The following is a 1,153,433-nucleotide window of genomic DNA, read 5'->3' as shown; positions in this document are numbered from 1 at the left end:
AAGTTAACAAATGTAGTTTTAAACAAAGCTGAGGCCAGCTATTTTCCAATGACCTTTTAGGCTCTTTTGAAAAGCTTTGCCAACTCATTCAATTACAAAGCGAGAAGGCAGAGTGGTTTCAAAACAATTATAAAAGCTGCCAATAAATTTCATTCAACTCTTCTTACTTAAGAACAAGGTCAGCAATGAGAGAAAAAGAGTGCCTTTGAAACTCAGTATGCCAGTTTTTAATTTAACGGGTGTAGCTCTAAATCATAAAAACAAGTGTGGGATTAATGTGGGCACCTTGAGACCTCTGCAAAAGGCTTGGTGTTTGAAGCAATTGTGCTTTTTACTGAAATGCAGGTCTTCTAAAGGAGTCTAAAATTGGGCACCCAAAGTTTATTGGCATTTCAATACCATATTTTTTATTATTGTTATTATTACTGTGGGATTGTCCTGTTCTTTTTAACTAACTACTAAACTCTTCATATTAGGAAGCCAGAAAAGTAGAATGTAAGGAATCACAGGGTGAATACTAAGAAACTTCATGGCAATTTTACGCTCTCCTTAGAGCATCTAAGCTTAAAAGAATGTGTTGAAAAAAAGCCTCTGGCTTATCAAATTAACTTAATATGGGGTGGGAAAAGCCTTCCAAGTTAAGGATGTAATTTCCCGTATACTAGCTTTGATATAAAAATTAATATTTCTGCAGTCATTCATATTGCAAACACAGACAGTACCTACCTGCTGCAGTACTGTCCAGATTTTAACAGAAAATTCCATTTGTTGTACTATGTTTAAATTAGGTTGAACTTTCTCAGAAAGTACACATTTTATGACCAGAGTCCCTTTTAGACTGCCATCTTGCTACCTCTACATTGTGATTGCCCGAATCTCGCTAATCAAGATGTAGTGCAGCAATGTCCATTGCATTCACCAAACTTATTAAATGTATGAGTTTATCTCTAGTACAGTATCTGTTGCCCAGTACGCCGGTATATTTATGCTGCTCAGTGCAGAGCAAAGTACTAGCTACACTGACTCCTTGTATTTCTTTATGCCCTTGTTCTTATCTCTGGCCAAGAGATGTAGTTACAGCTTCTCTGCTGAACCCACTTCCTTCCCTCATGTCTTTAGCCAGGGGACAGATTGATTTGGAGCACTAATGCTGACCTCAGCTGTTGTTATACAGCTCTTCTATCATTTCAGTGGAATTGTATTGGTTTGGGCAAATTTTTCAAAGATTTAAGTCAATGAGTTCAGACATGCTAACACACGCTAATACTTTAAGACAACTCTGTTTCCATGAAAACAGTGGATTCTGTGTCCATTCCAAGCAGAGAACGGAAATACTTCTCAAAAGCGGGTGTACAGAGATTTTGTCTTCCATTTCATTCTCCTTCTGAATTACCTAGATGCTTTCAAAATGTTACTTTCACCTGATGATAAATTCTCCAGGACTCCTCCATTGGAAATGTCAGTGTGCCAAACCGGTCTACCTCCCTTAATGCACAACAGCTTCCCTGGGTATCGTAGCGTCATTCTGAATACAGACTTTAGTTCAATGTCTGCCAAGTGTCACGTGAAAACTAATCTCATACAATATTCATACAGGTATTTTGAGCTTTAAAATACTAAGAGGCCAAATAACTGTTCCTAAACTGTTTGGAGTTGGGCTTTGGTATTCTTTCAAGGGAAGCAAGAGGAAGGATTCGGTATTTTTCTTTAATTTCTCAAATTTTTAATATCTGAATGTAGGTTTAGCTTTGTCTCATCTCCACTGAAGTAATTAATTTTAAAAAGAATAGGTTTAAACTGCTTGAACACTTTAGGAGGAGTTCTTTCTACTAACTTGAACTAATTATATGGTTGTTTGTTTTTTTTATAATATAGTGATCTGAAGTGTCCCTCAAAAGAAAATGACAGTCTTTTAAGTTTGATTTTCTAAAAAATGTTATAAGCATTCTAGATGATACTATGACGCTTAAGAAACCTACATTCAGTCTTTCTCATAAAGCAGTTATCTTAGATGTAAGATTTTACCACTATACTAAAATCCTTCCTTATTACCCTATACTAATGCTGCACAAATAACACTTTGAAATCTGGTGATCAAAAAACATAGACAGATCTTTCACTGGAAGTGATGGGTGGTATAAACTTAAGTTCTGACCCTTACAAAAAATTCCATTTACACATTTCTGTTAACCAACTCAGTAGATAAACTCAGTCCAGGAAAAAAAAAAAAGTATACTTTTTACATTCACATCATCAAATCTTACGATTTACTTGTTTCCTATATTCCTGAGAAATATTTGCATATTATATAGGTAGAAAAATGTTTCTAATGAAATCACTAAGCTGGCAAAACTTTCTCTAGTGATGATTTATTATTCTGATATTCACCTGCAAGAGAAAAACAATGTATATAAAACATAAAATATGCAGTCCCTTTAAAATGATTTCACTTAAAAATGGCGCAAGTAAAAAATAATTTTGTTTGAGAACATACAAGCATTGATTTCATCCTTCAGGCAATACACCTCGCTATGTATTTTTCACAATTCAATTTACATCCACCACTAACACAGTATCAGTACAGCATCCTGAGTCAGCTGGTGCTACATACTAACTAACTAATGGGAGAAACCCCATTCTGACTTATACCACCCACCACCGCAGGGCATTGCTTGGCATGAAGATTTGGTTCCTAGCAAGAGGATAAGCACGCAGGTGGACTGATGCTGATAGCAAGGGGGCACTAAAATTGTCCCTCACCCCACTACCAATCAGAGCTGGAGAAAGAGATTTGTTCCAGCTTTCCTTATGAAATTAAAATTCTAATGTTCTTGGAATAAGTACATCTGCTTTCTTTGTTGAGTAATATTCTTGTCTTACCTACACCAACAATAAACCCCAAGAAATAAAGAGTCAAAGAAGCAGATGAGAAGGATCTCAATCTGTTTCAGAAGAATCACATTGTGCAGAGCATTCTATCTCATGTCATGCACATTCACAATCTACAAAATCCATTGTACACCACTCTAAGCACTTTTTGTCAGAAAGTTGCTGTTTCCATAATCCAAAGTGTCTTCACTTTGGCAAATCAAATCATAATGCTATTTTAAAGGCTCTCCAGTCTTTAATTTCCTTTGTGTTTTAATGGTCACATAACTTCATAAGGGCATGAATACTGCTGTTATCTCATAAGATGCAGAAGCAGCCATGGTGCTATTACAATACTGTATTATTTTGTTTTTCCCACAAAGAAAAAATCCATTGAAACCAACAGTGCAGGCATCCTAGAAATTCTAAACAGACTTTGCATCATAAAAATAATATGTTAATACATAATGAACTCTTTCCCAAGCAGTTCACAGAGCACTGCTCTAATCACATAAAGCACAAGAGTAGCCATTTCTTTCCAACGCTACAGAGGGTTTAGACATGCTCTCTCATGTAAAGCAGTTCTATCTCATTGTATTCTGATTGAGTTTACCATGTAGTACCAGCCATTTGTGGTCTGCTGTAGGTTTTGCTGGAAGATGGGAACACAGAAAAAGATTCTCTGTTCTTCTCCCTTGCATAAATACTGTGATCAGGAAGAGATGGCTGAGCAGAAAAGAGGTAAAGAAGAACCCAGTCACCCTGCCCGTGTTTGACCATGTTGACCATGCAGCAGCCCAGCTCCAAGAAGTTCACCCATTACTTCAAGGACATTTGTACAAGCGAAAGCAAGCGCAAAGGAACCATGAAGAATGAAAACAAAATATGGAGTTAATTTGCAAAAACCCGTCAAATGAATATTCATAGTTATGGTTTTCAATCTATTTCTAGAAGCATAAACCAGCACACCTCTGGATGAGAACTGCAATGCAATTTTTTGAAAATATAAAGTTGGACAGATTCCCTAAAAGAACTTTTCCCTTTAAAATTGCTACAGGTCAGGAATAATAGAAAATGATCAGCAACATCAGATAATTTCAAAAGCATGAATTTCAATATTTCTGAACTTTGAAAAAAAACTCAGGGGCTTCTATAATTTCCTATTGGGTAAAGCTGTGTTGAACCCCTGGAGCTGCTTACCTACTCCAAACTTTTCACATTAGCTATGTAACTATTCCAAGAATAAATGGATTTTTTTTTCTTTCATCCCTACTTCCATTCTGCCTCCAGATAGCTGCAGTCCCGGTTTCTTCACTCACAGAGTTGATTTTTATTTAATTTGTAGTGTTTCAGTGAGATGACACATTGTCACATCTGCCTTGGAATTTATATTCTTCAATTTATCAGCTAGCAGAAGCTTTAAGTCTCCCCACATCATTGTGTCAGTGTGCCCCAATCCAAGGGAAAGGAAATGTTCCTGAGGGGTGAATGGGATGGGAATGAGGGATAGAGGGGAAAAAAAGAACAAGAAAGAGAGGAAGAGAGATATGTTCAAGGTGAGTGACCGCCATATATGGTGCTTCCTAGCTAGATACCTGTCATGTAAGACTTCTAACCGATTTTGCAGCAGCCATCAAATAAATAAGTAAAACTCTCAGCCTATGCCCACCTAGCAAATTATTCCAGCATTTTACAGAGAATAGGGCCTAACCCTAGCAGTTTGCTCTGGAAGCTGGGGTCATTTTTTATACTTAGTTTGCATTCAAACAGACTGCTACAAAAAAGGAATACAGAATGGAAATCAGGCCCATTGCATACATTTTAAAGACTAAATCTGACTTTAAGGCAATCAAGGTTATGGTTTTCTTCATATGTAAAAATCTTACTGCATTGAAAAGGTTCCTAGGTTTCAGCAACAACAAAATTACCACTAATTTATGAAAACTGTGTTAGTGCCTCCAAACCTTTGTCGTAAATTATGCATGTGAGCATGGAAATGCTAATGAAAAGAGGATTTCATTTACGAATGATTAGTACAAATTCAGCAGTCACTATAGTTATGCCAGTCTAATTTATTTTCTCGTAGAACATGCTGTTTGCCAGGTTATGGCCATTTATTTCCATACCGTTGAACCTCAACTTCTTCGACTTAACGTCACATTATCTTTTTATCCAAAGAAATGCTCATTTTCTTTTTAGAAAGTCTTAGTTAAACGAAGTCCTTGGGCTCAAAGTTAACTCTCTTGATTAAAACATTTGTAGGAGGGCTGTAATAAAAATTATGCCCTTTTATACAGAAGGAATTGCTGAAATTACTGTGATTTCTACTAACGTGGTGAAGAATATAATCACCTTCACCAGAGCTTACCACAGATTTTTTTGACTCAGTACACAATTGTCTAAAATTTCTTTTTTTCCTCACTACACAAGGCTTTTGCCAGGGATTAGACCTCCCTGGAAAAAACTTAGTAAGTCAGCATTCCAAAAGCATTCTACAGACCTCTAAAAAAAAGCTGAGAAGAATCCATAGTGTAAGGCTCTATCATGATGGTTTTTTGCCCAAAGATCTATGCTGTCTGGAAAATCAATAATGCCTTATATGAAATAGATCCAAATAGAAATGAAAACATGGGGTTCTAGGGAGTTATAAAAAGATATTGTAGAAATCACTTCAAGGTTTCTTATTAAATAGAGAATGCGGATTTCTATGTATTTGTTAGTGGCATTGATGTTTTGTGGATTTTATTGGAAGCAGTTGAAGCAGAAAGAAAATTTTCTTCTATACATGAATTTGCTACTTTCTGCTAAATCCTTTAAAATATTCCAGGATGGGAAGTTTCAGCACAGAGATTCCCCATTTAGATGCAAAAGGAGTCTTTTGTCCTTTTGTCTGTGTTTTTTTAGACGTTCAGTATAAGGTTTACATCTGAAGTTTGGCCTAGTCGATAAAAATATTTGTGAGTCTAGAAAGCCTGAAGAATTAGATCTTTGGTTATATAATTCTGGCCTGAGAAACACAAGACTCCAGATGCCTACAAAATCAGACTGTGAACAGACTAGTAAAAAACAGTAAAGCTCTAAATTGTGCACAACAGACTTCCTTTAAGCCTAGATCAGACAATGATTCTAATTGCACAATCTACTCAAATCAAATACATACATAATGTGCAATGCACATTTGCCTTTGACAGCTTTATTTGGTCATTAAACATTTATGTTAGATGGCTTTTAGCATCCTAGTCCATGATATTCATCTAAACTTGGCTAGAAAATTAACAGCTTAAGTAGTGCCATATTTTATCATATTAACCTCTCTTTGGATTTTTACAGAGTAGTGTGATAAAAAACAACCTAAGTTGTGCATTTCAAAATTCAATTTTAGGAGTGCTTTTGCTACCATTAATTGTTTGGGGTTTTTCATATTATTATGTGGTATGGCTCCTTTCTCTGATAACTCAGTAACAGCAAATTGATTATAATCACTCAGCCTAAAATGGGATTTCTTTTATAAGCAAATCAAGTACATGAATATTGGGAAGGGTTTAGCTATCAAATTAACATTGTAACTTGCTTGGAAACTATTTCCTACCAAACAGTATATGGAAAGATTTCCAGGAAACTCATGCTATATATAGTACTTTAAATAGCATTTTAAAACAATTATTCATACACTTAGAATTTCTTGTTCTATTAGCTAAATGCATCTACTGCAAATCTAGCTAAATGAAAGAGCAGAGATGAAGGCAGGGAGTGAAATACTTCCTATCATTTGATGATTAGAATAATCAGAAGTTACCCTAGAATAGGCCATAAGCCTTAAAAAGTATACCAATTAAAACCTGTATGGTTTTAAATTATTTGCTATATGAAATAGTATCAAGGAGTTATTCAAACAGACATTCTGATGATGTACATGCAACATGCATATACATCAAAAGAAAAATCCAAACTGTATGTTGTGCAAAAAAGATAAAGAACTGTAGAATCTGTGAGATCTTCTATCACCCTTATCCCAAAGGGATCTCTTTGTTAAGAAACTCCTCCTGTTTTTCAATGACATTGTGAAGACTTGCCGAAATGTTTAAATTAAAGTGCTATTTCATTATCACTAAATATCTTTAAGCTTACTTTAGTGATAGAAAAGTTGAAAAGTTGGTTGTGATGTTAATAATTTCGTAAAAATTGACGGTAACTTGATAAGGTACAGCCATTCCTGGATGCTCTTCTACCATGAACAGAAACTGGCTTTGCAACTGGTCCACAGTACACAATGTCCTCCAAGTTACCCACTCATACCCTTTTACCTGTTCAGCTGGCTCATCAGTCACACGTATCTTATTGTCTTCTTTTGGCAACTAGTTTAAACATTTTGATGCACAATTGTCTGATCATGGAGATATGAATATTATCTAAGGGCAAAATTTATTCCCGATGCGCACATTCTGTAAAGCAGCTATGATGGGGACAGTTGCTAGGACAAGCTGGGAGAGAGAGGACCAGTACAGGAATAACTGATCTGACATGTCAGATACCGGATGTGCTGCTGGCCAGCCAGATCATCTTCAACCCAATCTTAAGGTCATTAATTTTAATGTACTTTATAGAAAGCATAAATGGAGATTTGGGAGAACTGCAGCAATGGAAATTATGGATGTGCAATCCAAACATTCCCTTGATCAGGTTTTCTACAGTTTCTTTGTAATCTGTCAGATCTTCAGCTATAAAGAAACTGTTTAAATCAAAGCTAGCAGAAAGAAAGAATTCACCCCTAGTTATATCCCATGTATCACCAAATTTGGGATAAATCTACTTTCTCTAGTGTGTTCACAAGTGCATCTAACGCAGAACATAATCGCCTTGTACTGGTGAAGTATTTATTAAATGCTCTTCTGAAGGGAAAGATCCAGAAGAGAAGACGACACTAAAAGCCTTCAGGAAACGCATCCTAGTGGATTGGTTTCTGGCTTGCCTGAGTTTCCAGCTAAGATTAGTGAGCGTGACCTGACTGAACTGTGCAAGCCTGAACAAGCTATCATACTTGCAGGTACAAGATTGACATAAAAGACGTTTTCCTCCTTTTCATCTCCCCCAGCAATCAAACATCTTTGCTGGAAAGTGGCCTCTATGACAGAACACAGATGGATGATTAGCTGTGCACAGTGCAAATACCAGGCTGGCATTTCAAAAAATTGAGGGGATTCTGAGAAAGCCTGTAAATCCTCACAAAAATACTGATAAGTTTGTTCTTTACCTTAATCATATAAAAAAAGGCATTTAGAATGACAGAATAGGCTGATGAATGAAATAAGAGACACGCTAGTCAGGTATTTTGGCCCAACATTTGCTAAACTTCTCATACTTCGGCTGTCACATGTTTAATATTGCACTTCTCTGGTGGAGCTTAACTTTTTCAGCAGCAAGGTAGACAGAACAATGCTTATGACAGTATCTGATTTATTATCATAGAACTTGTTATTTGACATATGCAGTTAATTAGTTTGAATTTCTGATGCTGATGTGTGAGCGCCTGAGAAAGCAGCCTTCTATAGCTTTGCATGAGTATGAGTTCCTGAGGTGCTGCTGCCTTCATTCTTATCATAGAAAACTTATCTGGAAGTATACGTTCAATAAGTTATCTGGGGCAACACTGCAGCTGCTCCTCCTCAATACTTCATCTGTATATGTATTTCATCAACACTAACAGCTGCAAATTGCACATAGAATTTAGGGAAAAAAGAACCTTTTAGAAAAAGCCGATTTCATTTTTATCATTTTGCTAAGTAGGGTTATGATAAAATCACCACTGCCTATTGCAAGAATCAGAAGAAGCTCGTTTTACTTATATAATGCAACACGCCTTTATTAGTATTACATTGGGCTTATAAAAAAAGATTTGGATGACAGTTGCAATGTAATGTCTGATAAAAATTTCAATATCCATACCCATCTTTCAATAAATGCGCAGGGCAAAACTACACAGCACTGTGTATACTAATATGATTATCACAAAACCCTCTATAATTTTTCCATCTGTTTTTTCTAGTGCCAGATTTTCCACTAGGAAGGTCTTTAAATGTAATACCTCTTGGAAGGAAAAAACTCAACAAAACAACCAGAAGAGAGGTACTGTCGGCTTTCTTTGCTTACTATCCAGGGTGGGGGTGACAATGGCTGGCATCAGGGCTACAGTAGTATGTTTGAATTAAGGAACACTTAAAAAAAAATGCCAGCTACCTGAAATTGAGAACTTTACAAAGGGATCCAGCAAGATACATATCGATTCCCTTCTGTGGATAGTTCCAGCGGAATATATCTCTCTGCATATATCTCTCTCTCAAAACGGTAAATTGTGACATTATTAGGAAGGAAAAATAAAAATTAAGAATATTTTGAGATTTTCCTCCCCAGAGAATTTTTTTTCTTCTTAACACCTGAGTTTAGTGGAATAGAGATAAGAAACTGATTACTAAAAGAAGTTTCACAGCTTCTCTGATCTATAAGAAAACGTAATGAACTTGAATTTTAATCTCACTTTTTTTGTAAAAAAATGTTATTTAATGTTTAATTTTTGCTTTTTCATACTAAATGGCTGAAAGAGCCTAGAAAAAAAATCCCTAACCTAAATTGGGAGCAATCACCATGTTTTATTAACTGTGAGGATTATCTTCTGGAGAGCAATCACAAAACTATTGAATATTTTACTTTTCTCATCTGTGATCTTTTCTTCTGTCTCATTAGAAAACAACCCAGTGAATAAATCATTCAGTGACCAATTCTGTCTATTCAGCTCCTATTAAACACATTGTAAGAGCACTCAGCATCTCAAAAGGACAGACTTCTCATCAGCCTCATCTTTACTGCAGTCTTCAGCATCAAGTTTATTCCAGTCTACCTATTAAATTTCTAAATCTCTTTTTAGTTTGATGCGTACGTGTTCTTTCACTGTGCTGCTACACATCACACAACGATGTGTTAATGATACATACAATTAAACTAAGTTAGCTGATTATCTGATATACAGGTTGATAGATATTTTCTAGAACTCCAAATTAAACACCAAGAGTAAATGACCAGGAATAACATTTCCTCAGGAAAAGAAGGGCAGTTGAAATTTTCCTCTGAAATGCTCTGGCTTGTTTCTTTAATGGGAATACTGCAAGTACTGTTAGTAGGAAAAATTCACAGAGAAAGCTATTGCACCCTCTGCCTGTTTTATTAGGGGAAGAATTTAGCTGTTATTCTACTAATGCTTATCACTAAAACAGCAGCACGAATCTTTTTGCTATTTTCTTTTTCCTTTCTTCCTAGTTTTCCCATGAGTTTGATGGCTGATTAGCCTCTGGGCTCTTTTATAATTTGTGGTAGTGCAAGAAAGCATAGCTACAGGAGATGTGTAATCTCATTGTCTGTACCACAGGAGTTAGGATTATGTGTAATCCCATTTTCTCTGACCACAGCACGTGCCAGTAGAGGTACACGCTTTAAACAGAACAATGTGGCTTTAGAAGGCATGCTCTGATAATACCCGATGAAGGTCTGAGTGGAATGGGAAGTGCTCTGTTTGATGTCAGGGCACTGCTCTTCACAGTGCCCTCTGGTTTGGAGCAGCACACTTCTGAGATTCAAAGGTCAGTTCCAAAAACCACAAGTGTTTTTGATCAAGCTACAAATATCTTTACAGAATTTTACTCATATTTTAAATTATTTACTATGAGTCCATCACAGTTTGCTACCAATGACTCCTTTTGTCCTACACCATGCCCCTCACAAATGGCAAAGAATACCGTATCATTCATTTCTGATCATATATCAGAAATTTCCAGCCAGCAGAGACACGAGGCAGGGCTACCTGGCCTGAAAGCACACTGCTGGTTATGACATTTCCACGTGCTATGGAGGAAACAGAAGACATTCCCCTCAGAGCTGCCTGTGTTCCTCAGATTAGGTACAAATATGGTTTTACTTGTCAAGCTGGAAACATTGGCTAGAAAAACATTAAAAATATCATCCTAGACGAGGCGATTTGTTGCGTGGCACGTCTGCTCATTTAACTTTTGAAATTGCCTATGAAGCAGTTCCAACGATACACTAAAATATAAAAACTATAAAATAGAAAAATATATTTCAGGTTAAAAAAAATAACGAAGAAACATTAAATTCTGAGGATTCTATTACTCAGGATTAGTTCAGGAGTTTGTTTAATTTTGTCTTTAGTTTCATCATGGGGACAAGTTCCATGGGAACACAGGAGAAATCACTGTTCTGACATCTAGTGATCATTGACTCTCTTTTTGGTATGAGTGAGTTGCCTGTAGTTTATCTAAATAGAAGAAAATGTCAGAAACATAATGAACATTTGAAATACACTTCTGTCATTTTAGTATGTTACTTGGCTTTTAACAGAGATTTTAAAAAGAAAGTAGATATCATGTATTTTAGTTGAATTTGAAGTAGATTTAGAGGTGTAATTTGCAGATTGCCAGAGTCCATTAACCTGATGTCTAGTTAACACAGGGAACTGTACCTTTGAGGTAGGATGAGCCGTAAAAGAGGCTAGAAGCATTAAGGCAAAAGACCTGATTAACTGCTCATTGTGTACAAATAAACCATCCAAAAAAACCGTAACCTGAGCTGAACTATTAAGAAAGTTACAGATTGTAATAACAACAACAAAAAAAAATAATCTGAAAGAAGTGAAATATTACAGTTTCATTTGAAAATAAATCTTTGTTTAATACACTACTGCAGTGTTGGAAGCCTGATTACTCAGTCTTACTCTCTTAGCTTTCAGGAGGGAGAGCAGCTGTGCAGAACCACACTGAGTAATGTACCTTCTAGTAAAGAATGTACCAGCCTTATACTGCACCACAACGCAACTAAAGTAACTTTGTTGTATTATTACTACCTTTACCACCTATTTCTAATGATTTATGGCATCTTTCTTTAAAGATATCCTTAGCTCTGCCTTTTTTTTCAGCCTTTAAAAAAAAAATCCTTTTATTTATACTTTAGTGCTGAGATGATATCTAGCTCTGTTGTAAACAATCAATTTAGAACAGATTAAAGCTGTTGGAAAAAATTAATATACAGCTGTCTAGATACATAATTAAGGGTTCTTGACACTTGTTGACGAAAACATTTTCCTGAATTTCACTGTATCCCATGAGTTTTAGGATGAACAGATAGTAGAACTCAACTCCCATCTGCTCGATAGCTTTACCAGTCTAAAGCTGAACAGCTCCCACACCCTCAAATCGCATTTGCATCAGCCCTGTCCTTTTCCTGCCTCCCTCCCTTTTGCAGGCTCCTATTTTTAGGCTGAGATAACATAGCCTCATTTACCTCTTGTCACTTTACCTGTTTCATTTGCAGATGATTCTGCTTAGTCTAATTAGGCCTTCTCTCTTTCTAACCATAAAGGGGAGAATGGGAGTAACAGCAGAGTAACTCAAGTTGACAAAAACCCATCAGCCTTTACAGCTATATACAGCTGACAAAAGACAGATACTTAAAGGTAGACTCATAGGTATCAGAATGACTTGTAAAAATACACTATAGTGTATGCATCTACATTTTTACAAAACATATTTTTAGTAAGGAATATGGATGCACCATACATTCTTACTAAAAGAATTTCGCCAAAACAATTTTCATTATAAGTTTTCATTAATAAAACATCATTGAGTCTTGAAGAAAAGCTGTAGAGACAGACATTAGAACAGCTGGAACTGAAAAATAAGAAAGATATTCTGCCCCCACCCAAATAATTTTAAAGTCTTGGTCTATGAAAATGAAATGGGATCCAGTATCCTTTGAAGAGGAGATAATTTAAAGCTCAATGGTGATGCCAAAGAACTTTTGCAGTGATTGCAGACTGATAGCCTACATTTGTTTCCCAAGATCTCCTATACAGAAAATCATAGCAAGCAAATGTGACCAACCACCTGTAAGATGATAGCTCACAAGATGATAGGTTAGTTCTAAATATAGTTTCCTGCCAATAATCTAGATTTGACAAATCTTCTTATATTGATCTACACAGTTTGATCATTGCTTTCAAAGTAAAATTGATCCAGTAGCAAGTGTCCCTTAAAAATAATGACAAGTGTTAATAGATATAAAAAATTTAAAATTAAAATTTAGAGGACACAGATTAATCCATATAGTTTTTCCATTGCATTGCCTTTTGTTAATCTTTGGGTTTACTGAACTGACACTTACTGTAATGCATGTAAGATCCCTTGAAATCCAATGTCTTGGCAACAGACATTTTCAACAGTATGTTGAAATCTGGCATACGTGACAATATGTATATTCAGTAACATACGGCACAAGAATGGAAACCTGCATTTTTTTCCTTTACATTTAGACAGGAAGCCCAGCAGCATTTCCATCCTTAGAATGGAATTTGCCATACTGATACAAAGCAGAGCACCTCCAAAAATTTCTACTCTTTCATGTTACTTTATAGAAATAATAAGAAAAACAGTAGAAAACAAATCGTGTAACAGTGAAAACAATATTATTTAGATCATCTTACAGCCTGATGGCCTCTGATGCACGCATTCATGAACTGAACAGTATTTTCTACCATTATTACAGTTTTTATCAATAAACTTCATAGCATCTTACAAAAGAGGCACCTACTACTCTTTCCAGCTTGTGACCAGGAAACAGATATTTTTAAAGGTGTCATGGCTTAACCCCTGTAGGCAGCTAAGCACCACAGAGCTGCTCACTCACTCCACCTCAGTGGGATAGGGTAGAGAACCGGAAAGGTAAAAGTAAGAAAATTCATGGTGTGAGATAAAGACAGTTTAATAGGTAAAGCAAAACCAGCATGTGTAAGCAAAGCAAAGTTAAGAAATTCATACACCTCTTCCCATCAGCAGGCAGGTGTTCAGGCACCTCCAGGAAAGCAGGGCTCCATCACGTGTAACTGTTACTTGGGAACACAAACGCCATAACTCCAAGCAACCGTCCCCCCTGCTTCCTCCTCCTTTCCACCAGCTTTTATTGGTGACCGTGACATTGTGCGGTATGGGATATCCCTTTGTTCTGTTGGGGTTAGCTGTCCCAGCTGCGTCCACACCTAACTTCTTGTGCACCCCCAGCCTGCTTGCTGTCTCAGGAGCAGAAAAGACCTTGTCACCGTGTAAGCACTGCTCAGCAACAACTGAAACATCAGTGTGTTATCAACACTGCTTTAATCAAAAATCCAAAACATAGCCCTATCTAAGCTACTATGAAGAAATTTAGCTCTATCCCAGCCAAAACCAGTACAAAAAGCAAAGCAACTTATCTAACTTCTCCAGTAATTTCAATGGGAGATGTTGTATGAAAATGAAAACAGTGGAAATGGCTGCTTCCACGGCTATTTCAAGTTACCGGAGCCAAACTACCAAAACAAAGGAGCCTAATTGTTCTTCAGCATGAACATGACTTAGAAGGCATACTTCATCTTTTTCTTCTCCAAATTCCATGATCTATTTTTTTCCTCACCTTATGAGGTTCTGAGATTGACTTTGACAGGTGTGAATTACAGCAACATCTCAGTTCTCAAATTACCACAATTTACAGCTCTAGAGTTATAACTGGTGAAAACACATGCAGAACAGCACATCCATGTGAAAACAAAAAAAAAAAAAGGTATTAACTGTGCATTCAATTAAGTAACTACCTACAGTAACTAATTTAATATTAAAAAGTGGCAAGAATATACACGTAGAAATAGAGTGCACAGAGTAGACAGGCAACACGGCAATATGTCCAATAGCCAGTAATGTGCACAGTACCAAACTCTGATTACCACTACAGAAATCTGTCTGGTATGGGAGGGGTGCTGGAGGGGAGGAGGTGGCGAAGATACCAGTTTGGAATCTGTTACTTGGTCCTCCGTCTCATGGTGAAGATATGTGTCTAATGAAGACATCCGATCTGCCACCTAGACCATGCCCTCTCCTTAGGAAAGCACACTATGAGAACAACCTGGACTGAATTTACTATTTATTATTCATTAATAGGCGGCAAAAATTATTGCAGGTTTAAGAGAGTACAGAGATATGAGATAAAATAGAAAGTGAAGCAAAAGTAGCACAAATTTGTCAAAAGTGGCAGAGTATAGACTATTATAATGTAAATATGCACCCTACAGTCACTTTTCATTGTTATAAATTGTTATACCTAACCAGAGACACTATGCAACTGCAAATAGGAAGCAGCAAATCTTTATGATCCTGCATGTCAGAGCTATGGATATCGCCCAATTAAGAATGGAAGGAAATCTCTCCATCAGGCAGTCTAGCTATTAAGATGCAGTGCACACTATGGATGTGTCTGAGAAGTTTGCAGTCTGTGAAAGTGAAGGTGAAGGTCAAGGAGTAAGCCACAGAAACCTTGGCTACCTGCAGAGTCTGCAATCAAGACATGTGGAGTTGATACGTTCTCATATTATTCCCAGAAAGGGTGTCTTTTCTTCTCATAAATGTGGTCACTGCATTGCTGATCACCACAGCTTTGTAGTACAGTGTTGTGAGGTGATTTATAAAACTCATGTTTTCAAGACAGTTCATCAGGGAATTGAAGCAGCTAAGATGTTGATAATCATTAGACCTGAAGCAGATCTGGCAGGCAAAATACCAGCCTTCCTCACAAAACTTTTTGCTCAGAGGTATCTGCTATAAACAGCTTTGGCTCATCTGCAGTCAAGAGCAGTACTGGTATATCTTGTCTAGATTTCACATTCCCTTGCTGAGGCACCTTCCCATCATGCCCTTTCATCCTTCAGACAGTCTTACGCTAGAAAAGATTCTTGCCAGCCCAATAAATTATCAACAATACTTTCCATTTAAAAGTTAGTCATTCACAACATGATTTGTTTGAACATTAAGCAGCAAATTCTTTTTCTACTAGGAGTACTTCTTTATATAGCACATTGTTTTTGCACACAGACATCTTCGCCCCCCCATTAAAATATCAAGTGTCTCAAATAATCATCTGAACACAACTTTTTTATTTGAGCAGAGCTTTGATCTTGAAGAACCGAGTGACTCAGATGACTCATAAGAGACTTCCGCATTCCAGATAGCCTGCTAATTTCAGCCACACGATAACAACAAAACTTTTGACAGTGAGGGCAAAAATCACACACAGTTTTAAGAGGTCAGCTCCACCTCCGTCGGTGGTCACACATACACAACTTGGATCATTACCAGAAGTGGTGCAAACAAAACTATCTCCTAGAAAATACCAAACATTAGACAAAACTAAATAAATGCAAGAATGAATGAATAAATAAAAGAAACTGTCTTCGTGCCTGGAATCAGAACTGAGACTGGCAGGAGCTGCCTGAAGAAGTGTGGCACCTGCCATCCTGTATGGTTGGACTCAATGATCTCAAAGGTCCTTTCCAACCATGAAGATTCTACAATTCTATGATCCATGTGGCAGCACGAATTCAGTGCTCCGTAGGTGAACACAAGCTTGCAGCCCACAACCAACCACATTCAATCGAACCTGGAGGCACCTGTCCTCTCTCCAACTACCTTAATTTTAAAAAGGAGTCAGCTTTACATGCACTGAAACTGCCAAGTAGTATTCCCATCCAAACTGCAGGACTAGGTCCCCCAGTTTCTACTCAGAACCTCTTTTTGCTAAATAATTCCCTTGATTGCAGCAAGCCCATGACAAAATAAGAATAAACAAACCTGAAAAATCACTATGTAGAGAGTCCATTTCTATAGACCAAGCGAGCACTTCAGGCATAGCAATAACATTTGTGTCCAGCACATTCTCATCTGCAGCTGAATATGGCAACGTGATATCCCATAAACATGGCAAAGAACGTCAGTGGTTTGAAAAGTTTCTAGTCAGAATATGCAGAAATACGACTGAGTAAACATGACTCCACGCTGGCCAAAGTGATTGAATATGTGAAAAAAATACTGATGTGCCTGAACATAAACAGGCAAAAAAGTCAGCCTGATTTTTGCAGAGAGAAATCATGCTTTTAAAACCAAAGAGCATTCTTCAAAGCCAGTTACACTTTAAATAAAGTTCATGCACATGATAACATCTGGATTTGCAAAAAAACTCCTCTCTACTAGAGAATAAAGACAGGTTTAGCGTGAGGTAAAAGGGACGTTACCTTCGTATGCCAATAAACCGGTAAAAGACAGGGCAAACAAGCTAGGAATAGATGGGGATGAAAAATTGAGGGATAAACTCGGTAACATTCCATAGGAGCTCATGCTGGAGCCCTGGTATTTAAGCTACTTGAAAAGAATGAAGAATAAGTTGACAAAATTTGCTTAAAGCAGAAAACAGCTGAGGCTTTTTCACCATGGAAAAGAACACAGTTGAGGGAGCACAGGATGACCAAATTTAGGAGGATAATTCACCACACCTTGTAGCACAAGACCCATAAGGTGTGCAATGAAAGCACGTGGCAGCAGTTTTAAAATAAAGTGCACAGATGTAAATCAAACTATCCCCTCACAATTCATAACTAAAATGATGAAATACATTCCAAAAGGACAGGTTGGATGTTAATATGTAAAAAGATTAAAAACCTCTTAGACAAATGGAAGAGAACTCCCTCCACAGCTATTAAGTAAAATGGTTTGAATATAATATTCTGGTTAAGAAGTTCTGATACTGCAGATGAAAATAGGAAAGGCCATACTGACAGAAATATCAATATGCTTGCTCTGCTTTTACACTTTTTCTTCAAGCATTTGCTATTGCCTGTTGTCTTTGTTGATTTCTCCAGGGTCAGCTGGACTCTTGGTCTGATCTATTGCAGATACCCTTTTGCTCTTGGAGCTCTCTGCCCTTTGTATGCAGTTAAGACAGTTTCACCTAGGAATACACACACACATTGAACGCTGCAGTTTTCCATTTTCCCCTCACAACCACTCTACTCCAAAATTGAGCCTAAAGCTACTCATCTTCCGTTGCGCACGGAATGAAAATAAGACAAGAGAGAAAGTAGGAAGAGACTAATGATAGTCAAGGGATACTCTCTAAGTCAGCCTTTCCAAAAAGTATATAAGAAGCAACAAGCATCACATAAAAACAAAAATAAAGACACAAAACCCTCAACCCCACCACCCCCACCCAAAAAAAGAGACAACCACCAAACCCAAAGAACCAACACTTACCTATTATGTATAACGAAAACTATTGCTAGATGAAGAATTTTAAAAGAAGCTTAAATACAATGTAAATTTTCTGGGCTACATTCACATCATTACTTGATGAAGAGCAGCACTCAGAGATAATAAATGGGTGTGTGTTATACATAGCCTTGTAAATAAAGTATAAGGGAAATAAAGTAACTTTTACAACTTTCCCAGGAAAGCTAGGAAATCAATGGAAACCACCTTAGCCCTAAGATAGTTTCCCCCAAACAGCAGAGTAAATTAACTTACATAAAAGATCCACATTGCTATTGTTAGCCTACTTCCAGAACTTAAGCTTCCTCATTTAAAGTTAGCTTGCACATATAAACCACAGTGCAAGTTCTATACAGAGCATCTTTCCTCACTATCCAACACCATTAAGTCCCTCCAGGATGTGTTTTACCAGCCTACTAATCCAAACCTCACACAGCATACCACCAGCAGCCTCATATATCACACCACACCTTGAGGCATATGTTAATTGACCAATAAAACACACCTGTAGCATATTAATGTTATAATAAAACACTCTACATATTCAGTAAATTTTGTATTATCAGTTCTCCATCAATTATTTATTAAGAACTAACATAATAAATAATCTGCTGAGCAAGGCGCAATAATGTGAGGACAAAATACATTTTATCACCTTCTCGCTACAGTTCCAGTCTTTGTAGCATAGTGCATATTTATAAGTGCTTGAAGTAAGGTAAGATTGAACTCTTCAGCTCTAAATCTTCATACTCTATTCACCAAGAGATTGCTTTGTTGAAATTAACAAAAGAACAGGCTTTCTTATATGTATTTGCTTGCATCAGGTTCTCCTAATCCTAATATTAGTAATTCCCTTCTGTATAGAATCAGTAGTTTCATCCCTTGTGAGTACTTGTTCGCTGACTCAGTCTTAGCGTTAGCTAACAGAAATATTTCCACTAAAAAGACACTGTAAGCCTCTCCAGGACTAAAATGGATTTTTTTATTTCAGTAGAGAATATTTACAGTATCTCCAAATAAAATTGGCACATCACTAAAACGAGGAAGTTCCATCACCACAAAAAGCAAAAATGAAAGCCCATGTGGATTTCATTGATCCTGTAAGGCTGGACCTACAAGGGGCTCACTCCTCCCATGTGCTTAGATAGGAACAGTCTTGGAACTTCTAAAACACGTACTGAATGAATGACTGCCACAGCAGTAAAATACTGAAATGCTTAAACATTAAATATAAACCTATAATTAAGTGAGGACTTTGGACACAATGATCTCAATTGGCTTAAGCTGCTATGTCACCCCAAAAATCAACATTTACAATAATTTACACTTCAACTTCCAAAAAGCCAATAGTAAAAAATCCATAAAAAAACCCAAGGCGATATTTATAACATTCAACATCCACTCTGTTTGCAAGAACAGAAAGATGCCAGATTCTCCTTTTGAGTTTGTCACAGTGCAGATGCTGGAAGGGAAGACTGGTAAAGTAAGGCCATACAAAGTAAGGCCATAAGAAGACACGTTCATAAAGCAGAAGAGCTTCTCCTTTGAACTACGGGAGCACTGACTAGGTAGTGTGGATTCCTGCCATACACGTAAGTAAGGGTAAAACAGGAACAACTCCTGACTGTTCCGGATAAGCTCCCAGTCATTTACCACACAAAAGAAACAATGCAATAATCCTAGCCTGCACGAAAATGAGTATTATTAAAATCATTACACTAAAGCACCTCAACTAAATGATCGTAAGAGAAGAAGATGTGGGAAGGTGTATTTTTTTATTGTACTTCGTAGCAGTTACTGTTCAATAAATAACAGGGCAATCATGGTATATTTTTGCTACGAATTAAGACTGTCAATGCATGCATGACTTGTTTATTTTCACTCTCGTTTATTTTTTAATCAATACATTGCTGAAGAACAGTTGTATTTGGAAAATAACGTTGGATCCATTTAGGTTTGAACAAACTCACGTATAGTAACAGAATTTAAATTTTTCATAGCAGAAGTAAATTAGATAGAGCAAGGATCTGTAAAACAAAACAAAAAAACCAATGAAACCAAAGGAAATTAAGTCTTAGAAGGGACAGAAAACTGAAGGGCTATAAAGCTACCTTCACTAATAATTCTTTTGCTCTGTCTCAGACCTTTATCACAAAACACCTAAACAGACCAAATGTCCTGTCTATACTGTATGTAACTCCTATGTTTGAAAGTTAAGAGTATGTTAAAATATTGATTAGCAATAAGTGCATTCACAACATTTAGTTTTGGGGTTTTTTTTCTATGACAGATAAACAGATGATAATCTAAAGAAATCCAAATGTATCTACCAAACATAGAATAATCTCCTATCTAATAAGACTTCTTTTTCAGTATCTTCATGATGATATATAATTTTTTAAAATAATTACTCCCTTTTTAATGGTATTTTTTTCTCTTATGGAACACAAAAAGGAGTTATATTGCTATTCAAACTCTTTCAGTGTTTTTCTGTTTCTATGCCTTCATTACAGCATCCACTAGCACCTCTCAGTAGCAGCCTCAATTCTGTCTTCATCATGTAAATTGTGCAATTGTACTGTTGCACACCAGCATGGGGGAGATGACTTTTATTTACATACATTGATTTTTTTTTTTTTCTGATCAAATTCCACCAATTTACCTTTCTAATCATACCTGAATTTGGTTCAACTTACAAAAATAGCTTTCAAAACTACCACTTTACAGAGATGATTCTGGGCCCAGGACCCCTGCTAGGCGTGAAAGAATGCTTTTTGAAATATGTATTTATGCAAGTGCAAGATACGGAACATCATTTTATTGGTTTCTCTCAGATAGTAAATTTAGTCATATATTTCCATGCAGGTGAGGAGGTATTCCAAGAAAGCAGTGCTGTCAGTATGTTTGAAGCCAGTTGCTGCCAGTTTTCAAGTTCTGGCCTATTTAGGTTGAAAATACTTTGCTTAAATAAGCAAATTTCTAATTTATTTATGTATTTCTAATAAATATTATAGTTAAACCAGATACAGCAACAGTCACATAGAAAACAGATAAAGGCTGTGAATAATCAATAAAACACAACTCCTAAACAATTCCTGATTCTTTTCTCAAAGGAGAAATTAAAATTAATATTTCTACAGATTGCAGACTTAGATAATTAAAACACTTGTTTTACAAGAAGCTGTAACATACCCCATTTTTTTTCAGTGTTCTTATCCATTGCTGCCTTTAGTAGATAAACATTTCAAGAAGTTGAAAAGAATTACAATCAAAACCTACTTAAGTTACTAAAATGAAAGGGGAAGAAGGGTCAGCAAATGCAGGAGTGTCAGTTTGAAGATTATTCAGTTGCTTCTTATTATAGGAACAGTTCTTACGTCTACAGCAAACGGAGGATCCATGGAAAAGGAAAGAGCTAGAGGCAAGCAGAAGTTAAAGGGGAGAAGAGCACAAAATTATCACCATTGTCAGTCTGACCTCGGTAGCAGGGAAGGTCATGGAGCAGATCACCTTGAGTGCCATTACAAGTCATATAAGGGACAAGCAGGGGATCAGGCCTAGTCAGCACGGGTTTAGGAAAGGCAGGTCCTGCCTGACGAACCTGATCTCCTTCTATGACAAGATGACCCGATTATTGGATGAGGGAAAGGCTGTGGACATTGTCTACCTAGACTTTCGAAAAGCATTTGACACTGTCCTCCATAGAATTCTCATGGAAAAACTGGCAGCTCATGGCCTGGATGAGCATACGATCTGCTGGATCAAGCACTGGCTGGATGGGTGGTCCCAAAGAGAGGTGGTCAATGGAGTTAAATCCAGCTGGCGGCTGGTCACAAGTGGTGTCCCTCAGGGCTCAGTGTTGGGACCATTTCTGTTTAACATCTTTATTGATGACCTTGATAAGGACATAGAGTGTATCATCAGCAAGTTTGCAGATGACACGAAGCTAAGCGGGAGTGTTGATCTACACGAGGATAGGGAGGCTCTCCAAAGAGACTTGGATAGATTGGACCGATGGGCCAATGCTAATGGAATGTGCTTCAACAAGGCCAAGCGCTGGGTCCTGCACTTGGGCCACAACAACCCCATGCATCGCTACAGGCTTGGGGAAGTGTGGCTGGAGAGCTGCCCGGCAGAAAAGGACCTGGGGGTTCTAACTGACAAGCAGCTGAACATGAGCCAGCAGTGTGCCCAGGTGGCCAAGAAAGCCAATGGCATCCTGGCTTGTGTTAGAAATAGTGTGACCAGCAGGAGTAGGGAGGTGATTGTCCCCCTGTACTCAGCACTGGTGAGGCCACACCTTGAGTATTGTGTCCAGTTCTGGGCACCTCAACATGAGAGAGATATCGAGGTGCTGGAGCGAGTGCAGAGGAGGGCAACGAAGCTGGTGAAGGGCCTGGAGAATAAATCTCATGAGGAGCGATTGAAGGAGCTGGGACTGTTTAGTTTGAGGAAGAGTAGGCTGAGGGGAGACCTCATCGCTCTCTACAACTACTTGAAAGGACACTGTAGAGAGGTTGGTGCTGGTCTCTTCTCACAGGAAATGAGCGACAGAACAAGAGGGAATGGCTTCAAGCTGCAGCAGGTTAGGTTTAGGCTGGACATTAGGAAAAAATTCTTCACAGAAAGAGTGGTCAGACACTGGAATAGGCTGCCCAGGGAGGTGGTGGAGTCACCATCCCTGAATGTGTTTAAGACTCGTTTAGATGTGGTGTTAAGAGATATGGTGTAAGGGAGAACTTTGTAGAGTGGAGTTGATGGTTGGATTCGATGATCCCAAGGGTCTTTTCCAACCTAAATGATTCTATGATTCTATGATCATCATTATTATTAGCAACTCAGTATGGACGTACAACTGAAAGCTTTCAGTCACTATATGAGTAGGTGAAAATCATGGTGTTACTTGTAATGCTGCATGGAAAAAAGAACATACACCTTCCATCACCTTCCATCCACCACGCATTGTCCATACCATTAAAGCGTGCCTCAAAATAAAATATAGGAATGACTATGTTACAAACATCAGAGAAAGAAAAGCTTTCGTTTCCTGATGGTTATTCTAAATGCATCTTTAGGTTCAAATTTTTAGCTATGATTTACTCATGCTTCAGTTTTGTGTGATGGATATCACTGTTGTTGAAATTTTGCATCTGCAAACATTTGCCTCAATCATGTAGATCACCTACACCCAAGAAACCTCAAGTGAAGAGATAAAGTTACACTCACAGCATCACATGCACAAAAGTCAACCTTGATCTCTTTAGATGCAACAGAGGTAATTTTATCTGACAGTAGAAATTGTATTATAGCAAGAAGTACTAAACAAACTGTTTCATCTTGAAAAAAGAGGTTATAAACCATATTTTCTGTCTAAATATGAACCAGGTTGAAGTTGTATATGTAAATTATCCACCCAGATGTTTTCAGGAAGTAGAGATGTTCTAGAAGGCAATGCTTCCTCATGTAGAAGTAAGAAGGAATAAGATGATCTGTAAAAACTCATAGATATTTTAATTTGGTGTTGGTGCAAATGTTCAAATAAGCATGCAAAACCTTTCACAATGAGAATCTTCAGAATGTTTTTTGAAATGTCAGAAAAAAACACTAAATAGATGAACAATATTTCAATGTAACGATGCAAAATTGGCAGAGCATTCAAAGAATGCCTCGAGAACAAGGAAACAAAATGTTCTACTTCCATGAAAACAAGGCAATAACTCATTTCAAAAGTGTAATTTCAAGGAGACACAACAAATGCTCAAAACCCATTATTATGTGTTTTTTGTACAATATATATTTGCTGCAAAATCTTAACATTATAATTTCCTCAGTAAAGGATCAAATTAACATTCTTATTCAGAGTAATAACAAAGAATTTCAATATTACATGTCAAAACAAACTAACTTTGCACATTCGACCTTTTTTTATTTCTTGTTTGTTTGGGGTTTTTTTCCCTAATACTGAAAACACACCTATGAAACTTGTCAGTTTTGTATATTGGATACCAAAGTAAAGCCATCAAAACAAATACTGTCCCACTGCCTGCGAGTTATGGCATGATATACTGGGTCTGGCTGGTAACTAGTTAATCTGCTTCATATCCATCCCTATGGTGCAGTAGTTTGGATTTCTGATAAAACAATGTTAATAACATGCCAGCATTTTGGCTGTTGCTGAGCAGCACCTGCACAGCTGGAAACCTTCTGTGTTGCCCACTCTCCAGCGAATAGGCCAGGTTGGGCAAGAGGTGGGAGGGGGCACAGCCAGGAGAGCTGGCCCAGGCTGACCACAGGGATATTCCATGCCACGGAAGGCCATGCTCAGCAGTGCAGCTGGGGGGTAGTCTTTCCAGAACAGCCATTGCTCAGAGATTGGCTGGGCATCGCTCTGCTTGGGGGAGGTGGTGATTACCTTTGCATCACTTGTTTTGGTTTTCATAGAATCACAGAATCGCCTAGGTTGGAAGGGACCTTTCAGATCATCTAGTCCAACCATCAATCTAACTCTTACAAAAGCCACCACTAAACCATATCTCTAAGAACTATGTCTACCCGTCTTTTAAATACCTCCAGGGATGGTGCCTCAACCATGTCCCAGGGCAGCCTGTTCCAATGCCTAATAACTCTTTCAGTGTAAAAATTTTTCCTAATATCCAGTCTAAACCTCCCATGGTGCAAAGGGAATATTTTGTTTATATTTCCTCTTTCCTTCCACTTATTAAACTGTCTTATCTTAACCCATGAGTTTTTCTCGATTTTGCGCTTCTGATTCGCGCCCCTATCCAGCTGGGGAGGGGAGTGAGCGAGCAGCTGATGGGTGCTTAGTTGCCAGTAGGGATCAACCCACCATATACTGGTACAAGATTTCTCTTACACATGTATTTGTGTCAAAGGGTGAAATAATGTACCAAGGGAAAGAACTGTTCTAGTACATACTAGCACCTTTAAGTACCTGAAGAGATGGCATGGGGGCATTCAGGTTAGTATTTCAACAAAACTTAATGTAACACTAAAATAATTAGTAATAGTCAACACTAGTCATAATATTAATTATATCATTTAATAATATTTAAATAATATTATCCAGCAGGTTATGTTAGACAGTTTTTTGTAAGAAATAATCCTGCAGAACAGATTATGGCTACTAATTTAATTATGAAAGTCACTTGAAAGGGAAAAATATTTCTGTAACTTTAATTCAAACTTGAAAAAAATAGTTTTACATTAATTTTGCAGCTTCTGAGTGATGAAGGGTTATATGGAAATGGGATCTGTGCAAACTTGAACTGCCTGTTTTGTGACACCTCAGTATTTTCTAAAAATATAAAATCCTTTTAAGCGTGAAATAATTGTAGAAAACTTACCCATTTAAGCATTTATTCTGAATGTAATGGATTTGGCTTCATACTGTCATTATGCCAAGAATAGCCATTTTACCTGAAAATTAAGTCATAGGATTTGGGTTTCCAGACCCACAATTCTAGTAGCCCTATCAAACAGGCGGCAATCACTCTGCAACTTAATTTTTAGATAAATTACATATGCTGCCTTTCATTTTTCATAAAGGTCCTACTTCAAAGCATTTTATGTTTTCCTTCAGTTTAAGCAGTTATTTCTGGATAACAGTTAAATAATGAACAGTTAACAATTTTATTTAGTAAATAGCTATTCAAATACCATCTAAACTAGGATCAAAGTAAGGAAAATGAGGAAAGAGTTCTTTTAAGTCAGCAACTGCAAAATAATAATTTGTTTGTTTTCCTGTTATGAGAAAGATGAAGTATAGAAGTGTAAGATCTGTGCTGTATCTGTCCTTGCAATTTCCCAGTCAGTTTTCTGATATACAAAGTCCTGCAAGTGTTACTTATTTACAGACACTTTTTCTCTCTCTCAAATGTAGATTTTACTTTTTTTCTTTCTTTTATTATTATATCTCTGTCATTCTTTTGTAAGTTGCTCATGTTGTTTGGATCAGATATTTCTTTTACTGGCAGTGCTCTCCCCCTTCCGCCCCCCCTTTTTTTTTTCATTAGAATGAAGGATTTTGGTACATTAGCAATAAAAAGCCCAGGACAGATTAGCATGGAACAAGATAGTGATTTGCTCTGACTTGGCATAAAGTGAAGCATGTCAAATTAAATCCTGCATTAACATGAGAGTAATACATGCCCTTATAGATTTAAACAGAGTGGGTCTAGTATTTGTTTTGTTGCCAAATCCTATAAAAAATATATTTTAGGAGAGCAAATTTTAATAGGATAACATGATATAAAGGCAACAATATCTAATATAAGAAAAATTAAACTGTAGGAAAAAACTGTACATGACACAAGGCTATTTGATTGATGAATAATATTTATCTATTATTTTGGTGGGATGTATAAAGAACCAAGTTATGAATTAATAACTGAACGATTACTTCCACACAAAACAGGTATAGGAAGCTGAAATAGCACTAAACCTTTTTTACATTCTGCCTGACTCAATATTCCCTTTCTTCAAACATTTCAAAAGCATTTCAAGGGTAATGAACATATGTGCACATACAGGACTGAACACAAAAAATAGCCATGAGCAACGCTAAAACTCCAAGGAAAAACTGAACAGCAATATCAGTTCAAATTCATCAGCAAATCTATTCCTATTGAAAACCTCTGAAATATTGATTATTTCTTTTTGTTTGCTTTTTCGTATACCAAAAATGGAGCTCTTCTCCCTTGACAACTGACCAAACTTATATGCTGAGTTGCCATTCTTTGAAGCTAAAGGGCAGTGCCTCTAGCAAGAATCCTTCAAACAGTAGCAGACTGTTTGAACATTACCTGAATAACTTGAGTACCCTGGTGGGCAAGATGACATGGAGTCCACATTTTACAAAGCTGTGTATACATACATACATATATAAGTATAAAATGCATATATAAATATAAACTAATATTGGGAACAGTGGCTATGAAACCTGTCATCTAACTGTAGCTACCTAGAAGTTAAGTATCTGTTCTCATGTTAGTCATGATATTGGTACCCATGGAGAGAGAAAAGCATCTTCTGAAAATAAATGTCTAAGGTAAAATGGATGCCCTATAGGAGGTAGGTATATCTCACATCGTATCATGAGGAAGTCCAGATAACTAACTGAGGTAGACACCTAACCTTGAGATGGGTTAAGAGCATTCAGCTGAAATGAAAGCCAAAGCTGCTACCCCAAATAGCATTCCAAGATTAACATGTATTTTTGGATTAAACTTCAGTTTAGTACTGAGCGAAAATCGGTTATTTCAGTGTTTGCTGCCAAGTCTACTTCACAACAAGTAACAAATTTTAGAACGTGTGTTATTAGTATCGGTAAAACTACTGCAATCCTGCTAGTTGTAACATTAGTGGAATACTTCTATGCAAGGCATGGTCACAGGAGGAGCCGAGAATGACAAATTAAATACCATGCTTTATGGAGCCAAAGGTTCTATTCATATTTGTAGCAAGCATGAAACAGATTAAAACACAGTGCAGTTACAATGAGAAACACACTGACAACCACTATTCATTTTTCTAAAGACAAAAAACAAATACGAAGAAAACAGCTCAACTATCAAAACAACCAAACATAGCTGTGTGAAAAAACAGAATAAAAAATTGAGTGCAGGTGAAGTGATTATGGTACAGTCATAATTCTGACTTCCTCACCACCTGAAACCTGACGATGTGAGCTATACGAGAGTTCAACAGCCAGAGCTGTCGAAGATCTGGTCCGCAGTGAAGTAAGGAGGCAGAGCAGAGGACAGGCAGCACTTTGACTTACAAAACAAGCACAGCTTGCAGAATGCAGCAAACTATTCATCCATGTCAATGGGACAAACAAAAATGACGAGCTTCAAAGGCACCTCTGGCCTGAGTCAAATCACAAGTGCAACAAACCACACAAAATTACAGAGAAAATAATCAGGTTTTTGGATGACTCCATAAAAGCTCAAATTGCCAGAAGACTGCTATGTTGCAGGTTTTTTGGTGGCTCCATTAAGTTGTATTTACATTTACACAGTCTATCGCTTGATATTTTTTCCTAGCTTGAAAATGTTATGTCAAGTAAGTATTGCTATGAATTCTATTCTGTTCCAGTCTCAAAGTTTCAAAAAGTCTTATTAAATTATATTCCCATTCAGTTCCCTTGACTGGACACTATACCAGTCTACGAAAACCATATATGGTCCTGTGTAAGAAGACAGGACTTCTGCCCATGATTGGACTGTCTGTTCTTGCCATCAAGATTTGGCATCAAATGTCAACTTTCCTCTATTAAGGTCTAAGGAAGAAACTAAATAGAAGTAAGTTTTAGTATTGACAATACTAAACCAGTATGACAGAGTACCTAAGGTATGTTTCCCTGTGCTGATGCAGTGACTCTCTACTTCAGAAAAGAAATGCAATACCCAGTCTGTGGAACAATCACCTTACTGCCTCATCAGAAAGAACCAAGAATCTTAAGACTCAGCCCCACTCTAACCTTGTTTATATTTCCTTCCTGTGAGCACATGGAAAGACTGGGATTTTCTCACTGCATTCACGTATTGGCGAAATACGTAATTAAGACAGATTTTGAGGACTTCAACTTCTCCAGAGTTCTGTCAACAAACCAGCTCCCACCTAGCAGCAAGAACCCACGTTTCCAGCCCAGTGAGCTGCCAGTAAGAAATGCAGGTTATTAGACGCCTCTGTTATTACAGATTACGCAAGTGGCACAGATAATGACACCTAATTCACATTGCTCCTCAACTCCGATATGCCCCACCACACAGTTCTTGTGAGCACATTCAGATAAAAATTCAGTTGGCTTGGACGACAAAAACAAGGATTATGCGTAACCAGTATTAATAAAACCTAAGCAAATGGTGACACAAGAAACCCATTTTACAAGACTTCAATATGTTTCTTTAATATGATATCTCATTTTATAAATAACATTTATAGTATTCTGAATCAGATTATTGCAGTGTATTTAAATTTAAGCCTTCCAAAAGCAAAAAACTAGAAAAGTCATTTTTCCTGTTTGCCCTGCTTTTTGGGATGTAGAAGCTGAGTGGAAAAAAAAGATATTTTCTTCTTTGTATTCCCTTGTAGTGAGACATCCAGAATGTCCTAGAGTCCTTAGCACGGTACACAGATGGGAACAATCCAGAGCCGATTGGAATAGGTAGGAAGATGCCTATGGATATATGTAAACCATTCTTCCACCACTTTTTTCCCCAAAAAAACCATATTGTTGAATCTTTACGACTTTATGTAATACTACTACTATAAAATCCTGCTATGTTACTTGCTGTTGTTTTGATGGCAAAATAAAATTCATACTTCATTTTTCAGAAATAATGACAGGCACTGATGATGAAACTTGACATCATAGAGTAGGAGAGAGAGACAAGCTAAATTCAAGTGTGGGGGAGGAGAGAGGAAGGGAAACTTTCTCTTCAGACATACTACCTCATACGTAACTTCAGCATTTCCTTCATCTTAACCTAAAACAGGTGAGTCTGATTATGATAGAGTAAACTGCACTGAATATACTACAGAATTAATAATTTCTGTTTCCTAAAAAGGAGGGGGCTTACAGGATTATGATTCCTGGATGTAAATATTTAGCAAAAAAAGAAGCAGATGCTGCTCTCAGAGAGGAATCATTTGCCAGTTTTACATGACATCAACCAGACCAACTTTTAATACATGCTAAAAGTAACAATGCTCATACATTAAAAACTGATACCACAGTAATATATTGTGAATGTGTAAAAGATGGTAAAGTATGAGGGAAAGGTTCAACCCTGGCCTTTCCTACATACTATCATAAAAGAATAACAAAGCAGAAGTAATGGATATACTCCTTCATATGAGTACAGTGGTGTCTGGTGCGCACCCAGGTAGGAAGTAGAAAGACTAAACTTTTTTCTCAACTTCTGCCGAGAGTGGGAGAGTGGGATGTAGAGTAGAGGAAGAGAGGAATAACGGCTGGTAGATCAAGTCATGTTCCTTTGTCTCTCTACCCCAGCCAGTGGGTTGGCCCGCTTGACAGTTCAACACAACTGTCAATGCTTTGGCATTAGAAGGAGGAAATAGAGATAAAGCATCATATAGGAAAAAGAAAAATCTAACATAAAAGATAATAAAATAAGCAACTAAATATGCTCAGAGCAAATTATTGAATTAACATACTACACGAAGAAGTCAAATCATGAAGAACAGTGCTTGTGGTTATTATTGGAACCTTTCATCTTATTATAACTATCGTTATGCCTTATTAAGTTTGAAAACACGCTTACAAGAAAAAGATGTGAAAACTGTAGTTATTACCCATAATAAATTATTTTAGATGCCCGAAAACCTGTAGCACTGTTACAAAATTATGGTATCAGAAATTTTTGAGCAATGATTTGCTAAGAGAAGGTGAAGATTTAATATGGTAATAATCAGAAAACACTGAAATGGGCACAATGTATCCAACAAAAATGAATGAGAAATCTATATTTGTGGGAAGAAACACAAAACGAGAAAACTGAAAGGAATATTGGAGAAATATTGTGGAAAGAGAATAAACTGAAAGAGAATTTTATCTTTTCCAAGTTGAATATAATTTTCTCTGAAAGAACAATATTAGAACAATGCCATTACTAGTAGAGACCACCACCTTCATGCAGCTAGGCTTTACCTAATATAAACATGAAGAGTACGCTCATTATAATCAAAATCCAGCAAAACTCTAAAATCTGTTCTTCAGCCTCAGTGACCACAGTGACTTTGTAGACAAAGACACTTTGTTAAAGCTTATATATAAGCATTCAGAGTAGACACACAATTAACTTGTATGTTTGGTCACCTAGAAAAAGGGTTAAATCTTTTTTACTTAATCTACCTATATGAAAAGAGGACTACAACAGTAAACTCCAATAAAAATCATTTGAAATGAAGCAGGAACTTATTAATTAAATTATTGCAATTATTATTAATTATTTGTTATTAGTAACAGACGCAATGAACTGGCAACAGATGGTGTGATATGGTGAAAAAGAGATTAATTTCATACATTCACTTTTGGCAGTCCTTTTGCCCAACCAGACCATCTGTGACACATTAGAAACGTTAGAAGCTGTACCATACATATTGCAAAGATGATACAAATTATTTGACTGTTTGCTTTTCCAGTCCAAAATCCATTCATTCTTCCTGATCGCAGAATTTTAAACAAAGTCGTTTTTATGATGTACATTCTGACCCATGCTCCACCGCTGTTTCCGTAGCATATTGCAGAGATTCTGCAGGATTTTGTCTAAACAATTTTGCAAACAGAAGAGCTGCATGTTCCAGTATGTGATCGAGCTGAAGTTCTTACAGCACATTCTCCACTGATAACAACAGAAGTTTAAATTTGCACTTTGGGAATCATCCTTACTTTACTTCACAATGAATTTCCAAGTGAAGATTTCTACGCTGTTTACAGAAAACTGATAGGGAGATTAATGCCATCCTCCCCAATGGCTCTCACAATTTTGTTTCATGACAGCGTTTAATATTTGGACATTTGTTTTTGTTTTCCTTCTGCTTTGGAATTTTTCTATCATATTTGTATAATGGATTTTGTAAAAACAGCTGTTTTACCCAACCAATACATCTCCATAACACACTTCAACTTTGCTACAAATATGTATACGTACACACATAGATGAAATTTTGCTCACCTTTACTTAATGTATTTTTAATGTTAGAAATTTAAGTTTAATGGACACACACCTGTATAATAAGATTTGATACACAGAAATATGATCAGAAATCTAAGAGATTTCCACAGATCGGATTTATTGATATACTGTGATCATTTTAGGGGAAACTTCGATTGACTGGGAAAAAGGCTAATGACATCTGTTTCCAGTTAAATAGTCTGCTTTTTTTAGTGCAAGTCTGTATTTTAAATTGTCCTAGATATTTTGTCCTAGATAACATATACAAATCCATCTGCTAAGGGTATCAGAAGACTTAAAATTACAACTTGTAAAAGTAAGGAACGAGGAGCTGGATTTCAGTGACCTGAAATGTGTGAGTCACAAATACATACTACATAAGAATGTTCTTCTGCCCCTCATTACTGTTCTTCGTGTTTAGGAGGAAAAGAATGAATGGGCTAACAGAGCAAGTCATACAATCATTTTATGACTATGGAATTTACCACTGCATTTATCACGTGATTTTTAGAGATATTTTCACAGTAAAGAGATATCACACAAACAACATTGCTAACTACACTGCCTTAGTCTCTTCTAAACAACAGATTAAGTAAGTGTTATGCTACTTTTTATACCTTGTTCCTCATGTCTCTTCTCTTTACACCATGTTTTTCTTCTATAGTTTTCTATTCCTCCCTCTTCTCAGTCTAATTTGAATGGCTTAGCAAGCCAGCTCTCACAAGACCTCTGTGAATTCCTTACCAGAAAGGCAACATAGATTATTACTTTAAACAAGTTTGTTCTGCAACAAATTTTCCAGATCTCTGTAAGCCTGAAAAGACCTATATACTAACCATCCAGCAGAGGCAGATTCAATATCTGAAACAGAAACTACTTTCACCTGCTTTGTTCTTTTCCCTCTTGCTTTGTGTACGTTTAGCTTGGCAGTAAAAGGCTTCAAATTAAACAAAGAAACTCAGTCTTTCTCTTATTTTTCCTTTGGAAGAGCAAATTCTACCACCATCACTACTGTCAAAATGGGACAAAGAAAGAGAATAAGGAGTGTTTTGTAATTATTCCATACAAAAGATCGCCTTTGCTGAAGAAAGAGAGATGCTATTAAACTGCCAATTTTAATAAAATAGTCCTAATGTTTTAGCAGTTTTGTTTATATGTATTGTATTGGGTTTGCGTGGCAAGGTTTTGGTAGCAGAGGGCTACAGGGGTGGCTTCTGTGAGAAGGGGCTAGAAGCTTCCCCCATGTCCAATAGAGCCAATGCCAGCCGGCTCCAAGATGGACCTGCCGCTGGCCAATGGCTCCTGCTGGAGCCAATCAGCGATGGTGAATCCCAGCGCCTCTGCGGTAACATATTTAAGGTGAAAAAAGTTACTGAGAAAAGAGCAGTGGAACGACGAGTGAGAATATGTGAGAGAAAGAACTCTGCCAGAACACTGACCAAGACCAGTGAAGAAGGAAGGGGAGGAGGTACTCCAGGCACCAGAGCAGAGATTCCCCTGCAGCCTGTGGTGAAGACCACGGTGAGGCAGGCTGTCCCCCTGCAGCCCATCGAGGTCCATGGTGGAGCAGATGTCCACCTGCAGCCCATGGAGGACCCAATGCCTGAGCAGGTGGATGTGCACAAAGAAGGCTGTGACCCCGTGGAGAACCCATGCTGGAGCAGGCTCCTGGCAGGACCTGTGGCCCCATTGAGAGCCCTCACTGGAGCAGGTTTGCTGGCAGGACTTGCAGGAGACCCATGCTAAAGCAATCTGCACCCCGTGGAAGGGACCCATGCCGGAGCAGTTTGTGAAGAACTGCAGCCCGTGGGAAGGACTCACATTGGAGAAGTTCATGGAGGACTGTCTCCCGTGGGAGGGACCCCACGCTGGAGCAGGGGAAAAGTGTGAGGAGTCCTTCCCCTGAGAAGGAAGGAGCAGCAGAGACAATGTGTGATGAACTGACTGCAACCCCCATTCCCTGTCCCCCTGCGCCACTGGGAGGGAGGAGGTAGAGACATCAGGAGTAAAGCTGAGCCTGGGAAGAAGGGTGTGGTAGGGGGAAGGTGTTTTAAGATTTAGTTTTTATTTCTCACTACCCTACTCTAATTGGATTGATAATAAATTAAATTCATTTTTCCCGAGTTAAGTCTGGTTTGCCCATGACAGTAATTGCTGAGTGATCTCCCTGTCCTTATCTTGACCCATGAGCCTTTTGTTATATATTCTCTCCCCTGTCCAGCTGAGGAGGGCAGCGACAGACCTGCTTTGGTGGGCACCTGGTGTCCAGACTGGGTCAAACCCCACCATGTATCTTCAAAAAAATATTAAAATATTTAGTTATTTGTTGCCATGAAACTATTACTAGTTAAAATACTTGTTTAATCGCTTAATATATTATCAGAATATCTAGTTTTGTCTATTCTATTAGAATTGACAGATTTATCACAAATTTTTTTATTTGTTCTGACTTCGTGAGTGTACACGCTCGGTTTATAAGACAGCACATATAACTCCAATGGTACATTTATCTGTTTGCTTATTATTTTTACTGTTAAGGAGAACCTGAAGCTGTAAGAGATCCCAAAAAACAGGTCAAAGAAACAAAGATTTTCATTTTCTCCTTACTACTTCTTGCTGCTAATTAAGAAGCCAACATAAAAGGGAAAGAATTTACCAAGGCATTAATTCAAAACATATTGGACAGCGACCTCCACATTTAAAACAGCTAAATGCCAAAGTTAATGCTCTTTTCAATTGACATATGAGTTCTCCAGTAAACTCTGCCTGTTCCTTCCAGAAGTCCCCAAAAGCACCGATTATGAGAAGATGACTGCTTTTGCAGCTGATCACATCTGACTAGGTGAAACAGACCCCTCACCACCAGAAGATATAATCAAAATAGCTTTAAGAACTGCAGCGAATGATATGTACCCTGCTCTAAGCTCTGTGTCAGGCGTTCAGATCCTGGGGAGAAACTCACTATAAATACTTAATAAAATTCTTATGAAATCAAGTAATTTTTTTGAGTCTGTGGTTTCCTCACAATTATGTATATTTTCACCAATTCAATGACAATGATGCATCATACATGACTTGAACAACTATGTGACCTTATGGACAATAAACTGCAAATCAAAATAGAAAATGCTGTCTTTATTCCCAACACGTGTACAATTGACATCTCAAGCTAGAATAATTGAGAAAACAGAAACCAGGAAGAATTTGCAGTGATGTATGAACAGCCTGCACTCCTTTAAAGAAGATTCATTTTTTATGAAGTTTAAAAGTTCAGTACAAAGACAGGATTAAAGTATTTCATAGCACTTCCTAACTCTCAGAAATATGACCTATCTTCTTTTTTTTCACAATTTAAAGTATGTTATTGTAGTGCAGAAGATTGAGAACAATACTAGGTAACTATTACTGTACTCAGAACATTACATATGAGCATTTAGCATTCTTTGTACAATTCAGCTCTGTGATCCTCCTTTTCTTTTCAGAGTATTTCCTAGGAAAAGGCATTTTTCCTGAATTTTCTACTTTGACAGCCACGGGTATATATGGTGGATATAAGCAACTACATGCTGAAGTTCAATATGAGAGCTGTGTTCAAGAAAAACAATTTGGGTGTGAAAGTTAAGTCTTTTCCCCCCACTTTACTTAAGAGAAACAAAATAAAATCTCATACAATGGAATTTTGGGGATAACCCAAATTTTTCTTTTGATCTAAACCAAAAAAATACAGTATATGCTTTTGTTCTTTTTTGTTAACTTTAAAATAAAAATAATATTTTGCGGGTTAAAAAGTTGATTGCAAAGCATTTTGAAATAAAGCAGTTTAGCAGTACCAAACCATACCCACCATTATTTCACAGTATGTTTTCAGTTTCCTTCTTCATTTTTGACTGAAACCACGTTTTGAATTCAGTGTGAACTCACAGATTCTTTTGATTCCCTTGAAACTTCCTTTTGTTTGTACATGACTATTCAAGCAAAATATATGATGTAACTATAAAGGGTATACCCTTACAGGCTGCATTTCCTGCAAAACAATTAACTATTTGTTCAGGAAAGCATAATGGCTTTCAGTTATTTCTGTATAGCCACCTTCATTTTAACTACTCATCTCAAGAGCCCACTAATTCCTAAAAGACAAAATTATATCATCTACCAGCTATTTCTACCTCCTTCTCCTTCCACTCTTCCTCCCTGTATTCTTTTCATCCTTCAAAACAACTCTGATTCACACAGTAATGTCTCCTTGACCTTGACTTGATACATTATCTTGTCATCTCTTGTCTTGTTTTCTCAATATCCTTTCTTGGGTCATCTCATCTCTACTTTCTATGGCATGCAATGCCAGGATATACAAATGCTAATAGGATTTGAACCTATGAATCAAACAAGAGAGTGCCTTACTATCCTTTTTGTGAAACAAGAATATTTGTGAGCCCTCATTATGCTCAAGGTTTGATTGGTCTGGCACCAGAATTATGTAAGATGGTTAGATGGTTATACTTTACTGACTAAAAAAAGATGGAATTTGTGACAAGTGTGTCAGGGATGGGCTCAAAGCATTCATGACTCCAGAGTTCCTGGAAACAGCCAAAGTAAGGCCAAACAGCGTAACTTATTTCCCATGTACACGTTTCACAAATAGCCATGAAGACAACTTGCCCTCCCACAGTCAAGAAGAGATAAGTCACATTAGTTATAGCTTCTTGGTTGCTAGTTCCAGCCTAAATACTTCAGCTGGTGTGAACCGGCAATATTTCAGTAACATAAAAATAGTTCAGAAACAGCTAGAGATTTGCTCATTTTTCCAATAAGCTTCATTTCTGAAGTCCTAATTTCTAACCATCTGAAAGGCTGCCATGCAATCAACAAGCACGTAAATTAATTCTTAGAATCAAGGAAATGAAGTAATAAATATGCAGCAACAAAAAACTTCTACTCAGTCAAAATCTGGTAAGATATCACCAGGTAAAACGGTGATCACATGGCAAGATGTGAAGTTTGGGAGCCCTTCTTTTTACTTTCCCAACCTAGCTGCTTCTCTCCACAGCATAACCTGGCCAGACCATATCTACATCCCTGTCTTACCTCACCATTGCTATTTATTGTTCCTGGTACACTGGAAATAAGTGGATGATTTTTCACGGGACTTTCTTATTTCTTCCGATAACATCACTGTTTCTTTGTTTATAACCCCAATGGTCTATTATCTAAGTAATTCTAGAGTTGCAGGAAAATTCTACCTGTCTCTACAGTATTTTTCTAATTTCCAAATATGTTGAGTTACTAAAAAAGGCATCAAGTTGGCCACTAAGCTACTAATAGCCACAGTATCAACTAGCCACAAAATAATCTTTTGGCAATCTATCAGTTTGCTCCCTATATCAAAACTTATTTTCATTACCATATAAATTTTCTGTTCCCTAATGATCCTACAACCATCAAGGAAACTGAGTCTAACCTCAATGAGTAATTGAATTTGACACTGCTGTCCTAATCCATTATATTGACATTACTAGTTCAGGCAAGAGAAACTTGTTGGGATAGTATGTGACCTGACCAGGCTTCTCTTCTCCACAAAGATAAGCTAAATTTTGCCCATATAGATGATGTGAACCTGTGTAGGGTTTTTTCATGTTCCATCAAAAGGCACCTACCTATTTTGGTTCCTATACCGTAACTACTATTCTTTCACAGAGTAATAAGGAATTCACAATTCAGAAACAAGTGACAGCAAAAATAACCATCAATCAGTATCCTTTTTATAACAGGGGAAATCAGTTCAATATTAGAGATACTAGTTGGTGCTTTAAGATGTTATTCTTATGGCAAGGCTGATAATTTTGGAGCACCATTCTACTTTGAAAACTATCTTTAACGTCTCATTTTAATGAAGATAAAAAGGTCAGGGAGAGCTTACCATCTCCCATGGACCTTTCCTAATCTGCCCTCCTTTTTCCTCCATGCAGCTTAGTACTGGACTCATTGCTTAAGGTGACACAAAATGAGATGTAAGCCAGAGAGAGAACAGCGACTAGGGTCTCAGTCAAAGCTTTCTTGAAACCATTGTCCTTGGGGACAGGGAATTTGCAGGGCATTTGCAGGCGCTGTGCAGGCTATCTAGCTGATTAAGGATTTGTTTTTTGAGACGTTAGGTAGGTTTTTCATGGATAAAATTTATTCAGTAAACTCTAACATCCCCCTTGCAGAACTTGTCATGTTTCCCTCTTATTCTCACCAGAAAGTTCGTTGACATACATTCTGCATACAATTCTTCCCATATGCTAGTATAGACTTTTCATCTCACTTCAGATTCCACACTTTCTTTCAATTATTTATCCCTCTAATTTCTACGTCAATTTTCAGAGCACAGACCTGGTTAGGCACATGGATATTCACTTATCCTAAATCTAAAGAAATAAAAGATCCAAAGACACATATGGATTTCATTCCTATGGTTCTTCCATCTTTGATATAGCTTCTAAAAAAACCTTAGAGAAATGATTAGAGAAATTGTTACGAAACAGGATTGCTAATTCAAGGAAATCAAAATAATTTCAAAAGAAAGAGGTACCCCAAGTGATTTATTGTATTTTGAGTGCAGAGCTCATTATTGGCCCTGTTGTACTGGGTTCAGTTCTACAGTGATTTGAGCATACTGTGGGATAGAAAATCAGGAATTTTGTTTCTTTCTCTAGCATCGACTGTCCGCATGGTGCTATACAAGCAGCATAACCTCTTTGAAACATGAAAGCAAAACTGTATATTATCTACACCTGAAAAGAAACATTGGCTTAGTAGGATCTTTGCTGTTTATCTAAGCATTTAGGAGACAGAGAGGCAACACTCAGATTTTATTCCTTTCCTCATATATGCTGTTCTCCCTCATCAAACACTTCACAAAATTGGAACTCTCTGTCTTCTACTACAAATGTCTCCTACTGGGAAGCTACTTTTTCTAAATGTGTTCAAAATAGATCATTAGCAAGTTTGCCAAAGGAAAACCTGCATTAAGCTTTAAGATTTTATTCACCAAGAAAACACATTTTAGTTTCTCATTCTTAACCAGCATAAGGGATGACGTGTTCTTTTTTTTTAAAGGCTAGCACAGGCAAGATCACAGAACAAACTTGTTCATATCCTGAACTCAGACTACAGACATCCTCCACTGAGTTTAGCATAAAGAAACAATAACTTAAATATATTTTTTTAAAGGTTGGCAGAATAGAGAATCCCTCTTATGTAGAAGACCTGAGCCATGGACCGAACAAGATTTTAACATTCATCTTACTTGATGCCGTATACCTACCAGAGTCATGATTTTTGTAATAATCCTCAACCCCAACCACATTTAATAAGGGTTTTCACATAAAGGTCATAATTCTCTCTCTCCCTTTGTTTATTTACAGACATGTTTAGTGATGACAAGAGAGCTATTAACCCAGTTGTTTGAATTAATTCAATTAAATTATTAACTGAAAAAATACATAGTAGATAGGATATCATAATTTTATTTTGGTTTGGGTTTTGTTTTTTTTTTCCTTCTCTTCATACACCTTTAAACTATAAATCTAAAGTACTTAGAACTATCAGAAATAGTTAAGGAAATTCAAATTATCGGGAATATTTACGGAATTGTAATGGTGTGTGTTGTGGCGTTTTTCCTTTTTAGACTGAAACTGGTTTTCCAGGACGAGAAAGAGATTGCCAAGTATAATTATTTGAGGATTCTCCTGTTTTCAAACCACAGGAAAATCAACAAGCCAGAACATATGCATCCAAGAAGTTTTTCTTGTGGTACGTCTATCTTGTATCCCTACTCTGACTGAGCCCTTTTTGCTTTTTTCATTTGGTTTTAATCTACAGTGCGAGACCTATGGGGCAAGGACTAGGTAGTTTTTGGCTCCTTGCAGACCTTTAAAATAGAAATATTAAATATGAATAATAATTAGATTTTAAAATGGCGATTCATAGAGCTTAAAAGTCATTCCTCGTGAGGTTTTCATTCTAAGGAACAGGACAGAAAACATGAAAAAGTATACTGTCTACTGTCTGTTCGTTATACCTTCTTGTTCTTGTACTCACAAGTCTTAGCTTAAATGCATTTTACGTAAGGTTTTCTATTGCCATCTCTATAGAAATGTCTTTCTGTGCTAATTGGATGTGTGCTATTATATGTGTAATGACACTTCATAAATTCTATGTGTTTTGAAATATGTCCTACTTCTTCTATCAGGCCACCTTAAGAACTGAAAATATCTCCACACAGAAGAAATGTAGCACTTCCCTCATCTGTTTCAGGAAAATGACCATAATTCAGAGCTAGAATGTGTCATTCCTTCCAGTGGGATAGCAGTTTCATGGAGTTAAGTCTTAAACAGGCTACACCACAACATACCTGAACTGGGTCATAATAACTGCAGGGGTTTGAACATTGTAAATTAGCTGGTTTACACCACCAGCAAAATGGCAAAAGATGAATATTGACAAATAAATATGAACAGGAGAGCACGCTCCATTAACATTTCTTAGTTGTTTGATAGAAATGACCAGAGGCACATATTGTAGAATAATAAACCTTCACATCTGTACGCACCTTTCCCCCTTTTTCCTATTTAGCACAAATTGACTTATCCCCTTGCCACCTAATAGGACTATTGTTTGTGGAACAAAAACCCTGCTTCCATATTTCATGCTGCTGTGGGTTTTTTTTTTAAAAAAGGGAGTGTCTCAGCTCAAATAATTCATAAATCAATCCATGAAGTGCAAAAAATGTCCCCATTTTCTTTCATTTTAGTGATACGAAGTTTAAAGGCTAGGGCTATTTTGGTGAAGTTAGGGTGAAAGTTATCCTAATCTTTAAAGCACAAAAGAAATGAATTTGCTATCAGTTTTTAAGTCGTATATAGACATTTATTTGATTCACACATCTTAGGTAGTCTTTCCTTGTGATGGATGGATTCAAGCTCTAAACTTTCTATTATTCCGAGATGGCCCTTGGTATTGTGCAGCAGGCTGCACTTACAGCATCTATTAGCAGATCATGCCTTAAACAAAATACATCTGTCAAGAAACAACTGACAGATCTACTCCAAAGGATTCCCAGGTTGAATGTACAAGAGAGTCACCAGTATTCTAACAATATTTGTTAGGTTCCTTGAAAGATTTCTCCCTTCTTAAATATCTGTTCTTCATAAAGCAGGCCAACTTCGTATTTCAAAGTGTATGTGTATATCACTTTCTACCCACGGAATCACACAGAATCACAGAATGGTAGGGTTGGAAGTGACCTCTGGAGATCATCTAGTCCAACCCCCCTGCCAGAGCAGGTTGCACAGGAATGCATACAGGCAGGTCTGGAATGTCTCCAGAGACGGAGACTCCACCACCTCTCTGGGCAGCCTGTGCCAGTGCTCTGCCACCCTCACAGGAAAGAAGTTCCTCCTCATGTTTAGGTGGAACTTCCTATGCTCAAGTTTGTACCCGTTACCCCTTGTCCTGTCCCCGGGCACCACTGAAAAGAGCCTGGCCCCATCCTCCTGACACCCACCCTTTAAGTATTTATAAGCATTGATAAGATCCCCCCTCAGTCGTCTTTTTTCCAGACTGAAGAGACCCAAATCCCTCAGCCTTTCTTCATAAGAGAGGTGTTCCACTCTCCTAATCATCTTGGTAGCCCTTTGCTGCACCGTCTCCAGCAGTTCGCTCTCCCTCTTGAACCAGGGAGCCCAGAACTGGACACAGTACTCCAGGCATGGCCTCTGTATGTCTTCAGATCTTACAATTATCTGCAAGTGGCAGTTAATTTATATGATAACTTTATAAATATTCTAATTTTCTAACCCTTTCTTACAATGAAGCAACACGACAGCAATACAGAGGCTAAAGACTATGGACTAAGTTTTCTGTTGTACCTTTGCCAACTGTGGTCTGCAAAGACATTGACTGGTGAAGTATTTACCTCCTCAATTAATCCTGTTTCTGTTGGGCATTTCTGTAGGAGTTGCATGATCTGGCAGTTATATAATCTGGCAGCTACACTTATACAAGTAAATAAGATGCTAAACCCAGTGTGGAATAAGAAAAAGGCTTTCACTACCAAGTATAAAGATCATCAGCACTGACTTAGAGGAGGAATGCGCAGTGGTTTGAAACCCCCAAAGTAAATCAAGAGAGGACTCAAAAGTAAACTATCCTTAATGGTTTATTTTATTTCACAATGACTCATCTGCTTCTCTCTGTTTCTGATAATTTTGATTTCTTGCTTATTTTTATACCTATAACAACATTCTTCATTGTGCATCTATTTTTGTCTGTCAAATGTCAAACCCCAAATTAGTGTCTTTCTTCAGTCATCTCCACCACAGTAGCTCACCTCCTAGACATGCAGCAGAGGAGAGAAAACAACATATTGCATGACAACCTGGCATCTAGCACTGCTCTCTTCAAAAGAGGCTTTTTGAGCTTGCTGTCTTTCCAGGTGACTGCTCAAAAATGATATAAAAATGCAAAGTGAAGTATTATATGAATATTAAAGGAACATAACCTTTACCTGGCTAATACCATTATTTATTAAACTGGTGACTTTGGCAGACAAATTGATGTCAGAGTTCATGGATTGCTTGGACCGATTTGAATGCTCCTCAGAGGCTAACAGAATCAAATGAGGTTCAAGTTGCACTGAGAAAAGTAATGTCCAAGCATTCAGATGCACTGTTTGTGCCTGCAAGGACATCATGAAAAACTTTACATAAGGTTTATCAACACAGTAGCTCCCAAAAGCATTTTTCCTTTGTCTACATAAGTCATCTTCACAGACAGAGGAAATGGGATATATTCGACAAGCCAGAAAAAGTGCCAGTAACTGGGATTTTGGTTAAGATCTGACTCTACCATAGAAAAGTATGTGAAAGTCTATGTTATACCTAAGCGAGAAGGAAAAATAAGTTTCTGGCTTTTCAGATCACAGTCCTCAAAGTTACAGTCAAGTCTTCCCCATGTTTTTGCCCATCTGTCTAATCGGCTATAAGCCTAGACAGCATTGGAATGGAGTCAGTGTCATTATCCCCTTGCTGTAATTGGCATGGCAGGATGGAGCAGCACGTACAGCCCTCTCCTGGTGTGAGAGAAAGAGTGAAGAGAAACCAAAGCAAGTGAGCCAGATGTCACAGAGACCCTAAGAAGTGTGCTGGGATCCAGAGGATGAGTGAACAAGCTGTCTGCTTTTACTACAGAGAAGCTCTGTTTCTTCCCATCCTCCATTTTCTTCGGTGGTGGTGGTTTTTACCTCTGACCAAAGGTGCTGTATTTCAGTAACTATGAGTATGAAACATTCCACTTCTGATAAGCCTTCCCCTTTTCATGTACTGGACGTTGATACTACCAGGAGACTGTGAGGTAACAAGATTGTTTAAATAGCAATAAAGAAAGAAAGAAAGAAAAGAAAGAAAAGAAAGAAAAGAAAGAAAGAAAGAAAGAAAGAAAGAAAGAAAGAAAGAAAGAAAGAAAGAAAGAAAGAAAGAAAGAAAGAAAGAAAAGAAAGAAAAGAAAGAAAGAAAGAAAGAAAGAAAGAAAGAAAGAAAGAAAGAAAGAAAGAAAGAAAGAAAGAAAGAAAGAAAGAAAAGAAAGAAAGAAAGAAAAGAAAGAAAAGAAAGAAAGAAAGAAAGAAGGAAAGAAAGAAGGAAAGAAAGAAAGAAAGAAAGAAAGAAAGAAAGAAAGAAAGAAAGAAAGAAAGAAAGAAAGAAAGAAAGAAAGAAGAAAAAAGAAAGAAAGAGAAAGAAAGAAAGAAAGAAAAAGAAAGAAAGAAAGAAAGAAAGAAAGAAAGAAAGAAAGAAAGAAAGAAAGAAAGAAAAGAAAGAAAGAAAGAAAGAAAGAAAGAAAGAAAGAAAGAAAGAAAGAAAGAAAGAAAGAAAGAAAAGGACTTAATAAAAACTGAACAACCATTTTATTTTGACAGTTTCTTAATCTCTTCGGAAAACTTTCTTTGCTTTATCTCTCTCTCTAAGAAGGCCAGATCCTGCTACAGCTGTGACTGGAAAATATTCATACTTGGACTTTAGACCAAACAAAATTGGTGCAAGAAGCAAGAAGGAGGAGAATCATTTAATTTTGGGGGGTGTGGTACAATACAATACTGGATCTATGTTAGAACTTTAAATGTTGAATGCCCATAGTTGAATCAAACCATTGAACAAGTTGGATAAATCTCAGGGCTGTAGTATGCCTTGATCTGTAACAACCTTCTACATCAATCCAGAATGCTATGAGACCTATTGTGGCTGTTTTTACCTTCCTCCTGCTCCTTCATGCATTTCAGGTTTTGTCTGGCAGCCTAGCCAGCACTGAGAGGTAAAACACCACTACGGTAGTACTGAACTGACATTAAAAAAACCAACAAAAATCTAAACAAAACAAAAAGAGAAATTGTAGTGTAATTTCCTTGTTAGTTTTATATCAAACAGTGCTTTTGGTTTCACCCTTTTTCAGGTTTCAGTTCTAGTGTGTGACATCCAGAGTTTGTTTCAGACCTCAGCAGAAGTGTTACATCCATAAGCGTTTAAATAATTCCAGAGTCCTCAGTTCAGAATGTACAGCGTTACCACACGTGTTTCTCCAGAATCAAAGGTGAAAGAGAATTAAATAGGTTCCAGATGGAATGGACTTTAGCTAAAGAGGAAAAGTCAGAAGCTTAACCATATGATAGACCTAGAGGCAACTCCAAAGCTGCCAGGAGCTGCCTTTGGAGTCTGCCAAGGAGACAGATGCTCATGCCAACAGTGCATAGATTGGCATCATTTATATCACATCAGGCCTCATGCTGTCACAGTGCCACAGTGCAAAGTACTAAGACAGCTAATATTTAGAAAAGAGCAATCACACTGCATATATTTAGATCATATATCCAGTAACAGTTTTTATATTATATTTACCCTTTTGGATCTTGACTTCTAAAACATGAAAGCATGTCTTATCTTACCGTATTCATTTAACTCTTAATGAAACGTTTGCAAGTGCACTGAAGCACAAATAAACTAAAGCATTCATTTTTATACCAATGCAAAACCTTGCCATAAGCAGTGATCAAATCCTTGATATTAATGTGCAAACTAGATCTTCCACTTACAAAGGAATTCCCCACAAGATTCAGGGAACGTTTTGCAGTTTTTTCCTCCTTATTTTCACCTTACAAAACATGAATATAAAGTGCAAAGCTGCAAATACATAAATACACAATACATACCTAAAAAGTGTTTTTCTTTTAGTGGATTCATGCATTGTTCCTAACTTCATGCTCTATCACTTGGAACATCTTTCTGTCTGAAAATGAATTATGCTCTGTATGGAGCATCAAGCCTAACCTTAGGCATCTAGCAGCATAGAACTGTACAGATGTATTACAGCAAATATCCATATTACACGCTGTGTCATGGCATTTGAACAAGTGCAAACTCTTGCATGCAATTTTGGATGCAAACTGGTTCAAACATGCCTTGTTTAGAGATCACTGTGCTGAGACTTCAGGTTTGATTGCACCGTCTGTTAAAAGCACACAGTTTCATGGAGTTCTCTGAATATACCTAATCATCATCTAAATCCAACATTAGTATAAAAGTTCTGAACAAAGTAGGGTGCAAATGGATAGAAACCACTGTCACAGCACAAAGTACATCAGTGACATCAGAAAAGAGCACTACTGCTCTGAAATACATCCATAGCAGGAAGGATTAACTTTGTTCTCTATGGAAATCCCACCATAAAGTGTGTTAAAATCTACCTCTCCCTGATTAAGAGCCTGAATAAACATTGACAATTATTTAACAGCTGTTTGGGGGGGGGCTGTGCCATCCAAATATTGTGATTTCATTAAGGAGCTTTGTCCTAAAGAAGCTGAGGGACTGAGACTTCTGAGAACCCTAGAGCAACACGATAATTTTCCTACTGCAATACCTGAGCTTTACAAGGGGTTGATCTGGAAGCAACCTTGCAGATGGTTTACTACTACAGAAGTCCTCAGCAGCATGGCAAAACAGTATGGTCCTGGGGAAAAAAATAAAAACAAAATGCATCACCACTCTGTCAGACACTGCATAAACAACAACATTTTGTTTATTTCAGGGCTTTCTAATGCATTTCCTTGGCTTTCTATTCGCAACCACCAAACACTCATTAAAAATCCTACGTTCTCTGGCCATCAGAATAAGCATCTTCATACCAATGTGTTCTTGGCTAAATGCCAGTATCCTCCTCACGTGCCACAGAAAAGTACAGGTTCGCATCAGCTAGTAAGTTCTCCATCTCTCCCAAAAGAAATAACTGAATCCAACCTGATGGCTTCCTAAAAGGCTATGGCTAAGCATCTCTATCCCACTTATTTCATGGCCAAACATTCTCCCTGTGCACTCTTGAGAGTCTTTTTTGATACCAGTCAAAATATGTGTTTCATTTGTTTAGGCATATCAGCAAAAGTTCTCAGAGTAAACTGTGACTAGAGAGTCACATAATTGTGGCAGCTGGAGCGCAGATAAGACTCTTGCTGGATTTATTGACATTTGGAAGAGGCAAAGCAGTAGTTTCAAGAACTGATGAGGTCAGATTATCTTAAGCGTGTAAGGTATGTTTGGAATTAATATTTCTGGGATGAATAGCTCTCGTTGTCTGTAAACTGAAATCACACTTAGGACCCAATATACTGCTCACTTTACATTAAAATATAATTGATCCAGTCTAAGCAGCCAGATTTTTTTCCCCACAAGATATTCTTTATAACATGTGTGCCATTGTGAATACAAAAAATATTTAAACCAAATTTATCTTTTGCAAACACTATAGAGATAAAAAATCTGCTCTTAAATTATATATAGAATATTTACATAACAGATATTTGAAAAGAATGCAACATTATTTTGCTTAATCCAATCAATTTACATTCAGTTTAATGCCGCAGAAGTTATAAATCAGTGGATTTAATCTCTTCAGAGTTCAAATTGTCATTCTTTACAAATAGTACAGTCCTTAAAAAACACGTTATTATTTCCAATACCAAATATGAAAGTTATAGTTCCTTTGCAGAAATTAACATCTGCTTTCTTCAGAAAAGCAAACTAAAAAGCTTATTTTTGTTTCAGGAATTATGTCTTTCTGCTCTCAGTCCCGACAGTCAAAGGAGATGTCTGGCTGTTGTTTCATGAAAAGCACCTTTCTTATGTCTCACATTTAACTCTCTGTAAATTACACAGCATTTAAAAATTACAAGTAATACCCCAAAACCCACCCAAAACCCATGGAAAGAAGAAAGGATGCTATACACTGGAGAATACATATGGCACGGAACAGATCGCAGTGTCATAGGAAAAACAAAAGATATCAAAAAAGGAATTCAGGTACTTCTGTTTCTTTTATCTGATTGCAAGAAGACAGTAAATACAACTGATTTAAATATCAAACAAAATAATTTTTTTCATTCCATCTTACAACAGTTTACCTGGGGAACTAATTGCCATATGAGCCTGCGTAAGACCAGTTACAAAGAAGCTAAATGTGTATTCAAATTGGGTAGAAAACAATCACAATGGAAGGAATTACAAATGTGTATATTAATATAGACTCCCGCTGAAAGATGTAAGCCATCCATTCACTGACTACGAAAGATTTCTGTAAGTGCTATTTTCATGCTATACGGTATATTTATTCTGAAACACATAGTAGTGGCCACTGCCAGACAAGGCACTGAAACAGATGCACTGCTAGTACATAATTAACATAACTTAGACTACTCATGTTTTTGGGGATGGGAGGGGAAGGAGAGACACTGAAAGCCAAAACACCCTTGTTTTTCAGCCGCTAAATTATTTTCCTTTGGTCCGTTAAGTGAAACAAAGTTTTTTTAGTCTTAAAAAGATAACATTTCAGTCTGATATATTTTTGACATTTACAATCAAAAGAAGGAGTTTAAGAGAGGGGTTTTCCCAGTTTCATTAACTAACCCCCTATCAGCGCAGACTACTTACTCCAAAGTCAGCAGTCCACACACAAAACTTTCCCATTGCAATAGCGACTATGTACATTGCTGGGGGCAAAAAACCATCTTCTGTGCTGTGACATAGCCTCTCCTCAGCAACACAGAAGGACCCTGGGCAAGGCTGGCTTGACTCCAGAAGCAGGGACCTCCTTGCTCTTATGGCAGTCTGTCTGAGCAGGCAGTGAGCACTCTAAGGAAACAGACACTTTTGGAGAATTCTTCCTTAATTAATGCCCACAGATAAGCCCCTGAAGTCACTTAAAAATCCAAGAGCCAAACAAGTCCAAACAACTGAATTCACTTAAATGTTATAACCATTCCTATCTTCCTTCTACTTCCTGTTATCACACAGAAAAGGACAGGATTACTGAGTCAGAGCAAAGGTTCACTGAGCTCATTCTCCTTTCTTCATAAACAGCCGCAAAGGAATGTCTTGGGATAAGCGTAAGGCCAGGCCAAGCATACGCAGTCCTTTCTCTTCATGCACGCTCAGCCTCCAACCATTTTCAGCTCAGCAACCTGCTCAGCTCCACATCATCCCTTAATAACCTTCTCAGGACTTCCTTGCAATGAACTTGTCTGGTCTCTCCTGAGCCACTATGAACACAGCCAGAAAACAGAAATGATAGGTTCCGTAGCTTCGGAGATTACAGAGATATAAAGCATTTAAGTAGGACTAAATCATTCCTAAAATCTATTCACTCCATAAGTGACTAGAGTTAATAACATAGTTCCTGCTGGTTGGATAAGTGCTAAGTCCACTGCTAGATTTATTCACATACTCATTACTCTTTGCATTGCACCTAAATAACTGCGTCCTCATGTAGACCAAGACTCCTCTATTCTGGTATGTATAAATCAGAATAACCAGATTTCCCACATCTGCTTTTGTGCAATTGCAATGCAGGACCTCTAAATTACAAACAATTTTATTTAGTCTTAGATTGCTGCTGACCAAGAGGAGGTTTAAACAGTACAACGGTGCCCATGTAATATAAAAAAACCAAGTTAACATATCTTTAGAACCACAACCTTTAGAGAAGATAATATTTCAAATATATATATTTGAGTATAATATTTACTACAATGACAAATACCTTGTAGCTTGCCATTACTGATGTGGAAGATTATTCAAATTAGTGGGTAGTTCTACTGTTTTACTGAGTAAAGTAAATTCTATGCAAGTAACCATAAAGCTGTAGTTGCTGAACTATTTGTACAAAAAGATCACTTTTTTAGAAATTCCTAGGAGGTAAAAAAAGAAAGAAACTAAGACTATCTAATCAAAATATGAAACTCCCAGTAGGAGAAGAAAGCTTCAACCTTCCAGATATAAAACATATTACATAGCATTCACACTTGAGCAATTGATAGAATGGTTTAGAGAGACAGCCATGCAGTCAGCAGAATAGATAACCTTGGGGGAAAAAAGTATATGAAATTTCTATCCCTCCAGGTATTATTCATTTGCTGAAACTGGAGGAGCAAAGATCCAGAGCTTTACACCATTAAGACTACAAAGAAAATGCAATTAGCTCATATGCAGAAAATTTAAGTTTAGTCTGTATTTCGTTATGAAACTTCAAAGGGAAAAATCTCATTTTTTAATAATAGAAAATACCAAGTTATCTTATTTCAATCAGGTGTTACTGCAGTCAGTTAGAAATCGTGACTGATCTTTTCATTTGAAAAGTACAACACGGTTTTTCAATAGATATCGGCAATTCTTTAGGGCCCAATCCTAAGACAAAAGCTTTCCCGTTGCCTTCATAGATTTTGTATTAGGCCTTTAGTAAACTGAAATGAAACAAAATCCCAGAACACTTAGGCATGTTGCCATTTATCAAACAGCCAACTAAAACTGCAACAGCATTCAGAGTCACAGGCTTTCTATCATTTCCAGTGAAATATGGTCCAAGCGGAATGCAGGATCAAATTCAAACACTTACTGTACAATAGAGGAAAGAAATATGCCATAGCACTAGGCAAACTACAAGCAATAGGAATATTAACAATGGTTATATAGGGAAAATATGTAGCCCTTATCCTATATACAACCCTCAAATGAACCAAAATACTTTCTGATGTCAGATGATGGCAACTATATGACTGAACTATTATTTTTTTAATCTGAAGATTAGCCAATATCTTTTAAAGAAATTTAGACAAAATTCCCTTTTGCCAAAAAAGTTAAATCTCCTCATGCTAGTAGTTAGAGATACTCTTCTTCCATGCTGAGTACACAGATAATTTCCACTTTACTTCTATAGGCTACTTGTCACCCACCTTCAATGGCAGAAATTTAAGTAATATAAGAACATATCCAAACCACACTCAGATCCCAGTGCAAAAGCCTGGACTCCTGAAGAAAGAAATATGCAAAGACATGCAAATTTTCTCCATTTTAACAAGAATTTAGGAATCAGAATGAAGAATACATGCCACTCAAGACAGGATTTCTATACTTGCATTAGGAGCTGCTAGTCATATGCCTGCTAGTTCAAAAAATCGTGCCTGGGCTTGCACCACCATTCCACCACCATTCTGTCAATGGCTTAAGTGTGAATGCTATGTAAAATGTTTTAAATATGGAAGGTTGAAGCTTTTTCTACTGGCCTTTCATATTTTGATAAGACAGCCTGCTACTAGAGTTCTTTACTTGTCTTTACCTAAGGTATTCACAATTTAGAAATAATTTAGCCTTCTTGAATATTTCTGGAGCTTCAGGTAGTTAAAAGGTTGAAAAGCATCCCACTTCAGTTTTTAATTGGGAATGGTTCTACTGCTCACCTGTATTTAAGTCATTAGATAAAATACTTCATACAGCACAAAGATGGAAATTAAAAGGGAGATTATTAACATTACAGCCTGCTAACTGGCACATAAAAAGCACTACAAATACCCACATCAGTCTGTATACAAGTCACATCACTAAGTTCAACTTAATATTATTAGGAAGTATGTAACAATAGCAAATACCTCCCTTAAGACAAAGATTTTCTTTTTCTTTTTTTATTCTTTTAACCCTTTTAAAATTAATACATTTACTTAAAAGCTTCAGAGTATTTGGATTCTCACAACAGCAAAAATCCTTTTAATCTAGAACAGTTTTAAAAGTTAACAGAAACTTTTAAATAGTTTTGATCTTCTCATATCTTCATTTTTACTCCAATAAAATATTTATTAAAAGAATGTCAATAATTCCACATACTATACACCCTTGAGTAAAGGCTGGAAACAAATATTACTGCATTCCTGTTGTACAGTATTTGCAAGATTAATTAGGACTAAAATTTAGCATGAAATCATACTGGATAATTTTTTTGTCCTCACATGCTATGATTTCTACATTATGATTGAAGTCTTTTGCCATTCTTTAAATCTAAAGTCTGGGAGAAGCTATTCACTAACTCTGAGTTTATGAATCCAAAATAATGAAATCATGTCTTTTCTTGTTTTAAAGCCTACTTGATCACTAAGGATTGAAAAGAAAAATCAGTGGGCCTTTACTATAAGGCTTTCCAAAGAAGATATAGAAACTGATAGATCAGATGCTTGATAAGTGGCAGATTGCCAGAGAGTTATCCATATGGCTCTCCAGATAATGTCTGAATATGATGAAAGTTTTCTTTGATTGAAAAGCCTCCAGTTTCAGACACTTTTCCTCACACCCTGAAACTTGCATTAGTAAGACTCAATTCGGAACAAGTTTTCTGTGCAAAACGAATTCTTATTTGGCCAGAAGATGGTAAATCATTATCATAACATTCATCGGTGTTTTCCAGGCTCTTCAGAAGTCAAGAAATTAGCCTTGCTGTAAGAATCAGCTCTCCCTGGAAAAGTCACGGCACGGGATCAAGAGAGGTTCAACTCTGCTAAATATGATGGAAACAAGTTCCATCAGATTTAAGCACCAGATCTATACGAAGGGGTTTCTGTTTCCTACAGTTTTTTTGCAAAATGGGCAAATATCCATTTGCTTTAAAAGTCCCCCAAGATTCCTAAATGACCTATCAAATGGATTGCTTGATTCTGTAAGTGAAACCAGGCATAATCTGACCCTAACTCAACACTTTAGTGACACAATAGCACGGAAGCAGCCAGTAAAAGTTGCAAGCACACAGAATCACTGGCAACGAGGCTGTATGTAGAAACTCAGGGTGAAAGGAGGATGATATCTGATGAATCCGAGCGGATCTTTGACATTGCTGTTTATATTGGTGGTAAAATCAAATTTGTTGATCAAAATGTTCACGCTGTTAACCGCTTAAGTACTTTTTTGTAACACTGGGCATTGCTAAGATTGTTTTGCAGATGCTTAGGAGGGCAAACAGCTGCTTTCCTATATCTTAAGAACTCCTAATTTCCAGAATGAACATAATACATTATCTACCAGCTAATACTTTCATGCTTATATTTTTAAACTGAATATAGTGTCTTTTACTCCACAGACCTCTAACCAGTGCACACAGATGTCCCAGAAGTAGAAAAAGTAGTAAAGACTACTTGTATTTCAGGCATTTTATGAGGTTAAAGGGGGAAGAATGCAATGCTCTAATTCAAACAAAGAGTTTAAGTGTGATTAAGTGGCAAGTTAATGAATGTGGCACAGTCCAGGTTACATATTGACTTATGACTCAGTCATTTTAGAGTTCATATTTGAAAAACTAAGTCTCTGCTACCACTAGTTGACCAAGTTTATACTTTTGCTTTGGTTTATGCTTCAGATTCGGATAAGGTGTAGCAAATATGATTCGTCTTTTTTAAAAGTCCAATCCTTTTTGTTAGAAACAAATCCAGTTTGTTTATTAATCTCTCAAATATGCCAAATGGATTTTTAATTGAGAAGTAATTGCATTTTGCCTTATACAGTCTTTGTTGATTTCATAAGCTTAACATCAATCCTTTGGTGATTTCTCACCTGATAAAGAAATAACTTATCTAATTAATCATGTTGTGTAATAACAAAACTCCTATTTAGAGGTACAATAATTAGATTGGGAAAATGCTAGGAAAACAAGAAAATTATTCCCCAAGGTAGGGGGATTGTGGGTTGTACTTGAAAGGAAGATATGCAGTTTGCAAAGTTGATTAATTAGTTTTATGGGGATCTCAAAAAGCTTGGTACTTTGAAGTATGCAATCAGTTTGGAAAAAAATATATCTGTGCTAGAAAGATACCTTGTACCAACTTTCAAAATATTATCTGTGGCAAAACACAGCATTTGCTTTGCTATATGAAAAACCTGTTTTCACTTTTGGAGACACAGTATGATAAATTTTGGCAAGCTGACTGATTTCCTATCTATGATTCATTTGGCAAGGCAGAAATGCTAAATAAGAAGCTTGCCTTGAATTTACATACCCCATCCATACAGTATCAGCTGCAGCAGCTGAGAGTAAAGAAGATGCTAGTTCAAGTGAGAAGTCTTTTTGGACAAGAGTCTGTAATGAATCATACTTAAAATATGTGGTCATTCTCTGCCATGTGCATATTTTTATCACTCTTACTAGACATCCAAAAAATGTAAAGATCTCTCTCTACATCTCATTTTGAGACCTGTGGCAGAGATGAATAGACAGTTTAAATGAATGATTCAAAGCTGACAACCTCAGCAAACTGTGGTTCAGAGCAACTGTGCGCAACACAGCTGTGGAATCACGCTGAAAATATCACCCTATCTGAACATATGTACAAACCTGAAGAACGAATGAATTGTGCCCTGGAGGGGAAAAGACAGGAAAAGAACACTAAATTCAGTTAGGCACGTGAAAGGGTATCTGAAAAGTCTCTTCAGTACAGAAGATCAAGAATTCTCCTCTAAAAAAGCAAAAATATAAATGAAGACAGTCAAACACAGGGAGCTGCTGGTTTCACAAAGCTGTTCTGAACTTCCATTTCCCTTTCTCAGGGCACAATTCGAATAAAGACAACAATTCTGCCTGAATAAATCAAAGAATAAAATACTGAAAGTACATAAGAAAGAGTCTTATGGTTTCAAATGAGTATCTGGAAGTGCAATAGGACACTGAAGTTCAATAGCTTGACTACTGTATAAGCTCTTTGAAAAAAGGACTTTTTTTTTTGGCCAGCAGTTGGCTTGTGATTTGAGCTATTCAGCAGTAACAAAATAAAAAGAAAATGAGATAGCAGTTTATGCTTACTCGTTTCACAACTTTTCTTAAATATGTCACGTAGTTAAGTGATAAATAATAAAAGCAGCAGCCCAAATTCCTCAGTTTTACTAATTTCATTATTCTCTCCTGCCCTTTAGAAATATGACTATTCCCACTTCCGAAACTCAAAAGAACATTATTTTCTCTCTCAGCTCTTTAAATGTGAGGCCCATCAGCCCATCCTGACAAGATTAACCTGCTTCATAATGCAGGATCTGCCTCTTGTGGGATACAGCAAGGCTATATCACGTATAGGCTATACATATATGATTTTGTGGCCTACATCACTTTTCCTTGCCTATTTTTGTGATTAAATCCTACTTAATAGGAATTCTACAGGACTTCCTGACATATCACCATCAAAAGGTCCAACATTCAAAATAAATTATTTTCATAATCTTCCAAATGACTGTCAATAGAAATTGGACATAATAGAGAATTCTGCAAAAGTTATACAAGTTCTAAAGTCAACACAGCCCTAGACTCCCACATTACCATTAGGTACTTCATTTCTACACTATTCAAGTTCTAGAACTATAATTTAATCTAAGCAGCATAATGTTTTTTGCATAATCCATTTTAGACTGTTTAATCCTAAATGTATTTTTCTCTCAATCTCTTCCATTTCAAGAGCAGGCTCCTTAGAAAGATCAAACTCATCATTCATACTCAGCTTCAATGTTAATTAATTTTAATTAATTGACTCTGTGACTTTGTAGCTCACCACTGAATGGAGGCCAAGCCTGTTAGTTGCAAAACTCTGTATGATCTCTCTTCTGTGGCTGAAAATTATTCTCCTAAACCAGAGGATATGTTACCAACAATACTACCAGGCAGATGCCTATTGATTTGAGAGGCTCCATAACTACAGTGTCTCATGGACCTTCTTCTTTGTCTTCTAAAATTTACTTTTTTTTTAAAACTAAAGATGGACTTGTCATTATAAAACATTTTTTCTTTTCCCTTCCCCTCCCCCTCTTCCAAGTAATTTCTTAGTCTAGAAGAAACTATTCAAAATCTGTTAAATTCAAAATCTGACAGTTAGGTTCAGTCTTTTGAAGGCAAATCTAAAGTGTCACGAACAAAAAGACTTTCTGGTATCTGCAATCCTAGCTGATTATTTCAGCTGATTGTGAAAATAGGAAAAATAATCTTTATAGAAATTACTTGAAAGAAGAAATTTGCTTTGTATGTGCTAGAACCTATCTGGAATTAAAGTCCTAAGATATCCATTCTCTAAAGAAAACTGGCCTGAACTAGTTATCTCCTCCCTAGCACCTTTTTAAAATACAGAACATTATGCTACTTGTCACAGAGAGTTTATTTGTGAAATATTTATTCCATTTCCTCCGGATTATTTCACAATCTCTAAAAAAAGTAGTCATGCAACATTATTTCAGCTAATACAAATCTGCAAATTCCTGCTGTATTTCATTTTATCAAGTAAACATTCCTTGACTTTCTCTCTCCTGTCACACACTCCAGCAGCTGTGTCCTTGATGAATCTGGATAGAAATTAGTTTAGATCTGATAGCATTCATCTTGTTTGCTAATTTTAAACTTTTTCTTCTCAATTCAAACTTCTCCTCATTCAGCTATTCCTGATACCCATTTATTGGCAAATACAGTAGTCCTCGAGTCCCCGACAGCTGGCAATATGAATTATACCTATTTATCCTAGAAATGGGTCAGCACTGCAGAATTTAAGACTGGTTGAAAAACAGACAGAGATGCCAGAGGTGACTGTGAGAAGAAGTGCGGTAAGCACTAAGCACTTGAATTTCCAGACAATTAATCAATTAATGTTACTGTTAGTCAGTAGTATCTTAATAAACATATTTTTCTAAGCTTAGTAAAATAAAATTCAGTTCAGAAATTCTCTACATGCACAGATAATTCTAATGCTCCTACTTTTTAACAGCTAGGTCTATACTTCATATACTCAATAACCTTCTACCCTCTCGCTTATAATCCTATGCCATGCAGTATAGTCACCCATCAGCTGAAACTAACGAACATTAGTTTTTAAGTTCATGGTTGAAAACAGGATGGCATTGTCTTTATCACAGATTATCAGTCTGTTAAAATTTCTCTTGTGTGCTGACACTTATTTCAATAATAGATATGGAACATTTCTTGTTTCCTAAATGTTTAATATGGACTGACTACTCAAAGGTGCTATCTTGTGAAATCATTTGGTTTTACATATTTCAATGTTTAAAAAAATCCCTATTTTAATTTTTGAGTAAGGTTATAATGAAAATTCCTCCACTCGGCCACAGATGCACCTGCAAAATTCCACTGAAGTATTAAAGATTCCAAATTAATTTCTTTCACTAGCATGATAGACAGTTATGATGGAAAAAGGGTATGAAGCTTTCCTTATACCGATGGAGAGAGCTTTCCTCATATTAGGTGAAAGGATGGAGAGAAGTTCTGGGGTTATACACTATTATTCTCCATACCAGTGGCAAATAGACTAAGAACAACAGCTCAAGGCTTTGTGGCTCCCTTTTGTTTCAGAAAAGCCTATTTCACTGGAAGGAATTGCCCATATGGTTTTATTAAGCTATGCTGGCATGGGGCTAAGCACAGTCAGAAAAGTCACCGTATGGAGATGCTAAACAATCTGATGAAGGACACTGATTTGTGGTTACAGCCTAGATCAGGTATTTCTTTTTCTTTTCAGATTTTTCTTTTTTTTTTTTAGAAAATTCCTTAATTCTACCTCTTATGGTAAGAAATGAAATGAAGGGCAATTATCTTTTGAATTTTTTTTAAATAGAAAACAAAATATGTCCAAAGTGTAGCAATACCATATGCTTCTCCACATCTTACTCTTCTGTTCTTACAAGAATGTACATACGAAAAAGTGTACTATTTATTATGGAAATTAAATTTATCTATGCGGAAAAAAAAAAACAACAAAAAAATAGTGTCCCAGAAATATTGAAACTTTATAATGAATAATCCACTACTAAAGTTGAAGTATACTGAGGAAATGCAAAAGTTTTTTATATTTTTTCCTCTTTTACTACAAGAAATAAAACATATCATATACTAGAACCTGCAACCACACTGGAGCTGCCACAGACACAGATATATAAAAAATTCCAAAGAAAAAGTTGCTACTGTAAAACTGTACATTTTGTTATTATAATCTATACAACAAAAAAAATCCCAGTTAATTTATGAATGTTGGCTTCTTCTTGATCAGTACTAAATCTGAATATAATAAACAGGCATCATAACTGCCATAATTTTGTTAAAATAAATTCAACTCAGGGCCAAGTCTCCTGGCATATGTTTATGCTATGTATTGCAGGCAGATGTAAGCACACTCTGCCTACCCTCTGAGCCTGAAAAAAAGAAGCTATATAACTGCAGTACCATGATGTGGTGACTACATTAATAAACCCTGCTGAGAGGCAGCTTTATTTGTGAAGACTTGCTGCTGTGCTAACACAGTTGCACAGTTTTCTTTTAGCTCAGAGCTCACACAGAATAATCCCAGATGTACAGTATAAACATACCAATGGTTTAAATTCACCCCCCAAAAAATATCTCCGCATTTTTATAATCATGATATACTAGAACCTGTAATCAGCTTGGAGATGTTACATGTATAATTCCACCAACCAACTGCTATTCCTACTGAAATGATGTCATTTGTAGAAAACTCACTGACATGAGATACATAATCATATTAAAGCAGATCTGTCTCCAGGCTTTATCTTGCTGCAATTTATCAAGGTATTATTATATTCCTACTTATCAGGAAAAGTCATTGTCATTTTAATACAGTACTGAGAATGAGGCATATTTAATACACACATAAAGATTATGATAGGCTGCAAAAATATTTATTAATATCAAATATATTTTATAATTAGTGCTGACTACTTTTCCAGACGTTGCAGTAGACACATGTTGTTGTTGTTTCTAGGAAGTCATCTCATTGCCATTTAAAATTATCAGAAATTATTATACACATACAAAGAGAAGCACATACACATTTCTATAACTGATTTGAGATATACATACTTTATTTTAAGCAGAAGAACAACCCAACCCACCAAATCTTCAAAGTTTCAACTACGACATTTTTTAACATACTAAAAAGAGGGATAAAAGAGCTAAGAACTCCTTCCTCCAAAATGCCCAATAAAAAGGTTTGGAGGTTTGTTTCCTCCTTTTTTGTTTATTATTTTCTTTTCTGCCGGCAGGAATCTTCTAACACACTCTCTAAAACAGAGGCCTTATAATGTTCGATGTAAAAATTATAGATTTCGTGTCAGCCCTTTAAAACAAATGCTAACCTGTACAATGCAGTGATGTTGAGCCAATTTCACCTCCGAAACCCAGTTGCAAACCAGTGCACACTGAAGTGAGTTCTTTCTTATCTTACCCCTAACTATCTCTGGAATATTTCCTTTCTGCATGAACATTCTCACTAGATAAAGAAATGCTGTTTACCATAATATAGAATTTAACATGTATGGACTACATTATCATTCATCATGCACCAATTAAAACCATTTTTTTCTGGTTTATTATTGGTCTCTAATGCTATTAGATGAAGACAATGTATTTCTCAAAAAGTTGACAAGTGCATATTCTTTGGCAACAGTGAAAGCTGTCATACACTCGGTGGTTTCAATTTTCTTTCAAAATTATGCTGGAAGAAACACTTCTGCAATGCCTTGGGAAAAAATAAAATAGAAGTATGAACATCTGCTGATATTGATTCTGTGAATCTGAAACTTTATAAAACCATAGATGGGATGCATTTGACGAGCATTTTTTTGGAACACTTTCAGACTTAAGCAAACAACATCTGTTAATATTGATTTTTGGGTTACATTGAAACTTTCAGAAGAATTACAATCAGCGGGTGATTGAAAAGTGTTGCCATATATGTTAGAAGATCAAATACTAAACAAAGGTTTAAAGAGTCCGTTTCTCTTTAGCTTCATTAATAATCTAAAGTCATTCCCCTCTAGAAGAAAATAAAAAGAATAAAGATGAGAAAAACATTTGCTTTATTTAACACAGTAAAAGATCAGGGAACAAAATTAACATATATGAAAGTTGGTGAAAATGTCTGAAGCAAAATTTTTCAGTTTTACATCTGACATAAACATTTTGAAAGCTACATTATAATAAAAAAGAAATAAGTAAGTCCACAGAATCATCGTAATAGCTGAAGAATCCTGTTTTGAAAAGACTTCTCGCAATAAAATTCCCCAATACTCTTAGCTTTTGAATCATTAACAAAATAAAGCAGCACGTTCACAAATCATAACAAGAGGATTTTAAATTCCCTTTGTTGGCGAACATACCAGTCCTTGTTTACTGATGCCAAAGGTATCTTTATGTTTGAACTTTTCTATTTTTCTTTTAAGTGACATTTTCCTCTACTAGTGAACTTCTTGTGAAATGATCAATTCACTCAGTGGTCTTTGATTGAGTAAATAATTTAGTACAATTAAAGTACACACTGAAATGTAAGCATGATTTTTTTTTTTCATATTTCACTTTTATAGTGCTTAGTTAACTCCAGTTCTCTTGCAGCCACTGGGCATTCACATATTTGGTATTTTATGCAATGTTAGTAGTATACAAAACACTATGGAACAGCAGTTGTCATGGGAAATACATCAGTCTTGTACAATCTTGTACAAAAATCAGTTCTACAATATAACATAGTTTTTAAGAAACTGTTTTCAGATGAAACTGGACTTGCCAGTTATTAAACAGAATTAAATCTCCTTTCCATGACCAAGGTAAGAATCACATAGAAGAATGTATTCTTCTGCCAAGCTCCTACATCTCTTCCAGTCACAGATTAGGCCTGGATATGAACAGATAATGGTACTAATGAATCAACTTCAGCTAGAGGTCATACAACTTCACATACGCTATCAAGTTTTGCCAAAAGTCTTCTGAATGCTGCCACCTGTCTAAAAATTAAGTTGTTTATTCACAGAAAATAATTCAGAGCACAGAGTATTCAATTTTATAAATTTGTTTTCACTCAAGTTTATGCTGCTTCTCTGTCCTACAGAAATTCTATTTGCACTTGAGAGATTTCTTGAAGTCAAATCCCAACCATATGGAGGTAGCAGTCAGTTCTATTTATCTTTCACACCATATGAAGTACCACCAGCTAGTCCAGTATCTTGCTGGTAAATCTAAGCAAGACATGGGTAATGTTAGTAGTCAGAAAGAAACACTTGACAGCACTGCATGCTTCCTTCAGTGGCGAACATCTGTTTGCAAACCACCAAACTACTATGAAAAAATTAAGGATTTCTTGTTGATGCTGATAGTAGCCATGTAGCTTGGGCTACTACGTATATATATACACATATGAACACCTTGTATGCGGTGTGTTCAAATATGTTTTAACTATCTCTATCTCATTACACAATACATATTTTCCTAACTCCTGACAATTTTACTATACGTAATTTATAACTCCTTCCTTGTTTAGAATTTATTTATCTTTAGATTTCTTCAGTCCAAAACAACATGTTTCTAGACACCAGCCTTAAGAGAAGCTGCAGCTGGTATCGAGCATCTTATCTGTCCTGAACTGGGTAGAAGAGAGCTGCCTGCTTTCTCCCAGGAGAGCCAGGCCTTCCTTGACAGCTGGCCAGCAGCTGCAAACTGGTGTGCCACCACATCTTTGTGCTGAGAAAGCTCATCTCTTTCAGGACCTAACATAAAAAAAGATTCATCAACTCTTAGTATGCTACAAAAGAGTCTTATGCCAGGAGTTACAGACATTTATATGAGGAAAGATAATTGAAATAAACACATATTTTAAAGAAAAATTTTCATTCCATCACCAAAAGACATTTCAAAGTGCTAATTTTTGAATAAAAGTCAGAATGAAGGTCCTGCATTGAATGCTGGGAGACGCTCAGATAATAGAGGCACGGAGCATGATGTAAAATCTAAGAGATATAAAAGAGAAATGGCAGTTCTTAAGTATTTCTGGAAATGCTTTCATGGTTTATAGTTCAGAGTGGCTCTGGCCATAGTCCAGAGTGCTTCTGAGGATCAAAGAGTCAACCTGGCACCCACCATTCTTCTATTCTTCAAACATAACATCAATCAGTAACCAAACAACACTCCTATTTTATAGGCATACCTTTACAATACAACCATTGCACAGGGGGTACTCTCCAAATTAAATGCCTTCATGTTAAGTGAGTTATAATGAAAACTGTAGACAAGAAAGAAAAAAAAAGCACCTACACTCATGGCATTTTACAGTGAGAACATAATGAGGCCAGGAGTATTCAAAAGACAGTGAAAACAACCAGGCAGAAAAATCCTAGCCACTGAGCAAAGCCCAATGCACTGCGATGCCTTCAACAAAATATTATATATATTTATATGTACTCCCACCTGTATATATACACTTACATGTATACCTATATAAATAGAAACCTATATATATACACACCCCTCTCTATATAGAGAAAGCTGTATATACATTTTCAGACAAGAAGAACGTTCCATGCTGTAAAACATAAATAAAATGAGAGAATGAAGTAAACACTCCATGAGACAACACTTTGTGCCTTCCCTCTCACACTTGGTTCCAAGGAGATTGACCTATTGGTCTAGACACCATAAAAAATTGAAAGAAACAGCCACAGAAAACAAAAGCTTTCCCCTGTTTGATCTTCTGCTTCTAACTTACAGTATTCATACATTTCAAAATGGAGAATTTAACACTAATTACTATGTTAGAACTAGGATTGCATTTTTAAGCTAAAATTAATGTGATTCAAAGCTGACCTTCAGAATACAGCATTCTGCATTTAAACTGTGGATCTTATCTAAAGGGAAGTACATCTTTTCTCAGTTGAAATCTTGATCAAACTAAAGCCAAAAAGAATGTCTGTTTACTTAAACTACTTCAATATGTTTAATTACATTTGCTTAGTCTTTTATGGAAATTAGTAGAACAATGTAGTCTAAAAAAACAGGACATCAAACTGTTTTGTGCACTTCATATTAAAGGGCTTCCTATTTGGCTCAAGAGCAGTTGGAAGTCTTATTTTATCAGGCTTCTTGGAGATTAATTAAAACACTTTTTGTCACTACTTTTATCTTTCCAAACTACTCAAAGTGATTAAATAAAGACATTGAATAGCTAGTATAAACCTTTTTAATACCAGCATAGGGAATGTACAGCCATGTGTCTTTTCTAAAAGCCATGCACAAATTCCTTTTTTTCCAAGACCTGCTTAAAAAATGTTCAGAGGAATGGGGTTTTTTTTCTTAAATAACTATTATAAAAGTGGAATCAGTAAGTCATATAACCATTCCTTCTGAGCTATTCACACATACATGTATTTGAAAAGCTTTAGCAATCATTGATTAAAATGTATTTAATATATTAAAATTCATACATACTTTGCTTGGCCTGCTCTCAAACTTGTGCAAAATTGGCCAGTCCCTGAAAAAAAAGTTGTATGTTTTGACACTGAGTAGTGTTTAGCCAGATCAGGGTGTGTGTGTGCGCGTCACTGAATTTGTTCCATGTTCTTTTAAGTAGCATCAGATTGCCATTTATTTACTAATGTAGTACCCATGCACATAGAGCAAAAGATAACGGGCTAAAAGGTAAAGAGTGATCTTGCTTAGGTAGGGAAGTTAATTTTAGTTGCCTGTAATTTCTACTGTTCAATAAGGACTAATTTTGATTCCCATTTCCCTTAAAGAGACTTAGAAAACTTACAAAGATCTGAACCTTTGTGCCTCGATAATGCCTGGATATTCATGTGAATCACCTTTTTAGAAGGACTTAATAACCTCTAAGGTTGACATATTTAATGATATAGTTATCAATTTTAATTAGGGGAAAACTACCGGTAGCAGAAAAGGTCAAGAAATTCCTTTAGATTGTTTTGGAATTTAAAAATTACTGTTTTATTTTATTATAAGCTTCCTTTAGTTTACTTACTTAGAATATACAGTACAACCAAATAAAAGATTAAAACATTATCTAAATTACTACTGCTGTCATCTTATAGTCAAAGATTTCCACTTACTAACCTGAAACTTCTCTCCTCTTTTTTTTTTTTCAGTCGGAGACTTTCTGAATTAGTGAGTTTGTCCTACCTGGCATGAAGACATATGCTGATAACTTAATCCTTCCCCAGACAGAATTCTTGTCATTTGCACAGCTCTACTCAAAAGTTAAGCAGGAGAAATGCAACTGGCATTTAGATTCATACCGAGGGCATGTGTTAACTGTCACTGAGATTAATACAACCTGCAAAAGGCATTGTGGTAGCTGGCAGTTAGATTTATATAGTGCACTTAATGAAGATATACAGTGTGTTTAAATGCTCCTGGACATTGCTTCCCTTGCTCCTCTCTCAAGTTTCCCAAAAAGTAGAGCTTGCCTATTATTTGAAACTGATACATCTTTCATAAAAAAAATTGAACCACATGCCCTCTCCAAATATTTATTCTGTTTTCTGTGCCTGTTGGCATCTGCATACTGAATATATGCATCCATTGTATTGTTTCTAATTCCATTGAATCTTCCTCTCCATTCTCTTTAAGCAATACTCTAAAAATCCTCGCTGCTTAAGCTCAGTGAAACCCCGTATTCAATTGGAAGGCATCTGGCAGTTTGCAGTGAGAGGACTTTGTAACCTCGCAGCTAATAATTTCCCTGCAGAGTCTCGGTGTCTCTAGGCAGAGTTCTACTGAGATACGTAAAAACAGTTTAGAGATGTTACATCAAATAGTCTGAAATAACAGTACATTCACAGATTCCCATTGTAAAGTTCCTGGGTATTTCAGGGACTTGAGAAACATGAAATACCTTCTATATTGAGTTCAGCATACATGGAAAAGCTAAACGCATAAAGTGCTTGTATGTGTGCGATGCACTCTGCCTAAAAAAGCATCAAGATCTCAGAGTGCTAAATAATACAACACTACACATTAATATGTCTTGATAAACATGTGAAATAATTTCCATCAAATGGTAAAAATTCCCCTCAGAACCATTGCTTCAGGTTTTCTGCAATGTTAGGCAGGTGCCACCTTGCAGATTATATTTTCTTCATATTTCCATGATAGATAAGAACAAGAAACATATCCTTAAAAAAACATGAAGAACAACAGAGAAAATTTGTTAATACACTGATGTGGGTCTAACACAACTGTGGAAGTCACTGTCTTCATATATATACTTTGGGAAAGTACAGCAAGAATGAGTTTGTGTAATAAAAATTAAATTAAAGATTCTGTAATTTCTACTCACTAAGAGTTCTCAGAATGCTTTATGAACATTATTTGTGTCTTATAATATCCTTGATTATACCAATTTTTCTACTGCATAAGAAAAAAAGTTGAAGTCGAGCCTTAAACCTTGTTATCCAGAGGTCTACATTTAGACACTCCCTAAGTGACTTGAGTTTTAAAAATGTTGAAATGCAAAGGGAGTGTTGGTGCAGATCTAGGCAACCTAACTGAATTTTTTATTACTCTGACAGTTTTAAATTCATTGAACCTTATTTAAAAAGGTAATTTTTGTTTCTCAGTTCTTCTCAAGATCATGTTCTTCTGCTTTAAATACAACACTCCCTGAAACCTTCACCACTCACGATGCCTTTCTTAACATTTCATTGAACTGTGCTTTTGGAAAAACCAAGGAAAGAGACTTCATCAATTGTTTTTCTAACAAGGTCTGTTTTATGCTACTAGATACTTTCCTGCATTACTGCACATCAGCTATTATTGAAATTTCCGATTATATGTTACCCAGGTAAGGCTATTCTTCCTCAATCATTTTCTAATTCTAACACTCACAGGTAAGAGGTTTTGGGGTTGAAAATTCCTTTTGAGTAGGTACGCCATTTAATTCTACAGTGTGGTAATTTTAGCATCAGCATTTCAAGCTCTTGAAGGACCTATCACCAAGTGATGGTATTTTGAGAACTAAGTATCAGATCAACTTTCAATGGATTTATTTTTTTTTTTTCTTTTCTATCTTCCTGATTATTATTGGCTGATTTAAAAGGTTGCTGCTATTTTGGTAAATAAGCATTTGCATCTATCGAGGACAAATCACCCAGCAAATGTAAACAGATGAATATACAAGCAAAGCAGCAGGTTCATAAAGGAGCAATGCCAATACTAACAGAAAAAAATAAACAAATACCATCAACAAAATACAGACTAGCTCCAACAAAAGCTTTTGTTATAAATGGATTACATGTATATAGTGTGTGAAGTACAGTTTATCAACTATTTTAAATAACTTTTAGTACATGAAGCCTACTGCTTTATTGCAATTTTTTCCAGACTTAGTCTCCCCTTTCTCTTGCAGATGACAAATACATAATAAATACCCTTCAAAACATTTTGAAAAAACTACCGTTGCAGACAGCTAATGGGGTCCTCTCCTACCTAGAATCTTCTTAAAGCTTTACCGGTTGCTTTTGTGCTTTACATTTAAGGGAATTATGTCTCTTATGTATAAAGAAGGGAGAAGATTAATATGTTAATTAAACTACATTGCACTTTTATAAAATATTTATTTTAGTCACTATTATGAAAAAGACAAAAGTAAGTCAAGTATGGCATGTCTGAAAAACAACAGCCATTTTTTCATTTATTTTTGTCATAATTGATATGAAATTCTATTTACCTTTCACTTACCAATACTATCTTTAATGAAACTACTACTTTCAGTATCAGTAAAACTTTTATCAAAACACACAGAAATTGTGAAAAAAAGTCTGACATATTTCTGAGTATTATATTAATCAGCAACAATTTCTTACTGTTGCTGCTTCTTCTCTGAACTTCAGAATTAAATTTACCTGTGTATCACCTAGCCAATATTTTATTTCCTAATTATAATTTCAATGTTCTTTTCTAGTATAAGACATCTCTGACTGTTAATGTAGTTAGAAAAATGGGTGTGTTACTTTACATTAGGTATGCATCATGTATTTGACTGACTTGTCTGAGCTGTATTTGGTCGGGTTTTTGTGGTTTTTTGTTTTGTTTTAATAGAAAAATGTCATTCTGCAGACTAATAAATGTGATCAAATTTGAGGTGCTTAATCACATTTCAAAATTCTTCAGTGACAAATCAGCATCTTAGTAATTCATAAAATACTTTGTACATTTTAGAAGAGAAATTGCATTTTAATCAGTGGATGAATGAAACTAAGAGAGAAATGGAGGGAAAGTGATTCCCTTCTCCCAAACTGCATTTTTTACCTTCCAGTTTGAGCTTCCTATTTCTTTGCTTTCCACTCAAGATTTGTTTTTTATGCCGCACTACCGAAATTAGTTAAAACTGGCAGATTCTTAGTCACTAAAACTATTTTAATGACCAGAGGACGTACACTTATGAAAAGGAAACTAATTATTGGAAATTTTCTGAGATTAATTCCTTTAGAATCACACAGGAAATTACTCACATTTTAATATTTTCTCCATTCAAGAATACGAAAATTCCTTTGTCTAAAAAAGCCATAGTGTATGTGACATGTATGTCTGAGTGAATGTAAAATAATCTCTGTCTATGTATCTCTGCAATAAGATATCTGGACATAACCTATCCACCAGGTTAAGATGAACCAACCAGACATCCTCAGTACCACTCCCACTACAAAACAGAGCTAACTGGACTGCACAATATGATTCCAAGGAAGTCCACATATCACATACAACGAATTTTAAGAAAGAAAAAAAAAAAAAAAAAAAAAACAGAAAATGATACTGACTTCTTTATGATTCCAGGTCTAAAAGCACTAAAAAAAATTGTAATCAAGATTCCTCCTTCCTGATCAGAGTGGACGAGAAAAGTCCCCTGTGGGCAGGCTGTGGTACAGAGTCTTTTCTTGCCACACCCTTACATTAACTCATGCTATTGCCATAACTCCAGAATTGGTAGGGAGAGTCTATCAGCTAAATTATTCATTATCTATCAAACCCAGCAATATACAAAAGTAATTAGTTCCCTGCTGAATGCTTTAAGTAGGAGGAGAACATATTGAGTTGGTATCTCTTATTTCAAATATTGATCCACTCACCAAGCCTAACTGTAAGTAAATAGTCATGCAGAAACTAGAAGCGTTATCTCTGTATCAGCCATAATTCCTCAAGAAAATGTAACGTATTCCCTTGCAGAAAGGCAAAAACATAATCAGATGTAAAAATTGGACTCCTGTGTTACTGACGTAAAGCAATGACTTCAGACAAAACAAACCTGAAGAATTATCAAAACTCCTTTTTATATTTTCCTGAAGGGTATTTCATGTCAGCCATAAGTTCTTACTAAAATTCACTTTTTAGATTACGATATTTGAGTATTCACTTATAATTTATCATCTTTTTCATGGAGATGCATGATTAATGAAAGGAAACTGAAAGGTAATTGAAAAGTACTAATAAAATTTAATATATTATATCTGTTATTTTTAATTTTCCCAAGTCCCTTATCACTTAAATGAGGTCTCTTTAAATGACCACAAGATGAATATTATGGGCTTCAACCCCTATCAGTGATTTCAAAAGGAGCAGGGCCTTACATATGTAGAAGTCCTGTCAATTACCTTTTCTGCCACTGTTTTTTGCCCGAGTCCTTTATTATTTGATCTCAATCTTTCTCACAATGCAAGATTAAAAACCAAAAAGCCTATTTATGTGAAAAGCAATACTTGGCTCGTTTAACATAAGAAACCAAATGGATTTGGAAGTAGTTCTGCTTACATAAGCTGGGGCCAAATTAACTTATTACTTAGTGTGCATTTGTACCAGTTCATTTTATTTAGACAACTAAATCCTGTCTCTTATTCCTGTGGAATTATGCATACCAAAGTGTGTGTGCAAACCGTATACAAGTGGAAGGGATGCATGGAAACAGAAAAGATACTAAGCTGTGTGTTCTCCCCCTATATCAAAGATGGCTCAGCACGATGAACTGCTTTATTTCCAACCAGAGCACTATGAATGACTGTAACGCATCTTTGAAGATATTACAAAAATAACACTCTTGTGTTTTTAATTTTTCAAAGGTCATTCCCTTTAGAAATACGCGAACTTCTATAAATGACAAACAGTGCCTAACGATGAAGAACCAGAGAGGAACAGCCAGCCGGCTTATTGATATTCAAAGCTGACTCAAAAGACAGCTTTGTAACAAAGGGAAAGGAATACATAGCATAAGGATGACACATGGGTTCAACTGGTAAAACACACATCAAAGAATATCCTGGGTACAAAAAGGAACTGTTTAATTAGCAGCTTTAAGAAGACTGACCATTTGCATACTGAACAACAACTGAGTTATCTGTGTTCTGAACAAAGGCATTTGGATCTGAGTGGTCTGGGATAATACATGTATTATGTATCAGCAAATTATGCATTAATACACAAGTCTGAGTCAAAAAGGCTCGATGTTTGCTCACAGAAACGTGTTTCCTTAATCAGTGGAGTTCAGAGACCTTTTACTATAATTGACCTACCAATGAGTTTGGTGGACAGACACAATTCTGATGTAAGAGCAAATCTTCTCTAATTAAGGCTATGGGGCTAAAGGAGGTAGCAGCAAAATGTAGTTAGTGCTCTTTTTTTCTTCTTTTTTTTCTTGCTTTATACATACTTGCTATAATAATACAGATGCCGGGGAAGAATAGCTCAACAAGCATTGATAAATCCTTCCCTTTATTCCAGCTGAATTACTTCCATTTTATTTTAGTATCACCATGTGTGAAATCTCAATAGCTGAACAACTTGTTTCTGAAACCTTATTTGTCCCATGGTTCTTCTAAAATCTGAGGTTGATGTTGAGAATTAGCTTCATATTACAGGGTTTGAAATGTATATGTGCAACTGGTGCAATCCAGATGCAATTCCATACAAGCTACTGCAAACCCAATAATGAGCTTCTCAGTGATATGAAGATTCAACTGTCAGTTCAAAGCTTTCATTTCTGAGCTATTCCATTTGCTAGAAAAAAAGAACATTTGGAACAATGTTTGTAAGCTGAATGATGAAGTATCCTGAGGGATCTGAGCAAAAGCAGTTAAGAAAGAAACCATCTAAAGAAGAACTTGTGTCATTTGCAATGATGGCACAGCAATGCAGATCTCCAATATATTTTTACTTCCACAATTAACACCACACAGCTCTTCTACATCGCTTATTATCATTAAATTTCAAAGCACTTTACAACGTCCACTGTCACCAACCATCAAACCCACAAACCTAATTGTTCATTAGTAGTGACTATGATGTTTATGTAATGCTTTGGCAGGGAAATTTCTTCCACATAGTACTTGTGGCTACATCTATACTAGTTAATTATACCACTCCCAGGCAATAAAATATGGTCCTGTATATTGTTAAAATAATCCAGGGAATATTTCTGACCTAGGCCATTTTTCATTCTCCCAAATAATTCCCAAGCCTAAACTGGGAGCTGAAGCTTTCTGGTGATGACTCCCAAAAGGGCATTCACATGCAGCCACCCTGTCTTGGCAGGTAGGAGACTTTATTAGCACGGGCTTGATTTGTGCCAATTGGCCTCAGTGTCTGGGAATCTTCCCAAGCATGTTTCATTTGCTCGTGTCAATAGCCTGAGAGACCGAGAATTTATTAAACAATTTGGCCATTTTATGAAACCTTGTACTTCAGTGGCAAGACAAAAGCTGGGTGGGGGAACAAAGAAATAATATTTTGGACATCTCAAACTCTTGGAAAAAGTGAAATGAAAACTTAATAAAGTGTTACACATTAGCTTAATATTACCTATTTAAAAACTGAATATTTAACATTTGGTCCTCTTTCTCTGACGTTTTAGGTTTTGGTTAAAGGGTAATTTGATCACTATTGTCAATCAGGTCTAAAGTACTTTCCTTTTCCAAACGAAGTGATAGATGAAAGATGAGCTTTTAAGAGTATTAAACACCTGAAAAAATTGGTAAATGCTATTAAAACAGAAATGTGCAAATTATAGTTTCACCTCTTGTGATGCTTTAGATTTTTACACTGGAAAAATAAACAAATAAATACGTTTGACTCCCTACACACTCAAGATACCTATTAGAGCTTAAATTACAATGTCCTGAAGAAACTTTTGTAGAACACTGCTTTGTTTTGCTGTAGTTTTCCTAGGAGTATCAAGTTTGTCAGGATTTTTCATGATTTAGGAAGTTACAAACAGTTGAGTCTATGCTTACAGAATTTAACAAACTCTGCTAACTTTTCTTAGGTAGCTGGGTAGATGCCCATTGTCAGCTTGAGGGGACTCAACACCGTACCCTTTTCACATTCCAGGCACCAGCCTACGTGACGTAAGAGACTTGTGCGTTGTGAGAATCTCTCTTATTAAGAGGTTACAGAAAGGTTAAGTGGGTTACAGAAAGAATGTTCCCACATGAATACTCAAACCCCCATGGTTCTCATTGCCTCACTCTTAATTTTATACCAAGCAAAACAGATTCTCAGATGCCTATCACTGAATAACATAAACCTTACTGATTTAAAAACTCTCTGGGAAGGGGAAACACAAGTGGCCAATCTTATTATATTGTAGGAACCAAACCCAATTCTCTTATTTTCTAACTGAGTACCCTAACTACTGAACTATTTGATGAGAGGAATATCTCTTTCTGCCTGGCAGCTTTCTGAATGTATCCTTTTATCTCCTTCGATTTTCTTACAAGTGCTCAAAAATATAACAATCCATTACATGGCTAATGAAACATTTGTTAATGAAAAAAAGGTATTAAAAAATACAAGAAGCAAAAACATACTGAAAAAAATAATTTCAGTTTGACAAAATTTTTCTACCAATTTCTGGATTCAGGTATCAAAAAATATATATAAATAGTTAACTATTTATAGAGTTCTAGATAAGAAAAATGCTCTATGTGTCTCTTCTCAAAAAACACTTTCACCTCAAAAAAGAAAAAGAGCAAACCAGAACCACAGGACCAACACAGGAGGACACTGTGAAGTATATTAACAACTTCTTTTTTGAAACAGAAGAGGATCATTTAGTTTTTTGGGTTTCAATCTAGCTGAACACAATCAGCAAGTGCCCAACCTCTAAATCTCTGTTTCGTAGTGAATTGCTATTTGGTACAGATTCAACAGGAACAAGAGCAAAGTGTGCCTTGAAGACAGAGGGGGAAGTAGGGTGGATCTAAACCATGTTTTTTAATGTTTGCATGAAGCCAAAACCGAACTCCAAGTACTGCAAAGTAAAGACTTTTTTTCTCCTTCTTACCACTCAGTTTTAAATCCAGTGCACATTTTTAAAAGCATTTGAAGTGACAAAAGAATTAAACTTCCTCTCAAAAAAGTAATAAAGACAGAAGTTAAGTTTTAAAGGAAATGGGTTTTTAATAACTTTAACCTCCAGAAAAACACAACTAGAAATCCTCAATAAGATTAAAATCATGAAGCACACCTGTTTTTTTCTTTTCTTTTTTAATTTCAAGAATAATTTTTAGTTTGCAGCATTGATCCCCAAAATAACTGCTAACGTGTGGTTGTGAAATAAATGAACTTGTATCATCTGCTTTGATTTAAATATTGATTCTTTGTAATGTATGAGAACAGCTGCTTTTTTGAATTTGTTTCCATCTTCCTTATTACTAAAAAGATCACCAGTTTATCTATGGGATTTTGATGCTTAAATAGCATTTCAACTAGACAATCTAATGAACTCAGTCAGAAAAGATTTATTCACTGAAGTTTGAGGAAAATACAATCTAGATTTTCAAACACTGACTTAACAAAACATGACTTTGGGAAGTTACTTGATCTTATAGTAGAGAAAATTGCCTATACCTGTAACTCTGAAACCAGAGTGTATAATTACATTGATAAATGAATGGAATGGGTGAAAAAAAGCTCTTTACCTAACTAGAAAAAGTGTTTAAAATCAAAAACTGGAAAGCAAAATTATTTCACATTACAGTCCAACAAAGAACTGATGCTTTCAAAAGATTAAGAGACAGAATCTGCCTCCCTTGTATTAGGACTCCACAGAAAATAATGAATAATTATTTTAGATAGGGCTGTAACAAGACACTTCTCAGCTTCTCAGGTGAAAGGCAAGTGAAACATGGTGCTTAGAAGTGGGAAGAGATGCCTCTTCCCTTAAATCTTCTCCGCAACAACTATGACTAATTTCATAAGTAAATCTGATTATTTTTATGTATACTAAGGGCAGTTTTATCTCATCTGTAAATTAGGCATTTAAGCAAAGCTGGTTTCCAAGGTTTCCAGACTTCATATTCTCTCAAACATCCACCTTCATATGAAATGCATAGCTGGAAAAGTTCCTTCTCCTCTCTTTACAAGGAAGACTGGATGGCTTTTAAACAGTTCTGGTGAGATAAATCCCATCAGTTTGTATGGTGACACATTAAAAAATCAAAATTATTTCCAACATAATCTTTTTCTCTGAGTAAACCAGGTGTAGGTTGGAGATACGTTTTTGTCTCAGCTTTGTCTATCTTGAATTAAAATTCTAAATATTGCATCTCATGCATCATTTTCATATCAATCAGCAAGACTAGATAAAGGCAAGGTTCCTTGACACTCCATTGTCTTTCTTAGAGTTGTACCTCGTTAGCTAAATTCAGACAGCTCAATCAAACACAATTTTTTTTTCAAAGTGAACTAAAGGTTTAAGTCACTTGTCCTCATATGTCCTCTCTCCAGCTACATTGTAGGCTATACCTACAGAACTTTTGTCTACCTCAGTAAATTATGCCAAAGGCAGGATATGAATGTAAAATGCTGTTGGCATATCAATATACAACTCAGGCGAGATGTTATTCTCTGATGTGTATTCCTTCTTCTAACATGCATCAGTCTGGAAGCAGCTGAAGTAACATTGAAAATTCTAGTTATTTCAGAATAAAAATATCCAAATGGGCACTTTCCAGTGCAGTTACTATAGTAACTGTGAGAGTGGGAAATTAATTCTAGCTCTCTAACAAGAGTCAAGAATAACCACTTTCCATTACACATGCATAACGATAAAACTATGTTAGTTCACATAAAATAGTAATTATGAAAATTATTTTTTCATGAAGTGGATTTTTATTTTTAAAAGAGATTTTGAGCAAGCAAGCAGAACCAAACTGTAAAAATACTCTGCACAGTGAGCTAGTTATGTTACCAAAACTCTTGAAAAAGTATTATTTTTTTAAATCTCAGACTAAAAGCACGTTTTTGGCAGTACCTCTCTTTCTTGCTTTCTTCGGTGCCTACAGATTCTAGCAAACATGAAGTGTAAATGATCTATAAATTTCTACATGCTGCCACACGTATCTCAATGTACACACAAGTACAACTTCCAAAAGATCTGAGTAAGCAAGAAATGCATCATCTAACTCTCAGCTGGCAAATATTTTGTCAGGTAAGAGTTAAGAGCATTGAATTGCACCATGCAGATTTATAATGCTTCTGCTGGGTATAGTCCCAGTAGCTGTTCCACAGTCAGTGGGCTTTATATGGTGTGGTATGTTTAGAGCAAACCTTCTGCTTTTTATTTTCCTTTCATTTTTACTTTGCTGCCTGAGTGCTTTCTCTCTGAAACAAGGAAAAGGCATCCACATGAACTGTCTGCAAATCCTTGCAGCTTAATTGCCGTCATCTGGGGACTTGTTATTGTTAGATTTAATAGACATTGGGGTGTTCTCTACTGAGACCTTTAATGTGTTTGGGGCCTTAGAGATCTCTGAAGAAAAATGGAACTTATGGAGAGAAAGTCAATGGTCCACTGACTAAGGAAAATCATGCACCTGCTAAAGAACATCTTTCGTATAATATTATAGCACGGTTTCTGGGTCCTAAAGGACCAGGGATGACAGAACTAATTTAAACCTTTTAGTCTTGCTAATCTATAAGATGATGCACAGTGGTAATAAACTTATAATTGTTTGTAAAGTGACATAGAGGAATATTTTATTACACGTAGTTACGCATTCTTAACATACAGAGTTGCTGATTATAAGGGTGGGTTTTTTAATAGCAAAGAAGTAATTCATAGAGGATTCTAGATTAGTGGTTCAATACTTTAGGTGTCGATTTTTAAGGAAGTATACCATTAACTCTATTTGTATCACATTTTCCTCTCTAAAGATTCACAGATCACTGTAAAAAAGACAGTTATTACTTTCCCAGATTGAAAGTTGGTTTTGCAGGAATTTTTCCAGGTGCAGCACCGACCCTGTGATATGAACCTAGATATAAGTGAGGCTTGAGTCCTGTCTTCTAGCAGAGATGTTTCAAGCAATCCAGATTGGAGATAAAGATGTATCAAACTAAAGACTGCACTCTGTGCATGTGGAACCTGTACGAAAAGTGCCTTCTGACTTGGCAGGAACGTTCTTATTAGTTCATGGAGGCAAGCGGCTGAGAAATCTAGTTTAACTTAATGAAGCTTTTTTCTATTCATATGTCAGGTTTCGTTCTTTATAATCCGGAGTTTGACGTGTATTTTGGTTTTCTGATATCTTAATCTGCCCCAAATCAACCAAGAAACATTGAAAAACTACGGAGAAACTCTGTTCTTGTGAGGTTATCAGCCTGATTTCCAACCTAGTGATGTTCAGCTGAACAGCTAGTTTGGAAAGCTTACCCATAGCAGGCGTTTTGAGTTTTATACATTACTTCTATTTTGTAATAAACTATTCTGCCTGGAAGGAATTACAGAAAGCTACTACTGAATTAATCATTCTGTGCTCTGTAGTCAAAAAACAGCTATTAAAAATTTTGTCCTTTTAGCCAAATAGTTGGCTTGTTTACATAGTCAAATAAAATAGAATTTAAAAGGTTAAAACAAAAAGCAACCACAAATACAAGAAGGAAACACGGGTATGGAATGAAGAGATGTTTTTCAGATGAGAGAAAGAAGCAGATGGAAAGCTGATGAGGCAAAGAAATGCCAACCTGGGACTTTATCAAGCCATCCAGGTGGCAAAGCAAAGTGTTAGAGCTTAATTCCACAAGATACTGAGAAATTCTTGAGATTTTATGTTCCCCGATCCTCCCTACAGATGAAATATTACAGCAGGCAATTAATTTGTACACTGCTCTTTATCAATAGCTTGTTAGGAGAAATAAAATACAAGAACTTTTTGAGAAGCTGAATTTCTTTTAGAGTACCTTTGGAGATAGCTTTTGAAAACTCCATAGAAAGGAGGCTTGTTTTCGACACATTCAGGGAATTAATCTCAGCTGTATTCTAATAGCCCTGATGTGTAAATATACTAGTTCCATTCCAGAAGTGAAAATAACTTGTAAGACTATAGCTTTGATAAAGCTCCTAGAGCGTCTTAGGTGATAGACAGAAAATAAAGATGTTGGGGACCCTTTTATCTGAAAAGAGATGGTATAACTCTGAAATATTTTGGATATTGGACTGTCATCTTTAGAGAGAACAAGATTTGTTCAAAATGGTGCTGTTGCAAAAATCTTTCTCTGAACTTCCACGTACAAAGATTTGTCAATGCTTAACCACTTTCCTTGATCTGCCACAACTTCCCCCATTTGCATTTGGCCTCCCATGCCTTTATACCTGACAGACTATCACCTGCCTGCACGTACAGACCACAGGAATAGTTGTTTGGACTTTCTTTTCTCCATAATTTTACAATACACTTTTATCCTCACAGCTACTGGTAAGGTCACACAGGTTTAGAGACTCCTAAGTGTGCAATAAAATTGACTATGCAAAGAGCATCAATCTCAATGCATGCAAGATGATCTTGTTCATACAGCAACAAGGGAGAAATGAGTGACAGGTCTCATTTGAAAGGCTATAAAGAAAAGGGAATGGTTAGGAAAAAAACACGCAGAAGGAAAAGCATCTGAATGTTAAGTCGATTTAAAATATTTTAAATAGGATTAAAAGAAAAAAGTATTATAGAAACGAAAGAAGAAAGGATTTGAAAAAATTACTTGTCGTATTTTTATCATCAGATTCTTAACTTACCACCTATGGAAAAACTATGCAAAAGCCAAAAGTGTAATTCTTAGACATTTTGTGAACACTTCAAATTCTACTGAAGCCAATGAGTGGTGAAGGTACCAAGGCACTTCATAAAAATGAGAGTGTTAAAGGCAAAGAATGGAGCAAGACTGGAGTCAATTCTATCAACTCTTTGATGCCTGGTGACAGTCTTCCCAATGTTACACTATATGTAATTATTTCTGTTTAAGTTTATTTCTAAAGTAACAGGAAGCCAAAACCTTTTTTTTTTTTTTTGGGGGGGGGGGGGGCGGGAGGAGGAGGATTTGTCTTTTCACATTTTCCCTTTCTTCTTTTTAGCTCATGCTGAATTAGGAAAATGTCCCTGGGAAATACATCTCTTGGGGAATATGTATTCATTAGTAGTTTAACTGCAATGCCAGCACAGTAGAAACAGCTGCATCTCAGATCTCCCTTAAGAATTGTGTTGTCTTTTGTCCTAAGAGGCTAAGAAAATGCATAGAAAAAGAAGTAGGAAGTATTATAGAAAGGGGCTAGCAAAATTGCAAGCAAATGGAAGATTTCTAACAAAAACTATGACCACTGTGAAATACATACTTAAAATTTGACTCATTTTTTAAACAGAATAAAAATGGTTTTGCCAGTTGTCATGTGTTTTAGAACCATTTATACCATTTATTCTGAAGCAGCATGACATTTCTTTTCCTGACCTGCTGTGAGAAAGGGTTTGAGATGTTACTGCCACAGTTGAAATACGTTGCTGTATTCAGTGAAGATATTCAGCATTATGCCGCACATAATAAGCTTCACCACTCATCTTACAATTAGTCATGTTGACACATTTTTATACATTAGACCTAGCAATCATTTTCAGATGAGACATTTTCCCTGCAGAAGGAATCCTTCAGCTTTGCGGGAAGCATCAAAAGTCAGGCATTTACTACAACAGAAAGCAATTTCTGTTATGGAAAAGAGAAAGGTGCCTTTTGTACATGCCAAAAGGAAAATGAAATGTGAATCAAATTTATGGTGGCAACAACAAAAGCATTATTTTCTTCAAGTGAAGAGACATTTCACATAACAGAACACTTCTCCTAGGCTAATTGTCCACGTTCTATATATCATGGTATAACCAGAGGTAAAACAAAGCAAAACAAATTCCACCAATGAGTATGGCCCAGATTCTCAGAGGGCATAAAACAGCTTAGTTGCATTAAATGCAAGAGCCACAGCAGGTACTTCGGATATGCAGCTGGTATCACGGAGCCTGAGAAAGAACTAGAAAGGTACAGAATAATACTTCTCCTTCTGTACAAGTCTGTTTTGACTGATGGATTTCTGATGAATTTCCATTAAATATGAAATACTGTGCTAGTTACATATTTTTAACTGCCTGGCAGTTAATTTTACAATTCTGAGATGAAGACCTGGAGCTCTTCAGTGAAGTATGTAACTACAGCTAAGTAATCTGTCTGGTTAATTATTCCTCTTTTAAACACTGATAAATACAAGTTTACGAAAGCACTGCTGGCACCTCTTTAAGCAAATATTTTCCATATTTATATTCTTATATACCAAGTCTGAAAGAAATTGCCAATTACTACAGAACACCATATGATATTAGTTACAGCACCTCTGTAGAGAAAATATAATTCCTACAATCTGAAAACATTTAAAAATTAGACAGCCACACATCTGAAGACTTTGGATTTGTGAAGGTCAATACACGTTTTTCACTGTTTTGTTGATATGGTCTGCCACACAAAACCATTACATTTGTCAGTAATGCAGAGGTGTTTTATTCATATTCCACAGTGGATTCCAGCAGGGTCCCTTTTTGCCAAAGGCTGTTTCTTCAAGTCTCAACCACCACACAGAAATCTTCTAAAAAGACTCTAGCTTTACTCTAGCAACTGGTGATAATGACAGGTTCACTGTTAACTGCTTGCTTTGTTCTGTCCTGACCTTGTGGTTGGCTCCAAGAGCTCCACAGAAATCACTGCAGAAATCTTTTCATCAACATGAAGAATTTTATGTGCATTATGAAATGAATAGTGTAGCACTGATGGTACGAGACATCATCTAGTTTCAGTTTACAGTTAATTTGCAATGCAATTTGTTTAAGGACATTAAAGACATCTATGCATTCAGGTTTGACTGGAGTGTCACCTGGTTTTAAATTTTGTTGTAAAACTTGCAAATACCTGTTATTAACTTCCAATTTTTTGTTGTTCTATTACATCCAATCCCAGAATAATGAATTCTATCCACAGACAGCCCTGCTAGCCAGTTTTACAAGTCTATCAAGATGCCCAAGTATATTTAAACAGCCTGGAGCGTGACAAACTAAATAAAAGGATCAAAGAACTTCAAAGTGTCATAGAACCTCACAAGGCAGATCTGTGCAAAGGTATCAATTCTTACTTTGCAAATATTTGCAAGTAAAAAAGAGATTTCCATGAATTTGTCAAAAGGCAAAAAATGTCACTTCTCCCAGTAAATACAATTTTTCATTACGACAGCAGTAAAAACATAGAGTGGTATATGTGCTCTGAGCTTTGCATATCTTGTAAAAATGAATGAGATCATTATAGAGAAATCATAGGAAAATAATTATGGAAATAACAGGATTTTAGTGAGGCTTGTATTTTTTCTTATTTTTATCGCAAACATTTTTTGAACACACAAGTACTGTATTTAAGTAAACTACTGTAATTTCAAAATAACAATATTGAACATTAAAAGCCATGACAAGGGTTAAAGCCTCTCAATAAAAACAGTAAAATGCACAGATTTCTCCCTCCAGAGATTACAGTGCTAGTATATACCAGGATGGCTCTTCATTCTCAGGCTATATACCTACAATGCATTATTCTTAACAAAGAATAACCAAACACAAAGATGTCTGATACAGTGGGATATCAGCTTCAAAAATCGCAGGGGAGGGGGAGTTATATTCTGCTACCTCCAGGAACCCAAAGCTTATGGCTTACTCTTTTTTTATATATGCTTTTTTAATCCTAGAGAAAAAGGTTCAGGTTCCCAGACCTGGTTAAAAAAACCTCTATATTTTTAAGCTGATATCCATACATATATATATATATATTTCTCTCTCTTTCTCTCTCTCTCTCTATATATATAGATATATTTCTCTATATATCTATGCACTGCATATAAATTCCTTCTCTCTCTACTTTTCTCCTCTTTTCAGAAAGGCAAATCTGTCTGTTTCAGAGAAAAACAAAAATTCAGCACCCTTATTTTATTATTTAAATATACAGCTGTACACTCTGAACCTACTAAGAATAAGTCTATTCTGGAAGTATTTGGGGAGTACAGTGTTTTGGTTATGAATCACAATATGATTAGGTTTTCTTTCAAAAGAAAACTAATATGTAATGGGAATACAGTGCATGTATCAATTTGTACACAGATGTATGTACATTATGGAGATGTATTTTAACACAGATATGTGAATGCATACATGACCACAATCACAGAGTCATTTATACCTCTTTATGCCTATTTATTTGTTTTTTCTAATGTAACTTATACACAAAATATATTTGGCATGACTGTGGGCCATGATTAAACTGTTTTATTGGATTATTATTCAACACGTTTATTATCGTGGTGCTAAAATAGTAGTCACTGTGGTCATGTAGATAATTTGTACCTCAAATATTTGCAATTTAAAGAGAAAGGATTGACACTGTGTAGGGAAAGGGAACAGCAGCCACAACAGAGGGAATGGTGGGCTTGCACAAATGAAATGATTCATTTGAACTTGTGAGTTGAGTTAGCAGGAAATTACGCTACTGGAAAGAAAATTAAATTAGTCATATGGGGGTGAGAAGACATGGGGGGAATGGGAAATTAAGATAAAGAGAGATGTCAAATTACATTGAGCAGAAGGAAGGACTGTAACAACTAGCCAATGTGTTACTCAACTAAAAGAACAGCATTCTCTGAAAAGGTCCATTTGTATCCCCAGTCCCATACTGGGCCAAGACCCAGGCATGTTTTATTTCCCTCTATACCCACAGTCAAGTTTTCATGAAAATGAAATCTCACTGCACTGAATAGGAACCATAGCACTCTTTGGAAAGTACTATCTGCTGTTATTGTTGCTTTCATTCTTACTGCCTGTTTCTCTTCCCTGTGAAGTCTCTAACATGCTTCTTCCTGAAGTTTTCCTTAGGGACATATGATGAGCAAGAGGCTAGGAACAACAAAGGGACATGGCTGTGAGCCATGCCACAAGCTGGCACCTGGCTCACCCAGTGTAGTGCTAATGAAGATACCTGCCTGCCTTACAGCTGTGTGATAAAATCTGTGTAGCAAGCTTTTGTGGCTATCCTGTAAGCCAGCATCATAGACCCAGCTGGAGAAAATCTATATGGCACACCACTGTGCCATCTCTGTCTATATTCACCTTTACAAAGTATGTAAAATGGGGATATTTCTGCAGAAGTCAGCGTTTACAGGGTCTTGGGAAGATAATTTGCCACGGCTGGGTCCAGCAAGATGTGCCAGGGTAGGGAAATGAGCATCATTTTGTACTGTATGTGTGTGTGTATTTTTACTTGTACACTGTTTAATATAATTGGTGAATTTTACACAACATCTTTAAAAGAAAGTTCTTATATTGGAAGAACGCATGAAAAAAAAAAATCAGTTCAGTGATGGACTAAAAAAAATATGTAAACCCTAACGTCAAATCAGAGTACATGCAGTTCATGTTTAAGGTTTTGTGTTTAATTCAGCGACTGGGTGGGTGATCCTGTGCAGAGCACTAATCTACTCTCTTGCTACTATAGCTACCATAGTTGTCCCTATTTTTTTTATTTTTTTTTCCCAATTCCAGTTCATCATCCCAAAGTAAATTAAGCTAATTTCTACTGGAAAACAAACAAACAGAAATCATTATAATACAGAAATAAAGCATCATGTACATTCAACTTCAGAGTTGGTATATCTCCTTCAAATAAGCCTCATATCAAAACCCTTAAGTATTCATCACTACTGATACAATCTAGGAAAGAGTTCACTATAATACTATGTACATTTGTGATGTGTAACCTTTTAGCAACATATTTTCTATTTTGGGGAAGTTATTGTATTTGTAGTATTTGGTAACCTCCTATTCTTGATTGTTGTTGGTTTTGTACTGAATCCTCTCTTTTTTTGCCCCTTTTTTTTTTTAACTTGAACTTATTTTTACCTCTCCTAGTTCACTGTCTGTGAAGAAATTAAAGGAAATTATTTAAAAGCTTTATAAGGTACGAATTACGAATAGAAACTTGTAATGCTTAAGTAGAGATACGACTTTTATCAGGTATATAATGCAGAAAAACTAAAACTGTTACTCAGAAGGCCCAACACTCACTTTTTAAGCCCTTAGGCTTTTGAAAAATCAGTATCTATAGTATTTGATGTTCAAAGATTTTCTTACATTTGTTATCAATAATACCATTGAAAACTGCTCTGTATTCATTTCCTGTATCCCTGAAGCAAATATTTTTAGACTATTGTTGCGTACAGATATTTTTCTCTCAGAGTCCAGAAGTGGAATAACTGGGGGCTTCTTCACTAAGGGAATCTTACCTGCATACAAGAGCAATATTTTTTTCTTATATTTTCCATTAAAAAAAAAATAATCAAAGATGTATTAAAAAAGATGTCGAGTTTCTGATAGATTGGAAAGAACACAGAGACCAGTCCTGTCAGCCCCAGAGGTAAGCACAACAAATCCATGGGAGATTTCAATTTGGATGTCCATTGTGAGTCATTTCTACACTAAGAGAGATTTAATGCCAACATCAGTTGTTTCACTACTGACATCATCTCGGAATTTCACCTGTTATCGCTTGGGAAGAGTGACTCAGACTCTAAGTTTACTCCAGATTTTTGTTACATGAAAACAATCAAGTAATTGTCAATACATTTAAAATAAATAAATAAATAAAGCTATATGGTGGGGTTTAGTCTAATTCATTGAAGAGAAGCAAGCAGACGTTAATTAAAGATTCCTCTGACTAAACAGATCTCTACCAGGAATTCTCACACTAATAAAGAAATCACTTCTTAAGATTTTTTTTTTCCATCTTTCCAGCCTTTGTCACATTAAGCCTCACTAGTCATCATTCTCACCAGTCCTCCCTTATATCAATCTATCTGCAGCTTCTGATTTTCCACTCCATACTCCTCAAGTTTTACAAAAACACCTCCCCCAAATCACCTTCATTTAAGAAGCTCTTCAGCTCCAGGAGAAGAGGTGATGATGTGTTACGAGTATGAGAGTCCTATTTTTGCTTCTAAGCCCAGCAGTCCTAGGGAAATTGCCAGAATTATAGTGGCTTTCAAGTTGAGTTTACAAAATCAAGCTGGTTTCAAAGCAGCATTTACTGTTCCATAATTTCATCTAATCCCCACAGCTACTGACATAAACTAATTGCATGTACACATACGATCCCATTACGAATGGTGCAATCCAGATGGCGCCAATCTGGGACTGCAAACAGAGTTCCAGTGCTGTCAAATGCGTGCCAGGCTTACCTGCTGCATTTACATCTTTATTCCTACTTCTTTATCATAGACATTTCCTATTCAACTGGTTGGGTAACACAGCAAAGCCAAGTAGTAATAAGTCCACATGGAAAATATTCTCAAAAAAATGTCCCAAGAGGCCCTGACAATAGATCAATGCCTGAAAAGTCTTAGATTTTGCTTTAAATCATTCTATCTTTACTATTATTGTCATCATTATCGGCATCACTATTTATTATTAATTCAGCAGCACTTCAGAATTCCTGTGATGAGAAATAACCTAGCTGCCGTAGAACCTATAATCCCAGGTAGAAAAAGACCCGAAAGAACATATAGTACGTATGGTTATATTTAAGTCTAAATAGAATACACAAACTTAGCATCCACATGGCTTGTGTTTTTTTTCTATGTCTATCATCTCATAAACTAAATAACTAGTAATCTAAAACATATCTACACACCTTTACACAGATACTGCACAAGCAATTACTTTAGAATAAATTCACTGAAGCATGTCTGATATTAAAACTGATCTTTACTATTCAGTCTCTCAAGAAATCTCCAAAATAAAACCAATGAAACAAAAGGTAGATAAAACAATTCTTATACCGCCTTCACTCTTTCGTTGTCTGTAGAAAATATGTTTGGGAAATTAAACAGACCCTGACAATTTAAAAGTGCGAAAGTTTCAGTGAAAAAAGGAACACCTTTCTATGCTGTGGTCCTCTGCTACCAGGGATTGTGAATGCAGTAGCCCTTGGACCAGTTCGGCCCAAACCACGACAAGTTCTTTAACTGAAACTGTTCCTTGGGCTTCATCCCTAGGTTGCTGACCTAAGCATCCCAGATGATTTCACTGTATACAGCATCAAAAAGGAAAATCAGTAGTCCTTCATAATACAGAGGCTTAAGCATGTACTTTAATTATACCATTATGAAACTAGGAGATAGCTTACGTCTTAAGCCAGAACACATACAAAGGGCATAAAGCGTACGCATATAAGGATATGTTATATGAAATAAAACTATTAAAATTGCCTATAAAAAAAAACTTCCAAAATTTTAATATTACAAAACAGCATTCCTCAGAATGAAAACAACTTGAAGAAGCCATGTGAAGTAATTTTGGTTGTATGCTTACTGCTTAAAAAAAAAAAAAAAAAAAAAGAAGCTACAAGCTCCAATGAGTTTTGATGATTTGATCTTTGTTTAGAGGCAAATAGATACGGGAAGTGCCAAGCAATGTTTCTCCTTCAAAAAAAGAACAGTTAGTCCTAAACTTACTCTTCCACGATTTACTAAAATTCTGGTAAATACTAATGGTAATATCTGTATTTGGACAGTCGTACTGGGAAGGATGCATTTAGATCCTAGACACATAGCAAATATTAGTTAGTAATTTTGGGAAACAGCGTTCTTAGAGTGTCACAAAGCACATCATCTCATAAAGTGTGCTATGTCTTTGTGATATACTAAAAGCTATTTGGTTGATTCTCTTCTCAGTTTATTCCCTTGATTCTCGAGCTGCTACCCTGATCTACATCAGCTACACTTCGAGTAAAATCAAGTCGACTTTTGGCAAGTACTGAAGTCGGTTTAGCATTCACTTTCTATCCGCATTCATGCAAGTAAAACTTACTTTTCAGAGGAAATTGAAAGTCAAATGAGAGGCCACTAGCCTGGCTGATGTGAATTCAATTTAGAATTCAACTGAATATTCATCAGCTCATTTTTTTTATTATATTTATTCAGCTCTGTAAAACATCACACACAAAACAAGCAGCTGATATGAATAACCTGAATTTGCGGAGATCTAAAGAGCCAGATCATTCAGAGGTATAAATCAGCTTGGTGGCTCTGCTGGAGTCAGTGGTCACACACTGAGGGACAAAGGCACTCAGTCATTCTTACATCAATTCTGATTCTTTCCACGTTAATATATAAGCACAGATGATTTTATTATTGTTATTATTGCTCTTCATATTATTAAACAAACAGTTCAAAATTACTGTATTCAATTTGAATTGCTTCTCACAAAATCACTAGCAGAAATCCTTTCTGAACATGCAAGAGGCACTTCAGTATTTCATGAAGTGTTAAATTGGCAAAACAACAACGCGAGTTCATTACTGCAGATTCTTTCCAGATGGATCCATAAATGTACTGTACTTTACTGAACGCCCATGGTACAAAACAACTGAGTTGAATATTATGGACACTTTTTGAGGAATAATGTTTCACATAGTGATCATTTATTTTTGCAGGGAAGAAACTTATTTTAAAAAGAGCATAGAAAGGAAGATTCCAGAACCTCTCTGATTTCTTTTTATCTGTTTCTTTCTAGCCTCTGAAAATCAGGACAAGTTGTCACTGCAGCCTTTGTCTAGTTTTCAGCTCCAAAGCTGAACTTATACTCCACTACTCCGGCTCTGGGCACAATGAGAAAGGCTGGGCCAGAAGCTCTTCTCAACACACCTGAGCCAAAATACTGACAGGCAATGTAAGAAGACATTAAAACCAGTCCTTCTCTTAAAACCATGCTTTTCCGTACAGCAATTTCTTAATTGACTGAAATTTCCAAATAAACTGACAAAGCCAAAGGAATAGAATTCTTTGAAATTTAAACCAATGAATATATATGCAATGATAAAATAAAAGTAAGTTTCACAGTTGACTTGAAGAGAAACTACTAAAGGCTCATAACTTTCTTTTTTTCATTTACTATGCTAGGTTCTAATTATGTTTTTTAATGTGTCCATCTTTTTATTTACAGATCCGTTTTAGAATTTAAAAAGGTGTGTCGGTGCCTATTTTAAAACATCATTCTGGTCTAGTCTCATCCCAATATAAATCAAGAATAATTCCCATGGTGTAAAACAAACATGAACAACACATACATATAAATATTTAAAATTAATCAGTTCTATCTGTCCACTATTCTTTGCTTAAAGGAAAAGTCACCCCAAAATTTTCATACATTTAAAGATTAAGTTGATAAATTTTGTCCCAGCTTACTTTGAATAGGTTTTGCCCCAAAGCAGTATCCTTTCATTAATCCATACCATTTCATTCAGTGGAATTCCTTTAATCTTCCACTGTTGTGCTGGAGATTAAAATCAATCTTTTCATCCACTCCATCTGAGCTGTTGTTTAAACTAATAAATTAGATCTACTTCTACCCTCAAATATATCTGCATTTTGACCACATTTGTTTCTCGTTAGAAATGATTTATTTTTTTAATAAAGCTTTCAAATGCCTGAAAGAGGTAGCTACTTTTTTCTTGGAATTTTAAATGTAAAACTAAATATGGAAATAACAATAGAGCAAACAAACAGCAACACGTTCATTTCCTTCTGCTTTAGAAAGGCTGTGAGATCTTCAAGGGAGCATCCAATATGAAATCATGCTCCCCGGTCCCCAGCGTATTTGAACAAACAAGTTCCCTTGTAAAATGTTAATACCGCAGTTTTCTCAGTTCACTTACATGGCAGGAAGCACATCTTGCACTGTACTACCCATATTTCATAGACACATAAATCTCTCTTTTCTCAAACTCTGCTTGTGTATTTCACAGCTCAAAGTTGAAATTTCCTTAAACTCCAATGGAGAAACTCATTGCAGTAAAATGATATTTGTCCCAGTTAAAAAAATAAACACTACTACAATGTGAGAAGATTAACTTTTAAATGTATTTTTACTTTAGGTTTTATCTGGAAAATAAAAAATAAGAGAAGCTTTTATCCTTCTTTATTGTGAGTTAGAGGGTGACTTTCTTAGAAATCAAAATCAGTTCTGTGGTACCACCTTGTTTTACTGCAGTGTAACCGCTACTGTTTTTCTTTCCCACTAGCTACACTCACATTAATTTTGAAATGGCCATAATGGTACTATAAAAATTGGCTACATTGTTAAGACACTCCCATAAGTCTTTCATCCCAAAGAAATGATGAAAATTTTATTGCTCTTGACAAAGTTGATTGACATGGAGTAACATTCTACTTTTGCGACATCTTCAGGATAAATTTTGAAACCATAATCCTGTTGAGGATCCTGCATATTCCAACTCTCTCATATTAAATGGGGCAAAAAGAGCAGAAACAAACTCCACAGTAGTAATGAATTTCCACAAGCAAGCACAGGGTCACATCTCTATTCTTTGTGACCCCCCACCAAAATCCTTACCAAACTCAGTACAAATTAATCTGCCATCAGGGTAGCAGAAAAAGTTAATTCATATGAATGTATACCTTTCCATAAGGCACAGTCCAGAGATTACAGTTAAACTCTCCAAAACCAGAAGCACAAAGAGTCCTTGGACTGCCTTGAAAATGCTACTAGTAGCCAAGACCTATCTGGTCTTGGAGATATCTGGAGAGCACAGATTGTGATGTGAAAAAATATTCCTTGTATATACATACTATCATGTTAGGAAGGAAAAAAAATATCTTCCTTAAAGACTTACTCTTCAGCAGATTCACACATTTAATATTAATGCTTCAGAACATGAATGCATGAGGCTAAAAAAAAAGGAATACTCTATCTTTGCTTAATTTTATGTGGGTGGATGTTTGTACTCATCTCTCTGTTCATTAAGTATCCACAGATACAGCAATATACCTACGTACCAAGGTAGAATGGTCTAGCAGCCTGCACGTTAGGTTTAAAACTGTTGCCTTCAGTAGATCAACCACTTCATTTATGGATTCTAGAATCAGGTTTTATGCCATCTTCACTGAAGAAGTCCCTTAACTAATCTGCCTACATTTCTGTAATGACACTAATGTCAAACTATCTCTTTACTTCTGGAGTCTGATAAAGAGTAATGAGTTACCATTTTGAAAAGGCTCCAAGGAGAAAACTATTCCACGGTCATTAAACTGTGCTTTCAGAGATAATCAAACTCTAGAGGGAATGATGGCAAAATTACCCTCTTTTTTTTTTTTTTTTTTTTTTTTTTTTTTTTCCCCACAATATACTTGTGTTAAGTCAGGTTTCTGCTTTTTTCATATCATGTAAAATTATCTCTTTAGCAGAGCCTGGCACATCTGGGCAGACTACCAAATAAAGACACACCAAATATTCACCAGCAGAGAGAAAAATCACCTCCATGATGCTACATTTTTGCAAGAGGTGGAAAAGAATGACATATTCTTCTGACCTATATACCAAAGCAATACCCGCCATTGGGTAAGTTCATGCCTATACCTTGAGAGCACATATTCCACTGACACTGTTTCAGGAATTAATACTCTTCTGCAATATTACCTGTTGTATACTACATTATCTTATGAACAACATTACCATTCTGTCATCTTAAGCATAGATTTTCAACCTTTTACTTTGTAGACCAAGGACAAAATCATCCTCTTGCAACATGTGTGTTCCTATGCAAAGAAAGAGAATAAAACTAAGGGAAAAGTTTGGCAACTTGCCATACACAATAACAGCTTAGAGAAGTTGTTTCCAAAAGGCAAAAGTGCTTATATTTGGGAACACCTGGAAAGCCCCTCTGCACATGATGTTTGATGGAGTATTTACTATGTTGGAGCACCAGAATATTCCACATTACTCTTAAAATTGACAGGAGAGGCAGAAAGGGAGAAGTGTGCAGTGATTTCTGTAGTATTTCTTCCTTTACTCCCACTGGTAGAACACAGGTGTGCCCAAGCATCAAGGTGCCATCCAGAAAAATGACAGCCTTGCATTCTCTCATACCTATCGAATATGTCATACACCTAAAAATATGCTTTATAGGTGAAATTTTATATTATCAAGATTTATTATATCACCTTAGAGTTACCGACATGCAAACTGACTATTTTCAATAGTTCAATAATTTTATTTTAATAAATGGTGACATTTCTTACATATTCTTCCGTTTTATAACAGATTGTATTTAAAGTAGACCATAAAGACATCCAGTCTTTTAAATCAAGTACAACCTTTTGACAGGATTTTGCCTACTTGAAACCCATTCCCCAATCTCACCTACTCAGCAAGAATTCTCCTTATACCGATGAACTGCCTGCAGATACCCAGAGTGCATTAAGAGTCTTTTGTAAGTCATTTTGAAATGGTTACAGAGTTTCGGGTTATAGAATGACCTTATTTTGCATACCAGTAAAAGTTATTAAATTCCTATCTCAAGTTTCATAGTAGACATATCTTACCATTGTATAGCTCTTGAAATGTTTGAAATTCCGTTATGCCATTTCAGATTGCTCTTTAAATAAGTTGACAAGCAAGAATTCTATCTAAACCACTGTAAAGAGACTGACAACCAACACAATCTGAAGTCAGATAAAAGGGGATTATTGATGGGCCTGAAACTTGTAAGCAAGGCAAAGAATAAATCTGTTTCTTGAAAGTTACTTTCTTAAAATATCTGGAGTGTATTTCAGGACCTGTCAAAATAATAGCTTGGTGATGTGAATTCCAAACATAAAAGCGTTCTATTAGCAATCAACAAGAGACAAGAGATATACCAATCTTTTCCAGTAAAGTTTTCTTATCAGACATATTTGTTTTACTTCATGAGATTGTTCTAAATGCATAAAATTTACATACATATGTCTGCACTGTTAACTCCTACTATGAAACTATTCAGAAGAGTTTCCATTTTCTGCTTAGTAAAGGAACTTCACAGACAAGAAATGTAAGCTAAGGGCGGCAGGTAGTCCTCTGATTACATTGGTACACTTACACAAAATACTGTTTGAAAAGCAAGTGAATAGCTCAGTTCACAATAATGACAAATTAATGGAATTGCAGACATTACATACAGTAACTACAAATTAGGAAGAGTAAACAACTCTAAGTAAACATACTGATAGCATAATTAAACTATTACAGAAGTAACCTAATTCATTTTTTTTTAATTCCATATTCAGATATCTGATTATGGACTTTGTTTTCAAACACAAAGCTTTTTTTTCCCAAGTCTTTTCTCCTTTCTTACATATTAACAGACAAAATAGTGCTACAAAGAGTACTTGTTTGCAATTGTTTGTTTAAAAAATCAGGTTTCTACTGTTTATATGAATACAAGCAAAAATAAAACAGCTACTCAGATATGAGTTTCCTAAGAAAACATATCTTGTCATACCTTCAAGATATCTGGTTTGAAGGGACAAAATTACAATTAATAGTTATGTTTCTCTAAACTAAAGGTTCTGTGAAAGAGGTAGCAGAAAAATAGCATTCTCACTCAGCAAGACTTGTGAGAAAACATTCTTTTTTCCTTATCCAGGTGAAATTACATTGCTTTAAATTAAATTCAGGATCAGAAGAATACTAGAATTATCAAAATCATAAGCTTCCCTTTATTTGCACAATGAAATTAATCAGAGCTTATTTTCACAGTGACACTAATCAGATAAATAATTTTCATGCACTCAAGCAGAATTTGGCTTCTTATAAAAATGCCAAAATTATGTCTCCCTGTCTTATGCTCAAAAGCAGTAATTTTCATCAAGTAAATTTAAGTTTTAGACTTGTTCAAATATGGAATTGCATCTCAATTGGAAGTCCACTAAGAAAATTTTGAACTAGCCTACTTTATTTTCTTACGTCAATGAACGTGTGTTCCCAACGAAATGATAGTAAATTAGAAAGCAAACAGGTCACAAGTAGGAATAGATGTAATAATTTTAGGCACATCTCCTGGTTGGTATGGCAAACAAGAAAGGCATGGAGATATCTTGGGGAGATTAGTGCATAAACAATGCAGATCTATTACACTATCTCTCAGCTCCCTTGTCAGGAAGTAAACATTGATTCATAATGATCTTTACAAAAAAGAAATTAAAAAACTAATAGATTACGTTTTCATCTCCTTAAAGCACCTAAATTGAAAAAGCATACCTGCAAAAAATAAGAACAAATAATACAATGACTGTTGTTCAGACTTGAGTGTAAACTACAAAACATAGTTAATATGAAAAAAGAGAGGCCAAATACTTGAGTTCTGTGCAAAGCTGGATTCACAAAAGACAAGTAATATTTTTCTCCGAGTTTGTCCTAATGAAATCTGGATCTAAAATACTGTGCTAAATTTTGCTGACTATTGTTTGAGACTGGCATGTGACACCTAGTTTTATGGAAAATCTTAACAGAGAGGTTTATTTTATTCATCACTTACTAATCTGTTCTCAGGTTAGTAATATGTACATTGATTTTGGCTGAAACACAGTGCTACAAATCAGCCTGCTTTAAATCAGCTGATTTTGCGCACCTGTCTACACCACGAGGTTTTTATGAACTTTTACTGGAATCTTTCCTCATAAGCGATTAAGATTGCTACTTCTCACATGAAATAATGTAATAATTTCATTAAGCTGATAGCACAATGCTGCATTGCACTGCTGAACAGTGAGTAATTACTGATACTAACAAAGAATAGTTCAAACTGCTGCAGTAAATAAACCAAATTTTTACCTGTTACATCCCAAAGTCTTTTAAAGTATGTGGGATTGCACATGAATAACAAAGAATTTGATAAAACCACGTATCCAAGGTCACAATCCTGCAAAAAGGCACATAACACATGGAATCTGCCCCATTACCGCAGTCCCCAATGACATTTCCTGCTTTTAGACCCAAAGCTCAGTTCACGAAAGCATTTAAGAACATGACAAAATGTGGGAAAGTGCTATTACTATTCCATGAAAGCAAAAAAGACTTTTAACCACAGATTTAAATTAAATACATTCAAGAAATTTCATGAATACACAAATGCTTAAAGTAAACAGTCCTTTTCTGTAGGACCGCAGTTAGAAGTGACTGGTTTGGTAAATGCATTTTCAGGAAGGCCAGTTATAATTTGCCTTCTTATTTAACATGGGAATTGATTCAGCCAATTGCTTGTGCACCATTGGAAGCTGTGTTTGCTATTTTTGATCTACTAACCAAACTGCAAATATTTTATCACATTGTTGCCTTCTCATAGCTCCTTTTTTAGTGAGAATATTTCATTTTTAGAAGGAATTCAAGTTTTGTTTCACCTAGGAAAAAAGGTTGGCTGTACTTTAAGCAGGAGAGATGAAGCAGATGTCATCAAAGACAAATGGGTATGAAAAAACTGTAAACAGAAATTTATGGGTTGTTTTTGAAAATTTTAGTGAACTGAATATCAAACAAAAAACATAATTTCAAGTGACTTCTGTCAACTATAGGTACCACAAACAAAATATATTACAAGAGAAAGTATCAAGTTGTATCAGATAAACATTTAATAAGACACTGATAATTAAATTTACTGATTCACTAATACTGTCAAAACGCAAAACTCTCTTGAAAACAAAGATACTTGTAATTTTAACAGCACATCCTAACCACTTTATCAGATTCTGCAAAATTTTACTGAAATTCCTATTTCTGCATGTATTTATACAAGATACTTTCAGATGATTCATAGCAATTAATCCATTTTTGTAATGATAGAGGCAGTGCCAAATCCTGATACTTTTGACCTGAATGTTTATAGCCATACCTATTCTTCACTGTCCACAGTATTAAAACACTGTTTTAGTATAAACATACAGGGTATAAACATACAAGGCTGATTACAGGTCCAACAAATAAGGCCCTGTACTCTTTTGCAGGGATAACAAGATGACATCAAATTAATTTTACACCAGAGGATTATATTTAGAATCACAGAATGCTTTCGGTTGGAAGGGACCTTAAAGACCATCATCCCATGGGCAGGGACATCTTTCACTAGACCAGGTTTCTCAAAGCCCCATCCGACTTGACTTTGAACACTACCAGTGACGGGGCATCCTCAGCTTCTCTGGGCAACCTGTTCCAGAGTCTCACCACCCTCGTTGTAACAATTTCTTTCTTATATCTCATCTAATTTTACCTTCTTTCACTTTAAAACTGTTGCCCTTTGTCCTGTCACTACAGGCCTTGGCAAAAAGTCTTTCTCTGTCTTTCTTATAAGCCCCCTTTATACCTTGAATGATAAGACTATGACAAATCAGTTGAACATTTATTTTCTGAGACATAAAAATGAATGAATCAGGCAACAGGAAAAGGTATGTATGAAGGGAAACTTTTAAGATATTCTAATGGTTCTAATTTTAAAAGCTGCCATCAGATCTTGATGGATTACAAAAGTGTGTCTAGTTAGACAAATTATAGGCATGACACTTTGGAGATCAAAAAGGTACCTTAATTTATTAAATAGTGACTAAGTACAAGTAGTATGGCTCAACATTGAAGCATGCTCACTTCAGATAACTGCGTTTAGAGGGTGTGAAGATGTACTGAACAGTGGAAGTTCTATTTTGTAGGTTATTCGCAAAGATTTAGCATTTATTTTAAGGACATTATCTGTATGCCTCATTTCATGCACCCATGGTGGCAAAACATAAGGCAGAGATACAAAGAAATTTGCAACAAGGAGTTCTGTATTGGTATATATTTAAATATTCTACAGGGAAGATCTTGAATGATCCTGTAATGCATTTTGTATTGCATGCAGCATTTAACATTAATGTTCAACTCCTATTCTGCCAGTATTAAATGTTACATATTTTGTCAGAATAAAGAAAAATTAATTTTTTTCTGTCCTTAACTCTATTAATTCATTCTTAGTGCTGGAGTTTAAAAATCATTGGTTTGCTCTTCTGTGCAACTATAAATTGAGCATTTTATTTTTAAGTATATTACTTGGGTTTACATCTTACTATAAATCTCAAAATGACAGTGTGTTTCAGAAGGCAAAGAAGTTTCCCAGTCTGTGAATCTTTTCACCACAAACTGAATTTACCAAGCTGCTGGATTAGCTGCTGGATTCTGTTTTTCCTCTCTGCTGAGAACAGGGCTGATTTAAATGCACTGACCCTCACACCACCTTGAATAAAGCTGATAGACTCTGGCAAAACTTAGCAGTTTCTCCCCAAAGTGGGAGGGATAGATATGGTTGGTTGCATAGCTTTATGTAACAATAATATTTACCATAATGCCTTCATTGGCAATGTAAGAAAGCACCTCAGCAGGATGTGTACTAACATGGAACACAAATTGCCTTCCTTCGTTACAAGAAAGCAGAGAGTTTTCCAACTATTTCCCTGTGTGACACAGGCTAGTTTCTTTTCCGTGCTGTTACTTTTCCATTGAATAGTGAAATGAGTCATGAAGAAATCTGAAATAGAAGGTGCAGAATTGCCTGGCAGAGGATTTTCAGCAAAGGCACGTTCCAGACACACAGTGTAATACAACAGAAAAAACTTCTAATATAACTGAATTAATTATGACTACAGAACACATGAACTACACTGCAACCTAAAAACTGAGATTACATCTAATTGTGAAATGCAAGTCCCACTGTCTCAGGAAATTTAAATTTGGATTTGAGGAGGTACGTGAACAAGCTACATACCTACTAAATTAAGGTACGTTGGATTACTATGCCTTTCTGTACATCACTATTTACAGTCTACCTTACTTGAATACTTCTACTTTGGCTGTGAGAAATATACACTGTAGTCTACACATGCTGAATCAAGTAATTTCTTTTATTTCTATACAATTTAAAAGCTGAAAAAGGTGCTAGATTTAAGCTGCTTTATAATCTCTTTAATAATGATGTATTTAAGACACCCGTTGAAAGCCCGTAACAGGAATTTGACAAATAAAATATATTGTGTAAGAGTCCCACTGCAACATATTATTCAAACAAATTGTTTCATCATACTGCGGGCATTTTAGTGAGACAATTCCATTCTGGGAAATATAGTGCTGTATCTTTTCAAAAACAGACTGTTTACTGGCAGTCCTAAATTTGTTTGATTGTCAGCAATGATACTCACAACGCAGCTAACCCTGACAGGAAATGCATACGATGTGCTAATACATAAAAAGCCTTTGCAATCCATGATCTCGCTGCATCATCTTTGTAACAGCCCAAGGGAGCCACAGACAATTTCTCCACATACTCTACTGAAGGCTGAGAAGGTGGTGGTTTCTGTGCCCACTTTCATTCCACAAAACCAGAACTGGATAGTTCTGCTTCCTAGAAAAGCACTGGGATAACAGTGAGAGTCGTCCCCCTGCCTGCCTCAGAGCTCAAAAAGGAATTGTCTCTCAGCAGCTCAGTGCTCTCAGTGAGAAGCCTGGCACCAAGACAAAGCACTGGGATTATGCTGGCAGAATCGCTGAAGTAGTGTGAGATTTAGTTCTCAAAAAAAAATAGAAAATGTCAGATTGTGGGGAGCTGTTCTTGCTTGTAAGCACTTCCCAGATCATCCTATCTGAGTTATAGCTATACACCTCTACTAAAAGCTACAATAATATTTCTTTTTGCCTTTTGAGATTTTCACTGAAGAGGCTTAAAACTGCAATTACTCTCACCTATATAAAACCAAGTTAGAATGCAATCTGCCAATACAGATCCTTTTTTTTACCTTTCCAATTAACAGTAATTGTACCTAATTATATAGCAGTATACTTTTCATGTAAAAAGGAACTGTTCATAGGTAGCCAGTACAAGTGACAATATTGTAATACCGACCCACAAATTAATATTCTTCCACATACATTTAGTAAGTATTTTTTTTTCATTTAAGATTTCTCCCTCTATGCCCTGATCACAACCAATTCTTTGTGAATACCTGACGTGCACACCTAGAGTTTAATCATCTGAAATTCTGGACATGTTTTGTTACATCTTGTCTCACAGATCAGGTGGTGGTATTTCCAATTCTAGATTGGATCAGACTAACATTGTTGGACAAGAGGAAATTTTGCAGAAGCTTCTAAGGAAAGAATGTAACTTAAGAAAGGCAGAAGATAAGCATTTTCAGAAATATTTAGAAGGAGGGTTGTGTAAAATTTCTAACTCTCTCTTCTGAATGAAGCATACTTTGCCTGCCATAGCATTCCAAGGAAAATCAGGACTACAAAATTGGGGATTTCTTTCATTCTATCTGCCAAGAGTAATTGTGTGAAGAGAGCATCAGATATTTTCTGTTTAATTTAAGCTCCTTTTCTCTTAGAAATTTGGTGAAGACTGTGGTAACCTTATTTCAGCACTCTGTGCAGTCACACAAAGAAAACTGTCAACATATGAAACAAAACAACAAAGACAGCCAGGTCCACTCTTTGCAGGCTTAATAAACAAATCTCAGCAATACTTATTATTAGGCAATAATTCATACTTGGGAAATTACAAAGCCTGGATATAGAATAATTTGAAATTGATATATACTTGAATCTATGCAAATACATACTCCTGAAAAAAACACTACTTTCTGAATTTTCATGACCAGTGCCTTGACCACATTTGCATACACTTATTGCTTGCTTATTACTTATTACAGTATTTATGTTAAATATTTTTCCGATTTCTGAGAAGAAAAGTAGTAATGGGCTTCAAAGTCAACCCACAAAACCAGCTACTATCAAAATCTAACAGCGTACACAAATGCACTGTGCTGAAAAGGACCAATACAGATATATTCAATGTATCTACCAAACTTTGATAATGCTCAGAAATAAATTAACCCAAATCATTTTGGCATGGTAGGAGTTCAGCATTACATAGCTTATGTTGCTTTACCTGCTTTTCAGGTTAGCAAGGTCTGATCTATTCTTAATATTGAGTTTGAAATTCCCCTACGGAAATCTCTCTAGCCCATGGAAACTATGCTCTGAATCCAGCATTGATACTAGGGTCTGGAGATTCTTGTCCCGTGGCTTTTATTGACATATCTATTGTCCTTTTAACTCTTGCAACAAGAGCTGTTTTGAGGTTTTCTTCACAAAATAAATTTCCTAGCAAATCTAAAATTGCTGCTGTATTGCTGCCAGAAACACCCACTCTATATTGCGCCTGCTCTTGTCATTACAGTCAATGAAACTAGCAGTTCCAGAGATGTGTAAGAAAAAAGAGGAAAAACATAAGAAATAATCCCTCTTTGCATCTCTGTGTAGTGGTTATACATTTAATTTACAGTTACATTTAACTTGCTCCATCACCTAACACGGATTTCCCCCATCGCACTCGCTCTGCCATTCCAGGAAACAGAAAGCGAATGGTAAGAATCTGGATTCAGAGCAAATTATGGCAGGAACTCAACAATTAATACGCTAGAGAAAGAAATGAAATCTCCAGAAAGACTACGACTGAGATGTTCTAAAACATTTTTTAAAGTTGCATCATAAGTCCCGTTGATTTCAAAGAGAGTAAGGAACATACACAAAGCCAGGCACTGCCCTAAACACCGATCTGAATTAATCAGTCACACGCTGACTGGAGGAATGATTTTTTGCTTGTGATTGTCCTCAAATTTTATAAAAAGAACACATTTTATTTTAGGATGGCTCCAGTTCAAATTCAGTATTGTAGTAAAAACAAAAAGAGGATGTCCAATCCTATTTGCAGGACAGTACAAGCTAAGATAGAACACTAAGTCTCTTTCAAAAAAAAAATGCATGGCAAAGACTCTTCTATTTTTATTTCATGTGGCATTCAGGAAGGCCAAATTCTGACCTGGACTGTATAAGGCAGACAGTTCTCTGTCCTTTTGTGCATGAGATCAGAACAATTTCTATCCACTTTCTCCCTGAAAATAGGCAAGAGACAGAGAATTGCTGATATATTTGATATGCCTTAGTCAGTTAGGCTAGACCAACTCCCAGAGGTGACAACTGCATCCCTCAACAAAGTTTTAGCAGGATGAAAAGACAAGACAGAAACTTTGACAGCACACACTTGAATGAGAACTTCCAACAAACATTAGCTCAGACAAAAAGGAAGGATCCACTTGAATGCAGGTTGAGACAGAGCATCTGAACTGTCAGATCCTTTCCTGCAATTATCCAACACATTAAAAAATGAAACGTTGGTTTTGGTAGCAGTTTCACTTGTGCTTTGTCCGAAGTATCCCAGATTGTCCTGATATGAATGACAGTCAGAAAGATCTGGACATCTTTTCCTCTTTTTTAAGCAGTCAATACAAACCAGTGGATTCAGGATGGAAATGTGGAATGCATTTGCTCTCTTGCAGTTGACCTCAATGAAATACAGAGAAGAGACTCATCTTGCTTTTCGGTAAAGAATGAAAACATACACTCTCTTTGGACATGTACCTTATTGAGCATTAATTTTGGATTTCGGTCGTAGTTTTACTAATCTTAAAAGATACAGAAAGATTTCCTCTGAAGTTCTGAAAGTAGATAGTAGTTCTGAAAGTAGATAGTTCAGCCATTGAACAAATGTACAATTACATACGATTAGACAGCTACTAAAGCACATTCCCTAAATCCATCTACAGCATGTATCTTAAGGAAATAAAACTCCTTTTCACTACAAATTCATAAAGGCTTTCATTGTCACTGGTTTTCAAATGATGACGTCATTTTCTTATATGCTTTTCTTCTAATTGGTCAATTATCAATGTCAATTTGGTGACTTTTTTTAAAGACATTTCTTCATACTTAATGCATCTATTCCAAATGGTACTTCTACAAAGACAGGAAAGTAGATTATACAAACGCTGCCCATCTATCGACTGGAAATATTAAATAACAATGTTTTTTAATTTAACGTGTCTCTCATGTACTGTCTAAAGAAACTGAGACAATGAATCTGTATTAATTTAAATCCTTATAAATTTTTCATTGTAATATTTTGTAGAAGGATAGTCAAATAAAGACAGATTTAGACAAATGGTGTCAAAGTTACAATTTTTTAATTTAAAAACACACGTCTTTTAAGAATCAGTACAGAATATATGAATTAGAATTCAGATTTTTAATTATACACCATAGAAGTTTTAGGCTTTTACAGGATGAACATTCTCTTGATTGGTCAAAATGTTATACATTTCATATATTCTAAAACATATCAAGAGGCTAAGAGCTACAGATTTTCTAATCCCAAACAAGCAACGGAGCAAAATCACATGATCTTTGTTTCCATCAAAGAAACAGATCTGGGTCAACATCTATGACTTTCTAAAAATCCAGCTTAAATGCACAGGCAATTTAGATAGGAAAGGTAGGTATAAAACACCTTGCAGACAGGATGTAGAAAGAAATCTCTACTTCCATAAGACAGTTAAGTTCAACTGACAAAAAGAGGTAATAGAAGTAATGTTACAGCAGCACTAATGGTCTATACAGTGGGAGGATCACAGAGGGAAATGTTCCGTATACATAAACTCCCTACAAAGCTTGAATCTCTAAAAAGTGTATGTAGATAGTCCCTAGAAATGTGAAATATAAATATTTCCCTACTAAACAATGCATATGCGACATAAAATTCAATTTGTGCATTACCATTACACAACAAAGTATTTTTCAGGGCTATAACAGAAGCTGGAAAACTGTCACATATCAGGTTTGCTTGGAACAACGTCAACTCAATATTTCTCCAACACAGTTCTTTGTCTCTCACAAGGGATAGTAGAGCACTGTGTAACACTTTTATTCCTGACAGTTTTTCTTGCAGGTGCATATAGTCAATCTATTTGCCACTTCTGTTGTGCTCCCAAAAGAATACACCTTTATTGGATCTAAAAGCAAGTGACATATTTCCCCCTAACTGAGCAGTCTCAGACACTCTCTTTATAAATAAGTTATTTTAGAAATGTTTCTGTATGCGATAAACTGGAAAAGGCTATCTAATCTGTGGCAAGCTAAGAACTATAGTCTCCAGGAGTTTTCCTTGAGGAAGCATTTGGGACCTGTATATTTTCATACCAAATGAAAAGCTGTATGTTTGCTGTTACACAGGCAGGAGCAAGATGCATGAAGGCATACAAAAGTTACAGCAGAGGTGGGATATTTCCAGAAATAATCCAAAAGAGTAAACACCAATGAAAACGAAAATGCCTTCCTGCTCACTGTTAGAAAACATACAGATTTTTGTATATGATCTAAGTTTACGCAATTTAATACAATAGATAATGTATTCCCTAAGTACATTTCCTGGAATATACTGAATACAATAGGTACTGATTCCACATTGCAAGATAATACAAATACTATCTGCAAATAAAGATGTATTTCAAAACTGAACACAGGAAAAGCTATTCAGCTTTGCTGCTAGTGTATCATTCATTTTTTTCAGCTAATGACAAAATTACAGCACCAGCCCCTCAAGCTGGTATAAACTAAGGACTATACTGTAGAGTCATAACACTTCAAGCTACAATGAGCGATCAAAAAAAGACATCACCAGCTGGAATCAAAAGCAGTATTGTAACGGCTATAACTAACTGTAACTATTTGGGCAAAAAAAATAGTTTATCAGCCCATATTGTTGAAAACTCAAATTAACATTCTTTACTATTATTGCTCTTCCCCAGAATAGGCTACTAGTTGCCTTGTGAACGTATCAGCAAAACAAGATTTCCTACGCACACTTTGCTACAAATTCTTTACTCAAGAGAAAACCAAGTTCTGAAAACAAAGCTATCCACCCCAAAATATTTTTAGAGAATAAATATTGTGCTAAAAATTAACAATTAAACTTCTTGGTTCATTTGCCAAACATCTGTATATGTAAAACATACTCTAAAATACTGTTACTCTTGGTTAGATTAAATCAAATAAAAAGATAACCTAGCATTCTTTGATCTGAAAGATGCAGAACCATAAAATGTTTGGACATGATAAAAATTTGACATCACAGATAAGCTTCACATCTTTTATTCTTTTTCATAAAGAAGTGTCAAACAACTGTACAAAAATAATAGATCAAATAAACATAGACACTTTTGTACACAGAGCATAAAACCCTAAAAAACACTGAATAATTCAAGGGAGCCCTAGCAATACTTGTAATTTACAACACTTGCAATTTTTCATGAAGCACTACTTTTTAAAATTTTCATCTTCTTTCTATGGTGCCTCAGGAAAAAGAAAGGCAAAAATTGAAACTATAACTAAAAATATTCAAGTGCTTACTTTTATTCTCAGTGTAGTAAATATGCCATTACTCTTAGATGGTAATGTAATATGCAAACAAATAATTGTCCCAGAACACCACAGTAAACAAAATTTTCAGAGACCATAGTATTTTCCCCTCGTGCAATTTACAAAATTACTTTGCAAAACCTGACAATTTTTTAATACCTTCACAATAGACGATACTTTCCCTTTCTGAAACAAGAGAATCAAACACCAATTAACTATCTTTTTCTGTTCTAGGCTAAGCGCTCAAGATTTTCAGCAATGTAATTAGCCTAGGCGTATCAGGCTGTATCTGCACTAACTTGAGTGTCTCTGCATTGCACTGCATGGCATTTGTCATAAGGAAACCAAAGATCTTGTCTCAGTTTTACCTCTGATCTGCTCCTTACATCTGCTGTGTCACTTTAATACACACATTCTCTTCCATATCTTGCCCTCTAATTAATATTCCTGTGCCCCAACAGTTTAGGTGCGGAGGAAAGAACAGCTCCCCAGGAAAAACGCAAACTTTCAAACAGTCACTAAATATATAATTGGGAGTTATAACATATAACTTGACTTGAGAAGTAAACATCACCTCCACATTTCACTTTTATCTCCTATACCTATGCTTTGTGCGATCATACTTGGACTACTGCTTGCTTGTTCTTAAGGTTTTTTTCCAAACTTCTCAGTCTCAGAAATAGCATCCTAAAATGTTGCTTTCCTATCAGCCAATCTTGAAAACAATTTCCTTTTCTCTACCCCTGCTAGACATACTGACACCATAATACTACTACTTCCCTTTCTCTCCCAGACAGTTTCTCAAATCTGTATCGTTTTTGCATTGTCAGAATACCAGGAGTTTTGTTAACACACGTTGCAAGGACCAGAAACACTTAGGTATTCTGGAGGAAACGTATGTACTGTTGTTACTATATGACCATTATGGCTAGCTTATTCCATGGGAACTATTTGACTGTTTCAAAATCCAGCATTTGACCAGCCCTCTTGATTTTCATTTCTATAGACACTTCTAACTAATCGAAGTGAATTGTCTTGGGTTTACATATTTACAGTACTTTGTTATAGAGTTTGATACTCTAAATGGGTACTCAGTTTGCATCTTAGCCACAACATATGTAAAATAAGTGTTTTTCTTAGTTTTTCTCACTGAATTTTCCTTTCAGAAATTCTAATTATAAAGCACCTACTTACTGCTAAGTCTACTGTCTAAGTTTTAATGAAGTGAGGTGCTTTAGGAAGAGACGGTTGTATTTTCTTAAGAAATACTGGACATTACTATTGTTCTCTGATGTAAGAGTACTGACACAATTTAAAGCGCTTATTAGCTGCAGTGGTTTTGTCAGCCTCATACTTAAAATGCCATTAATTCCTTTAGTAACTGAACTCATAACATACCAAAAGAAGTAAATTCAATGAATATATATATATATATTTTATACAGTGGCATATGAGTCACCTTGATCTCCTTTGGGATGGAACTCTAATTAACACTGGAACATATTTTGTCTATAAAAATTTCTGTTGATTGCCCAAGAGGTAACAGGAACTCATTTTGCCAGATGATGTTAACTTTTATGGGCTAAGGTGGTGAGTTACCAGGAGCCGCAGCTGTGTGTTTTATGCTCAGAGCACTTTTTATGCAACTCAATATTTCAAGAATTATAACATTCACATCTAATGTAGGAAAAATTAACAAAAAGGAAGAGAAATGATGAATCATTATGTATTAAAAAATTAGAACTGAGAAAAGAACTGTGTTAATACTCTGACATATCACTTATGCATATATTATATATAATAAGTTCAGGTAATTAGAATTACAGCAAAGAAATTAAGTTATTGATATGATCTGACTGTAAAGGGTCAAGAAAGCTGTTGTTAAAGCAATGAAATGGCCTTTGCAACTCTGAGATTTGCTAAGAGTTCTTGGTAAGATTATTTGCAAATTGGAAGAATATTAAAGTCACTTCCATATGACACCTTGGAAACAATAGCATTTCTATTTTATATTTGTTTTTAGAAGTCTTTATATATAAGAACTACAAAAGATTTCTTCAAGCTAAAATTTAGCTTGGAACAGAGGAGTCTGCATAGAGCAATCTTGCGCATTTAAATAAAAAAAACCCATTATTTAAAATGTTTTAGTCCTTCTTTGAATAAGAAATTTAGAAAATATTTCCCACCTAAAAATGCAATTTCGAATTCAGTGCAAAAATATATACTGCTTTTCAATATGTTAAAATATGCCATGAGTTAACAAACGAATTTATCGTTTTATCATTCTAAAACAGCTTTGTTACTAAATCTGGAGTGCAGAATACACAGAAAACTTTATTTTTGGTAAACTAGCAAAAGAGAAAGTAAATAGAGGAACTGCAGATCTTCAAAACAAACCACACTGATGAGGTCAAAAACCTAAAATACATACTATAAAAGCTTCTCTTTCTCTTTCTTTCCAATTTACCTTCTTTATCAAAGGAAACACCAAAACCTTGTTTGACAGAATGTTAATACTTTTGAAGCCCTTTCAAGCTGTTTTCATTCCTTTCTACTATTTGCATGGACAAAAGTAAATGTCATAAGAACAAAAGATAGATTAATTTTTGCATCCTCATTCCTCTCAATATAGAAAGGTATAGTTACTGATACCAGTTTCTCCAAACTCTATTTTTTCTGAAAGGGATATGTTTTATGTAACACAAAACCTTAATTCCTATGAGGCACCATAACAATAAAATCTTCAGGTACTAAAAGCAGTCACTGGATGGGTTTAAATGCCCAAATCCAGAATCATTGTCAAAAAAAACCCCTTGCTAGGACCTGATCTATCAAAGTAAGTCATTGCTTGTGGAAAGGGTGCTAGATGAGAGTGCTAGTTCTTCTGTAACTATCAGCTGTCTTTGGTCTTCTGCCCTGGTAACAGACAGCAATACCTCAGAGAAATTAAAGCTGAGGGAACCTTCTCTAGTATTGATGGTTCACATACTATTAGCAGAGGTAACCAAACTTACTTCCCAAGACTACTTTTAATAGCTGTAGACACTTCCATTTGAACTGTAACTGTTCCTAGAACTGAGCAGTACGGTTCAGTAAAGCCTCTTCACGTGTCCTCCATGTTACGCCTGTGTTGGGTTTTTTCCATTGAATATTTACCATTGAATTTTGAATTTTTGTATCAGTTGATATACATTGAGCCACACAAAGTATGCAAAACAACAAAGACAGATATCTAAGAGCTCTGAGCCACATATTAAAAAGCCTGATAAATGAAAAACGCTCCCTATCCTCTCAGTGAAACCAATTTTACACATTATTTAATTTCACTGCAATCAGTTTGGATTTGCACTGGAACATCCCTCTCAGCATGCAATTACTATGTTTGCTGGATTTTCAGCTATTTTTTAAAAGTCTGCCAAAAAACTATTAGTGTTTCACATGTCAGTGACACCTGGCATCCACAGTGACTCTGCAAAATGTAATGGCAGCAAGGGAATTGTTATTGTCTATTGCTTCACTGGTCCATGAACTGAGGAGTTCCTGAGCAAGTCTTGGCACAGTGCGGCAAAGCAGCTGTTAGGGCCTATTGTTGTCAAGAATACACATTGTGACAACTACTAATCATGTATTTACTACGAACAGTGAATAATCTTATACATTTATTAGTCTCAGAATATATTTACCCAACAAGTTATGTCAGCTCCAAATGAGTTTCTTATGTCCTAGCAAGAAAACACAAACAGTAATTAATTAGTTTATTGTTAGTTAGCCAAAATTTATTTATTTATTTCCCCAAGCCATTCATCAGATGTAATGCTAAGTACATAGTGGCAGGTAGCTTTTGGTGGTATTTATGGTTATCAAGTTTTTGGCAAAATTCCTCACAAACTATTCTAGGGAACTTCAGTTGTCTTTAAGATACACATCTAGATTTGTCCTGAACTGGGAACAATTTAAAAGACAGAAAAATGGATGGTATAAGTAAAACAAAAACACTTCAACAGCTAAACGGGTTTGAGTTGGTAGTTGTATATTCTGTTAAAAAAACCCTAAATCAAACAGGGTTGACAAGACTATGGGAGGTGCTTTCAGCTGAGGCTCTTGCCCTTGGCCCCATCTGAGCTACAGCCTTGTATCAGGCCATGGACCCCATTAATCCATACCCCAACCCACAGGCTGATGTCTCAGCTTGACCTCAGCCCTGTCCCATCACTATGGACATGGCTGTCAGTGAAGGGGTTGTTTCACGCTGGTCATGGTCACGAGGCTCCTGATCTTCTTTCCTGAATTGACTTCAGCCCTGCCCCTTCCTCACAGGGATGCCTGATGGCTGGGGGCTGCCCCCAGCTTTTCCTGCCTAACTTGCCCTGTTTCCTTGGTGGGAGGCAGTGGGCAGCCCTGTCAGTCCCCATGGGGACCCCAGGCGGCTCCAGGCCCCCAGGCAGCAGCCACCCTCTCTGCACTATGCTGATGAGGGGCTATAGTTACTTGAAAAAAAAAAACAAAAAAAAAACCAAAAAAAACAAACAACAAACAACTAATGAGAGCAACACAAGATTTTTTAAAATTTCAGCTATATTTCTGCTTTGGAAAAACTTTGCATTTTGTTTGTTGTACAGATCCTTCTGTATTGCATTGCGAGCAAAAATGTAAACATTTAAAGTTTTCTTGAGGAAGGCTGATGCAATCTGAGGTTTGTTGTTTTCTGAAACAGAAAATCTTTATCCAACAGTGAGATTTTTCACTAGCTTGTGACTAGATCATTCCCAAATAACACTGCTGCAGGTGAAGCAGGATATATCATCAGATATTGATCTTGAACAAATTACCTATTGCCTGAATAACAATTATTGCTTCTTGCTACAGAAAACTTCTTTTATAGAAAATATAAGGTCCAGTGATGGTTTCTATGAGTGAGCACATATAATCACAAAGAAACGTAACTGAACTGGTGACAGTAGTACAGCATGGATACAGCACATGGGATACAATCCTAATGTTAATTTAAATCATAAATAGAGCATAAGGACATGCAGGCCACATTATCACTCGCAGAGAAAACCACTGGTAAGTTCTTGGCAGGAAAGCATATAAGTACTTAGTTGGGGCTACTGGTCTAACAGCAGGACTGCTGATAGTGAAAGCAGGATAAGATATTATAACAAGCTGTTAATATGAGTCATTCCTTATTACACCATGGCTGAATGTGAGGAGTAATGAGGTACAAAACTTAACTGCCTTAGGATAAGCCTGGAGAGATATGAGTTAAAGGGAAGAGGAAAAGAATCTTTGAGCAGCTAAGCATAGTTAAAATCAAACGACACATAAAAAATACTAGAATCCCCAACTGGCCTTGGAACACAAGCAATTCTCATATTTAAACACAGAATACAAGAACGCTGATGTTCATGAGTAACTTCAAAATCTACTATTTTAAAATGTTGTTACGTAGCATCAAAATAAATCAATTTGTTTGTTTATTTTTGGCCTCAAATCCTTTCTGTTTTCAGTCATTCTGACATCACCTTCTGTCTTTAGCTGGAACACTGCCCTTCCCATAATCTAAACAGGGATGCACTTAATCTTCTTGTGGTGCTAACAAAAACATTCAGGGTCTATTATTTTGAAAAGAGTATAATGATTTGTGTTGAAATACTTGATTTAACTCATCATCAAAACATTTGGATTTGCGACTCATACTGCATTTTATTTTCCACTTTAATGCCCACAATCTCAGAGGCAGACTCATATTGTGATGGTGAGCTATATGGATTCAGAATACTTCCTTTTTCTCTTAAAACTTTCTATGATGCTTATCGTTATTCTTTCTTCTTTGCCTGCTTCTCCAGCCTCCAATTAAAGGCTGGAACAATTAGGTTTTATTTAATTCTAAGTTCACTAATTAAATAGAGATATAGACAGTTGAAAGCACCAGGATTCTCTACAGGGTCTTGTTTATCAGTGTCTAAATCTTGGTTAACAGCTTGCTACCATTCTAAATATACAACTATTTATTTAAGTATTTATGTACAATGTTTGTTTACCATGGCAACTGCTATATCAACTTGACATACACAGAAGCAATTTTATACAGATACATTTACCTCTTTGTTAGAATTCATCCCCATTTTATGGTATTTAAAGAGAAATAACAACAAATTCTCAATATATGTTTCAAATTATTTTATGTGTAGGTACTTGTCAATTTTCTAGTATAAAGTATATGACTAAAGGTATTTACCAACCACAGAATTGGTCAAACAGCCCATTAAATCAGTTGGGGAAAAAAATAATGAAAACCTTTGAATATTATTTAACCCATGGTTCTCCATAAACAAAGGTTTTTATTTTATGTTTTGAGTTTATACCCTGACTACAATTTTGAAAAAATAAATATAAATAGGAAAACATACGTATCCCAGTAAAAATACAGTTTCTTTAATTATCTTTTTCCACCATCTTTTCTTACTCTTCAGGCTCCACAGTGGGCAGCTCCTGTATTCTAACTTCCATGAAAAATTAATCCTGCAGTGTTCCAGACCTCCAGAAGAACCTAGTCCACATCTGAATGCATCTTGGTAAGAGCAATCTACTACTGATTCCTGAGCTGCTCAGAGCTGAATACTCAAAACACCTTTTCTGATCTTTGTTCTAGGATCCAATGCCGTGAAAGAAAGAGGTTATAGAACTGATTGGATAAATAGTTATAAATTCACAATATGTTAACTGACTGGACTGTGTCCTTAGTTCACTGAAGAGACAGGGCCCACGTCCTTCCTCATCTGCATCTGTGGAAATGGCCAGAGTTTTTAAGTCACGTGCTATGTTTAGATATATAGATCATGGCCAAAGAGCAGAACTACACAAATACAGTTCACAGAAATACAAACCCACAGTTCAGAAACACAAAGGATAATTGGTGATCTGTCTCTGCTTGACCTGTTACACTGAATTTCATTGACATGAGATTTACGAGTGAAATCAGAAGACGAAGAATATACAGCCCTAGAACTGCCAAAATTAAGGCAGACCCCAAAGGGAATTTGCAGGGTTAAAGAGAATAATAACTACAGCAAGAATAATAACTACAGCATGACTGGAAAGGAAACTGGATATAATAGGATAGGTAATTACAGAAGGCAAGAAATAATTCAAGGCTGCAACATCATGAGAGTACAGTACCAGGAGAGACTAGAGGGAGAAAGAAATAAGACTGGTCATGAAGTATTGTGTACACTATTGAGTTTCCAATAGGGAATAGTTCACTTATGCAATTCAACTCTTTATCCCTCATCACAGCCAGAAACCGCCCTGAGTTAAACAGAGGACAAAATTAAGAGCTACTGTGAATTCTACAATATCTTCTGTACCAGCAGCCATGATCCAGTCCGTTCTGCAGTAAATGAGTAATACTTAATAATGATAATAGTCATAATTAATATTAGACTCTTAGTGAAGGTTTATTATCTTCAAGTCCCATTAAGTAATTAACCAATTCATTAAGATTGCTAGTGTAAAAGTAAGCAATGAAGTTACAAAGAGACACACCCTGCAGGTCCAACATTTACTTATCTATTTCAACAGTAAAAAAAATTAGCATTTATTTCTTAATACAATAATGATCTAGTCCTACAGTTATGCACAAGAAATCTGAAGAAAGTATTTTTTGGAAGTTCTCATCTTTTCCGAGGTTGCTGTTGGGTTGCACAATTTCAGATGGGAAAGACTGCACAGGGATATGCATGTGCTTGTTTGAGGTAAAAGCCTACCCTGCAAATCCTACCAAACAATGGTAAAACCGTAAATTTCATAAAACAAAGCAGAGATGAACACTGATCTATTTATTATACACAGTTGCAGTAATCCCGATCAACTTTCTGAACTCAGTGGACTAAACCCTGCAGTTACACAGTTAGAAAACCAGCGCAATTACATAGTTACTGAGGCCTCCAGCAAGAAGGAAACTAACAAAACCAGCTGCAAAGTATACACATGTCCCAACTGGAACAGAAACCAGTTTCCAATGCCTAGCATTTCATGTCACTATTCTCTTTTGTGTTCTTAAATTCCCTTTTGACCCAGGTGGGTCACCGTTCTCCCAGTAAAACAGGTGGATACATTATTGATATTATTTGCTTTCAGGCAGTTAGCCAGTGGAAAACAAAACCAAGTAGAACTTTTATCTTTTCTGGGGAGATTGAAATGTATATGAAGTTCAGCGTTCATGAGAACTTTCACTTCCACTGTTACATGCAAGTTTCAAATGCAACTTCTGCTTTCATTCTATATCTCGATTTATGATGACAGTAAAATACTAAGAGCTGTACTTGCTCTTATTTAATTTTAATTTTGTGTTTGCAAGGTCACAACTTTCTCTTCTTCATGCTAGTGAGATGCAAAACTGTCTTACCTGAGTTCAGTAGGGCTGAATAAAACTAGTACTGCTGAAAAAGAGGAAGAAGTAAACACGCCATCTTCTACCCACAGCAAAACAAAATTAATTATTTTCTGAAAGTTACACCTTATTTCCTCCTTTCATTTATTCAGTTTCCCAAACTTAAGATATGAACAAAGTCTCTCCTTATTTGCAACTTGCTTCTTTGCCTGAGAACCCCACCTCTTGAGAGACACAGTGCTTGTAGTACGCAGTATTTTAAGAACGTGCTTCTAATTAAGTGAACAGGTGGCTTCAGCCAGCAGGAACTACTGAGCAAACAAACCCAGTGAGAGCTGGGACTAGTTGTAGCAGATGGTGTGGTCTTTGTACCACTTTAATGAAGACTGTGCCTGAGCTCTCTGTTGGGTTTAATAGAATGCTTTCCTTATCATTTGTGCAGCTACATTTACACCAAAATAAAAAGAAATGATTTCTAGATTACAAAAGCAATACATTCTGTCCACCCTTCAAGCATGTTCAAGCAAACCCTTATCTGATAAGTATACATCATGCATAACAAAATGAAGTTAGAAGGTCAGTTCATACCTAACACTATTATCTATATCCATCCACCAGTGAAATATAGTGTTGTACTATTTGTATCATGATCGCAATCATCTTGTGAAACTTTGCACAGACATTAACGGGTTTTAAGCAGCAGGTAGACATTTATAGATTTTTAACATTCCTTCGCCAACCCCTGTTTCTAAATTAATCTATCAATGGTTGTAAGAGATGGACCGTAAATTCCCTGATGAGGGGGCAGAAGGCCCTCCAAGGCTTCAATGGAATGCCTCAAACACTCGCAAGGAAATAAATAATGCAGGCCTGGCCTTCAAAGAACTGATAAGGCTAACACTTCTGGCACCTGAAGTGTGGGAGAACTGTCTTGTGAAGACAAGATAGTTCTACCACTCGTGTGGTGACCTTGCTAGTTCTCAGTTCTTGTGGCCATTGTGTCTGAGTGACCTTTTCTTCATTATCCACAAAATGCATATGAAAGCGCACACCCTGCATATGCTAATGAAGATTATAGAGATCATGCTAAACATATACGACTATGGCACTTGTCTCTCCACCCAAATCATGCTACACGTCACCTGGGAGAAGGGAGAAACCTGAGACAAGGCTGTCCTTGGCAAGGGGGGTGGACCATGCTAATTCAGCAAACATAAAAGGGGAAAATAAGTGTCCCTTGGGGGGGAACAAAGAAGAAACAAAAGAAGATCATGCCTGGGAAGCTTCTTCCCAAGAAAGAAGACTGTACCTGGGAAGATTTTTCCAAGAAAGAAGAAGATAATGCCTGGGAAGATTCCCTGAAAAAGATGCTGGAACCACGACTGGTGATCTCTTTATCTCTCTTTTTCCCTATCTTTTCCTTTCTCTATCCCTCAGTTTCTCTTTTCTCTTAGAGTTAAGTAACGGTTAGAGTTGTTAAGTAACGACCTTAAGTACTGCTTGCCATAAGTTGTCCTATACCTGTTGTTAAGTACCACAGTGCATACCTCACCATTTGCCATAATTCGTTACATACCTAACCAGTTATCGTGGACTTGTTAAGACCTATACTAATAATTTTGGGAAGCTAATAAATGTTTATATATGGACCTTGAGATTTATCTCACCTTAGTCCGCACCGTTGGGAATTTACAAATCCGAAGTCACTTACCTCCCCTCTTTCCTGAGAGTGGGACATGACAATGGTTTAGAATACCTTTATTAAATTATAAGCTTCCCTTTATAGATTTATGTAAGCATGCTCCAAACCAGAGTTCACATCAGGAATGGGAAAATTTGTTCAAACTCTTTTAACGAGGAACAACATTCTATCTTGCATCCTCCCATTGACTTAGGTGAGGGTGATCAGAAAGAAAAGCAGTAGTATAAAAGCAATTTCAATATAAAAATGACGATTCCACCTTGAGCAAGGATTGAAAAGAAAAACAGGGAACCAAATGGGAGAAATTTCCAGTACAAATTCAGTAACTGAATTCAGAAATGCTAATAAATTCCAATTCTGTACAATCCAGTACTATCATACAGAGCTCATGAATTTATAAAGAATTCATACATACAGTCTTCTATTCAAACATTTCCTAAAATGCATCCATATGTAATATAGTTCAAATACCTGACAAGAGAGCACTGCAAACTGCTTTTCCAGAGTCAGAAACAGCTTACTTGTCTCTGAGGTTCACTTGAGTAGGTAAGCTTTCTCCTTGCTACATGGCTGTTTCAGGCAAACAGTGTCAATCTTCTAAAGCAAATATTTAGTGATATTGCCAGTAAGGTACACAGCACTGATGCAGCAAAGTAAGCCAGTGAGTGGGGAGAAAAAAAAAGTAGGGGAAAAAAAAAAAAAAGAAAGAACGTGGGGACCAGAAGGTAAAGGAAATGCAATGAGTGTTACGGTCGGAACCAGATAATTTCCTAATATGCATTTTGTTAATTTTTTTCTCTCATATGCATGGAAACATGTTGTGAGAACAAATTTGAATCTAGTCTATTAATCTGGCTTTAGGCTATTCACGTGTGTTTGTGTTCAAAGTACTTTTAAGAAAATTAATTGAACCATTTAGTACAACAAAATCATTCAGGAAAAAGAATATACCCGTTTAAAGTTGTCACACACTATATACATTTCTTTACAGGGCTTAAAAATATTACTGATGCGTAGAAGATGGACACCCAAAGGAACAGATAAGATGGATGGGTCTGAAAATGAAAGTAGGAAAAGCACCCTTTTAACTCTCGCAGTTTTACTATGAGCAGCACTACTGCATGATTGCTGTATCACTTGACAATTCACTGAGAACTATATTCTATTCTATCTTTGTGCAAAAATTGAGATGATAAGGAAAAATAAATATACAAAATGACCCCTTCTGTATATAAATACTCCAATATGTAATAATTTGGCTGTAATATTGCAAGAATCATAGCATACACAACTCATCATTCTTACTGTTCATATCACTGAACTTGTCTTGCGAGTTCTATTTGTTTTTCACTGGTATAATTCTTTTGGGAACTTCAAAGCAATTAGTTCAGGAGCGCACGTTAAAGGGTGAAGAGTTTCAATGTTGCAGCAATGTAAGATAACTATACATCACAAAATCTGTCATGGAATAATGCAATCAAGAACAAAGCAAATTGAAGCTTTGTTTTCAAAAGATAAGAATGCAATGGAATGCATCAGTAGCTCCTCTTATTTCTTGTGCTGTCTACCTAAATGAGACTCCCTGCTTGCATATTTCAAAGCCATTGGTTAATTATCCTGTAGCAAAACCACATTTTGGGTACTGTGATTTGAACATAATGATGTGACTATAATTTGAACAAATTAGAAATATGCAAAGTTGAATACTTGATTTCAGATATAATCCAGTAATTAAAAACATAACAAATCATTTAGCAGGAATGTTGCCATTGTTGCTGAGAAAAACTGCTAATTGCAGTGCCTGTATCTCCCCCACATGTGCAGTGCTTTACTCCAACCCCAAATCAAGATCCAATAACAAAAATTAATGAATTAAAAGGTATATTTACCAGACTTTTGAAACATACAGACAATACTGAATAAGAAAGTAACAAGATAGTCTAAACAGACACCACTTGCACTATAATCAAACAAAAAATAAATGCTGAGGAATATTCCTTTTAAAAATATGCTGTTGGTGTTACCCTGATAATTTTTTATAATCCTGATGAAAGTCTTTTTGCTATGAATTCCCCAAATTAAAACATATTTCTGGTATTTTTGATAATGTGTATGAATGATATTTTTCCTTAATAAAGCATCATGATTCTGAATGGATTTTTGACATCAGCATTTACAAACCCTTCGAGGAGGTCTCCCTGCAGCAGCTGCTCTCAGGCACTCAAGGTTAATATCACTGAATGTTCTTTCGCTGAGACCCCGCATCCCTGTGAAAAAGGCCTGCTCCAAACTCAGCAATCCAAAGAGAAATGCCAATGGCTATTCTACAGCACCCTGAAATTACAGGCAGCCTTATATTCCCTGCTTCAGTGTGATTTCGAATCCTACAGTGACGTTGGTTTTGCCATTCCCCAATGAAAAAATATAAGCATGCTTCAAGTGTATTTAAATGCACGTCCAGCAGTACTGTTCAGCCATAAAGACTGTTCAGCAATGACTGAAAAGAGAGGATGAATGATACAAATCTTTTAGAGGTCAACTCTGCGATTTGAGAACTCAAATGAAAACTACTTCTCCTAATTCCTTGTTCCCTTAGCAGTCTGTTTCATCACAGAGGTAAACCTAGGCTTTCACACATATAAGTCTGCCTCCAGAAGTTGTTCCAGTGTTGTCCATTTTTTTCACCCCTCCTGCATCAGGGAATGTGTAACATCCACATTCCTTTTAAATGCAACACCGTGCTGATACAGGAAAAATATTATTTCCTATTGACAATGCTCATCACTTCTGCAAGTGTTTTTGTCTCCTAGCAGTCAGTTCAAAATCAACAGCTCTGGTGAGTTTAGACTTAACGTCTAAATACAAGCACAGGTGTCTGCTCAGCTTTTAAGCAGAGACTGAAGTTACTTTAGAGGGATGAGTTGTTTTGTACAGATAATGATTCACAGACTTTGAGTGAATCACTGAAGGTCCACTGACATTGATTGACCCATGCCCATTTATCCTTCTTAAAAATCTGGCTCAGTGTTTATTTCCTCGATATATAGAACAAACCTCTCCTAAAATCCCCAGCAACTTGTGTTAAATGGTGAAAGACATGAAAACACTAAATAATATTGTATTCTGCTTGTCATATTGATAAATTCATCAGCCTCTATCTTATTTTGTCCCTGTGACACAATTTTGCAAAGAGGTGAAATGCCCATGATAATAACTTTTCTCAGATGCAGACTGGCAGTTATCTATTAACATCTATGTTTTGTTGTAACATTTTTCTTCCACAAATAATTCTTTAAAAAAATGGACCTTTGACTTTGTTAGAGAAGTAAACAGGAGAAAGGATTACGAACTTGAGAATGTTAGATTTGGATAGGGATTGGATTCCATAGTGCCCACCAGTTCTCCTTTCTTTTCTTAAAACAAAAAAGGCAATGTTGTGTGTGGAATAAATACAAAAGTACAGCATTGTTCACACATTAAGGAAAAGTATAAAATCAAGAGGCTTCTGAGGTAGAAAATAGCCGCAGCTGGCATGAAGAATACAACACCTGTGGTTCCCTGATAAGCTACATGAGGTATGGGATGGGATGCAATTATTCCACGGCTTTACCTTATGATGTATAGCAGATACGGGAATGGGATGATACCATGAAACAGAAAAGCTGCCAATTAGCTGCCCGCTCGATACTCGGAGCCAACATTTTGTCAAATTTTGATGAAATGCTGTCCTTTGTGCGAACTTTGCTCATTATAATGTCATTATAATACCAAAACACACCTCCATCCCGAAGGCTACGCGCCTCCAAGGTGCGACCACTCCTTCTTGAGTCTGCACCCTGAATTTCTCGTAAACTATACCTTTAATTGTGAAGCGAGAAAAATTTACACCAATCATGATAAAAGTATGTATGACTAAAGTCACTCAAACTCCACTTTGAAGATAAAAAATAGTATGAAAATAGCTCAAGAGAGAGGGGGGATACCCAGGGAAGACACCATCGCGAAGAATTCCATCGCTGATTTCTGGGGTCAGTCGAGGGGCTGAGCCTTTCTTCCCCCCGACAGGGACACCTTTGGGTAAGACTTAGATTATACCAAGTGCTTTCTCGGGGACTTAGAAATTTCTCTAGAGAATCTCTACCCTACATTTATAGCCAGGCTGTGTTGTTTATAATTTTGTCGAGCGTTTTGTATACTTAACAATATCTTTATTTGCACGTGCTTTGCAGACAGTGTATTTATCACCGGCAATCCTAAGAACTTGTATATCTGTTGTTTAAATAAACTGCACTTTTTTAAGTAGCTAGTCATTTTGGTTTCTCACTGAACGTGACCAAAGACTCGAGAGTGTCCATGCTAGTTCAGGAGCACGACTACACTGAAGGTGCAGCCCACTATTAGTGTATCCAAATCGTAATAGTTTAATACATGTTAAACGTGATTGGACTGATAGTGCTGAACTGGGCATCACTCAGAATTTAAACCTACCCGCACCTAGCCTCCCACCTCGGTGAGGAATGTTAGAACGCAAGGGGGTTTATTTTCTGCCAAAACCGCTTTGCCCCTTTTCACACAACAGTTGTGACACAATAATTCAGCACTTCAGCATTCCTCAAAAGGCAGTACTCGAAAATGACATAAATAATGCAAACAATTCCAGTGCAGAGAAAAAAAAAAAAAAGTCAGAAGAAACCCAGATATATCATCAACAAAATCAACAAAAGGTAGATTCTTAGTGACTTCATGTAATATGCTGTCAGTAAGTGCAGTAATAACTAATACCTATAGCCTGTATACCAGGATGCTAACCAGAAAATTCTGAAGTCATGTTCCACATTCATTCACTCTGAAATGATTGAAATCTGCAAATTTTCAGGGACTTGGAAGAACTCATGCCCAGACAAGGAGAAGGAAGCATAAATGAAGGGCTGACACAGCCCTTTTCTGTTGCAAAGACTGCAATCGTTGTAGTTCTGTTGGTTTAGTTAGTTCACATGATGTGGATCTTCATAATGATAGACTGAAGTGCTTGGAGAAAGTCTAAATGCATCAGGAAATGAAGAAAAAAATAGTTCTAATACATGACACTCTCAATTATTTAGCACTCACAGACATTAATCATTTCATTAATTCCAGATTAAATACTGCTCGTTTGACTTTCCTACTGTCCATATAAGAAAATGAATTTGCATATACTTGTGCAGAACTCTTAAAAGGTAAATATCATGCTAAGTTAAAAAAAAAAAAAAGGCATCAGAAACAAAGAAATGGAAAAACTACCCAAGTAAAATATCTGAAAAGAATTATATCAATAAAAATCAGTCACGAGAACACCAATCAAAAAGGAAATCTGGTATTACATTATTGTATGCCTATATAAAATAATTAGTTGTAAGAAAACTGGCTCAAAAATATGAATACTGACTGCTCAAAAGAATTTTTGGAATGTCTCAGCCTCTCTTATTTTCTTGAGAGAGAAAAAACCCCAAAACATGCCTAAGCATTTTAATATTTTGTTTGAGAGGATTCAATATAAATTATTCTTAAATCTGTAGTAATTTCTTCCTTTTTCTAACAAATGACTTAAACTATGGCAGCATACAGAAGTATCACGAGGACTGGCACAGAAGAATACAGACACTTGGGCAACAGCTACCTTAACCTTCTGGGATCAAGACAGACCAAAGTAAGGATTGACTCTCAGTGTCACTTCCAAAAACTTTTAACACCCATATAGCCATACTGCCTTATAATTAAGTTTGTTTTGATTTATGTGGAATTCAGTGCTATCACTCTGTCATTGTTCCTAAGATGCATCTGCTGTAAAGACTATCCTTTTACCTCACTTCAGTGTTTCTTTACACTTGAGCTGACCCAGAAGGTAAAACTGAAAGATCCTTGCACGCAGGAATTTAGTAGCCTCACACACTGACTGTGAAGACAGAGATGGCAATGTCCAAGTCCCGATAGCTCCCTCATGCTGTCCTACAGTACTTTCTTATATTTGGAGAGAAGGACACAAAAATTCTCCCACACTTGTCTGGAAAAGGATCAGTAGTATAGCCTATTGAGGAACAAATAACCTGAGAGCACACCCTCAGAAATTCTTACATCTTGTGTACATAAATGCAAATCTAAACATGGCTTCAGTAGCTCAAGCGTGGTTTTCCATGCAGCTGCAAATACACAACAGAGACTCTGTAATCAATATGCAGATTTAAGCCACTCACTCAAATTACTCCTTATTTTCTGTTTTCTTATTTAGGTAGCTACTCATAATGAACTACTAAACTCATATGCACTGAACTACTAAAAGCAGTAATAGTTTTGAGTCCTGCTATTCTTAACACACCATGACATGTGGTAGTTCATTTTTCTTTTCTTTTCTTTGCATTGCATTTGAACGTGATGCCACTTTCGAGGTTATTGAAATTATTGTTCATGGCCTGAATATCTGGTCAAACAGAAGTGTGTGATTCAAATTATTAACTAAAATGAAAGGAGAAAAGATGTCAACATAAAGGGTCTTATTTTTAATTCTCTTTGCAAATCTCAGCAGTTAAAAGCCAGATGAATAGAAATCAGTTAAGGTTCATTACAGTTACAATCCATTCAGAGAAAGAGAAAGATAGAAGCTCTGGTACATTAACTTTTACGCTTGTGACCCAGTAAATAATGTTCTAGTTAGAGCTATGACTTCTTGCAATCCAAAGCTCATATAATTTCTAAAATAATATATTAATGTTTTGCCTTGTTACGTGCTGCTAAATGCAAATCTGAAGGATGTCAAATTGAGAACAAAAATGAGAATATTTTTTTAAAAAATCACAGATGTATATTCAAATTTTTTTACCATGATACTGCTTAAAAAAATGAGAAAACAAGGCCGTCTGTCAAATCTACAGCAATCCACTTGAAAAATCAAATTTATGACGAGTCTAACGCAGATGACACGCTTCCATTTTCTCTTCACACATGGGAGAAACTAGATTTTCAGTTAGCTTGGATCATTTAACCAATGCATCTGTAATTCAGATGCAAGCACTGAGCGTGTTACCTGAACAGACAGCAGAGGCGGAGGTGCGGGTTGAGGGAGTTTGACATTGTATTTGTCCCCACAAAAGGACTTCGATCATATCATAATCCTGTTTCACTTGCAAGAAAGAATGAAGAAATTCATTCAAAGTACAGTAAATTACATCTAGAAAACAGATCCATTTTATACTATTGTATTTAATGAATTATATTCTTATGATTAAAAATTCATTCACTGTGGAAGTCGCATTAAAAGGATTCTCTTTTGAGGTATGTGCAGGTTCATTTAGGACAAGCCTAAACTGGTGAATATAGACAACTTGTTAAAAACACAGGGAACCTTTTACTTGTTTAACCAGTAGCATCTAAGCTGCACAGCTGGGGAGCCAGTAACTGGGATGTCAAATTAAAAGAGGCGATTAATGAATTACAGATCAGCATTGTAAGGCTGGATTCAGAGGTTAAAAGAACACTGTATATCTTCCCACCTGCTAAAGGTAAGTCTCTGATGTGGACAAAAATGAATGCCCATTGATAACAATGTCTGACAAACTTCTTAGTTGCAGGACTTAAGATATTTTCAGTACGTACAGTCAAGATCAGAATGTTTGAGTTTTGTCTCTTCACTTCAACATACAGCACTTCAGGTTCTGCAAGGCTCGGTGATAAATTCAGGTTATAATGTAACCTCACTTTCTCAATACTCTACAGATTTTTTCTAAAGAAGACTTTAAGCAATGGTTAACATCTACCGTATTAATTGATTTTCCAACTAATAAGAGAGATTGAAAGTTCACAATAAGCAGTACCTTGTTTAGTAAATTCTTTAGTAAATATCTTACCACCAATGCACTCTATTGTAATTTTTTTAATCTGCATAAGGGTAAGAAAAATACCATATTCATTTACCACACAAGAAGAAAATAGAGATGGGAAGGGAACAAAGTAAATCTAGAAATATCATCCCCTTTGTAACATTTTTATTTTCTGACTTCTTTTTCTTTCTTACACAACCACTAAGAGGACTCTTTCTCTCCTACCATTTACCCCATGTAAACATAAAACAATCAAGAGAAAGCAAGAAAAGGTTTTGCTTCTTCATCTCATTTTAATATTTTAACAATACGAGTTAAAATTAGGGAATCCTAGAAACACTAGTTGTAAGGAGCCTCTGAGTGAAGCAATACTAAATCAGATCATCCTTGTATGGCTAAGTCTTTAAAACCTCCAGGCTCTCCAAGGAACCCATTACAATACTCCTCTACTGTCCTAATGAAGAAGTTGTCTCAAATGCGCACTATGAATCTCTCCAGCCTGATCTTGTAGCTCCTGGTCCGTGCTTTACTCTCTGCCTCCATCTAAAAGAGGAACTGGCTTTGTAACTCTTCACGTAGTTGCAAACTGCCTGATCCCCTGTAAGTCTCATCTTTGCCAGACTAAACAAGCCCAGCTCTCTCAACTTCTGCTCACAGGTCACATGCTCTAGGCTCCATAATTATGGCCTCTCCAATTTGCCAATACCATTCTTGAACTAAGAAGACCAAACCTTAATGTTAATATTCCAGCTACCAGCAGCAACATATTGCCCAGATGTAAATAATTATCTGGCCCATCTGTTTTAATATAGGTTATCAGATAACTGATACTTCTACTTGATTGTAAAGTCCTTGCACACGTACTTTATTCAGACCCGAAGTATAACCCAAATAAGCAATCTGCTCATGGATGATATATTCTCACAGAAAAAGCGTGAACTTTTCTGAGTTCCTGAAGTGCTTTACGTGCCTCTCTCTGAAGTTTTGAGACCAAAGTCTGAGAAACCTATTTCCTGTTACAAAGGTCCAAAAAAGAAACATATCTGAACAAAGACAGGCTGCATCTAATCCTATTAATGCTGCGCAAAATCAATCTCCTGAAGCTTTCTAGTGCTTGCAAACATGCAGTTAAGATGCCTCTGGTGATGGACAGAAATTGCAGGTTTTCCTCCCAATTTTTTATCCATTTCTTATTTTCATTCTCTTTGCTTTTGCTGAAAACTGATTGACTGTAAAAGATCTACTGCAATGTCAGTCTCCTGTTAACAGCTGGGAAGTCACTTTGTCTTACTTGCACTCACAAAGAAACACAAGATAATCATATTGTGACAGCCATACCCAGCAGAGAGGAAGAGAAGCAAATCTCTTTTCATTATTCTACTCTGCCCATTTCAGCCCTTACTGAATTTCCCAACAGTGAAAGGAAGACCATTCCTTTTCATTCCATTAATGGCTGAATAGCCAATAGGAAAGCTTATTTTCAGCTCATAAAGCATATTTTCAGAGTAAAGGTAGACTTTTCCCTTCTGTGCTACTAAAAGTACATTCTACAGTTTTTATTAATTTCTCCCATTTTAGGGAGACTTCTTAACTTCCCAATATCGCTTCTCACACTGCATATCTCAAGGTACTGTTGAGCTAGACAAGAATATCCCAGACTGAGGAATTCAACAGGGAAGAACATACAAAAAGACAATCTTGTGACACAAAAGCCTGGAACCAAACAGCATTAATGTCATGTAATTTAGTTGCCAGTTTCTACAAGCACTTGAATGTAAATCACAATTTCTACTGAATCTGAATTTAGTAATTAAAAACACAGGGAAGGAAGCATAAAGAGACAGTCTCTTTCTCTTCATTGCCTCTGAACTGCTTCTTGTTTCCATAGGTGCTGCTTCTCATTTAACAGAGACATTAGCATAGAAATATTCTGCACCAAGTCTGTTTCAAAGCTCTGCTCAGTCCCAGGAGTTTTGGCTGCCTAACTGTATTACGATCAAAAGTAATTTGATCTATTACATTTTAGATTCAGATCAGCTAAAGAAAATACAACTTTATTTTTATTAACAGATAAACATTAACAAAAATATTATTCCCCTTATTATATTCACATAACATTAGAGAGCTTCCTTGTCATAGCAGTTCATTCAAAGAGCTAGAATAAGGTAGAAAAAAGATCACTAACACCAGCAGATTTCTAATAGAACAATCATGTCCAAGTCAGACCAACTACCTACAATTTCACATTCCACATGGCATGTTCCCTGTAAAGAAACAGCTAAATGTTTTTTTTCATGAAGAATGACAATAAATCACAGGTCATTACTCAAAACTCTCTTAAAAAAAAGAAGTATATTATAAAAAAAAGTTCTGCACTGGAAGCACTATGTTGTACTAGCCTAGCTCCCAAAGTCTTGGCATCTATCATAAAGTCATAGTTTTATCTGCTAAAAAAATTAAGCTTGGCCAAGATCATAACAAAATTGGCAATAAATCTGAGATTCTATATAAAGAAAGGGCAGGTTAAAGATACTTTGCCATTTATTTCTCTAGATTGGTAGTTATTTGTTGAAGCATTCAACGTTTATGAATTTCTGAAAACCTAAAAGTAATAACTCAGCCAGCCAGACATGGTGTCCCACAGCCATGAGCCAGTCAGTAGAAAAATAACCAGTAATGAGCGTGATGTATTTGTTAGAGCAGATACTCCTAGATTCTTTATTTAGCTGTGCCAGCAATTAGTATGTGACCTTGAACAAACCACTGAGCTAAAAAACAGCTCAAAGCACCATATTTATACTGGGCATAGATACAAATATCTTCTAAATCTCATAGATTTTCAAATGCAAATAGTTAATTCAGGTTCTCTTAAATTTGTATGTTATTTTAAAAGAAAGCTGCAAGAAAGTAAGAAATTTAAGTTCACACCTACTTCTACTGAATGTTGTGTCTAGCTCCTTTGAAAAAAATGTCAAACACAAACTTTTTATGCTACAATATCTATTTACATTGTGTATATTATCATGGTATTCTTACAGTGCTGTATAACAGTGAGGCTTTATTATGTAGTACTATTACAGTGCTGCATAACAATGAGGTACTGATATGGAGCCTGAGTGCCTCAAACTTATCTACATCTGCCTAATGCCCTCTGTCTGTAGACATTCATCATTAACGATGGAGAAATGAAGGCTCAGATTCATCCCACTTCACCTCAGGCATGTCAGAGAGCAGTGAGGGCCAGCTGCTCCACAAGGGTAGGTAAGCCTGGAGCAGAACACAATAATAATGCAGTGATCTTACCAACAAGTAGCCAGGATGCAGAGCTGCAAGTTCAGGTCAGGATCAGGGCCAGAAACAGTAGTCAGGATTGGACACAACATAGTGATTACCCAGAAAGTCCACAGTAACCGGGAGGGGTCAGGCTAAGCCAGGAAACCAAGCCAGGAAACCAAGCCAGCACGTCTGGGTCAGCATCAGAACAAGACCAGGCACAGACACACCTGCTACACAGCTGCTTTCTTTAACACAGCTCTTGTTAGCAAAGGAGCTGACTCTGGACTCCACCAGCTAAACTCTGACTTAGCCAATTAAAGCCCTAGAATGAGGATGCCCACCAGATCCTGACCAGTGCACTGAGGTACAGAAAAAATGGAACCTCAGTGCTCCTCCCACATCAAAAAAGAGAGACGTTCATATACAGGGCATTTCAGCGCACCTAATATCTGACATACCTTCTGGAGCTACTTCTTAATCTCAGGAGTTAATCAACTTCTAAACTGCCTCACGTTAAGTGCTGAAGTGGAATGCACCTGGGTCAATCAGTATTTCCTAAAGCTGCATATCTGTGAATGGTAGGAGACAAGTCAAACTACCAAAATCCCTAGGCTATCAGCAAAGGCATTTGAACCCGCTCCTCCCTTTCTGATTATATCTGATCTCCTTAGCTTTGGGTGTCAGTTATCTTTTATTCATCTTTGGGAGGTTTATAAATCCCAGTGATGCCAGGTAGCTTCCTTAACAAGCATTGCCCATGCCATTCAAAACATTGGATGAAGAACACCATATAGGCACAAAACAGCACGTGTGACCTAGTATTTTTAAGAAGTATTTTATATTTACACGGTTATCAGAGCTTTAGAAATGTCTGTGGCATCCAAAGAGAAGTCAGTAAGGTTACCATATGCAGATAAAATTAGCTAGCATCACTGGCATAATTAGTCCAGAGACAGCCCTCTCAGACGCGTAAAACAATCTTTCTTCCAGCTCCTATTCCTGATTTTCCCTTAAGCCCTTTATGACAACAGGTAAATCTATTATCCTTTCATGGCTTCATTTCCCCATGTACAAAACAGAGAAAAAAACCCACCAAACCCACAACAGCTTTCTCGGAAGAAAACCATCAGTGAAGTACTTTGGGATCATAAGATACAGAGCATCAATTACTGATACTGACTGCACAATACAGTCTACTACTGTAACAGCTCCCGGTCATTTAGCAAGATTTTTGCCTCAGAACAGAATGCACTGTTAGCTCACTGATTAGCTCATGTATTCCAAGTGTGTCTGCCACTGAATTCAGCTGAGTCATGAGTTGTAAAATAGTGAAAGCCTATTTGCATCACCATGAATAAACACCTTCTACGCAGAACTAGTTGGGGTGGAGTGTTATTGTGTCTATGTTTGCATAACACTTTTTCAGTGTCATGAGGATGTATTAAACTGACATCGATTAAAAATTACAGAATTCAGTTATATTTAGAACTTAATTTAAAATCTTAGAAACACCCTGAGGCCAGCTGTAGAAAGACAAAGCATAATTTTCTAATTAATTTTAATGAAAGCACTTTCAAATTTTATTTTACTGAAAAGCAACTGAATTTTGAATATTTTTGTAGCCTTTTAGAATGAAAAATCACTTTTGCAAATACAGTTAATCTGACTAAATTCTTCTCTACAGCACCACCAATTTTTATTTTTTACACTATCCTCTATCTCATAATACTGGTAATTACCTGTCAATCATTAGGTATAATACATTTTCCCCAAGATTTTAGTTTAAAAAAGCATTTCAAACCCCAAAGAAAAAAGATGTGAAATCAAGCATAAATAATTATCAGATTTGTTTACTTTAAAAAGATTACAGGAATTCCCAGATCCTTGTTATAGAAACCGAGAAAATAGAACTCAACTCAGACAATCTGCTTTATCAATGAAAGGGATGAGAATGATAAAAAAGAAAAAAATAGCTTTCATAGGTACTTACTAGGTGATGGTCATTGAAGACATAACTCATTTAAGTTAAAATATACTAGTATGTTTCAGATACTGCTTTTGTTTCAAACCATTTAAATCTATTTGTTCTGGTATTTTTATTAGTCCAATATTGTATAACGTACAATGAAGACCATCTTTTGAGATGTACCCAGTACCCAGTTTGTGTGTCAGTGGAAAGTGTACACAGTATTTCAAACAATAAGGCTAAACATTTGCTTATTACACACACTGTTTATTTACTTTTTTTTTTTTAACTTGGATATCTAAATACTTATCTATTATGAGAAATAAAAAAATTATGTCTCTCAGAATTTAGATCATGGTGAATTTTTATGTTTTGTTTCCTACTATCTTGGGTCAACACCTGCTATTACTTAGCAAAGATGAGAGAAAGAAAAAGATAGCTAGCCCCACATTCATGTTCCTCCAGCCTTGACACTTTTTAAACAACTACAGACACTGCCTTAAGTTTTAATCACATTAGAACCAATCCAAATTACACCTAGCAATTCATGGTCAAATCAGCAGTTTCAGCTCCTGAGTTAACTGAAGTGCAGAATAAAATAGCCATAAGTCTTCTGAAGTGTATCATCTTAACCGCATGAGCAAAAGGGAGGTAAATTTACAGGATAGTATGCGAGCTCTCTTTCAACTGAGGCTCTGTAAGAGAACTTTTACATTTAGGGCAACAATTTTTCCCTTGATATCAGCGAGTCTGCTTGTGTATGCACCTATGTGATAAGGGGTCGACTTGAAACAAATGTGCAAAAAATTTAAGTACACTATTGCAGAATCCCAATGAGTTTTCCTATAAGTAATTGATTTACCCTTTAAAGTTTGTTTTCCTCATTAATAGTCACACAATTGTACGAATTATTTGTACATTAAAAACTATTATATTCCCAGTATTTTGCAGCTTTGTCCACATTCATCCATCTGTGGATAGATACAATACTGTGTGGCTTTTTTAATCAATCATACAAAATTGAAAGTATTAGGTAAAATCAGTTTTGATATATTACTCATGCCTCTCCTCTAACGACAACCTTATTTTGAATCAAGGCAATCTTGAGTAAAATGTGATCTTTTCACTTGTAAGCTATTATGCAAGCTTTGCTTAGGGCTACACAAAACCCTTCCAGACACTTCGATACTGCTGCAGCATGGCCTCTGCTATCCAAACACTCAAGCTTTCAGGTTCAAAATAAAATATTTAGGTTTGGTAACACAATCTATGTGTGTAAGTGCCATACATAAGAATAATAAGGAAATCAGACACTACTATCTTACTGTCTTTTTACAGAAACATTATTTAAATACTAATTTCAAATAGTTTACCTCAAACAGTAGAGGATTGCAGGTTGAACTTCCAAGCACTTAAGAAGTTTTTAAACACTCATGTAGTAGCTCTAGTAACGCCAAAGCATATGCCTATAATTAGCGAGCTAGCTTCCACAATAATCATATACATGTACATTGCCATTAATAAAGCTTTGGGATGAGAGTTTTAAAAACACCTACATGTCTTAGGCAACTAATTTACTTTGATACACTCACTGTGCCAGCAGTATACAACCCCTTTTGCTTATTACAGTACTCAAACATTATTTTTCAGAATTTCAGTGCTACTTCCTTTATCACGGTCAATTAAAATGTTTAAGCTATCTAAACCCCACTAAAAAGCTTACAACTTTCATATCCTCATGGATAATGGATTTTTTCCAACAACCCAACTTTGAGAAGAAGGTATTTATAGTAATCTGACTGAAGCCTCATTTTCTTCAAACAATAAGGATGACATAGAACATTATTAGTGTTTCCTTAATTTCTAATATTATTTGCTCATGAAGTTAATAAAACTTTTTGCAATCTATTTTGGTAGGATCCCTTTTCAAGGCTCCAGTTTGACATTGCCTTTTGGATCAAAAAGGAACAATTCAATTGAGTTCAAATACATTTCAGAAATAGGATGTCAGCTATGTAAGTTAGAAGCATGACTGTAATGAACTGAAAGATAATCACAGCTGACTACCATTCACTAGGTCACATTGGAAACATTTATCATGAAACTTTCTCTTAAATGAAACTTCGCAATCCAACAGCAATATCTGTCAGCTAAAGGGAGAAATGAAAGAATTGTTCAATATAAGTCTTGTTCATTAGAACTTTGTTTTTTTTTTTTCTTTTAAAAGAAAGGATGTCTTATGATTAAAACATCATTATAAATGAGATGGTAGCCTGTCATGTGGAAAATTGAGATTCTCTGGTTCTGGTGAACTGCCTTCCAGCCTGAGGGTTTTTAACTAACTTAAATGACAGACCTTCTTGTCTCACTAGTTTACATATTTAATTTTGCATTACCTATTTTCATGTAGACCTTTTATTGTTTAATGTGCTTAAAGATATAAAATATGCTTATTGTCTACTTGCTTTTATTAATATGCAGTTGTATATATGTATGATCATATACAGAGTACCATATACAATCACTTCATTTGGATGAAGACATTAACATCTATAGACATTACCTCCATTGCAGTAAGAGTTTCTTTTTCTTGAATGACTAAGATGTAAAGGAGCTGCACAAGCATAAGATTTTTATTGTTGGAGGGCTGCTTGTTCTTGAATGTAAAAGTTTCACCAGCCACATGGAACAGTTTCACTAGTGCACCATTTTTTCCAGCTCTTTCATGATTTTTACACAGATTAGATTGACAGTAACCACATTTTTCTTTCAGGGGCAAAATATATGTTTTCCTATTAGATCTTGAAGGGATAACATCAATGGTTGACCTCAATTTTTGCAGACTATTCTACTAAATGCACTCCTATTATATTTGCCAATCAGTTAAAGGACTTTTGTGGGACCTAAGTCCTTTACCTCTATCAGCTACAATCAAAGGGGGCCAGGACCTTCAATTTTAGGGGATTTTTTTTTTTCTTCTTCTCCTCCCAGGAAGATATCAAAAGACTGTTTTAGCAACTGATAGTCACAGGACAAATTCACACTCCAGTATGCAACCCAAAGGAATATCTTAGTGTAAAGAACGGGACAGAGCAGCAGCAGCAGTCACTTCTAGGATACTCATGCATCATAAAAGATAAGGAAGTCTCCTGAGCGTTTGTACCTTTTTCTAATTTCCCATGTCATAATTGTTTAATGGAACGAGTCATGGTGTCTAAGCTGTGTCAGCAAGCAGATGCCAATCTCACTGAAGCCAAAGAGAAAGCTACCTATTGGTGTGAGGGTAAATCAGGTCCTTTATGCCTTTACTTACACAATCTTTACTGAGATTGCTGATTAAGTAAATGCATGAGGGTATCTAGCTTTGTTTCAGAGAAATATAGTTGCATGAAAATGGTATTTCTCCATTTATAAATCACACTGATGTATGGCGTGCAAAGATCTGCTCACCCAAAAATCTGCATTGAGTAGGCCATCTTAATGATCACTTCACCTATGAAGGCTAGGTAGCAAGCTTTTCCTACCTAGCTGAGTTAACTGTCCTGTGGCTCACACTGAACTCCGAAGGCTGGGAGCACCCTGCCTTACCCACCTTCACAAGACAGGAGCAGGAACAGTGCAGGGCGCTGCCTACCACATACACTTTGGGCACTGGTCATAGAAGGTTGGTATCTGTGGCATGGTGCAAAGTGGTGCAAGTTAAGCAAGGCACTTGAAGAACTACAAGTCAGTGTAATCAAACATAATCTGGTTAGCATGTATCTCTATGGCACTCCTCTCTCTCTCCTCCATCCTCCCAGAATCTGCACTTCCCATTCAGGGAGCTAGTTGGTGTATACCAATATGAAGCCTGAGAGCACCTTAATATTTAGGGAACAGAGAAAACTGGAAAATAAAAGGAGAGAGAAGAAATTAGATCCCTTATAGATTTGAATATAGCAAATATTAAGTTCTTTCTTGATGCAAGGACATAGTTCTTTGCTACTGGAAAGCTTCATTTCAGCCACATATTGAAGCATATCTCTGCCTATATTTAGCAAAATGTTTAACTTAATAAATAGGCAGGCATTAAAGACAATGAAGTAAACAAGGCTACCATACAACTCATCCAAAGAAACAAAAGTAATCATCACAAGTCAAAAGACTAAGGAATCAACATTTCAGAGAGATGCTTGCAACTGATCCACGATTTAAAACAGAAAAAGAAAATATTAAAATTGTTCTATCCTGTTTGTATATTACTTAAGAGGATAAATTAATGGGATAAATTATTCATTCTGAAATATTCACTGTGCTTTACTAATTATCACAGCAAACATAATGCAGGAATTTAGTAAATTCCACTGTCACATACAGGCACATACAAATGCAAAGACATGCTTGGAGATGCACTGCAGGCAAATGTGAACGGTAAGAGATATAATTAAAGATGCTTTAATAGGTTTTCAAAGTTGCTAAGATACCATCAGGTAGCGTAGCACATCTTGGACAGCCACAAATATCCAAGACTATGTTCTAAATATTCATTTCCTGTAGCTTTGCTTTGTTTTTGCCTTTCCTTTCTTTTTTCTTTTGTAACTTTCCTGGTAATTGTAAACCTCTTCAGATAAAACATCACCATCTGACAGGAAGAAATATTTGTGTTTGGGATTCACTATATTCACTCAGCAATGAAGGAGTTTTTACAGCTTTTCTGAATAATAAAAAGCAACACAAGTATAAAGACAAAGTTATCTGCAAAAACATGACTTGTAGCAAAGCAGGCAGCTGAGAAGGTATATGTTTACCACTTCCCATACACAACTGTGTAACTGAAAAAGAAAACTAAGGGCATTTGCATTAGACACAAATGTGATGACGCAAAAATGTGAAATAAGACAGCTTTACAGATTTGACATAAAAATAATAATTTAATCACTTAATTTCTGATTGCCTTGACACAACGCAGGATGGAAAAGTTCTCTTCAGCTTTGCTTCTGATATCCATTTTTTTGCCATACAGATGATTGTACACATGCATTCCAAACCCACACTTAGCAATGGCTGGTTCTTTGAAAACAGAATGGCAAATGCCTACTGAACTTTTCTTTTAAAACTTAACACCCAAGATCAAAGACTAATTCAATTAATTCTAATCTCTAAAGTTATTAGATCTGGGGGCTTTATTATTAACATTTTTTAGGCTTTTAATCCTTTATACAATGACTTATGCAGGCACATAATATCCCAAATGATAATAACCACATTGTGAATTCTAATAAATTTTTATCTAGCACGAATCATATATAAAGCTGTCAGTTTAGCTCCTTCTCTGTAGAAAAGAAACAGAAAATCCTGCACATGATGGAAACAAGGGTGATAAAGACTACAGATACAAAAGCACTATTTGCAACTAATCATTTATTTGGAGATCAGAAATGGTTTCCAAGCAGACACGGGGGCAGTTCTTGGCACTTAACATGATCCTCTTTCAAGCAACTCTGCATTTAAAAGGGATATAAAGCATCCCAAGGACTGTGAAATGCAAAAATAGCTTTCAGCTGCCTTTTCTCCCTGCATTGTCCATAGTCATGAGAGGCAAGCCCTGACCCCACTGAAGTCAACAGAATTTCTGTCATTGCCAGTAGCAGGACCAAGCTTTATCACTGTTTTTATTAATAATTAATTCTTCAGAATGGCATTACATATATTTTGGCAGTGCCCTTGCTTTTTCCAGTGAAGTAAAAAAATGGTGCAAAACCAAAAGAGATTCGGAGAACGTTGCTAGCTCTGATATTAGGATTAGACTAATTGAGAAAATGTTGCACCATATTTATGTTATTCATTACTGAGGTCCTACTCTTGCTAGCTACCCTAAGTTCCAGTTCCACTTGAACTTTTAATTAAAATACCGTTAGAAAAAGAGGACAACATAATGAAAACCTCTGTTTTTATGCAGAAAAGGAGGCATTTACAAAAATGGCAGACTGGCCCAGAAGGATATTAATTGAGGTTTATAATTAAAGCTTATGATACCATAACCCTTTTTTCCTGAGATAGTCTTAGATAGCACTCTGAGATTAGTCAGTTAAATAAAATGGAATCTCAAGACATTTACATGAAATACATTGCATATTATATATAAATGTGATACTAAGGTGATACTAATCATCTACCTATTGCTCAAGCTCTGCACAGCCATTTTGTACCTTTTTAGCCAACACAGATGTTCCATCATATCTGCTAATCTGTTGCTCAACTGAGGGTATTTGTGGCCTTCCTCAGCCAAGTCAAAGCAGATCATAACAATGTTGGGCACATCGTAGCTAATTTTAACCTAGCCTGCATGGATTACTTTTGTCAGCCATGATTTTCTACAATGAAATACAGTCTAACGTAGACTACATCAAATGGGTGTGTCACGCTAAGATCTCTGCACTCACACAATCAATATTGCTAGTCTCGGTAGTCATTATACTATTACAGATAACATGACATATGACAAATCATACCTTTGTTTATATTTATGTGTCATGACTCAGGCCTGAACTCTAGATAGCATGTCCTCCCTCTGTGACATTATATTGTTAGCTGCAAAACACAAGTATTATTCTGTTATCGAATGAAATGGACTGACCTGGATAAGAAAAAAACCTTCCTCTGTTGACAATGTCTCAACGCGATGAAAAATCTGTCAGGGGTCATTTCTTTTTAGTGAAACTGAAAACCAATCAATTTCTGATCTTTCTAAATACAAGATTAACTCATGCGACAAGTCCACTTAGTTCCTTCATTTGCAGAGAGAAGAGCCCAAGTCTAAAAGCTGTATCTTGAGCTGCATGAATACATAACCAATGAAAAATTTCACAAAAATCTTAATTATTTCTTTGCACCAGAATTATTTTTATAAAGTATTACAAAGCACTTCTAAATCTTAGAATTCAAAATTAGTACAAGATTGAGTCAAGATTAGTACAGGAATTATTAGAACATCAGACTACAGAATGATCACATTTTAGACATAATCATATATACTGATCATTTGTTAAAGAATATATGACCCAAGTGTATTATTTTGGATATTTTGTCAGTTATGTATCAGTCTGACAGATGGCTGCTGTTCAAGATATACTTGGAACATTGCACATACTGTTAATGGATATACGAACGAAGTTTTAGGAACTGTATGCTTTCATTTAAACTTCACAGTTAATGCCTTTGATAGATGCTGAAAAGGATTTCTCAAAAATGAAAAGAAGGTGATGACAATTTCTAGACATTAGCGGAGTATTTACATTGTTATATACTTGTGCCTCTTATTTCCTAATCCAAATTCTCTAACAAAATGCTACAGGATACATCAACTCTAGACTTGATGTGATGACACACTAATATTCTCATTCTCCTGGAAAGAATATATGCTCACTATTTGAAAAAGTCACTTGCTTCACCAACATGATACTATTGGAAAAAAAAATCCAGATGGAAATACTCCATTTCCTTAGAAATTGGTGGATAAGGATGTAGACAGTAGTTGCCTGCAGTTTAACATCTCTCAGCCATGCTAAATTACATATAAGTGTTAGCTGAAGTTTAACGACTATTTTCCTACCATATAGGAATTACTTATGAAGAATTTAAATAGCTCATAAAAGTTGAAAAGCATAAGTTGTTTTGAAAACAACAGAAATTACACCAAACTCCTCTTAAGTCTGCACAACAATTTAAGTCCGTACAAATGCAGTAAGATTGAACTGTATCTCACCGAAGTCTCAGAAATGTCTCTGCATGAACTATGGAGTATAGCTATGAATTGCTTCTGTATCCACTTCTGACATGCATCCACCTCCAAACCGGAGTGTGCTACACCATGCAACAAAAACCCAGCTGATTACTAAGATCTTTCAAAAAAGAATATTGAATCTATGTTAATAGCCATGGAGAATTTCAAGAAAGCAGAGTTAAATGTTACTAAGATTTAATAAAATTACAGCACAACTTAAATGATATTGAGATATTATTGCTACCTCAAAGGTCTTTGAAACCTGAATCTTAATGTCCACAGCTTAAGTGAGTTGCTAAACATCACAGTCTATAAAGTAATTTTGGACAGATTGTTAATTCCTTTTTAATTATAGAAGTAATATAGTGCAGATAAAATTAGGCAGGTTTTATTTGGAATGTTAAATACCGGTAATGCTAGTGAATAGAGCAAAGAATTATTGATTAACTGCCAAGTGTACTTCGTAAATGGTATACATGTTTAATCAATGAGTTAGTACCCTGAATAGAGTGATCCTTAAAGTACTTACCAAATTTAGAGATTGATAGCCTTCTGTTTTATTTTCAACTTACTAAGCATGTGCTGTGTGTACTGCAAAGTATCTTTGTCATTGGTCTAAAAATAAAACTTGTTTTCCTGGATATATTATGTACTTATAGCTGGCAACAACCATTTCACACTTGCAAATTAAACCAATTCCTGTCAAGTGACTGAGAGTCATGTTGCTTTCAGTAAATCCAGAGAGATCTGGTAAACTGTCAAGATGAGTTTGGTTAAATGTTAGCAGAGTTCAAAAGGAGAATAGAGAACATCAGTTCTAGTAAATTCCAAAAAGTAATTTGTGTCAAGTTTACTTGAAGGAAAAAAATGTAACAGAAAAGGTATTCAAACCCTAGAGAACCATGCTCAAACCTCCCAACAGTTTTTGGCCTTTGTGCACTCTGGCATTTAAATAGATATGTGGAAAGCTCCCTAAACAGCAATCACTGCCTACTTGCTTATTATATTTAATACAATTGGAAAATCATTCTACTCCACCAATTCATATGGAAATCATTTTGGAAGAGCACAAAAACAAAAAAGCCAATCTACTACTGGAAGGCAAACTAACAGAGACTGATATTTCATGTTTACTTATATGGAAATATATGATAGAGAATATAGACAGAAAGAATGTATAAAATGCATACGGAAAGAAAGCACAAAGCTATTTGCAAAACAGCTGTAATGAATACAAAAGCTGACATCCCAGGCTGTCCTTTGCTCCTAAAGAAATTACCTGGTGTTTCAAGCTTGCAGTACAGAATGGTACGCAACCAGCTGCTGACATAGCAACATTCAGAATACAGACAGGGAAAAAAGGCAATGTCTTCAAGAGCAGCTGCTATACCGAGCCAAGAGGAACAGTATTGTACATAGCTGACACTTTGGAGAGAGGCGTAAGAACACTTGGGCCATTTTTGACCAAAATTTCCATAGAAAAACAGTTTAAAGTTCATTTCACCTATATTGTATATTTCTCGAATACAACCAAGGACAGTGTGAACTACTCTAGTGGTCTACCATAAAAGGCCCCAAGATATACCCGGAAGTATCTCAGACTATCCAGACTCTGTACTATTCCACACGTTTCTGTCAGTTTGAAAGTTGAAAATGTATGGATGTAAAACATTATTTTTGCTGAAACCTTACATAAACATCCCTTCTGGATTTGTTCTTGAAGACTGTTCCACTCAAAGCATTTAAAGGCAAAAAAGTACACCACTTGTAAGAAGTGTTTCTTCTGTTCATTTTTCCTTTAATTTCAGCTCCCGCTATTGTTGTTATTTAATGAAAAGAAGAAAAAAAAAACACCGAACGTTTAATGAATCTGGCTTGTTTGACTCATGCTTAAGAAAAAATTGACCTCCGTTCCAGTGACACACTTTAAAATCCTACCATCTGAGCATCTTTATTTAAAACAATACAGATATGTTGCAAGCTACTGCAAGGGTTACGATAGGTTGCAGCAAGTAAAGATACTGTAAGAACATCCTTAAGAATGTATGGAACTCCCATTTTTAACCCTTTCACTTCATATTAATGCTTTTTCCCCCTCATCCATCATCACCACACAGGAGGCTTGGACAGAAAAGACTTTGTCAGATTGCTGCTTGGGAATTGAGTGGGCCTTATCAAGTACCAAATCATAGCCAAATTGTTTGAACCCATCTGTGTGTTGTTCCACTTCGTGCTTTCCCTTCATACTCACATCCATCTTGTCAGAGTCCCTGCATCAGAGAATATAAATGTTCTTGATTTTTCCAAGGTAAAAATACTTAAAAGGAAAGGAAAAGAGAATAATTTGAGCACAAACCCAGGACAAAACACAACCTGACCTTTTCCTGACCTCTAAGCAAATACACAAAATACAACTACCTTAGTTTTTTAAAACCCAAATTTTTTTCCAATTCCATACATAGGTGATATCACTGTAGCAAACATCCCACTAAGGTGTAATATATGATTTAAATTAACCTTTTGGCAATTAGTGGCTCTTTCAGAATTAAACATGGTATTTAATTAAAATTTCCCTATAAATTTGAATTAAAAAAAACAAACTTACTTACTTAAATGAAGTTAGTTACTGAAATGAGGTTTTAAATTTGCTAAAAACATCAAAAAAGCACATTTTCCTCATAATACAAGACTTACCATGCGTAGTATCGGGACATGTCAGAAATTACACTTTTCCTCTCCATATACAAATTTACAAGCTGAATAACTACAACTCATTGAATGCTGAAGATTATTTGCTACTAGTGAAATTCTCCATCTTACAGTTCCACATTTAGCGAAACCTGAGTTCTGCCGCACGGGATTTTCATTCAGGAAGTCCCACGACTTGCCTCCTCATCTGTCTCCCCATTTCATTAGTTAGTATTCGGAAAATAACTCCACTGAACAGACATACCAAAACTTCAGTACACTGTGCCAGAGAGTCAGCTCCTGCAGTAACAAGATTGTCATTTGTCACCTTGAGTTTCTCAGGATTTCACTGGATCTCATTACAAGTGAGTGTGATTGTACACAAGGTATTAAAAGACAAGGTAAATTTAAAGCTTGCCTGATATGAGTAACTCAGCGATGAGTGCATGAAGAAAATAGCGAAATATGTAAAAACCCACACAAGTCATATTACATCTGAAAGCAGAAATCCAAAGATTTTGTTTGGTTTTGGAATAACTATAGATTAACAAACAATAATCACAAAACTTGACTTCACTCACTTTTTCCATGCATTAACAGAATTTCCATGCATTAATCAGAACCTTTTCATTAAGCCCAGCACTGTATAGCATGACTTTGCCTAAATTTTCAAAGCATGCTATATAGATCACAAGTTTCTCTTCAGTTTTCAACACCAACTTTGTGTCTACTCCGTACACCTGTGAACTGAACCTCTGTACACAGCAGGAAATTTCTGACCACCGAAAACAACTTCACATCTATTTAATATGTGCAGCTAAGCACAAGTAACTAAGCACAAGTGATCACTAAAAAGCCAGAAAAAGGGCTCTGGATCTATTATGCACTCAGTTTCCACGTTGCTCCGTGCAAATCATTCTGAGGGCTTTTTACTAAATTTACATAATGTATACTTTTCCTTCCTTTTCCTTTTACATGAATTATTTTTATATTCTATTTGCACAGTGCTCCAGTGATATACAGATAACAGGGAGCCTGCAATGCCTCCAGAATGCATTTGTGTAGCTTAAAAGTACAGAAAATTCCTTGTTCCCCTGGTCACTCTCACTAGACTTGCATTCTAACATAAGGAGAAAGAATGACAACTTCCTCATTGCCCCCAGCGAACCCATCTATTAAGTGAAGATTTTGCAAATAGATATTGTTTAAAATTTAATTTGTCCTTTGAAAACAAGTAGGTAAGAAGAGAAGCGCTGTCAGTAAACAAGCAGTCTAAAAGAATTAAAAGTCTGTGGAAGAGAAGCTAAGAATCTGGAATGTTACATGGCTGACAAAAGCAACTGGGGAAAGATGATGTTGGTGAAATAATTTGTTTAAATACACTCTGTGAAGTGACTGGAACACAACAAACTCAGATCTTAATCTTAGAAGACTTGACCGCTTTCGAGATCCAGACAGAGCCAAGCAGAGTGTCAGACATCTGAACATATGTATTGACCTAGTATTTCCCAGCAGTCAGAATTCAGGATGTGAAGTTCCAGTTTTCAATGAGCAACGTTTACATACAAATGCAAAGCATGATAGAGCATGTTCTGAATTTCAAGAAAGGGCTGAGCTATTTCTGGGAGACAGCGTAATATGAAAGTTTGGTACATCTCAAGTAATCCTTGTAACAAACACATTCAATTACCTGCTAAAGTAAATGTCTGCTATGAGGCAGACTACAAACAATCTAAATGTAAAGATTTCAGGTCTGATCCAAACGTCATGAAGACACTCATTACAGCAATCCATGCAGAGGATTTTTCTCATGATATTTTTGCTCCATTTGCCATACCTGCAATTTTACTAGCAGATTACTTACCACTCCAGATCAGTAAAATGGTCATAAAGAACATATAGAACATTCAGGAACATTAAACATGTTTCTGACACACTGCATGATTCATTCTACATCACTTACTGTATCTCAGATCACATCAAATCATGTCAAACATCTAGAAATTGAATGACTAGTACATGACACTATACATTTATTACATAATGTGATGTGACTATTAAAATTTCACAAAAAATATTGTCCTGGTCCAATAACTACTATCAAATCAAGACTGTAGTTCATCAATCTACAGCGGATGAAAAATATTTTTTTCAAGCACAGTACTGAAAATAAACTTCTTTTTAATCATCAGCCGTCCTTAAAATAAAGCATTTGTAGATATGGCAAGTCTTTTAGCAAAAACAGTCTAATATTTTTTGGAAAATTTTACATAGTGCCACCTGTCCTTCTTGATGCTTCCAAACTGTTTCCTAGGTACACTTCATTATATCTTGTTCTGTTAGTATTAAATCTATTATGGTCAAACACAAACTCCAGTAAATATCTTAATCAGTGGTGCAAATTTCTAAGCAGCCAATTAATATTGAGCAACCTGATCTAGTGGGAGGTGTCCTTGCCCACGGCAGGGTGGTAGGAACTAGATGATCTTCAAGGTCCCTTCCAACTCCAACCATTCTATGATCCTATCAATATTACTGGCATGACACTTAACTGAACTCAGCTAATTATTAAACAGAGAGTTTTTTGTGAAAATGATGACAAAACTTGAAACCAAATAGCAGAGAGATCTATTTATGCCATCAGTGAAGCCCAGAAACCATGGATAAGCCCAAAAAAATCTAAGAGTGACAATTTTTAAGTAGCGAAAATTTTCCCTTCCAACTGTTTAAGCCTAGTTTTGTTCTCAAACAATACCCTTAGTTCTTTCAACTGTACTGCCTGAAAACATTTTGAAAAATTATGGCATACTTTCAGACCTAAATGTTTTCTGGGTTGAAATACCAAAGGTGTGGCAACTAAGTAATCAAGGTGAAAAACAAGTTGAATTCAGACAACTCAATGCAGGCACCTTTGACACAGTGACAGTGATGCAATGCACCTGTGTCAGAGAAGAGTGAAAGACAAGAACTGTGCTTTCACCGAACAAAAGACCCAGTGCATCACCCAAGCATACAAATGGAATAATCATGTTTTAAAGTAAAAGTTACTCCATCTGCCATGATGTCTCCTTGGAGTAACTAGTCCTTAATTAACAACAATTACACGCAATTTCTATCTGAAAATATAGTCAGAATGAACTACCTGTTCCACTAAAATTGTTGAAAGATTGTCATAAGCAAGTGATAATGGAAAGTAGTAGTGACATTTTGAAGGCTCAGTATGGTCTGCTATTTTAAAAGGGGCATTCTTTTTACATGCTGTACTGTCGTATGTTAAGGCAAGACTGCATGTTTCTTTGAGCTAGCATCAAAATAATAAAAAAAAAATCAACCATCTCATGACATTATTCTTTATAAATTAAGTAGGTCCAGCAAGGATCATAAAGTTTAATTTCTAATGCATCAGCCATTTATTCTAACGAACTCAAGAAGTTAAATGAGATAAGGTTATTCTCCTTAGCTTATCAAGGCATTTATGTACAAGCACAGGCACACAGACTGAACCTTGTGGTTCAACATCTCCGCCAAATCTATTTCAGCTGAGATTAAAACAAAGGGAAAAGCATACAAAGAAAATAAAGTGCAGTAATTTGTAGTCCACAGCTAGGAACTAGATAGCAAAAGAAACATCTGCTTCTGGAAGGAAAAGCCTTTCCACAACAGAGAACAGCTGCTGGAAATAAAACAAGATTAACCTCTCTTCTGTCTTCATCCTTGTCGTGGACAGAAGAGAGATACCACTTGATTGTTGTCCCAAAGCAATTGATTCAAAAGGAAAATTTTATCTGTTTCATGATTTGAATCAACTTGGATCATAGAACAGAAAGGTGGACCTGGAGAACTGAACTAATTTATCTTCATCAGGCAAAGCAGGACCAACTCTGCTTAAATTATCCCTGGAAAATGATTGTTTAGCCTGCTCTTAAGTTCTGCAGCAACAGAGACTCTGATATTTCCTAAAGCAATATATTCTAGGATGCAACTATTTTTACAACTGGAATTTTTTCCCTGATGTCTAGCCTAAATCTCCCTTGCTGCAGTTTAATTCCATTATTCTTTATCCTGTCCCCAGAAGCGATGGAAAACAAATTATTCCCTTTATCTGTGAAGCAATTTGGAGACACTTGGAGACTCATCATGCTCCCTCTCCTCCTCGCTCAAGCTGAACAACTAAAACTCTTTCAGCCGGGCAGGTTTCCTCAGCCTCCCGCCATCCTTGCGCACCCCTCTCGATTCTCTCCATCCATGTGAAATATGCTGCATAACATCCTAATTTCCAGTTGAAACCTAATCAAAACTAAGGAAAGTTTGTTTTGTGTGTCTTAGAACCAAGGCTCCTGTTCACACACAGCGGCAGCCTCTTCACAACGTAACAACGTCGATGATTAATACTCAAATTGTCACCTAAACCCAACCTCCGCATCCTCCACCGCACCTAGCCAGACATTCCCTGGCTGGTAATTACACAAATAAGATTGATTCCTACCTGCGCTGGGCACAAAAGGCGGGGTTTCGGTAGCCGGGGGCTGCAGCAGCGCCTGTCTGTGAGGAGATCACCAACTGCCCGGTACCGGTCGCGGCCCGTTCCAGGCTGCCGCAGCCTGACAGGAGCCGCCCGCTATGGGCCAAAACCGCCGCCTGTCGGAGGGCTGCACGGCGCCCCCCGCAGATCTATCCAGGAAGAGACGAGACTTGTGAGGAAAAACGTAAGGAGAGGCATGGAGAGATGCTCGAGGAGGGAAGAATGGCTGCAGAGACCTGCGACTGGAGGCGCTCCCTGCCATCGCTGAGGGACTGCGGCCCGGGGTGGCCCACAGCAGGTGGGAAGCCGCTGAGGGACTGCGGCCATGGGGGGCCCACGCCAGGTTGGAGACAGTCAGAAGCATGGGTTTAGGAAGGCAGAGGATAGGTGACTGGGTTAAATTCAGACTGAGAAAGGAGGAAGAAAGGTGCTTATTTAAATGTTTATGTGTTTTTTTCCCCTAATACATGGATTACTGACCAGAAGCTGGTATTGTCAAGAAGTTAAATTCACTAAAAATTCCCCAAGTAAAGGACGTTTTTACCCACGTCATTACCCACATGGAATTCTTTTTACCTCTCCCGTCTGAGCTACATCCTATTCTTTTCCAAATTACTTCTGCAAATTCTGAAGATCATTTTACACTTTTATCCTATCAGAGGCCTAAAAGCATAAAAACAGCCTTGGGAACAAACCCCAAAATTATCAGTTTATTTTCCAAATGAGATGAAAGAAATAAGTGCAATGGACACTAAGAACAAAAGAGAGTACTGTTTCAATTTACACTGGTACATTGTGGTGTCCAAAATACTTCAAGTACTTGTACACACACGAGTGCTATACAGGTTAGGTAAGGAGCATATTTATGCTCTACTTACCCAGCGCTGTAATAATTTAAGTGTTATTCTGAAATGTTCTGGAGAGTCATTATTGAAGGTTATTTTTTCCACTTGATTTATCACACTGTAGATGCTTCCACACGTAGGAACAAGACTGCCACACCTGCAGCAGCATCCATCTGACCACAACCCGGCCTGTTACACTTCATGAACACCATATTCACTCTGAACTGCCCAAGAAAATGAACTTAGAAAGGTCACTTGAGGTGAGAGTTAAAATACAATCTTAACAATTTACCTTCTTGTGTTTGTGAAATTGAATACACAGAAATGAAGAAGTCAGCAGGAAGTAAAGGTACGTTCATTAATATCAGCAACAACACACAAACTGGGTCGTTGCAGAGTAGGGTGGGACCAAGCTTTTGCTGCACTTAGGAGCGTACCACCTTGCGCACCACCAGCAGCTCAGGGGAGCACTGCACCATACAAAACAGTAGTGACACCTTGTGTGCAAATAAGACATAAAACTGCTTGGTTTGGGAACCTAGGTTGAGGAAAGTACTTCTTTCTGGTATGGGGAAACAAAACAAACAAACAAACAAAAAGTGTTCAATAAGAAGAAACCCATAAGATGTATTTACTAAAAAAGCCCATGCACCACAACAGGTAAAACCCAACGACCATATTGGGCTGATTTTCCTGTGGTGTCATTGCAGAAGGAAGTGCAGTATTTTTAAAGATACACTGCAGCAACGAAGACCATGATTTGTAGCTGATTTCTCACACTGGCTTTCTCTTTGACACTAGGCAAACTCTTCACCTTCAGCACTGCTGGTTTCTCACTGTAAACCTGAGAAGCATCTTCCCAGTCATCTGAGTAAATGTTCTGAGTAATACCCAGCAATTTTTCTTCAAACAATTATTTGTGGATACGCATTTCAGCAGTTTTAATAATATTTATGTACCTTATATGTGTGCTGCATGTATCAGTCAGTTAATGTTTTAGCGATACTTTCAAAACACAAAAGCCTAGTATGAGGACACAGTGAAAGTTAATAAATACTGCTATTGTTCCTTAGATTAATAACATCTTCATAAAGGATGCCCTCTGAAAAAGTGCAGACTGCTTTTGTGCTGTATTTCAAAAGGCAACAAAAAAAATTATAATTAGACATTTTCCTGGTTTTCAATCCTCCTTATAAACAGTTTTTAGTATCACCTAAATTAATTTTCGTTCTCATTTAAAAGACAGAAAGTAAGTGAGAATAGGAAGCGAATTGCTTGTCATATCATTTCTCAGTACTCTGTAGCTCTGCACTGAAAATGTACTTCAATGATGCAGGAGCTGTGAAAATTCAGGCTGTGATCATACAGGCTGGAAGGGGAGTTGGGGCTGACTTTAGGGGGGAAGTGTTGTGTTTGTTACATATTTTACTTTAACATAATGCACAGTTGCCGATATGAAAAAAATATGCATATATTTCTCATTCTGTGTTACAATATGCCAAATATCAGTATGCCTCGTTACATAAAGTAATAAATGATGCACCACTCACTTTTTTTTTGTTAACTTTTGTTTATGATTTAAACCAATAATCACACTAAACACTTGGAAATAAATTAAGCCTTTTCAGACTGATTAAATTGGCTGAATGCTTTAAACATGTGACTTTGGCAGATCTAATCATTCCAGGATAGTCGAGGAGTTAATCATGCAAATGTCTTCAGATATTTCAATTTGCAAAGCTGTGTTTTGTTGCATGCACTCTTCCACAGCAACTGCACGCTTCGGTATGAACTGCAACTGTTCAGTGACAGGGCAACAGAAAAACTTATTAACTAGCAAAACACTAAGCCAAATAAAGTAGTAAAATTAAAAAGTTTTAATCAAATGAATATAAAATTTGCCAGAGACTTTACACCATTGTAGGAGGTACGGACCCACTGGCTCCCGATAGGAGGGAGTAAGGTATACAGAATAGCTCTGCTGTGGTTTGGGCCACACCAAATATGTATCCCACAACTTCACTGCTCGTGCACAGACGTTCAAGCTTACTAGATGTACTTTGTGGAATTAGACTTTTCTGTGCCTACTGCACATGAGGAGAACAATGGTGTTCCTAAATACTCCTTTGCTTATTCTTTTTTGGAGACAAGCAGCTTCCACCAAATGTGAGACTGCATTTACTACTCACAGTAATCCTTTTTTTCTACCTTCCTTTCTGTGTGAAGCAAAATTTTAGGATGAATGGGGTGAATAGTGTATTCCACCTTTCAGTGAAAACTGTATTTTATTTTGAGCAGAATCTGACCCTTTCCTACCATATCCTCTTTCCTGTTTCTGGGATGGTTGGAAAAGATTGTATCTAGATCACATATTTTAAAGCTCTCATTTACTAGAGCAGTTGGAAAAGGATAGATTATGGCAGAAGAAACACCACAGCTTTATAAAGTTAACCTAACCACTTCTATTTTTATTTTTATAAATTATCTATTCTCTACTGAAGCAGATATTTTCACTTGCATTAAAATATGTTATGGCTATTAATGAGATTTCATATATATATATAATTTTATGTACTGTCTACTGGCCGAGTTCTATTCCTTGATTAACCCGCGTAGACACTATTCAAACAAGTAAGGGTAATGAAAACACAGTAGCTTAGTCCAGAACATAACCTTTAGCAATAGTCTCAAAAAATCTTCAAAAAAAGTTCCCTGAGTTTTGAATTCTACCCTGCAATTGACTGGAGAAAACAGTTTTAGTTCAGCTGTATAAAATGTTAAGCTTTATATGCAGCCAACCAATTAGACTTAAAGACAGGAAATTAGTGAAGAAGATTGAAATCCATTTTATGGATAAGGCAAGGAAGGATCAAAAGATAGCTGGAAGTTTGACAACTCCTGCATGCCACCAAAAGATGTCAGCGGTATCTTGTCATTTTATAAATGGATAAAACTGATCTTGCTTGTTGAAGTAAGAAGAGAAGGGGTTATGAAGAACATTCTACAAAATAGTGAAGCATAACTAGCTAATAAGACTTTTGAGGGATGAACACATAAATCCCAAAACCAAGAAGCAACAGAATTGACTGGAGTTATAATTGAGATGCTACATAGTATTTATTAGTTTGCTATAACTGGTAAGAAATGTAAGACAAATCTAGGTCTTAAAAATGAGAGTCCCAGAGCCTGTTTGTTTCTTCCTATGCTTTCTTCGTACACTCAGGAAGAGCCTTCTTCAATGACATTAAGGTTATGATGGAAAAATGATTCCAATAGAAGTCTATAGAGATTTTGTTAATATGCCTTTATGATGTGATATTATGACGGCAATTCAATTTCATTGCAGGCCTAATGAGACCGTGTTACAATGTCAAAATGAAAGGAAACTATATCAATCAAGTTATAGTACCCTGAGAGAAAGAAAAACCTAAAGAAATTAACCCCATTAAAACCTATTTTAAAACAACATTAAGATTTAGTGAATTCAGAATTGCTTTGCTTTTGTTGGTTTAGTGCTTCAGGTAGAAGCTAAATTTGGCACTGATTTACAACTCATTAAATATATTGACATCAGGGGAATCAGTGAAAGTTTTAAGGAAACAAACAGAACAAAATTCACAGCAAGTACTGTGGTTATGTAAAGCATTGGGCAGAGCCTGTTTAGTCGTACAGCTAAAATCTTTTTTATCTTCAGCAGAACCACAATTTCAATTTTTCTCACTTAAAAAAAGGGGCAATTTGACCAGTGTCTAAGAATTTAAGTTCTTAAATTCTCAACTCTCTTGATACCATATTTGAATTTGTACTAAACACTGTAGAATTATCTGTATTGAATTTGTACTAAACACTGTAGAATATCCCCAAAACTGAGTAAGTGAACAGAATTCAAGTGGAAAATGCTTACTGAATTTAATAGAAACAAATATGCCATTGGCAACAATAAAGTAAGAGCTAATACATACCTTGAAGACAAGAGGAGTCTTGATTAGGTCCTAAGTTGGCAAAATTCAGGCTAACAGAATGTGCCACAACTGGTAAATAGCCTTTGCTAGGTATACCTTTAGAATCACCTATAAGGGAGCTTAAGTCAAAGTTATGGAAACAGTCTTAAGCCTATTTTAAAATATTCAAATGCCTAAAAAGTAAAAAAATAACAAAAAATACAAAAATGGGACAGAATAATTTTTTTTTTAAGTTTTATTTTTTGGCAACAGAGGCCTTTCTATGTGCATTCTTTGAATTTTTAATCAACAATTTTTGTCCTTTCCATACTAATGTTTCCTATTACTGAAGCTGTAACATTAACGAGAATTCCATACAGGGTAGCATGTGTATTCCATTTAAATCATGCTGACGTCATTTTCAAAACCATGTGTTAGTGGCCATATGAAGTTCTGGTTTCTGTAAAAACTGCCACCCACCTCAACAGGTTATGGGTTTTCTAGTGCAGCAGGTAGGGCAACATTGTTTTTGTATAATAGGTAAATTCCAATTTTCAGCAAGATACTTATAAGGATGCAAATTTAAGATTCAGCAAGACATTAGCACCAAACGTTTTGGACACAGTAAAAGACCATAGTTTTCACTGTGCCATTCTTCTTCTTTCAGCTCACATACTGTTTGTAGCAAACACTGATTACTTACATGGCACTATGAAGAAAGATTTGCAAACCCACAAAAATTCCATTGATTTTTGCTTCTGTTACTGTTGAACAAGCAAAGATGGCACTTTGTCATCACAGTATTAGGGAAAATTGATGGAAGGAAAGTATAAGCCATTCCTAAACTCAAAATCCAGTTGTTTCTATTTTTGCTTGTCTTTGATTGATATACATAAACACATACACCACACACACACACACAGAGAACCTTTTCGAAGACGGCTGGCACATAATAGATTTTTTATTTTCAGATATTTACAGTAAAACTTGAATAAACTTCTTGCTTCTAACACTATTATTTATTATATGCAATACTGTATTGCCTAGAGGATATATCCCCGTTGTAGGAGGCACTGTACAAGTATGAACAAAAATAGTCCCTGCACAAAGATCAGACCCCAGAGGTTTGCTATATTTTTGTTATTTTTCTCACAGAGTCTGTGCCCAAGGCCTATAAAAGTTCGGGCTTGTATAAACATTTTCTTTTATCAGGCTGGGCTTTAAAAAGAAAAATCAAATGCACCAAAAGCAGCTCTTGCCATTTCAAGAATCATAAAATGTTCTTTCTGCAGACCTGATAGGTACTCATTTACAGACATATTCTTAGATAAGTCATTTACATCAGGTGTAAATTTACTGTACTTTTTGTCAATATAGTAAGTTGCTGTTGCTATTATTAGCCTTAATAGAGATAAGCTTAGTTACACTAGCATTATCCTAATTGCACATTAATTTTAAATCTTCACAAATCTATTTTTATTGGCGCCATCTGGTTGGTAGAAACTTGCAATGGCTTGAGAATGGATTCACTGAAACCTTTCTACGTTGCAAAACAATGTTCACTATAGTATTAAGTTCTGCTGCAAAAATATCACGACTACATCTGGCAACACTGTGATGATGGTAGTAAAAAGAAATGCAACACTGAAATTGCAAATAAGATTATAAAGTAAAAACCTGATATTCCATTGAGGCCATATAAAAGATAACCTTTAATCAGAAAGGTGATCTGTATATATACACGCAGTTCAGACTGAACATTCAATGAAGAATGTACAAACCAACACACCATCAAGAAAATCTACTGGGGGAAACATTCATCAGCATAGATGTGCAAATTATTCTTGCCAACCAGAAACCTAAATTCATTGTTCCCTAATCATTATGTAAAATTTTTCCAAGGGTATGCACGTTTATTTCATCCATGAATTCTTGTGTACTGAACTTCCCAAGAGTAAGAAAGAAGGCTCATTAGAGAGAATTTTGTTTCTGTGACCTTGCCATAATTACTTTAACTACATAATGACTGACTGGAACAGTTTCCCACAGAACATGCATTATATCAGTATGAAGATACTTACGTATCACATAGAGTTAACATATTGACAGGAACATGCTTTGTTTTATTGCAGTCTAACTATTCACCATAGGAATTGCATCAATTTAACTATTTAAATAGTAAAAATCATTACTCTAACCATAATACTACAAAAGTTGTTCATACACAAAGTCCGTGATAAACATTGCATGTCTTGCTGGCACCTTCCTTCAAATATTTGATGGCTTGTTTTGCAGTCAGCATGTTCAAATCTGGCTTTAGGATAATGTATATGATATTACTTACACGCTTTTTCTATGTTGCTGCAATCTGCTTTACAGCTATAAAACAAAGACATAAAGTTTTAAAACTAGGTATAGTCTCACAGGTCTAACCTACAGAAGTTAAAGACAGCTGCACCTAATGCAATCTAGTTTTTATATTACAAACAAGGTCTTGCTACTTAGTGTATTTAATACATTTATTCCTCTTTGGAAGTGTATGAAGGTTCCACTACCTTTTAATCTAGGGGGAAAAAGAGATATACAGCTTTGCAACTCATACAGAATTCCTTCATGTTTGTCAATTTTCTTGAAACATACTATTGTGTTTCTTTATAAATAATGATACCAAGATGTTGTCAAAAAACATACGAACAATAATAAGAAGCCAGCAACATAATAAGCCAACAATACAAATCTGATATAGTTATGAGCTGGCCAATAGATTTTTACTCTTGCACAGCAGACTCAGGTGACTTAACAGATTTGAAACAACTTGAAGTTGTTGGATAGTGTTTATGGACTCACTCATTGAATCTCCTCATAGAATCATGGCATCATAGAATGGTTAGAGTAGGAAGGGACCTTAAAGATCATCTAGTTCAAACGCCCCTGCCACGGGCAGGGATGCCTCCCACTAGACTAGGTTGCTCAAAGCCCCATCCAACCTGGCCTTGTTGGATTCATCATCAAATTCTTCAGGGTGACTTCAGGAAGCGATCAGCAAGAAATTAAGATTCTTAAGCAGTGCTTTTCCCATCTCATAAAGATGGCTGAAATATTCAAAGTTGTTCTATTTCAAAGCCAACTAAATGAAGAATATGACAAGTTTTTGAATTAATATATGTTCACCAAAAAAGAATTAGACCGATGAACATCAATGGACAAGATATAAACCTGTATTCTCATATTGGGCTTTAAGTGGTGTAATTTTTAATCCATTGTTTATCCATATGAAAACTTTCCTTTTGTCTCAAGACAGCTCCCACTCTTTAAAAGTCCTTGGTGGAATAACTTTGAAAAAATCTAAGTAGACAATGTGAGACAGGTATGTCCTGCAGTCTGCCTATTTTTTCACTCCTTCAACGATTTGCTAGGCATGACTTCCTTTTACTAAACCATGCTGATCTTCTCAATACAAACAATCATTTTTACTTTTCATAAATGTCCATACAATTACAAATAGCCAATTCATGTGTAATTCCACAACTCCTTTTAAAAGATTGGGGCACACTGGCTACTTTCTGTTTTACTCATGCCGAAGAACGTCTAAAAGAAAAGACTGCAGACTACAGATTTTTCAAAGATCAAATGCTTTATAACTCAAGTTAATGCTATCTGGTCCTGCCAATTAACTTTTCCTTTTAATAGTGGAATTCAAGGTATTACCCATAATGTTTTCCGTGCAAAGAAGGGTTCAAGCACCGAAACAACCTTGACCACTTCATTAGTAAAAACACATGCAAAAACGTGCAAGACCTTAGGTTCATGTCATTTTGTACCTTCATCACTTCTATGACTGACTATCTACAGTGGCTTTGCAGCTCTCTGCTAATTTTCCCCCTATTGATATTTTGAGAAAGTACCAATCATAATTATGCAAGCTCTTCGAAAGTTGTTTATCTCTTTTTTTCTCTGCAATGTCTTGGTTATATCCTTTTGTATTATTCTTGAGATTGAGATGATATGCCAATTCCTTGAGGGAAACCTTCTTACTTCTGTAGTCTTCCTTATCCCACAAAGTCATACTACTTTTTATATAGATAGATAGATATGTATATTTTTTTTTAAACTTCCTACAGTCTTTTTTGGTACATTGTTATGCAATTTATCAGTATAGTATTTAAAATATTCTACCCACCACTTGCAAACTTTCTGCCTATTGGCTGCCCCTCACCTCTCTTTATAGCAGGACTTCTCATTTGTACATAGTTCCCTGTTCTAAAACTATACATGTGTTGACTTAAAAAAAAAAAAAAAAGTTGTTTCTGTATGGAGATTAAATCTGAATATGCCACTATCAGTGTAAAAAGTGACTCATTTTGCAGCATTTCTTGCACAATGATCAACTAGGCCAAGATTCATATGTCCTAGGGGTTACCAAACTCTGCCGTATGAAGTGGTTATTTATGAAATCTGAAAATTTAATTTCTGCACTTCACCTCCCATGACATTTCTTGTCTTACCGAATTGAACCTTATTATTATTATTATTGAGATTCCTTCTCTCACAGGCTGAGTTCCCTTAACACGTTGAACTCACTATTGCTGCCCTGTTTCATAGCTGTAATACAGACAAATACTGTTTTCCCTGAAATGTCAAAAAGTCTATGTTACTCACTAACACACTTATGTATCTGATTTTTCTTGGTTTCCATTTGCATTCAGCTTCAGTCTTTCCATCAGCAGTCTACTCAGTGTTTCCCTTATGCTTTGTCTTTGTATTGCAATGTTTCATTATCTTCCTTCTAGCATGTGTGTTTCTAGCATGTATATTATGTTCAGAAATTCATTTAAATCTAGGTTTTCCAATAGCTTTTCTTAGAATTATTTGCTTAAATGTAGATATACATTTACTTCATTCAAAGGATGTAGCAACGTTAGTAATGTGCTTTTACATGTACAACGGCTTTTCCTCGCTCTTTTGTCTTTATTTAATTTTAATGCCAGCAATTAAATTTAATTTTGATTATTCCTCCTGTGCCTACTCCTTTATTTCAAAAAGTTCTCCATTTCCTAATGAAGCTGATTCATTTTCCACAGAGCATATTAATTTCCTCAGCTACATCTTCAAATGCTGCATCTCCATCTTTCTGTCTGGCCCTAAGAACATTTCAGATAATTAACTTCCTAACTGGATGTTTACATTTTAACTCCAGCACCTCTTCTACCTTTTCCTATGTCATTGGCACAACAAATACAAACGCAGGTTGTTTCCTTGTAAGTCTGTTCCAAGAAGAGCCTAGGAATGTCTACATAAGTTTCAGTAAGGCATTTCTTTGAAAACTAGCCTGCCACTTAACAGTGTGAATGCTGAAGTGTTTTTATGATTATTAGAGTTATTTTAATGATTATCATGCACTGTGTGTTTATATTTTTGTCAAATATTGGGAAATCAGTTAAAACAATATAATGCCACTGGGAAAAACATCATTTGTAAAATAATTATAAGCAATTGCCACCAGATGTTCTATTTCTTCAGAATTTGCATTTTCAGTTTTATAATATTTATACTTTTCTTCTGTCAAAATGCTTAAGTAATCATACCTCAAAAAGCTGGATTTTTTCTTTTTCTGGCTTTGGTTTTATGACAATGTAATTCAAAGACAAAGCTCAGGTCATATTACACTTAGTGGTTTCATCCCCTAACACAAAAATAGAGTATCTTTTATTTTAATCATACTTAGTCTTAGAAGCAGAGATAAACAGCATATTTTAACAATACTGTTCTGTTGAACCTGAAGCCAAATGGAATCAAGGAACTTATAAGAAGCTTTTCCTAGATATACGAAAACGTGAAAATTCCTGTCATGGCTGTTGGCTCTTTCTTGTTCATCTGGTTTCACCTAAAGAACTAAAGTTATTTCGTCTAAAGAACTACAGATTTTAATCTAAAATGAAAACTTTTTTTGATAGCGCTAGATCAAAATTCATCTAATCAAATATTTATTTTTACTTGTATGCAGACATGCATGAGAGAGCTTATTCTAAGTTTTAATAATTTTCTTTATAGAAGAAGAATAAATGCTTTCTGAGGTAACAAAATGTTTGGGGTCACTGGAATCCCACAGGATGAGATCTCAAATAGAGAGTTTAATAATTTTTAATTCTTTTTGTGAGAAAGATTAATAATTTAAAGAAAAAGGAAAGGCATTTTGTTTAGATTCAAGTGTTCAGATACATGTTCATTCAGAAAACCTTAGGAGACTATATATTCTGATTTCTTGTTTCTTTTTTATTCTAAGAGTACGTTCAGTCTAATTTTTTATTTATTTTAAGTTTAGAGTGAACAATAAATTTAGCTGTAGGCAAAGAAACGCAACACAGCATGAATTGGCAAGGCCTTGAGAAACACCACGTACCCAGTTCTGCCACCACAGTTAATAAGAACCAGTCAATAAGTATCCTACGCAGTGAAGTCCCAGAGCTGAGGTAGTCTCTTCTTATCTCCAGACTTTTAACTCACACTAGGAAATAAAATTTCTTCAGCATTTTACTTATTCTTTAGCAAGATTCCCTAAATGTTCTTGTTTTACTGTCTCATAAAATTCGATTATTCAGACTGAGGCTGTACAGCAGTTTCTGAGATCTGAGCTCATGCCTTGTACAAATTTTACTGACACCGTCAAGTCACTGGACTGATGGCATCCTTAGACATCAGTTGTTAACAACTACGTATTCCTTGACCACAAGTGAATAGGAAAATAAAGTTAAAATTGGATAATCAGAAGAAGAGATGGTAGAATACTTGAAACATACAGAGTTCTTTCTTACTGTGTCTACTAGTTTTGTAATGTTGGGTCATAAAAAAGCAGAAACATTTAAAACACATTTAAAGCTTTTATGCAGCGTCGAATCCATTCCTCTGTTTAGATAGCAAAAGGGTTTCATCAAGAAAATATTTTTTCTCAAGATTATCACTGATGCAATGCATCTTTAATTTTGAGAATGAAGACAGAAAAAGCAAGATTATTATATTCAAAATATTAGTTAATATTTTGTTTGATGTAAAGCAATACAGAAATGGTGGTACTACCTTTACCTTTTTCTAACATCAAGCATACAAGTCTACCAAAAGAGTTTTATAAAATCCCTAGCAAAGTTTTATTATATATCTTACTCTCACATCAGAACAGATGTGAGAACAATGAGCATTGTCAATTAAAGAAAACAAAGGATATGACAGAAAAAATACAAAACTAAAATGGATTAACTGATCACAATACTTTTTCAAGGTGGGTCTTCTCCTTTAGGATGTCAAATGAGATGATTTTTCAGTGGCCTTCTGGTTGCAATACATTTTTTACGCTCAGAAGAACTGAAAGAATTCTTACTTTCCATCAGTTCTGTGGACTGCCTTTGCATGTTCTCCACGCTGTCTGTGGTCCTGGCTGTGCTAAAAGCTCTCATGCTATATTTTCTTGCAGACACAATTCCTGTTCCACCTTTTTCTCCCACAAGTATTCTTTATTGAAAGTAACATTTATCTCTCCCACAGCTGGGTTCCTCTGATACAGTATGCTGCATCCAGAATAATTCAAACAAAACAACTTTCTCTTTGCTGCTGAGATTTACTGATTTATTTTTTTGAAGTCCGGGTGTCTATTAACACATCAGTACTTATCAACTACTAATATGCAACACTGTGACATTCAAAAGCTATTTGCCCTCAGAATATTATTTAATCCCTTTTCTACCAAAGCAAAAACGTCTCCAAGAGTGAGCCTTGGAAGAAGTCAGAAATCACACTGTCCTCTTGACAGTACGATTTAGCAGAGATTCCATTAGAGATTCTCTTGTGATGGTTTCTTCCATTTCTCAAGGAAAGAAGAAAGAGAAACCCATAAAGCCATCCTACAGTGAAGGGAAATAGACAGTCATATGGACACCATATTTTGAAATGATTTTTTTTTACTAAAGGAAGCATGCCAAGAACTAGAGTTAAATACTTTCCCAGATCACTCTTCAGTCACCTATCACCATATAAATCTATTACTGAGTCTACATGAGGTTAAAGAATTACATGCAACTTGGGCTCAGGTGTGAGTGCAGATGGATTTTAATTCATTTCACAAATCTAGCCATAGCTATATTGGTTTCATAACTTAAAATATGACCTGGGAGAGGCACTGTTGAAAGACTACATCTACTGATTATCTTCAGTTTCCTTAGTACAGTCCATATCATCTCTCTCAGATATCTACAGTTTACATCAAACTAATCAAGATGCAATAGAAAGAAAAAAAATCATTTGAGACCCACTTCTGAAATCTGCAGACCCAGCTGAGACACAGAAATGTCTACCCTCACTAAGAAAACTATTATTCATAACATCTGCCTATCTAGTGCAATGTGAGTTCCTGTCACTCATCATTGACATGTCTCTATACTAGGACTGATACCCAGTCCTAGTCTAACAGTACATTATTATCTTTCATGAGAATATGCTAATTCCTTTTGCATCACTATGTATGCTGATATACAGTATCCTTTGACATCAACATCATGTTCTAGTGAGATATATTAATTCAAGAGAAAACCGAAAAAAGAATATGCAAAGGCACTGGTAAAGGTACTATGTATCTGGCAAAAATTTATTAAACACATTAAACTGTTCTTCCAATAAAATTTTTCTCCCAATATGACAATAGAATTTTTTACCATTGATCCCAGTGGTGCCACGATTTCACCAGATGTCCAGATTTTGGGTTATTAATTAATAGCAAGGTACAATACTAGCTATGTCATACTGTGTCAAGTAAAATTTTTAAAGGCTTTCTATTTCCCTTTAATTTCTACAGAACACTTTTTAACTGATTAGCAAAATAACTTCTCTCTAATTCAGTTATTATGATTAAGTGTATATTATGAGATCACACTACACAGATATTTCTGCCAGGATTTTCAAGAAGCAAGTGACCGTAATCATATATACTTGACACGTATAATTATAACACGTTATTTTGCAGCTAAGAATGAGTCGGTGGGACTCTCACAGTGTATCTTCTCATTATATTTTCTACAATAGATTACTTCTTTTTTTTTTTAATATTTGACTTCTCTGCCCTTCACTGATGTCCTCAATGACTTCCTCCACCAAGCATTTTACTACTTCACCCTACCCTAATTAATTCTTAACTTTAAATTCTCCATCGACCCTGATTTAACTCTCTGTAGATACAAAACCTTTGAAAAAAAGTAAGAAACTGTTTACCAGATAGCTTTTCTTCAAGCTTTTGCAGCTTTAGATCTGATCACACAAAATACTGAACCAAATGCTGGATTGACTAGCACTATATATTGTTGTATTACAAAAGCAATGCCACTTTTCCAAGTACTACTGGGCTCCAATAAAATCACAAAATTAGATTCTAAGTGTGGAGATGCTAGGTACCTGCATCACCTTCAGCGATGAGACTTTGCAAGCAGCTAGTTATCTGATGCATACCTCCTGGGATCAGCCACTCAGAGACTACTGTAAATTCAGTTCTTTTTTCTTTCACTTGCCAAAAGAATCCTCCTCCTACAGCATATGTGTAAGCAGAGAGTACAGAAGGAAAAGTATTTGATTACAAAACTTCAGCGAACAGATTTCTAGTTTTATTTGGTTCTCTTTAAGAAAAAAAAGGGGGGGGGGAGGGGAAGACCTTCAGGTTATGGCCATACGCAAGGCACTTGAGAACAGCTGCAGATCGACACAGTACAGTTAAAATTATAGCAGAGACAAGAAAATTACATCATCCTGTTTCTTTCTCTGATTATGACTTATCTGAAAAAAGCTTTGATGACATCAATGATTATAAAGTATTTACTCTGCATTTAATATTTTTAACCACTGTATTCAATACAAACAGCTGACCTCCTGTAAAGAGCTTGAACAGAGAAAATCAATGCATTTATTTGCATTATTATTATTATATCTCAGAAGAGCTAGCTTCAAACCTGCTGGACTGCTAACAACCATGGTTTTCTATGTACTGAATTCCCATCAAAATAGATACATTTGAACAGCAAATGCAAGCTGTGTAAGTGAATAACAGTAAATTGACAGATCTTAAGTGATATAGGCCATTCTAGACTTATTTTGTGGTTAAATCAAAATCCCACTATTACTTAAGGACACTGATGGCATTCTTTGACTCCAGTTCTATGTACCTTCAATGAACCTTAGTTCAATGGACTCAATATTCACCACTAATAAACTTCCATATTATTGATATTTATTGATAAATGAGCAGTACTCGTTAATTCTAAACAAAATTTCAAGCCCTGGCCACAGTCTATTAGTCCAAGTCTTTTAGTTTTTAAGCTATGAAGTTGAAGAGTCTTTAAATATTGTGCTGATTATTGTAGTCTGGTTTTCAATTACAAGAATCAAAAAAGCATGATGCTAGACTGCAACTGGCCTATTAATCGGTTTAATCTGATCAGAAAGACCATCTTAAATGGTTTCATGGATTAAAGCAGACATTTAAAAATTAGTAAGTTTCTTTGATGTGGAATTAAGAATATTAAAGCAACAACAAGATAAAGGGACAATCCCAGGTAGTGATAGAGACACAGGTGTTTACTGGAGACTAAATAATTACAAAATGCCTCCTTCTGTGCTTTTACTGGCTCAAGTAAAACCCAACCAAAACAAACAATAACATAAAAAGGAATAGCTGTCATACTAAGGGAAGGAAAGAAGTAACATCCAGGTAGCAATGCCACAATGCCCTTTTAAAGAAATAAACAATAAAGCATCCAATAAAGCATATTTGGAACCGTATAGGTACTACTGTGGAGTTGCATGAGTATCAATGCTTTCCTTGGGGCGCTACAGATATATGCAAAATTAAAACAGCACAAAGAAAGTTTTGTTTACATCAAACAAGACTCTGTCTCTGAGCTGGGACTCATACAGTAATAGGCTATCTAGACTAGAGGAATCAATTCATTATTGAAGATATTTGTACTATAGGAAAGGATTCCATCTAGATTGCTTTCAAGCAAACATTGTTCTTTCACTGAATGTACAGCACTTGATATCCTCATTACAGCTGTAATATTATTACAATGATGTCTTTTTATTATGATTTAACCATCCTTTATAAATTTTAACACAAAAAAGTACTTAATTTAAAAAAAAAGGTAATTTTTACCACATGTCCACAGGAAGCCACTTTTTAGAACATCTTTCCTATCTTTTCTGCCACGCTATAGATTATACATATTTACTATAATCCTACTTAATGTAAAATCTCTGTCATTCCTGAATTTAACCTGTTGTACAAAAACAGGCAGTTGAAATTGGAGATAGCTTTTGAATGGCATTTTAAAGACCTTGGAATCAAACAAAAAAAAAAAAAAAAAAAAAAAAAAAAAAACAAAAGAAAACAAAACCAACCAACTATTAAGGCTACATAACTTTATGTAGAAAAATTCCTGTCTCCAGCAGATCACAATTTGCAGTTCTGTAAGGACTGGTAACTTAACCTATATCCAAAGTCAGAGTTCAACCCACACCTAAGGGAACGACAGAACTGTTTTGCTCCCAGTTTGTTCACTGGCCACTGTCATATCTTGTATAATATCTGATTCAGAAATGACATTTTCATGTCATAAAATCTAATTCATAGGCACTTTCAAGTGCTATTTTTAGAGATAACATCCAAGACTAATGAATGCAATACACGAAGAAGTTAATATGAAGTTAAATCAAGCTGTCTTGTCTCCCTGATCAAGTCATTCTTTTCTTGACAATAATATACAATACCAGCAATATTCCTCATACAAAAGTTTATAATCCTTATCTTTGTCTGAATTGTGCTTTCACTTAAACCAATATTTACCACTGACTTAAAAATAGAGTTCTCCTGTGAAGTGTATTGTGTATTTCTGTGTAGTTATCCTGAACCATCAGATCTGTGTGTGTATGTACCATTGTGCAGCTGATACAACCAACATCAGATCAGTCATATTTGCTGTGACTTTAGAATAAATCTTTTAATTCTTTTGGAGGAGAACATCAGGCTGAAAAAAGAAGCACACTATACCAGACTCATTTCAGTCTTTCACCTTTTATAGGTTTGTCCTCACATTTTCTGTGAGATTTCACCTTTTCTCACATTCTAACAGAAACTTTTGTTACACATTTTTTACTTTTTATCCTCAAAGGATTTCAAAAAACCGGAATACAAATATTCTTTTACTACAAGATCATTCTTTGCAATAAAAATAAAAAGTGAAGTAGCTCTACCTCATTTACCCCCACATGGCTCAGATGGGTTTGTGGGCTTCTTTCCTCATGACAACTAAGGTCTTTAATGCTTTCTTTACCATTTATCTTGCAAGTCTTGGTGACTGCATGTGTAAGGAGTCCTAGTGCTTTTGTACACCTCCCTGTAAAGATTCATTACACAGACTGCAAAACCTTTAACAAAAGCTGTTAAACTTTTGATGTGTCAGATTTTAAGGAAAAACATTTTACATATTCTGAAAAATTAAATGAATAGAAAACAATACCATTCCTATGGATAATCTTCTAATGCAGCTTGCACCAGTGTTTTCTACTCTACTATGGCTTGACAAGCCATCCACCTGAAATTGCCTTACAACTTGCATAAAAGAATTAAAGGTATAAGCAGATAAACTTTTCAATGAACTTAATTTGGCTAAACTTAAGCACATTGACTTTTTTAAGTAAAGAATCAGTCAACATAATTATATTATGGAGTCAGGAAACAAAGAATAAACTGATCCTTGTGGAATTGTTTTCCTCTAAATATTTCTAGGACATTTCAAGTGTATTAATATTCATAAGAGCATTGAAAGTGAACCCTACAATCTGACAGCACTGATCATTTCAGTAAGGTAAACAAAATGCAGACTTTTTTTTTTGTCCCACACTGGAAATTTTCTCATCCAGTATCATCACACAAAATAGACATCCTGATGACTTCCATTAACTGATTCAGTGGCAAAAGATATTTATTTGCTCAATACGCATGGCAATTTTCAGGGTGTAGTCACCTTTTTGGAAATAGATGCATGCAAGATCACCAACTTCACAGAGGGCTGTATCTCACACAGACCCACAAAACAAATAGCATCAGCAATGAGCCTGATATATACCAATAGTATTCCTCCACTTTCTTCATTGTCAAGTTTGTTCAAGCATGGTGTATCCACATGATCTCATCTCCATTTCAGCTATCCAAAACAAATGCTTAAAATGACAAACAGACTTTCACCTTACTTAAAAATGCATACAGAACTAGAAGGGGCATCCCAATGGCTCAGATGGAGTCCTGAAGAGCAATTTCCATATGGAAATACAAGGTAGTGATGTTAGCAAAGCTCAAAATCCAAGTCTGCATTCCTTAGTTATTTAATAATTTCTCAAAGACTTCATTAGAAACAGGATTGGGAAAAAAAGGACTATTGAAATGTGACACAAATAACCGTTCTTAGAAGTACTTATCACACATCCATAACAGGATACATGACAAGTGATTCGATAGGATGTCAGAAAAAAGAACATCACAGCTAACTTCCTATTGACCTAGAATATGTTATTTTCCAACAGAGTATAAGCAGTAATTTTAAGTCAAGTTGACAGATCTAAGTCCAAATCATCACAAACTTCAAAAACAAGTATTTAAGGGTTCTATTAAATAGCCTCAAGAGCTCTTAAGCACCTTCATCCCTCTTCCACTCAGCAAACACACTAAGGGAAAATTCTCATAAAAAAGCCTTAAATCTGCACATTCTACTGGTTAAAAAAAAAAAAAAAAGTCATAAGGATAGAAGTGTCAAAACTAGCCTGAGGTCTGGCAGTTGACAATAACAACCTGTAGCAAAGTCAGTTGGGAACCTCTCCAGAATCATTCTGGGAGAGTACACTCATTTTAAAATGGCAATTCACCCTAACACCGTCTAGCTAGTTATACCAGTAGCTGGAAATATTTATTGCACAACAAAAACCAAACAAGAATTCACTTAAATCAACATAAATCATTGAGAACAGTGAAGCTTCCATTCACACATGTGATCTCACTATCATATATATGATTTTTCTGATGATATGGGGCTTACCTTCCTAATGACTCGTCAGGTGCTCCATGGTTCTGGCTTATCAGAAATTCCACCCCTGGGACTGGTTGCCAAAGCGTCTAATAGATTCTAATGAAGTCAACCTTCTCTGTGTTACAGCTCTTCCTTTCTAAAGGTCAGCACCCTTGCAGCATGCTTGTTATGTTATTAATTTGTTAGCATTGCTTTTCATAAATAAACCAATCTCTTTCACACAGCTGTATAAACCACCACAAATAAAACAATAAACAGATAGTAGCACACAGTCTAAACATTTTGGTTCAGCTATTATACACGTAGCTATCTCCAATCTACATCCCCAGCTTCAGATGTCCCATAAAATTACACGGGGTTAATTCTAATTTTAAAAATATTGTGTCTGCAACTGCCTATAGTCTAGAAAGTTGAAGTGCAATGCCCATGTGCTCCCTGCACGACTGCTAGTTCATCACATGAGAAGAAAGTTCCCATGCCTTTGGTTGTTTACCCTCTTAAGAGGCAGGAAGGAGTAGTTTACACTGATAGTCTGCAAGATTTATCTTATTTTATCTCTTTCTAATACCATGTTACTATCCCTGTAAAAGAAAAGAAAGGCCCCCAAGCACCAGGAGAAAATACAGGAAATACAAGTACTGCTTTCTACCTGTCAGTAAAGCCAAAGCAAAGGAAACCAAACCCTTATATCTCTTCCTTCATCTCTTAAGATAACATGTATGGATGTTGCCTTCTCTTCCTTGCTAATTCCCATATCCATGCAAAATCAACAATCCAAGTATGAATTAGCAAAATCAACAGAGAAACTCTACTTTATCTCTTCTTACTTTCCGTGTAATGCAGACAGCTCTGTAGCAGAATAATTAACCATGTGTTAATCAGCTCGCATTACGCTCCAGAATGTGAAATATGATTATTCACTCTAGAAATATAGAATTGTGCAAAGCTGACACAGAACAGATACTTGATCTGGTAGCCTTTTTGTATGTAAGACATCTAGAGGGAACTTAGTGCCTTAGGAATAAGGTTCTGAAACAAGTGGGAGACAGCACCCTTAGAGTTTTCTAAGGAGCTCACCTTCTTTTCAATAGCAGACACACCCTTCTAAATGAATGGACATAAAACTCAAGATCCTCAGTCTTTAGAGCCTTGCTATCTTCTCGCTGTGTTTTTGTGTTTTTATTATTTTTATTATTGTATTTAGAAAGAAGTAAGGATATAAGTAGGGGTGAGGGAGCCATTGTAATAGAGCACATTAGTTTCAGATTACAAAGCTTTCCAATGATGATATAAGAGAAAACTCCATTTCAGTCAGATTTCTTTATGCTAACACAAAGCCCCCAAGACAAAGAGACTTAAATATACACAATTAGAGAAAGAATATGATGCTATTATCCTAATTTGAAAATGAAGCTGTCAATAAAAAGGAAAAACAAATGGGATAAAATCGGACTAAGATACAATAAATGAGCTCTGCATTTGTGTTTTCATCTGCTCTCCTATATGGTAAGGGTGACAATTTATTTTATTGCAGCTAGAAGACTTTGATAAAAGTATTACACTTTATCACATTCTCCTTTTCTAAGATATCCATTCTACTGTTGTAAATAACTCATTTTTCTCAGGTCTCCCCCTTCTACAAATTCCTTACCCTGCATGTTCCTAACAGCTACAGATATAAATGAACATACAGAACTTTCTACTTGGATATGGATGACCAGGTCTTCGTTGTGTTCTATGTCAGCCAACTACGGGCAGCTTTTTGTTATGCATTACTTTACATAAAGTGAACCTACATAAAAAAGAACATTGACAAGAGACATAAAACAAAAACACAGCAATAGAGAATGGGAATTACAGATATTTGTTCTCCTAGGTGCCACCTTATTGCCTGACTATTTTGTACTCAACAGCTTACCCATTAACCCCCTGAAAAAACTGTGTAATAAGGAATTAGCTTTGTGTTTGCCACCAATTACTGCAAGCTGGGAGCAGAAGCCAGTCAGCAAAATCTGTAGGTTTTTTGAAAGGACAAAGCAAAATTGCAGTGGTCTTCTGCCTTCCTGAGATTAGCTGAATCAATTCAGCTAAGACCTTTTACCAAGGTTACCTTAAAAAAACACAAACCAACAAAAAACAACACTGGCTCATACTGTATTTACAGCAGTTTGTCTGCAAAACCAAAGTTAAGTTTACATCAGGTTTTTGTGAGGGGGGTATTTAACATGCCTACTGCTTGCTTGCACCACGCGTATGCATCAATATTGGGCAAGCTTGCCACAAGCAGACAATTAAAAACAGAGCAAACTTGCAGGATCAGCTTACTGTCATCTTAACATTTTAGAGAGATCTGGGTTTGTGCCTGGTCAGCGCTTTGCTAATTAACTGTATTCTGACTATTCTGCAGAAATGATATTTTAGCTTGTAAAGTATCAGATTAATATTACGGTCAAATAAACTTACACTGCAAAATTGTGAAGTCACTGTCAGTCTGCTGCATATTACCCTTAAAATGCTCAGAAGAAGCCAAAAAGATGATTATATCAATATTATGCACATTCTCAACATGAAACATTTGTACATGTACTGGAGTTTATATGTATTTCAGTAATTGAACACCCAATGTAGTCTCAAACCAAGAATATTAAAATACAGGTGCCTATTAAGATATTTTTAGTGATTATCTAAGGACTAAGACGTGAACAATCCAACTTTCTCCAGGTTTCTCTAAAAAACTTCTAGTCTGTTTACTTAAAAAGATGCCTTCTGCTTATAACTCCGTGTAATTCACAAGTTAAAATGCAGTGTTCATTGGACTAGTGCTTGAAGTAGACACTTCAGGATGGTTCTTACTAAAGCCTCATGGTTTTTCCTGCTTCTTCTAGTTTATTGACTCAGAACATAGGTCAATAGATGAGGTATGGCTGTTTTTCTCCTTTATCTGATACCGTCTCTTGATATATTGTAGTCTAATTGTAGAATAATTCTCTGTCACATTGACAGTGCCTACTGGATTTGTCTATCAGGGTTTTGTGCTAAAAATTTAAAATATAAAAGGTGAAAAGAAAATTTCCCATGTTCTAGAGACAGCCAAAACGATCTTTGTGGCAAGCTTGTGCATTCACTGAAAGCAAAAACAAAACCCTGTGACAACACAGGGGATGGAAGCTGAAAGGTAAATTATGCTTGCTGTGTTTTTCTGAATTGAATCCTGCCTGTATGATCAGCAGCATTCAGACTCCCAGCAGGGAAGACTCCAAAAGAGAGGGAAAACTAGGCAGGTGGCTTTAAAGAAAGCACAGAGAAACATACTAAATAAAAATTCTGGTTGAGAAGTGAAATTGTTTAAATTGCCTACAGCATGTCTGTGGAGGAAAAGGATCTGCACAGATTCCCCTACTATGAGGGGTGGAGAGCATGAAAAGCACATGCATGTATGGAACTTGTTCATTATAGACAATTTCTTTATAGATATTCTGTTTTGGAAACAGACAGAATGAAGAACACTCTAAACAAAACACTGAAGGGGTGTTTTGAAGGAATCAGTTAGCAAAAGAATCAGCTGCTAGCAGTGAACACAAGAAGAATAAACTGCATGGGGACAGTAGATACAGCATCATCTTGTCCTGAAACCAAGGATTTAGAAATAGTCATAGGCCTTCACTGGGATGACAGAGCCCTAAGATGCCCCCATCAGAGAATTTACCCAAAAGACAGGAGTCATTCCTGCTTCATCATTACTAGTCAGCAGGAGCTTCAAAATATTCAAGATTAGATTACAAATTTTTAAAAGACAGTTCATAATTTGCAAGTAGGAGGAGTAAGCAGAGCTCAAAAATAGCTACAGAAGAAAAACGAACAGCTGCCCTTTACAATTACTCAAAAAAAAAAAAAAAAGGAAATGCATTCTGAAACACAGCTGTTTGTCTGTGAATTAAACTCAGCATTCACTCAGACACTTATCTCAGATTACTAGTCCAGGCTTTAACACATGTCCCCATCTGAGAGCATTTGTTCCTATCAAAATAAATGGAACCAAGGAGCCCAAATTGCTTAAGCAGCTTGGAAGGTCTCAGTCTATCTTTTGAACAGGAAAACTGTTCCTTCCTCAGTAGCATAATACAGCCTTCCTTTTTCCACATAACTGTGGTTTGTTTCCCTCAGATATCAAGACAATTTTTCAAATACCAGAATTTTAAAACTCTTATCTTCTGCATGCCATAAAAATGTCAATCTTGGGGTACAGCATAAACTGACCAATTTGTCTCTAGGCAATTCAACAGTACAGTACATGAGACAAAATATAGTTAAGGACAGACCACTGAACTTCTCAGATTTGCTTTTTCTTCTGCACAATTTCATTACAGATTATATAGTAAAGATAATGCTTAATCATGTATTGGAAACCATATTATAATTCAATCTATGACACTCACAAAGGGTTGATCTCTTCACAGTGGAGACTACTGTAGAGATAAGAAAAGCTTTAGGCTAGACCTGCAATTCAGGTGTAACCAGCTGTATCCAGTTTCATTTTAAAAATACACAGAACCCTAACTTGTAAAGTTCAGAGACATACCTTTCCTTATTAGCCTGGCTTCTTCTTTACTCTTTTCTTATGTTTGGCCTCTAATAGGTTACTTCATCATCACTAAATATTTTTTAAATGCCTCCCAAAAGATCACTGTGCAAAACCAAGCTTAGATGTTATAAAGAATATAAAATTCATATGCCTTAGCCATAGAGCTTTCACCTACCAAGACACAAAGACAAAAACCCAAAGATTCTATGCTTATATACAAATATTACTGTTTGCAACTGACAAGAGAAAGGTGGTCATAAAGCCTGTTAAATAACAAGTAACTATGGCTTTGGCTTTTCTGTTTCATTTCTCATGAGACTCCCAAGAAGTTATAGTTCTGTACCTAGCCAAAGATAAGGGTTGTCTTTGTGGAGTGAAAGAAAGGAAAAGATAGAGCCTAAAATGCCTAATTCTTTGTTCAGATCATCTAGATAGGTAAGAAAACCAATTACATACCACCAGTGAAATAATGGGATGCCCTCAAAGCTGAACAGACTGCAAGAATTAACTACAGTTGAGATAGTCATAACAAATAGTATTTGATAGGATGAAACTTGCCCGCAATATTATATTAATTACGTTGTTCTGAACACTAAAGAACTAACTAAAATTCTACTGTGTTTGTGGACAATTCTTAAAATGAAGGAAACAAAGTTATTTTTCCAGAATGTAAGTTATTGGACACTGTCTGATTAATGCCATTGAAAAATGAAATTGGCCTTTAAAGAATTACTTTTTCTTCCTTAGCGCATACTACAATACTGAGAATTACTTATAGCCTGTTTATTCACCTCTCCATTTTGATGAAGAAAGAAAAGCAAGAATAAAACCTTAAGAATGAATCACAACTAGGTTCGAATGCAAAGATGTCACCTTTTACAGAAAACACGCTTACTTTTAAAATCAGTTCCTTTGAGGCAAGATAATAGTTTCTAATGACCTAATTCATTTTACACTAAGTGTATTTTGCAAGTGTCCAAAGTTAGACAGCAAATTGCTGTCTCTGCTTTGGTAAGAAATGGTTGTCTCCAAACAGATCTCTAAAACCAATGTACAGTACTTCATGCTGACAGTTTATTCTAATTACAGCTGAATATAATGGTTCAGCTGAGATACCAAATTTCACTGCAAATAACACTTTGCTAGACAGTAAATAAAATAAAATGAAAACAAATTATAAATCCAAGTTATTTTAGCCAAAACCGTGGTTTTTCTAAGCACATAATGCTACTGAAAGGTATAATGTAGCAGATAACATTGTCCAGTGCTGATTCAGAAAATTAAATTTTTATTATTTTTTTTTTTAAGTAAAACCAACAGATATACGTTTATTTATGTTAACACAGACCACATATTATTAATACTCACTTTCTTTTCCTCCCAGCTGTACCAGGATTCTCTGAAACTGCAACAGGAAAATTTATCATCAACTGAGAAAAACTGAGGTATGCATTCTTCTCTCTTTGCATACCTAGATTCTGATCTGTCAAGACAGAGTTCAGGAAGTAGGTTAATTCCTGGTTCAATGAAAAGACAGAACCATGATAAGCTGACTTTATTCATAACTGTATATCATAAGGTCCTCTTACCTATGTTTTAGAAATTTACCAGTACATCCTAGCAACGCACAAATGTGAATGTAGCACAAGCAAGAAATGTAAATGCCTCAGACAAGGTTTTCTTGTAAGCTATAACCTAATGCAGGAGTTTACAAGCAGGTGATATGAAAAAATTACCTAAGTAATTATAGCTTTAGGGCAAACATCAGGGCTAAATGTTAAACAGATTTTATGATATTTTTTTAAATGCCTTGGCAGCCTTCTGCCCAATTAGAAATAAATTTTGGAAAACACATAACAGTAAGTATAAATGGTATATACAACAAAGATGTGACACACACTAAGACAGGGAAAAAGTAGAATTTAAATTTTAAAAGCTTTTCTGGAAATAAACATATTTCCATATGTTTATTAAAAATAAATTTCTTACATAAACACGTTCATACATAAGGAAAAGCAAATAGCTGAACTGTTTTCTTTGCACACTTTTAGGGGCAGTCAACAATCAACATCTGTATTTGAGATTTTAAGTTTCATGGGATTCAAAATACAAAGACTTTGAGATCAACATACAAATCTAGAGACAATCTTAAGTGTTTAACTTAGGAGATTTTCAAGGCAAGAAGTATTTGATTTTACCTAACACCATATACCTCTTACTCTTTTCAATCTGAATCTGGACAAATTTAAAGTATTAAATTGCACATCTACCAGCCACAAGCTCCAAACTTCAAGTCTAAACTGAACAAGAAAGCTCAGGAATGCAATTTGTCAGTATAGTCCAGTTGATAGCATTGGATATGAGACAGTTCTAAGAGGTCTGGCAAGCATAAGCCAACAGTTTTGTCCAAACACTACATGTGTGCATTAGAAAAATCACTGTTTCCTGGATACAATACAAGCAGCTAAGAAATACAAGCAGAATAATGGCATGTTCCTGCCTTCACCCACTACATTAGTTCTTGCCTTCACCTACCACATCAATGGAGCCCTGCTTGGAGATCCTGAGAGAGTCCTCTGGCAAGCGCAGCTATGTGGGACAGGAGAGACCCTTAAACAAAGGAACTAGGACCTTTAAAGATTAAATCTTTTAAGATCTTTTAAGTGATGTCAAGAGACAAACTAATAAGACCGTGCAAAAAAAAAAAAGGAGAATAAAAAAACACTAAAAGAAAAATAAATGTAAAAATATAATTAAAATAACCCAAACCCTAAACAATGCAGAAAATGCAGGTGTATCCAAAGCAACATGGGTTGTTTCTGCAGAAAGAAGTATAGAAACAGCACCAACATATATATTTTAAGTATTTTTAAAATAGAATCCACATTCATTTAACAGTGAACAAAAGCACAAATTCTCTACATTAGAAGAGCCCTCTCCTTTTTCATCCTGGCATCCTGCAAAAAGATTATTCGCCATAAGAAGGCAGAAAAATTCTGTAAGATAATATGAATGAGGCATGTAGTTAATCCACTAAGATTCTATTAAGAAGTGAGATGATGTTCAGCCAACTAATTACTCATTCATTAAAACAGAACCATAAATGACATTTCCAACATATTACAAAACCCCTCTGTAGTAATATTTTCCCATCTACATCTATTCTGACATTTATATTCTATGTCTCTTTCATAATTATTTCAAATAATTCCTCTGACATATTGAGGGGAAAATAGCTTAAAAAGAGATTACTTACCACCTACCAGTTGCTCACAAAGAAAGGAGCAGGACAGAATAATTATGTTGGTGTGTTAAGATAGAGCTGATGTGCTTGTAGTCCCTCATAATCACTACTGGGGATCAACTTTTCCATGGTGAAAAGTTTCCAGTGCTTGAAATTATTTGCACACACATATACTCAGGATTCATCCTCCCAAAAAGGAGCACACGTAAAACTAACTCATTTGATTCAAAGAAAGCAATACAGCACCCCAAAATTGGCAGAAAAAAAATAATAAATTCAAAGCTGGATTCTGCTATTGCTAATGCAACAGCTGCTGCCGGATAAAACAGAAAAGGAAAGTGTAGAGAGGGTTGCACAAACATCTCCTTAGACAAAAAATAAACGTGGTTTCAACCAAAAGAGAACTTGATACTTAGTACGAATTGTTATTTGTTGCATGTTCACTCAGGCATTCCCTGCACCTCTTTGACTGGTAATTAACAAAGTCACAAAAGCTGACAGTGTCCAGGAAATAATACAAACTCGGCTGTTTAGACCAATAAAGAGATCTGCAATTTGCTACAAATGGCATCTTTCAGCACATTTTCATATCAGGGTTTTTATATAAAGATTATTTCTTTGCTATAACACCACCACATATTATTAATTTCTGCTTAAAAAAAATAATATATTTCTTCTTCACACATTGGACCATGTTCTGGCTTCCAAACTGCACATTTTTTGAACAGTCTCTTCCATTCTTCCATTCTTCTTTTTACGGTTCCTGTCCCTATCCCTCTGCCATTATACATTATTCTGACCTAACAACTTCTAATGATATTGATATTTAAAATCCATCAAAGTTTTTGCTGATCCCAGATTTGGTTCCTATACTTCAAGAAAACCTAGTCAAAGGCAGCAATGCATTACAGTGTATATCTGATGAAATAATGACATCTGAAAGATAAAATAGATAAAGTAGACCCAGTGCAGATTTGCAACCCTGCAAATGTTCTCAGTACCAAAAAGATAAAAAAGGTGGGATGCTACTATTTTATCATGTGCTGTTTAGGGATAGATGAAGCTACGTCTCATACTGAAGCTACATCTCATACTACACCTACAAAAGCACTGACCTACATAATCAAGAGAATATCTATCCAGTGTTCAAAACTCATCTCTCCTAAAGATTTTTTTCCTTTTGGTTTATGCCATTACCAAAGTCACGTAAGTCAGAAAATAGATTGGTCAAGCAATTATAATAGCTGACACATCCCCAGATAGAAAAAGTAATCTTCCTGACACCACCTCACCTATGTTGGTCAATACCCAAATGATTTCCAGATGCTTTAGCAGAGCTGGGTGTGGTAACAAACCGTGATGTCACTGCCATATGCCAAATATAGTCTGCAGCCTTGAATAAAGTCAGCTTCCTATTTGAAGCACAATCAACAACATATGAACAGAAGACAGCTGCCATAATACAAAAGGCTCTGGCAAGCACATTAAAAAGAAAAAGCTAACAAGGTATTTAGACGCAAAGGCTGCTAAAGGTTTCACTTAGCAGAAGGAGCAGTGACATAAACTACCTGACTATCTGCACAGCTGTACAGTCCACAATACAGCCATTTTAAGAGAACACAACTGGAGGAGATGGCATCATATATACACTGTACTTTTACAAATATTTAACAGCCAAATATGAAATCTTGCAGAATAGACACAAACCTCAAGAGTGTATAAATTGGAATGAGTTCACTTACTGTCCATGTTTAAAATTAATTTTTAAGGAAACTTTTTTTTTTAAGACATACACATTTAAGAAATCCACACTTGGGATAGCAGCCTGGACACAAACAGATATGAAAAACACAAAGAACATTTTCCTGAATGAAAGGCATCAGGTTTGTCAAAAAGCAAACACCAGAATTTGCAGTTTCCACCAAAGAAGGGTGGCACAAAGACATTAATGTAGAAGAGGTTTGTTTTCCCCGTTTCCATACTGCATGAAATTAGGTGTTAGATTAGTTGTAGCCAAGGACAATATTTTAGTGGTAAGAGAGAACTTGTAATGCTCCTTGATTTCCAAACTCTCTGAAAAATAGGAAAAACAAGTAACCAGCCAAAGCCTATTCCATTTCCCTCATCCAGCCCAGCGGATGGAGATCCAGCACTGAAAAGAGCATTCTGGCTTAACCTGTACAGATCTGAGAAAGACTACACAGCTCAGCACAATCCCTGAAAATTCTTTCCCGTTCACAATCATCCGATAGATTCATGACTACAGACAGCTGCAGATAATTTAACACACAGAAAGAGAACAATACACAGTCAAGTTTCTCAAAAAACTTCATGAAGAAACCACAGAGATTTAAGCAATGCCTCACAAATATCTGGAATATAATTAATCTTACAAACATAGGTTTATTTTTTTTACCCCAAGTGTACTTTTATATTGGCTTTAAAATATTTATAGGCCACCACATACACAAATAATTTATTGGAAACTGTTAGGGGAGTTCTTCCTGTGAAAATGGGGTGATTAGATGTTTATTATATGGGTTGTGATCATCCACTGATGTACTTTCTTTTACTCAGTGGGAAGTTTTCAGAGTAAGGATTTCAGAAAGAAACCTGTCTGCAAGAAACACACTAATATGAAAAATGATCACAATGTCCTAATTAAAACCCACATCATTTAGCTTACATTTTAATTACATAAAATTCTATTATAGTAATTTAAAGGAAAAATATTTTTTTCATATTGTGAACAATTTTTTTTAATGAATCCCGCATTTTAACATAGTTTCACTATGAATTTAGGAAAGGTTCACATCAGAATAAATTGGTGCTAAACAAAATGTGTTTAGTATCTATGTATGAAAGTATATTGTAAAAAATAGAATGTGAGTAACTTGGAACAAATTTTAGAGCAGATGCACTGGCTAGTATTATTAAATAGCAATGCTTTTAAGACTCTTCAAAGCAACAGTCCGCAGGCAGTGGGAATGCAGCACGGAGATAAAATACCTATCAGTGGCACTACGTTTTGCAGCAAAAATAATTGATGAGGAGCTGGGTAGAGTGGATTATAAATCGCAGGGTGCATGCAGGAATTTCTGCTCTAGTCAATGTAGATATTAGATATATAGGATAAAGACTGTCACTGATACAATAAAGGGCAGAATAACACACTAACGAGGCAGATTATATTTTATTGATTGATAAGAGCTAAACCACCTATATTATCCAAAATTAATTTTTACTGCCTTTAAAAAAAAAAATCTCTTTCTGCAAACCCTGCATCAAATATTAATCAAGCAATAATTAAACAGGATAAAGAAAACTGTCTTGATGTCTCACTTGCAATCATTTTCTTGGTGTATAAAATAAGCCAAGCATGACTGAGTCAAACTGTAATACTCTAATACCAGATTTTTAAATTTTAATGTTCTTTTTTATTCTTAAACCCTTCTTGGAAATACTATTCTTAACTGAGTTTTGGTAGCCTATCTAAATATCGATACAATGCCACGAGATCGGAAAGCAGGACCAATACAGCAAGATAAGACTTTAGATTCTTCTTTTGTATTACTTGAACTATTTCACTTTAACTGCATGCTTTTTTTAATACGTTTGTATGACAGAGTACCAAGGTCAGAGAGACCTAGATATAACAGTCCACCTACCTCTCTACTCAGCAAGTGCTTACACACATGCTTAAGTACTTTTTAAAGGCAATAACATTTTAACCAGATGTTTAAATGATTCCTGGCCTATTGAGGGGTGCACAATTAAGCAGTCAAGATGCAATTATGAATTCAGGTTCTGTGGCTTCTGTGCTGGACTTTGCCAATGATTATTTCATTAACTATTGCTAAGTCGTTCCAGGTTCCAGTCGTTCCATGCTGTTAGACTAACTGTGGTTAATTAGAAGGTCCCAACAAAGAGGGATCTTTAAAATGCAATAGAGAAGATAATAAATACTAGAAAAGAATCTTTTAAGAGACACTCTCTTAAATATCTCACTTTCTTTGTTTACAGTACACTCTGCAACCCAGCTAGACTACTAATCATCTGTGATCATCTTTTTCCTTGCAGATTAGCCATCCTAGTGGTGCCTCATTTCACCAGCAGACTTTCAAATCACTTGTACGTGAAGTCCTTCTTATAGGTCCACAGTTGCACACACAAATGTTACACACCTATAGACTGACTTTTGCTGAATTTTTTATCAGAACAAAACCAAAGTATTCATGGTTTCAATTGCAATTTCTTTTTAAACACTTCAATACAGAGAAGCTATAGCTTATTTCAAGTAGGTTGACTGAGACTGAAGCATTCAGCCTGGTAAAGGAGTCATGGTTAGCTTTTCATTTGTACTAAGTACCTGATTTTAGAACTAATTGTATGAGCTACTACTACTACTACCTCTGCAGAATCAGACCCTTAATGTGACAAATACTTTTACAATAATTTTCAAAATTATTGGCACTGAAGAAAAACATGCCATAAATCCGCCTGTTCAATAATTAGTTCGCAATTTGTGTTGCTTTCAGATTACAATTGAAACAGCATAAATTATATCCTGGCAAAGTAGGTGTCATTTATTTTGAATCTTTACCTCTCACTCTGCTAAACTTCAACGTTTTGCCTGTAACCTGAGATGGGATCAGAAACTGAGATTAAGGTAGGTATTGAAAATAGAGCTTTGTGATACACAAAAGCTATAGCTCTGAGAAAATGCAGGAATGGGGAAGCAGTCTGCCTACGATAAGTGACATAGGAATCGATGTTCAAGGAATACAGGACTCTGCTGGCTCAGAAGCTATCGAGACCTACATGGTTCCCCCAAATTTATGAGCTTGGCTCATTAGCAGCCCAACTGGCAGCCTGCCAAAATACTGCATTTCCCAGCTCTGCCTGCAGTCCTCCAGTAACCAGTGTGGAGCTTTCTTGCCCAGAGAATTTCTGCAATTTGTGTTCCAACCAATCACTCTCACTGTGAAATATCAAAATCCTACTGTTACAGCTCTACATCTTGCCTTGCATTATGCTTCATTCCCATCTCTGAGATTAGACAACACTGTGTTTTGGAAAGATTCTTTATAAAATAGTATTATGGCTGCAAACAGATGATGTATATGAAGCTTAACAAAGCTGCACCTGCTAAAGAGATGCACGTGCACTACAGAGGGATTTGGTTTGGGAATCCAGTCAAACCAAGACAATTCCATTATTTCACCCTGTGGTCAGCTGTAGTCAAGCTGCCCAGACCAGAAAAGTTCTCTTAAAAAGATCAGGAAAAGACACACATGGCCTTGAATGAGGATATCATACTTCAAGAAAATGAAAATTATTAAAAATAGAAACCATAAAGTTAAATCTGAGGAAATAAAATACTTTAACTTTGCACAGATGTAATTTAAAGGCTCCATAAGAGACCTGAAATAAACTTGGAGCAGACAGAAAAATAGGGTCTAACCTAGTGACCGTAAGCATTCTCAATCTACTTTCAAAGCATTTTGTTCGTAGCACATAAAATATTGAGCTAAAAGAGAACTATTGATGTACATGTAATGGACGTGTAAGCAAACTTGCTTTTTGTTTACATCTTAAAAGGTAATTTAAAGCCTCATATGTTAGGAATTGCTGAGTCTAATTTTTCGCCTGGAGCAAATTTTTATAGCTAAATAACAAATTCTAATGATAAGGGTTTCTAATGGTCAGACTTAACTACTCTTCTGTGGCTAGGTATTCTAATGGCACACCCTACCTTTGCTAAACCTGGTTCCGCAAGTAGTCCATTCACCCGCTTTACATAAACTCTAAATTTCTAGAAATTGAAATTAGGCCTTATTTGGTTGTGTTTAAATCTAATCTGTTTTAATGGAGAGCATGTGTTCATTTTCTCTCAAATTACCTTTGAAAGGATCACGAGCAAGTAATTAAAACTATTAGTTGACATTTCAGTTCACAATAGCTCTAGCTAGCCTAAAATTGTTCTCTTTAGAAACGGTACACATATTCAAAACAAATAATTGCGAGTTATTAAGAAAATAGAAATTCTGAGTGCTCTGCATTTCATTCACATAAAACTAACTTCTCTTGACCTCTAGGTTTAAAACAACACTTTTTTGCAATTGCAAAATGAAGTACAAAAGTGCCTGTGCTTTTAACCAAATGAAGGCAGAAGTCCAAATACAATTTTGTGTGCTTAACAGACTCCAGTAATCTCATCTTCTGATGACCAACTTAGAAGGAAAATATTGCAATTCTATACTATCATTAATTCAAGGAAAGGAGTAATTCAGAAATCACTCTGTGAAAATATTATTAAAACCTTGTTGCTTATTCCACATGTAACTGTATTCTTCTAATCTTGGCCAGGTCAAAAGAATTGGTAATAAATCAGAGACAAGCCAGAAGCAGTGTTCTGTCACAGCGTAAGGATTAAAAAAAAAAAAAAAAAAAGAAACTGGGGCACACACATACACACATATTGCAGGATGCAGGGTTTCCACAGAGAGTGAGTCATGGCTCTTCCTCATCTATAACTTACCTAGTGTCTTAGATCAGGGGCAAAACAGGAAATAAATTCGAGATTTCATAATTTTCAATTGCGTCACACTCACAGAACCTTCAGAGTGTTGCCAGCCGATTAAGATATTCTTTGAAAGACTCCCTAAGACACCCATAAATTGATGAAAAACATTATACCAGTCCAAATAATCAACTGGCGTAAATTGGAATAAATGTCTTGGACTTGCATTTTTAATACCTTTTAATCTAATCCAATACATTGAGCACACAGAAAATATTCCTGCCTCAATTTTTCTGTTAACTGCTGTTGACTAATTGCCCTGTTATGGTTTATAATCAGCAGAATATACCAAGCTTTAACAACAGTATGACAGAGTAGAGCATTACATCTCCTTAACACTTGAAAAGGTATGAAAAACAAAACCTCATCTCCCTATAAATTGTAAGAGGACTGATAGAATTACATTTTTTTAAAATGGTTAAAATTACAAAGATAAGTGAAATCCAATATTAACTAAACAAATACAATTATTTCAGTGAAGTAAGTCTGATGATTGCAGAATTAATTGTATTTGCATAGTAATGTTTAAGTACTAGAAGCTGCAAAGGAAAAATTCTGAATATCTATTATGATAATTATGATTACAGACTATTGGGAGAAAGGAAAAGATCAGTCTTTTTTCCCTTTTTTTTCTTTAGTATGTGCTTTTCTGTGCACAGTGGTAAGATGAGTGCTCCAGTTGCTATAACAACTTAACTCTCTATTATAATCAACAATCATCTACATTTAATTGCCATTCTGCCCTTCTAAACCAATATATTCAACAGCAGTTGTATGAATTCCATAAATCTTGTTACTAAAACCTATTCAAAAATCTCGAAACAAGCTGAGGTATACTTGCACATCAGAGTTAGTCTGAAGAAAAATAAAACGCTTTATTTTGTCCATGAGAACATTTGTCTTGGGACAGCTATCTCTGATGAACTCCAAAACTAAATATAAAACATAATTGAAACTGCATGAATGAAACGAAATAAATTAAAATAACAATTTTAAATTTAAAATATATCGAACATTAAAATATTATTCTGATAGTATAAGCATCCCTACCTTGTACAAAAGAAATTCCACTTAGGTTAGCAACGAGAGTTAAGCTGGTCATAAAAAAGAAAATAAAGAGCAGAGAGAACAGAACACCCAATGCACTTCAAGATCTAGTGATACAGACACACTAACTACAAAGATTATTACAAACTATATCATGAACTATAAAAAATTCTATTGCTGGCCTCAATAATATTTTCTTTGAGTGATAAACAAACTCATGTTCAAATTAAGAAGATATTAGCATTCTTCAAAAATTCTCTAATTCAGGTCCTGTGGGCTGAGAATAAAATTAAGCCTTGTCATTTACCCATTAATTATGATGTCCATCTGTAATAACATGCCTTGTATGTCACACTGGAAACAGATAATCAGAGCAGAAGAAAAAAATGGAATCAGTATCAAATATGCCAGGGTTAAAAAGAAACTAAAAAAGGTCTGTTAAAAAAGTACAAAAGATAAACAAGTGATGCAGCATCAACTACTATATGTGATTCTTTCTGAACAGAAAGAATGTAAACCCAATATGTACTCAAGCTTATGTACTTCTACCTGTTCCTGCCTCATGCCCTACATCTTATTTATATCCCAGAAACTTGAAAATAATGCAACAAAAGGTCATACCAACACTCAGAGCAGAGAAAGACACCTAACTGTCACGTAAGGTGCACGACCTTACTTTCATTTACAGCATAATGCAGAGCTCCCTGAAAACTACTTAAATGCAATTCTGGAAGCTACACCTACAAACAAGCAAGCCAGAGTGTAAAACTGGACAGTACAAACAATTTAGCCACAGCTATAACTTTTGGCAAACTAATAAATTGTTAACTACACTTCTGTTAATATTTTACAGTAAAGATGCTCAGATGCATAAGATCACAAAGGTGGAATTAGCTTGAAAGTGTGGTTGCAGTTGCAACTGGGCCCTAATGCAGAACTGCCCAGGCTGCGGTCAATGGATCAGCCTCCCTCTCCCCGACTTGCCTTCTGCTCCTTTCCTCATGGCAGAGCAAGTGGGCAAAGGTGGTCTGGGGGGGAGACTGCAGCTTCTGCCATCCTTCCCTCTCTCCTGTAATGCTGTCCGTGAAGAACAGGACGTGCTCTTCAGTGCCTCAAGTGGGAAGGTACTGGAACCTTGGTTAAACGCCGGTCATTACTACCCCAGTGGAATAACAACCTTTGTTATCAGTTAACCATTAGGAAAAGTAACTACATCTTCAACAATGCTATGACAAAAAATTACACACTTTAAACCCAAAACAATCAAATATTAAATCCACTCAGTCATGTTGTTTCCTGTTTGAATATGCCTGGTTTTAGATTTAACCCAATACTTCATTATATGTTGTTTCTCTATCTGTTATTTACTGATTAATAAATACAGTACACCAAAACCCTAAATGAAATAAAAAAAATACCAGCTCAGTATAAGCATTAGGTCAGTGAAGAAAAAAAAATTATAATAAAACCCCCACCCTACAATCCTGTCAGACTGTAGAACAATTAAAAGTATACTGGCATTTAACGTCTATTTAGGCCTTTGTATCTATTATATTTTTCTATTTCATTTAACTATAATGAATACTTACATAAAATATATATACATAAAGCCATGAGAACTTAGTCAGGAAGTGAGACCACTCTAAAACCAAATTGTGCTGAATTTTTTGACAGCAACTGCTTAGTACTTTTATCAGAAATCAATAATTATAAAGCATAGTCATGAAATAAGAACAACTGATAGTCTTTGATAAGGTCCAGTTTTGCAGAATTGCAGTAGCAAAGAAACAGAATAAGCTTTGACTTGTTCCAAAAGGAGCATTTCATAACATAGCGAAATCGGCTTGCTTTTGATCTTGGTTTATTAGATCCAGATCAGAGAATAGAAAGAACTATTTATCTTTAAAAAGTAATTATCTTTTTGATTATATGTCATAGCAAAAATCTTATCTTTGTCTTGGAAGTTTGAGACTAATGACGACAACGTTAGGAGTCCTGTGAACCTTGACAGTAGTTCAGCCAATTATGTGATGAACGATGAAGATGGAGTCTTCTTTACTCCTCTGCGACATTTCTAGAAACCATAATTCTGAAAATCTAAATGGAGTCATTGCTTTTCACCCCTGTGGGCAGAGCCATAATTCTTCAGATATACATTCTAACTGGGTTTTCTAATAGCTCCATTCATTTCTCAATCGTTCTAATAAGATTGCCAGAGAGGACAGCTTGTCTCTGGCATATTTCTCTTCCAAAAGGACAAAATCATCTGAGCTATTATTCAAGCCTTTCAACATCACATTTTGGTCATCAGAACTTGTCAAATTAAACAAACTAATATTGCAATTTAAAAAGAAAAATGAAAAAGACAAAAGAAGACTCTGTGGTTCCTGTAGTTTCCACAGCACACTTTGTAAAGTCAAACACATTTTAAAAGTAACTCCTCATCTCTGAAATACAGAGGGATATATATTAAGCTGAGGCCAATAACTGGCACTCACTATGTGGTGTGAAAATTTTCACAACAATTTAGAACCTAAAATTGTAACCAAGTATTGAAGTACCACTGCACATAGCAGTACTGAAATGTAGAAAATATTCTATTGAATTAGCAAAGACAATTTTTGAGCAGCTCAGCAATTTCTTTATGCAAAACATAAGCCAAAATGCTTTCACAGATACCTTTTTTTACAGTCTTGGGGGGCGGGGAGGGGAGCTTTTAATATCCCCAAGAAGACTACAAGGAAACTAAAAGGACTTTTAAATCAAGTTAAGGGAAAACTCTTCTTGATTACATCAATGATATTACAAGACATAAAAATGTAGCTCAGAGTCGCAACGAGAAATTGCTACAAAATTTTATTTTAAAAAACACAGCAAGTGAGAAGTTTAAGTTTATTTGTATATATGTGAAATATGTACGTCACGTGAAATGTGTATAGCAGAGTTCTTAGGTGATGGAGGAAATTATAGGTTTACTCCTAGCATAATTTAGATTACGGAGTAACCAGTAAATTCCAAAAAGACTCCGGAGAAAAAGGAGAAGTCAGTTTAAGAAGTTTAAAGGAAGCCTGAAAATTTGAAAGGGAGGAGTGCCTTGAAATAAAAGAGCATAGTCAAAACCTGGTCTGGCACTTCCAGACCTTGCCTTGTCAGCAATTACAGGGACTTGTTAAACTTAGTGACCCCCATGCTAACAAGTGTTTTGCTGAAAAGCTGAGGCTTTGTGTTCAAATGGCTTCATTTATACCGAAAAATTAAAACTACAACGTCCCATGCCTCACAGAACTCTAAGTTCAACCCTGAGTGCTGGTGTAGGATTCATGTTTCACTTAATTACCCTGCATTGATAGACATGAACCATCAAAAGACGTTGGTATAACAACTACATCCCTTCATGGGAGTAAAAAAAAGCTATTAGAAATCTAAAGCTGTACAACTGCATTAATTCAGATGTTAACAAACAGACCTTAAGTAGGAAGGATCCATATGTAATTTTTCTGCTTCTCAGTCAATATATACATTATAAGATATTCCTAGCCATTTGATTTTGTCTTATTTCCACCAAATGTGAAAGTTATTAAAGCCAAAGTAACATAGTAACATATTTTTTGCTGTAGTGGTTTCTTCTTCAAGTTCTCATTTGTCAGTGTGTCCACAGTGCATCTGTTTCAACAAACTCTTGAGAACACCATTATACATGTAATCTGCTACCTGCTCCATGGAAAATTTAATTGTCTCATCATTCAAAGATTTAGAAGAAAAGAAATCTTCAGATTTATTGTTCATTTATAACGAGCAAATGGAAACAGACTTTATTTAAAAGACAGAAAATATGACAAAGTGGAAATATTGCAGTGAGTGAAAATAGGGTCAACATCACAAAGAATGTTTTTGTCTTGACAGAAAACGTTCCTTTGAAAACTTAGCAAACAAAATCAAAAGCTTAGGTTTCGTCTACAGATATGAGGCCAGGCTGGACGAGGCTTTGAGCAACCTGATCTAGTGGGACGTGTCCTTGCCCATGGCAGGGGAGTTGGAACTAGATGAGCTTTAAGGCCCTTTCCAACTCTAACCACTCTATGATTGGTACAATCCAAACCATCCCATTCTTTTAATACCGTAAACTCAAATCAGTTGGACTCAGATACAGTGGACTGCAGTTCATTTGCATGACATTTTCTGGCAAGATTTAAAATGAGAACAAATCCTATTTACCAACGCTCAACAATGTCCACAATCTGACTGAACAATAGCATCTAATCTGTAACAGAGTGTACGGCTGTAAAAGAGTTAAATGACAAAAAAAAGTTGTTTTCTACAGTCATGGACCATCACACAAAGCCAAGGAACCAGACAGCAATGGGAGCAGAGTAAACAAACAGGTTGCATTCCCTTTACTAATTTATTTCACATACTGTCTTCATTTCAATGGAATATTTTGCCTTAATGTGGACTTCTTATTTAGGGAAATACTGATTACAAAAATTCCAAAACACTGACCCATTACTTTGTGAGAAGAAATATATTTTCCCCAAAATGGTAAAAAAAAAAATTTTAAAAATTTAAAAAATGTTTAAAACAAACCAGAATCTTTCCTGGGACTTACAGAATAAATGTATTTGAATGTACTTTTTTCTTTCACGCAGTGTTTGCATACTTTTGAACATTACATGTGTATAATTTTTGGACAGTTGGACAAGAGGCAGGAGGGGGCACAGCCAGGAGAGCTGGCCCAGGCTGACCACAGGGATATTCCATGCCACGGAAGGCCATGCTCAGCAGTGCAGCTGGGGGGTAGTCTTTCCAGAACAGCCATTGCTCAGAGATTGGCTGGGCATCGCTCTGCTTGGGGGAGGTGGTGATTACCTTTGCATCGCTTGTTTTGGTTCTGTTTATACTTCCTCTTTCCTTCACTTACTAAACTGTCTTTAACTTGATACGTGAGTTTTCTTGCTTTTGCTCCTCTATTCTCTCCCCAGTCCAGCTGGGGATGGGGTGGAGGCAGTGAGCGGCTGTGTAGTCCTCAACTGCTGGCAGGGGTCAGCCAAACACAACCTCTTTCAGCTCAGAACTCCTGCTGAGTGGCACATGGCACAGTCTATGTTCTTTTGTTGGAAACCTCATAAAACTGGCCCACACAGGCCAATTGCCTTGGGCAAAGTTTTCATGATTTGAGATTCAATATTCATTTTACAAAATTTATCCTAGTGAAATTGAACCCAGGATTAAGTAGTGAAAGTCAGTATATGCAGAATCATAAGGAGACACAGATTAAAATTTCGTTATATGTTCAAATACATATTTGTAAAGAAAATGCACTGATTAAATCTGGAAATATGAAATAACGCTGCCTTTTAGTTTGCTTCACTATATGTATCTCAGTGCTCCTGTATAGCTACTTCACAACTTGACAGCTACCTTCATAATATTTTTAAATAAAATACATTAAATACTTCAAAGAAAAGCTAGCCACCCTTCAACTTTGCAGTTTCCTTTGTTCTGCTTAAGTAACACCAGAAACTGTACACCCCTGACACCACCTTTCCTCGGATGCAAATGAGTGGTTATTTGAAAGCCTCTACCATCTGCAGTGTTTTTCTCAAATGACTAAATCTAAGCTTTTGGTAACTCTTGCCTCCTCTATTGGCTTGTGTTGGCACCAGGAGGGAGCATGTTCAGAAAGAACTGCTGGGACAACAAATGCAACCACATCGGCACAGGCACTGCATATTGTAACTCTCCTTTTAGTTTTAGTCTTCAAAAATAAAGATTGATTCTCTCTTATATTGAATATAGCTCGTCAGCTATAAAGCAGATTCTCTTTTAAAATGAAGATACATTTGATAAATTTCTCTTAAAACTATCTTAATTTAAAAATCTTTATCACAATGTACCACAGTCACCACGAATTCAAGAGTTATATAGCGCAAATTCAGCAAACAGCAAATCAATTATAGACTCAAAGCCCAGACTGCCCAGATCTTTGGTCCCTGCCTGCCATTCAGCCAACAGTACCAAAAAAAGCCATTTAGAACAGAATATTCACCATGACCATTGGGATAATAATCCCCTAATACCCATTGCCCAGAGGTGGAGCAGCCAGTTAACATAAATCCTGGTGAACTGCTTTTATTTTTGCACTTTGTGTTTTGTGCCATGTTTGTCAAGAAAAGCAAAGACTGTATTTCACCTACTGCACCATTCTTTTATATGTGATGTATATTTTCACCAATAATAGTTTAATGAAGTATAGGAATCATTTACTGCTTTCCCATTCCCCCTGCAAAATCTCATGATTCTTAAATTACATTGTTTCTTCACAATGCATACTAAAACCAGGTTAAGTGAGATTACTACTGAAAACAGGTTAAAAATAGATTTATTCACCATGAGAGATGAATTTAAATGTTATATATTCTGAAGGAGGAGCAGGGGGAGAGGGGACTAAGGTCTCACAAGGGGGATTAAACTTTGCTACAATCAATCAAACAGGAATGTGTGGGAAGCACAGTTTTGCAGTACTGCTCTTTTAGGATTTGTTTTCTTTAAAATTTGCATTCCTTTCTGCATCCATTTAGGATATATGTACGTTGGCTTTTTCATGTTTAGAAATGGCTTTGATCTTGACTACTTGAAGGAACATAAAGATGTAAATAGTGTTAGTGGATATGATTAATCCTAGTAATGACAAACATAACAAAAAAAACAAGATAAGCTTTTCTGAATTTTTCAAACATACCTTAGGAAGTTCAGTCTTTAGCTCACGTCAGTCATACAAGAATGATCTACAGAAGAAGTCAGAAATGTACCAGTGTTCAAGGTCCCCAAATACCACTAGTGCCAGCTTATCAAAGATAAGAAACTAGGAAATAAGAAACATCAGCTTTCTGCTCGAGTAGCTGCCACTGTCCTTTGAGATGGAATAGAGAGGAAATGAACATCATTCCTGCTGCAATATGACTATCAAAATAAATAATATGTGATGTTCAGGTATAATAATAAAAATAGTCTATAATAAATAGATATAAGATATAAATAAATAATAAATAAATAAATAGAACTGTAAAAAATACAGTTCTAAGAAACTGTAACCAGTAGTTAACAGGTGCCTCATGGCCAGGATTTGATGGCTATTTATAAGGTGTGAAAATAGAACTCTAATTTATTAGAGGAATTAACTGGACACCTTAAAAAAGTGTCCCTAAATCTTCAGTAAGATGATGTAATTTTTTGCATCTGCGTGAAGACAGCAGTAAAGAAAGATGAGTGGGAGATGTTATGATTAAAAGAGGAAATTTATAAAGGAAAACAATCAAAAGTCCACGAGACATCACCCGTATTGTGTCTTTTCAATGCCAGAACCCAGAAACTCCAAAAGATACCTGTCACAAAACAGTAATTTTCCATGTCCTTAGTATCTTAGGACAGCATTGGTGAAACCTGAGCTCTCATCTCCTCATGGGCATAAAATATATCATTTAGGTATATGCAAGTAATCTGACCTAAATCCTTAACCTACTTCTTTTCAACAGCAACTTTAACGTATGCGGTTGATTATTTCTAGTGATACTACACAAAATTAAATGGAATATCAGAATAAAGGAAAAAGTATTGCCCAATTGTTTCAACAAATTAAGTAAAATTGTAGAGAATTCTGCAGCATTTTTCAGTATTCAGCTGACTGAAAAACAAATTCTCCTTCCTTCCATTACCAGCCACCCAATACTTTTTCACAATACTTTGCATTCGTTGCATTCAACTAAAAGAAAATCAACTTACACAATAAAAACAGCATTATGGCAACAGAGAATAATTAACTAATCAGTGAAAGACACATACCTTTTCTCAATAAAAATGGCAAAGTCACAGAAGCAAGACCATATAACATTATAGTGAACATTTTTTCAGAATTAGTTTAGTAGTTTCACAGCAAAACACGTGAACGAACACAAAGCAGTTTATTAGATACTTTAGTTTCCTCCCTTTCCACTTGTTTTTTGTGTATTCCCCCCATCAATGTCTTGAATTTTCAACAGAAATACCAAAACCAAAAAACCTACACCCACCCTTCATAAGCTAATGTGTAGACGGAAACAATTTCATTTCTTCGAAAAAACTGTTTGTTATTTTAACCGGCCCTATACAAGCTATTAATGAGAAAAGTACTTTCACTAATTGCATTTTGAAAGGAATATTGCACAAAACAGCTACACTAAGCCTTGTTACTAAGTGAAGCTTGTATTTCAGTAATAATCTTTCAATACTAATGATGTTTGTACTCAATGGAGGAGCGAAACCACTTCATTAATTTAACCGTGTAATTCTTAGATATTTCCAACAAATTATAAAGCTTTGATCTTCCAAAAAGCACAACTGATAAATGAATTAGATACTAATATTATACGATCGTTATTTTTAAACCATTTGAGAAAACCTTTACCTACACAGAGTGCATATATATTAGAAAAATGATGCTTAATAGAATTACATAGTTCAGCATCCCATTGTGATTGAGAAAATGCGAAAAGATTAGTACCAATGTTTCACTCCTAGATTACTCAAAAGTAAGGTTAAGTAGTACTCTAAAGTTTTGCTGTAAAAGCTGTTTATATTTGGGAAAATGGGAAGAAGGTTTATACTTAGCATGATTTATCACCAACTATCTCTCTGTTACAGAATCATTGAATCGTTCCAGTTGGAAAAGACATTTAAGATCATTGAGTCCAACCGTTAACTACACGCTGCCAAGTCCACCACTAAACCATGGCCCTCAGCACCACATCTGCCCGTCTTTTAAATACCTCCAGGGATGGTGACTCCACCACTTCCCTGGGCAGCCTCTTCCAATGCTTGATAACCCTTTTGGTAAAGAAAATTTTCCTGATATCCATCCTAAACCTCTCCTGGTGCAACTTGAGGCCGTTTCCTCTTGTCCTATCGCCTGTTACTTGGGAGAAGAGACCGACCCCCACCTGGCTACACCCTCCTTTCAGGTAGTTGTAGAGGGCAATGAGGTCTCCCCTCAGCCTCCTTTTCTGCAGCCTGAACAACCCCAGCTCCCTCAGCTGCTCCTCATAACACTTGCGCTCCAGACCCCTCACCAGTTATGTAAGTGTAATTATTTTTCCAGCTATCTCCCTGACTATGATATTTTGAACAGAAGAGACATTTGATAATAAATCTTAGAAGAACAAAAACCAAATCAATCTCCAAGCTCTAAACCAAACAAGTATGGAAAAATACAAAATTGAAGAGCCAGTAAATTAACACACAAGCAACCAGAATATTCTAATAGTTTCTTACTTTTATTTTAGCAGCTCTTTACTTGGGTCAACAACTGGATGTGCTGACTCCAGCCAGCAGGGTAAGACAGGCAGCAACTGGCCCAGCAATCTCAAACACTGGAAGAAACCTATCTGCCTTTCTGTCTGTTCACAGCATCAGTATTTCTAACTCTCATTGTTTTTCCCTGGCTTCCAGATAAGATTCCTTCTCTATCTGTCCCTACAAAACCCAAAGAAAGATTTGCAACATTATAAAGAGTAATTAAAAATGTTCCTCTAAACAGAGACACCTTCAGGGACCAGGATGAAGGAGAAACTTTCCTATATGACATGCTTGTAGGCAGATTCATCACAAGCACTAAGCTCTCCAAGCTTTAACCAGTACAGGCACTAACAGTGCCTAACAATAATAATAAACCCCCCTTCTTAATGAAGCATACACTGTTTATCAGAGGAATACATAAATTTGCTGACCCACAGATGGATCTGATTAATTCTGCAGACCTATCTATTTATGTGAGTAAACAGGGGTGTAGGTGAATGGTGTTTGAACATACTGTGCCAGTATGATTAAAACAAACAAACCAACCTGAACCCTGCATTTAAGTAAGATGATGACATATATATGCAATTTGTCTGCTGGAAAATTTGAGTAAACCTGAAAGAATTAATGAAATAAAGGTATTTATAAAGTAAGCCTAACAAAGGACAAAAAAGCCACCACCGCCCACCCTCAAAAAAACCCCCAAACCCCAACACATGATATAAACTCAGAATTTTTTCTCTGAAAAAATGTGTTATAACCCCGTTCAGGACATAGCAGAGTGATTTTAACTCGACGGCTGATAACACGTGCAGTGCTATCAGCCTCCATATTGGCAGACAAAAAAGCCCTGTGTGGTTCCTATGGTTTCTCGGTGGGCCTCAGGTTTATGAATTCCCCCACTTACATTCCTTTAATATGTGCATTTTATAGCTTCCAAGATACAAAAATACAGGCTATGAAAAGCAGAGATTAACTTGGTCACTTGTGAAAGGAGGGGTCACAGCATGGATGATACAAACAAGGCACATATTATGCACATGGTGGCTCTCTAACATTAAAAGAAAGCTTCAGAACTATACGCCTTCTTGTTTGTACTCATTGGGCTCAGGACTTCAACTATCTTTTGCAATTAAATCTATCAAACTTCAAGCTTCCAATTAAAAATTTTCAAATGCATCATGCTCCAGGGTGTCTGAAATTAAAAACCACTTTACATGTTTGTCAAGTCCTCTTTTGTAATTTTTACAGTGTTGCTCTTTCTACTGTGATAAGTGCTGCCAGCCCCTTTCCATTTATATGCCATGACAGAAGAAAAAATAAACAAAATTCCTTCAGACAGCTCATTCCTAACTACAGCATTTTGTTTCACCAGTGGTTGCTCTTACCTTTCTCAGACATCTATTCTCACGAGGCAGACAAGGGGGGGAAATTGGAGAATGTCTCTGACTCTTGAAGAAGGCTCCAGAGGAGGAGCCGGAACTAGCACAGCTGGTGCCTTGAAGGCCACCCTTTGTTGTGCTCAGCACAGGAGCTCTGCTGCCACCAGCCCCTATGTCTGAGCATTTGGTTCTGCAATGGCTATTTCCAGTATTGCCTCCAACAGACAACAGCTGATCATAAAACCTGAAAATACCTTTGTAAGTTCACTTCACCTTTTGGTAAAAGAGAAAAAGGGAATGGCTGTGTTTTAGTTCAACATGGGGATACAGTCAGTTCCTAATTTTTCCTATTCACCTGAGGAAAAAAACCAAACAAGAAACTAACGCTAATACTCTGAGAATTCAATAAACCTTTACATTTTGTTTCCCCAACAAACTCTTGTTCTAGACATGAATGCCTCCTATATGATGGTCCAAGTAAATATACCTATGGATAAAAGGGGTTTATTCCTGATATACTACTACTAAAATAAACTGTGAAGTTGTGGTGAGTGTCCTACCATGGAGACAGAAACAAGCTTTGGGTCTTGTGCTCCCCATCTCTCAGAACTGATTCACCAGAAGAGAGAACCTAAAACCAATGTGGTTTTTTAAAGAAGACTGCAGAAGGAGAGATAGACACAGTCAGATACACAGCTCTCAATTTATATGAGTATAAATTAAAAAAACAATGTGATGTATGACACCAACATTGTTTATCTATATGTAAACCAATGGACACTAAATGAAAAACTTCAAGCGGGAGATACCGAATGGGATTGGAACTGCAGGAGCTGTAATTCCTTTTGTCTGTCCAATGGCTTCATTTGCCTACAGAGAAAGTTGAAAGCTATGAAGCCATCTGGATTTCAAATCCAAAACCACTGAGGATGAGAGAAAGAAAATGTTCCAGCTCAAGCCTTCCTTTGCCATGTAATAACATTGAAAGTAACTGTTTTAATTAACTGCTACCATTTCTGTTGACTTGAATTCCTATTTTATCTTTAGAAGGAAAAGTTAGGGAGGACCCCAAATTGTCATTTCCCTGTAAACGTAAAATATATTTAAAATATATTCTATATTTAGGAGACAAATAACAGTTAATACAGAAGTATGAATGCAGTTCATAAGAAAATAATACAGTACAAGTAAAAGTCACATAGTGGGTATAAAAGGAATATGCAGAGTCTTAAATATGAATTACATCCCACGGGTATAATGCGAGGGGCAGATTAGAATTCTTTATTTTTCTCTTTCCATCAATTATATAAGGGATAATTTTTTTTCCAACTCAAGCTACATTTTGCAAGCAATGTTTACAATGTGTGCACTATTTTGTTTACTTAATTTTGCAAAACGTCCTGTTTTGATATTACATTCCTACCACCGGCCCTTGAAAATTAAAACATGTTCAGAGAGAAACGTAGATCTTTGACATTGGTCTGTTAACGCTCTAAGTGCTCCCTCTTTTTTCTCAACCCTGCTTGAACACTGACACTTATACTTCATAAATGTGTATATCTGATTGTTTTGTTCCCTTCTATACCTTGTAAAAGAAAATCAGCATTCTCTGATGAGACAAAGGTAAAGTTTGTGACTAAACTCTGAATTTCTTCTCCTTGAACAGCAAAGATGAAGACATCTGGAAGACAAATAGGAACCTACCCTAAACAAATACTAATATAAGCACCCAGGGAGATATTTCTTATGTTTCCTTTGAAGAAGGAAAAGCATCTCTGATCAGATAATTACGTGAAGGGAATAATCTGAATCACCATTGAGGAACATGTAATGAATTCTTCCTCTTCAAGAAGGAAGAATACTTCATTGTGCATTTCCCAGTATTTTATCTTGGAGTATGAATTACTACTTCACTTTCTGCCTGGAAATATGCCTTCCACAATTCTCTCTGCTTCTAAACAAAATTCTGGAAGGCACCTGAGCAACAGTCCCGTCCCCAGAATGAGGTGATCAAGGACTTGGTTTGGTTTTGGCAAACCTCTATCAATTTTTTGAATCACCTGCAAGATGCTATGGAGCTTTTACATGAAGTGCAAACAGTTTTGGTCATGAAGTAGAACAAGATTCATTACTATTTTTTTGTATTTAAGCAAGTTTCATATTTTCAGAATTACATTGAAAATAATCATATTTGGCTTGTGATGATGTTTTAAAACACACATTATTCTAGGGAAGTTTTGGTAAAAACTAAATGTGTGGGTAATACCACTCAAAATATGTATTTAAGAATATTTAGTTACAAAGTGAAAATAAAATTATTAATCTTTAAAAAAAACCCCAGACATTCCAAACACCACCACTTATTATCACTGTGCTGGACTACCACTCATTCCTGAGAATCCCACTGCATTTCAGTGCTGAGATACATTTTCAGACCTGGCAATAAGTTTTTCAAGTGAGGACGCAAGTAACCATAAGGGATGACAGGACAAAATGACCTGTCAGTTGCCAGAGAAGAACTTTAAACCAAGTCACGCACGTGCTACGTTTATTATGACAAGTGAGTTAATCCTTTGGGTTTGAGGGACCTTTTTTTTTCCTGACACCAAGCTAGACATCTTGTATTTTATTATTACTATAGTGCATAACATGGTGCCCTTTAACTAGTAAGGGATTTCACTTCCTGAATGCAAACTAGATTGCAGAAAAGGTTAATAAGCAGAATAGAGAATTATGTATGTTATATAGGCAATAAATTTAACAATGTGTATTTGTTTTTCTTTTTGGCTCTTATCCAGTTACTACTCTTTGTACATAAAGCCTTGGTCCCCAGCACACCAGTGAATTGTTGTAAAAAACACAGAATGTTCTGAAACCTCATAAAAAGAAAAGCAGCAGCAATTAAAACACACGTATTGAGCCACCTCCTGTATGACTGTTTCTCATAAAAGTCAGTTTTATTTCACTGCTAAAATGACTCAGCCGAGCATAAAATGACTGATCATTGCATTAAATGTTGTTCATAGCACATATTTAAGCCAACTAATCAAAGACAACCCATTCTACATTTTTATCAATATTCTATTTCATGATTAGCAAACAAGCTGTCAGCCTCACAATGTTTTCTCACAGAAGTTACGTTAAACTATGTAATTTTGATGAGACCAACAAAATTCTTAAGTGTAGTATGATAAAACAAAGTATGTAGTATGGTAAAACAAAGCTACATAAAGCAGCAGGGCAATTTTAACTTTGAACTGCCTGTTACAGGAGACAGTACACTTCAGAATGGAAAGCAATGAAGTGTATACATCAATCTGCACCGAGTGCGCTAAGTCTGCTTGGACTAGATGACCTGACAGGTCCCTTCCAACCTAGGCAATTCTAGATTCTGTGATCTTAAGTCCAATCACAACATGCGTCATGACCAAGTCTAACATGCTACAGAGCAGAGTCACGTGTGTACCTCAGTCAGCTCAACTAAGTTAAAGGATGTTGTCGGATTTTTGTATCTTTCCTTTTCTGCATGGCACATAATGAGATCTGACCTGGAACCCAGAAGGAGACGACATGCTCGCCCAGCACATCTCCACACAAAAGCTACAGAGAAAAACAGCAACAAGTTATCTAGTGATCTACACATGCTGTGCATCAAGAAACACAAAGGAACAAATACTTCCCTCTCCCTCTCTTTCTCTCCTTACAAGGATCCAAACAAATTCTTATTATTCCAAGCAGGCAGTTGAGGATTGTTAAAAACAAAACAACAGCTTTTTAAAACTCAAGACATGCTAGGGAACACTGGGGAACTGAAAAGCATCACATCTTGAAGAATGAAAATACAATATAAATCCAAAGCTTAGGAAGAAGAGGACATCGTCAAGATGAGGCTGTCTATTTTAATCTACGTACAAGTAGCTTCTCTCATTTCTATCACAGAAACATCAAAATTCAGTTTTTGAAATGCTTATTTATTTCAAACTGTATCCACAGTTTTTAAATCTCACCTCTTCAGCTGCAGATTTGGGATTTTAGCACTGCAGAGCAGCCAAGTTTAGGCGAGCAAGAGAACAAATGCTTTCAAGACTTCCTGTTCTGCTTGACTTACTCACTTGGAGAAAATTCAAACCAATAAAAGAGAACAAAAGGGTACTTTTTTTTCCCAGGCTACAGTTTCTCTGTTTGACTGATTCCTGACCATCCTATTAAGAAAACTTCCAAGCTTACCAGCAAATGCAATAAACATTAGACACACTACTACTTCAAGTTGTTCTACAAACTTTCTGCCTTAAAAGCTTATCAATAGTCTCCGTGTTGGGCAAAAACTTTTTATTTTCTTTATTTCATGTTCATTGGTGGGGAATTGCTAAAAAAAAGGTAATTGGCCTGTAATTATTGCTTGTTCTTGCTTCACCTGCTTGTATTTGTAGTTTCCTCAAATGTCAAGCTCACTCCTTAGCAGACTACTGTCAATCCGGGCTTTCAAACCACCCACTAAAGGCATTAACCCTTTCCTAGTGCAAAACCCATAATCGTACCCTATTTCAGCCAAGTCTTCAAAGATGTCCTTGCTTTAAGGAATAAAATACAGCTGTTCCAGCCAGGTGCACTAACTGATTTGATCACGTACAACATTATGCATGCAACATATTTTACAAAATCCTTCCCTAATAGTTCTAGTAAGATTTCACCGTAAGAGCACACTCTTCTGTTAGGCTACTAGAATTTAGGAACAATAACAGCAGTCTAGCGGCTAACCTGCAAGCAGGGGAAATTTCCATATACTACTTGATATGCACGGAGTTTTGTAGATACATTGTTAGGAATGAGGTGTTAATGGTCCTCCTCTATGGGAGTTGGAAGCAAATATGTTAACTGATCTCATTTAAATAAATGAATACTAAGCACTCAGATTAAAATCCTCTGTATAGTAAAATCACAAAAGAGGATGCCTGGTGCTACCACCTGAGACAAAGTGGTCAGAGAGACACGTGGAACTAACAGGTGTAATTTCTACATTATTTCAAAGGTGCACAGTGTAGACCAAACTATGGGACAGAACTGAGCAGGACAGCTCTGCACATCCTAAAGCAGACGGACTCTGCGTCCAGTGTACAGTCCTTCCAGAAAGGTGAGAGAAGGAATGCTGCTTGCTTATTTTGTTCCTGCCACTCTTCAAGGAAAAGAGAAAACACTAATTATTTTTTTTTTTACAGATAACTTAATCGCAGTAAGAAAATCCCCCAACTTGACAGCAACCAGCTTACACTTGAATTCAGCTGGTGGTGGGCGAAGCAGACAGGAATATCCCTATCTCATGACTGATTTGAGCCCTAAAACCCTCCTAAGACCCACTAACCTTGTGGTTGTGACTTCCAGCAGGTTCTTTATTGAAGGAAACAAATCTCCTTGTAGCAGCTACTCATCTTAAAGAGCATTCAGGAATTCTCGTTTTCAGGCTAAAAAGTGACATTTGACAAGTTACTCCTCAGTGAAGCATAACTGGCAGGGTTAGTCAGTCAGTAGTGAGCTTGTTCCCTAATTGCACAGGGGAGAAGGTTTACGCTTCTTGAATGACAACCTTGCCAGGCTGTCCAAGATGATCCCTTTCTTTAGGATACAGCCTTAAAGAAAGTACCAGTAAAATGCAGTACCTGATACATGGAAAACTACACTGGGTAGACTAAACTGGTCTAGAACTACATGGTTTTTGAAACCCTGAGTAATTCTTTACCACTATCAGTGAAACATGAAAGCTAAAATCTTTCCATGTAAAACTATTTAATTCATTTTTCTGATAAAAATAAATTATTTTAGCATGACAGAGTTTTTCTAAATAAGCTCTACGGAGAGGGATAATTTGATTTTTGCAGAGGTTTTTATTTTCTGGTACAGAAAAATATCTCAGGCTGTCCCCACCATACTTTGCAGTATTTTCTCTCATTTTGCAGTGGAAACCCACCACGGATACAGTCCTTCCCAGGGACACAGTATATACTGCTATTGCAGGGCAATGACACAGTAGCAGAATATTGCAACCGCAAATGGAAACGAGTAGGAAGAGGGACATAACTGAGGTAACAATAACCTGCTGTGTATTAAACCAGCAATTGAAACTAATAGGTAGGTAGCATTTATTTGCACTATTTTACCTGTTCCTGCTTCTCATTAGCCTGAAAACTAAGACTCTTGTCATTGCATTAAAAGCTCTCATTAAATATCAGCTTGCTATTTTTAAACTAACAATGCCATGTTAAATAAACAAGTTTTCCAAGTTTTAAGAACAAATGTAGCATTCAACTTTATAAGGACATAAAATACTCTCAATTCTTACTTTACATCCAGCTGTCTCCATGCTTAATATTAACTAGACTGCAGTAAAATGTCCATTTTAGATGCTAGGTCAACTGTGACTACCTTTGAAGTTCTTCATGAAGAGTAACAATTTCAGTCTTTGTCTGACTACCAGATAGACTTTTCACAACAGCTATGTCAAGAAACAGACCTCACAATATATCAGTGCTCTTGACTGCGACAAGCGTGTGTTCATAGAGCAGACTTAGAATAGATTCATTTCTTAGAATAATTCAGGAATATTGTTTCATGAGCTGCTCACAGATCTGCCAGAAGAACACTGGTGGATTTATCAGCAACAGCTCAAGACAGCCCCAACTGTCCACCACCCCCTCGACCCGGCTGGCAGGATGTGAGTCTGCACTCCAGCTAAGGAGCTAAGCCTCAACAGCTGATCAAGGTGGGTCTCAGTAGCTGAGAACACTGTGAGAAGGTGATCTTAAATTAGATTATTATTCCTCTCTCCACCTCACACATGCAATACTGGCTGAGCCAGGAAGTTGGAGACAAGCACGTATGATCCAAGCACTTGGCCTACTTCAGCTGATAACACAACTAGCTTTCCTGCAGCTCCTGCCTGCTCTTTACAAGCCTGATAAGTATTCTTAACCAAGTGACGAAGTGCCAAGATCCACAGGAAGAGAACTGGGGGAAAACAAAAAGAATCTATCTACAAAGCTGAAGCTACTGCCAGCAGAAAGCATTAAACATTAGTAAGTTTACAGGGTGATTTACAAGCTGTTCTGAGGAGAGAGGATATATGAAATCCTTCATGTTTTCCCTTCCTTACAACAAACAAATGCCTAAAGATGAACAAATAACAGAAAAGAAAATCTTGTGTGAATTTTTAATTACACTTAGGGTAAGAAATAGTCAATACAAAGTGACCTTTTCTTTGAAAGTTGTAACAGAAGATCTTCCTAGCAGCATATGCATTTGGATCACGATAAGTGATGCACTCAGCACTGAATAGCGCAGGTACTGGAAAAAACAGAAAACCTGTACTCAAGGAAAGAGCCCCCTCCCCCATAAATGTATTTTGCCCAAGTATCACTTCTAAAATATGCCTCCAGGGAGAAATTTCTCACCAATTTCAAAATGCAATTTTCTAGCAAACCTGTTCCCAAAAGAAAGAAAACATTTATATACCCAAGCTGTATTTATTCTCTTGTATGCTCTCCTGTTGAGCTAAAGGATATGCAGAACCGATCCTCTTCATTGCTGATACGAGGTTTGCTTGTGGTTAAAAATGAATTGGTGTGTACAAGGTTGACGAAGAGTTATTAGATGAAGTGTTATGTGACACTGCACAGACTTACAGTAGCAAGGACAAGAGCTATATTGCAAAAGTTTTTACAAAGGAGAAAAACTCTCCCATTTTTCTGGCTTTAATAAGCTTACGTTGCAGCTAAACTCTGCACAGATCAGGAGAGATCCTTGTGTTATCAAAAAAATGGCAATATAGAGGAAACAGGGACTCTGTTAAGAAGCTAAGGTGAGAAGGGAACAGCTACCACACACAGTCCTTAGCTAAACAAATGCACAGTAAGAGAAAACAGAGTCACCTGCTCCCTCCTATCCATATAATCACGCAAAAGCCATTTTGTATCCATCTTTATCCATTTGTGATAATACAGAGCTATCTCTCAGACTTGAACTGCACAGTCCTTGGCTAAAGCCTGTGATCTAGCAGTAGAAGATCATCTCATTTCATTAACATATTGTATCAAAATGCCATATCATTCTTAACTCACATGCAGGAAAGCAAGAGAAAATGCCGCCTGCTGTTTGTGCGTGTTGTGGTGACCTCACCTAGCACCCGTGTTTTGCATGAAGCGTTTACAACTGCATGAGAGTATATGCTAAAAAGCTAAATCCCAGAGCTGAAAAAACCCTCATTTTTATATTATGCAATGTTTGATTTTCCTAATTACATTCTTGGCTACTCTGGTCTTTCTGTATATAGAAGGTTACAAAGGTCCTTGAATCACGATCAGAGACAAAACTTTTAAAGAGAAAATATATCTGCATATTTCCATCCAGTATCAGAAAGGAAGGGACACAAAAGAAAAACTTCCCGCATGGTTTTTTAGAAAAGTTTATTCTAAATGTACCAAGGCCACCTGAATGTCACCTCTGTCCCAAACTGTTCAGGGTTTATAATACTCCTAAATTTCACAAGTAAGCTGGATTACAAGAGCAGTAACCCCTTTTTAACTTTGTACTTCATGTAATAAGACTATTATCTGCAATCTATTTTTGACTGAATTCAAAGTTTTCTGTTATAAGAGCCTTACGTAGCCGAGTCATGTATTATCAGCATTCTTCTGACCCTTATTGCCCTTTTATTCTCAAGAACATTCACTAGAAATTCACAAATAATTTTATGACAGTTAGCAAGTCATCTCAGCACCAAAGTTTTTTTAGGAGAGTGGTTGAAAGAAAATGATAATGGCAGGGTTATCATAAAAGAAAGAAAAGGAATTGCAATATCCAGAGTGTACAAACAATTCAGTCCTAACATCCTAAAATCTTGAGACATAAGATACCAGGTTTGATGCTAAAGGAAATCAGATGAAAATATTTGGATTAAATGGACGAAGAAATTCTAATAAATAAGGCATTTATGGGGAAATTGAGGGTGGAAGGAGGAAGACAAGATACTTTTTACGCTAAGAAACAAGCTACTTTTTGTGAGTGACTTTCCCAGTGTAGTTTGTGAAGTTACCCTCTTGCAAAACCAAAGCAGGCAGCCATCTGCAAAACCTCTTTCTCTGGCACTCAGCTCCCTTCGAGGTGGGCAGGTCTGGGTCTTCAGCCTGTGCTGACACCCCCCCTGCACCCCTAACACCACCTCCTCTCTTTCCAGACCTCCACCTCACCTGGCTGGACAGGAAAAAAAGACAGGAGGTCAGCAGATAACTCTTAGTTTATGAGTGTGATGCAATGTTGCAGCAGAGACAGATAGGGATTTGGACTCAAATACTGGATATCCTGGGTTATGGAGATATAAGTGGGCCACCTGATTCTCTGTTTCATTTGCATCCCTTTAAATAATGCTGTCCCATGCTCTCTGCTTCAACACAGGACTAAAAATCTACTCAAAATGGCTGAGATAAAGAGAATGGTCCCTGCCTTCTCTCTCATGTTGATCTTGTATTAGTTCCTTATTCATTTATTCCCCTTTCTCTCATTCAATCTGAACTAAATGCAATTCCGAGAAGAAAAGTGTTTGCTCAGAGTAAACCTTGTATCAGAAAGTTGGGCTGTTCAAGAGCTGAAAAGAAAGGATGGCTCATAGGAAGTGAAAACAATAATAATTCATTTAATGTGTTCTCCAGATCCTCTCCACAGTGCATTAATATGAGCCTTTTAAAATTCAAGCAATAATTTTGGATGTCTTTTCCTTTCTAGCCTGTGTGAATCATCACCCTCTCTTGGACTAAGAAAAGAAGGTAATATTATCCACACTTTATGGATGAAGTACAGAAGATTAAGTGTCATGCCACAAATCAAACAAAAGTCTTCAGAGGAGCTCCTGAACCAAAGTCTGGTACTTTAACCATATGATAATTTTCCTCTGCCAGGTATTTAAATTTTACCCCAGAAGTTCAGGAGTTCCCATTAGCACAGAATTCATTCCAGAACCTGTCACCAATGAAAATGAAAGTGATTAGAGTTCACAAAGAGGATCCCATCTGTCTCCTCATTATCATACTTTCCCCGTACTGAAGATGGGACATGGTTACCGAGCGCTGCCGAAGGAACTGAGAGTGCAAGTGGAAGGGAAAGAGCAAGCAACACATTGCAGAGGCCACAGCAATTTTCAGAAAACAACAGAGGAAGTCTTTGTAGTTTCGCTTGCCTCTGCCTGACGTAGACACCGGTATGGACCTTGGAGATAATAAATATGAAAGACTTGAGGGTGAAGACAACATAGGACGGGTTTCTGGAGAATTTTCGTTCCATCTTGGCATACATATATTAGGTTTTAAACCAAGGTGACAGAAAGAATTAATCTGTATTTCTAATATTTTTGTAAATAATAATTCATTACTATTCTCATGCATTGAGTTTTATACTTTATGATGATTTGCAACTACTGACTTTGCTTTCCATGTTTGCATTGACACTGCACATCTTTTAAGCTAACACACTTGCCCTCTCCTTAACGTGGGCTTAAGGGAACACGGGCAGATTTTACCCAGATAACAATTTCTCACATACCACAAAGTAGCAGCATAAAATGTAATATTTGAGAGGAATCCTGATAAAGCCATACAAGGGAACCACAGGTCCCAGAATACATTGTCTCATTTGCTCAGAGGCTTTTCTCTCAATAGGCACAATAATATGCCAGCAACGAGGATTATATAGTCCATTTGCAATGCCTCCTTGATACAACAGTAAGGGCTGTCAAGGTGTGAAATATGAATCGTAAGATATCCACTCTCTGTGCATACACCTTGGAATTAATTGAAAATGAACTTAATAGATTTTCTTCAAACCTTTGTCATTAGTATGGTATTGTTACATACTACTCAAATAACGCTTAGCATGTTTCATGTGGATGGAGGAGATGGTGCTTATGCATTTTCCAAAGCAGGAAGCAGTGCTGTGCACTGTACATGTGCGGGTGTACATAGATGTATTTATGCACCATTCTACACACAGTACAGAACTACTAGAACCACATAGTTGGTATTTCGCTTTCTTCCAAGTCCTTTTCCCAATTTTAACCTGTTCCCAATTTTAACCAGATCGATGGTATCTGCCCAGTAAATCCTACTGAAAACCAAAATAGTTTCTGGGGTCAGTACAGGTAAGATTGATACTATACAAATAGATAAGCTTGTGTTTCTGCCAGAAAGGAATGTTCATTCCATTAAGTCCAGTTTTTATCAACTTACATTGATTATTAATATGTTTCTAACGAGAACCTTGGAATGCCTGGGAATCCATGAAAAACAAAATCTTCACAACCTTAGTTTGGAAACATCTTTATCTGTCCTGGGTTTATGCTCCTTGAGTATGAAGTCCAAGTCTTGGCATTCTGAAGACCCCTGTATTCTGATCTTCTGCTGGCCAGTCCAGCAGGGAGATGCTCCTATGTGAAGGATGCAACAAACTAAATTTAATCTCCTAAACCAGAAGATGACCCAGTCCCAAATAAATGTTGAGGAGATCCTGATTACTAAAATGATCTTTTGTACAGCTAAAAACTGTATTTTCTGTCTCGTATGAGCCTGGATATTTCATCTTTATATTAGAGGAATAGGATAAGGACAGTGAATGCCAAGGGTTTCGGAAATGGAAAGCGTATATGAACAAGCAACTCCACCAAATTTCAAAACTCCTACTGACTTCACTGGGGCAAAAATTTCATCTTTCCTCTCGGAATATTCAACAAATGCATGTGATGATTCATCCTGGCTTATCCCAACATGGGCTTTCCTGAACAGGACCCAGTTGCGCCTCAAGCACGCTAGCAACAGCTTGGCTTTTTAGTGTAGGAGGCGTGTGATCTATTTCAGTCAATCAATGAGCTATAGATCAATATGATAGGAAGGTTCAGTGTAAAAAAGCTAAATAATGACTGCTTTCTGAAAAGTCTTTTTCAACTTTAAGTCTCAGTTGCCCATCTCTGCTGAATCTGCGATATAGAGCACAAAGTTAAGCAACAAGAAGGCAAAAATAAAGAATAAAACATTGGTAGCAAGACCAAAAGCAAACAGAAGATCCTACATCTTATACTCAGGAAAAAGTAGTAATGCAATAAGTAAAGTAGATGCAGGAAAAGTATGTTTCTATTTCACAATTTAGTTTTAGTATTTGAAAATGCATTTAATAATTCTCACCTGATTTAAACTTTATGATAGAAAATTAATGTCCTGATTATGTAGGTGGTCACCCCACTGATCACTTCTGTGATGAAGAATTAACATCAGTGTACATAAACATTCAGCCACAGGAGTTTTTGTATTCTAAGCAAAAGTTATTTTCAAGTGCGGATTTATAGACTTTATATAAAAAGGTGATCAAAATAATACGCAGAACTTCAAAATCGCAGTGGTATAAGCTACGCAGTTTAAGTCTAGGATTCGAAAAGTTTTATGTTGTCTTCATAATATATATGACTGTACTGCAATCCTTTGCATATTATGAATTATCAAAGTAAGCTTTTAAAACTTAACAGCAGTGTAGCAAGCGGCGGGCAAAGTAAATTTTATTCTTTTGTAATATTCAGGCTTGAAACTTCGAGGTATTTTGATTTATTGTTGTTATTTTTATTGCAAGATTTTAAGGTCAGAAAAGACTATTATCTCATCTGATCTAGCTGTCTGTCTATCACCAGTCATTAGCTCTCACATCTCAGCCAGATCTCTCTGTGAAGAGCTCTAAGAGGGAGCATTATAGTTCTCACGAAAATGTCAGTGACTGAGCTGCCAGATATGCCAGAAGCTCCTACAGTGGAGGGAGCCTGATCAAGTGACGTGCCTGCAGATGAACTCGCAAATGCCAAATATGCCTTGCCATTACAGGAAGGGACTAAAGTTTAAATTTGCTATTAATCTGGAAAAATGCTTCACCGGCCTTACCTTTCTTTATTTTATTTTTGTGTGTGTTCACAAAGATTCCAAATACAAGTAAGACTTATAGGCAGAACTACGTAAGTTGTCTGTTTAATGAGCACATTCGTGTTGTAACAGACACACACACACACACTCCCCCCATCCATTAAAATTTAACATCTTATCTCAGAAATCTAGCAGAGTAGTACAAACCCCTTATTTTGATTACACCATTCTGATAATAAAAGCAAGTGAAGTTCCTGTTGGCAACAGGGAGCCTATAAAGTCGAGTAGAAATCTCAAGTCTACTTCTAGTGAAGTCATGAGGTTACAGCGTGGCAGGAGACTGAAGGCTCCAGCTCCTGCTCGCTAAGCAAACAGCTGGGGCAATGTAAAGCTGCACTTCCCCCAGCTGTTCACTATCACCGGGACAGATGTTACCATCCCCATAGCGGAAAACAAAACACGTGACATCACCTTCTCTCCTTCAGCACTATCTGGTATTTCAGCACAAAGTTACTCTGTCAACTTGTATGAACTGTGAATGAAACACAGCCCCCCATTTCCCGTGCTAATTCACATTACCAGAACTAGATTTGCTGTAGCTCCACTGTCAGATCACTGAACAGTTGCATTTACAGTAGCAGAGTCTTTTCTGTCCAAAGTTCAGCCACTCACAGGTAACCAGGCAGCAATTTCCTACCTGTAAGACAGCTAACTGCTAACTGCATTAAAACCAGAACTCACAAATGTAATTTTGGTAGATTTCTCTGAAAATCCCGGTCTGTCTGGCTGCATTTAAACTGGTGCACATTACATGTCTTCCCTGCATAGGGACAGCTCTCACTGCTGAGTTAATCTGTTTCAATCCATTTTTATGTCTATGCTAGGGTTTAAGTGAGGTGAGCAGACAACTGTAGCCTTCCTGTAGCATAATACTGCTTCGCTACTTGTTATGACCTCTGAGGGTCTTCGGGCTCTGAATTACAACAGTAAAAATTCTCTCTGCTCCAACTAATGAAAGGGCCTACGTAAAGATAAGACAAGACTGGTGTTATGTGACTTTCACAGAAGTTAGTTGTTTTAATATCAGTCTCCATGGACAGCAGGCAGTAGATATTCCAAGATCAAAGAGTTCTTTTTAATCTAGCAATTAATCATCTTCTCAGCATATTCACAAATAACAAGCATAGTTAAAATCTTAATGCTAAGGTATTACAAAATAGGCTTGCATATATCCCTTACTGCTCTCCCAACACAATCCCAGTCTTCGCAACTGCTTGATCCAAAGACTTAGTGATACTGATAGTGTGATATATCCTCCAGCCTAATTAATACAGATTTCTGGTCCATGATATTCTACCTTTTCCTTGACTATTCAGTACTTAACAGCAGCAGCAAAATCAGAATCTTATCACGCTGCTAGCTGGAAGAAGACAAGTAGACAGATCTTAGTGGCTATTTATTACACTGTTCGTGGCAGTGTCTCCTCTTAAGGAGTTTGTTAAAACCTCAATAAAAGTTTAGATGACGTCTAAAAGGATTCAACAGAGAACTAAATGCCAAAGCCAAGCAGTAGGGTACAATATGTCAAGAACCATCCACAACTGAGAGCGAACTTTAGTCTTTTACTCCTGCCCATGCGCAACAACAGAGCATTGCCAATTTGGAAGTGTGTTACAGAACGAGCTGCAGGACAGATGAATATCGGGAGTTAATCCATGACCACACAGACGAATGCAGGCAGGAGGGGGCTTGGTGAAAGTAACACCATGAAGTGCAACAGGAGATTTAGGAACAAAGAATTTACATGTTTGCGTATACAAAGTAAGGACAACCAAACAAACGGTATTAAAAATGCAGCTTAGTAGATGGGACTGAGGCAGTCAGTAATGGCTTCTGTTCCAAGAGAGTACATTTCAGACTTACTCATACTTAGAAACGGTACCATGCCATAAGCGTTTGGGACTTAGCTTGCATTTACCAGCTTGCTTTACCAAACATTAATGAAGATTCTCCTCCCTCAGAAGGCATGAAGCCTTTCGTGGATAAGACGGTACAAGAGAAAAATAAACATTATGTATTACCTAAACAATCACAGCCGGAGCTGTTATGAATTCAGAGTAAAAATAATTGCTTTTAGTTATAAATAGCCAAGACCTCTTCATCTGCAGTGTTGGGTGAATACACATACATACCGACATCCAGAGCGTACTCATCAGTGAATGCACGTAAGACACGGATGGGATCGCTGAGAGTGGAGAAAAAAGAAAAGTACTATCTGTTCCAGGCATATTAGAAGATGAAACCAGAAGAGGACTGCAAGAAATATATTGCTATATACACCCACAGGCAATTGTTCCAGTATATCATTTTAACACAGAAAATGACAGCAACATCTGAAGTTTTCCAGATCACCACAGAAAATTGCTTAAAAGATATCCTGGTATACTGTAACGAGGAATGACAACATCTTCATTGCTGGCAGAAGTGGTGCTGAATATTTGTTATCCAGTTTTGAGCGGAAATATCAGCATCCCATTTTTCACCTGATCTTAATTTTTGCTGTTGTTAAAAATATTTTTAATACACAAATAAAGATGTAATAAGAAAAATTTCCAGTCAGCATTATTTCTTAATTCTTTTTGCTGTGTACAACCTTGCCCAATGCATTTCACTGTGAGAAGGACCTGAAGATTCTCAGGCAAGGGGTTCTCAAGTAAGACAAAGGACATAATTTTCTGAGAGAAGAACTAGGCTATACCATAGGTAAAGCTGAGATTCCTGCCACGGCAAACAAGCTTGCAGCAACAGAACATGCATTAGTTCCTCAACAATTCTCTAAATATGTCCATAATTCTATGAGGTTATAACTATAGGATTCACTAAGGTATTTTAAACTTTGTTAGAGTACCATCACCAACGAGATTTTCAGGACCTGTAAGAGTTATTTAACTTTCTGTAGCCTTTCAGTCATTTTTATCCCATCTGCTATCCATGCAACCGCTGTTGGACGCATGTATAAAAACCCTACGCTCCTGGGAATGGCTGTCACAGAAACGGTTCAACGCACATAGACCCAATGGATAGTATTAAATTTAACAGCACAAAGGAATAAACAATTACTGGGACTGAAATTCAATTGCCTTATACTATGAAATTGCTAAAATCGTTCTGGTAGAGTTACAAATAAATCCTATATCAGAATTTAGCTGAGACTATGGACTATTCCCTGTAGATATTCTGAGTTTTTTGAATCGGTTCTGGAAGCTCAGTGAACTTGATAGTACGAACACAGGCTGTTCCATGCCTCTGATTTGTTAGTAGAGCTACAGCCTATCAGTCTATAAATGAGGGTAGCAGGAGTGGGGTAATCAATCATAGTAAATGAACGTTCAGAATGCTTGACACGCATACATACATTTTACTCTACTATGCACAGACATGCTGAATGGGACATGGTATATTCAGAGCTAGCATGTACCAGCTGTCAATTGGCTCAGTATGAAGTGCTGTTGTACAGTTGTACAAACAAGCGGCAAAGTCCATTTAATGGAAATGAGAAGCCATCTGAGAGGAATGCTATTTTGCAACAGCAAGAGAGCTGGAAAAACTGTACGCAGCCTTGGAAGCATTGAGATGGTCAGCATGAATAGGCCTGGTTAATGCAAACTATTAATAAAATATAGTCATACGCCATCCTCCATTACTTTCAGCTTTTTAAGGGAAAAATTCTTCCTGCTCTGGAATAAAGTGGTAATTTCGTGACTAGAAGTTTTAAGAACACAAAGCTCACTCTTGCTGAGCCAAGCAGTCTCTTTACAAAAAGAATCACATGTTGACACTCTGCAGTACCTCTGCAGCATATTCTTCTAATCAACCTTTCATTGCACTACACTCATCTTGGCTCGACCCCACATACAGTGAAACAACTACTGGGTACATTTTGGCTCAGATTGCTTTTTCTTGCCACCTTCACCATTGTTTGACAGGGTCAGACATAATTGGGTAAGGAAGAAGCCCTTGCAAGCACTGATGGAATAAGAAGTCAATAAGAAGCGTTATGCCTATACATAGAGCATCTCTTATACTCCAGAAAAAAATATCAGGAAACAAGCTAACCATCATATTTTTAGTTCGAAATGTATGTGAGGTAGGCATATGCTTGGCAACCTTTTGAAAAACTTAATTAAAACCGTCATATAAAAATATACTTGATAACTAAATCAGCATTAAAATAGTTTCTAGGGGATAAATAATTTACAGATTTTCACAGTTAACAATCTGCTTTCTGGAAATAAACTTCACAGTTTACTATAAAATGATCAAAGAGGGATTAGGTAGCTATTCAATTTACTGGAAAAATGTTACACCATATCAATGAGATTGAGAAAATGAGTAAGGAGCAGAATATGTTAGAAAAGATGTAATGAATCTAAACAGTGATAGAAATCACTGTGTATGGAGTCATTAATGTTAATTTTATGAATATTAAAATCACCAAGGGGAACAAATTTGCTGGCACTAAAGCTGATAATGGCTAAACAGTCCAAAAGATTTTATTCCTAAAAAATTTTAACAGATACATTTTCAACTCTAAATTTGGAGATTCTTTGCAACATATGATATAGAAAGCATAAAATAGCCAAGGTTCTTTCACCTTCTACTGATTTGTCTACGGGCTAGAAATAACTTCAGTGGCCACCCAGTACCCTTTGACAGTTAACTAATACAACGGCAAGAGGAAAAAAATATATAGACTAATGTCTTTCGACTGGATGCGCTACTGAGACCCCGTAGCTTGGTGCCCACTGAAAGCAAAGGGCATTCCAAAATCTGCAGTGCAAAATTCACCTGCCAGTGGAAATGTCTGTCTGGCATTTTAGGATTTTTCTGTAATCCTGTGCCGGGTACCAGCATTACAGCTCTCCCTGTTCTTTGGGCAGAAGACGCGGTAGGATCATTTTATGAGACAGTGGTCTTCATCTTCACACAGAATGTCTAAAATGGTGTGTACGGCACACAAATCAAAAGAAAAAAAAGAACAACAGAAAGAAAAAAGCTTTGAATAAAAGAAAGCTTTTGCGGTGGAAGTGAGGTTACACAGAATAATAATGTTCAGTTTTACATGATTGTTTTTTACTATGAAAAATTCTGTGTGGTCTCTAACATGGCCTCAGGACATGATCTTATTATGAACCTTATTTGATCCCTCCTGGCTATTCCAGGAAGAAGCAAAACAGCCAAATGGAACATGTGAATACGCTAAACGTACAGGAACACAAAACAGGATTTGAGATAACACAGACAACTCTGGCCTGAAACAGCTGTGTGAAGCTCACTTTTGAAACAATTAAAATTTCTTTCGTTCTTATTCCAGAAAACTTAGTGTTATTCTCTGAAGCAACAAACAAATAGGAATCCCCTCTCTCTTCTGCCTGGTTTATTGTTCTCCATTCTCTGCATCTTGAAACATAGTAACAGCAGGAGATTTTGTGTGCACACGGTTCACAATAGGTCTTTCACATCTTAGGTTTCAATACTACTTTGGATGCTCTTTTTAATATGAGTCTTTTTTTTATTTTTGAATGTGGTTCTCAACAATAATTTATCAGAGTTACAATGTCTCACATTTGGAAAAGTATGTTTTATCTCCAATTGTTTCTAGTTTCTTTAGGAAGAATGTAATTTTTAGGTGATCATCAAAATCTTACTTGTCACGGTAAGGGAAATTTGCTTCTTGATTATGAAACTAGAAAGGAAGTTACATCAAATTTATTGATATATATTCAAGGTGTACTTGGCAACCCACCTTACACTGAGAAAATGATTTCTTTGGAATCTCAGAGGTCATAAAAAACAAATTTCCAACTCTAAGCTGCAAGCTGAAAATGAAATAAGCACAACCTAAAAATACGGAACCAGAAAATATCACATATCCACACCAATACGTATTTAAGAATGTGTGAATTGTGAATCTTTTCTGCCTAACTTTGGAATGATGACCAGGAAGCAATATGATAAGCCTCAGAAACAGCAACAGCAAATTTATACCTACTAATGAAAATGGACATTCCAAAAAATGCCACTCGCCTCTCCTGCTATTTCATGCTGGACACTACAGTGACATTTCCAGGCAATTTACTTATTTCATTTTCTGTTACAACAGCTGCCACTATCTGTGATCTGAAAATACTACAGGACTGAAGAATCTGACATCTCCTCACAAGTCAAAACTTTGTAATACAGTTTGCAAATGAATGGTTATGAACCAGTTCCCCAATATTTGCCTGACATTCCGATTTATGAACTTTATTCTTTGGAGAAATATATTTCCAGTTTCCATATCCATCTCTCCCCATCAGCTCTAATCACGCTTTTTCTCTCTTCCCAAAGAATTCTTTGGTATCCCCATTAGCAAGCAAGCAAGCAAGTTATTACTATTATTGCTTTCTGAATTGAGATATTTGGGAATTGTTTTTGAAGTTCTACTTCTTGCCTTTTTAAGTTATCATCACTTAGAAACAGCAAGAAATGTACTGAAATTGAAAAGAACACCCACTGAAGTGTACTGTAGCACTCAAAGTTTCGTGTTAAAACTTAAATATTCTAAATTTATGCCACTAAAGTGTCTGCCTGCTTTCATTTTCCCACATCTTCTACTTGAAGACAAATGTGAGAACAGAATAATTAGTTTCTATTGTAATGAACTGTAAAATTTATAGTAGATTATTAAATTGAGAAGCATAGAACAATATTATCATTAAGGATTTATAGGTTATAAAATCCAAATTATATATATTTCATAAATTCTCTCTGATCTTCATAGCTATTACAACTTTCACAAATATCCTTCCTGTTCCTTATTTCCATCTGGCATACTCTCACGGTTTAAGAGAATATTAAAAAAGTTTCAGAATTAATGAAATGGAAGAGTTTTTCACATAGTTCACCAGTAACAGGTATGCTCTTCTTGGTTACTCAGTGTGTTTTCCTGTGGTGTTCTGTGTGGTGGCATGTGAGAACTACAACTCAGAAATAAACATCTGTCCTGGCTACAGTCTGTGTTTAAAACACCCAACTTAGAATATGTCATTTACAGTAATCAAAAGAACAACAACCTTTTAGCACAGTACAGCATATTACTTTATCCCAGAGAGAAGTAAGCCCATCACTTAGAGCACCATTCGTGGAAGCTGTCTGTCCTGGATGAGTTTGCTGACAGCTACATGTTAGAAGTGGGATTTAGTTTTTAGTCCCCTTTACAACCCTAACCCTTCCCCACTTTTTCTCCTCTTGCTACATAAACAGCATAACGGTTCCTCCCCAAAAGCTTTGTAGCTGGCAATACTGACTCCTTGCTGGGAGCAGGCAGAAAGTATCGCTATGTAGTGATCTTCCAAATTGCCATTTTTCTTTTTCAGCTATCTTTACGATATATCTTCTTGATAGAAAAGTGCCATATGAAGTGCTTCTGAAGTAAAGAAATTCACTTCAGAGGGTTTTGGAGATTTTTCTCTATTTTTTTATTAAATTCATGGCTCTAAAAAACACCGACGGTTTTGATTGAAGAGGTTGCTGCCAGCAAGAAAACAGATGCAAAATTGAGGAAAACGTGTGAAATGTTGAGAAGAGTAAATCATCGCTTCAGTGTCAGAGTCACTATTTCATTATTCAGATGCAGTAGGCTGAGCAAAAAAGATGAAACATGTCAAAAGTAAGAATGAGGTTAGTATTGAAGTTCACTGAGAAACCTCAGCATCCAAGGCTTCTGCTTTGTAATATTTATAATTACTCTCCAAAATCCTTGTGCTTCTCTCACTCCTATCATTTTTGATCAACACACCTGAGCATGTTACTGCAGTATTTGTTTCACTTCACTGTAATTTCACCAAACTCAATTGAATTTCACCACTGTAAAGCTAAAGCTATATTGTAATGAACTAAGCCCAACACTTAAAAGTACGGAAACGATAATGCTGAGAGAATGTAACATGTTTAGGAAAGTTGGAGAAAATTAAATTCCTTTTAGAAAAACATCTAAAATATCTTGACTGCAGGAGGACTGGATTTACTGCCTGTAAATTAGACCCCACAGGGCTGAATGTGGATACAGATGTCTGATTATCAGTTTTGGAGGAGAAGACATGTATTCCTACTCTTATTCCTGTTTATCTTTTTAAATTAACAGCATTATCATTAGTTTTGCCTCTTGACAGAAATAATCTGCAGAAGACCAAAGAACGGCTAACCTGAGGACCAAACGGCTAACAACAATGTAGTTGTGTGTGTAGGTGAAGCCAACCCTTAACTCCAGGATACATTGCTGCTGCCTCAACTCAACCCCAGCCCAGCCACGCTGCATCACAGCTAGGGGTCATTTTAATCTAATTCATATTGATCTAATAGTCTTCACTTACTGTTTCCAACAATTAATTCCTCAGAGGAGAGTAAACTACAAACTACCTGATCAATTACATGGCCAGTTCACACCCTGAAACGTTACCTTAGTTATTTGTTGTCTTATTTTGTCCAACTCAGTCTTACAGATGGATAAACCCTCATCTCTGTAACCCCCTAAAAGAAGGAGCTTCATTTTGTTTCGTGAGGGTGGTAACAAAGTTACTTTAAAATACCTTGCAAGTTCACCTCCGTTTTTCTAAGTGTATACGCTGGAATGCAAACACCAATTCTCTTACCAAAAAATCCCAAAATATTTCATTTTAATCTTTTCTAATTACTTTATTACTACATCTTATGCAAGTCATCTTCTCGTGTCCAATTTTACCATCATTTTTTAAAAACCCTAATAATAAAAATATTTAAAAAGCAAAATTGATTTGGTAACAAAACGTCAAGATTTTTTTTTAACTGGCTAGAAAACAGCAAAAATAATAATTAGTTATTTACCTGTTCAGCAGCCTTAACCTTTCTTATACCTTGTAGACTACTTGCAGATACACCTCCATCAACTGAGTCCGTCCCATATTTTCCAGAGAAGCCTCAGATTCAGCAATTTGTGTTTACGGACCTGCTTGGGATTCTCAGAAATATTCGTCAGTATCCAACCCACGACAAGAAGCAGACACTCAAAAAGGCCATATTCTCTGTGCCTCGCTACTTCACTTTTGTGTGATCAAGAGGAACAACAGGATTATGAAGAGCTAGCCCGGAGATGATCTTGCTACTTACTAAACATAATAGCCGTTAATGACTGATTTCTACCCACACATTTTTCTTAAATAAGGCTTCTCATTAGTGTCAATTACGATCATTTGTACTTTTTGTAACATTTTTATGTTTTGCTTCTTATCCAAATCAACACATTGAAGGAGAAAGCCTGTAGCATCATTTTTGAATGATGTCTTCGCTAGGCCGTAGTGGCAAGTCTTCACTAATCAATACATTTAATCTATAAAGCCAAATGCATTTTCCAAGTATCTGTCATGTGAAGAGTTGAGACAGCAACTAGAATGTACATTCTGAAAGTTCTTTTAACTACTTTTCTTTCCCAAATAAGCCTTGGTTATCCTGCAAGATTTTCAGCCTGATAGTAATCTCAATCTCACAGGGGAACACGCTGCTTATTTCTTGCGAGTTATTATAGCTTATGTTGTGCATTACAATTTTCCAGTCCTCACGGTAGATGAAAGTAGTACACTTATCATTTCCAAGGACAATAGTTTTTATTCAGATTGTGCAGGGAAGAACCAGAGCCATCCTAAAATGAGCAAATGACTAGTGCACAGAGGAAAGGAAGATGAAGGCAGGCTTACAAGAAACATAAAAGTCATTTTTAAAACTTTTTTTCTTTCCCCTGATCAATTTCTGTTCTCAAGGTGCTTTTTACAATGAGGCAGGGCAGTGTACTTGGCCCTGTCAAACCAACATTCCCTCAACATCATTTGAAGAAATAGCAATTTTTTACAGGAGAAAATCCTGTAGAAAGGATTCGACAAATAGCCCAGCAGATCTATTTTTCAAATGGGACAGACAGTCCTGCAGTTTCATACCAATTTTTGGAAAGCGGTTTTATACCATGAAAACCAGAGATACTACAGTTCAGATTAAAATTCGACCTCTTGTCCTGGGCAGATGAAAGTAGCAAGGTTTTGGAAAGAAAAACAAAAAGCAACAACAACTAGTAATGAGCAAAATCCAGGCTGGGAGGCTTTAACAGAAACGATAACAACCAAGAAGATGTTAGAAAGCCTTCATACATGGAATATATCCTTTTCTATTCAAAGCCTTTCTGCTGCCTAGGAGTCCCAGATGATGCCCCTTATTTCACCTGCAGCCCTTGCGAGCACAGTGGAAGGAGGCAAGTGCTTTAACAGCAGTACCTGCCTCCCCAGAGCTCCCTCCCGGGGAAGCAAACACCTCCCTTCCTCCTAACCTGCTGTGCAGCTCTCCTCCTGGCATCTTTTCTTCCAAGGCATCATCACAAGAAGAGGCAGATTCCCACCCTGCACTCCCTCCTTGGCAGCTCTTGGAGGGCAGGGGTGAATTGACTCAGGATGTAATTCAAAGGCAGGCAGGTTATTTGTTAGCGCTACCAACAAAGGAAGTGGTTCAACAGCTTTAAACAATAACAGTGCCTTCTACTAAAATCAAAAGCACAAATGAATCAAATAGAATTTCTCACTCAAGCAAGGTAGATTGTCAAAGCTACATTCCATATTACCCCTTCTAAGCCCAGTGAAAGTGTTTCACACCTTGTATAGGTCTGGCAATGAGCACAGCTGCGTGTGAAACACACACCTTGTCCCCAAAGGTGAGGCGAATCTGCAGTGTTATGCACCAGCGATGGCCGGGCAAGTTTTTTACGCTGCCCATGGTGAGACCATTCCCTGCCTGCAGGCAAAGCTCAGCCCATCACTCAGGCCAAGGGAGATGGAGGAAAATGAGGGCAAATAAAAAGCACTGCTTTGCAGAAGTACAGAGCTCCACCTGCTCTCTTCTGTATGATTGTCCTCCTCACCCCAACTCATGACACCGTACTTCCCACCAAACAGAGCAGACTTCCATAAAATCAAACTGTAACTACACATTGCCATGAGTAAGGACTGGCTCTGGGGCTAATTCTGTGTAGCATGTGCACAAAACCACTTCTAGCAGATTCCTTTGCAGTAGATAGTAAACATCACCTCAAAGTTTTTATTTATGTCAAATTTAAGATATATCAAAATATGCAAAGCTTCAGGGGTTAGTAGCACTGGCATAAACCAATACCAGCACATGTACCTGCAAAAAACACAAAAGGGCTAAGGAACATTTTTTTCCCCTGCCAAGCAGTTCTGAAAGCTGTTCTAGAGATGGGGTATCCCTACGTTTGCATAAAGATGCTGACAAATCTGTCTTGTATTTTAGCTTATTCTTGGAGTGATTTTTCTTTAATATATGACCAGCATAAACACTGTGTGGAAAGCTGAGTGTGTTTTGATTGTCTAGAGATGCTGCAAATAATTTAACAAGCCCCCTTATGACGTTTCTTGCTGTAGGCAAAGCATTCGTTTTCTTCTGCTTAAAAGTAATGATTTTTTTATTTCCTTTTTACAACAATTTAGAAAAATACTAAAAATAATGCTTCTAGTATAATCTTCTATGAAACTGACAATGCCAGAAAATTCACTCCAGATCTCATTCTATTAAAATCGAGCTTTGCCAGATGCTTGGCCACCATGGATTGCAAGTTCTAATAAACGTTAAAAAAATCTATTGAGATTTTGACTATTACAAAAGTCTTCAATGCACAAAATTCCCTACATAGAAATATGTAAAAGATTCCAATTTACACTACGCTGTCTTAATACTTAATTAATATTTTTGCTCTAATTAACAGTTACTGAGTACCCTATTTATGATTCTTTTCTTTCATCTGATATCCCCTTTCCCTCCCTGTGTTTGCAGTATCGCACACAGATTTGGAATATTAGCTTTCTGAACACTTCAATAAAAAAATATTATATGCTACATTTTGCCCAACATAACCACCCCAGAGTCACAGTTTCCTAGGGAAATTACCCATCTATATTTTCAGTGTAGTAAAGAGCTTCTATGCTCTGAAGCTCTAAAGGATCAGCAACCCAAAGAAGGCTGTGACAGAGCAGCTGAGCTACGCAAGGTGGAACATACGGAGCCCTATTAAAGGAACAACCCACAGCATCCCCAAGAGTTGTTTGTGTTCTTGGACACAATAAAATTAAATTATTTTTGGAAACATTGCTTTACACACATTCCTGTCCTTATTAAAACAAATGTATGTATATTCACGGTATTGGGAATGCTGCAACTGAAAGTCATGGTCTGACTCTTCTGGAGGCGCAAATCAGTAAACACGCTGAAGTGATAGGAACTATTCAGTTCTAAAGTAAAAGCCTGATGGCAAATGTAGCAACGTAAGTCTGTGGTAATGACAGTGATTCATATGGCTTGTATTTGTTCTTGTTATTTTAACTTTAAAAATCTATTTTGTTTCCATTGACATCTGTTTATATCTGTTTTTATTGACGATCGATATGTAAAGTTTTGGAATCATCTGTAGGGTGAGGGGAAATACTGGTTATGCAGCAGAATGGAATTAAACAGTTTGAGTTCTGCTCCAGATCCAGCATTTCTCCACAGCCTCTGCCCTGATGCCCACGCACAGTGCTCCTGAGATCATATTCCTTCACTGGGGCCAGACCGTTTTCTAGGGCAGGGAATAATAGTTCGCAGTGACCCTCACCAGTACGGAATGCGCACACTAAAGGAAAGACAGTCCAAGTAAATAAATTCAGCTGAACTAGTGCCGTCTTTGTGGAAGGACGGCAAGACAGCATGAACTTTGGAGTCCAAGCAAATGGCCAACAATTTTGTTGTTAGTAGGAGAATAAAACACAAACAAGGAGTTTTACTGTAGTTCCCAAGTTATTTGTGGCTGAGATGCACCTGAAAAGTTGGCAATTAGTAAGAAAATGTGCTCTTTACAAGGCTCTTGAAAGTCCCATTAAGTCTGCATTTACTTAGCATTTTCTCTAACTCCCTTATTAGGAACCAAGCAGCAGCAGTTTCAGAAAAAGTAGTAAGAGAATAAATGCCTGTTTTCCATTCTAATGCAACAGAAGTGGCTGAATTCCAGAGCGCTCAAATTAGAACTGGACAAACCTGGTGACATGCATGCAACCACAGAACACAGCTCCAAAATAAATTCATTACCACATTCATTCCAAATAGAGACATTAATTGCAGACAATACAAACTAGGAACACTCGAATTGCTTCAAAATTTTGGGACTATGAAAGAACTGATAGATTTCAATGTCCAACTCTGTGTGGTTCACTATAGTGATGCAGAAGCAATATGCCTTCAAAAAAGCATGCACGGATTCAGCCATACAGCTCTCATTGATGTAAAACCATAAAGTCACCTAGAAGTATTCAAAAATGCAGGAATATAACTTCAGACCAAAGCAGAGTAATCCTGTTTTCAAAGTTCCCTGATAACAGCTGCAGTCTTTTGAATTTGCCTTGAGTTTCAGTTTGAAGATCTACAAAAAGATATCTATCTCTAAAGGACTCTGCTCAAGAAATGTCAAATTTAAACAGACTTTGAAGGAGTTAAACAACTGTTTCCAGAGCAGCAATGATCAATTTAAGCGTATTTGTTGTTTTAGTTTGATTTAACAACACGGAAAGGAGACCTCAACACAAAGAAATAACGCGCAGTGATGCGGTAGGTTGCAGTGTGATTAGATATTGCTGGGTACCAATATTAATTTTGGTGTAATGTATGTGCGTACACCACTTTGCAGCTAACTTCATTTTAATATGTATAGAGTGTATGTTCTGACAGCTGTGTGTCATAACAGGATCCCATCTTTGTCTGACATGATTGATGTGCAACCCGTGAGACTGCTATCTTTCACCACAAACAGGTATTATGCAGGTAGTTAGTGTGAAAGAGTTATCTTCTGTTGGAGGAAACCAAAGGGAAAAAACCAATAAACTGAAAAGAGTTGCTTTTATTTAAAAAGCAGCAGGACGGGGAAAAATAGTTCTTTAAAGAAGAACCTTTCATCTCACAGTGCAGCCTTAGAAGACAAAAATGCTTCCCAATTTTCATATATGAATATCTAAATTCAATCTACAGACAGAAATTGAAACAAAAGTGGCCTGGTTTCCAAATATACCAAACACTTTCAGTTCTTATGGTCTCTCTTGTTTTTGACATCACGCTGGCTTTTAAGGTATCTCTGTATTGCATATTGCAAGCTCACGCGAGCGTGTTGTACGCTATGGCCCAAGCAGCCAAAGGGAGCCCGCTGCAGGCAGGCTGCCGGCTGAACACTGCTGCTCCACCCCAAATATCAAACAGCACTCAGTGGTGTACTAACTGCACGGAGAACTGAACTGTCTCTTTTAGGTCAGCTAAGTCATTAAATTCCAAATGGTGCCCTGTATACCCTGTATGTTGCTCACGTGCCTCACCAATTAAAGATGAGATTGCAGCATTTTATTTAAATAATGGATTTAGACGAAAAAATTCAGGATCGTAGAACGGAAAATTGTTGTCCTTAAATACAACCTAATGTGAACTGATGGTTATTTAATAACCAAGTGAATGTTTTATGTGGAATTTTTATTTAAAAAAGACAACATACATTCTACCTCATACACACGTGTACGTGCATGTGCGCACACGCACATTCTCAGATTCAGGTGTCTGAAGGATAATTTGATGGAAATTTTGACCTCTAAACCCAAACAATATGAAAGCCACAAACCTTTGAACACAGTTAAATCATCTGGGAATTTTCTGAAATTGCTCATGTTCTTTTGATCACATTCACATCTGACATGATAAGAAGACTCCATGTACACTACAGGAAAATACATGGAAAGGTTCTACCACTTCTTTCTCTATCCCTCCCCTTGAAACTGTTTCTTTTACTGAAAGGAGGAGAGAGAGAAGGAGGGAGACCAGGTAGAGGATGATTATACAGATATTCATGTAGGAAGGCAGTTACGGGTCTCCGTGTTTAGCACAGCAAGACCAGGATAAAGAGTACCACCAAAGAGGGATGGACCAGAGACTACAACAAGCCCTACCAAGGAAGCGCTCTAATCACAACACTCTAAAAATACAGCTTCTGTACCTGATAACCCCTTTGGGCACACAGCTACCAGATATCCAAACCCCCTTACTACTACGAGATGGCCTACCTCTGCTTTTGTTCACTGCAAAGAATGTCTGTGGAAATGAGGAGATCCTGTAGCCTAAGTGGCATCACTACTATTCCCACTTCTCTCCGGTCCAGTGGCTAACTGTCCATACAAGAGGAAGGCATCAGGGTGAAACCCCCTGTCTGGTGGGTAGCAGGTACCCCACAGGGAAAGTAAATTTGAAACACCTTCATCTTTTGCCCAGTAGGATTCATATCCTGGTGAAACTTCTAAATTACAAAGGTGTTGCAACTAAAGCGCAAGGGTAAAGATAAACACCAGGAGACACATTTTATGTACACTTAACAAATCCAGTTCAGAGGAAATAATGAACATGTAATTCATGAATTAAGTGTGAGATATGCTAAGCAACTTAGCACTGTCAGAGCAGAGATACTGTTAAGACTGTCCTGAAGTCAAGCTTTTAACAGTAGGTTACACTAATTTAGAAAAACGCTTTATTAACACACAGATTCTAGCAATCCAGTGGGTTAGGCTGAATGCAAACTGACTCAGAATGAACGGTTGCTGGGAAATATAGACTTTTTTCTTATTTTCCTATTTGAAGCAGCCATATGCCATCCTAAAGGTTTCCCAAGTGTCCTGAAACCATTACATTCCGCTAACAGGTTGACACCCATGAGCACTGCCAGAATTGCTCTCCTCCATCCCTCATTATTCCCACTTATAACCTACCAACCATAAATACTTGTTCTCTAGGATAATTGCTTCACCATAATTCACTATCAACTGTGGCCACACTGGGATGAATGGATCTAATACTAACAGAAATTAGAAAATAAAACCCCCAGAGTGAGCACAGAGGGTCACTTGGAAATCTCTTATGCTTCAAACTCAAGTTAAGGCATCATGACTGAACTGCTACTGCTCACATCACTGCAGAAAATGAAGTTTAAAACCCCTCTGAACATCTATTTGACAACCTCTCTTTGGCACTCGCATCACGAGTAACCTAAGAAAAGGAAATATCCACCTCTAACTGTTAGCAACTTTTTCTCCCCCCAAAAATAGTATTTGCCCTGAAGCTGAGCCTCAGATAGTCAAGACAATTAGACAATCAAGTTTGGTATTGATTGACAAGTCAACAATATTTCTATATTGTTAAGTTATCTCAAAATCAAGAATTAAGAAAATCCACAGTGTGCACTGCTTAAAAAAAGCTTAAAATGCTCCACATGATGACTGCTATAAAAAGAAAATCACTGGGTAGTAAATCAGAAATACTGTTACAGAATGTGCATGTAAAAGCTTCCCTTCTCAAAGAAAAAAAAAAAAAAAATCTCATTTCCAAAACAAGATTTTTTGAGCATATGTTATTTCAAACAAGACAGACATCAATTCTCAATTCCTTGTCTTCCATTGAAGTATGTCAAAGGTCTATTCCTCTGGACTAATCCAATTCCTCCTCGCAAGCAGATCTTCAAGAAGAAATAAAAAACCACCAAACTTTTTTGGTTGTTATTGTTGTCCTGGGAAAAAAAAAGTACACTGACCTAAGGGTGAAGGTCAGTATTAAGCTGGGTATTTTGCCAGTGTGAAGAGAAGCCCAGTGCGCAGAAGAAAACCTCCTGGCTCCATTGCCTGGCTTCTTGTCTCTGAGATATTTCCTCAAAGCAGGCCCAGCAACACCCATCACCTGTTCCCGATCCAGAACAGGACACAGCCTGCAGCGAGCCCGGACCTCCTGCTCACACGGATCTCTGAACTCTAGATCAGCTCCTCTGTCATCACCCTTCCTTTCCACCCCAACACACTTTGTTAGTTACCACATATTACTCCCATTCTCAATTGAACTGTAATTATGGGTGTTATTAACACTAAAATCTCAAGTTCACTATATATTAACAAAGTCAGCCATGGTTATTATGGCATTACAGTATTCTTCACACTGAATGAAGAACACCAAGTACTATTCTTTCAAATTAAATCTTCCAAGCTCATATAAAAGACTACTGCCAATGCAAAAAGCAGATTTGTTTTTCAGCTGACAAATGACTGATTATTATTAGATATTTTGTACTAGACCTGTAACAGCAAACCTTCCCTTTGAGAAATTTTAGAGATCTTTCCCAATGATTCTCAGACACATTTACAGATAGTATATGACTTCTCAAAGAAATTGCACCTCAGAATTTTGTTTCTATGACAAGAAATAAGATTTCAACTCTCTATTTAGTTTCAATAGACATATTGAAGGTCAATATGGTCTGCATATTTAGACCTCCAGAGTAGGCAAAAAGTGAAAAGGCAAGTAAATCATCTTAAAAATACAAGAGCCTGGACATAAAAATCTATTGTTTATCTTTTGCAGTGATGGTATTTTACTTTCCAAATAAAAATCCCAGTTCTCCAATGAACAGAATTATTGAACTAACACTGCATTACACTGTTTTAATTTCAGGTATTTGAAACAGCGATACCATAAAATGATCTGAAGTATTGTTGTCGCATAAATCTCCAAGCACTTTCCGTGTCCTTAATGTTCAAGCCTAAAATTGTTTCATTCTTTAGCTGACAGTGCACATTGTAAAAGTTGCAGTTTATCACTTTTCTTTCATTCTTCTCCAGCAGTTACATTACCACATCCTTTTTTATTACTATTGCAGGATGTCACTATATAAGTGACATCATAAGGGGAGAACAAGGATTTGCCAGGAACAGTCAGAATTGCTCTGCAGTGCTACAGAGCTCGGCATTTCAGAGAAAAGGGGACAGTCGTGCATTTTAGCATGCTGAACATGCGCCCTATCAAATCTATTGCCTGTCACCATAGTCCCTTGGACTGGATAAATTATATCCCACAGTTGGGTAGTACAAAGGTAATTCTGTTGCCATATGTTGTGCCAAAGAGCTCATGCCGTGACAGGGTGCATTATAGATTATGCTTTCCCATGTGAGGCCCATTTTCTCCTTCACCTGAGAGGGATAAGCCGTGCCTCCTTTAAGATTTTAAACTATCACAAATAAAACAGTGCTTCCAAAAAGTTGGAGATGCAAATTCTGCTTAAAAAAAAAAAAAGAAAAAAAAGGCAGAAAAAGCCCACTGATTTTTCAGATTTTGGAAATTACTTGTATTGTCCCCGTACACACCCAGAATTCACTATGCATCAATCCCATGGGAATTCCAGCCCCAGCTCCAAGTTAATAAGTCAGAAAAAAATGGAATGAAGAACACTGAGATCAGCTTCACACATTTTCTTTATCAGACGCTCTGCAGTATTTTTGAGTTTCTTTGGTTGGTTGATTTCAAATGCCGGCATTGGCAGCAGCTCACACGTAAAGAAAAGAAGTATCATGAGAGTAGAAAGAAAATAGGTAGAGCCCCCCAGAGCGTGTTTAAGAGATTTTGCTTGTCTGTTCAATTTATTACTGGATTTCATTATTTAGCAGAAGTGAACTGAAGTGGTTGATAATATGCCACAAATGATTTCAACTATCAGCATCCAGCTCAGTTCAGGAATAATCAAAAAGCCATACACAACTAGAGTTGGGCACCGGAGAGAAAGGAGATCTCTTTGAAGTCTTGTTCCTGGTAAGGAAATGACCATATCATGTATGTCAACTCAGTGAACACAAGGGCTTCATCTCATAGGGCACAAATGAAGATAAATACATTTTAGGCATAACTGCAAAATGTAATACATAAGAGGAAAGAATGGATGGTAAGCATCTAACCTCTCACGTTAGAAAAGCTACCCCTTAAGGTAAAAGGCTGAGGCAGCAAATCAGTACGTACAATCAAACACTTCTCATATTCTTCAAAAATTAAACAAGATACAATCCCTAACACATACCATCATTTGTGCTCATAGCTCATTTGCTTCAGTAATTTATTTTTTTTAAATTCTTGAAAGAGAAAGAGACATTCAGAAAGGACTTTGCATAACACCGGCTTTTGGAATACAAAGGTTTCCTATACATTTGGGGTAAAAGGCTAAGAAAAATCTTTACTGGAAATTCGTTCAGGTATATAGAGTCACAGTCACATTAGTTCCTCTTCCACCCATACATCAAGAAAGGGACTGAGATGATTTCAAGGAGTCATGCAGGAGTATGAACCCCAGCCCACACTACAGTCATCAGAAATGCGGCTTGCAGAACCGGGAATCAAGGAACAGGCATCTTGTCCACCAAAAGCAAGCCCAGGCCTGATAGAACACCGACTCCCACAATGATTTTCTACTCTTACTTTTTGAAACAGTAAGTTTAGATATTTATTATGCCAGTAGGCAGTCTGTAATCTTCACCCCAATTTCAAGGTTACTAGAACATACTCCTTTTGATTTAAGGCCTTTTGCCTTCAGCTAAAACAGAGCTTATTCTAATTATCTTCATTATAACATCCATAATTCGGAGCTCCCATGGGCACTAAGGGTGTAACAAGGATGGCATAAATTTTTACATCCACTGACCTCTAAATTAGTGTAAGCTTATTTCACTGGAAGAGGGTACAAAGTAAAATAAATTCTTTGTTTTCCACTCGCTTTACAAATGTGCGGATGAAACTTTGTGGGTACGTATGTGAGTCTATGTCATCTGCATTCTTGTTTCTCAGTGCTACGCGTAGCTCGTGGCCCAGATGCTGCACGCATTCGAGGCTGGTTTATGTGCTATTTTCATGGCCAAGTTGCCATAAAGCCCAGAAAGGTTTATGGCCACATTAAAGAACATTCTCACATCAAGTCATCCAACTGCTTAGTCACTATATAATAGCTCCTGGACACCGCCCCCCTCTGTAAACTTTATAGGTGATACTCATATACAACCAGAAGGACCAAAAGCATCGAGTGGTCTTTTGCCGTAAGAAAACACTGTGAAACCTTCCTCAGCTTTGTAGGTCTCCATTTGCCCTAGAAAAAAGGCTTTCCAAGACAACAGATTAATGTGAGAATGGAAAGAGTATTCAAGGCAGAAGGAGTAGAGAAGAACTGCTGTTTCTCTTCAGCAGTGAGAAACTTAAATTAAAAGCATAAACGCTGTCTCTTGTTGTGCGGTCTCTTCTAATAATGATACCCCAAGCTGTACGGATTCAGTTACCACAGTGAATAGTGATGGTAATGGCAGAATGGAGAACATCTTGACGTGAAAAAGAACAACTTACATTATGTTCACTAAACATTAACTCTATGATAGATCAACATATACATATCAGCTAACCTCCTGTTCAGTTAGTTAATAGGAATATTTACTGTGTAGAACTTGGACAGAGGTTATTACATTTATTTCACATATTCCATCAAGACTTGTCAGACCACCTAGTGTTAAGAAAATGCTGTAAGTGAAATCTGATCAGGTTTGTTATTTCAGTATTTCTCTTTTTCGTTTTAGCATGCCCCACTAGTTGGCAATTATTTCCTACTGTACAATCTATTAAATATTCATGTCAGATATTATTTGCGTAGAGAAGCTTTTCTCTGATAAAAAAATATGTTATTCGTTCACTGCTTAGAAGATTGACCTAAGGTCCCTACTTTAAACACACAGTTATATTGATTGTGAAAATACACTATGAAAATCATGTAGTTTATATGCATGCATTATTTCTACTGAGTCATCCTGAAGCTTATAATTTAAGCCTCACTGTTTCAGGTAAAATGAAATTGCTTCACTAAGTAAGGCTGCTTTGATTTCAGCTTTGCTCCAAGCTTTGCCAGGCAAGCAGAAAATCTTCATAGTATGAAAGGTCTTGTTCATATAGAATGTATAGTCATGCATTGATAACATCATATGCATTCAAAACACACCATGCCTTTGTCCAAAGATTGTTTTACAAAACCCTTTTTTTATCTTATGTAAATAATCCCATATCCCATATTAATGGAAGATCATCATAAATGAACAATGAATTTAGACTTCCAAAGCACTGCTGCGGCTATTGCATTATACATAGCATAAAGAGGACAAAGAAAACTAAGGAGCTTCCTTCAGATAGGAACAAAATCCCCAAACTAAACCAAAAGAACCCCAAGCAACAACAGAAAGATAAGCTAACTGGATTTAAATGAAAAAGAAATTTATTTCTCATGAGTGTGTCCCCTTAAGGAAGGAGCTCTGAAACACCCCACTTTTTAAAACCTTATCTGCATTTTACTTTTCTGCCCCTCTCACTAGACAGGAACAGTTTAAAAGCATAAATGGGTGCGGGGGGGAAGAAAAGAAAAAGGGAGACAAAAAACCAGAATGGACACGTTCTTTGTCTTCCTTCCTCTTTTGTTGGCATTTTGCTATTTCCTTACAGCCAGCCACCTGCTAGTCTTTCCCAGGTCCCCTCCACCCTTTGTATCTCTTGCCTCCTTACCTCTCACTCAAGTCTGTTCTGTTTTCTCCCCGTTTCAGTTCTCCATTTCAATAGAACACCATCTCTAGTATTCACCATAAATTCACCGTCTAGTATTCATCAGAAAAAAATCAGAACAATGAGGAAAATTCTAGTTCAACACATAGAGGAATGACTTTATCCTGGCAGCGTTGCTTGCTATGACAAGAAATCCATGTCACAATGAAGCCTGTTCACCTTCTAAGTCCCACAACCCAAAGCAGATTTCAGGTTGTGTATGAGCCTTTTGCTGCTGCCTATGTGCAGATAAACTGCAATTACTCTGCAATGCCATTTCAATTCAAAACTTACAAGTGACACTATTGCAGAAGCAATTAAAAAAGCTGAGCTAAACAATGTGTTTGAAGAATGTACTCCCTTCTAAAACTTTGGAATAGGCCCAACAGGATTCATGCTTGTCCAGAATAAAAAGTCCAGGATATGGTATTCTCCTAAATCGTAAAGCCAAGAAACAAGTTCTCTGAAGATGGCTGAAGCTGGTATCCTACATATACATATCCTACATGTTAGCCTGATGAGTACCCCTCTGTATTTCGCCCGATGTCCTCATTTAGCTTGGTACAGAAAGCGAAAACTTTAACCTCAGTGGAAACACTGGCAAATTCCTGCTGAGTTCTTTTACCTGAGAAACTCACTCATGGTACTGCAGGGTTAGGGAGGCTGCCTGGCTTACTTTGCTTTCATTTATCAATTGCACAGTTTTTTTTGGCCAACAATAAAGTTCATATGCAGATATTACGTAGGTTTTTTTTCCTCTCCAAATCCAACTCTTTTCAGTTCTAATAGTGTGTTCCCATACATGCATATACCCTTGTTTTCCTTAACCCCTAGTGATTATTCCATTTCATTAAAAATCTGAATAATCTGGGGAATACACAGCCAAATTTCAATCTGTCTTTATAAATGCAAGCAATACAGTAAAGATTTGCCATCATACTGTGACATGGTAGAAAGCCAAGCACAATCAACTGGGCTGGAAAACAGATGCAGAGGCTCTTAAAAGACTGCATAACATAGTGGATGTAAGAATAACAGGTAATAACATCATTTATCTATTGACATATTACAGCATATCTGTTAAAAGCCTATAATATTGTCTTTTAAATTTTGTTTCAAGTCTTGCTTTCTTCTTAAAATGAGGAGAGAATTAAGCCAGCATTTACTTTCAGTTTGCAGTGAAATACAAATACACCATATACAGTGACACGGTGAACTTAACACATCAGGGCTGTAGGCAACTGTAAATCCAGCAAATGGAAGGATGGTGTGGACCACTTTGAAGACATAAGGTACATGCTCTGCACGCTACTATTTTTCTATAATTTCCTTATATTTCAACAGAAAGACAGATGCAGTGTCTCGAAGATGAAGGGTCTATCTAGTTTTACTACATCTGTAGCAATAGGCAAGACACAAGTTCCTTACGTGGTGCCTTACTTATCTGTAGATTTAGACTAACGTATTGTTTTCAGCATGTTTAACAGGACTAGTTTCTCGTATACTAACTTTGGTGTCCCAACAAAGCTAAGCATAAACTTTAGTGAATAGTCCTAAAGGAATAAGATTCTTCTCAGTGTGGAAAAAACATTCTAACCCGCCCCATAACACGGGTATTGCATTTTCAAGACATGAAGTATTCTATACAAACAAATCGATTTTTATTATACCTTTGTATTTTTTCCACAACACCCAGAAATAGTCAAGAGTGAAATTAATCTTTTGTTACTTTGTGTATAGATTTTTACTTGTGGTCAGTAAAGTCTCTTTATCAAATTGTTTATTAAAATGATTCAGTAGAAGTGTGTCCTGAACGTGGTCATTCAACAGAACACTACACTACACTAGAACTAAAATACTCTTTCTAAAATGCTTCTCCTAAATGGATCTGAGGCTTTTCCACACACATTTTTATGCAAGCACATTTTATAGTGAGAATGGATGTTTCCTACACTGTTTTAGCAATATACAAACATATCTCAAGAATATATTTCTAGAAATAAATCCGTAAGAACAATTCACATGTCACGTCAGTCAAAATCTGGAATAATTCCACTGATGTTTCTGAAATTATCCTAGTGTAAAGAAGAATTAAATAAAAGAAAATACTGAGCCTTTTGTCTCCAAGGTCTATTGCTATACAAATAATTAATTAGTGTAACTGGCGTGCTGCAGGCCTGCCTGTCTGACCACTGAGCAATTAAATAAAGTGATTCTAGGAGCTGTAAGTGGTTGCTTCTAGAAAACATACCATCCTTCAAAACAAGAGAAAAAGCATTCTTTACTAATTCAATTTTTGCATAATTATAACCCAATCAATCTTATATAGACTTTTTGGCATCACTGTTCTCTCATTGTTATAACAATTCATAATTTAGTCTAGCAGTAACAATGTTAACAACAAAATTTGGACACATTCCAGGCACAAGGGCAAGGGACAATTTCTACTAGAAACATTATACTTACATTTTACCATTACTCGATATTGCATGTAAGAGCTACGCATATAGAGAGAAACTTACATTTTCCTTGGAGAAAACCCATAGGCACTATAATCATTAGCTAAATGTCCACCAACTGCATTAGGGAATACATCACCTTTTTGATTTCCCCCCAAAAAAGGCTAAAAATCACAAAAATAGGAATGCAGGATTCTTATTTATGCTCTGCTAAGAGAATAAACTAGAAATGTAATACAGCAGTTAGCACACAAATAGAAAATATGACAACACAATATGTCATCAGCTATTTTTTATTACCCCAAAAAATCGTCGATGAGAAAACTCTAATCGTAGTAGCTGATGGGAGGTTACAGAAAACTGAATATAATTCAGACACCCGGAGGCCTCTCTAACCTTCTCTGTGGATTCAACAGGGCAGAGAGGACTCAAAGCTATCATTAGCACGTCCTATTGATGATTTTACCCTTGTCTCAAGCACACAAACACAATAATAGAGAGTAAGTCTCAAGTGGCGGGAAAAAAAAGACTGTTTTCACAAAGTGTATGGTAGTAATTAAAATAAAATAATGAAAACCTCAGCAGTTGCAGACATTATATATTTGCTTGAAACTGATATCCAGAAGATTTTTTTTCTACTTCAATTGAAAAATTATGTTTAAGATTAAATGTGCTTATTGCAAATCCTACAATACTATATAAATGGGGGAGTATTTTAAATTTTCCATAAGCAGTAGTATTACTGACCAATGCTGATAGTTCAGAAATAAAGTTAAGATTCCATTATGTATTGCACTTTAATTCAATTTGATCTTTGAGCCACAGTCCCCCGCAATCAGTTCCACAGTAGGAACATACGAGCGGATAAGAGGAGAGAGAATTTTTGCTAAGGAGTATCTTTAAAACCACTCCTTTTGTACAGTCTCCATCTGCAAATATGTGAGCAGGGGCCTCATGCGAGGACTGCTGTGCTCCCAGGGAGTCGACATGATGAGATTTCTTGCCTACATGCACCAAAAGTGCCCTTCCAATTGATAGCTGGAAACATTATACGGAAATACTGACTGGGGACAGGAACTCAGAGGCAGGCCTTGCAATGCTAGTGAAAAGTTGCATTTTTCATAAGGAGCTCTGGGGCTGGTCTGAAGTATAAACCCAAGGTGATTGTTAGTCATTGTGAAGAGTTTGTTTTGCAATCACTATTCAAGCAGGCGTTCATCAATTTTGTGCATATTAGGTTCAGAACCTACTCTCCTCGCTGGGGAGTATTTAGTGCAACTAGACAAACACAGATGTTTCCCAGAAATCCCTAAACACTCTTGTGTTCAAAGATTCACAGCATTTTTCAAATCTGCTATGCTGATCTTTGCCGCCCATCAGCTTACATCTTGTCTTCAGCATGATCAGTTATGTTTAAATGTAATTGAAAATTATGGTCATCGCCAATATTTTTCTCTGCCACTGAACTGGTCCAGTCACTCTTTCTAAATAAAAGGTTGGAAAATTTTAAAGAAGTGTGGATTGAAAAAAAAGAATCACGCAATTGTCACTGGTATAACTGAGTAAGCTGCAATTCACAGCAAGAGAGGAGCTTTACTAAGTAACAAGGTGGCGCTGTAATGGAAATACAATTAAATCATTAGGGGAAGGTCTGCAGGTTGATGTCCAGACCAATACTAACTGAACTACTCTTGGTCTGTTTAATGACAGAGACACGCTGAGAATTAATAGGAACCTGTGATGCACCACCCTGGATCTGGGTGGGAGTGGAGCCTGAGATAATACTCCTCCAAGTAGAACTGAACACTGGAAGAGGTGTACCAATTCTGAATTGTTGAATACCAGGTACTTTGAATCCCAAAAAGCATAGTGTACTGTGAAAGAATTGGAGTAGGTCTGAAAAGAAGGCTGCGGTTCTGGAAAAAACAGCAAAAGACTCATTTATTACTGGCTGCTCTGTAATCATGCCTTGTATAAACAAAGGAATGGCCCAGTATTACTTGTAAGGATCACAGAATCCACCGTGATATGTTTTGGCTTGAGGCATGTGTTTGTGGTTTCAAGCTAATCCCTTAATCACTGATGTGAAAATTGCTAGGGATATACACAGACAGGATAGCTAGGGTCCTCAACACAGCCTTCTCGTCTTTTATTTCAAAGAACAAGCACAGTTTGAAGAATAAACAATTAACATTTGATGTTATATACTTAATTTAATTTAGGATAACAGAGCGATATCTTTATAAGATACTTAATGAAAACATAAAAAAAAAGAGAAACACAATGGGATTTGTTCAACTTAGCACAGAAAATACAGTCACTATACAGAGGCTAAAAAGAGGATTTTTTAAAAGAAGCTGTAGAATGAATAGCAGAAGAGCCACTAACAGAACAACCGTAACAACTATAGAGCAATCTGCTCTCCCGTACTGCAGTGTAAATTAGGAGTACCTTCACGGAAGCTAATCATTTGGGCTGTGTCAGAATAACGTCAGAATGAATGAAATTAAAACTCAGGGTAAAATCAGAGAAAATAACATATGCAGTATAAGAGGCATAGGTGAAAGATGAAAATACCTTAACCTGGCAACAGAGAACAACTATATGACAAATTTTTGTCAACATGCCATGCTGAGAATGGCACCAACCCAAACATTCCCCAAATTCCACAAATACTGGAATCCAGATAATTTAAAATGCAACTTGATAAAGAGAATTTCCATATATCCCCTATCTAGCCAAATAAAACTGCTTTGATTACACAGAGATTTGTATTATAGAATATATGCAAATGTATGGTGCATTGATCTTCTGAATTTCTCTCTTCCTGGGTACCTGCAGGACATTTACACAAGTGTAGGGGGAAACATTTTCATGTATGAAATCCACCCTCTTCACAACGTAAAGAGAAAATTAAAAGAAGTATGTGTATCTTGATTCTCCAGGAAGGAAGTATGCCCGCTGCTGAAAACAGAGGCAGCTAGAGCAGATCACCCAGGGCCTCGTCTGAGTGAGTTTCGAGCATGTCGAAAGGATGAAGACTCCACAGACTCTCTGGACAACTTATTCTAGTGTCCAACCCACTCACGGTTTAAAATAATGTTTTTTTAAACATCAGACCACAGCTTCAGTACCCACAACACCACCTGGTTGATTAAACGCAGCTCACTTCTTAAGCTTAGTTTCTTCCTCTGAAACCTTCCTTGCCTCCAATACACTTAGTAAATGTGGAAACCATTTCAAAGCACCATATGCTGGTGTTTTCTAAATGATCATTTTCTGCAAATTGCCATTTCATAGAAGTTTAGGTGAAAACGCTTTTGTTCTTATTTGGATGAAAACTCATTTAGAAAGATGAAGAAATTCCCTTAACATGCAATTCCTCACTTTTAACTATCTCTAGTATGAAATAAAACTAGAAGTCGAGCTAACCACTCTCTACCAGTATATCACATGTACAGCATGTTTTGGAACATCTATGCTTAAAAATTTAACGTACCTTTGAGATTCATCATTAATGTTATACCATAAACAAGTTCATTTTTTGAAAATGGTTGTCTTTATAATATCTCTCCTAAGAAAAGAAATTGTAAAGCCAGATTCTCTGGAAAAAAATCTGTTTCACTGTGCTCCTGTCATAAGGCTTTTAGAGCAAGCAGTCCCAGATTAACTACACCAGTTCATGACTTCTGGTACTTTGATTTCTGCGTTGAATTAATTAATTGACTTAATCGAAGTCTGACAAGCTCTTTGAAAAGCAAGCTTAAATTTTACAGTAACGTATGACCAGTATTCAGAACCCGATTTTCATCTGGACCTTTCCACCCCATTTAAGTGTCCCATTCACTGCAGTAGATCTGCAAGCGCTCAGCACTGCAGAAAGCCAGGTCCATTCTGCGGGAGCAATAGCAGGGTTGTAAAGAAGCAGCAGGAAGGGAAAAAGAAAAGAAGGAAAACAGCAAAAGGTAAAAGAATCAAAAAGGCACACCACATGGAAGACGCAAATAAGCCATGACAGCACTTGGTTAGAGAGTCTGTAATACATTTAATATATCTTTGAACACCAGAAACTCTTTTTCCTCAAAGGCAACAAAGTTACGATTTACAAAGAAAGAGCATCTCCCAAGAGTTACTGTTTTTCTTAGTTTGTGCCAAAAATATATGTTGTTCTTTCCTTAATGTAGGATAATGTTCTGGGACACAATGTTGTTATGGTGAAACTTTTTTCCCCCCCAAGTGCAGATCAATCCTTTAGTTTTCCTTCACATATAAATCAGCAAAGAACAAAAGACCACGAGGCAAATCATGTTCAAAAACCAGACGAAACCTGGTGAGACCATGCTATCACAGTTAAAACAGTCTGGCAATTCTGTTTCAGGTTTACTATTACCCTATTGCTCAGCCTTTTCCTAGTTGCTGAACACCATGACAGTGTTTCCCTGCCTCACAGGGATGTTGTGCTCACAACTACACGAACCATTTTAAGGAGTTCAGAGCTACTGTGGGAGTAGGTGCAAGCACAGCAGACATTTAGATATGAAAGGCCAGGCAAACACAAAGGTTCGCAGGTGCATGAGGGCTATTAATATTTGTTTTAATGTTATTCATGCGTTCATAGGAAAGATCAAGACTTAAATTGTTATATGATAGATAGCAAAAGAAGCAAAAAGCTACGTAAAATACCGAAAATAATTACTGCACCCTTTATTCCTTCAAAGTTCTAACGAAAAATTAACCACTCAGGAGTCATATGGGGAGGAACCAAAACCAAAACACAACCCTGCCTTAAAAGTGCCTTAAATCTTATTGCATATTTTAGTTTCTTAAATTCACCTAGTAGGGGTTTTTTTTTTTCACCTTATCCTTAGGATTTCATTTATCTCTCTGGCCTTCTATAGTGATTTGTTTTCTCTTGTTGCATTTTCCTTAAATGCCGGGAGAATACTACAAATTCTCCATGAGAATGTTAAATGCTCAGTTTCTAAAGTGCCCTTTCAAACTCAAGCTTGCAAATATATATCTTTTTCTTTTGGTCTTTAATTGCTGGATTAATCCATGTGGACGTGCTTAAGCTTTTACCATGAAAATTAAAATATTCTCACTAGCAAACCCAAAGTTTTTCTCCTGTGGACAACTGACTGCAGACAGGATAACTCTTACTGTTCCCAGAAGGACTGAAGGTTGTGGACATAGGGAGGAGGAGTTCCTCGCCCAGCCATTTCCTTCTGTTTGTGCCTATTTTACTCATGACACTTTCCATAGTATTTTAGCATTGAAATACACATTCATTTGCAAGAGATTTATACCAAAGTGGAAGTTTTTTTATCTTTCATAAAAAAGCAATCCCCTTTGATCAGATTAACTTTGCTCTCTATACGTAATTGAAATCGCTTCACGAGTAATTTTTTGTCATTACATGCTTCAAATTTACCCCTTCTCATCCTTTCTGGGTTTCTGTTATTGTTAGCCCTGATTCTTCAAATTCTCTGGAATTAATTTAAAGCTTCAATGTCTCAAGTATATTCTAGCAGCATAATTCGTTTGTCAATTTGTTTCTTTTCACTCAATAACCCCCATTCTCTTACGTGGTTTTATTGACACTGTTAAAAAGATGGCAAGGTCTGAACAAAAAGAGAAAAATGAATCTTTAGAAGAGATGATCAAGACTTTTGTGTTAACATTCACAGGACAACTAAAGCACACCTTCAGAAGCGTTTTAAACCACCATTTTGCTAGTCTTTTCCACGAGTAAACAGGATAACGTTTTGCTCAAATCCTGTATTAACGTTTACACAATCTTTTTAGTACTACAAATAGGAGCAACCAGTTTTTCTTCAATACATCTGGATGCGAGCACCAATTAAGTGATCTCACTTTATCATAGCCTATAGCAGCGACAGGCAACATATACCAAGCAATAGTAGACAATTCCAAAATCACTAACTACATTACTGGAACTAGGACAGCTTACCATTTCTCACCATCACCTTACTTGTACCTACAAAAATAATAAAGAAGCTATCCAATCAGTGTTCAAGGTTTGGTTTTAGTTTTTATTTCTCATCTCATGTATTTTCTGAGTAATATTAAAACCTGAAAAAGCAATTGCTGCCCTGAACTTTGATTTGCAACTCAGCTAATTGTAGAGAGACATCAAGGAGATAAGAGACTTGAAGAGCAACTAACTCTACTTTGTCATCACTTACAGAAATTCTGTTTCAGAGTTTTACCCCTTAATAATAAACCTTAATACAAGGACTTGGACACAAGATCAAATACACACCTATTGGTAATGTATTCTTGTAGTGTTTCATATATTTCTTTTAGTATTTTATAAAGGTAGAAAATTATTAGAAATAAAACTAGGCAGTGTTTTACAATCTCTGTGATGTGTTACTTGTGTCAAATTGGCAATACATCAAATAAGCACACATCTCTTATGATTAATAAATCCTAATATGATAAACTGATAATTTAACGTCAGAACGAAAGTGGTCATATTTGCATACACTAACTCATAGCTTCTGAGCATTTGTCTTTCATTTGGTTGATGTCCAAGAGTTTAGATTTTTCTTAAACGAAAGCCGTTCATTCTGTCATGACAGAGGACTATATGATAAATGCTTTTATTTTTATTTTACTTCTGCAGTTTTGGAAATGCAACCTCTTTTAAATTAATCCAATACTTTCATTCTATATAATCCTCTTAATCTGCTGTATTCTTCTGTTACAGTCAGTAGCTACAAAAGGTTAACACAGTTTATCTATTTGTCTACACAGAAAAGATACTTGTGATTTCTGCCTTCCATTTGTTCATCTCTTTGAGGCATAGTGATACTAAAGAACTGTCTCCTAAATAATCTGAAGAACACTTCTAGAACATGTGTAAATTAGTGAATAACGAATCGACAGAACGTGATCAAAGCCACACTGTACTCGTGAGTAATAATTTCATTGATTTCAGTGCCCTTTGGATCAGGCCTCAAACCATAACAACTGATTTGTTGCAAATACAGCCTGGAAAATACTCAAATTGCAACTGAGTACAGATTTTTAGAGTAACTTAGTTGCGCTCCAGTTTATTATTTAACTTTTTATTATTGGCTACCTAACTTGATTGAAAATTGAATCTGAACATGAAAATTGCACTCCTTTATGATGGAGGAGAAATGAAGAAGAATTAAGCAGTTGTCCAAGATAAGACGATCGGTGAGTCTGTGTGGCTATCATAGCTGAGACAATGAACCTCAGATCCACAACAAAACAACAAGAATATCCTGTGATGCCTTTTGCCACATATTCTGATATTCCTTCTCCAAGTGATAGAGGAGCCAACGAGGAAAGGTGCCATGCTGAACCTTGTTCTCACCAAGAAGGAGGGGCTGGTGGGGAATGTGAAGCTCAAGGGCAGCCTTGGCTGCAGTGACCATGAAATGGTGGAGTTAAAGATCCTTAGTGAAGCAAGGAGGGCACACAGCAAGCTCACTAACTACCCTGGACTTCAGGAGAGCAGTCTTTGGCTTCCTCAGGGATGTGCTTGGCAGAGTCCCGTGGGATAAAGGCCTGGAGGGAAGAGGGGCCCAGGGAGGCAGATTAATATTCAAGGATCACCTCCTCCAAGCTCAGGAGTGATGCATCCCAACAAAGAGGGAGTCAGGCAAAAAAGCCAGGAGGCCTGCATGGATGAACAAGGAGCTCCTGGATGAACTCAAAGACAAAAAGGAAGCCTCCAGAGGGTGGAAGCAAGGACAGGTAGCCTGGGAGGAATACAGGGAAGTTGTCTAAGCAGCCAGGGATCAGGTTAGGAAAGTTAAATCCCTGACAGAGTTAAATCTGACCAGGGACGTCAAGGGCAACAAGAAAACCTCCTACAGGTATGTCGGTGATAAAAGGAAGACTAGGGAAAACGTGGGCTCTCTCCGGAAGGAAATGGGACACCTTGTCACACGGGATAAGGAGAAGGCTGAGGTACTCAACAACTTTTTTGCCTTGGTCTTCACCGGCAAGTGTTCTAGCCACACTGCCCAAGTCACAGAAAGCAAGGGCAGGGACTGGAGACTGAAGAATCGCCCACTGTAGGAGATCAGGTTCGAGACCATATGAGGAACCTGAAGGCTAACAGCAGCCTTCAAGTCCCTAAAGAGGGCCTACAGGAGAGATGGGGAGGGACTCTTCATCAGGGAGGGTAGTGATAGGACGAGGGGTAGCAGTTTTGAACTGAAAGAGGGTAGATTTAGATTAGGTATTAGGAAGAAATTCTTTACTGTGAGGGTGGGTGAGGCACTGGCACAGGTTTCCGAGGGAAGTTGTGGAGGCCCCATCCCTGGAGGGGTTCAAGGCCAGGCTGGATGGGGATTTGAGCAACCTGGTCTAGTGGGAGGTGTCCCTGCCCAGGGCAGGGGGGTTGGAACTAGATGATCTTTAAGGTCCCTTCCAACTCTAACCATTCTATGATTCTATGATTCCATAAATTTTGTATCAGGCTCCATAATGGATATATATATATGTTCCTGGCTCTCAGCCTCCAGCTCTAAAGCTTCTTCTTTGAAAGCTAGCCTGAAGTATTTTCAGTTTACAGATAATATGAAGAATCACTAGAATGACTGTCACTAACGGTTTTCAGGATTTTTCATGCAATGGCATTGTACAGAAAAACTTACTACAAAATTCAATACAATAGGAGATACATTTAATTCATAAAGACAGAACTATATGTTGAGACTACACTTGATAGTTGGAAACAACCCACTGATTTTCAGTTCTCTATTCTTAGCGCATATACTTAGAACTTGAGAATGGCTTCAACCGAGAGGAGCCTCTGAAGAGTAATTTAAATGTTTGGTGGGATGGTGATGTAATTTGATAGCAGAAGTTTTTGTTTGCTTTCTTAATCACTTTTTAATTGCACTGCATTCCTCTCTTTGATAGATAAATTTGCATTATGGAACACAGTAGAACAAGAACCCTGAATGTTATTAGTTTGCTATGAATTAACATACTTTACTTCTAATTCCACTCAACTGCTCAGTTTCTCAAAAATTTTAGTCAGTTGCTGCTTACCCTACACATAGAAGTAGACCCAGTGAGGTAAGATGAACAGGATTCAGACCTTGCACTACAATGAATGTTTATTAATTTTACTATTTAAATAGTTTGACATAATAGAAAGCATTTTTCATTGCTCTTAATTAATAAGAAAATTGCAGTACACACTTCTGTGTGTACTCTACCGGAGCATCAAGCAGATATTAATTTCAATATTTGCTGTCTTTGGATTAGTCCAGATTTTACCAAACCCATTAAATCAACAGTGATTTTAGGTGGTAATTATGGAATATTCAAAGTTTGAGATTTTCATCTGTCAGTTGCCTTAAAGCAAATATTTCTTTAATAAAAAAAAACCAAACAACTATATTCTTCAAACTGTGATTGTTCCAAATACCTTGCTGTTTTTCATATAACGGGATTTCTTTAGTCCAAAGGAAAAATACGTGTACAGGAAGTGCAACCCCATTGAGAGGTTGAGTCATTAAGGCTGCCAAGTACATTAGATACCCAAATCTCTGCAGACCCATCCACTGGAAGCATAACTTGCTTCATTCACTATAAAGAGATACATCTTGCTACTGTTGACAAGTTCCCTCTACCTGCTTAGAGGAGATAATCTCATCAGACAACAAGGTAAATCAGCCTTCGTGACTTTTTTCTCAGCAGCTACCACAGTTGTGTTAAGGGCCATGATGATGCTACTAGATTTCCACACTTTGGGCTATTTATATTCACCTAATGGAGGGATACCTAGGATATCAGATGCCGAGTGTCTGAAATCACTCAAGGGTAGTCTCCTACACAGTATTCTGCTTAGACTGGTCATATCCATGCGGCATAGCATTGGCCTACTATTCCTTGTGCACTGCATCACCCCTAAGTCTCTAAGATACATTATCATTTTTTGCAATGTGGATTTTTTTTCCTGTTCAAAGTGAGGACTGAGTCATAATCTGCCACAATGGCATTTTATTGTATGATGCTGAGAGGATAGCCTCATGACAGATGAGGGGGTCTGCAGGTGCAAAGCCTGCTGGACTAGCATTGAAGGATCCTGCAGGACAGAGACAGACAAATCAGGCTCAAGTAAACTATTCTCCAGAATTCATCTGAGATTTGCGCCTGAGGGAAGTAGTCATCTCATTCTAAGAGGAGCTCAGCAATATGCTAATAAACATGAGGTGTAGATAACCAGGAGAAGGGGGCCGGGAGCAAACCAGGCAGTTCAGGTAGACATGAACTCAATACTCACAGTTTTGTTTAGTTAGCACCTGAGAAGAGTTATCCAGGAAAATGGGACTCTCTTGCAAAATACCGTTAAACACATAAACACTTTGCTGCTATATTAACGGGGAAAACACTATTTCCATTGCAAATATGAACTCTGTTCCATTGACTGTGCTCTTATAGAATGCTTTTTGTATCTGAGAATGCCTCATATCTCCTGGTAGAAGACTACAAAATGCCATCTATTATGATTTCATGAATAATTAAAGCCTATATTATAAACTTTTGCTACAATATTTGCATTCGCACAATTCTTTTGTTCTGAGGTACTGTTTTTTGATATTGTAAAAAGCCTTATTTTAACTATCCTGAATGTCTTTCAGAGTACCGACGAAGGTCAGTACTGTTATAAGCTTTCATCCTCTGTAAGCTTGTAATAGTCTTATGACATTAAGGTATGTACTTAAAGACTTGATTGTTGGCTTTCATTTACTTAATATTTTGGCAAGTTTGCAGTACTGCCACAAAATCTGTTTAGTAGCAAAGCACACAACTGTTCTGCTTTTTAAGCTAGGCTTATTTATATAAATGTATTCCATAGCCTGCTCATCTTATTTTAATGGCCAGATGTTCTTTTCTCTTCACTTCTTAATACACAAATACCCTTAACTAACCAGACATTCTCACAGTTCTTCATCCTAATGGCTTTGATATTTCCACCATTTTTTTTTTCCTTTTTGGCTACTTTCTTCTATGAACGGTTAAGGGTACTAAAAGCATTTCCAACATAAAAATATTCATTTGAAAGAGAGGGACAGAAGTATATCAAACCCCTGCTCTCAGAAGTAGCTTACTTCAATATCTAACTGCAAGCTCACCACTTTTTCTAAAGTGAGCCTGACATCTGTTTTTGTTTACCATTTGGTAATGACATGAATTCATACTAAGAGGATGAAACAAAATTTAAATATAAGTACTCCTTTAGATGCACTGGATGGAGAATATAGCATTTTCAAGACTATTCATCTCCTTACAGTTTACATGGAGGCTAGATGATGGCTTAGTTATATTAGAAACAACATTTGCATTTGCTGCTTGGTTCACAAAAACAATTCTGTGAGAAACATTTCATACAAAAAACCCAAACCAAACCACAAAGCAAACACAAAGCAAAATGTTTGCACTTCTAATGCAGCGTTTTTGACCAGTTTTAGTTCAGAATGTAAGCATTCCTTTCAAGATCAGCAAATGGCTATGTTCTTTACCAATGTTAAGCTAAAATCCACTATGAAACAGCAAAAGAGATAATGTAAAAGTAAAAGATCATGAAAAGAGCACGGACTCATGGCAGCAATCTAACTTTGTGAACCTGTTAACACAAAAGTAGATTTCCCAAAATCCCAAATAAAATATATTAGAAATATTTCAACTCAGGACTGTGTTAGTTGCTATATTACATGTTTGTATAACCCAGGATGCATATAACCTCACTTCGTCTAAATTATTTGGTACTGACAGGATGCTGGAGCAGGTAGGGAACTGAGGCTTTTGCAAAGTCGATCATCCCAGCATTGTCATTCTGCATCTGAAAAGCCTACAGCCATTAATACTCATGATCAGAATTTTAAATATCTATATTCTAAGAGTAAGATGAAAGTCCCACAGTTCTGTCTAAATGGCACTATGAGAAATAGTCTGTACTTAGTAAAGTGTTTTGCCGAATTATGGAAATTTACTGCTGACAACCCATTTGTAAAGTTCATTAAGACAACTCCATTGTAATCTGTTTTATATAAAATTAAAATGGAAACTGAAGCAGCAATACAAAATCACTTTATTTGGCGTGATTTCTCCCGTCCTATTTTACTTGCTCATATACACTGGATATTTTTATAAATAGTCGACAACAACATCTAGACAGAGCTGCACTCATCTGTTCTGATCTTGTAGGACCACAACTCATTTCAAGCTTGTAAAGTGTGGTTTATACAAATTACTCATGCGCATGACTGGCCCAGAGGCAGCAGCAGCACCAAGTGCCAACTGAAAGTCCTAGATTTAACAGTTCAGGCAAAATCCCAGACACAATGGTAGCTGAGTCTGCTCAGCCTATTATACTGAATTGCTCAGTCTTTGAGGTGGGAGACTGCCAACTGTTCGGGCACTAACATTCCTAATGCTTGAGTCATTCATGTGGTAAAGCTGAGAGCCACAAGATGCCACTCACCATTCCTTTCATCCCTTCGGAAAGGTTTTGGCTGCAATAAGAAATAAAAGGGAGGGAAGCACAGAAATAATGAACCATATGCAAAAACAGCAAGTGCAATTTACTCCCATTCTAACACTTTTTACATCAAAAATAGAAGGCATTGTGCACTGTTCTCAAAGGTGCTGATCACAGAGCCCTGAGAATCAAAGTCACTGACATGCTTGAAAGGTATTAAGCACCCAGTTAAAACCGCTGCCAAGTATCTTTTCATGTCTGGGCATCAGATAATGCGGACTTAAGTATGGAGTGGTACCCCTGAAATTAATAACGTTCCCTAACCATAAAATCTCAGTATTGTTATATTCTGATTAATGATTTGGGAACTGACAATTCAGACAGCTGTTCAGCTGAAAAGCAGATTAGATTCAGTTTAACTCAAACTCAAGGAGTGAGGAGAGTTTGTATCACCTGCAATTAGCAAAGGGGTTATTGTGGTATCAACAAAGAGGACAGCAGAACATGCAGTTTTGGGGCTCTGTAGGAAGTTACTTCGTGTAGTCTCTTAAGGGTGTACGCAGCCCATTCATTTTGACAGGAGATATACTATTATTATTTAATCAGCATCTCATAATCTAATCCTGGGAGCCCACAATTACAGAAGCCTTCTGAAGTATGCTTTCATCAAAAATTGGTTCATCACAACATTAAAACTGAAGGCCAAGACAGGTAGAGCAATATGCTCCAAGTTAGCAATCATCCGGAAAGCATTAATCCACTTCCTGCCTCTTGCTCCAGGTTCTTCCAGTCAGGTTTCTAACTAGCAGACTCTCTATACAAAAATAGATATTTTAAAATATTAAGTAGTTCAAATATAACCTCATATTATTTTGCTTATTTGCAGCTTACTAATTCTCCCCTTTATAATCACTCTTGAAACTTTTCAAACAGAGGGAAGACAATTACCAAGGCCCCTAATTTGACAGGAATATCAAGAGGAAAATACCACAGAAGACAGAAAGAAGAATTAATCTATTAGATTTTATTCTCTCTTTTTGACAGCCATATTTAAGGAAAGAAAAGAGTAATTTGAATATTATGCAAAACGTAAGAGAAGGATAATGCAACTGTAGAGGACCTCAAGCACTGATTTAATCCTCAACATTTTAATTACAGATTTTATAAATTAATTTTGATTCTTCCTGAAAAGTTCTTCATGGACTGTGTTCTGAGGTAATAATATCTGATATAATTTATAGTGTTAGGGAAATTCTATTACAACTCTCATATGCTTGCCTTCAGTGATCGTAATTATTCTCTTCTTAAATTTTGATCTACAGGTCTCATTACAAACGATGGCTAAAAGGCTAAAGCCAGGGCTGAGATGGTTGTGTGGGACCTGGACACCAGGAAAGTGCTCCTTTAATCCTACTGAAGCAACCTGGAAATCTTGCAGGGAAGAAAGCCATTTCCAAGTAAGTTTTTAGAATTTCCTGTCTTTAATTCAGGAGAAACAACTTCTCACAATTTGATTGTTCTCCCAAGCCTTGAATTTCTAAAACCAGTAGTTAGATTGCGATTGTAAGAAGGGGAGGGCAAAAATGTTTCATGCTTGAGCCTTAAGAAAATACTTAGGAGTCCTTGGTAAGATGACCACATTATTAAGAACACTAATGACCTTTCTTCCCTTGACACTGGCAGACACCCTACTGCTTGTTTAAATTTTAGGCTCTTCCTGGATCTTTGCAGTACTCACCAGCCTGCCACATTTTGTCCGCTATTTCTGAAAAGTGAGAGTTCAGTAGTATAGACTATTTGGTCCTTTATCTTCAAACTGCTGATGCACAGAAAATACCAGAGCTAATTCTCTGCTTACACAAATTGTCTTTTTTCATTCCTCTGCATCTAACTGATATGAATGTAATGAACTCCATTAACTTTCACAGTCATATTCCACCACCACTCCCACTTTTTTTTAAATATTTTATTAATACAAATGAAAAAAGATTTGGACCTCTACTTTCTGAAGTCAGTGCTGCAGAGAAAGAGGCTAGGGAAGCCAGCTACTCCAGAAATGCAGCTTGCTATTTATGACATTATCCAAACCACAAGAGTTTGAGACGCTCTCACATCAGACAATATACAGTGCGTTTTAATTTAGATGAACACTTGTTTTTGGAAGGATTTAGACTATCTCAATGACTGCTGATTGACACAAAATTAAAAGGGAGAAAGAGCGGCTTTGAAAGTGGTTGTGCATATATTTAGCTTGGTGATGTACTGAGGGAATGAATGGACTGCCTCTCACGACCTGTGTGGAAAGGCAGTAGAATGAAAATGTGGTTCTGCACTTAGCCTTTCTTTTTTAATACCTGTTACGTCTCAGATTTGCCACCTTTAGATGAATTGCTGCTCTTCCCATGCATAGTGTGAATTGTTTGATGTATCTTTCAAGCAGCTGTTAAAACTGGGATACAGTAAAGTCGGGTAATCTATCCTGAGTCAGGGGTGGCATGCCTCTCTGCTGCACCCAGCAGCAGAACAGAAAGATGCAGGATTATCAGTTCTACTTACTATTAGGAAGAAGCAAGTTATTTCACCTCTTTAGTTAGAAAAAAAAAATAAATTCCTATCATATGCCCAACCATTTTTTGTGGCTAGCAAAAATAAAAGAAGGTGAGGTCCCAACACCTACCAACTTACTGGGTCTTAAGGGAAAGGGAAAATATGTAGAATCATAGAATTGCCTAGGTTGGAAGGGACCTTTCAGATCATCTAGTCCAACCATTAACCTAACTCTGACAAAAACCACCCATCTTCCCATATTTAGCTGGATTCAGTCTCCACACAGAGATATACAAGAATGTACTAGAATGCAGCTGTCCGTAAGAAATGTTTTTCTATAGGCAGCAAACTTAGTGCCTTTATAACAAATTCAATTTCTGCTATGGTGGGAAACCCAAAAAGACACCATAACATCCGAGACCATGCCATTCTCCTGTAGAAAGAAAAATGTATGTTCCATTTAAAATAGTCACTTTCATGGTAATTTTGTTTTAATCTACATTTCAGAAACTGTAGCTCTTGAAACAACAGTTCTTGTATAAACGTTTGAGAACAGAATCTAGAATATTATGCTGAGTTATCAATTTATTCTCTGACATCTTTTAATACCTGCATTTGATGTGGGAAAATCCTTCTGACACTAGGGGCAGATTGGATATTGCATATACCTAGTCTTATTTTTAGAGATGAAATATTATATTTCAGTATATTGTAAGTCAAAATGAAATAAGGCTAGAAATTCCGTAATAGTGCATAACAAATATGTAAACTTTATAAATAGATGAAGTTGACTGACACCTGCTCGAATTCTTTTTAACTGACTCATCTATTTTTGCTTTATAAGAAAACAGCCAAAGCAAAACATTGATACATATGACAGACAGGCGCCATATGAGACTTCCTTTGACCGTTATCAAATCCTGCAGAAAAAGCCAAAAAATTCAGCGAACAAATGCTATCTAGTCATTTCACAGGAACAGAAAGGGACTGCACCAGTTCATGTTTGAAGAAATGTTGTTCAGTCCTCTCCGAATTCTACCTCCTAATAGATGGGACATATTTATAGACAGAAAAGACAGTAACAGCCATCGACAGGAACCCCCACCCCATGGTCGCTACATGGCTGGCAGGATGACAGGAAGGTGCCCAGTACTGGCACAGCTGTACGGCTGCCAACGAGGTATGAAGTACATTGGAAGTGATTTGCACTGCACACATTTAAACCCTGACCAAGTGCTTAAACAATACTGTCACTTTCTCAGTATAACTTGCTAGATATGCCCTCTGACACGGTTAGTTTTTCTAAAAACCTCAAAGTAAAAAATGCAGGATGTAGCAATGCCTTCAATGTTAAAAGCTTTAGTTCTGAGCCTTTCATTAGTATACAGAAGGTGAGCCTCTAATTACTAATCTTTCACAGTCTGTAGCACCCTGGGGCTTCCAAACATCCTGGTGAAGGCAGGAAGGATATTTCAGACTTCATTTCAATTCCCTTAAACTTTTGTCAACAGCCTCATTTCAAATGGAAACTGCTCAGTGCTGCTCAGCTGCGCTGTCTCAGCTTCTAAGCTAGACCAGCCCTGAAAAAAACGCCCTCATTAAAAGAGACGGGCATGAAATAAGACTCCGCTTCAAAAATCTCTAAACTACTGCAACACTGAAAGATGAATATAAACTTTTTGGGCTTTTCTATATCACAAAGACATTTGACCATAAAAATATTTTATATACCCCGTGGATGGTAAACAGGAGGCAAGCATTGATCTGGTGGATATGTATGAGGGATGTACCGCTGCTTTCTTCTGGTCCTGTGCTGTGCTGCTATACACACGCCCCAGGCACACGCTTTGGGGCTCACCTTTCTGAAGGCTTCTCCTTGCAGATTTCTGTCACCAGAAGGAAATGCTTCTCAAAATTCAACAATGGCCTATTCTGCAGTCTGGCAGAAAGTATTTCCAAGCTCTTTACCTCTGTGATGTGGGCACTTTCACCTCCTTCCTCTAACATCCTTACAAGGTGGCTTTTGGACACCATTACAAATGCCCTGATATTTCTGTCTAGATTCAGACATACTTAAAGGTAATCCTCCACAAACCAGGGCAAATTTCACTGGCCAAGTGATATATGAACTACAGAAGTATAATTGATGGCTATTCCTACGAAAGACACATTAGATGATTAAATGATATTTCTACTTCATTCTTAATTCACAACTGATTATTACATGTGCAGTTACTCGGGTTGTACTTCCCAATTTGAAAAATGAAGGTAACGAGATTGCAAAACTCTTTAAGAATGCCAAGGAAGAGACATACAGATACTACAGTGAAACCAAGGAAAAGGCATCTGTTCTGATCTTCATGTTTTAAACTGAATGTTCAAAACATCTTTTGTCGTTCCTGTCACCTACCAATGTGAATTCTCAAAATCTAATAGTTTTGTAGCCATTCAGGAGAGACAAATCTCTGTCTTGAAAAAGTTATGATATAGTGTGGCTTGTTGAGCTTTACAAGAAATGCATCACACCTTGTATGGCTGGTGTACCACATTTTATGACATTTTACGAAGATATGTTAATTAACACTGCATAATATTGCAAAATCTGCAAGTAGAATTATTTCGAACTTTTCAATTTTTTTCCTTTGAAAGATAGATAAATATTCCACAGGTACCTCCCATGTAAGATGATATTTGTTTTTTTAAAAAAAGAGCAATTTTTTTTTTATTATTTAATAGAAAAAAACATTTTACGTTAGAATGGATAGTCTCTAAAGTCAATGATCTGGCTGTTAAAGCACCATTGACATTGATAGCACAAGTGAACCGTAGTGTACTATGCTTCATACTTAGTGTTCAGGGAAAACATGATCTGTAGCAGCTCTAAAGAGTAATTTTGATCTCTAGAGAGGAGTCTCAATGATCCCATTAACATTGATCACATTTGAAGAAGTCTCAGGCATAATACATTATTAATATCACCCCTTTCTGTTTTTTTTTAAATGGTTTGAAAAGAAACAAAAGAAATTAGATAGAAATGTCTCCATTAAAATAACATAAGTGGTCAGACTAAAACCCACCAAAGACAGGAAATCCAAAATTAAAAGTTGCTACTCCCACTGAGTGTCTCCAGACATTAGCTGATTTTGCGTGCTATACTTTGCAATATTGAATCTTGGCGTAAGTTCAAAACAAGGTGACTAAAGGATGAGTCACCTCCTTCCTGCAGGTCTATGTCCAAACCTTAATGCATTTTTTGTGTACCATACCAGTAACTGCCTTCTAGTTCTCACTCCTTTAACACATGTGATTGTTCACAGGAATTTCATCTTCCATGAAAGACAAAAGCAGGCTAAGAGTAAAAAAACCTAGAAATTCTCAAGGGATTTGATGGAAAGACTTTACTTAGAATGCTGATCTCCCAGGCTAGACATAACATAAAAAAAAAAAAAATATCAAAAATCTGAAAACCAGAATATATTACCTGACCAACCCTTATTTTTTTAAGTAGTGGAACAGAATTGTAAAGGAACATTCCTGCTATTACTATGTTTAAAACTAGCTTCAGGACCCAGAGGCAACGTTCATCTCAAATTATGCCAGTTCCAAATTTTCCAACAAAATATTTGTTAAGTATTTCAAAAGAAGATGGAATTACCCATCTCCATAAATAGACACCTTACACCATGCAGAAATACGAGCTTGAAGTGGAACCACGATGTAGAGGTCAGACCACCAGCTAGCACTGAGGTCTGCTGAACACTCAGAGGGAGTGTCCTGTTTCCCTGTGCCTGTGAAGCCTGTTTAACCTGGACCAGAGGGACAGGAGCCTTGACTGCTGTGACTGTAAAGTGTGTGAGTATAACAGAATAGAAACCTTAGAACAGAAAGAACAGAAATTTCTATCTACCTAAGTCAACACACCCCACTTAGCAAATAAATTTTAGATTTCATGCCACTGAGTGGCATGGTTCCCTTCTTGCTCATTCCACCCCACGTTCCCTCATGACACCACTTCCTTATCCACAGACTTATGTGAAAAAGTACCTTGTCACCCTGTAAACACAGTTATGAACTTTGGCCACTTCTCTAAGAACAATACATGTCATCTGGTATGTGTGCTTTTAAAAGAAAGTTGTATATTTCTATCACACAGAAACTTAACAAATCAGCAGAGAGCTCTTATGCCCACAAGAGCACATAATCAATCACACGTGACATAGTATCTGACAAATAATTATTCATAAATTCCTATTCTAGGTATACAATAACAGAATTTCATAGGATATTAAGTTATTTGCAAAGAACTTCACAGACCTTTTACACGTGCATGCATCGCAACAGCAGTGGACTCTTGTCAAGGGAGCTCTCAGAGCACTATATAGGAATTCAAGCGCCAGCACAGAAAAGGAACATTGGGAATCCTGCACCGAGGCTGAATGCAGCTGCGCAGAGCAAGATTGATTTTACAAACACCTATCTCCAAAACCCACTTTTGAAACGGATACATATTGTATTGGTTTCTTCAGAACAAAGACTCTTGATGTGCTAGTACTGAACTGACTAGTATTGTTCAAGAGGTAATGTTCTCATAGTAGGGTGTAAAAACTCCTTATGGAAAGGAAAAGGCTAAGGAAATCCTACATGGTCCTCCCCAAATGCTTTTTTCTCTCCAGAACTTAGAATATCCAGGGAGTTGCAGCCAATGGACAAACCTGTTTATTCTACCCATGTTGCCCTAGATATGATACTTTTATGACCTAAGAAGAACAGAGCCCATAATATTACAACAAAGATTTGTAGCCTGGGGTCACAAACTGGAACCGCAAAACAGACTGCAAATTTTTGCAAGCAGCCCACAGTAAAAGATCACTCTGGCATTGCTAATAAGTTTACTAAAAGAGTTTACTTAGCTGCCAAATCAATACAAAACAACAGCAAAAATACCTTTTTCTTTTTCTGCACCAACAGCAAACATTCCTAGTGGGAATGCCACTAGTCACAAAACTGTCTCTGTGCAGTTTTGTGCACAGTTCTGAGCACAACAAAGTCTTCAGTTCACTCTTAAAAACTGATACCATAGGGAAAAGAATTCCCACTTTGTTGTAACATATTTCCTTCTTTTTTAATGTAAACCTTCAAAAGATTACCACATAGCACTTCTGTACTAATGCATACAGGTTAATCGAGTTGTTTTACGGTTACTTGTTACATTAAGTACAGAAATATCATATTTAATTTCAAACCTAACATCAATAACTTTCCATTCATTTTTCATAGTACCCTTTGTCTAATGACAATAAGATTACATATGAAATTATTTATGTATACAATGACTTCATGTAAGTATACACAAGCACACACGTATGTCCATATATATATTTATTTTTATGTATATATATATATAAAAAAAAAATCAAAGAAATGCGTTTGCTAAAGTTTTCTTTCAGACAGCAATAGCAAAAACAGCAGGGGGCAAGCAGCAGCAAAGAAACAGGAAGAGCTTTAGAGTGAATAGCATGAAAAGATCCCAAACATATTAGAAACAGATTTGTGTAATAGTATTTCAGCATTAGGGAAATATCTAGTTATGTTGCCTTTTTAAAGTGCATCCCTAAGCAGTTAATATCAATTACCATAAGCAGGTAAAATTCCAGTTCTGTCTTTGTACTTTTTTGAACCAGATTTCATTCTTTAGGGAAGATGTTTTCTATTTGCACCGACAAAAAAAATGTTAGAAAGAGGAAGATGTAATTCAAACGCAAATGCTTTTGCTGATAAGTAGTTTTATATTTGTTCCATGTATATTAAACTAAATACTACAAAGAGTAGGTACTTCCTTTAAGGAAAACAAAACTTACTAGCCAGCTGAATCCCACAAGGCATTATGAAAGTGCAGAGAGCCTCTGAAATCCAGCTACCAGGGATGATTACAAAGTAATTTGTACTGGTGTTCACTTCAAACAACTTGATTTTTTCCAAAAACCCCATTTGTCTCAAAACAGGGCTAGTTGCCTCCTATTAAATCTTAAATGTTTTTGCGATGCTTTCCTCAAGCTGTTGCCAAGGCTGAGTAGTTTATAGTATAGTTGGTTACAGTATACGACAATCTGTTGCTACTCAGTCAGGTATAGAGGCAGAGCCACGGGCTCAGCTCTCTCTAAAACCTATTGGCAGCTGTGGACACAGCTCGAGAAAAGCATCTCTCACGATAAGAAAAAAGGATAACTAGGGGGATAGGTGGCACAGACTTCAGATGTCTAAGTGTCGTCTTCTGGCTCTGGAAAGATGGCTATTCTGCCCTAGGCAGCTAAGCTCTGAACGGTAGTTGATACATTAATATGGAAGGTTGTCACCCTTTTCCACTCTTCTTTCTCTGTTAGCCAACCACAGAATCTTGAATAACCATTTCTGTTCATATTAGAGTTGAGGGACAGTTCTGCTAATAAGTTGTAAACGCCTTTCTGTTTAAAGGTAGACTAATTTACGTACTTAAAGTCCACACATCTATTTGGATTTTCCTGACATTTGACATTTTCTCTGGAGTTCAGTAAGATTAACATTTCATGGTCAAAGTCATTCAAGTCCTCAGAAAGTAATGCTTGTAATAAAATCTATGCCTGCCTTTATGCTGGCAGATGTTAATCACCCCTCTTCTACAATCTCAGATATCAGAACTGTAGCCTTTTGTAAAACGGTTTTGATTATTCAACACTTATCCAATTAATTTTAAATATTGAAAGTAACACTTTGAAAGGAATTCAGTTCCCGAGATAGCTTCTATGATCTAGGTAAACACTGCTTCTCCATCATCCTACTGCCAAAATGGTTCTTGTTTATTTATGAGGAAGAAAATAACCTAAGTATTGAAGAAGCATCAAAAGCACTCCTTTTACTTGTTAGCAGACCGGGTGGGGGTATTTGTTTCACCTCTGCTGAATTTGCCTTGGGACACAACAGGAGGAAAAGCGGGAGAAACAGAAGATAGGAAAACATCTGCATCAAGATTTTTCAAAAAATCTGAATCATACATGCACACACTACAGTGGAGGGTTGAAAGGTGCTACTCTACAGAAGCGTAAAATAATCCAAGTCAAAGATGGTCTTTTTCCTTCACACTTATCCATGAAGTTCCACCCCTGTCCCAGTCCTGATACCTATATGTATATGAATGGGCCATTAACTGATTAAGACAGCTGAATAGCTAAATACCTCCCAAAAAAAAGTGATGGGAGGAGGCAGTTAGCTGTCTGAGCCAGTTCAAGGTTAACAGAGGAAAAGGAACAGGACCACAGCATCCCTAAAAAGCCCTGAGCTGAGCTGGGTTTCTGTCTTTTTTAGAGCCTCCCTCCAGTCCTAACAACAATTACAAGAATGCTGGAGCCTGGAACAGATTGTTGACCTTTGCCTAGACATTTGGTGGATACACAGTTTGTGCTGCTTTAATTAAATATAGGGCTGATAGCCTGGACCACTGGTCAGAAACTCATTAAAGTAATGAGAATGCCTTTGCAGCTACCTTCCAGGCTATCTTTGTAAACTCTTCAGGCAATATTAGAGATTGCAGGGTTGAGAACAGGTCCAAAAATCTACTAAAGGAATAAATGATGATGGAGGCTCATTATCACATGAGAGAAATTAATCCAGATGGCTGGGAACAGGGATAGGGCAAGTTCAACCTAGTTCTGTTTATTTAAACTAAAATTCTTCCACCCCCAGCATATCAGTGAATTGGGTAAATGTCTGCATAAAATTCCTATTTCTAGTATACTTCGGAACTGTCCAGGGAAAGCAGCTGATGCTCAGATATTGAGATTTAATTAAATTTAAAATTCAGTTAATAGGGTGGACAAGTTTGAAAGATTAGATATGAATCTACATCTGAGCTTTTCCCAAACCTCTTTTCCTAAAGCACCTATAACCAGAGGTTCCCCCAGGATTAACTTCTTGAGTATCCCTTCCCTCACATTCTCTGTCAAATCTCTGTTCAAAACCTCCAAAAGCAAAGCAAAACCGCAGAGCTACAGCTACGAGATTTCTGCCATCAAAATCTAAGAAGATGTCTCTACAGTATTGCTACATAACACACAGTACAAGCACTTGTTAAACTCACAACGGAACTGGTTTTATCAAAGTAAATTGTGAGCAATCTCACAAAAGCCTTTGCATTATCATTTAAAACTCTGCATTGGCAAAAAGGCTTCTGAGCTTGTAGTGCCTTAAATTTTCCGAACAAGGGCATACAGCTCATCAGTCCAAATGTAAAAAGTTTGCCTTGTTGATTTTATTTCCCTTGGCATTTTTCCCTTTTTCTTGATAGGAGACAGCTCCATTGCTATGCCGATAAAAGAGCAGGAAAGCTATATGATACTGCCACCTCCATCAAAAATCACTTCCTTGTCAAAAATCTATATATTCCTGTCGTAGCTGAAAGCAGCTTTGGTATAGATTCAAGGAAATGCTACTGGGACACACTATCTGTGTTTGCATTAGGGCTTTTCTCTGGTCTGGCTAGTAATTGTTTCAGTCAGAGAACCTTTTTTTCTCTGTGCTGTACTTGTCAACTGCTTAGTGGGCAGGCTGTTGGGAAAACCGAAGCTTTGAGAAGTCTGTTTTCAAGGTAATTAAAAGTAAAGATTTTTCCTCTTGTTTTCTTGCTGCCCCAGGATTTTTGCTCTTGAGCAGAAACTCCCTATTGAAGTGAACAGCGCTTTCAAGAGTGACATCTTTGGTCAGTCCAACTGCACTTGTGCAGCAGTGATTTTATTATGCAGTGCTGTGTTTAGCCATCTGAGAATGAGACGACAATTAAAATAAAGCTCTTATAGAGTACCTGCATTCAGGCAGACATATTACGCGCTTATAAGAGATAATATGCCTCAGAGAAGGAGATGGCAAAATTCAGCTAAGATGTAAGCTCTCTTGAAAAATACCTGGCACCGGTTAAATTATGCCTGTGTATACCAAAGCTGTTGTCATCTGAATAATTCCACAATGAGTCATGACAATAAAGCAGAATTCCTACGGCCAAAAAAAAAAAAAAGCAGAGAAGGGAGAGAATTTCATGTTTCTTTCTGTGGAAAAAAGCATTCTAAATAGGACTGTTTTCTATGATGCTACCATTCTTAGCTGAATCTACAAGTTATTACCAAGATATGCCTTGCTGAGATAGTGGGACCTGAATTTAAAATGTTAATAAAGGAGGAAAACAGAAGTTCTTATCTTCACCCCGCACAATTGTTCCCACGTTTTCCCTGGATCTATTCTCTTCTTTCCAATCCTTTCCACTTTATTTTATTGAGTGAAAAACTGGAAAAAGGTGTTAAAATTAAAAAAAAAGGAAAAAGATGACATTAGACAAATCAGTGTGTTTCTGTCCATATGCTTTCTCCAGAATTCATAAGATACAATGAAAATCACTGATACCAGACAAGTAAAATAAATAAAGGCTCTAGCAAAAACCGTAACAGGACGTAAGAGCTGCCCGCATAGTCCATCACTGTTCAGGCCTAACTTTACACTGGTAAAAAAAAAAAAAAAAACTCAACTGAAAAGAGCTGCACCTGTTTAAGAAGATAATTCAGCTGCATGAACTATGACTGCAAGTCTTCTCATAGCCTGGCCCTCTACCCTTCTGTCAAAACACACTGAGCTAAGAGTGACAATCCAGTGGGTAAAGCAACTAATAGTTGCTGCTTCTTTTGTAACTTTGGGATGTGAGGCCAAGGACAAATTTTTCAAATTCAGAAACTGATTTTCAAACATTGCTCTCAAAATTGTAGTCGGCTCCAACTATGACACTTAGAGGTCATTTAATAGGCTTAATGATCACGGATCGTATGCTGAAATGCTAGAATGAAAACCATCGTTAGCTCCATTTTGAGTTCTGAGTAGATTTGTATAAAATTTAGAATTTTTGGATTATGGGAAACGTTGACATACTCATATTTGCTTTGAAAACTGAGAAAAAGTATCTTTACTATTTTCAGCTCTACTTCAGCTACATAAAATGGTTGCAGAAAAGTTTTATTTTTGAATTTCATGCCTTAATTTCAGCTTCTTTTTTTTTTTTTTTAAAGTATCAAGTCATTACATACCAACACAAATAGGAACACTTTGAATTAAAGGTCAAGCTGTTTCATTACAGCCACCCATTCAGAGCAGCTAGAAGGGAATATCTTTCAAACATCTTTCAAGCCATTCTGTATTGCAGCTGCCCTTTGTTGAACTCGCTCAGGTTTTGCTAGGCTTACAGAAGTAGTAGGCAATTTTTGGAGTTTGCCTGACATAAACGAAGTTTGTTATTGGTATGTAGATGTACAGAAATGTATTACTTAGAAAAGGTGGAGGTACAATATTTATTGGTTAGAGGAAAATGACAAACTGATTTTATTTGTTAAATTGTGGCATTTGCCTGCTAATCTTTTTTGGTCAATAAGCCATCATTTATGCAACACAGAATTAGTAAAGCATGTAGACAGTGATAGAATATAAAGTTCCAATATAAATTTGGTGTATATGTATTACGTATATGAATTATATGCACTTAGAATTAGGCATATTAATGTTTTAAAGAAGTAAGAAACACAAATAGTAAATGCTTAGAAGATGAACATACAAAGTAAATGATGTACCACAGCACACTTCTGGAGGTGATTTCTGGAACTGCTTTCCTCGGGAATCACATTGACAGAGCCAGGCTAATGCAAACCAGCACATTGGTGTACCCATGCTTACATGTGAGTAAATATATATTTATATGAGTAAAAAATAAAATTTATGTTGTACTTCTTCCTGAAATAAAGCTGTTATTTCTAGGTTTTTCAGAGTGACTGAGTAGAAATAAACCTACCAAAATAAAAGCATTAACAGACTAGATTTAATTTGAAACTAATCTGATGAAGTGTCATAATGACTTCTAAGATAAAAGTTAAATATAAAATTAAATACTACAATATGTATACTATTGTGCTATGGCATATTACGTGTATATTTCATATGATACATATATACATAAGAACTCATGAAATAGCTCAGAAATTTTTAAAAATGAACCTGTAAAGCACATATAAATCAATATACTACAACTTATAAAAACATAGTAGGATAACGGTGACATTCAGAAAATGAAGTTTTGAAATATTAAAAAGTTCCAGATGATGCTCACAAGAATTCTCACTGAATTTCAAGCATTTTTAAGCATTTTTAATTTTGACAATTTTTCTTCATTCAAAAAAGGACATACCTTTGCAACCAATTCAAATGCTAAATCTGTCTAAAATGCCGGCTCTCATGTCTTAATCATTCCACTGTCACAAAGCTTCTAATTCACAGGAATATATAATATGTGCTTGGAAAACATTCAGAGACTGGAGTGATGATGTCAATGTAAGACGAGAATGACATCCAGTGTTTCAGCAGCACTGTAAAAGAAAATGTGTACTTTCAGCAAGACACTCATTTAACAGTTGAGCTGAACTTAGTTAATGCTTTAAGAAAAAAAGCGTATAAATTAATTACTGACAAAAATCGTAATAAGGGGTTCAATGCTCACAGCACCCTACAGTTTTTTTAGTATTACTAATTTTGATTGCATATTGTATTTGTAGCAATTTAGACCATATCCTCAGGCACTCCCAAATTCTTGCAGTTTCATGGAAATCTGCAAATGTCTTCACACCAACCTGTCCTTGTTGGTGAGCCTAAAATTTCAGCGTGTACACCTGTATTAAAACCCAGCAGGTTAACTTTCAAGGACACTGAATACTGAAGCAACTCATACTGCAGTAATAAAGATCAGTTATTTGCCTATATCAGATATACAAACTTTAATAGTCCATTGTAAGACATCATACGCTATCTCTAACTCCATGTTAAAGTTGACCTGAATCTGATGCTGACTGACATTGGAATATAATACTAAAGAGTTCACGCAGGCTCATTGAGGGACTTGCCCAGCACATCATTTCAGATGTTCTGCCCCTACTCTTTACCAAACATATTGTTAATCTTTGTCTTAGGACCAGACATTAAACTTGCAGTTAACTCTAATTAATGACATTTCCTCTAAGATGACTACCCCATGTTTCCACGTGGTGCCACCCTTACTTGATTTGGCTAAGAAACAGTAAGGAAATCTGTAGTTAAAGACTCTATTGGAGGTGGCAAAAACTTAGAATTCTCAAATTCAGATTTTTTACTTTAGTCCAAATTGGAATAAGAAATCTGAGCTATGCTAACATTTTTCACCAAACTAAATTCCAGTGTTATCTTTTCATAGAATCTAGGAAAAAATGTGTTTTCCATCGCAAGCTTCAATGTTTGACCTCCTTCTTCCCAGCTCCCAAATCCAATCCTCCACTGCAGATCTTTTAACCTTTACTCATCCCAATCTATGACACGCTCTGTGAGACACTTCTATTCCATTGCAATTCATTTCAATTCCACCTGCATTAGTCAAACAGGACAGTAACTGTCCAAAGCTGAGATATTTCTATATATATATTTTTAATTCCCATGCAATGAAGTATGAATTAAAAGGCATCTACAGAGCTCATGCAGTTCTAGAGTGTGGGTAGCTTGACTGATCCGTCTTTGAGAATGGTAGAACATGCCCAGGTATGGTACACATCCATAAATCCAAGTATGTTTTGAGGGTCTGGAGCTGGCTGGAGGACGTAATTCAAGAATTTAGTGGCCATATACTAAGAAGTCTGTACAGAACAGCTAATAAATGAACATTTTCAAAAGTCTAAAAAATGTCAAGAGTTTAAGGAAAAAAACAGAGAGACAAATGTCTGTCTCTGCCAAATACCAACTCCCTATTGCAAAACCTAGCAGTGCCAAGCCTTCTCAAACGTAAGCACCCAGTGGGTTCTTTCTGTTTTTGCCGCAGCAAAGAATACTTTATTTCCTTCCCTTGTTCTTGTACACGTGCAGAACATTTTAGATGATGCTCTGAAAGCAAAATAAAAAGGAAATATTTTCTTGGCCTTGATACTTGGTACAGGGAATTGCAATCTAAATTGTTAGGTTTTTGCAAAGTTAGGATACATGTAAGTTGACATTAATAATGAACCGGCAATTGCCAGCTTTCCTTATACTAACACAGTTAATATAGTTCAATGTAAACATTCCATACTCTAATAACTGGTAAGCAAGGTCATGTTTTGATATTTAAATCAATACTCATTTTAATTTTCAGTTCATCATTTTTAGTTTTGCAAGTGCCTAAATATAACTGGGATCCGCAGACAAAAGCATCAGGAGGCATGTGCTGCAGCCTAGGCAGAAATACATGTGGAGTTCTGAGCCTCATCTTAAACTCCCTATTCAAGCAATATTCCTAATGCCATCTGTTGTTGCATTTGAATGTTGTTAGTCTTCTAACATTAGCTGATTAGTCTTTCCTTGTGCATCTGAAATAATGAAAATGTCTGAAAATACATTTCCACAGTACAGACTACAAAATGGAGAAAAAAAATGACAGAGGATCAGTTCCTTCTAACAAATGGCAAAGGAAAGAAAATAGCTATTTTTGATTTCTTAATTATAAAAAATTTTATTAAATATTTGTACTAAATATTTGTATTAAATATTTGTACTTAAATGAGATGTAATACATCTCATTTAAGTCTTTACAGTGTAATTTTATAAGAACATATCCATCATATTTTAATGTATAGGTTTTACTAATATACATATACATACACACACACTTCTGGGGACCAATCAGGTATTTCTAAGTAGAGACAAATATAAAATGACTCAGTATCTAGAAATATACAAACAAAGAGAACGTGGTAGTTACTTGCTCCAAGGCAGCTACGTTTAGCTTTGCCTGATACCATACAGTCAAGCAGGACTCCCCCGGCAGGAAAGCATGTCCTTCTCCAGCCACAGAGCCTTGTGCCTGCATCGCTGTGGGTGTACTACATGCCACGATGCTCTAGCTGAGCTTGCTGTAATTACCCCTCCCGAGGAACAGGATATATTAGCCTGAGAAAAGTATACTATTAATGGGTTTTTGCTGCACTGCTATTATCCTCCTTTGACAAAGGGTAAAGAGCTTCAGAAGCTGAGAGTGGGCAAAACTTGTGTCCCCGTTCTGCTATGACAATCACATTGTCCGTCAGGGAAACTCACCAGATCGATCCCTTCCAGGAGCTGGGCTATGCCTGAAGCTCCCACACTGGAAGCGACAGAAGTACTGAGAAGCTAGTTATGTACCCAGGAGCTAGAAGTGAGCCCAGAGGAAAGAAAGCATATATATGTACGTACACCGTAAGAGAAACAGTAAGGAAAACACAGATGTAGTATTAGCCCAATTAATCCCTTAAAAATTAGTCCAATTAAAAATGAGCCCAATTAATCCCTTAAAAGGAGGACAGCAGCATTTGGGAAATGTGACGCTGATAACAAAGAGAATGGAAAGATCTGATTTAAAAAAAAAAAAAAAAAAAAAGTCCTGCAGGAAAACTAAGAAGCCACAGCCAGAAGTTACTAATTCTAGCAGAGCCAAAATCTCAGCAGTTTTTAACCAGATGTACTTTGATAAGCATTTGGATAACATGGTCTGGTGTTTTGATCCAGTTCTCTGTACCTTAAAGCCTTCTACACCAGTAGAAACAACCCAGCAAATAAAAAATTAATACCTTTCTGCTGGGTATAGCAAACAGAATTGGCTAAAAAATGGTTCAACAAGCAACAGAGCCAGCATGAAGGAAGGGGTGGGAGGAGATGGATTTCCCTTTTCAGCAGGCTCAGCTGTAATGTGCAGCTTTACTCACACAGTACCAATTTTTATTCTCTAAAAATTAGTTCAGAGACAAGTTTCTGATATCTAGTCACCAGAGTAGTATATTCAGCAGCACTAGGCAAAAGTTGATAATGAGAATACCTACTCACTGACTGAAATTGAAAGGAAAGAACAACCGCGTTGGGACCTTGACAAGAACAACAAGCTTAAAATACTGATTTTACAAAAGCACTGGGTAACATGGAATCAGCCCAAGTGTTGTTCTGTCTCATCTGAAACGTAGGAAGCAGAGACAGTGTCCTTTAATACTATGCCATCAGTAACAATGAAAGGAAAAGAGCTGCTGTGGTAGCATCCTCATCAAAGTCCTGATGCTATTCCAGTAGGGGCACTATGGGTGCTCAGAATTTTTCTAACAATGGTCACCCGCAACTTCCTACGCTCCCCGACTTCTGTTAGCCTCTGTAGACAAAAATATCTGCTCTTCCTCTGAAATTCCTGGTTCTTGTAAGTCTTTGGCATTGCTGATAACTACGTGTAAGTAGGAAGCTCTGGAATATTTTCCTTTCCTCACAATATTTTGAAAGTTTGAATTTGATGTTAGCATCTCTCTGCTGAAGAAATCTCAACTTTTGACTACCTCTGGTTATGAATGATTCATGTTATAACACCACCAAATGCCTTGGTAACAGTTGGTGCGCTACCAAGCTCAGCGTATGTCTCCAGTGTTGGCATCTCCACCTGTGGATCACTTCTAATAAAACATAAATATCCAACCTTATCACCTGAAGGTAAATTAGAGGGGAAGAGACAAACCTGGATGACCAAAGATTTCCTCTTTGTCAACTGTGCATAACCTACATGTAGTTCATGGGATAGTGTGAAATACATATAGGTTAAAATTTCTGTCCAAAATATAAAAAAGTATATTTAGACCTATTATTCATAAGCATTATGATTTTTTTTTAATAAAATGTTACATTATCAGCAAGATTATCATTATTTTCCAGCAACATAAGTCAGATGTGGCCCTTTAAATGTAACTGTCTTGTATTTGTCTTCCTGATTTAAAAGAACGTAAAATGTATTCACATGGTAAAGCTTATTCAGGGATAATGCAAAATAAACGCATTTTCCTAAAAGATCCATTTCAGTCTACTGCATACAGGTGTACTGAAGACAAACTATGCATACTAAATCTCCACGTAAAAGAAATCTGAAAAAAATATTGCTATTCAAGCACTTTCTCCTGTTTCTAAAACTAACTGAATCTGCAGATGCACAGGATACTTAACTAGAAGCAAGGATAATGTATGCATTATTTCTTTTACTCGCTACTTCCTCTCATAGCTCTCAGCATACAGGTCTCATACTATACATAAGAATGAGAGAAAGAAAGAACTTTACAAATTGTGCCAAATAACATTAATTCACTGAAAAGGACATATATTAATCCTCTCTTTTCCGGGATTGAAAGCTAGGTATCTGTGAGCAAGTTTTCTAGAAGCTCCTATTTCATTCCTGAATTGAGAAACCTTCATTAATTTGGGCCATTAATTGTGGAGATTCATTACTGGCATATTTTCGTCACTTTAGTTTCCTTTTAATGTATTCTTAATGAAATGCTTCTATTTTCACACAGGCCGCCTATATCAGAATTAACTTGGGCAGCTTTGCAAAAGCTGCACTATAAAAAAGGCAGATGAATGAGCCACGTGCTTATCATAAAATACCATGATTTACTAATAATGCTAAGTGCACTTCAGTATCAGGCACGACATAATAAAGGCTCTGTATGTTTATTGTTTTCTATACAGTGACAATTCTGCCCTTTAAAATACGTGCATCTGTGAAATCCTGTGTTAGAAGCAGGATTTGCCTATTTGGTGGTAAATATTAGTTTCAGGTGCTCTTTCCCTAGCTCCGTTTTCCTTCCAAACTCACACATAACTTCCAACGACATTAATGGGACACAAAATCTGTGCAATACAGAGAGGTGAAAGGACTCCTGCAGTGTTGTGGCAAGATACCTAGGAAAATCTGGATGAGCTACATCTTAATTATCTACCAGGTACAACCATTCATAAAATATGAAATAAATAATAGGAAAATAATGCTGGCAAACACATGCATTTGGATACAACACACACACACTCAAAAAGTGCACAGCTTCTTCAGGATTCTGAGACATAAACCTAATGTGGTTAATTGGACTGAAAACCCTGCAGCCAAACGATCAACAACTTCTTTCCTATTCTCTGGACCTTTCCTGGTATGCCAGGAAAAGCAAAAAGCCATTCAGATCCCATTGACGGACATTTCATGTAAAATTCATGACTGCAGGTATGTAATATTACTCACCTGTTGCATATTCGCCTTCAGTGATACCTATCTCTTGGCTTCACAATTTTAATAATAGAGCCAGTTTTCAATTAACAGAAAATACTTCTCTCTTTTTTTTTCATTTAGGTAACATCCATTGATTTATTTTCAATTTTAATCTCCAATTCTTAGTTTTATATTTAAATTAGGGAAATAAATATATAGATTCTCACTGAAAATACCTTTGACCGTGATACATTTGACAGATATTTGTTTTCTTTTGTAGGTACTGTAACATATTTGTAGGCATCAGTTTATTAATCGAATAAAATTAAATACGTTTTTCAAACCTAATTCTCTGCAGTTACTCTCAGTTCACACTGGTGCTAGTCCATTGAAAGCAGCTGCAGCTATGCAAATGCTCCAGTGGTTAGTATTTGGAGTTGCATTCAGCAGTCCATTTCTAATCAGTACGGTTTTTAAGCATATTGCTAAAAGTTCACTTGTCTCAATGCCTTAATCACAACCTTAACATTAATTATACCTTAAATAGTTAGTTGGGCAGCCTGCACTTCAGTTTTGATCTAATACTTTCCCAGACCGAAAGGACAGACAAAGGAGGGAGACTGCTTGTGTTCACCCGACTTTGAATTTCATTTCACAGCCAGAAATATGCAGTTTGCTCGTATTGTAACTTAGATTGTTTGCAACAAACAAGACTGTCAGAAAAATCACAATGTCAAATACAATCTTTTTCATTAAAGAAAAGCATTTTAGGAGTTTTGTTGTGTTTCACCTTTGTGACATAATGTTTCATAACGCTGTATTCCTTTTAGTACAAATGTCCTTAAATGTCACAGGCTCATTAGTGCAAGTATACTTACTTCTGCGTATAATTATAGGTTACTTATGATTAATGTGCATTTTTTAAATAGTACCTGTTCCACTGAGGATTATTAAAAACGGATAATTAGAAGCATCTCTTTGAGAAGAGGAGTTAAATATTCTAAAACTTAACCTACATAAGTATTTGCACATAATAATCACAGAGTTTAAATGAACAATTCCAAATTACACGTAATGCAACTTCAGATAAGTCTAGTTTTCCTAATCCTTCCTATCACCTTATGGCAATAAAATAAAAAAATAAATAAATAAATAAATAAATAAAAAGAGAGAGAGGCAAACCCAAGCAATATACAATGCAATAAGACACAATATAGGAACTGCTGTATTTTAATACTATCATGGTTCTGATCAAAGCCCAGGTCTCAGTCCTGGAAGACAAGCACTTTGATCTCACAAAGCCATGTACTGCTGTGGGACATCCCTCCGGTGTCTATTCAGTGAGATGTGTTCTATGTCCTTACATAGGCAAAGAAAACACGCCTTCACGGGATGAAAGGCTTGTATTTCAAGGGAAAAGAGAAGACCATAACTTTCCCAAGACAGAAGATGATGTGTGGGACTTGTTCCGCAACCACATTCACCTTGGGCTAACTTACAGAAAGTATGAAACCTAGGAATACTTATTGTGAAAAGGGCATTCCCAAAGATTTCACCTGAGACCTCGATGAGACCTATCAATAGTGATCTTAACTTCTTGGCTTCTGAAATTCTTATTTAATGTGTTTATTTGATACATACAACCAATCTGAACTGGTAGAATTCCCTACAGCTAATGAAACTACCATCAGCTTTCCCAACCATGGGCTACGTTTGCAATATTTTAATTCTGATAGCACATTCATTCCACCCACAATATGATTTCAGTGATCTATATTTTTCCCTATATTGACAGAGTTGTTTATCGCACTCCTCAGGTATAGGCCTTGGGTCCCATTCTACATTTACCTGCTCCCATTAAGTGGTGTCATTAAAGACATTTCGACAGCTCTCTCGGCACTCTATGAATGTTTGTGACATTAAAGCTTGAATGTCTTCAAATTTCCTACAGCTAAGTGTTGACAAGCTTGAATTCTTATTTATTGGTTCCCTGCAGTAACAAACAGCATGTTCATCCTTGACAGTTCCTTTCATGATGAGCTCTGTCCGCAAAAGGCTTATGTTTTGAAACTACATTTGAGCAAACCCACACTTTCTAAGGGCCAAATTTACTACAGGACTAAAAAAATAAAATAATAAAGATAAATATCAAAGGAAATAATGAGATGTTTAAATGTTATGCTGAATCAGATGTACTTACTTCAGTCAAGCAAGTTCCACCAGAAAAAAACTCTAGCTTTTGTTTCAATACGGGACGAAGAGAGAAGTATCCTCATTCCCAGCTTCGCTAAAGACAAGGCCCCCACAATCATAAATTAGCAGAAGCAGACCAGGATTTTATATCACTGCCCAAATTCTACATACAGCACAGAACTTTCAAATTAGATTAATTTGCTTGTTACTTTCTTTTAGATACATTCCACTAAACGTTAACTAAAGAAGTTTAGCCAAGAAGCTCAGCTCACGTAGGTGCTTTCCCCATTTTCTATTAAGCTGAACGTTTTAAACACTACATAAGGGAGCAGAGTAGTAATTTATTTTGTTCATCTTAAGGAGAGAAAATGGTTCATCTAAGGCATTAGGCTCAACTAATACTTATATTATTAAGAAAACCAAATGAACAAAGGCCAAGTTAGCTCAAATTCAGAATCTCAGTGTCAAGTGAAGCCAATATATAAAGTCAGCATATACAAAACCATAAATTTTCCCTAAGCAGATCTTCAAGAAACTTTTAATATAGACAGTGTATGGGGAATATTTGTTTACACAGAGTCTACAAATTCTGTATATAACAGAAGATAAAAATTTAATGATATTATAGTTTCTACTGTGTACTAGAGATGTCCAACACGGACTAAAGAGAAAGATAATCAAATGATAGTGTAAAAACTTTGTTCTATATTCATTGTTCATATATTCATTCACCCTTTGAACACGGTTGACATGAAGATCTTCATTTCCTGTGCCTACCCATCTCCTTATGCCTCGCACTGCTGTACTCAGTATTCAACCCTGGGTAACATTCTGCAGCAGAAATATAAATCATTAAATCTACAGATGGCAAGGGCAAGAAACAAGCCACCCAGAACCCAGAATAAATAATTCACAAAAGCCATAAGGCCAAGATAGGAATGTGTTCTCCTTATTTTCTGTGCTGAAATACTTTTCCAAAGGTTTAGAAATAGGTATTTACAAACAAGAGTCAAGTGACTTGACTCTAGAAGTCATTTTTTCCTGTGGTATCAGCAGGATAACATTGATTTATTTGGGGACAAGTTCAAGCCCAGCATTTGTTCTTTGTAGACTGCCTCTCTAAAGGTGAAACTCATAGTTCAAATCTTATACACCAAATAAATTCCACTTAAATCTACTTTGATGGCTTAATTGGGGTGTATGACTTGTGTTGGCCTCCTGCAGACTGTTGGATTTCACTCTATATTATTTGACCTTATTGTGAGAACAGCATTGCATCTTTTACCGTTTGTTTTATTCATGATCCTGAGGTGAATACAATAAATAAAAGCTTGAAAATGCATTCTTGAAGCAATTTCACTGTTAGAGGAAAACACTGTTTACCTTACTCCTGGGTAAGCAACGGGACCGCAAGCATCAGCGGTCCTCAGGTTAACTGTCTATTCTAGATACGTGGTTTGACTTCATTTATGATTTTACAAACCCCTCAAAATCCCAGGCTCAGTTGTTAAACTGGCATGAGGTGCATACAATACAGAATACGCAGAATACTCATAAAAGGGTTTTTCCTCTTTACTGAACTATTCCACCTGTGTTATGGGAAATGGTCACATCTAAATCAAGCACGGGGAAAATTTCCTTGCTGATGACCGAGTAGGATTTTGAGATACGTATACGAAGTATATAGTTGCACTATAGCGGTTCCATCAGTGTATCTACTACCTGTTGCTTGCTATGCTGATGCTCCCAATAACTTGCCAAGCGAACCAACATGCATCTAGAAACCACACTGCTTCATTAGAACACTACTGTGCTCAGATTAATGAAGACCAGTATTACTAACAGAGGCTTGTTTTCTGGAATCAGTGTCAAATTAATAGGTTTACATGTCTTTCAGACACGTCTAGCTCAGCTACATCTTGGAGTGTGTTTAACTTGTCCACCCTTAACATTATAAGCTAATAAATGTGCCCGGTCGGAGGAGGCAAGTAAACGGACACTGGAGCATGGTGATGGAAAAAGCACCCACCTCCTGTTGGCACAAACCCCACACCTGGATGGCTCCAGACCACTGAGTTCCTCTCTCTGCAATTCACCATTTTCCCTGGCAGTGCAGAATTCCAACTGCAATTCTGTGCAATTCTCTGGACAGAACCTGCGGCTCTTGCAATGCCTACTGCCTCCACAGCAGCCACGCCATGCAGGCAGAACCAGGCAGGCTTTAGAGAGCAGAGCAAGGATGGCTGGCAAAGAAGGCAGGGGCCCTTGGGTGCCCCTGGTCTAGAGCAGAGAAATGCCATAGCCTGGGGGTGCAGACACATGAGGTATTTAAACATAGGAAAGATTTATTACTGAAACACCACCATGGCTTTTGATTAGAAGGAAAACATTCAAAACCTCAAGAGAGAGCTTGAGTGGGCTTAGATCCAGTCATAAAAATTGCTGTATTAACCTATGAAGTTCATGCTTCCAACATGTCTTCCCCTGTGCAAAGAGAAGCAATTATGCAAATGTACCACGCAGATTTGAAACAAATCTCTCCTACTACCCCAACATTACCCTCAACTTCACTGATCATGGATTTAGGGACCTTCAACACCAAATCAAGCAAGACAAAGAAACAAGGATGCTTTTGGAAAACAAAGGTGACATACTCTTTATGTAAGTAATGCAGCAAATGGCTGTCAAAACTAAAAGTGAAACTACTTCCCTTGGTACTACCTATCACCTGCAGGCCCTTACAAACACTCGGTAGGGAAAGCATAACCTTGAAAGGCTCTAAGTCCCCTGATAAAAACTATCCTCATAAAACAAACACACTCCTGCCCTTTAAAGGAAATGACAGCCCATGACCTCATGTTCCAGGAGCTTTTTGAATCTGTTACATTTCATAAGATACAGATACTAAGTCCAGAGCAAAATGTCAGCCATACATAAACCTTAACAGTTTGAGAAGAACTAGTCTAAGAAGAAAAATCCCCTGACCTTGCAATTTTTCTCTATTTCTAGATATTGATTGTACCAAAGCTCATAATATCCCCTTTACCAAGTGGAGAGGGGCAATAGCAGCAATTATCTGCTCATAAAGAGAAATACAAAAGCTCTACAAGGAACAATGCCTGAAATTAATTTAGGAATAGATTTAGGTGAATTTTTAAGTCTGAAATTTTTAAGGGACTTACAAGTTAAATATCAGTTTCACTAACTATTCAATATTTCACAATATATAACAAGCTACATAGAAAAAACACTGCTAAAATCTCAAAAAATATATTTAATCTTAACAATGCTGACAAATTATCTTCAACTACTCTTTAATACCAATACTCAGAAGCCAAACAGTCTTCAAACAAGATTTCAAGCACTAAGGTAATTTTCAGAGATCCCCCCCCATTTCCTTTGTGATCTCCTTTTATTTTTTTTCCTTTTTTGGGGGGTTGCAAACAGAATTGGATCCAGAAAGCACAAAATATCTACCCAGTATAATATGGGTGGGGGAAGAAGTAGTTTTCTTATCAGTAATTGGAGTTCTTCATATGAATGTTTTTTTTATGACCTATCAGTCTGGTCTGGAAAACATCTCCTCTGCAAAAATCCTAGAGTATATGCCTGCCCTTGCTCCATCATGCTTGTCCCAAAGGTACCTAAGGAGGAAAATATCCAGGACTGTTGAAATTTTCCTTTGGCCAGAGATATTGAATTTCAAATCCTGAAAAATTCTGTAGAAAGGAGGAGGAAATAAATACACTTTCATATCACACATCTTGAAGAATTCCAGTTTAATTCAATTTTCCAGTCGTTGAGAATTAATCCTATTCACATTCACATTGCAGATAGCTCCGAAGAGCTTCCTCCCTTCTGGAAATTATGTGACAACATGTTTTGGTGCCATCTGATGTCCCAACAGCAAGTGAGGAGCTCTACCACATGCCAAACCATTACCCAAGGCCTCTGAGATGATATAGTGCACGGTGAAGTATGAATGTGACCCTTGTTGCTGCATAGCAGATGTCAGACGCAGAGATGTTTCTCAACTGAGCAGTAAAGCACATTTCATTTTAGGCCTAATAATTCATGAGTTTAAAGATTCTAATATATCATGGTTAACACCCAGCAGTCACCTACTCCTTGGAAAGTCTACTGCAAAGTGTCAGAGTAAGTCATATATAAACACATTCAATTCTAACAAGTAGATGCAGAACCACTGAAATCACTGTACCTCAAAATCACTTATTAGTCATACTAATTTAAGGTAACACTCTAAAAATAAACCTCTGCTTCATAAGGCTAAGCTATGAATCACCATAATATATGAATCATAACTTCAAATGCAGTAATGAAAAGACATGGGAAAATAATATGGTTTGTTCAGGAGAGTGCTGATTATTCCATTTCACAGAAGACTGAAAAAAAACAAGTTTCATTATTTTCATATAATCATTCTAAATTGCAAAGCCCTCCACACATGCAGTCTATTTAAATACCATTTTAACAATGTAATTCCTAGAGATATTTCTCTCCATCTTTTTATAAAAAAAAAGCTACACCAGTAACAACACCTTAATTTATTTTCCTATTCATTATTCTAAGGGGCTGACACCTGGCGGAAACTATTTTGTTTATATTCATTCATATCAGGGTACTCAGCTGGAGAAGGCCCAAGTGAATAATTAACTAATCAGTGGAAGAACGGTGCACTTCCTAGCACAGAGGAGATCCTGGAATTCACACTCTCTGACAAAGATAAATCCAGATACAAGCATGAAAGTATCAAAATTTGTCATCTTTCAAAGATGGAACAATAAAATACATGTTCAAACCTTTGGCTATGGTTGTCAATTTTTTATCAATTTAATAGCTGTGAATGAGCCAACAGACTATGCTCATCCGAACGTGTTCAGAAGCAGGGCACACTGGCACAGAGAATTTAATAACAAATCCTATCCCACTTTGGGTACCCCTTTGAAGCTTATACCAGTGCCAGCTCTTGAACATACATTATCCTCTTCACGAATGAGTTAGTGGAACTAACCTTGTGCAAGGGAGGCTACATACTTAACATGTAATATTATGCCTGTTTTTACCACGTTCCTTCAAAGTTCGAAAAGCTTTGCATACATTCTTGATTCAAACTCTGGTTCCTACACAGAGGAATAGAATATAAAATCTCCTGATTTCTAATCTCTCCTTTCAGGGATTAAGTGTCCAGTGACCGGAATTGAAAGTATTGAATTTAACTTGCTTAGACATAACTTAACCCTTCCCACATACTACACAGATATCTTAAGCCTTAATACATACAGGGTATTAGGCTTTCACTCTAGGGCCAAGCACTCAGAGGTTAGGCACTGAACTCAATTTTCAGGTTTCCACATCTTTAACTGATCCAGCCATCATTTTCATAAAGAAGCCTTATGTTTATACATAAGTATTTCAGTAATTGTAGGGTGAAGTACAGCACAAGGCTGTGCATTTGCAGCTGTTTGTGAGCGACAAACCCCTCCAACACAAAGAACTTCTTTGCACATGTTACATTTGTACCCCCATGACATTTTGATTAAAAATGTAACTAATCTTACAAGAAGTCTTGGTCACATGCAATCCATTATACTTTGTCCAAAATGAAGCTGTAGCACCTTTGTGGAAGAAAAATGAGAGGAGATTCTCTATTGATGAATGGACAGAGAACTGTGAACATACCAACTCCATTACCATTATAGACAAATTAAAACTAATGCACTTCTTTGTATTTCCTGAGTTATACTTTTTTACCCCAGAGACTGACTAAATTGGACTTTAAGTCTTCTGAATGATGCTGAAGATGGAGTAATGAGCCAGAAAATTCCCATCATGTGATTTCTCACCCTTTTATAATATGTTAAAAAAAAAAATGGAATAATTTGAATAACACATAAATACGGAACTTGGTCAACATTTACTAGGTGCTAATAACCAAGGCTTTTACCTTTTCATAGTATCATAATATATTATACGAAGTTGAAGCTGATGAAACTACTTCAAGCTAGACAAAAATAATTGATTCACAAATCAAAGTTGTAAAGCACAGTCAGGCTTTTTGCCTCTCAGAAATCATGTTGAACAGGTAGTAACAGGTTGCATCTGAAATTTGTGCTCATTTCTGCAAAAGATATATAGAACTCCACATCCCCCAAAGCTATACTCTGCAATAGCTAGAGCAAGAAATACTAGAAAAGAATAAAAAATAACACAGCAGTCTAGAGATAGTGGCCCAATTTTCTGGTCCAGTCTGGTGTAAATGTAATGTTATTTTTAAAGATACATCAATATATAAAGAGGCAGATCCAAAACACGAGTAGTCCTGTTCAGATTGTTGGCAGTCCCTGTTGCTTATAATAATTAAATTAATAGTCACCTTAAAGTGTATTAGTAGAAAATTACATACTTAGATATTCATGAACCCAGTGAGGCAAGAAAAAAGACTATTCTAGACTAACCAATGGAAACACACAGCGAGTTCAATGATCTGGAGACCCCTGATGTTCTAACAGCACTGCAAGAAGCACTAATTTGAAATCATAAAAAATGTGTGGAATATTCATATAATTTTAAATGACAGGAATTACACTCCTCTTTCTTAAATTAGCTTCTGGGACACAACACTGCGTTAAATAGATGCTCTACCTCTATTATTGTAATACTATGCTACTTAGACTGAAGGTTAATATATTTACTTTAACAGTGCATCTTTTAGGTTTGTCTGTCTGATTGGATGTTTAAGAACAGATTACTGGAAGATCTGACTATTTTGACTGGGTATTTTATTAGCTGGATTTGCTTATGCATAAAAGTTTCAAAATTAATTACCTTAGGATGAAAGCACCACAGACGAAGTATTACAAAAACATCACAAATCTAGCTCCCTAAATTAGAATACTATATTAGAATACTATACTACAAAGCTTCAAGAAGCCTGCTTATTTTTCACATACAGATATATATATATAAGCATCCAGCAGACATGCTTATTTAACATAGCTACTTTCCCCTTTACAGCCTATGTACCTAAGTACTTAGCTGTTCTGAAACATCTTGTTAGACATGGCCACTTGTTAGACAATGTTTCAGCTGTAGAAAAAGTGAAGCTTAAAAGCTGGTTTCATCTGTAATTGTTCATTTTTTTCCCTCATAAGGCAAGTAATGATTGATGGCGCAACTATGAGACACTCCAAACCAACTGCATCGCTGCTGCAACTGCAGTGACCCTGATCATTGAGGGCTTAGGTATTGGGACCCAGGTCCCACAAATGTATGCGATTATCTCTTAAAGTCTATTTGCAATTGCATTATTTTTGCTAAATTGTTTGTGTAGAGCTAAAAAGACATTAATTTCCTCTTTAAAACCTACAGGACTCATGGGAGGGACTGCTATAAAGATACCTAGTTCAATCTAAGGGCATTTACACTCAATATTAAAAGATTATTCTAACACAACTTTCTGAAATTCATGAGTAGCTTCTACACCACAGAATTGGGAAAGGGCAAGAAAGCACCACATACGAAGTGGACTTCTTATGAGCATGAAATCCCCAGAGATCATCTATGAACAGAAAATAAAATTATTTTCTGTTAATTTGCAGAAGGAGTTGCCTTTGAATCCTGAATAATTTTAAACCCTCTGAAATTGGAAGTTTCTTGGAGAATTAATATTATGTTACATGTGGGTCAGGCTTTGGTTTTAACTAGTGAAAGAGAAAATAACGGGTGCTACTTAGTAGACTGCAGTACATTTTCCATAATGTTTAAGGCTAAGTTAGGCTTTATTTTAAAAAATTTGTGAATCTTGAATTTATAAGGAACTTTCAGCTAGGGTAACTTTGCATTGCACATGTAATATACCAGTATTTTGGAACTACAATATATTCATCAAATATCTCTGGTGCCAACAGTCATCATCTGTCAGTTCTCAGTACACGATATTTCCAGGGATGTCCCGTTACTGGGGTACTGACTGAAATCCGTGAGAACACAGTTCCAGAAATAAGGATGCATCTTTCAGGAATGATGCTAAAGCATAACTTGTTGACAGTTTTATAGGTTTTTATAATACTCAAGGTGATGCACACATTGAGTGCATGAAGCATGACTCACATTATTGGCAAGATGTATCCTTTGCCTAGCACGTTTGATATTTTCCTTTTAGTTGAAAGCCAGTGTATTAATGCAAAATGAGAACTGGCCATTACATATTTAACCATAAATTTTACTACATTTGTGATACTAGTTACATTTGTGGTACTAGTTACAGCTTTTGAATCTTGCTTTTTTGGTGAGTATATATAAAACCGATATATTAAACATTAAATCACTTCTCCATTATGCTGAGAGTTCCTTATGCCCTTATAGAAATGCTGCTGTTCTTTAAGACCATCAAACAATCACTTTTTGTCTTTGCTAAATTTACCCAAGTGGAAAGTAGCAGAGAAATCATACGGGTCGGGGGTGGGGGGGAATGTTCTGAATACTTTTAAACTATAGCTAATATCAGAATGGCTTATGCAGTGTGTGGACGATATTCATTTTTTTCTCTATCTTATGATAATCATTGAAATTAGTTCCAACTAGTGATCTGAAAAGCTGGCATTAAGCTGGTTTTTCCTCTTGACTCTTGTATCCTATACTGAGCTCAACTGAACTAGAGAGAAGAGTTATGCATATTACATTTGGAAAAAAGCTGAGGATACAAAACGCAGATCTTTCAGAGAATGAATATAATCACTCTCTAAATGCAGAATATGAATTTGTCTCCATTTGGCATTCTTCTCCATATTGTGACTCTCCAAGTTTAAACTTTTTTTTTCTATTCATAGCAAGATAACCAAGTTAAGCATCACTTAAAAAATAATAAAAAATCCCACACGTGTAATTGGTTTGAGGAAAATTTAACTCATGTCCAAAAGGTTAATTTGGTAAATGATTTGTTTCTGGACACAATTTGATCACTTTGGTCAAATTTTGGATGTTTGTAAGGTCATCGGTGTTATGTTTGCTATCTCTACAACCGACATGCAGAATATAAATACTATAAAAACATCAACCCGAATTTTAAGATAAGTACAGGATCGGAGAAGGCTTCAAAGTTTCTGACTATTTTAAAGAAATGTACATGAGTTATCACAAATGCAGTACACAGCAGATAATACGCTCAAGTTTGGGCTTCAATAACTATAGAAACTTTGATAGATCACAACGGTGTCCATTCCTAAATGTTACAATTGCCTACATAATCTAATACTTGTGGCTCAAACTACAAAAGAAGTAGCTTCGTACTTGCAACAAGTTCAGAAAGTGGAATTTAAAAAAAACGAAATAAAAATGTTCCCTGGATCTTCTACGATTATATTTACATATGCATGTCTTATTAATGTATCATTAGAATATGCTAATGATCAAGAACTAACACTATACTTGGAATTATTCTTTATTATTTTAGGGTTTTTTTCAAATCAGTCTCATAAAAATGATCAGGAATACAATCAGGGAAATTCAAAGTAGGTATTTACATATCAAAAATGCTCCTTTGATGCTTATATTCTGCCTAGTAACAGTTAGCTAAGCTATGTGATACCATGTGTGTTTTGTTATTTATATAGCCAAGAGTGTTCTATGACAATAATTGGTTCATGGTGGAAGTTATAAAAGGTGATGAGCAAAAGACCCCAACTATAAAAGCACTTTACAGACACTTCCAGCCAAGGAGTGGCTGATACCGTTTGTCCATACCCTGCAGTTATACTGCTTTAAGGAATGCAATGAAATACAAAATATACAGAAACATTTTTGGACCCTACATCAACATTTGCTACAATTTATGAAGTTGCAGATCTAAAGGAATATTCTTTGGTACAAAAGCAAGGACATTTTGGTTTGTCTGGATAGAAATGACGAAGAGATCAAACTTTCTACAGCTAAAGTTTCTACTACACAAGGAAACAACTGCTCTGGAGAAGGCAGCTCTGACAATTTCTACGACATAAGGAAGAGGTATGCATAGTACTGAATAATGTATTTTATTTTGGAGACTATGTCTAAATTGTAGAATGTGGGACTCACTTCCAGATGAACATCCCTCTGCATGCTAATGCCAAACATAGACGGAAACTGTATTTACTTGTCATTTTACATGGAAGGTATTCTGTGCACATGAGTTGGAAGGGAACCATGGTTTGGCCTGGCCAAATGCTCAATCTCAGCAATCAGAACAAGAATCCAAGAGGACAGTAAGCAGTTCAACAACTTCGGTGCTTAGCTGTAGCCTCAGTCATATTCTATGCACTTATGCCTTTCTGTTTACTGCAAAGAGAGTAACCATCTTTGCCAGAAGCCCAAATGAGCGAAAACAAACAGTGCGAATAACATCAAAATAGTATGTTTACATGGGTATACATGCATGTGTACACATACAAAAATAATATCAAGGGATCTAAATGACATAAGCACGTTAAATTTTGAAAGGAATTTACGCACCTAATATATGGATACATGCTGTGATTTTATAACCTAAACAGGAATCCTAACTCTGACTAAAACCCATACATCAACTTTTTGTAAAAAGCTGTGATTCAGAAAATAGAGGATACATACCTTCTAATATATTTGTATCCAAGAAATATAATGTTCCATGTCTTATCTACCTCAGAGGAATCTCGTGAAACTTAAACAGTACATATAAGTTTTTCATAGTCTGCTGATAGAAAACAGGTTGTAAGAGGAAGTATAAAGAATTGCAAAACTAATATACAGTTGATATATACCTGATATATAGAACTGATAAATATCAGTTTGTCCTTTGTAGTGGTCTCTAGTTAATATTGAATAAAAACATAACAGATATAGTATAATTAAGAAGCTCTTCCTTGAAAAGTTCAACAGCTTTATGAAACTACCTATGACCGCCCACCCCCACCCAAAAGCTGCAAGTCTTCAGATTTATAAAGCTGCAGTTACATGAGTCAGTGAGCAAACTGTTCAATATCTATCTATTTGTCAAGCACACTGGGCTCTTTCATGCTGATGCCTGTTGTTAGCTCTCCTCCCAACAAATCTGGTGAGAAAGCATGTAGCAACATGTAAGAATAGAGGAAAATAGAAAAAGACCTACGTAAGGACCTGACACTTGGAGCAAAGCTCACTGGATGTCTCCCTCTTTTACTTCCATAAAAAGAGGGGTGGTAAAAGGAGAGAAAAAATAAGGAAAAAAAGTGCCAACTTAGGAAAGAAAAAACATTTTAACCAAAATTTTAACTCTAATTCTGTTCTTGAAAAGAAGAAAAGGGAAAAGAAATGGGTAAATGGGGAACTTCTTCAGAACTTTTCCAATTTTCTGTAACTTCTGTATTTTTTCCCTTTTAATTCTCATCAGCAACATCCCTTGTGAAGTTATTTACAGTTCCTTACTAGTTATGAATAACAAGTAAAAATAAAAGACTACGCTCTGAAATATCTTTCTATTTACATCAGTACCTCTGCAGACAACATTGTTATTCTTTACTCGAGCTATTTCCAATTCAGATTAAAGTGAAAGTATATCCAGTCCTCACTAGTAATTTAAAAATCCTCCACTCATGTGTGCCAGGTTTTATATATTTTGGAACATATGCCAAAAAGTGGCTGCTTAAGACAGAGTGTTTTAGGAGAGGGAATTGTGTGAGAAAGAAAATGAATAAAACAATCACAGAAATATTTTAGTCTTCTGATTGAATTTTTATCTCATCTCATTATCATGCATTTGCTTATTTTTTTTGCTATAGCCAGTGATACAGAATGCTGATAAGATTACGTTGGTGCAGCTCCAGCCCATCACATAATTTAAGAAACTTGCACACACACATTTTAAATAAATAAATCTGTCTTGAGAGTATTTCAGAACTGGGCAAAAGAACTAATCTGAATACTACAAAATACTGTAGAAAACAAAAGTGATTGGTGGCAGATGATAAATTATCTAAAAGATTCACTGTTGCTCTTGGGAAGCTCTGCCTTCATCTGCTGCCATACCTGGGTATTTGTGGGCCACGCTCCTATGGCAACGACCAGCAAAGTCAAAAACAGCACCTTAAGATTGGTCATTGAAAGTAAGTTTACTGTAACAGTGATATGAGAACTAGTGCAGGAAAAGGTTTTCTCATTCAATGACAAAACCTATAATGCACACAGTTATGGTTATTGACAGTGTTCTGTGCTTCTAGAAAGTGAAGTTCACTGCCACTCAAACATCTGTAAAACAAGGAGCAAAGAATTAGAGTGCTTCAGATTTATATGTCTGAAAAGTTATAAGATGTATTGTCAGGATAAAAATTGAAACAACCTTAACTCTGCCCCTTCAAGTGGCCACCTGAAAGAGTCACTGTATTCATTATTGCATCTCTGGGTCATGGAGGGATTTGCTGGAGCAGCTTCCCAGAGCTGCACTGAGAAATGAGATACAAGGACCAATGTGAGGACTGTAACTGCAATAGCGAGAATTCATCTAAAAACTCTGGTCACCATTTTACCTCACTACAGTTGTCTGTGACAAATGAAACACATAGATTAAATAAATGTAGTTGTTTTTTGACACGGATATGGTAAATTCACTGCTTTTATAAATATTATGAAAGTGTAAATAATAAATATTTTTGGACATATTACAGTTCTGGGAAACATGTTAATCTATATACAAACACAAAATGACATTACTACAACTGTATATAAATATCTACTAAGACATCATACGATCTTTCATACTGCTGATAGCAGAAATCAACAGTGACATTAAATGAATTGCATTGTTTCTGTTGGTGAACAGTAGTAGCTAACACAATAATCTGTTTTCAAAAATGTGCTTTAATGTAAATCACTGATTTAACCAGAAGTACAGCTACTAAAGTTAATACTATTGAGAATCTTCTATAAGTAAATATAAGGAGACGCACATTCAAATAAACATGTTTACAACCAGAGTTTTGCACACAAATGCTAAAAATGGCTGAATACACATGAAAGTCATGTATTCTTTTATTAAATAAGAACAGAAAAGGCTTTACTTCTTCAGCTAAAACATTTTCTTGCAATTAAAGCAAATCACTAAGTGATATGGAAAATACTTCATTTTCCACTCACTCCATATTTTCTGCATTTAATTTTCATGAGCCCTACAAGGCTCCTTTAAAATCATACAGTTTCCGTGTTTGAAAGGATTATAAATTTCATGGGTGAAGAATCCCTAACAAACATGCTGGGACGTGTTATTGTCATGTCACATCTTATATTGACAAGTCAGTGATGAAAGCCGGATGTACTTTCCCCAATTCTGATCTACTGCAGTTTCTAAATCAGAAACATGAGAGAGCTCGATACGAGACATAAGTCAAGGTGTGCCGAGACCTCTGAGAATTCGATAAACAAAAACTTCCTCTGATTCTTAGGTATTGGTATTTGTGAGACATTTCTGCTTTATGTTGAAATACACACTATATTATTCGATAGTTATATTACACAGAGCTAAATCCTGACGCTTTTCTGAATAAAATTTATGAGAACTTCGTATAGAATAATTCAAGGATATGATATGAGTTAGTTGAATTATGCTTGTCACAAAAATTGACAGTTGTTCAAAAGACTAGATTCACATCTATTGGAAGATGGGCCAATTTCTACCACAAATAAAAGTGGTCCAAAGTGGTTTCTCTATTTACAACTGTCTGCTCCTGGCTTGGGGCTATTCCATGAGACTGAGATCGCAGTCTGTTGAAATACAATCTTTGTTCACTGCTCACAAGTTCCTGAACTGAGAGGTGTAGGAAATCACAAGGGCTTTCACCTCAGGACCACTCGGATCGGCAAGGATTAGCAGAGAGCCATAACAAAGGTTAAAGAACTGGGAAACTAGCTTGAACGAAAGATTTAAAAGCTCAGACTGTTTATCTCAACAAGGAACATTTAAAAGAGACTCAATGAGAGACTAAGTATCTAAAATATATCTGAGACCAAAGAGGACAAATGCAGAGCTTTACATGCATGCAGGAATACCTAGTTGAAAAAATATAGCCTACAGGAGCAACCACAGTTATTCAGAGCCAAAATTAGATTTTATATTATGCACAACTGGTTCAAAAAGGCAAGAAGTCAGACTGAACATAAACAAGAATATGTCTATACATAATGTGGAGCAATCCTCCTCTTTTTCTAGTAGCTGATAAATCTCAGAGAGAACATCTCACATCAAGAAAAATGATGGGATTCCTGGAGACTAATGCGAGAATGAAGCGCGTGAACATGACTTTTCAGTAAGCATGACAGTGGAAAGCACTTTCAAGTCTAATCCATTAAGCTTGTAAGTAATTTAAAAGGATACTTAAAAGAAGCAAACAAGCAAGACACTCACTTGTAGGTATACTGTCACAAACAAACATGAGCTTTCAAAGAACTGAGGGACCTACGTCTGCAGTTGCATCGCTCAGTGACCAATCGTCTGCCACCCCTCCCCTTTCCCCTATCCTGTCTGACACCTGCAGCCTACGCGGTGATGGGATACCCTCAGGACTCCTAATGGGATGAGAGTCAACAGTGCTGGAAAATGATACTCACACAGTATTAATATATCTTTAACTGGAATTCTTCCCTTTAGAGCAACTCCAAAGAAATACCACCACATGATAGCTTCTGCAGCAGGAAGATCTGTATTTCTGGATGACTTTCATTACTGGGGTCTAACCACTTAGAATCATTACAGGTTTCATTTTTCATAAATTTCATTTTTAGTTTGGCAGGAGATAATAACACCCAGTGAGCTGACCCAACCTCAGATAATTACTATCAAAATTGGTCCTGCAGCTTCAATTGGAAAAAGTTTTCTTCTTCACTTCCTGCCTAAAACTACTGTGCTGCATGTGTGCATTTCAGCAGGGACTGAAATAGTTGCAAAAAAGCGTAAGTCAAAGACTGAAGGCTTAATTCACTGCAAACATCTAAATTTTTTGTATTGAAATATTCAGTGACTATGCTGTGCTTGTATTTTTACTTGCGTTCACTTTGACAACTTATCAGTTGCAATCCTAATATTCAGAGTGCAAATCACAGTATTTTGCCACAGACTTAAGTTGATACTGAAACAACCTAAATACAGTCAACATGAGGACTCTAAAATACTGTATTTTGGTAGAGCTTAGAAAGAGGTTCATATCTAAGCAGAATTAGGGTATTTAAAAGAGATTTAAAAATGTCTTTCCTGAGGCAGAATTTCCAGAAAAAAAAATGGTTAAAATTTTCTTGAGATTGCTGGGTTACTTTAGCATTCCCCCATGGTCCAAGCAAAAGAAGTGTCATTTCAGTACACAAATTCAAAAGTATTTCTAGTATTTGAGGACTACTAGTAATGAAATTTCTGAATTCTGCAGGATGTGTAGCGTTTCTATTTTCTGTTACCTGAGGGGATGAGACAGGTGGGGAACATTTATAAGCACAAATCAGATCAACTATTTTTTCCTCCCATAGTGTGGATGATTATTTCTCTAAAATAAAAAAATCTTTAAAGACACAGAATGATTTCAATATGCAAGAAGGAACATTATAATACCACACACTGTATCACAGCCAGAGTATTTGTGAGTGTAGGTCAAAGAAGAAAACCTATAGAAAAAAGCTTGCTGACAAGACATTTTCTTATTCAGGCACAAAATGTGAACACATTATTAAAAATGTGCTTGCCATGGCCCAAAGAATCTTTTGCATGTCATAGTTCCTTCTGAACAGAATTCTTTCAAAACGCTATAGAAGAAAAATTGCTGAGTATCACTGAAGTTCCTGATGAAACTGCAGAAATAATTATTCAACAGATTCTGAAGATTGCTAAAAAAAACTATGGTTGGAAACAAAAGTAATGAGTCAGTCTGAAATGTTAATACAAACTGGGTAACTCTTAAAAAGAAGGATTGAAAACATCGTAACTAACATAAAAAACGGATGTAGAATAAAATAGTTCTTGGTTGTAACATCCATACAATCCATAGCAGTACAGAGACAGATTTGGATGCTTTTTCAGAAAATGCTGGAAGGCTTGCCACAAAAGCATTCACATATATCCTTATTCAAGTAGATTCAAGGTTTTCTGTCATTTCATCTGAACAGATACTGCATTACTTAAATTTTCTCTGGAACTCACTAGTGTCTGCTTTGAAGTGAATATTAAAACCATCTGCAGATAGTTTGCAATTGCTGTTGAATTTCAATTGTTTTCCTATCCAGGCATCCAGAGTCCAACAGTACTAAGAAGGCTACTTGAAAATCCAGTACAGAAAAGCAGATTTGCATTGTTCATCCTCAGTGTTATCCCATAATGATTTTTCCATGATACTATAAAGCTTGTAGAGGGTGATCAAAACATCACATAATGTTTTTACTTGTGCCAGAGCTTTTGAATAAGAGAATAAGAGAAAAATCTCTTTTGGAAGAGATTAAAATTAGAGATACTCATTAAAGATGGCTAAAGAGCTGATGAAGAAATTGGAAGAGACCCATAATATTATTTCCATCTGTCTAACACTTATACAGCTGTGAATCATTTGACATCATAGCACCAGGACAGATATGACCTCCAGGATCCAAACTATTTGCTTCTTGGAAGGAGCCCAGCTATAGAGGAGCTACAGTATATTATCAACAATGTTAACAGAAATAGCTTTTTTTGGGAAGTCCTCCTACTTCGGTGTATTAACTATTTCAAGAGTGATAGGAAACTCATGGACAGAAGAGGGTGCAAAGTTTTAATTTTAAATCCAAAATTAAGATCATACAGGAACTTTCGGTCTGCTCAGATGACAACAACAATGTAGCCGGAAGATGTTTTCCACTGAGGAATTTGTCTCTATATAACAAAAAATTGAGACTGGAAAAACGTAAGCATGGCAAACTAGGCTCACACTGAAGATAAAAGTTTTTAACAAGATCTGAAAGTTTCAAAGAAAGACAGAGAACTGCCTTTTTCTTATACTCATAAATATCATGATTATATTCCTCACTTGAAAATGAATAGCATTTCACCGCGTTCCTCCCAGAACTGGAAAAAATACCAGGAAACCAGAGTGACTTTTAAAGCGTAGTCAGTCAGTGCAAGCTCCATGAACTGCCTCTCCGCTTTCTATCAAAGCTTGCAGGTTGTACAAAAGCCATTTTTGCTGTGCTGCTAATTTAACTTTCAGTGTGTGATGTCTTGGGTATATTGATGATCCAACTTTTCTTCTCTTTGTTGTTTTATAGAAATAAAGTATACAGTGCTTTCAAAATCCTTTTCCACAGCAGTCCCAGCAAAGGATCTTCATATTCCTCTAAGATGGTTATTCTCCTTTCAGATAGAAGGACAGAATTTATGAGGTGCATGAGCAGCTATCAACACCCCAAGAAAGCTGTTAACAATTTTTGGCAGTAGTATCCGTTAAATAGGTTCTATCTTGAAGGAAGTATGGGCCAAGAAAGCTGAATTGTACTGCTGATAAGTAAGTCTATCCCTCAATACAGACTCATTTTTTTGGCTCTCAAGAAGATAAAGAACTGTTCTCTGGGACTTTTTTGGCAACTTGTAGAGGAATGGTATTTTGGCAAGGATACAAGATATACTTGAACACTCATTTCACTCTGCATGTATCTGGAGATGAGTGGTATTCATCTCCCAAATAAGTCTTTATTGCTATCAAAACATATTTGGCAAAAGTTCTCAGTTTACTTTAAAGGTAAGGATGGCTCGAGCACATTTAAGACTAGGAATAAATTAGGTCAGACAGAGCATTTTCTCCTCAATTTTAAGAACTTCATTTATGAAGGCACACTTATGAACTGTAATTCTTTTCAAGTTTCTGGCTCTGTCATTGAGACATGCAGAATGAAGACAAGAGACAGGAATTGCTTGCTTGCCCCAGTCAGGACTCCAAAAGAAAAATGAATTTCATCCAGAAGATTACTATGCCACAACTCATGAGATGGATATTAAAAAAAATAATAATTAAAAAAAACCAAAAACCAAAAAACAATAACAGAGGCTTAACCTTCCAGTTATTCTAGAAATGAAAAAGAAAGTTCATTCCAAAGCCCTGAAGATTGATGAGAATATTAAGTGTGGCCATCTTTTGAGTAGATCTTGTGAAGAAACAATGTACATCATTTCAATTGAAACAGCCTGGTTGAATCTAAAGGACAACATTTTAGTTTTAGCTTGTGTTTTTAACAAATTTGAAACCATTTTGTTGCAGCTATATTTTTAGTCTATTTATCTAAGCCTAGGAATAACATATTTATAAACTTAGATCTAGTTACTGATTTATCCTTTATCCTCCTTGGGTTTTTGTGTCTTGAAATTTAGCTGACCCTGGCACTGCCCTGTGGAATACATTTCATACACATAAGGGATGGGTCCTACCTCCAAGAGCTAGTGCTGCTGGCTAGGCAGAGGGGGAAGCAAAGACAGAGGAAAGAACCAAATTAACACACTGGGAAAAGGAAGCAGAATCCACCTCCTGATTCTATCTTAGTGCTCTGTGCACTCCAATGCATTTATTTACAGTGCTCTTCGTTCTTGGAATCAGTCCACTTGTCTAGAAAAACTTGCTTCACTGACAATATATTTAATGTTAAATGCTTATAATTGGCAGTGTCCTTAATTTTAAAAAGTCTACAGCTTCTCTTCCATTTTAAAATGTGTCCCCAACAATGAGAGGTGTGAGAGTATTTCTCTCCTTATCGCTAGCAGAAAAATAAATAACTCCATTTGGAAGTGACACAAAGGAAGCAATAGAGACATTTCTGTATCAGGCCAGAGATACACCAATCCTCCCTCACTGGTGCTGCTTTGGGTTGGTCTGGCTCCTGGAGCAGCACACATTCCATGAATCAAAACAAAGGACTTCACTGGGCTTCACCACTTCTGTAACATTGTCCTTTTAAAGAAAGATTGGTCGAATCTGTCCATTTGTGGAACTAGAATCAGCACCACTGTTTCATATTCTCAATTTTTGTCAAGATATGCCATCTCCTTCCTTGAAAATACAGGTTTGTTTTTAAGGTGCTTTTGCAAAGAGCATCTTACAGAGTCTGTAAAGAATTTAAATCTCTTATCTGGTTTTAAAATACACCTTTGATGCTTCAGTTATAAGGTTTAAAGAGTATTTAATTAGAACTATTTCAGGAAAACCTGATCAAAATGAAATAGAAAAGATAAGAGCTTTTGCATTTTATGAAGAAAACATCCTGCTAAGATGAAGAAAAGCGCTTTCCTTTGTACATTTGATAATAAAATAACCTTTCCTTCTTTCATTAGTAAACCATGGCAGTGTACTTTTTCTTAACACTTTTTAACCTTAAATTTTTTATGAAAAGAATTTTATAAATGTCATGGATAGATAGGACCAGCTGACAGCGGGTATAATGAGAGACTGGTGCTACTATAGAAGCTCTTGCATGTAGCCTTGCTAGCGTATCTTTAGTATGACCTATGGCACCTCTGCTACACAGTTCTGGGTCTCCAAAATACAAGACAACAAAAGAAAGTGTTATTTTCAATTTTAAATCTCTCTTCACAGTACTGACCACTACAAATACAAAAAGGGTGGCTGGTGACCTATGGATGTGCTGCAAGGCTAATCTGTCACCAGCAGAGATGAACAAAGCAATCAGTGGGCCACAGCAAAAAATTATATCCTCTGCTTTGTACACTGCTGCAGACACAATAACAGCTGTCCTTAATAGAATAAGACTGCTGGGAGAGATCGCCATTTGTTTTGTGATGTTACTGTCTCCTTCAACAAAAATAAACAGTAATAACAGAGGCAGAAGCTTTGTTGCCGAAAAGTGCACAGGCTCTCCAAGGGGATTTGGGAATTAAGATGTCTTTAGGAGGTCTTCCTAAAACATGGTGGCTCTTGAAACGTCAACAGTTTTTCAATATATGAGATCTCAAAAGAGAGGGAGAGAAATTCTTTCTAGATATCCTGTAAAAGCCCCTTACACAAATAAGAACACTTATACTCAGTACTGAGAAGCAACCGTCCTTGTTTTTTTAAAAACATTAGTTTGCCTATTGTCATGATGTGGCAGCCGTGTCCAAGTGAAATAGTCAAATAGTCGGTAACCACTATTACAATCAAAGAAAAAAATAACGCAGATACAGAAGGAGTAAGAAGTAATATGTTTTAATTTGAAATTTTAGAAAGCTGTAGATTTACAATTTTTAGGAATATATCAAATCTGTACCATCTCTGGAAGACAACCTAAGAATTACTAATAAATGCAAAATAAGAACTATCAAGCAGGATAAGAAACGTTCAGACATATATTCAAGGACTCTGGTGTGAGCAGTGGAGGAGCTTACCAATAGCACTGGGTCTCCCTCTTGCAGCACAGAATAGCTCTATTGTTCAGAGATGGCAGTAAGAACACTTTCACAAGATTGCCAGTCTGGATGAGTGCTCTCCCTAAGGAAAAAATGTCATATAGATTCATGTACTGCACCTGATTCCCTTCTGATAAATTAGATTTTAGCCTGAAAAGCAAAGGAGGAAGCCAAATGCATAGACCTGTAGGTTGGCAAACAAGATGCCCAAAGAAAGCTTCATCTTCTGGAGAATGCCTCCCTGACGTCCAAAGGAGAGCAAAACAAGCTTTCAATGCAGAGTCAATCCAGTGAGGAAGTGAAAGTGGTGTGTTTTTTTCATTGACTTTTGATCAAGACAGCAATTTAAATTAAAACTATACTAAATTTATTACCTTTTCTATCATGTCTAATATACACAATGCGATCTCAGTATCGACAATTTCTCTGCAGTGTCAACAGAGTATTCTTCACAAAATGATTGGTAAACATGTTCAAAAAGGGTCCAGAGTGATGCAAATGTATTTGATGTGGGCATCTGTGTTATTTTGCCATCACTGGAAAACTAATAGTACTACAGCTCCCGACTGTTTGATCACTTTACCGGATACCATGAAGCGTAATTGATAAATGTCAGATCTGCTTTGTACATGAAGAGTTTTTACTGTGAAACATTGCTCTTTGAGCTCAGGACAAGAGTTAATTAAAAAGTTGGTACCAAAGATAACATCCTCAGCAGGCAACACCTATTGATCTCTTCAGCAGCATAAAAGAGTAAGAGTCTGATATGAGATTATAAAATGTTCACATAGAACAAGGCTGATTGCCACAACTTTTCCCCGTCTTACATGCTCGAGACTGAATACTACACAATATTAAAAGTATAAAGAGTAGCAAATCATCAAGAAACAATACCAAACCAACACTGCTGTTTCTCCATGTTCTACTATCCCTTTTCAAATTCTATATAAAAACCACAATTTCTTTAACACGTTTATCTTCCACTTTCCTCCTATGGCTATTAATCTCATTTAGAGATTGGAAATTTATTAAAGGCTTTCACTGCACTGTGAAGCCTTGTATTTCTTCCCACAGTTAATACTCCAAGTCCTGATACATCATTGCATACCTTAGCTTTTCTTTACCTCCTTATCCTACTCTACTGTTTAGTGTGGATCTGAAAAAGATAAGTAGACATAGCAGTAAATTCTTGTAGACTGTGCTGTTTTATTTTCAGGAGCAATTTCTTGGCATTCTTTTGCCCATGAATATTTTTTGTAAAATTCAAAGTGTACGGGTTGCTCACCCAACTTTTATGTTATTTAATTTGGGAACATCTTAGAGATATGAGAAAGCACTTGTATAAACTTTTTTTGCACTGTTTAAAAACAAACATTAGATGTTGATATCACGGTTTCTGTGATTAAAAGTTTGAAAGCTGCAGAACTACTCCAAGCAAGCTTTCAAAAGAATGGATCTTATGATTAAGCTTGACCTCTCAATTTTTTACTAGTTTTTAAAATCTTGCATGTTATTCTGAGGGAGAAAGCTACTCTTGTCTTGTGGTCTCTTGCTGAACTCACTGTTTTTTCATTACACTTAGGAATATCCAGGGCTACTGGCTAGTACCTTACGTGTATCCCCAGCATGTGCTGCCAGTTTTAGTTCTCCTCTCCCTCGGTTCAGACAAAGACTCTGTTCATTCCTGCTGAAACACAGGGGTCTGCTCCCACTGAACAACCCAAGGTTCAAAGACAATGCCATGTACAATTTTTGGAAATACCTTTAAAGACACACTGCCAGCTTATTCCATGCCCTCAGACACTTTATATTAAAGCTCAATTTGAGAGCAGTCTTAGAACTTAGCTTTCAGATATTTTCTGATTTCATTTTATTATCACCCAGTTATAAACCACACATGCTACAGGACGTAAGGAACATGGTTATTAGGTGTCTCAATTAAGACTGGTAAAGAAAGTCCTACAGAAGGTCGTTTGCTGTGTGCGTTTGAATTTCCAGAGAGTTATAACCAATGCTTTTACTTTCTGGGTCAAGCAAGTAACAGTTGATGTTACTTGAATGAGGTAGATCAGGGTTCAAAATAAATCCTTCTTCAGGGAAAGCAAATAGTGCTTTCTGTTAGGGTTCTATTATTCTCTTCTGTTTTAAAGACATGTTGTTGGTATCTTTTAAAAAATAAGATGAGACCTTCCTTTTGTGAGACCTTGTTTTCTGTACTGGCCCTATTTGGTGCTCTATTCCCTTCTGTAGTCAAAAAAAAAAAAAAAAAAAGCTGCTAAAAGCCTATCTTTTTATAGCATATTGTAATTATTTTACATGGCAGGATCTTGGAGCAGGACCATCACAGCTTAGTACTTATATTAATCTAAATTAAATTAGCTATTGAGCCTTCCAGCTGGAAATCCCTTATTATCTGTGACTTCCTGTTGGAATTATGGCGTAATCAGAAGAAAAACCATCCCAGAGCCAAGAGCATTAAGCTTGTTTGGTATATCAAGGCCACGTCAGAATGGGGAAGAAGTGATCAGCCATGAACCACATGGCTAGAGGATAAAACCCAGCCAACTTGATGTTTCTTATAAACTTAGTCATTGCATATTCATGGAATCAGGGGACAAGGGATCAGCACTTTTTAGGATCAAGACTGTTACACAAGCTGACTTAACTCTTTTCCATGGGTTATTTCAAATGGAATAAAACCCCAAAGATATAAACCATCTTATATACAAAGGAAAGGAAACAGCCTGATTGCTGCATCAAAAATAAGTAGACAAACCCATTTTTAGAACATTCAAAATACTGAGGGGTCTCATGGTTTTCAGACAGGGTAGGGTGAATCTTGCAAGGTATGTGAAGAGACAAGCTGGCAAAGCAGATAAAAGGGGTGCTTGGAGAGCAGCAGAGGATTACAGAAACTTTGCTGGGGACAGTGTTTTGTCTAGTTATGGCCTGAAAAAACTGAAAAATCTTTTTCTAGATAGGATGCGAGTATATTTTTCAAATAGGAAAACTCTATCAGAAAGTCTCATAGTCTTCTGTTATCTCATGCTATTACTAAAAATGATGGCTAAGGGATTTCAAAAGACTTTCACACTGATTGTGGGTTATACGTCAAGACAGTCAGCTTTGCTACATGTTTTCTCTGTCCTCTCAGGCAACAGATTTTCTTTTTTTTTTAGTGCTGAATCTCTTGGAAGAACTTCCACAAAATGCAGTCTTTATGGAGTGTGTTAGGATTTTTCTAGTCCTCCTGTCAATGCTCTCAATTAGTGACCATAAATAATTCCATTTTTATTATCTTCCTTGTGCATTTTTGAATTCCCTAAGGCTCTGTTTTGAGTTCTAAGCTTTTGTGTATTTACATGCATCCCAGGGGTGTTATTTTCCAACAACCTCGCTTCAATTTTCATTGTTATGCATATGATGCAAAAAAAAAAAAAATAATTTGGCATTTTCTCTGATCACTCAAAAAGCTATCTGTGCTCACACTTTTGCTTTAAAGCTCTGCCATCCAGCACATCTTTTTTTTCCCCCTTAAACACTGATAAGACTAAAACTTTTTTTAACAGCTCGTAAAGTCTGTTTCCTTCTCTCCTATTTATATTTCTTATGATTTAATATCAACTTAAAGAGCACCTCTGCTTGTGAATGCTGGATTTTCTAGTTCCAGTTCACCTTTTAAGTGATCAGAAAAACTATAATGTATTGCACCATCTCAGCAACATCTTTAAATAACTGTCTTACACATATTTGAAGATGCTGTTGCTTTCATGCATTTGCAAGATACAAAATTAAAGTGATTACTCCTACTTTCAGGTCTTGAAGTAGAACAGATCCATGGATTATAATAGATCAACTGTTTATATTAGGCATACTGAAATCCATTGATACGACTTCAGCATATGCTATCAAAACTTCCATTAGCCTATGCCTTTGTTTTGAGTAATATTTGGGTAGATACATGAAGAGGCCATGGAAATAGGTAATTTCTATCTGTCACAGAAATCCTAGTTAATATTTTACTGCCTCTTAAAGGTGTAATCCATCTTTGCCTACCAGAGATAATGTAAAACCATCAGAAACAGTAAACGTTATCCCTGGTAATATGCATAGTTTTGGTTTTCATCTATCCACAAAATCAAATCTATATTGATTCCATGTCAAAACCTGTCCCTGGCCAATACATGTGGTTCTTTTCATAAACAAAAGATGTACAAATACTTTTACATGGAAATTTCTAATAATAATGAAGGGCTAGATCCAGCATTATGAAAAAAAACCACAATCAAACAAAAAACCACGCATAGTATTACTGACTTCAAATTCTAACACGAACTGAGAAACCAAGTATTAATATTTACTTGCATGATATGGAGCTCTGTTATTAAGGAGAATACCAAGAAAACACAATACCAGGTACAAGCATGTTGAAGCTGAAGATGATTATTTAACCTTAGTGGCTAGCTGGGGCAGCGGATATGCTGGTTGCTAGTATCATGGTGATATTACCAATTAATTCAGAGTAGAAAATAGTAGCTCTGTTAACCCAAAGATAACCCAAAGACAAAGGGGAAGACGTTCTACAGAGCCTTTTACAGTTTCCTTTTTTTGTACTGCTACATTGGACACACCTTGAGTTTACTTCTGCACCATTGCTGTCATGAAATTGTCCTAGATGATGAGTTTTACTATGAAAATAGATATAATTGCATATATCACTGCCTTCTACACATGAAAGAAAAACATTTGTTAGTTTTGGTATGAACTGCTCACTTCATAAAGCACAAAACCGCTTGATGCTGAACTGCAGAATCAATCCGTTCTCAGTGATTGTGCTGTGATCAGTTTGATACTGGATGTACACATCCTACTCAAGGTGTTGCATAATAATCACTCTTTTTAATTCCAACACTGGAAAAATATTTGAATTCTGGAGATAACTCATTTTTGTTTAATTGCTTTTCATATTTCTTTATAAGGTAATTTTTTGCCAATGAAATCTGCCAGGTTAGGAAAACTAGAATAAGAATAGCACTTCTAAAAGTCACTATATAAAAGTGACATCCTCTTAAATATGCGTACCTCATTGTTTTTATTGCATTTGATTCCTGTTAGTTTTGCAAAACCAACATATCAATAGGAAAAATGGGCTGCATTCCGATAAAGACATTTACAGAACTGTTAATTACACTCTAAAAGCAAAATTTTTATTATTTATGAACTGTGAGCCAGAGACAACCTATCTGACTTTGGGTTTGCAAGACTGCCAATTAGAAACTGTTATTATTTTTCCTTTTCAGATGAGAGAATACAATCCGAAAATTACTGAATTACCAGATATTTGGAAAAAATGGCAGTTTTGCAGAGTGATTGCTTCATAGTATCATTTAAATTTATTTCTTTACCTAGGAAACAAGCTAGGCACTGTGTGTATAAACCAGTGCTTGGACAGTGAGCGTACTTCAGCCTGCATGACCTTAGTTGTGAAATTCTGACCCGAGACAGGAATGTCACTCCAGCACTTGCTGAGAAGATTAAAATGTAAAGTCAGCTATCCTAACCCTATACAGATATCAAAACAAGACATTTTAATTGACAAATCTAATTGTTTAGATAACCACCTTGCCAGCAAAATGACCACAAGCTTACACAAGCAGGCCAGACTCTCAAAGGTGTAAAACAGAGCAACTCCCACACATGCTGTGAAGTTATACGCTCATTTTTCACCTGCTGAAACCCCTATTCAGCTTGTAGAACCACCCACGTGGATGAAAAGATTTTTTTAAAAACATGTTTTGTTTTAAAACCTTGAAGTTATATTTTGGATGTAGACATATTTATTACTGCTAAGTCTTGGATATATTTTCCCTACTTTATAAAGGATTTGCAATAATTGCCATTCAGAAAACAACAAGGAAAATACAGCACGTTCCCCATTTCCTCTATCTGTTGCACAATATTTTCAGTGGTCTACCACTGACGATGTACTAATGATAAAAGAGGAAGATTACAACATCAAAAAAGTAGAGGTGCCTATTCTGAGCTGTGCATGGATTTGAAAAGAACACAAAAGAATGATATGTAAATGCATCCGTTATGGCAAATACATTTCATAGAATAAAATTATGTACCAGAAACTATTATGAGGGGTATTCAGAGATGTAATAACGTTTTAAACACCAGGATATACCATAAAGTATTTCAGAGAAATTTAATCCAGCCGTAATACATAACTGGATAAGAAAAGCTAACTGTGCATATATAATCAATAATGTGGTGTGTGCCAGTTTAACAGGATATAAGAGCTTTATATTCTCTTCCAAAGTCTCACTTTAAAAAAAAATCAGCTACTCTCTTGCTAAGCTTACTGAAGTGATCATTAAACACTCTAAACTTAGAAAGATGCCGTATTTTACATAACGTAAAATAATTACTGAATTACTCTATTTTTCAGAACTTCCCCCCCCGCATAATTTGATTAAGCATTATATAAAATGTATTTTGCAATTAAACGTACTGCAACAAAGAAATAATTTGTAAAGGCTGACAAAAATGTACAAGCGTTTTTCTTTTGCCCCTAAATTGCATTCATTACATAGTTCTAGTTATCGTCTGGGAAAACGTCAAAACTGTCCACCTCTCGCTAGGTATAAATTAATACATGGCAGGGCTAAGCATTTAAAATATTGTCTTATGGGACCTCTGCCTCAAAGAGGAACACCAACAGAATACAGGAGCAAAAGTAAAGAGGAAAGACTGCTAAGTTCCCCTGGAGCCTGGCAGTGCTACACCCCCAAGCTGTTACCTACTGAGATGAAAAACTCCATTAGCAAATTGCCAGGCTCCATCCCTACAGGTCCAAGATGCAGGTTAAGCACTTCGAAGTCCATGAGATTCACAACCCCATTCCTAAGAGGAATAGTGGCTAACAGCTTCCTTCTCTTGAGGACTCCATTCCTGCTTGATAACTTCCTGGGAGATATGATGCTTCTACAGGTACTTTGCTTAGAAAAGGAAGATCAAAGAAAATGTACCCCGCTTGATAAATAAGAAAATGTACCCCCATTGATAAATAAGATGGGAGACCTAGTGGGTCCCTTCCAACCCAAACCATTCTATTGTTCTATGATTCTCCAAAGGAAACCAAGTCAGAGATGTCACTGAACGGTTGTGATGCCTATCTGTCCTGCTGACCGCAACTGTCCCCTACTGCTCTGTGGATATGCAGTCTCCTACAGGGAGACTAACTGTAGTTTAAGAATGGCCCTGAGACAGAAAAAAGTATTCTCAGTGGTCTCGTAAGAGTGCTTAGGGGATTTAAGAATCAGGGCGACTTGCGTCAATTCTTTTTGATTTCTGCAGCTAACAGTCAATGCCATGTGCCTGCTGGACAAGAATGAAGTCTACCACACAGAAGGGCAAAAAATACCACTATGACACCACATTGCTAACCTAGTGACCATACTTTTAAGTAAGCTCAAGATGGTATGAGACGCAGTCCAATAATTAATCATATACAGATGCAACGCCCTGGATTATTCATAAAACGGCTGTAGTATGAGCAATAAAGACTGCGTTTTCTGACTACCTTTGACACCTGCATCATCGTCATCATCATCACTATGAAAAGAACGACCTATGAAAGTTTTAGTAGTGGTTAGCAGTTAGATTTCAAGATGCAATACCTTTTAGTATCAGTCTACTATTAAAAGCTTGAAAATAATGGCTTGCAAGTGGCAAAGAAAGGAGAGCTCAGCTTTAGCTTAAATTGGACACAAGAAGTTCACTTCTCTAAACTGAAGGAAAAAAAAAAGGACAGTTTTGGTTGTAAGGACAGTTAGGTATGGGAACACACAGGCTCTGGAATCCCTGGGATCTCCATCTCAGGTTTGAGAACTGACAGGCAATCATCCAAGCTGATAATTGTCAGCACACCACAACAGTTTTGTCAAGGCCAACTAGGATAAAACGTCTGGACATTGTTTACGGAATTGCAAAGGCTAAGAATCATTCACAGTTGGCAATACTGGTCAGGCAATCCTGTTTAGAGAAGAAGAGAGTTTAGCCATCTGGACATATGCCATGCAGTACAATTTCATCAAAGGGCCAGACAACAGAGCCTGTTCTATTTTACATGTTAATACAATTGCAGTTTCTAGAGTGCTTCATAGCCCGATCTTCCAACAGTTCTGTAATATGTTCACTAAGATGCAGTCATAAACCAACATTAAAAGGAAACCCATTACATGAATTTTGAAAAGAAATTATTCAGTTGCTCAAAGGAGCAGAAATTGTTCCAGACAATTAGGCAGAACAAGTAGTAAAGTAGCTTCTTTCGCCTTTAGGTCAACAATTTAAACTTGATTCAGCTCAGTGGTGACTGGAACTCACCACCTTCTGAAAGCCTCGCAAGACAAATCACACGTCTCTCTCAATAGCTCCTCATGGAGAAATGTCAGCATCACTAGACTTAGTATTCTTTGGTGTTATTAATATTACTGTAATCAGGACAGCGGTGAAAGATTTAGTTTTATACTCAGGACTAAACTTCTGGTTGCACCTGCAGTTAGAACCCCATCTTTTCATGGCAAAATAACTTGGGGTCATCTCTAATGAGGTGAGGTCAGCTCACCTTACTTACAGTAATAGTTTATGCATATGGAGATGAAATTCTCACACTTTATTTGGAGACTGAACTACTGTGCTTACTTAGTGTTAGTCCCTCCAGGTTCCAAGATATATAAGCATCTTGGACTATGACTATGAAAAGTTAACAGCATTGCTATTTTTCTGCTCCTATTTGTTTTCACCAAATTCTCTTCAAAATTAGCCTACCTTAAGGAGCCAATTTGAGCTGAAGATCAAATTAGGAATGTAGTATGGTAAACGTTAGGAAACAGCAGTGTTAGTGAAGACTTCAAGAACTGGAAGACCGCTTAAGAGTGGTGAAATGAAGGATAAGGTATCAGGAAAAATAGTGAGATTTCAATTCCTGAAATGGGAGAAGAGTCTGGCTATTTGAACATTCTTTAATCAGTTAGCACATTTTCAAGACTGTAAAAAAGAGAACAGCAATAACTTGAAATGGTAAGTGGTTCAGCCAAGAAGAAAGATCTGAACGGAGAAAGAAAACGCCCAAGGGAAATACAGTGCAAACTTGTTTGTGTTTGAAAGGAGTTAACATTACGAAGTAGAATTTATTTATAAAAATACCTTGATTTCTCCTGAATTTCTTCCTTCCTCCTCAACGAAAGTTGCTGTTGTTGCTGTTTGTTCAGAACTGAAGTACATTACACAATTTCCTTCTGTTTATGTTGAGGTTTTGTAGATATATGAGTAAATATACTGTTAAATGGAAAACAGTAACAGAAGATGAAATCTACATCTAGCACTAATTGTACCATATAAGTCTAATACTGCTTTAAATGAAATAATAGGAACAGCAGATCACAGAACCTGTAACATGGGGTGCTTAAAATCTGGATTTTTATTCTCTTCATGATCTGTAACTTTTTCTGTTAATCATGCCTGCAGTTATGGACAAATTATGTCGTCAAACCTAATAATGAAAAAACCTGTTACTAGCCTGAGAAATTTAGTTTAAAACAGAAGACAAAATAAAGAAAACTCAAGATTTATGCTTTGCTTTGAGGGGGGTCTCTGAGCTACATAATATCACGTTTCCTTCTAACATCCTAAATGACTGGCTGAAAGAAAGGCTTTGGAACTAAATCTTGCTTTTGTTCAGTTGGGCCAGGTTTTCATGTCATTGCAGAGTAACGCTGAGCGATCCATGAGCATATTTCCTGATGTCATGAATAGCAACATGGCTGCAATGAATTCTCAACTCAGTTTACTCTGAGTTGCACATTTTAAAGGCTTATAAAGGAATAAACTGTGTCTAGCTGAATGTCCTGGGACAGTTTGTCCTCCTGAGACTTCTATGCTGAGGTACAAAGTACATGAGGCTTCAGCAGAGCATGAGGATAAGAAAGCACCAAGAACAAGGGCATAAGTGATGCTGTAGAAAAAGCAGCCTCAGGCAAAAGTCCTGCAGTGAGAAAGACATAGCTGGCAGGAGTTCAAAGTATTATCCCTAAAATAGTATAGAAAAATGCAAAATTTCCCATTAAATCAGAGCTAGAAACATTGCTTTTGTTAATGGCTTCTCCCTGAAAGGGAGTTGCACAATTTGTACCCTTTTTTTGGGACAAGAATGAATCCTGTGTGAGTGTACTCAGTAGGACGCACATTATAGTTTAAGTTCCCGAGTATCCTGGCAAGTTAACTTTCAGTGATGGCACTGACTATGGGCCTGAACTTCTCAAGAGGACTGTGAGAGACTGGAATCCCACGCAGCTATCTCTTCACAGACAAACTGTTTAACAAGAACACATGATACCACCTTTGAATAAAGATTAGTGGTACATGTAATTTCCATCCAAGGGGGACCAAAGGTGGAAGGGGAACAGAAGTCGGATGACTGTATTGCAATGCAGTTTACACAGGAGCCACAGGCCAACAATAAAGGCTGTGATAAAAATGTATTTCTGTTTTCACAACACACAAAGTAAGGGGTGCTGGAGTAAAGTTTAAGTACAATACTTCAGGTATTACTGACAGGTAAGCTTCTCCTCTTCTTTCAACTACAGTACCGGCCAATGTGCCATATTCAAGCCAGAAACCTGCACTCTTACCTTTTCTTGGAATCAGACTCAATACAGACTTTTAGAAGCAAATGCCACATTCTTCTACAGGAGATTATTTTCTTTCATATATAATTTCTCTTAATTGATCATATATAATATCCTAATCTTGATTTCCAGTTATTTATAAAATTTAAAAAAAGAAGCAACAAATCAGTAGTATGTAGTAAAATAGTGCTGCAAACTGCCAAGGTCTCTAAATGCTCTTGATATTGCTTGTGCATTATAAAAAACAAGATACATGTATGGTTAACAAGAGGAAGACGTCTTACAAAGACTTTTTTTGATGTATTTCCATCTATTCAAACATTCTAAGTTCACAGAGTTAGAAGAAGCATGGCAAAATGCAGTAAAGAGGATATTTTATTTTTCCTTTCAAGATCACAAACAGGGACAATGCTCCATTATCAACATACTAAGTCTGCATTACTAAAAATGCATGAGGACATCAAATATTTCTTTTCTGCAGGATTATCTGTATTTTCTTTATAGACAAATCCCTCCTGTATCTCGTTTCGTGCTCTCCAGCAGGTTACAGTTCATCCTCCACACAAGCAGAGCAAGATATATTTAATCTTGTTCTCCTCAGAATCAAGAAAAAGTACAAACGTTTACACATTTCATTAAGTTGTGTCCAAAGAAAGACTAAAATTTTATTCCTGCTAATATAATAAATTGTTTTACTTTTATCCATTCCATTAAAGATTTTGGGTTTGTTATATCTATTTCAGATTCTAGCTGGAATAATGTGAACGGTCCTTCATAATGCAGAATGAAAACTAGTCTATTGTCAGATGGAAGTACCAAGGCGCAGGATATGATCTCCTGTAGATCTAACACAGAGAAAGCTGAAACAAAGAGCCAGTGTGGTCTGCTAACTTTGAAATATCGAGTTTTCTTCTCAAAAAAAGTCTCCCATAAGAGTCTTAAGCTCCACCAAAGACTTCAGATATGTGCAACCAATACAGTCTTTAGGGAGATCAGTCAAACTATAGAAAGTAAAAGGTCTGATGTATTATTTATGAACTACAGCAAACACAAAGAGCAGCACTAAATGCTTGTCACCTGCAAATGGACTAGATGACTGCCCTAGATAATCTGACGAACAGGGAAGGACACAGAGTAAGATTTATCATTTCTGTGGATGAATTTGATACTTATGAATTGAGACTGTAATGTTACTAGGCAGATCAAGGCAAAAATGGAGCCAGGCACAACATAAACTTCTTCACAGCTCCTTGCTCCTACACACACCCCTACTCAAGCTCCTGACCTACTCACACCTACTCTTCCAGAGCAGCATCCCTTTCGAGCAAACTGCTGCTTGAACAGAGCCATGTAAAACAATGTGGTAATTCTGCAAATTAAGCCAAACTACAATGGGACCAAATTAATTTTCAGTTGCGTCTCTGTTTTGAGCAAGCATTTGATAATAGGTTTTTAGAAATATTAAGCTAGAACACAACCCACCCATTTCTAGTCTGTGCTGAAAAAAAAAAAAAAACCCAACAGAATAAAATACAAAGTAAAAAAACAACCCAAACGCAGCATAATGAAGAGCCAGAAAAGCTATGTTATATCCTAATGTTCTGAAATCAGAGGTTGCCTTTACAGGAAATTTGATGGGCTATTCTTGATATTGCTCACCTCATTTGTGAGGCTTAATTACTACCTTACTATCCAGCAAAACTGTATCCACTATCCATTCAAGTAGAGAGCAGCAAGCTAATCTAAAAAGAAAAATTACGCTAAGAAAGCTCAATCTGCATCCTATCAACTACTTTTTTCCAGTACAGCCACAAAAGTAGGACAGGTAATTCCAAATATCCTTATAAGCAAACTACACTTACACAGAGACTTGCATACAATTAGACAAAAAGCCAAACAAGCTTAAAGATTAATAGCTAAAAATGGCTGTGTAATATATAACAGGATTATATATAACTTGTGGTGAACTGCTAACACACCTGTTTCTTTAATAAACAAGGAGGAAGTGTCTTCAAGGAGTCACCCACTGAAAAGCAACCATTTGGGCATGCCTGCATGCACACGGGTGCATTGGTGAGCCTGGTAATCAAGTATGATACCATCACCTATATGTTTCTGAGTTCGGTATCTGCAATTCAAAAGCACCTATTCTGCACACACAGATGCTCAACTTGTCCTAGCTTCCACAGACACTGGCTTACAGCTGAAAGACATGTTATTACCCTCAAACCACATCACTACAGGACTATGATGAAAGTACTTATTTTTGCGCACACAAAGCCCAGAAGTTTTTCTTGTTCTGTGCTCTCCTAGACTTTATATTTCTCATGTCCACTTTCTTTTGCTTCCCTCATGTCTTCCACCGTATTTTTCCTTTGTGATCTTTCCCATACATCAGCCAGGGTTTTCCAGGCAGAAGCATATACTTAGTAAGGTTGTTTTCTAAGTCTACACGCTTAAAATTTAAAAAAAAAAAAAGTTAAGGGTGAAATCCTGATTGCACAGAAGTCAATGTCAAAATCCCCATCCTTTGAACAGTTCTTCATCCAAGGTCTTTTTCATACTCTTTTTCATTAATTAACGCAAAGTCATGTTGCAGTGTTTCACCTCAAAAATGCCCTTTCATTCAAATGATAATGTGCAAAACTTGCAAATTATTACAGAAAAAAATGTTTCTTTTTGGCATATACTATATCTTTTATATTGCACTAAGGCAACAGTGATATCATGTTAGAGGTTATACCACAGTGACCATCAGTGTATGACTCTTTCTGCAATTGCAGAAAGATTTTTAGCATTTTTTTATTAATCTTAAAATATGATATATATATAGCTTGTGCCTTTTAACAGCTTATAAACTTTCAATGTGATACCATATCATAGTATATCAAAATCCAACTCTCACAATTTTTTTTTCTTCTTAAATTAATCTTTTGGATTAATCATAAACTGGAAAAAAGTCCTATGAAGGTTTAGCTTCCTAAATACCAGTTGAATGTTATTCTTCCCATGTTCAGGTAAAACTCTACGTTTGTACAGAAATAATGCAAATTTAAACAAAGCATTTTTTAAAACAACTTTCCTTTAAAATTCAAATGACTCTTAATTCTAAAGCGTAATCATCAGGTCTTCCATGGGGATTATGCACCTTTCCTTCCAACCTTATGAATTATGTTTACTATAACTACAATTCATATACAGTTTTTCATAGCACATAACTTTTTCCCCATCACAACAGAATTTAATAGTTTATATTAACTTGTTTATGATAGTGTTCATTAAAGATTTAAATGAGCACTCTTAAATTACAAGTCTAATATACAGAAAGCTTAGAAACAATTATAACCTTCACCAAAAAATTACTAGTAACTAAATAGGCTCTTTATATAAAGCGATTATTTCAAAACATAAACAACACATCAATAACATTCTGCCTATGTCACATCTTAAAGAAAGCTAACTTATATTGATACATTAAAAAAGTCACTTAGACACTTCTCTGATAATTTGAATTCTCTTTCAATTCAGCCATGCTCATGTGCACTTTTACTGAAGTTAAATATTCATTCATGTCCCTCACTGTGAAAATAGGATTCTCAGAGCCATAGAATGTTTTCTATAATAAGCTTCTCCTTTTCAGCAGGAAAGATACTTAAACCTAGTCCTAGTACACCTAGTCCAAATGTGGTATTTGCAACCCCCAAACCAGAAAGGGAATATGCGCCATATGGAACTTAAGGGTGGAACATCAGGGCACCCAAAACTGAAACCTTTTCCCCCTGAACACTATAGTGCACAGGCCCCTTTATAATTTTATCTCTTAGTCTCCTAATTTCCTAAAGATCTTTTTTTCATATTTTATGCTATAAGAAGTACTATTACACTGAAGTGTCTGAAATACATTTATTAAAGTATGCTTCTTGTGTCCTTCATATGGCTTAATGCTATTGGCTATGCTGCTGCATCCTACACAGACTTAAGTATAACTACAATAATGATGTTAATCAATGTGGTCCAATAAAAATGCATATATATATAAAAATGTTAATACAATATGTGACAGGATCACTGTATTAATTGTGGGAATATTCCACATTCCTAACAAGAGAAGCAGACTTTTGCTATGTCTAGAGACAAGATATAAAAATAATTACAAGTAGGATGCTGGGGGTGGTGGTGGGTGGGGGGAAGTATACATCATTCATTTAACTTATTTCATTAATGGGTCTGCTTCTTTATTTTCTTAGGGTTGTCTCCTGAACTTCATTTACAAAACCCACAGGCTACAGCCTGACATTGATTTATAAGTAGAACTCTTCAGGGAAAGCAAAGAGGAACTTTGTTTATAAATGTATGGTGCAGTATCTTTGAAAATGTAGGAAAAGCCCCTGAATTTTGTAAAAACAATGGACTTTCTTATCCAGACAGGATTTGCTCCTGTAGTAGAAAATGAACCCAGAAAATTAAAGGACACTGTAGAGTTCTTTAAATCTTTTTCTCACACATTTCTGATACCTCCAGTAAAACAGATTTTTTGAGTGCTTTGATTAAGTCTACTTCTTATCAATTTCACACAAAGCTGCACATGGATGAGCTACTCTTCTAGCCAAAGGGCTGAGGAAACTCACAGTCAAACCAGACATTCCCATTTCTTTTTGCTTCCAGTTCCAAACTCCTAACAGTAGGGCACAAGAAGCGTCAGACTTAGCAGAGAAAATATGCAGCTCTATGCTGTGCTGGATCTTACACACGTAAGTGAAAAAGAACAAGTAGGTTAATCAAAAACAAAACAAAGAGATGGAGCTACAATCAACTGAAGTGCAAAATCCTGCTGTAATCAAAATGCAGGTGAAATCATGTTGACTGCACTATAGTGTCATATAGGAAGAAATAACTAATACATTCATTCATGCAAAATCAAACACCTCATTCCAACACTGTTTAATAAATAAATTTTCCTGTCAGCCAACATTTACATTATGTATTAGCTGCTAATCCAATCATTCAATAAATACAAAATTTTTAAGCTTGACAAAATGCTTTTTAAAAAACATTTTAAAAAATTAAAGTTTTAACTGGAATTAAATCGGTTTTTGAATAGCAAGAAACCTTTGAGATTTTGTATTTCATATGGGTCCAGAAGAGAGGTTAATTTCTAGAAGTAAGGTAAACCGAAAAGAGAATCTCAGAAGCTAAGAGACTTGGCACCCACTGAATGCACACTGTACCATTTAAATACTTGCTGAATTCTGTGCATTATAGCATGTTGCTGTCCTTAATAGAGAAGAAAACTCACATCAAGCCTCATCTGGGATCATCACAACCAAGGATTTCACTACAAGTCCTGGGGAAGAAAGGGCAACCCGGCATTCATCACACTTGCTCCTTACCAGAAATTTATAGTTTGAAACTTCCTCCTGACAGTGAAAACAGTAATAAATCTAGGAAGAAGAGGAGGAGGCAGGAAAGGGAAGAAAAACAGCCTTCAATATTCTATACTGAGGAAAAAGCAACTATATAAATCAAAAGTCTGACTTATCAGTATAGAGATTTTTAATAGAAAAAATATCAAGGGGAGCATACCATATGGATCAAATCGCTTTCCACATATGTTAGTTTTTTTCATTTGAAAAGTAACATATGTGAGGAGATGCATAAGAAGTGATTTCTGAAGATCTAATCTGGCTTAGTTTTAATTGGAATAATATTAGATTTTCTATCTAACTGAATAACAAACGACTGCTGTTGCTTCACTAAGTATTACTGCCAGTTAAAGACAGATAGATTTGGATTCTATTTTCTTAGAACGTGAAAGCTGGACTCATGAGTAGCTAACATAACTATAAAAAAAAAAAAGAGGAGAATGAAGACTAGATAGTATGAAACACATATAAGCCATGGGAGGTTATATATTTGTATATCACAGCTATATGATTATAATTTTACTGGGCCTTTAGACTCAAAGGAGTTCACAACTTCAGCAAGGCCAGAAGATGCATCATCAAAGATACCCATTTAGAAAGTCACAACCGTACATCTCCAAACACAGCTGCCTGAAGTAATTTTTTGGTACCATTTTATTCCTCCATTCTACATTTCATTATAACGTGTCAGAACTTTGATCGGTTCTTGGAAAACTATGGCTTGATTTTATGATTTTAACTGAGTTACCTTATTCAGTGGAATAAATATCTCCAGGACTGAACTTCAGACACTATCAGTATTATTTTGACAGAACTCAGAAATACAGTCTCTCTGGAATGCATATGCTTTCTGTGTGGTGATTTCCACTACAAAAAGTGATTACATGACTAAAGATGTAGAAGATAAAACAACCAATTTATTGATAAATAAATAAGTGAGCAAACATATAATCAGATTGTGATTGCTTTAATCATATGTAGCCTCTACATATTTTATGTGACTACTCTGAAATGAATGAAATCTTATCATCAATGAATCTACCAGCAGAATCCTTCAGCCTCTAGACCTACAAGTAGGTGCCCCTTTGTCATGCATATAAGAAACTGGAAGTATTACCCGCCCAGCTTCTTCTATCTTTATTTCAATCATATCTGCAAAAAAGCTTATTCTCATTATAAACTAAGTACTTCTCATTTAGAAGTTCATAATCCAGTAATTTCTGCCAAGGGAAGGGTACTCTTTTCAAGTCAAATTAAAGATTTTACTGCTGATCATGATCAACTTGAAGAAGTCCTGTATGTATCAGTATGGTCTGTCCATCTCAAGACGCCATGGGCCTCTATAAAAAGACTTGGGTTCTCATGAGGAAGCCTCAGAGATGCAACTCAGGTAGCTCTAAAAATCTATCATTATCCACAAATTATTTTGCTTTCTGAAGAACAAGCAGGATTCATTTTTAAAGAAAACGATACATATAAGCATTATGGTATAAGGAACTTCTGAAAGATCCTAAGTCAGGTACTCAGCTGAAACCTTAACTAGGACTGACATGGTGCTAAGAATGCTGCCAAGCCACTGCATAACAAGTGGCTGGTTTCTATGAGCAAATGTCTGGGCCAGCTCAGTCCCATTAATGTTTTACTCCATTATCTGAGAGCTGACATCTTTTCAGTAATTACTGCAGATGATACCACCTCTAGTGTAATTAAAGAACGATTATTTAGAGTGAAGTGAGCCAAGATCATCCCCGTTCTCTGTTCAGGCCAAAGCCAAGGAAGGGCTTGTCAAATAAAATGGATGTTTTGCATTAGGGAGCAAAAAAAGGGTGATGTAAAGAGTCAAGTAATTTGATGGGCAACGCTGCAGTGGAATTAATTCAATATGTTCAATATGGTCAGTTCCATGTGTAGTAATATTGGACAGATGGGTATGATAGCTATGTACTTTCACTGCCTTTGCATTAGCGATTCAGTACTTACAAAGCAAACCTCAGACAGTTCCTGGCTTGCTGCCCAGTGACAGAAAGACTGGAAGCAAAACACATTAAATGCTCCTGCAAATCTACATACTCTGCAACCCTTCTAAAAATGAGCCTCTTTCAAAATGACCCTTTGGACACCAACCAAAAAAATAATCATCATCGTAACATGAGCCTATAAACTTTTTGGATTAACGGTTAAATAATAATGAACAGGAACTGAAAGGAGCAATTCACTTTGTATGAATACTAATGAGAGAGGATTTGATGCGTTCTTTGTTTTTGACAGTAACTAGGTATAAGGAGTAATTACATCTTACTTAAAACATAAATTGCCTGTTTTAAGAAATTACTTAACAGAAGAATGGAGTTAATGAATGCATTCTATCAGACCCAGAAAGGCAGAAGATCACAGCTGACCAAAACATACGTTTCCTAATGCATCAGAGTTCAGTGTTTACATAGCAAAGGTCATGTTTGGTCAATTGGAGATAACTAGTTTTCCCTTCAGGAGCTGATGGAAAGACAGAGATTCTCAGATATGTAGGGAATTATTTAGAAACAATCACAGTAAGTTTAGCTCCTTGGATAGTACAGTCATCTTTTCAGGCATTTGCACCACTCCTATAAATACCATCCATAAAAGATGGTTATTCTGAAAACACACCTGTCATTATTAACATTTAAAAAACAGATATAACAAGAAATATGATATTGTCTGGAATCCTGAATGCTGGTGGCCTTGCTAGAATAGTAAGATGTCCACTGAATGACCGGGCTCAAATAATTTATATTTACAGCCTGTTTAATTCAGCTATCCATAACTTCAAGAGGTAAACAACAGCTCAGAAACATTGTTACCATTTGAACATTTCATGTTGGAGTTTGTTAAATTCCAGACCCAATTCCATAATAGCTTACTATTTTTTATTGAATTAATTTTTGTCTTCTGGGCTCCTATGAGAAAAGACACTGTGACAGGGAGTGTGATATTAAGTTATCAAAGTTGTGTCTTTCTTGTAACAAAAGACTGAAAAAGTGGGGTTTGCTTTGCAATTAAGCTTCCTGAATTAAAGTGTGGGCTTCTGCTTTAGTTATGGGACAAAGTATTTTAGAAGTTGATGGAAAAACTTAAAATTATGAAAAACTGGCAGATATCAAAGATGGAAGAGGATATAGTCAAATGAAGAAATATTGACGCTGAATAATAGTTCTGAATATGGAGGAGTATCTAGCTGATTATTAGCAAGTTTGCTTTACTTCCTGAGAGACATCCTCCTTTCACCAACAGGACAAGCTGCAATTCCAAATCTGAGAAAGCCCTGAGATTTGAGGCTGACAAACCACAGAAACTTTTTTCCTGAATGAAAATTGAGCAACCACGTCTGTCCGTTTATCAGACTGAGGTAAAAGCATTAAGACATATTGAAATGTCCTCTGTGAACACAGAATACTGTAATTCTCAGTGCTGAAACCTGAACACATCCTCTCCCTGGTCTCCTCAAACCACAGCATGACCTTTCTCACCATTTTCTCCTGGTCCTATGACTCTGTGATATTTTCACACAGGTAGATGACTACAGCAGGACTGTCAGAAAGCAGCATATCCAGACAGCCCCTCCAGCTTTGTGGCTGGAGCAGGCTCAGAGGAGATGCTAGCTCCTCTCTCTCAGGCAGAGGAAAGAACTGAACAAGTGCAGCCTCTCACGCCATTTTAATCTCTCAGCTATTTCATAATGAGACTGAGAGGCGTCTTTTATGTGAACTTTATTCTGCTTCATTTGCTTCAGGAATGGGCATCAGATTAAGCAAAACCGGTAGAAGAGTATCTAGACTATAGATCCCCATGAGAGAGAGTCATAGCTTTTTAAATGTGTTGATACTCAAACTCTTGCATAAGCAAGTAAAGGACTTAATAGTGAAACTGAAGGTAACTATAGAGCGTATGCAACAGCTGAAGATTATACATTTCTAAATTTGGCCTGTAGAAGTAGGTGTTCTGTCTGGGTGACCTTGTAGACCTTGAATGTATCCTTCAAACTGCGTAACACAACGACTAAGCCATATAGTCTAACAAAAATCTGAGCTAAGCTAAGACAACCTATAGAGGGCCATCACTTGTGGACTAGTACAGTAGACGTTTTCTTAAATAAAATTTATCAAATGTTGCTGCTTGCAGTGAGTAAACAATAGAACATGGAAGGCAAATGAGAACCTCTGGATGACGAACAGGCAACAACAGAGCCGAAGTAAGCAGTTCAGCCTGTACATGCATCTTGTCTTACAGCCAAGGTAGACACAGGATATATTTTCTATAAGACTGTCTCAGAGCAACATTTGCAAACATTCAGCATTCTATGTATATGCTCTACTTAACGTAGATCAAAGTCTAGTGTCAAAGTTCTCTGCATAATACATATAAACAGAATGCCGCATCTTCAGAAGTAACACCCAATACATGTTTCTCTTGCACTTAATATGATTTTACTGCATGATTTACATTTGTTTATTTAAAGAAACATCATACATCTTATTTGTAACAGCACTCAGCAGCACTCAGTAGACAAGAAAAAAAATGTATGACCTCAGCCAAGAAATAAACAATCACAATATTTTTAGCAAATAATGCCTTAGGTGCATAAGAAAATTATACTATCCTGCACAGGAAATTGATTTGGAGATCACTATCAGTTAGTAGCACTAAAGTTTAGGATTACAGTATGAAAACTAAGAGGTGATGTTTCTGAGATGTATGTAGTTGTTCTTATAAAGATGTCACTGTGTTTCAAATACAGAACCAAAATGCAGACTTCAGGGAATCTAGAAGCCTGATCTTTTTTGCCAATTCCATTCCCCCAAATTACCACGATAAGTAAATTATAGCATATATTATAAATGTATGTTTGAAATGGAATGTCAAATCTGAATATTGTTAAAATTGAGAAAGTTAAAATGTTATACTGTAATTATACATAAATTTTGAATTACCATAATCAAATGAAACAAATTATGACAAAATTTAGTATGAAAGGTATTCCAACTCCTATACTGAATTAAGCAAAATCTCACATATATCCTTCAAAGCTCTGAAGATATGCAGTTCTCCAGCCTTTACATATGGCAACAGTACAAGAATCATACAGCTTCATTTGGAGGTATTCACTTTCATGATTTTTTTCTCTAGATGATAGAAAAAGATATCCCTAATATCCCCTGTGATTATCACAGAAATGACTGACATGAACAATTATTCACTGGGAATACTGCTGGAGTAGTGTTTATAACAGAATTATCATCATCCTCATTTTACACGTTGAGAACTGATGTGTACAAGGGATTAAGCAATATGAGTCACAGAGAAGACTCCGCAGTTGAAGACAGGTTGTTCATTGATACGTTTTCACAGTTAACACAAAGACCCTTCAAAAACTGCCTCCCACTTCTCATTTACACAATCTCTGGTAGGGTTTGGGTCCCAGGTGATGCCATGGCTTCCCATTGTAATACAAACACTTCTAGCATCCCTAGTAAGCTCTTATGCAATATTTTAAATCTTTGCTTTATGCCACTTTAAATTGATGAATTGTTGATTTCATGCTTACAGTATTTTAAAACCATATTGTAATTGCTTATTTTGAGAAGGGTTTTGTTCTGGTTTTAAATCAAGAAAATGTTATGTATATGCAGAGAAATATCTGCATTCCGACAGGAGGCTGCTTACTAGACCTCTATGATAAAATAATTTCTCTCTTTGAGGTCACTCCCAGACCAAATACCACCAATATCACAATCATGCATCCATCACTTGCAGGATATCTACGATGACAATAGATGACATAGTAGAAAACTTATTGCAGTGAAAGCGTAGAATAGCAAACAAACCACTGATTATTTTTCTTCCTAGTAGCATATAAAGTATTGTTCCCCTTTTTTTCCTTATTGAAAAAAAATATTTTGCCAATTTTTCATTCTTCTAACTCTCCTCAACACATTTTTGGGCCTTGTTTTTTTTTCAACCTTCCATTCTACCGTTATCTATGATGATTATTTACCTGTGACCATACTTTTGGTACTGCAAAGAAATCAGGTAATACAGAGAAAGCTATTCCAATTAAAAGCCCATCATGAAAGATCTGCACGGACATTTGGAACAGAACAATATGGACAATGCTTTTGGAAGCGGTGGACCTAACAGGGCAAGGCATTTGTACTACCTCTCTACCTATACTACCTACCTTTACCAGGTGACAAAGACCTCCACAGGGCATTCTAGCGCATATCTAGACATCTCTCAAGGGACCTCCTTTGATATTTTGTAGTCAGTTAACTGATTAGCATTACAAAATTTGATAAATATTTCTTATTATTAATATGAAGTTTTGATTTTCAGATGTACTAATTTAATCCAATCCGCAAGTTAAAAGTCATATTCAAACCAGGTTAAATCCTGACCTAGAGTTTTCTAGGGATGATGATTGGAAAGCTTATTTACAGCCCTCTTTTAAGGTTATGAAACCTTTAAAGCACTAGCATTTTAAATACAAGCCTTCAACAGCAATATCATCTTCCACAAGCAAATTTCTGCTTTATGTAATGTGAAAAGTGTATGTTTCCTTAGGGTATGTTTCTTATTTAACTTCATATAGGGTTACACCCTACAAGGAAGTTCCTCTTCTGAAATGTCAGAAAAGAATAGGCTAAGGGGATGACTTATTTTCTGCCTGATGCCATCTGATTCTGAATCTAAATAAGCAAAACCTCAGGAGACTGGTATTTTTCCTAGAAAAACATATGGTGCTTGCAATGGGAAAACATTTACAAGTGAAATGCAGTTGGAAAAGACTGATGTTAAATGCTTGTGTCATTGGAACTGCTTGGATTTGTTCAAACAGTTGTGCGAGTCTAAAATCATTATTCCTCCTTGTTGATCTTTTTTGCAATACTATATGAGGAAGTTTATACAGTAAGCGATTAAAATCAATGGTTTAATATACAGTAACAGAAGTATAACTCTGGCTTATGAAAATAATTTCAGTATTTTAAAACCTTTATCAGAATCAATGCAATCACTAGAAAAGAAACCACAACTGACTCACAGTCATTTCACACAATTTCAACAGTCTGGAATTGCCTTCTGCGGTCACCTGAAGCTAGACTGGAAGGCAGTTGCCTCTTGGGCCTGGATTTGTCACTGTAAATATTAAAAGATTGGGCACTAGGAAGTCTCTGACCGTCCAGGACATTCTCTAGAGCATGTCTCAGTCCAAAGTGCGTAAGTATAGGGGTGGTAGCACAGATGTCAGCAGATGAGTCTTTCTGTGACTGGTGATGACCGGGAAGGCTCTCTGGCTTGTAGGCAGATATGGGAGAGCTTGCCTGAATGCTCTGTCTCAACACAGAGATCTCGATGTAAATTAAGAGACACATCACATACCAGTTGTCACTAACTCTTTCTCGTATAATTCTGTATTGTATTCCATTTGGGTAAAGTCATGCAATAATTCATAGAAGACAGACTTAAGAAAAGAGATCATTCTCAGGCTTTAGAAAATAGTGAAAAGAAAACATTCTGATCAGTACATTCACAAAACCATTAGTTTCCCTCAAAAGAACATATTTGTACATAGCTATTATTGCTTGTGCAGTCTTAAAAATAAAGAAGAAATATTTCCACTATTTTGTGTGCAATGCAACATCACTTTCTAAATGCAAGGTATTTACAAGCAGCTGAATTGCAGTGGTAGTCAGATAATTTTCATGTGAAAAAGACAATTCTGCCCCCCCCGCCCCCCGCCGTGTTGCAGTTATGCTTATGTAAAGAACACAAGTGCAAAACTCTTCCATTTTGCAACCACTTGACATCACCAAGGAGCTTTCACAGAGGAGAGGAATTATGCACCATCTCATGTATTCACAGCATAATTAGTAGCTCAACCTTAATTCCAGTAAGATATTTTTGTGTAAGAGTGAAAAAGCTCGTAGCTTTTCCTGACCCAGAATGTGGTTATGATGCTGTCCCTCTTGGCTGGGAGAGGTTCCTCTCCTGGAGGCTGCAGCTTGCCTGTGGAACAAGAGGTGTTGAGGGAGACCAAAGCTGCTGCCTCCCATTGCTATGGCACATTTGCTCTAAAGCCTAACAGTGAGAATTTAATAAGTGCTTCCCTGGTTACCAACTTAACAGAAATACCAACTGTATTGGGGAACCATTTGTGATTGTGGAATATTACAGCACGTCATCCTCAGTCTGATAATCATCTTCATAGTTTGCATGTTTGTTAAATGCTAGCTGAAGAAAGCAATAGATTTCCATTTGAATGAAAAGTAAAATCTTTAACATTTAACTGCAAACCAGCTGCAGTGAGTGAGAAAGCTATACAAAGTTTTTTGTTTGCCATCGGAAACTGTTTACTATCCAGAACAGTGGTCTTAATCCCTAGTAGATTTAAAATTCTATTATAGCAACCAACCATAAATATACTTCGCAAGAAGCTTCAGAGCATTTTCAATCATTAAATACATATTTTATTTTTTTCCCAGTTGTGCAACTCTTCCAACTATTAAATATTAAAACATTACTTTGCCACTCAGGTCAGTTCAAGAAATCAAGTAAATTCCATAGAAAGTAAGCTAGTGGCTTTTCTGATACAGCAAAAGTCTAATATGACGAACTGAATAGGAGTCAAGGGGTCAGGACCATAAAGATTTTACTTGGATAGTGTTCATTTACTGACTACTAACACAATAAGTATATACATGGGCCTACAGCACTCTGGACGCACCTCAGTATAACTAACTCTACAGAGAATAATCACAGCAAATAGGTAGTAGAGGCACTACGATAACCAAAATTAGTTATACTAATGATAGACTGAATATCAACACCCAAAATTAGCCAGCAACTGTCCATAGGAATGATTATTGTTGGTTTACATCTCTCATCAGGGCACATAAGCTCAAGCACAGAGTCATATCAAGACAGTTACATAGTTTCTGGACTGGATTAACCCACAGCATAAGGTGAGCAGAATGTGCATCTATCTGCAGCTCTTTGTTCCAATATACCTTACCTGGGTACAGAAGGTCGATCTGAACTCTGTTATGAGGATCTACATTTGAAAGTTCAGAAATGTGCCAGTTTGCACTGCATAAATTTTTAAAGTCAATGTCATAGCACTTAACAATGAACTTTAAATACTTAATGTAAAATTCTACTTGTTTTATGTACAATAATTAAATACAGTCAAAAGTTACAGAACAGTGACCGGTTACCACTATTTTTCAACATTTTTAAAGTTCTTTCTAACTTATCTTATTTATTCTGATATATTTGTTGTAATCTCAGTTACATTATCATTAGTGAAATGAAAGCTACTAAACATTATAACTTGGGTGTCCATAAATTGCTTTTAAAAATATTTTTTAAGTTATGTACTTAATTTTTTTTTTTTAATGTAACATCCTACCTCTATGTACCTACCTCAATTTTCTTTCTGTCCCTCTGTTGATAGCATACTCCTCCTTCATACGTATAAGAAAAATATTCAATAGTATCAGTGATTCACAAAAATAGTAAAGTAGCAGTACTACTATGGGGCTCTGCTGTTATCAACAAAATACTTAGTTCCTCAGTGGTGCTTTCCAAGCCCTGGCTCAATTATAGCCCAACATTCAAATGTCTAGTCATTCCATAAATTATTTTTTTTTGTCATCTTCAAGGTTTTACTAATACTGTTTTAAACAAAATATCACAGCATTGGTGTCCTCTGTGAGCTCCAATGCAAATATAAGCAGTATGACTTTCTTCTGGAATACATTTGCAGTATATAATCCGGATTGATATCAGCTTCAAAAAATAAATCAATTGAAAAGCATCAAAGGGGCCCTGTGTCAGATATAATTAAAATTATGCTACTTCAGAGCTAGAACCACCATCTCTATTTCATTAATATATATTGTATTATTGTATTATTCCATGTATCGTACTGTACGAATAAGCTCATTGGGGAAGAACTTAATCAGTAAAACAGTCTCTCAATTTAATTATTTTTAAAACTGGAAGCTGTTTTCAAGTGAAATAGGATGATCAACATGTTATACTGAGGTATTTTCAATATTGCTATTTAAAAGAAAATTCAAAAATACATTGCTCTGAATAGATAAACGAAGGACCATTCTTAACTTCTGTAACACTACTTTGACTTTTTAAATCAAAATGAAAAGTTTAACCATTCCCAAATCAAAACACTTAATTAGAATTCAATTTAGCATTAACCTCTCTTGACAGGCAGCCACAGTGCCCTGTAAGAGCTATAATTTATTTGCCTTCTCCTCCTGTATGAAACGGGTTCTTTGGCCTTTGATAATGAACTGTGGCAATCCGTTGACTCTCTCAGGGTATCATTTGGTTTAAGAACAACCACAACAAAATCAGCAACACATCATGGGAATTCAGCTCTGAACAAAGTTCGGTACAGAGAAGAAATCAAAGGATGAGGATGTCTAAGAGTATGTCTAAATCCAAGAATTAAGGACCTATTAAAAAAAGCTATCAAGTCCCATAAGACTTAGGCAAAATAAATACGGCAGAACAGTGAAAGATACATACAGATTATTAAAACCCAAACTGCTGAGTGATACTGATCAAAGGAAACACTTTATTGATGTACAGAAAGCAAACTGCATATAGCCTAGTAGTTGTTCGGTCAAAATAGAAGTTTTCTGCATATATCCTAAGCAAGTCTGAAAAAGAGAAAAGCACTGAGCTCTTACTATTCTAATTTTACATTAAGTTGTACATGTGAAGAGATCTGGTAGAAGTAAGATAGCAGGGTACAATTCCAAAAAGTTAATAGATGATACCTGATTATAGCAAACCCAAAATAAGATCCTAAAAAGGCCTAATCAAATTGAATTAATGAAAAAGCACCCATTAAAAAGCAAGTTTAAGACATATTTATCATTCAGTCCACCAGGAATTGCATTATGCATTGTGGCTTACACAAAACAAACTAGTTCTTTCCTGAAAGGTGTTTCTCTATGACTGTGTCTCACCTGTGATGATTGTCTGCCAGTTCCAATTAACTTCAACACAGAAAAATGCTAAACTGAGGTTGTTATAATGCATAGCTACAGGTACATAAAATCCTACCCTTGGATAACAGTTTACATTCACTTACATTCTGTTAGATTGCAATAGATCTGTTGGTACAAGATAGATTTTATGGAGACATCGTGCCTGCCAGATCCACACCTAATGAGATCTAATCCCAAACAAAATTATGGAATAGCTGAGATGCAAGAGCCCAAAAGGATACATTCTTGGCCTTCCATTGTTTCACTTTCACTTGGTTAATTGGAAAAGACCCACCTAATCTGCTCGCTGGTAAATGACATGGATCAACAAGGATCAAAAAAGCACTGAACTATAAAGTGGATAGTCCCTGTAACCAAAGCAATCTGAATAGCTTGGTAAAATGCATATAATTATGTCACTTTTACTTTGATACAGCTAAATACAGTCACACCTTTATTATCAAAAGACTGATGATTATACCACAATGGATACTGTCCTGCAAAGTAACAGTTCTTGAAAAAGCTATTGAAATTCCAATGGATAATTGACTAGGATGTGAGATTTCAGCAGGATCCAAAAAGTCCAATGCTCACAAAAAAACCCAGAAAAAAACTCAAGTAAGCAAAGATATTCAGAATGCAGTATCAAAGTTTTGACCGAGCATTAAAAAAAACACAAGAGGGTTCAGATATAGTCCCATAAGAATGGTTAATGCTGGGACCATATGCATGGGAGAATGTAGCGTCTCACTACGCTTTATTTTTCAAAAAAACTTAAGGTCAAGCCTTTGAGATCAACTGTTGGTCCGTAGATGAAAAATTTGGCAATTGGCTAAGTCTACCAGACAGAAATATGAGATTAAATGGCTGGAAGACAAATTAGAAACAGTCAGATATAAGGTTCAATTTTGTAACAGTGCCAGCATAGGGGCAAATAGAAGATTTTTCAACACTAATCATCTTAAAAATTAGGTGGTTTCTTTTTTTCCTGTAAGATCTGCACCAATACAAACAAAAATTAATTCACGAAGTCAGACTAGATGACAACAATACTCCCTTTTGGCTGCATAATCTATTACCTAGATGCTCATGGCCATCAGTCTTGGCATCTTACATAAATATTTCATTTAATGGTATTTTTAAATCTGAGAGTTAGCTTTGGAAAAGTAACTTAGAATAATTGTTTTTCCTTTAATAAAAAAGAATTTTCATCTGTATTGTAACTTACTTGAAAATTTTCTTTTCTTTCAGCTTACAAAATTAGATGTACCTACTATTACAAATGTAATACTTTCTAAATTTATTTTTACTGCTAAAGTCATCTTTTCATGCTTACATTTTTCATCAAAATATCACCTATCATTTTTGACACAACTTATAAAATATCAGCAATACACTCATTCGCAAACACAATTTCTTATTGTGATCTGATTTTTATTTTATCTAAATGAAAAATAAATTATTAAAAATTAAATAAAAGTGATATAGTAAGAATATTTCAGGCAGCATTAGTCTGATCATAACATTCTTAGACTTAATTACATGCTGTTCTTCCATGTCACTTTCACATATTATACTGCCTTATCCTCTCCATTTTTATATGCTACTATTAATATTTAACTATCAAATGTCTTTTACTAGAAGATGTTTAAAGATTAGATGAGTAGGAAATAAGCATTCATGTAGCTACTACAGGCTAAATTGTATTCGAAATTGGAAAGCCCTTCTATCTAAATAGTAAATCTACATACATCTTTGCTATATATAATATTCATTAACAATTGGGTTTAGATATCTTCTGGAACAGCTCAATTCAGTACCTTGTAATAATATTTAAAACGTTAGATATAAGTAGTCCTATTAATTTCACAAGTGTAGCATTAAACATGTTTGAATACTGTGTTGAAACCTAAACCTACCGTGATCTCACATATCACGAGATACCGGCCAGTTATGAAAATCACATTTATAGATTTCAAAAAATAATACTATCTTTAAAAAAGACTAATTCAACACAGGATTAGCTTCTCTGTAAGTATAAGATGAACCGATGTACCTACAATATCTTAAGTGAGGAGGATCACAGCATCATTTTCAGCTGCGTAAATGTTATGTCCTAGCTATTCCATTTATTTAAAATGCTTTGGAGCTTCTGCATGACCAAAAACATACTTCAATTTTTCTGACTAAACAACATGTAGTAACATTCCTCCACTCTTGCAGAGGCTGTATTCCTTGTTTGTCAGGTGAGTGAGATACTGCTGTCGGCCTGATTTACTGTTTGGTGTCTTTCCAACTCATACTAAGCAAATAAATACTAATGAACCCACGACCCTCATCCCTTCTGCTTTAAATGATGAAAGCATTTTCATTTGTTTCATTCTCCTACTATAAAAGTTTGTAGCTCCACCGTGAAGCTATGGCTTCATATGCCAATCCTACACTGCCAATGTTGCAACGGTGACAGAAGTTAAATGGAAGCCAGAGATGGAGCTCATAATTCTGCTAAGTACATTGGAAGCTTCCAAAAGCGTTAAATCAATCAATAAAAACAACAGGACTATAATCTAATTTCAGCAAGATATCATTCGCTGGTTTGTTTCCTTCAGAAAGCCTGTATTTGAAATTACCATCTTCTCAAAAGTTGCTTTTAAAAATTTTAGTGACTTGTGAACACGTCGTTACTTGGCATTTAGACCTAACAGCCTTTCTAAACCATCCGTACAATCATCCATCTAAGCTCTTTTTGCTAATAATTCCAAGCATAATTTACATTTGCTACAATACTGGCAACCAAAAATAAAGCCAGTTTTCTCATGGTAGTATTTACAGCACAAGTAATGGCTAATCATATATGAAATCATATCTTTAACCAACTGTACAGTAGCAGGTGACACAACATTCCTTTGAAAAAAAAAGAAAACAAAGGATAGAACAGATACAAAATTCAAAGGGAATCCATCCTAATTGTGACACTAAAGCTTTGGATTCAAAGCACTAAATCTAAAGTTACCTAAAAAGACAAAGAAATAACCTTTCAGCAAAACTAACACTGAAGTAGTCACAGGATAAAAAAAAAAAAAACGTATTTGCTAAGTACTTTATAGTCATTTGGCTATTTTAAAAAAAATTTAGTCCTTCTTACAATACCAGGCATAAATACTTGCACTTAGCCTAAAACTGATGGAAAAGCATATTGTGTAAAGGTTTTGAGAACCATCTGCTCCCCAGAATTTAAAAACACTTGTGTTTCCTATCTATGCAGTACTGTAAGAGACGCATGCTGTAGAAATATAGTACTGAAAAGGTTTTCCTTTATTCTCCCAAATAAACATTTAAACCATTCAACGTGACAGAAGGTGCACATTAGACAATGTATCCACCACTGAGGAAATGCTATTGAACTAACAAGATCCAGATGTTAGACCAAAAAGAAGTTTATCATCCTCAGAAACCCCCGAATTGTGTCTGATGTTTCATACAAAGATTGCCTAATTTGCTAATGTGCATTTTCTTGCTATGTGATAGAAAAAAGCACACCTGTCAAGAAACCCGTTTTCCACACGCATTGGAATGACATCTGAAGCAGCTAAGCATCAGGGAAATCCAGATGCCATTAAATTATTTTGAACATGTCTTGCTTTATAAAACTTTCTACAGAAATCATCAAGGTGAACAGAATAAATATGCCTAATTTATTTACTTTTTTACAGCATCTATAGTTAGATTGAGCAGAGAAAATTGCTGAGGAAGCTTTTTGAATAATAAACTCATAGACTGTTTTACATACTTTAAATTTGCATCTATGGGAGTTTAGAATAATCTGAATTCCTAGGTGGAGCCACAGGGCTGGATGATCTGCTTCAATAATAAAGTTCAGTATCACTTGTGGCATCTACAACATATATGGAATGGCATCTTCAGAATTTTCCTGGTGCAATACTTTGCTATCATTGTACAAAATCCTGCAATAGAATCTGTTTCTCTATTAAATCTGACACTGTAATTCTGAGAATCTACTGATGAGTCCAATTTTCTCTATCAAAATCTGTCTTATTTCAGGTGAACTTTTCAAGCGGTGTTTTGCAAATTGCAATCTTCAGTTTTAAGGCTTGAGGAGGAGGAAAAGGGGAAGAGAAAACACCATGCTCAGTAATGATTAGTCAAAAGCATACCTCACAGACAACTGGACTACCACATACAGGAAGTACAGCAAAATTTGGCTCTAATAAATCTTTTTATGAATGTATTATGTTATGCTTTTAATCAATTATTTTTATCACTTCTTCTACACATTGCAATTAAAACCATGACCACTGCAGATAGTAACACACATGACTGCAGCTGCTAAGAGCTTATACTGCAAGGAAATGGACAACAGAAGAAAGAAAGAAAGAAAATGACCCAGACACAGTAGATGCAAAAGTGAAGGAAAAAAAATATGGTAAAAGCAGGGTCTTTCTCTTGCCAAGTGACACTTCAGTTGTAAGTGATGGAGCTCTGAAACTTTCAGAACTTCCTTCTCACAGTGGCTACATTTTAGGCTTATTTTTCACTGTAGTATAAGAGAGGCTATTTCCACCAAGATTGTATCTGATGATTGCCACCTGCTTTTGTGAAGATCTTCTCAGCAAGTTTCATAGGGTCTTTCTGTCACTGGTAGCTAAACAGACCTTAATTTTTACGACCCAATACAAAAGTCTGGAGAAGGAGGCTTCTGAAGAAGAAAGTTGATAAAATGCTGGAGTTAAGCACATCTTCTAATTATCATAGGGTATATGACTTGACATACTCATACTTTTCTTCTCATAAAAACTGCTGAGATGTTAAACTTTAAAATGCAATGCAGGTATTGCACAAGTAAATTATTTTACTTATTTTCCATATATTACAGCTGAATAGCAGTTGACTATAGTTATGGTTGAAAATTGCTTACTATTTAATACAGGGCTATTCTAAACTCTCCACCTGCTGACTCAAATGCTTTAGAATTATTATGCTTCAAAGTGGTGGCCAAAATATTGGGTAATTTGGAAAACAGGTTCTTAAGACACAGATCAGCTCCCCTTTCAAATGTATCACCTTTTATTTCACAAATTCAGAATTTAAATGATGGTAAATAGCATGCATTTTCCAATTTTCCATATATGGGAAGAAATACTATAAAATAGTTGAGGTGAACATTTAGAACCAAGGCATGAGCAAATGATGCATAAAGTGAAATGTACGTTTTAGTTAACATAGGAACTGTTCAACTGAGGTTTACAGCTCTTCAAAGTGGCAGAGTAGGTCCTGATGATGGATCCTGGGCGATATGATGTTGCAGTCTATGTATATCGGTTTTCTGAGATAACTGTGTACATACCTTGTTATTAGCCTGAATTCATAAATGTTTTGTCTGAAACTCAAATTTATTACTTTGGTGTAATATTTTAAACACATGATTTACCTCAGAACTATTGTAATGAACATTAATTAGTTATGGAGAAGATAAGGAAATGCAGCCATGTGTTTTGCATAATTGAACTGAGCCTGGCTAAGAGAAAGCAAACATCGAGTCTCTTGGTAAAGTTATCTATAAAACTCAAGCTCCCTTGCTCACGTGAGCTGCTTGGCTTTTGCTAGCTCTTTGATGGCTTGGTGGCAGAATGAGGAATAGAGTAAAAGAATCCAAGAATGATACATGATGAAGCAATAAGAGGCCTGAATTGTTATAGACCCCTTTGCAAAGAACACGTATAGGCTCTACAGCGTGATGGCTCAGGCAATTCCAGGTAACCATTTCTTGTTATTGTGAACATTCACTGTATTTTTGCAAATTCAATTCAACAACTGAAGAGTTTATAAAAAAACTGAATCAACCTGTTGCTTTTCTTCATCATTTCTTGATGAATCAAAGATCACCCATAAAAAGATATCTAGTCTAAAGGAATTCACAGGTGTGAACACATAGCCATTGTGTGCATAAGACAAGCACTGAGCTATCTATGACCTTCCTGCCTTTTATGGCAACAGCATCCACCTTCAGATTTCCTCCTCAGAGCTGACCTACCACTTTAATGATATTATTGAGATGAAAGGGACAATTAAGGTTTGCTGATTCCAGAACTCATATGCAATACATCATTACACAGCTGTGGCACATAATACAGAGCTGTCATGAGCAGCAGAGGGCTAGCACAGATAGAGCAATCAGAGATGAGGGTGAGGAGCTGAGGACAGGCATCCTTGGTACACTCCATGTTCCCTTCAAACACGATGTGGGAGGTGCTGCACTTCCTGCTTTAAGGTTTGATTATAGCTGAGGTTGTGGTAAAAAGTGTAAGACTTCTGCTCATTGATCATAATACTACTTTATCAAAGTTTTGAGGCACTTCATTTGCTTAGATCTTTTTTAACCTCTTTTCAAAGTCTACACAACCCAGATCAACAATCAACTAAAAAGCAAAATATTAACAGAAACAATTCTTACACATTTAGACTTAATTACAGCAATACAATAATAAAGACACCAGTTACACAAAACATGACAATTCACAGCTAACTATGAGGAGAGTCAAGACCCTACTGCAAGGGGTCAAGAAAAAGTGGCAACTTACTAATACGCCACTCTGAACTGCTGTAGCTTGTTAGAAGAATGCAATTCCTAGTAGATCATTTTCTTGCTCTACTAGTCTTAAATTAAACCTTTTAACACAATTTTAATGTAGTTTTGTGATGTGAGAAAAAGAAGTGTCTTATGTCTGAAGAGAAAAAAATGGTTCAACAAATTGTCTGAGCCAATACCTTATTTGATAAGGTTTTTCTTGTTTCTAGTATCTCATATAGAATGTAAAAAAAAAAATACAGAAGAGAAAATGCCTTTAACTTAAAGAATAACTTGGATAGCCAACTGCTTTTTATCTTTGTTAATGATGCTATAGTCAATTACAGTTGCTGAATTATTTGTTTTTGTAATACTACAAACCAATTCTGCTTTGTTGGCTTATGGGTCTGCACTCAGAAAATAACTCACAAATCTCAGAGGATACAGAACCTGTATTATTCCCAAAAAATCCATATACAAGTGACTGGACATATGATTTTTTTCTGTATAAGAAAAAAGAGTTCCCACTTCTGTTTTCAAGGTGCAACAGTATCACTGAAATAAAAAAAACACTGAAACAAGATAAAAACCATGAAAGAAAATGTTATACATGTTTCAGGGACCTTTTTATCCAAAATACAAGAGGGAAAAAGCAAAAAAATCATTATCAAAATAATAAAATGCAGATTTTACAGAATAAATACCTGAAAAAATCTAAATCTATTTTTAGTATGCAATGGCTTTTTCTGACAGCATATTTAAAACAGTATAACAAAAACCATACTAGAATGTTGTATTGCTCTTTTTAGAAACTCTTTCAAAATCATCCTGACATATAACAAACAGTAGGAGTTTGTAAATGGACACACCTACAGAAAACAGTAAAATATAATTAATTTGCTACAATATAGGACTATTTCAGTCTTGGATTTTTTCCTTCGTTCTTAAATCACTGAAAACATTTCAGCATACATCAGATAAGATGAGACAATAGGGGATGAAAACAGGTAGATTTGCTATTATAAACTAAAACTCCGTAACAATTCTACAATATTCCATACTATTTTTTTCAGTAAATCCATGTCTATACATTAAATCCCTAACCATGATGGAGCACTCTTTCAAAAAGTGTTATGTACAGGAATTTATAGTTATCTGTTCAGTTAGACCCTCCCAGTATTTACTGCATTGTTTGCTTCATCGGCCAATGCAGTTACATTCACAATTGTTCTCTGATAAAGGCCTTACTGGTATCCAAACAGGATAGTGAAACCTTAGGTTTATTAATTTCATTTCCTTAATCTTCCAGATTCTTCTATTGTACATGTTCAAGAACACAGAATATGAAAACATAAGAACTGCACTGAAGAATGTAACAACTTAGGAACGTAGCTGCCTGGGATCGAAGCAGAGGTCCTATCCAGCCCTGGGTCCTGTCCTTGGCAATGGCCAAAAAAGGCAGTGTTTGTGGAACAGTACTACTTAAATCCTCCCTCCGTCTTCACAAAGATCTACTGAATTATCTAAATTAAGCCTAAGTCATCATCTGGCTGCTGTGGAAACTGGCGAGAGTAGTTCAGTGCTAGGGACTCCACACGCGGTATTCTGCCCTTGCTGTGGATGCGGGCAGTCTCTCAGGAGAGTGCTCTGTTCTAGGCATCTAGGCATCAAAATGCCTTTGGTCTTTCCACAAAGTAAACCTCAAACATAACAAACTACCCTACCACATTATTTATCCTCGGTGTCCCTGGTGAAAACACTTCGACTTTATTTGCACTTCTTGATCCTTCTTTCTCTAACTAGGAGATTTCCAGAAGCATTTCAGCTATCAGCTTGGCGTGATCCTTTGGGGGAGAAATGAGCTCCAAGTTCTCAGCTAAACCTCATGGTGCTCTGGATGCCCCTTGCCTGGGCCCCATTGGTAGTTATTTAGCTAAGAGGTGTTTTGACAGCTAGAGATGGACATTCCAAGTTTGCAGTTTTACGACTAATGTTTTGAGATTTTTTAGATTTAAACACTCAGATTTTTTATTCCAAGATCTACATCTCTTTACCTTGTTAGTTACTGTAATTGTAGGTTCATATTTTAAAGCTACAGCACTGAGAGGAACTAACTGCTCAGCGTCACTCAAGAAAGATACGCAAAATTTGCCTGCTGCTTTTGTTGTCACTACATGAAAAAATATCACAATAATATCAGTATGATTAAAAATAATACGCAACATGTGAATTATTAAAGCAGTATCGTAGTTGTAGGACAGTAAAAACAGTACTGAGTACTTTTGCATTCCCAGTATTCTAATTTTAAATTTCTAGCCAGATTCTTAGCTACTAAGCACTAATACTGAGCTCCGTAAAGATTCATCGCTTTATATCATCTAAGAATTTGGAGAAAGAATCGTTCTTCAATAGAGCATAAGATCTCACAGGATTTTATTTCTTTTTAATTTCTATAGGAAAATCCATTATTGATGTGATCATCTGCTGTCTTCAGAGCAATTGTATGAGTAAATGACAATTATCTGTCCATGTCTGCATATTATTTAGATAATGACAACTGCAGTATTCCAGTCAAGAGGCACTAATCCAATTGTATTATATACTTTCTCAGTTAACTATTCTACCTGTTTTTGCAAAACAACTAGTAAGAGCATTAAATTGCATGCTGCAGAGCAAAAGGTTAAGTATTACAGAAAAAAAAGTATTAATTTCTCTACCTCAGCACTTATAAGCAATGAATGGAGGGGTAAAAAAGCATCTTTCATCCTGTTTTACTGAAACAAACACTTGATAGTGCTGTTCATTTCCAACAGTTGCTTAAAAAAATAAAGGAGCATGCCTGAATTAAATCTGAAGAATTTATTATGGAAAGAATCTATGTAAGACTCAATCTTGTATCTTTATTCATATTGTTTATCTTCATATACTGCAAAAAATGGTACAAAAATTGTACCGCAACTAAATCTCATAATGCATGTGGCAAATAAGCAGTAACAACATGGTATTTTTAGTGAATGCATTGTATTCCATAGAGTGTTCACTTAATGGAAAAAAAAAAAAACCAAACACAACCACCACCACAAACCTTAAATCATACCCTGATATTTAAAATTTCTGAACAGTTATTGTTAGCTGACCATCCTCTGAGCAGGACGTTGGACTACAGGACCTCTGGAGATCTCTTTCCATCTGGTGATCTTATGATTTAGTAGCTGTTAGGCAAAAAATATTTCTCCCAAGAAGCAATATAATATCAAATGAATTTATCAGACTGAGCAGAAAAACAGAATAAAATACTGATGGCTGGTTCCTGGAGAATGAAGTGACATGAAGAAATAGAATGAATATAACGTAATGTGTTAGGACTGCAGAAACTTTATAACCATTAAGCTGAGAAATGTTCATTTATAGGTTCCACAGCACTACAATGGAACTACAACTCTGTACTTTAGTGACCTTGTGAAAGAGGATGATGATTTCTAAAGGCGTTTAAAATAATGGGAAATTATAACATTTATAAATCATTAGGATGATTTATAATGATATTTTATAATCATTTATTATGATAGTCTATAATTATTTAGGTGTGTTCGTGTTTATCTGGAGTTCAAGTACTGAAAAGTTTCTCTGTAGACTCAATCAACTAAACAAGCTTAACAGCAACTATTTTAAATTATTAATTTGGCTTTAATCTTTCATTACTTTGGAGAATAAACCAGAAATAGAAGGCTTCAACTTAAGATGATCCTCTAAATGATACACAACATGAATTAGTGCCACTGGCAATAAAGCCTTTCTCTCTACCATGAGCACCTTGACAGGACAAAGAATCAGCAGCTCATTTCATCAGAGAAACATGAAGAAATTCAACTAAAAAGTGTTAAGTTAAAAGGAACATAGTAACTGAAAGTTCAGACCTGATATTATCAGCTTTCAGAATGGCATAATTAGAAAAGAGATGTCAAAGTACAAATGTATCAAAACCTTGTTTTGATTGATACTAGAAAACTCCAGATGAAGTTTATTTCACCAGAGAATGTAGTATCTTCAACACTTCCACCACAGAAATATATTGCATCTACTGGCTGATTGCAATGAAGTTTGCACTCATTACCCTGTTTTTGGTAAAATCTCACCCCAGGTCTCAAACTAACAAATAACAGAAGAGTGACATTAGCAAAAGAAGACTTTTTAAAATAAAACACCATCTGTCCCTGCCAGTAATACAGATATGTTTTGTTTAGTCCAGTATTTTTTGCTAAAAATGTATGCTTTCCCCTGTTGACTTCTGGTGCAGCAGTCATACTTGTGTGGACACACTCTGGGCTCTTCCACGGAGAGCGCTGGGCAGCTCTCACCACATAAACACTTCACATTTGCCACAGCGCAAGGGGCCAAGCGGCCATCCTCAAATACACCCACAACATGAATGGCAGAACATTCCACAGAAAAGCCAAAGAATTCAACAATGTATCATACCTGATGAGTTCTATAAAAACACATTCTTCAAACTTTGTAGGTGAGAACATCAGAGATATAGAAACTTTATGATGCTGTTCAGATACTTTGCTGAACACATTCAGGTGTGAAACTAGTACTGTGATGTGAGATGAAACTAATAAATAGAAACGCTGCCTGCCTGAAAGGAAAAGTAGGGACTGTTCTACTTTTGCTCAGTCTTTCAATATGATTTACATCTAAGAGTATCTATTAAAAACCCTGTTGCTTTTCTCTTTGATCTAAAGGTGTCAAAGAAGCATCCATTATAACACACTGCTTATTATTCCAAAAATCAGAATTTCCTTTGATAGGAAAATCAGATAGAATGACATCTTTTTTAATGTATGACAAAAATAGTGTATATTAGGAATTAAAGAGATCAAGACAATTGACAGTAAGACTACAAAGGACTGGTAAATCAACAGAATGAATGAAATGCATGAAAAGGAAAAAAAAATACTCACCATTTTGCTTAAACAAATGTGTCAGACAATACAGTAGGGAAGAACAGAATAAGCCAAAACACAATAAAGAAGTGACTGCACTGTTAAAGAATGAACAACTCTGTGGGTATCAATTAATAGACTAGGATCGTTATCTAAAACTAAATCACAGTATTTGTTTTACTTGTAGGAGTCTAGAGAACAAAAAGAAACCTGAGCAATCCAAAGATCAACAGAGTAAGTTCTTGTAGAACTAGATTATAGGACTGAGTGAAGGTTTATTGATGAAACTAATGAAGAATGGAACACAAGTACACAGACATCACTGTCACTCGCAAACATGCAGTACAGAGGATACATCCTTACAAGCAGTGACAGCTTATAAAGCTTAACTATGAAAACATAAAAACACTCATCAGACTAAATTTTAAACAAAAAACTTAAACTAGAGCTCACAAAATACCGTCAAAACCAGCTTAAAATTCTTCCCTGACATCCTTCCATGTCCAACAGGTTTTTCCAAAGTACCTTAAATGACCCAAAAGTTCAAATTCCATTAAAAGTCACTGGAGAAATGACACTGGAGAAAGGTCCCCATCTCAAAAGCCTATTTCTAACCCACTAAAATTAGTGCAAGTTTGTCACCAATGCAACCTAGAAACAAAATGCACTGAAAGTGACATTTATGTTCTTCGTGGTGCCTTGCGTTTATATCCTTACATAGGGTCCAGTACTGAGATGACGACAATTAGGATTTGAATATCGAGGTGTTCACACTGCTCCCATCACTCAACAGAGTAAATCCTGCATATTTTCAGCTCTACTTCAGTTGAAAAAAAAACAACCCCAAAACCCAGGAATTCACATTCCTCAATTGGAACTGATTTAATTTGGAGGGGGGGGAAGAGAAGCAGAAATAGCCCACTGTGAACACTTTTTATCATTCTCATATTTTTCTATTTGCGTGTGCAACTATTAAGATCAGTCTACGTGAAAATGTGTCTTCATTCCATCACCATGGCTGCCTGACGTAAAGGACAGATATGTCTGTTTTCCACTCATCCTTCCTCCACTCACTTGATACACATGCTCTCTGTCCTCCACTGCTGATCAGTCATTTGGAATGTGACCTAAAATTGAACAATGTTCTTTGAAAAAAGCCTCCCCTAAAGCACACTCACATAAGCAGAAGGAAGATACGTTTTTCTTTCATTACATCAAGACCTGGATAGTTCCCTACAAACTAATAACCATTCTTTCCCATAGCAAAATAAATAAACCTGGAGATACCAGGCAGAACATTCCCAGAATAACTGAAGATTTTTTTCCCTTTTGAACATTTGTCAACAAGCAGGATTATTGAACAAAATAAGTTTCCTTGACAGAATGATTTCAGCTTTTGAGAAAATGTATTCTGTCAACAAGACAGAGTAAGGACTTGACAAAATAATATGTCTGAACCACTGAAGTGTTTTTGAGTTTTCCTCTCAAGCATAACAATGAGAGGTTGCGTGTGCGTGCGCACAAAGTCAAAAGTAACTCTTTTGACATTGTATGCACGTTTTCTCCTCAGGTGTCAAAGTCAAAGATGAGGTCTGGCAACCTCTCTAATGTCTTCATATAATGAGCTACGGCCAGAAACCAAAGTCGTTTACAGAGACTGACCTCAGGACCCTTAGAGAAAGTCCCTTCTAAGCCAAATAATTAGCAAACAATTAAGCAGCAAAACCAAAGGACAGCAACAGCCACAGTATATAAAAAAATAATTGAAAACAAAGCAGGAATATTTGAACATCGCCCAGGCAGAGTCTTTAGGCTAAGAAACTTAAAGTTAAGCCCTTATCCTAAAAATTGTCTGGAGGTAATGGCACTCTTGTCTTATCCACAACTCCATGCTCTGTATCAGAAGCCCTGCTCCTGCAAATCAGCTGGTAAGCCTTCATATCAGTCACAAAATTTCTACTAAAGCTGAATTGCCTTTTATAAAAATATTTGCTGGAAAAGCTATGGGGGAAGAGGCAGAAAGGGGAAAACCTAAACATAGGGTTTCTATTCTTATTGTTTTTTACTGAAGTCAGCTCCTCAGTAAAGGAACTCTGGCAGTAAAAACATCCAGCACAAACTTTTAAATCAAAGCTGAGATTTAAATACTTCATTCTTGTCCTCACTATCAGATCAATAGTGGATGCTGATAATTTATAGATACCGATATAAAAGTGCACTGGTAGAGTCAGCGCTGGAGAGAAGCCAATAAAGAGGTGGGGGAAAAAAGGAAGAACTTTATTTGCAATATGCTTTGCCTGCACTGGAATGCAGTCACCATCAACATTTTTCACTGGGATTTGTGCTGCTGGATATGCTGTACCTCCTCATGAGTTCCAGTGAGGGGAGGAAAAGAATAAATAAATAAAATCAAAAAGCAGGCATTGCATCTGTCAGCTGTAAACAGGATATCCTCCGTTTTCCTACTATCTTTATAAACAAATTTCCAGGAAATTACCTTTCATGATTGAATTACCCAAAATAATTTTGATATTTAATGTGGAAGTTCTTAATGTTTATCTGTGGTGCTACAATGACAAAAAATGTATTTTAAGAGCCTCTCCCTAGACTATCAGTTACTTGTTAAAGGTTATTGATTTCTACACTTCCGCCTTTGTTCTGAAATTAACTATGCATTTTCTATTGGCCATATGTAAACCTGGCTTTAGATTTTATTTAAGGTCTGACCTTTTTTGGCAAGTTCTGTACTTACTAATGAAACACTCAAAAGCAAAATGAAGTATGTTGTTGCAGACACAATCCGGCTGTGGTGCAAGGTTCATTTACGGAGTTCTCACTGTATTTGTCATGTCTTTTATTCTGCTGAAATAACTGGATCAAATAATAAGATGATAACAGGAACATGTGGCATTAAAATCCAGGTACAGCATGTTTCACCAATGGGGGACAAAGTCTCGATATTAATTTTGCTTTCAGCAATCTTAACAAAGCCTACTGCTTGATAAAGTACTGGGACACAATTTTCAAAGTCAGGGACTGACATAAGTGTCTCAACTTTAACAGTTGACTACAATGAAATTAGAAATCTTTCTTTTTGGAGCAAACCATGATAGATTTAAGAATTCTCCAATATAGCTAGTGTTAAAAAAAAAAAAAGTTGATACCAGTAAAATAAGGCCTGACAATATCATAATACTGGGAAATCAATGTAAGCTATATTTTTACAATTGCATATATGATACACTGGAGTAAATTCAATATGTGCGACTTGAACGCTTGGCTATACGAAGCACAGCGACTGTGCAGTGACTTCCGTTGTGGAGTAACTAAACAATGAATGTATTCTATATAGTAAATCTATTTGGTTTTTCTTGTTTTCCCTCTTCATCTGCCTTTCTTACAGGGTGGCAAGTAAGTGGTGTATGTATGTATACGTATGACTTTCATGGTTTTCAGTGTTACTTGTAAGAATCTCTACATATAGGGTTCTTTGGTTGGTTGGTTTGTTTTGTGTTTTCCTTTGTTTTGCCAGGGTAATTGGACCAAAACCAATGCTAGAACAAGAATGTTGCATCAGTGCTCATAGAGGTAAACAGTCATCATTGTCATATCATATAAATAAAATCTAAATAGCTTCCTGGAATTACTTCTTCTATGCTGGACTTTCTTGTAACAAAAAGTTGCAGTTAGGCTTGCTTTGATGACAAAGTATTCAATAATAACTTGCATTTTCTATTGAAAGACTAATAAACCTTTATGTCTCATGCTTCTGTGTTCCCATATGGCATACTGAAAATTCTGCTCATACATCTGGAAGAACATAAGTCACACATCTCTAACACCCACATTTCAACACAAATAGAATGTGAACAGAGAAAAGTTACATTGTCAGCACTGAATGACTGAAACGGTCAAAATGCATAAAAACGCAGGCAAAATAATATAGCCAAAGAAATCAGTGAGGGAAAACTTCAGCATCTCACCAAGCTATTTTTTAGACACTTGAAAGCCTCACGGAACTAAGTGGAAGAAGAAGACTGGAGGGTGTGGGGGTTGTGTGAAGCCACCAGCAAATTAAAAACCAGAAAACAACTGGTCTTTACTGAAGACAACATTTTTGCTCTGATTTCTGCTCTATAGTTCGAAAAAGATCCTTGGGGCTCAACTCTTAAAAACAAACCCAATCCAGCTTTTCAATGTAAGACAAAATGTTACTCCCAGTTAAACAGAAATCTGAATTACTGAAGATGCGACAAGTTCTTAAAAACCAGAGTGTGCAAACGTATGTAAATAAATATATACACTCACCAACTTAAATACAAATAAGTTAGTGTATATATGGAATATGAATTTGACTGTCTATGTACATATATATACACACACACAGAGCCCCCTAAAGCAGAACATATATAGATAGGATAAATGTATATCCAGAAAGGTCCTTTTCATGACTTCGTAATTCTTCCTGAAGCTTAGCATTCTGCATCCAGTTACTTAAAGGAAAAAGACCTGATGAATTGCAAATTCAGTAAAAACACATTATATATTATTCTTGCATACAGGATGTGACATCTGAACAAAAATAAAAAGATTTTTAAGAATGTTTATAACTTTTTACGGAAATGTTTTGAAGCTTGTTAAAATATTAAAGAAATAAATGCCACAGCGGAGCACTAGACTCCTGTGCCATTTTTTGTGTTTGCAAATTTCCCTTGCAGTCCTGTAAGTGGCACTTCGGCAGCCTATGTTCTTAAGGCCCCCAGTATCCTAGAATTTAAGATCAAAACATCTTTTAAAGAACAGCAGGTGCTATAAGCTATTAATATATAAAATGTTAGAGACATTAAAAAAATCCCACCAAAAAACCTAGCTGCTCTTCACCCTATCCAGCTATATATCTCATGAATCCCATGAGCAGGTTAATCTTTGACACAGCCTCAAGCTACTTTTATTGTAAGAAGTTAAGCAAAGAACGGTGTACAACCTGCCACATACCAGTTTGGGATGTAGAGTCGTTTGAAGCTAGACGCAAGCTAGAGTGCGCATTAGGATTTCTATTAAAAATAAATAAGGGCTTCTCAACATTTTTCTCCTTAAGAGAGAACAACAAAGGATACAGACACAAAAGTGAATATTAATCTTCCGGTTTAGCTTTGTAGTGGGGTATGCCACAGAGCAAAGGGAAATAACAAGAGCTAGTGCAATCAAATAAGTTTATACTGGCACATGGGTGGCTTCTTATCATTCAGATCAAAGGATGCGCCTTACTGGATCAGACCATCGGTGTGCGTGTGATCCTCCCTAGGAGGCTGACATCGCCATATAATATACATCTAACCAATTGTGTGCTCTCACACAGAAGCCCTTTGAAAAGTCCATTCTGATTGACTGAACACTTCTAGCTATACATTCCACAGTCTGCATATACAGTGTGGCACTTCTGAGTCTCCTATTTGTTTTCAATTTATTTCCCTTTGTAGTCAAAGCACATTCCTTTGTTTTCAAATTACAGGAAAAAATTTACTCCTCCAGCACAGCACCCATTAAAAAAAAAAAAAAAAAAAAAAAAAAAAAAACAACCAAAAAAACCAACACGAAGAACAACAAAAAACCCCTCTGAATATTATCATTAAAAAAAAAAAGAAAAACAAAAAACAAAACCCAAAGAAACAAAAAACAGAGTAACTGGAAATCTGATGCCGCAAGCCCAAAACACCGTAACAGTTCTCTCTGAAAGTCTTAAAACACACACTCCAGATGGACTGAATTACTTTAAATAAAATATTCACTTCATACCATTGTCCTGCAGGGTAGGTGAAACCATATACTATTGCATAAGGTACAATTTCTCCAATATGTACAAGAATTCCTATGCTATGTACTTTTTACTTTAGTCCACCATTTTGTAGCACCTATTACATGTCCATGCTGCACAGAGAGATAACACCTAGTGAGGATAGGTAGATCCACAGGAGTATTTTTCATTACATGTAAGGAATAAAATAACTGACAGAACAGTAAATAACAAAAATGCTCTCCAATAAAAGACTGTTTTCTCTAAGGTGCTACCAACATGCAACTCAAAGCAGCGGAAAAGAGGACGTTCACTCAAAAAAGGGAAACAGTTACCTGTCCTGGATTATACAAAATCTCTATGTTTCCAAAAGCTCTACATATAGTAGACATAAATCCTATTCTTTTATTGCAAAGAGAGGAACGCTTGCTCCTCACTCTCAACATGACATCCAAAGATACCTATCACTATTTTGGTAATAGTTTTTCCTCTAGAATTTTTTTTTTCTCTAGAAGTTGGGAAAACACCCGAGATAAGAAAAAAACCAATAAAATCCTCTGAACTGTCCTTTAAAAAAATATTATTTTAGAAAGTCTACAGAATATGAAGAAAATGTATTTTATTTCAGTCTTTCTGTTTGACAGCTTTTCTGAGCTGGCCATCTGCATTAGTTCTGCATGCCTGCCAGCTGACGAGTTCTATTTGTTGAGCAGATAATGGTAGCTGTTTTATTTTCCCAGTAACACAATGTCACAAAACACAAGAGCGCTCAGCTTGCTTTAGATGTGTTCTTCAATATACAGAGGGCAGTGAATAATAGTGAAAACTGTTTTGCCTGACAAGCAAAGCATGAATTTGTCACATCAAACACACTTCGTCTTGCTCAGTGTTCCTTCAGAAAAGATAGCATTTAGCCTTCATATTTTACAAGACAGACTTGCAAAAATAGCCGTGAATAGGTTTTATTAAAGGTACAACTTCTTTAAAACTTTTCTTCAGGTTTTTAAAACTTTATTTCTTAAGTCTCTAGAATAAAATAGATAAACATTATAAACTGCAAAGCAATTTGACAATTCAAGGCATTATATTACATCACAAGCAGGCTGTTTTTTTCTGGTCATAAATATTACCCCTTTACAAATACAGCTGCATTTTAAATGAGTTATTTCAATTTTTATATCCCTGGGGATGGTTTTTAATTACATTCTGTTCAAGTTATATTGCTCTCTAGAAGATTTGATTGTTTTGTTATGTAACTTTCAAGGAGTGTAACTATGGCAAATTCACAGTCTGTATTTTACTCCAATAAAGAGCTGCTGGTGAGTTATTCAGCCACTACTTTTCAGAACTGAGGCTCAGAAGTCTTTTGAGTGCTGTTCCACGGTCACTAAGCTAACTTCAAGCCAGGCTTACTACTGACATTTCCCTTGCCCTTCCTTAGGCATTTCAGAGCCTTTGCTTGTGCCTTACTAGTATTTGTACAAGTCCAGATAAACCATTTTAGGAAGTTAAATTAGCCCCCAAATGGTATAATTTTCCACAGGTTAGTTTTCAGATAATCAACTTCCTGAGCCCTTTACCACGCAATGGCATAAAAGCCGGTGCAGCACAAGGCCGGAACACACGGTTGGCAGCCAATGAGAGGACTGGACCCTGCAAAACAGACTTAGATCACTTCACATTTTCAGTTGTAACAAAATCTGATAAAATTATTCCCCATCAGACTGTGAAGTAAAAACTCATTTTTCTAGATGTTTTGAAACTTATTGTTGAAGTACTTAAGTTGAAATACAAATACAGACAGAAAACTGTCTATATTTGCAGAGCACTGAAAAAAGTCAGTCTATTTGCTTCTACTATTGCCTGAGGACCATGATAGAAATATGCCAGTTTCAGGGCAGGAAGGGTGCAGATCCTATTATTTCAAGGTAGTTCCATTGTGCAATTTAAGATACAGGGAGAAAAAAAAAATAGAGAAAAAAAAATATTACCACCAGCACACACATAAACTGAACATCATGGTTTTGTTCATCAGAACAGGAATACAATCAATACAGCATGTGAAAAAGTTACACTTCACAGAACAGATTTAAAGATCATCCTCAATTTGGCATCTCATTATGATGGTCACATCTAACGCTGTATAGAGCAATTCTTCCTTCAGTGTTGGTTACGTGTGATATATAAGCAACATTGTCAGGGATGCCAAGGGGACACATTTTAGATATTCAAATATTAGAATTAAAAAAGAATCTTTAAAAGATGAAGCTGCAAATGCGCCGGGACATTAAAAATTATAATGGCTTGTCACATAAATGTAGAAATCAATAATTATTCAATAACAATTCCATACCCATGGGAATGCAAGTCGTGACCAAAATGCTGCATCTCACAATTTCTTAAAAAGAGGGAGAGAGAAAGAGGATCTGAGGTGTGGGCACTTAATGTGGAGAGAAAAGTAAGAGGAACTACAAGAATCAGAATAAACCGCTGTACATAAATGGTTTAGGGCAAGGAAACAAAACAATACCTTCTTTTGGCTAAACTACATCTCACTAATCTGAGTACTAAGTCTACCACAACACTAAAGATGCTGCCTAAAGCAGCACACAGCAGCAAAAGACTTGATTTACCAGGGTACTCATCTACTTTACACCAATTCTATCCCAGTACACCTTGAGGAATTAATGGGTATGACTGCCTGATTTCCTTTTTGCACTAGGGTAATTTTATTTGCTACAGTGATGCAACAGTACCATTAAAACACAAATAAGATTCATTATGTATAAGCATTTAGGTTTATGACTCCCCTTCTTTCTAAAATCAATTGCAAAAATCATCCACATTCTTCTGTCAAATACTGTTTCACTCAAACTCAGAATTCAATTTGAAATCCTTTTAAGTCTGTATTTTCTGATTTTTTTCTTTGTTAATCAATCATTTACACACCAGTGCTATGCCTTTATTATACGGTTATTTCATCTCCACTGAACAGAAAAGTTCCATTTTAGCTGCAAAGAATAATTGTTGGCATTTATTATCCAAAACTTTTAATAAATAGTTTAGATTTTATTTTTATCAAAATCAAACCTATCATGAGTTAGCACACCAAATACCACATATTATCAATTTAACACTTTAAGGTTAAATCTTGAAGTGCCTAAAATACACACACATGCACCAGTAGACAAGCATGTTTATCACCTGTATATTGGATAGGTCATGAGCCTTCTAAAGAAGTGCAAATAGAGTTGCATTCAGTAATATAAGTTTGGGGTTTTTTTTAAAAAATCCTGTTGAGTAAACAGTGCCATACTATGCATACACACATGCACAAGCACATTTGACAACAGAAACCTTTTTTTAATTACCTTTTTTTTACTTCTAAATTACTTAGAACTTTTCTTTTTGTCTTTAAAGGCAGAAATGAAATAATTACATTGGTTATTATGATATTTGGGCTGAGAAACCAAAAGGAATAAAAAGCCTCCCTTAAGTGCAACAAATACAGGGTTAAGCTTATGCTGATTCTCTTTCCCTTTCTGTGTCTCTCCTCCCATTCTTTGCAAAGTGCGTTACTCTGGTGCAGTTAAAACCTAATAAATTAAGTCAGTGAATTTTATAAAAGTGTCTCCTTCCCAGGAAAAAAAATAGATTTATCTGAATTCTAGAAAGTAAAAGGTGAAACAGCATTAATTGGGAGGAAAATGGACTGAGATTCTGGAATATCAATAAGATTTTTAAGAATCATAGATTTAAGAATTCTTTAGATTTAGCAGGGTAAATGGTGTTTTTAATGAGCTAACACCTTGAATAAGGACCACAATGAGGCAGAAATGGAACAGAAACGGAGATGATGAAAGCCTACAGGGAACTGACAGTTATCTAGAACTTCTATGGAACAAAAATCGCTTCCCTGAGGAAGGAAACATGCAAAACTACATAATTTTTAATCTTATTTTTAATGTTTAAAATCAGACTGTCTCAGCCACCTCTAACAAGAAGAGGCCTAATACAATGGAAGTACAATATTAGCTTAAGACAAAAAACTTTGCCAGTTAAATGCTTGGCTCATAACTAGTCTATATTTATTCTCTTTGCATACAAGAAGCCAAGTATATAGGAAAAAGATGACCTTTCCAAGTAACTAAGATAGTACACTTTAATTGCAGAGACGTATACAAAATTACAGCCATGGCTTTGAAAATTACTATGTGTAATTTAATTGATAAAGACTAGCATTTACTGCTTTAAAATACAAAAGATACACAAGCAATAAAATGTACTTCTATAAATAGAACAAGCATAATACTGCAGCAAAATGAATGTACAAACTAGCACACCACACAACTGGAGAGGGACTCTGCTCAACTTTGACAATGGTAGAGACAGAAAAGGACTTTTACCTCCCTTTTCCACAGCCGTGTAAAAGGTCAATGTTGTTACAAGCACTAGACTAGCCAAGGGGGATGAGCTAAAAAGGAACTGCAATCACACTTTTAGCTCTACCCATTTTCTGAGACAAGAGGAAAGTCTACGAAGCTATTTTCCGAACTATTTCTATGAATACTACCACATTAGATGCTCCTGGCCTTTTCACAGTGTACGAGAACAGAGATGTGTTCACAGAGATGTCAACAGAGATGAGCACCAGTTTGTGCAATATATTTCACCCATTTCAGCAAACACAAGAAACTCAGCTCCCATTCAAAGTACAAGACTGTACTAGAAGAACTGTAAAACTTTTAAAACCGATTTATTAAGAACATTCATACAGTCACAGAAGAAATAAATCTACCAGGGTACGTGCAAAAACGTGGCACAATTACATTATTAAGTACCAGTAATTATTATTCAGAGGCAGCTTTTCTAAAGTTAAAATTTCAATCAAAGTTCTCTTTGTTCTTTGCCTATCATCTTGGAAATATATTTAAAATCTCTTTCTATTTATCTGGTACTTGAAGGGCTGAAAATATAAATATTTGTTTTAAAGATGATGCATATTAATGGACATTTAGCTTAAACCAACAAACACTAGAATAACAGGCCAGCTTTGATTTAAAGCAATACGATAAATAATCATCAGGAGTGAGAATGAGGGCCATGTATTTTCCTAGTATTGGGACTAAAACTTGAAGGGAATAACACTGAGTTGCAATTTATGGGCACTTCTGACTATAGTCAGGCTTACTTTTAATTCACATGTTAAAATCCCAATGTACCCAGAAAAAGTCTCTTGGCAAACCAAACGTCAAACAAAAATAACAAGAAAAAGACCAGAATTTCCTTTTTTCACATATGAATTGTGAATGGACTCTGTGATTTAAGGATGTCTTGCTTGCATGATGTTTTCACAGGTTAATATGAAATCTATGGTGCTAATACTCATGCCTCCTATATACAAAAGCATCACAGTAATACTCTAGTTTTGCCTCATTTTTTTTATATTCTTTTATCACCCATACAGAGCGTAATTGCTGTTACATAGAAATTCCGACATATTTCTGTTTTGCCCACTCTCACAAGTTTTCGGGAATACAGTCAGAAGGTATCAAGAGGGTCAGTTTGTGTTCATGTATCTGTCACACATTTCAGTAAAAAGCTGACAAAAGTTTTCCTTCAGACCTTTCTTAGGCACTTGAACACATGGCTGGGTTTAGTATTTTAAGCTCCCCTCAAAGTTTGGCTTACTATGAGTTAATTCAGTATATTGGACTCATCAAATACATAAGTAAAGCATCACCTGTATGAAGAGGAAGTCAATAGCATATTCAATGAAAAACAGTATTTCTGAGAATCTAATTAATTCTAATTTACTTTGCAAATTATAAATCTAATTAATTCTAGTTTACTCTACAAATTATACCATTAGCCAATATACACTAGTTTTGTGCCTTCTGTCTTTAGTGACTAAATACGGACATTGCCATTCCTCACTTGCCCATAGATACTGCAAACAGGAAAAAAGTACTTCCAGTGACATGGTCGATATACAGAAACCAAAGCATTTCATATACACTGATTTTGTTGTCATTTAAATGTATTTCTATTTTAAATTCATATTCCTCTTCTATATTTTGAGATCACTTTCCCCACCATTTCCTAGAAAATTATGATAAAATGTTATAGATTGTAAAAATTTCAATTATTTTTGAAATACAACATTTTAACTACAGTGTACTGGAATTCTAACACATTCTTTTCCTGTAATAAATTCTTCTTTTTATTTTTTTATTATCATTGCCTTAAAAAAACAAAAAAAACCCCAAAAAACAACACCCTGGTTTCGCCTAGCTCTACTTTGGAAATCAAACATCTTGGTGCATTGCTGTCAGTGATAAATAGTTACTGGCTTACTCTAAACATATGGTAAATTTAGTACAACAGAAAAAGCAGAATTGTGAAAACAAGTGACGATTCTGACAACAGTGAAAAAGTGCTATTCTTTCGATTCTTTGTGATCCAAGCAAGACCTCTTAGTTTCTTCAGGTTTTAAGTAAAAACGTCCTAGTAATTCAAAAAATTCAAAATACAAAACAGGAAATAAAATCTTTTATTTCCTCTCTCCATTTATGCAATACAATTTATTATTCATCATCACAAATGAAAAAAAAACAAAAACACCATGGCACTGACCCAAATCTGTTTGTTTTTTTTTAAGGAAAAGAATAAGACAACTTGTGGGACTTGGTGGCATATCTAATGTTTGCAACTGAAATATTGCTAGGAACTATCACTTTTTTTTTTTTTTTTTTTTTTTAAGGTGAACTGTTGGAGATGATCTATGTCACATGCTGACAAGACTGAATAAAGGAATGATTCTTTTCTATTTTATTAAGGCATGTATACACCTTGAGCGCAGTCTTGTGTAATAACAAGCATCCTCAATATCTAGTATGAGGAATCCTACCATTGAAAGCAATAGCAGCAGAAAGCACTTCTTGACTGCCTGAAGTGCTTCACATTTCACAATAACCGAACCCCAAAACAATCTGCCTTGGTGAGATGTGAGTTTCAAGCAAACTGAATATCCAAACATGGCAACACAGTACTGCATAGCAAATTCTGTATTAAATTATTATTAAATTAATTATAAGTTAAGACCAAAGCAAACGAATATTGCTGCAACGCTATCAACCCAAACATTGTATACTGCACCACAGATGGAAATCACAACCTTTAGAAAACTGTATTTTCAAAAAACAGAATGGAAATAATTTTCACACAATAATTTTTGCTTTTTTTGGATATTCACAAATATTTTAAGCAGCTTTGTAAACTTTACACAATGTTTTCTCTCACCTTACTAATAAATCCTTGTAAAGCAGACAGTGAAAAAGTCAAACCCAATCATTACCAAAGTGCAAAAATGAAGCCTTATAGTTTTGAGTATTTCTAGTTTAGATTGCAGAGGACTTCTGTCAAAATGACTATTTTCTCTGCTGAAAGAAGATTATGATACACAGGTGTGTCTAATCTCTCAAGAGCCAAGAAAAATGCAGGTTCAAGCAACAACAGAAAAATGGCCCCAAAGGTCTCACTATCCTACCCACCCCCAAAAAATAACAAAAAAACCCTCTGAATACTCTATTGTATACAAATAACATGGGAGAATGCGGCTTTCCCACCCTTGGGTAATGTGCGTTTGTATTCACAGCCCGAAATGTGGAAAATGTCCATTCGTATTAATATAGTTTCTACAAAAGACTTTCTGTAAGTATAGCAAAATGGAGATAAGCTGTTGCAAAGAACATGGGATCTGTGCTTTGTTTTCTTTCTCTTAGGCTGCACTTTGTCACTGACTTCTGGAATCAAAGGAAAGATTAGCAACATGTAGAAGGGCATGTACAAAGTAAGCCAGTCTAAGAGCCAAGAACTGGGTCATCTGCTGTCAGCTGTGAAAAGCGCTACAGAAAGGAGGGTAAAAAAAACACTGGTAAGATATTTCCCTGGGTTTAGAGCAGCTGACATATTTGCTACACGGAGAAAACTCCTTAGTGGATTCTCATCAAAAGCAACATATAATCTGATTGAATTCTGTGCAGAAGATGCCAAATTAGGACTTGATTTAAAATTAAGATCAATATTTGTAAGAGATTTGTTTTCTATTTTGTTAACTCTCTTCAGCTGTTTCTTCTGTACGACTCTATCAGTAAGATTTGTGAGCTACAAGAATAGTTTTGAGGTAAGTTGCCCCAAATCACATACATTCAGGGCTGGCCTGAAAAAGATTTTCAGTCTTTCATTATTCTTCTCCATTTCAGATATTCCTTCCTACTAGGGACGCGCTTAAAATGTATTGAACCTTAAACTAAAACACAAGTAGTAGAAGTAAAGCAGAGATTAAAAACCTTAGGATGTTTCCAAACGCTTGGTCTCAAATCAGACAGAACATAAAGCTTGAAACAAGAGCGGGTCAGCACTATTCTGACAAAATGTTTTACTGAACAACACTGTCTCAATGAAACTGAAAACTGCCCTCACAACACCTTGATTCTTCAAATGACCACTATTATTAAAAGCAGGTTTTCCAAGGAAAGCCTGTCCTAATTCAAAGCAATCAGATTTTATCCCAGATTACAAATAGCCAGTAGAAGCACTGCAAAGGTATATTGGCCAAGGCTGAGGATGAGAGAAGTTTATAGTTCCCTGGAACAAGGGAATGTGAATTCCCCAAGTGACTGAAAGCATCACTGATTTTTCTTAATGTCTTTTTGATCTTCCTAAATATTTTTTTTTGCATTAAAAAAAAGCATTACTGTGCTCTATTAAAAAAAAAAAAAAAAGTGACACACTAGTATTCCAGTAAGCCAACAGTAAATAAATATCTTGCATTTTTATTCATGCACTGTCTTTCAGGGGGGAGGGGGAAGAAAGGCTAAACCAGAAATTTGTGCACTAACCCTTTGTGGTTTTTATATAAACTACATATAGGCAATAGGTAATATATAACCAAGGATACGTAGTTAGCAACACTTTCAACAATCCACAAGACAGAGTTAAGGAACAGACCTGGTATATGAATGACTCAAGCCTTTCTATTTGTTTTGTATCATAGAGTAGAAATAAAAAAAAAGCATTTAAAAAAATCATTTTATGTTTTTTTGGGGGTGTAATTCTGTGCTAGCAACGGAGAACATGTGCAATAGCTTTGATGTCCAACACATTCAGTTAATTTCAAACACTTCACTGTTGAAATGAAAACCGCAATTTTTGTTTGCGCTCTATCAGTTTAAAGCATCTGTTAAGCACTTTCAAATTATAATTACACTGTATATTGATTTTTTTAGGCATAATTATTAACCCTTGAGAAGTCTTCTAATAATCAGTTTATACTTACTTAAGCTCTCTCTGACATGTCCTCTAGTATTTCAGCAGACACACTTTTTAAAAGCTACCTCCAACATGTATGGATATCTCAACCTACCGTTGCTAGATATCCACACGCATTTTTTTCCTGATTTTATCACACACATTTATAGCTCCCCTTCACCAACTGATTGGGTCATGTGAGCAACCTGATTGACAGGTTCAAGGGACATTATATAAATTCTACTGCCTAGCAATGAGCTAGAAAAGAAGTAGTTATCAGATCCAGTACAACAGCCCTCGGATTAGACAGCGCTCTTGCACAGCCCCTAGCACAGGAACGGCTAATGCCAAGGTGGTTATTCTCACCACGAGTCAGAATATGTGACTTTGTGTGCACTCACTTTTATTTTAAAAACAAAATTTCTTTGGTTTTAATGACAAAATCCAGGGATTACAGTAAATACAAGTCTGCTATCCTTAATCTTTTAAGTCAACTATTATGTTATTCAGAAAACACTTTCAATGGAATTCAAACCAACCTTTAAATACAGTGAGCACTGGTTGTAAACAAATCTGTTAGCTTCTTTGTTTGAGTCTGCCTATTGTTAAGAATAAACAGAAAATGCAATTTTCTGCTATACAAGACAAGGCATGGACTCCCATGAGAAAATGTGGGAAAAGACAATGGCACCTTTTCTCAGTATGCTTGACGTAGTTTGGCTTTTTCACTTTTACATAAAGTAGTATTATTTTATCATTAAATATTGTCTATAGTTAAAACTGACTCTCAATTTTTCAAGAAACAAAATGGCTTTTAGTGCTGTTTATTATTACTGATTCTTAAAACTCTCACAGTACATTTCACTGCAACACAGACTGAGATTTCTCAAAGGCTGGGAGGGTGCTATTTCACTAAGCTTCATGGTCCAGACTGGGAGATGCTGATGCAACAGTCTGTGTAAAAGCAGTATCTTTTGCTAACTAAAGTTCATTACATGCTCTTTGTCCTGCGGCAGAATAATGAAGACCAGAATAAGGAATAAAACCACAATGTTGACACAAGACATAGTAGGCAAACTCTTCATAGGCTATATAACACTGCTCTCAATTCTTATGATTTGTTACTTTTCGTATTCCAGACAGATGTTTAACAGGAGGATCACGGTTCAAGGCTTTCCACCTTGTACTAGCTTAATCAAAGAGATTGTATTTCATCCAAGTACTACGTTGTATAATATATAGTGTATATAAATTATGTAAAAATATAATAGCTTATATTAGCGGAACTATCCATTGATAAATAACAAATTAGCTTGAAATTACATGCATGAGAAGAAGAGTGTTTCCTTATGATAAACACCAAGAAGAATCTGTTCAACTGAGGATGAAATGTGGCAGTGATGTGAGGGAGTCCAATTTTATCTGTGACCAGGTAATGTCACCTACCTCTCCATGCTGAACTAAAAAAAAATGTTCAAAGTGGCTACATTTTCTTCCATGATGACCTTGGCTCTACTGCATGCAACATATCAGAAGACTGCAGGGTGGCAGAGAGCATTGGATGCCACTAAAGTCTCTGTACCAGTAAGAGAAAAGGCTGCAGCAAAAGCAGAAGAGTGGGAACACTATTGACCGAACACTTTCAATGACCATGCGTCCTCATCACCCTGCACAGGAGCTGCCATTGATTACTAGAGCCTGAAGGCTGGAACAGCACTGCGACCTCACTACTAATTTCCTGAGCCTCATGCATCCCACTTGCATTCTGTAGGAGGGAAGCCAAGTTCTGCTTGCATGCATTTTCCCCCCAACATACTCCATATTTCAGAAATGCAAAGACTTCCGCAGGTAGACCAGGAAACATTGCAAGCTTCTGTCACTCACATATTAAGCTTCTATTATTCACACTTTAAGGTACAGATAATGCAAAGTATTTTGCGTTCAGAGAGTGTAGGATCTATACTGATATGGTTCTTTTGCTCTGTATAAGTGTGTACAGTATTTTCTACTTTTACATACTTTTAGCAGGGCCTGTTGCAATAGGACAAGGGGTAATGGTTTTAAACTAAAAGAGAGCAGATTCAGACTAGATAGAAAGAAGAAAATTTCTACAATGAGGGTGGTGAGACACTGGAACAGGTTGCCCAGAGAGGCTGTAGATGCCCCATCCACGGCAACATTCAAGGTCAGGTTGGATGGGGCTCTGAGCAACCTGAAGATGTCCCTGCTCACCGTAGGGGGGTTGGACTAGACGACCTTTAAAGGTCCCTTCAACCCAAACTATTCTATGATTCTATTCTATGAAATGAAGAGGACACCTCATCACTATCCTCTTTAAGAGTTACTTGATATTTTATCATCAGTAGTTTTGATATTTAAAAATGTAGACTACTTAAAAACCCTGGTATTTATGAAAAGATTACAAAAGTCTTGTCAAATGATGAGAGCTTTGATGAAATAATTGTCATAGTGTTTTGTAAGAACAACATCAGAAATGATCAGATCATGAGAATCACTAAACCAGATGTAACTAAATGCACTTGATAGTTATTACTACGCTTGTGCTTATTATCATTCAGTGTATGGAGTTCCGATTTTCAGCACTAGGAGTTAGTATAAGAGAAAAAAAAATGAAAGCACAGTTTATTAACAGCAGTGAATGAAATCAGCCACAGCCCTATCCCATTAGAAGCAGAGACGTGTAGGACACCACTTTAATGAGCAACAGCAATAGATACCCTTAGTGAAGGCCTCAGTGCTCTGAAGAAAAGCACACTGCACTGCAGTTGTATCAGCATGCTAGTTTCTCATTGTGTGTTACTGGGGAAACCAAAGAAACTGTTATTGAAGAAAAGCAGGAATTTCACCTACAAGCAGAGCTCAAGTTCCTTGACAAACCCTCTCACAAGTGTCTTCTTTCCTTTCTGAAAAATTTCCCAAGGGCTAAACAAGCCCTGTGTTGCCAAAAGTTGCCCCTCGCTGCCGACTGGCAACAAGGAACGTCAGGGCTGCACAGCCCCAAACCCAAGAGCTGCTAATGCCCACAGAAGCTTCCTGGCCCAGGCTGCTTGTTACACTCCCTTCACATGGCACATGGCACCCTAAATTGACCAGCAGCACAGCTGGGACGCTCCTGGTGACACTCCTATTGCCATTGACTTCAAATATCTCTTACCTTCTATTGCTGACATGACAACTCCATCCAAATGCAGTGTCATTGTACTTGGCATTGCAGTTAAACACACAAACAAAAAATAGGATTTTGCCAAATTCATGTGTTGTCTTTTTGCACATAATAGTAGCAAACAGAGCATCCCACGGAATCTCTACAGAGCCTGATCAACGATTTTAAAATTCTAATATTGATGTCAATATCCAACCCTAAGGATACCATTTTAAGAGCTGAAGTAGCCATAGTATCTAAGTCACTTGTATAAACCAGCAAATTACACCCTTCTATACCCATGTAACACTTCACATTTTCAAGAGTCAAACTCCAAATTCATTGTACAGTCCTATATGTTCAATTATTGGTCTAATTTTATTAAGAGGAATAAAATAACCAAAATAGATAGCATGCATTTAATTTCATTTGTCAGACTGGGATCAAAGTTCAAAAACTAAAATTATTTATAATGGCTTTCCAATTATATGTCTTACTTCATATTTTAACTCTCAAACCACACTGAAATTTTGTGGCAGGTATCTACTGATTAGTGTTGTCCTGACAAACTGTACGTGCTACAAACCTTTGGCAAAAGTGATATTCTCAAAAACTTACTCATGGTCTCTCTCTTCGTAGAGAACTTCTCCACACTAGTCTCCAGAAAGAGCTTGTTTGCAGGTTGAGATTTATCTCACAAATAGCAGCTTCCCCTGAACCTGTGAGGAAAAAAATCAGATATATGGATGTTCTTACCAAAATTTATCTTAGAATTATTTCCTTGGAAAACTTAGTTTTGACCATATAAAATTCTATACCAAGACCCACCCTCCCTGTACTGCAATATTTATTTTAAAAACAACAACAACAAAAACCCCACAACAAACTGGTAAAATGCAAGAGTAGCGCCTTTTATTTCGTTTTAATCTGAAACGTATTCTAATTGAAGATGCCTATAAAATTTAATTTGCAAACCATAACTTATATCTATGAATTTTAAAGCAGTCTAAAGAATTTTACAACAGATATAGAATTTTCTATTAAATTGCATGAGTTTTTAAAGTTTTATAGAGAAGACTATTACAAAAATCTTAAAGGGTTTTTACATAAAAAGTAAGATTGTAGAAATTAAATTTCAGTATATTTTTGATTCTTCAAAGACTTCCTCTTGCATATCATTTGAACACGTGCTAGTCCCTTCCAACATAAATTCTGATCCCACGGAAAAAAAGAAAAATCTAAGGCAAACACTATGTATCGCAGTTTTATTTATTTTATTATTTATTTTTTTAGCTACAATGATGATTGAGGTCAGATGGGGTAAATGCTGGCTATATGGTTATCAAGTAGCTGAATTGCTGTTACAATGGGAAAGAGTTTGTTACTACAAAAACATAGTCAATGGAACTAAGCTTATAACCGAGATGACTTATGCCGTTATAATAGCTGAAATGAAAGAAAATTATTGTAGCACATTTGCAACACAAAAGCACACTTTTAAGTGAACACAACATTGATGATGACATTTTTCAGACAGTAATTTAGTGGGCTCTTTCGCTGCAGCTATGTTACTGACAATCATTTTTTAAAATAAGGTAGTATTTGGGGAATAAACACACAGCTATACTTTCCACACAGAGCAGAAGGAACAAAAACAAACACAGTGCAACTTCCAGAAAATCTGCACCAGGGTCATGTAAGCACATGTCACTATTACTATAACTTTTTTTTCTTTTTGACTGGAGCAGCATTAATCCATGCTAAGGCACTGAAGATTATCACACAATTTTGCTGACCACTGCTATTGATTCTAATGTGCAAGTATCTACTTTGAAAATATTTAATCAGTGTAAGTTCTTTTTCTGCAACCTATTGAGAAAATAAGGTTGCACTATATCTGTTCTAATCCTAGTCATTTTAACACACATCTGTCCTGCATGATTTTTGTAGTGTAACAGCTGGCCATACAGTTACTTTTTCGAAAGTCCAACAGAAATGAAAGCATTTACTCTCCAAAAGGCACCTTCTGAGTACTGTAAAATCCTGTGAAGAACAAATATTCCTGAAGAAAATCATAGTACAAATTCCAGAAGGAGGACGATGAATGTACTTCTACTTAAAAAAACAAACAACACAGTAAACATCCCCACCCTCCCCAAACTCAGTGAGTTTAGTACAGCTGGAGAGAACATGCATGTTACATGTTTTTTCAGTTAAAAGAACAGTCCACTGAAAGACAGTCTATTGAAGTAAAAAAATAAATGCAGATTTCTATTTTATTTTAAGCTGACATGTTTGGCAGACATGAGACACATACATTGTGTGTATGCACCATGTATATACACCTACATATACAAACTGAGATATAACGCATTTAAAGATCTATGTGTATGTGTGCATGTTAATAAATGTAGGTAGACATATGTATTAGGGGAAGTTCTAAGGGTGACTCCAGAATGTTGTATCTGTAGGTGTTTAAACAAATATCATCAAGCCTGAGTACTAGAATTAACCCAATAAAACTATTTTCTGAATTGTAGGCAGTAGCTGCTGGATAACAATAGCACAGAATTTTAAAATGAAAGAACTTTCATCCTATATTTAAAATATCGCCAAAATTTTATTTTTCAGCTCACAACAAACCTTTGTTTCAGTGTTCTTCTCTGCTGCACTCATTGCCCCCATCTTCACCTAACTTAATCTTTTTTCTCTTTCCATCCAGGAAAGGCACTGCTCCTTTATTTCTTCTCAAGATATTGTAAATTTTCCATTATATTTATTGAGTAATTAGGCTAGCTGGTGCTGTACTAAACCAGTTGATTGGATGAACAGAACTAATACTTCTGAGAATAGAACAGATTTTTTTTTTTATAGAATTCAATTTCTGTTTGATTGCAGATTAAAATCAATTGTGGAGTTGTTGGGTCCCACAGGAAAGAGAAGTGATGAAAAACGACAACATCTTTTTGAGATTCACAGAAGGAAGCAAAGGTTTCCTCAGCATAACCACAGAGAAAAGAAAATCTAAAACTCTTTAAGACCATCTATCATCGTTTAGGCAGCCAAAAAATATGGCAAGTATCCTAGTATTTTTTAATTAAGGGTGAGTGGTAGTCGTACTTCAAGCTTTTTGAAGGTAGTAGAAAAATCTAGAAAATTAGCCTGTTTGAAAATCTAATCTTGCATCTGTTGACTGCAGGAACTTCAGCCATTAGAAGTACATAAAATGTGGCCAAATATGATGGACTGTGGGATGTGGCCATTCTGCAATGCAGTTCAGCCATGCCCTGACAAGATAACTTCCTCTCATCCCCAAAGATCTCTTCACCCTCAAAGATGGTATCAGGATTTTATAACCAAATACCAACCAAGCAAACAAAAAACTGGGGCTTAGGAAAGGGTATCTCTTGGTCACTCATCTAAAGTTATTTAGTAGGAATCAGCAAGATTCAGAGAGGATATGTCTTAGCATGTTGGGTCTTTCTAGAATAGAACAGGAACATCTATTAACTTCATTCAAGGGAATGAGAAATGAAGGATAAGGGAAAAGATACATCACATAGGATACTTTGTAGAACTTTCAGCAAGAGCAATATCCACAAATTCAAAAGTTAACTGTAACTAGCAAACCTGAAGTGCATTTTCTTTCACAACAAACGGGATGAAGAAGGCTTGAAAATGCCTGTTCTCACTTTTTTTTAGCACTAAACAAATTATTTGGAAAGAACAGCAACTTCTAAGCCTGTGAACGTGAATATGCTTGATGATACAGGTATTCTGCATACACGAATAATACAGAAGGAGATTTTATCTTGGATATTTGAAGATTAGCCACAGCTCAATTAATAAGTCCACTAATCTTCAACATACACTGTCCAACCAATACTAAAAAAACCACCCTCCAATAATGGTATGTGGGGGATATAGTTTTAATACTGTTCATCAAGTAATTTGTCAGTAGAGGTCCAAGTCCATTTTAACATTATTTTCTGTCTTTTATGCTTTTTTCCTCTTACCTACATTATACTCCCAGAATAGCTAAGACCCTCTCTTTGATTCAAACCTCAGTCATTCATTTACAGTTCATAAGCTACTTTCCCTATTTTACTAAGATGTTGCAAAACGTGAGGTGAAGTTTGCAAAAGCACTTGGATGGGAAATCTGGGTGCATAGCATTCCTTCAAGAAACAAAGACCAACAGTCAGCATATGCTACCTAAAATTACCATGAATTACAAATTTAATAATAAGTTACCATGTAGCAACACATTCATTTTTGTTTAGAATAAAATCTTTTCAGAAGGAACCAGAATTATACTGAGGTGCATCCAACCACATCACTGGAGAATAAGTATCTCCCCCTCACTACATACAAGAGCATTTGTCACATCATTACCATGTTATTCTCAGATAATTGTCACTGCAGAAACAGCATACAACCCAATAGGTGTCCATTTGGTTTTGCCCGTATTGTCAATAGTAGGAAAAATACATCACAAATTGTCTAAATGTTCTGACAGAGAGCAATGGCAGGACAGATGTTTAGAAGAGGTTTAAAATGACAGGAGCTCTTTCCGAAGAGAAATGACAAAAGCTCAGTTTTTAATTATTTTATGTAGCAAGCTGTTAAGATTGTTACAGGGGGAGTAGGGCGTAAATAAAACCTTCAATTTTCAAGCCAACATAATGTTGGCTATATATCTATAGAAAAAAAAATCTGGCATTTCATTTGAGACTAATGCTAATTGAAAAATGTGAAGAGAAGAAATAAACAAAATACTAAGAACAAAAATCTACCTACCTTTGGGCTAGGGTCTCATATATTGCAAAAAATTAAGAGTATCCAAAAATTCATGGCTGCCGTCATACAACTGCTCAGCTAAAAACATGAAATGAGTCAGCAATTTCAAGGTAACATGTACTTATCTGGTATCCCCATCACAACTGGCACTAATTAACCTTGCAAAGAAGTGGAAGATATTAACTCAAGTGCAGTGCCATGCTAAAAAAACTCTGCTACTTCTCCATTAGTATAGTTACACCCTTAATTGCCTCAGTAAGCCCTAATTGGGCCTGCAGACCAAATATTGAGGGAGAAACACCAACTTCCCTGTCCATTCGGAAGCACTACTCTTAGCAAGACTTTGAAATGATTAGTACACATATTTGGTCTACCCATGATGAATATGCTTTCTCAATATTGGAAAGCTTTTTTCCTCTATGAATATTATCTAACAACATTTAGAAGCACTAACTCCAGCTCGGAGGTTTCTCATGCCTCTCAAATGAATAACCGGCCATTGGCTTGTGGTATCTTTTTATAAGTAGTGTATTCCTGAAAGCTTTTAAAGCCAGGCTCTGAGCAACCAGATCTAGTGGGAGGTGTCCCTGCCCATGGCAGGGGGGTTGGAACTAGATGATCTTTAAGGTCCCTTCCAACCCTAACAATTCTATGATTCTATGATTCATTTGGGAGGGGATGGGGGTGAAGGGGATCGACTTTCTAATATAATTTTTGTCCTGGAAGGGAGTAGCTGAAAAGCAAAAATCCCACCATTCTCAGAACTGATTCCTCACTCTTTCCTTTTGAAGGCGCAAGTTTTGCTGCATCTGCAACATCTTCCACTCTGATAGATTTTCTCATCTTTCAAGAACTACCAGAGAGAACACGAGCATATCTCCAGACTCATCTCCGTCTCCACACTTTGAAGAGGTAACACGGTCCCTGTTTCTCCTCTACTGCTTACATTAAAGCCAAATGCAAAATTTAATTTTATGTTGTCCCCCAAAATGGTGTCTAATAAAAACAGCACCTGAGGTCACAGATTTGTGAGGTGACACCTCCAGCTCAGCCCCGTGCCCCAGTGAACCTGTATGCAGCCTTGTTGGAGCAGCACCTGTTGCTGCGAAGCTCTCTACTCCACACATCCTCTACTAGAACTGTCATCAACCGAAAATTTTAACACACATTTTTAAAATCTTGTACACCAAACTGTTTTTGAGAAGACCAATTAATATCTATCATTAAACACAACAGCGTAAATTGAGAAGCTTTTACCATTCTGGTTGTCCACGCCCAGGTTTTGGCAGCGGGGGGCTGCAGAGGCCTCTGTGAGGCGAGGGGGGCTGCCCCGGGCCAGACACAGCTGGCTCCAGCCGGGCCCCGCCTCAGGGCCCAGCAGCGAGCCTGGTGGTCTGGGGGAAAGGCAGGGTAGCTTTTGTCTTTTGTTTCTCACCATCCATTTTTAATTGGCAATAAATTACATCGAGTTTCTGCAAGTTGAGACTGCCTTGCCCATGACAGTCATTGGTAAGTGACCTCCCTGCCTTTACCTCAGCTCAGGAGCTGTTTCATCTTATCTTCTCCCCTGCCCTGCTGAGGAGGGGGAGCGAGAGCGCGGCTGAATGGGTGTCCACAAGCCAGCCACAGACAACCCTCCACAGAAATAGAGCAAAACTATTTAAATAAAAAGAATACTGTGCTGTTTCATGGCATCTTCTGGAACAACAAAAATTCACATCTCATCTGCTATTTTTCAGTCAAGCAGTTACACATGGCTTTTCTCAGCTACCCTCACTTCTCCGCCACAGCCTAATGAGGATGCTGCTGCCACAAAAGCCTTCAGACTAAACGATGGGAGAGAGATTTTTATCCTTCCTACTTTGCTGATTTTTCTCTTTCCTACCTTCTTTTTATTTTTCTTTCTAATTTTTGGAAAGACAATTTTACCACCTATCTTCTGATTGTTCCTTTTGTTCAATCCATTTCATTAATACCTTCTAATCCCAACTTTTACAGGAATAAAAAACCTAAAACCAAAATTCATCAACCTGAACTAACTTAGAAGTTAGCCTTGTTTGAGCAGGATATTAGACTAGCTAACCTCCAGAGGTCTCTTCTCAACCTGAATTATTCTCTGATTCTATGATATATAAAAATATATATATATATACACACACACTTATGCATATATAGAGCTTCTTTTTGACTAGAGCATGTATTCCACCTCACACTGCGAAATAAATGTAGGTTCATGGCATCCCAATTTTTGCTGGCCCAGAGAATGACCTTGAATTTTTAACATTAGGCTCTGTTGCCCACTCCCAAACAAGACACTTATTCAGGGGGATTATCAGAATCAGTAATGGCCTTTGCTCCTGCATGGATTTATAGTATTTGCAAGTATAACTTGTGCAGCATTGAGACAGACAGAGTAAACAAGGCTATAACAAAGGAGCAATACCAATGAGTTCAGGTTATCAATGTCAAGCTTCAAAAGAGAAATTTCAGCACTGAAAAGATGAAAATCTGAACAACTGGGACTGAACAGAGTTTCTCATTAGAATAGGAAAAAGTTCAAAGATGTGAAAACTTAGTTATAATGGATATGCTCTTTGCTATTTGTTTTCATGTAGCAAGTTTCTTATGACAGTGGAAAACTAATTGCTTACTAGCATAAATAAGCACTGTGTAGCATGTTTGAGTATTCACTAAGATTTACACAAAAGCTAGAAAGAAAAAATACTGTGCTTTCAGGACATGGTGTGATGGCTAGAGTCTGTCATAATTATAAAAGCTTCTGACCTTACTGTCACTTGATGTCTTGCTTGAAGTAGCTTTGGAGTCAAATTCAGTGGAAACCAGTAAGATTAATTCTAGTATGCACAGTTCATTACCTCTCACAGAAAACACCATCAACAGAGTTTAATAACTTGCTTCTAACTGTTTGTGATGTCTCCAATAATAATTATTGATTATGTCAAAAAAATTAAATTTTATATAAGATTACCGCAGAACACATACAGTAACTAAGTGCCAGCTGATACTTTGCCAATTTGATTTATTAAGAGTTATGTATACACAAGTTACAGCTAATGTGCTGGCTGCCTTCCTGCTATGCCTATTCTATCCTAGTCCCTCCCCTTCAATGCTAATCAGTGAGCAGAGCATAACAATGAGATAATTACACATTGCTGCTATTTGTGCCAGGAGACTTTGTGTAAATATTTTTAATACATTCAGTTACTTTTCTCTGGCTACAAGTAGCATTTTAAGGCAGAAGTTTGGAGAGATGCCCACTTATGCTTTGTTGTTCGATATTAACTTTTTCAGACCATGTTGAAAATGATACTAATAACGCACAATATACATTTTTATAATTTATTTTCTAGTTAGCTTAAATCATATAGGAAAATTTTCTTTGTAGGTAACAAAGCAGTGAAGATAAAATAGCTAAAGGAACCTTTAATACAGAAGTGTCTGAAAGTGAATTAAGATACTACATTTTCAGAGGCCAAAATTTACTCAAGTACTCTGTTACTTAAAATAAGGTATGTGTGAACTAGGAATTTTTATATTTTGTAAATATCCATATGAAAATGACTTGAGTTTTTTATTCTTCATTCAAAAAAAGCTCACAAGCTCTGAGAATAATGCCAATTTTTCTCAAAGTTTGTGCTATGAAAAACTGTCAGAAAATTAGCAGGTACCATTGAAAATATGGATAAATATGACAATGAGCTTAGCTGGCGTAATGTTCAATTGCAGAAGCAGCAATTAACCTCAAAAAAAAAAAAACCTAAACAAGACACTAAAGAGTCAGAGATTATTACTAGATTATTTTTTTCCCCTTTCTTCCTCATTTAAATGTTAAAAATAAGTTAGGAAGCAAATTAGATTCCAAAATATAGCTTTTAAAATTACGATAAACTGTAGACTCTGAAAAAAAATCTCAGAATAATTCATTCTAATTTGTGTCTACCATGAACAACAAAGTCCCTTGGAAACAGACCTTTATATAAAGTCATTAGACTGTTGCTATTTCGATGGGAAAGGTTTTTAATGAACCAATGGCAGCTCACTGATAACAATTAGATGAGATGAAATTAAGCCATGCACACTCTTTAAAAGACCAATGGTGCTCCTGATAACAGAGGCTTAATCGTTGTGTTACCTAATCGGCCGCCTGTCTGGAATTTACTTCACTGCAGGCTGAAATTTAGTATTAAATGTCCATCTAGAACAGTGTGCAAATAAAAATCATGTAAGTGAAGTGACTTAATGTCAAACTAATGAGATTGGAAAATCTGCTTAAAGATTAATATTTTAGCCTTTATCAAATAAAATGCTTAGGGGGAGGGGGCTTCCCTGCATTTACTGGAGCAAGAGATTTCAGTGGTTAATGAGAGGATCAAGGCTAAATGTCAAACTAAATAATATCATAAAATCTTTATTTCTGATGCTTGCCAATTCAGAGTCACCAGTTTCATATAGTCTGCTGTAACAGATTCATTGGCCAAATTTGAACTTCCAGCAATAGTAAAATCTCATCTGTCATTGTTCAGACATTCATCTGAAATCTCAGCATACCAAAAAAGCTTAGTGCAATACTCAATTGCCAAATAATTACACAATGGTCTGAGGAAAACCAAATTCCTAAATTCACAGTTACTAACAGGTTCTTATCGAAGCTATAAGGAATATTTTTTAAAGCTTCAGATATCAACACATACAAATATATTAATGACTGCAGAGATCTACCCGTGTTCTGTATGTGGTGTGACACAAATTAAATTAGAGAAATGATGACTATTATCAGTTATCCTGTCTGCCTGGTTATGACTATAACTTTTCCCCAAACTTTTCCCTTAATGGGGATCTGCACCTGGTCAATGTTTAGGCAAAATACGGAAGCTTACAACCAATTTAGGAATTACATATATTTAGCTTAAGTACTTAGTTTTCTTTCTTTGTTTGTAAAGCATTGCGGTTCCTTGATATTTTTTGCTGTTTGCTAGTTTCAGAAAAACAGTAATTTTTGGAGATTTGTTCATCCTTCCAAACACTCAGGACGGAATTTCTGTAATAGGAACTGTGTGAGCCGATGCAGGCAGGACGCAGGAACAACCACAAAACCATGGATGAAAGGCAAAGAACAAGATTAATCTCGATACGTCACAGACCAGGGAATCTCCGAAGCAACACCCGGGCAGAGGCACGCAAGCAGGGACCACAGGCACCTCAGGGTGAGAGAAAGTCCTTGTTAGCGAGAGAATCCTTGTTAGCAAGAGCGCGCACGGGCTCTCTGTTCTTGCTGGTATTTAAAGGGTTCAAACAGGCATAGTTCTCTCACTGTGCTTTGATCTTCTTCAAGTGGCTAGATAAGGTGTCCCTGAGCCCATCACAGACTTATGTTATCTGAATGCAAGTGTTTTTCTTGCAAGCCCCTGAGACTGAATAACAATTAGTGTGATATATGTGCCTTCCAAAACCCCAAGTGTGGGTCACTTGAACGTATTTACAATCCTCTTTGCCGATCTTCCGTTGCTTTCCCACAGGGACCTATGTGCCATCTTTTGATTTCCCATTAAAAAAAAAAGAAAAAAAAAAAAAAAGAGGCATACAATCAAAAATCAGAAAGAGTATGATGTGACCTAGCTAAACAAAGACACCACCCAAGCAGAAAAGATGTAACTAGCAAAATTAAAAATTTCAGTTGTTTTGTGTCCACTGTGCTATTGGACACTGCCATAATGGCAGTACATGCACTCCATATGTACATATATGTGTATATATATGTGTGTGTATGTTATCTTTAAACTAATTAACATGTTATGAAGACAGAAAGCTTTAATTTTATGGGCCTAAAGAGACCTACGACAGTGCATTTAATGCTGAAATCTATGCCATGATGTCTTCATTGTATGTATTACACAGACTATCTAGATAAAAGCCAGGTCAGGCGTGCTCGTGTGCTGATGTGCAGGTATATCCAGAAACCAAACAAGTGCCCTCAAAATGTTTTCACATCTTTGGATCGAATGAAAAGAAACTCTACAGTGAACCATTAGAAGTAAGGCTACAGTACTGAGAAATATTTTTTTGATGAGGTGAAAGGCTGACTCCCATCTAGAAGATCAGTACAAGGCCTCTCCATCAGTTAAATCTCAACGGGAATTCCAGGAGCTAAGTGGTGCTCAGCTCTCAGGCTATGGGCGACTTCAACAATAATGTGTGATTCCACATGTTTTACTGCTGGCTAATATCTCAAATGCAAAAATGGCCAAACACTTGAACATAAACAACCGTATCGTTTTACATTACTACTGCTACAACTCCATTTCTCAATAATTTTTCAGGCCTGCTCATTTACACTTCAGATTTCTTCTAACCAGAGGTACTACGTGGGACATTTTTAAGGATTAACCCTGGATAAGATGGCCTTTAGAAATAAACATTTTTCTAGATGATCAGTATAGGGGGAGGTGATGAAGAAGAAAGGAAGGAAAAAAGCAACTGTCAGATTAACTTTAAAAATGTGCAGGAAGTCCAAAAGTATAAAAAAGAGGTATTAAAAAATGCTGGGTTATTGCCCTCATGTTTCAGCAAGGGATTCTAAATATCATCATGGGAGAAATCAATTTGCAGCAGCTGTGGACAGCCTTAAGGGCTTGAACAGCTTAATTGGAGAAATGTTTTAAAAGTTAAAAGGCCAGAATCATGTCAAGTACATGAAGCAAAAACTCACAGATGCTTCTAAATGTATTCATTATACAATATTACAAAGGACGGCATCAATGTAAGAAAAAATGTTCAAAAAAGAACATTAAAAACTAGTTTTATTGATGAATTCTAATCAAATACCAAAAATATTAATATAAGTATGTATATTATAGTTTAATCTATTCTAAAAAGCTGTATTAGTAATTTTTAAGAATTATCCTTTAATACGTATTTAATGTATAGAAGCTAAATTTTCAAGTACTTAGAAACAGACGAGCCACTTAATTAAAGTCAGGATTGAAATTTAACAGTTCCCTTAAACTACTCATCTCCTAATTTAGTTTTCTTCTTTATGTTGAATTCAGCATTCATGCAGGGAGACAATCTGACTTTCATGAAAGCTGAAGCCCAAATGCATAGAATATGAACGGGCAGAAAACCTCTGGCTTTTAACTTTAGAGCAAGAATGACTATTTTATCCTTTAGCTTAATTGCACTTGGAAATAATCGTGCCTTTAAAAGCACCTGTTTGCTGAGTACCTCAGACCTTCAGGATGAAAATAGCACAGGAGGAAAATAATGTCCAGATAAGATGCAGCAATTTTACTGTTCATTATTACCTCCCTTCATTAAACATGTGCATTTTACTTTTCCCGTCATCATCCCTCAGTGGTGCTGCTTAGGAAGGAGACAACAATGTTCATTACAAGCCCATCACTCCCAAGAAGGAGAGGTTCTTCAGCTACTGCTCTCTCCAGTGAACTACGATCTGAAATGTGGATAAATTAATAATTCAAAGAAAATGCTACTGTCTGGAACTACTGTAAGCATACTAGAGGTAAAGGAGGTCACAAAAATCTTGATATCTGGCCCCATTCTCACACTGCAGCTCAAATCATTTCAATGTACTATCGCAGATTTGCAATGGAGCCAAGTGGCAGGAAAAAAAACAAACCTAAAGATCCTCGTTTACTTTTTAGCAGTGTAAATTTACTGCACCATAGAAAAAGCAACAGCTGAGCAACAATGACGTATATCTGCATCAACATTAGTAATATAATTTCTGAATAAATACGCTGTTATTTATCATACAAAAAGGTCTCACATAGATTGTTCTAATGATAATTAGATTTATACAGTATTTGTAGGTAGTTTGAAAACACTATCAAGGAACTCAGTTCAAAGTGGTATGGACTGTGATGCTCTCATTGGTCTAATTACAGTTTCTCAACCTAGTGCCAAGCACTCTGGTATTACACAGGATTATTTTTTCAGCAATGATTCTAATATTGATTTCTGTGCTATACTTCCATGTATTGAGTCATCCTTGAGGCACCCTTCTGCTGGAGTTAGTCTAGAAGCCTGCACCGCTGAGGCTCCTTCCCCAACTCCAAACTGTGACACAGGAAAGCCACCCAAACCCTGTTACCTTCTGGGCGTTCTCCACATCTCCAAGAATTATTGTCACGTGCTTTTGTATAAAAATCAGCATACGATGCTGACACAAACCTAAAGCAAAAGAACCAGTCCCAGTCACTGTAATACAGAGCCTGTATCTTTTTAACAAGTAAGGTCAATAATTGCTTTACCTAAGGAAATCTTCTATAGAGGAGCCCATTTCTACTCAGGAAATACACATTTAATCACTATTTAAGTATTTGCCTAAGTTCTCTTTCCCCATTGTAGCAAGCCAAATTTAAGGTCGATCTCTTTTATCATCTCCCAATCCATCTGCTTGCCAACTAGTCTCTATCAAAGGCTAGTAATCAAAAGCCTTTGTTGTTCTTTTATGTTGTACAATAAATAGCTCTGAAGCTATCTGTTATAAAAATTATGAACAGTTGTGAAGCTATGACATACAAGTCCTCTACAAGAAGAAACTAGAGTTAAAAGATGAGTTTGTGTTCTAATTGAACTAATTATTGGGAAAGGAGATTGCAGGAAGCCCATAACATTGAACTAATTCTCTGCGGAATGCCTTCTGGTAAAGAGGACATGAAAGGAGTCCTCACCTCATGTCAGCAATTATTTTGGAGAATACGGAGATGAATGTTCCGTAAATGTCCAAGAGTCTGCTTGTTTAAAGAAATATCTAATTAACAATAATAAAAAGTCCTGTTGTGTAGAGCTGAAGTCTCAGCCTTTTCCAGAGACACCATCAACTGCAACTGTGTGGCCCATTTTCTATTCCAGAATATATGGGCCAAACTCAGTCACTGCTACAACTTTACACCTACAGTTAGCACGAGGCTGAAAAGATGTAGGGTGGGAAGCAGGTAGTGCAGAGAAGCACCATTCCATTATTTTAGAACAGCTGCGGATATCACTTTAAACCATTATTGATAGATATATAGGCTACATATGATGTACCTGAGCCTCTGCTATTGCTACTTCAAGTTTCTGTCCTTGAAATTTCTTCTTCTAAGTAATTATTTTAACAGAATGACAAGACTAAAGTATCCCAATTATATCAATAAAACCAATGAGTATTTCCATGCTGTATGTGTACTGTACATAACTGTTACAGTCTCTCCATAGCTAGTTCCAGTACAAGTCCACAAGCATGTTCACAGTCAGAAATATCCCCGAAAGCTTTTTCCCCCCAAAGAACACTTTTTCTCTTTTCACATTTCATTCTAAGGAACCTTGAGCATCTCAAGCTTTAGGGGTTTTTCTGCATTTAGCATTCTCCTTGCTAAGAGATGCTACAAAATATAGCATATGCAACCTCAGAGGTACAAGATGCTTTTGCTTTTTTGTATTCTGTTCATAAAAATCAGAAAAAAACCCCCACTCCCTGCCTCTTGCTTGAGAGATATAACTGGAAACAAATGGTTATGTTTACAATATCCATCTTTCTGTATTCAGACTATTAATTGGAGTGCACAGTCCTGTCATTCTTATTTAGCCCTGACTAAGTTTGTACTCTTTATTGCTTCCCTAGGCAGCAAGTGCTTTGCATAACATGCTGGGGGCAGTCCTAAATTCACAGCTTCTGCTGTTGCAGTCACTGGCAGGTGCTGCCTGATTTCCACCAAAGAAGAGAGTAGCTGTGCTGCACGCAGCCTGGACAGTCTGCCTTCTTGCTCACAGCAAGGACAACTTTCTGCTGGGGCAGCAGCACCTAGCAGGAAACGTACGTGCAGCAGCACTTCCAGAACTGAGAACTGATCATTTTAATTTATTGGTTGCTGTTTTATTTACGTACCTTCAAATTTGTTTTATCGTTTTCATTTTCTACTCATAATACACACAGGAGGAAAATGAGTCAAAAAAGTCATATCAAAATAACCTTTCAGGTTTTTCGTAGGTAGATGGGATATTCTGATATGGGAGTCCATTATTTTTCCATTTAGGCATTACAATATCCTTTAACTTACTCCCATTTTCCCTGCCTAATTTGCCATCTCTTAGATGCCAAGAATGTATAGAAATCTCTGAGGGGCGTTTCTCTCATCAGCAGAAACGGAACATTGGAATAATGACTTTCAGGCACTGGTGGCAAGCATTGTATTCTCAGAAGCATAAAATCAGAAATGGAAAAACTCCTAATAGGTTACCTAATCTATCTTTCTGCACAAACTGAGTTCTGCATAGTTGAAATATCCTCAATTTCATTACAAAGTCGCCTGCTTGGGATTCCATACGCAGATTTCTTTCTAGTAATACAGTAATATGCTCTTCCCCATGTCCCCTTTCAATCTCAAGGAGGAGCTGAAATTCAGAATATATAAGGAATAAAGGATGAGAGAGTTGTTACATTAAAACCACCAATTTAGCTTGACATAACCCAGAGTTTTTGGCTTTTTATTAACAGGAAAAAAAATATTAGACTGGCATAACATTTCTACAGCAATAATTACTTTTAAATGTACTGGAATAAATTTAGTCTTGATGAAATTCCATCTGATGCCCATGCAGTGACTACTGCCTCTCTAATACACCTCTCTAATTTTCATATCAGGAGGATAAGATTTTGAAATTCCTGATTAATGAACTTCCTTACACAGTTAGATGACTATCAGTATCTGAAGATACTCTTTGCAGTTCCTCTCAGTAAAAATAATGATCTGTTTGCAAAAGCTAATAGGTCTATATTTGCTCTCTGCTTGGGTCTGCAACTTTCCAGTTACACCACACCTTATTTGTGCTACTGTAATAAGAACTTAAAACATTAAATGGCCTCTGAACTGGACATCTGTTTAATCAATTATACTATTCAACCAGTTTCACCAGCAGAAGTTGTGACAGAATATCTACCCACATCCATATGGTGTTAGCAAACATCTCTAGACCACAGATCACCAAAAGGTATTAATACTGTCAAGAGTTCTAGGCCCCAGCCTCATGCTACCAGTGGAACAGCGCTTATTTTTTAATGTGCCTTGAGGATGAAGGAATGAACTGAGCGTGAAGGAACTAAAAGGCTTATCTTTCATTCAATAGCTCTTCGGTGAATCTGGAGAGAACAGACACCTCACATGTTCAGCTGAGTAGCAAACAGTCACAGATGGATGGGAAGCTGACCTTCTACAGCATCATTCAGCAGAGCTGAATTAGCAGAAAGGTATAAATAACCAGCTATTAGTATTGCAGCAGAAGCAGCGATTCTGTCTTACTGCAAGGCAAGACAACCAGATTTTATTATTTGCACGTAATCACCGTTGCTATGGCATAGACAGAAGTGAAGAGAGACAAATAAATTATAACCTTTTTGCAAAAGTAAAATCAAAGTAGTTTTGTGGAAGCATTTAAATCAATAAGAGTTCTTCCCAAATGGGGCTTCTTGTATTCATTTTGACAGCAAGGGAATTTTTCTCCAGATCACATAAAAGCAAAAAAGAAAAAGTTTCTGTCATAGCTTAAGCCAATAGTTTTCTCCTAGAAATGTGTTTACAGTTTTAGTCTCAACAGGGAGGCATGTTTTGCATGTAAATAGCAGGTGGTTATGGAGAGTTACTTTGACAGCTAATGTCTTGAGCAGCCTTGACATCTGTGGTCTAATAGAGTGGCTCTGTAGTAAGTGAAGTTCCTGATGAAAGGCAACCAAATTAAGTGGAGTTTTTAATCTCAGTTTCTATCTGGCTATACCGTGGCCATTCAAGAGGGAATGAAGAAATGATTACAAAGAGATTGCACTCTGGCTCCAGTGGCAACTGACATAAATGAACTTGAAAAGACAAATAAGACGACACTAATTTTAAAGCCACAGTGGTTCTTCTCAGTCAGCATCACTGGAAATTGCATTGCTGAAAGCAGAGGTGGTCTGACTCTTGCCCAGAAAACAAGCAACATCATGCTGTGGCAGAGGGGGAATGTCAAATGCACCCCAAAGAGATAATTAAAGTCTTTGTCATATTTATTTTTCTGTGTAGAGAATTAATAGCTACGGTGTTCATAATGTCTCCCGACTCCTGTGCTTAGGCTTAATTCACATTTTCTTTCCATTTCCTAAATTATAATCTGAAAATTACATTGCGGATCTCAGGAAGGTACACGATTCTCAATAGTAATGTCGCTGTGCCAAAGAACTGAGTAGGCCATAATTTTTCCACACTGCAATCATGGACTTTTCCTTTCCCTATGATGGCCTTTTCCATGCATCTTCTAGAAAAAATTGTGACTTATGAGTCCTACAAAGATGCTTGGGCAGAAGTGTAGGGCAGAATATACTCATCAGTCAAATGTATTCAAGGAGTGTTAGAAGGCTCTCTAATCTACAAGGCTCTATGAAACTACATAGAATGTACAACTAACCCATCCATAAAGGTATTTGCTTACGTTTCTCTCGTACGCAAATTAAGACAAGAGGTTTGCAGGCATTTCAATGATTCCCTGTTCAGCTACCAATCCATTCAGGTCCTTCTGACTGGATCTTTGCATTTAACTGTGTGGCATTTTTGTAAAAACAAAACTTACTCTTCAAAAGCACTTAGGGTAGGTTTGCTGCTAGAGCTGCCCAAGACACATTTTAAGCATAAAATATTCCTGAAAAAAGCACAGCTTTTCGGCAAACATGGATGATTTTTTTTCTTCTCAAGGAAAGGTATTACCAAGATATTGCTGCTGTCTGATTTTACCGTAATGTTTCAAAACAGAAAACTAGATGTTTAAGCATTATTTTTTTTCCTCAGAATTTTAGGAATTCTGGATGTTACATCCTATACAACTATGAAATGAAAGGGAGTTCATGGAGCAGCTGCTGTGTTGCAGCACACTGCTCACATTCCTAGGGACCCCTCTCTCCAGAAAGCTTGTGAAGCCCAAGGTATGAATGTGACCATCTCCTCGTAGATTTGCATATTTCCATGCCACCAGACGCTGCAGTGGTGTGAAATATTCTTCGCAAGAAAAAGAAGAGTGTCACTGATAATCTGTTTTCTCTGAAAAACATCCCAGTTGAACAGGACCAAAGGTGAAAGCTGCATTTGAAACATGTAGGACACATCAGCCTGACAAGCTATAAACAGAATGACAATCCTAAACATTCCTTAATTATTCTGATTCTACTTTGCCTTCATATTGGTTGTTGGCAAGTACACTCTATTTTGCCCTACAGTTGTGCCTCAGAGAAAATCTGTGTTTGTCCTGCCTCCGCTGTCTGTCAGAAGGATGCCACCATAAACATGGTGGTCTCACAGGATGTGTCTTGACAGGTAATCTATTACATGATGCATTCTGAGCCTACATCTGCCTCTTGCCCCAAAACACAGGTAGAACGAGAAATCAGAACATCGTACCAGCTCCTTCTTTTTGTCCCTGTGTGTATCTGTTTGCATCAGCTGTGTTATGGCCAGGAGCATTAAGAAGCTATGTACATGTAAGGCTTAGGATCTGTGGGGAAAGGAAAAGAAACACTGATTAGATTAGACTCCACAGAAAATTAAAATACTGAAGCTCCACAACCAAATCTTGAAAATCAAATATTGACAAGAAGATAGTCCATAATAATCTCTTAAGTGTTTCTGCTCTGCCAATTATGCGCTAAAAATACTAAGAGCCCACATTTCACTTGAGGTAAAATTACCATGCAAGTGACATTTCCTCCTTTTGCATCTCATGACAAGACTTTGACGTAGAAGTCACAAACAATCATAAGACTTTGTAAAATCCTTGACATTTCCGTTTTACTCTGCAGCCCTGACATAACATCATTAGAATGGTACCACTATAAATCCATTGCTCAGCAAAACTAGGTAACCATGTACCTTCCAAAGAGCAAGAATTCACAATGGAATATTTGAATGCAGGGAAATAAACATGCTTGAAAACACACTAACAAGTTTCTGTTCTGCTGAGAAATATAGAGGAGGCAGGAAAGTTGCATTTAGGAATTCATACAAAGATGATACAGCCCATGCGGTTACACAGAAACCATTTCTGGGGCCTGATTTCAGTATTGCAATGTGCTTCCTCCCAAGACAGCTCCTGCATTGATTCAGATCCTGCTAAGCACTAACACTACCGCCTTCCACACACCCTATTGCCCTTCTCACAAATCTGGCAATTGTGCGTGTCCTATTCAAATTCCTTCTCCAGAAAATTATATGAACTTGACTGTAAGGATAGATTCTGGATCCCATCCTTCCTGAACTGAAATAGATTTGAATGCTCCCCAGGCAACAGATCTCTATTGATTTTGTAGGAACAGATGGCCTTTGCTTTGGGGTCATTTGTTTTCTTCTCATTGGATCTAAAAAATCTAATCCTTAACAGATCATTGTGAAAATACTTTCGTATGCTTTGGTCAAAAACTCAGTTATAATCTTACACAATTCCTCACATAATAAGCAGTATAGGATGCATATACAATCATGTCTTTCCAGGTCATAGTGCAAGTCAGATTTTAACAGCAAAACAGGATCAGTAGCAGAACGCTGACAAGCTTCTCTCACACCACTCTCTCTCAAAAAAAAAAAACAAACAAAATAAAACAAAAACAAAAAGCTGGAAAAGCCAGGGTTCACAGAACTTATGCTTCCAATCAAAACTAAAATATTATGATTCATTTTAAATATTAGTACTCAGAAATACAGACCATATAGACCAGTATTCTGCCAAAAGCCTATCACAGTCACCTTAAGTAATTTTAATATTAAAAAACACTAACTGCTGTAGGATATTCAATAAGAATTTATAACTTACTGTATTCTTACCATTTTAAATTAATTTTCTCATTAATGATGAAACAAAAAGTATAATAGCAGAGCTACCAAAAGAATTCTTTGAGATTATAATAATGTATGGAAAAATACATGTATGTTAGCTGTGTAATATACATCTCATGCATAGCTGCAATTTATTTATTAGAGGTTAGCCATTTATCAGTTAATGAAAATTATCTGTTTAATGAAGGAGCAAAGAACAGTATCAGACAGCAGGAAATAAAATAGAAAATACTACATAAGAAATCGATAACTGTTGGTAACAACTTAGTGTATCTAATCCAGAGTAATTCCTTTGTTAAACTATACTTCCACTTTATTAACCAATACTCATCTTTGTGCCAAACATGCCCAACAAAACCAAATAAAACCAAAATGTGTATGTTGGAAAGAGCAACATAAAATACTGAATGAACATGTCAATGCAAGCATTTAATTTCTGCAGGGCAAAATCAAGATCCAGGTGGTACCAACTCTTCTTTGACATGCACAATAATGTTCCAACAAAGCAATGATGTGCTTATACTAAAATAATTTTAGAATTCTATTTATTTTTAAAAATGCTGTGGAAAAGATAGGATATTGAAAAAATGTAGGAATTTCTTCTTCTGGACTACAACTGCAAATATTTGTCAGTATAACACTGATTTAAAATCATTCCCATCTAGCAGCAAATCATGTACCTGGGAAAGCGAGCAGACTGAATTCAGTCTAGCTCTGAGGGAATAAAAATCTGTATCAGAAAAAATCAGTTCAAACCCACGTTGGACATCTCATTAGATAGGCTGAGGATTAATGAGGCTAGAAACTAAATGCACTTTTGTTCCTAGAAATAGTCTTTGTCTGATACAGGTCAGACATATTGACAAAACAGTATATAAAAATTATATAGGTATTGTCCTTGATGTTTCTGTTTCCTGCCGAGAGGACTTCTGTGCTCAAGTGCAGCACTCAATAATATTCACATGCAGTTAAAATTAATCTTAAAGAGGTGTGACAGATTTTATCCTTCATCACTTTTAAGTTTGTTAAGATTAACGAAGCACATTTCCAAACCTTATGATGTATTTACTCTTTACATCAATGTGCCAGATTACTAATAAAGACTACATGTATTTATTGCTATTACTATATACTCTTGTTATAAAACAAAAAAATAACCCTTGACTGGAATAGTTGGTTGAATCAAGATGTTACCAACCTTTGAAGTTTTCACATCTTAGACCTCTGGGTTGGTTGGTTTGAACAAAGAGCCATCAGGATAGAATGTAGTTTTAATCACCTCAATGTCATTGCTTAATTAATGCTGAGTTAAAATGTAGCATCTGTTGCCTATCACCAGTGTGTGGCATGTGTTCATCATATAGTGTAGAAGATAAAGAAATTAGTACATGCAATTTTTTCCATAATGCACCCTAGATACTCTGACTCTCTCTCTCTCGTCAGCAGCCCAAACGAAACACCAAAGAGAAGACAGGAATGAGTAACTGAACTGAGGCCAGCCTTCAGCTTTTCACTTGGCATACTTTGCTCTTTCTTCATATTCCTTATGAAGTTAATCCATCCCGCAATCACATCATGTTTAATTAGTATTGACAATGATTCTCTGAAGTCCATTTTAAAATCAGAAGTTTCTAGGATATCTCTCCACATTCTGACCATGTGATCTACATTGATTTTCCTTTACGCTCCATTTATTAAACCTTGATACACAGTCCATCAAATAATCCAGAGGTTTTCAGACAGGAAACTTTTTAGGTCATTATCAATTTTTTCATTATTTAGTCAGAGTTTTATATCAGATACCTGGTATTTTCATTACTATTGCTCTGTCCTGAAGAAAAAAGTACCAATTTAACCCTGCTGATGGTTGGTAACTACCAATATCATCTTGGATTCAGCCTTAGGAAGCTTACTTTCACACCCCAGGCATTAGGATGTACAGTGCTGGTCCTTTTGGGTTAGATGAACGAAAACAAGACAGCTGATTACCATCAACGTATCACAACTATCTTAATCAATGTCTCCTTCCTAGCACCTTCAACTGCTCCATGTGTAAACTGTGAAACCTAGGACAGCCCTGCTTATGAAAGCTTTGTGAGGCAGAACACAATTACTGAACTTCCCTCTCGGATCTCCTCTGATAAGATCAAATAAATTAAGCTCTGCTTTGTGTACTGGGTTATGATGTCATCAAGAATTAATACGAGAGTAACACCACCTATAAAGTCAGCTGCAATGCCAAACGAATTGCCACAAGACAACAGAATTCTTCCAGTTCTTTTTTTAAGAAAATCCATTGCCATTTAGTAATCGCGGTTTAATTGGATGCAGCAATCGCTCCATGTGGACTTCATGACAGTTAAAGAACATTGTTAACAAAATTTGAATGAAGCTGTTGCCCCACGAGGCCTGCAGAAAGGAGGCCTTTAATGGTGCTGGTAGTAACCTTCTCTACAGACTAAAGCAGGATCCCTTTTGTTCTTTTTCATTACGTGTGTGTGCAGCAATCACACAGTAGGACTCCCAGTCCCAGCTGTGGGCTTCTACTACTCCAAGATAAATAAAATATGTGATTAATAATACACGCTAGACCAACATCAGTACTTCATAAGAAAATGGAAAATACACTCCTGGAGAATAAGCACGTACTTTACAATAATTCTACTTAGCATTCAGTTTTTCTTCTCACTTATAAACAGCAGCAACAGGACAAAAGACGGCAATTTTAATTGTAAAGCAGCTTAATAATTTTATAAAGGGAGCTGTACTCCTGCTGCACATCACAGCATAATGAATTCCTTTTGAAATAGGAGAAGGAAAGAATAATCCCAGAAGCTCTAACAGATAAGATGAAATGCCATCCTAATGCAATCTGCATCTTGTTCCTGCCATAATAAGTAGCTATTTTTGTTTAGCAAATTGAATGCTGCATTGCTCCCAATAACCAGAACGAGTATGGACAGGGAAGAATCTGCTTACATGGGAATAATTTTTATGTAATTATTAATGAAGTCGTTTATTGTTCACATTGTCTGTGCAGCCTATAAATGTCTATACTGGACATTCAGCAGAACTTAGACAAACCATTAGTCTAATTAGAATAGTGGGAAGGGATCAAAGAGACCAGAATATAGTTTCAGCAGCTTTTTGAATTTTACTTTAATCCAGTGGAATCCAACCTACAAATCTCAGGTGATTTGACAGACTGCAGGTCTCTTCTGCTTATGTATCTCTATCTGACCTCATAAATCCTTCATATATTTCTGCCCAAAACTTTAAGACTTATACCTTAGTATATGCCTTTGGATGAGAGTTCTTTATGGCTGTCAATGTTCCAAAAACAGGTTTAGTCTGAAAAAAGAGACTTTCTGGCAAGACAGCTGAACTGTGAATGAGTCTTATGGATTTCCTCCTGATTATAATTTTTAAATGCAATATGGCTGTAGGTGTGATAGCTGAGTCTAATGGTCCAAACCATGCTTATAAGCAGAAACTACCTGAGAAGAAAGCTACCAGATTCAAAAGAGTAGATGGCAAAATGAGCCACAGAAGAATCCTGGGTTTTCTGAAGACCGCTAGCTGAGATTAAAAAAAAAATGTTCTACTGTGCTACAGAATTGAAACATGACTTGAAGATGGGTGCATTTTTTCTTTTTCTGTATATACACATTACTTTTTTTCACATAGGGTTTAGTGGTTAGAAATTTTATTATTAAGTTCATACGTCAACTGCTTTCAATACCATATTCTCCAGAAAAATAGCTATTGATCACATGACTAAATTAACGTTCTTAACAGTAGAAACATCACTTCATCAGTAGTGAGATATAAAAAACAACAGTGGGAAGTTTACGTGGGGGAGAAAAGCTGCACTATGTATCTGCTGAAGAAAGCACAGGAGCATGGGCCACCAGGTGAAGATGTAGGTGAAGACTGGGAATCTTACAAGGGTCCCATGATTTTAATAATACGCTGTCAGAAAAAAGAATGATGGATGCCATCCCAGAGCTCAAAGAACTAGTAAGCCCATGATAAACATGAAAGCCACCAGAGTTCAAAGCACAGATGAAAATAGAGGGATTTCAGAAGCAACACCAGTTATAAGTGTTCCCTTTCCACCTATTTTGCAGAGGTTTTATTTATTTTGTTTTAACTCAGATGAGTTTGCTCATCCAAGTCACAACATGACTCCATAAACAGTTGTGTTAGTATAACTGAGGGAGCACTATGCTGCAGCATGGCCCAGAAACGAATGGCTCTGGATGTGATGGGAGCTCACGCTGAAGAGAGCTCATGAGATTGACAATCATGAGATTGTCAAACGAGGGCTTCTCTTCCACCTCAAGGGAAGTGCAGCATTGTTTTCATTGCCTGTGACATGTGTTTGATCCAGAATAAAGGGAAGCTGCAGCTTCATCTAGAGCTGAAAGGTACTCTGAATTTAAACCCCACCATGAGGACAGAAGCCAAAGTTTGAAAAGAATATAGTCAAGCTGTAACATAACTTCAAGTGTAGTAAACCAATTTGGATTATGACAATAAAGCTTTAACCAGTTATAAAACTGAAATTGTCTTACTCTCTGACAGTGAAAATGCAAGCGATTCTGTAACAAGTGGAACGTGAAGAGCTCCTTGCCTCTTATGTGACTGTCACAGAAACTGTATGCAGCATTCGAGAAGGTGTGAGTAGGTTCATTCCTTGCTGGTCCTCAAAAGGAAACCGAGTGCGTTACCAAATGGACTTTCAGCCATGGCTCACCAGCACAAAACCTGTCTTTAGAGATCTGCCATATCTTATAGGTACGTGCACAATTCCTATAGATTTTGGTGGGAAGGGTATAGGCCGAATTTAAGAGACAATAACATCAGCACAAGTATTTCTAACATCTATGAAAAGGTAGATTCAGCTGTACTTACATTCTCAGCTCAGTTACACAATGACCTACTGAAGTTATAGAATCGCTTGAAATATCAAGAATGTTGAAATCCCGAACTACAAACATCAGCACAATTTACAAAGTGATCTACAAAAAGATAACAGAAGCATGGGATGTAACATGCCCTTGAACTGTTAAAACATCTGCAGCGAAGCACGTAAGAAATAATACCAAAAAACATAATCCATTTCTCCTTCTTCTCACATTCTGTTTTTTTAAATACAGCAACTTCAGTCTGCATTAGAAACTTCTTATTTCTCTTCCCTCAAATTACCTGCCCAGTGCAGGTGAATTTCTTAGACCCAGTCTCAAAATTTTCACAACTTCTATTGCTGATGGTTTTTATAAAAACATGCTTTAGTTCCAAGCCCTAAGCAAGTGTTTTCTGATCCAACACTTCTACTATTGCAGGATGAGTTTCCATGGTTTGGGCAACCTTCTTTTCTACTGAGGCTTTCCCTGCAAGTCTAAATGAGCTTAGACTTCTGATAAAGAGTTTATCCCTATTGGACCCATACAGGAGCAGGTGTTCGCAGAGACAAAGAACAGCCTTTTCCAAATGAGCTGGCATTGGAACACACTATTTTAGTCAATTGGAATACACTATTTTAGAATTCTTAGGTTAGAATAGCAAAGTACTGAAAACTCATGATAACAGACTTACTTACCTCTCTGCTTCACAGTAGCCATAATTTCCCCAATTTTGCTCCAAGCAGACAGTTCCAAGCTCAGTCCTGGAGCAAACGGTGCCAGTTCAGTGGCCCTGTACTGTGTCCCACTGACCTGGAGCCTTGCCAGGATACTGGGAGCTCAGGGTAACCTGCAAAATTCACCTAGATGCAGGCCGAATTACCTGTGCTTAGTTTTGTCCTCCCATGGCCAAGATTCCTCTTGGCACCAAAAGAAAAGTGCTCCTAGTTCATGCTAAAACTCTAACTTTCTTGCAAGAGAGGGACCACAGAGAGCAATTAAGTAGCAAAAGACTTAGGTTAAAAGTCTAGAATTCAGACAAGATTTCACATTTATGAAGCTCAAGTGGATCTTCCTGTTTTGCTCATTTGTTAGTTCATTTAATAATTTTCACCTCATTTAGAATATTTTAATAACCAACATGAAAGAGACTAATGGTTTGCATTATGACAAAAATATAAAAAATAATATGCATCTCTGGTTTTTAATGTTTAATTTCCATGATTTCAAAGGCATAAACTTTGTTATAATCAGCCAAGACTTCATGGGATATTTTAACCATCTCAGTTTTAATTGCAATTAGTTATTAAGTGATAGAATTATCTTTGTATTTTCCTTACTGTCGTGGCAAAAATCATCCATACATTACTGAATAAAACAAAACATTTTCAGTTTAGACCTCAAAAGAATAAATAATTTGATGTTTTAAATTCTTTCAAGGGAAACAAACCCTCAACGAATCATATATTTTTCACCTTTAAATTGATTTTCAATGTTGTTCCGCTTTATTTGCTCTCTCCACATGGTTTCTTCTGTTTCCTCTTTCTATTGCACTTCTTTTTCTGACATGTAATTTCCCACTTGCTTTTATTTCACTTATTCTACTATTTTTTTTCCATTATTTTTTCTGTTATTTCAACTTTCATTCTGTTTGTCAATTTTATGAAGTTTTTTTAGTCTGGCTTGGTGTTTTGACATGCCTTTATTGTTGCATTTATTTTTATTTACTTTTTTGCTTTCATTGTTCTATAGATGAGACACTATGCCAAGTCAAATCCCTTTTCAAATTTTTTTTGAATAAAAGATGAGCTGCTCTGGAATCATTCCAGATGTAGCTGCCAAAATGAACTGGTCCAGCACAGCTTTCTTTGGATTGTATTCCATGATAGTTTCACTACTGCTCTAGCTGTAAGAGGAATACAAGGACTTTCACCATGAATATCTTTTTCCCTTTCCCATTTTTGGTACCTTTAATTATCTCACTCTACTGTATTTCAGACTCCAAATGGAAAAAAAAAGGCTTTCTTGTGCTGACTTTTGACAAATACCTACTGATGGAGACCTTCAAAAAACAGTACTTGTGCGAACAGTAAAAGTGAGGAAGACTGAATTCTTGTAGTTTTTGTCTGTTGGGATTTTCCCATGTCTATTGCTTTGGGGCATGGGCTTTTTGCTTGTTTGTTTATGGCTTTTTTTTTTTTTCCTTTGTAGCACTTTTGTTTCTTACTTGTACAACCTGAATATTTTCATATTTCTGCCATTGTTTCAAACCTGTTTAAAATGTGACAACAGATTCTAAAGTTTTGATTCAATACTCTTCTCGCCTTAGCCAGTGCCTAATGGCTGGTAAATTAACACTCCTTACATTTGTACACATACGATTATTTTCAGTCCTGACTTAAAAATTCAATTATTCCATTTCGGATGGGCAGGATGGACTTGTTTATTCTAAACAGAATAATCTCTCCAGTAGTGTTAAAAATACACATAGCTGTATGAAAAAAAAATATCTTTATTTCTTATGGAAAAGGTCAGATCTGCACCTACACATTTTGTCTAATAATTGTAAATTACCTGTGAAATCTTATGGCACCCCTGAATGAAAATACATTACTTAAATGCTTACTATTGGAACGTGAATTATTAGACTAAATAAAGCTACGACAAGTACAAGATTTCCACTGGGCTTCTGAACATCTGACATGTTGATGGATCCCTCTGCACATACCCAAACTATTTTATCTACACAAAACCTGGATGTATTTACTGCCTGCGTACAGATAAATTGCAGAATTCCTTTAATGCAACTTCTTTTATTGCATTGTGTCTGATAGGCATAGAAATCTCTAACAAGATGTTTCTGCATCGTGAGCCTGCTGTAGATGTCTGAACTGGCATGAACCCAGCAGAGTAGCACTGACCCAAGTGGGAAGTGTCGAACACATCTCCCAAGCATACTTTATACTGCTTATTTGTGCACATGGAGGGAGTCTAACACTTCTAAGCAGCTATTCAACTGACTTTCGCTTCGGCAGAAAATACAACACATGCACAAGTGCCAGAATTACTGGGTGGGCACAAAACAATCACATACAGATGCCACGGGTCATTCATACAAATTTTTGTCCCAGAAATTCTGAACTAAAATGCATTAGTTGTACAAAGATAAGTCTGATTTGTGTTCACAATCAACATCTTCTGACACAACCCAGGTATATGGACGTGTATTGCTGGAAGATTTTGTGGACGCTTGAACATCAAATCCTATGTGGCCTCAGAAGCATAGCTCAGAAATAAAGAAATATCTGAGCTATTTTTGAGCTGTTCTCTTATCAAGGTAAAAAAACACCTCACAATGCCACAGTAGCATTCCACTTTAATTCTTAAGCATGTATCACTGCAGGTACAGGCCCTGCCTTGTTCACATCTAGCACAGTTATTTCTGCATGGCACCACACTGACATAGCTTTACATCCTCACGTTATGGAACATTCAAAGACTGATTTCCAAACGGTGTAATACAAGCTAATTACGTTTTCCTTTGCTGTACTTTCACTGCAGAGACAATAATTTTCTTCTCTTTTGACTTACTGTTTCCACTGTGGAGGTATCAATTTACATCAGCTCTATCTTGTGCTACATCATGTTGTGCAGACTTCAACTACCATCAGCCAACTCCACGCCCACCAGTTAATTTATCAACAGGACAAGTGCTCTTGGATGAACTGTACATTTAAGGATCAAGCCACTGGTTGCTCTAAACCTGAAGTGATAACTGGTTTTTAAGAAAACCAAAAGCAATGCATTTGAATCCTACACTAATTCATTTGTACCTCTGCCATGCTTGCGCTTTAATACCACTGAAAGCCACAATGAAAATTAACTGGTAACACTCCATCACGAATGCCTCCAGGTGTGAGAAACAGTACTAGCATAATGTCATTCCCAAGGTACTTCAGGAGAATAACACCACAGCTAGTAGTCAGTACAGCCAAATCTCCACAGTATTTAAAAACACGTATTTAGATTTGGCATACAGTTTCTTGGAAAGGAAAACACCAACTGTACTAGCAGCTTGCACCTGAATGTTTCTAAATCTATTCGGCCCACCTATAATGAATAAAAATGTCAATCAATATATTTGTATGTTAGTTTTTGAAAAGCAGAACAGAGAATAAAATCAGATGCAAGACAGTATTATATTTATAAATGCAATTAAAGAACATCTATATGCAGAAGGTCATCACGCATCAACACACAGCACTGGCAGATACGAATTTGCACACATGGTGCAGTGTGATATAGAAATGAGTAGACACAAGCAGAAAGTAAAACAAATGCAGTGAAACAGAAACAAAACGTCTCTGCATTTGATTTTCAATACTAAATCAAAACAAGGCGTATGTCTACATGACTTGAGGAAAAACACCTGGTAGCTTGCTTTTAGTCTGTTCTCACCAGTTCTACCACCTTCTCCAATGAAACTCACAGTCTCCCACATCACCAAATCCTGCTCTACTCCTGGAAAATTTCTTCCCTTGGAAAAAGTACTTTTTGTATTTATTTTTTAAAAGAATGGAGAAACAAGTTCATCAACTCCAAGAAATATGAAAGAAAGAAAACTAGTCTGTAAAGGAAAGCTATGTAACACAAAAAACAATGAGTACTGTTGTAATTAATTGCGGCATTTAAAACTGAGGAATTTAATATTATGTTCTCAGTTAAGTTTTTATCTAGAGGAACTCTGAAATTTTCTCATTCATTTTTTAAAAAGTTCCCTAAAGCTTTAATACTAGAAATGTCCATTTCAATACTCTTATGTTCGCAATTGTGCATGTATTTTAGATGCCAGGTTCAATGCAATGAAACATGACAGATGCTGCCACGTTAGACAGACAACACACTTCCAGCCGCAGGAGCAGAAGGGACAAAACCCATTTGTGTTCTTCATTTTTTTCCGCACGTGAAAGACACACTTTTCAGAATGCAAATGGATCCTGTCTTCTGGGCTTCCACGTCCCAGATGTCTTTTCTTTCTTTGGATTCAAGACAATTGTTAAGGCTTTCCCACTGCATACAAGGAAGAAACTCTCATTCTTTTACATCATTCACTTTTTCATTCTTTCCATTATACCTCTACCCAGCAAGTAGTTACAGATAACGCAGGTTAGCAGACAAAGTTTATTCTTATGAAAATTATATTCTTCTAAGGCCATACTTCGAAATATTGTTCATTTGTACCGTTCTCTAGATCACAAATGAATGCATCATGATAGGGTTTTTGTTGCCATCTGAATCTGTCCATTAGAAATACTAATTAAAAAGAAATATGCTACAAGATAAATGTTGTAATTTAACATGTTTCTTTCTACAAGCCAAGTATTTGAAGGATAGGTCGAGCACTTTCCTACTTACAGAATTTGACTTATGGGACTATCACGTCCTGTGATATTACTGAAGAAAGAACATATAAAATGGTCTAACAGATTTATATGAATTTTTGTAGTGGCTCTGGCCATTATTGACATTCTTCAATTATCATTGACCTTTATGTTCTAGGACAAATACTATTCCCTGGAGTAGCCACTTAGAAGAAAATCTAATGTGCTGTTCCTGAACATGTCATTTTTATGCTCCTTTAAAAAAGAAATGCTGCTTAACCAGCTAATTGCAGAAATTGCATGTCATCTAATGATAGCTCGTCTCTCTAGGAAACCTACAGTAAATTAGCACTGCAAATGAGATGGGGCAATTCCACTGTTTTCTGGTAGACTGTAAATGATAGATGTTCCTGGCATCTAGAAACATTTTTACTTTGTTTCCCAAAAGCCGTAAACTCATTAGCATCTCATCATATTCTTGAATGCAAAACCCCGCAGCATGCACTGGACATCTGGGAAAAGCTGCAAAAGCAGATTAATCACTGCCTTTTTGTGATATGATGGAAACACAGGAAGGATCTTTTTACTCCCAGCAACTATATTTTTATTCTATTCTTCTTAATCTTTAATCCCTTTCTCTTTTCAAAGTGATGTTAACAGGATGCCTAATTTCTCATGCAGGACACTTTCCAGGAAGAAGTGAATTGATCAACAGATGTTGCACAACTGAGGTGGTGACTTTTCCCTTTGTCACCACTGTATCTGCAATGATTTTTTGCTAGACATGACCAGTCAGGTAAGGGCCTTCTTTTGGTGTAACTACCTAGGGTACGCGTAATCTTTCTTCAAGGGACACCCCATGTCTTCATCACTGAACAGAGGGAACTCACTTGCCTGCCATAACCAGAATCAAGTTCCTGGAGGGGCATTTATTTGTCACCTTTAATTGCAAACGACACAAGCATCAGAGGATTTGATTAATGAGGAGTATAAGGCAAAACCAATGCTGAAGTGTTAAGACAGAATAACAGCTAATAAAACTGTCTCTTTAAACACACCTTCTAGTCTGTTAAATGATATACCTGCTAGTAGCAACAGATTTTTAAGTGACTTTTCAAATGACACCATCAGTTATCAATGAAAAAATGTTAGAAATTGCAGATATGAAGAAACTTTATCTGCTAGATCCTGTCCACTGAACTTTGGGTCCATTTCTGTATCATTTGCACAGAGAGTTTCTTATCAGAGGACCATACCACCTATTCCATTTCTGAGTCTGTATGCTGAAAGTGTACACCACACGTTAATGTCCTTCATCTAAATACAGAATTTTCATTGTCAAATTATGCTCTAGATGGTCTTAAGAAATTGTGAACTGGTTTCTCTTATGAAAAGTCACAATATATTAAAATGTTACTGATGGGAACCATGCATAAGAAGGAAAAGCTGGGTTGCAAGTTCTTTCAAAGCCTATGCTATTTTTTGAAACGTGTCAGACAATACTTGCAAATATATCTTTAAAGCGTATTTATCAAATTGTGGACACAACCCACCCAAATATACTCTAAAGCTCTGGGCTATGCCAAGTCAGACTTCCGGGACAGGTTTAAGATCAGAAGCCAAAAAATGCTATCAGTTTGTACGTGTAACTGGGACCACAGGGAATTCACATATGGTGGAATCATATGGATACATACTTTGAGGAGCAGAGGCCTGAATCTTTAAACTATTAAAATTTCCTAGGAAACATTAAACAAAACAGTACCAAATATTATTTATCTAGTTCTTGATTACAAATATTAATCACAAAGTTCGTAAAAATGCAAGGAAAGCCTGGTGGAAGAATACGAATATGAAACGATCCGTGGTTTTTGAGGAAACTATAGAGAGCCAATATCCCTATCTAATTTATGCTAAATAAAATTTTACCAAATCGTTGTTTCCTTACAGTCAAAACAGTTCACAAAAGTATCTCTTGGAGAAAGAAAAGACCCCCTCATTTTTTGACATGTTTATCTTTAAGACTTCAGCTTTATATGCAGGAGACTTAATTAATTAAGTATCTAGAATTAGACTGAGCAGAACTTATAGCCCAGTTCCTCCCACACACTACTCCTCCACATGAATCACCAGACATACCCTTTCAGCATACACTTATCTTTCCCTAAAGCGAACTTTCTGAAGGTATCTGTTGTTACAACTTAAGCTGTACAGCCAGAGCGAACGAGAAGCAAATCTCTAAACCTGAGAAGTTGACACTGTTGAGGATCATCCTGGTATCATCTGCTTTAGTTTCAAGGATTATCACATTATTATCTGCACTAGATTTAGTCTCAAAAATACCTGAAAGAGAAAGCTAAGAAGAATCTTTGATGCTTGGGACTTAGTGTACGTAATACAAAAGCTTCCTTTGGTTTTAAAAAGGAAAGGAAGAAGACATTCCAGATGTGCTAAGGCTTCTTTTCCACTGTGGAAAGAAAAAGCAGAAGACGTCTTCCCTCTCCTGAAAAGCTGCACTCACTGCTCAATGGTTAACATTGGATAGACATTAATTTATTTACCTAAATGATGGCTCACGTCTAGCTTCCTCTGATCAAATAATAGCAGTGTTCATAAGCTGGGTTTCTTAAAGTGGAGTGTTCTTGGCCTCTTTTTTCTGCAGTAAAACAAATGCTACACTTCCAATACATTGCTGAAACCCCCTGCTATCAGATCGCCCGTTTCTGCCCCAATTATTTAAATTAGTCTTGCAATTTGAGGTGATGTAGAAGTCTTCTATGATAGTACCAATTAAAAAGAGATAAAATCAGCCAGATCCAAATCCTTGAGCTACACCAATTCATACCGGATCAATGTCTGACCTCAAAACATGTTAGATCCCAAAGCCCTGTTTATCTGTTAGAGAAAAATTACACAAATCCCTGTTTAGTCGGTATGGATATGCCCAGCAGGTACTTTAAAAATTAAAATACCAACTTTTTCAGGAGATAATTTCAAAGAAAGAAAGCCACTGACCAAAGAGATTTTCACTCAGTTTTACCTACTCCTCTCCTTTCATACGTGCAAATAAAAATACAAAATCAACAAAAAACCACACAAGAGTGTATAATTTTTAAATTACTGAAGAGCAATTTCATATAATAAAATAATTTTCAGAGATATCCTGATGAATAATTACTGTCATATTTCTACAATGCAATTCAAATCAATAATATTACTGGAACTATAAGCCAACATACTGCCCTCTGGTCATGCTAAATGCAAGTTATTTTCCAAACTGCTGAAGTCAGAAGGACAAAGTTATTCCTTTATTGAAAGAACCTATTTTTACTAAATAGTGGATGTAACAGCACCTGATTCTCATGTGTGTCTTTTGAAGTAGAGAACTCTGATCCTCCAACAAAGTAAGGGAGGCAGACACTGTAATCATCAATTACATTGTCAGAGAGAGCAAATTACATATTAGCGACCAAACCCAAATAAGATGAGGAAAACTGACACAAAAAAGGAAACTGCTCCCTTCACTTGCTTCCCCTGCTACACAGATAAAACAGGAACTGATCTTTCATAATTTAAATCAAAAGTAGGAAGAAGGGAAAAATCATGACATTCTGGGAACATTCTCCTTTGACTTGGATTGTGCAAAGGATTTTGCTCTCACATAAAACAGAGGTCTCCTTCTACAGTGGTAATATTTAAAACATGTTGAACACTTCATAAGCACAGAGAAAGCGATGGCTTAGGCAAGAAGATTTAAATAAAGTATAAATTGATGGAAAAAAAACAGAGAGAAGAAATATAATATATACTTGCAGAGGGAAATACACTGTTGCCTTTACGTTATGTATTTTTTCATTCCACAGACAGCTCCATTTAACTGCAAAAAATTGGTATTGCTCAGATTGAATAAATGATCTCAAGTGAGCAGTATCATCATTAGTCCATGTCTTACCTTCTTCCATTTTTAGACTACAGGTCTTATATTAGAATCAATGAAAGCAGTGTGGATTTCTATGGACTTTGGATCAAGCTAGTTACACTAAGCATGTCAGAAGAAGGATGCCGGACTCCAGATGCACCACAACATAGCTTTTGATGTAAAATTCCAGTATTACTGAAGTCTGAAACATAAAAATTGTCCTTTCCCCAGCCCCAATCACCCTAGTGTTTCCCTATAGAGCATATTGCAAGCATTAGATTGTACGTAAGAACCATTATTTATGCTACATATTTAAATAATTAACCTTGAACTCTTGGCAGAAGCACCAGAACTTATATTTTATCATGCACTAAACTTGCACGAATGGCAAGTAACACTTGCGTGTTGTAATGCGCTTCTCCTTTCCATACCTCTGCAAATCAGTAAATGGTGGTAAATCTTCATGATAGCATTTCAAAAATATACAAATATATACAAGGTAGCTTAAAATAACAAGCTCTTGAAAAGAAAAAAAAAGTTATAAGCCTAGACTTTACTAGAACATGGATTCATTTGTTGAGAAACTGTGCTATTTGCAAGCAGCTTGACTCATTGAATATGAAAAATGGAGTGGCACTTGCTATCTCTGCTTGAATGAGTTTCTTGTAAACAAAGCGTGATGCGTACAGGAGACATTCCTGTCAGTGCTTGAGCTCTGTCTACCTTTTGGAGCTTTTTTGAAACCTGGAAGAATAAAGAAAGGAAGGACTTACACTTGAATGCTGAGTCCTATAGGCCCAGGGAAAAACTCATTGGGGAAAAACCCCATGCTGTTTGCCAGACAAATGCCAAACGCATAAAATGCAAGTATCCACAACACTCATCCCTGGTACACAGAGTCAGCCTCCCCACTGTTATTTATCGTCCTGCTCCAAGAAGCTTATAAAGCTCATTCCTTAGGGTATGGTATTTCCTTAATGGGCAGCAAGTTTTGCCAGACTTGTGCTGTTACCTAGTATTTTCCCTGGCATTATGTCAAAGAAAGGTTTTAAGGCTTATGTTAAGAAATGATGTTTAGAATGATGCTAGGCCAGGCCCTGAGCTGCTCTTAATCCTTCATATGTCTGTCAACTCCCACAGAGCTATGCTAATTCATACCAGCTGAGCAGCTGTCCCACTCAAATAATGTTTTATCCCTTAATCTGATGAAGGAGTTCTTCACCTAAAGCCACGTGGAGTCAGGCATGCATCCGTAGGAAATGGGAAAGTTAAATTCAAGACCAGGAACAGAACCTTTCTTCACTGTGGCATCATCAGACTGCTCTCCCAGCTCACACAGTTGGCCATTACTGAACTCCCTATGATAATTTCATTTTGATGACACGAAGAAAATCAGCACTTATCTCCATATCAGAATAACACACATAACAAATACTTGACAATTAATTTCAAATATTTGACATGTCAAGCATAATATCAAGACCTGCAGGCCCTGTGGAGCCCCAAAGTCTGGGTCCAAAAGGAAGTCTCAAGGTCACCCAGATGAGCTCATGGGGGGAGAGCTCCGCACACGTGAACAAGCCAGCGTAACACCCACTGTCACCACTGAGCGTTCTGCAGCCTACCTGAGACTTGCTCAGATTACGCTGGCCCTGTTCTAGATGCCTGTGATCAATAAGCTGCAAAAAATTAAAAAAAGAAATAACTGAATTTACATTTCAAAGGTTTGAAGCATTTACTGGAAGTCATGGCATTGAAAAACCTTTAATCCTTCCTTTCTAGGCTAAATATGAAGAAATTCTTGTCGTGAGCCCTGTCGTGTTATGGGGTGAAGTCAGTGGAAGGTTCTAATTGACTTCAGCTGTAGAATACATCAGGACTGACGAAGCCACTCAAATGCTACAAAGAAAACTGATGAATACTCTTTTACAGATTGCATAACAAAAGGGTTTTGTGAAAAATCGTCTCACATCACCCTATAAAAAGAGAAGAGCTCAGAAAATATCCCTTCTCTTAGTAGCAACTGAATATTTGTACCAATAAGGAAAAGGAGGAGAAGCCATGTTCTTTCTGATATATTAAATCTCTTTGACCTTGGGCACGCCACCTGCTTCATCTCTATCAGTCCAAGAAAGCCAAATCTATTTCTGTGGTGTGGTTGAGAATGGAAAGTTTTAAGAATTTTGAGATTCCTGCACAAAAGCCACTATAAATGACACTTGATACTCTCAGCATTTTATTAATTAGCTATTGATCAGAAGGTTCCAGGCTTTATGCAGCAGAAACTCACTGAACCATGCACAGCTATACACCGAGGGAACAGTCACACAAACATACAGAGCTATTGGGTTTCTCCTCTCTTGGCTCCTTGTCAGAGAGAACTGGTTTAGGAATTTAAAGTTACATTATAAACCTTATCTTCTGAGCTGCAAACCCAAATCATTTTACTAGAATTAAAAGAAGTAATGAAGCTATCACATAAGTCTTGTCTTTTTGCAACTGAACTTGCAGGACAGGACTTGAACTGTAGGTGCATAGCTCCATATACAGAAACATAGATTATGCAGGCATATATTCAGAAATAACGGGAAGGAGTTGACTACACCCTGAGAATCATGACAGCTAGGGACAGGGAAAATCCTGTCTTTCCATATGACCTACACTGAATATACTGATGAAAGTTTTGCTGTAGCTTATGATATAGGATAATGTTTATTTACTCAAATTATACTGCCCTTTAACAATCTCTCCTATTACATTTAAAATATTTTAAATCAAGTAAATATTTTCTTTTAAAATTGAAGAATATTTTTTCCTGAACATTTTGGTATTTTGCTCTCTCATAAACTTAAGGTGCTTCATACTAATAACATCTATCTAGAAAAATAATAGAATTTTTTGACACATTCACACTCATTGTAATCAAATGTAAGAAAGTTTTGAAACAAAAAAAAAAATCTGGGTTTTCACAAAGAAATACCAGATCACAAATGTTTCTCAGATGGCAACGCTTTCTGCCTATGGAAAAAAGGAAATATCAGCTCCCAAAAGATGTCTTCACTTTTGATAACTGCAATCATTTAGACTTAAAGTGGCTGACCAGAGATTTTGTGTGCGTGTGTACATTGCTACTGTTGTTTTTAAGCACTCAAACCCACAGATGATTTGAGCCAATATTGACCTTTAAATATCAGTTATACCACTTTGAGATAAATGAGTGTTGCTACTTGAGAGCTGTGTGAGGCACACAGCAACATGGGGAACGAGTGGCTGAGTTGGTAGCACAATCAGTAGTAGCTCTGATTAATGAATAAATACAGGTGGGACAAATGAGAAATAATTGAGGTGTTTGGGGTTTTTTTAAATGTCTCAGTCTACAAAAAACAGTGGGGACAAACAGTGACATTTTTAGCCTCTTTTCCATTATCAGGAATCACTGAACAGCGGGCTCAGCTTGTCTAGCATTCAGTGCAGCAGTAAAGCCATAATGAAGGTGATGAAGAGGATTTTTACTGCTGTTATTTTCTCTATTGCATTCTATCATGAATATTTTGCCTTTGGCCATTGACCAGGCTTGCTTGATGCCTTTGTCAGCCTTCTCCTAGGCCTTCTGGGACTGGCCCCCCACTCATGTGGGCAGCATGAAAAATAACTGGCTCCTGGAAGAACTGGGAATCAAAAGCAGTTGCCTTTCAGTGCCTGTGGTGGTCTTTATGCCACAGACCCACAGGCTGTGTTCCTTCAGCACACGTCTCAGGAACACTCAAATTAAATAAGCCATAGATTATTTCAAATTTAGTCAAAGCGTATGAGATCTTGGATTTTCAACATGACTCTATTCTGTATTTCTATTGCCCGCACACTAATCACCCTGGTTTCATTACTCCCTGCATCTGAGTTATTTTTCTGGACAATTGCTGAGGCATTTCCTAAAAAGGAATTTATTTTAAATGTGAAAAGAGGTCTTTGTTTTATGTTGTGCAAAATTAAGCACTGGAATTTTTTCTACTACTAGAACAAACCAGCAACACTAAAAAACAAAACACGGCATGACAACCAAAACGAAAAATATCTGGACTTCTAATAGCAAGGAGTTTTCCAAGACTCGTTTTTTCCCCAATAAAATGTTTGTAAATGAAGTATATGATTATTCAGAGTATCATCAATCAGCAACATATTTGAGGAAGAAATTTACCATCTGGGTAATGGGTGCCATTATTATTCACTTAAGAATTTCTTGCAGTTTTCTGTAAGATCTCTGGTACTGTCGCTACCAAATGGAATATTAGATCAGGCCGATTCCTCAGCTGATCTGGCCCAGAAATTCATTTATACTTAATAGCTGTATATTGTGGTGACATATGGTAAAGTACAAAGGTGATCACAGGAACGCAATTAGGAACTAAAATCTTCCAGAAAAAAAAAAAAAGGCTAAAAGTTAATTGTATTTGTGAGTAGGAAGTATTATATGTAAAGTACTCCTACTGCCATTCGCACTTTAATTTTAATATAGTTTAAGGTCAAACCATCTTTAATGTGATGTGATGTGTGGATAACATGAAAATTCTCTAATGTAATGTTACAAGAATACACATAAATATTTCAAAACTAAGTGGAAAGACAAACACAATTCATCTTGTCTAAACACACATTCTCTTTTCCCTGCATCATCCTCAGTAGTTAAAGACTATGATCTACTGTAGATGTTTCCAAGAATATAAATCATGCAGTAGTTGCTAATGATTCTCCAGCAACAACAGAAAAAATAAGAAATCTAGCTTTTAAAACAAATTCTATGAATGAAATGCAAATTCTGTTTCCTTAAGAATCAAGAAAGTGCTTCAGAGATATGCCTGGAAGAAACAATTAATAGCCCTGTATGGAAGTAATAGCGGAAATGTTTTATTACTTATACAGCATTAATTATTACTATTGAAATGCGTACCTGTAACAGGCCATGGAACTTAGTTCATATACCAAACTATTCACATAAATCTTCTACCACTTGTATCCTACTCTTGAGGACCATGTGTAAGAGAAGAGCATATGCTGACATCTCTGATAAGAGGAGTTTGTCAGAGTTTTCATAATCATTAAAAAGCAAATATTTACACACTGAAGTATTTAGAATTCTATGGAAATCATTAAAAGCTACATTCACATTTCCTAATAGTTACGCTGGAGATAAAACAGAAGCTATGACAAGTAACAGGCTTCATACTGCAGGTATTGCAAAATGTAATAGCATGGGAAATGGTGACAATCTCCTCTGGATACGAGTGTACACCATTGATGGTTTTCGGATTTCTCTTTTCCTTCACAGTTTTCAGTAAGATGAGAATAGTGCATGGAACTGAGTAGGCACAAGTACATTATGTTAATATCACAGACTACTTGCACATATTTCCCAGGCAAACTCATTAGCTGGGAAAACACAATGAACAGTATTTAGTTGATTTCCATCTATTTTATATCTCGTACTTTCCCATGCCATTCTTTTGAAGGTGGGGGGCGGAAAACCCCCAAAACTGTAAAGTTACATGCAAAAATTCAACGTGACCCTGATTTATAAAGAATATATACCAAAGATGCCATGCCCCACACACGCTATGTTTTCTACTTAATTTAGAAATTTGGCACACTCAACAAAATGGACTGTCACCATTACACTAATCCAACAAAATGAACAAAATGAAGAATATTCCATTCACATGAAATTGTTTGATTTGTGTTTGAAAGTGCTGTCTAAGAGACATAAAATTAATCTCTCACATACAATAAAATATCTCTCACGTATAATGCTAGTTTTATATATATTAGCAAGTATATGGTACTGTTATGAATTCAGGGGGTTGTAGATCTCTTGATGTAAGTCCTAGTCCTATAAGCAGGAGTGAACTCCAGAAGCATCTAACAATAACTAATGCTAATGTGAGATGGAGGAGGAGAACATAAACTCTTATACTCTCTTCCTAACTCTTCTTCTATTTCTCCAAGAACTAATACAACTGTCACCTTCTCATAAGAAGAGAACAGGATCTATTACCTGCAGCTTATTAGCACTCCAAAGACGGTTATTTCTTTTTTGTATTTCAAAACAGAGGTTCACTTTTCAACTATATGGGATAGAAGAGTGATGGTTATCAAAATCTTCTACTTAAGATGAAGAAGGAGCTGCTGAATAGATGATAATAGGTAAGAGAGAAGTACTTCATCTGGGGGCTCAAGTCAGGTATCGAGATCATTCAGGTATTTCAGTTGTAACTAACATGCATTACAGATGCAAGACTGTATCTTTTCAGTAAACCTCTATTATTTGTGGGTTTTAGGAATACTAGTATCTGAACGCTGATATTCACATCACGTAACTCGTTACCGCTGACTGATTAGCAAAAGTAAGGTCATACAAATAAGTGTATCTTCAAGCCATTTCCAGTAGAAGAGTAACAGGTATCGTGTCACAGGTACAGGAATACGCTAGAGACTGGAGCAAGACTCCCAAACAAAAAGGCAGTGAACATCTTTTCCAGAACAGCCTTCCAAGACAGATAGCGGAAATAAAAAAAAAACAAAACACCAACATAAAAGAAAACCTAAAAGAAACATTTTGGAGTTTATTAAAGAACTTACATGCCAAAGGTGTTTGCAATAAATAAGACTGAACTTGATGGCCAGAAGATTTCAGTAAGCCTTATCACATATGTTAATCTTTTCGTTCAAAATGTAATAAACCTAAGAAAGATAAGACACAAATGACAAATGATGCACCCCAAAATTTATATTTGTGCTTTCCCCAAAAAAACGGTATTTGCTATAAATTACATATCAGGTATTTGACAGAAGACAGCTGCAGAAAAGGCTCTTCAAGGTCTCAAATTATACTGAAATAGAAATAATCTGTTTTCTTTGTTACTTGCAATCCAAGCAAATCTCATAGCTTCATGATCATTTTATTTTCACCAATAGCCTGAAAAGCTGACAATCAAAATATAAGAGCCTTGTACAAACAGGGAAAGGATCCACCTACACCCAACTAGTTATCAGTATTTGTAAATGTAGTAAAGTGTCTACTAGGAAAACGAAGGCATTAGCCAAAAATCTTTATTGAAGACATGAAAGAGCTTCATATGGTTTAAAATGACCATTCTTAATTAATCTAAGAGTTTATAATTACACTGATTTTGGGTTAATATCGTGAGATCTAAACTGCTCCATCTGTCAGATAGTTGAGCAGAGCACCAGTCATATCATTTTTCTGTTCTTTAAAGGTTTCTTTCCCTTTCCTGCTTGCATTTCATTTTTTCAGCTCTTTCTTCTATTGCTGTTCAGTTTTTCTGGGTTCATTATGTTCATCATAGCTATAAATAAACAAACAAAGCACAATACTCACTGATTGCTATTTTAGATGCTAAAATTCTAAGACACAGTATTTCAGAGACAGAAAAAAAAAAAGCCTGATCTCCAGGATAGTACTTGTTCTATTTCTGGAGTAATCACCAATAGCAAAAATCACATTACAATAACAAAAGCCACATTTTTTCCAATGATCGTGAAGAAAGAAATATTCAAACTCCTCCTAATAAAAAGTTTTCTTAAAACTGCTTGAGCCTTGTATTGCATTGCCAAAGAAATCTTGTACAAATTCTCTGAGGAGTACTTATATTTCTAGAGAAAGTACACACAGGCCAGAAAAAAGAATCACACTGGCTCACCTTCATCTTTGAACACAAAAGATCCCCAAAGTTTTTTTAACATTTTCACCTCTTCTTTTCTCTAATTATATATAAGAAAATTACCATTGCTCGCTCTGGCCTCTCAACCTTTTGGTCAGCGGTGGGATCTGCTGAAGAAAAGACGGCTGCAGTTTTAACACATTCATCAGATTTCATCATTAACAGGCCTGGCTATTTTTAACCGCAATGGTCATTGTTGCTCAATTTCTCAAGCCTGACATCCAAGTCTTGCCCAACCATTGCCTGTAACTTAGCAGCTTTGGATCCTCTCCCAGGGGAGCCTATATCTGCACAGCTCTCCAGAGTGGCAATTTACACACCATTTGGTGATGCTTCTCTAAATATATCTAAAATAGCAGGATCTAAAATGCATCAAAATATTGCAACTGTACCCAATTGAGGAAAAAAGAAACCATATGAACCCATGTAAGACATGCTTCAAAAGGGATCAACAATGCAAACGTCAGAACTCAAGGAGAGTTTAGAATGGATGAGTTCTCATGGGGACCTGAGCTGGCCCTCTAAGTAACTGCAATCCTTCCCCCAAGCCCCTCCTTTTCCAAGGGGCAGTCATTACTGGATACACTGCTGGAAAGCTTAGGAAAGCTTAAGAAACTCTGGAACAACCAAAACAATATGATGGTGATAGCATTTTCAGTTCCAACTATGGATGATGTTTGGAAGGCAAGTGATAAAAGGCTGTATGTGGTGAAATTCTACCTCTATAAGAAGCAATAGCTAGTATATCAAAAATACCATTTGAAGATTACGATGTCATCCTAAGTTTATCATGTGCAAAAGCCCTGAAAGCAGACTCTGATTTCAGGTTTGTGCTTAAGCAAACCTCAAAATACGGTGATGCAAACCTACGGCATTTTGTGAAAAACAAAAAAAAAACAAAAAAAAAAACCCCCAAAAAAAACAAAACAAAAAAAAAACAAAACAAAAAAAACAAAACAAAACAAAAAAAAACAAAACAAAAAAAACACAAACAAACAATCCATAAATACTTTTTTTGCTTTCTGTTTTGTCCGTTATAAACGTTTTATGTTCAGACCTTGATACTTTCTGGCTTTTAAAATAAAAACTCTGCTCATAATACCAGATCAAAATGACAAAAATTTAGGAAAAAGACAAAAATTTAGAGAGTGAAAACAAACTCTAAAAAAATTAATAGCCTCTTTGCAGCAGTATCAAAAATGTAATTCCTTGGCCTCTGATAGTGTTGTTTTGATATGTCACACGCTATTACATCAGTCATGTTCTGTTACGTTAATACATTGAGATGAATCACAGTAACGCCACAGCAGCCAAGAAATGTCAAACACCAATACCTTGACACTAAGTGAGAAACAGGCCTTATGTATGCTTAGGCCTTTTGACTCGCCATCTTATATTCCACAAAAAAACATAATCCAAGTTCCATGCACTTACTGGAAGGAGAAAATGAATATTTGTTTTCCCTTCAGATGGATTTTGATTTAAGTAAAAGAACTGTAAAGTTGAAATACTGTAAGATTTCATCTTCTTAGACTATCACCTCTCCATTTTAAACATAGGTATATTAATTTATTCACCCTGTTGTCATGAAAAAGCTAGTCATTACAGTAAGTAAAGAAGGGATGATGGAAAGTCACTAAAAAAATGCAAGCATGTTTTGTTTCCGTGATGTAACACAGAGGTTTTGTTGCATCTGATGAGGTAACAAAACAATGAGTGTGAAATTCTCTCTTCCATTTTTCCTAATGGATTATCAGCAACAGCTAAAGCAGAACAGAAATTATGTGAAATAACGTATTCAAATTTAGGTGACAAAAGCATCTGTAATTTTAACACTGAGTAAGGCCACTGATCCAGCTTTAACTTTTTTTCAAGTATCTGCAAAAAAGACACCCACGGAGAAACAAGTGTTTTGTGGTTTTTTTGTTTGTTTTTTTTTTTTTTTTTTTTTTAAATAGACGGGCAAAGCAAACAGACTTGTGATTAATTCAGGGACTACAGTTATTTTTCAATACCCAGCAACTCTGCTAAGCACAACTGTCCCTGATATTACAACAATCCTGTACTGACACCACTTCTAATTTAAATATCTATCAGAAAGTCTAAAAGAAAGTCTTCATTTGGTCAGTTTAACAGATGATTTACATCTGTAGTCAAACCACCCCTTCATTTTCCTTTAGAGGACGAATACATTCATCTGTATTTTTATCACCTCTTCTGGTAGACCTGAAGCATAATTTCCCTCTACCCAATTTGAGTATGCAGCCATGTAGATGTTATCCTCCTTTTGTAGCACGTCTTCCAGGAAACCAACCAGGAAGGTGTCAGCGGCAAAGACTCTGCGATAGCAACTTCATGGACTCTTTAAATTATTCCACTGCAAGTGTTAACCTCACACTACATTTACATTTGGAAAGTTAGTCCTCTTGAACTCACTCCAGGCATTAAACAGACTCAGAGGGCTAGATTTAATAAGAACAACTTGGTCAGAGTAGCTTAAATTTATACAAGTACAAAGGGAAGTCGTTAGAGATGCAGTTCACATAAAAGCCATGCATTTATGCATTTCGATTCTGCCCCTTTTTCTACTTTGGCAGAAGAACACGAGGAGAAGAAAAAAAGGAGATCAAAAGCTATGGAAGTTTTGCAAGAAGCCAAGTTAGTTCATAAGACCACAGAACAAAGTAATGTTATTTCCTAAGTTGATGTGGCCTTAAGTGTCTCAAAAATGCCTCGAGCGTGCCAGAGGCGAAGAACTCCTGCAGACCATCCTACTTCTCGTCTACTTTTTGTTCAATCATTAGGAGAAGTTTTCTGTGTCATCTCTTACCTACCTCCGTCTTCCCCCTGCTCTGAAAACGCTTCAGTTACTTTGAGAGTACATCTGGAAAATATGCTCTCACTGCCACATTCACTTCCCGCATACACGTGTACGTGCACATACCCGTGGACATGCATCTTTTTTGTATAAAAATGGGTTTTGTTTAATCTTTTCTTAAAAATTGTTGGGATATCCTTTGCCTGTAGGTTTGCTGTGCTTAACAGAATTACCAGCTGTCACTAAATTGATGTGCTGTTCATAAATCTTAACTGAATTTTTTGGACAGCTGTTCATCTGGGCATAAACACATTCATTCTAATAGCTACATTAGCTCTACAACTTTATTTGGTTGTGGTTTTTTAACTTTCACTCAGTATAATTACTTCTGACATTTCTCCCATCAAATAAGTTTTTTGTGTTGAAAGCTTTCTTACTTTCATTTGTTTTAAGCCAATCGACTACATATTTTTTTTCATAGCAGATGCTGTAACATGATGGACAGTCTGTCATAAACAGATGGACTTGGTCTAAATCCATCGTCAAAAAGCCTCCCCATCAAGAATGAAGAGCTTGTCTCCTGGGAGTATCAGTCACCGCTCAGCACACCTTCCCCAGCCTTTAGTCAGCACAACTCCTGGGTGAATTTCAAACAAGCAACGACGGGTGTGTCAATAATAAAGGGAAAAAGCAGCAGTATTTCACCAAAAATACAGCAGTCTGCTTCTCTTCAGGCATAAGCTATCCATATTATGGGATATTGATAGCACAACAGATACAGCATGGAGGTAGAGGTAGGATAATATGGAAGGGAGAGAGACAGCAGGTGGGGACAGGGTTTGGATCACAACTGCTAGAGTCAGAGAATAATTCAGTAAATTAAATGTCTCTGTCTCATGTACCTATAAATCCAACGCCAGCATGAAATGGTAATCTATATTCAGCAGAGAAGACATTCTTCTCGGTGCTAAGGGAATGGGGCAAATTTCAATTCTATTGACTCACAAAGTGTTTGCGTGATCTTCTGAAGCAGATTGCCTTTCACTTCTTCCCGAGGGCTGCTATCTTTCATTGTTCCCCAGACCAAGAATGACTAGCTGGTATCATCATTGGCAGACAGCACAATTAACTACTGGCCACAGTATAGTTAAACGACCTGTTATTTGTTTTGTCTGAAAACTCACTAATTTTTGATTCCTTGAGCTTATCATCACAATTTGATCATAAAGCACCCATGTGCTTTAATCCATTTCTTTGGATTTATGGGTATCCTGAGCCTCTATGAATCAGATCCGATGTGCTTCAACACAAGCACACAAAATAAATTCCTGTGTATTAAAGCACAGTTAACTTCTGTGTGACTATTTATGCACTGCTATAAAACATGGTACAAGTTCATAAAGTAGAAAAATTATCAGTATTAATCATTATGTCAGTCAGACTGCAGCAGAATGGTTAGGAACCCCTGGTTTGGTGCATCTTCCACTTAAACTAACCCGAACAGACAGAAGGATGAGGGGGGAAAGACACAGAACACAAATGAAATCTTTGAAGTATGAAGGTTGGCTCACATTTCTGTGTACTTGTTTCAATGTGATTATAGAAGCAGGCATAGATTAAAGAAAAATGAAAGTGGGGAAGCAGAAAAAGGAAGAGGGCAATGAAATGGATAAAAGAAAGGGAGAAGTGAATAATAGGGAAGGATGGAAGACTGGAAGCGGAAAATGCTAGGAGATGAAGGTGGCAGAACAAAACTGAGAGGTAACAAGGATTATTCATCACATTTATTGCTTTCTGGTGATATGGGCCAAGTACAGAGAAATGCAGAAGCATCTGGCAGATCAAACTATATCTGCAGGTCCTCGGTGTACAGCCTTCCTAAGAAGAGGTGGTATATGAAGTTTTACACAATCACCAACGGTTTTGAAATTCTATCAGAATTGATCCACTAAATAAGATTCTCTACTTCCCCGAAGACGCTAGTGACCTGTAGTGATCTGTTTGTCAGCCGTTGCACTCTATTTCTTAAGCTGCTTTTACCAAAACTAATAATGTTCCACTAGATTGTGTGAACTAGCCACAGTTGAACAAAAAGGCTCAATTGTTTAATAAGTATTTGAGATTTGATCCAGATAAGAACACTAGCCATGCTAGGGGTAGAGATCATGCTGCAGCAATTGTCATTTTGCATACGCGACCGCCTTGGCCCTTAGAAACAAACAATGGCAGATGAAAGACTACTGTAATCTAAAACAAAATGAAAGACCATGCTCTTTTTAAATCTCAGTATAAGGGAAAATAGCATTATGTAATGTTTATTCAGACGTGATCAATCAACCTGCCACTGGATGTCACTGTTCTTTGAGAGCTGAAAACATTTTAGGGGAGGAAAAGGAGGAGAAAAAGAATGAAAAAACCCACCTGTTTTCTACAGACTTAAGATGTAAAACATTCAAAACTCTTAGATTAAGAAGTATTTTTTACATTCTTCCTTTTAGCTTTACTTCCAGAACGGTTCTGTTTAGTAGGTGGATATCTGAAAAGAGCTCTGCAAATTGCTTGCATAAAGCCAACCAAACAACTGTAGTGTAAAAGCATTCCTCTGGTATTGCACAGACATTATCTGAAAGAGACGGCACAGAAAAGAGCAAGTGGATTTTCCATTATTCCAATGCATTTACTATGTTCCGATAGACTGTTGCGATAAGGAGGATTTGGATCAATTTGGATTTTACATTCCATTTAATTGCATATATATTGTAGTATTTTGGGGCTTTCTGTGCAATCTGAAAGCTACCATCAGCACAATAAAGCTGCTTCTATCAGTTGCCCCACCATAACCAATTTTTCTAGGAAAGATGTATCTTTGCATCTGGGAATCAGAATAGAATTTTTGGTTGAAGATTGCTAGGGTTTGAATCAAGATCCACTAGACATTATAATTAAAGCCTTTTTTTCTAATCTGCCAGAATGAAGTGGCTTAAAGCAGGCAGAAATCTTCCCTTGTTAATACAGAGATGAAGTAAATGTACTGCATCAGAGCAGAATGAATTTTACAGTATTTCAGGATTGCCTGCCACTGTAGTTATGCTTTGTTTTACTCTCCAGGAAGCAAAGCAATACAGAATCTCCTGTTTTACCAGTGAGGGATCTGGCAGCCATCTGCACGGTTCCAGAACAGAGCGTGACTCACACAAGAGAGATACATAATTCATGGGATGTTCCAGGGCTGTTTCCATTCTCTTGTGTAAGAGGTGAAAAGCTGTGTCAGCAAGGGGGGCTACTCAGCAAATTGAGTTCTGTGTAAAGAGGCGTCGTAGCAGAGATGTGGGTCCTTAGATGGAGATGCTAACGCCGCCAGGGGACTCGGCAATCCAACAGTACGCAATGCTCCGCTCCATGGAGTAGCAGGTTGCTTAAAGAAATGTCATCTTTCCCTGCGAGGTATTCCTAGAGCACTCCTTATCACCTCTATGTTTCAAATATAAGTATCCTGGTATTTTATGGTGTTTGTAGAGTCAAAAAGATTCATCACTGATGCTGCAGATCGCTGAAAATTTAAAAAGAAATGTAAGAGGCAGGCAGGGAGAGGTGAGAATCATGCTGTCTGTTTCTAGTCGCTTTTTTAGGTCTCTCCGCAGGATAAAATGCAAAATAGAATGACTGTGTTCCAAAAATATGAGTTATTCATACATGGTAAAAGATGTAGTGTATTCAAAAAGCCACAGAAGGAAGTTCTTGAAAGCCTCCTTCCCTCTTCACTGGGGGAAGAAGAGAGATGAGGATAGCGAATATTGTCACTAAGATAACTGCCATTATCTTCTAGAAGTAGCTTTAGCTTTTGTAGACTCCTGTCTCTCCCTTAATGACACCAGCTACGCACCATGCATTCCAGGACTGCAGCAGAGGTGAAGTAGCAGTAATTATTTTGCTGTTGTCAGCCCTTAGTCTCATAATTCCTCGTGGAAACTGGCATTTCATGTTCCAACTACCGAGAACATAATTTTCTAACTATCATCAGCTCACAAATCTTCTTCAGTAGAAGAACCTTTCCCAAAATTCCACCATGGCAGTACTCTAAAATATCCCTGGGTGACTGATTTTGTCAAGTCTAATCACGTTGGCTAAGATAGCTGAGATTTCAATTTGCTTATATCTGGACTAGAATTTGCTCAGGCATGAGCTTTCAACACTAGGGAAGACTGTGTATAAGGGCATTGTGTTGACTGCAAGGGCTTGGTGATTAAATCACCTTTTTCAGGACAATTTTCCACTTTGCCAGGGAGACTCCCTAATCAGTGATCCATATAATTACTTTTCCATGTAGATTGAACTTGGGAACCGTTCATTAATGCTCTAAATATATAGATGTCATTGTTTAAATACCCACAATATAAATACTGCCAGATGCAAAAATTTTAATGGGTTTTGTTTGGATAGAGCGGTGTAAAATATGCAGGAATATAAAGACAGTAGAAATCAGAAGACTCCTCTGCAATGGAGAGCACATATTGGTGGGAGCTATGGTACTTGATTTCTACAGGGGACTTAAAGTTCCACCCACACACACCCCAAATGAATGCTCTGGTCACTGCAGTATTGGTTGTTCTTGCCTCAGTGTTTTCCAATGAAAGGAAAATTATGTCACAAGCATAACCTATAGGAAGTAAAGTACTAAAATAATTCCAGGAGAAACTGTATAGATATAATAAAATCAGCAAGAAAAAAAATCTAAAACCTCCAAAGTTTTTTCTTTCCCTGGACAGATAACTTCAAAATGTCACAGGCTGCCTTTGCTGAGCCCCTGAGACAGAACGGTCAATCTGAGATGCCATAGTAGCAGCCCAACACCACTCTACGTCTTTCATTTTAGAGCACTGCTTCTGAAAAACCAATTCAGATATGGAATAACATAAAAATGTTAAAAGCTTTATGAGAGATATGTCTTTTTTACGTACATTTTTTCTTACTTATCATCTCAGTAAAAGAAAGAGCAACGACACGAAACATCAGACTCTTCAGTACTGCTAATACACCTGATGATTGTATTTGTGCATTTATATCACCCAGATAACTTATTCAACCCTGTGGCCAGTATTCATTTTTATCTGTACCTAAATAAGATTTTTAACTTGAGAAATAAAAGCCTCTAACTTGGATTGTTTATACTGTGCAAGATTATCAACTGGTAATTGATTTTTTCATGTGATAGGGACCTCACAGCATATATTAGTCAATGCTCAGTCTGAGACCATTTACATGTTTGATGTGGTATGCAGATTAAACTGTGGTATGTCTAACACTTCAAATATTCTAATATTCCCCAATTCACAGGTATTAAAACAAAGCACACAGAAAGCGCGTACTCCTCTTGAGGGATGAAGCCACATTAGCTCCAGTCACAAAAACAGTAGAGAAAGTAGTCCATGACTGTACCCAGGCTGCTAAACTATGCCTCCCAAGGCTTCCAGTTCTCTATGCGAGCTCAGGGATAGCAGCACTACACGCTAAAAATACCCAAAGCAAACTGCCTGAAGGCACCTGCGATGTTCTGTACCCAAACATCCCAACTCTACTCAAATCTGCCGAGTCCGAGCCTAACAATCAAAATAAGACAATTCTTCTGCATTAATTCTGATCTTTGCACATATGAACTCATCAGTGTGGGAATCCCACACAACTATTGTTTCTTTGGCAATATGAAACTTTGGTGACACAGGGTGAACCTTCAGAAGCTTCAGCGACACAGGGTGAACCTTCAGAAGCTTCGGCAGAACCACTATTTCAGCTTATTGGCTTGCTCTTCTAGCTTTTACGTGTGCAAAGTAATAATACGACGCCATCAAGTGCAATTCTAACATACCTTGCAATTATGGCACCAAGCTCTAATTACACTGTTATTGTCATTTGTTATGATGGGAATTTCATTTTTTTTGTTGTTTGTTTGGGTTTTTTTACTTTAAGGGAATAGGAAACCACACAGAATAGCATGGTTGTGGATTTTAATTACTGAGCCTTAATCACAAAAAATAGTGAGAAAGGGAATTAGCCAAATACAGTGTAGCAGAAAAAATTACTCATATCCATGCAGTTTGCCATAACGACATCTGGGACAGTCAAAACTGTCAGTTGAGCCTCTACAGCATGAAACTTTGAAAAATATCTACATTCTGAACTCAGCTAAGTTTAACAAGTTTTCTGCACTTCTAATTCTCAATACCAAAGTCTTTGCAGTAGGTTGTAAAACAAAATACCCACCGCCCCCCCAAACAAGGTTAGAACTTCAGCCGACAAAAGTCCCCACTCCACTGACTTCAAAGGATCATATAAAGCAAGTAAAGATTCAGCCCACACTATTAAATATGGGTTTTACCAGGTAATATTGCCCTAAATTTGAGATTCAAGATGGGAAATAACTGAGACACTATGGTATTCCTAGAAGAAATCACATTTATACAAGAAAGGGTTCCCTTTGTGGAGATTTAATTCATTCGATAATGCTTTTTAAAAGCATTTATATTTTTCTATTTTTTAATGTGGTGAGCTGCTTTCTGTGAACACCAAAACCTGAATTTAATTGTAGTTACAGAAATGTAAGTCTGCACCCGCTATTTCTATGCAGCTTGTCACTTCCTATTTTTTCCCTGTTACATACTGAACTATACCAAAATTAATTTTAGGATTGTGCACATTTTTTAAACAACATTTTAAAACCTTAACAGCTGACAACAATAATTTAATTTCATTTTCCACATCTTCTAAAATGCTAGAGAAAACTTAATTCAAAGTCCGTTTCCTGAAAACTGTACCACTGACTTTTCTCACAAGGATGTTTTTTAGAAGCAATCTCCGTGGTACTGTTGAGATTTTCCTGTTTCCAGAAAATTCTCTGCAGAGAATTCAGAGCAGATTACAAACTTCAAGAGGGGGGGGAAAAAAAAACCAAAACAAAAAAACCCAACAACCAAACCCCACAGTAAAGACAAGGAGGAAACAATAAAAATGAAGCCAAAAAGGCATAAAGTCAAGCATTTCAGAAATGACTATAGTTCCTGCGAGAGAGATGTTCTCCAGATGGTTCAGTATTGAAGGCAATACACTACTATTTAGATGTGTTTTATGCTTCCTCAAGAAAAGAAATCAAGTGTTTGCCCCGTTTTGGGCATTGCCTGTTTCCCAAGAATACTGCTCCACCAGAAGTGCTCTCAGCTTCCCAGACATCCAGAATTGGTCCTCCCTCCCTCCCTCCCGCTTGCATTCCTCTTCCATACAGCACATTACCTCCCTAACTTCCAACCATTTACTGACTCATCAAACATGTTGTCAAGCCTCATAAGTCTCACTAGAAGTAAACTATTTCCTTAGTACTCATTCAACCTTTATTGCATGAACTGTTTTTGTCTTTTCTTTAATGACTTGAATTTGGAGACACAGATATTCATGCTATTGTAGTATACATTATTTCTCTAACACATTTTATAGGTAACAGGTGATTAAGTGCTGGAACATTGCTACATAAAACTGCTAAGAGTTTGCAAACAAGTATTACTACTATAACCATAATATCCAGGACAAAAATGCCTTAAGAAATTTTTTTAGTTAATTGTTTCACAAAAGGCCTGGATATTTTTTTTCTAATTTTATACTGTAAAAGGAAAAAAAAATGAATTATGCATCCAAACATTCTTTACTATTAAAGTCATTAAAAGGTATGTTGGTTTTATTAGTAGTTTGACCCCTTTCAAAGATTAGCAAATACTGAATTTTTCATGAAATTCCTTGTCATCTTACAGTATGTTAATAGAGGAAATATTTATTATTTTCTGGACCTGTCAAAGGTTCTGTATATGAAAAACAAATACAGGTAAAAGAGCTCTCACCTGGGAGGTGTGAGCTGAGACAACAGTACTTGCTGGTGAAGCCCGAGTTGTGAACCTTTATCTGGGCTGCTGCTATTTAGAGGTTGTCTTGTGTATCTTGAATACTTTAGTCTTCCTTACTGTATTTTCCATGCATACATTCATTAAAACTATTTCACTGTGAAGAAGTCACTGATGCTGAAGTCTTCTGTCTCTAGCAGACAGTGCAATCTATTATACACAATCTTTCCTCATGCCTAAAGTTTACTCATGAGACAAAGTGCAGTCATGATGTAAGCTGGTACACAACCCTAAAATCAAATCTATTTTCAGCTGCTTACATGAGGGATGAATTGAAATCCAAGTGTACTAAAGTACAGCTAAAGAAAGCTCGTTGGGCAAAATGATCAAACGATTTCTTTGTATTCTTTCCTAGATAACTTGGCTGATATACTATTTCTAACCCAACTCAGTCCATTTAATTTTAAGTTTTACTTTCGGGTCTTAGGAATAATAGGAATAATAATATATTTGTTTATTATTGTTAAGCTGGACTCAGATCTACTTTGAGCTTTTATTTCATCTTCTGCATTACTTTGCTACTTCATTGTGCAAATTTAACAGTAAGCCAAATGCGTAAAGTTTCAAAGACATTAGTCATATAATTATATATCAGAGCATGACAAATCACACAAAGATCAGAAGAAAACCTCAAAAGAACTCATCTGAAGGAACACAGTTTCCGAACTTGGCAGTATTTTACATTACAAGACAGTACATTGATAACGTGTTACGGGTGAAGTGCCGGTGAAGAACTTAGATTGAAGGGTTAATAACATCATTTCCACATCGTATTAGGCAACCTCAGCCACTTCAGCTGTGCTTGTACAGCAACAACAGGTCAAGTATTTTAGTTTTTACAAATAATGAAACACGCCCCGAACCCTGCTCTTTCTTCCTCTACATAGGAAATTCTTAAATAAAAGGATGAAGTATTTCTTATGGCTAACGAGGATATTGTGAAAATACAAAATTGTGTCTAATATTTCACCTTCTCTTTTCTCATAGCCAATATACTAACAAACTTCTGAGTAAAGGTCTTTGCACCTAAAGACATATCTCCGTGGGCTATACATGATTAAGAAAAATAGAATCTACCGTGTGCTACATCTCTGAAAGAATCCAGAGGTCTAAAACAATTATGCAATGTAATTATTGTAAAATAGGCCACAAAGGGCACCTTCCAGATATAGAAAGTGATTTCAGTACAACGTGGGGGTGGGCTTCATTTCCAGTGTGATGGTACTTTTGCTGAGAAGGACAAGGCTTTAGAGAACTGGACTTCGTTCCCTGACCCTCATATAGTTTCAGTGCCCTTCAGGGGCCAGTCCTTCTGATCCTGCAGGTAAGGCCACGGCATGGGACAGCACCCACCTTGCCTCCTGTCTAAGCTCTGACACACAACCATCACCTGATAGCTCATTTCTCTGAGCTTCAGCCCTCCCACCGGAGAATGGGAGTAAGGCTGATTTACCACAGAAAACGCCACGTTACCAAATGATTACATCAAAATCTCAAAAGCAAATAAAACTAATCTCATAGCTAACTTCTGTATTACTGCTTTTAGCCTGGTGATTATAGCCTGCAGGGTTAGAATAGGAATTGTTCTACCTCACATCTTTAGAGACAATAGCAAGCTCTAGCCATGCTCTTACTAATTTCCAGATATTTATACTCCATTTCTCAAAAAAAAAAAAAGGCATGTAATAAGTACCTGGGCTTCAATGGACCACAGTCAAATTTCAAGCTCTATAAATCTCAGCACAATTTCTACCTACTTTAATTCAAAATGATTTTATTAGGTCAGTGGACTTCCAGTCATTTACATCAACTATAAAATGCTGAGGGACAAAACAGGGAAAGATCTGCAAGGACCTTCAGTAAGGACACAGACACAGCAAGCCCGACGTGCTATATGGCCTCATTGCATTTTGAAAAGAAAGAGGTTAAATTAAGTCATCTTAACATACTTACCAGGTCTCTACTAAGCAACTGGAGGAAAACAGTGTGAAGGATCACATTAGAAATTGTTGGATAAAAAATTAAACTGAAAGAGTATCTTTGCAGTAGCTCTATTCTAACATGGCGCATGGAAGATGAACGCATCATGAAATGCTAGATAGAAGAAGTGGGGAATATGTAAAATAGTTCTTCAATCAAAATAAGCAAGCTCTGCTGTTTTGCTGGAAGTACTCCAGCAGTCATGGTGGGGTTTCCTGTATCTGATGCCATAGCAACAATAATCCATTTTAAAAATTGTAGTAAGAAGGTAATATATTATCATGACAGCTGTGTTAAATGACTGCCTCTCCTGTGTTATGCTCTTGACTTTACACAACAATGTTAAGATGTTTTTTAACCAAGTTTTCAAGATGAAAATAACATGGTGTCAAAATATTTTTTCTAACCAATCAGCACTATTGAAAAACATCACTGAGCTTTGCGTTTCCATGACAACTAGTCTCAAATGTTACAAAACTGCACCAAATTTACTTACAAAGAAGGTTTCTTGCACGAAAAATTGGTTCATGTGACATACTATACCATAAAAAATTATGTATGTAATGTATGCTCATAACAAAACCTGTATTGGTGATCTTTAAGTTCTCTAGATCTACATTTCTTGTAGGAACTTTTCGTATTTGGTATGGATATAACATATTTTGTTTCTTCTCTAATAAAATACAGATTTAGCTATGGATCACGATTAAAAAGTAGCTGCAAAACCTATAAATACAAGAATTTGAAACCATTACTCATCTCCATCAAACAGAGCAGAGGCATTTTTGGCCTGCATGGACAGCTATACAATTAGAAGAAAAAAAAAAATATATTATTCTATAGTTTCCCTGTGTTTTTCCCCTGGGTCTTTGCACCACCACGAACAGCTGAGAAACTCGATTTCATTGCTTCTGCTAAAGACAGCTCATCTTGGGATTCCAATGATTTGTGGTTAAGGAAAATAATCCCCTTAATATACGGACAGAGGTGCCTTATCAAACACGGCCTGCTATGGGATTAACAATTTATTATCAAATCTAAAATCACTGCGATTAGTGGCATAGTGTGATTAGTGGAATAAACATCATTAGAGTATTATAAACCAAAAACCAAATTTCACTTATGGTGGATTTGCAAATAACCAAATACAAATTACAATCCATTTACAATGGATTATAGCATACTTCAAGAGGGATTTTTTAATAACAGTTGGACGGGAAAGAAAATTGGATTTCCAGTACTATTCCACCTACCTTGTTAGTAACAAATTCTTAAAGCACACAGAAAAATAATAATGACAGGGCTTTAATTAGGTATCTTTTGACAATTAACTAGAACTTCTAATAGAGTATTACTATCCTTTCTCAGTAACCCTGCTATATGCATGTTCAGGGACTCTGAGAACTACAAAAGGAATCAGAAAAAGGGGGGGTTATAACCCGTATGAAGTGAAGTGGAAAGTCAAGGATTTAGAATAATGATTAACTTTTAAATGGTTATAGAATATTCTTCTAACTCACCTTTCTGCAGATGTGACTTTCTTTTGATTAAAAAAAAAAAAGAATTTTGATGTCACTAACAAATGGGTTCAAAGTCGGTCAGAATCTGGGTTTTAATTGGTTGACATAACCCAAGCTGGTACTTTATTACAATATGGACATCTAATCAAAAATAAAAAAGATGTCAAAGAGTTGCTACGTACTTGATTCTTTATTAAGAGACTTTACTACATCTGTCATTCTTGTGACCTCTGCTATAAATGATAAAGAATAGCATTTTTCATGACTAAAATAGAATGAGAAAGCTCTGGATTTCTGAGCTTTATCCCGAGGTCTATTTCATGACTGGTATTGCTTTGAGTACTGAAATCAGTCTTTCAGAAAGCGCTTTAGAAAGTGCTGGTTAGATTGTGCTCTAGCAAAGATTGCTGATAACCCGACCCACATCGCAAAGCAACAGCTCAGAACAGTCATTCCAAATGATTTCTATGCAAATCATTAAATGAAAAAAAGATTACCAAATCCACACATTTTCAAGTGATTTGTGTGCCTCGTTGGCAAGTTCTGGTGAAAGACCATTCTGCATCAAAGAACAGGATTCAATGAAGCACACTTTGATCAATCTAAATGAAGCATGAAACAAAATTTCTCTGCATTGATTTCACTACATCTTGCAATCATCAGTACAGCCTCCTTGACTGACTCTTAAAATGACAGCAAACATTTTTTAGAGTGACATGTCTATAGCATCAAATACGTTCTGGCACAAAGTACCTGTTATTAAGTATCCTTTAGAAAGTGACATTAAACCCCCATAAAAAAAGACCAGATAAGACACATTCAGGTTCTGTCTAGATGATAGAAAGTAGCAACAAACCAACCCCCACATAGAATGAGGAATTCTGAGGAAATTACATTGTTTTGTAAGGATAAAAGGAAGAATCTGCTGTTGTAACTCAGCTTGACAGTTACTTGACTACTGAATCGGCCTCTGTCAGATGTCCATGAGGCCCCAGTACTCACTCTAGGCAATAGTTTTACAACCAATAAGAAATAGCATTAATTTCCTTCTGTTTAAGACTTGGATCCACAAACAGCTCATTATTTACCAAGTAATTAAATACTAGAACAGTCACTGTAAGTGAGATAACTATAACCATACGTGCTCTACAGATGGAAGAAACAGGTAAAGAAACGTAAGCATGCTTTTTCACACCACAGCAGCATCAGAGAACAGTGAACTTAGTTTCGATACTCCCAAATCTGAAAGAATTGTAGTGAAAACAACTTGAAAGTTTTGCCTTTTTTCCTAACTGCTTTAAATGCTTTAGATGCCAAAACCAAACGAGCATGGCTTTTCTTTGTTTAGATGCAAAAGCAACCTCACTCACTCCCACGCACAAGAAATCAGTCAAGTGTCAACACCAATCTTTCTCTAAGAGTTCCTGAGTCACACTCACAATACACAGTTTCCATTTTGGGGTTTGAAGGGATAGCCAGTAACTTCTGAAAAAAGCTTTTTGAGAAAGCAGAATTGTTTGGGGTTTAAAAAACAAAACAAACACAAAGATCCCTGATACCGCAGCAAGAGCTTTTAATCCTAAAAGTCCATCTCAATTATAAACAAACCGTAAAACCATGCAAAATAAATACTCAACCACTGAAAAAGATAGGAAAGTAACAAAAACTTCCGCTAATCAACTCAGCCTTCTCACTGCTTTGCTAGGGCATGTGTTGATCCCATTAAAGCATACCGAGGGCTGTAATGTAAGCACTGAGTCAGACTGCAGGTTCCTCTGTTCTCTCCTCAGCAGGGACAAACTGTGGATACAGACAATTATGTGACACTGCGGCTGCAGAACAAGGTAAGTATGCAGTGACATTTCTCTAAAACAGGTCTCCCAACCTCCAGGGAATTGCAGGACAAGGAGTTTTTGAGCCAGAAGATATTAGTTAGCTCTGAATAGATTTTTCTGTGTTTGTGTACACCATTTTTGACCCATGTAAACTTTCATCATGTTCTTGTGGCAGAGTTCACCGGTTTGAGCACTCTTTTCTTTCTTCTGAGCCTGGCACCTCCTAATTTCAGTTGACTTGCCCTACTTCTTGTCTGAAGAGAAACAACGAATGTCATTCCCAAGAGGTCTTCTCTATGCAACGCATGAGTTAGAGACCTCTGTTGTGTGTCTCAGCCATCCTTTCTCCTGTCTGAAGCATCAGCCCTCATATCAGCCCAGTGTGTATCATCAGCCCTCATATGGAAGCCTTGCCACACACCAGAACATCAATTTCAGCTTTCTCTGCTGCTTTCATTGTACTATGCTCTTTTTTAAATGGCAAGCAACAGAGGTACATGAATTATTCCAAATGCAAGTACCCCACAGATTTACACAAGAGGTTAATAGTGTTCTCCATTTTATTTTTTAAATCATTTTATGATAAATCCTAATATTTGAGACTCTTTTGGGGCATTTTTTGAGAATTGAGCTAAAGTTTTCCCAACGTGCTTGAATCAGTTAATTAATTTTACTGGGTTAATGATTTCAACAACAAAAACGTCATCCTCCTGAACCTCCTATGGCAACATGGCACCTATTCTCTGCCTGCCCTGCCAAGAACAAATGTGTTGATGGGTTTATTAATGTTACCTGAAGCAATCTGTTGGCCTCACTGCCTCCAGCAAGCGGGCACACAAAATTCACAAGAGAAATAATTGTTTTAATGTCTTTGTCTTGATTTTCATCTCAGTAACTGCCACCGCAAAATCTGAGAAATGAATTTAACTCACTCACTAGCTTAAAGAAAAATTCCTACTGTTCTTCCTCAACCTTTTCAGTAAGATATTCTCTACCTTCACCAATACATAAGCAAACAACAAGCTTTATTAAACCCCTTTTATATGTGGGCCATTTAACTTTCTTCTACGTTCGTCAAATGACTTCACCCCACCTGCACCCTTCCCAAACAACTAAGACAAATTAAAGAGGGAGGGACACATTTTCTAGGAGACAGTTTAATATATTCTCATCTTTGTCCTATGCATTAGACTTTTACCACCTTTTTACAATTACTCTTTTAATTACTAAGACAGGAGCAGAAGGAAGGTCTAGGGTTTTTTTTGTCTCTACAGACAGCACTGCAACCTTTTTTCATCAGTTTGGCCAGAGAGCCTGGTATCTGGGAGGACATTTCAAACACGATAATTAATTGCCAGAATTACAACCACAGTGACATAAAAGGTAAAGCCAGATGCTCCCTTAAAAGTTACACACAGAATCATGCTCATTGCTATCTGCTGTCCAGATTTTTTACAAGGGCCTGAGAGGACTCAGGTGACTGCCCAATGCCACCACATGGGAGCTGCCTCATGAAACTTTTGGAGCACAGATGGAATTCTGGAGAGAAATGGAAGCACACATGGAACAGGCTGAAAGTTCAAGTTCAAGACAATGACTGTGTGGCTTTTTATGCAAACTAAGCACTTATCAGGGTTGATTAAAGCTGCATTTGTAGAGAATCCATAGAGGTACTCATGAATAAAAAACAATGCTGGCCTTTGGTGTAGAGCAATCACTGGGTCTCTGGGAAGACAACTGCAGTAGAAGCATGAATGTTCCGGAATATCATATGTTAAGCATCTTAAACATTTTAAAACTCAAAATATTCTTAATCCCATGTGTAGAATCAAACCCACACTGAAATCACTCTTCTGGCTTTCTTAGGCCTTTAAATATGGCCAGGCAATTGAGAGAAAACAGTTTCAATTAGAGCAATTTTTACAGGCAAGTGATAAATCCCTGAAACCAGGAGTTTATAATAGCAACACTGACATAACTGTAATACAGCATCACTATAATAAATCAGTTGCTTGTCCTGCAAGTCACATGGTCTATAAATCAGAAATTTGGAATGTAAATCTCAGCACTTGTTCATAAATCAGCAATACTGATCAAGAGTAGGAATAATATTTTGGCAGTAAATCATATTTGGCAAAGATATTCCCCTGTGCTAGTTCACTTAAAAATTGCTTAAAGTTGTATTTCAGAGATTCTCCCCACGAGTCTCCTGAACGTGCCTGGTGTAGATGCTGTTAGTGCAGCTCTGGCTGTTCAGAGTAGTTAGAGTTAGTCCAGAGGGATGCTTTGTAAAGACGTTTCTGTTACTAATATTAGTGTTACAATAGCAGTTAGTACCCAAATAGACATCTGAAACTCTGCATGCCTACTTCAAGATGCAGAGCTCTTGCTGAAGAGCTGAAGGCCATGCAGCCCTGTTCTCACCACACTTAGTGCCTGTGCAGCAACGGGAGGTACATACACAGTCTCAGTCATGCCTCTGCTGGTACTGCAGGCCTATCCCAAAAAATAATTGCTACTTGAAAGGTGGACAGGTACAACAGGCATGGACATATATAGGGAAATGCACGTAACATGGTAAAACAATGAGGCTGAAAGACAGCAATATGCTCTTACTGGTTTGGGCTCATTAGTTACTACCCAGCTTAATGCTACAGCTCTTGTAACCCCATCTCTTCAGTAACAACTACAATTTTCAAGCACAACGCAAAAGTTTTGCCTTAAAAAGGAAGAAAACAGCATAAATACAATTATTCTGGTTTATTTTCTGGTTTGCCAGTGCAAATTTGCCAATGGTTTTCTTTAAAACAAACAAACAGAAAAAACCCTGTGACACTGAATTTCAAACTTGTAAAACCTTTTCTAGTACAGTGAGAATGGCACTTTCTAGATAACACTTCTTCCTAGCACATGCGTTTAATGTGAAGCATATTTCTAAGCAAAAGCTATTTATCTCCCCAGTGCAATCAGTAAACACACACATGCACATGTTCGTTAAGAGCAGTTTTAATGTTCTGTGTTTACTGAACTCAGGAAGGGTCATCAGGGTTCAAGCGTAACTTTTCTTTCCTCCATCCTTTGATACTCACAGAAAACGAGGGAAAAGCTACTTATAGCTTTATTACTTGTTCTCTACTACTGAATTTCGAATAATTATTTCTGAAAAATAACATTCTGCATCAATAACAATGCAGAATGAAATAAGTTTCTTTCCGCAGCAGAACTATTTATTGCCTCTAATAGAAACCAGTGCTATCACTGTTAGACTAACTTTGCTTTCCTACACTATACTTAATTCTAAAGTTTCTAAGGACGTGAGATGGAGATTTCTCCTGTGGAAATATGTAAATTCCAAAAGGCATACCTGATACTGCTATAGGAAATAATGTGCTAGAAGAATACAGTTTCTATTCTTAACGCTGTTGTTTCTTCAGTTTACAGGAACAGCACCCATATACCGACTTGATAACAGAACTAAGTTACAAACTCAGCTCATCTCCTCTCCATCTACTTGCAACTCTGGTGGCTAAAATGAGAAAAGAAATTAATGCCATTAAAAACACCCCTCCAGATCTCCCAGGAACTTGGAACATGCAGAGTGGGATTCCAGGAATGACGAAGTGTTTGCCCTTGAAGAGCACTCTCCAAACATGCCTGCCACTGCCTCTCCCAGGGCACTACACATCTAACTAAATGAGCAAATAAAGGGCAGGGGAGAATCTGGGCAGACATTAATCTTAATAACATGGTCTTGTGCAGTCAACCAACAACCAAGAAGGCCTGATATATTCCTTTTGCTCCAACACCTTCTTCCAAGGCCTGCTGTACAAGCACATATTGGGCGTAATATTTCACAGCAGTGATCAGAAAGCAGGAATTTAGACAGTAAATTGCAGCTGCCCCCCCCCCCCCCCCGCCCCCAAATCAATGTAGGTTCATGTTCTGGAAGCAGGAGAAGCATACTTCCGGGGGATTATGGACTATGAATTACAAAACTGGCTTATCCAGAAAATTAATACACAAAATAGAGAAAGATTAATTAACTAGAATATCATGTAGAATCCTTGCGTAATTACAAGTTCAGCTAGCAAGACTGATACGAAGTCCCTAAATTAAGCAGTATTTTCATATTGGATTTTTGAGTAGCGAACTAGCCTAGTATACTCTGTTTAAAAGAAAAAAAAATCCTTTATTTTTTCTCAAGCAACTTTCAGACTTTCAGAGATGTGGTTGAGGTTCTCGTATTTGTGATGTTTGTAAGAACATTCTTCCATAATGCAGATTGCCTCTGTTTGAATGATTTTACCTTCACAAACTGAAAAAAGGGAGTTATAATGGGAAAGATTAAGCAAATTTAGCACAAAGCTTGCCATGCTATGATGAAGTAATTATAGAGTATCTATAGTTTGCCTTCACAATAAGCAATTTCAATCACAAAGTTTGTGATCTAACAGCTGCTGCTGTCTATTAATTGCTGAGAAATATTTTCTCTGATTTTGCTGGAACTTCTTCCTGGTGCACATTGTTTTATGGAACCTGTAGATGGAGAGATGTGGAAGAGGAGCAAGCCCTGTAGCAAACATGTTTACAAAGCTCAGGTTCCTCCAAAATTTTATGATGCATTAGCAGTTGTGTTTGTGTCTTTGAATCATTTCAAAATATTTTGAAATGGTATTAAAATCTCTGCCAAGCAATGTATTTTAAAGATTCACACAGTCTGACAAACTGTAAAAAAAGCATTCCGAAGAATAACCTTTGATTCCAAAGGGAATTTGTAACTGTGCAAGGAAATTGAAAGTATTTGATAGTTATTTGTAAAGAATTATGTCCAGACTTGTGAAGGATTTTAATAGCATGATATAATGTAGATAAAATATTTCTGCCATATAGGTATATCCAAAGAATCTCTCAAGGATTCTTAGCCAATCTCTAGTAATTGAAAAGATTATAAAACTGTTTCTGAAGTACCATTGCAAACTGTTAAATGCACGCAACTGTGAACAGGTAAGGCAATTCCTTTTACCAGCTTATTCCTCCAACAAAGGTACGGTTGCTCCAGTGCACACTGTTTTGACGCCCCAGAGGTGACTTGAACGTAGCACCTAAACGAACCGAAGTTTGCATGTATTTGAAGGAGAGGAGAAAGAGGATAACGAAGGATAGGTAAACTCATTGTCACCAGTGTGTTAACTTCACTTGAGCTCATCTTTTTTTCTTGCACAGGTGATTATTTTTGCTGAGTTATTCCTCCAGTGGAAAGGAAAGCAAAACAAAACATGGAGAGACTACAGTTTTCTGGAAATCAGATATTCACTTTTTTTTGCCCATCTCTCCATGGCTTCATTGTCCAGGATACATTAGGCTTTTGAAATATAATCACACAAACAGATAGGAATTGGTAAGATCCAATCTGGAAGTTCAATATTAAATTATAAATAAAAATCTGAGGCAGATGCAACTCACCTCCTTCTCTGAATGTAAAGTGGGATGGGTAAACATTGGTAAATGTTACGTATTTCAAAACACACAAGATTTAATCAAATTAAAGCTCTGTTTCACATTCTTTGGCTCTACTTCCAAGGAAACGTTCCTATTCTAACTAGCTGTATATTTATTTTAATATAGAACACTGCAAAATATCATCTTACTTCTGTTATTTGCCTGAAGGAAATTCATTTCAAATATGAAACTTTTACACAATATTTACTGTTCAACTATTGCAGCTTTTATTAAATGGGGACAGAGAGAATGCCGAGGGATTTAAAGAGAGAATTAATAACAACCATTGCTAATTTAGGCTTATGCACTTTATTGCAAAACCAAGGATGAAGATAGGAAACCAGGGATAATCCAATTGATACTAAACATCTTGAACCTATTAACTGTATTTGAACGAAACATAAAAAGAAGGCTACATAGCTAAAATAAGACATATAATCCATCAGAGACGGCATACAAAATTAATCTTTTCCTTTTTAATTTGCGTAAATATAAACAGTATGCAGATCTATCTTCCTCACCTTCATTATGATCTACCATGATTTCAGTGAGATCTCCAATATATTAAAATAAAGACAAATGAAAACCAACTGTAATTCACGGAAGCCCAAGAAACAGATTTCAATTAACAATTCTTTTAAAGTAAGAACACTAGAATAAAACCAGGACCAGGAGATAATTCAGACTGGAAGGGACTTCAGGAAATCATCTGAGTCCAACCTCCTGCTCAAAGCAGGGCCATCTCACAGATGAAGTTGCTCAGGGCTTTATCTAGTCTGGTTTTGAAACCTCCAAGAAGGAGATGGCACAACCTCTCTTGAGCAACCTGTTCCAATGTTTGATTGTCCTCATCATAAAAATTTTTCCTTAAATCCAGTCAGAGATACAAGGACTGTAATACAGGTAATAAGGACTATAAATTTCCAAAATAAGATACACTTCATTTATACAACCAGCTGGGGCGAGATATGAGCCTCTGGCTTCATTTCACAATTTAATGAACTAGTCTGCTATTATAATAATTGTGTACAGAAAACAGGAAAGGTGAAGAGAAAGCCTAAGCTATTGGAAATCCATAGCATTAAGGTCTCTCTTTCCTTTTCAATAGACAGAGTGGATGCACGCTTTTTAATCCAACATGTACATTCTGAATTCCATCCAAACTCTATTGACTTATACAACAACCACTTTGACTTAACTTATTCTTTCCCTAGAGTTACCAGTAATTCGTTAAGCAAAAAAACAATTTTGTTTCAGCGACCATCACAGAACATTTCGTTCAAAACCAAGAGAGGACAATAGATTAATCTAATTCAAGTATCTCATGAAAGGAATATGTGAGTCTATTCATGTCAGGAGAAAAGAAACATTTAGTCCATATATGAATTTCAGCAGTGCTCCTTACCATATAAATGACACAGTAAAAAAATTTTTATACGTAAATAAACAAAAGGTTATGAAAAATAGATTTAATAGACTTCAACCATCTATGTTTCATACTCGATTGTTGTCTTTGTTCTTCAGCCTGTCTGTACAGTCCAAATTTCAGAACAGAAAGCCAAAGCAAAAACAGAGTAAGAGGAGGAGAGGGAGTTTTACTGAAGCATTCAAAAAAGCACTCAGGCATCTGCAACATGAATGGATCAAAAATGTTGTGATTTTATGAAAATAGTGCCATAAAGAGAAAAATATTTCTCATGCAGTTGGCACTACAAAGATTCTTCATGAGTTTTCCTAATTTAAAAAGGTAATATTTAATTTAAAACTTTCAAAGCAACCTGTAATGGATGTCTTAAGTGAATAGTAACAGCTAGTTCATTGATACTTAGCATAGTTCACATTATGCGGCTAATCTAACAGGGTCAGTACTGCTGACATCATTTCTGAGAGCATCTTCCACATATATAATTCTGCGTATAAATGCATGTTTTATATACACCTTCCAAGATCTTCCAAAATATGCTAACTAATTAAATTTGTAGAATTAAGCACTCAAAATTTAGTGACAGAATTACATTGTTACTGCAAACGTAACAGTACAAATTATTATAATTTGTCCAATTCCATGATCACACACCATTTTCCCCCACAGGATTCCTGCCTCACTGAATACAGAGTTATTCAATATTTACTTTTAGCTCACCACACAATCCTTGCTCTCCTTCCCAATTAATTGCTTGCTATCTAAAAACTCTACTTAAATACAAGAAACATTTTCTCTCCTAAGGTTACCTCTAATATTCATCAATGTAGCATCTGAATAGTTTACAAATAACTACTTAAGTCATCTTCATAGCACTCATAGTCCATTTTAGAAATAAGAAACTGAAGTACAAAGGTACTACGGTTACAAATCTTCACTCATTTCCTGTGCTGCATTAGTGGCACCTAACTGTGCAGTACTGCTGCTACTCAGGATGTGCAAACCAGTCCCACTGGCCTGCACTGCAGAAGGGCCACCTCCACACCAGCCTCCCAATGAAGCTGGCCACCATCACCTTTAAATACCCCTTCTCTAAAGAGTGAAGAATACTACTGATGGGAACGGACTGTTCAGACACACAAAGCGTGTTTTATACGTAGCCTGAAGAACAGTGCTGCTTCAGCAATTCATTGCCTTTGCACCTCCTACTCCTTCCCAAGTTTCTATCCTTGTGCCACTTCTTTACCCTTCTATGTTTAAGTCAAACCATTCCCTCCAGCAAAAAGAGTGGAAATTCCTTTCTTTTAGTTCTCACACTTGAAAGTGTAATAGCCTCTCACGTTTAATGGCTTCAGAAGACAACATACAGGCTAGCAAGCAGGAGTTTTGCAGGACTAGAAGGTGCTTCACACACATTGATTTTTGAACAATCTACTTTTCACTCACCTGATAGAACACGTGTGTGAGATGTTCAAAGATGTGCTAGCAAATCTGCATGACTCCTTATAGGAACAGCAAAAGGCACAGCCCTACACTAGAATAAACTTATGACCAAGTTTCAAGGTCATTCTGCAAACCATGATTATTTTCTGCATGTATCACAGTATCACAGCAATGTAACACTATAATACCGGAAAGAGGTTCATTTCCTAAATTCTCAGAATCATGTATCTCATCTATCTATCCTATGATCCTCAAAAATATTAGATTAAAACCCTCAAAGTGGTGATTCCTATACTTACTATGGAACCTAAACAGAATATAGTAATTAAAATTTTCCCCTCGTATTCTGTGCAAGGCTTTTCTTATGATAAAAATAAAATAAAAAAAAATCCTGCAAGAACTTAAAAATAAACTTCTATGGCAGACTCCTTGCCATAAAAAAAAAAAAAAATAATCAAAAAAATCAGCATGACTTTTAAAGCTAGCACCAAAGAGGGAAACCTATCACAGAGGGTGTTAGGAAATCTTCACAACAAATGGAGTTACAACTCCTTTAGAAGCAGCATGTGAACACAGCAGCGCACGTACAGGAGTCCTATGGCTATTCTGTGGGTGATTCACAGAAGCTCTATAAAAACTGACTGTAATTACTGGCAGATCAGCAAGACAAGACAGACAGACTTTGCCTTCAATTGTGTACTTCATACAAGGCATTTCCATGACTATCAGTTAAACAAAAAGGTGGAAAAGAAAACTTAACCCACCAGAGTGACAAGGTACTGAACTTCAATGGAATCTGAAAACTTATTTTTTTAATTATATGAACTACATGAGAATATAAGTGGCTATGCTTCTTTCTCTCTACTAACAATCTAAACAGATTTAGTAAGCAGTTAGAAAAGGCATTATTAATACTAATTATGTATCTGTTCTTTGTTATTTATAATGCATAGTAAATATGTAACGTAATATATTGCAAAAATACACAGAAGAAATAAAAATATCCTTGCATTAAATAATTTAAAGATTACCATCATCATAAGTCTAAACAATGATCAACAGAGCATCCATGTAACTTTGTGATAAAAATCTTTTACGGAATAGATAAATCTTATGTATTGAAAACCAGAACAGTGAGTTTTATAATAAAGCTATATAAAATTAACCATAGTATATGACAATGAACTATATTAACTATTAATGGTTGAGTGTTTGAAGCCTTAATGAAGGCATAACAGATAGCCCAAGCACTAGGAGAAACAGCAGCCTAGACACCCATGGTTAGGAAGAGCGGTGTGAACTGCTCAGACCTTGTTTTGCAGAAGAGCTGCACAGCACTGCAACCTGTCAGAGTCTTGGCACTAAATCTGTTATTTGAGGCTTCCGATCTGTCAAATCTCAATTCCTGCACTGGTTCAAGGAATCTCAGTTTTTATAATTTAGAAGTCAGGTTTTAGTTGCTCCCATCTTATATAAAACCTATTCTTGGGTAATTTGTCTTTCCCATTCATCTTCCCAGCTACCACCCCATTTTTCTTCTCTTTTTATCCCCTCTACTCTTTGAATGAGCTATTTGCAGTTGCTCTCTGGGAAACAAACTCTCCGACTCCGTTCTAGACAGTCTCCAATGCAGCCTCTGCTCCCTGCACTGCACTGACACTGCTTTCAACACAGTCTCTAATTACATCTCACTGCTTACACTTCAGAGTCGATACTTGTTTTATCCTAACTGACCTGTCAGCCATTTCTGACACCCATCATCCCACTTGCTTTTTCATGATATCTTATCATCATTAACCTCTGTGTTTCTATCCTCCTGCTATTCTTCAATCATTCCCACACCAGTTTCCTGAGGGCAATGAATACAACTCTGGATTTTGTCGCCACTTTTTCCCTGTACCCTGGCTCCGGGTAGCCTCTCAAATGAATTTGCTGCTTTACATGACTACTATACCCCCAAAATTTCACTCCTGTGTAGTAGGGTCTGCTCAAACCCCATCATCTCTGTATCACATTTAGTTACAGGCATTATTGTCTTTATGTACTTAGAAAAATTTCAAGCTCTCCAATGCAAATTGGCAGATGTACAGTCAAAAGAACAACTTTAGCTTTTCTGAAGCTGAGTTTTCATTGTTCCCCAAAGCTTCTCCAAATACCTAGCCTTTGGCGGTCACTGTGCTTTCTCTCACTGCTGCTGTTACCCTCTGGTTAATGCTCCCCTGTGCCACAGACCCATAGCACCAACGTGTTATTTTTACAACTCTATTCTCTCTTCATTTGCAGGGCCCTATTGACTATTCTTCTTCCATGGCACCAAATACAAACCTGTTTTCACTAAAAGTCTTACAGGGTAGGAATAACTCTCAAAAAGCAAGCAGCATGCTAAAATGGGGAATGCTGAGGAGGATGAAATCATCCTTACCCCACTGTTCCACCGAGAGGCTAAGTTATGGCACAAATGGCACTTATTACACAGAGGGATAACTGACCTTTCAAAAGATCTGCACATTCTCTCATTTTTCCTTCCTCTTGATTAAATGGCAGGAAGGTGTGATTATTCTTTTGTAATACAAACAAAAAAATCATCCTAATGCACAAAAGCACATAAAAATGCAGTAGAGGCAGGTAGTCCTCCGCTACAATGTAGCAAAAAATCCCCCAAATCAACCAAACAAATAATTTCCCAACACCAAACAGACTGGATGATTCCACTCTCCCCAGCAACTGCTAGTTCCAAACACCGCATAAGAGTTAAAAAATAAAATAAAAAATACGTTAAACTACACCATGAACCACCGTAGGGAATGGGGAGCCCAGGCCTCCTCAGGGCAGGGACTGCAGTGTGCTCCTTCTGTAGTGCCATTTTGTGCTCCCCAGACCAAGAATTTTCTTACGCGTGTATGAATTTCCATATGCAAAGGAATTCTCTAGATAATACAATAATCAAATCATACCATAATTGAAATGGCCAACAGCAATTATAAAACTCTTCTCTTACATTGCCAAGCCCGTTCCACAGCCTCACTTCGGTTTTGTGGGTTTTTTTCCTAATTAGACTGAAAAGAATTCAGTTAAAACTGATCTACTGTTCCAGTGTCCCCTTCCCAACATGTTGGCTTCTGGTTTCTCATGCAAAAATGTAGATCTTCAGGATGATTGGACATTTTCCATTAAAAACGTATTGTTGTTTAGTGTTCAGTTTCCTTCAAGAAGTTTCAGTGACAAATTTTAAGCGGTTATAACTGCAACTAACTCAGAATAGGAATGGAACATGTTCATTGAAGACTGGTAACTTGTTTCCTTGAAAACTTTCTAAAAATAACCTGTGCCGGTTTTCACCATATTAACACTAACAACAATACAAGAAATTCATATTTCTACAAAAATACAGAATTTTTGGTGATTAAAATATTTTCAAGAAATAGTCTTTACAAGCGTAAAATTTCCTTCTTTGATGATCTTCTAGTCTGCCACCTCACATAGATAACGTTAATAATAGAAGTTATAATGGGTGGGATCATATACTGGTTTGAGACATTTACATCTCAGATCATGAATCAAAGTGCTGGCACTCTATAATGAAAGATCAATAGTGTTTTTGTAGAAAGACCCTATAGAATTTTATAAATAATGAGCCTTTAGTGGAATGTGCAGGCAACAGAACAAATTACAATTTCTCCAGAGGGGTTTTTAAAACCACACCTCAAATGTGATAAATGTAGTGTGATGGAAAAGACTACAAATGTTAATATGCTGTGCAGCACAAAAGTGTTCAAAAATTAGAAGCGGTGCATTTACTTTCTCCTGGTTAATGGTTAAGCAATCATTTCATCAAGACATTTTCTCTTGCTACTGTAGCAGTGGGTCATAGCTAGCATTTCTCAAGATTTTACAGATGGCAGCAAAACATAATCATTTCTTTTTTTTTTTTCCACCCCAAAGGTGTTGATCAGGATATTTTAACATACTTGTAGTTCATTGAAATGCACTGCATGTGATACACGTAAATATCTTCACAAATTCATTACACTTTACTCCTAAGTAATGAGGCAATACAGTCTTCAACTAAGACACCATCTGTAAGTCACAGAAATAACTTTTATTTCTGAGCTTAACTTGCCGCTGTTCGGCAGGAGGGCTGTCAGAGCCACGGGCACTGAGCCAACTGCCCAGTACAGCAGGGTGCTGGGGAGCACCTCTTGCTCCTACCGGCTGAGGAGACAGGTTGACCATCCTCCCTTATTTCTAATCCGTAGCTCTCTGCTGTTGCCAGCATTGCTGCTGGGAGGTGTTTGTGTTGACCATAGGCCCAAAGGGCAAAAAGCTCATCCTTTCTGCCTCTCTCCTACCTCGCAGGCCTCACACCTCCTTCCTCTCTCTTTCCTTGGTACAAAAGAATCAAGCTCTGACCTTGCTCTGGTCCCTTTTCTCTCCTCCCACTAATGATTCAATATTCCAGCAAGGGAGTACGGGACAGAGAGAAGAACAGAGCTCAGCAGAAACAGGGATAGAAGCAACAGCTCAATTGCTTCTTCACAGATAGAAAGTTCAAACAGCAGTTATTCATTACTCTTGAAATGATCCCTTGAATCATGAACATTACCAAGAAGCCTGGACAAAACACCCAGGTATTACAACCCAGGGCTAAAAAACAAAGTCTGAGCCTCCAACTTGGGCAATAATGTCTGCCTTAAGGAGTTTTCCTTCAGTGTTTCCCATACAGCCATCCCAACGTACCAGTAAAACTTACTCTTACATTTCTTAGAAAATGGTCTTAGCAAATACTGAAGTACTCAAGAGGGAAGGGAACGCTTGGGAAATAAAAAGGCTCTTCTACCATTTCAATGTTTGATTCAGACACTTGTTCGTTAATAGTTTAGGAATAGAAGAGTTCTCTCATATTCCCTTCTATAATCTCTTGCTTACTCTAGAAATCTAAGATCATGTTAAAAGGTACAGGCCACTTGGTAATTACTGCGTGAGATGGCTATTTGCCATTTGCTGCTTTCCAAGCCTACGTGGCTTTGTCTCTCTCTCTCCAACTGCGTGCCTCCTCCCCATTCTGCAGCAGGAATCCCAGGCCCCAGTAAACAAAGCTGGACTTGTTTGCTGAGCACACATTAATACCAGGTCACTGACCCCCAGGACAACCTTTACAAGTTCACATTTTTAAATGGCATTTGGAAAGAACTAGATGTTCTCTTTGAGCAGAATTTTATTGGAGAAAGTCTTAGTGGGTTATGCGGGGCATGCAATCTTATTGGAGTTTCTTTTCAGAGGTATGCTGTCAATCCAGTCTGGAGTGCCTTGCTATTTTAAATACTGTCAAGGAGGTTCAGAGTAAATAATGGATGCCTTTCTATGCCACCATATATCAAGGCAATGAATAAAAACCATGCTCCACTTTATAAAGTTCTTTATACTCTTCTAATCAATTGTAACTTAGAAAAATATGAATGCAAAGACGAACTCCACGTCTAACGCATCCAGAAGATTTAAGTGGGGAAAAAAGCAGTGGTAACCAATAAACAAGATTACCCGATTGCTGCATGGCATGTTATTTAATGCACATCTGTGCTTAGAAGCTTAGAAGCAGCAGGGAACATGGCATTCTTTTATTGGTTCTGTCAAGGCCATGATAGCCTTTTATGCTCTAGACAGTAGTAGCCCAAAGTCATGGAGTTAGTTTTAAACTATTGCAAAACATTGATGTTAATTCATCTAAAAGAACACCTATTCATTTTGATTTATTTCTGGAAGCGACTTAGCCTATTTGGAGGCTGCAGTAAGTCAGTAAATTTCATCAGCGGCTATAATCTCTTGGCATGGACTGAAGAGAAGAACTGACAAAAAAGTCAGTAAAGTGAAGGTGCTAAGCCAGTCTTACAAATCTGCCCATCTACCTGCCTCAGATAAAAAGAAATACAGAGCTCACTTTAGCAGTTACGAATTTGGGCATCTTTGCTTTGCTTGTCACTGTAACTCATGGGACCTTCTACTCTCCTTACATTTCAGAAAACATAGCAAGCCAGACGTAAAATTCAGGAAGTTAATGAATTTTAAAATCAGCTAATCCTAGCATGAGTGTTTTATATCTGTATCTCCCCATGTATATTGACATGGGGAGATAGATATGTATGTAAACACACACACTTAACAATGAAAATATATAAGTGAACAGTTTTAGTTCACTTATATGAAGTCTCAAGGTTTGCTGTCTTCTTATGGAATAAATTAAATTTTACACAATGAACAATATCAAGTTACTTGGGAGTTTCTGGCCACATATTGGCAAATTCAACATTTTTCTTTTTCCTTTTTCAACTTTTTGTTTTAACAACAGTTGTCTGCCAGTCCCAGGAGTTCCAATCTAAGGATAAAAAGTCTCTTCTTATGGGTGAGAATGAGCTGAATACTCTGGTTACTTATCAAGGGATTTTTCCTCAGCCCTGGCTCAACCTACTCACTCTGCTTTGATCGGAATCTCTTTGAGTCGAGTCCTCATATGATCCCCAACCAAACACGCAAACAAAATTTCTCAAGTTGTTAATAGTGCTCAGTGCTATTCTGTGATACTCATGAGACCAAAATGCTATTTTCCTGTTATAGAAAAGAAAATGTAAACATATCTTCAGTTGAAAAAAAACAAGCAAGCATAAGTGTGGTAGTACTAAGTTTAGCGAAGTTCAGGTTTAAAAACTACAGACTCAAAATCCCGAACCCTTCGAATGCCAACTAGACAAACAAAGTAGCTTCTGTGATTCTTCTATTTACTATGCAAACTGCACACACTTCTGCAACACTGCAGGCTAAATTGCAACAAATCCACAGAAGATACTCATTCGAGCTAGATATCGATAGAGACTTTCAACTGTTGCAGTTATTATAATGCTTATCCATGTTCTGTGACAGAAAATTGACTTTACCATCCATTAAGTACTGACTATCTATTAATGTTTTTGATTCTTAAACCACTACCACTTAAGCAGGTACCAGATGGATATGTTAGACAGCGTTAACAGAGATGGTGTGTCTATATTCATGGTTTACAAATGCCATTCTCGAGGACTGTCATCTTCAGCAAAACAGGAAATCACATTTGTTTAATGGAAAACGAGTAGTAAAGGCACTAAGAAAGCAGTAGGGGAGTGTCTTTACTAATGCTGCTATTACCAGAACAGTACTCAAAGAATTTGGGGAATTTATTTAATTATGTCCTGAATAATTTAGTTGAGAAGAGCATGCTCACAAACACACACACACAAAAATCATTTCATATTTTTAAACAAAACCAATATGAATACAATAGTGCACAGGAAATTCTTATCATTGTTATTACATAGTTTTTTATATATATTATTTATTTTATTTTATCTTTCTGAAGAGCCTGCAGGACAGAATAGCATAAGAAAGGGTAGAACGGAAATTAAAACAGTTATGCTCATGGGCAATAAAATTCTGTGTGGGAGACTAAAATTCCATTGTTCCACAGAACAAAAATGTTGTTTAACCTAAAAAGCAACAGCCTTTGCATATCTCATCTCGCCAATATAATCCAGGTCTAAAAGACCTTCACATTGTGTTCTCACTATACAGGCCAGATTCTTTGCCAACTTAAGAGCACTTTACATCCATTTAAATCACTTTATACTACTAAGTACCTTTTGTATTTCTAGCCAACAGCAATCAAATAATAATAATAAAAAATCTTACTGAGATTGTTAACTTACTGTATCTACTGTTCCAAGTTACTAAGGTTGAGAAAGACAGTTGCAAATGAAGGGTCGCAAATTTTTTGTTAAGATTAGAAGCTGTTGTACTTAGTACACAAAGCTAGAATTATAGCTCTACTAGCCACAGTGAGTTAGCAGTGGAAACAAGGTCTTGCAAGTAAAGACAATAATAAAGACAATAATATAGTTCTTCTCCACCTCTAACTTATTCTCTTTCTCTTTCTTTCTTGTTCCAAGCCTTTCATGAACAAGCAGACCCTGGGAAAATAGTATCTGGAAATCATCTGTAATTTGTGGTAATGTTGTGATTCTACTAGCTGAAAAAGTACTCTTTCTCCTATTTTCAGGGCAACTGTTCCAATATTTCAGAAAGCACTGCATGAAGACGGGGAAAGTTTCACCTCTCAGACAAAAATATGGCTCACATTTCAAAGCTGTCTCTCTCCTGTAAGTGGCGAGTGCATTCGTCACTCCTGAGAGTGCAGTAAAATTCAACAAAATCTATGTGGCTTCATATTAATAGTAGAAAAACAATAAATAGTCTCCAATTACTAGTATGTCTAAGAAATATATTTTTTTCCAGGAGATACTTTATCACTTAAAGCTATGAGAAAAAATTTAAAGACATTTTAGTATGTGGAAGGAATGGATGTATAACATGCATGTGGCATACAGAAGAGTTAATATACAGTAACATACATTTAGACACTAAAAAATTATCTGCTTAGAACAGGTAACTAACCTAGTAATTATACACACATATTTAGGTTGGACATTTAGCTTTCAAGTTAATTACCAGCAAAAAAATTAACCTGGGGTGTCAGCAGGAAATTAAAAAAAACTTGATGTGTTACAAACACAAAGCAGAGCAGTCTGCTTCAAGGCTCAGATCAATTTAATTTTTTAATCACTCTCTCACACATTCCTTCTATTATTCATACCCATAATTTATTCATCCCAAGATGCACTTATGAAACTGCTAGATACTGAAATTTTGGTGTATTAGCTTTGGAAAAGGTGCAATGTATTTACCTCTGAAAGTCGATGAAAAATAAATCATTAATAAGTTTATCACTTCTGATTTGAGTGGTACATAGCCTGTGACCACCCTGTTCAGTTTTAGCTTGCTATACTGCTATCAGATTATATCCATTCTATTAAAACCTTTAATCACTGGTTTCTGAGCACACCTACTCAAATTTACTGAGTACTGTATCCAAAGCTCCTGATATTAAAAGTTTTCAGCTGTCTTTCCATCAGTCCCTGTAATCCATAAGCATCATTAACATTTTATCTAAGTCTGTCTCTCTCAGAGCAACACAGGCATTCCAACCCACTTACTTCAGCTTACTGGGGTATAGTTACCTTCCTCCTCCTATTGGACACAGCATAAACTAAATAGATTCTGAGAACACGTACATCTCTACTGGTTAAGTTTGCTCCAATGCCTTTGCTTTGTGTTTGGAAAAAGATAGTGAGATGTATCTTGTGGCACTTTCATTTCCAAATGTATTTGGATTTAGAAACAAGGACACATGTCAATGAAGTAAAAAGACAGGCTAATTAGGTCTTTAACCCAAACTAATCTCCTTCAAGTAACACTTACTTTTAGTCCCAAGATTCTCATATAATGTGTTTATGCAGCAATCACCTTTCCCCCTGTCCCTGCTTACGGTCACAATTCTTCAAATCACATGTCACTGTAGCCTGTATTTGGGATTCTCAAAGGTGTTCTGAGAGCAGTTTTACAAAAATCATGCCAGGGAAAGGCTGAATGCTGAGAAAGGTCTTCTCCACACAATAGATTTTGACGTAGATCAAGATCATGCCTATGATTTTTTCTTTACTCCCCACAGAAGTGGGAGATAGCAGACTCCCACCTTATACGCATAACTGGTCGCACTGTCCACTAAAAAAAAAAGTTTAAGCTTCTAGAATTTTTCCTCTAAAAAATAACTTCTGAAGAAAATTATAAGAAATGTTTATGGTTTAAACATAGTAATTTTCATTCAGCTTGTAAACAAAGGCCTTAAAATCACTTGATTTTGCAGCAGAAGTATGCTCAGTTCAGGAAATGCAGATCCATCTGAGACAGGAATTAGGAATTCTTAGATTCTGATCTTATAAAAATTTTTGATCTCCCAAAGGGGACATAAGTAAAAGCTTGGAGCAATTTGAAAATGAAGAGAGATTAAGTGTAGTTAATGAAGTCTGGAAATTCTTTCATTTCATTGCCACATCTTATGTTTTGTCATTTATTAATCTTGTCAACTAAGTGAACCAAATTACTGCTTTTTCCTTTTTTATTTGATATTAAAATATTTTGTTATGCTGACACAGGTCCACTGCAGATGGTTACTTAGTTTCCAAGCATTTACTGAGCAACCAAGACGAAGACCGCTAGCAATGATGCGAACAGCTTAACCTACTGCACCCTAACCTACTGCAAAAAGCAGGAGAAGCAGTCCTCTTTCACTGGGATCTTACTACTACACAGTGCTCTTGCAGAATATGCTGACAAAGTTTAAAATCTTTGATCTGTAAACTGTTTAGGTACCGTCATTATATAATAAAGCAGAAGGCACAGAAGTTTAAGGAGATTTTGCATCAAGTTCTGTTCAGTCAGTCCCCTTTCTCATGTACACTTTCAAATAAACGTACTTTCACATAAATGAAAATAACTGCGTCTGGGTACTGTGGCAGCCAGCTCTGCAAGTTCTTCTCTGGGAGAAAAGGAATACAGGATTACAAGTTGAGATGCTATTTCACTGACTAGTGGTACTGCTAGTTTCTCCCAAGAAGAATAAGGCAGAGAACCTACGAGACTGAACCCACCAGAGCCCAGCAGTTCCCTTTACACAAGTCAGCATTGCTGTCCACACCAAATATTAAGAGGCAAAAACGTGGCCAGAGACTATTCAACTCCAATTCATTGTCTCAAGCTTTGTCACACCTGCCACATAAACAGAGCACTTAAATTAATAATTTTAGCTTTCAAGAGATTCTTTACTGAAACTACAATGTCAATGACAGACCTGGATTCTTCATCCCTCCTTCCATTTGTTTGGGTTTTTTTGAAGGCAAGGCAGTACATTACAATTTTAGATTACAACTTTGTATTATTGAAATATGTTACTCGGAAACTGGGGTTAGGACCCAAGATATGAAGGTACTAATTCAGCTTCATAGCTGTAATTAAAATGCTACAGATGCACTACTCCATTGAGAGCACAGAAGACTGTACGTGGAAAATGTGTTATTGAACATTCCAAAATGGGATCTCCAGCATTTCAGTGCAGTGAAAAAGGTGGGAATAACAGTTTTCCTCACAATGTTGTGTTGTTGTAAAGAAACTTTAAATATATAAAATAAGAAAAAATTAAAGTCATTCTTACCATAGCAGAAGTATAAATTATCTTTCACTTTGTTCACTGTTATTCATCCTAAATACTGAATTTCTTGAATGCAACACACGCGTTAAACAACTACTCCATTATTGTATTTATCCATTACTGTGTGGTGACACAATTAAAAGCAAATTAAGAGTTACTGAGTTACTAGTATCCAGAAATCTATATTAAAGGAAAAGTATACCCATGATTATCACAGATGTTTAACACATATGTTCATCACTCACACAACCGGGTTCAAGAATAGTTCAAGAGACACACATAGTGCTTGTTCTACCTGCTTAACTGACTTGACTTTTGAGTGCTTTTAAAAATATCGGCTTTTTTATTCCTTGGATTTTTTATTTTTATTTTTTTTTCATAAAGGTAAACCTCTTCAGGAATCAAGGGGCTGAATCATTCACTACACGACAAAAACTAACATACAGCAAATTCTTCTGCCTATGTAGCAGTGCATAGAAATAGGTCATGTTGAGGTGAAGGCTCAATATTCTATTATAATAAAATAACACCAATATTTAGTATGGCCTTCCATCTCAAAGAATTTTAGAAACAATTATTCATCTTCGTACTTTGCTATGAACCTGCATGGACAGGTATTTTTTTCTTTTTACATTTTGTATGTCTTCGAATAAACTTAAAAATAGTATTAGTCTAGTGGAGAAGTAGAGACCGTAAACTAATAACAGGTATTATTTTTAGAGGTATTCTGGATCTTGCAGCTTTTATAGCAACACTACTGGAAGGTCAGAGAAAACTTAAGGTAGAAACAGTATTCTGTATCTTGTTCGCCTGACCGTCCTATAGTTTTGCTTTTAAATACTGAATTATAAGTAAACTAATCCTAAAAATGCCAGCATACTTTCTCAATCCTCTAAGGAAATAAAAATCCTGCAAAAACACCTTCTTATTGGCGGACTTTAAAATATATAGAAAATAACTTTTATTATTCAATAACTAGGAGACTGGTAAGGATAGCTTACAATACCAAAATGACCAGAGCTTTTTATACGAGATTCCAAAGACACTTCCACATTTTGAAAATAATTAACTGAATTTTCTTCACATGAGAGAACAGGCAGCAGTAGTTTAATTTCCCCGAACTGTAACAGACACACACCCAACACCCAAGCATTATATTTCAAAGAATTTTAATTAAATCTATGTAACAAAAAAGGAGTGTTTCACATCTTAATTGAAAAATCGCCAGCTAGAGAACTGAGACAGTGAAACAATCTGGAAAGCACTGAGATATAATTGAAGAAAAGAGTAGATGAGACTATTTCAAATGGTCTCACTAGTCAGCAACTAATGTAAATACTGCAATTCAAATAACGGCATTCTAGTGATTAAGAGAAGAACTAATTTCTCTTCTATTGCTCCCTTGCTTTGAGAAGTATACCTCATCCCTGAGAATCCCTGACTGAACACAAACTTTCGTTGCATACCCTACGGAAGCAGAAGGCTTACTAGTGATACAAGCAGTTTACATGATAGAGTAAGACATCAGCCTACAAGCACTATGAGATAAGCAGGTATTTGTGAGCACTTTTTCAGCTTTTACCTGCATTACAAAAATCATCACCTTATGAGGGGCCTTTTGGAAGTATTTGAAGAGCTAGGGAAAAGAGTGGTATTTGTGGGCTCTGTATCAGGCCATGCGTTCTGTGCAGTTACACCAAGCAAATGCTGTAAGAACGAGGTTTCAGTTGAGCTTTACTCCATGATGTGAAATGAAGCGGTTAACTTGTAAGATTTTGACATGGGAAACCTGCCAAGGCCAGATGGAAATCTCAGCTGTCACGAGCAGAGGTCATTCTGTCCTTCTCAGCACAAGGTGTTGCTAAAATCCTATGTACTATTCATGCAAGTTCATCATACCTATCCTTTGAATTAGGATCTAAAACGACATATATGATTTTCTAGTTATTCATCGTCTTGTCTTTGTTTGGTTCTACTTTTTAATTAAAGAAGTCCACCAGAGCTGCCACCAAGGTAGCGCTGATAATCTAGGTTTATATTTCTAAAGAATTTGTTTAAGGGAAGCTTGGACTCTTGGATAAGCCTTTGTTCTTTCAAATTATTTTATCATAATGCAGCATTTTCAGAAAGGGCAATTCTTGCTGAAGAAAGAAAAGGTTTATTGATGACACTTTGATAGTGAAGTTTTAATGGAACTGCTTCTAAAATATTTTTACAAGGTCTATTTAACCCTCTGAAACTATCTATAAACAACTCTAATTACCAGACATGCTTAACGTTGATAATGTCCACCAGAGAAGCATACAGAAATAACTCTTATATAACTAAGCATTGTAGGGTGGTTTGTACCTTTTCTTTAAAACATAAAACACAAAATACAAGGTTTTTATTATGACAAGCTGAGATAAAAAATGAGTACCAATAACAGTTAAAATTATTCAAGTGCTGATGAAGCCATACGTATGTAAAATGATTTAGAACATTTTAGACAATACCACAACCAGTGGCACAGTACATGAAATAGTGGATTTAAAGGACAGCAAAAAATATTAGCAAGAACATCAGAAAAAGTATTTCTACTAGAAATAACTAAGGAATAACTGAACCTGATTTAGACCTCCTGAACAGATTACACATACTGCTGAAGTACATTTAAGTCCTACTGTCTATGTTCAGCTACATGTGCAATTGTAAGATCATTCCTAGATTTGAGTTTTTTTTCCCATACACTTATTTTCCTCTTGACTCCTCTGTAGGTACTATTGTACAGTAAAATAAACTACAGTGTGACAGTCATGACATGCTGCCAGATATTAGAGTTTAGAGTGAAACCTATTTAACAAACTAACCAAATAAAATCTGAATGAGATTGAAATTTCAAACCCAGATTGGAAGAATCTAACGTTAGTTCATTTTGCTTGCCCAGGGGAAGCATTTTGTAGGGTTCTGCTGTACAAAATCACTGATGTTGTCTGCAGGGGTTAGCATTGACATTGCATACCTTTAAGCCATGTCCCTTAGATGAAGGCCTTCATCAAAGTCTGTCAAGGCAATTATGCAGATGTAGAAAGAAAGGTCCCTGCATGGAAAGGCAAGTGGTAAAGACAGGAAACAGAGACTGGGAGTTTTCAGAATGAAGGGAGGACAACGTGGAGTTGGTGGTAGCTGAGCTGGGGCCTACAAATCATTTAGGGCATGGAAGAGGTGGGTATGAATTGGCTGTTCTCTCCCTTTCAGTAGAGAATCAAGAAGGCTTCATAAGGTAGCAAGCAGCACCCACTTGGTTCAAAAAAATAATTAAACTAATGGAAATAAAAAAAGCCCCACACCTACAGAAGAGGGGCTTCTTCACACAAGTACCATACCTGACCTCTGGTACTTCTGCTTAAGGATACTGCAGATGCTACAATTCTACACATGTCCAAAAAGCCTAACTTCTATTTTCATAAAGTAACTAAACACACAGAGATGAACTGAAGTTCAAAGTTAGGGAGGTGAAGTCAGATGTAAGACAGTTGGTATCAGGTGAACGCATCATGTATGCTTGTCCTGACCTCCCTTTCCCCTAGACTTTTATTTATGGCCACTTTCAGAGCCAGGATACTGAACTAGATGACCTATGGTGACATTCCTGTTGTCAGGCTAACTTCAAATATTTTTGCACAAATTACTTATCTAATTTAAGTACAGTTTTTACTACTTCATTTTTAGCACATACAATCTGCAATTACACTCTAACTACTATCTAGAGCTTAAGCACTGCAAACACCATACAAGGACTCTTTCTAGACTAGCTCCAGCACTTTGATGACACACGCTTGAAACAAAGTACAACCCATCTGAACCCATAAAGTGTTTTTTATGTTCTAAATAGTCAGGCCATTTTTCTCAAATTTCACTAAAATTATTTTAAATTGCACTAAAACTCCTTTGCAACTTAACATATATTTACTTAAAATATTAGAAATCACTGGACACATAACGAATGCTTTGAAGCACTCTTAAGTCAGATTCTTGGGTTGTCAAAAATCTGAGACCAAGTAAAGTTGATCTCATATTTCATTAGATAAGACCTGAAAAGTTCTAACAGTTCATTGTAAATGACAGGAAAAAAAAAATCCTGCTAAGAAATTAATTATTCGCTGGTCATTGATGGTGATATATTTACCTGATGCCTGAACATCGTCATATGAAATCACAGTGTATCCCCTTCCAGGTGTAAAGAAACACAAACCAATGTTGTCTCCCTCCTGCTGATGAAAGGGAAAGATTTTGAAAACCCACTGGGTCAAAGGAAAAAAGGCGATTTATCTATAAGAACCTAACCTGTCTCTCCTACCACCTATTCAGTAACATCAAAGCACGTTACTAATTACAGTATCAAGTAAGTCTTCATATTATCATAAGAGGAGGAAAAGGAAGAGTACTTTGTACAAATTTAAAAGCACTCACCCTGCGTTCTCCTATTTTTAATCATTTTTTCCACTTGCCTTCTCTCCCTAACCCTGCATCTACAGCTCACCTAGTTAGGAAGGTGCATGGTTAAGTGCCTGACGTGAACACGTGGATTCATGTTGGTACTAACAAAACGTATAGCATTGAAAAAAAAAATCATAAAGTTTGAAACATACTATATTTCACCTACTAAAAAGAGGAAAGGGAAATGACCTCAGTGCAAAACCTCCTGTTAGTATCAAATTTACCAAACAGTTTATATACTTAAATCCAGCTTGTACCAATTTGAATGTGCCTGATGGACATCAGGCAAGAAAAGGTAAGAAATTATGTCCGTGATCATACTTATCTATCACACAGTCATCAGTAGAGTATCATACCAGAATGAGAATACATTACCTTTAGTGTAAGCTTAATATTTTACCCACTATTAGTTTCATACTTTCCTGTTTCTGCTTCCTTTCCAATATGAACACATCTGTTAGCATTTAAAGAACATAATATTTTATATTATTTCTAAGTCAAAAAAAAAAAAAAGAGAAGTCAACAGACCTCCTTGCAGACTAACACTAAGTAACATTCTGCAGAGGGCACCCTCGGTACAGTTAGAACAGATCACCTTTTTCCACTGCATCTCTCCTACTCCATAACTAACTACATAATATCACTTTCACAATTGTCAGAAATACACAATAGGAAAAAGGCTTTCTCTGATGTTAGCATTACAATGTATGATGTAGACCTGTGAAAGAGAACAAAGTATACCTATACAGAGTACAGTCACTTTTCTTTTCAAATATCATCAATGCTTTTGGGCTTAATAACTTATCATGAATTAATTTGCTGCCAAGAACTACATACTAATACTAAAGACAGTGTCTATCTGCTATTATTATTTTTATTCCGTTTTCTTCTGTATTGTTCCTTTGAAGGCTTCTATCTATTCAGAGATACAGGAAGAAACTTCTACATTAAGTGATAGGGGGACTGCAAGCAAACACGGTTATAGCAGCACATATCCTAGGTGGCATAATATTAAGACTTTTCAGTATTTTAACAATGAGCTTTCATAATCAAGACAGAAGCTACTGTCTACATTGGAGGTGCAAGGAAAGGCTCATTTAAATGTTATCTCAAAGTATATTCTCTCTGTGTTGTCTTACTGTTCAAACCGTTCATAGCCAATGCACTGTTCTTTCTGCTGACACAGCTGCTTCTTTTCCAACACTGCTGCTCATATGACCTTTTTTCTCTCCCCACCCCCCCCTTCAGAACCATTTCTGGGCAGTTTCACAAAAATTTTGATTGCTGTTGTAAAGTTTACATCATTGCCATCTGACAGCTGTTTGCTGGCCTTTGTGAAATGAGTTGATGGTCTCAGTTCATTTCCTAACAGGCAGGTGTTCACAACTTAAAACATCACCTCCATTGGCACAAAGACTTTTAGCCAACAAAGAACGTAAGCATATGCTCACCAAGGGGTAAAATACATGCTTAAAGTGAGACTCATTTTTAAGTGCTCTTGTCGGGGAGGCTGAATTTTGCAGACAGACTAAAAACTAGCAGAAAATGAACTCTGGTAGATAATCCTATTACAACAGATCTGAATGATACTGGTGGATGACTCATGCTTACTACAGTGAAGCCAGAATTGCAGCGAGAGTGTATGTGGTGACAAAGCTGTGCTGATACAGCTCTATCTATAGATAGACAGTAAGACTGCTCGTGAGCTGGGGAGAGGAACATATGCAGAAGAACCAAAACTTGAATACTCAGTGTTGTGAACCTTTACCTTGCTAGCTACTCTAAAAACACTTCACTGCAAATTAAAAAGTGTCCTATAACAAAGCAATCCATAAGGCTATTACATTTTCCCCCTACACATTTCTTTATTGATTTAAAGATCAGCTCCTTTGAGAAAACAGGAAAATGTTAGTTAAATTACTTAACTTCACTGTGATAAGGCAGTTTACAGATGGGCACATTAAAATCATTTGCCATTACGAAAACCAACAAACAACATGTGGCAAACATTATTTAAGACATTTATTAAGAACATTGCAATCTGAATCTTTAAATCCAATTAAAATCTGACCCTTCTTTCGGAAATGGTCGGGGTCAGATTTTAATACCCCTATAAAACCACTAGGATATGTGAATTCAGATGAGAAGCACGATTTGCTTATGAGATACAACCATTTAGTACTGTATCCTGACTCCTTTTTATTTGAAAATGAAAGAACTTTACACTGACTGCAGAGCATTCTTCTGAGAGTAGCTACTATTACTCAGTTGTAGTTTTTGCATATTTTTCTCAGATTCAAGTAAATTTACTTGCTCTTACATGTTGATTAAATCATGTCAGCAAGTGTTTTAATTTATGTGTTTTAACTAACAAAGTAGAACACAATTTTCATTTTTGGGCAAGGATAATCATAATTAAAAACACATTAGGCGATCATACCAAACATCCATTCTAAAAAAATTTTCTGCATCATGATTTATGATTTGTTAGCTAACACGTTTTGAAATTATACAACGTTGTACGCTGATGAATGATTTTGATAATACCCCAACTACTCAAAATGGGAAACCTAAGAACAGCCACTAATAACTCATATTTTATGGTAGCCAGATCAGGTTACAAATGCAGAGAAAAAAATTCCATAAACATACAAAAATCTAAGCTAAAACCTTTGCAAGAACTAATGAATAAGGTTTCTGATTTCCATTAATAAAAACAATTCCCTGTATTTTCTACAGCTACTGTTACAAAGTTTTCAGGAGAGGAAAATATCTTTGGTAAAGAAAGCCTGCACTTCTCAGTTAGGGGTTTGTTTTTGGAATTCCAAACAAGTTTGGAGTCACTTCTCATCTTTAGTTATAATTCAATTCAGCAGCATTAGAACAGTCATGAATCTTTATTTTTAGACATTCCTGCTTATGTTAATTTACTGTATTCTTACTGTATTCTGGTGCCTGTGCCCACTAGAGTGAACAGTGCCAACGCTGGGAGAGAAAGAACTGCATCTGTAACGCTGCTGTGCCATGTTGTAACATCAGATCTCTAAATATCCCAAGTACCAGGGAACCTAGAGAAATACAAAGTTCTTCAGCCTTTATGTAAAACAAAAGACTTGAGAAGCATAACTCAAATGAATTGAAATTCTAAAATAAAGACTGAAATACTTCGAGGCTTGGGTGATGCTTTGTCGTCCAAGGATGAAGGAATCTCCTAAAGGAGACTCAGTCTTTTCTATTTCTGTATGGCAAAAATATCTTACTGTTATAATAAGGAGCTTCTTCACAAATCTACTCACTTGATCTCATGCTCAAGTTTTTGACATCTTCCACAAGCAAACATATCCCATCTAGGATGCATTGCTTTAACAGGTATTCATTTTACTGAGCTCCACTATAATTTGTTAGTCTTACATGATGCCTTAAGATGTTTCACACATTCTAAAAAGGAAGCTAAAAGGGAATAATTTGCATATATTACTTAAGTTGTACATGCTGTAAATATTGATCTGCTGATAGAGAAGCAAGGGAAAGAGTTGTTCAAAAATTAGCACTTGCATTTCTATAGTTTTTAAGAATCATTTTTCAGGAGCAATTTTTAAACTTGGTGAAAAGCTTACAGCTCTGCTCACCGCTAAAGGCTACTTGATGCTCCACTTCCAGTGTGTGACATTCAATGTATATTATGGTAATTTACAGCTCATGAAAACTCTTACTTTCACTCTTTCGGAGTTATTACCAATTCATCACAAATGGTTGAAACCTCAGCTGCTGCTGTCTGTGTTACTCAGAGAGTGAAGCTGCATTTCACAATTTTGACCTGGTATTTTAGCCAACTCCCACCGACCCTCTCAAGGATGATTCACAGATACCCTTGTGTAATGCTCTGAATACCTTTGAAATCTTTTCTCCCCTCAGAAGTGAGAAGCTGCAATTTATCTAATGCCTTAGAACAAAAAGCAACAATGAAAAAAGCCTTTATCCTATCTTCATGCCAACCTCCACAATCACTATTCGTTTTGGAAAGGTTCTGGTAGAGAATTACAAGTCTCAGGAAATATAAACAGGATTCAGCTAGAGAAGTGATCACGGTATATATTAGCTCAGAATAAAATGCCAGTCACTTAAAAAGCCTACTGTCAAGCGTGACAAATACATGAGGCTTGGAAGCACACGTTCTTTCCCTTTCACAAGCACGCAGCACATAGAATTGTCAAGGCCAGTGTACCATTCTGGCTCCCAATGTAACTGGCAATGGTAATAGAAAGCACACTAGATAAAATGTACCAAATACTCCACGGATTGCTCACACTGCATCAATATCTTAATCACAAAGCACGCAAGAAGAAGGTGAAAAAATATCTTCAGGATAAATGTGTATCTCCCAAAGGGTAAATGGCTCCTCACCATCAGCCCATGCCTTCCTGTCCCAGCACCACATACTTTTCCTTTTTTGTCCTTCTTTCCTTCTGTTCTTCCCATAGAATTTCCTGGCTGTCCTCACACTTTTCTATGCGCTTCTCTCCTCCTTAAATGACTGCCTATATTGAACTTTCCTAATACCTTCACAACTCCCCACAAACCCCCTTCTTGTTTCCTCATTCTCTGGTAGGCGCCTTTTCCTAATTCTCTCTCCTGGCAAAGGCAGCTACACAGAGTGGGAGAAATGCTACCACCAGGAGAAAGAGATTAAGTTTTGAATTTAAATCTAAAAAATCATATTAAAATCACAATCATGATAACCTTACTCCACCTCTGGCAGGACCACACAAATAAATTAAAATAAATAAAATGCAAAGATTCCAAGGAAGATTGAGTGCCATTTCAGAAGACAGAAGCAAGTCACAATGTCCTGAATTCAAGGGATTTACCTCAACTAGAACTAGATAGGTCATTAAGGTTCCCAGAAAGAAGCTGAATCACCTTACAATTATTCACTACACAGCCCCAGAAAGGACTCTGATCTTACTGGCATATCAGGTGCCTGAAATTAGGTGTGTGATTCTGTATGCCTCTTATCTCTTTTAAGCACACAGATAACCCCCATGTGAAAGCCTGGATGTTTTTACCTCCCAAGAATTGTCTGTACACCAAGAGTTATTAGACGAATACCATACCTTCCTCTGCAAATACTTGGATTTGTCCAATTTGATGAGAATGTTAACATTATGTCATGTATTACCAATAATGAAACACCCTCAGGAATAACTAAAAGTTATGACTGATTCAACTACAGGGTTGGACAGCTGTTGCATATAACCTTACTTTTTGTTTTCAAGCTTTGTTCAAAATGCATTGCCTCTTTGCTGAAAGTGTCCAGTGTGCTATCTCACATTACAACAGAACAAAACACTTTCTTCTACCAGCGAATACTGCTGGGCCCAATTTTTCATTGCTAGGATTTTTATTTTTAAGGTCTTTCCACCCCAGCAAATGCTTTTCCTCTGAGAGCATTTAATAACAAGTTTGACCTTGGAGTGTCTAAGTTTAAATGATTTCAGAGTACGCTGCAGCAGAAAATCAGGGGCCAGGGATTCTCTTCTTTATTTGAATTTTATTATTTTGGGAGAAAGGGGAATCCCTCGTTTCACAGAAGAAATTACTTTTGAGCCACAGTGTGAAGACTTTTTGCATGAGTGCATGAAGAGCCACAACTTCTTATGCTTACTGCAGTTGATATATGATTGTCACCATTGCCAAAAGTAACTTAGCTACCTTCTCCAGGGAATATCCCTGCAAGTACAGCAAAGAAAGCTGAGAAGAACTGGTTTGTATTTAGTGTGGCTTGGAGAAGGAATAGTATCCTAACAGGTGGGAACAGCTTGAGCATTGCCCCTTCCTGACAGTCCTGTGGGCTGGTACAGCTTAAAGAAGCTTTGTGAGGCTCAATCCACCCCTTTATTTTACTGTTGGATTCACATCCAGCATTCCCTATGGGGAACCCATCCTCAGTATCAAGCATCATTCCCAAGAAAGGTATAGGTTGTAATGAAGAACTAGCATTGACTACAGTTTGCTGTATTTTATGTGTGGATTGAAACATATACAATTCTTTGTATCTGAAGGGACAAATATGCAAGTATTTAATATGGATGAATAAACTTCCAAAATTGATCCTATTCGCAGATTTTGGGCTTTTTTCATTTCTCAATTTTCTAAAAACACCACACAAACTTTGAGAAATATTAGAGACATGCACACAGAGTAACTATTTCATTTTAATGCTAAGTAAGAATGAAAATTAACTGTTGCGGCTGAAGAGAAAAAAGCTACTGTGGTTCAAAAATACTGTTTGATATGTTTGTCTGAGTTATTACATAAATTCAAAGATTACATTATCTTTGGCTAGAGTTGCATTACTCTTTTTTCCCCCCTAAAATAATACCGTCCCAACCACAACAGTGTAGATTCAGTCGGACACGGTTCCTGACAGTCTAAACACTGGTTCATCTAACAATACTCACAGGGAGTCAAAATGTTCCTGTTAAATCACTGCCCTTCCCTATTCCAAAAAGCCACCAGGTGAGCTGTTTCAGAGGTAATAACAATGAAAAACACCACAAAAGAATGTACTGTCAACAGATCTGCAGAGAAAAGCTACACTGCAGATACCATATTGATTGCTGTAGGAAAAAACATTTCAGAAGTACTCTGCATTAGACCTATATAAATCCTCTTATGTAATGTGGAATAATGTTACATTTTATGGACATCCTATTTTCATGAAAAAATGATCTCTAAATTTACAGGTTCTTAATGTTCTCTACTGATCTAAAGCAATTTGAATGCACATGACATGTTCACTATGCTATTATACAAAGAAAAGGCACTGATCTCCATATAGGATTCCCTTTCTTCACAAGTAAGCACAAAAGTATATACAAATTCTGCAAAAAATTGTTTTCTTAGTGAATCATACAAACTCACAAAGAGGAGTGGAGAAAAAGAGAGAAGAAAAATAAAAACAGAACCAAAGACAAAGACAAGTCAAGTAATTTGACCTTTTTGTTCTCTGTCCTGGAAAATAAAGATGATGAAAGAAATTAGACTCCCTTTAGTTGTTCATAAATCATCTTCTATTTGATAATGAGATTTCCCATTCAAACCTCTCAATAATTGTGATTTACATTCAGAGTTACGGTTTACCAATGACACTCATAAATGGCAGATAAAAACATCAAATTTATAGTGACCATCACTAGAGATTTGTTTCTAAGTATTGCTTAATAAAAATTCAAATGCCTGTGAATTTAAAAATATCAACATAATTACAAAGAAAAGTCATAAATGAAACAAAAGGCAACAAAAACATTGCATTTAATATATACGTTTTTTAATTGTGTTTTTAACTCACAATCCTTGCAAAACCCACTAAAATGCACAAATGATAACTAGAAGCTTTTCTCCAAGGCCTGACAGGGAAAAGTGTACAAGGGTGGGCATCCTCCACATATCATTATCCTCACCCAAGAGCAGATGCCTTCTCTCCATTTGTTGTCCACAGTCTCCCAGATTTGATCTCAAGCTAAGAGCCCCAAATACGTGTACTGTCAGGACCTGACTATTCCCAAAGACAGAGAGACCTTAACCTCTCTGGGCAGCCTGTTCCGATGCTTGGCCATTCTCAGCCTAAAAAGGCTTTATCTAATGTTTATATGGAATTTCTTGTACTTCGGTTTAGTCCCACTGCCTCTTGCCACCCTCATCTGTACCCAATTTGGGATTTATACACATTGGTAAGATCCTCCTAGAGCCTCCTCTTTTTGATGTTAAACGGTCCCAGCTTTCTCAGCCTCTCTTCATACAACAGAGCCAGCCACAGCACACCAGATGTGTCTCCCCAGTGCCGAGGGGAAGAATCACCTCCCCTATCCACTGGTAAAGCTCTGCCTAATACAGACAAGGATGCTGTTGGCTGCCTCAACTGCAGGGGCAGATTGCTGGCCCATAGACCACTTGTCCACCAAGACTCACTCCCAGGTACTTTTCTGCGAGGCTGCTTGCCAGACAGTCAGCATCCAAGCCTATACCGGGGCAGGGAATTGCTCCTTCCCAGGTACAGGACTTCACGTTGCCCTTTGGTGGCTGGTAACATCTGTGTTTGCCCATTTCTCCAGCCCATCAAGATCACTCTGAACAGTACCACAACTACCTTAATTTCCAAAACATACAGACAACATAGAAGCCTATGACAGTAATGGCACACAACTTTATGAACAAGCTTTTCATCAAATAAATATTACTTTCTGCAGCAGAGAATTTATTCTTTGTGTATAATTGATTTGTGCCTGCACTTAACAATTGTCTTTTGAAATCCATATTATAACTAATACTGTCACATAATAAAAAGCAACACTTTTAATTTAAAGTTAATTATTTTCCATTATTCAATGTTAGTAGACAAGGCAAGAACTCTAGCTTAGTGCCGGAACATAAAAGAACTTCTTCTGAACTTATAATACACGGGTTTAACAGCTTAATGTCAAGAAGCAATACTGTAAATTAAAAACTAAGTAAAAGGATTATAGTATCTCATATTTAGAAATTTCACATGACTACAGATAATTAAGGCAAGTGAAATATTTTTGCAGCATTGTCCTTAAATCTGCAATTATAAATAAAGTATTTTTACAGCAGTCGCACAGTATTCTGTAATAACACTTTAGGCATAACATCACTGTGGCATTTGAGACTCTCACTGCAATATACTGCTGCATTTTTCAACATTTTGTAGGAGGTATTTCTGTTTCTTTCTTCCTTTTATCATTACTACAAGACAGCTCCCTTCACCTGGCACATCGAAACCACAGTTGGAATTGGTACATCACAAGTATGCCAAAGAAAGGCAGTCTCAGGCACTGCACCTATATAAAGGTGCTACTTTTGAGACCTCTTTTCAAGCAACTGTTTCAGAAATAGAAATCACGTGTGGGCAACACATGATTCTTTGTGGCTACTTCAAATTTGAAGAATAAAAACTCTTCATAAGACACGTGAAATAATTTGAGTGTTAACTCCGCAAACGCAAAAGGTTTTCAAAATGAACAAAACACCTGGAAATGAGCACTACCTCATTTTGAAGGTATTTATCCTCCAAAGAAAAATCACCCTCACAGTGGGCTAGAAGACAACTATTACTAAACTTCAGAGATGGATAACTGTTGTCCCTTATGGAAATTATAGAAGAAATTTAAAAGACAGTTTTCCAGTCTTTTTGTATTCCTTATACCTCAGAATATGCTTACTCAGAAACCTCTTTCAAAAAAGTCAACCACAGGAAAGAGCTCCTCCTGGGAAGTTCCCAGAGAGCACAATTAGAAGTACTCCATGATCTGCAATCTCATGTAGATTTGGATTTGCACTTACCCCTTTTCCCTTACCAGCTTGGAAAATATTGGGCTAGTCTTCGGAGTTGTCCAGAAGGCTTTAACATCCCTACCTCCTCCAAGAAGCATTCTGTTCTTTCCTTAAACAGATTTATCAGGCACTCTCCTAATGAAAAAAAACCAAACAAACAAACAACAAAACACAAACAAAAAAAAACCCCACAACACAAAAAAACAGGTAGCTTCACTCACTGGGTTATGCAGGCATGTCCCCTGTCTCAATAAGATGTACGATGTCACTCCTCCCTCCTTCCCCAGGCCCATTTGCTACTTTTTGGCATGTTTCACTGGACCTTAGTGTTCTCTTATCAGTTTGAACATTAAAGACACCCATGACACTTGTGCATAATCGTATATACAGACGCCTCATTACTGGCTGTTATCTGAGGAAAGACATGATGGCACTTCACTTTAGGCTGCCTGATTGTATAGTTCTCATAGTATTAAGGGATATTTAAAGAAACCAACTCACATTTACTTCTGCCAAAGCACAAGCCTGCAAGTCCCCAAACCCCATGATGTAAATCACTACGTTCGTGGCATATGGTTACTTTTTTTGACAGAATGTGTTCATATCTATTCAGTCACTCAATCAATTCTCCCTTCATAGTGCACAGATTGTAATCATCTGATAGCCTCATATTCTACATCTAGTATACCATAACTGCTGACTAAAACAACCAACTCCAAGTGATTTTCATCGTATTTTAAGAATACACACACGCTGCATATACAGTGTAACATCCCAATGGCAATATATTTAAAAGAACTTTCAATCAGATTAATTAATCACAAATAAACAGTACAGTTATATGCCTACGGAAGTCATATTATCCCTGCACACAGACAGATGAATCATTGCATCGAAGTCCCTTCAGCAGCACAGGAAGTTTTCAAAATAATTGCCCTTTAGTCATTACAAGATTACTTTTATTTTAATGGATGCTGGTGTGTGAAGGAGAATATAGAACAAAATTTTATTTCTGAAATGTCTGCATCGATAAAGGTGCCTAATTAAGGTATTCATTAAAGTATACAAAGTTAACAGGAAAAATCTAGAGAGTACTATTACATTTCCCCATTAAACTAATTTAATTTGGTTATAATGCATATTCTAATGAGATGATATTATTAACTAGTTCAATTTCAAAATGTCTTATCATGTTTATTTTTATTATGTTACTAAGAGTAGCAATTGGCTTAATTTATTCTATTAAATAACATTTCTCTATCCGTTTAAAAAGGGACAATGGCCTATTTCTTGCCTTAGACAGCGTGCTGCCATTTTAACCACTACGTTACAGTTGAGGTTTTCACCAATTTCAACTAGCATTCAAAACTGTATACTTTATTTACTCAAATCAGCTGCTTGGTCTGCAGTTATATCGCTTGTGAGTGTTAATATCTATTGTCACTTGTGACTAGGGAAAATATCTGCATTTCAGTTGGTCACCTGCCCTGTTGGTTATTTTTTTCTTTCTTTCAGCTTTTACAAATAGACAATATAGACATTTCCACCATGATTTAAAATCATTATTAAAAACTACAAAGCTAAGTTTAATATTCCTCCAAAATGTAAAGAGAAGGAATTTCCCTCATAACAAATCAAGGTAGTTTCTGACTTTCTTCCATGATGTTATACTCAGAGCACAGAAAAATGTAATATATATGGTTCCAGTGGCAAATTCACAATGTCCTTTTCTAAAATCTGGACACAGCTGACTGGCATAAAATGGTTATGTAAAGTTATGCACAGTTTGCTAATCCCAGGGCTTCAGGCTGCTTCACCTAACCGCAGGAGTCCTTCAAGGTATACTGTGTGTGCCACCAACAGTGTCCAAAGCAGCATTCAAAACAGTGACCCATGCAGAAACGCCATTCCCAGTGATGGGAAGCACCCAGGCACCACCACAGCCACTGCAATTGCATTACCTAGTAAAGGGCATTATAACCTTGTCTAAACACTCTGCAGCAGGATCTAATACTGAAACCACAAGAAAGAACATGCAGAAAACTGTAATCCCTGCAAGCCATACAAAATAAATCCTGAACCCGCCTCTGTGCCTTGGCAGTGTTAATTATCACCTCCCATCCCTCCATTTCTTCCCCTCTTGCTATTAGCGTATTCCACCATCACTTCACCTGCAGTTTTTCCCTTGCATATCTAATCTCTCAGCCAGCTCTGCATGCAGCAGCTTCATCCTGTTCTCTGTACTTGACCTCATCTGATCTGCTAAATATTGATCTATTTAACATAGTATATGCATTAGAAAATTCAATACTGACAAAGTTTTAAAGTCCAATCTATTGATATGGTTCAAAACCCAGACTGTTAGCAAGGTTATTCAGTGTCAAACTAGGATGTAAGCTAGTAAAAAACAAGCTACTTCTGTCAGTAATGGAGAAGTCATTTTCCTCCCAAGACCTTAATCAAATAAACAAAATAAAGATTTTTCTAATAGCTAATACAACATAAATGTATACTTCTTGTTGAAAAGTAAAATATAAAAAATATAAATAAGTACAGAAAAATGAGTATTTGCATAAGCCGAGGTTGTCCACTATTCCTACATTTCTGTTTAGTTCGGTACAGAAGATCTCAAAAATAAACATTTTGGTCACAGAGGTCATATCAGTTTAAAAGCTTCCATCTGCTCTGCCACATTGATTTTCTAATGCACATAACATGTTAATATGAATGTAGTCAATAGTTCAGCAGACCAGACAAATCAGAGGCCAGAAACACTGCAAAGATTATCTTGATGCTTCACCAATCACAAGTATGGCCTAATGTCAGGAGATTAAAGGGATTTAATTGAATGTCAAGGGATTAAGTTTTATACTTTATTACAAGTTAAACACTTCATAAGCGATTATAAGCAGTGGAATATGCCAGGAAACACATAAAACTAAAAATAACAATTTTGAGAAAAATGGTATTTTAAGTTGGAGAGTGTGAATCAATAATTAAAATCTGGGGCAATCTGACCTGCATCTCCCCTATTGTGGCAGGCAAACAGGGAAAAGGCTAACAATGTGAAGATCTCACCAGCACAAGATCTCACCAGGCTTGTAACAAAACTCCTTCAAATTCTGTTCAAGGAGTCAGACACAGTATTTCTTGATAATCTGGTACATTTTTACTGTGGTCCATGCAATACATTTATTATTTATTGTCAGCATTTAATTTCTACAGAAAAATGTAAAAAGTCAACATTATGAACATGCTGCAGCACAAAGTCTGCAGACAGACCTGTTTCTATTATAAAATTATTTGATAATTTTAAATCTAAATAGAAATATTACTCAAAACGGGCATTTGCTTGTTTGTTCGTTGATTTTAAGGAAAAAGGCTGCCAGGACCAGTGTTTATGCAAACTAAAACACAGTGTTTGCCTGGCACTCAGACATGAAGCACTAGAACACCTCCCTCTGAAAGCAAAGGTTGACTTCAACAGGCTTAATCAGCCCGTCTGCATAGACAATTGTCGCAGCTTATTTGCATATAAAAGCCAGAACAGGAGATTTCATAGTAGTATTTATTATCAATTTAGTTTTGCAGCTGTGGGAAACAGTTAAGACCTTTTCCCCAATGGAAGTTACACTTTTTAGGTGTCTTTCCCCTATTGTTACCTAGCTCAGAAAAACATTATAATGTAAACCACACTTCTCTGAAATAGTGGTTATCTGATTACACAAACTTCTCATATGCTTCTTTAAGCAAAGACTCCAAAACAGCAATATAATACCATAACCTACAAAGCATACACTGAATCAAAGTATTTGGAGACAATGAAATTCTGCAGTTTCAGAGACCATGTCCATTTTAAAAAATGCAATTCTTTCAGCATATGATCCTAAGTCCTAATTTTGGAACAGTGAAAGATGCTTTAAAATTCAGAAAATCGTGATCCAGTTTTGCTCTTAATTAACTCTCACAGTATATGATGACTCTTACAGTACCTTCCTGCATTTCTTCTCATGTATCCTTGTATGAAAGAGTAATGAGAGAAATTTGCTTGTTGATGCATTTATCTAATAGTTCATTATCATCATCAGGGGTTCAAAATATTAATCACCCTCATGTATTAGGAAAAGAAAAAAAACACTAGTTAACATAAAGTAAGTGCTAGTAATTAGCAACACAAAGACAAAGTACATGGATATATAATGAAACAGCCTCTTGTTACACCGAGACACACATGTAAGTATCATAAACTAGTACCTAGCTACTGAATTTAGAATAAAGCAGAGCAAATTTAAAATAAACTAAAGTAACTAGAATAAATCCATGATAGTAAGTTTAAAATTAGAAGTGTTATTAACTAAGAGCGGCTTATGTTATGTATCTGGATAGTTATATATCTATCTGCAGTTCTAGCACTTGTCCTACTACTTCAAGGCAGTATTTCTAAACTCGCACAGTTTGCTCAGCCTGGAAAAGAGAAGGTTCTGGGGAGATCTTAGAGCCCATTCCAGTCCCTAAAGGGGCCACAGGAAAGCTGGGGAGGGACTCTGGATCAGGGAGTGGAGTGACAGGACAAGGGGGAATGGTTTTAAACTGGAAGAGGGGAGATTTAGATGAGACCTGAGGAAGAAATTCTTTGCTGTGAGGGTGGTGAGCCCCTGGCCCAGGTTGCCCATGGAAGCTGTGGCTGCCCCATCCCTGGAGGTGTTCAAGGCCAAGCTGGACGGGGCTTGGAGAAACCTGGTCTGGTGGGAGGTGTCCCTGCCCAGGGCAGGGGGGATGGAACTAGATGATCTTTAAGGTCCCTTCCAACCTAAACCATTCTATGATTCTATGATACACTGATGCAGCGGTCACTGCAGATCCAACTCATTTGCTTCTGCTTTTTTCCCCAATAGACAAGCGATCCAGAATTTGAATTTACTTCAGAACTTGTCATTATATATCTGAATACATACAACAAATAAATTGCTATTTTACTCTGTTGTTGTTGTTCACCTCTGTGTAATGCATGAGGAGGACTTGTTTTTAGTGATCTCTGGTAAGAAAATACAGCCTTATTTTAGTATCGTGTACGATCAAGACTCCAATTAGTTTCACTGATGCAATCTACATGCTCATTTCCAGGAGTGGTGGAGCGAAAAAATTTCCTCACAAAAATTCATTTGTGTGAGCCAGTGATGGACAACAGCCATCCATCACAGTGCTAGATATTTAAAACCTTAGAAACAAATGGCAGAGTCTATAAAATAATACAACAAAGTACTGGTAAACTTTAACACTAGAGTACTGCAAATGCTGATTTATTTCCACAGAAGGCAAATTCAACATAGAATATAATTCATTAAGTAAATGCAAGGCAATATGAATGTTGACCTTCCAAAATACACAAGAACACAGCCAAAAAATGGAGCCACTAGTATATCTTAGTCAGAAGGCTATAGAAGTATCAGTTCTACCTGGATCCCCACTCCGACCTCTCAGTAACATCAGCAGGACTGGCAGAGGTGCCCATTAACATCCCACTGACTCTGTACCAATAAGCAATCAACATAATCTGTAAATGAGGAAAGCCAACAGACTGTCTGGAGTATACAGAGGAAGAGACTGGCTATTACCTAATGAAATAGTAGCAGTAGTAATAACAACAACAATATCACTTTTCTAAGCCTCCTTAGAAATTTTGCTTAATTGTATGCTGTAGATCCAATTCTGATTTAGAGATGCTGCTGTAACTCAAACATTTTCATTTGGTATAACACAAATGCAGTTTACATTTACATTACATGCACAAGAAGCAGATTCAGTGTGTTTACAAAGGTTGTTTAATGTCTTCACTGTTCTCTTATGAGGGCTCCATTCTGCAAGGCCAGTGAATGTCTTGGTGAGTCGTGCTGGGGTAAGTTGCTTGGCAATTCCAGTTTCTTCCTGAAGTACTTTAACTGGTTAAATAATATATATTTTAATATTCAGTTGGGTTTTTTTGCCTACAAAGTATTTACTACAGAGTTGTGTGGGTTTTTTAAGTATTTATTCTCAAAGTGAAAAGAAGCCCAAAGAAATGGCTTTGCGTGCAACTGAAAAGAAATGATCAAAACATCTAATCTTTCCCTCAGCATTCTCCCTAGAATTTTTCCCTGCCCTTATGAGTATTGGAACTTGTAACAGCACAGAAAAGATTTTGTTATTGTTGAATAGCTGTCAAGATTTCTCAATAAAAAGAAATAATTTTATCAAAACAAAAAGTATCTTTAATGAAGCTACCCACATTGGAAACTCACTTCTTACCCTTTAGTGAACAATTTATTATGGGGACTTCATGCTCCTGTCTTCTAATTGACACATTTTTTATCTCAAGAGTGTTTTTCTCTTTCTTTGAATATATCCTGTCATGCAGGACTTACATACAAAATAAAATTAATTTGGCTGAATCTCTAATTTGATTCTGTTGATAAAAAAAAAAAAAGTATCTGTCAAATGATTCAAACCATTCTATCAACAAAACATCCCTGGCTACTTTCAGATCTTTTCTGCAGATGCAATTTACAAAAGAATATCTTTTCTGGAAAATTAATTCATAATTTTAAAATGTATAGTTCAAGAGCCTTATCTTCTGAAGTACTGAATGTCTTTGTTGACACCTCCAACTTCCTCTGAAGGCACAAATGTGAAGGAAGTTGTGCATTTTGCAGATTTATATTCTAAGCCATCATGTGCATTACAATTTGCTCTGTCACACACTGTCTCTTAGTCTGTCTCTGGCATTTCTGTTACTATATATCCTAGAAAAGGGTTTATCACACGAAAGAGACACTGGTTACTTATTGGTGGCATTCAAATAAAAAGCCAAATTTACAAATGAGATGGGTAAACTCCCTTCCTGATTTTTAGAAGAACTAAGCAGTCTTGTAAAATTTTATAGAGACCCTTTAGCTCCTCAAACGAATTGCTGTGCAAGAGAATTAGCTTTGGGCAAAGCAGCAATTCTTTGGTATATTACTATGATTAAGAAAATTTACAGAAATGCACTTGCAACATGTTTTATGGAAACATTTTTTTTTTTCCAATTTGGCTTTTATTTCTGCATCAGGAATTCACATTTAAGATAGAAAATGATAGCTGAGATCAATGTTATGGTCATTTCACAAAGCCTAAATATTATTGGAATTAACAATTTTGCTGGCTATAGAGGAAGAGTCTGAAAAATTAAGTTAGTTCGCACCCGCTTATACAGAGCTACGGTGTCTGCTCAAGACACTCCTCATTCAGTGACTCTTCTCAATTTCTTTTTTTTTTTTTTTATGGTAAAGGGGGTAAGTTTGAAGGAAATATAAAAAGGAAAATTGACTGCACAGTGCATTGAAAACCTCTGCAAGCAACATTTGTAAAGGCTCCAAGGTTGTTTTTTAACTTTATTTACGCCTATAGCATTTTTTTGGCACAAAAGGTATAAGTATATAGAATATATATGTACCTTACATAGTTTCTAAAATTATTGTTTTATTAAGACTTATAGCTGAATGCCCTATTTTATTTTTTTTTTTTAATGCTCCTTCTTTCGCTTAAAGTGTGACAGATACAGCTTAATTCTGGCACTGAAAGGACAATACATTACCCTCCAACAGCAATTAAACTCTTAAATTAAACATATGTAGTCAATTCTCATTGGCAGGTATTATTTTTCTTGTTTTTAAGAACAAAAGGCCCCTTTACACAGTATAATGAAACCACGTACACCTGCGTGCACGTACACAATAATATACCTCCACATATTTACCAGCACAGAGATTGTCAAATAATTCTCAAATTCCAAATTCACGTATAAGGAAAGAGAGAATTATTTCAATCAAGGCCATCATGATCTCCATACCTGTTTACAATATAGATTCTATGCATCATATTAATGACAATACCCCCTGTTTTGTTTTTTTTTTTAAAAATGCTTGGCATTTTTGTTTTTAAAAGATTTCTGTTGTTATGGTTCCTAAATGATTAGCAACACAAGTGCCATGGCTTTCGATGAGGCTTCCATTCGTAAGTCTGTGGACTTATGGAATGGAACTGCCTCTGCAAACTACACATACTAGAAATTTCACATTCATGTACAGCTAGTTTCTGTCAGCATAACGAATCCTTCAATAAAAACCAAAAGTCAAGAGAAAAAAGGGCTATTGAGATAACAGTGCTACGTAAATCAAAGTAGTCCTAATGAATTCACTGCAGAAAAGCCAGCTCGGAGAAGCTAAAGATCTGTCCAAATATGTTGAACAAATCAATCAAAATTGAGTGCCATTGTTTTCTTACACATCATAATATGATTTTAAGATCAGCTGATCTATGTGGTTAATTAATTTAGCTATATCTCAGCATAGCACAAAACATGTTTTCACTGGGAAAATAGTACAACTCTATTGATCGTGAGATGCTGAGATATTGCTACTTTGACACCCCAGACAGAATTCTGAAGGACAGTTTATATTCTCCTAGTTTCATGAAATAAAGACATCTCACGCAATTCAGAAGTTTTCTTCAGGGCTTTATCAAATCCCTAGATCCCCAGCAGGGCCAGGCCCCAGCAGAAGATACTAAGGCTGAGAAGAGGGATGCACACAGCCCTTCCCAAAAAGCCCATTCACTTACGTGTTCTGTCTGCAAGGCAGAATAGTGGAAAATAAACACTCCACGGAAGCCAGTTGTGCTGTCCTCTTTAGCCTCATCATGACTTAGAAAAAGACAACAGTAATACATGGGAAATCTGTCAGGAATTCTCTAAAGTGGGATCATAGCCAAAGATAAAGTCTTACACAACTTACACCACCGTCTGTTTCTGGCCTACTTCTGAGAAGCTCAATGATTGTTGTACCAGTGTCTATGACATTACAGGTTCAAGGTAATAAAACCAGGAACTGCATGATATTTCTTTCACTTTTACATCTCTATTCAGGATTCCTTAGGATACTTTATCACTGCTTTAAAATGTAACAGATCTAGAATTATTTGGACAACAGTAACTCTTAGGGTTTTGACCTCTTCAGCCATTTTTTCAAAACTTTCTCCAAGAACTTATTAAAAATATTTTTTTATTTTAATCAGGTTTAGAGTTCTTTGCTTTGTCTTTTTTCCTGTATTTTAGCTATCACCATCATTAACCACACTAAAAATGTATCATCAGATATTACGTAATTGCAATATTGAGTAAATTTAGTGCCATGGCTGTGCCGTAAGTCCCTTCTTGCACAACAGCCACATTTGTAACTGCGACACTTCATTCACAGACCAAAGACTACACTCATGAGAATTTATACCTTCACATGGCTTCAATTTAAAAATAAGGGATCAAAAATGGCAAGCATTTCAGTAAAAGATTCACAAAATACCAGTCAAGATTCCTCATATTTCTTGCATTTATTGCTTGAAGCTTATTTTTCTCTCAATTCTGGGATGCAGAGAAGGGCAAGAAAAAGTAACCTCTCTGTTCCTGGGAAGAACTTCTCACAGCAACAGAAACAGCTTCAAGGGTTATGGCAGAGTTCAAAAGCTGTAAGTGTAGCTCAGAGAAATATCCTTGGGTTTACAATTTCAGACTTCATGACCAGAACATGTTAACCTGAAATACGGTAGATAATCTCACTGGTAAGAGGCTAAACCCATTTACAAGCAAAAAAACTGTCAAGGAAAAAAAAAAAAGAAAAAATATGAAGAGTCTTCATTTACCATACAATCAAAATGATTTCTATTCACTGAGTTGTGGGAATAGAACTGTTTAATTACAGTGGTGGAAAAATTAGGCACAAGAGTTTTGATTTTCCAAGACTCAAACTTCGGGCATCGTTTATTTTTGTTCAAATTGGGTTTGAAATGCCCATCATCACTGGATCACAGAAAGTGCAGGAAGAACTAGGGTTTTACGTATATTTATAATACTTTAAATATTTAGGCATCAAGTCTATTAAAAAAGCACCTATAAACGTATTTAAAAAAAATAAAGGAAAAGCAGTGAGGTAGAAAGAAAAGAAACTAAAAAGAAACATTAAATTTTACAATATAGGAAATCTTTACTTACTACAATGATTAGCTGGATCTAACTCTAAGTCACTTTTTAACCCAGAATACCAGAACCATACAATTTAAAATAGTTTCTAATCAAACAGTGACTTTGTATCGTATATAGCAAGATAATTCATGCTCTGTAGAGTAAAAAATGTAGGTCAGGACCCACAGGCTATAGTCTAGCTATGCTGCTGTGAGTTTAACGTATTATTCTTTTGTGAAAATAATAAAATAATTCAATTTCACACACAAGCCAATGATCTTCAAACATTCTGGTTTCTGAAGAGTAAAAGGAGACTGACACCTAACACCTGACTGGTATGAAAGTCACCCTACCAAATGCAAAAAGTTTTCAGTAGGAAAGCAAGTGGAAAATATTAAAATTTTGCCTTGCTTGTAAATGAAAGACATTACAATGGATCAGGAAAACTGCAACTTATGCTGAAAACTGGCAGTCAGTTCACCTACCTGTACATTTTACACACCTCCTTTATGCTCTAACAGGTCTGCACTCTACTGGTTTAACGGAATGGCTCCTAAAGAATAACAAGGCTTACCATCATCTCTTACTTCATCTAAATCATCTTTTCTTCTTTCAGGGATCTCTAACTGCAGTGGTCTCACTGTGTTTTGTATTCATTTAGCAAATCAAATAATTAAGGTTATAAAGAGTGATTGAAATAAAAAAGAGAAGGGAGGCCAGCAAAACTAGGAAGTCCTTTTACAGTCCAATGTATTGGTTTAGTGTACACTTGACTGATCTATGTTGTATGTTGGACACATGACATTTAAAAAGTGTTGGAAATGTTACTTGTGATCTTACCTCCAGTATCTCACCTCTCTGACAAACCTCTCAAACAATAAGCACAGCAGAATTTGAACATGGGTCAGTCTGTGTTAACCTTACCATTACAGGAAAATACTAATTGCTTTAAATAAGTTTCTCCTGGAAAATTGGTGATGTGATAGTGATTGATGATACAGCAAGCCCTGTACTACATAACCAGCTTTGACAGGAAGGATGTTGCTCCATCTTAAATCACGCAATTGTAGTCTGATTTCTCCAGGGATGACAGCTCAAGGGAGAAAACATCAAGAACAGGGAAGTTTTCATGAGAATTAGCACTGGGACCTGCATCTGAAGTTCTATTTAAGGTTCCTCTCTGCCTACCACTCACACTGAATATTTCTTGTCCCTGTAGAGATTTCAGGGAGTAAAGGTGTACACATTGCAGAGCTGCAGGACAAGTCATGTTATGTTAGGGAAAATATTTTAAAGAGCTATTTTACACTGTTCATGGCTGCAGCATATTTAAACACAATACCCAATATTAAATAACGTATCCTTATTTAACCAGCACTATCCCTGTACACAGCCAGAACAGTATCTATAGTATCTGTTCCACTACATCAATACATAAAGGTGGCAAATAACATTTTGGGTGTGTATTAGTCTGTAATATCCCCAATGCTGCTTGTGCAAAATTAATTTAGTCATGAGTTATGGTCACATATTTAATTTACAGTTTTGTGCAACCCTTCTGGACATCCCATAAATGAATTTTGTGAAGGTTCAAAGATGTCTGTAGTCTCATCTGTGGACAACAGAGATGATTCTTACTCAAGCAAGACTCCCACTAACTTCCCAAAAACACTGCCACACAAAGGCCAATGAATAGACTCATCAGGGCAAAGCCTTTCTGAACATGACCTAGTACTTCACCGACTAACCTTAAACTCAGCAATAAGGTGCATTCACTACGAAGCTGCAAGCCGGCCTATGAGAAGACAGCCTGCAGTGCCAAAACACAGCACGATCTTGAGAGTTGCTAAGGAGTTGCAGGCATATGCATTTCACACAATTTTGGACTACCCAAAATCAGCAAGACCAACACAAAACACACTGCACACAAACTTGCAGCCACACTATTTACTAGGAAAGCTTCTTTTTGGCCAGAAAAAGGCTATTTGTCAGCCTTTCCTTCCTCCTAATACCCCAAACTGCTTTAAAAACTAGTGACAGTTTATGGCAGCACTCATACAAGTTGAGCCATACAATAGCAATCAGCTCAGAAAGTCAGGGCGTTAAGAAAATTTTTGTTACACAAGATCCATTCGGATCCTGATTCATATTCCTCACCTGAATCAAGCAGATGTACTGCAATCTAGACAAGCTGCCTCTTGGTGAATGCTCAATTTAATCATCAGACTATGTATTGATAAGAAAACCCTCTTCAAAAGACCTTACCCTCCGTTAATTTCTGATGGAAAAATTAGCAAAGAAATTGAGAAAGACATAGTGAACCTAATGAAAAAGGTCAGTTTGAATATATAGATTATAAATTAGGTAGTTGTTCTGTGATGATAATTATTATAAACTTAATGGAAAACAGAAATCTGTGTAAAAAGTGGAAAATATTTGAGTTCAACGTTCTCCCATCAACAATAAAAAATTATCTATTAGCTTTTCTCAATAGGAATCTGCAGAAAAACACCTGGCTACTATAAGCAACTCCCAACTTGATAAATCACAATTTTACAAGTAGTATAGGAGGTGGTTTAGTTCTTTTTAAATCTTCAATGATTTTAAACATGCTTACTCCACTTGTAAACTCTTGCAGTATATTTCATTGAACTTGAGTTCACATTAAGGCTCATGATCCGACTGAATTCACATGTTTCTCAGGGATCCCATAGGAAAGAGAAAGGAAGAATATCTGAAAAACAGATGGCCACATCTCTTTTTTCCTCATTTAATGGTTAAATTCAGGTATCTTGGCTCTGTGATTCAAAACTTTTGGGCACTTTCATGTTGCAAGTGCCAGACAGTATGGACTGGCTACTTAGGAGACCATGTCACACCGAATATAAAAGGTTTTCCTTCACACCGTTCAGTCAAATATTGCAGTACATTCTGGAAATCAGATCAAATTAAGCATACGGCTATTCAGCCATTACAACGAACAAGCTTCCCAATCTATCCACTCAGTAATTTAAAGCCACTTCATTACAGCAATGCCTTTTAAAAAGTAATAATATTATGAGTGCTTCTAGTTAAACTATTAGGTTTGTCTTTTCTTCCAATTAAATTTACTCACTTATAAAGAAGAGATGAGCATATCTGAAACCAAAATTGTCCCCATCCTAAGAACATTTATGCAGTTCCTTTTCTGAGAACGTATTTTAACACTCCAACAAGAAAAATCTGCTCATGTGAAGATAAACCACAACAGCAGAGCAGCATAAGCATGTGCAAGGTCACCGTTCTATGATTCAGTCAGAGCACTGCAATTTATGTCTGATGTGCAAATTGTTGAGTTGCTAATAGGGAGATTCTTAATGCTTTTAAGCACTGGAAAAGTAGATGCCCAGCTTCCCTAGTCTACAAGCCACAAGCTGCAGTCAGATCGTTTTCTTGTATCCTTAAAAATTTCCATTACATATACTTCAGTCCTCAAAACACACCAAATGTTTTGGCCATTTGCTGAAAGAACAACTTTTAAGAAAGGTTAAAGCCTCAAATTCATAAAACAAAGACTATAAAAAGAAAAACAAAAAGAAAAAAAAAGAAGGAGGAACACCTGAGGCACTGTTTTCATTCTGAAAGATTAAGGAAGGAGGCAGCTCTTACAATTACAGAGGAGGTGACCATGCTCTCACAAATAACAGGCTGGACAGGCATCAACTCCATTTTAAATCTCCAAGTCTTCTGCTGTTTATAGTAACAAAAATACCTTAAAAATATATTTAATATCTCTGAGAAAAAAACCCTTTACTTCCCCTACTTTTATTAGTCTTGCCTTCAGTCTTATTAAATTACACCAACCCCAGTTTAAATACTTTTTTACATTTAAGAATGCTACTTAATCATATTTCATTCCTAATACAGGTGTGCTTTTCACCATATATATTGTGCTCAACAATTAGACATAAATGCATTTGCTCAAAATAGCCTCAATTATGTATATGTATTTATTTAATATGCGGAACACAATTAAATTCACAGAATAACTTGTTAAAAGGATAATCACACAAGAGCTCCAAAAATTAACGGTTACTACCTGAAGATCTGACAGCATAAATAGCGAGTACTACTATTAGGAACGTAAGTATTTTTTTTAATGATAATTTAGAATGCCAGTAGAACTCCATGCATTCTGTAAAAGACATAACTTTTCTTCCAGTATTTTTTCAAAGCAGGATTAGTTTCATTCTACAGCAAAGGATGCTGACATGAAGGACATTACACAACCCAGAAAATTTCACATCACTAGTGAGCAACAGAGACAGAAACAGAATCCAGCTCTTCTGAACTGTAAGCTCCTATTCAAAATAGCCAATTTATCCCTCATGACCATTAAGGGGAAGGGAAAAAAAATTTTAGAAATCAAGCATTAAAAACGTAGGCAATAACAAATAGGAGAAATCACTTTCTCCAAGGGGCAAAAAGCTTCTGTCTTGACTGAAGATAGGATTTCATTCAGTGTATTTGATTTATAACACCCAGAAGTTTGCCTGCATCCATACATAAAATAAATACTATATGTTACTGTAGAAAAGGTTCAAGATACAGATTGGCATCAATATATGGAATTGCAAATAGTGAAATGTACAAAATCAAGTGGTCCCTAGCCCTCAGTCCTGAGCGTTGTGCAAAACGGAAGTCCTACATTTTAGGTAGTCGGCATAATGAGTAGATAGATGTCAGTATTTCAAGCCTTAAGGAAGCACTAGCAAATGAACTGATAATTTTATATATGCCACATTTGTTCTTTCTGAACATGTTAGAATTCGAATACTGGGGAGGTGGAGACAAGTCATCTACAGAAAATTTTACTTTGGTGTGGCCTAAAAGCTTACAGACAAGTTAGCTGTTGATACAAAGAGGAAAGATGGGCTGACTGCAGCAGTTTTGTCTATATTCATTTTATGTCTCTGTAATTATTGTCTAATATTATATAAATACCTATTTTTGTAAGCAGAAACTGTGATTCTTAGTCTCACAACTCCTTTCCTCTCTTATTTATAGGATCTACTTATTCTAGCTAGAAAAGAAAAAGCAGACTGACAATCAGTTTATTCCAAGCTGTTCCAATTATGTAGTCACTCGATTTCAAGCGTGAATAGTTTGAATATAAGAGAAGTGCTGGAATGGAAATAGCTGTTGACAGGCTCCTACCTATGGGAAACGGGAAACATATCTACTGTTTTAGGGTATTGTCATCAAACAGCCACTCAAGTCTCCAGAGACCCTTTCAGGATTGCAGGGAAATGTTAGAAAGCTCAGACTTTCTCTTCTCCAAGATTTTTATTAGAAGAAATTCATTCAAATTCAAAAAACTCAAAGAAGCAAGCAGAGCTAGCTACAGGTCCTCAAGGTACTACAAACCAAGTGAGTGTTTAGTGTATCTCAAAACGATTAAACTCAGCATAGATGCATTCTTTATTGCAATATAATGCTTAGTTACTTATTTTTCTGCAATGCTATGAAAACCTTTGAACAACACATGCCCTAGAAATTTCTGTTACACAATAATCATTGTCAAATACTGGTCATTAAAACCCCATTGTGGCTAACCAATTACAGTTGAACTTTAGCTGTACTGCTCTATACCATTTACTACTCCAGACACTTATGACCAACATTAATTTAAGCAGCTATATACTAAATAAGTATGCTGAATCGGATTTCTTTAACAGAAATCTGGTCAATGTTAGGCATGTTTTGAGGCAGGGCATCCATTTAGTTTCTAGGCACACACACACACAAATGTCCACCAAACAAGTATCTACACGTCGGAGGGTGTTTGGCTGTACTGAAATATGAAAGAAAGCGTAGAAATGCCTTTTAAACGCCTTCAGTGTTTTTTCATAATAGACTGCAGCTGTGGATTGCTCAAGAACTACACACCACTTTTTAACCCTGCACTGGAAACATTTATGGGTAATGATCCTCTCTGCCCGTCAGATCACTGTACTCGTGCAGGAAGTAGACTGAAAAGCATTTTTTGTGGCCACTCCATTTTTTATTTCTTAAATCCCAATAATGCCAGCAAGCAAATAAAGAAGAAAACCTGGGAACAAAGTATCTAAGCAAAGTATCAAGGTGATTTTATTCACCACATGTTGTTCCTTTAAAAGAAGAGTCCTAGGCAGCCAACTAAAGGACTGCCTCCTTAGTGGCCTTGTGCCTTGAGGAATACCTCAAAAGGCACCAGGATTCTGTCTCCCCACCCCAGAGCATGGCCAGGCAGACACAGCATGGGGAAAGCAACAGGGCAAGGGCAGATCTGCAGCACAGTAAAGGCAGTAAAGAAACACTGTGGAAAGGAATCTGGAGCCAGATGCATGGGTAGTGCTCAAAAGTGGTGGAAAGAATTTTCTTTAGGCCTAAAAGAGAATATTTATGCAATCCACAAAGCCACTGGACGTTGCAAACCTGGAAAACTGGGAATTAGGGAGGTATTTAAAAAAATACAATTAAAAAAATTAAATTATTTCTCAACCTTTTCCTTTTATTTTGACACTCTAAAACTTGCAGTTCAAGTTTGCAACTTAAACTTCAATCTGAGCTTTAGCTCAGCCCTTGAAACTCAAAACCTTTTGGTGTCTTGAGGAAGCTGGAAACGGGGAAACTTTTGATCTCAACACACTTAATTTCTAACTTCCCCGCTCATAATAGCTATGACACCGGATAATCAAGTACTATATTTAGAGTGCAAGTATGCTTTTACCTCCTCATTTAAAACTTGCTCACTCTAAAGTTCACCTACACCTTCTACGCTAACCAGAGTGAAACAAAACAAAAGAAAACCAAACCAAATCTCCAAAAAAAAAAAAAAGCAACAGATGCATCTCAAGAAAATATCCACAGGTACTAAAATGAGGAGCTATAAACCTTATAACAAAAATGCAGCCATCAGCACCATAGTCCATTCTTTGTACAGTTTTTGTTGCAGCCACTGACATGCATCAAACATTTAATTCCCAGTTTTGTTCCACATCCTCCTGAGCAAAAGGGCGCAGCAGAGCCACTGCTCAAAGTGTCACTGTTCTCACCCTGCCGGCTCAGCTGAACCCATCAGGAAAGCTCTATTTGAGAATTGCCAGACCGCCTCAACTTTGCAGCGCATCCCAAAAATGAACACGCTAACTATAGCTGTACATTACATTCAGATCTCCAGAGAGCCTAGAGTAGTGACTTCTGTTTTTCTAAACCAAGAGTGAAATGTAAATACAGCAAGGTGCCAAACTCTGCAAATACACAGTTGTTTATTTACTGATATATAAATGGCCTAACTGGAAGCTGGTACGTAAGAGGCTAAATGAGCAACTAAATCACTTCTCAGAGTATAGTATGATGGGGGCAGGGAGGGTAGAAACCAGACAAGAATCAGGAAGTAATCCGTCCACAGAGGAACATCATTTAAGATACACATTTTTTAGTTTCTGCTGACAGTTGCTCGAAGGGTTTTATTTTTCTGGAAGGGGGGAAGAAAAAGGAAAAAAAAAAAAGAAAGAAATAAGATTATCATGCTCTTTGGCATACCAAAGAGGCACAGTCTGTCACTCGAGCGACTTTAGTGCAAGGAGTCAGAGTTGCCCACTGTGGGGCCAGGGAAGGCTCATCACAGCACTGACACAGGACTGGTGGGGCTGTTGACTCTGTAATACTCCATTTTATCTCTTTTGCAGGAATTTTGTAAGGAACCATTTCTCTGCCCTGCCAGCCAGAAGCATCAGAGCTACAACCTCACCCAACTGCAGTAAGAACAAAGAGATGTTTTAAAGAAATGGGGATACAAATTAATAGGCATAGAAATAAACAACTGAAACAGGCATTAAGAAAACTACTTTATAACCAGTAGGACACTTTGCTAATAAATAAATGTTTACTGTCCTACTGATTAGAAAGCATCTCTGCTGATGTTTCTTTTCAGTTGCTTATTTTTTACTCCACAATTGTACAATGTCTGGCACAATGGGGTTCTGAGCTCAGCTGGAGCCGCTCAGTGCTATCATCATAGCCATCTAAAAAATGGTGACAGAAATGTTCTCAGTATCCGTAAAGAATATATGGCTCTGTGTGTGTGTGCATATATTTTTTTTCCACTTTCCTGAACCTTAGTGACCTACTCATCTTGATTTCCTGAAAAGACAGTATTTTAAAAATGCTTATTTATGAACAAACCCCCAATTGTTTACATTTAAAAGACTTGTATCCAAGGTTCTCAAGGTATCAATAAAAATGACTCTTAAATACATTAATGAAGTGCACTAAGAAGGAACCACTAGGCTGTTTGGCAGGTGGATGAACTTAAACAGAATGCTTTTCCAAATATTATCAGTAGGACAGATGGAACCATGAAACTGTTTCTATTTGGGAAACAAGGCACATTGAAGTTTTGCTTTTAACTATCTCATATCTTATTCCTTATTAAAAAATTATAAATATGCAATAAATGAAAAACGTTTTCACATATAAAATCAAGTTGAATTAATTAGAAATAAATATTATACTGATTAAGATTTATGATGTAATTCTTTTATTTACAGTTTTCATAAAAGATTGTTTAAAAAATTCCAGTTGATACACACTGTTGTATTATTTCAATGAGTTTTTCACTAAAAAAATTGCATTGACATAATGAATTCATAAGGGTAAAGGGGAATTAAACTTCTTTTGGTTTTGGCCTGAAGTCATAAGACCAAACAACAACCTACAGCCAGAGAAAGTGTTTTAAATCATATAAAAAAGTAAAAACATTCTTTATATAAACCCTCTTCATCTTAATTAAATCAATGTTTATGAATTTGCATAAGGAATCTTCACGTAAATAAAGCTTTTTGCAAAGTATAGTGTAGTATCATAGTTAGGGATGTGCTGCCCTGTAGGCTGCAGCTTAAGTAAGTATTAAGGAAAAAATTGGAGCTAATTGAGTATAAATCTGAGCTATGGTGTCACATGTCCATGTCAGTTCAAGTATCTCCACAGTCCATCTGCTTGAATGACAAATATTCAGAATACAAAAGTGCTGGCCAATGAGGAAATCATTGCCACCAGCTGGGAACCTGATCTGTTCTTAGGAGAAAAAACTAGAAATTAAAGAGGTAAACCCTGATCAAATACATTCGAAATCCAGAGAGCGGGTGTTTGCCACAGTTGTGCCTAAACAGTTATTACTTCTCACCAAACGAAGAACCAAATGAGCATGAAGACCAGCAAAGCTACATACGTGACAGACAACGCTGGACAGGGATTTTCTTCATGCAGTTTCATGTTTACTTTAAGGCCCAACGTCTAGCCCAGGTTCTCAGGGATTACCACGTCCTCTGCAATTACTACAGTCAGCCTCCAATAAACCAAACGTCATAGCAGCAGTGATCTGACAGTACAGATTAGCTGCTGGTTCTGGCTTTTAAGCTATGTCACAGCTAAAACTAGCAGTGGATTAGAGAGAGCCACAATGGTGGGACAACAAGAGCCTCAAAACAAAAATACGCTTCCATATAATGCCATAATGACGCAGTAACATGCATTGACACACTGGTCACAGCTGCACTAAACACACAGTATCCCACTTCTCTTTCCTCAAATGATTCTTTCACTTGTTGCTTTCTGAAACCTTAACCCTATGATTTGGCTGGTCATCAAAGTTTTTATCTTTTTAAAATTTCAGGCAGAGCCCAAAGCCAACTGAAGTCATTTGTTATCCACAAAGACTTTCTCAAGTCTTGAATAATCCCCTTTGTGGGCAGTTATTCATTTTACATGATACTGTTCTGAGGCAACACTGAATGAATGATATTACATCCTAATATATGCTGGACTGAAGAAAGCTGGCTGCTTGAGTCAAAGAGGAGGTAATGACATAAAAGAGAAACCCATGCTGCAGGAATAAAAGTCAGAAACTCAGGAACTAACACTGTATGAATTCCAATACTGGATTTCAGAAACTGAAGTATGGAATACCTTGTATGTGGCTTTTCTTTTGCCATTCCACAGAAGTGTTTCTTATTTTGCATAGATTCATATTTCTCTTGTTCTGTCTAAAGTAAAGGATGAACAGTTTAGCAAAGTCTGTCTCTTTATGGATTTAGCTGTCATACAGCCCTGCAGAGGACAGACTCTAAAGGAGAATATCTTTTTCAATGTGTTTTAGCAAGTGGAAATCTTGAGAGAATTGTAATCTTGTGCAGTAGTCCTCTGAATCATAAACTTCTATGTCAATACTCAGGAAGCGAGCTGAGACGGGGAAAATGTAGCACCTGTAAGCTGGCCACAACTTGGGGGCCCAAAGCAGATGTGATTTTTGGATTATGGCACAGCAACCTGGTGCTAAAACCCAGAAGAGGAATCTTTATGGTATCTGAAATCTCTGTATTTAATATATTAAAATAATAGGCACACATCCATCATTCCTCTTACCACATCAGGAAGCAATATCGGTTCGTTGATCACCTTGCAAAAAAAAAAAAAAAAGCCAAACTATCACCAACATAACTCTGATAAGATAAATATATTCCAAATACAAATATTCAGACATTGATCTTTTACCACTAAAAGTTATAGACGAAAATTCAATAGTCCAAAATGACATACTCTAAAATATTTGTAAAGCACGTTTCTAATAAATGGATGCTGGATCAGAACACCTAGAAGCCTCACTTTTCTGCTTTTTTACTGATAAGGTCTGAAGATTACTTTCACAGGATATAACACTGACTTCTTGAGTATACTTGAGTTTACTCACAATAGCCTGTCCTTTCATTTTGCACAACCAATTCCATGACAATTGTGCATCTTAAAAGAAAGAAAAAAGGCACAAATAATTTGATGAAGTCCTCTAAGTATAAAGCCTGCAAATTCAAATTACTATATATATGCATAGTAAATACACATATATAAAAAGTATATGAAAACAAAAGATTGATACAGATAAATCTAGACTTATTCAATTTAATGACCATTTACTCTATTAGAAATCAAAATGAATACTCCTAGATTTTGAGTACTTCTTGAAGTACAGAAGTTGAGAAGTTCTTGAGAACTTCTTTACTTTGAGAGTGGCAAAGCACTGGCACAGGCTGCCATGGAGTCTCCATCTCTGGAGACATCCAAAACCCGCCCAGACGCATTCCTGTGCAACCTGCTCTAGGTGAACCAGCTCTGGCAGTTGGACTAGATGATCTCTAGAGGTCCCTTCCGACCTCTATCATTCTGTGATTCTGTAAGTATGAACATCATAGTAAGGCTCTTAACCACTCAGCGATATAGCAAGTAAAGCTCAAAGCAAGTAAAACTTAATATCAAGATCCACATAGATTCCTATACCATACCCCTTTCGCTCAAGCATTTGATTTCAAGCAATCCCACACAGTTCTGCTTCCCCTTGTCTTGGAAGAGCCCTGGCAGAAGCAGAGTCTGTGCCTGGCAGGACAGGCTGCTGCCACCAAATACAAGATACAGCACCAAGTTTGAAAGGGCACAACCTTCCTATGGGTTAGTGTCCTCTGCTACTGGAAACTGGAAAACAGAAAATCGATCTTCTATGAATGTTTATAAAATGATTAACATTTTTTGGTAAAATTATATACACTTCTTTGTTATTTTAAGCTTACATAGGTACACTAAGCTTTGCACCTTAACTGTGCTGGTATCAAACAGTGTGCGTTTGTTTATAGTGAACTGCATTGCAAGAAACGGCATTAACCTCCGAATTTCAGAGGAACTAGAAATAAAAACTGGAAGACTTTTTTTTTTTTAAAAAAGTTGCTTGAATAGAACTCCTGCACAGAGACATTTTTTCCTTCAAATTTCTTCCCCCATGGCCACATACATGTTTAGACTGCAACCAGCTGACATCCTTCTTTCTGATTGCTCCTTGTTAGCCATCCCTGTAAGTCTAACTCTCCCACTGTTACAAGTAATCTTTATACCCCTTTCTTTGGTTATACAGCACTTGTGTATTACATAAGTTAGACAAGGAACAATAAGAGCCTCCTGGAATGAAGCAAAATTCCCTAAAGCTTGTTATTATAAGAGTATTGTATTGGAATAACTCAAGATGTGAATCCAAACCATTACAGCAAAACTAGCACAAAAAGATTAAGAAATTTTCATAGTTCATCAGGAGCAGCCTACAAAAAGATCGACCTACACAAAAATTAGTAAGTCTCATACAAAAAAAATAGTGTGCCCACCTACACGTATTTGTTAAAGTCACTTACTGCAATACATCAGTCCACAACTGGCATGTAGTACCTAGCTGGGGAAAGAAGTATGCGAAGGACATGGCTTATTGAGATTGATTCAACCAGGCTGGAGAAACAGGCTACGGGGCAGCTCAGGAAGTTCAAGACAGGTCAGGGCAAAGCCTGGCACCCGGGACAAACAGCCCCATGCAGCACTGCAGGCTGGGCACTGACAGGAACTGGTGAACTACAAGTTGCTCATTCTCTCTTCATTGGTCTGCAGTTCCATGTAACATCTGATTTTTCTCTACTAGATACTTTTCCTGTTCACTTTGTTACCTCTAAAACTGGTTATACTCTGCTCTCCAGGTTGCTTTGATTTAACAACCAGTCATTGACTGTAAACGTGAGTCATTTATAGCCCTGAGGCCTCTGGTATCATCCTGTGCTTGATAATGGTCAGCCCAGAGTGTACCATATTAAATGTCAAGGTACATGCAGCACCCATGCCCTCAGATAACCATACAGCAGAAATAAATCTACCAACCCACAATTTCAGGCAATTTCACCAACTTGAAATGAAGCTTTTTTTTTTTTTTTGGAGCATCTCTGAATTCAGCCTTAAGCTACAAATGTACATTCAGCCACTAAAGAAAGTTTCCCGGCCCAGGAAATTAACTTACTCTGGCATCATATTTGAGGTGATGCTATAATCATTCTCTTTCTTGAATAATGTGTACCTGATTACAAAGTCCTGACTACAAGGGTATGTGAGAACCGAGGGCACTGCCCACCCTCATGCGCCACAGCCAAAAAAAGATCTCTTCTAAATACAAGAACCTGTGAAGACTAATCATGTCCGAAGAACGGACAAGTCTGGCTGCTGTAGATAATGAGAAGAACAAAAGTTACCTAAATCAATTTCATTAAAGATACTTACAAGAACAAAACACTGCTTGTGAAAGAAATGAAAAGGGAACATCGGAATGTTGCAAAGGCAGAATTTCAAAATCTAATTACTAGTGTGAAAAAAGGTGAGGGGGTTTTTTTGTTTGTTTTCTCCAGTTTTTCCCAGAGCTAAGAGTCTATCAGATATAAACTACCCCTATAGGAAACCTGAATCATCAACACGGTATTTTGTTGCAGGAGATGCCATCGGTAAGATTTTCTCTCATCTACCTTGGAATTGAAATTTCTGTCAAGAAGAGATTTGTGTAGTGACTTGGGATCTTAATTTGATACAGTGTATTCTAGAGGCAAAAAGATTGGGCTGGGTTCTCCATATGCTAGGATAAATTTCTTACTGGCTTTAAAATTGCCAAAATATAAGGTGTTCCTGAAGTATCACGAAGTTATTTTTAGTCCTCCTCTAACATAATAGAACTGACATGATCAGTGTTACGACTAGAAAAATGCATCATACATGGGCATATGCATTCATCTGTATATGTGAAGTACATGTAAAACAGATTGTCACAATTTCAGAATTATCAAAATTTCATAACTTACAAATGTTACGTGACAGCTTTCTTGCATGTGAGGGAGAACCAGCTAACTCTGATCTGATGCTTCTTGTGCAAGAACTGTTTATCATGACAAAAAGTCCTATTTAAAACAGTAAATAATTTACCCTCTAAGGCTTAAAACAACTATAAACAAGAGCTTTATTTCAACAAGAAACAGAATCCCATTTCTCTTACCTGGGACTGTAAAACAGAATATTATGCTAAAGAATCTCTTTTTCAGTGAGTTTTTAAAAACACACAAAAGCATTCCTTTTTTCTCTGTCTTACATAGCGACAAAACAGTGGGACATACTGCATACTTAGTAAAGGAATAGGTAGAACAAACACTCCCATTGAAACAGGTACTGTTTCTTCCTAAAATTGGGGAGGTTTGTTGGTTTTCTTTTTTTTTTTTTTTTTTTAAATAGACAGAATAAAGAGTGAAATATACTGTAAAGCTTTTGTCAGTGCTTGTTTCAAATGACCCGAATAGCTCATCACGGCTTTGTCAGTACTAAGCAGCATACCTACTCCAACAATTTGTTAAAACTCTTTATATTATACAGCACTATCAGGCATTTTGTATAGACCACCTCTTCTATAAGTCCAGTTAGTAGATAATAACTACAGCTTGGTGAAGGTAACAATGCCTTTTTTCCTGCCATATGTCTGTGAAGGTAACAATCCCACTGGGCCAAATTCCACAGGAACTATGCCATAAATAGCCTGCAAATCTCACTATTTTAGCTCTTCAGCGTACTGGCTTTCTTTAATAAATTCAGAAGTTCCACACCATTTGTGTCAAATGCAATATTTCAAAGGAGCCCTGCATTACAGCACAAAGCTCCAAAAGGAAAGCATACTTCCCCGTGTAGATAGGAAACCAAGGCTGCCTAGTAGAGACTGAGCTGTACTTTGATGTGGCTTTATGCACTCCTCTCTCTTTCGTTTACCCAAAGTTAACCAAGTGATAAACAGAAAAAAATGTATCCAGGAAACCAAAGATAATTCACTGGGGAGAACAAATTACAAAACTGTTTTTCATGCCCAGTAATCACTTAAATCACAAGCCATTATCAGCAATCACATTGATCGCATAAAACAACTTGCAGCCCCAAGAAGCAGCTAACCGTAATCCTCTAGAATATAGACTATTAGCAACTGTATGATTTAGTATTGCTAATAGATAATGATTCAAAATGGCTATTAAAAGATAATATCAATAGCCACTTTACTATGAAGCTTTGACCTTTCACTACTGAACAAAATAGTATTTTAACTAAACCACTTCAGTGAAGCTCTTTTCTTAGATAATGAGGGTTTAAGAATTTGGTGTATACATACCGCAGGGATTTTGAAGAAAATCTATCAAGTGATTATAATAATTTGTACATGAAATGTTCTATTTGAACATCACAAAATACTAGTGATCAAATCACTATTTAATTAACTGCCAAGATGTATACACATGAAATTGCATATTACTTTCAGAATCTCCAAAAGCCAGAGGATACGCCCATTGCCTTCATTTCAATGGTATAAAGAAGTTTCTTAGGATTTTGATAAGTATCCAATGAGATCCTCCTCAGACATCCTTGAGAAATTCAGAGTTTCACTGCATTACTGACTTGTCTTTGTGTTCTTTAAGTTGCTGGAATAAGGAATATATGAAGTATCAAAAAAAATTATTTTGATTTTTAACATAACAGGTGAGAGTGTTTGCCTATTCTCTACCTCATTCCCCTGTTCCAGATGCCCATAGCATCCATCTCTGCAGTAGGTATCTATGCAAGTACTCTAACTTAACAGCAACACACTTGATCAAAAAGGAAAGCAAGAAAATGGGCCTCAGGATAAGCCAACACAAATAAGTGCAACTGTAAGTGAAAAATGGGAAAACGAGAAAAGGACAGAAGAGAAAAATAGCAATGACTGGTAAGCACCACAGTATCTGGAACCAGCTGATATAACTACACAAAACATAGCAGTTTCCTTTGTATTTCTTTGAATACTTTAAAGCACTTTAAATTAAGGTCTGGCTTTCCTGCAACCTACCAGATACAGATGATCTGACATCATTTATTAATATTGTATTTCATTGCTACACTCAGACATATATTGATATGAAAAAAACAAAAGATACAACACATGAAGTTTGAAAACCATAGAATAATCTTTGATGGTAGGTAAAAAAGTAGAAACCAGAGGTTAGATGTAGGAAATTCTACAAGTACATAAATAATAATCATAAGAATCAAAGTTTAATTTAGTATCTTTGACATTTCTGTTATCTGATCTTGGTCCTAGACTGTTCTACACAAGAACAGAATTTAATATTAAAGATAAGACTAATAGCCTCCTATAACTACATTAACTACATTAACCCGAGTTAAATTGATATTTCTGTACTTCCTGGTACGTAGCCATTTATTACAGTAAGCAATTATAAACACACACAGCTGAATAAATTGCATTCACCGGCCTTCGTAAGGCTGGGAGAACAAATTGATGAGAGAAACAGCTACCCACGTGCTTCATCTGGAATGTCCCTGGCATGTGTGAGCTGGCGTGCAGGATGGGAAGGGAACCCTGCCACACAAGTACTCCAGACAAAAATGCCCTAATTCACCTGCCCCAACAACAGCACCAGCAGCCAGAGGAGAAGCTATTTTGGGAGAGCATGGCAAGCCTAGCTAGCTGCACTTCCTTTCCCTCACACGCTTCCCAAGAATTGGTAATCACTGGATTAGGGTTGTCCATGCCCATTCTTTCCCTTTAGTATCTGTTCATGGGCCACCTGTCCAGGAATTTCTCCAATCCCTTTGCAAACCAGATGAAACTGCCTCCAAAACCATCTATACCAACAGATTTCCAAAGTTTTCTGTGTAAAAGTACTTTACAGCATCTATTTTAAATTGATCTCACCAGTTTCAGTTAGTGCCTCCTAGTTTTAGTACAAAGACTTGGTGAGTAACAATTCCATATTTACTTTACCCACTGCCTTTACGATTCTGTAATTCAATTTTCCCCCATTTCAGCCTTTTTAGCCTCTACGTACAAGGTATCCTTCTCCACCCTCCTGATTATATGTGATCTTCTATACCCTAACTCCACTGTGTCCTTTTAAGAGTACTCAAGATATGAGCAGGTTTTAAATAGCATTTATCACCTCCTCAATACTTTTCCTGATAATGCCAAAAACATTGAGAGCTTTTCTGAGACAGGTATTCACTGAGCCAGCAATTTCAGAAACTGTTCGCAATGACTCCAAGTTCTGCTTTCTGAAATCTGTCAAGATCTTATCAGGTTTAGATAAGATTTTTCTCCAGATACACTACATTAAATTTATCTACACTGAAACTCATATGCCACTTTTTCCGCTCATTCGTTACATTTTGTGTAGTCCGCCTGGCACAGCATTAGACTACCCAAAAGAGCTTGTTCATCTGCAGTCTTGGCGACTTCACTGCATACAGAAATCACTAGAATTTAATTTTCAACTTTGCAATTCACAGTCTTCATCATTTTCCACAATAGGCACAATTATGCCTATGGATTAAAATATATTTGGATTGGAAATAACACTTGAGCTATCTACCTGTTATTTTGGCTACTAAAACTATCTATAACTTGTTATTAGCTAACATTAAATGCCACAGATAACCAGATTATTTTAGAAAACATCTCCTAGTTCTTAGTTTGAACCTCCGACTATGGAGATTAACGACATGAAGATGCGTGCTACTGTCCCACAGGCATTCTGTGGCTGAATTCCTAGTGACAGCAGGGCCTCAAAATATCTGAAGTTGGGTGCAGGCAGAATCTAATTATTTTGCTGAGTATCTAGAGCACGTTGCAGCTATCCAAACCTCTTCAATAAGGAATTCAGTCAAGGTATGTCAGCATGTTATTTTTAAGGTACAATTTTTGCTGCTGTTTTCTGGATATTTAAATACCTTTATAATGGCTATATTTAAGGCTGGAGAAGGTAAATAAATATACACACATATTTGTTGAGAGAAATTTCAGCATTTTGAACAGGATAACTAAATCCTAACAATTTCACTCTTTTTCTCCTCTCCATGCTTGGATTGTGAAACAGCTTCTGATTTTATTTTTTGTTTGAGAAGGAGAGTTTATTAATCATGTCCAAGTCACACTGAAACTTAATACTTCAAATTTTTTCACTGTCTTTGTTCAGTGAAGGAAGAGGAGCATTACAGTGAAGATTTTAGCTCCAGAGACATCCTCAATTGTCAGCAGTGTTCATGTTGCAACCCAGACCAAAACCAACATCTCAAAACCTAATTCAGTCCACTTCACAGAGGGGACTCAAGTCCCTGGATCCCTAAGTGCCTTTACTCTTATGATCACAGCAGATTTGGGAATACAGTCGTGTTGCTTCCCTTGGACTACACGTAAACAAGCGCACAGAGAATGACAGAACAGGCAGCCAGATAACAATAACTACATGCTCTGCCAAGAGCAGCAACAACTAATTAAATAAAGTTCCTGGTGATCAAAGTTCAATAATAATGCTAGGTGACTTTTAACTTATTCATATTAAATCTTGGTGAATAAATGTAGTACAGTATGCATCTCTTGAAAGAGCATATGCACGTGCCCTATCTTCATTTTGCAAATTGACAACAAAGCTTTCCTTAATCACAGGAAGGCAGCAAGAAGACTTGTGCCCTTGGAAAAACTCTCCGTAAGATACAAAGCAGCAACAAACCTCCTTACCATTACAGCATATTGCATCTTCTCAGAAGGTTATTTTTCATCTTTTGGATGCTGTAAAACTCTCCTGTGCAGAGCAAAATGCCCTAAAGCCCTCAGACTTTAGCAGTGATTCATTCATGTGGTACAGCTTTGTTGTCTGTGACTGCAGAATCATCCAGCAATCATTACTGCAGACAGCATCTCTTACTGTTATTATTTTTTAGAAGGAATGAGGCTTATCCACCACTAAAAAAGGCACATCTCAAGCTACCTGTATAAGAGATTACGCTACATTTGATGTTAGCATTCTGTGCTAAGTTTTTTAATAGAAGGTAATCATCCTTCAATTTAAGAATCCAGCTGTGTGGCTACCAATGAAGCAAAACCAATACAAGCATCATGCATTCATTAAAATAAAGGTAACAGCTTTACGTCAGTACAATGCAGTCACAGTGCTATGTACATTTCTGTATTTTAGGACTTCTTTTTTTTTTTTTAACATTGATAACAGACAGCTTCTTATAGAAAACAAGCAGTAGACAGTAAAAGTTATGTTTCTTCACAGCTGATTAGTTTCATGTAATTCTATAGTTCTACTCTAATCTAGAAATACTTCATCAAACCACCACAGCAGCAGATGTTTCCACCCAAGTCCCACTACAGAACCGTGCACCAAGTCATAAGAAATCTTAAGACAGCCATTAGGACTATCTGTGTACCCAGGAATTGGGCTGAAACGCTGCCTAAATCATGGAAATCGGTATCAATTTTGAAGTCGTTACAGGAAACTACCCATGGATCTTACTAGCCCTGCTCACCACGGAATCAGCAGAGCATTTACTGTGAACATCAATAATGAAATAAAGTTGACTACAAAACTCTTCTCTCTGCGACCACTATCTTCTGGAATGCCTACAAAGCACCACTAAACTAAGCACAAATATCTGAATTAACCATTGCTCAAATTATGCTAACACCACTGAAAAGTGCAAAATCTGAAGCAATAGCTTAAAAAACTAGTAAAACGTAATGTATAGTCATCATCTATTCTTCGCAAATGATACCAGAACCACATACACAGGCACCAATGCTATGAAAAAAACCCCACCAAACTTCAGAATCAAGACAATTGTAAGATTTAAAAACTGGTCTTCACACTGAACCTCAGGAGGCAAAAAAAAAAAAAAAAGAAAACAACCACCAAAACCAAATAAACACTTTTAACACTTTTCAGAACAATTAAAATATTTTTCTTTTAGAATCCCATATACTTTCTTAAATATTATATAGAAAGTGTTTTTTCTAAAGTAAAATTGTAAAAAAGCAATACCTTCTTTCCCCCTCCCCAAAACAGGTTTCCAGTAAAATAGATATAGTTATCACAGAACTGCATGTTCTGGCAAAGTGGTTTTATATACCTCCCCCAGATCCACAAACAGTCAAACATTAGATTAGTCAATAGATGTAAGACTATAAAATCAACAAGAGAAAGCTCACACTTTCAAAAATATGTTTATTAACTACATAAGGTGGGCAAGAATAATTATTCTCACAGGAAAAATTCATTTTAGAAGGCTGAAATCTAATTTCTTTCCCCAGAATCTAATGCACTAAATCACTGAATTGCATTTTGGCTCAGGGCTAAGTTGCAGCGTAGGTGGACACTGCAATACTAGTTCTGTCCTAAAGTGCTTTTTTGAAAATTCTATATAAAGACTGTTAATTTTTAGGCAGAAGTTCTAGAAAATGGGGGAGAATTTATTTAAATCTCACCTTACTGCAAACTATGATGAAAAAAAAACATGGTACGTTTCAAAGACTTCACTGTACATTCACCAGAACATTTCTAACTACAGTTGAGACAACTGGTAGAGAATTACAGTCAAGATAACTGCAGACAACTCGAAGTCAGACTTGTATTTATAGCCTTCCCTCAACTATTGCTCATGGCACGACGCCTTAACCGACTATATAAAGATCTCATTGCTGGAAACAATTCCCTGAAGCTCTGTATCCTGTCAGCTCTACTCATTCACTGCTGGGAAGGAATGGAGGAACCCACCTTTGCCACAGCCAACCCCAATTCTTAACACGGACTTAACTGCAAGGCTTAGATAACTGCTACGTCAGACCTTTTATAACCTCTGCTTCTAATTTTACATTCTACTTAATGGCGAAGTCCTTTCTTACATCTAGATCATAAGCGCTCCGTGGAAGGTAGCGCTGCCCATGGAGCTTCTTGTAAAGGACACAGTACAATGATTCCTGTGGTCCTGCACGCTACTACAAGCACAACTTCAAATCAGAAATCAGGGTGAAAGTAGTTATAATTGCTAATTTTGTTCTAATGTTTCTATTAGAAAAGTAACTTCTTAAATTCTTTTTGGCTACCACTGCAAAGTGGCACTTGCAGTAACTCATTTATTAGCATCTCTCAAGTACCATTATACGGCTCATAGTCCAACAGCATTAAGACTGAAGCCAGTGACAGTCCAAATCTAAATGGGTTCCCACTGACTTCAATGTGAACTGGGTAAGATCATATTTTTCAAATTGCTTTCATACGTACTTTCATCTCATGGTCAAAGATGAAATGCCAGGCAAAGTATATGAAGAATACTCTGTTGCAGAACCAGAAAAAAGTTTCTGAACTCCTTTACAGAAAAGACCTTTCAGGTGCTGAAAAAAAACGGGGCTCAGTGTCAAGCTAGTGTTTTGCACAGATTGAAATGGATTTTTTCATTGGGCAAACCTTAAGGCTTGATCAGCACCAAGAAGAAGTGATAAGAGAAACAGAACTATGGCTAAATGCTCTTCCCCTTTTCTTTTGTAGATTTTTCTATTATTTTTAATTAGGCTTTAAACTAGACAATGATCTTTTTTATCTTTTCCACTTTTTTTTCCCTTGTGCGTAACTTTACATTCATGACAGGAGTACATGATACAAATTAAAGAAGATAACAACGATGAAAACAAAGGAAGAAAGCATCATTTATAAAGCTATGAAGTTCCATATAAAACCTTCAGATCTTACCATGGAAGGTGATATTTCATCTTTAGGAAATGTTAACTGTATCAAACATTGATTGCTTCATGGATAGGATTTTACGGCCAGCTTTATTAGAAGTGTAAATGAGTTGCAGTAATGGGCAGGCTGGCTTTGGAGGGGGGAAAAAAAAACCCCATAAAAATCTTTCCTTGAAATCTGTGCAAGGAAAATAACTCATACACAAAGAGAGTAACTATTCATTTGGTGATTTCTAAAAAATGAAAGTACATAAAAATGTTGGTTCGGATTAAAATGAAAATTATATGTTCAACAGCAGGAGCTTGTAACATAGGCAGGGAAAACCACCCTTATGCAGACAGGGAGCCCAACATCAAGCTTGGCAGCCTGCAAAGTGCAATACAGCACGCAGGAGCACCAGCAGTTGCAGTGCTAAGGCAGCAGAGTCACTTGCCATTATCTCTGCTGGCTCCAGACTTGCATTTTAACCCTTCAAAAGGAACTCAGCAGCACCTCGCCTCGCACTGGGCCCAAGCCACCCTCCTCGCACTGGCTTACACTCCAGGAAGGAAAAAAGCAGAAGCAAAAATTTACCTTTGGAAAACACATTCAAAGTTTGATGCACATATTATGTGTGCTGGTGCATATTTAAGTTTGTCAAATTGACTATATATACCTAAGGAGTGTTTAATATTGCTTACAGGGTTTTTTTCAGTAACATTAGCATTGGTAGAACACAGCTTACGGACCATGGATCAGAAATCTCACAAGCAGAGTCCGTGCCCCAGGATCAAAACTGGTCTAATAACACCGTCTCATTGTGCAGAAGTCAAAGAGTACCAACAACAACATGGACTAGATAGCCACGAGATAATTAATTAGGTCTAGATAGCTATCCAGACCTAATTTAGTGTCTATCTGCAGACAGAAGCATCATGATTTAATGTCCATTTTGTTACCACAAAATTTTGCATCCCTATTAAATCTCATTATTAAAATCAGGCAGGGGACAGAAAAAAGGATGACTGCAGAAAACCCAATCAGGGTAATTAAAAAAAAAAGGACATTTCCTTTGTAAAGCACATATTCTCTCCAGCTGTCTTTCCTTCTGTGGTGCTATAGTGTGACAGCACAAGACTCCCCATGTTTGGAGAAAAAAGAAAAGTGAAGGGCTTGCTTCAAAAGATCCTAACAGTTCTTGGGGAAAAAAATATGCAAGGAGGAGGGTATGGAGAAGATTTTATAATTTTATTCAGAGGCTAATTTAATCTCATCAGAATCAGCGCATGAAAGACTCTCCTGATCATGAAGACAAGGATACAGAATCATAGAATCACAGAATCATTTAGGTTGGAAAAGACCCTTGGGATCATCGAGTCCAACCATCAACTCCACTCTACAAAGTTCTCCCCTACACCATATCCCTTAACACCACATCTTAATGAGTCTTAAACACATTCAGGGATGGTGACTCCACCACCTCCCTGGGCAGCCTATTCCAGTGTCTGACCACTCTTTCTGGGAAGAACTTTTTCCTAATGTCCAGCCTAAACCTACCCTGCTGCAGTTTGAACCCATTCCCTCTCATTCTGTCGCTCATTTCCTGTGAGAAGAGACCAGCACCAACCTCTCTACAGTGTCCTTTCAAGTAGCTGTAGAGAGCGATGAGGTCTCCCCTCAGCCTCCTCTTCCTCAAACTAAACAGCTCCAGCTCCTTCAATCGCTCCTCATGAGATTTATTCTCCAGGCCCTTCACCAGCTTCGTTGCCCTCCTCTGCACTCGCTCCAGCACCTCGATATCTCTCTCACGTTGAGGTGTCCAGAACTGGACACAATACTCAAGGTGTGGCCTCACCAGTGCTGAGTACAGGGGGACAATCACCTCCCTACTCCTGCTGGTCACACTATTTCTAACACAAGCCAGGATGCCATTGGCCCTCTTGGCCACCTGGGCACACTGCTGGCTCATGTTCAGCCGCTTGTCAGTTAGAACCCCCAGGTCCTTTTCTGCCGGGCAGCTCTCCAGCCACACTTCCCCAAGCCTGTAGCGATGCATGGGGTTGTTGTGGCCCAAGTGCAGGACCCGGCGCTTGGCCTTGTTGAAGCACATTCCATTAGCATTGGCCCATCGGTCCAATCTATCCAAGTCTCTCTGTAGAGCCTCCCTATCCTCATGCAGGTCAACAGTCCCGCTTAGCTTCGTGTCATCTGCAAACTTGCTGATGATGCACTCTATGTCCTTATCAAGGTCATCAATAAAGATGTTAAACAGAAATGGTCCCAACACTGAGCCCTGAGGGACACCACTTGTGAGAGGCCGCCAGCTGGATTTAACTCCATTGACCACCTCTCTTTGGGACCACCCATCCAGCCAGTGCTTGATCCAGCAGATCGGATGCTCATCCAGGCCATGAGCCGCCAGTTTTTCCATGAGAATTCTATGGGGGACAGTGTCAAATACTTTTCAAAATAGACAATGTCCACAGCCTTTCCCTCATCCAATAATTGGGTCATCTTGTCATAGAAGGAGATCAGGTTCGTCAGGCAGGACCTGCCTTTCCTAAACCCGTGCTGACTAGGCCTGATCCCCTGCTTGTCCCTTATATGACTTGTAATGGCACTCAAGATGATCTGCTCCATGACCTTCCCTGCTACCAAGGTCAGACTGACAGGCCTATCGTTTCCTGGATCCTCCTTTACGCCTTTTTTGTAGATGGGTGTTACATTTGCTACCCTCCCCAGGTCCCCATTGGGACCTCCCCAGTTAGCCATGACTTCAGGTAGATAATGGAAAGTGGCTTGGCAAGCACGTCTGCCAACTCTTTCAGCACTCTTGGATGTAACCCATCCAGTCCCATAGACTTGTGCGCATCCAAGTGATGTAGCAGGTCGTAGATCACTTCCTCTTTCATTGTGATGACCTCATTCAGCTTCCCCTCCCTGTCTCCTAGCTCACGAGGCTGGGTGCCCAGGGAACAGTTAGTTCCACTGCTAAAGACTGAGGCAAAGTAGGCATTGAGCACCTCAGCCTTTTCCTCATCCTTTGTGACTATGTTTCCCTCTGCATCCAATAAGGGAGCGAGATTTTCCCTAATCCTCCTTTTGTTATTAATGAATTTATAGAAACATTTTTTGTTATCCTTAACAGCTGTAGCTAGGTTGAGCTCTAGCTGCACTTTGGCTCTCCTAATTTTCTCCCTGCATAGCTTCACTATATCCTTATAGTCTTCATGAGAAACCTGCCCCCTCTTCCAGAGGTCATAGACTCTCCTTTTGTTCTTGAGGTCCAGCCAAAGGTCCCTATTTAGCCAGGCTGATCTCCTTCCCCGCCTACTTGTTTTTCAGCACACAGGGACAGCCTCCTCCTGTGCCTTTAAGACTTCTCTCTTGAAGTATGTCCAGCCTTCCTGGGCTCCTATATCCTTCAGGGCAGCCTCCCAAGGGACTTTGTCCAGCAGTCTTCTGAACAAGTCAAAATTTGCCCTCCAGAAGTCTAAGGTGGCAGTTTTACTAATCCCTCTCCTTGTTTCCCCAAGAATCAGAAATTCGATCATCTCATGATCACTGTGCCCTAGATGGCCACCAACCTTTACTTCCCCTACAAGTTCTTCCCTGTTCACAAGAAGCAGGTCCAGCAGGGCACCTTCCCTGGTCGGCTCACTTACCAGCTGTGTGAGGAAGTTATCTTCCACACATTCCAGGAACCTCCTGGATTGTTCCCTCTCAGCTGTGTTGTATTCCCAGCAGATATCCAGGAGGTTAAAGTCCCCCACAAGAACAACGGCAAGGGACAGCGGGATTTCCCCCAGCTGCTTACAGAAAGCTTTGTCTGCCTCACTGCTTTGGTTGGGAGGTCTATAGCAGACTCCCACAGCGATATCTGCTTTATTGGCCCTTAACATAATCCAAACACTCTCCACCCCATCATCAGTATACTTGATTTCCAAGCTCTCATAGCATTCTCTAATATACAGGGCCACTCCTCCACCTCTCCTTTCCTGTCTGTCCCTCCTGAAGAGCTTGTAGCCATCGATTGTGGCACTCCAGTCATGTGAGGCATCCCACCACGTTTCTGTGATAGCCACTATGTCATAGGTTTCCTGGTGCATCATGGCTTCAAGCTCCCCGTTTGTTGCGCATACTGCGTGCATTGGTATAGATGCACTTCAGATGTGCTAATGACTCCAGCACCTTTTTGTGAGTGTGGGCCCCATTTCCCACCAGACCCCTCCCAGGTGCTTCCATGATTTCTAAGCATCTGTCCCTTCTCTCAACTGAAATGTCAGAGTGAGAGTCATCGCTAGCCCACCATCCTTCAAGCCCTGGCATGCCTCCCTTGGATTTATTCCCGACAGGCCCAGTTGTCTCCCCTTCCCCCCTCATATCTAGTTTAAAGCCCTGTCAATGAGCCTTGCTAACTCCTGCCCCAAAATTCTTTTCCCCTTCTGGGACAGGTGCGTTCCACCTGCCACCACCAGCAGGTCAGGTGACTCATATAGCAGCCTGTGATCAAAAAACCCAAAGCCCTGCCAATAACACCAGTCCCGGAGCCACGAGTTGACCTGTTGCCTCTTCCTGGTAATTTCCTCATTCATGATTGCCACTAAAGGGATAGAGGAGAAAGGTATATATAAGGGTAGTTTCTCTCAAGATAAAGTTATTTTTTTATGAATGTTCTCCCTTCTCAAAAGGAAAACGTAATCTTACCTGATATTAAGAATTAGAGTATTAACAAAACAAACAAACAAACACCAAACAAAAAAGAACCTAAACCAATTAAATATTGCTAGAAAAAGTAATCACAAAAAATAGGAAGAGCTATTTTACATGCTGCAAACAGAGGCTAAGCCAAGACTCTCCTAACCTTGACTTGAAAAGATAATGATATCACAATACTAAAGTTATTCTTAAAACGTAAAAAAAGACACAGATCCTGCATGGATCACTTGTGTCACTCTTGCTTCCCATGCTGGGACCAAATACTATCCAGAATTAGTTTCACAACACTGTAATTTATAAGCCAGACAGTCCAACTGTGATCTCTCTCTTGTGCAGTGATTACTTCAAAAGTCAAAGCAATTCTGCTGTGACATAACAGAAGAAAATGATCTTCACCAAATCCATTCTAAAATTCTAAGTGAAGGAGAAATAAACACCAGTGGCGTTGTTTGGGAATTATTTTTCGAGAGGCATGGAATAGTAGGAGTTATACCGGCTCCTATAAGCCACTCATAATGACCAAGCAATGAAAATAAAACTGAACAGCTTCAGTGGACTTTACAATGCACGCTCCTCTTCCCATCCCCGAGACTGTTTAATATGCAACTGGACTATAATGTTTCTTGTTAGGCAGACAGCTTAAAATTAGAATTGTGGGAGAAGTGATTGATGATCTGAGTTCCCACAGCACTTTCAATGAAACATATTCCATTTCCATTTCAAAATATGTTTATTATGAATTATTGGTTTGTCATTGGACTTGATGAAAGTGAATTTACATGAACAACTCAGACCTCTGCAAGGGGAAACACTTTAATCAGGGAACCTTTCCCTCATTCTTTTCCATGCTTTACAGAAACAGACAACCTAGCTAGAATTTTATTCTTTGCATACAGAACCAGTTTATTGATTGAGTAATGTTTCTTAGTTTGGAAGCCACTTACTCAAAGTCAAAAAACGTTGTGACCTCAACCCCTTACTCTCAGAATAAATCATTAACATCAGTGTCTCAGGCAAAGCTTTATACTATTTGTGCAAAATGATGAAAAAGCATCTGGATACTGGATGAGAGAAGAAACATCTTTTCAAGATGTCCTTATAAGAATAACATTTTCAAGCAGAATGGTCCTTTCAAGTACAACCCAATGGAAAACTTTTGACAAAATACGCTTCAACTTCCAGAATTTTGGTTTTCTAAGCAGCTCTAGTTTGAGCTTTACTAATCAAACCCAAGACATGAAAAGAGAACATGCCCCTGTGAACTACACAATCATTCTACAGCTTGCAACTGCTTAACCAACTAGTATTCCCTAGATTACAGGGACTCCCATCATTCACGATACAGCTCGTACACTACCTATGTTAAGGAAGTAATGACATAGTTGAGTATGGCCATTGTCATCATCTCAGTCACAAAAAGCAGCATTTTATCAACAAAAAAAAAGGTTATGGAAATGTTTTCCCCTGTCCTTGTGCAGCACTTGTTATACTCATTTTTTTTAAAAAAAAAAAAAAAAGGACCAATAGTTATCACTGGTCCTCTGCATAAGAAGCCGTCTCTGAGGGACAGTCAATGACAGGGTGGTAACATTCAACACACAAGAGCCCCTGCAGCCATCGTTTTAAAACCCTTCCAACTCCTTGACATCAGTTGTTAAGTCAGCAGTTCAGCTGACCATAGAACTCATTTAACGTAGAAAGCATTCCTTGCCAGAGTGTGATGAAATGATTGCAAGGCCTGTAGCAAAGGATAAATTAGATTATAATTAAAAGCATACAGGAATGAGTAAAATGCTCCCTACGGAGAAATTAAAGGAGCTTCTGAAGTCTAAGGTCATTGCATAGTATTGGTTGAAGGTCCATGTCAGCATAAACACTGACACATCCTCATTTTCTTTATATGTTAATACAGGCTTCTGAAACCTCCCCATTCACTTTTGACCATTATCAGAAGGAAAAAAAGGATGGAATTCCCAGGGCATTTTTGTAGAGGACAATGCTGCCATGTTCCTCGTTTCACTAACTGTAACAGTAGCACCTCAACTGCAAAGAAAACAACTTACATTTGGAAGATTAATGCTGGTGTTGCCACTAGTTACCACTTGAAAACAACAGCAGAAATAGCAGAATTGTGATACATCGCACAGTATCTTTCACATAGGGGGATATAATTTACATCAGTGTATCAACATTTCCATTGCGCATCACAGGTTAGAATTTAAATCCCAATGTCAGAGAACAAAACAGAAGGCCAGGGTTACGCTTGTTATTAATTTGGTGCCATATTTAATACATCTCACCAGTAACTGCAAAGTTTCTCAATCCAGTCTACATACCTTCATCTAGTTTTGCCAGCACAGTAATACCTAACAGCTTGTTCAAACTGGTCAAATTTTTTCAGTAAGATGGCTCTTCAGCGGTCACTCTCATTTTGAAAACCGTACTCTCCTCTCACCTTACCAGTGAATTCATTCTAACTTAAGTCGGACTTCCGTTCATTTTTCTCTTTTTAGTTATGTTGTACTGCTCTACTATTCAGGGATTTATGCAAACTGAGTTATATATCTCAAACAGGGTCATGTAACATTCTAAACTTCAGACCAGTAAAGGCAAAAACTATCTCAACCCATTTGACTGTCCTTCTGATTAACATAAAATTGATAGCGTAACAGATGTAACAGTATTAAGAATAAAAAATTACATTAATGAGGTGTTAAACACACTTAGTAGAGACCTTCAAGACCCAAACCATTCTTCCTCTCTTTGCCGATTCCTATACCTGGGGCAACTTAAAAACTAAACCCATCGTTTCTTGAACCTGAAGAATTCTAGGTCCAAATCCAACGTCTGTCTGTATTTCTCTTCTCCTTACACATAACTGGTTTATGTATATAATATAAATATACATATATATGTATAAAAGTTTGTTATACATAACAAACTTTCCTAGTTTTGTGGGATATCATGACAATCACAGACAAACCTATTCCACTTTATTTCTCGGTAGTCTTCCGATTGTGAAGCCATTATATATACTTCTACTTAATTCCTAGATAGGTGGCATCTACAGAAATATATTATTAAATATAATAAATACAATTAAAGTAGAAACACACCAAATGTTTATTACCTTTGGTAGGAAATACTCTAGAACACCACTGTTGGCAAGAATACACCAAGCATACAGGAACAGCAGCAGTATCTAAGCTCCTAGCAATAGAAATTTTTCCTAAAGAGTTAATTTGGACTTTAGTTTCATTAGAACTGCATATTACAGTTTCTGCTTAGAGTTGATTTGCTTAAGCATACACTAGAGAACAGCCAAGCCAAAGAACAGTTTTGAGAGAGCTACTAAATGGTTCAGTAATAGTTTGAATACTAGCAAAGTGGACATGATATACAGTAAATAGGCAAGCACTTATTCTACAAACAGCATGACTTTAATTTTGTAAATCATCATTTCTGATATGAAAAGAATATGTGTCTTTATTCACTGACAAACAGCTGCTCTCAATTAACTTAACAAGTATGTAGCATGAGTCTTCTGCTTCTCCATTACAGTGTAAACATATAATCAGACTGATATTTCCTAGAAAGTCTGCATCATTCCTGTAAGCACTGAAGATTGCTTCCATTTCCCCTCTTTGTTTAAAGCGGGCTTCATAGTGACAGCCTTTGTCCAGATAAAGCCCCATTCACACTCAGGTAGTTACATGAGAAGAAGAGCTAGGAAAAACTGGAAATGATGATCAGACAGGTAGCCAAAATTTCCTTGTTCCTTTAATTATTCATCTGATTAAAAACATATATATTGGCTGGTATATTTTGAATAAGTGCTCTACAGGCAAAGTAGGGAATCTAAGATTTTGTCTGTCTCTGTATTATTATGTACCACTAACATGTTTGATTTCAGCCATCCGCACTCCTGGGTTTTTTGGCCAGAAAGTGCTTGTAATCTGATTTACTCTAGAGGGCGATTTGTAGACATCTAATCTTATTTATCTAAAAATTGCACAGTGTGTAATTTTATCTTCTACACTGTATGCCAGTAAATGTACAACTAACCCGATATTCCATACTTGCATATAAGAGCTGAAATCTGTTAATACATTACATGTAAAACTACCTGTTCATTAGAGAATAGAGTTCAAATGATCTTGGTTCCAAAGTCTATCTTCTCATCATTCACCCATTAGAGAAGCATGAAAATGAAACCTAAATCTATGTCATTATGAAGTAATATAAAAACATTAAGTAAAATATAATGGTCAAAACAAACCCATCATGTTAGATAGCTACATACATGTACAGATATGCATATAGTTTAGCTCTACAACGGAATTTTCCATTTAAAAGCATCAATTTACCTTGCAAAATGTAATACACCTTAGTACACAAACCTCAATACTAACTCAAAATTAAATAAGCATTGCCTTCCATTTTATAATCACTAGATGTCAAGACGGCTGAGCTGATCAGTTTGAGAGCCAAGCAAGAACAGCATGCATATTACAGAATGCCTGCTGGACTTAAGTGCTCAACTTGACCAGAGTTGCTTAAGTTGGACACTTAAAAATGAAAACATATGGCTTCCAGACATTTTCATTCATGTGACATGGAATTGTTCAAAACTGTGAAAACGGAGATTACAGATCTCCTAGATTCCCCACACTCTCAGAGGAAACTATTTTTGCTATGTTGTTGTTCTACCTCTAGTCAAGGTTAGTCAAGGGTAGAAGTCAACCAGAAAGATGTTAATGAGTCAGGAAAAGAGACACTGTATTTCACTCTATGATTTTGAATTTCTTATAAGTATATACTTATGTTGCTTCCAACATTGCAAGATTCTAAAATATTGGCTTGATTTCAGTTTCAGGTGTCAGTTTTAGCAAACGTTTTTTTCCTCCAGATAAGTAGAAGAGTAGTAGAGCTACAGTGCAGTGTACAATACAAGAGCGATTTGATATTCTTGAGAATACTATAATTAGAACAAAGAAAACACACTTTGCCTCCCTGTTTTTTCCTCTTTGGCACAGTGGAATAGCTATTAAACAGATTTATTGATGGTCTGTATGATTATTTCAGCAGAAATGTGAGGGAGCAAGGGATCACCATTCACACCTCATTTCATGCCACATCCCACCAGAACTGATGAACTCTCCCCGCAGCATACTCATCTGAGCAATGGTACCAGATAATGAGAGAGAATACATGTCCAAAACAGAGGTTGGTTTTTTTTTTTTTGCTTTGTCACAGATAAGAGCATAAATTCATTTCACATATGAAGACGTGTTTGTTTGCTTTGAATGTCCAAAGCAACATTGCCACAGTTAACATCTGCCACTTCATCAAGGGAGAGAAAGATACAGCTACTATGTTGGGGTTTTTTTTCCTTTTGTTTTGATTTGCAACCTTTTTTCATGGATTTCATGGAACAAAGTAAACTTACATAATATAAACTAATACTAAGCAGCTTTCCAAGCAACAGTGAGCAACACTTTTACTTTAAAGGCAGCCTGAGCCTTTCACAGTAAAACTCAAGTCTTCAAGTAACCACTGCATCTCAAATGTTCACATGTAAAAGGCACCGGCAGTGGGACAGGACTACTGAAAGCTTAAGTAAAGAAATGACACTGCCTGGCAGTGCACACATCTGCATGCCCATGGACCACCCAGCCCTGACAACAATCACATGCACACCAACTACCAACATGCATCACCTTTGAGCGTCATCTTTGAACAGCACTGACATTTTCTACACCTGATCAACGTTCTTTAGTGACCAAAATGAGAACATCTCATAGGGGAAGCCTTGGACCTTAATGCGTATAGGAAGTGTTGTACACTAGTATTTATGTTCTGTAACCTATAGAGTTAATTAGAAGAGTTATAAAATACACTGCCAGCACTGAGAAAGTGTATTCTAGCTGTAGAGAAGGGCTTTTGGATTATAAGCCAGGTATTGCTCAATGCCTGACAAGAAAGTTTTATTTATTTTTTATTTAACTAGTCACACCTGTTCAGTCATGAAGTATCACCAGTGCTTGATATGATCTAACTAGTTACAGCATGCTTACAGTATGTTTTTAGTATGTCATATCCTTACTTCTTATGCAGCATCACAATTCAGCAAGTATTGTAAAGGTTTTGTCCACTTTGTTCATTTTGTGTTCCTTTCCCTCTGAAACAGTGTCCTTTTCAGACACAGCAGGGGCTGAGGAGCAGCATCATTCCCCTAACCACTAGCCTTTACTAGACAACAGCCAGCAACACAAGTCTACTAACATAAATACTAACATAAAGGAATTGCACTTTCTGGTCCTTCAGGGATGCTACTTTTCGTTGTGCTTTTATTTAAAGCATTGGTTAATTCTGTACAGTTATCTCTACCCTCAGACCGGCACTCTGTTTTGTGGGGTTTTGTTTTTTGTTTGTTATTGTTGGGTTTTTTTAAAATCAATGGAGGGGAGATGTTTTATCCCCCATTATGTTCTTTGAGATACAAGTATTTAGAACGGCAATGCTGTGTATCAGCACAGTCTGATCAAGATGGTATTTTAATTTTACAGATTGTCTCTTCCTAACTTTTTTTTTCTTAGTACCAGGAACTCTAGAAGCATTAAAGCTAAACTAAAAATCACACTGAACCCAATGTTCCCTCCATCTTCTGGACTTTCTCTCATTAGGGAAAGTTAGAACTGAAGGTCTTTGAACAAATTAACTTTCCCAACAGGAACCGCAACCATGGAGATAGATAACTAATGTAAAGCATCTTTGTAGAGACAGATCAAAAGTAACTTTATCATCAGGGCATCAGCCTAGGCATTTGAAACATAGGAAATCAAAGAACTGGTAATTTGTGTTTCTTTCATATGTAACTGACATCAGTGAACTGAATTATTTCATTTAGATAAGCTTTCAGGAAGAGCTGCCCCCAGTCTGAACAGCGGCTGTCTGGAATAGGTCCCCAAAGAACCTGAAGGATGGTTTTAGGAAAAGTAGCAGCATTTTTATGAAAGTTGTATCAGCTACAGCATGGAACTGTGCTCTGTCTTTAAGAAATGTACACAACCACATGTGAAAAGAAGAACTGTGATGCTTCAGAATAGGTTTTTCATCATCCCAGCCTTCTGCAGGGACATGAAGGACAAGAAGTGCACCTTGCCTGGACGCACTAACCTCACACACATACCCACCCTAATCAAGAGTAAGGAGACAACAAAGTAGTAGTTTAATTTTTTGAGTGGTTTCTACTCATAATAGACTTCTGCCAAAAGTTTTCCTTAAAAAGAATGCAGAATTTCTCCCAAGGGAAAAAATTTAGACATCTACCACAGTACCAGCTTCATTTTCACCCTCTTAATCTACACCCTTCAGGTAGCCCAATCCATTAATTTCTTTTTTATATAAACATTTATGTAGTGCATATCTCTCATAAATGAAATCCCAAAGAAATTATGAGCTTGTTATAAAAATAACTTGATATAGATGATTATTCAGCAAGGATACAGCCAGCAAAATAAAACCATCTTAAACCCAGCATTTGGCAGTGGCTATCAAATCCAGCTTGTTACACAGTGTTACCATCATTTATAAAAGTGCACTCTAATTAAGGTAAATGAGGTAGCAAGAACACAGTGACATTGGTAACTTAATGACCCATAGCCAAATTATTTGAAACTTCTTTGAAGTTCAACTTAATTGTAATGGATATGATATTGAAGAATTTAAAGAAGCTCTGGATGCCTTGTAGAATAACCATAATAATCATTCTCTCCTCTCCTTTGAATTTTGGCATTTGTGTGTTTTGAACACTGCTTATACTCCATGTATTTAGTATGGAAGTGAATTCCAGTTTATAGCTGGTGCCATCCGCACAGTAAAATGACATCCATGTTCTCCAAACCAATTACCATGTCATATTTTAAACTAATAAGGTACAGGAACTTGGCAGCTATTATGAGGAAATTGAGTTTTGATAAGATTTCAATTCTGTCAAGTGAGATCTTGACAATGCAAAGGAGGATACTTTTACAGATTCTAAAGGCACTCTTTTTTTAACAATTTAAATACAAAGCACACAAAAAACACTTTAAATTAATTACCAACATAACTGTATTTTGCCTTGTTCTAGAGAGCAATCTCAGAAGCACCACAGCGTATTGTGGGCTTCCAACCAAAACAAACCCATTAAAAAAAACGCAGCTTTACTGCAAATGGCAAGTTTAAGTTACTCTAGAGATTGGTAGTGAAATCCAGCGTACTTATTTTTCTTACCTGAATTATGAGTGCATTGTTTCCATCTGCAGAGCAAGACTTGATGTCTAATATGAACTTGTTATAAAACAGAAATAGGAAGAACGATTTTTTTTATTTTTTTCAAATTATTTGATTATGAGCTCCAGAAGGACAGTTACTTCCCATAAAATGCAGAACAATCAGATCTGTTCAGGACCATTGGTACAAATCACGGAGATTTGGAGCATTCAGAAGAGACGTGCAAATTATGTTGCATTTCCATACTGGTTATTAGACAGTAAGAAAACAATCAAAAGAACATTTACAGGAAGTATAACACACAGAAAAAAACCAAAAAACTTTAATCAGCTAAGGCTGCAGCCTTTTGGTGCTGGACCGCAGTAGAACTACTGCACACAGCAAGTCCATCCACTAATGAAAGGCACTGTTAATTAGCACATATTACTGTTATAGACAGGTTTTGCACGCCCTTAATACCGTTAGAACGATCTTTGTTTCGCACAAGACAATGAAAAGATCCACTACTATTCACAAAATCCCTCTGTTAACTTTACTTTCCATCTTCAACTATAAATGCCAAAGAAATTAGTCTAAATGCTTTGTAATTTACCCACCTGCTACATGATGTGGGTGATGATTTCCTAAGCTGTAGTTGCTGCATTACCTAATCACCCTGTGCTTTGAATCTCAGTGTAGTGTGCCAAGCACACGAGGTGGGGGAGTTTTAGCTTTAATTCTGAGCACAGGCCTATTATGCAAAGCTGAGTTCTACAGAACAGGATTCAGAAAGATCAACGATAGTCTATACTTACAGTTTCATCAGTTACCACTTTCAGTCCTGTGTCATAGTGCAAGTTTTTCATGCCAGGTCTTGTTAATGAAAACATCTTCCCCCCCCCTTCCCATTTTAAAGTTTCTTGAAGCATCTATATTTTATTTCTAATCGGATCTTATTCCTGAATAACTTCAACACAGCTCAAAAACATGGAACTGCATAGCAATTTTCCCCCTCGGATTCCTGCAGAGCAGACCAGTGGATTATAGGACAAAAATATTAGTAGCGAAAGGGACTCCCTGGACCAACAGATGGGGACTGTTAGTAAAAGCAGTCATATTACTTAGAAATTCTGTAAACTGATCAAACTGTGTTTTAAAACTAGGTAGTTGGGTTTTTTCCTCTCACACTTCTAGAAACTAATATTCCAGCATTGTCTTTAATTACCATTATTTTGCATGACAGAGTTTATTTTAATTTCTTCTGAAAAGTGCAAGCAACATGTGCCATGAGGACACAGCAGAGCAAATCTCAGCATAGCCTGTACAACACACCAAGGACTCTAGATTTGTACATGGGTCACTGAAGTTCCCATTGCTCCATTATCACATATTTACTAATGCTAGCTAAAGTGGAATTAGTTTGGATTTGCTTACTTACCCTGCTAACCATATTTTCTTCAATACACTGATAGATGATTAAACTGAGCCTTTTAAAGTATATGTTTTATTAAAACTACATAGCAAATACCAGGGCAACTGGCATTTCCAGACAGTTGGAGATTTCAGTCTCTTGCCTCTGTCACACACTGTCTGGGCAAATAGTTAAATTACAAATCTGTTCTGTTCAGCAAAATGGGGCTCTGATCTCTGTGGAGCTCCTAAGCCTTCACTTCACACACACAAAAGGACCAACATTTCCATGCACCTCATGCAAATTTTCACATATAACTACTAGTGCTACATATACAAAATATATTAAAATACCACACTGGCTGAAGGAACAAGTAGTATTACCCCATATATCTTGTTAAACTCATCTGTTGTTTTTCTTTGTAGAATACCGGGCCATATATAGCCATAATTCTACTATTACTTACATGATGATATTTGTGTGTGCTCTGCTTTTCTCTCTTGCTAATGGCAGACTTTTGTTTGGAACAAAGTAATGTGTTCCCTTGGAACCATTATAATCCATTACATTGAAACTGTCTTCAGACTTTTACAGGCAATGGGAATAGAAGCCAGAACCAGTTGTCAGCTACTGCAGTTCTGCATACATGCAAGTCTTCACATTAAAGGTTAGCTAGAAATACCACTGACTGCTGTTCACTTACTAAAAAGCCAACAATAAAAAACTATGGCATCATACTATTAGTTGAACCATGAAAAATGATTAGGACTAAAAGCGGTCCAACTGGTGACCAAGATGTTGCTCTCAGTCTATGGGAAGTCAGCGTGGTTTAGCTGTTGGATTTGGATTGTTAGCTTTTTTGCCCACCCAAGGAACAGCGTTAGAGCCATCAGCCACTGGTACTGATCTTACAGCCCATACCAAAGCTTCTTCCTCTGTGGATTTGGTTATGGTTGATTCACAAGCTTCATTTTAAGCTGATTTAATGTTTTCCCAATAATAAATCCCTTCTCATGTGGACTGTCTGGTGACCAACTATTTCCAAGTTCCAGCTTTGGCCTTACCCTCACTGAGAAGAGTGTGAATTTCCTCTACAGAAATCTATTTTAATGAGATTTGTAGGTATTTCAAACTCAAGCGATCTCTATTCCTCTGCCTAGTTCTGTTGAAATCAGTTCATAGCTTCAGTAGTTATTAGAAGCTTTTCTAACACACGCACACACACACTACATGGGTACCCTCATCTTAGAAAACTAAGCTGAAAACAGTGTTGGAAAGCTACATGTTTAGAAATAACATTGATAATGCCTGTATAAATTACTGACAAATGAAGAAAAATGAATTCTGCTTGCTTACAGCTGTGAATGAGCTGCCTTTCAAAAGCAAAAAGAAAATAAAAAAAAATTTCTTGCTTGCTACTGTAAATTTTTCCCAATGTTTGGATGCAACATATGGAACCTTCCCTTTGCTATACGTTGTCTCATTTTATCGGTCTATGCTGGTTTTAGCTCGAAATTTAACATAGAAGTTTTGCATGCTATTTGCAGATTAATATAAACAGATTTGTGCTGCATTAAGAAAAAAAAACCAAACCCACACCAAAAAAAGCCCCACAAACCACGATACAAACAAAAAGGCAACCCTACCGGTTTTGTGTTTAGGATTTTCAGGTTTTAACCACACAGTTTTCAATCTTTCTACAGTCAATTCATCAACCTAACAGATATTTACCTGTATTCTCACCAATATCGTTTCTCTTTATTCAGACCAGGTGAATTTTCTAAAATGCCTCTGTTGGAGGAAAGCTACTTTTTTGGAGCTGCTTCTGAAATTTTATAGAGACAAAGTGCTTTCTGAAGAGAGAGCCCTATTGTTAGAGGTGAAAAACATGACAGCCTAATAATACGTTGGGACTTCAGAGACAAAAGCAAGCTCAAAAAACTACTGGAAACAACTTAGGGATTATTTTGCTTTTACATTTTCAACACAGATGGGAAGGTGCTGTCTTGCTAGATGGCCTCATTCTCTTTTTAGCTATTTCAGTGTTATTTAAGGAGTAAATACAGAAAGAGGGATTTGCCTTTTCAGAGACTCTCCAATGCAGTGCTGTCAGCTTCCCTCTTACTGTCTTATAATAGTTTTTGTAATTTAGCATGAAAAAGCCTTATCTCTTGTAATTTGGTTTTCTATTATTGTAACAAGCGTGAACTCTAAAGACTGGTTTTGATCAGATAAGTAACTGCATGTAAATAAATGGACTGGAACCCCAAATTCTCCATAGGACAGCAACTTTATCTAAAGAATCAACGACCAATACTTGAAAGTGCCTCTCCCCAAGTGAAAGCCATTCAATTCCACCAGCCGAGAACTATGTACCTCAAAACTGCTGCTCTGAAGTAGCAGAGAAAGCGCACAGATATAATTTGCATTCTTAAAAGCCCCTCTATCCCCAGGGCCAAATACTGTACATTTACATATAGGTGTGGATGCGTATGTAGTACAGCAACAGTACAACAGGATGTCAGAAGATTGAGAAAAACACGTCAAAAGGTTACAAGGAGAGTTCCCATTAAACCTGCTCCTGGACATTCTTTTCTACAAAGCAGCAGCACACAGAGACCTGCAGAAGGGCTTCTGTGCTACAACCATCAGCCTAGAATGCAAGAAAGCCTGCAGCTCGCTGTCAGAACCGGCCACAGGACCTGATAGTGCTAGCCATGAGAGGTGAAAATTGTCTCAACGCCAGCACACAAATTCACTGCAAGAAATTTGATCTTCCACTATCTAGTTACACTGAAGTATAAACTTTATATTGTTTATGCACTCTGGAGTGTTCAGACAGAAAGCATTGCCATTTATTTAACTTCTGAAGCTTGTGGAATAGTATCCCTCAAAACAAACCCATTTTGCTTTCCTGTTCAAATGGTTTGGACTTTTCAAGACTCCTGTACCAAACAGGTTTCTATTATGCATTTACAGTTTATTTGGTGCTATGCACGGGAAGAAAGTTAAGACTGAAGACCAGTTACTCATTTCCTTGAGCTGTAAGAGCTGGGTCTGCTAAGCCACTTTAGCCACCCTTTTGTAGATATTTTAACTCCAGTAATGTTGTTTCTATGAAGATAAAAAGACACGCTGCTCACATTCTTTAACAGGTAGTTGGATAGAGAGTTGCAATTTAGTTTGTGGAGTACCTATGCTGCACAGGGCAATTCATTGCAGATTCCCAGATCATGTTGAAGCACTTACGATGTGCTGTAATGTTTAAAAACAATAAAAGACTTGAGGAAAATTAATCAGGTTTCTTTGCCTGTGATTTCAGATTGACTGTATCTGAATATTTCAGTGTGATGACATTTCAGTCCCTGCATCCAATACTAAATATTTACTTCAAGTCTGAAAATTTTCCAAACCATTAGGTTGATGTTCAATTAAGAATCATTCAAAACAAAGAGTTGAGACAGTGACAAAAGCAGAAAAGACTGCGTTTAGGAATTAATAACAAAAAAAGTTAATTACTGAAGAAAGATTAGCATTTATGGTCCATGCACCTTATACAGAATAACTCCAATTTTTCAGTAAATCCTCCTCCCAAATAGTTTTTGGATAAGTATGTCAAAATCCATCAATATTAATTTATAGCAACTGTTGGAAAATGAGAAATTCTAGAAGACACAAATGTTATGACAAACAAATGCATTGGTATTGATGTATTCAGTACTGAAACGGAATTTAAGTGAGGATTTGGGGCATTTAGCTTCTGCACATACGTTACTTGTCAGTAACCGTAAGTCAGAACTTTCTACAGTCACAATACAGCAAAATTCATTGCACTTCAGCTTTTGCTATTCTGTACACAGAGAATGATACAGTGTGTGAAATATACATTGTGACAATGTTTTAGCAAATGCCAAAATATTGACAGTTATCACTGTGGAATCTCTTGCAGTGTGCAGCTGGTGTAAGCCTTATGAACTGGTGAAATGGTGAAACATTTATTTTGACTTAAGTTAATTAGCATTAGGTAAGGCACATGAAAGCAGTTACAAAAACACTGCAAAAAAACCGAATAGCCCAAGTTTTTGAAAGAAGCATTTACACCATTGCTCGTTCTTCAATCAATCAGTTCTGTCTTGAAAACCCACAGTGACCAAACAAAATAAAATCAAGGCAGAACTGCTGTGAACTTGAGTACTGCCTTCACCGTCTATTCCTTTCCCATTGAACCTGGCATTTCAATATCCCCACGGCAGAAGGGAGCAAAGGGCTCCCGATGACTGAATGAAACTCAGGGAGCATTAGTGGTAACACATATGCATTTGCACTCTGATTTCTAACATCACAATCTATTCCTGCTTGAAAACTCTCACTTTGAAATACTCGAGAGATTTGTTCTCCTATTTCCCTGAGCTGGTATGAATCAGTGTTATTTGTTAGTTCTAAAATGCTCTCTCTGTTGTAAAACCTTTTAAAATTTCACACTGTATAACAAGATTTATTTCATATTTCTTAATCTACCTACTTATTCTGCCTCATGATTCATTTTGTTAAACATGCTAGTTCCCACTCCTATTGCTGGATTTTTTATTATTTCCTTTTAAAATTTCCTTTAAAATTCTAATATTCCTTTATATCACGTGTCTCTGTAACCAACTGTTCTGTTCATTTAGACAGAAGATACATTTAGGGGAATGTTCCTTTTTAACTGAATGCCTAAGCAATCTTTTGTCTGTTTCCACAGTAGGATACCAGCAAAAACATAAAAGAAATCAGAGACAGAAATGCATATGGATAACCAAAAACAAAAGAGGTAAAATGTAATCAATGCTTACTAACTTTCATATAGGATCTAGAGACTTTTTACTTTAAATTTGTTTTACACTGACATTATAATTGGCTTCATTAGTCTTGAAAATTGTCACTGCAAGTCAGCCAGGCTGACTGCCTGGCTCCTGCAGTTAGAAAATAACATTAGAAAATGCTAATTGTTAAATGAAATTTCAAGCTAAAATATCCCATATAGAAACACATTGTGCTTTAAGCACACAGATACAGAGCAGACAAGCAGAACAGAGGTTTAAAAATACAAACTCAAATCATCACCAAAATGGGAAATGGGGTGCATTATAACTTTTAAGATTGAAGCTTATTTGAAAAAGCACACACAATATACCCAGAAAGCACTAAAGCTTCTAATGAAGTAATTCAACAAAGAAACAAGCCTTCCATGCTCTGCTAAACCGTTTATTCTGCACTTCTCACTTTTCCTAATATTTGTTAGAAACACCATGTAGTACAAGTTTCAAGAAAACTTTTTGATTTCTGTTTAAGACAGACACTGTGGAACAGCAGAAACATAGAAAAAAAAGCTTTCTTTAAGTACTTATTAGTAAGAAGTCTCACTAATGCTTTCATACGAGGCACGTCTATTGGGAGGAATGAGGGAGGACGCAATTATGAGATCTAACTAATAAAATGGTTTTGGTGAGGTCTGCCTTATGCAGAGATTTAGATCTTCATAGATTTCCACTATTTTAATAAATATTTTATATTAAAGTTTGACTTGAATCATTACCATCTTTTCCTCAGTACTTCTTCATTAAAGTATTAGCACAAGTTGAAAATGTTGGTGAAAAAACACACTGTCTCTTATACACAATGGTAACTCTAAAACGGGCTCGTTCGCCTAATTACTGCATTAGGCTTCTTCAGACTACCAATACAAAATTCCTGTAAAGTAGCATACTAATAAAGGCACTGAAAAGTTGAAAGATAACTACCTCCACATGAAATCCAAAATTGATAAAAAAAATTACTTTGAAACCTGTCATTTACTCAGTTCTTCAGTCACATATGATATAAGAGGAAAAAAAATGAGGAGAGAGTCTCCTGATCTCTCACAAGGGAGAAAACACATGTTAGCCAAGAAAAACTTCACAGGTCTGCAAAGCCGGTTCATAAATCTTAACAGACTTTCAGGGCTCTGCTTCAAGTTCCAGATGTAAGTGCCATGACAATCCTGTCTAGAAACTGACACTCAAAAATCTGCACAGAGCAGGATTTTATTAGGGTTGAAATCTAGAAAGTGGCAGGAGAAATTAGCGAAAGAAACAACATTCCTTACTACTCCTCCCTCAGAAATGTCTGAGGAAACATCTATAAAGAGCATTCCAATAGACACCCATCTTTTCAAAATGCTGCTATATACCCCTAGAGCCCCACACCTCTTAGCAGTCAATCTACTAACACAGCGTCACCAACTATGGAATATTCAGAAAAACACAGATGCAGAAAATACAAATTTTCTTTAAGATGTTTTATGTGGAAATTCAATTTGGAGATAATAAAGATGATGCAGACTACAGAACACCTTTTCCTGCTTTGCTCAAGTCCTCAAAGAGGTGCCAGATTCTGCTTTGTCCATCTGCAAAGGATACACGACCAGCAGAAATAAGTGCTAAGGGTTTCACTGGGGAGACAGCACTTTTCACTATACACTCAAGGTACACCAAGGCCGTACACGAGAAGAAGAGCAGACAAGATGTACTAGCTTCAGAATCCAGATGGAAAGACCAAAAAAAAAAAAAAAGGATTTGGAGAATCAGATTCTGGCAAGTTTTGTAGCAGTTTACAATATCTGCAGTTGGCTACCTGCTACATGCCCTTCCCAGGAGTTAGCCTCTTACCTCCAACACAGGCAGGTATTACACCAAGAACCAAACCGAGAACTGGGGCACAGCTGAAGTGCAGGAATGTGTTCCCGTACCACCACAGAACCGAGAAGGGAAACTTCAGCAGCCAACAAGCCCCCAAAGATACTGTCAGGGGAGGTGTCATCAGCACCCTCCCATCACTCCTCAAATTGTCACACTGCTACCATTCAGCTGCCACCACTTCTAAGATGACAGGGAAAGAGTGGGTTTTGGTTTGGAGATTTTGTCCCTAAATCTTCTTAAAACAGGGAAAACTTGTGCCCCAGTACCTGCAGCTAGTGAGGACAAATTATATACACATACATACAGAGAAGCACTGGGTTATTGGTTACTGCTTAGGCTTAAACATAATCAGAATGCATTTATCTGCTGGGAAAAGCTATCAAGCAGTAGCACCTTTCACACTTCTGTAATATTCTGTGTTCAAAAGATCACAAAGAAATTCACTTTTATATAGTATGTAACACAATAATCCAACAAGATGTGTTTTTCCTGTGTTTCTCCATGTGCTTTGTAAGAGATAACAATTACAAATGCTATTTTCTCTTGTAAGGCTAATGTAGTTTTTAAAATAATGTTTATGTATTACTACCAGATATGTTTTCCTGCAATTGCTCAGATAGCTACTGGAGACAAAAAAATATTTTTTGCTTATTCCAAGAACCCCATTAAAAAAAAAAAATCATCAGCAGTAGACCATTATGCTGTGCAAAGGAACCACTCTTTTTTTTCTGCCTAGCCTTAAATAGTAACAGCTGTACTTTGTTAAATCAAAGTTCACTGTAGCACCATAGAGTGTGTAGCACTGTAGTCTCTCTCCTTTTCTCCCCACTGTGGCATAAAGCAGATGCCTACAGGCATTTGTCTTGGGACAAAGCAAAGAATATAATCATTTTTCTCCTCAGATTCTGTTTGTGCTCACAAAGTCTGCGCTAGAAATGGTCCGTGTATTAGCTCTCACTTCATTAACCTTTTCAGTCTCTTACTGAACCCATGCAGAGCTTTCACATCCACAAAAACCTGCAGCCGGGAGTTTCATAGTCTGTAAATTCTTGAAGTTTACATGGATTCAAATCATTAAGCACTCAATAACAGACCCTTAAAAAAAACCTGCTCTAGAGTTTTTGGGCTTTATTCCTTTAAACTATGTTAATGGTATAAACTACAGGGCTTGAAAGAAGTGTCTTAAGATTCAAGGAAGACTGTTGTAAGACACAAATACAGTGGGGTTTAACATTTCCATTTGTGTGAGATAAGGACTTTGGTAGTTAGCATCTTTATTCGAGGGAAGCTCGTTTATTTGCTGCTACTCTTCATGTTTTATTTGAATGTAAGGTAGTTATCAATGGACTTCATGGACTGGAATAGGCATTCCTTTATGTGAAAATAAGAATATAGAAACACTGATGAAGCTCTGTTCTAACTGAATTCTGTCATGGAATTAACGTCAGCAGGCAGGAAGATCTTGCAGGAACCGTAAAAACTTCAGAGCCTGGTGAGTAAAGTTGTCTTTGTTTCAAAGTATCTGACTAGAATAGTGTGATAATTCTAAAACTAGTAATTTAGGCATACTAAAGATTAGTAACAAACACCACAATCTCTTTAGAATGATTAATCCAAAATCTTTTAGTTTTATTTATTGAATTCTAGTACTCAAACCCAATGCAACTACGACTATGTTTTTGTACTGCCAACATAACGCAAACAACAGTACATGTGAAGATGAAAAAAAAGTGCTGACAGTAAAAGTTAGAGATTTCAATCAGTTAACAGCTGACTACACCCTACTTGTGCAGAGAAGTCATAAATCCAATATTCTGCTGATATTTAATAAATCAGAGATTTAATAAAGTTTGATGAAACTGCTACTTAACTTGAAGTAGAGCAACAGGTAACCAGAGAGAAGCAAACATGATCGTATGCTGTGTAACTGCTCACTGTTAGCATGGGAGACCTGTGGGATTCTTGAGGGAAGGCGGAGCACTGAGCAACTGTCTGGACAGTCTGTAATAACAAAAAACCCCAGGATTCCTTTGACACAGGGAAGCAGTTGAGCCCCTGTTGTTGGTTTAAATGCCCTTCTGATTCCATCCTCAAAAGACGTCCTTGAGGATACCACTTTACTTAGTCTGATGTCTGAAGCTTCAATCTTGATCTGCAAATGGCTGCTTCTCTTGGTAGCTCAAGGCACCTAGCTTGGAGTAAGTCCTAAGGAAGTTAGAAGCTTTTTGAAAGGGAACTATAAATATGACACGATTAAGTACAAATTTGATCCTGAATTTAAAAAAAAAAATCATTATTGAAAGATCTGAAGTGTTCATTAAAGATATGAATATAGAACACAATATTTAAAAGCCTTCCTAAGCAGAGCTGTGTTCTTTCCTCCTGAGAACATTCAGTGCCCCTCCTGTAAACACATTAGGCAACAACACTCACAGAACTGCAGGGAATATTTTCTTAAATGTGGTTTAGATGCAACTTTACCAATTCACCACAAATGGGATACCACAGAGGTAACCATGAAAATTTTAACATTTTAAATGAAACGGATAAACTTATGTGGATAATTAGAGACTTAAAAGCACAGAGATATGCAGTCTAGTTATTTAGGTGATTTGTCATCTAACATGATTGCAATAGATACAAAATAAGAAGCAAAATGAGTTCTGTGTAACTTAAGGTTAACTGTATAGCCTAAAATACTTGCATGAAAGGCTGACCAAGGTTCCCTGCATTCTTAGTGAACCATGGTAAGATGTACATATGTCACATCAAATCTGATAGAACATAACAGCTCCCAGCAACAAAATCCACTTTAACCTTAAATGTATGCATTGTCAATTGCTTTATTAGCTTTAAAAAAATATTTTTTTTTCAAAACACCACCATAATAATTGTTACAGTCCTTCTCTCAAATTTTACCCTCTGGGGTAAAGTGCTTTGAACTCCTATCATGTCACCAATAAATACGCCTTGCACTGCCTGAAAAAAAGAGGCATTGTTTTCCCTAAGAAAAATATTTGTCTGTTCAAAGAGCGCGAGACAAACAATTGATGAAAAACACACAAAAAAATATTTTCTAAGCAAAAGTTAATAAAAGAAAAAAACCCAAACATTTAAGTGACAATTCCACTTCCAAACAGGATGTACCAAATTTACTCGGTAAAAAAGACAAAGAACACTGCATTAACAAAGACCAAAAAAAAAAATATGGCAAATCCTAAATTATGAGTTGGACAGGTAAATGAATATTGCTTTACGTGCTTGCAAAGCCACATGTTCTCTAAATGGGCTCTCTTGTCTTCCACACATCAACAGGAAATTCACAATCCTCAGCCCGGCAAACAGTTCAACTTTGCAAACTATGAAATTCTACTATTCATATTCATGTCAAATAATACACTTCTTTGAAGAGATCAAAGCTGCATCATATGGAGAACTCTGAATCTGATTCAGAGTACTTGGTTCTGGAATGACAATAAACAGAAAAGTTTATTTTGCACTTAGAATAAAAATATCAAATGATAGACCAAAACAAATGCATTCAACTTTAAAAATAAAATATTTTTGAGAGTAGGTAAGCAGCTGGAACCATACAGTTTGCATCACATTTTTATACCTTTTTCCATTACATAGATGTTTCAATGGAACAAAACAAGTACAGCAACAGGGAATACATTAAGAATAAAATTGGGTTGGTAGATACAGTCAGCACAGTTCAGTCAATAGTTACAATCTCAGTATGCTTTCAGAGGCTATTATCCTCACTTCAGCATTCTGCTTATTGTTTTAGCCCATCTGCAAAGCATGAACACTTGGAAGTATACTATTCTTTTCTATCACAGATTTTGTTTGCACTTAAACATTGCCACAATTGAACAGATATGCCCTCTTATATCTACTGTAGATCAAAAAGTTTGTCTTACAGATGGCTCTTCCCTGTGAGGGAAATGTAGTAATTATAATTCACATTTTCTGTCCTGATTACACGGTCTCCTTCAGTTTACTAGCTGTGGGTTTTCAACACAGACACTGCCCATTTCCACAGTTTTCAGTAAGATGCTTTATGCTCTATTTTCAGTTTTAAAAGGCAAACTAGGGGGTACTGTAACACTGATCAGGACATAGGGAAATAAGTTTTCCACTGTTGCAAGCACAGAACAGTTCTCCTTTACTTAAAAGCAATCACTGACACTCAGCTTATTTGGTTCCTAGTTCCTATATCCCTTATAACCACTGGTGCTCACCGTGGGGTACTTAGAAAGGATAACTTTGCCCACTGCTGTTAGTCACATCACTTAATAGCACGTCTGAGGATTTCAGATATAGCAGCAATGAACTGTGTATGTGTATATGTACACACACATTATTTGATACAAAATTACTTGATCATGAAAACTCCAAAGATTCAGAAGAGTCTGTATTTGTGCCAGGCTTGTCATTCTGTCACAGATCTTTCCAGTCAGTCAGACTGCTTATGATGAAAGGAGAATGCCAAGGAGAATTTTGTTTCCTTTTAGTGTAGAAAGCCAAATACCGTTGCATTTTCAGCCAATGGTACTTTAATGAAATACCGAGAACCTAATCTCTTTCAGGCACATAAAAAGGAAGATATCAGACTTGACTGATTTCTCATCTCACATTCAAATGTGGCATACTGATATGCTGTTCGACTACTAAGGTAACAGGAGATACAGGTTTCAGAGTATGAAGTAAATAGCATTGAAACATTTGGTAGGCAAAAATAATCTCATAAGTTTTAAGTACAGCAATTAGGAAAAACATCTTAACTGACAGCTGTCAGACCCCTATCCAAACCTTGAACCAAATATTCTGGGAGGAGAGTGAATAGAAGAAAGAGGTCACAGTTCAGTTCAGACTAACCTGTATCACCACCAACACAGAAATAAAGCAAGCTCGGTGGCATTTTAAAGAAAGGAATTTAATTTAAAATTTAGTTGTTTCGCCTAATAAGTATTACAAATACAGATCTGTTACTACCACAACTTTCAGAACTGTTTCTCTGAGGTCACTGTTCTGTACGAAGATGTTATATTAAGATTCACTTGAAATAATAAACAAACTAGTCCATTTATTAGTTATCTGCCCAGTTTTATAATTTCTTGGCTGTATTAGAACTGGAGGCATAGCCTACCCATTTCCTGAAGTCACATTGTCCAGAGAGAAAAGAGTGAAGGAAGAAGAGGAAATAAGAGGGCAAAAAAGGAAGACATCTACACGATTCCCAGTTCAACAGAATGCATAGGAGCAAAAACTCCTACCATCACACCAGCCTTTCCTCAGGCCTTCAACTTCTCCACAGGGATCTGTCCCACAAGTAAAGATTAAATTCACATGGTGTTCACTGGACTGAAAAGGCTGTAGAGAAGCAAACAGGCATAGAAACTCTGCCCCATCTTTTATCCTAAGCCAGCTGATTAATGCTTATTGTCAGCTACAACTGTTGAGGTACCACAGGAGGCTTTGGGGATTTTTTGTTTGTTTTGTTTTCTTCATAAACCATTGCAGACTTTTTACCTCCTGCCTCGCACTTTGAATCCACTTCTCATTAAAACATGAGAAAGAGGCCTGATAGCAGGTGGTTTTGAGACTGGGTATATTTTAGAAGACACACAATCAGACTGTGGGTAGTTGAGGTTTTGGGGTGTGGTTTGTAGGGTGTTACACAAAAAAACAAAAAGAGAGGACTTCCTCTTCCTCCAGAGGTCTTCCAGCAACTGAATCTTTTATTTTAAGTATAATTTGGAGGTAAAAATAAAAGTTAAAGCTATAATCTAAACTACAGCTGAAAGTCTCCTCCGTAGTGTTCGACTACATAATCACCTTCGTATTTTTGTTCCTTAAACTGAAGACAATCAATGCACAGCATTCAGCAATTCCTCCTGCTCTGGCAACCGAAATAGTAGTATCATTATTAATGGCAGAAATCCTAATCTGCTACCCCAGCAACAACTGTGGTGACACAGATCAAAGACAAACCTTAACTGACAAGGAACTGGAAATAAAAAAGGTCTACTTTAGATACGACACAGCGAACACTAAACAGAATGCAGTACAGAGGGGAAAATAATGTATGAAAACCCAGATCAAATCTGTTTTCCGAAGATTCTTCACACATTAATCCTTAAACTATAAGGGTAAATTACAACCTGCTGGTTTGAATCATCTGCTCAAAACACATTTTAATTTTATTCTTTTCTTTCTCTTCACTGAGAAAGAACTGTGCTCTGCACTTTGCTTGTATAAGCAAAGAGTTATCTGACACGATCTGAATCCTCAACTCCTTTGAGAAGACGGTATCTCTGTACTACATACACATGGGGTAGCCGGTACTCTGTTCTTCTCTAGCTTACCAATAATGCAAGATAAATTATGAAGCTATCCAGGTCACTAAGGAATATCTTAACAGAGATTCTAATCAATGCTAGCATCCTATGCCCCCCCAGCCTCTCTCTATTTGGTAGCTGCTGTGCATGGCATACCCTTCAGTGTAGAAGCATACACCACACACTTAGTTGCGGATGCTTCAGATTATTTTTCCATCACTACAGCAAGCGCACAGTCAACATTCCTCTATTCCCTGTGCAGCTTCTACCAGGGGCAAGACTTCACCTGCACCTTCACCAGGAAGTTTACAGACATGATAGAACAAGCAGGATTTCAACCTTAAGCATATAAGCAATATCTCAGTTTTGTTTCAACTTCTGTTCTCCCCAAAGTATGTATCAAAACTAACAACACTATGTTTGGGGGATTTTTGGTTCTTTATTAAATCTTTGAAAGGCAGACACAAAAGTAAATAAAATTTCACAAAAAGAGATCCATTAATGATTGCAGCAGGCCAAAAGTTAAAGAAACAGCCTGTTGTTTCTTGATATAGTAGCTTGATGTTCATATTCAAATTTCTGATTAGTTCTGCAGACTGTGTGTAGTTTTAAGTATTTATCAACATATTCATTATATTTTTGCATTGATTCTATACCTTTTGTCTTTGTAACAGAGAGATTTGCAACTGTGATAGGAAGGAAGCACAACAACTTCAAAGCTTTGCAGCATTAAATACCATAAGCACTACCTGATGGCTCTCCAGTCATTAACAGGAGTATCTGTAGGGCAGTGAACAAAACTCCTCACCTGCTACCCAGGCACAACTGCTGCCATTCCACTGGAGTAGACAAACAGGCCAAATGCAACATGGTCGCCTGTTTTATCTGACTTTGTGATCATTTGTGATCCAAAAATACACAGAATCTTTCCAACATAGACAGAAAAGCAGGCAAGCTTAACCTGTCCTTTACCTGAAGTAGTTTTTGAAAGTAAGATAAAAATCTCACAAAGGGTGCATGGACTAAGGAAAAACTAATTCTCAGCATGAAATGGGTACTTAAGCACAGAGATGAAAATTCCTATCACAATACCGACAGCTGTATTCAACAATGTTTTCTCGCACAATCCATTTTCCCACAACTTCACAATACTAGTCATTCTGTGGTTGTACTGACACGAGAAAGGCATGAAAAGAGGCAGTATTTTTGTAACATTCAATTATATGTGTACGTAAGGTACCGTAACTGGTCAGATTCAAGGGAAAGAATATAGAAAGAAGGGAAAGAATATAGAAAGAAGGGAAAGAATATAGAAAGAAGGGAAAGAATATAGAAAATTGTAATTAAAAAGACATCATAGAATGTTTTGGGTTGGAAAGGACCTTAAAGATCATCTAGTTCTAACCCCCCTGCCTTGGGCAGGGACACCTCCCACCAGACCAGGTTGCTCAAAGCCCCATCCAGTCTAGCCCTGAACACCTCCAGGGATGGAGCATCCACAACTTCCATGGCCAACCTGTTCCAGTGTCTCATTGTGAGAATTCTTCTTAATACCTAATCTCCCTTCTTCCAGTTTAAAACCATTACCCCTCATCCTATCACTCCACTCCCTGATCAAGAGTCCCTCCCCAGCTTTCCTGCAGGCCCTCTTTAGGTACTGGAAGGGCCTATAAGGTCTCCCCAGAGCCTTCTCTTCTCCAGGCTGAACAACCCCAACTCTCTCAGCCTATCCTTACAGCAGAGGTGCTCCAGACCTCTGATCATCTTTGTGGCCTCCTCTGAACTTTCTCCAACAGGTCCATGTCTGTCTTATGTTGGGGTCCCCAGAGCTGGGTGCGGTACTCCAGGTTGGGTCTCATGGGAGCAGAATAGATGGGCAGAATTACTTCATGTGATAAAGTAAACACGTATTTGTTTACTTCTAACGTAGTACATTACATATGTAAAGCACAATACCAGTCAAAGCACTGTATCAGGAGCTTGTAAAGGCTTGATATCACACACATGGACACAGAGGGAAAAAGGCACATTTTGAAGTACTCAATTTTCACTCCTGCAGAACTCCACAAGTATGAATAATGCTATTAGGGCCCTTACACATTTGCAGCATCTAGCACTTCTAACTTATCTCTGTATTTTACCAATTTTCCTTTTGAAGTGAGCTATGCATATTCATAGAGATGAAGGTTCTTATTTGTCCTTCTTTCCACACACTCTTAAAAATCTATTATTTAATACCACTCCAGTTTTTATTGCAACAAAAATGATCAGCACTTACAAGCGCAAGTATGTTCTCAACTCCCTTTTATTGCAACAAAAGTGACCAGTATCTCCAAGCGTTAGCATATTCTGTTCTCCTTTTTTGAATAATTTTCAATATGTACAGAATTGGAGCTACTGACTAAGGTAACAGGAATGAGAGATTGCTCGTCTCTAAGACTTAAGGCACAGGACTGCTGCTGTGGAGGAAGATATTAGCACTACAGCACACCACGTTTAGTCCAAATAGGTTGTATCACCCAGTAATAAGAAGTCTTCTGAGATAGCGAGACAATGTAAGCAACTGAAAGATCTTATTTGGCAAAGGGAGCGAGACACGGTCAGGAATGCTGTGCTACACTCTGGCCATGGTTTCAGCTCCTGCAGAAGCTTCGTGTTCACTCACAACCCCGACCCACAGTAATGCCAGACTTACTTCCGAAAGACAGGAGCTGATAAGCCGTAGATGATCTTTGCTCAGCCTTCCATTACAGTCCTTTCCCTATACATGGCTTAACCCGAACAGATGATCAGCCCACACTGTATTCACTGAGTCTACTTACTACCCAGTTGGTGAGGTAAGGTAATGGGGAAATTGGTTTAAGTGAAATATAAGAACTTCTGATAGCACAAGTAACTTAATACTGCAAGAGAACAGGGTAACCTGATTAGCAATTTCAGATGCCCTTAGAAGCTGAAGAAAGCTATACAACAGAACACAAAACTGGAACACAAAGTTGTGCCTAGTACAAATGATAGACTGAAATTTAATTTCTGGCAGTGCTAACAAGTTTAGGAATTGCCTATTACTTACTGCAGCTTTCTCCATTTTGTGTGCAAAACAGTGGAATTCAGTTCAGAAAAGACCCTAGAGAAGGAAAATTAAGCACCTTGCCTAGCATAACATCTGTTACTGGATTACTGGTCAGTGATGGGAGGGTTTTCTAGCCACAGTAGTCTGCAGTCAGAATTCAGCCTACCAAAGAAGCTAGTGATTTTTTGGGGCAGACTGCACCCTGAAAAAATAGGGTAGTTCATGTTCAAGTGAAACCAGGATTCTGAGGCTAAGGATCTAGCAAGGATCAAAAAGACTATCAAGTTCTCCATATTACTAGGAATAAGTCTGGAATCATCTGTGAATTAGGAATTAAATAATTTAATAGAATAATGAATTTTCAAAATGCAAACTTTCTAGACCCCACTTTAGGTTTTTTTTAAAGAGTTTTAGTGTTCTGCTATTTTTTGCTACCACCAGTAGCAAGTACTGGTAACAAGAAATTTAACAATAAGAATGTATAGGTATAGCATTATATTCTAGCAAAGTCTTTGATGTAATCCCATTTGGAAAAAAAGTAGTATCATTTCCACTTGAAAAACAGAAAATAGGAACAGCCAAAGAAAAAGTTAAGGCTATACTATTCAAAAGCGTATATAAATATAAAATAACAAGTGGTACAAACTCTAATGTTTTTGGCTTGAACCATATTAAAATTTGGTACTGAAAAATCCTGATGCCCTAAATCAGCAATTCACAAATTTTAGCCTGTGCAGCTGTAGAAGATTAATAGATGATGGCTGTAAGAAAGTCCTTGTCAAGTACCACAATGAATTTGGGGTAGACAGTACACCAATGTATTTATTTCTTTTACTGGGACAGAGTCACAGGTAAACTATTTCTAATTTTATTCTTATAATTTGCCACCTGAATTTAAAATATATATTTTTAAAAACCAATTACTTTCCATATTCTAATAGGATTCTAATAGCAGATTTGCATTAGATGTACCTGACGTATCTATTAAGTGAATATATTTGCAGCTTAAGACACACTCATAAATAGCAGGCTCCTAATTTTCTTTCAGAAGTGACAAGTGAAAAATAGGTAGGATTTTATCAAAGCATAAAACCTCACAGATAAAACCCCAATCCTTCCATTCCTGTACACTGACTAGAAATTCCTGTGAGAAGCAGTCAGATGCAACTGTAGCAAAACATCAATCCAATAACTGCAGTCAAATGATTCCCCTAGTTCAGCCTTTGAATTGCAAGCATGTGGTGATCCTTGGGTTCCAAGCCTGTTTGTTTGTGGGTGTTTTTTTGTTTTGTTTTGTTTTTTAAAGGTATGTTATTATGTCTCCATGCTTAATTAAGCAGAATGCAAAACATAGAGGGTAGGAAACTTGAAGGATATAAACATCAATGTTATACTAATTTAAGCTGAGGACCTAACTCCAAAGCATGAATCATTGCTACTAAACTTAAACAGAATTTCCTCCAGACAACACCAAAAACAAGCTGCAAGTTCAAGTCCTTTCACCCTCTAAGTCAATTAAATGAATTTTGCAAATACATCCTGCATGGTAAAAATGAGTAACAATAATCACATTAAACATTCCAGTTATCCCTCTCTGTTTATAATTTAAAAGTTTGTGCCCTACATTTGGTTTGGACCTTGGGATTTTTCCAAAGTAAGAGTGAATAGGGAAAGAGGGCTTTTTTTCATATTTCTAGATTACGTTTTAAGGAATTTTCTAAGAAAGGGACAAGACTTGGTACGGTATGTCACGACTGTCCCACTCACTGTAACTATATTCTTTGTTTTAGAAATAATGAATTAACCACCAGATGCTTCTTCTACCCACAACATGCATAGGGACAAAACAAGCCTCTATGTAACAGAACAAATCACTTCATGTTTTTTGAGACTCAAATAAGTATTTTTGCTTCCTTCCTAATAAAATGTGAAATTGATTCTAAACTATTTTATCTGAACAATTACATAGATTTTTACTTGGCTCAAATCTCAGCTTGAGGCCTCTGGACAAACTGTCCCGCACAAAAAAAAAGTCAGACCTCAGAGGAACTAGAAGCTTTATATTCATTATACTTCAGAAAATCAACAAAACTTTTTTTTTTTTTGATTTGTGGTTGGTTTTTTTTCCCAGAGATTTTATATCAATAGTTTTATGTAAAACAGTAAATAGTTTACTATTTTCATGTTACTATTAAGAGCTTCCTTAAAGCATTATGGGAGAACAGTAACAAAAACACTGCTGCTTGTCACCTGGAGTTGGCTCTTCTGTCATTTTGGAGATTGCTACATTGGCATACCAACAGAACAGAAAATTGTCAAATTACTACGCAGATAAAGCTACAGGAAATAAAATGAGAAAAATCTAAGAAGTGTGCACTACAAAATAAGATAATGCAATGTACAGAAAAGGTCGTCATTTGAGATAGGTATGTAACACAGCTTGTAGAAAATACATAGAAACACAGCAAGTTAGATATGAACTAGCTTTGAATACCTGCGTGTCCACGTACATGAGAAACAAACAACTTCTCCAGTAAAGACTTGTTTGATTTGTCCATGGTTTTCTAATGTTAACTTTATAGTTATGCTTTGGCTCCAGCTACACTGTGCTTCTTACCAGATCTGAGAACAGAGTTCCTGCATTTTTCAGTTCTCAGGATTATCAACAGTACATTCACTTTGCAGTGCTGCTCTGATCCACCAACTTATTACGAGCCCTGATGACTTTGTTCACCCAGGTATTGCTGGAGCATGGCAGCACTAGTCTTGCCGTGCTTCTCTTGCTCATCACAGACAGAAATCTCACAGCACAGACTACGTGTCCTACTGGGGTCTTCTGACACAACAATTAACTTTCAACATCTATGCTGTAGCACTGCCTTATGCCACCACAACCTTGGAATGGAAATACACTAGAAAACTAATTGGTCTCTGTCTTAAAATATACAGCAAGGCATTCAGCAGTCTTTGAATATAAATCACATTATACAGAGAACACAGCACTGTATTAATTCTTAATCCAAAATGAAAGAGACTTGTTCCATATTATAAGAGCACAGGTGCTTTTTAAAGGGGGAAGATAGGCTTAATAGAGCTATTGTGCTTTTCCCTGATACCATAAATAAAACATACAGCAGAATACTGACTTCAATCAAAACAAACCCCAACAGCAACAAGCACCAGGAGTTCCATGTGTTCAGCCTGGCATGCAGGCGTCTTAGATCTCTGCCTGTACCAACAGAAGGTCTCTGCTGCAGGGCTGCAGGACACGAACTCCCTGGAGCAGGAACCTCCAACACCTGTGACATGTCAGGCTGGGGTTGGTCCTAGGCTCCATTTCACATGTACACAGTGCTTTTGCTTCAGTTAATCAAGTCTTATCATAACATTTGAAGAGAAAACTAACCGCATGAAAGTAAAATTGAAGGGGGGAGGGTGCAGGAAAGATGCAAACATTTCCATGAAATAAGGTGTTCTATCAATATTATGAGAAGCCAATATTTAAGACAGAACACAAGGTAGAGACGCTACAAGTCATAGCTTAGTTAAGTTTCTACAAAGACATTCAGGTATGGTAGAAAAAAAACAATTGTTACATCAACATGACAAACTAACTCTTGCAGGAGGAAATTATTGGCAGAGGATGCCAGCTGAGACTGATACATACCTGTTGCTGTGCAAATGTACTTTTGGGATTCCTGATAAATAGATGATAGGTAGATGGCAAGGATGCCCAGAATGCTATAGACCAACAACACGGAAGAAGACAGGCAAGGGTTTCTAGCCATCTCCCCTTGTCTTTCCCCCTATTATTGTACTCAAGTCTCATACTGAAAGATTTTTTGGTCTCCCTAATATGGAGAGTGCTTCAATGGTAAAGGCAAAGGCTTTTTTCCTTTGTGGATGTAAATTGGTAGATAGCTGTATTTGTCAAACAAGCCACAGGAGGCTCTTAAACACCCTGCCAATGGCCAACTTCCTACACTGATCACTCCTAGGTGGTAGTCAAGTTACTGCCAGATGCAGACAGTAATCAATACAGAGATGAGAAGCAAAGAGATTTGTATTTCTCTTACTAGTTTTGTTTCCTAGATTAAGGTTTACATAAAAGATCTTCCTTCGAATCCTGCATTAAGCAGCTAATTGTACCAATAATGAGAGGGTTTACACAGTCAATGCAGTGGAAGGAACTAGAATTCAAGAAAATAATCACTTTTTATCCTCCTCAAAAGGAAGTATCAAACACTGTCAAATGATACAAAATATATTCCTGAGTTCCAAAATTAACAGAGAAGTTACAAATCCAAATACTCAAGGCCAGGGTAGATTTTCTACTGATTTTTATTAAAACAAGGAGTGTGTACACACAGTACTCCAGAAAAGCAAAACACGCATCACACAAGTTCGGAATTCACAGGTCAATGCTTCGCTATGACCCACAAAGTTAGCACATCTGATGAATGGCATATTGGGTAGCTTTACATTGCTACAATTAATCAGTAAAAATGTCTGTTAAGAGTCTTACACAACAGTAAGGGTCTTTATTTAAACATAAAGAACACCCCAAAACTATGAGTTTCCCTTTAAACTTAAAAACGAAACTCAAATGTTATTGATGTTTTTACCACCAACCACAATAGCATATGCAGTTCCTACCCTCTGGGCCGTTCTTCCCTTATCATCTTCTCATTGTAGTTGATAACAAACACAGTGTATAATTGGACTCTGATTTTGTGTAAACTCGTTAAGATGTAGCCAGTGGGTGAGTCAGTCACAGTGCTTTTAACTCCTTGCAATGTTTTAAACCACAAAAAAATTCGCAGCTATCAATGAAGAAAATAGGTCATACTGGGGGAAAATAAGCAAAACCCTTAAAGTACTGAAAAGGAACACTAGTAACCAACCAGAATTAAAGGATGACCAAGAAAATTATTGAAGTGTAGTGAAGAATAATTCCTCCTGGATGTTAATCACTCACAGGAAGTCTGTAGAGAAGAAATCCTTGTCTGCCTGTGCAACAAGTGGGGATTAAGATGTTGCAACTATTGTTTGCATATGGTATCCCAGATAGTAAATTAAACAGTTTGTAATAAAAAAAAAAACCATAGTAAAAACCACCACATGACCTGGGTGATTTAAAGGTCCCATTTCCTCCACACACAATCAGCTGACAAACATGACAGAGACCTAATGAAAACTTCAATAAGAAACACTCAGGCAGGGTGGGGTGGGCATTTGGAAAGTTACAAGCAGTACAACAGGCCTACCTGAAGCCCTTCAAAATACCATAAGAACACAGGAAAAAAAAACTATAAAGAACATTAGAATTAGAGTTTCAGAGCTAAGACAGAAGGAATTACGTTTGAAAAGCTGTGAACCTAATTCCCAAAATGCTTTCAGAAAACTACTGCAAGGAAAGCATGTGTATAGTTCATTATTTATATATACTCCTAGAACATGTATAAATATATATACTGAGGAATACTGTCGATACTGAGGAAAGACAGGAGGGTATGCAGAAAGCCATGTGTATCTGTTGGTGCAATACATGCTTAGACAAAAAAAAAAAAAAAAAGAAAACCACACACAACTGAGCTCCCTCTCTGGACATGGCATGGAAAAATCTTAAGAAAAAAAGAAACATGAAAAGACTTCAAACTGATACAGGAACTATACTGTGAACGTCACTTCTCAGGAGAGAACAAAAAGGTTTATATGAGTCTGCCCAGAAACCAAAAACACAGGAGCAGTGACTGAACTCCAGACGGACTGAGGGGTGCCAACTGACAACAATTTACTGAGTTAAAAAAAAAAAAAAATGTTTTCAGCATTCTAAGGGTACAGTAGGATGACATTTATTCCCCACCCCCTGCCCCCAGTGTCCTCAGTGTATCTTACTTAATCTGTAAAGCAAAGTTATGCATACAGTTTACCTGGAACAGCCACAATGTTCTTGCGAGAGGGAAGAAATTGTCTCTCCTAGAGAAAAAACATGTATGAGACTCCCTGGAATGAGTCATTAAGCATGACATTTGCAGCATAAGTACAGAATGACAGACCCAAGGATGGGGACCTTGAAGGCACAAGGACTAAACCAGAAGCCTTACTCATCACAGTGAGGAAATGAAGTAAAAAATGAAGAGAAGAGACTTTGTGCAGTTTATTTAATAAAAACCACTGAAAGCTTCCGGGCTAAAAAGCAAGACAAGAAGACAAGGCTAAAAGAATATGCAAGTACCCAGGTTGACTGCTTTCCAGCTTCCTTTTCTCTCACACATTAGTCTTCCATTGAACATTCCTAAAATATCTAAGTTCTTGCTATTTAGGCAGTTTCTATTATGGGGAAAAACAAAATGAAAGAAAATGATACTTAAGACACTGGAAGACTTTCATATCAACTGGCAAATTAATATCCATCAAATAAAAGTTACAGGTTCCAACTTCAGTCTGGCAAGGTGCTGTTACACTTTAAATGTGCTTTAATAAGCTTTCACACTTTGAGAGTCAGATAGAAATGTGAATTTGCACTGGTTTTCTAAGTATATTTAGAATTGGCTATAAAGTACATTTTGTCTGACTGCTACAACTTGATTCCCAGCAACATAAAGATTCTGATGCCCCCAAAATATCACAGCAATTTTCAAAATAACAGCTGCTGGAATTTGGCCAGTAGAAGGTCTTGCTTTTCATGTTGGGCTTTACATCCTTCCATTTGGGTCTCGCTGTAAACAACAGAGACAAATATGCAAGAGTCAACCCAAAGTTTTCCTGCATTCACTCTTATATTTATTGTAAAGTGAGTTTTTATCCACATCTTTTCTGACTAGCAAATATCCTTGCTACTTGTCCACCGCTAGCTGCTGCCATCTGGTCACTATGTGAACTACATCATACATTTTTATTCTTAAAATGGCAGATAACGGATAAGATTTATTTTAGATTGATGCTGCAAGAGTTGAGTCACACTTGTTTTGCCCTTCTACAATGTCTTACCAATTTTGTTGGAGGGTAGGTCAGGTTTTTTGTGTGGTGGGTTGGTTTTTTTCTGTGTTTTGTTGCTTTTGGTTTTTTTTAAAGATAATTTAAAGATTTGTTCCTATTTTGAGATGTGATTCAGCAGCATTGTGTAAAGCTTTTCAACAAGTGAGTTTGAATTCTTCCATCCCTTTTTAGAAAAAGAAAGAGGCTGTGTGGGAAGGCATGTGGAAAGTGTGGGAGTTCAGAGAACGTTCATTATGAAACTCCTCAGGGAACAGAAATTCAAGAAGCCGGGGAGAAGCCAGAGGGAGCAGCCAAGTCAGCAGTAGGTAAGAGTAAGCTACTGCATCTTCAGAGGTTTTAAGTTATATGTCCTCCCTCTCCTTCTTAACAAAGCTATCACTTCCTCAGAGTGAAAGCCAAAAGGGATCCTTAAAAATCCTTAAGCCACCACTGAAAAGTTCATACTAGCCAAACACGACAAGTACAAAATTATCCCGAATATCTTGCATTAATCATTGAAACTACTGTATGCTTCTCCATGCTGTCTGCTCATCCTGAGCTCACTTTATCTGGATATGCACTTACCGTAATTCCAGGAAGTCCAAAACTCTGGAGACAGTTTCACAGAGATCCTAGTTTTATAATCTGAACTGTCTTAATTATAGCAAAGTACAGTAAAGCTGGAATGTGTAAGGGATCCTTATCAACTCAGAAACCAAGTGAAAAGTGCCAAGTGAAAACTGAAACGTTACTAACTTCACATACAGTGGAAGAAAGTTCCTGTCTACAGGAACATTTACAGAGAACCCAGCAATATTCCTGGATTAATAGACTGAAAAAGCATTGACAATTGATCTGGACGAATCCAGCAACCTATGGCCCCTCAGCTATCAAGTACTCTACATTTAAGCACAAAGACTACTGTGTTAAAAAGAATGAAACGAATGAAACAATCTCCTCTTGAACCCCAATGTGCAGTGAAAACAGTGTATTTTACAGCTGTCATAATATACTGTCTCAAAATAAAATATTTTTGATTGCCTACAGAAGAAGTTAACTTTCAGAAAAAGCAGCAGAATAAATCACTGAAAAAGAGTAGAATTTTCTCAGTAATTATGGTTTGTAATCCTGGAGGTCTTCCACCCCCTAGAATATTTCAGTTATCACAAGCATGTTTGCATGTCACTTCTGTGACTGCATCTGGAGGAAAAAAAATTAAATCTTTTTTTTCCATATTGAAAGTGAAACACATATTTACAAAGACACAGGCTGAAATGTCTAAATAAAATACCAGTGGCTGTTTCCTGGAGCATCTGGTGCTAGAAATGCCCTTGACAATTGTATTCCTTGCTAATGTTTAGCTCACACCTAAGAAATCCTCATAGAAATATTACAAGTCTATCTCTAGCCATCTTTATAAGTAACTGCGGAAAAGCACCAGCATCTTGCACATATACAGAAAGTTCCTGAAGCCATGCTCTTTCTGTATTTGGGCTTCTAGAATTGGACAGGCAAAATTAGATGCATCTCGTAAGGTACTGCTAATACATTATACTCAAAAGTGCACAAAGGGGAAATCTGAAGATTGGCAGCACAAGCTCAAGGGCGATATTTCATATTCAGTGGGAACAGAAGTTTGGGGTTGGAAATTTCCTTCTTAGGATATTTTCTACTTTAGATAAAATAGTGGAACCATCCTGTCTACGCAATTAGGCTTAAAACAGCAAAAATGGACTTTCAGTGAATAACTACCGTGTCTTGGGAGCGTTTATCCCAAAGTTTTTCTCTGATTTTCTTCTGTTTGTATGTCTTCACTTCCTGGATGAGTTCTGATCACATTCCAGGCCTCAACTGTGCTCCCAAATACCCCTTTCCCCTCAGTTATTCCTTATGTCTTTCTGTGGGTTTCTCCTCCCTCTTAAATATTTATGCACATTTTCACACTTATCTTTCCCTCCCCCCTCCCTCACACAAGGTTGCACACAACAGGAAGGGAGCTGCCTTTTCCTACATTTTTCAAAAGATGAACACACTGCATCGTTCATGTTTTTCTGACAGCTTCCAAAGAGTCACAATACACGTTACAGGAATAATCATCATTTAGTATTTCAGCCACTGAGTTTCACAGTTACTACTGTTCTTACAGCTCCTAACAGATGTACATTAGCACTTGGACTCTTTATTTGCCCTCTGGCAAATTGTAAAGGCTCAGCTGTAGCAGACCATGATTGATTTTGGTGCGATGCAGTGCTCTATGGTTGAAGACACTGAAGTGTCAGCTAAGTTCTTCCCAACAGGGTTTCTGCCTTCTGTAGACCTTTATATAGAAACCATTCCATTAGCAGTGCAAATGCAATCTCAATGGACAACAGTTATAGCAAAGACCACCCTGTACACAAAAACAACAATCCACACATAACTGCTAAGTAAATTGTACACAATTATTGTTCCTATTGTGCTAGTTCTAAAGATGAGAGGTTTCACTTATCTATAAACTGCATTATATAGTAGTGTTTTAGTGTTTTCTACAGAACTCATCATTTTCAAAACAAACAAAAAAGCAACCAAACAAAAAACCTCACACCACCCCAAAAAGTGTACAACCAGGAGATAATGCTCCAATAACCACATTTTCCTTTCTCCACCTCCCAGCCCCATATAAAAGCCAGAACTTGAAGGCAGTTTTTCATTGATAGCAAATTGCATCTGTAACCGGTTCTTTTTTAAAGATTCCGACATACAAACCGGAGCCCACATAAAGGAAAAAAAAAAAAAAAGGGTTAACTCTGCTTTATTATGAAGCCTTGCTATAGAGAAAAAAAGCAGTGAACTCAGCTTTATTGCAAAGCCTTGCTAAGCAGTTCCCAGATGTCCCAAAAGTTACTTCAGAGAGTCTTACCACCCCATAGATTGTAGTAGTACCGCTGAGCAGCGGGATAACAGGGAGCTCCATCGGTACGGCAGAGGGGAGGCAGGCACAGCGCTTGTTCAGAGCGTCCCCTGTATTTTCAAAGTGCGCTCATGTCTCTCCATCTCTCCGGCCCGAGACAGCCCCCTTGTATCCTGCACCAGATTGAGTGGCAAAGTACAGGCTAGAGTCACTGCATGCGTGGTCAGTACATGCAACAAGCCTTACCAGACTCATGATCCAGCTTTGCTAACAGCGGCTGTCTGATACCTGACGACCTTGTTGTACACCCTTCTTGTTACCTTCTTTGAAGGTCAGGTTCTCATGGATACGCACATAGTTTTTGCAGCAACAGTACTGAGGTCCTTTTCCTCAGCACATATACTGGGTTTGGTTCAACTAGTAATTTTCCGTTGTGTCTCGCTTGGACCATCCTCTATTATCCCTAACAGCGCATCCAATAACTGGTTTTCTGTGTGAGGTGCAAACAGTGTATAAAAATCACAACATTTAATAGAAAACTTACTCTGGCTCATTTTGCCAGCACAAACAATAGTTGTGAGAGGTAAAACACTCCATTCAAAATGAAACAATTCACTTTCAGCACTCAAAAACAGAGAAAATGCAGAAGTATATACAGATAATGCTGAAACAGAGGATGGGTGGAATAGCTCTGTTTCCTTCCAGGAGATCAAGCTCCAGAGTTAGAACAGTCTTAGCAACTGTGAGCTAATTCTGGCTTTTCTTCCATTGCCAGCTTAATTGCAAAGATTTCAATCAACCTTTCTCACACAGGCAATCAGGCTCTGAAAGATGCTGAACTGACCTCAGTGTCAGGCTTTGGGGTGCACTGATGGGATACTCCTATCTATAACAGAAAACCTCTGCTCCACTTTGTATTAAAACAGGTACATATTCATGGAATGAAAAAAAAAAGTATGATTTTCCGATGATTCGGACACTCATGTGGGAAGCAGTGGATTGTGGTTGTCAATAAGTGTTTATACCAAGCAGAAAAGAATTAACAGGAAAGAATAAGAGAGAGAAAACCACTGAGCATAGAGGTCACAAAAGTGACATGAACAGAAGAGATTAACAGCTCAAAATTGTTCGAGCAGAGAGAGAAATGAAGTATGGTTCTCATGCTTTAAAGGACTGCCCTAACCCATGAGTGATAAGAGAAACAATCCCCACAGTCCAACACCAGTGATTCTAGTCATTTCCCTAGAGAAGAGCTGAATTCGCGTATTATTTTCGTAGAAAAACAATGGGAAGGCAGGGACAGAGTCCTGCATGCTGTGATGCAGAGTACCTCCATCAGAATATTCCTGCTTTTGCAAATCTATTGACTTCCCAGATACAGCTAAAAAAAAAATCAGAGACACTTATCAAAAAGGTATGGAACAGCTCAACTTTTCTGCCAGTTATTTCAAAATTTGTAGAAGCTGTTGCTCTTGAAGTAGTAACATCTTTTGGTTTAGTTTTCAGGTGAGGGTCACAACTTCCAAATCTTCATTCATCATTAAGGAAGCCAACATTTTCAGAGTAATTAAAAAAAAATCTTTTCAGAAAAAATCATTCATAATATAGTAATGTATAGGGCATACAGCAGGAGAGTGCTGTTAGCTTGTATTCTAAATGTATGAAAAACTTTCCTAGTAAAAAAATTATCAACATATAAATGTCTATGTGCGTCCAATGACTCAAGAATATTTAGTGGAGATAAACTCTTCAGGCATGTAGTTGATGTAAACAAATAGGCACTTTATTTGTGTTTATAGAGTTTATGTCTATCTATTCATAAATGCTGAGGAAGTAAGTTTTTCCACATTTTTATATACAAATATATAGAGGAGTTGCACAGTTTGACTACATGCATATATAAATTACACATGACTACATATACATGATACACTGTGCTGCTAGATGACTTTCTATATTCACCTTTTCAGAGTGGACTCATCTTTAAAGTGCTGGAAATGGAAGTGAGTATGGAAGTGTTACCTGTTCAACTTATGTTTAAGAGAAATATGTACCATATGTAACACCTTACTCAGAAGAGGAATTCCCCTTTTTTTTCCCCTCCAGGCTAGGATCTGACCTACAAATCTAGCAAATGGCAAAGGGGTAACTTCTCCTAGAGCTAGAACTCAGGTCCTGCTAGAAGAACCACATAGTTTAGTTTGGGAATAAAGCCTAAATTCAAAAATGCATGTCATTATGGGAAACAAACCTGTACACAAGTGAAAAACAGAAAAGCTACATGTTTCCAAAATGAAAGGCAAAAGGCTTGTATTGGCAGAGGCATTATATGTATAGTTTATTTTGATGTTAAGTGTCTAAATGCTAGAGTACTATTAACCATAACAGTAAAACTCAGCTCTCAGATAGAAAGAAAAAAATATACTGGTCTTAAGCAAGTACGTGCACAGAGTACATTGTAGTAGACAATTTGTTGGGTTTAGATTGTTTGGATGAAATTCCCTTCTTCAGAAGAAAAAGAAAACACTCTTCTGCTGCACCTCAGTACCAAATTGCTCTTCAGTTAACTGAATCGTCACCTTCCCAAAAGAGCAATACAGGTAATTGATTTCTGCTGTTATTAATTTATAAGGATTTGTTCTCAAGTATTTTGGTTTGTAGATACATTTTGTGGCTTGCCACTGAACTGCTACAATCCAAGTGAAATTTCAATATCAGCTGGTCTACTGTTGGGCAGAAATGGATTCACAGGAAAATAATGACTGCTTTACTTCTGCCTGCAACTATTTACACTTCATGGTATTTTTCTCAAAATGCATTCTGGAGTGCTTGATCACTCTTATCGAATTGCATTCAAAGATATTCTACTGCTTAGTTCAATAAAGAAACGTGTGCCCAATGAAAGACTGCGCTCCTGAACTGCTTGTCCTGATATACATAAGCTCATCTTTGCACATACCAGAATAGCACTTCCACAGAATTTGATACAGTAGTATCCTAGCACCCGGCAGCACTAATGTAATTCGGAAGAGTCACTTTATGCTTATTTTATAGGCAAAGAACTGAAGCACTCAAAGATACTAGAACTTAGAACCACAGCAGTACACAAGCACCAAAACCAACGGTTATGAATAGTTTCTAGGGAGTCTTGAAACCATTAATACAGTAATTCACAACACCCAATTTTAAGTCAACTAGGTACAATGTCTGAAGCTGATTTCATCAGGAAGTATCTGAAGTAGCTATGTTTATCTTTGTGCACACTCAGATGCAACTCAGTGTTTATAACACTTAACATGTATCCCCTGCTGGGATCAATGAACAAGGTAATCCTCCTTCCTGATCCCTGAAACACACCCATCATAACAGGCTCAGCAGATAACATAGCAGTGACTGCTCCTACAGAAAACAAGCTATCCTTTTCCAGTTAACTTTGCCAAAATATCAAAGACTCAGATTAAACCTTCAGATTAAGACAATTCATATTTATACTTCTGATAAAACTCCTAATCACACCGTGACCATGATCAAAAGCTGATCAAGTGACTGAGCAGCACACAACTCCTGATGACAGCCACAAGACACACAGCTCCTGCTTTCCATATTTTGTATAAATAAACAAACACACATAATGCTTGCATCTCTACACCTAAGAAAACTACCCGAGAGTCTTAAAGACAAATGCCCATTACACAAAGTGGAAATACACTGCAATTCAACAAGAATTCATCTGCTGCCATAGATTTCATTTTTGCCTATTTCTTTTTTGCCTATTTGACAGTGTAGGCAGCAATAAAGTTCTTAAATCATAGTTTCCTTTTAACTACCAGTGGGGAAAAAATAAAATAAATACTACAGACTTGCTCATCTATTTTTTAAAGCTAAATACTGTATTAATTTCAGAGACACTTATTCAAAATAAGTAGATATTCATATTAAGCATAAATTTAACAGAATCTCTGCCAACCAGGAAAGTAACTTTGTATAGTCCTTCATAATACTATCAGCCATTGTACCAGAAAAGCATGATGTCCCTTCTTGAGCATTTAATAAATATGTTAATGTGTGAACTGCTGAAAATAGCAGTTTAGATCTACTAGCTTCTTATTACGTACTTACAAACTTCATTCTTATCAGACACTAGACTTGCAGTGACAGAATGAAACCTGTCAGAATTGTTAAAACTCTCAAACATCTGTTAATCTTAAAACCTACAAGTACAATCCTTATTTTCTTAGCAATAGGCCACAAAAGCATCTTTAATGAGTGATGCAACTGCTGAACAGTAAGCAGCAGTTTATTAGTTTCACAGAACAGCTGTGCCAAGAACAGCAGCCTTCCACAAAAGGTAGAATAGCTTTCTGATACCTTCTTGTTCCTCTGATGATAAAGCTGGAAAATAATGAATTTGGGCCATTCACATATGACCCAAAATTAACAGAAACATGACTGCTTGGTGGCAGTAAAAAAAAAAACCCCAAACTCAAAAACCTAACAGTGATGGACATACTGCATGAAGGATAAGAAAAAGCATACAATTACACAGGAGGATAGCGTAGCCTAACTCTGAGGTGCTCCTGAATAGAGGACATCTGAAAGGACATCCACATATGGAATACAGTAAAGCAGCAGGCAGTAAATGAGAAGAAAGTACAAGTTGTGGGTAAGCCACTCACAGAAAGATGTCTCAGTTTCTTTCACTAAAGTCATTTTAGAAAAGATTGTTATTATGCATTTGCTATTAGAGCCCAAATGTTTATCTAACCAAAGATAAATCAGGATTCTTTGATTCAAGCACAAAAGACCTCTCTACTCCAAAAGTCAGTCTATAGGGGCACTCCTCAGTGAGCTTTTAACTACAGCTATTATTCATCTCTGAGCAGTTTCAGGAGGTCACCAGCAAATATGGGGTTTTAACGTTTCTGCACAAATATTACAACATAGGCACAACATTTGTTTTGAAGATCTCAAACTGAGAAGCCTTTCTGTGTTAAATTGTTATCTAGCTAGTATTGCCTAACAGTTGGCAGCAAACAATTAAAGTAAAATGTCAACACCTCTATTTTCTTGCAATGTGTATCATGGCTTTAATTATACTGCTGATTCTTCTCGCCTTCTTCAAGAAGATGAAGGGGGAAAAATATTCAAAGGAAGAGAACAAATGGCAAGTCATTTATTTGAGACCAGGATTTCACAGTCAGCACAGATTCACAAAACCGTAGCCGCAATACTTCCAAGTTAGTTTATTAAGCTGTGGCAGAGTTTCTTCTGTGTCTGTTTTACCTTCCACAAGTAACTAAGCACCCGTACTCTTTTAGGTGCTAATGTAGCTACTAATAAATCACAAAGTTAACAGCTTTTCTCAAAGACAATAATCAGAAATGCAGAATAATGAACAGAGAAAAGTGAATAGAAAAAATACATAACGTAATGACAATGATCTGTCTCAAACAGCAATTTTTCATCAATATCTATTTTTCATGCAGTAATTATAATGTTAATCTGTTCTTCTGTGACAAAAAAGCACCTCCAAGTTATTAATGACAACTAATATCTGTAATATTAATTTTAAATAATTCATGCAATAATTTATATACTAATAATGTAATTAGACCAAGGTTATGATCTCTGAATAGTAGATCAGTACTCAGTTCATGTTGGTATCTACTTTTTCTGACACAGTGTTTCTGGAGGCTTAATTAAGGCCTGCAGCACGTTTCAGCCTTTACTCATTATATAAATATACTACCTATCTAGACTGTTCTTCCTCCCTGCCCAAAAGGACTATATTTAACTTTATGGCTGGACAATTTGTAAAGTTCACTAGAAAGGCAGGGGCATGTCCAAGAGCTGTGCAGAAGGAAAACACTCCCATGTCCTATGAACAGCAGACTGTTTTCTGAAACTGTTTCCTGAAACTTTTTCAGGAAGTCTTCATCTTGTATAGTATGTTTGTCGTAGAAGACTTTTTCCCCTGACTGCACCAAGTCTACTGCAAACTTATGCAAGGCACAGATAACCTATCTAAAAGTCAGACAAGTACCAACAGATACTGTAGAAACAAGCACCACATACACCTACAGTAACCACCTCTCCTCGATAGGCTCTCACAGTGCTGTGAGATCACCTGTGCCAAGATGCCAGTTTACCGCTGAGCACTAGTAGGACAGTAACTGCAGTTTAAAACACAGCAAAGTGCTGCTTTTCTTCACTCTAAACTCATGATGATTCCCAAAAGTCACGTACGTTCCTGTACAAAAAAATCTGTATAGCTCCCCACTGACCAAGTAACCTCTCCTTGTGAAACAAGTCAGGGGGAAAGAAGAAAGTTCTTACGTTTTCTCCTTTTGAAATACCTCATTTTCCAAAACACGGGGCGGGGGGGGGAGGAAAGGACACTAGTAATAACTAGTGTCCTTTAGTAAAAACTTAGTAAAAACTAGTGAGCCTTTAAGTTACCTTTTCTTAGAAAAGCACTTCAGATCTTTCTCTACTCAATGCCATTACCTAATACTTGTCCTATGGACAAATCACATACCTGCTTAATCAATTCAGGTTAAAGCTTAGACACAAAGACCATTGTACCAAAATGTTTTCTCAGTAGGCCATAATGGTTGTACTGCTTTTCCCTTCCCAGACTTGTTTGCATATCACATAACACTGCTATTCCTCAGGACCCATCTATGCAACTCAGACTGCAATGAGTATAAACGAGGGGAAAACACTAAACTGTTTTCCATTCTTATCTGTGTATCATCCATATGCTTACTGGATAACTCTTGGCTGATTGTTCTCCTCCTGGTTCCCATCAACAGGAACCAGATAATGCGTCTGCTTTTCACCCCATGGACTGATCGGGGAAAAAAAGTATTCTTGATTGGCTAAGAGTATCCCATTGCACTCTAATAATACAGTCATTTAGATTAATTTGAAAACATGCTTTCTATTACAGAGCTCCAATTTCCTAGGAGAAATGTCTTAAGCGTATTAGTAGTATGCTGTTCAAGACTGCTCGTCACAAAATTTGTCTTCTTTCTACAACTCTATTATAAGAATTTATGACAGACATTTGGAAGATACTTCATCTTTACAAACAGTGAAATCTAAATAGTAAAGCCAGAAAGATTTCATGTTTGCTGCACCTCACCTAGTATTAAAGGACAATTTCACAGTAGTGGCTCAACCAAGTCATACAGGAAGTTGATGCCCGTAGTAAGGGAACTACTGAATCACTTCAAGTTGTCCTTGTAAACGCCATTCATTTTTCAAGACACACAATGTCTTCTTGCAAATATAACTCTTCTGGACTAGCAGCCTCTTGTGAACATTTCTGGCAACATCTGGATGTTTCTCTGACCATCTTCTCAATACGACCACTGTCTCAGTCTTAAGACCACTTACCAAAACAACTGGCAGTAACACAGTCGCAACTACACCTAGAAAATCTGAAAACTAGCCACTGTATAGTTAACACTTTTTTTCTTAGATTTGCAAATCAGCAAGATGCTATTCAATAGATGAAGAGAAACAATATAAAGAAAATCTTTCACTGAGTTAGTATGACAAAATGTTTGGAAAGTGCAGTTCATTCAGAAATATTGTACGTTGACAAAGAAACTCCTGATGTTAGCAATGATTTAAAAAAAAAAATCAACCACATTACAATACGCCAGTGCTTCTGAAAGGTGCATGATAGTTTGTCATTGGTAATTAAGTTGTCCATTTTTCCTGAGGAAAGGTAGTACAGAAACATATAAAGGAAGCAAGCTTTGAGAACAGTTCTGGCACACTAAGAAAGGGAAAGTGATGGAGCTGGTCAATCCATCAGTGACAATTACTGATACTGTGTCCTGCCAGATCACTACAAGACATTAACCCCCTGCCTGTGATCTGAGATCAGCTCTGTACCACAAGTCACGGAAAACAGAATACAGAAAGAAACACGTAGTAAGCTAGAATAGAAAGATAATCATTGTGTACTCAACTACAGAAATTTACTGAGTAATAATGAGTGTACAGCAAAATCCTGAGACCTCTGAAATCCTGACTCTCTGAATAGACTATGACAAAAGGCATCTGAAAGGAGTAGTGACAGAACATCCCAATCAGCATATCATATTTGTATGTCAAATCTGAAACCACCTTAATTAGTGCTCTCAGTCCACAGTTACCTTCACCAATATGGAAGTTACTCATGGAGATGAGGTAATACTCGTATCAGCAAGGGAAAGTTATGTGATAAGCTGCAAAACAGCCAATCACACTTACCCTGAAGTCGCTATATATCTTACAATTTCTAAACTAATTCAACAAACTCAAATCCACCACTTCTGTTGACCAAGAGACTGTATTTTATAAAAAAAAAAAAAAATAAAGTCAAGCTACTTCATGTACTTTTGAATAAAGCTACATTAATGTTTGGGGGCCAAAAGGCATCCCATTATGCTATGATTCCAGACTAAAGTTTAGGACCCTCCCTGTAAGAAAAATCATTTTCATGCAAACCAGAGTGTGAATGAGAAAATGGACAAAAATAACTCATGCAGGACTCATCCAAGACTATTGTCCTCAATGCCTTTAACGTCCACATATGTTTTGTGAGCAGAGATTAAATGCCAAGAGCCTTCCACTACCATTCATTGAATTCAATTCTACCGAACCACTTTCAGCTCAGCAGAACTGAACTTCCACTAGCAGAGCTTCCATGAGTGGATCCAAACTTGTACTTATTTCTAAGACAAAACTGAGCGCTGAATCATACACAGATGGTAACTGCTGGTGTAGTCTATAGCACTTGTCACTCAGGACCTTTGCCAACTCACACCATTTTCAGACAATCCTACACACCTGTACTTCTGCCTTTTAAACTATTTGGTTTGTCATGTTCTCAGCTTATTCTATCACTCTATCAGACTGCAGGTGCTGGCTACACCAATCCATAACTAGAAGCTTAATTTCATCATTATTTATCTTTTATTCCGTAAAAATTAGCAAGGAAGCAGCAAAGAAAAAGAAAGCATGTAACACTTCGTAATCTCCCAATGCCCATCGGGCAAGTCTCTTTCCTGCCATGTACCAAGTCCACAGAAAAAGATGCTGCTGGAAACTATAAACACCATTGTTCAAATAGGATACTTAAAACATAGAGTCAGGATCTCAGCAGCTTACTGAGAAAGAGAAATCCATTCAACAAAAAATCAAAGCAACTCGTATTAATCACTTGTCCTCCATTAGCTGGAGTTTTTAAAAAGCAAGTGAATGAAGACAAATGCAAAACTGTACCCATCTTTCACAGCAAAGAAATACACTCCTAAACATGTGACTTCAACTCAGGAAAACACTGAGCTATGACAGAATAACCTCAGAATTCAAGTCTGCTAGAACTAAAATCATGGTAAGGCTGGAAAAACTGTAAAACATTCAGCTACTCATTGAGGAAAACCAGGCTTCTAGTTAGTGTTTTTGACCATAGTCAGTTCTAGTTGAAGAAGCAGTAACGGTCTTTCACATCAAGATTGAATCTGATAAGCTATTAATGCTTTAAATTATTTTTGTTTGGTTTCCCCTGCATTAAAGGTCCATTCTACACTCATGGCTTTAGGTTTGTGTCTCCACCACACGCAGAAAAATTATGCACACAAACTAACCCCTCTTTTCAGAGGCCAAGTAATGAAAGGGACCTGCCATCCGTTCCAGGAGCTCCCCTGCGCCTTCACGACTCGGGCAATGTAAGCACAGGGCACACTGGAGACCGCATCTGCCCAGCAGCACAGACACAGATTCCAGAACTGCACAGAAAGCTCCAAACCCACAGGGATCAAATACTGCTGGCTGATTGTAGATCTTAGTCAAAACTGCTGATTGTGCTTACCATCCATCATATTTATGTCATTACAAAAAAGCCTTTCCATCTTTCTTAGTTTGAGCCAACAAGCCAGGCCCATCACAAAGTACAAAGATTCCATCCGGCAGCTACTTTTCTCCCCTCTTTCAATATCATTTAATTTTTAATGTCAGAGTATATTTGTCTTTTACTATTCAAGCAAGATGTAACCCTTTAACTCCCTTCAGAATCACATCTCCAGTTTTCTCAGGGCAAATAAAAGTGACTTATGTTTTGCAATACTGTTGTTCTGCTGCTTTTGTTCTTGTTTTCCACTGTTATTAACAAATGCCTCAGCATTTCATTAGTGAAGAATTCTCCATCAAGGAATAACTCAAATCCTTTAAATTCTAAAGGGCTGGTGGAGGCAAGCATGTGTGTGATTTAGGTACAGGCAAGGAGTTTTGAAATGTAAATACTATTTCTAGAATACTAATAACTCATACTAAGTTATACTCAGCAAACAGCCAAGGAGCAAACTGAAGTACCCTAAAGTAAACTGCTTATACAACTGCAAAAAATACACATGGCCTTAGTGGCAAGGCCTATTACCATTCTGCTGTGCAAGGGATGATACAGGGAAGCAAGCAGTTCGGGGAGCAGGGGCACATACATCTTCTACAGTTGTAGTGGCAATTAGAAGTTCTTGGTGGACTCCCAGATTAAAGAGGAATAGTATATTCACATCCTGACTTTGGCCGAAAAATACAGTACTTCAACCATTTGCCAGCACACACAGTAAAGGAACGGTTCTATCACAGCATTTTCATATACAAGGGATTAACATTAATAGAGTCTTTGAAAGCAGAGCCTCTAAAGTTGAACCCCACAATACTCGTACACAGCTCAAGTATCTGAGCTATCAGGAAACCTAATCCTGGATGCTGTTTGATAGTAAGGAAAACAGTTTCTCTCTTGGATAAACTCAATGGGGGGGGGGGGGGGGAACTCAAGTTTTCCCCACTGCATTAGGAAACTATCCAGCAATTTAATTCCTAAAACTTGTTAGTTGAAACAGTTCTTTCTTACCTCCAAATAGTCCTCTGTAGTTTATGTAAACACAATTTCCAAGGAGGCATCTAGTAAACTGCTGAGTCATTTCCAATTCATTTTTCATTTATATACTTGGGAGAAAACCTTAATTCAAAGTCTTCTATAAATCTTTAATAGGGAAAATTGTGAAAAAAATCCCTGTCATGTCAAACATGGCAACAATATAGAGGGCAAACCAACAGTCCTAGCTATAAAGTTATGGTTAAAGAATTATTTGTTTAGGAACATCTACCGCGTTAGTGCAATTGAAGATTACTTGCTTTTATGACATATAGAGTAGTTGAAAATCTAGAATAGTGAATATCTTTCCTGATTAATTATAGATGAAACAAGCTTTCTGAAAGGTTGTAGAAGTCACTATCAAGTAGGTTTGCAAATACGAGTACATACTACTTTTCCAGGTAAGAAAGCTTTCACTTCAGAAAGTAACAAGAAAAAAAGAAAAGAAAAAGCCACAAACAAAAAAAAACAGGCCAGTTAGGCAACACAGTAGTCAGCAATCTACATAAAGTTACATCATTACTTATTGACAGTGACAAGTGCAACATTAAGGGTAAAATATTACATATTTAAACAAAATGAGTAATTGCTGTACACATCTATTTAACACACATTCGAGAACAAGGTGAACAGAGGTCTCTTTCTTCTAGCTAAAAAACTCTATTAGCCTAATTTACAATTACCCACACACTAGAAACAAAGCTGTCATGGCATAAAAATGTCACTGGTGACAGTTTACATTACACCAGTACTCAGATCACAATGGAACTGTTAACATCAAGTTACAATCAACTCCAAGAAACACAGGAATACCATAGTTGCAATAATGTAAATTAATCTTCCAGCAATTCCAATTTTTTCCAGATGTTTTAAAAACATTATGAAAGGTCAAAAGAGTCACACAATTCTAACCCATTCTGTTCTTAAAGAGAAGTCTGAGAAAATTTAAATATTCTCTTGGGTTTTAGTGCTACAGTAAACATACTGGGCACATTTATAGGGCAGTCTTGCACAGGACTTCCTAGGAGACATTTTGAGAAAGAATTTTATTGGCTTAACCTGCAAAATCCATTGTAATTCTGCCTTTATAGAAATGCTTAAATCTATCTAAATTAAGTATCTATTTAGATAAATGTAGTGTAGTCCCATTTTCCTTTTCCCCACCTTTAATTATTTGCTTGTTATGGTTAAAATTAATGATCACCTTTTCCTCTTGGGAGTAGCGATGCTTCCCAACTGCCTGTGGTGAGACAAGGCTTTTCCTTTTATATGATACTCCTGTAAAATACCATTATCAGGTATGCTCATATTTCACATTATATTTTCAAGAGGAAAAAAAAATAAAAATCACAGCTTGCTTCCACTTCTAGCAAAACTATATTGGTATCACATATAGAATCTCCTTGCAAATCTTAAATTACATAATAGCCAAACCAGGCAGTCAATAAACAATATGTTGCATTACCACTTTCAGAATATCGCTGTCTAGTTTATGTCATAACTACCCTACAAGGAGATATTAACAGAGTTAAGATTTTAAAAGTTATGAATACTTACTGAAAGTTTGCTAATATGTATTTTAAGGTCCATTTTAAGAGTTCCTGAATAGTGAGGTGAAAGTCAACTGCCAGCACCAATTTTCTAGTGGAAAATTTCCACTAAAATCTATCATTCCAAGTTATTTAAGCAACTTTTCTGTGTTTCAGCTACTGAAATAGTACAGCTAACAACCACTATAGCTAATAGAGTAAGTCAATTAAGACATTCTGAACCACAGAATTCATTGTTAAAGAGATGCTGCTATGTCAGTGAATAAGAATAATCACAGAAAAGATCTACTATGTAGAAGAACAGGTTTGTGGTGTGGCAGTATTATAGTTACCGTGTTTTATTCTCTATACACATGTATGATCAAAGTTACAGAAGAGAAGCAAAACTTCAAATATTTTGAAAATAATTAGCCACAGTAAAAGAGTGAAGGGACTTGCTATGCAGGCTATGGAAAAAAGGTAAGGATGAAAGTGACAGATTTTGTGAATTATAAGCAGCAGAGAGAAACTGTCATAGCAATGGTACCCATTTTAAACCACAAAAAAAAAAAACCACACACCCCACACCATTTCTTCTCCCCCAGTTTACATTCTCTCTGTGCCTTTTTTTTTTTTGTGGGGTGGGGGGGTTGGGTGGTGTGTCTTTTCCTTTACTCAGCTGAAGGAATTGTTCTTTCATCATTCTGAAAGCAAATAAATGGTTAAGATGGTTGTTCTAATCTTCGCTAGCAATAAATACATTCTAAGCTCTGGGGTGATCTGCCACTCTCAAGACCATAACCCTTAACAGCTTCATTGATCCTGAAAAACTTACATTTTGGGAAGTCATTAGCATAAAGAGATATTTGTGAGACACCTGCTACCAACTTTGCAATTAACATCTAATTGTTGACTCAGCACTGTAGGAAGCAATACTGTCTCAGCAACTATCTTTGCAGTGACCCACCCCAAACCATTACAAAGTTTGAGTGTCCTTTAATACAGACTTTTCTTTGGAAGTCACAAAGAAAAGACTGCTGTAAATAAGTCTAGGTATTGCTTAATAAGAGGAAGTATCTTCTAGATACTATAAAAAGGGTGAACTCCATGACAAATCTAGACAGGTGAGGTACATACCACAGAGTTATCATAACATCCAGCACTAAAGCATCTCTGATCATCTTAATATACACATTCAGGATTGTTGTGACACTGCCTCACTTGGATGTGGACACAGTGACACGGAAAAGAATGTCCTGAAGTATCCTGTTATATTTCTCTCTCTCCCAAACCTCAGCAACAGATGCTTTTTACCAACGGAGGGTGAGATCTACCAAGGGAGGGAAAAAAACTACTCTTAAACCTGCCCCGATGTAGGTTTGCCTGCCCAGTATGCAGTAATAGGGACAGTGTCTGAGGTTATCTCAGCATGTCACAAATTCTGAAAAAATAATGCTCACTGGGACATTCAGTAGTTCCTGCTTTGCTAGGAATGCAGCTAAAATACTTCTCTGCCAGTCCCTCTGGAAGCCTAGTCTTTTTTGACAGGACAGGAAAATGAAGTGTAAGGTTTTCCCCCTCTGAAAGAAGCAGCTATCCTTAAACTTAAGCATATTACCTATAAGTATATTATATTTAGAAACAGTGTATCTGTATTTCTTTCCTGTGAAGAGGTACTTATGCTTAGAACTCTTAATCTTTGTTTTCTGATCATTACCAAAATCAGTGCCCCTAAGTCTCAGCTTAAGAAAGCACAGTATGAACATATCTGCAGCCAAAGCACGTGACCCACAGAGCACAAGAACATAACTTCAGGAGCAAGTGTGACAATAAAGAAAATTAGGAAACTTGGTTTGCAAAATAGGAAACTGCAATAAAAGCAAATGGATTGAAAGTCTAATGGTGGGATAAGAATTAAGTATTACAGCCCTGGGCATAAAGATCAAGAGAGTAACAGCCTTCTTTATCTAGAAACAATCACTGCAAAAGCATATCTAAAATGGGATATTTATAAAGTAGGCTAGTCACAAGTCCTCTATAGCACTACCTTTTTCCTTCAGGCTGTTCTGACCTAACTACTGTTAACAGAGTATGCACAGCTATTTTCCTTTCAGCTATTCCAATGTATTTTATTTATATTCTTGGTGCATAGCTCCATTACATAACTTGCAATTATCACCTGCTTGATGCTCTTTACAAAACACTGCTACTCCATGCCTGCTCAAAGTTAAGCAGCATGTGTTTGCCATGGCATCGGCTTTGCCTTGACCTGCAGCAGCAGCTCCCAGCAACCAGTTAAAGCATTGGCTGTGGGCGTTAAGGAAAGCTTCTGACCTTTTGGACACACAGCACATTTGAGGAATCCAAAGCAGAGCTGAATGACAAAATACCAGTCTCTTCCCTTTGGTCAAGCTCAGAAGAGTGGAAGTTGACAAACTAACTCCTTTTGACATTTAATTACATGAGGGTGTTAAGTGCATGTTGATAAATTTAGGGGCAGGTAGTGCTTTTTGGTGTTGGGTTGGGATTGTTGGTTTTGGGGGGTTTTTGTTTGTTTTTTTTTTTTGATTTTGTTTGTGGTGTTTTGTGTCATTTTCCTTATTGCTTTTCCAAACTTGGGAATGGATTTCAGCACTAACCACTGAGTCAGCTGCCCAGAGGCTTGCATGCCACTGGAATACAACTCATTTTAAGATAGATTCTTCCCCTCAAAGCAATCACTTAAAGATGGGCAGGTGCTTGATAATTAAAATGGAAGGGGTTGCATTTATTATGTTGCATATTTGTTTAGTCAAGGGGGAAAGATGTGCACTGATTCTTTTATTAAAGATGCAAATGCTCACATCTCCAATTGTTTAGTCAGCTACTAAATAAAAGCTGTCCTTAACTTCGTCCACAGTTCCCCTCTGATTGAGGCAGAGGACAGTGTCAAAAAAAGTAGTACAGACTTCAGAACTGAACTCTGAACTATCACTAGGAAAAGGTTAGGAATAAATTTATGTTTTATTTGCCATTTTTTAACCAACTTCAGAGGAAACAAGATGAATTAACACTTATCTTAGCAGTCTGGAGATTTGGTAATATTCACAAAATTAAAGAACTAAGTGGCAAAACAACTCTGCCAAATGGGGGAAGTACTGAGTTATTTATAACACTCATTTCACCAGGCAGTTCCCACTACATTTAAGGCTGTGGAAATATTTCCAGTGTCATTTAATTGCTTTCAGTTTATCATCTCATTAAGTAGTCTCCACCTTTTGTACTGAAATTATCTAACTTTTTTTCTCAATAGAAGACACTTCTGGAAGTTTTGGACAAATTAGTCTACTCACTTGGAATTCAGAAACACAGAAAGACATTTCATTGTGTGTGTAATTTTAAAAGCATTTGACTTTAAGATTTTAAATAACACTTCAAAATAATATATTTATTATCTTAAAGCATAATGCAATTGCCATCACTTTAGACACGCAGATTTCTACATTCACAGAACAGGCTTGCTGAGAAGTGATTGTTCATTGGTTTACTCTGAGATGCTCTACTGCAATCACCCCACCTTATTCCCCCTACATTTTTGATGGTGGTATCAATCAGGTAAATAAAATAATTGCATAGTTTATCTTCAAGAGATTTTGCATGAGGTCTAGAAACTGTACATATGAAAATATATGTATTGTTTTTCCCATGTAATTACAGTTGAATTACTTCTATAGATACCAACAATGACTTCACTAAGGTCTTCCGAAAAGGATCCAAACAAAAAAGGTATTCCTTCTCATCCCTTTAAGGGAGACCAAGTTTCATTGAAAGAACTTATTTCAAAATGTTATCACTGAACATGAAAGCATCCAGAAACGAGGACAGAACAAGATTTAAGTTATACAGTCATAGCCAGATTTTTTTGCAATTATGTCTGATAGAACAGCCCAAGTAGTTGAACTTACTGCTTTTTCCATTTGATTTCTTCTGAAAACATCACTAAAAAAAAAAATCTAACAGGCATTCTAATATATCAAATGTTCATGAAAATCACCAGTATGGTACATACAGTAAAACTTCTGTTCTCAAGACATTGCCAATCTTGTGGTCCAGAACAACAGCAGAAGTTTACATACATGTAATGTTCTAGGACACCTAACATGATATTACAGCCTTGTTAGCTTTCACTATTTGCCTTATCCCATGAATTGCACCTGCAGAAAGCTATGGTGCTGGCTGACAAAACTTCTAGCATGAAGCTGCTAAGAAAAATATTAAAATATGTAACTTAGAGAAACTTAAGATATAAAAAGAATAAATTAAGTCAATAGGGATATACTGAATTATCATGACCACAAAAGCTGTACAAATACTCAAGTTTCAGAAAAAAATGTGCCACATTACAGAATTAGTGACATTAGTACAGAATGAGGAATAGTGGCTGATATAAGATGCACTGCTATAGAAATGATGATTTTTGTAAAAAGCACTAACATTCACAGACACAGAAGGGCAGGGGCAAAGTTAGACCTTTGCTTTGTTATTTTAGTCCCCTGTGCTCTACAATTAAGCTTTAATAGCCATGCAATATTTTTAGCAGTTTTGAATGGACTGCTGTTGCTATTTTTACAAGTGTCACCATTAGTCTGCCAGAAGTGTTGATAAATAAAATGCATTTTTACTTCTACTACTTCAGGTTGCCTCTTCAAACTACTCGAATATGAAGCAATTAACATTAGAGACCAACTTTTACTGGTGTTTTAGGATTTCTTTCATTACATTTGATCACTTACGGATATAAAGCTAAATACAAAAGGAACACAATAGCTACAATGTTGAACCCCTTCTGGGAGGAAAGAGGCAACACAGAAGTAATTAATAAATCTGGGAAAAATCTGTTCTTTGCCCAAAGAACATACCACACCTTGAGATATTGGCAAGGAAGCAACAATTCCAACAAAAATTCATTAGTTAACAAATATTAATGAAAAACAAAACTTTATCAGCTCAGAAGCAAAGACAATAGAATGTCAAAGATCAACATTTGGGATTGTTTTTTATTTGGTTGGGGTTTTAATATTGTTTTTAGAATATTTACCATGACTTTTTTTTTCTTACACTGAAGAGCTGAACAGCCTTTTCTGCCCTACAATCTGTTCAATTGTTTCAGTCTACTGGCACACGTTCTCCATTCCCCCCAACCCACCTTGGTGGGCCTCTCCATTCTCCTGCTTTAATTGCAGCATTCAATGCTACTTGCCATGTAGAAGTAGTCCTGTCCTACTAAGACTTGTAACTCTGTACATTCCCATTGATTATTATTTGTCTTTTCTTTATTACTTTTCCTCCACATCTACTTAAAACTCCTGGACTTTCTGATGAGGCAGGGCTTTATGCTGCTGTCAGTGACAAGCAAAGGATCCTTCTTGATCTCTAAGCACTGAAATAATAATGAAAATACTTCAGCCCATAAGCCATTGGTAGAACACAGTACTTCCTCAAGGGATGTTCTGCCACATACCTTAATTGATTATGGTAGCCCATATTAGAAGGTTGCCACATCAGTGGCAGCATGACTACCTGACCATTTCCTCAAGCCCTTATTTCTCATGGGAAGGTTGTCAGTTCAGCAAAGAAAAGGATTGAATCTGAGACTGCAATTCAAAAGTTGAAGTCACCATTTAGACTGTACCTAACACTCTAATCTAGTCTAAGAATTATATAATGTTCAAATATTTAGAATATTCCAAGATACTAGTTTACCAAAACCACAAGGGGAAGTTAAACAGAAAAATTTCAGGAGATGATTCAACCAATATGAAATATATTGTGCCCAAAACTGTATCTTTTACAAGTACCTGGCTTTGCTTATTAACACTTCAGAAGTGTCCTACACATTCAAGGACCACCACAGTATTGAAATAACCACAGGTCACCAACTAAGATGTATGAAGCTATACATCTACATGTTCTACAAGCTACCGCATTAAGAATACAAATGTATTGCATTTTTCCAAGATTCAGGGGCTTATGAACATGAATATTATTTTACAAATTTAAAACAACATTTCTGACCATCTCTCCTATATACACTTAAAGCTTAAGCATCTTCCTTCCCTTCCACCCCTGTAAGGTGTAACACTATTTGCAAACTCCAGTTTTGCCCTTTGTAATCTTGGTAATCTTTACTAAATTACTTCCTTTGCCTTTTCTGTACCTTTCCAGCTCAAGAGACTTGGATCTCTTTGGTATTATCCTGTCTTTGGGCAAATCATTTCAACACTTAGTAGTATAGTGCAGATTTCCTCTGTCCAAGTCTACCAGCCTTTACAAGTTTTGTTTCAAGCTACCACAACAGTTCTAATTTAGGATTTCATATCAGAACATGGGCAGTTTGATCCACCAGCTAGAGGCCTAGATCCTCAGAGCGTTCTTTTTACAATGACTTCAGTTTAGAGTTTGGCTGGAAGAAAAAAGTGATCCTGTTTATAGTCATGGTTACGCTAACAACTGTGGTGTTAGTCACTTCTCTCAATAGCCTTTTGCAAGCCACAGCATACTATTAGACCAAAATACTTCTTATTCCCTGAGAATCTGTCTCTATGTTGTATTTCCTTCTACTTACTATGGTTTTAGAAATGAAAATTTCTACCTACTCTATATAAAATCATTCATCATAACACAGGGTTATGCCCTTAAGTTGTTGCTTCATCTAGCTATTCTACTTAAGGGTGTTATTCACAGCCTACAATAATTTTCTTTTTCATGCATTCTGACAGTGTTTGTAACTTTCCACGACTTATTCTGAATTCAAAATTACATCAGGAATCCTTTCTTGTATTTCCACTGATAGCACTTTAAGATATGGAAGCTTTTTACTGTCAAAATGCATGCAGCAAGTAAGTTAGTGGATTCCACATATTAAATGAAGCAAAGCTTTGTCTTTTACTTGACACATAGTGAGTGCTTCCATGAATCCAGCACTGCTGGAGAAACACTCCTTCCTTTTTGATTGACTGAAAACAACACTTCAGGTGCTTATCTTTGTGTCATTTAAATATGTACTTTTCAAAAGAATTATCAATAACGTAACACCAAAAGTAGAAATCTGTTCCTGTTGAGACATTATCCAGAATTTGAAGTTGATCACATCAGCAGCAGCTCTATCAGTAACAATATTTGTTAGTCAAGGAGTCACAAGACAGCAATAGTTTTCATAACGAGTGTACAAATGTACTTAAGAACACATACTTTTAGGAAAAAAACACTTTATGCTTGAGTGCCATGAGAACAATGGTTACTGTTCTGAAATACAGCCTGTGCTCCAATACATCAATGAGATCTTTTGGATCAGTCTTCACTTCTGAAGAACACCTAATATTAGGACAAAGTGATAACACAAGCAGTAGACTACTACTGGGTTTTCTAAGGTCATTTCTTCAGGTAAAGGATGTTAGGAATCCTCCAGAGGAAATATGAGGTTTCATGCTTGAATGATACATTTAACAGATCTACTTTAGTAAAAAAAATATTGAAATTATTTTGTAAAAAAATACCATTAGTCAAACTATTAGCAAAGAAAAACAAACCTTCAGGGTTTGTTTCTGTTTTAAAAGCTGTTCTGTTATCAAGTTTTTCTACTTCTCAGACAGTAAATGCCTGCAGTATTATGTAAGGGAAACTGTTCTGCAAAAAGGCACCAGGTTGTCATCAATGCAATTGGCAGTGAAGTTTGACAGACTGAATTCCTTCCTTGAAGTTATATTAATCATGCATACTACATCACGCAATTGGGTTTCTCAGGACTTCAAGTGTTCTCACAGTATTACATACGCTTTGCTGACTTTCTAACACTTCGATTATTGGCAAGAATGTTCACTGAAGTCTTGAATTACTAGCAAATGTTCCTGAAAAGAAAATTTGTAATTTGCACCTGCACCAGAATCCTGATAGTAGGAGTTATGCTCATCCCAGGAAGGAATCTAAGCATAAAAGTCTGTCACTAAAACCTCTCAAAAAAAGCTATTGTTAAATAGTGGCAAGAGTAACAAACTATCACCTCAAAAGGCAGACACAAAGACTGTTTAACATGTAACAATTGTTATTATGTTTTCACCAACAGTTTACAAATTAAAAAGCAAGCTAGCCAAAAGTTACCTAACACAATGTAGAACTTGTTTCAATCATTTATTCAGCTATGACCAAGTTTAAGACTTTGTTAATTAACAATGATACAATTCAATATATGCCACAGTTATCTTCCAAGTGTTCTCTCTGGTAAAAAAGCAACTGTTAAGTACAGTAACTCTGAATAAAAAGCTTATATTTAAGGTGTGCAATAATTACAGAAACAGAACTTCTAGACAACTATTATTATTTCCATACAGACATACATCACAGTATTTTATGAAACTCTCCCTGCAATAGAACAGCAGCAATTCTAAACATTTTCGCTTATAAAGAGAACACAGGGTGGAAGGACATTTCTTGTGGAATGGAACTATTAATCCACTATTATAGTTTTATTATAGTTCTCGTTTAGTTTTTGTTTAAATCTAGCTTGGTTCTGTCAGCATGAGCTCCAGATCCTTTCTTTCCAAAGGGTTTGGTTTTTTGTGTTTGCTTTTTTTTTTTAAATATGTAAAACTCCCCATTATCAGTTCCTTGGGCACTTCTACCTCCGAGAATAACTTTAAAACAAGATTCACTGCAGCTTAACTGAAGCTGGACGTGAAAGGTTACAGAAAAAAAAAAAACTTATATAAGTTTCCAGAATGTACTGTAACTCTCTCCCTCCAATCCCAACTGAAGCTTCTCAGCTATACAGGTAAAACACCTTCTGCTGGACTGCACAAGACCCTGGAACAATCGGTGCACTTGACAACAGAAAGACTATTCTTCATACTATCCTCATGGACATCTCTTTGAAAAGGAAATGTATAAATTCATTTACTTCTGCACAGCTATAAAAGGATCAAGTCAGCGGTACCTGCCAAAGGAAACACTGGGGTTTTTTTTCCCCAAATTTTCTGGAGTTTATTAACTCCAGGAATATTTTTTTTGCATACTGCAGATGGATGATATTGTAATTAGTTATGACAGGCAGAGCAGAAAGGTCAGACAGAACGCTCAGGGGAAGGTAGACTTCTGGAGAAAGAGATAGAGATTAAAAAACAGGGGGAAGTAACAGCCCACCCAGTGAGATCTTCTAAAGCATCCAACTGATCATGAAATGTGAATCCATTTTATTTCCCACTGAAACTGATGGAAATAACCTCTCTATTCCTTAACTTCTACAACAATAAAACTGGCTTTTACAAAGATAAACTCAAAGAACTTTCATTGCTTTTTTAAAAAGCCCATTTTAGATTATTTTCCCTCTTTAAAATTCAATCCAGAAAACTGAAAAAGCTAGTCCAAATGAACACCGCACAAGAAAGTTTCTTTCACTGAAACACATACATGTTCACAGAAGCTGGTAAGATGGTGGGTATGACCAAACACTCTGCTACTACTTTCCTTTATGCTATTCCTCTGTTTTTTCTGTGTTTGAGAATAGATGTGCTTTTAGCTTAAAAAAAACAAAAAACAAAACAAGAATAGCAGACCATCTAGTTTTGTATTTCTTTTCAATAAAAACTGCCAAAAAAAGCAAAAAAGGTAGAAAGTAAGAAGTTTAACATAATTAAAATGTAAGACAAAAGCAAAATAATTTAAAATTAAAATAATTAACATGTAAACCAGCAGCATTTTACAGTAAGCTTTCTACTACAGAGTTTTACATAGGAAGCACTTAATCCAATCAATACATTTTTTTATGACATTAACATGAATTTTAGAAGTATGTAGACATTCACAATATACAGTTATAGATTATGCATACTTTATAACTATATACATACACTACTATTACTACATCCCACACAACACAAAAGGCTAAGCAAGATATAAAGGAAACTCACTCATTTTCATTTGAATTAATCTCTCTGCCGGTCAAAGGCACTTCCTAGTCACCGCAGGCACTGCTGTAACAGGACTGGACAGAGGAGTCTAATCTGCTTCTACGGCAATTCCTATAAATAAAGGATTTCTAGAGGAGGAACAGGAACCCAAACGTCCCACCTGATGTGCAAGGTGATGTAGTTAAGATGTACTGTTTCTACTTCAGTGACCAAGTCTTTTCAAACTGGAACAATACTAACAGGTTGGGGAACATTTATTAGAACATCGAAAAACAAGATATTTGGTAATCCTATCTCAGGAAATTACAAATGAGGGAACCCAGTAGTTTCTCATGTTTTTTAGAGGATGACCATAAATACTCAGCCCTTGAAACAGAGCCACTACATCAGAACTACTTATTTGTGAATCTGTCTTCCCTTTTGATTTGTGCTCAGGATTTAAGTATTTTAACTTACTGCCAAATGCTTTTCAAACAAATATTATGGCACTGCTCTTACCATATCAAGTTATTTTACATGGTAACTCAACTATCTCACAGAATCTGTACTTGCAACATATACACAGAGCAGATGTGTGTTGATTTAAGGATTCCTAGGCCTGGTAGGAATCGGCGCATTTAATCTGGAACTCCCACTTTCACTTTCGCATGGAAGCTGCCAAAAGATAAGAAAAGCTGTATGGGAAGATCTTGCACCATTGTTATTGTAGATTCCATTTTGTAGGTTAAAAAAATAATCTTATAATCACCTCTACATCCATAAGCACACTTGAAGAAAATATAACACATCATTTAATTTAAAGCTACAAGGTATGTCCGAAGTTTTTCATATTCTTTTGTTCAAAGTCAAGGGTAAACCTATTTTCTCACTTTATGGGCAACGGATCATCCTCTTAAATTTCTGTAATTATACTTATTGAATTGGTGAATTTCTGTTTCTTCAGTCTATACATTTCTAACCATTCACTTCAAACTCCAAAAGTCACCATTCTCAGTGCTACCATTAAATAACTACAGGGGCTCAGCTAACATTTAGGACTATAATAAAATGGAGGGGTGGTAAAGTCAAGTCAATAGGAAACAGGCAAGATAAAACAATACTTTTAGCTACACATAATTGTAATTTCATTCGCCTGTAGAAAGAGTTATCAACATACTAAGAAACCACCCCCTTTAATTGAATTTTGTATTGCATGACTCCTTTAATCTCTATTGGGTAATTAAGTGATCAGTTGCACTGCAGCATCCAAAGAAATACCTAACTGTTAAAGTGTTGCAAAGCTCATTTGAGCCTCCAGTGGGCAAATATATGCATACAAAAGAAGCAAAACAACGTGGGAGGGGAGAGTCAGTATTGAAGAGACTAAAATTAGTTCCACTATATGGCTATGTCATGTTCAAAACAAAAATGTATTAATTCATTTTCACTGAGTCAATACATCATGAAAGTCCACGTAGTCTCCGCTGTAAAATACAGAATTTTTATAGGTCCATTGAAAACAAATTAATATTAAATTCAAAATTAATTGAAGTCCTAAGGCCCAAAGTTGCTTCTTCAGTACAAGGTATGAAGCACCTACCAGGGGTCTGAAAGAGAAAAACAAAACCTCACAAAGCAACACACACAAACTAAGCAGATACTTTCTGGTTCCCCAAAAGCAGAGATAAAAAGAAAAAAAAAATAATTCAGACTGAACATCCCCCTTCCCACCTCATTCCTTTATGACGTGTTTTGAAAACATACAGTCAACACAAGCTTTTTCATGCTTAAAACAAAAGGAAAAAAAACTGTCAAACAAAGGTATGAAAATAAAAAGAACAGTTTAAAGTTTTTCTAAAAGGGGAAAAAATTCATCTATATGATTTTTATGTATCAGATCACAGAACTACTCTGGAAGTCTAAGCTTCCATTCAGTTTTCTGGAAACTCCCTCTTTTACCCCAGAAAAATCTCCTTAGCCTATCCTATTGGACTGTTGTACTTTGTATAAATAAAATAATCTCTACATAAGGAGTAAATACCAGACAACCTTCCACACAAGGGTCTTCAAAGGCAGCCCTGAGGTGGTGTTCTTATTGGTATACTTTCTTCTTACACAGTCTAAAGACTACCACTCTAGTCCGCCCCACTGGTGTCAAAAATAAATTAACTGAAATCTACCACCTTTCAAAGCAGTCACCCACCTTAAAGCTTTCTGAGGTGGGTTATCTTCAGTTCTTCTCAGAACTGTGCTACTTGATATGAAATACATAAATACTTGTTGATCCAGAGGACTAGAAAATTTGTTTAGGATTGCTTTGTTAAAATGCTTGTCCACTCCCTTTCAATTCAAATTTCATCAACAAATGCCTAGTTTATTTCTGCTAATTAATAACTAAACAATTAATGCTCAAGTATATTGAAATGTGAAATAACCACCAGAGTGAGGGCAAAATCCCAGCAGTGCAAGGATATTGTACATTCTACTAATAGCAGGAAACTGAGGTTTTCAGCCTTTAGGACAAAGTGAACAGAAACCTAATTAAGGTTATATGAAACATATGTGATATAAACCTGTTTACCAAAAATGTCTTTCGAGTGGTCTAATTAGTATTACTTTATATGCCTACTTGTTATAGATGACTCTGAACTGATTCCAAGGACCTTACAGAGCTATTCCTTGAGTGGTATCTCAGTCTGGAAAAAGCAGAGGTGAAGTGCATCAGAGAATATCAGGTCTAAAACATACCTAAGTAATATTAAATCTTTAATAATTCGAGAGCAGGAGGGGATTTAATATTTATTCTAAGACTACTTCACACTCATAACTTTAGATAAGCCAAGTCACAATTGGTTTTTTTTCTGTTTTGTTTTTGTTGTTTTAAAGACCAGGACAAATGCAGTTTTACTTTGAAAGTAATGACTGGGTCTCCAGAAATGTAGGTTTCCATTTTCTTCACGACCTTAATTCCACTAGGTATAGCTTAATATTTCCGTATGGATCCTTGCAAGGAAAAAAAAAGTAATAAAACCCTCTAAATACTGATTCATTTGTAGAAATAGCCTCATATGGCTCTCATGGGATCACAAGGAGACAGTACAGCTTAAGTAAACAATCTCTATCAACACAGCTGAAGCATTTGCTGCCCATTCTCTTTATACCGCAAATGTCTGCGGGTTTATTCTGTTTGTGTCAAGCTGACACCAGATCTGGCTATCTATACTACTATTTCCAGCCTTTTCTTCCCCCATCCTTGCCTCCCAGTCTTTTATCTTCTATATATTTATCATCTTACATTCTTCTGTTGCTATGACAGCATAAAAATACTGCTACTGATATATATTAATATCTGAAGATACAAAAACCAGTGTTTGTCACTTCTTAAGAACTATGGCCTCTCAGTTACTATTACTAAGGAAGATGCAAACACCCCATCATGATCTTTTATTTTTGTTTCCTTTGCTGAAGCATGGACTTTTTAGTTGCAAATAATCAGAATTTATAGATTAGTGCATTTTTATGACAAGTAGAAGTAAGCTCTTAATCAGTACTCAAAGGAGCAGTATCAGATTGTGCCCCACAAAAAGAAGTAGTATTCCACTTCATGGACAAGTGTAGAGAAGCTTATGCTGACCCAGACTAGCTTTTCGCTCTGCTTACTAAAGAATGGTCTCTGTCTTTAGCACCAACATGACAATTTTATTTTTTTTTTAAAGCAAACTTCAAAGTTACCTATAAGTGACACAGGTGAGACCTAAGAACAAAATTCACCACCATTAAAAAAAATGAGCAGGAAATTCACAAGCAGAGGGTTTGGTCCCTGACAACTGAGAAGTTTAGAAGTATACTTTATAACTCAGACTCTCTTGCTCAACAGGCTTGCTTTCTCATCTGTTTGCTTACAGATTTGCCAACTCATATGGGCTTATTTATTAATAAGCTGCACCCAGCATCAACACCCAGCATGTCTCTTCTGCTTTGTTTTCAATCATCTTTCCCAATAAATTAACTAATAAAGATACAAAACATCACTAACTAAGGACCTGGAAATGGAAATAAACAGCACTATTCTAGAAACCTGAAAATTTAAGAAGAGACTGAGAAGTAGTGGAGAAGATTAAGTTAATGAGACTATCAGCAGGGTAGATCCTGTACTGCCTTTGTACATTTTCCGAAGGATAGAGTCTCAGCAAATGCAAAGAGACAGAAATTTGCAATGCCAGAAACACTAAATGGTGTTATGTTCTTTATAGAAGACAGATGTATTCTTGCTGTTATCTCTAAAATGCTGTAGCACCCACAGTTAATTATTCATACAGGTACAAATCTGTTGGCCACTGGAAAGGGAAAAACATATAATAGTATTTTTTTTTTACTTCAGTTATGTAAGTGGATTTCTGATCAGGCAGGTACACAAAAAAATAGATCAGAATCACACTCATTGTCGTTTACTGCATTGATCATATACAGCAGTTTGTTACCAAAGAGAATCTGAAATCTAGTGTTCATTAAGAGAATTACCAAAACTTCTATGAAATATTTCATGTTTGAAGCATTTAACTGTAGCAAGTTTGGTTTTTTTTTTTATCAGCTTAAGTTTTTTCTACAAAAACCAATACAATGTAATACAGGTAAATTAACAAGAATTTCTCATAAGCAACATGATCTTTTTTCCCTAACATTTCTTTTTTCAGCTAGGTAAGATACTTCGTTGCCTTCAAGAATAAAAAAAGCTATGGATATGACAAAGACAACTACAAAATGAGGTGTCTAAAATGACTTAACCTAAACCCTGTTTTCAAAGGCATTTTATACTTAAAGCACTGAGCTTTAAGTCTGAGCACTACTGAAAGCCATTAAGATTATGGTTCTTTATGTTACATCTATTCTAAGAACAGCTCATCAATATAACAACATCCTCTACTGCCCAAACTGTCATGTACAGGGATGGTCAGTGCATTTCCTACTCAAACATGAAAGTACCTCACTGAAACTGCACTGCTGATACCATAACTGCATTTATCAGAGCATCAAAAGTCATGTTTTTTGATGACAGGAGTTCTGTAATAACCCCACTGAGAAAAACAAGAATAGTAACTATATGTAACACAGACCTGATCTAAAACATATTCTTCACACTGCAGTAACAACCAGTTTATCAACGCTGGTAAGGTAATGACAGAATCTGAAACACTGAAGCTGTAATAGGAGAGGAGGGGATCATTAAGACATCATGCTGCCTGAAGCCTTGATTAACCAGGGCTAAACTGCTTCCAGAACTTACACTGTTTGGACTGGAAGCTGTTGCACATTTCCATATAAACTTATCAGCTACTAAAAGCTAGTTTCACAGTTTGTATTTCAGAAGCTTGTAAATCTGCTTTAGAGCTTACTAACAGAACCTTGCCTTTACCTAGTCCTGTTCAGTAACTTTTGGGTAATCACATGATTTGCAACAAAAACTTCAAAGAACTCACAGGTGCCTTGACCCCAACTCCTGCCAACAATCAGTTAACAGTTTTGGTTTTAAGTTATCATTTAGAGATGTTCATACATGTTTTTCACATGAAAATAACCAGGGCTGCACCCATTCCCAAAGTGTGGGCTATACATGAATAAACACCAACACAAATATTTTTCCATGAGATTTATGAGAAACTAATCAAAGTCTGACTCAGCCTGAGGCTGAGATCTACACATACACAAACATTTGGAAGACAGCATAACCATATATTTTTACATTAAAAGTACATGAATGCCTGTTAGAGTCATACTACTAAAGCTTTAAAATTATCTTTTGTTTAATTTTGTCTGAGTCCCTATCCTACTGTCAGATAATGGTTCTATCACATACTTGTATTACTTGGGGAAAACCAGGATTCAGGTGGGGTGGCGGGGAACAGTAAGTAGATACAGACTCCCTAATGGCTCAGCTTGTCATTTTTTTTTCCTTGCCTCAGACACATAGTTACAACTGTGCTGCATTATCAAAAAATTAAATCAAAAATTAAAACTTCAGGGAGCCTGAATGTCTGATTCTAGTGACACAACACCTAGTCAATATCATCTTCTCAATTTGCCAGCAGAGCTTGCATTTTACCTCAGCATTTAATCATTTCTGTGTTGAATTACATCTGAAGTATAAAAGGCCAAAGCAATAAGGCTGCTTTTTAAAGCAAGCTTTGCATCTCTACACCCCTTGATCCACATAGATCAATTAGACCATCAATAAATCAAGTGAATAACATTAATATTTCTTTTCTTCATTAAAATACTTCTTTGTTGGGGGGAGTGGGGCAGAATTTCAGATGGCATTAAAAAAAGCTTATGGTACTACAAAAAGGTCAACACAGATGCAGATGAAAAAAATGATACTTGATTGCCCAGAGTAAATTTAATCACAGTAACAGAAGCTTTAAAAATTACCTGCATGGTTCAGTTAAGCATTACTCGTTTTGTAAAGCACTAAAAGCCAAGACAAGGCACTCAGCTCATGGTTTGTCTCCTTCCTGGGGTGCTGCAATTCCACTGCCTGGTAGGAATGAGTCAGTCCCCTGCCAGCTTCACGCTCCCAGCACAGGGAACAGGACAGCGAAACACACAGCTTTCTCTGATCTTCTCTCACATATGCACACACACAGAATGTGAAAATTCTCAATACATATGTAAAATAAACATAAATTGAAAAGACTACATAAGTAATGTGAAACTAAAATTACCAAGTAAATCTAATGTAAATAGTAGTAAGAGGTTCTAATCAAACTTTTCCAGAAAAATACAGATTTTCTACGCCTCCTGTTTGTGTTCAGTTATACACATGGCAAAGATAAACTCAACCGTAGAGTCTTATGCCAAAGCCAAGGGATGGTTTTAAAAAGAATTTTAAAATGGCTCCAATAGGCCACCTTCCTCTGAAACAATTTAAACTTATGTTTTCAATTAATTCATGCTTTCTGTGATATGTAATTGTTCCATATGCTATTTTAACATAAAGAGTCTACTAATTTAGTTACACTCTACAGTTCTGCTTGCTAGCAACAAGCCTTGTGTGACCTATTAGTGCCAGAAACTCAACTATCCCAGAACAGTGATGTAATGGAACACGCATACATAGATTTTACTTTTTCTGAACACTGTTGAATCGGTGAAGACTTAATACTCAAAAACTGTAGTCATACAAATTATAAGGAACTACCTTTCTATATAGGCTTGGACAAGTCAGTTTTTGTTGACTTCAATCTGCCATATGTGACGTGCAGCAAAATGATACCTAGCTATTTGACTAACACACACATATCTAGGGATAAAACCATGACAGAATAGCAAGGTCTTCCTATCCTTTTAACTTAGGTCTTTTCCAGCTATGATGATAAACTGTTATGGAAGCAAAAAGGTGAGAGACAAAAGGGTGGAAAGTAAAAATGCTTCACTCAGCCTGATTTATAGATTACAAGTGACCTCCAATCACAGTCAATCACCACAAACTAAAACAGCCAAATCCACCCCCCAAAAAAAACCAAACCCAGCAAATATCAGTCTTGTGACACAGAATAGTTATACAGGGGGTGGAGAGGAAGCAAATAAATTCTACATTTCTCACTTTTTATGATTACTTAAGGGCAGGAGGTTTTTCTTTCATAAATTCAGAAGTTTTGTAAAGTACAAAGCAGTATTTCAACTAAAATTTCCATATAAACATTTGAAAGAACACACTTTTACCTTCTAATGCCTTAAACACATTGAAGTACACAAATATATTGTTTTCTATAGGTATGTCACATGATTTCAAAATGAGGTCTGTGAAGTGCAATAATGTGCATTTAAATGTATATGAGTTCACTTTTTCAAATACAGAGTGTAGTCCTAAGGCTTTGCCTAAGTATCAGATGAAAAAACACATATTCTAATCCAGTTTATACAAATTAGAGGGGCATTTCTACAGTTACGTGAAATTAGGAATGTCACTTGTCATTTATAGAGCAATAGACCTCAGTGGACTTCACAATTTTTTTGTTTGTTATAAGCAGGGAATGGCTCTGACCTGCAGCAGACAGACACTTCCTGACAGGATTTGCTCCTCAGCTCTCTCATTTGGGAGCATTAGGATTTTAAGTCTATAATAAGCATGTAATTCTCGTAAGAATCACTGAAAAAGGATGTTTCAGGAGTATGTTTTCTTCAAAACTTCTCCTCTGTTGTCCACATGCACCTGTAACTTCAAGTTACTCGTGAACAGCTATGAATTATTTCTTTTGAACACTACAACACTCAGAGCCATGAATAGATTCAAAACAAGTATGAAGGCTATGTACTCAGGGACAAATGAGGATGAAGTCTTTGAGCTTAAAGCACAGTATCAATAAGAAAAATCAAGACTAGAAAAGGAGAATAGGTATTAAAGGAAGATTATTTTTTTCCTTTATTTCACTATAAGCAAAAAAATACTTAACAGTTATTATCAAAACACAGTATTTTTTATTCAAGGCAGACGTTCTGCCTAAGCTTGGCTTAAGCTAAATGCATTCAAACTTTCTTATTTTATTTCCAGATTAGAGCAATTAGGAGGAATTCAACCTTTTAACAAGTTACCTTCAATGGTTTTAAATAATAATAATAAAATTCATCTTTTGGACTTCAGATTTTAGAGACTATTTAGCCTTTATTGCTCATTTCTTTCCACTCTTAATTTGCTGTTTATAGGAATATAAATAACAGTTTCTTCTCTATTTCACCATTACTTTTTACAAATGGTCTAGGAGTATTCAAAGCAAGATTTTTCAGTTTCCTCTAGACTAGTGTATATAATGTACATAAATTCATCTACAACAGGATGTAATAAAAATTGCATCGCTCACACAGTTTACACATTCAGATCAGCATTTATTCAACACTGAAAGTGTGTTAAGTTAAATACATGGAATCTTTATCACAGGATCTTACTCACTGTCCATTTGATTCTGCAGAAAGACTCCACACAGTTCAAAAGCCCAAGATAAAACCCAGTCTTTTCATAATGCTGTATCACTTACATTCCCTGAATTAACCACTTAGTTGGGAAATAACAGAATTACCATAAGAGTTTTCTGTAATTGTATATTGTGCAAGAACTTCGCATGTTTTAAGAACAGACTTTAGCTCCTCCATTCTGCTACCATATCTTTGTGGAAAGAGATCATTAAGCAACTGCATTCTTTACTGCTTATTCTTCATCACTTCAAAGAATGAATTTCTGATGCCATCTGAGAAAGGAAGACAACACTTTCACTTGCCTCAAATTAGATCATGTCTATTCCTGGTAAAAGCCTTATGATAACTTTGGCTACTTGGGTCACTTATCAGGTGTTGAAAAACCAAGGCTGGCTAAGTTACCAGTAAGAATACAGAACAAACACAGGTGTCGGTCTTTACTGTTTAAAGAAAACCCAAAGAAACCAAATCACACAAGATGCTTCAGGTTTATGTTACAGATCACCTGGCATCCACAGAACTGCTACATTAGGCTACTTCATGGGCATTACAAGTCATAGTGCATCAGGGACTTTGGGGGTCTTTTTTTTTTTCCCTTCGGAAGTACAGAAGATAAGCCCACCTGGGTAGTACAGAATTTCACTTGGTCTGCAACAAAGCATTATCTTGAAAAACATGCTAAAGAAAACTGAATATTTACTGCTTTGAAGCCATAGCTAGGAATATTTATTCAACATATTTGTTATTGGTAAAACAGTATCATGGCTTATAACTGTAAGCACTGAACATACAGAACAGACTGATGTAGATCTGTCCCTGTATTTGAAAAAGACTCTTTCTCTATTCAAGCTCCCCAAACCACTTTTCCTCCTCTGCCGGTATTAGTGGTGTCATAAAATGGTCACCTATGCCTTACTGTAGCCAGGTACTTTTTTTTTATTTTTTTTTTTTAATTTAAAACTGTCTGCTTTCTCTACAAAAGAGATTGTTCTTTACTTGTAATAGTCAGCAACCCCTTAAGCTCAACATAATTTTTACATTAATATTTGACAAAAACTCAGCAATGAATTTATTACAACAGAAGAAACATTGTTCCTGCATCTTTATCTTGGGTGGACTTCATTAAGCTTTTTCTTTTTTTGATGACTAGTTCTTGGAAGCTTAATTTCGACTGAATGATCCGTAGTGTTCAAATGCATTTAAGAGCATCTTCTTAGCTGGTATTATGCTAAAGGGATGGGATGCAGTATGTGATATTACAGGAAGCTAGATGTCAACAAGCCTACAGAAGAGCTTTAAAATACTACTTAGGTCAAGATTCAAATAAAACTTTAGTTAACATTTAATTGTTTATCATGGATTCATTTTTTGGAACAGAATGTTTTGTTATAATGTGAAAAGAAGTTTCTCAGAGACTTCCGGTGCAGAAGTCCTACAACTTTGGGGTTTCTAGAAAATACAGAAGAAAAATAGTATTTGTATACAATACCAGCTACTAAGAAAAAATTGCTACACATTTGTTGTAATTTAGAGAATACAATTCTGGAAAGGTTGGACTGACATTAATAATGAGAAAAATTCACAGACAAATAGTACTAGAAACCTGACCCAAAGTTGTAGAACTAGAATCCATCTTAAAATAAAAAAAGGAATAAAAGCTACACCTAATATGCATTGACTTTTAAACATATTCCATACAAAAATAAATTAAAATAAAAACTTGGAGGGCATTTTCTGTCACGTGAAAGTTTTTACATCAGTGTGCCCATGCAAACTGTTCAACTGTCATCAGAATCTCAAGGCTGTAAAATTAGCTGAAAAATTCAAATCTGGCTGGTCAGGGCCATTAAGACCTAGAGCATCCAGTGTTCTGGCTGTGGGCAAATGACTTATTTAAGTAAAATGCTCTCCTAAAGGACCATAATTCTTGTGCTGGAGGGTTCACGCACACAGAAAAGGAACATCTTGGCTCAACATCAGAAGTCACAGTAATTGGAAGACCTCAGTTCCTCAGAATCCTGATCAACTACACAAAGATTTAAGAATCACAGCACTCTTGCTAGGGCTTGAATTACTACTGAAAGGAAGACTGCTTTGCACTGAAGAACAAAGCTTTCTCTAATATTCTCAAACATAACTTGTGTTTTTACAAGTAAATGATCAGCCAAAATAATAAATACATCTATCGGGCCTCATGCTGGGAAAAAATAATATAAAAAACAGTTCAATCCTGGATAGGGCTGGATGTCCCCACTTCTGCATATACAAAAGATGCTGTAAATCCAATGTCAGGGATTTCTGTGGAATGTCCTGGGCAGACTCTCGCCTTTGCATAGTGTTCCTGGTTCTTCTTTCAGTCAGGCAGTGGCATACTTTGTGCCTGCTGAGAGCACAGCAGGAAGGGAGGGGTTCCTTTGCATCACCACTGACTGTCTCCAGAGCTCCAGCAAAGTTGCCTGCAACATGTCTGGATAAAGACCTTACCCTTTTCAAAGGGAAAGTCAATGTCAATTACAGCCAAGCATACAATTTTTTTCCCATAACAAATCAACAAATACTGGTCATCTGGATTACAGAAGAATCAGACAAAGAACAATCCACCAATATTTTTCAGCAGTGAATAGACCAATTAATCTTTCAATCCATGCAAAAAGTCTTGCTTGCTCTTTGCTCTTCATCTTAAATCTCTACTTCATGTGACTTGGCAGTATGCAACAAAAAGAGGCAGTTTTGTAAGGTATATACTATGCAGGAGTGGCGATGAACAAAGACAGACATCACCTGTCCAACCGGAATTTGAGCTAGGAGTGGTGTGGCAGAATGGTGTGGTAATATCCAGCCCAAAGTTTGAAGAGAGGCTTGTGGGGATATCAAGATTAGGACAAATGAAAATCCTTAATGCAGTATTAAAATTGGAGGGGTTAGATACCTTCTCAGACCTTGCTCAGAATAGTTCCAACCTATCAAAAGAGCCAAACTGATACTTGCATGCTACTGTACTTGAAATAAGGCTGGGACTTTTCATTTTTATTATTCCTACAATTAATAGATTTTAAATGTACATTCACTGGTGAAGTTTATGTACAACCAACAGTTAGTTTTCCTGATCTATATCAAGGTTTCAGCTGATGAGAATCCATTGGAACTGTTAGAAGCACATTCTGTTTATTTAAGTGTATATATAGAGGATAAGTTTCAGCTATATTGATGTGAGATGCCTTAGACAAAATATACAACCCCAACAATAGGCACTGACTAACAAACAGGCAATAAACACCATTTAATAATCACACTTTCAAAGACTTGGCAAACAGAAGCAGCCTTGAATTACCTCAGTAGGGTTAGTTTCTAGTTGGAGTTTCTAAACTTACTCCTTGCAACATGGTATCATGCCAAACTGAAGACAGTAATTTATTTGGTTTTTCTCTAATAAGACTATTTGATCATTATATTTGCAACACCTTACTCAGCAAGAACTGTCACTGTAATCAACACTATGACATTCACGGTGAGGTACTGCATAGAGGCTAACACAATGAGACCAACAGCACCAGATCCTGGCTGCAAGTGAGGGCTGAAAAGGAGTCTCAGGAAATTCAACACTGAGGTATGGTCTTTTTCGTCTGGTCCACATCCCCCCCCAACACACCTCCTTAAGAGCATGCCTGCCTCTCATTACAGCCTTTAAGAGTTACGAGCACCCACACTGAGATTAGAATATGCCCCTAAACCCACAAATTCTCCAAGTAATGAACTGTAATGTGAAAGGGGCAACAAAAGGTAGAAGCTAATAGCGATTGGACAAAAGTTTGCCATAACAACCCATGCTTAGCAAGTTCTCTGCCAAGCAATTTAAATCCACAAGAGGTACATTCCATTTCCTTAGCCTCCAGTGTCTTTTAAAGTTAAAACTTCTTTCTTGCTGCAGTTTATGGCACATTTTTTACTATGTGTACTTAGGAAGCAAGCAAGGCTGACTAAACAGATTTCCTCCATGACCTTTACTACTGTCGGCTGAAAACAATTTAGTCCATTTTAAGTCATTTGAGAGCACTGTAAACATTATCCGAGGGGCTTAGGAATGACCGCCTAAACCATGACCTTTCAAGCTGACAGATGACAAAAAATTCTCCATTTAAAGAGATATGATAAAGGTCTCTTATCCTGTTGAAACAGAAAGGAATTTTCCTTTTACCGCTACAGAATAAAGATGCTTTTTGTTCCATTTAAGAAATGAAATCTTTTTTTTTTTTGAGAGGGGCGTGGAAAAAAGAAATAACCTACAGTACTTACATCCTCTCTCTCGATTAAAAGCTCAATCCATTCAATTAGTATAAACTAAGATGTGAAACAAAAGGGGTAAGTAAGCAACAGAGACAGTTAGGCCGTGGATAAGCTAAAAACCTTAAACTTTGGCTGGAAATGAAGACAGGAAGGAAAAAAACCTCTGTCCAAGACAGTTTTATTAAAATTTTGCATACATACCTGTGTTTTTTAACTCATTCATATTCAAGGGAAGCTAAATGTAACTTCCTATCTTGTCATTCTCAGTTACACTGGAAGTCAAGTGGTATTGTGGTAGTAAATCCAGAGCTGCAATCCAAAAGCTACTACGTTGTGCTATATTTTAAAAGTCAAAAGAGTTTGTGATGCTGGCTCTGTCTCTTGGCCCACTAGTAGTATTCTTGACTCTAATAGTATTCTTGATCCAGAAGGACTCTGGATCCACACTCTCTCTCCCACCAATAAACAAAAGCACATTCTTGGCACACTTTTGGGACAATGGCTACCATTTTAAACTCCCTTGAAAGTGTAATGAGTACACAAGGTCTCAGGTGTAGCACGTCTTGGGCTTCACAAGTGCTTAAACATATTTTGTTCTAGAGTTTCAACCACAAAAATACTCTGTATCTAGCTTCGCTTGTGATGAAAAGATAAAAGGCAAGGTATATGATATACCTCAAATCTTGTCTTTAGTGCACTACAGACACCTGGACCTTGCCCTAATCTCTCAGTAGGATCACAGGGCTTGGACCAAGTCACTACAGCACCCAGAATTCCTCTTCCTCACTCAGACTTTTCCTACACTCCATGACTTCCCTAGAACTGACCTGCCTACCTCCTACACTGATGAAGCAGAGCACAGCCATGTGCTCTCTATTGTCTCAGATTCAGCCAACTGGTACTGCAAATTGTTTTCATACAGTGATACACAAATGACTCAAAGGATCCCATTTACAATATCAGCCAGAGTTTACTTTACATTGTAATCAATTCAAAAAGGATGCTATACTGTCAAATGAAGGCATCTTGTTACTTCAGTGAACTAGCACTGCAGCACATGCTTCACAGAATTTTTCTAAATACTATTAAATACTTGAATTTACTATTAAACATAACTGATACACTAGAATCCTCTGGGCTCAGAAAGGGAACTGAAGAGCCTAAGACAGATTTAACTAATATTTAAGTAGAACAGAACAAACCTACAATGACTACGCACAAATTCAAGACCTTAAGGGCAAAGCAAACCAATAGGTGGTGGAATCAAAATAAACAAAAGGAGATTTCTTCACAGGTAATTTTAAGCTATGGTATTATAAGGATGCCAGTGAAACAACCTTCAGATGTAAACATGGCATTATGTGCAATATCACAAACGGAACAGATCATTCATATGGAGACTAATCTGTACATCTCTATGTACAGAAGCAATGGAGAATAAAGCCAAGAAATCCCTCCAGAAAAGTCAAACACTGTTCTCCAACATCAACACGCCACTTTTCAAATGCACATTCATTGCATGGAATACACAACATGTACAACTAATACAGCTTCTCCATCCACTGCTTTCCTATAGGAACCCAGTCACGCTCCTGATGACTGGAGTTAGTGTTTGTCTTGAGCGCAGTTTTGACTAAAAGTTTACATTGTCAGTACAAAAATGAGGGTCAGTAAGTAACAGTGCCAAAACAAAAGTCCATCAAAGCTGTAACATCAAAAACTTCAGTCCTTCTTCAAGCATGGTGGAAACCAGTCTGCAGAGTTCATGTTTTCTTTCTTGACTTAAATAATCAGAAATTTGATAGCAGTTTCGTTTCTTTTTTCTTTTTTTTATGTTACTGAGTCACAAAGTCTAACTGGTGGCCCTTCACATCCAGCTAAGGGATGCTGCTCTCCAGGTAGCATCTTTAAATGAAGAAAATCTGTGTTGTGGGAAAAGACTACATTTTAATATTTTGTCCATATCAGAGCACAGGAACACACTGCTCATGAACCCAGCTCTATGCAGAAGGCAGCTTGACTTAACAAAAGAATCAGAAAGTATGCTATGCAGAGGAAGAAACATACAATATATGATTCCATTTTATTATTATACATTCAATAGACTTGAAACACAGGTGTATGATGTTCTTAATACCTCAAAAAACCTCCAAAGGTCAGATTCAGTGCCTAGTTGAGCTAGTAGAAGTTCCAATAGGAATATCAGTAGAAATGGAAGCACAGCACTTCCAAAGCATAAAGTGTATCCAGCATACAAAAGAGGTGATAATAAGCAACACATTTTTCTGCTTGAGGATATGAAGACAGGTAAAATAGGGAAGTCTGAAATTGCAGAAGTTTCACTTAGAAACAATGAAAAATGTCTCAACTTAAGAGAAAAGGGGGCAGATGATGCTGTGCCTTGAATCATCTTCTCATTGAATCAAGCACAGTAATGGCAAACAGACACAAGGGATAAGTGCCCAAACACAGCATTCAAGCAATTCCAGGACAAACTGTCCTCTGAGACAAATCTGGAGGATTTTTGCTCTTCCTTATGTTTTGGCAATGCTAACATACTTGTGTCATTGGACTGAATTCTCTTCAGCCGTGCCCAGATAACACAGTAATTTCATCATAGCATTCCTGTATAAGCATTACACTAATCTTCTGCCAAATAGAGAGAGTAGAACCACCAGAGCTGGACCAGTTTCAACACATAAATCCCTGCTCAGTATTACTTTGACCCGCATCAAAGGGCTAATTCAAAAGTGGAAGACACTGTGTTGGTCAGTGACAGAAATCAGAAAAAACCTCTTGAAGTGTATGGAGAAAAAAAAAGTCTTCTGAAAATAAACCTAACTATTGCCATTTGAATTTGACACATGTCAAATGCTAGGGTAAGACTTTAAAAGCAGGTAAGCAAATCAGCTGAATCACCCCTGGGAATTACTCTAAAACCCCCACCCTTTGTGGTATCATGTTAGTACACCACCTCAGCAGTGGTTCCTGTGCATTTCTTGAGTACCAACAGATGTGGCACTGCAGCAGCTACTTAAAACCTGCTAAAAACTGACAATTGTTGTAAACTGGATTGCACAGAACTGATGTCTTTCTAAAAGAACATGCATCCTTTTATGACAATGACCAAAGACTTGTTCAGGGAAAGAGCACAATACCTAAGAAAACACAACTGCAAGAACATAATCCACATATTTTTCCCCAATAGTTATAAATTCTTACAGATTATCATACTAAAATCATAACAGCAGGATAGGTAATGTATGCATTTCCTGGATACATATATATGCCCATAGAAGTTCATGAGTTTTGACAGAATTGCTCTTCTTTCTAATAGCCAAGAACTTAGAGAATTAGATATATATGCACTTTACAAATCTTACTACTGTTAGCCAGAATGATCTTATTTTTGACAGGTGAGATACAGAAAATGAATCATACAGCCTGACTTCACTACTTGGATTTTATTTTCAAATAAAATTTCTAGATGTCTTCTGCAGTAGATTCCTCTGAGGCACATGACTGCTTGTTGCCTCTCAGAAAATTTATAACTACAGCTAAGACTACAGTTTTGGCAGAGAACATAGAAGAATAAGCTTGCTGTAGACATCCACTGATGATGAAGCCTTACGGATCCCAAGTTTGTCTTAAGGGTTTACGCAATTTTTGTGAACTATGATTACTTTTTAAATAAGTTGTCTGTACTAGTGCTAATTTTCAGTAAGACACACAGTAGACACAGGGATTTCTAATGAAACATCTAATAAATCAGGAAACAAGAGGAAAGAATTGCCTCTTTTGACAGCCAACCCCATGGAGCAGCCCAGCACATTACTGTTAGACAGGGCTGGTGTGCCTAGGCACAATACAGGGCTATTCAGAACTCCAGCCACCATGCTTCTTACCTTACAGATGTCACGTCTTGAGAATAACAGAGCCCAGAACCATTCGCTTTGATTTTCAAGTGTTCTGATTCAACTTAGGGAGGTCAGCTTTCCTGTTTTACTTAATTTTAGGCTTCAGAAAAGATCATGGAAGTCAACAGCTTTCAAACTGAGGTTTTCCTTTTCCTACTCCCCTCTACTACCCCAAATGCAAGTTATCTTTCCTATAATCTGGTCGAAACACCAGAACACTCTCTTAAGAAGAAAAACACACACCCCCATATTGTCCGTTCTAGAAAAATAACAGGTACTTTTTTTGGTTCATCATTCTAATGTTGTACATGCTTTTCTTGTTTTTAAACACAATTACATAAGGAAAGAAAAAGTTATTTTTACTTTCTTCATTGCTATTGCACCATTCCCTAAACATACAAATATTATGCAAGTCAACACTCAGGTTTGCAGCACTTCAATGACCAGCACTGGAGAGGCACATAAATTCAACAAGAAATTGGTAACCTTTTTGGCACTTTTTATACAGTAAATCGCAAAAAGGAATCTCAAGACACTAAGCAAACTTAGGCACTGATAAATCTCTTCCTAGTGAAGTAGTTTCCCAGATTTCTTGTTTTCTTCTGTAGGCTATATTTTGGTTTTACATAAGCAGTAGTTTGTATTTCCATTATGGATGCTAAGTTGAATGATTCAGTAGAGAAACAATCCCAGACATCCACTCAACTAAAATAAAAAGTTTTCAGTTATGCACTACATGAGTTTATTTATATATTCTGAGACTGTTTAGCAAATATCATAACCATAAAAATCAGACTCCTCTGTTTTATTCTTTAAAAACATCCAACAATCTACTGCAGCTACTTATGTTACTAAGGCCTTCCAAAATTACTATGCAAGCCCAGGTCAAGCTTAGTCAAAGATACAGTGACATGAAAATAGCTGACCAGCTATGCTTACACACAGAACTAACATCAGACTCACAGCCCAAGACAGGCTAATGCATGACTGCCTCCTTTCTTTCACCTGGAAACAAACCTATATGTGTACCACTATATAATGTACAGTACTAGAACCACAGAAAACTAACTGTTCCTCTTACTCCTTCCAAAATACACCCTGGTTTACATAGCCCAGTTTTTCAGCTCTGAAAAGCTTACACTGCACAAATGCACTGAGATTTAAGGACAGTAACCTCAGTTACAGGTTAAGGAGTGGAAGAACATACCCACAGCTACCGGATGTCTAAACCCATTGTGTTCTGGGTCTGGCTTCATCACAGTTAATAGTTGTGGAGTACTCCAACTTTTCAAATTGAGATCCATTAAATAGGCATGGCAGTGGCGTACCACACTTCACCCTGAAACCCCAAATTAAGATATACTGATAAAGGTAACTAAGTTCTTGAGTGGAAGGATGGCAGGATCTCCTCAAAGAGATCCAGTTCTGCTTCTGTCAGCAGTTAACTGTGAATTAAAGCAAGTTACTCTATTTACAAGAGAATATATAATCCATTTGGAAGGAAGCAAATCAGTACTTAAATTTAAAGCACTTCATTATCTTTGACTAGAAGTACATATGTAATATAAAAGGATAAGTATTAGTAATCAGAACACTTTGCACACGGCATCAAAGTCACTCCCAATGTAGGGAAGCATTGCTTTCCATTTTAGATTAAGAAACACAGCAAACTGGTTAGCTGATCTACTAAAGCAGTAAAGGCAGCACAGTAACTGAGATAGAATGAGTTTTCATACTCCCATCCTAATATGGGAACCATTAACCAGACTCAGCTTTGAAGGTCCATTTGTTCCATTTAAGGCCATTAACTCAATAAGGCATATAAATTCACATGCATCTAACCCAACAGAAACCTACATAAGTTTTCAACAATGAGTTAAACACCGTCACAAAAACAAACCTCTTTTGGCTTTCATACTATGACATTAAGGCAAATTCTGAAGAACATTTCAACTGCTGCCCTCCCTTTAATTACTGCACTAATTCATGTTCTTTCCAGACAAGCCTACTTCGGTTATCTTTACCAGACACCAAGTGGGAACTCTTCACATCAATAAAAAAGGCACTAACCAAAATATCACACTCATCATTATACTACTTATTTTAATAAGACATTGTTAAGTTACAAAACTCAGACACTTGCAAAAGCCAGAACTTAAGGTTTGTTTAATGTTTCACTGGTATGATGGACATATACAGCTGCCATTAAAAAGAAAGGATAGCACCTTTGGCTAATTAGTTCAGTGTGCTGCCATGGTATGCTATGCTGACACCTTGGGACATAAAAACTGGAAGCGGCAGTTTCTGTGCTTCAGGGCAAGGTGGGAGAAGCAGCTCAAGATAAAGACATTTAAGCTTAACAGAATATCAGACTGAGATCTACCAGGTGTTGAAGGTGCAAAGCTCTTATCTTTGATGTCACTGAACCACCCAGCCAATGGTTAACAAGGCAAAATGCACAACAGAGTATTAGGACAACTGAGTTATGCATGTATAATGTCCACAAGGAGTCTCTCCAGCATTTTAGCAAGGCACTGTTTTCAAGAAACTTTGTCAGGTACTGATTTTAAGGAGGCTGCCACTATCATGGCTTGCTAATTTGATATAATTTGTGATATTCTTAATAGTTCTTTAGGTTTGTTTGTTTTTTTTTCAGTTCCTGACTAGTTCAATTTGCCATTCTCTACTTTGTATACAGACTTTTGGATAAACCCATGCATTTAATGTTATTTTTTCCTTTTTCTTCACAAGTGTGTACTGCTTTCTTTCAAATTAAAGAAATTAATACATAAACCAAGTAAAAGCTGCGTGTGTTTGCAGCATCACTTCATTATATTACAATATTAGATAGGTATAATAGTTTTACCTAGAGTAGGAGAAAATTTTTTTGTTGCTTGCCTCTGGTTCATATCAATTCACTACTAAGTGGATGATAGCCTAGAGAGACACCCCACTCATTAAAAATAAGTGTTACAAAAAAATTATTTATTGAATTACATGGCATAGCCATTTGATCTAGTAGGAATTAGTCTGCCAAAGTTTGACCTTCTAGTTTCTGACACGTAATCATAATGTAAGTTTTTTTAGTACCTGAGCCACAATTTTCTGTCCCCAACTCAAAAAAAAGAATCAGAGTTGTACCGTGGACCTAACCACTCAAGTGAGGCTTTTGAAGTCAGAGGGTAAAAATTTCACAAGCTCTTCAGTCCAGAAGTGACACAGTCATCTAGCCACATTTTCAATGAGCCCTCTAAGTATGTAAAACAATTTAAAGAAAACCACAGTAAGAGACATCCAATCTGCATTCCCAGAAACATTTTCATAATGTATATTAAGTAATCAGCCAGTACTGAAGAAAACATTATTTTCAGCTCAACTTACTGAACTAGCTGAAAACTATGGGTAGAAAACTCCATTCCAGAGTCAGACAAAAACATACAACAAAACAACATACACAATGTAAACTTTGATATCTGAGAGTCAGATAACAAGGCACAAGATGTGTTAATGAGAAATCTGACTGTACAAAAATACAGAAGGTCAGCAGGATCACTGATAAAATACCACCAGTGTTACTACAAAGCTAGTGGTTCCAAGTATGATAAGTTTTATAATGATTCCCAAAGTCTTCAACACGACTCCGAAGGTGGTACAGAGAGCATGCTCTAATCATTTTCACACTATCACACAAGAAACTGGCACAGTCACAAGCCTTTGGAGATGAGGAAGATCATTAAGTTTTGGCATGCAGAATTCAGTATAACAGGTTCTGGTAACAGGTAAGGAAAGTGTAAACTTATTTCCATCTCTGGCATTAGAGCCACCCACATACAACAGAAGTAACATGGATGGGCAGCAAGTGCTGCAGCTGTATGAACTTGCAAGTTCCCAGATGCATCAAAACCAAATTATATTCCCTTTTCTCAGTCTGCCATTTTGTCAGACTCAAACTCTACCCAGCAGCAAGTACAAAGTGATATTTAAGACTACTATTCTACAGGTCTTTACTTGAAATTTTAACAGATAAGCAGGAAGTAGCTGTCCACTGGTTCAAATTTGGTCCAGGTGTTTGATTTGTCTGATACTCTCTTCACAAAGAAAATGCCTTGACTTTGAACCACATTGGAAGTTCTGAAGCAGAATACTCATTAAAACTAAATACATCTGATTGAAAGCCTTAAAAACATAACAAGTCCCAAACTAAACTATTTCAATAGGGCCTTAAGTGATCCAGTACAAAGGATCACCACAACGATGGCCCCAAAACTATAACAGCTCCATGTTTATGTAAATTAATCTAATGCTTTCTTGCTATTATTGTTTCCTGAATAAACTTGCAAGTATAAATGAAATGAAATGGATTTCAGGTTACATAACACAATGAAAAGGATTTAGCATTTATTTGATCTTCTCATCTCACAGGAGTAACACCAAAAAATTCTTATGAGTACTACATTCTATCGCTAATTTTAAAAGAGTGTATGAACTTCATGACCAACAGTTTATAGTTACCCTGCCTTCCTTTAAAAAGAATAATTTAGTGTTACCACTACAAACAGGCTGGAAATTTACAATAAGATACTACTTACTTCCTGTGTAATTGCAACATAAGTTGGAAAAGGAAAGGCCAAAAATATTGCAAGATTCACTGAAATTCTGCTATACAGATTTACTTGGTACTCTGAGGTACCAACTAACACATAGTTACACATTATAAAAACCCCTAACAGAGAGCTAAAAAAATAATCCCTATTTAAATCATCTTGTTCCTTTTCATGTTACTTAGTTTGATACTGTAACAGTCTTTGTAGTAGCACCCTGTTGTGTGTGCTGTCTAAAATATTCTACTGTAGCCTAATCAGCTAAACACTCTTTGTTTAAGTCCTAATCTTTTCCAACTTTTTCCTAACTGCTGAACACCTGCAGAGAGCTCCCATAGTTATCTTTGTGATACAGAAACATAAAAGATGAAACATGGTGCGTGTTATAGAAGCTATGCATACAGGACAAAAACCTCAAAGGATTGCCAGACTGCCCATTTACCACTGGATTCTTCCTGTAGCTCATCTTCTGTGCAAGTAAACTCACAATATAGCATAGAATTGTTGTTTTATTAAGAGTTCAGTGATCAAATCATGTCTCCGTTACTGAAATACAGAACATCATTTATTTAGCAGTTTAAATGTAGGCCAGAAAGGAATACAAATCTACATCTACCTGTCTTTCACTAATTACATACATAATTTCCATTGCATCACATTTTTTCATGTTTTAATTCCATTACCTTTCTCATACTGGGCACTGCTTCTCCCTATGCTGAGATCAAACTACTTGAATAGAAGTATTCCACCATAAAAGCGGAATGAAAACACGCACTTCTGTAGAAAAACTTTATCATCTTGCACTTCCTCCACGTAACAGTGGATTTGAACAAGCCAACTTACTGTTACAAAACATTCAGTCCCTTCAGGACTTTCAAAAGCACGTTCTTTCCTCATGCCATATCATTTTAAGCTATTTTGTATCTCCTCAGAAACAGCACAAGAAACTTCCCTTTCCCCGCCTCCCTCTTTTGACACATCAGCACTACCAGACTGATACCTCTACTTCCTGTGCCCCCAGGGATGAACATGGTGCCCTGAACTGCTCTCCATACTAGTGCCGGAGGAAGCAACAGGAGCGCACTGGACACAGATAAAAGAGCACAGATACACAAAAGTGCTGCAGAACACTTAAGATACCAAACAGTTCTGTGAGTGTTATTCTGCAAAATGACTCCTGTTTCTTTAGACAGCTTAAGACTGATTTACTTCCACATTAAGGAATCAAAACCACTCTGAAATCATTATAATTCCTTCACTAAAAAATAAAATTCAGATTTTACAGTTTAATGCTTATTTGTTTCTATTGAATTCAAGATGACATTCTCACCCATCACGTTAATTTCTTCAAAAGTAAATTCCAGATCCTAAATACAGCCTCAGAAGGTAGACAAAGAGATTCTATTCCCATGACGCTATAGTTTTCTACCAGGTCTTAGTAGTCTTGCATGCAGAAATGTTATTACGATTGATTTTTTTCCCTTCCCCTTTCTTGCTTTTTTGCCCAGGCATTTCACATCTCTAAACATATTAAGTTATGTCAACCACAGAGATTTTCTCTATACTAAAATTCACAGGTTTTGAGAAATCAAATGAAATCTACAGAAGTTCCAGATTACAGATGGGAACTGTCAGTTTTCCTTATGCTTGTAAATATACCTTTAAGGGAAACATTCCTTAATCAGGTTCCCTTTGCTTTGGCCATTAAGTCTCTGCAATATTGCTGATCTGGATGTCACCCAGGAACTCCACTGACAGGAAAAGTTTATCCTCCAAATAGAAAGTGGATTTCTTTTTACAAGATCCTGTCATGTGAGCTGTGCAATATGAGCTTTTGCTTGATGACAGGACCTTTACATTGCTTTTGAACAACTTTTCAAGAGACTGCAAACATGATGTTAGAAATAAGTTGACAGGGAAGGGCAAGAAGATGGGCTGCTCCAAGAGCAGAGATAAGCCAGGAACTGAGGGCAATCACAGCACAGGCGAGGGCAGCCTCACCAAACAGGGGACACAGTCTCACAAGACCAAACTGGGCCAGGCTGGGAGAGGGACAGCTTCCACAGGGTCCAGACGAGGCAAGGTCCAGGGTCTATCCAGGGAGGTAGAAGGCAGGGACAGAGACAGGACTTGGGTGCAGGCTGCAACACAAATTCAATCTTCCTCCTGGAGATGTAGCCAAAGATGAGACTGGAGAGGAGCTGCCCACAACAGGGGCTGTGCAGGGCATCTGAGTGAGAGGAGGCCCCAGGTAAGTCTGGTCAGGGCAATTAGGGCCCATTAGCACAACCATGGGCCTGACACAAACCAGTCTACACTTTAGTTTCGAGGGCACTGTTTAATAAAAAGTGTATGTGCAGCAGTGTCAACTATTTCACTGGCTCGCACACTAACATCTGTTTCAGTTTAAGCCTGTATCAGATTCCATTATGATGATTTTAACCTGGAGCTCTTTGGTAGGGCTCAAATGGAGCATACGGAAACTCTTACCATACTTTTAAGAGCAGACACTTGATCAATCAGAAATTAAAATAATTTACAAAACTGTACAGGAAAATAAATTCTAAGCATTACAATTTAACCTGAAAAGGTTAACACAGTCGTCATCATGTACCAAGGGAAAGAGGAAAGCATGATTCACTCTCCACTGATAATATCCGAAGCTAGTATTTAGGCCAAAGAACCACTGAGGAAGCATTTAGTCTGAAAATCTAAACAGACATACTATTTTAAAATAATAAAACTATTAACTGCCATTGACTAGTCATGATATTGTTTGCACACACATCCAGTATTGGCTTTTCTACAGTACTTTCTGTTCAATAGTTATCTGCAACATAGAATGATATCATAGAATTGTTGGGTTGGAAGGGACCTTAAAGATCATCTAGTTCCAACCCCCCTGCCATGGGCAGGGACACCTCCCACTAGGTGAAGTGGCACAGGTGTGTATCCTATTAAAATATTCATTGGATGTGCAAATCCATGAATTTCTCTCTTCTCAGGCAGAAAAGATACATGAATCCATGATGACCATTTTAAAACTTAGTTATTGTACTAAGACAAGAACAAGATGGTTGTAAAAAAAAAAAGAGGCAGTCAAGAGGATATCTGGGTACAGTAACCTACATAGTATACATAAGGAAAGCACACAATATTCATTAACAACTGCAGCTGACTTGGGTCTTCTCAGTAGAGAAGGTAGTAACTAACACAGCCCCTAGTCACAGCACAAGTGCCAAAACAAACTGAAATTCAGTGGTTCCCAGACAGATTCCTTTGCTGCAGACTCTTGCTGTTCAGTTAACAGGGTAATCCTTGTCTTCACAGGAACCTACTTCTGAGCTTGGTGAAGCAGGAGAAGCTTCCTAGCTGAAGTCCAACTCCCTAACCAAAGCTCTTCCCCATATCTCCCTTTGGTTTCCCTAACTTTACAGCATACTATAACAGTGTTAGACTACAATAGCCTTTTCTCACAAATCATTCAATTGCTTCAGTCATTAATAAACAATATTAACAAAGACATTTTGGAGACTTAAAGGGAAAAGATACTTTATAAGAAAGATGCAAGAGAAGTAATATAGTTTAGACACTCCTGCAAAGCTTTAGAGACAGACCAATATAAAGAGCAAATCTACAGAGTTACATTAAAATATCTGAGTTACTGGAGTAGATTAATAAAAGTAGATTTCAAATCAAAGGAGAATTGCAAGTGGGAATAGTTTTTGAAGGAGTGCAGCAAGTACAGGAGTGCCACAAGAATCAATATCAAGATGAACACTATCCTTTTCACTATCTCCTAAGACTTATACAACACCACACGGACTGTAGTGACAATATTCACTTCAAGTGCAAAGCACAGGCAGTCAGCATTAAGCAAGAAGGTTATACAATTCACATGCATAGAGGGCTCATGCTACTATGGAGGGGACAGATATGAAAAACAAAGAGGAACATAACATTTTAATGAGTTATATCCTATAGAGATGTGCAGGAGAAAGATCTGTTCTCAGAAACAATTGTATCCTTCTTTCAACTTGAATATCTGGTACAATTATTACCAAAGGGAAAGAGCATTTTGTGATACATTTGGGAAGTTGCATTTATATAACTAGTTTCTTTGTTTAAAATAAATAGATATGAAGTCAGAAACACATAATACAAGAATAACAGGAAGTAGATCAATTTTGTAGAATACCAAAAGTTCCCTAATGACAAGTAGTAAGAATGAGTTTTCTTAATGAGAATGCAATTCATTTATGAATCAAGCCAAGAAAACAGAACATATGGACAAATACCACATGTCCTGCCTGAACATTATACCTTGGGTTTAATAGGCATTTGATGATTGTTGTCACCCTGGACAGGACTTTGCTTAATAGTCACAGCTTGTGGAAACCATGAATTCATGCCCATGTTACCAAGTACACTGAGGGGTCCATATAAAGACTTTTGAACAACTGCCTTAATTGCATATTTAACATACAATGATACACACACAGAGTGAATAAAGTGAATCTTCATCTTTTAGAATCAGAACTGTTAATTACCTGAGGTCTCTCACCAGTACGTACACCTCATTTTCCACCATCACACATTTTCTTTCACCCTCACTACTTACTGCTCTTCATGTTAAATAATCTCACCTGTTCAGCATAAAAAAATGCTAATTTATCAGCTCCATCAAAAAACCAAGTAGCTAAGATCACAGATTTGTAAAATTCACCAGTAACATGAAAAACCTTAACTTTTAAACCCTATTTGCTAGTCAGTAACCTTTTTAGCTTCTCATCCTTCCAACTGGAATTTCATTGTCCCAGATATTCAGCTTTATTATAACATTTCACTGAGACACTAGTCCCCATTCAGAAAAGCCCAGCCTGCACACTTACCTTGAGGCACCTGTTTAAAGTCTACCAAATTCAACAGTATTGAAGCATGCAGTAATTAGAGACACAAATACATAGGCATCTAGAAAAAAAGGAAAAAAAGAATTTTGTATATAGTTAAAAGTACAAGAGCATTTTACATGACATTACTTCACAACTTAAAAACTAAAGGAATCATTTAGATGTCTGACACACAGCACAAATGGAAAAATTTACATTAATTTAGACATTTTGATTGTGGGAACATGTGAAAAAACCTCACACCCAATCATTACCTAGGAAATGTTTCATAAAAGAACAAAAATTCTAATTAAAAATTACCAACTCCAATTTCAACCAATCTAATCCCTTTATTTGTCAACCTTTCAAACACTGCTATCAGCCACAAATGACACCTAAGCTTGAGAAAGCTGTAATTACTGTTGTGATTTTGCAAGTATTTCAGTTTTCAATTAAAATTTAAGGAAAATGGCAATAATTCCACAACATACTAGTGATGACAAAAACACGTCTTCAGTTTGTTTTTCTTTTCCCTCTTACAAAGTGTCATGTTTTCAATTGGTGTGCCATGGATGATGAATTAGACAGAGAAAGCCCTTCCCCTCTCTAATGTAGCTCCTGTTTGAGCAAACATGTCATTTAATTGTACCGTGGAAGTGATCCCACTAAATAGCAGGTAAGTAAACTGTCATTTTGGACACAGGCGGTATGTGAGAACTACCCTACTGTCTTCTGACATGAAGAAAAAAGTTGATTAGCAGAACCTCACCCTCAAATCCTATCCCTGTTTCATTAGCTGAGAAGACGAGGGGAGGCACCACCAGAAACAAAAAGGCCAACATCCAGCAGCAGCTGAGCACAGTGACCCACAAGGGCTCGCCTGTGACCAGCCAGAGGCTGGACACATGCATGGTCATTAACAGGGAAGAATGTTGATGGAGGGGCGGCGGGAACCACCACACAGACAGGTACCATGAACAAGGTGGCCCCGGGAGGAGGGACACAAATGACTGTTGGTGACGAGCTGACTGAAAGACTTCGGTCAGGCCAACAGGAACCTGCAGGCCCAGTGAACCGCACCTGACAGGCAAAGGCCATGTCGGCCGTGACATTGCCGCTGGCACAAGGCCAGCGGCAGCAGCCCCCAGGCCCTCCCCTGCGGCACAGCATAGCCCCCCTCACACCGCGGGATCGGGCTGCCGCCGCTGCCGCGCTCCCCTTACCTTTCCCTGGGGCAAGGAGCCACCGGCCGCCCAGCCACCTTCCTGTGCATTGCGATTCCGCCTCAAGAGAAAAGGCGACGACCGATGACCGGCTCCCGTTCCCCCCACCCGCCGCCGCGGGCAGCGCGGAGGACGCGGCGCGGCCCCTGCGCTGCGGCGGGAAGCACCCGCGCAGGAGGCAAGCTGCGCGTGCGGCACCCCTGCCTTCCAGAGGGTTCTGGAAGGCGACGAGGCCTCCCCTCACGACGACGACGACGACGACGACGACGACGACGACGACGACGACGACGACGGCACCACCGCCCGCGACCGCCACAGGCGCCCGCCGCCACGGCAAAGCTCGGGCCAGGCTGCAGCAGCTGCTGGTGGGCGGTTTTAACAGCTTCCAGACGAGGGCGGCGCCGGGTCCTCGCACTGACAGCGGCACAGGTGAGGAGAAGCCGCAGATCTTTAGATATCTGTGCGTCGGCCGCCTTCTTGTCCTGATCCCCACACAACTGCTGCATTCTCCCTATTGGAGCTGCTTTTAGTCATTAGTCAGAAAAGACCTCCCTTCCCAGGATGACAGAAGGTGATTAAATGTGTGTGTTTAGGATCAGTAAGTTTCCTGCCAATTAAATGTGACCATTGTAACCTTTTTCTAGTGATAGGCTTTATGTCTTTTAATTATTTATTAAGTAGGAATGAGCTAACTAAGCCAGATGTTAATGAGATTCAGAGCTTGTGAACTGTGGTGCCTGCCAGGTTGTGAATACACAACATACTTTAACGCATCCACAGAAAAGTGAAAGCAATGAACACCCTTGGGTTTGTGCTGTGCTGACCCTGACCTTGCCTTTCAGGCCTCGTCTCCCGGCTTCACCGTGGACCCACCTCCTCCTCAAGAGCTTCACCAGCCCATGGCTGACATGGCCACTGTCCCTGACCAGCTCCACTCACCTTGCCTGGCTCCTCTGCGGCTGCAGCTTGTTCTGAGAGCCCTCAGGCTCCCCGTGGCAGCCCCCAGCTGTGTGGGCCAGCCCCCCACGTTGTGTCTTGGTACCTCAGTGACTGTAAAGCTGCTGGGCAAACTTTCACCCCCCTCCGTTGGACAGCTTCACAACATGAACTCAACTTCAGCCATCTACCCACCACCATCCCAATGATCTCATCTTTTATTTATCCTGTAAGTACTACCTTTATTTTTGGGCCTATATGTATGTGGTTTTGGTTTTGTTTTGGTGTTTGTTTTGGTTTGGTTTTGATTTTTTTGTATCTGGCTGTATTGTAATACATAGTATTTGTTTGAATTCACCTCAGTGATCTGGATCAGTGACCTGGCCCCTTCATTATCTACCTTTGTGTAATCCACAGTAATTATCTTAGATGATTTGATGTTTTCTTCTAGCTCATTGATAAAATATCAAGCAGTGAAGGACAAAGAACCGATTACATTAGGATCCTATCAGAAACACTTCAGCTGGATGACAATTTCCCTCTGACTTCTCAGTTATTAATCCCTTAAATGTATTGTTTTAATTTCTTAATACATTATGACCTAGAGTATCAGGATTCCTTCTTAGAGTATTTTTCTCTTAATTAAAAAGTTGTAACCTTTACTTATTAACTACTAGGAAAATAATTTGCTTGTAAGAAAAGCATTCTGATTTTTAAGCCAATCATGTAATACTGGCAGGTGAAAAACTCAGTTACTATGTTTCTTATATTTTCTTTTTTATAGCTAGTTGCAAATTGATCAGGCATTTCATACTAATTGTGAGAAGCCTGTGATTTCTAACACACATTTCTACTTAGTTATAATTAAAAACATGTATTACACTATATAGAAGTTTGCATCATTTATTATTTTAACAGAAGCCTGACTATGCAAGCTAACAAAAGAAATTTCCAAGATTTTATGTAAAGAAAATGTAAAATAAAAACATATTTATTCCAGTTAGTAGATAATCCTTTTTAATTTGGACTGAAATGATTTGATTTTCTCTGATTTTAGCATGATACAATACAGTTTTACAAGGAATAAGGGAATACTCGGTTCATAGCCAGTTCTGCGTTCAGACACAAGGGCATTATTTTAAATAAAGTCAGGCAACAAGGTGGGCCACAGCTCTGACCTAAGCAATGCACTTGCCCTAATGTTGTACTTCAATAAAAATACCCTCAAAATCATTGTTTAAGGGTTATTTCCAAGTTAGCAGTTTTACCTTCCCTGAAAGAGTCTTATCAGTGTCATCTATAGAAAGGGCCACGATCAACTGAAGAGTTTCTAAAATGAGAGGTATAGAAAGAACACATTGGAAATCCCAAATGGACAGGAAAAAGGGATGATCATGAGCCTATCAAATAGCTTCACATTAGAATAATGGAGAATTAAGTAAGATTTACAGCTGCCCTTATAGTTTCTCAGGAATTTTGTTTACTTACTTCTGTAGAAGGTGATATTGAAGCCCATCTTGTGGAGCTCCATAGTTATTATCTCATTTTAAGAAGGTCAGCTCTGACACCAAGGTAGACTTTCAAATGAATCCTGCAGGGTTTTTTTTCAGATTAGGTAATTCTTTTTCAGATAGGTAATTTTTTTTCAGATTAGGTAATTTCAGATTAGGTGCTTAGAGACTGGGACATGTGTGCCACATGTCCTATTTCGTGCAGTTGTCCTGACAGTAGAACTCTGATACCTTCAAGCAAAAGGTACACAACCAACATTGTACATACACATACAAATTTTACATATGCTTTCATGTATCATTTCTCAATGAGTCAGATATTATGGACTGTTTCATAAAAAACCAGTACAAGTTAGTCTTTGACTTAAGAAATTGCCTTAAAAACCAAGAATGTTAAACCACAGTGCTTGTCCTACTTCTTCTTTAATAACTATCCAGTTATTTCCTAATCTTTAGCGTAACAGTCCTTCAGGATGAGAAATTTTTTTTTACTGCACTTAAGAAATTAAGGAATTTCTTTTTTTGATTGATTTGGCTGTACTTGTTCTTAGTACAAACCTACTTTTTGAATTTAACTTCCGTTGATTTAATGGTGTTTTCCTGACAATACTGCCCTACACCAACACTGAAATACCTTTATTTATATTTTTCTGTCATGGGGAGCTGTAAAAACTACTGATTTTTTTTTTTCTTTTTCTGACACAGCCACACCATATAATCAGTTTAAAACACAGTTTTCTGTTTAGTATGTAAAAAATGTATATAATTTTTAACAGATCAGAATAACCAGGTATTTTAAAAGAATCTTTCTAGAGAAAATGCTTGAAAGTCTATTCCCAACTTCTGTCAAGTGTGTAATTCATTATAACAAAAGAAAAGTACTTCACAGGACACCCTGACGGACTGACACGATCTCTCAGTGCCTTCCACAATGATGGTATGTGGAATCCTGTGTAATGGTTTGAACAAGAGCAGGAACTAAAAAATAGTACTGTTTAATCTCAGAAGTTTGTAACTTACATCCACACACTTAACAGTCCTTTGTTATATTCCAGTTCCTACGATAAGATAGGCAACATACAAGTGGGTAAACAGACTGCATCAGTACCAAGCCATCAAGTAAGTGCAATAATACATACACTCTTTTTTTTTCTTTTGGAATGAATCACTTTTCAAATGTTTCATGTTATTTTTTTTACTCAAAAATTAAAAAGAAAGCAAAAGAAAAAAAACACTGAAATCAATAACAAAGAAGCCCACACCAAATATTGCAACTTCCAGTTCTTAACTAACTGCTCATTTCTTTCTACCTTGTATACAAATGTTGAGCACAGCATTTGCAGGTGCCCCACGGGCTGTTTTCTCAACCACTTCCCCATAGAAAACACTTTGCAGATTTTCATTGGCATGAGTAGTTTTTTCTTCAGGCCCAGAAAGCCTGAAGGATCAGACCTGTTATCTGCTCAAAAACACCATTTGGTTTTTTGTTTACAGGGGCAAACTGTGACATGAAAATACTGGGAGACAAAAACATACCTCTGTGCAGTCCCTTCAATCATTCACTGCAGGCACAAAAGATGGAGCAAAGGTTGGGCAACTAGTGTCTTTTCCACATTTCTCAGGCATAGAGCAAAGAGATGTGAAGAATTATTTCCTACCCAAATGTGTCAGCCAACAGAAGGGAATGAATACAAATTTAATATGCTTCTGGTCAAAGTTCAGCAGAGAATTTTGTTCTGTTCTGCTAATACACAGTGATCTTAGGGTACTCAGCTGTGCAAAATAGAGAAAGAAATTAAAGGTACAAAGTCTTACAGCTTTGTTCTTCTTTGTCGTGATACCTCCAACAATTTTTAAATTAATTTCAATGTCTTTCTCACAGCATCATATTTCACTTTGATTCTGCACTGACTTTGAAATTAAGGGTTAACCAAATTACTTGTAAAAACCCTGAATTTTATGTAGAGTACTCCCTTCGAAATGTGTTGTAATTCAGAGTCTGTTCTTCACTGAAGACTGTATATTAGTATTTACTTCATTTTTTTGGTAAACAAGGAGCAATGTTTTTAATAATCAACATGCTTTTCTTTACATTTGGAAGTGCAAAAATACACACAGTAATAGCCACAAAGTAACAGCAACCTTATTTGAAGAGAGTGGTGATGAGCCACCTTACATTTATTCCTTACTGTTACAAGCAATACAAATTGCAGGCGTTTGTACTGACATTTGTTTAATGTGAAAATATATTTCCAAGAAAATATGCACTATCAGGCATCTTTAGCAGTCATTCTCACATTTTTCTTTCAGATTGTAAACATGTGGGTACAGGCAAAGAAAACATAATTGAGGTCATATTAGGCATCATTTAAAAATGGTTTTAAATGATGATGATGTTCTTTCACATTTTCTAGAATAGGTTGTTGAGTAAAAAACTCGATCAGTGCTGTTCACAGCTGGCTTCTCTCTCTGTTTCTGTTTTCTTTATTCTTCCACTCCCTGCACACCTTTTACACAGCCCCATGGCAGTGCTTCTTCACACCAATATGATGCGCCAAAATTCTCTCTTTGTTTTACAGCACACAACCTGTCGTTGTGCTACACAGCCTACTGTGGCCTTCTCATTTCCCACATAGACTGAGATTCAGGTCTCAAGTGATATAAAAAAGCAAAGCATTCCTGTTCCAATTTCATACAAAGCACTGTCTTTCAGACATATTTTAACATAGAAAGCCAAAGAGGAAGTTAGCAGTTTACCACAAGATTTTACTGTCATTTCAAAGTAGTAACAATGAGTTCTTGACCCATTTTTACATCACATATCATGATTAAAATGTAGCAGCCATTTAGTGTAGTGAAGTATTTTTTAAGTATTAGCCCATGCAGCCTTACAGTACAAACAAGGGTATCTGTGTGATCAGATTGTAAGTACAATTCTTTGTAAAAATTGTACCTTGGGAGTGTAACCCTAGATATTTCTTTACTGAAAGATACTATGATCATTTTTTTTTTCTCTTGGCTGTACTTATTTTGTCTTGTCATCTGTATCATCGTCTTTCCTGAAATTCCAAATCTGTCTCGTATCCTAGTTCATACTTGATTCCATTTGCTGTCTGTCCGTTTACTGGTCCTGTTTGCCCTTCCTCTATATTTTCATTCTCTTCATGCTGTTTACACGCATTTGCTTAAGGTCTAGCACAATCTCCATCTTTTAGCAGGAGAGCTAGACCCCAAGCGTGTTTAAATCACTCTTGAGCATCACACTTTTTCCTCTGAAATGAGGCATGTTTATTTAGAAAAGTTCTTCTTTGCTGTCCTGTCATTTACATTTTTTTCATAATTATATTTAATAAATATCACATTATAAGGAATGAAAAAGAAATATAGCCTTTGATGCAATGACAAATCACCCACTGTTGTTCTTAGTTTGTAGCTACAGAGATACACACCAGTCAACCTCTCCTTCACAAAAGGGCCTGGTAAAAACAAACAGCTCTCCTTAGTGCTATTTATCTTTCAAGATTCTTCTCCATAGTGGAGTTGTGGCAGAATTTTTTGACAGAGAGGGAGAGAGACAGTAGCATTTTTCCTATAAAGAAACCTTTATTGGATTGGGGGAGGAGAAAATTTGGCTGATACACATGATTTGGAGATCTCAGTGCTCCTTTCACAAGAATGGAAGATGATAACAGATGAAGGGACCTTTGAGGGACTCCAGAACTATGCACACCTCTTATTTTATGTTAGTCTAATAAAAGTGTAGCTACTTCTACATTCAGCTGTCTAGTTCAGTTGGCAAGAACTCCATTTTTCAATAAATCATTTTCAAGCCTCTTTTGATATCCATTCCCTTGTGTCAATGATAGGTTTCTGAAAAAGCAAAACCAAAAAACTCTCCTAGGCTGTTTTTCAGTGGTAAGTACTAGATACAATGGATCCCGAATGCTGTCATGCACTTACAAGCAATCGTAACTGTATAGTGTGCTTATAGTAACAGAACTCCCAGTACTGTCTCTCCTAAGTAACATGACATAGTATTTGAGGTACTAGCTGGAGCATAGGAACCTGAATTGTGTTCTCAGTTGTTGCTCTTCCTCCCTCATGTATGACCCAAGCATGTCACCCTGGGCCTGTTGCCTATCCTGTTCCTCATCTGCTTTGTTTGAAAGTTCTTCAGAGGACAAAACGTGTCTTACCGAAGTGAGGCATCATTATTTGAGAACTGTGTACTACAGTATTACTACGTGGATAAAGATAGATCATTCAGTGCTTTTGTACAACATATGTTTCTTACGTACCCTATAGTACAAAATAAAGCTAACTGTTGGCCAGCCACCAACTTTTAATGCACAGCCCTTTGACCTCTTCATTACAAAGTTTACCATCTGCCCAAAGGGTAGCAACTATAGTGGCATTTGTGACATCTGTCACTACTGCAAACTTTTCACCATCATATATTATCAGTGATCACAGAACTCAGGCATGATGGACATTTACCTGATGTTCTTTTTAATCTGATACAGTTTTTCCCCCTAACTTTGGCATGAGAAGGTTATAGTGAGAGATTCTTTAATTTGTAATAGGATTTGCTTGGTTTGTACACTTCTATCATGTGTGGTATCATACATGGAAGTACGACTCGAGTATAAGGATCACACATAAAGCCCTTGATCAGGTTACTTCAACCTTTTTTATCTACCTGTACATAAAACACCTATCATATTATGCCTCATCCAAGAGTATTTCAAGCCTTAGCATATCATAAACTTTAAATAAAACAGATCTGTAATTGTCATTATTGCTAATTACTTTACTTGGTCTTGTAATGCCAGTCATGTAGTCCACTCATGGAACTTTTGTTTAGTTGACCCAAACTCATGACTTAGTAAATTACATGACTTTCTAAAGAAGAGTATGTAAATAAAAGTATACAGTATTTTGTATTTAGAATAACATAAATGTGCTGTCTTCTCACCAGTCAACTAAGTATAAAAACACTTTTTACACATAAGCTTTAATATGTTAGGCATTTTGCTGCCTTCCATGCTGACCAAGGAGTACATTTACATGCATTACACGCCACATTCATTGCAAGCTAATGCATTATACAAAAATAATTTTAAAAAATTAAATATTTACGTTCCTTTGAAGATTTAATACCAGATATCCCTAATGGCTGCATTTTCTCAGTTCTACACTTTGCAGTAATTGCTTTCCTCACCATGTAGTCTTCGGTGATTTCCAATTAATTGTCAACCCATCTGACAACCTTTACTCTGTGGTTTTTTTCTGGCTTATAAAAATCACGTAGCAGATTTAAAAAACATCATGGCAAAGTTTTTGACTGCTTATGAATCTGAAAATGCTACACAGACATTAATTAAGTCACATAACAATATTTATCACATATTACTATGGTTGATGCAGGTACTCTGTAGACTGCATATGTGTAGGCAATTCAAAGCACAGTCTCATAGGCATTCCCAAGCCTGAGTTTCATTGGTAAAGTCCACTTAGCAATTAGTGAGAAATTTATCTTGTAACATCCAGAATATGACACAGCACCCAGAAAATAGCGGCAGAAAATGCTGGTCTCCATCTGGAGGCGTGGGTTCAAACTGGAAGAGGGTAGATTTCGCTTAGATATTGGGAAGAAATTTTTCACTATGAGGGTGGTGAGACACTGGAACAGGTTGCCCAGGGAATTTGTGGATGCCCCATCCCTGGTAAGTGTTCAAGGCCAGGCTGGACGGGGCTAGGAGCAACCTGGTTTAGTGGAAGGTGTCCCTGCCCAGGGCAGGGGGGTTGGATGATCAAGGTCCCTTCCAACCTAAACCATTCTATGAAAATCTATGTCTGACAGATGTTAAGTCGTACCAAAAGCTACTCATCCCATTGAGTCTTCATATCCTTTGTACATACAGACTTTATAGAGGGTTTAATACTACTTTTTTCTCTAGAAAACAGGAGGTAGGGTGTCTTGTGCCACAATGCCTTTGCTGAAGCAAATAGTAACGAGAACCACTGAAAAGAAGAGAAAACATTACAAAACTTAGCTGTACTGGCTCTGTTTGGTAGAGTTTCATTTTAGGCCCTAATCACAGGAACGAGACTTGTTCTAAATTGTTTGCATTTGCCTCTCAATATCTGGAAATTTGCTCGTTAAGTGTTCAGGTGGAGGAAAAAACCTTCTCAGGTGCAGAAAGAAGTAATGCTGTGCAGTCAGTGGAAAGAAACATTCAAACAATTATACACCCTACTGCTTGAAGTCATATTAAAACAATCTATAAGCTAATTCAATGCTAACACAATGTCTCATAAATGGTAAACGGGCCGGATGAACATCCTGGCTGAGCAGGCTGGATGAACAACTTTCCAAGTTAAGAAATACAGTATCATTGCGTTGTTCAACAAGGTTTTAACTGCCAGTTATCCTTTTATACCTGGTATATATAATCAGTGTTTCCAGCACAGATTTGCTTCCAGAACGTGTGTCAGACAGTTCAGAAAAGATTACATTCTCCAGCATTTCCTGTAATTTTCACAGTGGTTCTTTAATCTTTCCAGTAAAATGTACATTTGGACTACTTGTCCCTAGTTCTAAACATAGTGCTTAGGAGAAACAGATCGTAAAGAAAGGAAAACTTACAACTAGCAACTAAGATTCTGAAGTTTGACAATCTTTTACCTGTCTTATTTGATTCCTGTATTTTTTTCTGGTTAGTGGAAGATAATCAAATGGATTAAAATGGAGGTATAAGACAGTTCCAGTACAAGCCTAACCCCTGCTCCCTTCTCCTCACCTCCACCAGCCCCAGCCACAATTTATAGTCAGTCCTGTGGGTTTGGTGTCAAACATACAAAACTTGTGCAGAAACACTGAATTAATGCTAGAAATAGCTGGGTTATTTCAAAACCCCCCCTCATCTTATTTAAAGTCATGTTCCTAGCTAGTTTTGGGTAACTAATTAGATGTTATTAAAAACACAAACCAGCACCGATATCATTGCATAACAGCACCAATTACATTACAATTGTAAAAGACATTGAATAAATATCATCACTGAGGTGATTTACCCAGAGTCCTCACTACAAATAGGTTGCAGCTTATACAAACATGGAATCCACAGTCTCACCTCTTTCACTGTCCACAGTCAGCCAGTTTAGGCCTAAAGTTTTATCCAAATAGGAAGTAAACAAAGAAAGCCCTAAATAAATAATAGGGGAATAGGGACTTTGAGAGTCTAAGATATCTATCTAGGCAGTAGAGAACCATAGCAGAATCCTGATAAGATCTAAGAGAGCAAGTTAGCCAAATTTTACTTGAGAAACAGAGAACAATATGATTAAAAATTAGAACTGTACCTCATTCTACTCCAGTTCTAAATGTTGAAGTTTTTTATAATTTCACACAGGGCCATGATAGTATAAAGAAGGCAACAGAGTAACCTGCTACTGGCAAGTGTGACAGTCACAAATAATTTTGGTTGAGCATTGTAAAACTTTGAATTGCTGGATTTTGATGTTGATAAAGGAAAGAAAAGCCCTTTACATGGAAGATAACAGGGCACAAACAATCTGGATACTGATTAAAAACTAGGTGAGGAAGGAGAGGAAAGGCATTCAGAAGCTGAAGATGCTAGTTGGCTCAAATTGTCAAACGAGGTTTACAGGGACCAGCAGTACAAGGTGTAGGAACTCAGCTGAGAGTCAGATTTAATGTGGTTAGTCTATTTAAGGAAGGTATTCTTGATTTTCTTTCTTTTCCCCATTAATTTACTAGCAGTTAGCTATGTGAATGTTTAAAGGTTTGTTTTTGAGTAAGTACCTTTATGTTTGGAGACAAAAGATTGAAAAAGTGAACCCTGAGATCTCAAATCAAAACAATCCAAGTTGTGTTCTCTTAATTCTGTAACATTTTGGGCCCTAAGTATGTTTTTTGCTTGCTTGGAAATGGCTGTGGGATGTTGTAGAATTGCCTGTCATAGAAGAGGCTGCCTCAGAGTTTAGCAAGCGGCTAAAACAAAGATCTATTAAAAATAGCAATTTGTAAATCAAATTACTGTAGGCCCTACTAATGTTGTCTCCTATTTTTCATTTGATGGACTTCTGATTGACTAATTTCCTCATCTCCAAGTGTCTCCTTCCGTGTGAATCTCTCTTTTGTAAGGTAACCATGCTACTACATGGGCAAATTTTTTCAGTATTATATGGGCAGAAAGATAGTTTTTATAACTGGCAGCTCTTTAAACTGATCTTCGAACGTGCAAATCCTGATGAGCTTTTTTTTTTGGTGTGCTTTGTGCTTCGTTGTCTCTAATAGTAGCACAGCCAAGATGTCTCAGGGAGCATCATTAAAAATGTGACTGTAGGTACTGTTTCAAACTAAATATTCTGCCACTGCAACTCATCTAATTCTTCTGTTAACATGGCAGTTAAATAGAGCATTTTCTCACAACTGTCTTGATTCTGTGGGGTGAAAAAGGGTAAATAGGGATTATCAACTTTCTAACTTTTTTGTTATTTCCTTTTTTCTTGTGAGGCAAAATTGTTGAATCTAATCTTCTTCAGAAAATTTTCCACTTAAAGAATAAACACAAGCATCTCATTGCAATTTTCTTAAAGAACTGATAGGAAACTGTAAAATTTGAAGATGATGCTTAATGCTGCCTTGCAGGCTTAGCAATCATTGCTTACAGGTCTTTCAGTTGAAAATTCAGCTGGCTGCCTAGTCCCTGAGATACTTTTAAATTAATACAACTTCCAAATACTTTTTTTTCATAATTTTTCATGATGTTTCTATTTGATGAAAAAGTAAAGCAAAGCAAACTGTGGGGATAAAGTTAAACATGAAAATCATGAATGCTGTAAAGCCAGGGAACATCAGTGAGGGATCTCCAGTTTGCAGATGAAATGACAGCATCATCTTTCATATCCTGGAGTATCAGTAGGATCAACTGTAAGATTCATTAGCTGGGATATTCGAAGAGAAGTAGATGAAATAATGCTCCTGGTGCTACTTGCATTAAATTATAACTTCATTTTAGTAAAAATGGAGTAGTATTGTAGATTTGAAAACCTACAGAGCTAATAAATATTTTAAATACATTTAAATATAAATAAATAAATATGTAAAAATAATGTTGGAAGAATGTTTAAATATTAGAAGAAACTCTCAGCTTTTTCACATTGCTGTCTGCAAGCCAAAGTAAGTTCATTTATCTCTTTTTTTTTTTACAAAATTATTTTAGGTCTGGAATATATCTGGAAAAGCCAAGACAAGAAAAGACTGCCCAAAAAGACAAGGTGGTACATACCATCTGTCATGCATCCCCAAATGTTAATTACTTATGAGTAAGATTTAAGATCAAAATGGGAATGAAAATGATCTTCAAAGAGTAACTGAAGAGCCATGGCTGTAATTCAGCTCTCTGTATGTCTTGATCCTCTTTTTCTAACACTTCAATTGAAGTATGATACTTCGACTTTTTACGGATTCCATATTTCAGCACATGCTACTCAACTGGTAAAAATTTTTGCAGCACTAAAGGGCATTATCTATTTGGAATGAATGTTACAGGAAGTTTTGTATTTATACAAAATTCAGATTGCAAATAGGGGTCTTTAAACAGGTAATTTTTTCCCTTTTGGTACTATGTAAAAAGAAATAACAGTTAATTACTTCATATTTCATCGATATTATTAAAACTACAGAATGGTTGGGATAGAAGAAAGTAAGACAAAGCTATTAATCTAATTTGGAACCTATAGATGTGAATTGTTGGATCCAAAACAGCTGAGTAATTCTGGTTCCAGGTTACATCCAAAACTGAACAAAGTATATTCTTTTACCCTTAAGACATAGAATAATTTTCTGTAATAACTTCTGTTCACTCAAGATTTTGCCCTGAGAGGAACAAAGACTGCACAAAAATATCTAATCTTCAGAGGTTTCTGTACCTTACAAGGAAAAATTCCTGCACAGAGAATAATCACTTGAAAAGAACTTATTTACTTAGCCCTCAGACAGAAGAGTTTATGCACACACAGAAAATCCAGATAGTGTCTTAAACAGTCTTGTATATCGCACATGCAACCTCTATTCACTGCTCAAAAAATGAGTAACAGAACTTCAAAATAGCTGTACGCGAGCATCTCTCTGGAAGGAGTTAAACCTAAGTGTATCTATAAAGTGTTTCCCAAAAAGCCTAATAGCACTTTATAGTATAAGAATGGAAATCGTAATGTTCGGATTTTCTTCGAAGAACTGTTTCTTTGTATCCTTTGCTCAGAAAAGGCAAACTAGCTGTTCAAAGACCCTTGTTTTGCTTAGGAATGTTTTTGTTGTTACTGCCCCACAGTGGCTCATTGGAATATGTATGCCGGGCGGTTGTTTTTTTCTGCTTGAGCAGGCATTTGAAGAGAGGGAGGGTTGCCAGGGAATCTTTTATTTTCACTCAGTCTGCCTTGCTAATGATCTACAGTTATAGGCAAATACAGCTATAATCCAAGATCACATTTTCTTTCACATCCTTATTAAAAAGCTAATGTATTCCTCTTCGCAATGTATAGATTATATTTTCCTCTTACAAATGGTTCTTTAGATTGGATGAAATAGAAAGATTTAGTAGATAAATGGGAGACTGATTCGGAGAACAGACATTTCATTGAGTCCTACTAGTGACAGTGGATCCTGCAGTATGCCATGAATGGTAAAAACCTCAATGAGTGTAAATACACATCCGTGTATGTAAATACTCTTTTTTCACACACTGTTCCTCTGTACATACTTTTCTTTAATATGACTTATTGTCAGAACAAAAATAAAGCTACCTTACAATCTCAATAAATGTTGTTCTGTATATGTATAATTAAGACACATGTTTAACAATCAGGAAATCATTTTTAGGTTAGCAGTCTGATTGTTTCGCTAATATTATGATTTGGCACAGCTAACACATTGCACAAAGAACCAGACTCTCCTGTGCGCTGGGCTTTGGACTGCTCTGCCAGCATCACCCATCTCCCAAAGCAAAGAGGAGGCTCCAGTCACACGCATTCTTATACCAATGCAACACTTTGCTGCAACTGTAGTCAGCAAAATGAAGGGTTAGCCTAGGGTATTACAGTGCCAGTTTAACCTCCTGGCCCTCTTAGCAGTGAACATAGTACCTTAGTTCCATACAGAGACACTGGCCTTTGTGCACGGAAGCATCAGCATCGTAGCAATATAAGAATAAGTAAAAAGTTACTTTTTTTCCATTATTTTTCCTACCACTTCTTGCAGATTTGAGTTCAGATACACTTAGTTCTGTAGTCAAATACATGTTCAAATTCAATCAGATTTAAATAGGAAAAAGTACCCTGGAATTCACAACTGCTTTCAGTCAGTGAAGCAGGGAGAATGTTACAAAATACTAAGTCACCCTTCATTCTGACCTTGATTTGCAATATACAATTTAGTGTGTCTCACATCACATCAGATGTTCATTGGGTTAAAAAGATCAGTGAGCTTACCTGCCAGTACATATGTAGCTTACCTCTTTGTTTTGAGTTCAGCTTGTCAGCGTACTAGTGATCTGTGCTCCATCTGTACATGGAAGCAGAAATGTTCCGTTCTCATAATACATAGGCTAGCAATGCACTGTAGTTCCCAGTTCAGCTGAAGAATGTTTATGGGGCTGAGCATACTTGTGCTGTCATCCTAATTTTTCTACATTGTTATTGTACCAGCACAAAGTTCTTGCAATGTGTTGTTTAAAATGCTGGCTGCTCAGCAAATGATCTAGTGCACACAGCATTGTAATAATACAGAAATCTGCATGCTGAATTTCAATTATGCTTTAAAGCTTTCTAAACAGAGTGCTTACACTTCCTCTTCAACATGCAATGAAATGTTAGTCAGTTTGGGTTTTTTTCTTTTTCTAGAAACATCAGCATGGCAGGGCACTAGAGAGCTTCCTTCTGTTTAAATGATTGTTTACTTTAGCTCCTGTGCCCTATGGAAAGCCTGCGTAGTGAGTGACCACATTATAAAAGAAACTCACTCTGTTTTCAAATCAGTTAATGCATTATATGCATTATCATATCATGAAAGAGAGAAAATTAATTCTGTGAAATGCTTTTTACTTTGCAGTGTTTAAATAGCCAGTGCAGTAATGCATTTTGGGTCTGGTACAGACTAGAAGGGTGCCCTATTATGAGATTTATTTTCAGAAATTTGTCACTGGTGCATACAATCCGATAGGGATTGACTGCTTAGCATATGAAATAAGAACAATATTTACTACTTCAAACTGAGGTTTGCAACTCACTAGCAATTATCCTTTTTATTCTGGGAAACATTTGGATGTACCACCCTGGCAGGCTAGATTTCATTGTCATAGTGCAAAAAGAACACCTTTAATTAAAATATAAAGGGGAAATAGTGCAAGGCTTGATTCAGACATGATGGCAGGGAGGAGGGAACAGGAAAGGATTTGTACTGTAGCACAGCATTCTCACTGTCACAAAACATGGTCACTATAAATTTAACCCTGGAATGTAGTAAAGGAGTTCTCACAGCCTAGAAAACTGAGACAATGCAGCGGTCACCAAGTAAGTAGGTAGGTCTGCATGTCATAATGCAGCAGTGTGCAGAAGTACAGGAATAAAGCCTAGAAGCAATATAATCATGTTAGTGTGGCTGAATATAATCATGTTAGCCCAGTTTGAAAGGCAGAGCTAATCTGCCCAGCTGCAAATTGTTTTGATGAAGCCATACTGCTTCAGGGATCTCTGCACTCTACTGCACTGGTCTATGTAGATAAGTCTATGATCTGCCAGGTGAAGGTGAAGTAAGTTGGGTTAGGATAATGGCATCTTCTTCATTAGTAGCAAAATTACAGGCTGATTTTAAAGGTGGAAACTACTACAGGATAAGCCAGAACAATTTGAAGTTTGAAAAAAGTGTAAAATAAGAAATAAAAGAAGCTCTTGTTTCCCTTCTGTAAGAGCCTAACTAATGCCTTATGGTTCTTCAAGATAATGGACAAAGGAACAATGAGAACCAAAGTTCTCATTAACAACTTCAAAGATAAGAACAAGTTGTAAACTCTGAATAACCACTTCAATAACCTCACTTACAGAGGGGTGCAGTTTAAACCCCGCTACTGGTTTACAAAACAACATAGGCTCAAAATAAAGATAAAGCATGTAAGTGTCTTCTTGCAAATAGTTTTAAGAAAATAGAAAGGAATACCATGAGTAGTTGGTCTCCAAGGTGAAAAAGAAGCAAGGGGTGGAGGAAAAAGTGAAGGAAGTAAGATTTTAACTTTCTTCTTGTGCAACATAAATTAAAAATGTGAGTACTGTACTATGAAAAAGGATGTAAGTACATTTCAGGGACCCTGGTGACAGAACAAACCACTTTAGCTCTGTTTTTCCAGTTTAGTATAATGTCACCAAAGTCCCTTGAGATGAATAACTTTATAATCCACAGAAACCTCCAACACTAATTCTTGGTTTATGCTTGCTTGCATTCTGCTTTTAGAAAGCAAGAAAGCCAAGAGTAAAATTTTTGATTTTTCGTAACTGATGAATCCAACAGTAGTCTTGAAATACTACAACAGATTATGATCTGTATTTATTATGCTTTAATAATTGCTCCATTGACATGGCTATGATGATGATAAGGGGAAAGAACTGGTCCCCATTGTCACAAGACAGGACCTACAAAGTTTGACAGTGAATTGTGACAAAGCATCTTCTTACAGTCAAGAAGACAACAACACTGCATAATCAAAATCGTTAGAATTACTATTATCTGATATTTTCAAGTAGAACTTGACTTCCCCTACAAACATGGGTGTTAAAACAAATGAGACAGAAGGAACTCCATTTTGGTAGCAGACAGATTTTAAGTTGAAGTGACAATGGAAGAACATCCTCCAAGCCTAGACCCCACACAAAAAGGGACTAGTCTACCCAGTAGCACGTGGGTAAGAACAGAACCTGGTGTCCTGTGAATACGCTCTGACAACAGAGCTGCTTACAGCAAAAGGGCAAGTTTTCTGTGCTATAAATGCCAAAACAATGAAAAAACTCATGGTGACAATAAGCCTTAAAGAGGGGCAGAAATTCAAGATACAGTGTTACGTTTTGTGTTTCTTCACTTAGCATGCTAATTTTTGTTGATCCCATTCTGCGAGTGTAACATCCAGCAAAAGACTGTGTAAGAAGCCTAGGCTTAACTTTACCCTTTACCTTTTTTTTTTTTTTTTTTTATCAGAGATAAAATTAAGTTCAGTAGTACTTTTTGGTGTCCTGTGCTATTCTAACAATGTAAAGCTGCTTGAAATTTGCTCACTGTTAAGCCAGACATAGATCTGTTTGTATCAATTGAACAACATAAAGCAGCTAGAGCTGGCCAGTCTAATCTCAAGACTCTTTTCTTCTGAGGCACAACTCTGGTTTTGCACATGTGTGTGTAATATGTACAGACATCTTCAAATGTATTATGAGACTGCATTTTTATTTTAAAATAATTAAGGTTAAGAAAAATATCTGTTAGCATACGGTATTTGTATGACTACCTTTTACATGTTTCACCACTAAGAGATAGGTGAAAATGGATGAGAGCATCTGAAGAACAATTCTGGCTAATTTGTTTTTGTCACCACTACATGTATATGTGTCAGTGGTTAGTGATTCATTTTTGAGGAAATCACTAGTAAATACCAGTCCAAATTGCAGCAGGAAGTAGTGGATAGACAGGAGGGTAGCAATTTCTTGTGTATTACAGGGTTATAAAAGCAAGTTAATGTTAGGGTTTTTGAGTGCTGGAACATACAGTGTTGCAAATGGGGTAATACTTGTTTTTGTCTTATTAGTAGGCAAATGCTGAAAACATTTTAGAAACCTACTAAATAACTCTAGAGGAAACTTAACACTAGTCTGGAAAACACTCAGCTTTGCTTTCATTTCATATTAGTCATTGTGAGAACTGTCTTCTGAGGTACTGAAGGTATTATCATGGTTGACTACGTTACACTTAAAACCCTCAGGGTAGCACTACGCTTACCTGTGCATAACCTGCAATCAAATATGAAAAATAAATATTAAGGCATATTTTGGAATCCCTGAGGCCTTGTTTGAGTGGCTTATGCTGTCAACTTTAGTTTATATCGTGTTCTAAATTTGGCAGACATATCAACAGCAACGGATACTTTATTTTCAGTTCAGATAAACCATTTTGTTTAACTATGGCTACAACGTGCCCTGAATTGCACGGCAGTACAGATTACAGGTTGAGCTTTTTTTCCTTCATAGAGCAATGTGAGACATTTTTAGTTCAGGTCTAACACCGATCACAGCTTCTGCCTTTCATTTACAACATGTTGCAAGCAAATGAATAGATACAGTAGATACAATACTTCGCCCTTGCCTTTTTATATGCTGACCCATGGCTGTGGTCAGGAGAAAACAGTATTCTCTAGAGAGATCTACGGTCTATTTCTCTGTTCTACATACTGAAACAGTGCAGAGCTCATTGGGAATTGTAAAATATGGCGATATTTAAAGTATAGTTAGACAATGCTGCAATGTATGTGCTTAAGTGGTAATCATCAATCTGGCATTTATTGCTGCCATGCCAGTGTGTTTGTGGATTAGGACACAACTGCCCACAGCATAGCCAGAAACCAGGATATCTCTGACTTGGGTTAAAGGATAACCCACAAGAACTTGGAGGTTTTACTGAGATCAGCTTCTGGTTTTACCACATCCAGTAAGTCTGACACATAACAGACATTCCTATTATCAGTGTAGGATAAGATTTGGGCTTGATCTCATTTCAATTTTATCAGCATAGCTGTTGATCAGCTGTTGTTATTCACACATCTATCCCGATTGTAGAGTTATCTGTTTAACTGCTCTTGTACTGATGCCAGGGTATGCCAGTAGAAACATTTTATACCTGTGTAATTGGATCTACACTAAAGCGATTGAAATAATGATAAAAGCAAAAGCTGGTCTTGTCTGTGCAGGGAATTTTATGAGCAGAAATATATTGCTATAAGCAGGGGTTCAGGCACACAAGTGACTACAACAGTAATGCGTTAAAGCATAGTATCAGCTTATCCATGGCAACTGCTACCTGCGTGGTCTAAACCATCGTAAATGCAGGATGGGAGCGTGTTACAAAGTTTAAGCTACTGTAGTTTACCAGGCCCTTGCCATGGGCAGAGGGCACTGACTTGGTCAGCTGCGTAGTTCAGATGATGGATTATCTTGTTAAACTTCAATAGCCTGTGAGCAAGTCTGAGTTCCCTCTTCATATAGTTATAGCAATTTAAGTCACTCTGTTATGAAGAAAGCAGCTTTTTTCTAGTTTGCCTTTATGTTTATTCAAGGCATACAAACAAACCTCATTCATTCATAAATCCATTTCATCAAGAATGTTTAAAGACTTTAAAATGTTTCCAAAGAACACAGCTAAGAATATTAACAAAAAACTTAGCAGCATGTATCGAAATCTACGAGCAAATGTTTGCAGAGGCATGTTCTCTAGAAACGTATACTTCAAATGCATCAAGTTTATTGGACTTGTATGATATGTGGCATTAGTATTTTTTTTTGCCAGTCACTTGATTTCTAATTTCTTTGTCAAACAATTCTGAACATCAGTGATGATTTATCCTGGCACTCTGTAGTCCTGTTTGCATTTTTTAGTTTATTTTCAGAGAGAGTGCATGAGATTTAGGGTGCTTTCATGCTCAAGTTTTGCAATTTTTACTGATACAGTTAAAGTGACAAAACCTAAAATTCATTGATTAATTTCAGTTTTAAAATAGTTATAAGAGTTCAGGAGGGTGAAACCTTACTCACATAAATTCTGTTTGCACCACATCAGCTACTAGAGTTTTTATTACCATGATTATGTCTGTAAAAAGAAATCACAGCCATAAATGCCATAGTGGTACAGCTAATTGCACCTATTTTTAAACTGTATATCTAAGCCACTTAAGAAAATGTCACCTGTGTATTTTTTTGTCTCATGTTCTTTTCAAATAATAGGCGTTAAGTAGCCATCTTTAGAAAGCAAGCTGTGCTTCATTATTAACTACCATATGTACAGAGTCATTTTTTTCTTTAAATTATATTTATTATGACACTCTGGAATGGAGTACACACTGATTTCACTGGATAAATGGAAATTTAACACCCGTAGGCTATATTGGTAGCTACTGGTTATGAAAAAGAATAGCCATGTGTTAAGAAATACAAACAATAGTTTGTTGTCAACTGTCTTACTAGAAATCAAATGCATTATCTGGAAACTGTCGCTGTGTAGTTCTGCATATTATTTCATTGTATTTCAAGGTTACCAGGAGTAAGGATAAGAACAATTTTTAATCTGTTCTGGTTTTCCTCTCATATTTTTCACTTTTGAGAAATCATGTGAGCTAACAACTTGTTTTCAACATGGAAATCGTCTAGGACAGCAAATACTCCATTTTTTCCCCAAAAAGCATTTTCTTTCTTCAGCAACAACAATACTGCTGTATAAAACTCATTTCCTTCTACTGCACTGAAATCTACATTTTAGACCCAAAGGCAAAGGAGGCCTAGGCTAAGCTAAACTAGCCAAAGGTGCTCAAGTCTTATTAAAACTGACTGATCAATGTATATATAACTGATTTTTATTTATATCTTATTTTTCTTTTGCTGTTTGCGCTGAATTTCCTGTGGGTATATTATCAGCATTGTGTCTGTGCTTTCTAATACTAATTGAGAAATATGTTAATTTAAAGCCTTATGTGGGATGTTTATCTTGGTGGTTTGCTGTGGTTGTTAAGCAAGATCATGATTTGTGATAGGTGACTTGTGAGGTTCAAACAGTTTCATAAATAATCAGTAATGAGGCAGTGAAATTAAATTACAGTAATGAAAATTATCGTGTATTTTTCCTGCTAAATATTATGAAAAAACCTTTTCTTATTTTTTAGTTGCAAAGCTATTGGAGATTGTGAAGGAGTAACATTGCCTATGACTCCCTCTAGTGATTCTGCTATGGGAAATGCAGCCAACTACAGATGCCAGCCACATGAAATCACCCCGAATTCTTCAGTAGATAACTTCTTCATGTCTAAAATAAGTTTTTGATAATAGCAGTTGAATTCTCAATAAATTAAACAGGTTTTATAAGCAGTGGGATAAAGTGCTGCAGAACATACACTGTTTTGGGAAATGATGTTCTGCAGCAAATGGATATTTTCTGGTGTGAGGAGCCTTTCTTCTATTTAATGGAGAACCCTGATTAGCCAATAGGTATAAAAGCTTATATGGTAAAAATGAATAGTGCTAGTGCATTCCTAGCTTGATATTGTTGAAGGCACTTAGTTTTTAAAAAAAAGCTGAGCGCTCTTCTTGGGATAATTGGGAAACTCCAACACAAAAATTACTCTAATGCACTCACTGCATCACTTTGTATATCACTTTTTGCATCAGTTTGTGATGCAGTAAGACAGCATGTCACAAGATGATCACCGTGCAGCCACTTCATTGTGTCTAACGGTAATTTGCATTCTCACTAACATTAATATTTTAGAGTCTTCTCTCCAGTTCAAGTACTCACTAACCATTACCAGCAGTTTTTCTTGGTATTAAAAAAGAAGAATGCATTTTTTCATTAATCATAAAAAATATCCTAGAAATGAGAGGAAGTTACTATTGAAAAGTGGTTTGCTATAATTCAATAATGATTTGGGGGTTGGATTGGTATTTTCTGCATGCAGGTATCTTGTGGTTTAATGTTTATGGGTAGTTCAGTGAAGCATTAACAACAGATGTAGTTTTGATAAAAAAAAAACCCACCTAAATGCAATTCCAGATTTTGATTGGCAGAAATACTTTTTCAGCAAGTAGATTTAGAGTCCAGACCTAATCACCAAAATTGAAATGAGCAAACATCATGTCCTATCATGTCACCCCGAAAGCCAGGTAACACTGACACGTTAGTCTATACTGAATCCCTTGTTTTCTTGTCAATAAACCGCCTCATGTTCCTGTTGTGAAAGGAAAGTCTAGTATGTTACATAATCTGTGAAAAACTTAATAATAAATATTTTGTTATATAAATTGAAGGAAAGGAATCCATATCCCAGTGGTATGCATTTCTGCATAACTCTTTCTTCCAAAACAATCCCAAGCATTTTCAAAATGAACAGCTTCACTCACCACTGAAATACAGCAGTCTTTGGAATGGGAATTACTAAGCGCTTGGTAGCGTTGCACAGCTGGAAGCATTCATACCCATTCGCCATTATTATTTTGACCCTGCAGCAGATGTTTATTCAGAAAGTCCTATCTTATAATTACTTACTGTTGAATGAATAAAGGTTTTGATTGGGTCCAGGTTAGTGTTCTATCTTGGAAACTTTGTTTTGCAAAGCAGTTGCTCCATTGTCTAGTACACAAGGGAGGAAATGCTTCAAAGTTAGATTCAAAGATTTTGAGACTATGGACACAAGTTCCTCTGTTTCTTTCCCAAGTCCTATTATAAAAACTGATATTGATGAGCATTTTTGATACTCGGATTACACAGCATGAAAAGCCAGGGAGAATCATTCCCTGCAAATCATGCATCAGAAAGCCAAACAACCTGATTTGCACACCTCTCTGTACTTGGAGAAATCAGAACTTCAGGAATCTTTTTTCAATGAGGCTTCATCAAATCACTATCTCATTAACGGACTTTTCCTAACTACTCAAAGATTCTAAGCACATATGCTTATTGGAAGAGTCTCCTTTTTTTAATTCCTCTGGATATTAATTTGAAAGTAGGCCGATGCTGTTATGCTGATCTTACATTGCCGGTGTTACTGGACTTCTTTTCTGATAATGATTGCCAAATAATAACTTTGCTCAGGTATGGTCTGGACATGCCTTACTGAATCTACTGGGAACGTAGTCACCTAACACAGAATGTATCTTTTGAAAAACAATACAGCTGCTATGGTTTCTGAGTCCAAAAACTGCTGTGTACTTTGTTTCCCACTTTTACCCTTACTGTAAAATAGAACTAGTGAGTCCAACCTACAGAAACATTATACCAGTTCCTATTGCGCCATTAAAAAAAAAAAAGTTGACTTGTTTGGTTCTTTGGCAGGCTTCAGCACCATCACAGTCTATTGGGTAGAAGGAAATACTCCTGCAAAAACTCAACTATAAACATGTGGTAGCCTCAAGTTTGTATATGTACTTAAGGTTGTATGTATATGTACTATGAGGTATGTACAGTGTTGCAGACATGTTCTATGACTCCTTTCCCTCACAAGCTTACTCTCGTATGACTCGGTATTCCATACATGCTAATTTCAGTGAAAAATTAAAAAAACAAACCAACAATGACACAGGCGAATGCACTCTGAGCTTAATGCAGATTCCAATTTGATTTAGATGAAGTCCTGAGTCTCCTGAATATATACACTTCAAGGAAACTTTAGACATCTAATTTTTTGAAAGGAACTCTCTTCGGTATTATATGGCCACCAATACCATTAGTATTTAAGAGATGCCAAAAAGGATGTCTAAAAAAAATCGTATTACTAAAGAGTAATGTTTTTCCCTTTTGTAAAATGCAATATAGTTAATAGCTTAAGAAATCCAGGTCCGATGAAGATTTAAAAGCACTTTATTTAAACAGGTCTTTACTCTCTCAGCAAGACAATACAAATAAATCTAGGCATGTAAAATACTCATGAAATCAATTACATTTTTGAATGTGAAAAATTTGAGCTATATCAAGCAATATATCAAACAATATATGTATATCTTCATATCAAACATAATTTGAGCAATATTTAAGATATTTCTATTATCAAAGTATTACTTTTCATATTTAATAAGGATGTGACAGCCACAGAAATTAAATGAGTTGCCAAAAGCCAGACTGAAGAGAGTACCTTAGTAGAAAAGAAATATGGGTTTTCCAAGATCCAGATTAAGATCTGATTTACTGCACTCGTGTTGTTCTCCAGCTTCAGGTGTAGCAAAAAAGCATTCTAAGCTCTGGGAGAAGCAAAGGAAGGAACTGCACTAATCCTATGGCTTGTCAGACAAGAATGGCCAGTTTTCTGTTAGAAATACTCTTGAAAATGATTCATTTACAATCTTACCTGTGATAGCAATGGGGCTTTTCTTCAACATCTTTGTTACTACGTATGAATAAATAACCAATGTGTTATAACTGATAAGATACATAGCTGAATCAAGGATACTTTCTCAAAAGTTCAACTGAAATCTTCGGTTTATATGCAAAGTTTGTGTCATTAGCGTCCTTAAAACGGTGTCTCTTTATGTATAGTTGTTGTGTCATAGAATTGTTTCTCATCCATAAGCCAGAGGAATAGTTGTCAGGGTAGGTATCTACCTGCTTTATTTTCACCCTGCATAACCACAGGGAGAAAAATTGCTTACCTTGGCGTGACCACTTCCATCACTGCTCTCCAGAATAAACAGCTCATTTCTATACTCATGGCCATAAATTCAAAATCTCAATCATGACTCTAGCTGATTATTCTTTAATTGCACACACAATTCAGCTGAAAGGAGAATAAAGAAAAAATATTTATTTAAGACCAACCAATATTTGAAGCCCTATAATGAATATTAAATAGTATTTAATAATGTTTGTGTGTTAAAATGGGTTAAACAAGCCACTAAAATAAGGAGGCAGGGGAGGGGGGGAGGGATGTGACTTTTCATAACACTAAGTAAAATATCCTGTAAAATACCTGGAAGGTTTATGGAAATAGTTGGGTTTTTTTTTACTTTTATAGGAAATCACTTATAATTGCATTAACTTGGAAGGAAATTTATATTTATAATGGCAGGTAACAGAATAGCCTTTTAATATCTTTTATTTTGGATATTTGAATAGATACACAGTCCTGTTAGTGAGCATCATTCTGAAATTTATAGCTTTCCAGTACAGGCTAATTTAAAATAATGAAAAAAATATTGTTTATTCTAGCATTTTTGCATGTCTAGACTGCTTCTTAAACACAAGCTGTGCTGTAAAGTACAGCAAAAGACACAATATATTTCAGCTTTCTTAGTTTGTTTCTATTTTGCAAGACATAAATCCCCAAACACTCTTAAAGATGCAGAGAACGGCACAGTGTAACACTTGTTAAGTTTACAAAATTAATTTAAATGAACAGTTTCTGCAGACTTTTATTAGTCAAGTAATTTCCTGTTATCAAGGACAGATGACATATTTATTACACAAAAGGTATTTCATTAATTCCTAGGTTAAAGGCTCGGTCTGACTTTTATCTTATTTAAGTAATTCTGAAATGATAGTGCCTGTATTGCCATGGATATCATAGCTCCTGGCACATGGAATCAGGCAGGGAACTGGGTCCACAAAACCCTGCTTGTGCACCAAGTTCCATTTGGAGTCTTTCTAATGTCTTGACTTGTGCACCCGTGCCAAAGCCACAGCCTTTGGATATGTGTGCGTGAACCTCAAACTGTGCAGTATAAAAATTAATGTATTTTTTACATAATTCATTACATTAAAAAAAGCATTGTCACTTGACAGCTGAGATGATAATAAAATTAGTATGTTCTACCTCCTGCTGTTAGGTACTGGATTTCCAAAGCTCCATATTGTAATCGTTCTGGCAATAGCCTTGTAAGCCGATAAACACCACTGGTGCCTGGCTCTCCCTCAAAAAGGTATGTATTTAGAAATCGTGACCCTTCTAAGAATAATGCAGTCTAAACTTCCTTCATATTATCAATAGATGTATAATGTCTTCGGTCTTGGAATGAAAGGAATAGGTACCATATAGTCATGTGACAGTGGTTCATTTGATTTGTGGCTGTAGTTTTACATTTCTGCCATTTCTAATTAATACTGGGTTTGATCTACAGTGATTTGACCTGAAGTTATGCCAGTTTCTTGGGAAAAAAAATAATCTAGAAATAATTTAGAAAAACTGATCAGCCATTGTAAATTATAGCTTACTGCAAAAGGTGGGACTCTGAGAGACCCACTTTTTGTATGCGCTGTGAAGTCTGGATACACTATCAACTGGCATTTATGAAGCACGGTGCAACGTAGATTAAAATTTCTCCTAGGAAAGATAAAACTTGGGAATTTCCATCATTGAGACACAGGACTAAAAACAGTGCTAGTGCTCAAAGATACCAAGTGGGATTTATTTTACATTTCCAGTAAATGGGGATGAGGGAAAAATGAGAGAAAGAAACTACTGTTCGCATTAAGTGTATGGAGAATAAAAGTCTTACTTGGGATTGAGGCAAAATCCTAGTAAAAGGTGCGATACACAGTAGTTGCAATTTGTTTTCTGAGTTCTTCTGTTGCTCTGACAGGAAAAAAGGAACAAAGCAGAACTCTGTGAGGCCTTCAGCAGAGAGAGACCTACAACCTTATCTGTCAGTCTGGTGAAAGTAGCTCCTTTTTGTTCCCTGCCCCTGCCTCCGCATATACCCCATGCCCAGTAGTGAAGGAAGGGTTGTGTCTCCTATTTTCTTGCATAGAGACATAAAAGTGAATTACAATCTCCCTTGGAGACTGTCATCTACAGTGGCCTCTCCATGACTTATCTCAGTGACCAAAGTAAGGCTACTCAAGCAATATATTTTGTGTGACCTTTGTAAAAATGCTGAGAATTCGTCCTACAGGCAGTGCATTTTTATTAGCAGGTTATTCCACAACAACTGTATAGCCAGTAGTTGTATAATATCTATGAAACTTTTCTCCTTACATTTTGAGAAGTTTATAAAAAAATCAGCATCTGTGGGAAGAGAAACCACGATAATTGCAATCAGGGAAAGGCAGGGACAGCCCCCATTCAGCAAGGCAGCAGCCTGCCTGCAAGCCAGCTGACGACAAAGTCACAGGGACCTGCTAGTACACAAATGGCTCTAAATCAGCCACAGCGCACCCAGCACCCTGAAGAATCAGCAGAAGGTGCTGTATAGAAACCATATTTCTGAGGGTTTTTCTGTTAAGTGCAAGTTTTACCAAGGAAGCAAGCTTGACCTTCACAGTATGCAAAACTTTGGCTCTGGTCCTAGCTCTTTTCACATGTGAATAGTTCCTGTGGGGCCTCTTCATGTGCTTAGAGTAACAAACAATTTCAGGATTTAGACCTTGATCTGAATCAAGGGTAGCAGCAATACCTTCTGATTTGCAGAAATATTTTTGTTGTTAGTAACGTAATGCATTGGCTGCGTGGACAGAGTTAATCGTACTCTTGTCTTTCACTCTTCATTTTCATGATGTAAATGCTTTGGTTTCTAAAGGGGTTTTGCCCTTTTCAGGGGTACCAGTTCACCCCCATTATCGGTTAAATAAGCCATCTACTCCTTCCACCTTTGTTGGGCTTTTTTAATGAAATAACAATTTTCACTAAATTTGACTTCCAGCTGCGTATTTCAAACATAGTTCAGGCTGAACTGCTGGACCCATTGTAGCTTACCCTTAGACACCACTTCGCAAAGCAGGCTGGGTCATCCCCCCCAGACATCAGACATGCTGTGTGCTTCCCTCTCTGGAATGGCTGATGCTATCGCAGTTGATCGCTCTTGCACAGGACAGACCATCCTGTAGGTCATTACTGCTCACAGTAATATTCATAATTCTTTCAGGTTTTTTTTTTCTCAAGTAATCATCTTTATTTTAATGTAATCTGAAACCAGGAGGACAAGAACATGACAGTGTACAAACAATACACAGAAATTCCTTCTTCAATTGCCTCTTCTGAGGTGTAAAATACAGTTATCTGTTAGATTATGCCTTTTTTGGACTTGGCTATTTTAGAAATCCATTGTAATGACAGCTCAATGAAATAGGTATTAAAAGGATTGTCCACCGCTCCTAATCTGTATGCCATCAGCGTGATGTAAACCAAATGCTCATAGCTGCGTGCTGCTTTTATTTTTTGTCCTTTTGTTGTGTATATATGCTTTATTTCACATTTTATTACAAAATTTTCAGAAATCTTGATAAATAAGTATAACTGCCTGGTAGGCATTACTCTCAGCATTGTGCTGCACTGCAGCTGGGACATGAACTCTAATTTGTGGGTAATGTTCTGTTTGTACATAATGAGGTACCTCTGCTCTCTGTTATATGTACGGGACAAAAATAATGAAGTCATAACTTCAGTAAATTCATAGAATTTAGCACCCAAAATGTTACAGTAAAATACAATGAGCATTTGGTCAAAGTCAGGCGACTGAAATATGGTATGGAAATATAACCTAGAAGAAAAGGAATTACATCTGTTCTGTAGTATTTTATCATAGTTAATGACCATGCAATTGTTCTTTCCAAGTCCATATTCAAAGAATCTCATTGAATATATGAGTTAACAGGTAAAAATGGATACAATTCACTGGATGACTGGGGATTTTTAGAAGCTGTTTTTAGAACTCTCTCATCCTCTCTCTTATATACCTTTATTTCAGAGAAATGGGGGCGTTTAAAGTATATTTAGAGATAAAAGTAAGACATCACCTACATCTTGCTATAGTAAAAAAAAGGTAAAACAAGTCTTTCACATACATTTTCATACTATTTTTAAAGAAGGACACATGCAAAAATGTGTGCTGTTAGGGTAAGTGCAATTTCTTTTCTTGTTCATCAGAAAAGAGTTTAAAACCATCTCTTCAGCCAACAGCAAAGTACAGAAAAAATGCTAAATTATTTACTAATAATTATTGTATTCACTGAGAAGTGCCTACTGCAGGCATCTGGCAAAATACTGCAAATAATTCAAGATACGCAAATTATTAAAATCAACACCACAAATTAACTATTAATTAAACTGTATTTTCACGCGAGCATTCATAAACAGCTGAACTCACCAGCCCAGCCTCACTTTGCAGTCACTGATCTGCACATACACTATACTGACTTGGCAAAGGCCGGGCTCCCCCCCGACCCCGCGGCCACCGGTCTCCTACGGCTACAGACCCCGGGGAAGCGCCGTCGCCTCCCGCCGCGATGAGCGGGGCCCGGCCCGGCGGCGATCCGGGTCCGGCGCTGCTCTACCAACCCGCCTCCCCCTCGGCTGCTGGTCCCCGCCTGAGGTTGCGGCACGACCTCCTGCCTCCGTCCGGGCGCCCCCGGCTCGGCTCTCCCGGCCTCCCCGAGACCCCGGCCCCGAGGAGCGCCCACCGCCCCTCGTCCCTGGCGCCCGACACCCGCCGCCGGGGAAGGCGCCGCTTGGCCGCTGAGCCCGGGGAGCGCGTCCCCCCGCGGCGCCCCCCGCCCGGCTCCGCAGAACCTCGGCGTGGCGGCCGTTCCGCAGCGGGAGCCGGGCTCGGCCGGCGGCTCCTCCATCCCCTTCTCGGGCTCCGCCGAGGGAGGGCGGAGGGGGCTCGGCCGCACCGCCGAGGTCGGCGGCCCCGCAGCGGGGCGGCGGAGCCGGGGGTGGCGGCCGCCCCCGCGGGCACGGGCGCTCTCCCGGCCGGGGCCGGGCCAGGCGGCGGAGGGGGCTCCCTCATCTCTCCTGCACTCCCCGCCGCCGCGCGTGAGCAGGCGGGGAGCCCGGGCGGCGGGGGCAGGGGGAGCCGCCGGCACAGGGCTGCCCGCTCGCCCCCAGCTCCGGACCGGGGCCCGAGGGCCGGTACTCCGCGGCCCCGGGCGGGTGAGCGCGGGGAGCCGCCCGCCGGGCCTGTGCTGCGGGGCGGGGGGCGCCGGCGGGGACTGGGGCCGCCCCCCGGCGAGGCGGCGGAGCGGCCACGCTGCCGCTTTCGGGGGATTCTCCGAGATGAACAGGCAGGGCGGCTCCGGGAGGGGGAACCCCCCTCGGCCCGGCGCTCGCCTCCCGCTGTCGCTCCTCCTCCTGGCGGTGATGTCAGCCGCGGGGAGGGCCGGCTGGCGGCGGCAGAGCGGGGCGCGGGCGGCCGCGGCAGAGCCGAGCCGGAGCCGCCGCCGCCACCGCCGGGACAGCGCGGGCTCCGGGGCGCCGCCGGCAGCGCAGCGCGCCCCCCCAGGGGTGCCGCCGCGGCCGCGCCGGGACAGTGGGCAGCCCAGCGGCCGGCCCGCCGGAGGAGGGCGAGCGCCAAGCGGCGGCGGCTGCCCCGCCGGGGGGACCTGGCGCTGCGCTCCCCGCAGCCGCCCGGCGAGGGGGGTCCGCCGGGAACTCGGCGGAGCGGCGCCGAGTTCAGAGTCCCTCCGCGCAACTCAGGTTACGCGGTAGGACCTCTGCGGACTGGTGTGGGGCTTCCAGGGCGCGACTGCCTTTCCATCCTTTTGCAGCGGCAAAAGCAAATAATTAACTAAACCCAACAGAAATAAAACAAACTCAGGCTTACCTAAAAGTTAGGATACCTTTTTTTTTTCTTTTTTTTTTCTCCCTTTCTTTTACAATTTTATTCCCTATGTGGAAGTCGCTTATGAATCGTGCTCGGCACACTGCGTGGGAAAGAAACGGCTTGTGTTTTGGATCGAGGATTTGCTGTTGCAAAGCGGTCTAACTTCCATGCAGTGGGGCAGCCTTCACTACTCTAAACGCCTTGATGATGTGCTGAGGAGCTCATATAGATTGACATCTTGTGCAGAGAAGGCACTGAAGGTAAGAAGGGGGTTTGGGGAAAAGAGGGATTTTCATATCCTTTTATATGCTTTTGTCCAGCATCCCCCTTTCAGCAGAGCATCAGCAGTTCATCCGAAACAGTATTGATAGGCTGGAACCGAACAAGTGAAATGAAAGTCTGCTCCTGTGAGAAGTACACGGAGCTCACAAGTGATTGCAAAAGATGTATTTATTTTTAGTCTGATAACACAGCACGTTTATGATCTATGCTCGCGGTGCGGACAGTGAGCTAACTCACGTAGCTCAGGAATGAGGAGATGTACGGTCTCCGTCTCTGATGGGCAGTTTGCATTGGCTGTTGCATTTTGTTGAATGTGTGCCCCCCGCTACCTCCCTGGAGCATCCCACCATCCTGTTTGATTTGGTGGGGTTTTTGCAGATACAGTGCCTGGTATTAATGAGAGAGGGAGAGGGATGGAAAAAAAAAAAACCCCACATATGGAACATTTTATTGATGTGATCGTAATCCTGTAATGGAGATTGCATTAAATGAGGATTGCATCAAAATGCCTAGCTGCTGTGGAGAGACGAGAAAGCAAAAACTATGCTGGATTGTAAATGAAGTTCTTTGACTGAAGGATTTTCTTGAACCATGAAGGGATGTCTGCAAGCTTAAAGTTGCTGTATATGTGGGGTACTGGAATGGGATAAAAACCAGATCAAGCTGAAATGTATTTTAATTTACTTATGCTTTGGATGCAGTTAGAATTGGTTAGAGGCATTGCAGTGATGTCCAAGGAATTCTTGGTTTCAGCCATGGAGACCACAGAAGGGCAAGGAGAGAGGAGAACACAGAAAGGCAAAGAGGGAATTTTATCGTTTGGGGAAGAGAAGGATGTTTCATTTGTGACTTTTGCCATAATGGCACAAAGCTTTACAGCCTTCTGGCTACGAGCAGAAACCTTATAGGCAATCTGGAAAGCAGAGGATTTATCTGACTTTCCTTTTGCAACCTCGGCATAGTTGTCTGAAAGAAGTAGCTGCGAGGTGTATGTCAAGAGGCAAACGGGGACTTATTTGCCCCTCTTGGACACTGAAAGAAACTGTAAGCTCGAGAGAGATGCAGTGGAGCATCTGATCCTGGCTTTCTGAGCTTGAATTGATAATACATTTTGAGTAATTGTTGCTGCTTATCTCAATTGGCAAAGGAGGGGAGAAGATGTTCAAGTTTATTGAACCAGAGCAGAGCTGAAGACAGTAGATATTATCAACTCACCCTTGCATTCTTTTTGTGCTATATTTTATTCTGGCATAGAGAACTGAGCCACAAAGAGCACCTTCTTCAAGCCTTACTGAAAGGAAACCTAAAGAGAACAAAAAGATTACGCCAAAGATAAATTTTAACTTTTTGCTTGTCAACAGTAGAAGTAACATTGATGTGTCAGATTACACAGGTCAAAAGAGGTAAGACAGGAAAAAATGTTATGTATTTATTTACTAACACTTACACACACACAAACTAAGTTGGCATACAAATAAACATCACAGAGTGGGAAAGAACCATTTCTTAGAACCACCTAAGTTATGACTGATGTAAGTAGCAGAGACATTCCTGTAAGAACACTCAACAGGATTTATCTGTAACTGCAAAAGAGCTGGTTAAATGCAAAATTATACAGAATAAACCAAACCTCTCAGAAGTAATCTGTTTTCCCATTTCAGTTGTGTACAAAACCTGAGGAAATAGCTCCACAGTCCAGTCTCTCTCTTGCTGTGTATTTGTCATAAAGTTGGGACGGAAACACTTACTTTAAATAAAATGAAGAAAAGCAGCATAAGCGTATTGAATTCCTCTTAAGCATTTTATTTTGTCAAAAGATGACTTTTAGTGAATTTAAGGGATGTGTTTAGAATATTCATGGCTAAACTCCAGGGAGCTTAGTGTTAGCTCAGTAGGCAGAAGGTTCTTCCTCTAAAGAGAGATCTGGAAAAGATGTGTTTAAATTTCAAGCTATATTCAGTTGAGACTGTTGGTTTCCACATTTTAAAATCATTTGTTATGCTTCTTAGGGGAACGATGCTTAATCTGGAAAATAAAGCAAGTATTCCTAGCTCAGTTTTTTAATAGAGAGAGCAAGCAGTGTGCTTTAATTGTACTTCTGTATGTAGAAATGTTCCATATTTGACTCTATTTTTTATCAAATAACAGCTGAGGAAAAATTTGTCTTTCGAAACCATGGTTATCCATGCAGATCTTGGTCTGTATTTTTGCTACAGAAGAACTCTGTTTCATGGCTGCATTGTTCATCCTTGCAGCATTTCTTTAAATGTGAGCCTTGCTATAGTTAAAGGATAATTTATATTCAGTGTAGTACTGTCTGCTCAGTGGAATTGGCTTTATACATCACAGCCTCTGCAAAAAAGGAGATCAAAGATCTGAACCTGTGGTCCTGTATTGCATTTGTATTCTACGTGGACTTGAGTAATCTTATACTGGAGCCATTCACGCTCCCATAGTTAAGAATATGTCAGTCTTTCCATTAAAACACCCATTTGCTTGGTAATTTAACAGCTAGTTTTAAAGATGGGCTCTAAACTTAAGTTAAACACATTCATACAGTAAAAAAAAGATATCCTAAGCAATGAAATATAATAACAATTGGCATTTGCTAATAGAGCACTGCTAAGTTGAATTTATAGAAGGCTTAGTAGAAAATAACACCTGCCTGAAAAATTTTGAGATTAAAAGGGAAAAAAAAAATCCTTTCAGATTTGCCCCTTGTGGATGCAGGTGAGCGTTTACACCTGGATTACACAGGGGCCTGTGATTGTTAAGCAGGCAGTAGGGCTTTTCTTAAAGCAGTGCATTGGCTCCAAACAGGAACCAGCCAGGTCTCAGTTTAATGGTTCACTTTTAGATTACATTAGAACTAATGCCTTTGGCGTTATTCCAGTTAGTTCTCTTGAGGGTTAAGTTACAAGAACAAAATCAAACCCCAAACCTTGTGTCTTAACCAGTGAAGTTATCCTTCCTATGAGCTAAAAGGAACTATACATTTTTAAATAATGTGGATTGTCTGACACAGGTGTTAAAAGCATTTGGGGGCTGCTGCTGCTCCAGCACGCCCAGGTGGATGTGGTAATCAGGCTTTCCATCACCGGGACAGCCGGTGGGACTAATGGCCACTTGACACTTAAACAGAACCCTTTCTTCTAAAGCATCCCCAAATCTTTTACAATTGCCTACCTCAATTAGATAGCATCTTCTAACCGTGAAGTAGCTGCTCCATGTCCGCAGACAAAGTATGCGAATGCTTATAATAACTTTGTGCATATTTCAGGTTAGAAGCTAAAAAGTCTAGAATTAAGAATACATGTGGATTCAATGTTACAGTTGCATGTGCTCTTCAAGTAGTAGGTTCAAGATTCAGCTTGCTGTATTGCAAGTATTTTGGATTGGATGAAATATATGAGTATTGTTTGAATGAAAGTTTTTTTCAATTAAATAAAAATTCTAAGGGAGATAAATAGCCTTCTGTCCTAATTACCTCTTGCTGCAATGAGATCACCGAGAGGAAATTTGTAACGGTTGTCTGTCTTCAGTGCGGTGAAGTAGTGGTGACCATATCTTTCTTGGGTCTTCTGAAAATTCCCTCTCCCTGCAAATACACAGACAAGTAATATGAAACAGGAAATTTAGGGTGTAAATGGGAATTTGATTATCCCTTAAGATCTGTGGGGAGATTCCCATTCTCATTATCCAACCGTAAAGTAAGGAAAATAGGTTTAAAGAAGTCTTTTTCAATTATGGTCTCTAAATTAGTAGTGTGACTTGCCGGGAAGCATAAAAGCTTCTATAGCTTTTGTACATTTAAAAACTCCACTGAAGGAAGAGTTTAAACCGTCCTTAAATTTATCTTTAAGGTGCTGTATTGTGAATAAAAGTGGCGTTAGTGGCAAATACATTTTGAGTGATAATAATAGTATTTACCACCTCTGGCACAAGTGAATGAAAGATATATATCTATTTTAATTTTCAAAAAAACTTTTGAGAAAAAAAATCCTGTTTCCAAATAAGAAAAATGATAAATATTTTCACAATCATGCAGTAAGATTTCATATTTCAATGAAAAAAAACCAAACCACCAACCCACCCCACTTGCACAGGAGGTTTCATGAAGGTGCAAGGAAAGTTAATGTAAAAATTAGAATACAGATAAAAAAGACTGGAAGTTAGTCTGTAGATACAATCAAATCATGGTAGTTTTGACAGTAAATAAGAAACTGTAAAGACTTTTCTGTAACTTAAACATTCTTTTTATTTGAAATCTTTTGTCATTGCTTCTATATATCTATAAATATCATGTTGAAGTTACTTTATTTCAGATGTGCTTAGAAAATAAGTGTTTTCCCATAGATTACGTAAGATTTAGCCTACTTGATCCAAAATGGCCTGAGCCAAAGCTTCCTGCAGTCTGTGAAAAAATTCCTGTTGGAACAGGGCTTCAGTAATTGCTTCTTGCTTTACAGAATGTACATACTTTAACTTCTGCCACTCCTTTAGGAGCTCAGCGTGTTGCAGGGGGATAGAAGGCATCGCTATGGAGGAGTTTGGCTTGCCAGGCTGGCAGAACGTACCCTGTTTAACAGCAAGTGCTTTGCTAACTTTTCAGGGAAGTTCTTTTGAAATGACTGTTGTTTTCCTTCAGTTTAGTTGCGCTCTGCTCCGCAAGGATTCTATAATTTCAAGGGAACCTACATCGCCAGATATGTTCTCAGAGAGACAGATGAACGTTGAAATTGTTGGAGACTTCCAAATTCAATAGTGAAATTATAAACAGAGGTGGCCCACTGTATTTAAAACCCATCACCGTGGGGTTTAATATGGCAGTTCGGTGTGCTAAGAAACTCTGCCCGCTTCATTTTCCTGCCAGGGGAACATCTTGTGATGTGTACTACTCTGATTTGATATGGTTGTTTTGGGGATGATTTTCTTCCTCCAAGCTGGTCTGGAAATAAGATGTCACTGGTGAAGTAGTCTGTTTGTATATCAGTGTTTATCTGCTGCATCCTTAAGGACATAGTTTCATTATTTTTGTAAGAATTTAATTAGTAATTATGTGCACTTTAGGCTGCCTACTGAAGTAGCAGGAAATATATGCTAAAGGGAAAAAAATCCAAGTATAAGTTTGGAATGCTTTAGGCACAGCATGTTTCATTTAACCAACTACTTCGACCATCATCGTTACTGCTCTGTGTTGTCTTGTTAAACAAATAAATGTATATGTCTGCAAATCTGTGATCTACTGGATCTATGATCACATACATGGGCACACGAAAGCCCCATCCAGTCTTGTTTCCAGCTCTAGTCCCTGGCACATAAGATGCATATGTGCCCACCAAAAGGAAAGTGAAAAATATTTGGGGGATGACAGAACTGCAGGTGCCATTAAAATGTAGCGTAGGGAACAGCTATAAAAAAGTCAACTGCCTGTTTTTAGCCTGTAACTCCAGTTTCATTAGAAGGTCACATTTTTTGATAATCCTGCTGAGAAAAAAAGTTTCATGACGTTGAGGAGGAACTGAGTTTTACCTCTCCTAATGGAAGTCATCGTTTAAACCCATGTTTAGTCATTTATGCGGGTTTTGTGATTGCTTTTGTAATTATAAAAATCTGTATCTTCCTGTCTTTTGACAAACAGGTATGAAACTGCGTGTCCTGACAGGCACACGGTGACCTGGATCATTGGTTTCACGTAGGTGTGCGGGTAGCTTTCTTCCTGAAATGGAGGGGAGCTTCAATAGGAAGCATCGTGTCAAGGTGCAAGTTGGATTCACAAACTGGAAAGAGATTTTCTTAGGACTTGTACGATGTCTATGATGAAAGGCTTGACTTGTCAATGTTAAATAGCTGAAGAGCGTGCCATAGCATTCCCTAAAGAAAAGCGCAGAGGAACTCTAGTGTTTTGAAACTTCATTAAATGGTGACTCAATAGGAACTGCAATGTGCATGTATACCTCTGGACTCAACTAATTTGGGACCTCACTGCAGTAGTTTGTTCAGATTGTAGCTGCTGCCAGTAACTTATAAATATATGCAAGATATAAGGCATGAAACTAAAGCTGTCATTAAATGGAGTATTGGCTTTACTTTGTCAGTCATTTCACGGACCCTTGGAAAATGTACGTGGCAATGTGTTGTAAATTAAGATCCAGAATACAAGGCAACACAGTAATAATTTGGGGGATGAAAATTGGGAATGAAATGCATACAATTAATTGTCTGTTCATCTCCCTGCCTTGTCTGCATGTGAGCCTTTACCAGAATGAATGGATTCCAGCTCAGGGTTTCATAGTAGTTTCCTGTAATCGGGACTCTACTACAGATCTGTTAAGTGCTTGTCAGACAAGTGTACGTTCATGTCTAATTATCAGAGAATTCTTTTTAAAATTCATGACCAAGACATCTGTAATTTTATGACTTATTGAAGAAAATGGGATATAAAATAAATCAAGGATTTTGTTGTCCTAGTTACTTTGTTATAGTTTTATAAGTGAGATTGGCCTTTTCCTCTGGCCAACTAGCAGCTGCAGTAGCAGGTATTGCTCCTTATCTGCTATGATTCCATCATAAACTTAAGGGGAAAAAATCACGTATGTGTATATGTATAATTGTTTATGGCATTAGTTAAATCTGAAGAATGAAAGTCATAGAAGGGACCTTAGATACTGAAAAATAAGTATATTTTAATTGTATGTAATCAATCTGGAATAATGATGACTACAAAATGGAACTACTGTAACATTTTTGGTATTCACATATTCTTCCCATACCCTCTTGTTTTTCACATGTAAGCTCCTTAAAAGACAATACATCTAGGAGAACATCATAAACTACAGTTTCCTAACAAAAAATGTCTTTAAAATACCTCTTCAAAAGTCTACATAATTGTGGGCCATCAGTTATATTTATGTTTTGACAATATGTTCAGTCAAATATCAGTTAGCTAATACCTTTCACAGTTTAGCTTTATCTACAAATACAAATAAAACTATTTTCAAGAACTGCTCTGAAAGTACCCTAAAGCATAATACAAAGTATGTTTGATGTGAGTTCATAGAATATCAACTCAAGGATGTTTCAGGCTACAAAGAGGGGAGAAAAGACATTTGGCATATCAGAAAAAAAATGTTGACCACTTTAAAAAAGCGGATGCAAGTCAGAAAGCAAAGACATGAATAGTCTGTGTCAAAGAAATGTATCACGTGTGTGTGTGGTCACAAACGGTTGTCGTCTTCACTGAGGAACAGGTCAGGATGTGTCGGGTGTTGATAACCTTATGATGAGCACTGAACCAGTACCATCTTCTGGCTATCATGCTGTGCCCGTATGGAGCCGTGAGCGTCACTGGGCGATCTGAAGCTTGTGTGCTAAAGGAAGAGATATTCTTGGTGACTAAATACCAGTGACTTTCTAAAGAGTTTGGGTGTTGCCTGTGTCACTTTTGAATGTTTTCAGGGAAGCGTTTAAAAAATCCTGCTTAACTTCTCTTGTCCCTGAAAACAAAGCAAATTGAATTTACCCGGTGCCCACTCTTTCTCACTTCTTAAATTTGACCAATTTGTTTATCAGAGGATAATATTATAGAGTGGAAAGATATTTTCTAATAGAAGTGTCACCTACATGAAAGCTTTTTAATAACCCCCACCTCCTTTATACCGCAATGAGGAAACAAGTATAAAATAATAAAGATTTCATGTTCCTCTTCAAGGATACAGAAACTCAGTTTCTTTAGGTTCTTTGAAAATAATGTGTCTTTGAATTAACTTCGTTAATTGAGGTTGAAAAGCAGTATACTAATAATTTTTACCGTGGAACTGAGGCAAGACTAATATTTTCAAAAGGACTTCCATAGTTTGGCTGTACAAGTCCCATTTTCAAAGTGAGTTGGACTTGGAAAGAGCCTGAAGCTTGCCTGTCTTCAGAAATCTTTTAAGTGTTTTTGAAAACAGTACCATTTCTGTTAAAGACTGGTTATAGTAACAGTTTGTACCTATTCATGCTTTCTTACATTTCTTTGAATTATTAGGGACATTATAACTAGTCACATCCAATATTCAAAATACGGTGGAACTCACGGATGATTATTCTATCAAAAACCTAAAAGCAAACTATGAACTCAAGCTACAAACTTGCGGTCTTTACCAGAGTTGCACAAAATAAACTTTTTAAAGGAATGTTTATGTCCTATTTTATTCAGTTTTTAAATAATTACGTAGAGTGGAGGAGCAGGAGAATTAGAAAAGCTGTCAGAGGAATGAATCTATTATAGTAAGAATATGTACGAGATCATGATGTGGCTTAAGTTTGGGGCCTATTACTTCTTATTTAACGTTCTGTATTTTGTGGCTCATCAAACAGATACGGTTAAGCATCAGCCAGGCTGTACAGTTAACTAACTCTTACTGAGTTGAACCTCCGGCACTGCAAAAAGACCCCGTTATGTTTTAAGGCAATCACAGTAAGCATGAATTCCAGTCAGGAAAAGGGATCCTTTAAACTTTAAAATCCAGTCAGACAAACTGTGACAATAAACAGAAGTTAAAGCGCTGGAGGAAGAGTTTAGTAAAAAGGAAAAGAACTGACTGAAATGTGCCTGAATTTACGATAAAAATAGTGATAAAAATTTTGTGACAGGAGAGTCTTTTTTGTGATCGTATTGCATTACACAGCTCAAATTCAGTAAGTTTCTAACAATATGAATAGAATTTGGCTTCAATTCTGTGTTTGAGTAGTGCTCTTAGGAATCACCATGTAGGATATTTTCAAATTACCACAAAATCTTAATTAACAAAATATTATTGCTATTTGAGACTGCTTAGCTTCATACACTGTGTTATACAATTTGTTTAGTACCTGCTTTCTTTAGATATTTTTTTAATCTTGCTAACTTAAAGCAGGTTTCAGGTGTTGGCTATTGTTTAACATCAATGGGAAATTTTAAAACCCCGGAATATTTTCCTGTTAAATCTGATGAAAGCTTAATCTGGCTTGATGTAAGTGTCATTTGTTATGAGTCCCCTTAATGTCAATGTTTCTATTTTTTTTGTACCGCACTTAACAAAAATGAGTATTTAAAAAATAATGTCTGAATCAAAAATAGTGCAACATCAGTCTGCAAAAAACAGTCTCAGTTCTTTATATGTAATTCATTTTGGCAGGTACAGTACTTTTAGGTTTTATTGTATTATAAACGCTAAAAAAGCTTGAAAGAAATCATTGGAAAAAGGTTTAGAGTAAGTGACTTAGATGAGGCTGGCAGGTGGTATAGTATGGCTATTGCAAGAGTAACAAAATTCTGGAAATTCAGTCACTTCAGAGTATTGGATGTATGTCTTGATTTAGTCATTGCTGAGGCAAAAGTTGTCACTTTGCTGATCTGCTGAACTGCGAGACAGTGGTTGATGGAGATAGTAATCAACCAACAGAAACTACTTTCTGAAAAATTTGTGATGTTTCAGTGATAAAAGCGGTAACTTGGTCAGGGCATCTCTTTAACTGCTGTATATGTGGTTGTATGTGTATACAATAAATATGTAGCACTGCGACATTACAAATATGTCTGATGGGGAAGACAGATAAAGTGTAGGGAACCTCTAAAGGACAGTTAAGTTGAAATGATGAAATTTCAAAATACTCTTGGAAACAGCTTCAGTAAGTTACTATGGTAGTAAAATACCTGTTGATGAGCCTCACAAAAGTTAGATATGCTCAGATATTTCTTAGTCTGATTGCTGAGGGGAATTATCATTTTTAATAGACTATTTTGTGATCCATAAGAACAGATTAAGGATGCCATCCATCATTTTGTGAACCACAGTTACAGCAGATTTTCCTCCTTTCCTTTTCTTTTAGTACAGCTTTGACTGATGTTGTTCTTACAACCTCAGCTGTAACTGTTTTGGAGGGAGAAACATGTCAAATCATTTGTGGGCTGGCAACAGCTAATTTCTTTCTCAGGTTTTGGAGATCCTATCAGTTTTATGAAGGACCCTGTAAAAGGGAGCCCTAGTTGTAGTTACATCTTTCTGTCAATATGAAGAGTTGACCGATGTCCTTAATGTCAGTGTGATTTTTGGGCTAGGTTATGCATGCTAATTTGCACTAGATCCTTTGCCATTTTCGGTTTTTCTCAATCCTAAACTGTTTATTCATCTGAGTTTCCTGGTGATAAAAAGTGTGAATTATTTGAAGCTGCAAGCACATCAGATAATCTCCGTAGTAAACCGAAAGAAATCCCTAAAGGAGAACTTAGTTTCTCCTTTGTGCATACTACAAATTTTTTCACTTTGTATTGAGAAGAACCCTTGGAAATTTTCAAAGCTTGACCTAAGGCCCTAAGCAACCTAACTTAGAAGCTTTAAGCAGGTTTGGCCAGACAGCATCTCCAGAGGTGTCTTCCAGTCTGAACTCCTCTGTGGTTCTATGAAAGAGACACTGACACCTCTATATAGATCATACCTTTTCTCTTTGTCTTGATTGTGATTTTTTTCCTCAAATTCAGGAGCTTGCTATGTCCTTGCTGTTCTGGTTGAAGCAGTAGGGAAGAAGTGATAAACAGGACAGTAAGAGGAACCTACTAGTGAAGAGAGCTGTTATTGTTCTTGGATTTGGATCTCAACATTGTTTGCTATTCCTGTCTCAGTATGTGCTATTTGGTGTAATTTTTGGAGGCCTCCTTGAACTGAGGTTATATAGACCAGCTGCCACTTCAACAAGTCGTTTATTCACCGTCTTTCTACAGTGCTGTTCTGAATATAGTTTAAAGTACTGCTTTTGATCTATGAAACACTTTTTAGTTTCCTTTCTCTTTCTGAGGAAGACCTGCTGTATGTTTTTGTTCTTCTGTAAAAACCCACTGAAAAGCAGAAGCCTGAGCTTTATCAACTGAGCTGAGGGCAAGAAAACCTGAGACTGTTTCTTTTCCCTTAGTCCTGAAAGATCCAAGTTAGTCGACCACCAGAGCTATAAGACAAACTTGTTATTTCAGTTTTTCCTGAGGGTTTTCTGGAGTGGACACATTAGGTGGAGTGTAATTTTGTTTATATTTGTGAAGAGTGTTCTGCTGATGCTTCATGTTGATGGTTTATTGCTCTTTACTACAAGAGTGTCTGGAGGTTGATTGATTGACAGGTTCACTACAAAAGTACAAGAAATGCAGTTTCTAGAGAGGGACTTAACAATGTATGGACTGTACAGATAAAAGAATAAGATAAGGTTGAGAACAGACAATATTTTTATGGACAGAAGTTTAATTTCTTTCACTAGATAAAAGAAGACCACTGTAAATGAAACCAAGGTTCTTAAAAATTCGCTAAAGAGGATCTTTACTGTTACAGAAGCTCTAAGTTATTCTTTGTTTTATCACAGAATTATTTTTCAAAGCTGGCAGTCAAAAAAAAATTGTGCACTGGAAAGTAGTGATGAAGGTGCCTGAGTCTGAACTAGCATTTCATAATTTGTTGTTGTTGTTAAAGCTAGATTAGACTGTTTTCTTTATTTCAGGTGCCTTCGCCTATTTTCCATGCTGTCTGCATAACATGATGTCATGGGTATGTTTTTTAAATGTCTAAAAGGATCAGAGAATCATAGCATTGTTTAGGTTGGAAAAGACCTTTAAGATCATTGAGTCCAACTGTTAACCTAACGCTACCAAGTCCACCACTAAACCATGGCCCTCAGCACCACATTACACAGCTTTTAAATGCCTCCAAGGGATGGTGACTCAACCACTTCTCTGGGCAGCCTGTTCCAATGCTTGATAACCCCTTTGGTGAAGAAATTCTTCCTAATATCCAATCTAAACCTCTCCTGGTGCAACTTGAGGCCGTTTCCTCTTGTCCTATCGCCTGTTACTTGGGAGAAGAGACCGACCCCCACCTGGCTACAACCTTCTTTCAGGTAGTTGTAGAGAGCCATAAGGTCTCCCCTCAGCCTCCTCTTCTCCAGGCTGAACACACCCAGCTCCCTCAGCTGCTCCTCATAAGACTTGTGCTCCAGACCCCTCACCAGCTCCATTGCCCTTCTCTGGACACGCTCCAGCACCTCAATGTCTTTCTTGTCAAGAGGGGCCCAAAACTGGACAAAGTACTTGAGGTGGGGCCTCACCAGTGCCAAGTACAGGGCGACAGTCAATTCCCTAGTCCTGCTGGCCACACTGTTTCTAATACAGGCCAGGATGCTACCGGCCTTCTTGGCCACCTGGGCACACTGCTGGCTCATATTCAGCCAGCTGTTGACCAACACCCCCAGGTCCTTTTCTGCCGGGCAGCTCTCCAGCCACTCTTCCCCAAGCCTGTAACACTGCATGGAGTTGTTGTGACCCAAGTGCAGGACCCGGCACTTGGCCTTGTTGAACCTCATGCCATTGGCCTCGGCCCATCGATCCAGCCTCTCCAGATCCCTCTCCAGATCCTTGGCCCGTTGATCCAGCCTCTCCAGATCCCTCTCCAGATCCTCTCCTACCCTCCTGCAGGTTGACGCTCCTGCCCAACTTGGTGTCATCTGCAAACTTAGTGAGGGTGCACTCAATCCCCTCGTACAGATCATAACACTGCATATACTAGATTTAACTGAAATTTAGGTTAAAAATTACTTCCATGGGTTTGTGTTGGTTTATTCTGGGCTAGTTTTAACTGAAAGCTCAGCAAAATGCTTTATTTCCCTTGAAAAAGACTTAGGTGTTACTTAAATATTTCAATAATCTCCACTGTTCGCAGTTTATTTGTAGTTGCTTGGTCATTAAACATAGTTGTTCCACAATGACGGACTGTTTCCTTCAGATTACACCAAGGAAAGCTTCTTATCCTAATTATTTGTTTATCTGAATGAATACGTATAAAAGGCTCTATTGCATTTGTACCATTAGACGCCCTCAGTCTGATATTTTCAGAACCCTGCAGATGTGGATTTTAAATAAACGAAAAGAGCAGATGGTATACGGGGAAATCTCTGGTAGGCCAAGGAGCTAAATCAAAGTTTCCCTGAGTTCCAGGAGGTAGCCTGCATAGGGACTGTTTTTGCATCACTATGAAATTTAATAATAAAGTCTACAGTATGCTGTAGAATTTCCTAAATATGCAGAATATTCTGTAGAAAAAGTGTATGCCATAGAAAGAGATCTGCAATGTGCTTCTTAGCATGTATTTTAGATGTGGGGCTTAGGCTTGCTTTGAGATGATCAACCCTGATGGTGCTGAATATAAAAACGTCAATATAATTAGTCATCTCCAGCAGAAAATAATTTTTGCCTTTTTTTTGCACTGTGTGGAGGAGGGGATGAACTGGTTTTCAGTTACTTGTTATGATTTAGGTTTTCTATTTTTGCCATCGACTGGGAACATTTACCAATGACTTTTTTCTCCATCTTGTATTCAGGAATGGGCTATTGTATGAGACAAATCTTAATAAAAGAAATGCCCTGATGAACCAGCGTGAGCTGGTGATAACAGCAAAAGCCGTTGCTTGACTGATGATCAGGAATAGGACATAGAAGCATATATGGTCAGCTTTGGATATAAAGTGAGCTACTTACACTGTTCTAGTGCTAATCCAGGCCGTCTCTATTAAGATATTACAAGCATACATTGTAGAAACTTCATATTAAATCCTCTGAATAAGGCACATATATATGAACAGATTCTATTTGGTTTTGCATTGGTGCAACTACAAGAAAATAGTGTTATGCAAATATAAGACAGTATCCACAAACTCAGAACACAGACAGTTGTTCTAGTCCTTCCCTTATTTGAATCACCATAAAAAATTCTCAAAAGATACTGCACTGCAATCACAGCTAGCCAAGATAGCGTATTTTAAATGTATAGTTACCTTCATAGATTACTTGTATGGGTTGTATAGCCATAGGAAAATCACAGATTTTCAATTTCCCTAGGAATGTGTTCATTATTAGAAGGTATTACCAGAGTATTGTTTGTTGTAAGAGAAGAAAATCCCGTTCAAGTTTTTAATGAATCTCTTGGGAGATTCATCAGATTTACAGGTTAAAAAAGCTGTAAACATTCTACTGGGAGTAGTCATTAAAGAGAAGATGAATGTGAGTTATCTGTACGCTTCTCATGAAACAGAAACCCTGAAGATGATTTACAAACCCAAAAGCTGTTTCTCTTTAAATGGTCTGTACTGCTGCATTACGTAATGAAATACAAAGTACAATTAAAAGTAAGTCTGTTTGCAAGACGAGAAGCAGTTTCACTATTTTGTTTGGAGAATTTTATAGGTAAGACAGCATTGATCCGAATTTGAAGGGAAGAAGCCTGAGACTAATATTTTCCTTCATTTCTAGATTAGAAAAAGCATTAGAGTGGAAGAAGAAATACTTACTGCATAGTTAATCAACTTGGAGGGCCTTCTGTTGAAAATCTGATTTTCTAAATTAAATAAAAATGAATTAATAGAAGGCCTGTAGATTAAATAAATAAATTCAAAACCACCAGCTCAATACTTTGGTGAGTTACATTTTGGTAAATCAAAACGTGACAGCACAGGACTGCTAAAAGGCTTGCCTTTCCACGAGGCACTTCATACCCTTGATTACTCACTCGAGCTTGACTGACCCAGCAGCATGGTAGTAAAAACTCATAATTTGTGATGAAACAAACTGTTTTTTTTTCATCTGAAGTATTACAGATGCAGGGAACAGTTTTGAATATATTGCTAAAAGATAAAATGCAGATAAATATTTCAAAACTAATTCATCAAAAATTGTTGCTTCAAACTTTTAAATTGGTCATCTAAGATTCCTCTGAACATTTACTTGTAGTTAATATCTCCTGCTTCTTCAGAAAGCTCTGTATCTGCCATGAAGAAGGCAGTTTTTTGTAGTTTGGGTGAATTTTGGCATTAGTTTTGTTTTGCTGGTGTAAGTCTTCAATGAAGCACAAATGTACTGAAAACTTGGTTAACAACAAAACGTGAACTGTGTCCTAACCGCATCTGTTGAACATAACAACAGTAGTTTTGCATTTATTCAGCTTTCCAAGAGGTCACACCCTTCTTTGCAAATAATATGCATAACAAACTGCTGTATTCACAGTGCCTCATCATTATGAATAGTATGTATTTCAGCTGACACTGCCATTCACAACGTGATTTTACCAGTTCAGTACATGACTGTGAATGTGGTCTTATTGTCATACTAGAAATATTCAGGACGCCAAAATAAAATCACTGTGATAGCAGAAGTATCAGTCCTCTTGGTGAGTTTTCTTAATATTTTGCAAAGATTACCTGCCACTGAGTATTATTTCAAGAGATGTGCATGTGGTTTTTTTTCTTTTTTATTAAACCCGTACGTGTGTGTTTCTTATGTATGTGTATGGACATGCTGTGGTCATAAAAGTCGTAATTTATGCCCTTGGTTTGAGCTAAACATTGAGCTTACAGGTTTTGAGCAAGCTTCTTCATGAAACAGTCCCAGTAAAATTTATCTCTGACCGAAACACTCACGTGCAGAATCCTCTTGAGCAGACTCCACTCACAGCATTTGTAACAGTGTGACTGACAATGAAGGTTAATCAAGACAAAAACAGGGACATTGTCTACTCTAGCTTAAGACTGAAATATCACAAAACATAAAGGAACATTGTCATTCATGTTGAATCATTTTTGTGATGTAGCCTGTTGGTGGAAGATTAATGGAAGGGTCTTGTGACATGTTTTCTAGTGGCATTGTGTTTGGGTATGTCTCAAATACCAGTGTTGCAGTGTGTTAGATCTTACATTCTTTATGTTTCCTTTTCACGTGTATTTACATTTGGAATGTCATTTCTCTAGATGACTGGAAAGTATTTTGCCATTTTTCGTGTATCCACTATTCACTACTACTTTTCCGTGCCTGTTTGTCTCCCATTGACTCCTACTTTCCCACAGCCAGGGGCCCTAAAAGGAACATTTCTTGTTATGAAAGCAATAGGTTCCAAAAGATGATTTGAAATCTTGTGACTATTTCCTTCACAAAGGCTTGCAAGATTTTCGGAAAAATGCCAGCTAGTGCACAGACAGTTTGGCTCTCAGAGCCCTGCGTTAAGGTTAACAAGTTGTAAATAGCTGCATGTTGCCATTATCTCAAAACCCTGCTGCTTTCAGGACATGATGAGGACTCTAATAAGAATGTTGTTCGTTGCTTCTTTGGGTTTTTTTCTCTTCTCTTGCACAGCACTTACCGAAGAGTAAGATTTAAACGTTGGATGGCTTGTGATGGGGTCTCGATGTAATTCTGTCATCTTACTGACCAGCATGTTACTGATAGAACTCTAACAAATACATCACTGCAATGAGGGGAAAAAACCAAACCCAAACCTGCCACTGTTTTTTTGAAGAACTATTTATAGGAAGGAATCTTTAATTTTGCATTTTTTTTTTCTACAAAAATAAATTCAGTGTTGAGAGCTGAATATATTCACAGTATCTAGTGTAAACATTCGTATATATATAAGAACTTTTTACAGCTACATAAATGTGCGCATCTTGATTGATGTCTGTTGAGCTGAGCTGACTTATAAAAACATGGATTGTATCTATCATATGTCACTCAAAGTTACAGTATCTCTGTTTTTCAGACATATGTAAAAATTCAGCTTGGTGTATTTAATAAAACAAAATAAGTCTTAAACACAAGCAGTGTTTAAGAGCTGCTTGCTTTGTTTTGAGAATGCCTAATGTATTAACTTTTGCATTTATTGCTCAGTGAAGTGGCCAACTTTGGAAAAAGATTGGTAAATGAATCCTTATTAGTATATTTTTGTCATGAAACAATCACTATGAACTTGACACTGATGCAGGGTTAGTATATTGACATTTGGAGTTCTACATCATAATTTCTTTCCAAAAGAAAGCACCAATACCAAGAAACATTAGACTCAGATATATTGGGAAAGAACTGAAGCTTCATGTCATTCTCCTATTAGGGTTTTCTGAGTGAAAATGCACGAAAACATCATATAATTTGATTAGAAGCAGAGTGAAAATATTCCAAGTAGACATAAAATAGTAACAGTAGTAACAACAGTACTGCGCCAGTAGTATTGGTGCCAGTACCACTTGAAAAGACTACCCAACCAGGAGCAACACAATTCTCATGAGAATTTCTTCCCAGGAATTTCTGATGTATCAGGGTAAGAAAAAGAAAACAAACTGGGCAAACCTCGCTGCATTAACTTTCCGTATCAGGAGCTGATGATCATTCATTAATTATTTTTTGCTCATTTCATTTTGGGCAGGGAGGAGGGATGGAGGAGAGTACATTGTGTTACCTAGGAGCACTTGTTATGCAGCTGTCTAAGATATGTCATTCCTTGCCTTAAGCCCGGTAAATTTACAATGGAGCAGAAAAGAACCACCTATGTAGGAAAGAATTAGAGCAGAGGAAAATTTCATAGACGTGAAGACATGGTTGTAGAAGTACATAGTTGGAACACCAAAGTACTGAGATGAATATGCTGCAATACCAAGGCAAAGTGCCAGGATGAAGGGAAAATGTTCAAAGAAACTATGGCATTGGAACCTCGCAATAAAGAGAAGCTTTGAGGCAAGACACTGAAGTACTGAGAAAAATATCAAAAAGCCTGAGACGTTTTGCCAGGCTAGCAGAGAACACGAACCAAGGCGAAACATTAAATTCTCATGGAGAAGCACCCAAGTGCTGAAGGAAAATGCTAAAATGTTCAGATAAAATGGATGGTTCTAATGCAGAGTGCTTAACGGGCAAAAGCGAGAGTGTGGAGCTGAATAGCTTCAAACTGAATGGCTGAACAGAAGAACCATGGAAGTAGTCAAATTAGTTCTTTGCTTTGAAACTAAGTTTTTGGGGAAGCTGATGTTACGGTTCAGTCTGGTTTTGATTGATGGTCTGCTTATGGCAGTATCAAAGGATTTACTGGTGTTTTGGGACAAATGGAATACTTTTACCTAAGTGTAAGATAGCAGTAGTTATTCTAACACAGAAGACTACTGCGTTTTTACTATAGAGAAAAGTTATGTGAGGGGTGCAGAAGTGCACCCCTCACAGTATTTGCTGCACATAAAATTCAAAGGGGGAAAATATTTTGGTAAAATTTCTCCTTGGGAGGCCTAAAGTCTACAAAATCCTACCCAATGACATCAACATGCCTTAAGATCAAAGGCTTGTTTAATAGCTATAAGACATGTTTGCAACTTTATAGGATATGAATCCTACTGTTAAAGATCTCCAGGAAAGGTTACCCTAACACACACACCCATTCAATTTCATTTACGTAAAGGGAGTGCATGGTAATTCAATAAAAGGAACTTTTTTTTCATATAGTAGAAGTTTACAGGTTCTTCAACATTCAGCTCACTCAATATTCATGTGGTTTTTGTCGGTATTTCTTTTTTTTAAAAGTAGCAAGGGGACGATAAGATAAATGGTGTCCTGTGACTGGTGAGGAAATTTGCTGAGGGGAAATGAGATGCAAGTTTTAACAGAACAGAAGACACTGCCCTTCTAGCTTAGTTTCAGGCAAAATGTGTCAAAACTGTAGAAAGGGGCAGATGGGTATAAAATTCACAGAGACTCAACCCTAAGTACACTTGTTGCACTCTAATAATGGTTGAAGAACCAAAGCGATGACAATTTCTGTGTGAAATTGTATCTATGTAAAATAATGCCCATTTGTCATGGTTCAATGCACCTAGAAAGAGAATATTGTATATACTGTACGCATGTTGTCGTCCACGAAGTTGGTAAAATGCCATTTAACTCTGCATTTATTTTCATTAGAAATTGCTGTTCTCAGTTGTATAAACTGTCGCTTTATGTAGGGACTGACTTGGACTGCCAGCAATACTTTTTTGATAGTTGCAGAGCTTTTCTTGAAAGATAAGTTTTTTATTACGATGTTAAGAGACAGTTTATTCTTTTTCTTCAGTTTAAGGGTTTTTACAGTTCTGATTAGCGTGTCAATTATCAGTATGACATAAATGCTACCTCACCTGATAAGACCAGTGTTTTTTCACTTTTCTTCATCTGTTTGTTCAGATAGCAGATAACTTACACTTCCAGAGCATACAGTATCTTGTGTTCTGTGAGATTCTGACAGATTGATTGCAACAGAACATAGATGCCTACATTTTGCTCACAGATTCAGTATGAAATATGGAAAATACATTTTGATTACCATCTTCCATAATGTTCTCTTCATGCAATAAGAGGAACAATGCCAACTGCAAGGTTTCAAAATGTTCAGAGGCTAAATCATGCAGATGCATATGGAAGGATCCCTCAGCTTAGAAAAGAACGATCTTGGAGCAGCCAAAATGTTCCCCTTACCCTTCAAATGTTTGCAGTGTTGGTCTGTAGCACTGAACACATCGTAACTCCATAGGCACTGGAAATTTGTGGGACAATTACTGGAGATTCGTAACAAAATTTGTACATCATCCAAGTCTCTCTTGGGCAAATACAGCATGCTGGAAACTTGGGAAGAGTGTACATTACGTAACCAGGCTCAGCTTCACAGCCGATTTAGAAAAAATGACATTTTCCTTCCCAGAATGAGATCTGGGTAAAGAAATTTTGTCTTGATCAAATGCAGCAGCTGTTGCAGTGTGATGCATTCAAGTGTGATGCAAATCAAGCCCCCATTTCTGCTCTGTTCCATTCTGCCCAAAGAGTGAACCATTGGTTGGTTGGTTGTTGTTTTTCCCCAGAGAATTGGCCTGTGGTTTGACCCCAGTAATTACAAATGATTTAAAAAAAAAACCAATTATACAAGTTCTGGCATATTCTAATGACATATATAAACAATTTAAAAATACTTAAGTGATGAATCTGTGTTGTAACAGCCAGCTGCAGAGTACTTATAACTGGAGTATGTTAAACCATTTAAATATTCCAAACGTTACGTACAACAGATTTTGTACTAATTCATTATGAAAACAGAAATTTCATTTAATCATTTATTAACTATTTATAAGGTGTCTGCATATTAAGTATGCATACAGATTGTTGTTCAACCTGGCGACCAGTATAATGATTGCATAAGTGCCACCCACGTGATTTTTTTTAGTGATCATTGTTCTCAACTTCTGGTTACCAGCATGACTGTATGGTTCTGAAACGTGTACGTGTTATAGAGTAAATGAGTCTTTGACCCTATGAGGGGAAAAATCCCAACAAATTGCTCAAAACAATACTCACATTTTAACGTTAAGTCATTCATTATTTATTTCTATTCATTTCTGGAATGCATATTTACCACTGTCATAATAAAGACAGCGAAGCAGATTGCCCAGGAACACTGTAGAATTTCTGTCCTTAGTAGAGGTTTTGAAGACCCAACTGGCCAAAGCCTGAAGCAATCTGGTCTGAATTCAGCACTGACATGCATCTGCACAGGAGATTGGACTACAGCCCTTTCAAGGACCCTTCCAACGTGAACAAGTCAGTGACTTCCTATGAAGTCACAGTGGGGAAAACTAATCAAAATGCTATTACTTATGTGTTATGTTTGCAAGGTTGTTAAACTTAATTTTATGGTATAATACAGTGTTGGACTGTGATTAAAAAGGAAACATCCAGAGGAAGCAAACTGTGCAATACTCTGTCATTCTACATTGGTGTATCTTAATCACTGGTATTTTTACCACACTGCTGCAGTGCTTTGCTTTTTTATATGAATGACATGTGAGTTTCAGCATCCCTGTTGTGATAATGAGCTTCTCTGCGGGGTCTTACTGTACCGTAGGTGTAAGGTACCATAGGATGCAACCCTTATTAGCAGTATACTGTTTGATACATATCTTGCATATGTATATGAATCATCTTATCATAGAATCATAGAATACCAGGTTGGAAGGGACCTCAAGAATCATCTGGTCCAACCTTATCTGATGATTAAAGCTCTAAGAACCTTAATCAAGAATTTACCACCAAAGTTAAAAATACCCAAGGATTTAGGCTATCAAATCACAGAATGGGTTGGGTTGGAAGGGACCCTAAAGATCATTTAGTTCCAACCCCCCTGCCATGGGCAGGGACACCTCCCACTAGACCAGGTTGCTCCAAGCCCCATCCAGCCTGGCCTTGAACCCCTCCAGGGATGGGGCATCTACAATTTCTCTGGGCAACCTGTGCCAGTGTCTCACTGTGAGAATTTTTTCCTAATATCTAATCTAAATCTCCCCTCTCAGTTCCCCCTCATCCTATCACTACACTCCTGATAAAAAGTCCCTCCCTGGCTTTCCTGTAGGCCCCCTTTAGGGACTCAAAGGCTGCTGTAAGGTCTTCCCGGAGTCTTCTCTTCTCCAGGCTAAACAACCCCAACTCTCTCAACCTGTCCTCACAGGAGAGGTGCTCCAGCCCTCTGATCATCTTCGTGGCCCTCCTCTGGACTTGCTCCAACAGCTCCATGTCTTTCTTATGCTGGGGGTCCCAGAGCTGGATGCAGTACTCCAGGTTGGGTCTCACCACAGCGGAGTAGAGGGGCAGAATCCTGTCCCTTGCCCTGCTGGCTGTGCAGCCCAGGATACAGTTGGCCTTCTGGGCTGCCAGTGCACATTGCTGGTTCATGTTGAGCTTCTCATCTACCAACACCCTTAAGTCCCTCTCCTCAGGGCTGCTCTCAATCCATTCTCCACCCAGCCTATATTTGTGCTTGGGATTGCCCTGACCCATGTGCAGGACCTTGCGCTTGGCCTTGAACTTCATGAAGTTCACACAGGCCCACCTCTCAAGCCTGTCCAGGTCCTGTTAGATGGCATCCCTTCCCTCCAGCATGTCAACTGTACCACACAGCTTGGTGTCATTAGCAAACTTGCTGAAGGTGCACTTGATCCCACTGTCCATGTCTCCAACAAAGATGTTAAACAGTGCTGGTCCCAATACTGACCCCTGAAGAACGCTACTCATCACTGGTCTCCAGTTGGACATTGAGCTGTTGACTACACTCTTTGTGACCATCCAGTCAATTCCTTATCCACTGAGTCATCCACCAACACTGTAACCCCCTCGTAGAAGGTCACCAAATTTGTCAGACATGATTTGCCTTTAGCGAAGCCATGTTGGCTGTCACCAGTCACCTCCTTATTTTCCATGTGCCTCAGCACAGTTTCCAGGAAGATCTGCTCCATGATCTTGCCAGACACAAAGGTGAGACTGACTCGTTCGTAGTTTCCCGTGTCTTCCTTTTTTCCTTTTAAAAATGGGGGTTATGTTTCCCCTTGTCCAGTTGGTGGGAACTTCACTGGACTGCCACGACTTCTCAAATATGGATAGTGGCTTAGCAACTTCATCTGCCAGTTCCATCATGACCCGCAGATGCATCTCATCAGGTCCCATGGATTTGTACACCTTCAGGTTCCTCAGATCCTGAGGATCCTCAAATCCTAAAGCATGACTCTTATCTATGTCCCATAAATATTTACTATTTTGGAAATAGTAGCGTATATCTTTAACAAGTTGCAAAGATTTTAGCTTGAGCTCTAAATAGCTTTACAGCATAATGTAAAATGCTAATACTAACAATACATGTAAAAATGTGCAAAATCAAATATACAGCCATCTCGCTAAAATTCAGATGATCAGGTTCAAATAATTCTCTTCCATGCCTGGTCACATGCTTCCCTGCCTGCTGCATAAACCAGGATATGCATTAAATTATGCGTAGATTGAATATGACTGTTAAAATTCTTAAAGACTTAAAATTCCTACTAATAGGATTATTTATCACATCTAGTCTTACTCCTAAAATGAGTATGTGAAGACTGGAAGAGACCTTGTAGGTCTTAATAATCTTGAACCTTGCTGCTGCAAACACCTCACTATGTAGTCCTGTTAATATATGTACTTACAGATTATTTATAAAGAGTGTGGGAAAGGGATAAGGTTTTGTTGCAAATAATAACTTTCTCACACACCTCAGAACTTCCATTGTTGATTTTCCCATTCCCAAGTAGATAAATATAAAAATTCCTCTTGCCAGCAAAGAACTGATAAACTACTGAAGATTTAAGAACTCCAGCAGATTCCCATAGTGATACATCGCTTTGTTCTTTCAACTCTAAATGCAAATATTTAGCGCCGAGGTATTTGAGGTGAGCTACACTATGCATTTCTTGTGAGATGAACAGACTCTCATAGACAGTGAAAATGTGAATTATTCACAGAGATATTTGTTGTTGTTTCTGATGCTATATGCAAGAGCACCTGCATTGTCTTCACTCATTTTAGTATCTGTATTGTTGCCATTTTAGTTAAAACGGAGTCCGCATTTTGTTGTAGATGTCTATATTCATGGATTCCAGTTGTCTTTGATCTATAGATACAAACCTACACATATATGAGAGAGACTTCTTTTTAAAACCAGTTTTATTTTCAATTGTGAGTGAAATTTCCCTCTATAGGCACCTCAAATTGAAAAAAAGTTCTTTTTTTAAAGAAAGACAACAACAAAAGTCAGCAACTGATAAAATTAAATGGGAGATAAGGAAAACTGTGAAAAGCCAGAATCTTAAGTCACACATCAGTACCTTTGGGCATTCAACAACATGGCACAATATGGCATTCAATCAAAATTAATATTGTTTAAGCAACAGTGATTGAGCATAAAGTATTTCAGCGATTAATGAGAGACTGAAAGAAACTGCTAGCTTGCAGTAATCAAGAGAAGTCATCTGGGTATTAATTGCCAGGAATACCTGCAATAAAGTCTTCATTGCTGTCATAACTTGAAATCAATGGATAAAATGGTATAGATTCTTTTTGCATAACAAACGTTCATTTGCTATTTATCTGGTTTTTTCAGTCTTTGTTCCTATCACCTAAATATGTTTCCAAAAGTAGAAAGGAGGAAGGAAATTATCCAAAATTATCTACAAGGGCTTGTATAAAGTACTGCTTTTGCTGCTGCCTAAAAGAAACATGCCAGTTACAGGCACCAGTAACTAAACCACCGAAACCAGCATAAAGCCAATAAGAATTCAGCAATGGTAATACCAAACAGACAAAGGACAGCAAATAAAACAATAAAGGTTCATAAAAATATTTGTACATCAACTTGCATGGCACCTCAAAGGGAGCTTTTCTGGAGAAGTAACACTCCTTTACATACATTTTGGTACTCTGAAAATAAACTTTGAAAGGAACACACATACTCTGCTTGTCCTCCCATTTATGGTCTTTCTATGCCAGTGCACTTACACTGACTTAAATGAAATTACATCATGATGAAATATGAAATTAAACTGTCTTTAATGTTAATTAGTGTAATATTAACTTCCAGAAGCCCATTACCTGAAGTTTAGAATGACCTGTTCCTTTACTGTATGATTGCAGTGAATTGTAACAACTTTGTAGTGAAAATTATGTAAGGAAAACCCCAGAATACTTAGTACTCAGCACTGAGTACTGAGATCCTAGAAGTGGAGTATGTGACAGACCATTTCTAAGTAGTAGAATTGGCAACCAGTGTGCAATCCAGTTTCAGCAAGCACAGAATCCAATGAGCTGAGTTATGATCTTGTATTCTTTACAAAGCAAATCAAAGAGAAGAGAAATCACATTTGTTAGTTTAGCAGACCTTGGAAAGCTCTTACTTCCACAGTGCTGCCTGATTCTGTGTTATCATGTGAATATCCTTTTATATGCTACTAACAAAGTAATCACTCTAAATTCCTTTTCAATTTATGCTTAACCATGCTGATTTGCATGCACATGGAAAAGGAAATGAGAAACTTTTAAACCAAAAATCTATATTCTTAGAATTTGATATTCATGCACATTTTTATGCATGGAATTCCCATTAAGATTACTGGAAGAATTACCTACAAATCTTCCATCCTGGGAGAGTGATTAAATTTCCAAAGTTTTATAAGAAATAAGAAAGCTGTATCTTGCTTTTCAATTGTCAGTTAATGCTAATGAGAGGCATGTGCAAGTGCACTCTTGTATGTTTAAATTGACCAAAAGGTTTGTATGAAGCTGGTTTGAAAGCTAGAGTTGGATAAGAATCCATGAGTTATTCATGTCTCAGAGGAAATACTTTTTGGCTTGACTTCTGCTTCAGCTGCTGAATAATTTTTACATTTTATTTTTCTGCAGAAAAAACACCTTTAATAAGAGTGTGAATACATGTGAATGTGTGTAAAGTAGATTAATTGCATGAGTATCAACTAAAATTAATATGTTTCTGAAATAAAATGTAACCATCTAGATAACAAGACTTTGTTTTTAAGGCTACTCTTCAATTTAAGGAGCAGTACCTTCTGTTAAAACTATCAGTTAATCTGAATATGGTCGCAGTTGCATAAGTGTGATGTAGCAAAAATTCCCATTCCTATTTAAATTAAAATACATTGCAGCTTCAACCCACCCAACTGCAAAATGTCCCAGAACCTTGCTTCATTTTCTGTTTCTAGGGTAGCAGCAAAGAATAATTTATTTCAAGTTTCATCACTGCTCTGTAACTTGTGGCAAACATTTGGTGCCTCATTTTGCCAGATACATTATACGAGAGGACTTGAATTAATAGAGGCATCTTAGTGTGGTGGGGATGAAAAGCCCAAAGAAAGATCTGCTTATTTAGTCTGAGCTGCTATACAGTAATATACTGTGCACTATACACTGTGCAGCTGTTTAAATCTATATGGGGAATTCAAGCAAGTGTAGAAGGAATAAAACTGGAAGAATACTGAGAAAGTGTTATTGAGATTGCAGAACCGAAGCATGAATGGCTGTATTTTTTATCTGGGAGAAGTAGAATCTTTGTTGTTCGCTGCATGTTCTTCTCTTTATATTATTTCTAAGTTTTCAGTCCTGCAGAGCCACTGTAAACATTTCTTTAGGAACAAAAAAAACATAATAAATGAGGAAGAAAGAAATATTTCTAAAATTTTCTCTTTTTTTGGGTTTAGACATATTCTATAACCTGTATTTAATATTTAATTATTTTAATTATTTTTATTTATTTATGATAGTAATGACTCTCAGCATAGCAAATATTCTCTCTGACATAAATAATACTGGAGTAAAATGTCTGTAAATTAAAGTTATTTGATGTTTAGAATTTATATCATAGAGAAGTGAAAGGTAATGTACAAGCATAAATACGTGTTTCTGGCCTGAAGAATCTAGTAATATAAAGTGAGTGCAATAAATTAACTTTATTCCTGAATAACAGGTATGAAGTGAAAATAGATACGTGCCTTTTGTGCTTTTTCTGGTCCTGATGAGAAGAATTACTATGGATTTCATAATTCTGTACTATTACATCCTTAGCAATTTGGATAGGAAAAAACTAATGGAAAAAAAATATCTAGAAGATAACATTTTAGTGCAAAAGTTGCCCATTATACCTATAGGTATCTCCAAGTCAAACAAAAATATTGGCAAAAAAGGATTTTGATTTTATTGTCTACTTTCAAAAGGGCGATGCACAAGTCAGAAATTGCCAGAAGCCTACCCAATAAAATCACAGAAATTCTTAGAAAATGTGTGAATTTAAGTTCTACCTTGTAGTACCAGGGTCTCAGCATAGTATGTATTTTTGTCGATAAAAGATGAGGCACTTGTAGTATGTTCATTTTTATGCAGAGTGAACCTATTTTTTGACGTGTACTGATAATTTGAACTAATGCCTTGTGAAAGGGCATTTTCTTTTATGAACTTGTTATCCACTTTCACTAATAAATGTTTTTAGTGATACTGCAGACCGTTTTACCATTACCTACACAGAAGTAGCAGCAAACCATTGTTAAAAGTTTTTTATTTCAATAGCCCTCAAAAATAATTTATTCAATCAATCATTTCGAAGTTATGGTAGAAGCTTAAAAGAATAGGAGAAAAATAAGGATCTTAACAGTTTTAGATTGTTTCTTAAATTAAACATGCTGTTCCATATTGAAAATGTGGAACTCTTACATCTGTAGTGCTAGATTTTTCTTCATATAAATGCATGTTACTTTGATAGCAAAGGGGTTGCTCTGATTTATAAGCGCTAAGCACACAAGCTAGACATAAGGCAGGGTGAGTGTACCTGTATGAATACTGACATGTTTATGGTGAAGAGACCATGAAGGAATGTGCCATCAATTCCAGCTGCTAGCTAACGGATAAAGTACATTTTTGCTATTATTTTTATAAATGGAAGCTAGTTTTCATTAAATATCATGCTTCTGATATCACATATTGTTCATAAATTTAAAAGGCATAGAGATTCAAATACTTTGCTACTTTTGTATTCTTTGTGCTGTATTCGGCCTTGATGTATTTTTGAAATTGTTTGGCAAAATATTTTACATATAGTTGTTATTGGTTTCCATTCAGACAAACTACAGACTCTGCACAGATGAGAACTTTCTGACATATAAAAAGCTTTTTTTTCAGAATTCAGATTCCTAGCATAGCTTATTTTATACTATTGTTCAGATCCAACTGGATATTGTAGGTGACAGTAACGTCCAGAGGCGCTTTTGTCTGTTAATCTTTATATGACACGCTATTATACCTGATTACATTAATTCTGAATTGTCCTGGCAACTGGACATCTAGGAGCATCATCAAGAATTCTAGGTACTTGTTGGGAGAGTAAGAGAGTTTGATCATTACAAACATCTTTATTTTTACCTTTTCAATTAATGCCTAATGCCTCCTGCTTGCATTTTCTTGACTTCCTAATTATCTTTAGTTTTGTTCCACCTATAAGTCAGGGATTGAGCCATTAAATTTACAGCAAAAAAGCACTCCAGATTAAAAAGGAAAGAAGAAAAGAGAAAAAGTAATTGATTAAAAAGTTGCATAAATGAAGTTTCTTCTTATTTTTCTTTAAATAATGAATTATTCAGTATTTTGGTGTTAATAATTTAACAGAACCCAAAGTAAGATATCAGCAGGACATATGTGGGATGGGTGGTAGTTCAAGTTTGATCTAAAAGGCTTGCCTTTGTATTGAAGTTGGGTTGAAGCTTTGATCTATTTATAATGAGTATTCTAAGGGTTTACTAATTATTTTAAACCTGAAGAGAATCTCATAGTCCATTTTTCATCTGGAAAGGAACCAAAAATAAACCTTGCTGGAAGGTAAAGGCAGAAAGTCATAAAGTTCAGGCATGTTTTTTAAAGTTAAAGCACGACCGCCTACTAGCTATAATTTCTGATAAGTTTTGGGGAAAAATGTATTTTCTGTCTCCTTTTTTCATTCCATAGCATAAGGAAATTTTCTGAGATACTTCTAACTTCTGATAAGAGATATGGCATTCTTTATGTATTCTATCCATTTTAAAAGTTTGTACCCATAAAGTTGAAAGGCAGAAAAAACCTTTTTGTTTTCCTTGGAATTATATTTAGACAAAACATATATCAATCTACTAACAAACTAAATTAACTAACATAGTTGTTTATGAGAAATTGCAGGATGGTAATCCATTTATCAAGGGAAACTATATAAAATGTTCATGACTCTACACAAGTAGAACTTTAAAAATAAATCTGAATTTATCACTGCTTAGAACGTTACTCATGATTTGAGAGGTTTTTATGGAAACCAGGTACTTGTGCCTGATCCATATTTATTCCATCTTTAAAGGCAATATCCTTATTCCACTTTGTTACTGTTTCTTTGTACAATGACTTTGTCATTCCTCAATGAAAAAAACTTTATGTTTTTCAGATACACAGAACACAAATATAATTTGCTGAGATGATAATTATGGAACAGCAGTGACAGTAATCAGGTGGACATAAGAGAGTCCTCTAGCAGTATGTCTACAAGCACTGCAGCATGTAAGATGCACAGCCCTAACAGCTGGAAATTTTCAGTGTTTGAGGGTTCATATAACTATTCCTCAATGCGCAAGCAACAAGGCTAGGGCACTGATATATATTTGCATCACAAAAAGCAGAAATTCAAATAAAACAGATTCTAGCTTTGAATCAGTCAATTTTAAATCTGAAAGATGTGGAAAGTATTAATTTTACGCAGGCGTTACTTTAACTTACTTGATGGTGAGGATGAATACTTTCTCTCACTGTAAACACATACCACCATAACAAATACTGAAGCATTATTCCTGGACATAAAATGCTGTGCTTCACTATGGTATTAAGTGCTATTTATATCATGTGAGAAATATTTTTTTTTTCCATTCGCTAGGAAATTTTCCAGTTTTCAAGGGGGGCTGAATAGTTTAATGAATCTATAATACATACTAAATACTTTCTTTTTTTTCCCTTGAATCAGTATTTGGGATTAAAGGTGAACTTCTTTTCATGGTTCAGATCATTTTCATTAGCAGAAAGGAAAAACATGCCCAATAAGCCTGGTACTGTGAAGAATTATTTAAAATAGTTCTGAGGAGCAATTTTTGCCTTTTCAATTATGCAAAGTGCTCATCAAGTTTTGTCTTTGGTAATCTTTGGCTGATATTAAAAAACTGACACAGGCTTCTTGACCTGACACAAATGTAATAGCTGTGAAGGTTTCTTTTATACCTTTACCCTGGCACAAGATTAAAGAAATGAAAGTACTGCATTCCACAAATCAAGTTCATCCTTATACCTGTATCTATCCTTGCGATTAAATTTTTATAGAATCATAGAATAATTCACGTAGGAAGGAACCTTGGGAGTTTCTTGTCCAACCTCCTCCTGCTCAGAGCAATGTCAGCACTGAATTCAGATCTGATTGCTTTAGGCTTTGTCCAGCCAGGTTTTAACCTGCACAGAGAGATATTCCACAACATTTCTGGGCAACCTGCTTCAATGCTTAATTATCCCAAGTGATTTTTTTTGACATAATATCCAGTCAGAACCTTACCCATTTCAGTTTATGAGCCTGTCTCTTGTTCTCTCCCTGTGCACCTCAGTAAAGGGCCTGACTTTGTCCTCCGGGATTTTTTCCATGCTGGTAGTTCCTTTCTTCCTTGAACCTTGTGTCTTTAGGCAGAAAGACCTTTTCCCTAAAGAAACAAGCAGAGAGGCAAAGTTTCTATTGTCTGCCTTCACTTTCAGGTCCTGTGTATGTCCTTTCTGTACTGGGGCTCAGTCATGAGTTCTCTGTGAAACCAAGCAGGTCTCCTGGTATATCTGCTTATTTTCCTGGGTTATCAGAATGGAGTGTTATGCTTGCAGAAGGTTGCCTTTAAAGGTCTGCCAGCTCTCTTGATCTCCTTTCCTTTCAGAGCTGCCTCACACAGGATCTCACCCACAGGAAAGAAATCCCTGCCTAAAATGAAGTCTGTCTTATGAAAGTCCAGGGTCTGTACTCTGCTACTTGCCTTCCTTTGTCCCCTCAGGATCTTGATTGAATATTGCTTCTAAACTGCTATAACACATCAAGTAATATACAGGAATATCTTAATTAACACGCTTGTATAGCTAGACACATTTTACCAAATTCAGTGAGGTGTATCTATTTTCTGGCAATTAATTACTGATTGATCATTTACGAATTTGTCACTGGGACCTAGATGGAATAGATAATGAGACTGCTTGTTACAAATTCAAATGAATCTAGATCTAAGTGGAAAGTATACAAAAAAGAATTTTGGAATTTGACCTAACCGACCACTTAATTAACTATACCAATTAAAAAGGATAACAAAAAAGATCTTTAACTGTTCACTCAGGATTTCATTTCCAAGGCGCTGTATTTTAAAGCCATGTAACATGTATACTGAGTCCATGACTAGTCACTATAGCAAGCAGAGTTACTCGTTGTCGTCAGATTTAGCATTCAGGGGACTAAATTTGTAACGCCATGATATTAGAGGCAATTTATGCCTTTTATACAACACAATTTTTGCTATGCAAATATTTTTGACTGATACAAGATCAGAAATACGATAATAGTGAATATCTCACAACGTCAAAATTAACATTGACTCCAATTGAACTAGGGCAATGGAACTCTTGTCCAAGTCAATGGAAGGTCAATACAAATCAAATAATATAGTACGTCTGTACTTTCTTTAAAATTAATTGTATCTCTATGCCATTGGCTTTATTGGGATTACACTGAAGTAGGCTCTGGTTTGGTTTATTTAAAATATTTTTGTATAAGAAACCAGAAGAAGATCAATCCTTGCTGTTTTACTAAAGTCAGTAGAAGAGGAGATTTTTAAAGCTCATAGCATCCTGTCTGAATGACATGCAACCGGAAACTATATATGATAAACTACAGTGCTAAGTAGTCATAGTTTACTGCGTTCTTAATTCTAATTTATTGTGATTTACTCTAGAAGTTACTGATGAATCCAGGCATGCTGTAGTAATCTACTAGCTAAGTAATATACAATAACATTGAATTTTTTCTTCTCTGCTCCTTATTTTGCCAACATAGTTGACATGTAGAAAGAGACACATAGCTTGTAGCTTGTACACATTTTCCTTGGAGTTGTGGTAATTTGAGTCTGAACAATGATTCAATACATCATGTATAGAAGACACCAGTAGCTAGGAGATATGCAAAAGCCTTATTCAAAACATATTTAGCTGTTCTAAATGTTTCAATGTGATCTTTTAAGCCACATCTCTATCTCTTATCATATGGTTTGTTCTAGTACAACAGCAGTTTTCCACAGAAACATATGAAAAATATTTCAATGTTTATTATTTGTCTCTACATTCATTCACATTAAAAAAAAATATATTACATTTTCCCACCACAACTTAAATATATACTGGCAATACGGAATACATTCAGACAGCTTATTTTGTTGATGAACACAAAGATTTCATGCATTCGCTTAGTGGCCATGGGAATATTCTCTGTTTATAAGAAGAAAACCTTTTTAAAACTTTCAAAAGCAGGAAATTAATGAAGAACTGAGGGTTATTTCTTATTATTTAACATAAAATAAAAATACTTATGTGTAACAACAAAATAAAAAAAAAGAAAAGAGAGACACATACCATCAAGGACTGAAAGCGTAAGCTATGTATACAAATAATGTTCAAAAACCCAGGCTGCTTTCTCTCAGTATTTACCATGCTTAAGCTCCCTGAAGACTGCCATAATTAGTTTTCTCCCTTATAAGTAATTATGAGCACCTGCAATTTAAAAAAATATTTGTGTCTGAGATATGATCCCTTGGGTATTTTTTCTTTTAGAACCTTCCTCATTTGCTCTTAGTTCTTTTCCACTAACTTCTACTCTTGGGATACTTTAAATGGAATGAAATGTTCTTCTTCAATTACTTTTAAAACCAGATGAGACCTGAAACAACACTGACAATGTTTTTCTTCCCCATGATTACATTGGAGTGAATGTCATAGGTTCAGGATAACGGATTACTACCCGATGAGGCAGGGAGATAAGTGAGGTCCATATAGGGTATAATCAGACCAAGAGTAGCCTCAAAAGGGTTTCACATGGTCACATGGTTCACATTTAGGTCCTCTCAAAATTTCACAGCGAGCAGTTGGCAACAATGTATGGGTCCCTATTAGTTGCTCTACATAGTTCACCCCACGATGGCCACATAGTTTAAAATAATTACAGTGTAATTACTGTGGCAAGATGGCTGCATAGAAACTGTCTTGTTGGAGACCCTTGGGATACAGAGTATCTCATTGATGTCTTGATGTCCTATGATGGGAATAGGATGGTGGTTCCTGTCAAGACTCTGTTCTGGGGGCAGCTCTCAGTAACTATTCAGTGACAAAGAGAGGGATTTTACAAGTAGCTGGATCTTAAGGAAGATTTTTGTTAACGGATGGTAAGTCAACACTTCATATTTTCTCACTGTTCTGTTCCACCGTTTCTCAAAATAGACTGTGTATCGCTCTGGGAATTACGCAATACCACAAATCAGAAGATACTTTAGACACAGAAAAAACCCCAGCATTATGTTCCTCTGCTCTTCCTTCTGCTTGGATGTGTAGCAGGTCAAACTCTACAGAAATAAATCTTCCATACCTGAATGTTGGCATTAGTTTTAAGCCGAAAGATTTCCTCAGAAAGAATTATTTAATAGTAACTCTGCTTAATGCAAGAAACAGACAGGATAAGCCATGAAGTCTACAAAGAATTGCCCATTAATTTGACAAACCTAAACCACTGACTATCTGAGAAAAGAATTTGATTCAGTTTTTATTCTAACACACTATTGATCTTTGAATGATCTTAGCATTTATTTCAGTACAGTAGATTAAATTTTGTGTGTTTTCTTTTTCATAAGATATTTTGCAATTTCTCTGTGCACTGAATCACCAACGCAATCTGATGGAACTACTTCTTCCGCTAAGCAAATTCTCAGTGACGGATAAAAATCACTGAAACTTGATTTGGTTTAAAAAGCACTTTGGTTTAAAGGTTGTCATATACAATACATAGCCCTAATTCACATGAGGGTTAGTAATTGTCTTTAGACGATAGAGATGTGTATGTAGCCTTAAGACTTAACCTGCAGGTAACAGGTAAAGCACAGGACCTATAAAGCCTTCCCAGGCTCTGGACAAAATGTCCATCATGGGAATTTTCTCAGTTTGTGCTGATAAGAAATTCAGACCTTGCCACTTTTGTATCCTCCTTTCGTAGAAAGAAATGCCAATTGCACAAGCTTAAAGAAGACACGTGCTAGCCCAGTCTTCAGTCAGGCTGACAGGGAGACCAGGAGTCAACAGCTCCTGTAGTACAGCTGAGAAAAAAACATAACTGGCTCTAATTTTCATTTTCATCCCTCCTTTAATCACTGTTAAAGACAATGGAGACACTATATTCTTGGAGGGCAAAAACATCCACTGTTTTTAAGCTATAGCAGTTTCACAATTTCTCTGCCTTCTATAACACATTAGTACCAAACTAAGAAAAGGTTAATTAATACCAAACCAAGAAGTACAGTGTGCTTCAGAATGTACTTCCTCTATCCTCTCACGCGAATACTTTACAAGAACAGGAATAGTATAAAGCTATTTATATCAGCTCTACGCTTGGCTCAGAAATTACCTATAGAAGGTCTTTTCTAGGAGCAGTGCCCATTCCCTTTAAGGCCCCTTAATATTTTCAGGGAATCAGCTCCACCTGGTTACATGTGACCTTATTAAAAAGAGTGCATTCAAACAAAGGGGAACTAATCCAGATTTCTCAACAAGAATAAAAATGAAAGCAATCACTGGCTTTTCAAAACTTGCAGTGGTCTTGGCTGGATGTGCTCAGCTTGTAATTGTATTTTCCCAAGAGCCTTTCTCCCAAGGAAGAGGTTGGGATGCTACTGTGATGTCAAATCTGACTCACTGTTACAGTTGCTATTAAAAGTTAGCAGCTGTAATTAGGGGAGAATTTTGAAGCTACAGTGTAGAATTGTCAGTTGTAACAGCTTTTAATTATCTTATATTTTTCTTTAAAGTGATCAGCTTTGCAGAAGTTGAATGTGCTTTTATCATTTTTACTCTGGAAATGAGCTGACACGTTTAATATAATTTAGATAGAAATGCTGTTACTGCAGAAAACAATTGGAATCTGTGAACTTTTTAAAGGATTTTGAACACAGGAGACAGCCATAGTGCTTAGACGGATTTTGCCATCATCCAATTAAAATAGTCCTCCATTCTCTCTAATACCATTCTATCTGGTCTTAAAATGCATAAGACTAATTACATTAGCCCACAGAGGCTTGCATGGCTAATACTATTGGCCATTTCCTCAAATAGAAGAATTATAAATTATTAACCACTTTGCAAATAATACCAGTGTTACCACTGCAGGACTAGATTTGATAGATATGCTGTCATTTTTACACCGCTTGCAGCAGTGTATGGTCCTCGAGCTTAGAACAGATGCCAATGTTGAAATTGCAACGGCCAATTCCACTGTCCTTCCAGCCTACTTTAGTCCGTCAGGAAACCAGAACCTTTTGTTGCTATTTCTAATCTGGACTTATGCTGAGGATAGAAAGAATAAAGACAGAGCCTTATAGATTAGCCTTATAACAGGACAAGCCTTGTTATGCATGACTTCATTCCCTTGAAGTCCCTTCACTCGTATTAGAAAAAAAATATTTTGTTTTCCCAGGAAGGACCCTGGTTCTTAAGGACCTGAAAGAATGTAGTTGGTGTAGGATCTACTTGTGAAAAAGAGTCTGGGTTAGCAGACTGTCCTGTGGCATGCAGCTGTCTAGAAGGCGAGGTACACCTAAAGAAATACTGTACAGTATTGTCATTTTTGGCAGGCAGCATCCTTGTCAATATGCACTTAAATGAATGAGAGAACCTGTCACCCAAGGGATGTTACACATTGATGACAACAACCAGTCACAGGTCCTCTACTCTAACATGTAGTTAGATTAAGTTCTTTTACAGTTGTCACTCTGAAAGAAGGAAAACTCCTAGGCAGCAAAGAACAAGCAGCATAGGTAGTGTAGCCATTCTTGCAGACAGTATTGATGTTTTCACTTTTTGGATCCTGCTTCATAACCAATTCCTCAAGACTGGAAAAAGTGAAAATCCTGTCAGCTTCAGGATCCCCAGCAAACCTGAAAATTAATCCTTACATTATGATTATCCAGTGTTTCCCCATTAGAGGCCAATTTAGCCCATGATTCTTAGTTCAGGAAATGCTATCTCACCGCAGCATGTTGGTATTAGATTTTATTGGTTTGATACATTTTCATTTCATATATTTTAACATTCATATCCGACTGAAAAATACATCATGTCATAGATTCATGGTCATGTCATGATCTGGTTCACACACTGTTTCTAATTATGGCAGACATTACTGGCTCTATAATACAGTCCCCAGATTCTTCGGGGCAGGGGATAAATAATGGTTAAATTCAGGTTTTTTGCTGTTATTGAGTAGGGATGATGCCTTTCAAATCACAAAAGCAGATGTAATGAATCAAGCAGGTATGGATGGATGTCCTTTATTCTTCTAATACATGACTAGTATATATGAAGAGATAGGTAATAAGACTATAATGTTTCAGAAAGGGTAATTCCTTTTCCCTGTGAATCTCCAAAAAGCTCACAAAATGCTACAGGGGAATTTTACTGTTGTGAATCTAATTTTTAGATAGGACATTAAATTTGGCAAATGGGAACTTCCATTTACCAAAGAATGAAAGATTATTTTCTTTCAAACACATTCAGAATTTACTTCCTGTTCTAGAAAGGTCTAACACCTTGGAGTGTTTTTTTTGTTTGTTTGTTTTTGTTTTGTTTTTTTTTTTTTAATATAAATGCCCATTAAAGTAAATCTCATCAGTAGTAAGTGCAGTCCAATATAAATGGTGTTGGACAGTATTGTACAGTTATATGGTCACAGTCACCTACAGAGAGTTGAGTATCTTGGGGAAAGCAAATCTCTAACTATTCCCTTGAGGCAGATTTGTAAGTAGTGGGCATGTTTTCTTAAATTTTGCTTTAATGCTCAAAAGAAGTTTATTTTACTGAATGCTTTTCATTATTTCTTTTGATATAAGCAGTGTATATATACACACGTAAGTCCTAAATAAGTTTATAAATTGAACCAGAACATTCAGGGTATTATGCTTTCCAGAGTAAATAGGTTGTTAAATAAATATTTAACTTGGACATTAAGAGCACTGGATGAGACATCAAGCACTGGATATACATCTCCCAGACATATAGAGATTAAAGCAGATTAAAGCATTGGTTCTGACTGAACCATTTGTGATCTGACTTAATTTTATGGAGACACGTCAAATTGGAATATTTGAAAATTGGTCTATAGAATCTGAATAAAAAAAATATTTTCAGTATCTTCTGATAATTTTGAATATAGCCTTTACACAGGCTTAAAATCTCACTATTCTAAGGAAAGCACTAAGGGTAATTTAAAATTGAGTAAAGAAGGAAGTAGTCTTTTTTACTGAGGGACTATTGGCTGCTTCTTGAGATTATTGAATTTTCATTCCAGTATACAGGAAAGCAGTATATCACCAGGATGAAACAGAAAGCTTAATAGGCACTGTATCTCTTGATATTTATGGCAACTTTGCCAACAATCTTAACAGAGGCTGAACTGGACCCTAAAATACTGACACAAATGAAATTAGGAGGAAATCCCCCTTGCAGCGGTACTACCAGATGTGTCATTCACACTACTAAAATCCTACATGATTCTTCATCTTATTATATTAAATAGGAAATTACATGTGTCCAAGAATAATGGGAAATCTTACTTGTAGAAAAAGAATGGCACTTATTTTTTCAGCAACAGATTGAAATAATTGAAATCTTACAAGTAAGTTGATTACTTACAAAATTAGCTTCTGAAGAAGAAGAAGGTGCGTACATTCCATATTTAATTTTTTACAGGAAACTGTCACAATCCTACTCGGGGAGGGGTGGAACTTAATTTTCTATTATTTTTTCAGACTTGTAACATGGCGACATGATTTTGATATTCAGTCAACTAAGTGTACTATTACTTCTTGCAGAACACTTAAGGTCATTATGGAGTACTTGTTACTGTTAGGCACTAGGTGGCCTGCTTGCTAAAACATAGTAATGAAGACTTACACAAAACAATTTGCAAAAGCACTGAGTGAAAAATAAGTAAATAAAAATGCATCTTTAATTTCTAATAGAGGATGATGCATTTAAACTATCTCATACAAAGTAACATATGCATCGAAAACTGCAGATACTACAACCTACCTAAAACCAACTTAGCACACAATTATTTTGTTCTTGTCTTGCAGACAATATTTAGTTCCCCTCTGTGTGTTTGCTTAAGAAAGACCAGTAACTCATTCATACTTAGAGTGAAAACATTCTTCTCTTACCCAGCAATGTCTTACCAGTGCTGGCATCACTGAAATATCTAGCTATATGTGTATGTTTTCTTCCCATTGCTATAAAAGATCAAAGTTTCCCACCAAAAGATGGAATACTAAACTGCATATTCTCTAAATCGTAAGCTCTTAGTTCTCTTGAAGGGAAGCTAAAAACTGGCAAGTACAATGTAGTAGTAGCATTTGTTTTAGAAACCTAAAGTGTTATTGTATTATGCTCAGAAACATGAAAAGGATCAGTATTATTTATTGTTTCTAAGCAGAAAATATAACAGCTAACATTTTAGGAGTTAGCTGTACACATACACTCAATCCTATCTCAGATAGCAATCTATAGAAAACAATAATTAAGAATAGTAAGCAAAGCAACACCTTGCTGTTTTTTTTTTTTTTTGTTTGGTTTGGTGTTTAGTAACTGAAGGCTAGGTGTGACCTGTGGTCTTAGGGCATTTCAACCTGAATCCTGTGCTGGAACAAACTATGATAAGCTATATTTTTCAGCAATTTTGATGTTTTCATTTGTTGCTACTCTTGTTAGTGTCAGTAGAAGAAGATATGCAGTGACTTGAGGTGGTGTTCAGTTTGACCTTTTGGACATTGATTTTAAAAAAAAAAGTATTGATTTTATATATTTAAAATGTAATGAAATAATCATTTCAATAACAAGCCTTCATTAAAAATAGCTAAATAATTAACCAAAGATTTACGTCAATGTGATTATTCACCTTCTTAATTTTCCCTACTCAGGTCAAATCCAAGACTAATGAGATGGCTGAAATTCTAATGATTATTTTATCTATCATTGATAGAATTCTAAAATATTAGCAGTCAAGGAGAGTGCAAAGCTTTTGCTGTTCTGCAGAGACCATGTGAGAAGTATATATCTGAACCAAGGAACGGAACATAATCTGCATTCCAGGCAACACTATTTTGGTCATCAGCTTGGAAATTCATCTTGCAGATATTTTTCAACTGAATTCCCCCAATATCTCTGTTATAAAACAAACAGATGAATAGAAACCAGAAAGCCCCATTGCACTGATTTCTAATTGTATAAGAAAGGGCACTGTGTGGCTACTGAAATTACTTGTTTCGTTTTCTCACAAAATCATATGAATTTAAACAATGGATTCAGATGACCGATCATGTTTTTCTAGGACAGAAAAGACACTTCAACCTGATATTTCTGTGCTTTAATCTGAGTAAGAGTAGAATACAGCAGCAAACATATGGCAGAATATAGTGTGCTCTATGAAAACGTCTTAATTATTTTTTTTCCTACAAGAAAACATTGCATCCCAATAGAAGAGGAACTAGAAGTACTTGTATTTTTTGTTTTGATCATAAAGTGTATGCCTCCATATTCCAGCCAAGTCTAAGTGTGAATCTCTTGAATTGATTTTGAAGAAATCAGACTTGGCAGTATCCCTCAGGTTACAGAGAATGATTCTCCATTTAAACCAATGCAGCACTGTGCACTGAGGAATAATATGTCTCCTCAAACTCTGTCAAGAAAAGAAAAAAATCTGTGATATGTGGGCACACAACCAAAAAACCCAAAACAATAGCATCACTAATGCTGGTAGTAGCAGTAGTGAACGAACTACTGATGACATACGTTTCTACTGACGCACAGAGAAATGTCACTGTGAGACATCAGACTGCTTCTAGGAATTCATCATCTCTAGATATCAGAAAATAGGTGTAATGTACTGTATCACATAAAATACACTGAAATTTTATTAGGCAAACTTAAGACACCATATCATATACTTTTTATATACCACCATCTTTGAAAAAATTCAAAGTACTTTAAGGGATACATGGAACTAACATCAAGTTCCAGGAAAGTCTTCCCGTAATCCTGTTAAACCTTCCTATGTTTTGTTCCCAATGATTATGTTGTAAGAGAAATTGTGGCTACTTTTCAATATCATAATACTTTAATACTTGCAGTTCCTATACCAGAATAAAATATTTGCTTTGTGAAATCTGCTCTAGTGCACTTAATACATATCGCGTATAAAGCAACACTGGCATTCTGATAGATTTTAGGACCAGAACACCAAGTTTTCTTTACTAAACACTCAGGGTTTGCATTTTCTAAGTCCTGAGCATCTATTTTACTGGAAATCATTAGGAGTTCTGATTGACAGTTACATTGTCAGAGGTTAAAGATTTGAAATGTTACTATTTTCTCTAGTCATTTAATCACAAATCAATATTTCTACTTCCTGTACCAGTAATTGATGGAGCAGTTAATCATATCATTGTTGTTGTTCTATCTTATGAAGCGACATATAATTATGTCCTTGTGCCACTTGTGTTGATCTTGCTTAAGTCATTCAAACCAACTTCTGCATGTAAAGAAAAACATCTGTTTTCTTGGTAGGTTTTAGATTTGGAAGCATTATTACCTGATGTTGAGGATCAGTCTATCTGATGTGCTTTCATGACATTTCTATTACAACCCTAATACAAACACCTAATTTCCAGAAATAACCAAAAAGCTTTTGGTCATTTCTAGTTGACTGAAACAGGCAAAGTCACCAAAATGTGAAGCACAATAAAAATTATACAATATTTAATACAATCCTATGTTATTCAAAGATTCTTTGTGTTGTGATGACTTCAGCTAATAGGCTGGTATGTGTTTTGTAGTATTTTTTGTGCTCTTTTCTATCTTTCTTACATTTAAACAATAAGCTGTTATCAAGTGGTGAGGTCACTCTATTTCTATGCAAAATTATTTTTTTCACTTGGGTTTGTGGAGAAGGGACATGACTTTTAGACAAAACAGAGAAAGAAGAATATACATCTATTTGAAACTTTAATCTAATAATTGTTCACATTATGCCTTTAAGATTTTTCCACATTTAGTTCCTACTTTCAAGAACTAATATTCTATTTTCTTCAAAAATGTTCTGTGCAGTGTACCAGTAATGATAAAACACATCATGGGCCCATGATATTGTGTCAGAAAATGCCCTTCAGTATGACTTTTAAAAGCTTTCTCATGAACATCGAATGACCTACAGGACTCTGTTATACAGATATACACTGTTCTCATTATTAATGTAGTTATGACTTCTCCCCCCATCCTTAAAAACCTTTTGAAGCTGTTCATCCTCTTGCACTATGTCAGAAGAAGGAGAATAGATGGGAAATAATATCCCAAACTTTTCTGATCTACATTACAAGCCTGAGTCTATGCCACATTACTTGTATCAGGACATGACTGACATTAGGCTGGCCACACTGAGTCAATGGACATGCAGATTTCTAGCTAGAAATATTTTGACCACATTACAAAACCCCTTTTATTTCATGCTAATTGTTGACTCGTTTCAGTGAGGAGGCAGTGAAGAAATGCAAACACATTTTCTATTATTTGAGCACAAGTTGGTGAAGGAGCTACGGTATCTTCATAAACTTTATGGATCTAGGAAAAACTTTAAAAATCAAGTTTTCAGAGATTCTGTTAGGCATCAGCTTTACCATGGCAGGCTTCAGTCAAGACCATAGCTTGTTTTGATCTATCCTGACACTTGCAATCAAATCTAAAATTAAGTAGTCTATGCTGACACATAACAGTCTATGCAAATATTTAATAAAGTTCTGTCGTTGAGATATGTAGGCTCTCTCAGTTTACGCTTAAGTCGTTAGATTTCCAGAGCTATAGATCTGGCAAATTTTTTAAATCTTACAGATGACGACACTGATTTTTGTGGGCTTGAATCCATTTAATAGAAAATTTGTGACCAGATCCTCTACTTTTTAAACCATGTTTACTATACAGGTAAAACAAAATTTAAAGTACAGAATCAGGCCCTACACATCAAACTGCTGTAACACATTTTAAAGTATTCTTATAATTCTGCTTCATCCAATTCTGTGACCCTTTTTACTGAGCATTTTTTGTACAAGTAGTCTGACTGAATTTTGGTAGCTGCTTTCTCACAAGTCTAAACAGCTATGCTCCATCATTTCCACTGGATAATTTAGTTTTCAATCCCCTTTCCAGAATCACTTTAGTGTTGTGCTCCTGGCGCAAAATTTCAGTGCTTTGAGAAGCAATCCATGTGTTTGCAATCTCTACAGCAGTTTGGGGATCTGTCAGGATGAGAGGTGCTATGCACTAGAAAGTATTTTACCAGAACAGTTAGATGGTTCAATTTTTTTTTTTTTTAAATAACAGAGAAGAATACTTTACATTTTTGTCTACATATAGAATTAAAGAAATATTTTTCTTATATACCAATAAGGCTTAATACTTTTTATTAGTAAGACATTTCTTTAAAATTTACATGATTTCACCTTTCAAAAGTTGGTTTATCTTTAATAGTCATGCATACTCTAATACTGAGTTATTGAAAGTTTAGTCCTACTCCAGTACATAAAGGATTAAGTTAAATTTCACTGCAATTCATGCGTCATTTGCTATACATCTTTTGTTTGAAAATTACATCAATTAATGTGAAAAAGAATTTGCAGAAAGCACAGTATCAAATAATTATTATTTTTATTAGTATCTTTAATTACTTGCACTGTATCAACATATTGAAACAAAGGTCACTTCAAGCCACAAATGTAGTAAGGAGGACTGAAAGAACAACAGGTAATTAAAGACAGAGGTGTGCCACAAGGAAATACTCAAATTATATTAATGAATTTGATTGAATTTTAAATATATATTTACACTATCTATAATATCATAAGAGATAAATTCATGCTCTTAATAATGTAAGATATGAATTAGTAAGGCTTGATCTTAATCCTTTTAACTATAACTAGCTGGGATCAAACTCAGATGCTTTTGGTTGGTGTCCCACTTAATAAATCACAAGAAATCTTTTATCAAACTGCTTTTCATTTTCTTTTCTATACATGTATTTCCCGTAGCTTGTAGAGGAAAAAAAGGGCAGTTCACTTCTTCCTCAGAGAAGATTTTTCTAAAGCCAGACCACCCTGCAGCTGCTATTGCTAACACCTTTTACGTATACAGCACCTTTCACTTTGAGCAATCCCCAAAGTGCTTTGTAGACTCTAAATACAGGGATTATTTTCCTCATGCCACTGAAATTCTGTACCAACAGTGTTGCACTGAAGTGGCTTTGGGAGAGGGAGCTGGGAATAACCTCTCAACCTTTGAGGCACTGGCACTTATGTAGGCCGGCCAACCTGTGGTAACTCAAGCCCGAATTTGCAGAGAATCTGTAAGTACTTATGCATGTAAAAGCTTACCAAAAATTACAGCCTCTCTTTGCCCCTCAGTTTTCCTCGTCTGCGCCTGAACCTGTACCACAGGTTCTACCGGAGGGGTTTACTGTTTACCGTTCGTTGATGTCTGTCGGGCAGCGGCACTCGATAGAGTCCCGGCCCAGACCTCCTCCGTCAGCGGCGGTGAGGGAGAGCCCGGGCGGGGCGGGGCGGGGCGGGCGGTGGCTGAGGGAGGAGGCACGCGCTCGGGAAGCTTCGAGAAAGGGCGGGGGGAGAGGGGGGACGGATCACGTGGTGCGGCGCTGAGGCAGGCGGGCGGTGCTGGTTGGGGCTGCCGGCATTTTGGTGCTGTCCTCGACCGTGTCCGCGTGAGTGCGGTTACCCGGGTGTGAGAACAGGGCTGGTAAACGGTGGTATTTCCTCAGTCATCCGCCAATTTCTGTCACAGGGCTTTCCAAAGCTAAAGGTGGCGGCCTTTTTGCGTATGTTCAGGTAACGAAAAAGAAAGGGGTTTCCTACAAACTGCCTGAGGGCGTGTGGAGGGAGTGATAAACCCTGTAACTAGCTGGGGTGAGGGCAGGCCAGTGTGGGAGGAACTGGCCTGCCAGGGCAGGGAATAGAGAGACGCTTACTCTAAAATCTTTTTTTTTCCTATTTTGTCTCAATCTGGTTGGTTTTTTTTGTTTGTTTGTTTGGGTTTGTTTTTTTTTTTCTTTCTGTGTTTGTTTGTCTGGGTTTGTTTGGTTTTTTTCTTACAAAAGAACTACAATTTTGTTTTTTATTCTAGTATAAATGGTCTTCAGGTTGTTTTGTTCTGCCCTTGGAAAAGCCTTACTCTCAAATCATGTTACATACTGCAACGTTTTATTCATATAGTTTATTTAGGTAGGGTCAGTTAGCCAAAAAAAAAAGTGTGATTGCTTCCCTGCTATTTGGACCCAGACATAAGTTATGAGAAAATTCCTTCCAACACGTGTAGTCAGTTCTCATATTCTTGGTACTCTTAAAGATTCTAGAGTTGAGTTTATAATTTCTAAATATGTATTCTTATGTATTGTACCCGTGTGTTACACGTGACAACTTTGGACAAATGTGGTGATTAGACTTAATTGGTGACATACATGTTAAGGTATAGAAAACCTCTTTTATAATGTATTTTATATTTTAACCTCTTGACCAGTACCTTCTATTTTGAATCTCATTTACATTTAAGCTATCTTTAAGAAGAAAAAAAAATTCCCATACAAAAATGTGTAGTTATGCTGCCACTGGATGAAAAACATACTGTTTCTTATCTAGAGACTTCCATGGAGACTATGTTGCTATTATTTTTTTTCTTTTTTGCTGTACTGTATAAACTTTTGCTTGAAGGAAATAGGTTGAATAGGAACATTTTGCGTCTGTGAAGTGTTCACAAGGATGAATGTAAGATTGCCTGAACTATTTTCTTCCCATTTTACTGAGGAAGAAGGAAATAAGTTATTTGATGCTTAGACAGTTATTAATTACAATGATAAGTAATGAAATACATCCGTTAAGGACTGCATAATTGTATGAATTTTGTGGGTTTTAATGTGATCATTCATGAGCCTTAAAGAAATGGACCGTGGTTTCCGTTTCCAGACCACCTAATGGGAGGACGCAATATACAAATACTAAAATATGTTTTATACCTGCTTTGTTTCTGTAATCTCCTGGTCCTGTTTTATGTAGGCACGCTGATTATTTGCTGAGCAGATCTTATGGTGAAAGTTCAGCTACTCTCTTCCTTTCAGGCTTGGAGTACTGTAAGAGGTTGTTATAAAAATCGGTGAGAGTATTTTCACAGCTCGCTCAGCTTCTTCTGCTTATCTTGTACTGAGGCAGAGAGAAACTGACAGAAATATAAGAGTTTAAGCAATTGAAAAAGAAATGTATAGAAAGAGTAAGGTTCTGTTATCATTTAAAGTCTAATATATGCATCCTGACACTAAGGAGAACTTCCCCCGCTTCAGGAATTTGATGCAACTACTGCAAAATTCCAGATACTCTGTGTTTGATAAGAATTATGAAATACAAATACAAGTTTTTTTTTTTTAATCATGACTTTTTTACAAGAGAAAATGCAATATATATAGTTTGGGGGGTTTATCTTTTTTTTCTATAAGTTTTTGGAACAGTATTCTCACAAATGGAACTTTTGGTTAAATGAGAAGTATAAGTTAATGTAGTTACATTATCTCTGTGTTTTGAACTGAAGGGAGGGATGGGAAAATGCAGCTGATTTCTGCTGCTCTAGAATGAAGAAATGTTGTTATGTGTATGACTAGACTCTAGGCAGAGTTATATTTAGTATAAGTAGATAATAGACAATATACTATTCAACTGTGAGCATTATTACTATCCTTATTCACAAATACTTGAGAAGTGTATTTTTTTTCTGCTATTCAATAATGAAAGTTATTAACTGGCAGCAAGGCAGTGAAGCAAAATGCATTACGTATGAAACAGGTGATCTTGACAATTGACATTTCAAAAGATTTGACACAAGTGACTAAAATCAGATTTATTTTCATTTTTTAAATGAATAAAAAAGTGTCTTGAGATACATCCAATGATCGCATATGTGGTTTCACATAACTTCTTATTGTGATATTGCATTCTCTTGCCAGTGGTTCATGAATGACTTTTCTTTTGTTTGCTTTAGCAGAAATTTAATTTTCAGATTTGAGGCATGAACAGATTTTCAAGGAACAGAACTAGAGCAATTTTCAGTTGGTTTGTAAAATGTATTTGTGTGTACAAACACACAAATAAAACACTAAGAAAGTGACGTTATGAATCATACCATTATAACTTGATTTTTTTTGTATTGTTTTTGAAAGTCGGTCATTGAATTTTAGTGAATATGTATTTGAATTTATAGATCAATGTTGCGTTAGCTTTGGAGTTGTAACATTCAGCAGCATTACAGGGGGTTTGTGTGTTGTGTTTGCTTTTTGCTGGGTTTTTTGTTTTGTTTGTTGTTTTTTTTCTATTTTTTCAGGTATCCCAGTGTTTGTAAGAAAATGGAATTAGGCATGCTTATCAGGGAGGTCTTCACCTTTTTTTTTCCCTAAGATTCCTGTTCTCAACCTTTAGCTTTCTATGCAGCTCTGGTGAAGAACTGTTTCACTGCTTATAGCAGGACTATCTGTTTCCTAGTGTTACTATATATAAAAAAATTGGATACCGCATATTCTCATAGTTTTCTGAAATAATTTACAGGGTATTTTAAAAATATTTGTGGAGTGGTTGCTAGATCCAAACATGTACTGTACTTACTATTTTAGTAAAAAAGAGACTTCAACTTTATAGGGATTCATTTGAAACAATTCAGAGAAATTACTCTTTATGTCACATATCAGTGTGATTGAGTTCAATTTGTCCATTCAGCACGCTCACTGGCTGTTTTGTATTTATAGTTCCGTTCACTGTTTCCAGCATCTCGATATAAGTTTTAATGAGCACTCTTCCTTTTAGTTGCAGAGTAATATTAGGAATATAGAATTCTGTTTCAGTAAGAATTTATCAATTGGTTGTTTTCCACACCTTGTCTGCTTCTTCATGGGGCTGCAAGAATCTGCCTTTTGGTCATTAACTTTTTATTTATTCAAGTGAAGAGTGTTTCTTATGCCCTGTGATGGAAAAGTGTAAAAAAACCAACCAAACAAAAAAAAACCAAACCCAAACCCACAACCCTAAAAATACTCTTATTTCTAAATCAGTGAAGACTCAGAATCAGGATAGCATGCAACTGTAAGCAAGTTGTGGCTCACGCTTACTTAATTCTTTTGACTTAAATGGATGTTGGGTGATGATTTCTCCTGGTGATAAGAATTTCCAGTTTCATTTTGTTCATCACTGAAAAAAAAAATCAAATTAAAAAAAACTCATTGAAGTCAGTACCATCACGCTAATAAAAAATAGATCAAAGAATAAATCAGTCCCTTAGTGGATTTAGAGTAAAATCATACAAGGGAATGAATTTGAGAGCCCTGATAATATAGCAAATTGTCTGTTTCTCTTTGAGGTAGGCTTTTTCTTTTAATATGATTATGAACTATACTACGTAGGGAGTGGATCCTGTGGATAAATATTGATGGCTCCAAAACAATTTCTCTTTGAAACATTATAGAGTGTGAAAAGGAGTTGGGGTTGTTTGTTGTCACTTGTGCCTAGCCTTAAAAAAAAATGAGGAGGATTCCTGTCAGGCAGCAGCTTTGTAGTGTTTCTTATTGTCATCAAACCCAGTAAGAAGTACCAGTAAATTCTCTACCTTTTTTAAAAAGTTAACCCCCCATCAAAACCAGACAGTTCTTTAAATGAAACATGGTATGTGTGGTGACAAAGGATAGACATTGCTGTGTTCAGCTATGTTAGTGATATATAGGAAAAAAAAAAAAAACCCACAAAAAACAACAACAACAAAAAAAAACCACAAAAAAAACCCAACAGCCAAAAAAACCCCAAACAACCAAAACACCTAACACTAAAAATCTGCAGTACCACAAAAGATCCTACCTAACTATTCAGCATCTGAGGTCTGCAGCATAAAGTTGAAATCCATATCAGTGTGATTCAGAAATTCAGAACCTCTGGCATATAGCATAGACTGCTTAATTATCAATGGACACTTTAAAGGGAGCCTTTGTAAACCGGAATAGTTGCAAATAACTCACTCTTCAGTTAAATAACATTATAATCATGCTATTGACTGACAAATAGAGCCCATGTCGTGGGAATCTTTTGTTCTAAGAAACACTGTTTTAACACAGGGATTTAAATACTCCTATTTAAGTAGCCCATGGTGGATTAGCAGCAAATGAAAGGGATATTATATTGAAAAAATGTGGTGTACTAGCTAAATTTGTCCATGTAATTAAATTGCATTCAGGAATATGAAGATAAGAGTGAGAGTGATATTTTCTAGGATTTCTTCGCTGTTATGGTTTCTATATTTGGATATTGATGTAGTTTTGGACTTCAATGTAATATTCCTAAGTTTTTAAAAGTCTATAATACTTTTTTCTTAAAATCTGGTATAGCAGTTACAAAATATTACCACAGCGTATTTATTTGTGCTCTAAGTTGAAACATAACCCAGGTATCAAGACATAGTGTTGCTTTTGCTTCTGAAGTGGGCACTTGAACTCGTTACTGCATTTACTGCTTTTCTGTGATCCTCTTAAGTAAGAAATAGCAGTCAAGTCCTGTAATAAGCTGCAGGAATTATGACTGAGGTGGAATCAGGTAGGGCCTTGTGTATAAAGAATAGATTTAGTTTCTACTTTCACATCATACTCCATTAGGTAGTTAAAGCGTTTATATTCCGTCTACTTTTCAAGGTATGATTTGACAGCTGCTAAATGAAGATAATAATGAACAATGATAATATTTAAATTATTCCATTAATATTTAGTATATTGGACAAAAAAGCAGGTATATTTAAATGCGTAGATACTCATATGAAAGAAAGCAAATCTCTAATTGTTTTTTTCCCCTCCTACCCTCCATGCTGTCCATCTGGGCCATTTGCCTTACTAGTTACAGAAGCCAGCAGTACAGACATCAATGCGTTCTTTTGAAAGCTGGGAAAATGGCTTGGCAAGCTTAATGTTATCTTCTGTTAAACAATTTTATTTGTTCTTAAATTTTTTTACCACCTTAAAAGTGTTAGTGAGTGATGGATCTTATGAAAGGTCCTTTAGAGTTGGACTACTCTATTTAACCTTCCATACTTTTTTTTTTTCTATTTTGCCTCTGTACTCCAGTCATCAAGAAAGCCTGTTTCCACAGGCTGTACTGTGACTGCCTTTCTACTTGGTTCCTTTCTTTTTTTCCTCTTTGTATTTTTATCTTGTCTGTCTGTCTTAGTTCATCTCTGATTTTTTCCACCATCTGTTACAGTTCACGTGCTCTCTTTTGACAATTTCTCTTAATGTCCTATTTTGTCTGACTCTGCCATTTCCATTTGCAGTTTCTTTAGGCTTTCCTTTTCACTTTTGGATTTGTATTGGTATTATTTTCCCATTTTTGTGGTATGTATGTTAATGATATGTAGACAAATATGAGAGACATGTTAAATATTGTATGTCATAAAAATAGGTTGATGCTTTGTTTCTAGAAAGTACTTAATGCGCTTTTTTCTTTGCATTGCTGTTGCTATAGTATTCCTATCAGTGCTATGGCACAAATGACAGACAATATACAGCTATGACTATAGAAATAGGTTGCTTTAAGTACAACACTTTCCCCATGGCATAAGATGTTCCACTGTATATCTAAGCAGAAAACTTGTGTCACGTTGGGTTTTTTCCCCTTGAAGGTATACAGTACTAGAACAGTTTGTAAAGGTTCAAAACTGTTCCTGTAATTGTTTAGAAAGACAGGTAAAGATGATCTAAAAATAGTGTAGTCTACAGAAGTTCAAGAATTTTAAGTCATTGTTGGTTGTTATTTCTACTTTGAGACTAGTTTTCCATTAAAACTCATAACACTACCTATTATGTGTCTTTATCCTTTAGTAGTTCAGGAAAATCTATGGCAGTAAAAGACATTACAATAAGTCACGTTAACATTTATCTAACATGGTGTATAACAATGGTGTTCTATTATTTCCATGTTTTAATGTATTTTTTAATGCAACACAAAAATTATTTTTAATAGAATCGTGCAAACTTTGTTTCATTTTAGAAAAGTAAATAAAAATATACGTAGTAATGTAATGCTAAGAAGTTCCACCTCACAGTTTTCCTGTCAAACGTCTTTAAGTCCTGCTGTTGTTATTTTATAATCCCTAGAAACTCCACTGCAGTTATAACTAGGGTTATAGGAATTCTTATCAAGTATTTTTAATATAAGTTATCTACTGGTACTATCACAACTTTCAGAATTGTTTTGGGAAAGTTTTAGATGAACTTTTTAGACTGTTCAATTTGTTTACTCATCCTCAAATTGCTTTGTAAAGCTTGATAAATAAAACACAAAGTTTTGTTTTGAGTGTGACTAAATTCTTTGTGTCTTCAAAACCAGAGAGAGAGGGGAGCAACGTGGCATTAATAGCCTTGTTAATAATAGAAAGATTTTTATAGCATAAGATTATTTATTTGGAAGATATATATGCATGAGTCTACAATATTTTTATATTATTATAATTTATAGTCAGTCCTTACATCAATGTTGTCACAGAATAATTTCGGATAGAGACTGGAATGTGTTTTATATTTATGGTTGGGTTTGTTTTTTTTTTAATTTCCTCCTGTCAGAAATGGAACCGTAAGTTTTAAAATATTACTCTGTAAACATAAGGATGTGAAGTTTTTTCGCATGTTCTGTTTTATTATTTTTCAGTTTAACTTCTCTTAGAGAAGAAAAGGTGGCAGAATAGTGCTTTCCAGTATACATGGAACATGCAACCATTTTGAAATTTTGTTTTGAGGCAAACACGTATAAACTCTTTGTTGTAATTCATACCTTTTTACTGCTGTTTTGCATGGTAACAATGTAAATGTATTGATTTTAATAATAATGGATACAAAAATGTACTTTCCAGAAATAAGAGCTTTCTACAGGTTGAATGTACATGGGCAATTACTTTAGTGCAGTGACAGTTGCTAGAGATGTATTTACAGAAATAAAAGTTAATAAATAAAATCATAATAGTCAAACTAATATACTTGTACAATATCACCGCTGTTCTTTCATGAAACTCGTGCTGCTACCATAGCGTTACTATTAATGATAATCAGTATCTGTTGATGACTTCCTTATTTACATATTTAGAGTTTAATATTATAATGGGGTTGTAAAGTGGCTGTTTATACTGTATTGTTCCTTCACTCCTCAATGCCTGTTTAGTGTTGTATTGTGCCTCATACTGAATTACTAAAGTACTGCAAATAAGACAGTGAATTACTAAAATACCATAGGTAATTCAGTAACTACGCCACATAAACTGCATATCCGGTTCTCACCCATGTCAGCAATCTCATTCAGGTTAGTTGAATTACTCCAGTGAGAAATGCCTTTTTTCATAAGCGAAGACTCGCAGGATTGGATTTTTATTTCATGTTGCTCCTTTTGTATAACCGTAAAGCCAGAAAATGCTTTACAGTTAAATCATGCTGACATGGAAAGATGCATCTTGTAGATCTGGTTGGAATGTTCTTTATCTGTTACTTATTCCCAATCAAAAGCAGGTTGCAGAGTTGAATTGGACTAGCAATATTAAGTGTTCCTAGTCTGTTTCACTGCAAAGTGAAATGTTTTAATTTAAATTGTCCTGAAATTGTTACTTCTGAAAGGCAATAACTAATGGGTGAAGACAATTACTGGTGTGAGTAATTTCTTCAACCGCTGCAACTTGGTCTGCAGGAGTAAATCAATCTATGCTATGACAAGGAGAATAAAATCAGAAAAGGCAGGAAAAAAATTACGTTTTTACCTGCACAATGAAAAGAATGTAGATGAGTTAGTACAGGTATATTTGAAACAGATGCTAAGTTGGTAGGAGCTAAAACTTCATTAATTAAAAAAATCATTTTAAATGGAACTCTTGAACATCTACCTTGTAGAAATACTATCCTAGATTATCCTAAATTCTGGAAGTGCAGAATTATGTAAATATTAGGCAAAGCAGCATATTCTATACATGGAGTTCAATAGTCTGTTTTTTTTTCTAAAAGTTCTCAGCTGAAGACTAGGTATGTAGATATCTGTATGTACCTATAAGTCATCCCATTCTATTTCTGTCTTTCTTGAGGTTGTTAATAGTCTTGAGATGAGAATATATCGTTATTCAGAAACTAGGTTGAAAACTACAAAACTTTCCTTTCTTCAGCCCAGATTAAATCTGTGTGTCACTTTAAAGGTATTGGTATCTCAGAGTACTTAGCTTATATATGAGCAGATGTCACCAGATTTAAAATTACATGAAATCTCTTATGGTTCATTCTCCAGGAGATGTATTAAATGTTGTCATGTACCAGACAGGAATATATTGCTGCATAGCCTATTTTTTTTCTTTTCTTTTTTTTTTCCCCTAAAATCAAGGAAAGCAAAAGAAATCTCAAGTGTCTTAGAAACTAATGACAAGTATCCAAATGGAAAGAGATTATCTGGCAATATGGTGGGCAGTTTGGGAATTAAGAGAATTACGGATTAACCCTTGCTACCAGGAAAAATCTTTTAGCTTTAGTGCTACATCAAAAACTTTTGATGTTTTGCCGTTTGCCTTCTGTGTTGGAATTTGTGCACTGCTTCTTAGACACATAACCCAAGTTTCAGTGCATTGAGTACTAGTATTTATGTTTACTTCCAAAGATCAAATCAGATCTTTTAATCTTAAAAAAAAAAAAAAAAAAGGGACTGCTCTATTACTGTCCCTGTGTTAAATGACTTTCCATCCATTGTTGGCTGGAGTTCACCAGACTCCATCTAGATAATAGACATCACACCTCGTGAGGAATAACCCCATGCACCAGTACGGGTTAGGGGGTTGACCTGCTGGAAAGCAGCTCTGTGGAGAAGGACCTGGGAGTTGTAGTGGACAAGTTGCCTGTGAGCCAGCAACGTGCCCTTGTAGACAAGAAGGCCAGTGGTATCCTGGGGCGTGTTATAAAGGGGTCAGCAGGTCAAGGGAGGTCATCCTCCCCATCTCCTCTGCTCTGGTGAGGCCACATCTGGAGTATTGTGTCCAGTTCTGGGCTACCCAGTTCAAGAAAGACAAGGAACTACTGGAGAGAGTCCAGTGGAGGGCTACAAGGATGATCAAGGGAATGGAGTACCTCTTTTTGAGAAAAGGCTGAGAGACCTGGTCTCTTTAGCCTGGAGAAGACTGAGAGGGGATCTTATCAATGCTTATAAAGATCTAAAGGGTGGGTGTCAGGAGGGTGGGGATGGACTCTTTTCAGTTGAGCCTGGTGACAGGACAAGCGGGAACAGGTACACACTGGAACACAGGAAGTTCCATCTCAACATGAGGAAAAACTTTGCTTTGAGGGTGACACAGCACTGGAACAGGTTACCCAGCGAGGTTGTGGAGTCTCCTCTGGAGATATTCAAAAGGCCACCTGGACGCAACCTGCTAGGTGAACCTGCTTTGGCAGGGGAGGTTGGATTAGACATTCTCCAAAGGTCCCTTCCAACCCCTACCATTCTGTGATTCAGTGATAACATTTTCTTGCCAGTTTAAGTTCCTGTATTAAAGATAGCCAGATGTCTTTGCTGTTAACAAATAGCGTATAATTTTGTCAGTGCAAAACTTAAGGGGGGATTAAGACAAGTGTTGTTGGTTTCCTGTCTCTGAGCAAGAGGTATGAAAAGATGTGGTTCTTGGCAGATGGTTGCTTGCAAACTTCTTGCCTACTTTTTTCTTTGTAAACAAAAAAATGGGGACAATGTGGCAGAGGGCTCAAAGGAAGAGATTTTCTTAAGGAGCAAAGGAAAATCTCGTGCTGGAAGTAGGGATTTTTGTATTTATTTGTTGATTCACTCTAATCTAGTTGTAAGATTCTTACCTTAGTGTTTAGTAAACAGTTTTAAGTGAAAAATTGTACAAGAAATTTTATACATTTTATGAAGGATTGTTAAGTCAAATATCACTTTCCTAATAGGGTTTTCAAACAGTTCAGGTTATTTGCTATAGGAAAGGTACTCCTTTAATATCTCTCTCACTTTTAAGAACACAATATTCTGTAAATTTTAAAGAATTTTTCTTTCTCTCTTTACCTTTTTCCAGCTACTCTTGGTGTTCTACACGAATACTCATTAGTCATTCTGGAGATGGACTTGCTGTCTGGAACCTACCTCTTGGCAGTCTTATTAGCCTGTATTGTATATCAATCTGGCGCACAGGAGAAGAATTACACCGTGCGGGAAGAACTGCCTGAAAATGTCCTCATTGGCAATTTGCTCAAGGATCTGAACCTAACGCTCCACCCGGATGTGCCCCTTTCATCACCACTACAGTTCAAGCTTGTGTATAAGACTGGTGATGTACCGTTAGTACGAGTGGAGGAGAACACTGGTGAGATATTCACAACTGCAAACCGCATAGACCGAGAGAAGCTGTGCTCTGGCATCTTTAGTGAGAATCGCTGCTTTTATGAGGTGGAGGTTGCTGTTTTGCCCGATGAAGTTTTCAGACTGGTCAAGATCAGATTCCTAATAGAGGATATAAATGACAATGCCCCCCTCTTCCCCTCAACAGTTATTAACATCTCTATCCCTGAAAACACAGCAATTAATTCTCGCTATTCTGTCCCATCTGCCATTGATCCAGACATTGGTGTGAATGGTATTCAACATTATGAACTCCTTAAGGTGAGTTTCTTACTATTATGTTACTGTCTGTGTTACTGTTTTCCCACAAATGTTGCCAGTCCTCATCAACCCATTAGAAATATGAAGCTACGTACGGCACTAGTGGTACACTGCAGATACCTGTCTGGAAATGTTAATCTATACCTGTGAGTGCATTCTAGTGTATCATATCTTCACTTAGTGGAAAGCTGTTTATGTATGTGTATCTGTGTAATAGTATGATGAAACATGCATGTCTTCATCAGCTCTCCACCAGCATTCAGAGTGTTTGTATGCTTTGGCTAACAGTCATCTTGGACCATTAAAGGTGTGTTCTTAGTGCCACCAACATGACAGTGCCAAGCGCAACAATATTTTGCATTGGGTTTATGTCTCCCTCTTGCATGACTGCTAGATTTGGGCAGTAGAACTTAGCCCAGAAGCTGATGTGATGAGATGCTTATCTCTATACTGATGAGCTATTCCAGAATGAAAAAGAGTTCATTTGTCAAAGCAGCTCTGTAATGTTTGGGTGGGCATAATGTCTGGGCAGGAGAAAGTCCAAGATACGCGTGAATACAAGGATAGCAGTGCCAGGGGCCTTTTAAGAGCAGATATTTCATATTTTTGCTGCTTTTACCTTTTCTAGGAAATGGTAGAACTGAAATTAGGGAACAAAAGAATAACGTGTAAACATGTGGTGTGTAAGAATGTGATTGCTAAATAAAGGATTACTTTCATTTCACTTTACTTAAGTAGAGAGTTTAGAACAAGAAACGAACTTATCCTAAACCTATTGGGTTTTTATGTGGTAAGCTGAAAATCTCAGCAGCCAATCTGACATCCTCATTACTGACTGGAAGAATATAGACTATATAGGTGAGACTTGATTGACCTGATAGCTAATATTCACTGATATCAGTACTTACTAGCAACTTAACAAAAATAAAGCACTGCCTTATTTTAACTCTTTTAAGTTGCTTACAACCTGAAGTAGTTGTGGCTGGCGGTGTGGGTACTAACTAGGAACAAAGACATCAAAATCTCTTTCAGAAAACTGCATCCCACTGGACACTTCTGATTAGCTGCCTAAAAAAAAAAATAATAAAATATCAAACCCAACATATCTCAGTGTAGCCTGGGAATTTAAAAATTTTCAAGAACTTACTACAAAGTTTGTAGTAAGCTCTTTAAAACTTAAATTCCTAGGTTATACTGAGAGCAGACAGTTCTACATGTGTAGTTTGTTTTATTTAGGTAGCTAAACAGAAGCATCTAGTAAGATGCAGTCTTTTATTTGGCATTTTAAATGAGAATCTGGGGAATGAATAACAGTGTATTAAATAAATAACAGTGGGACTGGAAAATAATAAAAAATCCAGGGCTACAGACAAAACATGGCAAAATAGAATAGAGAAATGTTGAAATGTTAGTTAATATATCCGAGAGAAATGTGCTGTTATTCTAGGAAAAGAACAAAAATAGGAAACAGCAAATTCAGGAGTCCCTGGGTTTGAGTGAGCAACAGTTCAGATCACCACAATAGCAGTCTTGTTTTGTGAGTTTATTTTTGGATTCAGTGTTCAGAAACAGAATGTAACAGATCAGCAGAATGATAGCATATTTGTATCACAGAAGTGGGAGCTCATCTAAAATACCAGCTACAGCTCTGTACCAAAAGTAGTACAGGGCGTAAGGCCTTGTGTAAAGATCTAACGTGAGATGAGATAGTCTGACACAGAGCCAAGTTTCACCGAGAGATGTGCAAATAACTTCAAATACCAATTTTAATTTTTTTTTAAAGTAGGGGGGGGGGGAAAAGAAAGCCAATGACATGTTTATTCAGGTGTCTCTGAATACCTTCTTTTGCCACATAAGGGACAGAAAAGTGATGTGGATGAACATACACTGGTATGGACTGAAAGTTCTGAATTCTTGTGGTGTACGTCCTGCAACCAAAATAATTGGTAAAATCACAGCCCTATAGACAGGCCTCTTGAATGAATTAATTGCATTTTTCTCTTGCATGCCTGTTGGTCAGGCATGCAAGAGAAATACTTTTTGAGTTATGGATCCACTGTCTTTAAATAAGCCAGCAATTTCTCATACCTTGGAAAGTATCTGTAACAACAAGATGCGGTTTATGACAGCCAGACACCGTTTGGAATAGTAATGCCCAGATGTTATTCCATTGGGAGTTTTTACAATGTTAATACCAAAAGTGATCGTATAAGAAGAGGGAGGAAAAAATAGTAGAAATGCAGGATTCTGGTGAGCAGGCAGGGAATGTAGTATATATAAAAATCCATCTGTCACTGGGTAAGGATAGGGAGATGAAAAAGGATGGGAAGAGTGGTGGTGCCTGAGAATTCTTTCTTGGGTAACACTGAAATACTAGGAGGGAGGGTAGCAGGCACACAAGGATGATGTTACTTGCCTTTTCTCCTAAAACGCTCTTCTCATGTGTTACCCTATGCTGTTTTTTGGGGTATGCTTTGAAGATACTAATGTATTCTGGCTTCTGATGCATGTTGACCTTTTCCTTCCTTTTATAACCAGCATACAGAAAAGTGTGGAAAGGGCAGTATGTGAAAATGTCTTACCTTCTGAACATGATGGGTCTAGCAGGGCTAAAATGACAGTGTTGTGGGGAATTTTGGGAAGCACCAGAAATGAAGATGATGGGCAGGGCAGCATGTTTGGAGGATGGCAAAGGAGTGGAAGATAAGATATGCAAGTCACTTTGTAGAAGCACAAAGACTGATGCTTTAGTACACGTGCGGCAGCAACGAAATGTGTTGCTTTATTATTTTAAAGACAGTAATAGCAAATTGACAAGCTGTGCAATGAAGAGAAAGTTCTTCAGTTACGTTTCACTTTTTTAAAAAGTTTAGCTAAAATGTGCTTATTGTCTGTGTGAAGCCAGGCTTATTTTGGGAGAAGATTGATTAGACTGGTTAGATTTTTATTCTAAAAAAGAAATCAACTTCTTACTACAAATTCAGATGAATGCCTTGTAAGTTTTTAACACGGTTTCAGCAACTCTGTATCTGATTTGGGAAGGTAACATTCATGTGTTAGACTATTTCCTCACTTTGTTACACTTAGCTTACTGCCCCTTTCAAAGTATGCGGGAAAAGTTTCCATGTAATTGTTATACTCAGTTTCTTTTGCAAAGGAAATAATTAATGATAAAGTCTTTTAAATCTATGACAGACTTCAATGTTTCTTTAACCTCTTTCTAAAAATCCTTTTAAAACAGAAGAAAACAAAATATAAAAAAAGTTATTGTGTTTTGGCTTCAGCATTTCTTGGAAGTTTCATAACACAGGATTTGACTTCTTTAATACAATAGAGCACTTTAATTAGCGCAGAAATTAGCATTCAGGTACTTTTTTTTTGACTGCCTGCATTTTCTCAAAATGTACCTTAACAGAAAATAACTTCTTTATATGTAAGTGATTCATGGTACTGCAACTTCAAAACTTTCAAGATGTTTGTGATTCAACTAGTGTCTGAAATGTATGAACTGTAAATAGACAACGATTTTAGGTAACCTCTGCATTCTTCTTGTAACACTTAGAAGCATGTGGAGGATAAGTTCTAAGAGACATTCTAAGGAAAGCATTGTTTTTATTTTTACTTTTTTAAAGGAAGATCCAAACTTGTCTTTTGGATAGCTTTTGAATTGTATTTATTGTTTGCTTGTTTAGAAAATGAGTTGCAACAGCCAGTGCAATAGCACTAGTAATTGACCAAGAGTTGCTCTGATAGAAGTTTACAAATATTGAATTATTTAAAAGCAGTGTTGCTTTAACATTACATGAAGTTGTTTCCCCCACACCTCCCCTAGAAAAAGGGTTTCCAGGAAACAGTCATGCAAGGCATCTTGCTGTTAACACAAATAAATTGTGCATAGCATTATAAAAGATCGTGTTTCTCTGCTGAGATGCCCAAAACTGAGCATGGATAGGATGACATTAAGGGTTCAAATGGCAAATTGTTATCAGTGTTTACTATGAACAAGTCTAGGGAGGAAGGATCTAATTAGATATGATTTAAAAATAAATGAAAAAGCATTTAGAATGAGAAATAGCTCCCAGTCTAGATTAGGCAGAAAGATGTCATAATACTGATAGTAGGAGGTGGTAGAAGGGACAGTAAGGCAGATAGGGAAGTAGTTCAGAGAAAAAAATGTCCAGATGGAAAAGCAAGGATTTTGTCTCAGTTGAGATAACTACTTAAAGTATAAACTGGGAATGATAGGGAAAAAGAGAGATGGGCATTCATAAACAGGAGTAGTATGTAAAACCAGCAGGATGCAAGAGCAAATTTTAAATTGAAATGTTAATAGTCACTGATTTCTGATATAGGACGAATCTACAAACACTGCTGTTGGGGTTTAACCCTGGTAGGCCACAGGTCTTTGCTCACCTCATCAGGACATTCACCTTGCTTCTGTACTGGTGTAAAAAGTACATTGTATCTGGCAATGCCACCACACTGTTAAAAATACTTACATGCTGTTGTTGATTACACTATTTCATAGAACCATAAAATGTGTTGGGTTGGAAGGAATCTCTAAAGGCCATCTAGTCCAACCCCCCTGCAGTAAGCAGGGACATCTTCAACTAGATCAGGTTGCTCAGAGCCTCATCAAGCCTGGCCTTGAATGTCTCCAGGGATGGGGCCTCCACCACCTCTGTGGGCAACCTGTTCCAGTGCCTCACCACCCTCAGTGTAAAGAACTTCTTTCTAATGTCTCATCTAAATGTCTAATCTAAACCCACCCTGCTCTAGTTTAGAACCATTGCCCCTCGTCCTATCACTACATACCTTTGCAAACAGCCCCTCCCCAGCTTTCTTATAGGCCCCCTTCAGGGACTGGAAGGCCGCTATAAGGTCTCCTCAGAGCCTCCTCTTCTCCAGGCTGAACAACCCCAACTCTCTCAGCCTGTCTTCGTAGGAGAGGTACTCCAGCCCTCGGATCATCTTTGTGGCCCTCCTCTGGACCCACTCCAACAGGTCCATGTCCTTCTTGTCCAGCTCTGGAGCCCTCAGCACACAGTACTCCAGGTGGGGTCTCACCAGAGCAGAGTAGAGAGGGAGAATCACCTCTCTGGATCTGCTGGCCACATTTCTTTTGATGCAGCCCAGGATGCGATTGACCTTCTGGGCTGCAAGCTCATGTCCAGCTTTTCATTGATGAGTATCCCCAAGTCCTTTTCCGTAGGGCTGCTCTCTCTCACAACGCCCCCCAGCCTGTATTGATAATGAGGGTTGTCCCAGCCAAATACAAATGTCAGTACATTGAGTGAGTGAGTACACAAATGTCCTCAGTACTTTTGTATTTGAATTCAAGGCAATCTAATATTTAGTGTAACCTGATTAATATTCTTAGACTTCACAGATGTCACAGGCCTCTGCTTTGACTATGAAGATTTTAGTGTGAAGCATTTCTTCTCTTAGATGTTAAAAAGGGGAGCTGTTTCAGAGCAGGTTTTGAATAGAATTCTAGCTCAGAGCACTGTAATGGAGAGTCACATGCATACTTCCAAAGGGATTCATATAAGTGCACGTCTTAAATTCTTTTTATTGATTGCTTAGCATTTCTTGTCAACTAGGTATACCATATACACTAGATGTTGCATAGGTGCAACAATACCATTAACAGTGGACTAGAGTGAATGCGTAATTCTGCTTTTACGGGAGCAGAGCATTTTCATCTGTGAGCTAATCCTGTGTGCTAATACACTGTTGCTTTAATCTGTTGCAGTCTGGGGGGAAATTAGATTGCTGTTATTGTTATAGTTCCATTACTCTTACCTATTACAGTAATTTTCCTGTATTTACTTATCAGAAGCACCTGGTGCATTTCTTCTAGAATAATATAATAATCTTTTTTGTAGCTGTCAGTTCATACATCTGTAATCTGACAAAATAGATTGTTACTCAGTCTCACAACACGTCAGTCTTGCTTCTGATGAGGAGAGTTACCTCTTGCTACTGTAGATCACTTCTTGTGAAGTCTTTTAATAGAAATTTTCCCATTCTTTCTGATACGGTTTATCAATTCTATGACCAATGGAGATCACAAATCATCATATTTCAAGCACGCTCTTGTGACTAGCTTATTTCTGAGCCTCACCGTAGTTCTGAATTGAGTAACTAATGTCACTGTTTGTGAAAATCAAGAATGGAAAGAGATGTGTTTTATGTAAAATGAAAGCTAGGAAGGTACTTAACTGAAAATTGTAGAGTGAGACTAGATTTATAGTTAAATGAGAACCAGAAAGTCAGATTAAAGAAATCCATTGTTGATAATCATATCGTAAGCAGTGATACAAATTTGATAGTCAAAAACACTAACAGTGGAGAATGACAAACAAAACTTTTCTATGACCTGTTTGTGTTTTAATGTTGCACCAATACTGAATGGTTTAGTACATAGAGAGAAAGGAAGAAAGCATGGTTAACATCCCTGCATACTCAGTGCACTGTGACACAGACCTACATTTTCTTAACACAGGTGTTCACTAGATCATCTTCACTGTCCCAAGCATCAGCTGCTTGAACCTTTCATTTCTGTGCTGCTTTTATGCTTTCATTCCTTTAACTGGAAGCTGCAGCAGCTACCCTCACTTACTCTCAAATGATGCTTGAATGAGGGAGCATCCCACAGCTAATCATACTGAAATTAATATGGATGATTCTTCTGTGTAGGCTTCAGCAGCGTGAGAGGACAATGAAGTGGTATATATGCCCTTTAAATAGGTCATAGAAAACAGGATGCCTGGGGTGGTTGTTAGCAACACCTGCCTTTTGTGAAAAAACTGCCAAGGTAGAGCTTTTTCTACAAATGCAAAAACGCTTGTTGTCAGGTTTTACTGAATATTGCAGTTAGACACTAATAAGATTAGGTAAATTCCAACTTCATTACTCTCCAGTTAACAAAAATCCTTTGTAAATGTATGGTAGCTCACTAGTAGGAAAGTTTCTTTGCACTTTCTGATTTCTTTTTTTTTTATTAGCAACTCTTTGTAGTAATTGTATAAGGGGCATATGGCTGAATTGTAAAAGGTGGCTATTCAAGATCCCAAGAATTTTCATTTTACAGACTTATATATACTCAGGAAAAGACATGATTCAGGTAGGAAATTTCTTGACTTCCTGATAAGACAATGACAATAACTTTTCAGTATTTCTTTCTTGTCGTTGGAGAAAGGCTAATTGGTCAGTGATATTTCAAGATTAACTGACACTAAAAAAAAAAAATAATTGCATGCATATTGATGTTCCAGGTAACCATAGTACTTAAGTATTTCAATCTAAAACTGAGAAATAATGGGTTTTGACAGTGCTTTTATATACAAGGTGAAAACAAGATGCATGTTAAAGTTTTTCAGTGTTGCTTTTTTTGTTTGTTTATTTGTGGGTTTTTTTTCTCATCTCACTGACATGTGACTTATACCAGGATTTTGAGTTTCTGCTCGGATGGAAGGGTGGCTTGTTTTTCGTACTTCACAGTCCCTTAATTGAATTAGCATAGGGATTTCATTCAGCATAACTTTGCAGGACGGGTCACATTCCATCTTCATTGTAATAACTCATATGGATTATTCTTCATATATTTCCGGAACAGCACTGTGTTTTCTTTCCATTTTATGTGCTAGTATAGATGGGGAAGGTAATGGATTTAGGGAGGTCAAAAATAGATTTAGGGATTTTTTTTTTTTTTTTGCTCTGGAGTCGCACTGCAGTCAACCTCTAAGGTCATTCTCTAGTGCCCGTAATTTAATAAATATGGAGAATTGGACATGTTGTCTTCCTAAGGTAACTTTTAGGTGCCCTTTAAAGAGAGAGGTTTTCTAGGACAGACAAGCTCTTTTGAATGGTGCTGAGTACACTTTTTTTTTAACTTTTTCTCCTAAGTCCACTGTGGCAGTGGGGAATAGGTCAGAACTGAAACATCTTTCCCTTTCTCTGTTACTGTTAGAAGATCAGTGTATTGGCTTAATGTTATAGCTTCAGTTTTTTCACTTGGGAGTTCCCTCTCCTTGTCTTTTCCACTGAGATGTGGATAATTACCACCTGAAGTGACAAGAATTTCAGCAATCCCTTGAAGATTTACAAATATGACTTGTTGAGATGGCCAACTTCACAAATAGATGTTGTTTGTAAAACTTGCCTTATTTCCTTGAATAAACGTTTGTAGCCATTGAAGTGCCAATGCATATTTCTGTTAAATCTTGATGCACCTACCTTCCAAGTAATTCAGGAATTTTTTTTGTTGTGTTTCTTTTATTCTACTCATAAAGTAGTAATGTGGCGCACAACAGGGCTAGATTTGAAAGTTCGTCTTCAGCTGTAGGTAAGTTTTTAATTGTAAATAAAAAGGCTCAATTGTTTGAAAGATTCAGCCTCGTAGAGTCTAAAACTATTCACAAATATTTAACACTTCCCACCAATTATGTGGTTTACTTAATGTTGTCCTTAGAAACTTTATGTAGAGTTTCAGATGCTGACTCGGTAAAGGTCTTGTTGGGTAAAGAGCCTTTTTGTTCCAGAAACCTGAGATCAGTTAGTTTCAGGTAAAGTAATAATTTTGACACAACAGTTTTAGAGTTAACTTGATAAGTAAGTGTCCTTTCCCTTAGAAATCAGTTCCTGAAAAGTAAATGTATTTTCATAAGTGAATGGTTTTCCTTTCACTCAGGCTTTTGTCTGATAGGTATGATGAGGCCTGAAATAGCTTTATTTCTGAACTTGTTTTATGCAACAATCCCCTCCCCTGCAATTTCTGTCTTGTTTTTACATGTGTGCCAACCTAACTTACCCTGCACAACTTTTACCCCAGTACTTTCCCATAAAACAAACCTGTAGTGAGCCTATCCGATGAAGATTTAGGTGTACACAGCAAGTATTTGATAAATGCTTTAAGTGACTTAGGACAAGATATATATAGCATTATATTATATTATATAACCCCTTATGTTGCTCTTGGGAGAAGAGAGGGAAAAAAATCTTGTAAAAGTTCTTAATGTTAAATAAATCCTAGTATCACAGTTGCGCAGAATTTCCTTGTTACCAGTTTCGTTATGATATGAAAGATCTGTTGAAGTACTGAGGAATAGTTAAATGAACTGAATAGACAGTTTTTAGTTTAGGTGAAAAGTAATTGGCTCCTTACCACCATTTCTCTTGTCTAGGTCAGGTAGTTTTGGGATCATGGATAATGTGACACGAGCTGAAATAAGCTATAAAATGAGATACAGAACCTTCAGGGATGCTTATGAGATGAAATTTTGAAAATTTTGAGATTTTGAAAAGCTGCTCTGCGAATATGTGAAAAGGACAAATAACTTCCTTTTGATCTTATTTTCTATTAGTAATTGCAGGAGAACTTGGTGGACTGGGAGATAAATTATAAATATTTGTAGCTACAATTGTTACTGCTTACACTTGTTCCTTGGACCTCTAGCGAAATATATTTGTGTCTTACTGTTTTCCGATTACTTAACTTCAGGAGCATAAGAAATTAAAAAAAAAAAAACAAACAAAAAACAAACAGTTCTTCTCTTTACACAGCTTCCTTACCTCAAAATCTCTCTACATCATCTTTGCATCATTTTCATTATTTTGTGATATAGTTCAACATCCACCTTCTTACAAAGCCCCCCCTCCTGTTTGTCCATTTTTCTTACTATATGAAATATTGAAGTATGTAGTCCTAATGAGAAGGTTTTGTAGTAGAATAAAAATATTGCTCAGTAGTAATTTGTTGCAGAGATCTGGACAGATAAGTGGCCATCTATGAACATTGTTTTGAAAAAGTCACTGTGTCTTATTTTTAAAGGAGAAAATACTGATTTGCGTTTTTACAGCTGTGAATTAGATCTCTAAGTAGATAAAACTCCACTACAACTGGTGGTAGTGAGTCAAGGTAATTGCTTCTTGTTGGTTGATACAAGGCTCCTTTAGGGTGGTTTATGGCATTATTTCTGTAAAACTGTCAGGTTCCATTATCCTGACATCCCTTTGGGGGATTGAGTGAAGACTGAAGGAGAAAGTCTTGCTTCCAGGCATGGTAAGTTCAGTGAGTTAGGGTGAGGGACAAGTTGGTGTATCTTTTTGCATTCAAGGCTCTGATTTTCACACTAGCTGTCATGAAACAGTAATATATAACTTAGCATGTCTCTGTGTGGGAAGGATGATAGACTCAAGCTGGAAGGCACAAATCTGTCAAATGGAGATCTTCACTTCATCTCTCTTCTATGAATATTATCTTTTGCTGATGTCCAGGCAGATCAGTATGCTAGTTAACATAGATGTGGTAATGCTTTCTGAGCATAATAGACTAAGGATTTGTTTACATAGTCATCTTGAAGCCAAATACATAGACAACACTTAGAAATTAACACTTTCCCAAAATACATTAAATAAAAACTTAGGTTTCATTTATATGGAAAGAAATTGCCAATTACACAATCTATAACGCTCTCAACAGTAAATGCCAATAAAAGCAGTAAGAAAACCCCGATGTATCTTAATAAAATTGTAATTTGGTTTGCGTATATGCATGGTATTGGAAATGCGAATATGCAATGTCAAGCAAAGTTACAAAAAATATATCTTATTCTTAAGCAGTTACATTGGAATATCCTCATGTGAATTTGTGTGTTTACGCATACAATGGCGATGTAATGCACCTCTGAGGAAAATTTATAGAAAAATATTCAATATCATATTCAAAATCAGTAAACTTGTATTTCACGTTCAACTAACTTTTCCAAACTTGACTTAATTTTTGCTTTTATGACGACTTTAATAATCCTTCCAGGTTGCCAAAATTTCTAATGTTGGTAATACCTGAACTGACTACAGGTGTAAAATATATAGCAGGAATAGTGTTTTCCATTTGTGTGTTACCAAGCTTTAAAGTAACCTCACTGAGGTTATTAACTGAAAGTTCATTAACTGAACTTTCTGAAGGTCTTTGAAGATTTCATGTCAGCAACAGTACATTGAAAACTTCTTGCCCTTTTCTGTAGGTTTAGGTGCTGATGGTAGTTACCTGTACGACAGTTTTGTTTTGTTTTTCTCATGTGCTTATTTGGTTTGGGATAGCTACTTGGAGGAAAGAAACAAATCAGCATTACAAGCTCAAAATAAGTCTAACTTAAGAGAATTTGAGACATGTAAGCATTTATAAAGCATGCGAATGTAGACAGTTAAAAATATTTCAAAAAGTGCTGAAGGGTCATTGAAGATGAGATTTTTTTTTTTCTACCAGTTAATTGCAAAAATTAATGGCTAATCATTTTATAAGCACAGACAAACAATAAAATTCTCAAGGACGATCTCTCTGAAAGTTAAAACTGAAGCTGTGATTGAGTTTATAGGCCCCCTTCCTGGTGGGCTATATTTAAAAACTTATGTAACTAAAAAATTCTAAATTTTTTGCAGCTATCATTAGCTTTCCTCATGACAATCTAACATTGAAATTCAGTCTTGGAAAATCAGTATCTTCACAGTTTGAAATGAAATAAATTTATCAGTGCTTTTAAGGAATAAATGCTTTTATCAATTATAAAAGCAGCTCCTGATCATTGTTTAAGCCATATGTACAGTTTTTAAAATCGGAAAAATCTGAGAGCTTTATGCAGGAAAGAATGCCAAATTTGCCACTGAAGTACTCAGGTGAAGAGGATGACATCAGTGCATGCATTTCTAAGTGTAATGAAAAGTGCAAGGATAGAGAAGAGTGAGGAATTCAGCAAATCGCTGCTAAGTTTTCATGACTCGATGATGATCTTCAGGCAACTCGCAAGAGTTTCAGGGGCCTCAGATTTCATTACGTGTTCCCCTTTGAGATTGTTTTTATACTTCCCTAACCTGTGTGTTGTTCCAACAAGGTGGCAGTTGTTTGCTGTGAGTTGTGGAGCTCTGACACAATAAGTTGTTAGCAATTTTTTTTAAATGTTAACAGATGCATGTTGTGCCACAGTAGGTTACCGTGTTTTTCACTGGTGAGTCTGGGAATCCCATGCAGTCATCAGCTGACACTTCATAAATGTCTGTCTGTCTTTCCTGCTGCATTTACTAGTAGGTTCTTAAACAGATAACTGCTTAATACATCATTGCTGGTGTAGTATTTATAACTTTTATCAATAGCTGTTTAGTTTTTTTGGAGCTACCAAATACAGCTAGCAGGACACACACTGATCTTGCAGCCATCCAGTGAGTGGTGTATAAGCCTGTTCTTGACTCTGTGATAAGTCACCTGATTTCTTTGTGTCTCTCTTTTCTGTGCTGTTGAAAATTCATCTGTCCTACCTGCTTTGCACATATCAGAGCCCCCCAAAATACTTGGGGATCAAATAATGGCCTCCAGGTTTCTGACTGTTGTCTTTCCCCAAATCTGATAGGAGAGAACAGTGCTAACAAATTACCTCTTCTGGGAAATTTCTCAGATGCAGTAGAAGAAATAATTGTGGCTAGACTATATATATATTTAGCAATTTTTTTATATGGGACATCTTGTAATCTGGCAGGTTGCTAACAGTGCACTTAGGACAAATTATACTGCACCCATAATCTTTACTATTGTCTCAAAATCTACAATATTTTAAAGACTTCATATTTTGTATGTCAAAAAGGAAAGAGGAAGGAGCCTTTTCAAAATACCCTGAGAATTTACTGCCATTATGCTGGTACATTATTTTTATATATTCAGTGTCAGTATCTATGAATAAAGATGTTTCTCTTTGGCCCCTATTTAATCTTTAAATAATGACCTGAATTTCAAACCATTTATTTATTAATTATGCTAGTGAAATTGACTTCTGTTTTCATCACCAATGTATCCAACAGGATTTTTAATGGTGAGGATTTTTTAATTTGTGAGGATTATTTTATTCTGCTTCTTTCAGTTGTTGTAATGGATGCAACAATACAAATTTTACTTGCATTTTTGATGTCTATCATGATAAACCTTGTATTTTGGGTGTCTATTGTGAGAAACTTTGGATTAGGTTTCCAGCAGACTGCATGCAAATCCAAAAACTATTCCAATTACTATTACTAAAAATTTCAAGTTATTAATGAATAGTTCTTTTTCACACGCACATGAGACAATAAAAAAAAATACTACTTTCAAAATGTTCAGTAAAGAAAACATAAAGGTGAATAATAATACAAAACTTTCCAATTTTTCTTTTGTCTAACTCACTTTTCTATGACCTTTGTTTTTGGGAGGGACGAAGATTTCCAATTTTTAAGATATATTTTGAAAATAGGAGAGGTAGTTTCAGTTTTTCCTGGTTTTAGTTGTCATAAAACACACAATTAAAACATTAAAGAAGCTTTCACAATAATAATGTGTTCTTGATTTTAATTTTACTTTCACCTTTCTAATATTGGATCTTAGTGATAGAGATTTAAAGAATCCTAGCTGGTTTCGCTCCCAGCTACGCTCTATGTAATATTTTCCTTCATTTCAAGAGGAAGTACAGGGAGGAGAAAAAGGTAAGTCCAAAATTCTATTCTTTTAGCTATCAAAAATTACATTTAAGTCGCGTGTCAACCATGGATCCTGGCGCTTGACTGCATTAGTATGGTTATTTTTATTCCTGAAAGAAAGGTTTATTACAAAGTAATTTATATTCCCTAGCCCAGAAATATAATTGGTCTGAACACTGAAGTCCCGTAGAGCTTTTGAAGCTGGGACGTGTAGCAAAGAGCATTTCAGACAATTTTAAAGAAACGAAAAGAAACATTGGTAAAAGGAATGAATTCTGAGTCATCAGCTGTCAGTATTGAAATGCATTTTTCTCACATTGTGCTATAATTGCTGGCTCTATTAATGTGATGTGCATTATTGCTTTGGTTATTGCTGATGTTCCAAAGTCAAATAATTGTAATTTTTTCTTTTTGTATTATCAAGCAAATTGACATTTTCTGGTTAGTTTCCCCTCCACACACACCTTTTACTTTTGAGTCAGGATGTTCCTCTGTGCTTTTCAGAATGGGATATTATATGGTTTTCTCACTTTGAGATTACTTTTTCCTCTTCACTTTAACCCCAGCATTATAATTTTCATCCTCACTTCCATTAGGGACTTTTCAAATCTGTGTGTTGTAGCACACTTAGAGGTATAAACAAAATAGTAGCTTCTGGTTTTGTTCCCCGTCCTGTTTCCCATGTAACCTCAATAATAGTATTCTGGCAGTTATATGTTAGTATTTTCCATTGGTGAATTGACTTTTGTATGGAAAGCCAACACAAGGTGTGAGTACTATAGTTTGAAAGCCAGTCTTACAAATAGACCATAAATAGACCATAGAACTTTCCTGCTTTCCATCAGTGTTGCACACCTTTTATTGTTTCAAATAAATGAAATATTCATCCAAGATGAATATCTGAGATACTTGATATGCTTGTAAAATACCAGAATGTGAATCAGTTACTTGAAGTTTAGAGATTACCTAGTTCTCTGTAAGATTTTACACTAATTTTATGGTTTTTAACTTATGAAGTAGTCCAGTACTTCTCTCTTAGTCACAAAAAAATTGTAAGTTGAATAATTTAAACCTTGAACTGCCAGCATCATCCAGAGCTCTTGGCAATTATGTTGAATACCTAACTGGACCTTTGACAAAGTTAAAAGGAAAAAATTGTTAGTGTGTGTTTTAATGTCTGCTTCTGATGTTTTTATTTTTTTAGTATTCAGATTTTGAAGTGCGCTATCTTAAGACTTTGACTTCTGCTGTACAGTTTCACATACGAATCTTATCTGGACTTTTGTCTTTTCAGTCTTTCTTGTTTCTTATTTTAAAGTCCCAAATAGTTATCTCTGCCAGCTCAATGGCAGCAATGGACAGCAACAGAATCTATTTTGTTTCTGTGGTGACTTTTGCTTTCAAGGTTGCTAGTGAGGGTGGGGTCCTAGAAGGCACAAAAAAGTGTGTGCATTTCAATCATAATGAAGGGAAAAAAAAACCCATACAGAATTGTTCAAAGAGTCTGAATAAAAAAAATAGAAAGGACACAAACCGTTCCATTGGTTGGTCTTCTAGTAGTGTGGTATATGGGTGGCAGGGTGGTTATTTACAATGTTTATGACTTCTATAAAAGATCGGTTTTCTTATCAATCTTTCTACTAACTTTTGGAGAGAATAAATGAGCAATCTGATAATTTTTTTTTTTTTTGTTATCTAGAGCAGTGCTGTATGAGAAATAGTGGTGTCTTTCTTTCAAACTGCCTAAGCAGTTTTTAAAAAAGGTACAATTGACTTGAAATCCTATTCTCATTTTGTAATTGTATCTAAACCAGTAGTATTTGTGCTTTTGTGTTGTTTTCTGTAACGCATCTATTCTGTACTCTGGTGATGTGATCTTTGAGGATCACTGAACTGTGAGACTTGGCTCATTGTGGTTTTGTTGCTAGCCTGCAGAGCAGTTGTGAATGAGTCACTTCTGCTTTCTGTGCCTCAGTTTCCATACAGTTAAGTGAGGTGAATGATAATGACTTGACCTGAGAATGCCCTTACTGGATGAAAATGAGTTTTATCTGATCTTGTATCCTGTCCCTAACACTTAGGAGAGGCTCTAAGAACAACACAAGCATATTTTTCCAAGCTATGCCTGAGCTTCTGCCAATTTGAGGCTCACAGATTTCTTGTCCAGAAGTGGCGGTTCTGATATTCTTATCTGGATTTTTTTGTAAGTGCAGTTTCTCCGGTTGGGTTTTGAACCTAATTTGTAAAAATGTGTGAATTGTAAAATTTTGAGCATTGGGAATATAGGCAAAGACTTAGAAACTGTATCATGCGACGAGCGCTTATTTTTTGTTTGCATCAGTCCACTGATGACATTCTTAAACTATGGAAACAGCCCTGTCTTTGAAATGTGTTCGGCATTCAGCGATGAAGGAATTAAACTTTATTATTTTACTTAAAAAGGTATGTAGTTTTTCATAGGCTCATGGAGGCGATCAGAAACTGTGCAAAGGCATTTTTCACAAATAAGCATGCACATATTGTTGGATTAAATAGAAATAAAATTAATTTGGTCCGTATTGGAAATGTATATATGCTTGAGCTATGACGAGAAGTAAAGGCCAAGAGATATAAGCACATTTTATTCTAGTATGCAATGGCAGAAAACTTTGTACTACTCAAGGATAAGGTTTTCTCCTAATTTTTCGTATGCTAAGGACCTGGAAGAATAGTCAAGGCTCTTTAAGAAGTGAATTTACTGTTGTGGAATTAAAATCCGGGGGTTTTAGATGCTTCCATATTAAAGATTGGCTTTGATAGTAACTTGAAAATTATTTGATGTGTGAGCGTATAATTCAATGTTCCATTCGGTTGAAAATATCACTCCCAGGCGTGAAACCTTTCACAGTAAGTAATGTGCATATTGGGGTTGTATGTGTGTGTAGAAATAATATCTAACATTCATAGGGCTAGAAGAAATGGTAAAACCACCAGTCTCACTGCCATTGTAATGTTCAGATAATATTAGAAGGGTTCTTATAAAGAGTGAAGTCTTTCTGAAACTATTTTGAATATTGGATTGAAGTGCAACTACATTATTTGTCACAGCATAGCATGTGCTACAGGCTACTGAGTTTCATGAGCAAAGTAACAAAGAATATTGCTTTTTGTTACTCATTGCCTCTAACAAAGACCTGACTAATTTATGTGCACTGGATTTTTTTTCCTCCTCTTTTTTTTTTTTTCTTTGTATACTAGTGGGTGGAACAAGTTTATCCATCAGAAAAGGTTTTAAGGCGGTAACTTACATTGTGATGATTGGAAATTTCTGACGTGGTTTGCATTTGAAATACTCAGTATCACTGTAAATCAAAAGATACAAGCTCATGCTATAGTGTTGTGTGCTACCTGGCTCTGAAATCACTGAAAACTAAAGACTTACGTTAATATGCATATTACGGTGGAATGATTGGTTGGCTTTTCCTGCTGGGCAGCTGTTGGAACTAATCAGATTGTCCCTAAGAGCATAATAAGGAAAAACTTTAACAATGCTTAGCCCTCTTGGAAGCTCTGTCATTTAAGCTGTCGTACTCACTTCCACTAATCTAGTCTAGGCTTTGCCGTTTTGTTACAAGACATAATGCTGAATTTCAAAACAGATTTCATTTAATTTTACATTTTAACAATGGGTTCTTCCAGATACATCCACAGTAGGCCTCTTCTTATAGTAACAGTAAAGTTAATTGAGGGTGGAAGAGTTTTGACTCTGTAGGTAGAATGCATAACAAATGTAGCAACTAATCTTATTGTGTCACTTTAGGATTTTGAGATGGTGCTCTAAATTGTGGATTCATGTAACAACTGAAAAGAATTTTTCTGTAGTGAGCAATGCTGCAGATTTCTATGAACAAATTGACTCAATCCTTTATTAAAGAGTACTTATTTTGCCGTATTTCAGTATCTGTGAATTTGATGTCTAATGACAGATGTAGTAGTTGGTAGAATGTCCTAGGCACGTTTTAAAAATAGTAATGTGCCTAACAAAAATTTTGAATTCAAATTCAACTGTTCATTTAACACACTGCTACATAAATGAAAGAAATTGAATTCTTGTTCATAGCTTTATACCATAATGTGCAAGAATGCTGACAATACATTAACATTAAACCCTTTAAAATAAAGAAATAGAAATTAAGTAAGTAAAAATCAAGGTATACGCTAAGTCCTTGTATCTAAGTTAAAAATTGTTTAAGGAGTGTTTAAGTTTGTTTGAGGTGTGTTTCCTTTTCCATGATGATAGTCAGTTTCCTAGTTGGTGGATGTAAGGTAACATTTTTGCTGGATTTTAGGTTGATGTAATAGGTTTGGTTTGGTAGATTTAGTTGTTTACATCCCACTTTTAGAATATGAATGCTGAACTTCTCATTGAATTATTTGGAGCATATATTATCATCCCCAGGGAGTGCTTTCTTACAACCATTTTCCTAGTTCTAACCTGTATGCAGCTGAGAGATGCTGTCTTTGTTAGCAAGTGTCTGAAAGCAAGATTAATTCTATGGGCATCGTGATGGTTCTCTAACCTGAGGTTATTATCTTAGTGGAGTGGTTATGAAGAATCTAGGGAAGGTTCTCTGGTTTTGTTTGCCACATTGACACCTTGATGTTGACATCATGTTGGCTGTTGATTATTTTCCACTAAGGAAGAGGTCACAAATCCAGTTTCTGCGTGTGTATTACAAAATGTTATTGTACCACAAATAGCATGTGTACTGTTATTTGGAAACATCTGCCTTAGGACAGTGATTGAATTAACCTCAGGAAAGAACTTTGAATGGATCCAGACCTGGGAAAGCTTGCTTTTACTCTGACTTGGATTACACGAGTTGTTACTGGGCAGAAATTATTTTAACTATCTTTGCTTAATTTTTTTTTTTCTGGAATAGTACAGTTTGTGTGGGTCAGTCACATTGCTAAATAACACTTCAGCTATTTTGTTTATTCTGCTGTTAGCTTTCCTGTGGAGATCCACCCCATCATTCACTTTACTACTAAGATTAACCACTCTATGCAGTTTTTCCCATGAATTGTGGGAGAGCTTGTCTCAGCCACAGAGGATAGGTAGCTCACAATTGGAGGATACATGTTACCTGGTGGGAGAATCTAGATCTTTGCAACAGGAGATGGATATTCTATTTACCTTCTGAAGCTGGTATTCTTCATGCTTAAATGTTGGCTTATTGTGTTTTTTTCTGTGTGTTTTTCACATTTTTTTCCTGTTGAAGGAAAACCTCCTGCTCATTAACCAAAATTTATACCGTATATTGAAGACTGAACTGCTACTAGAGAATATAAACAGTAAAAAAAAAAACTGAGCAGAAAAGCTGGAATGGAATGATGAGTGTTTGGTTTTCCCTTGTAAACATGCCATTCTAATATTCTTAACTTTATTTTGTCGTGCAAATCAATTTCATCACTGTTTGTAAATCTGAGAAATAGCAATTAGAGTAAAACTGGAATTTTATTTTTGTTTTTAGAAAGGAACATATTCTTGAGTATAACTACTTACAAAAGTACATATCAGTTATGCTTTTAAAAATTTTTTGATCCCAAACAACTCACAGGGAAGCTGTGGAGGACTATATTTTTATTTTTAGGACTATAACTTGTTAACTAGAAGGTCATGACAGTTTATATACTAGAATTTTCAATACAAACAGGTAGCATGAGATTTCTTTTTAAAAGTGACTTTCAGAGATGTTACTGCCTTGCAGTAGAGAAATGTTTTTTTCTTTTTTGTCTTGCTTTTGTTCTACTGATTCAGATAAATAGCAGTCAGTAACACAGGAGGAATAAGTAGACAAGTTGTCTTCCTGATAAATCTAGCACCAGAGAATACATTTTTGGTTTATTCTCTGATCAATGTGGTGAAAAGACTTTTATTTAATGAGTTTTAGAATTCAGTCTTTCTGGAACTATTTTTCGTACTTACTCTGTACATCTTTTCAGCAACTCTCTCTGATTTATTACTCTGGAATTGCAGTATTATTTATTATCTTCTAATGTGTAGTATGTCTTGTGCTTTTACAGTTTAATATGATAGTTCCACTGTTATTTTCTCAGATTAATACAAAAAGGATAAGTTTTCATTATTTGGAAAAGCATAGCTTCATTTCTTTCAAAAGCAAACATGATCCTGTAGTAGTTAAATGTCCCACATAAACTTCCTCTTCTTTTGAGTTTTACAAAACCCTACAAAGAGTGGAGGTCTTGAGAAAGGCTTACTATCATGTTCTTTTCAGCAGTATTTGTGACGGGCCTACAATTCCTAAAGTCTGTTTGTGAAAGCTGGGGTAATTCTACTCAAAATTAAAGGAGTGAACTCTATTATATTAGTGTTTCTTATTCTGTTATATTTTTGCCCATGAGTTGTGAATTTTCTGCATTAAGGCTGTATATTTTTTAATGTCAAAATTCATAAAACAGCAATACATGCACACTAAAGTATGGTCTCTGCATGTGAAAGAATGTCCTTGTGATCTAAGTCCAGAGAACGTGTTATCTTATTCATTTATTTTCTTTGTGTTTCTGGATGCTAGGATACCCGAAGACAGTGGGTTGAGTGTGTGTGAGATACTCATGCCATTCAGATGAAGGTTTTGTCAACGTTTTTTCCTGAAAGTGTAAACATAAATGGAAGATATAGTGGTTCTGCTCACAGCTGAACTTCAGTTTAAAAAGACCTCACATCAAATAAGATAATCTTGCTAAATAACCTCTTGGAAAAAACTACAGCATCAGAGTTTAGGATATGGATTTGTCTTAATGAAGATGCCATGTATTTAAAGAAATCATGCACTTCAGCTGAAATTTTTGGTGTGTTTTTGTAAAAGGGAATGAGATAATAACAATACATGAATTTAATGAACCTAGGTTTGCAAATATTTGTACTCCTTTTTAACAAAGGACAAAGCTTTTCTGTCTCTTGCTTTTTGTTTTACCATTTGTCATGAGCCAAATCCATATGTGTCCATCACCCCCAGTTCCCAGTGAAATTACTGGAAGCTGAGGATACTGGACAGTCTGCTCTTCATGGTAAAGGAATTTTCAGCAATGTCTCAGTTGTCTCTATTTTCTTGTATACAAGTGTCTGTCAGTTTTGATCTCCTTCTGCCTAAAAGTACTGATCTGGTTATAGAGCACATAGTGAATAGGAGGGCATTACAGGTCCACACTGCACCAACGTACCCAGTCAGCATTCATCTGAGAGCTCCAAAATGTGCGATTGGGATCCTAAGATACCTTGTTTGGCTTGTCAAAGCAAACTGAGGTTGTGATTTAGGAGCTGTTCCGCACAGCAATACAGAACTGTTAGCTGTTACCTCCAAGACTACAGTAATACATTAGAGAATTACATCTCTAAAATATCTATTCATTTATTTCTCTTTTTTTAGAGATACTCTGTTCTGTTGCTGTTCTCAACTAGGAAATTGAGCAAATATGTAATTGTCACACATACATAATGTGAATATCAAAATTCACTTATTGAATATATTGCTGCCTAATATAAATACTAATTTTTTTTCTTCATTATATATCTATAGTGTGACTCCAAAGAGAACGTACTGAAATCAGGTGTCTGGAGCTTTATCTAACTGTGGAAATGTGGGAATTCAGAGCAAAGCTCAAACACATTTAGTACCTTAATCTGAACACCTTCAGGTGTGTGGAAAATGTAGTTTCCTGTTCAATATGTGTGTGAATATTTTTGAATAACTATAATGGAGGAGATTAAGAGGTGTTACTTCCCTAATTGCCTTACCTGCAGTTGTTGACCTTTGCTGTTTTGGGAAGAGTGTCTCTAAATTAAAGTACTTTTGTTTAAAGTTTAAAATTTTAAAGTTTAGTTTCTGAAGTTTGAAGTTATAAAGTTTAGTTTAAAACATGATTGGTAGTTCAGAAGTGCCTGCCTCTTTCAGAGAAGCTACAAACCTTGTACGAATGACAAAATGTCTCTGTACTTCAGTTTTCTATCGTTAGATAGTGGTACAATTGTTTAAATAGCAGGAGTATTGTGAAGATAAATTCCTTAAAGTTTGTGATGCAGCTGCATGTTTTGTTGAAATACGTAATTGTATGTCTACAGTACATGGTATGTCTACAGCACATTGTGCAAGACTAGTCAAGTGACACCCGAGTTCCTGCTGCCACTTTTTTGTAAGCAATTATCTTGGTAATTTTATATCATGTTAATACAGTAATGTTGATACACTACTACTCCTACGCTAGTTTGTAGAGCCATATGAAGTGAATTTTTATTAAAAGAAAAGTTTTGTGTCTTTGTTTTGTTTGTTGGTTTGGCTTGTTTCTTTGTGTTTTTTTTTAATTGTAACTCATGATTCAAAAGAGAAGTTAGATTTCATTAAAAAAAGTTTGAAAGAACATTTCACATACTGAAGATATAATATGGGAAGAGAGTTACTCTTGAACTGGTGCAGTCTTGAAAACGTTAAGTGTGTGTATTGCTACTTTCCGCCCCTTCGTGTTCTCTCCATTGTAAAGCTTGTAGATTAATAATATTAGCACACTGTATGTATGGAGTTTCAGGCTTGCCTTAAGTGTAGACTGGAGTAATTGGAGCAGCAAAAAAGTAAATATATTAAAAATGTAGTATTCACTGTCTCTAATTACGTGATCTGATAAATACGTTCTGAAAATTGGATGCCAAGAATTCAGGAGGATGCAAAAATATTCCATCTTAGAAAAAATTATCTATCTTATATCTATCTGTCTTAGAAAATGAAGTTGACAATGTTCAGAATATGACAAGATTGAAAGGAACCCTTTACAGATAGGAACAAATCATCCGAAAGGATTAAGGAGACTCAAGCAATGTAATTGTTAGAACTGTTTCAGTCTTTTTCGTAGTAACATTAAATTCAGATTTCCAAGGAAGTAATTTCGTGTTTCGGTATACCTCCTAGCCTTCTTTTCTTCTTCAGCAAATCAGTATTAAATGCATTGATTGTTTGCTGCTTCATTCCATATTATACTTTATATTGTTCCTTTGCAGCGTGAAATGGTTCATTATTATCCTTACGTACTGTTGATCCCATCTACAGCATTTTGCTTTCTGTCTGCTTCACAGGACGAGTAAGGTTTTGTGTGTGGTTGTATACAGAGAGGCAATCTTTGGCAGTGCTTTACATTTATAGAAGCTCTTTCGTAATTGGGGGTGGAAAAATAGCAAATTATGATAATTGCTAATAAATTATCTCCTTAATTTTGATGTAGGGATGGAGCAAATCAGGATTCTGAAAACACAAAATACACTTTCGGTTCATACATGATTGGAAGCTTCCAAATCCTACTTCTACTGTGGACTGGAACCTTTAAGTTCAGTTTATTCAAAGCTAAGCTTTGGCTTGCTTCAAAGGAAACCGTGTGAAACAGTGTGTGATACTGACAAAAAAAACATGAAATGAACAAAACTCATAGGAATCTTGGCCTACAAATTAAAAGTCTGTAGTTGTTTTAACAAAGAGCTAGTGTTGCAAATATGTAAGCAACTCTGCATCTGCTGAGTTTTGCGTTATAAAAATATCTTACCTTTGTAATTTTATTTTCTCCTTTGAGGTACTGTCACTCAGTTCATAAGGTAACCTTCGGTATTAATAACACACATTTCAGGTGACTTTGGGATGTAAGCTATGTGATGTCATGAGGGTAGTGCCTGTGCAGTCTTTAAACAGAACAGCTGTCCAACAAAATCTAATCTTCTAGAATGCATGAATATGTGGAATGCACACTGTGTAATTAATAGCAGACAAGGGACGTTTATTAGATCCACAACACTTACGGTATTATAGATCTGAATGTACTAATATGCACCTATTGTAGGAACTTGCATCCATTATTGCCTATCATGTAGCATATTTTGTGTTTAAGGCTTTAGCTTGGCTTTGGGAATTCATTTTCACATCAGAAGTATCACCTTTGAAAGAAAAACGCAAGTTTAATTTTCAGCTTTTATTAAAAAAGCTGTCCACTGTATAACTGTTGTTCATTTTTTTGCATTAGGAATTGAAATTGTGCTACTATACTTTTTTTTTTTCTTTCCTAACATAACACTACAGTTATAAATCAGTTCCATATGTCTTGACAAAAACAGACAAGGAAACAGTGGCTAGGACCTGTGTTGTAGTTTTGCAGGAGACCTGCAAAGGCTTTTCTGTGTTGCTATAAATGAAATAACTAGCAGTTAGCAAACATGCATTATTCTGTGGACTTTCTGAAAAGATTTTAGGGTCCTTTGGACAGAAGATTTAACGTTAGCCAACAGCTTTGTTATTAATTAATTTATTTAATGAATTAATGAATCACTTTCTAATGGGAAGCTGATTTATTTTCTTCCTCTTTTTGTTTTTTTTTTCCCTCTTAAACATTTTTTTCTTTTCCCTCTGTTGCTGTATTTAGCCTGCTGGAATTTAGTCACTCTAAATGTGCTTATTTTAGATTTCAGGCAGAGTAAGATTTTCAGAAATAATAAAAATACCTGATTTTAAGAGAATTATTGACATGTAATAAATAAGTATGCACTTATAGTTTGTTGCAATATTCATTGAAACAAGTTATTGTAGAACATTAGTAAAATTTTATTATATGCACGTTATCTAGCCCTTTACTTCTAAGATTCAGTTGAACTAAAGACGTGTATCCTATAAGTGTGTTTGTCGTTTACAGTGCAGGAAGATAAGTGTTGATAACAAGTATAGGGCAAAGTTGTAGACAAAAACCAATGAGCTGTCTTTTGCTCATGTGTCTTTCTCTAAAGGTTCAAAATACTCTTTTTGAATTAAGATTGAGGACAGTGTTGATCTTTTGTTTTTCAGTTAACAATGTATAGTTATTCTATACAATTATATAATTTGTAATGTTTTAAGAAATAATCACTAATAGACTGTCTTGATTTCAGAGTAATTTGTATCACAAACAGTAGTTTTTATATGGTTATTTAGCACAATGTTCTTTCTTTTCCCTATTACTTTGAGAAATTACTACATTGTATCAACTTACTGGTCTATAAATATAAGTTCATAAGATGTTTTGAACACAACAGACTGTACCACTGTTATAAGTATTAACCAGAAGCTGTTCTCTTTTCCCATTCCTCTTGACAGTGAAGCCCACATTACAATTTGTGGCTTGAAAGAACATTCATTACAATGTTCAGGTAGACAGTACCCTATGAATTTAACAAGACATTGTGGTGAGATACGGTGGTACTGTAATATGTATGTCTAGAGACAAGTGATGCGTAGACTTTAGGTGCACTTTGTTAAATGCAGTCCTGTCCATAATACTAGAAGCTCTTCTAGCTTATCACATTAAGTGTCTATGTGTCATTGATTATGTATTTATTGGTATACCTAAATGTTAAAATTTTTAAAAAACTCTCTAATTTTTTATTTACATGACAGCCCAAAACAGCTCCGAAAAGGACATTTGGATCCATTACAAATGATCAGGTAAATATATGGTAGGGAGTGTTCAACAAGAATACCAGTTTCATTGTTTCAGAAACTACTGTGTGCATGAATCCACTGAAAAGGATGCTATGAAAATTGAATAAGGTAACAGTCACATATTGCCCTGATAAAGAATCTTGTGATCAGGGCCAGAGCCTCTTAAGGCTAATCCTGGCTCTGAGATGGGGATAACCTTGTTTTGCCTCAAATAGTTTTAATTGTTTAAACTGTCTTTTTAGATTAAAAAAGTCAACCTTTTTTATTTCTCACTCGCATCCTTCTCTAGTGGTAGAGATGATAATGTAGCAGATTATTTTTACCACACAGTCATTTTAATGGTGAAAGGTACTATATAAATATTAATTATCTATTACGCTTTTCCAATGGACTCATACCCTTCCTAGTGCGAACGAAACCTTCAGATCACTGATATAATGTGGTGACTGAAGGTATGGTTCAGTCCAAATAACAATCTGACCCTAATGGAAATTTTCACTTCACTGAGGTTTTAATGATGATAGAGCCATTTACTTTCACATCAAGACTTCAATCCTGAAGGGTTTTCTTCATGTTTCTCTCAGGATTTTTAACTCTCAATGTCTTTCCTCATGAGGGAGAGAATTAGATATTTATAATCTTAAAAATATGTTTCTTGAATGTTTAATCATTTTTTAGAGTGTTTAGGATGGGAGAACTGTCTGTTCTTAGCAAACGCATTTGTTAAAATGCAGCATAATGACACACCTAACCTTATACCTTAAACAATGTGAAATACGGTCTTCCTTGAATGAGGAGGAAGTACAATTTTGTGTTAATTTTTTTTTGTGGTTTAAAAAGATGTATTTTAAAAGATAGTATTTTTCCACAGAAAATTACTCAAGTGTTAGTAATTAACTTGGAGGAGTACATTGCATTCTTTTCTGTTACTCCAGTAATTTAACTGATAGTGATGGGGGAACAGAAGCTCTAGATTTTATATCAAACTTACATGCTATAATGAAAAATATCTTTCTCATACTTGATAGTGAAAGAAAAGCAGAAATGGGTATGCATATGTATAGCTGCATGTACTCAAAGTCTATATGGAGTGTTTGTTGTAGTTGTGGGATCTAATGACAGAATAATCAGTGCCCATCTGTCAACTTGTGTACAAATAAAGAAGTAAAAGATAGCTGACGGGTTTGGTTTTTTTTTTCTCCTAGCTTCTGTTACTTTTTTTTTTCTGGAAATCTATGTTAAAGCATAGAATATATAATTCATTGTTTCTCAGTAATTATCAAATTTATTGCAAATAACAGCTAGCCAGATTGAAGACAGAGAGGAAACTCACACTCCGCCTTCATGAAGAGGTCAACATAGAATTGCCATTCTAAAATTTAACCTAATGGATTAAAAATGTATATCTTCATTTAGAAATTATTTGCAAGACTTATATCTTCATATGCATTCAGCTAAAGAAGCCAAAGCTGTATTTGTTTTATCGTTTCAAAATGTGTTCCACTTCACTTTAGACTGTCCCTAGTTGCAACTTAATGTTGTCAAAAGTACTGTGCAAGTGGCACAGTAATTTTTGAAATGTGGATGAATAATTTGTTTTCACGAAATAGATGATTATAAGGTCAAACTCTGGCTTTGAGTAAGCAAGTCAGTGAAAGAGTACAGCCTTACACACAATTAGACATATAAATGCATTCAGTTAATGGTGGGTAGCAAGATACAGTGAGTACAAATCTTTTACAAATAATGAGAAATAAGGAGCCTTGCACACTGGGAATGCTTTCTTTCCCTTTGGTCTGAAGTGTCCCAAATCAGTTTAGAGCACACATACAATTGCATGAGTAAAGGTGAGAGACAAGCACAATAAACAGAAAGAACCAGGCTGGGAGCGGTTGTTCATTATTACAAGTATGACACATAAAAAGAAAATCCTAATTAGTCAGCATCCTTATCGATGCCTTCTTTTTGTGGTCATTCTGTACATTCAGCTTTAGTGATCTGCATTCTAGCTCTGTCCTTATGGAAGATATGGCTGGAGAACTGCCTTTACTTCTTTCCTTCCTCTGAAGGGTGAGACATGGGAGAAGAGGGGATAATGGTGACATTCTTAATCCCTGCTTGTTTGAAGAGACAGCAGAAGAGGGAATTTGGTTCTAGATGCCAATTTTTATTTTACCAGACTATTTTGTCAATGCGAGTGTTTTAAAAGAAGCTATGTTTGTACAACATGTAGCATTTCTTTGCAATTCCAGGTGTGTTAGGTATTCAACAAACCCGATGAAAAAAATTATTTTCAAATTGATCTCATAGTTCTGTGATATTTTTTTGAAATGAAAATAGATCTTTTCTCACTGGGATTGTACTTTTCACTAGAAATATAAAATATATAATGATGATGAACGGGATAGCTTTAATGAGTTTTAAAATATATTTCTAATAAACTGTTATGACTTAGTTTTGTCTGTAGTAAGCCTCTTTTCAATGGTGGTGTTGGTTTTTTATGCTAATGCTTTCAGATCGTGTCTGGATTTGCTCCATGAACAGAGAAACAGTCCCTTTATCTTTCTTGTTTTCCTTGAAATTGAATATTGGCTTAGATCCTCCAGTGTATGCATACTGTTTTGCCTTTGGACGCGGTTGAACTTTGGCTTCGTTCCTCTTCTCTATGCTCACTTGTACAGTAGAGAAACCAAATTACATCTGTCTAGGAATTTAATAACTTTTCTGTAGAAGTAGAGAAGCCAGTTAAAAAAAACAAAACACACCACCACACCCTCCAAACCCACTCCCCTGTTTTTCGAAAGTATCCATTTCTTCATGTTTGCTCTGAAGCCTTCTTAAGGACTTAGAGCTTAAAGCAAAATTAGATATTGCAAAATAAAGTTAAATGTGTATTCCTGTATACAGTATATATAAAAATATATATTCCATGACAATTTCAGAACATCAATGAGGTGTTTCTGTATTTAAATATACTGTCATGCTAAAGTATGTTCTTTCTGTGTCTTGTAGGGTCAAAATGTATTTGGTCTTGATATAATTGAGACACCTGAGGGAGATAAGTGGCCTCAACTGATTGTCCAACAGATCCTGGATAGGGAACAGAAGGATACCTATGTGATGAAAATTAAAGTTGAAGATGGTGGAAGCCCTCCAAGATCTAGCACTGCCATCCTGCAAGTCACAGTGACTGACGTGAATGATAATCGCCCAGTCTTCAAAGAGAATGACATTGAAGTTAGTGTTCCAGAAAATGCTCCAGTGGGCACTTCTGTGTCTCAGCTCCATGCCACCGATGCAGACCTGGGCTCAAATGCACAAATCCATTTCTACTTCAGCAATCAGATTTCCAGTTTGGCCAAAAGGCTCTTTGCCATTGATAACACCACTGGCCTCATCACTATAAGAGAACGACTAGACAGGGAGGAATCTCCTGTACACAAACTAACTGTTTTGGCAAGTGATGGCAGTTCAACTCCATCAAGAGCAACAGTGACTGTTAATGTCACAGATATTAATGACAATGTCCCATCAATAGACACAAGATACATCATCAATCCAGTGAATGGGACAGTACTTTTGTCTGAGAAGGCTCCCCTTAATACGAAAATTGCGTTGATAACAGTAATGGACAAGGATGCTGATCTGAACGGAAAAGTTACTTGTTTTACAGATCATGATGTCCCTTTTAGGCTAAAGCCAGTGTTTGATAATCAGTTTCTCCTGGAGACAGCCACATTTCTGGATTATGAAGCCACAAGGGAATATGCCATTAAAATAGTGGCTTCAGATTCAGGGAAGCCTCCCTTAAACCAGTCTGCCATGCTCCTGATCAAAATTAAAGATGAAAATGACAATTCCCCAGTTTTTACACAGCCTATCATAGGTCTTTCCATCCCTGAAAACAATGCTCCTGGTACTCAGCTAACGAAGATAAGTGCTACGGATGCTGACAGTGGGCGCAATGCTGAGATCAGCTATATCCTGGGTTCTGATGCGCCCCCTATTTTCAACCTTGACCGCCGTACAGGCATTCTCACAGCAGTGAGAAAGCTGGACAGAGAAAAGCAAGACAGGTACTCCTTTACTGTGCTGGCTAAGGATAACGGGATGCCACCCTTGCAGACCAATGCTACTGTGACAGTGTCTGTCCTGGACCAGAATGATAACAGCCCAGCTTTCACACATAATGAATATAATTTCTATGTGCCAGAAAACTTACCCATGTATGGCACAGTGGGGCTTATCACAGTTACAGATGCTGACTCCGGAGAGAATGCTGCAGTCACTCTCTCTATATTAAATGGTAGAGATAATTTCATTATAGATCCACTTACTGGTGTAATAAGACCTAATATTACCTTTGATAGGGAACAGCAGGGGTCATATACTTTCCAGGTGAAAGCTGTGGATGGAGGAAGACTGCAGCGTTCCTCAACTGCCAAAGTGACCATCAATGTTGTTGATGTAAATGACAACAGGCCTGTTTTTGTTATTCCTTCATCTAATTATTCGTATGAGTTGGTTCCAACATCAGCCACTCCAGGGTCTGTAGTTACTAGAGTCTTTGCAGTTGATAATGACACAGGAATGAATGCAGAGCTCCGCTATAGCATCATAGGTGGGAACTCAAGGGGCTTGTTTACAATTGACCAATTAACAGGCAATATTACTTTGAAAGAGAAGGTAATTACATCAGATCATGGCTTGCACAGACTGGTGATAAAAGTCAATGACCTAGGACAGCCGGAGTCTCTTTATACTATAGCTCTTGTGCATTTGTTTGTGAATGAGACAGTTACCAACAGTTCCTACGTACAAGAGCTAGTGCGCAGGAACATGGAAACTCCAATTGGCCAGAATATTGGGGATGGTGAGATAACCCCACAAACCAATGATTATGTCAAGATCATCATTGCCATTATTGCAGGCACTATGACGGTTATTCTGGTAATTTTTGTAACTGCTTTAGTACGATGCCGCCAGACGCCTAGGCACAAGGTTGTCCAAAAAAACAAGCAGAGTGGTGAATGGGTTTCCCCAAACCAAGAGAACAGGCAGATAAAGAAGAAGAAGAAGAAGAAGAAGCGCTCTCCAAAAAGTCTCCTCCTCAACTTCGTGACTATTGAAGAATCTAAACCTGATGATCCTGGCCACGAGCACATAAATGGCACTTTAGACATTCCTGTAGAACTAGAAGAACAGACTATGGGAAAATATAACTGGGCCACTACACCAACCACATTTAAGCCTGATAGCCCAGATTTAGCAAAGCACTACAAGTCTGCTTCTCCGCAGCCTACCTTTCAAATTAAACCTGAGACTCCTGTACCCCCCAAGAAGCACCATGTCATTCAGGAACTGCCTCTAGATAACACCTTTGTGGTGGGCTGTGACTCACTTTCCAAGTGCTCATCAAGCAGCTCGGACCCTTACAGTGTTTCTGAATGCAGCTGTCAAGGAGGCTTCAAGACCCCAGGCTCCATACACACCAGACAGGTAATGGAAGTTTTAAGGTGCTCTCTTTCTCCTTCCTTTCTTACTTTGCCATTCCGATAACTCTAGCTCTAAGCACTGCAAAATAACTTAATGCAAGGATTAGAAGTTTGAAAGGTCATGTTTGATCAAGGCATTGAAAAGTAAACAATATGAGATTCATCAGTGTTAAGGGAGAAAATTAAAATAACATGACTGTTGGCTCTAAGGAAATTGAATTATTACATTGGTGGGTATTCCTGACTGCAGATGGCAGTATGGCACTTCCTGCATTACTGCAGTACCTAGTGCAGCTCTGTAAGGCAGAGAGGGGTTATGGTACTGTCCTCTGTGGTATTGTATGCTCAAGAATTGAAGTAATCTAGGCCAGGTGGAAAGCAATAAAGCTTTACAGGGTCTGATAAGTGGTTCTTAATATTAATGGAGTCTGGAATTGCAGCCTTCATTTGGACATAGCTTCACTTCAAGGTCTCTCAAAAGCAGGCAAGGATTTTCCTCTTTAGAGTTTCAGTGCCATTTTCAGACTAGAAGCATACTGGACTACTTAAATCTGGTGGAATGGCACAGACAAGAGGCAAAGTCAAGGGAAAACTAGAAGCATCGGTATTAATTGCTCTCACTTAGTCACTGCTGTACCTGATAAACCAGATATTAGCTTCTCAGAAATTCAGTACAGCAACAGAAATGTCTAAAGAATCGTCAGCTTAAAACGAAGAACCAAAGTACCTTTTATTAGTCAAGCCCCTACAGAAAGGCTTTAAGTCACTGGAAATTGAATCTAATGTCTATCCGTATTCTGGAAAGTTTCACTGATAATAAAGCTTTGCTGTTTGTCTGTTTACTTCTCTTTCTTCAGAAATATCACAAAGTTTTCAATGAAAGTAGTTTTCTAGTTAAGCTTTAATTGGTCAAGGAATTAGTCATTAAAGAAACAAATATTTCAGGAGAGTTTATTGTATTCTTGATAATATGGTTTAATACTGTTGCTTGGGAGCAAACCTCAGCATGACTAAGACTGTTAGACTCTTTGCTCCAGCTGAGGTTTTGAATTTTTTTTCTCTGGGCTTTGTTTTATTACCACTATAGTGATAACAAAATTTACCTAAAACAAGCTTCTCATTGAAAGTAGTCATCTTATTTTTGAAAATTGCAGGATGGGTTGTTTATTTTATTCTGCTTTATTTCCCTTACCCACACAAATCTGTGCAATAGTCCATATCATTACGCTTTATAAAACTTTCAACATTTTCTGAGACACATTAAGAGAAAAATTGAAGGGGGAAAATTTTTTTCTTATTTTTAAGACATGACAGCAGTGAAAAATGTATAGCTTTTTGAGATTTGAGTATTTTCTATTAAAGATATTTGAATGTGTTAATTTAAATTACACATTAGAAAAGCTGCTTGCTAATTTGTTTCTCTGTTTGAACTCTCGTAACTCTGAGGAGGGTGGTGTCGTTTTCAGCATTTCTGTAGGCCTGATCTAAGTGATTTTTCATTTGAGTTCTGGTATAGTTCCTCTGATCCAAAAAGATTCTTCCGTTGTCTGCCCAAATACACTTTGTCATGCAGTAATGCTGCTAACAAAGAAAGCAAGCTCATGACTCTTCAGGTTTATACTAATGTGGTTCTTCCATAGAAGGGCCTTTTAAAGTAGAATGGAAAGCAATTCTCTTCTGCAGAAGTTGGTTGGGGAAAAGAGCGTTTTCTTTTATCTGTACCTTAAAGGTCAATGACAGGGGCTTCCTATCTGGAAGAGCAGAATAGAACTGGTTTTTTTTAACACTCATTACCTGATATTGGCTTATCTTCATATAGCTGTACCTGAAATTATATTAGTGTGATGTGCTGAATATATCAAAAAAATTAACATTACTGTTTGTATTGATTTTGTTAAATCTACAGTATCCTTCATTTAGGTTTGTTTTTTTGTATGAAAGTGATCACATTGTTGGAGAAAATTTAACTACTCACTATCAATGGCCTTTTACACTAATTTGAAAACAACATTTACCTTTAAACATGCGAATTCACATTTTTATTACTTAAATAAAGTAATTTCATAAATGCATTTATTTACATAAACGGGGCAAGAAAGACCACTAGAGTTAAATCCTTTATGGTGAACCGTGATCATAAAGGCAGAATTGTATTTCACTGTAAGTAAAGCCAAGCAAAGTATTCTTAAATCTCAACAGATCTTTAAAAAGTCAGTCTTAATCCTAAACTGGTTTTGTTTATTGTAGTCTGTGTAGTTTTATCTCCTGTGGGGCTATAGAACGTGGCTCAGGACAGACTAACTTAGAGTTGTCACTGTTAGACAGTGAAGAAATGAAACAACCAAAACCAAGCTTCTGCCTCAGTGCTTCACATGTCGTGTTCTCCTGCCATCCTCCAGCCTTGGAGACTAACAGATTGTTTGTCATTAATGATGCATTTGTGTTGTGCCCTCTCTGAATTTTCAGAAAATTGTAGCACATCCTGGAGAATTGAAGGATACTAAATTCAGTTAAAAAGGGTGCTTGTTTGAAAAATGAAAATAATGGCTAATATGAGAAAAAATATTTTACTTTATCACTAACAATTACTGTAACACATCCCTTCTACAAGCTAAAAGCTTTCTGAAGGAGATTAAAGAAGACTACATTCACTGTGAAGATATCTCTTCAGTTTCTAATAGGTCTTGATATTAATAGGCCACACATCTCAACTGTTCTTAGTTTTGTCCATGCAAGACTTTCTATTAAGATATTTGAAATAATATTGAGTTAAAGCTAAAAATATATGTTTTCCTTTGAAGCTCTAAATTTTGTGTATGTCTGAATGGTATTGATTCAGGTTTTTAAAGAAAGGAAATTATGTCTTTGCTTTACTGCTAAATTTGTCTAAATGATCTATAAAATGACAGAAAGTCATTATAACAGTTGTACTCTAAAAGCATGCAAGAGAAGATTGAAAGGTTTTTCTACTGAAAAAACAAGTTATGTCTTTAGTGGTCATGTGGGCAAATAAAGCAAGCAATGGAACAGCTGAAATTTTTATGGAGAAGGAATCAGAGACTCCTGAAGCAGCTGAGGACACATAGAATCATCAACTACAGGAAGTTGAAGAGGGAAAAGTATGGTCCCAGTGTAATCTCCCGTAAGAGAGATCAAGCTTCTGTTGTGCTTGTATGTGAGAAAGGGCGGCAAAGAAGGGAGATATTAATATTATTTTGAAGTTATACTGTAGGAATTAATAAATACTAGTGACAGTAGACATTCAGAATAGCATGCTTCCTTTGGGGATGTAGTAGAGAGAATTCTTTTAAAGAAGTTTTACCAAATGATAAATAGTGAAAGGGCTTCTTATTCATAACAAGGTTTTTCAAACCAGGGTATTTGGAGGCTCATAAAATCAAACTCTCTTCCAGTCAGATTTTCATTGTTTTGGAAGTCTTGAGCCTCATAGAAAGATGCGTTTCTTCGGTAGAAAATCATACAGCATCTTTAAAGTTTATCTGTCTGCAAGCTTTGTAAAAGCTCAATTGCTTTTGGCATTTATTTTAGTGAGAGCAGACTATGTGAAGTATTCCATACTGACACAAATCTTCTAATTCTTTTTGCATTTGCGTTGGAATGATGAAAAGAAAGGAGAGTTTATTCCAATGTAGTTTTCATGTAGTACGTAACACAATTTAAAAATCTGAAATCTTTACTCAAGTACTTTAAACAACATTCAGCCAATTCGAATTCCTGTCTAGGTATCAACTTGTCTATTCAGGGCATGAATAATTACAGAGTACAATGTAATCTCTGGTAGCTTGGCTCAAAGAAGCTACCTCCACAAAAGTTCGTTAGAACTGCCTGTGCCTCATCCTTCTTCTTGTCCCTTTCTTTTAATTAATGCTATTTCAGACATTCTTTTAATTTGAAAATAGTGTAATTTGTAAGTATATAGTGTTTAGTATAAGTGTATAATGTACAGTATAAGTGTACAAGAACAGTAGAAATCTTTGAAAATAAACACCTGGTTGATCAGTAAGGGTCCTGTGACATTTAGTACTGTCATTTTAAGCTTAAACTTAAGAACAAGTGTTATCTGACTTTGAGTTAGTGAAGAAACATGAGTGTTCATGAAAGCAGCACTGGAGGACTTGGTTTAGTTTCAGTCCACCTCTTCCACTGATAGAGCTGGAAGGTGCAGTCATGCCCTGAATCTATGATTACATGTTCTTTTGGTGGTTCTTCCTGCTTCACAGTGGACTCCAGTGTATATGTTAATTTAGTTCCACTGCCAGCACACTATACCATCTTTAGGAAGTTGTTAAGGGAGTGAACAGGCGTGCAGATTGATTTGTCTCATATTTACTAATGCAAATCTTCATTAGTTGATTCTAGTTGCCAGGATTCTATCATCTGTGAACATATCCATACTTAGGAATAGAAATTTCAGATGACACAGTGATGTTTGCTGAACTTGTTTGTTAGAAACTGACTGGAGATAGACATTATATTCCTTACAGAAATCTGAATGGGAAGTAGATCTCATTTAAAATGCCTAGCCTTTTGGGGGCCCTCCTGTCTCATTAGCAACTGCTTTGACCTGCTTACAATTATGATATATTTTCTGATGTTTTTTTATTCTGATTTTAAATGTGGTGAAATGTCGTTGCAGCTTCCCACTCACTATGTGAAGAGTGTGTGCTTAGCATGTGAACTGAAAGAATAGTGCACTGTTCCTGAGACTTCTAGCTCTGAAAACTCACCTGTTAGGTAAATTTCTAGCTGCAGGATTTATTGTTTTGTTTAATAACAGTGAGACTAGTGAGTTTAGTATACTGTAATCATCAGTAGGCAGTGCTGATGCTTCTGGTACGTAAAATAGTATAGAGAGAACACTGGTACTTTGCATTGACAGATACAGAGTAAACTGCACTCAAAAGAACATTTTCTTCTAAATATCAGCTAAATAGCTGTTGGTATAAGCCCTTCCTAAAAGCCATTTCAAAATTGATTGCTATGATTCTAAATATTCTTGTTATTTTCTCTTAATTTTGTCTTGTGCTTTTGCTGGTAGTTCTGATATGCTGCCATGTATATACATTTCAGAAAAAAACCTGAAATTCACATCTGGAGAAAAGATTTGTAACTGAAGGATAAGTTAAAGTCTGCAACTCAGAAGTTAGTGAGCAGTTAGTTACACGTGCAGTACTACTGAAACAAAGCTGGTCAAGAAAATGATTTTCATCTGTGGAACACTTTGAAGAAAAACTTCTTCAGAATTGTTCTTTTAATATATATTTTTCAGTGGATGAGCACGGGGGAAGATATGTGGAAAGTACCCCCCTTGCCTCATAGTAGAAGGTAAAAACAGAGCACAAATGGGAAGAAAATAAAAAAAGAAATGAATGTTTTGAGCGAGGTAAAAAATGAAAGATTTTGAATATGACACTTAAGTAAAAACTAATTCAGAGAAAACAAAGGCTTTTTTTCCACTAAGAACTTATTGACTGAGTTTATACTGAAGTTGGTAAATGAAGTTCCAGCAGTAATAACTGGGTGGGTTTTATGCAAGCTAGAGTCGTAGGCAACTCTCTCTCCAATAGCAGTTTGCAATAGGATAGCAGCAGCATAAATTTTCCTAAACATTAAGTGCATTTCACCTTCATTTTTCAGTGGGATAACTGAGAAGTTTACTCTTTTCTCCTCATGATCCAACTTTGGTTTTTTTAAATGACCTATAGCTATAAACCATTGTCAACAATGAAGTCTGACTTAACTGCAGTTCAATTTTGACACTTCTTTCTTTTCCTGTGTTCTCCCAGAAGGTATTGCACTCAATAATCTGAGTTGATAGCAATTTCCTGACCAGTGAGTGGCTAGTGTCTTGGTGACTGTAGTATTGATAGTACTTTCTTCCTGTGAAATAATTGATCTGAATAGCTTAATTTCTGTCAGTTTTTAGGACTCTAACGCTGTTGATGATAAATACAGATTAAAGATGCAAAAGAACTCTTCACATCAAAATATTTTATGCTCTTGAATGAAGCCTGTTAAAGCCCTGTAGAACATGTTCTAGGTAATCTTCTGATAGCTATAACCTTTCAGCAGCACTTGGGGTTTCAAGCTGATAAAGCAAAAAAAAACTCCAAAACAAAAAACAAAACCTAGAATAACATACATAGAAGCCATTTCTGTGTCTCCTTCTGTTTCAGCATTTTTGATATGTGTATATAGATGTATGCAAATCTTTGCTTGTGTATAGAAACCTGAAAACACACACACATCAAAAATGGTTGGTTATTTAGAACCACAATAGTTCAGTACTTCTCAAACCGTACAGTGATTGAGATAGTAAAAATTTGGAAACAAACTTTACGATATATGGGGAAAATGATGCAGGAAAGGGCTTTTCTCATGCTGTTTCTCTGTTTGCCAGCTCTGAACGCCATCGCATCTGATGTTATATACTGAAGTCGTACGTGTACACAATGATGTTAAGCCAGCAAACATGAAAACAAGGAAACAGCACGAGAAAGCCCTTTGTCCTGTCTCTGATTGCCGAAGAAATTTATCGTCTGATCTCCAGAGGGGTTTGGAAGTGACGATGAACTGTTCAAGCTGCCCTACTGAAAGGTATCAAGGGCAAGAATTTTTTAAAAAGAAAAGACAAAGAAATTTTAGTACGTTGTGCTATAGTGTTCTATAACGTAGTTTTGCTAAGAAAAAAGTAATGTGACTCATCCTTCTTCACAGTTGGCAATTATGGTAAATCTATTTTGCTTGTAATCATCTTGTCCCAGACTTTTTCCTTATTTATTTTAGTTGAAACAATTAGGAATTTGTTTCTATAAATATATTAAAAGGGAGCAATAAATTTTATTCATACATTAAAAAGAGAATGTAAAGTTCTTTATACTCCCTGCATTTAAAAGAAAAACAAATGAATTGTTGTCACTTATAGCACCATTATACATGTTAAGAATTAAGTGTTATTTATATCTATTCCATAATATTTTTAATGATGTAATTGCTGCTATGGATCATAAATAGACTTGATCACATCACTGCATTCTCATTTTATAGGCACAATAGTAGTAGTGAAAAATGAGTACTTCCTGCTTTTTTGTCCACAACATTTTGTAATAAATGATCACTTCTTAAATAACTGGAAAGTATTCACTTAACGTCTAAAAATAAAATTTAATTTGCATTTTGCTTGCTGAAATTTAGATAATGTCTGTGTAACAGGTGCCATATATTTAACCTTCTGAAGTACTTTTATTTAAAGAAAGAAGTCATAAATCCAGTGGCTTGGTTTTCAGTGTGATAAAATAGGAAATAGCATACATACTTTTTTTGCTGTTAGCCAGCACATGGGGGAAAAAATCGCCTACTCTTTTTTTTTTCCCCACGTTATTTCTCTATATAGTTAGCTTTTCAAAAAAAACCCGAACAACAAACCAATTTTTTTACATTATGATTTGTTATTTAGCACGGGACATGTCAAAAATAAAATTTGACTATCACAGCTTTGTTTGCAGGTTGGTTGCAAGTTCTTGTATATTGCCTCACATTGTAGGGAGAAATGCTTAATATATATCATCTATAATACTAGAATTTCACATGCAATGCAAAATTTGTTAGGAAGCAAAGGAGTATAAAGAACCCTGTTTTCTGCACTTATGTGAAGACATGTAATATTAGTTTGCTAGAATAAAACAAAATACAGACACTGCTTTTAACTGGGATGTATACAGTATATATAACTTTCTTTTAAAAAAAGTTATTAATGATTCGTGAATTAGACTACAACATGAAATTCTTAAAAATTACTGTATGTTTGATGTAAAGGTATTTATAGGCTTGTACTTAATATTCACATTGCCTCAGTTCTTGGACTGCAGAATGTCTACCATGACTGTTGCCTATAGTTTCCTCCACATTTGCTATCTGGCTCTTTAAAAAATGTGTATTTGGCTATTTGATCTGTAAAATAAATTCTATTAATAATGAAGTACGTATTGTAATTTAGCATATTGTATTGCATAATCATAGCAATGACTGTTGCAGAAAATTTTTCATTTCTGATAATCAGATCATTTCCTTGCGAAGAAGTTTATGTATCTGTAAGACAGTTTTCCTATTCCTATTTATCATACCCTTGCAGCATTGATGCTTCAAACTAAAAAAACACCACTTCCAGCAGTTAGACATACAGTAATGGTATTTATTGACTCAATGCCACAATTCAGCCAGTTGCTTTGGGTTGAAAGTTAGTTCCTAAGGTAGTAAGGAATTTATTCAAGAAGTAGCGTTTAGCGTAACAAAGATTGGTCCTGCCTATTGTTGTAACAGTTGTTTGCTTAAATGCTTTATATGTGGGTGATGGGAAGCATTCAAAGATATTTGTTAAGAGCAATAACCCTTTGGCCTAGTAGAGGTGTTTGTCAGGAAGACATTAAGATTTCACAGACTTTCAGATTCTGGTTTTTTCTTTTTTTTTTAAGTCTTTAGATTTCTGTTCTCATGTTAATTAGATTGTATTTCCTTGTTGAGAAAAGTCACATAGAGATACATATTAATGTTTGATTAAGAAAAGCACCAAATAATTTGAATGCTTGTGTTCAATTTTTTTTTTTTTTTCTTGGAGTCAAGGGATAGTGAGTTGAGATACTGGACTAGGTTAATGTCATCTAACTTCAAGCACATAATTTAGTCATCTCAAGTGGACATATAATTGCCCTAATTTTTTTTCTCTGGTAGTGAAAAGGCATAGATACTGAGAGCAAGTAATTTTGATGTTAGGACTGCCTGCCCTCTGGAAGTGCCTACTTTCTAACACTGAGTATGAAGAGAACCTTTGAGAAGTACCTTTCTAATTTAAGCATGCCAGTTATGTGCTTGCCGAGAAAAATATTTTTCATGAGATTCCTAGTTCTTTCGCTTTTAAGCTAGCTGAAGTTTTACCTTTTTCCTATTATTTCAGTGGTCATGTCATTCTAGTCTGTCAATAAATAATTCTAGAAGAATCTAAGATGATTTTAAATTTTTAAAAAGTTACACGTATGAAATAAAAGGTACCTCAGGTGGTTGGATTATTGGTCCAAATCAGTAATCTCTTCTAGTTCTCTCATGAGTCAGCACAGCCAAATATAATAACCCTCCAAGTGCACTAAGGGAAAAGCCAGCAACCTCTTAAGTGGTTCAGTTTCATGCATTTCCTCTGTTTCAATTTTTGTTTTCTTACCTCAAAGTATCACTTTTTAAAAAGTAATTCTTTCATAGACTGGTATAAGACTTGTTCAGAGACCTCATTTCCTTCTGATGGTTAAATAGGTTCATGAAAGTGTAATGTGTACTGACCAAACGTGTATGTGTGCTGAAGATCAATTTCAACACTTTTTAGTGATGTGAAGGCTAAATGGAGGCCAGTCAAAAAATTCTATATTTAAGGTTTTTGTTTTGTTTTGTTTTTCTTTTTTAAAATGAGTATTAGCATCCTGAGTCAAAGAGAGTTGGCTTTGACACTTAATTCTCATGTGTTTTTGCCAACAGAAATGCTATTTTCTGACTGCATAGAAGTCAGAGTAAATTAAGACCAAAAAAAAACCTGAGTTGACCAAATGCTGATTTTCGAAATTGAAAACTCATTGTCTTTTCTGTGGAATGTCAGTCATACTTTCTAAGTTACTTTAGTGTACTTTAGACTGTAATTATTATTACTCGCCAACATCTCAAAGGATTCATCCTTTTATCTGGTGCACATTGCCACCCTAGTCGCTGGTGCAGAGAGGTCTGTATCTATAGATAAAGCCCTGTAGTTTGGTTTTGGTTAGTTACAGTGCTACATGTGGCTCAGCAAAAAGAATAGTTCTGTATTTGTTGCCAGTTTTACAGAGTAAATTAATCACACCACTGCTTTTAACCCTACAATGCCAACAGCCAAAGATGGCTCTCAGATTTGCTGTTCTGCATCCTGTGTCATATTGTCAATGCTTGGATTTCATATGGATCTGTGTCTACCAAAGCTCAATGCCACTCGATCTCAAACGTGCCCTGGTGTCAAGTGAGTCACTCCAAGGAAAAGCTATGGCACACAATCTGCAGTGTGTATGAAAGCTGCCTATCATATCAGAAAATATATTGGACTTTGGAGGATATCTTTAAATCCTTCTGAATTTAATTGAGTGGAGGACTGCTGAAGGGCAGTAGGGTGCTGTCAGGAACAAAGCTGGATTGTGATGCAAATAGAATTATTTTTTTTAACATAAACTGTAATGCTGCAGGGTTTTTTTATTACACATTTTCAGTGATTTCCCATTTAACCATAAAACATATATTTATGGTATATCCTGGTCTTAAGTATTATTTGTAAAATCTTTTTAACAAATATTTTTTATATATATTTTTGCTTTCATATTGAATTACTGAGCACTGTTCCTTTTATGTCTTATTTATCTATTTCTAAAATAAATTTTGTTTGAAGATTATATTTGTATATCTTCTGGAGAAACACTGTTTTTAAGTACACCTCTGGTCTCTGCTTAGTGCATGCACACCGTCAAATCTATACATATACATATACTGATATTTTTTACAGTGATTAGGAGCTATAATTGTTAAAATAGCTTTTATACTTTAAGGACTGTAAAGCTTACTAGTAATTTAAAGAAATATGCTTCTTTCAAAACCTCATACTCCTTAGCAGTACATTTTTTTTGCCTACATTTTCTTCAGAGAAATCTGACTTAAGCAGGAATTCCAGGAGTTGTACATGTTCTAACAGTGTTTACATGTACATGTGAGTGTTTATACAGTGTTCAGAGTTAGAGATATGTAGTGCTCATATATATATGTATCTGTGTGTGTGTATGTATGTATTTTCTGTGCATGTGTGTATAAAGAAAGCATGAGGGTGTATATATGCATTTATCACATATTCAATTAGCAAATTTTATAGGCAGTATATATTACACAGAATATAACTGCAGATACGCGCCTATCTCAGTACCCAATATATCTTGCTATGAAAGATAGCCAAGCACTAAGGTTTTGACTTTACCACGTTATTTTGAGATCTGGAAAGGTCGGCCTTGCCTTCTGAGAGTGTACTGGGTTCTCACTATATTACAAAGTGACTCTTGATAACTTGGAGTTAGGGGTGCAATATGGTAAGTACAGTTTTGAATTTCACTTCTTTCACTATTTCACTTTTACTCATTCCAATACTGTCTCCCGCTATTCTAAAATACTATTTTTTCTATTACATAGACTCAGTAAGTCTTGTCACTGAAAATGTCATGATAGTGATGTTCCTGTATTTCCTCCAAGTTGTCAGCCTCTGCTTATTTCATAAATAGACAAATGTAAATCAAATTTAGTTATTTATATTCTTTCAGATACATATTAAGTGTGTTATCAGGAATTTTTCAGGGTTACCACTGACTTTCTGCAATCTTCTAAATAGGCTTTATTCATTTGTATTTACTATGGGCTTTTTTGTTTTGGTTTTTTTTTTGTTTGTTTTTGTTTTTTTTTTTTTTTATGGAAGATGTTCATTAAAGCTCAAATAACTTACTTCCAATAAAAAATTGAATGATTATGTCAAAGATACAAGGTTTGATTTCCTATTACTGAATTGCAGCTAAGAATTGTGAGCTGAATTCTTGTCTGTTTTCTCAACATAGTTTTCATCCTTTCTCTGCTACAAGAGGATGTCCACGGCTGTCAGATGGATGAAGTGCCATCTGCTTATGTTCTCTGTTCCCTTCTGGGCTGTGGTGTTGTCTTTGTTCTTGATACGATCACCAAAAATTTGAGTCTAAGACCTCTCCTCAAAAGAATTTCCTCCTTCTTACTGTCTAGGCAGTACGAAGACTTCCCTTTTAGCTGTGTGCATCAATAGCAAACAAGTTGCAGGCATATAGACACACTGACACTAATGTGGATCTGAAAGACTCCAATCATAGACTTTCCACCACAAAAATACTTTTCCTAGATCCATATCTAAACCATTGATGGGCTTATACTCTCCTCCCCTCCTCACCTTCTTTCCTCTGAGGAAAACAACAGGGGACAAATTCTGGTCTTATTCAGACACTAGTGGATGTGTGTTTCAGATAAGCAAATGACCCACAGACGTAAGTATTTCAAACAGGTGAATGGAATTTGGAACCACCTTTCCTTTGAACCTTTAGAGTATTTGAGTAATTGGAAATATTCAGGAAAACACATACTATGAAAGCATAAGCATTTTCTACCTTCTGTCTTCTGTTTTCAAAAGCATCTGGTTTTTGGGAGGTAAATATGAAACTATCTGTAGCAGACATACTAATGAATCAAAGTGGATATGGGAAAGTGCTTTTCTATTTTGAATAAGCATATTTGTAAACAAAACTTCTAGAGAAGAGGAAAACATTGGATGATGTTTTCAAGCTTAGCAGAAAGGAGGCAGTAACTTCTACAGCCTGCTGAGATTTTGATTGCTATTGATTTCAAAGTTAGAAGCCAAAACCACTACAATTTGTAGAATAAATTTTTTTCCCAACTTGCATTAAACTCAGAACTCAGTGAGAGCTGCAACTAAGAGCTGCTGCCGCTTGTAAAGCTATGTCTGATATTGTTATTAGCAGCAGTGACCAGCATTGTTGTATTCACTGTTCTACAGTCCATGCTGAGTCAGCTTGATCCATAACATTTTTTAGAACTGAGTGGGAACAATGAATTTACCAGAAATCCTACAAGAATACCCTTTTTTCCTCCCCCAAAATAGCAGTAAGCTACTCTTCCAAATACAGGTATCTAATACTTTTCAGAAGTATGTCCTGTTAGACGCATTGAAGTAAGATAATAGCTTCTATGTGGATCTTTATTCTTCAGACTAAACATTTACCTTTTTAACTCTTATTTTATATATTATGGGGATGTAGAAACCTATACATAGATATATACACAAAAAGAAGATAATTTTCTAATACTTTTCAAATGCTTATTTTTTTTATAAGGGGGGAGTCTAAGATACTTCTTGCTATTTAGTAGCATAGCCAAACTCATTTTTTAATGGCCCAAAGTTGTTTATTTCAATTTAGTAAAATGACATTGTGACTAATTAAAAGACATAGATAAACAGATTGGTGTTTACTTACACATAGGGCAATCGTCACACCTACTAATTTTGAAAATATTAGGCTTAAGGATTCCTTCAAAGATAATAACTTCTAAGTACACAATGAATATATTTTAAGGAAGTAGTAACGTTCTTTGGCTGCTGTATGGCCAAAGTTGTGAAGTAACACCTGTTAAGTGATCTTCGCTGATTCAGTTCCCTTTCTTCATCAGGTTAATTGTAAGACCTGTATTATTGTAAGACCTATCTATTATTCCTTTGGCCAACTTCCTAACTCAAATTACTTCATATCCTGTTCATCAAATTTTATCTTTTTCTTTCATGGTTTAAAAGAATACTTATATGGTCTAACACCATGAGATTCTGGTTTTCTGGTCTCTAGTAGAGGGTTTGGGATTGTCTATATTAATATATTGAAAGTATGGTGGGGTTTTTGTGTTAACAGTCCAGACATACCTAAGTTCTTGCACTTGGTATTATGTCAACTTGACTTTTGACAAAGGCACTGTGACAATAACCAAAGGAATTAATATCAGATAAATAAATCTCCTTTGATGGTATATTATAACCATTTAGTATATCTTGGTGAGTCACAGAATATACATCTGTTTATTATATCAGAGTTCTTAAAGATTACAGATCATGTAATCATAGAGTAACTCGGGTCCAGAGGGGCCTGTGGAGATCACCTAGTCCAATCATGGTGCTCCAACTAGACTACCTATATTTAGATCAGTTTGCTCTGCACCTTGTTCAGTTGACTTCTGAGTATCTCTAAGGGTGGAGGGTCCAAAACCTTTCTGAAACACTAGTTTCTGTTTTACAACCTCCATGGTGAAGAGTTTTCTTTGTCTTAATTGGAATTTCCCTTGTTGTGTTTGATTTCTATTGAAAGGCCATGTATAGATTTTACAGATTGACAAGAAGTGCTTGAGTGAAACCTTCTCTGGGGCCTTAGAGAAAATCCAGCAAAGTCTGTTTTGAACAGAAGTCATTAAAGCAGATCAGTCATTCAATTTCTTTCAGTCATACCTCTTTGTCTCTGTGACAAAGCTGTGCATTGTATCCCAGACAGCATATATGGATTGTACTTAGAGTGATGGTATTGTGAACTGTCAAACAAGAAGCTTGTTCCCTGGCTTCCCAGTTGAAAAAGTCATGAGAGGACAAGGTGAAAATTTCCATTCAGCTCTAGTGAGGCCTTCATGTGTTCGGGTGGCCTTTCTTCATTCCTTCCTTCCTATGTTGAAAACCGCCTCATTTTGAATGAGAAAACTGAACCGCTTCACATGAGGAAGCTGCAGGATAGTTCTTTCCTTGCTCACAGCCTTACTTTTGTCTGTGTCTCCATCTTCCTCTTCACTTCTTCATATTGAAGAGTCTTCAGCTGTCTCATCATGCTTCACCAAACATGTCTTCATCTTTTTCAGTCTTCGTGACTTTTGCATTCTTTTTGTTTTAATGCTTACGGTAGTATGGTGCATCATCACGCTATTTCTTTTGTGTTGCTCCGTATTATTGCTAATACAGAATCTGTGAATATTCACACAAATGAATTTTAAACTAATGCTGAAAACCAAGCATATTTGGGAGAGTTTTGTTCTTTGCTATGTCAGTATTTTCAAGAAAGTACTTTTTTCCCTTTAGCCTGTTTCTGGGATCCTCGCATCCTCTGGGATCCTCTCAGAATTCTGAGATGAATACATTCCTATGTCACTACAGATGTTTAATATTTCTGGATCCTCAAGTATATGTAGGTGTTACAGTGGAAATCAGAATCTTAATTGTTTTTATGGATCCACTACTTATACGCATAAGTATCCAAATTAATTCAATGTACTTATAGATGTAAATATTTTAAATATATCTATTCATATGCATTCTCAGGATAGAGCCCAAAAGCATGCTGTTTTCTGTTCGTGTGTATGGCTCATCAATTTATGTATTTGTCTTTATTTTATAAATATATTGTTAGTTTTCATTTGAATTCTATCTTGTTCTACTAATGAAAACACTGATAAGTGGACATAGTCACGATTGATTTACTCACAAAGTAATGAGTGAATCAAACCATTTTGGTAACTTCTTATGAAGGTTGGATATTAAAAGCAGACAGAAATGACAGAATAAGGCTGTCAATAGCAATTGGAAAATGTAATTGGAGGGAAAAATATTCTTTTGATGTTTTCTGTGTACAAGATATACAATGGTGCAATTATCTGTTCACTTTCAGCTGCCAAGCATGATTTATTAGTTACAGTATTTTGGCTTTGAAACACTGAACATGGATAAGACAGCATGTGCTCAGTTGTGTAAGGGTTCCAACATCTGTCCTGACAATCCTCTTACAGAAAGTCTTTTTGGAATTAGGAAATGGCAACATGAGTTCTGAAATAGATATGAAAGAAACAGAGTAATTGGGGTGGGGGGATTGGCAGAGAATATTTTATTATTTCATTGCCCCTTTTTAACACATTAACTGCTTGAACTGTTTGTTTTTATGATTCCAGATGGTAGCAAGATGCATATAAATGAATAAAATGAAATAGAACAAATCAAATGCTTGGCTGCTGTTCAAGAGCAGCTAAGGCTAAGCTTTATTAAATTCACATGAGGGTATGATAACTGTGGAATTTCACAGAATGAACTGCAATAATCTTACTCATGAAGAACATCATTCTTCTTGAGATAGATGGGAGAATCTAAAATTGTATCATGGGAAAAAATACAGCCCCTTTGGAGCTGTACGTGTATCGCAGACAAAAATCAACATGCACAATCCGTTTTTACACATCAAAAGTTTTAAAGGTTTGTTCTTTCTCGGAGGCAAAGTAGAGGATACTTCAAAGAAAGTTAGTATGTTCTATGTTAAAACTCTTCCCTGTGTCACATAAAGTCCCTTTAGGAATAGGCATATTTGGATTTTAAAAGGGGGGAAGTATTAAATTTTAAAATTATATTAGAAAATTTATATTTAAATAGGAAAAAATATAATGCTGACAAAACCAAGCATTTTTTATGATTTGTTGCAGGATGCAGTTCATATTGTTGATGCCTTTTTTGTGACTGTGGATCATTTTTTATGCTTCTGTAGTTGAATGGCTGTGTCTAACTGAATGTTTTTCAAACATCTTTTTTTTTGTTACTTAATGAAATTAACTTTAAACAATTGTTTTTTCTTTTAAATATGCTATGTTCCTCTTATTTCTTTTCATTGAAACTCCAAAATTACTGTTCAGAATTTCTGATGAGACAGTAAAATGTTTTCCTCAAAACCCCTGAGATGTATTTCCTGACAATACTTAAAGGCTATATTTTGTTAATATTTTCACTACGTATAATTCAAAGTGAATTTCATCCCTAAAAGTGCATCCATGTATCTAAAATGAAGGAAGGAGGAAAGTGCTAAAACTCAGAGCTAAATGACACTGAATACCCAAATCTATTGAGGAGCTGGTCAGGGAAAGCAAAGGGAAGGAATAAATCCAAAGCTGGTTTTATATTCTCTTTGTATTTCCTTAGCTATGTTAGTCCAGCATGGTCCCCGTGCAATACCTTCTATTCCAGATGAAAAGAAGGTCATAGGATGGATAGAGATGGATGAATGGTGAAACCTGCCCAGCACTTCATAGTATCTGGAGAACCTCAGAGAAGGTTTTCTTCAGTGGACAGCTAAGATTATTTAATAAGCTTTATATAAATCGGATAGCGTGTAGCCTGGCTCAATATTGACTTAGATTCTAGCTGTATATTCATAAGGTATTTACACTCTGTAATGACTTACTGTTTTTCACATTTACCTGCATAGAAAAGTGAAGCAAATAAGCAACAGTGTACATATCTCTGAAAGTATATCCCATGAAAAAAGAATTGTTGCAAACAGAATTTAGTCTCATGAGTAAAAGTTTCAAAATGCAAAAGTGAAAAAGCCAAAAAAGAGAAATTGAGTCAACTCTTTACGTTGTGGTAAGAAATATACTATCGCTATGACTCAATTAATTGCAAAGCTTTCTTATAAATTAAATAAAAACTCTTATTTGTGAAGTCTGCACAGGGAAAATGTGCAGGGAAAAATCACTCCTAGGTATGCTGCCACTGGATCATGACCATCTACTATTGACTGCTAAATTTTACAGGTTTTAGTAGATTTAATAGTCATAGGTAGAGAAATTAAGTAACGAGTGACATAATTATCAAGCCCTGCAAATCCTGGTATTTACGCATAACTCATGGCTCATGTAAAGTAATTTACTCCCTCTCAGTGGAGTTACTACATGGATCCAGGAGAAGAGGTGAAATGAAATTCTGTTAAGGAAAGCTTCACAAACATGGGAAAGGATGCAGTTCTTGCTTCCAAATGTGTCTTGATAAAAGTTTGTGTTTGAAAGCTCAGGAAGATTTTGAAGCATTGAGATAACTTAAAAGCTGACTCTGATATTACAACTTGAATAATTGCAAATGGGGACGTTTTTTTTTTCCTCTTTTCCTTGTGATTTGGTGTTTGTTTGGGTTTTGTTTGTTTGTTTTTTTAAATACTTGAGGGTTTTTCCCAAGTACAGAATATGTTATATAGTAGCCTACAGTATATTTTTTCTTTTTACTGCATACTGTACCTATACCTCTTTACAGCTCTTTGGCCATTTGATGGAAGGTGCGAAGTAAGCTAAATCCTCAAATTCAGCATAATATTTTGAAACGATTCAGAGCTGGGTACAAGACCAGTGCAAATATATGTTATATGTATTGAAATTTTTGTTAACAAAAATGTTCTATATGACAGGCACTTGTATCATGTTCTGTGACTTGCAAGTCAATTTGAAAAGGTTAGACTAGTGACATCTTTTGATCTTGTCTTTAAAACTTACTTCCATGGGTTTTAATCCTGCATTGAAATGATTCAAAATTAACATTTTAGAACAAAGAAAAGGAAAAACTGTATTAAAAGAGAGCAGTGAACTATTTTGAATATTAATGAATATAAAGTCCAAAATATAAACATTAACTGTAACAGAAACTTTATCCTATTATTGATTATTACTTAGGAGTGATACCAGTCTTTACATTATATGTGTTTGTACTAAAGTTATTTTTGAGCAATACACAAACCCAGAGCATAGTTTGCAATAATACAGGGAAGTATTATAGTACAGTAATTACAAATTTTTTCGGTGGGTGCAACTGATTGACATTTATCTCTTCCGTAACAGGAAAAAAAATATGTTTAAGGAGCATGGGAAACTTTTATAGGAACTGATGAATCATTACCTTCCAAAAGTTAGATATAATTAGAGTGGATATCACATGGAAATAAAATCAAAAAAGAGTAGAAGGCAACTGTTTAGCGTTTTGATGAAATCCTTTGTTGTTGGTTTGGGTAATGTCAAACACATGCCAGTTTTGTTTTGGGGAGCTGAGTAACTTGTTCACTGTTGTCCCCTTTGAAAATGAAGTGAAAGACTGAATCTGGCTGCTTGATAAACTGAAGGTGTTCATCAAAACCACAAATGCAGAACTTTCTTGAAGGCTACCTACACTTACTCCTGAAAATAATAGTCCATAATGGACAGAAAGTGATGTATGTCGTAATAGATAGATAACCTTTTCTCCTTGTGAAACCAGCCCAAATAAAAACTCTCAGATGTAATCAGAATTGTTTTTCCTTTCCCTATGTCAATCAAACCTTTCCTATTGATAATCTGAACAAAATAGGATTGAGAACACAAAGTCTACTTTTGTATTATTAAGATGAAAAGATTCTGACAAGGTTTGATAACATTTGAGATGCAGAGGCTGTTACAGGAACACAATGAATATCAAATATATCTGCAAAAAGGCCTTTTTATCAAGATAAAATCCTGATGAAAAATGCCACTTATTCTTTATTTTCCATCGGGCAGATTTAAAGACTGCAAGTCAAGAATGTAGATCTATATTTAATGGAGGTATTTAGTTTAGTACTCTGTGTGCTGAAACGTGAACCTTGAATTCAGTCACTTCTGATCCAAAAAATAATTTAAAAATTAGACTCAGTATTTTCATATTCAGGTACAGAATATTCTATTAATAAATCAGAATTTACCAATGGTTGTCACAACCTGATGGGTAAATCTGTATAGCCTGTTATTCCAAAGGAGTTCTGTAGTATTTGGACAGGTTTCAATGTAACGACTTACTTTTTCCTCTGGAAATAATTCACAAAATATCTCACTATTCACTTCTAATTTATACACCTCAGAAGTACTAGGTTCCATGAGTGAAGAAATCAGATTGGGTACAATGAACTAAAAGTTGCCATTTGCTGATTTCATATAATAGTTCATGACTATCATCATTTTTTTTTTTTGAAGACAGAAGTGTGTTATTAATTTGTGGTTAATGGTTTAATTGGTTGCTGTTTCTTCCTGGTTTTATCTGGCAGTAAAACACAACTTTGTTCAGGGTGTTATTCAGGACAGGGAGCGAGAAGCTGGAACAGGATGTTCCACTACTGGTCAAAAAAGTGTTATGTGCTGGGAATTCACAAGTAAATGTATTGTAATCTTCCACAGGGATTGTGGAGGATTGTTTTACGCTCTTTCTGTTCCATGACTTGTGTGTGGTTGTGGGCTTTGTATGGATTTTCTTTTTTGTCATCGTTTTTCCCGTAGCCATACTATGGCTGGAGATTGGAAGAGGAAGAAAAAAGGTCAGAAAAGCTTCATAGCAATTTTGTTTTTGAAAGGGAGAGACTGGTTGATCCAGCTTAGATGGTTACATCTGGATCAACCAATAACTGTTGAATTACAGAGACAAATGCAAACTGCAAAACCGTACAGGTCAGCACTACACCAGCTGTAACCAGAAGAGGATAGTAAGAAGGAAAGGTGAATCGATAGGACACATTGTAATAAAATTATGAGTGGATATCCAAAAACAGATGGTTGGAAATGGAACACCCCTTCTTTACTAACTCAATGAAAGAGGAAATCAAAGAAAACTGAAGTCCATAGCCCTGCCATTTGGAGTGTCATTGAGGATGAATGGGGTTTTCGTAATGAAAGACAGGGTTCTAATTCACGACTGCATTGGTTGTACAGCATGGTGTGTATGTAAAGTACATGGACCATATTCAGGTGTAGGTATGATCTCGCTGAGGCAATGATGATACTTGATTCCCTTAGGCTGATACAAGTGAACATTTTGTACATATTTTAGTAGGAGAAATGCTGAAAAGTGATGAGGTAATGTTTTACTTTTCTTTTTACTATCTTTGAGTTACTTAATTCTCAATTTAGAACAGATTGGCTGACATCCTGGATCAGTAAATGTGTTGTATGAGGCCCAGATACTCAACTGGCAGTGGGCTGAAGCACAAGCTTAGGGAAGGAGAATAAGCAGAGCATGTAAAGCCGCATTGTTCACTTCCTATTATATAATGCTTGATGCTGAAGACACACCAGAATCTCATAGTGATTTCTTCCAAGTGGTAATAGTTTCCATTTTGAATGACTATAAAGGTAGCAGAAATATTTTTTTTATGAAGGATTTAGGTTGGAATTAATTTAATCGTAGGAGGTGAACGAAGAGAGATACACCTAGAGAATCATCTGCTATAGCTGTCTCAAATACCTTGAATAAGCTGGAATGAGTCACTTTAAAACTGTCTCTTCTCTGCTTACTGTAGGAGGAAGCTATATGAACATGTAGCTTTTAGATAGCTAAAGCTGAGTAAGATGATTTCTGAAATCTAATGCAAAAATAATTTTAAAAACTAGGGCTCACAAAGCTGAGAGCATTTTGAAGCTATGACCTTCAATACTATAGGTGTATGTTCTCTCAGAGTTGAGGTAATTAAATGATAGATAATGCAGTGAGGACTTCTCAAAGTGAGAAGTATTGTGCTCATATATTTTCACCTTTATTGTCTCAAATGTTAGGGTGCTTATTCCATGTATGTTGTTAGAAGTTGTTTGAAATACTAGTAAATTTCACTGTGTAAAGAGAAATCACAGATATTTTCCCTTATTTTTGTAAAATAAACATTTTACGTTTATGTTATTTTATCTTTTACCTTTGAAGCAATTTCTCTTCATTACATCATTTTTGTATGTCTGATTCACCTCCTTTACTCTTTGCCATAAGCTGATAAAGATTCTGCTTGTTTATTTGGGCATATAATTTATTACCAGTACATTTACAAAGAAAAAAAGAACAAGGGTTTTGGAGAACATGTATTTAGTATGTCAGCACATGCCTCCATATTGTCAGCAGACATCCTGCAGTGTATGCTGGTCCATTCCAATAATCTAAACACCGTGGCTGAGGAGAAAGTGAGAAATGTCTTCAGGCAGTGTGGATAGTGTGATCACTTGCTTGTTTGCAAAGTTCACAGGTGTCAGCATGCACGGTTTTGTTTCCTTTGATAACATCTAACCTTTGAAGAAAATGCCTTTCACTTTACATTCTGAAGGTAGTCATTATTGAGCTCAGTCAATGAAGCACTGGTCAGTTTAGTAAGTCTCTTTGGCAACACATCATTACAAGATAAAGTTCATGTCATGTTGTAAGAGAAGTCAGAGTCAATGTTTTCTTGAGCTAGATTCCTGAACTACTACTTCATAACTTGCAGCAAAAGATTTTGGGAGAAGCAGTCCAATAGAGAGCTTGTTTTCAGAAAACACTAGATATTTTGCCATATAAATACTAACCAAAGCCAAAATTGAGTTAATGTTTTTAAAGAGTTCCTGTCCTTTTAGATTATGTCATCAGGTCTGCTTTTGGAAAAACTGGACTAAGAATGATCGTTTGTCAGTATAATAATTCTGAGATGAGATCTAAATGGAGAACACTGTATTCAGTTGCCTATTTACTCTTCCCAGAAGCCTTTGGAAGACTGAGCAGAACAGTCACATCTTTATGCAAAAGTGTAGGAGCAGAAGTTGGAAGTAGAGTGATAGGAGGATGGGAAGTGGACACTTTGAGGGGGAGGATTTTATCCAAATTAAATCTAGAAACTCTTTAAATGTTACAGAATTTTTTGAAGCAGAATAAACTTGTTGCGTTGCACAGCTTTCAGTAAAGTCTAGGAATTTTGATGTGTTAACTTTACTTTATTCTTCCTGTGGAAGGAGTACTGTGCAGGGTGAAAAGAACCCTATGATGTGGGAAAACTGAAATTAAACTCCACTGTAATACAATTCTGCCTTTTATCAAAATAGTTTATTGCTCTTTTACTGTTGCCAGAGATAGACATCCCAAATCTCATAAACTGCTGTCCCATGTGATATTAATTAACATATTTATTGTGATGTCTAGAAGGATTTCAAAGTCTAATTAGCATCTGACAGCTGAATTATATTTTCAGCATAAGTGTGCAGCTCCTGTCGTGTCAGGGTTTACTTGTGTTGGAGTGGTATGGTAAAGCTGCTTTTACACGTTTTCAGACTGGAGAAGTTTCAAAGCTGAACCTTCCTGAGTAGTCCTGATACTCACAGGCAAGATTTAAGGAGCAGAAAAAAAACCCCAACCCAAACTACATTTTAATCTAGTTTCTATTAAGATAATTTGGAAAAAAAATTACTTCTGATGGCTGCGTTTTGGTAAACCTTAAAAAGGAACATCTGTTATTACTGTTTATTATTTGGCTAATTTTTATCTCTTCAAGGCCACATCTTGAATTTATTTTAATGGAAAATCACAGGTACAGTTGTTATGTGATGCTTCATCTCATTTGCTTTCTTCTGGTTTGGAGAAATAATACGCTTTTATTGTAGGAATAAAAAAACAAGAAAAAAGTATAATAACAAAGAAGTAGAATTATGTTCTATAAAGACATCTTTGTGATACTGTACATTGTTTTGCATTATGTTTGTTCACAGCTTTGCACTGTAAGAAAACTACAAGGGGATAAAACCTCAAGAGAAAAAGTCCAATGAAATGAGAACGAACACTATCAGAGCAGAAGGTGTCTTGCTAACCTTTAAAAATGCAATGCAGTCCCACACAATTTTCTTCATTCAGAAGCAATCTGCAGCTCTTTAGCAGCAAACCAGTCAGTTGAGTTCTCACTCACTTTGATGTATGAGTTGAAATTTAATATAAAAAAAGAAAAGATCTCTTGGAAAATCCTGTTAATGGAGGTTCATTTTCATTATGTCCAGTTTTCTTTTCATTATTGGATAGTTATAGGGATATCTCTTTTTCCTCCAGTGCCTTTCTCTAGATTATTTTTGTATGTATGCGTTTCTTCACATGCCATGAAATCAGTGTGGTGGTCTCTGCTACTGGTTTCTTCCATCCTATTTTGCTGTATTAATTTTAGCTGCAAAATTTTATAGGTTAAAATTGTGCCCCTCACTACAAGAAAGACACTGAGGTGCTGTAGAGTGTCCAGAGAAGGGCAACGAAGCTGGTGAAGGGTCTAGAGCACAAGTGTTATGAGGATCAGCTGGCAGAGCTGGGGTTGTTCAGCCAGGAGAAAAGGAGGCTGAGGGGAGAGACCTTATGGCTCTCTACAACTACCTGAAAGGAGGCTGTAGTGTGGGGGGTGGGAGGGTTGGTCTCCTCTCCCAAGTAACAAGTGATAGGACAAGAGGAAACGGCCTCAAGTTGTACCAGGGGAGGTTTAGGATGGATATCAGGAAAAATGTCTTCACCAAAAGGGTTGTCAAGTGTTGGAAGAGGCTGCCCAGGGAAGTGGTTGAGTCTCCATGTGTAGGTGTGGTGGTGCTGAGGGACATGGTTTAGTGGTGGACTTGGCAGTGCTAGGTTAATGGTTGGACTCAGTGATCTTACAGGTCTTTCCCAACCTAAACGTCCCCCACAGCATTCTCCTGGAGAAGCTGGCGAACCGTGGCATAGACAAGTGTACCCTTCACTGGGTAAAAAACTGGCTAGATGGCCGTGCCCAGAGAGTTGCGATTAATGGGGTGAAATCTTCTTGGTGGCCGGTCACCAGTGGTGTCCCTCAGAGCTCAGTTTTGGGGCCAGTTTTGTTTAATATCTTTATCAATGACCTGGATGAGGGGATTGAGTGCACCCTCAGTAAGTTTGCAGATGACACCAAATTAGGTGGAATTGTTGATCTGCTTGAGGGTAGGAAAGCTCTACGGAGCAACCTGGACAGGCTGGATCGATGGGCCAAGGTTTAATAAGGCCAAGTGCCGGGTCCTGCATTTTGGTCACAACAATCCCAAGCAACGCTACAGGCTTGGGGAAGAGTGGCTGGAAAGCTGCCCAGCAGAAAAGGACCTGGGGGTGCTGGTGGACGGCCAGCTTAACGGGAGCCAGCAGTGTGCCCAGGTGGCCAAGAAGGCCAACAGCATTCTGGCTTGTATCAGGAATAGTGTGGCCAGCAGGAGCAGGGAAGTGATCGTGCCTCTGTACTCAGCACTGGTGAGGCCTCACCTCGAGTACTGTGTTCAGTTCTGGGCCCCTCTGTACAAGAGGGACATTGAAGTGCTGGAGCGGGTCCAGAGGAGAGCTACCAGGCTGGTGAGGGGTCTGGAGACCAAGTCGTATGAGGAGAGGCTGAGGGAGCTGGGCATGTTTAGCTTGGAGAAGAGAAGGCTGAAGGGAGACCTCATTGTCCTCTGCAACTACCTGAAAGGAGGCTGGAGAGAGGTGGGTGTTGGCCTCTTCTCCCAGGTGAATAATGACAGGACCAGAGGAAACGGTCTGAAGTTGCAGCAGGGGAGGTTTAGATTAGATATTAGGAAGAATTACTTTACTGAAAGAGTGGTCAAGCACTGGAGCAGCCTGCCCAGGGAGGTGGTTGAGTCACCATCCTTAGAGGTATTAAAGAAACATCTAGATTTGGCACTTCAGGGCATGCTCTAGTGGCAGAGATTGTAGGGGGGTTTTTTGTGTGTGTATATGGTTGGACTCAGTGATCTCAAAGGTCTTTCCAACCATGAAGATTCTATGATTGTGTGATTCAGTGATTTTAGAATTATCTGTCCCTCATTGTGCTTTGACATCTTATATTTTATTTCTTTTTTCAGTGGGAAAAGATTGCTATTTCTTTATCAGAAATTATTTATTTGGAGTTTTATATGAACCAAGCGTCTTTGCACGATCTCAAGTACTGGCCAACAAGCAAAAAATACAGTAATGGAAGTATTTTAGTAAATTGTTGAAGTTCTGCATCAAGGGTCATTATCTGCTTTTAACCCACTCTGTTACTTTTAGTGACTCAAAGTGCTAGAACTTGATTATCATAGTGAATGAGTACTCGTATTTTACCATGAATTCAGAGGAGACTGCATTTGTTCAGGAGGTGAAGCTGCTGAGCGTCACTGGTAGAGTAGGAGATCGTTCTGTTCTTAAGAAATTTTTACCTTCTGTACATGCTTAAGATGGTCTTTTCAAAACTGTGCAGACTGACTTCACTTTCAGTATAGAAGTGTAACCATTGACTTCTGGGGAAGCTGAGTGAGGTCAACGCAGAAAGCTTTACAAAACCCCATTTATCCGGTTTTCATTCCAGGCTATCATTAAGAAAGTAACCAATATGAAACAGGGAGCTTAACTGTGAATGCAAGTGTCATTGAAATGGCTGGAGTTACAGATGACTCCATTACTGTCACTCTTTTATCTAATATCATATTGATTTATTTTAAAGTACTTAATTTTTCATTGTTCCGTACAGTTTAGGGATCCATCTTTTTAGCCACATGCCAAACTGGTGTGGAGTACACTGCGAATTATACCGTTCCTGACATTATATGAAATCAGATAATTCTGTATGTGTCTGTATAGAGAAGCATTACATTAAGCTAAACTTAGCATTACATTAAATTAAACTGTAGTTTCATTCTCAAATTTGCAACAGAATTTACTTTGGTTTTGAGTAATCAGAGAGGTGTGTGTGTACACATATATTTATTTCACTTGTTTACAGATGTCTACAGGAAAAAAAAACTTTAAATGATTAGAAGAGTTTAAATATTCAGGAGTAAAGAAGGCCTATGCTTTAGAGCCATTAAAATCAAGGTTTGCCTTTGTTGATCTGCTGCTACTTATATCTGTTTACGGGGGTTTCTTTCTTACTGACAGGTTAAATTAGGTCTGGATTAATCAAAGTTTAAACAAGACCTCTCTGGTTTGATAGGACTAGGACAGTGGATTGATGCAAGTGAAGTGTAATGGATCAATTACCTTGCGACTTGGAGAGAGACTTGTTAGCGTAGGAATGATGATCTGAACACCCTTTTCATGAAAGGCAGATTACTAGGAAGCAGTGGAATGGAAGGAAAAAAAAGTTGTCTTCCATTTTAGCAGTGGAAGTTACGATGTATATACATTTGAATGATAAAAGTGGATGATTAATGTGTTGCTAAATTCTCTGGTCACCCTCACTAGCCATCTCAAGAAAGGACAGATAGGATCTAATGAACGCTTTGCGGGAAATCTTAAATTTAACTAACATAAAATGTTGTTCAAGCAAACAAAAAGAGCAAGGATTCACTCAAGACATTGCTCATTATTGTACATGCTGGAAAACTATGAGAGCGAGATTTAGATAGTGTGGATGATGGGAGTTTTAAATATGAGATTTCTTGATCTATTTTTGAAGAGAACTTTTGTGTTGCATTCCTGAAGAAGTATGTTGCCGGATGCTGTCCTGCATCCTTTTCACTGTGGAAGGACATGCTTGAATCAGAGAGTGGGATGCAAGAAAAAACTCGTATTGCACAAATGATCTGTTTACGTGCAATGTAGTAGATAAACATAGAGCAACATTCACTTGTAGCACTATCTGTTCAATCTCATCCTAAAATTTGTCGAAAACAGAGAATTGTTTTATTATGAATGTTAACCAACTCATTCACAGTAGAATGTAGTGACAGTTCATTTGGAACGGTGTGGATCACTGCGGTCTGATTTTCTTAGTTCTGATTCATAGATTTTCTTAGTTCGGATGGTATAGGAACTCACCATTTGGAAACCATTGGTATTTGACTACATTTAGAACAGATGTTCTGGCTGAATAGTCTCCAGTCTCCATTAGCTATATTTCTGTATCAGGGACACTGCAAGGTTTTTGAAAAAAAAAAATTCAGAGTAATTACTATTGCAAATTATCAATGACTTCTTCCACATAGTAGGGACTAACCTTACTTGTTACCCATTATTTAAAGGAACTACCTCACTTCAGAAAACTGAGTATTCTTAGGTGGCAAGCAAAAAGATTTTATTAAGTTGAAACAATTTTCTTTATCCTTCAACAATTTACAGTTTTAAAAAAATTACCCTTTTAAGGAAATGGATATAATGAACCACTCCAGAAACCTCGGAGTGTGTACTGTATAGGAATCTCATTTAAAAAAAAAAATCTTCCCAATTAAAACACGTTTAAAACTTTCTCTTTTAAGGATTTTTTAATGTTGTACAACAGTTAATAAACCCCTGTAAACTCAGCCTAGCAGTGTGTGATGGAACCTCTTAAAGAGAGGAACATTGATTGAGGAGTGTTGGTATTAAGTAGGAGGAGAATTTTACCAGTGGACGGGCCCCATTAATTAGAGGGAAATCAAGAGCGAAACCTAGAAAGGACCTGAGACTGGATTAGATACGTACCTATTCACTATGCCTAAAGAGAATCTTTTCAATTAACTGGATAGCATAAATGATAATCCATTAAATGGATTTCACTGAGGATCTCTGTTTTGGTTTGACTTTGAAGAAGTAATGGTAATTGGGGAGTGGGTAAGAGGTCTTTGTGCAGGATGTTTTCTGATATAGACATTAAAAACAGACTTTATCTCCCTGAAAAGAAAAAGTTGTAAGCTTTGGAAATACGACTGATTTTATTTCTTGTTCATACAGCTGTACTAATAACTCATTATACTCAGCTTTAGCCCTGTCCGGAAGAAAATAGGATGAAAAACTTTACTGAAATTTGTCTTAGGAGATCTGGACTAGGAGTTAACATGGCATACTAACAACTTTATTACCCTTGCCCGTTGTTACATACTTCTTGAAGTTCCACCCAGCTAAATAAATGAAGTTTACAAAGTTTGAAGGTGTCTGTTACAGTGGAAGCTGCTTCACTTACATTCTGCTTCTGATAGATCTGTAATCCCTCATTTCCATATTACAGCCCTCTGCATCAAAATGCCTACAAAGCAAGAACTTGGAGAATCCTGCAGTTCTCTGTTCTTTTTAAAGTTTTGTTTGAATAATAATTAGGCTAACCTGGCTTGGACTGAAGGAGCCTGTTTAAAATTGTACTATCCTTAAATGCCTTACAAATGAATCCTGATAAAGGATAAGCTAGAGAATGTGAAATTTCCTGAGTATGAGCCCTTTGACACAACCATCTAGAAGCCAAATTAAATGCCTTCTCTTTGTTGCTAAATATTTCTTGCTTGGATTAACTCGTATACAGAAGATGTCCTGAGGTAAAAGCACAGTAAAAGAGGGTATTAGTTTCACCACACTGAAAGTTAGGTGAGGTCAGCCATCTGCTGAGGCATGTTGCTGACCAGGCCTCATTTATCTCACAATAACATGGAAGAGTATTGTCATCATACCTGTGTTATTTTGTTGTTGTTACATAGTGTTGTTAGGTTTTTTTCCTTAGAACTGGAATTTCTCATGCAAATTAACTGCTCAGCAGTAATAACTTTTTTTTAGGGATGAAATTACTTCATTATTTCATGATCACTCCAGTTTATCATCTAGAAGAGGCTTTTGCTAAACATTTTGCTTGGCTTCATTGGTCAATCTGAGATTCCAATCAAACAGATACATTTTGAAATTTTTAGTTTTTAAGAGTATAACATTGATGAGTTCAGTAACGGTTAATTATATGCATGTCCCACATTCCTAACAGGATCAAATGTACCAACTTTTTGCTATCTGGCAAGAAGCTTCTTAACTCTTCTAATTTTCTTAACTCTCATTCACACTCATGATAAGGTTTTTATGTGTTATATTTTTCCTTTTACATCAGTCAAAATAGAGAGCTGTAAGAAAAAAAATCCAATTTGATATTTTATAGATTATCTAGGCAATTGAGTACACTAAGTTTAGTAAAATGCAAAAGCAGTTTCCGCAATTATTTCTGATACTCTTCTGAAATACTCTGAACTTAGATACTAATTTTTGTGTTGTATGCCAGGGTTCTTTATTCCTTCTTCTGTAACAAAAGTAATTAAAAAGAAAATAAAATGCTGATTTGACAACTTACAGACATTAAAGACCATTTTCCATGTATGAAACTGCAGACAATGGTGTAAAAATACAAATGTAGCAAGTTATTTAATATGTAAAATATAACTGAAGTATAAAAAAATGAATATGATACTTATTTCCAATTTGAGAACAAAGACCCAAAGAACTGTGAAAAGTATTTGCTATATGACAGCCTTTTGCACCAGGCAGAGGCAGCTGAGGCTTTCTTGGTCAACAGAGTAAGAAAAAGCCTCACTGACAAAGAAAGTAAGGATGAGCTTTAATTTTATGGCTTGAAGAACCTATGAGAAATCTCATTCTAAAAAAAGGGGACAGAATTTTGAGATGTGATAATCAAAAATCACACTCAAATCCTACCAAATATATTAAATAAAAATTACTTTTTCCCCAAAAATCATTTAGGATTGGTATTTATTGAAGTCTGCCATTATTTAGGATGAGACAGCAACCAAAAAGAATAGAATCTGAATCTGTTCCCCTTCCAATTTCTGTTTCATGTTCCTACCATAATAGAAATGCATTTGAAGCACTAATGCAAAATTCGTCTGTTTGACTCTGAAAGATGCCAGGTAAAAGTCTCAGTCTTCATTCAGAGAAGTCCGTTACTTGCATTTCCAGTCTAACTTGCACTTATTGTCAGATAGTATCTGTCAAATTTTCGTAATTAAGATAAATCTAAGGGCTTCAATGTCAGCTGAGTGATATTCTCTAAGTTCTGATTTTCTCTACTTGCTTATAAAATAAAGATGATGAATAGATACCATCCACTTATTTATAAGATGTACCCTGTGGCAGCTGGATAGATTCATCTTCTTTGGTTTTATTTCATGGAGTTCGTCCCCTCCTGTTCTGATAGCATGAATAGTATCTATGCAATTTGGTTTGAAGTTTTGTAATCTAGGAAAGCTGCAGCTATAGACAGAATTAGAAACATTTAATTAAAAGTAGGAAAAAAAGCCTTTTCTTTGTGCATTTGTATGCAAAGTCACACAAAATCAAGAATATCAGAGAGATCTTTCAAGATCACATCTCAGTGATGTCAGATATGCAAATTGCTGAAAGCGCGCTCTGGGAGTGTTAAAGTGTGACATGAAAGCATGAGTCATGAACTCCAGAAACATACTATATCCCAGAAAATACCGAGTTTCACCAGAAGACATACTTTGTGTCCACTGTGTCTCACGATCCCAGCCTTTCACCTAGCTTGATACCCGAAGCAGAGGCCTACTGTTATGCTTTGGATGTGAAGTGAAGGATGGTTTGGCATTCTAACAGTTATGTTAAGATGCTTGAGGGTCCTAGCTTATATATTCTCTACACTCATAGGTAAGGAGTTTTGTTGTTATTCCATATCTTAAAATACACCGGAGGTAGGAAAAATAAATGTAAATGCACAACCAGTTTTTCATAGCATTCAGAACAGGCAACATAATTGCAGCCGTTCCTAAAGACGGATGAAATAATCAAATATATGTCTGATCTACTTGTACAATGGTTACTGCAAGTTTCTTTCTCTGCGTTCAGCAGAACACAGGGAACGCATGATTGGAATGATGGACTGAAATGATCCACCAGCATAAATTAACACAGCTGAACAGTGATTTTAATTCAAAGTGAGTAGCAGTGTAGTGACATTACACAGTGATTACAAAAGCGGGAACATCTCTTAAACTGGCCTTGTATTCTGCCAACCCAGGAAAATATGTCTCAACCACTGAAGTGAGAAATCTCTAGATCAGTTTTTATTTCAGCTACAAAGAAAAGAACAGTTCAGCCGTACACAATGATCAAATTCCCCTCTTCCCCCCCTCCATGACTCACATTCAGATTAGGCAGACGTACACTGGAGTTGTTCAAGGGAACCAATCTCTGTCTCAGTGGACAGTGTAGCCGAGGCCTTACAGCACTTGCAGGCATGTTGCTGGGTTAGGAAATGTGATAAATTCTTTACCACTGTATGTTATTCAAAATAGGAGCTATGCTCAATATCTGATTATGTCTTTTATAAGGATGCTGTCTAGGGTTCTGTGATGCAAAGTGCATGGCTGTGGCTGGACCAACGGTCCTTGCCCAAATTCCTGTAAAGTTTTGAGGCTTTGTTAATTTTCATACAACATCTTAAAGATGAAGTGTGATGGCTAACATCATCTAATATTGTCATTTATATGCCGGAAATATATTTTATTTCATATCTGTACTTCTACAGAAATCATCCAACAAGTTTCCAAATGCTAATGTACTTATAAACATAGAGGTAACTCGGCATGATGTCAACAAAGCAAAATGTTACCAACATAACAGTGTGATTTAGCTACATTCAGAAATATACTTGGTCGTGATATCTATAGTCCAGAAAATATACCTGGGAATTTAGCCCCTGATGGCAGGAAAATAATAAATGAAGTGATTATATTCTGTACCAAGGTTAAAAATAACCTAATGGAGTTTTAATGATCTTACTAAAACCAGAAGGCAACTGCTAGTTTTTCTGTCAAACTGGGTCATGTAACTAAAACTTGATTGGGTAAAGGAATTAATCATATGTTTTCTGACTTTGAAACTAGTTTACATATCAGTTTTATTTTGTTTAGCTGTCTGAATTTTGTGAACGTGTTTTCCCTTAATGATTGTTGAGGCATCTTTAATTAAGCATGTGAGTGTAATGCATATGTCTTGCAGCAGTCAAGAAAGAAAGGAAGGGAGGAAAAATTTTTGGCACCATAAATCAATATGCTCAAAGATGCTGACACTGTACATTCTGTTGTAAATTCTCCCTCTCCTTTCCTGTTACTGCTGGCTGTTGCCACTGCTTAGGCAATGAATGGAGATCCATTCTCAACATGAAGGAGATTTAAAATGCTGGTCTGGCAGTGTTTGTTCCAAAAGCGGGAATCAGAATCCCCACTGCAGGTTGTCTTCATGGCCAGAAATGAAGCTTGTGTGCAGTGTGATTTCATATTTTAGATGTGGCAAACACATGTTGCAATGATGTAATTTAAATTAGATGCATAAAAAAATGGAAATGACATGACCATAAGAGTGATAGCAAAGACGAAATACAGAGTAAAGCTTTTGTTTATAGAAATAAAGTACATTTTCAGTCAACCGTGTAGCATATTATGTTGCATATGAAGAATAACTTTTCTTCTCTGTAAGTGTTGACTGTAACAGGACTAAATTATAAACTGTAGATGGTGTAATGATACGTATTTCTGCCATTCTTCAGAACAGTAGACTACACTAAATTTACTTTAACTGAAAAATTTCTTTAGCAGTACAACTGTACTGCTGAGCTTCAGTTAAAAGTCTTGCTCAGGATGTTTTTTACTGTTTTGTTCCTCACTTGTCAGAAGAATTTTCTTAAGAACATAATGCCTCAGCACAATCTACATTTAAAACTTTCTTGAAATGTGAAGACAAAAAAATTTTAGGTTTTCTTGTACTTCCCTAGTAAGGGATTTCAGTAATCACCTTGACTTACCCTGCATTCCTTCCTCAGGCTAAGTTTCCACAGAAGCATGACTTTGATGGAAGTCGTGAGTAAAGAGTGCTGAACAGGACCCATTGTGATTAGACACATATTTTGAAAAAGCTTTAGGAATGATAAACTGCACAGTTGCAGTATTGCTATTTTATTTTCTATTTAAGAAAGACCAATGAGATTTGGGGTCTTCTAAAAGAGCGAAACGGATAATAAGTATGTTCTCTTGGAGTTTTCGTGAAGGCACTTTCTCGTCCACTTCTGTCATGCTCCAAAAAGTGTAAAATATATTGTTAGAAACTAAATGAAAACTTCTACAAGGAGAAGCTTTTTTGTAGTGTAATGTAGGATGAAGTCTTCTGAGAATTCACAGGAAATATAGTGGATTAAAGATTAAAAAGCTAGCAATGTTACAAACAAGTAAAAGGTCAAATGGGGCCATCACGCTCACAGAGATTGAATAATTCAGGGTTTTGCTCTGCATGTCACCTGCAGAACTCAAATAGTTGAAAAAGTGCAGAATCATGGCTTGCTGAACCATGGTAATAGCGCGGATTATGAAAGACCAATATCGCCACTGTGTTAATTAACTAGCACCAAGTAAGCGAGCTCAGTGCTTACGATTTTTGTAGAAGTTAAGCTGGTAGAAGGAAGAATGAAATATGTCGTTTGGTGCACCCCTCGGCAGTCCAGCCTTAGCTATACATCCTGACTGGGAGTGCATGGTTGGATTTATAAACCTGAATCAGACACTTAATACTATTTTATTTTGTTTGTATGATAATTGGTTTTCTCTGTGGAGCATGAGGAAGAGGACATTAAATAGCAGTTGGGAGTGAAACTTAGCACTAGGCAGCCACTGGATAAGTAGTTAGGAGTGACAATGATTCTCTCTAGGGAAGCATGTACAGGGTGTCACCTGCTGGCTGCAGCACAAAGGAGCCCCACAAGGAGACTGATAGGAAATAAAAAGCATACAATTAGGAAATACAAAAGCGAAAATTACTTTGCAACGCAGTAGGGGTGCACAGCAATCCACTGCTCAGCAGCACATGAAAACTACCTAGGTCAGATTTGAGTCGCCTGAGCTCCACATAGCACTACAGATAATGAGTCCTTTGCCAGTGAATCAGTGCGTGCAAAACCAACTAGTTAAAGTGTCAGAACTGTCAAGGACAGTTTGACTCATCTGATGACAGTGTTGAACCCATGTCACTTAGAGGCAATGAACAAATTAAGTTTGAAATCTCAAAAAGATTATCTCAATTTAAGGGACGATGTTTGAATCAATACGCTTTTGGATCTTCTGGTAAAAGAGGGTTGTACGTTGATTCAAGTTTACAAGCTGTAGACAATGGTCTGTTAAAGCAATTATAGCCACACATCAGGCTGGTTGGAAATCAATATCTGCGAATGTGAGATATCTGCATTTTTTTTTCTTCCTCAGGCCTATTTAAAACAAACTAATCATTTTCCTTCTCCAGGCTTTGAGTTACTACTGTTTAAAATGCACTTTATACTCTACATTCAGGATTCTTAGAATCAGGTAATATTATTAAAAATAGTCTCGGAAAAAATGAATGCCAGATCTTGATTAAAATTGCTGTCACGTACACCGTGGGAAAGAACTTGAATTTTCTGTAAAATGAACTTGATTTACTGTCACTTGTCTTTGCTTAGCTTTCACGTAGATTTCAAGCCCATCAGTACAGTGGTGCTAACTTATTGTAGATTTACTTACCTACACTTTCAACAATCTTGATGGACTATTTTGGTTCTTTTAGTCCTTTCTCAGAGTAATTTTAAAGAAACACTAATTAAAGCTTTTCTATTGAATAATACATGTACTTCACCCTCCAAAGTTTAGCTTAAGGGACTCACATTGACAAAAATACATTATATTCCTTTCACTTAATTTCATTAGTGGGACTTCTCTGACTTTGTGGGAACATACAGATTTTCCTCCAGAGCATGTTAGAGCACAGAACGATTAGCAGAGCATTAGAAGTAACCACAGCCCAGGAATAATGTCAGTTAGCCCTATGGCAGTGTGTGAGTTCCAGGGCAATTTGTAGATGTTCTGTTCAATGGTGTATAAAATAGGGATGTACTGCATTGTACTTGAGGCACTTTCTGTAGAACTCCAGCCAAGTCTGATACACTAAATAATTCAGACTTACATTTTCCCATTTACCAAGTAGTATACTTTACGTACTGTATTGACAACAGAAGAACATCAACTTAAAGCAATTTTTTGAGGGTATGCAAACCTAGAAAAGATGGTTTGATTCTTGTTTTCACGCTACTGAAAATCAAAAGAAGTTCTACTGAAATCAAGAGGGTTTTACTGGTGTAAAATTAGGTTAAGGAAGAGGAGAATAATGCCCTGACAAAACACTAAGAGGCAAGGGGTGACAGTAGAAAAGCATTGGTATTCTACTGTGAAGCTAAGCTTCCTGCAATAATGAGTGCATAGCAGAGGCCAAACAGAAAGCAATACATTTGGGTTCAACATCACATTCACCTTTTGTGGTCTGAGAGCACATGGGAACAAAAGGAAATACGAGCAGTGATTTCAAATATTTCTTGTTATCCTTTTATTTCTTTACTGCTTTCTATTCCTTTCTGTCAGTTATCAGTGATCATCATTTTAAAACCACTTGCAGTTCTGGGAACAGTTCGTACTTCTTTGTTGAAGCAGTTATGATTGTCAGTAAAACTTTTCAGGCTATCATTTTATTTAATATAAGCCAGTGTTATTCTCTTTCAGGCTACTAGAAGGATTTTCCTGTTTCAGCAGCCAGTCAAGTTGTATGGCTGTGCTGTATGTGTGAAGTTTTGATTTAATGTTCTGAATTACATTGCACTCATTCTCATTTTAGGGCAGGTCTTGCACAACCTTGGTGTTGTATATATACTCACTATATACACGCAATTTGCCAACGTTGATAGGACTTTATAGATATGTGCTGTTATTAATACAATATATATTTTTTTTTTAAGTGCCAGGTCTAATAAAGTGAACAAACACAAAATAAAACCCATTCAGGACTACCAATTTTAACGTTTGTTCTATCTAGTGCAATTCACAAAATTCACATTACATAGAAACGAGCTAAAAATAATGCAGGTTCTTTTCAAACAACAAAGAACTATCCTGCTAAATAAATTTTTAGTTTAAAATGTTAGTACAAATTAGCTGATAAAATAAAATGCAAAATTGACTGAAATTATGCCAGTACTAAGTTACTTTGGTGAATATCTGCAGTTACAACCTCTATTTTACAGATTTGAAAATACAGCTTTAAAACCTTTGCAGTAGTGTCATGACTTTCCTCACTAGGTCACCCACTCCTCCTCCTCCTGGTTCTCTGATCATTTCTTTATTGTGTTATCCAACAGAATATCATCTCCTCTTCTATCCTCTGCTACTCTTTCAGTCCATTTTCATCACTGGCTTGTCCTTATTTCCTTTTCTGTCTCCCTCTAGATAACGTGTCTGAATATGATGAGTTTAGAGGCCATCATGGTACTGACGATTCACAATTCTACATCCTTACTCTACATCAGATACCTTCTGTAGACAGCGAACTGAAATTCATCTGGTTTTTTTTCTAGCCTTGACTACTAGCTTTTGCTGTGTTGCATCTAAATGAGCAAGCTTTGGGGATGGGATACCAGACTAAGCACAAAGGTGGAATACTAACTCAAACACAAGCTGATGCTTTCCCTTTAAAGTAAACAAAAAACTTGCATATGTAGCAATACAGGCTTCTTCATATCTTAATGTGAAATAAGACAGCAGCAGAACTAATGGGTTTTTTTGTTTCAGGCTTGCATACAAAATGTAAAGACAGAGCTACCTATGTTCTTCAGTTGTTACATGAGGAGTTGAGCGTGTGACCCCCACACAACAGCTAGTCAGTGTTTCACAACAAGTTCCTTTTTTTTCTTACCATCCTTCAAGATGAGAAATTTGTCCAGCAGGAGAATTTTATTTTTACCAATACTCTTCAGGATACAGCTTTCTGATAATGGCTTCATCAATGCAGTTAAGCTACGCTCACAACCTTGTTTTTGTCATTGCTTTTGTTATGCCCTGAAGCAAGTTTCTTTCCAGGTTGCCCATGTTTATCCACAAGTGGTCATCTACATTTACATTTCTGTGGCTTCTGGTTTCCTTCTGTGGCTGCATCTTTAAGGCTTCTGCTCTCAGCCTGGGATTCACTCAATACGCAGTATTATTAAAAAGTCATTGACAGTTCACTCTTGAAAATAACCGTTTCTAAAAGGCCTATGTATCTGTATGTATGTAATACTATTTCAACAATTTTATCTTTGATACCTAATTATGGCATTGTTACTGATAGTTTTCTTTAGATTTGTTTGATTCTCTTAAGGCTACAGCACCTATAAACAAACAGTTTCCCACCTGATATTCCATTCAGAAGCATTTTGTACTTGACTGTTCCTGGTCCACAGTTCATTTTATTCCCAGAACTTTCTTGTGGTGCAGAGCACCATATCTCCTCAGACTCTTGCTTTCTTTGCAGTCAGGTGGTTTTGTTAGCTTTTGTTTTGTTTTTTAAATCACCTTCTTGTTGAGCATTCATTGAAACTACAGAATAATATTCTGACTTTTTAAAGGCAGAGGCTCAAAATAAAAGGATGCTTATGCAGACACTGTCCAAATGTCAATGACAATAGACAATATTACAGCTTTGCAAGAAAAATAAGATACAGTATTTAAAAAAACCCTTAATATTATTGATATACAAGTGTATTGCATATTTTCGCTTATAAAATTTGTATAGCTTTTTAAAGTCGCTGTATTATTTGTAGTCATAGAAATAGGACTGGCCTCTATGCGTTTGGACAAGAAATGACACTGATTGCCTGACAATATAATTTAGCATATTTAGCCTGCCTACCCTCAGTGATCTTTACCTGTGGTTTGTCACAGTTCTTGTCCCAAATCCTGTCTGTGTGATAAGCCAAGCAATGTTCCTGACAACAGAAAATACAATTCAGGTAGAATCAGAGACAATTCAGTAATAAGGTTTTGGATTTTCAGTAGCTCTGCTGGTTGATGTGATATTGAGGAGAGTTATGCAAACCCACCTGATGCATTGTTTTAGCCAAAATTAGCAAGGAGAACAATTTGAGGAAGCAGTTATCTGAGTGAAATTCGAAAACCAGCAATGGTGATGAAAGTTTCAATAGGAATATATAAGTGAATTGTAAGATGATAATGTATCTGAACTTGGAACTACTCCATTATTGGCATCATAACAGAATTTCTGTTACTCTGTGATCTTTCTTTTTGATGGTTATAGGCTCGTCAGAAGACTTACTCTAAGCTTTCTCACTTGGAAAAACAACTAAAAAGGAGATTTTTCCTATTCATTCTGTCTAGTAGGTCTCTACCTCTCCCTCCCCCTGAAATCTACCCATTTAAAACTGCAAAATCTCTTTAATCACTGTCTTAATAGTAGTAAACTTGACTGAAATGTCTTTGTTTACTTGCCACAAAAGAAACTGTTAGACATGCCATTGTCCATCCTTTTCATCTTCACACAAATCTATTCTGTTGAATTAAAAACAAAAAAACCAACCCCAAAACAGGTGTCTCAAGATTAGAATGCTGAAGATTTTTTTGCTTTATTTCTTGACTTAAAAAAAAAGAACAGTAGATTATAATCAACATTGTTTATTTCACTGCTTGACTTCCTAAATACTAGCGACTGGATTATGAGCTTGTCTGTGGATAATCAGAAAAGGCCGAGAATTGCCTATTTTAAAAATCCTTTCTAACCAGGGGTAGAAATCTGTATCTAACAAAGCTGATGGCAGCTTTTAATTCCTGATTAGTGCCAGTTGAAAAGATGCAGAAATTAACTGTCCAGACAGTAATCAGAAAGCAGAAACAGACAGAGGCGGGGAATGCTTACTGGATGAACTTTATGATTATTAGCCTGGCAGTGGAGACCTTGTTGCAATACTCAAAGAAAACAGGAATTTTAACCTTAAAGCAGAGCAATACTTATTTACAACTAGAAAATAGTTGAAGCAACTTACATATAACAATAAGACGACTTTTTTTTGGTACTAGTTGTGTAACTATATAGAGTGGAATGAACTGTCACAGCACTGGAAGTGTCAGCTCTCACTTCTAGAGCCCCTTGGATGCTTAACTTTAAGAATATGTTTAACTGCTTGGCTCGGTTACCCTGTGTCACAGTTTACCACCTAAATGCTTCAAAATGTGAATGCCCCTTGCTTCTTTGCACTGCATACCCACAAAGGAGAAAAGAATAATGGACACCTAGAGGTCTCCTTAGAACAAGAGCTGTTTTTTTCTACCTTTCCTGAAGGATTGAGGCCTGCCCATAAAGTGCAGGAGATACCAATTTCTTTAGATTATTTTTCCCTTTACATTTTCTGTGTTTGTTTATGATTCCACATGCCAAGCATGTTCCCACCAGGCTGAATTTCATAGCTATGCATATTAAAGATCAGCTGTTAATCAGGGTCCTTGGTGTAACAGTCATGTCTGGAAAAATTAATTCTTGACATTCTTAAAGATTTTCCAAGATACAGTTTTTTTTATCTCTGAACTGGAAAAACATTTGGCAACATAGAATGCATAGAGTTTTAAGAAGAAGCTTCGTTCGCATCTGATAAGTGCTATGTGTGTGGTTTGGGTGGTTTTGTTTGTTCGTTTGTTTTTCTAAGCCCAATTAACACCCGCTGACTATGTGTAGGAATGAAGGAACTCCTAGTTGGGAAGCTTTGAGGTTTTACAAGAATTAGTTTGCAATGTGTCACACCGTTTGTGGTTGTCTGTAAGTATGACTCAGTACTGCCAGAAATGCTGCGATCCACTATTGCTCCTTTAGCACACAGGAATGCTTCAACTGACTTAATGCATAATCTTTCTATTTTAATGTCCTCTGACTCCATGACACAGAAACCCATTGAGTATCATGAATCCAGATATGCAGTCAGGAAATCAAATTGTGACTCCAAATTATTGAGAAATGTAGATATCTTTAAATATGTCAAGCAGTGTTTTTCCACTTTATAGAATTTCAAATGTTTTTATGACTTTCACCTGCACTTTTTGCATTATTTAATTTCTTGAACTAGTTTTGAGAAGGCTCTATTTTATTCGTTCTTTTTGAGTCATAGTGACCCAGTGGTCTAGTGCTAGTCACACATTTCTCTTCTTCTTATGATGTGAAAAGAATTGTCATTAGTGTGACCTTTCTCTTTTGAATAATCTTGAGCATTAATAGAAAATAATGCAGAATGAGCACTCTGAAATTCTTCATTGTAAGTGGTGTATCCTCAACACTGCAACACTATAGTGTGTTTTCACGGTGTGACTAACTCTTTGTTGTGGCACTGTGGATGTATTTAGCTTGCACTAATGTGAGACTTTTTCCTCTCCTTAAAAGTTGCGTCATTTTCTTGGAACTAAATATAGACAGTGTAGATCTTCCTAGAATGCCAATATGACTCACTCCTAGTATCAGTAGTCTTATCCCATTATTATTATTATATCTTCAATATAATGTAGCTGGAAGTACTTGGATTTTTTAGTGCATTACTTGACCAGCTACATTACTTCTTCAGAAAATGAGAATTCACGTCCTCTATGGCATTTCTGATGTTTGGGCTTCCAAGAGCAAGAAGTAATGACCACAGTACCAGTCAGTCTAATTTGTCTCCTTTTTGAGCTTAGTTATCATGACTATTAAAGTCTCATTCTGCCTCTCATTCTGTAGATCATAAAAGTATTGCATAACTGTATTTCTTAGTAAAAATTATTCAACAACCAAAGGTATCACAGAGACTTGGTAAACAAATGTGTTCATTGGGCTAGTAAAATGCATTAAGTTGTTACAACTGAAACAGTGCATGTTGTTCCTGTATTTGTCTACAGTTTTGAAAAGAATCCCAGAATTTGAAATATTACTAACAGATGCAACTCAGCAAGTTGTAAATTAATGGAATGCAAGAGACTCAGAAGAGAGGGAAATGATATTTTGGAGTGTGTATCAATTGCAGGAGAAAGTATTTTTCTGTGATGCAGAATTAAAAATGCATATTATGTCCAAAACTCCAAATGTGAAGAAAACAGTCAAATAAAAGCATTTAAAATTCTCAGATCCTGACTATTTTCATTTCACCTCTGGGACAGAGATGAAAAAACTTTGAAGAGCCAAAAATAAATAGGAGTTTTGTGTGTGTCATCCGAAATGAAGATGTGATTCTGAACATCAGCAGCACTCAGAACTGACAGTGTTGAAGTGTGTTTGGAAATAGATAGTATATGGTGCATGGAGGGGAGAAACATTGAACGTAAGGCGGGTTTGAGTCTTAATAAGAGTGAGAGTAAAAAATAAAAGCAGAAGACTGAAACACTCTGTAGAATATAATGAGCTGAATCAACATGAGAGTCTACAGAGGAGGAGGAGATGTGAGAAGTCATGGTTACTGTTGAGTTAGAAGATAGGTTAAAGGTACAGAGGTAACGGGCAGATTAGACGGTGCAGCTGCAGGCAGAGCAAGAAGAATTAGTTACACGGAATTATTTGAGCACTATTCATTGTGAATTAATTTAAGCAAATGAGCTTTTCACTTCATGCAAAGAGTTGGTCCCAATTTGAAAAACAATGAGAAGAGAAATAGTTAAAATATAAGAAACTATCAGAAAATCAAAAAATCATCAAAAATATCTCCGTAGAACCTAAGACTTGTGTGTTATACTCTGTAAAATAAACCGATTTCTGTATCTTCCTTTGCAAAAGTCCTCTCCTAGTATTGGGAATCTCGTCAGAGTTTGGCACTCTGAAAAATTTCAAAATGACAAGAGATCCAAAGGAGGCGGTCTTTTCTAATTTTTGTCATGCACAGTTAGAAAGAAGCTTCTGGGAATGCAGGAAAGGAGAAATAGCCAACATGCGGTATTTGTCATCTTGTGTTCCTAAGAAGAATTAGGGAATGATGAATAGCACAGTATCTTTCAGTACTATAGCTATGAATTATGCTAATGTAGTCATGATTTTATGAATGTTAACTAGTAACTAAATTTCAACAAATTAATTAATGAAGAAATACATTTAAGAAATGGAGAGCCTATTTTCACAAAATTGAGGCATTTTGTAAGGCTGCAGTTGGAAACAACACATGAGATGATCCGAGCACTTCTGAGGTATTTTAGCTGTTCTCTTGTTAAGAAGCTGGTCATTCTTTGTGGCTTTAATATGAGGGGGACCGTTGTTTTTCATTAAATGGCCCATCCATCTGGAGGCTAAGAGATCAGAGAATCACAGAAATAACTCTACTATCTATCACACTCTATGGGGTTTACTTTTTTTTCCCTTCTTCCTTTGAATGGGGAGAGGTATATTTCTGTTTTAGAGTTTTTCTCATTAATATGAGAGGATTTTCTCATTGTTAACAAGTAAAGTAAATAAATAATTGGCAGGACTTGATCACTTGCAGCCTAATTTTCCTGTGCAATGTGGCACATGAACGTGTCCAGGGTAAAGCGTAATTTGTCCACTGGATCAGTGCGTAAGTGCTAATGTTAATATGGTCGTGGAGGGATTTGTTAAATGTGCAAAGTGAATTCATTATAAGCTAGATGTGAAATCATTTACTTTTGATTAATGTAGTTCAGTTTGAGAGGTTGGCAAACAGGCTTCTTATGGAATTTTTACTATTTGTTTTTGGCATCTGTTTTCCAAGGACTTCTAAAAGAAAATTGAAAAAATAAAATAAATCTTGTTTAGAAACCATAATGATGTGTGTAGGAAAATATAATATTGTTTCTAATGTGAACTTTGACAGACAGCATTTGACACAGTTACTCTGCAAGAGTAAACTTTTAAAAAGTAATTATATTTGAAGTATCTTTAGCTGTTGCTTGTGGTAATTTTTCGAAAAGAGAAATCTCTGTTTACTGTCCTACCTATAGGTTTTGGGTGCAAATGTAGTAGTTTATGTCTACTGACAGCTCGTCTCACCTAACTATATTTTCTCATGCAAATATGACCTTTCTCTCATTTCACTGAATTAAATTAAATTATGGTCTTGTCTGGCTTTGCAAATACTTCAGGAAAGGCAAAAGGTTATCTGAGGAGAAGCTGACCTGTGGACTCTGCTACTGCTTGTTACTTGACTTTCTGAAGAAAACAAATAATGTTTTTTCTTACTATTTTCTCATCTCTTCATTTTGAGGACAGTATACCTCTAATGTCCAAAACTAGATTGTGAAGGTCCCTTTAGCCATTCTAGGGCCTGCAGTCAATTGTGGTGTCTTGTGTTTCTGAATAAACTAGCCTTGCTTCCTAGATTTTTTTGTTATAATTCAATAAATCTTCAGAAAGACTAATAGACACTCTGGGAGTAATGTACTGCGGACTACTAATAAAATAATGACAACTATGCCACTTTTCCCCCTTCGACACTCTCTCACTTTTTCCTTGTTTCATGCAGTCCACTTCCTTATCAAAAAAGACAAACCTTAACATCCCGGCAACATGTTTGTTTGTTTTGTTATGTATCATGCCCACTATTGAAAGTATACTAAATAAATTGAAATAAAGATGAAAATAAAGACAAAGCATGCAACTGAAGTAGACAGCAGCAGAAATAACGAAAAGGGAGCAAGTTTACTGTGTTTTCAATAGTAAATGATAGATTATGTATTTTATTCTTCAGTTACCATAGAAGACAAACAGAAAAGGTTACTAATAATAACATTTATGCTAATGAGTGCTATTATTAAGGGAAGGGCTATTGAATAAGTCCTTTTAGTTGCAGTGCCCATACGTGTTTTTTTCTGTGTTTTTTTGGATGCAAAGTAATATTTTTATCTATGTGATGATGCCTGATATGATGAAGCCGTAGACTGGATATAATTTCTGTTTTATTTGGTGCCATCATTTTGGATTATATTATTATGATTTTTTTTTAAGCTTCTTACTTGTAAAATAAAATCAAAGCTGTTGGCTTTATCCATCACTTTCTTTTTTTTTCCAAAGCCAGCTAAATCACAAAAGTTCAAGTCACTCAAAGTATCTTAATACAAGTCTATTCATGGTTGGATTGAAAACTAAGAATAGACTTCATAATTTTTAAAAAGTAAGAATTGCAAAGTTTAAATATTGGATTCTTTAATAGATTGTAGAGGATTTGAAAGTAGAGGGGGTTTTATGGCCCGTGTTCATTGTTGTTACTAAATACCTATGATCGCAGAAAGTCTGGTTTACAGTGAAACCCTCTCATATTGTACACTCACAGACTTAAAAGGTGGAGACAAATTTCTACTTTTATCCTTGAAGTTGTTCCATACTGGTATGGAGTTCTAATTCACTCTTGTCCAATATTTATTATATCTAGCTGAAACTCCGACGATGTCATGCTTTGCAAGATTGCTTATCAATTCCTCTAATGAGGCGCAGTGGAGAGAAAGGGCGGTTTACTTCTACTAGGCACTATTTTCCATGCTTGATTCACTTTAGGGAATAGCTGTTCATGTTGATATACGCTTTAGAAAGATTTTAAAAGCACCTCTAATAATGTGTTGCTGTTTCATCACTTATCTTAATTTAATATTGAAGTTTTACTAATCTGATTTAATATGTGGGGGCACAAAGCTTTGTCTGATATTTTGTAGTGTGGGTGTTCCTTTGGATTTTTGTTTTCCTTATTTTAGAAGTTGACAGTTTAGATTAGTGTGTGCATAATTCACAAAATTCGGTAAGAGTTTGTGGATCACTCTGCAAGCATCCTGATTGCTTATGCATTTTGCCTGTGCAGTTTGGAATTTGGCACTGATGCTTCTAGTGGGTCTTTTTGCTTCTTGCAGTGACAGCGATTGTCCAGTTGTGTATCACCTGTACAGCACACACTTAAAGCACTTCTGCAGCCTCCTTTGCAGATTAACAGGTTTTGTTGTGGGGGTTTTTTGTGGTGGTTTTTTTTTTTTTTTTTAAATTGTAGGTGTAATGTTCATTTGCTTTGTAAACTTGTCTCTATCCTCTGTTGAGAAATCAGACTAAAAAGGATCTTAGCTTACATCTCTGATTGTGGCTTTTGTATAGGAAGACACAAATAGGAGAGACTTGTATTCAGAGCACACGTCGGTGAGATAACATGCTAAATGATTTTGTGTGTGTGTGTGTGTGTTCAGAAGAGGTTAAGCTTAATTATGTAAGGTATTCTAAAAATGTTAACAGTATGATTTCTGACTAGACTGTTTTATTCACCTGAGCATAGTTAGGTGAATAATTAGCTCTGTTCTCTGAAGTCCGCAAGAGGTATTTTCTCCCAGTTGTTGTTCAGAAAGTTGTGGCTCCCGTAGCATCCAAGTTGGTACCCTGCATGGCGTGTACAGCAGCTTACATCCAGACACTAGAGCTCTTCTAACTGAGAGAAGAAAGAGAATGTTAAGTGTTGTTCCTTTACTTGTTCAGTTCAGATTCATTTTATTTACAATGAAGCTATTAATGATAATACCAAGTAGCAATAAATGAATAAAGTAAGTCTATTCCTAATTTCCAATGTATAATGTGTGGAATTTATTCAGAATTGATTCTTTGCTAAGTTTTTTAAAGATGCACATCTTGTCCAGATACTGGATAAAAGGAAGTGCAAGTTCATCTTCTTTCTAAAGCCTATTTATTTTACTGTACAGAATATTGCTAAACGCTATTCTCAAGCCCTTGCTCAAACACAACCATAGTTAAAACCAGCCCCAATGCTGAATGAGAGCTCCACCTCTTTTGGTATGTCATTAGTGTACTCTCTTCCAGGGCAGTAGGAACAGCTATCTAGAATTGTTTTAATAAAATGAAGTTATCACAATCTAATCTTTGTTTTCTCATCCACTCTGCATGTAAGTGGACGCACCATATTTTATTTTGACTACATGTACTGGCAGTTCATGTGGTGGATTTTCAGTAGTTCATCTTTATTGCACAAGTATTCTTTAATTTTTTGCATTTTTTGCAGCTTTTAAAATGGCTGCAGAAGGAAAAAATGTGGCCCACTAATTTGAGAATCTGTATTTAGAAATTGTAAAAAATTCATTTAAGAAATTAATGTAGCAACAGAGGTGAGCCTAAAATGTTAGCATTTTAATGTACCAAAACCCAAGCTCTTGTTTCACTCTTGCTATTGAAGCTATTGAAATGCTATTAGAGAAGTGGTTTTCACTTTCAGTTCGTCACATTGCAAGAGCACTATATATCACTGTTCTGACATAAGGCTGCAGTCTGCACGTTGTGTATCTCTACAGTGTACTGCTCTGCTGTTTGAATAATCATTTTCAAGTTACACGGCCCAGCAGAAAATTAATCTTTGGCAGGTTGGTTGAAGAAAAAAACAACAAACCTAGGCAGATGGTAAATGAAAATAATATATGATGTTTTATTTTACAAATTGTGATTAATTTCAATTTCATGTTATAATCCTTGAGGAGTAAAGCTTTTAAAGTCCCAAACCTGATTTGAATAAGTATAGCGACACTTAAAATTCTAAACTGAAGTATAGCATCAGCTGATTTACTCTGCCATGTACATGCATTTAGAATTAATTTGGAAGACTCTAATTAGCACAGAGGACGTAAAATAATATGAAAGAAGAGCTTTATTGTTTAGTGGAAATTAGACTATTGTTTTCAAGCTTTCAGTCGGGATTTAGATCTTGAGGATGGAGCTGAAAGCCAGCATTAGTTAATAGTTTTGAAAAACTGGTTACATTTCTCCTGCAAATGGTAATTCTAGCAAATGTTAGCTAGCTCCCAGGTTCTTTCTCCTGCTTCTTTGATCTTACACAACTACAAAAATCGATCACAGCAGGAGGCAAGGGATACTGCAAAACCTGGAGATTTACCAGTTTGGAACCTCTGCCTAGACTGGGTTATTTGATTTTTAAATAGGTATACAAAGTCTCTGTTACACAGTTTTCCCTAAGAAGGGCAACTCTTAGAGAAACACATGCCTCAAAAATTGCACTTGTATTTGTTCTGTGGAACAAAAAAACCTGGGTTTTTATTTGTTCTTTAAAATTGAGGGATACTGTTATTATGGATTCCTAGATATAATCATTACTAGTTAAGGCTTGATGTCATTTTTACAATTTTTTCCCCTTATAAATGAGAAGAAAAATGTAGAAGATAAGAATGGTAGGGTATGATAATAAATACAAGAAATTAGATGTGAAATCTGCCATTTGGCCATACCATAACATGTATGTGATGAAAATAATGCATGCCAAAGTGTCTGTTAGAATCAAAAGAACTGAGCTCTAATTGAAATGAATACATTTTTCTGTGAGACAGTCTGACAGGAAGCTGCTGTACCATTTCTTTTAAGGCACTATTTTATTAACGGATGTTGATGGCTGTGGTGAATGATGGATTTAAAAAAAAAATATAATTATTTTTAGTTCTTATTATAGTTTACCTACTTCTCTAACAAATTGCCATGATGGCTATGCTAGCTTGCTCTTAGGCCTTCTTACTTAATTTTTTAACTTCCCATGAAATTCCCACTACTTAGTCAGAAGAAAATGAAATTTCCTTGGATTAAAAAATCAAGAACTTTGATAAATGGTTTCTTTCATTCTGCTTTCCTGTAAGTCTTGTTTTTCCATTTATGTAGAACATTTGTTTGTCTTCCATAAATAGCTCACTTGGATTATTACTTGCTAAGAAGGCTCTTATTCTGACCTTGAAAATTTCATTTCATTTCTGAACTACTAGCAGATATCTCTGCTCCTCTGGCATTCTTTTGGAATGAAACCTGCAGAGAAATCTTATTTTTATAGAAAGAAAAAGGTATGTTTGCATCAGCCACAATTAGATTTAAACTAAAAAGTTTTACCAATTTATGACCTTCATTTTGACATCTCTAAAAAACCACACTTTATGAATTTGTAAGGCTTCTTTGCTGTGATAATTTTTATTGGTTTTAGCACTGGCGTCTTTCATGGGTAGCAGCTTGAGCTATTGTGGAGTCCCAGGAATGAACTTCATAGAGCAGGAACACAGCAGGAAGAAAGTATGAGTTCTTCCTTTTGAAGAGTGTGTTCATAAACTTATAGGAGGCAAACTGATACTTAATACTTGAAACTTTATTATATACTGAAGTTTTAGGTAGTAAAAAAAACTTAAGCTGTACCTTTCAACTGCTGCTGATCTTCCTGTTTCAGATATACCTAATAAAGTACATACTCTAGCAGCTGACTTTTTTAATAATAATATTATATTTGTAGTCTCTTATTTTCAGTAAGGATAAAAATACTGGTGCTCTTTCAGTATTTACTCATCTTCTGCTAAGTCTATTGGAATTTTTCCTACTTCTGTTACACAGAAACACAGGAAAGGGCATTAAAGGATGCCAGGATTAGAGAGAGACAGAGAGAGAGAGAGAGAATGAGTGAGTGAGTAAGTGAATGAATTAATGTTATATTGAATACTGTATAGTGATCCAAGAGGCCAGTCTTGGCAAAAAAATCAAACTCCGAAGAAATTGTAATTATGTTAGATCAAGGTCTTTCAACTTTTTAGTGTCTGCTTCCCCTGAATCACTTAAGGGAACTTTGGCACCTTGTGTTGGTTCATGAAGTGTGAGTGCTGTTCATTCCCAGTGAAGGGCACCACCCAATGACACTGCTAAATAACGCGTTAACCAAGTGCCACTTACAATTTATCAAAGACAAAGGAGTAGTTTCTTTGCAAGAGTTATATCAGTGTATTATTCTGAGGTAGTTGGTGTTATTGTAGATAATTTCTGTGACTGAGAAACCAGTGATTCTTCTCTGGCCACAGTCATCACCTATATCCAGGAGGCTTGACTTCTCTGGTGTGGGTCAAATGAAGGGCTTGAGCAAGCTGGGCTAACTTGTCTTTTGAATTCAGTGTAAGCCCTTAAGGATCCATGTTATTTAACTGAGGTTTGTTTGGGGTTTGTTGTTGTTGTTGTTTTTTTTTCCATTTTCCGACTGAGAATCAGGTTTGGAGCAAATCCTGTTGTACCCCAACTTATCACGAGACAGAGAGGTAAGCCTGAAGACAGTTACATCTTAAAAACAACCACTGACAAAACTGAACCAGCCAACAAAATAACCAACCAAACAAAAAACCAAAATACCCCCCAAATCTGCAACAATATCAAGTGATGGTAAAACCTAGAATGTTGAAATATTACTATATATTTGGCACTGTATTCACTTACTCATTGAATGTTCAACTGTGAATAGAAATAGAAGTGCGTACGTACTTTGTAGATATGTGAATGAATAAAATTAGAAGTTTGGAAATCTGAAATGGGTTTAAGCAAGGTTTGGATGTCCTTAGATGATTTATTTCTTGTGGTACAAAATAAGAAATATTCAGTGGTATACTGAAAAGGTTTAAAAAATTTTGTGACTATCTACTTCAGAGAAGAGATGAGGAAATAATAAATCATGTGATGAAGTTAAGTACTAAAAGTTGTATAAACAGAAACTGGTGATTTTCATAAATGTTTAGTAAATATGTTGTTTATGTTCATAGAAGTCAAAATGCTACCTACCTGCAATCAGTTAGGCAGCTTTCAGAGAAGTGGTAATATATCTTCTCTGTCTTGGTACAGTTTTCCATGAAATTTCCTGTAAATTCAGTAGTTTTTTCCCAGAGCTGTGGTGCAAAAACTAAAGGCTTTTTAAAAGCAAAAATATCTCCTTTCCTTACACCTGTGTTGTAATACTGTAGAAAAAAAAATAAATTTTAACCTCCATAATGAACAAGGAGGTGCATCAGTTGTCATGTCTGACACATGAGTATAGGAAATTAAACTTTTTTTCAAGTGCACAATTTCTCCTGTAGTATTTGAATGGGTTTCCTTGCTAAGAGTCTCTATCTAGCTTGCATTTTTTTTCCCCTGAAGTAGTAAAGGAAATATTGGAGATTGTTTTATAATTACTCAGTACACCTAGTACAGCAATAGATGAGAATCATATGACTTCTCAAAAAAAAAAGTAAATTAGTGTATCAAATAATAACTTAGTATTGTTTATGAGTGTTGAATAAATGTCAGTACAGAGTTGACAATTACAAAAAAATTTGAAAATACTTTCATATGTATTTTGTGTAACAATACCTTCTGGGTCTCTATGATGTTAGAACTTCTGCACCTTAAATGACATTTTTGTAGAATCCTGGTAAAGCGTATTACATAGAAATCATTTAAATGAAATGGGTAATGATGAAAAAACTGTCGTGAGGGTACTTGCTTTTATTACGAAATGCCTTCAAAGTTAACTTTACCATGTTAATCACATAAATCTCTTGATTATCAGTCTTAGTCATTGGAGCTAAGCATTTAGCAGGCTTAAACGGCAATTAAGTACTTTGCAAAGTTAGCAGAGGTTTTAAATAATATTTATTGAGAGAATCTCATAGAATATTCATATGAGATCTGAAAGTAGTTTTTAAAGATGGGTACACATCTAGCTCATCTGTCTGAATTACAGTGATACAGTGTGGGTTACTCTCAACACTTCCTATTTTGACAGGCTGAACTGCACAAATTTAAGCAACGTTATTTGCTAGCATTTGTGCTATGCAAAAGCTTACACGTCTGCAAATGTTCAACTTTGTTGGTATTATTAAGTAAAAGTTAATGTCATTATATGCAGTAAATAAAGATAGAAACGTAGAAGCCTGATTGTAAAAGCTGTTTCTCGTACTGAAAAAGCATAAAGAGGGCTAATGTGATACGTGTGCTGGCATATTGTGGTTCTATGTGTGGATTAATAGATATACTGATAGTAATATAGTGGCAGTAATTTGCCCCTGAGAATGCAGGATGGGGACTGTTACTCAAGGAAACAAAACTTCTTTCAAGAGTGTTGTGAGTTTTCAGTTTCCCTGTCATTGCTGCCACTTATAATGTAACCGGAATTATGAATGCATGTGAGCATACAACTGTGACATTTGCCTTTTCTAAGAGTACTGCTCTAAAACAGATTTATTTCATCATCTAGGGATGGATTATTGGTGTTAAAAATGATCAATTGTAAATTTAATTGATTATTTTGTTTAGATATTATCCATTTGGAATCAAATAGGCACAATTAAGGGGGCAGGTAATATTCAAGAAGTATCATGAAAGTCCTCTGGAGATTTAATAGTGTTAGTATCTCGTGGTGTACCTTTGTGCAGGGATGGCTTTCCGTGCCATTCTTTTGTGAGTATGCATGTGTGTGTTCCTGTGTGTGAATAATCCTGGCTGAGATGTGACTTATTTTGAATTTTGAGGAAGCTGGAAGAGAGTAAATGAAGATAAATTTATGCTTTGACTTGCTTTCTGCTACATCAAACACATAATGCTGCTTCCATCTTGACATCTGAAGTTAAATTCAAGTTATACAAATCATCTTTTTTTTAATATGCAAGTTTTTGAGTTATTCCATGTATGAAATACCCAAGCCTCAAAACCAAATTTTGTGGGAAATGAGTAAGTGCTGATAACATCAAAGATCAGTGCAATCACCTATTGTACAGAGGTTAACTATTTTCCTGAGAATTAGTATCAATACATTAGAGGGTTTTTTTGACTTGTCATAAAATCGGAATGAAAACAAAGATGCTTCAATTTGAAGAAACCATCCTCTACTCTGATTCATTTTATTCTTCCCTTGAGATAGATAAGTTGCTAGAGAGCCAAATGTCTCACGCTACAGTCCTGTGTAACTGATGCCTCTCCCATTCTATGATACACAGCACTTAATTGCTTACTTAGTCTCAGTGTATGTTGGTCCATTTTATCACCTAATTAGATTGTGTTTGAAACACCATTTGGTAGTAACAATCCAATCTGCTTTGCCATTTGGTTCTTCATTAATTTAGTTCCAAGGGTTTGTTTTTCCTGGGGGAAAAAAAGAAAAAAATAGAATTTTTTTTTTGCCACGAGGTATCTAACACATTAGCAACCTAGTATTAAAGAACCACACTGAAGAAAGTACACAAGTTGTTAGTAAATCAGCTCTAAACTCCATTTGGATTTCAACTTTAGCATTTTTATCTTGAGAGGACTGACACATATTAAAACCTGCAGCAGAAGACTGGCAGGTAGTGAAGACAAGCCCTGAATGTATTTGGTAATACATTCATTTGGTAATACATTTGGTAAAAGGAACCTCCTTCTTCAACCATTTGTTTTCCAAAGCTGATTGCCTGTGGCACGATTGTTTTACCTGTCCTGAACAAGGGAACGAATGATTTACTCAGGCTTTAAATCAGGCAAACATCCTTGGATGAAGAATAAAAGGTCCTCGCTCACAAAGCAGCATTTTGGAGTACAGGATAATGTAAATTTAGCACTTATAAACTTGTTTTCTTGTAGCTAGAAAATATGTAGAGACTTCATTTTGTCTAGAATGTAGCTAGATGAGGAATTGCTGTAGGCAGAGGACAAAGAACCCCCGATGCCCTTGTAGAGCGGTAGGCAGTGGAGGAGGAGAAAGGAATTCTTAGAATTCTTTTACTGTACAGTAATATTTTTTTTATTGTCTGGTAGCATGGCACACAATTTGGCCAGAAAAACAGAACTTTCTATTCATTGAAGTGATTTTGTTAGCCACCATTAGTTATGCTGTATAAGAAGTAATGGTTCTGTGAATAACTCTATATTTCTCATCCCCCATCCACCCCCACCACACATTTGTCACCAGCTTTTTGGGTCTGAAAACTAGACTGATGAATAATAGTAAAAGGAAGATGTACAAGAAAGCTTTTGCTGATGCATTTCGGGCGTTGCAAACTAGAAGTTAAGAACTTCTAGTCTGAACTGGTGTGGCTTTTCTCATGTTTAGCTAAACCAGCATCTTCTTTCTAGGGAAGACAAAAAAGTGGGAAAGGTAGAAGAAATTCTTCTCAGCTTATGACAGTATGTATCTTAGTTATGCCTTTGATTCTTATATCATTTAATGTATTTTACTTTCACAAGTTCGTCCAGCTTTTTATGAACCCACAACATCTGTAACATTCTGCATGAATGAATTCCCCAGTGTGACTACAGGGTGTCTGAACAAGCAACTTGTTTTGTTTTTCACTCGTTACTTGGTAGTTTCCCTTGATGCCCCCTGTAAATTCTGCTACTCTTACTGCAGTCCGAAGAAAACATAGTAGACAGGCAATCTTTGCCTTCTTGGTGCCGCTCAGTGTAAAGGTTTTGTGTCACACACCTGAATGTTAACTCTCCTGGCAAAAGAGGCGTTGTTTGTTAGCTGTCCCTGGTACAGAAAGCACCCCATATCTTTGATTATGCTGTCTCTGGGTTTTTCGAATCTCTTACGTATTTTTTGATGAGTGGAACCAAGCTTACACAAAGTATTGAAATATCTGTTAGTGCTTTAGACAGTGTTTCATGCTTAACTGCCAGAAAATTATAGCTACAGACTGTGGTCAAGGAGTAAAGGTGTCTTTAAAATTTAGATTGATACTACCTAACAACTAGATGAATCTGTGGTGAATGTTTGGTTGTCATTTGACTTGTTTTTCAGATATCTTGACTTGAAGTGAGAAATAGCTGGATTTTTTCTTGCTCTAAAGTATTTACATCTCAGTTTTGAAATCAGAAAGTCAGTAGGACAATTAAGGATAGTAATACCTCTTATATACATGAAATCAATGTCTTCAGTGTGACATATAGTAGTGAGTACCCTAAAGAGCTCCATGATGTAAGAAGAGGACTTAATGTTGACTTAAGAGGATTTAATGAGAGTGAATTACATATGTGCTTCTTTTATGCAGTCATAGAATGACTTGTAGAGGCGTAACAGCAGATAAATGATGACACTTTTTAAGAGAGTTTCCATAACTTTTGGAGATGTTTGTTTCAATATAGCCTATTTTGTCGTCAGAATACATCTCACTCACTGTCTGGGCAGGAATAGGGACTAGTCATCTATAGTTTATGTTCTTTCTATGTGTCTGCTGAATTTACCGTAACTGACCCTCCAGCTTTAAGACAGAGGAACAGAAAAATAACAGCAAAAACACCTAGAACAAAAAGCATTTGAAAGTCAGCAAACTGCAGCAGCTATTTTCCATGGACTACTGTGCAAGAATCCTGTTGCAAACAGATTAAAACAGCAGGGCAGCAATTGTACTGATAGTACCAATATCTGTTGGTATTATTTTTCCCCAGGCATGAAGAGGAAGTCTTTGTGCAGTTTCACCTTTAGTATTTACCCATCTCCAAGATGAAAAAGTTTTTGATATCTTGGACAAGGAGAATATTAAGAAAATAAAAAAATCCTGATATCTGATTGCCAATAGTCTTATTTTTCTTAATATATTTAGAAGCTTTGTATTGATATTGTGGCTGCTAATCTGAAATTTTCCTGCATGGACTTGACTTGCAAGTTAAACTAAACTGCAAGGTTTACAGATAGTGGTCCTAGTTTCACCACTAAATATGGTTGAAGTTGATCAATGGCGGGTAATGAAAAACATTAATTGTTCCGAGGAAATGATCTCAAATTTATGAAGACCTTTTTTTTTTTAATCTGTGGCTAGATACCCATAACTTATTTACCTTGATCAGACCAGTATTAACCTCTCCCTTCATGGATGGATGGTCAAATGGATTTTCTATTTTTTTCAGCTCTTCATTCTTTTGAGACCAGAAAGGTGACAACTTGTGACAACTCATTACTTTAAACAACTTCTGTATTTCAGAGAAAAAGCTGGAGATTCAGCTCTGTGGACTATCCATGTGTGGAAATGTACACGCATCCATCTTTGTTCAGAGGTGAGGAAGGCTAAGCAAGAAACACATTAAGACTACTTAAAACAGGGTAGACTGAACACTTCAAAATAGCGAGACTTGAGTTTTCCGATTTGTCATCTAGTCCTACCGTTGGTACAATTGCTTGGCTGGCAGTGTGTCCTGGTTTTGGCTGGGATGGGCTTGACTTTCTTGCTAGCAGCTGGTATAGTGCCATGTTTTGGATTTGGGATGAAAATAGTGTTGGTAAAACACTGATGGTTTTAGTTGTTGCTAAGCTCTCAAGGCCTTTTCTGCTTCTCACACCGAACTGACAGCAAGTGGGCTGGGGACGCACAAGAGGCTGGGAGGGGACACAGCCAGGACAGCTGATCCCAACTGACCAAAGGGCTATTCCATGACGTCGTGCTCAGCATATAAAGCTGGGGGAAGAAGGAAGAAAGGGGGGACATTTGGAGTGATGGCGTTTGTCTTCCCAAGTAGCTGTTACACATGATGGAGCCCTGCTTTCCTGGAGATGGCTGAACACCTGCCTGCCCATGGGAAGCACTGAGTGAATTCTTTGTTTTACTTTGCTTGTGTGCGCAGCTTTTGCTTTACCTATTAAACCGTCTTTATCTCAACCTACTAGTTTTTCCTCACTTATACTCTTCTGATCCTCTCCCCCATCACAACTAGGGGGAGTCAGCGAGCGGCTGCATGGTACTAGCTGCTGGCTGGGGTTAAACCATGACACACGGACTAAGACTGTGAGGGAGTTTTTACAGTTTTTGCAAGTCAACATCTGACAAAGGAGAGTTTGTTTTTAGTTTGCTTGATGTGTTTGCTTGTCCTGTTCTGAACCTTTTTCTTCTCAATGATGCTTTCATGCAAATGTATCTTTCATTATTTATGCTGGAGAGGAGAATCCGAGATACCTATGATCAAATTTTCGCAAACACTATTAATAGACTTACTATATCGAGATCTGAATTTACCGGGAGTGATCAATTGAAAGCACATCATGTTGGTCGTCTGCAGTCTTTCACAGTAATCAGAGGGGGGGGAGAATCTTTCTGCTTTTTTTATTTTAAATCATGCTTCCTTCCCACAAACTGTTCAAACACACAGGCACAATTTTCTTTATTCAGTTTGAAGGTTATTGATTTTGCCAGAAGGCGTGTTAGCATTCGTCCACCTTGAAGTCTTTTTACATCACATTACGAGCATAAAGATAAGTACAAGTTGTGTTTGTCTTCTGAAGAACTATGCTTTTGGGATATTCTGTCACAGTCCCGATATAGATCTGAAAAATTGAATGAACATTAAATCTAAATAAATTCTTTCTCATAATCAACATATATAGCATCAAATCACAGTATGCACTAATGAGGTGGGATGGAAACTGACAGTACACAAATCTTGGTACTTATGTGATTTTGTGTGTGTGTGTGGTTATGCTCAACACTGACTAATGAAAAAAGCTGAAAAATAAATGATAATTGCTTTTTATCATGGAGTTTATGAAACATGCAAGAATGCTGCTTTGTGTCAACACTAGACTCTTTCCCAAATAAATCTACATATGGAGAATGGAAAAAAAAAAAGCTTTTTGCAGACGTAACAGGTGAAACGCATGCTTGTCTGAAAGAGCAAGAAATTTGGGAATATGTAACCAAAGGTGGATTTTCGGCATTTAGTTTGTACACTGTGAAGTGCTTTTATCTGACTATTTCTGACTATTATCTGACTATCCTAGGAATACTTGGGCACTGCTTCCTATAAAAAGCATATCTATCTTCTCCCTCCTTTCCCAGAACAAATAATCCTCTTCTTTAGCTCTCCAAAGGATGGGAACAATGAACCACTACTCTAGTCTCCAGTGCGGCTTACCTCCTCCTGACTCGTTGCTAACAATAAGGTTGAAACAAGAGCTGGTTTGGTTGAGTAGCCTGAACTGAGGAAAAGAGAAGCGATGTTTGTGAAGAAACATGGACAGGGAATTGCTGTGAGACTGCAGAGCAACTTTAAACTCAACTTTATTTCCAATAAGGGACCTCTCCAAATAGCTATGTAACTCTACCAAACTCATTATTTCGCAAACAAGTTAAAAGATATTATTAAATTTTGTGTTTGTTTAGCACCTAAGAGACTAATCTAGGATTTTATGCTAGTTAATATATTTATAACAAATATATTAGAAACATACTTACTATCTTTTCAGATTTTTTTGAAGACAATATGAAAATTCTCTCAGGGTGTTGAAAGCCTGAAAGTTGTTTCAGGGCAAATATGCAGGGGGCTGAAAGCCTGAAGATCGACTGTTTCACATTTTGAAGTGTGTGTTGTAATGTGAGTTTCCCATCAACTTTGCTGCTGGTAGAAGTGAAATGTTGCTGTTTGTAGGTAAAGAGGGGAAGAATTTTGACTGAGAATTGTTAATTTAAAAAACCCAACCAACTGTGAGTAGTAACTTTACTACTGATTTAAACATGAGTATATTTATTACAGTGCAGATTAGTATAAGCTCTAAAATATGACAGTGCTAATAAGACACTGATCAAAAGCAATAAGCTTAATACATATTTATTAGTTATTGATACTTTATGTCACTGGACAAAGCAGACATTCTTCCTAAGTGAACATTTACATTCTTCGATGTCCAAACACATAATATTGAATAAGTGTAATCGCAAGAAGTAGTTGACAGATTGGCTCTGTTATTTGTGGATTGACATAAAGTCATCAAAACTCCTGCGAGCCGCCTATTTATTTATATAAATGTCAAGATCTTGCTAAAAGCTTTAGTTAAGCAAAATTAGTATTGCAAATTATATTAATTAGAGTATATCAGGCTATACTAACCAGCATAATCTATTTTTGTATTGGAAAGCTTTAAATGGTTGCACCAGCAGTAATTAAAAGAAATGTACAGAAATCCCTTTTTATTACCAGTCTGCCTTCCTTGTTCAACAGGTGTCAAACCATGCAAATAGCTAAACCCCATAATTTAGAAAAACTACTGAAATGAAGTTTCAATAGTACTGAATACTGCTATATTTTATGGCTCATTAAATAGACTCTTACAGCAAACTTCATTGTTTCCTGCAGGTTTTTGGATATAATGTCAGATACTGAGCTCAAAATAGAATGAGAGTTTTCTGAGCTTTGCTTTAAAATATGCAAAAAAGAGCATTTAATTGAATTTTCTTCTAGGTATAGTAGCTCAAAGCTCTCACATCCGATTCAAAGACGCTATAGCAAGTTTTTGAATATTGGAAAGCCTCTAAAATCACAAGTCACTCATTGTGATAGATAAAAGTATTTTTAAGCATTTTGGGTATGTAATGAGATAAGAAGTAAAAGTAATGTTCACAGTTCTTACTCATTTCTGGAGTTTAAAATGCAACCACCTGTCTCTCAAAGTCCGAGTTGCAAATCTCTTGGTGGGTACCTTGACCCTCTTCCCCATTATAAGGTAGGGAGATACCTCTAAATCCTTGCTGTGTTCTTTTGTTAGGTGTTCCCTGGCATCTGTGTTTGATGCTGGGGGATCTGGCTGAGAATATGGTAGACCTTCACTTTAATCCTGTATGAGTTTTTTTCATGTTATGGAAGGCTCCACTTGCATATATATAGGTGGAATTTTTATTTCCCCCTAAATTAGGATCACTGGTTTCGTTTATGCCTTCTAATTGTGTTCATCAGCACAGCACCTTCGTGTAGTTCTCCTGGTAGTGGAAAACTTCATGTTTTAAAAAATTAAAAAGTTTACTGTGTGGTTGCCTGTTATCCACTCAGACTCTCTGGTAGTTTTAAAATAGTTCAGATATGTCTCACAATAGCCCACAGCTCTTTCTCTTAATATCATACAGTTTTAAAGGCCTTTGCCAAGGCTTTAAACATTGCATGTTTCCCCTTCTCCACCCACCCCCCCAAACAATTGAAACTTGAAAATATTTGATACATAAATCAGCGTTAATGTTCAAGCATAAATATTTCCCATTGTCTGTATACTGCAGAAAGCATTCCTTGCCTTGCTCACTTTTCCCTGGCTAAACTCTGACAAGTTTACTGGAAGGTATAGAACATCAATATAGTATCGTGTAATTTTATAGCCTTTGCTAGGGAGGAGGTATTTTTGTCCCCGGTGTTTTCTTCAAGAGGCTTTCAGCTGAGAAATTCTGTCCTCATCGCAAAGTAGAAATGCACTCACAGTTTCAGTGAACAGTGGAGCAGGGCTGCAGAGAAGGGAGGGAAGGTGTGGGGATGGAGAGGGGGTTGTGGGTGTTTAGAGTTATTATTTTGCTTAGATTTCTGATAAATAATGCACAGTGCTATTTTGTTGCCTCAAGATATCCAAAACATGAGCGTGGGCATAACAGGTCTTACACAGGACCTACAGAATGGCTGTACCCTTCTCGGTTGGTATTTGTTGTCCAGCCAAGACAACTTAGGGCATCTGTAATGGCGTTACAGACTGATGTTTAGGCAACCATTTGCCACTTCATGTACTGAGGAATTGTCTAACAATGCCGAGGATGGACTGAGAGTCCCTGTGGTATAGTTAACTTGCAGCCAACTTCAGGTACATTGTAGTCTTGCACAGAAATTTTCAAGTGTAAACTTCAACATTTGTTTCCTGAACAGAATCACAAAAAATATTCTTATTTAAAAACATACAGATAAATTCTGGTCCTGAGTTTTCAGGTATGTATTTCTTAGTGAACTTCACCTCTTAGCTTGTAAATTATAAGATCTTTCATTATAACCTAAAGGAATATATGTTCTGATTTTTTCCAGATGGGTATGGGGGGCTTTGGGGAGGGTAGGGGTGTTTCGAGTTGATTAGAAAACGGCTATTAAAAAGAGCTGTTTCATTGCTCGAGATGTAGTTTGATCTTGGGAGGAACTCATTGGAAGCCTGCGGGCATTTGCAAATGTTTCCACATGTCAAGGCAGTTTAAGTGGTGGAACAGTTTTCAGCTGTGAAATGAGTGACTAAGTGCAGAGATCTGGTTTGTTTTTACATGTTCGTCTTAGATAATGATGCATTGGCAATTTAAAAATCATTCTTCGTTAGTTTCAACTGAATACCAGCCAGACTGCGTAGCTTAAGAAAAAAAAAAAGGAATCCAGTATCAACAATTAACCACAGGAGGCTCCTGCTTCATAGTGATGCTCAAAAATGTGTCAAAATGTTAGGAGAGTGTGGGAAGCCAAAGAAGAAAACCTACTCTTGTCTGATCTGACACATAAATAAGTGGATTGATCTGATGTAAACAAGTGGATTAATCTGAGTTACAATGGTTTGCATCATCAATATCCTTTTGTAATAAACTAGTACTTGCAGGAGGGGGAGAAAAAACCCTCTACCTGCCCTTCGCTGATTCTTATCATAAAAGAAAACATTAAAGGAACAGCAGGACAAGATGTATATTTCAAGCAAACCAGAAGAGGCTTTCTTTTCTGTTTGATTTTGCACTTGGGGAATTTTACTTTATCTCTCCCTTCAAAGGTAGCAGAGAATTCATTTACTGTAGCCTGAGGTTATGATAGCAAAACAAAGGCTTGCAACTTAACATACTTCAGAAAAAACAAAATAATTCGATTAGGCTAACTCACTTGGTTGTTCTTGGACACTTGTGAAGTTGGGAAGGACGCATAACTTCGGTTTTTAAAGGAGGTAGTCCGTAAACTGGAAAGAAAAGAAGAGTCTAGGAAAAGGAAAGGAGGAAGATTGAAAGGGAGCACTCGGACTAAAAAAAGTCACTCAGCTTTCAGTTCTTCCCCGGGTGAACAGGGTTTCAAAGTGGAAGACCAAGAGGACTTGTCAAGTCTAAAGGTAATGAATTTAGTCTAGAAGATAAACCATTCATTAAAGTTGAGGTAGCTGAATATTTTATACAGGTGGCCATATGATCATGAGAACTTTGTCCTAATGGTAACACAGCTGTTTCTTCTCTAAAGCAAGTTACCTAACCTTAAGTGAGTAATTTGTCTTCAATATTTGATGCATTATTGTTTTAAGTGACTTTTTCTGCTGTTCTGAGGTTTCATTTGCTGAATTTTGAAGGTGAACAGATGTCAGACAAGCCTTTATTATTTCTAGGATATTTTGGATTGTTGTAGTGGAGATATTTAAGTCCTTAATATGGTTGAACATGTTGATGTAAGTCCTGTCATGTTCCTGAACTTAGTGGCTCAAGCTTCTTGACCTACAAAATGTCCTACATGAGCTTGTAAATTATTTTGGGAGTATTTTTTTAATATATAGAAATCTGGTAGATTTTTATGAAAAACAAGAACTACTAGTGGATTTTGCAGTAAACCAGGATTGTACCGATCTGGATTAAATGCCGTTGATGCACCTTTAACTTGTTAAGCAATTTGCCTGTTTTAGAGAATGCATCAAACCAATTGCCATAGGTAATCGTGTGTACTCTGAGTTGAGCTACATGAAAAAGGTAATTTTAGTATCACAAGTCAAGATACTTTGTGGCTACGTAACCTATGAAGGTCTAATGGGGAGTCTTTTTGTAGGATGAATTTAGGCTGTACTAGTCAGTCGATGCAGTTTGTGCAACAGCTCATCCTTTCAGAATTAGTTTGCATCAGAAAAAGCTTGTCTTCTGCTCTCTTCCGGATTTCTGTGACCTGCACTATACTTCACTTCCAAGGCCTCTCTAGCCAAAATAAGGGCAACCATTTCTGCCATCTGCTTCTAGTCAGCAGGCTTGAGACAAGTCATCCCTTAACTTTTACATAAAAATAAATGTCAATGGAAAAAATATTTCCCCCTTCTTTCCATAATATTTCATTTGGTCTTTCATACTCTGTCACCCTGGTGATATAACTCATCCTTTTCAAAGCAAAATAAGTGCTCCTGGTTTTCCCTTTTTTGTATCCAGTAGTTCCCATGGTGCTGAAAATCAGTTTTTAATCTCCCCAGTTAAAAATAGATTTAAGTTCAATAAACAAGAAGATTAAATCTTTTTTTTTTTTTTTCCCCTGGGACAGGTGAGTGCACCACTCCCTGATTTTCTATGGATTCAGTTCTTTTCCAAATCCTCATAAGTAATCCTGCTTCTACAAACATATTTAGCTTCTTTTTGGAGATGAGAGTTGCAGATGGTGAGATTTTTGTGAAAATATTTAATCTGGAAATAAACCAAAGAGGATTTAAAAATACGATGGCAAAAAAAAAAGATGAAGAAAGGAATCTTGAAGTGATCCAGGAAATTCAAGAGACAGCTTAAACCCACTATATTTAGTATGTTAGTGCCTGTTTGCACTGTATTTGAATCAGCATAGTTTAGTGACTATTATTTCGGGAATGAAACTTTTAGGAGTCCTCCTTTAAAAAGGCTGTGAGATCTGAATGTGTTGTGTAAATAAATGGATAGCCTTAAGGAGATCATTCATTACTTCTACAAAACCAACTTTGTAGGTATGGGACAGGTGGGAAAAATGCATCTTCTTACTTTAAAAAGTGAGTCCTTTTCACAGTTTATTTAAATATCCAACCAGTGGGAGGGATATGGACCACAGTTAGAAGATTACAGTATTATGTACATCACTTATTATTTGGTTCTCCAAGGAAGTATTCTGCTTCAGGAGGAAAGTGAGAGAAAAACGGGCTTATGTTTGGTTTTGATTTTGTGTTAATTTATAGGCTTCTTTTATAAGCTACTAAGTAGAAAAAAAGAGTAATAAAGGGATCTTTTCATAGCCAGGATTGCCACTATAAGTTATATTTCTCTTCTGTCTTCACAGCATTCCTGTCATTCTAAAATGACCTTTGTCTTGCAATCTAGATTCCTTCTGTGATAGTCCGCAGCTATCCTAAGCCTAAATTTAGCTGTAGCACTGCAGCCTAAAATATAATATGAACAACTAGAAAACACTCAGGTAATTTTTTTAGTTTTTGCTAAACAGTTGTGCCCTCTAGAAAGTTTTTATTCACATAGCTTCCCATGCTGCAATTTTCTTAGGAGGCAGCAAGTCCTGAGCAAAGGTGGAAAGCCAGCTCTCCCCTGCAGCACAGTAGCTGCCTCTGCCAATGTGTCATTTGCAAACTTGCTGAAGGTGCACTCCATCCCTTCATTCAGGTTGTTGATGAACGTGTCAAATGGTATTAGCCCCAGTATTAACCACTGAGTAACACCGCGTGTAACTGGCTGCCAGTTATGTGCCCAAACTTTTGAGCCTAGTAGTACAGACATTTTGTTGTCCACTTTGTACTCTGCTTGTCCAATCCATATCACCTCATATCAGTATGGTATGGTAGTCTCTCAAAAGCCTTCCTAAAAGCAAGATAAATTATATCCACTGCTCTGCATTATCCACAGAGCCATCCATTTCATCGTAAAAGGCTTGATCAGGTTGGTCAAGTGTGGTTTGCCTAATGTTAGTTTCATTATGGCTCTTTCTTCTTTTGCTTTTTGTATTTAGACGTGACTTGTATGTAGACTTGCTCCATTATTGCCATTGAGGATGAGGTGAATTCTTTCCCTGACTTTCTTGCCTTTTGGAAGGTGAGCATAGTATTTGCCTTTTCCTAGTCATGGGGTCTCTTTCAATCCTCACAATCTTTGAAATGACAGAAGGTGTGTTCACGATGTCTTCATGATGACATTTTTCAGCTCCTTGCACACCCTTGGTGCTGCCTGTCTGATTTCATATCTGGATTTGTAAGTGTGCTTATCCAAGCAGTCCCTAACTTGGTCCTCCGCTATCGTAAGTTTTCTTGCCTACATAAACTTTGCTACTAGACACAGGTCTGCACAATGACTGAGAGAAGACCTTGCTAGTGATGACTGAGGCAAAGGCAGCACCAAACACCTCAGGTGTGTAGTAAGAGTACCCCAACACAGTAAAACAGCTAAAATACTACCAAGGATTTTAAGAAAATGGAAACTGAGATAGGTAGGTAGGGTTAGTAGAAGATATGGTCAAAAAAGAATGCTTTCTTCAGGTTTTCAGGAAAAGTTCTGAAAAGCAAACACATGCCTTAGTGCCTGCTGAACTGTAGTAGCACTGAACCCACTGGGATCATGTATGCACTTTAATTAGACATGGGAGCAGATACCTTGTGGAATCAGAATGCTGTTAATTAAGATGTATGTACTATAGCCTGATTCAGTAGCTGCTGCTTATTTCTCTGAAAATAGAGCTGAACGTTTTATGCAAGTATTATCTTGCCTCTCATAAGATTTATCCTTTCTGTGTTTTATTAGATAAGTTTTTGAGTTGGTCAGGTATGTGCTTTATGTGCCTCTGCAAATAGAAACGTTATAAAATAGAGCTAAGCTTAGAAATAATTTTTCTTTGAGTTTTCTGGACGTGTATTTGAAATTGCAGTGGCTGTTGCCTTTACACTGTCGAGCGGATGAATGTAGATGAACGTTTCCACTGGAAAGGGAAGGGATACCTTGCAGCATAGGATATGTAATTCAGTGTTTTGAGATCTGTGCATTCATTAAAGGTAATGAGTATCCCAAACATGCAGCCCTGTCAATTGAAATGATAATGAATCAGGAGAGCTGAGTTTTCCATAGATCTGAATGTATTATTGTGAAAACAGTTTTAATGACTTCCTGGCAAAATTTACAATAAAAAAATGGTTCAGCTAATTAGTTTTGTTTATATTCCTTTGACAAGAGGGCTATGGCACGTGTTTGTAATTCCCCTTGGAGTGCAGTGTTAGGTTTTAATATGTACATTTTATTTTCTAGCATTTAGTTTATAAAATAAGAATGAGCTTTCTACTTTGGTCTGTTCTTTCTCTGCTGCCTGTATCAACTGTATTAAAAAGACACAAGTCTTTTTACAGTTTCTTAGAAAACTATATTTTTTCCCCAGAAAAATTGCATTTAGTGTCTGGATATTTTTCTACAGTCTTTATTCTCTACATGTTTGCCTAACTCCTTTAGGTTAATCACCTTTATGTTTAAATAAAACGGGTTTTCCTGTGAGATCATGTGTCTTGCCTTTTGTACAGAGGAGTAGCTAAAAAAGGAAGAAGAGGAGGAAATGCTTTTCATTTATTGTAAATCAATTTAGAAATGAAAGACTATAAAGGAAATGATAATATAACTTTATATATATATAATATATGTAACTATATATTATGATAATATAACATAATATAACTATATTTATGATAATTTAACTGAAACTTCAGTGCTAGGAGTGAGCAGACTAACAGTCATTTGTCTTTAAGAATTACCTCCATATTCTTTACAGAAGTTAAAACCGAAATAAAGTTCCTGTGCTGAGGATGAAAAACAGCAACTAAAGTTGGGTGAAAGTCTTCACACTTTCTAGGGTACTTTTCTCTTAGATACTTTTTCGTCCTTGTTCTGATTGTGATAAACATACAGTAAGAGTAAAGAAAGTAGAAAAATGTCAGATACTAAATGCAAGTTTTCTGGGAAAAAAAAAAATCTTTGCTTGAATTACTCTGTCCTCTAAATGTAGAACCTCTTGGGCTGAGAATTCAAACAAAATGTCTAAGCTCCTAGGAGATTTATGTCCTTGCTATATTATTCAGTCAATATCTTTAGTTACTTGGAAACATTTAGTGATTCTCTAATAATATTAGAAGTATGTTAATATTTCATTGTTTTTTTCCTGAAGTTTCCTGCTAATCACTTATAGAAATGACCATTAAAAATTCAGGGACTGGATCAGCTCCAATTGTCTTGGAAGTATATGGTCGTATAATTTAGTTCTTGTTGCTGTACATGAAAACACAGTTAGTGGCACAGTTGGAAAAAAAACCCCATGAACTATTTTTCAATTCTATTTTGATGTAATTTTTTTATTCTTTATAATTTATTTATGATTGCATATTATTAATATTACGGAAGCATTGAGAAGCTCTGAACAAGTGTTTAATTATATCAGACACTATAGACATGCAAAGCAAGCAAAAGAAAGGCTATTCTCCAGCTAACTTACAACTTACCAGATAAAGATATAGTGGATGAAAGGAAGCTGCTTTGTCATCACTTCACAGATCAGGCTCTAAAACAGACTGAGTGTTTTCTCTTTTTTCTCTCCCTGACTCTCTCCCTTATTGTCGCTTTCATTTAAAATATCCTGAACGCATACACAACCAGCTTCATGTAACAGTAGAACTCCTTCCTGGGTGCCAAAATTGGATTGGTTACTATATTACAGAATACATACAAGTAGTGAGCAAATTTTTCAGCCCAATGGAGCTATCAGTCATTTTGCCAAGTCAAGTCGTTAGTGATTGAGGGCAGTTTTCAGTACCCTGATTGTGGGAGTATTCCTGTCTGTGGAATGAGCAATGCGTGGTGTAATAAAATCTCTATTACTATTGCCATTTTTCACAATTCTCTGCTAAACTTGTTGTTTGATAAATTGCATGGAATTATAAAATACTGTATATAAAATGCTTATGGGACACCGATTTATCTTCTGGCCATATGTGGGGGTGTGTCCCAAGGAAATCAGTTTCATGTCCAGTTCCATTCTCAGTGAAATATGGTGTATAAAACTTCATAAGTCAGATTCTTGGTGCTGATTCTTCAGTAATAACATCTAAAAAATATCGAATGGTTCTCTAGAAAAGCGAATTGTAGCACAATTGAAGATGTTCGGGCTTTATCCAAGACATTAAAACAGAGTATACAGGAGGAGTGATTTAAGGAATAGAATCCTTGTAATAGAAGAGGAAAGATATTTATGTCAGTGTTCTAGAAAGATATCTTATTCAATATCATTTATAGAAAAGCTCTAGAGGGAGAATTTTCTTCTATCTTTTTGATATTTTATTCTTAACAATATAGAAAAGAGTATTTTAACTTTGCACAGCGAATAGATTTCTTGACATATTTTAATACAGGGCTGTATAATTACAACTACAGCTCCTTTTTTTGTGTCTTTTTTGTTGCTGTTGTTTTTCCTTAAAACCTACAAGGCAATTTACTTTACTTTTCCCTTTAATACAAACAAACACTTCCTAATTATAGTAATCAGTTCACAGGCAGTAATCGCATTAGCTGTGGTAATTATTATATGCATCACCTGGACCTCTATTTGGGTTGATAGACAAAATCAATAATTCTCAAGTAGGCAGAAGTGTGAGGCTGATTATGTGTTCAAGTGATCAGAGATCAGATTGCATTTGATTAAATGAATTGGTTGGAGATTTTAGTAATTAATGTTCTTCGTTAAAATACAAAGAGCTAAGAAAATGCATGCGCTCTACCCTTGCCGATAAATGGTCATGCACACTGAATGCCATGATTTGAAATGGAAAGATGGAGTGGCAGCATGACACCCAGGATCTAAACTTGAGGCTGTAAGTTCAAAAAAAATTTTTTCAGTCTTTTCTGTTAGTCACCTATTCTTTCCCAAAAAATATAAATTGACAAAAAGTCATTAAACCTTGCTGTTGGTGCTGTCTTCTCTATCAGATAAGCAGTCTTGTATGATTTTTTTTTCCCCCAGAATATTAGAAGAGGAATGTGTTTGCAGCACTGCTGATTATTCATCTAACCAGCAGAGAATAATACACAGCTGAAGTAAAAAGTTGCTATCTTGCAGTCTCCTTTGTGTTTATGCTTCAGGATAAAGCATTTCATGGATGATGACTAATCATACTAGTGGACAAGAGATTGTGCATTATTGTAAATACAATACATAGAAAGACAATTGTTAGCACTTATATGTAAAGAAAACTTGAATTTTACTCAGAACAAAAATCTTGAACAGGATTACGTAGCTTGGTGGACCAGTTTTCAGGCTTGTTTTACCTAACCACTGAAGTTTTTCAACAGCAACAACAAAAAATCCACAGAGCATATCATCCAGGGTTTCCACAGTGGATGTTTTATACAATCTGTTGGATACATAAAACCAAGATTGTGTTAAAGTTCAGTTAATACTATTATTTTCCTGGATTTCTGATATCTGCAAAGTACGGATAATTCATGGACTGTAGGAAAACGTTTTTCTGGTGTGGCACACCTGGTATTTGGATTCTTCAGATTTTGTCTTTTAACACTGCACTAGCTAGATGAAGTTGGGTCTTTGCCAGCTGAAAACTTCTGGATATCCATATCATCCTGGGTGTATAGGTGTAATTCCTTGTTTTGTGATTGTTCAGCAAAGCTGGTGGTGGCACAGCACTTACAACTTGCTAAATATATGTAATTTTGGAATTTATTAAAATTAAAACGGATATTTAGCATATTTTAGGTAGCCCTAGCACGTAATTTAGTATGTATTAGCATATTGCTATTTATTATATTTAGAATTTTAGTATATATTAAGAGAAATCTTAGTGCAGTACATAATTGTAACTAAAGACTTAATGAGCTACAGCGCAGCACTACTTTGAAGTATTGCATTTTGTGCGGTACCTCAGGAGAAGGTATGAGATGGGCTGATGATTAAATCACTCTTCTACCTCCCTTTACTGTAGGTAAAATGGATTGTTCTATACGGTGATAGAATAACACCTTAATATAAAGCAGGTTAATTTTTAAAATGAAATTAGAGTTGCAGATGTGAGCTGGCTAAGCAGCAGTGAATCCTGGCTGTGGTCCCCCATGTCACTGGACACAACAAAGAGGGGCATCTTCTCAGGATAAACATATTTAAAATTCCTGGCTTTACAGAATCCATAAATTGGATTGAACTAATACGTTAGAGTGTTCTGAAGCCCAAAGAGTTAAAGCACCCTGAAACTATTTTGCTGTATCTGTTTGTCTCAAAATGAGTCCAGAAAAGGAAGGACTTTCTGTGTCAGTGGTGTTCCTCTGGTGCTCTTTGGCCACACTGTGTGGGACAATAACTGCCTCTGCAACATTCGTGTCAGCTGTGTCTTGGAGAGAGTAACGAAATAAAACAAAAAGGACTCGTCCTTATGACACAAGAACACAAGTCGTGAAGAAAGTGAACACCAGCATTAATTATGCCACACATTAAATAATATGTCTGTGAAATGTCAGCTGTGTATGTGCTAAACAGTTCAGAGAAGTGTGAGCAAAAAACCCAAACAAAACGTTCTCTCATCACTGTAGTAAAAGCGGGAGGAGTTATTGCAGAGCATTGCTGAAGGTTTAGCTCTGCAGCCCCGACACAGAAAGATTCCGTGGTCATAAGCGGCACCTTGTACTGGTCTTGAAACACTCAATTATGTCCATGACCAAAGAGAATCAGATTGAGAAAATGACAGGCCAAGTCTTCTGTACATCAAGACGCGCTATTTCTGCAGAAGTAACTTTGCAGAAATTTATACTTACTCCCCTCAGCAAGGCTAGACACATGAAAGTGCTGCTCTACACATTACAGATCATTCTACAACAGCACTTACTTAAGAAATGGTGCTGCCTGAGGTACTTGTTACTGCTTTTACTGTAGATTCGAAAAGGGTAGTAGAATGAGAAGTTGCAGGCAAGTAGAAAGAGTGACCAGAGGCGTGGAGCTGCTTCTGTCTGAGGGGCGACTGCGTGAAACAGTACTCTTCAAACTGAACAAAGGGCACCTGAATGGAGATGTGATGTGACACAACCCTGTGAACCCACATGTGCAATAGAAGAAGAGGCTAGGAAGCACCTAATCACTGTTTTCCAAAACCGGAACTGGAAGGCATCAAGTTAAGTTAGCATCTGGAAAGTTCAGAATAATAAAAATTCCTAGTTATAATTAAGGTCTGGAATTTCTTTGCCATGCAGCATTGTCGAGGACATGCTTTACATGAGTTGAAGTGATAAAAAAATCCACTGGGAACTTTATTTCAGAATACTGTCTCTTGTTCAGGAAACAGTTGAGTCAAAAGCTGACGGAAGTAGAGGGAATAATCTAGGGCAGTATGTTGTGTGGTCTGTCCCTTGCTGGTCACTACTAGGGACATGATATAGAGATTGATGAATCTTTTATCGGTATGACTGTTTTTTTAACATGTAGTTTTAAAAAGATAAAACTAAGTATATTTTGAAATAGTAGATTTAGATGGCAAGGTTTAGAGATTGATAGCTGAATGAAGTTCCTTTTCACAAGTCTAGCACACAGACAGAAGATCACTGAAGAAGATCACTGAAGAAGATCACTGATCCCCCAGCTGTGGGGGATGGCACTCAGCGAGTGCTGGTAAAATTCAAGAGCTGAAGGCAAAATCATAGGGCAAGAACTTCCTAAAATAGATTGGACAGCAAAGAAAATGTTATGTAAATACATGTATAATTTTTTGTGTGGTGTATCTCGCAAATAATGTTCCATAAAGATTTTTGAAGGGCATACCACATTGCCTGTAATACTTCAGTAAGCTGGACTGTATTACAAAAATTACATTGCAGTATGTTGCAGGAGAACTTCTTTACCCCTTTTTGGCATACAGTAGGAATACTGAAGGGGAAAAAAAAAAAGGAAGAGCTTTAAGACCACTAATGGAAGCCTTTCTATAGCCTTAACTTTTATACAAACAGGTTGTGTCAGCAGGTGACAAGTGGTGCCGGAGACTTTATTCTTCTTTCAGCAGTAGGATTCAGCGCTTTTGGGGCCTGATTGTTTAAACAGAGGAAGATATTTTTGGGGATCACCAAGCTTCTTTGAGAAAGGATAGATTATAACATATAACCCTATAAGTTTATGATTGCACCAAATGAGCATGGAGAGATCTCCTATAGATATGATGGAATTCATGGTTGCAGGGTGTCATGGGTGGGTGCTGGTTCCAGTGCTGTAGCTGTCACCGCACCAGCCTGCAAGGACTGCTGCTCTGATTGATCAAAGATGGAATTGCTCCCAAGTTGGCTGCCACTGCCCTTGCTTTTCTATTTGCAATTCTACTTGCAGTGTTTTTCTTTCCTTCTAGTTTTTACCTTCCTCCCCGACCCACAAAGTTCGAGAATGTTACAAAAGAAAGCAAAGAGAAGGTTTAATTTGTGCGTTCCTTAGCTTTAAAAATGCTTAAAATTTATAATTTTTAAAATTTTCCTTGGAAAGTCATCTGCGCAGATTGTGACTTGTATGCAAGTTTGCAAGAGAAATTATGATTTGCTATAAACTGGAGTAAGCAATGCAAGAGGAGGTTTTCCTTTCCTACTACAAACACTTTTCTCCTTGGTATGTGTGTAACTAATACCAGTTTAACGCCGTGCTGCTTTCAGAGCTCCCAGCGGTATATAAGTTTAATCCATGTCAATATAAAACAGATGAGTGGTTGTCTTACTTCAAGACTACAGTTTTTTAATGTTGTTTTCATTCTGTTTGCTATCTCTTAAATTACCATAAAGGATTACTGTAACAGCAAGTTCAGTACAGATCTTTTGTTTATCCAATTCTGTTTCTCATTTTGTGTTTCTTCTTTAAAAGAAAATGAGTTCTCATATTTACCAGAAGCAGAAGGGTTCTTTAGATTCACTTAACAAGTATTCCCTTTTGTCTTTCCCTATTGGAAAAGCTTTTGAGGATGCTGTCTTTAGCCTATTAAAGCTGAAATGCTGAAATATAAAGTACACTCAGAAAGCGACTTATTCTGAATTTTATAGGACAAATTGCTAACAGTTGTCTTGTTTTTCCACATTTTTATCTGTAAGTAGCGGTTTTCAGGAAAACATCTGTGAATCTCAAAAATATTCTAGCTCTAAGTATTAGTGCTACACCTGGAAACTTTTCATTAGCTCTGCCTCTATCATTCATGGGGTTCGCTGGACTTCAAAGTAGCTTTAAAGATCATAACAGTTGTCCCTAATACTACACACACACTGCTCACAGGGAGTTCAGTTTTGCTGAGAAACACTGAGTAAGGAAGTAATTATGATCTAGGAAATCAGATCAAAGCACAGGTTTGGTGGCTGCGTATACTTAGTAGCTATTTCTGTAAGTAGTGATTAAAACATGTCTTGCTGACATAAGTACCTGTATGAGAACAGGGAACAGAGAAATTATGCCGATACACAGGGACTGATAAATTAGTATGAAACTTGAACAGATAAGAATCAGCACTCTAGCTGATGGAGAAAAGTGCAGGTAATTTTTAGATATAAATATGTGTTATTTACCTGTAACCTGTGCATTTTGGTATTTTTCAATATCAGTATCTATCTATTACCTGGTGTCCCCGAAGTATTTATTGCAACATGGCTAAGTCTTAGACACCGTTTATAAAAGTCCATGTGCTGGATTATATGTGTTTTCATGGCAACAGGGTTTCAAGAGAACTTCAATCACTGTCCTTAGCAATGTTCATGGATTCTGCACCTCTTCTTGGGATGCAACACTTCGGCGTAGCCACCTTATGCTTCCAGTTTTCTCTCTTAGCATCTCAGCAATGATCTCTCGTAAATAAATGTGATCTCTTGTAAATAAATGTTTGGCTGGTAGGTAGTACAGGTTTAAAAAAATTCCTTGTCAGCTGGGGTTCTTATTCTTAAGAGTTCTTGTAGATCTTTATTAAAGATATCAGTGAAATGCAATAAAACAGGAATTATTTATACAGTAAATGAGACATCTTCTGTCATCCTTAGCTGGAATCTCAGCCCCTCTGTGAAGGCAGCGTTGTCAGCATTTCAGTCTTGGTATATCTCTGTTCTTCAGTCTCTTCTTCGATAGCATAGTCTTTAGCATATGATGATCAGTGTCTCTGCCCCATGCTTGCTGAAAGAGTCTGTCTATTTCTGATTTCTTTTTGGTATGCACCCTGTGACCAAACTCTTTCCTGGGGTGCAGTGTGGTTCAGTGCTAGAGGCTTTGGTACTTTCCTGTTAGAACTTCTTTACAGATTTAATCACGTAGAAGAAAATGGAGTTGCATTTAAAGGACAGGACTAATGTTAATCTGTCCTACTATGTACTGCTGCATTACTTGTAGGCCCTGCTGCAAAACATCAGATATATGCAGGTGGTAATGTTAAAAAACATAGTGCTTATTCCTTTTTTCTTTTGTCTGTCACATCTATAAATCCTTAACCTAGAGTTATGGTCTTTGAAAGAACGTTTAAATGCAACTGTTCTACAGCAAGAAAGGAGAAAAATACAAAGAACAAAATAAAAAGAATAAATCAGGATCTAATAGCTGATGCTGGGAAAGAAATAGGTAACCATCTTTGCAAAACTTGCAGGCTTAGTAAAGTCGGTCATTCAATTACAGGTTTTGGCTGCAGGTTGAAGAAGGTGGGCAATGGTTCTTTTACATACGATGTAAAAGAGATAGAAGGGCCAAGGGACTGTCTCTTGGCACAATTCTAGGTACATTCTTGTAGCTGTGTTTCTTTGTTTCCCAGGAGTCTTATAGCATGTTTTTTAGCCACGTGGATGAGAAGATTGAGTTTCATGGAAATAAGGTGAAAGCTTAGTAGAAAAATAATGACCTTTTTAGATCATGCAGTGAAAGAAATTATTTCAACCATTCCAGACATTTCAGTTTGCAGTTTTATGGAGAGCCTGTGATGGTCAACAATAATGGGTATTTTAAACAGGACCAATAGTTGCTGTGGATCTTCTGCCTGAGAACATTTCTCTTTTTTCCTTCTTTTTTGTGAACTGAAGCAGCCTGTCTCTAGTATCTGCTTCCTTGAATATGTGCTTCTTATATAGGCTAAGAAGTTTCTCATGTGCAGATTTAGTCTGCAGCTTCTCACCTTTGCAGGAGTCTAGATCAGCTACAATTAACACATGTAAAATTTTTCTCACATTTTTAAACACTAAAGAGAAAAAGAAAATCTAATATAAAAATCAGTGAATTATCTTGGATAACCTTGTAGATATGCAGCCACTTCGGAACTGTAAATACTCAGGTTTTTTGTATTGAATATGTAGGAAATCATTAAGGGAGTATTAGCAAGTATATACACCAAACTGATGGTATAATATGTTGAGCTGCCTGAAGGAAGGAGCAGACTACTGAGCTTGAGATAAAGGCCAAAAACTTTTAGTACCTCTCACGCAGTCATATGTTGTTCACTTAGAGGGAACCTGTCTCTTGGCGTGACTCGCCTTTCCGTATTGATGTGTCTCTGTGTGACCCTAATTTGATTCATCCTATTGATAGAATAATCTAATACAGAACCAAAGGGTGTCCATAAGAAATGTTTTAAAAGGAAGGGGTGAAAAAATACGTCTCGATTGTCTGCAACCCGCCCGCTTTGGGATACTTTTGTTTAGGGAACTTTCATAAAAAGAGACTCTACAAGCAGAATATTCTAAACCAAGGTAAGTACATATTTATTTGTTAATGCAGACACAACAGAGCTAAAGGTAACGAGCCACTAGGTTAAGTGTTAATATGCTCACCGGTCCCAAAACCACACACAGTGGGGCTTTACTGGCCAGCAGTCCTCAGTCGATGGGGGAAGGCTGTCCACCTTTGCTCCTTGGGACAAGCTGAAGTGCAGTGGCACCGAGTTGCCATTTTTCAAGGTTGCTACCCCTCTGTCCCCATGCCCCCACCCCCTGGCCCTTCAGATTTCATACCTTTTCATGTCAGTGTTTTTCCTCTTACATCCTTCAGCCAGTAGCTACTACCATCTCACTCTGGTTTTACTCCTCTTTTCTCGTCTCTAGCTTATTTTCTCACACTTTCTTTCTAACAACTTATCTATTTTCTCAGTAACCTGAGACAAGGTCACCTGGCTGTGCTGCATCAACGCTAAGCCTTGGATCACAGACAGCTGAACCCCTGGGTTGAGAGTTACATCTCCAGGGTAACTGAAGTGCAACAGGTATAGGAAATACATTTCCTGGACAGATCAGCCTGGATTCATGATTGGCACTTAAGTGAATACTTAAACATTTCCTTTGGCTTTACAAAATAGAAATAGAATTGGCATAATCTTGAGGTTTTCCTAAGTAGATGTATTAGTTATAGAGTTTGAGGAATACTTAAGGTTTGAAATTTGAAATCGTCTTTGTAACAGACAGATCTGTAATACCCTAAATAAGTCATCTTGCATCAAACAGCATTAAAGCTTAGTAGTGGATTTCCTGTTGAAAATTTTCCAAGAGGATGTATGTTTCAGGGAGCTATATTACAGTAATATAGACTATTTCTAAAGCTTAGGTATATCACGTAAAGTAACAACCAAACATCCTGCATTTGGATAATTCTCAACGGATATATTTAGATAAAATTTCATATAAACTCAAATATTAGATCCTATAAGATCTTTGGAGACATTTGAATGATTTCACTGGTGAATGAAAAGAAAAACTCCATTCTTGTCCTGTTTCACTCTCCTTAATCATGAAAATTTTATGTACTGAATATTTGGAAGTAAAAATTAAAAAAAAAAAAGGTAAAATAGTGGGGATTGACTTCTGTCTAAATTTCTGTGCATTGCGCAAAGTTGTCAGAATTCATTTTAAAAGTTGCCGGAAGATTTTTAAGGGACAAGGGTTTTCTCAGCCTTATTTAGTGAATCCCTGCTCCTATGAGTGATTTCATTGAAGTCAGTGACTGTGCAGAAAGCTGTCAGTAAGGACTGACTCACAAGGAGGAGTAGCTTAACTTCACTGGTGTTGTTTCTGTTCAAAGTAGTCTACTCCTTTCCTCTTTTGTTTCATTTAGCATTCCCATCTTTGTGAATCAGCAGCTTAACCACTATGATTTATCTCATAGTATGTTAAACAGGCATTGATTTTTGGCCTTAATTAATACATTTCCTCGGCGTTTTCAGTGATTCAGTGAATGTTATATGAGCGTTAGAGCTACAATATGGAGCTTTTATGGAAGTCACAGGTTTAGCCATCTCCATTTGTAAATCAGGGCCCAAAGAATGCTACAAACTGGGTATGTTTGTCGTACAGTGATATCCAAAGCTCTTTCATAAACATTTCCTGGCTAGTACTGAGTGTACTGAGTGATAAATGATGATACAGTCCTTCACCAGAAAAAAATGACGGTCTAATAAGGTTTATATGAACAATGACAGGAGAGAGATGCAATCAAATATACACAATTTTTACATGCAAGTATGTTCTTGCCTCTATTATTATAAATAGAGTAAGTGTAAGTGCTAAAGCATTAGATCCTTGGTTTTGCTGTAGAATTATACTTAGCGTTCTCTGCTTATCTGAAACTGATAGGTCTTCATTTCCATTTGATCTATTTTTTTCCCCTCCAGCATAATGAAGAATGATGATACTTTTAGATGTTGACATTTTAGAAAGCTGAGATGGTATGCAGTAGACTACAAATGATGAAAGCTTAATGAAAGTTATTTTCTCATAATAGCTCTAAATTGGCTATTTTCGCAGTGGAGTGGGTCCAGTGGATTGAGCTTGAACTTTTTACCCCTCTGTAATCCTGTAGTTACAAAAAGTAATGTGGAATGACTTTAGCTGTTTAGCTTTTTAAAATCCAGAGTTAAGAGTACTGATTCAACTTGAATTTTCACATTATTCCTATATGTAGGAATTTGTTACTGTAAAGAGCCAAAGGATTGTTATTTCCTGACGTACTTCCTTGCAAGCCTGGCAGTCAAAACCAGAAACTGTGTTTGTGGTATGTAAAGCAGTAGGAAATAGGGATTTAAAACTTCTATGCTAGCATAAAATTTTCATGTTATCCAAACTGTGAGCAAAAATATGAAAACTTTCAGTAAATCTGCCTGTAATCATTTAATACATATGGGGCTGGAAACCTCCTAAATCTCATTTCTCTCTAGAGACTTAGGAAGATTGTTCCCAAATAGATAATAAAATGAAAACTTTCTCAAATTTTCTCTTAAAAAAATTTAATCCAAAAACCTTATGTCAGCAGAACCCTTTTTTCAGTCCTTAAAACTGTTGGAAGTGTTTTCATCCGGATTCATGCAGACATTCTCAGGGCACAGTGATTCTCATGTTCGTGCTACAGTGGGTCAAAGGTAATAAACCTGAGACGTGCTAATACATTTCTAAAAAGAGGTTGTGACTTTTTTTTCTGCTGCCAAATTTTTTAGATACAAGTCTCTGTTATATTAAGAGTTTTTTAGTATGTATGCATTTGGAAGAAAGGTTGACTCTAATTCTTGTAGTCGTCTCAGGCTCAGGTTGTAGTATTTCAACAGTCTTAAAATGTCATCAGCTTCCTGGGCAAACACATTATCAGAAATACAAATGTTTTCAAACCTAATGTGATTCTATCAATCATTAAGCATAAGCTTCTATTTATAGGTGATTGAGAGAATTAATGAGGAAAACTCTTCTTTTGTAAATCTTCATTTTGCAATCCTGAAATTCCCAGTAAACTGTTTGCTCACCCTACCAATTTAATAGAAGTATGTTTTTGAACTTCCTAAGGATATATTGTAGTTGCTTGGCAATGGTTTGTGGAACAATTTGTTTAAAGTTCAATGAACACAGAACTAGAGTAATTTATTCAAATCCACCACTTATTAAATCAGGATTTGACTTAATTTTTTTTTCCTGACTAATAAAATGGACTTGAAAAGAATTAGCTAAACCTCTGTGGAATTGTGACAAAGTAATTCTGATGACTATGTTGTCTATTAGTTTTTACTGCCAGTAAGTAAAGCAAATGGAGATAAATACATTTCCTATTGTTTTGTGGATTGTCAGAAAGGGATTTATTTTTAAACAATTTGTCTCAACATCATCCTCCTTTCAAGATAAGTAACATGGAGATAATATACCTGCATTTTTATTAGGCATCTGAAGTATCTGAATATTTCACAGGAAGGAGTGTTTTCATTCTCTATCACTAGTCAACTGAGTGTTAAAAATCAGAGACTGCGGGTGTTAAATTGGGATAGTTTTCCAATAGGTATGAATAATTTAATTGCTTGAATTTAAAACATTACAACAATAAATACATTTTATTTTAAGTATCAGTTTTGGCCCAGTTTTACTAATGCATGTATTTCCGGTTGGATAGTTGTTGCTGCTTCTTTAATCTAACCAAAGAAAGACAAATATAACATGACACATTCTTGAAATGTCAAGTTCACCTGCAGTCACTGGATATTACTGTGGAACTCTATGAGCTTTTGATCAGAGCCATAAAGCATGTTTTATTATGCATTAGGACCTGACAGAACAAAATGTGAGGGTTGTATTGTTGTTACAACATTATCCTCACTACCTGTAAATCATCTTTAGATCAGGACACCAGAGCCCTATTGAGACAGACCCAGGAGCCTACAGACTTAGTGTAAAACAAGGTAGAACTGATGGAAAAAGAAGTGCATTTCCTTGTCTTCATAGTGAGATAATATGGAATATTTATCTAAACACCAGTCAGACCTATGGGATCTACAGCTGTATGCAACTCCAAGACAATTAATCTTATTTTTTCCTACTTATTGTTCATTTTGAAAGGATCTCAAACATGGGCAGGGTGCAGACTGCAGCTGAGATGACATGATCTGGCAGTGTCTGCTTGTGTTGAGCTACCAGTTTTCTCACAGGCAGCCACTCTGACTTGGGCAAGTCCAGGTGAGCCCATTTATCTTGTTGCACAGCAGCAGCGTGTTCTGCGCTTCCTGACCAGTTGGCTTCATCGCAGGATAAAGTGCACAAAGAAGATGCACGCTTATGTTGTTGTGGCTCTTATGATTTCAGGAGATAAACAAGACAAAGCTTATCACAAAGATTTTAGGCACATAAGCCCTTCTTCCTAAGGATTCTGACATGTTCAGTCAGGATTTTGAATATATCTTTGTGATAGCATCCTAAGTAGGAATCACCAGAGTAGAACTGCATTTATGAAGAAGACAGGTTATACGCTGCATCCAGATCCGTGGTCCTCGGCACAGGAAAGACATGGACCTGTTGGAGCAGGTCCAGAGGAGGCCAGAAAATGCTCAGGGGGCTGGAGCCCCTCTGCTGTGAGGACAGGCTGAGAGAGTTGGGGTTGTTCAGCCTGGAGAAGAGAAGGCTCCAGGGAGACCTTAGAGCCCCTTCCAGTACCTAAAGAGGTCCTGCAAGAAAGATGGGGACAAACTTTTCAGCAGTGCCTGTTGCGATAGGACAAGGGGTTTTAAACTAAATCAGGTAAGATTTAGACTAGATATAAGGAAAAAAAGTTTTTGCAATGAGGGTGGTGACACATTGGCACAGGTGGCCCAGAGAGGTGGTAGAAGCCCCATCCCCAGAGGTGTTCAAGGTCAGATTGGACGGGGCTCTGAGCAACCTGATCTAGTTGAAGTTGTCCCTGCTCATTGCAGGGGGTTGGACTAGATGGCCTTTAAAGGTCCCTTCCAACCCAACACATTCTGTGGTTCTATATTCATGAGACTTTTTCAAAATATGAAATGTGAAAATAATTACAGAGAATTACAAAATAAAATGGCAAGTTGATGAAACCCAAGCATTACCTCTTTCCAAGTAGGCTTTGCCTGATAAACTTGACAAATGTTCATGATCTGCATTATAGATCACCATGAAGAAAAGTGATGAGCATGAACTGAAGGAATAAAAACCACAAGGAAAGGAATGGACTTCGTAGAATCATAGAATTGTAGAATTGTTAGGGTTGGAAGGGACCTTAAAGATCATCTAGTTCGAACCCCCCTGCCATGGGCAGGGACACCTCCCACTAGATCTGATTGCTCAGAGCCCCATCTAGCCTGGCCTTAAAAACTTCCAGGGATGGGGCTTCCACCACCTCTCTGGGCAACCTGTTCCAGTTGGTTCACCCTCATGGTGAAGAACTTCTTCCTAACGTCCAGTCTGAATCGTCCCATCTCTAATTTGAATCCATTCCCTCTAGTCCTACCATTACCCGACATCCTAAAAAGTCCCTCACCAGCTTTCTTGTAGGCCCCCTTAAGGTACTGGTAGGCCACTATAAGGTCTTCTTGGAGCCTTCTTTTCTCCAGGCTGAACAACCGCAACTCTCTCAGTCTGTCCTCACAGGAGAGGTGCTCCAGCCCTCTGATCATCCTCGTGGCCCTTCTCTGGACATGTTTCAGCGCGTCCATATCTCTCTTGTAGTAGGGGCTCCAGAATTGGATGCAGTACTCCAGGTGGGGTCTCAGGAGAGTGGAGTAGAGGGGGAGGATCACCTCCCTCGACCTGCTGGCCGCACTTCTCCTGATGCAGCCCAGGATACGATTGGCTTTCTGGGCTGGTAGTGCGCACTGATGACTCATGTTGAGCCTCTCGTCTACCAGCACCCCCAACTTCAGAGACTGAACAGGAGGAAGCCATGTGTAAAACTTTCTTGGTATCTTCACAAGCATCATCGTCCTAAGGGAATTTTAGGATTTTTCTGAGGGAGCAAAAAAATCTGCTTATATTTGAAGATTTTTGACAGAATTGAATCTGTTAAGGTTAACTCATATTTTCTTAAGGAAATCTGAGCATATGTGTGCCTGTGTGTGTGTGTATGTATGTGTTCACTTACATGATGCATGGGTGTCTGAAAAGATTTGAAATAGTATAAAAAAGACTTTCCTATTTTTCTCTGTCTATTAGCCCTCATCTTTTGGGTCTTTCCAGCAGAATATTTTAGTTCCAATGCCACAAAATCCTTTCAATTTTTATTTCTATTTGTTTCCTCTGCTACATTATCCAGCCAAGTCAGGAAGAATGTCTGGTTCTGAGTTAATCAGCATTCCATGACCAAAGCCTCATTTCAGTGTAGGATTCACTCTGCCCAAGTACACACCTACCCATAGCATCCTCAGCAAAACACAGGATTCTGTGTGCTTGTCTTTTAGTCGTCAGTGTCTCAAGAAAAACCATAACAATACAGCAGGAAACACTAACCACCATTTCTTGAGAACAATTCTATACATTCTCAGTGTCTTTTTGGAGTAAGCAGCCTCTTAATTTTTAGCCGTCATTTAACTCAGTGTTTGTCTCACTTCACCCCACCAAGTGAAAAAAAATCCTCTTAGAAAAAGAGCTACATGGATTTAGAGTTTATGTTACATTTCTTTTTTGTTATTTTTCTTTTATTGTCCAATCTTAAAATCCATAGAAAAGAACAATATTTGGGAAAAATGTGCTAAAGCAAACTAATAATAAATCTTCTCTTATGTTTGCTTATTTTTTTTTTCAATTTGTGTGTTTGCTTGCCAAGATAATAGACTCAAAGCATTAGAAGCATAGATGCCTTAACAAAGGGATTGAGCAATGATGCATGATCTAAAAATGAAAAGCTAAGAGCAACAGTGAGCATGACGGTGCCTTATCATGGTTATCAGGGGTGAGAAGAGACATCAAGAATATTAATGGATTCAGAAGTAGCCAGAAGTGTCTCTGAAAATGGAGGTGTATTGGAGGATGGATATTCTACACCAGTGATGAGCGAGTGTACAACAGCAATAGTTACAACAGATCAGGAATTTACAGAGAAATGTGAAATTATGAATAATAGGATTTTAGCAGACCCTAGTGTTTAGGAAACAATGTGAAAGAGAACCTGTTGTTTGCAACACTTAAAAATTAGTAAATTAATACCCACAACTTCATTAAAAAGGTAAATTATTTCAGGTGAAAAGTGAGGAAAAAAGGCAAAGAAAAAAATACACAATATACTTAAAATTACAGAGGGGTTATTTTAATGTATGGTGGTTGGTTTTTTGTTTTGTTTTGGGTTTTTTTGGAGTGGAGTAAATTCAAGAGTTCTTTACTTTCATCTGCATTCATATAACTAGCTGCTAATCTGTCCTTCAGTCTATTCACTTTGCTCCCATCAGTTTGGCTCGTTCACTAGCACTTACAATGTAATTATGTAGTGAAAAGTTCGTAGAAAGAAATGAGAGTTTTATCCACTTGCTCTTTTACAAGTGAATGCAGAACCAAAGTATATAACATGTTAGAAGAGTCAAATCAGTTTTGTCTCTTACTTAGACATACACTGAGATCCTGAGCAGATGTGACCACCACTTAGTGCCCTTAAGTACTAGTCTTAGATGCCTAATTTTTTAGCAATATTATTGCTTCCAGAAATCACTGATGCATGCACAGTCTCCTTCATTCCTATGAAATTTCTGTTACCTCTGGGTTCACTGTATTATGGAGGTATATGCATGTTATGAGACAGGAGTTAAAAATCTTTCAAAATTGAATACAAGAGATCGGTTATTATTTTGGCACTGATTCACTGTCACTTATAAGCAGAATATCATTCTAATAAGAGAATAGTATCTCTAGCAGCTCTAGTGTTGAAGTCACATAAGTGTGCCCTCCTTTACATCAGCTCTTTCAGATGTGACCAGATGCCAAAAATCATGATCAAATTCTTTGTGGCAAAATACAACGCCATCAATACTCATGTGAAAACCATCCCATTTTATCTTCTTCTAGTCATCAATAATTTATCTCTTTATCTTCTTATCTCAGATTTCTAAGAAATCATTGGTTAAACTGTGTGTTATACGCACTGAATTTTATTCCTAGAAAAGAATTCAAAGTATAAATTTCAGTGAGACTGGGGTTGTAACAGTCAGCTTTGGGAATCCCATGCAAAATTATTTAAAAGAAAATCCATTCTAAAACTGTAGGGAGCGAATGATGGCTGAAACTTAAAAATGGAGAAAACGTGCATGTTCTGTGTTTTTTTGCATCTACCTGGACTAAAAGTACTTCTGAGCAGAGCTTCCTTAAAAATGAAAGAAAACCTTGTACATTGTCTAGTGAAGATTTTAAAATCTGTATTAATAGCAAAATTTAATAGCATTTGGAAAAACCCCTATGAGGTGAATCAGAGTAGGCTGGAATAACTCTATGTGTTGGAAAGAAGCGACTAGAACTGGGTGTTGGAAGTGGTGGCTGTTCTATAATTGCATTGTCTCATCTCATGCTCGTTTTTTAAGCTGATGAATTACAGTACTTTGTAGTTTCTAGTGACATTGTGAGAATAGGAGGATTATTTTCTGTATATATGGCTTCTGACTTCTTCTTGAGTGAAAATAATGATGTTAACATGAATTTTAGGGGAATGGTCAGGCAGCAATGCACTGCGAGTGTCTGACAATCTAGGGGTTTCGGAATTTCAGAGGAAATTCAAGTGCTGCTCTCTTTAATTACCTAATGACACCACCACGCACACTGGTACTGATTTCAGAAGTACGGTATTCTCTTTCCATGTACATTCTGTTATTCATTAGCACTTTCTGTTTCCAGAAGCAAACAAAACCTCTAAGTAAACATACATGCAGGGCAGATGCTCATCTTTGGGAAGACAGAGAGGAAGAATCTGATAGGAACTAAAGAATCAACACAGATGCTGCCAAAACATTGTTCCTCAGGGGAAAAAAATGAACAAAACCCAAACCAGCTTCAGGACATTCAATGAGAGAGAGTAAAATACAAGGAAACCAAGCTATCTGTAATTATGCAAAGCAATTCTATAAAGAAGATCTCTGTCCTACCTGCAGATCCACAGTCCCTATAATGGTTGTGCTGTAGCTGTAGGGAGTACACTGGTCAAACTCAGGTACAACAGAACCTATCTCTGTTCTAGATTGAGTTTAAGTTACTGTTAACTGCGTCTGGGTGATGGTGTAATTCTCGGACTATTCAGATAATTGGGGAACAACATTAACCACTAATTTACAAGTCCCTTGGGCTGATAGGAAAAAAGAAAAATTCAAGAATATATTGCAGTTTTGTATCAAGCTTAATGGAGTTCTGGATGCTACAAATTCATGTTCTGCTTACAATGGAAGGAGAAGTCTTTTGGAGGAAATGTCGTTGGGTTTCTTCTTTGTAATGGGTTGTAAAGTGGTTCTGTTGTACTGAGTGGACTGGGAATAGGGTTTTTTACTGTTTATTGTATAGTGCCATTAGTTCTCAAGGTGACCTTAGCTGGTGGTTGGGACTCTTCCAAGGACATACATAAAATATTCATGATTATGTAGGTTATTCAAATTGACAGTTTTTATTGGGTGATTGTATTACATTAATAACAATCAAAATGTAGTTCTAGCTTAAGAAAAAGTTTAATATAAAAAAATAGGTCTATTGATCGTAATAACAAGTGAGTATAATAAACCTCAGTGCTTGTGTATAACTTACATTCGTAAACTCCTATATCCATACCTTTCAGGTACAAAATTATCTGCTGTTTTTTCTTCCTGTTAAAACTGGCTAATGGTCTCCCATATATAGTGTATACATACCTCTCTTTTGCCAAGATTTGCTTATCTGTAAGATAAAAGAGCCTCCCCAAGTAAACCTGCTTGCCCTGTTTTCCTGAACAGTCCTCCTGGCTTAGCCAGCTCTGTCTGCCAAACTGCGCCCAACACTCGCTGCTTCCAGAGTGCAGACTCTCCAGCTTTTCTAGAAGCTGGTCAAAAAGTATCAGCCAGCCTGTCTCAAACAGGCGATGGGCACATCCCCCTGTCTTTGTGCAGCTGTTCATTCCAAACTTGAACAGTATCTTGTGGTTTGTAAAGTGCCTGGTGCCTAGTTTCACACAGCGTGGAAACCACTGGCAGAAAGGGGTTGCAAAATATGTGGAAGAGCCTCAGGGGGCTTGTTTGTCTTGCATATATCAGCTAGAGTTTTAAAATATCTCTTCTAAAGGTCTTTATAAGTATGTGGCTTCTTTAAGCATTACCTTAAAAGTCTGAGCTTAGATTAGTTTTTGGTCACAGTTACACTGCCTTGTGCTGCCTATAATTTAGATACTTAAATAATGGAAAAGACATTTTCTGACTATAAAATAATGTTTATAGTATATGTGATTATATTTATAGCATAATAGGAACAACTACCTCTAAAACTTAATGACAGAGCTGTGCCAATTAAAAATCTGATTTAACTTTCCATAGCAATGAGAATATGGATACGTTTCTTTTAAAGGAATAATATCGTGTATTTAAAGAATAATATAGAGTATTTAGAGAGATTCAACTTTCCATAGCAATGAGAATATGGGTAGGTTTCCTTTAAAAGAATGGTATAGACTATTTAAAGAGCTTTAAGAGGAAGAACTATGTTTTGTGTTGTATTTCTGCAGATGGTTTTATTAGATCGTTAAAAAGTTATATACTAAAGGGCAGCATTTCTTACCAAGAAAATGAGATTTTAAAATAACTCACATTAGTGGTCAATCCTTGTTATGTATGTTTGAGTTCTAACAGCTGTAATGATTTGTTTTAAAGGAGCCATATCAACCTGTGCTGATTTTTAAGCCTTTGCTGATTGATTTGACTTGTTTGATGTATTATAAATCACACAGCTATAAAGTCACAGTAAAAATTCCATTAAACTTGTGAGGGGAAAAAAAATCCATAAATAAAACAGTACGAAATGCAAGACAGCAGCAAATGTGCTATTTCTTTTGCTTTTTTAAATTTAAATTTACGTTTACAGCCAAGGCCATTTTTATGTGAAGAAAAACAATGGCAACAAATAAGAATCTACCAGGAGTCTCACTATGCAAGTGTATTTTATTTCCTATACGTGAACTTGAAATGCAACAATATTTCAGTTTCCTTCACTGTGCCTCTATAAAGCTGTTTTTTGTTATTTCATTGATCAGAACTGGTATTACTTATTTTCAAATTAAGATTCTTGACCAGGAAAGCTATAGTGTTGCATGAAAAGGGGCCAAGCGGTTTTGGCAGAAGATAAACCCCCTTGCGTTCTAACACTCCTCACCGAGGTGGGAGGCTAGGTGCGGCTAGGTTTAAATTCTGAGTGATGCCCAGTTCAGCACTATCAGTCCAATCACGTTTAACATGTATTAAACTATTACGATTTGGATACACTAATAGTGGGCTGCACCTTCAGTGTAGTCGTGCTCCTGAACCAGCACGGTCACTCTCAAGTCTTTGGTCACGTTCAGTGAGAAAGCGAAACGACTAGCTACTTGAACAGTGCAGTTTATTTAAACAACAGATATACAGGTTCTTCGGATTGCTGGTGGTAAATACACTGTCTGCAAAGCACGTGCAAATAAAGATATTGTTAAGTACACAAAACGCTCGACAAAATTATAAACAATACAGCCTGGCTATAAATGTAGGGTAGAGATTCTCTAGAGAAATTTCTAAGTCCCTGAGAAAGCACTCGGTATAATCTAAGTCTTACCCAAAGGCGTCCCTGTTGGGGGGAAGAATGGCTCAGCCCGTCAACTGACCCCAGAAATCAGCGATGGAATTCTTCGCGATGGTGTCTTCCCTGGCATCCCCTCTCTCTTAGGCTATTTTTTATACTATTTTTTATCTTCAAAGTGGAGTTTGAGTGACTTTAGTCATACGTACTTTTATTATGATTAATGTACTCAAGGAGGAGTGTTCGCACCTCGGGGGTGTATAGTCTCTGGGATGGAGGTGTGTTTTGGTACATTGTAGTGAGCAAAGTTCGCACAAAGGACAGCATTTCATCAACATTTGACGAAATGTTGGCTCGGGTAGCGTGTAAACCACTTATCAGTTCCGTAGTACCATCTCGTCCCCATATCTGCTATTCGTCACAAGGGAAGGCCATGGAACAAGTGCGTTCCGTTCCATCCCTCGTGTAGTTTCGCAAACAACCTTGTACAGGGAATCGCAGATGTTGCATTCTTCGTGTGCCAGCTGTGGCTGTATTCTACCTCAGAAGCCTCTTGATTTTATGACTTTCCTTAATGTGTGAACAATGCTGTATTTTCATATTCTTGGCCAATTTAGTAATTATTCCACAGAGAGGCAAGGAGTTACGAATTTGATCCCTTTTGCTTCTAATACTGTAATTCTTGCAATTCCACAGTCTAGTACCATCCAGACTGTCTAACCAGTAACTATGCTGAACCTCACTCCAGACTCTATTTTCTGTATCGTTTCTTGTCACTGTATATGTTGTCTTGTGAATTATCCCTTTTCATTTCCACATTTAGGCTGAGTTGACAAATACTGAAGTAATTCTTTAGAAGTGACAAAAGTTGTGTGATCGAGATCTCAGAAAAAAAAAAGACCTAATGTTCTTGAATTAAATGTCTTTAGAAGTCAAATGAGGTGTTCTAACTTACACAATCTAATCCGAATTCTTGCCATTTTCTTCACAAAAAAGAAAACAGTCTAAATGTGAATTTAAATGGATTTTTAATTGAAGTAGGGAAACATTTTTAGATTTTACTGTACTTTCTTCCCTCACCCCCCCCCCCCTTTTTTAATATCCATAAATTCAGGATACATTCATATTATTTCATTGTACCTTAGCATCTTCATAGGCACAGGCATAATATTCAAGATTCTCATTTTGGGTTCCATCCTAACAGCCAAATATGACAGGGCATATTCTGCTAGTTAGTTAAGCTGGGCTTTGGTTGTACTGTGGGGCTAAAACTGACATAGTGGTGCATGTGCAAGGTACGGGTTAACTGGCTACTAAAATATCTCCTGAAATATCTTAAAGCTAATGACTACCTGTTTCATCTGAGGCTGCATTTTATAAATAGTAATACAGATGATGATGATCCATATGCCAGTTTCTTATCAGTGAGATCTGACTGAAGAGCTGCTGATTTTCTGAGATGTTGTAGAACATGTCATGTTCTTTATATTGCTTTATGCTTTATATTCATGTGAGTACTGTCACATGGACAACAATCCTGGATTGTTCCAGACTACTGTCATGACCCTGACTCTTGTGACTTGCACGACTGGAGCTCCACTGTCAGTGTGGTAGGTTGTACTCGCCTGAGTCTCTTCCCTGATGCGGTTTGTTAGCATCAGAGGAACAGGGTAATCTCTGAAAAATGGCAACCAAGCTTTTGTTAAGTGTTAAGTGCTGGAAAGTCTGCATTTGACACCATAATCAGTGAGGTTTATGAGGCAATTAATACTGTTTTCTCTCCTGAGTTGTCAACAATGACAATAGAATATGACAATATTCCTAGAATTATTGCAGGACTGGAATAGATGAAGTTTCCAAGCTGTTCAAGCAGATCCGTAAGTTTCATATGCGTACTATTTCAAGCAAATACATTTAGGAAAGAATACATTTCCTATTGTGTAGCTCTTCAGAAGCAAATCTGTAGAATCTTGGAGCATATTCATTGATATACATAGTAGGAACATTGAAATGAGACAAGATAGAAAGATGTCCCATGGACCTGTTCACTGCTGTTCACCGCAGTAAAATTGTAAAGAGGTATTTGTTCCTCTGGAAAGGCCAGCATTCACTCTCTTTCCTCATGCTGAGAGTTGTATGCCAGCAGCTAAACAGGCAGTTTAAATGTACACTGAGCATGTAAGAATTGGCATTGGTCTTAGGTGCTACTCAGTGCCTTACAGCAGAGTTGTGGCGTGCCATGTGAATGGGTGTTAATGAGAAATCAAAGGGGAATACTGAGAGAAGAACATAGTCACAGAATCACTATTATTGTTCTGAGTCAGAACAGGCATGTAGAAAATCAACAAATCTAAAGAGTTGTATTACCTGCCAGATGGGGATTCCTCTTCAGCTGCTTGGCAGATATATGACAATGTGCAATTGATTGCATATTTGGACTGTTGCTTTCCGTAGAAGTGCACATGCTGCTGGTTTTTAAAATAGTGGATATATAGCTGCCTTCAATTAGTGTCAGTCCAAACAAATACAGTGAGTGCCCCAAATACCACGTAACAAATGTTGTAACTCATGACTATGCGAAGGTAGACACATGTATTCAAAGTGTGTTCCAGTTCATTCCATTGGCTCTTCATGCACAGAGTATCTGAAATTTCTCTATAAAATTCTGCATCACTCATTTTTCACGGGATCACAACAGAAGACTCAGAAAGCAGCTTCTTTGTCTCCACTGTTGTTTCTCTCTCTTTTTTCCCATTTCCTTGTTTCTTATTTTCTTATTTCAAGTACTTTTATGACTGTATGGAGCACATCTCATTAATCTGTTATCAGATTCCCTCTGCTGATCTGTCATTTTGTCCACACTTCAGAATCCTGATGTCAAGTGCTATTCTTGACAGGTCGAATATTTGTTAAAGAAGAAAACTTGTTTTTATGTTTTTCTTGCACATGCAGATGCTATTACAATTAAATGGTAAAGGATTTTTTTTTTCACTTTACTCAAAAGAATGTCGTTCCTTTGTTTTACATATACATACACATTGAGTTTATTACAGAAGAAGGAATAGTTGGATAATTCAACCTTTTAACCATTCAAATCCTCTCTGCAGCCACTGCAGCTTTACAAGGTGTGATATTTCAGATACTACAGTGGAAGAAAGACCTGTTATTTCATGCATTGGGGCTGAGACCATCTGTTTTTGCTAAAGAAATTTTTTTATGTCTTTTGGCAGTTAAACTGATAAATAACCAAATGGGAATTGTAAGTATCAGTGTGGGGTTTGTCATGCCAAGAAATCTCTGAGACCACCTGGAATTACTACTGAATGAAAAAAAGGAATATGTTTTATTACTCTTGGGTACCCTTCCTTTAATCACTTTATCTTTCCTGTACACTGATGTCTAGCTTCCTTATCTCATGTTCTTCCTGCAGCTTCTTAGAAACACTTCAGTTTGTTGAATATTCTTCATTGTTAAAGTCATGGGTTTTGCTCACATCAGCCACAAACTGCTGCAAGATTACCATGAGTCTGTACAAACTTCTTGACAGGATTTGTAGAGGCCATTGCTGCTTCAGATAATGAAGTCTAGACTGGTGAAACTGCAAGCAGTATGGAGGTGTGAGTGCTAATCCAAGAGATGTCAAGATAGCCTATTTATTGTCTGGAAGCAGAGCACAGAAATGGTAAAAGAGCACACCTGAAAATGTGTTCTGTACACTTGTTGAAAGGTGGGAGGGAACCGTGATATCTGAATTTATTTCAGCTACCTTGGCTGCGTGTGCTCACCTCAATATGCATTGGCAGTATGAAGACAAAAAGTTCTTGGTGCCCACAGCAGTGCTTGTTTCTTTATGTGTTGGATAACAACATGTGGGTAGATATTCACAGGTGTGCCAAAGCAATGCAGGAGAGAAAATTCTGCATCAAGAATCTCTGTGGTGAAATCACAGCTGTTGCTGGAATAGCTGCTGCATGTCAGAGGTTTGTTGTCTCCAACAGAGCTGCCTCATGGCCCAGGGGCTGTTGGCTTTCCAGAGAGATGTGCAGAATGCAGGAAAACCTTCTGCATTTGCTTTTCTTGTAGATTGCTGATGCTAGACTAGCCAGAGCTTTAGAAAAGGGAAGCCTGGGTGGGTGAATACTTCTTGCCGAGCTGAGCAGAGGATGGCAGGCAGCGTTTTTTCTTTGATGTCTGCTGCATCTGACAGAGTTTCCCGGGTGGCTAGGCTTCGTTCAGGATGATGTTCCTGTTAGAAATAGCTAATTCGGGAGACATCAAATAGTTCCCAATTTAGCTTTTTTTAAAGGAACTCAATATTGCATGTGAAGCAGATACCAGTGAGATAGTAGTGAGAGCAGCAGGTGGGTAAATGTATGTGGGGTGAGTAAGCAAAGGAGCCGCTTCAGAGTACTAAAAAAAATCCATTTGCCTTATGCCGATTTGCCTTCAGATTTATGTCTTCTGAAAGCGTCACTGAAATAAGATTTCCCCCCTGTTCTTACCTACCAATAGGAGTGTATTTACTTGTTACTTGCATGTGAGGAATAATGCTGGGGAGGCTGAGATCCTTCATTCAGACACAGTAAGTATGGGGATGAGAACACCAGTCACAGGACATGACACGTGGTGATGTGATGGAATACAAAGTCCAGTTCTGAGCTACTGCAAGCAAGGATTTGGGCAGCTCTCCTGGTTAAAAGAAAGCCCTGAAGACAGGGCCAATCTCTGAGGAGTTTTCCCACCTTGTGATGCAAAGCCCGTATCAGGGCCGTGGATACAATCTTACCTTTTATTTAGCCTTTTATTTTCCTAGCAGACTTGATTATTGTTCCAGCATCTAATTTTAAAATGCCAGCTGGTTACTCTGCTTTTTAGCCTTTCCTTCATAATGTGATGGGTTGCCTGTTGTCACAAGACCAGTGGTGATGTGGGAAAAAGTTGGTTCCAGAGGTACTCATCCAATTCACAGTTGGCTCCTTAGGCAGCCGGAAGCAACCTGGTAGTGGTGTCTTACAGTTGCTCTCTCTTCCCTGCTCGCTTTGGATGCTCAAAGAGAGCAGGTGCCCATTGCACATGCAAAGTGCAGGTGATTTATTTGTGCATCAAGCTGATGCTTTTGTAATAAGCCTAATTAGACGCAGATCTACCTATTACCTGTATTCTGCAGGAAAGTGAGTGGCTTGCAGCAGTATGAAGGTGCTCTACACATCTAGCATGTCCAAGAGCTTGGAATGTTAACTCCATTATACTCTCTATCCTGTATATCTCCTTCAACAGACATTCCAAAAAGTTAAACATTCAAGGTCTTTAACACATTTTAGTATTGCAAAATCTGCTTGCTGGACAGATAGCATTTAATCCAAATTTACTGTGACAGTTGGAAGAAGATCCTCTTACCTTAATTATTTTGCAGATACTTAAGGGTATCTTTTAGTATAATGCCAGGATTTGACTTTACTATTGAATTGAGGTTGAATATACCCGAAATACAAAGAGGTAGAATGTCACTGTTTGAATTTAGCAAAGTAGTAGCACAATGCAGTTTATGCAATGCAAAATGTTTTTTTCATTCTGAATGTTTTTCATGATTTTTCGTATTTTCAACATTACAAACGTCCATATGTAGTTGGGAAGTACTTCTTTTCATAGCACTCAAACATCCAGTATTAGATTATAGTATCATATAATTCTGATTACTGTTTTGCCTTTTTCCCTTCACTAGGGGATTGTCAAATGGGTATAGCTGATGATACTTCACAAGCTGACTGAACAAAAAAGAAGCTAATTCTTTCAGCACTGACAATATTTGCATCATATATATTATATAGAAATTAACTTGCAATCTCACCTAGAACTTTGATTTACAGTCTGGGGCGCTGCAATTAAAGAAAAAATGAATCCAAATACAGATCAGAAGAATCGGATATAGGTACATGTGTGTGTAATCAAAAGGAGGGATTTCTCTTCTTTTGCATTTGGCTCACATGTTTGAGGAAGGAAATAATATCTTTATAATGTTCCCTAATGGTGGTAATATTGAGATTTTTACTATGACCCTTTCTGCTGAAATGCTCAGGCCAACAAATTTATTTAGTGCTTTATTCCTCGCTCATACTGGCATCTCTATGACATAAGCACATCAACTGAATGCATTATACACAGAGGAAAAACACTTCTCAGTACTCAAGAATCAATTACTCTTATAGTTTCGGTATCTGTTGCCACACTCAAGAAATGAAACAGAAAAAATTAAACACATGGTAGGCATTTCCAAGAATACCTTCAGAAACTGCTTTCAAGACCTATTCCACCTTTAAATTACTTTTTTAAGAGGTGCTAGAAATACTATCCTTCTCATGTATGATGTTCCAAAAGATTTTTCTGGAAAAATATCTCATTAAATTCAAGGTGAGACGTTAGAAGTTGCTTGCTGAATGTTCTGTTATTGGAATCTCTGTCTTATAAACTCCTATATTCCATTGAGCAGGGTAAGATTTCTAAGTATAGTACCAATTTATGAAATAATCGTGGTGCTCTTCTATTATATTGTGACTTCTTTCTTCCTCTGTAGGGGAATGGCATGTTCATAGGCTATTTCTGCATGTTCTTAGTTTTATAAGGTTGAGACTTGCAGAAAATAAAATAATATTAATAGCTTATAGCAGACTTTACACCCTCAGAAAGAAGTGCGATGCAGTGCAGAGTCCAGATACGCTTCTGTATATTAGATGTTTATTAATAACCTCTGGATAAATCTAGAGTTTTTTGGTTTGCTGTGTTTGTTTATTTATTTATTTAAATAACATCAGAGTTTTAATGCTTAATGTGTCAGCACAGCTGCTAATCCATAAGTGTGTGTTTAAAAATCTTTGTGTTTTGCATTTGTGGTGTTGCAATCTAGCTCTATTGCATTTAGACCTTTGTCTTCATTTTGGAAGAATTGCTTTATTGCAAAGAGATTGGATGAGTTTTTTTACCTTGTGTTAACTGCCATCTCTTTGATACTTCATCATTGCTAAGTGATGCCATGAGAAATTATCTAAGTTCTCCAGAAGACAATCTGCCTTTCTCCGTTACATTTATAAGGGAGTGAAAAACGAGGAACACAAATACAGGTTCTACTATCAAACTTGCAGTCTTGGTATTTATTCTTTAGGAGACTCACTTATGCTTACTGAAGTCAGCTGGTATTTTGTCATTGAATTCAATAATGTGTAATCTTGTTCATTTGGTTTAGAAGTTAGGAGCTGTGTTTGTCCTGGAAGCCCCTCTTGAGAAGGGCAATTACTGTCACATCCACTGGCTGATGGAATGGAGTCCAGCTTACGGGATTCATTACTAGTATAGTCAGTTGTAGCTCTGAAATAAAAAAGGCATTGAAATGGGCTGGTGAAATACAGACTTGTAATAACGTCAACTTTTTTTTAATATGTAGCATTTTATTTTATGTGGTTTGCATATTTTCAAGTCCTTGTTCCATGAAAACCTCTGCCATAATCGAGTTTTGGCTTCATACTAGTAGCAGGATTATATCATAATTCTGTCCTGCCTCCAATTTGTAATCATTGTGTTGGAATTCACACTGGCACAATAACAGTAACAAAATGAGCGTTGACAAAATCACTTTGACATATATGTCCCTTTTCTTGATGTGACATTGTCTCCATAGGCCGTGGAGCAGGATGCTCGCAGCTCAGAGAGAACCCAACTGTCTCTGCCAACTTTTGGTTCTCTCTGTCTCCCATGTTAAACCTCTGTACTTCGTTGGGAGAGAGGATGGACAATAGAATGAATGGACAAACATATAATTGCATTTTAATGACTTCTTTCCTGAATGTTCATTCATACTTGGTTAAATATAGGATAATAAAAATATAAAGGTAAATTTTTGCAGTCCAGTCAGCGTGTAAATTAAGACTTTCTGGTTAGAGCTATTTAATGTCAGTCTAGGCAATTTGTCCTTTTTCTGACATAATTGGCTTGGCTTTGGATAATTACAGATGTAATAAACTGATCAGGAAACCATCATATTTTTTAGCAATATAATATCTTCACAGATAAAGTGACCTATAGATTCTGCATTGCAAATGTAGCTTTAAGTTAGCAGCTGTATTGAGCGGTGCTATTGAAGTCAAACCTGTAAAATAGAGGAGCACAGGAAGACTTTATCAAAGCAATCTGTAATATTTAAGCAGAATGAAATTAGCTGGGTAAGAATGAGATCAAAGCCTCAAGTGAGGTTCCGAGGGTAAAGAAAAGGCTGTAGTGGTGAACAGAGATTACTTGTAGTTAATTTAAACTTACAGAAAGATTTTAAGGATCAAAGTTGGGTCTTTTGAGGAAGGGGATTCATTCAATTTCCTCTACTTCTATTTTTCCAACATAAATTAATCTTGATATATTTTACTAATTTACTTTTTGCATAGGAGCAGGAGCACTTTGACCGCCATCTGCTGAAACTCTTTAGCTTTTGTTTATTGAAAATCCCCAGGAGTTTCTCCATCGCTGTGTCTGGATTTCGGGCCCTCGGGGCCGGCCCTAGTCCTTCCCTGCAGCAGGACACAGGGCAGGGCTCTGCTGGGGAGCAGAAACCACTCCTCTGCAAAGCTGGCTTGGGGCCAGTCAAACAGGGGTGCTCAGGGTTTGTAGGGGCCTTTCTGGGCATCCCTTTGGTACCCATATGAAGTCAGCAAGACGTTATCCTTTATGTAGTTTATGAAATGTAAATTCTTCTACAAATAAAATTATATTCTGTACGTTGTATTTTGAGGTACTCGTTCACTGTGCGTGGCTTCTCAGAATGCAGGCTAAAGAAATAGCCATCCACTGCAGCAGGGTTTGTTGTTTAGGGCAGCAGAGAGAAGCTGCCTGTATCTCAGCTCAGAATACGTAATGAAAAACAACTTTCAGTATACTTCTTACTTATAGAAGCATAAAGCCACTTGATGTTTTGAGTATGCAGCATGGCCAAGAATTTTAATAGTGCATTCTTAAATAATGCCATTAAAGTGCTATTTAGCAAGCACATGTTGTGAAGATCTTGTTTATTTTCTATTTGGCTTTTAATGGCTCAAAAAGTCATTCTGGCCATGGTGTTTATTATATTTTTTAAAACTACTTCTGTAACAGTGATAAGAACAGGTCTTAAACAATTTGTCTGCTACTAATTGCATAATCTATGTGAAAAAAGCGCATTTTAATTAGTGAATGATTGCTCCTTATTTGAAACTTAATAGCTAATAATACACCTTCATAATATATTTAATACACTTCAAAACTAGTATGTTGGTTTACAATTTATTATGACTGCCTATACTCCATTCAGCTACTGTCCTTCAGTGGTAAATCTGTAATGAATCATGAATGCAATATTTGGCAAATAAAGCATTTTAACATGATGGCAATATCCCTTTAGGGAAACCTTTCAAATTCTATTTTCTTACCTAACTTCGTCAACTGTGAAGGTATCCCAGCAGATAATGTTGTCCAGTGACTTCATTATCTTTTCTGCAAGTATCAAAAGCCTCCCAAAATGTTTCCTTTTTTATTTTATGTTAGTGTTTGACAGCTGTGGCAATACTGGTATATAGCTGAATGCCATTGTAACTCAAAATGTATTACAAATTGTCCTGTTCTAAGTAATAAAATTAAAAACTGTGTAGCAAAATATTAAAGAAAAGATTAATCAGGTATTGCATGGGAATAAAAAGCCTCTTGGAAAGGAGTATGTACCAGTAATTTTGTTTTCCTTAAAAAGTTATTCTGATAATTCAATATATATGTTGCAATTTTAACAAAAAAATGTTATTTAGAAAAATGTTCACCCCGGACAGCTCTAGTAGGGTTTCCTGCTGGTAGTCAAGTATTCCTCCGCTTAGTACAAGTTAAGTACTATGGGGGATGTTACATTCCTTTATATACCTGTATGAATATGAAATCCAGAAGGACAACGTCAAGCAAGAACAGGTTTTGTTTAAGGCTATAATCATTTTATATGCCTGGTGGATTGTTTTTAGGCTCAGACTCTCATGAGATCTCCCCTGAATGAGGACACTGCGAAGTGCTGGTGAAAGTGGGGACTCCCCTCATTTCTCTGAATCTATCTGCACACTTGAGCAGGATGCAGTGGTCTCTCAGTGATGGGGGGACTCCATTTGGCACCAAAAAAGGGCGTAGGAAACAAGGCCAATGAGAAAGGCAGGTTTCTTCAGCTCTTTGCAATTTAACCCTCGTAGTTTGGACTCAGGGAAAGATGCAAGATCACTCCTTGGACAGTGGTTTGCTGCAGGTGCTGATTGTCCTGAGTGGTCCCCCTGTACCTTCTTTCCTGGGGGGGCTCCTTGTGCTCCGGACAAGGGCCTGAGTTTGTCATCAACCCACCAAACCCACCAGCCTGCACTGCGGCAGGTTTGTCTTCCACACACTGCCAAAGTTGGCCATACAGCAAGGCAATCGCTTCCACTCTTCTGGCCAAACCTTTAGGTAACATGAAGTGTTAACGTTGTTGATCTCAATAAAACTGTCTACAGTTTGAACCAGGTAAGAATTTGGCACTTTAATTTGGAATTTTCTTACTTAAAAGCCTTCCTACAGTCTGGCAAGTGCCTGCTGCTGTCACCCATGTTTACAGACACACTTCCTCTTGCTGTTCTGTGACAAGCTGAGGAAAAGCAGAGTTGCAATTTGGTTGATCTCCTGAGAACAAAGACGGGCATATTGGGGATTTTCTTTCCTTCAGATCACATTAGGAGCACAATTTATATCCCTGGGTTTTGAAATGGCAGTCTTTTTAGACAATCTGCCAAATCATGGCACCTCTTCTGATAATGTTCTGTATGCAAAGGCATACTTGCCAGGTCTACTGACTAGAGATGTGCGAGAAAATATCTTTTCAGCTTGGCTTATCTTAACTCCTTAATTTTTAAATATTATAGCTCTTAAACTGTGTTTTTTATCCCCTCAAGTGAATGGCAAAGCTTCAATACAACATTGGTATAAGGATTATGAAAGTCTTAGCTCTGAAGTCTTTTTACTCTAACCTTAATTTTCTTCTTTCTTTAAATCTGAACCATGTTTAAAATTTTATCCTTAATTATGAAAATCACAATTGTTATATCTTCAATTCATGAGCTTCTTCCACTTACTAGTAATTACGGCCTGGGGGAATAAAAACTTGCTAGTTTCTTTTAGACTGAAATAGAAAACTGAGAGTTGTAAAATACTCTGTTCTTTCTTGATTAATACTTGACTGCTAGCAGTAGTGTACCACCTTCTCTTTGGTCCACAAGGCTGCTAGTCCTTGACACGAAACCAGTCATAATTCTTAAGCTTATGCAACTGAAATGCTCCATAAGGGTGCTACAGTACTGCGTCCCTCATACATCAGTCCAGATATTCAGCTGCATACAGTGAGCTTCCCAAGGAATTAAAAAAAACTGCTTCTGATAAACATGTATAAAATGTGTAATTCTGCACTTACCTACTAATAATGCAATTGTCACATAATTAATCCCACTGCTTAATAAAAAGAATCTGCACTACAAATTCCTATGGACGAGTGGGATAAGGTGAGTGTGGATAGATAGTCGAAACCCAGTGATACTTTCTTGCGCTGTGTTATGGGAGGTTTAGATTCTGGAAGGGATTTGAGAAGTTACATCTCTGAGTTGATGATATCTAATGTCTTTTAAGACATGAAAGTGTGCATCTCCACAGAAGACTTTTTGATGATACTACAGTATTCCTTGAAGAGATTTAAATTCCAAAACTGCTGTCACTTGAAAGTGACTTATTATCTCTATATCTAGTTTCAATGAAAAGACACATGGCATAACATATACTTAATCTTATTTGGAGGTTATCTAAAGGACAATATGCGCAGGTTGATGCAAAAGAAAAGTTCAGTGGATACAAACACTTTTCACTATCAATTTGTTGCAGAATGTGTCTACCTGCAGGTCTTTGATTACCAGATAAGTAAGGGAGAAGAGCTTAAAAGCATAACTGTTATGTTATGCTTTTAAGGGCCAGCAGATCACTAGCTCACTGCTCAGTCAGATAAAGAGAGCATGCCTGATCGGGGAAAACAACATTTGCATCTCAAAGAAGCAATAAAATAATCAACATGTTTCATTTATTTGGATGCATTTCATAACTATTTCTTACAGCAATTAAAAATAAACAAGTTTGGAATGTGAGAACAAGACAGGGTGTGGGGGAAGAATGTGTTAAATCTGCTCAGCTCCTTGAAAAACTCAAACTGGAGATTAACTATAAAAGCTAACGGGCTCCGGTTTCAAACGGGCTTCTCTGACTGAAGAAACCTGAGGAAGACAAGAGTCCCTGAGGAGGTTTTGTCAGGAAAGCCTCTAAAGCAAGTCAGCTGGATACAGGAAGAGAGAGGCCTTTAAGATGTAATCCCAGTTTGATAGGTTAAGTGTGGTTTCTCTGTTGTTTCTTCTTCTTCTAGCTTTGTGAAACAGTAATGTCTGTTTTGGATGGTGCATAAAGTACTTCTGTTTTCAATTTACTTTTAAGCAAGTTTGTGTTAAAGTTAAGTATAAAGTTTTCCTGGTCAACATCAAACTGTCCACCAAAGCGTGTCATCTGTAAAGCAGGATACTGAAATCTGAATAAATAGTCAGCTCTCATTAATGCTTTACTGTGCCGTATTTAAAGAGTAATGGTGTGTAGCCCCCTAGAAATTTCATAGGCCATTTAGTGATGTGGTTTTGAGGTGTGGGAGAAATGTCGTCTAGTGAGCAGTTTTAACTGGGATGGGTCTCTGGAAAGCATAAAGGTACTAATAGCTGCAGTCAGCAAGGCATCATGATGTTCTTCCAAATCTAACGGTATGGTTGGGTAGGAAATGTAATATCCATGCACCGAAAATACGATACAAAAATATGGAGACCCAGGGCAAGATTTCCCGAGTGGTTTTTGGCTTGTGAAGAGAGTACACTGTAAATAATGTTCTCTGCACACTGGTGTTTGGAAAGATGTGTTCCATGAAAACAAATAAGATTCCTTCAGTGTGAAAATGCCAGAGTATTTACTTGCTAAATAAAATATAAAGAAAGCTGTAAATATGCTTCATTACAACACAGCCTGGTCTTTAGAGGATTTTGAATAGCTGTTGTGCACAGTGGAAGACAAATTAATCTCTCTGAATCTCTCTCAGCTGAAACATTCTAATGTTAACTAACAGTTTCTAGTGATCAAAGTGATTTAGTTAAATTATTTATTTGCATATGCATTTAAAAGTTTTTATTGTTGTAGCTCAAGGGAAGAGAAGGGAAGGGGGAAGAAGAAGAAGAAGGTCTTAAGATAATTACCTGAGATTTAAGGGCAGCTGGCCCTGCCTTGTCCTACTTTCAAAGCTAGATCAGACATCTTTGGCCGCTTAAGATCTCCTGATTGCCATCTGGTCTTTGCTGTGGCTTCTCACAATTAGCATTGTAGTCATATCTGCCCTTTTAACTCCTTTTTACTAGTAATCAAAATGAGCAAGAGTAGACATTTCATCCGTTAAAAAATTTGTTGTGCTGTATTCCACTCTAGTCAAAATGTCTGCTTAGGGAGTAAATTTCTCAGTTTTCTTGCAGAGTCTATTGCAACTGTAGGTATTGTCTGTTTTCTCCGTATTGATCTCTTCAATAGGAAAATTTTCAACTTAAAAATCAGAACCAGATTCTGTTTGGCACACAAGAGAAATCAGTGGAAAGCTAAGGTTATGACATTGTTGGGTTTTTTTCTTTTTCTCCCCCCAACCCTTCAAGTTAATTGGTTACAATTGCATATTGCTGCTTTCAGTTTGCAGTTTAGCTGGTGTCTGCTATGTGGTACTGTATAGCCTCAGGAAACAAAGTGATTAATGAAAGCTAATTGGGGTGCAAATTTGTTTGTATTGGCATTTGAAGCCTGAAATCAATACTATGTAACAAACAAAGCAACTAAACTATCAAATCTTGTGTAGCTCAGCTTCAAAATGAAAAAGGTTTTTAAAAATATCTGTTAGCAAGAACAATGCAGGCAGAAAATTGACAGTTGTTAGTATTTTGAGTATCATTCCTGCTCCATATTTAGTTCTAATGCCTTTGAAACTAAAAAAAAAAAAAAAAAAAAACCACAACAAAACAAAAACTCCAGAAAACCATTTAGAAAGGTCAAGGCGAATCACTTTTTGTCTTACCACCATTACACCTGTGGAGACACTATTTCTCAGAACTCATAGGAGGAATTTTCTATTGTGGCTTTCAAAAATGAAATAAATGTAAACAGAATACCATTCTGCATATTCTCAGGAGGAGGAGGCATCAATCTGTATGCTTTGGCAGTCTTTCTTTTACTTTTGTTGTCTTCAGGGCTGCATTTTAAATGATTGTCTTGCCATACCAATGTAATAAAAAAACATATGAAAAAGCGTACGAAATGGTAATTAAGCTATTTTTGATTTTTTTTTCTCTTGTAGAATAGAAGTTCTGTATCAAAAGTTTAGTGCAACTTCATATTTTGGGGTTTTTTCAGCCATTTTTTTACAAAGAATAATCACACAAAGAATTCTAGAAAATACTGTTAGCCACGCATGTGTCCTGTCTATATCCAGACTTCAGCATGTATGTTCATATATCCACATATAGTTATATATATATATGTATATAGGATTCTGTAGTAAGAAGTTTGAGAACAGGGTGCCTTTGTAGGAGTATTTATTTATTTTTATATATTTCAAACAAAAACACACAATATACTCAGCATTCTGTAATACAGCAATGTGGCGAAAACAGATAAACTTATTTCGGATGGCAAGTTATAAATATCCGTTATGACTGAAAAGACAACTTTAATCTAATAAGAAGTATAACTGGTTAATTACATTGCCTCAGATCTACTTTATGCTCTTATCAAATATGAACAAGACCTTTCTTCATTGCTCATGAATGAAAATGTATTAAATTGCTAATTGTTGCAGTTACTTTTTATGGGAGAATCAGTAAGTGAAGTATTCTAAGATTAGTTTCAGGTCTACTCTGTATTATCATATTCTGCAGACAGGACATCATTATATTAAAAAGAGACCATTTTATTTGAGTCATTTGCATGTTAGTATGATTTTTAAAACAGATGAGGTTTGACCTAACTGTGCTCCCATTGGAGCTGGCCATTTTCAATGATTCTATGATTTTATACTTAAATTGCTTTTTTTTTTTTTTCCTGTTTGCCCGCAGCCTAAAAAAAAAGATAATGGATTAAAATAAATGGCACTGATAAAACAGAGAGATTACAAACCTTTGGAAGACTTGCAAGAGTCTCTCTTTGCGTATCTGTAAATTAATCTTATTTCTGACCTGATTGACACCTTTTTTTCCAGTTCCGATTATACACTGCTTTTGTGATGTTGTCAATTATTTGTATGGGCTAGATGAAGACTTTTAAACACATTTTCACTACTAGTTAGCTCTCAAGGAAGGATTAGAGTCAAGGTCCCCATAGCACACAAGTTAGTATATCGGTTCATGAGGTTATGTTATTTCTCACAATAAAACTTAATAGGAGATAAATAGGATTTTTGTAGTCATTAGCTATTTCGGTGGCATTTTTTCTTCCAGTTTTTGTGGTGAATTGTGGCCGCATCCATAAACACTTGGAAATGGAGTCCTCACACTTAGTATGGTTTGATGTGCACATCTGATTGTGCATACGGATCCATCTTCAGTACAGTGTAAAAAAATCACAGAAAAAAAGACAAAGGAAAAAAAATGCCACTTTTTTGCACCTCTAGATCTTAAATTTTACATAGCATTACTTCTTTCCTGTTCAGACTTAAGATTCTTTTTCCTGTGTAAATAATCTTACCGCTATGCCAAGTTCTAAAATTTTCTATTTGAATAGCAGCATAATGGTAACTATAGCAGTTCTCTAATTCAAGCCATCTGCAAAAGTAGTATCATCTTGGAAATATGTTAACCTGATCTAGTGGCAGTAAAGGAATGTTTATTTTTTTCAAAAAGGCTCGCTTGAAAGAAGAGAATACCTAGTGTCTGCATATTTAAGCTTTGATTTAAATAGCGCTCTTGAACCTTGACGTTTTAAGGGTGGGGATTTCAGAATGTAAATTGTTAAAATAGAAAAACTGGGGGTTCTGATTCTTTAACAACAATTTCAAGGGGTATGGGAGCAAGTCCTGAAGGGAGATCCACCTCATCTGATTAGCCAGTAGTATAAGAAGATTTTAATTAGTGTGAAGATTATTGAGACTGCCATCCTATAAATCAATAATTTGTCCCTCGCTCTTGTCTATGTGAGCACAGATACCATCTTTTTACAAACACTTGTAATTATGCTGAGTTTGTCAGTTACCAGCACAGATCACTGCTGATAAACAAAATCAAGAATATAGTTACAGTAAATATACGCTAATGCTTATTAGTAAAAATGTGTAATTACATACCTAAAAGACCTAAAGGCTATGGTAAGCTGTATTCTTTGTAATGTTAAAGTGCATAGCACATGATACTGATTTTCTTAAGGGCTTGCAGTTTTATCTTGGAATGAACTATTAAAAGGGCTCTCTCTTCATTGTGTCACATCTAACCTACCTTGAAAAATTACTCCGGGATGCCAACATTATAATGCATTCTAATGCTGCTTTTAAGTAATGATCTCTAATAAAGATAATGAGTTAGCTTACATTCTATCGGATTAGTTTAAAAATGAACTTCAAACTAAAGTTTAAGGGACTATTTCAGGGACTGGCAGAAAAGGCCTGACTGCGTTAAAACGTTGACGGGAGACAGACATCTGAGCTGACTTGCAGCATTCAGGATGTTCTCTGTCAGTACAGGATCATTCCCCTGCCCTTTGGATTTCTCATCAAGTTTTCCATTCTTACAGACTTCAGAATAGAAGGGTGACATATTTTGTGATCGTATTGTTATCCTTTGTTTGTGACCCATTTCTTGCAGTGCTTTCTCTTTACCTCACAAAAAAGGGTCTATGTTCAGCAGAACATGCGCGCGCTTTTCCTTTTCATCTGGCTCTCTTTCTTGCCTTTCTTTCTGTGTGCAATTAATTCCATATCTATATATTATGTATTTGATCTAGATGTACATATTCATTCCACTGAATTGAACCTCTGAAGTATCCTAACATGTGATATCTATAAATTATTCAAAATTCCAGTCATAAATTTTAATTTGATTCTGAAAAACATACTAATCTAAGGAGATGGTAAGTAACCTTTGCAATATATGTTGATATATAAATAGTGGCATTAATGCCTCTCAACATTTCAATAGGTGTTTCATGGTATCGTACATTCTTCATCTCTCTCAGTTCTAAAAGCCGTTGTTAGCATATGTAATTTTCTTAGTGAATTCTCAGGGTCTGATCCCATGTAGAGCTGCTCTACAACTTAAACTGTTTTCCATTTGTTTTGCTGACATGAAATGTAGGATTGTTTGCAGAGGGTTTAGGAACCTGTTTTGCCAATTATCAAAGAATCCTGGAATGATTGATCTAGATCATGCAGGAACTCTGAATGTCTTCTTGTCCAAACCCCAATCAAACTTTGGTGCTGTGTTGGGTTACTCACTGCCTCTTACAGTTGTCTTTAAAAAGAACGGTGATTCCAGAAACTCCAGGCAACATATTCCAAACTGTATTTGTGAATGTTACAGAGCCAAAACCAAGTAAAAATGGGTTTGAAGTATAATGATTAACACATCATAGTTGTCCTGTAACTTCAAGAGGAGCTGTTAATTAGCATAAGCATGAGATCCTCCATGTAACACGATAAATTAAATAAATAAATCCTCTCTGTTTTTACCACTTGAATATTAGTATTAATCATTATTACTTTGTAATCATATTTGAATTAATCATTTAAGAGTAACAGCCCTCACAGGTACCCATCAGCAGAATGTTGCATAGAAATGCAGAAGTATTTTGTCTTTTAGTTATGAGTATGAAATTGTCTCATTTGATTTAAATATAATAAAAAAAAACTTCCTTGAGAATTGCTGTGAACTAAAAGAAAAAAGTGTTTGGTATTTGTAGTACAATTTAGTGTAACAGGATTAAATAATCAGAGAAACAGACAGTGGCAGGAAGAAGAGAGAACTTGAAAGTTTTACATTTTGGATATTTCCTAAAGTAATTGGTAACTAAGCTAAGTAGAGGCAGATTTTGTAGCCCTGCAGTATACCTGCCAGGAAGTATGAAACAAACTGTTTCAATTGCTAATGCACTGATATTAACAGTGCAAGCCATGACAATTGTTCTATCAATAATTACTGAGACGCGGTAAAGAATAGTGTACATTGCTTGATGTAGCCAGCCAAATGGAGGCCCAATAATTGTCTGCTGCATCAAACTGTAAAATATAATGACTTTTGAAGGCTGACGTTTATGAGAGCAGTTCATTATGTGTTCCAAACAATGCTTTATTTTGCTATTGTTTCTTCATTATGTGGATAGGAAGCACTGTAGCAGAAATTGGGCTCAAGGGAAGCAGTGTCTACCAGTAGTTTAACCTTGTGACATTCCACTAAAAAGCACAGGTTCTTCTGAAATACATAATACATGAACTTCTCTGATTGTTTAGCATTGATCAGTACTCAAGTAAATTGAGTTACTATCTTATTAGCATAAACAGCAGGGCTTTAGTGATCCTCTTCACCCTCCCATGGTATATCAAGTGGCTTAGGGATTTCTGCTTCTTTAAAACTGAAAGTCAATTTAAAAAACCTAGAGCTAGAAAGCTCTTTAACAAAGGCAGAACAGTATTTTTCAGCGGCATCCTTCTGATTGCAGAAGCAAACGTTTTAGCTTCAATATTCACGTTCCAGTATAGATTAGTTCTCAGACTTCTTGTCTTCTGTCGTTAGGTCTATCTGTCATTATATTTTCCTCTCTCTCTGTAACTGTATATATACGTTATATATAATTACATATATACAATACATATTGTAGATTTCTGTTGTAACATAATTAGGCTGTGTTTCAGTGGCAAAGTTAGTAAAACTTGTCCCCTGTAAGACCTGGCAAGGCAGAACGTTAAATACGTATGTCTTCCTCAGAGAAGAAACAACGAAATCATGTTTTAGAAGTGTGTTGTCCTTTTCTTTATAAAAACATGTGCATGCACAGGTGATATCTTTAAAAAGCTCACAGTTTGTCCTTGAAGATGTTTTCTGTGTGCCGTGTTAACTTTTCATCTTTCCTTCCTTTCACCGTTCCAGTTGCAGAAAGCAAACTGGCCAAAATGGGTGGCATGTTTCTACTATAAAGTAAATTGATTGGGGCTACTTTTATCTTCAGTTGTACATAATTATAATTGTCAGCATTTATTTTTAACTCTCAGAAAAAGGTCAGGATAAATTATTATGTTGAATCAGGGGAACATGCAAGATTAAGGCTAACCATGCATTAAGAGCATTTCAACTCTGAGGGAGGCATTTCTGTCTAAATTAAAGTTTGATGTTCTGGGAACTAACTTTGATTTTCTAATGTTCTGAGCCAGTCGTCCAGATTATCAAAGGTAGTTTCCCTATAAGACGGGCAGAAAACATCAAAAAGAGTCCTTTCCAAGACTAACTCCTAGAGCCTTAATTGTTCAGCATCTCTGGCAGCTTTGAATCCCTCCTTACTTGTCAAACACAGCCTCAGCTGTTTCAGGTGGTGCTTGGTTACCTAGAATCGCGGGAGCATAGGATTAATAGGGCTAGGCCAGGCAGCAGAACCCCAGCTTTTGTGTCTGCTCTTTTGGCTGCACGCTGATGATGCTGAAGCTAATTTTTGATAAAATTAGCAAGATGATTATCTCATAGATAAGTAGAACTGTGGTATAGGTATATGCCATCGTTTGTGCATAATTTAAATTTAACCTTTTGCATGAAAAAATACTGCCAGAATTTCAAAGACATTAAGTGTGTGTACATATCTGCCAGGAGATGTTATGTGGTACCAGATCAGGGAGTCTGGTGTCTTAATCGCTGTTTGCTTATCATTTTGGTCCTTTTCTCATTCAGTTCCTAAGTATCTTTTTGTTGTTAAATCATATACAGACACTCCAGAAATGGGATAAGCAGTGGTGAGATACTGATTCCTGGTTGCACAAAATCTCCTTCCTGGTTCTGTGAGATGAGCTGCTATCTGTAATTCTTTTTTGGGCTTTCTGAAGTTAATGTTCATTTAGAGTACGTGTAAATTCAAGCCGTCATCTTGCCCAACAGCAAAGCACATGACCTTAAGAAAAATTGTAAGTCTGGAAACCACTTCTTTTAGTCTGTACTTCAGAGCAAATACAGAAACAAATAATGCCCCTTCAGGACTAAAAATTTGTCCGAAAAAGCCACATAAACAGAGCCATTGGTCTTCACTATCCTTAGACTACAGCTTCAGCAGCTTCAGCTTGGCTGTTTATCTGTGTACTAAAAAAGGGATATTAAGGTCCCTGAGCTTCTTATGGATCTTCCCTGCTCTCCCTTTCATATATTGATTTTACTGTTCTGCTATTTCTGGATCACCCAGAGGAATCTATAACCATTTGAGAAGTTGTAGGTGGTTGACCCCCAACAGGTACTGTTGACACTTTGTTGCTCTGGGCACAAAAACATGAAGTACTGGTCAGGAGCTGATTGCTTGTAGACTTCAGCTGAGCAGAAGCTTACTGATTGTAAGATAGTTCCCAGGTGGAGGTGTAGCTGTAAGAGAAAGGTTGTCTGCTATGGAGGGTGGTGACAGGCACTGGTAAACTTAGAGACATGGTGAGGTAAGGATGTTCTTAACTACGGCTCACTGTACGATAGTTGCTATATGCTATAACTGTGCTATGGGTGAATGTTGAGTGCTCCTTAGCAGTTGGCTATACATACTGAGGGTTTTCAGGTCCTTTGCGTATCAAGGGTACGTGTTTTTGCAAACAGCGTGCATAGCAGTGAATTCAATCTGAAATCAGGCAGTGGCATTCCTACCAGAGGCAGGTGTGTGGATGTGGATTCCTACTCAGGAGAACTTTTGCTGGGGTGGTTGATCGGCTTGCTGTAGTAAGGGATTTAAATATAAGTGTATGAACACTTCTGTAATTAGTGTTTGCGTAGATAATGATCCTTGGACCAGAGTTTCAGGAGTTAAATTTCCATTCTAACACATAGCACTTTGTATTTTCCTTTCCAAATGATGAAATAGCAGTTATGTTTCTCTATAATATCCTTTTCTTCTAGGATGCAATCTCTTCCGTATCTGCCTGGTATCAAAATATTCTATCCACAAGTTCCATTTGTTTTGTTTCAGGCTAGCACCTCTATTTTTCACTATCCAGCATCGTGTATTGTAATATCATGTAGTTCAAACTTTTGCCTAATATTTATTGTTCTGAATATACTAGAGTATATTATGACACAGGATAATAGCACCAATTTCTGTAATTCAGTCATTTTGACTTGGGTTGAAAGGTTAAATTACTGATTCTATTGTTTTCAGACCTGCTGAAACATTTCAACTCTGCAAATACAATTTGTTTAGATATTTTTCTTACTTGATTTGTAAAGAAACTAAGTCAGAGCAATTTCATTGTAGCAGATATCGCTTAGCTTAGGTTTCTGTGCTGCATTCTTGACACACTACTGAGTTGAGCAGGGATGAATTTGTTGATAACGCATGGGAGATCTAGATATAATTTAAAAATAATTGCCAAAACCTTATCCATACAGATTTTCTTGGACATACCAAAACGGTGCATTATGTGCAAAATTCACCTTTCCCAATTAGATGATGTGTTTATATAACCATTTATTTAGATTTTGGTCGAATAACTGGTATGTAATTAGATTGCCACAACAGTAATACATTGTGTTTCCTTTTACATAGACTAATTGCAGGACTATTCTGTCTGGAAGTGTGGATATATAGTCAGAATGAAGAAGAGTCAAACACGTGTGGTATTTTTACTCTGTAGCGTAAGCAGCTTCCTCACAAGAGGTTAATTTCAACAGGCTTAATATGAATACACTTCGGAGTGTCAGACACTTAGCAAGGGGAAGTTACTGATTTCATTATCTCTGTGTATGGGATTTAAAAATGAGTTCTGTCAGATGAGTCAGGAAATAAAAACAGTTATTGGGAATGTGCTAATAACAGATTATTACCTATATGCCAATACTCTCCTCATCTGTACAGAGGAAATAATCAACCTCATTAACACAGTAAGATTTATCGGAGCGACTGATGCTTTTGCGATCTGTACATGGCTTTTCATAGGAAAAGCCAAGAAATGCTGCCAAATGTTGATTGATTAGAAGGCTCAAAAGAACTTGCTGAAGAATCGTGGTTTTGTTATTTGTTTACTTGAGATCTCAGGTAGCCTATTCTGTAAAACCTTTTTTAGGAAGGTTAATATCTTATCAAAGATTTTTACTTTACCTAAGTACTTTGAAAGAGTAAATTATATGAATTGTCTGTCAAAGTATATCAGAACTAAATTATTCCTAGTACTTGCATTTGAAAAGAATTTTAAAACTGCAGGTATGTTAAAATGTGATTTTAAACAACTGATCATTATACTAATTTCAGGTCCAATTCCATTTTGTGAAGGTGGATTGAAACTCCTCACTTCTGAAGATTATTTTTTTTATCCATCAGTTTAGAGTGTAGGTTTTTAAAAATATTAAACTAAATCAAGAACATACGCTTTTAACAGATCAAAATGTGTATAGTTCACATGGTGCACAAGCTCCTTCCTATTGGAATTATTACTGACAGTGTTTCTGTCCTCTCTTTAGTGGATTACAAGGCCTGATGTCACAGTATCTTCAAAAGTGGCCATAGGAAACATTTTCTATCTTCACTTTAAAAGAATGTGGCAAAAATACTTGATCTTGGAATTCATGCTTTTTCTCTGTCGCATTATGTGTTTTAACTTTTTTAACTGCTGCAGGCAAGATTTTAAAAAAAGATTGATAACCCGAGGGTTTGGGGTGTTGGCTTTTGGTTTGTGGTTTTTTTTTTTTTTTTCTTTGATGTACAAGTGGAAGTAGTTCAACAGGGCCTTGTGCTTGGTAACCATCAACATCTTACCATCTTGAAACAAATTTTCTTCCAGCTGTCAAAAGCAGATTCTCAGGAAAACACTAATCACTTTCTGAAAAGTGTGGTCATACTCCCATTATGCTTTAAAGAGAATCGGTGGGGCATTTTTCCAAAAATCTAGCATCTGGGCAGAGCTCTAGGTAGATCCATCATAGCTTCTTGAACAGCCTCTATGATATTCAGATTAATTCTACAGCAGTGCAGTAATAGGAGACTAAAATCTAAACTACTGAGTTCCCATTTATGCTTGACGTAGAGTTGCTCCTTAATCTGTGCTGTGGGGTAATGTAATCAAAGTACCCTCATCACATAACTGCGTAGAGGCGGCTGCTTGCCCTTTGGCATGTGTGGAGTCAAAGAGGCAAATTGCCTGACTTACAGCATAACTACTGCCATTAATATTTATAAAGGGATAGCATTTACTGGTATACTATGAACCCAAAGTGTAGGAGATCTGGGGTGTAAGAGCTGTCACTGACCACACTTACATCTCTTTCTGAAAGTAAGAGATAGAAAGAATTAATAGATCATTGAATTCATCCTTGCAATACAGTCTACCAAAATCTAATAAGCTCAACCATTCAGCTAATTTGATTGAAGATTTCAAATAATCAAACTAAATCAAAATCACGCACTTTAAAAAGGAATCCAATCAAAGTATTCTCATTATGGCCATGTGGATATACATCTGCATGCATCTGTGTACGTCAACTGTATACATCCAGATATACAATCACAACTGATAGGAACACTGGCTCTAATAAGCCTCTAAGAGAAATACAGAACTTTGAAGCCTAATTAGCAGTAATGTGAGCAGAAAGTTGATTGGAAGATAGATGTTAAGACAAAGTTGCTCATACTAAAGTAACTACCTGCTAGAGAAATGCTTGCCGCCTTAGCCTTTGTTACAGTGATTGTGAGTGATTCTTGCCAGCAAAAGGACAAGAGCTTAATTCTTCTAAAAGGAGAATAACTGAATTTTCAGACGAGTTTGTTTGTCTTGCTAGATTGAAAGATAGATGTACAGCATTTAAAGGTTTATGAAAGTGTAATCAAAATCTGATTCTGAGATATTTAGATTTTTATGCCAACTTTCATGGTGTACAATATAACTCAATTTACCTCCATGATTATGAGCTAAAGGACAGTGATAAGTCTCTGAAATACCACCTGTCTCAAGCAGCTATTGCTGATATTGTTAAGAAGATATTTGCCCATTGCATATCACCAGATGACAGTGACCCCGTAGAAGTCATATTTAAATACCTAATAATTTGCCATTTCTTACATCCTAACATTGAAGAAGGGGTTATCCTTAGCTATTTGGCATTTATCCCCAAACAAGAATTATTAATATCCCTTAGACATTTCAAAATATTCAAGATAGATCTATATTTTCCTGTTACATATTTGCCCTGTTCATCTACCAAATTTTGTCTTGTTGTCTTTCATATACAAAACAAAATAGTCCTTTATAGCCTTAATAGTTCTTTAATGTGGCGTTTTATTCAATGTCTACTGATCTTGGGTATTACAGCTTTTAGCTTTCTTCGATTGAAAAGAGTGTTTTCAGGCTTTTATTGTTTAATTTGTACATGCAATATTTTGTTATAGATGAGTCTCCACAGATTTAGGCTATGTGATACTTCAGTTCACAGTACAAACATGCAAACAATCTGAGCTGGTTTTGAAACACTTAATAGATTAATTTTCTTTTAATTATCTTTTTGCTTGAACTGCTGAAGTCAGCAGTCTTTCCCCAGCACAGAAGGATATTTTTCAGAGAGAAATACGAATAAAAAATAAACCATCAAAGCCATATTCGTATCTGAAGTCCACCTTTATCTGGCAGTTTGCAAACAAATACCGTTAGAGTGGAATAGAATTATTACTTGCTCTGCTGATAAATTTCTCATCAAAGCCATACAAATTAAATTCAAGTGTCTCTTCCAAAGCTCTTACTCTTCGTTACTTGGACCATATTTATTTATAGTTCTCGCCTAACTTCTGCAAAAGGGCACTTTCCAGTATTTTTATATTCTTAGACCTGATTAGTACTGCATTTTCAATGGATGAGTTTTCATCAAAGTGTCTCCTATCTTTGTCTCCCTTCTCCCTTCTTAAGATGCAATATTTTTTTCCTGAATATGCCTACCACATCATTGTATCTTTTTAAAAAGAGACTCTTCCTCATAATTGATTGGTTCAGCATTCACATAATGTAAGTATTTTAAGCAGAATGAGGATTTTCTATGGACTTGGTAAAATATGAAACATTTCCTTTGCTACGCTTTTGACAAGAAGAGTTAGTTCTGGACTGGAACTTAAAAGACTGGCCTAAATTCCTGGCTGTGCCACAAACCTTTTTTTGGGAGCATAAACAAATCATTGAATTTTCTCTTTGCCTCAAGTGTCTATTTAGTTAATAGGGATATTAATACTTTCCATTTTTCTGACAGTTTTAATGGGTCAAATACTCAGGACACATTTAGGTACTGTAGTTGTACAGATCATATATATATATATATATATATATATATATATGCACCCATACAATTATTTAGAGTAAAAAACCCTCTAGTTATGCTTCATGTGTTTCATAGACAATTTGGTGCTTATTGGAAGAGAAGACTGAAAATGAATTTGAAGAATGCGAAAGAGAGAATGTGGTTCTAAATGGGATTTTGGTATTTTGTGCTCTGTAACTTTGCACTAGTTAATATTTTGAATTTCATTTTTTTCTATCTTTAAATTGGATTACTTTATTGATTTATTCAATAAGTTAAAAAGGATATTGGCTAGATTTCTGGTATATATAAGCGATCTAGTCCTCCAGGTTTTCTAGATTAAACCCAAAGATTTTTAAAAGCTAGCAAAATTTTACTCAATTTTAATGACCACACAGTGTTGGCAAAGTAAATCTGTGGCCTAAAATGTTAAAATTCTGCTCTCTACTCCATCATTAAAATCTTTGTAAAGAGCATTACTAAAAGACCTCCTAGTTATCATGATAAATTTTCCATCAATTGTTTGCATATCAAGGAAAACATTTTTTTAAGATTTCTGTAATATTTATTGGATATGGATTAATTTGGTATGGAATGTATTAACTTAACAACAAACTAATTCAGAAAGTTCTGAATTTCACCAGTGAATAAGAAGAGCTCTCTTAAGTAAGTCATTTGTATTCCAGTAGAAGAAAATCAAACCCGGGTGCTGAACATGGATAATTGTTTAAGTTTGCAATATAAATTCAGAGTCGCTCTAATGACAACTTAAGCGGTAGTACCCCTGATAGAGAAGCAGAATTTCTTTATTGGCTGAAGTAGTATGTTACTTTAGCTACTGAGTAGCTACCAGAGGTCGTTCTTTGTCTGCAGGGAAACATATGTTCAAATGTAAACCACCAGACATCTGTTTAGTTCACTAAACTCTGCTCCGAGTATGGAAATGTTGCTGTGCAAATGTCTGGGTATAAATGAGCCTGTGTTGTGTGTATTCAGGCCACTGTGATGATCTGAAATAATTCCTGCTGGTTTTGTGTTCCTTAATAAATATTTTTGACTCTGATTTATAGGGTACCCCATAACGCACTGATGAAGACTATTTCAGGCTTGCTTTGTAAATATGGAAGGCATCTCAAAATAACATTGATTTCTTATAACAAAATAAGCATAAATTTTCCTTATGCAGGTTGTTTTTTTCCCTTTAAACTTCTCACACTAAGCTTGCTCATAGTTTTCATTATCAGAATTTCTCTGTAACTGTTTCTCTGTATTTTCTCTGTAATTTCTCTGTAACTAACCACTCTGTAACTATTTCTTCCCAGTTTGTGAGTTCAACCCAGACGTACATCTAAAACTTATACTCCATCATGAGCAGTGATACTATCCCCAGACTCCTGCTAAAAAAACCTGATGCCTTCAAAAGGCTTCCTTTAAGTCAGAGCTCTCCTGGTTGCTGAGGAGAGAGGTTCCTAAGGCAGGGTGATGGGTCTGCTCCTCTTTTCTTCCTGAAGAATAGAATTGTTCAGTTCATAGTGTTAATGAAGAAAATCCACTTTATGTTTTACTTCTGAAAACATAACACAAGTGCACAGAATATGACATGCCTGGTCAGTTGGGTACTGCATTCAGTAAATCGAACTTTGTAACTTTTTGGACACAAACTTCCATGAATTTAAAAACCCCAAAAATTCCAGCCTTATTGTTTATAGAGGACAGAGGTGCCTATAGTAAAGGCTACAAGTTGGAATGGCTGTCAAGAAGGAATGCTTAATAGCTGTTTCCTATAATAGATGTCCAAGCCACTCCATTCATGCGGTGAATTTGATTGCCAGGCAAAAGACTTGCAGAGCTCTTTAAATTATAAATTAATCGGAATAAATTAACATCTGTACACTTAATACATTTACTTTCAAGGAGATTAAATACAGAATAGAATTTTATTGAAAAAATGTTCGGTAGTGTGGCAAGACAAAGTTTGTAGTAAAGTTAAGTTAAGGAACTGTGATTCTTTCATTGGTGGCACAAATTTAAATAATCATCTCAAAAACATAGTCTTGACGTGCTGGAATTGATATCAAAAAGCATACCAAAATGTTGGGATGCTTTTTAAGAACTTGCCCTCCCTGTAAGATTGCTCCTTATGAAAGAGACAATCGGAAGAGGAATGATTAATAATGGAAAGAAAGAAAACCAACTTATACTAACAAATAGTGCAAGAAGAGAGAAAATGTCTTTATCAGTGTTTGTTACTCAAAATAGTAGTATTTCTGTCTGCCTCAGCCCAGAGACTTAATGAAATACCTAAAGAAAAGATGTATTTGCCTACTGTTGAAAGAATAAAATTCAGGTAACTGATGGAATTAAATCATCTATCTTCATCAGTCAGTTCCTTATTCCTCTGCTCCTACAGCGTGAATGTCTCCCACAAGCTTTGGAACTGTTACAGTGAGATCACTGACCCATGATTTTTATCTCACTTTAAACCCTAAGAGAAACAAAGAGCAAGACTTATATTGAAAAGCTAAATTGGCAGTTCTTCCTGACCTGGAGACTGACCCTGCCTCATTTGTCTCATCATGAAGTAGAGATACTTAACTCCATTAGGATTTTACAGCACAGTAGGTAACTTAATCACATAATGGAGAAGCACACCTTTTTATGCCTTTTTTTTTTTCACCCCAGTAGTAAGATTAGCTGCTTTTACAAAGATAACTTCTACGTGGGTAGGAACCTGTTTGTGGCACAACCAAAGTCAGTTTAGCTGGAGTGGGTACTGCAGCAGGAGCAGTGCTGGGGAGAGAGACTCAGGTAGGGAAAAGAATGTTTTGGTTTGGGGTTTTTTTTTTTGTTTTGTTTTTTACATTAAAGATTAAGCTGTTTTAAGAAGAAATGTGTGCGTCAAGGAAGCTGGAGAAATGTGTTAGCAAGTGGCTTCTTGCAGGGTTTTTCAGTGCCTGTGTCAGTGTATTTGTGTGTACATCTGCTGGTAGACTCGTGTCAGACTGAATAAAGTTCTTAAAAGTCTCATTATTTTAACAGTTGAAGGGGTTATTTTTTGCTATAACTGTCATTATTTTTAATTTTTGTCAGTGACATCTTTTGTAAGTATTTTCACTTAACTAGTTACTACATTGTAGGTAGGCCAATGGCCCACATTTTTAGGTTCTAATCTGTTGTACTGACATTAGGAGTAAATTAATTAAATAGCTAATTTGACTCATGTTAGCAAATTATTCAGTTTGTCTGACAGTACACAGAATTAGTCAGACTAAGCATTTGTATTTGGTGGGATTTGTTGTAATGCTTCCTGAAACTTAAGTTTATTTGAACTTGAAATGACTCGAAAGGCTAATACCCTGACTGTAAGTTCATCTTATTAGTTGCTGGTGACTTTATAAACAGCATTAGCAAAGGTAGACTTCTTTCTTTGCGCTTTTTCAAACCTTGAAGGAAAAAAAAATTAAAAATGGAAAAAAAAAGGGGGGGAGGGATTAAATATGCAGTAGTACAGGATATGCTAGCATCAGGCTTACCTGAACAATTTAGGAGGAATTTATGCTAAATCCCAAGGACTTTCTTCCATGGTACTGTGAAGTTCTTCAGTATTTGAGAGTATTGTGGTTACTTGCTGTGTTTCTATATCCACTTTAAAGTACTCTGGCTCTATTACAAGTCACTGAAGTTCTGGAAGTAATTTTATAGTTCATACAAAGCATGGAAGTTTTATAATTAGTTTCAGAGATGAGCAAGACTGGAAACCAACAGATAATTAGCTAGAAAGAATGAGTCCCCATTAGCAGCTGAAGAATTTGGTAGAGTTTCGCTTGGAAACCACGTTGGCAGCTGTGTGCCAGTTCTGATACACATTATGCTTCTGAAAAGGGAAACTCTGGCAAGTGATTTCCATAAAACAGCCAACTTCAGAGCCAGCTTGGTCCAGCTGGGCCATATGGAACCAGCAGCAGTGGCAGCCCTACCCCTCTCTCCCCGTCCTTCTCAATCCATATGGAATAGGAAGAAGCCAAGCTCCAGCAGAATTGACATGCTAATTTTGGTATCTAGCAAAGCTATGCCTCGGCAAAAGAATGCTACCTGCGGCATCGCTGTATCTTATGAGCTCTTTTACAGGTTGTTGTAATGGTTCTCTGGAGATCAGTGCTTTTGAAGGGGCTGCAGTTATGTTCTTGGCTTGACAAGTTCCAGACTTAGGGTAACGGCCAAACAGTGCAATCATGCATTCTTCTACTTCTTAAAAATAATGCATTCTACCAGGATATCTATGGTTTGTCATACAAACTGCAGTTATTGTTCTTATGTCAATTATGAAATGGGTGCCATGAGAAATTTTATCCAAAAATTGGAAGATGTTGGTGTGCAACATTCTAGCTCATTGAACTGTTGTGTGTGCTGGGAGGGAAATGTAAAATAATCCTTTTTTCTCACATTATTTTAGGATGAAAATTGCATGTTGATAAGGTATAAAATTGGTACTCTGAAGTTACGTGATAACAGTATGAGATTTTATGAAATGAGAAGGCATTTGTCTCATCTCAGGTGGGATCTCAGGTGTCTCCATCTCAGATGGAACATTATGGGACATGCAATGCATGTCAGCTAAAGGGGCTGTATGCTGTCTTTGGCAATACTGCTGTTAATGAACAAATATGCTAATTTTGTTTCCGCTGCTTGTATTTTACATTGTAGGAAACAATATTGTATCTCTTTTCTTAAAAAGTAATGCTACCTAGTTAAAGAAACACATTGTTGTAATGGACAAAAGATCAGATAAGTTTTTTTACAAATTTCCAATTCAAGTCTTTTGCAGAAAACAGAGGAGTCATTTTAAGAGTATTACTTCTTAGTGGCTGCATCCATACTTTTCTGTATCGAGGTCTTCTGAGAAAACAGGAATCTAAATTTATCTCTCTATATATTTCCTGTCTGAAGGCAGCTTTTTGGGTTGGATGATCATGCAGATATTTCTAAAAAGAAACCTCATTTCTACCCCCTGCCATAGAGCCCACTCATGGAAAGGATACCTGTGAGTCCATCTGTCCTTACAGAAATGAAGCTGAGTGATGAAGGATGAATGTGTGGGAGTATTTCCTAGGTGGGCCCTGGCATCGGCAACATGTGCAATTTCCAAGTAGGAATTCACACACTTGTGAAGGCATGCAGAAGAGAGGAGAGAGATTTGTTTCCTTCAGCTTCAGAGGAATCTGAAAGAGCAGATATTTTCTTTAAAAAAAAAAAAAAAAAAAAAAAAAAAAAAAAAAAGGCAGTGATGGGTTCCTAACAACTGAGGGAGTTGTTTGGGGTTAAATGGCTAATACAATGGATTGGCATCCAAAGGCAGTTTCTAAATAAAGCTTCCTGGTTTAGGCTAATGTGCTCTGCAGTGTTGTTACTAGCCATTTTATCAATGCGAGCTTTTATTTGTGGTTCAGGAACCAGAATTTCTTTCTGAAGAAATGTACGGTCTGAAAAATTTCAGTCAATTCTAGAAAAACATAAAGATCAGAGAAACTTTAGTCTCCAAAAATCAGTCTAATTAGAGTATCAGTAGCTGCTTTTCCAGTGTAACTGCAATAAGCATCATGAGAAATTAGCAAGATAATTATGGGAATTGTTCAATGAACTTGACTGCTTATTTGGCAAATAGTTCATTTGTAATGAAATGCTTTGTGCCGTGGTCTACTGTTCTCTTCAAAAATACTCTCTTAGATTCTGTTTTATACACCCAGTTCCACAAATACTTTAGCCCATTTAAACCCTTATGTAAAGGGGGGAAAAAATAAAGCATGAAGTTCAGTTTTAATCAAGTAATTCTGCTTGGTGAGGTACTGCCAAAGCATATGAAGATTTCAGGTTTTCCTTTTTTTTTTGTGGGCAGTGCACTATCTCTTTTAACAGTTTTTTTAATATAAGACACTAATAAAAAATGGTAATACAGGCACATAATGCATTTTTAATTATTGCTTTTATTTATTTGCTGGTGAAAGATGGATTAGTTCAGAAATAGGCATTGCAAATACACAAACTACAACTTCAAAAAAGTGCTTGACAAATAACTCGAGACATAGGCGTTCTGTAAGAGGAAATGAAAACGAAGGATGAGGTTTAGCCAAAATTCGTCCTTATGTGCATCTTTTTTCTTTTCCTCTTTTTTTTTTTTTTTCTCTAGACCAGGCATGATACAGTGTACAATATTAGAAACTCTGATTTTGTCATAACCAAGTAAATAAATTTTGTGTATGTTTTTCTTCTGTGTGCTTTTTAGCGTATATTTGATTTTACGGTTACTGTCGATACAGTTCTTACTGCTTTCTCTCTCGTGCTAAGAGAAGATTAATAGTATATGTAAGAAAAAAAAAGAGAGGTAGTGTAGGAAGTTTGACTCTCAAAAGAAGTCTTATAAACCGTGGGCTCTGACAGAAGCATACACTTACTGTTATTGTTTTGTATTTATTCAAAAGCTGCCAGTCTGCCAGTGAGGTTGGTACCATCCCCGGAGAAGAGAAGCTTTATGCCATTGCCAAGTAGCATCTCTTTGATTAAACACATCAATTAATTCTGCTGTAATCTAACAAAATTAGGTCCTTTTGACTTAAACCTCTCTTGATGTGGCATGTCTGTTGCAGACAAGAATGTTTTTAATTGAGGAAATAATGCTGTGCACACCAAAGAATACTATTTTTTTCCAGTAGAGGCAGAGCAAACTAACCCCTTAAAATATCTCTTAGTGTGTTCTGGAGTGGATTTAGGTAGCACCGTTAGCCAATAACTTTTATTTATCACAGATAGTCAGCATTGTTGGAAGAGTAGTAGGACTTGAGTCCTGCTTTGGGGGCATTTAAAGACCCACAGTAAATCTGGAACAATAGTGAGTCCTTCAGTTCAATTCTCAGTTATGTTCTACCAAATGAAAATTTTCTTACACCTTGGTCTTAATTAAGGTGTAATCTTTATTCTCAGATTACACGTTAATCCTGCACCGCTGACAGCAGGGAAGACACAGGGTGCCAAAGCTGTGTTGTATGACATTTCTTTCTCCAGGTAGTTGCGTGTGTACGATGGACTGAGTTGCTAAATGTGACTGCGCAAGTCCAGGTGTGTGGTACCTGAAGTGATCTTAATGAAATGACACCGTTTCTCAAAGCTCATGTAAAATGTAGTGCATAGGTGCCTGGGTAACCATTGTAAATCCATAAGTAAGGGATAAGAAAATACTGTGCCTTTTCCCCTTTTCATCTATTTCTAATAGAATCCAATAATTACTTGAAAGCAGAGAGAATTAATGACTGAAGCAAGTCAGCATGGAATTTATAAACCTATGTTAAAGTTACCTGATGTAGTGGGGCATTAATCACAATTTACAAGGAGGAGCAATTTTCATGTTTCTGTCCTGATATACGTCAAAGTTTGGGTGGTTTTTTTCTGGTTTTGTTTGTTTGTTTTGTTTTGGTTTTTTTTAACTAGGATTCCCTGCAGGCTAACATTGGCTCAAGAAAAGCTTAAATCATGTTTTAAATACACAGGGTAATTGGTTAAATTGAAATAAATGAAATCAATTAAAACACCAAACTCAAATTCTTCAGTATTTCTGTTCATGAAGTGCTACAGTGATAAATTAAGTGAAATCCAGAGTGACAGAGAAGAATGTACCTTAAAATTGCCTTTTTCAATGTAATCTAAAGAAAGAATCAGTGAAGAAGAAAAAATGTAGAGGTATGGCAATGCTTTTAGTTTTAATTAATAGTGAATATCAGCAATATTTAATCATTCTTTAAGTATCGCAATACTCTGCGGTATGCTAATATATGCTGACTATAAAAATGTTTTTGGAGGCCCAGAAATACACAGTGCTGTGATTTGTCTCTTTTAGATTATCCCAGTTAGTTCCCTGCTTCCATCTGAACTTGTAGGAATGTGCAAATCTCTGAGAGAACTAACACAGAAAAACATGCACGACTTCTGGTTTTGCTGAAGTGATGCTCAGGAAAAACGTTTATCTGGCTTTGTTTTCATTTTCTTTCTCCTTGTAAAGCCACTCAAAATCCTACATTTATAAATCAGTGAACAATGTCATGTAATGAAAAGTATTGTAATCCCATCAAATCAAATTTAGATGTTTTATAAATTGTGATGATTGGTTTATGAAGATGCCTACTGTTCCCCTACCCCCTTTTAGATTTGGGCATGATTGTACATGCTAGCTCTGAGTTTGAACCAGGAATTCCTGCTGATTATTTTTCTTTAGCCATTAACATAGGTTAACCTCCTCACACATGAGGCTTATTGAGGGTTTTGCCCTTCTAAATAAATGCTACAGTGCCTCCAGTTTTATTACAAACTATTTTTAATAATCATGAAATGCTGTTTGGAGACTTTTTCTGTAAAAGCTAAGATGTACTTTTTATGGTACCTACAAGGAAGATGTGCTAGCAAGAGACACAGAGTGCCCTGTTCCTTTTTTATGTTGCATCTGTAGTAAAAGGCCTTACCCACATTTGTAGTGAAAGCCGAATTTTTAAATTGCTGGAAATGGGATCTGGTGTAGACAGAGTAAGAAAGGCTCTTTATGTCTCCTGGAACTGACAAAGTAATGAGTTAAATGCTGATACTGCGCTGACTTGGCAGGCAGATGGTACAAATATAGCATGCTGAAGGATAATTCACTTACAGCCTTGGACATTAACTATAGACTATTCTGTTAAGAAAAGACATGGCTGGCTGGTGGGATTCTCCTTTCTGTCTTAGCCCAGAGGCCAAATTGTGATTTTTGTGTGTGCTAGGAAATTAGTATATCGCTTGAGCAGATTTGGGTTTGTATATACAAGTATAAAATAGAAAAATATGTTGGTGCTTTTTATTTCTTCTTCCCCCCCCAGCCCCTTATTATTTACCTTTGCATGGTTTTGTTTTATTTTCTTTCAAGTTGATAAAGCCTGTAACATTGAAGGTCCCCAGCTGCTCTGCAAAACGCTGAGCACTCCAAACCCAGTACAACAAGGAACGTAAGTGCATATTTACAGTTACGAATGTGATTGGTTGCAATGGGGATTTCCATGGCACTGCATGCTTGATTTCTTTCTGGGTTTGAGGGAAAAACAATGGAGCACCTTCTAGGAATAAGCTCCTGTTACGAATACATTTATTTAATTATTACTGTTGTGTGTAGTTTTGGGGTTCTGCCTGCAGAAGTCATTGCTGTTTGATGCAGAGTGATCATGGTTCATCTAATGAATACTTGAAACACTTTTATGCCAGGTTAATCCATTTGGCGTTAGCCTTCTGTAGTTTGTGTTTAAATTTCTCTAAATTGGCACAGGTTTTTCAGTAGTCTAATAGTATGCATGATGATCTTGTGATCCTTTGTTACATAAAATTGAATAAATTTGGTCAAATGAGTGTAAGAACTGAAAAATTCGATGGCGTAAGTAGAGGTTCAATTAAGTAAGTCAGGTTCCTTCTTCTCCTGCTATAGTGTTTGTGTGATAGTTGCATGAGCAGTATCCAATGTGTAATGACTGCTCTGAAAAATTAATGACCGATTCTTCATCTGTTCTTGGATCTATGATTCCCAGTGGATCCTTATAGGAGAAGTAACATTTCCCTGTTTCCCCTTTTAGGAAATGCAGATAGACTTAGTCCCCAGTGTCTAGTACATGATTTTAACAATGTACGTAATCACAAACCATCACCACTAAGAAGTCATGACTCAAGTGTTGGAAACACTGAGAAAGCAGGCTTGTTTAGTGTGGCACGGACTGGGTACCTAGAATTGGTGACTCTGATATCTGTAGTAACCATAACACATCTGTGGGATATTTTATCCAAGGAAAAGCAAAAATTTGTGAAACATAACAGAGGCAATAGCGTTGAGATTAGCAGTATGGATAACTTTATGAATTCTTCTTAAAAATTGTCTCAGTGATAATTCCAGAGTAGAATAAATGTATCCAAGATTTTGTGTTTAACTGCTGTTGGAAATAGCGAGGAATTTCTGATGATACCAAAAATCCTGTGTAGCACAACTAGCCTCAGAACCCCCCCAAAAAAAGTAAACGCTAACCAAATATAAAGCATTTAAAGGTCTCCTCTATCTTGCTTCTGGACAATCCAGTTCTAACTTTGTCACAGGAAGAGCTAGTCCATAAGCCTGGACTTTTACATTATACCATCTTAATTTTCTGTTAGTTTTCAGAGCATCACCTGCAACTTTCACGAGCCTGCAATTGAATTCTCCTAAACTATTGTGAAATAGCTGAAATTTCTCTGAATTGCTGCCTGGTTTATGATTAAAATGGTATTAGGGAGAAGTACTGTCCTTTTCATAACTTTGAAGAAAAATTGGTCATTTGACCTTGTATTTACTGAAGACAATAGCTAGCTAGCTGCTCCTACCTTTCAGGCCAACTTGACATCTCAGGGCTTTGTTATACGTTTCCCTGGAGGCACTGGCGCCTTCATTTTGCTTGATTTAGAATAACAGAAATGTTTTGATTAAAAGGACCAGCCAAAGCTAAGTTCAGTGTTTACCCTGAAGCACGATTGCTGTGAGAACATGGGGTTTATTCATCCAACCATTACAGAAGATGGTTTTAAAAAAATTACTCTTACATTCACTGATTTCATTGTAAATGAAGACCCCCAGCCTTCCCTGTGGGCTTGCCATTACAAAGAAAGGTATGGATTGAAGAAGAGGGGAAAACTTCCATGTCTAACTCAAACACGTCAAGTGTTCACTTCTTTGCTGAAGAAGAATAATGCATTTAATTAGACTATCATTGTGACAAATTGGTTGTGATGAGGCCGTCTATCTCAGGAGAGTGATGCTAATCTTTCTTGTAGTTTAAAGGCTATCCCGTGTTGGCATAAGATAGATAACTAATCTTTCGGGGGCCGTGGGAAAACAAGAAATTCTTCCTAGTAGAAATGACTGGATACTTCAATTGCCTTATATATGTATTTTTTTTTAAATGAGGAATGGTTTTGAGGACAGCAAATGGGACTAGATCCTACTAATGACTTAAGCACTGCAGAACTCAACTTGTGAGTGCCTAACTCGTTAAAATCTCTGCCCCTAGGGTGGAATCCTAAGCCTACGGTTTAACTCTCCTGTACAGTAAGGAGAGATTTACCCACCTCAGGAAGCTGGTCCTGAAAGTTACTGACTGAAGGACCTCCTTGAGCAAGCTGAAAGGAATCACAGAGCGGTGTGGCAAAAGCTTTGCAACTGAGATGCCGCCAGAGCCACTGAGTTCGGGTGTTGCTGCTGTTGCTCTGCAAAACTACAAATCCTCCCCTAAGAAAATGCAGACATTTATTTCTCAGTATTCAGCATGCCTGTTTCATTTCAGAGTGTGGCTTGCGCTGCATCACCTCCAAAAATTGAGCAATGTAACAATTGGCAAAATTTTCACAAATTTTTATTATCGTGTTTTCTAACACGGGGCTTGGCATAAGGAGAAATAACCTATTATTCTGCTATATTTGAAGAAAATTTTGGATACTTACTTTAACCTGACAGGAGTGATCGTTAAGGATCTTGTGAAGTTCAGTAAAAAGAAACACTACTGCCGAGACTATTGTAGGTAATGCTGAATTAATACAGTTCCTAGTAAAAGGCAGAAGATCAAATAGGCCATTAGCCTTTGGTGAATCACAAACACACTCCTGACACATCACTGTTTCCTAAAAAAAAATATTTTACCACTTCTAATGCCCCATCTTAGGCTTTTTAAAGGCTGCATTCTTAGCATCCCACGCCTCTACCTCCAATATCGTTTCCTAAACTTTTGACCATTTTGTTAGTCTCTGGTCTGTCTCTGTCTTGAGGCATCGCTGAAGCTCAGTGAACTCATGGTCCTCTGTCTTTCACGTGTAGCTTTGTTAATATTTCCTAAAAGAACTGGTAATTTTGAGCCTCCTTGTTTTAGATAATCATTACTTAAATTTTAGGCAGCTATATTAATCTACCTCTTTCATTGAATTTATGTAGTTTTCAAAAAAATCTTTTGTCAGTTCCTTACTGTTCTGTGGTACGTGTCCATAGCAAGGTTTTCTGGGCAGGCAGGTGCGGAACATCAATGAGGAGATTGACACTCTGCAAGTGTGTGAAAGTTGGCATTGACTATTAACTGCTAACCTTGGTTAGGCTGTTGATTCGAAGTGACCAAATATACTAGAAATGGATGGGGGTGGGGAAATGGCTTGTTCTAGCTCCTTGCAAAGGATAGGCACTTCACCTGGAAAGTGATACTCTTACTCTTACTCTTCAAGGCAGTGCAAATGGCATCCAGCTAGAGGGTGCCTTTCATTTATTTATTGCGAGCACAAGATGCGAACACCTGTATGGTACAGCTGGGCCATGTGAAGATGAGTATACTTTGCTGGAATGCTAATTAGCTCTTGTAAGTAGCTAAACTCTATTAAACTGACAACCACGGTGCAAAAAGCATTAAAGGTCATGAGGGACTGTTGGATCTGTGGTAATTATTTCCTGCTTTTACATACTGAAGTGTCAGCTGTACCTATAGAAATCAGTGAGATTACGTTTCTTAGGAAGAGCTGTTTGCCCTGTTCCTGAGGGTTTACCCTCAATAGCATTGTAACGAAGAATCTGCAAGGACTTCCACCTGTTTACAAGGTGAATATATGTTGAATTAACTCTCTTATCCCAACCAGTTAAAAATTAGTCTTATAAAACTGAAGTTTATATTGATGAACAATTAATCAGATGAGTAGTCCTGTTGAATAAAGGGTTAAAGCAATAGACTTATTGGGAAAATCATTACCTATCTAGACAGTTAATATCACAGAAAGAATCTATTTTTGTATTTTTATTGTAATTGAAATAGACCCCAGGACATGGTGGAGATAAGAATGCTTATGTGAGCAGATCTTTATATAGCCACGTAAATATAGTGTGATTTGTTCCTATATTAAGTTGCAAATGTGGTGGCTCAAGTGCAAGTCTTCCGCACTGATGGCCCTTCCAGTGAGCTGCTGGGACAGATAAGCAATTGGAGCTGCCACGTGCTTGCAGGATCACTGATTAACCTCGCCTGGGTTGTATGTAATAGAAATGGTGTCATCTTGCCTTCCACCTGTGTTCGTTAAATATAGCCGAATGAGCGTGTATGTGAAAATAATCAGTTTGAAACACCTTGTTATTCAGACTGAAGGATATCTGTTTTCTCCCAAAGATCAGATTCAGGGGCTTGAATAGCCCTGCCGGCTGCCTCACACAATGCTGTCCCGACTTCTAGCAGCAAACGAAGCATATGTGCCTATGAGATAACTTTAAACTAAAAAAATTCCATTTTCCAGTGGTAGTTTCAGAAATCCTGATGTGTTTGTGTGTAATATGTTAAAAGGAATTTAGCTCTATCATTTCTCAGGATGTATTGTTTCCCCCCCATACATGTTGGGATTTTGTATACTCACAAACTGAGCTTATTTGCTGGAGTCAGAGTTTAGTTGACATTCCAGAATATGTAAACATCTGCTTAATGAGATCTGCTTACTACAATCCTATTTAAATGACTTAACTTTGGCAACAATTTTCATACTGTGGTATATCTTGATATTAATCTAGTTACATCTGAAGGCACAGCAGTTTTTCTAGGAGATAGACTCATTACCTAAAAAAAGCCATTTCTTTTCCCTCTGCCCTTGCCCTTTCCCAGATCTCCAGCCTTCCTGCTATGTCCAAGCAGGTGAAGCAAATATTAACAGGAAGCTATGAAGCATGTTTTAAAGGAAACGCTGGGAAAACAAATGTTTACTCGGAGACTGATCTGTAGCTTAAGATGTATTGTATTAAAAAAATGATAGTTTAGAGGACACCTATAAAAAATTTTACTTGTGGAAGGAGCATTGCTATCAAAGAATAAAGAAACAAGAGCCGTACTAGCAATAATGTGATGTGCGTATCAAGCAGGGAAACATGATGGAGTTTTGCAAAAACTTAAAAAAAACAAGAACAACAAAAGAATCCACCCTAAAAAAGACAATATGCTTTTGGGACTTGCCCCAAGAGGTGAACCAATATAGACTTTGGCAGTTGCAAATATAAGAGCTCTTCTCCCTTTCTTCTACATACTGCAAATGTGACATTTGTGTATTGTATTTGCTGGTAACTGCCCTGACTCTTTCCTTGTTCTCATATTCCCTGATAAAGTATCAGTGTGGTTTCTAGTCATGCTGGTTGATATCTGAGCTCATGGTATAGTCTACTTGACGCCGTTCTGGTGAGATGCCTACTTACCCATCCTACCACAAAAGCACAGCAGATGACATGTTTGAGTTTCCAGTGTGTAGGAAGTGAATTGTAATGCTTCCCTGGGAGTTACCCAGATTTGCAGGTAGACCCTGTCTTTCTGTGACACAGTTTAAGATTACTTTTAACAATTTTTTTTTCCAGTAAACTGCAGTATTTACCTTAAGAGAAGACAATAAAGATGTGCAGAACCGTGATCCTAAATATTTAAAGCAGTTTCATGATGTCTTGTCTGTTTTTTTTCGGTTTAAGCTGAATAATTGAAAATGCATATGAGAGTAATCTTTGTCTATTTGAGAGGCATTTTTGAGGACTCTCTTAAGCATGACACTGGAAGTGAACACACTGGGTGTCACAGCAGCAAACAAATTAGGGTTTAGATTGCTATGTTAAAGTGTAAGCTGCTAAGCCTTCTCTCTTTGTTGTTCTACAGTTTCAGAAGCCCAGTCTTTCAGGCTGTTTGCTGTGTGCACAGTAAATTTCAATTATTTCTGATAAGGCGGACTTTTTTTGCACATTTACAACTAAATACTGCAGGAAATCCTCTTTGTATCGAAAGCGATATGCATGGCTTTTTATACTGAGAGAGAAGTATCATCCACTACTTGATAAAAGAATAGATGAGAACCATATGTATGTTCCTATGCACAAAGAAGAAATTATTTTAATACATAGATAGAATTTGATATACATGGGCTAAAAGCAAAGTGTAGTTTTCTGCCTGAGTTAGAACTGCTCCCAGATGGATTTCCTGAATCTTCCCCATCTGATCAATGATTTAGAACTGGGATTTAATACAGAATAACCTTGTAGATTAATTCAATAAGAATGTTTCAGATTGCAACGTTACTAGGACTTTTGGGGTCACTATTTAAAAAAAAACAAAAAAAACCAAAAAAAAAACCAAACACAAAAAAGCAAATTATTGTCTTTAAAATTGTGAGTGCTTCACAAAATAATTCCTCTAGCCATAGAGCAACTCATCACTGACAAGTCCTTTGGTTTTCCATTTTATACTTATCCCTGACCCTTTTTGCCAATGATCATGCAATACTTTACCACCATGTGGCAAGAGTAGGGAAACTGGGCATGTTTTCTCTGTAGCCCTGAGTGATTTATATTGGGAATAGCACAACAGCTCTAATGAAAAATATTCTGTGTGGCTGACTTGTGCGTTGCATTAATTTCCAAGGGTTTTCACAAGTGCTACTGCTCCTGCCTTTGGCAAAGAATTCAAGTCACCAAATTTTTTAAGTGGTGTTGTTCTATAGCATGAACATTAACTACTGTAAATGGTTTCTCACGCGTGGTTGAAGTCCGTACTGTAGACATTTCCTCTACCAGGAGGAACCATTGCAGATCAAATTACTGATGACCCAGAAGCTTACCGATAGCTCAGCTATGCTTGTCTTTGGTGAAAATTTCAGTCATTCATTCTTGGTTGCTTTTTTCAAATCAGTCTTGGAAGCCCACAGAAATTCAACAGTAAACCACTTCCCTGCAGCCGGGAGAGACACTTCAGAAGAGCTTTTCTGATAGTTAATAAGCACTGCCATGATGCAACACCTGCACAGTTATTTTTTTAAAAGGTCCTTGTATAAACCTAATGTACAAACAAGTATTGTATATGGCATTAGTTTGTTAGAATTGCTGCCTCTACAGTGCTTAAGAGCTCCTGTAAGATTGAGGTTTAAAGTACTTTGGTTTGTGTGTGGTTGATGGATTCTGCAGAAAAACGGGGCTGTTGTTACAGGAGCATTAGCTGTATTCAACTGTGAGTTATAGTGTGACAAAGAAATACTGCCAAAACTATACATTGGGAATTTTGAAGCAGAAAGTCACAGGTTGGCCTCTAACAAGTACCTATAGGAATTCCCAGTAAAGCGTGGGGTTATTTTGTTTGGTTTTGTTTTAATCTATTGACTAGGCATCTATTATGTTAGAGCCAAATTTGGGCTTTAGGAACGTAATAGATGGATTTTTTTTTTCTTGATCTCTGCTGGGTTTTTGCTATTGATCATGGGAAAAATCTTTTTATTAATATTTCTTGGTTTCACAATCTCTTTTTCTCAATATTTTATTTGATGGAGGTTTCCTGACCATTTCTGCTTACACACTAAATGCCTCAACACTGAAATGTAAAAGTAGGCATTAGGTACCTAATTTAACATTTCTTAAATGAGTATCAAACGTTGGGCAGGTCTGAACTGTTTATTTAATTTGGGTTTGGTTTTTTTTTCAACTTCCTATTCAGCTGTTTGTGGGCATGTACGTGCATCTTTTCTATCAGAGGGGAGGTGGGATTTGCATTATCCGGGAAGAAAACCACAATCCTGGATACATCCTGAATATCACGGAATCGCCTGGGTTGGAAGGGACCTTTCAGATCATCTAGTCCAACCATCAATTATGTGCTGGAAGTAGAGGGAGATAAGGAGAAAATGTCAGAAAAAAGCTTTTTTTTATACTTTGCTAGCCTTGTATATGAGTTAGATTCAAGGAAGACTATTGGTCTTACTCAGCTCTGTTGTGATCCCAAGCTTTAAATGTATTTCTTAGTTCTGTAAGGATGGATGAAACGCCAAACTGGTGAGAGACCTTACATTGCTTTTTACAAGTGAGTTCTGCTTTTTAGTTGTACCTCAACAGTCCTTTTTTTTTCTTTTTTTTCTTTTTTTTTTTTTTTTTTTTCTCCTTATTACTGGGCAGTACTTTTCCTGGGTCTTCCCTGGACTGACCTTTCTCACTGACAAAGTGGACTTTTTACCTTCCCTAACAAGTCTAGGAGGTTTGTCTAAGGAGGAGATACGGTGAACTGAGTTATGTGTTCTAAAGTCTCTAGCCAATTAAAGGTTAATTGGTAAAAAACGGGCCAAAGCTGCAGTGAGAGGATGAATGCACACAGCATTGCTGGCCTACAAGAGGTAAAGGAGGGACTTGGAAAGACTAGTGGTACTACTGATTTATATGAAAACATTTTAAGATTTTCAGATTATGCTGGGGCATTTCAGAATCCAGGGCATGGTGATTCTTAGCAAATGGTGGACTTCAAAAAGTAGATCATCTAAAGAAAAAAATTATTGCAATTCCCTTGGCTTGCAGAAGGTCAGGGTATGGCAGAGAAGTTGTCGAAGGTTTGGTTTGTTTGTTAGAAGGTACATTCGAGTTTGTTACAAGATTGTTTGGTTTGTTGCAGAAGGAAATGCAAAGGAAACATTTCAATAAACCTTGTTAAAACTGTCATTGTGCTTCTGTGCTAGTGGATAACACAGTTTTTACTTTTCTCCCTTTCTTTCGTCCTCCCTTTTCTTTTTAATGAATGTTAATAACCTGGCTCGCAAAGAAGTGACCTTATCAAACAGTGTGCTTTTCATCAGTTGCTTTCATCTGGCCTGGAACACTTAATTTAAATAAATAGAAGTTATTTTTCCATTGATTTGAAATTTTTAGAATAATTGCCTTTTTCCCAATTAACCTCAGTGTGATGTCTTCTTCTTTAATATGTTTGATATAATCACAATAGACAGGTAAATCTCCTTTCTTTTCTTTAACTTTGTGTGGTGTTTTTGCCAGTAGACTATCACAAATTAAGTTAGACTTGCTTTCAGACTTTTATAGTGCTATTGTATAGTCCATTATGTACTTGTATCTCATGTTTTGGTTGCATTTTTGCATGCAGAGTCAGCTTCTAAACTTGTAACTGACCTTTAAACAACAACAACAAAAAAAAAGAGTCCAAGGATTGGACTGTCATCCTCTAGAAACACTGGGCGTGTGATAAAATTTGGTCTTTCCAGCATGCTAAAATAACCATCGCTAGGATGCAAATCCTGAGGAAGACTGTCAAATAAATATTCATTTCAAAAGCTAAGTAGATGAAGTGTATCACTAATATCTGAGGTCTTTACTTCCTTTGCTTATATTTTGAAATAGCTCAAATTCCCAGGTTCTACCCCCGAGTGTTTCCAAAGCTGCTCTTGTTCTTTTTCTACTCTTTTTTTTTTTTTTTTTTTTTTTTTTTTTTTTTTTTTTTTTTTTTAGAATAGGTTTTCCTTTTTCTGCCTGTTAGAAATAGAACTTAAAAATGCAAAGCTTATCCATTTATAAGAACTTCTTTTCTTGGATGAAAGAAGAGGACAAACAGCTGATCATTCATTCTTATTCCACTGATGGGCCACCTGTGTGAGCTGAGAAAGCTCGAGATTGCTCGTCTCTTATATTTTCCAGATTATTTTCTGGAATAAGCATCCACCTGTACATCATCAGTAAAATATTCAGAGACTACATAATTAAATACTCGGCACAAGGAATCAGAAAAAGGAGAATTTTATTTTACTAGAAAATTCTCTTCAGTATTCAGTAAAGCTACTGGTGTACAGTAGTAGTGCAGGCTTTTTTTTTTTTTTTTTTTTTTTTTCTTCTCTCTCTCCCCTCTCTCTTGTCTTTCACAACAGATAATATGGGTTGTCCAGTCGGGATATAGCACCAAGAGAGTTTTTTGTTGTGCTCAATGCAAGGAAAGCTGCCTTGTGTGATTGTGTGACTGAAACGGGAAGCAAACTTAAAGCATGTTGGTATGTCTGTGTAGCCCAGGCCTTAATTTATATTCAATTGCTGATCTACCAGTGAATTTACTGTAAGGTCAGTCAGTGATCAAAATATTAAGGTTGATTTTACTATGGTAATTAATTTTCTTCATTAACCTGAACACTGCCAAGGTACTCTTGTGTATATTTTTACGTCTGTATTTTCTTTTTATTGGTGAATTTTTTACTGTATCAGTGGAATTAGATGACGTGAAAATGACTATTGCTATGAGGTGCTTTGTCATTTTTCTGCTTTATCTACATGTACTTTAAGCCTAGGATTAATTTTATCCCTAATAAGCAAAGAAGCTGCACAAAATTAAAAGCCACCATTAAATTCAAAGAGACAAAACACCCCTATTAATTTGAAGGGAGCAGTTTGCTGAACTGGGGCCGTTGGCTTAAGGCCAAATGGGTGGTTATAGAAGCGTGAAACAACTAGGCAGATTGAAATCACTGTCGGTCCTTATCGACTGGTAAAAAAGGCGGTGGTTCTTGCTTGCACGTCTAGTCATGCCATTGTTGGGGAACACGTGGAACCCACATTGTTGGGGAACATTTCCAAATATTTTTTTATTTATTAAATATATTATATATTTTTATGTAATATATTTATTAAATATATTGCATTTAAAGCAATGGCACTGAACAAACCAGAGAATGCCTTTATTTTTTTTGGTATGAGCTGTGGCTTGACAGATGCTGGATGATCATCTGTACACAAAAATTAGGCAAGGTACTTTGGTTTTTCCTCCCTGAACTTTTCTTTTTTTTTTTTAAGGTAAGATACTATCAGGCCCTCATTTGAACTGAAGGATGGTGTTTTAATTGAGTAAAAATGAGTCTGTCAGCCATTTTCAAAGCCAAATCTTTTCTTTAAATTGGCTGGGTTTATTATTATTTTTGCACTATAACTTCAAAAATGAAGTTAGCATTTACAATCAAATGCTCTAGAACAGTTTATACAGCTGCTGTGTCCAGCTATCAGCAGGCTTGGTAACGGAATATTGGGATTATTTATCTGCTTTGCTTAAATATTGGAAATTGGAAAATATCTAATGTTTCAGTGAAATCTTGTATTTTCATTCTGTCATCTTTATCCTCTAGATATTCATTTTATCTACTCTATCCTCTCACACTTTGTAAATGGTAGTTTCTGGGTGTAGAAGCAGTATCTTCTTGCTTCTAATGTACGCAGCCTAATGCTTGGCAGCCTTTTTTCCTACTTCTTGGCTAATCAGCTTTCGTGATCAGATACTGCACACCACCATTTCATGGGCATTCTTTGAGCTGTGATGCATGTTTAGAAAGCCCAAATCTTGCAGTAAAGCTTACCCAGTAACTGTGAGGTAGATTACATACACTCAAACAGAAGTGCTTGCAGGCACTTGCTTTTGAAGTCCCGGTGCAGGAGAACCAAACAGTAGGTAACAAACACCGAGCCCTAGGTCTGTGCTGGTTCTAGAAATTTAGTGGCTTACTGTCCATTTAATTTTTTTGTTCCCCTTTGTAGGGAAGTGTTTTAACTTTCTTCCAATTTAATATTCTCTATTCTGTTGATAAAATGCTTTCCTAAATAGCAAAGTGCAGTTAAGGTCTATTTTTTTCTCTTAAAGAACATGTCCCAGCCTGGCCATGTCTGTAGCCTGTCCCACCAGCTCCATACAGGGTTGACCACAGATGTTTATGTAGCCAGAAAGAAGCTTCGGTGAAGAAGCAGGCTCAACCAGATCACCTCTTAGTTACAGATTTATTTAACTAGACATCTTGAGAAATCTGAAGAGCACATATTTTGTCATGTTGGAGATACCACTATTTCTTATGCCTCATTCTGGTTTCTTTCCTTATCATAGTAAAATTGTGTTCATACTGGAGTGGAGGTATATGGGAGAGTAAATGATAGGTAATGTGTCTTGATTTTATTTTATTTTTTTACTTATTTATTTATTTGATAATTTACTTCCTCTTCCCCCAATCTTTGTGGCTTGGCAAGTCAGTGTGATTTGAACATTTAATAAATCCTTCTTCCTTCATTTCCTCCTAGATTTTTCTGTGTGTACTTCAGTCATATTGCAGGAGTTGACATGTATATAAATCCCACTCAAATCAAATAGAAATTAAACATTGATAAGGTTATGCCATAGTTTAATAAATGTAAGCCCTGATATCTCAGGTAAATAGTGAGTAAAGGAACACACAGCTTCATGAAAGGAAGGATTTCTCTGGGAAATCATGTTTAAACTTGGTGGGGATTTTTCTGTGCTTGTATTAAGCTGCTAGAATCACTTAGCAGATGCTCTTGAGTGTGATTTATCTACAACTATATTTGTTTTGTTGTTGTTTGGGATTTTTAGATCTTATATTTATCGGAGTTTCCATGTTGTTTGAGCAAGGAGTCAGAAGGCAGCACTCCATGAACACAGCAGGCACTGCAGGAGCAGCGTTGCTCTCGGCAGACCTCGCAAACGTCCTGCCACGTCTCCTGTGCCAAACAAAGAAGATGCCCGTGTGCAAGAAGAAAACAGGCTGAGTACTGACCACCCACTGACTGAGATAGGAAAAGTGGGGTCTTGTTAAACATCTCGTCATTAATAAGCTGTTATACAAGAGCACTTCTTCACCTGAACTATTAAATTACATGCAGTTATGTATAGGTAACGTGAAAAAATAAGATGTGTTACAGTTCTCTACTACAGAATAACAAAACCCAGAATATAATTTTAATGTGGAGTTTCTGTCCATTTAATCACATGCACACTTTTCCCAAGGACATGAAGTAAAATTTGTTAATACGTTATAAGCAAAGCTTTTATTGACATGTTTTGTGATTATTTCTTAGTTGGGCATTTTGCAACTGCTTTTTAGTTTGCAATACCTGGAAAAGCCCCACGCACATACAATTAATGCATTAACTTGCTAAAGTTTGGAGTTTTCCCATTTAGAAGTCAAACATCTGAGAGTATAAATTTTATTTGACAGGGGTTTTTTGTGTTTACATGTGTAGTATCATCAGAAGTGTTTCTAGCTTCACCTGTGTGTCCCTGAAGGTAAAGGCTAGATACTTTGCTTACGCTGTTCTCATTACTGGGTACATTTGCATCGAAACAAGATAATTACAATACCTTCTGCTTACAGTAGATTCCCCGTGTACTTTTAATTAGATACAGGCTCCTTGATTTCATTTGAACAATTATGTAGCTTGCTATGCAATGTTAAATAGTTTGTGTTTCACCCCAGAAGTGTGTGAAGTAATTCATAAATATGATAGGATCATAAAAATCACTTTGCTGGTATAAAATTGCAAATGGTGAAAAGCAAGCCAGAAACAGCATGACCAGGAATATATGGCAGAGGAGGTGGGTACTCCCAGGAGAGGGAGGGAGTCTTGGAGCTACACAGGGCAGAGGAAAGCAGAGAGATTTGCATCTACTGCAAATCTTTCCCTCCCTCCCTGCCCCTGTCCCCCACCCATCGTGGCAGTGAGAGGAGCTTCCCTGGTGATTGCAGAGTATCGCTTGCAGGTTTCAAAGGAGGCTAATAACCATTAGCTCCAAACAGCATTATCAGTGGGAAGAGGAAGAAATGTCTTTTTTATACTGTGTATCTGCAGATCTGTGGGATCCTAAATGTCTGAAGGTTCTGTTGATGTCTTGCAGAAGGACAAAGATAGTTCGCTGTGCCACTCTTCTGTTGCTTTGTCCTGCTATAGCTGCTGTGGCTCTGCTCCCATTCATTTCCTCACAGTGGGGAGCGTAAAATTAGCTTGTTAAATGCTCACAGTACCTTAAACGGGGCACTCTACAACGGCTTTTGAAATGCTCACTGGATTGGCAAAGCCTTTGGGGTTTTTTGCCTCCATTCTTTCTGAGCATTTTCTGTGCATCTTGCCTATCTCAAGTGTCACTCTGCATTTTCCCCACTGGATTTGTGGCTACTTTATTGTGTGTTTCACTTCTTAACCGCTGTGGGTTTGGGGATTTTTTTTTTAGCAGTCAGTTTACCGGTAGTATGCAGTAGGAAAGAAGCTTGTCCAAAACCACTGATTTTAACACAACAGGTAATTTCTGTCCGTGTCTAAAGACTTACCTTGATGCTAAGCCTGGTCAAATGACGGCTCAAATCTCTCTAGTGTCTTTTGCCCATTCCTTTTTCTTTGATGCAGCTTCCATCTCTCTTGAGAGTATAACTGTTTTAAATATATACTGGTCATGTTGTGATCAGAGCTTGCATTCATATATTTTTTCAAAGAAGAAGAAGGTGAATAGAGGATTTGTTTCCCATACGTGCACACTGTACTTAACATCACTCAGAACAACTGAACAGAGGTGTTGCCTCTAGGCCTAACAGGAGATGAAAAAATAATTGTGAGCAGCATCCAACCTGCTTAATGTGAATTCCTTTCCAGCACAGGCGTGCAAGTTTAAAATTAAGTTTCTGATACTCCATTTCAGGGCAAGCTTCATGGCGCTGTGTTCATTGTGTCAGCAGGAGGCAGAGCCCTTGCTCTTTCACCAGACATCCTAGAGCAGCCCTTCTCCTTTCCCTGTGCCATGGCGCGGTGCTGGGCAGCCCACCCCTCGGGTTGCAGGCACTTGAAAATAGTTGGGAAACAATCAGAAACAGGGAGTTTTCCCATTTTAGCATGGGATAGTCTTCTGAAGGAAGTCTTGATTACAGCTAAAGGAGCTAAGCCTGCACCTGAATCCAGACATTTGTTTTCTTTGATAGTAGCCAGTCTTAGCCATCTCAGCAGACAGTTCACAAAGATCGTTCTGCTTTCATTTCCAAACAAGTTTGTGGGTTTTTTTCATCAGATCCTAAAGAGCAGAAGCAGCCTTCGAATCCAGTGACTTTGTACTGCTTCCTCACTGCATAGTTCTAACAGCTTTTTCGTGCATTTTGATGTTTGGGTTTTTAATTTTTAAACCAGGTTCTCTATTACTGATGAAAAGTCAACATCAAAGATACTAATTTGGAGGCAGGTCTTCTCCTTGTCTAAAAAAGAAACAGAAACATTCTAGCTATCTGATTTCCAAGGGAATGCTTAATTTTATTATGCCAAATTGCAGGTGCTATCTATTAAATGACGAAACTTAGCTAGCAACAGTCACTCAGAGTTAGAAGGCCACAGTATAATGTAATTTTAAAATGGGAGTGTGTGGTTTATGCATATGGAAAAGGATAACAGAAATTCTTGATTTTTGTATTACCATTTGCATAGTTCAGAAACAGAATGTCCCCCGTCTGTAGTTGACTGGAAGGTCAGAAGGTTTCTGGTTTTAATGAATTGAAAATCTCTTTGTTATGACAAATCCTACTTTCTTGAGCAAATGTATTTTTATTTTGTCCTTGCTACAGTCATTCCCGTTTAATATAAAATGATACATACTCCTTCAATAGACATAATGCTGCAGTGTGGCTGGGCTTCATGTCCTCCTGTATTGTGCTCTGTTCCTAGGTGTGGTATCCATACCCAATCTATCATAGGGGCACCAGTGCAAGAAAGACATTAGCTCAGATTAAAAGCAGTTGCCAGCTGTCTACCTCTGAATATTACACCTGTTTTACTGTGATGATACAGTCTCCCAGGCCTTCACATCCAGACTCATTCCGGAAAGCGTCGTGAGTGATTATGCAGTCTGCGTCTGGCAACGTACCTTGGCAGGTGTAAAGAGGTGGTGTCCCCTTCACAAGGTATAAGTAGCACGTTGAGTATTCCAGAGGGCTCAGGTGCCCTGAGATGTCTCACTGCACAGCTTTTGCAAGAGAATGTCAAAGCATTATTTCTCGGGCTATATCTTGTGGTGGGCTTTTTTTTGTGATTTCTGTGCTTTTGCACCCAGCATAAATAAGCAAATCCTTAGTTTCATTGCACCTGTAAATTCTCTATGCTGCATGGTGAACATAACCGTTTATCTTACGTCAGGCTCCAATCACCACATACTTCTCAGTCATCATATATGTTATTTTGAAAACCTCACTTCTGTGCCAGAAATCTGTAAATGCTCCAAAACATATTGCAAATGCCCCCCACCGTGTTCCCCCTTTTCAAGAGATAGTGTCGTCTTCTACTTCATCTCATCTCCAGAACTCTCAATTGACATTGAGGCTTGAGTGCTAACGATATCTACTAAATTGCCTGCTTAATTGTCTCCGAAGACAGGGAAACTCTAGAGCTTTTTGCAGTGCTTCCATTTATCAGTTACCAGACAGGGTACCCTATCTTAGCCAGTCTGACAGACTGCCAGAAGGTGGGCAATTGAGGGGAAGAAGGCTGGCAAGAGAAGGGAAAGGTGAGGGTCAGAAGTTACCTGCATTATTAAGGTGGAGTGAGTGTTCTCAGTGAAGAATAAATAGTGGCACAGAGATTGCATTTCATTATCTGTCAGTACAACGAGTGCTTCTCATGATTTTGTGAGTAGGAGGAAGGGTGGTTAAGCTAGAAAGGGTCCACCAAGCTTGTAAAATTAAATCAAAAAAGATGCAAAATCAGAAACAGCTTTCCAGGGAAGAAGCTCTGTGGAAGGTGAGAGGGGGACTGTGTTTCTTTCAATACTACAACAACTACAGTCAATGTGGAGCCCAGCTGTTAGATGTTATCTGGGCATGTTTTGTTTCACTTTTTTCTTCTCTATTTGTTTCCAGTTTTTTATAATTTTAAATTCACTAACGTACTTGGTGAGAGCAAACCCATGTTTGGGAGGGTTTTTTTTTCTTCAAACTTGACTGTTGGTAAGATTGATTTCTGAAAACTCAGGAAGTCAGGAATCTGCAAAGTTGGAAGATGCCAGCAGTGAGGTTGCAGTGGGAGATATTACGGAGTGTTCATTGACCATGAGCCCTGTGGTGAGGGAAGAGGGATAAGTAGGCACCCACAGCTACAGCTGGTGAATTTTGTTCCCCAAAACCATATTTTAACAAACCGAATAGAGAATAATTTTTTTATTTAATACTTTTAATAGGACTACAATGATAGGAACTAATACTATTTAGTTTGTTGTGAACTGCTCTTTGGCTCTTTCAAATATTGTGCCTTAAGAGTTTCAAGCAGAACAGCTGACTTTTCCCTAAGGTTGTTAAACCATATAGCAGATTTATGTTTGCGTATGTAGCTTCTGTTATGCTTCGTGAACACTTCATGAATGCTTTGAATGCTGAAAATGTCTCGGTCAACTTATAGAAAGCTGAAAACACAATTTGTAATTTTTTTTCTTTTTTTGTGGTTTGTTTTTTTTTTTCCTTTTTTTGTGGTTCCCCTCTTTCCTCCCTGTAAGGTTTGGTTTGGATTGTTTACTTACCTAAAATAAAACTGCCACAGTTCTCCTCAATCTTGCAATTGTTATTTATCAATCCAAACATGTACTGCCTAAACAGAGGACCAAAATGCTTTAGACTTGTTTTGATAATTGCATTGTTGTTAAAATTTGTTCTAATCCAAGCCTACAGAAATCTACAGAGTAGATTTCTAAGTCATGGTTGCCTTTTCAGCAGCAGTTGTCCTTGCTAGGTTTTTTTTCAGCAGCAGTTTTCATTTGTTTGGGTACATGGAAAATGAATGTGCACTGAGAATTAACTATACATTTGATAACGCTGTGAGATGATGTTTCAGGGTTGCTAGTGGGAATCATCTGTCTGGAGAAGGGGCCTGGGACCTCTTGGGCCACCCAGGGCATCCATGAGCTGAGTGCTCTGAGTGAGCTCAGAGATGCAGTCCCGGTACCTGGCTGCCCCACGCTTGTAACTCAAGGACAAACTGGACTTTGATACGGACAACTGGCTTCTATCTTAAATCCCACAGCTCTTGCCAGAAGAACTAAAGACTTCCCAAGTAGAAGTGACTAGTTCTCAGAGCCGATGAAGTATGCCTTTAGTGGTTTTCTACGAGTCAGATTTTATCTATTTCTTTGGAGACTTTGATCAAGTGTGATATTCATTACATTATCCATATTATGTAAATAAGTACAGATTTTTCTCTTGTTATGGCTGTACAATGCAAATGTAATTATCTTTGAGGAGGTGCAGAATATGGAATCTGTTAAAGTGTGGAGTTCCCTACACCTTGAAGAACAGTGGCAAAGTTTAAGTGCTGGCTCAGAAAGGTTATTAATTAAATCTTGATTTAGATTCAGATAAAAATAGGTCTATTAAATGCATGCTCTTTAATTAGGTCTTCCTTTTAAAGTAATGCAAATCACATAAATTATTATACTAAGTATTATATGCTTGTACTACAGAAATAGCAAAGTTTATATTTAACATTCCTTAATGTTAATAAGTCAAGTAAGTTGTTTAACGTCGCTAAACCCTAAGAGTGTTGTCATACTTGCAAACCACCTGAGGATGTGAACAAAACAATCGACAGATGCCTTGTTCTGTGAAACAGAAAAGTATCCTTTCTATCTTCTGAGTTATCCAGTTCACAGCTATTTGTAAGCTGTATCAATTTTTAACATCTTTCACAATGTTTTAAATATTTTATCCTACTGATTTACTACTTGCAATTAAATCACCCTTGTATCACCCAGGTCAGAATATTGCCACATTAATTTTGCCTTGAAAAACATGGGCTAAAGGCTACAATGTTAATGCTAAACCAGTCAGAGCATGTTATTTAGGTTATTTAGTTGTGTGTTAATGTGATACAGAGCAAATTATTTTACTGTTACATTCATTTGTGGGACTTACACTTAGTTACACACTTATACATGATACTTATGCTATATCAATATTCTTTCTTATATTAGATACAACACTTTCTTGATGAGCCTTCAAGCTCCTTTCTGGCTTCTATTAGTGCATCCTCATAACTATTCTTTCAGAGAGTTTTAATATCAGTAACAAATACCTTATTGACCAGGGTCAATAAATATTTGAATCCTTTAAAAAGTTTAGAACACTTCACGGTAACTCCATTAGTTAAGTAGGGGGTTTTTTTTGTAACACCTCGCATATCTGCTGAGAAACTGTTTTTAGCACTTTGTTTTATCATAATCAGTATCTTTTCAGGAGCTTAATCAGTGTTCCTCTTATAAACCGCTTAAGTCATACCAGTTCCTGTATTTTCATCACAACCAATTTATGTCTCCTCTTTTCCCTGTCTTAAAATACCAAATTTTTAATGATAAATATGTGTCTGTGTCCTGGTGGGATACTGATAATGATGATTAATTATGGTTAAGGAGGAAAAGACTTCTTGCACTTTGGTGACTGGAATGTCATAAAGACATTTATACATGTCTTATACATATTATTAGAATGTTAAAGTAGTCCCCTGTTGAGACATAATATAGTGTACCGAGAAGAATATAGTGAAGTGTCAGGTAAGTGCCTCCCTCATGCACTCTATTCCTTGATTTCAAGGGTCCAAAAAATATGCAAAGCCTTGTGGACATGCAGCATAACTAGCCATCAGTAAAATAGCTCACTTACCAATGCAAAGCCATGAACGCAGTGTATGTGGCTAAGCTATGTTTCTAACATTAAACATGCAAGCAATCCATCTGAAATCACAGGGATGATTGTCCACTACTTTAAGGTACATGAGCAGAGAGGCAAAAATCTGCTTATGTGTTGGAACCATAAGTAACTCCTTATGCTTTAGTAGGATCTGATATAATTAAAATTACTACCTTTTTTTTTTTTCTTCCCCCTGAATTGGAGACTTTGCTTATCTTACTGGCGAACAACTGACAAATAAAATCCCTGGCTTCTTTTCAAACCGCACATCTCATAGTACAGAGTTAGCAGCGCAGCATGCAAGTGGATGTTCCAACAAGGGTTGGATCTTGTTACGGGCACTGGAGAAAAGCTTAATCTACAATATTGAAACCAGAAAAAGACTTACTTGTTTTCATAACATCATTATTAAGTCACATAGTCATAATATGGGTGTGAAAATGGAGAGGAATTGTCTCTTTTGAATGCATGAAAAATATTCCTCTCTAGGGAAAATGATTCCTAAACACTCTCCTGTTGAAAACGTTTCACAGATTCGTCACAGCCATCATGCCATTCAAATTTGGGAACACGAAAGAAAGTGGAATAAGCCTCTTCCATCTTAAATTAACTGTGTATCTAAACTGGGGCACATTGTGTCCACTGACAAATACTGTTTCCTTCTCGATTTGAAGCCATCTGGTCAAGTTGTGTTTGGAAATGGCTTAAAATGCGAAGTGAGTTCAGGAAGTGTAACAGTAGAGAGATTTGAAAAAAATCCTGTATATATATTTAGAAAACAAAAATTCTTGTTAATAGTTATGTAGTTCAGCCATTGGTTTAGGAGACTGGGAACTAAGTTAACCATTTTCATACTGTGTTCTATTACATGCTGTGGAAACAGCAAAACTGTGCTTATAGCTGCCCCCGGTGTTTCAGTGTAAATATTTGTTGGGAAAGTCCTGGTAACCTGTGTAATATTTTGATGAAGTCTTTGGGTGATTTATTAAACATTGAGGGTGTTTTTACCAGAAAGACAATGATATCCCTAAGGGAGCCTGTGAGAGGTATCATGTTGGCCTTGTTTGGGGTAGACCTTATCAGCATCAAGCCATAAAAAGTTTATTTTGAAAGTACTGACAAGTGGCAGCTAGATGAAGTTCTTCTGATAAAATTCTGTAGGGAATAAATTGGATACATATTTCTCAAATAACTCATCCTAAATATAATTCTCCTAAATACCTGTAGGTATGTGCTAACATAGAGACCCTAAAACTTGTATTTTTAGAATAAATCCCTTTTCATGGGGAAACAAAAGCATGAAAGATACTTTTAAATTTAGTTTCCTCTGATAGATTTCTGTAGCTTCAAAAATGCAAATTAAATGGTTAGATTGCCAGTTGTTACAGAAGGAAAAGCATGGGCAATGGCAGTGAGTTAGTAAGGCTAAATCTGTGTTTGTTTAATTAGTAGCTGCTTGAATCTGAAATGTTTGTAATCTTATATGTAGAGCTCAGTGAGCGTTTACCCTTTCTGTAGTTTACGTTACGTTTACATGAAGTTTTAAGGGTGAGTATTCGATTTGTGAAAATCACTGGATGAATTTTATCCATCATCTTTAAAGCTGAATTGGGTGTGAACATCCACAACTCGGTACCAGCTTAGAAATGTTCTCTCACCATATTTGATATTAGGCATCTAACTTTTATTTTAGATTGTTGTTACTAAATCATAACTTGCAGGCATCCTAGCTTCATTCATTTTCAGTAAGGCCTTTGACGTGGTCCCATACTACATCCTTCTCTCTAAATTGGAGAGAGATGGATTTGATGGGTGGACTGTTTGGTGGATGAGGAATTGGTTGAACGGTTGCATGCAGAGGGTAGTAGTCAACAGCTCCATGTGCAGATGGAGGTCGGTGACAAGTGGTGTGCCTCAGGGGTCCGTACTGGGACCAGAACTGTTCAATATCAAATGCTAATTATTTATCACTTTTTTTGCACTGCGTAATATTGCTCAGCAAAAATTTTATTCATAAAGTAGGCATTGCAAAGCTAGAGGAGTTTGCAGAATTCAGCATAGTAATAGGATGTGTTTGTTTGCTAACGCTTCCACTCATTGCAATAGGAGCTTCATTTCTGGAAACATAAAATACTTTTTCTTTGTGATTTATAGAAAGATGCTTAAAGTAATTCAGTTTGATAAGTAGGTCTTTCAGAAATGATTAAATGCTTCCTATTCTCTAAAGAAGAAATAGATACACGCTTTAGGTTATTATATACAGGCTGGCAAATTGCTTCATAATGCTTTCTGTCTTATTTCTATCCTCTGCTCTGAAAAGCAAGAACCCAGTAGCTCCTCAGACATCAGCATAAATGATGAACAAACTTGAAAAGGAACTTTAGTAAATTGGGGAAATCTTTAAGAATGAAAGTATCTTCTTGGCCAGGCACCATTGCCTTTAACGTCTCTGTTAAAAGGAATTCATACCTGACAAAAGAGGCAATTAGTTTGCTGAGTGACAACAAGAAATGTCACCACTGGTAGTAAACTGATGACTCTATTCCTTATTCTGTTGGCAGGTCTTATTATTATGAACATTAAAGTAATCGGTTCCCTGTCACTTAAAATCCATACCTACCTCTTCCTTTCCTCAGATACCCTGACTTCAGTTGCTGTATTATTTATGAACTGTTTTTACTAATCCTTGCTGGATCATTACAATGATCTTGCAATCTAGGTAGAAGTATGACCCATAATAAGCATGAGGAAGAATTGACAATGCTAGCATATAATCATTGCTGAAGTGCTGTTTATAGCTTTGTAATGACATAGGGATCCTCCACTGATTTAAAGAAGAAAGCAAAGAGGATATAATTCAAAAACGTAATTTTAGTAAAAATTTTTTTTCTACTGAAAGGGAAATGAGGCAGACTTTTTCTTTCTTTCCTCAACTGTCTACAACAGTTCAGACCCTCCTTGGTGTCCTGGCACAGTCTTTTCATGAATGGCGTGCTGGCATCGTGCTATTTACCAGATGTACCCAACCCGAGACTGATTTTGCTCCTTGTTCTACTTTCCTCGCTCTGGGATTGCTAACTAAAAACAATAACTACAAAATAGCAATCAGAATATTTCAACTGATCTTAAATTAAAAAACTGCTGCCTATAAATTAGGAGATATTAGACAGAATAAAATAATCTCTCTCAAAATTTTGTGTAGGCTTATTGAACGCTTGGAAAATGATCCCAAATTTGCCAGTTGGATGCAGAAGGTGCGTCTGCATTTTAGTTCAGATGAAGTGATCTCCACTTTGTGTGCCTCACTTCATTTTGTGAAATGGTTTGGGTGTATGCAATCTGGAATTATTTTTAAGTAAAATAAAGTGAAGGATACATTTCAGGAAAACACCTTCTGTGCTTTGGTGAAGATTGGTTGTTAACAATGGGGCCGGACTGAAGCTAGACTGAAACTCCTGAAACACATAGAGGGCAAACCACCCGTGTTGGTCACCAACCATTTCACTGTACTCCAGTCATTGACCATTTCACAGACTCCAGTCTCTTCTGGGCTTTGAGCTTTCTCCTCTCTATTGATATTGTGGTTTAAACTTTGTCTCTTCCAATTGTCAATTTGAAATACTGCGCTCAGTTCAAATTTAGCAATGTAAGGGATTAAAATGAGCTGGTTTGTCTTTTCTTGATCTTTCACTAGGGATGTTGCACAATGTCTGCCCTTGGCCATTGAGTTGGGCCAGAGCAATGGTTGCCTTCTCTGATGCTTATTGAACTCCAGGCAATTACTCACACTGTAGAAGGTTAAGGCTGTGCTATAGTTGTTGGGGTTTTTTAAGTAGGTTTAGAGAAGAGTGTAAAAAAATAAGCCAGCAAATAATCTAGGAAAATCCTATAAAGAAAAAGAAATAAAGATTGCTGGTTGCAAACCTGTGTGTCTAAACTGTGCATGTAAAGAAAGAAAACCCTTCATTTCACCTCTTGAGTTCTGTGGGAAGCACTTCTCTGAAATACTGTGCTGTTGCTCTGGCTCTTCTGCTGCAGGACGCGTTAGTATGGAGGGAGAATCTTAAGTTAATGACATGATTCATGGCAGTTTCAATTCTGAAATCCATCACTAGTATAGCACGCTAATGACTTACCATAACATCGCTTATCCAGCGAGCGTGCAGTTCTGTTGTTTGGTCTTGTATACGCGAATGGCTGCTGGCCATGCAGGCTGGGGAGGCGAACAGGGTCTGAAGTGCGATTAGCTAAATACTTCAATGATAACTTTCAAAAAACAGTCACAAGGTAAATGGTGTAACTCGTTTTGGCAGTTGGTGATTTACAGGAACATTAACTTTCAAGCTCAATTGACAGCCTCGGAGCTATGTTTCATATAAAGTACATGCAGTTTGGAAAGAAAGTCACAGAGACAAAGAAGTCATCTATTCCATTAGAGGAGGTACACTTTTAAAAATAACTTCAGCTTTATGAAAGGAGGCATTAATGAAGTATTACTCTTACCCTTCTTTTCTTGATTCCAAACAAAAGAAGCAGGTGTCTTGCTATAGACACCTGCAAAATGTTTTTTGTGCTGTCATGACAAATCATTCTATGTGATGGGCAATTTAGGAGGTCTCATGTAGAAGAATCAAAAGAAAAAACAAACTCAAAAGAGCTTTGGAAGTCGTGGAAACTTTGGCAACTTACTGTTAAAAACAGTCTTCAAAATAGAAGATGACTGTTCTGAAACCGTGATAGGCAATAGGATGGAAAATATCCTTCTAAGTTAAAACATATCTTCCTAAATACATCAGAGACTCTCTAACTTTTAATTTCAAGTAAACTTTTTACTTAAGAGATTTTAACTTTTTATTTTTGATTGGACTGATACTTCCAAGATGAGTACCTCCTTACATTTCCTAGGCTCCATCCTGTTTATTTCTTCTGTCTTTCTAGTTTGGTCCATGTTTTGTACTTTGAGTGGAGGAGAGGTTTTGTCTGACTTCTTACTACTTTGGTGAAATCTGATAATCTTTAACAGGTTGAGTAATTCTCTGTGTCAAATGAATAGAGTTGCTATTGTTAAAATGGTGTGTTTGCTACTCAATGAGCTAATTTGCAAGATCTGTGACACAAATTAGAGATACAGAAACTGAGATACAGCATATGTGTTTAATTTTTGCTGTAGTCTGTGTTGTATCTAGAACTGGCATAAAAAATTCATGTAACAGTTGTGACTGTAACTCTTATATAGTCTGAATTTGCCTTATTACTGTAAGTATTTTCAGATGTATGCCTTCAAGAATTTAATTTAAGACCCAAATGCTAAAGCGTCTGCTCTGGCAATACGTATTCCTGGCTGAATAAAATAATGCATTGGAACGAACAACACAGGTTCATCCTACTCCTCCACTGTGAAATATCTGGCTTTGGCCACTTGAGAGGGGTCATTAGCACTAATTGCAGTATTACTTGATGTCTGAAATAAAATGCACATGATATTGTGCAGGAAGGCCATCGTATCTTTCGTCCAGAACATTACTAGTCTGCGAGCCTAAATGTTTTGGTGTTAGGAGATGCTACTCCCATTACGTCTTTTTCTACGGATTTCTCAACACACCACCTTGGACAATTCACTTAATCTCTCAATTTATCTTTCTGTTATTGAAAACCGCACACAGGATAATAGTGTTTATGTAGAGGGAGGATTATTTGATTCATTGATAACTTTGTAGTCTTTCTGCTCTGAAGAATTAATTATTTAGTTGCATTTGAAAGTTCTATCAAATACTGCCAAGCATATTTATTCTTTAAAAAATGATCCAACCCATAAAGAACAAAACTAAATTAATTAATTAGACAGAAGTCATCTGTTCTAGGACTGGCCAGTTAATATTGCAGATGCCATCTTTTCACTCTCACTGAGCATACAGTTCAGGCTAGCATATCTGTAATTAAAGCTCGAATTTAAATACTGCTTAGAGCACTTACTAAGCGATTTGAGATGACTGTTCTCTTTCAGGATATAACAAGACTCAAAATGGGGCTAGCTTCTGCAGCAATGCGTAGAACGCAATGTGTAGATCACGTGTAAGGTAGCGCTCGCCTTTTCCCACAGTGATACCTGGATAACAGCATTAACAGAAATACTCCACCTTTAGAATACCTGTTGACCTCTCTAGTTTAAAATACTCATATCTTTCTCTTATTAGCATCTGTTGGGAGAAATGAAGTGAAAAGATTGCTGCCTTATTCTACTTAACAGCCTATGTAAATACAAATGGTAATATGCACACGCATATATTGTCCTAATTTGATCTCTCTGCATTTTTTTCCAAACAAAGCATTTTGTGTTTAAAAGAAAAGCAGGCGTTATTTGTCTATAAGGATGAACTAGCTCTGTGGCTAAAGTGTATAAAGAGAAAGCGAAGATGAAAAAAGAGATTTCACATAAAAGCAGAGCTGTAAGGAAACTAAGCTAAGTCTGCAACTTCCACAGTTCTGTGCTTTTGAGTCTGTGGAGTCTTTGTATTTGGGGACATCTGCAGAGGGAGGGGAAGGGAAAGTAAGACAAAGCTTTGCAGACAAAAGAGAAATTCAGATCTTTATCTTCCAGCTTCTAAAATGTATTTACGGGAGCCATTCATCCTTGCAGTCACTAGAAGTGCTTTCTGAATGTTCCCAGTTGCCTTGAAAGACTTCAGGGTTGAAATGTTGTATTAGCTTGGTAATCGTGTTGTGTCCTTCTCACCAGCAGGGTTTCAGAAGTTTCTTGCTCGTTACTGTAACTGAAAATCCAGGAGATTGTTGCTTTATAATTCAGTTGTGTTGTGAAATTGTCCTCTTCACAATTGTCCCCTCCCCTTGTCTGATTTGTGGGATGGCTGAAATACAGCCCTGCCTCTCCGGGGGTGGGGCGGGAGGGGTGATGTCTGTCATTAAATCTTCTGCCATGTGGACAGAAAGTGACTGTAGAGAAGCAGTGCTGGTGAGAGTAGCTCTGAGGTGCTGGAGGCCAGCCTGGGTGGGAACCCTGGTGTGAAGGGGTGAGGAGTTGTGCCTCCCACTCTGCTTATTTTTCCACACATTAGCACCCTGGTGAAGGTGCCGTTTTACGGTTTAGTCTGGGGCTTGGGGCGTGCATTTCCTTAGGTGTCATGACAGTAATTGTGAGTGGATCCTACGCTGCTTATCTCAAAGGAACAGAGTACATAACAGTATTCATTGGTGTAATTACTTCAGCATAAGCTATAAGTTATAGCTTTAACATGTGGATGTTAAGTGTTTTACACTGCTGTAACTGTAAATCTATCTAATTAGATGGAGAGTCTTTTCAAGATGCTGACCCCTGTCTAACAACACAAACCAATTTTTATTGATGGTGGTAATCCAGATGGCTAGTAATAGATAACTGAAAGGATAGAAGAGTAAGTGAAATTAAATAAACATTTGAAGTTCAGCTCTTACTGCAAGAAGGGTTAGTTTAGTAATTTGAACATTGGCAGTTCAGTAGAAGGCCTACTTGCTGTATTGTATCTGAAACGGTGAAGAAGTTCTTCAGCTTAGAAAAGAGAGGAGGAAAAGCTGTGAGGAGAGTCCTTGAACATGTTTTTTCTAAAAAGAAACCCACAACAACGCAATTTCTGACAAAAAGCCAGAAAACAAAAAGTTTTCATCCTTTCTTAAAATAAAGGTACACCCACAAGGACTATTAGTGCCATGTCAGCCATAATGGGGCTTTGTAGTTCTGCAGTTATGTTGCACCTATGATGTTTAAAAATATTTTTGAGAAACTGAAGAAGGTTACTTGATTGAAAAAGGAAAAAAAAAAAGCTATCAAAAGTAAATATTTTGGGATGTTAAAATTCACAATAGTTGCATAATTGAAACCAATGAAATTATTATTGTACTCCTAAGTACTTTAGTAAATTCCTTTAATTGGCTCATTTACCTTTAAAAGATACTGCATTGTTTATTACCTAAGTCGGTACGTATGTATATATCTAAAGAGTACAAAAGAGGGATAAATGTTAATTATAAGTAGCATTTTTATTCATATACTAAAACTAACTATAAAAATTGCTAAAATACTTGCAACTTGATGTGCAGTCTGTATTATGCCCTATAGGAAAATGAGCATTCTCTTTTAATCACTATTAATATTTTATGGTATGCCAAAACCTAGTAACAACTAACATAATATAAATAAACAGTAGCACAGACATCTCTGGTTGTTTTGTTCTTCGTAAAGATACTGGGCACAAAAGACGAGCTTTCAGAGTTCCTTGGGAAAGTAGATCTGAGCTGAGAGTTTTGGTTTTATTCCAACATAAACAAAACAGGGAATTTTGAAGAATTTCAGTTATGTTGAAAGTATTCTTACTTTCTGACCGCAATTGTTACAGAGTATGGACAAAGGATGCCATTTTATACCGGTGGGACATTCCTGCTTGTACCAGTTTGTGGTAAGCAAATTTATTCTGGCCAGAAAACGTCTCTTGGTGACAACTTCTATAAAATGTGGTTGTCGTTCTGCCACATACCACAGCGCGAGTTCCATACAAATGGGCATGTATTCCTGGTTTTCTGTAAAACCAGCATATTTATGGGTATAGGATTTCATAGTATTGTTTTATATTGGTAGGAATCTTACAAACAAACAAAACCCCCTTTATACAGCCTAAATAAAAAGGGTTTAAAAGTCAGATTCCAGAAGACTCTCTTCCTCCCACGTGACTCTTTATCATGGGCTGATAACTTTAAATAACTAGTCATCTTTATGTGAAAGAACCTAAACATGTATGTCTCTGTATGTATGTATGTAAGCTACAAACGCCAACAAACCTCCAGACTGGGAAACCAGGACCAAAAAAGCAAAGGAGGGATTGATGCAGCCATAGATTTGTTGCACTGGAGAAACCTCTTCTGGAAATGAGAATGACTATGACCCACAGTTAAATTTGTTCTCTCACTTTCACAAAGTCATGTACAGTAGGAAAGAGAAAAGCTTTCAGCTTTGGGAGAATCTTTGGAAACGTGTAATCAGTTTGGGTTTATCCCCAGTAGCAGGGACTGGGGGGGTTTGGGGGAGTGTATTACTAGGGTATAAATACGTGAACTGTAATTTTGCCCTGGCTCTGTGTGGGGGCAGGTAGTAGGTAAAGCTCCGTGTGAGCCTTTTTGCTGCATTGCCTTTGTTTCCTCTCCGCAAGGTAACAGTGAATGATTCTGATGAGGAGTTTGGCTGTAACTTTTAACATTGGGTTGACAAGGCCAAGGCGCTTGCATATTTTTGTCATTGCTGCGTTCATAACAGCTTGTATTTGTCGCACCTCTCAGCAAGGTGATCTCCCCTGCGCCTTTGGCACAGAGGGCAATCTTGGAAATAAAGGTTTCCAATTCAGTACGGTACGCTGCATCAGGACTGTTGTGTTTGGTAGTTAACTCCTCCAGATTTACTCACCCAGCCGATCAGTGCTGGCTGATAATGAAGTGGATGATTTATGAATGCTAGGGGCATGGTTAGGATGAACCTGTTGACATCTAAAAGCAGAAATGAGCGCGCTGAGCCTTGGGAAACTATAAAAGCTTTTTACGCTAGTGAATGCTTACTGTGCATTAGGGAGCTGACCTTAGTGCCCCAGAGCATTTAATTTTCTTTTCTTCTAAATTTCCTGGAATAATTTTTTTAAAATTATTTTTTACTTCTCCACACTAAAACTATTAAAGCCTTCAGCTTTCTCACATAAAACTTGTAGTTCATTGATTTCTCTGAGAGTCAGAAACTAATTTTCCTATATTAACACACAGGATTGTAAGCTGATTATCACAACATGCTCTAGCAAATACAGGACAACATATCTTCTGTTACTACTTAATGGTTTCTTCCATGGACTACTTCTATTATTGCTGAAACACAGCTTACCACGCTGTCTAACTTTCTGAAATGATAACTGTTGAATGATTCAATGATTCTGTGGGTTCTGATGGTGCTGTGGTCATGCGATCTATAGCGGTTTGGATGTGGGTTGTGATGAGAACCATGAAATGGGGTGTTCTGCCCTGCCTGCAAGAGGAAAGTCATGTCCTCAGAGCTCTGACTTTCAGTTACTGAAATTAAGTCACTGGAGCACACTTGTAGTGACATCTTGGCATAGCCTGCTTGTCAGCAGGAGATCTTGTGTTGTTCAGGGGGTTGTTTCACTCTGGAGACAAGCTATGGTTTGCCAGCTTACATCAAACGTGTGCGGACAAATGCAAATCTGCAGAAACAAGAAACACTGTGTTGCTAAAACTGTAAAGTACACCAGAACTAACACGGGCAAATGTGAGTTGTTTATGAAAAATGTGTTAGAAGTGCCATAGGGTAGAATTATCAGTTATAAAGATCTCACTCCCACAGCTTAGAATAGCTTAAAGGTGCTGGAGAATAAGATTCTGCACTGCTCTCCAGAGATCGTGTCTATTTTGTCTTAATTATTATAGCTCTGAATATTGTTAGTCTTTAATGCCATGTTGTGAAACCCATTATGTGCTCAGCTCTCCAACCATACAGCACGCAAGATATTTTTTTTTTATTCCCTTAAAAACCAACATACTAATTTAATTGATTCCCCCCCACTTCTTGAACTAGAATTTTGTGAGCAGTCACCATATAATTTACTTCACCTCCAAATACACCTGCATGTGTCAGTACATATATCCTCTTATGTCATGCTCTTTATTTCCTTCGAAGATGAACAACGCAATTCATTTTAATATTTCTGTAGGAGCGGTACGTTCACCTTACCTGTATCCATTTTCTTCCTGCCTCTCTGACCTATCTAATGACATGGTGTTCTTTACAAGATACAAAACTGTCTCATGTGAAATTGAGTTACTGACTTGCTCCAGAATGTCTGAACAGCACAGTCTTTCATTATGCTCTGGATTGTTGAGGTACAGCGGTCACTCTCACTAGAGCTTCTTAACATTATTTCTTTGTGTGGCTGGTTCTAGTCATTCGTCAGTTGAGATCAAGTCCTAGATCATGAACCTTTCTTTGGCATTGTTTTTTATTCCCCCCCCCATATTCTTTTCTTTTTTTTTTTTTTTTTTTTTTCTGGTACACTCACTCTGTAGCAGTGAGGCAAGAAGTAGAAGAAGTATTCCAGAACTGTAAGATGGAAAGGCATACCTTGAAGAGAAGTCCTAACTGTGGTGCATGTTGGGGTGTGTGAGCAGGTAGAGAACCTCCACTGGTTTAAGTAACTCCTTCGTGTGGGGCAGTGTATTCACAGTGTCCCTGCCATCTTCCAGCTCTGATGGACAGGGATGGCAGTGAGACTGGGAGCACTGACTGATCCGTTGACTCTGTCTGAACCCAACTGTGATGGCAAATGCTTAATATAAAATTAATCTTTCTCTGCTGCCATAGAGAAATAAAAAAAAAAAGAAATAAAAAAAAAAAAAGAGAAGAAGGATGACCATAACTTTCCTCTTGCAGCCAAGAGGTAAGCCTTCAGAAAACTTGGAGGAGTCAAAGGATTGATTTGTTGTGAAGGATAGTTAGAAGAGACAGCAAATCAATTTACTGAAGCGAGAAGTTTGTGGGAGGGTCTGCTAGGACTTGTGGTTAGGGAGGACTAGGTTAAATGGTGCCCCAAAGTCAAAGGATGTAGATAAAAGCAAACATTTGTGAAAGGAAAGGAAGGAATGTAGAATTAAATGCAGATCTCAAAGTAGCAAAGAACCTACTCTCGTGCTTGGGAATTTATGATAGAGGTAAATTGAAGAAGCCAATTGTTGGCAGAAAATTGCTTGAAGAAATGTTACAAACTAGAGACAGCTTCATAAGGACTGAGAAAAAAAGAGAAAGGGGAAAAAAAATCAGATCCCAATATGTTTCTGGGAGAGGAATGTTACAATTCTTTAAAGTTAATCTGTTTCCTCACTCACAGGATTCAGGACAATGCAGGATTAGGTCTGTTGTCTTAAAGTTTATATTTGTCATAGATCTTAAACACAGAAAATAGTTTTGCATTTTTTATTTGATCTTCAGCTTTCCAGAAGTCTTCCTCCATCCCTGTTGATGTACCTTTTGTCTAACATCAGTCGTGTGACACATGCTCATTTTGTTATGTATCAAAAGCCGTTGGTTTTGAAGGAACTCTTTTATGTCATTTTCTTTGTATGTCATTTAACACTTTTATTAATTATTTTAGCTGTGATTTTTATATTTGCAGTGGTTAAATTTTCTTAGTACAATCAGTGTATGTCTACAAAGGAGAACAAATGTCTTTTCATTCCCTGTTTCAAAGGGTTTATCTTTTGGGGCTTTTCAGTTAATATCTTAATCAGCAATGTCTCTTAGCACCCAGCGACTGAGCAGCAGTGACATTTTTGTTCTTCTCATTTTCATTTTTATTCCAACTCTTTATTTGCTGAAGAAACAGAATGGAATGATTGTTTTAGGATGTTGTCAGAATAGGTTCCTTGGGCTGGCCGATATATGTCTTGCCGAGTGTACTCGTGCCAGGTACGCTGCTGCATCAGAACCGAACGTAGGCATTTTGAAGGACATGAAAAGTTTATGATGTTTGCTTTTTGAGTTCCACTTCACTAATATTGAACAGCAGTGTATGTGCTCAACTACGGAGAGAAGGAAAGGGAAGAGAAGCTGGTGCATTTGTACAGCCAGCCTATCTGTACTGCATGTGATTGCCTAGAAAATTCCATTTGGTTCAGTCAACAAGTTTTATGCGGCCTCGTCTTTCTTTCCAGCTGCTCCCTTTGAGATAAGTCTGAAATAGTAAAGAAAGGAAAAATATTATTTTTACCTCCGAATGCTGAGACTCTATACACGTATAGATAGATCATAACAGCTTTACATTCTTGTAATAATGGCATTTTATCTTCATTTATGTTACAACGGGACTGACAAGAACATTTAAAGAACATTGTGGGACAAAGTGATTTCCATTTTCTGACTTCAGAAAGAGATCATTTAAATAAATCTTCTTTGCTTTCTCTTGTTGATAAAGTTTCAATTCACACATAATATTAACCTATATTTGAATTTAGAAAAACAAATAAACTGTAAAAATAGAGAATACTGACCCAGGATCTTTTTTGTTAATTTATGGGGTTTTTCTTATAGTGAGCCATGGACCAATATTTCCCCTATTAAAGTTGTTTATGGTGAGTTCGGATCTTACGTTTCAATAATAGTTCATGGGGTGTAGGAACTGGAGTAATAAAGAACAGAATCTGAAACGGTCTAGGGGCCACTGGCATGGAAGTTGTGAGAGCGTTTCATATTCCTTAAGATTTTGCATTTACCAGTAGATTTAGTGCAATAATCCTGAGATAAATGAATGTGGGTTTTTTTATGGAATACATAAATCATAGGTATTAGAGAAGATCAGACAAGACTTGTAGAACCCTTTAGAAAATTATCGCAATCTGCATAAGTGAAATTATTCCCAGTCTATTGCATATGGACAGAATAATGCACTTTATAATAAATTAATGAAAGTGGCTGCTGTGTATGACTTCACTGCCATATATTATTTCACTGCAAATATGCTTAATCAAAGACAAGTATCAATTCAGTGTCAATAGTTTTGGAATCCAGTGATGGCCATTTTCTGTGTTTTTGTCATTGCTTTTTCACATGCTCCAAATGATTATTTGCAAATCACTTAACGCTAAGCGAGATACGCAAAGCCCTCAACTTCTGCAACAAACAGAATGATGCTTCAATGATTTTTGTTTTTTATCTCATTAACTATTTCTAAAAGTTCAAATTATTCCTGGAATACAACATCTGGAAGAATTAAAGCAATTCCCCCTAACAGGCAAACTGCCATTTTCTTTAACAAGTGTAAGAGCTCGGCGTATACAATAGTAGCCCCTTTGATACTGTTTTCCTTAATCCTCTAGGATATATTTTTCCTACAAAATAAACAAAAGAGGATGGTTTAAAGTAATCTCTGTTGGTTATTTTGGTCTTTTTTGTTTTTTTTTTTATTTCTTATCTATGACCTTATCTACTTGAAATTAGAAGTTCCAGTTTTTGTACTTTTTTCTAATATGTAGAGTTTTGGTGGAAAAAACGGAGCTCTAGATCTTGCAAAGCTTCCTGTATTTCTTTGTAAGCTGTCTCGAACTGAAGTCTCTGCTGTCACGTCTTCACTATTTTTGGTGTTCAAACTAGCTAGAATTAAACCAGACCAGGTATGTGTACACGTTATCATGTCTTGGATTCAGCATTAAAAATCCTTTGTAACATTTTTGCTGAAATTCCGAGAGTTTAATTTTCACCTGCTTAGGGCCAGAGCTTGTAACTGAGGTATCAGATCATCTAACTCATCCCCTCAGGTTTCATGTGCCCATATCTGTATGTAACGTACTGCTGGCAAGTCAGATGCAGAAAAAGAATTATTTGCAGCAATTTAGGAAAAAAGCTTCACTTGTACATTTCTTAATTAGAGTATCCTCAACAGTGTAACAGTCTGTTTTATAAAAAAGCATAACAAAAATCAAATACATTCTCAGGTAGGACATCTGAAATACTTGAATTCTGGAGTGGCTCTGGAAGTGAGAGTGAGAGTGCATGTGTGTGACTACGCATCTGTTCAGAATTTGGAAAACACCTTTCGATTCTTATACATTGTGAATTCTACTTCCAAAGTTCTAGTGTATTTATGACAGTAGTTTTCTTCCCAGTCTTAACAAAGAGAGGGCATTTTGTCTTTCATCTTGGTATTAGGAATAAAAATTGTCTGCTGTTGCCTTAAAAATTACTGTATTTGTGACTCTGCTCTTTAGTTTGCCACTTCTAAAATGAGGAAAATGATGCTTCCAGAGGAGCGATGCTAGTATCAGTTCATTATTGTTTTTGTAAAACAGAAGGACTGTGCTTGAAAAGTTTTCCACTGTAGGTATTATTAGTGGAAGCGGACCTGCATAAACTAATTTAATCATATATTTATGGAAGATGTGATTTTAGATACTATGTTCTGGGTTTTATTTTTCTCTTTCCCCCGCCCTGCCCCAGGGGGGAAAAACAATCTCTTATTCAATAATTTATGAATAACAGCAAATAAAATAGAAAACATGGAAAGTGTCAGGAAACGTATTTGAGAAAGTATGTCAGGTTTGAAATAAGTTTTAAAATGGAAGCTAAGAACACACTTGGACTTAGGTACAATACAGTTGATAAATCAGTTTCTGACTGTCTTCCATCTTAAGTGAAGACACCTCACAGGATTAAGTTTAGACATCCTTAACGCCACTGTAACACCCGCTTATCAACGTTCTTCAGTACTTTTGAAATACTCCTCCTGCCTTGACCATTATTTAAAAGACTGGGATCTGCCCTGATCTTGAGTTCTTAATTCTCAGCTTGTTTACAAAACCTATGGAGAGCATGGGGTTTATTTCTTCTTGTGTTCATTATTTTGCCTTCTAAACTTTATCTAACTGTCTTCAGTGACAATGGCAATAAAAGTGTGCATTAACGCAGGCTTCAGCGCAGGCTGTGTGACCCTGGGGGTCGCTGATCGGCACCCATCCCACCACTGCCCTGTTGTGGCCATGCTTGGTGCTGGGTATAACAGGAGTAGGCAGACTCTGCCTCTGCTGCCTCCCTGTACTCTGAGCATATTTCTGATCAGAGTAGGGATAACAGATGCACCAGAGGTAATACTTGTATTGAGTACTTAAGTTTTAAAGCCACCCCAATATCTGTGCCAAGGAATCTTGTAATGATGTCTAGACAATAATGAGAGCACATCTATGTTATGATAACTTCCCTGAGTTTCCTGGGTGTGCCCTTTAGTTGTACCTATGTATAAAAACCCAAAGAGAAGTGATTTCATAACGTTATTATTTATTACATTTAGCTGAAAAAATGTTAGAATTTTATAATTCATCCTGGAATAGAGTCACTGTTCCCTATTAGCACAGCAAAATGTATGCTATTGAGGCAGAATTTTTTCTGCAACTTTAGACAGGATTCCTGACGTGGAGTGAAGATACGGCAAATGTGGTGGGACTTTGTGGACATCTGTGGATAGCAGTTTTCCCACTGGAAATAGTAAAAAAGTATTTTCATATTTGCTTTTCTTGATGGAAAGCTGTTGTGCATGGTTGTCCAAGGAAAGGGAGGAAACTGCAGGGGAGCAGATGGGCACCAGTGTCTTTTGGTTAATGAGATTGCAATACAACTTGAAATGGATTTTATTACAGTAATATTCAGAGTCTATCCTGACCACAGGTAAAGTAACATGTGATGGGGGAATGTGATTACATATGTCTATGCTTATGAAAAGACTCATATATTTTTCACAAGTTGTGCTGATACAGCCCACAGACATTCTTGGCTTAAGCAGGCGCTGGATCTCCCTTGCACTTAGAGTGCCTGCCTTAGAGTAGGTGGAGCTACTCTTACCTGTACATACCCTTGGTGACTCCTACGTGTGTTTCCTCATTCCTCCCTATTTTACAAGTTACACTGTTTGTATTCAATCTGAATTCTGTGCCATAGGTTAGGATACATGCTGAATAATTTACTCAAGACTTGATAAGAAAAAACCAAAGTTATTTCCAAACGTACTTCTTTATCTCCTGAAAGATTATTTATGGTACAAGTGCCTGTTCTTGACATACTCTTGCAACCTGAAGAACAATCTGACTTTTTATTTTACTTCATCTATTAAGAACTACAATATGCACTAGAAAAATCAAACATACTTTATAAGACAAATAGTCACAGCTGGGGATAAGGAATGTAAATAGGATGACATCAAATGAAAAAAGCTCATGATCGAACACGGCTTCTATAGATCATGTTGTCTCTAATGTCAGGAAAATTGCAGATTAGTCTTGCTGCTCTTTATGAGTAAGCCTATTTATCAACTTTCTGGAAAAATCTAATTTAAGGTGGCACATTTTCCTTAGTTCTGCCAGACTTCAAAGCTTGAAGTGTAAGGGTTTGTCAGCCATTCTCTCCTGGCTGTAACAGCATGTGAGATTCCCATTCAGGCCTTTCTCCACCAGCCGGGTCTGGGCTACTCCTGGCTGACTCCGATAATGTAATTTTAGTTTGCTTGATTAGTAAAGTAGAAAAAACTGGGGAGCCTTAGCTTTTAACACCTTTATCCAATTCAGACTTAATGTTCAGAGAGAAAGAGCAATTTAAATTGCAAATGTTCGTTATAAGGAGCTGGGCTTCTATAAAGTGTAAGTTAGTCACACCATAGAGAAAGATGACAAGCCCTAGAAAAAAACAAAACACACCATTTGGACAAAGCTGGATACTGGCAGAGGCTGTGCTATTTTTCCTGAATAACCTACAGAAAGAGAAACTATTTTTATGAAAGGATATAACAAGAAATGTGAATTTTGACAACTCTGGAGAAAATATGCAGGAATATAAAAATTTGTAGTTTTGCTACCATGTACTACATTTTTAACATGATGCTTTATGTCTGAGTCACAAAACGGATTTGTGTACATTTATATTCATTCTTTAAAAGCTAAGTAGAGCTCAGGCAACTAAAACAAGCTGTTTGATATTATGTTCTCTTTTTTTTTTTTTTTACCCTTTCACTTGATGTAAGAATACCTTAGCATATAATGTCACATTAGTTTTATATATGTAAATACTTTCAAGTCAGAACGTGTAGTGTGAGCATATTTTATCAGCTATTACCACTAAGATTTTTACATATACAATCTAAAAAAAAGTTCTGTGTTTATCAAAATTTAAAGTAATATTGCTCCTTTGGGATTATCTGAATTTGTGGGAACACTGCTGTTCTTAGAAGTAACTTAACTATGCACTGATTAAGAAATTTTAATTATTTCTGAAATTTGGGAAATGTGTTTAAGTATGTTAGCAATGGTGTAAGATAAAACACAAGTGAAACACAGTATATGATTGTTACCTAAATGTAATAAAGTCAGTTGAACGACAAAGTCTAAAGAAGCATATTCTCATGGATAGGCATTTTCTTAGGCATTCCAAAATGCTGATGTTCTTACAGAGAGCTTTAGGATAAATCCTTATAATTCCTGTGCATGACATTTTGAAAAGACCAGAGCTGTGAATATCACACCTGATTGCTTTTAACTCAAAAGCTTTCATGTGCAGGAAATAATGTTTCAATTAAAAAGAGAGAGAAGGGGGGGTCATTTGACATGACTACATTGCATTCAAAATCATGTACAGAAAATGAAAATTAGAGCAAATTCAATAGGCTGCTGACTCAAAGCTGAACAGACTTAAATGTTTGTATCACTTGTTCAAAAGGTTAGGCCCCAATTTCAGTATCAAATGCCTGTATCAAATCTCAGAACTTGGTGGTCTCAATCTCTTGATTTTTGAAATTTTGCTCTCGCTAGTTAGCAAGCGCTGGGTTTTATTGTCCATTGTTCCCACTTCCACTTTGTCATCTTTCAGTGTCTGAAATCTATAAATTCCATCTACTGTAATTTTAAATGTGAAGACACTGTGTAAGGCTACAAATCCTGACAGCAGGTGGGAAGAATTTCTACCACTTAGTATACTGACTTTGCTTTGTGCTTTTCCATGTGGAATGTATTTGATTTACAATTAAAAGTATATAAATGCACTTGGAAGATTAGCGAGCATTTTAATAGCACATACAGTATCTGACACTTCACTGAGGATTCAGAGGAAATCCTTTCTCCTTGCATAAAACCGATAGGATGCATTTACCCTAAAATTGCCCTTGAAATAGATACTTTGTCTAGTAATGTAATTTCTTCCAAATGACATCTCCTTTCCTGTGAGATGTTTGATCATTGAATCCTGAAATGCAGGTTTGGGGTCTGCTTATGGTTTGGTTTCTTTACAGAACCACTAAGAAAAAGAACTTGCCATGTGAAGATTCACCATGTATGTATGGATTTGCTAGCTGTATAAAAAGCATTGTTCTTCTGTGGATGACCTCCTTGCACAGAATGATAGTTTTATCCTTCTCTACATCATTATGTTTGCTGTACAAAAATCCTGCTGTGCTACATCATAATAACATGTAATCTTCTTGCTCAGTTTAGCTGAGATTTAAGGAGCCGCTGTTCATGGAAGCAGTTCTCTAAAGTCTGATCTATAATTTACCAGAATCAACCAGGCAAAAGAGCAAGAGGCTTTATAAGAGGGATACAGCCCTTAAAACTCTTAAATGAAGATTAGTTTAAAGTTTTACAATCCGGTACAGAACCATCTGGCAAATCTCATGTCAGGCTTTGTTAAACCTCTGAGCTTTCCTAGTACGCTGCAGTCATTCAACCCCCACCCCACACCCTGCCTTTATCTTCCATTCCCCTGCCTCCTGCCAGGCACCCACTTTACTCAAAGATATGTTGGAACAAAAGAGGGAAATAAGTCAGCGAAGGGCTGGTTTTTCTACAAGAATAGTATAACAGCTGTAAATGATGGAGGCTGTGGGTGTGCAGCACCTCTGGAAATCTTGCCCTTGTAATTGCTGTCTGGCTGTATATGCACTAGGTGATTTATTGCATCTTTGAAGAGGTAATTGCAAGATAAAAGCTGCCTGTTGGCAGAACCATTAGAGACTTGCTGGGTTAAATTGTGGCTTTTGAGGCCAGGGAATCACTGGGAGGACGTATAGCAACATCACAAGGCATTTTGATACTTTCAGAAATGGAGCCACAGTTGTTAACAGCCAAACCAGCGTAGATGCTGTGTCAGCGGTGATTCCATTGGTGTTTGGTGTGGAAATCCGATTGTTCCCGTCATTCCTAAATCACGTTTCAGCACTCTAGACTATGGGTTCCTCGCCAATACCTCCACAAAAGTGTTTTTATCTGTGAGTTCTGAATGGTCTGTTTGTTCTTTGGCAAAAGGCAGGCCTAATGTTTTTCTCAAACACAAAGCAAAACCCCTCCCATATGAATCATTACTAATACCTGGATTTTAGCTGTCCTATGGCTTGCCCATCTACTTCTGTCATACAGATTTATTTTCATATTTATATAAAGCTTGGAAACATGGAACAACATAATTTGTTTTAGCAATCTGTTACATAAAATTATACTTTCTTCACATAAATTAATGCTTCTGTTCACCTTTCACATGAAGGGTCTTTGGAGGCTGAAGGAGGACTGCAGGAATCCCATTACCTGAAATCAACTTAGAGGCAAGAAGGAGGCATTGTTAATGGAGATAATCTCCTTCTCAGACTTACAGCGCTTCTCTGGCTCAGTGTGCTAATAAAGATGTTCTGCCTGGAGAGTGAAATTAGAATACATGATGACCTGATTATAATATGGGACAGAAAAATAGTAAAGTCTGCAGTTCCTGTCTAAAATGTAACTTTTGGCCATATACTTCAAACATAACCAGAAAAGACAAAACCTGCCCCAAATAAACATGTGCAATCCCAACCAGACTTCGATAATGTAACATAGCATATGCTACTTACAAAATGTCCTTTGCTGTTTGCTTCCTAAAACTCACTTCAAGCCATACAGGATTTCAGCTTGAAAGACAATTTCATAAAGCACTCTTTTTTTTTTTTTTTTTTTTTTTTTTTTTTTTTCTTTCCTGTAAAGTGCAGGAGTGGAACACTTTGAGTCAGACAATCTTAATGCTGCCGTAGCAATTTTGTAAGGCACCAGAGAAAAATGCATCATATTATCTTTGAATTTCAGTCTGCTTTTGCTTCTCACAGCAATCAATAACCATTAGAATTATTGGTGGTAGTATCTATCTAGATGATTTTAGGGCTTTTCCAGAAATCAAAATACATAAACCAAAATTGTCATGTTGTATTTTTTTCTTTTCTTTTTAACTCTAATAAAGCCAAATTTGCTTTGAAGAAAAGCAAAAAAAACCCAACCCTGTCAATAGGGAAGCAGGATGAAAAGGAGATGCCTCCAAGCTGAACAGATCCCATAGTTAGTGTTGGAATAAAAAGTTTGAGGGCCAGGACAAATTCTCTTTGCAGCCTGGAAAGGAGATAGTCATTGAAAAATTAGTCATATCCATGGGTCAAGTTAGTAGACGTTTTTATGATTATTTTAAAAGCCCAGCTCACAAAGCTGAGGCCAGCTAATTGAACATAATTTAACTTCTTACCAGCAAAAAGGGAAGGACATTCTCACAATTTGGGAATATGTATTTTGTATTGGAGGCAGCTGAGGAGTCCTGACTGTAGGAAGTGAAGGGGTGCAGCAGGCACTGCGGCCGGGAGTGCAGCCGGGGCTGCGCTGGGCAGAGGAGCTGGCCTGTGGAGCAGGGTGCTCCTCCTGTGTTGGGCTGGATGTGGCAGCTTCCTCTGGGTGCTGCTTCTGGAATGACGCAGTCTGGAGGGGGAGAGGCGAAAGGGAGAGCTCAGCAAGTGGCTGTCAGACAGCATCACTGGGAATGGGCGTCCTTCTTCTGCATCCCTGCATCCCACCTTCCTGACCTTAGCTCTTGTAGTGGGCTGGCAGGGCAGGATCCTAGACAGAGCAGGCCAGACTGGTACCTTAGGGCAGAGAGAGAATGGGCTGAGTCTGCTGGAGAAAATAGGCTGTGCAAATTAGCAGTCTCTTGTTATGGATCAGCCTAACCTGTATGGACACTGGGGTCCAAGTAGCATAGAGGTAGATGCCATCAGAAGGAAGATCTCCTTCTGTGCATGAGCTGTTGCTGTAAGATTAGTTTGAACTGTCTCAGGTACAGAACAGATTTCCCCCTTGTATTTCAGAGTGGAAACGACCATTGTGGCATCTTAAAGATAAAAATGAAGTCTGACTTAAAATGATGACTTTCATAACCTTTAAAATCTATTTTACAATTTATTTTCTCTGGTAGATTTTGGAAGCCTGGATATTACCTGTCAAGCTGTCATAAGTAATTATATGTTTGTTAACTTATTGCTCCTAATAAACAACAGGAAATATTCATGATGAATTTCATTTTTCCCTAAAAAAAAGATTTAATAACTACTTTGATTAAATATTAAAGCTTTCTTTTGCTGTTACAACTAGACAGAAGATTCCAAATATCAGCAAAATATATTGTGCACAACCTTTTTACTACCGGGCTATTATGCTGGACTTTATCGATTGCTAACATAATTGATCAGGGTAATTTCTAGGTGGTCAGGTGGAAGACTGATGTGACTGGCTGTATGATGACTCAGCAAACGAAAACTTCTTTTATATTGTTTCACTGAAAATACCTGAAAATTGGAGTTTCTGTGGGCAGACAGGATTGCCTGGCCTTGGGGATCAGTTGACAGGAGTCGTGTGTTTCCCACTGGGCAAAGGGATTACTGAGATAAAGGAAACTTTTACAGCCAGCAAGACCTTATGTGGTTTCCTGGGCTTTTTTGCCTTCTCCAGTGCCCATAGCAGGGCAGCGATATGGGGTGTCAGGTAATGATGGAAAGCAAAATGAGTCCCTCAACTCCAGGGGGAGGATCCCAGAAGGTGTTGGATGAATGGTAGGAACTGAATCAGTCGTCTGGATACGCCCCATGCTTGTGAAACGGTAGTTGGCTGTAACAGAAGTGACAGGTGGTTCATCAACCATGAAAAGAACCTAATTTATTCCCAAAGTCAAGCCTGCCTGCTAGAGAAATTGTAATCTGTACGTGTACAAGAGCTAAGGGAGCTTTAATGGCACTGCTGAAACCATAATGTAATATCCAGGTTGAAATCATTCCATCTTTATCTCATTATGAGTACAATTTTCTTCTACGTGTGAAACTTAAGTGTCAAATTGAGGAAGTAGAGAGAACATAAAGAACAGACTGTGGGCATATTCTATTGTTTCTTTAGAGGAATTGTAGAAGCTGCAGAAGGCTGAAGGAAGATGCCCCAAGCAAAGTGGGGGGGGATAAAGGCTTCCAAAAACTTCCCAGTTTTAGTACGAGCTTCTTTATCTGTGCTGGAAGAAAGAAGGTCCCGGGAGGGTTGTCTATCATTACCACATTCTTCTTTTTCAAAAAACAGAAAAGAGAACTTGTGAATAAGCGCTGCTTATGTGATCTATTAAGAAGATGCATATATCTCAGCCAGCAGTGAGTGGGGAGCTTGTATACTTGTATACTCGAAGCACAGTAGTAGCAGGTAGTTCAGAACAGGGATTCACACGCTTTGAATTTTGCCACGTGCTGAGTTGGAAGCTGCAGCAGATGCGGTGCTAGTTAGTGGTACAAGTGCTGATTCATAGTAAACTCTCACGTGTAGTCACAGCTGGCATATAAGTTCTTTTCTGTCATTTTTTTTTCTACGCTGAAAAGTGGCAATGCAAATACGGTTCAGGTTCTCTGTGGCAAACCAGATCTGTGCTATGTGTTAGGGCCTTTAATTTGTAGAGCTCGGTTCCTTTAGTTATAGTTTACAACAGCGTTGTCAAAACAGAATGAGAGCTAGAAAGATGTGCCCTGTGTGGAAAGCCTGGAGCGGGTGAAAGCAGTTAGTACTTGTTTTTTTTCTTTCTTCCATATGCTGCTCATTGTTGGAAGGGTCAAAGGGTCTCTTTGGGTGCTGGGTAGTGGAAACAGTAGGAAGTAAATGAAGAACACAAGGTGCTAGTCCATAAGAAATTCAGCATTAAGAGAGGTGTTTGAGTTTTCATTCAGTCATACCAAAGATTTAGAGCATGGGTTTCAAGTGTTACTCAAATGTTTTGAGCGCTGTCTCACCTAAACGTGTGTTTGCATCCCTTTTCTTCCTGTAGTCATATGCTTGTTTTTTCCTTTTTCTTTCTGCTCTAACACAGAACTGACTGGACAAATGTTGTATTAAAAAACTATTTCTCAAGAAATAGTGTGATTTTTTTTAATGTCAGTTCATGGCAGGTTATCCCATATGGAATTATTATGGTATCTTGGCACCACAATTGATATGTTTAAAAACTTTCATTATGTGTTTGGGTCCCTTTGATGCTTGATTATTACATTTAAAGAAAGATTATAAGGTAGAATGCATTTGCTTTTGAACACATGAAAAGCACAACCTTCCCTTTCCAGATGCATTCATTTAAACTCTGTTTAGCATTCACTAAATCTGTGGTTATTTCTTTTTTCTCTTGAAATGCACTTATTGTTCTATTTCAAGACTGAATCGTGTTCCGTTGCTACCCCAAAATATAACATAATAAGAATGGTAAAAATGATTGCCTGTAATCTATTATTACAGGCAATCCAACCTGCCAAAACAAAATTGCTATTTAATAAGGTAGTTTTTTTGAAAGAAGCCCTTTGAATACTCCATGCTAACTGAAGTTACCCACAAATCCTGTATTTAAAAAAAAAAAAAAAAAAAGTTTCCTTTTAAGTGACCATATTTTACTATATATGACAGAAAATCCAATGGCATATCTCTCCCTCTCTGTCAATCCTTGCAGTCTCCATGGGCATTCAGATGACTCTGATGTGAGACCTGGATAAGATGCTATTTATACTACGTATTGTCAAAGGCCTCATCCAAAGGGTAGTACATTAGAGATGTTGTATTTCAGGAGGAGGAAAATCCTGGCACTACTTAAAGAGTGTATTTCAGCAGAGGACCTTTTTTGTGAATGTCATTGTTCCCATTTTATGGCAGAAAGAATTTAGGGAAAAAGAAAATATAAGAGACTTATTGGTATTTTTGCAGCAATATGTAAAGTTCCTTCCCTGGGAAATTCATATGGAGAAAATTAAGAGGAGCCAACATCCTATTCAATCTCAGTCCCAGTGCTCAAAAATCTTATGTATTTATTATTGAAGCAGAGCCATTACAGACTTTAACAAGTATTTGCAGGATGCTTTCATAATATTTAAAAAAAAAAAAAAGGAAGTGTGAAGGGTCAGCAAGTCTAATTCTATGAAGACTACTTCAGTCTGTTTGATTGTTCCGTCTTTTGATTTGGGGTAGTTGATTTTGAAATATTCCAAGGTAGTGAAAAGTCAGAGGCAAGAAGCCGTTGGCTGCTCAGTCTTCCGGCTCTGGCTCCAGCAAGCACTAAGGAAAAGCAAGGGCTGTCACCTGAAAACATGGCTCCCCTTCTCAAATAATGCAGACTTTAACAAAGTTTTCCATAATATTTCTTCTGATTCACCTATTTAAATTAGTTCCGCTGCATTCTGTGCCCCTTTTCGGACTGTCTATTGAACATAGCACAGCCTGGGGAGGAGGCAGAAGAGAAACCACAGTCAAGTTGTCTCTGAAATTCTGCCACCGAACCATATCCTGTTGGCAAATCATTTCATATTTTTGTCTGAAGTTTTCATCTGTATACACAGATGAAGGTGTGTACCCCCACACCTTGGAACTTAAAACAACTCTATAAAAAATAAGTTACTTCGCTGCAAAAATATCAGACCTACAGTCTACTCCAAATGCACGCAGTCGTGATACATTACCATTATTTTGTATGAATTTTGTACCTGACTGTTTTATTCCCTCAAGGGAAATTAATGCTGAATGCTGGTAGAGTGGTTGAATATATAACTGATGCATGCTTTTCTCTCTTAACAGCACACAAAAGAAATGGGAAGGCCACAAACTCCTTTGAAAGAGACAACCTTGGAGCCTTGGACTCAGCCACAGGTAGGCTGGAACAACTTTTCTGATAATGTGTTTTCTTTAATGGTGGTTTCTAGAAGCCTTAATAGAATTCATCTGGGGCTCTAAAGAAAAGCTGCAATAGGTAGCTCTGTGCTTTTTGGCACTGTATGTCAAAATGATTTGTGTTTGGCCGCCCAAACCATTGGTAGTCTCAGCTTTTTTCTAAGGGAGAAATGCCAGGATTATCTGGCCTTCAGTTTGTGCTCCTTATGTGCTTAAAAAACTTTGCAGAACTTCACAAAACTGCTTTCTGAATGATGGGTCAATAAGCTGTGAGTGTCTCTTGGTGTAGAAATGAAGTTTGTGGAAGTTTGTTATTTTGAAAGGAGGGTTTGCAAGATCAACCTTTTATGTCATAAGGATTTAGCAAAAAATGAAACAACACTTAATCGTGCAAAAAGAGATAAAGAAATGGGGAGATTACTATGCAACACTTACCTTCCTTAACACAAAATGTTTTGGATGCTTTGGCCTTGCAGTTGTGTACTTTCTCGAGTAAATCTGTTGTTATAAATTTCTTTCATGCAGGAATTCAGAGTTATTTTTGCTATATATTCCCTGTGTATCAGTGTACTGTACTGCACATTGCAATATGTGGCTTCGGAGGTGATGGGAAGGAAGGGAAGAGCCAGTTCATAGTGTACGTGAAACTGGCTGTTGCTGTTCCAGGGACAAAGACTAGGGCTGTAAGAGAGAATGCCCTGTAGCACGATGGAGATGAAGTAGGGAGCTGAGAAGACCAGCCTGGAGAACGGGGCTGTTTCTGCAAATTCCCAGGAGGTAGCTGCTGCTTTTTATGGATGAGGGGGCACTTTTCCTTTAGCAGCTGCCACATCTGTAATTCATATGGCACAGTGCCTCTACCTGACAGAATCACCTACCTCTGCTTTGCAGGGTTCACCTGTGGCTAAAGGCAGCAGTGAATCTATAGCTGCAATGCCCAACCCAAGAGTTTGCTGGCAAAGATTGAGAGAACCAGGCAGAGGTAGCGACCCCTGATCCATAATTACAGTGCGACTGTAGTCTAAGTAGGCTCTGCTTCCTATTTTCAGGCTGTAAGCACTCTGCCCAAACAAATGTTCTCCTGTTTACTCTAGTTTTACAAACTACATATATGAAATCCTAGAACTTAGGCTTGTGCTAGCATGTTTACTCCAAGAGCATGTGGCAAACACAACCTGAGACTTTAGAAGTAGAAATGAAAAAACCCTCACATCTCTGTTACTGCTACCTTTGTTCATGTTTGAGTATGGTTTTTTTTTTTTTAATTAGTTGCAATGCTAACTGTGCTGGCTTTCACGGTACAATCTATACAGCTGATTAAAATATAGTAGCTCTTAAATGGTAAATTCTTCACTGTAGTCACAGATATGTGGCATTTCTGTATACAGACAGATATGTGTAAACATGTAAGCCTGGTATGGTAGGGAAACCCCTCAACTGTTACACTCCAAGACACAGGACCTTCTCTCGTTCCTAGAGAACGGGCTCCAGGGTATAGCGTGTGCCCTGACTGTTTCCAGCCCCGGCACAGCCAGACCTCCACACGCCTCTCTCCAGGCAGCTGCTCATCCCAACGGTTAAGTGTGCATTGATCTGTGTCTGCAATCAATAATGTTTATGTGCAGGACCACAGGAGCTTGTTATGGTCCATAGTTACTAATAGACAGTAACTCCTCGTGTGGAGGAACAAAACTGCTGAGGAAAGTGTTTTGTTACTGCTAAACAGCTAATGAATCATTAAGGGAGGGCTGACAGGCTCGTGTTCCCTTGCCTACAGCATGTGTGGCAGGGCAGGCAGGACGAGGGTTTGGAGTTAGGGCTGGGCTTCGGTTTCTCGGCACGGAAGAGAGAATTGTGGCTTCTGAGTTGTGAGAGGAGGGGCCAAAGCAGCTTGGTGCTGTGATTGTTGTGTAGAGGGGCTCTGGTGTGTGAACGTGGGTGACAGAGGTGAGCTTTTGCAAGAGGTGGTTTGTGTGGCTGCTGCCAGCAGTGTTGTCAAACCAACATTCTGTTGGACTGTCCCAGTGCTGAGGAGAATCAGTGGCTCTTCCTGAGTATACAGACCATCACCGTGTCATCTTGATTGCTTCTGAAAGCTGCGTTCGCGACTGCTTTATTAACTACATGGATTAAAATGTATGAAACGTTTTTGTCATTCTATTCATTTTTGGAAAAAAAAAAACCCTGCTTTTAAAAAAACTAACACCAATATGTTTTTGGTTTTTTTTATTTTGTGGAGAGAAGTAATGTAATCAACAAAATAAAAAAAACCCAAAAACTACTGTAACCATTATTGTAGCAGAAAATTAAATTAGTTGTTAATTCTTTCATGGATGTAATTCTGGCCCCTCCAAATCCCTCCTTAGATATTTTGTATAAAGTGAGTAAAAATTCATGGCATGGATAAAAGCTTTGTCTATTTTATGAGCAACAGGCAAATGATCCAAATGGTGCTCATAAAGCAAATGGTTCCCAACTCTAAAAGGAGGAGGAATGTATTTAAAAGCTGCTAGAATGAACCACGAGTAAAGCCAGCTCCTATTTCCAAGGTGTTGTTTACATGAAAGTTTTTTGAGTTGTTCCCCTCCCTGCCCAAAGGGAGAGACTCACTGCTTTTGTCTACTCAATAATAACAATAGAAAATCATTAAATTTTTGGGGCTACTTACTGCCATTGAGTGTTGAGAGCCACTGTGGGATGTGTTTTACCAACGGAGAAGGTGAATGGCAGAGCTGAGAGCAGAGTTCCAGCGTGCAGGGCCAGGTGGGCACGGGAGCAGAGAAGCCCACATCTGGCCTGGCTGTTGCGAGGTGAGCAGCTGGTACCTATTAGCAGCCACGCAGTTCCACACGGAGGTTATTGTCTGGGGAAACAACAAACGGTGCTTTTTGTGCAGAGGGAGAGAAGGCTCTATGTCACCTGTGCTGTCTAGCTCTCATTTGCCTAATTTGTTCAAGGTTTTGTCTTAGAAGCAGCCAGGTAGCTGAAAATTTTGAAACTGAACTGTTCAATTAGACAAAAAATGAAGAACTGTAGTGCTTTGTCAGGCTCATTTCTTACTCTGTGGTGGGGTTTTGTTCTTGGCATTATGATTTTATTTTTTGGGTTTTTTGGCTGTGATTTAATAAGTTCCTAGAGCAATATGACATTGACAACATGGGAATTCTTTTTCATGGCCGTGCCTTTTAACTTGCAGTTTTCTATATCTTTTCCTGTGAACTCAGTGAATGGTAACTGATGTTACTGCCTGGAAAATAAAGTATGAGAGACTTATTCCGATAAATTCAGGACAAGACCTTTGCAGATAAGGAACATGTGCGATAGTAGCTGCCCAAACAGACTTGTCATTGGTTTACAAGTTTTATTTAAATGCCAAATACCACGTATTCCTATGGTTATGTTTTTTGCTGCTTTGCCTGATTAAACATTTAGCTGATAAACCCTGTCAAGGCTGTTCAAAGCTACTGCAGTTAAGATTACGTATTTATAGCCTCTATTGTTATGGTCAGTTAAAACCAGGATAATTTAAAATCAAACTAAACTGTGATTGCTTAAATTTTTTAAGTTGCTGACACTATTTTAAAATCTGAATTTTGTGTGGTAACGGCATGAAATAATATTGATCATGATGATTCTGATTCAGAAAGAAATTGCTTTATTCTTCCAAAATACTAGGAGGAAAAATCTAGAAAGAGAGAATAAGGTTTTACCAAGCTAAGGAAAAGAACAATGATTAAAGTTATATAGCTTAAAACTGCAGTAGTGGCAAATAACGAGGTCAAATAGCATGGCAGATACAGCAAAAATCCCAGTCTTCAATTGCAGAGTATTTCTGATTTAAAACTTTATTTTTTTTTTGTGACTCTTACGTCACTATCTATTCTATACCTATCTGAAATACTGCAATATAAGTGACTCCTAGAGGTGTTCGACAGGGTAAGATGTGAGGTGGTGTTATTAGTGCTGTAGCTTTTATTTGTTTATTAATTGTAATAGCTCCATGCGCTCTCACTCACTTAGAGATAATGACTAAAAAGCCCAGGTACAGTTGCATTAATTTTCCTGGCCCAAAAGTAGCATAATTATTTTAATGAACACATTAATTTATCCCCTTTCCTTGTGCTCTTCCTCCTGCACAGTCCGCATTGTCACTGGAAACCCAGACAATGGTGACCCTGAAGGTTTATAGCTCTCCTCAAAGCTCTCTGTGAGGGTTAAATGTCCAAGGACAGAGAATTGCCAGGCTCAGGTAGTGCACATCCACGTGTGTCTCACAAATAAACACCATCTCACACTGACATGGCTGTATTACCTCCTGGTGTGACGGCGGTGCACTGCCACAGCAATGAGCAGCAAGATACAGGCTGAGTGCCCCCATTTGTCTCTCAAAAGCAGAAGAGAAAAATAATTTGTTTCCTCTTTTGCATGTATAGTTTTGCTTTCTCTTTGTTTGTGTGCAGAGCACAGTCCTTTTCTCTTTTTTTATTGTTTTTGGAAGCAGAATTACTTTTTGTGGAAAGGCAAAAACACTCAGGCTGAAATCTAATTACAAATGATAGAGTGCAGTATTTTTCTGCTCAATTTTAAAGAATCACTTTATAATCTTGGAACAGTGGATAACAACATCACTAATCCAATATTTTAACAGTAAATACGTTTGATGATGGGAATTGCTACACTAATCTTATATCCCTCCACAGTATAGTTAAGAAATCCACAGGGGGTTTTACTAATCAGTTTTTGTAAAGTAAATCAAGTCATGTAATTCTTGTTCCCTCTAAATGCCCAGCAACTGCAGGCAGAACCATGTGTATTACTTTTTGTTCTTTTCATCACTTTGGTACCCTAATCTGCAGCCACACTTTCCCCTTCAGTATGCAAGAAAGAGACTTAAGTCTCCAAGCACCCTCTGAGTGAGGTGTCCTCTCAGGTGAGCTGGCAATTCGCCCTGGTCTCCTTGCCTGCTGCGCCAGGGAGGGATGGAGCTGCACGCAGCTGAAGAGCAGCCACTCATAAATGCAATCTGACCCTGGTTGCTGCTGCACTTACAATTCCTACGGGTTTAGCTACTTAGTTTAGACCCCAGTTTTACTGACCAGTGAGATAAATTGCAGTGTGGCTTTTGTTTTTATCTTGCTTTTACAAAGTGTCAAAAGTAAAGTAGTTTTCTTTTTTAAATTATAAGCAGTGTGTTTTACGCTAGGAAGAAATAATGACAACCATGGTTAAATATTTGAAGAGAAGCAACTAATAAGAATTCTGTGCATATTTTGTTCCCACAGTTCATGGGAACTGAATTATTTTTCATGAAGTCCTGGCGTGCTCTGTTTACTTAGCTCACAGTTTCAGCCTTTAGGATTCAAAATCAGGGAAAGTCAGTATGAAAGTGAAGCTTTATTTTTCTAACTTGGTGTCTTCAGCTTAGATACAAACCACTCACCTAAACAGACTTATACAGTCTAGTTATACCCTGGTTGTATTTAGAATCTGTGTGCTCAAAATATTCCCATGTTATTTGGTGCCTTAATAAATTTACATATGCCTCAAGTATATTTCTTATTTAATGGAACTTCAGTTGTAATCCCAAATTCTAGCACAAAAGACTTAATAAGTTTAGAATAATAATAAAATAATCCAGATCAGAGTAGGTGGTGTGGGGATTCTAGATGCAATTAGAATTGCCTACATAAATATCTGAACTGTTTTTGTACACTCCAATCTTAAAACTTGATTTTTTTTTTTTTTTTTTGTCTCTTAAAATGGAGGCCTCACAAGCTAGAAGCTAACTGGGAGCAGACAGTTGTTTTAGTCTGATTTGAGTACCAGCAGGAATGCAATAGTATTTTATTGAGAAACTTAAGAGAAAAACACACTAATTTTTACACTTTGAAAATAACTATAGTGGATACCCTCATAAACATTTAATCTTTTCAGCAGCAGCTAGTGCAGTACCTGGCTGCCAAAAGGTACAAACCTGGCTTCTCACAGATAGCCCTACTATTCATTTTTTCTGTGTTTCTGGGTTATAATCTGTAAGGTATTCCTGAGATTCTGTACAAATAATGTATCCAGAAATCAGGATACAGTTCTGGAAGGTAACTTAATGGAAAGGCAATTTATTATATGGAAGTAGGCATTAACCATTTCCTGTCTAGTGATTGTTTTCCCTGATTTTTCCATTTAATACAGAATAGAAGAATACCGACATGCCACATAGAAACCAGAATATCAGCATATTTTGTGGCTGTATTAGGCTACTGGGAGTATTCAACTGTAAATTTAAAAAGTGAAGTTTAAAAAAGATATGTTTGCAAATAAAAAACTGAATTATAATCTAAATAAAGACTTATTCTGCAGTGGAGCAGGGTTCCTTAGTTATTCCTTTTGGCCAGGTTATCTCTATTTCTATTAATCTAGTAAGATTTTGGTACGTGCACATGTGACAGGCTTTAAAAATATATATATATATATATATAAAATCATAGAATTATTTAGGTTGGAAAAGACCCTTGGGATCATCGAGTCCAACCATCAACTCCACTCTACAAAGTTCTCCCTTACACCATATCCCCCAACACCACATCTTAATGAGTCTTAAACACATTCAGGGATGGTGACTCCACCACCTCCCTGGGCAGCCTATTCCAGTGCCTAACCACTCTTTCTGTGAAGAATTTTTTCCTAATGTCCAGCCTAAACCTACCCTGCTGCAGTTTGAACCCATTCCCTCTCATTCTGTCGCTCATTTCCTGTGAGAAGAGACCAGCACCAACCTCTCTACAGTGTCCTTTCAAGTAGTTGTAGAGAGCGATGAGGTCTCCCCTCAGCCTCCTCTTCCTCAAACTAAACAGTCCCAGCTCCTTCAATCGCTCCTCATGAGATTTATTCTCCAGGCCCTTCACCAGCTTTGTTGCCCTCCTCTGCACTCGCTCCAGCACCTCGATATCTCTCTCATGTTGAGGTGCCCAGAACTGGACACGATACTCAAGGTGTGGCCTCACCAGTGCTGAGTACAGGGGGACAATCACCTCCCTACTCCTGCTGGTCACACTATTTCTAACACAAGCCAGGATGCCATTGGCTTTCTTGGCCACCTGGGCACACTGCTGGCTCATGTTCAGCCGCTTGTCAGTTAGAACCCCCAGGTCCTTTTCTGCCGGGCAGCTCTCCAGCCACACCTCCCCAAGCCTGTAGCGATGCATGGGGTTGTTGTGGCCCAAGTGCAGGACCCGGTACTTGGCCTTGTTGAAGCACATTCCATTAGCATTGGCCCATTGGTCCAATCTATCCAAGTCTCTCTGTAGAGCCTCCCTATCCTCATGTAGGTCAACAGTCCCGCTTAGCTTCGTGTCATCTGCAAACTTGCTGATGATGCACTCTATGTCCTTATCAAGGTCATCAATAAAGATGTTAAACAGAAATGGTCCCAACACTGAGCCCTGAGGGACACCACTTGTGAGAGGCCGCCAGCTGGATTTAACTCCATTGACCACCACTCTTTGGGACCGCCCATCCAGCCAGTGCTTGATCCAGCAGATCGTATGCTCATCCAGGCCATGAGCCGCCAGTTTTTCCATGAGAATATATATATACCCACACATATTTTTTATTTTTTTTTTAAGATCTAGTTTTGCCATAGCTTATGAGCATTGGAAGTTAGTAGCTGATGTAGCTGAAAAGTCACTCAGAGAAAATAAGGCAAAAAAGCAGGATATCAGAGTTGTGAGCACTGAATTTTCTATTGATTTCAGCAGCGGAGACCATTACAAAGGCAGAAAAATCCCCCTTTCATTTAAGTTTGTCTGTCTTTTTTTTTTCCAGACCAGCTCATGATTCTGTGATTAAAAACTCTCGATTTGAGCTAAGCTACAGTTCTCTTAAAAGTTAATTAAAATAAATGAGAAGTCTACAGACAGTTTCCATACAGTTTACTCAGTGTATTTTCAGGCGTTTAGCTGTATAGAAGCAGAAAGCCAGTCGCTTTGGGGTTGTATCTCTGAGGACAAGCACTTGCTTGTTCGTCTCCGTCAGATTGTTCTATGTATTTGCAGAATCCAAATGTCAAAAGCTGCTGAGTGGAAAATTGGGGGATAGTGAAAGTTTCAGACCCTTACTACCTTGAAATATTTAAACCTTTTCCTATTCACTGAGACCGAAGAACATATCTTCCTTTTTCGTTCACCGTGACAGCGATGTCATCTGCCTAATTTCCTTGGCTCACATTGTTAAATCGTTTCCTTCCTCTTGCTTCCGATGTGTGGGAGCTGTTATTTCAGACTTGAACAGCGGTATAAATGAGGAAAGAGTTTGTAGCAGGAGCAGGGAGCTCCACTGTAGAGCATCACCTGGAAATTCAGCCCAGTGCAGATGAAAACGGGTAACCCCAGAAAGCATCTTGTCAGCGTGCATCGTACTGGAGCTATGGGAGGGAGCTGTACACCTCAGCGCAGGTGCTTGATTTATTCTCCATGGCCATACGCCGAGTTGGAGGAGATAGGGTGCTCAGTAGTGAAATACCCGATGACATTGTTTAAAAAGGGCAGGTAGACAGCTACTCCTTCATCTTGTGAGATGCGGAAAGCCCTGTCAGTGTCTAAGTAAATCACCACGGACCTGCTTTCGGAAAATGTAGATGAGATCTTTGAAGTGCTTAGTTATACATGAGGATGCTCAGAGCTGCTTTCCTCCCCACGGTATTTCTTCTGCTGTCACCCTCGTTCGGCGAGAAAGCGGAGACGTCCCGTTATTTAGGAGAAAGCATGGAGTAACAAAATCATTAAGCTGCATTGGACTGTAACTTACTTGCTCTTAGCTGTGCCTGTGTGCATAAATCTCAAAAAAGAAAACATAAACGAGGCGTGATTCATTGAGGTGTCCATGTTTCCAGTGTCCAGCTGGCTGTCCCTCGCAGAGGGGACAGGAGCTGTGCGTGGGAATGGATCCATCCTCTTCACTGCTGCAGCCGGCACGTCCATTTATGCATCTCAGAATAAAAGGAGCAGTTGAAAGCCTTTTGGGAAGCGTGAGCATAATAAAAGCTTTGTGGTGATGTGTCTAAACCTTAAAAATGGTATCAGCTTCAGCATGGACCTTTGCAGGAAAAGCGGGTGTGTGAGGGAAAGTTTTTGGAAGTGTTGGGCTTTCAATTGCCTGATAATCTCTTGAGGTTTTTCCTTCCCACACTGTGCTTTTAGGGAACTTTTAACCACTTTTTCTTGGTGGTGGTGTTTTTGTTTGGTGGTGGTGGTATGTTTGGTTCGTGTTTGTTTTCTTTTTTCTTTTTTTTTTTTTGTTAGTTGGTTGCTATAAACTTATCCAATGTTTAATAAGAACATTTACAGTGTTTAATGCCTTCCCTCCTGATGAATTAGCCACGCAAATTTTGTTTTCCTGGATAGGAAGCACAGGCACTGCCATGAAGTTCTTGTCACAGGAAATACTAGTAGTAGGCACTAGATGCGTGGTGTGAGCTCTTCACCTGGAGATTGTCCACACTGGCCATGATTCTGTAGTGCAGAATGTTTTACTATTGATCATGATGGAAGAAGACTGAAACTCGGTATTAGCTTTCAGGTAAAAGGGACAAATTATTCACAAATGCCATTAGGGCCCCTAGTGCACACTGATCAAACCATAGTTCGTATATCTTCGGTGTTGAAAATAGTTTCTTTTGACTTAATTTAGTTAACTGAAATGAGGTATTTCACCAGTCCATTAAGTTATATGATTATTGTTGTGTATCCGTCGTGGCAACTGTGGCTCTGGGTTGTTGTTGCCAGGTCACTTACCCTCTCAGCCAATTTCTCAGCTACGAAATCAGTTGTTTTTCTTGAAGGTTATTTTATGGACTGAATAATTTTTTTGGCTGCAAATTATTGCATATAAAGCAGATACGCTCCAACTTGGTGCCCCAAAGGCTATACAGTAATGGATGTTATGTATCCATTCAAAGCCCAAATGAGATTAACACCACTATTCTCTCCATCTGCCTTTGAGAAAGAGTCCAGTAAATAATGAGGCATATAAAGGAAGGTTACCACATTATATTCAGCATTTACAGTGTGTGTATTAATTGGTGCAAGGAGTGGGTGCCTGCTGGGAGTGGGTGGGTGCTGCAGTGCCACCCGGGTGCCCGAGGTGGGCTCCTTGCCCGGGGCAGCGCTGGCCTTGGGTGGGACGTGACATCTTCCTCGGGCTATGCCTCATGGGCTCCCAGCAAGCAAAGCTGCAGAGTGCTTCTTGTTAAGGTTTTATTGGTTATCTTAATCTAAAAGGGACTGCAAAATAGGGAAGGGGTAAAATAAAGGCATCATGGAGGTTTTGCCTATTCTGATAGCGTTTGATTGCAGATTGTGATTCTGAGCTGGGAGTGCCACAGTCCAGCCTGGCCACATGGCTCCCTTGCATGTGCCCCCTCATCTATGTCCAACTGTCTGTGCAATGTGTAGGGAAGCAAGTATGTCCTCTCATAATTAGTTCAACAAAAAAAACCTTCTTCCACATCTCTTCCTTGTGTGTTGCATGTTCTCTCATCTCGTGTTCCTGCAAAGCAGAAGCAGTTACTTGTGTTCAGGCCATATGATTCCAAGCCGTTTCTGTCCATCTGACCAAGCCTGCCTCTGTCATCTTCCAGCAGCACAAGGTTTTGTAACAGTTGGAGACAAATTACAGGGGGTCTCAAAAAGATGGTGGCCTGGAATCAATTGCCACTGACATGGTGTATCCAGCCTGCTTGTAACGGAAGGACGAAGATGAGCAACATAGCGTATGTGCTAACTCTGAAGATGCTTAAAATTGATTTGTATAATACAGTATTTGTCTTCTCTTAGAAATTAAAAAATTTTTGCTTAGCAGCTAACTCATTTGATGATGGAAGGTAGTTTTTTGGTGTATATCATTCTTCCTATATAAGAAATTCTTCATTTGTCAGGCTCCTACAACATTATTCCATGCTGTTATGAATACAGATTTTACAAACTGGTTCTAATTGATTTGTTTGTTTATGAAGTTAAACTAGGGAAAATGCCATTAGAAAAGAATGCCAGGTTCGAGATAGTAGACATTGGTGCTGCAAACCAAGACTGTAGTTTGGAAAATGATGGCCAAAACTTTACATTTTTACTTTGTTTTGATATGCCTCTATGCTTTCCCAAATATCACACAAGGATAGTAAAAATATTTGTTGTGTATTATGCTGGTTTTTCTAACTCTTAACAGACACTAGAAGTAGCTCAGCCCCAGAAAGGAATTAATGTTGCAAACAGTGTTTGTAGTAGAATTCATCATCCTGGAAAAGATGCATATTCTACTGCTTTGTTTTTAAATCCATAAATTTACACCAGTAGCACAGTGCTTTGTAATGCGATGAATCTCACTATATGGGTGCAATATGGATGGTGTAAACTATGAACCAAGGGAGAAATTGCAGTTTATGTTTTATTTGTCATGCCCTCTCTTTCTGCTACTGTTCTCCCTCAGGATTTTACTCTAAATTCCTCTTCACTCCTGGGAAAGATTCACGTTAAGTAGTCAAGTTGCCGCCACTTGTGGAAACTTCCACTCCCAAAGTGCCCACAATCAGTTATTGCAATGGCCAAGATTAGTTCTAGGTGCTCATTTTTACAGTTCAAGGTGTTCAGGGCAGTACCATCATAATCTAACTAATTCCCTAAGTATTTACAATATGGGGATGTTTTTAGTACTGGGTTGTTTATCTGGTAATATTCTATACTTACATTTTTACACTCCAAATTGCTGTAGTTCTTGGGTCTGTGGTTCAGACAACATGATAAAATATCATCTTCATTCTGTACATTTAATACAGAAGATGTGTTTGCTAGAGGATCTTGGGCAGTTTTCCAGGTATTTTTGTGCAACCCAGTTGTGGACTGTGAGCATCCGGTCCCTGGTGTTACTGGGGAGGACACCGGGGCTGACTGGGCAGAGGGTGGGGAGCATGAGGGGCGCCTGTAGGCCTGACAATTAGGGGTGTGTGATGGCTTTTCATCAGGGTAATGGCCAGTACCGAAGGACCAACACGCAGTACAGAATGCTTGTCATGTGGATTCAGCCTATTTATATATTTTGCTCTCTCTCACTTCACCCATTTGTTGTTGCCTCACCAGGCCTCCCACAGGCCAAGGGGTTGTTCTAATTGGCACAGGCGTACTGACAGAAATGCATTGAGTACACCTGGCTGCTAACTTTTTACAAAACAAGTCAAGGTATGGAAGTGTTACGTATGATTTTAGCTGTCATCATTTTGTGGAAGAAAATGGAGAAACTGTTGTCTAAAACTGGCTTTTGTGTTTTGATTTGAGAATGCTATTACTTAAGGCCTTTTGAAAATTTAGTGGTTTTGTTGTTTGGTTTTTTCTTTTCTGAAAAGCAGTGTGTATTCTCCTTAATCAAAGATGAATGATAAAGTTCGTTGTTTCTCCGTGTATTTCATTGCTTTTTACTTGCTCTTCTCTGCCACTTTTCCTTATAGGAAAACCTGGTCTTTGCAGCGGTCCTCTGGCATGTGCATGTCACAATTTTTCTCACTCAAATTTTCTTTTTGAAGATAAAGGATCATTTCTCATGATCCGTAAAACCTTTGCTATCCACAGTGGATTCTTATGGTTTGTATCTGCCGGTTTTATTTTCCTGTTCAGCAACCTGCATGTGAAGTGACGGGACAAGGCAGGCAGGTCCCAGCGAGAACAAGGCTCTTGGTGCTTTTGAATTCCTATCGTTTTTTCTTTAACTGCTTTCGTATAGGTGTCTAACACACAGATCTTTTTCTGTTTAAGTAAAAGTAATGATGCTTTATGATCTGCTTCATTCTCTCTATTTCAAGATTTACAAGTGTTGTGACTCAGAAGCATCTGAACCTTTTTTTAAAGAGGAGCAGTGAGAGGGACTAGGTTGCTTTATTTCTTTTCCAGAACAGGCTTATGGGCTTGGCAGTTTTACAGCAACTTGATAAAATAAAAATAATCGTGCCATCACTATTTTATCTTGCTTCTTTCAGATGTGCTTCCTTCAGAATTGCTTCTTTCTTTCATATTTGAGGAACTCTGCTCGGCTGAGTGGCAGTCTGTTCACAAGCTCTGCCAAGTTGAGGATTTGAGAGAAAGTAAACAACTCAGTTGGAAACATGGATAGCAAGCGTTGCGTAGACTCTAAGAAGCAGAGATATGCTGCTGTATTATACAAGAGTTCACTTAATGGAAAAGTGCTGTTCTCCCTTTAGAAGGAATGAATCTCTCTTGCTAGCCATTGTAAAGTAAGCCCGTCGTGCCTGACAACTGCACTCTCTTTGGGCAACTTTTCTATCAAGTTTTTTATAGCACTTCTCCTGAATGAAAAAAACCTGATTTTTGGCTCTCAGAATATAAACTAGTATTTATAAGGAAAAAATCCGCATGTTAGAACTACCGAGAGCTGATGGAAGGAGCTGGGAAATACCTGTGAGAGCTGAGAGATGGGCAGTTATTGAAGAAGTCTACATATTTCCTACATATGAAATAGTTACTTCTCACATATTCCTCCAATATTACTTTACTTGCTAGCCATATTTATTCCGTGGGCTACAAATCCATTAATGATACTTTACAAAACAATACTCAGACCCGGACAGGTTTTAGTTTTTGCAAATAGGCATGATTTCACTCAGCTGTTTCTCAAGTAATTTGTGTATTGCTCCTATCCTCGCCAAACTACCGAACAACAGTGAGATGAAAGACAGTTCCTAATTATCTTCCTAAAGAGGAGGTGGGGCTTCACTTTTAAGAAACACCGTAAAACCATTGCCTAGTGCAGTTTTACTGAAGCAGAAAGATTGCTGTTAGTAGGTTTTTCCCCCCTTTCTTCTACCCTGATTATATGCTGACTTTAACTCCCTCATGTTTCTCCAGACTCAGAGATAGATGAAGGCCAGGAGGGACCCCAGAATTATTACGTGGTTTTGTTTTTTTTTTCTTTAAAAAAAGTCAGTCTCATGGCTTTGTGAAGTCCTGTGACATCTATGTTAGTTTAAGGGATTAAAGGTAACTCATGCTGTATATTTTGCTGAATGACATCTGCCCGCATGGCAGCATACTATAGGTCTTCTGGATAAGATTTATCTATAGCTGTGCTTTGCTGAAAGAACTTAGCGGAAGTTGCTCTCATTAATTTGATATCACTTTGCTTTGGAAACCTAGGAATGCGACTGTCACCGTACATATAAAATAGTATATATCAATTGCACTCAGACATCCGTATTATTGTAAGGGAAAATTTAAATTGTTGGAAAGTATAACTACTACCTTTTTGGAAAGGAAGATTCCCATTCCATTTAAGTAGTGTCTCGAGAGATCATATTTTTAATTGAGGTGGGCATAGAAATATTTTAAATATTTTTTAATAACTACCAAACCACTTATACTGGTTCTTATTCAGTGATCTTCATCCTCCAAATTCTCCAAAGGTCCCTTAGAAGGCAAGGATGGCAGTCGTGATGATAAGGAGATACAGAATGAAGAGGAGGTACAAATCAGATTATGTGGTGCTGTAACAGGACACAATCTAAACCTGTCTTGGTGTGTGGGAACATACAAAACAGTGTATATAGTGAAGAGCAAACAAACATAGCTGCAGAAAATAAATGCTTCTGAATAAGATTGCTTAGCTATGATAGATGCGTTGTCAACCTGCTGCAGCTAAAAGCTAAATACATGAGTTGGAGAGAAAAAAAAAATCCAATTGAACAAAATCAATCATTGGGGTGTAGGCTATTAAATGTTGACAAGTGGTAAAGGCTGGTTATACTGTTCTAAAACTTTGGGGGATAGCAGAGCACCTTTGAGTAAACTTACACTCTTTAAATCAAAAATGAAAGTTCGTTGTTTTCTTTCATGGCATTATATGTCAGGGGCCAGTATTCTCAGAGACTGTTACACAGTGTGAAATTACTGTTTTATTCGGTTCTTTATATTTCGGACCTTGAGATCTTGATCATTACAGTCTATCTACCTGACAGAACTGCAGGGTTCAGAAAGAGTTTAGATTCTGTAATAATAAAAATCTCAATTTTTTACTTAAATAATGAGAAATATTGTTCATGCAAAGTGGATGTCAGGGAACTGTGATCCATTTCATTCTATAGGGAACATTGCATAGAAAGTCCACACAGCGCCTTCATTTGTCTGTCTTCTACAGCCAAAGACTTCACCACACATTGCATGAAAATGCAAACTGAAGTCTTAAGGAGACAATATTTCAGAGTCTTTAGAATTGCTTTCTTAAAATAACAAAGCTTCCATTGATTTCTACTTCCCCAGTATGTTTTAGACTATAAGGTTTACATTGTTTAAATTTATATAGAAAATAGGGAGAATAGACAGGGTGTGTTAATAGGGTGGAGACACTCAGATTCAATTGCCGGTTTCCTCAGGCATTGATCTCACTCTGTTATTTGGTGATCCTGCCACTTTCTGGGGGCTGAGGAGTACTGATCAGCACTCACTGGAACAATGAAGGGGAGCCGGTAACCAAATTTAACTGTGACAGCCTGCTGTCCTCTTATCAATGCCTAGGAGATGCTCTTCTTTTTATGCCAGCCAGTGCTAGAATAAACTGAGGGGTTCTAAGTGATGAACAGTAGTCATAACTTAAAGCTTTCACTTTATAGATCTCCGAGAAAGAAACAGTAAAACAAAGAAAAAAACCTGACACGTCTACTCCTACTGTTGGTGAATTTTTCAAAAAGATGATTTAATCTCCCTCGTAATTTGTGTCCTCTTGCTGTTCTTCCTCAGAGATACAGTCTTGGGGTATTATCACGCATACAGTATCTGAGCTTTTGACACATGCACGCTTGTGGCTGGATTGTACTGAACAAACTAGCAGGTCCAGGATCCTGAAGGGAAACCGCCTCTGGTCACTTCTAAGCCTGTTCTGATCTCTTGGTCGGCTTTTATGGGGTGAGGGCAGATGGGTGGAAAAAGTACTTGCTTAAATCATTATTTTAGTATTCTTCTGAATATTTTTCTGTCAGGGTGCTTGCCTTAGAGTTAGCGACAGTTTCCTAACACAAAGAAGAAATTGCCTCCGAATAAAAGCATGCTGGAAATGATCAATCTTCCACAGCTGCAGTAAGCTATTGGAACCGAAAGCAAAATGTAATATTGTATGTTATATGGCCTATTACTGACTTCTAGGCATTACTACAAAGTAGTCAAGGCTTCTCTGTGCAGTGGAAGGAACTATATGTATAAATGCTAATTAAGCCTAGAAAAAATAAATTTTATGTTGTGTTTCCTATAGGTAATGTCATATGACTGTGGTAAACTTTATGGGGAAATTAAGGCCAAATGAAGAAACAGCACTGCTGCTGTGCATGTGGTAGTTTTGGATACGCAAAAGAATAAGGAGACTCAAAACATTCACGAAAGGCAAAGACAACTGGAAGTTTAGAAATTCCTTAAGTTCCTCCAAAATTTTTAGCTTATGTTGTTTAAATTAAGGGAAGCGTGAAAGTTTAAGGGCTTGTTTTACTCATAAAACCTTTACTTTAAAATAGATCCTTGATGTCATGCATGAGATAAATCATAGCAGTGGTTGTTTTGACACTCTGGAGTGTAGTTATATTATGCACTGGTTTCCCAAGAGATCTTAAAATTTAACAAGCAGAGGCCAGTGTGAGTGATGAAATGAGGCAGCAGTAGAGCCATTTCAATTATACTTTTATTACACAGCCGTTCTTCCTAGAGCGCTTCATACTTTTTGTAATGCTTAGTAGAGTATGAAGTGCTTCGTGTGAAGGAAAGGTAGCTCCGATTTTATGACTAAGTAGACAGCGTGATTTCAACTTGCTTTGACAGGATTGCTGGGCTTGCAGCAGCATGAGTAACACAGGAGAGCGCGGGGAACAAAGAATGCTCTGCTTAACTTCTAATGGCTGAGGCCTCCTCGGAGCATGATAAGATTTGATAATTCAGTAATATTGTTAGGAACAGAAGTACTTGCAAATGGTTTAGGTTTCTCTGTTTTGTTTTCAAGGTGATTTCCTGTTTCAAGTCTGTGGTTAACAGTGGTTACATTCTTTTTTTCTTTTTTCTTTTTTTGTTTTTTCCCTCCCCATTAGGCCAGTGCAACAGCTTTAATATTAATCATATTCCTTATTATCTTTTTTCACTGTTTATCTCATAGTTATCTGCTTGTACTATGAATTATTCCTGTATGTTTATTTCTAATATAGGTTCTTATCTCAAAAGGCTATTAAGTATTTTGAAGTGTTAATAAAGTAACTTGTACTTTAGAGTATGAATATAAGTAAGTTCCCTTTTCTTGCAAAGACACTAACAAGCGTGTTGTACAGATAACATGTATAAATACATAGTTAAAGATCCGAAAGTTTAAACCATCTTTCTCATTCATTACATTTTAAGGAGCAATTTGAAGTTATCATAAGGGTTTATATTAAAATAACTTTCCATTTAAGACTGCAATAACAACACCAGGCACTGGAACTCCTCTTGGGTTACACGTGACATTAAACAGCTTTTGTTTCTATACTAAATTTATCACGTGGCCTCTACTTGCTTTCGGGTATGTACATTTCTGTGTTATTTCATGTGCCCTTGAACCCTGCGCATGGTTGAATGGCCTCCACTAAGTGTGTAAGCAATGGAGGTGGCACCCAAAGAGAGGGGTTCACTGGACACGACTGGGGCAGTGCTTCGGGGGGGACAGGAGTCCTGGCTGTTGCTTTGGCGATTGAACTGCTGCACATATTCTGGTCAGGCTGCGGTTGATTGTGGTTATTAAATTCCCATCAGAATATACTAACTTTCATTTTAATACAGCGTTATTAGAAATCTCCCTCACTGTCTAAGGTAATTGTTAATTTAGACCACTTGTGTCTTTCTGAGATTAGCGAGAAGGGAATCTATTTTTTTCTCCCTTTACAAGCAGGCCTGTTAAATCCTTTAGGTGAATGGATAACGATTACAAGTCTCAACTGACAAGCTACAATTTTTTCAATTCCTGAAAGGTCGTTTATAATAACAGAAATGACTAGCACAGCACACCTACGGTATCTGTGTTGTGAGGGAACTCTGATTAGAATTTCAGCTGGTACCAAGGGGTATGCTTTTTGTATGCAGAGAGAGGCTGTTAGACTGCTGTTCATGTTCATGGCTACTCTGGCCAGCAACGAATATTCACACTTCTTTCTTATAAAAAAAAAATAAATGTGATGGTATAAATGCAAACTGCATCCATTGATGGAATATTATTAAATTCTTCTGATTAGAAACAGGTGTGCAACATTTCCCGTTACAGAAAGTATTGTCAGACTGTAATGCTGCAGTGCAATGAGAGCATATGAGGAAAAGAGGGAAAATTCAAGTTTAGAAAATGCAAAGGATTTTTTTTTTCTTCTATTTGCAATTTGTGCTCTGAAAAAAGTGAAAAAGGATGACATATCTAGCACTCGAGGACTGAGCTGTATCTCTGCCAATCTTGGAGCTGGTTTTTTGTTTCATTCTTTCTAATGGGCACTTGTTAACAAAACACTTCAATGTGCTGGAATGAGTATGGAGTTCATGGCGAGGGTTGAATAGTTTGGTGCAGTTGCAGCACTGTAAAATTCAGGAAGCTTGTGAACACTACCACTGGATACAAGGCTGGGAAATTTCTACAGGTGTTCTCAGATTTTAGCGAAGTTCATATGGCGTTTGTGTTGTGACATTCCTTTTGCTGCACCTTTGGACCCCAAACCCAAGAGTACTGGAGGAGCTCTGCAAGCCTGAGTGTTGATTCAGGAGTGACAACTCATGTTCTGTTCTTTGTCTGCACCTGCGTAGACGTTAATATCTATTGAGAAATCTTGTTTTCCCTCAAAATATCTGTGATCTGAAGTTAGCTACTTACTATGCACCCTTTTTCTTACTTTGCTTCTGAGCTTAAAAAGGAGTTATGTTGGACAAAATGAATATATTGATGCAAAGAAGTTCAATCAAAATTGCTTCTCAGTAATTTAGCCAGCCATTCTGTTCAGTTTTGGACAAATGACATATGTCTCTTGTTTCCTTTTACTGTTTTTAATCCATCCCATATAATAGAAGACCACAGTATAAAAAAATGCTCCATCTGACAATATGCATATATATTTTCCAGGAATAAATTAGGACATTTCCTAATGCTCTAGCACATCACTGTTTAATATAGGCCAATATATCAGAGACAACTACTGTCATTTCCCTACTGAGTTTGTTAAAGCCGGTATAAATGTGACCCTTTATAATATGTGCTGTATTATTTAGAAAGCCACAGTTTCCCTTGAGTTAATCATTCAAGAATGATTCAAGAACTTACTGAATTTGGGCTGCTTCTTAGGTACATCTTTCTATAGTATGTCCAAATACATACCTAGTTAGCTAGCTAGCTTATTTTATGTAACTACCTACTTACTTACCTGCACCTACCACACTGTGTTACATTTGGACTATGAACCAGCAGCCACAAGTACTTTATCCAAGTAGTAACTTCTCGTTTCATGTATAGAGCCCTCAAATCATTAATGATTCAGACAATTCTCAAATTGCTAAGGAATCCAGAGAGGAGTATATGGAGGATCATATTTTTACGTATGTGATTAACCTATGCAAAGTAATTTCTACTTCTGAAGAGTAAATTATATTTTATGATCATATTTGTAAAATAGCTCTGCTGTTCTTGTGAACAAAATAAGTGTGACTTCCGTCACAATACAAAATAAGTGAAATTGCTATGTGCTGTGTATGTTTATGCAAAGTTTGATTGGATTATATACACCGGTCTTTGAGAGATTCTAGTGTAATATGTTCACTAGCACAGTAAACACTAGCAGTATCTTTTCTAAAGTATGAAAATTGTGAGCTTTACTAGAAAAGAAATTCATTAAAATGCTGTATCGTTGGACTAAATATTAGCACAATAAATGTCATCTCACCACTAGAAATGAATTATCAGAACCTTAATATGACTTTAAAATATTTCCTAGCATTTATGTGATGCTGTATTACTTTATTGGGAAATTATTATTAAACCACAACTGGGGAAAGAAAAGAGCAGAATATTTTATTCTGCTATGGAAATCAAAATGAAAAAAAAAATCCTCCTTGGTTTTGAGCAGTACTCCAGGTTTAGAAAGTCAAAAGCTTTCTGGTGTCCATTATATAGTTCTGAAATTAAGAAATCATGGAAATGACGATTTTGTAATTTGCAGTAGGAGAAATCTGGAATAGCCATAGTCCTCTGCCAAATTTGTAACCCAATTTACAGATGCATCTGTTAGTTTCCAGGTAGAAACTAGAGATATTAGTATCCAGTTTCATGATGAGATTTCATAATAATATTTACTGGTTTATAGGAAATAATGAAGATAAAGTGATTGATAATATTGCGTATTTCTGTAAATTTCTGCGATGTTCTTGTTTTCATGCCCACCCAACTGAGGAGCTGTGAGTTGCTCGGTGTCCACGTTGCTGGATGTCACGCCAGCTGCCAAGATTGATGTTCAGCCTTGAGCTCATGCATTAACTGACCCAACCGTCTGATTGAACAGTGCAATATAACTCCACGGCGCTTTATTCCTACTCTGGCACGCACTGTAGTGATTTATTATCCTCTCTTACACAATTTAGTATGCTTTGGCATATGCTCAGATGAATTACATCAAAGATTAGTGAGGTCTTTTATTTTCCCCGGGAGACTGGAATTTAGCATTATGAAAATTAAGCAGCATTGCTGTCCCCACCCACCTCCAGGTTTAAAACTCGCAGAATGTAAGTTGAGCAATGTTTGCTTAAATCGGCACTGAAAACAAGTACCTGCAGTCAGAGTTTCAGACATATTCAAAAATGGCTGATCACAGGAATCACTTCTTTCTGCTGGTAAACACAGTGAAGTGGTTGTGCGCTTTGGATGTTAATACAGAGGGGGCATGTGCGGGAGAGCTGCTGTTTCTGAGTTACCTAGGCATGGTCTTACAAGTGATTTGTCATTTAATGAAATTTCAAGTAGCTGAGGTAAAGCATCAAGTTCAGTATAAACAAATCATTTATTATATAAACAAATGAGATCTAAATTATAGTGATTTTTCAGCTGATACAGATCACTGCAAAGTAAATAGTCATTTACATTACACTGTGTAGCTGCAAGTATATGCAAACTTATTATGGTGTTGAAGAGCAAAGGCTGCACGCTGGGAAAGGATAAAGTCCTGTCCCTTCCTCTGCCTGTTTTCCGCTTGAGGTCTGCGGGAGCCAAGGAAACCTCCCTTCCTCCTCCTGCCGTCCCTCTTGGGGGAATGGCTGTTGGGCCCTTAAATCTGAAAAAAGCAGTTCATGCCAAAGGAGATAAAGGGGCCTTAGTCTTTCTCTTCAGTTGCATTTCATTTCTTTCCCTTGCATAGTTTTTTTGATCTGTGAAAAACTAATCATTCTTTCCGTAAAATCTGATCAGTCAAGAAGGGGAAAAAAGTATCTTGGATCTGACCTTTCCTGACGTTAATGCTACAGGGCTAAAGCAGTTCTAAATGTTTTTTTCAAGTGTGTGTTTTATAGGCAAAAGAATTACTCAGTTAATTCCTAATTGTTGGAGCAGTGTTGGCCATTTTCAGTTGTCTTTGGGAAATAATCAGGCTTGGAAAACGTGACCCATAAAATTTCAGAGGCACCAGGGAGTTCTATGCGCTGGGGCGCAGGAACAGAGGGGGGTGTGAGCTGTGAGCGGCTGCTCTGTGGACTGCTTGGCAGTGCGGGGTCAGCGCGGGATGGCCGGAGGACGGGTCTGATGGGGCACCACTGTCTGTACACACAGACAGGCACAGACAATGCATATGCACGATTTTAAAAGAAACATTCTTAAAACTCGGAAGGGAATCCTGGTATTGGGTTTGATCGTTCCATTAACTGGCAGGGATGCCAAAAACTCTTTTTCTTCTACCTTGATGGTCTGTATCTGTCTCTCAAATGCTGGATAAGGTGGTAGCTGTTGTTGTTACCAGGCAGAAAATGATTCCTACTAGCAAGCCTGACCTTCACTTGAACCGCCAGTACTGTTAAGTTGTTGGTAATGATACACATTTGCTCCAGCCTGGTGCGTTGGAGAATATTTTCCTGACCCATTTATGCTTCTCCCATGTATCCATAGCATAGCGCTTGTAAAATATTTTCTTTTTCCTGTGCTTTACCTCTAATGATTAATAGCAAACCTAGTGATGAATGTGAACGAAAGGGTGGCAATTATAATTTCATTAATCACCTAATAATTGGGGTCCAGGGCTCAACTGTGACTTTAGACTTCTACATCCTAAGGAATTAAAGAGAAATTTCTATTAATCACCGTGTCCCAGCTGCTGACAAGGCCTGTTCTAACAATAGATCCAATCATTTCAAGATGTGCTACAATTAGCGTGAGGATGATAAAGGAGTTCATCGTCTGAGCCAGCCTTCTGGTCCCGGGAGGTTGCAGGAAGGAGCCTCTATTACGCCAATGATTTACCTCTAAATGCTATGCGTTAAAGTCATGCTTCCCTGGAGATTTATAAATGTTTAAAGCTTTTAATAAACTTAACCTGACTTAGGGAGTCTATTGAAAGCTGGATGGTTTGGCGCTCTCTGTGGTGATTTGGCTTTCTAGTTGCTGGGTGGTGCTCACCCCCAGCCGAAAAAAAAGATGTTGACATTAAGGATATAGTATGTTTATTAATTTGTGCATGCAAAAACATCTGGTTGCAATTCCCTCGTTGTGCCTCAGCTTATTGATAAATTTGAGCAGATGTGTGGTTAAGTGGTAAATTAGAAAAGAATGCTGTGTCTGATTTTGTGTAACCAAAGGGCAACTTCGTAACACCATTAGCAGCCAGTATGTCCGGCTATGCCGAAAACAGGGAAACGTATCTTATGCTGCTATTAGAGACCTCCAGCTGGGAGGAACAGTTTAGGTATAAATCTTCCAGAGAAATTCTTTGAGTTCACTGTGTCTGTCTTTTCTGCCCTACAGAAATAAATGAAGCCACCAATGTGCAAGCAACGTTCTGAAAATAAAGACTCCATGCATAGAGAAATAATGAATTTTCTAAAATCTGTATGTGGAGATAAGCCACAGGTATCCATGTTTGATATACTGAAATGATGTATCTAAGGCAACTGGAATAATAATTTGACATCAGAAGGCAGCTGGTATAAATGGGATTTCAGGGAGTTGTATACATTTTCCAGAGGTTTATTTAAACTCTCTTTAGCAACAGTGAAACTTGTCAGAAACATGAAAATCTGTTGAAGTTACCAACCCTTAATGTTTATCATTCATGTTTCTGGTAAATCTCTGCAAAGGTTTTTGGTTTTGAATAGAAGATTATTTATAATCTTCTAAAAACAAATAGAGCATTTTAAAGGTTTCCATATTAAACCTTCTAAGGCACAAATTGTGCATGATTTTATAAGTGATTCCACGTTGCAGGATTCGTAGGATATCGCCTAGTCCTTGAAGGTGCCAGGATATAAAACGTCCTTCCCCACACGTAGAAAACCTGTTCTGAAACAAGGTTATTGAACTGCGTGTGCTAAAGCTGGGGAGACAATTAAAAGCAAACAAATTTTGGATGTTGATTTGATGTTTGAAGCAGGCTAATCATACATGGGATAATTAATCTTGTAGAACAATATAATTATTTTATATATACACACAAAATACCGCTTGGATCATTATTTCAAAATTGTTAATTTGCAGGAATAATAGTAGAGCTGTGCTATTTCTGTATTCCCCCCCCGCCCCCGCTTCCTTTAGAAGAGTGGGTGGCTTGTTCTTCCCAGGTAGCCATCCTACACAAGGGTGTAGGGTCCTGACAACAATGTCAGGTATTTCCTAGTGAATAGGAAAAATAAAGGGAAAAACTGCTCTGCAAGGTGTCCCTGAACCGAGAACATGGGTTTGAAAAGCTGAATTACAATCTTGATCCAGTGAGACCTTATAGTAGCCTTCCAGTACCTAAAGGGGGGCCTACAGGAGAGATGGGGAGGGACTCTTTATCAGGGAGCATAGTGATAGGATGAGGGGTAGTGGTTTTAAACTGGAAGAGGGGAGATTTAGATGAGATCTGAGGAAGAAATTCTTTGCTGTGAGGGCGGTGAGCCCCTGGCCCAGGTTGCCCAGAGAAGCTGTGGCTGCCCCATCCCTGGAGGGGTTCAAGGCCAGGCTGGACGGGGCTTGGAGCAACCTGGTCTGGTGGGAGGTGTCCCTGCCCGGGGCAGGGGGTGGCACTGGATGGTCTTTAAGGTCCCTTCCAACCCAAACCATTTTATGATTAGGTGATCTCATCTGACTGAGATGAGTCCGAGTTGTTTAAAGCAATGATCTGAAGTGAAGCCAGCATGATCAAATGCTTTGTTACAGAAATTAAGCTTTGCAAATAATTTAATTGTAAATAATTCAGTTAGTGAATTTAGCTTCCTTTTCAATTCAGAGTCTGTTTAAAAGTGAGTTTTGGTTTCCTCCGTGGTATTTGCTATTCTTATTGTTTTTCGTTTAACTCTGTGAAGCACTGAACTGTTTGCTTTGGTCGTTGCTTCATCGCAATTAAATCTGAACCATTCAGCTCAGTTAGTGCTGCTGCTTGTACGGCTTGGTGAAGCATCTTAAGGGGAGGGCTTGATACAGCTTCTGAAGCTTCAGGTGCTTAGGATAAAGGGACAGAAACCGTATCTTCAGTAACTAGGTTCAGGGAAGTTACAAGGAGCTGTATCTCTTTGTGAGGCTCAGTTAAATCCTGGTTCTCTTGGGTGGATTCTTAAGACTTTTGCCCTTTTCCTACATGCAAGCAGGTGCCTCATCCCTAAATCGTGCTTGTGCTGAGGGGAGAATTTGGAGACTGTTGCCCATGAGAATTTGTCACCCAAAAGTCATTGCTTGGCAGCATGGCAAGGGGAACCGGTGTGGAGAATGGAGTTGTGGTCTTTTGAATTCAAGTGAATTGGATTTTACGGGACATTCACTCAACTTTTATAGTATTTTTTCATGTTTCTCCTTTTTTCCGTACAAACTGTTGGAATTAGAGAGAAAACAGTGTCAGGATGTTTTACGAGCAAATGGACTGAGCATCCAAGGTGTGCTTGGGTTAACATTCATGAAGTAAGTTATATGACTTTATTATTACAGGTAGAACAGGTGACTGCCATCCTCTTTAATACAGGCATGTTGTGATATGTAAGAATAGAAATAATTTGAAGATCATAAATTTAAAACTCAGTTGCTGTTATTACATCCCTCTTTCTCCTTTCTTCTTGAGGAGACATTTCACATCTTTCCACTGTCTTACATTATGCTGTACGGGAAATAATACAAGCAAAATTTATAATCTGTGAAGAAATATTCCATTAAAATTTTTTTGGTTTCAATAAATGCAAAAAGGTCTTTTGCATTCTTGTTAACTCACTGGTGTTCACTGCAAAATGATTATATACAGAATTCTGAGAATTTTAAGTGGAGTTCAAAGTTACTAGCCTGAAAAGAGATCACTTGGATGGTCTGTTCAGTTTAAATGATATTATAAACAACTAAAGTCTCAGCATAGACCAAATGATTGAAGAAAGCTGAATTTATATAACAGTATGTGAACGGCACATGAAGAGCAGGAATCCTGAGAAGAAATGTTTCCAGTAAACAAATTACTTATTTAAATTATTTGCTTACTATTACTGTTAGATTTTTGGCAAGTGCCGCAAGTTCTTAAAAGGCTCATCTAATACTCTCTTACAGATATGGTTATTTTTTGTATTCTTTTTGATAGCATTGATAGCACTTTGTCATGCAGGAGGAACTAATCTCAGCACCTGATTTTGAGATTGAAAATAATCACCATCTTCATACTTGCTATGGAATTACCACCTTTTGTCTTCGCTTAGGCAAACATTCTCTTTTTCATCTTGTAGCTCTACTAAGGATGCTGTAGAAACAACTCTTGTTTTTATGTGTTTTGATGCAGTCCCAGTTTGTTAGAAATTAGTAGGCATACGCTCCTTTCTGTTACTAAGAGCATATATTAAGTAGTAGCTGAAGGTGTGTTCTTTATATATCGTAGTTATTTAATACTCATGACTGTGATTTTTTTTTTTAAATATGTTTATACTCTGTTTTAATGTATTTGGGTATGTGAAGAATTTATAACGTTATAGAAAACTTATATGACTTAAAACAGTCATCTTGCTTTGCTGATAATATTAGAGACCAGAGCATGGAAAGAAAGAAATGAAAAAAGCTGTTTATTTGTTCATATACTACTTGCTTCCTTCCCTCTCCTCATACCGCTTTCTTCACGCTTTCTTTCATATATAAAAAATAAAGCAGTGTGATAGTACACCTTCAAATAAGGATACTGCAGATCAACGTACTTCAAAATTACTCTAGATTGAAGTTTCTCCATGAGCAATAGCAATGCTGTATATTGTAGTGAATATGTGTGTAAGTGTTTTTATTGGTGTGCATTTGAGATGGGCTTTCTCAGGGCAGACAATCTCTAGTACTCCTCAGGTCATGGAAAAGACTTCTTGTGCTTTCTTCCAAGGACTGAGAATAACAGCAGCAGCCGCCGCGTTATGGCAAGGATTGCCATTTGGGATCCTGCTGGCAAGTAAATATAGTGTAGCAAAAAGGTATCATTACAATGACTCATTTTGCCCAGGTTGTGAAAGGCTGTGATTCGTTAGTACCAAATATATACTACAGAACATGATAACTACTGCAGCCTGAAGTTTTACAATAATGGAAAGGCATGAACGAAATGGATTTTAAGAAGAGGGAGAGGGAAAAAAGGAAGTCCCTCTCCCATCAGTTGAACATACTAGTTTTCACTTGACATTGATAAAATGAATATGCAATAAAGAGAAGTTATGCAAAATCACTATACAGATGAATATTAGGAACAGCCAATATTCATAAACCTTTGCATAGGATCCTTTTATGTCTTTTATTATTTTCTTTGACTGTATCTTCCAGTCATAGGAACCTCAGCTTAGAAAAAAAGATGTGACATTTTATGTGACAGATTTATGGTAATCAAGAGATTTATATGTTTTTCTTTATTTTTTTTCTTTTGCTGAGAATATTTTACTTTAAAACCTGTGCCCTGAAAAGTGTTTTGGATGTTTTAACTTGATTCAGTAAAGGCAGTCCCATAAGTCTTGTGGCATAATTAGGATATAAAGTTTTTCCTTATAAATGTTGTAAAGAAGCTTTCTTCTTATTTACATCAATCCTTCGGATGCCTAAAACTTCATTTAACAAAGGACAGAAGGATAATAATTACTGCTTGCGTGGAGATTTTGTTTAGCCAAACAGGAGAATACATTTTTGAATCCCGCATCTTACACTTAAATTAACTTTAGATTCTTGAGCTTTCTCGTTGTTTCAGCATATTTAATTTGCGCTCTCAGTAACTTTTGTTGACATTTTTTGCTTCCTGTAATTGAGGATTTCAAGTTCACCTTGAACTAGAGCTGCATACCAACTGAGGAAATCTTTCCATTTCTTTGTTTCATTTATGGCAGAAGGTATATTTGCAAATAGGTGTAGTGTCCTTGTATATGATATCAGCTCTACAGCATTGTGCACAGTGTTTTGTTATAATGATTTTTAGTAAGGAATGTTTGCTTTTTCTTTTTATTTTTTTTTTTTCTTCTGATGGTGCTTTGCTCTAGTGTTGAAGTTGTCTTATGTTTGCTAGAGTTTGTTTTCATTATAGATGCCATCTGTGGAACAACTTGGCTTCAAACTGTTGAAGAATATACAACCTTTTCCATGAAAGCAATTCTTGTGTCAAGACACGGGCATGTTTTGGATTGTAAATTTTTATTTTGCTGCTAACCTCTGCCAGATTTTACTTGCTGCGCTGTGCAATCCTCTGTTGAGCAAAATATTGTCATTGCTGTTATTTGAACAGTTAAGGACATAATTTCGGAATTAGAAGGGGAAAAATTTCTGTGTCCTTTCCTCCTTATGTTTTTTTCCCTGTTCCACTCCACGGGGTTTTTTACTCACTGTGTAACAAAGGTGGCATTGCCTTGTAAGTGTAGGATCTTATTAATAATCTCATTAGCATTCTTTTTTAATGTGTAATGCAATTCAGGTATCAGAGGGGAGCTCCCTTGCATAATTAATGTCATTGCTTACCTGAAGACTTATGATATAGAGTGTTTTTATTCGGTCATAAATGCTATGGCAGCCCCAGCCCTGTACTAGGTGTTAGAATCTTCCCATTACTGAAGCTTTCATAACAATTTTTGTTGACCTCACCTTTCCCCATCCCCTGTGTAGAAGTTTCCATAAAGTAAAGGGGATGGAGCCATAATGCTGGGTAACAGCTTTACTGTTGAGGCTCATTTTTGCTGTTCAGCTCTAGCAGAGATGGATCTTGGGGCACAGGGGAGACTGGGTGGCATGGCTCTGATCTCACCAGTGGGGCACTGGAAGGGACTGATGGCTTTTGCATTAAACTCGACAGGTCTGTCATGAGACCTCTAACTATTTTTGTGAAATGGAAGGTCTTTACAGATCAGCACAATCACGTATCTGAACCTGAGTGCCTCATACAAAAATGTTTCCATGGGCAAAAATGTCCTGGACCTATGGAACTGGGGGTGAAGATGGATAATTAATTCACAGACAGGAGTTTTGCCTGCCACTGTTTCCACAGATGTGGACTTGGGCTGGATTTGCATCTCCGTCCAGCAGCCACCCAGCACGGGCAGGCTCTTCTCTCTCACATTTTCCTGCATTTACGTGCAGATTATGGATTACAGCAGCACCATGCACGCACAATGGAGGGCTACAGTATGGGAGCCACAGTTGAAGCAGCTGAGGTTCAAGGGTATATTGGCTACCCTTGGTATGTTATTTCCTTAGATGCTCTTGCATCCTCTGTTAAGTCCTGGAGGCAATGGAAAAGATGTGGCCAGATGGTAATGCTTTACTGGTGCAGCGCAGCACTTCATCTGCGTTAAACTGTGAAACGATGGTTAGGTGACCTTTGCAGCACAGGGAACGCTTCAGCTGCCTGAAGTCTGCTCTGACTTACCCAGGTGGTAGAAATCTATTTTCTAACTTCTGTCACTAAGTTCAAGTAGCTTTGAATAGAGAGCATCACAAAGATGGTTGTGCTGGTTTTTGCCTCATTTAATCTTTTGCCGAGCGACAGCAAACATGAATGACAAACTTGATGCCTTGAGTTCTTTGCACTGGTGTAGCAGCATCATCTGCAGCGCTTCTCCCTCAATGGTGAAGTATTTTCAACTCCAGGTTGTTAATCAATTGTAAATCTTACAAAAGCAAAGGTTTTGGAAATGTACTTTCAGTTACAGTGCTCAGATGATAGTCCCTATGCATTGTGTATATCCGTTTTACCGACAATGGTATAGTAAATAGAAATATTTCATGTCTGAATTGTTACCACATTGCCTGTGAATTTTTGGAGGATTACTTGTTTGTGTCTTGGTTTGTCAAATCAGCTCACTAAACAGATTTGCAGACTTCATATAGTAAGATTATATATTAAATATGAAGTCTGTAAAACTGTTACTGTGAGCTGATCTTTGTAGTGCTTCTGCTTCAAATGACCTCATACTGTAGATTTACCTAATAATGTGATATTTTGGATTGAGAGGCAGGACTTTGAGATTTTTCTGCTGGTCACCCTTCCTGTTGTAACTGAGGTCAAATTACTGAATGAGAAAATCTTTCCAACAGTGTCTGTGCAAGAAACTCTTGAACTCAGCTGTTTATTTTTGATGAATCAGATTAACCTTAACCAAACATTTTTGCTCTACAGTTTGTTTCTTAAACCACTAACTATCATGACTAAGCTCAGTCTGGCCATGGCACCTAAAGAAACTGTCCTGGCAACACAGTCTATGTTCCTTTGTTCCATCAGAAAATGATAATTTGTTACTTAAAAACTTTATCGCCCATGCTTGAGCCTTCATTTTCCTTACATTTGGGAATGGCTTCAGTTCAGTGAAGGAGAATGTGATCTTATATGTGTATATATGATCTTTTATATCTATATATATAAATATATCTATATAATATTATATAGATATAAAATATACCTATGTAATATTGTATATAATATTTTTATATATATAAAGTATATATTAAAAATTAGTTGGGTGTTTTCTTGTAATACTTAACCAGTTAGTATTTTTAAGTCCTATGGCATCCTTAGGTGAAAAGTTAAATGCAAAGTGTTAATGCTGAGGACAATAAATAGCATATGCTGGGAACGTAAGTGCACAAAATACAGTGCAAAAGATCCCAGAGTGTGGCCCAAAGCAGTGTGTAATCCTGTATGCCATGAGCAGAGGATTGTGTGACTCAACCATGTACAAACAAAGGCAAAGGGTTGACAAATGTTTTTGGTATGAATGGGTTGGACTTTGGGAAAGTCCTAAGGATTGTGTTTTTTCTCCCACAGCATAACACTCATCTGGGATGTAGCTCCTCTCCTTCAAGTTTCAGTTCTATCCTCTTACAAAACGTATTAAAAACTGTACTTCTGTGGTTTAAAAATGACTTACCATTGATGTGATAGTTTAATTCTTTACTGTAGAAACTGTCTGAAGTATATCAAACCGTTAACTCAATTTTATAAAATTATTAGCTTAATGTAATCAGTCACAAATGAAGCTGCACTTACCTTTTCCATTCACTGGGAACTCTATTAGGCAAAGTGCGAGGGTTTGTGGGAGGATGAGGATGAACTTTTGTCTTACCCACTAGCCCTGTGAACAATGTTGTAAATATGTATTATGAGTGAAGTAGCTATTGAAGCCAAGAAGGTGAACTAATTCTGACTAGATGTTCAAACCAGAATGTCAATCAGCATGATCACTACAACTCATCATGCTTTGCTCCCAGCAGATGGTCTGATAGCACACTTGTAATTTATTAGCTAATGTGAGACACTGTATTGATTTAATACTCTGTCTGTTTTACCGGCTTACTGCTATGTGGTGCAATTTTGCCTTGGAGCATGACCTCAATGAAATCAGCTTTAGGTCTATAACAGCACTAATATAAATCATGTGTCTCACCAAACCACTCCTAAATGTTGACTAGTAATTAAAATTTGCATGGAGATGGTTGTATCTAGCAATCCACATGAGGTGTGTTTTATAGGTTTATACTTAGTATATTTGCATTAGTTAAACTTTAAGCTCTTTGTCTAGCTTTGTAAGGATGTGTGCAGTCCTCGTTCAAATTGGTAAGCATTCATAAATTCAGACATGTTTTCAGAATTGTGTGACTCCTAATTTTAAAAGATTTCAGCAGAGAGGTAAATATCTAAATACCTTTGAGGATCTGAGAAGAATTGTTGGGATGTTTGGTTTTTTTTTTGCTAAAAGTGTTTTATTGTTTATGTGGAAATTCAAAACTTGCTAGAATTTTTCTCTTGAGCTAAGAAAGTCTCAAGTTTTGGGTTTGTTTTTTTTTTTTTAAATTGAAGGAAAAGTTAGGAAGGCACTTCTTATGTTACCTTAGAATTAATATTTTATTTATATTACTTGCATGAAGTGTATCTCCATCAGGCTGAGATCTATGGTCAAGTGTATTCTTTCCATTTAACTGCAAGTTTTCAAGATTCTCTTGGGATGTGCTATCCAATATTTCTATTAAAAGGGGGTGCACAGAATAGAGTATGACTTCCCTGAGGAAAATAGAATGAAGTTCACACAGATTGCTCTACAGATTCATAAGCAAAAAGGGCAGGAGGAGGGAGATGGGAGGTTTATGTTCAGCTGACAGCAAGACTTGGTCACACTAGTGACCTTCAACACGGGGTCACTAGTCTTAGGAAGGTCATCTGTATATGTGAGCAATTTCACAATTTGTACTAATAAAGAGTCTTGTAGGTCCTTGGATTTCCAGCCTGCGGAGATGGGAATTTTATGGCTGCACTTTGGCTAGTACCCTTCAAACCCTTTGTACCCTTGCGAAGCCACACTGCATCTGCTTTCTCTTAAGCACACCTGAATCTCTGTGTGGGTAGTTAGGACATTGTGGTTTACCTCTGAGGGGTTTCCTTGGTAGATAGCTGCCTCTGGGTTATGCTCCATATTGGTACAACTGTTAAATTTAACACTATGTAAAATTTGACAGACATAAAGAGAAACCTTATGATTAAAAGCCAATAATTGATATACAATAGTAAACTACCCCCCCCCCAAATTTAAACTAGTATGTATCTTTTTAATGCATCAGAATTTCAGAGATGCAGTGAAGTACGAATTGATAGTTGAAGCTTCTAGACTATCTCCATTAAGTTTCCAACTTTTAGATGGGAATAAGCAACATGTATTTATATGAAATTTGCAGCACCAAATTCCTTCTTGACTAACAGAAGTAGAGAGAAAATTATTTATAGCACTCTTCACTGGCTTTACTATTGCTAGTTAGTTTTGAGTAGTTAATGGAATAGATGAGATTATGGAATTAAACCAATGCATCTAGCAGTGTTTTGCCAGACAGTTAGGATTTAGTGATACACTGAAAAAAGTTAGTAAACAGTAATGGATAAATGACAGCTTGGATTAATTTCAGAGTGGAATGTCTTTCTTTCAGGTATGATAGATTCTGAATACTAAGCGGACATTTCCTGGAGTATGAATTCTGAAGAACTAGTTAAATTAGTCTACAGGAGTATTTTAAAGGCAAGATTGCAGATTTTTTTTTTAACAAGAATTTTCCTCCTCATGATGCTATCGTTATCATCTTAGTGTTTTGGACCTGTAGTGAATAACGGAACCCAAGTGGCACTGGAAAATGTACCACGCTTAGCACTTTGTAAAAACTGCCAAAACAAGGAACAGGAAAGCAATGCAAATGTGGCTTCTGCTAAGGAGGTGTATGTAATAGGTCAAGTATAGGATGGTGTCTTGTGTGCTAATGAACTCAGCGTGGCTGTGAGCAGACAAGTGTAGACTTGGGCAAAACCTGACTGTTATCAGTTTCACTTATTGGCGGTAACTGTGAGCAATGCAGATTGGTGTTGACTTGTGTTCTGGCCTGAAACATGACCATATCCCAGAAAACCTTCATTATGACGAAACAGCTCATCATTAATTTCCTTGTAAAATTATAGAGAAAATTTAGTTTTTCAGAATATCCATCCCTAGTAGTTCTCACGTATTGTGTGAAAGCTTTGAGGCATGTGCAGTGCTTTTTAATCAGGTCTCAATGAGGTAATGGCTACCAATGATAATAATCAAAAAACTCGGCCATTTTTGGAATATTTCTGGATTTTGCTGTATCATGGAGACCACTGGGTCTTTGTGACCTCTGGGATGAAAAAGCCAAACACAGACATTCACCTCTGACTGTCCCTGTCTAGTCCTAACAGAGCAAACAAGACATGATGGTGCCAATTCACAGATATTTATAAACTACGTGTAAAAAGAAATGAAGAAAACATCCTAACATAACAGTATTGGCTACTTATATGTTTACCCATCATTAGTTAAAAAATTAATACAATTAACTGTCAGTTATTTCTTGTGCTGATGAGGCAGTTACGATTACCTCTTTGTTTGAAAATGAGTTAGGTTTTCTTCTGAAATTGGGATCTTGCTAAATTTATAGAAGCTCTTCAGAAAGAAACTCATTTGAAACAGAAAATTAAATGCCAGTTACATGTGATTGAAGATAAGAATTTTTTCCTGAGATCCATTGTTTTTTTTTTCTTATATAAATGTGCTGATTTCTGTGAAGCAAGTATTTTAAAGTGCTAACTCTTTGATACCCATCTTGTGAGTGGTTTTCAATCTGACTTTATTTTCCCACCAATAATGTATTTCCTGCTGTTTGGAAACTACATGCAGCTGGCAACATCACTTTGAAATATTCTTATATTAAAATGTAACACATAGCAATAAAGGGAACTACACTGATGTTAATTCTCAGTTTAACTGTGCCAAAAATTAGTGACTAGGAGTTGTAAAGTAATGAGAGGGGTTCTGAAGCAAATGTGGTGGTAAAATGATGATGTGTTTGGCCTTTGCTTTAAGGGCACCTGGCAGATCTGTGTCGACATTGCCACTGAAAGGACTTGATCAATCCTAAATTAGGCTTGTCTTGCCTAGGTCCACAGGCTGTTACCCTTATTTTTTTATGAAGAACAAAGGTTTTACTACGTAGTCAGCTTTTCATATGCGTGACGAATAGCAGATCACTGGTACAAGCTCTATGTCCTTAACTATGCAGCTGGGAGAAAATGTCACTATAAGATTTTAATACGGTCAAAGTAATCTACTTTTCACATATTTTTTTTTTCAGTAATGGACAAAATTGAAATGTCCATAAAAAAGATCAATCAGAACTATCAACATCTAGTAGAGTCTTTATAAACAAATACCAATAAGATACCCTAGGGACTGGTGGGCAACCTCAGTAATCACCACCCCGACCACCTCACCATGCTGTAGCTTTGTTGGAGCTATCTACAGCCAAAAAGAACTGGATCAAAATGTGCCTGACATCATCACAGCCTTGGGTGTGCCCTTCCAAGTAAAATGAAGTTGTTTGCTAAAGGCCCGATAGGTAAAAACTGAGCTTAAAATAAATGAACTCATTTGGCTGAAAGTGATTAAGAAACACATGGGTCTGGAGGGGGTTCATCAGTGGGGATTGGGCTAATTTGGTGGAAAGACGGCTTCTTCAGCGGGCACTGCTGGAGTCAGAGGAGGGCACAGCCTAAGACTTCCAAATTAATAATGTCTGAAAACAGATTTGAAATCCCAGGTGGTTTCTTAAATTGGTCTTTTGTTTAAATAAGGTAAAAAATGTATTTTTATGTGAGAGCTGACCATTAGGGAATTATAGTAAGAAATAAGTATTCCCAAAATGATGTCTGCTGGTTTTATACACATCTATACTGAAAAAATATTTTTAAGAAATAATACACAGGGAGATAAATTGTGACTTGATTTTCAGGATGCTGATTAATTTGGTGCTCAGTGTACATTTCCCAAAAAAGGTTAATGAATCTGTTGAACTAATGAACTTTTCTTAATTAATACAAGTTTCAATTTTCTCAGAGCAAGGGTGTTAGAGAAGAGAGCAATGAATATCACACCAATAAGTACATATTCACCACATTTTTGTGGTGAATTGAGTTATTTTGCTGCCTTTATACAAGACAATTACAGAGTGGATCTGTACATCTGTATGTAAATATACGTAGATATTTCGGGACCCCAGAGTATTTTTATAGGTAGGGTTGAGGCTTTGTCCTTCTGAGACTCTTTTTCTTTATGTAGGTATTTCACAGAGGTGAAATTCCTAAGAGGAAAAAATCATCGTTCTCTCAGTTAAATTGGCCTGTAGATCCTAAGGTGGAAAGGTTCCCAATCAGCGCAGAGGCTTTTTTTTTTTTTTGTTAGTAATGTCTAAAACTAAATCACCCTCAGGCCTTGAGCAAATGGCCGGCCTTATAAAAGAGTGTGTTCACCAAAGTGGTAAACGAGAGGTGGCAGGAGCTGAGCGGAGGGGATTCTCGGAGGACTGCGGTACGCACTGCTCAGTATTTGCCCGAGGTGAAGTTACAAAGTGGTTCCCACCGCCAAGGGGAGCCAGGCACTGGAACAGGAGCTCCGTAGTGGGAAGGTAATAGTTGATGCCTGCCCCTGGCCGCTCGTCTGCAGAGCAGCTGGCAGCGGTGCGGATGGCATGCTCATGCCGAGGTGATGGCGTGCAGAACCCTCAGAGGGCTTGAGGAAACAGATGTTCAATTGCCACCTTCCCTGTTCGCCCACCAGTGTCATCCCACACCTTTGCATCTCCAGGTATGCCACTAACCGGGCCGTGGCCTTACAACCTACTAGGAAATCACTTCCTTCACTGAGTTTATTCTGGTTTTGACTCAGTTCTACCTTTCAGTGTGTGCTTTGGATAGTGCTTCGTGCATTTGCTTTTCTGAGTCCAGACTTCCTTGTGCAACGACAAGGCTCAGCTTAGCTCGAGCCAAGTGGCTGGAGGACAGCTTGTGCTTGTCAGATCCTTCAGCTCTCTCCTGTATTTCATAGTCCAAGTGAAGCAAACTTTTTAAGAGCGCAAGCTGCATGTGTGGCTTCAAACTAGGGAAATTTTATTTCCTCCATAATTACATTAAATGCCTTAATAAAGAAAAAGGTATTAAATAGATTGTTCCTATTTATAAAAGTAATATTTATGCTGTTATTCTGCTAAGTAGCTATTAAGGATTGTCAAAGATGATTTGTAAAATAGGAAGCTAGAGCTTAATTATGTAGACTTCTGTGGTTAGCAGGGCTCCCTGTTACATCCTCTTTCTGAAGCAGGAAATTTATTGAGCTCATAGACCAAAGTGAAGTGAGTGGGTGTGCGGGAGAGCGGTAGGAAATGCAGCCGTTGCGAAGGGTCATTCGGATGGATGTTCTGCTCCACAGAGTTACTGTTGAAAGGAAGTCCAAGCCACCCTGCGTTTGGGCAGCACTGGCTGCCTTCTGAGAACCTTATATACAGTTTCAAGAGTACCTTTTTGGTTTAGCTCATGGATGCAGCAGCTGAAAGATGCCTCTCATTTTTTCTTTCCTTAAATTGTATCCAGTTTCTCGGAATGAGCTTTGAAGTAAGTCTGTGATGCTTATGGCACTCCTGTATCAGTATCAGAGTTACCCTTACTGATGAGTAGGATTATGATGCATATGGAAAGAAATCACTGTCTCTTTGTACTTGCTTGCTTGCCTGGTCAGAGCTGATGGTCTGTAGGAGAGGAGAGAAAGTAAACTGCTCTCAACACAGAGCTCCAAAAAGGCTTGCAAGGAGTAACAGGAGCCATGAAACTACACCTGTTTCTGTTCCAAGGGTGGGCAGGTTCCTCTGACTTGGCTGATATTGAAATAATTTTACACAATCTTTTAAATCCTTCAATTTCTTTTAATATAGAAGAATTGCCTCTTGCCTCTAATATAATGCGTGTGTTTTATAAATGCATTTATATGTTTTAAAATTTTGGTATTTAATAAAACAGATTTAATAAATTATTTAGTAATCAAAATAAATGACCTGTTAATTTGCAAACATAATGTTAAGCAATTATTTAACTTACACGAAAACCATTAGGCAAACAAACTTACATGAATTCTGTGTCTGTGTTCTCTTTTGTGTTCTCTTTTATGTTCTCTTTTAAACTAGTTCTGTTATTTAAAGTACTGAAGGGGACCTACTCTATTAATTAAACTTTCATTAAGTAGGAACTTAAAATAAAGTTTCTATATTCTTCTGCCCCTCCCACCATTACATCTGGCATTCAAAGATGCTTTTGAAGAGTTTATATGAAGATAAAATAACTTAAGAGAAAAATTCAAATTGTAAGTATGGTCTAAAGGGCAATGAATAAGACTGGCCTCTTCTTACTGAAATAAACTTTACCCTCAAACTTTATATTTTAATTTAAAAATCACAAATGTTAGTTTAACAGCATAATATTGTATTACTTAAGTGTGCTAGCAACCAAGTATAGAAAATGGAATTGACTTCTTTGCTTTGCATTTATCGGCATCGTTGTCCTTCTGTTTCCCGTTCCAGGAATTGTATTATTGATGAGGTTACATGACTCAGATTAACCTTACAAAGGTACAGAGCACAGAGGGGAAAACCATTTTATTTGTTTATTTTTGATAATTCACGCTTCAGACAGATAAAGGTCTTAATGTACGTTGCTTTAATGCACAGCCATTGGTGTAATCACAGTTCCTTCTGAAGCGCTACCAGCATAGATCCATCTCTGCCGTTGGGTTAGCAGTATGGATTGAACAGCTGCTGGAGGAGCAGTATAGATGTCCACGCGGCCATGAAGCGCTTCCTTTGAGCGGAAAGCTGTAAAATAAAGCATCTTTAGAATAAGAGTGCTTTGAAAAGGGGAGTGTGTGTTTATAACATGCACGATGAACATAAGAAAAATCAACGCCAGGAAGCAGGTTAATGCTGCAGCTCCTGTCATACTGCTTCCAGGGTATTTAGGTGGATGCCAATCAGTAAAAAGATGAAATGTTTTCTTTGCCTTTCAAGCCATCTTAAGATGCTGAAAAACACATAGTTCCTCTAAGGGCTGAAAGGGGTTGTCTTGCAAGCCCCTGCTTTTCTCCCTAGCATTTATGGGAAATCAGGCATATGATGATTAATCCTTGTGTTCCATTGCTTGAGCTGTTTGTACAAAACCAACTCTGTTAATATACAGCTCCATCTGAATGAATATAGAATGAATATAGAATATTCAGTCACTATAATGGAACAATCAAGAAAAGCAGCTCACATTCTTCCTCGGAGAGGACTACAAGAATACAGTACAAAAGTAAGCAAATGAAAATATTACCTAAGTATCAAGTGACAATATTCCTTTAGTACTTTTGTAAGACTTTGTTCAAAAATCTGTTCTCTCTAATATTCAGCAAGCTTATTTGTGTTCTGAAAATAAAATTTGGTTTGTTATGCTCATTTTTAACTTGTGTAAATATTTGCTTGTATTTTCATATTTAACTACATTGTATTTCTTTTTTTCCACTGTCACAGATGTAGGCAATTTTCTATCCCTTCCCCCCAGCATTTTTTTGGCAGCTAATGAATGCAGTCCTTTGGATCTCATCTGATCTTTGGCAAGATATCTGGAATTGATGTCCTAGGATGTGGGTAGCTAGCTCAATAATGATGTTACAGGAAAACTAAACACTCCAAGCTACAAAGCTCTATTCAGAAATTTTATCTCTGATCCAGAGGCAAACTAAAAACTGCTGTAGTCCCGTGAATCACAAAATGAATATTCAGTAATGCGCACGGGTAGCCAAGGGAATGAGAAGGGGATCCTCCAAGGAAAGCATAATACCAGCAAGTCAGAGTGCTTGGACTCCTTGTTAGGGGATTGTTATATATTCTTGAACAAGTTGCTTAATTGTTTCTCCATTGTCCTCAGAAATAAGAGTAATGTTGTAATACAGAGTATTGTTAGTATATGGGTTTATATCCATATTCAATATCAAGATCCCACCGTGAGGGGACTGTAAAGTCGGTTTGCATTTCACCTGCTTAAAACTTAATTCCTACTTCGATGTGAGGAGTACGCCAATCCCATCTAGGATTTATCCAGGATGCTGCCAGGTGCCAAGAGCTATCAAATAGCGCCTGAGCTGATGTGAGACAGGTGGAGGACTCTGTCACTCTCCTCATCTCTTTGGAATAATTCATTAAATACTTCTACCTGTGTCAGTTGCAGGTAGAATCTACGGTGGAATTACTTGTCTCTATTCTTGTTAATCCCTTGCCTGTCAGCTCTCATCAGGCATTACATTCTGCCTGCCTTAGCAATTTCGAACATGCAAATTCTTTGGCTGATGAAGTGCTGCTAGACTGTCTCATAAAGGTGTATATTATGGATTTGGGTGTCAGGTATTAATCTTACAGTAATATTTCTCTTTGTAGTTTGGACACTTTCTAGCACAGTTTTTAACAGCAAATAATTGAAATACTTTAAATTTTTTTCATGGAATTAGACATTTATATATTGGTTTCTTCTGAAACATCAAATAGCCAAAATTCCAGTTTCAATGGATGAAAGTGTGCTCCATTTTATATGATGACGGCTGCATTGACAGGAGCAGCCCTAATGCTTTACTGAAAACTAGCTACCTGGAGGCTGGGCGCTAGTAGTCATTTAAAACCTTTGTGTAAAATAGCAAGTCAAAAAGATGAAGTATTTTATATCCCTGTCTACCTGCTGAAATTGGACACAGACACTGTAGTGATGTCCTTAAGTTTCAGCTTGGATACATGAACTTTTTAAGAAGCATCTTCAAGATCCTGTTAAAACATTTCATTTACACAGTATTTAGGCTACAGTGCTGGTTTAATTCTGACTCGGTATATTGTGCCGTGGTCTTAGGAAAAAGACCAAATCATTAGCTTGATTTTATTATGTCATATAAACTACAAAGTAGTGATAAAACAGGATGCTGTGTATGTTATAATGTTTTTTGTAAAGATAGGATGATAACTGAGCCATTCATGAATTTTAATGCAATTAAAGTCAATTCTCCATCTTGAACCGTGAAATGAAGGTGTTGTCCAAACTGAGTCCTTTACTCATGCAGAGCACCACCCTCCTTCCAAATAGTCCTGTTGAACTCGAGGCAAAGTCCGACACAAAAGGTGAAAACCACAGATTGATGAGGGACTTACGTATTTTGCAGCAACTGGAATCCATACTTCTAAACCGGTTAGATGAGTATGTTCCCTATCTGGAAATAGTTCAAATATTTACAGTCGAGTAAGGCTTTATCTAACACCATTTGCTTCACATATCTGGTTGTTAATGTTGAAACATTTCTGCTGTATTTGGAAAACTGTAGCTCTTGAGTAGGCACTAAAATTTTGCTCCTCCATATGACTTGTATCTGCATAGCTTATGTAGGGCTTAATATGTTTCACTCTGCTTCCAACCCAAAATATCCTTCCTGTAACTTCCATTAAATACACAAATCTTGAAACAGCTGAAGCTTTAGAAACTATTAATCTCAGTAGGTATGGAGTTTCATCTCTACTGATAACCAATATTACACATACGTGTATACACGTATGTGTAATATTGTGATATAAGTGTGTATTTAATTATATTGTAATACACATGCATGAGTAATATTGTAATATACATGTGTACGCATACATGTACAAGAGCTTATTCCTGCTCTGTGAGATTATTCAACTTGAATCGCCATACACATACATGGTTACTACACAAATGTAAATACACATGCACACACATCTGTATAGTAAAAGGAACAATTCCCTGTGAAGTGGTATTTACTGCAGAGCTCCAGAGGACTACGGGTGGGTTTGGGTTTACAACACATTTGTTAAAAGGCGGTGGAGGGGAGGAGCCAGTAATCAGTGTCCTCATACCTTACCTGTACTCAGGCATAGATTTAATAGCAGAAAAATTGGAAGTGTGATACTTCATCGCCAAGTTTAACTTGGAGAGGAGGACAGAGAAAAATGTAAAGTGAAGCATGGTGGACAGAATAGGCAATGAACAGAATACTTTGAGAAATAATACAGAAAAATCCTCTCCCTCTCCCCCCAAAAGACACATAAGCCCAAGGCCTACCCCACCCTCAACAACCAAACCCACATTATTTATCACTGAAGAAGGATGTAATATCTTTCTGAGTGGGATAATGAATTCTGAAGCTGTCAGTTTGTTCCAGTACTTTAAGTGCTGGAAGCCCAGAGTACTTGCCAAAAGTAGTTTTGTCCACATAATTAGGCTTTTAATGTAAAATCAGATCTTTGTGGATTTCTCTCTTCTGTAGGAGTGCAACTGTGTAAGGAGAGTGTTTTGATAAGCGTGAGTGAGCAGCAGCGTATGTTTTCAGCAGTGTTAATAGGCTGGAACCAGCGTCAAAGAGAACATATGTATCTCCTCTTCCAGCCACCTCTTTTGGCTGCTCTTTGGGCATTGATGCCAAATAAATCAATAAATCTTGTCAGTCCTTTCAGGCCATTCATTAACTTAATTTCTTTTTGTTAAATAATTCCTTATTACTCTAGGGGTACCAATGTTTTTTTGCATGAGTTTCATTTTCAGATTCATACATTTATTTTCCGTGTGTTAAGCAAAGCCCTTTTCCTTTTTAATTGGATCCTCTGTGTGTGTATGCTTACGTAAAAGTAGAATACTCAATTTTTTTTCATTTTTTGGAGTATAAGATTCCCTACAATTCTGAGAGCTTCCAGTAACGAATACCTAGTTTGGACCATGCCTATCCTGCTTCTTGAGGAGTAAAACCTCTTTAGTTTCACTGTTCTAGTTCTAGGAGTTAAATGCTGGTTTAAGAGGTTGTTACTGCTTTTATCTTTTTTCCAGTGAGATAAGAACGTGTGAAATGGGGTTCATTACAATGCCGTTTTGTGGACTGACGTAATGCCAGGATCAGGGGACCACACGAGCCTTTCCACCAGCCCAGTGTGTTGGCAAGGCTTAGGAAAGGGTCGGATGATCAGAACTAACACAAGAGATGGGCAGCAGGGTGTAGCCTGAGCTACAGGAGGTAAAGGTAGATGTGCAGTAACCAACAGTGAGGTGGACAAGGCTTCTCTACGTTCGCAACCTCAGCTTGCTGTTTGACCTTGTGTTTCTGTGATGAACATTAGAGCTCTTAGATACAATATTGGGATACCTATTGAGTAATTGGAGTACCAGCTGGAAAACATCCCTCCTGCTCATGTCCTTTCATAGCTTAGCCATCTCATAGCAGTAATAGTATGGCAGGATTAAAATATAGATGTGTTTTGGAAACATTAAAATTACAAATTGTGTAGGTTTGTTACTTTTATTCGTGGTTTTAATAAGAGTTGTTTGAAATTACAAAGCTCTATCTTTTCATGCAATTGTGTGTCTGTCAGTATTCCAGAGGGAAGGCTGTCTCCGGGAGAAGGTATCAGAGTATGAATATTGCTGAATGATTCATTTATAAGTTGCTTTATTTTGTTGGGAATTTTCCTGTTGTACTTTCCTCTATAATGCCTATTTTTTTTGCATGCTGTAATAGGCTCATATATTTAAAACCTTTGAGAAGGTCTGATATTACTTTGATCTCATAGGCTAGACAGCATGGCAAATGAAACACAGCAGACTTCCTTAAGTAGCCTTAAGGTTCATCTGGAAATGGGGCAGGTGTATCCCTATTTATCCTGTGTTGTTACCAAAAGATAGCCTTTTCTGGGTGCATACATGTGAAAATAGCACAGAGAAAGAACTCCTAGTTAAGGCAATTGAGTTATCAGGAAATCTGGATTTTTTCTGGTGTGCTTGTAGGCGTCTGGTGTGCCTGAGTGTGTGTGTGTTGAACACTAAGAAGACCACTTAAATTCTTTAGAGAGGTTGAGGAACAGTAAGCAATAAATGGGATTATTGACCCACTTTAGTAAATGGCCTGTTGAAAGGAATCATTTATGTGCATATAGTATTTCTTCAATGCTACATAAAAATCTCTGATGTGGGCTTGACAGATTTGTTCAAAGAAAATATTTATTGTACCCTGTACTATGTAACACGTCTTGATTATTGATGTTTCTTGTTTTTGTTGGCAGAGAATCATATTGTTGCTTGCCTTTTTTTTTTTTTAAAGAATCCTTGGCGTTATTCGTACACAGTAAAGAACTAGGAAGGAGTTCTGCACCTTCATTGCAGTGCATCACGCAGTACTGACTATGTGTGTTATGTGTGTCTGTGCTACGAGCTACTGAATATTGCTATTCTTCTCTGTACTTCTGAGACTGTATATCCTTTTTTTTCTTCTGCTTCTTTTTCAGAGGGAAGAAAAATATGCTTAAACTTGTGTCTAAAATGTCATTCAACTTAGTCTTTTATTGTTATAACTTACATGGAGCTTAGATGGCTTAACAAACAACTTTTTTTGGGTCAGCTAGATGATGCTGAGGCAGCGTAACACACTTTTCTGCAGCAGCTACCTTAATTAATAGGGCTCTTGGATGCTTTTTGTGAGCTCCTCAATACCAGCTTTTAATAAGGCCTCCTAATGCTTTAACCTTTCTGATTAGAACAGTGTTACTGGAGGAAAACAACTGCTTAAGATGATAGGCAGTCAAAATGGATTTAAAAATACTTCTAGAATGTGAACATATACATTATTATAGAGTGGAAATATGGGGAGAGAAGGAATCACCATATGCAGTCTGTTTAGGGGTCTAAGCTTGAAGATGAACAAGGCGGTTCATTGAGTTTTTCTTGTCTCTTCCAAAGAAACAAATACATCTCTTGTCTGTGTCATTGTCTGAAAACGCTAGCGTGAGTAATATTTGATGCAATATATTCCTGTTTGTTTGTATCTGTATGACATTTTGTTAAACATAAAAGCAAATGGGAAAATAAGGTGCATCAGGGGGATGTTATGGCTGAGAGGGAGGTTTATCACTGAGCTGTCATTGACAACTGAAAGAATTCATAGACTCAAGTGTCACACGATAACACATTGCTAACAGCAACTTAAGTATATCATTCTGAATTTAATCTGTGTGCTACCTTCAAGGTTAGTAGCTAGAGGATACTTGGGATCAAAGAAGGCAGAATATGAAAGAAACTATTTGAGTCTAAACCAAGTGCTTAACTCAGATGTTGAAATGGGTTTATCACCTGAATCCAGAGATCGATGAATTTGTGTTTAGCACTGAGTCTGTTGTAGTATCTTGGTCGTCCAGAAAATGGACCTATTCTTGAGGACAAGGTGTCATGTGTACCCCCATTGGCAAGAAAATTATGCATAGAGTCAGCTGAGTTTTGTCTTCAAGAATAATTGAATCCCAAGAACCCTTGATTGTGGTAACTTGTTCTGTAAGGTTAGGTCAGGTATTTTAAGGAGAAATTAATTTCTAGCAAGTTGAAGCAGAGCTATGGTATTGAAAATCTAAGGAAAAGAACAAAATGATACGAAACTGTTCCATTGCAAAGGACACTTAGCTTAATATTTTACTTTAAACATGGACGCACTTTTTACTATCTTAATATTTTTCTTTTCTCCAGAAGAACTGGATAGTCCCCAGAGAAAATATTGGTTCCATTTCTTTCTTCTTAACCTTATAATCAGCAACCAGCTAACTTAGCAATAAATACATTTTTGAATGTTGTGGGTCCATGAACAAGTTCCTATTGACACAAACATTCAGTAGCGTTTTCCAGGATCAGTTCAGCTTTGCATGTCCATATTAATTGAATAGATTTCAAAGAGATCCATGAAGGTATGCTTGAATATATATGGCTGCTGAATATGCCTGTATAAAGTCTCTTCTAAAACAGTTTTAAATTAATCATCGTGTTCATTATAAACTCCAAACATCTGCAAAGCAAACATTTAGGTCTTCCCTCTGTATGGAGGAACAAGCTGTATAGCATGTAGCTACTAAAATCTATTTCAGCAAGCTACTTAATAGAACTGATGCAACTGTGAGAAAAAAAGTGTTCATCATCATCTTAGAGAAATATTTTTATACTCCCTCACAAGAACCTTGCCGCCGAAGAAGAACATGCTGAGTGATTCCAGGTATGGGCTGAAATGTGCTATGTGGTAAAAAAAGGTCAGTGAAGAGCAGCTCCCTTTAGATGAGTCTTGTGAAGCTTCTGGAAAGGAACAAGTGGGAATGTGGAAGAACCTGAGGGAAAGTTCGTGCTTGTACGTTGAGTTGGGAGTAAGAAGTAAAATTTCCATGATTGCATTAGTAGCTTGAAATTGTTGGGATAATTGAACTAGGTAGTTGATTCTGGATTGAACGTCAGTGGTGGTGTGTGGAGGGAACTCTCTGAAGGGGAGAGGAGAAGGTACTAATGGCAGATCTTAGTCACAGCGGGCAGGTGGTGTCGTCCTGTGACTTCCAATAACCGTAGCTTCCTTCAGTCTTCGTTTTGAGATGATTTTTAGCTGCCTCTCCTCAAATAAAGACATCTAAGTTGAAAGACTGGTGTCAAAAGCATGGAGTCACTCAGTTAACACACTTCCTTCTCACCTAAAATACCATATCCTTAATAAGGGACTTGTTTCATAGTACTGCCCAGCAAGATGGAATCCATGCTTCCAAATACATTTTTCACCATTTACAGCTTTTGATGCAGTGCCTAAAGCTTGATTTGTCGCTTCAGGATGATTCCATATCAAGTGCCATGAATCAAATTATTTTCTAACACAATGGGGTTAGCACCTCTCCTGCTGTGACGAATGGTTTTGCAGAGGTACCAAAATAAATGCTCCACAGCAGCAAGGTTTATCCCATATTTCGCATAAAATCTGTCCGCTTGTCCACTCTTCAGTTAGCTGGAGAGCAGTACAGGAAATTGTTTTCCTTTGAGGTAAATCCACATCAGTATACATAATGGGGTCTTTGGAATTAATTGTTCCTGGGAGACAAATTTCACTGAGTATGTGGGGCAGCTAGCTAGAGGAAAGTACTTGTGAACGGGTACTCCATTCCGGTGTCCTTGGCAGTGTGAAGGAAAACCAAACTACAAAACCTGAGGAGTCTGCTGCTTATGGTGTCTTCTATCCTTTTAAGTCTATGTGCCTATCAATCCTTTTTTTTTTTTTCTTTTTATTCTTTTTTTTTTTTTTTTTTGTAATTCTTTCAAAGGGAAACGATATATATGGGGTTTTCAGGCCTTGCAAACTGATTCCATATTTTCAGCAAGAGCGCAAGTTAACTTCTGGCAACTTTGCTGATGTGAATATTCTGGCTTTCCAGTGAAAGAAGAATTAACCTATCCGTATTTTTTTTCTTTACCTATTTAAAAATTAGAGAAATAAGAACACTTTGATTTTCTGCAAACCCTTTCAGTGGAATACCTTCAAGCATATAATAAAATATGACATATTTTATCTTTCTATCAGTTATAATGCTAACGGAACATTATAATCTCCATTTGTTGATGGAGTTACTGAGTTTCATTGCAATAATTGTGGAGGTTTTAGATCATGATGAAGAGGAAAAAAAACTGAGACATGAGTGGGACATTTTAGGGACAGAGACATTCTACATTTTGTGAATAAGGAGACACACCAAACACACAAACTGACATGCACAAGCAAATTTTAAAATAATTGTGCACGTATTAGCTTCCGGAGTGTTTGATAGTCTTTCACCAAATTGAAAGCTTTGACATTCAAATGGTGTTTTCATCCTCATAAAATGTTAGAATAAAAAACCCAGGGCTATATTGGCAGTAAACTAAGGCTGCTTTCTAAGTGCTTGTTTGACTGCAGCAAACACTAGCATGTTATTGACAGAACAGTTTTTCTTCAGGTGAAGGTTCACCTTCATCTAGAAGTTTATAGGACAGAGTTTTATATGGAAACTTTTCTTTTTTACAAATATCGTTGGATATTTTACACAGGATATTTTCTAGACTATCAATTTTATAGTTTTCTTTTTTTCTGTTGGATTGCATGTTACTAATGCATTGTAATTTTTCAAAAATGCTGTGCAAGAAGAGACCTATTGCTCAGTGGTTTTCTGTATAAAATACTAGCCTTCCACATCAGGTACCGTATTTCACATTTAATTTGAAATCCCTATGAGATATACTGAACTGCTGAAAGCAATTTGGGTATCTGGTGAAGCACAATATTAAGGTCCATAGATAGTGTAAGAGATTTTTAGCTTTTCTGCTTAGGTCTTTCAAAAATACAGCATCATAGCTAAGGTACCTCCTATTTAACTGCATCAGAAATATTTTAAATCTCTAAATTGCAAACTCTAATGAAATTGCTGCATGGGAAAGGCAATACCTACTCTTAATTAACTTTATGTTTTTCATATACCTCGGATACCCGCATTATGAAATCATTTAACATAAACTTTAGATTTCAGTTTACATGTCTGTAAACATCCGTAACTAAATATCTGTATAGATGGGAAGAATAATTACATTAATGCAAAATGATTGGGTTTTGATATAAAGGTGTTTGCACCATTTGTGGACTAGTTCTCCTCAGTGCATTTGATTGTACTCTGATCAGCTGAGGGAGGCTCAAGGACAAAAGTACTAAATAATTTCTCAACAATTATAGGATATGTTGTCTTCCTAGGCCTTCCCAGTGAGAGGGGAAAGGTGCTGCTTTTGGTCTGTGGCACAAAATATTTTCTTATATATAAAATTGAATTATCCCATAGCTAGATTTGTTTTGAAGTAACCTTTTGGAATCCTTTTGCATCTGATGGCCTTTCAGGAGTGTAAATTGTTTCAGCTTTTCTCCCAGGCTTTGTATTTAGTTAAGGCTCTTTCTCACAAGTATGTATTTAAAATGCTTAAACTACAGCTAATCTCAGTCTAATGTAACTTTAAACCTTTTTATTTCATCATTTCAGAGCTTCCTTCTTTTATCTCATTCAGTAATAAACAGGAGCACACACACAGAGAGTCAGTGTTAGGGCATGAAGACAAGGTTCAAATAATTGAAACAAACAGGTGTTGAAAGATATATAGGAATTAAATATAATATTGTATCATTTATCATAGAATTTCTGATATCAATGAATAAAATGTGGCAACCTTAGTGAGACTAGCCTTGAAGGTATCTAAGGCTGAACAAAGGTCAGACAGACAACCCAGTGAGTTAGCCGATTTTAAGTGTTGTATTGACCAGGTAAATCTGCAATTGAGATAATAGCTAGTGTTAAAGGAAAACCAAAATTTTTATTTAATTGAAATAGAAATCAAAACATCATTTGGTGCTGCAATAAATTTTGCAACACAAATCGTATGCCTGTTCTTCAGTGTTGCTACTGCATGTGGGAGAGAACGGCACGTACACACACACACACTTGCTGAAAGACATACTACAACAGAAATTTCAAAACGAATAAACGTCTGAGAAAAATCATACTCACTTTATCATGCACTGCTACTTTACTGGAGACAAATTAAGGGGATGACTTATTAGACGAAAATTACTTGCACCCACTGTAATTGCAATAGGTTAAGAACCTGTAAGTGGTGTCCCAAATAATGGAAAGAAAATGTAATCATTTAACCTCATGAGCTCTTGTCCATATTTTCTATTTGGATATCTGCTGGAATTATCAATTCCAATCTTATTTTTTATGTTATTTTGTGTAAGGCTTTTTGGTAGACTCTTCTCAAAATTGCAGTAAAGTCTATCTAAGATAAATTTTATACATTCTGTGTAAAAACATGTAAGACCAGTGAAATGGGAGTCTCAACAAACAATTTTATAGTATCAACTTTGGCATATGGCAATATATTCTTGTCCGAAGTCATGTGAACTGTTTGCAATCCCATTCCAGAGGCACATTAGGAAAAAGTGAAATTTGGTGTCCTCAATGACCTGCGTGGCTTCCCTGTACAGAGCTGAATTTCACATTGAAGTATTGTAACTATTCTCTAATTGTGAAATAGAAATACACGTGAAATCTCTATCTTTTCTGATTTTAAGTGTGGTTGACTATATCCAAAGCTACCTGTTTAGTGAGAAACTTGGAATTAAAATCTAGAAATCCTTATTCTTACTTTTGTGCCTCAATCACAAAACCAAATCTAGGCTTTTGGGGTTTGATTTTATTCATAGTAAAAGCATGCTGATATTAATTTAACAAGGGAGGCTCCAGATCTTACAGTTCAATGCATAGACCAGTAGCATTATGTTTTGCTCTCTGTGTTCCATGGAGATATTTTCTGGAGTATTTTTTTAACAATGATACCACTTTCAAAATATTAATTCTACCTGCTGGAGCAACGTTAACAACAACTGCTGGATTGTGAGCTCCTATAAAAACAGTAGAATGTAACAATATTAATGAAGTCCTTAAAATGATGGCAATGATTAAGGTGATAATGAGCAAACCTCTTCTATGTTCATTAGTTGCAGAAGAGTATATTTTTATTATGGAACTGATTTCTGTAGGAGCAGCTCATAGTGTGATTGAAGTCTGAAGGATCATTTGTATTAAATATGGCAAAACTATGTATAAAGCAGGTATATGAATCACCAATCAAGGTTTTATAGCTTTTGACTTCCAATCAAAACTGTATTGTTACTGGTAAATGGTTGTGACTGACTTTTTCTGTTGTAGCACCCTTAGCAATGTGGCATTGTGTCTTTGTGCTTGTTGTTGAGTGAGAATATATTTCAAATCATGAAATAAAACCAACATTGATGCTCTTTCAGTAAATGAAATAGGAGCATATTAACGACGAAGAGAAAATCAAAGGCACTGCTTTTGTGAGCTGAGTTCTGTGGGACTGAAAGCATAAATAGTGTAAAAATAAAAATAAAAATTAGCGCGTAAAAATCCATACTCTGAATAGGAGGACAAAGTCAGACTCCGTGGGTGAAAAATATCAGTTTTACTACCTGTTTGACAAAGAAAACTTGGTACTTTTTTAAAAGACTTTTCTGTGTTTGTGACCACTATTTTCATTTCCATTTCATTTTTCTTCTTCTAGCAAGAGACTATACACCCACATATTCTTATTCATTGAATCTTTGATGTGGATCAGAGTTCTTACCTTACCAGAAAAGATTTAAAAACCAAACCCAAAACCTCCTCGGCTTTAATTGCTTTGATCTCATTATTATCGCTTGAGGAAGACTCCGCGAAAAGCCCCACACAGACTGTTTATTTTGCAGCTCTCTTTTGCAATTGAGTCAGTACAATGCTTATAAAGCATCAGGGCTGCTTATCATTCGAAATGCTTGTGCTTTGCTGGTGCTGTACGGAAGGGGAGTACTCCCCGCTGGGGAAGAACGTGCCTGCATTCCCCACGCAAGTGAGGACCTGAAGCCAGAAGGTGCAGAATGATAATCACGTACAGAGAGCTTTAACATTGCGGTACGTGTGGGTAGAGACCCTGCAGACCAGTCTGCGTGAACTGAGACTTCTTAGACATGTTGGAATCCTCTGGAAAGAGCTGAAGTGGCAAATCAGCCAATTTCCTTCATTTCTAGCTAAGATAAATTTGACTGGATGACTTGTAAGTCTCTGCTTATGAATGAGAGCTTTTGAGTTAAATGCATCGCTCCTGATAAGAAAAAGAAGATTAGGAGACAATGACATCTGCTGGCTTTGGAAAGAGAAGACATCAAACCAGCATATCCTGACAGGCAAGGACTTTGCTTTTTTAGCAGTCCTTGATTTTGACTTTTTCCTGAAGCTGTGAACATATACGACAATGTGAAAAAGCATACGTGGTCGGAGTCCTGCCATCAGGAGCCCCAGGCACCTCAGGAAGGCGAGTGGCTGGTGGCTTCTGCTGGCTGAAAGCTCAGCCTGTGCGGGAGGGCATTTTGCAGAGAAGGAAGGTCCTGACCAGCAGCTCAATGGCAGAGACGCTTCTCTGCGGGAACCCTCAGAAAACGTCCAGAGAGACACTTCTGATGCACTTACTTCCGGATTTGGATAAGAACAATCACAGCTAACTATTCTTAAGAAAAGATACTGTCCTAGAAAACCAGCATATAAGAAAAAAATAACAATATTTTTTGTTTTATTCTTTCTTTGGAGTGATGGGATACATCCCCTTTCCAATGTTTCTGTTGTAACTCTTAATTAGTACTGTGCTAAATGAATTACATAGCGTCTTCCATCTGGTGATGTCAGAAATCTTTAAAGAGTAAATTAATAAGTCACACCTATCCTTTTTCCATAGTTAGGAACTTTTTATCCAATGATTCCAGTCTCATTTGTTTGGGGATCATAAGATTGGATTGAAAATCGTAACATTTGCATTGAATATTTTAGGAAGATTTTTCTGCATTTGCTTTGCAGCTTTGATTAAGATTCCTGTACTAAATCCTTCTGCAATCTCTTAAATCTCTGAGTATCGTGTAATCACATTTCTCTAGAAGCAGAGATCTAAGGAAAATATTAAATAGGAGGCATTTTGAATTAAAAATTGAGATTTTTAATGTTTGGAAGACTTTGTAGCACAGTAGGTACCTGGAGGAAAGGGAGGCACTGTTTATTTCAAAGATTTCTTCCAGGGCCCAAAAGCCAAATGAAAATACCCAAATTAAAGCCTAGGCTTTGAGCTGGTCTGCGACTGCACTGCGTCTTAATGCTTCTCTTGAATAGGGAGTTTGAGAGAGAGATTCTAAACCAGTTTGATCGCAGTAAAATGATGTGCACATGTCTGTGTGGTTTTTGATTTGATCACTCGAACTCAGTACAAAGGGAGAAGTTGATTACAATACAGGCGGGAGACTCAAAGTACTTATTTTTTAGTCTGTGTTGTCCATTTTCTGTTCATCTTTATTATAGCCTGTTTCTTGCATTCCACCACTTACCCTCAAGCTCCAGAGTTTGACTTACTAGCTGATAACTACTAAAAGTCAGCCTGCTGGCTTTTTTGTTTGCTTTTTTTTTTTGTTCTTTTTCCTAAGTATACTTCAAATGTTTTTGTCAACAGTGTACTAAAAGGAAAAATGCATCTGTTTTCAACAGGATATAATAGGATAGATTTGAAGTCAAATGGATATATTAGGATTACCGTTTCACTTCACAAGCAATTGCACTGTGTCATTGTGGTGCTTTTGTATGTGAAATATAGTTTTCATATTTCCGAGTGGGGGAGTGTAAAAGTATTTCTGTGATTCTCTGTCAGTCAGCTGTCATTCCCCTTCCTCTGCAGAATGTTTTGCTGTTTTTTTTTTTTTCTTTCTGGGCTTTCTGTTGTCGTTGTTCTTGTTTGGTTTTTTGCTTTAAATCAAGCCTGGTCATCTGGTTGGCACACTGTACCTGGATTTATCCAAGAAACGTGCTGAAGTATCACAAAAGGGAATTAAAAAGATGAAAGTTTTCTGGGCCCAAGTAGTGAAAAAGCTCCTCTCTATATAAGAAAAAAATTCTTAGCATTCATAGCACACCTCATAGAAATGCATTATATATTGTTATCACGTCAGCTGGTAATATTGGTACATGGCTTCAGTGCCTTGCTTGTATTTGTAATTACATTTAAATAATTTAACTCCATTATAGTACAATGTCTAGTGGAAATGCATGATTCTTTAGGAAGACATTTCCTTTCAGATTGATCTAATGACTTCAGAAAATGCTGCTATTATTAAATCTTGTTAACTATTGATATGCAAAAGTAAAACTGTTATGAGCACAATGGAAGACATTAATAAATATGCTTATTTTTGAGAATATTTTTGCTATGAGCTATTTGATAACTCATTATCTGATTTGACTTCTATGTCAAATATCCTTAATAGCCTGACTAGTTATATTTGGCAGATCATAGGTGGCTTTTATCAAAATCAGGCTAAAAGGATTACAGTAAATGAGTGATTGAAGTGGTCCAGTGAAATACAGTAAGTATTCTAGAGTAATGCAGTACCCAGCTAAATTCTCAGATGGCAGCAAGTTTTCTTGAACTGCGATAGGACTGTGTTCACCTCAAGCTGGAAAAAACAGTAGAGTACACACAATAGATCTTTGTGTGTGTGTATGTTTACTGATGGATTTATATTGGATGTGTAAAGGGTAGCGTAGCTTTCTATCTGCTGAAATTCATCTCGTATTTTGCTTTGAATTTGTACAAACACTTTAAAGTTGTTTTTCAGTCTTCTGTTGGGTTTCTTTTTTGTGTGGTTTTTTTTTTTTTTTCATCATGGAAAACAGTCTACCGCAAGTTTTGAGTATAAAACGCTACATCTCTGTTGCAGAGTGTCACACCAGAGAAGCTTCTAACATCATAAAAATGTACATTGGTGGCAAAGTGTGCTGCTTTTATTTTTTTTTTACACTAAACAAGCCTGTTTGCAGGCTCCCAGTAGGAGCTAAATAGTAAATACTAGGACAAGCACATTGTTTTTTCCTCTGTAACACCAGTGAGTCCTTCCTCAGCAGCACAGTGGAAGGGAATGTATGGGTAGCTACAGTAATTTATTAAAGACACTCAGTAAATCTGTTGCACCTTCTCGTCCTTCGGTTGCTGGTTTGATTCTTTGCTGTCAGGCACAAAATGGCCACAAGACTCAGGCTGTCTCTCTTCCTGGGTGTATCTCCCAGGTTGAACTCCTGGGTTTCTTTGGCTTTTTGCTTTCCCTTTTTCCAGCCTGTTTATTCACTTCCATCAAATCTGCCTGCCTTCTGCCAATACTTTATCTTCCTTGAATCCTTCATTTCCTTGTCCTAATCTCTAAGGACTTTTGAATGTCTTCCACTCTTTTTGTTCATCTTCCATCAGGGGATTCTTGTGGTGGATCCAAAGGTTTGTCTGAGGTTTGCAATGCTCAATGCATATGATGTGCTTTGGCACTGCGGTAGCAGTTTTCTGTACCCCCCCAGCCCTCCCACCAGCAGTGACAGGCTTGGATTTCTCTAACTGTGGAAAAAACCCTGAAAGCGTCTGGGTCAGGTTTTCCGGTCCATTTATCGTAAAATAGATTTCCTTCTTCTTAAGAGGCTTCTATGGAGCAGCGAGAAAAATCAGGCATATATGAAGCTAAGTGGAAAAGATCTGAGTGAAATGTCAGGACTCTCTTTTATTTTCCAGATGTGTTTTTTCATTTTTTTTCTAATTTTGCCACTAGTGGTGAAATTAATGGATTAATGTAAGTTTTTCTACATGCTAATGGGCACGGCTGAAAGACCCTGAAGTTTTTTAAACATAAGCCTTTAAATATTTCTATATAAACTACCTTGAGGTTTGGTTGTTTTTAATGGCAACCATCTAAATTACTGACTTTCTATTTTCCTACTGAACTAAATGCTTTGATCTGCTATAATATAATCAATAACAGAAATACACTCTGATTTGGAGAAAAACAGATGATTAAGTGTTTTTGCAAAACGAGGACAAATAGCCATCTCTCCCTGTTGTCAAACACATTTCTTTTTGTTTGATTGAAAGTACAGATATTTTCATTGTACGTTAGCTGTGTTACTTAATGAAATGAACCTATTGTTACAGCTCAAAACTATATAAATCGCATATTGTTATAGTTGCTATGGCAAATAATTACCATTATTTAATGGTAACTTATGAAAACATTGAGTAGCAAGGCGAATGTAGTTGCTGAAATGCAAAATGCTATTTTTCTGGGGAATATATTTAATACCAGGTCTAGATTATTTTTTCTTAATTCTCTGGCTTCATAGCTGTTTTCAATTGTGTACCTCGGAGACATGAACAGGTACACAAGAAGGTAGCTTGATTTTCGACACAGAATATACCTGTGTGTACTCTGTGGTCCTGGTTCTTGTACTCCTAGTTTTAAGGATGTTCCGTGTTCGTACTCCAACCTTCTCTTTCCCATCTGTTGGTGTTAAGAAAGTGTGCCATTACCTTCTCATCAATTAGTCCTAGACTGCTTCAAAGTTCAGGCTTGCCTAACTGTGGCTCACCTCTGTAGGCTATTACCTTTTAATATCAAAGGGATTTGGATGTTTGTCGTAAATGACGTTCTGAATTACAGCCAAGTGCTTGATGCTGGCCTCTTCAAAAAGGTGAATTTTCTGTCAGGCATGGATCTTTCGGGATTGTTCATGGAAATCAACAAACATGCCTCTCTGCAGAAATGTTCTAGCTAACAGGGAATCAGTGTAGTTTACTCAGGAGAGGAACAGGTGCAACCACTTGGGTAAGTGTAAGTAGAAACACTGGAAGCTCAATACATTCCAGAGGAAAAGATGTAAATAAATCTTATGTGTATATTATACTGTCAGACCCAGTAGTAATTTTAAGATTAATTTGCCTCCCCATTATTGATATGTGTCACATTTCCCCTGAGTTGAGTCAAACCCTGTTTATTTCTTGCCTTTTCTCTCCCTCCATCAAAATTTGAAAGGTGCCTAATATACAGAGAAGTCTGGAACTGAGTGTTATTTAAATAACAGATTGATCCAGGGCTTCATATACAAATAAATGGTACTGAGAATGATTGCAAATTTTGCACAGCTGTAACAAATGTATGGCAATTGAAACAGAAATTCAGCATTTATTTGTGAGTGTATTGTGCAGCGTTGTTCCTCCTTGACAGTAGACTTATTTACAGGATCTTGCTGTGGGAAAGATCGGTTTATCAGGTACTGTTTGGTACGTGACCTAACGTTTTTGTAACAGGCTGCTGTACCTAGAGGATAAACTCTTTCTAGCCAATAAAGATGATCCAACTTTGCAATGGAGACTATACAAACACCAGCTAGCTTGAAATCCACGCTGTCACTCGCAGTGTCGATGCTGTGGCTTGGCCGGGTTGACTTCTGTTTTCAAGGAGCTGGGCAGAAATGGCATACGTAGTTTTTTCTCTTACAAAAGAAAATTTCTCATTACTGCACTTTGTTCGTATCTCAAATATCAGAAGGGAACAAGAATGAAAACTATATTAAGAAATGTGGCATTTAACGTAACCTCATCAGTTCATAGAATCATAGAATTGTTAGGGTTGGAAGGGACCTTAAAGATCATCTAATTCCAACCACCCTGCCATGGGCAGGGACACCTCCCACTAGATCAGGTTGCTCAGAACCCCATCCAGCCTGGCCTTAAAAACTTCCAGGGATGGGGCTTCCAGGAAGTTTTTAATAAAAATAAACTAAACTAAATTTAATAAATTAAATAGCTTAGATTTGGCAAGGATTAGATATTTACAGCATGTAAATAAAATTATTAATTACATAAGATATTGTTTACTAAGATTCTTAATCCTCCTGCTTCAGGGGGTAAACTAATTAGTAGGCAGTGCTGAAAAATTGCCTCATTTTATAATATGAGTTCATGGAAAAACTGGATGAACAAAATGAAAGCTGCCATGTGGTATTAATAGACCAGCACAGACATTGTTGGCTCTTGATGGGAGGTTGTACACGCAGAGTCATTTCTGCTGGCAGAAACGAATCCTAATAACTGGAGAACTGAAGTGGGGAAGGCAGCAGCCCTTTAAGGGGAATGAAAGCTTGAAACATCTAATTCAACTTTCTTTACAAATGGTATCTGTAAGAATGGGCGATAATTAGATGTATATCTTAAATAGACCTTTCTCAGCAGAGACCACACCATCAGTGGTTTAAGCACAGGTGGTGCATTCATCTTTCTGAAATGTGAAAGTCTCTCTCCGTTTTTTAGTGAGCAGAACGATGGCTTACAAGGGCCTCACCCAACGGCGTGGTTAAATCCGAGCTGTCTCTGGCTGTGGCAGGGCTGTGTACTGTGGCCTGGGAGCACATTGCCAGGCTTTGTGCTCTGGTGGGTAATGAGGGTTAGGAACAGACAGCAGCTAGCAGAGGTCACATCCCTGTAACAATTCACCTTCTTCCTGCAAGCCTAGAAACGGAGAAATAATTCCTCCATTTTATTCAGTAGCGCGGTGCTCCCACTTTGAGCAGGAGGTGTTTCTCCCAGGCTGACTTTCCCACACGGAACCCTCCACTGCTTCGAGCTGCTCTCCATCCCTTCCTTTGCCTGGCCATAGCCCGAAGGATTTGCTGGCAGTTTCAGAAATCCAGGCTTGTGACCCCAGTATGCTTGCCTTCTCTGTGCTCTTCATAGAAACTTGTAACGGAGAGTAGCTCTGTTCTTTCACTGGGCTGCACTGGGAGCCCACCGGAGAGCCTCTCTAGTTATCCGTATTCCCAGAGCTTCATTGGGAGCTCAGGGATGCAGTGGGAGTGAAGAGAAAGATATGCCAGTGTTAAACTAATTAAAAATCTTATCTTCGTAATCTCATTTTTGTGCTTGAATTCACAAGGCCAGCAAGCTTCTGTGTATTTGTATGTACATCTGTGGAGGTGCGTGCGTGTGCGTTCAAAGTGAGCGTGTGTATGGATTAGTCCTGGAGAGGAAAAGAGACATTGCAGAAGCAGAAAACGCCGAAGTCATTTTGTTTCTGTAGACAGAATAATATTGCGGTTAAAGGTAAAAACACGGTGGGAATCCGCTTCTCCTTTCTTTAGAGTCAAAGTCAGTGTAAAGAAGGACCAGTGGAGTTACAGGTAGTTCACATCAAGTATTCTCTTAAAATGGGATAGAATACAAAATCAAAACTTTTTTTCTGCCCAGATGCAAATAAAGTGACTTAAATATTCTTTCTCTGCTTCATTTTTTCTGATCCTGTAATACTGGGGAAACTCAGTAGACATCCTAGTTCTTGCAGGTTCGGGACTGCTGCCTCTCTGGCTGCAGAACTGGTGGGGTCAATGCTCCAAACAGAAGCAGATTTTGGGGCTCTTCCCCAGCTGCGGGCTCTGGGGTGGGATACAGCAGGAGGATGGTCCATGCACTCCGAGACACCAAACAGCATGGTGCAGTGTGCAGTACGGTGGTCTGTTACATAGTTAGTGGATGACTTCATGCCTAACTAGTGGTTGTGGTGAGTATAAAGGTTACAAGAATGCTGTGAAGTATCATAAAATGAGAGTAGCTTCCTATGATAGAGTATCCCACATGAGAGTTGTTAGCCTTCAAAGAGACCTCAGGAGTGATGTTGAAACAAGTAGAAAGATGGCAGCTCACATCTCCATTTTACATCGCTATTCTTCTAGCTCTTTTTCTTTCTAGACTGTCTCACTAATGGTTTTACAAAGTACAAGATGATTAAAAATTATAGTAAGTGAATCATTTTTCTAATTCTTTGTGTTGAAGTCATCGATTGATGATATTCTCGCTCATGTCTGAAACTTGCTCACCATTATTTTAATTTATTTTTCTAATTGTCTTACTGTTTTGTTAAATAATTGGTATAATAAGGCTTTGCAAGGCTTTCCAAATAAATAAGAAGCAGAGTGTGGCATATTTGATATATGATTTTTGACAGTTCCTGACCTAGGCTTTCAACAAATCTTAATTTTGTAAGTAAGCAGTGAATGAGCACAGTTTTGAATTCAGAACTGCGCATTCATCTGTTTACGTAATTTGTTTTTAATTGGGATTGCCTCCTTTTGTCAATAGCTTGTGAGACCTTCAGCTGGTGAAATGTTGGCTGGGGTTCTGTTGCTCTTTTCGCCACTGGTTCTGACTGAGTCTTTCCTTTGGCAAATTGCTTGTAGCCAGTCAGTGACTTTTTATTTTGGTAAGTTTCCTGGCATGATTGAGACCAATGAAAGAAGCAGTAGAAAGAAAGTGGAAGAAAACTGTTGTAATTGCAATTTACTCTGATTCATGAACCCTCAAGCATAGACTGCAGTTAAACCCCAGCACATCTGCAGTCAGCAAATAAAATCCTAATGAGAAATTGAAAGTATTGCAGTGGTTCCAAACTTGATATTCCCATGGAACTATAAACTGATGCTTCTCCAATATCCAGAAGAAGAAACCAAGATGAGAAATTAGTGACATTATGTTAGTCTAAGTTAGTATTTAAGTGCCCGCTTGATTTTGATTAACTAGATACTCTAATTTCAGCTACTTAAGTCCTTCATAAGTGCTTTATTTAGATGTGGATAATGTTTTTTCTATCTAGCATTGCAAAGTGGTCAGGCGGAACATGGACTATAACTTGCATAGGTGCAGCAATTGTTACAGTCTGTATTTCTTGCTGAAGGGAACTGGAGGGAAATAGAGCTATTTTCTTCAGGTGTTACCAGTCCGAATTAGCTTGTGTTTGCTAATTAGTACACTAATCTTCTAGTAATTCATTCTTTTTCTGCATGGCTTTTCATTCTTCAAGTGTTTTTTATTGGTACAGCATCTCTGTATTTTTGTGTGTTTTTCCAAGTGTAATGAAGATTTCAAACTCAAGGGGGGCCGCGGAGGAAAGCCTGAGTGACATCTTAAAGAGGAATTAAAACCAGTGGTGCAGTAATGCTAAGTAAGTTCTTCCCAGTACAGGAGAAAGATCTCACTGCAATCTGTATAGAGAAATCACGATAAAAAGCATTTTAATATTCCTCAGGACTTGCATAGTGCTTTGTATTTGCAGAAGGCTGTGCTAATGTTACTTAAGGGTTGCCTATGGACCGCTGACTGCCTGCGTCCCCTTTGATTTATCCCATACACTGAAGTTCAGTAAAGGTAACACAGCAGTCGGAAAGAAGTGTTATAAAGTGTGACAAAGGCAGTTTCCTCTGAAGAGTTCAGCTGCCATGATGCATATTTTACATCGTTCTCTGATGTAATGAGAGGTGTGAGTTCCTTTCTGATGTTACGTTTTGGAGCTGGCTATACAGATTTAGACTTGCCTGGAGCCAGAAGATGTCCATCAATAGGAAATGTTTTATTTGGGGTGAAGGGGCAACAAATCTTTTGCAACTTGAAAGAAGGGGTGGGTTTCCTGATACACTCCACCCCAATTCGGGAACTTAGAAAGGGCTTAATGAATACTCTGCTAATTTTGCAACATACTGTGTAGGGTGATAAATATTCTGACTTAAAAAAAAAAAAAGTTGTTATGAAGTCAATCAAAAGTTCCAGGAAATATTTCAGGAATTCAGAATAAAATAGAAAATTATCTGAAAGGATCTGCAGAGGTAAAATCAAATCCAATGAAAGCATGCCTCTGCTAAACTGAGAAATACTTAGGGAAGGAAATGATGATATAAAATGAAAAACTTTTGAAGGACAAAACAGAAGTGCTTCAGGGGAAAAAAAAAAGGAAAAACAAATCTTTTGATTTAGATAGGCAATTTGGTATATGGAGAGACAAAAAAAAATATTGAATTTTATTTTTTTTCCACTTAATCCTGCTGTGTATTAAAGCAAGAGTCAAAGCTTCATAACTGAGACTGTATCTTCTGATTCCCGTGTCAGCAAGTTCTTCTTTGCCAATCTTTGGGCTATTATTTCAATCAACAAAGTCACTGATTGATTTAAAAAAACGAAATAAAAACCTATCCATGGACCTCTGCCAATGAAGAGAATGTTTAGATTTCAGAGTCAAATAGAGAGAAGCTATGAAATGCCCCGTTTGGAGTAAATAAGCCAAGAAAGTGATATTGTTGATCTTTCTTGGGTATATCTACCCTGGTCTGCATGTTGAAGCATGCACACGTTCTTTATTTCTGTACTGCTGTTACAGCTGTTACAGACTGAGGGACAAATGTAAATACATTATAGAATGTAGATGTAAAAATGGAAATACGAGATTTGAAGAGGTAAATAAATACATTTTTTTAAATGATCCCACAACGACATCATTTAGGGAGAAGAAACTAAGCAAAATATTATTCTTTCTTGCAATGGGACATAAGTAGCTGAAATTTCTTCAGTAGTGAAGTTTGATTGTAATAATAGAGAAAGACTGCTTTGAAAAGCTCTGTGATAGAAGGTTATGGGGACCTGGCAATGCTGAACTGTGTACCTGGAAGACATTTATGTACATAAAACCAGAAGATAAATTATTGTAATCAATTGTATTGTCTTTCCTCACATTTCAGAATAGGATGCAACATCCATAATACTGCAAAAATCAAGCGAGGAGAAAGGGATGTCATGTTAATTCGTCTAACTAAATTCTAATTTTCAGGCTCTTTGTTTGGCTGGGGAAATAGCACTGGCAGCATAGTGGCTGCTGGCAGAGAAGTTCATTTCTTTCCCAGAAGAAAAGAAATCAAAACAGCTTTGCACTGATCAGCTGGCACAGACTGCTGGATCAATGGTTGGCAATTTGCAGGGCTGTGCTGTAGATAAGGCTGTCACATTTTGGCAGTCTCATCACTACCAGTCAGCCACATAATAGCTGATAAGTCCCTTTCAGATAAAGACGAGTAGAAGATAGAAAACTGAAGAGAAAGGGGAGTGAAGGGGGGATAGAGGAGGAAGGGAAGATGAGAAATCAGTATTTCCAACCTCACTTTGTAGTTATGCTTCTTTGGTTTCCGGTTCATATAAATGTATTTTAATATTGCTGTTAATGGCTTTCAGCTCATCGTGGTGGTCATCAGCTTCTCTTCTTAGTTTTTGTGTTTTATCCTTCTGAAGATGAAAAGATGTTTGCTGAAAAATAGTGCTCCCCCAAACCCAAAAGCATAGGTTCACAATAGTCACTATCTGCTTCAGATGTCAAAAATCTCTCTGTTCTGCATCTTAAGATTATTGTCTGTCACTTTCTTTAGTGTAAATATGACATAGAGTGTGGTTATCTCAAAAAAAAAAAAAAAAAAAAAAAAAAAAGTGGACTTTTCCCCAGAGCTCGTCTTGGTCCGTTGTTTATTGCAGCTTAGCTGTAGATGGACTTGGGGTTTCGTTCTATAAAGGTTGTGTCCTGGGGAAGGCAAGCTAGTAAAGAAGTGGAAAGAAGAGGGGGGGAAAAAGGCACTTAAGCAGCAACTGAATTAGTTTCAGATTCTTGAAAATTCTGAAAAATGCCAGCTTTCTCTAAATTCTGCTGCTTTCTGGTTTTTTTTAGTGGTTCACTGCTGGTCGTAAGGAAACCTGTTAGTGACTGGATGACAGTGCAACGAAAAGAGGTGTGGGAATCATTACATTAATACTGATAAAGCTGCTAAATATGCTTAGGGAGATTTAGACCTATTTTCAGAAGCCTGAGAACACACAGAGTAAAGGATTTATTAGTAAAAAGTGCCCTGGCTATTCTTAATCATCTTGAATCTTGAGCTTGCATTAGGTATTCCTGACTATAGGGAATGTTCTCTAATTCCAGTTATATCCTGTGCAGGGAATAAGTAATTTTTTTTTTACTTTTTCTTTCTTTTTTTTTTTCTGATTTCCAGATTTTACCAATAAAGAGGAAAAATGCTTATTTTATTTGTAAAGGAAATTTGAAAGTTGTTTTTTTCTGCACAACCATTTTTCAAATGATTTTATTAAAGCAATTTAATGCCACTAATTTGGGAATTCTCCATACAAATTATTGTTTAGTCCTTCACTCTCTGTATTCCTTGTGAATAGAGGAGAACAGCTTGTTTTGATCTGTTGCAGAGATGCTGATGAAACTGCATGTATCTGCAGTTAGGTAGAAGAACTCTCCCTGAAGTCCAAAAGGATTTGGGAAGTAGTCAGCCAAGTCTTTCAGACTATTTTCCAACTTGATTTAGTCAATTCTTATGGTGCATTGCACCACTTTGTTGTGACTTGATGTCAGAAATACTGAAAAAAAGAAAGGGGGGAAAAAAAAAACATTCCTTATTGGCATTCTGGGGAACTAAAGACCAGGAATGAGAATGCCACAGTAGCAGCAGACAGGGATTGTTTATTTAATTCTTCCAATTTGTTCACCTTAATGAAACACCAAAAGATTTGAGTGAGCGGTAATTAACAAGAGAGAGCCTGTCTAATGAAACCAGTACAGGATGATATTTGTTTCAAGGATCAATAAAAGACTGTGAGTGAGGATCATACCGGCATCGTTCAGGAAAGCAAATCACCTTGTGCCAATCAATTGTCATGCTGCACATGCATGAATCTGTGTGAAGCATTTTAAATATTGCATCGGTAGAAAGACAGGAAAGGAAAACCTTGGTAAATTTGGAGGTATCTAGTACTTAATTTGTTGGTTTGTCAGGTACTATAATTATAGCTGTAGCATTCTTCTTCTGTGCCTTCAATAGTCATTACTAAGCAATTCTAGTGACATAATCTAATTAAAGTATGCTTCTCTTAGAGCGCACTGAGTCCATTGCGTAGGGCTTCTTTGTATTCTATCACTGCTCACATGTTTTCAGGAAAACAACATAGACTGCATTCCCAGAAAAAAAGAAAGAAAAAAGAGCAGCTGATGTAAAAAGCTCCTTCTCTGACAATCCTTTTGGCCCTCCAGAGACAGCAGTTGGATTCCCTGTTGCCACTAGTTGACTTAGCAATTAATAATGCAGCAATTAGCAGTGAGTTTCCAGATCTCAGTGCACAAGGCACAATTTTATTTATACAGTGGAATTACTGACAATAACAGAGCAAAAAGGAAACAGTGGTGTAACTGTTAACAACAGTTGTAACTCAAAATACAGAATCAATTTGCTTACAGGAAGAATGGGGTTAGTGCTAAAGGAAGGTAAATATGTGCTACACAAGACTGTTGAAATAAATATTGAAGCTAATGTGAAATTGTTTTCTTCTAAAGAACAGAGATTTGAAATTATGTTCCTGAAAGAACGGAATTCGGAATGTTTGTAACTGCATGGGAAGAAGCAGATTATAGATAAATGTTTAGGAACTGAATTATACCACTGCCTGTAATTTAGAATGGGATTGATAAAGAGAAAATATAGAAGGCTGCCTTGGAACATTGGCTGAAGGTAATTCAGAGAGCTGTAATAAGGCTAGAGGTGATTTTTTTTTAAAGGTGGGGGACGGAAGTATAGACATAGTTCTTTGAAAATTAAATACTACACTTAAGCTCAGTCTTTGGATTGAACAAAAGAGCAGTCCTAGAGCCAAGGCACTGCTGAAACTCAAATAACCAACGTAACGTAGATGGGTAGACTTGAGAGGCGGAGAGCAGTGTGGAGGATGCAGGGAAGTTTTCAACACGATTAATTCAAGGGGCTGGAGGAGGTTCAGAAGCTTTACTTTTTTGCTCCTTGTGGATGCAAAGATGAATGACAATTTTAATGGAGTTGGTGGTGTATTTCCAGGAATTTTGTTCTAGAGCATTTTTTTTTATTGTCATCTGTAAAACAATTAGAAAATTAATGTCACAACTCTGTCTAATCTATACTTCGTTATGTATTCAGACAAACTCATTTGAGCTACAAGAATCCTATTCAGCACTTGCATTTGTAACTAACTGGCAGCCAGAGCTGAGCTGTAGTTCTGAAACTTCTTGAACTTTATGAAGTGGCAAATGGTTCTGACTAGCTTTATTCCTGGGGTGGCATGGACTCCCAATTGAGAAAGTGGAATTTGTGTGTCATGTTCAACCACCAGCAGCCACAAACAGGAGGGGATGCAGCAGGGAGACAACAATTATGTTTTTTGTTAAAGTATCAAAGACGAAATGATCCACCAGTGGCACACAGTAGCAAGATTTATAGTCTAGAAACTGCAACAGATTAACGAGAGGAAATTGTCTTTAACCATTATAAATGGTTATGTATCAGGTTTTAAGTATCAGGATATTGTCCCGTTGAATTATTGGAAGATACATGGGATAGCATGAACAACTGGAGGCTGCTTCAGTGACTTCTTAGAAACATTATTTCTTATTATTTCATCCATGTGTATATATATAGTCAGTGGATGTCTAAAAATATATGTGTATATATATGAAGACATGGATAATTTCTGTCATCACAGCAAGCAAATAGATTGTGGGAGGGTATGAGACAAGAATGTGTTTAGTTTGCAGCCTTTCCTTTGTGTGACACGGGATAAGGGAAAGACCTTACATGCTGAAACTGCTTTACCATTCCTTAAAATCCTTGAACAGATTTCAGCAGTGACAATAAAACAGCATCTTTCCGCAACCACCAATTTGGAAGCAACAAAATATTGCAAAGAATAAAGACCGTTTGTGAATATGTGAAAAACCTAGATTTCATTAATCAGACTGAGATGCAAGGCAACGCAATCATCGAACTGTAGAGACAATAAATTAATACAGTTATTTAGGATCCAACCTAAGCTCTTCTACACTATTTACTAGTCTGTGCTGCTTGACAGTTAAATGCATCAGTTGTTGGGAGTTCTTAAAATTTGCAAGTAAAACAATTGGGAAACTTGAATTGTACAAGTCATGACTGGTAAAAAAGTGCAGATTTTTTTTTTTATTTTTTTGCAGTAGCCAGAATGTGAATCATGAAAAAGAAGAGCTGCTGACAGGAAGAAAATTGAAATCTTTGAGGTGCTATGCTGGCAAAATTTCAGAAAAGTAGACAAAAACTTACGTTAGAAAAATAAACTGCAAGGACTTTTGTCCAAAATAGGTTGCAGCAAATTTATGTGTTTGATCATGACAGCCATTGGAATGATCATAATCTTAAAAATATAATTATATGAAAGGTCATGGTAATAGAGGGCAGCCATGGCCACATGGATAGAAGATACGCTGGGAGGTTGGATGCTAGTGCTCAAAGCTAGCAAGTCGCTTGAGACAACTAAAAATTCTGTTGTATGTAGGCTATAAATTATTTACTTTTTTTTTTAGCTGTTTTGCTTTCATCATGTTTATTTTAACACTGTAAATCTGATAACATCATTATGCTACTTCTGGAATAGGAATTGATCCGCCTCCACACTTTACAAATGATACATTTTGAGGTTAATGGATGCTAAATTGCTCAGATATTATCCATATGCTAGTCTGCTTTAAAACTGTGATTTACTTTTTAAAAAAAAAACCAAACCCAACTTCTGATGAAGACGTCTTATGATAAAGCTTTACAAAGAACATTAATTTTCTACAAGCATGGCCCTGCCTGACTGATGTTGACCATTTGTTGATGGTCAAGGCCATCTTCTTTCTCAATGAGTTACTTATACTGATCTACCACAACGTGCCTCCCATTTGGGTACAAACTCACTCTACATCAGGGAACTTCAAAGTGACGAGAGCCATGCGATGTCTGAGAAAAATTCCCATGTTGCTTTTCTGTTTCCATTAGGAGGCTGCTCTGGTTTTTGTGCAAGTGTTGGTCTGTCTATTAAAGTACGTTTCTTTGCATAACTGTTCTGTATGTGTATATAAGTTGATAAGTGCACGTCTCCTTTATGTGATGCTTAGTTTGTGAAATAGTCAGCACATTTTTAGAATATGACTAGTTAAATTTTCAATATAGAGAAAAACAAAACAGATGGAAGAAAACACATTTCATTTGCTAAGGAGTAGTAAAGTAACTAAGTGTTCAGGCTCTTCTCTTCTGATTTCATGTCCAGTCATAATAAATACATAAAAGTACATGACCTACTCAGTAGCAATGAGAAGGTCAACTTAAAGTACATTGTGTTCTAAATTCCATTTCACTTGTAAATTGATGTGGAAATTTGTGCAAGTTGAAATATTCTATTTGAAAGCATGTACCAAAATTTGAAATTCTACTGGGGATGTCAAATTGTTGGTTGACTTGAGTTGCAATTGAGAAGATACTCAGTTTTTCTTAAACACAAAAGTGCATTTCTACTATATGTTTATGGAATTCACCTAATTTTCACGTTTCTAATATTCCCTTCTTTCTTAATTTCATACTGTGTTCCTGCTAGGCTATATTCATTACACTGAAACAACAGACATAAATCAAGCATCCCAGCTGATTTCATCCCTAACATATCTCAGAACACTAGTTATTCGCTGAAATTTGGAAAAGCTATACACAAATAGGTATGCATTAATATGCCACGTGAAAAAGCAAAGGAAGCATGCTCACAGTCCTTGCAGTTTAAATTCTTTTCACATGTTTCAGATGAGAACTGTGTTCAGAGCTGGCACATGGTGTGTGTGTGTGTCTGAAAGTATTGCCATGTCCCCATGTCTGAAAATAATCTCACAGTTGTTTGACACTTGGGGGTATTTCTGGATTTTTTCCTAAAGAAATCAGGTACCTAGGTAGCTATGAAGTAGTCTGTTCTCAGATGCTGAAAGAACAACTTTTTATCTTCCATTCCCTGTAATCTCTCTCTCTTCCATGTGCATCTGTCATTTTTATCCTAAGAGTCTGTCCTTATTGTTGAGGACTTGTTATGTTTGACATTTCAGCCATCTCTTGTCCACAGTCTTATCATTTATGTTGGTGAAATGTGTTATTCACAACAGTAGTAGTGTCTAAATATCTATTACATATGTAAAAGCAGCGTGAGGAAAAAATGGCTTGTTTTTATGTCGTATCAATATTCATTGCACTTGTAATTGCTGTCGCAGTTGTAAAGAGAAAAGAAATGGGGAACCTATTAAACAGATAAAATATCAAGTATCTGAATTGTGAAAATGATTTAGCATCTAATCTAGTTCAATCTGTGCAGATGCTGCTGGAAAGGCTTAGGGCTATTTCATTCTAAGATTTTTGCAAGTAGTTACTGTTACTTGTATTTATTTATTTAGAATAAGTTGGGTTTCTTCCATTTGAAGGATAAAGGCAATTAAAAATATGTTTTTTCTTTTTTTCTTAGTAAATACAAAAGAACAAATGTCAGGATAAACTGTTGTACCACACAAATGGGAGGATCTGCCAGTGTGACCGTTTCCTTTCCTCCCTGATACATTGAAGCTGTTACTCACTGTTGCACGGATTGGGTATATGACGGGTAGAGTGACATCTGATCATTTAGGACAGGAAAATACGACTGGGAAGTCTCCAGGTGTTTGGTTTGATTTAGACGCATTTGCAGTTTTGTAAGAGAGAGAATAAACCCTAAGGAAGGCTATAGACACGTGATATATTGCACTACAAAGGCTGCATTAGAGCCCCTGTCTCCTAGTGTAAATAAAGACTTGTATATTTTCATTTATTGACTGCAACACTAAGAAAGCTTTACATTGTCCAGTAGAAGTGGCTGAAAAATAATATATGGAAAATCTATAGGAGACACAGAGGCATTTTAGAAAGTAAAGAACAATTAGCTTTATCATCAAAGACAAAAGCATTGTTATATACAGGCTCCTTTGATTCTCAAAGAACCTATTGATATTTCCCCTTGTGTTGAGCTGCTAACAATACCTTCAGTAGAAAAGGCAAAATCTCTTCTCTCTGGAGGGAGGGTAGTGTGCTTCATAGTCCGTTTGTATTTTCTTGAATGCCGATACTCCCTGGAAAGAGTGGGTCCAAGCCCTCTGCCACTGGGATTATAGGATCTTTTTGCTTAGCTTCAGTATGAGCAGGCTGAGCTCTGGGATGTGTGGAAATACAGGAGTACTGACCTGAGTGTGTCTGGGGACGAGGGCAACACTGAGGACTGGACAACAAACCCAACCTGCAAACCATGACTCTGTCCCGTTCTTAACAAACGCGTAAGAAAATGGTACAGTGAAGACTGTGGGGAAAAAAAAAAATCACACATTCCATTAAGTCTATATTCATATATCTTTTTATAGGCTTTTGTATCACTGAATGTGTAGGGGTTATGATATAGTATGTAATATCTTCAATATTTTAATAGGAATGAGTGATTAATGCTTCACAAAGCATTAAAATTCACTAGTCACTTCATTAGCTCGTGAAAATTAGCTCTTTTCAGCAGAGCATATATACGTTGTCCTGCTTCCCTGCCTTCACTCTAGAATAAGTATATATAATACATACAGTGGTGAATGTACCCCTGAAGGCTTTTAACCATCAAAATAGGAGTGCTTCAGTAGGCTGGAAGCACTGGTCTGAGTTCTGCCACTGTCATGATTCCTGAAGTCATGAGTCGCTCCTTGTGGCTCAGATATCACTGTTAAAATGAAAATGGATGGGAACAGAAAAAAAGCTATGGAAGAGATCACAGCTCACTTTAGTCAATCTAAAGCCGTCTTTGTAAAGTGTTGCCTTGCAATCAGAATCTGTTTTTACTCGCATAAATAACAAAGAAAAAAATACAATGATCTTGATCTAAAAATTCCCCAGGTCTGTCTGCAGAGATGTTTGTAGTCATCTCTTATTTATACTCATTTGATGAAAGAAAGAAGAAGGATCAGGATATAGAGTTTGTCACTTAGTCTTTGATCAGCACCTATATAAGAAATGTCACTAAGACAGGAGAAATGTGCTCCGTGATCAAGTCGCACTGTTTGTGTGTCCTCAGTGTCGTGGAGCAGTGGGAAACGATGGTGTGAAGGCGAGGGAGCATAAGGATTTAACTGGAAACTTCACTGTGTGCAAAAAATGCAAATCAAATATTTGTAGTACTGCGCTTATCAGTAAGGCACGAGAGAACAAGTGTCTTGAATTTAACACAAAAGAATTGAAGGGACTGAACATAGAGCTGATCCAATGGCTCAGAGACATGGCCAGTGATTCTGCAGAAGCATTGAACAAAGGTGTGCTTTTATTTCTCTTTAAATGCAAAATAGCTATTGATTTCAGTCCTACTACAGGCCTGGATTCACACAACTGGAACGGAGGAGACTCCTGTTCAGCGGTATGTAAAGCTGTTCAGTGGCTGTTTACCTGTCTAGGATATTTTCATCTGTGTACCCGCTACCACTGCTAGTAATTACATATCTGTTAAATTCTGTAACTTGATTTTGCAATTTCCTAATCCTCACACTGCAAATTCAAATGCTTTGAAGGAAAGATATATGCCTGTTGTCTTTTTAAATTAGCAATTCTTACCAAATGCCCATATGTGGTGTTTAATTATGTGTTTTTAACTCCCTAAGTTTACTTTTCTGTGTTGATGATTCGCACGCACACGTAGGCAGTTACACGTTGTACAGTCCAGTGCATCTAAGAGATACCAATGCTACTGACAGGTGAGCCTCCACTACAGTTAGCTTTTACTGTAGTCGCAGGTATGTCTGTAACTAGAAATTATTCAGAGTGTTGGTCTTTCTGGGAATCGTGCAGGCAGTGGTGGCTGCCGCCAGCCCAGCTCCCCTCTGCCTGCTTAGGTGCTGGGCATCAGGCAGCTGCGGGTTTTCGAAAGCTGGAGAAGTTCTGTATGCAAGACCTGCAAGTTGTTTGTGAATAATATGTCTATAAATGAGTTCATACAAGACAAACAGTGCTTTTTAAATCCTAAGGTTTTACATTTTATTGTCCCATAAGCACAACAGTAACATTAAAAAGAAAGCAATGGGCTTTTTGCTTTCTTTCCTTGAAGTGATTACAAAGTATTAGTTTATCCTAGTGCGCTGGTTTGCTAATAGGCTAGACCCTTGCTTAAGCCAGCGAATAAAGTAGGCAGGATTGTGCCATTACCCTGCACGAGTGACCTGCACTGCCAATTTTAGGCTAATATTTTTTTTTTCCCTGTGGCACTGACGAGTGGGTAACCTGGAATGTGGGAGACAAAGGGAAGCTGGTGTGCCAGGCCTGGAGGCCAGGGCTTCACCAAAACATCACCGAGGGGCTCCCAGGCTACAGCTGTTAAAAGCAGCATGAGTTTCGTAATTTCAGTGTTCCTGCTGCTTCTCTGCTTTAGTCCGTTTTTCTATATTCTATTTTAGCTGGAGTCTCCCTAATTTCACAACTCCCCCGTGGTGTATAGGATTTTTATAGCTGTAAGGATTGTGAGTTGTTGCCTTGGAAACACAGTTGTGCATGCAGCTGTTGTAACTATACTTGTTACTTTTGCTTTATCACAAAAGGTTTCAAAGCTTTTCTGTATTTGTCTGACATTTCTTGATTCTGTAACTCTTTATAACAATCTGTTTGACAAATTACCAGAGGAGGAAATAAAACTTCAACCTCGCAATGTACAGCATGCCCCTGAGTCCTGACTGAATCACCTGCTTTCTTGCCCTCAGAAACCTCCAAACCCCATTCAATCCCTTGCCTGCTTATTTCGAAAAATATGAAAATGGAAGAATTGTTTTGAAAAAAACTTTTTATATTCTCCATCGGGGCTGCTATCTGCAGATGCTGGGGCCAGCAGCTCCTCCAAGGCTTCTGCATGGGACCAGACAGCTGTAGGAATAGAAGTGCCAGGGCTCTCACTTGTTAGGACAGATCCAGCAGGATCAGGAGGAGGTAGCAGGTGATTCTTGAATGCTTCACCCACATAGAGCACCTTTCCCATGAAAGCTGCTCTAGTACCAGAGAAGGACTAGTGTTGATACTTGCTGCCATTGTTGTAAGAGTGCTCAATCCTTCCTGTGGGCCTCCTGCTCAAGGTCAGGTCCTTGAAGTAGGTGGTGTTTGATCCCTTTCAGTACTGAGAACGGGGGTTGTTAGATCAGAGAGGAACCACACAGGATCCCCTTCCTGGCCAGGTCCTCCTTACTTGCTAGCTGCAAACTACTGCCAAAGCTTAGAGATGGCTGAAATGTGTAGACAGTGGCATAGTTTTGAAAGTTGTGTATGTTCAGGTTTTTTTAGCCAAGGCTTCTAATTGCCAGCATATTTTCAATCCATATACCTGTCAACTACACCAGTTTAGCTGGCATTGCACTGCCTTTATAGCGTCTTTTGTTTTTATAGCAATATAAAAAATGGTTCATTTTTTCTATGTCACTCCCTCACTGGTGCTTAGACTGCTGAGCTTTCCCATTTCCCCTGCCTGCAACGTAAGCCATAATAGTTGGAGAGGAGGACAGGTGGGCACTATTTCTGCTATGCTGTCCGAAAGAGGAAAGGAGTGCTGCACGGATAAATAGAAAAGCTGCTAACCGCAATCAGATATTACAGTGCCTTTGTCTCCTTGCTTCTGCTTGCTTCCCATGGACCTCAGCCCATTGGAATGCCTGTGCCTTGTGCTGCACATTGTTTGTAGCTAAAGATTTTGTAGATAGCCTTTAATATGAAGATTTGAGGCAAGTCAGCAACTGAAATCACAGCCTCAACTGCTTTTGATGACCAACATGAAGTTTGACTAGATTTGCTGTGGAGAAAGGTAACCTTACCGTGCCAAGAGAGGCTTACTATAGTATAATATAGAATAACTTTCTTTTTCAATTTAATTTCCTCAGGTGATTTAACCTTAGGAAGTTATATTCTGCATTTTTTTTAAAGGAGTTTATTAGGAAAACCACTAAAAAGCCAATCAAACCAGAAATATCTGAACAAGTAATATGCAGGTATAATATACAGTGCTGAAGCAGACAAGGAATAGATGTTTGTGCTTTCTTGTAAACAACTTTTTTTAGACTCAGTGAAAATTATAACAGTTCTTTTCAAATTGTCATTCATCTGATGAAAATACATGTTAACCGTCAAATAGTAATCCAATTGCAAAAATCGCTCAGTAACTCTGGAGAAACATGGCAAAAAAAAAAAAAAAAGGATAGTGGATGATTCTGGAGTTTCTTGAGCTTTGGTTAAGAAGTACAGAGAACATCCTGAGGGTAGTCACAGTCAAAGGCACCTTTCTGCCCCTTTCTCTTTGATGAGTCACTCTTTGGAATAAGAGATGTTTCTGCAAAGCACAAGCCATATCTTCAAGTTCTTTCATTACATTCATTAAGCTGACAGGGATGATATAGGAGCTGCTATTTTACCCCAGTTTCTCACTCTATGGGGAGAGGATTTACGGGACTTACCATCTTTCTTGTCTGGGCAACTGCAACAAAATGAATTCAATGAAGTTCAGAATAAGAAGAATAATTTGAAGTAGATGATAGTATCAGTTTCAGAGCAGCATCTCTGTAGTAGTTTCAGAATATAATTAAATATTAAAATAAGTACAGTCTAGATTGTTAGAATGTTGATAGCTAAACTAATCTTTATTTTTGCTGCTTTTATGAGAATATTTGGAATACTTGCTTCTACTGTTTGTGTTGAGTATAGAAAAGAAATTGTATTGGACTATATAAAGTTCATATACTACCAGATGCAATATTCTGGAAGCTAGATATTAATGGTCTGTGAACATCTGTAGTTTAAGCATTTATAAACTTTTTAAGAATTTATTGAGATTGTGTCCTTGGCTGCTGATTGGAGTGAGCTGTGAAAAGCATTGCACAGTATGTTCTGTCATATTCTGAGATTTTCTTCCTCTGTCAGCCCTTCCTGGGAGGACACTTTGACATAATAACCTTTACAACAGATGTTTCCAAAGCCTGAGCTCTGAGAACATAATATATTTTGGGCTTGTGTGGTTTTTTTCTTGACTTGGAGGATCCTTTGGATGGGAAACAGGTTTTCAGTTGCAAAACACTTTATGTATAATAATCCAAACACATACCATGCTGCATTAGCAAGAGGGCAGGCAGTGGGTCCAAGGAAATGATTGTTGCCCTCCATTCAGCTCTTGTGAGACCAATGTTGGAAATGCTGTGTCTGGGCTTGGGCTCCCCGCTTCAAGACAGACATTAACTTACTGAAGCAAGTTAAGCAGAGGCCACCAAGGTAGTCAGCAAGCTGGTGTGCGTCTTGTGAGGAGAGGCTGAGAGAACTGTGTTTGTTCAGCTCGGAGAAGAGAAAGTGAAGGGAAGATCTTATTGCAATCTGCAGCTGTCTTAGAAAAGAGCAGAGGAAAGATGGAGACATTATAAGTGTGGTCAAACACTGGAAGCAATTTCCCAATGGTGCTCTGGAATCTCCATCCTTGGAGACATTCAGAACCCAGCTGCTCACGGCTCAGGGCAACCTCTTCTAAGTGGATGTACTCTGATAAGTAGATTGGACTAGGTGAGCTCCAGAGGTTGCTTTCAACCAAAATTATTCTCTTCCTCTTTGATATTTTTTTTCAACCCATCAACTGTGTCAAAAATGTATTCAACAGCTACAAAAGCAGTTAAAGAAAAAAAAGACTTTTTATTTGAGGATTTGTTTTACTGTTTGTTCAAGCACAGAAGCTAGTACATGTCAACAGATATTGGCCATTGTGGAAAAAAGCAATGTGTAAGAAGCCAGAATACCCTGGTTGAAGGTTCCTCAGATCTCAGAACTCTCTCAGAGAACCTCAAGAAATAAACTGTCTTAAATTATCCTCCCAGGAATGAGGTGGCAGTGGAAATGAATGCTGCATTTGCTACAAATGATAGCATCTTAATGTATGCACTTTGTATTTCCTCAACTGTCTTCCCTATCGTATTTCAGCTGTCGAACTCCAAAGTCAAAAAGCTAACAGCTTTGCGGATGAAGTTCTGCTTTCCTGTTCCTGACTGCAATTGCTTCTGACAGCCTGTGTTTGCCTATGTGGAAGATTCACACAGATTAATTTCCATCTTGGCACTGAGGATTTGCATCAGGCTATTAAATGTACAAGGACGCAGTGAGTGAATACCTATCGATATCCTGAAGATGCCCTGGGTCTCGAGAGCCTTTAGGGACTTTATAAACTGGCTTGTGCAGACACGGAGATACCTCAGTGAGCCACCTTTGTCAGCTACTGCAACAGCCTTACAAATTGAAACAAGATTTAGGAGGTTTGCTTACTGCTTTGTTCCTGGTTCTACTAAGTGAAAGAAAACTTCTAGAATAGGAAAGGGGTGGCTTGGAGTCTCCCAGTTGGGCTGTACTTAACTGTTTTGACAGGTTGTGCTAAGGGCACAGAGGACTGACAACGGGCTGTTACACAGGCAAAAGGTTAATTTGACTGGTCTGGAAAGTACTAACATTGAAGAATATGGCAAATCCATTCTGCAGTCAAAGCAAGAGGAAATAACTTCTTATTACTGAAGCATGTATGGTTATTTCACAAATAACCGGCATCGGTCACAGAAATAGAAACAAAATGGTTTCTTTAAAATAACTTAATCTCTGAGAAGGGAAGCATGGAGATGGTGCAGAATAAAATTGGAACAGTGTCTCTTGTTGTTAGCTGCCATGCCTGCAGACAGAATAACGAGCTATTGACCAAAGCAAGGCCTGGATGCAAAGACGGGTTTGCTTTGAAATACCCGGCTCTGCCAGATGAGTTACTGGGTCAGCTGAAGTAGCTCAATGGTAAAAAGTGCAGATCTGATGTTTGTTATTTAATACCCCAGATTACTTTATATAAAAAAAATCCAAAAGAAAAATAAGAACCTATTGGTGAGTATGTGCGTCATCCCTATAAACTATGACAGGAAAGTGTAGGAAGCTGAAGGACAGTGTTTAGTACCTCCCTCCCACCATAGTTGGGCTTCTCTTCACAAGTGTGTGCAGTGAGATGCTGGGACCTGCTTTTCAGTTCAGCATTTTACATGCAAGAAAAGAACTGGAGAGGATAACAGTATCCCATTCATTCTCTTTTAGATAACCATATTTCTGGAGCTCACGGCTTTTCTGGGGTTTTTTTTGTATTCTTGAAGTGAGGTTTGCCTTTACCATGGAGTTTACCGTGCAGCTGGAAAGAGTCAAAAAGTATCAGTGTTTTTAAAGCTCAGTGAAGCTTTTCTATTTCAATAGATATTTCTTTCATAATGTGCCAACAAGCTGATTGGTACATTGAAAGTATGCATGTGTGTGTATCTAGATGTATATCTATGCACACTGCATATAAATATACATTTAAAAAAATGATCTAAGAATTCACTCACAGCAGTAGCTATGCCACAGGTGAAAGGGTGAATTTTTAGGGCCATTGAACACTGTAAATGTGTTCATTGTATCAGTGCTTCAGAAATACCCATTCTAAATGACTTTGTGTTGATCCACTGTGAAAATTCATTGTGCTCAATTGCCCTCAAAATTTCTCATTTCTCTTCTGTGATGTTGCAGTCTGCTGACTGCACACTGGACTGCTGTACAAAGCGTGTGGGCACCCTGCTTCACAGTGTCTTATCTTAAAATCCTTTATATTGCCTGCAAGGTTTCCGTGTGTTACTTAATAACTGAATAGATCTGTGTCTAGGGCTTGTGTCTAGGAGACTTTCAAAGATGTGAATAGTTTTCATGGAGCTAGTTTCTAAGTTGAGGCATGCACACACAACAAAATGAAGTCTTGTGTATGTCACATATCGTATGTCTCTAACACAGAAATGGGGAAAACACAACTCTGGCTTTAATTTTTAATCATACCTTTGATTCAGAGAAATCAAAACCACTCTCACATCATTTTGACTGTACTCAATTTAGGAGAAAGAAATTACCAGTGGCATAAATAACTTACTTTCGGCATGCATGGGAAGAAGTCAAGTCATAAAATGATTGGGGTTTTTTTGACACCCCCCCCCACCCCCACCCCCCCCCCCCCCATTGGAAACAAGATTTACTGGTTGGTTTAGGTTGGGTTTTTTTTTTCAATTTTAGAAAGAGGCATTTATACCAGACTTGTAATATGGGTTTTATGTCCTTTAATTTACTGTATTTTCTGATTTCCTATAAAAACCTATGGATGTCAGCCATTAAAGCATGGGAGAAACAAATGCCTCTTTTTGGAACAAACGCTAGGTGACATTTCAAGACTTCTCTAGAATATGCCTAGAGCTGTCTCGGTTGGTCCTTACTGTGTAATGATACATTAGTTATTGCCTGTGGATGCTCTCAAGCATTAAAATAATGATATCATTATAGAGCCTGATAGGATTGACAGAAGCGCTGGCCGAGGAAGGTGCATCTAGGAAAATGAGAACTTTGCATTCAAATCAAATGTGGCAGAAAGTACGTTGAGGAGTGCGAAGTTGCAGATTTAAAAGAAATGTTGGGTTTGTTCACGTTGCAATTTTATGCTTGTAGGTTTACCAGACAAAATCTTGCCTGTAATTTCGACCAGTTGGACACTTTGTCTTAAAAATCGGGGCAGGAGGTACTTAATCATGTAAGACGACTTTGATTTTTATTTTTTTTTCCAGTTAGTAAGAACTTTAATTATGTCCTCTTTTTTTTTTTTTTTTTCCAGTTAGTAGGAACTTTAATTATGTCCTTCTACTAACATCCTGCTGGAGCAATGGCTCATTTCTGCATTGCTGTAGCGGAGGAATTCCTGGAGCCACTGCTCCAGGAACGACTCAGTCTTACACTATTAAACCTGAGAGTCAACTGGACACGGCCAAGGTCAGATTGTGCCTCACTCAGAGTCTATTAAATACGTGAACTCTCTAGCAACTACCTAATTCATACTTCACTACAAATTCACAACTGTTATTTACAGTCTGTGGGTTTTTAATCTTTAACACTAAAAATGAGAAAAAATATAATTAAATTAAATTGTTTGTTTGTTTTTTAACAGTCCGTTTGCCTTCCATCCCCACTCTGGTGTTTGTTTTCAGATAGGTTATTTGTAAGCAGCTGAAAGCTGTCTTCTACAGACATGAATATCAGTCATTTTTTTTTTTTAAGAAAAGCAGCATTTGCAAGCACATTGCATTTCTAGTCTTGAATGTATACAACAAATTATAATCTTGGCAAACATATAAAGCACTTTCATGTCTGTATGTCTCTACATTCATCTCTGGTGTCTAGTAATAGTGCTCTGGGTGGCGAAGAAGTACTAATTCATATAAATGATGGAATGAACAGTCATAATTCATCTGTTCTTCAGGTTTAAGAAAAGAGATAGTATTGTAACCAGAAAATATTGTCTGATTTGATTTTATAGAATAGTTTTATTCTTTTGAAGTTCTTGGGAGCAAAAGGGAAGATCTCCCTAGTTTTAGTGCTACGTTTTTTGGATTTAAATGCCTAAAGTGAATAGAGCCATTCTTATAAAGAAAATAAAGCATCAGAGAAATATTCTTCTGACTAGGCTTGTGAAAGCTGGGTTTTGTCTAAATTATTTGCTGACTTCAGTCATCCATTTCTCAGAAAGAAAAAAAAAAAAGGTACTGCATCACATAATCTCAGAAGGTCTCTCAAGAGAAGATAAAGGCCAGCTTGAGTCTATTGTCTAGACTCAACAGTTCAATACTCATCATCTTTGTTCTTTTTATTCTTATGCCTCAAAGTAATGTTAAAATGAGGAAAGATAATAGGAATAGTTGTATGAGAGCGGTATCTCTGGCAAATATGACCAATTCAGTAGAAAAGTGGCTCTTCTTGTTATAAAGCTTTAGTTTTCTTTTACTTAGCTTTACTGTGGGTCTTCAGCATTTCACTGCTGTTTTTATGGTATTTCAAAAAAACATATACTTTCACAGTAAAAGATTATATTTATGTAGTCTGTAAATTTACACTTTTACATAGTTACAATTGCATTTTTTGTTTCAATAAATTGCATTTACATTGCAGTTACATTCTGTTTCATAATTAAATCGCTTTCAATCTAAGGAAGTAGAGGAAATCTATGCTTCGATGTGCAAGTCTGCTGACAAAGTGAATGGTAACCCAATTCTCATCCATGCAACTTTTTAATTAGTTGCTACGCATCTGAGGATTAGGTTTGTTGGGTTGTCTTGCAGAAAATAACATTAATATTCAATTCGGTTAAGGACTTTCAACAAACAAACAGAATTAATAAAGCTATTAAACAAATGTCTCTGATGACCAGTTTCCGTATGTATTGCAAGTATTCTAAACCATTTCCAAATGCAGAGAGTTGAGAAGGGCTTATCTTTCAGTGTTTTTGCTGAATCTTGAAGAATATCTGGGTATTTTCCATTCTGAGCTCATATGCATTCGAATTTGCCGAACATATTTTCTAGGGTCTGCAAAAGCCAGGTGGAAAATAATGCTTTGTTACAAGCTCTGTTATCAGCCTCTCAAAGTATATTATTTCATTTTCTTTTTGTCTGGGTTTCTGAATATTCTGCATCTGAAAAAGACAGCTTTTTATGCCAAGTTTGAAATTATTATTTTAGAGATGAAAGGTTTGTTAAATTATGCCCTTATCTGGAATTTTTTAAAATGAATTGATACGTGAGGAATGGTTTTGTGAAATGTTCTGGATGAGCCTCTACAGCTCCAAGTTAAATTACTGGCATTAAAAAACAGCTCATCTAAAGTAAACCTGGAAATTATTTTAGGCTCATGTTATCGTTTGAAAAATTTGGAATTTCAGTGAAAGAGAACTGGTATAGAAATGAATTCTTATTTCCTGGATCCCTTAGAAAATAAGCTCTGCTATTTAAGTCGTGGCAAGATGGCGTTGATTTTGTGTGGAGGCTTTTGGCTGGTTTTATGGTGGCATAACTTCACTTTATGTTATAGCTTGCTAATACATACAGTGCTATAAATCGAAAACATTCTTTCACAGCTTTTGAGAGCTATTGAGGAGACAGTGGTGATGTAACTTATCCCAAAATACTATTTACATTGTATTAAGATTCCTGCAGGGACAAGTTGCATTTACATCAAAGAGCCATTCAGCTCCTAGCCAGTATGTACTAGTTTTATTTGTACATTCTGTGTATTTGCAAATGTGTATGCGGAATTTATTTCACTTTCTGTTTTTTGCCAAAAAATTCCAAAAGATTTTAGATAGCACTCGAAGAAAGAGACTAGCGGGGGTGCTGATCTCTTTGGGTGCTGGGTTCCAAGGAGCTCTGCACTAAGCTGCCGCAGCAGAGGGGTTCATCTGCCTTGCCAGGGGTGACAACCCTGCAGGGGATGGCTGCGGTGGGACATAAGACACTCCTGAAACATCTCCTTCAAACCTAGCTGGGTGAAGTAAACAAAAACGGCTTCTGTTGGCAATCCTGTGGCAGGGTGGCAGAGCAGCATCCTCCAGGAGAGGGTCTGGGCAGGCTGCGAAGGAGAATCGTTTCCCTTGTTGTCCCAGTTCAATTTGCTGCCAATTTGATTTAAGCCTCTAATAGTGAGTTAAATGTGCTAAAGCGCTGCAGGTGGTGTTTGTCTGGAAATTTCATCTACTATATTGCAGAGGGTGACCAGCTCCTCAGAAAGTGAGTGGGACTCCTGAGCGTTGTACTGACTCTACCGCTCTTCCCTTTGCACTTTGCTCCGAGCTCCATGCTAAAGTTCAGGGCTTGAACTCTTGTGAGTGAAGAATATTCCATATTGTGTCTGCCAGAAGGAGTAGGTAGTGGAAGAATATTTCAAAAGGAGTTTTCTCGTGACATTTCATAGCTTTGAATGTGCAGTTCGCTGTGTAATTTGCCTAAATTTCATAGAAATCTGGGTTCTTTCTTCAATGTAGCCTGTCATAGTCTTATCTGTCTTTAAGGGTTTTGTTTGTTTGTTAGTTTTTCCCCATAAAACAACTTCTAGAATCTGATTTAGTTATAAAACAGAATTTAGCCTGTATTCTTGATTGTCTCGTGGATCATTTTATGCAGTGAGGTACATGCACGTGGGCTAGTTTTGGATGGACTTCAAAAAAAAAAAAATCTTAATGGATTTTCTCTATTTATGCTTTTTCTAAATTATTGAACTTTACAGATAAAAAGTTTATGGAAACAGCTATCAATGTGTTTGTTGTACATAAGTGGTGTGGGTTAACCCTGTTAGGCAGCTAAGCCAGACCCAATACAGTAAGGTTTATTTCTAAGGATTTTATAATGTAAACCAAACATGAGAATAGTAACATTTACCCACAGATGCAAAATTGTGTGTGCTCCATTTTAATGGATTGAATTGTCATTAGTCTTTTTCACCATCATTTCGCTGCCCCATTGTTGATGAAAAACAGAGTACTGATTTTGGTCTGCACTTTCTTCCCTGACTCATGGTCAGTAGTAGATACCATCCTGCCTTCACTTTATAGGCCAGGGCAAAAGTCACATAAGAGATATTATTTCTGTTGTAACAAAGATGTAGTTATTCATAGTAAAATGTTTTCTCACCATGTCTTGCTGTCCTGCACGGTTGAACACTTGGGATGCTGATGTGAATAGCTAATCCACTGAAATAACCGCAGTTTCTGCTGTCTGAGGCATTGCTGGTTGTCAGCAGGCGGGATCCAGCGAGTGCCTCCCCACCATCCGCAGGGAGCTCGTTAAGCTCCATGATGTTTGTTGCTGTTAATTTAATATGGCATTGCATACAGGGCTGGCCCAAAGTCCAGACTGCTGTTTAGGGAGAATAAGTAAAATGATAAAACTCTTTCCTTGTTTGGTAGAGGTTTTCTTCCAGCCCTGAATTTTAAGTTATTTGAGGATTGAATGCAAAGGAGCTCTGTAGGAACAGATTTGTAGTTAGCTTTCATTTCTTAAATTATAATGCCATAAATTGCAGTTATACATGACGCTACTTTTCACATTTTCTAAGTGCCTTGTGAGTTGGATGGCCTTTTCCCAGGAGCAGGCGGATTGATGCCTGGGTTTTATGTGAGGGTTGAGAGCTGGCCACGCTTCCCCTCCTGCCTTCCCACCTTTCATTCCGTAAGGCAAGTGGTTACTGCAACAGGTACGCGCTAATGCAGATCAAATGCCTCCCTCCTTTTATGTTCATAGAAAGGTAAGGTTACTAATGCAACTGCTACTTAGCACAAACATGGCCAAGGTGACAAAATTTTTCTGAAAAAGGAATTTTGTACTAGGAAGGTTATTATTGCTTAGTTGTAACCATATGACAACTTTTTAACCGCTTTAATGGGACTTTTTCTATCAGAGATAGGTATTATATATTAAGGTACCCAGGAGGAACCTATTCACACATTGATCTATTTGACTTCTCAGGAGAAATTAAATAAATAATAATTTGTACCAACATGATAAATTTGGAAGAAGCTTTTAATCAATTATTAATTGATTATTCACATGAGCATAATGCTTGTAAAGATCAAAACCTAATTTTGACAACATATGCAAACTTTTCCTTTTGAATTTAATAATATATTCTCAATCTGTTGTTCATTAAGGTGAACATCTGTGAATTCATTAATTTTTCTCCAAACTTGCTGCACCATGAACTTCATTACTTTAACAAATTTTCCAAAGAATAATCCCATTACAGGCTTAGTTTATAATACATATGATGACAGCTTCGTTAGTATGCTTATCTTTTTTTTTTTTTTTTTTTTTTTCTAATAAGTCTTTGCAGCAAAATCTGTTCCAGGATGGTACGGGGCAGTCAGACCAGGGAAGGTGAATAGATCTGGTTGAGGAAACTGTCTGCAGAGTTTGAGATCTCGTTATCTGAGCTCATAAAAATGTAACACCTTAGGTTTCCCAAAATATGGTGTTTCTTAGCTGTAAATTATCACTTGCAAGTTACAGAAAATATAAATTCTGTCCAGCTTGGTATTTGCCTTATTTTCTTTTCCAAACTGGAGTTTTAAAATTACGCAGTTGTAAAATCCCTCTTTTGCTAATTTTACATTACTATTTAAGTGAAATTTTAACAGTCCTACAGTCATAAAGATTTTCAAAGCATACTGGCAAGGACAAAGAAGAAATAGGTCAATGATTCCACCTGCAAGCATTGGTTTTGAACTTTTAAATGGAAATACTAAGTTAAACTGTACTCAGTTAAACTCTTTAGACACTTACCAGACAACACAGATAACTTGTCCCTCTTATAGCGTACAATTCTAACTGAAATCTGCCTGTCTAACCCTTTCCGGCATGTATCTGTGGATAGCTGCCTCTTCTTTCTTTGGCATTTTTTCATAAAGTTAATGGTAAATGAAATACTGATGCTTCAGAGAAGATGAGTTACATGCTGTATTAATCTGACCAGGCCGCATTAGGATAGCACTGAGCAGAACGTGCAGCTGCAGAAGATTGTCACTGTGTTCCTGTGTTTAATGGAATAATTTAAGCATAGAGACAGAAAGAAGTCTATACTCAAATGAGTACAAGCACTTTTAAGTAGAAAACCTGTAGCTAATTTTCAATTCTGTAATTGAATTTGCAGGATAGCACATAAATAAAGCCAGGCTTTTTTAAAAGTTGGATGCTTTCCAATGCATAATAATATTATACTGCCTTGTAATGCTTTCCCATGGATTTTCCCACATACTGTGCAATTACATTGCGGTGCTGCATGCCTGAAAACTTCACCCAGGATGCGGCCTACGTAGCATTGCATCAGGGAAGCTTCAGAAATACATGCAGGTGACTGTTGGAAATGATTGACAGCGTGCTAGAGATGAGTTGTTAGTTGGTGATTTGCTGTAGCATGCTCAGCCATCAGCGCGTGGTCTCAGCTGGGTTGGATCCCAAAATGAGGTGCAAAACTCTTTCCTTAAAGGCTTTTTTGATGATCTTTGTTTTGTTCCCACTAAAAGTCAGAGCAATTCTTAAGAGGTTCCATTCCAAGCCTGAGGTTGGAAGAGTTGCAGTGAAAAGAAATTCCAGGAAAACAGTATTAATTTATGTTAAGAAACACATAACATTATTTTTATCTTTTTCTGACTGTATTGAATTACTTGCATTTAGTAATTAAGCAGATTTTGCAAGCTATGGGTTAAAAAGGCTCTAAAATGTTGCTGTAATATCAGCTTAAACAGTTGTGTCCTTGAACTCAATACTACCTCACAAACGTGTGTTAGATTATGTGCATTTGAGATGCAATCTTACAAAGTACTGAGTTCTCTCAACCTTTTGTAAAGTCAATGGAAACCAAGGCCACCTGGGCTGACGCAGAGGACATCGAGCTCATTGTAAGATTGAGTCTTCACTGTAAGTTATGCTCTTAACATTTTAGATAATCCATTGATCTCTTTTGAACAGGTAATATCTGTAATAATACCACATTTCTACATCATCCGAAGTCAATTAAAAGGCGTGAATTATAGCTATATTTTAATCAAGACTTACTGGGAAATGGAAGTAAAGAATTCTGCTTTTCTTAATAGTACCATTTGCAAAAAGAAAAGCTGACTGGAAAATCAAACGAATTATCTGTTCTTTATACATCCTTTATATGTGCACTTTCTTCCCCAAATGAATTTAAATTACCTCTATCCTAAAGAAGAACTTATTTCAAAATCATTAGAAAAGGTAGCTGGAACTTTCCAGAGCATTCACATGGAGAATTCGAGTATAATTCATTGAACTTCACTCTATAAATAAGAACTCGGCAAAATACAGGTTGTCATTAAGAGATGGTAAGTGGACAGCTAAGTTTAATATCTTCCAGTCCCATTTACTTACAGGACTTATATTAGAGGGAGTGTATTTCGCTCTAAAGTAGGACACAGAAGAACCGAAGTCTCGTATACAGAACTTCAGAATGGCCTTGAACACACAATTATTTTTTTCCTCGCTCTTCCAGTCTGAACACTATGCTCAGCTGTATAACCACTCTCTATGTTGCTATTTGAGTCAGCAGCAAACACCTGCCTTCAGAAAGTCAACTGTTGTATTATTTCTGAAGTGATCAATATTAGTATGGCTGAGTACTATGCTGTTAAATTTTGAAGGGTTTCAGGACCACTGTTGAGAAGCATTTGCTACTTTTTGGTAAAACGGGAGTATGTTTTAAAGTAAAAAAAATTCAGTATCGTACCAATTAAATCATCTCATCCAAAACATGATCTCACATACTTGTTTGAAGAAAATAGTTTGTTGGATGTGTATGAGAGATTGATGTGGACAGTTAAATTTTATTTTGAAATCCTAAATAAATAATTAAAAGGGACTCTACAGTTCATCTAACATATCGTCATTTATGTTCTGTACTTTTATGGAGGGTAAGCTCAAGAGCGGATGTAATTAGGAAAGCAAAGGCTGATTTGCTATTTACCACATGTTAAGAATGGAAAAAAAGGATACTGCATTGGCAATGAATCTATTGGTCCTGTGACAGATTTGAGATTAAGTTCTTACACTTCCATGACATTTTGAAGTAGACCATTTCTGTTGAGGAAAAGTGAGAGGAAAAGGAAAGGTCATGTCTCTCTTATCAGGCAGTCATAGTCTCCTGTAAAATAGAAATGTCTGTTTAATGTCAGTGAACAGCCCAGATGGAGATTCATGTTGGAGCAAAACATCTATACTTTATCTTATACCTCAAAGTTTATACTACTTAAACCTTGTGATAACAGAATCCTGAGTCATTTTCAGATGGGATCCCTCTACTGTTACACCATGATTCTCCATTCAGGCACTGTCCGCCTTTTTCCTTTCCTCCTCCAACATCAGCCTCTCTGAATTCCTGACAAAACAATCCTTGTATCAGGTATCTAACATCATGAAAGACTCGGTGAGCTCAGACTCACGTTACTACATTAAAATATTTCACAGGTTTTGCTCAGAGTGTTTTTTTTCAAGTCCTTTTTCCTTCCTGGCTGAATGTACAGCCAGAGGAGCCACGCAAATCATTGCCCAAAGTGATTAAGAGGACTGGTGCTACAGTGGTGTTGTAAGGCACAAAGGAAGGGATGGTAAATAAAAGCGTATTACCTACGCAACGTTTGACTTCATAATTCCTTTGAGCTCTGTATAAGGAACAACTTCATTTCTGTACTGCCTTTTGGTTTATTCCATCTCTCTCCTCTCTCCTCCGAATCTATTTCTAGCGTGTATATATTTACCTAAATGATTTATTTCAAAAAATCATTGTTTTAAAGCTTTCCTTTAAACAAGATTCTGTTCTTCTTCTTTTTAACCTTTACAGGCTACATAAAAATGGAAAAAAATATTGTTGGCAGTCATGATAGTTTAATTATAGTAATAAGAGCAATAGCTTTTACTTTATTACTCCGTGGAGTTATGTTTCTGAACTATTACTTTTCCCCACCTTAAAATAAAAAGGATTTAAGTGCAGTCTACCTGGAGGTTAAGTGTGTGCATGTGCATTTGAATGGTTTGTACACATGGGGGTTTCGCATAAAATTGGGTAATATCGGACCACCTGTAAATTAATATGCTTGAAGGAAGTTTTGATATTTCAAGAAACTAAAATCATTTTAGCAGATGAGTATATTTTTTTGTGTGTCTTTGTGTGTGCACGTGTGGTGTTTTTTAATTAGCTACGCTGCTTTTTTCCACTGTGCCCTTCTACATAAGGAATATCCTTCAAAGAAAGATACACTTTTTAACAGCTAACACTTCCACTTTATTTCTGGCAATAATTGGTGAATATTATTTAATAAGTAATAATTGAAATAACTCACAGAAATTACCTATTGAGGAATTTCAGAAGTGATGGGAAATTTTATTGCGTTGCATATTCAGGCAGTTTGATTTAATACAATATTTAATGTAAAATATGACATTAATTGCTTATAGATAGTTTCTCATACTCTAGATGCAATTTTTTTAAAATCCTATACTATCAGAAATAATCACCTGGCATTACACTTTAGTCAGTCAATGTCTTTGTTGATATTAGGTATGTTGGCAAAGCAGTAACCAGTGGAAAATAAGGAAGTTTTGGTTTAGTCAGACAGGGGAGTTAATTACAGGTCTTCTGGCATCTGATACTGTAAAGCAAGTAAGGCCAATGTTTTGGCAGCTAAGATTCTAGGAAAAATAAACATAACCAGTTAGTTCATGTTATATCTCAAGGAACTCTCTTCAATTTTTCTTCCCCTGCCCCTTTCTCCTGCGTTCCTCTCCCCCTTTCTAATTTTCACCCATTTCTTCTGCTTCTCTCCAGTACCTTCATGTCCCTGTTTACTCCACCTTTAGCCTATGGTAATTTTTTTTTTCCTTTCTTTTTTGGGATCAGTTCTCCTCTTACTCCCTTCCCTTTACCTTCTGCACTTGTGTTTCATTTTTCATCCTCAAAACATTATTTTTCCTGATTTTTCATCCCTTCTCATAACCCCTTGGAGGCTTTTTTGATAGCAACAGAGGACGTGCATCAACTCACAGTCCTCAGAAGCCACAAAGCGAAACGGTCATGTCTGTTGGGAGCAAAGTCCATTATGTATAGACAGGTACCTTTGCATTGTTTTGTCCTCAATTTCAGGAGTTACCTTTGATGGGCAGGGCTTTGTCTACCTTCTTATTCTACCTTCTATTATACTGGAATTTTTCTTTCTTTCAATACCTTCTCGTTAGGAGCTATGAGTCATTCATATATGGTGTGATTTGCTGTCGGTAGTATTATTTTCCATTCCTTTCCAGATCAAAACATTTAAATGTCTCTGGGTCTCTTGGGAAGCTTTAATCTCATAAAGTAGGTTTTATCGAAGAGTTGTTGTTTTTCGACATTCATGATAAGTTTGATAATTAACGTTAATAATTATTCTTTCATGTTTGTTATTTACAATCAACAAAGCACCTGATTCTGAAAGCTCAAGGAGAAAGTCAAAGCTATAACAGCAATTGAAAGCAAATACAGTTTCTCTTGGAAAGAAAGAGTTGAGTTTGACGAGGAAGGATGGTTCCAGGCAGTTGTTTCACTCCTGCACCGTAACAGGTATGCCAGGTGTGTCTCGGCTAAGGCAGATGAGAAACCTGTGACTGCAGCGCAGTTGGATTCCTCATTATCCTCGGTAACTGTGTCATCTAACTTTCTTTCATAAACTAATCAATTTCTGCCCTAAATCCCATGAGCAACCATTTAAATAACTGGGAGCTCAGTGTGTCTATGTTTTCAATTTACAAAATTTATCACTTCACCTCTGGGTTTATAGTGTGGATGTGCTGAATCTGAACACTTCAAAGGAAATTTAACAGTTGGAGTTCCTAATAAATCCTTAGCTCATCCATCTGTATAATTTATATTAACGTGTCCATTAAATGTTTGCTTACAGCACGTAGATTTTTTTTCAGAAATGCTTCACAAAATTGAAATAAGGGGAAAGCAGGCAATAGCATTCTGTAAATGTATATCTATTAAAAGCTCAGACAACTTTTAAACAACAACAAAAAGATATTTCTTACTCTGATTATCATTAACTGAATGCTTTTCAACTCCCAAATCATTTGCGTCCCAGTTGCTCAGGCTGTGAAATATTGGACTCTGTCCTTTTCCTCTTCCTTTCAGTGAGTTCTGATTGGAATTTTGTGCTCTTCTCATAGTATCAGGTCTGCTCTGTTACTTTTCATTGTTTAGTATTCTAAAAAGTTAGTTCATGACAATTTAGTTCTGGTACTATAGTTGAATATAATTTAACTTACTTAACAGTTTACCTGTGAGAGGCAAGCATTGGATGGATAGTACAAGCTATTCTTGAATGAGATTATATTTCTCTCATGACCAAGGTTTTTCTTTAAAAAGAAAAAGAAAAGAGGGAAAACTTAGATTGGTTAATAGTACTGAGGGTTTTTTCCTTTGTTTTGTTCTTTAAATTCAGATACAATGCAAGGGCTTACTCCCCTCTCCTGGGGTGGAGGCTTTTGCACTGCTGTTAGTACAAAGTATTGTTTGTAAATTGAAAGCTTTAGGTTCTTCTGTATCATTGATCCTCTGAGTTACAGTCTTTGAAATTCACATAGTTTTTAATTGTTTGTTTTTTCGTCCTAAAGCTCAGGACACACTGGAAAAAAATCCCTATTTTGTTTTCATTCAGACAGAAATCTTTTTATATACTTCAGTTTGGCCACCAAAGTTAATGTCCAAACATTCTTTTTGACTTCTTTCATCCTTTATTAAAGGTGTGGGGGAAGTGAAAATGACATATCACCTCTCGCTGTGCCAGAAAGCAGAAGGTATTGAGGAGCTGTAGTTCCTCAGCACTTTGGCAGAAATATTGAGCTATTAAGACATTTCCAATGGAAATGGGGAATGTGTGCTACGTTTTGACCGACAAAATCACCTCAAGCCAAGCTGAGTCACAGGTCAGGTATCTACCCACCCGAGACCATGCCTGTTTATCCCATCAGCTTTAGCATCACTCCAGACAAAGAAACTGAATGCAACTGTCTCTTGCTTAATGCAGTTACGCGTAATCTTGTAGAGACTTCCATTGGGAAACTCAAAATGTATGTAGGCGTGTGAATTTTGTCTTATGCCTTATATTCCATCCTTTTACTGTGTTATTAAACATGTTTTCTTCTTCCCTACAATCGCCTTGATTATTTTCTGTTTTGTCATAAAATATTTGCTTAGTAACAGGCATAAGAAATTGGCAGTCATCTCTGTGTTTCTGCCTTTGATTGTTAGGGACTTTGAACCTATACAGAACATCTCGCAATTCAGAGGGGAAAAGTAAGCCTGGCAGTTGATTTCCAGCTTTTAACCAACATACAAAGCAAAATATTTATTTACAGTGATCACAGTTCTATTGTTCTCCAGACTATAGGAAACAATAATGCCTAATCAGATACTTCTGCAATTCAGAACCTAAAATTATCTCGACTCCTACAAGATTGGCTTTAACCTTTATCTTAACGATTTTCTTTCTCCTGTTTTGCTCAGATTTTTGATGGCAGGAAAAATGAAAACACTTTTTGCATTTTTCTGACTTCAGCGTGGAAGGTTTTATTGCCAATCTGTCTGGCTCCAGTTAATAAGAATATATATCAACCCTATGCTAGATATTAACAATATTTATCAAAAAGTTCATTTTTTCACATGAATCCAATGTTATTCTTGAGCCATCTGCTATACTTCCCTGAATTCAGCAACTTGAGGGGATTTACCAGAAAAAGTGGCCCCCGTAGCAGTGTCTGTTGTGGGATAGCATGTGGGATAGCATAAGATGGAGCTGGAATGCATCTTAGTCTCTCTTAGTTGTGTAGCATCCTCAGTTGTTTTGAGTGAAAACAATTTATTCCTGAAGCAACTGTACATGCACATTGTAGGATATTTAAATGATCTTTAGATCTTGAAGGCACTTGGCTTGAGTGGACGGGAGTTGAATCTAGGGAAAAGGTAAAATCTGTGATGTACTCAGAGGATGTTGAGTCACATAATTCCTAACCATAGGGAAATAGATGTGACGTGCATGTTGTATTTCAGTCCTTTTCTGGTTCTTATAGAGGATAGGAACCTACTTCTGCTGTCAGTTATTTCATCAGGTCAATGAGCGTACATGCAATGTGGCAGATAAAAAGGGTTTGAATTTGTGATTTTTCTGGGGGTATGAATGAGGTGAAAGTTGCCTTGAAAACTAGGAAATTACATGGAAAAAGGAAATAAGAAAATTACAAAATCCTTCACAAAATCATTAGAAAGTACTAGAAATACAGTGTCAGTGAAACTATCAGTCCTATTATGTATATTGATTATGAAAAAATCACATATTTTTCTGCCTAGAAAGCATAAGCATGAATCAGGTTCACGGTGTGAAGTTGCAGGTGCGACACCACTGAGGGCAGAGGGGTACGGGGGAACTCTGTATACCCACTCTCTGCCATGGAAGAATAAGGGATGGCAGAGGAATGGGTATACGTTTGTTTAAGAACTGACCACAGGCCCCTTGAAACCTGTCCTTTCTCTAGATAATCTACTACTGCTACAAAAAAGTATACTGAAAGCATTTTACTATTGTAACAGTAAAATAATTAGTATTGAAATTTTTAAGAAGCTACACTAATGGATAATGTAGAAAATTATTAGGAAGGTTAGTAATGAAGTCTTCGTCTGAAGTACTAGAAAAATCTTTGAAAAGGATATGGAAATACTACAGTATGCTGCTTTAGAGTAACCAAGGAGAACAAAACACTGGAAAGCTTCTTGTTTAGTGAGCACTCTCTACCTTCTTTTAAGTTTTACAGAACTGGGAAATTTATCGTGAGAGGTACATAGCGTCTCGTGCTATGAAAGTTTGGTCAGATGAACATCTAGGTTTGGCAGCCATGGATTTCCATGAACCTCTTCAGCGTCCAATTACGAGTCTAATTCAGCATATGCTTACGTCCATTAAGTAACAGATATTGTCTTCAATGGGATCTGGATCAATATTTTTATGAGCCTACTGCTTTCATATTTTTGAAATGTAGTGTCCCAACTTGAGGTGATTTGTCAAAGGTGAATAAGAGTTAGATCAGGGTTGGCTATTCCTGGAAAATCCCAAAAGTATTTCCTCAAAAGTACATTGCCCAAACCCCTGCCTTTTAGTGGATTCTTAATGCTGTTAACTAATTAATTTTATTTTTAAGGTAATAATGTAATTTTTGTTCTTTTAAAATACATCTGGTAATTACAAATTATTAGACCATTTCCACTTTCTAGACAATATTGATCATAGTCAACAATTTAGCCAAAGACACAGAAGGAGTGTTTGTCTTTTCTTTATTTAAATTTTTGCATATCTGGTCCATTAGGAATGGACCCTTTTTTTACACAAAGAAAATTAGATGGTCATGCAAGTAATAATCAGCTAATACTAACAGCTGGGTTTTGTGTTTTCAGGTCATGTCATGTAAACATGTTTTCACAAGGAGCCTTCAGTTATTGTATGCTCCCCTTTTTCCATGGGTGTGCCAGATTTATTTCTCTCTGAATACTATCTCACGGGGCTGCCTGACATGTGGCAACCCCTGATAGTGGTTCAGCCATGCTCAGAAAAAGCAGTTCTTTTAGCAGTGACCAAAAAAGACACAATTTCACAGTAAATCCAACAGGCTTGAGGGTATCCAGATTGCGAGCGTCTCCTGGCTGTGCCTTAGAGGGCCGGAGTTTGATGGTTTGGGATTCGTGGATCCACAGTGCATGTAATGTGGATGATAAAGACCTATGACGTGGAAATTTCAGGGAATAAATTTCCTTTGCACAGTGTTTTCCCAGAGGAATATATCAAGATTGAATAAATGTTTTAAAAAATGTTTTTTTCAAACTTCTGAGAACTTTTGAAATAGAAGAGGTGGAAGTTTCCTCTTTTTGTTGTGGAAATATGTTTAAAATTTATTGCATATATTAACATATTTTCAGTTAGAAAACTGAACAAATGTTTTAGCTTAATTGACCTATACCTTCATTATACCCTCATTTTCTTTATGCAAAAAGCTTTTAAAAAATCAATTTACAAAAATATTTATTTGATTGGAAAAAATAAAAATGTTTTGAAATACAGCTTTCTGACTCTTCAGTAACCCTGCTGATCTCTGAAACCTGTTTTCTGTGGTTTGTACAGGGTAACTACAAACAAAGTGCTATTTCTTAACATGTTTGTACAGGTCAGGTCACAAATGCCTCTATCAGTTTGAGTCCTTCCATTGTTTGGGGATTTGAAATCTGGTTATGTTGAGCTCAGACAAATCCCATATATACATTTTTTGGCTTCTTGAGGTCAGGTGGAATAACAATGCAGGTTTGGCTTTTCCAAGTATCTGTTGTCTTTATGATTTGGTTTTTTATTTTTAGGCAGAGCAGTGAAAAGAAATGCCTGACTAACATTGGGGCTGATAATACAAAAATCAGTATCACAAACCTGGTTACTAAAAGTTAAAAGCATGACATAGTAGTTTCTCCCACCTTATTTACTTGGTATCATGCAACAGAATAACTCCCTCGTTTAGCATTTGAATAACTTCCTTCAAATGCAGACAGTCCAAAATTTTCTACAAGATTATCCCTGAAAATATATATCCAGGGGGATAAAATGAAGAAAGTTTGGATGTTAAAACGCAGGAATGGTGGTGACTTTTGCATGATCACTGATGGGAAAATGAGTCTGTCCCGTAGCCAGTCCAGGGTCATAAATAAAGCACAGACATCACAAATCATTCACTTCTCTTTTTGCTCTCTCTCCCCCTTTGTATTCGTCTTTTTCAGCAGCTGTATGTGCCATTAATCTGCATTTGCGTATGTGACTGAATATCTGCTATGAACTTGTTAACAGCTGCAGTGTTCCATTTGCTAGTTGGGATTGAGGCCTTTTAAAATGTCATCCTGTGTTGCAGCATTGTATGCAACATGGTTCTTCAAATTTGATTGAAAAAGCTTACTTTTGTGAGGGAAGCACGAGCCACCGTGTTTGTTATTTTTTTCCTTATTAGTGCTCCTAAGAGTATTCCACATTTGCCAGCAGTGAAGCAGTTAGTGTGCAGTGAAACTCTCCCTGATTGCCTGCTAATCTGTAAGGATCTTTCTGGTCGCCTTCATTACTGCATCAGCAAATTACAGGCTGCTTGTTTGCTCTGTGCTTGACTAGGTCTGGAGCACTGCCAATACATTCCATCAAAAGAAATTGCGTTGTTCTGCATTAAAGTCTCCATCAGATGGAGTTTTGCAGGGTAGAGGTTGTGGCTTGTCATCAGCGCTAGTTGTAACATAGACAATTAGTGATGCTGCTTGGTTGTATGTACCACATGATAGTACAGATGAAGTCCTATTTATTACTTTCAGCATGAAATCAAAACAAATTGTGACTGTACAAATATGGTGGTAGGAGTCTTTGCCTTGAGAAGTACCTGTGGGTTTGTGAGCAAGATCTCCAGCACACTAAGCTCAGATACCCAACGTCTGTGCAAATCCAACCCGTCATTGGGATTCCCTGCTCCCTCTCAGGACAGCCTAAATCTTAGACTCTGACATTCACCTTGTCTTGAAAGAAACCTAAGCACCACTGGTTTTGCTGCCCTTCTTCTCAAGTGTCCTAGCAGAGCATTTTGGGCAGTTCTGATGTTTTCTGTGGGTGATGGTTTAGATGGTGCATCTGCACGTTGTGCTCTGGGCATGAGCAGGGTCTATGCTCCGAGTCAGCGGCACAGATTCAGAGGAGCGCAGAGCCTCCATGCGGGGCTCTTTGTGGTGTAAATATATCCTGAGATATTTTTCCATGTCAGTGCTCCTAGCAAACAGTCACACTTTGATCCATGGAGGAAATAGTCCCTGGGAGATAATCTGAATAGCAAAGCAAAGCAAAAATCAAACCGCTCTTTCTGCGTATCTTTGATGCACTAGAACTTAATTTACTTTATGCATAGAACTGCTTTAACTTTACCTGGAGGCAAGGTGCAATTTAGATTGCCTTTTTTTTTTTTTTAAAGAAATCCCATTATCAATATTAAAGTATTTCATGCCTGTAAAAACATGGGCTGTAGATTAACTGTAATCTTTTTTTTTTTTTTTTTACTCAATCAGTTTGAAGCATGGGTTGTTTAGTTTGGATTTACTGAAATTAACTATCAATTTATTGCAGACGTTTTATTTATCAAGTCATTCTTTTGAATGCTTTGCTAGTACAAATATGGCTTATCCTGTTCTGCAGGTAGATGTTAATGTTCTAATGTCTTTATGTGGCAGAGACAAAATACACATGTCCAAAGAAGAGCACAGTTTAGTATAAAAGCCCATCTTGTTACACAGTTTAGGCATCCCAAATTGTTTGAGTAGCAGTGATATATCTGTGATTTATTAGTGGGAACTCTGCCTTCCAAGTAAATTAAATCCAGGGTATATACAAGCAGGTACATCAAATTAGATGTACAAATTAAATTGCGAGATTTAGGTTCCTAAGTAAGTTTTGACCTAATTTTTCTAAATGTCAGTCACTTGCTATTCCCATCTACCTCAACAGGACGGGTATTGGTTTTCTAAAAATATAAGTGGGAATGTAGCTTTAAACACCTCATTCTGAAAAAGAAGCAAGATACACAGTTTAAGTTCTGGACTTAAGCTTGAATCTCTGATGTTCCGATTTGCAATATATTAAATGCACTTTTATTAAAACTTATAAATAAATCTGGTATAGTGACATTAATAGTAAGGGTTTAATTCTGAAACAGAGCTTATTTCTGCTGATAAACTGTGTTCAAATCAAACTTTTAAAGTTGACTCCTGTAGTTTTATATAAATTATTAGTTCTGTGATACCTGGCAGAATTGGAAGATGCCCAACAGCAGCTGCCCATTAAGTTTTCACTCTGACGAATCCTGGCTCACGTCTGCGGTGAGATTCTTTTCTTTTCCTGAAATACTGTTGTCTAATAAGCAGAAGCCACATTCTACCACTCCAGAGTTTAATTAGAGCATTTGCTTAATGCAGAATGCTATTATTTCTTAACTGTAAATCCACACAGACTTTGTAAAATTGTCTCGTCCATGGGTCGGAGCTTAGAGTAAAGCAGCTACTGGTCTCAAAAGGAGTTAATACTTTAGACAGTGGGGGCTCAGTAAAGCAAGTGCATTAATATTTTCATCAATTCCAGCTAACTTACAGTATTTCACTGGTCAGATCTAATTTGCTTGATGAGACATCACTGAAAGATGTTATCTATAGCGTAAGCTTAGAAATTGATTGTAACACATAATTCAAGGGCACTGTTTCATGCCTAGGGCAAGAAATACTATTTTTCTCTTCATTTCATTTGCTCTTTTATAATAGCTTATCTTTTCCAAACTATATCCACCAGATTTGTTTGTAGATTTGCAGAGAAGCAAAAACCACAATAACAAAACACTCTAAACTCTTTGTTTTTCACTTGGACCACACTGTGAAGTCACACTTGTTTATTTTTGCCAAGGTACGTTGGAAGGCAGGAATATCTCAGGCAAATTAGATCTTGGTTTATATTTGCATTCAAAGCTACTGTGGTTAATTTGGGTATCCCATTCTCAAATCATTAGAAGAAAAGACTTAGCCATCAGAGTTCTAACAATATTGTGAAATTCATGTATTAAACAGGCTCCACTGATACTTTATGTATATTCACATATACACACACAAACACAGCAGTCACCTTCTTAGCTAATATCCATTTAGTATGTAGCTTAAAACTGAATCTTTAGCTCTCAGACTGAAATTCTTACATTAATTGGCTTAAAAATGTTCCCTTTCTACCAGTTCCATTTTGCGTAAGCCCAGAGACTTCCTTCTGCTTTGAGCGTGCTGTAGGTTTTATTAAGTGTGTCCCAAGATGTTGTGTACTTCAACTGTTTTGTTTGCTTCATGGTGGTTTTTCCCCCCTGTAATAAGAGAGAACATACTGTGATGAGTCAGCTGAATACTTAAGGTACACATGAAATTTACTGCTGCGTGCCTTTACCCTTATCACTGTAACTCCCCCGGGACTACGGGCATAAATACATTGCCTTCTCTACAGCTGTCATTCTGACAGCCTAGGAAATGCTGACATTCAAAGTATTAAAACAAACCATCAGTAGTTTTCCATAGTGCCTGTGAAAATTTCAGATTTCAGACAACTCAAGCATTGTTGACCTTGTGTAATTTATTAAGTTTTCTTTTTCCTTTTTTACAAGGGATTGACTATTTACTTTCTCCATAATTGCTGCTAACTCAGATTTCTATGCTTTCAATAGGTTGTAAGCAATGATAAAATACTCTTCTTTAGTACACACTTCATCTGCTGCTGGACACAGGAATAATTTGGATCACATTGGACATACATAGTCTTGTCTGAATTTCTGAGATTCGGGTAACTGGCAAAGTCAAAATTTATCATGGCAGAGCAGTGACCAGAACAGCCAGTGTTTGAAGAAAATCAGGTCTATATCCATGATGGTAACCCGTCTGTCTTATTGCTTGCAATAAGGGTTTATGTCTCCCTATCTTCTTGCTTTCTTTTACTAGGAACAAGTTTCCCTTTATGTAGGCAATGTTGATGCTGTTTGTCCTCCTGCCTTAGTCTCACAATATACTTGAGGCTTCTATGTGTGCAAATTTATTGTTAGAATCGTTGTGCTAGTGATTGGTCTCTCACATTGCCGAACTCTTAGATGTAATTTAATGTCTAATAAATCATTAATTAATGAAGATGTAATAATGAATTTAGTACAAAGAACTCTTTTTCTTGGTCAGATACCAGTCTGACTTGTCAAAATCTTGTGGTCAATAATTTGGAAAGCCAAGTTCCGCCCATCTGTAGTCATACCAGTATCACTGCCAGACTAAGAGCTTGTGGTTGCTCAAGTGTTAGCTCAAAGCATCGCTTCTGCATAACATGAAGCAGGGCTCACTTTTTGACTTGATGCCTGTGATCTCTTCTCCAGCTTCCTCCAACACACAGTAGTCTGGCATTTTTGGACGTTATTTTAGGGGTTTGGGGTTTTTTGGGGGTTTTTTTTATTTTTTTTTTTTTTCCAATTGCAGCAGTAGAGTTGGTTATTGGACATTAGGATGTGTTCAGAGGTGTCTTCATGCAGTGGCTTTTGGAATAGTTGTTCTGCAGCTCTGTCTATGCTGCCCATGTATAATCTGATTGCCTGTGACCGTAAGGGACTTGAATCATTGAAGAAATGAATGCTTCCAGTGCTTTGATTGTGCTTTTTAATTCAATCACTGTGTAGATCCAGTATTGTTTTTCAGTGTTCATTTCTCATTCAAGCAAAATTATCTGACTATTCATGTGAGGTTATGCACTGAATATATTTGATGCCCCTTATTCTGAGCATTGTCTGCTCAGGATTCAACATTTCCCTTTGACTGTGAAATTACCATTATAGGTGCTGTTGTCGTAGTTCAAATTAATTTCCTGTTTAACAGGGATGCTAACGAGCTACAGTGACAAGAATAAGTGCAGTTGGAGTCTGCTCAGCTGAAAACTGAAAAGTCAATTGGTGGTCTTTCAAGTTCTCAGTGTTATGATTGTCTTTTTTATAGGGGAGGCTCTATGATTATCCCTTTTTCTTTTATATAATTTCCCTTTATGTCATAGCACAGGTGTATTTCCTTGAAGGACATTTACATGGATTGCATTCTGCCTTCTGCTGCTCAGTGGTACCCATATGTGTTTCTATGCATCTGCATCCTGGAAGAAAATGGCTTAATTTACAGCAGAGTTTAACCTGTCCATATTTCAAATATTTTGGTGGTAAAGCTAGTTGGCCCACCTTAATTAAAAAAAAATAAAAAAATCAAGTAGGCTGCTTGGATCTGCTCCTAAATAATTTTTAAGACTTACATGGCAGCTATAGTGCTCTGTGCCATGTATGAGAATGAGCAGCACTGGAAGAACTGAGGGACCTTTCGACCAGACGTACGTGACCACTATTCTGAGCCCTTTGTCTTATGAGATCAATCACGAGAACATCATTTTCTTTCTTAGATGAACACCCACCCCTAATATTGATCAGAAGAGGAAAGATATTTCTCTTCATTATCACATCAGACTTCAGAATCCATACACAGTATTATTCTTCAGAAAGGTTTTAATATATGCCTATCGGTACATTAAGGATCTGGATTTGTAGAAGTCTCCAGAAGCTTTCTGTCTTGGTTCAGGCTCTTGCATTTTAGTCATATGTTCTTGCTATGCTTCAGGTTGAATGAGGATAGTACTAATTTCCCTTCATGAGGGAACATTCTGAGGATTTATTCTTAAAAGTTCATGGCTTTGGAAACTAATCCTGAAAGCAAATTGCTTTAAAAACAGTATTAAATTTAGGTATTTAAAAAAAAAAAAAAAAAACCAACAAAACAACACAATAGCATATCATAAAGAAAATAATAGTAGCATATTTCTGCATGTCAGGTATTGCATTTTTAATAAAAATTTACTATTACCTAAACTTTTTTCAAAACAGCATTCCATAAATTCTAGCAATCATTCTGAGTCTGAATTGAATGTTCCAAGTTGGTATTGTTCCTTTCTTATATTGTATACCAAGTAGCTGCAACAAAGTGTACTTTTCCCATTCCAGAATACTGTAGCAGGGTATTAGCTGCCATCATTTAGCAAAAAGATTTAAAATAGTGTTCTAAAAAGGAATGAGGGTCCCTGATTCGTAGTGGGCTATCCCCAGGACTGTGTGTGTGTTGTTTCTGTCCCTATGATCAGAGCCGGCTGTGGTCATCAAACCTTTGGATCGGGTCCTACAGCAACAGAGCATATCTGTGTTTCAGTTTTTGTCTAAGTAATCTCATAACTCTCTGTCTTCCCAGAATACGTGTCCTTTGGGATCAGTGTGTTTTGCTAGCGCTATTTGGGCTGGTTTTCTGTCTGCTTTCTTTGCAACCACCGGAGCCAATGCATGCGGGCAGGGGAGGGAGAGGAAAGGTGCAGGTGAGCGTTGCTGCGGGACAGAACCTGCTGGGGCACGTAGGCGTCTTTCAGCATGTGTCAGACCATTTCCCAAAAGGCAGTTTATTACTTTTGCCACCACCCTCACACAAACAATAAATAACGTGAGATTAGTCAGACAACAAACAGCTGAAAAGAAAAGCAAACCATATCGAGCACCTGCAGAGGCGGACGGCCATGCTTTGGCATACATTGAGGAAAAGAACATTCCAGACTACACCTAATAGGACTGGGCTTAATGAACAAATCGACTTGACAAATTTCACCTCCTTGTCTGCTCATCTGCAAGCTTTCATCGTTATGAATTTCCTATTCTGAATTACCTGTTAAGTATTTCCTGCAGACAAATGTCAGCTTGTGAATTGCTCAGATGCTTGGTTTTCCTCATTACTAGCGCTGTCTGATTGCCCACTTAGTTAAATACTCCAAGTTTCTTACCCTGCAGGCAAAATACAGCTGCAAACGTGTGAAGACCCCGTACCAGAATTAAGTTTCTATCTAGAATCTTTACTTCTGTTTGCATAGAGAAATAAAAGCACATGCCCAAATTGCTTGCATTCAGGTTTATCACTGAGTAAAGGAATTAAGGAGGTGATGGCACAGTGATTCCCTTGTCAGGCTGATCCTGACTTGATGTGGCACTTACACTCGTGCTCATATAACGTTACAGAAGATGTGCAGACATTTCATTCACGTTACTGAATTTCCCCCCAGGCATACGGGTAGTATTAGGGTCCTGGTCCTGGCATGATAGGGTGTTATCCCTTTTAGTTTTATTTCAGGCCTGGTATTTACAGGGAAAATTTACAGGGATTCAGTTTGTACTCAGCTCCTTTTATGAAGGTCATTTGTTAAAAGTTATAAAAGAATGGACACATGTGCAGACAGTTGTCCTGGTGAGTCCTGATAAGGTGGCTACAATGCCAGAAAAGTAGTGTCTCTGATGATGCTCCATTGTTTGTGTTGCTATTAAAAGAAATAATAGGTCAAGAATGGATTCTAATTATATTTCTGGTTTCCAGCTTTCTATCAACCCTTTCATTATAGTTTATGACAGGTCCAGTAACATGTATTTCCTTTTTATTTTAGCTCAAAAATAATCTTTCCATGCTGTTTCTAAATGGTCATTGTAAGAAAGTCTGTGGTTTTGGAATGATAACTGTCCTGCATTAAGTATGAACATATGCTGAAAGTTCGGAGTTTTGTCATCCCCAAACGTAGATCACATCCCACTTCGTTTTTCCATAGCACAAGGAAGGTGTGTGCCAGTGATGGCATGCTGAGCTGGACTGGCATACGTGGCATTGAGGTATTGACTAGGGAAGAAGCAGATTTTTGTTCTTTCTATATCCTATACCCCTGTCATTATCTCTGCACCCTCCTGCTGTTTGCCTACAAACGCTACTATCGTTCCCAAAGCAAATTAAGTTTTCAAGTAGATTTTCAACTTTTTTGGTATTGGAGTTAAGCAGTCTAGAAGGTGAAGTAATGAAAACCCTAGACACCGATGCCTGTTTGCTTATTGCAGAAACAAAAGAAATGAACTCCCAGGTTGCTCTGATGTGGTCTTACCTATAGCTCAAAAGGTTGACATACATGCCCCTTGATTGCTGCGCAATGCTTTGGTGATGGAACTCCTTCGGTGCTGGAGTTTCATCTCATTAGTTATACCACCTCTGTTGCTGTAGTCTGTCAGGGCAGCTTGAAAGGATATTGATTAAGGGCTTAACTCACTTTTTATCACAGCTAATTATATTTTTTTGGCCAGGTGCTAGATTTCAAGGCATTGGTTTTGGAGCAGCCTCTAACAAATGGAGGGGTAATTAGAACTTTGGTGAACTGTTCACTAGAAGTTCTGACTATCATCTATCAAAATTGGTATTCATAAAGAGTTTGAAAAGGAAAATTTTCCTGTTTTCTGAGATGTCTGTGAAGGATTCGGACTTTATCTCTGTAGTGAATACATGCTGCTCTTCATCTTCCCTTACTTGCACTGTTGCTTGTCAGGATCTGGGGGGGTGGTGGGGGGGGGGTGGTGGTGTCTGAACAGTAAACCACAAAAATTTTGCTGCAGAATTGGCTCTGAGGGAGCCATTGCATTTCTGAGAGAGATGTTAAGAGCACCTGTGAAAATGAGAGATGAAGAATTAACCAGGGGCAAAGGTCCTGATGTACTAATTAACTATAATTACATTTATACAAGCATCCACACAATGACTTTTGCTTTTTTTAATAGTGTTTACATGCTTATAGGGTATTCATCGTAGGAAGGTGCCAAGGTTTTCTTGTTATTGCATGCTCATTTTTTCTTTTTGAAGCTAAACAGGTATTTATAATTGCATTTTGTCATCTCAAATTACACAATATTTTAGTTAATCTGGGAAGCATGCTAAAGCCAGGCTTTTTAGGAAGAAGGAACAACACTAATTAACTCTGTAAGAAATGAGATCGATATTGTTCTTTTCCAGTTTCTCAATTCAGTTTCTCCATTCCATTTGCTGAAAACGGAATTGATGTAGGATATGGTCAGAGGTTTAATGTGACAGTTTTCATAGTCACTTAAGTGAGTAAACATCTCTCCCAATAGCTTCCACAAACATAGACTTGTACACTGCCGCTGTTACCGGTTTGTTGCATCCAAATTACAGAGGCAGTTGCTTGAATTCTCCATCATTTTGCTATCAAAATCCTGTTGTTTCTCTGCAAAACCAAGAATTTTTGTTGGTCTAATTGAAGTCTTAATGGTCTAAAGAATTAATATTAGTCCGGTTACAATGATACTTACACTTACAATTCAAATCATATAGAGTTAAATTTAACATATGCAGACTTTCTATTCTCTGTCCCTTTCTTAGGTGCTATGTTATGTTTCCACTCTCTCGCTGCTCAATAGCTTCATTCTGGAGGGAGGTGAGAATACCTCAATCATGAGCATTTGAGTCCTTTGCCAGAAATGTGATGTTCATGTTGATGGTTTCTTCTTCCTCATCCTTCAGTCCATTTGGGGTCACCTTTATGTGCTTGCTAAATGTCCCACACCTTGCTCTTTCTTCATGGGACAGCTTAGGTCCAAATTTACAATATACAGTGTCTTTTACATATGCTGGGTGTTGTTTTTTGTTCTCCTTGTTAACCCTAAAACTATTTTTACCCAGGGTGTGTTCAGCATAATGAGGTGGGAGTTTATAGCTTGTGGGCCTCCAGTACCATCCTGTGCCTGTAATTCTAAGGTCCCTACTGTCATCCTGTGCCTGTATTCCTCTATGCTACATTTTATCTACAGTCAGAGATAGTTCATTTTACCTAGAATAGCTGCATGTATTGCTGTTTATTAGTTCCATGTAGTTACATGTGTATCTATAAAACAATAGCTCCTTCCCCATACCAGAAGTGCAGAAACAATTGCGCCTGACATCTTTTCTGCACCTTTTCTGTTACAAGCAAAGCAAACAAACAAGTAAAGCAAAGCAAAGCACACCACAGCCTGGGCAGGGCGAAGTCCAGGGAAAGCCCGAGAACACCTGAGGTCTGTGCTGCAGCTTAGCACAAAGCCTCTGGCCTGTTCTGAGCAATGCCAGCACCATATTTATTGGGCTGCTAGGCCACAGGGTGAAGAAAGAGTCTGAGTTAGTTTCAGTTTTATTCTCTACTAGCATATCACAAAATAAACCTTTCTCTTCTCTCTTTCACTGCAGTAAGCCGAAACCCTTAGCTGCTTTTTTCACACTTGCATTTTTGCAAACTTAACCTTGTTACACCAACAGTTCTTCTTCCCCATGCTGGTATCTGTATCTGCTACGCTTATTTCATTCCTACCTTTTGCCTGTGATAGTTTTCTTTAACTGTGGATGACTCCTGAAAGGCACCAAACAGTGAGATATCTGAATGCTGAAAAACGATAGTTGATCCCTCTTAAAAATGAATAATGGGGATGAAATGTATGTCTGTGTACCTTCCCTGCATTCTTAAATGTTGAGTTTTGGGCAGAGGTGACCGCACTGTGTCTGGTGCAGATGTTGAGCACTGAGCACAGAAAAAGAAAAGGCTGGACTCCAAGCAATTTGCAGTCAGCATTTGTAAGTATTTCCAAGTATTAAGTGTAACAGTGCTCACTCCCCGTGTGATTTTCATTCCCCATTTTTTCCTCCTCTTCCTTGATTGCTAATCAAATGGCATATAGAAATGCGTTCCTGATGAATCTCACTCAATCTATGGGCAGTCTCTCATACGTACTTCACTACCAAAACATGTAATTTGATCACTGTATGCCTATATAATATAATGAATCTTTTCAGAAGCTTAAAAGAATCTCCCTCTGTGTCAAAAGGCTAAATATCCCAGAAGGCCGTTAAACAGACTTGTCCCTCAAGCCTTAAGAAATAAATGGAATGCTGATTTGATACAGATTCAAGCACCGTTTAAATAACCACAGTATCCCATCTCATAAACTGTGTGCTGTCTAAGGCTTCTCTGCATTAACTTTCAAGTTTGTGAATGTTAGTGTGGGTTTGTGTAATTTTGCTTGTTTGTTTTTACTGAACAAAAAAACTTGAAGAGGAAGAGAGAAGGTAAAAGAAAGTAATTCTTGCTATACCCCAGAAACATTTTCCTTTTTTCATATGTTGTAGGCTTTCATGTATTTTTCCAAGCTTTCAAGGATTTTGTATGATAGATTAGACTGGGTCAGTGATTCTGAAAAAGTGAGATTTGAGGGAATAATGAGAATGTACATGTGAACAGGATAGGGGAAAAAAGCAGGTTGTTTCTGCATTGCCATGCCTGTAGACTGACAACAGAGCCTGTGATTGCAGTAATGGACCCAAATGAATAATAAGCCTTTTTTTTGGAGCAAGTTTAAACGGTCAGCCTGTCCCTAAAATATTCCTCTGTCTGTCTGAGTTAGCTGTAGCTTTTGAGAATCACCAGGTGCCATTTTTATGCTCCTACTGTGCGAGCAGAGATGCTGCCCCAGCTGCCTTTCCCCCCCATCTGTAGCTTCTGTGCTTTGCGAAGGTCAGTATGTGAAGATTTCTGCTTAACTTTGGAGTCTAATGTTCAATGCCGTGCTAAGGTAAATTACCCATTTAAGCACTGTCTGAAATGAGTTGTCTTTTGTTCACAACGGTCTGATTTGAGTCATGGTATATAATAAATAATGAATGCAAAAGAGAGGTTGCAGTTCAGTCACAAATTATTATTTGCAGAATTACTGCTGATCTCTCATTAGCACTTACAAATGGCAGACCAGCTCTTGAAGTATTTAGGAGATTGCTTAATGAAGATTCATTTATTAAGATGTATGGCTGGCCAATATACTGGTCATTACATTGATTTTAGGATTGGATCAGAGTGTGAGCAACCTTTGTGTAACTGAGGAATGAAAAGGAGAAGTGCCTAACTACTTCGAGCAACTTTGCAGTCATTATTTTTTCGATTTGTCTGTTCTTTGTATTAAGAGGTAGCTCATTCTTTCTTTCAGTCTTCTTTAAAAGCTTTTCTTTCTTCTTTAAAGAAAAGATATTTTGTTATATGATATTTTTTAAAAGCAGGATTTTGTATAATAGTGCCATATGCTATTCCACAATCCACTATTATGTTTTCATTAGCTATTGTAAAGCCTACCATAATTCCATCCACACAGGCATATATAGTCTGCTTCGAGCTTTGTGGTTTTGACAGACGAATTATATAGGTATGTCAAAAGTATATACACAGTAGAGAAACAGAATGTCTGACATATATTTTATTCATAGACATGGACCACTGTGTCACCTGATCAGGGAAGACAAATGTCCGTTTGAACTTAAGCAGTTTATAGGTATAAATTAAGGTTGTGTTGAGCCCTGCCCCCATTTCTATTTTCTCATTTGTTTTTTTACCAAAAATCATCAAACTGGTAAGAGATAAATATGTACACATTGTTTAGGAATTATATATTTTTTTCTTTCTGCTACAGTCATTCTCAGTGTGCAGTCACCTTCTTTCACACGCATTCTCCTCTTGGGAGAGACAGGGCAATTTGCTCCGTTTTGGTGGAGCAACTTCCAAATATCTCCAGGTGTAACCCAGGTCTTGCAGACAAAGGAACGTGGGGTCTCCTGTGTGACCCACAAGCAGCTCAGTACCCTCCTGATTCACTGCTGGAGCTCCAGCCTTGTGGCTTCTGCTCTGTGGTAACACTGCTGCGTCGTACCATTTTTATTGTGCATGGAAGAATCAATCTTCCTTCCTTCCCAAGGGTGGGGACTTGTCCTTCTTGCAAATAGTGCTATATATGCCAGATTATAGTGTCCACAATTCCAACGTTGAAAGATTTTGTGTGATCTGTCAGTAGGGATTTACTGGGTTTATATATGACTAAAATACAACTGTTAAAGTAGTGACTAAAAGCAGTGGGTCTGTGATTAGCTGTCAGTGGCTGGAGCCCCACTTCAGGGGCATGGGCATGAGTGTTGACCTCAAGCTTTGGATTTATTCTGAGGGCAGAATAATACTCTACAACTATGGTAATGTGGATTAAAGGTAGGGAAAGAGTGGGTTTGGGTTTTGGGATTGGTTTTTTTTTTGTTTGTTTGTTTTTTAAATCATTTAAATGGAATGATGTAAAGGCAAGGTAAAGTATGTTTTGAATTTCAGATTTGCAGGATTTCTTCTGTTCCTGAGTTTTGCTTCAGTTTCTTGCAGAAGCTCGGTATTGTTGTTCAGTGGCTTTGGACGTACCTTCCTAGGGGCGGAAAATTGGGTTTTGTCTGAATGTCCATTCTGGTGAACTTAAAAACAAGCAAACCCACAAAAAAACCCCAAAGAAACAAACAACCACCCCCAAAAACCCACCTGTCCAGTGCTTTGTTGTCATGGATGGGAAATGGCCATTGATTGTTTTACTCAAGTTTTAAGCTAGCTGGGATAACGCAAATCATTACACTTAAAATATAAGTTGCAATAATGGAACCTTCTGCCTTTGGTTAGGGGTATCTCAGTGGGAACCTTTGTCAGACGTTAACATCCACTGGGGAGACACTGACTGTTTCAACTTTCCATTTCTGAAGTTAATTGTCTGGTCCTCTCCCACCTCTGTGAATCGATCAGGTTTTCAGCTCTTTCTGCAAACACGCACACTTACAGCACTGGTGGAAGTTAAGGCAGCTCGTTGTGGAGTCTGTGCTGGATATCCGAGCTGCAAAACAGGCTCATTAGGGAGGAGACCTTACGCTTTCTTGTCAAGCAAGAAGTATCACAAGCATTTGAGTTGGAGTCTTCCAATTCAGTGGCATCCCTTTCTTTGAAGAGAGCCAAAGCAGGGAGGTGAATGCGCGGTGTCTCAGTCTGGTGGTGTGGCACTCTGACCATGAGCAGTCTGGAGGCGATGATCAGCCATCATTAACTGCAGAATCTGACCTTTTTATTTTATTATTTTTAATGAGTCCAGCGTTTAGCAATTTTAAGTGAAATAACTCTCACAAATGACCTTTTACCTGGTAAGAAATCTTTTTAAAAGAGAAAAAGAAAAATCTATTTGCATGTTTGCATTAAGGTACAAGATCTCTGCCAGCTGTGATTGAAAATATGTCTAAAATCAATTTGTTTTTCAATATTTTGCAGTCACACAAACTATCAGAAAACCAAATTAATTAGTTTTTCTCACAGGAATTATCAAGGGTATCCTCAAAGTAGTTTAGAAGTCAAACTCCATACAATATTATAATTATTCTGAATGAACAAAACAGTAGAAATCTGAGGGCATGACGTCTTCAGCTGTCTGGCAATTAGCTGGATCCATTCTGGTTTGTGTTTTGGACTTGACCATGATATTACTAAATATTTCCAGAAATTACCATGGAACTAGCAAATTGTAAACAAATTTAAAAAGATAGAGTTTGGGTTTTGGTTTTTGGTTTTTTTGTTTGTTTGTTTGTTTTCTGTTTGCTCTCTTGGGGGCATTATTTTTGTTTTTTAAAGGCTTTGAAATGGCTGAAGAACTGGTTAATCCATGTGCTGCTTGTGGCGAGACGAAAAAGAACACGGCGTAAACAAAAAAATGCTGCTGTGCGAGCTAATGCGGTTTTGAAGAGCCTATTGAGTAAATCAAACCCAGCAGCGTGACTCCACAGTGGCTTCATCCATGCACTGGGGGGTGAATTAGTTCTTTGCTGCCGTACTGTTATCCGTGAGGCAGCACGGACTCTTGGCTGGCCTGTTGCTAAGGGAAGGGCAAGTACAAGGTTTTAGTGGAAGGTTTTCCACAGGTTGGTGTTTAAAATGAAGCAGGATGTTCCAGGTACCTATGCAATAATTCAGCCTAAACTTATAGGTAAATTTGCTCTTGCCACTTCCAGTGTTGCTGTGTTTTAATACTTGAGTTGCTTATTTGAGAGTATTTGCAGCTTGAGCTGTAGCAATGTGCCTGTAAGAGATGTGAGTTCAAACAAAATCAAACCTTTACAGATGGATGTGTGTGTTTGTGTTATAATGCCGTTTGGCTGATTTTGATTTGCATTGATTTGCCTGTGCTTTTTTTTTTTTTTATTACCTCTAGGCTGGTATTAGAAATGTGGGCTTTGCTGTTTGATCCCCCATTAGGCTTTTACCTAGGTGTCCTATTGACACGTGCCACTCGCTTCTCCCCTGGTCTCCCGCTGCATGCAGCTCCGTCCTGCCTGCCTTTGGAATTTGAAAAATTAAATGAAAAAAATTTGGAGTGGTCTTGGAGCTGAACAGAGCTCTGGTGTTGTTTGAGTTCCTAAAATGAATAACAATAAAACATCTCAGCATTCATTTAATATGATGAAGCTTCGTGAAACTTCTGTGCTAGCATTCCTGCAGAAGCTCTCTAATGCTGCTCTGTAGCAGGGCTTTGGTTACAGAGAGTCTTTGGGAAAAATACTACCTTCATTTTCTGTAGACTCGTATCAAAAGCAGGAAAATATCAGGAAAAAATAAGTTGAGTCAATGTTGAATTGCAAGATTGAGGTAGGAAACTCACTTAATACTTCTCTACTGATGTTTCCTTTGTGAAGAGAAACTTAAAATTTTAAATGATGTCTGTTTTTCCTCTGAGGATGTCTGGTTTTGCCAGTGACAGCTTGTTGGGATTCAAGATTTAGCCCTGTTTTGTGTATCTTCGAACTGGTCACTATTTCCATGTCTTAGATTATGAATCTGGATTTTATCGGGGCTTTTATCATTCACTTCACCCAACAGTTATTTGGAGGGAGGCGGGGCTGGGGGAGAAGTACTTCAGGGAGCTTTGGATCAAGCCTGCTATATGTAGGTAATGCATCTGTCAGGGGCATGGTGGTACTACCTTGAAGCATTTTAAAAGTCTGAGCAGATTGTAAGATTGACTTAAATGCTAAGAGGACCCATGCTTCTAATTTAAATTCTGCATTATATTGCTGGTAAATTGTCGGAGGTGACAGATTTCAGGCTCTGTGCTCAGAGCTCCTCCCAGAGCTCAGGCTATTCTCGTGGAACGAGTGGCAAACGCTGGCGGGAGCGCTGCTGTTAATGCAACTTCAGAACAAGAAAAAGACATACTTAAAAGTGATAGCAGATAATTGTAATGACTCAGTCTTAAGCCTCATGAACCTGTAGAGCTTTTAAGCAGGAACTTTGCTTGTCAAGGCAGTCTTTAGCTGTGGGTTTCTCGGCTCTAATTTGAAGATTTCCATTAATGAACTGGTCTGTTGCTCACAGATGGAATATCTGGCAGAATGCATCTTCTGCAGTCACCAGTTTTTCAGTCTTGTTAGAGCAGATAAGATCATTATTGTTCTCTCACTTGCTCACAGAGGTTTAGTGTTAGATGATGTTGCTAATGGCATTTTTTAATCCATATGGCTCCATTGAAACAGACTGCATTAGCACTCACTTGAGTGAATACCCACTAGCATTGGCCAAAATAGTCAGAAAACACTTTTTATTGAGTTGCTTTCTTTGGTTTTGTGGTGTATTGTCTGGCTTTTATATGGTTTTAAGTGATGCTGTATGCTCATATATTTATGTGCATTATTCTTATAAAATGCACATGCATAATTCCCTATTTCAGGCAGTCTGGGATAGTTTATTGGAATGTGAATACCTTTTTTTGGTGTATTTTGAGAGACAAAAGCTTTTTCTCTGAGGAGACATGGTAGATGGAGAACATAAAATGTAAATACAACTTATATAACAGTGTCCCTTCTGTCTGGGATTCCTGATCTCATTTTTGGATTCTGCCATTGATTTAGCCTAACCTTCAGTCACAAGAATTTAGAGAGCATAGCCCTTTGTGCTTTGGTTTGTTGATTTGTAAACGGTTTTAATAACTGTCTCTTCTATTCTGTTATTCTGAAACTGAATCTTTCGAAAGTCCATTCGAGTAACGAATGATATATATGTGCATAGTACTATTACGCTATAGGCTGTTTTTCAAATTTCTAACATCTATTGCCAGTCTGTGGCGGTTATTGTACATTTGTATTGCTGGGAGAAGGAGATTTACTGAAACGCAAAACCCACGGGATGCAAAAATGCTTAATGTCTACCTAGCAAGTATAAGAGGACATCACTGATAAGGAACTTCGGAGAGTTATGCTGATGGGGCGATGCGCTTGCGGAGTGACAGGCAAATTATTGATTGGAGCTGGAGAGTCATTTTCCTGTAGTTGTTGTTTGTCTTCTCCCTCTTCTGTGAGTCCCTGGGGAGTCAGTTGGGAATTAGACTGTAGTCTGTACCAAGAGTGGATTTATAGTTTTTATCTGCAGGGAAAAAAAAAAAAGGATGTATGTTTTGAGGGAGGGATGCAAACAGTTACAGGAAGTGAATTTGTTGGGTAGGGTTACTGTGAGCCAGCGCAGGGGTGTATAACACAGGAGGAAATTATTTCCACCCAACTAGGGAAATTACTTCAACAGCTGCCTGATCTTTCATCAGAGACTCTCGCCAATAGTCATTATTTCTGTTATGAAATAAATGAACATCTCATGATTCTGAGTCTCAAAGGCAGGTGTAGAGATGTTGGTGACAGGGACGAAGGGTTGCTCTGGATTCCTTTCGTTTCTCTGCTCATGATGGCGTTTACATTCTTGCCACCTTGCTACGCACACACGGACTGAAACCTGCGCTGATTTTCGCTGTGTTCATTTGAGATGTGACAGTACATTTCTCTAGTAAATATATCCCTGTCTGCTTCAGCTACCTAACGGCAACACAGCTCGAGTCTTTTGAACTTCTGGGAAGAGTCAGCTGGTGTGCTCCAGGCTGCTGCTTCACTTCTGGTTTCCCACTAAACTACTTTGAAACCAAAGCAATGCTGCCAGCCTTCTTTCAGACAACGAGCCTGCCTCAACAGTTTAATATTATTCCACTAAATCTCAGAAAAGCATTGGTTTTTCAGATAGGAGGTGGGTTGGTTTTTTTTTGCAAGAAATTATTTTTTTTGTTTTCGATACACTAGAATGAGATCAAAGTCACTTTAGTTTGTGCTCTGCACAAAGGTCTGAATCCAGTGTTCTGGAAGTGAAGCTTCATCTTGTGGCTTTGATTTCCTCCTTGCAAATACCATGTTTTTGTGTTCTCTTTGTTATTTACCTCAAAATGTTTAAATGTCTTATACTCTACAGGTAGTATTTCTACTGCTGAGTTGACTACAACCAATTCTGCAGCCATTCCTCCCCTTCCCATCACCCCTCCTGCGTTCACCCAGCTTCTGCATAAAGGATTTTTAAACCGTGCTGGTAATTGTCTGTAACAGTAGATACAGATATTTTTTGATTCCTCAATACCATATAAAACTGCCAGAAGACTAGAATTTACTCTGTTAAAGGCAGTTGCTAAAGTTCCTAATGTGCCTTGATTTCTGGCTACTAATAAAAATACATTTCAAAGCCTGTGGAAATGGAAGCTGTTTAACAATAAGCATTTACCTTCCTCTCATTCTTCAGCAAAGACCAATACGATTTTAAATAAAGTAGAATTCTTTTAGAAATGATGATTAGTCCCTGGTGTAAAGAAGGGTCTTGAAAGTGTTTAATTAGGCAACAACAAAAAGCTCAAAATGAGCAAAGCTGATTCTGTAGATATCCGATGATCATACTGAGATATAATTGAAGTCAAGAAGCCTGTTGCTTCTAATAGTTTAAGTGCCTTGCACACCCACTGCATGCACTGAGTACAATAAAATGTTCTATCACACATTCTCTTCATCATACCCAATATATGATCCATACTCCTGCAATAATAGCAGGGATAATTAATTCTAGCTTAAGTATTTAGAAAATTATTAAGTGCTGCAATTACAGGCTTTCCAAGTGGCAGTATTTAGAAGCAAGAAGCTATTCTCTACTCTCCCCCCCTCCCATATCTGAGTGCACTGAAAAACTTCAATTCAGCAGTATAAGGAAAAAGCCCCTGCAGGAGTGCATCTTAATGTGGTATTAATTGGGTAAAGGAAGAACGTAGCTCAGGAACACAGAGGGTGCATTTGGAACAGGACAAATAATCTGAAATTCAGGTTTGATGAATTCCCTTCGTCTCTGTGCTGTGGTTGCTGCAGCACTTTTGTTTATATTGATCTGAACGGCATGGAAATTTCCTTTCATCTGTCATTTACATTCATTTTACCTCTTCCAATTGACTCTGCCAGCTTACATGCTTGTTTTCTGGTGAATCTATTAATAAGATTTCCAGTACATCAAAAGAATTTCTTTTGTGCAAAGGTAGAATATAATACGCCTAAGGTGTGGGAGGGTTCCTAGCTTCAATTTTACGTACTAAAAGTTATTAATGAGTTCTGTGAAGTAAAAAAAAAAAAAAAAAAAGGATAATGCTAATTGCATGCTATAGATTTTCCTCCATTGCTTACTCATTTAGTTGGTGACTTGCAGAATAGAATATTTACACCGTAGCTTTCTTCTGATTGCAATATGCCTCCTGAATTGACAAAAATCGGACCAAAGGTCAAATTAATTAAAAACAGTAGGAGAAAGAACATAATTAGTGCTGCAAGTTTGTATTTACACGTTTTGCCTGGAAAATGTGTGAAGTGCATTTTTTTTTGTGCAAAGCACAGACGGTGTTTGCCAATGAAAATTAGAAAACACTAAGAAATATCTTACAGAGTGGAATTAAATTGAATTCTTTAGTTAGGAAAATTTATGCATAACGATGGCTTCAGGGTGAGCAACCAGGGCAGTTACCCTGGGTATTCGATAGCGTAATTGATAGAGGAATGCAAGTCTATGTGCATGGTCGTGTAGCTGCGTGCGGAAGATAGCCATGCCCACAGTGTCTTCCTGTTGCCCACATAACTTGTGCCAGCTCTGCTGACATTAGTGTTGATACCCTTCCACACGCTGCTTTTTTTCCAAGGTTCGCAGATATCAGCAGCAGTCTGCTTCTCCTGAGCAGTAAGAAATAGAGTGCAGACCCACAGCCTGGCATTTATTCTTGCATGACTGCATGTTACAAGGGATTTCTGCACTGTCACACTTTTCTGGATCACCTAGAGGACGCAGTCACCTTTCCTGCGCATCTCCTTGGTGTCAGAGTTGCAAAAGTATTGCAGATTTATAGGTTGCAAGTTCAGTGTGGCTTATATGGAGAATAGCATCCACCTCTGATTTAACTGAGCTTTACATGAAATTTGAATAGACCTGAAGTAAAGATGGCAGCAGTGCTAATCCTCTGCGTGGCAGGTGAGGAAACAGAAGCAGGCGCTGAATGCCCTCAGGGGGCTGCAGAAGTGGCATTCGCTGTGCCCGTGGCCTTCCCTCCCCAGCCCCTTTCATTTGTCAGCTCTTTGAGGTGCTTTTACTTGGGCATCTTTCCAAAGATGCAGGGACTCGGGTGCAGGGTTATGCTATTTATAAGTATGCAATGATGTCATTTTTGGTTTTATACAGTAAATGGCTGGGGCTGAGTTCTGTTAAGCAGAACATGTGTACGCTTGGTGCTGCTGACTGCACTGGGTGGTCTGTGTGGGCTATGCAGCCGGTGGTCCCAGGAGGAAGAGCTGGCTCTTGTGGCTCTCTGGCACGGCCCAGTCCTCATTTTTGCTGACTTCTCTACTATTTCCCCTTGGCGCTTTATGTTTTTTGCATTAGCACCTTCTCTTGACTCTCCTAAACAAACAACTTCAGTCTTGGTTTCTATTTTCTGTGCGTGGCTTGAGCTCAGCTGTTTTCTCACTCACCTCAGTAACTGTTTGTCGGGAACACAACCCAAGGTCGTGGGTCTGCGCTTTATAAAGCCAGGTCCCTGGTGACAGCCGCCTGAACCTCACACAACTGGACCTTGACTTACAGCTTGCGCTCTCGTTGTGATTTCCGAGCACGGATGCTGCAGCTCACGGTCGGGGCCGGGTTGGGAGTGGGGCCACTGCCGGGCTCTGGCCGCAGGCAGGTCGCAGCTCGCTCCGAGAGGGAGAGGCTTGTCTCACACTTCAGCCGGAGTCCCTCCATCCTCCTTGCCCAGAACTGCACCGTGCCTTTATGCAAACTAACATACGCTGCATTGCTTCTGTAATTTTTATTGTATATTTTGCTCCGTGAAGAAAGATGAGTAAGTAATCTTAATAGTCCCAAAGAATGGCTGCACTGAATGTGAAAACAAGCTAGAAAGATTTAAGGAACAAGGGAAGGCTAATGGTTTTATATTTTGCTTTACTGAAATCACACAAGTGGTGAATTCTGAAAGACAGTTACACATTCTGATTGTCTGAAAGGACAATTGCAGAGACATTGCTCTGTAGGAGCAAAGGATGGTATCAATGATACAATACAGCGCTTCAATTTGTAAAATTTTTCCCATTTACAAATAGGTATTTCAGACATCCATTTAAGAATACGTTAGTAGCCTGTAGCTCAACTCACTTTCGTAATTTTGAGTATTTCATGTATTCTACTGTAAATAACAGCTAAAAACGTATTCATTATCACCCTGATAGTATAAGCTTTGAAAATAGTGATGCTAATGGGAGATTTCTGACTTTATTAAAATAAAACGTAAGGCTTTTTCTTAAAACAACTTGTAGAGAAAAATGGATATTTCAAATATTTGAAATAAAATCAAAGTATTGCAGCAGTGTTCACTGCGGCATTTATCACATAGCATCTTGCCTATTTACAATAACAGAGATTGAAACAAAACAAAGCATACTGGTCAAAAATACTTTATTTCAGTATATGGAATAACTTCTCATATTGAGAGTAAAACTTTTCTCTGGCAATTGGAAAGGAATTTCAGGATACATGTTTTGACCCTGGAAGCTTTCTTGGATTCTTCTGAGCAGTACTGCTTCTGGACATGGGCCTGTTGGAGTGAGTCCAGAGGAGGCCACAAAGGTGATCAGAGGGCTGGAGCATCTCTCCTATGAAGACAGGCTGAGAGAATAGGGGTTGTTCAGCCTGGAGAAGGGAAGGATCTGGAGAGACCTTAGGGTCCCTTCCAGCATCTGAAGGGGGCCTACAGGAAAGATGGGGAGGGACTTTTTACAAGGACATGTAGTAATAGAATGAGGGGTAAAGGTTTCAAACTGGAAGAGGGGAGATTTAGATGAGATCTGAGGAAGAAATTCTTTGCTGTGAGGGCGGTGAGCCCCTGGCCCAGGTTGCCCAGAGAAGCTGTGGCTGCCCCATCCCTGGAGGGGTTCAAGGCCAGGCTGGACGGGGCTTGGAGCAACCTGGTCTGGTGGGAGGTGTCCCTGCCCAGGGCAGGGGGTGGCACTGGATGATCTTTAAGGTCCCTTCCAACCCAAACCATTCTGTGGTCCGGTTAAAGTTTTCTTGTTCCAGGGAAGTTTGTCCTGGACCACTGGGGTCCACTAAAGAGTGTAGTGCTTATAAATGTTGCCATACTTAAATGCTAGATTTTTATGTTGTACAAAGCAAATACAGCATGAACTGCATCACTGCTTGTAAATTTTGGCCTACGGCTTTATTTTACATAAGCCAGCTGGTTTTCTTTGTATTCTCTTGGTTCTTCCTTAACCGTTTCACCTAAAGGTGGACTAATTGCCATGAGAGTTTACTTTAGATAGGTGACCTAGGATGGCAAAGGCACTGTACATTTAGAATTAAGAGTGGGTAATCTAGGTGGTTAAAGGATGTTTGCTAAAGGCCAAAAAGATTAAACGTTTCAAGCAAAAGTGGTACAGAGAGCAGAAAAGAGAATGCTTTCACTGCTCTCTCAGTACATCTCAAGTTTCCTGAGAGCCCATTTTGGTTTTCTCTGCTCTTTCTCTTCTCCAAAAAGAGCAAGATGCTTTTTTAAACAGCTGCATAAAATATATTAGTTTTATCTTTCATTTTAACTATCATCAATTCTGATTTTGCTAATCAAACACTTGATATCAAACATTATAGATTTGCTACCATAACAAATTAAATGATGTTATAACAAATGTGTGCTGTCAAAACAAATGTAGTGAGATAGTAACATGCTGAAGAGCAGCTTTTCTAGTCGCTTTAAAAGGCCCTTCACTTTTTTTTTTTTTTCAATTTTTGTGTTTACTCTTCTTGGGGAGATATCACAGAAAACCTGCTTCTTTACAATGTCAGGGTACAGCAAGGGCTGGCTGCTCCCTGAGCGCCAGGAGCAACTGGTGGTCCCCACGGCTTTTGAGGGCTACTATGAGTGATATCAAAATTGGTGGAGATGTAGTCCAGAAAACTTTGGATCCAAAAATGTGGGGCTTTTTTGAGAAGGCATTGAGGAGGTCTGTCTGTTTTTTGTCTTTATTCAAGAGATACCTCAACCTCTTTAGTTTCTAAGTTTATGCTGCGGATTTGCTCTCTGCCGTAATTTGTATACCTCTGTTTTTAACCATAGCAGTGGAACGTGAACTCATTTTGCTACGTATGTGAATATGAAACCTAAGGTTATGCCATGTCTGTATTACACATCAACTGCTTGATAATCATCGCACTCAAATATCCTATCCACACCTGCAGGAAAAAGAGTCTGTGGAGCCAAGATTTATTTTATAGGGTGAAATACAATTGAAGTGATACATAACTGCTTGTGTCTCATGTTTTTCTTCCAACTTCAGTACACTCTCAACCCAAAGAACCAAAATTAGATAAAAGTCCCTTTTTCTGGGAAACGCTAATAAGAATAGCTCCATTTATTGGTTAGAAATGATGAAGGCATGTTCTCAAGCCTCTTTAAGTGAATACTTGTGATGGCTTGTGAAGTTATACACGTTTATTGCTTACTCATGAAGAAAAACGAGATCTATTTATCTGACCCACAACTGGCATGTATAAATCAGCAGAATGAAATTAGAGCTAGAGTCCTGTATACATTTATGAAAGTATAATTTCTGTCCTATTTCAGTATTAACACAAAGAAAATACTAGGTAAGCAATTGTGTTGCTTTTAAAAGAAATATTCACAACCATAATAACACCTGATCAATATTTCTGCTAAAAAGGATCCATGCTGTTGGTCCAGCAGTCAAAAGAGATGTCAAATATTCCCTAAATACATCTGTATTATTATGATTACATTATTTTTACTAAAAGGGCTTTGCCTATCAGAAATAAAGCATTCAGGATAATACCATCAAAGATGATAACTTGGAAAGTGAAGGACATGTTTTAAAAAAAAAAAAATCAGAGTTGAGACTTTCCTATTTCTCAACCTTAGCAACAGTACAGCCATAGTGCAACTTTCATGTGTAATTTTTATTTAATCACATGTCAAATTGAAGACACATGAATTAAACTTCAAAAAGCACGCTTTCAGCTATCATTTTGACGTCTAGTTAGCATACAATAACTGCCTTTCAAAAGCTAAATAAAATGTTTGACATGCTTTAAATGTTATTTTCAGTTTTATTTGCTTTTTTATTTCAGTTCTGTGTTGTTATTTCAAGAAGCTCAGAAAATACAATTTAATTGTTAAATATTGTGGGAAAATGTCATATGAGATTTTGGTACAACAAGGATTAGAGTTTCAAAATAAATACACATTGAGGTTGTTAATCAGAATCACAGAATCACAGAATCTTCATGGTTGGAAAGGACCCTTAAGATCATCGAGTCCAACCAAACAACCTACAATCTCTGCCACTAGAGCATGCCCTGAAGTGCCACATCTAGACGTTTCTTAAATACCTCTAGGGATGGTGACTCAACCACCTCCTTGGGCAGGCTGTTCCAGTGCCTGACCACAGACATTTGCGAAGTTCCAGGTTTATAATGTTTTTGTTCAGTGATGATTTGGCTAATGAATTTGTTCCATGACGTCTGTGCCGCAAGAGGAAATGGGAGTATGGTCTTAGCTTCTAGTTCATTTCAGTGAAAAATGATATCAGTGAATATTTGCTTCTTAAAGCAGGTGATGTTAAAAAAAAAATTCTATTGCTTACCCATATGAAAAAGGATTTCACAAAATTATTCTTTTGCAATAGCCAACAGCTGAAATATATGACACTTTCACTTATCAGTTTAGGTCCAGTTTTACATGCCTGCAAGAAATGCCCATAGGAGCACGTAAGTATGATTTTAATAAGACACCTTGAGTTAAGTGAGTGTAGTAGAGTTACAAGATTGTCTTGCAAGATTGCTTCTCATCACTTGAGCCAACTCTTTGTGTGAGTGAATCCAACTACAAGATCTGACAATTTTAAGTAATTTCCATTTGAGCAGGTAAAGGGGCACCGTCTGTTCCACTGTTTTGCTGTGGAGGTAGTAATTCTTTCATTGAAAAACCACAAATCTGTCTCGGATAATCATCCATATTGAATTTCTGTTTGTCTGGGCAGTCAACAAGCTTTTACTTGCCTTTGTGAAATTAATAGATTATGCTTCCTGTGTCTAACTAAATTAATAAAGTGGGAGGAGTTATTTAAATCAATAATAAGGTAAACCCTAACTCTATTTACTACTCATACTACTATGGATCAGTTAGTCATTAATCACAGTGAGCAAAGGTAAAAGTATTTATCAAAGCTTTCTGTTCTTTAGAAGGAAGCCAGATACTGTATTTTCCTGTAGTAATTAGTGAGGATGTAAGATATCAGTTATTAATATTAATGATATTAAATCATGAGGGCTAGATAAATTTATAACAAGAATGTCAAAAGGATTATATTGGATTTCTGAAGTTTTAAAGATATGAAAATGTAATGTTTTACCAATATTTAAAAGTGTAAATATGGTAAACTGGGAAAACAGTTGGTCTGTTTGATTTGACAGACGTGGAGAAAATGAGAAGCTGAATGGGATGCAATAAATAAAGATAGGACAGTAACTAATACAGCTGAATTTGTTCAATAAAAAGAAGGGCTTGTTCAACAAGCTTGAACTGTGTGAGGTGGCAATTAAGGCTAACAGCATTGGGAATAGTTGGGGGCGTTACTTTTTCATGTGAGATGCGGAAAATACAGATTTTAACGTCTGCTAAGCTTGGACTGATAAAATCAGCTGGATGTTGTCACTTTGGCAGGCACTACCTCTCCCCTTTCCTTCCCCAGTAGACAGGCCCTTCATTTTTCTCTTTTCAAAAAAAACCCGTCTCGTGCAGGATCACTGCAGGCCACAATGAAAAAATTAAAAAATCCTAAATGCTAAATCATTAAAGATGATTACAGTAGTGATTCGTTATTAGTGAAGTGTTTCTAGTTGTGTGTTATAATCGTTACCAAGAGTGTTCAGCATCTTTATAGATGCTCCAAAAGGAAATACATATCATTGTTGGTAAGAATTTGGAAGTTATTCCAATTTGAGTGAAAAATTATAATGAACCGTATTATGTATTTCTAATGAACTATATTATGTATTTTGTCCATTACAAAGGAATCAAGATAACATAGTGAGATCTTAGATTTAAAGCTCTGAGCTGCAAGTTGGTGGCCAGTCACAAGTGGTGTTCCCCAGGGCTCAGTGTCAGGGAGGGTTCTCTTTAATATCTTTAGCAATGATCTGGACGAGGGCATCGAGTGCACCCTCAGTGAGTTTGTAGACAACATAAAGTTGGGTGGGAGTCTTGATCTCCTGGAGGCTAGAAAGGTTCTACAGAGGGATCTGGAGAGGCTGGATCAATGGGCTGAGGCCAATGGTGTGAGGTTCAAGAAGGCCAAGTGCCGGGTCCTGCACTTGGGTCACAACAACCCCATGCAGTGTTACAGGCTTAGGGCAGAGCGGATGGAGAGCTGCCTGGGGGAAAAGGACCTGGGGGTGTTGGTTGACAGCTGGCTGAATATGAGCCAGCAGTGTGCCCAGGTGGCCAAGAAGGCCAACAGCATCCTGGCTTGTATTAGAAACAGCATGGCCAGCAGGACTAGGGAAGTGACTGTCGCCCTGTATTTGGCACTGGTGAAGCCCCATCTCAAATACCATGTTCAGTTTTGGGCCTCTTCAAGAAAGACATTGAGGTGCTGGAGCGTGTCCAGAGAAGGGCAGCGAAGCTGGTGAGGGGTCTGGAGCACAAGTCTTATGAGGAGCAGCTGAGGGAGCTGGGAGTGTTCAGCCTGGAGAAAAGGAGGCTGAGGGGGGAGACTTTCTTGCTCTCTACAACTACCTGAAAGGAGGGGGTAGCCGGGAGGGGTCGGTCTCTTTGCCAAAGCAACAAGTGATAGGACAAGAGGAAATGGACTCAGGTTGCACCAGGAGAGGTTTAGATTAGATATTAGGAAGGATTTCTTCACTGAAAGGGTTATCAAGCATTGGAAGAGGCTGGCCAGGGACGAGGTGGAGTCACCATCCCTGGAGGTATTTAAAAGACGTGTAGATGTGGTGCTGAGGGACATGGTTTAGTGGTGGACTTGGCAGGGTGAGATGAGCAGTTGGATTCGATGATCTTAAAGGTCTTTTCCAACCTAAATGATTCTATGGTTGTAAGTATGTGAAGTACAGACTTATAAAACAATTGATAGAAACTCTTTGGGCCATCATAGCTATGCTCTACATTACTAAGTTTAGGGAAAGAAAAAATAAAAATACCGCAAAGACATGTCTGCCACTGGGTTTGTGGTTGGATCCTTTTAAGCTGTTTGTTTTCATGTTATACTGAGAATTTTACATTGATAGTAGCTGGGTCCTGTGTGTCTCTATCAAAACATATGGAACAAAAGATTGTAGTTTTGGAACAAAAGGTGATAGTTGAGTATAAAAAGATTTGAGCTGGAAATTACAGTTTGATTAGGGATTTTGTTTAACAACGGAGAAGAAATACTGGTCATAACTGAAGATAGTTATTGTCTGGTTACTTAAGGCATGCATTTCAAACCTCCCTAGCATTTGAAAAGCATAAGCAACTGAGAAAATTAATATTAATAGGAGAACTAGATTTTAAAGTTAAAAAATAGTTTTGACTGCTTCTTTATTCTCTGGCTGCAAATAGTGGAGAAAAATATTGAAGTGGTTCTATTCTTTTACTTTCATGCTATCTTATAGCATCTCCTAAATAAGGTCTGTTTTAAATCTGAATTATAGTCTAAATAATATAATTAATTCAACATAAATTAAACAGTAATATTTTTTCTTTATGATCTCCTTTTAAAAGGATATTAATTTGCTTCAATGAATGAAGATAATAAGGTTAATAGTTTAATGTTCCTCAGTTGATATCAGCTGCTTTTTCTATTACCTTTTTTCAGTTTTTGATTATAAATTGGCTAACCCCTGGTGTATAATTCCAGAAATCATCCCTTCAATGTATCCAAAGCTATTTACTTAGACTCATCTTTTATTATTCCCACTGCCACAGTCTAATTATTGTAGTGAAAGATTGAACACAGAATAGTTTGGGGCTTTGATCAGTCTTCATATAAATTTCAATAATGAGAGTAAAAGGTTTGCGGTTTTCTGAGATAATTTGCTCCCTCCAGACACACAGTGCTATTACAAAATGCAGATCTTTTTTGGATGCTGTATGAGACCTCTGACAGAATTTGTGTGGGTTCGTGACATCTCTGGAAGCAAAATTCTTTTTTCAAACCAATAAAGAGTAATTTGATATTGTTAAATATGTCGGAGAAACTATATAATGCTGTACATTTTTCCTTAAATTTTCACTTCATTTTCCCCCATCGGTCTAATTGTATTACAAGTTTCTACATCAGCATTTTCAGAGTCGACTAAGAATACGTAATGGGTTTTCTAGCATTTCTCTCTTTCTGAAAAAATATACTAACTGTCAGTCAAACAAATAAAACAAACCATAATCCTTGTTATTCTATTACTATCGGTGCTAACTCCCTTTGGAGATAAATAGAAAAGCAGCTGGAGTCTGAGGATATTTTGTAATCTTATAAATTGAAATTTAAATGCCTCAAGGAGGAAATTTCCGAAATAATTGTGACAGAAGATAAGTCCCAGCTTTTGGCAAAATTTTATTAGAATTACTTGTTCCAGATCATTGTCTGATGCCTGCATGAATTAAGAAAATGGCAGCACTGCCATGTAGAGAAATAGCTGGGGTTTTTTTTCATCTTGATAAATTCTTCTGAAAGTGCTCTGTCATCAGTGTTATCAGGTGTGACATACACAGGGACACTATCAAATTAAAAATCATGAGCCTTTAGCTGATGCCAGTTTATTTTAAATTATGTGGTTTTTATTTTTCCTACTAATGACATCTCAATTTATGTAACTGAACATTTACATTTTTTTACTGAACATGAGTATTAGTTAGGTATTTAATTTTGTTTGGCTTTTGTTTTTTCTCACTGGGCTAGGCAGTTTAAAAAAAAGACTTGGTGACTCTCTGGTCCCCTTTACTATCACGTGCTAAAGAACTTTTGCTGTATTTTGATGATGAACCATGAGCAGAAATATTAATTTGTTTAAACTTAGTGACTCCCAGTTGCACATAATAGTAACCAGTGCATTCCCAGCCATTTGCAAAAGCTAATACTGGTATGTTATGCTAAAAATTGGTCTAATAAGGTTTTAAGAATACTTTGTTCTTAAGGTCCACTGGTAGCTCGGAGATGAGAAGATACAACCTAGGTGGGTATCAAACAGCACGTGCACAAGTTGAGACAGCACGAAGGCAATAAACCTCACAAAGTACGCAGAGTTTTTGCAAACAGTTCAGGTGATGAAGGTTGATTTTTTCATAGATACTGTGAATAGCAGACTCATTTAAGACAAAAGAAATAGCAGATCCCATTTCCACATGCCATCGCTCTACGGCTGTGCAAGCTCGGTGCAGTTTTGTATGCGGGGAGTAAATCAGAAGCATCGCAGGAATATTTTGCACTGGATCAACTCCATAAGCCTGCTGGTATGAATGGCGCTCTGAGAGGCAATTTCATAGTTAAAGAGTAGAATAAGATAAGTGATATTAGTAATTTCTGTGGATACATCTGTTTTTCTGGACTGTGCAGAGGCACCCCCTGTATCTGTGCCCGTGTGTGTGCTAGGAAGAAGATGAGACAGCCAGCGGGAGGAGAGGGACCAGAGAGCCCTGGGAGCAGCTGGAGGCAACTGGCTGTAGAGTTAAATAAGATTCTTCTGGTGACACCAAAAATGCAGGGAGGGGAGCAGTGTTAGCTGTGAACCTTTCACCATCTGATTTTTTTTTTCCAGTGGGCTGTAGGGCATCTCCCGCAGTCACAGGAGGCATGTCTTCTCCCCTTTCCATTTGTGTGATGGGAAGTCATTCTGTGTTCAGGTTTTCAGAGCACCGCAACTGATTTCTTGGCGTGATCTGTTACAATTTTACTTAAAGGTCTGACTAATGAAGAAGGATCTAAAATGTGCAAATTTGGTAAACAGGAAAGCAGGACTGGAAGGCAGGGTGTACTTGATGATAAACAGACAAAATCCTCTGGAAAAACAGAATGGCAGGAAGAACAAACGCAAGGTGCCACACTCAGGCTCCAGCCATCAATGGCATCAACCAGAAAGGGGACAACGAGCAAAAGATATTAGGAAAAGAGCTGGGCATTTTGGTGGTTGGCAAGGAAAATGTGTTACGCTGCCATGAAAAAGGCGAAGCAGTAGTGGAGCCTGCGGGAGATGTGAAATGATCCTTCTGCTGTACTCCACGCTTTAAAGATCTCCGCTGAAGCTGCGTAGTGAGTTTTGAGCAGTGCACAGAGAAGCGTGTGTGAGCACGTGTGCAGGGGGAACAGTGAGAGATATCAGAAGGCACATGACAGATTGAAATAATAAGGTCTGTTTATTCTGAAGTAGACTAAAGTGCCAAATGCCAGAAAGATGAGTGGGAATAACCAGACCATGATGGATGGGACTGAAGAAGTGATTTATTTTGTAACGAGAAAGAGGCATTAGAAGAAAACCTCTCCAGTAGTGATGGTGAAGCACTAGAACAGATTTTCTGGGGAAGCCGTGAATTTCTTACTGGTAGCTTTTAAGATGAGTTTTCACTCACATCTGTCAGGAATTGCATAGGTAAAGTTGATCTTGCCATTTTCTTGGCTGTACCACACTGTACAGCAGCTGTCTGTGGGCATATGTAATAAAGTCACAGTGATAAAAAGAGATTTTGAAAATAGAGGAACTTAACTTCTTAGCAAAAACTTAATATAAACGATGGTTTTCAACGCCATCACCTATAGGAACCGTATACCTAGGGATCTCTGACAACATCTGCTGTATTATAAACAAGGCATATACTTTTTTTTGCATAGTTGCATCAAAAATCTGATCTCCAGCATTACTAAACTCAGCAATTCTGGAACTGGAAAGTTTTGCATTGCCTTTCAAATGGAATGTTGAGTAACATTAGGCTAAGAATATTTCAAATTGTTATTTGCGTTGTTTGGTTTTTTTTGTTTTTGAATCTTCATATTTCGTTTTTCCAAGACACGTGGAAATAAGACACATGGAAGTAAGCAGGAGAGATTATTATTTCTTCGTTCATGTTTTTTCTTAATACTGGGACAGATTTACATTTCAGTTATTCAGCTTCTAAATCACGTGGAGGCACTTAAGTAATGAAAATACTGTCCTATGCCTGGCGCATCAGGTGCTTCATTTCACTTGGCCCTTCCTTCAGTGCTGTGGCACTTCCCTCCCCCAGCTCTCTGCTGCCCACCTTCCAGCCTTTTACAGTTAAGATACAGGTCTGTGGTATAACAGAAATCAAAGGGGTCGTAATGAAACGGCTGAAGGAAAGCAGTAGAATCTACTTCTAATTCATTAGTTTCATGGATGTGCAAAATCTATTCAAGTTGTTTTCAATACATAAGGCTTGTTATTGTTTGTTCTTTCTCTGCCTTAGAAGACTCCAACAACGTTAGAAGTGTGTCACATTGCTTAGGCCCAAAAGTGTGGAACAGCTTTTAATGGGAAAGAAAATGTTTTTTGAAAACTAGAAAACTGAGCAGTGAAATAAATTGAGCCTCAAAAAGTGATTGAAATCTCCAAGTCAATATACAAAAGGCATCCAAAGACTTGTGAAGTCTGACAGAATCTCTTTAGTTTGAGGTGTCTTTCATTTTGCATCAGGGCTTACATTTTTAAAAAATAGAAGAAAGCAGTGCTGTCAGGTGAAGCGGGTTTGAAAGCAGGCTGCCTGTTCATGAAAGCCTGAAATTGTGCACAACTCTAGATAATACGTCTTCAGCAGATAACTGAAATAATACATTTCCTAAATTGGTTGCATTAAGCAATTACTGATACTGTAGTGGAAACCATATAATTTTCTTCCTTCCTTGTAGCCTCAGCGCCGTGTCACGTTTCACCTCCCAGATGGCTCCCAGGAAAGCTGCAGCGACAGTGGGCTTGGAGACCACGAGCCCACGAGCGGTGCTGGCACGTCGCACCCTCTGCCCCTCGGCTTCCCCCAGGAGGAGTACTACGAGCAAGCTTCGCCCAACAGCCGGACAGAAGGAGATGGCAACTCGGACCCTGAGTCCAGTAAGTGATGAACTCCGGTCATCTTAGTTGTTAAATCATTTCAGTGTCAAAACTCGGCTTCTTTCTCAGGCAGTTATTAAAACTGAAAGTTGATTTGAATGTGGCCAGAGAAGCCCTACCTTTCTAAAAGTGCTGTCTGACCATTGGAAATGAAACACTCTTGAGCTGTAAAGAGTTTATGGATGACCTGGTATTTTTATAGATCTGCAGTGCTATACACACAGGAGCTTTCTGATGAGGTTAACACTGTTGCCCTTACGGTCATAAATACTGTGCTTGAGGGAGTTTATGCTTTTTAATGTGTTTCCCTCTCCAACACTACTGCGCGTTGTAGTTCAACAGGAAGAACTTCCGCGTGATGAGTAGGTCTGTGAAGACATTGCAGTCTCCAGAAATCAGGGTTTCTCGATTTGTCTTTCGAGAGCAGCTATGGTACGTAGTGATAATCTCAAAAGAGTATGTCATCTTACTTCTGCCATTCTTCTGCCATTACTTCTGCTAGCTTCTTATGACATTGAAAACAGGCAAAATCAAGGTGAACGCAGGACCGCGCTAGATCTATGGATGCTGGTATTGCTTTCTCTGCCATGATGTGATAGCCAGTTAGAGGCTCCACTGTACTTTAATCAATTGTTAATTGTCTGGGGGCTCTTTATCTGGATTAAGTTGAACCCTGCCATTGATAAAGAGACACCTGAATGTGCGTAAGCCTCTAAGGCCTTGTTAGCAGCCTAATAAGTGATTTGAAAATACATCTGTTCTGGGCAAAACTTGGCCCAAAAGGTGTATTTCAGCTGCTTTAGTGTATCATGAAGAATGAATTAGTAAGTCCTATGCACTTGAAATAGCTCTGGGAGAAGGTGGTTACATCTCTGCACTGGCAAATACAGCATCCAGCAGAGAGCATTGCCTCCGAGTGGAGCTGGCTCTGAGAAATTCAGCCTGGCTCTTGGAAATCACACTGCTGCCCCAGACTGGAGTCTGAGGGGCTTGTCTTCACGGATGAGGTCTGTTCTCCCTTTTTCTTTTAGTTCATAAACTATTAACTGAGGATCCTCAGTTTCAGACTTTTTAAAATTTGTAAATATTTATGGTTCCTGAAATAATGCCAGAATATTATTTTTCTGAGCTGGTAGACAGCTGAAAAGAATCATCAGAGGTTTTCAAAGTTGTGTTGAAAACATTGTTCATCATTTGCTTTTGTTTATCTTTATGTATTTGAGGCTGTAATGTACCCTTAAGAGCATTCTAGGCAGTCAATCTGAATTCTTCACAGAATGAGGCTACAAATACACCCCCAAAGAAAGAAAATATCGAGTTATATATTGCATTTGCTGCTTTTACTAGGCATACTCATGATCTGAACTTGCTTTCCAGCTCTCTTTTGTTGTTTGTAACTCTGATATTTATGCTTTACTGAAGTGAGCGCGATGTACATGATATCAGTATTTGGGTCCTTTTGTGCAGAGCGTGTGGGACAGGACCTGGGGTGTGAGGAGTTGTTAAAACAGGCACACGGAGCCTGTCTTGCCATTTACAAAGAGGCTCAGGTTTTGGATTTACCACTGCTTTTTGAGCCTAGTTTTTGCAATTGCAGAAGAAATATGCATCATGACTCTTCTAGAATGTTGCCCTAAAAGTAATACAGCTTTGACATCTGAATATCATTGACACATATCACTGTGTGGAGACTAAGCAGGCATCTGATGTCTTTTCAAGTGTGAAGTTGAAGAAAGTTTAATCACCTGTCTAATTACCTGACAGTTCAGTTTTAAACTTGAAATCATGGTTTAATTAGCATTTATGTTATGGGAAGATTTTTTTTTTTGCCCTTCTAACTTGTATCTTATTGAAACAGTTTAATTGACACAATATAGCGTGATGCTTACAGTGCGGAAAGCTTAGTTCGCAGTCCTTTTTAGTGTTTTATGCTCATATTAATGGCAGCATCTAGTGGCAGAAAAAAAAGCAGATACAATAAAGTGTCTGTTGTGTGCTCTCATATGTCTAAGTAGAAAAGAAGGGGAAGACCCACAGTATATTTTTATTCGGTATATTGCTACAATGTGACTTACTGTAGCTGTAAAATATCTTGTGTGCTGATCTATGGCAGTGTTCAGCCTGACGTTCATTTTGTTCACTTGTGCACATGCGTGACACACTTAGTCAATAGTGAAGTAGTGAAAACCGTTCTGGATTGATAGTTTCTTCTACAAACATGCTGCTAGATTTTTGATTGTTGCTTTCTTCGTCTAATTTGGAAAGTCTTTCTATTCTTGTTTCATGGGCCAAAATGTTGTTAATGTGGAAAGAGAAAGGAATTATATGGTCAGATAATCTGAGTAGAATTCATACAACAGAATAAACATGGCCTTCATTCTGTCTCAAGATCTTTAGTATCTGACCTGTCTTAATCTGAAACATTGTCTAAAACATTAAGCCTGATTAATCATCTGATGGTGATTTAGTTCAACTTTGCCTACCAAGGAGACGTAGAATTGGGATGAAACAACTTCAGTAATGTCTAGAGCTACTGAGACGTTAAGTGGCTTATGAAAGCTGATGACAGATGCCACATCACACAGGGTTATATTCAAAAGTGTTTTCTCCCCCTTGTTTTTCCTGAATACAGTCGTTAGGTTTTATTTGTTTCTGTAATATTGAAAATGATTGTGTTTCGGAAACACTCCACTTATTAGCAGTAGCAAAGCATTTATTACAAAACAGTGAAAAAGATGAGCATAACTTAAAATAACAAAAGCTGAGAAATATTGTTGAGAGAAAGCCTTAATAATTCACATCCAATATAGGACTGAAGCAAGGGGAAAAGAATAACTAACAATACAGTGGTTAGAAAACTAGGAAGAATTTATGTGTACACCTTTAAAATTAATTGACTGTATTAATTAAAATTAGAAACAGGCTATTTAAAATGATTTGTCTTCTTTTACTTTGGTCGCCTCCTCAAAAAAAGCATAATGTGCAGTGTGGTAGATGCGTCATAAGGAAGAGATGCCAATAAACTGTCACACTAAGTAAACAGTAACATAAAAATGCATGTAGGTTTGTAGAGAACATTATCCTTAAGTAACAGCGCTAATGCACACAGTATCCATATATTTTCTGCTCATAAATTGCTCAAACTCATACGGATACTCCAATAACTCCCTATGCTAAGGATTTTAACCATAACACCTTTTTTTTTCCCCCTCCCCTCTCTTCCCCCACCTCCCTGCATTATGTTGAAATACAAAACACACTACAAACATTGACAAAAAGTAACAAATTCTCTTTGGATAAACTTCCCTAGCAAACTGTCTCTCAATGGTGCCCACATAGTGCCTATAAGCAGTGACGTTGAATGAAGGGCTTGAAAGGTACATGTTAACCCCAATTACGCTTGGTTATTTAATACATGTGTAACGTATTAATGACAAATTTTCATGCTTCACCTGGTTTTATAGCCTTATCAAAATAATCTGGCTATTTTTTTTTTCCTCTAGAGAATAAAATCATTTTTCTTACTTTTATTTGAAGAAGGTAGAATATGCCCAGTTTGGCCAAGAAATTGGGCAGAGGAAGAGGAATACGATTGCAGCTTTGGAGCGGGTGGAGGGTGAAGCCAGAAAACCTGAAAGTAATCTGCAATTAAATTACTGTAATTATTTTGTATTAAAAAAAAAGTAATTATAAACAAAGCCAGTTGAAAATTAAAGGACTAGTTAATGAGGCAAATCACACTGAGATTTCAGGGTTTCAAATAGGAGAAAACTAGCATCCTAAGGAGAGGGGGTCTCCATAAGGATATTTAACATGAATTAGTGACTGACATGCCAAGAAAGTTGTCTTAACAATGAGAAGGTGTAGAGCTAAGGAAAGAACGGCCAAAAGGTGAGCTGATAGACACTGCAGCTCCGTGGTCACTCCAAGCTGGTGTTGCCAGAGGTGTCTATTGCTGCTTGTTTGTATCTCCCAATTGCACCTTCTCTTGTTGCAGCACAGGCATTTGTAGAGCTGCTTGGGTGAACTGGATAGAAGAATTCATCTGGGTTCAACCTGACATGTTGTGGGGTGGGGAAATGTTATTTTTAAACAGATCAATTCCCCAATTCCAATCGTTACATGAGGCACTACTTGTGGACAGCAGACAAGTGAATGAGTAGCTGGGGCAAAGCTTATGCTGGCTTTAAGTGATCGTCAGACTTCAAGAGAATTAGTCTTAAGAAGAATTAAGACTGTAATCTGTGGTATAGTCACATAAGAAGGAGGTTTGCAGCAAGGATGACATCTGTTCCTGATTAAAGATAGCATATATTTCTTCCCCAAAATTAAAAGAACACTTTCACCTTGCCTTAATTTTTGATAAGGATGATGTTGATGGGAGCAAAGACAGGCTGATGAAGAATGATGGTAGTGGAACTAAGAGTCAGAGCAGGTTCAGTGCATTCATGTGGGGGAGAGGAGATAATCTTCCTCCCAGGATATCAAAACTGATAGTGTTTTCCTTATTTTTTTGTAGTTCCAAGAGACGCGGTCCAAGAAACAAAAGCACTTGGTCAGGCTTTGCTACTGGAGACCATTTACAGGAGAGAAACGAAGATATAAGTAAACATAAAACAATAAATGGTATCGTAGGTTTCCCAAGAATACTAATAGATTACCTCTATTATCTCACTTCAATTACATGTATTTTTAATATTTGGGGATACATGTCTAGTTAGTCTAGATAGATATAAGAACTAATAACTATTATTATGACATTAAGGTGGAGCATTATTAATTAAGAAGGAAAAGACACAGATTAATACAAGAATGGAAAAATCTCAATCATGATCTTCATTAATGAGTTTGGCATTAAAAAGCAGGAACGTGTCAATGAAATATTCTGCTATCTCAAAGCCAAACATCACTGAAAATATAGAGGAGGAGGTGTGTATGACACAAGAATTGGATTTTGCTAAGGATTTGGAGTAATAGCAGCAGGATGAAATCTAATAGTGGAGAGTCTTTCTCATAGAAGCGGGTGTATGTAACTAGGCTATAAATCACCAGCTCAAAATGACATAAAGAAAAAAAACAACTGAGTATTACAAAGATAAACTATAAATCACCAGTACCCAATGTGCTTGTGAAAAAATCCTGGGTTACTCCTAGGACAGGAAAAAAAATGAAAGGAAAAAAAAAACCCAAGGCATTGATGATACCATAACTGGCTTATTATGAATAGTGTTGGCTTCCCACATTAAAGAAAGGTGAACTCACTTGAGAAACAGGCATAAAGAAATATTATTAATAACAAGGGAGTGGAATGCCTATATATACAGAAAAAGGAATGAATATTGGCTTGTTTAAACCGCAAGATGAAGGCTGGCTGGGGATTAGGACTGCTCTCAAGTAATAGCAGAGAATGGGAGCCAAAGTGAAGCGCTGGGTTGCGTCACAGGCCAGCGAAGGGGTGCTATCTGTAAACCAGCTGAGGCCAGAAATTTGGGGATTTCAAATGAGATCAGTGAGGAAGTACAGACGCAGGGACCGAGAATGCTAACTGGTGTTAAGGAGAAACTCAATGCGTTTATGAGAGGGCAAATAAATTGCCCTCCATAATAGCAGCAAATCCAGTCTGTGATCTAAGAGGTCCCTTTTCTATGTTGGTAACATAAAAGCTGTCAAGGACCGTGTTTGTTGTCTCAGTCTTGTGCGAGCCCTCGGCTCCCAGTCCTGGCACTGGCCGGGAGCACGTGCCACATCCCCGGCCATGGGGCCGTGCTGCCTCCTCACTGACCGCACGTGGGGGCCTCAAAATCTCCTTGATGGCATGGTGAAGAAGAAGAGGTCAGTGCTGCACACTGAGGGCAGACAGATGAAGGAAGGAAGCTCGCTCTCCCTGGGGAAAATGGCTGCATTTTTTGCCATGCTGACTTGTCTGATAATCAGAAACTCTACAGTTGCTGAAATATCTCTTTAAACATCGTCAATAAGACTGCTCTGGCAGCTGGACTTCAGACCTCATGCTGGGGCAGAAGAAAAACTAAAACTACAAAGTTTTAAGTATCTTATTCCCAGTCCAAAAACTGGGGCTTGGGGTGCTTGCCAGCAGATACGATTTTTTTTTTTCAACTGGTGTTTTCATTTTTTTGTTCTCTGCTTGTGTGCCTTTACTTCCACAATAAGGTTGAAATACAACAGTAATATTTTAATTCTGTTGTTGCTGAGCTATAAACACACTATAGCACTTAGGTCTAATTTGAGAAAAAGAGGGAGACGCCGTCATTAGTTAAAGTTAATAAATCTTGGTCTGAAATACATCCCAGCCTGCCACATCTGCCCGTTGGGTCCCTTTGCTTCTACTGTATGGGGTTTTTCTATCCCCACGACTGAATGCTAATAATTAATTCAGAAAGTGCTGAGGTAATTAATCTTTCTGAGGCAGTAGAGTTTGATTGATCTTCTACCTTTAATCAAATTAGCTTTTACGTAGGTGGGAGAATGTAATGGCTGACTACGGTACTGTACCACTTTGTGAAACGCCAGCCTTTTCGATGACCTCCCGAGAGCGTGCCCATGAATCACGTATATGTAAACCACCACAGCAATCATTAAGTGGCTGTTTGATTTAAAAGATGGGGAACTGGCAGAGATCAAAATCAGGATATGCTCAACATTCACATTTTAAAGTATGTCTCCTTTAGAAGTGCGGCTTTATATCTGCATGGCATATGTTTGAGGGCATTGAATGTCACAGGGCTGGCAACTGTGCAGATTTTCCAGATGTTTTAGCTATCCTTTTCTAAAATGAAATGCCTAGTCATAAGCACATACAGTGAAGCAAGCCAACAGAAACTCCTATCAAACCAAACGTTACGATACTCTTGATTTGTTGATGCCTGGAGATTGGAGAGGGGGGAAGAGGTCAGATTGGAGAGGTGAATTTACAATGACACAGATGAGTGGCTTTTGCAAGCGGATTTTTTACTTGTACCTAAGAGGATACAGATTGCCCATTCAGAAATAATTCCATGATTTGGTAATTTGATCCCTGAGTGCCTGACTGTTATTAAGGCAGCTGACACAAAGGGGAAAAAGTGGACAAAGCAAATTCAATGATAAAATGCAAAAGAATAAAGATTGTACTGCTTGGACCCTGACAGTCAAACACAGCACTATAAACACAGACACTGATTTTTCAAATCCTATACTTTCTGCGAATAAGGACTGCTCTCTATAAATTCTTCTAAAAGTAGATTTTAGATGTTTTATTGTTGATATTGGAATATAATGCCTTGATGCACGTTTTCTACTGTACAACGAAAAGTAAGATAAAAGCAAGTTTTCCAGGATGTGCCATCTTCTTTCATGCAAAATCAATGGAGATTGATGGGGAAAATCAGTGGGGAAAATCTGTTGGATTGTCTACGTACTGGGATGAAGTAATTCAGGCAATAACAATGTGTTTGTGAATGCCATCTAATGTTATTCTTGACTGAAGTTTATAATAGAAGTTACTCTGTATAAAAAGATTAGAAAGAATAGTTCCACCTTGCAGTTTAGAAATCAGTCATTTCTTGCAAAATAATCAGGAAGGCTTTAAAGTGTTTGTTTTGGGGGGTTTTTAATAATAAATGAGATCTGACATCTATAAACAGTGATTTAGTGGCAGATGTTCTGTGATATATATTTATGTTATCACTTAAGCTGACATGGTAATGGATAATCCTATTTTTTTTCTGTTTGAGGTTTATGAAAGTTTTAAAATATATCGCTATAGCAAGCAGCCTGGTGGGGCAGAGGTGGATAGAGAGCAAATTTCTTCCCTCTACTTTTTCACACTCCTTTTAGATCTGACTAGCTGTCATATTTGCGGTAAATAGAGGCCCTGAAGTTTGGCTGGATAAATGGAATCTAATTTGGAGCACTCTGTATCCAGGAGTGTATTAGGGCTTTGATGGGTTACGATAGCTTGAAAAGCCACAAAGGGCACAGATTAAAATGGAAAGTTTATCTGGAGCGTATGAAAGCTGAAGTCATTGATAGAGTTCCCTTCTGGTGACAGCTTTGAAGATGAGTGTATCCTACATATCTTAAATCTAGTTATGGATGAGATAGAAGTTTATCACGGGGAAGCAGACCTCTGCGAGCAGAGCAATCCCTTATCTTGTCCACCCGGTTTGCAGACGACAAGTGTGAAGCCCGGGCACAAGTGCCAGGTGGCAGCGGGAGCCCGGGGTGGCAAAGTCACCCTGCTCCAGCAAGGCTTCCGTCAGAGGGAAGTGGTGCCCGCCTCTTGACAATAAGCCTTTCTCTGCTTCTCATTTTTATTGGGCCACCCACACAGTAAGATAAACTTCATATAACGCTTCTGTTTTTATTACTTATGAGCCACAAAGCAATTCATTTTATGTCCTTCATCTGTCTGTCTGTTTTGTCTCAAGCTTTCACTTCTTTATTTTAAGAACAGGATAACACTCATGATGCAATTTGTTGTTTTGTTGGGTTTTTTTTTCAAGTCAAGCTGATCAGTGGCACTAGGAGAAGCTTTTAGCAATATGAAATATTAAGGTGTTTGTTAGCATCTAGTTCCTCTTTTAAAACAGAAATGTAGAAAAAAAAATTGGGGGGGTATTCTATGTAACTGAAGCCCTGTGAAAAATTGCATGATTATAATTTCATTTGAAGCATCATAATTTATTACTTGACTTCACTGTGATTAATGAAAAATATATCAGGAAATATGTTTAATGACTTCTGCAGCTACCAGTCTGTCTTAGAAATTAAACGGAAGAATTGTATTTATTGAACAAAGAAGATTCCCAACTGACAGTACGCCTAAGTCACAACATTCGCTGAGTCAAATCTCATCAACTCAATAAATGTAGTGATTGTTGTCCTTGTTTGTGTAGAGATGTGGGCATCCTTTGATCTGATGTTTTCCTTTCAACTGGACTTTTGACAGGGAAATAGGATCCAATCTTGAGTATGCATTAGGGACAACTAGAATTTTTGTTCCGAAAAGCTCATGTCCATACATATATTCCTGAATAAGGGAGGTATTTTTGCCTTTACTCTTCAATTATCTTTTAGTCTTCTGGAAAAGCAGCATGTTTTTTTTTTAAACTGCTCTTTCTTTATTTTTTGAGATTGTATAATCTGCGTTGTGATCCTTTTTTTTTTCTGGCTACTTTTCAAACCTCAGCTTTGCTGTGGTAAGGTCAAGGGAAGGCTCGTAAACCCTGGCACAGGCTCCGCTTCAGAGGAACACGGGGCCAGTGTCCTTGATACATGTTGTTGATCCACCTACTATAACACCAGCTTTTCTTGAAACCTGCTGGTCACGATATTATATACTCATTCTGGAAAATAAAATATATTTGTCTGGGTTGAGCTGGAGAGACCTAGGCAGAATATTTACGATGATACTTTTGGATTTGTATTACATCAGAGGTGGAGGTTCTCACCTTTGTGTTTAATACCAATAAATAACGTTGCTGGTTTGTAGTTAGCATCAGGATTTTGTATGGGTTGTGTTTTATTCAGACTGCTGTGTGATTCAATACTTTTGTTATGAAACCAAGTGACGTTCTAATTGTTGGTACATGTTTTCAGAATCAACTCTGACTCTGTACATTGCTGATTTCAGTAATGCCAGAAGCTCCGATCTCATGTATCCCTTTCATAATTCTCATCCTGCTTTCACGCTGTCTTGGTTATTTGTACATATCCATTCCCATGTTTCAGTTTGAATTAGGTTGTAAACTCTCTGGATTACAGACAGAAATTTTGCTACGTATTTGTGGGGCTCTGAGCACAATGTGGCTGTTATGCTCATTTTATGCTCCCAGTACAATTGCAGTAAAAATGTTCACTAACGCTTGTATAATAGAAGTGGAGCTGATCTATACAAATAACATATACTGTGCTAGCAATGCTGCTAAGTCGTATCAAGTTTTTCTGTTTTCATTTCATCCCATAAAAATAAATAGTTTGCTTGACTTGTATTGGATTCCTAAAGTTCAATCACACTGTGAATGATGATGTGAATTGTGTATCTCATAATGTTGCGAAAAGGCAGGAGCCGCGTGTGGACGAGGAGATGTGCTGGTGCTGCTGGGCAGTGCTGTGGTGGGCCAGCATCGTGCTGGTTTAATTTGCAGAGTCGCCAGATCGACTGTTTTGTGGAGGTTCTTGCAATATGAAGTTAGTTTAACCTTACTGTATAAGGTGTCTGCCAAATATTCATCTGCATCTGTGCACTTTAATAACACCAATTTGCTGATCGTATTTAACAAATGCTTTTGTGTTCCTCAGATTCGTGTTACTTCTGTCAGGGTGAGCAGCGCTGTTACATCCTGAATAGCTTGGCTTGGATGGGGCAGTAGGGTGGGAGAGTGAGGTGGAATAGTACTTAACAGCATCTTCCCTTTTTCCTGCTTTGTGCTTTGAAAAAGCCATTGCTTTCTGCCAAGCCTTGCTGCCAAGCAGCACGTGTTGCAACGATTGTCCTTGCAATGCTTAAAGCTCTATTTAAAGCCTTGGTGCGTCAAATTAAAGTTATTTTAAAATAATAATAGGAAGCAAGAACTGATCCAGCTAAAATGCTTTTTCCAGGATAAGGACATGGCTAGCTGATTCTGTATGGTCTTCTGTACTTAAATTCCTCTAATCCAAAATAACTCTGATTCTTGGAAATATCAGGAAGAACAATGACACTGTTTCAATAGCTGTTCTTCTATCTGGTTATCTGGACTGATGTTCCAAAACCAGTGTCCCGGAAGATGTATCCTCTATAGGATGACACATTATGAAGTCTAGCCCTCACCTAATACTTTAAAAGAAGGCAAGCGTTTCTCTACCAAGAAAGACTTTACGCATGTCACATACTAATCGCACACCAAAGAACTGCTGAGGAGAAGACAGACAACCTCTGCCTCTCCTCCTCAGGAGTAGTACATGTAAAGAAAAACAGTGGCAATAAAGGGAAATAGGAATGGTGAGAGAAAGCACTTTGAAAACTGTAAAAGCAAAAAATGTTTTTATCTTATTACAACTGATATTAAAGCTTTTCTTTATACCCATGCTCATTTTTTTACTGGGGATCAAATATCAGTGATTACAGATTCTGCTGGGGTGGAGCTCTCATACATCTGTCTCTAAAATTATATTCTTATTTCTCTTTTTTGTGAAGATCACAAGAATCTCTTTCCATTGACCCATTATCAGTCCGCATTGCTCTGACCTACTCCAATACTGGAGCGTGTTCACAGCATTGTGAAAAAGATGTATGCCAGAGAGGATCTTTAAATAAAACAGGTCCTTTACCTTTTGTTGCTATGTCCTGTGAATGGAATAGCGTTTGGTTATGTCTGTCTGTGGAGTCTGAGTACGATAACTAGGAGTTTAGATGATTCAAGTTTTGTAAAGAATATTATCAGATAAGTAGTCAGTTTTGGATATTGAACTATCCAGTTTTCCATTTAAGGATTCATAATTACAAGATGTTTAGCTGTTGGAAAAAGGATAAGGCCCTTTCTCCTCAATTTTATTTTGTATATCTTTGTTTACATCTGCTAAGCTACAGAAAGATTTTGAAAGTGCAGTGCTATGAATTATTGTGGGGTTGGAAAAGGACAATTCTTTTTTTTTTCTTTTTTTTCTTTTTTTTTTTTTTCTCCTTCCCCCTGAAATCTTCTGATTTTTTGATACAGCAGGGCTATTTCTCTGGAGGGAGTTTGTGTGGGGATCATTGTATGACTCCTGGCCCTTAATTTGTGTCAGAATGCAGCAGATTGCCAAATATGTGTCACAGCTTCAGAAATGTGACTCTCTCTGTCATCCTATAACTGGCACAATAGAAGAAAGCACCAAGGAAAGAGCTGTGACATTAGTAGGGCTTCCTTTGCTGCTGATATCAGCTAATATTATAGTTAGTAGGGCTCTAACATTAACACTTAACTGCTCGATAACCCTAATGAGTACACTTGGTTTATTTGAAGCTGCTTGCCTCTGTAAGAAGAAGGCGGACTCACTAAATCTTAATGCAGTAGGAGATTTTCTGTCTTTGAGCTAAGACGAAGCATGGATAGGGAGGCCTTCAAGGAGCGTTTCCTGAGAGTGTTTGTTTCTAGCAGAGACCGTGCTGTGACAGGTATCTCACAATCAGAGCTCTTTGCACAGAGCCCCAGTGGTTGAAAGCAAAGAGAGGAAAAGAAGGAATCACAGCGCATAATTAAAATTGCCAAGGAGACCACTGTCCACATCGTGATAATTCAGTTCACTGACATAAAAATTAAAGACTCTGATAGACAATACTACCACAAACTCCAAGAGAAGCAAGGAGCAGGGAAAAGAAGAAAATGCCTTATCCTAGTTCCTGGGTTAGGAGTGAATCATTGTAAGGAGTTCAAAACTTAAGATACTAATATAGAATCATCATAGAATGGTTTGGGTTGGAAGGCACCTTAAAGATCATCTAGTTCCAACCCCCCTGCCCTGGGCAGGGACACCTCCCACCAGACCAGGTTGCTCCAAGCCCCGTCCAGCCTGGCCTTGAACCCCTCCAGGGATGGGGCAGCCACAGCTTCTCTGGGCAACCTGGGCCAGGGGCTCACCACCCTCACAGCAAAGAATTTCTTCCTCAGATCTCATCTAAATCTCCCCTCTTCCAGTTTAAAGCCTTTACCCCTCATCCTATTGCTACATTCCCTGATCCAGAGTCCCTCCCCAGCTTTCCTGGAGCCCCTTTAGGTACTGGAAGGGGCTCTAAGGTCTCTCCAGATCCTTCTCTTCTCCAGGCTGAACACCCCCAACTCTCTCAGCCTGTCTTCATATGAGAGGGGCTCCAGCCCTCTGATCATCTTCGTGGCCTCCTGTGGACTTGCATCCAACAGGTCCATGTCCTTCTTATGTTGGCGGCCCCAGAGCTGGATGCAGTACTCCAGGTGAGGTCTCACCAGAGTGGAGTAGAGGGGCAGAATCCCCTCCCTCACCCCACTGGCCGTGCTGCTTTTGATGCAGCCCAGGATATACTTGGCTTTCTGGGCTGTAAGCGTGCATTGCTGCCTCATGTTGAGCTTCTCCTATAGCCACTAAAGATGTCTTAATAAAAAACTCCCTCATAATTCTTTCTTTATGCTTTTTACAAATACTGAATTTTAGGATTTGTTTTCCCATACTTACACAGAAACATCATTCTGCTTTGTACATTCATCATTAACCTCTGTTATCAACTTTTTGTTTCTAATCTAGTGAGTTCAAAAGAAATTATAATACAAGTTAGCAGATGTTTTTCTGTTTTGTATAATACCTATTCTTGCTGAATAAGGAGAAAAGATGATATATGTAGAGGGACATTAATATTTCTTGTTAAAACGTGCTTTGCAGGCTGAGGAAACTCATATACATAATGATAGTCAAAAGTCAGGGAGTAAAAACAGGACTTTGTTAAAAACAGCTGCGCTGCACAACTCTTTGACAGGAATAGAGGAATGCTTTATCCAGTAAAATTTTCACAATTTATTTAAACAAAACTGTAGCTGCTAATTTTCATCAAGACAGAAGGTTAACAAGTCTGAGAAATGGGGAGCTGGTTTAGTCTTGTTTCATGACCGTGAAAACAGAAATGCTTAACTCTGTGCTAGAGCTGCCATTTTTCTCATGGCAGGACTCTCTGTAGCACCATACTGTGGTTGCAGAGTATTTTTAATGCTGCCAACTGCACCCCCATCATCTTAATGCTCCCTGAGAATCTTTCAAAGAAATGCTGACACAAAATAACAATATTGTTTTCATGCTCTAGCTGTCATTTTTGCTTTTTTTTCCCAAGGTGATCTTACAGCCTGGCCCCATTTCCCATGGGAAGCGGCAGGAGAGCAGCCCAGGGTGTTTCTGTGCCCACGTCCAGGGCTCTGTGCGCCGGGCAGCACCGCAGACGGTGCCTGGGACCTGGGCTGCTCACTGCGTTATTCAGCTGGAGCTGGTGTTACCCAAGTAGTTTTCTAGGTTATTTGGTTAGTGTAGACTGTACGTCAGAAAAGATCTTGGATCTTGGCTTTTTAGCCAAATGATTGGTAAGCTGAATTACAGATGGTCCAACCTATGAACTTAGAAACCAGATCCAGACAGCTGCCTGCACTGGAAGGCAAGAAAATATTCTTACCTGCAACATTGATGAAGCTCCAGAATATATAGTACAGTATTATGTTGCATTTACACTTTAAAAACTGATTAAACTCTAAGCATATATTGTAACTGCATCTTACTATTTACAGTGACTGAGAGAAACTGGGTCTAACATCCCACACTAAGAGTCTTTGATGAGCAATGCACGATTTTGAAATAAGCACGTGAACAGGGTAAACACAGCGGGGGGGTCACAGCAAGATTTTTCTGGTCCAGAAGCTGGAAGTGAAACTGTGACCCAGCCAGGCAGGCAGCGTTTCTAATTCGCAGTCACTCTATCCTTTTCCTCCTAGCAAATGTACTCTAATCCACAACCATTTTTGCATGCTGAGGTGAGATGTTAAATACAAAGAATTGCTTTTAAATAATAAGCTTATGACACAAACCAGCAAGAACAGGGATCTCAAGGTTAAAGATGGCATTCCTCCTTCAACCTAAGCTGCTGTAAATGAAGAAAGAGGCTTTTTTAACAAAAAAAAGGCAAAAAGAAGAGCTGTGCATACATAAAATGCATCATAAGAAGATTTTAAAAATCTGATGTCAGTGTATATATATCTAAGACATATTTGTCTTCCATTGTTGAAATATTTGTATGGAGGCAAGATCTTTCTCAGGTGTTTGCTCCATATGTACTGGATTCAAATTATAATTGTCTTTGTTGCATGAAAAACTACTTGCAGAGGAACATATTTTAATGCAGATGGTAACGGGTTTTTTTTCCCCACAGCAGTGAAAGATGGTTCCAGTGAAGGTATACTATCTTTATTCAGATGTCCCCAGTAACAAAAAAAACACAAACCACAAGCTTTTTTCTCAACAGAAATCCCTTTAAAGACAAGCTGGTTTTTTTACTCAAGTGCCGGTGGTATTTCTGGAACATACTTGAATGTTATGCACTTTGTCTGAGCTTCTGTTGTGATTGTGTTCTGAAACAGTCCTTTTTCATAAATGTGGCTTTTTCCAGCTTAGCATGTGAAGGAAATTAAAATGGAGGGAAATTAAAAAATTGATAATGGATGCCATGAGATGGGCTGCAAAAAGGGGGTCATGTATCTGTATATATACTTTTTAAAAATTGTTAAGAATTTAGTTGGATTCAATGGGTGACTTTTGATTTCATTTTGTAAACAGAAATAATATAATTTAGTAGGTTAATTGGAAATTGGAAAAATCTGGCAAAATTTTAACTCCTGAAATATGTCTATAACTCTCACTGAAGACTGTGTAAGCCATCCATCTGCTCAAAGCTTACCTTTGGTCTCTTGATAATGTACAAGGAATAATTTCAAGTACTGAAGACAGAAAAATAAAAATAAACCCAGACTCAGAGGATAGGTATATGAAGCTATCAGTAAGAAAGCACAGCACTGTGTTTAGCAGACTTCACTGTAAAAGCAGTAAGATAAAACCCAAACTTTGTAGTTCTCTTTCAACAAATTCCATTTTCCAGAGGGGAACTTCAGCTGAAAAGTGGGATGCCACTTTTCTTTCAGGGTTTGTGAGAATAAGAGAGCTTTCTCTGGAGTCCTGGAGCTTGCATTTTTATTCCCATTGTGTCAGGAATTTGTCTAACTTCAGCTCAGGTCAGAAGAAGTCTCAGTTGTAAAATGTATTTTTAAATTACTGTTTGAGAATCTTGAACTAAAAGACCTGGTCTATTTGATGTGAAAATAATTCTAGTTTCATGTGCAAGATATATAATATGTAACAATAATGTTGCATTGATTGTACTAGGCTTGTTTGGAAAAAAAATAAGCAACCCTAACTGAACCAGGTAATTTGCAGCCTTTATTAAATAGAGCAGACAGATAAGTGATTGAGAAGAAAAAAGAGCTCTGAAAATACGGACAGAGAAGTTCGTTCAGGCAGTACAGCTTTTCTTTTTTCTTTTCATGTGCTTCCACTTGGTCACCTATTCAGCATCAAAACGATAGTGTTGTAATACACTTTCCCCCAAACATATTGAACTTAGCGCTGCCTTTCAGCAAGGCCCGGGTTTGCCACCCAGGATCTTATCTAAAAATATATCTACCACTGCGTGAGCCTCTGCTATTTGCGTGATTTTGGTTAGTCCTGTTCTGCGTGTTGATGGATACATTTTTGTAGTCTAACTTTGGGGTCCATATACTGACATCGGGATGGAAGTTAAACATGACACAGGCTTGAGGGACAGATGTCTTCTGCCTCCAAATGCACGAAAACTGTGGAGTCGTTAATAACAAGAACTATCAATCCATACATAATTACAATTACTATTTGCAATTATGAATGCTAAGACAAATTAGGAAGCTCTGGGCACTGGTGTAATAGGCACAACCACGGCCAAACTTCACTGTGACGTGCAATGAATAAAGTGATAGATCTGCAGAAATGACATCTTCTATGAACAAATGCAAATAAATTGGACGTGAAGAGGTTTGGGGTGGTGGAGGACATTACTTAGTTTTTCAGCAGTGACGGAAATAGATAAAAGATTGTTGCTAACGTACAACCACATCTAAAACTTGGATATATTAGTGGGAGATGTTAGGGCTGTGACTTACTGACAAACCTGAAGACTGAATTGTTCATCCACAACACACAAAATAATAGTAGCTCAACACTGATCGTATTTCTAAGGGACATAGCATACTTTGACTTCAGACCTTTGAATGTATTACAAACTTACTGCCATGGGCTCTTGAAAGATGGGCATCTCTCCAGTTTCTCACTGGAAGCTGAAGTGGAACTATCAAGGTAGTTTTCAAAGCATCAAGCAGATCTCACGTGCTGGTAATGCAGTACACATCACTTACAGGCATGATGTCACCCCAAGAGCTAGTTTACATGCAGGGTCCAGTAGACCAGTTTCTTCAAAGATCTGTTTTTTGGAACTCAGAAAGGGAAAAAAAAAAAAAAAAAAAACAACAACTTTCAAATAAGCTTTTACATTGAGATTCTGCAAGTCACTGAGTACTAGAGAGACAGATTTTTTCCAGTCACCAGAAAAACAAACTACTCCTGGATGTAAATCCAGCACATTTGATCAGTAAAAATTGTTTTGAAGTATATTATATTTTCATTTTAACATTGAAACTTGTATGTGCTCAGAAAGCTGAGCAGTATATCTGGCTTTAGCCTGTGCTCATTTATAATGAGTAATTATCTAATGACGATAGCGTTCAGCGTGCATGTGAGAGCTCCTGCAGCAAAATTTGGAATTTTAAGGAAACGCTGCAGTTCAAATGGTAATGTCTCATTGGTATTCTCTCACTTCCCTAGTCGCTATTGCACTTCATAAAGCAACTACAGAAATGGATTGCAAACTTGCATCATTTTTGTGTGAGATGAGGAAAGGCTCAATGATCCTTAAATAGTACCAATAATCCCTTTCACACACCTTACAGTGTCAGATGATACTGTTCCGAGCAAACCACACATTCTATGAAATATGTTTTCAATCCTGTCTAGAAGTGCGCTGCTACTAAGATCTTTGGGAATAAATGCATAACTGAAGGCAGCATTAGCTCTGCATGACTATGTGGACACGTAGCATAATTTTTGTCATCCGTCTCTTTAGTTGGAGAACCTGGTGATACCTTTCTTGTAGCAGCAGTGTGCTGGAAAACTCAGTTTGGAGTTTCCCCTTTCTAGTCTGGGGCTTAGGACATGGGATATATGGGGGTGTATTTACAAATACGTGTCACATTCACAAATATGTGACTTGAACAAAAGTGTCTACTTCCATTCTAGGTAGCGAAGGATGTTTTTCATAGCATCCTCAGCATCAGTTTTGTAAGGCAGATTCATTACTGTCACTACACGTTAATCAGGTTTTAGCCCGGATGTAATGGGCTGATGGACAGAGGACGTGCCTATTTTCCTGTTGTCAAGGCCTCATGGATGCTTTCCAAATGAATGTGTAGATGGAGCAAAAACCTTTTTCTTGTTGCTAATGTCACAAGCTTCCATCCTACCCCGCTGGGGGAGTAACTGAAAACATGGGAAAGTTTGGATTGACCAGAGGCCCCAAATTTGGGTGCATTTACAGCCATTAACTGAATCCATGCATGAAGCTAAGTCTAGCTGATTGTGTTGGTTCAGGAGGAAGAGGATTTGGGTTTCTTAGGGTCTAGAGAGCTGTGCTTGTCTTGCAAACTCTAGGCATATTTGCATACTAAATCACATTTATAGCTCAAGAAAAAGATATTTACCCTACAGGTTCTTCTGGGCTCTCTCTGTAGTGTGACTTGGCCACATATTCACAGACTAACTGTTTTATAGTCTAACATTATATATAATTCCACTTGTTGTACTACTCCATACAGGCTGTCTCTAACTTTCCATAAAATTCAGATGACCTCATAAATGAATGTTCTCTGTATTTTGACAGTGTATGTTAGTGAAATAGCATCATTTGGTCAGTAACACTGAGCATGCAATACAGGCTTTAGACTAGGACTGTAAGATCAAGATAAGATTTTACGGATTGTCTTGTTTTCAAATCCACACCAGTTAGTTTTTCAAGGTTTTACTGCTAAGACTATTGACGGGCCTTGTGTTGATGCTGTTGTCATAGCAGCACCACAAGTATCATATGTTTAATAATGACTCCTTTGTTATAGAAAACCAGAATGCATGAGACGGATTAATGAATATACTGTACAGGCAGAACACCACTGTGAGCAATTAAATATTCTGTTTATACAATGGATTTTTTTTTTTCTTTTGAATTGTCTTGGAGTACTCTATACATTGAGAACACTATGGCTAAATCATGGGTGCATGTTAAAACTATAAAAAACGTGTGTTTTTCCTGAAAGCTCAAATTCTGTTCCGTGTGGATAAGGCAGTCTTTGGTAGTAGGATAAAATTATTTTATAATATTACACTCTGTTCCGAGAGCTGTGCATATTTAGTGCAATTGGATATTGAAGTTCAAAGTTGCTTCTTTCATCTTGCAGCAACTGCTTTTTGGTGTCTCTTCATTGAGAGCAAAGAGTGTCTATCTGCATCTGTAGGCTTATATTACAGATCCATCACTGTGGTATCTGACACCAGCTGTTGACAGAGTGGCTTTATTCCCTAGCATTCCCCAAAAACTGTATGAAAAAACCCAGACGATCTAGAAATTGTATGGTATATAAAATATAAAGTGTACGTAACTGCGTTACTTCCTGCACTTTGTATTGCTGTTACGTGGTTTTCAGGGTCTCCTGTCAGTGAGAACCCTCTATGATTAAAACCAAAGTTGAAGCAAAAGTGCTCCTTATTGTGGGGACTGTTCAAATCTGTGTAAAACATACTACATGATGGTGTCTTAGGCTAGCTTAAATCTGTGAGCACATGGGAAATTTCCATTGAAGAACTTGCTGTCTTGCCTTAATGCAGTAGGCATAAGTAATGTGATGCAGGGGAAGGAAAATGTATCCATCTGACCCAGTGATGCCTTTGCACTGCGTGCTCGTCTTTAGTAACGGCATAGTTCCATAAACGACACAGTGTGCTGAGTGAATCGTAGATGAATTCTCTGATGAGTCAGATGCCCGTCTTCCAGTGTGCTTTTAAATGTGAAAGATGTTACTTTTTTGACATATTCAAGTGGTTTGGTTTGGCTTTTCATTATCTAGTTGTTCATTTCACAAAGATGGAAGGGTGTACCAGGGTTCTGTATTAAGCCTGAATGATATGATTATTATTAGTATGTCTGTGATTTACATTTTGAGTCTGTTAAGGTTTCAAAGCCAAACATGCGGAAGAGAGTAAAATGAGAATCAAGACTTCTTATGTAGTTTTAATTTGGTGTCTTCTGTATATGCTGCATGATATTCAGTTGATCTTTGGGTCAAATCTTATTTTTCTACAAAACATTTTGCGTGTTTAGTCATAGGATGAACAGTGTGCTTTGAATGAGCAGCCTCTCAGTTTCTATTTTAAACCTTTAATCGATACGGCAGTTATTGAATCTTATTTAAAGACTGGTCGGAATAAAGACTAGTGTTCCTCTTGCTCCTCAACACTTCCTTGGTTCTAACACAGAGAGCTGGGGAGCACAGTGGAGATATTTCTAGAGATAAATGCTCCAGCTGGCACTGGCACAGTTGGCAGTCGGTGAACTTTGGGATAATGCACAGACAATCTAGTTTTGCTGAGCAGAGGACTGGGACTGGGTTATGACGGTGGAATTTAGCTACATATTTCTATCAAATCTACAAAGCAGACCTGTATGCCCACTTGGCCAAGCACTGCCTCCAAAGCCACTTGTTGGACTTGCCAACAGCTGAGACAAGAAAATACGTTTGATCTTTGCCAACTGGCAGACCAAGCAGCCCATGTGCACCAGAGGCTGTACATCCAGGCCAAAAATGCGAAAGGATTGATGCGAATATGAGGAGGCTGAAATATATAACTGAAATATAATTGAGGCAGGTAGTGTCCCACTTCCTTGCTCAAATCTTGGGGCCTTTTCTTTTGAATAAGGTGTGGAAATTTCAGAAAAATCTTTTATAAAAAGAACAGCAATGTTAGTGGGATTTCTTTAACAGCTGTTAGTCCCAGTTCCAGAGCATGTATGTGTAACGGTTATGGCTGAAGTGGAGGGGGAAAATAACAAAAGCTTGAATGGCTGCTTATGAACGACAAGCTTGGTAATCCTTTTAAAAGTTTTCTCTGTTTGCAGCTGTTAATTAAACAAAGGGAAATCTGTTCAGCAAAATAAAAATGGTTTATAATGTTAAAATAAATGAAATAGAAACATGAGTATTCTATTTTTAAAGAGGTTTAGGAGTTTTCCAATGACAGTAGACAATAATTTGGCTTCTGTTCTCATGTCAATATTTTTCACTGTGTAGGAGATATGCTTGTATATATGCACATATATGCATATTTATCTGCCTTCACAATGTGGACAAATTATGTGTGCATCTAGACATATGTATATGCATACATCTCACGCCTCACTGACTCAGGGCTCAGCTTTGCTTAATTCAATGCTTTATCGGAGAGACTATCAGGGAGCAGTTCCAGGCTTTGTTGGGGAAAGAGAAATAGGCCTATGGAAGACAGTCTTGTAATTGGAAATAACAAAGAGCAAAATGCTTTAAAGTCCACCATGGATCTAAGTGGGCAATGCTGCGCTCTCTGTTCAGCTTTTAACCTGCGACAGCCGACGTGCATTCTTCAGTTAAATTACATACTCTGAGCAGTTCCAGTGAATTCAGTGGGTCTACCCTGAATGAGCAAAGTTAAGTAGGTGCATAAGTGTTTTCAGGCTTTAGGCTTTACAAGCTTTCATAATTAGTGCTCTAGACAACATTAATTAAAGAGTACTTTAGAAAGAATATAGCTGTTTAAACCTCTCTAGTGGTTTGCATCTTATTCGAGGATCCCAATCAATGGAACACATGGATAATCCACTCAGAAAATGATCCTGTGTTGGTATGATTATAGTTTAATATAATCTGTATGCATCTTTGCAATTGTATATAACAAACATAACTTTATACAAAGTCACATCAGTTCAAGGATAATTAAATAAAAGGTAGTAATAAGGAAAAACAGCTTATGTTTTCAAGTTTATTATAGAGTTTCTTGCAAGTATTGTGATCTGTGGTAATCAAATCTGATGAAGAGGCAGGATTTCTTGAGGTTAATAATATTTCTCTTATTTCCTTCTTTAGCCTTGGGCCAGAGGTAGAATTTGTATCTCGCTCATCCTCCTGTTATTATATAATTGAGGGAGAATTAAAAATAAAGTGCTGATGAATAGCTGTAAAGTGCTTTTGTGAACAAAAAGACTTACTGAAATGTTAAGTATTATGTTATATCTAATTTATTGTGAAAAGGCTGGTTTGATTTTTTTGTTACACCGTTCATGTTACAGTCTCCTGTCTTCATGAAACCCTTCTAGTATCATGTGGCAAATCTCTTGGCGTATGATTGGGAATTGTGTTTGACAGTATAGCATCCCCTGCAGTAGCTCTACTTAAGGCTTAAACACAGTTTTAATTTTTGACACTACTTGCCTTTTATGCTGTCTTTTCCTCCCATATTGAGAGAATTTCCAAACGCTGATGAAGGAAATTACTGCATCTTGTACTGATATAGTTGTAAAGGCACAATAAAATTTGACATCTTCCATTTAGTGAGTGTGTCTTGATCAGAAATAGGACTATCACTCAGAACAAATTATTTTGAAGCCTAAAGCAGGAAGGATATAATAGTTAAGCACAAAATTACCTGATGGGTCTTTAATCACCCGACAATTATAACAGAAAAGATCTCTGTCCATTATTGAAAGAGGAACAAAAGACCAAGAATAGAAATAGAGACAATGACAAACTAAATTATTGAGGGGGTGGGGGTCTCTTGTACTATCTAAAATACTTACCAATGCCTAAAGATGCTTAACAGTAATGGGGAAACTCAGCCACTTCCTGGAGTACGTTGAGCTTCTTTTCATCTGGCTCTGTATTTGAATTGTTCTCACAGCAAGAAAAAAAGCCCCTAGAAAACTGGGGTGTCTGCTTGTTTTCCTGTAGTATTTGCCTGAACAAAAGAAGCGGTGGACCCAGAGAGCCTGCAGAGTTTGAGGTGTGGAAACATACCCAAGTCGCTGGCGAGCCACCAGCCTGGAGGCTGGCTGGGAGTGCCAGAGGGAGCAGGACTGCAGCAATCCTTTGGGTTGAGAGATGGAGTTGCGCAAGACTCACATCTTCAAAACAGTGGTAGGGTTCCTCCTTGAAGGGGGGCAAAGATAGGAAGTTCTCTAACTACTATTTCTCTGTTTTCTTTGTAAGACCAATTTTTTATAGCATTTACTTCCCACTCCCTCTCAGTACTGCTCCCACAAATTCCACTTAGTTGAATTAAGCTCTGCTTTAAAACCCCGATTTGGCATGATAATACAATAATTATTATACAGGTGAGATCGAATCATCATTCTTTTCTCTGGCCTCAACTCCGTGCCAGTGACTGCTGATTATAAATACTATTAGCGAAACAGAAATCAGCACAGTGTACTCAAGTTTCTTTTCAAATAAAGGGCTTTTTTTCAGCATTCAGGTTCCCCATAGGCTTTTAATCAAGGTTATGGGAAAGTCCATAAACTTTCTGCTGAATATTTAACAAGCTGGAGGTCGTAGCAGACATGAGATCCCAAGGACAAGTGAAATGAGATTGCAATCAGAAGAGCAGAGGAGACCCGGAGATAAGCAAAGCTTTGTCCACAGATAATATCTAACAGAACAAACACCAGAGTCACGTTTTCGGGCTTCTTTTGTGAGGCTTCATTTTCCCAGTATAAACAGCCATAAAAAGGGGTAAATACAAATGGCTGCCCTGGTTTTAGTCACTGAATTTTGTTGAAATGATCATTGAAATCCAGTCTGAAAAAGTTTAAAAAATGGAAGATAGTTCATTATAGTTATACACATTGCTTTTTTACTGACCTAAATCCCAATTCCCTAACACCTTTTAAAAATAAATTCTGTAAACAACCTCTATTATACTGAATGCCTCTTTATATGTGTTTAGCCAAGAACTTTTGTTTGCTAGATCTTTATAATTGAACTATTTTTAATGGTTTAGTTGTGACAATATTTTTCTGTACACAAATGGGAAAGCAATCTTGCAGAAACTCTTATCCATGCCTATCCAGCAGCTATAAAAATATAATTATAATACTCTGCATAATGTATAGAGTGAGTATTCAGAAAAGTTATCTGTAATGTCAGCCCGACGGGTACGTAGAGGCTACGCGGAGTTTGTGCCGTGATATGGCTTTGCAGCAGCTCTGCCTGCAGCGGCTGCGGGACCGCGTGGCAGCACGGGCTGGTGCCTCTCAGACGATACCAACTTCCAGCATCTGCTTTTTTGGGTGATCATTGGACTTAACAGCCCAACAAAGTCCTCTGCATTAATTAGTGGCATTTAAACTGTGTATTTCCTGAAGCTGATAGGTTGTTTATTCTTCATTTGTAGAAAAACATCACTGAAAATTTTAATATTTGGCAATATAGGTTCACAGCCTACTCTGAATAGTATAGGTATAAATTCCTTTTATAAACCAAGTTATCCGATGCTTTTTATCTGATTTTTTCCCTTGTGTAAGAACTATTAAAATATTTACCCTCAAAAAATCTGCCAAACTTTAGATGGGCATTGTAGGTCGTAAGCTGAGCACGTGCCATTTGTGTTAATAGAGGAGCACACTGTTTTGCAGTACATCTGTTTAATATTGTCTTTGGCTTAATTATTGTCATAGAAGAAAGGCTGATACCATGCTGAATATTTCCCCTCCTTTTCTTATACCAGATCCTGTTAAGGAGCCTAAACATTAGCAACTCTGCGACTAGTGTTCTAGAACTGTAATGACTTCCAACGGTCTTTCATAAATCAAATCGTTAATTTGGGAGTTCATTTCTAAGCATTGTGTGAACTTTTCTTCAGCTTATTCCTTTCATAATTTCTGTTCATTTTCATTGATGGCAGAAAGAGAGCCCAGAAGAGAATTGTAAGCAAGTTGTTAATTTTTGTGACAAAACATTTGCAACATTTCCATTACAAAGGTTCTAGTTTTTACAGCACACTCATACCCTCCATCATTTAGTGAATGGATTCTTTTGTTCAAATATCTTGGCGAGAACCTCCAGCAAGGAAGGCTGAAAGTGATCCAGCGTTTTTTTCATTAAATGCCAAGAACTGGACTCCCTTTTCTCTCCTTAATGAATGAGGACTGCTCATCCAGCGTGGCTGGGCTCTCTCTCCCAGATGCACTACTGGTATTGGCATCCCTGTCCACACACTGTACTGATGAAAAATTTATGCACCTCCGGAGTAGATATTTTTGCATGACTTCTTTAAAAACAGGGAAGAAATCACCTGTTTGGGTATTCTCCTTTGCCAGACTTAATGAGGTGAGACTTCTGCATGGTGTGATGCAGGATAAAGATACCTTCCTGTGCGGGGTTGGCAGGGCATGATCCATTGCCCCTTGGTTTTGGATCGTGCTGTCAAATCACATCTTTGCCACTATATAAATAACTTCATATGAAAAAAGAAAAGTCACTCTTTCTGATGCATTTTAAAATATGAGACAAAAATTTGAATCGTGCAATTTTTAAGCCTAGTCATAAAATAACAATCAAGCCTTGCAACAATGAAACATGTCTGATAAAAATACTGAAAACCTGAAGGAAAGGTTGGTTAATAATAAATGTAATCTCAGTGGTTCACTTGTAAGATATTCATGTCCCACTTGAGACTGTACTGCTTTCAAGATAGGAGAGCTGAAAAGAAGTATACTGTAAACATACATTATATATAGTTTGTGCATATATCTTTTTCCTATGCCAATCTAATAATGTGCTGTTATACTTTCAGCATAAAACAAAGAGAAACAAGTTCAGCAACTGATGAAAAAATAGATAACTTGTGTTGAAGATGAGTCTTTTGACCTTACTATATTCTATCTGTCCAGTGAACTTGCTCAGGAAGGGTTTATGTTTTGACTGCACTTCTCAGTGGAAATATCACAAAGTAGCAAGTGTAAAGCCAGTGAAGGGAAGTTTGTTTGTTTGTTTGGAATAGAGAAGTTTGTTAAAAATGTAACAACTCTCCAATAATAATGCCAGGAACAAAATTAAGAGGAAAATAGCAGGTTAAAAACTAAAGAACCTTACCCCCCCTGCCCCCCGCCTCTGATACCAGTCATTTATAAACTCAGTGGCTATCTTACCAGTGCAATATAGGACATTTCAGTCTGGAGCTACTGAGTTTAGTTTCTCCCTGTAACAAACGTTAATAGTCTTGTTATCTTTGATTAAATAAGTTTATCTGCCAGAGAACAGCAGATGGATTAAAGATAAGAAAACCAAAAACTTTTCATCTCTTCTAAATGACCTTTATTCAACTTTTTTTTTCCTTTTTTCATTAGTAATGTATAATAGTTTCTCAGTCTCTGCAGAATATTTTTCAGAAATTTAAACTTAATGTATTAAATTTAAATCTATTTCTCTGCTATACATACACTTAAGTTTATGTATATGTGTATATATTTTAAGGAACATATAGAGGTTGACTTATCTTGAAAAATAAGTATGTTACAGAACTGCATTATGTATCAAGACTTTCAAAATGTTTCATAGACGATATAGTCTAGGAGCATTTAATAGTAGTCATTCCTGTTCCAGACGATAGATCATACCAACTGTTTCTCTGAGACTCCAGTAGCAGCACAGTCACTATCTCAGGTCGCTGCTGCTTTTGGTGAATACAGGCGTGGAGTCATCTGACTGAAAAAAAAAGCACAAATGTCCATGGAAAAACGTGATTTCCCAAGCCACCTCTTGTGGTACTGTAAGACCCATGAAATTAAAAGAAAAGGGAAGAGAGACCGAGAATAGACCCTCAATGGGAAAAACTTTCACAGTATCTCTGCAGAATATTATAAATGATGTGCTTATGAATAACACATAATCATTGCAGAGATTTCATTTATTCATATGGAGATATTATTATGCAGTAAGTGCAATAGATACCATACACGTCTCATACATGGAGGTGAAAGTGATCTTTTTCTGCTCTTTGTGCCTCTTTGTTTTCTTTGAAAATATAAAATGTTTTTAGGAAATTTAAATTATTGAGGGTTTCGGGAGGGAGAGGCGGTTGTTTTTCTTTCAAGATTAGGAAACTCTAATAAGACAAATGAGGGAAGGTATTAAAAAGGCTATAGATAAAACTATTGCAATGTGAAGCTGACTGAATAACTATTGATCTTGTGAGAACTGGAAATTTAAAATCTGTCTCTGCACCAACTATAAAATAGGTATTAGATATGGATAACAATCTATATTAAAGGAAATATTAATGTGTTGATAGAAATGTGACGTAAAAGTATGTATATATTATCTGATAGTTGGTTCATTTAATAGAGAAATAGCAACATCATGGCTAACAAATATGATAAACAGGCTACACGCTAAATGAAGAACAGTATCTGAAAACCTGGCAAGACTGTGACAAGCCTTCCAGATAGCTAAAAAGCAGTAATGAAAGACTCTGTAGTCTTGTCATATTAGAAATATTCATAAATCCTGCATAATATGACAATGAAATGGTTTTTCAGCAGGATTAGGCAAGGAAGTGCAAAATTATTTATTTTTCCAGAAAATAAACTAGACTGCAAAAATGGGCAGGATGACATCCTGTCAGCATCTCTGAGAACTTTATTTAGCCCATGTCCTTCATATCTGATCCATATTCACAAATAAGGGTATTATGGAAGGATATATGAAAGTTTTCCCCATTACCTGAAGTTTGATACTGTGTCTTTACTTTAGTGTAAATGCCCCCTTAGCCCTGTATCTTGATGTAATACAGAGAGATATGTTGGGTTTTGTACTAGAAAATAGAGTAGATGCTTTCCTGCCTTCTCAGTCTCTAGGCAGGATACATAGCCTCCCGTCCATCCATCAATATGAATGATAACTTAAAACAAGATCTCCTTTTTTAAGAAAGGGCAAGTAAGAAAAAATAGTGTCGCTGGTTTGTCCTTGGTGCTCTTTCAGATTTTTTTTCCATACTCTCTCAAATGAGAGAAAAAAGAATAGTTTAATATGTTTTCATTTGGTTTTATGAGACACTAATAAAATATCATACTTGTTGCTAAGTTGAAGTCTGATAAATGAGTTATGAAAGTATGAAAATCGTGTTACATCACGAGCAAATTTTCAGGTAGTTATTTATAGGAGGGTTGTCAAGCAGTGAAAATGACAGGGATTTTCAGAAATTAGTTTTAGAGGTCAATGTGTATATTTTTCTCCAATATTTTCTTCATTATCGTATTTTTAAACATTCATCATAAATGTTTATCATAATTAAACAATTTCTTAGATAGCCAACTTCAAATTATGTTTATAGCAAGGTAATGTAAGAAAAGGTTATTAATTTTAAGGAGCTTTATTCAATTTCTGTTGTTCACATATTTAAGAGTTGGAATTTTCCCAGCAGTTATGAAAAGATAATATTTTTTTAAGGGACTTTTTGTTTTAGAAGCAAATATTAAGCAATTCATTAATAAAAAGCCCCACCTTTCTGCAAGTCTACACTTGATAACTAAATTTTCAAATGAAATCATGGAAGTGATGGAGATTTGAAGTAAGATTAAACCTGCAATTCCAAGTTGAACACAAGAAAATGCTAAGAATAGTCCTACAAATAGAAATGAATAAAGGAATAATTCTTCACATGTATTTTTCAAAGCTATGCTGATGTTTTTCATTTTGCCAATCTGTTGTTTGACATCAGTCATTCTCATTATTCTGAAACATTAATCCAGCAATGGCATCTCTGCCTTCATAAACGTCCTGGTGTGATTGCTGTATGCTATCACTGATGTCTGAGACCAAAATAATTTTAAGAAAAAGATATATATGTAGGATTTATAGGTGGAAAAGATGCATTTCAAAAAAATTTAGTCAAAAAAAATCATCAAACCCACTCATCTGAAATGGTTCGGGAAGTTTCTGGAATAACAGCCACGGAGAACATTTTCCTGGGTTTTGGCAAGAAACAATAGTGATTGACTGAACTTAGTGTCCAACTGCAAATGTTAGCTAGACACAACATTACTGCCAGCATTATAAAATCATTTACTGTGCAATCTGAGTAGTAAAGGTGACAATGGAAATTGGAGTTGAGAGCTATATGGCTTGCCAGGGACCCATAGCCACTCTTCTCCTATAAATCTTAATTTACTCGGTTTGGTTTTGGCTTAGTTTTATTACGGCATGCAAGTACCTTCTTACTTGTGAAATTTTCTCCAGTATGCTCACAGAGACAAGCACATGATGCCGTACTCTATCGCCTTATACTTGCAATTAAAATGGTCCTGAAGTAATGTGGAAAACACAGATATATATTAATCTTCTTTCAGTATGAGAAAATGCTGTTATTTATTCAGCATGGGTAATTAGTTTTAGTTATAAGAAATTCTAGGTAAGGTCTCTGAATGGAAGTCAAGAGATGCAAACCTGTTGTCTCTTTTAATGGGTTTTGTGTCCATGCAACGGGTGGTGTGTTAGGTATGTACATAAGGATTTAAATTAATCTGTGGTTATTACTCTATATTTGTGATTCAAGATGAAATAAATGTAACCTGTTACTTTTCAGTCTGCCTGCTGGAATTCTGAAACTGGTATCTGTAATTTCAAGTTAGATTCTTCCGAACTTTCTATAGTATTCAGACTGTATGCGTGTTCTGTGGGAAAAAAAGAATCTGTGCATGCACATGTTGAAAAGGAAGAGTTCCTGACTTTGTTGGTTAGCAGTTCTTAGAGAAGTCATTATCTATCTTCCATAATAATAAATTTTTACACGGTTTTTCTTTTTCACCTGAATGCTGTGAAATCCCCAGTTAGACACGTGTCCTGTGCCTTTGCTAACGTTAGGAAATCATACTCTCTTGCTACAATTCCCCGCAAGGAATTTACTATTTGTTAAATGTGAATAAAGGATAATTGGTGAATGTTTATGTTTTCAGCTCCCTAGACTTGTTAACTGAAGCTTTCTTTGGAGTTCAGTATCGCTTTATGAGTGCAGTTTTCATAGCGTGGACTATTATTTCATCAGCAGAACAGAAGTCTTGCTAATTTATTTTACCAATGACAGTGCCTGGTGGCTGGCACTTAGGCTTGTTTAAGCTATTGTATTACCATTTTCTTTAGCGTAGCTTTCTGCTTTATGCTGTGAGTAAATGTCATCTGCAGACAAATTAAGTATTTGTTATCATTTGCTGAAGCAAGAAATAAGAGAGCTGGAAGTCAGCTAAGTAGGCAGGACCACTGCAACAGTAGAAACCCAGTAAATATCACTTACGGTCAACCCTCAAAATACACCGGTAGAATGCAATAAAACTGAAATAGTTTCTCACAACTTCAGTGCATTAATAATACATAAACATTCAGTGGTGCTATCAAGTTATGTCTGTTCCATCAGCGTGATTAGGGAGAGCATCCATATTCTGGAGCCGAGCACGCTCCAGTGCAGGCGTGGCTATGAACCCTATCTTGCAGCAGGAGTTTTACCCTCTGCTTAACTGTGCCTCTGAACAAGCTTTTCTAGCCAGGCAGGTAATTAAACACATACATGATCTTTTAATACATCCTCCAGACTGGGAGTTTCTGAAGAATCCGACAGTCTGAGGTAACTTGTGTCCATGCAATACTGAAGTGAGTTTCTTATAGTGGCCTGTGGAAATGTCCTCTTCCGGATAATCTGCATTATGTTATCACTTGGAGAGGCAAAAGGATCTGTCTTTAAGATCCTGAGTCCCTTCAGAGTGGTTCAACATAGTCCTTGTTTCCTACTGAGCTCAATGGGAGTTTGATCAGCGAGTTATTAGCTAGAGGTGAAGGCTGTGCTTGTCAGAAAGTACTTTTTGTTCTGCAGGATTTGATCATGCCATGCAGAAGGACTTGCTCATAGAGGACACGGTGAAACCACTTACTGAGCTGCAGTTGATCGAGGCTAGCTGTCTGGCTGCTGCTTTTAATTAAATCGACCACCAGCCAAACAACTTGGCTAGGTTCCATGGCCTTGCTGCTTAGAGGCTTGGGGTTTTTTACCCCAGTTTGTCCAAGGATAATCTGAATGCTACAGCTTATTTGTGATTTTGACTAAATAGCACATTGCTTTACTCATGGTAGTTTTATTAATCTTTATTAAGCTCATGACCAATCTGGACATAGTCCCTTAATTTTGCTTTTAATTGTTTATTATAGTCCTTAATCGATAAAATCACCTTTATCATCGGCAGAGGTACTGTAAGGAACAAAAAATGTCTCAGAACAAAGACATTTTTACTGAATGGGCATGTTTGTTATAACGAATTGTAAGATAACTGAAAAAAAATGTAAACTTATTCAGTACATCGTTATTTGCTGGTAACTTGATGGATTAGCTTACAAATTATGGCGGTCAGACATACCCTATTATTTATACAATGGCTTTTTTAAAGAAAGTTCATTTTTAAGGTAAGCAATCAAGTAATTCCTTATATGGAGATGGGGGAATACTTAACCTTGAGCACAACAACATTAACTCCGGTGAGCTTAATGAATTATTCATGCTATTATCCACCTTGAGAGACATCAAATCGCTCTGCACTGTCTGCAAAGTGCAGTTTACGAAAAAATGATAGCTTGGTGAATTATATTTGTATATCTGAACATTAAACTAAAGACAGTACTGTGAAAAGGCATTGGCGGATGTACCTGTATAATCCATGCAGACACAAGGTCCTGCATGTCATTTCCTAATCCACTTGCAGTCATAACTCTTTAATAATTTGTTTGCAAGGAAAGACCTGATAGACAAAAATCATTTAATATTCAAAGATTCATATACCAGCAGTAGAGGATGTAATCACTGCAAGCACTAACCTTTTTACAAAGAAGCCATTCATTTTGGTTTCTGGAGTTCGGCACAACATCCTGAAGTAAGAAAAAGTTGCCTTTTTCTCTATTGTATTTAGTTTTTTGCAGATAGAAAACAAAATGCTCTTTGCCTTTCAGTACGCAATTCTGGAAGGAAAGTGACTATTTTAAAAGCTTGTTTAAGGTTTTGAGACTGGCGCTGGCATTCTTGTTGAAAATAACACAATTTAGTCTCTTCAAAATATTTTTCTGAGGTCTTCAGATGTATGGTCTTCACAGATATTTCCTGCTTTTCACCCCCCATTTGAAAGTCCCTGTTTAGCAGGTTACGTAGGTGCCTTACATAATTATGAAGCATACCGAGAATATCAGTTTCTGAGTTATGTGTGTGTTTATACACAGAGAACTTTATGCCAGACTTCCCTTATTTAAAAGCATGTATGTCAGTTATTAACATCTATAATATTATTACGGTTTATTTTGGAGAAACTTCATTCAAGGAAGTCATGCAAGAGACTGGGCCTTGTGGGATTCCTTTTCTGAGTTTATTTGTTTATAGTAAGGTATAAAAGATTCTTCAAATTCTAACTAAAACATCGTTTACACAGCAATTTGAGTGCCAGAGAGATGCACACACACACGCACGCGTGCACTTCACACTACAAGGACACATGGATGGAGTTTCTGCTTGTATTTTTTAGATTGTACACCCCTCGTGGTGTAGGTTAACAAATAAATTACCTCCATATTTTAATATCAAATTGCCATCTTGCTGGAACTACTGATTTCAGCAGGTTGCCTGTAATCAGCACAACCCCTTAACCAGCTCCCAGATCAGAAAAATGTAAACCGCTTTGACTGCAAAGGTTTCTACGTTGTAAATTCTGGAGCTGTGGCCCTCTGGGCCCATTGGCCGAGAGGCTTTTGCCCACCACCGTCCAGCCTGTGCTGAGGACAGCGTGGGAAGTGCTGCAAACAGAGCAAGCTTCCCTCCTTCCTTCCAGCTGCCTCATGCTGGCAAGAGTGTTTGCAAATAGCTCAGTTTTATACCAATTGAATACACATCTGGAGAGGTGTGCAGGCTATTTTTCTTAATAGCTTAATGTTTTTAAGACTTTTTGTATAGAAAAGTATGTATGTATTATATGCATAGATAGATGCATTTCTATTTTTAAAATACCATGAAGAATGTAATCAATTTTCAGGGAATATAGGAAAGAACAAGAATAAATATTACACTGTTTATCTTCTATTCATTAGACTGCTTTTTATAATCTAGAAAGGCTACCTGGATTAAGAAAGGCTTAACATATGATGAGACAAGGTTTGAATACAAAATTGCATTCCAGAACTTCCCCTCAGTAGCTTAAAGATATGTCTATGTACAAATATTTACACTTTTTCACTTTCTCTGTGGGCTTTTCATTCTCTGGACCTTAGCACAGAACTACTACACGTTTCTGTCATATTTATCATTAACATTTAAAAAATTGTATTTCCTAATCTTAGTAACTAACCTTAATGCTTAGAAAGAAGGGGTGGGGGGTGTTTGAAGAGGACATAATTTTACTGTCTGAATATAGATAGATGCCGAACTCCTGCAGAAAAAGATTTATCATTAACTAAAATTCAAAACATCAAAAAGATTCAAATTGAACCCTCTGGCATCTTCAGCTCCATATCAAGATGGTATTACCAATTTCTGAACATAGTCACTAATTGCTTTTGTCTGTGAAATGTCTTTTAACCCGTTAAAAACGCTCACGGCAAAACCCATGTATGTTATGGATTTACTTGCTAATACTTTGTAACTCACAAGATCTGATAACTATGATAAATCTCTAAAGACTCCTCTAATCTTTTCCTTGACTACTATGCTTCTAGCATTAATTATGATTTTTATATATCTAAGAATGCATTCACTAATTTTGAAATAGCCAAATAATTTAAAATCAAAATGCTCATGAAGAGCTATTTCCCGTCTGAACATAGAAGCACAGATACACTTTCGTAGCTATAGAAATAGAAATATCAAAAGTATTTTCTATAGTATATCAAAAGAAATATCAAAAGTAACAGATGGCAATTTGCATCCGTTCCAACTTTTGCCAAGAGACTTTTAATCGTAAGATGTAGAAGTTCTCCAGTCAATGTCCAGACTGGCAGGAAGATGTTGGTACCACTGCAAATCCTGATCTCTCAAATTATTATGTATGATAAGGAATTACAAAAAGAATTGTAAATATCAAACTTGAATCTATGTCACAGTGTGGACTCAAAGAGCAAATGCAGCATTGTATGTTTTTGCAGCAACCTGGAGTGTCCTGTGGGTTATTTTACAGTTCCTCATAAAGCATTTATCAAGTCTGCCATTACAAAGTATTTTTTATTTGGCTTTTCTTTGTAGAGCTAATTTCAGTCTTACGTTTTGACTGCTCAGTGTTTTTGGAAGATCTTCTGACTGATTTCAGAGCTTGTAATTTTAAAATTATGTTGTCTGGAATATAGAAGGCTCAGTAGGATAGCTGACAGTTGTGTATCTCTACAAAGAAAACTATTTTTTATAGTGATTTAAACAAAAAAATGTTTATCGGACTTAACCTTTTTGCCCGTAGAGATTTTGCTCATCTTAAAAGTGGTTGAGAATGGGAGGAAGTAGCTTTCCTTTTTCTCTGAATAGCAAATGAAATAGTCCGCAGAAGTGATTTATTTAATTCTGTAGTTGTTTGATTGGGGTTTTTTGTATCTCAACTGAGTGGGGCACCCCAGGTACCCTTTGTCTGACTCCATAGGTGGTATTCTGAATATTGTCACTGTAGCAAAAGAATTGTGAGTGGAGGATTAGTACATTGGGACTTAAAGAGGTGGTCTTGAATAGAACGGAACAGGACTAGGTAGCAAAACAGCCTTTTTGTTTGTTTTACAGATTTGATTATAGTAGCAGTTTGCATTAATCAGTTTAACACTAGAGTACAACTTTGCTGACTACATGAATTTGAAGAAATGATTACGTTTCCGTGCACCAAAGAGTAATATAGTGATTTTGTCTTTGTTTCCAGACTAGGTAGGAATTTCTTTGAGATAGAACTTATTAGAATAGGTTGTATGTGTACTATATTGTATATAATAGTATATTTATATGTGTATCAATATACATATATTTAACATTTGTTTTATCATCTCAATTCCCTTTATTAACTATGCTGTTTGTGATTTGTCAAAGACTTTCCAAAAAAAAAGGAGGGGGAAATATTAGCTAAAATAGGAATGAGAAAGGCATGTTGACACAGATTCATTAGAGATCATACAAGTATTTCCCATGATTCATCCTATATCAGGAAACTTTCTCAAAAGTTTGGAAGGTATTTTGGAAAAAATATTTATCTTTGGTGTTTAATGTACCTTCAGTATATTTGACATATGTTTAAATACAAATCTAATAGTATAGAATGAAAACATCAGTGCCACCTGAAGAGATTTAAAATAGACCTATCTGAAAATCTCAAATGCAGATTCTTTTTAATTTCAATCACAATAGTACCAATGGGAAGAAAAAAAAAATTGTTCAGATGCTTATCTTGAAACAACAGAGTGAAAACAATTTCCTAATTGTAATAAATCACTCTACTACTGTACAAAATACTCTGGAAAATATCTCTTATTAAATAATATGTAACAATCTGTTCCTTTGCTTTTACAAATTCCAATAATTTCTACCAAATTTTCTTTTTATTAATGTCTTCTATCTTATATTCTTTGACTGACACCCCAGTGTACCTACTGAGGTTATGAATGATCAACTGCAAAGCAGAAGTCACACGAAATGTGTATGTGCACCAACCACATTTTTTTTAGGGTTTTTATGTTTGTTGGTGTTCGACTTACTCTTTTTTCCAATCCGAAACAAAACAATATCTACTTAATTTTCCTTTGCAAGTAGACGTGAGGTAAAAATTCATTGCAGATACTCACAGATAGCACATCATATTGAGAAATATATATCTATTGCATTTATCCCATTACTTTGGAGTAAGGTCATCTATTACAGCATGTTATTGTAGGTTGTATATGTTGTTAGGTACTACTGGAATTGATTCCTTGATTCACAGAATTAATTTTGCAAAATATATCAATTTCAAAATTGATGATTTTCTGGTGAGTAACAGGCATGATTAGCATAAGATAACAAAGATAAAATAAATTAGATCAATTCTGGGGATGGGGGAGAAAAAATACTCTTCAAATTCAAGATGACAGGTTTATGCATTGCACTTTAAAGCAGACTCAGCAGATGGACATATTCAGTCACGTACAGCTACCTGATATTTGGTTGTCAAAGACCTTGGACTGTGCTGGAGCAGACATATTTACCTCTCACATTTACAGAAGGGTCAGGACTGAGGTCACGAACAACAGAGTGAAAGAAATCTCAGACTTTGCCTGCCAGCATTGTAGCTTGGGATGCAGCTCTGTTCTGTCTGAGTTCAATTTCTAATGCTCCCTGACCCTTACTCTGTTATAAATAATCAGAAATATTCATTACAGAATGGCAATAGCTTTGGAGAAGTGATAGAGTATATATTATAAAAGGAAAAATACATCCAATTCTCATAACTCCTTGCAAATTGTATTGGAAAGCCTTCAGCTGAATATATTCACATCCTGCTTTAAGAAATGCTACAAACAATGTGATGAGTTGAATTATCCTCAAATAATTCAGCTCATGTGGACGTGTGTGTACCTATTTCACAGTGCAGAGAGTTATCATTTTCTGTTTTCAGACTGATACAGCATATTGCAATACTGGGAAAAAATCCTTTAATTTAAGGTCATGTATCGCTATTAAATTCATAAAGTCATATAGATTGAGGAGTGCTAACATGGTACTGCTTTGTTTTTTTCTATTTCTGTGTTTCTTTGATTTTCTCTGTAAGCTTGAAACAATAGCATTTACTGCCTGGAAAAGTCTACTTTTCCAGGAATTAATGAAAAAAAAAAAAAAAAATTTGATTCCTGGCTTTGATTCCACAACTCGGACACTTGCAACAGATGCAAAAGAAGAATGTGCTCTTGGTAATGTTGTTCCTTTGTATTCAAATGTAGTGAAGGGCACTATAGAAAGAATCGTGAGGCTCTTTTTTTGTATGAATATTGAATTTTGGGGATGGCTTGCTTTGGGTAATTTTCCATTTGTTCTTGTGAAACTTGTTACATTTTCTGTTTTTTTTTTTCTCTGCAGCCATAAATGATAGAAACACTGTTGGTTTTAGAACTCTTACTGCTGCTTTGTTTTTCTCACCACAGAAAATGAAATTCCATAATGCATTTGCAAGCTGATGCTTTAATAAAAGAAACGAATTGTACAAGAGCAAGGAATGCAAGATTAAAAGGCTTATTCAAGCTATGTTATGGTCTGTAACATACTGTACAGTTGAAGTTCTGATAGGAACGCAAAGTAAAATTTTCTTTTCTGTTCAGTGCAACACAAGAAAAGCATCTATTAGGTTTTGTTATTTAATTTAATTTTTTATTAATTTAATTTATGAAATATCTGCCTTCAATTTCAACTTGCTGCTGAAAAGAAATAAAACCTTCCCTTTTCTGCTTCAAGCACCAGTGGAACTTACTCACAACTGAGTTCCCATTCCATGCTTTAGCTCTTCAAACTCCTGTGCATTTATCATTATTACTATTAATATTCAGAAAAAAGTCATAGGTTATTGGGAATGGCACTGTAGTCTGTACGCAGTGTTTTCTAAAACATGAAGCACAGCATTATATAAGTCTGAGAGCAATATTTTCTATTTTGTAATTGTTCCTATTTTTTACGCTTCTATTTACTTCTATATTGATTTATATTTGTTTTGATTCTTTAATAAGGAGGGACAATTCTGACACCTACAGTAGAATGAAAGCTAATCATGTCATACGTGGCAGTGATTAGCAGAGGCTCCAGGCTTTACCTGAGCCTAGGTAAGGAGCGTCTGCAGCAAGTGCTCTGGCAGATAGAGATGGAAGGTTACTGTTCTTTCTACATAGACAAGTCTGTGTTCACAGGGAAGTAAATGCAGATGGGAAATTACATCACATTCAGTGATCCATACTGATTCCCCATGTAGATTCTCTATGTTCAGTGTTGTTCACTTTTGAAAAAGGAGAGTGAGCTGTTACAGAGGGTTCTTACGGCACATTAACAGTGTCCACAAGTGGAATAAGTGCAGAGTCCTCTATAAATTTACAGCCTTATTTACTGCATAATAAGTTCCCAAGGGAGATAAACTCACGGGTGCAATGATCTGTAGAGGCTAAGAAGAAATTGGAGGCAAGCGGACTCACCAGTGTTCTTCAACTGATTACTCATAAACCTTGGAAAAATACCATTTTAAACTCTGAGACAGCCTAATTTTATCCAAACAGGGCACCGTTTTAACTTCATTTACCCTAGAAATCTGGTAATTTATGTGATGTTCCTTTGCAGGAACAAAAATCTATCTTACACTTAACTCTTTTTGATAATTAATTCTCTCCCATCTGCTTACAGCTGGTATGGTAGAAATGTGCTCACATTTCCTTATTTGCTCATGCCTTGGAGTCATCTTTTTATATAAATAGCTGTGAATCTCCCAATAATTTTGAAATGAGCCTTTTTCAGTTTCAGGCCAGCATGTCCAAGTCCCATTCCTTGTTGCAATTTTTAGTATGTTGTTAATGGAATGCAACCTGACCTTTTTGTACTATTTAATAGGAAGGTACAAATTTTAATTCATATATGATCAATCCTGCATTTGAAATAGATTTATAAGAGCAGTGTCATCACATTCACATAAACAGAAGCATCATACCTCCGAGTTTGTCTGTTTCCTTCTCTCCAAGAAACTTCTTTTTGCAACCAGGCAATAATTTCCACCTAATAAATAATTCCAGAGTGTTGGTGCTCTAACCAGCTTAGTTTATTTAACACGAGATGAGGCACTCCATATTTCCCCTTGCCCTGGGTAATGCATTGTGCATTTGTGTAGGGTGGGTTTTTTTAAACATTTCTTTGAAGAGTTATCTTTTGACCCAGTTTTCAGGGTAAATGTATCCAACTTTTGCCTTGCCTATCTTATTTATTGTAAAAGCCTGCAACAAGCCAGGAGAAAATTCCTCCAAAACAAAATAATACAGGAACAAAGTAGCTGGCCACAAACTGGGCTGTTCTTAAGGCCTCGGCAAATGAGCTACGTTGACTTAGGATTCATTGCAGCTTTCCTGCCGTATTGTAGTCTGCAGGGTTGGTTTGCTGCTTACGCAGTGAAATAAGCAACAGTCTTACAGTGGAATGAGAGCTCTAAACATGTGTTTGATGAATAAAATGTGCGTATGCAAGATGTGGATGCGCATGTTGTCTGAAAAGATATATTTGGCCTTTGTAATTACAGCTTCCAATCACAAAGGTTTTACTTGGATTTTGCAGAAGATAAGGTGACGGTGTTTAAGGAGGTCTAATTTTCAATTAGGCTTTTATCTATGGTATTTTATTACTTTTTATCTCTCGTAACTTGTGACAGACAAGTACTGATATGTATTTATATTTTTAAATATTTGATACTTTTTAATATCGTAAACATTCCTCTAAAATTATCCTCACTGAACCCAGTATTGACAACTCTGGAAGTCCTATTTTTCAATTAATGCTACACTCTGAAAAACGCATCAGTCCGTATTCATGTGCTGTCAGCTACTCTGATGAGCTGTTCATTTGTCACAGTAACATATTTTTCTAATGTAGTTAAGACTTGTCATAAAAGGACTTGAGGTGTTCAAATAGCTTATATTTAGTTAAATAAAAATTCTAAAAAATAGTTTTTAAAAAACCCTGGAAATTTAGCTGTGTAAAATTAAATGCTACTTAATGCTACTTTTGGATGAAATCACATATTTTGTTGTTGCATTTTCAAATTAAATTGTTCAATCTAAAAAAACAAAATGAAGATACATTTTGAAATTATTTTAAGTAAATGTTTTGTTATTTAAATGTCAAAGTCTTCTATCTTTTCAGGGTGTTTTGGCTTTTACAAATAACAATCAATGAAATGGCTGGGGTTTTTTTATAATTTGAGAGTAAATATAATTCCAGGTAAAAATATCAAAGCTTTTCTAAAATCAGTGGAAAAGAAGGAGGTTGATTTTTCTTTAGATCAAATAGTCTGTTCTCAGACAGGACACATGGCAGGGATCCTAGCCAAATGCATGGCAGTACAGATACTATTGAATGTGACTACAGGAGAAGTATAAATCAAACCATGTTTCCGGTTGCTTTAACTTGTTCTGCCCACTTGTGAGGAAGGCAGCTGGCTAATTCATGCTGTGGCATGTATAAATGTGGATTAAGGTCAGCTTTGGTTACTCCTCAAGTACAAAACTGAATTGAATATTTCACATTTCATTGTCCTCCATACGCAAACCTCTCTAACAAGTACTCTTTCTATTTATACGCTAAGAAAATCAACACTTTTGTTTTATGTACTTTAAAGTTAATTTCTGCTGCAGAATGTAAGCCATAGAACGAATGAAATAGCCGTTGTGAATTTCGGCATATTTTGCTGAAAATACATACTATTTTCAGCACTTGATACATACAACGTACCTTATAAAACCTTCTAATTTGCAGGGATCTGGCTGAGCACAATTGACAGCCTGATACCAGCTAATGAGATTTGGATATCTGACTTCAAGTAGTTATGGTTCAGTAGCTGCTGTTTGGTCTGGAATGTGTGGGGAAAAATACTAAACTTGTGTCAGGAGTTTGCGCAGTTACTGTTGTAGGTCAAGTAACATCATAGTAAAACATCATCATTTCCTAAATTTGCTGCTCCATGTCATGTCCATTGGTGACAGTGACTGGGTCATTTTCTCTGATCTTTGTTTATACAGTCTCAATTTAAGTATACTTTTCTGCAGTTTCTAGATGGATGTGTTTAATTTCTATCTTTAGGAAGACAAATATGCAGATTTCGGAGATACTGTTCTAGTGGATTTTAAGAAGGCAGGAATACTTTGTAATGTCATATTGGTGTTTTTTCTTATTGTAGTCATAGTGCAGTGACTTAGCTTGTTTAAAGAAATGCTTTTTCAAAATAAGGCTTGATCAGTGTTCTTCCTGACTTTTTCCCCTAGTACTTCCAAGTACTTCATAAACGCTATTCAGTTTATCTCCATAAAACTTCTTGTGTGGTTTGCATCGGGTTGCATTTTAAAGCTGGAAACACAGGCACAAGAAGACTTCATAAGAAACTTCTATCATATAGAAAGTCTGTGATAGACAGGAAATTGTCCTTACTGTACCCCAGTTCTTTAATATCAGACTGTTCATACTATTCTGACTGGTTTCAGCTAATACAGTGTATAATGACTGTGGCAACTCCATAGTTAAACAAACAACTTAAATAATCTGTTAATAGGAAGTTTTACTTCATTTAACAGTCCCTCTTTTGCTTTGATTCATATTTCTTCTTTTAACAAAAGCTCCTTTAATTACTTACATCTACTTCTTTCTATTTATTGTTTTTAACAGCTTGTCTTTATTACTGGTATTCTAGCCATAAACCTCACTGTAAGCTTTGCAATTAATGCTACACAAAGTGATGACTTTCAATAAGAAATTGGGATTAATTGCAAATATTATTGTCTAGTTCCAGGCTTTGATTTGATTGCCTTATTGTCAGATGAATAACTTATATGGCTTTAGAAATGAGTACATTTTCCTTTGCTTATTTAAAGGTAGACTGGACAATTTAGCAAACCAAGGATTTTGGGAAATACCTTTTCCTTCTTTGTATGCAAGAAATGAACATCAGAGTAATCATGTTTTAGGAGCTCTTTACAGTACATAGAATAAATTCTAAGACTTTATGCTTTTTGTTTTGTAATCCATCATTGAATAATAGTTTATATAAACAAACTACATAATTTTCAATATTCTATTTGTGAGATTAAAATCTTAATGGGATCTAAACGATTGTTTTCTTATCTTTTTTTTTTTTATTTGTTAAATGTAGATTAAAATGTAATTGCAAGAAATACAAATAATTTTTTAAAAACCTGATAGCAAAGTATAAACATAAAACTGTGATAAACTCCAAAAAATTACTATGTAATTAATTAAGTTTTATAATTAGCCTTATAGGTTTCTTGGGAAAACCCACCTGGTGAGTAAGATTTTGTACTTTCTTAATTTATATTACCAAGTTCCAATTTCATTTCAAGTCATTGCAGAGGTAGACTACAGAGGACTTTGATATGGCTGCTTAGTCATAGAACAGGAAAAGGGTATCGTGAGGCTCTTGTTTATACTACGCTCTGGTGAGACCCCACCTGGAGTACTGTGTCCAGCTTTGGAGGTCTCAGCACAAGAAGGACATGGACCTGTTGGAGCGGGTCCAGCGGAGGCCACAGCAATGCTGGGAGGGCTGGAGCCCCTCTGCTGTGAGGACAGGCTGAGAGAGTTGGGGGTGTTCAGCCTGGAGAAGAGAAGGCTCCGGGGAGACATTATAGTAGCCTTCCAGTATCTGAAGGAGGCCTACAAGAAAGCTGGAGAGGGACTTTTTACAAGGGCATGTAGTCATAGGACAAGGGGTAATGGATTCAAGCTGAAAGAGGGTAGATTTAGATATTAGGAAGAAATTTTTTGCTGTGAGGGTGGTGAGCCCCTGGCCCAGGTTGCCCAGAGAAGCTGTGGCTGCCCCATCCCTGGAGGGGTTCAAGGCCAGGCTGGACGGGGCTTGGAGCAACCTGGTCTGGTGGGAGGTGTCCCTGCCCAGGGCAGGGGGTGGGACTAAATGAGCTCTAAGGTGCCATACAACCTAAACCATTCTATGATTCTATGATCTGTGTTAATTATTATTATCATGCAGTCCATAAATAATTTCTTACTCCTCCTCTTTAACTATATAGAGACTGGTTCAATAATTCCCATGCAATGAAATCTCTAAAAGTACAAGTATTACATTACTGGTGGTGGCGATCCAGTCCACTACATTGAGTCAACACTTACAAATATCCCTCAGATTTCAAATGGAGTTCTGATTAAAACCTAGAATTCAGATTGTCAAGTGCCAGTTGGTTCATAATTCCCAAAGAGCACATGAAAAATCTAATCTTCCCCCTTTTTTCTGATCCTTTAGGTGGCAGCATAGCAGATGCAAAGCTTTGTGCTGCTGAAGCACCAGCTGCAAAGGATACCTTCACTGGGTCAGCTGTGCAGGGCTGCCCTGCTAGTTGGGGCATTAAGAATGTTATTACCCTTCCCTGCTTATATGGGTAGCCTGCTCCATTACTCAATTTTTTCCTGATATCTCTTTACCGAGGTTAGATGCTTCTAAAGTTCCCCAAATTGCATGCATGCTACCACTTAATCATAACAAAAAATTTTTAAAATTAACTTTTTTTCTGAAGTACTACAGAGAGATTATTCCATCTTTATTTGTGCAACAAATGAGGGCAGCCAACAGGATTTTTGTATATGGAAAGTCAGCTTCAAATGTTATCCTAGTAACAACTCTTTCTGGAACTACCGAAGCAAAAGTTGTTGATAATTATAATGAGGCTATTAAGCCTAGTCATGAGTTTAGTTCCATCAGGAAAAGTTTTAGATTATTTTCTCATCTCTTCTGTTCTGTTGAGAATAATTAGCGGAATGATAATCTGCTTACCTAAAAGAGGAATAATAACTGTTTTCTAATCCCAATACAGTGTGTGATTTAAAACAAAGCCATTACACTTTGGAGTGGTTTGTGGTTGTTTTTTGTTTTTTAAATTAGAATTTGGAAAGCCATCAGTGTAAAACAAGTGATACGGTCAGTTAAGTTGTTTTGGGCTGCTTTTCATGACCACAGTGCCACTGAGCTTTCTTGGCTCTCACATCTAAGTCTACAAAAAGTTCCAGAGGCTTCCAGATATGACAGATTTGCAACTGCAATTACAAGGATAAGTCCCCAGCACTGTTCAGGTATGTGCTTAACATGGCATTAAGTCATAAGAAGTAGTAGTAGCCTTGCCCTTCTGATTGTCATTGCAGCTGAAGTACATAGAAGCAGACGCCAAGGACACTTCGAGGACTCCTATTTGGAAGTGAATAATCTGCTACATTAACAACAGCATTATGTATTTGCTGAAGATACAGAGATACCTTGTAATGTTTATGACTAGGAATGTCTGCTGTCTAATGCTTCAGCTGCTTTATACATGGCAAAATCAATAATGGTCTAAGACAGTTTTATAGTTTTAAATATTTTAGATACCTGTGCTGGTGCAGAAGCTTGTTGTTTCTAAGGAAAGAAGGCATGCATTTGGCGTCTTAAATGCTATAGGCACTACATACAAGCTATTATTTCTTCTGGAAGCACAAAAAGATATACATGCAGAAAAATTTATGTCACTGTGTTCCTGGGACAAGAGAGAGAAACAAAATGGCTAATTTCTGAATTTGTTATTACTAGTTTTTCGGTCACTCATAGGACTAGGTGCTTTGTTTCATGACAGCTTTTGGTGACTAGGAGCAGAGTGATTTTGGTGTTGTTCTAAAGGTGTTTGGGGTTGGTTTGAATAGCTCTTTGTGACTCAGCTCAGCTTTTCTGGTGCTTTCTCAAAAAAGGTGCTGATGTAAATCACAGCCAGAAAAAGACCATGATCGCTTTAAAATATTAAGGTTTTTATCATAATTTTTGCTATTGCTTAAAAAAGGTTTTGAGGCTGTGTTTACTAGAGTTGATGTGCACCTTGGAGGTGTCTAAAACAAGACAGACTGGGCCCTGAATTATGCCGGACAATTTTGTGTTATTTACGTCCTACTTAATTTTGATGGGATCACGAGAAATTACCATTTCTTTTCTGGAGCACTAACCAGTAGCTGTGCTTAGGTTCTTATAGTTTCTGGCAGGAAGTTGCTATTTACTCTGGCATTGATAATTACAAGTTACAATTTGAAGGACACCATGGGGGAATTCTGTGTGTACTAAAAACAAACTCCATATTACAATAATGACCATGTTTTCATGTAGATAATAAAAAAAGGACTGGTACCACCCTGCTGCTATCTGAAGGAAATATCAGTTTCTTGCTCTAAGTACAGCAAAAAGAAAAGATAATTTGGAATTAAAAATAAAAGATCTATGACTGGGTGACATAGATTATGACAATAAAGCGTACATTTAAACTAGGTTATACATATAGCAATCAGCATTAATTGTGGAAAAAGGTACTGATAAAATTCTATGTGCTTTTTAACACTTTATTTCTCCAAAAGAACTAAACATCAATACTGATTCTCCTCCTGTGAATGGTAAATATAATATATTTTTGTGGTAATATTAGAATAACATTTCTTGTCATGGTTTAATGCCTTGTTTCTGCATCACTAGGGAAGCTGCTTAATATGAGCAGAACAGCAGCAAAATTGTTAATAGAAGAAAAGCGGCTCACAGTGTAATGCTTAAACAAGTACTATTGATAGAACAAACAGTGATCTAGCCTTGTAAAGCACCACCTTCTAACTGAAGAAGCTTGCTGGTTTTATGTAAATTTTTACAGAGAAACAGACCATGAAATATGTTCTCTATAGAATACTTTTGCAGAAGATGGAGTATGTGCTTGCTGAGAAATGGATGTCTGAGACTGCAGTGAAGATGCCTGGTGCATTTCTTGGTAGACTGTTTGTGGGAACTCCTTAAAAAGACCCAAAACACGAGCACTTCATGTTACCCAGCTGTTACCTTAGGCTGCTTTACCTAACTGCTTTGTAAATGCTGTGTTTGTGCAAGTATGTAGCAGTTTTAGGTTTCAGTGTGTTGACAAGTCAGACAATAGAGCAATTTCTTTAACGTATTGTAGGTACAGTCTTGTTTTGTATTCACTAACTTGTGTATCATATTTATGTCCTTGTTATTTTAACATCTGTACATGACTCAGAGAGATCAGAGGTTATATTAAGGCAGTTCGTCTCCTGCAAAAGTTACAAAGCAAAAATGATTACATACTGAAAAACCGGTTGTATCTAATTGCAGGAATAGTGTACTTTCAAAATCAATATCCTTGAAAGAAAAAAGAATTAAAAGCAATAATAAAATCTATTAGAAGTTAAATTGCTATGATATATTAGGGTATGTTACTAAAATGGCTTCCTATCTTTTCAATGGTGCATTGAAAAGTAAGGCAGGATGGATGGATGAGTCATAATATCCATTATTAAGAAATGGTTAGGACTCACCAATATCCTAGGGTCATTAGGCAGCTTAATGGGAAATATTTCTAGGTCCAGAAAAGGACTGTCTTGCCCCCGTACCTTCTCATAACTGGGTGGAGTATCTCTAGCAATGCCTCCTTGTAGTCCAATGGGAACACAGTATATCTTAGATTATGTATCATCCTCCTTAACAGGTAAGATACAATGCTTTCCTGAAAGAAGTAAAATAGAAATAAGGCTTTCAAGAAATGATTGGAATGGCTACCCCGCATGAAGAAATGCAAAAGTGAAGTATGTAATGAGAAAGCAGAACTTAATAGAATGACTAGCATCTATTCTGGCAAACTTCATAAAAATTGCCTGAGTGTAAATATGTTCTTCTATACATTTTCTTTTAAAAGTTTAAGTGGGAAATATATTTTGCAAAGCAGATGACATAAATACACATCAATCATAATTGTCTTTTGCTTTGCCTTAATCTGATAATATTTTCTTCTTACCAGTACTGCACTGATTTTTCTTTCTGTTAAGAAACTGTTGTATTTATTTATATGTTTCTTAATTGCTGAGTTTCTATTTTAAGAACATGGAGACAAGGGCTACCTATTTCTTCTGATGCATAGACTTAGAGTGCAATGCTACGTTAGCACACTATGGACCATCAGTGGAATGAAGGTGCAGATTGGAACGCTTCTCATGTAGGTTTAAGAGTATTTGGGTATAAAGATGATTTACATAATATTTTATAAGGGTGGATAGATAGCAGGTTGCAATTCAATTTTCCATTTTTTCTTTAATTAAAACTTAAGCCCACACCAGGTCTGATTATGTCAATGAAACAGTATATGTTACAATTTTGTTAAATCAATAAATTCCAAACTGAAAATTTCCTGTAGAATTTTTCTGACAAGGTTTCTTGTAAAGTGCTATCAGTACTCTGAACTACTGGGTCCTAACTGCCTCAGACTGCTCATCAAAAATTTGTGAGTCCCTTTAATCTTAATTTCTCTCCACCTTAATTCCTCTAGTTCTTGTCTGTCACACATTTCATCTCACAAAGACTCCACAAAAGTAGATTCATTATTATTAGTGAAAAGTCAGGTACCCCAGTGATGAATGTCAAAAAGTGGTAGTAAACAGGTGACTAATTCTCCCATCAAGACGTGAACAGATCTGTGCTGAGAACTATTTGAAGCGTGCAGTAAAAATCACACACTACTGTCACACACTAATGAAGACACACCAACTAAATGAACTAAACATTAAATAAAAACTCTTCGTCCAAGACCATATAATGAATAACTATATAAACTGCTTACATACAGACGCCTCAGAGGTTGCAAACACAAGCTTAATTCAGGCATGTCATCTCTTTGAGTACTTGACTTTTTCAATCTTAACAGTGTTCTCTCTAAAATTAGTGTGTGAGGGAAGATTGGACAAAGCTTACACATTTCTACAACATGTGGGAAGCTACATACCACAATTAGTAACGTTAAAGTATTTTTTTAAAACTTGCAGGAAATAAAAAGAGCACAAAGTGACAACTATAGCAATTAAAATCCATTCTGCCAACATCATATACTGTTGTAGTGTGCTTATGACTCTAGTTCTTCATTACCTAGACTTCTTTGGGCTACTGACATCTCTATAATTAAACAAAGTTTGAGAACTATCTTAGAAATAAAGACCTGGCAAAATGTCCAACAACCTCCCACTCTCCCAGCTTTAGGCACAAGCATGTAGAAAATGACACGTATGTGGACAATAATAACAAAAGCTACTTAGCAATTTTTTTGTCTTAGCAATCACCTTGGATTGAGGCTGTTTTCTTTTTACACCACAATAAATAATACTGTATTTAAATAAGAAGGCAAAAATGAAATGAGAATGCATAAAAGAGTAAATTGTGTATGACCCAACCAATGAACAGTGCAGACAGTACATGTTCTGAATAAAAGTTGAGGTAGTTAGCTCCCTCTGAAAACTAATGTGGTGCTTATGAATAACTCTTGGGAATGAACAATGGCAGATAAATGGTTGTTTCTGCCATTGCGGTTTAGATTCTTAACCCTCAGAAAAGAAAGACAAATCACATACAGGATTTTTAAAAGCCTTGATGGAATTATCATCATGTTTCTCTTAATATTCCTTGAGGTAATCATCCCATAACTCACTTTTAAATGAGCAAAAATCTCTGCTCTTTTTAGAAATAGTTTCGGTGTGTGATACAGAAAAGACAGTCTTACAAGAAAAATTTCTTCATTTTCTTTCTTTACTGAATTAGAACTGCCTGTATTTAAAGTGCTTCTCTGGTTCTGCATATCATGGTATCAAAAAGTTTGAGTCTGCTGAGGTGTGAGAATCATTAAAGTGATATAATTTATGAGATCACCATGGATCTGTAATTTGCATTCCTGACTGAGCAGTTTGGAACTTGGAAGTTCAAATAAGAACAAGTTCAACACATCTGTCTATTCTCCACCTAAATGGACAGAACGAAAGAAAGAAAGAACGGAGATTTAATTATTCTGTAAAATGTAAACATTACTAATAGGCAATGAAAAAGACCTAAACCAAAACTGAACTTAGAAAGAACGTGGAAGACCTACAGGCAATCTGGATATGCCGAAATACTCCACTTCGTATGGCAGTTTCCCTTTGTATTCTTTCTGATGTATGAGATACTTCAGATAATGTACAAACATCTCAGACACATCTGTGAGCGCAGCAAGTATCCCACAATTGTATCTTAGATAGGATTGTAAAGGAAAGCATTTTCACTTACCATATTGCTCCTAACTCAACTTCTTGTTCAATTCTTGAACCTGCAGGTTAGTCATTATTTTTTTGGTGATTACGTAGTGGAATCTCAGTTTCTTGCATTGTTCTGTGTGCATGCAAGATAGAATCAACAACACGTACTGACTGCTGAGTAATGTAATTAACAGTTAATCTTGGATAGATCTTACTGTGAATAATGGTTAAAAAAAAAATCAAAGGTAGGTTCCACATAGAACCATCCAAACTTGAATTTACTTACGTATTTGTGAGCAGAGATGTCTATTAACTGCATCACTTGAGTATGTAGATTACATGTTGTCTTTAGTAGAGATCCTGCTAGTTCATGGTTAGTGTACAGTTTGTCCAGAAGTGAATTTGGTTTTTAATTAAGCCATCATAAATAAAGGAAATAACAGGAAAGCCATATGACTTTCAAAAAATACCTTGTCTATTTCTAATAAATCTGAAGGTGTAAAACGGTATAACTTCTAGTAAATGTAATTAATATGCTTTCCTTTTTTGCAGTGTTTCCATATATCTAGTACATATGGAAAATACCTTTCTGAGAAAGTCAGGATCAGTCACTTCAGAAAACGCAAAACTCAAAGAGGTTGTTTGTTGTCTATTGAAAATTTTCAGAGAGACTTGTTATTGCCTTCAGCGGAAGATAAAAGGTTCTTACTACAAATACGTTATTTAATGAGTTGACTTTTCCAATTTTTAAATAAGTTCTCTTTAAAATATTTTAAGAAGTGTCAAAAAATTCACATTGGATAGTATGAAAGCGGGGGGGTAAGTACATGAAAGAGAATGTGTTTGCACACAAAGAATGAGTGTCAGTTCAAAGATACCTGTGACCTTCCTATTTAATGAACACAAACCAGGCATAGTTCTTTTTTATAATTGCAGTCAGACCAGCAGCAATCTGAACTAATGTTATTCTTTATTCTCTAAGTGCTCTGATTGTGGTGAAAAAGCAGCAAATACTCTGCCAAAGCAGTGTGCCTAAGATGAGGAAGAATAATGGTAGTTCAAAATTACAGTACAAATTGTATGTGGTTATAAGATGCAAAACATAGCAGAAAGAACATCTAGTCTGACGGAGATCTAAAGGGAAAGCATTACATTCTGATTCTTTTCAAAACTGTCTTTTAAATCCGGGGTAATGTAACTCCGCTGTTTTTTACAAGTTCATTTTTCAGTAAGGACTACGGATTTTTTCAGGCATTCTCCCGTTTCTTGAGAAAGCGACTGAGTGCTATGGTGAGCACACCAGCTTTGAAATTATTTCTTTTAATTAGGCTAGCAACAATAAAATTCTTATTCAGCTGAATGATATTGTATTATATCTCTTTTTAGTTTTATGTATCATCAAGATATACCAAAAAATACCTGTTTTCAGTTGAAAAATGGAAAAACTCAGATAGAAAGAATTTAGATACCTGAGGTCACACAAGATACCAGTGGTAGATTTAGAGATAGCAACTGCCTCTCCTGATTCCTGTTCCTTAACTGTTATTTACATTGTTACAGTATTTTATACCACTTCTTCAGAACAGTATTCAGTAAGTTTTGTCCTTCCCAGGATAAAAGGCAATGAGAATTCAATTCAAAAAGAACATCTTTAAAACATAATCATCACAACTTTCCTCTAGGAAAAGCTAATGTAGCAAAGGTTTTATATTTAAGAAATATTATTCTTTATAACAGCAGTACTAAATATATAGCTCATCTCTGTCAATTTATGCATCCGTAATTAGTAAGATTCAGCCATTAGGCAGATACAATGCAATTTTTAATTATTTTATTGGTGAAAAGCCTCCTAATTACTGCGTAGTGGTTCTGGGCATTCAGTGCACTGCTCCTTTAGTAGTGCTATTCACTAAGTAAGATTTAGTTTACCTACTGTATTATTATAATCTCTGGTTGTTTTCACTGGAATATTTCGTCACACAACAAACATTCCAACATGTGTTCTCCCATGTGAATATATTTTTGCCAATCTACATCTTCCTCAATTTTTATAAAGAAATGTAAAAAATTTTCACTGGAAGTAATATCCTTAAAAGTCCTTTTTGGAGCTCTTTTTATTCTAATTTTTAGACAATTGCGCTTTTTCCCCAATAATGTGAGATGAACTGCCTGTGACATTGGGTTCTGACTTGTTTCCAGTGTTTTATTTAGAATACCTGAGTTATATCCTTAGATTTCATTAGATTTCCTTTTTCAACATCCATTTCCTGAATGACCTCAACAAACAGTTTGCCTTCAATCAGCAGGACTGCTGAAAAATTTATTTGATCTTAATTATATGTTACAGAATTCCACATTTTCTCAAGTGTTTTATGCTTATTGGCCTTTAAAGAAGCATGGCAATCACAGCATATATTGGGTTTTGTGAAGTACTTTTGCAGACTTCTGTCTTCAGGATGCTATTCAAAACTAAAATGTGTATAAATCAGGATGTTTATAAAATTTTCCATTTGCTCTCGCACACTTTTTAGTATTATTGCATGAAAAGGATTTTCTGTTAAAGGAATTTCTGTTTCTAAAGGATTTTAAAACGTTACAAAGTTAGTAGATTTGTGGTCTCTGTTATTCTGGATATTGTGATTACCCTAAACGATGTCATCACGAAGAGCTTGTGTCTGAAAACCAGTCTTCGAGTTCTGATGCATTATTGATACGCTTAATGAAACTGAATGAGGTTTTAAGTTTTAGGATCTCAGTGCTTGTTTACACATGTGTACACAGGAAAATTAATGCAAATGAGTTCTGAAATGATCTTAATTCATTTTATCTTTAGTTTAGGAGTGAAATAAGATAAACTAAATGAAGATCATTTTAATTTTAAATATCTACACAAGGACTTAGGATAATGTAATTAATCCACTTCAAAGTTCATACATTTTAGTTAATTCCCATTAACCTTCTTGGGTGTCGTCAGGTTGGTAAATTCCTACGAACAGCCTATCTCTAATGTAGTAATGGAGATGAACAGGAGTGGTTGTGGCATCTCCAGAATGAAAGTAGAGAACATCTTTCTTGAAGATGGTTCGTTCTTCTGGGATACGTTACTCTGCTTTGTCTGACTAGGCTCACTTTCCAAGGAATATTACAGGATTTTTTTAGGTTTACTTTTCTAAGGAAGAAGAAAATGCCCCAAACGCTGCTATGTTTTTACATAAGTGAATGTACAGTACAAAAGACTGTAACTTCAGCATTAACCCAAATATCAAGAATCTCACTTTTTCTAGACTTCTAAGTATTCATACAAACGTGTACTTCTCTCATCACTTCACAGCATCATCGTTGGAGTCGCACTCCTTTATCATGTGTACAGATACAGCCCATTTGGGGGTTTGAGGTGTTGGGGTTTTTTGTTCGTGTGTGTGTGCGCCTTTGATTTTTAGTAGTGAGAGGCATTCTCAACTTTGTCTAGTCAACTGTGCCAACTGAGTGAGACCATGACCTTTGGAAGAGTTAGCCCTCGTGACTCGCCCTCAATCCCCATTGCAAAGAGAGTGGATTCTAATTTAAATGAAAGCAGGGCCTGTGTTATAAGCTGTGCATCTACCGTTAGAGTCTGTCAGTATTTAAATCACTTCCAATGCAGGTAAGAGGTTGTGAGATAGATAAGTTGTGATGTAAAACCCAGGTAAATCTGCAACACTGACATCATCTAAATGATTAAATATTTTGCAAAACACGGCTTGTTCAGGGAGAACAGACAGTTCACATCATGTCGTTCTTACGTGAAATCTTATATCATGCCTTTAGAGAGTTGTGCATGAAGACAATTGATACAGTGGTGTTTAACTGGCCAAATAATTGCATGGTTTGTTTCTTCTTTGTGTTCGGATGCGGTGGTCTGAGCGTGCTATTTTGGTATGGATTGGTCTTCAGATGTATAATATACCCTTTGAAATTTCTGGCTTCATGCTCAGATTTTGGATCAGAATTGTGTTCAATTAGTCCCTCTCAGCCTTACTTACTATTTACATTATCTGATCTTGTCAGGTTTCTTGTCAGAATTCTTGTCAGAATTTTATCCTCATCTTCTGTCCTTTATGCCATATACAGATTGCAAGATACTTATTCCCGGTCACTTACAGCATGCACACTTGTGTGTTCATGCACGGGGAATAGATCATGGAGATCACATAGTTACTGTCTAATGAGAAGATACATTTGAACGAAATAGAAAGTCATTTTGTCCTACATCCCTTTCAAACTGAATCAGCGTTTAATTGCACAGTGTTTTCATTACAGTGCACCTAATATTTAATTGCTTAGCACTATATCAACTCTGATAGGTAGGGCAGAAGTACATGCAAAAAATGGAGTTAAGCTTCAGCTCTTTTTTCTCTAAAAACATTTAAAGACACTTTATCAAATAGCAATGAATTTCAAGTTTATAAGGAACCTTCTCCAAGACCTTTACCTTCGAGGCTCCAGAATCTTTTTCTGTACTATGATCTCCCCAAACATATTAAATGTGAGAATAGTCTCTAAAAATAAAATAACCAATGACCTATTTTTTTAAAGTTTAAATGTAATCATGTGATATTGGACAGGTTACGTTCATACACCTCACCTGAAAAAATTTCTACTTTATTTTCAAGAAGTTCGCTCTCTTCACGTTGTTTCTCTTCCCCAGAGCAATATTGCAAACAGCTTTTCTGTCCCTTTCTTGCTCTAACTTACTGACATTTACTCTTCAATCAGCTCTTCCCATTAGCAGCAGCGGATTTCCACCTGCTTCTCTGTTTTCCTCCTTGCAATATCCTACACTCATTCTGGATGCTTCAGCTTACAGGCTAATGACCAATTTCTTTTGAGCTGTGTATTTCCTTGTTCGCATTTTCATTTAATCTAGGGCCCAACTACAACACTTCTCTGCACCAAAATAGCTTTTTTTTACTATTTTATTGAACACTCTTCTTTCTTTGAGGCATGTTGTTGTTTCTCCTTTTCAGCAGATGTCTTATTCAATACTGACAACAGCTTTTTCCTGCATGTAGCACCCTACATTTTTTGGACTTGTTTTAAAATTCTCTCAAATCTGTGCTCCCTTCTTATTCTTCCCTTGCTTCCATTTATTTTTATATCACTGCATAATATCTTGTCGCTTTCTTCTGAAAAAAAAAAAAAATGACAAAATGAGGTGTTTATCTATGCCTTCCTGTTGGTTTGACATTCTTTTCTCCATCACAAACATCCTTTGTTACAAAAAAGCTCAAGTTTCTCATCTACTTCCTATTCTATCTGTTCTGCTTATCCCATCACGTTTCCTTATATTTCTTGCACTGTTTTTATCTTTCCTTTTATTTCCCTTGACAATAAAAACATGATTAAGCCTTAAGCTTCTCAACCTTTAAAAAAACCCAAACACCTGAAACACTGCTTCTGCTCTTCTCTCCATTTTCTCTTCGTTTATTTAGTATTCTAATTAAGGTTGTCTGGAGCTCTTTTCCTCTCAGTCTTACCCCGCTCCAGCTTCTGCACGCAGCTAAAACTGCTACTAAACTTTTTAATCACACATTTTTACTTGAAAGTAATTCTCATCTCACCTGAGCTATCAGATGCTTTTACGAGTCAGCCATGCTCTTTTTGGTTTTCCATATCCTGTCATTCCTTGTATTTACTTATTCCATCCTATTATGGAATTTGTCTGCATCTGTTTTCTATTTGTCTTACTATATTTTGTTCTTTAAGAGCACACACCTCTTTATTTCATAATTTGCACTTCTATGTTTGTAATAATACAAATTATAAAATTTTAAATGAGCTTAGCTTTTTCTTAAATCATATTGTTTCATCCAAAGAAGCTAGTAAAGTTTAAGGAAGAAAAGAAACTTGAGAACACGTACAGAAATGGCTTATTAGAACTAAAATGGTTAAAATTAAACATGGCACTAACATGGCATTAACAATTTTAGGACAGTATCTGAAAGTGTAAAGCTAAGTAATGTTTCCAAGTAGTAAGTAGCATATAGAGTACTGTAAATAAGGGCTAGCTGTAGGGCAATAATCACACCTACCTGGAGGCAGTGTAAGTATTTTATCCAGTAATTACAATGCTACATTATCTTCTTATTATACTAGTGATGTTTCATCACATAAGCAAAAATGGAAGAGGAAAAATAAAACACAATACTTCATCCTACACTGTATTCTATACCAAGTCATTTCAAGTAATTATGTTGCATTTTTCGGTGACTTTGTAAAAAAAACAACAATTCACTTATATCAAAGTCCCTAGGCAGAAATCCAAGATTTTCAAAACTGTGTGAAGTCTGTGGATATTTTTCACCAATACCTTTGAGAATTGCTCACCGAAATCCAGCATACATTTTTGAAAAACTACCATGGAATATCATGCAATCTGTATACAACAGAATCTCATTGTAGAAACAAAATGTTTCTAAAACACTTCATGACATGGGAGGAATGAAATGGCTTTTAAAACATCAACTTCTGCTATTGGGTAGATTAAGCTGTTTTAAGAACAACAACGTGCTGCAATTCTGTGGTTTTCAGTGAAATAGCATTAGAGCAGACAGAGTTGCAATTTGTAGCTAATCCGAAGGGGTTAGTTTAAAATTTGCTGGCAGTGCAGTCAAAGTAGGTAGGTATCTATCTCATTTTTGACATATGCACCTGAAACTTTTAGGCGACCACAGTCTTCAAAACATTCTAGTTTACAATAAGATTTTGAAACTAATATTTCCTGAACCTACAAGTGGAAATTTCATTTAGTCTTTAAAAGTTTTGATTGAAACCACCAACGTGAGTACAAGATAGCTGTTGCATATGAGTTCCGTAAGCAGAATGACACAAAATATACATCAGGAAAGACTGACTGTTTTTGCACCTGATATTGGTATTAGAACATTATTAAAATTAATATTGTTTACAGGGAAAAACAGATACTGGATCATTATGGCACTGCATATTCCAAGTGTGGTGTTTTTTGTTTTGGCTCTTCCACATAATTTGACCTTTTGTACAGTAAATTTTGCTCTTGAACATTGAGAAAGTGTGTTTTAAGTTTAGTCCATAATAAATAAGAGTATAATTTAGAAGTAAATTCAGGGCTCATCAGAGATTCTCTGCAGTGGGAATTAGCATACGAGACTTTTTATATAAAGTTAAAAAAGAAAAACAGCTACGCAATACATATTCATAAAGCTATATCCATAAAGCTCACTCTAAAGTGTAGGATTATTGCATTAAAGTAATTCAACTTTTCAATAAGAATGCCCTTAAACATCAAATAATCATTTGTATGATCTTGATTATTATTGTCCATATATGATTCAATAACATTTTACTCGGAGTCTAAGATTAAATTTATGACTCTGTAATCTCAAATACTGTGTTTTTCATGTGACTTCAGGTAGAAAATAGTCAACTTTACTTTTCATTTAACTTTAGATAGAAACTGACCTATTATCTTCTTTCACAACTGATACTGATTTAGAAATGAGAACAGGAGAAGCCCTTCCCCCAGAAAAAAAGATTCACTGTGACCTAGAGGAGTAACAAGAATAATGAAGAAAAACCTGTTTCATTACAAGTGCAATAAGCCTAAGCAGACTTTTTTAACATTTTGTTCTTTCAAAACTTTATTAAAGAACATTATTTCACTGTTTCTCTTCCAAGAAAATCTCTTCTATGACAGGAACGTGCAGTAGGCAATTGTATGCAGGGGCTTGTGGGCTGGAAAGGGAGCTCGGGCCAGCAAGCCACGAGCTGAGGTGGATGACGTGACTCTCCCCACTGCAAGAGACCTTCTGGTCCAGCCCATTCCCCGGCCTCAGGCAGAGGTTAGGGACAGTTGCAGGTTATGGGAAAAAAGCTGTCTATCCGAGATGGGTAGGGGGAGTACAGACTTTGTGATACAATTCTGCTTTTATTACCTGTACTTATATATAACCCAAACTGCTGCTGAATCAGCTTTTAAAAAGTAACAGTTGGCTACACAGATGAAAACACGGCCTATAGAGCTAGGTAAAAAAAAAAAAAGTCACACTTTGGAAAAAAGCATGTAACAAATTATTGTAGCTTACTGTATAGCAAGGGTCCCTAAGGGTACAAGCGAAGGAGGACAGCAGATGCATGGGAAGAACAGTCACTAGAGATCCCAAACCTATAAATCCAGATCAGAAACAGCCAGTTAATATTCACTAAAGAAATGAAAGCTGGGTGGAACTGGTTTTAGGCCATAACAAAGAACACATATGCATGTCAAACATGTTGCAAATATCTTATGGTGAAAAGAAGATAAAAAAGGGTGTATTGAAAACAAAAGATGCGCAGTCCTTACAAAACACACACAAACGGAGGAAGAACAGGAAGAAATGCCAGGCTCCAACCCTGTCTCTGCTGTACAGGACGCCACAGCTGCTTGTCTGCAGTGCTGCTATTCGATTTGCGGTTCAGCACAGATTGCTACTGCAGATTCAGTAATGGTGTGTAAAGTACTACCTTTCACTTCATGATTGGGTTAAGAGCTGTGTGTATCTGTATGTGTGTGTGTTTTCTGCTCCAGCCCTTCCACGTGACAAGGTGATTGATGTTGCGGTACCAAGTCAGGGTAAACCTCGAGGTAGAAACCATTATCCCGTGGGTGATTTTTATTAATCTTTTCTTATTTCAAGAGTACGTACTAGTGTTACAAAATCCACTCCTCATTAAAAACTGCATAATCAAGTCACTACTGTAAGAATATCAACAGGTGTTCCTTCAGGTGGCACCAAATAGTGCATGCACTTTTTGGGTTTTCCATTTGATTTGTTCTCATGATTTTCTAAAGGCATGATTTCATTACAGGAAATTAAGTTGCTGTAATGTGAAAATAAGAAAGGGCTTTTATGTTAAAAATCTGATTTTTTTAAATCAATAAAATAGGACAAACATAATTTTCATGTCGGTTTGATGCAATTTATTTTGAATTTCAAACACTTCTCGTTCAGTTCTCAGGAATGTGAAACACTTTCTCTGTTAGCTCACCTCTCTCATCAGCTGTGAGAAGCTGCAGTTCAGGTCACATTTTCTTTGGGTTACCAACAGAAGGACTACAATTTCCCTTAAAATAAAATGATTCTTTTAAAGCATAAACTGCAGAGTGTGTTTTAAAACTTAAAAATAAAACCATACAAAAAAATCTCATTAGGTGAGAGAAAACTACAAATGGGAGATACAGTCAGCAAAAGGTTTTCAAAGAATGGGAAAGGAGAAAGCTTTCTGTAGCTCTTGTGAAGCACTACACCTATCAGAAATGTTCCTTAATATCAAACAACCACAAGACAATGAGCTGAATTCAAATGGAAAATATTTTGACACATATTATTTTTTTAAAATCCTGAAATGTATGTACTGACAATATTAGGAAGTGTCTGTGTTTCATTTGTAATTGAGGTGAAATGAAGTTTCTAACAAGGCAGAACTTTTGGATTTTCTTCTGGTTTTGTTTTGAATAGTCATTTTAGTATTTCAGAATCAAAAAATGTTCTCCAGCACCATAGCTTATGTCAGTAGGAGAAATGGATTGTTCTGAGGTTGTCATCAGGTAAATTCTTACAGTTTTTGTGTTATCTGTCTTTAGTAGAGGTCATAATATGATGATGATGTTGTTTTGCAAGTATGGCTTCTGCAATGATTTACATTTTACAGAGAAATAAGAATTCCTCTTACTGCCTTAGGTCTTTTTGTGTTTGTGAAAATCTGTGCTGGAGGCCAAAATGTGTTGCTCAGTAATTTCAGATCTTGTGGTGATCTTCCTGTGGTCAGTGAGTTATGTGGGAAATGGTTTTCATAAGCTGGTTGTTTGAAATGCAGTTCCAGATCTTTCTGTCACACTGCAGCATAAAAAACCAAGCAGAGCTAGATCATCTGCTGATGTAAATTACTGTGTCTGAAGTCTGTGTCAGCTCAGGATCTGCTACGAGAATTTTATGCAGAAATTTGCACATAGCCAGAAGGTTTGCTTTGCAGAAGCAGTTCAGGCTTTATTTTATACCGCTACTTGAAAGAATATGTAAACTGTAGAGGCACCAGACTTTTTTCTTCTTGCCTCCAGATACACTATTTCAATTCTGATATTGCTAGTTTGTCTAGGCAAGGTTGGATTAGGTCAATACTTCATGCTATTCCTGAAGCATCCTAGTTTTCCTTAGAGTCTTCTCATTGAATAAATTGCGCTTTAAGTCAATACTGAGCAAATCACTGTGTTTGGAGGCATTATTGCAGACAATGTGTCAAACAAGTGCCTCTTTAATTTGGAACTTTTTATGGGTAAGAGTCAGCCAAAAAATAAGCACTGGAAAAAATGTGACCAAAAGAAATTTGGTCTTGAACTATGTAAATATACAAAAACCTCCTGTACTTTGGCATATATACTATTCTATACTTATCTACCTATGCAATTTAAAGTGTCAGTTTTGGAGTGTTTAGTAGTTGTCACTGAAAAAGAAAAAACAGTAAGTTTAAAGGAAATCAGTTCCGTATTTTTTTGCTAACATGCTGTGTTTTAAAACAGTTTTTCTATTTTTATTCTTGTGTGTTTGACCTATTATTCAGATAATCACATGAAGAAATTACACTATCAATTCCTGCATTTAAAAATTATTATAAAATGGAAAATACTTCCATGTCTAATACGTAAGTCCGTATGATAGTTCTGTCTCCTCATTAACATTGCCCAATACTTTGCTTGTTACAAAACTTTTTTACACATGATGGTAATTCTGTCAGACTTCTCACTCTTGCTCAAATCTAGCATGCTAGGTAACTGCTGGAAGCTTCTCACAAAAAATATCCAGGAATTCTTGAGCGACATTATGACAAAGACTACGCTTGGTTGTTAATACTATAAGTATGCACATGAGGATGTTCTGTTCGGAAGCCTGAAATGGAAAGTCCATGAGTCTTGTCATTGTTTCTCAGGAACCGGTTTTAATGTTTCTAATTCGGACAAATTCTTGGTTATTGAAATACATTTCAAATTGTTCAGTGCAATTAAATTTACCATAAGGCAAGAATTCAACATACATCTGAGTCAGATACACCCTGCTGACAACTGAGGCAGAAAATGGGGGGAAAAAGTAAATTAATAAAATAGTTCTCATTCTTTCAGGTATTTTATTATTCAAATGTACCGTACATAATTTTCTGAAAGATAAATATAAGACCAGAAAAAAAGCTTAGTTTATTTTTTTCTTATACCTATTCTTCTGTATTCTACTATCTGTGCTTTATTAAATGTATCAGCACTATATTTTTATTTGCTAGTCTTTATATAATGATGTTTAAATGTTTGTATTTGAGGAGTATGTGGAATACCTTAAAATGTACTTGTATGCAGTAATGCCCCCCTTCCTGCTCTCACAGTTGGTGTTAACACTTCAAAAAGCAAGTGAACACAGGGATAGGACAATTATAGTGGATACTGCTTTCTGAGATACTACTGCAGAAAAACATCTATTGTTGGGGAAGTGGCAAATGCTAGCTGAACCTCTACCTACAAATAATCAACTTATCACTGTCAATGGCATGAAAACCTGAGACACTTTCTGTTGATTTTGTTGCATATCAGATTCATGCGATTATAACACCACTATTTGAGAGACACCAACCCTTAATTAAGCAAAAAAAGTATTTCATTCTAAGCTTGTGTTATCTAAGTTTTATTAGGTTGCATGAAAAAATACTACTCAAGTACAATGTAATTTAAATTACAAAAAAGCCCAATTCTGCCAAATATAAAAGTTGTATAGATAGAAATAAAATCAAATAGCTTCATTGAACGTGAAAGCATACCACGAGGTATGGCTGTTAATTAATAACACTATCATGTATCTTCTCCAGATGGAATGGGAGACAGGAGGTAAAAAAGGCAAAATGCTACAAAGAAATTCAGACAGGGCAGAATTGAAATGAGTTTGTTAGAATGATAAAGGATATTACTAAAGTAACAAAGAGTTACACAATATATATCATGTACACATATGCATGCACACATATATATGGAGTACTAATGTCTTCTCTGAAATAGAAACCTTGATAATATTTTAAATAAGCTTAGTTATGTAGCAAATGCTAAAGATCTTGAGCAGAATCTGTAAAATACTTGTGCTTTGTAGTTGAACACTGAACTTGACTCACATAGCCATTAAGGAGGTTCATCTACTTGCACAATAATGAGCACTGTTGGGTTGGAGTTCGCAAATTAAGGATGCCATGCAGTTCCTACAATCCGTAACACAAAGCAGCATTATAAAGTCACTCTTTAGCCTGTAGGCCGAGGATAAATTCAGACTGATGGTCTTACTGTCATACTGACAGAAGCTTACTGTTTGCTGAAGGTCAGGTAGGTCAGCTCCGACCAGTACAGAAGTGTGAAAAAACTGTTTTCTTTTGTCATTGTCTATGCCACTAGGCTAAAAGATCACACAGTAAGAGGTAATACATACCATTTGAAGGAACAAAAGTAATAGTAATTCCAACCAAGGGATGAAAAGAGAACAGGTCTTGGAAGAATCTATAAACCAGTTTCCAAACTGCAATGTTTCACAATTGTTATGATTAGGAGGAATCTCAATTTTAAAACAAAGGTATGTGTTACTCTCAAATCTGCGATGAGCAAGAGGTCACTAGAGATTTAAAGATCAGATGCTTTTCCCTTGGAAAGCCTCAAGGTTGAGAAAACTCGAGAATGACCTCATTGCAGAAATACAAGGCTGACAGCTGCAGCAGTATGAAAGCTTTCTGACTTAAAGTCAGTGCTGGAGGTGGCTAAGAAATGGCAGAAAGATTCCTTGGCAATACTACAAGACATATGTCAGGGCACACTTCTGAAATGACTAAGTAGCTATTTTAACATACTTTGGTTGGTTCCACTAGTGATGTTGTCACCCATGTCATATTTTAGTACATCAAACACTATGTTATATAAAATAGATTTCTAATTCAGTAACAGGCCTTCAAGTCAACTTACTGTGCGAGGATTCGTGTTTATATGAAATCTGTCCTGTCCTGACAGATATCATTCTAACATAGGTCTGTCAATCTCTAATACTCAGACTATACAGAAAAGTTTTCTCTCAGCTTATGTAGCACAGCAAAGTCAGTGTACAAGTAAAGTATTTATGTGATTACACTGTATATTGTGGTGGGATTGTGAAGTTATAAAGTAAATAATTTTAAGCAATTATTTTCCTCTGAGAAGACAGGAGGGCCAAAGGGGAAGACTTTAAGAAAGCTCAGTATTTATGAAATATTTCCTCAGGTCTCAATGACTCAGTCAGAATTGGCTTCTTAAGTATTTCATAAAAGCTGTCTCAAGGAAACTCATCTATCAGAAGTTTACTCACTTTACACAGCTAAACACTGAAAGCTTTCCAAACTGTAGCAATTATTTTAAATAGTTGCACTAGGCTGCCTTATCAACAACCTCTTCAGGATGCAAAGGATTCCGTGAAATGATCAAAGCATAGTGTCAGTGTCTTTACTACCTAATGATTTTTGTTTCTATTTTTAACAAACCTTTTGTACCTTCTTCCTAAAATAGCAATAGGACTCTTCATAAACACAGTATTAAGTCTCAGGAATGGCATAAGTACTTTTTCTTACTGTACTCGGATGCCTGTTTTTATGCAAAAGAGGCTCAATAGTAAACCAAAAGACACCCTGTAGGGTACACAACTCTTTCTTCCCTGGGGAGAGAGAAGCAAGTTAAAATAATATACAGCACAGGTGAAGGAGTTTCATTAAAAGCATTTACCCCCTAATGCCCTGCCAGGTAAAACTGCCTAAGTGTCAAGGAGAAATGACTATTTAGACTGTAGAAAATAGAAAACTGCTAAAATTAGATTAAATTCAGGAAACAAAAGTAAGAGATACACAGTAAAAGAGGATGAAAAATGCAATTTATAGAAAATGCGATGACGCACAATGTTTCCCTTCAGTCTTTACTAATTTCCTATAACGTTCTGTTCAGCCTTTTTCATTTGTGGTTTTATGACCTAAAATGGAGAAATAGGGAAGACTGTGCGGCTGAAGAGCTCTGTGACACAGGGCTTAGAGGCAGATGGTTCAAGTGCAAACTCTAGATTTCAGCATTCAATAGGCCCATGGAAACTGCCAGTTGTTTTGGCCCATTCAAAAAAAAAAGTAGACTATGCAATTATGAAGTAATGCAAATAACATCTTGCGTTGAGGGACATTCACCTGTGCCTCAATAGGTAAAGGCTAGTTTCTGCTGTAGATCATAAAAGTTTATGGTGGTGTTGTGGTTCAAATCTATTAACAGAAAAATAAATGAGCTATTTTTCATCCTTTCTTGCCATTTCTGCTGGTTTTAATCAGTTCAGGACTACAGTATGTTCTGTGAAAAGTATGTTATACATTTCTTGGCATCTGTATCAAGCAATTCCACTTATGTAATTACATTTTTATGAAAAACAATGGGTAGGATAATGGATTAGGACAGTGCTATGAAGAAAAAGAGGGAGGACTTAAAATAACAGACACAAAATAAACCAAACCCCCTCCCAGAGAATACATTTATTTGAATTTTTGTGGGGAACATCTTAAAATCTGGTCAGAGAGAATACATTGTGATTTAGAAATTGTTGCAACTTTTCACAAGCAGTGATCAGTTGTTCTTCTGGTTTCTGTTGATGAATTTAAAGCACTACCAGAATGAAACAGAAGTCTGTTTTTACTTTTTTTATTTTTTTCCAAAGAGAGAGGAAACAAAAGTTAAAAGAAAGTATTGAAGTGGAGAAAGAATAAGCACTTAGATTCTAAGAAAGAATAAAAGTGAAGCAAAATATAGTATGTCTCAAAAATACCCTTGCTGTCATAAGTCTGTTTAATACAATGATTACAATACAATACAATCCCATTTCTCCTATTCTATTTGGACTAGAATAAAAACAAAGCAGAAGAGGTAGAAAAAGAAACCAAAAAAAGAACAACTAGGCTTAACAGGGAATATCAAATTTGAATACAAGATGATGCCCCGTTAATAGCAGATATTTGCATTCCAACAAATCAATGTGCAGAAGTGGTAAAAATATATGGAAGTTGGTTTGTCACCATTTTGATTTTTGTAAGATAAATGCAGTCAGTGATAATGTGGATAGTTAAAATGCTAGAGGTGTGAGAAACTGAACTACCAGCAATGCCTGAAAATGTAGTGCCGTATGTGCTATCTGGATGCTTTTTTAACACAGACTGTATACAAGTAGCATTTCTTTGCACTTCTCTGAGTCGTTAGAATTCACTGGATACCAGATCATCTGCTAAGCTGTGTATAAAAGGAAAACATCTATAGATACATTCCACAGGAGCTTTGGCAATAAATTGGTAAAAATGAGTCCTTAATAGTAGGTTATTTTGTGGGATGGAAACTTGCTGTATCATGACCTTGCTGCCAGTAGATACACTGTTCATGCCTGGATGGAGTTTCTGACAAAATCAGCATGTAATCATGAGCATTTTATCAAAAGTTCAGAGAGAGAAGATAGAGTCACTATGAGTTTGACAGGGTCACTTTGAAAATGCATTCAGCGTGCACTCTTGCATACCTGCTGTAGCAATGCAGTTCAATCAAAGGCATTTCGAAAAATGGCTCCGTCACTAGATGCTTCATCTGTGGTAATATCTTTGGATCCCATTTCCTTGGGAAGTTAACAAGGCATGTTCTAAGGATAGATGCCTTTGGCTAAGGTATATCGAATATTGTATATACAATTTTTCATGAAAATTAATAAGTCACTTCGAAATTAACATGTAAGTATGAATTTCTTCACTATTGAGGGCCACTATTAATATAGAATATGCTGAAAAACAATGTGAGAGAGAAAGGATGTAAGGCTGAATTTAGTAAAAACCTTTTCTATGTATTTTGGTCATTTTTGGTAACTTGTCTTCTTCAGCTTATCAGAATGAACGGATGATTAAAAGCTAAAATAAAATTCAGTTCTAATCCTGTCAAATTGCCAGTCTGCCTCCTCATGAACTAAGTGAAGAAAGTAGCTTGCCAAAAGCATCCAGCCTGGGATCCACCTTTTCTGGCATCCCCTGTAAGGCACTCAGCAATGAGTGGAGTTGTAGCCTAGTGAGTAGTGTTTACTGTTGAAGGCTCTTCCTAAGTTAATTGATAATTATATTATTCGTCCTGGAAATGGACACTGCTACATTGGTAGCTAAACTGCGATAGTGAGCCAAAAGTTACAGGTGCCTCAGAACAACCTCTTTCTTCTTCCACTTAATTCACGGTTAACATGAAGGAATCCAAGATTAATCATAAAAACCCAGAGAAAATCAGAACTGCAGCTACTTACATTCTGGGTTTGTATGGTCTCTGCTCAGGGCCTCAAGCCTCTGCAGTGAAGGAATCGCCAAGACCCACCAGCCCAGCATCAGATTTTCAGAGAAAGTGCACCTTTTCCATGCAAACAAGTTCTGCATGCAAAGTAAACCTGATGTTGGACACATCAGATTTATTGTGTTTGCACAGAATGTTTGCATGTCACATACACCACAAATCTAACTGGGACATACAGACACCCAAACAGCACTATGCCAGAACTGTGATGACAGCTACAAATTTGTATGCAGAAAATGTTTTAGAGTTGTGCCATACTGACAGAACTAGAGACCAATACATATTTTAAGAGCATTTTCTCACAGAGTCAGAGAAAACAATGTTGAAACTTCTCACCCAGCAAATGCGAAGTAACTGGGTGTAGGCCCAAAGTGTAGTTACTCTTGAGAGTGATTTACTGATGTGCTTTATCACATTATTACTCTGTGATCCTAACAGGCACGGGTATGGCAAAGTAAGAAAATCTTATTTCTATATAACTTGATTTGGCTAAATAATAACTTTCTTGACAGCAACATCTGATTATTTAGTTATTTCAGTAGTACTATAATATAAATAAACCCTGAGGCAGGAAGTCATCCTTCAATTTCAGGATGTGCCAGTAAAAGCAAGCGATACGCACTAGTGGCTTCCTTGCACACCACTTACCCAGTATATGAAAAATCATCTGCATATCTGTCATTGGATATGTGATAATAGCTACAAATCTAACATTAAAATTTCATTCTCCCTCTTCTCCAAGATGACATGGCTCTGGATAAAAACTAGTCAGAGTTGTGGAAAAGTCTTTTTATCATTTCATTTATGCTTATGCACTAACAAGCTAGCACCACTTTCAATAGCTCTACTCTCACATCATTGTAATACAGTTTACGACCAGCATGTTAAACTTCTCCAATACTGGAGGAAACATTGCAAATATAATACTGGAACCACAGAAACACGTAGGTTGGAAAGAACCTCTGGAGGTCATCTAGAGTGAAAATTGAAATGCCACTGGAAAAGCAGCACAACACTTTGTAAGTAAAGATTTTATTCTTGATCTTTATTTATGTAGGAAATCCAAGACAAGTCTTGTTGTTCTTCCCAGCAGAATGGGAAAAGCAATAAGTATTTTTGTATGCCACCGGAAAGGCTGTCTTAACTACAACCTGGAAAGGGCAAGCTATGTGAAGTGCTTTGTGGAGAAGCCAAAGTAGTGGATGTCCAGCAATATCGCTATTGAAGCCAATGTCTCTAGGAGTCATATAGGTCACTCCTTGCTCTTAGCTACTCTATTGTACCCGTAAGAAAGAATCTTAGACAGAATCTAATTCTTAGATTAGAAACTATATTTTCCTGGAGAAAGACTTTGAGAGCAGTGAAACTTTAATAAAATGTCATACCCAGTAGTGTTATTTATGAAAGGATTCTGTTAGTGAACATCATATGGATGTCGATGAATGCTGGAATTGCGTGCTTCAAGAAAATGCATGATAAATATGTTTATATTTCTACTACTTCCCTGTATGTGGTCAAAATAATTTAAAAAGTGCTTTCATTTCTGCAGCAGAAATTGCATAAGTATTTACGTCTAGTGACTGGTCATGTTCTTCACGTTCATGATTCTGGGTGACCACTTCTATAGCAAAAGTAATTTTTTAAGTGCCTCTATACTGGGCAGACACTGCGTTTTTTAATCTTATTATTGAGTTTAATTAGTTTAGGTTAAAGGTCATAAAATGCCAAATTTAAAGTAAATATAATGTGTAATTGCTTTTAGAGTGGATTCTTTATAAGGATTGCACATTGCAGTTTCTACCCACAGTCTTATTTACAAATTATTAATTCAATACTAGTATTGCAGCGTATACCGTTCCCATTGCTTAAACATAATAAAGAATGCATCCCTGCTAATTGATTATCGTAGTGCTTTCATAGAGATTACTCCCTAATGGCTATCTCAGGATATTTCCTGCTTGTTAATTAGCAAATTTCTTTCCTACATTGTCACTTAAAGTAAAAACAATCTGAACTTCACCTTTGTACTATAACACCTATAAGCATTCTCCTAAAAGTTTCAGAGAAATTGCACACCCTGACTTAACGGTTTTTACTATTTGTTTTTCAAAATCAGGTCGGCTACATTTTCTTCAAGTTTTTTCAAGAAGTTAACTGAGTTACCAAAATCTAGTTTGCAAAGTACAGTGTTTTTATAAGAATGCTTTCCTGCTGTATGGAAAAAAGAGCCAGACTGGATCAAGTCTAACTAAGCTAGTTTACATTTGATTCACAGCTACCATCAGGAAATAAAAATGACTGCATTTGATATTGCACTAATTTTCTTCTAAGTGAGAAAAATTCTCAGGACAAAATGGAGGTGGCTTAGCTCTGAGCATAGGGGCAAAGCAATAAGGTACAAAATGGTTGAATTTGTGTCAAATACCAGAACTTTTTACAGATTAAAGGATTATTTCCCAAAAGTTCAACTCTGACATATAACGTCTGAATCACTCATTAATGAGCACCTACTCTAAATAAGGGAGTGTTCAGGTTAGTCATTGTGTTACATCCTCTGATGTTTGTGTGTGATAAAATTCAATGACACTTTCACCTTGTTTATACTTGCAGATTTAGGAAGGTATCATGAAAGTTATTGCAGCGCTGTTAGCAGCACCATTCATCCTATCAAGATCTAGTTTATAATGAAATAAGGACTACAGCAATAAATCGATGTTTTAGGACATATTCATCGTTTCATAACTATATATTTCTCATTACTTTGGTTTCATACATCTCTGACTCTCATATAAAAACAGACAAAAGTGGACTCAGCCTCTGCATCCAGCAGTGATTAAGATCCCAAAACTGAATTTGATGTGAGTTTTTCCAGATTTCACAGCTTCACGTTTGAGACAAATGAGAAGTGGCCTAACAACTGATAAAGTCCATCAAAATAAAAGACATATGTCTGTGCATGCTGTGCAACAAAGTATGTTTGAGAGAGCTGATTTTAGCCCTCTTTCTCAGGCAGGCTGTTGCTTTCCTCCTACCAGCTCAGTAAGAAAGGTGATCTCGCATTACAAAAATACCAGCAGGTGACAGAGGGTATTAATATGTAAGCTCTGATGAATCTTACTGCTAGGTTGAATTAAGTTCCATTCTCAGACTTTGCACTGAAGTACTGAAGATGCACGCAGACGTTTCCTTTTGTCGACTGCTGTGGGTGTGAGAATCTATGAAGCCACCAGCTGTTCTCACCATTCTTCCGCCGACTCTTTTGTGTGTGATAACTTCCAGGAGAAGCATTGCAGGAGCAGCTGGTAACTCCTTAGATTATCACGGGAAGACCTGCCAGAACTTCTCTTTCAACAGACTCCTTAATGCTCAGGTTTTGTGCAACCACCCATGTGCTGGCTCTGGTGATTTCTTCCAACAGAAGTTTGAATATCTCCACATACATAATTATGAAGATTGTCAATAGTTGTGACGGAAATTAAAAAAGCCTGTTTGAAGGAAGCCAAAAAGTCTGTTTGAAGTTATGCAGTGAAGAACCCTTACTTTTCCTTAAAGTTTAAAGGAAATGGAGCTCTAGTTCTACCTAGCCATTTTTCAGATCTATTTATCTATGGGTTTTCCTAGTATTTCACATATAAATCTGGTAACTTGCTATGTGCCATAAAAGTATATAGAAGTTCTGTGTTTTACAATGTGGCCCTTTTGATCAGTCATGTAATTGTAATCACTCACAAGGTTCATGTAGAAGGGAGAAATCCACTTAAAAAACAGAAGGGAAAGAACATATCCATGTGCCGATATAATGATTAAAGTTTTTTCCTTATATGTCAATAAATTGCAATCTGTAAGCTGTAAAATGGAAGTGTAAGTGTACTTTTTTCCTGAACTGAATTATTCTGAAAGGTTTCACAGGAATAATTTTTTTATGAAAGTTTACAAAAAAAGATCATATTTTAAAAGATACTTAGGTGGTCATACTATAAAAAAACCAAATCCAAGTATTTGGCATTCAGCAAATATCTCATTTCTTTGGTAATTTTGTTCAGAACAGTCTGTGTCTTCCTGTAAGCACACTGACTTTCTGATTTGATTTTTTTCCCCTCTCTCACATTTATCTTTGACATTTAATTTCCAGATGGGTGCTTAGTATGACTGATGCTTTTTTATTTTTTGTGTAATCCAATCCTGAATTCATTTTCAAGGCAGTGAAAGGTGATGGCTGCCAGTTAGGTACCAGTATTTTTGTATATCTATAAGTGAAATCCTAATTTGATTGATTAATTATTAAATACAAATTAACATACCAAGAATCACACAATCTCCATACATCTCTGGCTGGGTCTCATCATTTCTCTCCTATCTGATGTATTTTGATCTGTTCTTCGTTGACATCACTGTCACCATAGTTACCACCAAGACAAGTTAGAAAAACGTCTCAGTACAAACAAAGGAGAAAATATCACTAGCGTAAGGTCTAAGATAGCAAAAGATTGTCTAATAGTTAGAAATTGTAGGCAATATTCAGATTTTTTGCATTGTGAGTTACAGACCTGTCTTATTTAAAGTTGATGGACAGGAAATTTGCATAAGTGTTTGCAATTTCAGTATGAGAGTAGCCATTACCACGGGCTAGTAATTATTTTTATTTGGCTTGTAAAAGCCTGAAGCTGAATACTTGAGATGAACAAAACCAAAAGAAGGTTTTCCAAAGGACTTTTAACAAGCGAGGGCCTTTTTTTTGTTTGTTTTTTAAACAACAGTCACTTGAATGATTGAAGCCGAGGAAAACAATTTGGCAATTGAATAGGCAGAATGAAGTTCAGAGGAAGTGCTGTTTGCTGAAGTTCATTTCAATAAGTTGATTAACATTGTAGAAAAAAATTATTTAATTTGCAATGGGCCAAACTAGTCTCAGCATATAAATAGTTTTGCATGGCTTATGAGAGCATTACATACATGGCACGAGAGAGAGAGAGACAGTAAGACAGCATATATGTACATAAATCCTGTGGATCCACTACATTTTCTTCCCTATTTCCCAAAATTAATACTGCACTATAATATTGTAATTTGGAAGACTCACTGATTCTGTGTGCGTGTATATATATTAGTTAGTAGATAGTGCATGTAAGATAGTAAATAATGGAATGGCTGTACTTTTTTGGATAATGCTATGGAGCATTGATGTCAAATTATCAAAGTCAATGCACTTTCATAGATAATTCAGTAGTCCCTCTCCAGTCTAGATGAATGAAAAATTAACTATGACATTTTATAGCTCTTAAAGTATCTGACCTGAACTTTTTTATTTTTATATCCCTGCTGTATATTTTATATTGATGGGTCCCACTTAACCCTGTATTTTGATGGGGAAGTACTTCTTTTGAAACTGCTATGAATGTGTTCATATATATTGAATTCAGCAGTCAAAATGCAAAAAGTAAAACAATTTTTAAAACAATAAGGTCTTTTTTTAGAAATGGATGATTGTACTAGGTAAGATTCTGGACTCTTGGTATCAGATGAAGTCTATTCATACTACAAGTGGATGTGGACATAGAATGGATAAATGTGTACGTTCGAGGTCAGACACTGAAAGGTGAAAATAGGCATAAAAGTGAATAATGGTGTAGATTCCATAAATCTGGCACTTGGAGCTTTAAAGAAACATCTCTGGTTGCTTTATTTTTGTCCTTCTATCTTCCTTTTATAATGCAAGATCCATCTGTAGAACTAACAGTGCTCGATCATATGCTTAGTGCAGTTTAGATATTTTCATTTATAGATCCCAGTTATAACAATTATTAAGTTTTTCAGAGTACCTATCAACCAGTTAATCAGTAAAACTTGTTTTCTAGCTCATATTCAATTTAAAAGACAAGAAACAAGAGGTCACACACGAATCTTAATATTACAAGTAGGTTTTTTTTCCCCATTGAAATTTGGCAATAGAATTTGAGAACAAACGAGTTTTCTAGTTGAACTAAGACGACCAATGTCATCTCTAATTAAAAATTTTAAGTTTAGCATTTCTAATGTGTGTGGCTAGGTAACCTTCAAGCGCTCCAGATATATCAAGAATATTGTCTCAGTGAATTATATATGGATGTTAATTAGATTTTGCTGCTATACATGTTATGTCTAATGCTTTTTGGCCATAACCAAACAATTGTTGGAGAAAGAAGAGAAAAAAGATCTTAAAGTAGAAGCTTTCCAGCACATGAAAAATATGCCTTTGGTGGTCATGTATACTTTTAGGAAATCCTCTAGGATTATATTAAAATCGTTAAAAAGTCTGATTGTCCTCTAAATGTTAAACTTTAAACAAAGTTTAAACACAAAAGCCTGTAATAAATCTATCTGTAACTCTATATTTTTTATGTAATGACATTAGCTTCTTTAAAAAGGACAATGCTGGTGTAGCTTTCACTCGTTGATATTACAAAAACTTGTACTCTTAGTTACCACTAATTTGTTCGGTTATAACAAGATATTATTATGTTGTTATTCCAATACAGAAAATCTAAAATATTTTTAATAGTTTATGTAATTGTAATTTCTGACATCATATCTCTTGTTTATTATGCCACTAGTTAGACTGGTATAAAGCAATATTATACCTTTTTTCAGTCAACTTCTTTTGGACATCCAAGGATTAAGAAACAAAGTTCAAAGTATAACATTTGTTTTTAAGTAGTCTATTTTTTGTTTTATTTAACGATTGTATGTAATACAAGGACAATCAAAGCTTCATTGTGCTTGGAGGTGTATGTACATAGCAAAGCAAAAATACTGCATTAAATAACCAGCAGTCATCTGTATTGCTTCACCTTGTCAAATACCTTCTTTGGAAACAGATCTGACAATAAAAGGGTGTAATAATAATAGCTTCCACACTGATTTGTTCTTTGTCATACACTTACAATGTGAAAAATGTTTTGTTGACTTCCTTTTAAAATGCATAACTCAATATTAATAGCTCTACAAGTTAGAGCTCGTATGTCAGGTTTCAGCATTGCATGATTATTTTTATGACTGAGTCACAAACCCTATAGTGACTGAAGCTAAAAATGCTGATAATTGTCTAAATCTACTGTCATTACAGGGCTTCAGAGATCAGTGAGGTTTTTCAAGACTGCAAAACTGTCACCATCTCTGACCTACAGTCATGGTGAGAGTGCAGGAGTCAGTAACTCACTGCATTACAAGGCTTAGAAATGGCAATGCATACAGTACTTCCAAGGCAAGGAAAAATATAGACACGTTTAGTTAAAATATTATTATTCTTCTACTTCGTAAACTCTGTGATAGTTTTACAAATTGTTACTGGGCAAAAAGAATTCAGCAACAGCCCATTTGCTGTTAACACAATTACAACTCAAATGGCTGACTAGAATTTTGTTGTGTGACAGGAATCTGATATCCTGCCACAGCATATTATGCATGGGAATTTCTAACCACAACCCATTAGAAAAAGCCACAGTACTACTCTTTTGAGTTCCTAGCTGCAATTAGGCAGCAGTGGGACACTGATGTGAAGCTTTTATGAATAGAAACCAGCATGCCCCTGGGCAAAAAGAAGCATGTGAAGTGAAGGGATGGCTCAGGAGCAGCAGGGGACAAACTCACATTTTGAGCAACACTGTATATTGGATGAGAAATGGTTTTTAATGTGAACAGGCATTTACATTCACCTGGGTATTACAGGAGACTAACTCCCTGACAGTATCAGCACCACCATTCATGACTTGAGCAAGTAGGAAGGATGGCTCTTAAACAGCAAGGTGTAAATTTGTCTGTTTATGGAAGTTTTTCCACAAGTTAACCTCATAAATACAGCTAGTAACGTAACTGAATCTTATTAAATAGTAAAGCCATTTGGGCTCTCTTCAGGTTGATTCAAAAACTGAGGAAGAAGTAAGGAAAACCTGCTTTAGAAAGGTAACAGGTGATTCAGTTTGCAAAGTCTGCCCACCAAGTTTCCTGTTTTGTTACCTAAGGGCTTTGATTTGCGGTAATTTCTTTCATTGAAGATTGAGAGAGATTGGGTTGTACAGCCACGATTGGGCAGATAAGAATAAACTATCAAGAGCTGTCAACGTATGAATGTACTTAACTAAGATAAATCAATGAAGGACCTTAGTAAATGTCAAAAGATGCAGAGCTTGAAACAACTAAATTATCAGGTTACAGAGACAAGGGCTTTGCAAGCAGGGTGAGGAAATAAAATCAGGAGTGAGAGAGGAGGCTGTATATTCATACACTCTCAATTTCCACTGTAATTTAAGAGTTCCTAACTCTGTTTGGGAGGTTTTTTTGTTAAATAAATGCCATTCTGTGCAGTCCCAAACATCAACTGGTTGCAGAGTTGACAAAAGGGTACAGCCTCTGAAATGATGTTTCATCAAAAAATTACACAGAACAATATTTACCAGGGATTAAGTGTCAAAGTACAGAGTCACAGGGGAACCACCTCACCATCTTTGTGAGCATACTGGTTGAAGTATGCATAGTGTATACACGCTGGAATCAAGCTTACCTGGAGGATAATAGACAGATATGAAGCTGAACTGATGCTCATACAGCATGTTAAAAACACCTATTGCAAGAGAGGTACTAATACATCAAAAGGTGTTGTTGCTGATACATAATATCCCCTGTTTAGATGAGTAGTTCTGATTAAGTCAGAACAGCTAAGTAAGCAAATCACAGTAACATGTCTTATTTCTCCATTATCTGCATACATGCTACACTTATTTATCATCTAACCCTAGTAGAAACATACAGCAGCATTCAGGACAACGTACATATACTGGTAGTCTTTAACTGCTGATTGAAGTTAGGCTTGAAAGACTCTTGATTTTAAATCTTAAATGTTAATGAGTTTTAAATCAGAACTATTTTGATCACTACAGGTATTTTTAAAACTGAAACACTTCAGAGGTCAAAATTTCCAATCAAGATCCAAACATAATTAATTATGTACTGAAAAAGAAGTGAACAGGAAAACTCCGTACTACCCCAGAGAAGCAGAAGTTATATAAAACGTAAGACAAGAGACACAAGAAGCCTGTTCTCCTGTTTTGAAATCTTAGATTTATATTGGCTCTAAACTAATGATGATCTAAGGCTTCTCCTCTGTCAAAAATGGCCAGTGAAGTTACAAAAAGGAGGCATATCCCAAGTCCCAGGTTCCTGAAGATGTACTAAGCATTTTGAAAGAAAGTTCAAATGTTTAGCCCTATCATAAGCATTCAATATGCAGGAAGCATTTATTATGAAAATATTTTCTAAATCCATCATTCTCAAAAATGCTTTTTTTCCATCAACATAGCAAAAATTGAAACTATGTAAAAAGCCTCATTATCCATAAACGCAGATCCGAAAGCCTTGTCAGGCTGCCTATTGAATTAGCAAATACAAAAGTTGAGCACTCTGATTGATGCTGCCCTGCCAAAGCAGCAGCCAAGAGGATTTAGGTAGCTTTATTAAAGCTGGGTTGTACGGCAAGAGCAAGTATTAATTCTTAATATGGTCGAACACAAGGTTGGAGCATGTCTGCTGAGACTGCTTTTTCCTTCTGTTAGATTACCAGATTCAAGCTTACTGTCAAAATGCAGAACAGAGGTTTAGATGTAAAGTACTAACTATATATTCTGCAAAAAAAAGCTTTCTGTTTTAACCATATGACAGGTTTAAGAAAAGGACCCAAAACCACCCCCAAACTAAAAGAAATAGAACGCGTGAAGCAAAATATGAAAGATGAAAGAAAATGTCTTAGATGCTATCTTCAACTTCAGAGGGGGTGGACACTTGATTGTTCAAGAAAGGAGAGTGCAAAGAACATTGGCCATTCTAATTACTAACAAAACAAGGAAAGGAGCACATGTAGCTGCACTATCTTGTTTATGCCAGAGCTTCAGAGAACTGCACCTACTACAACCGCTCCATCAGTATGGTGGGGTTAGACACTGCACCTAAGGCAGCCTCTGCAGTCAGAAAAGTCCCCATTCCCACAAACTACCATTTACAGGAAAAAAACGCCTAGGACTGGTTACAGGTTTTTTCCTCAGATGGCAAGACTGTGTTTCTCTTACATTCAGAAGGTTTGAAGTGGTACTTCTATTATTATATAGGCTTCATTTGTCTACAGCACATTCTGATTCAAGGGGAGTTAACTTATTTCTACAGGAAAAAAGTCACCATAGTTAACTTGCTTATTGTTAACTGTTACAGATAGAGCAAAAATTGAATAGGATAGAAACAGAGTTTTCAAATTTTGGAAACATTTCTCTTGTCATGTCTTCAACATGAATTAAATAGGAAATGCTTTCAACTAGAGGACTCATACTTTTTCATCAAATGCTAGTTTTTATTGCCTATATATTTTTGTGCATCAGGAAAGTGGTAGGAAACAAGAGTGACTTTCAAGTACAAGCTTACTGCTCATCAACACCAAGGCTGTGAACTATTAAAGTGTCTGGAAAGATATATCTCTATGAAATGTATCTGATTGTGTAGACTGTCATGTTCCTACCCAGCTATCCAGAGGTTTTGATGCTGTGTTTGTCCCCCGTGTACACTTGATGCCAAGTACACAGTGTTGGAGTGACACAGACGGGATTCTGAGTAGGGCTATAGTCCATTGTGGAGAAAGGTTAATTTTACTATTTGTAAGCCATATTTAAATGTTCAGAATAAGCCTTCAACTAGTTCAGTGTTTTTCAGCAAAATTTGAGAGTCTTGGTTTTCTAGGGTTTCCCCCTCCCTTCCTCCTCTTTTTTTGAGGCTGATAGTTTGAACAAAACAGCCTGTACATGCCTCAGACCTGTTTTTCTGCCAGGGATTTTGTGATCATTTTCCCATTATGCACAAGCATGACTTATTTTGCAAAGTGTTCTATTTGTTTGCACTTTATTTTGCAGTGTTCTTTTTAAAAAGTGTGGGTATAGGTTGCTGTTTGTCTTGGCCTGCTGGCTGCAAACTGGGTCACCTAGTGAGAAGGGTAGAGCGCCGTAATTCTTTCATATCTCCTATTAATTTAAGAGGGCTACTAGTCCAACTCTCAAGTTGCTTCAGCATAAGATAAGAAAGGGAGAAAGGATTGAGAATGAGAGACAACCAGCAGGGAGCTGACATGCAGACAGATGTGGACGCCTGAGAGGCAGCAGACAGAAACATCTTAGGGACTTGGAGCAGAACGAATAGAGCTTGTAACAATGTCAGAGTTGCTAGGCTGAGAGCAAGGCTGAAAGAAAGGCCCTTTCAATGTCCTGTAAAGACACAGTGACAAGGAGGGTGACCTGTTTATTAATCTTTTGGTTTTATGTCTCATCCTGATTTTGAACTATTGAAAAAGTTAATAGGTCCAGGTGTGTTCTAACCAAACTTGGCTTTTGCATTTGAAAGCCCTTTTGACTATAGTTGTCATTATAAATAGAAAATCTACACAGACCCAGGCTCTCAAAGCCTGACTGAATTGGAGTCTTGCATCATCTCAAGCCTAAAACATTGAAATAAGCACTGCGTTGTTGAGATATTATAGTAGCATGCTGGCAGCACTCCTGGGATTAATGAAACAGCAATTTCTTACCACTTTTAGCATTTTAAATAGGTTTCCCTACTCAAGTTTGCATCTTGAAAAACAGGAAAAAAATCTCATATGTGCTGAGGAAACTTTGCTAGAGATTTTGGGAGGTTGTTTTAAACTATTTGAATGCCTATCTCAGTTTCTGGGAGTTGCATGCCCTTTTGGGTAAGTTTAAATCTAAATGACTATTGAATGTCCCCAACATACAGGGACAATCATGATCTAGAATAACTTTATACAAATTTTAGGAAGATCACCCCATTTTTGTGAAATAAAATGAGTTTCACTCAGAACCATAAATCACCAGTTAGAATCCATGTCTTACTATATGGTATGGCAGTTTCTTCAAATAACTCTGACAACAAGAAGGATGCCTGTGTGAAGTGCTTGTTGTCCAAGTTCATATGAACTAACTGAAACTGAGAGCATCTGGTTAAGCCTTAAGGCATACCAATAATCTATGAGTTGATCTTTGAAGAGGAGCATATTGTAAAATCAGGAAACGTGTACATAACATAACTCAAGCCCAGCTCATACAGTTCATAGCTAATTTTTGCCTGAGAAGCAAAGATACAAATTTGATGAGCTTTAACATACAAGATAATAAGAGCAATCCCATGATAGGGAACACTACACAAAAAGAAACAGAGAGAAACATGAAAAGCTAATTGCTTTAAATTTTCAGCAGCTGTAATGAAATACAGTAAGAAACATCCCCAAGCCATTAGATTCACTTGCATAGAAATCAAGAACTGGTTAAGCAAGCAAAACTGAGATTGAACACTCCCTAGCTCAATGGCTCCAATTTCAACACAATTTTTACAAGAAAATGCATGCTGTTTACCCAGCATGCACAAATTAAAATTAAGCTAAAAATGTTTTTCTTTGTTCTTTTCTGCTTTACTTTCCGATGAGCAATTTTTCTTGCACAAACACTGAACAGATCAAATAACAAGCTCATTGAAAATATGAGGCAAGAACAAGTAGTTGATTTCTTATCTTTGCACTGCAAATTAGGCATACAAATCAAGCACAGTGCTGTCCTTCTTAAAACGCATCTTTAAATGTCTCTAAGATCATCGTTATCTCCAAAAAAAGGGGGTTACTCTACCAGCTGAAAGATATTACAGTTAGTTTTCCACTTCTATATAATCCTGATTTTAGGTTTTAAATGGAAGCATATCACTCAAGCCGTGAAATACTCACCTGAGGAGTAATACGTGGTTTCACTCACAGCTGAAATGGAGTCAGTGCTGGTGGAATTACAAGATTCTTATACCTGTAAAAGCAATGTTAAAGTTAAGGATGCAATGGTTCTCAGATAGAGAGAACAACAATCAAACGTCCCCAAACATTTTGTTGCCAGCTTAATCAAAGCAGAAGAATTAACCAAATCATATAGACTGAAAGATTTCAGTGTTCTATTATTCCATGGTAACTTAGGTTGCTATATACAGTATTACTGCTGTCATATCTGTCTGACATAAGGGCTAACACCCATGAAAGTTAGTCTGTCATGATGATATGATGTGATCCAAATTTCAGCTTATTTCAGCCATTCAATATCATAAAAGTCTGATACTTTCCAATCTGGAGTTTTAACCGTAATAATCAAGCAATATTTGTTTCTTGCTCATCTGACATGACTGTGTAGCAAGTTTCCAGAAAAATTTGTAAGAGGATCTGTAACTCTCCCCAGCACTAGCTACCAGCAACTGCTACTAAAACCAAATTTGCACTTATGGCTAATTTTTACTCCAGATAATATGTAGCAAGTAAGAATCTCAAAGGTATTTTGTAATAGACGGCATTTGTAAAAATCAGGTATACTGGATATCAGGTATAGTTTAGCTCTCTCTAGTTGACTGATAACTCCAAGAGAGTATGTTTTAGTGACCTGCCTTTGTTAAGTATACGTCAATTTTATCATTTTACTCAGAGAGGTCTTAACTAACACACTGAAAGTCACGCTACAAAGTCCATTGCAATCTGATTAAAGTCACCTTCCTGTAAGAACTCAGTTTGGTGAAAATTTCTGTTAATATTTTGGAGTAATTTCCTGTTTTTCATTTGGCAGTTGAAATAGTAGATATTTATTAAATAAAAAGCTTGTAGGTGTTAATTCTCATACTCCACATTATTACTGCAGTTGACTAACATGTGTTGAACAAAAAAATTATGCCCCTTTCTTTTCCAAAACCCACATAATTACTCATTTTCCACTTGAATATCAGGTGTCGATCAAATGTGGGCCTCATAATTACTGTTGTGCAGTAATTTCCATTAATTAAAATTATATGCATAACAACATATTGTTTCTAAATTCCTTCTCAGAAAAACAGGATTCCACTTTTTAATTCTGCCGTTTATTTTAAAGGTTAAACTTTGACTTAAAGCAAAAATTACACTGCACCAAATATAATGCTCTGTTTGTTATGACTTACACTGAAAAAGAATCTTGCTAATTTTATTCTGGCACTTCTCATTCCGTACATGATTTTTGATAAGTTGAATATATTTAGTGCAAAAGTACTTCAAATGTTCTTAGCTTGACAGAACGATAAATAAAACAGTAAGTAGAAAAAACATTTAATGCTGCTAGCAACTGCTTCCATTGTAAGGAAAAAAAAAAGTGATTTAAAGTTTGTTTTCCCAATATCTAAAAAAAAATTGTTTGCTTATTTACATGAAAGTGGCATAAAACTGTTACATTTCATAATATTTACACAATGTATACTATATATCGACAAGAACATTTTAACCTTTAATAACCAGAAAAGTTCAATTATTACGAGATTAACCTGAAATGCTGAGGTTTGGGGTTGGTTGCGGTTTTATGTTTTTGTTTTTCTTTTTTTAACAGCTCTGGTGTCTACATTAACAAAGAGCTGATTTTTAGGTTGGGCTGTCTCAATATAGCTTTTGAGCTGCTGAAGTACTGCATATTATATCTGAACTTCCACTACGTCGCTGTAGGTATTTCACCCAAGTAGGGTGGATCCAAGGGACCATCCAAGTCATTCTGTTCTCCACAGCAGAGCTATTGTCCTGGTCCTGAGTGGGACTTGCAAGTGCAGGTTGTTGCCTCTTCTGTGCAATGACACAACCTGGCATCAGTATTTTGACAAAGCCAGCTGCTTTATAGAGACTGAAGATATCTTTTTAAATGGCACACAGGCAATGAACTGATGGTGTGTTTGATCTACAACTCTCCACCTGTTCAGCATAAGGTGAACTTTGCAGTGTATAGACTTTAGTATTACTAAACCATCATTTGGGAAAATCATAAGGAATTCTAAGCAGTAGGCCCAAGACCTAGTCTTACTGCAAAAATGTCCTCTAGCTAGTGCACGTCTGACATTGAGAAGCTTTCAGCAAAAACTGAACATGCTCAAAATGGGAAAAAGGTGTTTGTCCATTAAGATGTGAAATAAGTGTAATAATTTCTTCTGTGTTCCTTGAACTTAGTGGACAGGTTGACTTAATTTATGCTAATTATATGCTTAGCAAGCCTGGCCATGTCAGCAGCTCCATAGTTACAGGGGAATATTGTGTGTATCCAGCTGTGCAATGAGACTTCCAAGTAAAGCAGAAACCTAAATCTTTTTATTTGACTGACTTGCAATAACGTGCCTTTCAAAAGAGGAATGCCACAAGCCTTTAATTGTCACACATTAGGAAAGTAATTTTATCAAAGAATCAATAGGTTAATCACTTCCGTAGTTTACGTAATTTCTACAGGTTTCACATACATGAACAAGCTTTTGCCTTAACATGAGTTAAGGCCTGGTGTTCCCTAAGTTAAATGGTTCACAAAAAACTCCTAACAAAACCTAGAGCTCATTTTTATGGTCCTAACATATAACTAGGTATCAAAAAGAAGTGAAAACAAGTCATGGAAATACTAGTTTATGAAAAACAATTGTGGATTTTCAGTTAAGAGCCTTACTACACATGATCTGCGTAAAACAGGTTTGTATCGGAGTGGGCAAAGTGGGCTAGGAGGTTGGTTATGTATGGATTGCAGTCAAAGCACAGCATGTAGATAGTTTCATTAAAATAATTTCATTAGTTTCATTAAAAATGAGAAAAAAATTCTGAAATTTTAAATACATTTATTCTGTTTTCTAATCTTCTCTCAGCTCTGATTTCACAGGGCACAGCGTGGCTCATAGCTTTCTTTCATCCAGCCTCAGACAATTTGTTTCCTTTTAAATAGTAAGCTAGAAGACTAACAAAAGACAGCCTGCAAAACGGCATGCTTAAAGAGTAACCATTTAAAAAAAAACGTATGTTTTAACAACCTTTCCTAAATGGTTCTCAGGATCAGTGAAACGCGCGATTGCCAGTCCCGAGGGTGATGTTTCCCAGTTATGAACAGGTAGAGGCTAGATGGATGGGCTGGGGGCGGTCTGGTTGTGTTTTTACAGCCCCAGTGCTGCTGCAGGGACGTGCTTCAGCCCTGTTCTGGGAGAGGATGGCTGACAGGAGGGAAGGGGAGCTCATTCTCCACGGCCCCTTCAGTCACTGGCTTCTTTCTTTTCCTGAGGCTGCCAGAAAAAGTGCCAATTAGTAGCAATTGTGATGGTGATTTCTGAAGTGCAGTTTAAAGGATTTCTAACTGGGTTGGAGCCGTTGTCAGTTGACTGACTGGAATAATAATAATAAAAAAGCTCGCTGCTTCAACAGAAGCTTGTTAGACTTTCCTGTGTGATCTGCTATGGATAGCGTGAACTGCAACAGCTTTTGCATTCAAAAGAGGGATTTTCCTGAAAGCATCAGTGAGCACTTGGCTGTTTTATCTGCTCTAAAAAAAATCTTAATTTTAAATTCTGTTAAAAACAAAAAGAAATGAGGATCTAGAAATAGGAGGGGAGAAAAAAAAAATAAAGAAACGTGCAGGGCCTACACAACTGTTTCAGTACACCAGGATCCCTTAAGTGTAGTCTTATCAAGTGGAAGTAATATCATGCATTTTTTCATGTACAGAGTTACTGAGATAGAACCTTAAGCACTAAATGGGTTAAAACACAAGGGGCCTGATAAAATATCAACACAAAGACTCAGTTTATCATAACCTTCACAAACTGACATATACTGATAAGCCATCCGAAGAAATAAACATTTATTACTTGCATATAAGGGAATACTTGAATTATATATGAATAGCACAAAACCATCTTTTTAAGAATGAATCTTTGCTCAAATCATTTTCTGTATGGGACCATATGTATTTAGCTTCCTAATTATATTTTTTCCTGACTAGTTTGATCTTATAGCACTGCAAGACCTATTCTCAGAGTGAACAAGCTCACATGAGTAGTCACTTAGCAAAACAAAGAACATTCTTAAATTTCAGAGCCATATTAGTTGTATCAAGTATCATACCTTCTTTTAGAGCTCCCAAGAGGCTTTTTTTTTTTTTTAATTTAAATAAAAACAATCCCACAGAGGTGGGCCTGAGCAAGTGTCAGGAGCAGAGGCAGGCCTGGCTGTGTAGAAAATGGCGGCAGCCCCTGGGCTGTGCCTCTGTCCTCCTTCCCACTCCTTATGGAGGGCTTCTGGCTATCCCCTAAGCAGTAACCAGCTTTACCTCATTCCAGAGGGTTCTTCCTGAGCTGGTGACTTCTTGGAGAAAGGAAACATGACTGGAGGAGCACCAGCAAAACAGATCCCACATCAGACACCACAGTGTGGCCTTGCTGCACCCCCAAGGAAGAGAGGAGCTTGGCCAAGAATATCTAGCATTCCTCAGCTAGACCCCAGTTGTTCTGTCAATGCTGGTAACATGCGATGGGTTTAAATTACCATCTTTTGAGCAGGTGGTGTGAACTAATGAGTGTTTGCAGCTGTGAGGTACATTGCACACACCTGGGGACAGGGCAACGAGCTGCTATCCTGCGTGGGCCGAACCTACAAAAGTCAGCCTGTGAGTAAAAACAGGGGGTTTGGATGTGTTTGTACGTGTGTTGGGTCACTTTTTTTGTTACTTGGAAGTGTTTAAGCTGATGCTTTAACAAAACTAATGCAGTTTGTAATGTTTGAGGTGTTTTTAAAGCAGCAAGTCATAAGGCTCTACTGTGTGAGATGTTACAGAATCATTATGTGTGGTGATTTAAGGATATTTATCCAAAAAGATTTGGGGACCACTGCTAAGGGATAGTTAATGAAAATTTCCAGAAATTATTTTTGTGACTTAGAGTAGCTGTTGCCTAGCATGACTTCTACTTAGAGAGTAAAACCGAAATTTTTTGCTCTGTGTATCTGTTTCACAATAGGCCTTAAGCAGATGTAAATCATAGAGAGTTTTACAGACACTTATGTTACACCAATCCTGTTTCCATAAATATGAGTTGAAACTCCTAATAGTGTAATGCAGTTTTTGTACATACAGAATTATTTTCTGGTTATATAAGGGACAAGTGCCTCAGAGGCTGAGGGTGTTCTGAAATATGCAGTAGCTGTCCTTTGGAGAGAAAAAAGGAAAAACCTCATTACTACTATGAAGAAACAGAGACACCATGGGTATAAAATGAGGAAAAAAAGACCTCTGAAAAGAACTGCTGACCAAAAATACAGGGCGTCCCCCTACATCCTTTTCTAGTGCCTATTATGGAAGAAAAATCAAGATCACTTGCTTTACTTTTTAATCTGAAAAAATGGGCTTAATTTTTAAAAATAAAATTTTGTCCCTTGAAAAATGTGTTGGGGCTAAGGTATACTTGGTAGAGTGAATTTTCAAACTGTAAGAAATAGTACAGGATTCCACTGGACTTGCTTACAGACCCTCCACTCCTGGAAGAAGTGGTGTCAGTGCAATTAATAGACCAACTAGTAGTTACTGAAGTTTTACTGTTTGTATTCATAGTTATTCTTAGTTAACTATACTTTTGTTGACTGCAAAAGTGGATCCAGAATAAGACCAAAAAATGTCTATGATTATTTTCCAAGTATATACATTTTTCAAATACAGTTTTGTGCACAAATATGCACATGTATATATGTGTGTGTGTATATATATATAATTGGAGTGGATACGCTTATTTTTCATAAAACAATAACAACTGAAAAAATATTTTTTCTGCAAAATTATTCATGCAAGGATCTAATGTGTTTCTTTCTGGCTAAACCCTATCTGAATATATACATATTTTAATGTAAATGTCTTATGTGAACATTCCTATATATACACCAAGAAAGATCCCTGTAATCTTAAAGTACGTCACGTACTTTAGGCACAAGCAGTTTGCCAAATTCAGAGTTATGATCACAGAACACTTCTGGGTAAACAAATTCAGCCTCTGTTTCTGGCAATCATATCACATAATGTCTTTTATGTCAGGCTCTGTCTTAAAAATGATTCTTATGACTGCTTGGAGCTATCAAATTCCTTTAATGGTTCTTAAGTTTTCTAATTTCCCTGCCAGTTTATTCATGGCATTTGTTTTGTACCAACATTATTCTTTTAATTTGATAATTTTTATTCTTCTGATCCATTTTTTTAAAAAATAAATTATAATTGTATTTTGGAATTCATTTTACTAGGCAAACAAGTAAAGCATCCTCTAGTCTACTTTGTTGTAGAGTTTACTATTCACCAGTCAGCCTTAGTAGTTCTTCTCTTCACCCATGCCAATTTAATTTCATTTTTTTCCTTGTTCTTTACAAGAATTTTGTAAAACCTGCTAGATAAGACCCTCATGCATTGATCTAGAGCATGAATGCCTCCCAATATCTATAGAAAAATATGAAAAATGTTTGTATAGAAAAGCCAAGTACATTTATCTTTTTTATGGTCATGTTAACCAGGAATGTTTAGAGAGAGGAGCGTCTGGGGCAGTTTTGTAGAGACCCATTCTCTCCGTGTCAGAAACACCTGTAGTTACTTATATGGGATACTTCAAAACAGAGGTGGGAAAATTGAGGCATTAAAAGGAAGTATGGGGGAGTAAATGGGAGTTGCTAGGGTGGAAGAATTTTGGGAGGTAGTCATCCTGTTAATTAATATTCAAAAGATATTTTCATCTTGTAACTTTTCCTATGAACTACCCCCTGGGCTACCATTGCCTGTTATTAGTACACTTAAATTTTAATAGTGTTAAATTTCACTCTACCATCATTCTCAAGGTCATGTAGTTCTTCATGTTTGATATTCTAGTGCCCTTCAAGCTGATCGCTTCCAAACTCTTGCCAGCAGAAAACCTGTGTTTTTATGGAAGCCATTAACATTAGCTAAGAAGCCTCCAGCCCACTTGTTCCTTTTTCTTTTGTAATGTCTTTGCTATGTACCCTTTAAGCAGTTCCTTATCTATCTTTACAATTCTTTTGCTACCGCTTTCTGCAGATTAACTAATATTTTCTTATATATGTCAAATACTTAATATTAAGGTTCAGATAGGTTACTTCTACCACATTTCCTTTATCTATAAAATCAGTTATCACTCTGACATCCAAAGTCTTGGGTAAACTTATGCTCTATGTCATCCCATTTATCATACACCTTTATATCTTTACAAGGAAAGTAATATCTTATAGGTTTCTTCCCTCCATGTGGAAGAGAAACTCATCACGGAAGAGCTGAACAATAAAAGATAGTTTATTTCTGTATGTTCCAAGCCTATTTTAGACAGCAAGTAATTCAAATGCTTTCTTTTTTTGTGGAATTATAATGCCCATGGTTTTATGCACTATACTGAGTGCTGCCTTTCTGACTTGTTTCTCTGAATAATTCAAACTATATCTGAATTTATTTCCTTGGGAAAAAAACAAACCTTTGACATGAACATGTAAATAGAATACAATACAATATTGGAGTGTGCTTAGGAATATGGTATGGGAACATTTTGATTACCTGATTCATGAGAGCAGTCCTAGTATCTACAGTGGAATTTCCTGCACGGAGCAGGAAAATCATATCCACTTTGTTATTTGTATTTTTAGAATGATGACAGTCATTTCAGGAATAAATTCAAGTCCTGTATAGATATTTAATCTTAAAGAATTTTGTATTTTCATGGCTGACCTGGCTCAGCAGGTCATAGGGTCAAAAATCACTACTTCTCAGAGGCAGAGTCCTTCAGGTCAGCTCCTTGGCAGTATCCTGCCCCTCTGAAACTTAGTGACTACAAAGTTGGTTTATTCCACTATACTTTCAGTGAAACCTAATGCTTGCTTGTAAGTACCTGCAGCTGCTTTGAATCCAGCTATTTCACACACACACACAAACAACGGTGTGCTAAAAATACTCAGAGCAAAAATAATAATAGTACATACTTTTCCTACCTTGAACTCTGGCTCCATGTAACCAAATCTAATAAAATTTTGGAATGAAATATAGAGCAGTATCTAGGTCATGCAGTTTTGTTTTCAGTATGGAGATCTACCCTATTTCTTGACATTATTGCTGCAAAAATTAACATAAATAATTATCTAGTATGACTAAGATACTGTAAGATAACGGGTTATTACATGTGTTATGTTAAACACAACAACATGTGGGGTTTTTGCAAAAGCCTTCCTTAGTTTTCATCGTGTTTCTTTATTTTGTTTATACCATTTTCTTAACAGTCATTATCATTGCTTATAATCATTGCTCATACAAGAGCAAGAGATACTCACTTCAGAATAGTTATGTTTTCTTCAGCAGATGTGGTTTGAGAAGGTCTTGCTCTGTTCCCCTGCTTCTGTCTGCCCTTCTCACTCCTACATGAGATTTGCTGCCACCTCTTTCCTCTTGCCTCCCATACCCTAGATGTACTGATACATCTCTTTGTGAATGCTGGAAATGGTCTAGATGAACCCTATACCCACATGAAAAAATAAAGCCATAAACACTGAGGTTTTTTCAACTGTTGTTTTTAATTTGACTTAGAACAAAGGCCTGCAAATAGCTGTACTGGTGCGGTATGGAGGGCCAGCAAAATGAGTGACAAGAATGATGGGCCAGGCTGTGTGCGTTAAACCACTTCTGAAGAAAATGTATTGTGTAATTACATCCTGTGTCAGCTTTTCAGGGACAAGCTATGTGTCACAAAACTGAAATCTATACTGCCTCCATACATGTCTTTCGTAGTTATTTTGAAAACTGTAGTTAGCCAGACATTAATATAGTTATGTTTTCAGTGATGTTGTATCCTTAATTAGCAGTATTATATAATATAGTATTAGCTAATTTTTGTTTTGCACAAACTATCCGTACACCTATTAACATTTAATCTGTGAAAATTGCATTTGGATGTTAACATTCTACTCAGATAAATGGCGGCTGTTCACGCCTTGGTAAGTGCCTTACTGTTTCAGTTTGGTTGTGAACAAACAAGACAACCATGAATTCTTGTGCAGTAGAGACTCTATCTTTGGAAACAGAAGAGCTAGAAAATTTTAGTTAAAATGTTAAAATTCTTACTGAATAAAGCATAACCTGTAGGAAGTGCTGAAATTCATAGGCTTCTCTGACTGTTTCACTTCCATGAAAAGCTGATTTTGTTTAATACCACCAAAATAATGTTGTGCCATAGGGAAACAGTACTATTTGCATTAATTTGTATTTAGGATTCCAGAGTAATGTGGCTCCAATACAGCACAATGGAAATCTAAAGCTTCTCTTAATTCAGCGTATGAATATCTGTATTTCTCCAATTACTTTCCAGGGATTGAGGTAAAGAAACTTATATCACCTGGCAGAAATTCCCTTTAGGGATTTTATAAAGCTCTTCTCTCTTTGCCCCACAAAATTAAAAATAAAATAGTATTCAAAGCAAAATGTTTGTCCTTAATTCATTGGATATATGGTTTACATGTTCTAAAGGCAAACCATGAGAAATCTTGCATCTGAACTTCTAGGATATTAAATGCCTCTTTTAAAGCAGAGTAGCTATTTATGATGAATGTGAGTTATTGATTGATTTGAGAAAATATAGTGATTATACCCTTTGCTGTAGAGTAATTGAATGAGCCTATAAATATGTAAGCTGTAAAATCCTGTCTATTGTCTATGAAAAAGTTAGATTTTATTCTGCTGTGACATGTGAATGGTATCCTAGCCTGGTTTTGTATCTAAGCTGTCAAAGATTTCCATAGATTTGAAAATCTGTCCCCTGTTCCCCATATTAAATGTCACTGTCAGTTTACTCCATGAAAAATGAAGTTTATTTGATGTGGTTGTCATGATACTTGTATAAGCAGTGCACCTATCACTTTTTTCTATAAAGAAAGAACTGACATGATATGTAGTCACACTTGTTTTCTGCAGTGACTTTTGCAGAGCAAAAGTGTAGTAATGTATATTTTCTTTACTCAGATAATTTACAGAATGCATAAACATGTAATAGTCTAAAGAAAAAGAGGGTAGATAGAATACTTATGTGCTGTGCAATAGGATTTTCTCTGTCCAGATCAGTATAGCTGGAAACACTGATTGGAAACAGTTGTATACAATGCATGTTTGTTCTTACCTATAGCAAAAATTCATTGCCAAGTAGTTATGAGGACTGATCTGTAAATACTCACCCCTAAGCATTTATTATAGATTTCTCAGGCTGTTCCTTTCAGTGGGACAAAAGGGTAACAGTGAGCACTTAGTGAACAATTACTAATGAGAACCCTCTTAGGATCTGGGTCATCATTCCAGTCAGGCTGCAGAGTACTGAGGAGAAGTGAAGGAGCTAAAAGCTCTTCCCTTTTTCTAGGGATTTCTCCTTTTGGGTGAGAAAACTCCAAAGGGAGCAGAGTCTCCATCGTGACAGTCTCCATTTGACTTTCATACCAATATGCTTGTATGGTATGTGATCTGTGCAATTAACTCCTACAGCAGAGAGTCTGGCTGCTTCTCCCACGTCCATGAGGACATGGGAGAAACAAATGCTTTAGTTTGTTCACTTTTGAATTTTATTGATTATCAGTCTTTTCCGTACTTTCCCCTAAACCAACAGTATTGGTTGTTCTTAACCGGTTGACACACCACTTTGAGCACTGTGAACAAAACAGTGCTCCTTAGCAAATGGTTTGTCATGCTGGGACAGTGTGCACAATCATGACCGATCTTATGTTGTCATTATGTGGCAAATTCATGCTTTGAGAGCGGTGTTTCTTCAGATGATTTTCCAGACCTGCATATGGCACTTCAGTCCTTTAAGCCTTTATGACATTAGGCATGAATCTTTCTAACTGACTTGAGTTAGTACTGTTTATATCCCTTGTTTTTTTTCTTGTTAATTCGTCTGCACAGAACAGGTGTATTCCTATTACAATTGTTCTCTTTTTTTTCCGATGAGGTTGAGGTTTGGCCCTTTCTATTGTGTTTTAGGGTTGTCTCTGTCACAATATTTCCTATTGGGTAGCCCCTCCTAGGTTAATCAATGTACATATACATTCTCTCATATTCATGCAGAAAGCATCATGTCCAAGAGTGACTTTATTATGTATGTTTGACAACTACATATGCAAATAATTCAGTTCTTTATCATCTGTAGGACTCCATTTAGTAGTACAGATTTGTGTAGGTCCAAGCAACTGTTTTGGGAGTGTATGGATATGCTAAAGAATGATCATTTTCCCACAAAAATACTTGGAATCTAAAATGGCCAGTATCTAGTTGGCTAAATGGCTAGTATCTGGCAAGGTCAGTGTATACCCATACTGCAGTAATATTGCTGTCAGTGGGTGTTTATTTTGTCTTATTTATTAAAGAGTACTATCTGCTGAGTTCACAGAACACCTTAATTTGGATCTTGTAGCATGACTGGGCTTCACTGAAATTTGTCTCTTGTACAGCTGTAAATACTGTCCTTAATTATGACATGGCCCAAATCACCGGTCATCGGTGAGAAGAAAAACAGGTATTTAATGAGCCATAGAGTAGCCAAGAAGGAAATCCCACACCTAACATTAGTTTGGGTATAAACTTCCTAAGAAGTCTTTACAAGTTATCATGAATGAAGTGAGATTTGGTGTTTTAATTAAATACCTTTTCTACTTTAGGAAGCCTAACTTAAAGTATTAGTGTAAGTTATGGCATACACTGGCCTGCAATATATTCTGGTAAATTGAGGCATCATTTAAGGGAATATTTTAGTCTGTCAAACTTGCCTGAGAAGTTATGATAAATGTTAAAAAATAATCTGCAAGTCTGGCTGGATTATATATTATTAATAATAGCCTCCCAGACATATCAGGCACTGTACAAAAACAAAATTGGCTGTGATGCCAAAGGGCTTACACAAAAAAACAGGCTGATAAGAAGCAGGGATGTGACTAGAAACCTGTAGTTTTTCCTTTCAATCGCTATAATTTCCCTCCATTAAAAAAAAAAAAAAAAAAGCATCGGTTGCCTGTATTTCTCTCCATCTTTTCTAAGTTTCATTTATTTTTATAGCACGGCTCTCACTCGTTATAACACTACAGCCCTAGTTTGTTTATCCTTATATTTGTATTTATATGTTCCCCATTAATATTTTATTTGAGTACTTCAGGATCCTTCTGAACCTCATAAAGCAATTTTGAGGTCAAAATTTATTATAGGGAAGAATTGATAGAAACAAATGGTAAGGTCATGCAGAAGGTACAAATAACTAGAAGGGGTCTCCAGATGCAAGAGAGGTCTGCAGCTATTTGGTGGTCTGTTCTCCCATCGACTGCCAGTCATGTTCTTTCTCATTATCTCTCTGCCATCACTTAAAATTACAAAGCACTGATTCTCACCTAACATTTAACCTAGTAAACATCTGAAGAAAACAATCCCCAGTTTATTTTTCAGCAGCCTGGTCAAGTCTTCATTTTTGTTCATTGAACTCTCCTAATAGAAGGGAAAGTATAAATTTTGGAGACGTGGTAAAGCTGTGATATGAGATCATGGAAGAAGTGGAGAGGATAGTTTCATATTCATGTTCTGAGGAGGAAGGGCACAGAAATGGAAAGCTGGCCTGTTCAAAACCAGCACAGGGAGATTGTTTTTCTCTTGGGACTAATGATTAATCTGCATCGCTCATTGCCATATGGTATTCTGAACTGAACATTAATAAGAATAAAATAACACTCTACTTGAAATGATTAGTATTTAAAAATATGTCAGAGTATTGAAAGGATTACAAATCTTCATGCTTCCTTGCATAAATGGTCTTGTGGCACATGTGGTAAAAAGGACACTTTTCACAGGGTAGATTTGTCTCCTAAAAGAAGAGGTTTGGATTTTTTCCTGTAAAATGTCACTATTCGAGACAGGATTTGGGATTAGATGGATGACTGCTTTGATCTGTGCTGGACATTCCTCTTGACACTCCAGTCAAGGAGTTCTAGGAGTAACACTTGTTGCCTTGAAGATTTTTGATCATCTGGCTGCTTTGGGAGATGGAGGGTTGCTCCATGATCTCACAAAGTGCTGTGATGGGTTTTGATTTTCAGTCAAGCTTTAGGCAGCAGGGAACATTTACTGACAAATTATTACCTGCATAATGAAAACGCTAAGGAGCCATCAACTCTGTTTGAGTTACTTGTGCTACCGTAATTCAGAAAGTATCGGAAAATCTGTGAAAGATTATTTTATAATCTATTAAAAATTTCAGCTTTTCTTTGTTTCACATCTTTAATAGTGACAGCAAAAAATGCCCTTGTTTAGATTGAGAAAGTTTTGAGAGAGGAATAAGCAGATGTCTGAAGTTGTTCCCGAAATGCTAGCATTTTACATCTATTCAAAAGTGTTATTATTGTTCATGAAGGTCAGTATGCCTTGACAAGCAAATAATGTCATAAACTGGGCTATTAATTTTGGTGAAAATAGTATGTTTAATTAGTACAGACTTGAAGAATTGCAGGATAACGGTTATGTAATTAATGAAACAATAGGATCGTGTGTTCTTGTCTGGAAGTGACATCATTTTTATTTCAGTTATACTGGAGGAAATACTAACAGTGCATGCTTGTACACACACGCTCTCTCACACTCTCTATTGCTCTCCTTCTGCCCTACATCCCTTCTTCATAAAAGAATAATGAAACTCGTTGTTTTTTTTTTTTTTAAATTACTCAAAATACTACACAGTGCCTTCTTTTAGGACACCTTCACAGCAAATATGGTATGCAAAGTCTCCAGTCTTTAGAGAGTCCTGTGATACAGTACGGTAGTTAATAGTTCCTAACCGTGACCATCCTGGCTCTGGATTTTTAAGTTAAAGTTTAAGCAGCTTCTGCTGTACAAATTTAGTTTATCTAAAGCTCACTTGGAAAGTGTAACTCAAAATATCAGCTTATAGAAGAATATATGGTTGTATGAATTCAATAGAAATACTGCATAGAAGAACAGCTTACCTTGAAACTAGCAGGCTGGAAAGAGATCTACAAATATTTGGACATATCATCTATCACAACAGATGCTGATCCAGAAACTCTTGTTTTTAAAACTCCCATTAATGCTAAAAAACCTCTGAGTGTATAAGCACCTATGACTCTGCTAAAAGTATCTTTTCCAATTATTGATGACAGGTGAAGATTTTTACTGGGCGGGGGGGAGGAATGATGAAGTCAGTGTCTTCACATTTTATAAATTGAGTAGAAAAAGCAGATTCTTTCCTCACATGGCTGCATATAAGAAATTCCGCTGAGCTTTGGTCTTATGTATGCATCAGTGGCTATGCCTACATAGGTTTTTTTTTAATTCTGAAATTGTTTCTTTGTTTTAATCCAATTTTGGGAGTGATCTTCTGCCTCTTTAACTTTGGATATACTCACATCCATATGACCCCCATTTTGTAGGGCAGTCTGGTGCATGCAGTCCACAAGGCTCTTGCAGCTGTCCCTTGCTTGGGGCATTTGCCCCATCAATGGTTATGTCCCCAAACTCTCTAACCCAGTGGACATAATATGCCTGCTCCATTATGCTTTGTATTCTATAGGACCTTTTTGACTGTTGGTCTAGAACCTTAATGAAGGCTTGGGAGCTTTTGTATTTTGACCAGGGTTTTTCAGGGCTCTAAGTCAGAAGCAGAAAGCTGTTACATTCCTGAAAGTGGCCAAGGATGTTTTCACAGGGGTATATGTAGTCCTGGTTAAGGCTGGGATACTATGAGGCACACTGTCACAAGGTCGTGCACCCGGCTTAATGCTGTACTTCTGAAACATTCAATTTTTATATGGATCGTTTAGGAATTAATTTTTTTAATATGTTCAACATGATTCACAGAGAACTGTATATGTATGTTTATAGCAGGATGTGTGTAGCGTGCAAAAGGTGTTTGAGGGGGGTTCTGAAAGGTCATTTGGAAGACTGAGCTGGGAGGAGTAATGCCTGATGCAGCCTCTGCCATATTAGCTCATAGAGTAGTCCCAGGTTTCACCTAGTGGAAGATCTACTGTTTCCAGTCCAAAAGAGATTTTTGAAATGAGTTAGCATTGCATAGTCTGGGCAGGGACCTCAGGGCAAGATCCAAGGGTGATCCACATTGACAGAATTAGCTACTCTTCTCTTGTTCAACCGTATACAAATTGCAATGTGACTTAATTGATCCAGTAAGCTTCACGCTTTTCCCTTTGTTTAATTGAACAAAAGCCCTTCCACTGACTTTCAGTAAATTCTGCATTGAACTCTCAGGCAAACCCAGTGAAATAATTGTGCCTAATAGAGAAGCTGAGGCTGAAAAGCTTTTAATTTTACAGTACTTTACAAAGAATTAGGGGCTCAGATTCAATGAAAATACCAATGTGTTTGAATTTTGTTGTTGTTCTCTATACTGTATTAAATTATATTTTAATTTACTAAATGCTCTGTTGAAAGATGATCCACGCTTATGTTTAACAGTGAAACTTTATTCCCATGTTATTAAGTGATATATAAATAGGTAATTAAAAAAAAAACAAACCTTTGACTGAAGGTGCTTATAATGCATACATAAAATGCACAACATTCACCTTTTATTGCTGGTGTCAGAATAGGTACTGAGTATTGACTAGCTTTGTCTAGCCTAGCAGCTATCCTGAAATACTATTTGTGAGTGGCAGAGAAAAGATGGGAGTGGAAGCGGAGATGACATGCAAGTGTTATCTCTGAAGTACAATCAGATTGTCATTTTGTTTTGTGTTACCATTAGCAAATCACAGTTTGATTGTTTAAATGGATCTGTGTTTCAGAAGACTTGCAGCCAGGGAGCATTGTAAGAAAATACACACATCTAAAAGAAAAATCCTTTCTGTTGTTCAAAAAAAGTACAAAGAAGTTTCAAGTATTGCAAAGAAATGCTCTTGCTACTTCTTTCAAATATGCAGGCAAAGTGGCATGGTTTATGGATCTCTTCAAAGGCAGTTATCAATTAAAGGCTATAATGTAATCATAGATTTCAGCACGATTCAGTAACGTGTGATTCAAACATACAGGTCGTTCTGATACTTTATAGGAAGAAGCAAGCATCAGTGAAGGATTCTAACTCTTACAAAAGTTTCCTTTTTTTTTTTTTTAAAAAACAGCTGTAAAAAATTTTCTGTACAACCTTTGAAGCAAACAGCTAATACTTAAAAATCTTAATTTCAGTTTCTGGCAAGGAATCCCTGTATAACCTTGAGAGAAGTTAATTAACTTTTGTTTTATTCACGTCTAAGATACTCTAATATCTGATGTACAAGTTGAGTATCACTATGTATTACTTCTTGGGCCCTTGTGAAGATAAATACCTTAAGCATGTTAAAAGCCTAAGTATATGCATTAACTCATAACTCAGATTTAATTTCATCCTATGTCTGTAGAGTCTCCAGTTAAGTACAGTCTTGATATGACAAGGATTGAGCTGCTTTGTGATCTATGATTAATTATTATTACCATTATTTATTTTACAAATGGATAAATTAAAAATACTACATTACTTACAAAGTATAATTACATCAGTTGCGTTGTTCTCACTGATTTCTTTTACAGTTCAGGCAGGCATCCGTAAAGGAGAATTTTCACCAGAGGGAAAAGCCTGTAGGTATTAGTGATTATGCATTTAAAACACTGTGTGTGGGTGGGTGTATATGTAGAGAATATGAGAATAGTATGAGAACAGTAAATGAACATGAGCACCCATTTGCAGTGCTTTTCCAGTTCTCATGAACACCACTCCTCCACTGGTTCAGATGGTTCCTGAGCTGCAAATTATGTCAGGCTGGGACACTATAGCCATCTGCTTGTCATTGCCGGAGTCGTGATGCTGGAGCAAATGGTCTTTCGGCATGATCCAGTGCAAATGTCCTTATATAATGAGGTTAAAGTGCTTCTCTGAGGGAGAATTCTTCAACATTGATATATGTGTATTATAAATGATAAATACATTTGACAGTTTGCAAAATGTATAAAATATCTTGAACAGAGAGGGCAGAATGTACAGAAATAGAGTGCTTACCTTGTACTAAACTGGCACAAAACTTTCAAAACCTCTTAGTCTTCTGTTTGTCATTTCCACCTTAATTACATTAATATATGTCTTTACTGTAAATGCTTAGTTGTGACTGCAGAGTAACTCAGACAAAATAGTTTTGCATGGGCAAATTTAGGTACATTAGCACGCTGACCCTAGCAATATAGACCTTGGTCTAAACTAATTAACAGGGTTTCTCAGTGTAGATGTGTAGCAAACACTTTAGCATTTGTTTGTACACACCAGACCTATGGCAAATATTTGCACACTGTTCTCTGTGGATCCATTAGATGGAAAATGATGCACCTTATACAAAGTATTTTGTATCAACATATTTTTATTCACTTTCTTGGCAACCTCCTGAGGAAACAAGACATATCAAAATTAAAACAGCAGGAAAAAAAAATCAGTTACTGAGGTGAAGTTGAGAAAAGCAAAAGTGACAGCAGTTATACGAAGAAGCGCTGGCTCTTCAAGTTAAGCTGCTCTGTCACATACCATCAATTGGACTATTATCTGGCACAGGAGGACTGTAATAAATTGTCAGATTTTCTTCTTAGCTGAAATGATGGGATGGAAATTGTGCTGCGTATTTTTGGACAGGAATGGGGGGAAAAATCCAGCATATAGCTGATTTCTTCACATGCCAGACCTGCCATGATGCACAAACCCAATTTCCAAAATGTAGCTCTTGGAAATCTTGTATGATAAAAGCTGAGATGGTTAAAAAAAAAAATCCTATCTCTTCTCTGGGAAAATAAGGTCAAGGAAGAGAAAAGTCACTAATGAGAAACAAACTATTTTTTTTCATATTTAAATCCAATAGAATATGTGGCTTCGGATGTATTTTTTTCCTTGTCAGAGAAAATGATGAGGAATGCAGCCTTTTATATATCGCTGTCTCTGATACTGTAGTATTTTCATTTGAAATAAACTTTTACAGAATTATATTATCAGAATATTTGTTTCTCTCATAGCTGGATCTGATGATCATTGCTTTTGCGTGGGTCAGGATATGGAAAAAATGTTAATTACATGTGGAAATACTTTGTGGGGTTTATATGATCTGGTTTAGACTATCTGTGATGGTTTTGGAAAGCAGCTAATATCAAGTGATGGTATGACCAGTAGGTAAAAATACTGTTTCAAAATGTTACATGTTCTCAGAAGATGTTGAAGATGTCCCTGCTCATTGCAGCGGGGTTAGACTAGATGACTTTTAAAGGTCCCTTCCAACCCAAACGATTCTATGAACAAACTGGAATTATTTTGTGTGGCCAGCATCCTTAAATCATGGCTAAGACTTCAAGGAACTTGCACGGTTACAGTTTTCTGAAATATTTATAATATTGTAAACAACAGGTTCTCAATTGACAGCTCCTCTGAATAGAAATGGATAGAAATACCATAATAAGGGGTTGAAATTATAAGCGAGTAAATTTAGAAGCCATTAAGGCTGCCTGTCTTGTTCCTCTACTTCATTGTGACCATTAGCTGCTTGTTCACCTTTTCCTCTATTTTCCAGTAAGCTGCGTCAGTAATTCAGTTGTGTAAAAACTCACTTAGGAGTCTTTTCAGGAAGCTTGGGGAACTTCAGACAATGCATCAAATGTGTACAGCAGAAGAGAATGTGAAAAACCTATCCTTTTCTGAGTCTTTGAGAGCTATTTAATGTGTAAAGTTCAAGCTATGAACTAGAACAAGGACTTATACCTCAATGTGCCTTATGAAGTATTCTGTGTGTATATTTCCATTATTAGATAGGCCTGTAAAATGTGCATGTTGTATTTAGATCTTCTTTTTTTGGGGAAAAAAGCAGTTGTCATATATCAGAATATGTATTTTTATATCAGTTCCAAGGTCATGGTAGCAGAGTCTGAAATAAGTTTGTTTCCACCTGAAAATGGAAATTTAATCTAATGATGTCAATAAAAAAATTGTACAAGCCAAATGAGAAAGTATAGAACAACTAGACAGAGTGCTAGAAGCCAATGGAAAACACTTCATGTACTGGATCAATCACAAATATGAAGACTGTAAAAGAACCAGCAAGTCTGTCAGAATACTAGGAAACAGAATGTGTAGCTGAGAATCATGAGATTGTGAAAAATCAAGATTATTTACTTGCATTATTCTAGTGCCATTAGAAACTGAGCCAAAAATGGAGGTGCCAGAGCATGTCGTAGAAGTGTAAGAAATCGTCAAGTGTAGAGTATATTGATCTATGAATCTTGAAGGAACTTACTAACATGAGCAAGCTGTTAACAAAAGTGTGTAGTTTGCATCTAAATAAACAGTGGTGGAAAGAAGAGGGTAGCAGCTGGTGTATCTAGTTTTTTAAAAATGCTACAAATTATCCTGGGATCATTTCAAAATGATAAAACTTGTTGAGAAAATGTTTCAGAAGATCTAAAACCTCCCATCAATGTGAAAAGAATTCTAAAAAACTAAATTATACCAGCATGGTTTCTGTAATTGTATGTTTTTCCATCCTGCTTCTTTAGGATTTCTTCAGTTTGTTGATTGAATAACAGATACACTAGAACCTGTTGGAATAATTCCTTGGAATATTAAAAGATTAAAGTCTCTGACAGATTAATAGCAAAGAAGTTGTCATGAATTGTCAGGTAAATTATTGCTTTGGATTACAAACTTGATAAGACACTAAAAATAGGGTAAGAATAAGTAAACAATTCAGAAGTGTTGCCTCAAGGTTCTACTCTGCTACACAAAAAAGGAAAAAAAGGTCTTAAAAAAGAAGTTGCAAACTGATAGATGGCACATGAGAAAATAGATTAGTGAATGTCAGTGTTTCAAGGGTGTTCTAAGATTTTATATCAGCTGAGAGACTTAAGATTCACCAGTATATGATAACTGGTATATTCGTTGTTTATACGTGTACACCCTATAATATGTTGTGGCAACGTATGTTTTAAATCCGACTAAAATTTGTAAATACATGTTTCTACTTTTTTTTATTGGAAAGTATGGCTTCAGAGGAATATGAACATAGTTTCATTTTTTGGGTGCAAAATTTCTTACTGTCATGTAAGAAGCCCATGGTATAACTGAAACTGGGTATTTCTTTACTTTAAGAAAACCCTGGATTATTTTATGAGATGCTTCTACTACAATTGATTTTTTGGTGCTTTTGGTGTGGGTATATATCTTCATTTTGTGGCTAAAGCAGTGGGCAACAAATCTTTACAAGCCTTTACAAAGCTTACCAACCATGAAACAGATTTCACGTACCATCTGCTGTGTGAAGGACACATTAATGTAGTTCCCCATTTCTCCAAAGCATCAGCACATTCATGCAAATCCCTATTCTCCTACCTGTACTTTTGAAAGTGATGGAGTGTACTATCTACACAGTTCATTGAATCATAGTTGGACTGTGCAGTCTTGTTCATAGGAAGACTAGATAGCTAGATAACACCTAAAATGTAGCACACTCAGATGTATTTAACATTCTCATTTGCAGCGGAGACAGTCAACTACTTAATATGGATAATTACTCTTAGAATGAATTTTATCCAAAGTCCCGTTAAGGGTAGAACAAAATTTTAGAAAAGCAGTTAAAACTTCTGGAGAAGGGTAAACTCATGACATTCAATGCTGAATTAATAGCAGTTCCTCAAAGAATTAATCCATTATTTGTCACAGTGGAAGTTACTTTATTGAAAGACTATTTGAACAGTGAGACAAAAACCAAAGAAAAAAATGAAAATGCATTAATAATGAGTTCAGTGTTTTTTGTTCATATTACTGACTGAACCAAATTATTTAGCCTACTTAAATCAGGTGTAAAGACTTTTCATCCAAATTGATTACAATGACTTTTGTACGCCATAAAAAATGTTTCTGGCGACACAGTCTCGTAGTACTTTAACATCTGTAGATTGCAGCCTTGCTGTAGGCTTTTACTTGTCTTATACTAGCGAGATGATCTCAGCTTAAAAGAGCTAACACACTGGAAGATTTCTCGACAATCAACGTTTATTTCTTTTAGTGTTAGCACTCAAAACCCCTACAGTATTATTAATTGTCAATAGAAAAGTGGTAGTCAGCAAAATTCAAAAATATTAGACTTCCCATCATAATCAGTAGAACACAGCAGCTACCTGGAGAGACTTTAAACATTTAGAAACAAAATAGCAGGCAGTCTGCAATATATCACTTCTAAAACCCTGCATATGGTCCAAGTAGCACTCGAGTAGATTTTGGCACCGATTTACATGTATTGCTTATATTCTACTTTGATATTCATGTGAATATTCTATACCGTTACAGCATTTAAAGCAAACCATTCCAAAAGTATTCATTCTTTCATGTGGATCCAGACATTTCCACTTCCATATGACAGGAGATCCAATCCTGAGCTTCATGTCGTGGATTCTGTGCTATTAAAAATACGTACTTGGAATGGGACTTTGATTCAGGGAAGTGTTTTGCAGATATATCAGTTTGATTGCTTCACTCAGAACTTTTATTTTGGAGGAAAATAGCTCCTTGTTTAAAAGAAATAAGGAAGGTGCCTCCTGTGTAAAACTTTCTCTTTACTCACTTGTAGGGCTTTTCTCATTTTTTTGTTGAGTAGTGTGGTAGGTTTAAAAGAAATTAAATTCCGTATCTGGAATGCCTAGGTTTACTACAGATTGAATTGGGAAGTTTTTCTGTTTGAAGAAGTTTTCTCTTTTATTCACATCTTGCAGCTTAGAGCTATCCCCATCATATAGTAAAAGAAAACAACTAGGTAACAGAATGAGGCAAAAGAGGCAGATTTTTATAAGCGTTAGCTGTGGGGCTTTCTTGTCCTTCAACATTGATTTTTACTAAATGCCATAGGCATAATTCTATTCATTCTTGGGAAGTGATTCCCTAAACTGCCGTATAAAACTTGGCTTATCACCTTAAAGACAATCTTAGTCATTCTGGAAATCTCATAAGGTAGTCTCACAGGAAACATTCCTTTCATTTGCTTACTCTGGTTGAGTTTCTTGTATCATGCTATCCAAAGGCAGCTTGCTTAGTTTTATTCATTCTTGCCCCTATTCTATTCATAAGTAAACCTTAAAGAGGCTTTGTAGTGCCTCAAATCTAACATCGTAAACTATATTTTAAAATAATAACACAGAATGGGGGTTAAAAACTTTATAATCTAGTCCAAATTTTAAAGCAGAACCTCTCTGTCCCAAATCAATGTTTTGTTGTCTGTTAACTGTGAATTGAAAGGAAAAGTCATGTTTCATTCCAAAATAAGATAATCCAGAAATTGTTTCAAGACTGATGAAATCAGCTGTGTCAACTAAACTTTACATCAGACTGTTATTTTTCAAATATATAGCATGGAATTTTAATGAAAGAATAATTGTATATATTACTGGAACGTTTAAGAAGAGAATACTGCATAATCACTCTTAACAGTATGAGTGCTTAGTGGCAATGTCCTGTGCTTCTGTCATTTGTCCTGCTTGAATATGGTTTTAGTGTTAGTTTATAAAGATTTGAAGTCTAAAGCTAGGAAAACACCAGAAAAATTAGAGAAATAGCAGATTAATCTCTCCTTGGCTGTGTAAACATAATTCTGTATATTGAATTGAGGGGTTGCTAATCCCTTACAATCATGTTTCTTCCAATTAAGTTGCAGAGCTTTAAATACTTTCAATCACAGGAGGCTGAAGAAGCAAGTGCAATGTCAGGAAGAGGAGGAGGGTGGTAATCCTAAATGAAAGTAATTTTATTAGGAGAGAAAGCAAGCAGCAAACAGAAGTTCTGAAGTGGAGAAGTTCAGAAAATAAAAGATTCTGCAAAATGCTCTGACCCCCTAGGGAAGTGAAGAAATAAAATTGGGATTTTCAGCTTGATTAAAGTTTGATTTATGAGCTGCTTTTTGTTAACAGCAGTGGAACAGGAGGAGGAGAAAAAGGATTTAACTTGTAAGGGAGAAAATTCTTTTGGAAATTGCCTTCAAGTTCATGGAGTTTAGAAAAAGTGACAAATGGAACTGTTTTCTAAGTACTCCCCTTCTAGCCTCTACTTTGTTCTCCACTCCCCCGTAATCCATAGTTAGTAATAGATTATAAATAATAGTGAAGTAATCTAAAAGCATAGCAGATGAGTAATTTGATGTTTTATTATTGTTCAAGAGTAAATAGTTTAATATTGGGGCATATATATTGGGTGCAGTCTTACTTAGGTGCCACAAAAATGCACTAAAAGATCTAGAAGGAGATCACAAGCTTAATTTCCATACATGGAGGACTTCTGTGCAGAGATTATTATATGTAGGAGATCAGGAGGTGGAAAAAAAAATCAAGAAGTGCTGAACCTCTGTGAAAAAGGTGCAGTCTTTAACAAATAGAAATAAGAGAAGTAAAGTATAAAATAACGAAGAATCACTTATGTTCTTCTCCTACTGGGAAGGAGCATGGCTGAAGCTGGGGTTGACAGGGAGTGGCAGGCGGTACAGCTTTCTTCTTGCTCTGTGTATGGAAAGATTTCTCCATCCTTGTTTCATCAAGCTCTTACCCCAGTCCACAGCAAGTGGTATAACAAGTCCTCATTTGATACTGCTGTGCCTTTCTCTGCAAAACATTAGGTAAGTGACTCCTGGACCCAGCAACTCAAGGCAGGATGCTGTTTCCACTGGTCTAGTTCTCCAAAACGGAGTCATGGTGACATCCTACCTTAGATCCAAAGAGAGAAAATGTATTAAAAGTTACCAATTCTTTAGTGCACTGAAGGGGTTAAAGAAAATGCTATCATGCTTTGTAAGTAATAATGGGTTCACATTGGCTTACAATTTGAAAGTAACTATTGTAGAATATCTTTTGAAGGTAAATGTAGGAGTAAAATTGCTTTTGTATTTGAATTGACTCAGACACTGAAAATTCTGAATTGTCATCATAAAAATTCAGGCTGCTAGTGCTTTAACAAACCTTTACCTTCCATTTTTAGATGAAGCATCAAATCCGTGTAGAGTAATAACATGCAGGAATTTCTTTTCACTGAAAAGACATTGTAACTTATTGTTTATCAAGTTTTAAATGCTGTGATACATAATAATATAGTTTTGACCACTTTGCAATTACATGAAATCTTTTATTAATTTCAATTTAACTTGAACTCTAAACAGACTCCCAAAATTTCGTGCTAATAAGCATGACGTTGTCACTGTGCTAGTTGATACAGTAATTTCATTTATAAACACTCAGATTGTGCATTTGTCAGTAAAACATACTAAGTAATACGTACTAGCTCTTGAAACCATCTGTCACCCATCATCAAGGGCTTCTTTATTTCTAAAAATTTACCTGTTCACTATAAGCCCAACTCTACCCAGTTAGCTAATACATACTATACCTTAGTGAAAAATGGAAAAAGTATAAATAACTGATCTTAAAATAATCTTTCTTCCCTTAAAAATATAAACCAGTATATACTGCATATATTTGTATAAAATTCTTGGATTTAATATTATGTTGGCTGTATATCAGTAGATATTAACATCTGCCTAAAAATAAGGGTACGAACATGCATGGTAGCATGCATCTGTTAACCAGCAAACTCTATTTCACTGTTTCAGCAGAAGTCAGAGTGAGGTATAAGAGTTTCCCAACTATTAGCCAAATCAGGATTTTTCAATCTGGAATTCACTAGGCTGAAGTTTGTCTCTAATATCTGATGATGATAAGCAATAGTATATCAATGTTGTTGGTATATCACGATTTTAAACATCCTCTGTTTGCTGTTCTTATGTATGTGATACTTTCAGAATGCACAACCGTATGTACGGGATACCAAACCATACCAGCGGTGGTAGGCACAGGTATAATAACAGCAGTATCTTTGTGCCTACACCAGAGTGCAGAATTTGGTCTAATACCCAAATCACCTGGCAGTGCAAATGGAGGAGATCTGGGGGTGGTCATGTCCCCTTTCCTTTCCCCACCTTCAAGCACCTTCCTCTTCCCATCGGTGAGGCACAGAGCGGAGGAACTCCATGGACAAGGTGGATGGGAGGCTGACACAAGAATGGGTAAGGGATGAGGATTCTTGAGGTATTACATCCCACTGAAATGAGACCAGAAGAGGAAAGTTGCCTCTACTGGAAGTTTTGCTACAGCTACATCGTTGAAGAGGTTATAGCTTTGTAATGAGAAAGCAAGTTAGTGGAAAGAGGGCGAGAGAAAAGATTTGAAACATCCAAGTGGTTCACCGATATGTTATGTAGCAAATCTATTGGCATGAAATTAATATTAAATGTCTGTTAAAGACATAGTATATTGGCTGAAAAATGTCAGCAAGTACTCCCATCACAAGTATAAAACTTAACTCCATCTCTGGGGTTTTTGCTTCCTAAGTGTGTAGGCATCAGGATAAAATCGGACACTATAAAACAAATAAGGACTGCATACCAAATGTATTTACTCTAATAAAGGCAGGGTACCTTCTCTTCCATCAGTGCACATATAGAATATCAGGTTGGATACAGTGACAGTAAGTGCCAGTGTATGTAAAATTACAAATATCAATCTGTAAAGTCAGTGTCTGAGATTACAAAGTACAATTTAGTGTCTTCTCTCTGTCTGTATTACAGTATCTGCAGTAGATGGCTTCTGCACGTAGAGATTTGTCCCTGCAATCATTGTACCTTTAAGACTAACTTCCTGTCACTTGGGTGTTTCTGGGCTGTCTCTTTACCACTTAAATAAGCTGGACTGTCACCACATTCTTGGCTTCTACTGTGGAGTTCTTGGAATAGAAGTGGGCTTAAGTACTGCTGATGAGTGTTATCCGTAATTTACCACAAAACCCAGAAACTTTCAGGGTAAAAATTCTGCCCTCTTACATCTTTTCTGGGTGCTATTTTATTTTTAATGTACTCTTACAAGGTAGCTTTGAACTCAATTCACATAAAAGAGCCTCCAGCCATACATCTTACAAAAAGCATGTAGACCTCATTTAATCATTCTTTTTATTCCTCTGACTCGAGTGTGATCTCTGTTCCACTCTCACTGATGGAGCTAGCACTTTAACGTCATCCAAATTTATTCTTGATCTAATTCAGTAGAACACACTGCAGAACAGATTTCCAAAGTGGAATAATAGCCACTTAAATATTGTTTAAGCCCACCACATACAGAAGCAACAATTTCAGTTTCTTCACAATTATTTCACATCTTCAACAAACATGATTATTCGTCCTCCGGCGTATTAAGGTACCATCTAAGTCGCAGCATGTCCACTATAGGCCAGATGTAATTTTACATGATCACTGTTACACCTTTTGTGTTGGAATTATTTTTTTTAAGCTGCTTGCCACCATGTTGAAGAATGCTTTTTGTTTTCCTCAAGCAGAAACTGGGACAATTCTGCTTGGAACATAAGCTACTGAGTGGGGAACTTCACTTATTCATTCTCATTAACAATGAAATGTAGCATTTTGGATCATGTAACTGTGGTTCCCAGGCCACAAAATTCTTTGGTAGTGTGAATTCCTGTACCTATTTCCATCAGATTGCAGTGGATAGATCAACAGAAATACACTTATTGTTCAGTTTCTCAGAAATACTCTGATTACCCAGCCTACAGAATCGTAATGCATTGAAATATATTACTCTCTTGAAACTTTGGGTCAGGTGAATTGTTACCTTTTCCCATCTACCGCTGTATGAGTAGAACTGTAGGTCAGCTGAAGTGGAATGGAATTTAAAAGTTGGTACGTCTTTTCTCATTAGACAGTACATGAAATAGCAAATAGACCTCCATTGCATGGATTCATCTGTGTGAAATAACTTCTCAAGAAACGTTTTTGTTCTGCAGCGTCCCTTTCCATTCTTCAGTAAGCAGCTTCCTAGACAGCAAATGTAAAATAAAAACATTATTAAGGCAAAGTGTATCCCAAATAAAGAAAAAAATTATTTTTTTCCTTTATGTGGTATTTCTTGGTGTGCTTTTTACTAGGAAGGGCAATTTTTATTTTTTTTGAGGTCACTCAAAAAAAAAAAATCATGAAAGGTCTCCCCACCAAACTGTAGCCATGCAGTAATACCTAGCTCAGTTATCCTAACATCTTCCTTCCTGAAGTTTCAAAATGGTAAGGATGATAGATATCTTTATCTTATTAGGATATACTGCACCAGCTGGCTGTCAAAGCAAACTCTACTTCAAACCTGGAATACTCTAGCCATCAGCATTTGATTCGGTACATGCGGAAGAGAATCAAATTTGGTCACAGAGTTCATAAATTAGCAGCAGCGCTGCTGTCACAATTTTGCCATGACTATGACATATCATTTCCTCACTGTGATTAACTGTGCTTTACCAGAAACCCATTTTTCAGTAGAACAAAATGGAAGAATTAAGTTTCCTTTATATTTTGCTTAGTTCATTGTGACCGTAGACTTCAGTCCGTCTGATCCAAATTGGTTAAATGTTAAAGCAATTTGGCCTCTTTTCAGCTCCAATTTCTACTTTCAGAACCTGAAGACCGTGAACTCTGTCTTACTAAAGGGTAAACTCAATTTTATTTTCTGTTATGTGAGCTAATTTGTGAGGGGTTCTCATAATGTCATGTCTTCAAGGAGATTGCAATGAGTGTCTTAAAGTTCAGGCCAAACGTGAATTTGCTGTTCATGTTATAATATTAATTAGAACTAACTTAGGTCTTTTCAAAATGTCCAAACTCTACCATTCAGAAAGTGGAAAGTCTCATCTGCAAGTGATCTGAGACCTTAGACAAATTCCATCAGAAGTGTATTTAGAGTAGAAATTGGGATTCCTCTGTTGAATCTCTAGCTGTTCCATTGATTCATTATTTTTCACTTAGCCTTCAATTCTTTCTTCATTAGTGGTTGTCATATTGCTTACATTTTCATAGGGGCATGGCACCTAATTATTACATTTGGCAGACTCTGACACAGGAGAATGCATTTTAATATATGAATTTGATGTATTATGATTTGATGTGGTTTCACTTGTGCTATTAGTTATGGTCAACTTTGATTCTCCATGTTTAAGTTGTCTGGTTCCTGTGCTGGGTTAATTCCCACAAAGGGTTTCTGGTTTGGTTTGGGTTGGTTGGTTGGTTGCTGTTTTTTTAATTTTGTAATGTATCCATTCTCTGGACATCCATCAAATTATATTTTCACAGATAACATGTTCATCTTGTGGACCATAATGATCTCATAACTTGGTTAGCTGTGAACCATCCATCAGGATATGTTTTTCCTCAGTAAAAGATTAATGTTATTTTAAACCACGTCTTACTCAGTTTTTGCCAATTATGGTTCAAAATTCCCTTAATATATTCTGGGTATCCAAATATTGTTACTCTAGGGTTTCTGAATTTCTCAGGGTCCCTGAAAATTCAAGTTACATAATACAAAAGAATATGTGTGCACGTGTGTGTGTGTGTGAGTTATACTTTTCAAACAACTTGTTACTAACATCTTAACATCTCATGTTAATGGTAGTTCTCAAAGACGTTTTCTTAAAAGAATTTGATTCTCTTCAGGCTACAACAGTACATGAAGGCTTTGTTTTTATTTTTTTTAATTAATGTTCCAAGAAACATAGAGCAAGTAAAATGCTGCAAAGACATATTCTATTTTGGCCAAATGGAAGGATTGAAGAGAGTTTTCAAGATAATGAACACAGACTGGTTTGCCTTTATCCCTCACATAAGGAAAAAAAAAAAGACAGCCATTTTATGCTTTTGTATGGCTAGTTCATGCTAGATATATCTGAGTCAGCATTTCCAATACTGATTTCAATTTAGTCCATGGCTGTGAGCACTACACTAACAAGAGAACACAGCTGCGACTCCCTGCAGTGCAATGATAATCACGATTCACTGCAGTTGCTGGTTAGTGCAGTAACCATCCCTCTGACATGCCAGGTGAATCCCCTGTAACTCTTTATGATGGATGCTATCTGGTTTGTTTGCTCACAGTTCACTGTACTGGTACTTTATGCTATTTTTTGTGTGACTGGGCAGCAGAGAGGAAGGCTGAATGTTTTATCGTGGTTGCTATACCCTACGCGGTTGAACACCCTGGGTGGAGGAGTGTGCCAGGCACGGCAGCTGCAGTTGGCAGCAGCTCAGGTCCAGGCAGGTTCGTCTCAAACCTCTAATCACTTAGGATCCACTCTGTACTTACATATTACTGTTGATATATTTTGATGAATGGCAGTTGTCATGCACATGATAGCAGAAACATTAATTAGATTCTTGATCATTTTCATTACTCTGGCACTGCAATAATAAAATAGTATGACCTTAGTTATTGCTGCTTTAATTGCCACTGGCTTACAGGTGAATGCACAGTAGATTTACTGCTGAAGTGTCATACATACACATTTGCACCCAGACGCTGGTGTTTATATGAGCTGGGCTGAGCAAGTAAACCTGTAACACATGGAAAAAAATAAAAAAAAAAAAATCAAACAGGAAAAGATGAACGTAAGGGGCTTTTCTGTTTTCTGAAAGCACTAAATACATAGAGGTTCTGTGCTTTCAGATATTTCGGATGCAATTTTACCAGCCCTTTGAAAATTAATTCCATACCTTTCTATCTGCTTCTACATGTAATCTATATATTCCTACCATGAAGGTATTCTTTATTTTTTTTAGTTCATTTCTAGCTAAATATTGTACAGTACCTTGCATTGGAAACAAAAACCTGCAAAACTGAGGAGAAAGAGAAAGCTTCTCCTACTCTATTTGTTTAAATTTTGAGAATAAAGAACTAGCCTTAATCAAGTGGGTATCCTTTGGTTAACATAATAGGATGGCATTGGCTGTAAGTTCTCTTCTGAGCTTTGTAAATGGAAGTCAGAAGTTCAGTGAAGTATTGTGAACTGCATCATCTGGGAATTTATAAAGGGAATGTATGGCCAAGGGATTCTTCTTCAGGGCGTTAGCTGTTCAGGAATTGTTGAGTCCGCTGGAATATAGATCTAAGCATATAAATGCTCGGAAACTCTTAAGTTTTGTTGAAATGAACTAAAGTGTTGTTCAAGGGTAAGCTAAACTATTTTTTATTTTCCTGATATTTCTGGAAGACCAGAATATAATAACAAAATAAGCTCCGTAATAGTGACCATTAGGAAAGCACTGATCAAATGATTACGCTGTTTCTCCATTGTTTACAAATCTCTGGCCTTCTTTTTTATTATCTGAATAATACCTCTGCAATTCTGTAACCCAGAAACAAATCCCTGCCCATGGTAAGAAAGCTGAGGAAATCTCAGTCTTCTGAACATTTTTAATTAGTTTGGATGGAGGAAAAAAGGCAATTCAGGGAAAATAAGAATGGTTCTGAATATAACTTGTTGCTATATACTTTCTCTCACCTGTCTTAAGCTACAAGTACATGTTTTTAAAAATGAGTTTATATTCGTTACAAAATCTTCTAAAGTATACTCTTTTTCTGACTAGGACTGTTTCAAAAAAATGTGATACAAGTCTGAAAAGTTAGTACAGAGAGATGTTTTGGCACCTTAGACCCTGTTTTATCCCAGCTAACTCAGGCATATGGTTGTGGCCAGGGATCAGAGTAGATCTACCCCCTCTGCCCACTGGCCTTGCTTTCCTCCTCCTATTCTTGTGTTTAATCTGATTGCCAGGTTTGTTTTCAAGCAATTCTTTTATTCTTAAGTATCTGTTCTACTTAAATCTACCTCTATTTTAAATCTACTTTTCTTTTAGCATTCACAGTCCAATTTATTTTGTGTTAAGTGACCTGAGAGCCTGACTTGTGCCCATAAATAACATAAATTAAAACAGAATCCAAGCTTTATGTCTGCTTCCTGACAGTTATTCACTAACATTGAAGGTAATGTAATTAATTACTTAGTTTCTTAAAAGAGTTGTTATGCTGGATATCTTGGTATGGCTCAAATGGAAAAGCAATATTTGATTTTCTGTTGTTGTTATTGCTGGATTTCTATATAACAAAAGCCATAGAACAATTACTTATACTATTAAGCCATGGCTAAGGGGTGATTGCAGATTTGTGGATTTACAGATAGCAATCCTTTCATCACTCAGCTGTGTGTTTTATGAGCACAGGATTTGTACGTTGTGATAGTTGCTATGGTATCCACATATGTACCAGGAAGATTGTAGGGGAAGTGTGATTTATGTTAACAACAAACTGAATTTAAAAAAAAAAATGATCAGAGGTGACTATTAGATTTTTAATTGTGTTTCTTAAAAATAGAAACCTCTTTCTTTTGGTCTAAGTCTAAAATTCTGATTCCCCCCCAGGATAATGCTAATGTGGAGATGTGCTAATAATTTGGACATGGGTCCTGAGGTGGCACTATTTCATACAGCCTGCTCTTCTTTCTGTTACCTGGCTCCAGAATGCTCTCCCCTGATCTTTGAATCTATAGCAAATGCCACAGTGACTCAAAGTAAAATTTAATTGCGTGAAGGGGAGATGCAGGTTTGCTAATACCCATTCTAAGAAATACAGCAAAATACTTGTTTTATTGGAGTGGCCACTCGCCCAGTATTTACAGATTACACCATTTTATTTCCATCTCATCCTTCTGCCCGAACTGACAGTAATTTGGTAAGAAATCGGCATGTTAGATTCCTTGAAGTAAGGATGGGGAGAGCTGGCACAACATCTTCAGCAGTAATGCTTTCCACTGGCTGAAGAGTCGAAGCAGTAAGAGCTCTGAGCCGGTCCCTGCTGGACATAGCGTGGCTGGGCCAGCCGGGTATGTGGCAACAGGGAGAGACCAAATCCAGGTGCGTGGCTCTGCGCAGGGAAGCGACAGAGCTGGAGAGACAGGAGGGCTATGTCCCTGTGTTAAACATGAGCTTTTCCTCTTTAAGTTCAAATTCTGTCTTCCTTCCAATTAGGAGAGGTGACCACTTACTTTCACCTAATTAGAGGAGTTTTTAGGGGCACTGTACATGCAAGATCAGAATCGTACCTTTGCCGTGAACTCTAATGGATTAATCGTTTATATTGCATAGTTTAATTACTTCAGTTCAACACTTACATACTTTTGACTTCTAATTGACTTTATCAATGCCATTATTTTTATTGTATGCATCCTTAAGGAGAAACTGATAATATTGTGGGTTTTTTCAGTAAAAATAACAAAATGCATACAGGAAACATTGTTCAAATAGAGTATTATGAGAGTAAATTTGTCTTCTAAGAGATTATAATTTGGAGAACTTAAACATTTTTACAGGTAGGCCAAAGGCTTTTGTACTCACAATTTCGTAATTTCTCTGAAGTGCTGATTCTCAGTTCTATGTAGTAGTTTCCCCCTTTTGTTTTCATGATACTTGATCAGGATCTCAGCTTCCTGAGAATCTGGAAAGACTTTCATTTTGAAAAGAAGCTTTTATCTGTGTGGATTGACATAAAAAGCTTCAAAACATTAAGACTGAAGAGGCAAAAATCATAAAGGTACAGGTGAATGTAGATCTACAAATCGTTCTCTAAATGTGAAATTTTGCTTGATCTCTGAACATGATTTTCTAAAAGTCATCTGGTTGCTTAGGTTTAAGAGACATGACAATTCTTGTGTGTCATTGGATGCCTTTGGTGCCAAAACATAGCAAATAGAGTGTAAAAATGCACTTTCCACAAAAAATGAAAGAGGGGCAGATGTCAGCCTCTTCTTCTAACCCTACATATTCTTCGCTAAGGACCTTGAGGTACAGGTTGCTAATTCTCTGTCTAATATAACCCTAACCAGATGAGAAATGATGGAATACCTAAAATTTTTCTTCTTCACTTCCTTGTGCCTTGTTGCCCATCAGGGGAGCCAAGGTGTGTCTGGTACCTGGCTTTTAAACGGGTTACACAAAAAGGTTTAAGTTCTGTATAGTATGCCCATATCTGCCAGCTAGGCGAGGAGACCTGACCTTTTGTAATACCGCTTACAGTAATAATCTCCATAGTTGACTGTATAAGTGACATAAAATAGTGTTTTAATTACTCTTGCTGTGATTTGATTGTCTTTTACATGGGATTTTGTTTTCCCTCTGGATGCCTACATGTTTTTCAGTGGAATGGTGAAACATTAAGCCTCTGGCCATAGCTAAAATATTCCCTATATATTTTGCAAAATAGTTTATATTTTCTGGATACATGGCATTCTAGTGAATCGAAGTTTATCATTTTGTCTCTAATAAATCCTTTATTAATCTGTCAATAATGAATGAATTATGCATATCCTTTTCTTTCTTTAACTTCCTATCATTAGTTGTAAAGTGGAATGTTTTTTATTTTTATTCAGTTTCTTTCCTGTCTAGAACCTTTTTCTCCTTTGCTTTAACATTTCGCCAATTTATGCAGTGACCATCTGCTACCTTGAAGAGCAATAGTCTTCTACTTAAAATATAAGAAATATTTATTGGCACAGAGTTTTGTTTCATATAGAGAATGTTTCCTTGAGAGAGTAATTGTTATTTTTTTTCCCTGCTTACCAAAGGAGCTTATCAAGTCCTTTTACAGAATCCTTAACGTTGTTTTTCTGCCCTGAATGTGAATAAATGCTACAGACAGTCTGGAGGAGAACTGATTCCTAAGTTATCTCTCTTTCTTTAAATAAATAAATAAATAAAAGTCTTTCACAAATTGTGAGTTATAACTCTGTTTTCAGAAAAAAATACTCTGTATTGTTGAGCCCTGTAAACAAGATGATCACCATGCCTGCAAACGATATTGGTTCAAAGCAGGCAAGTCTCCTTGGCCCTTTAAAGAACAAGCCAGCTTAGAGCAACATCTAATAATGTGATAGAGTTATAGGTCAAATCTGTTGGGCTGTAGAATGAGAAAATATTTTAAAGGCTGATGTGCTGATGGTCTGTCAATATTAGGACTAAAGTGGGAATCAGGTAGACAAAATCTAGTGGGCATTTGTCTAATTAGAAGTGACCTTTATTAAAGCAGAGCTGTCTGAATTAAATTAGTTATTGCTCATCTGGTACTAGCTCTCTTTATATCTTAGAATTTGGGATATCTCATCTAGGATGTTAATTCTATCCTTCTATCTTTTCCTCTGAGACACTTTTCATTTAATAATGACTTTCTTCATTGTTTTTAAATTTCGGACAGAGCCCTCTTTTTTCAGATTATCTTTTAACTTCTGCACTGAAATACGACAATAGTACTTTCAGAGAGAAAGCAGCAGGAGATGTGGATACTTTAAGTAGAATCAGATCTGTTGCCTTCAAACAGAAGAATAAAGTACTCTGCCTGAGTAGCAAGGTAGCATCTGAAAATTGAACTTCTCTCTATTTCAAAAGATTTTTTAAAGTAATCTCAGACATTTAGCATCCTCCTATTCTAAACCTAAACCTCTCATTTCGGGAGTTCTACGCTGCTGCTGGTTTAGATTTCTTCAAGTGAGCACAGGTGCTGCTCTACAGCCTGAATGAGAAACAAAGTCATGGTCAGAAAGAGAGAATGAAAATGTAGCCCGTGCTCAGGTTCCCAAAAGGCTTGTTTTCACCATTGCTAGCCGTTTGGCTAGCTGTTAACCATGTGAATCAGCATGTGCTTGCTGGTTGCAGTGACATCTGGTGTGGCATTCTGGTTATTTTTGATCACGTGAGAGATGTGTGGTTCTCCATAGGATCTCCATGGACAGCTGTTTAGAGCTCAGCAAATCCCAACTTCATCTGTGTGAGAGCTTTTTGGTAATGTCACGTAGTACGCTGTGGCCATACTCTTGAGGCCATTCTGTTGCGGTTAGTGTTTCATGTGCAAAGCACGTCCCTTCAATCTGTTGTTCTTCGCACTCTTTAGGTTACTAATTTCTCCTTGTTTTAATCCAGGTGGTTCTAACACAGTTTGGCTTGAGTTGTTGACCACCCAAAGTTTTAGCAGTTTTAGGCTCAGCTTGGAAGAAACTTGAGGAAATGCAAAGTTACTGTTGTTCCTGTGAGCTCGAATTGCCAAGATGCCTTGATAAACTGGTAAGGAAATGAATATACAAGGGTAGAAAGGATTACAGATAGAGATAGAAGGATTAGGCTGTGAACTAGCAGGAAGAGTTGCTGTAAAAATGTTGCTTCAGGCTTTTGTTTATTATTTGGAGAAATTCTATTTAAATGCAGATTAGATTTTCTACCTAGAAGTACAACTTATTCTTTGTTTAGGAACTCTACAAAGAAGAATGAATACAGAGTCATTTTGTTTTCATTTCTTCACGAACTTTGACAATAACGTTGCTTATCCTGTTATCTGGATTAGGTATGCAAGCTGTGGATATAGAGTTTTAACAGTTTGTTTAGAGACCCTAGTTTAATTAATCAGTGTAAGATTACCAAATTGCCTTGGGATGAAAAACTGCATCTGAGAAGTTGTAATTGGCTACTGACTAAACAGAAGGGCCCAGCTCCGCACAGGGTATTTAGGGAGGGAGGGAGGGAGGCAGGGCAAAGGCAGAGCAAAGAAAGGGAAAGAAGAAACAAGCAATACATTTCATAAATATTGAATCTTTTCTGAACTGAAATCTTTACATTCTGTATACAACTTAACTTTTTTGTATTGCTGTACATTCTGTAATCAATCACTTCTTAAAATGCCATTTCATCTTCCTTAGAAACAAGAAGAAATTAAAGCAATTCTTTATCAATTCTGCTGGGTTTATGAAAATTATTCTGAAAAGTCTTCACTTTAAATAGACTCACGAATACTCAAATATTTTTCTCTTGCATACTGCAGGCTTACTTACCATAACAATATCTTTAAAGGTAGCTAAGGGAAACACCCCAATCACTTCCTATGGATTTATTTTTATTCCTTTATCCATTCTTCTTGCATCTTGTCACCAGCTTCTCCAGCGATGCTTACTGATCTTCTCAAAGCTGTGATAGCATGATGTACGTACCTAAAACAACTTTTAGTTAATCATCTCAGCTGTCAGTACTAAAAAAACCCATGCCATATTCAAAACACTGATTTCAAGGGATTTTTTTTCATTTCACCTTTTTTCTTCATTTCCAACATAATTTGGGAGTTATTCACCATGTTTTATGATAGAAGTTCCACACAATGATTGGCATGAACTGTCACTGGGATTCAGGTACAGAAGCACTTGAATTCAAATATGTTTCAGGATCTCAGGTTTTGACACAATTTTAGAAAAGTATAAGAGTAGTTTGAATTCTTAGGATATAAAGATGACTGTTGTTTCTTTTGTCTAATATACGAGAAGAAGGTCACGTTTGCCTGACTGGAAATCAAGTATGTTTTCTAAGAAGATCTACTTCACTAGCCATTTACCATGATCAGTAATTTTGTATTGATCATGTAGCATGGAAATAACATGCTAATGTGGTGTTATGGTAATGATGTACTATTTAGCAAGGTATTTTTTTAGTATTTTTAGTATTATCATATTCATAAAGGCTTGTCTGTTGAGAATATAATGAAGATTTCTCAGTGTATTACCTAGCTTTGTTAGGAAGTAGAAGAAATGAAAAGATCAAGCCTTTGCTTAAAGGAGGCTGATGAAACTTTTTGCCTCATACTAGATACATTTTAGGCACCCTGTGTTTTTTTGTTCCTCTCTTTATTTCTTTTTGATGAGCAAGCTAAAGCAGTAACTAATGTAAAGGAAGCTGATTCTTCAGGAGATGAAGAACCGTAGGCCAATGATTTACAGAAAGTAACGTGTTAAGAGCTCACACAATCCCATTCAAGGTTTCAGGGCCATTTAAAAATCAGAATTTAAGCAATGCTTTACTGTGCCTCCTCTTCAGCAACCCAAATGTTTCCCTTCATCCATTTTTTGGTAATATGATGAGCTGTGCATACAATAAGTCAGAAAAAATTGATGTGTAATGAACAATGCATGGCTGGTGAGTGACGGAAAATGGTATTTATTTCAGAGAAGAAAGTAATGAATCAACATGGTTAGCAGTATATGAACGTGCCACGTTCTGATATCATACAGGGTCAATGGACAGACTGAAAGGCAGTTATTAGAACAGCTTATTTTTCCTTTAATGTATCATTTCACAGTTGTTTGTACTCGTAGGCTACATCAGACATTTATATTCTGTTTCAAGAGTTTCTTGTAACAGTCTATTATATGAATGGAATACAGCAACTATTAGCTTTAATTTGAATATATACTTGAAACTATGTGCTGCGGGCAATTTTTTATTATTTTTTTTTAATACTTATTTTCTGGTTTTGGCATGTCTACATGTATGTATAGGTGTGCAGGCTAGGTGGCAGGACCAGCAAGTGTTACGAGCCCCAACTTTAGCTGTGTTTAAGTTATGAAGATTTTGTAACAGGTTTTTTTGCTGGAGGAAGAGAGAAGCTTACATTCAAGATGCTCGCTGTGAACCTGTGGAATTTCTGAAACCCAACTGTATCTAAAAATCTTTGGACAAATGGCCTTTCTAGTGGGTACTTAAGGCTCAAATTAGAAAATAGTTTTCTGAACAGACCTCTTGTGTGGCCAGTGAATTGTCGCTTGTGAAGATGAAACCTTGTAATGAAAAGTCTGGCATTAAAACCTGATAGACCAGAACTCTTTAAGAGTACCTCTTGCTTTCCCCAGTATGCTTTTTTCTTTCATGAAAGGAAAGACAGTCATATCTGCTATTTTTCTTCTTTTCTTTTGGTTACAAGAATATGACTCTTTAGTTCAGAACTTTCATTCTTCAAGTTGACACAAGTACAGGGGCCAAATGTGAAGCTCTTTGGTTACGTGATAACAGTTAAATAGCCTTTCCTCTCCCTCCTCCTTTGTAGCTGTCTTCAAGCCCATTAAGATGCTCTGTTACGTAATTACATTGATATAATTTATACTAACATGAAATGGCAGGTTCTAACGCATTTTTATATGCTTCTTAGTTCCTCTGTATCTGCAACATAGTCTTTCTAGCAAAAAGGGGTGCAAGCTTATTCAAGGAAATTCGAGTGTTGCATTGCAGTAACATGGATGCAGCTTAAATGCTTCTACACAGTAACAGAAAAGCTGCACAGTTGCTACCCTGAGTTCCCTGTTGCTGTAGCCATAATGGTAGTTATGCCTGAGCTGACTTGGGTATAACTAATTGAGCTGAGCATATTGTGCTGACTGCATAATAGACCTCTGTGTTACTGTACATAGCTGTACATAGCCCTTCTGAATTAATTCTTAACTTTCTGCCATCTGTATGATAACAATTTGTAAGATTTACTTTTCCACAGATGATGATTGTATTGGAACTAGAAAGGGAGAGCAGACTTCCTGCTATCAGAAGTATTTTATACTTTCTTCTGCATATGTCTCCTTCCCTTCTATTCATTATCTGTCTTTGTATTTGGCTTGTTCCCTAAGGAAATAAGTATTTAACTTCACTGCAGAGAAACTGTAGCCTGTCTCTATTGGTTAGGAAGGAAAGGTTACAACGCATGTCAGAAATATACAGGGGAAAAAAATATCTTCAAAATAAAATACTCATCAGTTAGAGATAATAACACAGTAGCTCCGAGAAATACTGATGTATGTGTCTATTTTTAATGACATATGGCCAAATCTACTTTAAATTTACAAACAAAACCATAAAGATTTTACAATGGGAATAATTGTAACAATAGTCCAATCTATTTTACAAAAGAATTAAAATTTAATTCTGACAAGCACTTTGAGGAATTTCTAGAAATTGGTTTACCATGTAAAATTTTATGAAATCTTTAAAATTTATTAAATTAGCGTTAATGATAAATTTTAAGATATGTCTTTTGGAAAGATTTGATACCATATCAAATCATTGAAGCACATATAATCCTGGGATTTTTAGTGGTTTATTAAAACAATGAACTCTTCATCACAGGAGGACTATTTAAAGTGTATATATGGTTTTCTGATGTTGTTTTTGGTTAGATTTACTAATGACAGTGAAAGATAAATCATTAATATATCTATTTTTTGTTGTAAATTTCAAAGTGGACAACACAGCTTTTTGTTGGCGAGAGAAAACTGAATTTTTGCTAATACGTTATGCCCTTCAGGTTTCTTTGCGTGCCAAGGGCATCATTGCCTACTCCCAACAGATATGCTTTGAAAGCTTAGTATAATATACTCAAGTGTGCAAAAATCTGGTTTAAGCTGTCTCAAGTTGGGCACCCAGAAATAACGGAGACTGCATAATTTTGCTTAATTTCTTTATGCCTCAGTTTCCCAGATGCAAATGGCCTCAATAAAGCAAATAATGCAAGTGGGATATTATTCATGTTCATGAAGCTTTTGATTGTGCTGTGAAAACAACAAAAAACTACACAAGGAAATGAATAAATCTACATTCAACACAAAGCTTTGAAAGTATTAATTAAAAAGGTGTATGGCCACATACTGATTAGAGTAGATAAATAGAAATATTGAATAACTACTTACTCTCTGAATTGGGCCCAAGGGTCCTATGAGAAAAATAGTATATGATAATTTAATTAAAGTTTGCATCGAAACACATTTACACAAGGGAGCTGAATTATATTGCAGAATTTGCACTTCTTAACTTTGCAGTGCTTCACTGGGAAATGTTAACTCTTTTTTCATATAGTGGTTCTTCAGTGTGACATAATGTACTGATCAGACACTTGGCATATTCACTTCATTGAATTTCTTAGATTCAAGGCATTAATATAATAAAGTGAGTATAGATCTTGAATCAGAAACACCAAATGGTGATAGCGATGCACTTTGAAGAACAATTCTGTTGGGTTCTGGAATATGATAGAAGGAAGGGGGGAAAGGGAGCTGGGATGTTCTGATTGAGTCAGCCAGATAAGCCTACATATTCACACATATTTAGGCACTTATATTTGTGATTATTTATGTTTATACTCATATTTAAGATCCTCTGTAAAATATCTAGGCAGAGCCCGGTGAGTTTTGTATTTCTTGGGCAGGTTTGGAGTACTTGCTGTTGGGTTTTTTCCCCTCACCCTTCCCTGGCGAAATTTAGTTACTCAAGTCTTGAAGCTGCATAATTACTTGGTGTAACAAGACAAGGAGCGGGGAAATGGCTCCAGTGTGTACAGAATTAGAATATGAGTATATGAGGTGATGGATAAATGGAGTAACAATCCCCTGGGGAAGTGGCCATGTCCAGTATACCGCAGTTTTAAGTACAAGGGAAATACTCTGTGTGCTGCAGCTGGGGATAAAACAATAACTGGGTGAAACAATAACAGCTAGAATACTGACTCTAATGTGGTGATTAATCAAGTGTTTCCAGGCTTTAAAGTAAATCTCCACAATCCATATTACAGTTACAGTGATACCACATTCATGACAGTATCACAATGCTTTCCAATTCTACTGTATAATGGACTTAAAATGGCAAAAAAAAATTGATTTTTTTTCACATTGTAATAGCATGTGAAACATGTTATAAATGCTGTTGTATCCAGCTGTTCCTGGAATTCAGATGATTTATAGATACATAGACAGTGTGTTGCAATACTTATAGTAGTAGATTACCCAGAATGTATTAATTACTGTTATAGAAGGGATTCTTACAACAAATGGTAAATAAAAGGAATTGGTGTTACATTATGCAGCATTACTATGAAGCCCTTTGCTGCATGGGCCTGTTGATGAATACTTTGTGACCCTCTGAGAATCAGTACCATTTCTGTACAGCTCTGAATGTCACTGTCACTCCTTGTACGTGTGTGATGCTGCCCCTCTGCATCCCTCGGCTCTGTGGTATGCAAATGATGGCGAGCAGAGCCTTAATGATTCCTTCTGCCTCAAGGCAGCAGAGAGGGTGAGAGAAAGGACCTGTGAGTGTGAAAATAAAAAAGAGTCAGTGTCAGGAACCTATGTATTTTGGGAGTTAGACTCTGGGGTTTTTTGTTTGTTTTCCCCCTGAGACTTTAATGTCCTTTTCTGCAGAAGTTCTGGAGTCATTACAATTTCATCTCCCAGTGTTCAAAAAGCCCAGTTGGTGGGAGGCTTTTTCCCAGCCATGATAAATTATTCTCTGTCAGAATCCAAATCTGCCTTTTCAGGTCTGATCATTTTTGATGAATTTATTCTGTTAACATGAGCTTGAATAGAAGAAATAGATGATAATAAATTAACTTTGGGCATATTAATGACATCTCTAGGAGACTATGGATGAATTAAGGAATAAATAGATGAAATAGGTTCAATAACAGGCTGGTGAACGCTTAGTCAGCAATTGACTGGTAGCTTTTCATTTAGGTCCTTTCATATCCTATGGTTAATTAAAAACCAAAGAAAGATTTTAAAGCAACCTTTTGGAATACAGACTAAGCATGAGCTCCTGCAATCCATGCTTGCTGTAGAAAAAATTATTGTCAAATGTATTCCACTGAAGACTAAGAAACATCAGCTTCAGAAATTCAGGTTTGTACCCTCTTAAAAAGAAATCTTTGTGCCAAACATGGTGAGAGCTTTCCATATGCATCTGCCAGAGCAGCACTTACCCCAGACTTAAAATATCTTTTCTGTAAAGCTTATGAAAAAATAAACATAAATTATGCACTTTTTCAGATCTGCTCTTATAAACTAGAGATTAGGGTAGTATATGAACTTCCATTCCTAACAAGAATTGCTGTGATTTCATCTTATTTAGTTAACTTTAATGTATACTTGCTATGTCCAGGATTTCCAAACTAGTTTGAAACTTCAACTTTCAAAAGAGCTGGATGCTAAGCTTCAGTGATTTTATAAGAACCAAGTGTTTCTTAAATCTATTTCTAAGGGATCTTCTGTCATATGCAATAGAGAAATGGCTGATTGAGGCTTACATACTAAAGAAAGCAGTACGTTCCTTGACAAATATGAATGCTAGTATTTAACCTCATTTAATAATATATGTTAGGCTTTTGTTAGCCTAGATATATTCATGCCAAAGCTGATCAAACAGGAGTGAGCGTTACTTTTTTCAAAGACAATTACGGTCTATTAAATGTTTAAACCCACAAATTATTGTTTTACGCTAGGACATCTTGTTATTCAAATAGGGCTGAGTCAAAACTTAACACGTACTCTGAAATTTGAAGCTCGACACATCTATCTCTCTTCAGAATCCTCAATATAGGCGCACATAGGCAGTGTGTGGTTATAAAAAGATGTTTATATTTTTAAGTTTATAAAAGCATACTTTAAAGATCAATCAAATTTTTATTCCTATTTTAATACATTTCTGTCTTTGAAGTAATGGAATTCAATTTCCTGAACAAGTGCATACTCATGAAGTTTATACTCCCACAGTTTTATATTTGTTGTGCTCAAAAACATTTCTTAAAATAGATTAATAATAATAATAATAAATTAATTACCCTATGTTTTCAAGCGTCATCATAATCCTCATGGTTGCAGCCACAGAACCTGTCCTGACAGGTGTTGAAATGGGCTGGAATGATTACTGTCAGCAGTTGCTCACTCCCGTTTTCTTGGCTGGTATTACTGATCCTAAAATCTTCCAGAATTACCACAGCGATGACTGTTCCCTAACACTGTCTTTCTAACATTACGTATGCTATGAGAAATCCTGTTCTGTAAAGAATTGTGTCAAATATTGATCTGGCCTAAATTGTTCCCATCGTGTGTCGATTATCCAGGTACTGAGAGAATAATCTGTCTTAGGGAAGGAAACCACAAGTTTACTAAAGATACTAGCTAAAATTAGAATATTTTTTATATTTTAATTGAAAATTACTTAGGAGGACAGAAAAGAATATTGAAGAAAATCTGAAAGTCATTATTGGAGGTTGTACAAGGGAAACTAAGTAAGAATTAAAACTAAACAGCATGTTTTCTGAGAAGCGATTTTTTTTTTCAGCAAAGGAAAACAGGAAAGTTTGTAATATGTATTCCTAACCTGTCAGAAAAACTCCTTCTTGCCAAAATCTTCTAAATAGTTGCAAAAGACTTATATGATGTGATACTAGAAACTTCCAATCAAACAGCAAAACTTCAGTGGAGAAACTGGTCACAAATGAATGTTTAAAGAGATGATAACTGTGAAAGTATTGCTTCATCGGAACGATGCCAAAATTTGTGAAGGTGCTAGCAGTGCCTATAAAGGCCCAATTAGGAAATCACGGCCATCACAGTAAGTAGTTTTGACCTCATAGGTAAATGATGGAAACTCTAGTCGGGCATCCTTGTTCTTCGTTCAGATGTCTATTCTGCACGAGGCTCTGAGCTACTGTGCAGAGATTGCTCCAAATCACTCAGAGCCACACTGCTACGCCTGACTGGAGCACAATGAAGTTTGGATTATGCTGGTTTAAATTATCACCCATTTGAAGTAATTTTCTTTATAAAACAAGATTAAAATGACTGTAATTCAAAACATTTTACCTCAAATTGATGCGAAAATTGTAGTGTTCATGTTATTTCCATTTTTTCAATTTGACAAAACATTTCACTCCATGTATAAGCTTTTCTGTGTTGTCACTATCTTAAGAGTGAAAATATGCATTTTACTCTGTGCATTTTATTCTTTCCTGATGTGTCTTATTTCTTAACACTACTTATTTAACTTTTATAAAGCGTGTCTTTATACAGTCTATTGTGGTACCTGGGGAAAATATAAACAGGTTCAGGAGGTTTGCTTACCTCCTTTCTGCCCCACACAGTAACAGTTTGTAACTTCATACTGTTAAATTTGTTCTCTGGTCTTTCTACATGCCTGATAGTTAGATAAGTGCTGATGATAAAGCAAAGCAAAGCAGAGAGGAATTTGAAGTTCTAGCTTGATAGAGTTGAAACTCAGATTATGGTAAATTTTATTTACATGAAACTTCCTTTCGTTTGTTTTCATACTAATACCATAGTTGAAATTTCTCTCTGTAGTTTTTCCTCAAGGTTTCATGGCTCATGAATAAGTCATTTAGGGAAAGAATAGCCTTTTCTATTCCTCAGAAGTTTATTTCATAGACAGGCTGTTGTATCAGTATTTTTTTTTAATCCAGTAAATTTTGAGTTACTTACTTGAGTTCCCTATAAGTAAGGGTATTTGTTTAATCTAATATAGAGTGTTTCTTACAGACTTCTTGTAATAGCAAAGTGCAGAATAATACCGAAAAGCACTGAGAAAGGGAGCGACTTGCAGAAGTCCATGGCTAAATTAGTGCCACTGAGAATTACAACTGTAAAGTTCCTGGCCTAAAAATACCAATATACAAATATACTTATTTTTAAGTTATACAATATTCAACCGTAAATGCAACAGAATGCCAAACCCTATCACTTCATGTTATAGCAATACATACATCAGCTATCAGACCCTCAGACTCTGGGAAGGAGCTGCTTTGTGTGCTAAATCTGCAAAGGATAATTCATTCCTTACTAGGGGGTATGATTTCATGAGCTGAAAGCTTTAACTAGTACATATGTATAGGATAGATTTAAAGTGATTATGGAAATGTCACCGCAGGACAATACATTATTAGTAGTCCCTCATATGTTGTATGCTGTCCCCTTATGTTTGCTGATAATTAAAAAGCAGATTGGGATGTCATGGTAAGAATGAGTGCAAAATGTCCCTTTTATCATTTGCAATAAATATGAAATAGTCGTCTTTCTGTATCCTTCAGTGATTGTTCTATTTGCGTTGGTGACAAATGACATCTTTCTCCTTGTAATGTGCCTGCAGGGTTAAATGACTTTATTATTATTAATGAGTCATTGCTCCAGCTGCCCAGAAATAGAGGGAGTAGGAAACGTAAGAGGTTTAGACCTAAGTAATTACAAATGTAATTATTACCTTTCAAATTTCATTTTTACAGCAATCACAAAGTTGTTAATCAAACATGGCGCTTTCCATGTATTCACAATTTTTGGGGTCTTTGTCAAAGGGATGAGTAGCTACGTGGTTCCACTGAGGGTAGTCTGTGGCAGATTGACAAAGTGGTAGTGACAGAAAACTGCTGTGAAAAATTGGTTAGAAAATGTTGTCTAATCATCAAGGAGCCTGTGGTTCAGAGGGTTTTCCAAGAGAAAAACCCACCTGAGCTGCAGCCATATGGAGGAGGGTGTCCTCCTGGGGAGGTCAAAAGCTGCAGGAGGGGAATCCTTTTGTCCTGTGGAGATAAGAAATGTCAAAGTTTCACTCCTCCAGTCTGTCCTTCCACAAGGTTGTAGATTGTCATTAAAGAATCTAACAAGCACAACAGAACCGACATGCCACTGGATACTTCAGGGGAATTAAAAAGTGTAATTAGTTATCCTAATTACTCATAATTCTGGATTTTCCAGTTTTTAGGTGGAGTACAAGGGTTGTTTTTCTGTAGTAATGGTAAGGGAGTCACAAGGAATTTATAAAAGGGGAATGGTTGTGGATTGTGTTAGACCATGTTGGACATGCTGTGAAATGTAAGCAGTGTTGCTTTTCAGAATCATTATCTGAACTTGAAATTTATTGTGAAAAGGAAAATCTGAGGAAAAGCTTTGGAGAAATGCGAATATTTCCTTTCAATGGTGTCATTTCTGCATAATGTTGAAATTGTAAGGATTCTCATATTTTTAAAATCTAATGAAAATAAAATGAATAGAGAAAATGGAAACTATTAGTTTCTGTACTTTATACCCCAGAAGTTCATTTGAATCAACACTATCACAAAACAGTTGAACATGAAACCACATTTTTGATGGAATATTGTTTTGTCAAAAAAACTTCAGTGAGCTTTACTTATATATTCAACTGGAATAAAGAGATTTAATATTGTTGATGGTCCGATCAAATGTAATATTTATCAGCACTCAAATAAGCATAGTGTATTACTTAGATATCATCATAGGTGAATATTGTAAAAATGTTTAGAAGGATTTGCAAAATAAATAAAGTCAGGGTATTCATAATAAAAACAACAAATCATTTTTTGTTTATATTCTAATAAAGAAAAATGCCTTTTTTTTCCCCTCGAAATGCAACTGCAGTCACAGCATAAAAGCCACAGAATATTTTTAGAATGTTGTAGGTTTATTATGTGTGTTGCTCTAATGGCCTTTGACTTCAAATTTCTCTTTCTGTAAGTCTGAGGAAAACACAGTTTCAAAACATCTTTTATTGTCTACCTCTTAAGTTATCACAGAAAGATATGTTTATTAGCTTACTTAGCATTTGGGGGTTTTAACGTTTTCTTTTGAAAATAAACATTTCATTAAAGTGTCTGAACCATGAGCAATTGCCCACAGTTGTTCAATTACTTAATTTAAAAGCATTTCTTAGTATTCTACGTTAGATCAAACTTTTGTTTATTTTTACTGTAAAGTCAATAAAAAGAAAAAAGCTGGATTTCGCATGTAGATACATCAAGAAACTCTTGCTGAAGTGAATAAAGAGTGTAAATACAGATATTTGAAGCAGAACTGTAGGTCATTTATCCCACACCTATCCCTTGAAGGAGCTGCCATATGTGAGGTGTCTCAAACATAACTGAAAATGAACTTCTGCTCGTCCCTTTCTTCATCGCCCTGCCTGTATTCTGCATTCTGCTGAGGATGACTCACCTGATCTGCTTATTGTCACGAGTGTTAGAATTCATTCTGAGAGTCGTATGAGGGCGTATACTAATATTTTCATGTAGGTCTCTTATCAACAGTAAATGTTACTGACCTTATTCCACCTAGAAATTCTGTTCCCTTCTTATCTTTTTGAAGTTTGTCCTTTTTCCTATCTCCAAGCCCAGATCTTTGTCCTCTAGCCAAAGAATCACAAAAGGTAATTGATTTTTTGATTAGAACATCCGCAGCCTAAGCTTAAGAAATGTATTTTCTGCTGTTTCCACATGAAATGAGTTTATGTAGATTCAGTGATTCTTAGTTCTCTTTATGAATCTTCACCCTTTCAAGGTATTTAGTGATTTATAGTGAAATCAGTAAACTACCTCTCCTTCACACCCACAGAGAAAACTTTATTTAAAACTTAAGCCTTAAAAACTGAGTATAATATTATGTACGGTATACTTACACTGTAGATATTGTAAGCAGGAATTTTCTTCTTTTTAGAACTTAATATGTATATATTTGAATGCAAGCGTGAATGAAATCATCTTTATTGAGATTTGAAGAAGAAAAAGAACAGATGTTAATTATCAGTAGAAATTACTGCTAAGTTAATTTCTTTTTCTAAGAATTAGCTATACAAAGCTGCATCTTGAAGACTGCTCATTTTGTAGTTTCAGACAAACAACCTCTCTGTACAGACAAAACCTCAAGCTCTTGGTATTGTTTTAATGTGTTTTTTTTTCCTGCTTTTATGGGGAAAGTATAGAAATGGCCATATTTCCATGAAATAATATATTTTCTCACTTTGCTTTATCCTTTTAACATGTTCAGTGCCTTTTTAGTATTGATGCACTCCTAAATTCCCCAGCAAACCAACATACAAAATATTGTCCTCAATGTTGAATTAAAGGAAAGAACATACTATGTTGAACTGACTCTGGATCAAATAAATAAACAAACGAATTTAAGCAAATACACATCTGTTTAATTGGTGGTAATAGATCCTCATATACATTCTTAATGAGGTACTTGAATAATGATTTGATCACTAAAAGGAGATATAAATGGTTTTTCAGAGTGTATAGAGTTACCTAGTACTGGTTAAGTGATTTTTCTGTTAATTAGCCCCCATTCTGTTTTAACATGTTTGACTAGATCACTTTTTTAAGTTAAAAAATACGCCTGCTGCTTTATGGTAATGAGAAAATATATAATCAGTTATTTCTATTCCAGTTTTTTTCTTATTGATTGTATTTTGTGGTATTTTTAAACTTTTTTCTAATACCATTTAGCATAGACAGTTAAACAGTAAAAGTGACTTTTTAAGTGGAAATAGCCAAAGGGTGTTAATTCCCAAAGAAGCAAAAGGCCCAGCAGAGTGGAGCTTGTCTAACATCAAGAGATGTCTTCCATTTGCACGTGTAAGAGCAACTTTTACTGAGCGTTTGAAATTTAATCTCTAGAAGTCTATATGAGATACACTATTCTTCATAGATCTCCTGCACCTCATATTTCAAGTAATGTTTAAGGATATTTAAGAAAGCACAGAACTGGTTTCTATATAGGTATGGACATGTGTGAGCAATAAGTCTTTAGAAACATCATCATATTAGAGTATTTAGTGAAATTAGTGTTGTACTTCAGACTCTCTTGCAGCTTGCAGCTACACCAATATTAGTACACTTTTTGTTTTCCTGAGCAGTGTAAGAGATAGCATTGATAAGCACAGCTCATTTCCAGAGAAGGTAAAAGGTTTTCAGGGCTCTCAGTACCGCTGAGTGAGCGGCCATGTGGTGCTTAGCTGCTGGCTGGGGTCAGCCCACCACTTTATGATAAAGCTGTTGCTTGAAGAAGCAGTCATTCCAGGGTGATAATTGCTGGGTATCTATGACTTCCTACACACTCTCGTTTCCCTTACTACAAATAAAATGAAGTTTTACACATCAAGAGAGAAAGTTTGCTGTGTTACCAGCCTCCTACTGAAAGCTCATATTGAAAATGTTTCCTCTTCCAGGCACCAGCTGAAAAGTGACAGCTGAAGCCCTTTCTTTTTTTTGTAGGAAGCATATTTTTGTAGGAAGCTGGGTTTATTACAGAAACTTTACATCAGTAGAAGAGCTTAATATATATCACATAAAATGCATAGTCTTCTCAAGTATGGGGAAAGAAATGCAAATTTCACTCTTTACTATGTTTCCAGGTCGAAGGTTATTGCTGGAGGATAAACCATTTTTCACTATGTAGTTTCACCTTGTTTAATTGATTTGAATTTAAATTTATATTCTGTGTTAAATAATGAACCATGTATTAATAATTAAGAAGCTTCAGTACAAATGTGAAGCAGTTAATTAAATATTTAATAAAGCACATTGTATTACCCAGTATTGTAATCAATATACTAGATTTGAGGCTATTCATTTTAGATGGCCATTATACTTTACAAGTTATGGTTAAAATTCTCATTGATAACTCAATATACACTTCATAGGCTAAGAAACATGCATCCATTGCAAATAACCATATTTGTTTTGCCATAATTAGCAACAAAACAAGGACATTTAAAGAGGAATACAATTGGACTGTTGAAGCAATAAGGGTCAGTGCTGCGTATTCTACAACACTCTCATGCCCGTGTTCATTAGGCTGAAACACAAGAGGTTGCAGGGGGGTTGGGGGGCCTGAGGGTTTTTTTTTTGATGAAACCTCTTCCTGTGCAAAACAGCAATTATTGAAACTGAACTTTTTACGGGAGCGTTGCTTTTAGATCATTTCTTGTTTTTGATTAATACAAGATTGAAATTCTAGTCAGAATAGCAATAAGAGATGACTTAATGAAAGATTAATGTGCTTTATTTATATGGCTATTATTTGTGCAGGAAAGATTCACTTCATTTCACAAGCATAGTTAATTGTACAGGAATTACCATATGCTGTCTCTTTTGCCCTGATACTTCCTCCATTCCCGTCTTCTTCCTCACCAACTTTCCCCAGCCATCTTTGATAACGTTTCCTTGACTAATTGAAGCCAGGTGCCAAATACACCTCACACCACTGGGATTTTATAATAAGAATCCTAACTCACGGCATTTTTTAGGATTAAATTCAAATTTAAACCATGGATGTTAGGATATAAACTGTGTTCGCTGGCATGGAAAGAGAGCTTATTCTTGCAAGATATCCAGTACAATCTGGCAAGCCTAGGTAGCACATGAAAACGTGTGATTTCCTGCATGCCTGTTGATTCCTCAGTTAGAACATCTGGAGGATCAGTCTTCCTCTGAGTACGATTTCTCACAGGCTCTGGTAGAGGCAAGCGGTGTGTCCTACTTGTTCTTTGAATGAAAAGGTTCAAACTTAAGTAACTCTTTTAGGTTTTTAATTTATTGAGACATATACAGGAAATAAAATATTCATAGGAAACTTCTCCCAAAGGCATTTTATTATTAAAGCAAAAAAAAGCAGAGTATATTATAGCAGCAGTTATTTAGGGTTTCTACATTCAAGCTTCTTCCTCCTGACCTTATTAAAGTAACCCGGTTTACACTAACAACTATTCTCCCCTGCCTTTTTTATTGTTAATGTCATTTCTGTTCTCTTCACATAGTGGAGACTGCTAAATGATGTTACCCAAGTGGCCACTTTTGGTCACCAGGGTAATTCTGGACTATAATTTCCCTATATTATGCTTGAATTCCTGCTTAGATTTAGTACCACATTTAGTAAATACACAGGGGCGAAGAATGGGGGGGACACGACCCATTCCTTAGGAGCTATTGGCTGAGATGAGTAGTATAAGGTTGTCATCTTCATCACTCTGGTGGGTTCCTGCTGAGCAGAGAGCACTGAATGTGCGATGGGAGCTGTTTAATACGAAACGCTTCGGTAAATGAGAGGCACTTCTGGCTGCTGACAGAGTAGCATTGGCACTGCAAGCCATGTATTCATATATGTGCTGTGTTGTGAAAATATGAAAAATAGCTCAGCAATGGCATAATTATGGGCAATTTGCTTAATTGCTTGCTAATTGTTGCTTGCTTTATTATGAAACAAGAGTGCTCTAAATGTAACACTGGATGGTTTGCATCCAAAATGTGTCAAATTCAATACTGGCTTTTCATTAAGATTTCAGCTACATGGCTTTAAAATTCAAGCATTCTATATTCTGTCTTTTAAGTTGTTTTTTTTTTTTTTAATTGTTTTGGAAATTTTCTTTGCACAATTTATAAGCCCCTAAGCCTAAGTTTTTGAACTTCTAATGAATCTGAGTATTTTGCTAATAAATACATTTACAAATGTCTTTTGATCATTATTACACATATGGATAAAGGTGGAGATGTTTTAAGGCTTCTCTGGGAGCTCATGTTTTTGATTGTTCAACTCTTGGAAATGTATATCTCCCTTTTAACATATATGTGCAGGTTTTTGGAAAGGAATATCTGCAATTCTGAAAGTTTGGCCTAAACTTGTGGAAAAACTATTCTCTTCTAGTTTGACCAAGATATCCTGCTTTGAGCAGAAGGTTAGACAGACATCTTCAAAAGTCCCATCCAGCCTGTATTTTTGGTATTTTGTGATGCAAGCGGTGACTTCTGTGGCAGTTCGAGAAAGGAACCAGCCCTCTTAATGTTGTCTTAGTCATATGTCTCCCTTTTGGGGTTGGAGGGGAGGGCATAGGGGTAGAAAAGTATACACCAAGTATATGCTTCCAACTTTTCAACATTATGAGACTGCTGATAACACAGGTGTAGTAACAACCTGTCTTCATTTGAGAATTCTCTATGAGAAATATTCTTAAAACTGGAACGTAATATTAAGCTGGAAATGCCAAAGTATGCAGTATCGTGCCACATGTTTTGTAGACTGAGAGGGAGAGTAGCATTGTAGAGTTCTTCAGCTTTCATTCCCCAAAAATAAATTTTTATTTACGACCTATAAAAACCTGCACAGGCTTTATATCCACAGAAAGTCTCTAACCAAAACAAACAGGAAAAAAAATATCATACGGTATTTTTTATAATTGTTTTGACTGAAGGATATAGCTACCTGGCAAGGTTGGAATTCCATGTTTTCTTAAGTGAAAGTAAATATTCTTACTGAAACCTGCTTTGACCTATAAATGATAAACTGTGGAACAATGAGAAAGTCTTTTAACTATTGTGCTTTTAGTTATATTTGACAGTTCTGATCTAAACATTTCATAAAAGCTGACAGACACGTTCTCTAAAAATGTTCTTAGTTCTGAGGCAGACAGTTTAAAAAATGGTTTCATTCCTAAAACAATCTGGAGTTCAAATCAAAGTGGTAAACTCACATGTGCATGAGTGTGATCTATTCTATGAATTAAGAATTCTCTTTCATACTACTTGTACGTCACGGCTGAAGAGTCTCCACGTAGTATGAAAAAAATATATAAAATTAAGGGTTTATTACTGAATGAAGTAAGAATCAAGGTAGACCGTAAGAGCTTGATGGAATGTATTGTTTATTCATAATACATGTGAAATGTACACTTCTATTTCTATTTATAAACCTGGCATATCTTATGTGAGAAGATGTTACTAGACGCTGCATTTCAGTGGAGAAAACCATAATTTCTTCTGAAAATATTTAGAAAGAGCAAGAACCTTCTTTTACTTGATTGGTAGAGGCAAATGTCACAGATGTTTCCTAACACTGAGTACTTATTGGAGTATGCAGAACTATCCCCAACATTACGACTTTCGAATGAGAGACAAGGACTCAGAAAATTTTATTTTCACCCACGTTTAGCAATGACTTGCAAAGATGCAAGAATGTTAAAGAGTAGCAGTGACAAAATGCCACGGTCAATTTACACAGCCTCTGATAAATGGCCACTTGAGCACTGAACTTCACACTCACCCTGGAATTCCTCCTCAGATGGTCCTCTGGGATGCTGAGCCAGCCAGAGAATCCTTTGTTTAAAGTAGGCAGCAAGTGGTCAAGGGGGGGAGGCCTGACGTGGTGCTGAGGACAACATCTCAATGCTAGTTACAGTGACCTCTTTGTGTCTTAAGTCTGTAAACAAATATTTGGAAATCAGCTGCATTCTATTTTAAGTTGGCACCGTAAGTATAATACATTGCTAACATAAAGCCCTCTTTTTTCGCTAAAATAGGGAATTGTTGAAAAAGTATTCCTAACAATTAAAGCATAGGTTAGATGACAGTGCAATGCCAGTGCCAAGTGGTTATTTAGAAGGATTTCAGGTGCTAAAGAAGCAGGCAAATGATGATATGTTACAAAAATTGAGAATCAATTAGATAGACAGAAAGAAGCTACATTTAATGGCCTGGAGGAGCAAGCAAAAAAGATAATACCTGGTGAATATTCATGCAGAAATTTTTCTACATTTTGTTCTAGGTTCATTCAACACCAGAAGAATTATACTCCAACAGTCATTTTTACTTCATTGTGCTAAACCCATAATATTTTACACTGCTGGTTATATTTATTTTTGCTTTATACCAAACAGAAACTGTTTTGCGTCCCAGTTATTCTTGCTAGTACTATTTACTGCAGAGGATCAGTTGACGAGATTTTCCAAGTTTCCCTTAAATGCAGATATTGGGGACCTTGCCTGCCTCGCACTGTATTCATTGTAACACCCTTAGTTAATCGGGTATCCTACAGCATACCCAGTCTCCTAAAGACTGCCTAAGGGTTGCAGTAATGCTATGGCCTATGCACAGCTGATTTGGATTAAAAAGCCCATAAAACTCTGATATTAATTTAAAAAAAAAAATGCTTCTTACAATTTATTTATTTTCTTTCTTTTTTTTTTTTTTTAAATGAATGCAGTATATTTTAAAACAAAATTTGGCTAGTTATGTTAGAAAAAAATTTAATCAGACATCATTCAGAGAAGTACTTGTATTTACTAAATACTTTTTTATTTCCTGTTCTGCAACACTGCAGAGGTGCTCAGTAGAAAAGGGGTTTAACTCTTCAAAGTTAATGAGAACTGTATATTTTACATGTTATTAATCATAAGCGGTGATGAAAAACTTACTCTGACAATCAAGATTATGTGTACCACATATCAACATTTAAAGAAAAACTATGGGTGCTACAAAAGGTGTATCTTCTAAACAATCCTGCATTGGCAGACTGTTGTATAACAAAAGCCCAACTCAAAGCCAAAATAATTTGTGTGCGTAACTTATGATTATGCCCAGGATTGTTGTAAAGTTTTTTAGTTTTTTTTTTAATTTATTTTTTCTAAAACTAAAACTCCGATAAAAATATCTCTTTCTTAACAGAATAAACAAGACTGTCATTCTGAAAATGTTGTTATTCTTAGCATGGTAACATGTTCCAAGTCTACAGGTAGTCTGGCAACACACGGCACAAAATCGCTGTCCTACTGATCTGGCGAGATGGCGTACAGAATGTTTTATGAGTGACCTTTCATTTCTGCAGTTGCCTTGTCTAATGCTTAAATGTTAAGTTTTTATTGCCAAGTGCTTCTTTTGGTGGTTTAGGTTTGTTTACTCTCTTACTGAAGCTTGAGACAGATAGTAAAATACAAGTACTGTAACCACTTGCTGTGAAGAGCTAGAAATGCATAAGTTCTATTTCCAAATAAATAATTGTGTGTTGTTCAGTTTAACCGCATTAAAAGCATTTTAAGAGTGTTTAGAAACCCTCGAGATTAAAAGAAACAGTGAGGTACTGGGTATCAAAAAGGTATTTTTAATAAATACAAAAAAGATCAGTGTCTGTATAGAACAGGGATAACTCAACACTCTGTCAAGGTTGTACTTGATTTCAGTGCATTGCCTTGATCAGAAGAGAAGCAAACCTGGATAATTAAAGAGCTTAACAAGACTTGTATATACTCAAATTTATGTCTTTAATAGCAGATAGTAGGACACAGAAAGATTAGACTAATCTACCGGTAGTAACTTATTTTGCAGAAACCATTGCCTCTGCTGAATCATTTCCATATTTATGTCTCCTACTGCCCATCAAAACTGGATTAGTATTTCAACAGCAAGGTGCCAAAGCTTTGTCAGGATTACATTGAAAAATACTGAGACAAAATGACTGAAGACATGTTAAAATGCCAGTAATAGGGCAAAATAGCATTTATAAACAATCATTTCTCTAACTGGCACATACTCGTACAAGGTACTTAAGGAGAAATAATCAAGAATATAGCATTCGTGATACAATGAGCAACCAGTTGTCTACTGAAACATGGTAGATTTAAAAAAGATGTATCCTGTATTTTGGACAGCAGCATTATACATTTCAGTGCCTGAAGGAAAAACTTAATTCATTTCTATTGAGATATAACATGGAAATATGTATTTGTGCTTTGTAGCTTTACACAGATTTCAACATGCAAAGTATTTATTAAAGCAGAAATGCAGCATAAAGCTCAGAGGGTGAGAGGCTCCTACTCAGAACTTGTATTGCTATAAGTAATTCCTAGTGGCATACCTTCTCCAGTGGTTATGAGCCAGAATCCAATTTTAAATGTTATTTTCATGAAGACAGATATTAAAAATATGTATGTATCTTTCACTGGAAAGTTTTGGGAAGACAACATGGTGAAGTATCTAATCGGATACTCTTCTTCACTCCTGATGTATTTAAATCCTGCACACGGCAAGAAAATATAAAATTAACATATATAATATGGAAACTATTTCAAGGAATGATTTGTAGAAGTTTAATTCTGTTACTTTGAATTTACACATGATAAAGCCACAGTTTAAAGGAAACTGATGAAGATTGTTATTGTATTGCAAATTACGTCTTTTCAGATTTAGTAGTTTACTTCGCCTTTGAACAAATTATAATTTCTATCATCCTTTTTCAAGGGCACAAACCTTGCATCTACTGGTTCGATTACTAGTAAACACAGAGGTTACAGCTTCTTTTGCTATTACCCTTTGATTTTTCAAGGTTTCCAGTATTGAATGCATGGAGAAATCAATTCTTTTTAAAATAGCTGTTAAGCTGTCTTTCATTCTTAAAGCTCGAGTGCGTCTTTGAAGCCAATGTACCATCTTTGGTTATGTGTCCAAGTTAATTTCGTTTTGCCTTAAGTAAAGCAAAAAATCCAAAAATCCAATTTTAAGAGAACATTTCAAAAAATCCTAATTTTAATATAGTTTTCCAAGTAGTTATATGGAAATATATGGAATTGTGGTATTAGATTATTATAAAGCTTATAGCTTTATTACACAACTGACAATTTGAAAAAGTGAAAAGGTAATTGTAAGTAGAATGCATAAGGAATTTAGTTACATACCTGTAATGATGGTATCATCTGTTCATTAAACATTAACTTTTTTCTGATGATAGCCAATGACAACACTGTGGGCCCCAGACTTGCAAAATCTAAACCTTCACTTAAGTCGTACACCTGCAGGTATTTTCTTTCCAAACTGTGGCCATTTCTGTAGAACTGGGGTTTGCTTTGTTAACCTTGATTCCCTGCGCACGCCAGTCTTTGGACCTCTGATAATGTCTTGTCTTTTTGCATCCTCCAGCTATCGAAGTTAATCTCCAGAAAGCCCTGGCTGAAGCCTCTGAAACCTGCACACAGGAGTGTCTCATCCTAGGCCATTCTGACAACTGCTGGATGCCACCTTCTTTGACACAGTATCAGCAGTCCAACACCCCTTTGCCATCGTTTGGCTTCCAGCAAGGCTGGGGCCGAGGAGCCAGGCCTGAGGGACGACACACTCTTGGGAGGCCCCTTCCAAAGGATGACACTGACAAAGGCCAGGGTGGGCCCCGGCCCCAGTTCTACAACACCTGCGAAAGACATTGCGCCAGCGAAGATCCCGTCAAAGTCATTCCTCTGGCAAACTTCGCCACGTCCCACCAGGCACCAGTGTCTGGGAGTAGCACTACGTTTATACATGAGCACCAGCTATAAATGCATATCTGACAAATCTGCTATTTCAGGCTTTAAGTGTGACTGTATATAGTCACAGCCTAACACTGTTAGTGCATATACAAACTTGTTAGGCCTGTGAATATTTATGTATATAGAATCCTAAATTTGAAATTGAAAAGCTAAATCCTTAGGACTTAGTTAAAAGAAATTTACCATAGTTCTTGGTAAAATCCACAAAATGGGGAAGAAAACCCACAACCCAGAAACAATCAAAAGAAAAACACCAAATCCTGATCATTTTCTTATATGGGCCATATAGTGCAAATATCTGCCAGCAGTTCTTCCTCCCTGTTGAAAGCAATTTCTTAGTACAGTTTGGAGAATATTACAATCTAAATATAGCTGACTCAATTTTTCTTTGTTGTTGTTATTTACAGCATATTCATGGATTTCATCTTCCATTTGCTTAGCAATAGAGATCAAGTGGGCAATTTCTCATTTGGTTACCTTACATAATAGAATGAATAAGATCCTAAAATCTAATTCTTAAGAAGGATCTTTCCACAAAATTTATCTTTTATGTAATTAAGAAGGCAAATGTACTTAAAGACATGACAACTGCTTTTGATTTTAATTTTTATTGTCTCAGTCTACAAGTACTTATTCTTTGAAATAATTCAATAGATGAAATAGAAAGCTCTCAACTAGGCTTTTCTGTGTGAAATAAACAACATGACAATGATACGCAAGATAAAAATTGGAAAAAAATCATAACTAACTTATTTTCATTTCCAAGATTTTCCTTTCTACAATAATGCAAGCAACAATATGATACAATATGATACAATATGATATTATGCTTTTCAAGCCATAAGTCTATTTCTAATTATTTTTTTTAATTTTTTTTTTTTCATCTTGCAGAGCTTGCTTTGGCTACTGTTCCTGTTAGTAGAAAATTACATGGGCACTGCTGAAAACAGTAGGAAAATGGGGTAGGTTTTTTGGCTGATGTGATGTCGTGGCTGCAAGCTACTGGTGTTTAAAGAATATTATAGTGATGTATATGGCTTTTTTTTATAGCTATATTGACCTATTGTAAGTATTCAGTAAAAGGTTAGCTATAATATTAGTTACTTCACCATACAGCTATTAGATGAAGAAGTACTCATCATTGTGGCTTAGTTTATTAGAGAATGACTGACAGTTCTGAGCAAAGAAAGAAGAATCTAGGTAGTGAAATCTGGATAAATGTAATTATAAACACACCCCAATGATATTATATGATAAAGTCTCGAGATAAATCTCTTTAAAGATGAGGGATTTTTTTCAGTGTTCTGTATACTGGAGGATATAATAGTGGCAGAAAAAAGCTGGTGAATTCTATATTGGGTGAAAAGGAGGTTCCTTTATTAGATGAAAAAAACACATTTTCCTTCTAGTATTTTGTTGCTGTTTAACATTTCATCATTTACAGTATGTACATACCAAGAATTTTTTTCTTTAAAAAACTGCATAACTTTGTTTAGTTTTATTGGTACATTAAGTGAGACAATCGAAGTTGTATGGAGGGGAAAAAAGACAGTGTGTGAATATTTCCTATGGATAGAACTATATGTAGGCTTCATATTGTAACTTAAATCTGTAATTTATAAACAAAACTGTGTGTAAAAATGCTGTAATATTAGCTGCTTGTAAAATTTACAGAAGTTCAAGTTGTTGAGGGTTTCCAATGAATGCTAAAAGAGCTTCTCTTATGTGCCCAGCAGGTATAAGTAGCTTTATATATCGCTGTCCCCAATGTAAATCTATTCAAATCACATTTAGATTTTATGTGCAAAACAAAAGAAGCTTCACTTTTAACCTACTGATAGGGTTTAATTAATGAACATCAGATTATCTAATGATCTTTTCTTTTCTTTTCTTTTTTTAATGTAGTTTTCAATAACGTTTAGAAAAGATGTGGCACACTGGCTTCCAGTTGCATGTAAATCCTGGAAAAAAATAATAATCCTTTGGGTACTGACACACAATAGCTGACACAACACATTTCCAATTCCAGGACAATTAAAAATTGAGAAATTAATTCATACCTAATATATACAAAGCCCTTTGTTGTTTGCTTTGGATTCATCACAATGAAAAAAATTAGCAGTCCTTTTCAGGGATACACAAAAAAAGCTTATCTGTAGTTTACACAGATTTACCAAACATATTAATTGTGCAAATTTAGAATAATGCTGACAGCTAACGCTTCCTATTGTAAGCAGAGGACTTTAGTTTTTATTACAGAAAGCTGCCATACCAAATGTTTACAGAATTGGCACCTGCATTGGAAAATTCTCACTTTTTTTGCCTGCAACATTTCCTTTCTGGCTAAAAATTGTACCTGAAATTTCCTGGCAAAGGAAGCAGAATTAGTGTTTTTTCATAGGTAGGGGGAAGAAACCCCAACAAACTTCACATTTGAATGTTTAGCGGTTTGGTTTTGGTTTGTTTTTTTTCTTCCCTAAAGTACAGAAGCAATTAACCATCTCCCTTTCTCTTGAAATCAAAGAAACAAAACCTCGACAAAACACCAAAACAAAACACCAACAAAAAATTGCTTAAACAAAAAGCATTGTAAAGATGAATCTGATTATAGGAAGTATGAAATGTTATATCCATGAAATAATTGCGTTGTGATATTCTGAAATTCTCTCAACAAGATGCAGAACAATTAATTGTAAATACATGTTGTATCAGGAGTCAAATGGTTCCCTCACTCTTATATATTATATATCTAATACATAAAACTATGCATCTGAGGCAACATTTTTCTGAGTAGCATGTCAGTATCCAGAGGAATAACGTTACTAGAGACTCTTTACACATCTTGCCATATATATAAATAATTTATCTAGTACATAGACTGTATATTTTTGTGTAATTTTTTTTAGTCATTTAACTTATTTTATCTTACTTGTGTGAATTTGTGGAGAAAACAATCCTATATACAATATACAGTAAAATGGTAGTTACATGATTAGATTTGTTTCATGCAGTGTAACAACAAAGGAAAACCTTTGCCTTCAAAGCAATGTGTCACACAGTCTAGCCTAGATTATTCCCCCCCAGCCCCAACTCAGTACAAGCTTGTTGCACTTTTAAGTATTGCATCAAAGTTACAGGTAGTGGTGGCAGAAAGAAAGGTACTTTTTTCCATATTGTAAAGCAGTCAATTATTAAAAAAAACTGAACCCAATCTTAAAAAAAAAGAACCGAAGTTTGAAGTAAAATGTGCTGTTTCTTTGTTTTCCTAAACTGTGCTGTATTCTGAAGTGTAACTTAATTCTAAAGAAAGAGTAATTAGGCATGTCTGCTTGGCCAGACAGAGACTACAGAGCACCTGCTCTCTCTGGGCTGTGAGCTGGCCGGATGCAGGTCATTTAGCTAATTATCATGGCAATGAGCCCGTGCTAATAGGACCTGAGGGCTTATGAATGTTAGCATGACAGCCAGCTTGACATAACATTAGTTACGTGGTTCTGAATCCAGCCAGGGCTTTTTGCTTAGCGTAGGGCTGGAGGAGAGCAGCCGCTTCGTATCAGGTATCTGCGACCTCGGTGTGTATAGATCTGTTTGGGTTTGTTTGTAAGAGAAGTGAAAGTTTGCTGTTGTATTCTGAGCAAGCTGCAATCTGGCGTGGAACCCCATCAGCCCCCAGCCATTGTTGTTACCCTGCTTCCAGCGTGCTCAAGCCAAAGGCCATAGACCTAAATGATTTCTAGTCAATAATGGTTGATTAGCTCAAGGTTGTTTGGTTCAAGCATATAAAGTTTGAGTTTTTAAAGTTTGAAAATTTACACTTGACTCTATTTATTTGCTGAAGTTTCACTTTCGCAGCTTTAATACCAATCCTTACTGAATGATTATCAATTAAATGATTGCACTGACATTTGTGACTGGATAAATAAAAAGGAAGGGATTGGTTTGTGCAGACACAAAGTAAAGTTGAAGGCAAAGATTTTATTTGGTATACGTAGGAAAATTGTGTATAACTTATGTTATCCCTAGTGAAGAAAGAGATTGACAATTTCTTGTAAATATTTGAGTTTGTATTTCTGGAGAATCTCCCTGCTCTATGGCATACTACAGGATCTGAGAGTGAGCAGTGTATGTCTGTGTATTGAAACAGCCCTAACCACACTTTACAAACCATGCAGTTGGACATCATATACTACAGTCCAGCAGCATTTAAAGTCCAGTAAATTTGCAGTAGTTCGGTTTCAGGTTTCTGTACAGCATGTTGTCTTGTTAATTACAATGCTTATTAATAAACTAGATCCACAAAAGCAGTTTTCTCCTTTGCACTGTCTTCTTTCTGTTTCTGAAATATAAGGGGTTTAAAAGTACTCCTCCAGCCGGACTTCTCTCCCATTTTCAGCTTTCCAAAACTCATTTCTTTGTGAAGCCCCACACTGTCAGAAAGCCAAGAAAATTTAACTACATTTACAGTTGCTTCATGCAACTGAGTAGCAGGCTTTTGGTAAACAGTAGAAATATTCACACACACAACGTGTACAGCAGTCTAGCTTTATACTATCAGAAATATCTTCCATTTCCATGTCACTTCTTTACATACCAAGGTCCCTCCTTCTACTATGCCTCTCATACACTTACTTATAGAAAATCATTATGAGCTGGAGGCAGGAGTGTTTATGGGTTTTGTTTTGTCAGAAAATAAGCTATTTCTAGTTGAGAGAACATGGTTAATAAGTTGTTGTTGAGCTAAAGGGATTATCTTCTCACCAAGGATGTGATATAATGAAATAACCATCAAACCAGGAACTAATGAAGCAATATTTTACGCATTTTTCTATATTTAAATCCATATTTAAACAGCAACTCTCTTGATAGTTGTCCTGACACTAAGGCAGTAATATCTTCTTCTTTGACACAGTTATGGCTTTGCAAGCGTAGCGTTCTTGTCTGTGGGACCTTTTCAAGCAGCAAAATAATATTTATTTTGGCATCAAAACTGTGCACAAGTATATTCCTTCACTGACAATAACTGTTGAAACATTAGATTTTGTTCTAAAGAATGTATTCAGCCTAAACATTAAAAAAAGTAAAAATGGATAAAAACATCTAAACTTCTGGAGATGGAGAGTTTCTCTGCTTTATATGGTAAATTCTCAAACTGGGCTCAGTGATGTTTTGAAGGGCAACCTCAGGAAGCGATGAAACCGTGGAATCTTACAGAGATCTGCTAAACAGTATGAGAGAGCAAGGCAGAAATATATAGTATCTGAAGATGTGCATAATTTTAGCATTGGTGTCACTGTGCAAAACTGCAAGGGGATTGCAGAAGTAGTGTTCCCTGGGAGTCATCTTTTTGCTCTCCTCCCTGTGGGCACAAGGAATAAATACCTGGAGTGCTTCCCTGTCCACGTTGGAAATACTTGAATCCCAGGAATTTGCTGTGTAGCTCTACAGAATGCAATATTTTCACCAAAGCACTGCAGCACTGAGGGAGGGCTGGTGCAGTGTTCAAGAAACATCTCTTACCCGTAAGATGGACTCCAAGACCTCCTGCTCGGTAATTTCTGGTGAGGTAATGTCTTGTTAGAACATACACATGGATTTATTTAAAGAAGAAAATGTGTTTACCAATAGCAGGCAATTTTGGAGATATGCTGCCCATATAATCATTTAGCATTCTTGACTTTTCTTCAGGTTTCTTCCAGGTGTGGCCTTAGGAGTGAGCTGTAGTTTGACTGAGCAGCAGCTCGTCCGCTCTGCCTTAGAAGTGCTATGTATCAAGCAGAAGAAGGAAATGAGCAAGAAGGTACTTCCTACAGCAAACAGAAAACAGCTCTCCTCCCTTGTGTGGTGGTGAAAGTCATGTTTGAAGAAGGTACACATGGACTCCACTTGCAAATAACAACTATTTTTCCAAGATTTAATCTTTCTGTCTTGGTCCTTGCATTCATGATCCAGTATGAAAACATATCATGTCTGATAACTACAATGAGACTAATGATATATTTCCATTTGTATTTTTTATTATTTTAGTGGTTTAGAGGTCTTTTGATGGTGCTGATTTCATGCTTAAACCTAAAGCTCTAACAGTAAATGCATTTATGATCTGAAAGCTATGTCTTCATATTTAATTCAAAGCAATTCAAAGCAGGAACTTAAATGTGTAGGTCCATGCTTTCTGGATAGCTTTTAACTATGGAATTGAGGCTACCTCTTCTTACAGTTTTTCTCTACTAGGATTAAGAAGTCTGTATTTATAAAAAAGAAAGTTAGTAACTACACCTATCAAAGAGACAGAGAAATGAAGTGGCTGGAAGCACTGTAGACTACACTTCAATCCATAGCTTTAAGCCACGTCTGCGATATCTTCTATAGCAGATGAGTAGGACGTGCAAAGAAAAAGACATTTTCTAAGGGACTGAAATGACGTTATTCATTGCTACTGCAGCTGTTGTGTATGTAGTAAAAGAGTTGATTAACATAATGAGATTAAACTAAGAATAATTGCTTTTAACCTGTAGTTAGCTTGAGTTGTTGTTTATAGTTATCAGGGATGATAAAAGACTGTACCCAAAGCTTGCCTAAACTTTCCAAATGTCAGCTGTTCTATAAAAGATGTCTTTTCCCTTCTCTGTTGTGTAGATCAAGCTTCGATTTACAGGTGTATGGAACTACAATAAGCCAGTGTATAGTTCTCAGGAGACTAACTGAACAGAGGAAAGTGAAAATCAGGCTGAAAAATGAAGTGATTATAAGCGGGGTGGATAGGCAGGGGGAAAGGTGAATACTTTAGGAAAAATTCTGTAAAAACACTGGCAAGCAGGTAAAATGAATGACTTGTCCACCTAACAGATACGCTGTCATACATTGAGTTGTCTGCAGACTTGCAGTGCAACGCTAATTTTAGTATTTAACATTTTGTAGATACATAAATTATTTTTTTTTTTTTTTGCATAAAAATATCTGTTAAAACCAACATAATCAAGATCTGTAATGGCAAAGACGACATATCTGAAACATGTTTAGGCCTATTTTATAAAGGCCCTTGTACCAGGCTAATTTCTAGTAAATATAAAGGGACTCCTGCAGTTGCTGTGCATGAGCTAATGCTTTCAAGTAATTCTAACTGCAGAGACCAGAATGGATCATAATGGTTTAAAAAACTTAAGTTCAATGAGAAAATAAAGATGTGTAATCAATCTACATAAATATACATACATATATATACACGCTGTCAATTTAATTTTGTTTTCAAAGTTCATCTATGTACAAGAGGCAAATGTCATCACTGAGCATCACACCAATTACTATATAGAATTTAAAAATATTCATTAGATTATGTAGGTGTGCACAAAGTCAAAGCTGCCTGTCGTGGCAGATACAAGTTGCTGTTTGTTTGTTTGTTTGTTTTAATTGCAGTGGAGACATTTAGCACTGTGCCTGCCTGGTAACATAGGAAACGTAATACAAGACCTTGACATATAAAAAGATTAGACTGGCTGAGCTGACTGGCTCATAAAAACGATGCTGAGGAAATTGGCAAAGAAAACAAGTCTCTGAAATTCTAAACAAGTATTTTAAATGCAGAAAAATAATCTAAAGGGTCATATTTGCAGCTTATGTGCTGCAAATAATATGCTGCACAGCTATATCCATATAAAAGTAAAATTTTCACAGTGAAGCATGGTAAGAAAGCCCTTTTGTTAGCTGAATTCACTCTCTTGCAATGATTACACACAATCAATCTCCTTGGATTTTTAAATGCTTTTTATCAGATTTCAGCCTATTGAATCATAAATGTATTTTTGTCAGAGTAATACTACCGAATATTAAAGAAAAGATCAAATTTTCCAACCCAAAAGCTGCCACTTCAGTCTACAAAAGGCAGTTGTTGAAGCCTATTACTCTTTTGGAAATGCTTGTCTGAAATTCCCTCAAAATAGGCTACTAAAATACGCAGAAAGGACCAAGAAAACACTAATATTGAAGGTTTATGCTGTAAAATTTAAGTGAATTTGCACATAAATGTTTCATAGGATATATGAGATGTAATGAAAATTCATGAATGTTAATGTTTTCTCTACTCAGAACATCTGATGTAAAGTGAGCACCTAAATCTAATGACAATGAAAGTAAATTTAGCCACTAGGCTGAACAGAAACAAACATATAAACATATATACACATTTGCCTATTACATATTGGAAAAAAAAATAATCTTTCTGGGTACTTCTAATTAGACACAATAGCCAACGACAGATACATTGCCCTTAATTTTAGGGAGATGTTTTATCAAAGTTAATTGTCTAAAGCATCTCTAAGCTGAGTATGGGGAAAAATGTATATGCAGGGGTAATTCCTTCAGTTCCAAAATTTCAGGATCTGCACATGCCCAGCTGATGATGGAGGAAAGCTAGATAATGAAGATTACATGTCTGCGTTTTAGATGGCTAAAATCAAATGAATCCAAAACACAGTATTTACATAAAAGATTATATTTTATATTCTAAGTATGAAAATTAGTGTGACTGGTGGATATCAAATAAAACAAGCCCAACCCCTCTTCTCCCACCAAGCCTGACTACTAACCTCTTCAGAATGGTGTGCCTGCCAGGATGCACCTGGTTGTGTTTTGTCTTTTGTGCCAGCTTCCTGTCAGAGGGGTGTAGCGAGGCTGACATTTGATGTATGCAAAAGAATAGGTTTTGCGTTAAAGCCAAATTGGCAAATATTTTTGTTTTCTGTGGCAAGTTTTGCTTAACTAGCACGAGAGCCAGCCATGCCGAGAAGTGTGCTCCTATAGTGTAAAACAGAATCGATTTAAGAAGGTAAGTACAGTTGCTGGGTTTCCACTTCCCTTTCTTCACTCCCTTGCTAAATGCTGCGCTGGCGTATCACTTTCTTTTCTGTGACAAGTCTTTCGGAAAGCTAAGAGGGAGCCAACTGTGCTGAGGCATGTGCACCTGGACCATAGAAGAACCAAATGAAAACATTAAATAATGTTTCTCTTTGTGCAGGAGAAACATCAAGAGCAAAAAAAAATCTGCATGAAGCATTGCCATCGTGCAGAGAAATTGGTAAATGGTCTTGTCTCTTCATGAAAAAAGAAAATTCTTCTGAACTGGGAAGACGTGACTTATTTTTATGAGCTTACCTGTCTGCTAAGTGCTGACATCTGAACAACCTGTGGTTGCAACAAACCAAGAAAACAATTACGTCAATGAAATTCGTTTCCCTCAGCTTCAGTTTAACAGCTTATCACCTGAAGGAAGGTCACGTGCAGGGAAACAGCACTTCAGTGAGAAGGTCATATTGGACTGACCCAGGTGATATCCCCAGGTGTCCTTTACTTGGAAATCTCTTGGAATGCCATCATCCACATTGTGTAGCCACACAAACCCGACAGGGCAATTTCCAACAGTGAAAGTACTAAAATCTATTTTTCCAGTAAAATGCTTCAATATTTAGCAGCTCCTACTATGCACATTTCAAACTCTTTCTCCTCTAAGTTTCACAAGTTTACTCCAGCCTGCACCATCGGTTTTGACAATTTATTACTAATTATTAATTCATTACTTGCTGGACTGCGTCAACACTGCATGTTCTCCACGTGGTCAAGAATGAGCTGTCAAAAGCCTGTAACTTAATAGCAGCTGCCTTATCACCTCTGCCTCACGTGCTACAGCATGTGGCACTAGAATTAGGACTTGTTTGGCAACTTTCTACTTTCCAGAAAGGCCCTCAACTCATGAGATTTCCAGAAACACCTGTTCTATAAGGTCATAGTTGCCTGTAGTTGGAAACGACTTAAAGTAACACCAGCTGTGGTAACACCAGCAGTAGAAAGTTTGAGGACGTGCAATAATGATTTCAGTCTGATTGAAAAGCAGCTTTAGTAGTATTCTCCAAGTCAACTCCTAAATGATAAATAACCTGACATACAAGTTTAATATTAGAAATGCGCACAGGCAGTAAAATTGTGGGTGTTGGTATGAAGGAAATTATTAATAATATAAGAGTTACATTTACCTGGTTCTCAGTTCAGCTGGACATAAATACACACATAACATAAATACATACTGTGTAGTTTTTTATATTTTTAAATAGTTTCCTCTCCATCTTCCCCTCAACTTTAGTCTTTTTATCATAAACCTTTTTAACTACTCAAAAATACTCCTGTGAATTATTCACCTTTTTCTCAAATTTTTCCCAAAACCTTACAACTTAGATGCCTAGTCAGACCAGATGTGACATAAAAATATAGTAATAACAAACATAAATTCCAAGGAATTCTGCTTGTGATTTCAGTGCAGAAAGTTCATATCCAGAGTAGGAAAATTATTCTTTTATACAGCTACATTACAATTCCTAACTTGAAGTGCAGGCACGTGATAAAGTTACATATTCATATTGTATTTCACACAGACTTCATAAACTTGATTTGCCATTTTCTTAAATGGAGTTTATGGCAGCTGCAGTAACTAAAGGCCCTACAGATTTTTCTGCAGAGGAATGCGCCTGTTTTTGCTCAGTTTATGAACACTAATTTAAAAAGCCAGAGTTTGTGATTATTGATTCTATAATTGATAGTTTGCATAAAGGGTTTAAAATGTAGTGATCAATTGAGTGCTGATTCTCTAGAGAGGCTTTAGCTGTTCAGCATAAGTCTAAGAAGTTTGACATAAGTAGATTTTAACTATATAGCTTGATAAAAAAGCTGAATTAATCAAGGTTATTGCAACCTTGTGTATTAAAAAAAACCCCAACCTGTCTATTTACTACAGTAGACAGTGCAGTAAAATTACTTTTTAGTCATGAAAAGTGTTAATTTATAGTAGTATGGAAAATAATCATATGTATTGAAGCAAATATGACAAAACTTATTTGTGCAGATCAGTATTATGTCACATACTTCTATCCTTGACCAGCACAGTTAAGAAAAGCTGGAGAATAAGGAAAAGTCTGGGAAATTTCTTTGGATAGTATTGCAGCTTTGTTCCTTCTGGTCTTTCCATACACCTACCACAACTTCAGCAACAAAAAAAAGATGTTAGCAAAAATGAAAACAAATTTACTTTCCAATATTTCTTTACGGGAGCTTGGATTCTAGAGTAATTTAAGTGTGATGCTAGAAATGAAGCTAGCAAAAGTAATTGAGCCTTCCCTAATCTTAATATAATTATCAACAAGTGAAATTAAGAGAAAGCAGTTATGCTAACTGAGCATTCAAGGAAGGCAGTCAATACGGAAATTGTCAACAAAGGACATCCTGGTCTCTAAAGCTATCACGAAGTTTTAGGAGTTGATTTCCATAAGGGAATTAAATTAGCACGAAAATTTATCTGAACGTGGTAACTTTTACAGTCAACTTCTTACACTGTTAGATGCTCCCCTTTGGGCTCTCTAGCTAAAAACTGTATCCTTAAAGGGACATAATTATTATTCTGCTATTACTAGTTTTAGCCTTGTTCTTGTCCTATGTTCTTGTCACATCTTCGTATTTTAGGCTAGAATGAAAATTTTATTTTCAAAAAAAATTAAGCACACATGAAGATTTTATTCACAAGGGATAGCAACATTTTAATTAGTTGCAATTAACTTACCTACATACTTAACCTACATGTCTGTCACAGGAGGATGTACAGGGAGACAGCAACAGCACCGTCAATAAGGGATTAGAGAGATTCACGGACAACAGATCTATAGGCAGGTACTAAAAGGGATGGACAGGGCTACAGCTTCTAACATCCCTCACGCAAAAAGTGTGACTGCTGGAGGATTGCAGGGTCCTGGACAGCCAAAGATAGACTAAGTTCACTTGCTCCTTCCAAGCAGCGTGTCCAGCTGTCCCCATCAGAGCCAGAACACAGAGCTGGATGCACTTCTGGTCTCACTGAGTGGGGCATTTCTCATGTGCTTGTGCAGCCTGTCAGGGACATCTGGACAATTAACAGTGCTTACAGCTCACTGAGATTAATCACATCTCCCAGGAGCCGCTCCTTTAGTATGTATGCAGAAATAGCCCCTCTTCAGAAGAGTTTCTAGATAAGCAAACGTCTTTAAAAACTTTTCCTCCTCTTTGAATGCAAGCTTGAAAGTCCTCAGACTTTGCAGCTGTGATTTATTTTTCATCTGCCATAACTAATATTACTACTGGCCCTAGTAATTTTATTTGGCCTTTTCCCACTGCAATTTTCAAACAGTCTTTGAGAGAAATTCCATGTACTACTTCATAAAAATACTCAAAGCGGTTCTCCAAATACATACTCATCAGAGTGAAGGCATGGAATACAACTGCCCCTCTGTCATTTAACATACGGAAAGCAGCGCTGTAATTCTCTGGCATTGCGTCATCTGTTCAACCCAGGTTACTCACCCCTTCGCATTATCAAGATTGTATTTTTCTTCCCTGAGAAAGAGCAGTTATAATAGACTATTTTCAAAATGACAGCTTAAGTGGCTCCATGGTTCCTTAATATCTATTCAGAAGTCTTGTCTCCCTGCATATTTTTATTGCTTTCTTTAAAAAGCAGCTTGTGAGAAAGGTAATAAATTATTAATGCTCCATGTCATAAAATAAAATAAATACTCACTTTTTGAAGAACCTGATCCACTAATCAAGAGTAAATGAATGCATCTGAATTATTCAAAGAACCTCAAATAGTGCAACTTGTACTCAAATTGAATATTGTGAATAGAATATTTGCAATGTAACTAAAAGAATCTCTAGTCATACTAACTACTCCATTTTCATAACAGGAAATGGGATTTTTATTCTTATTTTACATATTTACCAACCTTGCAAAGGCAAAAAGGTCCAGGGTAGGTTTCTGCACTTTGTTACCTTTAACCAGCCTTTTAAAGTAATGTTTATGTCCAGTTGTTAGGGCAGCTGCCCCATGCTTCAAATGAAGCAAGTAAAACTCTATTCCTGTGCAACAGAATTATGTCTCAGTTAATGGTGAGCTGCAGGTTGGCGGTCATTAAGCAGCTGGGCAAAGAACACATGAAAAATGCTACCATTTGTTGTGAGAAAGTGAGCATTGCTGAGCTGACAGTGTTTTGAACCAGTGAGCGGCAGCATCAAGGGCAAGACAGGAATGAGCAGATCTTAGGCATTTAATTAAAAACAGATCCTGCAGCCAGAGTTTGTTTCCTCCCTATTACAATCCATTTATGTCAATGAATTTTCTGGCATTGCTTCAGGACTTTTCACTACAGCACCCTGTTGTTCACAGTGTGGTATTTATACCGTAATACCGTATCCCCCAAAGATATTTGCATTCCCAAGTAAGAGTCTTCTTTGGAAAAAAACCAAAAGAAGCTGTGCCACATTTCTAAATACATCTGCAAAATCTCATTCTTACAAATAGAAGCCTTGCAAATCCTGTGCAATAGTACGTCATGTTGAGTGCTGATTTAATTAGATGTTTTTATTGAATAGATTCTCCTGGATTTAAACAGACCTGCCCAAGAACTATTAGGAATGTCAAATTGGTAAAAGTAACAATAGTCTTCAGAAAGCAGTAAAGCAACGAACTGCTATAGGAGAATTAAGTTCCTGATTCTATTCCTTGCTGGTTCTGTGATCCAGTCTTGAACTGAGATAATCAGTTCTTCCTTCTTAGTTTCAGTTTGCCCGCTCTGCTCAGGCATGGTTTCCTAGTATTTCACTATTAATGAAACTTTCTCAGAGGGTGAGGCAGGGTGGGAGGGGAGGAAGAAATCTCCAAGATATACATATTATCTCTCAACCTCTGAAAAGTAATAGCGTGTTGCTTCAGACACACTCACAGTGACTGACTTCATGTCATTGGGGCTGATAAGTTAAAGAGCTGCTAGAATAGTTTTGAACAGCCTTTATGATATGAGAATTTTGTTTATGTAAACCTGAAAGCCAATGCTGAAGGAACATATTTTATACGTTCTAATATGAATTTAACCTGTGTGCTGCAATATAAGTCATACAGCTATTTTTAAACTAAATCAACAAACTGGAAGTAGTACATTTCTGAACAAGATTTGAACTTGCAGCTTCCATTTGGGAATCTGCAATTTGGCAGACAGACCTTGACCCATGACCTTATTACTAGAGATACCAAATTAATGCTCAAATCGAGTAGCAAGTTTGCGACCTCAAACCTGATCCAATTCCTATTGAAATCAATGGATTCTTTCTACTGGATTCAGTAGCCATCTGTTCAAACCAAATGTGCTTTGTATTTTGTGACAAAAAGAGTAAAGTCGAAGAGAATTTTTTCATCTCACACAGTGTATTCCCCAGAGGAAAGCCACAAGCTGGAGCTATGGGATTTACGAACCCCTTTTGTTTAGTCCTGAAGGAACAAAATGTCTCCAAATGCCTATATTCCCATTAGCTTTATGTGCTGTGTCTCTGGAATAAAGATATTTTATCTGCTTGTGTTTCAAAAACATTGAAAAATCTGCAATAATCTTGAAGAAAAGCAACTTTTGCCTGGAGAATATGCGAATTTTCTTCAGAACCCAACAGTAATCTGGAAACATGAAATGAAGTACATACTGAGCTCTTTGTAGATGATTTAACTGAAATGTAAGAGTCACTTAAGGAATTAATATATTTTTCTACTCAACTTTGAGCATGTTTACATGCATACATAGATTTCATTAGAAGTTATTTTCAGTCAATGGTGATATACTGTACATCTTTGTCTATACAAACACACAAGTACCTTTTCATTATAGTGTGAACAGGTCAAAGCAGAGACAGATAGAATGTATTTGTCACATCTTCTCTTCAATCTCATCTGTTTTTCCATCTACATGTATTCATCATAAATCTAGTAAAACATGCTGAAATGCAGTGGAAGGGCAACCTCAGTAATGTCAGTAGATTTATACGTTAGCAAGACTAGATATTAACAGCAGCATTACTTTCCATTTCAAACCTGTGATAAAACTTCTGCTGCAGTTTGAGAGAGTTATCTGACAAAACATTTCCTTGTTTCAAATGTGGCAGGAAGATGAATGATTGAGTTGGTAGAATGCTAGAGATAAAAGGTTAGGAACATTCTTCATCCAGATTTTTTTTTTTTTAATATCTCTTAGAGTGAAATATAGATCTTCCCATTTAAATCTTGAGTCCTTATCCATATGCTTTGCTGGGGGCTGGAATTGCCAGGAGCTGAGATATCAGAAACATAACACTGCAAAGTTGAACAAAAGATTTTCATCAGCTCTTTTTGGACCTTGAATCGTGTACTAAATGAATAAGGCTTCTTTTACAGCACGGAAAAATACATCTTTTTTTTTTTTTTTTTTATTTTGATTTCAGGGAGACCTGATATATCTCCTACTACCTGTCAAAAAGATAACGCATTCATTATTAGTTAGTAAAAGCTTTTTATATTAATATTTGCTTTGAAGATTAGTCCTCTCTCTTCCTGCCTTCAATATTTTGAGTATGTTAGTTGTCCCGCTGTTAGTATCCTACACGGCACCTTTTTCCTTTCAGAATATTCAGGCCTTATGCTGAACATTAATATAAACAATTTCTTTATTTGCAGTGCATTTTTATACAAGAACACATATAGGCAAATAACTAGAAGTGTACTAAGTATTTTAAAGTGGTATGCTATCTTGATATGCTCTGATTTTGAGATAGATGTTTGGCAAATGTTGATCTAATCCAGGTACAGGCTGAACTTGGGAGCTATACAAGGAGCTCTGTCTGGATGACGGAACGGCTGCCTGGCAGAGGACCACTTTCCAGGATGAGCTTGGTGTATCCTGATTACGTAAAAGATTTTGGGAGGGATTCAAAACCTAATAGAAATAATTTGTAAAAAATGTTTTCTTTTTAAGCATAATATAGAGAACACAAAGCATTGACAGTGTTGCGGAAAAATATCTCAGTTTCTTGTCTTATCAGTCAGTCATAAAGTGTAATTGGCCCAGCTGCGCAACATGGCATGAATCATTAGGATGACATTATCCTGTCTTCACTCATTTCTTTTCTGCTGTATCTCACAAGTCTGAGACGGGCAGCTATTTTTAATACTGAAAGCTCTCATATGCCAGGTCCCACATGAACTAATACTGTCCTCTATCTTATTCAACATCTGTCAGATCAGCAGTGGGTAACATGAGATGTTCCAGACTCAAAAGCCAATGACACCTGACGATACAGCTCATCTATCAGGAACAAATACAGCACCGACCAGGTCTCTGAGCGACCGGAGCATATGCACAGATGAGAAGTGGTCGTCTTGGGACTTTCAGAAAAGCAAATACTCGAACATTTCCTCAGGAGCAGACCTAGCTGCAGCACAGGTTTTTCAAGCTAAGCCTGAATCTCTTCAAGGCCTACATCTACCCTGTGCTCATGGTTTCATTGGGTCCTGTCACTCTGTAATGACATGTATAAAGTGCCAATAAACTCAAAAGTGGAGTGATTAGGAGTACATTAGAAAATGATGAGCAGTGTCTGACAGGTGAAGAGGAATTAATTGCTGATCAAAGAACTAGAACAAAACTAGCAAGAGTTCAAAGCACGCAAAAAGAGGTGGCTCTTCAGGTGGTTGCAGTTCATGTCTGGCATTCCTGGTCACAGGATGCTGTCACTGCTTAGAGCATAATGAGTTCAAGGGGAGACATAGCAAATCCTCAGAGAAATCCTCTGTGTTATTTATTAAATGTATAGCAACGTCAGCTCAGTAAATGCTGAAACTACAGAAGGTTGGACCCTGAGAGTGTAGCAGGAGGAAGTACTGTCCCTGCTTTAGCATTTTCTTGTCATCTCATCAAGATATACCTCCACCAGACTTGTCAGACTTTTGGCTTGAACCCACTACAACCTCTCTTATGTTCCTTATTCCCAGCCCTCCAGTTAGGTTATTGAGCTCGGGTATAGACTGATAATTAAAATGATGCTGTTTAATCCATGCATGCACACTGGTATAAATCAGAGACTGATTTAAGTTGGTTAGAAGGGAGGTTTGGAGGCCATCTGGTCCACCCCACCATCTAAGAGAGAGAGCTAAGGTTAGGTCTAGTTGCTTGGGGCCTGCCTTGCTTAGCCCCATTCCAGCATCTGATCACCCTCCCCGTCAATTATTTTTCAGCTATAGCTAATCAGTACTTGTTCATTTACTTATTCGTTTCCTTCTGGTTCTGTATTTGCACTGGCTTCTGTTTTTCTGAGCGTGAGGAGCTTCTAGAAGGCTCTGCAGCCCACAGAAGCTGCAGGCTGTGATTGGCCGGTTTGTGGTTGTGAGCTGACTCCTGATTGGCTGCTTCTTGAATAAAAGAGGCCTGCAGGGGGGCTGTAGGTGTCTGTCTGCCTGAGGGGACGCTGCCCTGTGGGGATGCTGCTTTGTGGGTAAGTGAATGTTTGGTGGGTGGCTGATGGGGCCAGGGGCTGGAAGCTCTCCGGGAAGGTGTGGGAGTGCTCTGCCACGCTGGTGACACACCAGGCTCAGGTCCCAGTGCTGGCAGCCGCCATCTTGTTTGGGGTGGCAGGCAGGGCCCGGGGACGCACTCTCCCAGGATGCTTGAGTGGAGCTTCCCTCAGCTGAGCGGCGTGTTGTGGCCAAATGTGTGGGAGTGCAAGTGCGCTTCCCAGGCCTAAAGTTTACTTACAGTAACACAGTAGAAACTTTGGGGAAATTCTTACTTTCTGCTTGTGACTTCTTTCTCTTCCTTACAATGTGGGCTAAACTGTGCTTCTATTAAAAGCCTTGTTAAGGATTCAAGTCTATATAAATAGAAGGACATTATGAGCCATGGACTGTTCTTTGGCCATCATGGCTTTTTTTCTGTCTTCAAGAGAGAGAAATCAGTTTGTTCAGCATCAGGAAGGGAAGACAAGGGTGGGCTCATTGCTGTATACAGGTACCTGATGTGAAGATGCAGAGGAGGCAGAGCTGGACTATCTTTGGAAACGCACAGGGCCCAGGCTGAGACACAATGGACAAAAGTTGAAAACAGGGATATAGGTGCAAGATCTCTTTTTTCCACCATGTGAGTGGTCAGACCCTGGCACAGGGGATCACAGGGGTTGTGGAATCTCTGTCCTTTGAGACACTCAAAACTCAGCTGGGCAACCCTGAGCAGCCCGATCTGCTTAGCCCTGCTGTGAGCTAGATGACTGAACTAGGTGAGCTCCAGAGGTCCCTTCCAACCTAAATTATTCTATGATCTATGAATCCTATTGGTAAGCCTTTAATACATCTCTTCATTACTACACATGCAGTAGATTTGAATAAAAGTATTAGCAGAAATAGTCTTATGTGAAATTTTAATATCCTACTTAACATTTCCTTATTTCTTTCTGCATGTTTTTCTTGATCATGATTCCCCTTACTAAAGAGAAGAGCATGAAATACTTTCTTGCAAGAATTTCTGGATAATGTTCCTGTCAGAAAAAAAAAAACAAACAACAAACCCTAAACCAAACTTCTTTTGAATTTTTTAGTTTATCAATGGCATTTTTTTAATTTAGTTTTTGTTATCTTTGTGATCAGTGTTCAGGGTTCAAAATTCACATTGTGAATAGAAGAGATCAATGAGGGGGATTATTTTGGTGTCTGAGGTCAGGAGAAAGTGAAAAAATAATTTGTAGAAGTATGACCCAAAATGATTAAGAGTTTTTCACAAGGTGAATTTCATACAATATATGTCTGAGAAAACATCCTGAAATACTGTAAATAGTAGTCTCACAGAAGAAGCTTCCCACTCACCATGCAGGTGTTGCTAAAAACATATAGGGCAGTTTTACTGATTTGCTGATGTTCTTTTCCAGCCTTTCTGCAAAGGGATTGTTACTAACAGAAAACAGAGGTTGCCATTATAATGTGTCTTTTTCATTAGTCCTTGCTATCAGGTCATGTAATACATAGAAATTCTCTCTTCACCTTGTGGCAGTTCCCAGAATATCTCTCTACATAATAGAGCAAAATAGAGATAACTTGTAAAAGGATAACGAATTTTATGATTTGGTTAGTAGACAAAAAGGTGATGACAGCATCTCTGGTAACATGGTAACATCTGTTTCATTTTTTCCTAAACCTTCTTGTGTTGGTGTCAGCTCTAAGGCTCTGTTTAGGATTCCCATTGCAGATTAGTCCCAAAGGCAGTGTGGTCAGGTAGGGATAGGTGCCTTCAGGTGTGTGCCCTGCCAGCCTGCTTCCCAGCCTTCCAGGTTGGTTCATTAGATAACTAAGACGCGGTAGATTTCTGTCTAGCAGCACCCAGAAGGTGATGTACAGTGAACACAGAAGCCAGTCTGAAAAGCTGTCAGGATGTCCTTGTGTATATATCTGTGGAGATAAGAAGTGTTTCTAGATCCCCCTTTAAGGACAAAACCATTCCGGGACCATCTCACGAGCTCGGTTTTGCTGCAACATAAGACTGATTGTTCCAAATTGTGTTAAAAGCTCAGATAGCCCAGGATTCCACCTCCCAGAGTGGCTGTAAATCGATGCTTGAAGAAGAGAAAGATAGGTTCCTCTGATAGCTGAGTTTGACACCTAATACTTTCCCTGGTTTCAGTTATTTTTGGTTGGCTACTTACTAAACGAGATGTAATTTCTATTTACTTAGTAATGCATAATTAATACAGGATTTCTCTTCCATCAGCTCATACAGACTCTTATTGAACCAATGTAAAATTTTGTCATCGATGGTGTTCTTTGACAAGGAGTCCCACATCCTAATAACATGCTGTATTAATGGTGGTCTAATGTGGGTTGCAGCCTGCATCCTGGTAGTTTATTTGATGCCATCAAATAAGGGCTGGTGATTGATCAACAAATTGATCCAGAGCCACATCCTCCATGCAACTCACAGATTTCTGTTGCATCTGAGGGATACGGAGGAGTTTTCGCTTACTTGATCATTTCTGTTATTCATCAAGCTTTGAACATGCTTGCTGCCCTCCTCTGAAACCTTTTCAAAGTATATTCTTTGAGGTGAGAGGATCAGAACTGGATGCAATATGCAAGATATCAGTGAATCGTGGCTTGCTTATGGCACTTTATTTTATTTTCTTATACAATGATTAATATCTATTTTGTTTTTCAGGCTGCTACTGAGCTGGTATTTTCATGGAGCTATTTATAATAACCCCTGATGTCTTGGTCCTTAATGATAATAGTCATCTCAGAGCCTGTTATTTTATGTATGAAATAAGGATTGCTCTGCTCACGCAGCATACCTCACCTTGTGGTTTTCTTCATTGAGTTTTGTCTGTTGTTAGTGCCCAGCTGCTGTAACTTAAAATCCATCTGCAGTTCTTTGGAGCTGCTCTTTGCCCTTACTCCTTCAAATGACTTTGTATTGTTGAACTTCTATCACCTAACTACCTAACTGCTCGATCCCTTTTCCATCTTGTGAATGTTCAACAGTCACAGTACACATCCCTGCAGAACGCCATTAGTGACCTCCCTTTTTCATGAGGGCAGATCATTTATTCCTACATTTTGTTTCCTATCTTTTAAGCCATCATTTATCCATTACATTCTCTCTTATGCCATAGTTTCTTAGTTTCTTTCAAAGCCTTGATGGAGAAATTTGTTGAAAGCCTTTTAGAAATACATGGAGACTTTTATCAACTGGGTAACTTTAACTGCACAGAGGTGACCTTTTTGGAGAATTCTTCTAGGTTTGTGTGGGGCAATTTCCTTTAACAGAAGGCAAGTTGACTCTCTCAAAGTACATTGTATTTGTCAAGATGTCCATTAATTTTTTCCTTACAGTTTCTATAGATGTCAGATTTCCAGACACGTTATTTCACACATCTATCCTGGCATCCCTCTAAAATTTGGTACCGTGTTTTTCCCTCTCCAGTGCTCAGATGCCAAGGTCATTTCAAGTGAATGGTTATTCACTGCTGTGAATAATTTCCCTTAGAAGTCTTAGGTGAATACCATTTAGTCCTTGTGATTTGAGATTGTTCACAGCGTAAAAGTGTACTGGAATCTCTTCTGGAGTCACTTCAGTCTCAGACAGATCCTTTGAGTCCTCCACAGAGAAGGATACTGGAGTAAGAATCTCCTCTCTTTCTGCCACAGGGACCATATGCAAAGAATTTGGCTTCTCTGAAGCGGTGTTCGCTTCTCTGAATGCTTCTCTTGGAGTATACGTATTGGCCTTCCAGACTTCTTGAAAGGTTTTCTGCTGTTGATATACATGGAGAAAATATTGTTAGTTTTGATTCCTTTAGCTTGCTGTTTCTTGAATTCTTCTTTGGTTGACTTACTGCGTTTGTATGTTTAACGTAGGAAAGTTTATTTTCACTTCATTTCTAACGGGATGCCTTACTGTGCCCAAAAAGCTGTAGGGAGTGTTAAAACATTTTTAAGAGCCTTAAGGAAACGGAAACATGTTTGAATATAGTAAAATATGTTTATTTCTTTTCTGCTATTTAAACTGATTCCTTTTAAAGGTCATTTTTTTCAAAATTCCTTTTTTTTTGCTTAATAGTCTGCATAATGTCAGGCACATAAATGTGTATGTACATTTCTTTGCTGAATAAGAAAGGATTTAATTAGAGACTTAAGTGTTCTGCTGAATTGGGGCTTGATAACTCTGACTTCCTAACAGTCTAAGTGATATTTAATGTATAATAAAGAATAAAATCTACCCCCAAACACCTTGAAGATTTTAGTTAAAGCTAGTCAAAGAGATCAAAGCTTAATTTAGCAACTTTCATTTCTTTTTTTTTTGTCCTTTAATGCTTTAATAGTTAGCCATAGTTTCTTTTTCATTACAACATAGCATACATTACAACATAAAATTACCCTGAAACTTGTTTTCCTTCCATTTCTGGTGAGTTCTGAATCGAGTGATTTAAAGTGGTTGTCATGTGCTTCTATCCGTTAGTGTTCAATAATTATACCACCACTGTTCAGAAAGAGATTTATCAGGTAAACTGAAATTCTCTTGTTTCCATTTTGGATCACTAGTTTTCGATTTGCAGTAGCTTGTCTAGATCTCAGGTCTTTCTTTTAGATTAGTTTCTGTAGGGTTCTGAAATTTTATCAGATAGTGGAATAGTAAATAGTTGTTCAGACTTCAAGCCTTAATGTTTCTTATTAAAGCCACAAAGTGCTTTCCTATTACAAGTTTCAATTGAAGCAAAAAATGCCAATTCAGTATTTTCTTCATAAAGAAATTCTTCTTTGTAGAAAAAAAACAAACCCCTATGTTTATTCAGGTTGCTTTCTTTAAAGATCATATGAGCTATCAGGCTATCTCCAAAATAGCTTTTCAGGCAGACTGCATTAAGTTATGTTGGTTAACAATAAGCACTGCATCTCAAGCGTTCTTTCCTAGAAAGAAATAATAGTTTAATGTTTACAGCTTTGACATGAGACATGCTAGCTACAGCTCAAGTTTGGGCAAATGTAGTTAGGAGTGCCTTCTTGGTAACAAGAGGTATCCCTAAGGATACATGTATGAATGATGGAGACATATGTATGACCTTTGGTTATACAGCGTTGAAGAAAAATCCATGCAATATGCTGGTATAGGTCCTCAAAAATGAATTTAGCATCACCCTGAAGAGTTCAAATTCTGTTCTGCCTTGTAGAAATTTCTTATACTGTTAACTTGTTATTCCTCTTAAGGGCAAATAGACTTAAAAAGGGAACTAATCTCACATCTATAGTCTAGGCTGGCACTGGGGCTTGGGTTACTCCCGAAATAAAAGAAAAAAACCTTAGGAGATGTCTGGCTATTGTTGGATGCTTCAAATCCTGGAGAGGCTAGAGAGAAGCCTACTGTTGTCAACACTGGTAGCTAATATCAAAAGTAAAGTGATGGCTAATGCTTTTTGATGCTGGAGATAGCTTTGGGATTATTATGAAGGCCTGAAGACTAATAGTGTGTCACTGAATCTTCTAGATCAACAGCAGATCGAGTGAAGGAAGTGTTAGTGACATAGGTCTGGTATCAATACGTGTGTATTAAAAATGAGACTAATCAAGGATTAGGACCAAGGATCAAGCCATGGTTTAGGAAGAGAGACTCTGAAGTAAGACTACAGATGGACTAAGTAATGCTAAAAGTCTACAGAGTGCAGGTGGTGGTACTTGGTTAAGTTTGGGCTTGGAAAAAGAAGGCTCAGCTTATTGCTAAGGTGCTAATGTTTAGAGTGAGGGTTGGAGATGGCAAAAAATTGCTTGATGGATGTGCAATTTATACAACAAGGTGAAGGATTTGGTAGTGCGTATGACAAGGAGACCTGATGGGTGGGTTATATTATTGGAGTCTACATGGTTTGAGTTTGTGCCACTGTAGAGGTAGATCAGTGTTTCTGTTTTTTGTCTCTAAGATGACCTAAAGGCTGGGTTAGGTTTGATTGCTGTAATTAATGATTAACATTTAATTTTAGTTTAGCTTATCATTTGGATGTAGTTAAACCCAAGGTCAAGCTAGGTCATGATTAATTATTGAGAAAAATGTTATTTCTTAGTAGGGGCAGTTCTTGATCTCTTCATAGCTTATTTGTGCAAAACTCTGGTATGTGGTTGTATCTTAATTTTAGTCACAGTCCTAATACCTCTTCCATTGAGAGGCAGACAAGCTTCATTTAATGGATAAACCTTCCAGGCCCCGGAGGACCAGCATTGACTTCAACTTGGTAGGAATCATTCAACATTGTTGAACTTCTCTAAATGTCACTTTATTTTTGTACTTGGTGTGTATACAAACATATATGTGCCAGTCTCTTTCTTCCAAATAAATAATTGCAGTCAGTTGCTTATCAAATGTAATATCCTTCAGCCTGTCAAAATTTTCAGCATCATCCCATTGCCAGTTCATTTTCCCCATCCCAGACTATGTGTTCATTTCCCATACAACACTGATCAAAACAGTTGGAGAGTTTGGCCTGCAGTCTAGGCTTTGGCAACCTCATTTAAGTGCTAAATTTGATTTTCTTTTCCAAATTAGAGGTTATGTGTTCTCAGAGTCTCCTGACTCCTGCTGAGTTTACTTCTCAAGAAGCAAGATGCTACTGATTTCTTCCTTAATGCAGAGGTAGATAGTGCCAATATTATCCCTCTGATGGGTCTGGAATAGGGTGGAAGCCAAAAACCGGGAGGAGCTGCCTCTCACAAATTTGTTCAGTGTGCCATGGCTCTTGGCTGCTTGTTCTGTGGCAGTCTTACTATGGGCTGCTGAATAGAGAGGAATAGACTATCCCCCACACCATAAATTGCTAACCTGTCCTCTGAGCAGTGGTCAGTTTAAGGAGTACTTTGTTTTAAAAGCATTTAACTAACGTGTTTAATTCCTTTTTATCTTAAATTCAGACTATGCATTAGCTCTGCCCACTTCTTTCCTTGCGAGTTGCTTTCTCGCTCCAGAGTCAGGGTCATCTGAGATGCAGGCAAAGATAAATAAATGAAAATTTCTTAATTTTCCTTTTAAAGAAAAAATAAGTCAGATTTGTAAATTCAAGCTTCTCTTTGCACCCAGCAGTACTGGTGTTTCATTAAATGTTTTCCATCAAATAGAAGGCATTACTTGATGTCTCCAAGCTTTAATAATTCTAATAGGAGGTTAGTAACTCTCATTTGTAGAGATATTCTCTATATTATGAATAAGAAAATAAAAAATAAAGAAAAATAAAAAAATAAAGAAAAAAGAAAATAAAATTAATGAGAGAAAAAAATGGTAAGAAATCAATGACAAGTCAATGACAGCTGAATGGAATTTATATAAATGTGACTGGTACTAAGAACCATCTGTGAAAGCCTCAACTAGAGAATTAATCTGAACTTCCTGAACCCTTCACTTTTATTTCTGCTCTTTCTTCATATGTATTTTATTCCTGTCAGGAAAGCCTTTGCTCTTCCAACAGTTTTACAGAAGATGTTAAGAACTGCAGTAAACTAGCAGACGTATACAGTAACTTCCCTACAGTCTTCTAAAAAAAAAATTGATGGTGCCATCTGGAGTCCTGGGAAGATTAAACAATTTGCTTTTTAAAATGTGTTTGGTTGCATGTTTAAAGGTGTTTTCATATACATATTGTATTATCATCATAATATTAAATCCAGCATTATCAAACAGCAGACAGAATAGTTCAGCAAAGTTTTAATTTATTGATTCCTGTAAGGTATGGGGGTAGAGTTATATAAATGTGCTTTGGAATACATGAGCATTGTGCTGCACAAATCATGCAGCTCAGTGCATTACATTACAGTGTGTTTAGTGACTCGAGTCAAGTATTTCACCATGACAGCAATTGCAACCATCTCTAACATGTTTCTGTAGCTCTGCTATTCTGTATGCCACTTCCTTATGAACAAAACAATAGGCTGTAAGATATTAAATAAGCTTAAGTGTAGCATGAGGAATGTTGAAATAGGGAAATTTAGTGATATAGCTGTAGTGATAGAACTCCTGGTATAAACACGTTGTTTCAGGGTTTACAGCATCTTTTAGTGTGTTATTTGTGTCTCCTTGGAAGTGGTTCAGTTTTAGCAAAAACACCAAAAATATTAAAAGAAAGGAAAGAAAAAGCACTAAATTCCAAAGATAGAAACCTGTACTAACATAGAGTGGTATAATTGTATTGGTTGGAGTATACCAATACATTTTGCCGGGTAGACATTCTTTAATCATATTTTGGAATTTCTATTGATTTTTCTTGTTAGCAGTGGCCAAAACATGATTGAATGTAACATCTAGCTTATGCAACAGTGCCCTGAAATAGCACTTCGACCTATCAGCTCAGTCCGCACAGTGACACACAAAATCTGAGTACAGATTTTCCAGCAGCATCAAAATAACTAATAAACCTTTCCCCTCTCGGGAAGTTAACACAAGATCATCAGTCAGGCAAGCACTGTCTGCATCCTTGGGGATACTGCCTCATGTTACACCATTCCTTCGCATGGATACCTTGGAGTAGTTTAGTGGTACATAGTATGAATTTAAAATACTTTCTCTTACCAGTAGAAGTAATGGTATCCACAAATTTATTTTCACATAAATCTGTATAACTACATCCCTGTAGTTAAATATACACATAAACCTGTGTAAGTACTTGCAGAAATCTTAATGGGTACAAAGTCCATCTGCAAGTCTGTATTTTTATATATATATGTAAAGATTACTTGGAGGGTGTTGAAGCATTTTATTCTAAATAAAAATTCTGTATTTTCATAGTATTTATTTACTGGAAAAACTTGATTTCTGCCTCATTCACCCCCCCAACTCTCCTCAAGAAAGCTACTGATGCCTTTAATTAAAGTCTACAGGGCTAATATGTCATTAACATGGTTAAGAAAGGGAAATACTGTGTAGTACCAGAAGTAAAACAAGAAACGGTCTGAATTTGAAATGAAAAAATACTGATAAGTTGTTAGAAATCTTAGGAAAGGTCGTAGGCATGTCTCGTATTCCAGTTTTCTGCCTTTTAAAGGTCTTGAATTAACTTGGAGATTGTTTCATAATACATGATGCATGATGCCTGTCAAAATAAATGTGGCTATTTTTCTTCCATTTAAAATTTAGAAATCAGTATTTCGAGTTTATCTTTAAATGAAGTATGGCAAGATACGGCAACATTTCTGTGAGGTTAATTTTCACTTGGCTCTCGTGAAATACTACACTGGTCTGCCATGTATGCTGAGTTCTACTCAGTTATCAGGCAAAATCCTGCGAGTAGCATAACCAACACACTCTTACTGTGCAAAAGAAAGAGAATGCAATCAGCTGAAGAGAAGTGTTTGCCTGTTTGATAATGATTTCTCAGACTGCTGCTTCAGCAGTGTCTTCTTTCTGCAGTCCAAGAGTAAATGGTAAAGCAGCAATAAAGACAAGTTGCAATTTGATCACCTCATTGTTACGCTGTGCCATGTGTTGCCTAAGACAGCCATGAAAGGCTGAGAACTTGTGGGAGGCCACAATTTCTGTTTATCATTCATATTTTATGGATAACAAGTTTGATTTTCACTTGTGAAAGTAACATCAAGTCATAGCTGTGAAGCTGTCAAAATCACTGAAGTGTTTAGCAGTGTTATTCCAGTGACTATGCTGAAGACTATCTGTGGAATTCAAAGCCATAAAACATAACTAAAGCCAGGTCCCTTGCTTATATATTTAAAATGGTTGAATTCTTTTGTCTGGAGACAAATGTGAAAGAAGAAGTCTAAAAGAAAAGGATATCTGAAGACTGGAAATAAATCTAAATTATTTTCCAGTACTCTGTTAACTTGGATATTTTGGCATTAAATGCCAAATATTCAGAAAAACAGTGACATAGTGATTGAGAAATTTGTCTGAAAGAGCTTCACAGGTCACTAGGACCATCCCTTTCCTATAAGCTGTTATCAACTGTCTGTCTGGGCAGCGTGTTTCAAAATTTACCTGTCTCTATTGTTACAAAGCTTTTTGTAATGTCTGACTTGAGTCTGTCTTGCTGCAATTTGAGATCTGATGCTGTTTTTTGTGCTCTTGTGAACACGGAAAGCATGACTACCTTCTCTGCAATAGTCTTTTATACCACCTGCACTGCTATGACTTTTGCTCAACTCAATCCTTCAGTCTATCTTCTTAGATAAGGAACAAGTACTCAGACTCACAGGGGTAGAGACCTGTTATCTTCTTCCTACCAAGTAATATTCATATCCTTAACACTTAAGGCACTTCTAGCTGAACTATACAAGCTCCCACACACTAGCTGTTGTAACAGAATTCTTGACAAGTTAAGAATGTTGATGTTCCCTAATCAAATAAAATTGCTTTATTCTGCATTTTCCTCATGGAGTAATGCCGAATACTGAGTAGTCCTGTGAATGTATCACAGAATAATCTATTCCCAGGTCAGACTGTGGATAATCCAGGCACATTGTAGTATCTCTTAACAGATAACGTGGGAGGTGTAATATCCTGAATATATCCCAGAGCTGTAGTAAATCCTTCAAAGTTCAATGTTATAATGCTCTGGATAAAACATTTCTTGGGGATGGGGGGAAAAAAGACTGGTGGAAAATGATGGTGTAGGGGTGCTCTTTGGAACCAATTAGCTATGCAGTGGGCATAAATGAAGACATAGTTAGGACATAGATTGTTAGTGAATAGTAGTTGGGTAAATAGGAGTATGGAAAAGGACAACAAGCATTTAAGCATAACAGAAAAAATTTGTTTCTTTCATAGCACGATGATGGTGCCACAGTAATCCCATCTAGTTTAAGAGCTTCGCTGAACTCTAAGGTCTGTAAAATACCAAAACAATTTAGGAGCCAGCTTCAGAGTCTGTGTGGCATGACAACTGTATGCCTAAAAAGATTTAACCAAAAGTATTGTAGCCAGGCTTTGAGAAGCACAAAGAATGGTAATGTCGCATTGCCTTCCTCTCAAAGGATTTGTTGACCACCCTGCTTTAGCAATGTGCTGTGCTGTTTCTTTATTTTACTGTATTATCAGATATACCAAATTTTAGCCTATGAATTTTGCAGCTGGTGACAAATGCCCTCTGCTGTAAGTAGAATTTTATTTCTGCAGGGAAGTAGGTAATCAGTTTTATTTTATGCAAGAAAAACGTAGAGAAACATGAGCAAGACTTTTTAAGAGCAAGGAAGTTTAATAATTGTATTGAATGAACGTCTTTCATGCTGCTCCGCCAGTCCCCCAATTCTTGATTTAACTGTTAGTCTACACATAGGAGTTTTTATAGTAGCTTGGGAAGATGAATAGAGGAGAAAGCCCATTTAGCACCCAGAAGCTGGAAAGAGACACGGTGAGGAAATGCATTCTGGACCATGTCTTCAGCAACTTTCTTAATTTAGGAGGAAGAAAAGACTTGTTTTTTAGTTAAAATAGGCCACTGCCACTGTGGATAATATACTCTAGAATTCCACACTGCAACATCTGTGACCTAAAGAATGTACGTTAAGATTATCTAAGTTAAGATTATCTAAAGAAGTTAACCACTGAATTTTTATTATGAGTACATTGACAAAACCATAGTTTTATTGTATCTGCACATACAATAAAATTGGCTGGATTACTGACACCTGTACTTCTAGATGAAAACCCTTTTAGAAAGCTTAACAGATTTCATACTTCAGGGCTTTACATGCAGATTCTGACATTGTCTTTTTCTCATTGCTTCTTCTAGGCAAGTAGTGTGCTTTGGCATAAAATTAACTTGCTTCCCCCTCCCCGTCTCCTGTGCAAGACAACTGTACATATGATGGCTTGTAAATATTTAATAGGTCAGAGTTACATCACTTCAATGTCGTCAGAAATTGCCATGTGATAGGCCCACAAATCTTAGGCTTCTGATCCAGGCATACTAGTCTTTCCCTCAGCTAGATTCAAATTGCTAGAAATGAAGAAATTCTCCCTTATTTAGGCCAGGTGGAGTAAAAAATCCCACAGAAGTAACTGTAAGTTCAAGGCTAGAATCTGCTTCACTTCATATTCAATGTTTCTTGTCCATTGCCAGAATTGAGGCTATAGTTTAGTAAATGCTACAAATATGATAGAAAAAAGAAAAGACCATGATATTCTAGCTTTTTTTTTTTCTATCACATTGAACACTTTTAAGGGCTTGCTAAATCCATGAGTTAGCATGTCTACATATTTTAACAGTCATATAGTCACCATATGTTTTTCAGTGTTCTTATTTTAGTAAAGCATTTTAGTTTGGGGACCAAAATATATGTAACAATACTGTTGAAAACATGCTTCTTAATCATTCATTTCAGAATTTTCAGAAAATGAACAGTATAAACCCAATCTTCCCTCCCCAGTAGAGGATCTTCTGTCCTCCCCAGACAAAACCAGAAGGCGGCCTGCATGAATTCTAGCTGTTACACTTTTTTCTACGGTCAGAATATTAAGCAGAAAATTTCTAATGTCTTAAAGTCAGGTGGAATAGAGGAGTGAAGATCAGCCATGGTTTCATGTTCAGAAAGCCTAAACAAAGGCCTAAATCTCATTCTTTGAGTGAGAGATACACAAAGAAAGCAGAAATAGCTCAAATAGTATAAATTATTGAACTTAATAATGAGGGAGAAGAAACCAAATGACCTTGATAAAGAAGACAGTGTTCCTCATTCTGAGTACTTGTTATTCCCATCTCTCCTCTACATAGGCTTTGCTCCATCTAATGCCAGACTGCTTACAAATTCCATCTGTACTTTGGGCAGGCAGGTGGTATTTGGCGATAGGCTATCTTATTTCCTCAACACTAACCACATGATGGTGCTGCAAGGCCAAGTGGAACAAATAAGAGACTGCCAGACTGCATACTGAGCAGTGACCCATCCAAATACATCCTCTGTGATATCTCTCCTCCTAAGAAAAGGAAGGCAAGAAGAAAAAAATTTGTATGGGCAAGTGAAAGAATTTATCCAAGACTTGCTGTCAAACTGTAGTTGCCTGGTTCATTCCTATCCTACTTTCCTAACTTTTAGATGGCTGTCTTTTTTCCTCTGTAACTTTGAGCGTGTGCTAACATTAACAGTGCACTGACACAACCTTATCCTCGGCAGGCCAGTTCAGTAAGTAATCTATAGAGAGTGGCAACATTCTCCTCGAATTCAGCTTTATTCTGCTTTTACAGAGCAGTTTACTTGCAGCTGAATCACATGTTACCAGACAGAAGAAAGAGAGCAATTACATCTGCGCAAGATTATAGGCATAAAAGTTACACTCTTTACCGAACTGATGAAACTGGTTTCATTTTTAGTGTCTCATATTTTGTAAACATAATATAAAATCCTTATGCAGTCTTGTTAGTAGTGTCTCTCCATGGTTTCAGTCTTGTGTTCATTTTAGCCTGTGTGCTAAGTATGTTGCAGTGAAAGTAAAACCATGCTGCAGATGCAAGAGAAAGACGAATTCAGATGAAATCTGATCTGCTGGCCATTACAATTGTACCAATGACTCGTATGACCAGAATGCACCTACCTATTATTTTTATTGTTTATACAGACAGATGAAACTGCATCAGGAGCCGTACATTAAGAATTATAGACTTACAGCTTCTTGTTAATTTTCTATTTACAAATGCTAGTAAAAAATGAAGAAAAAATGTTTTGAGATCATATTGTAGTGTAAAGTAGTTCTGTGTTTTTTCTTAGGTTCACCTTTGTACTAGGTCAAAATGCTTAAGAAATTTTAGAAGAACATCTTGCGTTTAGCACACTGCTGCCCTTTTAGGAATAGCATCTCATAGACTAATAACCATGCAAAACTACATACCTTCTGGACATCTGATTTTAGACACCTGATGAATCTTATCAGACTTCCACAGCAATATTGATCTTGCTTTTATAAAATGAGGTCCTTCCAGATACTTAGAGAAAAGTGGAGAAAACCAGAAACAGAACATAAAACTTGAAAAAAGGAAAAAGGGAGGATCCGTATCCCCTAACTCATTAACCTCTAGCTCAATGGCCTCAACACAAGTTGTTTCCAGATGGCACAGCAGTGTGAAGAAATGAGAAATTTTTCATCTTGATACGTTTGTTGTAATTGTTAAGTAAAGACTACTTTTTTTGCAAGCCAATCTGCAAAGTCTGTGGAAACTGTGCATCAGCCCACTGTTTCTGTTCAGAGACAGACTAGGAATAGGACTGCTAAAAAATCTAGGACTCTGAGAAATAATGTACTCGTACCAGTGAGGAACGTGGGAAAGGTCATCTGCATTCACACAGTTCAGGGCAATGCAATGGTTGTACCCCATTTCAGAGATAGGGAAAACACAAGTTGTGCTCAAGAAGCATGTCAAAAATGACAGTGCTGGTCAGCAGGAGGGAAACCTGAATGGACACAGTTCCAGGACATAAGGTCCAAACACAGAGTCCTGGGCTGTTTCAGTGAAGGGAGTTTGCATCTTGAGCTGTGCAGAAAAAAGGATGCAAATCGATGTATTGACAGGAAATTATCAACAGGGGTTATAGACAGAAAATACGTTTTGGTTTTTTTTTCTGGAGGAAAACGCTGGCTGTTTCATTCCCTCTCCTGATACATGACAAATCTTTTCCTGCAAAATTTCCTTGCCAGGCTCCCCCTCAGTGAGAAAAAGAAGTCATTATCCTGCTAAACCCCTTCAGATTTCACTCCGGAATGTTTCAAATCTTGCTCATCCTCTTAAGTTTTTCTTTGTAGCAGTATGAACTGTTGCTATCAAAGCAATCACCTAGTCTGTATGTGAACAAAGAAAGGCATTTCACAGGTTTCACATCATGCTACACAGTTCAGACGGCTGGATATTTTCTCTGTCTAAATAATTTGCTGATGCCTGGAAAGGAACTATAGGGCAGGATAAGGTGTGAGGTCATGCTGGAAGCTGTGTAGGAGAAAATATCATCTTAGTTCACCTGAAACCATGGTAGAATTGATTAGTCAGGACGGTGATTACTGGTATTCTGTGTTTGTTTCTTTCATTAATAATTTTAATGGAAAAGTTTCTATATTTGAATAGCGTCGTATCACAATGTGAGGCAGCTTTGTCAGTGACAAGTGGTTTTCAGCTTCCAGGCCTGTGAAATGCAGTGGCGTTAAACTAGAGATCAATTTTCCTTTGAAAGGGACACAAATCTTCCTTTAAGATGACATAGGCTTAGTTTTGTCATCTGGTTTGCAATTCTTACTGTCCTAATGGGATCTTGTAGACTCTGTGAGATGTTTAGAGAAAAGCAGGTCACGAAGTAGGCGGTAGCGGATAATTATCTATCAAAGTACAAAAGGAGAAAGAGTTTAGTATGGAGTTGGGCTCCTGTGCGTTATTTCATATCAAATAAAACCATTGTTTGTGTTGACTGGCAGCATATTTTCATAATTCTAATGCTTTGGCAGGCATACAGAAAGTATTGCCCACCTTGAAAATATTCCATTGGAAACTATGAAAATAGATTACGTTTCAAGATTCTTTGATTTAGGAATCAGTGGGTATCGGTCCACTGTAGCAGCTGCTAAATAGTAGGGAGAAACCCAACTAGCTGGTTTTAGTCACGTAGTCACCCTGTCTGGAACAGCTGCATAATTACAGTATTAGGAGGATCATAAAGGGCCAGTTCTGTTGGGTTTCTTTGCTACTCTGAGCCTGTAGTACGGGCATTCTCCATGTATATAAATTTCCCTTTCTTTGAAAAATTTTACACTATTATTGTAGGTTATACTTTTCATTTTTGTTTTTAAGAGCAGGAAAAATGAGATTTATAATCTTTTCTCAAAGTTTGACATCAGCTGAACCTCTGTAAATTAAGGCAGAATTTGACTTGGAAGGCGAAATATTTAAAGTCATTGTCTGTCAGGAAGCACGATTCCTTACCTCGTCCCTGCATCAACATTTAACCATCATTTCAGCACTTGACAAGACTATTATTAGAGACAGCTGTCATATATACAGTTTGCCATTTTGATCTGAAATTGTCATATCACGTATTTTATATTTGAATTTGACATGCCAGGCTTTGCAAGTTTTCTGTAACTTAAAACAAGTAGTCGCACAGGCACACGAGGATTTCTTTTTCAGTAGTGAAAAATGCATGAACACTGAAAGGTAAAAAGTGGTAGCACAAACAGCATGTTGCATCAAGTCGTCCTGCCCATGTGGAAGAACTTCGTAATGATAATTGATGACATTAAACTGAGGCAGATTTCTTAATAAATATTAATGTAATTAAAGTGGAATGCATAAACAACAGCTCTCCACTAATGACCTGCTGGCCATATGACTCAGCCCTATCATATACCAGATCAAATTTGCCTTCTCATTATGGTCTTGTAGGTAAATGTAAGTTGTTTATCCTCATAAATCCTCATTTTCCACTGAGTACATCTGTGTAGTAAGAAATGTAGTTTGTTTCTTCCTTCAGTACATGTTAAGGTTTTGTATCTATGGTGCAATATCTCTTTTCTACATCAGTTCCTCACCAAAGAGAAACCTGAAGTCCCTGAATATTACCAGCCCGTGAATACGGTTTTAATAAAACATTGTCTTTCAGTTAGCTTTGGAAGATGAGGCATGTTATTTCTTTCAACAAACTTTCAGTTTACTCACTGTCCTAAAAATGAGTCTCTTACCTCTGGCATACAGCTAGACTGGGAGATACAGCAGTGCAGAGTGTGTGTCACCTCTGTGAACATCTACTCGAGATTAAAAAAAATACAGAACTGTAGTATTCCCAGGCAGTTTACACGGTGGCTCTCCCTTTTGGAAGACCTTTCCTTGCTACGTATTCTGCAAATTAAAAATCTAGGACAAGAAGATGTCACAGAATTGTCCACAAGGCTGCAGAATTGGGTATGAGGTTGCATACCATAGAGCCTAAGTTAAGGGTTTGTTGCCAACTTTCAGCATGTCTGTAGCTCCTGGTACCATCCTCACAAATCCTGGGAATCACCATATACCTGATGAGAATGTGCTGCAAAGAGCACTTTGAAGAATTGAAAAAAACACCGAAAATAGTGGATTGCTGGGTCCTCCTATCATCTGACCTATCCTTGTCAGCACTTAAACTATCCATGGAAGATAGCATGACATTTGGGCAAAATCTACGTAAATTTTTACCCTTCTTGGCTGAGAAATCAAGAGTTCATACTTGTTTGATTATGCGATAGGAAGGAGAAATGCTAACTGTGTTCTATTGTGCTGCGGTAGACCGTTTGCCATGTTGCTCTGTTAAGCAGATTTTCTGTTCTTTAAAACTCTGAGCACACGACTGGGCCAGTAAGCTACTAGTAGAGTTACCTGCTGACTAAGACAGGTGATGATTCAAAAATATTCCGGATTTCTCCTTGGCTCCAGACATGAAAGGAAAACTCTCAGATCGTCAAGAAGTGACTCATTATAGAAAATAGACCTGCTGTCCTCTGCTACTGAAAATATTTCTACACCTTAACGTATTCCTGCTTGAAAATGGTCTGCTGAATTTAGCAGTTTTATGTGGAGCTAATCTGGAAGCTTCATACTGTGTACAACAAAAGAAAACCCTTTAAAATTTGTTCCTTAGGCTGCCTTGTGACTTTAGGGGGTCTTTTTAATTGGCAGTGCTTCTTTCACCCCACCCTGTTCTGGCTTAGGGACTGCTGCATTAGCTTCATATGTGTGCACATGCTTGTGTCTGCCTATGTGCTTATATTCAGGTGTAGACCTCTGATATGATCACCCACAAGATGGGGAAAACTTCATTCAGATGAGAAACTTAATTAAGTACTTCTGCCCATCAGTGTTTCTTGCAGCTTCTTATTACAGTGAATTAATACCACAGTCTGGGTCTTCCTCACTACTCTGGGAGGACGGTGAGGAAGAGAAAGGATGGGCTGGGAGAAAAAGCATGTGAGTGAAATGCAGGAACACTGCATATCAGTGGCAATGCCAGTATGATTTTAGGCAGGTTTTCCAGTACTGTCTCCTTCTTACATTTCCAGCTCATCTAAGTATGGTAAGAATGAACGAGTTAATGTCAGTGCTGTGAAGATTGTAAGTCAAGATGTATGTAACTAAGAATTATGAACAACATAGATGAATTCAGCTGCATCCGTTAAAGGGAAATGTGCTGCTAAAATCCTGCACATAAAGGATAAAATGTGTCAAGACTGAAAACAAACAAGCAAGTAATTTTTAGCCTTATTAAGGTCTGATGCCTTTCTGTCTAGAGGGCTTAATCTTTTAATACAGAGCTATAAAGAACAATTACTTTTTTATAGGTTACGATTACAATCTAAGATGATTTACTGTTTGGCTTATATTGCTGATGATAGTTGGGCTGTAAACTTTGCTGGATTGTTTTTTTTTGTTTTGGTGGTCTGTCTTGTTCAGTCTTTCATTGTGTTTTCTGCCTCTTAAAAATCCGTCATGCTTCCATGTCAGCAAGTAACTCGGCTATGTACTACAATTTGTTGAGGATGTAGCAGTAGAGAAAGCATTACCCCCTTTGGATGTGACATTTGGTATATTACCTGCATGTGCAGTATTGTCAGGGGTGTAGTTTCTGACCTGCAATGCATTATCTGCTCTACTGACTTTGGGGCTGTTTATCACCGGTGACATATTTCTCTGCAGGAACCTGCCATTTTTCGTGTGCCTGCTTTAAAACACTAAATGCAGACATACAATCTGAAACTAGGTGAAAATTTGAGAGTGGAATGAAAACAGATTTTTATTTTTTTAACAGTTCCCTTCAATGTTGTCAGCTAAACATGGTGCCTAGTAGGCTGCTTTTGCTATGGTAGCAAATACCATGTTAAAGAGCAGAGGCACTGCAAGAGTGAAATTAATTATGTATGCTTTATGCTTGTCCAACTAACCACACTGTATTCCCAATGAAATACTTAACATATCTGTGCATTCCTAAAGTCAAATAACATCACTATAATTTGAGACTTATTTTGAGCAGTGAAGAAAAGATTTTGTTACACCTACCTGCAGGAAAGCTATTCTTTTGGAGGGTGCTTTTTTCATTCATACGCTTTAATTGTGCACTACTTAATTTAGTCCAAAATTCTAATTGAGCTTATTGGCAGACTGCCTGATATTTGGCACAGTAGGAATCTTCAAGTTTGAACCTTTGGGGATGTTTTCAGAGGAACGTATGTCTCCTATTTCATGCTTTATTGTGGCAGACTGATGAGCACTTCTAAAGCAAATGACAGTTGACATAAAATAACTCACACTGGAGTTTGTTCTCCCACTGTTGCTTTTTAAGTGATAAATTTCAGATATTCTGTTTAATTTAGAATATATGAGTATTTGATATGATGGTAATAGATGGCAATGGCAGCAGAATAATTCAGTCATGAAACGAGGTTAAGTCTGAAAAGAACTCTTAATGGGAGTGATTTCTGACTAAGCAATCCGTGGTAGACGCTAGAGCAGTATTCAGTATCTGAAGGAGTTAAACAAGATAGATGTTATTTGACAGAGCAGTATGTGTCATGGTCTAAGCAGACATAATAGGATGAAATAAAGAAATATGAATATTTAGGCTACAGACAAGACTATTTCCTGATATAAGACCTGTTCTAGTTTAAATGGTCTCAAGGAAAAAAAAAGCAGCTCCTAGCAGGGAATATTTAACACCATGCTGAACAATATGCTAATCCTCACAGGAACATTACAGAATTGCCAGCAGGATGAACTAGCTGATCCCTTCCATCTCTGTTCTGTTTAATTTCAGTATCTCTTACAGTCTCTGCTTAGGAGAATCTGTACTTCACTACTTCATTTTCCTGTTTTCTTGAGAACTGTCCTGTCTATAGCCTAGAGAATGACCTACTGCTGCAGGACATCGCCTGTTTGCTTTTCATTGCCCTTGATTTTCACATGTAGCCTTGTCAGTGAATGTCTCCAGCTGAAGCATTTGAGCTCCATTTGCCTAGTTACATACTAAGTATCTCTGTGGTATCAGCCAGATGCTTCCTACTGACCCGGACTCCTCAAGTCGCCAAAGCTCCAGGACTCTGGAAACAGATACACACAAACAAAAAGTGTCCTTTGAAAACTTGTCATCTCCCCTCTGCTCTCCCAGCGAAAAACTGTAGGAATTACAAGAATGTCTGCCCCCTCTTTGTGTCTGGAAACATGGAGATAATTCCACTTAAACAGAACTTAGGTGAAAACTATGACAAAATTGTGCTGAGAATGGTTTTTAAAATGTTCTTCTTAACTCTTCAAAGCATTTTAGGTGAGATGAAAGCTTTCTACTTTTCTGCCAGATCTAGGGTGTTACATACATCTGTTTTTCAGCACTGCTAGCCACTACTCTGTTCATAAACCTCTTTTAAAGTATGTTTATGCATTGTGGAAAAAAGTGCTACATTTTAAACTTTCAGGTTGATGACCTAAATTAAATGGATAAAATTATTTTAATGTATTAAATGAAAAATATATTGAATATTAGTGAAAAAAAAAATCTATAGAAATAGTTGTTGTTAGTAAACAAATCCAAATCATCCTCCATCCTGCTCCAACTTGCTTGAGTTCTTAAAAAGACAGTTGGCTTTAGAAGCTCTGCTGGTCTGTGGTCCCTTGCAATTTTCTGTTCTTGAATTCATTGACCTTTTGAAATGTGGAAATCCATTTGTATGGCTCAAAAGTCTGTTGTCCTCAGAAAGTCCTTTAACATGCTACCCTCTGCAGGAAATTATATGAATTTGGAAGTTATCCAGAGTCATCAGAAACCTCTAAAAAGATAAGGTCTTTGGCTCAAATTCATAGAAAAGCAGTGAAAAAGCCATCCAAATGAATCAATCATAGGTACTGGGTGTCCAAGTCTGCAAATGCGTCCAATTTTAGCCCCCCTTTCCATATACCTGTGGCATATATCTTCATGGGCTAATCATAGTGTTGCTCACCCACGGTGGGTGGTGAACATATCTATGTCAAAGTAACAGCTTGCAGCTTCATTGCTTATTGCTATTGAACAGAATAATCTTAGATACTTACAGAGAGTTTATTTATAAAGAACAGAGGAAAATGTTTACTGTGAGATTCCCAGTGTAGTTGGTGAACCATGAAGTCTTCTTCCTATAATAGTCTTTGGTCTTTCTAACATCTTAGATACTGTACCCTGAGGTTAATTTTTTTTCATGTCCCTTCCCCTTCCATAAAAATGTCTGGATAGTTTGCCAAACTCAGTGAGGACTTTTTTTTTTTTCCAGCAAGAAATCTTTCAAACTTTTTGCCTAATTTTATGTAAAGTAAAATAAGAAAAAAAGCAGTGCTGTGTAATAAATACTGCTGGAAATACCTTTCCAGGATATGATCCCCATCCAATTTATGATAAAATTGGAATGTTCCCATTAACTTAGGTGTAAAGTAGGTGACAACTTTAATGATACAGTGTGTGCTGTTGGAGAAATGAAGTAGCAGCTAGCAGTTTGTACATCTGTGATCATTGCAATTTTATTGTAAAACATCCTTTCTTAAAGTCACAAATCTATCAATATAATATAAATATTTGGACATAATGAAAAGTTATTGACCCTTGTAATAGGTATGTTGTATAGTGCATAAGCATTCTAGTCGTAATAATGAATGTTATATAAATAAAAATAAGTGCAATCACTTCCAGATTCATACTAGGATTTGAGAAGGTATTAGATACAATGAATCTGACTCAGAAAGGCTTCATGAAAATACATGTAAGTGGGGTAGAACTTAGTTTATGCCTTAGCTTTCTGAGAAAGCCATTCTTTGGATGTCAAGATCTGAATTACTTCTGAAGATTTTTACAAGGTTCTGAGAACAGCTGTGATAAGAGACCAAGAAGAGAAGAGGTTTGCCCATGCAAGGAAAAGGCATTTACAAGGTTTTTGGTATTGAATAGCAGATCATCAGAATAAAGACCAGAGAAAGCCATAAAGCACAAATTCCCAAGCATCACTGATGAGCAAACACTTCCTCATTAAGGGCTTGTTACAGTACATATATATAGGCTCAATCAATTTGTTTTATTTTAACAGGGCACCAAGTGCTTCCCATAAAATTTGAGGGCACTCAGTACTTAATTGAAGTCAGCCACATATAACACTTGCACTCAAATAAATACCTAGCTTTTCAGAAGTAATCAACTGAACCTTGTATACATCAGTATATACAGAACAGTGTAAAATAAAAAGTCATTTTTTTCATTAATCATGAACCTGTACATACTATACGATGATTAATATACATTTAATAATTGACACGTCAATACTGAGGACCACTTTATTCAAAGGAATTTTTAACAGGTTTGAGAGTGAAAACAGTCCAATGCTTACTGTGCTGGCTCTAAACATACAGAAAAATATCAAAACCATACTTTGTTCTGAAAGAGTTTCAGCTTAGTTTTTTCTCATGTTTTATTATAAAACTGCTTACGTTGTTACAATCTTGATAAAAATATGACACTATACAATATGCATCCAACGTGATGCAATTCCTTTCTTTTTCAAGCTAGTTCATATTTAAGTGTAGTTTAAGGTGGGTTATGTCATGGAGTGCTCAAATTTCCCATAAATAGCTCCTCTGCATGTTTCCCTGAAGCCACGTTTCTAGCTCTTGACCCTTTTACTGCAGTGTCATCCCCTTCCTCTGGTTTAGGACCTTGTGCAGACTGGCAGGGCGTGTGATCTTTGTAGTAGCTGGACCTCCATGGACAATGGCCTACTGCAGTCCCTCACGTAAACCTGATGTTCTTTCATGGATTTCATTTACTGTGACAAAAGCAAGCTGAAAACCTGTTTTGAAGGAAGTAACCTTGATGCTCCACTGTATTGCATTCTGAATAATTGCTTACACCTTCACAGCTTTTCCAGGTGACTATCAATCATCAGATTGCCTTGGATGTACTAATATGAGTAAATATACACGTCAAAGGCAAAATATGCTCATGTTAAATTCATACAGTCTAATGAGAATCTTCATTTCATTAGCAGCTAGTAGGATGTAGTTCCTTCGCTTGGACACAGTACGAGAATAGAATAAATAGAATCATAAATAAACATTTCTAATAGCTTGACTATTTCTTGAAGTATATAGGAACTGTTGCTGGAGGATATAAAAAGAACATTTATTTAATAGTTCTGTAACTTCATATATACACTCGAGCATGTAAACTGCTACAATGTATTACAATGTACACAAAACCCAATATGCTCTATATACAATCCCATCTGTTTTAAATGTGATGATTACTGATCACAGCAGACGGCACACATAGTGTAAACACTTTGCTACATACAAACCAATATATTGTAATTACAAGTCAATAGATTTCATATACAATCCAATTAGTTGTCATAGAGACACTTGTATTTAGCAAATGTAACTGACCTGTTTCAAATTACTAATTTAAGTAGACCATTATTTAATTGACAGGCCAATATATTTGAGGATAGAAAGTGGCATATCATACAGTAGAAACATTATATTGTTGAAATGAAATTAAAATAATACTTCAACCTCTTTGAGTTAGTTTGTTTCATAAATCAAGTAACTTCATATGGGATAGGGTACCATGAATACCATTAAAGTCCTCTTCCTACCAGTCTTTCTGTGGTACTTCAGTCTGTAGGAAATTAGCTGTAAATTGCCATAAGACACAGTAGATGTAACTAGAAATTCATGATATAAAGACTCAGCTCTCAGCTTTCACACTTGGTCAAACTAGCAGCAGCATGACTGCAGAAAGCCTTATTTGGAGATGTGATGGAGGAAAGAATTAAGATCATCCACTATGGTACTACTAGTGGTTTAAAAAACAGAATCCAGGTATCTCTGGGAAAGATAAAGCATTTCCAGCAGCACTAAAAAACTTCAAAAAAAAAACCCCCCAAAACAAGGCTCTTCACAGCAGTTTGATCCAATGATCAATTTAAATCCAGTAGGAAGGTGGGAAAAAAGGTCTTTCTTTTTTTTTTTTCCTTCCTTTCTTCTGTGTTGCTGGTTAAAATTTGATTCCTGATCTGGGAAAGGCAACACAGGTGGCTGCACACATCTAGCAGTACTGCTGCTCTGGGGAGACATTACAATCCAGAATCACAGTAGGATGGATAGTCTAAATGTAAAATCTCAGAGGCTTGCCTCTACAGTACACAGTGTAGTGTAGCATGTTGACTGATGAAAAGCCAGTTTGAGATTACTGAGAAGGTCTGGGCTTAGTGTAGCTCCAGTGACGTTGGGCGGATGAAATCCTAAGCAAAGCATTAGGACAGGGTCACATGTTCTGTGGAATTCCCTAGAAAGATTTGTCTTGGAAATTTTTGCTGAAGGTCCTGAAGAATACATCAGTTGTACCTATGCTGATAACTTCATTATCACTAGGTGTAGCTTTTTAGATTCCTTAATAGTAAAGTCAGCTTTGGGGCTGTATGATGACTGTATTTAGCCATCAAAAATCTAGCATGTGACAACTTGGAACTCGGAATGGTAGAACGAGTTCTGCTATACGGTGAGTTAGAAAGGAAGAAATTTCCAGTTCTCTTTCTTCTGTTGTAACTGCTATGATTATTCCAAATGGTTGCACCTAACATAAACAGCGTTTTATCTAGTCTAGCTGAATTGAAAGTTGTAGCCTTGCTTCTGACAATAGTTAGTAGATAAACTTTTTTCATTTTAGAGGTGTTATTCTTGGTATTAGTAAATTCAGTTAGATTTTTTCCCACTCCTACTGAATATGCAGAATGTGACTCTTAGAACTGCCTTAAAGGCTCCCCAAAGAAGGAAGATGACACTAAAGGGGAATTTATTTCAAAGCAAAATTATATTGCTTGCAAGAGAAAACGAATAAAGTTGGGAATTCCTAGCAGAGAAGCCTTAAGACTCCTTAGCTTAAAATTATTCCTCTTTCCCATTCCAGTTCGATCTCTGAAGAACAGCAAAATGGTCTGAAAAAAACCTCTGCATAAATAATTGATTTTCTTTACTCTAGATGTGGATTCTTTCTGCATAAAAATGTTATTGTGGAGTATAGTTTGTAAGGCTGGAAGAATGAAGGATTTGGTCTTCTGTTTAAATAGGCGATCCCTTTGGTTTTCCTAGCTGTGCTACATAGTTCTGGCTAAGGTACTTATATATGTATAATGTTCTTATACACCAATAAATGATGGCTTTGATCCTGGGCTAATGATATGAATTTGTATCACAACTTGTTTCTTCCAGATTTCATTTTTAGGTCATGCCAAGGTGAGGTCTAGGCAAATGGAGACTCTGGGCACAATTTAAGAGAATAGCTTTTTAATAAACCCCAAATGAAGTGAGAGAACCACGTTAATACCGCCTTTGCACATTTCTGAAGACCAGACAGGGAGGACCTGATTTTAACTTCTACAGAAAGAGCAAATAGAGTACTGGTTGGTTCTCCAGGATGTAGATGCTGTATCACACAGTCCCTCATAATGTGCATTCAGGTACTTGATGGCCCACAAGAAGAGTGGTCTCTGCACCACAAAAGAAATATCCTGAAGAGTGTCAGGACACACTGCTTTTATTTTAATGGAATCAGGTCACAATTGTAAATCGGAGTACAGCAACAAAAGCCTGAATTTTACAGGGCTGGGAACAGAATATTGAGAATTAGCATTTTGTACGGTTTTGTTGTTTTCTGCTGCCTTTCTGCCAACGTGGATAGGTGACCGCTATTACCTCTGGTCCACCTGGAACTTGGTCCTGTCAAAAAAATACAAATCACGATATAAAATAATCAGCTCATGAAAAAGTTCAGGCTGAGATTTGTTTCTCATTTGTCACATCAAAAACAAGAAACCTTTTATTCAGGAAGCTGGAGAGCATTTGACATTAATCCTGCTGATATGCAGGGAGAATAAATGAGGAATTTCTGTTGTTCATGTAGCATATTAATGATTTTGATAACAGCATGAAGATACTTGGCTGCTGTCTGACATGTTAAATTAAATTGTTATGGCCTTAAGACTGTTTTTGTCTGCCATTGTTCTGGTAAATTTATAACAACATGTGATTGCTAAAAGAGTGGAGAACAAGATCAACATGCAGTTCAGACTATGGTAAAAAAATTTATTCTCTGTAATTAGTTTCATTAAATATATTTAGTTTATTGATTGATGGACACGCACACCTGTTTTCCTGTTGTTTTTTTTAATTGGAAACCTGCTTCATGTTCTGTGATATTTGTGTGTGACATATATGTGCAATAGTTTCTTTAATGATATTTGTCTTAAAATGAAATAATTAAGCATATGAAGAAGAAGCTATACAGAGAAAAAGCAAGAAGCTAATTATCTTTAAAAAAATACTTGTTTGTGTTTAGACTAACCACCCTCCTACAGAATTTGAAAAATGTAATGTGGACTAAATTTAACTTTGCTACTGTCACCAAAGATAATAATGTGTCCACCTTCTGACAAAAGAAACTAAATGACACTCACTTGACTAATATTTAACATCATTCAGGTCCCACGGGAAGGACTATTCATGAGTGATGGTAGTTTGGAAAAATTAATGTGTCCCCCTCATCTTGAAAAGACATGTTATTGAAAGAGACTTTGCAACATTGATGCAAACCACAAAGCCGTTTCCTGAGCTATTAGGAGTGGCTAGAAAATGGTAAGTTTGTTTTGTCAGATATTCGGACCAATTTCCTACTGCTGAGTGATTGACTACAATTGTTACAATGCAGCATCCTCATGTGGAAGTTTCACCAATGGTATCTGAGAGCAGAAAATCTGGTTTCTGATCTATTCAAAGTCAGTCTTTGGCTTTGAAGGACCTGTATGCACAATATAAACAGATTTCTTTATTGTTACATTTCATCCTGTGGCTTGCAAAACAAAATCTCTAATCAATTGGCTTTTTTTTGGTGAGTTGAGGAAGACCCACTCTTTCTCCGGTTAGCTAGTTCAAGAACCTCATCTTGATTTTTGCAGTTAGGAAACATATGTATAATCAGATGGTCAGTTAGAGAAAGGCAGACTTGGAGCTGGACAGAACTGTTTTCAGGGGTAGAAGAGACAAAAAAATAGCTAATGTATGTTAGACAAACTATATTTAATAAATTTGTATGTAATTTGCAGCTGCAGGACAATGAAAAAAGAGCAAGATATGAAAGCATGTTCAAAAACCTAAAAACGTCAGCAGGTGAATAGAAAGATAAGGAAGGAGAGAAGGAAAAAAAAGACACCCTCAACCTCAGCATCATACTCCTCAGGGCCAAGGACTGAGGATGCTGATGCAATGCCTCATTCCTCCAACTCCCTCCAACCAGACTGAAGTTATCAACATTAGGACACCCAAAGGGAAGTGGAAGCGTGAGTGTAACATTGGAAAAAGGGGTAGAAACATTATAGCATTGTTGTACACAAGCTTCTGAGTGTCCAGGGCCAACCAGTGCCCATGGGTTGTCATCCCAAGCCTGCACGCGTGTCCACAGCATCATGTGTCCCCACTTCATAACATCTGTGCTGTTGTACCAGGCCTGTATTCTTCTACATGAAATCATTATGCTGCAGTCATAAATACCTCGTAGTACACAATAACTAACTACTTGTTACTAGAATCTATATAAAAAGAGAGGCTGTACCACGCAAAGATTACCAAAATGAATTAGGTGTAGGCACCAGGTCTTTAGAAAAGTTGCTATTGTGGCAAAATCTAGCAAAAACAAACCTTTGGGCAGTCCATGTAAAACTTGGACAGAGCCTGACCTGCCTCAGTCCTGTCACCTTGCAAACTTGGGACAAAGCCGTGGCCTGTTACTAGCAATGGCAATTTTGTACTCCTGCAAAAATATGATTTCTTGTCAGTCATGGCATGAAGGTTACAGCTTTTAAGCTTGAAGGCTTGTAACCATGCGGAAGTGAATGAGATGTTCATTTTGATGCTGCTGATTCTGGAACAACACTTTTAGCAACAGTGAGTAGAAAATTAGGAGTTTATTTAAGATAATGAGCCTTATAGCACTTTCATCATGTAAATGCAACAACTAGAGACATACTCAAATCAAGATAATTAAATTTTATTGCATTAACTTATTAAGTTCTTTTAATGGCATTAATACCAGTAGATGCATTTTTCAAAACTCTGTCTGAAAGACAACAACAACAATCAGTTACTTACATAGGTCTTCAGTTTCTGTTCTGCTCCTGAGCATTTTCATGCAGGAATAAGCAATTCAAGAAACAGATCTAGTTTAAAAAGCAAATTAGCACTATAGTTTGGGGCGCATTTCTCCTCCTAGCCACTACATCCCCATAGCATCTCTTTCAGCTTGATTCACTTCTCTCAGGATGGAGGCTGGTCAACCATCACCATAATGTTGCCTTTATGTACATGGCTATATGGGTTTTGTGTAAGACAGCAAAATTTCACTTGCATTTTTCAGTGCCTAATTAGATAACAAATACAGTATCCTTCTAATTAGAAGGAAGTAAGTAATACAGTGAAGATACTGCTTGGTAATATTCTGAACTTAGCTAAATTTAAGTAGTTTTAAGTAAAAAGTGTTCAATTTGCATAGTGGCAGTTGACTAATATTTATGCCATACTTGTAATGTCAGCTTTGTAGTTTCTGACCCCATTTACAGGTTAGCTATATGCTCTGACCTCTTGGATGGGCACCTGAAGAGAGGCAGCAGAGGCGTGTCAGTCTGTGCTCTATGGCCTGTATTTTACACAAAACAGTTTCATGGAAAATACACAGAGCGGTGGGTGCTTTAACACGGGATCCTCCCATTTCTTTTGTAGTCATTAGACTTCAATGTCATGCTTAAACTAGCCTATATTTAGCTCAATTAATTTTTATGCTTTAAACTGAAATAAAGTCGCTTCAACGGGAAGATGAAGTTCTTTATCATGCACCGTAAAATTGCTAAAATGCCTTAGATAGTGGACTGAGATGCCTGAAACTTTAGTTCTGGAGGCCCCTGTTCCACAAAGGGAGTTCATCACACTGTCTCAGATGTAAAACATGGGAGGAGATGTCTCAGAAGGGGATCCACATTAAATGTTGTTCAGCTGGGCAGAGAACACCGAGGACAAGGGGATGTTAGAAAAATCTCTGAATTATCAAAAAGGTGCAAGTTATTAACTCAGAAAAAATTGCATCTGACGCTTAGAAATCTAAATCCTATTCAAGGTTAACTTTCCATGGCACAGATAAAGTTCTCTCTGTGTATTAAAGGCACACGAGTGCCACCAAGTAGAAAAAAAGATTAATAAGGTCTGTTCAGTTCCCACCTGTTCTTCCATAGATCAATCTGTCATTGCTTCCTTTGATTTTACTGCAACAAAACATAACTTTAGACTTGAATATAAATCTGACTTGCAAAGTTTACCCATTGAAACATAAGATATGAGACTACAAAAGAGAAAGTCATATAACAGTGCTTTCTTTACTGAAGCAAATCCTTTTTCGCTCCTTAGAGAGTGAGATAGTATAATGTGGAAAGATTGCACTTCTCTCATTCTGGAAGAACAGTTTATTCGTTGTTCTGACAGCATTTATTTGGATCTTGAAGAAATAGGTTATAGGAAGCATGGGGAAAGCATTATATTTGCCATGAATTACCCTCCTTGGAAATCTGTAATATGGAATAATTTCAGTCAGTCAATGTCTTTTGAAGAATGTTTCTGGCACCAGATTCTTATTTTGAGAAATAGGCGCTAAGGGTAGTTTCAGTATAAAAGCTCAGCACCCCAGTCCCCTGGAAGAAAAGAACAAAACAAACCAAACAAACAAACACTGGGAAATCTGTAACTGATAAGAAAATTATGTCTGGAGATACAATCAAACAAATTATCTGTAAATGCAACATTCTAGAATCACAGAATACAGAATATTTTGGGTTGGAAAGGACCTTTGAAAATCATCTGGGTCTACCCCCTTAAAAATATGGCTTAGTTTAGTGAGGTGAGGTTGCTCAACACTTTTTCCTTTCAATTTTTGAATATCTCCAATAATGGAGACTTCAAAGCCTCTCTGGGCATTCCAATTCTTGACCGCCTTCAGCATGCAGGAATTTTTGTGTAGCTGTAATAAAAACTTTCTTTCACTGCAACGTCCATTGCCACTAGTCTTGTTGTGCATCTCTAAGAAAAGTCTGGCTCTGTCTTCCCTATCAAATACTCACTAGGTAACTTAAAACAGATACAAGATCTCTCATTAAAAGAAGTTTGCCAAGGTACTGAGAGCCCAAAACTGGGCAAAGTGTGGTTCAACAAATTCTGGGTAAAGGAGAATAATCACTTCTCTTGATCTGCTGGCTATGCTTTTGCAAATGCAGCATAATACGAAGTTAGCGTTCATTGCCACAATGACACACTGCTGTATTATGTTCAACTTTTCCACCAGGACCCCCAGATTCTTTTCTGCGGAGCTGCTTACTGGTCAGTCGATGCCTTCCCAGTACTGTCACATGGGGTTGTGGTTTGCCCAGTACTTGTCTTTGCATTTGCCCTTGTTGAACCTTGTTGATAGGTTTCTGTTGGTTCATTTTTTTTCAGTCTTCTGGAGTCCATATGAATGGCAGCAAAGGCAGCCAGGGAGCCAGTGCACTCTTTCAGGTCATTGTCACCTATAAGCTTGCACAGAGTGCCTTCCACCCACCATCCCAGGGAGCCAGCAACATGGAACGTGAAGGGACCTGCTAACTACCTCTAAATAATGCCACTTCTAATCAGCTGCCAGGCAGACTTCAAACAGCTGATGCACTTCAGGTTTGAATTTTGCTCTTACTTTATTTTTAAAGTAATTTCTTCATCTATTTAAGGAATTCCAGAAATTAACTGTCATCTCATTACTTGTTTGTACGATAATAAAATTAGTTCTTCACAGAGCTCATTGAGAGTACAGCTAAAGTAAGTGTTGCATACAGAGTATGTCCTGATTATCTACCTGTGAATATTACATTGAGGCTGTATAGAGCTATACATATATAGAGCTATAGGTAAAATTTGTTGTGTTCATTTATATCACAAATGACACAATGACATTATGGAGACCAGGGCAGAAAAAAAAAAGACAGGCTCTACCTTTTTTACTGAAATTTCTAAGTCTGACAGTCCTTATGGCACTGCAGTACCATCAAACATTCTTTGGGAGTCTGAGGCAAAAGCAAACCGTACTTTTCACTGTCTGTATGCATTGGTTGGCTGACAGCTCCCAGACGCTCAGGTGACCCAGACTACCGTAAATTTTATCTCGGTTCTAGCCTTGAACCATAACCATCTTTTTCTGAGAATCCTAAGATCAGAAACTTTTAAATTTTTGGTACATAGACATCAGTTTCTGGTATTAAAAATAATGAAAAGAGAATATTTAAAAGTATTAGAAATAGTGTCCTTTCACTCTGCTTTCCACCACCTTAAATATCAGAGTTCCCTACATGAACGCAGTAGAGTGTAAATAAGAGACCTGACCATGCAGAAGCTGAAACATGTTGTAATGAGATGGCAGCACATTCAAGATAGCAAACGTTTGTAATAAACAACCCTTGGCTCTATTTATCACTACTCTGGGATATCTAGACACAGACGCTAGTCTTGAAACAGGACCATAAAAGTGAAGCCAAACACATTCAGAAAACCTTTTTCTGATAAGCGCAATCTCAATGAGGTTTTTGCATGAGTAAAATGAATGTACTTGATTGAATGGTACCGAACGGTAGATAGGAAAGCTTGGCAACCGATTATCAGCACTTTGGGGGGAAAAAAATCTAGTTATGTTAGAAAAGGAGTCACTGAGGTATGTTTGGCAGTAAAATAGTTACAAAGTGAAAAATATTTCTTTTTTTTTTTTCTGTATTCCTGAACATATCTAGATGAATATGCTCTTCTGGCTCTGAAAAGTCACACGGTTTTGATGGTCTTGTTGAAAGACATAGACCTTCTTAATTATAAAATTCCAGTAAGGAAACTACATAGAAGCAGGCTTTCTTAAAGATGCAGGCAATCCAGATGAGGATGTCATTGCATTATTCTATAATCGTAAGTCGATTTCATCGAGTGATTTAATATGCCATGTGTTAGATTCGATTCTTAATGTATCTGATTCAATCAGGTGATGTTTCTGGTTTGAAAGGTGATGCATCTTGATCAAAGTGAGATACTGGGTGCTGTGGGTAGTGCATCTTACGCAGCAGTGGAAGTGCCTGATTTGCCAAATGTTACGTAAGATTCAGGAATTGGCATCACAAATTTAATGGGTAAGATGTCATTTAGAGTATAGTACACTGCACATTTTTTTTTTTTGCACTCCAGTATGAAATCACATTTCTGTCTGAATTTTACCATTAACATGTTTTGAAAATGGATGTAAAAGTACCATAAGGATAATCAGATCATGAAAGAGCTGCTATGCTTGGATGTACAAACACACAATCTGCTTTAATAGCAAACAAAGATGACTATGATTGGTGAGAGAAGGGATGGAGATGTTTGGGGTAAATGAGGAGAACTCACACAGTTGACAACCACCTTAGATTTTTGAAGGCTTTGCCAAATTTGTTTTGCTAAGGTAGCAAAAAAAATTGAGAAAATATCTTTGCAGATGATAAACAAAATTTAATAAATTTTAAAATCTGAATAACAGATCAGTCAAGCATCATCCTCTATCTCCCTGTGAATCCTAACATACAAGTTTCACGGATCAGAAAACTGAGAGAGGCTGGGGGCCCAAGACACAAATACACCTTGGCACATAGGGAGAAAATAGACAAAGCCATAAATATTACTGTAATATGAGCCAAAGACGGGCTGCTGTATTTCAGGGTCACAATTTCCTTACATTTTAGACAACTGTAGTGCAATTGCTACAGATGTAATATGGCAAGAAAGTGTTGGGTTTCCTAAAACAGAAAATGAAAAAGAATGTTTTTCCTATTATTACTGGGATGTTTTCAGAAAACGTGTCTGAAAAATATCTCTGTTTTTTGTTTTATTTGACATACTAATCATACTCAGAAAAGGCAGAGGCAATAAGGCTTGAAGAAACTGTGCTGCTTATACCATTTGTCCAAGCGTCTGTGTGCTCCGTGTTATCTTCAAGTCCTATTGACATTGAGTATCTTCCACAAGACTAATAGGAGCAATGAGAAATATATTCCTGTCCTGATTCTGTCTTTTGCCGTAAGTGGAGCCGCAATGCAACTGAGCAGTTTTTCCCAAGGGATCATAATAGGCAACAACCTCAAAAAGAGAATGCAACCCCAAGGATTTTCCTTCTGTACTTCAGGGTAACTCTTCACACCGTAAAACGTAAGATTACTGGAATTAACACTAAAAGAATGAATCTGCATCTGCTATATACATACAGCTACACAAAGGCAAGCAGTGTAATTTCTATGTTATTGTACATGTTCCATCTCATGTATTCACAAGATTTCTGAGTCCTGTAAGTTTAAGAAGATGGCAATTTTAACCTCTGGTGCAACTGATAGAATAAGCATGGAAGGCTCCCCCATAAATTGCTTTTTCTTTACCTTTTTTTCTGTCATCGTACAGATAATAAATTGTCTTCCTAATGTAAGCAGTTTTATTACATTCCTGAACTTAGAAGAAGACAGATAATCACCTTTGCACCGTTAGGTTTGATTAAGTTGAAGTAAGAGATTCCAACTGGAAAGCACTGAACTGTACACTCCATAGGCCAAGTTTAAATGAACATGAATATTTTTCAATACTAATGACATAAAGGGGTTTTGTTTTTACAGTTATGCAAATAATTTTCCTAGTTGTTTTCTACAGAAAATTAATGTCAAGGATATATTTAACAGTATGTAAGCTGGCGTAACACAGAGCAACAAAATGAACCAACCATGCAGGTGAAGTTCTGTTCTTAAAATTCAAACCTAAATTATTTCATCTTTTAGACCAGTGTGTTAAGTGCTACTTATACTTAGTAGGGTACGATAATATTAATTCCAGTAATTCAATTTAATCGTACTACTATGAAATAATTTTAAAATGAAGATGAATTTTTATATGAATGAACCTCTGATTTTCAGTTTTCAGGCATGTTTTTGTTTTGATTTGGTTTTTACTTATTAAATTTCTTTCAGATAACTCAGGTGGAAGAAAGATAATAAAAAATATTGTGTCTTCTGCAATCCTGCTTTATACAAAATGTTTAGTTTAAATAAGTGGACTGTTTAAAAGTAATGGGATACTTGCACAATTTAAGTAACTTTCTGTGGTACTTCCCAGATGAAATAGCCAATGTGCAGCTAGGGAATGTGACAGTAAGTCAGTCACAGAAACACACACAGGGTGGTTATAAAAGTGACACTCCGAGCACATACTTAGGATCTCTGCAGGCCTTTACAACTCGGAGTGAACCTTTTGCTGCCAAGATCACAAAGTTATTGCCACCTGAATGAAAGACAAAAGCTACCTTTGGAATAGATACATGAAGAGCACTCTTACCTCCTGATTGCACTGCACTTATATCCAAGGAAAAAAATACTTTTTTACTAAAAAAATACAGTCTGTGCATACCAGTCAACCAAATCCGATCCACTAAAAACTGATCTGGTTTACAGGAAAGCTAGTCGATGAAGTTAATTCTTAGTTAACTAATAGGCCAGCAGGTTCTTTTATAATTAGATAAGGAATTTGAAAATGCTGTGTTTTCAATTGTGTTTTTTACTTGTGATGTACTTCAACCTCTTTGTGTGCTGTCATTTAGACCAGCAGTAAAAAGCAAGGATTACAGTATGGGAATCCTAATGATTATACTGCTTGTTTCTACTATTAGAAGGATCTGTATCATAACTGAAAATTTGTTTGTGTTTTTAAGTGAGGAAAAAAAAAATTATGTCTGCAGCAGACACTTCTACCTCCACACCCGTTGTAGGTCCCCTAGCCCATTACCTAAGCTCAGATGAATAACTAAGACTCTTAGCAGATGGTTTCTTTCCCCAAGAGAAGCAACCTTTCTTGTTTGGAGGAGAGTAGTGCTGCAAAGCAATGGAACTCTACAAGCAAAACTACTGTAAGGTAGCTAGTGCACGCTTTTAAAGCAATGTAAAGTTTCCTTTTCTGAGGGGTACTTTTTAGGGATGGAAGATGGACTCCTGACTCCTGACTGCGTGGTTGAATTAGGAAGCATGACCTAATACATCTTATATTGAAATGTAAAATGTAAAAAAACATAACATAAACCTTTTGAGAACTTCAGTAATTTTTCAATAGAGTCGTATTGGGAAAGGGACGTGTAAAGACAGGTTGTCCTGTCCTCATGGGGACCTGTACATGAAACTGTTATTCTGAGCTTGTATGTAAGTAAACATGAAGTGCAATATTTTCTAATATTTTTCTATCCAAATTGAGTATATCCTGCATATTGAAGGATAATGTTAAAGAAACTTTTCTCACTGGTTGTTCCTCTAAAAATGCAGACTTCAGTGACTTTACACTCCCTGCATTTTCTCTCTCCCTCTTTCATGTTTCAACTTTCCATTTAATACATACATATAATTTTTTAGGCTTTATAATAATGTAAGTTATTATGAAAGTCCTCATTTTCTTCTTGCCTTATTTCTTAATGAGTCTCCAGATTGTTACCTATGTGTGTACAGATACATATATTCACAACGAGGAATAAAATGAGTTGTTAGAGAGGGGAGAAATACCTGATAAGTGCTTTTTCGTCTCTGCATGAATTCTCTTTACAGCCTAGATCCATGCTTTGTTGGCAGTTAAGGTTGTTAACTAAGGAAAAAGAACCTCACAGCCTAATAAAAAGAAAGTTCTTTGAGTTTCTTTTCTTTACATGAAGGAATAAGCAAGTAAAAAGGTTCTTAGTTATGCATGTTTCAGTGGACATCATGTTAATAAACAGTGTGAATGCAAACTGAAAACTTGTTATTTTGTTGAGACAATCATAGGGTGTAAGGTGGAGAAAATTTGGCAGTGAAGTCAGATAGGAGTGAAATATCATCTCTTTTTTATGATTCATCTTTCACACATTTAGCTTGAAAGAGTAGCTCTGAATAATTCGGCTTTGGAATGAAGTGGCCTATCCAAGCCGAAGAATGTGAGAGACTTGGACTGAAAACACACTCACCATCAAGGCTGGATCGTGAGTTTTGTGTTCGTAACTAGCAAAGCTGCCTGAAAATGTGTGGTTTTGCAAGCACTTCCCTGAAATGGAGCAACTTAATTTGGTTGCTCTGCAGGATTATCTTGATTTTGAGGGTGCTTAAGACATTGATTCGTCAAGCCCAAATTACTTTCAACAAAAGGTCACAGGTGCCTACTAGTTTATAAGATAACTATTAGCCTTGATTTAGATTTGAAATTAGTATAGATTTCTCACATTTTCAACATCCTCTGCCTTTCCAGGAACTTACCAAAAATAATGAAATAACGACTCGGGAAAATCACATTCATTAACATCTGTACTTGTCCAGGATATCAGTCTTGACCACAAACCCTTGTAGTTATAAAATACTTCCTAGCTTCTCTAACACTGTTAGGAGAGTTGTGTATTTCGTTTCTCAGTCACATTTCTGAGGGTAAAAAGGCCATCATCCTTGCCTGCTGGTATAAACCTCTGATAACAGATGAGTAGGACATAGCTTCAGAATGGGAAGATTTAATAAAAATAAAATGCGAGCTAACAAATTTGTTACGCCAGACCTTCATGATGAACTCCCACAGGTCTGAATTTCTGAAGGTGTTCCTCTTATTGGGTGTGTGTATCCTAGTGTTTAGTACAAAATAAACCTCATATGTGCAAACAAGTTCATTAAAATTGCAAGAGCCTGTAGCACATTTGTAACAGCTTGCCCAAAGGTTAACATTTATAGTTTTGCACTGCCAACATCCTGCTTTTATGGGGCACATTTATATGCTAAATTGCCTATTATGTTAAGCTGTAAGTTGCCATTTAGCAGCATCAGGAATAAGATTTGATTATAAGTGTTTAGATTTTATTAGTGCTATGCTAGTCGTCTTAACAGCTCAAACTTTCTACAGGCTGAAAATTTGCTGCATGCTCTACAGAGGTTCTTGTGTATGAGATGTGTTTGGGAAGAGCTGAGGATAAGGAGCACAGGAAGAAATGTAAGACGCTACTCACTGATTGGGAAATAGGTACCTTACTGCATCTCACCTCTAAGCAAGTCCTAAATGTCATGTTTAAGCAATGATTGCATCTAAAACAATCTCAGTAACACCCCCTTCTTGTGTTAACAAGACCAAAAAGGTCAGCTGAAAACATTCCAAGAAGAAGGGTGTTTTTATTGGTAAGTAAATATGTCTGGTTGCTTTGCTTTTGCTGTAGGTTACAGACCTAACAGAATGAAGTGTGATATACCAGCCACATAAACTGAAATGGCGAATTTTAGCTGTATATGCAGTTCTCAAAGGTAACAGAAGCGTATTTGCTAATGAAATTGTGTATCACTCAGTCTTCCCTTGCTAACAGGTCGTTCGCAGGAGATCCTGGGACTAAGGGAGTTACCAATATCACAAAAGCCTTTCAACTCTAGGTCACCCGTTTTTCAGAGCAGGGGCCTGATTTTAGATATTATTTTAAAAAATTCCATAAATATTTGCTTTCCTTTGTAGTGACTGAAGTCTGTCAGTGGTGTGTCACTATTGAAAAGTGACTTGACAAAAATAACAGAAGCTCAAGTCCTTAGCCCAGGCTTTTTCGGGGGGGGAGGGCGGGAGGGGGAAGTGAGAAATTTCTTTTTGAAAGCCAAAACCGAAAATGTGAGAACATTAAGATGGTACTCTGCTCCTTAGCTTTTTCTAGCATGCTGGAAAACAGCAGTTGAAAGAGATGTGCTTCACAAGCTGACCAGGCTAGTTTTTGCAGACTTAAGTTCACACAGTGGGTGTAAGAATGATCCTATGTGTTTGTCAAAAATTTGTCAAAATCCTATATGATTGTCAAAGAGCTTTGGAATCATAAGCCATTAAAACCCACCCATTATTGTTGTCGTAATTATTAAACTGCAACAAGCTATTCACCCCAGCCATAACTGTAAAACACAAAAATTGAGCTTCAGGCTGTTCTTACAGAAAAAGAAATATTTTCCCCGAGAGAATCACAAATGTATTTTGAATGAAACAGAAAATTCTTAATGGCAAGTAAGAATGATAAAAGTAATGTGAAATCTCTCAGCACAATCCACAGCTGCGGAGGGCTACCTCAATCGCTGATTAAACAGGATTGCAGAGAGTTTTGAGTGCGCTCTGCAGAACCCAAAATTTTGCAGTGATTGTAGGAGTGGGCGTGAGGAAGGTGCTTTCTGTGTAAAATACAGTATAATTTCCAAGAGGCAGAGGTCCCACACGAAAGCTCTGAGGCCTCTGTAGCAATCTCTCTAACTGAACATGCTGACTTTGTTGCCAGTAAAGGATGCAACCCCTAGCAAATGCAGACAGCGCTTTACCTATTAAGACAATCTGTAGGGGAGAGCCTTGGGGAAAGCAGCCAGAAGAAAGTTTTTTTTAAAAAAAATGACCTATTTAAAGTTACATTTTTCAAATCATTTAAGGAGAAGACTTAGTTAATGCTACTTAATCAAAGTTCTCTGCAAATAACTTAAAGGTGACAGGTCAGCAAAGACAAGCTTATTTAAAGACTGTATTTTAAGATTTAAAATGCTAAGAGTCTTACCAAGTCTAATCTGCTAAAAATTATAATAAAGTATAAGAGAAGTTCAAACCTTATTTATTTCAAGATCAGATTTATTATTTTTTGAAGACCTTGCAGGAAAAGAAACAGACAAGAATTAACACAGCAACATTTCTCTAAAAGCATACACCTGTCTGCGTTGGTGGTGGGATCATGATCGGTCACTTCTGTTATCCAGAATATGTATGATTTCTGGTTGATAGTTCTCCATAGTCTAAATGGGTTTCTGCAGTTGAAGTTATTTACTTTGGGAGTTGTGGTTTTTTTTAAATAGACATGACATGACACGACATCTATAAGTATGCTGCAATACTGTCCTAATTCCAAGTTCTTCTTGGTTGTAAATTTATTTTTAAAACAGCTGCTGCTGTAGTTTGAAATGAAAATGGTGACCTTAAAAAGCAGTATCATTATTATGCCTTCAAGGGACTTGTACACTCTCTCATTCACTCTGATATGCTATATCTGAATAGCTTGGTGTTCTGGGCCTATTATTTTGCTGAAGTCACTGAAAAAAAAAAAGGGGGCTATGCATTGCCCTGTGTTGCTTTTTTTCAGATACATTTAATAATAAACCACTGCACAGTAGGATCCTGATTTCAGGTTAGTAATTGGAAGGGTATTTTAATTAGAAATGTGCACCTAGAACTTTTCCTATGTCAGAGTTACATAGTGAATATGTAATTGAGGAATAAAGCCCAAGTGATTTCCTACTTTTTATTAGGATAAGAAAGAAGTGGGGGGCTATCCAGTGAAGGCATTACAGGCTTCTGGAAGGAGAGAGTTCATTGCTATTATGTGGTGTGCACAGCTGGGAAAGGAGAAAACATCAGCTAATGAAATCGAGTGAACCACAGATTCAAAATTCTAAAGAAGACTTGACATAACCACTGATATATTACTAGCCTAAATCCAAAGTATAACTCAGCCTTGCAGTCAGGTCTGTGAGAGTGACAGGATCTGAATGCCCTTTTTATATCTGAACACTATTTGAATTACAAGAAGCTCAATAAGGGAAGAGCTGGGGGGGTGGGGGGGGGGGAGATTGCACCATTGTGCATTCTTTAAATCAGTGCTATCCCAGCAAAAAATAATCCAGGACACGTTTTAGATCCATTTGAAGATTTGTGAGGCATATGTGTCAAGCATATTAAGAACAAAGCAGCAAATCCAGATAGCTTTTATATACCAAACGATGTGCTTTAGCTTAGAATGAAGCAATCAGTGTTTGGAGAATGCTTTTAATAAGACACTCTCTCCTGGAAATTACCTATTCAGTGCAGGAAATTTCTGTTTGATTATTTCTACAGGTAAACATTGTATTTATTGCATTCAGAAAACAACAGGAATTTACATAGCTGAGCCTACACGTACTCTTGCAGCATTTTCCTTCTCCTTTACATTTATAATAAACATGAATAATATATGGAAACAGCCATGCTTTGTTTAAACTGCTGCACTAAGTACTCCTTGACGGCAGTAAATCAATGGTTTGCTTTCTCATACATTTGAATGAATGTAATAACTGGAATAAACAATTAGTCTGATGGATACACAGGAACTCTTTGCAGCCAAGAAGAACTATAAGAATAATACTGTTCCATTGTTCATGCATTTGTCATTTGTTGATGATCACACATTATTGACTTTGTGTATTATTTGTCTGATGATTTTATTCTCAAAAGTTATTTTGAATAACTTATTCAGCATTCACTTAAACTGATGTCTGAAAAAATTGTTTTCTTGATCTCCCAACTAATAAGCCAATTAAGATCAGCTTTCGAAGTTATTAACCAGATTCCAGTTTCTATTTTTGCTGCCTAATTAAACCTAATGCTCTTAGTAATACAGTGGCACTCAGGCACTTAATGAGTTAATATTTTTTTAAAAAGAATGCCAGTATTTGTATAAAATATATACACATACATACTTATATATGAGATACTAAACATATATATATGTAAAAATAGTAAAATGACAGACTACTTGCTTGTTAACTTTAAAGCCTGAGCTCCAGTTGGGCTGTAAGGCTGTTTGGATGTGTCAGGAGACAATAAGTGAGTGAAATTGTTCAGAAGAGCTTTCATTAGGCTTCTGCTACCTGGGGCCCTGAAGGTGTCATGGACATCATTAAATTAACGGAGGAAACAAGAATGGATGTACAGTGACATTCTGTGGACAAGCATGAAACATTAAATAATAAACTTGCAGAGCTTTTCCATTTTGTATCTCCTCGTTCTAGAAATGGAGGAATTGGAATCACTTACGTGAGAGAAAGAAATACTAGGTGTTCCTGTTTCTCTGCCTTTGCTAAGTGAAATCAAGGAACAAGGAACATGATCTCTTTAGGACTATTACCCATCGTACTTGCTGGAGCTCTTGGATTTTTTCTTCAAGTGCAGAGATGCTGCACTTAATGAAGAAGTTCCTGGAAAAATGCTGATTAGCATTGGTCTTGCACATACTTAGATCTCATTGTTGCCTATTCAGACAGTAAATGGAGTCCGTTAATAACTTTGTCCAGGGCAAACTGTTCAAGGGCTGGAACGAGCAAACAAGACAAGTGGTCCTTACATCAAGGGAGAATAAAATAGGTATTTCCCCCCCGTGAAGCTACTGCTTTCTTCAGTATAGCCTGCATTCTTACATTAAGAATGTTAATGATAACTTACACAACCACATAACTGAGATCAATGTATGGAAGCCGTTCTTGGTTTCTGTTTGAGGCTGACGGTGACCAAATCTGTTTGGGGCAGGATGAGTCCAAAGACATGAGATTGTCTTTGGGAGGCAGGAGGCTTAATTGATAGCAGTACTGTGGAAAGTATTTTTCTTTGCTTTCTGCCAACCCTGTGAAAGGATTCTGAATAGTTTGTGTGCAGTGATATTGATGTTTAAAATATCAAAAACTCAGCTTTGAACATTTTTGTCTTGAGGCCTGGATAATTTCTTACACTTTAAAAAAAAACAACAACGAAACCAAGCCATTGTATAGGTGTTGAAGAAAGGCAAAACAAGCTCCTGTGGATGGACATATATGTTAAAAAATAAAAATCCGAGAATCATCGCAAAGTTTAGAACTGTGTAAGACTTCTCTTAGAGGAGACTATAGTTGCAGTGCAGTGTAATTAAAAAATAACCTCACTAAATGGCTGATTCTTCTTCTTAAGTTTCCGTGACTAAGTGGAAGTAGTAGGGTAGCCTTTGGAAAGATTCTGGGGCTCCATCTCATGTAGCTGCAGTCATTCAGCATCATGGAAACAAATACGCGCTACTAATTTCAGTTATCTTTGGCCATATAGACAAGAAGTGAATAAGACACTTAACTATAGTCCAAGGCTTCGAAAGAAACGAAGGAGGGAGACCACATGGCAAACACCAACCAGGCGGATCTCCGTGTGCTAAATGGTGACTCTTTTGTCTTAGGCTCCCATTTGCCCAGATGTACCACCGTCTCCTGGACACACAGAGCAAGCTTTGAGTCAGGGACATTTTATGTGTTTTGTTTGCTTTTTTCATTGTGATTTGTGTGTGGGAAGGGCAAGCCAAGAAAAGTTTTTTTTACAAAAATTAAAAACGATGGAAAGCATTCTTTTTTGAATGGTATTCAAAAGGTTGTTTGCTAAGTGTTTTAATGGAATATGCTTTAGATTCACAGTTTGGATCAGATTCACAGAAGTTTTCTTTACAGAAAGCAACTCTCCCCAAGGACCTCCTGTCGCCAAACTAGAAGTCAAGCAGAATTTCCCCAACCATCCTCTTCAGCAGCTCCTTAGGCATGTTTTGAACATTCAGGAAGACAACGTATTTCTACCCTCTCCCATTCAACTTGCCAACACTGCTGAGAAACGCAAGGCTGCTTTTCATTTGACATCAGTGTAATCTGCTGTACAAAACCCACATGAACAAGAAATTGAGTCTGCAACACAAGCATTCAGCTTTCTCATAGTCGCTGAGAATTATTACTCTGTCCTGCTGTGTGCTGAGGCCACAGGCACAAAACCTGGCTCTGCATCAGCCTGCTTAAACTGGGGTTGCCTGCAAATCTAGAGTTCTAGACTCTGGATTTCAGTCAGTGTCAGGCATGCAGATTTGTCAAGATTGGTATATACAAGCATAGAAACTGAAGAGTTTGAGCCAACAGCTGACATACAGATTATCTGCTATTCTCGCCTGGATTTCACCATGCTGGATACAAAACCACCTTTTCCATCAAAATAAAGTGTCTGACCTGTAAGTGTCTCCTTTTGTAAAACCTTGGCTATTATTCCCAAAAGACAGCCGAAGCAGTGTAACACGCCTGAAATTTGTAGGTTAGTCTCGTGTTCAGGTATGTTAAGTCTCCAGACTCAATACCATTTTTGGTTTTAGTTTGTAAACGGCAATAAAGAATGAGTTTGTGTAGCAGTAGTCCATGAATCTAGCTGTTTGCCTTTTTGTAAGGCAAAAGGCTAGATTTATAAGAAAAAAGCAAAAATACATTATTTTTGTCTTTCTGTCTCGGAAACAAGTGGATCTGGTGGACGCTAGTATCTGTGGTTAGGGGAGGGGAGTGCAGCTTCTCAAAAACTCACTTTATGTTTTGTCAGATCCTTTTAATGCCTGAGGGAAAGGCAGATTAGAATAAGCTCTGCATCAATGTAGAGGTGAAGACGGTGAAAGATTTTTTATTATTATTATTACAAAAGACATTTCCTGAGCTATCAGATTTAAAGAAGTTATCTGTTCCACAGAGGTAATATCGCACTTAAATAGGAGCCCAGATTTTAGATAAAAATTTGCTTCGTGTCCCAAAGTCAGAACTGACTTTTCTACGGCAGATGGTAAAATATTACTGAAACCCACTTCTTTTTGAAGCATCCTGGAATGCAGATATTACAGTTTTTATCTCCAGAAAAGTGGTGTATGTTGGGGGCGGATAGGGCAAAGCACAAAGCCACGAATTCCTTCTGCTAGGAAGAAATAGCATTGTCAAGTTGGTTCTTTCCTTGGTAATATTTACCAATAAATTTACACAAACACTGGTGAAGGAAGCATCAAGAATTGGTTAAGTCAGTCTTTTCTTTTTCTCTTTTATATTCTTCTCTCGCGTTGTTTTTCCTTGTACTAGCCAACAATTTGTTCATATTGCTCAGATCTTCTGGTCTGCTGCCCCCCCACCCCCCCCACCCCCAAACCATCACTAAACCAACAAACTTGTGAACTCTTTTGCCTAACATGTGCCTTTATTTCAGGTCTATCACCTATCAATATGTCCCCCAAATGGGGATTGGAGTGTTTTAGTTTATAATATTCCAAAGCAGCAGCAAGATGCTTGTTAGTCAAAAAAAAAAAAAAAAATCCCTGCAGCCTGGATTTCCTTCATGCCAGTATATTAAAAAAATGGGTGGAAAAAACCCCAACAAACCCTCTTCATTTTGTCCTTGAAACCTCGCAGAGAGAGAGCTAGTTCATGAAAGGAATAGAGATATTTTTCCCATAACTGACAGCAGGCCTGTGTCACTTGCTGGAAGAATCTGATGCACTTTAATCCTAAAGGTTATTCACTGTATTTCCACTTATTTGGGCCCTTACACTCTCGCTCCCTGCCTCGTGCTGTCATCCACATTAGCGTGCTTATAAATGCAAGTGGGCATACCTAGCTGAACTACTAATGTCAAAAGATGACCTTGCATTTCGTTTTTCAGGCTATGATAAAAGTTTCTTAGAAATTGTCCTAAATGCACGGCATGCTGAAGTGGCCACAGTCACCAGATTTGTCATTGGGTGGCTCATCTTTCACAGTCCTTCATTTGGTAACTCATTGTGTATTACTCCAAATTACTCAATGTCAAATAGACATTTCATTGAAAAAGACATTTCTGCTTGAAAAGTCTGAGAAGCCAGCTGGTTATAAACTTCCAAAGGTAAACTTTTGCTTGTTTACAGAAACGTAATTGTCAAGTGAGAGAGGCGGTGTAAGTATGATGGTTGGATAAGGCTGGCGAATACCAAAAGCCAAATGACAATGAAAATAAAATAGGGCTTTGAATTAAGATGACCTAATTTTATATCCCTTCTCCCCCTGACTGGCTTTAATAACTTTTAAGGACAATGCTGTTCTGCATGACCACACTGGTATTGCAGCCTCTTCTGAAATGTGAGTCCTCCTCTGCATTTTTAGTGAAATATACTGAAATTAAAATGACTGATAATTGAGTCTGTAGAACAGTTTGGCAGTTGTGAAGGTGAGCCCCGTTTTGATACAGCCAAGTGACTTGCTGGCATTAATTTTTTGTTATGTTAGGGGAAAAGAAAAAAGTTGGTTCTCGGATAATTTTTACTGGCTAATCTGAGGCCTGGGTGTCCTCACGTTTTGTTTAACCTCTTTACAGACATTTCATGGAATGTGGAAGGATAATTGGGTGAAGTATCAAGTCTTATTCCTGGAATGGCTTTTAAGGGCACTGAAGTAAATTTTCTCGGTCTGATAACATCAAGAACGCTTTAAGTAAATGGAGCATCTTGTATTGTGGTCAAAGAGATATGAAATGTAGCACTGTAATAACCAAGGCAATCTTGTTATCAAGAAATATGCCAAAGGAAGCCAATAACATTCTCATTAAAATTAAAAAAAAAATAAATTATCACAATCAGATTTCAGAAAGGGAAAATTGATTCCACTTTTTAAATCCATAGAGCTGCATGCGGTAATAAAATGTGTTAAATCCGCTAGCCCCTAGTCACTTTTTTCTGTATATACAATGTACTCACTGCCTGCTTGGGTTCTGTGGAAGGTGATAATGAGTTGCTGCCAAACCAAAAGGAAAAGCAAACCGTTATTATTCTCATGGCAGGAACAGGTTTTTTGCAATGAAGGAGCGTGTGCGCTCCAATTATTTGACTTCCTGTCAGAAAACTAGATGTTCCTGTGTTTGTTTTCTGCTTTCCAGTCAACGTGCGTACAGCAGTGCATTTCCTAATCTTCCTGGTGCACAGGCTGACATTGCAGCACCACAGTATAGTCTGTTACCTTCTGTCACATTGCCTTAGATCTGAAGTAACATGTATATACTGAGACACAACCTGATGAAACACAGCACGTCGGCAACATAGAGTCATGCTCTTTCTTGGCCTTGGGGACAAGTGTAGAAACTGAAATTCTAATACAAAAGGGCACTGCAGGCAATAGTGCATTTGTTTACTGGATTTATTGATTAGATGAGAATATTCTATTTTCAATAATGAAAAAAAAAATCATGGTAATATTTAATGAAAACATTTGCTAAAATGTATCATTTCAACATGTGTTTTTTTCTCATTGCCCATTTTGCAAATGTTAATGGGAAAGCCATAAATGAACAGAAGGCCAATTCAAGTCATTCCTACTGCTTATTAGAAACCCATTCAAGATGTGATTAAACAATGTACAAGCCTTGTTCTAATCCTATTCATGGAGTGAATTTTATTCTGTAGAAATACTTTTGCTGTAGAAAGATCATATATAGAAAGCATGTCATGTCAGATTTATCAACAAATTCAATTAAACTAAAAGCTAGAATGTCTGCACTAGCAAAACTGTAGAAGAGAAATTGCTTCATGAAGTTAATGATAATGCATTATGTCTTCTGATGAGCCAGCTTTCTGATTCCAGTTAAGATTTAAAAAGACAAAAAAAACCAAATCAGAATCCTTTGCACTGTCAAAATACAAAAGAATATGCCCTTTTTAAACTTAACATGAACTGAAGGCTCATAAAGATCTTACTAAAAAGAAATCATAAGGTGTTTATTGCTCGTAGAGCATAATGGATGGCTATGTTCGGGAAATTAAGTTACTTCAATGAGAGGGGTCTTCTCTACAACCACGCAGCAGGCCTTGTATTGAATGCCTCATCCCTTGTCTTTTCCAAGTGGAAAAAAAGTTCAAGTATTATCAATTCCCTTTTCCCTGGTAGGGATTAAGCTGGGGGAGATCCAGTCAGATCTTGACTAATATCTATTAAAAGCTTTTAATAATGAAGTTGGTATTATTAGTAGAATTCAGTCTTTATTATTAATTACAGATAACTATACCTCCACTTACTCCCCAAACAGTTCACTTGTACAAACTTACATGGAGTGAGTCACGGTTATGTTGATGGAGCAAAGCTGGGATGCCAACCACATGGAGAGCCACGGTGATGCCAGCTGCTGCTCGGTAGGTGTGGAAGATGTGTATGTATGATATTGTCTTTTTTTGAATACAGCAGCCACCACCTTCTTGGATGTGGGCCAAGTGATATGACCAGTTATTGATGCTACTGTGTACTGGTGGCTTTGGACAAATTCAGTAGACTCTTGAAGTTTTAGCCATTTTTTGCAAGTTCAGCCAGACCATCAGTCTCCAGAGTTTATCAGACCTTAGAAGGCTTTTAAACGCTTTCTTTCAACAGGTGCTTACTCGCTCTTCAGCTATGTTCTGGTAACTTCCTCTCCATCCACACACATTGGTACCTCTAGACCCATTTCACATAACCAGGCACCTTTCGGTGTGACACAAAACTGAACTTTCAAAAGTGTGTACACAAAATGGTCTGATACATTGTCGTTTGTGTTCCTGCCAGGTTATGCACAGAGAGTTGAGCTGTGTACCCATATCTTGACTATCTGGACTATAGTGACAATATTAATTTATGCTCTAGATTAATTTTCCATGCCCTGATGAATTAACATTTTTGAAGTCCATCTTTGGACAGGCCCCTGAATCCAAGTAAGTCCTGTATGCTGAAAAGCCTAGTAAGGAAAGAAGCTGAAGAGCTTCCACTTGAATTTATTTCTTCCTCTTTAGGTTCAAGAGGGGGACGTCCCACCCCACCCCCCACTGTATTTAACTCTTGACCGTATCATTGATATTGAGAAATAGAGGACTCTCCTTTTCTATTGGGGTACTGCTGGATCTTGGCGGGCTCATAGTAGTCATTAGAAGAATAAGAATGTTGATTTTGCTGTTTGAGCACTGGCTGCTTGTTATTTTTTCCATGTTGTGTACAGGTTGCTCTCTGTTTGTTAAAAGACAAAAGAAAATCAATGCATGTGTTCAAAAGGAACCTTGTGTATTCAACTTTGCAAACAAAGTTCTTAAATAACCACCGAGAGAAGTAATAATAGAAAAAATATGAATGCCCGACTTAATTACTGGTGTACACATAAAGTAATATTGCTTTTTCAAGTTTAGAGAACTGAGTGGAAAAAGCAAAAAAGTATTTCCAAAGAAAATAAAAATGGACTGCTAATGTATTTCAGCTATGTTTATGTCCTTTCATTTAATACTGATGTATCTTAAATGATTTCTTGATACAGGACAAAATTAAGAGAGAAAATTCATTCCTCATACCTAAAATATAGAGAAAAAGGCATGATTTTTATTTCAGTTGTTGGTAAGAATTATTGAATCACCTGTATAATGTTTTAGAGTCTAGCCTCTGAATATTTCAGCGCATTCATCTGGGCATTCTGAAGATGAAGAAACTTTAAATAATTTATGATCCTCTCAGGAAAAAAATGGCAAGTCTGCATTCCTGTGTTTTGGTGGTGTGTTTTTTGGTTTTTTTTAAGCTAATTCTACAAGAAAATTAAAACGTGGATATATTCCCTGCCTGCTCCTGAATTAAGATACTGATAAAAAAATAAACAGAGGTAATACGCTGGATATTGATTCACTTGATTGAGCATAAATTAATTGTTTAGTTCTCTACTGTATTTCACACTGATTTTCTCACTGATTTCTAATTAGTTATAAGAATATTTTTTTATATACCTTAATTGATATCACAATGCAGAAGGCTTAGAAAAAATACAGAGTCTTTTCAGGTAAGAAGCAGAGCACATCATTCACCTGAGAAAAACTTACCTACTAAGAGTAGAATTAATGATGTCTTGTGCTAGGCTTTTCCAAGATTCCTGTCCCATTTCACATATAATTTGTAAGTTGCTTGCCAAGACAGAGCCTGCCCAGCACAATTAGACTTTCATGTACTAACGAGAGCAGGAACAGCTGCCAGTGAAAAAGACAAGCAAACCAGTCCTAAAATACGTAACGGTTTGCTGGGAGGGTGAGAAAAGGTACATCTGAGGATGAGTTGGGGAAATAAAAAGCCAGCTGTGTATGTGGTCTTTTGCTCATTGACGCCATTTCACAGGAAATACGAAATAGGGGAGAAAAGGGGGAAGGACACCAGCTATCAGATATTGATAGTCGCCAGTTCTGTAGCTTTCAATTACAGCGTCTGGTCTCTACCTTGTAAACACTTAGATATGTAAGAGAAGCAGGAGTGCAAAGGTAAGAGTAATATAAATGTAAAAAGCTTTAAGCTTCAGTTATTTTCCCCATTTCTTTGGCAATCTTCTCGTCCTTCTCCCACTTCCCCAATGTGCTCCCTTTTAGTATTAAATGATTTAATTGTTGATTCTAAATTCTCAGACAAGAAGCGAGCAGAAAGGAGAGAAGTATGTTCATAGTTGCTGTAGATATTTAAATGGGGAACACCAGAATTTGGAAACAGGTTGGAGAGCGGTGCTTTGTAGATTAATGCAGACTCATATAGAGAAAGGTGTTTGGGAGCGTGTGTGTTTGTTTCATGAAGAGTTTCGTTAACCTCTGTCTTTAAAAAGCTGACGCCAAAGAGCCACCGTCTAGGCTTAGAGTCTGTTTACTTTTTGGTGTAGATTAACAAGATTTGTTTCTTAAAGTCACTGGACACAAAATGATACCTCAAGGCATAGTTATTCTTTAGGTCCTGTATCAGTAATTATTGTAAGAATAAAAGATACTTGTCTACAGTTGATTTTGAACAAAATAGCCGTTACTTTGCTACTGTAGATCTAAAGGTTTTTGTTAGTGTTTTTTGAACATTCTTTACAATGAAGACTAAAACAATTTTTCCACTTCACTTTCAGCCCCAGCCAGCTTTAGAGGTTTCAGAGGTACCTTGGTAACATGCAACCAACGTATACTGAAAAATGAGAAAAAATGCTGATCCAGAAATCCTTTTAATTCAAGCAATTAAAGAGGTACAGTTCTGAGCAAAGCAGTTTGTGTTTATACTCTACATGTTATGCAATTAAAAAAAAATAATCAAAAGCTCTTTGGAACTGTGCTTATTTTTTAATGAAATCAATGTCAGTATCTAGTTACTAATAAGAAACTCTGAATAACAGATCCTTGCAAGAAAGAAAGTTATTTCAGCTTCGGGCTGATAAAAGGATTATTAGAAATCAGCTCTCTGTGTGTGCGTGTGTACACGGCCGAATGTTTAAACAATCTTGAAAAAGAATACTTTGACATCATTCACCTCAAGCCTGTATAAAAAATAAGACTGTCTCATCCCACTAAAAGCAAATGAGGGCATATATCAGGAGCATATCTTGGACTGATGATAATGGCTGTGATAAACACACACAAAAATCATCTTTTTGAAACTATGCTCATGTTAAGATTTTGTGAAAAGTTTTCGTAGTAGGTTTTGGTTTTTTTTTAATACCTATCCACTACCGACTTACCGTACTTGCTGGGATTTTCTGCAGTCGCATGCTGCACACTATGTAGTAGACTTACTATGTAAAATACCAGCAAAAAAGGTTGACATAATGACTCATTACAATTTAAATCTTATTGTACAAAGCTTCATTCAAGTCAATATACACAGTATAGAACCGCAGGGGGACATTTTACCCTGGTGTGAGAGGAATGAGTCATGCAATTCTCATTATCGTTAATAGAAGAAACACATCTATTGCCTCATGTAAGCCCCTGGAAGTGCACCTCGCAATTCGTATGCAAATCACATTGGGCAGTGGCTACTCCAGTAAACAGTGAAAGAGCTGCACTTCAAACTTTAAAGTTCATCCGATTCAAAAATTTTGGAAATGACATTGCATCGTATTGTATTGATGACCTAGTCCAAATACATCATTGGCAGTGATGATTACTCCTAATTGCCACAGGAATAAATGGAGCCTTTCAGAAGCTTAAAAAGGGAGTGACATAAACCACATTAACATGGATCATGTGTTTCTCCTCCCCTCGTTATCTTTACTGGCAGACTGCTAACTTTTCCCTTCCTAGACTCTTATAAATGTTGTTGTCCACACAGAAATGGTTATTACTGAACCTGGCCACTCCCTTATTGAATTATTTTAAATTATTTTTTTTTAGTAAACTATGGTAGAAGACTAATAGCTTATATACTTATGGTTTTAGTTGCTTGTTTTACTAATGGCTTGTTCCAGCTAATTAAAGGAAATCTCCAGGAAATCTCTTTCTTCTGATAAGTAGGTTGCACAAACAGCTTCAAGGAGAATGCCTCCTTCCAGCCATAAATCTGTGCTTATAACTGACAAGTCTGTTTACATAGTCTAGAGTGTTATGCTTGTAACTTTCAAAATTATTTCTTAATTATTGTTTTATTTTTATTTTATTTTATTTATTGTAGATTCACGTGCTGTTGAAAAGAGATATTTATTAATTCTTGGGGATTTTTGAAAAAGCATCCTGTAAAATATTTTTAATTATGGACAATACTTCTGTAGATCATAAGGAGGCATAGTTTTTACTGGGAATACCTGCATCAAAAAGGATTGAATACTCAAGAAAGTGTGTCCTACCTTCCAGGTTAACAAAACTGATTCTTCTTTTAATGCTTCAGTGCAATCAAGGGATTTGATTTCAAATGTGAACTGCAAGATCCAGCTGACCTTTCCAGCTTTTTAATTTTTCCCAGTTTTGCAGAAGATGACCCCCCCCCCAACTCAGTTTTAATTCAGATAGCTCGCATTGCTTACAGAACTCTAAACTTTAAAAAAAAAAAGAAAAACTCCAATTATCAGCAAGATATTTTGAAAAACAAAGTTGCATGCGTGGCAAAAGCAGAGTCTAACTCAAAAAACCAGGCTTTATTAAAGATGAAAGCTGTATAGAATGCGTGTTTGAATTCTTTCCAAATGAATTCAAACGGCTCTTGCTAAATCCTCAAAGAGCAGAAAGGTGCAGGTTACCAGTGCAGTGCTGCTTCTGCAGAATGGCAGCATCATCAGGAATTCAGCTTCATTGCTGAGATTTAGCGGAGAAGCAGTAAAGCACCCCTTATCCAAAGGGCTTGCAAAGGCACTTTCTAAAAGAGCAGGATTTCCATTGTGTCTGTGTTGTGAGCTTGGCAGAGGTATTCATCAGCCATTATTGATTTAGAAGAAGGCATGGCTGAAGTGAGGAGGATTGATCTGAATCCTCCCTTGGCTAAGTTAACTATTGAGGGATCTATTCATATCAAGATGAAGCACTGAAGAGTGACCTACAATGATAGCAAACGGGTATCTCTTTCTTTACTGTGAGTGTGAAAAACTCTGGCTTGCTGTGCTTGGGTTTGGG

General features: G+C 36.9%; 1 protein-coding gene across 4 annotated transcripts; it reads left to right on the top strand.

Moving 5' to 3' along the window:
- The first annotated feature begins 574,982 nt into the window (after positions 1 to 574,982).
- On the top strand, positions 574,983 to 1,084,433 carry PCDH11X (protocadherin 11 X-linked). Of its 4 annotated transcripts, XM_054214617.1 has the most exons (7): positions 574,983 to 575,511; positions 629,247 to 629,830; positions 654,787 to 654,834; positions 657,844 to 660,330; positions 825,209 to 825,280; positions 949,454 to 949,652; positions 1,083,618 to 1,084,433. In XM_054214617.1, exons 2-7 carry the CDS (start codon positions 629,291 to 629,293, stop codon positions 1,084,007 to 1,084,009), a joined length of 3,738 nt encoding a protein of 1,245 aa, XP_054070592.1. In that variant the 5' UTR covers positions 574,983 to 575,511; positions 629,247 to 629,290; the 3' UTR covers positions 1,084,010 to 1,084,433. The 4 variants fall into 4 exon arrangements, with proteins under 4 accessions (XP_054070592.1, XP_054070593.1, XP_054070594.1 ...); XM_054214618.1 differs by lacking the exon at positions 654,787 to 654,834; XM_054214619.1 differs by lacking the exons at positions 949,454 to 949,652; positions 1,083,618 to 1,084,433 and adding an exon at positions 890,512 to 890,578.
- Positions 1,084,434 to 1,153,433: the final 69,000 nt, after the last annotated feature.

This window comes from Rissa tridactyla, chromosome 9 (genome assembly GCF_028500815.1).
Source record: "Rissa tridactyla isolate bRisTri1 chromosome 9, bRisTri1.patW.cur.20221130, whole genome shotgun sequence".
Taxonomy (NCBI): Eukaryota; Metazoa; Chordata; class Aves; order Charadriiformes; family Laridae; genus Rissa; species Rissa tridactyla.
Note: the sequence above shows the minus strand (reverse complement) of the source record. Positions and strands in the feature narration are given on the sequence as shown.

Bases quoted from the DNA above. Each gene is read 5' to 3' on its own strand.
- PCDH11X (XM_054214617.1), top strand. From the start codon at position 629,291: ATGGACTTGCTGTCTGGAACCTACCTCTTGGCAGTCTTATTAGCCTGT. The intron at 654,835-657,843 runs GTAAATATATGG...TGTGTCTTGTAG, and splicing joins GATCCATTACAAATGATCAG to GGTCAAAATGTATTTGGTCT. The intron at 660,331-825,208 runs GTAATGGAAGTT...CTCTCTTAACAG, and splicing joins GCTCCATACACACCAGACAG to CACACAAAAGAAATGGGAAG.